General features: G+C 41.6%; 7 protein-coding genes and 2 long non-coding RNA genes across 25 annotated transcripts in view; 4 read left to right on the forward strand and 5 right to left on the reverse strand.

The window, feature by feature from the left end:
- Positions 1 to 35,188: 35,188 nt before the first annotated feature.
- SUGCT (succinyl-CoA:glutarate-CoA transferase) lies at positions 35,189 to 724,797 on the reverse strand. Of its 5 annotated transcripts, XM_045005017.1 has the most exons (17): positions 724,686 to 724,797; positions 716,755 to 716,806; positions 716,586 to 716,659; positions 706,981 to 707,066; positions 706,455 to 706,505; positions 699,021 to 699,141; positions 667,397 to 667,488; positions 641,930 to 642,073; positions 617,648 to 617,743; positions 516,490 to 516,561; positions 507,722 to 507,819; positions 470,147 to 470,249; positions 315,969 to 316,082; positions 290,461 to 290,524; positions 113,043 to 113,149; positions 41,329 to 41,368; positions 35,189 to 35,295 (listed from the first exon to the last, which is right to left on the reverse strand). In XM_045005017.1, exons 1-17 carry the CDS (start codon positions 724,744 to 724,746, stop codon positions 35,225 to 35,227), a joined length of 1,446 nt encoding a protein of 481 aa, XP_044860952.1. In that variant the 5' UTR covers positions 724,747 to 724,797; the 3' UTR covers positions 35,189 to 35,224. The 5 variants fall into 5 exon arrangements, with proteins under 5 accessions (XP_044860952.1, XP_044860954.1, XP_044860951.1 ...); XM_045005016.1 differs by lacking the exons at positions 35,189 to 35,295; positions 41,329 to 41,368; positions 113,043 to 113,149; positions 724,686 to 724,797 and adding exons at positions 217,919 to 219,945; positions 721,382 to 721,758; XM_045005019.1 differs by lacking the exons at positions 35,189 to 35,295; positions 41,329 to 41,368; positions 113,043 to 113,149; positions 315,969 to 316,082; positions 724,686 to 724,797 and adding exons at positions 196,827 to 196,858; positions 721,382 to 721,758.
- LOC123363723 lies at positions 184,944 to 186,944 on the forward strand. Its single transcript, XR_006576873.1, has 3 exons — positions 184,944 to 185,068; positions 185,309 to 185,360; positions 186,741 to 186,944. It is a non-coding gene; the product is annotated as an uncharacterized LOC123363723 (long non-coding RNA).
- On the forward strand, positions 724,745 to 785,511 carry LOC123363722 (M-phase specific PLK1 interacting protein). 2 transcript variants are annotated; one of them, XM_045005023.1, is made up of 2 exons: positions 724,745 to 725,113; positions 784,649 to 785,511. In XM_045005023.1, exons 1-2 carry the CDS (start codon positions 724,745 to 724,747, stop codon positions 784,736 to 784,738), a joined length of 459 nt encoding a protein of 152 aa, XP_044860958.1. In that variant the 3' UTR covers positions 784,739 to 785,511. The 2 variants fall into 2 exon arrangements, with proteins under 2 accessions (XP_044860958.1, XP_044860957.1); XM_045005022.1 differs by lacking the exon at positions 784,649 to 785,511 and adding an exon at positions 730,136 to 731,026.
- Positions 770,415 to 839,931, reverse strand: CDK13 (cyclin dependent kinase 13). 2 transcript variants are annotated; one of them, XM_045005014.1, is made up of 15 exons: positions 838,712 to 839,931; positions 825,704 to 826,312; positions 820,794 to 820,964; positions 819,388 to 819,527; positions 818,025 to 818,195; positions 798,361 to 798,405; positions 796,184 to 796,373; positions 792,096 to 792,152; positions 785,543 to 785,644; positions 785,352 to 785,429; positions 782,513 to 782,629; positions 781,555 to 781,686; positions 780,683 to 780,888; positions 776,848 to 777,393; positions 770,415 to 775,549 (listed from the first exon to the last, which is right to left on the reverse strand). In XM_045005014.1, the coding sequence occupies exons 1-15, from the start codon at positions 839,914 to 839,916 to the stop codon at positions 774,702 to 774,704; spliced, it is 4,617 nt and encodes a 1,538-aa protein (XP_044860949.1). In that variant the 5' UTR covers positions 839,917 to 839,931; the 3' UTR covers positions 770,415 to 774,701. The 2 variants fall into 2 exon arrangements, with proteins under 2 accessions (XP_044860949.1, XP_044860950.1); XM_045005015.1 differs by lacking the exon at positions 798,361 to 798,405.
- Positions 839,932 to 871,868: 31,937 nt separating this feature from the next.
- Positions 871,869 to 915,430, reverse strand: RALA (RAS like proto-oncogene A). 2 transcript variants are annotated; one of them, XM_045006250.1, is made up of 6 exons: positions 915,158 to 915,430; positions 914,176 to 914,209; positions 885,126 to 885,276; positions 883,345 to 883,553; positions 877,501 to 877,675; positions 871,869 to 873,795 (listed from the first exon to the last, which is right to left on the reverse strand). In XM_045006250.1, the coding sequence occupies exons 3-6, from the start codon at positions 885,237 to 885,239 to the stop codon at positions 873,673 to 873,675; spliced, it is 621 nt and encodes a 206-aa protein (XP_044862185.1). In that variant the 5' UTR covers positions 885,240 to 885,276; positions 914,176 to 914,209; positions 915,158 to 915,430; the 3' UTR covers positions 871,869 to 873,672. The 2 variants fall into 2 exon arrangements, with proteins under 2 accessions (XP_044862185.1, XP_044862184.1); XM_045006249.1 differs by lacking the exon at positions 914,176 to 914,209.
- An 18,415-nt stretch (positions 915,431 to 933,845) lies between these two features.
- On the forward strand, positions 933,846 to 956,456 carry LOC123364448 (mediator of RNA polymerase II transcription subunit 1-like). 6 transcript variants are annotated; one of them, XM_045006601.1, is made up of 17 exons: positions 933,846 to 934,203; positions 936,058 to 936,161; positions 937,576 to 937,660; positions 938,274 to 938,328; positions 938,757 to 938,889; positions 940,183 to 940,211; positions 942,441 to 942,512; positions 942,588 to 942,662; positions 945,142 to 945,212; positions 946,148 to 946,213; positions 946,961 to 947,066; positions 947,867 to 947,991; positions 948,500 to 948,612; positions 951,966 to 952,161; positions 952,520 to 952,615; positions 953,086 to 953,194; positions 954,750 to 956,456. In XM_045006601.1, exons 1-17 carry the CDS (start codon positions 934,068 to 934,070, stop codon positions 954,997 to 954,999), a joined length of 1,821 nt encoding a protein of 606 aa, XP_044862536.1. In that variant the 5' UTR covers positions 933,846 to 934,067; the 3' UTR covers positions 955,000 to 956,456. The 6 variants fall into 6 exon arrangements, with proteins under 6 accessions (XP_044862536.1, XP_044862537.1, XP_044862539.1 ...); XM_045006602.1 differs by having other exon boundaries at positions 933,846 to 934,267; positions 954,750 to 956,455; XM_045006605.1 differs by lacking the exon at positions 933,846 to 934,203 and adding an exon at positions 934,615 to 935,129 and having other exon boundaries at positions 954,750 to 956,454.
- Positions 956,457 to 963,081: 6,625 nt separating this feature from the next.
- Positions 963,082 to 969,999, reverse strand: YAE1 (YAE1 maturation factor of ABCE1). Of its 5 annotated transcripts, none has more exons than XM_045002868.1 (5): positions 969,824 to 969,999; positions 968,421 to 968,502; positions 966,985 to 967,168; positions 964,534 to 964,655; positions 963,082 to 963,690 (listed from the first exon to the last, which is right to left on the reverse strand). In XM_045002868.1, the coding sequence occupies exons 3-5, from the start codon at positions 967,099 to 967,101 to the stop codon at positions 963,252 to 963,254; spliced, it is 678 nt and encodes a 225-aa protein (XP_044858803.1). In that variant the 5' UTR covers positions 967,102 to 967,168; positions 968,421 to 968,502; positions 969,824 to 969,999; the 3' UTR covers positions 963,082 to 963,251. The 5 variants fall into 5 exon arrangements, with proteins under 5 accessions (XP_044858803.1, XP_044858801.1, XP_044858804.1 ...); XM_045002866.1 differs by having other exon boundaries at positions 966,985 to 967,273; positions 969,824 to 969,998; XM_045002869.1 differs by lacking the exon at positions 968,421 to 968,502.
- Positions 969,577 to 978,265, forward strand: LOC123362516. The gene is made up of 3 exons (XR_006576470.1): positions 969,577 to 970,058; positions 974,110 to 974,207; positions 977,843 to 978,265. It is a non-coding gene; the product is annotated as an uncharacterized LOC123362516 (long non-coding RNA).
- Positions 978,266 to 1,045,915: 67,650 nt separating this feature from the next.
- The window catches only part of POU6F2 (POU class 6 homeobox 2), a 352,462-nt gene continuing 244,944 nt past the window's right edge, over positions 1,045,916 to 1,153,433 (reverse strand). Inside the window, exons 6-10 of the mRNA XM_045006755.1 lie at positions 1,110,247 to 1,110,396; positions 1,073,076 to 1,073,282; positions 1,057,903 to 1,058,071; positions 1,050,008 to 1,050,176; positions 1,045,916 to 1,046,499 (exon numbers count right to left, since the gene is read on the reverse strand). Coding sequence (XP_044862690.1) covers positions 1,045,995 to 1,046,499; positions 1,050,008 to 1,050,176; positions 1,057,903 to 1,058,071; positions 1,073,076 to 1,073,282; positions 1,110,247 to 1,110,396 — 1,200 coding nt within the window. The 3' untranslated portion in view covers positions 1,045,916 to 1,045,994. The remainder of the gene's footprint in view (positions 1,046,500 to 1,050,007; positions 1,050,177 to 1,057,902; positions 1,058,072 to 1,073,075; positions 1,073,283 to 1,110,246; positions 1,110,397 to 1,153,433) is intronic.

Here is a 1,153,433-nt window from a genome sequence, read left to right on the forward strand (position 1 = left end):
TTCACTGGGGCGTTTAGCTACATTCCGCCAAAAGAGGTATGTAGTGTAGAAGTAGTCTGTGTGTGTATGCTGTGAACACAACCCCTTCCTACTGCCACGCCCATCTCACTGCTGATTTCTAAAAGCTTTGAAACTGAGTTACCCTCGTTACTGTGTTGCTCCAAAAGGACTTATCAGGAGATACCATTTTTTAAAAAAACTACTGGGTCCATGTAACAAATTCATGGAGGAAACCGCTCCACAGCGAGACGCTAAAGGAGTTGGGAAAGAGAAGAGGGAGATTCAGTACAATGCTGTGATGTCTTTCCAGTTGCACCCTGCTTTATCATTTGAATAAATACCAGTCAGATCGGCCTTAAAACTACTGTAGCTCTATTATCAGAGGTGTCATATCAAAATCGAAACATTCTGCAGGAAACTGTCAACTCAGATAAACCTTCCAATGGGAACCAAACAAGATGGCTCACTTTGCCTCCTTTATCGCAGTGGCATAATCCTGTAGGTGTTGTTTGTGACACTGGCAGAGGGATTCAGAAAGTTCTTGGGGCACTGGTGTTCTAACTTTCTGCCTGTGGGCTTCCAGTGCTTAAAGGCCAGATCCTGTAAGGTGCTGGGTGCAGTGGGGTGGGGGGAGGGTCACTTAGAACCCTGCAAACCACTGCTTAGACATAGTGTCAAGTCCAACTCCTTAACTCCAATCAGAAGTTAAAATGGTTGGAATGTGTCTCTTGGATGCAGAGAGAACTAAGAGTTAGGAAAGAGAAAGTCCTGCAGGGAAACCCAAGGAACAGCTTCGCTTACAGAAAATGCTTAGGCTGAAGTTTATTTTATGTTATTTCAGCTACCAACAGAGCTAGGAAGATGATAGACTATGAACAATTTGGCCATGTCCTAGACATCAGCTGAGCAGCAAAGAGAACTGGTTACAGGGCAGGAGAGTGCAAATGGTGCACTACTAATCCAGGGCTGCTATGCACAAGGCTGGTTCCCAAGCTTAAGGTGGAATAGGTAAGTTGGCTGCTAATAGTCCTCAATATTGGCACAAGGGTTTCCCAAGACACATTCCCTTTCCTCTAGCCACACCCTCAGGGAAAGTCACTTTCCATGTTGTCCACAGTTCGGGAGGATCCTTGCACTGGAGTGATCCTGCCAGGGCCTGGTATATACACTGGCTTTAGAGCTAGAATTTGTTAGCAGTGTGGCACAAAGCAGTCACTCCCCCCACCCCCAAAGGATCGGGTTCCTCTTTTAAAAAAATAAAATTAAAAAGAGCTCCAATTGTGCAGCTGCTGAAGCTATTAGAGAAGTTCTAATACAATGCAGTGATGTGTATTGGCTCAGCCTGACCTTTGCATACCACCAAAACAATGGTCATGCTTCTTGGGGCACAAGGACTGCTCATTTCAGTTAGTTTCATACATTACTCATGTAGTCTAGGTAGGTTGGAGGGAAACTGAGAGGAGAAGAGTGTCTATGCATGCTCTAATGACTGTTAGACAGGAGGACAATTTGTTTTATGTTTGGAGTAAAGCAGAATTGCATCTAGAACCCAATTAAAAATATAAGCACTGGGTTTATTAAAAGATTAATTCAAACTACCCCATCAAGATAAAGTGCAACCACTCCAAAACTGAAATATAAACAATTCTGAAGCCCGTTACATTATTCTCATAGAATTGCATAATAAATTGCATCATACTGTATCTATTTTGTCCCCTTATGCTATGCTATGCTATGTTGACAGCTGAGCTGAGGTGAATGTTCCCAAAAAAACAGTGATAGTGGGAAAAAAAGAGGGTGCCCAGAAGTCACAGAGTAAGGATTTTGAAATCTAAAAGTTATTGAAAAGGTAGAAAGGAATGAGAACATTTTAGGGATCCCAAAGTTTGGGGATGTTTGGATCTGGGGTTTTGGTTCAGCCTCATTAGTAGCACTGGATAGAAAAAAAAACAAAATTTTCCTGTGAGAAATTTTGAGCAAAAATCTTTGTTTGAAATGTGTTGATCACACAATTTTGGTTTTCCTGTGGCAAGTTTTATCTTGATTTCAAACAAAAACCTTTTGTTTTTAATTGACATTTCAGCTTAAAATGTAATTTCATTTCAGTTTCTTTAAACAAAAAAAAACCTAAACAAAATGAAAAAATGTTATGAAATTTCCTGCAGAAAACACACAATATTTTGTCTCAATATACACTTTCTTACCAAAAAGGTTGATGTTAATGAAAACATACTTCTGGTGGGAAAACTTTCTGCACAAATTATTTTGACCAGCTCTATCCATTACACAGATTGGGGCAAGGCACAGTTCTGATCTTGGTCCGCATTTTCCCCAAATTCATGGTTGCTGGACTTCAGGGCTTTGATGCAGGCACATTGATACTAGCTATTCTTAGATATCTGTAGTTTTGCAAATTTTACTTAAATGCGAATAGTGTCTAAAGTTTAATTAAAGACTGAAAAAAATGAATCCTGCCTATATCTCAATTGCTGTAGAAAAAACACCTTCAAATCTTGAAGGTCTAAAAGAATTTTCTCAGAATATCATCAGAATGACTCAGAGGAGTTCTACATCAATGTGAAGGGTCCTAGGCCTAGGGATTAGGCCTTGCACTGATCAGTGTTGAAAAGCCTATGATTCAGAAGTTAAATCCCATTTTCAAAAGTGAGATGGGCCCTCAGGGCCTGGATCTATTGAAATCCATAGGAGTTAGGTGCCTAAATACCTTTGAGGATCTAGTCTTAGGAGTCTAAATCCTATTGACTTTCAAAGAGACTTCTGAAAATGTGTCTTAGACCATCCAATGCTGAGGAGCAATGCCTAAATACCTTTAAAATTCTGGGCCTTAGAGTTTTCCATCCTGCTACAATCAGATATTTCTAAGGTGCCTATCATCATGATGCCTAAGTATCAGTAAATTTATTAGGCAAATTCATCCCTATTTTAACTCTGTTAAAGTCTATGGAGTTATGCTAGAGATAAACTTTGGACACTGTGTAACAGATACATATAAACTATATAATCAGGAGAGAAGACTGAATGAACAGGATTTATAAAGTCATTTGGATAATGTCAGTGATCTGACTGGCTGAAGGGGATTCTACCCAGTGTAATTATCTCCTAATGAATGCACACTCAGGGACTATATGTACTACAAGACTGTAGACAGAGGGAATGTGTTTTTTCCCAAACAAGAAACCCCTTAAGTATTCCCCAAAAGAGGACTTGAGGAATTATATGTGATCCACATGCTTTGGAGGTGAAAGGCAGCACACACCACTGTGTCACCTGGAATCCTGACACTCTTGCCATTTGCACTTAATCAGCATCGGTCCTGATAAATTATTTACCCTGGAGGAATGCAACGGGACGCCAGTTTGTCTGTGCATACGCTCTTATATTCTACTAGACTAAATAAGCAGTGCTGAGGGTTGAGAAAAGAGCCCTGATTACTGTCAATGAGACCCTTTTTACACTCAATTGGCTCTGCTTTATGCACTGCACTCTGCCTACTGTGACACAATACATGTTTAGATGCACCCTTGACATGAGTTTCCTTAAAAGGGAAGTTCAGTGTAGTGGTCATGCATCAGAGTATGTTAGACACAATAGGGCTTAGAAACAATAAACTATTGTGTAGGAGGTTGATAGAGAAATGATATCTTAGGCATAAGATACTATTATTTATGCTATTTAGCATCAAGAGGAAAACAAAATCAGAGATACCATAGATAATATAAACGTTGTTAACCATATTTTAAGGGCCTGATTTAAAGTCACAAAAGCCAGTGTTCATGGTAAAACTCCACAATATTATATAATACATTATCCTTAAATCACTGTTGTGTCTAAACTAGCTACTGTGCTAAAAAAGGTCTGAGAACAGTGCACAATGTTTCATATCCTTCAGTACTTGCTAGGCAAAAGAGTGGGGAATTAGTGCTGGAGTCTCTGTATGGAGTCTCGACCTAACTTTGAATTGCTTGCTTTTTTAGATAAGTGGGTGGGTCACACCTTTAAAAATATGATTTCATTTCTGGAGACCTTCTGACCTGGAGGTACCTTGGAGTGTATCTGATTTGAATAGATTTGACAGGAGATCAGATACTACAGTAACGGAAATGTAAAAAATGAAAAAGTAAAGGTATACTTAGATAGTGTCGCTCACTGAGCCGTAAGGAAAGGGAGCGAGCAAATTCTAGGTTTTGTGATTCAAGGTTTTATGTGTTTGTTTAAGGTTTTCATTGGCTTTATTCAAGCCCCAGAGAGCCATTTATAGGACAGAATAATTCAAGATCTTTCCTACTTATGGCACTAGTGTTCCAGAAAGGTGGAAATATCATGAAAAGACCACATCTGACCCTGGTCATTGTTGCTAGAAGTGAAAATACTCACAAAAGCTACCCACAACTAAAAACACTGATTATTTTGCTTTCCCTGGAATTCCAATGCTCAGCCTTTACCTCAGCCCTGTTAGGGGCAGAAGCCTACCGACGATCTAATAGAGTGCAGGATAGTTAGAGGAATGGAAATATCAGTGATGTACTGGACAGGGATCTTTGAGGGTACAAGAATCTTAAAATTTTGCAACCAAACTGAAGGGAGCATTAGAGTGCTCTGGTGAATTCAAGCCCACCCACCAAGATACTGCTAACTAATCCATGGGGCTAATAAAAGCAGCATTTTTTTTTGCCTTTAAAATATACCAGATTACAAAAAATGGATAGCAAATGCATTTAACATAGGATTGTTTCCCCACTACTTGGTTATTAGAACACTTTTTTCTTTAAATGAACAAAGAAATCCAAAGGTTAACCAGTTCCTCATTCCTTTTCACTGTGAGCCAGCATACAGGCTTAACACAGGCTAAGGCCAGGTTTACACTTAAAATTTAGATTGACATGGCTACAGTGCTCAAGGGTGTGAAAAATCCACCCTCTGAGGTTAGCTATGCCAACCTAACCCCTGGTGCAGACACAGGTGGGGTGTCTGAAGAAAACTTCTGTCATCTTAGCTATGATGCCATAGCACCCATAGAATAGACATGGCATTAAAGGAAAATGTTTGTGGAAGCCCCGTGTTAAAATATTGTTAGCACATCACTGGAGTGGTTAAAGACAGGTATAGGAAGTGAAGGAAGGGAAATGAGATGAATGGGAGAAAAAACAGAGATGAATTCAGCAAAGTCTCTGTATTTTCCAGGGCTCTGATTTTAGCAGGCTGGATCCCCTTGTTTAGCTGAGCTGGGCTCAGTGTAAGACTAGAGTGGGGAAGAAAAGATGGCTCTAAGTCACCTCTCTGTTGCCCTGATTCTGGAACAGACTCGAGGCTGAACTGTGCTCAGCCTGCCCATACATACCTTCCTTCATTGGGTGAACGAAGCATAGTGTGTGTATCTGGCTATACTGGTTTTATGGCACGTAGGGATCCCTTAACACTAGCAGAATTCCTGGCTGCCCTTATAGTTCCCCAGACCAATGCAAAGGAGCCAGAACAAGGGACCAGAATCTGCCCCACATTTTTGAGCAGGCTTGTGAAGCAATTTTGCTCTCCTCACTCTGCCTCCTTGGGTGTACGCGGACTCCTGTGCACTGCTCTCACCACAGTACACAAGGACAGCCTCAGCATTAGGGTAGAATTGTTGAGATGATTGTCTGGGACATTCCTCAGACTCATTACACTCATTTTATAAAAATAATATGGAAGGGTGGTGACCTGGACCCCAACAGCCTCCTGCTGGAAAAATGGAGTTACTTGTGCAGGGGTCTGTGTAGAGTTGCCACTATCTAAAAGAGTTTTGTAAAGGACACATGTCCAAATAAATTGAGGGCCTACAGGCTACCAGGCCCCTAAGCCATAGCAGGGTTTTGTATGCGTTCTGGTGATTTTTTGCCTACATACCACACTTTACAAATAACTAGCTAACACAACACGCCTCTGAACGAGGTATCTATTACTATCCTCCTTTTACAGATGGGTTAAAAAAGAGAGTAGGATTAAGTGATGCTAAAACCACATGGGGAACCTATGTCAGAGACAGGATTAAATTGTGGCAGTCTCCCACTTCCAACCCACTGAAGAAATGGGTCCACTACACCATTATGCCTCTCATATCCAACTCCTCGTCTTGTGATCAAAGACCATGCTGGCTGTCCAGCAGAGGATCCTGCTCAGGTGAAGGCAGTTATCTAGGAAGGAGTTAATGAAGGCTTTCATCCCATCAGCCTCAATTTAGATGATACTGCTCCCCACAACCATTTACTGGTTTCAGACCTTTTCCAAAATGGAGGAACTTGTGTCATGGAACCCAAATCAGCAATGAACATTCAGCTCTAGTGAGCAGTTGATTTTTAGGGCTACTTTCTACAAAGAAAACTAACTTTTGCAATAAAGGAAGAAGCTGAAACTAGCCCTGGTTTTACTAGGACCCCAAAATTTCAGGCAGCTTGTGACAGTGACCTTCAAAGGCCTCCAAGGCCACCTCTGCCATGGTTTATCTGAAATGAATCCCTGAGCATATAAAGCATGTTCACTAATCAAAGCCCTTTCATGCTCTAATCAACTCCACTAGCTCCCATTTGTCCATCACCTCAAATTTAATCTTCTTGTCCCTACATTCCAGGCCCTACATCACTCTCCCCTTTCCTATTTTCTTGACTTGGGTCTTGTCTGTACTTAGAATTACCCCTGCTTTCAATCCATGATGTCACTGTTCTTGTGCCAACCCCTACTGTGGATAAGGAAAGCCGTGATTGGCGTTGGTAGCGCTTACCTCAATTAGAGGCCCTAAAAACTGTCACATCTTCACAGGTAACAGGTTCCTGTGCAAATTTGAATATATTCCAAAAGGAAAAAAACAGCCTTAGTTTCAAAACAACACCACCACCACCATACACGGTTGCTGTGACTGCACCTGGGAACCTACCCTGACAGATGAAATTAGCACTAAATCCAAGTGGAGACTAGGTTCTTGTTTCTTATGTTGTTCCAGAAGAATTCAATTCTGCCAAGGATGCCAGACTTGCAGCCCCCCTTTCTCCATTTCTCCCACAAATGTGTCTATACTTATCAGCTTATTGCCCCTCTGCAAGGAAAGCCCTCGCGGCTCTGTCTGACAAACCACTACCTTTTCCTCATTAAAATCACTCCTAAAATCTCCCTTCCAAAGTGCCCAATATTAATGAGTCAAGAATATTAACCAACTTTATCTTCTTTATTTTTAAAACATATTTGAAAAATAACTCATAAATTGAACCACTATGATGTGAATATGCCTAACTGAGTATCCAAATGAATATATTGCTGTAACCTCCCATCCTCACACAATATTCATGGTGTCAAATCTAAAATTTGAATGATAAATTCTTTAGGGCAGGGACCATTTCTCTCTTTGTCTTCTATGAAACACCTTGCAAACCACTGGGTGTTATAAAATTATAATAGATAAGTGGAGGTGTATAGCTTTATAGCTTAGTTACCTGTGTAATATAGTTTTCTTATATCTACACCTTTTATAACGAAGGATGTTGATGTATATCCTAGTGCTGTATATCCTATATGATGTATATCCTATATGCAACCTTTGTTTGAAGTACCATAACTACTAACAAAGAGGCTCCTGGAATGCATTTGAGGCCCACATTTGTCACAATTTACCACGTACAGATTCCTGTTGAAATTTCATATTATATTCCCAAACCAAAACCTTTGTTTCAAAAACTAGTTACAGTTGCTAAGTGACACCAGCATACTTACCTACTGCATCATTATTTACAAAATACAAACACATAAAAGTAAGGAAACTAAAAGCGAAGGATATCATAAATCTTACACTTCCCACAGGATAATCATAAATACACCGTTCTTATCAAGAAGACACATATTTAATCACAAGACAAAAAAACATTAACTCTGATTTTTATGGATTACTTTTTCTATCTTGATTTTAGTACCTAAACATTTTCTTTTAAGGGACACTGCTAACTGGGAATGATGAGTTAGTATCAATTGACTGTAAAATATTTTGGTAAAGTATTTATAATTGTGGTTTCTTGATAATAACTGTCTATATTTAGAGTAAGTAGGAAAGTGTTTAAATGGGTTAATTCTGAGGCACGCAAAGACAGATGTCAAAGAAAGACGTTTAAAACAGAGTGAATGTACACACACACACACACAAAATCTAAAGTTTTTAAATCATATGATCTTATCAATCCAAATAGATACAGTATATTTTATAAATGCAGACTAGTAGGTTGAAAAGTAAGAACAGCATTCCACCAGAATATCAAGTATAAAACTAGATAAAATAAAGATTTTTCATGAAAATTTTTGGTTCCACAAGTTTATCTGAAATTTTTCAGGAACAATTTTTTTTAAAGGTTTTCATAGTTTTATTGCCCCTTGCTCTCCCTTAATTTTAATCCTCTCCCACCCTTTTCCTGCATTTTATTTTTCTTCTTTCCATTTTGCCACTTGGGGGGAAAAAGGAGGAAGAGAAAAAACACAAAAAAATTTCGTTTTTAGTCAAACAGAAAATATTAAAAAGAAAACATTTTCATAAACATTTTTCTTCCTAAAAAAAACTATTTTGACAAAAAAATAATTCCATAAATTTCTGACAGTTTTAATCACATTGAAAAAGCTTTTAACTCAAGGTAAAATAATAATAATAATGATAATCATTGGTGGCAGGTCTCCTACTAAAAGCACAGTTTTTAGTGGCCATTAGGTTTAGACTACCAGGCCATTGACCCATAGGGGAATCTCCTAGGAACCACAGATTTTGAGGGAAGAACCCTTTTCTTCATGGGAGTGAACCTTCCCCAACCCTAATGGAACTGAAACTCTGGAGTTTCCACTCCATTATGCAGATTATTTGTGTGAAGAGCTAGAATGGTACACCAAAGTTGAAGTGATATTTTGACTTCCTTTCATAGTGGATTCTCTCTCTCTCTTTTTAGAGAGAGCAGATAACACTAATATACAGTGTGGTGATGTACATCTGACTCCTTCCTGACTGGGGTATTTCCACGTTGCACAGTTCCCTTCCTCCACTGTGCATTCACCAGCAAGTAAGACTGCCTAAGCAGATCTGCTTTACTTTATTTCTCAGAGGCTAGGAACAGCATAATTGCCCTCAGTTATAAGGTACCACACAGCTTTTTCTGAGCAAGCAGCTTTATTCTTAAGGTGAAAGCATTACAGAAAAAATCATTAAAGAACCTCCATGCGTGCTAATAAGCTTACCAGAGATCACCCCCAATTCCAACAAGGGCTAAGATAGGAGTTAGTCCTTCAAACCCAAGGAAGGGTTTTTTCTGTGGTTACAAGTTCTTAACTGCCTTGGCTCAGAACAAGCATAGCCATGAATCTGAGAGTCAGTCCTTTATCCTGCTTCGGCCTCTCATCTTGTCCTTACATAACAGGTGATCAATGGACAAAGGTCCCATCCTTGGGATGGAACTTCAAAAGGTTGAGTTCTTGAATAACTAGAGGGAAATATTTGCATATACCTCCCCCTAAAGATTTTGTGGGAAACCCACTTAACTTTAAAGTTCATTCTGTCTGGTATATTTTTTCATATATCCCTTTGAAGCTCGTAACACTGGTGATGTCTCTCCCCTAGAGATGTTACATACAATCCCACAATAACACAAATATTTGCATTTTTAATACAATTAACTCTTAAAATATGTAAACTGAATTCAATAAGGTTTATTCAGGGTACTCCAAGAAAATGCTATATCTATCTCAGCCAGAACATAGGGTTTTGTGTTATGTCATATGTATTTCTTTGTTAAGAAAAGTGTGTTTTGTAAACCAAGAAAAAGACGGTTACTCACCATTGTAACTGTTGTTCTTCGAGATGTGTTGCTCCTATCCATTCCAGTTAGGTGTGCGCGCGCCGCGTGCACGGCTCGTCGGAAGCTTTTTACCCTAGCAACACTCGGCGGGTCGGCTGGACGCCCCCTGGAGTGGTGCCGCTATAGCGCCGAATATATACCCCAGCCGACCCGTCCGCTCCTCAGTTCCTTCTTACCGCCCGTGACGGTTGTTGGAACAGTGGAGTGCTACTTTGACCTCCACAGCCCTAGCGTTTCTCGGATTTGTTTGTTGTAAATTTTGTATATAGTTCTTAAATTAGTTAGATTAGTTCATTAGTTGGTTAGTTAGGGGAAATTGGGGGGCCTAGCCCTTCTTTTCCTGCTCTGGTGTGGGCTCATGCCCAAGGCACCAGGATTCAAGCCCTGCTCGGACTGTCAGCGGCCCATGCCGATAGGAGACCCTCACACCTCCTGCCTGCGGTGCTTGGGAGAGTCCCATCGTGCAGATAAGTGCCCTATTTGCAAGTCGTTTAAGCCGAGGACAAAGAAAGAGCGAGACTTTCGATTAAAGCAGCTCTTGATGGAGTCGGCACTTAGCCCTGCGGTGCCGACCTCGGCCGCTCCGCAGTCTTCGTCCGTACAGAGTGCACCAGCGATTCCTGGCCGGTCCGGTACCGAGACTGTGAGAACCCAGCAACCGGCACTGACATCCCGGCACTGCTCCCTCTCTCCTACGAGGAAGCTTAAGCCGGTGCAGACGGCCACCAAGACTTCTGCACCAGGTCCGCTGGCGCAACCTCCGGCACCGGCACCTAACTGGAATGCATAGGAGCAATCACTCGAAGAAGAACTTTCATCTTCCTCCACTTCTTCTCTACATTAAAAATATACTAAATTACAAACATCAGAATAAAGATTTTTGTGGTACAGTGTAAGATCTGTTATGTGCTTAACTGTTGATTACCTTACTTGTAGGTGTTTGACCTTTGTAAATAATTATATGAAAGGTAAGTATATAGTCATCACAGCAACCGTGTATGGTGGTGGTGGTGGTGTTTTGAAACTAAGGCTGTTTTTTTCCTTTTGGAATATATTCAAATTTGCACAGGAACCTGTTACCTGTGAAGATGTGACAGTTTTTAGGGCCTCTAATCTGACCCCATGATATCCCTGGCCAGTTGCTGTGTCACTTAAAAGTAAGGTTGCATGTTGGTCCACAGAGAACTTACCACTTGTCTGCAGGCTGGTCACATGGTGCTGGCTCTCCTTGTTTCCAGCTATGAGAAATACAACAGATGGGAGATAGAGAAACTGAAATGAAGAATAAAACAACTATTGGACTAACTACAGCTGTAAAACCCATTAAAATACTCTCCTAATGTGACTTTTCCATGTAAACAATTTCTGTAGTTGTCATAGGGATGTTATGTGATTGTGAAAGAGAGGGGTGGGCCGCATGATCTCAAACAGGAAGGAAGCTGGTCCATGACAAAATATCTCTATTAGAAACCCTTGATCTGAAGTCTGGGATGTTATAAGTCTGCACCAAAATAGAAACACTAAAGTGATACAGAGACGGACAAACTACAGGCCACCAGATAGGAAAAAATACGATATCTTAATGTGAGGCCCCACATGCAGAAAAGAAGATCTGGACAATGTAACAGAGAGAGAGAGAGAGAGAGAAAGAAACTAGAAATATATACATCATGTTATGACCAAAAGCAATATTACCAACCAGAATGCTGTAGTGTAAATTTACCTTTGTACCAAAGATAACACAGAAGAATATTAATTACCTAAAACATACCACATATCTACCATGTACCTGTCTATATGCTTACACATATCAGTGTAATGTTCTGTGAACCTGCTCCAAAGTTCCACTGCCTGGAGTGGGCTTCACAAAGGATTACGGAATCAGACCCTCTCTCTTAACTGTTCCAATTGCCTACCTGTCTACAAATTATATGAATAAAAACAGACTGTGTAAGAATGTATTCCCTATTCTTTAGTCCGTTTTTTGCACACCATCCTGTACTCTTTGTTAAGATCTTCTTTAAAAATTGCTATTAAATTAGATGACTTCATCATTTAATTTATTAGTAACTGGACTGTACCATAAAACCTATTGTTGTTGATAGAAAATTACTTTTTTCTGCTATTGCTACTAAAATTTTCATGGACAATATATAACAAAAGGTGTTAATGTCATACTTCATCTGATTGTACATTGGCAGTCTCCCAAACACATACCTTACCTAGGTGCTTGCACATTCCTAATCACCATAATATAAGTGGGTGCCTCCCAAAATTCAAGCAGCATTAATATAGATGCCTCTCCACCATGTCTGCAGGAGGGTATGCTGTTGAGAGTAGCTTCTCCTCTCATCCCCAGCCCCATTCCTTCAAACCTAGTGTATCTCACTCCCCACAAAATTGCAAAGGAAGTGCATGGATGGGAGAGAAATTATATTATGATGGTATTTCTCCTCCTCTGTGCCTTCCCAGCCAGACTAAGTCACCTTCAGTTACAGAAACAGAGGGGTCAAATTTAAATATTCATATGAGGGGGAAGGGCCAGATTCTGGTTTCCCACTTGTGTAAAGTCCCTTGAAGTCAATGAAGGTATATCAGTGTATGTCCAGTAAGAGACTGTAACCTGGCCCAGTGTCTTAGTTGGATCTATCCTGTTTAGTGCCGCAAATCCCTTTGTGAGAAAGTGTTTGGTCTCTGAGAAGATCAGTAAAATTCACAACTTTCACCATGAGAGACAAGATGGGTGAGGTAACATCTTTTTATTGGACCAACTTTTGTTGGTGAGAGACAAGCTTTCCAGCTTAGACAGAGCTCTTCTTCAGAAGCTCTGTGAAAGCTCGTGTGTCTCACCAACAGAAATTGGTCCAATAAAAGAAATTACCTCACCCACCATATCTCTCCAGTGTCCTGAGACCAACACAAATACAACAAACACTGCACACAGCTTTCACCATGACATGCAAACCAGGAGTGAATCTTTGAACTGACACTTTGCTCATTTTACTGGCAGCTGCCATCCATTATTGCTAATAGAATTTCATTAGCGATGTTTCACAATGCCACCCTCAAACAGAAAGAAAATCCAGATGCTCTGGATTTATTTTGCCTTAGAAAGAGAGATCCTCAAAATTAATGCAGCAAGTTTTGAGATCCTATAATATGCATTTTAAAATCACAAAACTTGATCAACAGTAACTGTCATCCATCTAAATATTAGGGTTGTATGAACCATCAAATTTCCATTCACATGAGCGGGCACTGCACCACCTCTGTAGATGCATAGGGAAGTTTGAGTTCATGTTGAACCACCATGAATTCCACCCCCTCCTCCCGGGAGTGGTTCTTAGCACCAAACACAGCAGGGCCCCAATTCTGCAAAGCTTACATATATGCTTAACTTTGCTACTGTGAATAGTCCCGTTGGATGTGCATAAGTATTTCAGGATCAGTTCCTAGAAAATTAGCCCTAATACTTAGGGGACCAAAGCCTCCATAAATATGCAGCAGTAGGGACTATGGAGAGCTAGAAACTCTTCAGAGTACATGAGTTGCTGCAGCAACAGCAAAACTGTTTCCCATCTGCTCTCAAGGTATGGAGTGATACCTTCTGCCACTGATCCAGGAAACCAGCTAAAATGGGAAATGTGTCATTCTGTGCATTAAGGCAACATGTTTAACAATTAGATTATATTTATGCAAGCATCACATAATACAAGTATCAGAGGGGTAGCCGTGTTAGTCTGGATCTGTAAAAGCAACAAAGAATCCTGTGGCACCTTATAGACTAACAGACGTTTTGCAGCATGAGCTTTCGTGGGTGAATACCCACTTCTTCGGATGCATCCGAAGAAGTGGGTATTCACCCACGAAAGCTCATGCTGCAAAACGTCTGTTAGTCTATAAGGTGCCACAGGATTCTTTGTTGCTTTCACATAATACAGAAGCCTGTGAGCTTCAGTCTGCCATTCTCTGATGTGTGTCAAGTCCAGAGTCCAAAAGTAGCTCTTCCACACAGGTGACCCATACTTGGTGATAGCCTCCCAGACACATGCAGAGCAAGACCAATTGCCATCTTGTTCCCCACTGAAGGATGGGAGTGCAGGTGCTCAGCTCCCTTTGAAAGCATTTCATGGTAAGAAAGGATGAGTGGGGAGGTTGCCTTAGAGCTGTCTGCTATATTAACAGCCTCACCCTAGGTGTGCAGCGCTTTCATGGAATTGGGCTGGTATGCGTGGGTTTGGGTAGAGTCCAGATGATGGGTGAGGTTTGGTTTCTACTTAAACTATTCACTCAGTGCTGCTAAAGTTCCAATTTCTTTAAAACTAGTGACAAAATGCCACCTATATTCTGTGTAAAATCTCCATCAATTCTGAAACAAAAGGTGATTCTGTAAAAATGGCATTTGGGGATTCCATGGTCCTTTATTTTCACATGAGATTTGCTGGTAAACAGAAGGGTCCCACCCCGATAACTGTTGATACCTACATTATTAGAGTCAAGTTAGGTTATTTATGTCTCATTCATGCATTATCACCAGCCCTAATGACTTTGAATAACAAATTCTACCTTCAGCTATTCTTGTGGAGACTTACTGTCTTGAAACTATCCTTCTGATTACTAGAAAACCTCTGTCCATTGCACCGCTAGCTCCCTGAACAAACACACTTACCCTGGCTCTATGGAACTACCCCTCCTCACAGTTTTCTAAAATTGCATGGCACAGGATTTTCAAATAGGATGGGAGACATAGTCACACATTCAATCTTAACCCTTGTATTCAGAGGCCTATGTCAAATGGGAGCCCCATATCTGCTTGACCCAACTCTGGGTCTGAACATAGGGTTGGGACCCAGGAACTGCTGAGTTCTGTTCTCTTCTCTGACACAGACTCTCATTTGGAATTTGGTCAAATCACTTAACCTCTCTGTCTCTTAGGATCAGATCCTAACACAGAATCAAGCCAATGAAGCTACAGCTCAATTGATTAGCTAATACTTAGAAGATGAAAAGTACTGCACTGAGGTAAAGATGGACATAAACCAAAGCCTGGAAAAGAACAACCTAAAACTCTAGAAAGGTTTGGATTCAAGCCTACATTTTTCTGCCTCGGCCCATCTCTGATATAAACAACACATTTTCCCCACACAAATAGTTTCATGAACACAAGACAGAATTCAGAATTCAGTCCATAAAATCCTGTTTTTCATGTAACGGACAACTGTAATTAGAGAAATAGCATTATCTGACATGAAAAGCAGAAAGAAGGATGTTTCCAATCCTCTGAAATATGCTTTTATAATTTTTTTAAAATAATGTAGCTTTTTGTTGTCTTCATATCCATAAATCTTAAGCAAAACAAACCAATAATACACATTTCCAAGATACTTTCAGCTTGCGAATTAATCTTGGATGCCTAGTTTTACTTTTGTCTTTATTTTCTCACAGCTGTTCGTCGGCTGAAGATTAAATGTCTTTTTATCTCGTGATTCTCTCTCTGGCTAGTAGACACTAAATTCCTCTTACGTTGGTTTGCGCTTTGCAGAATGAAATATTTTGAAGACAACTTTTACTTTTAGATAATGTTCATATTTTACTTAGCTCACTGGCAATACATTTTATGCAAGCCTTAGAGCTGAACAATAGGCCACATTCAGAGGTGAGTCTAAGACAGTTTAAAAAAGTCTAGAGAGCTGAAATTGGTATAAGTTACACTTTCATCCTGTCCTCTCAAACACATATGTTATGCCAAACGGCTGGCCTTAATGAGACACTCAGACTCACAAGGCCAAATGCAAAGATAATTTGCAAATCATATCCCCTTACACTAGTTTTGACTCCCTTAAGGAAAGACTCCCATTGACTTCTGTCTCCTTGGCACGCAAGCTACACCAACATGTGCTGCCTTAAATGCTGGGAAACTAAATGAAAGTAGCCCTAAGGGAATCTGAGTACAAAACCAGGCTACTATACATGGGAGTCTCCTTGGGCGAAGCGGACCACTCAGACGCTACATGTTGCAGGATTGGAGCCACCAATATTATGAAAGTGGTTCTAATATGAAAAGTAATACAATTTTTAGGCTGCCTAGAAAGAAGTATTATTATATCCCTTGCCAAGAGATATTCAGTTTATTAAATATAGGCACTATGTGGCATTTGTGTTTTAATTAGAATGTGGATGTTTTCCTCCCATTAATTTCTCCATTTAATGTTTCAGTGGGTGAAGGAATTTTTTTTATATTTTAGGGTTTTTTTTAATTTTTCCACTTCCTGGTTAGTTTTAGAGCTTAGTTGATTTATGGTTGTGTTTTTATTGTTTGTTAGTGTAGTTTGGTTGAGGTGATGATGTCTTTTTTTAACTGGTTAATTTAAATTGGTTGTTCTGTAGTAACCTTCCCTCCCCTCTCCCCATCCCTCCAGGTCTGAAGGATACTTTGGGGCTTTTCTCTGGTGCTCTGCTAATCTTCATCAGACTCCAACAATTCTTCATGCCTTTTTCCCCTCCCCAGGTTTGCATGTCTTAGCTTCTTAGCCCTTGCTGCTCACATGGACCCAGTGTACTTCTGCACTGTCATTCTTCGATGGACATTCAACTGAAAGAAATAGATCATCAGGATGTATAATGTGCATACAGAAAACAGACATGCAGAGGATGTTCTTAGTACAGATATGTTTATTATTTAGCATATAGTTATATAGCATAATTACAAACTGACATTCACTTGAATGGTTTCTGACATTTTCTGCTGTATAGGAGGGCAATAGTACACATGTACATACTGTTGCCAACATTAAATTATGTAAAGTGAATTAAGTAAATGATGATTTAGCCTCAGCTAAGCTTTGAAGGGCAAACATTCTTATCTTAATTATGCATGATAGATCTACTTCCTATATTTAGTTCTTGCTACATGTTAGAACTCCAGTTTAAGAGTTTGCTGATTTCACTGGGAGCTTTACCCACTTTGAAAGAGCAGAAAATTGAGATTGACAGATGTAGGAGGGAAGAAAATGTATAGTAAGTTTTAAGAGTCTTTTAGATACCTGCTGATCAGTGGACCAAGTGCAAGCTTCACATGGCACAAACACTCGAGTGTGCTTTGTCCCAGAAATATATGTATCATATAAGTGAATTTGTTGAATGTGTACCCAGCTTGGTTGCTGGGTTTTGGTGGGGGAGAGGGGTTTGGAAGGAGGAGGAGACAATGGCAAGGAGTTGTGGACTAGGAAAAAGAAGATTAAGGTGAACATAAGTAATTAATAAACTTGGAATTACTACTCTAATGACAGTTTGTTTCCTAATGGACAGGGAGGCTTTTGATTGCCAACATGAGTTGCATCTGTATGTGACCATGGCTATCTGAATGTCCAGAAAAGAAAATAATTGAAAATCTTTCACTTTTAGCACAAAAAAATAGATTATGTGTCTAATCCTGAAGTAAAAATCCCTGTAACAGATGGTCTTTTTACTCAATATCCAATATAACTTGCAATACCTCATCAGAGTTCAAAGGAGGATGGCATTATTCAGTTCCCCCTCACTTTTTGGCACATCTATCTTGTTTTAATCTCATAATTATATTTGTCCCATCACAAAATTAGCATCCTCTCCTTACTTTAGCTATGTGTATTTGCCTAGTGATGGGGAAAGAGGTTTTCTCCATGGCTGAGGAAGATGGCACAAAAAGCGCAAATTCAGCTGACTTGTAGGAACTCTAATATATTAACTAGAATTGTAAGCTGACGATGTGGAAAAGACAAAAGATAAAATACAGGGCCACTGTGGGGAAAACAAAAAGGGAAATGTAGTATATGCTCTGTGCATTGACAAGAGCCAAATTAAGCTCAGCCACTTTCACTTTTAGAGCTCATTTTCTAATAATGTCCTTATTATGCTGGTCTACTCGTAATTATAAATTTCATAACAAGAAGAATCAAAGATGTACTAACAAGAATCTGGAGCTTTCCCATCTGCTGGTGGAAGAGACATAAAGAAGCAAGCGTGTCAGTCAGTATGTATCTACTAAAGTCCAAGGTCAGAAAGATCAAATTAACTCATTGTTCTGTGTCTCCCATAAAGTCCTTCCTATACTGTCTGATTAGTGGACTGTATGCAGAGAGGGTGGGGAGAGACTTTCTTTCCTAAAATGAAACAAGCCATTCACCCACCCACCCCAACTCTCCACTCATCCAAAGCAAACTGGATTAACAATCTAACTTGTTAGCTCCTATAGAAACAATTTATATGCATAAGATGGTATATGCAATGATGGAAATGCCCTATGGTGATGGGAACTTGTAAGTAAGGAGATCTGCTAAGTCTATGTAGCGGATACCTCACACAGAGAAGAATGATACTTATGTGTCATTTATTTCAATAAGAAAAAATTGACCTTAAATCAGAATATGTGACGTGTACGTAGGTTCTTGGCTAGCATTCTCTCATGGATAACGTTACCATGAGCTGCACATATTGGACAATTTTGCCTTCCAAGTACACCTGTGCAGCCCCATTGACTTCGTAAGAGAAAGCAAGCCAAGGGAGAATGACTGTATATTTGTGTGTGCATGCACGTACTATGCTTAAACTAGGCTAACTGAGATGCCAAAATGTAAAGCTCTGGCTGACAGTAGAACAGCATGATACAGAATGCAGCCAAATAGCTTTTCTCCTGACTACAGGATATGTCCCAGCTTGCAGGTAAAGAGGTTAAAAACAAAAACAGGAATAATTAGAATGAGTGAGGAAAACAGGATGGCAGTGCTCAGAGAATGAAATTATCCTTGGCAAATTCAACACCATTCCAGAGGTATCCAAAATTCCAGTGATACCCATTCAGTGTCACCTTCATTTGCTCTCAAAAGTAAGATTGCCTGTTAATGGGTCAAATTCTGCCAAAAGTTGTACCAAGATAACCTCACAGGCAACTTTAAGTCTTTTGCTGAGGAAAATCTGTCAGAGTTGGGAGGAGGATAGCATTCTGATAGCTTAGAAGGCTTCTGGGATTGACAATTATTTTTCTTCACATAATAATCACAGTGACACTCTTCCCATTCAATCTTATTTTCCCTACAGAGCTCTAAGACGGGGCCAATTCTTCAGCCCGGAGAGGCTCTACAAGATTAACCCTACAACTACTAACGCTCATTTCCCCATAGTGAAAAAAAAGTACTGTTACATCTTGTATCTAACTCATCGTTGGACTTGAACTGGATATTAGACATTTCGGAAAGAATTTAATACACTTCAGTTAAAGTAGAAGACATTGACCACACACGCACATGTGATTTCCTCCCGACTCCCTTACATTTCTTTCCTTCCCTCTTGCTGTCTCGCTTTCTTTCTAGCTCTCATAGGAAACAAACTAAAATACATACCACACAGACACAAGATAAACAAAAGTCAAGTCCACAAGACTAAGCCACCAGGACACTGGTTAAAATATTTTCCCATGCAACAAAAAGAGAGCAGGCATTTGTCTATATATCTGCTTTCATCCCGCAAACCTTTAAAAGTTAATTGATGGTTTCATAACTACAACAAAGTAACTATGTAAAGATTAAAATCGGGGCCTCTTTTTATTTGGATATCAACAGTATGAATCCCACCCAGTCTTTCTAAAAATGGCTTTGGCTGACTCTCTGAAATGCTTCCTCAAGTTCCTCTCCAGCCAAATAAGCAGCGGTCTGGAAAGGATTCATCCATTTAGCAGACACAGAAGAGCCTCATCTTGGATCTATAAAACGAGTCTTTAAATTCCACTGTAATGACTCCACAGACATAAATAGAACAGATACTATTTGTGGCATCCCAGCTGGCTTTTTAGACAAGGTGCACCCATCTGCAAACAGTGGTTTCATGCAGTGAGTAGGAACAATGGCAGATGCCTGGATAGGATAATATGTGGAGTCCAAAAAAGGAGTATTTCAGAATGTTTTTAGTATGTGAAGATACCTACAAAGAACTTTCCTGTAAGAGTACTTGTTGTTCAGAAACTGCCTTTGTGCCTTGAATGGTGCTATGTTTTCAATGAATACTTTCAGTGAAGATGGACTTGGTGCTAAGTAAAGCTCTGCTGTACAGTATAACTCACTGAAGTTCTTGAATAAACAAAAATTAATAATAGCTTTGCATCTTTAAAGTGAACTCTTTGCTACTAACTGTTTTTTAAAGTGTCATGCCTTCTCCTGATGAAGACAACCTTGAAAACATACGTTGTTTGCTAGGGGGGGACATTGTTTTTTTGTTTGTTTGTTTGTTTTACAATTTTTTTCTGGTCTCTCCTACATCAAGAACTGAGCACTGAAGATGCATTCTGTAAGCAAAATGGCCATAATTTTGCAGTTCTGTTGAGCAGTTCCATACATCGTGCAACAACTCATTGCATGAAGCCTGCCACATGTTGGCAGTATCTACAGTATCTACCTGCCTGCCTCTGAGTTGCCTGTTCTGCTGAACAGCCAAAGATCTCTGGCCACCAGGAAGGGCATGAGAGGCAGTGAGGGCTAGTGGACTAAGGGTAGGATGGATATCAAAGGGCTCCATCAGCATAACCCATCTCTCTGGGCCAGATTTGCAAAGATATTTAGACTCCTAGCAGGATTTTCAAAATAATCTAGGCACCTAACAACATTGTGATGTGAGGTTGTGATGATTAATTGGGAGACACTGTGATATCTACAATTCATGAATTGTAGAAAACTCCATATGAGGTCCTATTGAAGTCAATGGAACTCTTTGTGGAAAGAGGTACTACCAAACGTAGTAAAGGTGTCACAATGTGGCATTAATGTTGGCCTGGTATTATATAGACAGTACTAAAATCCACAAAACCCTTCAATTGCTTTTGGACAATTGTATATAGCAAAACATGTTGCTATGTTGCCAGCTGTACACAAAAGAAGGCACAAACAGCTGAGCTGGGGAGAGAAGTGACACACAGAATGAGTCCCCAAAGTTTGGGTTGCACATCACGCAATCATCCTCACTAGCACTCCCTAGTCTCTCCTGACTCACTGGCTACTCTGAAACCTGGCCTATAAGTAAAGATAGACAAGAGGCACTTACATTTGGGGGATGAGTGGAGGGGTATGGCAAAAAACTGCCTCTCGGGCCTGTGCATAAAAATGCTAAGGCCACTCTGGGAGGAAAATACAGCTGGTTGTACAATGCACAGGCATCTTTCAGCAACCTACAAAATTGTCAATCCCTGGATGCGATCAAGAAATTTAATGAGGTTTCAGAATGTCATATTAATAGGGCTAAATCAGAGGTTCTAATATCTGTCAGTGACGTTATCTTACTAATTTCTCACCCTTGAAATATAAATGGGTTCTGAAGAATGTGACTTATCTGAGCATTAAGCTGAACAGGGGCTTAAATAATGTAATTAAGGATAATATGGATCCAGTTGTGTTAAATATGCTGGAAAACTTCAGACACTGGAATACATTCAGGGTTAATCTCTGGGAAAGGCAGTAGCATGATAAAGATGACTATTGCATCACAGTTTAATTTTGTCATGCAGATGGTCCCTGCAGACACTGCAGAGGAATATTTTTCTAAAATAGAAAAACCAATTCTTTTGGAAGCATGTAAATCCAAAGCTTAAGAAAACAAAATTATATCCAGCTTTGTGAAAATAGAGGGATAAAACTGCTAAATGTAAAATGGTGTCAAATTGCATCCAGTCTCACACAAGTTAATAAGTTATGGATTCCTGACACCAATCCTAATGCCCTGCGTGCAAATGGCATTGCAGCCAATGTACTGACTCAATAAATCACAAATCATATCTACTATAATGCTCTCAATAACAGACAGATGATATAACCCGATGAACAATCAACCTAGAACAATGAGGTACACTACATTTCTGTAACACTGGTAAGCAAAATCTTATGTATTAAGAATGGCTCAAAACTCACTTAGGAGAAGTGAACTGAGGATATTAAAGTTTTCAGGTCATATTAAGGTTTGAAGATATATTCAAAGCAGATAGCTTTTCCCCAATGGATCTGAAAAAAAATGAGGCTTGACTGTCAAATGCTTGGTAACACTTGCTATTAAGAGAAATCATGCAAGAATTGTTGGGCCTTACCATGAGAAAAATTACCAGCTGGAGAAACAGCAACCTTTTTAGAGAAAATCAAATACAACCAGCAGCAAGCATACTCACCTTAAATCAGTTTTATCACAAATTGATGGGTCTTTTCCTACTTCCACTAGGGTTAGTAAGAGAATAGGGCTCTGAGACAGACAACTCCTATAGATCGCCAAAAGTAGTTAACGGTGAAGGACGCTGGGGAAAATATACTGATAAGCAATAGACAAACTCTGGAAAGGGAATTATATAAATATGAAAGAGGACAGGCTAACATTACAAAATAATTCCAACCACCAGAATGATTAGCCCTTGGGTTACATAATTTGAGGATAACAGATTCTAATTTATGCAAAAAACTGAGTTGAAGTGCAACACACATGTTTTTAAGTCATGATAATGTAACTTTAAGGAGAAAACAATCAAAGCTATAAAATAGGGCCCTCGATTCAGGTATATAGATAGATACCATGGGTCTGATCCTGCACCACTGAAGCCAAAGGGAGCAGAATCAAGCCTGATGGGCATAAAAAAAATACCATGATTGAATGAGGGATTTGCATGTTTGTTTGTTTCTTAATTACACACAGTACTTAACTGTTTTTGCTAAAAGACTCAAAAAAACCCAAATAACCATAAAATCTCTGGTCAAAGACCAAGACTGAAAGTTTTATTCCAAATAGAATTTGTTTGTGAAAATTATGAGTAATTGAACTAAGGAGGTTATAACAAAGTTTGCAATTCAACCTTAATTTTAAACTACGGTACCATTGCCATCATACTACTGTAGTATTATGCTAAGCTAGAGTAATTGGTTTATACGTAGAGCTGGGTGGGTAACTCATTTTTCAGTTCACTGGCTGCTCTGAAAAAAAATGGAAAAGAATTCAGTTTGTTTTCAACCAAATCCAAAAATTCCAAAACCTTTTGGCGAATCAATCCATTTCAGGTCAAACAAAACAGAACCTGTTTGACCCAAAATGGATATTTTCAGGCACTACTGGATTCCCTTATAACCTTTCGGCCAGTGGTTAGAACACTCACCCAGGATTTGGGACACCAGTTCCCCTTTCTACCTAATGTGGAAAACGGATTTGAACTTGGGTCTCCAACATTTCAGGAATTGTCCTAGCCACAGGGATATTCTAGGGCAAGTCTTTCTCAATTTCTCCTTTTGAAGCTGTTCCACTCTGTAAAAATAATTCAATAGTCATTGAAGCAAGGGGCATGGAAATTCCCTGTGAAAGGAGTAGGTGTGGGCTGAAGGATATAACGGGGCTACTGGGGAGCTATTGAGACTCAGGGTTTGAGGAGGGCAGCTGGATAGGGTCATCCCAATAATTTCTACTGCCATTCCAATGGCAGCTTGTGCCTGGGGCCCTGTGCTTCCATTCCCTCCACCTTAGCAGCTTGTACTCTGTACACCCCCTTCCACATGCCAGTGTCCTGTCCTGTCTTCAATCCCAGTATCTGATACACATGTTCTTGCTCATCCCCTGGGCTGGGTGTCTCTGCCACGACTCGCAGTGGCTGGAAGGCAGGACTGGACTGGGCTAGGAAGTCAGATCTACTCCCCAGCACCACTCCAATCTCCAGCCCCCCTTCTAGGTCTCACTATCAGCTCCAAAGTATATGGTGGGGGCAGAAAACATTGGAAGGTCAGAAACATGGATCCTGCCCCCTAATATTTCCATTGAGGGGGCACTAGCTCCCCCCTGCTGGCTCCGCCATCCATGACTGGAGCAAAGACTGGGGCGAGGTGAGTATCCTAACCATCAGGCTATAGAGTCACTCATTCTTTCCCTGACCCAATGATTATTCATTGTCATTCATAGTGCCAATTCAAGTCAAGTCCCTAAAAACAATTGGCTAAAACTATTTGGTGAATTCTTGTCAAATCATAAATAGTTTTGGGTGGACTGAAACTGCATTTTTTGTCACACAAAAATAATCCCAGCTCTATTTATACGTACTGTGGTAAATCAGAAAATGAGAGATTTCCATCTCACTAAATTGTGCTAGATAAAAATAGCCAAGTCAAAAGACATTATGAGGGGATGAGGGGAGCGGGAAATAACCTGACTAGTTTTGATAGCACTAGAGTTAAAAAAAAAAAAAAGGAAAATATCCCATTCCCTAAAAGAACTATTTAAATATAAATTACAAGGCCTTTGCATGATTTTCAGAAAATCTTTCACAACAAATATGTGGTTTTACATTGTAAAGGGCCATTTGTTTTATAAAACAAAAGTTATTGATAGAAATCAGCTACACCATTAGTACAATTTACCTAGGATTATAACGTAGCCAACTAACACAGACATTACCTAGGATTATAACGTAGCCAACTAACACAGACATTATTAATGACAGAGTAGTGGGTTTCCTTTCATGTTATACTGACTTTATCTGGTATTTAAACTACAGTGTATATGCTGTACAGCATATCACAGTGCTAGGAAAGAAAAACATTCCCTAGCAATTTTTCTAGAGAACAATAGGAGATTGTAAAGTTAATGTTGGTGTTGGGATTATTGGAAATTCTATCTTCCCCTTATTTCTGAGATGGAGTGGGAAAGTTTCAGTGTTGTCATGAGGTTACCAGAAATGGGTGCAATGGTGAATGTGAACTTGTCTTCAGTGGGTGATTGTTGCCTTGTGGTCATTACTTGGGAATGGCTCTGGATTACTTTCTTATTTATATTGGCTCTAATTTAAAAGACACCTTCTTCCGTTGGTTGAAAATAATGCTGCTTCTTTAGTTCTAACAGCAGCAGCCTAGGGCTGGAATGTTCTAAAGAAACCCAAGCTTTTGTAAAATGATGTCATATGCCAACTGTGCCAGGCAAATGTGTAGTAATAGCTAAAGCATTCTATAATTAAAACAAGTCCTTGTTAAAGGAGACTGAAAGTGATCAAAGCTCTTTTGTCTGTTGTGACACTTGGTAGATGGGAAAAAGTTTTGCTTACATTGAAGGTGTTGTGGTTTCTCTCTGTCTCCATCTGAAGTGACAATATGGTACATCCTAAAGAATCCCAGTCTGCAAAGAAAGCAATAAAAAAGTGCAGCAAAACAAATGCTGCAAAATGACTTAATTGGAAAGAAGTGATATGCTCAAATTCAGCCTGGTGTAATGGTTTCACCTACCTTTGTAATGCACATAGCCTAGTATCTAATGATCTGTTGAATGGTTGGAAGCCATACTTAGTAATGGTTTTGTCAAATCACGCTTACGGAAACAGCTTGGTCCTGGTCACTTCACTTATAATATGTGACCTTTAACTGTCCAGTTGTGTTGATTTAAAATATTGTTTTACCAGTAAACCTGCACTTCTGAAACATTTCATACAGTAGATGTGAACAAATCTTTTACTCATTGAAATATTGGTAACCTAACAGCAGTGGTTCTCAACCAGGGGTATGCATCAACCTGAGGGGATGCAGAGGTCTTCCGGGGGTACATCGACTCATCTAGATAGTTGCCTAGTTTTACAACAGGCTACATAAAAAGCACCAGCAAAGTCAGTACAAACTAAAATTTCATATAGAGCACTTGTTTATACTGCTCTATATACTATATCCCAATTGCTTTATTTTATACTTGTATGGTAAAAATGAGACAGTAAGCAATTTTTCAGTAATAATGTGGTGTGACACTTTTACTTTATATCTGATTTTATAAGCAAGTAGTTTTTAAGTGAGGTGAAACTTGGGGTACACAAGACAAATCAGACTCCTGAAAGGGGTACAGTAGTCTGGAAAGGTTGAGAGCCATTGACTTATAGCACACTTTGGGCCTGGGGCTGTATCATCTGCCCTGTGTACAGAATTGCCCCGGAGTACCATGGCATGGATACAGAATTAGACCATTTCTAGTGGCTTCCTATGTAATTATGCAAAATTACCGTTCTCATCTGTCCTTACCTTTCTTGATTTCATCTTGTAGAAGCATTTAATTTTGTAGAAGCACACTAATACCATAAAAAGTCTGTTCTAATGATATTTCTAGCCCAACCTGAAAGAGAAAGTACTGGAAATCTTGAAAGAAAGCCTGCTCTCATGAGTTTTCCATTCTGACATGTAGGCCAAAGAGATGAGTTAATATTACAAGTGCTTCTCTGAGCGTAAATATTTTGCTGAACTGAATCTCCAAACCTTGGGGGTGCTGATTTCAAACTTATTGAAATTCATGCGTTCTTGAGTCAAAGTGGCACAACAATAATTGCAAATGGATGGTAGGGAGGCAGCTGACACAGAGACAATGGCACATGATCATTGAAAAACTACAGTAGAGGCCAAATACAGCTCAGCATAACAGCCAAATAAAAGGAGGACCACGGTCTGAAAATTCAGTGTTCAGGCCTAAACCAAATACTTATCACCTTTGAAATGTGGTGCTCCAACAAAGAGTTTTACATGACTAAAAGCCTATTTCTTAAAAGGGGTTTATTGTTACTTCAAAAATACATATGTACTAAATGAGGCTTGAGCATTTAAGGGCACACATATGTGAGTAGTTCCATTAACTTCAGTACTGATGAATAAACTACATAAATAAAGTTAGCCGTAATACACAACACAATGCTGTTTCAGATCCAGGTTGGGCTCCATCTCTAATACTTTGTCTTTGATTTTACACTACACTCAGCACTATTATATCTGAGCCTCTTACAAGCTTTCACCTAATTTTTTTAAAACAATATTACATATTGAGTTTTATTCCCTCTCCCTCCCATTGCATTAAATTTAAATATCAACTGCATTTTCCACATCATTTCAAATGATGTCCCCTCAAATTTCAATCCTGTCTCCTCAACGGCGAGCAAAAAAAAAAAATTAAAGAGAGAGATTCATGTAATGAGAACAAGAATTTCCCTGTTGGGAACCTCCAATATTGAATTACTTGTGTGTCATCTGCAGACTGTAAATCATTCAAGCTAAAAACCCCAAGACAGATTTTTAGGCTTCTCTCATTTTCCTCTTCCCTGACCTTTCTGCAGTGTATATCCTTTCACACTACACTTGGCCCACGATCACTTAACCAATTCCTTCTCCATTCTAGATGATGTCTTCTTTTGATGGGCATGCTAATCTGACACATAAACCTACTCTAAAGTATTGTGTCATTAACTCTGAAATGCAATCATGAGAGATTATGTTTATCCTTCACTCCTCTGGCCTGTGTGTTACTTTGAAAAAAAAATCAACCCAATTCATACAGACAAGATTTAGCCCTTATGAAAGAGGCTTTTTAAGTTTTTATTAGCACATATGATATTACTCCAGATGTTTCATGGTCTCTAATTTGATTTACACCAGGAATGAATTTGACCCAGTGTCTATAAGTAATTTCACCATAAATTTAGACTTAGTGATCTCTAGTTTCCTGGCTCTTTTCTACATAGGTTTTCATAGTATGTCTACTCTCTGTATCTATCTTAAAATGGGGTTTATGGTTTTTTCCTGAATAGCCCTTCAGAACTGCACGTCTATCCAAGAAATGTTTAACTTTTCTGTTAATGGATTATCCAACTCATGCCTTCTCTTTGGGATTCAATAATGTAATTTGTTCAGGTTTGGATTTTTGTTGGCCAGCAGTCCTTATATGCAACTTATGCTGAGTGTCTCAATCACTGCCTTACACCAAGCCTTCCCATATGGGACCTTTCCCTTCCCTTTTATAAAGATGGGAATGGAACAAAACCAGAATCAAATCAGAATATACTGGACGTGGGCACTTTACTAATGTACAGGTCATGTCCACAGCATATGTAATGGAGGTTGCGGAGTCTACCAATTAGCCCAGGTTCATGACTTCTATTGACACTCCAGCATTTTTGCTACCCTGCTAACCAAACCTGCTATGATGGTACAGTGGAAAGTTGATGTAATAAAATATTTTAAAAATGTTTCTGGGAAATGACTTCAGCACTTATGAATATACTCCATAAATAAGAGTTGACCTCATTAGCCAACACAATGAATTCCCAGCAAAGTTGCATTTGGTGCCTGTCTAGAAAAACAATCCAAGCATTATCAAGAATGAATGTAATTCACTATATATTAAAAACACTTTAGGCTGATGTTTTAAACGTTATTAACTTTGGGAAGCCATTCGTGTTTGTTAAATGTTACTAATTTGACTCAAAACTTACTTTATAACTCTGGTCAATTATTTGCATTATAATTACTAAGATTTGGTCTACACACAGTTTTTTAACTGAAATAACTATTTTGGTAAGAAGCGCATGTTATTTTTTTAAAAAAACTTTAATAGTTATACCAGTACAGTACACTTATATGAGCGTAGAGTCATAGATTTCAAAGCCAGAAGGGACCATTATGATCATATAGCCTGGCCTGCTATATAACACAGGCCATAGAGCAGTGGTGGGCAACCTACGGCCTGCACACAGCCCATCAGGGTAATCCACCGGCGGGCCCAGAGATAGTTTGTTTACATCCACAGGAATGGCCACCCACAGCTCCCAGTGGCTGTGGTTCACCATTCCCAGCCAATTGAAAATGCAGGAAGGGGCACAGGCCGCAGGGACATGCTGGCCGCCGCTTCCCGCGGCACCCATTGTCCAGGAACAGTGAACCGTGGCCACTGGGAGTTGCGGGCAGCCATGCTTGCGGATGGTCAATGTAAACAAACTGCCTTGGGCCTGCCAGTGGATTACCGAGACGGGCCGCGTGTGGTTGCCCACCACTGCCATAGAGCTTGCTCAAATAATTCCTTTTGAACTAAAGCGTATCTTTTAAAAAAACTTATCCATCTTGATTTAAAAATTGCCAATTATGGAAAATTTACCACAACCCTGGGCAAATTGTTCCAATGGTTAATTACCCTCACTGCTAAAAATGTACATATTTCCAGTCTGAATTTGTCTAGCTTCAGCTTCCAGCCACTGGACCTTGCTATACCTTTGTCTGCTAGACTGAAGAGACTATCATCAAATATTTGCTCCCCATGTAGGTGTAACTCTTCTGCCTGTCTGAGTTGGCAGCAACAAGGGCCGGGTTCAGTATCTAGGGGTTCTGTTTCAATAACGCAATGCAAAACTGGCTTGAGCTCTCACCCAGTGACCTGCGACAATTACATACCACCCCCCGGGTGCCTCAAAGAGGCAATACTTCCCCTCTCGCAAGCATGGAGTCTGAGAGTAGCAAAATCCTTTTAATAAAGGAGGGAAACAATGCGGCATTATGTTGGGGAAACACCACAAACAGGATTCATAACACAAACCATGAGCAAAGGACTCCCCTCCCCCAAGTAAGTTTGGCAGTATCCTTTTCCCTTCAGGGTCTTAAGTCCAGCAACCCAAAAAAATCACCCAAAAGTCCAACACCCCAAAAGTCTCTTGAGTCCAGCAACCTAAAAATCACCCAAAAGTCCAACAACCCAAAAGTCTTTCCCTGGTCAGTGCAGCCCCAGAGTTCAAAAGTTTATCTGCAGAGTTTTACCTCCCAGCCTGGGAGGGGAGGAGGAGCTGAGCGGTGTTAAGAGGCACCTTACATGGTCCGAAGCCAACTGTCCCGCCTCTCCATGGGGTTCTGCTACAGCCTTCACTGCGAGCATCTCCACCAGCCATCTCATGAGTCACTCCAGCCGTTCCGCAAACTGCTCTGCTCTGCTCTGCCAGCCGCTCTGCTCTGCCAGCTGTCCCATGAGCCACTCCAGTCATCCCACAAACTGCTCTGCTCCACCAGCTGCTCAGCAACTTATCTTCAGGCTCCCTCACAGCACTCAGTGATTTCAGCTTGTAGTAGGGGAGCCTCATTGCTGATACACTATTAGCCCAAAGCAAATTCAGCTCAGCAGCCTGTAACTAGACTGTTAATGGAATTAAAATTAGTTCTGATATTCCACAGTAGAGAAATGAGAAGGTGCAATTGGTATTCCAGGCCCTCAAGAGGGGCCCATCTCATCAGGTACAAATATTTATCCCAAGCCTCTCTCAATTCACTGGGTTTTGGAACCCATGTCCCTGGTCTAACGAATGGTACTTAGTTAATGGTGAGTCCCTCTATCTTAAAACAGTTCCACTGGCCTTGATTCACATAATCACGGTAACAACACTTTATTCTTCCTGCCCCAATAACAGAGAAACTGGGCATCCCACAGCAGCCAAAGTGACCATTTGGACTCATGCTAGGCGGGGTAGGTGTGCCTATGCAAACAAGATCAGCCTCTGAAGTTCTTTTCCACAACTCGCCACAATTCACCACCAGATGTCAGGGTAGAGCTCATCCTGACTCTGCTTACATAGGTACTAATAGATTGTGGTCAAGTCACCCCTTACCTTCTCTTTGTTTAGCTAAATAGATTGAGCTACTTGAGTCTATCACTATAAGGCATGTTTTCCGATCCTTTAATCATTCTCATGGCTCTTCTCTGATCCTTTCCAATTTATCAACATCCGTCTTGATTTGTGGACATGAGAACAGTATCCCACCAGAGGTCATACCAGGGCTATATACTGAGGAAAAATAACCTCACTACTCCTACTTGAGATTCCCCTGTTTATGCATCCAACAATTGCAATAGCCCTTTTGCCACAGGGGGATCTCATGTTTAGCTGATTCCTTAATTGCCTTATACTGGTATAATCTATTCTCCTTCCTGGATGGGAAAAAGCTACGTTGGTATAAGCACTGTTAATAGTAGTAACAGTAGGACCCAGCCGTGGCAAACATCAGGAAGTGACCTGAATGGAGTTGGCTGTCATGCAAGCAGTGATATCTTGCTGGGGAAGCTGCTACAAAGATCTGTTTGTTTGATCATCCTTGGAGATGTGTCTATGGTAGTTGCTTCTTTGTTCAGTGCTAAACCAGGGAACATTATATTTATGTACCTAACTCTAATGTAGATTGGCCAGCAGTATTTTAACCACTGTGTTGTCTAACCCTGCTCAGAGCAGATCAGACAATAGGTAGGGACCATCTTTTTGTTCTGTGTTTGTACATAACAATGGGATCCTGTTCCATAATGGGGGCTACTAGATGTTATTGCAATAGAAATAATAAATAGTAAAAAATAATAGGTTGACTGAAACACTCGCCACCATTAGTGCCTTGCGGATACTAGCACACTTGCATGTACCACCAGTGGAAATGAATTTGTGGCAGCAGTTGTGGGAAATTTCGGAAAGTAAATATAATGTAGACAAGCTGATAAAGCCTGCCATCCTACTATACTGTCTTCCTTTTAAAAAATGGCTTTGTAGGGTTCCATTTTTATTGTCCATCAATGGCTTCCAGATCATTTCTTCTGTTCACAAATAGATAGATGGAGAATATGGATTTTGGAAGAGATTATATGTGAAAAGTCATGAAGAACTGAAAAAGTACCAGAGGACTGAAAAACACAACTTGGTATACCATTCTGAAATAGGAAAGTAGAGCAATCCTGACAAGAACTATTAATTTATGATAACATCTGTCATGTATTGAAAACTGTTAAAATTACAACTACTACTTTAAATTCTCAGGGGTTTTTCTGGTCCTGGCTGCAGGCTAGGGACCTTTGTAGGGAAGCATGTGAGCTGGGTCTTCAGCAGTCAATCTGTAAAGAATCAGCCTAGAGCAAGGTGGAGTGTGTTGTGCCTTTCTGCCTCAGGGAGCAGTCTGTTTTCTCTTTTTCTTTTTGGTCTGTGTGTGTTATTCTGAATTTTAAGGAATAAAGTAGTGTTACATTGCAATCTTCCAGATATTTTTATCTGACTGCTCTGTGTGTAAGCTGTGAACATGCCATCCTCAGCTAAACAATTTTTGGGGGGGAAATAATCCAAAACATTATGGCAACTCCCATTTTCTACTAAAAACAGTATGCAACCATGCAAGACAAACAAAAATTGTTTGCTTTGTAGCTGTAGGACCAAAATTCTATCATCATGGAATTGATGGAATGTCCATAGCCCAGAGATTTTTAACTACAGGTTGAACAAAATTGTGTTAGAAACTACAAGAGGGTGCTTGAGTGTTTGCTTTGGACAAAGTATTGTCTAGCGGGGTGGTCCTCAGTGCAGGCTTTGCTGTCCCTTTGAACATTTGCAGGCAAAGCTTTAAAAAAAATGAGAAAACTCCCTATCCAAACAAAGCTTTAATTGAAAAGGAAGGGTAATCATGTCTTGTCAATTTTACTAGACTAGATTATATGTTTTCATATAAATTAACTTGCTCTTTTAGCTGAGACTTGCTCAAAAAAATTAAGGTAATAAACTATGCAACATTTATTTTGCATGCATCTCATCCAGAATTCATGACTTGGAACAATGAATGCAGAATGAGGAACTTGGAACACAAAATATAGAATGTACAACATGGTATTACTCATAACCTGGCAAAGAGGTCTCACAGAAAGCAAATACAGTTGGCATTCTTTGTAATTACAAGTGACACAACATTCACACAGCTCCAAATTTTGGAAATGCACATGAATCAATATGGAATGTTTTTGTTCGTGATCTATAACTAGAATCCCTGACAGTTTTCCAAGTGCCGTGATATGTACTGAATACACCTGGCAACCCATTAAAAAATTATTAAAGTCCCTTTACATATTACCGTCCAGTCACTGTTGCATGAGGAACTGACATACTAATGAGGTATCTTAAACAAATTTTATCTTAATTATTTTAGTGTAAGTACCACCATAGTACTTTCAAATGGAGTCTGTGAAGTAACATCATTATAAAACTAGAACAGTCAGAAAAAAATCAGACCCATATTTTTTCCATTGGGCCCCAGTTCTATATTGCCTTTCACCTTTTGTACCCATTTACAGCAGTGCAAATGAAGAAAAACATGGAGCACTATTAAATCAGAATGCTGCCTCCTTCCCCTCTTTCCACACCACTGTGTGTGGAATTATGCATGTTCTATGAAATTGGGCCCCACAAGCAAGACAGGTGGGTCAACACCTACATTCAGCTGGTTTGAGGATCCTACTGGGGCTTAGACATGAGATAGGTGTCCACCAGATGCCTGCCTGAGGCAACAGTGTGCATGTCCAGAGGCAGAAACTTAGGCACCTAGAGAACTTCAATGGTGGAAATGTAGGCATCAAGGGAGATTTTAAATGTCTACAAGGTTGGGGAAGAGGAGGCAATGGCAGCCTCCCTTATAACTTTGGAGGTAGTTGTTAGGGATGTGGGAGAGCCTGGATTTGTTTCCTCCCAGTGTCTGATGAGTAGAAGGGATTTGAACAGAGGTTTCACACCTCTCAGTGAATGCCACAACCACTAAATTATAGGTTATTCTGATGCAGGGCTCTCTTAGTCTCTCCTGTTGAAGTTGTTCTACTCGGATTGAATACGCAGTGGACCAGAATGTGAATGACTCTATAATCCAGTAGTTAGAGCACTTTTCTGAGAGGTGGCAAACCAATGTTTAAATCCCTTTTCCACATCAAGCAAAGGGAGGAACTCCCACATATAACCCAAAGGTTATAAGGGAGTCTTCTTCTCTTACCCCTTCCCACGTCCCCCCAACCATTTTGTGTGCACTTCTCTGTGCACCACCACTGTTCTTGCAAGAAACTGCTTAGGCACTTGACCCCAAGAGAGGGTTCTCAGCTGTGGATCACAAGGATCGATAGACACCTAAACTCCCTGGGAGGCTTAGCACATCATCAGACTCTGCTATTGGCTAGCTTAGGCAGCTCCCTGCCTAGTGTTCTGGCTTTTGCGTGGACCATTCTCAACTGCCTCTCTCCCCATGCATTTTATAGGAAGCCTTGGCACCCCAACCAAGGGTTTGGGGATTCCAGCCCGTGGCTAGGGCCTAAAAGTTAGGCACTGCAACACCTAGCAATGCAACGCCTAAGTCCCTTTGTGGATCTGGCCCTAGGGTAAATAAGTAAATGTCTTTTTACATTACGTTTTTCCATGAAGCAAAACCCAGACCCTTCTAAATCAAGCAACCATAACTGTGTGGGGGAAGGAGTGAGGGAGGGAGTGGAAAAGAGGAGAGAGGCCCAGGAAGGACTTACTTTTTCCAATTTGACTGAACAGCATCTCTCTGTAACCAGAAAATTACATATAAGCCTCAAATTATTCAGCGGATAGGTCCACTTTCCCAGGAAGGCCTCAAAGTACAACCAAAGGCTCTACAGTCAATGGGACTAATGTGCTTAAAAGTTAAGTATGTGCTTAAGTGCTTTGCTGGATAGGGGCCAGAATCAGGACCACAGATAGTCCTGTAAATGCCACTGTATTAACGGATAAAAGTAACAATTAGAAGACTATATGAGGCTCACAGCTATAGACAAAGCGTAACAAACTTAAAACAGAAAAAGTATAAATTAAAAGACTATCATACATTTTCAGATAAATAAGATTTTCCAACTACATAAGGAACATGATGTGACTGGGTACAAGAGGGCCTCTGACAGAGACGAAGGTAATTTATTGACTGAAAAGACAGAGATTGCTAAAAAAGATAAATTAATTCTTTGTCTTATTGTTTCCAAAAAAAAGGGGGGGGGGAATAAGATGACAGAAACAGGCAGACATTTCCCAGGAGAGGAAGGAGAAGACACACAAAGAAATTATAATTACCCTAAAACAGGTGATCAAGAAATTAGAGCATCTGAACTTGTTACTGACAAGACTCTAGGGCCTAAAAGAGAATGATCCCTGCTCTCAACATTCTGAAGGCAAATGGCAAGAGAGACCTTTACCGGATATATTCATTTAAAACTTCCTCCAAAGCACTGGGAATATCGATGACCTTGAGTAAAGTAAATGGAACTCCTAAAGTGTTTATTTAGGATGTAAGGAAGATGTAAAAATCCACAGACCTATCAGCAGTAAGCAAGCTACTAGAAACACTTTCTCACTATGCTCAGAGGCACAACAGGGGAGTACAGTGTTTCTTGTAGACAAGGTAATTACTGGAAAACAAGAAGGCAAGAATGATTGGATTTAGGAAACAGCTGTACCTGATTTACATGGGGCCTGTCAAGGCTTTGTTTTGAATGCATACTAAAGTTCTACAAGAGGCATAGTGAATTACCAATAAAAAGGTTTCTTGAAAAAAGAAAACAGGCAGGGGTGAGAAGGCAACTTATGAAAATTATAGAAGTTTGTTAACAGATGTTCTCAAACCAGAAGCTTAATTTATGTGAGGGGGATTTCTTTATTTACAGTATCATTCCCCAGTCCACACCTTCTTCCAGAGCTCCCCAAGCCATATTTCTTTCAGCTTTCTCTGCTTGCTCCTTAGAAACATAGGAATTTCCAAATTGGATCAGACTAATGGTCCATATAGCCCAGTATCCTGTCTCCAACAGTGGGCAGTCCTAGCTGATCCACAGGCAGCTGAAACAAAACCTACAGTAAGTGGTAATGGAATAACCTGCTTCCAGGGAAAATTTCCTCCTGCCCCCAAATAATTAGAGGTTGGCTTGTGCCCCAAGCAGAAGGATTTATATCCCTTCCAGAGATCTTATTCATGTGTTTATTTATTTATTTGCCAATTACTATAAAACTGAATATTCTTGTTATCTCAGTGGTCCCCAAACTGTGGGGCATGCCCGGGAGGATCATTCGGGAGGGCTCATGGCAGGGCCTGGGCCAGCCCACTCATGGGGGGTGGGGAGGGAATGCCACCCAACCCAGCTCCACTCATGCCGGCTGGCCCCAGCTCCACTCCATCCCAGCTCTGCCTCTAGACCTAGCTCCTCCACTGTCCCCAGTTCAGCCCCCAACTCCACCTTTAGCCCAAGCTCCTCTGCTGAGCCAACTGTGCAGTAATGGAGGGACAGATTCCATTATTGGTAAGGGAGGGGCTGTGACAGGGAAAGTTTAGGCACCACTGTGTTATCCATCTAATTGTCCAATACTTTTTTTTAATCTTACTAAATTCTTGGCCTCAATGACATCTTGTAACAATTAATTGCACAAGATACTTGTACATTGTGTGAAAAAATATTCCCATTTGTTGGTTTTAAATTTGCCCACTTTAAATTTATGTGAATGTCACTGTGTTTTTGTGTTCTGAGACAGGGAAAATAGAAGCTGCTGATCTTCTTCCTTGACTACAGCAGTGCAAATAACGGATTTTTCTGTTTGGCGCCCATTCTAGAAATTCTGAAATGTTTTGATTTCAAGTTGACCCAAAACAATATTTTTTCTAGTTTTTTGGCAAATTGAAAAGTCGGGAAAAAAATTAGTTTGACGTTGAGCAAAACATTTTGATTTCAGACATCTTTAACTGTTTTTGAAAGTAAAAGCAAAGGAAATTTGGACGTGAAGGGCTAAATTCACAAGGGGACTTAGGTCCCATTCATAATAACCAAGGAGGTGGTACAGGCGTTAATAGCCCAGTGGTTAGAGAATTCCTCTGAGAGCTATGAGATGTGTGTTCAAGTCCCTGCCCCAGACTAGAGATTTGAACCTGAGTCTCGCACATCCCTGGTGAGTGGTATATTAAGTATAGGGGAGGGTCAGAAACACGACCACTGCCATTTTCTGAATGGTGACTAAGTCCCCTTCTGAAGCTAACCTGAAAAACAAAAAGTAAAAAATAAGCAATTTTGACACTTCAACTTTTTCCCCCTTTTTTAAGGCCCAAACTATTTGACAAAATAGACACAATTTCACAAAATGTTTCAGTCAACCCAAATCTGTATTTTTCAGCAAAAAAGAAACCCTCTCTTAATGTGCCTAGTTCTTTTCTCAGTATCATCCATTATTTTGTATGCTTTTAACATATTGCCTCATTCATCTCATCTCTAAGGCTGGCTGGCTGGAAAACTGCCAGTAGGGCTGGCTGGAAAACAAGAAATTCATGAAAAATGTTCAGAGTTCAGAATTTAAAATTTGCCAGTTCCACCCAAGAATAGCCAATAGTTAGTCTTTCTTGGAGCTGTTCCACTCTGTGTACATAATTAAATATTCATGTGGGAGAGGGGAGGGAGAGAGAGACTGACACTATAGCCCAGTAGTGAGGCACTCACCTGGGATGTGGGAGAGTCAGACGCAAGCCTGATTTGAAGCAGGGACTGTAACCTGAGTTGTCCACACTCCAGGTGAGTGGGCTATTCTGAGGTCTCCCCACACACACAGAAAATTCCATTTTTGACCTGAGACACCTTCCTGATGAAAATTTAATAAAAAAAAATATGATTCCACAAAAAAAGTCTTGGTTTTAATTAATCAGAATTTTCTAACTAAAAACATTTTTTTGAAAAATTCCAGACCGCTTTAGAAGTCGGCCCAAATCTTGTCAACTCTCTGCACATGAAACTTTCCCCATGTTCTTAGTCATTCTTGTTGCTTGTTTTTCAATCTCCATTATTTCTACTAATTTCTTTTTTGAAATAGGTAGACTGAACTCAGTATACTACATGAAGGTGTAACACTGATGTATATAATGTCATTATAACTTCTTCTGTAATTTTGTGCAACCCATAATTTATACATCATAACGTATTGTTTGTTTTTTGACTAATGCTACACATTGGGCTGAGGTCTTCATTGAGTTATCCTCAGTGATGCTCATGTCTTTTTCCTGAGTCAATAAAACTAAATTAGAATCTAGTAAGGTGTATGAGTAGTTCAAACTATTACCTCCAGTGCTGATTACTTTTCATTTGTTGAAACTGAATTTTATCTGCCATAGTGTTGTCCATTCACCTAACATGATTAAATCCCTCTGAAGATCCTCACAATATTTTCCAGTCTTGAATAACCTAAATAATTTAGTGTCATCTGCAAGTATTGCTACCCCACTGCTCACTCCAGATCATTAATATATATTAGGGCAGGGATCGGCAACTTTTGGCATGTGGCCCATCAGGGTAAGCACCTTGGCGGGCTGGGCCGGTTTGTTTACCTGCTGCATCTGCAGGTTTGGCCAATAGCTGCGAAATTCGGGCAGTGGGAGCCACTCCAGGCCAATGGGAGCTGCAGGAAGCAGTGGCCAGCACATCCCTCGACCCGCGCCGCTTCCTGCAGCCCCCATTGGCCTGGAGCGGTGAACCGCGGCCAGTGGGAGCCGCAATCAGCCAAACCTGTGGACACAGCAGGCAAACAAACCGGCCCGGCCCGCCAGGGTGCTTACCCTGGCAGGCCGTGTGCCAAAGGTTGCCGATCCCTGTATTAGGGCTATCATACAATTAAAAACATTAATCACGATTAATCACGATTAATTACACTGTTAAACAATAGAATACCATTTATTTTAATATTTTGGATGTTTTCTACATTTTCAAATATACTGATTTCAATTACAACACAAAATACAAAGTGTACAGTGTTCACTTTTTTTAAATTTTGTATTACAAGTATTTGCACTGCAAAAACCCAAAAATACACCTAATACAAGTACTGTAGTAAAATCTCTTTATCATGAAAGTTGAACTTACAGATGTAAAATTATGTACAAAAAAACCTGCATTCAAAAATTAAAACAATGTAAAATGTTAGAGCCTGCAAGTCCACTCAGTCCTACTTCTTGTTCAGCCAAACACTGAGACAAACAAGTTTGTTTACATTTACAGGAGATAATGCTGCCCTCTTATTCTTTACAATGTCACCAGAAAGTGAGAACAGGCATTTGCATGGCACTTTTGTGGCTGGCATTGCAAGGTGTTTACGTGCCAGATATGCTAAATGTTCATATGCCCCTTCGTGCTTTGGCCACCATTCCAGAGAACATGCTTCCATGCTGAAGATGCTCGTTAAAAATGATGTGTTAATTACATTTGTGACTGTACAACTTGGGGGAGAATTATATGTCCCCTGCTCTGTTTTACCCACATTCTGCCATATATTTCATATTATAGCAGTCTTGGATGATGACTCAACACATGTTGTTCATTTTAAGAATACTTACTGCAGATTTGAAAAAACACAAAGAAGGTACCAATGTGAGATTTCTAAAGATAGCTATAGCACTTGACCCAAAGTTTAAGAATCTGAAGTGCCTTTCAAAATCTGAGAGGGACGAGGTGTGGAGAATGCTTTCAGAAATCTTAAAACACTCTGATGCAGAAACTACAGAACCCGAACCACCAAAATAGAAAATCAACCTTCTGTTGGTGGCTGAATCAGATAATGAAAATGAAGATGCATCAGTCCGCACTGCTTTGGATCGTTATTGATCAGAACCCACCATCAGCATGGACACATGTCCCTTGGAATGGTGGTTGAAGCATGAAGGGACATATGAATCTTTAGCACATCTGGCGCATAAATATCTTGTGACACCAGCTACAACAGTGCCATGAGAACGCCTGTTCTCACTTTCTGGTGACATTGTAAAGAAGAAGAGAGCAGCATTATCTCCTGTAAATGTAAACAAACTTGTTTGTCTCACCGTTTGGCTGAACAAGAAGTAGGACTGAGTGGACTTGCAGGTGCTGAAATGTTACATTGTTTTGTTTTTGAGAGCAGTTCTGTAACAAAAAAACTACATTTTTAAGTTGTACTTCACGACAAAGAGATTGCATTACTGTATTTGTATGAGGTGAATTGAAAAATACAATTTCTTTTGTTTATCATTTTTACTGTGCAAATATTATAATAAAAATACGCTGATTTCAATTACAACACAGAATACAATCATATATGAAAATGTAGAAGAACATCCAAAATATTTAACAAATTTCAATTGGTATTCTATTGTTTAACAGTGTGATTAAAACTGCGATTAATCATGACTAATTTTTTTGAGTTAATTGCGTGAGTTAACTGCAATTAATCAATAGCCCGAATATATATAAACTCACCAGTCTTTATAGCACCCCACCCAGGATGATATTTTGCTTCTAACATCGTAACTACTTAGTTCCTTTAGTAACTTCTTGTTAGGGATTTTTCAAAGACCTTCTGAAAGTCCAAATGCTCTTACTGTAGTAGGTGTCCTAAAGGGACAAATACTTCAAATCCTTATTTAGGCAATCCTTCAATTGATTTCAGTGGGCTTGATCCAATGTCCATTAAAATCAGTGGGAGTCTTTCCATTGACTTCACAAGGCACTGGGCCAGGCCTTTAGTAAGGGCTGCATGATTTAGTCCAAATGCCTTACTATGGGAGGTCAGCATTGTACACACAAAGTATACGCAGGCCCCATAGCCGCCTCACTTAACTCTGAAGCTTTTTGATAAGCCTAATTAGAAAAAAATAGATATGACTGATTTGCTTTACTAAAATATGCTTTACCTAGCCGTAAAATGAGATACTGTTACTACTGCCCTGCCTACTTCACAAGGGTGTTTTGACACTCACTAAATTAATATTTATATAACTCCTTGGCACTCCCTCAAACGCCCACATAAAAATGTTATTCCCATGTCACAATTCAGGAAGCAGTAACACATTTCAATCTACAAACAGTAAATTCTTGAGACTGAGGTGTTGGCAGTAGCATGCTCCTCCTAGGAATGGGTGAACCACTTCAGATAAAAGATCTTACTAAAACCACTCTGCATCTGAAGATTTATTTTGCTAATTCATAAAGTGGCTAGCTTTCTCTCTCAATTATAAAAAAGCCATATATTTCTACAGCCTGGAAATAAGTTTAAATTCAAAAGTTTAACTGGGTTAGTTTTTTGGTGGAGGAATGGTGATATTTTCCATTTTATGCCAGCAGCCTGGAAAGGCAATAGGACTGCTTGATTTCTCTGACCTACAGTAGAATGTAAAATATACATAGAGGCTAAAGTGTCAGTTAATTTAGAAGCCTAAACTGAACCATGTAAGGCCAGAATGAGAAAGCCAGACAACCCATGCCACACTAAGATTCCTTTAGACCAGCAGTTAAAAAAGCAGTGTATGCTCAGTGAGTGTCTGAAAGACTTCCAGACCATGAAAGTTCAGGGGACACAGACTAAAACAGATATTGCTGTCCAAGAAACTAACACATTTGAGATTACTTCTGAGTACTGTATACATGCCAATAAGAAAGCTATTTCTGCAGCAGAAAACCCACATTACACACATACCAAAAAAAAAAGTGTAAGAAAGATTTTAAACATGACAAAGCTAAAACACCCCATTAATTCAACCATTTCAGGAAAATAATTCCAGGTCTGAATAGGAAACAGCAATCCCCTACCCAGGCCCTAACGTGATGGCATAATATGTACCGGAAACTGTAAAATACTTAGCCAGACACTCTAGAAATTACCTGGAGGAAGGAGAAGCCCTTCAGCCAGAAATAATCAGATTAAAAAAAATACAGAAGACAGAGAGAAATGGTACTGGATGAACATATGGAAACACATCCATGAAAGACTGGAAGACTCAGACGACCAAATCCGATGGCTGAGGAGAATAGGCCATTCATACATCTCAGTAAAAGCTAGCTGTTAACTTAAACCTCAAAAAGAGAGAATATTACTTACCATCCTTATAATGAAATCCACAAAATTTTAGTGCAGTCACCTGAAAAAGAGAAAGCAGTAAATAATCTTTAGCTAGCTGTAAAAGTCTACATCTAAAGAGTAGATTGCAAGCTTCATTCTTGATGCAAAACAAAGTAATACTTGTTTGATTAGTCATGGCCTTGAATCCTTTAGTGTTCATGTTTCTAGCACCAATAATATAAAATAGCACACAGGCAGGCTTATTTTTAAAAGTATGTTTGAGATTTCACATTAGAATCTTTGGACAACCTGATACTTAGATCTATTAAGTCTGAAATATCAAACTGAGGTCAGCTGGCAAAACTTAGCTGTTTTGTGTGACATGGTAATGGCTAGGAAAGCCACAAGTAAATGGTACAGATCTTGATTTCCATATCCATTGAGCTATTTTGAGCATCTGCTCTAGTGACTGATCCTAGAGCACCTCCTGCACTATGTCACAAACCTTCAACTCCACTCATCTCTCATAAATACTGGAGGCCAAAGTTAGGACCACACATGAGCTGCTTAGCATCTCACAGGACCCCCACTCATTCACTGAGGGACTGATCTGGTAAATGCAGTGTACCCTCAATTCCCAACGAAGTCTGGGGGTTGAAAGCACTGGGCACATCACAGGATTAAGCCCATAAGGCCTAATATTGTACAGTTCAAATCAATGAAGGTTTTGCCATTCACTTCACTGGGAACAGCACGGATCCCCTCAGTACCGCTTAACCTTGTCTAATATTGGCTGTCATTGAAGTATCCTGGCCATGCCAAAACCAAGTAGTCCTGGAAATCATGGAAGATTAGAAACTCCACTTTTTTAGAGTTTATCCTAACCTTTTGAGATGTTTTACCCAACATCTAGAAGGGCCTAATCCAAAGACCATTCAAATAAATGGAACTAGTTCCATTTACTTCCATGAGGTTCAGACTAGGCCCTTACTAAGGCAAAAAATCAAGAGGTACTATACCTACCAAGGTCCAGTTTAGCTTTGGTAACCTTGGACCCGTTCCTTCTTCCATTTAATTAATGTCAGAACTTCCATCAACTTGAATGGGACTAGGATCAGACCCCTGATTTGCATGGCCCTTTCTGAAGCTTTACAGGCAATGTAATTTGATACAGTCCTCAACATTTTATTACAATACTGCTTTTCAAGTACAATCTAATTTGATCTACAGTGTATTGTGCTAATAATTTCCAACGCCTATTTACCTTTCAAGAAACCCAATTAAAATTAAAAATATATTTTTTCCAAACTGCTTTTGTTGTTATATCAAGTGCAATAATTCAAATGGGTTCAAACTGTTGGAGATGGATGAAAGTAAGCATTTGCCCAGGGACAGTAAACCTATGATGAATTCAACACACTCCCCCTTATTCCTGTTTCAAATTAGTGCAAAGAAGACCTGTGGAATTCAATTTTATTTTCTTTTAATCAGACACTTTTTTTTAAAAAAAGGAAAAGTTACTACATAATTAAGTCCATGGCTGTGCCCTTCTGACTTCTCTATTTAGCTGCCAGCTAGTGGGATTTGCATACTCTTGAATAAAGGCCAAAAAAAAATGGTTTAGTAAAACCACTTATATGCAGATCCCCTAAAGTGCCCTGTGAAAAGTTTTTATTAAGCAAGATTAAAATTGCTCATTATCCTATAATAACTTCGGCACATGTGATGTTGTTTAAAAAAATACTGTAATTGATATGACATTTTTGAAATTTCAAAAAGTAATTAGACTCTCATTCTTGCAATAGGAAAACAAAAGCCCTGCTATTGTGCATATTATCAAGGAACTATAGAATGTTCTCCCCACCACTCCATCCATTTATCCTTCATCTGAGATCATCTAGAAAACTAAGTTCATGTAATAACTTAGGGAGGTGTTTTAATAGGCCAGTTGGAGATCTACATAAAGTAATTCCTTATCATTACCCACATGGAGGATGAATGAGGAATCAGAATAAAAGGAAGGGGTTTTGTTTGGTTTGTGAAATAATCAAATTATAAATTTTAACTTCAAAAGGAAAGATTGGCTTTCCCCAGCACTCACTAGAGGGATATGAAAAGAACACATTTGGAGAGTAGACTGGGATTTCATTCCCAGGCCTAAGAGTGACATTGTCCAAACAGCAGATGCATTTACACTATGCCACTTTAAAAGATCTAATAGCAGCATTAAAAAGTAAAGGTACAACTTTTGATAGGACTGCATCTGCTATTCTTTTCCTGCCTCCCCCTCTTGCCTTACTCATCCAAGTAGGTCTCTTGAGTTCAGTAGTTTTCCCCCTGTGTGTCAGTATACAATAATGAACTTCAGAAAAGACCAAAGAAAAAAGCCCAACACTGAGAACGGCAGCCAAGCCAAACTACATTGCAAGTTCTGAAGTGTATTGTTAACAGTTTTCCCTAAAAAAATATTTAAAAAAATCTGCCCTTTCCACTTGCAGCCTACCCAAAAATCACAAAGAAGCCTATTTGTAAAATTATCAGACAAATTCTGCGGACAAAAATCCAGGAAGTTTGGATACATATTTGAACTTCTGGACATTTGGGCCTTAATGCTTGCAAAGACTTTGTATGTGCTTAATTTAATGCACTGTGAATAGTCCAAATGACTTCAAAGAAACTATTCACAATGGTAGAGATAAACATCTGCATAAATCCTTGCAAGAGTGGGACCTTAGATTCTAAATTCTTTGGGACAGGGACTACACATCACCCATGTGAGCCAGTGTTTAAAGATTCATGGACAGATTTGCAGGGCTGTCCTTTTGGTGGGCAAAATGGCTTATGCAGGGAGGGTGCCACAAAGGTTGCTCCCTGAACCTCAGGAATGTTCTAAATTGCACCAGCTGCAACAGTCTCAAAGAGTCAATTCCAGTAGCCAAGTGCTGAGCACTCTGGATATGTCCCTTTTCCCCCTATTCCTAGGGCTGTAAGTGTGGAGAGGGCTTGTAGCCCATTCCGCACCACTGGAGGATTCCCCTTGAAGAGTGAGGGGAATTCTCAGCTAACCACTTCAGCTGACCCTGAGTCACAATCAAAGCAGCACAAAATAGATTGATGGGGTTAAGCAAGCAATCTTTTAACCCAACCTGATAATCTGATCGCAAAGATCTAAACAGCACACTACCTGCCCTGAAAGAGCTGAGTCGGGGCTATGATGACAGCACATGTAGAAAGGATGAATCAATAGGCAAATTTTAACCAAAAATGTAGCAAACAAGGCCAAACATGCCTATTAAAAACTACTCTTAAGAGCAATGGACTTTGTGTGCTATGCTGGAGGACATTAAATAGATTTTTTTACGTTTATATTGGAAGAGAGCATGTAGCAATAAGGTCAAGGCAGATGTACACCAGGTAGCCCTTGGCTAGGGCTGTATGCAGTGCATACACTATGAACAGACACAAGTGTCTCAGCTGCCAAGTAAAATTCCACATCTGTGCCTTTTTCTTAGCGTGTTTGTTTTATTTCAGCTTTGGTACAGTTTGCACATTTGCCTTGTTCAAGACCATCTAGGCAAACTTAGTTATTATTTCCATTGCTATCGCTTGTACATTATTAAAACTCTTCTCTGCTCCAGGGAATGAATCCTCAGAAATATCATTCTTTTCAATCGGTTTGTTCTGCCAAGACAGAGGAAGCAGCATTATAACATATAGCATTATAATTTGCAATTCTTCAAAACACAACTAGCCAAGAATTTTGTCAGACCTCCTTCAAGGCATTTTATAGGCCAGATCTTCAGCTGGAGTAAAATTACATCGCTTCAGTGAAGTCAGTGGAGCTGCACCAATTTATACCAGTTGAGGATCTAGCCCAGTACATATAATAGTTGTTTATATTGAAATTCTCTTCAAAGTTTAAACAACCAGTCAATTGTTAGAGACCAACATAAAGGTAGAGCAATGACTGTCCAGAGAAACATAAATACCAAAGGCCAAGGGGGGAAAAGGTTCATATTATAACAGACAGGAAGTGACATAATGTGCTTTTACTTCTGAAAGACTAAAAGAAGTCCTACACTAAATGATGTGGTATGCTGGGGTAGGCATCTCCTAAAAACAAACACATACAAAACCACTCAGTCTTTCCAAGCATTTCAAGGTGGGAGGCATAGAAAGCCAATCATTGTTTGGAGAACAGTGTAGCATTTGTGATACCTAAAGTAACTTTGTTTTCATGCAGCTAGGGCAGCAATCCAAATCTACTAAACTGTGACCACAAACCTATGATTACAACACATCTAAGAGATTATGTCAGAACACAAGTCTATTTTTGCATAAAGTATGTCCAGTATCTAAGGGAACATAATTATCCTTTGTATTTAGTAAGCTAGTATCATTTTATGGGTTACTAGATGCCTACAGGTATCTCAGACAAGAACGCAATGGTCCCATTCATGTCAGACAATCTACTGCACCTTCACAACAATCACATTTTCTGCACGAGTTCATACCAGGAACAAACTGAATAAGATAATGGATTCTTTCAGACTCTCCACTCCTTACATCATTCCCAAAGCAAGGCCTTTCTGATGTACAATGTCCTAAATTTCTGACTTTCAAACCTGGTTTTTGTTTTCCTCTTTAACATTGAAGTTTCTGACTTTCTAACATTTTAGTCTAGTAATGTTATTTTAAAGTAAGACTGAGTTTTTTAATAAGTGGGAGCTTACTGTTAGTTAACTATCTACATCTGAATTCAGGAGCCTAAGACCCCTGATTTCGAAAAGTATTAAGCACCCAACTGCTCCCACTGACTTCAGTGGATGCTGCTGGGTACTCAGAACTTTTGAAAATCTGGCATTTTTTTAAGACAACTAAGGATGAGTTTGGAAGCCTAATGTTTTGGGAGCTCCCATTTTACAAAATCTTGATCTAGTTAAAATCCTTAATTATATTGTGATGTATCCAAAGAGAGCTTTTCCCCCAAAACCTCAATGTAAACACTGATGGGAGAACACTAAACAGAGATGAACTCTCTATAGTGTGTTTCAGGGAGTACAAGTCGGGAGTGCAACACCTGCAGTTTATAAACTGCATAGATTCCCTACAGAGTTTGTAATACGTGCATTAGGCCATGGCACAAAACATATAGAAACCCTGGAAAGTCTCCCATTGAATTCAATGGACTTTGGAGCAGGCCCCAAATGAATATTTTACATTGGAGCTCTATCTTACAGATCACTTTTCCTATGCCAGATCCGCCTTCTCTTTCCTGTTCTTCAAAGCTCTTTTTAAATCCAACCTCCCCACCCCATATGCCAGTCACATGTAACCCTCTTATATATGTCAGGCCCTCCCTGAGATTCAAATGTCATGGGAGCTGTAACATCAGAACCCCAGAGGGTTGAGTGAATGGAGCGGGAGCAGTAGAGTCAAGTTCCCAGCTATGGGATAATACAGCTCAAGAGCAGATGTGGCCATGGGACAATATAAGAGCGTGTTGGGATGCTTTAATGAACCTACACACATTGGGCATGGTGTCTCAAAACGCAGGACATTTGATAGTTATGAACTTCAGCCTGGAGCATTTTGTCCTTTCAAATGGAAACAACAGTGTGCACCTCCACCCCTTTCTGCTTGCAGACAGAGATCATAAACACAGGCTCTGCACTCGCTGGAAGAACATGTAAATGTGATATGATGGGAAAGAACAATGTAAAACTGTACGAAGCCAGAGATACTATATCCTAGTACCACACTGAACACAATGGAAACAATGCAATTAAAGCCGTGTCTCAAAAATGTATTACTCCCTCACTAATCTGCTCCTTCAGTGTATCCAGCAAGCTCACTTTCCATTTGCCCTCTCCAAGTTATAATGAGTTGCCACCCTCTTGTTACTAGAATTCATGGAGCAATAAAGCTGGACGAGAAATACATTACAAAGGCATGCTCTCTGTGCTCCCACCAAATATTTACAGGCTGCTTTAACACCTCCAACCAAAACTTAGTGAAAACATGCAAAAAATAAGAGGAAAGAAGAGATGTGATTACAGGGGAAAGAAAGAGGAATGGAAGGTGAATGGAGAAATGAAAGGAGAAAAGAGAAGGCATGGAAAGGGAAGGAATGATTTTTGAAGTCTCATTGTCCTCTAAAGATGGATACATAATGAAGGGGACCAACCTAATGCTGCACCATCTCCAGAGCTTCTTGCAAGATCCCAGGCTACCAAGAATTTGGAACCCTTCCAACCCACAGGCCTCTAAAGAAAGAGCAGTGTATTTCATATGTCTAAATCTGACTTTTATGAAGAAAAGGGACTGTCTTACAAGTTAATTCCTCTTGAGTCTCTAACATTTCCTAGACAAACATTTGATAAATGCGCCAGACTCAGAGACTACTGTAGATGCAGGCTGTGTGATAAGACATGAAGAGGATACCCAGATTCCGGATACGATGGGTGAAATCTTGACTCCACTGCCAAGTCAATGGGAGTTTTCACCCTATGTCTCAACAAGTCTTCTACCCTCATTCAAAGCTAGAGTATTACTCTCATTTGCTATTAATTATTTTTGCACTGAATATCTGACCTCTTCTTACATAATTGATAATGGGCTCAAAATTGTAACAATGTCTGTTTCCTTAGTACCTGTGGCTAGTTTATATTATTCCCTAAATAATTTGCTATTCACTGAGTAGGCACATTTGTCACTAGTAACAATGGTATTTTATAACCTGGAGGAATAGAAAAAGAAAACAAACTAAACCCAGAAAACAAGACTTATATGTGTTGTGGTAAGTGTTCTATTGCATTGTCCACCTGATGCATTGCTAGTATTGTCCTCCACACCTGAGATCTGATCCAAAGCCCAATTAATTCAATGGAATGACTTCCATTAACTGTACTCTTCCTACCACCTTTATGCCTACCTGCTGACTGCCTGGCAATACTTTCCAGTTACCATGTTGACTTAACTGTATTGTGTAAATTAAATTATGTCACATGCAAACACATAATGGATGAGAAACTTAGCACCCTGGAAAGCAAGCTTCTCTCCCCTGCAGTTCTGGAGGATGCTGCCCCACGCTTTAAAGGTAGGATTTGCAATTCAATTATCTCTGTGTATATGAATGGGATTTTAAAATTTACATGTTGAAATTAAACTAAGGACTCTTCCAATACATACTTGATGTGTAGCTCATTTTCTTACCAAAATTAAGGTATGTTAGACACAGGAATTAGAGATACCCAGGATTATTCCTCTCCTTGCTTGAATTTTTAATAGACAAAATTAGGTGAAAACCCATGCTGCTGTATGGTGTAATTTGTGACATATAAAAAAGGCGGATAATTTAAAAATTGGGCAGTAACAAACCCTGAATACCAGCAATTATTGAACCCAGTGATATTCTGAACAAAAAAACCCAACCCATCCTTGTAGATGTTTCCATCATTTCACACTGACTCTCAGACATTCTAAGCTTCAGGGTGACATGCAGAGTGACAGTCCTGGAGTCTTTCCATGGTGATAGGCTATGCGTTGAGTTATTAATCCCTCCGTGTTCAATCCACTGGATTGTACAGTATCACCTTCATGGCTCTGTCCCTTCCTTGCACAGGCCTTGCATCTAACCCATTACGGCCCCTGTCCTAACACCATCAACACGTGTATTCCTGAATCTGTAGCATATTTGTAGACTAGTAAACATTTGGAAGCATTTTAACATGTCTGGATCTGTACAGCTGTTACAATTCTAGGCTTAATTAATTTAGCTCGCTGGTAATCTTTCACAAGCACATTTGTTAAAAGAAATGGTTATGTTGTTGGACCGGACTCATGAAATGGATAATGAAGGGGAGAAAATCTTTCTAATTTCAAAAGGCATAATTATGTGTAGCTTGTCAGACCTGTCAATCATTAGTATACAGTAGGCCAATCAATATTTCTTAAGGAATTATTGCCTAAAATATCAAAACTGATGACTAGTTATTTAAATTCAAAAGAAGATAAAGATTTAGGAAAGTACTTTATATACATGTAAAATGTAAACAATAACAATTTTCTAATCATTTCATGAATCTAGCCTAGTGATTCTAGGAATTGTAAGTCTTTCAAAAAGAAGGACTTGTGCAACAAATTCAACACCACTCCTAGCTGCTCAGCTAGGATCATATGGTTGGAATAGTTAGAAATGAACTTATTTGATTATCTAGTCTGTCTCTCTGCCAGAGCAGGATATAACCCCCAATGAAGGTCATATTAGATATTCTGTTGATGATCCACCCAGTCTTAGCCAAAAGACCTAGAACATTGGCGTCTTCCTACATCCTGTGAAGGTCCCAGTTCATGCCTTGGCTATAGTTATGTGTTTGACACACCGGCAAGTTCAACCACCAGATGATGGACTCCACTAATTGTTTAACTCCATACTAATATGTGGCCACTGGTCGGCGAACAAAAAGGAGGAGGATATGATGGGATCCCATGGGCAACATTCTAAACTGAGTGAGATAGTGAGAGTTACATCAGTTATGTCAGTATTCTCTTGAGCTTTGTTTCAGAAGTGATTTTTGTAGTGGTTGTAAAGAACACAGATAGGTACTGACTGGCTTTAGGCTAACCACGGCCTATAGCCCTTATGGCTCTTGTTGCTGATCTTACTCTAGGGTATGCAGAGTACACTGCTCTGGAAATGCTGCAGGCAGGGGTTCCCCCACTCCCCCTTTACAATAAGGAAATACAGCTGATAAAAGTTAGCTCAGTTTTGGCTAGATAATGCATATTAATCCCATGACTTGCAAGTAGTGATCTCACTACAAAACACAACAATAATTTATCCCTGAGCGTGCAGCCAAAACTGCACATGTTCTTACTGAATGTTCTTTGGAACAAGAAGAAAAATGTAAAAGATAAAATGATTATGGCCTTTCATTGTCATAAAGTAAAAAAATACATTTGAGTTTTTTAAAAGAAACTATGGTATTTTAAAAGGCTTATGCTGTCATTGCTGAACCGGAAGGTCAAAAGTTTGCTTCTTCTCTGAGCATTTGCTCAGGCTCCTATCAAACTGAGAGACTCAGACAGCAAGTGTTGCTGGGTTGTATGCGATATCAATTAAATATTTAACCAAGATGAAGCTCTTCTTTTGGACCCAAAGGCTCTTTTGCAAGATGCGTAAGAGTGTAAACAAGGAGGGTGAAATCCTGGTGCCAATGATTTCAACAGAGATAGGATTTCATCCCAAGTGTCCTTAGCAAATCCCTCGCCTTCTCCCAGTACAAATAAACTTCCTCCCTCTGTCTTGGACCAGCCTCCCCAAAGATTGTGGTCAAAAATGCACCAGAGAAAACTGAACTAGCCAGTGAGAACCAACTCTGCCATGATCACTCAGGTGGAATAATTCCTTACAGGGACTGCTCGCAGTGTAAGGTAAGGGTCTACTCAAGGAGTAAGGTGCCACTCAAAGGTGGGGGGCAGAATCTAGCCATAAATAATTAATACTTATTATTTGTTCCACAGTCGCAACTCCAATCAGGGTCCCATCTTCACAGTATCTAATTTACTATGACTTAAATAGTATTTATGCTAGTCAGAGTTAAGCACTGGAATAAAAGTAGGATTCAGGGAATGTTGCCAGAATATCCATGCATTAAGATGGTGTTAAATTAACGACGATGGAATTGTCTTTTCACCAGTAATACTATTTATTCACCGAGGTCTGCTCTTACAGCACCAAATGGCAATTCTTAATGTCCGAAAAAATATTCTTTTATGCTTTTCCCCCCCACTGAGTTACATTTAGCCCCCCTTCCAAACACACAGACTTTCCAAAAACAAAACAAAAAACCCAAGCATGTGCTCAAAGCAGAAACTGAAGATTGTGTATTTTAATACATGCAATCATACAAATACAAAATTAAAATACAGAACCTGGCAATTATTTACAAATACTGTCAGCAAAAGAATTACAGTAAAACAGTTCCAAAGATTCTTTTTCCTAATCAATTATTCTTCAATGTTATGGATGTAAATCCTCTGAGTAATTAATTTCATTTACCAAGCTGTGTGAAATTCAGACCCAGTTTCAAACTCCCAAAGATCTGTGTGGGCCTGGATCCAAGCTTTGGGCAATCACAATACATTAAAAATAATAAGCTTCGTTTCTACAGCAACTTCACCTGAAGATCTCAAAGGGCTACACAGACACATTAATTAAGCCCCACAATATCCCTATTAGAGAAGCATTATCAGATGGGAAACTAAGGAAGGTTGATTAAGCTATCCAAGGTCATACAGGAAGTCTGTTGAAGATCCAGGAAACAAAATGCAGACAATCCAACTCCTAGGCCAGACCTTCGACCACAAAACTCTCTCTCCTTCCTCTATTAAAGTTTTATATAGGACCAAACTGCACCACACTGAAATGAATTCAGGAGTCAGAAGGAAATAATATTTTACAGGTTCAATACCAAAAATACTATGAATCGAGGTGCTTGCTATCAGAACTATCTTGTGGTTTCTGTACTGGTAGTGAGGAGAAACAGGTTAAATACCCAGCTCGGCAACAGATTTCCTGGGAGACTCCAAGCAACTCACAATCTCTCTATGCCTCAGTATCTCATCTGTAAATTGGGCACAGTAAGCATACTCTATCACATCTAATGATGAATTTTCAAACTGTGAATAAATAAATAAAAACAATCAAATCTTGCAGAACTGTTGAGAGGAAAATATCATTAATGACTGTAAGGAATTGACATACTACAGGGATGGGTCTATGCGCTGCAATCAGTGCTAATTGTTATTCTAATTCCAAATTGAGTTTGAGGTCCTGAAATTTACCTATGAAAATCCACCACAGGTTTAACTCGAACTATTTCAAATACCACCTACCTCTCTCTCTCTTCTCCCCACTATGTCAGCTGAATTTGGTTTTATCTAATAGATCAGAGGTGGGCAAACTATGGCCCACAGGACGGTGCTGCCCAGCCCTTGAGCTCCCGGCCAGGGATGCTAGCCCCCAGCCCCTCCCCTGATGTTCCCCCTCCCCCACAGCCTCAGCTCACTGGCAGGGGTGTGGATAGGGATCGGGGCAGTCAGGGGACAGGGAGTAGGGGCGGTTGGATGTGGGGGGGTTAAGGGCGAGGGGCGCTGGAAAGGGGCGGTCAGGGGACAAGGAGCAAGGGGGGTTGGATGGGTGGGGTGTTCTGAGGAGGGCAGTCAGGGGGCAGGAAGTGGGAGGGAGCGATGGGGGGTGGGGGCTAGGCTGTTTGGGGAGGCACAGCCTTCCCTACCCAGCCCTCCATACAGTCTTGGAACCCCGATGTGGCCCTTAGGCCAAAAAGTTTGCCCACCCCTGTAATAGATCCCAGTTTTGAACTCACAGGGTCTGGATGTACTCAAGACTCCTCACCTTTGGAATCTATGCCAGCTGATCATCAGGCTGAGCCACTTTTAAGACATGACAAGAGTCACCTCTTTGAACAGGCCTGCTCCCTCCTAATATCTGAATGATGGAGTCACTATAGCTCGTTCTCCCAAAAGCCCAACAGGAATTTAATGCCTCTTAGGAACACAGCTGTCGAAGTGGAAAGGAAGGAAATTTTAATCCTTTTTAATTAAGAAATATAACCCTTTTCCATTATGCAGTGGACCACCAAGATATCAGAGAGCGATGGGTGCCTTCTTAATAATCTGTGATACATAATAGCCAGAGAACATATAATAAAAGATTATAGAACATTCTCTTGCAACATCAGTCCTAGAACAGCTGAGAGCAAATCTTAGCAGCTAATGGTTCAATAAGAATAATAAAGGAAAGAGAGAATCCTAGTTTAGTATGCTGGCCCAACAGAATGTACTCTGAGCATACACCATTTGCCAGCATGTACCAATACACAATGGGTTCAGTTTCAGCATTACTTCTCTGAATTTTCCTTCCTTGCTATGGATTTCAGTCAAACCCAGATGCTACTTACAAACTAGTTCTTCAGGATTTAATTCTTATTTGAGTTAGTAATTTAAATGAGGCTTGGAGACTAGTGCAGTTTGTAGTTCCAATGTATGGGCACATTATGGAGATTTAGGAGCCACTGAAACTCATAGCGAAATTTTTTTTTCTTAAATTTAAAATTATAGTAGAATCTTGGAAAATCTGTTTTCTTGTTAAAGGGAAAAGAGAAAGGAAAAAACTGGCTTACAAGGCAATGAAATAAAAAACCAAACAGGGTGAAAGAAGAGAAAATTATGTTTTCCAAGATTACTAGAAGTCTGTTTTAAAGCTAAGTTGCAACAGGAAGGAAGCTTTGATTTCAAACAGTACTTTAAATGTAAAGATCCATTCCAAATGCTATTACCGAGCAGATCCTATTGTGATGGTAATGACATGTTGCATGGGAAGTAGTGGTTTTACTTGGACCCAAAGAGAAAGAACTATTCCATGATTGATGTACCATATGAGGGTCAAACCGCAAAATCACTAACTCATTCACTGTCCAACTCAGTGGAATTGGGTTACTTAAGTATCTTAGATTTCCAAGCTTTTTTTGGAGGGAGAAGGGGCTTTAATGGTGAGAATATTTCACAAATTAAATACATTTTCTCTGGAGGGAATTCCACTAGCATTTGATTTACTTTCTGCTGGTGGGTAACAGTTCCACTAATCCCTCTTAAAGGCCACCACACCACAGTAGAGTTATGGGTGAAGATGACCACCCAAGACACAGCGGTTCAGAATATTCTCAAGATACTGCAGAGTAAAGGAATGTAGAAGGCAGCTAATAAGTAAATTCAGAATAATCAGTCACTGATCCTTCTGTTTCACAATTTAGGAATGAGGAGAAATGGCTAATAATTATTGGCCTAAGCTCTGGTTTTAAAAAGTTTCTGGGAGTATTAATTATCATCTGATTTTTCCTCTTGGTTATGTATTCTCTTTTCTCATTTATTTTTTCCCAAATAAGGACATTAAAGGCAGATGAACTCAAACCCTTAATTGATTGTGTTAATCTATGGTATTAGAATTTGAGTCTTCACTGCTAGAGTTAATGGGAGCTCTGTCAGTGATTTCAACTGATGCAGGATCAGGCCTTTAGGCCCCAATTCCACAGTCCATCCCTATTCAGTAAAGCACAAGAAATAAAATCAATGGGACTTGAATACTTCAATATTTTGCTGACTAGGAATAGATAAAGTTAGTATTTAAATTCCTTATTCAGTTGGGGCCTAGTGCACAACAGACTGTCCCAAAAGACCCGCATCATTTATATATTCAAATAGCATCCAGAGTACATTGCTTCACTAATGGGATGCCCTTATAAATTTCTGATAAACTGTCAATAACATCCTTTCCTCTACCCCACTAATCACAGGTGAAAATGTAGAAGGTCCGAAAGAATGGTGCCACCCACCCCACACCATTTCTATACTGATGTCATCTTTACCAAAGAACTGCAGAGTCACAGTATAAAGGAAATACTCCAAGTGGGAAACCTAGAGCAAAGGTAAAACACTTCAAGGGAAAACTCAGCTGCTCATCATAAGGAGGAAACGCTTGCTGAGTGAATTAAGTGTTGCCTATTCACTATACTTAAGAGCTAACTTCAAGTCAAGTGACATTTTCTTTCTCCATAGTTCTGAGAAGTCCCCAGGAATAACATCCTCTGCTATTCAGGTCTGCATCTGTTTTGAACTTTACCATTAATTCCAGTTTTAAAAAAACAAAGCAGTTCAAACCTCATAACAAATCGACATGAAAATAAAAGAGCAAAAATTATTTGGAAAACTAAGGTATCTTCTCTTTGCTTTCATTTCTTTATTTTAATATAACAAACTTACAGTAGCATGATTGTTATTTTGAATGTAAGGGGGAAAAAAAACCACCTGATCGAGGATTGGTTTATTTTTCCTTAAATCCATCAGCAATTTGTTTTGAATTTGACAAGTCTGAAAAATGATGAATAGCTTAGATGTGTTTCAACTCGTCTATTTCATTTCACTTCTCCCATGCCACTACCTATTTAAAATGAAACATGCTATATTAATCAATGACAGGTTTAGTTATTACTGTTAACATTTTGAAGGGTTTTTTTTCCCCCTTGAATAATTCCATTCACATTTGGTAGAAAATTTCTCTCACAGTTAGATCATATGGTGTTTAAAATCCATTCAATTTTTACAGCTGTTAATGTTTTTCCACAATCAGCATACTATGTATATGCCAATCTGAAGAAAATATACAGAGGTGATCTACAGAGATCCTTAAAAGTGAGCATACAAGATTTTAAACCCTGTATTTAAAATAATTACCATTTCTATTTCCTCCTATGAAACTCCTTTGGTAACAGCTTTCTTAGTTTGCCTCTTCAATGATCGAATGAACCCTGACCAAATTCATGCAAGTGTATTTGCCAAGCACCACAAAATCAGGCCCCTGGCCCTCCTCAAATAATAATCACACAAGGGGGTGTTTTCCGTGGGACTAAATGGTTCATTGGTCTCTAACACTTGGTTCTCTGCCACTGTGGAATTGAATTAAATCTGCCCCAGGTCACAAATAATTGAGTTAGACAGTGTCCGCTCTTGTAGATTGTTAATGGACAGTAGACCACAGAAGAAAACTTCTGCACTACTCACTACCAGCAGCCTTTGTTCACAGGAAACCTTAAGTTGGCCACACTATGGAGAAAGATGGTTCATAGTCATTGGAATTTGATTTTACTTTGGTGGAGATGTGAGAGCAACGTAATACATCTCATGCAACCACCATGTGTGCTGTTAAATACTACTACTGTATTTCAGTTTGCAGACAACATTTAGATACTTGTTTTTAAAAAAAAAATTCCATCCTAAAAAATGCATTAGCATTGATTTCATCAGTACCCCACAGTTCTGGCTAAGTGGTAGAAAGCACGTAGGGATATTTGGAATTCAACTTCATATAGAAAATCTTAAATTATAACCAGACATGCCAAACCCGTGGGGGGGAAAATGCAGAAATTGGGCTTGTTTTTGGCTTGTAGCTTGCTGCTTTTTTTTTTTAAATCAGCTCCCAGCAAGCAGGGACAAAGGGGGCAAGCAGGGGCAAGGGAAAGAGTCAGGGGTGCACGGCGAGCCCACCACAGTCCCAGACTGCACGTCGGGGGGCGGGATCTACTCACAGAGTGTTGGGGTTCTTAGGAATTGGCTTGTTTGGCCTTGTTTTGAAATGGGATTTGCTTGATTTTTGCCTTATTGTGAAAGTTGGGGTGCTTATTTACCACATGAAAGTTGGCAACTGTGGTTATAACAATAATATTGATCAACCACACTTTCAAAGCATTAAATGGTTTCACGATAATGAAACTTGCTCTCTGCTTTTAAAATTAAACCCTATGGCCCATTTAATTTAAGTCAATGGCAATTTTGTCTAGATAATGAGCCCTTATGGGTATGTCTTAAAGTCAGGAAATTCAGATTTAAGGCTAAATTTCTGTTCTTAAACTGATCCCCATGATGGCTATGTAGTCATTGAGGTTTTTAGTGGTAAACAATCTTATATCTCATTTGTAGGGTCCCTACCACATTCACGGTCTATTTTGGTCAATTTCACAGTCATAGGATTTTTAAAATAGTACATTTCATGATTTCAGCAATTTAAATCTGGATTTTCACAGTGCTGTAAGGGTCCTGATCCAAAAGGGAGCCTGTGGGAGGCAGGGTCACAAAGTTATTGTAGAGGGGGTTGCAGTACTGCTACCTTTCTTCTGCACTGCTGCTGGTGGTGGCAGCGCCTTCAGAGCTGGGCAGCTGGAGAGTGGCAGCTGCTGGCCTGGAGCCCCGCTCTGACGGCAAAGCCACCACCAGCAGCAGTGCTGAAGTAAGGATGGCATGGTATGGTATTGCCACCCTTACCTCTGTGCTGCTGCCGGCAGAGCTGGGTTCTCAGTCAGCAGCTGCCACTCTCTGGCTGCCCAGCTCTGAAAGCATCAGTGCAGAAGTAAGGGCAGCAATACCGCAACCCCCCTGCAACTCCCTTTTGGGTCAGGACCCCCAATTTGAGAAATGTTGGTCTCCATGGATAGGGTAAAAGCACACAAAAGACCAAAGACCAGATTTCATGGTCTGTGACATATTTTTCATAGCTGTGAATTTGGTAGGGCCCTATTCATTTGGTCTTTGACAGGCAAGCTTTGGTTCAGATAATTACCCAAAAGTTTGGATGTGTAGCTGAATCTTATCCAGATCCTCTACATCTTTTGGGTCTACAAAACTGGGTCCTTTATGAAAAAGATTTTTTGTCAAGTTTCCACTATATCTAGCATCCTATTAGCTTGGCCATGCCATGAAAACAGCCATTGTGAGGAGAGTTTAATAACTTGCAGTTCAGAGCAGGAATTGCAAAGTAATGAGAAAATGAAAAATGCTCAGCCCCTAGAAAGCTTTGGTTCAAATTTTGGATCAGGGCTTGGTGTTTTTCTTTCCTACTTGTTTTATCTCAACCAGGTGATCACCTGTTCCTGCCAGCAGGATCTGGACAAAGAAGGGTTGATAAAGGCTTCATTTCACCCCTTCTCCTGATTTCTATAACTCTGACAACTTTAAGCCCAACACTTAGGGCATGTCTACACTGTGAAATTAAGTCGATTTTATAGAAGTCGATCTTTAGCAACCAATTTTATACAGTCAGTCATGCATATCCCCACTAAGCGCATTAGGTTGGCAGAGTGCATCCTCAATACCATGGCTAGCATTGATTCACAGAGTGATACACTGTGGGTAGCTATCCCACAGTCCCCGATGCCCATTGGAATTTGGGTTAAGCTCCCAATACCTGATGGGGCAAGAACATTGTCGGGAGTCGTTTCGGGTACATGTTGTCTGTCTCCCCTCCTCCCTCCCTCCTTGGAAGCAACAGCAAACAATCATTTTGTGCCTTTTTTCATGAGTTAGCCAAGCATGGAGCCCATTCAGCTGTACACTGCTTTTGTAAGCATTGCAAACACCTCACATGTTATCCTGTGGTATGTGCAGAGCCTAGCTAGGATCGCCAGTATGAAGAGGACATGGACCCAGATGTTCCTGAAAGCATGAGATGTGGCAATTGGGATATCATGATGGCATTGGGACATGTTGATACAGTGGAACACTGATTCTGGGCCTGCCAAACAAGCACAGACTGGTGGGACCGCATAGTGTTGTGGGTATGGGATGATTCCCAGTGGCTGCAAAACTTTCACATGCATAAGGCCACTTTCCTGGAACTTTGTGAGTTTCTTTCCCCCATCCTGAAGCACAGGAATACCCAGATGAGACCTACCCTGACAGTTGAGAAGCAAGTGGTGATAGCTCTGTGGAAGCTTGCAACGCCTGACTGCTGCGGGTCAGTCGGAAAACCATCCAGAGTGGGCAAATCTACCAAGGGGGCTGCTGTGATCCAAGTAGCCAGGGCAATTAACATCCTTCTGCTAAGAAGGGTAATGACTCTGGGAAATGTGCAGGGCATAGTGGATGGCTTTGCTGCCATGGGTTTCCCTAATTGTGGTGGGATGATAGACCAAACACGGCACCGGGCCACCTTGCCAAAGAGTATACACACCACAAGGGGTACTTCTCATGGGTGTTGCAAGCACTGGTGGATCACAAGGGCTGTTTCACCTACATCAGTGTCGGATGGTCAGGAAAGGTGTATGACACTCGCATCATTAGGAACTCTGGGCTGTATGGAAAGCTGCAAGAAGGGACTTTCTTCCCAGACTGGAAAATTACTGTTGGGGATGTTGAAATGCCAATAGTTATCCTAGGGGACCTAGCCTACCCCTTGCTCCCATGGCTCATGAAGCTGTACACAGGCAGCCTGGACAGCAGTAAGGAGCAGTTCAGCTATAGGCTGAGCAAGTGCAGAATGGTGGTAAAATGTGCCTTTGGGCATTTATAAGGGCGCTGGTGCAGTTTGCTGAATAGGTTAGACCTCAGCGAAAGCAATATTCCCATTGTTATTACTGCTTGCTGTGTGCTCCACAATATCTGTGAGAGTAAGGGGGAGATGTTTAATGGCGGGGTGGGAGGTGGAGGCAGATCGCCTGGCGGACAATTTTTAACAGCCAGACACTAGGGCAATTAGAAGAGCACACTGAGGTGCGCTGCACATCAGAAAGGCTTTGAAAAATACTTTAATGACTGACCAGGCTATTGTGTGACAGTTGTGTGTGTTTGTCCTTGCTGCAAACCCACCCCCTTTGGTGAATTCTTTGTAAGTCAATCCTCCTCCCCCGTTCGACCCCAGCTGGCACAGGAAATGAAGTCCCTATTGTTCTGAATCCATTCATTCTTTATTTATTAAAAAAAACTTGAGATCACTGGCAACGCTGACTAGTAAAAGGAAGCCCGGGTGTACAAAGGGTTTGATAACAGAGTGGGGTGGGGGAGGAGGGAAGGACAAGGCCACATTGCTGATTGTAGCCACACTACAAATCAAAGCTGTTTGAATGACAGCCTTCTGTTGCTTGGGCCATCCCCTGGAGTGGAGTGGCAGAGTGCCCAGAGGCCTAGTGCCTGCGTTCTTGGGCATCGGGGTGAGGAGGATATGGAACTCGGTGAGGAGGGCAGGCAGTTCAACAATGGCAACTAGACTACAGACCCCCGCTGCAGCCTTTCCTGCAGCTCCACCAGATGCCTCACCATGTCCGTTTGCTCCCCCATTAGCCTCAGCATCTCCTCCTGTGTGTTTCGATCACCGTATGCTTTCCTGGCCTCTGCCACAAATGCCTCCATGCATTCAGCTGTGCCCTATCAGTGCGGGAAGATAGCTCGAGCTCTGAAAACATGTCATCGCAAGTGCATTTTTTTTTCACCTTCTAATCTGTGATAACTTCAGGGACAGAGTTGATGTGGGGAGCATAGAAACATTTGCAGCTGCAGTGGGGAAAAAGGGAGAGTTCACTTTACAGAAGATACATTTCTGAGAACAAAAGGAAGAGTCTTTCACAGTGAATCAAGCAATTCACAGCAGACCACACATGAGTTTTAGGTACAAGGTCGCATTGTGCCTTTTATATTGAGCGCTTGCCGATATGGTGACATCACACACGGCTGGGTAACAGAATTCAGTTTGCAAGCAGCAATGGTAAGCAAAAGGGTACGTGGGGTTGGCTTCTTCCGCGTTCATAACATGTGGGAATGGTTTCAAACTGCAGCACCCTCCTTTCCCATAGCAACCAATGCCGGTTGTGTTTGCTGTTTAAAAGGAGGGGCTGCAGTTTTGGGCACACCCCTCCCATCCAGTGTGGTTATTCTCCGGGATGATCCCTTTTAGCCAAATGCAAACAGCCCAGCATGCCCAGGGTCTAATGTGTCAAGGATCATCAAACAGAGGGGATTACTGTTCCCTTACAAAACTTCCCCTATTTCAGCCAGGTGACCATGAATGATATCACTCTCCTGAGGCTGACACAGGAAGATAAAGACTGAATGTTGCATGAATGCGACCAAAACCCAAGACCATTCACTGCCATGCTTTGTGCTGCAATGATTCCAGACCACTTGCTACTGGCTTGGCGTGGTAAAGTGTCCTACCATGGAGGATGGAATAAGGCTGCCCTCCCCAGAAACCTTCTGCAAAGGCTTTGGGAGTACCTCCAGGAGAGCTTCATGGAGATGTCCCTGGAGGATTTCCGCTCTATCACCAGACACGTAAACAGACTTTTCCATTAGCTGTACTGGCCGCGAATGCATTCCAATTGTTCAGGGCAAATGAAACATTAAAAACAATTGCTTTTAACCCCTGAAGTGTCGTTACAAATAAGCACTCACCAGAGGTGCCTTCTCTGCCATCAGGGTCTGGGAATAATAAGTTGTGGGAGGGTACTGGCTCCAGGGTGAGGAAAAGGTCCTGGCTGCCGGGGAGAATGGATTCTCTGCTTGCCTGCTGTGCATTCTCCTCCTCCTCCTCAAAATCCTCATCTGTGTTGTGTGAGGCTGCCACCTTGCAGGTGTCTCAATGGAGTGTGTTGGGGTACTAGTAGGGTACCCTGGAAGGGCATGCAGCTGATCATAAAAGTGGCATGTCTGGGTCTCTGACCCAGAGTGACCGCTTGCCTCTTTTGTCTTTTGGTAGGCTACCATGCCCTGTGCGATTTTGGCATCTATATCAGCATTTACTCTGCTGGATTGGAGTTCTGCCTGCACAGATTCTTCTCTCCATACAGCAATCAGATCCAGTGTCTCCCGTTTGTGATTCTGGGACTGAATGGTCACTTGTTCTGCTGAGATTGCCGCACTGACCAAACAGGAAATGAAATTCAAAAGTTCCCAGTGTTTTTCCTGTGTACCTGGCTAGTGCATCAGAGTTGAAAGTGCTGTCCAGAGTGGTCACATTGGAGCACTCTGGGATAGCTCCCGGAGGCCAATACCATTGAATTGCACAGCGCTGTGTCTACACTACCCCAAATTCGACCCAGGAAGGTTGATTTTAGCGCTACTCCCCTCGTCAGAGAGGAGTACAATCGTTGATTTCAAGGGCCCTTTAGTGGGCAGAATGGGTTTAGTTGTGTAGATGCATTCATTATAAAAATTGACTTAATGCGGCTAAGTTTGAACTAACCTCGTAGTGTAGACCAGGCCTTAAGGTGAAATCCTGGCCTCACCTGGCAATACTTCCATTGACTTCAACAGAGCTTAGATTTTGTACTTTGATTTTACCAGTGAGTTTCTACTTCTTAAAAATATAACAACAACAATAATAATAATTTGATGGTGGGGGGAACATATGAGATGATCTATTAGCACAAATTCCATTGGAGATTGGGTGTTACAGATGGCCAATGGGGATTAAACCCTTTAAATTGCATTAGCCTAGACAATTTGGACTTCCTTCAACAAGATTACACTTAGGAGGTTCAAAAGAGAACAAGTTCACATCTCTAGCAACATGAGGGATGGTCACAGCCAAGACAAGCAAGAAAGAACAAACAAGCTCCCACATTTCCTAGCCCATAAGAAGCTTTCATGCCAGTATCACCTGACATATTGAAAATGTCGACAGGGACTGCTTGCCTCCCCCAGTGAGCAAATTGCTCAAATGGGCCAGTCCATAGCCCTGCACTCCTCCATTCTCCGACACTATACATTTATATATATATATATATATATATATATATACACACACACACAGTTTCACTGTGGGAAGAAATCTGCTCCATGCTAAAGGATGGAGCAAAGTGCAAATGGGTGGAGCAAAGTCTCCACGTGCCTGCTGAGCAGCAGCAGGAGAGATGCTGCTCTGTTCCTTTTATGCCACATAAAAAGGCCTTAACAGCCTCATTTCAGGGTGGGGTCGAATTCCCCCAGTGGCACCTTCAAGAACCTATTCAAAAGCCCTGGTGTAGGGGCTGTGCCAGGGTGGAAGGAGTGGTAGGAGCACGTCCACAGCACACATCACAGTGGAAATTCTGTGTAGTACTGCAGTCCATGTGTCAGACTCCCCAGACTGCCCTAAGCTTATATAGGCATGCAGGCCTGCCTCGGTCACTGCAGTGGCCACTCCATCCCCCAGGACACCCAGGATTAGGAGGGTGCAAAGGTGACTTATAGCCTACTTAGCTCCACTGTCTCAATCCTCTTTAGATGCATGGATCTATCAATAAGCATTCCCTGGTTAGAATGGGAGACTATTGCCAACACGTCAAGATAGGATGGCTATTCTGTTTATCCTAAAAACATACTTAGCAAACCTACTGAGGTCTCTGGTAGCTCTGCTCCCTCAATGGCTATTCTCTATGACAGGATTCCAGACCTCAAGATAATAATTCGGAGAACACTAAATTTGACTAAGAATTAAACAATGAGGTCTACTCTCCTCCCTCCTTTTCAGCATTGTACTGTTCTGCAAAGAAAGGGCAGGTGTTGGGATTGGGGGTATTTATTTTAGCCCTTGCTTTTGCTGATATGACCTTCCTGAGTGATTCATGTATGTAGCGGTAGGGGAAAATGCCATCTTCATTTCCCCATGTGGATGGTTTAGAAGTTAAACCTCTATTTTCATTAAGGACAATAGATGGAGTGATACCTCGTGCCCTTTCCAAAGGTACGGGCACTGCAACCACATGCCTCATCTCATCAACATCTGTGGAAAATGTCACTTTCCAAACTAGATACAAATGGACAACAAAAGTGCTTTTACAATATATGTATCTCTAGTTTCAAGGCCGGCTCCAGGGGTTTTGCCGCCCCAAGCAGCCAAAAAAAAAAAAAAAAAAAAAAAGCCGCGATCACGATCTGCGGCAATTCAGCGGGAGGTCCTTTGCTCCAAGTGGGAGCAAGGGACCCTCCACCAAATTGCCGCCGAATACCTGGATGGGCCGCCCCTCTCTGGAGTGGCCGCCCCAAGCACCTGCTTGCTAAGCTGGTGCCTGGAGCCGGCCCTGTCTAGTTTCTAACACTCCCGCTGCCAGTGCTATATTTTTAAGCCTTAGTCTTCCTTCACACAAATTTTACACAAGTGCAATTGCATGTATATCTAGGGTCCTACCAAATTCACGGTCCATTTTGGGCAATTTTATGGCCAGAGGGGTTTTTAATTGATCAGTTTCACAATTTCTGATGTTTACATCTGAAATTTCACAGTGTTGTAAACACTGGGGGCCCTGACCCAAAAGGGGATCATGGGTGGGGTTACGGGGAGAATGTCACAAAGCCAGGGCCAGCTCCAGGCACCAGCCCAGCAAGCAGCTGCTTGGGGCGGCCAGCGGTGAGGGGCAGCATATCCGGGTCTTCGGCGGCGGGTCCCTCACTCCCTCTCAGAGTGAAGGACCTGCCGCCGAATTTCCGCTGAAGACTGAAGCGGCGGTGGTAGAGCTGCAGATCGCGATCTCGGCTTTTTTTCCCCTTTTTGCTGCTTGGGGCGGCAAAATCCCTGGATCTGGCCCTGCACAAAGCTGTTGTAGAGAGGTCTAAGACTGCCATCATCACTTCTGTGCTGCCTTCAGACCCGGGGTCTGAAGGCAGCAGCCACAAAACTTCCTGAAGCTGCAGGAGGTTCCCAGAGGTGGGTCTGATCTCCCCAGTGCTTCTGGAAGTGCCCCAGCTGAGTGCTCCTAGCTGCTAGTCCCAGCCAATGCCCAGGGGCCCCAGCCAATTTGGGGGCCCCCCAGAAAAATGGTGCTCCCAGGAGCCACCAGGGATGAGGAGCCCTGAGCCCAGGTGGCCCAAGCCCCAGTAGGAGCCATTGGGAGGTGGGGGAGAGAAAGGGGGCAGAAGCCCTGAGCACAGGCGCTCCAAGCCCAGCTCCAGGGTTGCTGCAGTGCAGAAGTGATCTCCTCACCTATGGCAGACATGCAGGGGAAGGACAAGTCCTGTCCCTCCCCATCCCTAGCAACTAGGAGTCCATGACTGGGGCACTCCCAGCAGCAGGGGAGAGATCAGATTTCACAAGAAAGGGCTTATTTCATGGTCTGGGACATGTTTTTCACGGCTGTGAAATTGGTAGAGGCCTATGTATAGCTGTACAGTTACTTATGATTTACACCAGTATAAACGGGAAAAATCAGATCCAGCCTGTCTAGTCAAAGTAAGAGCATCTGAAACCAGTAGCATGAATTGACCTTTTGATGCAAGAATTGGAATATAACGAGGAACCTGGCAAATTGTAAGTGGGTGCAGTAAAACAACTGGATTTCAACAACCTTTTCACCAGCAGGTATCACCCGTGCTAGCAATATTCCTATTCCACATATCGGAATAACCACTGTTCAAACCAGGCAAGAAAAGGAGACTCAGAACACTAATCCGATCCCTGTACACTATTGGCCAAATCTGAGGAAAAGGAAAGAGACAGCAGCGCATATCAGCTCTGCATTGCCATGTCATCTTAACAGCACAAAACTCAGCAATGTGAGGCCAGCACTGGGCTTGAGGAGGTGGTGAGGCCTATCACCACACCAAAAGGGACTGCTCAGTGCTCCCATTAGGATCATAGCAGCCGAGTGTTGTCTCCTGGGCACAGGAGAAGGCAACAGGGGAAGAAATTAAGAGGTGCAGGAAATGCCCTTTGCTGTGCTTGCAACTGCCATGGGGTTCTCGGAGGACAAAGTTGCATGCCTGTTCGCAAGCTAGATGAAGAAATCCCTAACTCAACAGGGATATTAAGGTCCCGCCCCCGAAATGCCGCCACCAAAAGAGGTGGTGAAAGGTCCGGCCGCCGCGGTCGCTGCCCCCCAAATGTTAGTGCCCTACACGACCACATAGGTCACCTAATGGGTTGTGCCGGCCCTGGCTGAGATCAGCACAGTACCTGGGAGGAGGTGAAGCCTGGGCCTGGCTACCCAGAAGGACCTGAGCAGTTAAGTGGGAGCAGAGTGCCTGGGTGAGTCACATGGCCATAGAGCGAGAGACAGGGGCAAGTCAAAGAGGAAAAAAGGGAAATTAAATGCTGTAAAAGAGATTTAACAGCAATACAGGAAGAAAATAAAAAAATCAGAGTTGCCCCTGGAAGCAGATATGTTCTTTGTGCAGAGAGGACGTGTGAGTGAGAGCATGTAGGGATTGGCCAGAAGACACCATTAGATCATCTAATCTGACCTCCTGTGTATCACAGCTATTCAAATTTTATCCAGTTACCCAGACATTGAGCCCAAGTACTTGTCTGTAACCAAAGTATATCCTCTAGAAAGACATCCACTCTTGATTTCAAGAAGAAATGGATAATCCACCATTATCCTTCGTAGTTTGTTCCAATGGTTAATCACCTTTCCTCTTTAAAATGTTTATCTTATTTCTCAGCTTCTGGCCATTGGTTCTTGTTATGCCTTTCTCCTCTAGATTAACAAGCCCTTTAGTACCCAGAAGTATCTGCCTGTGAAGGTACTGATAGCCTGTAATCAACTCACCTCTCACTTCTTTTTGATACAGTAAACCAATTAAGCTGTTTAAAAGTCCATCACTGTAAGACATTTTCTCCAGCCCTTGAATCATTTTTGTGGCTCTATTCTGCACCTTCTTCAGTTTTTCAACATGATTTTTAAAATGTGGACAGCATGCAGTATTCCAGTATTGCTCTAATCAATGCTATATAAAGAGGTAAAAAAATCTTCCAACTTCTACATTCTACTCTATACTACCAAAGATTGCATTAGACTTTTTTTGCCAGAATCTCAATCTTTGCTAGAATATCATGCGGAGTTTCTTGTCCACCATAACCCCTAAATCCTTTTCAGAGTCTCTTCTTTCCATGAGTTCACAATTCTGTAGGTATGGCCTGCATCCCTTGTTCCTAGATGCATAACTTTTCCTTTGGCTACATTAAAACACATTTTCTTTGAAAGGGCCCAGGTTCTAAGAAAGCCAGACTGCCTTGTCTTCATTATTTACAAGAGAACAATCTCAGAGAAATCCCTAAATCCATGGAAGTTTAAAGGTTTGGACCTTTGCTGAGAGCTGGGTAAATGGTGCTGCGAGCCCTTGGGAATTTTATGGTGCTAGGTATAGTGGTTCTGGAATCTTTCTAATTGCATTGAGATGCCAATAAAATACAATACGAGATTATGAAGAAAACAGACATGTTGTTCTAGCTGCTCTGGTTCAGAGGGAGAAGAGGTGCTTTGTGGGTGTTGGGTAGTTTGTCTGTGAGAGAGTACGAGCTTTGTCTGCTAGGGATTGGTGCAGAGGGAGCAATAGATTAATGGATCCCATAAAGTGTGAGGGAGGGTTGTGCAGGCTGTGTTGTGAAATTGATTGAGTCTGTTAGTGTTCTGTGGAGCAACTGCATCTCCCAGTCAGACTGGGCTAGTCTCTTCTTTGCTCCTAGATACAGGAATTAAATTATAACACCTTCCAACCTGAAGAGAACTATGTTTATCCCCAATTCCATGAGACAGAAGCCCTGGGGGAATGCAGAAGATGGACCCTAGAGAAGTCCGAGCCCACAGGAGACAATGGGTAGAACTATTCCTCAGAAGTCCATCAGGGAAACAAATTAGAATGAGTTGAAGACACAAACAACACCCAAAACAACAAACAATTCTTACTGGAATCAGTTACTATAAACCACACTGAATGTGAGGAAATTCAATCTAAATAAGACACTGGTGCCTGGTCATTCAGCTCAATCAGCCCAGAACAAGGAGACACTGGTCCTGTCCTACATGTCCTTCACATCACCCTGGAGATGTAATGGCCTCTGATCACTCAGAGGATACTACCAAAAAAAACAAAAAACCTAGCCTAATCTGTGATGTCCAGGTCACAGAAGGGTGGCAAAAGCTAGCTAGTTCTAAGGCGTGGCATAATGCTTTTAGTTGAAGAAGACTGAAGGGAGAAGTGAGTCAGGGGTACAATTCTAAAGAAATCCCAGCTTTGAGGGGGAAATTTGTGCAATTTTTTTTTACACTCAACCCTTCCCACACTGAGCAGCCTTGAGGGGAAGGATATAAATATTCTAGATTTCACAGACCAACCTGGATGAAGCCCCTGTTTTGGGGATGCCGTGATAGGAAAGGCAAAGGTTCCTCAGATTGTCATACTTTCAGGCACTGGAAGTAAGTCCCTTTGAAGAGTTCTGTGTATGGAATAGAAAATGCATTGCACACAGTATTACCTGCTCCAGAGTTTCAAAAACCATGAGTCAGGTGTCCCCAATGTCAAGAGACTGGCTTAGAAATCAGACTAAAAAATTTAAATTGTTGTTCTTCTACCTTTCAATTTTCTAGATCAATCAGGAGACCACAGGTTTCTACCTGAGACTTTCTTGGCTGGGCAGGTGGCAAGTTTCCAAACTGGTCTTGTACTGATTGAGTTCCCAGGTGGCTGGGCAAGAAAAGTCCCAACAAGAGCAGTTGAAGCCCTTGGTGATGTCCTGGTTCAGCCTGAAAAGGATCTAGAAAGTGGGGTGGAAGGAAGGAGTGAGGTCCACAGGTGGCTGGGGTCCACTATATCTCTTTCCAGGGCATTGTTGCGAACCAGGACCAGTGTCTGCTGGTCATGGGTAGATGCAGAGAAAAAGGAAAGGTTGCTCTGGGTGATCAGAGGCCCTTACATCTCCAGGGTGCTGCAAGGGACATGAAGGATAGGACAAGTGTCTGCTGGTTCTGAGCTGATTGTGCCTGTAAGGCAGGTCCCCTCTGGGCATGTGAGGGTCTGTAAGCAATGTCAAAGACTCTATGGGGTCAGTTTGAAGTTCCATGCCAACCTCATAGTCCTTGATTCAACCTGGCCAAGTGAGGAGGCTGGGAACATTTCAAAGTGCCCAACTATCTGCTTTCACTTGTTTGCCGTATTTGGGATAACAGAGGCTGGGTTGCAGGTAGTTGAGAAAGTTCCCTAAGACATCCCCCTCCTAGAAACAATATTTATAACAATGTAACAATATTGCCAAAGAGGAACCTGAAAGATCATTAATAGGATGGCTCTGCCAGGTCAGGTTCTGCACATACAGGATGGGATCCCAGGGACTGGGCCCGGGCTGTAGAGCCAGCTATGCAGCCCTCCATTCAATCCCATGTGGCTTGAAAGTTGAGGCCAGCAAGGGGGTGGAAAGGAGTCCCCTAGTGTGGCGAGGCCACCTTGCCAAGCACCTCGTTGATATGATTATTCTGAGACAATAAACCACATTAAGAGGGAGTTAAGTTTCAGAATACATATTAGCAATTTAAAGATAAAAACTATTACAGCAATGTTGTACTTATGATGATTGATTTGGGATAAACCCAGGAAATTGGGAGTTAGGGTTAGATTTAAATCCAAAACTCATTGCAACTGCAGATCCCTTTAAGCCCATTAGATCCACTACAATAAAAGAGTTTAGATTAGACTCCCAGTTCTTAGAAACTTCAGCACATGAGCTCACTCAGAGCGGATCCTGTTTATGCGAAGAATGTAAATCCAAAACCTGCATCCCATATTTCTGATGATAGAACTTTCATTAACTATCACTGGATAGTATCAGATGCGATCAATACAAGCTGAGTTCTGGGTAGTAGAATTTTTGCCAAAATACAGAAAAATATGTCTTTAATCTCTGGTAGGTAAAAACATACTACTATTAATTTTAATAACTACATTTATATGTGACGAGTAGAGACAACTCTGACATGTAAACACACACACTTATTTTTAAGCCTGGATCACACATACCTAAATCCTTCCACTGTCTAGTGAAAAACAAGTTACTACTATCCTCCTCCTCTAGCAGGAAGAAGGTTACCTCAATTTACAAGAGCCCAAATTTTAACTAGGTGCGGAATTGCTTTTAAGAATTTAATTTGGACTTTTTCCTCCAAAGGTCAGTTTTCCCTGGGGTTTCCAGGTTCCTGGGAAGTGTGCTTTTACCTGTGTTAATATGATACATGTATGGAAGAAAAGTATCGTGCTTATCTATTTTAGGGATGCTCACATACCTTTTTAATATAATTTCTAGATTTCTCTAGTTGGAGATAATAAAAAACACAAAACAAAGTAAAAAACACCTCACACACTTCCTGTAGGCTTCCTAATCTTTCAGCAATGAAGGGTTTAAAAAAAATGTAAATCAATGTAAATCCTGTTGCCCTACCTGCCGCAGGATTTTCAGAGATCCATGACCCGATATAAATCTCAACAAATACCAAAAAGGTAGATTAAAAATGGGTTGACACTCCTCCCATTCACGCTACTGTAAATCACAAGGGACTCCTGTGAAGTCAGAGTTACCCTGGTATAAAACTAGTATGAGAGGAGAACCAGACTGAATGGACCAGATGCTCTGCACTGAACAGGGGAGGGGGCATCAGGGAGCAGGTTATGGCTCCCTGATTCAGACGGCCAGCACCAGCACAATGCCACTTAGAGCTTGTGCTAGGCAGCTCTAAATGATGCCAGTGGCTTAGGGTCCTTTGGATTCGTGGAGCAGAGCTCAGATCCTCCCTGTCTTTAACACACACATTCTAACCCTCTCTACGCTGATAGAGAAGAAAGGAAAGAAGCAGGTGCAGAGCCCAGAGTCAGTATGTTCGTGCCAGCAGGGAGTTCTATGACAGAGAAACTCTCTGCTGGACCTTTGCAGCCACTTCCCAACTCCTTTGGTCCTCCCTGAGTGCCGCAAAGGGATCAGACCTCAATAAAGAGCCCAACTTGCATTTATTCTCTGAAAACAAACAGCACTATCAAAAGAAATCTGCTTCTAACGTCTATGGACTTGATTCTAAGCCACGGAATAAATGGAAAATGTTCCCATGGACTTCAATGGGCTTTGGATCAGGCTCCATGTTGCATAATTCTGTAGAAATTTGTATTGTGAGGCTTACAACCCAAAAACTGTTTGTTCATTTTACCAACATGTTTACAACTCATAAAAGTCAGCACTTTAAAAAAGTAAGTGCTTAGCCAATTAACCTCTAATAACCCGAGTAAGAGTCAGGAAAAACAGCAGAGTCACTGTAGTAAATAGCCTGAACTAGTTATAGAGTACACAACAGACTGTAAAATGAACAGCCTTTGGCATCTGACTTCCAAAGTCATTTCAGGTGGAAAAAAGAAAAAGGAAACAAGAACTGCTGGGCTCAGCTGGGCCTGAGTCAGTGTTTCTCTGCTACCATGCCTGGGCATCTTTCCGTACTCCATGGAGACCTAGCAACCACTCTGAATCATCCTAGTACCCCCCAGAGACTATTAGATGAAGAAATAATTAACCCTTAAACTTCTGGCATTTTCCTGTTGGTCAGAGGAGTGTTAATCTTGCAATTATTTTTTATCCATCTTCTAGAACCGTGGTGAGCAACCTGCGGCCCATCAGGGTAATCTGCTGGCAGGCCACAAGTCAGTTTGTTTACAGTGACCATCTGCAGGCACAGCCGCCTGCAGCTCCCAGTGGTCGCGATTCACCGTTCCCGGCCAATGGGAGCTGCAGGAAGCAACACAGGCTTCAGGAACATGCTGGCTGCCACCTCCTGCAGCTCCCATTGGCTGGGAATGGTGAATTGCAGCCACTGGGAGCTGAGGGCAGCTGTGCCTGTGAATGGTCAATGTAAACAAACTTACTCGCGGCCTGCCAGCAGATTACCCTGACAGGCTGCAGGTTGCCCAGCACTGTTCTAAAAATATGAAAAAAAAACTTGTGTACACCCAGACAACTAGGATCATTGTTAGGGTTCAAGCAACCTAAGCCACCCACATCAACATCCACAAGGTGCCAGAAATAACACTTCTTTTCTATTAACATAAATAATACCACCTAGCTCTTAGATACCTATTTTCATCAATAGTATTTTACAAAGAAGGCCAGTAGCATCCCTGTTTTACAGATGAGGAAACTGAGGCTCTGAGCAGTGAAGTGACTTGCACCAGGTCATCCAGCAGACCAGTGTCCAAACTGGGAATAAAATCCAGGGCAGAACTTCCACTGACATTTGAAATGAAAATCCCCTCTGCATGATTGCAATAACAGGAACAGAGTAACCGGCAGAGGAGTGTCATTGCTAATTCCAGCAGTTAAGCCTGAGAGTCTGCTCAGAGAGAACTAGATGTTTCCAGAAGCCTGAGCTGCCTGAGACTGAGCTGGGTCAGTTAATAAAAGTGCTGAGACATCTCCCTGACAAACCTGACTCCTGAGCACTTCACTCAGCAATACAGAGCAGAACTTCTATGCGTCACAAATCCCACAGATATAGGTGCCCCGTGAAGATCCTGCCAAGTGGAGCCTAGATCCAGATACCCTCTCACAGCGCAGAGTGGATGCTGCTTTTAAATGCAGCACAGGGAACTGGGTATCATTACAAGAACCCTGGAGACTCAGGTCTGCATAGAACTTTCAGGTATATTTCTCCTACATAACACAGGAAGCTGCACTTGGGTCTCAGTCTACAGTGTATCTTTAGTTTCTCTATCTCTATCTCAAAGCATAAGAGAGTTTTTCAGATTGGATTTTCAGGGATGTACGAGCCAAGGTTTAAACAGTACTCCACTGATCACAGCTGGAGTCTTCTGTTTTGGAACATTGATTTGTACATTTCCCGGACTCATATGATCAGGTGTCCAAGACTGCAGTTAGCTCACTTGAACTGCACCCGATTCCTCTTTGTGGAGCAGGCAACTATGGTTTGCTGACTAAGCTGCTGTTCACTGTTTTTAAATCTGCTTTTGTGAAGGAAAGTGCAGTTCCATAGTTTAGCCTTAAATTGTCATGGATGTCAAGGAAAGGCTTTTTGTTAAAGATCCTCCTTGAATGCAAACTAAACTGCCAAACTGCAGCCCTTTCACTGAAAGAAAACATGATAGAAAATAGAATTGAGTTCAGGAGACTACAGTGCTTCACACAGCACTCTCGAGCTAGCTGTTTTGCTTTTGCTGTTTATGTATTTATTTATTCATATTGGATTCAGTGCTTATTTATAAATGGAGTAATGAGACTGGAGGCAGCTGCCCTCTGCTTAACCCATGTGCATTGCAGACATGAGCAATGCAGGCTTCCCACACGGCTTTGTTGCTGTATCTCAAGCTTGCGCTGAAAGATACGAAGCCTGTGGTATGAAACCAAGCTTCCTTTCAACTTCAGTACCAATCCATCTCTGTTATGAGATTCCCCAGGGGTATCAGCCTGAGTTCAGGGTGATGATGCCATTCATGACCACTGAGTGCCTTCTCTTAATAAATAATGTGACATCATTTCTGAGAATTAGTCTCAGAGAGACAGTGCCTTCATGATGCTTTGACACGGTGACAATAAGTTTGATTTAAAAACTTAAGAGGCAAGATTTTCAAAAATGGGTGTCTAAACTTGGGTTGCTATATGCTCTCTGAATCTGAAATCGTCCCACATCAAACATTGCTTTGGGCATGAACAGGGCTCCATTATTCCTATTTATCCTCTGTGTGTCCTCCACACTAAGTCAAATAAGATATCTCTCTCTCTCTCTCTCTCTCTCCATAAGAACAGATCAACTGAGGGATTCCTTGGGTCACTCCCCTCTTGCGTGTTCCTCCAGCTGCCCAATGGCACACCTTCCATTGCGCACAAACTGACTTTATTCTTAACATAAGTTCCAGATAGTTTCCATCTTCTTTTCTGGATAACTTTACAGATAAGGCCTTATTGAACTTGGACAAATTTTGGTATTTGCTATAAATTCATTCCGTTTAATACCTAGTATTTTTCTAAGGCATTTCAGATTCAGAAGTTTTTGTTCCTACATGCATATACAGGCACCTAAATAAGTGTCCTGATTCAGTGGTAGCTAAGGTTTGCTTAGTATTTTTGAAAGTCATTCCACTTATTTTATGGGGCTTTAAGAACTTAACTTTAGGCACTTAAGTTTGAAATGTTTGACCAAAACATATAGGGAGAGATTTTCAACAAACACAAAGAGCAGTTAGGCACCAAACTCCCACTGAAAGGTGAAAGCCAGTAATTGAGCCAAGAATAGAGACAATGAGTCCTGACCCCTAGTCCCATATCTAACCACTACATGACACTTCCTCCCATCCAATAACCACCCCAAACTACCAATAAATCCATTATCAACAGCCAGGCACTCTGACAGCACAGAATACACTCTGAGGAGAAAGTCCAGGGTACACACCTTAACATGCTTAAAACTGCCTTCACTAAACAAGGACACTCCACCAGGGAAGTAGATCACATCATGGAATGGGTAACCCAAATACCCCCAAGAGAACCTGCTTCACTATGGGGAAAAAACCCACTCTGACCACACTCCAGTAGTTGTCACCTCCACCCAACATTGGAATCCATACCATGTATTAAACAATTACAAGCCATATTCAATCGGGACCAGAGCCTGAGGGAAAGCTTTCCCAAACCCTAGGCCTCACCAAGCTCATCATCAGAAGCAAGCTCCCCACAGACCAGGATACACCAACTCAAAGTGGCACCAGACCTTGCTAGAACAGATACAAAACCTGCAGACATATCTCCACAGCTACAATGGTCAACAACTCCCACAACACATCTTTCAAGACCCATGGGTCCCACACATGCCTATCACAACATGTGGTGCATCGCATCCAGTGCAATAAATGCACCAATAAGAATTATGTGGGTGAAACCAGACAATCACTACACACTTGAATGAGCGCACACATAAAATTGATAAAAGAAACACCACATTCATGCATGGGTGAACACTTTTCACAAAATATTCACTCCATATCTGATGTACAGTCTTCCTTTGAGGACAAGGATTGAGACAACACCTTCAAAAGATGAGCCTGGGAGTTCAAATTCATAACTTGGCTAGACATTACAAATCATGGTCTTAATAAAGAGACTGGATTTATGGCTTATTACAACAATCTGTAACCCACAAACCCCACTCTTTTGTCCTATGCCTCAAAGGTGTTAACAGGCAATTCACTTTCTCATATTAAAAAAGACCATTCAGACACAAGATGCGTGAGGTAACATCTTTTATTCCATCTAGCTAACTGTGCATCTTACAATATATGTGTTAACTACTTATGCTAAACAATCTGTTCCACTTCTTATTTAGTTGGGCCACTCTGATAACCTTTTCCAGACCTAAAGAAGAGTTCTGTGTAGCTCAAAAACTTGTCTCTCTCACCAACAGAAGTTGGTCCAATAAAAATTACCTCACCTACCTTTTCTTCTTTACATCTAATAGTTTAAAGCATTAGTGAGCAAAGAAAATCAATGCTCACATAGGGAATTGGGTGTAGCTACCATCTAACCAGCATCTCCTCTCTAAACCTTAGATTTATGCTTTTTTCCCTCCTCCAGCTTCCTTACCATTGAAGCCAATGGACCTGTTCATGTGGTTGAAATTACTTGAGAGCTTAAGTGCTTTTCTGGATCAGGTCCTAATTCATGATGCCACAAGAATGGTCAATGACATGAGCACAACTTCTGATTAGTTAATAAGTTTATCCACATTGCTGTCCTCACCTTTTCAAAACATACTTCCCTACAGTCTAATAAACAAGAGCACCAAAATTGTCTGGCTACTTTCAATGTATAAAAGGAAAGATTGGACCTTATTGATAAGGTGTCAAAACATGGGACTTTATCTAAAAATGTGACTTACACCATGCTACTTTTGGAAGTGTCTAGCTAGAATTTCAGTATATTCATATAATAATAGCACTTAACACTTACTGAACATTTGTGCAGTTTTTACTTCCGATTAGCACTGTATTTAAATAATCCACTAGAATATCATCTTGAATGACTAGCTACATTTGCTTTTAAAACAAACACAAATTACAAAATCAAATTCAAATCAATCAATCCTACACATACCATTGTTGTACGTGTTTATTGTGCAAGTTTGGTCATCACCATTTTGGAAAAAAATAAATAAATCACACCTTCAGATACCCTCCCAGGTTTTATCTAGACTAGGATTTGTAAGTATTAGCTCACAAATTTTAACTAACATCTTTTAAAACCCTAGTATAGGTAGTGTAGACACGTTGTACCCTATAGTTCCCTCTCAGGTGCACCTTGACCAGTCAATGCTCTTAAAATACAACTTGACTGGTATATACCATGGTGTTAAAGCACGTTAATACATTTTAAAATTACTACCTTTTATCCTAGTCAACACAAGATTACATGGGGCTATATGGCACAAGATGGCTTGTAACTACAGCAAACAGTCAAACCTATATAAAAGCCCATATATTGGAAGGCCAATATGACATACCTTCACACACACACAAATCTATAAACTGTAGTATATGTATTTCGGGATTTTGTAACTGCAAGTTGGTGTCTTTATGAATGTGAAATTCATCTCTTTTGTTTTAATCCCAAGGGTGGACCCTATATTCTAGTATAAAGCATATTAAAGGAGCTTGGCAGGTTCTTTGAACATAAACTGTTGTATTTTTCTTTATGCAGAGTTTTAAACTTGATCTGGACGAGTGGTAGCCATTTTGCTACTTTCTTCTGACATCTCCTACTCCCCAATACTGAATGCATGGTCGCAGCTGTGTATTTGGTACAATTTGCAACTTGTCTGTCTATATTAGCCCTTGTCTTCATGAGGAAAAAGCTGTATTCTTTAACACAAGTTAAACACATTTTTCCTAGTGAAGACAAGGCCCTACAGATTTTAGCTTGAGGTTAACACTTATCTTTTAAGAAAAGTCTGAAGAGTCTCAGACACATGTGCTTTACTCCAGGACTGTGAATGGAAAAGTATAAAGCATGAACATTTGTAGCCTAGAACTGACATGTCCAGACTTGCTTTTATGAATGTGTTAACTGCCTCAAGTTAACTGGCAGTCAATCAACTGAAAGTAAAAAAAGTAATGTAGACAAACCCTGGTTGTCCAGACTAATAATAAGAAAACTACAGGGCATGAGTGACTGCTGATATTTTGTTTTGCTGTGTCATAGGCATCTTGGACCCAGGATATGAAAGACAAGGTAGATGAGCTAATATTTTTTATTGGACCAACTTCTGTTGGTGAAAGAGACAAGCTTTTGATCTCCACGGTGGAATCCAGAAGCTTGTCTCTTTTACCAACAGGAGTTGATCCAATAAGAGATTGTTATTGTTACCTATTCATATGGCCTGTCACTTATCTTGCATTTTGGTTTGGTTGCCTGTGAAGGACAGATCTGTGGGTGGGTAAATCCATGAGAGGGATAACTTGGCTTGGAATCAAAACACTGAAAGTGAGAAATTTGACACATTTAATTTGGAAACAGCTCCCCAAATGAGATTGAAAGGAGAAAGGAAAGAGGTGAGAAATAAATGAATTCCTAGACAAAGCTCTTTTAGGGTACAGTTAAAGCTGTAGAGAGATCAGTATGTCAAGAAAAATGAAAATTACTTGAACCTAGTAATTATTAAAAATACAACTGTTTAAAAGCCAAGAAATACTAGTTTAAGGGTACATTTTTCATAAAGCAAACAGTGGAAAGTCTGGAAATTCAGACCGCCGTAACTGGCAAGCACAGTGAGTGACTACATGGGGGATGAAGCTAACTCATTATTACTGGTAAGGACACTTGGGAAGAAAAGAGCCTTGGCTAACAAGTGTCACAGCCTTGGCAGTCAGCTAGTTGAGCGTGGTGAAATTTTCCGGTTAAACCCTTTCACAAGATTGCAGAAACAGTGCCCATGATGACAATACCAGGAAGAAGTGTAAGAGGGAGCTAGGAAGAAGGTCTTTCACACTGATTTGGGACTAGCTTCGGAGTGATTCATTAAATGAAACTCTGCCACATTGCTACTTTTTTAACTACTACTTTAAAAATGAAAACCATGAAGTATCAGGAAGGTATGAAGGTAAAGCAGATCAGTAATACTGACCCAGCACTATAAACCATTAATTCAAGATTTCCATCAGAATATGGAACGGTTTTCTGAAATGTCATTAATCAATAGGTTAATGACATTGATCTATTCATTATACTGGAAAAGTCTCTCTACTACATCAGTGGAAAGTCACATAATAGTTAATCTGTCCTAGCCAAGTACAGATTTTTTAAAAAAAATATTGAACTCTGAGTTATGACAGAATATGAGTGGAAACTGAGTGAACACTACACAGACAATGAACTGAATGATGAAATAGTCTAAATGAGCAAAGGAGACTTTTTGGGGGGCACAAAACCAAAATAGAGGTTGTTGAGGTATAGGTCCCAATTTTAACCATACCACCAAAACTTCAAAGGGAATTATGTGTAAGAAAGGACTTCTTTCCTTCATCTTTGTACTGGGAAAACTATCTCGCCCTCTAAGGTACTTAAATGGCCCCTATTACCACAGTATCTAAGGCCCCAGATGATCTTCAATGTACAACAGCACGCTAGAGTGATTTTTGTCAAATCTTAACTCAGTATCAATTGTTTCCAAAGTCTCCGTTCAAAATTACCTTTACACACAAAAAAGTTAGCCGCATTGTACTACTAATGCATTATTTAAACAGCACCAAGTACCCGTGAATCTGTGTTCTTAGACTGATATGATTTAGGTGTGGCATTAAGGGCACCTAACTATTTAAAATATAAAACATTCCAATGAGAAGATAAATTATCATGTTCAGCTCTAGCACCTGTTTTTCCACTGGCTTTTGAGCCATTTTCCTAGCCAAGTTCACCAGGGCACAAAGAGGTCATGCAACTCACAGAAGGTCACACAGCAAGTCAGCTGCTCAGCCGCTACTAGAACAGAGGGACCTCTTGGCTTTTGTCTTTCCTCTAATCACACAGTCTGCTTCATGTTCCTTTTGGGATGACTACAGTAGGGCTGAAGGAGTGTGAGTCACACTCTGATCCCTACTGCACAGTGATTCACAGTGTGAGTCTGCTATACAAAAAAAGTCTTTGATTAAGGATTTTTTGTTCACGGTGGAGAGGGGCTGCTAAATAATTTCCAGCTACTGCATATATTTTTCTAAAGACAAAAAGTAATACCTTTAAAACTAGATGCAAATAAATATTTCATTTCAACGTTTATGTTTAGAACAAACTAATGTGCGAAGAACTACAGAGTAACAAACTAGGGCTCTGACCACACAAGCTGCTTTATGTGGGCAGATCCCTGAGGCCATATGGAGACCCTATAGTTTGGGGTCAGGTACAGCACTTTTCAAAACAGATGGGACCATATACTTCCCCACAGCCATCTGCAGTGGATATCAGTGGGGTTTACACTGGAAGTTGAGGGTAGTATACGTGCCCCTTGAGATAAGCTCTTATACATATGACAGAGCATGTATTCAATATTCATTTTTTTTAAATGGAATGTGACTATTAGAGCCACACTGAAATGAGCTCTACTGCCACAGCTGAAGCTCTTAATTGACAGCAGCATGTACCACAAATCATAGAATCTCAGGGTTGGAAGGGACCTCAGGAGGTCATCTAGTCCAACCCCCTGCTCAAAGCAGGACCAATCCCCAACTAAATCATCATAGCCAGGGCTTTGTCAAGTCTGACCTTAAAAACTTCTAAGGAAGGAGATTCCACCACCTCCCTAGGTAACCCATTCCAGTGCTTCACCACTCTCTTAGTGAAATAGTGTTTCCTAATATCCAACCTACACCTCCCCACTGCAACTTGAGACCATTACTCCTTGTTCTGTCATCTGCTACCACTGAGAACAGTCTAGATCCATCCTCTTTGGAACTCCCTTTCAGGTTGCTGAAAGCAGCTATCAAATCCCCCCTCATTCTTCTCTTTTGAAGACTAAACAATCCCAGTTCCCTCAGCCTCTCCTCATAAGTCATGTGCTCTAGCCCCCTAATAATTTTTGTTGCCCTACCTTTCATGTCCATTCTAATCATGCATTGTCATTACATCCAATTAAAACCCCTAAAATTAAAACATCTAATATAAAATCTAAAATCCATAGCTTAATGCAAATAAAGGTTTAAAAATATTTGTTGTACTAAAAGTGCAAAAAAATATAAAAATTAAAAAAAACTAACTTTTTTTTTTTAAATTTCAGTGCATGACAGTCTTTGTTGGCACGAGTTAGGCTATCTGTAACCCTAACAACACTGGACTATTTCCAATTTTTCCACATCCTTCTTATAATGTGGGGCCCAAAACTGGACACAGTACTTCAGTATATGTGGCCTCACCAATGTCAAATAGAGAGGAATGATCACGTCCCTCGATCTGCTAGCAATGCCCCTACTTATATAGCCCAAAATGCCATTAGCCTTCTTGGAAACAAGGGCACACTGTCGACTCATATCCAGCTTCTTGTCCACTGTAACCCCTAGGTCCTTTTCTACAGAACTGCTGCCTAGCCACTCGGTCCCCAGCCTATAGCAGTGCACAGGATTCTTCCGTCCTAAGTGCAGGACTCTGCACTTGTCCTTGTTGAACCTCAGATTTTTTTTTTGGCCCAATCCTCTAATTTGTCTAGGTCCCTCTGTATCCTATCCCTACCCTCCAGCGTATCTACCACTCCTCCTAGTTTAGTGTCATCTCCAAACTTGCTGAGGGTGCAATCCACGCCATCCTCCAGAACATCAATGAAAATATTGAACAAAACCAGCCCCAGGACCAGTCCTTGGAGCACTCCACTTGATACCAGCTGCCAACTAGACATGGAGCCATTGATCACTACCCATTGAGCCTGACGATCTAGCCAGCTTTCTATCCACCTTATAGTCCACTCATCCAGCCTATACTTCTTTAACTTGCCGGCAAGAATACTGTGGGAGACCATATCAAAAGCTTTGCTGAAGTCAAGGTATAACACATCCACTGCCTTTCCCTTAGCCACAGAGCCAGTTATCTTGTCATAGAAGGCAATTAGGTTAGTCAGGCATCATTTGCCGTTGGTGAATCCATGCTGACTGTTTCTGATTACTTTCCTCTCCTCTAAGTGCTTCAGAATTGATTCCTTGAGGACCTACTCCATCATTTTTCCAGAGACTGAGGTGAGGCTAACTGGCCTGTTGTTCCCCAGATCCTCCTTCATCCCTTTTTTAAAGATGGGCACTACATTAGCCTTTTTCCAGTCATCCGGAACCTCCCCTGATTGCCATGAGTTTTCAAAGATAATGGCCAATGGCTCTGCAATCACATCCGCCAACTCCTTTAGCTAACGACATTAGGGAATTAAGAAGTGGCTGCTGGTATGAGAGGCCTGTGCAACAACTGTCAGGTCTTTGCACATACAATGAGCATGATTTTCAAATGTATTTTAGACACACACACACGGCGCTATGGTATTTGCCTTTACTGCAGTACTTGCTCTAATTAGAACAGGAAGTACTGAAAACACAGTAAACATGATTACTGTAAATGGTAAATATATAAGGACAGTGACACCAACCCTATACAGTGGTATCACTTCAAAAGTTGGGCAAATCCATCAAACAGTTACCATACATCGCAATTGTTTTACTGTAGAGGAGATCAGTTATATGAAAGTTGTATTGTACAGGGCACTCTTAGTATTATATTGTTAATACATTGTTTTCAGGTTTCACAGTTTAGAAGTACATAGTCCAACGTGTAATGATGGCAGAAAAGTTTATTAAAAATGAAAAAGGGAGCATTATTAGTCATATTGAATATTCATCTTCAAGTTTGGTCACAAAGTCTGGGAGTTTGAAGTCTGTTGGTCCTTGTATAGCTAATAAACTAATTATATTTAAATAATCCTTATGGTTGGGCTCAAATGATGGGCCAACGCCTCTATGTTACAGCTCTCCTTTTGAGAGTATAAGCCTATCATCCTTTAATACTTGTATTTAAAATGAGATCAGGCGCCCAAACCAGAAAGACTTGAGAGAGAGCAGGCAAGGTACAAACCACAGCTATTGTGGTATTATGGCGTTTCTGATGCACGTTTCTCACAGAGACCTGACACAAGCCACTTAATCTACCAAAGCATAAGAGCAGAATGCAATGAGTAACAGAGACCCAGAACAAAGGACTTTAAAAAAAACTTATTAATGAAAGAAAATAAAAATGTTGGAGTCATTTCTTCAGTGTAAATAACTTTCTGTAGTTTCAGTTTCATAATTTCTAATGTAAGTAACTTTCAGCAATAAGAGTATGGAGTCCCCAAATGTGTATGGGCAGGGCCGGTGCATACCCCTAGGCGCCCTAGGCGAAACTTCCACCTTGCGACCCCCCCAGCCCTTCGGCAACTCCCCGCCCCCCCTCCGCCCTGAGGCGCCCCCCCCGCGGCAGTTCCCCCCCCTGCCCTGAGGCGCCCCCCACCCCGCGGCAGCTCCCCCTCCCGGGGAGCCGTGCGGCAGCTTCCCACCCCAGCTCAACTCTGCTCCGCCTCCTTCCTGAGCACGCCGCCCCCACTCTAATTCTCCTCCCCTCCCAGGCTTGCGGCGCCAAACAGCTGATTGGCGCTGCAAGCCTGGGAGGTGGGAGAAGTGGAGCGGCGACCACACGCTCGGGGAGGGGGCGTAGGAACGCTGTAAAAAAAATTTGGGGCACTGCTTTTTGGCGCGCCCAAATCTTGGCGCCCTAGGCAACCGCCTAGTTTGCCTTAATGGTAGCACCAGCCCTGTGTATGTGCAAAGTAGATAAATTGGGGTTTAAATTAAGTGATATCCCTCAAAATGAAGGATATTCAAGGGGTCTGGCCTGACCTGTAAAGTACAAAGTATAACAAGTAATTCATTTTTAGAGGAGTGATGCCCATTACAACTAAAGAGCACTGGAAATATGATTGTAGTGAATTCAGGAGATTTCCATTCCAGATTCCTGGATGAAGGAGGACTGGATATAGCCAGTTAAGTTGCAGGCAAAAAAACTACACCAACAAAGATTTCAAGATTTGCTTACTTTTATTCCCCCTTATACAGTCTTTTTTAAAATGCTTTTGCATTGGATTCCTTCTAAAATTTTCACATGTAACCTTTGTACTATTAAAAGGAAAGTTGACAGCTTTACTTCCAATTGCCAGATTTGTTTAAAGAAAGGGTTGTTGCCAATGCTGACATTTAAAAAAAAGAAAAGAAAAAGAAAAGAAATAGTGTCACTCTGCTGGCTATATTTTGGGAATGTCTTCACTGCAGAGTTAAGTTGGGCTCATATTTGGATGTTTCCCCAACTCCCCTCCCATCCACTCACAAACACACTAAATTCAGGTGAGATGGTGTTTTAAACCCAGGCTACCTAGCTTGGCTGGGTATATAGGTTAGAGCTCAAGTACCACTTTCACTCGGGCTGGTGACCCACTTTGCACTGAGGATGCAGACTGAATCACTTGAGTGCTGATAGTCCTCCAGTGCCTTCCCATAATTCCCTATGTGTGCTGAAAAGGGAAGACAAGTTCTCCAGAATTCACTAGGAAGGATCACAGAGCAGTTTAGTAAAGTGCTGGTAACGCTAATAGTGAATAAAGGTGATAATTAAGTGCAGTGTCTTAAAATAAAGCTACTGTTCATATGCCCTAGTTTGTTATTTTTAAAAAAAAGCTTAAATAAGCTTTTAACCATGACCAGAGGAAATACCACACCCATCAAAATAAAAAAATTCCCTGTCAGTCATTTATTACTCAACCCTTTACTGTACTTTGAACCATGTGTAATCTTTACTTTCAGACACTCCTTTACTTAAGGATTAAACTAAATAGTTAGAATTTAGGAACAGCATTAATTCACATGGAAAAATGCCATTAATCATGGGCTGTTATGTTTTCTTCATAATAAATTTAAATATAAACGTAAAAAGACTCCTTCAGGATCATTTCCAAATTGCAGTCAGACATACACACAGAGCATCCATTACACCCTCTTAGATGGCAGAACTTAGGAGTTGACCTTGAAGCTATTTGTGGTATGTCTATACAGCAAAGAAAACCCCATTGCTTCCTCAGTCTCACAGTGCTCGGGCTGCAGGGCTGTCTCATTGCTGTGTAGACTTCTGGGCTTGCGTTGGAGCCTGGGCTCTAGGGCCCTGCAAGGTGAGAGGGTCTCAGAAGTCTACTCAGCAATGAAACAGCCCTGCAGACCACCCCCCGTGAGCCCAAGTCAGCTGTCACAGGCCAGCCACAGGTGTCTAGCTGCTGTGTAGACATGCCTGTAGAGATTCTTGAGTCTTTAAAGAAACCAAGCTCCATCTACCGGAAAGAGCTAAAGCCAATAAAAGTCTACTTTGAGGAGCCAGTTTAGCTTCCTTTGTAAAATTGTTAAGGGACTAAAAGGTCATGGTTAGGCAGACAGTGAAGCTTCAGGGGGATCTTTATCCTAGAAATACCCAAAGGTTCCTCAAAGGAACCAAATAGCTTCAGAGTGTGCAAGGGCGACCTATATGTCCACAGTTCTTACAGAACCTCTTTGAGGGGTAAATTTATAGGCATGTGGATTTCTGAAGGTAAATACTAGGAAGCCAAAGAGACAACTGAGACCCTTCGTTTTAGTCTCTTAGGCTAAACTTAAGACTTGAGAAATCACTAAACTAACTATAAGGCAAACTGGGGGACAGCCCATAAAATAAATACAATAGTAACAATTGTTAGATGTTTTGGACCATTGCAGAAGAACAGCATAATATATTTTCAAAAGGCTGATAGAGCTAACATGACTACCATTCAGTCTCCCCTTCAGTCCACTGCACTTGGAACAGGATACTCTCCTAGTGTATCTCATTGCTTAAATAAATATATATAAGGAAGATCCAAGTGTGAGACAGCTGAAAGCATTTAAGGAACTCTGTGAAGCGTTCTCTTGAGATACTGTGCTGACCTTGTTATATTTAAATTAAACAGTCAGGAAAATCTACATGCACTTCATGAGCAGTGTCAGACTTATGATGATATAGGAATTCATCCATTAGTTTCAACTTCCTCTCAAATGGAGTCAAGTATCAGAGGGGTAGCCGTGTTAGTCTGGTTCTGTAGAAGCAGCAAAGAATCCTGTGGCACCTTATAGACTAACAGACGTTTTGCAGCATGAGCTTTCGTGGGTGAATACCCACTTCTTCAGATGCAAGAAGTGGGTATTCACCCACTTCTTCTTCTTGCATCTGAAGAAGTGGGTATTCACCCACGAAAGCTCATGCTGCAAAACGTCTGTTAGTCTATAAGGTGCCACAGGATTCTTTGCTGCCTCTCAAATGGAGAAATTGAAGAGCGAGGATATTTTTGCTGAATCATCTTCCTTATTGACTCTATTACACATAAGTTTTAGATTAATTTGTTGAGGGAAGAGTAAGGCACCAGTTCTGCAGATCCTTTCTTACATACATGCTTGACTTTAAGCACATAAATAAATATTTGCAGGACTGGGGGTTTACACAGCAACGCTGTATTCTAATCTCAAACTACCACTTTAAAACAAAAATCAACACTTCTACAATTCCTAGATCTCTGCAATCAACCAGCATAAGCAGGACTTTGTTTTTTAAGACTATGCACATTTCTCCAGTTTTGTTCAGGCTGGTAGCATAATTATGTTCTGCTATACTCAATGATTAATCAGCCTTCTGTACAAGATTCCCCATGTCCAGACCAAATGATGATGAATTTAACTTACAAATTACTACAGACAATTGAAATGTCATCTGGCACAACATGAAACTAACCCCCTACCCTCTGCCTCATCCAGACAAAATCCTGCCTAAAGAAGGAGCAGAGCGCACAGTCTAGTGGAGTGAGCCCTGAGTGAAGGGGCTTGTGCATTCTAATGCAGACTCTGATTCTCACCTCTGTAACCTTCATCAAGTCAATCACAGACTTTCTACCTTTTTTCCCCCTTGATCTGTAAAATGGGGATAACAAATATATTCCCACCTCACTGGGGGGATTGTGATGATTCATATTTGTAAAGACCTCAAGAAGTACTAAAATTAGAGTTGGTCAAGAATGGAAGCTTTTACCTCTATGGGAAGTCAACATCTCTCTCACTCACTTTTTGTTTTCAGTTCCTTAAAAAGTCTAATTTTTCACAAATCTTTCTTTCATTAAAAATCCAGTTTTTCCATCAAATGCAGTTTTCACCAAGCCCTAAGTAAGCTTCACTAGAAGCACCCAAGACATTCTAGAAGCTGACAAAAATCCTCAAATGGCTGAGGGCCTAGTTTATTAGTATCAGAGGGGTAGCCGTGTTAGTCTGTATCCACAAAAACAAACAAGGAGTCCAGTGGCACCTTAAAGACTAACAGATTTATTTGGGCATAAGCTTTCATGGGTAGTGGGTTTTTTACCCACAAAAGCTTATGCCCAAATAAATCTGTTAGTCTTTAAGGTGCCACCAGACTCCTCGTTGCTTTTGTAGCTTATTAGTGTTCTCCCTTTCCCCCCATTCCAAGACAATTACCCAAATAAGTATGCATGGACCCCAGCACAAGCAGTTCTACTTGATGGCCTTAAAATCTTCCTTTTCCCTATCCCCTGCCTTAGTTAACTGTGATTCAATCAACTCTGAAAAACTTCTTAAAATGGCACCTTACTCAGCAGATCTGTTCCATGTCTGTTCTATGGGTCTGCTGATGTTGGTGACTTTAAAAGGGGGTCTCTGTCCTGTAGCACCCCCTGTTGGCCAAGTATGCCTCTGCCTCAGTTCCCCCTCCTCTCCGGGCTCCTTAAGACCACCACACAGGTTAAAAGGTATCAGAAAACTTTTCCCTGCTGGGGTTCTACTTTATTAGGCCCAAATAATCTTGAAATACAGTTTGCTATACCCAGACTCACACTAAAGTCTCCCTGGCTCATAGTCTCTCCCCTCGGGTTCAGGGTTACTTAGCATTCCTCCTCAGGGCTTGTGTTTCTAGACACACGCAGCAGCTCTCTATTGAGTCCCTTCTCCCTCCCTGTAATGCGAAAGGTCCATAGGCAGCAGCCCTTCCCTTGCTACTGTGTCCTCATTTATAGAGACCACGTTTCTTCCCTTAAGTCCAATTAAGTAGCAAGTAATCAGTCTCAGATGCCTCTGGACCCCACTCCCTCCAAAAGGGGCCAGTGACAAACCTACGCTCATATTGCTTTTTACTCCCGTAAGCTATTCATAGCAAATGAAACAAAGAGAATGGACTAAATTCAGTTTCTTCATGTTCATCAACTGTTCTCCAAGTTTCAATCAACTACATCTGTGCAACTGAAGGCAGTGGAGATGTCCAGATGTGAGTGAGTGCCTAATTTAGCCTGCAGATCTTCTATTACTGGTGCGTATGAGAAGGAAGGAATCCAGCACAACTCTGGGACCCTTGGCTAAGTTTTCAGGGCTGGTAATTAGAAAAGCACAATTTTATTTAGGAACTGAGAACATTTGATCTAAATGTGACTAGGAAACAAACATGGAACCCTCCAATGCCATTTTTACTGTCATTTTACAGAGTAGCACCACAGTTAAAGTTTGGGGATCCCTCAACAAATTAACTCACTGACCTCCCCACCCAAATCCCAAGAACAGCACTGTTTACAATGATACAATCACAGCAAACAGGTCAGTTATGTTTTGGCAAAATAGGTATTGCGTGCACACTCAAAAATACAAAACCCAGGTCAATATTCAACCTGCATATTCTCCTTGCTGTCTGAACACAGGGAGAGGATAGGGACTTGCTACATCTTGTGCATCTGTTTTCATTAGAGTTCTACTTATTTTACATTCATCATTAGTGGTGTGAACCAGGCAGTGACTGGTTAGGCTTAGTGATTATTATTTTTATTATAGGGGAGAATGGTAGCACCACTTAGTATTAAGCCTGATACTTCACACAAGACCCTATTTTCAGTTGCCTATAGCTTTGTCAAATTTAACCATTCAGCATGAAATTTTTCCAAGCCAAATGTCTACTTCAGACTGAATTTTTCAGGAAAATTTCAGCTAAAATGGGTCTGTCATTTCAGAAAAAGAAGCGAAGGGAAATGTTGTTTGGCCCATGTTAAAAAATTCTGGTGATGTTTTCTTTGACTAGCTTTAGCACATGCTTTGAAGCAGAGACTTCAGACTTGACAGTTGGATGTCAGGGATGTGCCTATAGTAGGCCCTGTGAAAATCGATTGAACTTTGGCTAAGTTATATGCCTTGAAAAAAAGTTACGGTCCATGAGTTTAGTAGAGACTTTAGATTTTAGCAGCTAAAAACCTCTGAAAAGTCCATTTTCACTGGGCATACTCCAGCCTAGGGCTGAGCAGGATTTGTCCTGAAATTGCAGCTCTTGGCTGCTGTGGGCTGGCTCCAGGTCCACACACCCAAACCGAGAGTAGGGAGCCTGTCTCTCCTATGCTCACACACAAAGGCATCCTCTCCCCCCTCCTCCCCAGCCCAGGCAGACTGGAAGGGGAAGCAGCCTGATTTGAATGAAGAGGGGACAAGAGCTAGACCTCAGAGAAGAAGAAACTGGGACAAAGATTGGATGAGGAGACCCAGTGGAGGGAGATTGGGTTTGGAAGTCAGTGGGGACAAGAAATGCAAGTTGGAGGTGAGTGGGGTGACTGGAGGATATGGGGAGAAGATCAGATAAGGAGCAGGGAGCTGGGGATTTGGGATTGGCTGAACAACAGGACTGGGAGTGGTGCGGAGAAACTGAAGGGGTGAGACTAGGATCTACATGCAAGGAGACTAGGACAAAGTATCCTGGGGAGTGGAGACTAGGACTGGATGGATGAGGAGCTTGTCTCACCATTCCTCTGCTGTCAGCAAATATCTGTGAACCCCACTAGTACAGTGTGTCATCCCCCCACCTCATACTGATCCACATGGAGGATCTGCTATCAGTTACTCTGATAATTCAGGTGGCAGAGATCTGTGTGGTGACTCAACCTCATAGGCAGGTTGGGGAGGCATTGTGCTAGGCACTGTACAAACATAATAAATGACAGACTCTGTCCTAAAGATGTGATGTGCTATCAGGTGAAAGCATGCAGTCCTATAAGTGTAAGTGCTGTAAAGTGTTAGTAAGGCCAGGCAAGATAGATGGGGAATAAGATTTAGGAGTCTCCTGGTTTGCTTCCCTGGGCTTAATCAATTAGGTTGTGTAGCTTTTCAAGTTAGTACCCCCCTCCCCAAACACACACGTGAATTTGAGCAAAAATGGCCTTTTGGTTTTTTATTAACATCCAGATAAGCGAAAATACTTTGCCCCAAATTCCATGAAATTATTTCAGTCTCAAACATAGGCAAATCCTGATGAAACATTTCCCAGTTCTATTCAAAGTAATTTTACATTGGGGAAAATATATATTGTACATTTTGTATGGGAGGGAGTGGCACTGGTGTTTGGCTAAACCAAAAACAGAAGTATCAGCCAGTTGTTACTACTGCCAGTTCCACAGTTGTGCCAGACCAACTACACGGCGGTTGCTTGTCTGTCTTCCTTCTTTCACCTGGGTGAGTATGAAGGAGGGATCCATTTTTTTCCTTCCTGTTTTTTCTATCCAGAGTCATTATGGACAAAATTACCTACCATCTGTGACTAAAACTCAGTTTCCACCTTGACAAGTATGCTAACACCCATCATTATTTCACTGGAATGACCAGTGTTTCTATTAGAAGTCTAGTCCTCAATAAAAACAATTTACTGCATACTGGAAAGGCCAGTATTTCTCATGTGCTCCCATTTAAGATGCCAAAATTTTTATTAAAAAAAAAACATTTTTGGTGTGGGCCTAATTCTGTTTCCATGAAAAAGCTCCCTGTCAAAGTACACTCACTGCTGGCACATCCCCTGTGAAACTCCAATTGACTTCAGTGGGAACAGAATTAAGCCAAAGCTGAACACGTTTGAAAATCCTGTCCTTAGTGCATACCATGCTTACTATGCCTGCCCCACCTCACTGAAAAGTCCCTTCTCTGCCACATGCTACACTGTGTGTTGCAATCAGAGTGACTCACTCAATGAAGCACAAAGGTACTTTCACCAGTTGGGGCAGCAATCCACTAGAAGGAAAGACACCTTTTTTGGTAGTGATAGGGGAAATGAGAAGGGATCATGGATGAGTGATACAGTAAGGCTACGAGACCAATGGCCTAACCTTTTCCCCACAACCAAACCAGGTGACCCTGTATGATTCAAGCAATGGAAGGTAATTTTCTACATCTCAGGAGTACTCAGATTAAAACATCAACCTTAATTACTATCCTCATTATTTTCCAGGGTTGTTTGCAAATCTGAGGGCTTGGGCACACCTGTCATATCCCAGGGAGATCTATTCTATGGTCCTGAACAGGATTCTGGAACAATTCACGTACAGAGAGCCCATAAAGTTTCCATCTCTGATTGGGACATTCCAGGCAAATTGATAAGGGAAAAGCTTTTGGTAGCCTGAAGCTCAACAACATTTGTACTGTGTTTGGTTGCCAGCAACTACTCCAATGCAGCATAAAAGTGAGTAAAAGAAAAATGCTCGCTTGTGTATTCTCTGGCATAACAGAATGAAACACAATTTCCCAAATTAAGATCATGTGCAAAAAAAAAAATTAACAGCAGATGACAGAACTAACAAAACACCAAAGTAGCTAAAAACTCACTAGCACAATTGTGACTGACCTTTTTAAACAGACAAGCGCAGGAAAAATAATATAACCAGGAAGGGAATGCAGGAGTGAAAGGGGACTTATAAAACAGTTAAAAACATTTGGTGAAAATTAGAGATGGGCCTTAACCAAAATGCTTGATCCAAATACCCCCAAATTTTGGCAGACATTCAAAATCTTGCATTGGATCTGAATTCTACAAGCAAGCTTTTTATAATGGGCCTAAAGCCAAACCCTGGATCCAAAATTGTAGGAGTTTGAGAATATCCCTGGATCCATGTTGTATATCTTCTGCCTGTATCAGATGAAAATCTCATTAACATGTTCATTGAAAGACAACTATACTAACCAGATGCCTATTTTCAGCAGTTCAACCTCCAAAACAGTTCTAGTCTATGTTACACTAGTGGAAGTAGCATGAGTTTTGACCTGTGCATAACCCGGCCAACTCTGATGTCTTTGTACAACACACAGAAGCAGGTTTTATTGAAAGCTTCTCCTTCCAACACTTCAGTCCCTCCTACACAGTTCAAGTAGCTTGTTAACTTACATATCCAGCCTGAAGCAGTCCCTCTGGCTTCATAATACAGTCTTTCAAATGAAGAAAATGTACATAAAAACGGATACAGCAGTTCCCAGTTCACTTACTCAACTTCGCACTGTCTGCTGGCACAAGGACCCTTGGAAGTCAGCTCAGTTTCCTGTGGCAGTTTCCAGTGCTGGATAGACGTTAGCCACTCACTGTGCGCTCACACCAGCTACCTTTGCTCCCCATATGGCCAACTAACTGTACCACAGTATTTACAGCAAATTCTCAGCTCCCTGGCAGCCCCTTTATTCAGCTCCCACAGGGAATATCACTTTGGAATCCCTTTGCTTGCTATGTGCCTCTACCAGAATCAAATGCACTTCCACTTACTCTTCTGGTGTCGTGCAAATAAAATATATATTTAAAAAACAGTAAAAGAGCTGTGCTGATTGCCTCAAAATTCTAATATAGGATGAGTTGAGAAAGCCCATTAGCATTCTGAGAGCCAGATTCCGCTCTGACTTGCACCTTGTGCAGCACCACCCTATAATAGTAAACCAAGTTGTGGATTGCCATTTCCACTGAGAACTGGAGCCTGTTTTCAACTAGTGACTTTGGCTTAAAATGACTGGGGTTCTAGAATATACTCTTTTGGAGTGGGGGATACTATTAATTTCTGGTTAATATTATACAGATCGCTAATAAATAGCTACATTACATATAATGATGAGTTGGCTAGTATGTATACCACTGCACCCTAGTGAATGGAATCAATATTGCCCAATATGTATCATATATCCTATAGAGGTAGCAGCTAATGGAGAGTCTAATTTAATTCCAGTGGTAGGTGCCTACTCTTCTGGAGTGGATGATCAGAGTTCAATCGCCATGGAGTTCTGAGTTGCCATGTTGTACAGCATAGAAATAACCATCCAACCCCAGAGGTCCATGGATTTGTTACAATAATATTAGTGTTGTACATTTTGCAAAGTGTTATATGATATTATATACAAAATATTAAAATTTTGCAATTCCCTTTTCTCATACTTCTAGGAATAAAAAGAAGAGGAATCCCTTAACCTTTCTAGAGAAAATAAGGTTCAAATTCACCTTTGGTGTGATTCCATTTCAGCAAGAATCTGGCCCTTTTACAATGCCTTTTAGTAACCAGAACGGAGATAGAATGTAGTACACCCCTTTTCAGCAGTCAGGAAGAGAGCTCTTTTATTGAGAGAGGGGAGATGTCAAGAAGCCTGTGTCATAGGGTGTTCTGGAAATTGGAGGACAAGCCTCAGGCCTTCAGCATGGGAAAAGACAAAGAAAAAGACCGGAGGAGTGCAGCAAAGGAGCCTACTACATATTACCTAACCTCTTAAATGTTCCTCTCAAAGTAGGTGCTTAATTAATGGTTTTGGTTTAATATTTAGCCTTTGTTAAACTCTTCATGCCAACTTTAATGATCTATCTTGCTTTACTCTACTACCCAAGACCTTTGTTTACCTAGTTGGGGGTTGAAGGAGAAACTAGGCCTGTAAGAAATACAGCCAAGGTTAAAGTGTACCAGTCCAAACTAGAAGGGTGATAAAAAACACACTTTTTTATTGATATATATTTCCATGCAACTAATGTATTTATTAAGAAAAAAGGGATTTTTGTAGACTTTTTTTATTCCAGTCAGAGTAATTTGGGGGAAAATGTTTTATGAAAACACTGGCAGTAAAGCCAGAATATTTTTTGCCTCTGATGAGAATTTTTCTCATGATTCACCATGCAGGATCTGAATCCAAATTATTCCTTTATGTTTAGGTATTTTCTTATGTAAGCAAGAATTAATACATTCAAAGCATGGGAAACGTGTTGTACTCATATGTTATTGCATTTATTTTTTCACATACAACTCTCAAGGTTTTTAAAATAGCCCAGAAAAATCCCCAAATGCATAGAAAGAAAAACAATATGTGCGTGTTCCCAAAATATTTCACCAATTCAGTACTGATAATTGATTCTCCCTTCTATTTACTACTTAGGGTGCTATTTTCATATTATTCAAACAGCTCTATTAATAAATAATAATAATAAGCACTTATTTTCAAGGCACTAACACTAATTAATCACTCCTCACAACACCCTGGTGAATGAGGTAAATTAGTATTATTCTCATGTTAAAAGATGGGGAAACTGAAGCAAAGACACTTTCCCAAGGCCATAGATTGAGTTAGGGAGTAGTCAGGATTGGCATTTAGGATTTCCTGGATCCTATCCTAAAACTCAATCCATTAGATGGATTACATGCGTTCAGAAAGGTGGTGGATTATTTTCCTTTAATGCACAAAAATTAAATGCCTAATTATCATCAGTCTTTTCCCAGAGGTAAACTAATGATCATATTTGTGATAGCGTTTTCTAGCAAAAGTAGTGTGCTTTCTGAGCACAATCATAAATTCACCTCAGGCATGCATTTACCTTTTTTGTAGCAAAACCAGCTTTTCACTGTGAACTGGCCAACTACCAGTACTCTACAAAAAATAAAACAAATGAAGTTACATGGAATTTGGGTTCTTTTCTTTACTACAGGTGTTTATTGGGTGACAGAGTGGGTGTAGCACAACCAAACAAAGAAGTGAACTAAAGAAGCAGAATAAGCTCAACCTCTTCTTTCAGATTCCTCCTAAAGACTTACTTCTGGCACAATGCTTACAGAACACTGCCAGTTGATAAGAGCTATACAGGTGGTGAGTTATATTGCACTGGCAGTCTACATGAAATGTGCTCATGTTATTGTTACATCATCCTCTATCGCCCCCAGTCCTACCCGTTTGTTTCAGCCACATTTTACATTTTGTCATTAATCTAAATAGTAAACTATTTGGGGCAGGGACTGCCTCTTTATTATATGTTTGCACAGCACCTAGCACAATGGTGCCCTGATTCTAGATGTGGGCCTATAGGCGATACAGTAAAATAAATCATCATCTAGTGCTGGCCAACTCAACATCTAACTGTGGTATTGTGGAGCGAGGACAGTCAACAGAAAACTCCTTATCCACATTCTAAAAGATATCTACAGTATTAGCCTGAACAAAACTCAACTATGCATCCTCTGCACAGCTTTGTCCCTACCATGCTTCTTGGACTTTGGATTGTATCCATCTGCCCTTCTCATTTATGACATTGGCACTGAGGCTGACTTTGCGAGGTGAGAGATGATGATGGATGAAGAATCTTCCCAGTGTATGGACCTGATTCAACAAAGCACTCAAGCACATGCTTATGTAGTTTGCTGAACTGGGGACCAGAGTGCTCATTTTGAACAATAGTGGATGGAGATGATGCTGCGCTTTCATTTTTGTATCTGCCTCTTCCCCATTTCTGAAGCTATTAGCAAACATGAACCAAGATTTTCAAAAGTTACTAATGGTTCTGGATGACCAACTTGAGCATTTTGAATGGGTCTGTTTTTTAAAGGGCAGGTACTCAGCACTTTCTAAAAGTCAGGCCTCTAAGATGTCTCAGGTTAGGCGGACAAAATCACTAGACGCTTTTGAAAGTTTTGGCCATGATGCATTTTGGTTCCTGTTTCTCTTCTTGCCAAATGCTTATTTCTATTTTGTGAGATTGTTCTCTTATTCTAACTTGACATTTCTTTCCTCTACCACCTTTTAATAAAAAAACAAAACTAGATATGAACCAAAATTCTCTTTATGTTCTTACACCACCCTCATCACCGTAGTCAGCTGAGCAGCTTCCAGAAGTATATTAGACAATCTGTCTAGCATTTGTCACATTTAGTTCTCTCTTTCTCCTGCTGGAATTTGGAAACTGGAACTTTCCTTCAAGCCTCTTCAATTTTGATGGTTCCGATGAAATTGAACTGGAATCTAAACAACATGTGGTTGTAATCTGAATCAAAACCTGACAACTGAGTTTGCAGAATTAAGACCCCTACAGTTTACCCCTTTCAGAGGTGGAACACAATCTTTTATTGACCCCCCCTCTCCCAATTCTGTTGGGTCTGATAAAATATAACATAGAACCTACTCACCATAACTCTGGTTCGGCAATACTGAAACCTAACTGACGAGGTTTTATGAACCAAAATTAGAGATAGGTCTAAGCAATCTTCAGATCCTAAGTTCTCCATAGTGTATGATGTTTGCCCCAAGGTTTTAGTTCAACTCAATACAAATAGAGGACTCAGCAGTGAAGATCAGATCCAAATGTTCAGGGATGGTAAACTGAGGGGTTCTAATTCGGGGACATCATATTAATTAAAACCAGAGACTGGCCTCTTTGGCTTATCACAGGAAGAACAAATTTTCTATGAGGAAAATCCTATCCTGTCCTTAAAACCATTGTCCTCTTTTCCATTCATATAGTACATTAAATCCCAGTTTTTAACTGTTACAAATAAGTGATCTGTCATTGCCTCTTCAAATTTACTTTCCTTTTCATCTCTATTTGTCTCCCAGCAATAAACTAAAGCATGCAATAGCAAAAGAAGCATTAACTCCTTTCAGAAACACCAATAGGAGTTTTCCATAAATTCCCTGAATAATTATCCATCATCTCTCTTCACCATAAAACTTCCCAGCCCCTAAATCTGAACATATCAACCTCTCTGAGCCCTGGGGCCTGGGATACCAATCCTGCTTCCAAACCTGCTTTTCCCTTATGCATTAAACCATGATGGTTGTTATTACTGGCTCTAATGCAATTGCACTTATCCATCCTCGTTCCATTTATTACAAGACTAAGATAGGTGAAGACACGCAAGACATCAATACACAGCCACAGCTCACTCCAAACTTCAAGAATGAAGTCATTCTTCCTCAGAGCTATTTTTAGTGGGGTTCCTCTCCAGTCAAAGGCAAAGAATGTTATCTAAAAAAACAGCTTGCTCTAGTAATGCATCACTGGCCACTTCTAGATGCAGAAAGACCTTTGATGCCCCAGAACCTCACAATACAAGACAATAAAAAGTCCAGAGCTCCTTTTCATTCATTTATGGTTAGGTTTTTTTCTTCTTTGGGAGGAGAGACAAGGATCTTACAGAGAGGCACTCTCTTCCATGCTTGTTCCCTAAAATCAAGGCAGTTTAATGAAACAGTAACCCTTGACAAATCTGCTGTTTCCAGCAATTAAGGACCAGTGTGTTAATTAATGTCCTGAGGCAAAGTTAATGTAGCATTTCCAAAACAAAAACACAGCCCATATCCAAAAATATTTTAACAGCTTTGTCTTATTTCTCTTAACAAGGACAGATTCTCCAGTCCAAATCAGTGGACTGCAAAGTGCCTATACCAGGAAAAGACATCGGCTTCATTAAAACAGAAAATAATAATACACTGGTTGTGCTTTTTTTCCTGACCCAAAACATGGCAAGCCCACAGTGCATTCAGGAAACATCAAATAAAATTAAAGAAAAATAAAAGCATCTTCTCTTCCTTTTCAATGAAAACTCCAGTCAATCAGGGAGGTCTTTCCTGACATGCTTTTTCCCTGCCCCAATTAATCAGGAAAATGTCATTTATCAACTACTGAAAACTGCCCAAATAAGCAAGCTTTTTTTCTTGCACATGATAACACCATAGAATTTGTTTTTTTGCAGAGTGCCTTTCATGTTGAAGGTATCAATCTTCAAGCACCTTACCAAGTAATAAGTTGCCTTAATTGCTGTGAAGTCCCTGTACTGGCAACTGGAGTAGCCATTATGTATTCGGCTTGCAAGCATATTTGGAAATTAGCTTCTCTTTTATCATTCTGCTCTTAAAAGACGTGTTATTTAGCTTCACCTCAGCCAACCAACAGAGAGAAGCACAAGGGACCTCTTCCCACAGAAATGGCAGCACATCAGGAGCAGTGTCTACCTCTACATTTCCTTTCCTACTGGTGCTACAAATAGTGAAGTGCCACCAATGGAAGTACTAGTGTAAAAGGTCACCATAGAGAGGTACAAATACCCTGCTACATGCAGATTGTACTTGTTTACCTATCTCATGAATGGATTAATTAGCCAATAATAATGCGTAGCACTTACATCAGGCTTTATATTTTTTTCAGGCCTGTACCAATTTTGACCAGGCCTTGGGAAATCCTGACTTAATAGCCCAGGTAACAGAAAATTCACTAGTAGAAGTATTACAGTGGAGCAAGTATGTAGTGCAGATACAGTTCCTGGCATGAAGCCATTTTTCCTCATCCAGGGAGCCTACTGTTGAGCAGCACTGCAAGTTGAAGCGAGTTGCTTTGGCTGAGAAATGGCTATAGTTATGGTGGATAGGAGAAACATGTTGATTCATCACTTCCTGTAGGCTGTCTCCACCTGCAAAGGTCCAACAGAGTCCTCAGTGTAGATTAAAGTCATCTTCCCCAAATGGAAATTCTGACCTCTCTCAGGGGAGTCCTTCTTCTCCCCCAAAGATTAATATATTGTCATTTGCACCACTCTGCTTCAGCAAAAGGGAATCTGGCCCAATATTGAATCCTCACAACACCTCTGTGAGGAAGGCAAATTTAATGTTGATGAATAGACAATGGATGCAATGTTCAGGTGCTTAATCAGGCAAAACCGCCATTGACTTCTGCCTCACATAGATGGAAACCAGTAAAATATATAAAGACTACCCAAGGGACATTGGTTGTTCTTCTACTCTCCATGAGGTATCAGTCAAAGTTGAAAGCATGCTCATCTGGCTCCTTCATGTGGCACGCAGACTCTAGTACAGAGTCAACTTGCCAGGTAGAATGACTGGAGGAAACCAGCTCACAGGGAAATTTCTGCAGAAGCAAGAAAGGCTGAACTTTCATGCTACAACAGCTCATTTCATGACTATTCAGGAAGAGGTGGGCTAGAGCTGGCAGCTCTAGACATAAAAAACCGTGTGAAGAGCACATTCCCTACCTCTAAGTGGTGAAATATTAAGCAAAAGACATTACCTTAGGTATGAAACTCTCTTCATTAATCAGGCTAATTTAGCCTCAAACCTAGCATCAGCCAAACATACTAACAGCAGGAATTTATAAATGTCTGCATTCAATAAAATAGTAAAACTTAAAATAATTCACCATCCATGTTAAACCACAGAAAATATAGTCAAAGAAGCATCATGCTTAAAAACTTTACAAGTTTTTTTATTGTATAAACTAAATTAACAGTTAATAGCAGCAATGATGCACTTAAGCAAAAAAGAAGTTGTGGCTGTAGTGATGTCTTTGTATAGAACTGTGAACTTAGCCACTGCCTGGTGGTTAAGTGGTCACTTTCCCACATGCATGACGTGTGCTGTTAGAATGTTAATACTGCAGAAAGTAATAGACAGATCACGTATTTGGTTAAATCTACTTGACACTGCTGGGGATGGTGCTGCATTGGAAGGGAAAGTTGCAAGGACTCTCTCTCCCCTGCACCTCCTTGTAGCAAAGTCGAAATTCACCAGCGCAGCGTCTCCTGCTGGTCATCCAGGAATTAGCTTTTTTCAAGCATATGGCGCATCCTCTGCTGGCCGGTGTCTCACCTGCAGCTGGCCCTGTGTCCTTCCCAGACTCCGGTGCCCTTTACCTCAGGGTTCTGCCCCAGCAGTACCCACACTCTTTGGGTCTCTCCTCCCAGGGGAACCCCCAATCCTCTAAACCCACCTTGCCTCAGTGGCTACTCCCAGTCATCATCTAGCCCCCACTCGCTGGGGCAGACTGCAGTCTGTAATGGCCACTCATCATTGGCAAGGGGTTAGGACCTGCTGCCTTTGCCTATTCCCAGGCTGTATCTCTGCAGCCCCAGTACCTCTGTGGGCCTTCAACAAGGCCTGCAGCCTGGGATTTTACCAGGCTGGAGCTCTCCAGCTCCCTTGTCCTATTCCCCAGCACTGCTCCAGTTCGGGTGCCTTCCTCTCAGGCAGCTAGCCCTTCTCCCTCCAGGGCTGGAGAGAGACTCCTCCCAGTGCCTGGCCCCCAGCCCTCTTATCAGGGCCAGCTGGGCCCTGATTGGGCATGGCCCCAGCTGTGGCTACTTCCCTGATCAGCCTAGCGTGGCTGTTTTAACCTCTGTCTATCGGAGTGGGGCAGCTGCGGCTCCCTTGACGCCTTCGAGGAGCAGTGGGTGCTATCCGGGGTTCTCTGCTCGGTGTCCCCGTCAGGCTCCCTTCTTATGACCCTTTGACCGCACTCCTGTCCCTGTTCTTTTATTAGTTGTCCCCCGAAATTAGTGGGTTTCTGAGATCCTGTAGATCCTCCCCTTAGGCTGGGGGGGGATCCTTTAGCATTGGGCGGGCTTCCGCCCGCCCGGTTCCCAGAACCCAATAGATACACTCCTCTTCCAGTGAATCATAAATCATTGTGAAGTTTTGAATGCTGGCTTTATGGTGAATTTAACCTCCTTAGGCTATCTTCACATAGGTACTGTCTGTGCATCCGGGAAGAGAGAATATTGCTCTCTTCCTAGAAGACATGAACCTTTGGGCCTGTTAATGTTCCTTTGATTCAGTCATTTGGTACAGATTGCTGTTGACAGGCTCCAGACACTTAACACTTATTATGTCCCTATAAAAGGTAATAGATTTTGTTTTAGAATTCTTATACAAGTATGAGTTGCACAGAGAGATTGTGGTCATAAGAGATCCTAAACTTCATCATCATCAGAAATGAAAGATTTGGTTGTTCTTCAGCTACTTGTGGCCCTGCAGAGGTTTACAGTTTACAGTCTAACTTGGGCAAATATGATGCATGAGGTTCATCTTCAAGCAAGGCATGGGGTTTATATGTCGAACATTATATCTACAGTACTAGACTCTTAATAGAAATGTATGAAGTTGGAAAAGACAACTTAAAATGTAATTTGGTCTTAGACCAATGTCGATTAGAGGATGCAGCTTCCTGGTAAAGTTCCTGTCAGGGGAGCTAAGGAATGGATTTGGAACCTGAACCTGGATCACTAATCCAGAAGAACTTTGCATTTCCACTATCCCATATGGCCTCCAAATGGCATTTTAAACTATGTTTTGATGACTAGACAAACTAATAAATAAGAGTTTACTTTTATATAGTACATCTCATCCAACGGTCTTTGCAGACTCTTTACAAAGCAGCAAAGCTGGCTGGATAATGAAAACATTTATTTGTGAATAATTTTATTTGGCAGTTGACAGAATGATTTTGCCAGACTCTTCACAAAAATGGTTATATAACCAGCCCTACAAATCAGATGGCCCAAACTGAAATCTTGGATCTGAACACCCTGTCCCCTAACCATGAACTTTGAGAGTGATTAAGAACAGAACAGAGGTCTATGACTGAATTTTACCAATAGCCCCCTTCTTCATAGAGTGCTGAACCAACCCTCACCCCTCAACTTGCGGGTTCTTGATATTTTTCTATCTGAATGAGTATTTTAGGACTATCTTTATTAGGGATTCCACCACTAAAATGCGGCCACCTAAGTGGTGAAATGCGACAGCTTTTCAACAGCACACAACACCACCACAATGTAGTTAGAGAAAAATTACTACTGCTAGGAGTTTAAGCATAGAAAAGAAAAGAAGTCATTTTTGAAAATAATTTTTTTAAAAAGGAGAGACATAATATGAAAGAGTATTATACCAGTATACTGCAAGTGTGTGACATAAGCATGAGCACTGAACAACTACACACTGTCTGGGTTCCTTCTTATTCAACGACAACATACTTTCTAGCTTGATTCTTAATGCCCCTTGACCAGGTTCTCACTTTATTATTGTTTGCTAAGGGTGTAAAGGAAGCACTTAACTTTCAGTGCAGGGGGAGGAAAAAGGCCTAGTTCACTTTCGGATGTTGTCACCATCTCCTGTTTGTTTTTTATCCTGCTGCAGGGGGCGGAGGGCGAGGGAAAGAGTAATATAGCATGAGTGTGTATGCTTATACCTGTGTGACTTATTTGTCAGGAATGAGCAATATTTCATATAAAGTTGGTTGTCTATTGTGGTTATGATGTTGTTTGAGTCATGAGGTAAATGTCTGGATAATGATTCTAGCCCAGTCTATGCATCGTCAAAAGAAAGAAAACCCCATTCAGCTAAAAAGATATGCTGAAAATGTAGCTATATTTATAAGTATACCTGCCTTTACCTGTCCACCCACACAGCTACCTGTCTCAGGAAAGGAGATGAGTAATATTTGTTCCCTCTTGGCAATCTGTTCTATGTTGTGGAATGATTCAGAGACACAGAAAAATGTAGAGGAATGACTTCTACAGATAAGTGAAAAACAAATACAAATAATAGTAAAATGCTTTCGAATGGACACACTCTTGATCTGAAGTAGCTGGGCATGTTCTCTTTTCCCTCTTTAAAGATTTTTCTGTCACAATCATTATGCAACTCCAGGGACCAGCTATGAAGCTCTATCTCACCAGTTTGAATCTGTACTGATCAACAGAATCACAAAGCAATGACTATCTGATGGGCTCTTTTCCATTCCAGATGGACAGTTATCTACAACCACAAAATGATGCAACAGTCATCAGACCCTCTCTCCTTTCACATTGCCATAGAAATAAATAATTATAGCAATTGTGGTGTGACTACAGGAAGCCAGAGGCTTAGTTGCAGCCTCCACCTGGTGAAAAAGATAAGTGCATAGGTCATCAGCAGGGTTTGAACATGGGGCTAGAGACTTCTACTGCTTAAGCAAAAAGGAATAGCAACATGAACTGGTAGTAGGAATAGTTAGTTATCCTCTAGAGCAGCCAATGGAGGGGAACATGGCACGGCCTTTTTCAGTGTGCTACATAAGCACGTTGCTGAAGTCAGTGGGTAGCAGTTGATTTAAATGTAATGGGGAAGAAGTGAGTTTCACATTTGTTGTAGGAAGCAAATAAACCTAAAGCCCATATACCTTTGTGTGGCTCCTGCTTCAATTTTGTTGGCTTATATGGAACCACATGTTATAAATCACCATAAATCTGGTCCTCCTTGCTCCTACAGGGCCAGATGCTGACACTCTTATTCACATTAAGTGCTACCTCACTCCTCAACAATTCGCATTGAAATGGATGAACTCCTTGAGGAGTAAGGTACTATTCAGTGTGAGCAAGAGTAGCCTCTGCACATTACAGTTCTACTTCTTACATGCTCTATTTATCTAAAGTATTTCTACAGTGCCCATCATCAGAAGGCCCACATTCTGGAAGTCATCCCTAGTCAGAAAGGGTGCTTAAGCACATGCTTACAATTAAGCATATACTTTAGCACATTCTTGAACCAGGGCCTAAATGTTGTTCTGTGTCATTTGCTTTCCTAAAGGTGCTGAGTTCACTAGCACTACTACAGATCCTTCTGGGGCTTAATGTTGATTCCTGTGATTATTTTAGTCAACTCAGTGATGCACTATGGGTATGTTGACTCTGTAGCTGGAAGGTGTAATTTCCAGTTTGAGGTGTCAGACCAGTGCTAGCTCTGGTTGAGCTAGCATGCTAAAAATAGAAGTGTAGCTTTAGTAGCGCAAGCTGCCGTAGTGGCTAAGCACCCAGGTCCATACCTATGGTTTTGGATGGGATCATACTTGGGGTGGCTAGCCCCTCCCACTGCTGAGCCCCTCTTCTATTTTTAGCATACTAGCTTGATCAGGGCTAATGATGGTATGCCTTCTCAAGCTGGAAATTACACCTTCCAGTTCCAGAGTAGACATATCTATGGTTTCAAGTATCAGAGGGGTAGCCGTGTTAGTCTGGTTCTGTAGAAGCAGCAAAGAATCCTGTGGCACCTTATAGACTAACAGACGTTTTGCAGCATGAGCTTTCGTGGGTGAATACCCACTTCTTCGGATGCAAGACACGTATAAAAGACCTCTTGCATCCGAAGAAGTGGGTATTCACCCACGAAAGCTCATGCTGCAAAACGTCTGTTAGTCTATAAGGTGCCACAGGATTCTTTGCTATATCTATGGTTAACTTTTCAGACTTGGTTATCTATATTTCAGGATCAGAATCCATACATAGGCACTTAAAGTGGCCTGCTTTTCAGAATTGCTAAGAACCTGCAGAACCCACTGAAGTAAAAAAATCATTAAGGGCAGTGGATGCTAAGGACATCTGAAAATGAACCATTTATTCAGATGCTTATGTATGGATTTAGATGCCTAAATTTAGACACTCAAGTTTAAAAAGTTTGTCTCCGCATTTCAAAAGAAAACAGGACTTGGTGCAATGTTCTAATTTATCACTTTTAAAATACAGTAAAATAACACATTTCTCCTCAGACATGAATCTGATTATCAGCAGCAGGTCTTTTCAGTAAGAGGTGCTGTAATTAATGGGAAAATCCTGCTCTCTTTAAAATGATCTTTCATTAAACATGCTACTAAATAGATACCACTTTCATTTTCTATTCCTCTTTTTCCCCTTTCCGTAAAAATCCTTAAAAACTTGATAAATATATTTTTCTGTTTAAATTAACAATCTACAGTTTCTCCATTTTTAGTCTTTATGCAAAATTCCTTGAAGGGCATATTATACACGTATGCATACAGATGTTTCAGTCACGAAGTAAAGCTTGTGTGTGTGCTCAGATGTGTTTAATGTCTGGCAAATTGCAGCTTCTGTTTATAATAAACACCAAAATGGAAAATATGGCAACTGTTGGAGGTGAGTTCCTTTAGGAATATGAAGTCATGTTTGAGGAGGGTGTATTCTTCTGTCTCATTTTATATCCTGGGCATCCTCCTGGCATTTTATGAGGCATCCTCCTATCTCATTTAACCTCAAAGAGACTAATTAGACATGAGGTCATCTCTTCTCAGGTCTGAACAGTGACATTTTTGCATGTGTTGTTTTTTTCTTTCTTATTACCCCCTATTATTATGATAAAATCCAGTGAAGGATATGAACAGCACTGCAAAATTCAAACAGATTGCTTTAATCTAAATAATTCTGACATCTAAGTGTCTGCAGTGATAATCTCAGTAGGAACAAGAGATTCCCAATCATGTGAAGCTGAGCGTGAGAGAAAGAGAAAAGCGCTCTCACTCTCTCTCACATACACACACATCCACCCACTTATTTTCTGGGTGATTGGTTTGTTTTCCCCAGGAGGGGTGCCCGCTGATCTCATATCTGATATCTGAAGGAAAAGGAATAAAGAGCTGTCAGCAGTTTAGCTACATAAGGACTAGATCATGTGAGTTGCTGAGTGTGTGCAACTTGAGGAGTTGAGGACACTCAACACCTCTCTAGAGTAATTTTTATGTGTTCCAGCCATTGGATTGTTGTGCCGTATTCATTCCCCAGACACCTCAATGTCATGAGAACATACAACTGGCCAGACTGGGTCAGACCAATAGTCTAGCTAGCCCAGTATCCTGTCTTCTGACAGTGGCCAGTACCTGATGCTTCAGAGGGAACGAACAGGGTAATTTTGAGTAGTCATCCCATCACCCAGCCCCAGCTTTTGGCAGTTGGAGGTTTAGTGACATCCAGAGCATGGGGCTGTGTCCCTGACCATCTTGGCTAATAACCACTGGTCAACCTATCCTCCATGAACTTATCTAATTCTGTTTTGAACACCGTTGTACTTTTGGCCTTCACAATATCCCCTGGCAATGAGTTGCAGAGGTTGAGTATGCGTTGTGTGAAGAAATATTTCCTTTTGTTTGTTTTAAACCTGCGGCCTATTATCATCATCAGGTGTCCCTGAGTGAAATTCTGACAGCAGCAGAAACAGTACAGTGCTCAGATAAAGAAAAGAGAACCCAGGCCAGTGATTTTTTTTTAACATCCCACCAGAAAGACATATATATGGTAAATGGTGAAAATGTGGGCCTTCTGATATTGTCATAGGGCTACCTTGTCCAAGAGTGCATTTCAATCCCACCATTAGGGGTGTGATCTGCAATAGTGCATACACAATGAAGTAGACTAAGCTTCAGAAGTACCCAGTGTCTCAGGAAATAAGGAACCTGCCCTACCCACTCTCACACCTGAGTTAGCATCTGCAACTTTTGCATGCAACATGACAGATTTTGTGCCTGCAATTGCACACCAAGGAATTCTTCCTTGCCTCTCAGCAACAAACTGTAATGTCCCATCCAAACTGTGCACGTTTGTCCTCTGTGTTATTGACACCTAACAGCTCCCTCTACTCAAACAATGACCTATGTAACCAAAAATAAACATAGTAGAAGCTGAAAGTCCATGTTTGCTGCTGTTGGATAAATCCTGCCACACCCTACACACTGTGAGAAAACAAGGTAATAACTGCAGTGGCACTGCCACAGTTCCAGTGTACGGGGGTGGGGGAGAAAGAGCAGATTTCAGAGAGGACCTCTACACTATCTGGATCACAGTGTTCTACAGACAGACATTCTCTCAGGGAAGTAAAGAGAGAAAATGTGGTTGGCAGCAGGCCAAAGCAAGGGCTGGAATCAAATGAGTACCTGGTTTGAGATTATATAGATCCACTAGCCAAAACCATTATGTGGGAAAGTGTGAGGGGCATAGCAGCCATGGTTGCTACTACAGTCCATAGGAGACATGCTGCCAGGAGCTAGGTGAGGAGGCACAGGACCTCTGTATGGATGGCTCTGCCAGATGCTAGGTGGGGGCTGGGTCCTATGGGTTAACTAAGGGAAGGTAACCCATCCACAACAGAAGAGGAAAAAAACTCATTAGCTCTGTTTCTCAGAAATACTGTGCACAAGCTAAAGTCTTTACAGCATCTCTAACTCATGTAATTTTGATTCCACCTACAAGCATCAGTGGCATAATGTTCACAAGCATCACAAGATGATGTAGTCACCCCAGACTTGAAAAAACAAAACACGTATGTGATAAATAACAAAAATTAGTTAAGATAAATATTTCTGACAGTAATTATGCTGAGAAATTAGATACACTTGAAGAATTGCAATACCAGAACACGCCAATGATCCAGCTAGTATAGTATCCTCTCTCAGCCAGTGGCTTTACTGGATGGTTCAGAGGAAGACATAAAACTCATAACATACCTAATTGTGATATACTATGCCATACGGAGAAAGTTCTTCCTGTCCCAGGCTGGTGATCAGTTTATGGCCTGAGGCAGAATATTGATAGCTCTTGTAATTTTATCCTAGCTAATGTAAATGCAGATACTATTCATATTACATAAATCAAAGGTTCTCAAAAGTTTTTTAATACTGTGTGGACCACATCTTAAAACAGACAAATTATGGGTATCTCCTCTTGTGTTCAGGATTGCACAGACCACCTCACCTCCCACATAACATCCCTGTGGCAGCCACTACAATTGTCTTATGTGGATAATAAATGATAGAGAAGAATTTATGTGTTATAAAGCTGAATTTCAACAAGAAGAAAGAGCCAGCATCCTGTGTTCAGCCACTTCTCTGCAGCCTACCAGATTCCACAGATTGCTGGTGGTCCACCAGCTACAGTTTACCAATCCTTTATTGAAACTTAGTGAAGGGCAGAAACTGCTAAGATTAATAGTACTTTACTCTGCCTGTAGTTTAATGAGACTACTCACAGAGTAAGATACATCTAAACATGAGAAATGGGAGCAGAGTCTGGCCCTAAGCTATTTGCTTCGTTAATATCCTTTGTCTGAGAGTTCCACGTTTAATTATACATTGGGTAAAGGAGGATTTCTTTAAAACTGAATGGCTGCTTGTTCTTGTATTTGGGGAAATGAGATATAGGAACACCCAGTTTGCATTCCTTCCTCATTTATTTTTTCAGTGCAGCTTTGGGAACTGGAGAAATATGCAAGAGGAATGAAGTGAATATTGCCCACCATCTGATAATGGTAGATGCCCCATCCATGATCAGAACTATAATATGGAAAAAACTGAACAGAAATAATAATACTTACTTTGCACTTAAGTAGCACCTTCCATCTGAGGTTGTCAAAGCAATGAACTAATATTAATTAATAAAGGCTCGTGACAGCCCAACGAGATACAACAAGTGGCATAATGGCTTACATTTATATACAAAAAACAGAGCACAACTAATCTGATTTCAATCACCTTCCTATATTTCTTCATTTGTCTGTCTTAGGGTTTTCTAGTGTCCATCACCACAGTAGCTACGCACATGAATATAAATTTCTTAGAGCTAACCCCAAACCCCACATATGTCTCTAGACATGAAATAAAAGTATATATGCATTATTTGTTTCAATGTAGTCTATAAAATGGTAAGGCTGTTAATTCCCTTGGAATACAGCAGGTGATAAATGCTGCATTCCAATACAATTATCACCTCTTCCTACTTCATTGTTCAGCCACAGCAAAGAAGTAGAGAAAAAAGGTGAACTGAGGTTACAGGAGAAGCATGCAATTAGGAATCCCAGTGGAGGATCTTTCAGCTGAGGGTCATGAAGAGATCTTGAGCCAAAATCAGAAGTGATGTCTAGGATGATCTTAATTTAGAACTTTAGAACATGTAAAGGGGCCTAAAACTGGTCTGATTTACATGTAGATGGGCCTGAAGAAGATATAAGAAGGTGTAAGTTAAGGCATGTGCAAGTTAAAAGCACAAACTCTATTTTAATACATATTTTCTTCTGGTTCCTTAATGTATAAATTAGACCAACTTAGACTCCTTTATACCTGGGTTGAATAAGGGTATGTCTACAGTGGCCCAAGGCCAGACCAGGTAGGGCTCACAGGGATCAGGTTACAGGGCTGTTTAATTGCAGTGTAGACATTCGGGCTCAAGATGGAGGCCAGCCTCTGAGACCCTCCCCCCTTGCAGGGTCCCAAATCCCAGGCTCCAGCCCAAGCCTGAATGTCTACACACAATTAAACAACCCTGTTGCCCAAGCCTGAGCCAGCTGACATGGGGAAGCAGCGGATGTTTAGTTGCAATGTAGACATATCCTAAGAGTATGAAGGTCAAGGGGAGTCTACACAGTGCCAATATTACACACGACTTTTAAATGTGGGCTCTTGTTCCTAAATCCTGGCATACATTCACATTTTCCAAAAAAATGAAATGCACAGAGTTTAAGGCCAGAAGTATAGATCCAGTTAGTCTGACATTTTCATATTATTTTTGTTTTTACTTTATTACAAATTGTTTAACCTGTTTTGTTTTGTTTTAATAACTAGGTAGCAATTGCTCTTGTTTATGTCGCATCTACACTGAAGATATCCTAGAGTAATTTATGATGTAGTGCGTGCTGGTAATACAGAAACCACTTAGATAAATGTTCAGCAATAGCTCACATACCGTCTTAGACATTACTAATATTTTACTGAATTGAGGAGTGTTGGGCCATGACACTTTGTTATCCAATTTTCCTTTCAAAGGTTCTTCAAGATCTTTAATTTCCATCTTAAGAGTCAAGAAAAATGGACAGAATTACCTTGGTATGTAAGAATAATTCTCTCTCCATTGCAGGTAGTTCTAGGTAAAAATTATATAGTGATTGTTAATCAAAAGGTGTGATTAAGTTATAAAATTGTCCCTTCTGGCCTTAAAAATCTACCAGCATCTCTGACTCTTCAACTGCTGTAACTGAAGGGTCAGCACTGGGAATGAGACCAAACACCGTGTTGGTCTAAAACCCATGTTATTCTGGCGCCACAGTAACTCAAAATATCATGCTACGATAAATCCGCTGAGTAAAATCCAGTTATGCAGGACATCTTAGTTCTGTTTCCAGCCAACTCTAAATCTAACACCTGCCACCAACTTAAACAAAGAGAGAGTACTGTGTGGGAACATGCCATATATGCCAGATCAAATCTACATTCCCATGTTGTCCATATTTTAGACAGGTCATAGCAGCGTGTAGTCTGCTAGCTGCATTTGAGATGTCACGCTTTCCTTCCACTTTCGTCTTAGATATCCAGCAGTAGCAGCCGCAACACTGTGTGTATATACAGTAGTGTACTATATTTCAAATACTGGCTTGGATGGATGCCCTACACCTCCTGGAAGCATCTGCATTTGAATTTAAAGGGGTGGGTGAATGACAGCAAGACTCAGTTCTTCTTCTGACAAGGCTTTGGCAGATCATTGGTTGTCATCAAACCTATTGCGTTTCTTGTTCCCTGCCAGAAAGTCCACCTACATGCCTGATGGCAATTAGTCCTTTGTAGGTGCTAATGAATAAAAGCAGCATGCATACTTTACAAGATTAAAAAGAATATCCCAATCCATATATTAACTCCATATATAAACCCACACATGCACACACGTAGCCCCCCTCTCCTCATCCACATGCCAGTGTGCACCCACACCACAACTCGTGCTTAGAGAAATGAAAGCAGCAGTGCAGTGATGATCCAACTGCATAGAAGTAGGATTTTTTTCATGAATCATTACCTGTTTTTCCATAACACACACTACAAAAGTATTACTTTATGAACGATGAAGGCAGCCTACACTTGGGACAATCAGATGGGTTCAGATAAAATAAGACCCCTCATCCTTCCCTGCAAACTTGTACTTTTCAGACATTTCACTTAGCTTTTCCTTCCCCACACTACTTTTCATGCTTCTGAGCTTCCTGGTTTAAGTCAAGATCAGAAAAGCAGGTATAAAAATGGAATGGGGGAATATATTCCTAAGCAAAGTTGGTCAAAACATTTTCAACAGAACAATTTTTTTGTCAAAAAAGGCACTTCCATCAAAAATCTTAATATTTTGTGGAAATGTGTTGATTTTGGTGAAATCTGACAGGAACATTTTGAAAAGATTATTTTAAACAATGTCATTTCAGTTAATTTTGGTTTGATTTTTATATTAAAGATTTTGATTACATTAAATTTATGCAACATTTAATACTGTAATATAAAAGTCAAAGAAGAATTAATCAAAATGATATTATCAAGACATTTTGATATTTTGATGATCCTGAATTGAAATTTGGGGTAATATTTTGAAATGTTGGCTGATTGTTCTGAATTGAATGAAAAAAAATCAGAATTTCTCATGGAATGGAAATTCTGGTTGCCGAGCAGATCTATTTCTATGATATTTGTGCAAATCCTACTCTGACCCAGACAGTCTTCTCACGTGACATGTCCAGGCCAAAGTTTGCAGACCTAAAATCTTGATAAGCATGAAAAATTCTGGGTGCTGTAAACAAAACATCTAAATGTGTATGGTTCATTCATCACTAAATTTTACCAGCTCTTATGAAATAATCATTGTTTGACATCTTATTGTGACAGAGTAGGGGAATTCCATTTTTGTTTAGTGAACACCATGCAGAATTTTCAACCTCCATTTTGAAAATAACCAACAGGCTACGTCTTCACAGCATGGTTACGCTGGATGGTCAGCATCTGGGTCTGGACACTAGGTCAGCCTAACCTGGGTGTGAGCATCCCCACTGCAAATCCCTACTCACGTTACTGTTGTATCCTCATTGTTTCCACAGTCACCTGTATATCTGGAGGCATATCCCATGATTCTTTGTTCTGAGATGCTCTAGCATTCCTTCCTTGTCAGTTGTGGAAGAACTTGGTTTGTCCTTCAGGGGGAGCAGCGGGAAGGGCATTCACGTACTAACAGCACTCGAGTGAACTAGCCAGAATTAAAGCAGAGCCTGAGCCCTAACCCAGCCACACCCCTAGCCAGGTAAGCTAGACCAGCTTAAAGCATCTCCAAACTCAGGTCAGAAGTTTTTCTGTGTGGAGTTGGAACTAAAACCCAGGAAGGGCCCAGGTTGACTACAGTGTAGATATACCCTCAGTCTGAGCATTCAGTTTGAACCTAATAGAAGAGGCTATGTCTGGGGAGGTGTGAAAGAGCAATTAAGGGCCATAAACATTGAATGTATCTACCCTAATGAAATAATGGGTTTGCTATCAGCAGGGCTATTGACTTTGAGCAGCTCTCTGCCCAGAAACCAAGGACGGGTTGAGATTTGGAGCCTGGAAATTCCCCCAATGGAAGAGAAGTGGCAGAAAGGAGACAGAGTCTATTTTAAAAGAGGAATGCTCTTTAAGCCAGGGGAGACAGGCACCGCCAGAAGCAAACTGCAGAGAAAGTGGCAAAACAATAGCCCCACCACCTTCACACCTTCTTTGCCCCACTTCGGGATATCTAGACCCCCAGCAAGTGCTAACAAGGAAGCAATCCCTTCAATAAGGAGCATCTATAGAGTGTGTTTCTGCCTGGCCCCTGGATGGGAGGCAAAGGGGAAATCCTGTATTTAGAAACATTTCCATCTGTACTATACTGCATGTGTATATTCAGATGAGCTCAAGTCAATTTTTGGACCTGAACACCCCAGTCTGAACACTAATCCATTTTTTTATATGGCCCCTATATTTATTATAAGCCAACTCAAAATCCCTGGTTTGAACACCTCAAAAGTCTGAGGATTTCTGAATTAGGATCTGGACTTTGTTTGGGCCAACACAACCCTCCCATGAGGTTGATAATTAAATGTTCTTATTTCCATTTTACAGATGGGAAATGTTAGGCAGAAAAGTAAAACAACTAAACCTGGGCTGTACGAGTCCATGGCAGAGATAGGATAGGAACTCAGGAGCTTCAGGTGCTTGACTCTAAGGATTTTCAGAAGTGCTCACAGCAGCTTCTCACCACTTCAGGAAATAAACAATGCCACACCCATGTCTGTTTCAGCCTCTTGTCTCAGGACACAATTTATTATACAAACACACACACACAACAAAAGGATTTCCTTGACCAAAGCAGGCTGCAAGGCCAAAAGGCCTTCCCCTTTCTCTCTCACAGACCCAAAGAGGACATGCCATTTCCTTCAATTCCCTTCTGAGTCACATGACATGCAGGCAGACCTTTGTCCTTTCCTGACTGTTTCACCCTGTCACACCTTCCTTGGTCTCTCAAGACTGGGTCCAAAATACACTTCATCCAACTCCTCTGCCCCTTCTGGGGAAAAGAAATCCTCATTCATATGGGTCACACTGGATCTGTGGTGCATAGTGAAAGTACAGGGCTGCAGAGCAGCTTTTGGCTGAGAGGGTGATCGCCTTCTTAAATGGGAATAATTTCAGAAGAGCACGGTTAGTAACCAAAGCAAAAAGCACCTCAGGTAGATAATATCTCAAAGCTTCGACCACCCATTTTATCACTAAGCACTCATTTTCAATTACTGAACAGTCTCTCTCTGGGAAGGAGCTTTCTACTGAGGCAACACCAGGTTATCCCCATCATCTAGCTCCTGAGAGGAACAGCCCCAACTCCCTGCTCAGAGGCAGGACAAACTCTTTTGTAAAGTGCAAACACCATAGTGCTGGCTCACTGCAGAGGGTAAGCTTGATCTCCGAAAAGCATCTGCACAAGGTAGGGCCTTCCAATGAGCCTTCCAGGGTGCATTATTGTGCAGGTCAGCTAAGTGAGCAGTTATCATGGAAAACGGCAGCACAAAGCATCAATATCCCACTAATCCCAGGAAAGATTTGACCTGCCATTTCATAGAGGGGGCCGGAGATTCTAACAGGGGCATTCTGTTTACTCACCAGTGGTTTGATCTGCTCAGTCACTAGGCTGAACCCAAAATATTTAGTGACTCAATAGTCAATCCAACACATGTCCAGATTAGCTGTTAGTCCACTGCCCTATGGGACTGTAGTACCTCTTCAATTACTCTCAAGATGTTTTGATTGAGTAGTTGAATAGATCACCAAGTCACCAAGGCAGGAAACAGCATATGCTTAGTGAGGTAAAAGCCCCTTATCTATGAACTGTTGAAAAGTGGCAAGGGCTCCATGGAGCCCAAATGGAAGGCTCTGAATTTGGTACAATACAAACAGAGTGGCAAATGCTGTTACCCCTGCCCCCAGAATCCAGGAAGATATTTGCCAATACCCCTTGGTGAGGTCCAGGTTGGTTATATATGTAGCCTTTCCTAGTCTACTTGTCCACCTGGGGCATGGGATAGGCTTTGAACTTCTACACCACATTCACCATCCTGAAGTCAATACAGAACAGGATACTTTTATCTGGCTTTGAGACCAGTATAGTCAGTTTGTACCACTTAGCCTAGTCTACACTGGGGGGAGGGATCGATCTAAGATATGCAACTTCATGTACGAGAATAGCATAGCTGAAGTCGACATATCTCAGATCGACTTAGATTGACTTACTTCACATCCTCGCAGCGCGGGATCGACAGCCGCCGCTCCTGTCGACTCCGCTTCCGCCTCTCGCCCTGGTGGAGTTCTGGAGTTGACAGGGAGCGCGTTCGGGGATACATCAATCCCCAATAGGTCGATCACTACCCGCCAGTCTGGCAGGTAGTGTAGACATACCCTTACTCTGGGACTCCTCTATTACTGCTGACAGGATCATACTTTCCGTGTCCCTCATCCACTTAGGTATTCAGAATCAGCCCTTCTGAACATAAGCAATATGTGAAAATATACAGGATTTAAGATGTTCAGAGCCATATGCATGTAGTCTTACCTCACAGCACGTTGTAATTCTTAGAAGCGCTATGGATCTGAATGTTCCTGATACTTTAGTTGTCCCCTCTTCTGACATGCCAGCCATCCTTGGGAAACCAGATGACTCTACAATTGGGGAACATCAGGGCTCAGAACTCTGTTTTATAAAGATTTTGAGCATTCCAGAGACTCTCATTATTGCAATTCAATTGATTTTAAGAAAGACCAAATTATCAAAGTTATAGGTTAAATCCTAGTATTTACAGCACTCCTACGGAAACCCAACTTTAAAAGGCATATGACTCCATACTCTACGAAGAGTTCAGTCATGGCTGATGTTTCATAAACATTCTTATTTCAGAATCCCTCAGCTATAAAAGGCCATATTTTTAATCTTCTGATTTTCTTGGGTAGTAAAAGTTTTCTATTTTCTCTCTGGCTGAATAGCTGGTGAGGAGGAAAGATAAAAATAAATCAAAGGCAAAGAATAACATTAAAGTAATATTTCAGGCAAATGATTTCTTTCAATGTATTTTTATTTTTTACAGCATTCAAAATAACTTCACTTACAGTAACCACTCAAATGGACTGACTCATCTATATGTCCACATGCTTTCTTTAAAAAAAAAACAGAACAATCTTTTTTTTAAGTGATCAAAACAACATGTTGCTGGAACAGATGCCTTATTTGAGCAAAGTGCCACATTTCTCTAATATTTAAAATGATGTTTCAATTTTAAACAAGACATGAGTAATAGCCAGTGGTACTGGGGGTGATGTCTGAATTTTTATCCAGCATCAGTGACATTACTGTGAACCACTTTTGATAACCACTGTTTGCTTAGGATTGATGACTATATTGTATTTCCTGCCTTCTTGTCCCGATGAAAAGAATGGGTAGGTTATTAGTTTTGCCTGAAGGTGCTCACCTGTTCAAACCAATGGGGCGAGGTTCAAAATCTTGGGCTAACATGGACTTTCTAGTGATTCACTTGTTATTCTCATGTCTCATTTTTACAATCTCTGCCTTATTCTCTCTGTTGTCAGGCCCCAAGAAACACTGCCTACACAAGTAGCTGTAGGAAGGCAAACCCCTGTGAAATGTTTATTGTTGTTCTCCCTTGCTTTGCCTTTCTATTTTTCTAGCAGCAGCATATCTGTTTCTGAAAGATCTTGTACATTCTCATGAGCTAATGAGAGGGGAACCTCATAAAGTTTGGTTTTGCTAAGATAAGGACTCCAGGGACTGATGTTTATCAGAGCTTCGTGAGGATGCAAAAATAGGCTGGAAATCTTAGGCTGTTTCACTATATTTTTGTTATTTCTCTGTATCCAATGAGTCCCAACATATTACAATAGCAGCCCGCTTTATAGTACATTGACACTTCTGTTTAAGAGCCTGATTCATGCATCCAACTCAGCTGCATTTGTCACAAGACATGGGAAGAACTGAGACTGAGGGTCAAATGGGTTTACACCACCTTTGCAGTGCCATAATTCTGGGGCCAGATGGTGTGGTTCAGTCATTGGCTTAAATTAGAGCAGCCTCAGTGCTCAGGCTTTCCATAGATCATATTAGCCATAGCCATAAACATGGCATTGGCCTCCTATTCTGACAGTGACACAAAGGTGTTGGTGTAGAATCTGTATGCCGCCTGGGGATTCCTCCAGTGCAGAGGGAAATCTCAGGTCCTCCAGCTTTATAGCTCCTTTGTTGCAGTGAAGTGGTGAAAACGGGCCACAGCGCAGCTCTGTAGTGGGGCTCTCCTACAGTCCACAATCATCAGTCCAAGCAGATCAGTCCATCCACGCAATCTGGGCCTTTTGGCTTTTGTTCTTCTATAAACAGGTTTGTAATTTCAATGATTCTCACCGTCACCCACCCCAAGCATAAGTGAAATGCAATGCATTCCCTCTTGACTAGTAAGTCTGCTCCTCATGAGCTATGGAAAATGCCTTCATCATGAGATGACACAGGAAATCCTTACAGACCTTTGCTTTATAACCTAGAATTTAGATATTTGTAGAGGTCTGTCACAGGGTAGGTACACCCCTTCACAGGGACCAGGTTACGTATGGGGCGAAGAAGGGAAAAAGAACTGTATAGCAGTTTGTCATGTCCTATGTTTGTGACCCTGACTACAAATGTGGTAGTACAGCCTAGTGGCCAGAGTCAATAAATGGCCCTTCCTCTCAGGGCAGCATGGCCCAATGGCCAGAGTCAGTCAGAGGCCCTTTCACGCAGGGCAGTGTGGGATCACTAAAGCTTGATTTACTAGCACACCTCAATATTTGAGCTACTGTATTATTAAGGCCTCACTTTGCCCTCATTTACATCCATGTGAATCAGGAATAACTCCACAGAAACCAATGAAGTTACACTAACAAGAGGAAAATAAGGCCTTTGCTGTTTTAGAAAATTACCTCCTCATGGCCAAAATTGTCCTTTGTATTTTTTAGAGATGGGTCTGAATTAGAAAATCAGACACCACATCCCGCAAGATTTTAGTACGTCAATGTGGATCAATATCCAAACTTTGTGGCATGAGTCAGGCTTATAATGGGCCAAATTGCAACACTAAATCCTAACACTAGGGAAATTTAGATTTAGAGTTAATCTACATCCGAACTCGATGATACAGTCGTCTGAAACATTTATTAAATTACTCTTTCTTAATTCAAAAAAGTTAAGATCCTTGAAGGAGCATATGCTCAGCTCAAAAAAGAGCTTGTCAATACTCAAGTCTTCATCATATTCTAGAAAGTCATTTTCTCCATGATAAGATGTTTATATTAACTTTATTTTCATTATTGTCCTTAATACAAATATCAGCATGGAGACTTTATTTGACAACAGGTGAGTCATTGCCATCAGAGAGCTGTGTCATCCTGGGCTCTGCAGCTTGTCTCCTTGTTTGGCCTCATTACCTAATCGTTTTAGCTAGAAACATAAACCTTCCCAGAGGGTAGGAAAAACCCCTGTGTTGTTAAAATAAGACACAGTCACTGAAGTGTGTTCTCTGAAATGACACAAAGGGGTTTTCTCCACAGTAAAAATCACAGCAGTGTAAACGACATACATGTAATGATTAACTTTTCTGTCTCAGAGACAGGAAATAAATCACACCCTTTAAATCATGAGAATTATTATGATAAAGTATCAGAAGCTGCTTCCTGTTTATCTCAAGTAACAGCAATAGTCACAATAGACTGTTAGCACCTGTATTGTATTGGATTATTTTTCCCCTGTTCAAGTCGTAAGAAAGAAAAAATATGCAACTTCTGGGAATTTACAGCAGCCTTTGTGTCACAGAATTCTGTAGCCTGAATTATGCAAGAGGTCAGACCAGATAACTATAATGGACCTGTAAAAAGCAACAGGCTAACGGATGTATTGGAGCATAAGCTTTCGTGGGTGAATACCCACTTCATCAGGTTTATAATGGACCTGTTTGGCCTTAAAATCTATGACTCTATAAAATGTAGTTTTTAAATAACATTTTCCTTGAAAAAAAATGCTGCAATTAGGGGGCAAATTATTTCACAAAACTCAGAAGAAATCTGAAAAATACAAAATCGTGAAATGAAAAATTCTAGAAGTTTCATAAAAAAGCCTATTCTGTTCTACAGTTCTTACTCAACACCAAGTCAGACAAAACTTTCATCGATGTAATGGGAAGTTTTTAGCTTTAAATGTGTGTGTATATATATAAAACTTACATATACAGAGAGAGAGAAAGAGAGTGCTGTGTGTGTATATATATAAAAAAAATAAAGAAGTGTTGTGTGTCAGTTCATTCCGGGCAACTAATAATTCTCTGTTCCTACAAGGTGTGGCTAAAGGAATCCCTTGGCTTCTTACTAACATGGGCAACATGTCTAGACTTCACTCCAGTCACATATACATCTAAACAGCACTGATCAGTCATCTAAACACACACACACACCATGAGAAAATTCTAAGAGAAAACACACCTATATGAAGAGTTTCCTCTTAACCTCTGCCTCCAAGTAAATATAACGTTATGTAAGGATTCTTACCCTTAATTACCAGTCAGAAAATCATCATTAATGTATTATAGTATTCTTGTATCTCTTCTTATTTGCACCAGAGCCAATCTGGCATAATCTCACTGAAGTCAACAGAATTATTCTAGAAACTCTGTTGAAGCCTGGATCCAAAACACACTGAAATCACAGGAATTAATTCCAACAGACTTTGGATCAGGTCATAACAAAATAGAGTCCTGAACTGTATCTATTCAGTCGGTATCCCTGATGACCATGCTTTGGGTCTGGTCTCCTGTAATTGTGTGTCACTGAATAAAATAAGGGAGGAGAGTAATGGTGCCATTTTGGGAAAGGATTTTCACTTTCACTCCCCTCCCAGGAGTCTCAACCAACTTCCACCAGCAACTGTGTCCAGGTATTTTCTCTTCTCCCTGCCCTGGTAATCATTCAGTAGCAGCACTCTTCTAGTTGTAACCCCCTATTCAGGCTCCCACAGCAGCTGCCACTGCTGTCTTTCTTGCTACAGCTCTCCTTTCAGACACCAACAGCAGACTACCTAGATCTTCTTCCAGAATTCCTTTTCTTTATCCCCCAGCAGCTCACCTCCTTGTCACGTGTATCCCTATCCTATGACTTTATTCATTCCTCCTGGCGCCAACAAGTGTTCCTTGTCCTTAACTTTCATAAAACTTAAATTCGTCCCAAATATTCTTAAATATATTTCACAAGTAGTACCAAAAGTGCACTTTAGTGAGAAGCATACACACACACTCACAAACACACTTGACTTCATTTCCAGCAACTACCATATGGATGTAGGGTCCGATTTCAGCATTTGAACTCTTGACAAACATATTTTAGAGGAAAACTCAATGTGTGAAAATCCTGGCTCCATTTAAGACAATGGCAACCCCTCCACCCCATTGACTTCAAAGAGGCCCAGATTTTACCCAGTATCCATAAAAACCCTGGAAACAAGCAGCAATTAAATAAGTGGTATTGTCCCTTTAAAACAAACCTTGTCAATTGCTTTTTTCAGTTGCACCAGGCTGTTTGTCTGTTTTCTTACACTATAGATTGCATCAAAAAAATTTAAAATCAAGGCTGGATGTTTTCCTAAAAAATATGCTCTAGGAATTATTTTGGGGAAGTTCTATGGCCTGTGTCATACAGGAGGTTAGACTAGATGACAACAATGGTCACTTCTGGCCTTGGAATCTATGCATCAATAATAGAGCTGAAACTGATTTTTAGTATTATTATTATTCCCTTGTTTGAACTGTCTTCTTCTAATGACATTAACACAGATCAAGAAAGCATTACTGGTTGTCAACACAGCTCTGCACAAACTGGCAATTTCAGTTTTTCTTGGGGCTTGATTAGAGGTAGGATTAGCCACAACATTTGAATCTCGATCAAGGTATGGATTTCAAACTTTTCCCATAAATAAGGTGTTCAGATACAGGGGTTTGGTTAAGTTCAATCTAAATTTCTTTTCTAGCCCTGAGATTTGCTATGAGTTTCAGAATTTGAAACTCAAAGCAAAATTCAGCTGAAGTCACCTCATTTCACCTATTTTCTAGCCCAAGACCTTTGAAATTGAGAACTTTTTACATCATGAATATTTACCAGTAGTTATAACACAGTGGTGTCTGAGCTGCTGCATTTCCTATTCTAACAATATAGAAATATTGTCATATCACAGAGTAGCATGCCCTGGTAAGTAGCTGAGTTTCTAAATGGTGACCACAGTATATAAGTCATTCCATGTTCATATGAAAAGTCTGAAACCTAAGGCTGGTCAAAAATTTTCCATCAAAACTATTTTTAAGAGAAATCTTGGTTTTTGACTAAATGAAATGTTTCACAAAAGGCGTCTGCTTCCCATGGAAATTTTTTGATTTTTAATCAAAAACCAAACTAAAATATTTTAGCTAAAACACAGACACATTTCAATTTGGACATCCTGCCACAGTGTCTCATGGGAGTTGGAGTTTAGTTTCCTCAAATCCCAATTCTTCCCCCTGGTCCACGCTCCCCAGCCAGACTACATCTGCCACGGCGCACCTGACTATTCTCAGCCATCCCAATTACAACTCCCATGAGGCACCACGGCAGCATTTCCAAATCAAAATATTTCAGTTTTTGGCCAAAATATTTTGGTTTTTGATTTTTCATTGAGCAGTCAATTTTTTGTGTGGAAAAAAGCCCATTTTCTGACAAGCTCTGCTTAAAAGCTTTCTATTAATATGGATTAATTTTGCTTTTATAGGGAGCCACGAAGCCATGCAAGTTTAGTGCAGCTTGGGGTTTGACAATGAAACCTCTGCACAGCTCCTCTTGTACTGAAGTTCAGCTGCAGCTCAAAGCAGGGGTGTACTTATGAAATTGTTGCTTTCTGAGTCTCTTTATTAATGGCCATTTATTTTTCCATTACTTTGAAGTGGCTTTCCTGAAGCAGAGGCCATTCATCCTTTAATACACGGTAAACAGTTTAAGCTGCAGTCAATTACATTTTGAAACTAAACTGAGCGTGTATCCCCTTAGCATGAAACAGAATAAAGCTAATGTTGGCATCAACAATGTATCTGTGCTGGATGTTACTTTCAGGCTTAATCTGATAGGCATCCCTACCAGCAGAACTACTGTCAATCCCCCTTGTTTTTACTTTCTTGTCATTCTGAATAAACTACTTATTTCTGTTGCCCTTACATGTGCTTCTTGGTGCTCCTTCATCCTGCCTGCACTAATCAAGTCCAATATTCTGTGTCCACCAGAGAAAGGCACAAAGCGCCTCTGTAATCCACCTGATTAATTTGTAAAATACTATAACATTGGGAGGGACGAAATGATGCTGTCAGACGATCAGCTATAATCCAAATAATTTAGCTTTTAATTTATCTGTGCTTTTGATTATTTTTTGAAGGGCGGGAAACCCTGGTAAATCTGGTGCAGATTCTCATCAAATTGAATACAATGGGGTTTATTAGAAATCATTCCAAGACACCACATGCAGTCACTCAAAGAAAAACAAACACACACATTTTGGTTGACTTTTTTCCTCTTGTTGTTGTTCCATTTTCCACAAAATTTTTAAAGGCCTGAATCTGACCTTCCGACCTTGAGAACAGAGAAGGTGCTCAAGCAGGGATACCTGGCCAGTCACACTGTTAAAACAAAAACAACCACTGCCTTATTTAACAAAACAAGCCAAAACCTCAAACTGGTAGAGGCCTCTTATGTTTTTAAGACCTTATTTTGTGGTTCCCTATTGAATAATTCTCATTCAGAAAAACACTGTATTATCCTTCATAATCTATTTGTGGCTTCACTAAACACGCACATACTGTACTGCATGGCCATTAAGCTTGGAAATAAACTTCTTATTGATGGGTGAACCTTAAAAAGTTCAGTTTGGCTCAGATAATCATCTAAACATTTGAATGCTTATTCACAACATCTCAACTTTTTGAGGCTCTCTCACAACTACAATTTTGCTGACAGTCCCTTTTCCCTGTTACATGGTTCTTTCGTTCTACTGCACTCTCCAAAAAGGCCCAGTTCCCTTCCTCCATGTTATGGCGATGTGTTACCTTGGGCATTTGTTCAATGACACTAGACTACAGCATACATTTGCAATGCTCTATCAGTATGAACTTCTGGAATAAAATCCCTGTTGTTAAACGTTCCTAGAGCTAAGCACTTTGTTCAATTGTGTTGTGTTATCGCTCTCTCCCAGCTCCTGCTCAGAACATACATTTTGACTGCAAACACAACGACTCTCCCACTTTATACCTGTTTCTGCATTTTGTTCCTTGACCTAGTGAGTTGGTAGTATCTTGTGATTACTGCTATGGGCTGGCTACAAATTGTGCACACAGCTAGTATCCTAAAAATCATATTATTTCTGTTACTCTGTCCTTCCTCCCAAACAACCTGCTTGCTCATTTCACTTTTCCTGTTATGCCTTGCCTTTTAGACTATAAGCCCTTTGCAGCAGGGATTGTCACATTTTCGTACTGTGCCCAGCAGAGCGGGGCTCTGACCTTGTTCAGGCCCCTAAGTGCTACCACAATCTAAATGAATAGAAATAATTTTACAAACCGATTGTGTATGTCTGAGAACTATATTCTTGTTGTTAAAGGGAATGAACTCCCAGATGCCAGGAAGCCAGCCTTGCTATACCATCTAGGTACTGGAAGCCAGCATGTATTTTACAAATTCCATCTTCTGGATAATCAATATACTACTGCAATTTGTTTCAGACTTCAAGTATTTATTGCACTGAAAGTAAATTTGATGGAGGAAGTTTAAAATTTTTATTCCCGTGGGTTCAACCATTCTTTGAACACAGTAATCATGTTGCTACCTGGCAGGAAACTGTTACATGTTAGCATAAGGATATGTCTGATGAAAAGATTTGAGACCAGCTTGTGAAGGAAACAGCCATGCCACACTTATTTGAAAATTACTGTTTGAACCAGAACTAACATTACAGAAAGCTACCGTTATTGCTAGCCAAATCGAGTCTGCTATGGCAGAGGCTAAAATAATTTCTTGGGGAGGAGGCTACAGACCATGTCCAAGCAGTTAATTTATTAATAATATAATCTCTAAACTGGCATAAGAGTGGTTGCAAGACGGTGGTAAACAGAGCACATTTGACACATCTACAAAGCAGTGCGCCATCTCAGCACCTTCTGGTACTTCAAAGTCAGGCTTTCACAGTGGATCTGTGCTGCATATTGCCAACTTAATGACATAATGAAACCATGTGCTACTGGCAGTTACTACATCAAATCACACATGGAGATAGGGCCAGATTAAGACATAGGCACAAAAGGCCTGTGCCTACAAGCTACAGCTCTTGAAGTGTGAGATTACAACAGCTCAGCTTTCATTAACAATAAAAAAACCCTAAATTGGTAGCCTTCAGTGATTTCAAAGAAAAGCTTGACAACCTGAGCCAGGCGTAACCAATGCAGGGAGTCTGCAGGCAACCCAAAACAACAGTGCTGAGAAGCATGAACTGTCCTATGCATATCAATGGGGTGTTAATGGGAGACCAGCTGCTCTGGGAAGCCCTACCAACTCCACCCCTATGTGTGTGGACTCTCTGTGTGTGGCAGAAGTGTGGTCCTGCAGGTCCCACCTACTCATCCATCCAGATATACCCTTGATAATGAGATATGTATTGGGAAGCTCTTGCTGCCAACTGTGTTTGATTCGGTGGGGAGCAAGTGTGAAAGTGAGCAGGTATGGTGTACTGGTAAGAAGCCCATACCGGCCCATAAGCAGCACACATTAAAGTGCTGTAAAATGTCTCACTTACTTTTAGGGACATATTTATCTGTGGAATGAACTCCAACAAGTTCCAATGCTCTCTATGAAGAAACTCAGACAAGATGGAATATACACTGTACAATGCTTAGCCCACTTGACGACTTTCATATATGTTATTAAATACCAGCCAGGGAATGAAAATAATCCTGCAGATTGCTTGTTGACAATGACAAGTTAGACAACCGATACCCACCTGGCAGAGAATATTAAATAAATTTGATGTTAACAAGTCACCATAATACTGTGTCTACTGAGTAGCTCAAAGCAGTTTATTAAATATATTCAGAAAGTATGACATTATATAACTAGAGGACTATCAAAAAATGGAGGCCTTTCTTTTACATTTGTGATGAGTTAGCTCCACATAGAAGATAGGTACTAGGCAACACTTGCTCTCTAACTGTGCCTAGCGAGCTCCAAAGCCAGATATCTTCAGCTTGTTCGAAAAACACATCAGAGAGGTGTCTGAACCAAAACTGGTTGCTCAGAGATGGACTCAGATTGAGAGTGCATGAAATCCTGTTACTTTCCAGAGGCATCAGAGGTCTGGCATTATGCTAGTGTGTGTAATCAATCACCTCAGCCAGTGGCCAGAAATAATCATTTCCTTCTATATTACTTCTACAACTGTGCAGTGCTAGCACATGCTAATGCGTTGCCACATCCATGTGACTTGCCTGAAGTACGAACTCTGTTCATGGTTAAAAACTCCTGGAATAAAGTAGATTGTTTTGTGTTGTTCTCTTCTAATTAATAAAGCTGGTCAGAAAAATGATAAGGGGGATGCAAAAAATCACACAGAAAAAGTTCCCGTTTTTCAGCGGAAAATGTTTTTGATTAAAAGATGCTTGAAAATGGGGGGAAATGTTTTCAATACTAAACATTTTTCCTATTTTCCACTGGAAAAAAATTACTCAAAAATGTTCTGACAAGTTCTACTAATTAAAGTGAGTAAAATCTACAAGTATCTTTCACATTATTTATATCATGCTGATCATCATGTTGTCTCCAATCCAGTTAAATATAATAGGTACCATGGAACTTGGAGGGAGGAGCAAAGGTTGCGGAAGGAAAGACTTCAGAGGAGGTACCAGTAAGTCAGTCTGTGTGCGTGTGTATAGAATGCTAGCTGCAGTTGCAGCATCTCTGTAAATAGTTCTCTTAATAAAGGGCCAGTTTGGTTTTAAAAGTATGGAGTCCTTTGGTGTCATGATCCAGCATGCAGTACAGGAAACATACCCTCTATTTTAAAGTTCACAAATCCTTGTTTTTTATTCTGTGCTCCTATCACAAGAGGAACACTGATTCTGAGTGAAGCTTCCCTGTATTCCTGTGATATAACTAATAATATAATAAAATGGAAATGTACAGTTGTTATAGAGAGCTAGAAACACATGTACAGAACATGTAACAAGACAGGGCCAAAGAATTTTAACAGGGTTTCACAGGCTTTTAATTACGGCAGAATGTTGCCCAGAGTGTCTGCAACAAACACCTCACAGTCTAACTCTCATTTAACAATGAACTCTCCCACTGGCAAAGGTAAAGACAGAAAGACTTCAATGAGTCTGTTCTGATCACTGTGTTTCCTGTTTCTAGTACAACAAGGGTCATGAGCAAAGCAGCCTAACCAAGCTAGGAATACTAAAAGTCTATTTATTTACAAAGGATATCTTCCTTCCTCTGGTTTTCCTCTCCTCCCTTCTTCACCCCCGCAGTCTCACCCTGCCCTGTCTGGTACGTGGGTATGTTATTTATCTTGAAAACATAACAAATAGAAGTTAACATTCACCAACAGTGACTTATCTGACAGCTCAGCACTCTGTTTCAAGTTGTTCACCGTTGGAACTTGATTTCCACAAAGCCTTGCGTCACACTGGCAGATTGCCAGGCCACAGGCTACTTCGTCTTTTAAAAATGGAAATTTGTTGAATTTCCTGTGCTTTTGCCTCTTTCTCCTCATATATGCATATGTACACATATATAATTGGAGGAATCTGCTGAACAGCACAACAAAGATCAAAGATTCATAGTTCAGCAAAACCGTCTTCTCTTTTGCCTTTTCAGCATGAAACAGTATTGGTTTGTACACAATAGGGATTTGAAGAGTTACTAAAATCCTTTTTCACAAAGCATCTGGTGTGGTTTCCCCACACCTCCCAGCCCCAATGAAGAATCAGACAAAAATCTTCCTATATGTTTCAGGTACTGGTAACTTCAGTCTAGAGGCATCATCATTCTTTTGATTAGACTTTTATGAGACACAGAGCACTTGCCCAGATTCCTGCTAAGATCAACTACTTCCTGACCTCAGATGCACCACAGGATTGTTTTATTTAAAGGGCCAGTGTGTCTATGGATTTTTTTCTTTCCCTTTTTAGACACTGGAATGGACCAGCAACTTTGAGACACATTCCAGATACTGAACTGTAACAAAATAAAAGTAGCATCATTATGTTTCAAGTCATGGATATTCCTTTATGGCAGAATTTGTCCAGAACAAGGTGTTCCTTATCAGGGCTATTTCAACAGTTTACTCTGCCATACATCCACTCATATCTGTGGCTATTTCAGGAACAGTAAAAACTTCTTGACCCCACAATACATTGGTTCAATTATCATGAACCAAGCTTGTCTCCAGGGCCCAATTATGCCTCCAAGCTCTGCATGCCAAAGGTAAATAGACAACTTTCCTTCTCTGTTTCTTGTTCCCATCTCCCATTCCTCTGTCAGATTATATCACAACCAGAAGATGTTGGAACCTGCATCTTGCTGTTACCTCAGAAATTCCCCACTGTCACCAATTGGAATTCTTCAGAACAGCATGTGTCCATCACACTGAATACTCAACGTAAGATTAATTGGCTGCATCCTTGCATCATGTTGCTGCTTTGCACCACTCCAACAGTGCAAAGTAACCTGAAAAATGAAGGAATTATCAGGTACCCAGCTGTACCATTTTCCAGATGCTTTGCACTGCTGGCAAGGATCTGGTTTAGTAGAATCCTCAAGTGACATAGGGTCAGCATAGCCAAACTGAAAACAGACCCCTTCAGAGTCTCTACTAGAGGGGGGGTGTCAGGGGAGTGGCATTCCTGCATTTGAGTGACAGTGAGCTTCTGGGCCTTCTCCTTAGGCAATATGCATATTAGAACAGCCCTGAGGACATTACAAATTGTACCAGGGATTAGCGGTGGGAGAGGACATACGAGTGGTATAAAGCCACCTTTACTGTCCCCCTTGCATGCTGCACCGAGTTACTCAGCTGGACCTGAGAAACAAGCCTAATGTTTTTATAGTTTGCTATTTACGTGGCTACAGGATTTTCAGTTATGTGTTTCTATATGGGGGCAAATACTCAAGTCCTCACCAGCCTGAGTAACTGGGCAGGGGATGAGCTCACACATGAAGAAGAATCCTTCCTCCTAGACCATATAGTGGTGGTGAAACCACTCAATAGAGGCTATGTCACTCCTGCTCTACCCACTTCCTGCATGCTGCTATGATGGAAACAGCATGTTCACCTAGAGACAGAGCAAAATTTGCCCCTCTATCCATAATTTGATTTTGCTGTTCTTTTCACTGAAATAATATCCTCCACGGTGCCTTCCCTTTCTAGCCCTGATTGCAGTGATCCTACCATTTTTTCCCCTTATTACTCAGATATCAGTAATAAAGGGCCAAACCCTGAGTCACTTTCTTACTCGGACCTTGTTTAGGCAAAGAAGGACTGAGTAAAACCTCAGTCAAAATCTTAGGCTATAGCCCATTATGATTAACCATGTTAAAAGTACCAGTCATCAAAGACAGAGATCAGTCATATGTACCAACCCCATCCTGTCTCTTCACTTCAGGAAACCAACACAGATGTTCTGAACTAGTGCCTCTACTGGCACCCTTGAAAACAGGCAGATTTTTACACTGTTAACTAACAGCGGATTAAAGAATAAATAGATGGCTGGAAATGAGACACTTAATTTCTTGGTTCAAAAATTTGGGGAAAAAGTTTAGAAATTTTTGAAACATCCTGTTTCAATGGTTTTTAAAATGAAAAAAAAATTTGTTGGTTCAAAATAACTTCCATTCAAAATTTAAGCTAATTATAGTTGAAAGATTTTTTTAAAGGTCAAAAAAGCCCAATTTTTTAAAATGAAATATTTTGATTGACCCAAACATTTTTTTATTCTGTTTTTTTTTGTTTGTTTTGTTTTGTTTTTTAAGATTTTGGCTTTTTGTTCTGATTCAGAATGGGCATTTGTTTTATCTAAAATTTTCCCTGCACAGCTCTTAATTATTACAAACAAAGTATTGCGGATAGTGTGCTTGTCTATTACGCTTTTCAGCCAAAGATTATTATTATGATTATCAGCATTATAAAATGATGATTATGATGATTTGTGCAGTACCTTAGTGGAGCAACAGAAAGAGTCGTGCATTGTGTACAAGTGGTTGCAGGTGCAAATCTCATGTAATCTGTCCAAGACTGGATACCTTACCAGAAGATGTGCTGTAGTCAAACACAAGTTATTGGGTTCAACACAAGAGTATCTGGATGAAATTCCTATTTGTTTTAGAGTTATATACTTCTGTTCCTCACAGCATATCTTAAGCACCTTCCACATAAAATCAATAACCATATTGCAGCCTCTGGCATTTCTCCCTTTATGGAATCAGAACTCTGCTTGGGGTTTGCTGGGATTCTTGGGGGCAGGGTGTTAGGAGGGGTTTAGAAATAAACCGTATTCAAATGAGGACAACTCTTTGTTTCAGAAGGTAGTGATCTGGAGGAAGTAACCGGGGGCAGCCATTTTAAACTCGATTCTGAATAATCAGGAGGAATTGGCTGGAAATTTGAAGGTTGAAAGCAACTTGAGTGACAATGATCATGAACTAATACAAAATGGAGAACTGGTCTGAAATCAACAAGACGCAATTCATTAAAGAAGTGTGCAAGTACTGCACTTAGGAAGGAAAAACATCAAATGCACAACTACAAAATTGGGAATAACTGGTTAGACAGTAGTACTGCTGAAAAAGATCTGAGGATTATAGTAGATCACAAATTGACTATGAGTCCACAATATGATGCAATTGCAAAAAAAAACCAGGCTAATATTCTAGGTTGTATTAACATGAGTGTTGTACATAAGACACAAGAAGTAACTGTCCCATTCTACTCAGCATTGGTGAGGCCTCATTTAGAGTACAGTGTTCTGTTCTGGGCACCATACCTTAAGCAAGATGTGAAAAATTGGAAGAGATTCCAGAAGAGAACAACAAAAATAATAAAAGGGTTTAGAAAACCTGACCTATGAGAAAAGGTTAAAAAAACGGGGCATGTTTAGTCTTGAGAAAAGAAGCCTGAGGAGGGCCCTGAGAACAGTCTGCAAATATGTTAGCTGTTATAAAGAGGGTGGTGATCAATTGTTCTCCGTCTCCACTGAAGTAGAACAAGAGGTAATCAGCTTAATCTGCAGCAAGGGAGATTTAGGGTAGATATTAAGAAAAAACTTTCTAAATACAGGAGAACCCCCATCGTTGGAGGTTTTTAAGAACAGGTTGGAAAAACCTCTATCAGGGATAGTGTAGGTATAATTGGACCTGCCTCAGTGCAGGGGGCTGCACTAGATGACCTCTCAAGGTCTCTTCCAGCCTTACGTTTCTATGATAAATTGTGAGTATCACTTAGGGTGGAAAGGCTTTCTCAAAATGGAAGGCTTTGCAGTGTTTCCTAAAGATGGTCAGACTCTGGGTTCATCTGATTTTCTCTGGAATACAGTTCCATAGTCTATCCCCTCAACAGAGAGTGCTTTGTCCTCACCTTTCGCATGCTCTGTCTTGGGCTTTGCAATCAACATTATCCCAGAGGAATGCAGCTGCCATGGTGGTTCATAGCTTGAAATTCGGCCTTTGATGTATCTGGGGCTCGATCCATTACTTGCTTTGAAAATTAGGATCAAGGCCTTAAACACCATTGGAAGCTGACCTGGAGCAAGCAGAGGGACTTGAGCAAAGCCTGATGTGCTTGTGGCATCCTAAGCCATGGAGAAGGTTGGCAACCAATAATTGTGTACCATCTGGAGCCTGTGTATCGTGTTTACATTCAGCTTCAGATATAATGATTTATAATAATCCAGACTGGAGGTAAAAAATGCATTGACTACTGTGGCCAGGTTTATTTTGGTCTTGGCTGGATTCACCAAAACTAAGCTCCTTTAGATGTTCTGAAATGCTATGACCTATGATACACAGGTGGTCAGAAGAGATGATCTAATGATCTATTCTGAACATAAAATCTATGAATTAATTACTGTATTTTTCTTATGTTAGTGCCTAGAAGCCTCAACTGAGAAAAGGCTCCATTGTGCTAGGTGATGTACAAATACATAGTACAAGACAGCCCCTGTTCCAAATGCTTACAGTTTAAATTAGCAAACCAGACAAAAGGAGAGCCATGCCTAAAGTCACCTGGCAGCTCAGTGGGATAGACTAAGTCACCAGACTCCTAGTCCAGTGCTTCACCCCCGAGACCAGCTGCCTCAAAAAGATCCAAAATCATTTTACATAGGTAAGTAAATATTAGCAACCCCATTTTGAAGACTCCAAAACCTTACAATATTTCAGTTTTCAAAAACTATTTTCTGTAAAAATGTTTGGGTTTGGGGGTTTGGATTTTTGAAATAAAAATATTTTGACCACAAATTTCTACAAAAATAATTGGTTTGGTCAAAAAAGGCATTTGTCCAAAAAACATTTTAATGAAAACATTTCAAGCAATTCTAAATAGAATTAATCACTGATATTCCTTTAATCAAATCTTGTATTTTGACATCAAGAGCTCCACCTGCTGATTTGTTTCCTTGGTGTTCATGGATTTTAAGAGCAGAAAAGACTACTCTGATAATCTGGTCTGCTCTCCTGCATAACACAGGACATAGAAGCCTACCCAGAAATTTCTGCATCAAGTCTACAACTTCTGTTTAAGTAATAGAATTTTCACCAGGTCTATGGCAAATTAGGCAGGAGTTATTAGGGTGTCTCATGTCAATGAACACTTGAAGCCAAACAGGTGTACTGGAAGCAATGAATTCCCAGTGTGGTACTTCTGGTTCTGACACTGTAACATCAGGCAAGTCATTGAACCTTTCTAACTCAGTTTCCCTTTCTGCCACATAGGGCTAAAATTACCTATCATACAGGGATGTTATGAGGATTCAATGAATTCATGTTTGGAAAGTGTTATATACATTCGATTTTAGGTATTATTGTGTGCAACATCCTCATAATCGTGAATTTTCCAGATTTCAAAAATCAGGAGTGAGACATCACAAAGATGAGATCTTACAATCGACACATTTTGCATTCTTTTTATTTTGACTTCTGCTTTTTGAGCATTAAGGGTTCATGTTTTCAAGCTCTCTCTGCTAGAAACTTCCTTTTAAAAAAATGGAAACTGAGGTTCTCATATACTCACATGACTCCAGGAGTTGGGGCTTTAAACAAATCAAATATCATGAGACATGTTAAAAATCAGAAGAATGGGTAACTCTACTGTAAGGCAAAAGACCTACAGCAGGGGGTCACCAAAATGTAATCATCTCCCACAACAAACTTACAATTAAACTTTCTGATAACTCCTCACTCTATAATAGCAATGTGGAGAAAGCAAAAGCAGTCTGTCTTTGACATTACAAAGCTTCCAACAGTGAATATTTTGCTTGTCAATAAGATCACACAAGACAGCTGAATACCTTTCTTTTTTCCTCTTTCTATTTCGTTAAAAAAGCAGGGACTTTCTGATCATCAGTATTTCCCACGTTACCATGGGAGATTTGAGAGCCAGTATAATTGTTATGTCTAGTAATGCCTTTTGGATGGCTTTCTGGCTCTCCTTTATTTCTTATTCATTTGGCACAAATCACACATGATATTTTGGATGAGACAGGAACCCAGAAAGTCATTACATTTATAAAGCAAAGTAAATAACTTCATGGTCAGCCTGTGGTGTTAGCCCATCCCCAAAGTGGCCCTAAATCAAGGTCATCCGTGGGGCAATGGGTGAGGCTTCTTGACCTGAGGTGAGAATGAGACAGGAATGGAAGAGTCAGAGTGAAGGCATAACCACAGTGAACACAGGATATAGCTTGGGGACGTCATGGACTTTGTTATGTAATGAGAAACTAAGCAATACACATATTTATTCCAAGAAAGGACACAGACTAGGAACAAAAGCACAATATCAACAAAACCTAACAAGGGTAATCTTATACAAGGGATATAACCATGAACAATATATATGCTTTCCCCCCTCACTTTCTTCCCCTGCACCACTCCTATCATCTAATAACTTCATTTTATCAAGTTGTCATGGAGGGACAGAAGAATTCTTAATCCCGCATGTGCATTATGGTTATGCTTAGACATGAGCCCAAACCAAAATTCTGCATCTATTCCACCTCAAATTTGCAGGTGTTTGAAGTTTGGAGCATTCTTTCTGAATGTCACATCCACCCTCTAACTCTATAATGGGCCCAACCAAAATGCTGCATCTTGGTGTAAATTCAGAGCTGGACCCCAATTATGATTATTATTAAAGGAAACATGGCTTTGAGCAAAAGAAAAATTCACCATCACAGAAATCCCAAAAGAGTGTGGTGTGATAGCAAACACCTTTGCAGGAACACAGCAAACCTGCACAGCATAAAAATGGGCTGGATTGGAATGGAAGATTGATAGCAGTTGGACCAACCATCAGTTTAAGTATCTATTCAGTTTTCTGGCTTCCTTCACCATGCCCACCTGACAAGCAATTATCCTGCCTTGTCAATTCCTTTGCCCAAGCCTCAATAATAATTCTCACCATTTGCTTTTTCAGTTCTCTTTTCTTTTTAAACACAGTTATGATCACTGGAAAAGTTTAAACTTCCAGTCCTGCAAACATTTTGCCCATAGTTAACTTTAACACAACATTGAGATTGGATTTCTGAGCCCACATCTTCAAAAAATTGGGGCTCTCAGATCTAATATTGTGCCCAAAGATTAAAAGGGGTCAATGTCAACACTCAGAATCCCAGTCCAGTTTAACCCACAGTTTGCTGATCATTATTGTCCTGGTAAAATGTGTGGCATCACTGTGTGTAAAATTATAAGATTCTACTATATGAAATTACTGAGATATGTTCCAAGAAAAGCAGGCACAGACCAGTTACTGAAAAAGAAATGACAAACTGATGCCTCAGCCGGGTGTCAACATAATCAAATGGACTATCAATTCTTTGGCAGGAAAATGGGTGCAAGCAAGAAATCTACATTCCCCCACCCCTGCAAACTGTCTCCTGAATCTCAGATTATTTTCAAATAAAAAGAACTATTTAGGGAACAGATGCCCCCAAATGCTCCTCCCTTTCTCGCTGCCCACGGCATCAACATCATCTGAGGACAAGAAAAGTAACACTGAACTCGGGGATGGGTCCTGGCTGACGGGAATCCAGCCAGTAAGACTGCTGGAGTGTGTGGTGAGAGAAACGTTTGCTTTGAATTCATGTAGCTTGTTAAATTAGATTCTAGTCGTGTTTTACTTTTATTTTTCTTGTAACCAATTCTTACTTTTATGCCTCATTACCTGTAATCACTTAAATCTATCTTTCTGTAGTCAATAAACTTGCTTTATTGTTTTATCTAAACCAATGTGTTTGGATTTAAGTGTTTGGGAGAGTCCATTTGAGATAACAGGATTTGTGCATATTATTTTCTATTAATGAAATGATGGACTTTATATGATCTTATATTGTCCAGGAGGGTGCTGGGCAGTACAAGACACACATTTCTGGGGGAAGTCTGGGACTGGGATTTTGCTGGTGTTACCCTGCAGTGTAATTCATGGAGTGGCTATAGCACTCATACAGTATAGCTGGGAGTGGTTTACATGCTGGAGGCTGTGTGAGAGCAGACCAGGAACAGTAGCTTATGCAATGAAGCATTGTAAAAGACACCCCACGCTGGAGAATTGAGGGGACTCAGCTGTTCAGTAGTCCAGATTGTACCCTGGATAATGTCACAAACATATTTTTTCAACTCCAAATATCAAACTGTTCTTTTAACAGTAGGAGTGCAATAGTATTGATTAAATATTGGTCAAGAACTCAACAATGCAAGGGATTCTAAGGTTCAAATAGCATAGCACTGCTTAAATGGTTCTTCATGAAGCACACATAGGAAGAAGATTTTTGCTTTTAAGGCCAGACTGAAATCCTTACTCAGACTGGTGGGCAGTTATTCACACAAGCAATCCCATTGAAGTCAATAGGACAACCTGTGCGATTAACTGCTTATTTACTGTGAGTAAGAAGTTCAGAGTCTCGTCCTAAATTTGCAGTTTACTCCTGACCAAAACTCATCTCTTGGGTAACAATGATCAACCCCTTTTCTTTCAGATGTCACACCACAACATTCGTTTTTATGTTTCTGTTAGATAGGGATAAAAGAATAATCTAAGTTTTATAAAATTCACAAGAGAAAACCCCAAGACCATTTGGAGAACCATCGTCATATACGCCTTAGTTTTAAATGAAAAGAGAAGCGCTTCAAGTTGTTCCCCTGTTTTTGTATGCTAGTATTATGACAAACATTTAGGAGGCTAATGTACTCTGGGCATACCTTGAGGCCTGATCCTGCAAACATATTCATAGCTTGAGTGATGCAAGAAGTCCTACTAATCTCATTGGGACTATTTGCATGAATAAAGTTACTTATGTGTTAGAGTGTTGGCAGGACCTGGACAGAATTACCTCACACTTCAATAAAGACTGTGGCTCTAAAAACTTGACCTGATAAAGGCTCTGAGAGCCATAACTATGTTCTTTCTGTCCATATCTTTTCACTATGTATAAAGCTTTCATTGAGTTATTCAGCATAGCGGAAGCCTGGATTACCTTGCATTAGGTCTGGAATAAGCATGAGTAGGTGGATGGCGAGGGCGCCACCCTCTCTACTCGCTGGCCAGTGCAACGGGCCGGTGGCCTGGCAGCATGTCATAATATGCTAAGCCTATAAGACAGCAGCAAATTACTACTCCCTGGAGAAAGGAGAATGCAGGGGAGAAATTGTGACTCAGGGGTGTGTCTCTGAGTCACAATTTTGCATCACCTGTTAATCAGGGCTGTGCTTAAAGTAAAAATCTAGCCCTTAGGATATGAAGCATGGCTTCCTCTAGACACACCACTGTCTTCCCTAGTGTGGAAGAGAATTGAGGCTTTGCTGTTTGTATCATCTTACACTTAATAAGTTTTCCCCTAACATGAATTATGCCTCCTTGACTGGGTGTTAGATCACAGCAGCAGTTTTACAGTTTTAAAACTTTTTCATGTGAATTTAATGCTCGCGAAGGATGCCAAATTGATAGTCTTGGAGGAGGAAACATTCTGTTTACATCTGGTCAGAAAGCAGAAAAAAAAATTTTTGGCTAATTTTTGCCAAATTTTCAAAGGGGTTCATCCAGCTCTGTATCTATTTATCCACAGAACAGGTTAACCTTGGACAGTATTTCCTCTCTGATTTGGAGGGGCCACTTCCAGCAGCAGAGATTGGGGACAGCCCACTCCCATCAGTTTCAATGCCCATTCAGTTTTTGGCCTCTCTGCCAAAAACATTTGCCACCATGTGGTAGATTTTTTTTCTCTCTATCAGGATAATTTTATTATGGCTCCCATCCCCACAGCACCTGAACACTTCACATAACACTCCTGTTAGATAGGAGAGTATTATCACCATGTATGGAGAACTTTCCTAAGGCCATGCAAAGTCTGTGGCAGACCTGGGAACAGAACCAAGAAAACCTAAGTTCCAGTCCAGTGCTTTAACCAAAAGAGTGTCCTTTCTCTGTTCAAGCTGGACACCTGTTCACTGGACTAAGACCAAACAGCTATCGGATGGTTACAACCTTTTATTGTCACTACAAACCCGATCTGGATTAGAACCAGCATCTTAGAGGTAAAAAAAACTTTATAGCCCATTATCAGTCCCCTGAGCCATCCATTCCACCAGCAAATTGTTAACCAATGTAAATATGAACTAGTCATGCCAGCAATATCAAAATCAGGAAATCCCCATATGCTCAAAAATATTTAGATTTGACACCGAACTCATACGGTAGGGGCATGTTTTTTTTCCTAGGAAACATTAGAAATCAACATTAAGAATGTGAGCTTAGTTTAAATGTCAGCTGAAAAACAGCTGCTACTAAAAGATATAATCCATGAGCCAAAAAAGTGAGGCTGGGAGGAAGTTGAAATGAGAGATGTTTAGTTCTTTAATGCTCCTGTGTGAGGATAAAAGGGTGAGATGTAGGGAATCTTCTTTGGCATGAGGCTGCTCAAGCAGTTCTGGAAGTTTCTGTTTAGCAGAATATGATCTCCCCATATGGCAGATCTGAGTGGTGAAAGAGGTCCAACCATATGCAGCAGTGATGTAACAGGGCCAAGAGGTCAGGCACCTGTGACTTTGCAGCCACATTAAGTTCTTCAGAAGCTGCTTTTTGACTTAGCAGAGCAGAGTTTTCCATCACATATGTGTAAAACATTTAATCCATTATAGGTTTCTTGGCTCTTTCAGACTAATTGTGTGTGTGTGTGTGCGTGCATGCTCAGACATTTCAAAAAACCAAAACATTCTGCTTCTGAAATACATTTATTTTCCTGTTTCAGAGTTCACCACACATTCCTTTGCAGTGCAAGACTCCCATCTTATATTTGGGTCTTTTTGTTATGTGTGTGCATATTATCTAAAACAATGGGGTCTTGAACCATTACTGGGGCCCATAGGCAACTACCACAATTCAAATAATAATGCCCCAGTTTACTTGTCACTCAAAAAAGCATATAAAGCCCTTTCCACTCATGGGCACTCAATAAAATACTGCTCACCATTTCTCAAATTCAACTGAGTTTTCCCATGATGATTAGAATCCTCCGATAACCTTTTCAAGCCATAATGAGTCTCAGTGTAAAAACGAATGATTCAAAAATTCCATGATGCAATGGGAGCCTATCTACCTTCTAACAATTGCAACCCAATGTTCAGCATGTAGACTGCAACGTGTAGCATGTCAACACCATCAGCATAGTACCACAAATGAGTCTTCAGAAAATTAATGTCGCTGCATTCAAAATTGATTCTTATAGAGTAATAATTTATTTTCTTGGTTATGGTCTCTGTTGGCTGCAGTATTCTAGAAATGTTTCCCTAAAACTATGCAGTTATAAGGACCCCAAGGGCCCGATCTGACGTCTAATGAAGTCAGGGGGAGTCTTTCAATAGGCATCGAATCAGATCCCTAATGCTACTCCTTGCATCCCTGATTGTGGGCCCCAGATGCAGCTGACATAGGAAAAGGCAACAAGTTATAAGGACTCTATGCAGGTATGTGGGGTTTGCAGTCAGTCAGTGCATTACAGAGCTCTGCAGTTATGCCAGTCCCACCACCCATTGCCATGCAGACAGTGAAAGTGCAGCAGATGCAGCTTTCAGGACTGTAGCAGCAGACACAAAATGACTCTACTGCAGCTCCATGGAGAGGAGCTGGGAAGGAATTCTCAGGAATTGGTCCCATACAAGCAAATATATTAACACACTTCAGGAATGATAGCATACCAAAGACATTATCCCATACAAGAGGACAGTCCTTTTTCCAAAGAACCCTCCATAGAACATGTGCCAGCCCAAAAATCCCAGTTCCATGCAAGGGATCAAGAACCAGAGGGCCAAGATCATACCACACACTAAGCTTTCTGTAGCATTACCTACATCTGCATTTCAAACGTATGTTGACCCACAGCTTTGTGCTCATATGCATAAGCTGAATTTCCTTATACTCCATAGATGCTGGGCTTGTCTGTCTTATTATTAATTATTTTGAGACTATCTCCAAGCACAGTTGCTGTCCCAAAGGGCTGCCTATCTATACATTCAATTTCTTTACCTTGCTACCCCTTTTATAATAATTAACTGTTTGTCTTTTTTCCTCAAGTGGCTAGGTCTGCAGTCCTCTGGAAATCTGATTGTCACGCATTCCACAACCAGCCAGCCAAAGGACTAAAAAGAGGGACAGCATCCATTCCAACCCCAAAAGCTCCCTCCAGCTAGAGAAGGTGCTAAAAACTCCGCCAGACATTGCTTATGCCATCGCATCATGGGCTTGAACCAAACTGAATCCATTAGTAACTTCTTCACAGGAACTTGTTTATTCAAAAATGGAACCTGGCATCTGAAAGTCAGTGTTAAATGAGACCTGTTTCTCTTTTTTATTCCTCCCCAGAGATACCAGCCACCCACAATCTGAGTTATATCATAATACGTGGAAAACAGTTCAAGCGTTGAACGTAAAAGAGTTAAAACATGCAAGGATCAACCTTTTTAATCATTCAAGTCTTTCCTCTTCATGGCCTGACTGAGGTATAGCTAGTTTCTGTTCTCTGTAGGTCAGTTGGCTGTTATGTCACAGGCCTTTCACACGGGGTTGAGTCAGACGCCTTCCCATCATTTCAGCTGCTGTGTGCTAATGGCACCCCCACAATTGTCACAGGGAATTTTGTTAATCAGTGACCTTTCATCTGCCATCATTGTGACATCTAATATGTTCCCGTGACTTCTAGATCAAGGCCTCCGTACAAAACTATGTCACAAAGCTGTCAGCATTGGTACAGGTCATGTCCAGAGCTACTCATCCTGCCCACTCACATATAGTTATTGGGGTAGGGTGGGGACTAGTGGGAAGAAAGGGTCATCATCATTAACCACTTCAGGGAGAATGAGCAACAAATGAAGTTTCCTACTTCAAACCACACACTACCCACACCTGCACTGCATCACTTGTACTGAATGGGAATTTTCTGAAAAGCCGACATTAAGCGAGAACAAAAAGACAGTGTTTTGTAATCAGCCAACAACAGTCACAACAGTACTAAGGAAAATACCTTCCCTTGCCCTGTATTTAGGTGAGTCAGTTGATTTTGTGGCACAGCATGTATGACCGGCATTGAACCACATAAGTCTTGATGACATAAGTCTTCCTTTACGAGAAAAACAGAGAGTCTGGAGTAGCAGCACAGTTCAGAGCATAGACAGTTCACTGGCATTTGACATTGTTTGTGACAACACCCACAAGGAATCACAAGTGGATACTATCAAGTATTACTATTAATGAGTCACAATATGCCAGATTCATAAGAGCCAGATGTCACAGCTGACCCAGACAAGGCACTCAGACAGATCCCACGCGTTTCATGTGTCAGCCTTATATCCATTCATAAAACAGCTCCCTCCCAAAATATAAGTCTTGGGAAAATTTAAGATCATTGTGCAATTCTGAGTCTAGTTTCAATCAATTTCCTAGGGTTTCTCCTGCCTTCTCCTTTTTTATCTGTGTTAGTTACATTGTGGTTAAAAGGAAGGAGGGGCAGGAAGTGGTGTCCATCACGGAAAAGGAGAAAGGAACTGAAAAATATGGGTACGCAGTCTTGGAAAAAATAACATTATTTTTTGCTTTTCTAAATGTTGCAGCTACAGAAACAATCTCCCGAATGAAGTCAGACAGATGTTTTTTTCATAATTTTTTTTTCCCCTTTGGATGGAGTGACTTTCTCAAGAGCACAGCTGAAAAACCTTTGGAAGAAAAACACACACATACAGTCTTAGGCGTTGGAGGTGTCTGGAGCTGAGGATTACAGAAGTTCAAATTGGCTCCCCCTGTCAAAATTACAGCTGCACAAAAGATGGTACAGTTTATCAGCCCAGGGCTCAAAAGGACTTTTTCCGGTTCTCAAGAACTATGCAGATCTTGAGAAAATGCAGCTGTGCGGCAATCAGACAGAATATATTCGCTGGATTAGGTTCCACCCCTCCCCTTAAATGGTTTATTAAGGATGCCAACCTGTTAAGGGGCGTGATTAGAGAATAGCCCCCTGTGTGTATTTGTCATTTCAGGATGATTTATATCAGGACCCGGCCTTTGTGACTTATTATTATATATAGGTTTTTTGTTTTCACACTTCCTTCTCAAGATTTGAAATGTATACCTCTTCCAGCAAGACAGAACTCACACTCCCTCGTCCTCTCTCTCTTTTTCCAGTATATTATCATTGTCTACCGCACAGATGAAGTGAGCAGATTAAAATGTATGTATAATGTCATTGAGGTTCTGTTTTAACTATCCCAATAAGTTTTGAGGCTACTGTGCTATTCACATCTACCCTGCCCTGGCAAACCTGCTAATCTCAAACTGCAGCACTTGTCAGATGACACTGCAGAGAAATTCCTTTCACAAGCTGCACCACATGACAGTTTTATGGTTGTGTGTGAGTGTCTGTTGGCGTAAGGTTCAGTGTATCACATTTGGATGCAGCAGCATCCGCCAGTTGAACATGGGTGGAGCAGTCCAGTTGCTTGCACAGATATTCTCAGTGTGTTTTGCAAGAAATTTTTGCTTACATATTTTAAACGCTGTATTACCCATTCCTCCATCTACTTTATTTAATACATGAAGAAGAGTTGTCTAGTGATTAGAAGAAGGAATGGGAGTCAGGTACATAGATCTATTCCCAACTCCTGTGCCTATTCACAGAATAATCTTGAGCAAGTAGCTTAGACTCTCTCTGCCTCCGTTTATCCAATCTGTAAAATAAGCATATTACCATCTATTTCACACAGGTGCTATGAAACTTAATATTTCAACTGTAAACCATGCTGAGCTCCTCAGATTGAAGGTGCTCTATACGTGCAAAGGATATACTCTGGTAAGGGAGACAACATCATTCATTTAAAATTCACATTCTCAATCCCAGAATAAATGACTGCATTACCCTAAGAATATGAAGATACCCTTCATTCCTCACATCTAGACGACAGGTACAAATTTACTAGGTCTGATTCCCTTCTTACTTACACTGATTTGACACCATGTAACTCTCTCAGGCCTGGTCTACACTAAGGGCGGGGGTCGAACTAGGGTACGCAAGTTCAGCTACGCGAATAGCGTAGCTGAACTCGAAGTACCCTAGTTTGAACTACTTACCCGTCCAGACGCCGCGGGATCGAAGTCTGCGGCTCCAAGGTTGACTCCGCCACCGCCGTTTGCAGTGGTGGAGTTCCGGAGTCGACCGGAGCGCACGGGGAGTTCGAACTATCGCGTCTAGATTAGACGCGATAGTTCGAACTCCGAGAAGTTGAACTCACCGCGTCGACCCGCGCGGCAAGTGTAGCCAAGGCCTCGGCTTCACTGGTATGAGTTGAGAATTGGGCCCATTGAATTTTTCCTTGATAACATATCTAAAACCCCCTCTTTCTGTCAAAATTTCCACTAATCCTTGCCTGGATCTCTTGCCCTTGCCAATGCCATCTCTTGCACTGACTGCTACGACTGCCTCCTCTCCACTCCCCTCCTTCCACTCCCATGTATCAAGAATTCTGCTAAAATCACCTTCCCCCTCTCTTCCAATCCTTCCACTCTCATCTTCCATATCAAGTTTAGTTTTCCCATCCTCACATTCAAGTATCTGCTCCTGCTTGTAACTCAGCTCTCCTTCCTTTATGTATTCTCCCTCTCGCTGCCCATACCCCCTCAATTTAACACCCTTTTGGTAATTTAGGCCATTCTTGCCATGCCTTCTTTCCTGCTACCTGTTACACTGGAACAGCTTCCCATCTGCTTGTGCACCAAATGACCACCCTTTCCTCATTAAGATCCCTCTTCTGTGACATATTGATTTAAAGGAACACTTGTGTAAACATGTGTGTCTATCCTTACAGAGACAGATCTGCACTGCTTTGAGATGAGGCCATATTTAAACTGTATTGCCTGTGTAATTTAGACTCTGATTCAGTTCCCATTAACTTTATGGCTGTTGGTTTTGGCCCTTAAACGGTAAGCTCCTTGAGGAAGGGACTAAGCCTATGGCTATGTCTTCCTTTATATTTTGTACACTACTGAACCCAGTGACATGTTCAAAATGGATGAGTGAACCATGAGAAGTTTTTGCTTTCCTCTGAGCTAAAACCTGTAAACTGGATAGTACCAGACACCAGAAATTAGACTATCCCCTCACCCACATTCATGGGACTCTTCCCTTTATTCTTTGTCTGGTAACTTTCCAAATTACATTATCAGCTTGTCAAAACAGAGATCAAGGCAAACAACCAACATGAGCTTGTAAACTGCCACACACTTCAAATACTTTATAAGTAATAAACAACATTAATCAAGATGTATCTTCATTATGGCAATCCAGTATAACAACTCTAATGTTACCTGTCAAAATATATTGCATGTATCATTAAAATCTGTCTGCTTCTATCACATGGTTGAAAGGAATGAGCAGTGCCATGGACTGACACGGTCTATGGCCTTTGGCAAATTAATTCATTTATTTATCTCTGTTTCCCCATTTGTAAAGTGTGGATGATAATACTTACCTAGCTCACAATGACAATTCTTCCTATCACCCAACCTTTGTCTTTCTTGCCTATGTGTATCTACGTGAATGTACTCTGCTTGGCACACTAGGACCCCAATCTCAGCTGGTATTACTACAGTACAAAAAATTCCCACAACAATGATGTTGTACGGATTAATGAATATTTGTCCAGTTCAGCGAGTATGGAAAACACTGTGTAAGTGTCAAGGTGCTTATGTTGTGGTGGTGGTGGTGGCTTTTCTGTTTATTTTTATTGCTTGTTTGGTTGGGGAAGGTTGTTTTGTTTTGTTTTGTTTTGTTTTGTTTTGTTTTGATTGTGCAAACTTTCAAGTCAGGGACATATTGTGGACAGAAAAAGTACTAAAATGTGATGAATAAATTATTCAGTATGAATTACTCACTTAGATCCAGTTATATGCAGAGTCTACTGCAGGCAATTAAATGTATTCTAAAACATTTAAAGTCCCTTTCAGATTATATATTTTGGTTAGATTTTACAGCATTCCCAGTTTCATGCCATACATTTTTATGATGCGGCGCTTGGTCAGATAGTTAACTATTGCCTATATTGCATGTACAATACATTGTACATGAAGTACTTTTGATCAAGTATCTTGGTAACATATTGCATATGCCATATGTTTTTCTCCAAATGATTATCCTTGATAGCAAAACTCTAATGGAACCATTCAGAGATGAGGGAGATTTTCCACTCACACTAACTCATTTCAAAGCTTACTGGAAACAGAGGTTGACAATCTTCCATATCATTTTTCCTTATTGTTTTTGAAGAGGCAGAGAATTAAAATGAAATTGAAGGATTAATAGCACTGGCTAGGGCCAGACATAGGGCTTGCCAATTTTTTTTTTTTTACCTCTTTTGTGTGAATCTGTTCCTCTGGAAAATGAAGGGCTGATCCCATTGGCTAGAACCAGCATAGTGTAAGCAGACACTGTGCTCGCTTCTGCACACAGCTCTGCCAATGTACTTCAATCCCAGCCTGTAACACCCTGTCATGGGTCAGGGCTGGTCTCTCCCCCAGAGCAGACACAAACCATCGTTCCCAATTACCTTGTAGCTTTGCAGATTGATAGGTGTCTGTTTAGAATCGGAAAGAGATCTTGGATCAAACTCTTTTCAGATACCTGAGGAAAACTCAGAGAGGCCAAATTATTCCTTTGCTCTTATGAGCTGTGCTAGCAGGGGTAGCGGGAAGGCATGAGCAGTGGTATTCAGAGGTAATCAGCCTGCCTACGATAGATACAGGGAGTAAATGGGCTGGGTGCAGGCCTAACAGGATTCCTTACACCTACAACAGACAGATGTAGGGCCAAAGCACCCGTGTCCAACATCTTGCCCAGACATTTAAACCAGTGCAGAGTGACTATAAAACGCTCCCAGATCAGAATGGTAGCTTTTTACACTAATTTTGCACTGGTATAAATGACGAGACATGGTGTAAGACAAGGAGGACTTGGGAGCACAATGTGTGCCTGCTGTTCCCCTGAATCTGCCTTTCCGCACCACCAGGTATGCATGGATGAGTGCCCCCTCTCCTTTGTGCTCAGGTAGTGCTAGTGGTAGCATTCTACCTAGGTTCTGAATGGGTGCCCTCTTGTCTCTCATAGCACTAGTTAGGACTAAGCCTCACATCTGAACCCGTGCTTTAGCATGGCATAAGCCTCTAATCATAGTGTATCTTAAATGTATTGTTTGCAGTGACCACAAGATTCTCACTGAAGATCAGAGACTCATTTTATATTACAGAGTTGAAAAACAATATTAAAATCACATGGCAATAATGTTATTCTCTTCTATATTACTCCTGGGGGCATTCTGTGCCAAAAAAATTAAAATTCTGTGCATAATATTTTAAAATTCTGCACATTTTATTTGTGAAAATAACTACATAATCATGCCAGTTTCAATTATTTTGGTAATTTATGTCAAAATACCAGTCAGCAAGTATGTCTGTAACAATACAGATGCATACAACATTTCCCTGGGAGTAGAGTGTTAAAGAAATCCCTAAGACAACCCAGTTCCTCTTTCCCTGGCCACTTCTCCCCACAGAGCCCAGCTGGGGGGCCAGACATTTACAACTTCTCCCCCCCAGAGCCCACCTGCCCCCCCCAGGCCAATACACCTGAATCTCCTCCTCCCGAGAACCCAACAGTGGGGCCCCCCAGCCCAGATATCCACACCCTCTTCCCCCCCCCCAACAGCCCAGCTGTGGGTCCCCCCTTTTCCAGACACCCATCCCCCTCTCCCCCCCCCCCCCCCCAATCCCAGGATCCAGAAGGAGAAACAGCCTGATGCTTGATTCCAGGCTTGCACAGAGTTTCCTGCACGTCGCCCTCTCCTTCCCTCAGGGCATGCTGGGAACTGTAGCTGCCGGGGACCCTCTAGCTCCCCCTCCCTCTCCCCAGCAGTATCTTCTGTGTGCAAGGTTGGCTGGGCCAAGTCTAGCAGCCTCTAGTGGCGGCCAGCAGCACTGCAGGCAACTTCTGTGAGGAAAAGGAAATTCTGCACGCACGTTAATTTCTGCAAAATTCTGCATTGTGCGGTGGTGCAGAAGTCCCCCAGGAGTAATATATGTGGCTTTCTGTTTGCAGAGCAATGACAGAACTGACCTACCTTCCAAGTTTCCTGAGTGTGTATTTTAGAGCTGGTTAGTAAATGAAAAATTAGCTTCATGAAACTTTTTTAAGTTGTTTCAATTTCCAAGGGTTCAAAACAAAAATTTTCAAAAATTTTCCCTTACCAAAAACTTAGTTCTCAGTAAAAGATACTTACTGCTAGCAGTCATAAATGGGCTACATGCAGTTGTAGGGAGTTTCATCATACCATCCCCTCCATAAACTTATCAAGCTCAGTCTTGAAGTTAGTTAGATTTTTTTTCTCCTCACTGTTCCCTTTGGTTAACTTCGCCGATGGTTAAAAACCTTTGTCTAATTTCAAGCCTAAACTTGTTGATGGCCAGTTTACATCCATTTGTTCAAGTGTCTACACTGGCACTTAAATAACTCCTTTCTCTCCCTGCTACAGTGTTGGGCTCCTGTGGTATTTTCCCCACCACAGGGATGTTAAATTTAATTGTATTATGGTCACTATTACCAAGTGGTCCAGCTATATTCACCTTTTGGACTAGATCCTGTGCTCCACTTAGGACTAAATCAGGAATTGCCTCTCCTCTTGTGGATTCCAAGACTAGCTGCTCCAAGAAGCAGTCATTTAAGGTGTCAAGAAACTTTATCTCTGCATCCCGTCCTGAGGTGACATGTGCCCAGTCAATATGGGGATAGTTGAAATCCCCCATTATTATTGAGGGGTTTTTTTATTTTAATAGCCTCTCTAATCAACCTGAGCATTTCAGTCACTATCACCATCCTGGTCAGGTGGTCGGTAATATATCCCTACTGCGATATTCTTATTATTAGAGCATAGAATTACTATCCATAGAGATTCTATGGCACAGTTTGGTTCATTTAAGATTTTTACTTCATTTGATTCTACACTTTCTATAGTGCCACTCTCGCACCAGCACGATCTGTTCTGTACTTCCGATATATTTTGTAGCCTGGTATTACTGTGCCCCATTGATGATCCTCATTCCACCAAGTTTCTGTGATGCCTATTATATTAATATCCTCATTTAATAAAAGGCACTCAAGTTCACCCATCTTATTATTTAGACTTCTAGCATTGGTATATAAGCACTTTTTAAAACTTGTCACTTTTCAGCTGTTTGCCATTACATGATATAATTGAATGGTACTTTTTTAGCCAGTTTATGAGGCAAGATGGAGTTTCCCCAATGAGGCTCAGAGATAGCCTGAGGGATACTCCAACCCTACTGATCTGTTACTGTACACAACAGAATCCAACTCACTCTTGCATAGCTGCACCCATCTAAGCTTCTGGGTTAGGAAGTGCTTCCATCTCTCGAGGGGTGTGGAAGAAACAGTTTGTTAAGGGGCTGGCATTGCACACAAGACTGTCTGCCATTTCTGCCACCCCGTGGAAAAGCAGCACCCTTAATGCTAAATCACAGATCAAGGATGTTAACCTCTGTGACACTAAGTTTGTCAGTACCATAGTAAAGTAGGTTCAAAAGACCAACTTATTAACTTTTTTCCTATACAGGAACGAGCTCTTTATGATAAGTTCTCTTTGTCACATTGAGCATCTGTAAAAGTAAGGTAAAGAATAGCCCATTTCCATTATTACATTTGATGGGAAGGAAGGAAATGCAGTTATAAAAAACAAGTAACCACATTCATAATGAATTAGACATTTATGTGGGTAATGAGAAGATCCACGGTTAATTAGATAAGATTTTTAAAACAATTAATAAGGAATTATAGTAGTACCACCGACACTTAAGGTTGCCTGACCATCTCCATTACAAGACCTTATTTTCAGTTGACTACAGTTGTATAAAACTTTCACCATTGCCATTAAATGAGGTAGGGTCCTCTAGAAAATACAATGTGTGATCATGTAATTAAATCATAACACACAAGGGGATGAATTAAGATTGCACAGGCAATGTTATTTCTGGCATTTCCTAACTTCTGAGTGCTTGACTTTGCAAACTTAACATTCTTTTAACATAGTTTACCTATAAACACATGTGCACATGCATCACTAGGGTATAAGCTAATCACTTGCAGGGGAGGAAAGAAGAGGGGTAGAAATAAACTTCCCTTATGTGTAAGTTATTCTTTGATTGTTCCTTACAGAGTTCTTTATTCCTCCTTCTGAAACACATGGCGGAGACAGCATATTAGACTAGATGAACCTCTGGTCTAACCTAGTATGGTAATTCAAGTGTTCCCAAAAATGCCATAATTCAAGATGGTTGAAGCCACCAGGAGATGATTCATGTGGTCAAAATACTTAGGCTAACTGGAAGCTTTAAATACCCTCTGCACTTAGCACTTGCATAGGATCAAGCAGGCACTGTATGTCTCAGGCTATCCTGAGTAGTTGAGCTATATGGAGGCAGCCCTGCTTTTTATTTTTTATAAAGAAGGACATGGCGAAGACTATGGCTGCTGCTTTGAACATGCTACTGTGTTTCATCTCCAGTCCCTACCACCAAGAACTCATGTTGAATGGTGAGTAAATGAAAAGGTCAGTGTATTCAGGAATGCAATCATCAGACTGTGATGCATAGGAAGGTTCAAGAAATCCTCCTTTATTCAGGTTCTGTTGATTTGTATTACCAGCTTCAGTCCCTCTCAGTGTCTCTATTATAAACCTTATGTTTCAAGCACTGATAACTCAGTTGTTAATATTTTCATTTGGACTATCCCTGGCAATACAAGAGCACAAACCACAAACAAAAAAGGAGAAGGAGGGTGTGTAAATATTCACTTTGCATGCACAGAAACTTAACACATCAGTATGCTTCCATCCTCTTCCATCATCATAGTATAAATTAAAGGCTTTGATTCATTTAAGAATTCTGGCAAAAGATTAGCTATATCTACAATTACTTAGATACACAGTTGAACTTTACATGGCTGTGATTGGCCATCAGATATGTAATTTGTTTTAAAATATATATGAACACTTATCTACAACATAGACTTTAATGGTTCCAAAGGAGGATGGTAGACAATCTTGTAGACAAAGGACCAAGAAACCTGGTTTCAGGTCCTGACTTAACTACAAGCTTAATTTGTAACCCTGGGCAAGTCATTTTAATTTACCCCATACCTAAGCTCTCTATTAGTAAATTGGGTATAATACTTCCCTACACACAGTATTGTCAGGAAGATACAGTCCATTAATGATGGAGAGGCACTCAGAGACTAGGGTGATAAGGGTGATAGGAAGGCGATAGCCTATGGAGTCAATAGTTTTCCCAGTACAAATTCCTGAAGTAAACTCAGTGCTTGTGGAAAATGCTGCTTTGACAGACCTGGAAACTATAGTCCTCTAGTCATTCCCAGAACCAGTTCAGTTCAAGCAGCAGTAGTACAAGCTTACAAGCATGTCTCAACCATGATCTGGAACAATCACACCTCACATGAGGGAAATATAAAAATATGCTACAGTAGCATGCACACTGGCAGATGACTGGTGCATTCATCAAGTATGTTGTGACACAAGGGGCTGAAATACAAGGAGCTTCACTATCAAAGAAAACTACTAATGCACACCCTGGAGTGTCTTTTTGATACTATCTATAGCTCAATAAAAAAACAAGTGTCCACAACCACACTCCAGCACTGTACTTTTTAGCTCCATTCAGTGCTTGACCTCTCTACTGAGGCTGCCACCAACAATGTCATTTAGTTCCAGTTGAGGTGGTGGATTTTGTTATAAAGACACTTTTCAACTAGGGATTGGACTGAGCCCATCAATTCATTTCACCAAACACACCTCAGACCTTTTGTCATAGATGTTATTACCATGGCAGACAGATGTCCCGCCCAGAGGCAGATGGTTATTAGTCACTTGTAGGGCTAAGTCTCACCAATAATGCTCTGCACTGCCAGATAAATGTAGAACTGTGCATCTCCTGAACTGCATCGCAAAGTACCATTTGCTGCTACAGGGGGACTCCTGGTGGAACTGAGGTCCCTGCAGCACAGAGACTTCAGGCAGAACAGGAAATGCAGCCCTCTCAGGGGCTAACTCAGATTGAGCTCTCGAAGACATTGGATGGGCTAGTTTTTAATGTAAGAGGGAGATAAAGTTCTTGGGTTGGTGGGTTAGGCTCAATTGGGTTTTGGGAGCTACCCACTTCTCCACTGAAATCCTGTCTTGTAACACCAGCCCTCACCACATTTTCTCACTTTCCCTGTTTGTTTGTTTGTTTGTTTGTTTTTTGTGGTAGCTAAGGTTGGTTTAGGAACGTGGAATGGATGAAGGGGGTGGGGGTTGGGGAAAGGGCTGTAGAGAAGTCAAAATAAAATAAAAGCAATGTTGCTTATATATTAGCCATCTTGTCTATTTAGGCCCCAATCTACAAACATCTAGGTAGGTGCTTGTCCTTACAAAGAGGAGTAGTCCCACAGAGGGCAATGGAGCTATTCATATGAATGAAGCTAAGCTTTAACATAAATATTTGCAGGATTGAGACCTGAGACAAAGTTCTTCTGCACAGAAGCCGTGTGTTCCTAAATTGTTGTACAGTATCTAGCACAATGGAGCACTCTCGGCATATAAATAATAAAAGCAATAGCTTTTAATGACAGGAAACTAGTTACAGGGCGTTCTCAGTGGAGACCCCTTACCTTTAGATGCCTTCCCCCCATTATTACTTGTATTATGGTAGCATCTAGCAGCCCCCAATCATTGATCGGGTCCCCATTGTGCTAGGCACTGTACCAACACAAGGAGATGAACTCACCCCCTGCCCTCAGTTTTATTAACATTTCAGAGTCTCTGCAACACCGGTCTGTAAATTCAGCTTTCTCTAAGCAGGGTTGGTTTGATTGGGAAACTTCCGTTATTTTTTATTTCACATTTTATTTATTGAGATTATTGTGATATGTATGGTTTTTTAAATAAATGTTGTAAAGAATCCTTGATATTATATTTGCACTCAGAGCAACTATATGGTAGGGTCAATCTGTAAATCAGAGGGAGAGATAGGAGACAAAACAGAAAGACATCATGTAAAAGGAGAGGAGGGAGAAAAAGGTGGATAGGACAAGATGGGCGAAGAAGGAAGAAAGAGTGGAGAAGAAAGCTGTGCATTAACCTTTTCAAAATTGAAACTGTCTCTTTATGGCCTATTGAAAATACAGGTCTTAGAAAAGTTTTAGGGATCACTGCTGTCTAGACCTCATAAAAAAACCATTCACTTTTCAGAAATATTTAAAATACTCTTTCACCAAAATATGTATTCACCAAAGTTTTCAGGCTGTTTTAAAGCAAATAAACAAACAAACAAATAAATAAATAAATAAATAAACCTTCCCTGAAAAACTTTTAGTTTTCTTTCTTTGGTGTTTCATACTCTTCTTCCCAACCCCACCTCACCTCTCCAAGTTTTTACAACTAAAGAAGAGGGATGAAATAAATATCCCAATTTTTTCATTTCATTTTATCCAAAATAAAATCAATGAACATTTTAAAATAAGACCAATTTTTTGTTTCTTTTCATGGAAAATACCATTTTCCAGCCAATCCAGTATTGCCCACCTTTCAACTAGTCCTTCTATATTTTACAAATTAAAAGCAAAAACCTTAGTTTAAAGTTTTCCATACACTACAATGGAGGAGGCCATGTCCTAACCACATAGTTTCCCCTCAAGATCAAAGAAACAAACACTCTCCGATTTGTGATACATAACCCCCACAACACCCCTTGTCTCAAAAAACTCCATTTTTGTTTTATTTTCTGTATCCCTTTTTGCTCCAATTTGAGAGAGAGCAGGCTCAACAAAAGATGTGTATCCTGTCTTCAAGTTTGCCACTTAACGTTTGTAATTTCTGCCATTTTTCCCTTTTTTATCCATTTGGTTTTAAAACATACCTGGTTCTAGTTACCCTCTGCACCAGGAGCAGTGTTTGTTTGCAAAACAAATTAAAAATGGAAGACACCCCATTTATGGAATAAGCCCCTCCCATGAGAATGTTAATTAGAGGGTAGAATAAAAGTATCATGATTAAAGCACTGGGCTGTGAATCAGGAGAGGTGATATGCTGTGGACTTCCTGGCAAGCACTTAGGGACAGATTTTTAAAGGTGTTTCAATTACAGCTAGGCACATTAATACATTTAAAAATCTAGCCCTTTGCTCTGAAAACCAAGAGGTCTCACAACTCCAGTTAAATAGGAGTTGTGAGGGGGTAAGGACCCTTCAAATCAGATTATGCCTCAGTGCCCGTGCTGTAAAATTGGGCTAATAAATTTTCTCCACCCCACGTGGGAGTTGCAAGGATACATTTATTTTGTTGGAGAGGTGCTCAGACACTCTGGACATGGGAGTTATATAAAAACCCACATGGATAGGATGGAGTCAGGGCAGTTTACAGTTCTGGCTCTGAAAGCCACCAATCTGGTTTAGATGTGGGAAAGCTAGAGAGATCTAAGCTGTTCAGAGCAATTTCTCCTCTTGTATATATTTCCTGTATATTTAATCTACTTCATTCTCCTGTTAGTTATATTTTACTTTTTCCCAGTTGCACTCTAATCATACACACCAATAGACATCACAAGCACTGTATGTAGCAATCAAAATATGGGCACAAAACTGCTTTTTTGTATCTTCCTCATACCATCACCACATTACACTATGATAAGAATTAATTTTAGTTCTTAATCCATGTTTTCTACTAACCAGAAATGTGTGCAATTTGAGATTCTGTAAACACTGACTCTCCTACACCGCTCCTTTTAGTATTCATGGTAACAGGGAAACCTGTGTTACCATAAGTCCATCCAAAGCAGTAGTTAGGGTCAACACAGTGATCAAAAATAACACCTCTGTAGTGGTACCCTCTGTATTATATTTGCTATCAGGCTGCCTCCTGCAAAGTGCTAGGTGTTGATATCTATGGGACAATCTATGCTTAAAGTTTAGAACCTGCTTAAGAGCTTTAGTGGATCAGGGCCAGAGTGATCAGCACCTGGTGGGATCAAGCCTTTTGGGCATGGTAAGGGATGTACGGAAATGGTGAGCGTGGTACCGAGTTGCATAGTGTGCGGTTGTTACTGAGAAGCTCTGTTAAAACACACAATATAACAGATTTTAACTGGCTGTAATACCTGTGTATATTACAGCAGACCCCTTCCTATGCAATACAAAAAATAAAGATTTGCTTTTGTCAGCTCACTGTGAGTGGTTTCCTTTGCATACATTTGACTTTAGCTCTCAAAGTGCTGGAGCTCCAATTTGTCAAGGTATTTTCAATACAGTTAAAATAAAGTCAATTTTGCAGATCCTCTCCCCTTGATATTGGTTTACACTTTTACCGGGCCTCACAAAATATTGCTTATAACAGCTGTAGGCAGAATGGCAGCGGTGGGACGCCAGGAGTAATTCATATGAAAAAAATCCTAAAATTCAGAGTTGTGCATTTCTTTGGCTCTGTAAGAAAAAGATTTTCCACTGACCACAGTAGCGGAAGAGAAGAGAGGTGTAAAATGAGAAATGCATCTCTAAATGTTAATTCTGAAGACGTTCACTATGAAATAAAGCAGCGTATAATACAATGGATTAATCCAGGGGGCAATTTGGGTAGATATTTTGGGGTAAAGTTTCCAAAGAGTGGCACTCTTGGAGCAATTTGTGTCTGTATTTTTGTACTGATAATTAAACGGTGGGCGCAAATCTGAGTAACTGTATTTCCAACAACCTGCCTGAGGATGAAAATCAAGAAGTCAGAGATGCAAATACTTATATGTGCCCTTTCGATTCATAACCCTTTCCGTTTTTTTTTTTAATTTATATAGTCCCCTCTCTCACCATGTACACCTACTTCCTTTTAAATGGTGGGTGGGAATGTTGTCTTCAGCATCATAGGCTGTCTTGCTGGCTGATGTCTGTTTCAGAGCTCTCAGCTAGCTATATATGCCGCAAATGTGGAGGGTGGTGATATACGTGATAATCCACAAAACAGTATGGTCAACTGCATTTATCTAACACCTTTGACTGCTTCATCTGCTGTCTACCTACTAATACACCTCCCATGGCACTTATTCTTACATTCCAAATCCTTGAGCAGCTTTCAATAGCCCTATTTTTAAAAGAAACACACACACACACAACCTGACAGAGATGTGGTCTCTCCTGGGCATGCTGCCAAACCCATCTGAGCTGGCATTGGTGGAGGAATGATTTGTTTGAGGGTGGGATTTCTTTATGGTGGGGAGATGAGGTGAAGGTTTTAAGCTGTATTGGTCACATAACTGCTCATTAAGGCCCCATTTCAGCAAAGCACTTAAGTGCATGCTTAGTGTTAAGCCTTAAAGTCAGTGGGATGTAAGAACACATTCAAAGTTAAGCACATGCTTAAGTGCTTTCCTTAACTGGGATGGATTTATGAACATGCTTACAGTTAATTATGTGCTTAAGTGTTTTGCTGAACTCGGCTCTAAGGCCCTGATACTTGAGTATGTGCCTAATTTGTAAGTAAGTATGCGAGCAGTCCCAAATGCTTAAAGTTAGGCACACACTTAAGTAACTTACTGAATCAGGCCCTAAATGACGTGTTTGTAGGGTGAGAGGATAGAGCAGCTCTGCTGCTTGGGTGAATCATGGGGTTGCTTGTGATAGCAGAGGGCTCAGCAGGTCCAGGGCTCATTTCCAATTTATGTCTTATCTTAGTAAAAGCTTCAGGAGTTCAGCCAACCACATGCAGAGGTCAGGAAAGGATTTCCCACCCCATGCCCCAAGGTTTCTCACTGTGTGTGTTTATCTCCTTCTTCTGAAGCATCAGGGATGCCCACAGCTGGGGATGGGACATTGGATGGGAAGGTCCAGAGCTCTGAGGTGGCATCAAGCATTTTCTCTCCCTCAGGTTCTTTGCTGGCTGGGTATTGCTCACATGGTCAGAGTCAAACTGTTCACCATACGTGGGGTCAGGAAGGATTTTTTTCCCAGATCAGATTGACAGTGACCCTGGGTCGGGGGATGGGGGACTTGCCGTCCTCTGCAGTGTGTGGGTGCAGGTCACTTGCCGGGATTTTCTAGGTGTATCTCACTTATTTCCCTACCATCCAAGGGGCCTCCAGCACTGGTGCACCTCAGTTCTTCCTGTTCTCTGCCTGTGACACACAATAGTTTTCATCTCCTGAGGGCTGTAATACTTTGGTCTAATTTTGCTTGTTAGGTTTAGTGTGCAGGTGCTGGTGGCCTATGATATACAGGAGGTCAGACTAGACATCTGGTGGTCCCTTCTGGCCTTAAACTCTATGACTCTATGGCATAGCTCCTATGTCAAGAGCTCCCAGTGCTTTGAATGGGCACCTTTTGGTATAGAGTTGCTTTTAGTCTAAAATGTAAACAAATAATTGTATGTGCTTTTGTAAAATGGAAAGCACTTGTGGTAATTCTAAAGAGAGAACTGTGCAATTGACAAAACGTGCCTCCACTGAAAGGGACAAGTATACAGGAAGCTCATAAATTAATTTCTTGCATACTACTATCTGTGATTTAAAAGAATTCATTACAATGACATTTTCATTAATGACATTCCACTTTGCTCACCAGGGAATATAAACCAGTCATCTCCAGTGAAAAAATCTCACGTCATGATTGGGAAAACATCAGAAAGGACTAGTCATAACATGGATTAATTTAATTTTAGAAAATGTTATGTAAAGACTGAAGATTATTAACGGAATAGAATATTCTTTCTTCACCTTCTTGAACTGAAGAGTCACCCTGGAATTGCAGGTTTCCGATGGTGGTGAGGAGGCACATTTCTTCCCCCCCCCCCCCGCCCTTCCATGCAATTGATGTGGTGGGCTAGCAAACAGAGTCAGAGGAAGAGGATAAAAGTTAAAGGCGAACAGCAGCAGTAGCGTTAGGGCACCAGAAGAAGGGAATAGCTATGGTCTAATGAGTGTGTAATTGTGGCTGCAGTGAGATGCGAGTTGGGAATGTGATGTGCTGTTGTGAGGGGGGCTTTTCTGTTGATGTAGGGCACCTGGAAAAGAGGGAAACTCGCAACTGAGAGAATAAGCAGGGCAAAGAAAAAAGGACTTGAAAAACTGAAACAGGGAGAGAGAGGGGATAGAATTCTTGAATACAGAACAGGTGCAAAGTGAGAGACAGGAGAGAAAGGACAGGAGCCTGGAGCAAAGGGAGGGAGTTCTAGGTTTTGAGGCATGGTGGGAGTGAGAGAGAAGCAGGAACCTTCTGCGTAATATGAGGGAGATTTTCTAAGGTACAAAGAGCAGTTAGGCATTCAACTCCTAAAGACTAACTTCTAAAGACTTTGGAGCTAACTTCTAAAGACTTTTTAACAAACAAACACAAAAAAAATACCTCTGGTTTCCTCATCTCGCAATAAGGTTCTCTCCTGAGCCCCGTTACTGGAAATGGATGCTGCAGCCCTCCCCACTCATTCCATTACTCTGGAGAAAGGAGCAAAGATGTGATTTATCAGAACATTCTGACTAATGAAGAGCTGTAAGGTACATAAATGAAACATGCTTACACTGGAGGTTGCATAAAACACAGATGAGAAGTCTGGGGGCAGAATTTTTCATTTGGGGGTGGTCTGACTAAGAATGTGACTAAGATTTATAAAGGAGAAAGTATAGTAAGCAGAAGAGCACCCCAGTGTCTCTGCAAACAACTGGCACAAGTATAATTTTTAGAAAGTCAAGTGACTAATACACACATCCCTAAGTGTTTTGCGTGGCAGAGATTTTCAGGTCATCTTCTTGTGTGTAGGCTCATGCACGGAAAACCTATATGAAAACTACAAAGGTAACCAAGGCGGCAGGAGCAGGGAGGCTATAAAAGTTTGGTAGGGCTAGAATGTGAGGGAATGATAGTGATATAACTTTTAATCAGGTTGTGTGAGAAATTGCTGCACTAGTGAGCAAAGAAGTTCCTATGCCTATGAAAGGACCGCAAACTCCAAAAAAATGTACAGCCCCTGAAATCATGGCAGAGTTCTGGAAGACAGTGTACAAGGTGGTTATGCCTCCACCTCAGGGTGGTATGCAGCATTTGTGAACATGAAGAGATGGCTTGCAATGAGCAACTGGCCCTGGTGGCCTTCCATCTGTGCAGTGATGGGCTCTATGTATGAGCCGGCTATGGATGCACCACATGTCCTATCACATTTGACATCTGACAGAGCGTGATAGGGCCTGCTACAATGAATCTTACACACTGAGGCTTGTTTATGACTTAGTCTTCCATAAACTTAACTCTCAGAAGGATGAAGAATAGCAGCTTCAGGGCATAAACTGATCATCAACTGTCAATACGAAAACATTTATCCTGGTGGAGTTTTATACAAATAATATAAATAGATACATAAGAAACATGGGGAGAGAGTGGTATTTTCCTATGGCATTAGCCATATGAGACTAGATGGTCTATTTAGCTACTCCAGAAGGACAAATACTAGGTTTTCATGCTATAGAACTGTATACAATGTTATCTAAAATGCTTCGGCTGCATCATGAGCTTTAAACTACTGGACTGCATGTAACGTGAGATGTACAAGTCTCTCTACTGAAAATAGCAGATATTGATGAAAAACAAATAGAGAGATATGTGGGACGTGGACTTGATTATGATGGGACATGTAGCTTCTCAGCCCAGTAAAGAAATTTGGCATCAGAACATTTGCTGACATGGCCATGAAGAACAAATTGAAGACCAGCAGGGAAGGGACAATCACACCAGCGATCAGTCCAGCAACTGTTTCCACAGAATCTAATCCTTAGCAAGATGCAGAGATGATGTTTCAATAGCAACTGTTCTTAATCATCCAATAGGACCTGGGCCTATGTCCCTCGAACATGCTGACTGAAAAATGAGAAGAATTGACAAAGCTGAATTATATTGGTATATAAAACTAAAAGAATCCATGAGCTAAGAGCATTCAACAAAGAAACCACAGTGTATATCACAGATGCCATTGATTTCATACAGATGGTGGCGGGAGACAAATTCCATACATTCAGTTCATTGGTTTCTGAGTATTTGAGGCAGGTCCTAAAAGGATATATCAAAGCTAATTCTGTAATCCCAGGGTTTGTCTTCACTACTGAGCTGCATCAGCACTGCTGCAATTGATGCAGTGGTGTCAATTTAGCAGGTCTGGTGAAGACATGATAAGTCGACAGGAGAGAACTTTCCAGTCAATATAATTAAGTCACCTCAATAAGAGGCAGAAGCTATGTTGACAGGAGAGCATCTCCTGCCAATGTATATAGCACGGTGTAGACATTGTGTTAAGTCTACAGAGCTGCATCAGCACTGCTGCAATTGATGCAGTGGTGTCAATTTAGCAGGTCTGGTGAAGACATGATAAGTCGACAGGAGAGAACTTTCCAGTCAATATAATTAAGTCACCTCAATAAGAGGCAGAAGCTATGTTGACAGGAGAGCATCTCCTGCCAATGTATATAGCACGGTGTAGACATTGTGTTAAGTCAATGTAAATTATGTCACTCAGGGGGGTGATTTTTTACACCTCTACGAGACATAACTTACATTGACTTAAGAGTTAGTGTAGACAGGCCTAGGTTTTTGACAGATATGACAACAGTAACACTCTGAAAACTGCAGAAAGACAGTGCTGCACAGGATATAAAGTTGGATGCAAGAAATACCAGACCATTGATGGATGACCTGTGCTTACATGGAAGAAGTTACATGTGGCATCCAACGGTCACTTGTTCTGTGACTATATGGTTCAAATGCACCAAGAGTGAAGCAGCACACCCAACACAAAACTCTTTGCTTTTCCAATGGTGAATTAGCAAAGTCCCTCATCAGTAGAGGTGTTCAGGAAGCCCGAGATTTGTACAATATTCAAGAGGAAGTGGACACAAGGATGTTTCTGCATGCTATAAGTGCTAATATGGCTTTTGGATCTCTTGATATCAAAGGAACCATAGTAATTAGATCACCTGATACAGATGTTCTGATCCTTGCTGTTCACCACCTTCCAAAACTGCAACACATAGAAAATATGTGGATTGAAACAGGCACCATGACCAGTACAACTGACAAGCATCGCTTCATACCTAAGCATGCAATTTATGATGCACTCATTCACTCCTGACTTCTGCAACATACTTCCTGCCATACACCCTGTGATGCTGTGTATAACAAAGATGACTCTTTGTATCATTGTTGCTACCACTGTTATAGAATTGCAACAAATCTTGCACAAACTATGTCATGTAAGGTGTCAATGGAAAAGTTATGATTTGCTAAGTATAATTATCCTGTTTATATGCATGTATCATCTTTGTATCTGAAGTTATTAATATTGACTATGCACTTGCATCACAGAAATGTGTTGTATTCCTAGGTGACACCCCCCAGGATAGAATTTACATTAAGGCTAGACAGCTACATGTTGATGGCCTATCAAGGACACTCCACTCTCACAATGGGCCACTGAAGAAACTAATCCTGTCCAAATAGCTTTTCCTGCGCATGCCTCAGACAGCAAGGAGCCAATGGGTACCCCCAGTAATTCAGTCAAATATGTAGATGCATGTGTTATGCTCAAGTGACCCTAGACTTCATCTTGGACCAGTAAATTTCCACACATGGGGGCTGTGGGCTTTGTTTGGGACAGTAAAGTTCCATGCACATGTCAAAAAATATAAAAGACCCCTGAAATAGCTCCATTTTGCCTCTTTCCTGCTCTAATGCTCTGGATTGTGGATTTACAACAAAAAGGAGCATCTTGAACTATTGACTGAGGCCCTTCCAATCTTTTGGAAGTTACTAGAGAGACTTTACAAGCCAGCAGTCTATTCCATCACTGCTACCAAACTGGTATAACGACTTTGCCATCATTTGTATGAATATGGTCTATTAACCATTTATAATTCATTTTTTTATTATTAAATCTTTAATTAGTTTACTAAGGATTGGCTGACAGCGTGATATCTGGGTAAGATCTGAGATTCATATTGACCTGGAGATACGTGTCTGATCCTTTGGGATTAGAAAGAATCTCACATATGGTGAAATGGGTTTTCAGTAACCGCTCACTATATTAGACTTGGTTGTCTGGACAGGAGCCAAGGGCTGGAATGCCTAAAGGAGACTGTGTTTGGCTTCTGATTAACTGGTTGGGTACCACATAAGCGCTTGTTACTGGCTTGGTGAATCTAATTATAGGGTAAATCACCAGCTTTGGGGATTGTCTGCCCTATTTCTTGCAGTCTTCCCTGAGTGTGGCATTCTCAGTGTGGTCCATCCCAGGTACCCAGTCACACACACATTAATAGACTATGGCTCTCTGTCATCCCTATTTGGTGTTGGTGGGGGGAAATCTGTGTTTAATGTTGTCGAAAGAAAGGACGCTTACTGCTTCAGAGAGCTTGCTGAATTGGGAGAGAGTGATGGACAAGCCACAATTTCTGCAGCAAGAAAGTTGGTAGCAGTGCTGTATGACCACAGCAAGAAAGTAAAAGCAATGGACAGAGACTGGAATTGCTTGTGCTTCAGTCTAGCCATCAAAAAGGATAAGTCACTGGCCAAACTCCCAATATGTGACAATAATTTTGAAGAGTGTGTCAAAAAAGCATCTTGTTAAACAAAGATTTGGATATCTTCACACATACATAAACCAGATATTGTATCACATTGCAACGTGGATGGAAAAATGTGGATGATGAACTACTGCCTGTATTTTTCAAGGACTCCACTGCATCTGAGCTTTTAGAAGACCTTATTTGTGCCTATATCAGTAGGGTTTGCTGCACAATCAACTGTGTCTGTAGTCAGAACACTCTTCCCTGCACAGAACTGTGTGCATATCAAGGCAATGAAGGCTCTAGTAACCCACACGCTCTCAACAGAGACCATAATGATGAACACGATGATAGTGAAGTTGACTAGAAATGTCACCAGCACTATTACATTTCAATGACACCTGTACAAATTTATTATTACATTTTTGTTTTACCTTTTAAATTATTGTTGTGATGCTTTGAGGTTACAAAGAAATCCAGTTTTACATCTTGAAATAATACATAGAGTCATTAAACTAACAGAAATAAATAGAAATATTTCAAAGTGGTCATTTTAGTGTGTTGATGGTGTCATTGCTTATTCCCGTTTCTATGGTAATGGCACCACTTGACAATTCCACATCGTACCTCATCTTGAAGTAGATGAGATAAGCTGTCAAATGATGTATGATGCACGTGCATGTAGAGAGAGTATATTAAGTCAACCAAATCAGTGGTGTCTGCCACTCACCTATTTGGGGTAGTTTTTTATTCTATTGATGTTTCTGTTTATTGGGGCAGATGGGTGGTTGTTATGGTAACTACCAATCTGGTTGTAGTGGAAAAGCTTTCTCAAAGAAGAAAGTCTTGCAGTGTTTCCTAAAGGCCATCAAACTGAATTTTTCACTCTGGAGGATAATACTACGTCCTTTCCCTTACCCTTTGTCTCTCTTGTCCATTCAGATCATAAGCTCTTTGGAACTGGGACTATCTCTTACTATGTTTATATACAACTCCTAGCACAATGAGCCCCAGTCTTAGTTGGGACTTCTAGGCACTACTGGTAATACCAATAAACAATAACTTTCTAGATGCTATACACATGCAAATTATTATGCAGGCCAGTCATCAGCAGAGCTGGAAATAGAACTCAGGATCTTCTTGCTTCTATCCCTGTGCTGAATTCACTGATCCATGTAATTTCTGGAGAGAGGAGCATCCCCTTCTATGGCAGTGTGACTTTTGGAGCAAGAGTTGTTTTTTTCTGCTCTTTTAACCTCCAGATGGAGAAAAGTATTTTGATAAAACTCAGTTTTTAAAAAAAATTGTAAAATTGCTCCCATTTTATGGAGCGAGGCGGGTGAGGTAATATATTTTATTGGACCAACTTCTGTTGGTGAGAGAGACAAGCTGTCAAGTCATACAGACCTGAAGAAGAGCTGTGTGTGGCTTGAAAGCTTGTCTAGCTCACCAACAGAAATTCTTTCTAATATCCTGGTACCAACACGGCTACAACTATGCTCCAATTGAATGGACATTTTGGGCCATATGAAAGCCATTGAATTGAATAGGAATATTTCCCTTAATTTTAATGGGTTTTGAATCAGGCTGATTATGAACTCAAAACCAGGAAAAGTTTAGTGGAAAAAAATCTTTTGGTACCACTATCCCACCCAACTCTGTTTATTTGGGTGCTGAACTCAGAGTGAGACAGATGTGGAAGGAAAAGAAGAGAGGCTCTAAGGAACAATGGGAGAGAGCAGGAAGCAACCTCTTAATTTTTGACATTCAGAACAGTCTGAGAAATATTCTTGTATTAAATAAATCCTATCCTCACTTACACCCATGCAACTGAGGGCAGCATTTGGCTGCAATACAAGTGCATTTCTTAACTATTTTTAGTGCCATATGCTACATGAGTGCCATATGTTAGCATTTCTTAACTATATGTAGCTATTTCCAATGCCATATGAACTTAAAGGAAAGAGCTCTCATGATCCCCACTTCAACACCTCCTTAGAGCCCCCCCTTTCCTTTCCTCTTCCTTCTCTGCTCCTCCACCTATATTTGGTTTCCTTCATCACACTTCCTACTATTTTGAAAAAATGAGTATTATTTTGTATTTGTAACTCTACTCCCATTCAACATCTGTTTGTGTTAGCCCCCCCTCCCCCACTCCCGCCCCCGCACTGCATGGGATTCCATTTCACAGATGCTCTAATAATAATATACTGCTGTGATAAGAACAGGAGCTAGATGGAATGTGCAGTAAGTGTGCCACCAATCCTCTGATCTGTCTTCCCTATGTCTGCTCTCTCTCTTTCTCCTCCCCAGCTCTCTGGACCATCTCTGAATCTCTGGCTTCCTTCTTCTACTTCATAATTCGGTTGGAAGCAGTTGCTTTCTGTCATGGCTAGTTCATCGGGTATTTTCCTCCATCTCACCACTGCCACCCCATCTTCTGTCCTGATTATTTTTTCCCTTTTAGTTTCTTTCCTTTTCTTCTCGTGGTACCAGCATTCCATCTCCTCCCACCTCAAAAAAAAACAAAACCAAAACAATTTTGGGGCAGCCAGACTTTGGTATCCAAACAGTATGATTTAGTTTGTTTTTTATTTGAATCCCAGCTAGCTACCATGCATAGCTCAGCTTAAACAGCACATTTCTGATCTACTTTACAATTTTAACACCAGATTGTGGCCTGGCACTACACAGAGGTATAAAGGGAAGTAAGGCTATACTGGTGTAGTCGGTCGGTAGAGTTATGCCGACATAATCTTGAAATGTAGACACAGCCTACACTGCCAGAAGTGTTTTTTCCATCAGTATAGGAACACCAGCTTCCTGAACTAAGTTAGCTATATTGATGGAAGCATTCTTCTGTTGACATAGCTGTGGCTACGCCGTGAGTTAGGCTGACGTAGCTGTGTTGGTCAGGGATGTGGTTTTTTCACACTCCTGACTGACGTAGCTGTGTTGACCTAACTTTTAAGTGTAAACCGGGCCTAAGGCACACCCTTGTCTCCAATCCTCTATGGGTGCTCCCTGTATCTCTACTGCAGATTCAGGAGCGAGTGAAAAGCAAAGGTTGTGCAGCTAGTACTTCCTTTCCATGGGCAGATGGGTGGGGAAGAGGTGCAGGAAATGGGCAGACCCTGGACTCAACCTTCTCAACACACCCACCAGTGCAATTGAACTCTGATGTGGGGGTAGTGACCTGCTACTGGAAAGGGTCAACAGCAGTTTACGTCTCCCTGGGAGCAAAGAGGGGATTGTGACTCCTGCGTCTCCTTTCATTGGGCTGTGCCTCACGACACACTACAGTATCACAGCTGTATGGGAAAAGAGGAAGTCCCATACTCTGGCAAGTTACATAGCTTAATTTTTTTTTTAAAGATTCTTAATAAAACATGATAAAATACACGTTATTTTGACACTAGCACCAGAAACCCAACCCCAATGTTCAACTTAGTTAAGCAATGTGATCCACTCTCTCTTCCTTTTACCAGAAAAACAGGAAATCAAACCCTTGTAACTCTGGGAAAATTCCCTTCCATAGCACAACATGAGGTTAGTTGCAACTGTTACCGAAGATAACAATGAATGACAAGCATTTCTAAGAAGGAAGATTCATTCATGCCCCAGTACAGAGTGTCACACAAGGCCTTTCCCACAGTTAAGTTCCTCTTAGGACAAAAGGGCTAAGTAGAATATAAGTGTTGCATAGAGCTGTGCTGAATATAGCGGTGAATTTCACCTGTTCTACCTGTGTCCATAACTGGCTTCTAAATGTTGGCAAAGTCCCTTCAATTCCTCATTCTCACTGAAAGTCATCTAGCAGAAGCATGCTCAGCCAGAGCAGTAATGTCTTTACAGCATCTCAGTATGACTCTTTGCTGCCATTAGTCCAACTATCAACCAAGCCCTCCTTCAGGCAGCTAGATCCCTCAGAGCTAAAAGAGGCCTTCATCAGCAATAATCCTGGGGTGATCAAAATATTGGAATCAAAATGGTTATGTACTCCCTTCAACTTCTTTATCTCACAACCTTTATAATAAAGCATCTCCCCAAACTATCCCCATCTAACTGTGACATTTGCAACAATTTAGCAGGCTTAACCCCAATTTGTGCCTCTTGCTAAATGACCAGTAAATTTTGTGTATTATTTTGAAATATTTAAGATTTCCATCCTTTAGTGCCTTATAATTATAATCCAACAGTGCCATCCACTGCTTCTCCAAATAATATTTACTTACAGTTTCTTACCAAAATGGTCTTAAATAAGAAATGACACGGTAACTGAGCTGTTTGAAATATACAAAAAATATGAATATGAAATCTGATATGGACACCATCTAATTGTTTAAAGTGCCAAAATTATAATCTGGCATCTTTCATAACAGGTTACCAAACTAAACTGTCAAACAACATTTTTCATAGCTATAAATGATGTCACAGTTCTTCACAGTTAGCCAAACCCCACTCCTTACTCAGACACAAAAAGCTCAGAAATTTATCTTCATGAAATCAATCCAAGAGAATTGCAATTCCTTTTTGACTTAACCCTTCCCCACATATACTAACCCAATGTATTGTAATGGGAGACTGATTCTGTGAGATGGCGAGCTTTTCCTGTGAGTTCCTTCCAATCGCATTGACTTCAATGGAAAATGATGGTCAACACCCCACATAACTGGTATCTTAAAACTGATTCCACATATAGGCTGTTGGATTTTAGCATCTCCAGATATACTAGATCACTAAATATTGATTTTATGGTCTGTTGGAGTAAAGAGCAAATAAACTCCTAGAACACAAAGCCACCTTAGCTTCTTTCCAGTTCCACCCTTGGCACTGCATTACCACTACGGAATACAGATTTTACATGCATTCAGTCAAAAGCAGTTGCTACTTTCTTGGTTCTGGAATCTTTACACCTTCATGCTCAATTTCAATCTCTCTCTCTCTCTCTCTCTCTCTCTCTCTCTCCCCCCATATATATATATAAATATGAATGAATGAATACCTTTTGTCCTTCAGGGATGAAGATAGAGAGAAGACTTTCCATAGCAGTAACTAGCCATTGCACCCCTTACCACCCAAAGAAATACTGAATCTGTGATGAGAAGTTAATTTGGTCAGGCAAGAATTCCAATAACCTCCAGACTCTTATATTTAGGGAACTTCATCTATCTCTTTAGTAACATACTGAACTATAAGATTTAAGTTGTCTTTAAGCCAGATAAGCCCTTTAGCTCAGGTACCCTCTATTTATTTTATATCTGTACTTTTTACATTTTTATGAACCCAAATATATTGTCAAGTAGAAAACATAGTAAGATGGAAAAAAACCCTCATTTAATTTACTTATACTGACAGGTATTTGTTAGTCTTTAAGGTGCCACAAGTACTCCTGTTCTTTTTATTTATACTGTTATTAGTGGAGGTGAACCAGTCAAAGCATTTAATGGCAAAACCTCATAATTCAACTAGCTTATTTTAGAGCCTGAGAATATAGTAAACCAAAATTCTTCATAAGTTTCAGAGCAATGATGTCATTGGGATTGGAAATCAGGAAACATGATTTTGATTCCTGTATCAACCCGGTGTTCTTGGGTAAGTCCCTCAGGCCAATATCTCCAAACCTGGGTGGCTAAACTGAGGCTCCTAACTAAAAGTAGTCTGAATTTCAGAGGTAATGAGCTCCAAGTGCCTCCAATGGGAGCTGTACATGCTCATCTTCTCTAAAATGTTAGGCACCAAAATTTGACAATGTTGACTTAAAACATATTGAGACTGACTTATTTGTGTCTAAAATGTGGAGAAAAATACAGTAGCTGCCATTAAAAAATACAGTAGCTGCCATTGACACACTGCTAGCAGACCGAAATATCTGAAACTCCACATATCAGATCCTCAGTCCTATTAAGTCTGTTTCATGCCACTCTGGCAGCCCAAAGCAGACTTAAACCTGGCTTAAATGTTCATGTAACAGAGTGCTAGGCAACAACAGCTGACCTAGCACTCTGATCACTGCAACTTCACTTACACACCTGAATATGGGCACTGTGCCAAACTGATAGATAGAAGATAGGCTGGAGAGATTTAAAAGCTAAATTAGAAGGTACAAAGGCACAGGAAAGATGTATGAAGAGGATGGAGGAAAGAGGAGAGTGATAGACAGATGGACAGACAGATTGTCAGACGAACAGTCTGTCTCTCTCTTTTCCCCTCTACTCCCTCCCCTGCTCAGGAGCCTCAGAGTCCCAGGCCACTGTGAAAGCTGCTGTGCAATCTATACAGATCGTGGGAGTGAACTTTGTAAATAAGTCACTGAGTATTTTACCTAGACAAGGTCTCTGACTAGTTCATCTGGAAAGAAGCAGGAATAGCACTTGCCATGGCCCAGCTGAAGATTCCCATTGAGGGGGAATCCCTAGTTAGTAGCGTATGGTTACCACAGAGGCTCCTGTGCTACCCACTCAGCTCCAACATGTGCAGACAAAAACAGTAATGTGGACCGAGCTCTCCAGTGCTCCAGCAACCCTACGGTACCACTGGCAGCTGGAATAACATACAGCTGCCTTGACATTAGGACATTCCAAATTTGGATCTGAATTTTGATAGGCATCCCGTCTCACTGAGAGAGGAAGATGTACTGAAAAAAAAATAATTCTACCCCAGAACCAAAAGGCTTGAGGTCTCATGTGAACAGCATTATATGTAGGTCCATTATATGATGTAATTAAGACCAATTTTATAGAAGGGAGATCAAATAGCTTCTAAAAATTAATGAGAGATTGAATTTTCAAAATTAGTTAATACATAGATTGCTGCAGTCCACTGAATAAGAGCTTACAGACGTAGGAACTCAGCTGGGGAACACCTTTGTAATACAACTCAGTTGGCTAAATTGCCCATCTATAGCCATTGCATAGCTAATTTTAGTTTATGTTCACATTATATACGCTTGTAAGATCTGCATGCAGAGTTTACAAGCTTGTAAATCTATGGTCTTAATTTTATCTATATACTGGTAAGTACTTGTTTGGGAATATAGTATATGTCCTTGAGATGGAGCATTTCCTCTATACTTGTTGATATTGATAGCTATCAACTATACATGATATATATGTTTTTGTATTTTTAGATTAATCCACCACCATATTTCCTAACATCATGCCACACATTGTCTACAATTTGGATTTCTCCTAGATACCAGAAATAATATAGGATTTCTAGACATGCGTGGAATTTAGTTGCAGTTTCTAGTATAACAAAAGAGATCCAACAACTATCTGGCTGCTATTTAGTGCCAGAACCCAGGCATACACACTGTTGTATATACTGTCATCATGAATAAGCATTACAGTAAGATGTTCTATTTATAGTTCAAGTAAATGAAAAAGAAAATTACAAAACCTTCAGTGTCAGTAAAGTCTAAAACTGCCTGACCTTATGCTACTCATGGCCACAATTTCATCATAAGCAGTTAAAAAAAATAGTAACTGTGACAGACTACATGTATCAGTTTTGTTTATGTGAAACTAAAAAGAAGAATTGTAATAGACTGTATAATGTCTTATTTGACGCTGTATTGCATACTTGGAGTGAAAAGAGTAACTAACTGAACATGGGCAAGCTAAATGCACGGTTTATGACTGAGGAAACAGTTTCAGAACAAAAAGTTCTTTTTTCAATTATGTTTCAGGTCTACAGATTTGCAATGTGAAAACTGAAATATTTGCAAACATTTGGAGAGTGTTAGATTTTGAGCTAGTTGTTTCCTAAACTTACAGAAAACTAAATTCCAAACCTTTTTATATAAATCTCTCCCTAATCAGAAAGCCAAGCCGCAGAAGGATCCTCTAGCCCTGAAAAGATCCTTCCCACCACACAAACCACACAGATTGTCATGCTTCTGAGATGACCTGTGACAAAAAAAGTGGAAAAACTAGAGCATTGGTGGCAGAAAACAAGCTCTGATACAGATGGACTTGGCCACAAAGGGCCAGATCCTCAGCTGGTGTAAATTGGGATGGCGCTGTTGAAGTCAGTGGAGCTGCTATGCCAGTTTACACTAGCTAAAGATTGTACTTAAGGAGTTTCCAAAGACTTTTGTCAATGCCATGAAAGAGGTAAAGAGAGCTATCCTCTCTTCTGCCACAGAGGCAGCAAAATCACCCCCCTACCCCCTCCAAACTCTTCTAGAGCATAAAATTGTTTTGTAAACCCAGTCCTTTACTTAACCCCTACACACAGCACCTTCTGCTGCAAGGAATTATCAAATTACTTCACAAACAAACATTGCTCAAGTCTGAGATAGTCTCATAACTATCTCAGAGTCTCAACAACAAGCTGAGAGAGCAAGACCAGACTGATAGGAAAGTCAATTGTGTGTGGAGATTTGATGGGCTGGGGTCAAAATACCAATAAAATGCCAAATCCTGCTCACTATACTGACGTAACTAGTCCTCTTGACTTCACTGGGACTACTTGTATTAGAACCCCCACTGTTTGTATGCAGAGCTCAACAAAAATTACCCATTGTATATTCACAACTAGATCCAGTCAGCAAGTGTTCACTGGGTAGGGATTGGGTGAAGTAGGATGAGAGAAAACTAGATATCAGTGAAAAACAGATTAAGGAAAAGCAGTGAGAATTTTTTTTAAAATGTCCCAAGTATAGGTTTCATTCTTCTCTTTGTATGTGAGAGTTTCACACAAGATTCCCCTGCACTTCAGTGGCAGAGCAGACCTTATGCTCTGGCCTTTTTCTCTCATTGATTCCACTTCCAGCCAGTCATAATTAAAAATGAAATACTAAGGCCTACATTGTGACTTTCATCCCTTGGTAGTATTCAGAAGAAGGAGTGAAGAGAGGGTGTGCTCTGACAGCAAATTCTAGAGACCTTAAGCCTGATTCTGATCTCAGGTATGCTGGTGTAAATCCAGACCAGCAACATGACTTACCTCTATCAGCACTATGAGTACAGACTTCCTGAGTGAGCACTTCACATGGGCAGAGAAGGATAACCCCGTTATCAGTGAGACACTACAAGCTGAAGGTGAGAACACCGCCTGTTCATCCTAACATCCTACTGTACTGATTTTTGTTGCTCCAAAATCCAAACAGGCAGAGATCTTGGGCTACATCACTAGGGCAAAGTGGCCCTAAAAGCAGGGTAGCCCTCAATGGCAGGGTCAGCCCAATATAGGATGATCCGCTGGTGGTATATAACTGATGTTGCATCTCCTACCCACTCCATGGCCTACATAAAAGGTGTTGTCATGGAAAGGGTTCCTACACCCTGCTGATACCCAGTTTCCATAACGGCTTCTAGGCAACATAGGCAATCAGTACAAGCTAACCCAGGTTGAAAGTTGGTTTATTTATCCTGGGCTGGGGATCAGCCTAGCAGGCAATCAGCCCAAGATAAGGGAAGCACAGAGGTGGCTTAAAGACCTCTTTTCACTCCCCAAGTTGCACTGTGTCTCCTCAGCCACAGAATTGGGTTCATAAATGATAAACTTCTAGTGAGCTAGAACCTTCTGCTTGAGGTGAGATTTTGATATGGTTCTCAGTGCCATCCATCCTGATTAAAGTGAGCAGTCCCCAACTCTGACACAGCTTTCTGGAAGCTAGCCCTGAAAAACAGTAATCATCTTGAAATCTCTTCAGAATCAATATAATGCCATCATGTGATTACACTGACTTACATGGTCAGGATGACACTCATTTGTGACAAGACACTGTTATGACTCAAACATCATGGAGCAATGAGTTTGCCCAGAAGGATAGCCTTTTAAAAGTGGCCTTCTTAGGTTTACTATTGTTGGTGCTGGGGAAAGATTTTAATTAATTACTAAAGCTTTTAATTTTGCACAGATTTTCATGCTGCTCCAACATATTTTTAACTATTATAGCTCTCACTGAGGATCAAGTGTAAGCTATACAGCAAGCTACTGCATGTGTGTCTGGAAACTACAGACATCACATTCTCATTCCACACCTGTGAAACTGGGTGACTCTGAATCTATTTTCTTTTCCTGGTCACTCTTTGAGCAGTATTCTTTAAACTTGAGACACTAAGATATTATTGCTGTCAGAGGGACTATTTTTTATATGTTATAAACGTGCAGCCTTCTGGAGTTTGGCTAATGGAAAAGAAAGGCTGCTTCTCTTAGCTATCTTTGGGCAGTGCTTCAAGAACTACAGAATCATTATACCATGCCAAATTTTATCTTTTTGAAGAGTGATGCTGTAATTTCTCACATTTGACTGTCTTATGGAGAGGCATTTGGTATGGCTGAATAGCATATTCTGGCTCTCTATAATGAAGGGCATACATCTGACCCTATACACTTAAATTTTGACAGATCTCTTTTGAAACAAATGTCCAGCCATAGTCAATAATGGGAGAATATGATTAATTTCAAATGAAATATTATCTGCTTACATCTTAGCCAAGAGGAAGTCACAGTTATAATTTACTACTAGTAACTTGACTAGAAGCAGAATTTACATTTGATGCATGCAGTTGTAAAAACCATAAATATTGGCTGGATTGCACTACAAAGCTGTTTTTAATGGGAGTGAAGGAGGGGAGGAAAGTCTAAACTTGACCATGACCTCCTCATTTATTAATTTCAGGGCAGGAATTTGTTGCATCTATTGTTAAAGTGTGAATTTGTAAAAGGGGGGGGAGGGAGATCTGGATTTGGAAGTTAAAGAAAAGGCTAGATGGATTGACAGTCAGCCTTTCACTTTGAAGATCCTTAGCCTGAAAACAGATGCTTAACTTTCTCATGTGTGTAGTCCCATTGTCTTCAATGGGATTCTTTTTGGGACTAAAGTTAAGTTCATCTGTGAGTTTTGTAAGATCAAGTCTTGTGTCACTTGTTTGAGTCTGGGTAAGACTTGTAATTATTGAAAGTATGTAACGAATGTTCAGTTACATTATGGGAACTAATTGTTTCAGGGTGGGATTTCCAAAGGCACCAAAGTCACTTATGCTCCTAGATGCTTCTGAAAATCCAACACTCAGTGTAGTTCCTTCTGGACGTTGGGTAAATAAAGTCCCACCAGTGGTGAAATATGAAATATTGAGTAGGTTTGCATTTTTCTTCCTTTATCCCCTTCCTCCCCAAAAAAAGAAAGTGAAGACAAACTCAGCAGGAAAGAAATGTTCATTTTGACGCACAGAAAAAGGCTCTTTCATTGAGAAATGTATAGAAATGTACATAGGAACACAAATGCACACATATTTGCCCTGCTAGCTAGGGTAGGTCTATACTTAAGGTGGCATGTAGAGTACAGACACTGCTCACCCAGCTAGCACAGGTATAAGTAGTGGTGTAGATGGGGACGCGCTGCTCAGGTGAGTCGAGTGCCCATCTGCCTCAATCCCCACAGGGTATATACTCTATATGGCTCTCTACATGCCCAGACAGCATCTCCCACGTCTACATGGCTATTTCAGTAGTGTCCTCCTCCCTCCCCGCTGCTGAAGCCTTTCCCCACCACAGTGGAAGCAAAAGGTTTACATTTTCTTCACTGCAGCCTTTCCCCACTGCCTCCCCCTGTCAGAGCCTTTCATTGCCGCATATAGCAACACACCCCAGTGATTGTGGACATAGCCTGCCTTTCACTACATGTACGGTACATGCTGCCACAAGTCTACGCAACTATAGACAAGGTCTTACTTACTAGTGATCAGATAGTCAGGTGGCGTTAATCAGTGTAGCTCTATTGTCCCAGTCCTCTACGCTCTGAAAATGTGGCATTTTAAAACAATTTATTCCTCCAACAAAAGCCTTTGGGAATTGTACCCAAGTTTCCAGAATTTTTCAGGTTTTATCTATCAACATCTGGTAATTGACATCACTATGGAGTGGTGGCAGCCACTCCAGAGTTAAAAGTGCAAGAATTTCCACTGAAAGCTCAGCTTTGGCCACTGCAAAGGTGTTCCACTAAAACGGGGTTTCCCCTTGATAGGGGCTGCCATAGTTGCTGCATTCAACGAAGGTTGACATTTTTAACAAACAGAGCCCATCTTGGTATTTTTGCTTGGGGTACAAAACAATTATTTGTTGCCTCCCTACAAATGAAACCAATTTCTGCCCATGATTATCACACCACTATGCAGAGGGTCTGCCTTTGATTTTGCAGAGGGTTATGAGAATGATTCCCTGGGATACATGCCATCAATAGTTTGTGGGGTGAAGGTCTTTAGGTCAGCTCCCGCCAGTGTCCTGCTGCATCTGAAGAGGTGGGGTTTTCACCCACGAAAGCTTATGCCCAAATAAATTTGTTAGTCTTTAAGGTGCCACCGGACTCCTTGTTGTTTTTGCTGCAGAAGTGGATCCCTATTGCTTTAAGTCTTAGCAAGAAGTTTACATTTTCAAGGCAATCATTGCAAAGAAAGGGGCTAGAGATTTATCTCTTTTTTCAAATGAAAGTTGTGATTCTTGTTTATTGGGCCCAAAGGCCAGCATCCGTTCTCTGGTTCTTCAGTGCCAATACCCCCTGTTATGGTTACAGTGCTAGATAAACCTTTGATCCCTCAGTGCACCCCCTCAGGTTTTAGGGCCCATGTCCTTACCTTTTAAAAAAAAATTTTTTTTGGAAGGAGGAGGGGAATCTTGTGACCAGGTCCCAGTCTAAGGCACTGTTCACACCATCTGTGATTGCACTGGAGGCCTGATTGGTTTTGGCACCTGCGGTTCTTCCCTTTGGGAGCTTGTGACCGGGTGGTTAATACAAGTGACCACAGAGCCTTCTCAAACCAAGTTACTGTTTAATCTTAACAGCAAGAACAAAGCATAACATTTAAGAAAAAAGGGTTGTAATGCAAAAAAGGGCTACATACATGGCTATCTTACTCTAAGCCCTACCTCTATGCAGTGGACCAGGCAAGTTTTGCTTCTTCAGCTCTTCCAGCAGTCTGTCTCTGTGTCAGTCTGTTCTCCATAAACAGTCCCCTGGCAACTGCCTCCCTTCTGTCTAAAGTAACCTTTTTAACTGTTTATTGTCATTTTGATCTCATGGGCTCGGCAAAACAAGTCTTGTAACTCTGTCTGGAGAACGGGAATAGCATCTTCCCAGCTGAAAGCTCAGGCATTGGCTCTTAATGATCCTCACTGTCTTTATGAGGTTGCTTATCTGGAGCTATTGTGTTGCTCTCCTGCTAATTTTGCAACAGCCCTGCTGGTAAACTAAATGAACATATGCATACAGTAAACATTCCAATAATCCACTAAAGTGATACAGTACCTGTCCCAGATCACATACAGTATTCATAAATTATTACAGATCAGGCCCACATCCTTCACCCCCCGAGCCTAGTGCTTTTCTCAGCACTTTTTGCTCATTGATTTAAACGAGGCTATTCATGTGCTTAAAGTTACACATGTGCTTAAGTACTTAAGTGAATCAGGACCAGAGTGCACCTAGCAGTTTTAAACCCACAATGCTTTAGTGGTAATAGGTTTGACAAGGACTGAACAAAACCTAGCGAGTTCGGTGCATGCAGATTATGAGAACCAGGCTCTGCATAGTCTATTCTCAGGAGCTAACTGTAGGCTAATCCACTGGAGGTATAGTTTGGATGTGTGGGTTCTACAGACTAATTCTACTGAATAAAACTACAATTAGGGAAAAATTGTGCCTGGACTGTGTGGCTCAATAGGGGAAAAAAGGGTTCCAAGGGGCTGGGTACAAAGACAGCTCTAGTGCACTGGAAGGTCAATAGCTGCTTATGACTAGCTGATCCTAGGGTGACCAGACAGCAAGTGTGAAAAATCAGCATGGGGCTGGAGGTCAATAGGTGCCTATATACAGGGCCGCCCAGAGGATTCCGGGGGCCCGGGGTCTTCGGCGGCGGGGGGGCCCTTCCGTTCCGGGACCCGCCGCCAAAGTGCCCCGAAGACCCGCGGCGGGAGCCCCCCGCCGCCGAATTACCGCCGAAGCGGGACCCGCCGCCGAAGCGCAGCCCGGTCTTCGGCGGTAATTCGGTGGCGGGGGGTCCCGGAACAGAAGGGGCCCCCCACCGCCAAAGACCGGGCTGTGCGGCGGCGGCGGTGGGTCCCGCTTCCCCCCCCGCCCCGGCCCCGCCCCCGGCCCCGGCAGGTCCCGCTCCTCCCCCCCGCCCCCGCCCCGGTCCCAGCCCCGGCCCCAGCCTCTTACCGAGCGCGTCTCCGGCGGGGCCTGAGCTCCGTCCCGCTCAGAGCCGCGTGGTGAGGGGGCGGGGCTGTGAGCTCCACGCCGAGCGGAGGCAGCTGCCCCGCCCCCTCCCCACGCCGCTCTGAGCGGGGCGGGGCTCAGGCCCCGCTGGAGCTCCCAGCCCCGCCCCGCTCACCACGCGTCTCTGAGCGGGGCGGGGCTCAGGGGCCCCGCCGGAGATGCTGAGGCTCCAGGAGAGGGGCGGAGGCGGGAGCCTCCGCTCTTCTCTTGGGGGCCCCTGCGGAGCCCGGGGCCCGGGGCAAATTGCCCTCTTTGCCCCCCCTCTGGGCGGCCCTGCCTATATAAGAGAAATCCCCAAATATCAGGGACTGTCCCTATAAAATCGGGACATCTGGTCACCCTAGCTGATCCTAACTTTTCCAAAGTGGATAGAGAGAGATAGGAAGGGGGCAATACCACAGTACTAAACCAGACTGCAGAACCACACAGGCACAGAGAGAATCATGCACTTCATCTACTCCCAGGGTGGTGCAGTAGCTCTTCTCCTCTTATGTACCCCAGAGCTCTGCCTCCTTCAGATACAAACCCCAATATTAGTGTATTAATGTGTGCCTTAATGGGCATAATAGAATCCTTAAATTATCCCTTCTTGCACACACACAATATATATATATATATATATACACACACACACACACACACACACTCCTACCATACCTTTCTCTTCTGTTGCAGCCACCACTAGTATCATTGGTTGTGCAATTCAAGAAGTAGGCTGCAGCATTCTGTGCCCTCTTGAATCTCTTCATGTTTGGTTTGTAAACTTCTTCATGAACTACTAGACCCAGCTAATGAACTCTCTATAGAATTTCATTTTAAATGGCTATAGGTACCATAGAGTATGACAATTGTGTCTACTTTCAGCGGGGTCTCTCTTCCTATTATACAAGCAATACTTTTTTTTTATTTGTCCCTGTACACAATCATAAATGGAAAATTATTATAGGTATAAACCAAGACATTATGCCCCCATCACTATATGGTCAAGATTTTCAAAAGTGGCAGGTGATTTTGGGGTGCATCTGTTCTTTGTGTCCATTTTGGGACATCTTAAAGGCACCCAACTTTCAGAAAGTTCTGAGCTCTCAGTGTTCTCAAGGTCCCTGTAAGGTGTCTCCAGGTGGGCATCAAAAAAATGAGGTATCCAAAATCACAAATAACTTTTAAAAATCCTGGTCGTTTTTGTCTCTTTGCGTTCCTGGCTATGAATAACGTTACAGTCTGTATTGATATAATTGCAATTGTATTACACACAAAGCAAACAAGCACCAATCAGCTCACAAGCTCTGACTTCTAAAAAAAAGTTCAAGGCACTCTAAACTTCCTTCTGATTCTGGCTCAAACATGGAAGCTCAGGAGAGACTCCAGGAGAACTAGCAGCCAGTGTTAATATTTCCAAGACATTGTTATCCTTTCATATTATATAAAAACCATTATGTAAAAGTTCTCATTAGCAGTAGTTGCATTTGCAGTTTTTCCACCTTAATCATTCCAGCTGAAATGTGTTCAGCATTGTGTCTTGCATTTGTAGCCAGGGTTATTTCAACAGTGAAATAAATCCATCCTTGATATAAATCTACAGACTTTAGAGGAGATGAACCAAGGATTAAGTTGGACTACTGTGTTTTATTTCCAAGTAAGAGGTGGGTTCTAACTCAGCGTAAGGAGTGTAGTTTGATGGAATGAGCTATGGCCCCAACCCAAGCAAAATACCTAAGTGCATGCTTATCTTAAGCATGTGAATATGCCCATTGAAGTCAAAATGAACTTAATCATGTACCTAAGTTCTTTGCTGGATAAGAGCCTATATGAAAACAAAATAAATAACAACACATGTGGCTCTGGTAATGTGTCCACAATGACTACATTTTCAAAGGCTAGAGCAGTAACTACCCATGCAGAGCTGATTGATAAATCTTGAAATTTTGAGTATTGGCCAAATTAAAATTATTAATTTTTCAGAAATTTGTACCTAGATTCTGTGTGGCTGGACAAGGGGGAAAAACGGAAAATGCAGGGGCTAGGCACAAAGACAGCTCTGTTGTTCTGGGAGATTAATGGCAGTTTATGGCTAGCTGATGTTAAACTTTTCAACTAGCTGAGCTAAAAACATGCATGCATCTGTTATGCCCACAAAACTCCTCATATGTGTGCACAGAATAAGTAACTGCATGTGCAGACTGGTGCATGTGAACACCTAATTTGCACACACAAATGTAATGTTTTTCTAACTCATTGGGTACATGCACATTTTTGCAGGTGGATCTATTGAGCTGAGATTTGAAAAGGTGTTTCTGGTGATTCATCCCAAAATGCTCTGTGGTTATAGAATTAAGATTAACAGATTTATTTGGGCATAAGCTTTCGTGGGTAAAAAACTGAAGTGGGTTTTAGTCTTTAAAGTACCACCGGACTCCTCGTTGTTTTTGTGGATACAGACTAACACGGCTACCCCATCTGAGAATTAAGATAACTGTTAGCTGCAGAAATATTTAAGCATTCTACTACTGTTATCTAACAGAGAGAGGTAAATAAATTGCAGTCATTTTGGCAACTACAGAACTAGAAAAGAACAATATAAATTGTTTTCTGAACCAAAAAGGACAAAATAATTTCTGTTTTCTGTATGACGTGTTACTACTGCTAATGGAAGGCAAACTAAAACATTGACCTTGCCACAGAGTGGTGAACTGTCCTTTTCAAGGACATTCAATATGTTAATTAAAGGGCTCTAGCTTTGAAGTTCTAATGTGAAATTGAGGGGCATGTTATTCAGGTTGGTGTGGCATGCAGAATGACTTTTGGAGTTCCCTAGTAAGTTATTCAGGTAGGTTGGCCAGCAAACCACAGAGTACTATCAGGGAGCAGTCCCAATGTTCAGAAGGGGGCAAAAGATGATTCAAAACGTATTTTCAACATGATACTAGACTTCCCAGTGTACTGAGGAGTGCATGAGAATCTGAGTGCGCTACCAGGAATGGCAGGTATGTCTATAACAGTGCTGGTATACTTTAAAGGCAGGGGCTGCTTTATTTTACACTCTCCTGTTAGTCACTTTTCTACAAGGCTTGCCCCGCTAACGTAGTGCCTTAGCCAGACTAACCCCTTGACACATTCCTGGCCCTTTGTATTTTTGGCAGGCCTCACTCCCTTTTCACACTATCCCACTGACCTTCTGAGCCATGGGCAACTTCCAGGTTTATTCAAGGTAGGTAATTTCAACACTTGCATGGATTTTCAAATATTGCAACTTACTCCTCACTTGCACACATCTTCAGTTTAAATCACCATTTGCATCACCAGTAAAATTAGGCCTCAAAAGCTGCCATGAATTTTGGGTGCTTACATTTTGTAATGCACAACCAGAGACACTCAGAACCTGATTTCCAGAGGTGCTAGGCACCCGCAGCTCTGATGTCTTCAGTTTGAGTTGTAAGTGTTCAGCATCTCTGAAAATCAGGCCCAAGGTGTCTCAAGTTGGGCAACCAAACACTTAGGAACCCAAAACTGGAGCCTCTATTGAACATTTTGGCCTGAGTTCTCTTACTGAATATATGGCCCATCATCCTCAAAGGTCAAGGCACCATAAACTGAAAAATCACAGAACGATAAAACTCAAATTAAAAGTCTAAAATGGCATTTTCGTAGGATTAGACTGCTAAATCCATATGGGAGCTGGGCACCTAATTAATTGCCTTCATTTCATTTGAAAATCCCAACCCTATTGTACAAAAAGATGACATCAGAGCAGATGATTGTTACAGATATGATAATATCCTAGACAAACGTAATAAGGTTTAACTTAATTTAATAAAGTTTAAGTATATTAGGAGTCCACTGTATTAAAAATGCAAATGTTTATGTATTATTGAGGGGCTGTATGTACTTCCCTGAGGGAGAGAGACCACAGGCCTCCATGAACTAAGAACAGTGGGAGAATGGTTCGGCAAATTCACTCAGGTTGTACCACCTTCAGAGAGCTACCACAACCTGGAGCGAGGCTCACATATATTGGTTTGGACTGGATTCTCCAGGGACCAACAAACAAAGAAAAACATTTTGGTTAAATAGCCTGGGTTAAAACTAATTCAGGGTCTTCTTTCTGATCTAGCAAATGGACAGGAGCTCTGGTACAAGGGGAGGATCCAATCCTTAGGAAACGGTTGGAAGGTCTTTGGCCTACCACGGCACAGTAAGACTTGGATGCTTATCTTGGGCTGAAGCTGTGATGAAGTTGTGACCATAGGAAAATCCTTGGCGGGGGTTTGAAGGACTGTTCACTGGCCAGATCCCCAGTTGTAGCGAGGGAGTGATCTGTGGTAAGCTTATTGGCATGTGTGTATGTTCTTTTATTCTGTTAATATGTTTTCTCTGAAATGCTTTCACCTTACAGATAAATGTGCTTGCTTATAAATGGCTGTGTGGTAACTTAACTGTGGCGATTGCACTGTGTACAATCTCTGAGCATAAAAGTGAAACAGGCCTGTTTAGGCAATCTGTCTTGTGCTGGAGATATCACAGCATAGTCTGGGAATGCCCCAGTCAGGAAGGAGACACACACATATCTCTACCCAGCAGAGGTGACGGCTGATGAGGCTGGAGCCAAGAGGAGGTGCCCTTGCTGGACCATAGAGAGGGAATAGAGGTGCAATTGCCCTGAACTGTAACAATGATATGCTGAAACCAACACTGCTCTGTCTTGAATGCCTTAAAATATAAAGGTCTGATAGCACAGGTATTAAAAAGACCTGGGCAAAGAAACAAAATTTACAAAAAATATCACTCTACAGGCACTGAGGTTTTCCTTAATATTATAAAATTAACATTTCTGGTCACCCTGGCTTTACATAATAGGAAGGACTGTTCTGCAAGCAAACTTATCCACTACCATTTAAGCATCTGATAATACGTTTGCTACCATTATTGATATTTCCATCTTATCCCTTTCCTTTCTTACTAAGCAGCAGCTGTATTAGCTGTATGTATTTTACAGTCTAAAATGCTAGGAAAACCCACTCAGCCTTTTGTCTGTGGTTGTGTTCACACATATGCGTGACCTGCATCTTTATGACTTCTTCCATCTAACACTTACTCAATCCAGCCAAGTGGGGAAGGTGAAAACATAAATGAGTTTGCTTGCTTTTAGAAAGCATACAATCAAGAGATGTATAATCAAAGAATAGCTGTAAACAGTTTTCATAAATATATATGATTATATATCAAAGTTCACCTACAGGCAAGTTTGAACAGTGCAAAGTCAGGAGGCACAGAACCAAAACCAATATTTCACAGCTTTTTTTCCCCCTTCTAATTATTTTAGTTTTTATTATTTTAAGAAGTCTGCTTTCTGTTCTGAAGGAAAGTTTCATGCTCCACCACCATCCCCTGCTCTTGAAGGCACCATACTATGGAAAGGAACTAAGAAACAACAAAAAAAGAAAATATTTTCTGACATAAACCAAAAGAAAAAAGGTAGAATAACTGCTAAAATTCCATATTTCCACATCTGCTTTCAATTATACTTATGTCAAGTCATTTTATTATTTGACAAATCCAATCCAAGGAATTAAGCTTTTGTCGGATGCCTTGAAATGTCATTAAATGTTCATACACAAATACACACTCACTCTCTCTCACACACAGAGAGATAAATTCACTTTTTCCACTCGGTATAAATATCACTGTTAGTCATGGGGATGCCAGAATGACCAAAAAGTTGCCAGCTTTCAGAGTGACAAGCCTCTGGGCTCCTGTCAGTATTGCCCTTTCACATAAGGCCAAAAGGAGGCTGAGGTCTCCGTTTCTCCAGAGCAATTGGCAAGGGACTTAGTGTGTGTGTGTGGGGAGCAGGAGGAGAAGGAAATGGAAGAATGACTACCGCCCAGATCAGACTGGGGAGAAAAAAATGCATCCGTTTACAAGTTATAATTTTGTCAATAGTCCAAATCTGGTTTTAAATTAAATATTAGTAATAAACTCAGAAAGAAGAGATTTCCAGAACGCATCACAAAGGAAGCGCTAGGAGAATATGTCTTTTCAACAACTCAGCAGATGTCTCTCTTTGCTTCCCAATTATCCCAGCCCATCCACTTCACAGGCATACTATATGCTGTAAAGATTTAGTGCTTTCAGAATGTTATTGTGTACTGGCTTCACAGGTAAACTGCACAATCCCTTCATTTCTTATGTTCTAACCTGGTTAATGTTTGGCAACAAAAAGGACATAAACTATAAGAAATTGTCTAATTTATGGAGAGTGGATGCTCAGCACTTTCTGGAAATGAGACCATTTAACTTGTCTTAAATGGGACAGTCCAAACCATGAGTCACTTTAGAAAATCTTCACCACAGTCCCTAATTTGTGACGGCTCAGAAAGCGGAACTATTTTGCCTTTTAGACATCTAGAATTCTGCTGCTCAGCATGGCTCTAATCCCTCATGACAATAGCTCAGGAAATCAAAATGCTGTGTTGTGGTCGTTTTGTTTTTCTTCAGAATATGCAATCTCAGTGAGAGGTTTTGAGGCATCACGCTACTGGAGCAGCCATGAATGTTATGGCTTATGATAATTTCATTTTACCCACTGTATGAGAAGGACTTCATTATTATTGCTGGTCATACCTAGCCCAGGCCAAATATAATACTGGTCCTGAAAAAGATCCCTAGTTTGTGTGTCTGTCCTTTGTAGACTTTGCTGCGCCCTCCCATTCACTGGTCCCTGTGGCAGGCTGAGGCAATGGCACCTTCTTCCAATATGGCCAGCCTTTTGCAAAATTAGATTCTTTACACTAGTCAAAGAGGCAATCAATTTTCTTTGATTTCTTATCCATTTAGATTGCAGTCTTCTCTGTCCACCTTCCATTAATGGGCTGGAAACTTTATTATACCTAATCCATTCACCTTCCAAATAATGGTCAGAGACCAGCATCTTCCAAAAACAGAGTAGAGGTCCATATTACTCCATCCACTCTACATGGACCAGCTACAGACATCAGAGTACCCCCACATACCTGAGTGGGAGTTTTACTTGCCCATCTTTCCATTCTACATCTAATGCTTGTGAATTATAACAATTATAACATGAGCAATATATTTCCCACAAGATCAGTATTATAACACAGAAAGGTGTGGTGCAATAGAAAGGTTTTATTGGCATGATTGTACCGCATATGCTATAATTTTTACCACAGGCAGCATCATTAATGCCACTTATCATTTTGTCCTGCAATACATCACATAGATATCACAATCGTATATGTGGTGTTAGATAGATAGATAGATAGATAGATAGATAGATAGATAGATAGGAGCTACTACCAAACCATTGGGCTAATATCATTCAGATTTCACCAGTAGTAATGTCTTAGAGACCCCACATTTCGTACCTCTCTACTGCACCAGTTGAAAGTGGCTTGCTTTAGAGACAAATCTGGGAATTTCCCTATTTGTTTTGTTATTGGCTGCATCATAGCTAAGATTAACAACTAATGAAAGCAGTAACAGGAATATCAAGCAAAAGTAATTAATCAAGGATAAATGATATTAATATGCATTTATCTTTCCAGTAGGAATGAGTATACTGCTGTAGACATCTGGACTAAGATTTTTTTAAAATGACTAGTGATTTTGATTGCCTCTGTTTTTAAGACTGCAAAAATGGGCATGTTTTCATTAAGTAGTAAGTAACTCCCACCTCCGAAAATCAGGTCTATTAAGGTGTCTTAAATTCAGCACCCAAAAATTGAGGTACCCCAAATTGCTAATCACTTTGAAAATCTTGGCTCTGAACCTTTGACAACCTTTGAGCTGAACCTGAACCAAAACTAAGAGATCTTTTGAAAGATTGAGAGAAGTTCAATTACCTTTTTTTAAAATGAGATTTCAGGATTGTGATTCAGATTATTTCGCATTTTAAAGCTCCACTGAGGACAGGAAATGTTGAAACAATGTAAGATAAGATATACTGGTCATATTTAATCTGGACCAACCAGAAGCAAAATGTATCAGGAGAAACTTCAGGAGTCACCCTGTTGTCATTAAAGTTCCAGCCCAAGCTTTGCTGAATCAAAACATATGAATAGTACTGACAAACTTCTTCATTTTGGGGGGGAAGAGGAGAGTTATCTGAACTTTTTCAGGTTCGCCCAACACTAATTTTAATCTTTTTTCAAAACAATGTATTCACTAGACTGGGGTGGGCAAACTTTTTGGCCCGAGGGCCACATCTGGGTATGGAAATTGTATGGCGGGCCATGAATGCTCACAAAATTGGGGTTCAGGTGCAGGAGGGAGTGAGAGCTCTGGCTGGGGGTGCAGGATCTGGGGTGGGGCCAGAAATGAGGAATTCAGGGTGCTGGAGGGGGCTCCGGGCTGGGGCAAGGGGTTGGGGTGCAGGTGGGTGAGGGCTCCGGCTGGGGCTGCAGGCTCTGGGGCGGGAGCTCGAGGGCCAGGTTAAATCAGCTGGCCGGCCGGAGGTGGCCTGTGGGCTGTAGTTTGCTCATCCCTGCACTAGACCATAAACTCTTCAGGGCAGAGACATCTTGTGTGTGGATAACACATTGTGGATGCTAACAGAATACAAATAAATAATTACTATTATTATCTAATAATAGAGTTGCAAACTGAGTCAGAAATAGAGGCCCAGGCATCACAGTCTTAGACAAAAAGAACAGTTAGAAACTGTTTCCAATAGCTCAAGTATTTGTGTATTGCATAAGACCTTCTCTGGTTTCAGACACTGTTGTTTTTAGCTGGAGGAAGGAGGAGGATAATGATTTCTAATGGCTTAATGTACTCTCTCTGAGAGGGTGACCAGATGAGATGAAGAAACTATCGGGACACATGGGGTGGGAGCGGGGGTCCGCCGGCAGAGAAAAAAAAATAAAAAAAGCCGAGTGCTGCCGGCAGAGCAAAATATCAGGACAAATTGTATCCCAACCAAAGATCGGTCGGGATGAGGGACAACCACCCAAATATTAGGACTGTCCCAATTTTATTGGGACGTCTGGTTGCCCTGAGAGTACTCATGTCATTTGTCTGTGGTGATACTATCCAAGCAAAGAAGGACTAATCCAGGTTAAAACAGGCACAGGAACGGGTTTTGTATGTTTCCGTTCCAAGGTTCTCGTTTGCCTGTGCATGAACACACAAAGAAGAAACTTCTAAACTAACTTTAAAAAGGGGGAGGTTCTATGTGCCTGTGGATCTTCTCATTTCATAAACAGAGGGGAGTCATTTGTTGGGCAGTATGGCATCAAAAGTGGTTTTGGGAGCATGTTAATCGAAGCTTTAAAAAAAACAATTCTGTTTGTGGGTTGCTATCCAGTGATAATAAAGATGTGACTCACTGAATGACTGAGAAAATGACAAATTAAATGGAGATTTGGTGAGCCCTCTCACAGCTACGTTGGAATGCAATCATGAGGAAGAGTGCATTTAAAGTGACAACCCATGCCTCAATCTCCATGCAAAATAGCCATTGCATAAGTAGAAGGAATGGAGAATTAAATCACAATAAGCATTCTTTGTGAAGCATTTGTTTAAGCTCTTGCTAGAATCTCTTATGCAATATCATATTCAGCTGAGAGTGAGTGCAAAGCACAATGTTTTTAATTTTTCCTTTATGCAGCAGAGATGTTTTCTCTTTCCACCGGGTTTTAAAAAAAAATAAATCCTTTAACTTTCATAAAGCTAAAGTAACGTTTAACTTTAAAGATCTGGCTGAGCTTTGCTATGTTGCAGAGGCAGTTGTATGTACTGAGAATATGTGAGGAGTTAGGTGTATATATACTAAAAATTATATTCTCTGGGTCTGTTGTTAAAAGCAGGTCACTCAAAGGTAGTACGTCTTGAGATAAACTTCTCTAGGCAGCAGGTAGGATACAGAGGCAGTTGTTGAGGACAGAGAGGCAGACCCTCAGCTGGTGGAAAGTGGCATAACTCCTTTGCAGTTATTGAAATCAAAGCTGTGACACTGATTTATTCCAGATGAGGCACGGGCCTACTAGTGTTCTCAGCCACTCCTGAGACAGCAGTTCAGTGTAACGTACACATTGTGGCAGACAAGTAGCCTAGGGCACCACATATTTTTTTTAAAGGTAGCTCCTGCCTAGCCACATGCCTATCAGCTGGGATAAATTCAGAGGATCTGACCTTTTAAGTTTATCCCACAGCACCAGCTGGCCTAGCTTAAGTTACCTAAATGTCTAGCTCCAGCCCTGTTCATGAGCGAACTGTGAAATGAAAATGCACCAGAAGAGAAATGTTGAAGAACCATCAATAAAACAACAAGTTTCCAAGAGGAAATAATAAACTTCACTACAGGGCAGTTTGGATAACTAGAACTGTAGAGTGTGAGCAACTTGTGTTTATGATAGGCATGTCTCAATATATTTTTGTAAGATGTACACTCCTCAAAGAAATGTTATTCCCACTGGTTGATTTAATAGCAATGAAATACTATTTTGCAGCTATGTTTTCTGTATAAAGATGACTTGGCCAACTAGTGGTCACTCTGTTTAAGTCAATTGAGTTACACAAGGGATGATTCTGGTTTTTTGCACTTAAATAAAATAAGTCATCTGACAAAAGGCAGAAGCAGATACTGCTGGTGGTATGTATATGGGATATGATATTTTCTGAGGTAATCCACCTCAATTTCTTCCTTGGAATAATGACATCTGTATGCTCTGGAATCTTGCTTGTCATTACTCAACCATAACAAGCATTTAGGGAGACACTGTTCTTTAGTATGGTTTTGGCCGGATTCTCCTGTCATTTATATTCCTTAAATAGTATGGCCCCTATTCAGGAAAGCACTTACCCACATTCTTAAATCCATAGCATTCTAGCCTATCTACCTAAGGCACTTATGCGACCTCCATCTGTGTGAGGAAGGGAAGTACTATTATCCCATTTAACAGAAGGAAAACTAAGGCACAGCAAATTTAAGGGCTTGTCTACACTTAAAACGCTACAGTGGCACAGCTACGCCATTGCAGCTGCACCGCTGTAGTGCTTCAGAGTAGACACGACCAATACCGATAGGGGAGGATTCTTCCATCACTGTAGTTAATCCACCTCCCTGAGAGGTGGTAGCTAGGTCGACAGAAGAATTCTAGAACAGTCTACATGGGGACTTAGGTTGACTTAACTATGCTGCTCACGGGTGTGGATTATTCATATCCCCTAACCGACGTTGTTAAACTGACCTAATTTTTTAGTGTAGACCAGGCCTAAGTGATTTGACAAGGTCACACAGGAAGTTTAGGGTGGAGTAGGAAATTGAATCCTCATCTCTTCTCCCAAGCTAGTGCCCTGACCACCGGATCACTCTTCTTCTCATTGTTTTCAATGAAACTTCAGCATATGTCTGGGGGCTTGTCTACACAGTAGGGTAATGTGCTCTACAGGGCTTTAATTTTTAAAGTGCTCTATCATGTTGCTCATTAATGGGTCCATGTAGATCCTGATGGTGTACTGCTAGTGAGCTTTAACATAGCACTCTTTCAAACTGTACTACATTAAAGTGCACCAGGAAGGTCAACTCGGACCAATGAATGCACATCACATTAGCGCGCTGTAGATATCACACCCCCACAGAGCCCATTGCATTGGGCCCTGCCAGCCTGAATACATCTAACTTATCTAAATATTCTTTAATTTGTTCTTTCCCTATTTTGGCTTGTATTTCTTCCACCTTGCTGTTAATATTAATTATAGATGGATGCATGGATGGATTTCACATTAATTACCACGGCAACAGCTCATGATGGCACCAATAAAATTATGAATTAGATTACTTGTGTATGTCCAGAATAACTTAGTTCACTGAAACCAGCAGAGTTTCTCCAATTTACAGGGTGTGTAACTGAAATCAGATCTGGCCCTCTACAAATTCACTTCAGGATCAAGCACAGGAAAAGCAGAACTGTGAGGGAGAGCACCATACCTGAAATGATACCAAACAGAATACGGAATTGTTCATCTAAGTCACTGTAGTTAGTTGTTTTGTGTTAACGCTCTTGTCTCTCAGTTTCACCCTTCTATGAAAGTTCCTCATTTAATGCATACCGCTGATGCCGTTTCAGTGCATTAGGCAGATACCATCACAATGTTCTAACTTCCTGCCTCAGATTCAAACATTTTTAAGTGACCTTGTACAGGATTAACATTCCCTGTGCTAACAGCATGCCAACATTCCTCTAACCTGAAAATCTGGAGTGTGCCAACTCAAATAAAGCCACCCAATATGAAAATAGCAGATATGCATCAGGGAAAAGGGAAAAAGAGACATTATCTTTCATTCTCCATCTCCCTCTGCCACCTGCACTGCTATTAAGTGCATACCAAACTAGTTAATGCTCTAGCTGTGTTTAAACTCAAGAGACATCTAGAATTCTCAGCCTGCCAACACCCGACAGCATAAGCCACCCAGAAAACATCATAATAAAACAAAACTTTAAATGGAGATTTTTCATATTGAAGTAAACTTTAAAGAGCACGCATTTTGTAAATTCACTTGGCCAGTCGTTTCCTGTGTTGCCTTTGCTAATATTTCAGATCCCCCTCCTTGATCCACTGTGAATTTATAACCCTGTGCACATGATGTCATACTCTGTTGCCATGGTAAGAAATATGATGTCATGACTACAGCAGCATTATGAAATCATGGGAGGATCATATAGGAAGAGAAAATGGAATGAAGAAGAGCAATCCTTTTTGGAAAATAAAAGCATGTAGCAATAGGTTATCTTGGCATACAGTAGAAGATTTTCTATAACTTTTGTTACCTATGCCAATTAAATGGTACAACTGTAAGAAACAGAACAGTGGAGGAATGTGTATGTAACAGGGCTAGCATTTTTGTTAAACAGGGCTATCCTACAGTATGGAATTAGCCAATGGTAAAGGCATCTAATACACAAAATTCCTACCACTACCCAATTGAAAAGGGTTGCCAATTCCAGAACCAGGGGAGCATTTATTGTATGTGTGTTGTGACACTAACATACAGTACAAGAGAAATTACTTGTATGTACTGGGTGGAGGGCTGAATTAGTTTATTTTCTGTTTGTTTCCAGGAATGGGGTAGAAAGAGAGCCCACCAGATGGAATTTGACTCAAACAAAAAAGGTAAAGATATAATGCAATAGTCTGTCTGCTTAGCAACATGGGTTGCTATGAACACATCCCTGTGATACCCCACTCTCTGAACAGGCTCTCCAGTGAATACAATCCAGTTCAAGGTCTCTGTCTTGATATTCAAATCCCTCCTTGGGGTTAGCACTAGCTACCTAAAAAACTGTCTTGTGCTCCAAGACCATGACTTCCCATGGCAGTTACATTCCACCAAAACAATGAAACTGTTGACCAACAGGGAGAGACTTTTGAATGTGGGAGACAGAACTTTCACAGGAGTTGGACCCAGGGGCGGCTCTAGCCATTTCGCTGCCCCAAGCAGGGCGGCACGCCGCGGGGGGCACTCTGCCAGTCGCCGGTCCCGCGGCTCCGATGGACCTCCCGCAGACGTGCCTGCGGATGCTCCACCGAAGCCGCGGGACCAGCGGACTCTCCACAGGGACGCCTGCGGGAGGTCCATCAGAGCCGCCTGCTGCCCTCCCGGCAACCGGCAGAGCGCCCCCCGCGGCATGCTGACCCAAGCACGCGCTTGGCGTGCTGGGGCCTGTAGCCGCCCCTGGTTGGACCTAGACTATCTGGGACTAACTGAAGAGAGATAAGAATGACCATGGACCTCACCCCTTTCAGAATGAAATGTAAAACTAATTTCTCCAAGTTAGCTTTCCCTCAGTAAGTTTTTACACACACACAACACGGCCATTCGCTCACACCCAAACATAACCCCCCCTCCCCCCCCCCAACTAACTACTCAATCAACCTATTTCATCTAGAGGCTGTGAAGAGGAGAGATTAAAAAAAAATCCATGTACTCAGTTACCAGAGCAATGCAGGCCACATAAGTACCTAACTAGGTCGATCAGACACAACCATTACAGAAAAGTTGTATGAAATGTTATACAAGTGAAATGAGTTAAGGATGGAGTAACAGCCTTAACACCCAGTCTCCTGGCTTTTCTTGGTGTGTGTCACACCCTTAATGTTATTTCAACATTGTGTTTTGTCCTTTAAATTAAATGTACAGTAGGTGTTTTATATTTAATTTCCTTGCTATTTTTTCCCCTAAAGGAAAAAGAATGGAAGAGATTCATGGAAGGTTATAAAACACACATTGTGTACTCAAGAGACTGGAACAGCTCTTTTGGAGCCATTTCGTTCTCCTGGGAAAATACGTAATTAGGTAGTTTTTTAACATGCGTATTATGTACTGAATTACATGTATTTATACATTTCTCAAAGGAGTACTGCTTACACAATAGCCTGGAGCAACTCTTTTGGAGCCATTTGGATCTATCATGTAATTATGTACTTAAGACCCATTTATAGTAAATTTTGCTGTGCCTACATAGTAGCTGACTCTCCCTCCCCCCATTTTAGGGTGCCACACTGACAGCCCTGGAGTCTAAAGTCTTCTATTTATCCAAAGAAAGGAACAGCACGGGTACCGAAAGCACAGGCTTCCTTACATTGCCTCTCCAAACATGCCTTATTTTTGACCTCGAGCAGCGACCACCGAAAGGAAGACTGGATGCTGTGCTCACTGAGAACTCAGCCTTCCTGCCAACAAGTACACAATTGAGATGTCAGGTTTGGAGATGGGGACCATAATCTTCTTGAAACAGGACTAAGACCAAAACATCTTTTTGCTTAGACCATGAAGTAGCAGCCATTTGCTAATCGGCAAACTAGCTCAACTCATTTTCTTTCTTTCATCCAGGAAAAGCACCAGGGGCCAGATTTTAAAAGGTATTTAGAAACCTAAAGACGCAGATAGGGATCTCCTGGGATTTTGAAAAGGAGAATTAGGCACCTAGGTGCTTTTGAGAATCCCACAGGGGCCCCGATACTCAAAGGTGTTTTAGGGCTCCTAACTTTCAATGGAAATTAGGAGTCTAAATATCTTTGAGAATCTGAGCCTAGGTGTCTACCTGCATCTTTAGGTGCCTAAATACATTTGAAAAACTGACTATTATATGAACTTTCTTCCTGGAAAAAAAGTATAGGACATTTTTAATTATATAAACACCAAAAATATTCTAAAATAGTTCAATCTCTTTACATATGTAACACACATGCCTGAACAGTCTGGTGTCAAGATAGCCTGGAGACAGTACTAGAAATGCATAGGCACATATGCTTAAAATGTACACGGTCCATCAAAGCAACTATGGGTTAGATTGAAACTAGCTGTGATCAAGTAGTGGTGCAGCTGCTCCGGAGCAGAAGAGAGAAGACACTGTGACTCCTGGTTCCCCTTCTCCTCATTCAGGGTTGTGGGGGATAACAGGAAGTAATCTGCTACAGGTGTAGGTTGCATTGTACCAGTAACAGTCTCTCCATGCTGGCTGAGCTGTGCTGGCCAGCACATTGCAGTGGGAGGGTCATAAAGTCAAGCCTCCACCCATTTCTTGTTCTTGTCCATCACTGCTGTGCTGTGAAGGCTGTTCTCCTGCTCATGCTATGCCCCACAATGTGGTGATCCCAGGAAGGGGAGTGTGGGCAGGTCACCTACCTGCCTTAATAGTATATTCTCTCCTACCTTGATAGACTATTCAAGTTGCATGTTAAGCAATCAAAGGTCAGGAAATGATAACGGCTGTAGACACAGCTTTAAATTGGTTCCCTCTCGCCCTTAATATGAGATAGTCTTTAATTACATGCCCACATGCTATTTCTCAAACAATACATAGTTAAGGAAGCCAGGTGCATCATGGCATTCCTTGGCTGTGCACGTTGCCAGCTTAGCAAAAACAGTGGAAAATGTATTGCACATGCACACAGTGCAATTTTCACCAAAGTACACCATGTCATTTTTCTTCCAAGGGTCCAATCTCTGTGCCAGTTTCAGCTTCCTCTCCCCCGCTGTTTCAGCAGTACAGCCACAACTGTTCAAAAACAAATTTGTAGGATTTTTTTTTTTTTTTTTTTAGTTAGAGAGGGGAGCGGAGTGTATTTCCCTCACTGTATAATCCAAAATGGCTGAACATTTTGCTCAGACCTGCCAAAAATGGCACCATCAAATAAAGGGAGCAAGCCTGAATAATCTTAGCACAGTTGGTGAAAGGTTCAGAAAACAACAAGCAACTGAAAAGAGAGGGTTAGCATGGAAATACTTTTGCAACTTTAAGTGCAATGGCTGCTGTTCCTCTAGAGGGAGCATGATGCAAGGAACTAGGCAATAGATAGCGAATTAGGAGAACTATTCTCAGCTCTGCCACTGATTTACTGTGTGGCCTTGAGTGGTTTGAGCATTAGCCTGCTAAACCCAGGGTTATGAGTTCAATAATTGAGGGGGCCACCTAGAGATCTGGGGCAAAATCAGTACTTGGTCCTGCTAGTGAAGGCAGGGGGCTGGACTCAATGACCTTTCAGGGTCCCTTCCAGCTCTATGAGATAGGTATATCTCCATATATTATTATAAGTCACTTAACCCTCTGTGTCTCAGTTTCCCGTATGTAAAATGGGGATGATAATGCTAGTCTACCTACAATGCAAAATGAAATGTTTAGGTATTGCTATAAGCCGTAGAGGTCACAAGGGGCTTTTAGCAATAGCATAAAGCTACTCAAAAAGTGAAAAATTCCCTCATTCAATCCCTTCCCTTTTTAGCGATGCTGTTGGATTTTCCAGGCAGGAAAGCGTTTTAACATACAAACTAAAAGCCTTCTCTTGTGACCCTTTCTCACACAACTCTTAGTAACACAAGTGGCCCCAGTGATGTCAGTGGCCCTCTTGGCATCAGTTGAGGCTTATTCACAAGACTAAGGGTAGCAGGATATGTCCCAAGACTGTTAATGTGCTTGGTTAAAATGTCTGAATTTGAACAATGGGAATTTTGTTTTCAGCAGGACAAGGTGCTTTACAAGAACAGGATGCAACCAGGAATGGTGAGACATCTCCCTCACCCTCACTGTGCTGATACACTAGCTAGTGAGCAAGAAATAGATTTGCTTGTTTGTGCGCAAGAAAGTCTCCCTTAGTGCAGGTTAAGACTGACCCTCGAGAGATCAGTAGGTGAGAGGACCCACTGAGCAACACTCTGTGACCCAAGGACTTCTTCGTGCCAATTGGCAGAGGTACCAGGATCTCCTGGGTTCACCAGCAAGGGATCATGTAAGGTGTCTATTGAAAGCCTGAGTCATGCTGGTCATCCTAACCATTGCAAGATGTATGTATGGAGAATATCTGAGGAGTTAGGTACATATACTAAAAATTATATTCTCTGGGTCTATTGTTTTAAGAAGTATCAGAGGGGTAGCCGTGTTAGTCTGGTTCTGTAGAAGCAGCAAAGAATCCTGTGGCACCTTATAGACTAACAGACGTTTTGCAGCATGAGCTTTCGTGGGTGAATACCCACTTCTTCGGATGCAAGTAGTGGAAATTTCCAGGGGCAGGTTTATATATGCAAGCAAGAAGCAAGCTAGAGATAACGAGGTTAGTTCAATCAGGGAGGATGAGGCCCTGTTCTAGCAGTTGAGTGAAAACCAAGAGAGGAGAAACTGGTTCTGTAATTGGCAAGCCATTCACAGTCTTTGTTTAATCCTGAGCTGATGGTGTCAAATTTGCAGATGAACTGGAGCTCAGCAGTTTCTCTTTGAAGTCTGGTCCTGAAGTTTTTTTGCTGCAGGATGGCCACCTTAAGATCTGCTATTGAGTGGCCAGGGAGGTTGAAGTGCTCTCCTACAGGTTTTTGTATATTGCCATTCCTAATATCTGATTTGTGTCCATTTATCCTTTTCCTTAGAGACTGTCCAGTTGCATCCGAAGAAGTGGGTATTCACCCACGAAAGCTCATGCTGCAAAACGTCTGTTAGTCTATAAGGTGCCACAGGATTCTTTGCTGTTTTAAGAAGGTCACTCAAAGGTAGCATGTCTTGAGATAAACTTCTCCAGGCAGCAGATAGGATACACTTATCTCCATAGTGGATCATTGTGTATTGTATGCCACACAATAGGAGTCTATTAGCATCCTAAGCCAAATGAACAGCCTTCTCAAGGAAATTAACAGGAAGAGATAAACAGCAGGGGATTGGGAAACCCTATTTTCAGGTGAACGTCAAGGGTCTCAGCCAAACTCTTTGAAAATGCTGGGGGAAAGGACTTGAGGCAAGCTATCTTGTAGTAAACAGGGGAATGGCTTGTGAGTTAAGTTTAGGCTCTAGAAAGCATATTATAATTTTATTTTATATATCACCATTTGTTTCCAATATTCTCACCCTGTATCACTATTCTTTGACAATACACTTATTCTTTTTTTCACTGTGTAGTTCTGTGTGTAACATAGGCACCGACTCCATGGGTGCTCTGGGGCTGGAGCACCCACAGAAAAAAAATAGTGGGTGCTCAGCACCCATCAGCCACAGCTGTTCGGCAGCGCTGCCGATCAGCTGTTTTGTGACACCCCCGATCAGCTAATCAGGGGCGCCGCCAAATAACTGATTGGCAGCTCAAGGAGGGGCTTGAAGGAGGGAAGAGACCAGTGAGTGGGGGCCTTGGGGAGAGGGCGGAGTGGGGGCAGGAAGTGGCACAGCAAGGGTGGGGTCTTGGATGAGTGGGTGGAGGTTCAGGGGAGGGGATGGAGTGGTGGTGGGAAGAGGCAGAGCAAAGGTGAGGCCTTAGGGGGGATGCGACAGAGTGGGGGTGGGACCTCAGGGCGGAACGGGGGTGGAGCACCCCCAGGGAAAAGTAAAAGTAAAAGTCCGTGCCAATGGTGTGTTAAGTAAAGTGGTGACTCTGAGCTGAATCTTACAAGCTGGTGTGTACTATTTCCTTGGGAGTAGAGGATCTGAGAGTCCTGTGAGTGTTCAGTGGAACAGGGCTGAGCACTCCAAAGGGAAGCTTGGAGGACTCAGGGATTTGTGTGTGCCTATCACTTACCTGTACAAAGAGAGCGAGGCCTGAGAGGCAGTGTTTGTGTTGCACAGACAAGAATTCCTCACGATAAGAGCAGGGGGTGGCGAGGCGCCGCACAACCCTGGTACCCATGGGAAATGTCATACAGTCGCAGAAGCTGTTTTCATAACTGAAAGTGGCTCATTTTTCAGTCATCTGCCTTTGTTTTGCAAACAGAGAAATTCCAAGAAATTTCAGACTCGAGGCTTGATTCATCAATGTCTGTGGGGTTACACAGAGCTCATTTTGGCTCACTGTCTTCTCCTACTACCACTGCCATCTCTGGGAAGAATTCTACCAGCACCGCTATTGGCTGATGGAACTTGAGGATTTTTGGTGCCACACTGCAACTTCAAAGGCTGAGATAGTACTGTGCTGGTTTTCTGTGTGCTTTGCTCTCAAACCACAGTCAAGCTACAGTGTCTCTGTTCTGCTCTCTGCTGCTGTGTGCCAAAATAAAATCAGACAAATAAAATAAAATAAAATCACACGGCAATGAGCAGCACGTTGTTTGTCTCACTCTAACTGATCGTGACAGACTGAGCCGGTACTAGGCATAAATAGACTAAGCAATTCCTTAGAGCCCCAAGCAGCTCAAGGGGGCCTCCTATTAATTATTAGTATGTGTTGTGTCGGGGAGGGCCCCCAATGAGCTAGCACCGGCACTGGTGACAGCCATGAAATGAAAACAAAGCGGCAGCAGCATACAACACACACACAGTCACTGTTCTACAGTAACTGAATAACCCCTGAGCCCGGCCTGTGGGTGCCCTCTGTCCCCCGCCCCCAGTTCTTCAAAACCCTGTGGCACTGACTCAGGCACTCTCTTAATTGCATCTTCTCTCTCCCCAGCAGTTGCCCTGAAGCTAGTGTCAAAGCTGAAAAAAGAGTGCCAGAAAAAAAGAGTAGCTGCCCACACAGTACATTTCTTAAGTATTTGATAAGTATTCAAGTCCTTCTAAGCATTCCATAGACATTAGCCTTTACAGTACACATGATAAGCATATGTATGGGCTGAATTATGTAATGACACACTGCAGATGTCATTATTTCTTCTACTTATTGTTTATTTCTCCTGCAGTAATGCCTAAGGACCCAGTCAGGTATCGGGGCCGTGCTGTAGCAGGCACTGTACAAACAATTAACACAAGGCCAGCCCCCCACCCCAGAGATCCATACAATCTAGGTTTCTGACAATATGGAACAGGTGAACAGCTGGCAAACAAAAGGGTGGAGGGCAAGGTGACAGCAGAGAGAGGTGAGGCAGCATAAGGTAGAGCACTGCATAATGACTAAGGCTAAGATTTTGTCAGGGATATTTTTAGTAAAAGTCATGGACAGGTCACGGGCAATAATGAAAAAATCATGGAAGCCCATGACCTGTCCCTGACTTTTACTAAAAATATCCTTGATAAAATGGGGGTCCCCACACCACCTGCAGAGGTTGGGCAGTTGCAGGGGCCGCTCCGAGCTCCAGGGTCCCCCAGCTCGTAGCTCTGGGGTACCCCTGCCACCTGCGGCTGCTGGGAGCTTTGAAGGACCCTCGGCACCTGCAGCAACTCAGAATTCTGGGGGCCCCACTGCCCTTAGTTGCTCAGTGCTTTGGGGTGCCCCTGCCGCCCACAGTGGGTGGGAGCTGTGGGGGGCGGAGCTGCTGCCCAAGACGGCCAGGAGCTGCAACCCCACTGCCTGCAGCGGCAGGGAGTTCCAGGGGGCCCCACTGCCTGCGTCAGCTGGGAGCTGCGGGGAGCCCCCATTGCCTGCGTCCACCAGGAGTTGTGGGGGCCCTTGCCGCCCACAGCAGCCAGGCACTCCAGGTGTGCCCCCGCTGCCCGCAGCATCTGGGAACTCCGTGTGACCCTGAGACCCGCGGCCACAGGGAGTGGTGGGGGGACCCTGCAGCTCCCAGCCAACAGGGCTAAATTCAGGGAGGTCATTGGAAGTCACAGTTTCCGTGACTCCTTTTTAATCCCTCCATCCACCCTCCTACCCAGTCCCTACTATCCCTCCCCTTTTGTGATTTGCATTCATATTAATATGTTCACACCATACAAACAGAAAAGTTAGACAAAAACAAATATTCTTGCTGGAGAGCTGCAATGTAATAGTACTTTATTTCTTAGAATTCAATATGATAACACATAAGAACCCCAAAACAGAGAGAGACAAAGCAGGCTGCTCCATAAAAATAGAGAGCCACAACCCATCCCACCTTACTCTAGGCTAGCTAGCTCCAGAACTGACTCTGATTGCATGCTCCATTACAGAGCCCCATAGCCTGCAAGCCGGACAGAAAATCCTCCAACTATTAGGGCTTGTTTACACAATATGGTAAAGCACACCAGAAAGGTATACATTCTAATGTGAGCCAAGATGTTGTGCACTAATTGGCCCATGTAGACACTGCTGGTGAGCACTAAAAGTTCCCTAGTGTATGTTAACATAATACACAGTAATGTGTACTAGGGAACTTTTACTGCATGCCAGCAGGCCAGTTAGTGCACAACACATTGGTGTGAATTAGAATTTACACCTTTCCGGTGCATTTTATTGCACTGTGTAGACAAGCCCTTAAAGTGATGGCTTGCAAATACAAAACACTTCTCAATATACCACACATGACCCGTGCTATTCTTTTCCTTTGTGGTACAGCCACAGGAAAAATATATCTTTTCCCCTTTCCAAATTCTCTCTCACACATGGCCTAATCTAACTCTCTCTTTAGCCGACACACTCAACTTCAATTGGAACTGGATTAGGTCCACAGATTACAAACCTTTTCCTCTCCAGCTCCACCTCAATTGTGCACAGCATGCAAATACACACACACATAAGCATAAATCATCTCTTTCTTTTTAATACTTAGAAAATAGTCCCAGATTTTCATTACAAAATCTGGGCTCTCTAAAGCACCGCTTTCTACAAACTCACTCTTTTTCCCAAATAAAACAAAACAGAACAAAAACTAGGTTAAAATAGAGTTAATGGTATCATGCAGGTATAATACAATTGTGATTAACGCATTTTAGTGTTTAGTGTCCCAAATTAAAAGAAACACATTTTTAAGGGCTCATTAGGATCATCTCCCCGTCATGGCATCATTAAAGGGCAGAGTTGAGGTTGGTTGGGTGCATCAATTGTGCATTTCTTACCCTAACATATCTGGATTTCTTTTAAATGTAACCTTAACTCTGAATTTCCTGATAATTACAAAATTCCTGTAATGTGTTTTACCCTTATATTACTCATATATACTCTGAATCTTAACACTCCATCATGAAGTTACGGTTCTTTTTCTCCTGTTAATTTCCTCAGTTTTTTAAGATTAGTAAAAATTTCATACACAAACACTAAACAAGAAATCCAAAGCAAATGCTGCTACATCATTTTGCTAATCATTTGATGATAGGTAGATTTTAAGCACAAATCAGTGTTTTATTTGAACTCTTAAGGCCGGATTCACCAGAACACCCAAGAAGTACAAGGCAACCAGATTGCACTAGTTGGGCAAACTGGAGTTACAGTTTACATTGCCAGAGCAGTGCAAAGTCACCAAAGGGTACTTATTAATCTGGTTCATTAATTTGCCATTGATGTAGTGTTTTAAAGGACTGTGCTAATGAGACCAGAGCTATGTGAAGGCAGGCAGGGACAGCCCCTCCTTGAGTCCCAATGTCACTGTGCTACAAGGGCACTGCCCGTATTTGTTTCTTAGTTCCACTAACACTGCTGCCTCAAATGCACACGGGAGACAAATCAGCAGTGCCATAGGAGCCGCCCAAGCACTGAAGCCCAAGTTAGTATGCAACCACTCAACCTAAAAAGAACAATGACGATGGGACAAGCAATCTACCAATGAAAACTCTTGAGCCACATGCCCAGTCTCCCTCATATCATTGTCATTACAACCAACAGAATTGTTCCATGCAAATGAGCTGTAGAGACGGAGTGACAATTAGTTAAATTATTTCTGATGTCACTAGGGTGACCAGATGTCCCGATTTTATAGGGACAGTCGGTCTTTTTTTAATATAGGCTCCTATTACCCCACACCCTCTGTCCCAGTTTTTCACATCTGCTGTCTCGTCAGCCTAGATGTCACAATGGCTCCACTTGAGTTATCTTCCTTGTTCACCTGAGCCTGCTGTAGCCTATAGTCATAATAATTCAATACAACAATCATTAATAACTAAGCTTAATTGTCACTTAATTTCTTCAACTATATCCTATGCATGAGTTTTCAATTAATTTTAACTATGGAAAGTTTGAAAGCACTCAGATGATACATTTCTTAAAGGACTCTGTTTAGAACATTTTAGTTCAAACTAATTAAGGGATAAGAGTTTTAAATTGTGGGAGGCTACGGCGTATTTTTCACACATAACAAAGAGGGTGAATCCCTGATTTAAGCGCAAAAAAGAACTCAACCTTAGCTATGGAGTTGTGATCAACAGCACCATTAAAAACTCTCACAAGAAAAAGCTTCTCTTCCATCCACACACTCAGCTCATGTTTTCCTTTACAACTTAAGCACCCCACAGGGATAAATTAAACCATTTTGGGGGCTCTTTAAAAAATACTGAGAAGTGTCACAGCATCCACGTCTGCAGTGGTGTAGTAGTCATATTGGTCAAAGGATATCAGAGAGACAAAGTAGGTGAGGAAATATCTTTTATTCGATCAACTTCTGTTGATGAAAGAGACATGCTTTCAAGCTTACACAGAGTTCTTCTTCAGCCAAGTACTGTTCTCCTGTGCTCTTCCTGCAGCTCCCTGCAACAACTGAATTCTCTTCCTGGTGACTCCTTGTGAAATGTTTAGTAAAGGCTTAGCAACTATATAGATTACAAAATAAAATAAAATAAAATATTTATTGAAGAATTGAGGCATGTCCTGGGCATGACATTAAATTGCATCCTCCACTGCCTTGTGGATACTTCTTGGTTGAAAAAAGGGTAAGGGATCTCACCCCGACAGAAATGGCGCTCACGCTGAAGTGATAGGCAGTTAGCAGCTCTATCTAGGCTACTCTCTGGTAGAAGCTACAACCTCTGTGTCACTGAACATCTAGACTCTTTCTGGCCTTCGGATTCTGGCTCAGAGGTCTAAAGGAGGGGGATGACAGGTCTATGTCAGCCTTTGCTCCTCCATAACTTTGCCTAGGTGTATGCACTGAAGGTCTTGGCAAGATAGTTGCAGTGATCCGAGAGAGGCATAAGGGCCCGGGGACAGCTACCAAGATTTCCAAGCAGCCATGTTTATGGATGTCCTGCTTGCCTTGTGTGAGGGTGGCCTTAGAGAAGGTGAATCAAACATGCCCTGATTCATTGTTTTGCTCAACTGTTTTTATAAACAAAATTGCTTGCTGGAATATTTGGACTTTGGCCCCTGGATACGACTTTGATCTGAATTCGGATTTGAGGAAAATGGCTGTGTTGAGTAACAAGCTTCCATGTTTCACAATTGATATTGCAGTTCTTTAGGAAACTCAGCTCTCAGACATAGACCTCATAGACTTCGGAAACTCAGCTCTCAGATATAGACTTCATAGACTTTGGAAACTCAGCTCTCAGACATAGACTTCATTTACTGGTATGGCAAACCTGAAGGAGTAAGGAGAAAGTATGGTGTAGGTTTTGCTATCAGAAATGAACTTATGTCATCGTTTGAAGCTTCAATTGCAGTGTCCATACGGATCATGATACTTTGAGTTAGTCTACAGAAGGGATTCATCAGCCACATCAGTGTCTATGTTCCAACTCTGCAGTCTAGTAATGAGGAGAAGGGTACCTCTTACCAACAGCTGGAAGAGCTAATCAGCAAGATTCCATGGAAGAAACCCATCCTAATACTTGGAGATTTCAATGCAAGAGTTGGGTCCAATGCTGAGATCTGGCCTGGGATTCTGGGTAGGCATGGCATTGGATGTATGAATGACATTGGTCAGAGAGTTCTCGAGTTCTGTGCCAGTCAAGGCGTATCAGTGACCAACACCACCTTTGCTGGTAACATCAGAACAACATCATTGTGGAGACACCTGAGGTCCAAGCACTGGCATTAGCTGGACTTGGTACTGACAAGACGTACATATTTGAATACACAATCCTTCCAAAGTGCTTCCAGGAGGTGCGCTCAAGAATTTTGGCTGGATCTCTGCAACAGCATCCAACAGGCGGCTGATGCAGGTGACAGACAGTTGTAAGAGTTTATCAGAAAGGCCATTGGGCTGATAAAGAACAAGACAGCTACTCAAAGTTCTGGATGGCAATATCATAACTCATAAAGGGAAGCAACTGGAGAGGTGGAGTAAGCACTATAGAATGATATTCAGGGGAGTCTGTAACAGATTAATGCGTGCTAGCCAAATTTATTGGGTTTGAAGTTATGACTTCAAACAGATGCCAAACCTACACTAGAGGAACTTAGGAATCATTTTGATGCTTTGTTCAACAAAAAGTTTCAGGATCTGATTGTTTACCTGCTGAAATCTACAAATGTGCAAACAAAGACTTGCTGCAAAGATTGCACGAGATATTGCTACTCTGTTGGAAGGAAGAAACTGTTCCGCAAGATTCTAAGAATGCTGTTTTCATCCAACTGTATAAAAACAAAGGAGACATAAGTGGTTATAATAACCACAGAGGAATATCTTTTCTTAACATAGTGGGAAAACTTTTAAGCTGTATTCTTTTACCTAGATTTCAAATTTTAGCTGCGAGAATCTATCCTGAGAGCCAGCGTTGCTTCTGCTCAGGAAGATCCACCATAGACAACTGCAGGAAAAGTGCAGAGAGATGCAGACTCCATTGTACATGGCTTTTAATAGATTGAACAAAAGCTCTTGACATGGTTAGTTGGTCAGGGCTTTAAATTTTTCTGAAGAAGCTTGGTTGTCTGCCTATAGTGCTAAATCTTACATGATGGCATGAAGGTAACTGTAATGTGTGAAAAGCAAGAATCTGACTCATTTAACATCAACAATGGAGTGAAGCAGAGTTGTGTACTGGCTCCTACATTGTTTAATATTTACTTTTAATTCCTACTTCAACCTGCATTCTGTAATGTTCAAGGGGGTATCTATCTTAGTATTAAACATGATGGAGGTTTGTTTAACATTGCAAGGTTCAGAGCTAAGATGAAAGTGAAGGAGATCATCATAAGGGACCTGTTTGCAGATAATGCAGCCCTTGTGGCTCACAGCATTGTAGCTCTACAACACCTTATTACTAAGTTCTCTGATTCATGCAAAATCTTTAGGCTAGCAATAAGCTTGAAGAAGACTTATCATGCACCAAGGCTCTTCAGAACCAGTTCCAAAGATATCACCTTAGATGGCATTCAGCTGGATGTTGTTGACTAATTTTACTACCTTGGTGCTACTGTTACCAGCTATGTACATCTTGATACTGAGCTCACTAATATAATCAGCAAAGCAGCCAGGAATTTTGGTCTTTTGCAAGACTAAGAAATTGTCAACCAAAGTGAAAATCCATATTTAAGAGACATGTTTTATCCACTCTTCTATATGGCTCAGAAACATGGATGACTTATGCAAAACACACTAAAAAACTAAACTTTCTCCCCACCATAGCCTCAAGGCAACCTGCATCCCAAACCCCTCATCCCTGGCCACACCGCAGAGCCTACACCCCCAGCTGGAGCTCTCACACCCTTGTACCCTAACCCTCTGTCCCAGCCCTGAGCTCCCTCCCACACTCCGAACCCCTCGGCCCCAACCCCACCACATGAATTTTGTTATGTGCACCAATATGGAGGTGATGTGTCACACATCACCTCCATATTGGTGCACATAACAAAATTCATTCCACACATGTGTGGGAAAAATTAGAGGGAACACTGATCATCACCCTTGACTAAGTAAAGTTGTCGCTGAGGGTTGACACCTCTCATGGAGGGTGCACTATCTGGGCCTGGGAACAGGCTGACCTCTGGTTCTCTTTTAGCCTCCCCCATGCACCTCAGGGGTTAACTTGGCATCACTCAAGGTTCACATTTGTTTACTAAAGAATCACACACTTCATTGCTTATGTAGGCCAAACTGTACCCCCGGCCAGGCCCTCACTCTCACTATAGCCACCTACCACAAAATTAGTCTCCCTGAGTGTCCATTTTCTGCTGCAGCCACAGGAAGTTTTTTGGTGCCCTAACCCAAGTCTAAGAACACTGTCTCACCCCTGTGAGTCATTCTGCCCCCCTGCCACAGGCCTCTGTGAGGTTGCTGCCTCCCCTGTGTATCCTGAGTGATCAAATGGCACTCTGGGGAGCTGGCTTTTCTGATTTCCACCAGAATCAATAGGGCTCTGCCCTTTTGTGCCTAGAATATTCTCTGAAATTTTGGAATTGATTCGATGCAGTTTTCAAAAGTTATTGCATTACAGTCAGACAGACAGAGAAATGCCATTGTGTAGAGCACATCACAAGCACCCCCTCACATGCAAGAGTCACAAGATTTCAAGACCCATGGATATATTTTTTAAAAACGTTCCAATCGTGGAATGTATGACTCCCATGACAAAAAATGCAGCCTTGATAATGGGATTACGGCACCTTTCCATCTGATTCAAATCCAGACTAGGTTGCTAGTGGTTGCAAGTGATGACCATCTGACATCTGCTTGGTGTCCTGTGGGTAAGGAATTTTTGGTCTCAGTCCTATTCCTTGAGGGCAAGTGTCCAGCTCACAATTGGTAGTCCCGGCTGGTACATACAGAGTTTCCACGTCCAAGTCTGCCAATCCTAGACCTCTCTCAAGTATTGAACTATCTAAAAGTATTTGTTTTAATTTTTATTTATGTATCACTCATCATTTACGAAGTTAGGCTTTGAGGCCCAGATTTTTAAAGGTATTTGGGCATTGTGGCACACAGTGTTGCTATGTCTAACTGATTTGGGGGGTCTAAATCTCATTTGCAAAAGAGATTTAGATACTTTAGGAACCTAAATCCCACTGGCTCTCAATGAGAAATTAGCTTATAAGTGTCTAAACCCCTTTCTAAAATGAGATTTAAAATCCTATATCGGTTATGCATTGCAACGCTGATCACCACAACACCTAAATACCTTAAAAATCTGGGCCTTCCTCTGTGTTAATTTCATAATGAATCCAATAATAAATGGAAAGAAGAGAACAGACATAGTTAATATTAAGTCTGTCTAAAAGAGTTCCGGAACAGTGGTAGAAGGGATAAATGCATTGACTCTGCTACAGCCTCAGTGCTATTGAAACTCAGAGTAACCCTTGATTTTAGGGAATACCACAAATACGAATGTAATTAGGCAAAAGGTAAAGTTGTACATATTTTTAATGGCACGGTGAGAGGTCCCATTACTAGCTGTGCTTGGTTGTACATTCCTGCAACTCCCTCATTAACGTCTATCACACCACCACTTGCAGGCCATGATGGCTTATGCTTTTGGAAATAAAGCTTTTATGTTTATTCTAAAGATTATTCCAATACTGTACGATGGCATAACACAAAGGAGCGCTTTTTAAAGGGGTCTCAACTTGCAATTCACAGGTGTACTTTAAATCCCAACATTAATTCTGAGTGGAAATGCTAGCATTTAGTGTGCATAGTCAGGTACTTAGATAGACAGGCTAGCATCTGCACTGATAATTAGACCCCAATTTTGCACATACTTAAATCTCATTGACTTCAATAAAACCTAAGCACATGTTTAAGGGTCTTGTAAAATTAAGGCCTTAATTATAGACTCTACACTTCATTCACAGAACTTGAGTCCAACTTTATAAATCAGGCACCAAGGATTGTAGCTATATACATAATATGCAGAATTTGTTTAGCACAATGTACAGTTTAAGTATTTTTTTTCCCTTCGACTAGACAGCTGAAAGTAAACAGTAAGGTATTTTGAAAGTATGTTACCTCTACATGAGGGTTTCTTATAATTAAACTCAGCTAGCCAAATTAATCTAAAATTTCCTAAAGGATCATTACCACAATCCGTTTAGGAGCAGTACCAACATAGGCACTTGCACACCATATCAGCAAAGCAGAGCATAAATCTTTTGAGTCCAGAAAAGGTTCTTTTGCTGTGACATTTTTTCCTACAGAGCAACAGTGTACTCTTCAAGCAAACAGAAAGAATGAAGAAAAGATTAAGTGAAGGGCAGATTTATTTTTCACCCATGTAAATGCATTCACCTCCTGGAACAAACATCAAGTTATTCCTTCCCATTCCAGAGTCTTCCTGTTATTATAGCTTCTGGAAGGAAAATCCATCTGAAAAGACAATACCTTTTAAATATGTTTTATAGATATATACATATTTATTTGTACATGTAGCCCCAGATGCCCTCCTTTATTGTGAATTACGTTTACACTTGGCTTGGATATTAGGGATATTTTAAAAGCAGGTAGAGAAATAATTGTTTGTTCTGAATAGGGATGGGAGAATTGGTCCCAGAAAAAATATGACCCAAAACCACATCCCATACATCAAAGGATACCAAATTTGAAAAACTTTGGATACATAAAATACCTCAAGCGGACTTTGACCTTCATTGAAATCCAGGATGCAGTTTCAGTTGGTCTTTAAATCTCTGGTAAATTGGTTTTTGTCTACAAATCCCACATGTTCTAGGGCTTCTCCTAGCAAGGGCTCAGACGATTCCTCTCTGACTCAGGGAAAACCCAGAGGGTAAGAGATTTCAAGAGAGCAGACAAGAAGAGACCAGCAGAGAGACAGACTCTTATATAGACTCAAACTCAGAAAGGTATATAAGCATGTGCCTAGCATTAAGAATCTGAGTATTCCCATTGTAATCACAAAGATCACTAATGGCCCTGCTTGCATACTCAGAGTTAGGCTCATGGTTAAGTATCTTGCTGAATTGGGACCACAATGAGCAAGCAGGAGACCTTGTAACAGGCAGGGGGTTATTACAGCACTGCCCTATGATGCCCTCTGGCTCCTTGGTATTTCTTTATTAAGTCCCACATTTTCCAATAAGTTTGGTTGCCTAACTTATGCTATCTAGAGCCTGATTTTCTGGGATATTAAAAGAGCTTATATTGGTTTAAAGTGCAGCTCTGAAAAAATCAGGCCATAGACCTCAAGCTGGGCACCCAAGATTAGTAGTGGACACTTGAAAATTGGGGCCTAAATGTCAAGTACACCAAATGTATTTAATTAATGGCTAATTGTAGCTGAAAACAAGTCATGTTATCACCCAACTTTAGTTGTAGACAATATTTTATAGACTTGGGCGCCAATTCCCCAAAGGGGGCTGGTCTGTACAGACCTTTGCACTTGGTGCAGAAACCACTGAAGACAGATCTGCCATTTACTGCATAAATGACAAAGTAAATCAGAGCTTAGATAGATATTTTCAGCACTTCAGTGACGCAAATAGATATATTAGTTAACTGTAGTCTACGGCATGATATGCGATTAAAAAGAAGAAATAAAATAGAGCAGTGTGTCGTGTGAGTATGGGCAAGAAGTGCTGAGCTCTGACCTCCCAAGCAGATTCTATTGACGTGGTTTTCTCACTTTCTAAATAATGATATTATCCAGTACAAATAACAAACAACAAAAAGGAATGAGTCAAAATTAGAGGGAGAGAGAGAGAGAGAGAGGAGAAATGGTGAAGATTTTGGATTGTTAAAGGGTGAGGGGAGATTAAAACATCATCCCTAAAAACTGAACATTTTAAGGTCCTGATTTTGAAACTCAGTGAGGCCTCATGTGGGTGCAATCAAAGAATCATAGGAATGTAGAACCAGAAGGGACCCCAAGAGTTCATTTAGTCCAGATCTCTGCACTGAGACAGGACCATGTTTATCTGGACCATCCTTGATAGATGTTTGTCTAACCCAGGAGTGGGCAAACTTTTTGTCCCGAGGGCCACATCTGGGTATAGAAATTGTATGGTGGCCATGAATGCTCATGAAATTGGGGTTCTGGCTGGGGGTGCAGGCTCTGGGATGGGGCCAGAAATGAGGAATTCAGGGTGCAGGAGGGGGCTCCAGGCTGGGGCAAGGTGTTGGGGTGCGGGTGGGTGAGGGCTCCGGCTGGGGATGCAGGCTCTGGGGCGGGAGCGGAATTATAATCCTGTCCTCCGAAGTGCTTGCAACCCCTCATATCTTGATGTCATCAGTAAATTTTATAAGAATACTCTCCACTCCATTATCCAAGTCATTAATTAAAATGTTTAGTAATATTGGGCTGACCCCTGCAGGACCTGAATAGAAATGTCCTCCCAGTTTGACAGTGAACCATTGATAACCACACTTTCACTACAGTCTTTCAACCAGTTGTGCACCCACCTTAAAGCAATTTCATCTAAACCATATTTCCTCAGTTTGCTTAGTAGAATGTCATGTAGGAATGTGTCAAACGCCTTACTAAAATCCAGATATATTATATGCTTCCGCACTATCCACTATAGCAAGAATCCTGTCAAAGGAGGAAATTAGGTTGATTTAACATGATTTATTCTTGACAAATCCATGCTGGATATTACTAATCACCCAATTATTCTATAGGTGCTTTGAAATTGATCATTTAGTAATGGTGCACAATGAATTGAAGGATAGAATTGGCTGCATAAGTCAAAAAGTCTTCTATAAAGATTATCAATATTAATATTATTTGAACACAAACAACACAAAAGGAAGTAGTAATCGGATCATCCATGATTCAGTGTTTAACTTAAAAAAAAGAAAGAAAGAATCACATTTGGAGCTAGATCAAAAGAATCATTGGCCTCATCTTTTTCCCATAAGGAATTAAGTTTTGCATCAAGGAATTTCTTTTCATCATTTCAATCCACAAATATATATTCAGTTTCTTCAAACTGTACCTAAAATTCATCATGAAAATTTAGTACAGTAAATGCTCCAAACACATTCATTAATCCCCTTTTAACAACTTCTACCCTGTGCAGCATGAATAATATGGACTCTTTGTCTATTTCAATCCACAGGGTCTTTCCCCCCCTTATTTACCAAGACACATTTTTATTACCTTGAACAGGTAAAAGCTGTGATTAAGGAACAGTAACTATCACATTCTTCTAAACTTTTAGTAGTTTTCCTAAGGTAAAGAGAGACAACTAAAAAAATGGAAACTGAAAAGCTTTTTGAAGGTTCATATCTGATATTTAAAAGTTCTGAACCCTTGGATACTCTGCTATTAGTTCCCATGATAAAACCTACATACAATCTATACTCAAACAAAACTCCTTTTTACTCCATGGAACTTTGAAGACCAGAACATTTTGATTTAGTTCTGTGTGAAAGATTTGGCTGGATATCTTTCAATAACTTTTCTAAGGGCACAGAATTTGTACCATTCGTACTTTTAGCTGATTCTCAGTGATCTCTAATTTTATAATTATGAAAAGCATTTTCTTTAATAAGACTGGATATTATAGCTTTAACAGTTATAGCACCAATTCTTCTGGGTTATACCCATGCAGTCCTAGTGAAGAGGATGTTATTATAACCACTGTGGGGGAGGAGTGAGGACAGTGGAAGAGTGAAGGGGAAATCAGAATAGGATATGGGAAGGTGCAGAAACCATCAAGAAAGCACTCTTAGATAACCAGGCAGCTAGCTTTAGACACCAAGGGAGAAGTTCACATCCTCTGCACAAACAGCAACTAAAGGTGCTGTGCATGGATGGAATTTCATTCATGACTCAAAGAGTGAAGGGCATCCACAGCCCCTCCTCAGCCACCGCTTCAGCCTCTGGACTGGACTGGTCCTCTGTTACTCTCAAGCTCTGTATTTGGGTCCATGATTCCATGGTGTGCATATATCCATTAGCAGTCTGCCTATATGTTGACAGCAAGGCCGGCTCTAGGTTTTTTGCCGCCTCAAGCAAAAAAAAAATTGGCTGTCCCCACCCCAGCCCTGGGCTCCCCCCCACCCTCCTGCTGCCCCAGCCCTGGGGTCTCCCCCCTATCTGCACCCCCTGCCGCCCCAGCTCTGGGCCTCCCCCGACCCACACCCCACTGCCGTGCCAGCCCTGGGCTCCCCCTTTTACCCCCCCCACCAGTGCCCCACCACCCACACACCCCCTGCCGCCCCAGCCCTGGGTCACTGGTAACTCACTCCCAGGGCGGGTCATTCAGCAGGAATTTTGGATGTGCACAGAACACAGACAGGATTGGTTCCCATATCGTTACAGAACTGCAGTAAAGTGGAACAATTTTCAGCTTGTGTGATTGGAGGATATCTGGATGCATATTATAAGACTGTCCTCCAAAAATGAGGAAAAGTTGAGGTGCTTTTATTATTCTTTTATTCCACTCTTTGTTTCTATGGGGAATTTGTCAATGCAATATCACTGTCTTCCTTTTAAACAAACAAAACTAAAAAAAAAAAAAAAAGGGCAATGGCTGTTGAAAATAGCAATTCCAGTCCTAATAACCACTGGGAAGCATTTCTTGCTCAATTTTATCCTATTTTTTCTACAGCAAATTACAGTGGATCAGGATATTTGATTTGGGAGAAATGAAGTAACAGCTGCCCAAACTGAGCTTGAGCACTCCTGAATTTTGAGGTTTTCAAATCTGGAAGGCAGGTGCTAGATTCCCTTTCTGAATATTAGCTAAATCTGGAAAGGAAAAGTCAATTTCTGCTTCCATGGCTCAGAAGTGCCTGGCACTGTATCTAAAGCTGCCGAAGTCCCCTAGCAGAGCCTCCCCTCCCTTACTTTTTATTTTAAATTCTAGTGGGCTCCACATACCTCCCTTGCTAGGCTTCAGATAGAGGCACTGTCCATTTAGTCCACCCAATTCCTTCTTTGGGGGCTGCAAGGTGAGGTCACACCAGTATCCCTAATCCAGTCTGGGGATGTCTTCTGAAGGAGATATCTGGGCCAAAGCCTTCTACTCCTTGGGCACACTTGTTCTCCATTCACAGTGCCCCCCACTCTAGCAGTGAGCTCTCCCTTCACAGCAAGCTTCAGCATGAGGTTTTAGCTACCATACTCCCTCCCCTCCCTTTCCTGTTGATAGCGGGCAAGGGAATGCTGGGAAATGTAGTTCTTTCCCTGCTCCAGGGCTGGCTCTATAGGCAGGGAGCTAACCAAGGAAGTACAGCTCCCAAAGCCCCCTGTTGGTTCTCAGCTCCCAGGCTGGATCCCTGCCGGCTGCCGCCCCTGCAAATGGGCTGTCCCAAGCAGCTGCTTGCTTTGCTGGTGCCTAGAGCCGCCCCGGGTTCACAGCCCCATATGCGGCTCTGCACATTGCTGGAGGACCTCAATTCCACCGCGTGGGCTCTCCACCCCCTGTCCTCCTGTGCAGGGAAACACAGAATTAGTGCTGCTGTTCAGGCTTTAAGTTCCCACCGAGGGGGTAGGAAGCAGAATTTCATTCTTAGAGACTACTGGTTTGAAGAGACAACCCTGGTTACGTTCCCAGTTGCTTGTGCTTTGATTTGGCAAAGGTGTTGCTATAGAAAACAAATGTCTTGCTTTTGTATAAAAACAGCTAATTCCCGGAATGACTGCTGCCAGAGGGGCAGAGCCAACAAAAAGGGAGAGGTCAAGGGTAACCTTGCCCAGTCAAGCTGGCACACACCCCGGGAGTTGTTCAGCATTCCTTAGTGATCACTATAAGAAAGCCAGCAGTGGGAATGCAACTTTGTCATTGCAGGGCTAGATCCTCAGCTGGTGAAGCTCCACTGAAATCAATGGGAGTTTGGCACCTAGCTGCTTTTGAAAAATCTCCCTAGGCATGCGTCTTCCTCTTCAGATGCCTAACTACCATTACAAGTCTGCTCCATGTACTTAGCCTATCTCTAGATGGGAAATAACAGGGCTGTATACTAATGCGGTCTCCAGGAGTCTCCCCCCTTGACTATATGGTGTCAGCAGAATTGTGTCATGGCTCCAGTAGGCCCACATTTTCATACATAATCACTTAGCTGTGGCTAGGGAAGAGGACAGCTAGTGGCCCTCACATAGTTGTGGATCCACGTGCTGTTTCCCCAAACTCTCCCAGTTTCACCATGGGAGGGGGGTGCCATACATACAAAGGGGATGGAGGGAGCATACATTTATCCCATAGCAAACACAAAATGCTAAGGGGGAGAATGTGCTGTGAGTTAACCATATGAAATAGTTGCTACTCACTCCCCTGGGCTCCAGCAGGAAGATCTAAACTACAGCACAGTGCGGGAATGGTTAAACTGCATTCTCCTCAGAGTATCCATTAAGAGAAAAACCCCTCATTTTCAGCCAGTTGAAAATCCACTATTCTACAAAAGTGCATTTATCTGCAGGAAACAGAGCTTTTCTAAAGTGGTTTACTTTGGACAGATCACAAGAACAATAACCACAAAATATGTTTTCTGTAGGCCTTCCAAATTATCACATTCCCTATTTTGACAACAAAAAAAATGAAAAAAAATTTAAGTCACACGGGTAAACGTGAAGTGGGTTTAAGGATGTGGAATTTGGTGTAACTACAAAAATGACAAATTCCAGTTATTTAAAGATAGAACAAATTAATAGGAAGCAATACAAGAAATCAGATACATTCTCAAGGGAAAAGACCAAATGTACAACAAGTAGAGTGCTTGAAAACTCAGAACCCCTGTTTTGGTTATTAGTTATGCATTATTATCAGTTATTTGCATTACGGTAATGCCTAACCAAAATAGGAGTCTGGTTGGTTTAGGCACTGTACAAACACATAGAAAGAGAGAGATCTTGCCCCCAAAATTACAGTCTAAATAGACAAGATAGATAAAGTGTGGAAGGGGAAACAGAGACACACAGAGGTGATTTGCCCAAGTTCACTCAGCAGGTCAGTGGGTGAGGCCAGAACAAAATAGATCTCTTGAGCTCCAGTGCAGTGCAGTGCCCTATTCCCTGGACCACAGCCAGGCCATGAGCAGTCAGGCCTAGTAAGTGAAGCCAGAATCGGGTCCAGTAGGTAGGGCCAAAGCCACAGGTCTGGGCTGGAGTCAGAGGCCAGGAACCAGAGAAAGGCAAATGAGCAAGGGCTATTGTAGCAGCCAGCCGGGGATCCACCTAGCTGCACAGACAAATTCCTAGTGTTCCCTCAAGACTTAAGCGGTGTGCCTGGACCAATCAGAAACCCCAAAAGCTCTGCCAATCAGGCCGTCCATAGGCAGAACAGTGGTCTGCAGGTGATGGTGTGGGTGCGGCAGTCACCCAGGGATCAGCGGACCCAGGTTCTAGACCGGGGTAGGCAACCTATGGCACATGTGCCAAAGGCAGCACGCGAGCTGATTTTCAGTGGCACTCACACGGCCCGGGTCTTGGCCACTCGTCCGGGTGGCTCTGCATTTTACTTTAATTTTAAACAACACTTCTTAAACATTTTAAAAACCTTATTTACTTTACGTACAACAATAGTTTAGTTATATATTATAGACTTATAGAAAGAGACCTTCTAAAAACGTTAAAATGTATTACCGGCACGCAAAACCTTAAATTAGAGTGAATAAATGAAGACTCGGCACACCACTTCTGAAAGGTTGCCGAGCCCTGTTCTAGACCATGGATCCTCACACAAACTACCTCCAAATAATGCCTAAGCATTTGTTTTAGCAATGATACAAGTCAGCCTACCTGTTTGTGGGCTGTAAACCATCCAAACTTGATAGAAAATGATCCAAATGAAGCTACTCATTACAGAACTTCAACAAAGCAACATGCTATTCATCAACACCTGGTTTAAAATAAATCAGAGGGAACTGTCATTTATCTTAGCCAATGTGCCCTACTGGACTAAGTGTGTGGCTAGTAGCCAGGAAGAACTCTTGAGCTCTAGTCCGGCTCTGCCTCACTGCGTGACTTTTAGCGAGACACGTAGGAGGCACTGAACTCCTACAATTCCCCTTGATTTTAATGTCATTTTTACTAGGCACCTGAACATGCCTTAGGATCAGGCAATTAACCTCTCTGTGACTTTGTTTTTCCACCAGTGAAATGGGTCTGACTATACTATTTGCCAACTTGTATGAGGTACTGCAAAGATTAATTGCTTTAGTTGTTTGCACAATGCTTTGGAGACATGATCTTTCTCCCATGGACATCAATGGGAGTTTGCATTGCTTTTAATGGGAGTGGGACCAGAACATTTTTCCTAAATAACTACCGGTATATAATTTGTAACAACCAATATATTTGATGAGTTTCACCTTTTTTTCAGCTTGAGAACCGATTATGAAGAGATTGCAAAATTCTTCAATGCATTCATTTTTTGTAATTATTTTTAAACTCCTGAGTAAGTCACTCTGCGTCTGCAGAACATTTGGGAACATTCACAATTTGCAGTGTGTTGCTTAGTACCTGAAATCAAATGGTACCATTTCTCTTCCCTGATTGGATGACATCAGTAACTAACCAACAGCACAAACAGCAAACTTGACAATACAATAAATAGTATGAAATTTCTTTTTAGAAAATATCTGCATGTTCAAGCTTACTATTCACTGGGTATCCCTGCATCTAAAGTTTCAAGCACATCCATGTTCCAAGAAATTAATATGAAAATTATAGATATAGTCAAATGGAAAATTCCTTTCAAATTTACAAAAAAAAAATCCATTGTTAACTCAGCGCGATTGTTAACTATTAAGTAATGACCCAAATTCTACTCTCAAATGAACCTTTGAACTCAAGCACAGAACAGAAGTTGACTCAATCCATCTGAAGTTAATGAGGTAACATTTTGGTCATATCCTTCTACTCTGGACAGGCAGAGTGAAAACATCAACACACAACAAAAGCAATTAAGGCCTGATCCAGAACCTATTGAAGACAATGGTAAGATTTCCATGCATGTCAGAGGGCACTGACTCAGGCCCTTAATTTGGATTTTTTGGAGGGCGAGGAGTGTGGGTCAGAATATAACGTCGCCAGCTTGTTTTCAAAGGTCAAAGTCTCTATTCCACTCCTCTGGGGAAGCTTTGTAAGAGAGTGATCAGGGCAAATAATTCCAGAACAGGGACCTGACCTGACTCTTCACTCAAAACCCCAGCTTAAGCTTCAAGATTCAATGAGTTTAGCTTTTGTTTTCATTTCAATTTTGGCAGAGCTCCACACTGCCGGGTTGTGGCTGAAGGCAGAAGTATCTCCACTTGGTTCAGAATGGTAGCAGTACTCCCATCTCCCTGCCTACACCCCCACCCGTTCTCAGCAATGCAGAACACCATGAGCACATGACAGCATCGTGTTGTATACTGAATTAATTTCAAGCTTTTGGTCTTGATAGTTAAAGCCCTCCATTTGATTAACCCAGGCTCTCTCTATTGGGCGGTGATCATCCACAACAGCTGTGTTTGTGTACATTCCCTTTCACCTACAAGGGCCACTCTTAAGAATGCAGAAGACAGGGCTTTCTCAGCTTGTGGCAGGGCTGAGGTATAAACCCCATGGATGCCCTGCCAAAGGGGTAGCTCCTCCCCTGCTTCCCGGCAGAATGGCCAAGTGCAGGGGCCCAGACACTCAGCAAAGAGTGCAGCTGCAGACTCTAACGAGGGCAGGCTCAGAAGAATCAGCTGAGCTGAGTGGAGCCAGCTGGACTGGGGGCTGGGAGGAGTTATAAGCCCAGGGAACTCACTGGCAAAGGGGCAAGCCAGAGGGGAAGACAGAGGGACTTCAGCTCTGTCTCTACCAGCAGCTGAAAGCCTCAGGGGCTGGTAGACCCAGGGAAGGGTCAGAGTGGGGATTGATGTTGTGGGAATTGGCATTCTGTATTAAGCACTGTAAATAAAAACACATGGGAGAACCACCTGAAGGAGGCATTGGGACCCTTTCTTTGACCAGCCCAAGAACGAAAGGGCAGTAACCTGTGTGGACCCTGTGACACAGCACCTTGAGTCTCCTGACATCCCTTTTTATATTTTAGGTATAAGACCATCCTTTCTTATGGCCTAATTCTAATGCAATAACACTGCAGATAATTCCCCTAGACCCTGATGTCATCATCCCAATCTGAAAATAAGTTTAACATTTTTCACTACTTTAAAAAAAAAAAAGACATTTTGAAATTTTTGCAATCATTGCAGAAAGGCCAAACTCCAAATGCTTGCAATTTGAATGTCAAAAGAAAGCACTATGTGCAACTCTGTTTATACCCAAATAATCTGTGGAAGTCTTTCACAATGAAGTGACTGTAGCCCTTTGGGAAAGTTTCACTCAGTTTCGGTAAATGGAAGGTTTGGAATCTGTGGTTTCTGACATTTGCTTTATGAGTAAAATAAAATGTCTCCATGCTGGGAAACAATTTAACATTGGAAGGCATCATTGCTTTTATGTAACAAATTTATTTTAATATCAACAAAATGTCCCCACAACAGAGACAGTGGGTTCAATCTACGTAGAAAGATATGACTCCAGTTATCAAAGTATCTGAGCACCTCACAATTTATCCTTATAACAACTCCTTTATAACAACAGACAGGGAACTCAGACAGAGAAACTCTGGGTAGGGCTACCCTGCAATCAGAGGTGTAGACATAACCAAGCTAGCTTTGATCTAGCTATCTCAGATAACAATAGCAGTGAAGCCACAGCCATATGGGTTGTAAAACCCACTTGGGAACCTAGGTATGTACTTGAGTGGCTACCCTGTCCTTAAGTCCATGCTTCCATGGTGTCACTGCTATTGATACTTGAGCTAGCTCAGGTATGGCTGTATGTGCTGCTGTCACATCTCTGATAGCTGTGTACACAGACCCTACATGACTTGCCCAAGAACATACAGAAAGATCTGTGGCAGAGCAGGGAATTTAACCTTTGTCTTTGGAAACCCAAGCTAGCACCACAACCACTGGAACAGCCTTCTTCCCATGGGACGGGTTCTCAACTGGCGTAGACCAGTGTCACGCCATCAAAATCAAGGGATCTATGCTGATTTACACCATCTGATGATCTGGCCCTTTATCACTTGTAATAAGTTTTCATCTCCTTTTATTTGAATGAGTCCGGCTCCTGGACCCCTTTCCCTATTCAGGATGTGAAGAACTGCCATTAATTTCACCAGTAGTTACTCGTATTCTGTAGTAGGAGGTAGGTAAGGCAGTGGCCTACCAAATTCCAACTGGTAATATTTTAGGTCAGGCAAGTAATGAACGCTTTTAAATCACATGATGCTTACTTTTGACAGTGTTTAATGAACATGCACCTTTACCTTTCATACCCAATGTATTCAATGTATAGTACACAACACAAAAGAGCAGCCATCCTAAGCGCTGGGCACCCTTGAAACACTCTTAAAAATATATCTAATAAAATAAACTGACTCTAACATTTATCCACCAACAACACTACTCAAGCAGTAGTGCAACAGAACTTTAACAAACATTGCTAACAAACCACCACCAGAATTCCCTTACAATCTCTCCCCAACCTCACCCCACTCCCAACTCCCTATAAGAGAGTAGAGATGGACAAATATAGTCTGTCCCCAATATGAAGGGACGGGGGAGAGAGAGATAGATATGCTTTTAAGGTTTACGGATGAGGGTATAGTATAACTTAAAAGTCTTTCCCCTGGGAAGTTACAGCAACGATGGTCTGTGTTCCTGGAATGTCTCTGATTACTGCATAAACTTCTCCAGACAGAAAACATGTTAATAGTTTGACTATAAGCAAATTGCCAAATTTAGCTTAATCAAAAGCTACAAAAAAATGCATGATGTTGACATAGGGCCTGTTTCGAAGTCCATAGGAGTCCTTCCATCGCCTTCAAAGGGCATGGGATCAGGCTCATAATTTCGCAGCACTTACAGCACAGAATAGAAATGTGGCGTTCTCTAATGCCTTTCAAACTCAAGGAGACCCAACGTGTTTTATCATCTACAGAGTAGTTTAGAAAACAGAGAGAAAGTTTCTATGACTGAGGAAGATTTGCTTTGGAACTGTACAAGACTAGTTGGAGGTGCAATCGAACTAGAACAGTCAGAGGAGTAGGAGGTAAACTCGGAAAGGAAAAGACCACAAAATCCTACAAGAGGGCAGACTGAAGGAGAAATGGTATCACAGGCAACAGACAAGTTAAGGAGCACGCTGGAGTAAAGGCCCTGGGACTTGGCTAGAAGGAGGACACTAGAAGTCTAGGTGACAAACGTTTCCTTGGAATGGCAAGGGCAAAAGCCAGACTGGAGGGAATCTAGGTGGGAATTAGAGAAAAGGAAGTCAATGCAATAATTTTAAAAGGCTTGTCAAAGAGCTTAGAAGTGAAAGGAGAAGGAAGATAATGCAGTAGCTGGACAGACAAGAGGTGTTGAAGGTCAGTTTTTGATAACGGGTGATAGAGATTTTGTGTAGACTGAGGAGGAGGAACAAGTGAGAATAAGAATAAGGAAGATTAGTAGCTAGAAGCGGATTGGAGTTAAGGGGACAGAGATAGAAAGTAAAGGCTGGATTTTCAAGAGTTCAGCACCCATATTTGAGGGTAGACTTTTCAAGAGCGCTCAGCTCTTATATAGGCATTAAAATAAGAGGTCAGATTTTCAACACAGCTTGGCACATTAGCTATGAAAATCTGTACCTAGGAAAGACAACTCAGAAGGAGAGACTGAAAGATTACAGTATGTTGGGAAGGAAGAGGTGAAGGAAGCTCAAACTGGATTTTATCAAGCTCCCCTGTATTACTATTTGCTACACATGCTTGTCACAACATGTGGCACACTTCATCCAGTGCACTCAATGCCCCAATAACAACTGTGTGGGTGAAACCAGACACTCACTATGCTCACCAATGAACTCACAGAAAAATGATAAAAGACAAAAACATCACATCACCCGTGGGGGAACACTTTTCACAAAGCGATCACTTTATATCTGACCTCTCACTACTCATCACCAAAGGAAACCTGAGAAACACCTTCAAAAGATGAGCCTGGAAGCTTAAATTCAGAACTTTTCTAGATACTAAAGGTCATGGACTGAATAGAGACACTGAATTTATGGCTTATTACAACAATATATAATGCATTTAAATCCCCTCCACACCAGCTTCTCCCCCACCCTCCCCCTATAACTGGTGAGGTATTAATGAACCACTTTACCCTGAATAGTCCCTTAAAATGTGTGTTAATTATTTATGTTAAACAATCTGTTCCACCTTGTATTTAGCTGTGACACTCTGAGTACATTACCCAGACTTCAAGAAGAGCTCCGTGTAATCTCGAAAGCTTGTCTCTTTCATCAACAGAAGTTGGTCCAGTACAAGATATTACTTCACCCACCTTGTTTACTATTAAATCAGATGCTAATAAATGCCTATCACAAAGCACATGATGCAGTACGAGGCAAAATATACATATTAATTTTCATTTCTATTGTGGTCCTAGAAGATACCTTTAAGCAGCTTTATAATGACCATCTACAAAATATTGATTGTAAGTCAGCTACATTAATAAACATCTGAACAACGTTTTAAAACAAAGCGCAAAAAAAAAAAAGCTCAAAACCCTCTTAGCCCCTTCAAGAAAAGAACCCAACAACTTCAAGAAAAGCCTATGTAAATAGACAGGCTTAGTAACCTGCCCTGAATGCCACAAACCTAGTTTCTGTTGGACCAAAGGAGAAAACAAACTTCATGGGTGAGGTCCCAACCCCAAGAATAATTTGCATCTACCCTCCTCCCCCCCCACCCACCAGCCAACTAGGCAGTGCCCTCAGTTAGCGTCTGTAGAAAGTCTTCTAAAACTATTGCATGTCACCACTGAGTTCTGTGATAAAGGCCCTCTGGATCCCAGCCTTCCCAAAGAAGTCAAATAAATAGTTACTGATAGACTGAAACATGACTCTGCTGTCATTCCTGTTGCTTCTCCTCCTTGAACTACAGCAAAGTCTTCACAGAGGTATTCATAAAGGATCCCTGTCTGCCCAAAATTCTCTCTGAACAGACAGAGGGTCATACCTGCCTTCCTCATATCTTTGAGGGGACACAGAGTCAGCAGAATTACTCAGCAGCATAGGTGGTCAGACTGTGGGTTTTATTTCCATTGGATAATATTTATTATTTACTTTTCAGCAAAAAAATATCTGAAACTGAAATTTTGCAGTTGAAAACTTCAATTCAGAAATGCTGCTGCTTATGCCACATGTGACTTGTAGTTTGGGTGTCTCATGCTCCCATTTCTCCTTTGTTCAGACTACATTTCCCATGATGCAACATGCTAGCTCCCTTTGATGACCTGCAGATAGTCCTATTTTACTCTCTCTCTTTTCACTGTAGCTCAGATTATCACAAGAGCCTTTTACGGAAGACAATTTAGCACACAACTCCTCAAACAATTTATACTATGTTTTAATGCGTTTTTTGTTAATTGAAGGTTAACTGGCACTTTCTAATTCACTTTTATTTATAACCCTGGAGAATAAAGCAAAATAAAAAGTAACAATTTGGCCCCACCTCAACCATTGCCCACTCCCCTTCAAAGCTTGAAACAGCCTTTGCCAAGAAGAGCTCTTGTTGCAATAGTTTCATGGGTCCGTGGCCTATGTGATCCCAGGCACTTTCCTTACACATCTAACCCCAACACCAGTCAAATCAGACTTATACAATATTTGAATTGATTGGTTGTCAACTTTAAAAAGGTGACATCATCACCATTTACCAGTGTATTGTTATCTGATTGGTCAATAGCACGCAATCTCCATGTAGGGAGGATACTTGATCCTGCAGGAACTTCTCGGGGCAGGGCGGGGGGGGGGGGGAGTGGGGCAGGTCTATACCACCTAGTAACAGCACTGTTTAATGTCACTCACATGAAATGTGAGCCGCAGTTCCAGAATTCCTAAAGTTTGAAAGTACTTTACCTTTCCTCCATCTTTTGGCACATAAATACATTTTTAATGCATTGCTGTAATGTCATAGAGATTAGAGAATTCACTGCATCTTGTCACTGAGATAATTTTAAAATAATAATCATGACCATTTTATTTGTGAAGCTGTCAGGCTCCCTTTCCTCCTTTGGTTGAACAAACTGGGGCTCTACATTGTATTAGGAGTGGCAGAGCTGCACAATGACTGAATGAGAACTCCCTCACACACTGCATGCTTTGCCTTGCATTGCCTGACTTACAGGAGGTGAGGTTAGCACAGGGGAACAAGAAGTGGGCAAAATGTTTTGCACATAAGACAGAAGTGGAGATGCTGACTTTTCCCCTGGTTACATGAAAAATTAGGAAAACATACTTTTCCTCTGTGTATTTTTGCTGATTTTATTCACCATTAGTGAAAAAGAAATGTTCACATCCCAACATAAGCAGGTGATCCCAGTGGATACATCAAGTTTTGCGCAAGTTCAAGTTTGCTCTAGCCATTGGACTTGAAGCTGGACTTAATTCAGGAAAATCCTATGGCCTTTGTTAGGTGGGAGGTCAGACTAGATAATGACAATGGTCCCTTCAGGAATCTATGAAGTTTCCATGTGATTTGGGCTCAAATGGGATTTGAACATAGGTCAGACATTAAGTAAGGATAACTGGGTCACATTTAGTCCTCCTGGTCACTACTCTCAAAAGGCCCAGGTCTGAAGGTTATACTTAGTCAAAACTCCCATTGTAGCACTTGCTTACTTCAGTGCTTAAATTAACAGCAGTCACACCTCACCGTAGTTAATAGCTGTATCTGAGCTAAGTTTTTGACTCATTACTATGTAGGTCTGCCTGCTTTTCTGCAAAACAATCATGCAGAAGGTTAATCAGCTTAAAGCCAATACCACACACAATCCATGGCAGCAGCAGGTTCCTTTCCAATGTAAGTGGACAGAAATAAAAGCAGTAGCAGCCTTGTCAGAAGGAGCTGTATACAGTTATGACTAGCTATTTACCTATATTCAAAATTGCAGGGATCTAGTTTTATTAAACCTCAATGTAATGACTGATTTCTATTTTGTATCCATTGATTTCTACTCAGAGGTGCATATATTTGAGGATTGCTGGGAAGAATGCAGTGTGTTTTCATAAATAATCTGAGTGTATTTTTGGGGTCTTTTAAAAGAAAATGTTGCTACTCCAGTGACTGATATGCTTGGGCAATATCAAGGCAATTGTCTGATGGGACTTCAGACAACATAAAACCCTGGGGCCAGATCCTGCAAGTGTGAGCACAAGAGTTGTAGGAGAAGACCTCTGAGGTTTATGGGAGCTTTGTAGGCTCCTAGACTTCCAACTACGTAAAGACTTTTAGCCACATCAAGTTTTCTGGTCTTCAAAAGTGTAGATAGTTAGTTGCAGTCTATTTTTTTAAAGAACCTCCTGTGATTTCTCTCACAATAAGCAGCAGTAACAGGATTACTTGTTGAACTGACTACTGCGAGTGAGGCAAAATCATGCCTCAGGTTATCTCCTCTGGTATCTGAATGTCAAAATATTGGTGGGGAAAACACTTAAGAGGGGAGCAAAGAGAAACTGTGTGGGCACATTGGAACACATACATTGACGTTAATGGGCCAGATCCTAAGCTGATGTAAATCAGCATTATACTGTTAATGTCAATGGAGCTACACCAATTTGTTCTAACTGAGAATCTAGCACTTAATTCTTTCCATAGCTTGGAACACCCCTGAAAAAGATCCTTTAGAAAGCCTTGAACTAAACTGAGTGTGATTTTATGGTATCTTATTTATGTATTCAGTTCGTAGAAAAAGGAAAAAGAATGGGCCTCAATAAGTGAAAACAACACATTTATTTGTAAACATGATTTGATAGTGTGAAATAGTTTGCAGCAATAAACAAAACTCAGTTTAGTACTAGATCATCCATTTTATCTGAAGCTCACTTCAAACCATTGTTTCTCTCAGTAAACTGGCTGATCCTCTTGAATTAAAGGTGGATTACAGGGTAATGCCTAGCAACCCTTTCCCCAGATCCTAGTTCTATCCCTATGGTCTCCCTGTTCATTTGGCTCTCAATGCACACTTATTTCTATATTTATTTAGGAAGTCACTAGTCCAGAATCTCCTTATGCCTTTAACACATGAGCAAAATGTTAGGTCTGGTGCCAGGAATGCAATACAAAAAAAAATGATTAGGAGAAGATCTGAAAAGAGAGAACACAACAAAACACACAAAACAAGCAAGCAAATGAACCAAAAACACAGAGCTTCAAAAACAAGCAACAGCAATGTGCATTTCAACTTGGTTACGTAATAACGTTTTTTGTTCCCAGAAGGTAATATACAGTTGTGAAGTTCAAATGTAATACAGAGGATGTTGTTTGTTAAAGTGGAAACAAAGTGACAGGCTAGTTATAATGCCAGGCCTGTTTCCGATACATCGGGAAAAATATGGACATTATTTGCCGAATGTCAGTTTCAGTTAGTTTTATTTTGTTCTAGGAATAAAATGGCATTGCCTCACTCCACTGATGCACACAACAAAGTTTAGAACCTTCCCATGCAGAGTTTTCTTTAGTTGTAAATTATATGCTTGGATACTGAGGCATGGCATTTCTTCTGTGGCTGAAGAACTGCCAAATTGGTTTGTATAGAAGAAGTGGCTTTTATTTAATCTCTTGCTTGGTATTTATTATGGGCCAGATTCTTTCACCCTAATTCATAATAGTAACACCTTACTCCTTACTGCACTGAATTTGACCAAGGCTGGTAGAATCTGGCTCTGTTTTAACTATAGACATAGGCCTGAGCCAAAAATTTGGATTCAGATCTAAGTTTCCCTCCTAGTAAAATGGAATTGAGCTCATGGCCATTAAAGAGATGTGGAGCAGTCCCTAGCACACAGAGCCATACCCAAACTTCCTCCAAACATGGTGTTCAGCTATGTGGTTCTGGTTTGGCTCCATGTCGAATTAAAAATACAGAGAGCCTCACCAAATAAAATCACAAAAGACCAGTACCATTCATTTATGTTTTGACTCTCAACTGGGTTTGGAAAATGCTTTTTACGTAACTGGAAAAATGCAACAGTTGAGGTTTATTTCTGCTACACACTCCGGGATTGCCATAACAATACTATGTAATGTAAAGCAAATATTTACACAACTGAACATGGGAATAGAAGTCAGTTTTACAATAGGCACTTCAACCATGTTTTAAATTAGAGATTAACAAAGAGCTCATGCACTCAGAATTCTGTTTAAAATCAATCACAGGGGCCATCAATTTGCTCACAACTTTGATTTCATGCTAAACTGTTTTAAAAAGTAGCTTATGTGCAAATGGAGATCACAGCATGCAAGTGTTTCAAGGATCTGCTTCTTTTCACAGGGGACAAACATTTGGGCAATTATCATGATTAAGATAAGAATTACATTCCCCAGATAAAAATATAGGAAATGATTCGCCACATAGGATTCTGTAATTGGAACATTTACCCCCAAAAAACATTTCTTTCATGCAGTAAATACCAGATTGCTTTAGTTGATATGTCAGTGTTAGATCTATTCCAAACACAAGGAAGAAAATTAAGAATTAAATGATGTCTCCTCCTTTGAATTTCCTTGGGAGACATGAAGGGATCCAAGAGAAGAACAAGCAACATAAACTCAGCATGACAGATTAGAGTTAAAGCTCTTCACTTGACTTCATGCTGAACAACTGCGCCAGTCCCGAGAAGTTCCTCGATGGCTTTGTCCTCATACCCCAGTGCACCCTTCAGTACCTCCACAGTGTGCTGTCCAACAAGAGGTGGAGGCTTGGGCTTTGATGCACTGAATTCACTGTATCTGACAGCTGGGCCTGTAAAAGAATGGACATAGGGAGAAATTATCTGAATGACTGATAACACGTGCTAGCATTTAATGCTACGTCGGACTATTTTGTGTTGCTTTATGTGATGGTTATCCAACAAATATTATATTTGAAAATAAGCTTACCTTTTAAAAATACATCTGTGTTTATCGAACAAATTCCACATTGAAAGGACACACCCGTAATCCAGTTGTCTGTCATTCACATGAATGCAACATTAATTCACTAAGTGCTGAGTCCAATTGTTCATGACTGAACTCAAAGGGAGTTTTCCACTGATTTTAATGGGAGTTGGGAGAGGCTCCAAAACACTTGCACCTGAAGTGTCACCATTCTAAGGTAACTGGATGACTTCAGAAGTTAGCAATGGTATACCAGAGCCTTTCACTTCTACTCTCGGTTCAGTCGTTACTCTGATGATTGGTTGGTGGCCACTGTGAAGTGAAATGGTGCTCTCAGTTTAGTTCCTCGTGGACAAATGCCCAAATAACAACTGGCACACTTACTGGCAGTCTCAGCACAGAGGCCAACACTGAAAGGGCATGGAGAACAAATGACACTCTCCCTCTGAGGCCTGAATTGAGGTGTATTTGCAGGGAAATGTACAATGGCACTTCTAGCACTGTATCTACTCTATGGAGAAATGAAGGATGATAAATTTCCAGACCGGCCAATCCAAAACTTTTCTTCACTACCAAATTCAACAATGATTTTTGGGATGCCTTCCCAAAGGACATCCTCTGTTCACAATCATATCCTGTATTATATCACCGTAACAGCTGACAAGCTGCATCATTCACAGTTACTTCTCTGTTATTCTGCATGTAATACTAATGCCTCCATTTAGATATGTAAAGAAAATCACATAGCAATTTATCACCCCAAACTCGGTCCTTTTGACTTCGTTCTGAAAGGAACATTTGGATGAGAAAGAGGAAAGACAGAGTGAAACTTATTTATGAAAACTATTCAAAAACAATAATTAGACACTATTTTTCTGATGAGTTTCCCCTCACTTTTTTTGAACAGAAAGAACTCATTCTTAAGTGCACTGAGTGTGAAATCTTAAGGAAGTGTGAGGGATAGGAAATTGGCATAAGGACACCTTTCTGCCAACTCTTAGGGCCGGCTGGGGTCTGAACCAGCCCCAGTATAAGGTATAGCAGTTACAGGGCTGCTCTAACTTGTGCTAAATGAAGAGTTGCCTATGCACTGCTCCACTCATCTGAGCTTGCCAGAGTGTGTCATGCTCCAGTCCTGCCATCTTTTGCTCCCAACATGCCCCATTCCTGCCTCTGCACTATTCCAACATGCCCCTACACGGTGGAGTATGGAGTCAGGGCCATCCTCCTCCATGGCCCTGATTACACACTGTAATCAGCTCAGCTATAATGCTTCTTTTTAATAAACTCAACAGATTGAGTGCTTTAAATATCTCATTGTAAGGCATTTTCTCCAAATCATTTTTGTGGCTCTTTTCTGCACCCTTCCAAAATATCAACATACTTTTTAAAATGTGGACAGCAGAACTGTATGCAGAATTCTAGTACTGGTCTCACTAATACTGTATACAGAGGTAAAAATCAACTCCCCACTCTTACTCATTACTTCCCTATTTATACACCCAAGGTTTTTGCCACAGCATCATACTGGGAGCTCATGTTGAGTTGTTGTATCCCCTATAACCCCAAATCCTTTTCAGAGTCACTATTTTCCAGGATACAGTCACCCATTCATAGCGGGTGGCCTGCGTTCCTTCTTCCTAGATGTATGATATTGCATTTGGTTGTATTAAAAGGCATTTTGTTTGAATGGACCCAACTTACCACACTTTATGACTGGCCTGTGTTCATCGTTATTTAACACTCTCCAATCATTGTGTCATCCACAAATGTCATCAGCAATTATTTTATATTTACTTCCAGATTATTGATTAAAACATTGAATTGCATCATGTATAGTACTGATTCCTGCGGAACCCCACTAGAAACATCCACATTTGGTGATGATTCCCCATTGAAAACTAATTTTTGAGATCTGTTGGTTAGCCAGTCCTTAATCCATTTAATGTGTATTTTATTGATACTGCATAGTGCTAATTTTTAATCAGACATCTTACATTATATTATGTCTATGCCATTACCTTTATTAACCAAACTTGTAATCTCATTGAAGAATAATATCTATGTTTGACAAGACCTAATTTCCATAAAACCGTGTTGACTGGCATTAATTATATTCCTTTAATTTTTATCAACTGTATCCTGTATCAGCTTTTCCATTATTTAACCCAGGATTGATGTCAGACTAACAGGCCTGCAGTTATACGGTTCGTCCTGCTTGCCTTTTTAAATAACTGGCACAACTTTATCACTATTCTGGTCTTCTGGAATTTCCCAGTATTCCAAGATTTATCAAAAACTAACATCAGCAGGCCAGACGTCTCCTTAGCCAACACTTTTAGAATTCCTGAGTGCCAATTTTTTGTGTCAACTGATTAAAAAATGTTTATTCCTAGTAGATGCCATTTAACTTCTCCTCAGTTATTAATGGACTGGAAAATACTTCATCGTCCTCTTGTGAAAATAATATATCATCCTGCTTCTGTCCAAATTTAGAGTAGAAATATTTATTGAATACTTCTGCCTTTTCTGCCTCCTTATTTTACCAGCTTCATCTGGTAATCAGCCTCTACAGTTGTTAGGATTTTTTTTGTTCCTAATATACTTTAGAAAACTCCTTCTTGTTGTCCTAACCCTGATAGTCATGAATTTTTCCTGATGTCTTTAGCTTCCCTTATCATTTATTTACACTTCATTACTTCTAGTATATATTGATTGTTATCTGGTTCTCTTTTCTCCATTTGTTATGGTAGCTAATTGCTGCCTTCGCTTCTCCACCAAATCAGGATGGACTTTAACCCACAGTTATCCTCTTTCTTGACTGTGTAATTGTGGCTTTTTGGCCATCTAATACAGTTGTCTGAAAGAACTCCCAATTTTAATTCACATTTTTCTTTCTAGATTTTTCTTCCAAGTCCATTTTGTTCATCAGTTTCCTCATCTTTGGGAGAGTAGCCCTTTGGAAGCACCAGTCCATATTATTGGATGGGACTATCCTCTGTTTGTCTATATTAAATGTAAAATTACAGTCCAGTGATTAATTCATATTTAGCCACCATAATGAAGTCTAAAATAGAATTGCCTCATGCTTTTATATTAGAAAATGATCATCATAATTTTTAGAAAATCTTATGCTGGCTCAAACTCTAAACTGGCTTTATGGCACGTCGAAAGAGCATTCACAAGCAATCATGCTGATTTAAATGTCAAAATGTGGAATAGGAATGCCCATTTAGGTTACACATTGCAAAACTAGGCTCTTAATTGTGATAAACTGCAACAGGTGAAAGATATTTTACGGAAGAGAAGAGTGATTATATGTGTGGGCATGAAAGATAACCAGAGAGAACCCAAAGTGATATTAATCTAATGTGCTTGATCAGAGAGAAGAGTATATTGCATACCAATGTCTGCTTTTAATTTCTTACAGGTTCCAGATGTTAGCCAAATGATCGATCCTTAAATAAGTCTTTGAGTTTCAGTAACTACATAATTGTTTGCATGCAAGTATACCCTTCTCCAAATCCATCCCTAAGGCCTTTCTAGCCCCCACATAAATCATGCATTTTTCCCTTCCATTTTATCTACTCTCATCCATAAACACAGAAAATACAAAATGTTCTGATAAGTATAGCAAGAATAACTACTTAAGATTCTAAGTATAGTTCTCCTCTGAAAAGTGATTGTAAAAATGACATTGGGGTTCCATATTTATTGTCTTTCCATGACTTCCAGTAGGACATTTTGTACAGTGTGTTTTTGGATCAGAGTGGATTAAAAAAAGGGAGAAAAAATGTAACATTTATTCACTGACTTTCAGGGCAAATGTACTCAGTTGACAAGTAGCTAAACTTTTATCCTATCTTCCAGCTTGCAAATTCAACTTGGAGCTGAAAGTCAAGCAGAGTTCTGTCCTTCCTGTGCATCATCACTAGTAATAAAGGTTCTACACACAAATCTTTGCTGTCGGTGACACCTGTTCAAAACCCAAAGCCAGCAAAGGGTGTGCAGAGATGTTGCTGAGTGGCCCTAAAATACGAACATAATAAACTGTCCGACAGAATTTACTGAAGAAGGAATACCATCCGTCTCTGTTCTGTAGGGATAACACAAGTGGCAAGGAGCACTGGTCAGGAATTTTCCAAAGAAACTGTTTTTAAACAGAACATGCCAATTCATCAAACCTGAAATGTTTCAAGGAAACGTTTCAATTTCGGCAAATGTTCAATGAAAGACAAGCAAAGATTCCAACAGAACTTTTCCTACCACACAGTTTCTGTCAGAAACCTGCCTAGTTTCCTACAGTTTGCCTGGTGGGCTGTTGAAGAACCTGGAGATTCCAGGGTCCGCAGCTCTGGAGAATACCTGCTAGGTGGCCTGCCTTGCGGCTGGGGACCCCAAGGCTTATAGGTTCCCAGTTGCAGAGCCAGGAGCCTAGATACCTTGGCTCTAGCAGGGGTCTGCAGGACATACCAAAGATCCTGAAAGCACTGAGAATCCAAGCCAGAGAGAGGAGTCAGGGCTACCTGGGGTCTTCACAGAAGTCAGGGCAGCTGATTGATTTTCTTTTGAAATGATGCAAACCAAAACTGTTTGATTTTTCTTAAATGAAGCTATTTGGATATTGGAAATTTTTTCAATGAGCATCATCAGCATGGAAGCATGTCCTCTGGACTGGTGGCCAAAGCATAAAGGGGCATATGAATGTTTAGCATATGTGGCATGTAAACGCCGGCTACAAAACCTTGCAACACCGGCTACAAAATTGCCATGCGAATGTCTGTACTCACTTTCAGGTGACATTGTAAACAAGAAGCAGGAAAATTTTGATATTGGAAATTTCAAAATGGCTAGTTTGATTCTGAAACGAAACAAAACCTTCTTTTAAATGTCAGAATTTCTCACAGATAGGAAATTCCAAATTTTGACCAGCAATAATTATAAATAGCAAAAAATTATTTTTGTCACAGTTCTGTTCTGAATAAACATGGAGAAACATAGGAAGATACTAGTTTTACGTTGTACTTTTACATAGCAGAAATGCCTTATGACTGCAAATTTCTTTATGAACAAATATCTGAAAACACTCATAGGACTTACATAGTTAATTGTCTTCTGTTTGCACTTTGTTTTTTTGGCTGTGTAAATACTGATGATATTTTAACCTGTGGTAGTCTGCATTGACATCAGTGGGCTTTGTATAAGAACCATAAAGAAAGAAAAGAAAATGGGTACTGACTAGGGCTGTCAATTAATCGCAGTTAACTCATGCAATTAACTCAAAAAAATGAATCGCAATTAAAAAAATTAATCACGATTAATTGCACTTAGAACAATAGAATACCAATTGAAATTTATTAAATATTTTTGGATATTTTTCTACATTTTCGATATTGATTTCAATTACAACACAGAATACAAAGTGCACAGTGCTCACTTTATATTATTATTTTTTATTACAAATATATGTACTATAAAAATGATAAACAAAAGAAATAGTATTTTTCAATTCACCTGATACAAGTACTGAAGTGCAATCTCTTATTGAGAAAGTGCAATTTACAAATGCAGATTTTTTTTTGGTTACGTAACTGCACTCAAAAACAAAACAGTGTAAAACTTTAGCGCCTACAAGTCCACTCAGTCCTACTTCTTATTATGCCAATCACTAAGAAAAATAAGTTTGTTTACATTGACAGGTGATACTGCTGCCTGCTTCTTATTCACAATGTCACCTGAAAGTGAGAACAGACATTCGCGTGGCACTTTTGTAGCCGGAGTTGCAAGGTTTTGTAGCTAGTGTTTACATGCCACATATGCTAAATATTCATATGACCCTTCATGCTTCAGCCTCCAGTCCAAAGGACATACTTCCATGCTGATGATGCTCGTTAAAAAAATAATGCGTCAATAACATTTGTGACTGTACTCCTTGGGGGGAGAACTGTATGTATCCTGCTCTGTTTTACTCACATTCTGCCAATTATTTCATGTTATAGCAGTCTCGGATGATGACCCGGCACATGTTTGTTTTAAGAACACTTTCATAACAGATTTGACAAAACGCAAAGAAGGAACCAATGTCAGATTTCTAAAAATAGCTACAGCACTCGACCCAAGGTGAGGTACGAGGTGTGGAGCATGCTTTTAGAAGTCTTAAAAGAGCAACACTCTGATGCGGAAACTACAGAACCCAACCCCCAAAAAAAGAAAATCAATCTTCTGCTGGTAGCATCTGACTCAGATGATGAAAAGGAACATGCGTCAGTCCGCACTGCTTTGGACTGTTATCAAGCAGAACCCATCATCAGCATGGAAGCACGTCCTCTGGAATACTATTTGAAGCATGAACGGATATATGAATCGTTAGTTCATCTGGCACATAAATATCTTGCAACTCCAGCTACAACAGTGGCATGCAAACGTCTGTTCTTACTTCCAGGTGACATTGTAAACAAGAAGCAGGCAGCATGATCTCCTGCAAATTGTAACCAACCTTGTTTGTCTGAGTGATTGGCTGACCAAGAAGTAGGACTGAGTGAACTTATAGGCTCTAAAGTTTTACATTGTTTTATTTTTGAACACAGGTTTCTTTGTACATAATTCTACAATTGTAAGTTCAATTTTCATGATAAAGAGATTGCACTACAGTACTTGTATGAGGTGAATTGAAAAATAGATTTTTTTTCTTTTTTACAGAGCAAATATTTGTAATAAAAAATAAAGTGAGCACTGTACACTTTGTATTCAGTGTTCTAATTGAAATTAATACATTTTAAAATGTAGTAAACATGAAAAAATATTTAAACTAAATGGTATTCTATTGTTGTTTAACCGCACAATTAATCACACAATTTTTTAAATCGCTTGACAGCCCTAGTACTGACATTAAATAATATTTGTTGTTTTTATTATTATTTCTATAGTGCCAAGTGGCCACAGTCATGTAACATGCTAGGCACTGTAGAAACAGAGAACACACAGACAGTAATCAGTTTGATGACAAAGGAGCTTAAAGGGATTCCTTAATCCCAGACACAGTCTAGTTATCATACTACAAGATTTTTATGAAAACAGTAGTCTTTGGTGCAAAAAAATGCCCCATTTCTGAGCTATTCTTAAAAGTGGCTGCATGCCTGATTTCAAGAAATTATATAAATGCATTTATTTTACCTAAAAACAGACAAATTATACACTTAAAAGTTTCATGTGATTCTGCAGATTAGTCTAAAATAATTCAGGAAAACTGGTACCAAACCAGAAATTCTAAATCCAAGCCAGATATAAGCAACTCTAAATTGTATACCAAGTTATAGCATTTTTAAGGATAAAAGGGAGGTTGTTAAATCTAATTTGTAAATAGACACTTCTATTCTCTTTTGCTGTGCAGTCAAATTGTAATCTAAGAATTTGTAGAAATCAAATGTACAGTATATAGAAAACTAATATAGCTCAGTATCTTCTATAGAAAGTTACATTACAGACTAGCACTGCACAGAAAATTACACAGTAATCATAAAATATATGCATTCCTTGATCATTTATTATTTGGTATATCGTTAGACATATGGCATTTCATTTTTATATAGTTCTAAATTTAGCTACATCCATTCACAGGGGCTACCTACGATCCATCATTAATGATCCCATGTACTTTCCTCATGTAAAATTCCACTTTACTTCAGTGTCAGTTAAGGGTGGGTAAAGGCTGCAGAATTAGGCCTTAGCAATCCTAGACTCCTAGTGGACATCATTCCCAACTCTTCAAAGAACCCGATTCCAGAAATCAGCCAGTCAAATAATATACAAATGTTAATTAAACACAACTCACCTCTGAGGTAATGATTACTACCCCTTGAGACACAAAGAGGTGAATTGCCTTGATCAAGGTTATACAGCTTCCATGGGTGGTGTGTTAGTGGTTTGCTGTGCCATGCAGTAGTATGGACACTGGACTGAGGTCCAAAAGGGAGCTGCAGGTAGAATACAGGAATCCTGACTCCAAGCCCTTGGCTCTAATCACTCCACTCCACCTCAGTGGATTAGTATTGTGTAATAAATGGGAAAGACCACGTGAAGAAAATAGTGGAGAAAAAACAGTTGCTTAGATATGACTTTTTTTTCTTTTAAATTAGGATTTAGGTGCCACATTTTTCAGTCTCAAGTAAACACAAACTACCCATTTATTTTACTACATCTGAAATTCTACACTACAGTGGCTTTATTTTGACTTCCTTGGCACATTGCTAAGATATACACTGCAGATACTGCTTAATCTTCAAGGCTTAATAATGCAACAATTAGTCAAGCTTTATATCAGTTAAAATGATGATAGCTACAGTACTAAGCTGTCTCACAGTCCTCCCCAGTACTTGAACTCAACATCACCATAATAAATTCTATTTATTTGACGCCTATCTGCCATAGAATTCCAGGCGCCAAACAAAGCAATAAAGTTAAGACACATCAGACACATTAAAACATAAGATAAAACCACTGAAACATCATCATGCAATAGAAAGGGCCTCAGAGAATTAAAATTAAGTGGCTATTCAAAAAAAAAGGTTAAATATGTGGCACTCCTTGGAATTTGTCATAGGGCATTTCTGAGATGAAAGACTGCAGAAGCAAAGATAAGACCTGTCCAAGTCATAGTTTGAGCACCAAACACTCCAATTACCTGTATTAGTGCAAGCAACAAGAGATAAAACCCTTCGGCATTCTGAGTTGGTACACTATATAGGCTGCTGGAAGCTCAGTAAGATAATTCTGACTCAATTTATTACACGTATTAGAAGTTAAAGTTAACTCCTTAAACTGAAATCCCTTCAGAGATGCAGAGCAAAGTACACAGTAGTTAATAAACAGAATCACCTTCGCTTCTTCCCAATAACTATGCTGTAGCATTTTGCACCAGCCTCAGGCACCGTATCAGAGTTTTTCTGCAGCCCAAGTTACAGCATATTGAAGCAGTCCAACCTCAGTTGCACAAAGGCAGAGTGCCACAACAACAGACCATGTGCAAGAACTGTACAATAGCTAGTATAATGAATATTCAGCCCAGGTATGGGCTACAGTCTGACAATATTTTTGAAGATGGTAAAAATCACCCTGAAAAAATTCAGGGTGACCAGAAAGCAAGTGTGAAAAATCGGGACGGGGGTTGGGGGTAATAGGCGCCTATATAAGACAAAGCTTTGAATATTGGGACTGTCCCTATTCTGGTCACCCTAACTGCATTTCAGTATCTAACATCTGCCCATGATCATGATACTATATATAACTGCTTTCGTTTAATATTGATGACCCAAACCTGACAGAAATATAAGAGAACCAAAGCCAAAACAGGCTTGAGGAACACTACACAAAATTCCATGACAGGCCTGTAACACCATGACACTACACAGGAAAGCAGTCAAGGCTGATTTTTACCATCTTCAAAAATATTGTCAGACTGTAGCCCATACCTGGGCTGAATATTCATTATGCTAGCTATTGTACAGTTCTTGCACATGGTCTTCGGCAGAATCACCCTAATCTGAGGTTTTAGAACCTTGCACTAAGACAAATAACTTCACAACTCAACAAATAACTCATGTTGGAAGGTGAGTCCCACTAACTCCAACCCAGGACATAAGAGGAGTCAGAGTGTCTTTGAAACAAAGCAAATCAGTGCCTGGGACAGCCAAGCTCAGGAAAATGTTTAGGTTGAGGTTTGTGATTATTTGTTATTATTTAACTGAGCAATAAGGACAAATGCAAGAGAGGGCCAGATTTGGTGCACCAGGCCTTCTGTTTGGCCCACCAACCTGTTCCATCCTGCTCCCTGCTAAGGGCTCTGCTATAAGGATGGTCCCATTACCCGGCTCTGGCTCACCCTGGGCTCCAGCCCCTGCATTCTCTGCTGGTCCCAGCTCCACCATCCCCAAGTTGACCCATCTCTGAGTGCTTTCCCCCAGCCCCCACCCAGGCTGGCACCTACTGGCTCGGAGGAAGCTCTGCAGCCAGGCTGAGAAAAGGGCTGCATGGCAGGGGAGCACAGGGGCCAGAGCCACCAGGAGCCCCTGGCCAGATGGAGCCAGGAAGTGAGGCCACCCTTACAATGGCGCCTCCGGCAGGGAGCAGAAAGGAACAGGTGACACCCAGCAGGTCAAACAGAAGGCCCTCATTGAAGGCCTCATTTGCCAGGTGGTCCCTTTCCCTTGCTGGGCCCTGACTGCAGAGTGTCCTCTGAACCTGGCAGGCGCTGGCCTGGATAGGGGTGGGGTGCTAAGATGTGGGTCAGAGCATGATGACGATGCAGCTGGAACTGGGCAGCAGAGCACAGGAGCTGGAGTTGCCAGGAGCCTGGGGCAGAGCCAGAGCTGAGTAGTGGGGGCGTCCTTGGTCAGAGCTGGAGCCAAGTAGCAGGGCTGTCCTTACAGCAGACTCCAGCTGGGAGCAGGAGCCGGGTACAGGCAGGAGGGGCAGGAACAGGATGGACTCGGTGGGAAATGACCCCTTGCTGCCGTAGGCCTCTCCAAGTTCCCCTACTGCTCCCCTCTTCCTCCCATCTTTCCCCCCTCAAGCAGTACTAAGGAGGCTCCTGTCTCCTGCAGCTACTCCCCTCCCTCTCACCACCTTTGGGACTGAAAATCCTGATTACCCAAATGAGAATGGGGAGAACATACTGCTCATTCAGATAATGAGGATTTTCAATTAATTGGAATTTGGATAAACAGACTTTACCTGTAAATAGCATGATGGTAAACAGAAGGAAAATAAACTGAAGTGCATCCTCAAACATGTCCCTGATTGGACTAGCAGTCTGTATGCCGTTCAAAAATCAGCCAATCATAAATTGCCAATCTCTGCTAGCTAGGTGAAGAATTGGTGTGCCTTCACTAGAGAGCAAGCACCTGGGCAGCCTTTTGGCCCTGCAAGATTTGGACATTGCCTTATCTGTACCCCCCAGAAAATGTAATTGAATACCACTGAGCTAGAGTATCAAAATCTGCAGAAGAATCTACCAACTGCAAGAGTTTCCTCATTACTCTGCTTGCACACAGAGTGAGCACAGCATTTAAGACACTGACAAGGTCAGTCTCAGCTCTGTATCCACAACAAAAGCCCAGTGAAAAGTGTCATGTATCTATAATTTCTGTCCACACGTCCCTCAACTTCACACTTAACCTTGACCAAACAAATTATAAACTTATAAACAAAGCAGCTTATAATTTCCAAAACAACAATCTTGCAGGATGAAACACTTTTCAGTAAATGAACCCGAGTCATGCTTGCACCAGAAATTAAAATCCTCAAGATTAAGAACCCATAGGAAGTCCAATATCACAACTGGAATGAATTCATCAAACTGTTAACAAAAATTCCTAAATCCTATGTAGTGGTCTCAAGACCAAGAATTTCTGAAATTTTGGTTTAACATTTTATGTAAGGGACAGGCTTCAGTGGGCCTCATAAACACTGACCACTTTTGGAAATGTAATGCCTTTCGTGTCCCTTATCAAGAATTTTGGTATGAGGTGGGTCAAAGGACCAATTTCATATTGGATGCTAAATTGAAGCCCTCTACTCTAAGTTTTGTTCCTAGATATATTCCTGATACATGGAGGTTACCTGGTAACAAGACGATGTGGTTCCATCGTGCAGCTTTGGTCATTAAAAAATTAATCCTGAAAAAATGGAAAAGTTGCTCTCCACCAAACACTGATGACTGGCTCTGTGATATGGCTGACCTCACAGCCAATGGACGACTGGGATTCCGCAGAAAGGGCATGCCCAAAAAAATTCAAAGCAGTTTTGGCAGATTTTTTAGAGGTCTATGATTAACGCAGTTCCTCCAGATAGATATATCACTTCCCTCCCTGCCCTTTATCCTAACCCTCTTTACTTACATTATGTATTATGATGAATCCTGTACTTTGGTATATTTGTTGTATTTGAAAAAAAAACAATAAAAACAATAAATAAATAGGAACAGATGCTCAGTGCAAATAATTTACCCATGTTGGGCACATTCTCCACACTCAGGAATGACTCCCAAACAAATGGATAGCCATATCATCCACTTTTCAGCCACGAATGATAGATTAATTAAAAAAATTTGGTTGGGACAAGGTGGAAGAACATCCAGAGTAGCTTAGAATACTGAAGACTCACCCAGACTATGCTTGGGTGCCAGAACATGTCTCTTTTTCATTCTCAGCTCTGGGCTTTTTTCTTTGTTGACCCTAGAGTTGGAACCCACTCTCTGACCGAATCCATAATTAACAACACAGTGTTACTTGAAAGAGACAAGTGAATCGTGAGTTCTGATGCAGCTAGCATTGGTAATGGCCAGACACGGGACACAAGCTATCAGACTAGCTGGTCAGATCTTTTTTGGATGCCTCCATCACACAAGTTTCAAGACATCCATAACACCACGACCAGACATGAAATACCAGCAGTTATATACAGTATGAACTGTGATACCATCCATAAATAACACTGAACTGTTTCAATAGTCATCAATTTATAAACACCTTTATGTTCTTTATTTTTCCTCCTTGAGAAAGGCCTTTCTGAATGAAATGTCAGGGGTTTTGCCTGTTGTAGCAAATAAACGTATTACAGTCAGTTATTAACTATATTCCTTGCTTTTGGTTAGAATATGTCAAAGTAATTTCCTGTGAATGCCAGATTTTGGTATATTGATTTTATGTCAAAGAACTTTCAACAAACATACACATTTTTTAAATATAATTTAATTCCAGAAGTGACACAAAATCACTGTTAGTTGTTTGAAATTGTTCCTTAAAAGTGACCTGCAAAGGAAAAACAAATTGGATTTTTGCCTTTTTTGAAGATGAGCTGGAAGTTTGGGGATTTTTATCAAATTAAAAAAAAAACTTCTCCTTTTTGTTTAGATTAGACATTATTATTTCTTTTACGGTAACATCTAGAGATCCCATTGAGAAATTTTAATCAAAACTGATACATTTCCATAAAACATTTCAATGTTGATGAAACAGCATTTTCTGACAGAAAAAAGTTTAGTCATATTTTTTTCAATCAGCTATAATCTTCATCTGTATAGCAGCCAAAAAATTCTGGTCATTGCAAGTCTTCACTGTAAATGACAACCCGCCAACCTATACAAATATGAGTTTCATGGAAATTCTTGAAACTGTACGTCCAAACAAGACAACTGAATCTGACTGAGCAGAGCTCACTCTTCCATACAGGGTGGATTGATTTAAAATCACCAAGTAGAAAGCCTCGATTTAAATAATCAATGTTAATCGACTTTCCCATTTGTACTTAAGTTATTGTCTAAAGAAAGGTGCATTCTCATTGGTAGATACAACCACTGAAATATGTTGATTTACAACTAAATAGAGCCTTAACACTAGGCTTAGTACATCTTTTTGCTTTTTTGTTGTCTTCTGTGACTGAAGATAATGCTGATGACAGTATTACATCTTGTGAGCTAAAAAGGCCAATATGCAAGTGACAGTCCTTTCCACATGAAGTGCATAGGTAGCTTAATGCCAAGGAAGAAATTACAATTTGTGCATGCTGAGTCTGCTGCTGTTTATGACTTGGCCTCTTTGCCTCAAGGTCCATAGGGTGGTTAATCTCAAACCGGGTAACTCCACTGTTTGCTGCTGGCCAGTGTGATCTATCTGTTGTTGATAATTCCCAGTTATTGATGTCAATGTTGCACTGTTTCAATTTATGCTTCAGTGTGTCTGTGATGGAGCACTGGCCCCACATTGGCCTGTAAGGGGTTAATGTAGTCCTAGGGAGGCTGCGCAGAAAGCATCCAATAGTAGAGGGGCTGCGAGGAGCAGCCAATGAGGGCTGGGCAGGCCCATATAAGAAGAGCTGCAGAACAGAGCTGCTTCAGTTGCTCCCTGGAGCTCAAGGACGAGGACTGTCTGCCTTGCAGGAGGAAGAATGCTGGCACCTCAGAGAGAGCAGTGCTGGATAGGATCGGGGAGTGAGAGTGAGCTCCTGGCTGGCTGCTAAGACTGGCATGCTGAGGCTCTGAGGTAAAGGGTGAAGAAGGTGCTAGAGCTGCAGAGAAGTGGCCCAGGGAAAGGTACTGAGAGGTTGGAGGGCAAGCATCATGTGGCTACCATCTACAGGGTCCCTGGGCCGGTACCCGGAGTAGTGGGTGGGCCCAAGTTCCCCCTTCTCCCCCACTCACTACTGAGCAAGTGGCTGGATTTTCAGACTGTGTTACATTCCCCCGGAATGGGGGAGCACAGAGTGTGGCACAGCAGGAGGGCTGTGTCCTGAAGAGGTCTTCATGGTCTTTGGAATGACACAGATCCAGGAGCAGAAGTGACAGCGGTGAGACATCACCAGAAGAAGGCGCACTGGCTAACAGAGCTAATCCCTGGGACAGCCATTAGGAGGCAACATAGTGGTGAGTCAGACCCTGTCACAGTGTCCATGAAGCATTTCTTCTGTCCCCCCTTGTACGCAGTTGCTCACTTTAAGTTCGCCATACAGCAACTGCTTTGGATTCTGGTGTTGTCCATCCTCAACACATGATCAGTTCAGCATAACTGTGATGTGATAAGCATAGCTTCAATCCCTGTGGAGTGACTACATTCCAGAACCTTATTATTGGTAGCTTTTTCTTGCCATTTGTTGCTCAGCATGGCATGCAGATGTCGTAAATGGAACTTATCTTGAAGCTTAATGTGATGCCCGTAGTAGGTCCAGGTCTCATATGTATACAACAAGTTGGACAGCACAACTGCTTTACAGACTTTTACCTTGGTTTGAAACTTAATACCATGTTGATTCCAGACTCTGCCTGATACTCTGCCAAATTATGAACTGGCTTTGTCGATATGACTTATCAGCTCCTTGTCTATGGTAACATCATTTGACAATATAGCACAGGGGTAGGCAAATTTTTTGGCCAGAGGGCCACATCGGGGTTGCAAAATGGTATGGAGCCTGTGCCCCCACCCCCAAACAGCCTGCCTCCCGCCCCCTAACCACTCCTCCCACTTCCCGCCCCCTGACTGCCCCCCTCAGAACTCCCGACCCATCCAACCCGCCCTGCTCCTTGTCCCCTGACTGCCCCCTCCTGGGACCCCCTGCCCCTAACCGCCCCCTGGGACCCCACCCCCATCCAACACCCCCCTCCCTGCTGTCCCCTGACTGCCCCCTCCTGGGACCCCCTGCCCCTAACCGCCCCCTGGGACCCCACCCCCATCCAACACCCCCCTCCCTGCTGTCCCCTGACCATCTCCTCCTGGAATCCCCTACCCCTAACTGCCCCCCTGGCGCCCTCCCATCCAACCCCCCCGCTCCCTGTCCCCTGACCACCCCCTCCCTGGACCCCCTGCCCCCTGGGACTCCACCCCCATTCAACCCCCCCTCCCTGTTCCCTGACCACCTCCTCCTGGAATCCCCTGCCCCTAACCTCCCCCCTGGCACCCCACCCCCTATCCACACACACACCCCAGCCCCTTTCGGAATGTGGCCCTGCGAACATGGAGCAGGGGCAGCCGTGCACTCGGAGAGAAGCGGCAGTTTCCCCTTCAAAGCACTGCTTCTCTCCAGCCGGCTGTGCGGCCCACCGGTGCTCCTCCTGAGTCCTCCGGCCCATGCTCACAGCGCTCCCACCAACTGCACCGCCCGCCTGCTCCCCTACCCCTGCAGTGCAGCCCCTCATCAAATCAATCTTGATTACATCATTTTGCAGTACCCAGGATGGTGAAAGCAGGTTAATATACAGAGTCACAAAAAGTTGCCACTCACTGTTTACATTAGCACTAGTAGACAAGCCAGCAGGGTCACACAAAGTAACGTTATAAGAGAGCTGTGCTTGTGTAGCTTGATCTTGTATTCACTTTAAGTTGAGCCACCTGACTGGTTTAGATGATGACTTGCGACGCACTGGTCAAATTACTAATTATAGTTTGGAGAGAATCATGTAATGATCTTTCCAGCAGTCTTCCTGTGTATGGCTGCAGTGATTTGTACATCTTGTAGATCTTGCCAGCGGACGATGACGTAGTCGATAAGATGCCATTGTTTGGATAGTGGGTGCATATGTGACATTTTCTTTTTGTCTGGAAGGCAGAAAGAGGTATTCGAGATTGCTAATTGCTGTTTGATGTCCTCACTAAATAGCAGAGTTCCATTGCTATTCTCTCTCCCAATCCCATGCTGTCCAATGGCAAGCCGCCAGATTACTGCATTACTTCCAACCTTTGCATTAAAGTCCCCCATGATAATCAGTTTATCTGATGCTGATGTAGACATGATAAGTTTGTCTAAGTCACTACAGAACATTTTTTTCTCACCGTTGGCATTTGTCATGGTCAGAGCATAAGCACTGATGATGGTAACGTACCACTTATGTTTCAATGGCAATTGTAGAACCATAAGATAGATGATCACTTACGCCTTTAGGTAGACTTTCAAACTTGGAAACAATGGAGTTGTTGAGGCAGAGCCTGTCGTGGCTCTCAAGATGGGTGACCTTGCCAGAAAAGCATGTACCCTGGACCAATCTCTGTGAACTGCCCTTCACACTAAGTCTGGTTTCACTGAGTGTGGCAATGTCAGCCCTATACCCAGCGAGTTCTCTTGTAACAAGTGCTGTGCCTCTCTCAGGTCAGCTGGTGGTAGGGCTGTCGCTTAAAATGCTAATATTCCACAAAGCTATTATAACTGGTGTTGTGAGCCGCCTACATGCAAATCTGTGACTACAACTGCAATCTTGATCATGCCTGTTGCTTCACCACTCACCCATGACTGTAAGACTTTCCTCCATCATCAGAACACACACATGAATTGGTTTTAATGGTAATGCCTTGTGTTGCACCATCCACGCTCTCTCGCCCATTCACCTGTGCTCCAGTGGCATGCACTCACAAGACAATTGGCGGGAGCTCGGGTGTAGTCTATAGCTGTTGAAGTGGAATCATTCCATGTGCTTTCTATAGTAGCAGACAACTGCTATGCCTGCATCCACTTGCTCAGAGGCGGATTAGGGGATTTGGGCCAGAGCAAGTGGGGGACCCTCCATACCCCTTCTGCCAGCAGCCCCCTCCGCCCCCTCCCCTGCACTCCTGCCAGGGAAATGGGGCTGGGGCATGGAGGCTTGCCCTGCCCCACCACACCCCTCTGGCTCAGCAGAGTGGGTCCGGGTGCAGGGTGCCCATTTTTCTGGGGGGCCCCCAATTGGTCAGGGCCCCTGGACATGGGCCTCATTGGCCCAGTGGTTAATCCACCACACGCTTGCTACACTGTTGTAGAACATAACACTCCTATCCACCACTGAAACCACTGAGGTCTTCACTACCAACCCAACAGCTAGGGGCATGGACTAGTGAACACTGGTGGGCCTATTCACTATACCTCTGGGGCCCCAGGCTGCTCTTTTTGCTACCTAGCAGGGTAAACTATCACGATATATATTTAATAAGAAATTATACAGCTTAATATTTCCAGAGTCTTATTAATTAGACATTTTAGTACATTAGAAAATGGTGACAGATATATTGCTTATTTACTAGATAATTAACTTTTTGCTCATGATTTATATCAAGCTGCATTAGGATGGTATCTGGAATTTACTTAAACACACAAAACAGCATATAAAATCTGTATTAAACCAAACCTTAAATGTTTTGGATACATAAACTTCTCTTATCAAAACATGATTCACATTTGGAACTAAATTGTAATTAGTTTAGGCCGTAACATATTGTCTATCAAATTCAAATTTAATTTTAAACAGCCTTATTTTTAAAAAAAGACGGTTACTCACCGTTGTAACTGTTGTTCTTCGAGATGTGTTGCTCCTATCCATTCCAGTTAGGTGTGCGTGCCGTGCATGCACGGCTCTTCGGAACATTTTTACCCTAGCAACTCCGGCGGGCCGGCTGGGCGCCCCCTGGACTGGCGCCGCTATAGCGCTGGATATATACCCCAGCCGGCCCGTCCGCTCCTCAGTTCCTTCTTGCCGGCTACTCCGACAGTGGGGAAGGAGGGCGGGTCTGGAATGGATAGGAGCAACACATCTCGAAGAACAACAGTTACAACGGTGAGTAACCGTCTTTTCTTCTTCGAGTGATTGCTCCTATGCATTCCACTTAGGTGATTCCCAAGCCTTACCTAGGCAGGGGGGTCGGAGTGAGACGTAGCAGAGTGTAAGACTGCTGAGCCGAAGGCTGCATCGTCTCTAGATTGTTGCACCAACGCGTAGTGGGAAGCGAAGGTGTGGACAGAAGACCAGGTGGCCACTCTACAGATGTCCTGGATAGGGACATGGGCCAGGAAGACGGCAGACGAGACTTGCGCTCTCGTAGAGTGAGCGGTGAGGCGGCGTGCTGGCACGCGAGCAAGCTCGTAGCACGTCCGGATACATGCAGTCACCCAGGAGGAAATCCTTTGGGAGGAGACCGGCTTGCCCTTCATGTGATCAGCAACCGCTACGAACAGCTGGGGCGAACGCCGGAAGGGCTTCATCCGCTCGATATAAAAAGCGAGGGCCCTGCGGACGTCCAGGGTGTGAAGCTGTTGCTCACGAGGTGAGGCGTGCGGCCTCGGGAAGAAGACCGGAAGGAAAATGTCCTGGTTGAGGTGGAAGGCCGACACCACCTTAGGGAGGAAGGCCGGGTGTGGTCGAAGCTGCACCTTGTCTCCGTGGAAGACGGTATGCGGTGGACCAACCGTTACGGCATGGAGCTCGGAAACTCGTCTTGCTGACGTTATAGCGACGAGAAAGCCCGTTTTCCACGAGAGATAGAGCAGGGAGCACGTGGCCAGGGGCTCGAAGGGTGCTCCCATAAGCTTGGCCAGAACTAGGTTCAAATCCCAGGACGGGGTAGGACGTCGTATCGGCGGGTACAAGCGGTCCAGGCCCTTAAGGAAGCGGGAAACCATCTGGTTGGAAAAGATGGACCGACCTCCTATGGATGGACGAAAGGCGGACACGGCCGCCAGGTGTATCTTCAAGGAGGAGACCGCGAGACCTTGTTCCTTAAGGGACCAGAGGTAGTCCAGGATCGTAGGAATAGGGACCAGGAAGGGATTAAGGCCTCTCTGATTGCACCAGAGTGCGAAACGTTTCCATTTTGCGAGGTAGGTTGAGCGAGTGGACGGCTTTCTGCTTTCCAGCAAGACTTGCTGCACGGCCGCCGAACAGTCACGCTCCGCGTGGGTCAACCACGCAGGTACCAAGCTGTAAGATGGAGGGACTGTAGGTCCGGGTGGCGGAGTCTGCCGAAGTCCTGCGTGATGAGGTCCGGCCATAACGGGAGGGGAATAGGATCCCGAACGGAGAGCTCGAGCAGCAGAGTGTACCAGTGCTGCCGTGGCCAAGCCGGAGCGACGAGAATGAGGCGGGCCCTGTCCCTCCGAAGCTTGAGTAGCACCCGGTGTATGAGTGGGAACGGAGGGAAGGCGTAGAGGAGGTGATCCGTCCAGGAGCAGAGGAATGCATCCGACAGGGAGCCTCGGGAGCGACCCTGGTACGAACAAAACCGGTGGCACTTCCTGTTTTCCTTGGAGGCAAACAGGTCTATCTGGGGAGACCCCCACCTTCGGAAAATTGTGAGCACCACATCCGGACGAAGGGACCACTCGTGGGCGAGGAACGACCTGCTGAGATGGTCGGCCAGCGTGTTCTGCACTCCTGGAAGAAAGGACGCTGTCAGGTGAATCGAGTGGGCTACACAGAAGTCCCACAGGAGCATCGCTTCCGTGCAAAGCAGGGAGGAGCGGGCTCCGCCCTGCTTGTTGACATAGAACATTGCCGTCGTGTTGTCTGTGAACACCGCCACACAGCGCCCTTGCAGATGGGCGCGGAAGGTGTTACACGCCAAGTGGATCGCTCGCAGCTCCCTGACGTTGATATGGAGGGAGAGCTCTCGGGGCAACCAGAGACCTTGGGTTTGTAGGTCGCCAAGGTGAGCCCCCCATCCCAACGCCGAGGCATCCGTGGTCAGGGTGATGGATGGGCGAGGCGGGCGGAACGGGACTCCAGCACACACGACCTCTGGGTCCAGCCACCAGCAGAGCGAACCGAGGATCGACTTCGTGACCGTGACTACCATGTCCAGAGGGTGTCGGTGCGGACGGTACACCAATGCCAACCAAGTTTGAAATGGGCGAAGGCGCAGCCTCACGTACATGGTCACGAACGTGCAGGACGCCATGTGGCCCAGGAGGCGTAGGCAGGACCGAACCGTTGTCGTGGGAAAGGCCTGCAGGTCCCGGATGATGGAGACCATCGTCTGGTGCCGAAGTCGAGGGAGGCAGGCCCTGGCCAAACTGGAGTCCAGGACTGCTCCGATGAACTCCACCCTTTGTGATGGAGTCAAAGTGGACTTCTCGGCGTTTATGAGAAGGCCCAGGTATCGAAACAGGGCTAGAATCTCGGTCATTTGACCTGCCACTAGCTGTCGGGATGGCCCGCGAACCAGCCAGTCGTCGAGATACGGGTAGACGTGCATGCGACGACGGCGGAGGGCGGCGGCAACCACTGCCATGCACTTGGTGAAGACCCTCAGCGCGGTGGAAAGGCCGAAGGGTAGTACCGTAAACTGGTAGTGCGCCTTGTTGACTACGAACCGCAGGTAGCATCGATGGGGAGGGTAAATTGCGATATGGAAGTACGCGTCCTTCATATCGAGGGCGGCAAACCAGTCTCCCGGATCCAGGGAGGGAATGATGGTCCCCAGGGTGACCATGCGAAACTTGAGCTTGAGCAGGTACCTGTTGAGCTCCCGGAGGTCTAGTATAGGTCAGAGACCTCCTTTCACCTTGGGGATGAGAAAATATCGGGAATAAAATCCCCTGCCTCGCATGACGTTCGGCACCTCCTCTATGGCACCCAAGCCCAACAAAGCCTCGACCTCTTGTAAGAGGAATTGCTCGTGAGAGGGGTCCCTGAAGAGGGATGGGGAAGGTGGGTGGGAGGGAGGGGGCGAAACAAACTGAAGGCAGTAACCATACTGGACCGTACGAAGTACCCAGTTGTCCGATGTTATTTGGGACCACGCCGGGAGGAAGTGGGAAAGGCGGTTGCAAAATAACGGGGAAGGATCCGGTAAAGAGTCTGATGGGCCGTCCTCGGGCGTCCCATCAAAATGTCTGCTTAGGCCCTTGAGGGGCCTTCGAGGGCGCCTGGGCCTGGTTACGCCTCTTGCCCGACGGTCTACGGCAGTTTAGGCTGCCCCTGCGACTATTATAAGGCCGTGACCTGGCCTGAGTAAATGGTCGGTATGGCTGTTGCCGGAACGACCTCCGCTGGGTAGCCGGTGTGTGCATACCCAGGGTGCGGATGGCAATTCGACCATCTTTGAGGGTCTGAATCCTTGAGTCCGTTTACTCAGAAAAGAGACTCTGAGTGTCAAAGGGGAGGTCTTGCAGGATGTACTGCACCTCGGGCGGCAAGGTGGAGGACTGCAACCAGGAGATGCGTCGCATGGTCACTCTCGAGGCAAGAGTTCTGGCTCCTGAGTCCGCCGAGTCCAGAGCGGCCTGGATGGAGGACCGGGAGGCTTTCTTGCCCTCTTCAAGGAGGGCCGAGAACTCCTGTCGGGAGACTGTTGGGACCAGCTCCGAGAACTTGGACAGGGACACCAAAATGTCATAGGTATAGCGCCCAAGGAGCGCCAGCTGGTTGGCAATCCGGAGCTGGAGACCACCTGCCGAATAGACCTTCCGGCCCAACAGATCCATGCGCCAAGCGTCTTTAGATTTTGGCGCTGGAGCGGGTTGCCCATGCATCTCCCTGTCATTTACGGACTGCACCACGAGGGAGTCCGGAGTTGGGTGCGTATATAGGTACTCGTATCCGCTGGGAGGGTCCGAGTACTTGCGTTCCACTCCGCGAGCGGTGGGAGGGACGGACGCCGGTGACTGCCAGATGGTAGTGGCAGTCTTTTGAATGGTACGGATAAAGGGCAGGGCCACCCGCATCGGGGCCTCAGCTCCAAGTACCCTGGTCACCGGGTCGTCATCCTCAGCAACCTCCGCCACGGGGAGGTCAATAGCCTGCGCCACCCGGTGAAGAAGGTCCTGGTGGGCCCGCAAGTCAATCGGAGGGGGGTCCACCGCAGATGCCCCTGCCACCGCCTCGTCCGGCGAGGAAGACGAGGACAAACCCTGGACCACGTTCTCTGGAGGTGGTTCGTCCAGGGGGTGGGAAGCCGCCTCGGACACAGGATGCTCTGCCGCTACAGGTGGCGGTGGGGCCTCACCCTGTGATGATGGAGGAGGCCTGCTGAGCGTTGCTTCCGGCACCCTGCATTTGGAGCCCCTGGGGCACGGGGGGGAAGCCCTTGAGCCTCATGGTAGGCCCAGGGGGTCCAAAAGCCCCACTGCTGCGGACCGTGGTCTTGCCCTTGGGGGTCGGCCCGGAGATCTGCACTGCTGTCCGCCTGCGAGGCGACCGAGGGTTGGCGAGAAGGCCATGGGGGGGCAGAGGCGCTCAAGGACTGCGCCGTCGATGCCGCCGGTCTGTCCCTGAACGGTGCCGGGGATCGGTGCCGGTCGTCGTGGTGCCGGGAGCGAGAGCAGGACCATCGACCGTGCCAGTGCCGGGAGGTCGACCGCGATCTCGACCGATGACGGTGAGAGCGGCTTCGGGAGTCGCGGTGCCGGGAACGGTACCGGGAACCGGACCGCCTTCGGTACCGACAGTCTGGAGACCGGGACCGGGAATGTCTCCGGGAGTGCGACCGGTACCGCGATGCGGAGCGGTACCGGGACTGCGACCGGCGCCGAGACGGGGAGCGGTACCAGGATGGTGATCGGTGCTGGGATCTGGATCGGCGTGACGGCGACCGTCTCCGGGATCGGGACCGGGACCTGGAACGCCGTCTATCCCGTCTGTCAGGGGAGGGTGGCCTCATCATAGCCGGCTTTCCCACTGACTGTACAGCCCGCACCGGCGGTGCCGGGCGCCGGAGGCTCGGTGCCTCTGTGAGCTCGATGAGCTCTCTCGCCGTCGAGAAAGTCTCGGGCGTTGACGGGAGAGGCAGCTCGACCGCAGATGGCACCGGGGAGCAGGGCGGTACCGGACTCAACGGCCCTTGCGGCGCCGGAGTCGACGGAACCGTGCACGGTCTGTGCACTACCACAGCTGGTGCCGGAGGAGCCGGCGGTGGCTGGGTAAGCGGTCCCGATGCAGGTGCCTTGATAGGCTTCTGCTGCGGCTTTCGTTTCCCCGATGGCGAGAGGGAACAGTGCCGAGGCCTCGGTGCCGGCTGCTTCTTTTTCACAGTCTCGGTGCCGGACCGGTTGGGAACCGCTGGTGCGCTCTGTGCCGAAGACGACTGCGGAGCTGCTGGTGTTGGCACCGCAGGGGTAAGCGCCGACTCCATTAGGAGCTGCTTCAACCTAATGTCCCGCTCCTTTTTCGTTCTAGGCTTGAACGATCTGCAAATCAGGCACTTATCTGCGCGATGGGCCTCTCCTAAACAACGCAGGCAGGAGTCATGAGGGTCCCCAATCGGCATGTGCCGCTGGCAAGCCGCACAGGGCTTAAATCCCCGTGTCTTGGGCATAAGCCCGCACCGGTCGGGAGAAGAGGGGCTAAGCCCCCCTAATTCCCCTTAATCTACCTAATTACTAACTTTACTAACTATTTAAACTGACTATATACACTAACTACACAATGAGAAACAGAGAGAAGCTAGGGATGTGGAGGTCAAAGGAGCACTGCACTGTTCCAACTGCCGTCACGGGCGGGAAGAAGGAACTGAGGAGCGGACAGGCCGGCTGGGGTATATATCCAGCGCTATAGCGGCGCTACTCCAGGGGGCGCCCAGCCGGCCCGCCGGAGTTGCTAGGGTAAAAATGTTCCGAAGAGCCGTGCATGCGCGGCGCGCACACCTAACTGGAATGCATAGGAGCAATCACTCGAAGAAGAAGAAAAACATATTATAATTTAAATAACAAAATTTAAAAAAATTAAATAAAAAATCCATTTTTTTATTTTAAAATAATCATTGATTTTTTTACCTACCCTGATTCCCACACATTTGCAGGAGAACCACACCTATACAGGTACTCTCCACAGCAAACAAGGAGTTTGGTTTGATATTTTGGATTTGGTATTTTGTTTTGAATTACTTGGGCAACTGCATATTATATTTTTAGTTATTTCTGGGTAAGGTGCTCAGACTCCTTTAGCACAGGCTGCTAAAAATTTTGGCTGAGATTTTGAAAAGTGATTAGTCATTTTGGAGGTCTTTGTTTTTGTGTGGCCAACCTGAGATACATGAAAGGGGGCTGATTTTCAGAAAGTGCTAAACACCCACCCACTGAAAATCAATCTCCTTTAAGATGTCTCAAGTTGGGTACTGAAAAACTGAAACACTCAGAATCATTAGTCACTTGTGAACATCTGGGCCAAGGGTTTCTTTTTGTTAGCAGAAGTACACAAGAGGTGATAAGGCCCTTTGATTGAGCAAGCAAAATGAACAAGCACCCAAGCAGTTCTCTCAGACAGTTTGCATTCTCCTGCTACTTCCTATTCTAAACAATCATCTGTTTTATTTTCACTTTAAATTCTTAAAAGAAGACACAGCATTTGGATCTGAGCTTTGGGAGTGTGGTAGGGAAAGGATGTATTCCAGATTTGGCCCAAACTCCTATGAATTTATAACTGACAATTTGATCAATACTGTCTCAGTCCGAAGGAGAGGGAATTGTTTTGGCTTTCCATTGTCTCGTGCCAGTCCCTGACATGTGATATTCAGCTCAGCTAGTTGAAAATATCAAAGCAATGTGGGGTACAGAGAAACAGCCTTCAAACCAAGTAGCCTTCAGTTTGATTTGGGAGTGGGGTATGGTTACCAACTTTGGTAGGCCAAATTCCTGGAGATTTCATCACGTGACATTATCTTTAATTAAAGATTGCTCTTTAATTCCTGGAGACTCCCAGGCAATCCTGGAGGGTTGGTAACCCTAGAGTGGGGAGGTGGGTGGGGTGAGAGAGAGAGTGAAAAATAGGCTGCTTCTACATCTAAGTTCTTGTGGCTTTCAACATTTGCCAGCCTCTCTTATGTCAGACAGGGATTTCAATGTTGCATTCTCCCCTGCAAAGAGTGAAAGAGTCAGAAATCATCTCTCCTCACCCACAAAAGACTAGCGGGGGATTAAGAAACAGAAATTTAAGAGCCAGACACACCTATGAAGAGGAATGAGGCATAAGGTTAGGAAGCCATCCAAAGCTCTTTTGCCTATCCCCGTATTACAACTAAAAGACGCTTTGCGCTCAAGAAGACAACTGAAAAGCCTGGGAGCCAAAATTAAAATCAGATTGAAACCAGCCACGCATAAGCAATATCCCATCTCAAATACACACACATCAGTTTCATTAAAAATTCCCCATCCTCTGTTTTTTTCCATCTCCTGATATTTTGGCCATTTCACTTACTCCCCTTTAACTGTAAAGCAAAGTGCTTTTACTTACTCATTGTGTAATTCTGAAGCTCTAATCTTAAGCAGCAGGTGCTGGTTTTTAACAGAATTTTTCCACCACTGAATGTCTGGAAGTATCAGCAGCACCTTCCTCCCACACACCCCATCACCTTTGATCCTTTGCCACTTGCACTTGTGGGTTTTCATTTTATCGTATTTCTTTTGCTCTCAAGAATCTGCTTTTTCACTGCAATCCCTTCAATCTACACCCCCACTCCTACCAGTTAACCTCATACAATTGGCAATGGTTTCTCTTAAAAGTTCTGATAAATATTATTAAAGCCCTTAACGTCTCCTTCTTCAACACTAAAGACCTAATTCTCATTTATACTAAGACTCCTTTACACTGCTCTGGTAATGTAAAGGAGCCTTAGATTGGGTGTAAATGTACACCTCTACCCCAATATAACGCTGTCCTCGGGAGCCAAAAAATCTTACCGCGTTATAGGTGAAACCACGTTATATCGAACTTGCTTTGATCTGCCGGAGTGTGCAGCCCGCCCCCCGCCTCCCCAAGCACTGCTTTACCATGTTATATCCGAATTCGTGTTATATCGGGTCACGTTATATCGGAGTAGAGGTGTACTTGAATTGCCAGAGGTTTTATGGTTTATGTACACAAAAAAGAAACGAAAATAACCCATCTGTTCTACTTCACACCTTTAGTTACTTCAGTGCAAGTCTCACTTTGGTTTAAATGTGTCCTCTTTCAATTTAATTTAAATAAGTAGAAAATCAATTTACGTTAAATTGAAATAGGACATATTTAATCCAATGGGAGAGTGTCCACATGCAGTCTGCAAACTGAGACAACTAAAGGGGTGAATTAAAACTAATTTAATCATTTTGGTCCCAGTTTACATATAAACAAGCCCTTAGTATTTCCATGGCACTGACAGTTTACATAGTACAAAAATAAAAGGTGCTATAATAAGTGAACTCTAACTCTGGTCTGAGTAACAACTTCATTTTTGCCTGCAGGTTCCTCCCAAGCTCAGTATTATTCAATGCATCAAAGTGCCAAGTATTTACTATAGTCCAAAATTATCTCCCTAGTCCTGTGCTTTAATCAGGTTTCCAACTTCTTTTTAACTTACTACTATCCTTACAGGATCCGATTACTATAGGAAAGCTTATTTCTATTCCTTTGCACAAACATGCAAATTGGAACATAGTTCTTGCTCACAAAGAAACATGCTGCTGAAATGACTGTATCTCTCTCTCCTAATAGCTTGACATTAATTTGACTGAGAACACAATACTCAGCCTAATAAAATGGGGACCCATATTGTGAAGCAGTATATCACAAAGACTTACACAGCTTTCTACTAACAACATTTTAATTGAGCTTCTCAGTCTTAACAAGGCAGTCCAATTCCAGGAAGCCATACCAACTACTTTCTTAATTCACGAAGCACAGAGCCTATCTTCTGCATTGGGAGCACGCAAAAGTGTTTAAAGCTAATTTAAAGACCTTTCATAGTTTATTTCGATTCTCAGGCTGATTTCTAAGACAGCTGTTCTCTGCCTGATTCAATGTGCAGATTTTATTTTAACACACTCAATATTCCCTGGTTACTTGCCATATAACTGGCTCTTACAGGTGTAGAGCATGTTTGTAATGCTTGTTCATCCATTTGCAGGGGGAAAAAAATCATAAAATAAAATACTTTATGTCGTTTTCCTGGATTCAAATGTTTACCCCCTAACTTTCAGATATTGTATCAATTGAAGAATGCCAGGAATTACTTCACCCCTTATATATGTACCTGTTAGAGATTATATTAATTTTAAAATTAATTTCAAAGACAGCTGTTATTTTTGCTTATAGTAATCCTTGATGGTATTCCTTTAAAAAAAAAGCTTAAAAAGGAAGAGGGACTGCTTTCTATGACATGGGATCATTTAACTCTACTATGTACATTTATCTATTACAGTTCTCCCTTTACAGCTTCATTCACACTTAATATAAAAAAAACTTTTTAATAGGAGAAAAAGGTGGACCCTCTTCTGATTTATTTCTTATGGATGTTTCTACCTGGCAAGCTGGATGCACACAGAGCACCCAATATAAATAGAAAAATAAAAATAGCTATATCAGCACAGACCACAGGTCAACCTAATCTTAAAGTCAGTATGGTCTAGTGGACAGGGAACTGGCCTGGGACTCCAAAGATCTAGGTTCTGCTCCTGAATCTGCTGCTGACCTGCTCTGTGACCACGAGCACTTTGTCCTTTCTGTTTAGATTGTCAGCTTTTTGGGGTAGGGACTTCCTATGTGTTTTTATAGTGCCTGACACAATCTGATATTTATTGGAGCATTTAAGCACTAATGTCAAACACATAAAAATAATAGCAGTCTAGCATCCTAGCTCCCAAAGTGGCCAAATCTGCTTCAGAGGAATACAATCCACTTTCCCATAACCTATCTAATCTGTTGTGTAATACGCTTCCAGGAGGGGATGTTTTTTTCTGATCCCAGATGGTCTGTCCTGTCTGTTTAGGACCTGATGCCACAATTGATAGAATGTGGGCAGCCAGCCTGCCAATGCATTATCAATTGCAGAATCATGACCTCAGACTGAATGTTCTTTGGGACAGGGGCTGTTTCTCACTATTTTGTACAAAATGTACATTGATTTGTTTTTGTGGTGCCAACCACAGCGGGGTTCTTATTTTGCTTGGGGTTTTTAAGTGCTACTGTAATACAAATACAATTAAATAAATAATAAAATTATAGCAGTAAGGGATTATGGAACAGTTAGTGATGCCAACACTGTTAAGGGTGAGTTTAGTAGTTTACTTCAAACACTGATTCATCCTTTTTGTAATGAATGAAGACAACAGTCTCCCTTCTCTAAATAAGCAGCTCAGAATCTGTGATCAAAGAGTGAATTTGCGGAGGATTTTCAAGTAAATCTGTTAGTTTATGAGTTAAATTAATGTAAAATGGACCTTTTAAGAAACTGTTCTGTTTGAGTATCATATTTTCAGGGCTATCTAGCTAAAAAATGGCTGGTTACTAACCCATTAAACTTTTCATATTTTTAAAACTCATAGAAAACTCAAGGAACAGGCACATTACAAGAAATTAAGTTGTACTGAAGCAACATTAAGATTATGGTATCTATTTTTTATATTTATAGTCAATAGGTTATACATAGTGTTACACTAGAAGCAACTCAACTAACCATCTTCATTCCTCTTTGGGTAATTTACATACTGCAATTCTTGGTTGAAATGCCCAGCTCCAAATACCAGAAAGTATCAGGAGGGCTAAACAGCGAGATTGGCTGTGGAAGAAAATGGAGGAGGCTGTAGAAACAGATTGGGGGGCCAGGAACAGCTGGTTTGTTTGGGCAGGCAGAAAGCTCTAGAACGAGCATGGGGTCAAGCAAGGCTTTAATAAACCCCTCAATCCTCATGCCTCCATCCCCTGTATTCACAGAAACCTCTTCTGCTGTCCCTGCTCTACTCTACCTCTTTATTTTCCCATATCCCATGGCTGCCCTACCAATCTCATGCCTCCTGCAGCCCCTACAAAGCTTGTCCTTCTACCCAAGACCGCACCATATCCCTCTGCCCACCACCCAGTCTTCCACTCTCCTTCTGTGTCCAAAACCCCCTACCTCCCCATGCAAACCAACACTCCTTATCCTTATTCTCCCATGTCCCCTTGCATACCACCCTACTGCCACCCAGCCTCACCAACACCCATGGTATCCCCTGCTGTTATACTTGCCCTCCGATATCTCCAAAGCCCTACTTCCTTCTCCCCCTCCCAATATCCAAACCCTCCCCTATCACCCCCAGGATAGCCTCCACCAATCAATATCTTCCATATCCCACTGTTCAGCATTCCTGCTGCCCCAGCTCTTACATGTAGCCCTATCACCCCCACCCCTAGATACCCTCCCTTACCCACAAAGCCCATAAATCTCCCTTTCTTCCCCTATTTCACCCACCATCAACTTCTATGCCCTGCTGCTCTCCTGACCTCCCACACATCTCCTACCCAGCTCCTGAATACCCAGCTGTCAGCCAACACTCTCTGCTGCCCACATCTCCCCATTCCCACACCGCTGCTCTGCTACACACATTGTTTAAATAAGCCAACCAATTTCACATTGCACATTCAAAGCGATGTGTGAGACTGAGAGAAAGACTAGAATTTCTGGCCCAACTCAATCTTATTTTCTTCATTTTTATTTTCTGGCCTACTTAGGTCTTTGTGGCTTGGACCCATCTCTATTGTTAACTAAACAGCCTGTACTTTACAGCATGTACTGTAACTGACATGTCTTAAACAGGCATGGGCAAACTCACCAAAGAATTAGTGACCCTTAAAAGTGTCAGGATCATCTGAATTCATGCTGCAAGATGAAATGCCAGCTGTATTTATAAAGGCATGTTTTTCGTGTAGACATCTTAAAGGCTGACCTCAAATAAAAGTAAAAACAGATTCAGATCAAGAAATCAAAACAAGGGGAAAATAATGGATGCCTGGATTCAGACTGGGCTGGTTTTCACACCCTTCATTTTTGTTTATATATTATTTTTTGCATTATTCGCATAATAAATACTGTAATGAAATTTATTTATTCCAGATGGATGAAGCAACAATCTGTTGGTGGTACTGCAAGACTTTTTTTCCTGTACTGTGTTTGAGAAATAATATCTCCATCTCATCAGATTAATCTGATTGCTATTTGTTTCTGTGTGACTCAGAGCACCAGTAAGACCCAACATCAGTCTGCATTTTCTTAGCCCAGCAAATGTACTGATTTTCAATAAACTAGTGGTTACATCAGCTGCTTTTAAGTAAGGAGTCTTGGGGCCAGATCCACAGCCGATGTAAACTGCCATAGCCCAAATGAAGTCAGTGAAGCTCTGACAATTAACACCAGCTGAAGATCTATATGTCCCTGAGCTCTATTCCCAACAGCCACTAACTCACTCTCCTTTAATTTAACTACCTTCATAAATTTTACCTTAAAAAGCAACTTTTTATAGTGTCTGCCTGAAATATAAAAAAAATTCCTACTTAAAGTGATCAAAAATGATAAAAAAGCAGATGTAAATTGTATCATTTTAATACAAAAGATTTAGTCTCTAAGATTTTCATCAAATTAAGTGAAGGATCAAATTAGTCAGAAATGGAATGATAACTGAGCTATATTAACACTTTTATATTCGGGTCTCAAGTTTATTTCTTGTGACTAATATAGTGTAAACTCTAATCTGAACTGGCACAAATATTGTGAGACTGTCACTCCCATGGATCAACAGTTTCAAAATTGATTAGTGATTATGGGTGCCCTAATAGTCTCTTTTTCAGAGGGTGAGTGCTCTGAGGATTTCTGAAAATCAGGTCCTTGTAAGATGTCTCAAACTGAGCACCCAAAACACTAGACACTTATTAAGATGATGGCTTGGTATTTCCAAAAGAAATGCACTTGATATTCTACAGGAAAGGCAATCTCATGGTATTTGCATTCTGACTTGGCATCAACACAATTATGCCGTTTCAGGGAGATCCTGCAGTTGCAGGTAGAGGAGTATGTGAGACTGGTAGGAAAAGGAGAAAAAGAAAATGAGATACTGGGAAGACAGAAGGAAAGAAAGAATGAAGAGAAAGAAATAGCTCAGTAGATTAGACTTTAGAAGTATTATTGTTGATGCTTGTTCATATCTGAATCCTGATTCAGAAATGTGAAAATGAACAGGACTATCATCCTATCTACTGTGCATATAAGATCATATGGACAGCTTCTCTGACTGCAGCTTGTGCATAGGACTGTGAATGTATTGCATTCAGCCTCTTTCCAAAATTCAGAAATCCTGAATTAAGTGAAAGAAGCAGAGGGCTCTGTGGTTTATGAGGAGATTGGCCTGCAACATGTGATATCGCTCCTATGTGTAAATCAAATATCCTCTGTGATGTGTCCCTTATACCAACTCACTGTCTAGACCTGCCAGAAACAACCTCAGAGAAACATAAAACATCATACATAAGAACAAGTAGTAGTGAATGTTGGTGTTTCTTCTGGGATGAAATCAGTACAGTTTTTCTGGCCCCGTACTTCAAATATACTTGGTGAGCTTTTATATTCAGTTTTGGCATAAATTAATGCTATGTCAATCCTTTAGAAGTTAGACATGACCATCTAACAACAACAAAACTAGGACTCACATGGGGTGTATAACAAAGCTTTAATGAAAACAGAAGGAAAACTAAGAATTTCATAACCTTAACAGAGAGCACTTTTCTTTATGGAAGGAAAAAGAATGTGTCATAGGGCCTGCCTAGACTAGGAAAATAGATCCTACTTAAAAACGTGTTAGCCAACAAGTTTCAAAACACACAATTTTAAACACAATCTCTTTTCCTAGTCTAGACATGCCAATAGTTTGCTGAGGGCTGATCCTGAGGATTGTTGAGATCAGCAAGTCCTACTGAAGACACTTCCTATTGAGAGTAAGATCCTGAAGGAGTAAAGAATGAATCTTTAAACTAGCAAGAGTAAGCCTCTAGATATTAATGTTGCAAGTTAAAACAACAAAGGGACTGATCTAATTCTGTACATTGCAGTTAGGTCTTTGAACATCCACTGTTACGTAAAATCTTCCTTTATGCAAGGATGCATAAAACATAATACCATCGACTTCAACGCAAGCAGCTTGCAAGGGATTTGCTACAGGGATTTATTTGCAACAGGTAACTTTCATTGCAGGAACACAATGCTAGTCTTCCACAAAATACATCCACTGCATTTTCTATCAGAGGGCCAGCAATAGGTCCTTCATGGCAGGATTTCCTAAAATTAATAAATCTGCTGTCATAATCCTCGCTGCTTCTACTGACAAATTTAATAAACTACAGGATGCAAAACTCTGGAATGCTATTGGGATTTCATTTTTTTTTCTTTTTGCTTGACCAGCTTTACAGAGTAGCACTTCTGAGACATGTTCAAGTGGTATAAACCTAATCCTTAGCAATTTCCTCTTTTCTCAAAAATCTTATGAATAGTGAAGGGTTTCATATATCAGACAAGAGTTGCCTTTTTTGTGTATGTGTCATTCTCGAGGAAATGTACTTTGCTGCACTTGAAAACTAACATTTACAAGAGATTCAGAGGACACATTCCTAACTAAACCTCTTAAAGTAGAACAAGGAAAGGATTCCTTCAAGTCTGAAGTACAAGACAGGGCAGTGGGAGAGTTAGAGAAGAGAGGACTTAGAAAGTTTTATCATTAACTTCAGTGCGGCAAGGATTTCTCCCATTGTTTTTATTCCCATCTTTGTCAAAGATTTCCTGTGTCAACCTAAACAAATCACATTTGGTCTGGTCAAGTGAGGTCAATAGGTTACTAGCATTTTCGATTCTTAGTTCCCTTATTCTTAAACTGTGGATGATGACACTCAGGTCTGGTCTACACTAGAAAGTTCTATTGGAAAATATGTATTCTGTTTTCATAGCTTGGTGAAAGATCACACTTAGTTTTACATCCTACCACAAAACCCTCCACATCTGATGGCACAGTTATTTCCCTTTCAGATGCAACATAAGCCTCTGGCTGGTGTTATATTGGCACACTGTACCAGCGTAGATGCAGATATACCTGTACCGATGTAATCAGTCCTTTGGCAACAATCCCACAGTGCAATGTTCCCTTCACTAATGATGTGCCTGGTAAAAGTTTTGAACTCTACTGCCCAGGGGTCACTCTGACTGGAAGCCTGCCTTCCATTTAAAAAAGACCACCCATTGGGTTCTTTTTACCTTTCTCACAAGCACTAAAAGCATGGTTTCACCTCATTCTTACCTCTTCTATTATTATGCTATGGCATGGTAAAGGAGGGAGGTCCTTGATTTTCTAGGGATGTGGGGAGAGGAGAATGTGTAGGTGCAACTACACTATCATTTTTATTACTCCAGAAGTAATAAAGGGATAAAAAAAACCTTTGCTCAAAAATTGAATAAAAATAACAGATTTGTTTTATATTTAGTTGTCTGAAAGAAGGTATTGAGAAGATCTAATATCCACCCCTAAGCAGGCAGAAAAACTGCTCCAAAATTCCTTAAACACTGTCAAGCACACAACACTTAAAAATTGATCACACAGGGATGATTTTCATTTTGTTGCTCATCCAGATCCAAGATCAAATATTACACAAGCTCCAGAAAACTTAAGAAAATGCCCCAGGAAACAGAAGAAACAATTAGTGTGTGGGGGGGGGATTGTGAGGAAAGAGAGATGGAGTATTCAGGGGAGGTCCTCATGTCCAAGCCAAATACAGTAGAACTAGTCAGTGATTCAGCACAAAAGTTCCTTGGCAGACCAGTGAGGAAAGGCAAGACTCCAGCTGAGCCACACAGAGAAACAAAAATGCTCTGCTGCATCAAAAGGGCAGGACTTGAGTTTGCAAGCTTTAGAAAGCGCATTCTCAGTTTAGTTCTCAGCATTCTGAAAATAATAATATTGTTAACTCATGTTTCCTTATCAGAAGCTTCAAGCTGAAGTTGGTTTACTCCTCAGCATATTTTTTTCACCCAAAATGGTTTGTTACTGTAGGATTGCTCATGAGTGCCAAGTACTTTTTAAAGAAAAAGGAGCAGCAGAGCACTTTTTTTTTGTTTTTCCTTTTTTGGGGGGAGGGGACAGAGAAAACAATCCTACTCAAATAACCCCATATCATTGGAGAGGAAATATTCTGAGACCTAGGGATGAGAATGGAGAACAAGCTAAAATGTCACCATTAGGGATTTTAGTGTGTGGAGAAGCGAGGGTGGAAGACAGACTGGAGAGGTTCTAGAATGGAGTTGGATAAAATAGTATTTCAGACAGCAGCAGCAGATAGTATGTTCAGTGATCTTGGAAGCAAAAGGGACAGAGGAGAGGGATGTGAGGTGGGTTTTTTTATGATGGAGGAGACCAAAATATGGATGGAGTGTGACTGGAGGGACTCGGGGGAATGTGAGAGGGTGAGGCAAATAGTAATAGAAGAGGTAAGAATGGGGGAAGGAGAAATCAGGTGCTAGCAGGGGATAGAGTTATTGGGACAGATAAAGGGGGTAGAGGATGAAAGCAGTCAGAAAGCCTCAGTTTCAGTGAAGGGGAAAACAAGATGGAGACAATGGCAGGGTGGAGTAGATTCTGAAAATCAGGCCCCTTTCAAGGTATCTCAAGTCAGGCATCCAAAAATCACTTTAGAAAATCTTGCCTAGTTTATTTAAAATATATGATCAACCATTTGTAAACCTGAGGCAAATAGAAAAATGAAATTTACACAAACAATGGTATTTATTCAAAAATTTGTTTCTGCCATTAGATTTGCATTAGCTCTCATATCCCGCAAGCATTAAACTTTCAATTGGAAGCAAATGAGAACAATTCTCAGCCACCTCTTTATAAAAAGCCTTCAATCATTTGTAATGTTTTCTGACCAGTAAATAACAGTACTGCTTCACTGAGCTATTTAACTCATATTACTTACAGCTGGGGACAAATGAGGAACAGTCATCTTCTAAACGTAGAGAGGCAAAAAAAAAACAAAACCCCCAACCCCCAAAAAAACACAATACCCGCATCCAAACCAAATTAGATTAGGATTTCTCCCCATTGGTTGGAGGAGATAAAAGATAACCTTTTCAACTTTTACTTTGCCTCACACTGCATTTATATTTTCAAATGAAAGATTCTGAAAATGGAATTTTACAAGTGTTAATAGGTTTCAGTCCTATCTCCACTGCACGGAGACTAAATACAGATGGAACCACTGAAATGCCGCTTCAACTGGAATGTCTGTGCTGACTTTTAAGATAGCACACAGGGGCACTTAAAAAAAAGATCATATGGTGCCAAATTAGGCATCCCCGCACAAAAGTCTGGGTAAACAGACTTATGAGAAGGAATCTCTGCAGGAGTTTGGGGCGGGGGAAAACCTCAAAATCCACCTCTTCCTGCATTTTCCAGCCATTTCCCCCCCGTCTCCCTTGGGCATTGAGCACCCTTTCAGTTGCAATATAGACCATGGGATGCAGTAATAATGGCACGTCCCCACACACGTGGGGCCTCAGACCAGTCATAAACTCATTGCCCATATTCATATCCCAAAGCCATTCCTTCTCAGACAATGGTGTGAAGAGAGTCACCTCAGCAGCCTCCTCTTATTACTGATTGTATCTGAAACCCTAAATGTTAGGCACATCCTAGAAATAAAGAAAAGCGAACAGTCCCTGCCCCAAAGAGCTCACAATCTAAGGCTCTGTAAATAATTACACACACAAGTAATGAGGTCAGTGGGATTACTCACATGTGTAGACAAGTGTTTGCAGGTCCAGAGTCTAAATTCTGACCTGACACTGACATCAGACAAAATTCTATTAAAGCACAGCCTATCCCTGTGTCGCCTCCCCAAAAGCAATGGAGACTTGTTAAATAAGCAAACAGTACTGCTCTCTCCAGTAATACTTCATACCCATACTGCAATGCCTGGAGTGTCAATACTGCCAGGAGGTTTTGGAAGGCGATTGTGTGTATGTGTTAAGAGGAAGAACAGTGGTTCCATTATATTCAGAACCTTCTGCCTTTACTTCACTCTCTCAGTTTCAAACATATTGCTTTCTGATTTTTCATACTTTATATGATTATTAGTTGATTGATCATTTCTCTTAGTATTGTGCCCAGAGGTGTAAATCCAGATTGAGGCCCCGTGGTGCTGACTATTGTACAGACATGCTGTATGAGACAATCTTGCCCTGAAGAGTGTACAGTTTGAACTCTGTACTGCTGGGAGGCACAATAATATATAGCAATGAATGCAACCAGTGATCTTAAATAGATTCTTTTAAATAAACACTAGAACAAGGAGGAAGTGTTGTCCAAAACAGGAGGACCTAAGCAAAATTCCTATCAGATGGAAGCTGCTCTCTCTATATCTCACACTGTTCTCAAACAGGCTGATAGGAAGGATTTCCCTCATCCCTACCCTGCTAAAGTTGTGTTTGCCAAATCCTTTAATTCCCTGGTTTCTTCAACCATCCTATTTGAGACAACCACTACTAAGGAAAGTTTAAGTTGGAAAAACAAAACATTGTCATGTGTTGACATGGACTAGGTCATTTCTCTGAATGAATAAAGGAAAGGCAGACCTCTCTAATATATCTTATGGTAGTTACATAAGACCCCAAAAAGGATCAGGGTTCCATTGTGCTAGGTAGTGTACATACACTTGAGAAGAAACAGCCCTTTCCTGAACAGCTTAACCCAATTAACTTGAGTTAGCTAACATGTTGTATATGCTAGTCTGGACATGGCACAGACATTTGTTTCAGGACACAAATGGTTGAGCCTTAGGGTAAATCACAAACATTTGCATTCTGGAACAAATATCTGTGGAGTGTCCAGATTCACATGTACAAACAGCAAAGAATCCTGTGGCACCTTATAGACTAACAGACGTTTTGGAGCATGAGCTTTCGTGGGTGAATACCCACTTCTTCGGATGCAATATTCACTTGCATCCGAAGAAGTGGGTATTCACCCACGAAAGCTCATGCTGCAAAACGTCTGTTAGTCTATAAGGTGCCACAGGATTCTTTGCTGCTTCTACAGAACCAGACTAACACGGCTACCCCTCTGATACATGTACAAACGTTTTCGCTAACTCAAGTTAAATGGAAACCAGTTAACTTGAGGTAAACTCTAGTGTAGACAAACCCTCCAAGACAAGAGAGACATAGGATGGGAGAAAGGGAGAGAACATACAGACAAGCAAAGTGCTTAGGATGATGATAGACACATATTTTGTTAGTCTGCTCTCTGTCTCTCTTTTTTGTATAAGCAACATGAACACCTCAGGTATTTCTCAGAGGATAAGAAAATGCAATAGTCAGAATAAACTTGACAATGGTTAGGCTGCTGGTATGCCACTATTGTCTCATTATTACCTTGTACTCCCCCATCTATCTGTCTGTATCTACCCCGTTGTCTCTTGTCTTATATTTAGACTGTAAACTCTGTGGCGAAGGGACTTGAAATGTACATTTTGGGACTGTCCTTCCCAATTAGGAACAGGTGGTCACCCTACTTCTGAGACTTGTCCTATTCTTTACTCAAGAGACCATCCTTCCTCATAACATGCAACCAAAGGGCACAGGAGGAGCCATCACTTTACTTAACACGAATAATTAGTGTGCATTGATTGTAGGAATTATAGCTGCAATTTCAGTGTTGCACAACCCATAGCTAAAATTACAGTGAGATCCAGTGGTTTTGTACAGCTCCAGTCTCAGGGTATGAGCAATATATAAAAATTAAATGACAGCATATACTGTATAAATATCCTCAGTTAATTGTGTATCTCATGGTAATTCTGACTATCAGTAGAAAATTAATATCTCTCAGCTGTGGTGCTGGCTGTGGTTTTAGTTTGTTTTGCTTTTCCATTAAGGAACCCGGTATTTGTGGCTGACATTTTTATTGCATTAATGGCCGGAAACAATGTGAGAAGAATGCAGACAGAAGTGGAAAGCATTAACAGAAACATTTAAAACTATTGCATGGACACTCTACTTATGATGGTGAGTAACAGACATGTAGCTGAAGAGGCCAGGTTCAAGGGTAGTTTCATATATTTAATTTGAGCTTCCACTTTCAAAAAGTGCTAATATCTCTTTCTGGAAGTTTACTGTTTGTAGCTTAAAAATGTACATAGACTTTTTCCACTCAGTTTTGCAATCTACACAGTAATACTACAACAGCCTTTTCCTACTAAGAAGGCTAAAATAATATGGGCCAGATCCTCAAATGATGTAAACCCGTGTACCTTCATTGCGTAGTCTAACTTTCAAAAGCACTGAGCACCCAAAAGCTCCCATGGACATTTGTTGGATGCCTTAATAGCCTAAATTTAGCCTCCGATCTCTGCAAATTCTGGCTTGAGTTTTCTAGCCATTATGGTTACAATCTAAGGCACAATGAAAATTTAGGATCAACATGTCACATTCAATTTGCTAGCGAGATAAGTAGCACAATAAATACTCTAGTGATTGTGTTGATTCATTGCCACCCTTACTTCACTACAACTCACTAATTTTGATTTTTTCTTGAAGATGGGGCACCATTCTAGAGCAGCTGATATTTTATCAATATTGCAGACACTGGGTGTGAGTTTTTTTAGGGTTTGGCGGGTAAGGGAGCATTGGTGGAGTAGGGACTGTGGATTTTTCAGAAGCAGAAGAAACTTTGTTAGTTGTTTTTAGCAGTGATTAAATTTTGACATATCAATCTTGACAGAGCCCATTCAACTAAAAAAGGAAAGCAAGTAAATATCGGGCAATAATCCACAGCTCTGACCCTATAAACATTTATGCAGTTGAGTAACTTTACACTAGTGAGTAGTCCCACTAAACTCAATGGGACTACTCACTTGTGTAAGGTTACCCATTTGGGCAAGTACCCATGGGGCATGAGCGCTTGCAGGATGAGGGCCTCAATTTGTTCCAGAAAGTAAACATCTCCTCTGAGGTAGCTAACAGAGAGAGAATACATGGAGAAGCAAGAACAAAAAGACATTTAAAAAATGAGGCATTATACAGAAAATAGATGAGTCATGAAGATGCAAAAGTGATTTATTAATACCAGAAACCTAGCCAATGACGAGTGCAGAAGAATGAAATTAATGCCAGTGCTTCAACAACACTATCAAACTATTTGCTTTTGTCAACTTATCACAGGAATTATTTCCTTTCCTCCCATTTTGAAAATTTATTATGCAATTAGACATCACTTTAATAAACTGCATGCATGCCTCTGATAACTGTTTGCTCAAAATGCTTAGAACTTTTCAGTTTTTGTTTTAAAAAAGAAAAACACTAGGAACTTCAAGTCCTGCCAATTTTTCCTCCCTGCCAAGTCCTATTAGCATAAATGAATGGTTTATTTTAAGAAATGCCTGATAAATTACTCTACACAATCAGTAATGAGGGTACTGTCAGCAAAGGAGAATCATTTCCAAAATTTACTTGGCACAAATGACTGGTTGACTCTAGCTCACAACGATGTTATATTGACTCTAGCCCCTGTTTTATTCCATAAATCTACCTGACCTCTTCAGGGTTGGGGAAAAAAACGTTATTCTATAGAAAGGGAAGTTGCAGCAAATTTGCTTTTTTCTGCATTTGCTTTTTAAAAAATGGATATATGCAAGCTAGCTTTGTAGCTTGGGATTGTCCTCCTAGGCCACTATAACAGGTAGCACTCATCCCTGTGCTTTTAGGAGTCAAACCAGAAAGCTAAGAGGGATATACGATCTGGAAAATGAAGGCATAAGGGCTTCCAACTTGCTTTAGTTAGACTCCTAACTAAATTTAACGCCAACAATCTTTCAGCATTTCTTATGAAGATTTTCTAGGTACGGTCCTTAAATGATTTATTAGTCATTCCTGTGAAATTAGTCACCTCATGGAAAACCTTTCGGATAATTATAGATGTTAAAAAGACTTACTAGATCATTTGTCCATCCATCAGTGCAAGATTCTTTCTTTTTTTTTTTAAAGGGCTTTGTCCAGTCCACTTTTACAAGTCCCAAATGATGGGGCTTCCAACACTTTCCTTGGAAGACTATTTCGCAATCTTATACATTTCTATTTCTATTTCCAAAAGATTTCTAACAAGGTCTGTACAATGTTTGCTGCAACACAACATCAAAACCTTGTGCGTTTCTTAGTAGGAGACAAAAGTGTCTAATGCAATATTTTGTGTTTAATGTGACAAATTCTTAATGTTTAGCCATACATTAAATATATGGTTAAACATGAAGATCCAGATACAGTGTCTAACACAATACAGTATGCTGGGAAGCAGTATACAGTGCAGATGAAGAGAAAAGTCCCATAAGCCTTGTGAAGTTACATAGTAAAAGGATATACACCAACTGCTTCCCCAGGGATAGGTTGTGAATCCCATCTTGCTTGTCAACACACAGCTGCGGTATTGTCAATTAGAATCCATACTACCTTTCTTTCAACAACAACAAGAAAGGCCTAGAGAACTAAACAGATTGTCCTGAGCTCCAGGAGACTGTTACGCAAATAGAATTCTGGAACTGAAGTGCCACGCTGACTGACAAATCCAGAATCCAAGCTCCCCCATCTGTATCTGGCAGTATCCGTAACTATTATTAAATCAGTGACTGTAAAAGAGAAAAGGGCCCCCACAAATTACACGGTATTTGCTGTCCTGCCACTGCAAAGCTTTTGTTAAATGAAGCAACAGGGTCAAAGGCTGCCCCAGTGTTGGGACCCCTGCGACTGACAGAACTGCTCTCTTGCAAAGTTTGGGGGGATGGTGTCATTTTTCTGTGCCTGGGATTTTTAGGCACATAAACATGCTTGTCCAAGGAATGTATACAAATTAAAATGTTGCCTGACTTTTAAGAAAAGCTCATCTCTGCATAAGTGTAGCAGTGTGAAAGAAAAAGAAAAGCCCTATTCAGAGACTCGAATTCTCTCAAGCTTTTTCCTCTCTTCATATTAAGCATATTCCAGGCAGCTGTCTAATGAAATGTTTCTTTCTCCAGAGTAGGGTTCTGAACATGAAACTTTTACTTAACCTGCTTGAAACATATACCACATTTTTGCCAGAAAGTGCACTGAGGACCAGCAAAGCAAATCTGCCAAGTCAGACACCTTCCTGGGAGCAGCCTGCATCTGATCTCTTGGGACTAGAGAAAAAACATTGTTTTTCATTTGTTTAGTTTATTCTGACGTTCAGAGGTGCACAGTAGATTTGAAATGCTTATGGGGAGAATTTTTGATTTTCCATATGTTTTGTGAGAGTCTGTTTTAACTAGTTTAAGGATGCATAGTTCATCTATGAATCAGAGCAAACTGTGAGCCCCAACTCAAGCACTAAAGCCCAGGGCTCCTATGAGTAGCTGTCTGATGACAGGCTCTGAAAGGGGAGGTTTTAGCTGCAGAACACCTTACAAACTCATCTTAATTTGCAGCTCTGCACTGGTTTCCCTGCCTGAGGGTCTTGCTCACCCAGAGTCTGATCTTCCTCCAAACCCATTGACTTCAATGGGCTTTGGATCAGGTCCTACAGAGATGGGGCAGGATTTGTTATAACGTACCAAAGATGCAAATTTTCCAACAACAATTTTAAATTATTTATGCAGAGGAACATTCTGAGATTATTCTTTGCAAACACCATGAAAACTGAGTATAAGAGAAATTATGGAAAAAATAAGTCCCTAATAACAACGCTACTATACAGACAACTTTGTGTCACTCAGTAACACTACATACTGGCCTCGCTCCTTTGGTCTGGCTGAGATGTTCATGGCCTGACTGTTAACAGCTCCTAAAGCATGAAAAAGACATCCCAGAAAGATAACTTTCCCAGATATTTCTGTACGAGTCTTTTCTATAGGCCCTGGTGACTTGTTTCTATGACCTCCCAGTCCATCTAAAATTATATACCTCTTGCTGGCTGAAAGGGCCATCTGCCAAGCAAACGTAACTTCTTCACCACTGCTGGTCCTGGGTAGATCACTACAGTAGTGAGAAGAATAGAGTTTTTTTTCCAGGATTGATCTTGGATCAGATGCTTTCCCACTCCCTTTGAGCACCAAAAATCCAGTATGCCTCCTCACAGGTGATAAACTACTAATTCCATACAGACCTTCTTGTTACAATAGAATGCACATCCCAGGGTGGTGGGCATTCAAATACAACAGCTAAAAATAGTCCAATCAGAGGGGGATGTAAATGAAGACCTTTTATATTTCTAGAATAAAGGAAGAATTAGAAGAAAGTTTAAAACTCTCAAAATTGAGAGGTAAAGAACATATCTTCTGATGTAAAATTAACCACTTTCCTGTTGACTCATTTGCACATATGTATGTCAGTCAAAAAGAACCTTTGGTGCTGCCTCAAGTGCAATAACGGATTTCACTGGAATGTAATAATATAAATGTGATGTGTCTGTACTACAGATGCTAGAATGGAAGGGTTGCATTCAAAGGATTAAAGAAAAAAACTTACTGAAAAGATTGATAGTATAAAACTTTTTTTCAGCTAAAAAATTATTAACGATACACCAGTGTTAAGGATCAAATAGATCCATCTGTGGGGAAAAAATGATAATTTCAGAATATGTACCATTTATTGAGAACCAAACTAAAAGTGTAAATAAGTTCTACTGGTTAGCAGATATTGAGGCTACAGTATAGATGACCTTAATTCACACTCTATGTGATTTGGATCTCTCCCTAAAAATATATGGTAGGAATAGAAGAAAAAACCCATTGATAGTAATTGGGTGTAGGTTTTTATCATTTTTGTGCAGCATGCACACTAGCATAAAAAAATACTATTAATGCCATGTCCCAAATTTCATTGCATGGCAAGTGGTCACAAAAAAGTGTTAAGTACTCTTGTAAAATGTACATTATCTTAATGATTTGGCTTTTTTCCATTGGAAAGCTTTCCATTATTACGTAGACATGAATCAATATAGTTGTCTTTTTTTTTTATTGCTGACTAAATATTACTAGTGGGAGAGCACTTTTGGCAAGCAAACTGTATATCCATTATAACCTGAAGTTTAGGACAAATCTGCATTCTCTGCCAATGTGCCTCAATCATTATGTTTCAAAGTTGCAGTATTTAGAAAAGATTGGAAATATGAGACTTGTAGAATAAGCCAACATATAATCAAAACTCATAAGCATGCACAATATAATGTTTCCTCCCTTAAAATGATGGTTTAAATATCATGACCATTGCATGGGCGGCAGGGAGGAAAGGGAGTTGTGTACTGATTATGCTATGCAGATATAAATCTGAGTTTCATACGACAGAGTAGTATTAGTTCAGTATTAAGGCTGAGAAATTAAGTACTCAAAAATTGAGGAATTTCCAAAGTTATGGTTGAACATTCAAACCGGTACTCTTGTCTTTTGTGTGAAGTCTTTAAAATATGGTCCCTCTTTATATCACTATATAAATATCAAACAATATCATATATAATGCAATGTATATTATTTTACCCTGAATACCATGCTGTATGACTCAGTTAAGCTCCTCACTGAATATTACTTCTCATTAACTTATAGCTAATTTAAAAATTCAATATGTACAAAAACATTGAAAATGTTGCCATAACTCAGCCAAAAATTCTACTATAAAAATTTTTTTTCTTATATAGGGAGGGAGAGGGAGAGAGAGAGAGAGAGAGAGAGAGAGAGAGAGAGTCTACTGAGGTTTTCACACTTCATTGTAATCAAAATTATTTTTTACAATACAATTGGCCTGAATTTCAAACTCATTCACAACTTTCTCAGGCATTTGTCTTCACTAATGTAATCTTTAGAAGCCAGCAGCAGCACAGGTAAGTTCCTTGATACTACATGGTGGTGAATATTTGAGACCCTGTTTGTAAATGAAACTATGTCAAAGTATATGACAACCCAATTCTAACTGGACTGATGAGGCCTAGTGGTCCAATTTCACAGCTCTCTTCATATTTCACATGCACTAAAACTCTCAAGCTGAAAGACCAAAAGAAAAAAGTAGACCTACCAGAAATAGGTTGAAGAACTAAGATACTGGACTGAGGCCTGGTCTATGTCTAAAACTTAGGTGAACCTAGCTACATTACTCAGGGCTGTGAAAAACTTCATGCCCTGTGTGACATACTTAGTGCGACCTAACCCCCACTGTAGATGTGGGGGTTAGCAGAATTCTTCCTTTGACCTAACTACCACCTCTTGGGAGGGTGGATTTAATACAATGATGGGGGAAACCTTTCCATCGCTGTAGTAAATATCTGCTCTGCAACTGTGCTGCTGTAGCACTTATAGCATAGACATGCTCTACCACTGACATGCTATGTGACTTTGAGCAAGTTATTTCATCTTTCTTTGCCTCAGTTACCCTATCTGTAGAAATAGGGATAATTATACTAATGTCTCTTTATAAAATGTTTTGCCTTCTATAGATGAAAAGTGCTATATCTGATATAAAAGCTAAGCATTATTATTGTAAGTATAAAAGTAATCTTTTTATATAAACCTTCTATTTTTATATGATGAAATAAATGTTTGTAAAATTAAATATGATTCTATTTTCTGAAAGACACAGCTGTCACCATCATCCAATTATCTGCATTGTATACACCAAGAGCACCTAATTCTCTTCTCACATCAATGTCATCCTGAGATAACTCTCTTGACTTCATTGGTGTTACTCTTGATTTGAATTGGTGTAAAATGAGAAGAGAATTATGCTCAGACTTTGTAAATATACCTTATGTGGCACTTTGACTTACTTCTGGGTGTTCCTAGGGAAGAGAACAGCAGATTTTTAGAACTATTTAAAAACTCTTATCACATTTCATGCCCTGCAACATAGCAACTGCCTACAAATCATCCCCATTACATAAGAGACATAGGCCGTGTCTAGATGAACACTTACTGCACAGCAACCTGAGTGTAAATCTATAGTGCCCGACATCCCATGCGCTAGCTATCCGTGTGGACCCTGCTGCTATGCACTGAAACCTCCCTAGTGACAGACTGATATAATGCAATAATTGACTGGCTGTCAATAATTGCTATGTTTTTCTTTGAAGTAGCCTCTTTATATTCCCATTTATGAGATGAGCAGAGGTGAAAGTAAGCTGTCCTGGTCTGGTATGGCGTACCAGTAAGAGCTGGTACACAGCCGACCGTACCGGCAGGGCTGCTGATGAGGGGGACCAAAAGGGGCAGCTTCTCCAGACTGGCAATTAAAAAGGGCCTGGAGCTACAGCAGCCGGAGCCCTTTAAATCATGCCCAGAATCCCAGGGTAGCGCTAGCGGCACCCGGGAGCCCTGGGCCCTTTAAATCACCACCGGGCCACGCTGAAGGGCCTTCCGCCCGAGGCCCCGCCCCTTCCGGTTGAGCCCCCCCACCGCTCAGGATCCCGGCTGCCCTGCGTACCGGTAAGTACCTTAAGTTACTTTCGCCCCTGGAGATGAGATTCTTAGGCTCTGATTCTGTAACCCCGTTGTAAGGGCCTGTGGAATGCACAGATGTGAGAGCTTCCCCGAACCACCAGCAGGTCCTAGTGGACATGAACTGATTACAGCTTCTTACAGTTGCTTTGGAGAAATTACAAGTGTCTAGCCCAACAGCACTGTGCTGACTATGCTACCGTAGACAATAGCTCCTGACAACCACTAACAAAGAAAACAGCTCCATACCTAGGGTGTGGTGGAGGATGGTGATGAGCTGAATGGATGACCAGTTTGGCAATAAAAATCTAGTTATGTCAGAGCAGGAAATACAGTGTAGCTTTCCTCTTCTAATTCCTGTGGGAGTGTCACAGGACACCTTGGTCTCTATGCAGTGTACTTCACTGCCTGGCCAGTTCATGTGGTCTCACAGTCACAAACACACACCAGGGTGTTACCCTTTCACCATGTGTGTATTTATTCTTTTTTTCTTATAAAGTATCATAAAATCATAGGACTGGAAGGGACCTCAAGAGGCCATCTACTCCAGTCCCCTGCACTCAAGGCAGAACTAAGTATTATTTAGACCATACATGACAGGTGTTTTTCTAACCTTAAAAATATCTAATGACGGAGATTTCACAACCTTCCTAGGCAATTTATTCCAGTGCATAACCTCCCTGACAGTTGGGAAGTTTTCCCTGATGTCCAACCTAAACCACCCTTGGTACAATTTAAGCCCATTACTTTTTGTCCTCTCCTCAGAGGTTAAGGAGAACAATTTTTCTCCCTCCTCCTTGTAATAATCTTTTATGTACTTGAAAATTGTTATGTCCCCTCTGAGTCTTTTCTTTTCCAGACTAAACAACCCCAGTTTTTTCAATCTTCCCTCATAGGTCATGTTTTCTAGACCTTTAATCATTTTTGTTGTTCTTCTCTGGACTTTCTCCAATTTGTCCACATCTTTCCTGAAATGTGGTGTTCTGAACTGGACACAATACTCCACCTGGGGCCTAATCAGTGTCTTGCTTACAACACTCCTGCTAATTCAGCCCAGAATAATGTTTGGTTTTTTTGTAACAGTGCTACACTGTTAACTCATATTTAGCTTGTGATCCATTATGATCCTCAGATCCATTTTCACAGTACTCCTTCCCAAGATATCCCTCAAATTGTGCCAGCTTCTAGGAACTCTGAAGTTAGCTCTGTTTGCCAGCTCTCAGGGTCAGAACTCTCTGAAGGTGAAGGGTTCCAATGCTGTGATAAGGGACTCCCTAGGCATTACTTACAATTTCTGTATTTGTTTTCCCTACCCTCCTCAGTATTTCAGAAAGTACTTAAAAAGTAAAGAAGTTCAGGACAGAATTCTATGCTATTGTCCATCCAGACTAGAGCTTCACTAGATCTGCCAATTCTTGATACATTTCCCTGTAGTCTGTGGAGACTGGAATTAATGACTGAAATGCAGGGGAGGAGAGAGGCAACTCAAAAGTCAAAGATTCTCTGTTGATCGCATGCTTGCTGTCAGGAAATCCTAGCAAAAAGCAGGATTTGAGGAGCAGACCATTAAACTCCTGCTCTCAGGTTTGAAATAAAACAACTAATAAATCCTACAACAGGGTTTATAGGGACATTGATTTGTGGGCATAATCAAAGCCAGGAAGTAAAAATTCCCTTTCAGGAATTAAACCACTAATCCTTGACTAGCTAGCTAGGAAAGTAGCAGAGGTAAACATACTACCACTATTAAAATCCATGTCTCATCCTTAGCTTCTGTATTCCCTGGAGTGGCTGGAAACAGAGAAATTGGAATACTAGCCAGAGCTGCCTCCTTTGTCAAAATTACTGAGCCCAAATATGACTCCTGTTGGGAAATTAGGACCAGATTTTAAAAGACATGCATTTCTGTCAGACGTTTTCAAAAGGCTGTGCTCACGCAACAGAAATATCTGCTTAGCGCGCATAGTTGGGGTCTTTATGCACAAATTAGGTCTGTCAATTGCAAATGGGTAATTGCACACATACATCTTTGAAACTCTGTCACTTAATGTTTTTTCAATCAGAAAGCCTCTACTGACAACTATTCTTGCCTTTACAGTCCTTACACCATGTTTCTGAAAACAGCTGTTACCCTGTAAGAGAGATTAAAATCTCATTCTGTTTTACAGGCTCCTTAGTCAGATTTAGTCTTTACATTAGTTCAAATACAGTGAAGTACTGAAGAAAGTCCTGTTTATAGGGGAAACCAGCCACAAACGTTTAGGTGAAAAATACATAGGCCCTAAACAGTTTCAATTTTAAGGGAGAAGTGGACACCAACTTGTGAAATTCCTTCCCCTCCAACGACCTGACTTATCTGCTTTAAAATCAAGGGTAAATTGTTTTTACCATTGTTCTGTCTAGTATAGTTTTAAGTATGTTAAAAAACATATTCCATAGCCTAACTGATCTCTCTATTAGGAGAAATATTTTTTCTCATACAGGCCCTGATCCAATTCCAAATGACTTTCAACCAACTTTGGATCAGACTGTTACATTTTCTGTCTTGATTTTATCCCTTTACACATTGTTATTCCTCCTTTTACAAAGCTAAATAATTCCTCATCGGTCGCTGGCATTTAGATACTTTGAATATTCGTAGACAGCGGTGGCTCGTGCCCAGAGTGACTGGTAAGGCTGCAAGCTGCCCTACACCTCCGCTCCTATACTCCCCTCCAATGCCCTACCTTCCTCTGCAGGGTGGTCATGTATTCAAAGTGGAAAAACTGGGATATTGTTCAGGGTATTACTTGGAAGCATTTGGTGAGGGATAAAAGAGGTTGGTGGGGACGTAGGAGAAAAGAGGCCTGCACCTTTGTCCCTCTCCCATTTCTTCCCCCTTTCAACATGAAAAACTAGGACACTTTAGCATAAAGAGTAGGGTGAGAGAAAACAGTATTTATCCCTCTGTCTTCTCTTCACTGTCTCTTCTAGCCCCAACCTCTCTCCCTTTATCCTAAATTTCATTCTACCATCCCCTACCACTATCTCTCACCACTCCAAATCCCTCAACACCCTTGTTTCACAACTGACTTGTAAGCTGTTGGTCGGGGCTCAACTCTCCGGCGGGCGGGAGGGGAGCCACACCGACTCGCTTCTTTTCTTCTGCTGGTCTTTTAGGAGTCACAGGGAACAACGTTAGACCGCCAGGCCCTCTGGTGCAGGGGCTGGCCAACAGCAGTTCAAATAGGCCCAGGCCCTCTGGAGCAGGGGCTGGGCAACAGTAGCACAGATAAGCCCTGGCCCCCTGGAGCAGGGCAGGGCAACAGCAGTTCGAATAAGCCCTGGCCCTCTGGAGCAGGGCAGGGCAACAACAGTTCAGCTAAGCCCTGGCCCTCTGGAGCAGGGCAGGGCAACAACAGTTCAGCTAAGCCCTGGCCCTCTGGAGCAGGGCAGGGCAACAGCAGTTCAGATAAGCCCTGGCCCTCTGGAGCAGGGCAGGGCAACAACAGTTCAGATAAGCCCTGGCCCTCTGGAGCAGGGCAGGGCAACAGCAGTTCAGATAAGCCCTGGCCCTCTGGGGCAGGGGCTTGGGTAACAGCAATCAGTCCTAATAAACCCAGGCCCTCTGGAACAGGGGCTTGGGTAACAGCAACCAGTCTCAATAGGCCCCGGCCCTCTGGAGCAGGGGCTGGGGTAACAGCAATCAGTCTCAATAGGCCCCGGCCCTCTGGAGCAGGGGCTGGGGTAACAGCAATCAGTCTCAATAGGCCCCGGCCCTCTGGAGCAGGGGCTGGGGTAACAGCAATCAGTCTATAAGCCTAGGCCCTCTGGAACAGGGGGCTGGGCAACAGCGATCAGTCTCAATTAGAAGGTTCACAGGTTCAGACCCTCAGGCAGGGGCTGAACACAAGGCACCCAGTCAGTTAGTGGAAGCCCAGGCCCTCAGTCAGGGCGGGGCAACAGCAGTTCAAGTCTATGAGCCCAAGCCCTAGCTCAGGGCGGGCAGCAACCAACACAGGGCTCAGACCCTCAGACCGGGCTGAGCAGTAGTTCAGTTTATAAGCCCAGGCCCTAGCTCAGGGCGGGGCAGCAACACACAGAGGGCTCAGACCCTTAGGCAGGGCTGAGCAGTAGTTCAGTTTATAAGCCCAGGCCCTAGCTCAGGGCGGGGCAGCAACACACAGAGGGCTCAGACCCTTAGGCAGGGCTGAGCAGCGGTTCAGTTTATAAGCCCAGGCCCTAGCTCAGGGCGGGGCAGCAACACACAGAGGGCTCAGACCCTTAGGCAGGGCTGAGCAGCGGTTCAGGTAAGCCTAAGCCTGAGCGCTGGGGTGAGGGGGAGACTGCCACCCGTGAGTGGGGTGGCAGGGGGGACACAGGCCCACCCACTCCACTGTGTCCCAGCCCGGGGCCCTATTAGCGGCTAGCACGGCCGCTGGTCAGTGGGGTCCTGACCGAAACACACCGACATGGGCACCTCGGTGCCTATAGCCTGACAGGGGTCGGCTATCCCCGGGCTACAGTCCATCTCCCCCTCCGTGGGTACCTGCTCCTCGGTCGCCGGGAGATCGGGCCAGTCCATCTGCATGGGCTCCTCGGGACCAGGGCTTGGGGGCAGGTCCGGCAACTCCTGCGGGAAGTCCGGCCCGGCTGCCTCCGACGGCTCCTCCGGGTAACAGCAGGGCGGAAACGGCGGCGGCGGCTCCTCCTCGTACCGGGCGGGAGGAAGTCCTGGCGGCTGCTCCGGGTTCCAATCCCGGGGAAGTTCCGCAGGTTCCTCTTCGTACCGGGCGCGGGGCAGTGGGGGCCAGTCCAGATCGCCCCCTCGGGTCCTGGAGGGTTCCCAGTCCAGAGCTCCCGCCGGCACGTCTGCTCGCGGCGGTGGCTGGCCCCTGACTGAGGTCTGGCGGTCTCCTTTTCTACTTCCTGTCCCGCCCCTTGACTTGCGGGGGGCGGGGACAGGAAGTGGTGGCTCAGCCCAGCTGGGCTTCTGGGAGGGAGCGCCCTCTGCTGGGCAGGAGGGGAGCCACACCGACTTGCTACATGACTCCAACAACAACCAACTGTGCACTCCCTAAAAGCCCACAAAAAACTCAAAAGAAATAACAGTTAAAAGTTACACAATGCAGCGCTTCCTATACTCAAAAAAGGAGAAGAGCTGAAGACCCCAGGAATTCTGTTATGGGCCTTGCTATATCAATCTAATTAACATAGGAGGCGCTCAGATATTATAATGGTAGGTGTTGTACAAAACTGGATGGATGGATGGATGGGCAGGCATAAGTACAAAACATTGGGTTTGGAGTTGATAGGTAGGTGGGTAGAATGAATGAATACAACTTGATCAAATCCAATACTCAAAATTCACTGGACCACACAAAGCAACCTAAAGTTTAGAAGCATGAGTGCATGAGCTATTCTTCTATTCATATTAGAAAAATACACATCTGAGGAAAAATAATCTGAAACACAAATATTTATGGGAAAGAAAAGTCCAGAAAATAGTGACATTGGCATAGACTTTGTGATGACACTGGAAAGCAAATTAAATGTGAATTTGAAGTGCAACATGACAGCAGCACAGGTCAATGCAATTTTTAACCATGCATGCAGAAGCATCTAATATCACTATTCTAGGCAACAACAGTCTTTCTTAACTCTGTTCTGATGCAACCACACCTGGGATTCAGTTTCAGGCACAACACTACTAGAAAAAAGCTGTGGGGGGTACAAGGAAAAGCGGCTAAAATGATCAGAAGTTTTGACCAACTGACTAAGAAGGAAGATTTCAAAAGTTAAATATGTATAACTTGCATAAGCAACAAGAAGGGCATAAAGCAGAATGGACAAGTAAGAGCTTCTCCACAGTTAAGGATAAAAACTGAGCTTAATTTATATACCTGATATTGCCCCCCTCTTCCCTATTCAACCAATCCACAAACAGGGCTGGATTAACTCTCCTGTGGGCCCACGGCTATTAGATTTTGTGGGGCCCCTGTATACAAGTATTTTTCCTAATTTAAAACAAAATGATCACAATTATGGCATCAAGGCTATTACCGCTATACTAAACTTGCCTTTTAATTAACATAAAGACGTTCTGTTGTTACATATCAGTCTTAAAACTTAAAATTGGTTCCTGGCCAATGGGAGCTGCGGGGACGGTGATGGGGTGGGGGCAGCAAGCGGAGCTGCCTCCCTCCCACCCCCACAGGGGCTGCAGAGATGTGCCAGCAGCCATCCACTTCTGGGAGCGACGTGGGGCCACGGCATGCAGGCAGCCTGCCTGAGCTCTGCTGCGCGGCTAGGCTTTTAGGGGCCCAGAGATTGCGATCAACTGGCAGCGGCTCCTGGATCGACTAGTCAATCGTGATCAATGGGTTGGTGACCACTGAATTGTATATAATTATGGATTTATTTTTGCAGGGCTCCTCTTAGCCCAGGGCCCTGGGCTGCAGCCCCTAAAGCCCCTGCATTAATCCGGCTCTGTCCACAAATAAAGGAATGTTGTCTTCAAATATTGTGTAGGTCAGGTTAGGGGATGAAGAAGAATTTTTCTATCTGTCTCAGGTAGTTACATGACCCATCATTGCAGTATCTGAGTGCCTCACAATCTAATGAATTTATTCTCATAATATCTCTGTGAGGTAGGGCCCTGCTATTTATCCCCATTTTACAGATGGGGAACTGAGGCATAGAGAAGCAAAGTGACTTGTGTATGGTCACACAGAAAGTCTGTGGTGCAGCAAGAACTGAATCCAGGTATGCCAAGTGCTATGCTAGTGCCCTAATCACTGGAACATCCTTCCTCACCTATTAAATGTGAGATAATGAAGCAAGAGTTTTTTAAAATATGACACCTTAAAAATAGAGGAGTACATCATAGTCCAAAATGTCTTCTTGCTTTTTTTATTCTTTTCAATATAAATGCAGAAAGAAAAGAAATAACCTTAGTTTAGTGGACTTGTCCAGTCAAAAGTAAATACAAAAGGGCAAAGAATAATTATTAACATTTTAAATAACAACCTCAGAATGATAAACTGGATTCAATAGCCTTAAATTAGGGTGCTGTAGTGAGGCGGCCTGGTTCCCAGCTGCCCCTTCAGACGTCAGTGTGGGCGGAGCCAGTGGAGCTTGCACCCACTCCCCAGAGGTCAGGGTGCAGGACAGGAAGTACAAAAGCCCAACCCCAGAGCTCACTAGAGGCCTGGCCGCTGGAGAAGCCAGACGCCTGTGGCCTAGCTCCTGGTTGGGAGACTCCTGCAGCTTGCGGCCGACCCGAGGACTGGCAAGACACCGACCAGACCCCAGAGAAGCTGGTAAACCTGCCACTGGCAAGTTACCCAGAGGAGCTGCCAAGCTTACCGCTTGCCGGGTACCCAGAGGAGCCCATGGTGCTTGAATCATGGAAGACTCCGTCCAGACGCAGGTACCTCTGGAGGGGGAAGTGGGAAGTAGCCCGGGGGCAGCCGAGCCTAGTCTGGCTGTAGCACACCCAGAGCCCATGTCAGTGTTTTGCAGTCAGGATCCCCACTGACTAAGCAGCGGGTCATTTACCCCTGCTAGGGCCCCGGGCTGGGACGCAGTGGAGTGGTGGGCCTGCGTCCCCCCTGCCACCTAACGTGCGGGTGGTCGTCTCCCCCTCTCCCAGGTCCTTCGGAGCTAGGACCTGGGCCTGTTATTGAACTGTTTGCTCCGCTCCTGCCTGAGGGCCTGAGCCACTGACTGTTTGTTGCCTCGTCCTGATCCAGGGCCAGGGCTTGCTAATATTAAACTGTTCACTCAGCCCCTACCTGAGGGCCTGAGCTGGTGACTGTTTGCCACCCTGCCAGGCTAATTCCCTCAATTCACTGGACCTAAGTAGTGAGGCAGCCTAGTTCCCTGCTGCCCCGGAGGGGGGGCAAGCCCTGGCCAAACCCCTACATGTGCCAAAAAAGCTATCATTCAAAAAAAAGTCTCTAAAATTATTCTATCCAGAGACAGACCTAAACATATAAACCAATCACTACAGAGGCCGGTCAATGAAAAATATTAACACCAAAATGGAAATTAATCAAAGCAAAAGAAAGTGGTGGTCACCACAGATAGAAAATTCTTCTAATGCTTTTTAGTCAGATTCCAACCTGAGAATAAAAAGTCAGAGAAAATTAAAATCAAGTTTATTTAGATTCATCTAGATGGTGTGAGGAACACCGTACTGCTTTGCTGCTGATTCCAACCTCTGCTATGTCTCTCCTGTGGACTTCCTAACATGCTCATTTTGCTGCTCACATTTTTATATTGTACCTTCCCATTATGTAATTTCTATATAGGAAAAACCTCTCTCTTCACTGATACTCTGTACGTATATAACTTTTTGAAATTAAGTGTAAAATATATGTATGAATGTGTATCTATATAAATACACACACATTTTATATGAAATATAAAGATTTAATCAGTAAAGGGAGCACTTTATATAAGTTATCAGTATGGGTGTGTACAAACACACATGCACCTTACACAGTTCAATCTATCTTGCTTTTCAACAAGAAAGGTAAGAAGTGCTTTCATTCATGGGGAGAAAACATTGCATACTAAAGAACTCTTTAATCCAGAGGAGAAAGGCATACAAAACCCAATTGCTGAAAGTTAAAGCCAGATAAATTCAAATTAGAAATAAGGCACACTTGGCGTATGTCTACAAAGTACAAAAAAAAAAACCATGCCAGTGAGTCTCAGAGCCTGATTCAACTGACTTTGGCTTGTGCTGTGGGGCCAAAAATACGTGTAGACATTCAAACTCAGGCTGGAGCCCGAACTCTAAGGCCCTCCCCCTCACTGGGTCTCAGAGCCCAGGCTCCAGCCCAAGTCCAAATGTCTACACACACCCCACAAGCCCAAATCAATCGACCCAGGCTCCAAGACTCACTGTTACAGGGGTTTTTTCCTGCTGTGTAGATGTACCCATATTTAACAGCAAGAGTGATTAACCATTGGCCCAAACTATCAAAGGAAATAGTGGATTTCCCATCTCTCTATGTCTTCAAATCAAGACTGGATGCCTTATTGTAAGATACGCTTTAGTCAAACACAAGTTATTGGGCCCAGTACAGCAGGTAACTGGATGAAATTCTATACAAGAGGACAGACTAGATGATCTTATTGACACTTCTGACCTTAACATCTATGAAAATATGCTCATTTATAACAATTTAAATCCAGCCTTTCACTACACTCCTGGGATAGGGCTATGGAGGGCTCTTTTTGGAAATGGGGGGTAGGGCTTGTTTGTTAGGAAGATATGTGGTGGGAGCATGCAAGAGGACTTGTACACTCATCCAGGGCCAGCTCCAGGCACCAGCTTATCAAGCAGATGCTTGGGGCGGCAACTCGGGAGTAGGGCGGCACTTTCAGGGATTCGGCGGCAATTCGGCGGAGGGTCCCTCACTCCCGCTCGGAGCGAAGGACCTCCCGCTGAATTGCCGCAGATCGCGATTGCAATCGTGGCTTTTTTTTGGCTGCTTGGGGCGGTAAAACCCCTGGAGCCGGACCTGCACTCATCCCAGTGTTCTAGGATTAAGGGAAATTGTCTAAATCTTTAAAACATATTCTGACATTTAATTAAACTAAACTTTTGAATTGACAGTGGATTCCTTTTCTTATCCAATAATTATTAAAGATCATAAAGATATACTTGCAATGTATGGGTGCTGAAGTAATTTGGCTGTTTTACAATGCACCCGAGGCACACATATATATCTTTACAATCACACACCCTGTGCTGTGTGAGCACCTGGCTGTGCTTGGTCACAGAGGAAGGGGATAGGAAAGTGCTTTCTGAGCTATTTGAACGGGCAGAGGTGAGGGACTATTTTGTGCAAAACAACAAAAATATTTTTTTTTGTTCCTAAACAAAACTGAATTCCAGAGACACACATGACAGCTGCAATAAATGTTACCTCTGGTGAGAGGATAACACTTTAACCAAAATGGTTGCTTAAATAATTCAATTTCTTTAGTTTGATTCAGATGTATGACTGAGTGCAGAAAAGTGATATTTTTGTTTCATTGGAAAAGTTTCTAGTATAAAACAAAGAAAGCCAGATAGTAACTCACTGTAGATGGAGAAAAAAATAATGAAAATCTTTTCATCCTTATCAATAAAACTACTGCCTAAATAATATGCTGAGTTACACTTACTCACAAGTTTTATTTTATTCAGTACTGTGTCATACAGAGTAGGTGGGAGTGCTCTCTTTTGTTTTAAGAAAATATCCTTCTGTCATTTTAACTTCAAAAGCAGAAAGAAACATGTGCTATAAAAAAACTGCTTTGACTGCCACATATATATATTACCTAAAGAGAGACTTAAAAAAAACTCTGGTCTACACTACGCATTTAAACCGAATTTAGCAGCATTAAGCCGATTTAACCCTGCACTCGTCCACACAATGAGGCCCTTTATATCGATATAAAGGGCTCTTTAAACCGGTTTCTGTACTCCTCCCTGACGAGAGGAGTAGCGCTGAAATCGGTATTGTCATGTCGGATTAGGGTTAGTGTGGCCGCAAATCAATGGTATTGGCCTCCGGGTGGTATCCCACACCATTGTGACCGCTCTGGAAAGCAATCTGAATTCGGATGCACTGGCCAAGTAGACAGGAAAAGCCCCGCAAACTTTTGAATTTCATTTCCTGTTTGCCCAGCGTGGAGCTCTGATCAGCACAGGTGGCGATGCAGTCCCAAATCCAAAAAGAGCTCCAGCATGGACCGTACGGGAGATACTGGATCTGATCGCTGTATGGGGAGACAAATCTGTTGTATCAGAGCACTGTTACAGAAGACGAAATGACAAAGCATTTGAAAAAATCTCCAGGCTATGATAGACAGAGGCCACAGCAGGGACTCAGCACAGTGCTGCGTGAGAAGCGTAACGGAAAGCCAAAGAATCAAATGGACGTTCATGGAGGGAGGGAGGGGGTACTGAGGACTCCAGCTATCCCACAGTCCCCGGAGTCTCCGAAAAGCATTTGCATTCTTGGCTGGGCTCCAAATGCCTGAAGGGTCAAAAACATTTTCCCGGGTGTTTCAGGGTGTATGTCGTCAATTTACACCCTTCCCCCCCCCAAAAGAAATGGGGAAAAAATCGTCTCTCGCCTTTTTTCAATGTCACCCTATGTCTACCGCATGCTGCTCGTAGACAGGGTGCTGCAGTGCTAAACAGCAGCATCCTCTCCCCTCCCCTCCCCGGTGGCAGACGGTACGGTACAAAAGGACTGGTATCTGTCCTCGTCATCATCCTGTGTGTGCTCCTGGCTGGCCTCAGTGAGGTCTGCCGGGGGCGCCTGGGTAAAAATAGGAATGACTCCTGGTCATTCCCAGCAGATGGTGCAAAACAGTTGGTAACCGTCCTCATCATAGCAGCTGGGGGCTGAGCTCCATCAGACCCCCGCCCGTCATGTCTAAAGAAAAGATTCTGTACTGCCTGGACTATCATAGCAGTGGAAGGCTAGTCTCCTCTCCCCACCCCACCCTTTAATGTCCTGCCTGGTCTATCATAGCAGCTGGAGGCTTCCTCCCCCTCATTTTATCTCACTAAAAAGTCTGTGTTCTTATTCCTGCATTCTTTATTACTTCATCACACAAATGGGGGGACACTGCCACGGTAGCCCAGGAGGGTTGGGGGAGGAGGGAAGCAACGGGTGGGGTTGTTGCAGGGGCACCCCCTAGAATGGCATGCAGCTCATAATTTCTGCGGGATCTCTGGGGCTCTGACACGGAGCGGCTGTGCTCTCTGGTTCTCTAGTACACTTGCCCCATATTCTAGGCTGGACTGACTCTATTTTTAGACAAAACATAGGAAGGGAATGACCCAGGGAGTCATTCCCATTTTTGCCTATGCGCCCCCGGCCGACCTCAGCGAGGCCAGCCAGGAGCACCCATGATAGCAGCAGACGGTACAGAACAACTGATAACCGTCATCTCATCACCAATTTACAATGGCAGACGGTGCAATATGACTGGTAACCATCTCTGCTATCTTGCAAAGGCAAATGAATGCTGCTGTGTAGCAGTGCCGTACCACGTCTGTCAGCAGCATCCAGTACACATATGGTGACAGTGACAAAAGGCAAAACGGGCTCCATGATTGCCATGCTATGGCGTCTGCCAGGGCAATCCAGGGAAAAAGGGCGCGAAATGATTGTCTGCCATTGCTTTCCTGGAGGAAGGATTGAGTGACAACATTTACCCAGAAACACCCGCGACACTGTTTTTGCATTGGGATCTCAACCCAGAATTCCAATGGGCAGGGGAGACTGTGGGAACTATGGGATAGCTACGGGATAGCTACCCACAGTGCAATGCTCCGGAAATCGACGCTAGCCTCGGTACATGGACGCACACCGCCGAATTAATGTGCTTAGTGTGGCCGTGTGCACTCGACTTTATACAATCTGTTTTACAAAACCGGTTTATGTAAAATCGGAATAATCCTGTAGTGTAGACATACCCTAAGGTCTGCAAAGAGCAACTTCCAGTTGAGAGAAGCTTAACACAAGGGCAGACTCACTATTGGCTCAGCTGATAGAACTGCTGTCTGCGGAACATAAAATTTCTAGTTCCAGTCCATGCCATAGTGATGCGTAGGATGCATGCACAGCCAATCTGGATTCAGGGAAAGGTGTGATGGTCCCCAAGAATGGAAGTCACAGCAGTGGGTAAGAGTAGGGTGACCAGATAGCAAGTGTAAAAAATCGGGATGGGGGTGGGGGGATAATAGGTACCTATATAAGAAAAGCCCCCAAAATTGGGACTGTCCCTATAAAATCAGGACATCTGGTCACCCTAGGTAAGAGGCAGCTTACTTATTCTTCTCTAGTAAGTGGGGAAGCATTGATTAAGGTGCAAAGGCCATTCTACCATTTAGGGGGGTAAAGCACTTTAAAAAATACTAAGAAAACATATGCTGGAGGAGTAAGGAGGTTTACTATTTATTCTTCACTTTAAAAGAAATGCTATCACATTCCAAATTAAAATATCACACACTTTTTTTAAAAAAAGTCCTTTACTCATCTGAATAATCCCCAAACTCAGAACATACTCCTTACCTTCCCCACTACCTCATTTCTGGTTTTGCAATCTGTACCAATCTACTGTTTATATATATATATATATATAAAGATTTTTTTTAAAGTATTTTGAGGATAGCCAAGTGAGATGACATACATCATTTCTGCGGAGTTCCTGCAATGGTACTGAATTCCTCAAAATTGAAATCAGCTCTGCAAATGTAAAAGACATAAACAGTCAGCGCTGATGACTAAAAAAGGCGAATGAGGTAACGGTAATGCTGGTGAAGCTGTTTGTCTCCAATGTGCCATAAATAGTGAAGTGAAATTAATTTTTTTCAGTCAACATTAGCTATGCACATGCACACACACAAAAACACACCAAGAATGTGTGATGAGAAGCAGACAGGATCAGAAGTTCAGGCAGGGGCTCTTGTAGAGAATTGCTGGGATGTTTTATTTTGTTGTTGTTCCTGTAGCGCAGATTTCTTTAATTTCCTGCAAAATCCCTCAATGCAGGACAGCACTTTTCAATGAACTGTCTCTGCCATATATCTAGTCCTACTGAATCTTCCCTGCTTTCCCAACACTAAAAGGTTGAAAAGAAGACGGCATAGTTAACAACAGTCTGAGGTTTCTGGCAAGTTGATTCAATACAAGGAAATCCCATCACAGTTTTCTCCTTTATAATCAACCTGCCTTGTTTTTGTGGGCAAAATAAATACACCACTACCTCAATATAATGCCACCCGATATAACACAAATTTGGATATAACGCGGTAAAGCAGTGCTACCGGAGGGGAGGACGGGGGGGGCTGCGCACTCCAGTGGATCAAAGCAAGTTCAATATAACACGGTTTCACCTATAACACAGTAAGGTTTTTTGGCTTCCAAGGACAGCGTTATATCGAGGTAGAGGTATATATCAAAAAAGCGCTTGACACTTCAATTACACCTTCCTTCTGAAGACAGTAAAGTATTTTTCAAATATTAATAAATTAAGACTCAAAACAACACTCCTGTTAAGTATGTAATTGTTATTTTGACCCAAAGTCGTCTGTGGCACAAAAAAGAAGACAATCCAGATTTCCTGACACCTCATCCTGTCCCTTAACCAGATGTCCATTATTTTTCTGTAACTGTGATATAAAAACTTGCTATCATGGAACCACCTATGATGTAACCAGTCCTAGACTATGACACCCAAGAATGAATCGGACAGTAAGAACCGGCTGATTATGAACAAAAATATTCTTCTCTTCTTTTCACACAATATATTTGTAATCCACAATGACAAGAGAAGTAATACAGGAAAAAGGGACAGTTCTACACAATGGGTTGGCTAATCAGTGTAGATGCTCTGAACATAGCCCCAGATTCAAGTGGGAGGAGCTTTTGTCCTGTTTCATGGAAAAGATGAGCCATATGTAATGTGACTTACTTAGCCCACAGAGGCTGAGTCTGCACCAAAAAGGAATACTGCACTGAGTCTGGATCAATCCTTCAAACACATATAAATAATCTCAAGACACTAAAGGAAGCCTGTACCAGAATGCAAAATATAGGACTGTTCCCCTTCACTCTAAGTCCAGGCCACGCAAAACTAAGTTGCCACTGTTCAAAGTTTCACACATATATCATTACATCAGCAAACGGCATGTTTCAAGGCACCGCTCCCCATAGACTCTCACTTATCACATCCATGATATCTGCAAACATAATGGGGCTCAATGTTGAACCCACTGCAGGCCAGCATTTACTGGAAATTCTCTACTGTAGCCCCATTTAGTTTGACGACAGTAATCCCTCCATCATACATATCCTGGATAAGATAGACATATCCTTCTCCGTTGCAAACTCCACCAAACTAATTCTCTTGGTACACAATTGCACACCTTCTCCAGATCCACAAAGACCACATCCAACTGCCATCTCTTTTCTGTGAATGTCTCCATGAGAATTTGTAGCACAAATATGGTATCAATTGTGATACTTTCTGGCATGAATCCATACTGACCTTTCCAAATTTCAACCATGCCACTTAGGCCCTATGACGAGGATGTTCAAGGCAAATAAAGACCACCTTAAAATAAATCTTGTTGGGAAAGTAGGGCTCATCAGCCTTGGCAGGCAGCTCATCTAGGAGACCGAAAACTCCAATTTCAAACCAATGGTGTCAGGGTTGGACAGCTGACCTGTCAAGCTTATCCAACAGATATTCTCATGAGTTTTTCTACCTTAAAAGGTTAATAAAGTGGATTGTATATATTTGACAGATTTAGTTTTTTGTTGTTGTTGTTGAACTATTTAAAAAAATTTAGTGATAAAAGGCAAGATTTTAAAGGCCAAACTGTATCTTGGATAATGCAGATGTTGGGGAAGTTGTTATTTGGGCTTTCAAAGTCATATATGAAATATACCATAATTGGACAGATTTGGACAATAGTTCATGCTAAAAAAAAATAGGGGTTGGTGTATATTATACCCTATGTAGCCATTGAAAATACATTGCTCAGTGGCCCACACAAAGCAAAAGAAAATGCTGCTTTAGTGGAAAATGAATTTATGTTCTTCACCAGAAAAGTTTAGGGTTAAATAAAATTCCAAGGCTTCCTCAACTTTGTTCACTCGTTTAATTTGGCTGCCCCAATACCATCCAGTGAGATCTGGGTTTTCTCCTATAGCTAACCTCTCTCTTCCATTATTTTTCTGTCCTCAAAGGGTCTGTAGTACTCTCCATTCATTTTCTTAAACATATTTAACTCCTCTTCCAGATCTCTCTGTATCCATCCATCTCACTAGATTCTTATATGGCATCTACGACTGTGGTATCTGAGTGCTGAATGAAGATGTTAATTAAGACCACGTAAAAACAATCAACCTGCAAAGAACCACACACATTTTTATTCATCTTTTTTAAAATTCTCTTACAGCTTTCTGCAAAACCATCTCGCCAGTCAGAACAAATAAGCTTCCTTCTTCTATATCTAAGAACTATATTGAAATCTATACAAGAAGATCTTAACAATACTTTTACTAATAGCAGTAGCATGTATGTACATAGACGTCCTTAAATAAAGAGTAATATTACCACCCTTCTAGAAAAGACGGTTACTCACCTTTGTAACTGTTGTTCTTCGAGATGTGTTGCTCATATCCATTCCAATTATGTGTGCGCGCGCCACGTGAACGTTCGTCAGAAGATTTTTACCCTAGCAACACTCGGTGGGCCGGCTGCGCGCCCCCTGGAATGGAGCCGCTATGGCGCCGGATATATACCCCTGCCGACCCGACCGACCCTCAGTTCCTTCTTGCCGGCTACTCCGACAGTGGGGAAGGAGGGCGGGTTTGGAATGGATATGAGCAACACATCTCGAAGAACAACAGTTACAAAGGTGAGTAACCGTCTTTTCTTCTTCGAGTGCTTGCTCATATCGATTCCAATTAGGTGATTCCCAAGCCTTACCTAGGCGGTGGGGTCGGAGCGAGAATGTAGGACCGCTGAGCCAAAGGCGGCATCGTCTCTAGACTGTTGGACCAATGCGTAGTGTAACGCAAAGGTGTGGATGGAAGACCAGGTAGCCGCACGACAAATTTCCTGGATGGGTACATGGGCCAGGAAGGCGGCAGATGAGGCTTGAGCCCGAGTAGAATGGGCAGTGAGATGTCCAGCCGGAACATGCGCCAAGTCATAGCATGCCCGGATACAGGATGTCACCCAAGAAGAAATTCGTTGGGAGGAGACTGGCATGCCTTTCATCCAGTCTGCAACCGCTACAAAGAGCTGAGGCGAACGTCGGAAGGGTTTGGTTCTCTCAATATAAAAGGCGAGAGCCCTACGGACATCCAAAGTATGCAGTTGTTGTTCCCGACTCAATGAGTGCGGCTTCGGGAAAAAAACTGGGAGGAAGACGTCTTGATTAACGTGGAAGGCAAAGACCACCTTAGGGAGGAATGCCAGGTGCGGTCGGAGCTGTACCTTGTCCTTATGGAATACCGTATACGGGGGACCCGCGGTCAAAGCGTGGAGTTCCGAGTCTCGCCTAGCCGAGGTGATAGAGATGAGGAAGGCTGTCTTCCAGGAAAGGTACAACAGCGAACATGTGGCTAAAGGCTCAAAGGGGGGACCCATGAGCTTAGCTAACACCAGGTTTAAATCCCAGGTAGGGGTTGGGCGTCTGACATGAGGGTACAGCTGCTCCAAGCCTCTAAGGAACCTGGAAACTATGGGGTGCGAAAAGACTGAAGTGCCAGACTCGCCCGGGTGGAAGGCGGAAATAGCTGCAAGATGTACTCTTATAGACGAGATCGCCAGGCCCTGCTCCTTGAGGGACCATAAGTAGTCCAAGATAGTGGGGATAGATACATGACCAGGGAGAAATCCACACTGAGCGCACCAATGGGAGAAGCGCGTCCACTTGGCGAGATATGTCGTTCGCGTGGAAGGTTTTCTGCTTCCCAATAGCACTTGCTGTACTGTGGTGGAACAACGCAACTCAGATTGGCTTAACCAGAGATCAGCCACGCTGTCAGATGAAGGGACTGCAGGTCCGGGTGGTGAAGCCTGCCGAAGTCCTGAGATATGAGGTCCGGGCAGAGTGGCAAGGGGATCGGATCTGCCACGGAGAGGTCAAGCAACAGGGTGTACTAATGCTGTCTCGGCCACGCTGGAGCGATCAGGATTAGGTGGGCTCTGTCCCTGCAGAGCTTGAGGAGGACTCTGTGGACGAGTGGAAACGGAGGGAAGGCATAAAATAGGTGCCCGTTCCAGGGAATTAGGAATGCATCCGAGAGGGAGCCCGGAGAGCGACCTCGCAGGGAGCAGAACACCTGGCATTTCCTGTTCTCTCGGGAAGCAAAGAGGTCTACGTGGGGAAACCCCCACTTCCAGAAGACAGAATGGAGAACGTCCGGACGGATGGACCACTCATGAGACAGGAAGGATCTGCTCAGTTGATCTGCCAGAGTGTTCCAGACTCCTGGGAGAAAGGATGCTACCAGGTCTATTGAGTGGGCTATGCAAAAGTCCCATAGTTGAATCGCCTCCTGACAAAGGGGGGAGGATCATGTCCCGCCCTGCTTGTTTATATAATACATGGCTGTTGTGTTGTCTGTGAAGACTGAGACACAACGACCTTGCAGATGGCTCTGGAACGCTTGACACGCCAGGCGTACTGCTCTCAGTTCTCAGACATTTATGTGTAATGCCAACTCCTGGGACGACCAAAGGCCTTGAGTGTGAAGGTGCCCTAGGTGAGCCCCCCAAGCCGAGAGATGACGCGTGCGTTGTCAGGGACGCGGAGGGCTGTGGTGGATGGAACGGCAGGCCTGCACACACCAGAGACGGCATCCGCCACCAGTCGAGGGAGCCTAAGATGCTCGGTGGGATGGTGAGTACCATGTCTATGGCGTCCCTGCCTGGGCGGTAGGTTAAGGCAAGCCAAGTTTGAAGGGGACGCATGCGCAGTCTGGCGTGCTTTGTCACGAATGTGCATGCTGCCAAATGGTCGAGGAGGCCGAGGCAAGTGCGGGCCGAGGTTGTCAGGAAGTTTTGAAGTGTTTGTATAAGCGATACGATTGCCTGAAAACGAGGTAAAGGCAAACTCGCCATTGCAAGAGTGGAGTCTAGAGTGGCCCCGATGAACTCTATTCTTTGCGTAGGCACTAGAGTAGATTTCTCCAGATTGATCATCAGGCCTAGACGCATGAATAGGTCCTTGATGATGTGCACATGCCTGGTGACTTGTGCCTCGGAGGTCCCTCGAATAAGCCAGTCATCGAGGTATGGAAAGACATGTATTCGACGACAACGGAGGGAGGCTGCGACCACCGCCATGCACTTTGTGAAAACCCGAGGGGCCGTGGAGAGGCCAAAGGGAAGGACTGTGAACTGAAAGTGTTGGCGGTTCACCACAAACCGCAGATATCGTCTGTGTGGACGGTAAACTGCAATGTGGAAATACGCGTCCTTCATATCGAGAGCGGCGTACCAATCTCCGGGATCCAGGGAAGGGATGATTGTCCCCAGGGATACCATGCAGAACTTGAACTTCTTCATGAACTTCTTCAGTTGTTGCAGGTCTAGGATAGGCCGAAGGCCACCTTTTGCCTTGGGGATTAGGAAATATCGGGAATAAAACCCCTTGCCCCTTGATTGCTCCGGTACCTCCGGTACCTCCTCCTCTATAGCTCCAATCGCAAGGAGCCTGCGGACCTCTTGTAGGAGGAGTTGCTCGTGAGAGGGGTCCCTGAAGAGGGACGAGGAGGGGGGTTGGGAGGGAGGGGGTGAAATAAACTGCAGGCGGTATCCACACTCCACCGTGCGAAGGACCCAACGATCCGAGGTTAGTTGGGACCATGCAGGGAGGAATGGGGAAAGGCGGTTGTAGGACTGAAAAGGATTCAGGGAGACAATTGGTACACTGCTCTTGGGCGCACACTCAAAAGTTTGATTTGGGTCCGGTAGGTGGCTTGGTGGGACCGGTATTGTTACCCCCTTGAGGTCCAGACTGTCATCTGCGGTTGGTACGACCTCATCGTCTGGCAAAGTCCTGTCTTGGCCTAGGCGGGGGGTAGGAGCACTGAGGTTGGGAGTGGAAGGACCTTCTTTGAGTCTGTGGCGTATGCATTCCGAGCAAACGCATGATTACACGATTGTCTTTCAGACTCTGTAGCCTGGGGTCTGTCTTTTGTGAGAATAGGCTCTGGCCATCAAATGGTAAGTCTTGAATAGTGTCCTGCAGTTCGGGTGGCAAGCCTGACACCTGAAGCCACGAGACACGTTGCATGGCGATTCCAGAGGCGACTGTTCCAGCTGCCGAATCGGCGGCGTCTAGCAAGGCCTGTAGAGAGGTCCGCGCTACTTTCTTGCCTTCCTCCAACAATGCTGTAAATTCCTGGCAGGAGACCTGTGGGAGCAGCTCTGTAAACTTCCCTACTGCCTCCCCGGTATTGTAATTTTACCTACTAAGCAGGGCTTGTTGGTTCGCTACCCTGAGTTGGAGGCCTCCCGCGGAATAGATTTTCCGTCCCAACAAATCCATTCGTCTGGCCTCCTTTGATTTTGGGGCGGGGGCTTGTTGGCCGTGGCGTTCCCATTCATTAACGGACTGTACAACCAATGAATAGGGAGGGGGGTGCACATATAAGTACTCATGCCCCTTGGAGGGCACCATGTACTTCCGTTCGACCCCTCTGGCTGTCGGTGGGATAGATGCCGGGGATTGCCAGATGGTATCTGCCCTAGCTTGGATCGAACGAATGAAGGGTAGGGCTACTCAGGTTGGTGCCTCTGCCGATAATATATCTATCACCGGGTCCTCAACCTCTGGAACCTCCTCTACTGGCAAGATGATATTTTGGGCGACACCCACAGGAGGTCCTGGTGTGACCTGAGGTCAATGGGAGGTGGCCTGATGATGATGTCCCTGCTACCGCCTCATCCGGGGAAGAGGAGGAAGAAAGTCCCGGGACGAGTGGGTCCTGAAGAGACTCCTGATCCTGGTGGACATCCGGAGCCGGGGGAGCCTGGGGGTCCGGTGCAGGGGCAGGAGCTTCCTCCGTACCAGCAGGGGGAGGTCTGCTGACCGTGGCTTCTGGCACGCGGTGTCCCGAAGTAACAGAGCGTGATGTCACAGTGGGTTCACCTTGGGCTTGGTGATATGCCCAAGGCGTCCAAAAGGGCTACTGTTGCGGTCCTTGGTCCGGGCCGTGGGCTCCTTGGGTGGCCCTGCTGTGAGTATCCAAATCTCCATAGGAGGCACTGTCCACATGGGATGAAACGGATGCATGCCGTGGAGGAGCTGAGACTGTTTGGGGAGGGCCTCTGCATCTAGTCGATCCATCTCCTCATGGCACCAGAGAACGGTACCGGGAGTCGTACTGGTACCGGGAAGGAGATCGGGATCTGCTACCGGTGTGGTGCCAGGAGGTCGACCGGAGTCTCGAATCCCTATGCCTTGATCGGCTGCGAGACGTACGGTGCTGTGATCGGTGCCGGGACCTGGATCGGTGCCGATAGTATCGGGTCAGCGATCGGGATCTCGACCGGTGCCATGAGTACGACCGGTACCTAGATGGAGAGCGGTACCAGGACTGCGAGCGGCGCCGAGACTGGGATCGATGACGGGACTGAGAACATCTGCGGGATCTGGATCGTGACCGACGACGTTCGGTGGTGCCGGGCGAGGGTGGTCTCAGCAGGGCAGGCTTGCCTATTGAGTGAACACCCCGCACTGGCGGTGCCGGGGGTTGAGGCAGCCCGGGGTCCATCAAGGCAATCAACTCCCTTGCCGTAGAGAACGTCTCCGGTGTTGAGGGCACGATAAGCTCAACCACGGCGTGCGCCGGGGAGCTGGTAGGCACCGGACTCGACGGCTCGTGTGAGACCGGAATCAACGGTGCAGCAGGTGTCGGTGCCGCAGCAGTTGACGGCGCCGGGCGGTCCGACTTAGATGAGAGCTCAGACTGTGGCGCAGGCACGGGGGCTGCAGGAGTCTTATGCTTCTTGACCCTTGGGGAGATTGAGCGGTGCCGGGCAGGAGCCTGGGCTGGTGATGGCTGGTGTCGAGGAGCCTTCACGGTGCCAGTGCGCTCCGGTGCAGAAGAGGCACTCGCCCCCGGTGCCGTGGTCAGTGCCGAAGATGGAGGAGTGAGAGCTGCCTCCATCAGGAGCTGCTTGAGTCGAATGTCCCGCTCCTTTTTCGTCCGGGGCTTGAATGCTTTACAGATACGGCACTTGTCTGCGAGGTGGGATTTGCCCAAGCACTTGAGACAGGAGTCGTGAGGGTCTCCTGTGGGCATCGGCCTATGACAGGTCGAGCACGGTTTAAAGCCCGGTGAACCGGGCATTGGCCCCAGTACCAGGTGAGGGTAAGGGGCTAAGCCCCGATCCCTCTTAACTATATATACTAACTACTACTAAAACGAATAAAACTAACTAGAAATATAAAATATTGAACTATATACACAATAACTATGAGAAACGAGCGAATAGCTAGGGAGGTGGAGGTCAGCTAAGCCGCGCTCCACTGTTCCAACGACCGACACGGGTGGTAAGAAGGAACTGAGAGTCGGTCGGGTCGGCAGGGGTATATATCCGGTGCCAGAGCGGCGCCACTCCAGGGGGCGCCCAGCCGACCCACCGAGTGTTGCTAGGGTAAAAATCTTCCGACGAACGTGCACGCGGCGCGCGCACACCTAATTGGAATCGATATGAGCAAGCACTCGAAGAAGTAGTAGAAAATACCAAACTATTAAGTTATATCTTGACTAAAAACAACACAAGTGAATACAAATATATTTCTAACAATTTACCTCCTCCACCACGAAAACTCATCAACACCTGATGTGTTGTTCTAAGTATTAAATTCCTTAAGAGCATGGGAAAACATGCAGAACTAATGCCTGCCATCTCTCATTGGCATACAGTATATCTCAACTGGGGACTACAACAAGAAAGAAGCATTCAGAATCCTGCCTTTAAATGGAAGAAAAACCAAATGTAGTAGCCCTATAAGCAATATTCAAAAGATAATTAAAATCAAGAGATGGGCCTACATCATAAAATTCAAAGGTGAAATCCTAGCTTCACTGAAGTAAATGGCAAAATTCCTATGAACTTAAGGGAGCCAAGATTTCACCCCAAATGAAGACCCAGATCTGTATTTGAACTTACCCACAGCCTGGGGTGGGGGTTGGATAAGGGTGTTGGTTCAACCCAATATAATAGAAAGACAGAGGCCCGCCACAAAATTCAATGATAAAAATCGTCCAGCATGAGTACTCACTCATTCATAATAAGTGTATTGCTGCATTCAGAACTTTGCTTAGCAACACAAAAGGCTAACAAGAACTTCAGGTGTGATGTCTGCTTCACCTATTTCATCTATTAAAATTTGTCTAGATGTGGACTAGAGATAAGAGTCACTCCAGTTTGGCCTAGGGTCCATAGCCTCCCCCAATACTATTATGGATATATGTGTTTGCAATATAAGACTCATTGTCCAGCATCTATAGTGAAATCTGTCTTAAGCAACTTCAAGTAGAAACCAGTCATAGAGTGGAGGTGGTCTCTATCTAACAGTTGAATATAATTGCACTGGAAACTACTTAGAAATACTTTTAAATGGATGTTGACGATGGGATTGCCTACTGGAGGTTGCTTTGGTGCAGTTTTCACTCCAAGCCAAAGATGTATCTCTGACCTGGGTAATTGGAGGATGCTCCTAAGGTCTACCATCAACAGTAATCAAGCTCTTAATGTCATTTCCAAGTTACGGGCAGAGCCATACAGTGACATTATGTTTACCCTCCTTCCCCTGCTCCATGCCAAGATAGGAAGTAATTCTGCTTTTCCTGTTCAACTGTCCAATGATCGTTTCAGCCATCTGCTTTAATACAAAAAGTCCTTCATAGAAGCCCATCTAAATAGCAAACCATTAGAGAATAAGATGATTTATTTTAGTTTCACTGCACTGTCACAAGTTTTGAGTTTTAATAAAGTAAAAAAAAAAAACCATAAGGATTCGGTAAGTGCTGTAGCTTACCTATGTGAAAACTCTCTTTCCTGCCAGTGCTTTCTATCTCTGCTGACAGACATTAGAACATTCCTTTCATCTCCTTTCTCTTCTTGCAGTTTAACTTTGCCCCTGAAGGAGTATTTTCTTTCTCAAAGATAGATTATGTATTGCATGCAACATGAAAATTTACACACTTTTCCTGTTGCCATCTGCAAGGCTTTTCTACCTGTGTTTTTTTTTAGTTGAAACCAAAAACCTTGCTTGCCTTTTCATTTTAGATAGACAAAAGGGATTTAACTTTTCTCTTGAAGAGTAAAATATTAAGAGGTACATTTTCATAAATGCTCATTTGAATTGTGGAAACATATTAGAGTATTTTCTCCCAAACTTCTCAACCCGGTGAGGCCCAAATGTGGGACACAATGTGTGACAAAGACCAAAAATGAAGCAGACAAAAAAATGATTCATGCAGGAATATATTGAATCATATGGGGTTCATTCCTCTCAAAAAACTCTTTTCTGTAACCCTGTGTGACTCCAGGATATGCAACTTAAGAAAAACTTTATGGGCCAAATTCTTCCTACAGCTATGTGTGTGCAACTGAGCTGAAATTGATGGGAACTGGGTGCATGTATCAGGGGCTAGTATTTGGCACTGAACGTTTTTACATAAAGAGAGGACATTATAAAAATAAAGCTGAAAGATGCTCCGCATGGAGGGGGGGAAGGGAAATTTGTGAGAAAGGGAGGTGTAGGGAAGCAGTAAGATTTGAGTGTTCAGCATTGACCTAACTGCTCCTATTGAAATCGGTAAGAGTTTACCATTTACTTCAGTGGAAAACAACTTAGGCCAACTATGATAGCTTGTCCAGTCTCAATTAGAAAAAACATAAAGGGCCTGTTCACATCTCCTATAGTCCTCAGAAACTCCTTGGTAAAGAAGTAAGAACAGCTAACCAGACATTTTCATTGCAGAGCCTGCTGTCAAGCAAAAGACCATGCTTCAGGATGAGTGGCTCCCATTTTGTTTTGCTTTTACAATAAAAAGGCCTAAAAGCGGAGTTTACGCAACACTCAGAGTAAACCTAAATCAAAACCATATTCATATAGATGCTTTAACAGTAATATTTCTAACAGTGGGGGGTTGCAAACACTATCAAATTCATGCTCATATTTTAGGAGAAGCAAACTAAAAAATTCATGAACTGGTCCAATACATACCAATTGCCCTGCTACTAGAACAAACATGAGCATAGGTGTCAACTGTCAGTCAAACATCCATTCACAAGACGGAAATGCCAGAACACATCGCTTCATTTTTTTAAAAGTTCTATCTAGAAAGAAAAATTAAATATTCCAACCTGGAACAGCTATCTTCCCTACTGTTGGATGATCCATTTCCATGATAAGTCCATTGTGCAGCACCTAAAAAAGCACATACAAAAACCACAAATATAATTAATTAGTAGACTCAAGATGAAAATAGGCAACATCAGTACTGTCACAAAAAGACATTATAAAAAATATTAATTCACTAAAATTTTCAATTAGCTGCAGGCCAACATTGTCAAAATGAAGTACCTTAATGTTAGACACCTAAAACTTATTTATGTATCTAAATAAGTGCTTAAATACAGGGGGGTTTTTTTGTGTCTAATGTTCAGTATTTCAGTTTGAAAATCTTGACCTTATTTTTTTTCAGTCAGTTTAATTCCCAAGTTGTAATATTATTGGAAATCACTAGAAGGCTTTACTGCAGATATTCTTACTGAACGCATAGGCATTTAGATCTTGGCTCCAGGTGTGCAGGGTTAAGTCCGAGTAGAGGAGCTCCCACCATCTTTAAACCCTTCGGGCAGTGATCGGTTCTTTTCTGTGTTTGTATAGCGCCCATCACAATGGGGCCCCAGGCCTTTGGGTACTATCATAATATAATTATTTACTACTAATAATAAATAATAATAGGCAGGGAGTGGACAGAAAGTGGACAAAGCCTTGGCTCTGCCCCGCCACTCACCCCCTCAAATATGCCAGCCAGCAGGGCTAAATCTGCACAAAGAGTAGTGACCTGACCTGATGAGCCATGGATTTGATAGGTGGCTCTGCAAGGTCACAGATTCACTGGCACTCCCCTCAAACCACCCCTCCGTGCAACTGTGGATGAAACCCCCAATAAGCACATTTTTAGCCAGTATAGACACTGAATGGTTTCAGACGCCCTGGATTATTTCTTTCAGTTTTAATTTCAAATAAGGTATAGAAATGTTCCAAAAGGGACTAGTAAATAGCACCACATTTTTTAACCATTTACATTACATAAAGATATTAAAAACGTATGGGTAACATATACTCTCCTGTTTTTTTCTGTCATTATTCAATTGCTCTTGAAGTTGCTAGGGAACAAATTATGCAATGTTCTGCTATTATCCTTTAAAAGGGCTAAATGGGTAATTACACCGTGTTTGGTCCATGTGTGTGTTTTATAAGGAGTATATGCCATAGCTCTGCCAAGGGTATATCTTCAGTGGACCTGTCATCAATCACAAATGGAACTTTTGTTTTTCCTTTTTATTTTTAATCAAGAAACAAATATCTAATTAATATTAACATAAAACACTGATGGTTTTTGTCATTCCAAATCCCAGGCAGATGTGTATTTTTCCTCTGGCTACCCATTTATATTTTTTCCATTATTCTACCACTGGTATGTTAATAACATAATCAGAATTTTTAAAACCATTAATTTTGTTAATGAAAGTCTACATATAGATAAGCTCCTGCCAGCCAATTTTTAAATTTCTGATATAGTGACCAGTGTGGCAGTGGATTATCTGTTAGAGTCTTAACAGAGTTATGGTCTCTAACTTTAATAGAGAGGATGGCTAGGAAAATCTCATTGCTAAAAAAGTAGTGTCAAAAAGTCTCATTTTCTGAGGTTACTCTGTTTAGCTGGCAGTTGGAAGTATAAAGCATATTTGATGGAAGACATCAGAGAAAGAAAGGCTGTTAGCTACCCAATAATATTATTGAAAATTCAGCCTCTTTTCTTCTGTCTTAATAAGGAAGTTTTTCTTGATCCATGTTGATTTCGTTAATTCTTTTAAGTCCAAATCCAGCAAAGCAGGTAAGCACATGTTTAACTCAAAGCCAAGAGAACACTCATGTGCTTAAAGTTGAACGTGTGCTTGGCTTTGTTGGACTGAGGCCTAAATGAAACATTTAGAAAGAACATTAGCTGTCATAAAATAGCTATAAAACTCTGTAAGAATTAGTCAGGGCTAAAGGATTTTCCCAATTTCATTGTCTCTAATTTCTTTTTTGGTTTCTGCTGCTTATAACACTTGGCAAAAATTCTTATCTTTGTGGAATCATATGTCATACGCCCCTTTTTGCGCTTAAATTAAGTAATAAAAGCTTATTTCTTCTGTATCTCTATTCATCATCAATCTACCTAATTTGTTCTCATTCACACAGAAGGTTTGTTTAAGATGTAGTCATGTTTCCCCCTCATTTTCGTAGTTGATACAGTGTTGATTTTATTATTATTACTTGTGTTCTTGTCGCGCCTAGGCATCCCAGTCATGGTTGAGGGCTCTAGTGGACGAGGTGCTGTGCAAATACAGAACAAAAAGACAGTTCCTGCTCCAAAGAGTTTATAATCTAAGTATAAGAAAAGAGACAACAGATGGACAGATAGACTGACTTAGAGAGGAGTACAAGGAAACAATGAGACAATAACATCTCAATACTGAATGACAGATGATAGGGTGGGGATAGGCCTTACAAGTGAAGACAAGTAGCTTACTTTTCATGTATGATACAGAAGAAGGAACCAGGGGAGGAATGCAAAAAGAGGGGCGATATGGTCAAAGTGATGGGTTAGGAAAATGATCTTTGCAGCAGCATTCTGAATGGATATCAGTGGAGCAAGGTTGTATTTGTAAAGACCAGTGAAAAAGATGTTGCAGTAATCAACATGCAAGATGATTACAGCCTGGATGAAAGTTCTAAATGTGTGGATGGATAGGCAAGGCCATATCTTAGAGATGTTATGCAGAAAAAATCTGCAAGATTTAGACTTATCCAGGGTCCTAGAGAGGGTCAAGTGAAAGATGGGCCTGAATGAAATGCTGAACATCCATGCAGAGATTTCAGCGAGACAGGCTTAGAGTTTTCCCTCTCGGTGTGATAGTTTTCTGTAATATGCTGGAATCCTTATCGCTCTTATATTTGCTTTCCAGAGTTATTAATCCTCACACCTATTTAGTTCCATCCTCTCTCTCTTTTTTTGGAGTGATGCAATGCTTATCAATTAGCCCCAAAACAATGGAATTGGCGAAAGAGTTGATTTTTTTCTCACATCATCAGTATTATGTCAAATAAATATGTAATTTCCTGTCTCATTTGTTCTATTATTGGGGTTTCCAAAATAGAAAACAACAAGGAGAATGACTGAGTCTTCATTGTCTCTTCCCTACAAGCATCCTATCAATTTTGAGGGTGCTCCTTATGGACACATTGTCTCATGACGCAACACCACCTATTCCCATACCATCCCAGTGAATGAGCTAATGTTTACTCCATTATCCATCAGGGAAAAATAAATTCTGGAGAAGGAATTATAGGGTGGAAACAAGAGGCCTGATCCTCCACTACTTCACACCTTGCGGTGCTCATTTACACCTTTTGAAAATTAAACGACAAGTGGATGCAACTTGCTACCATTCTGACTTCGGAGAGTCTTCCCCTCACTTTGTATTCACTTTGCATAGTATAAGGCCATGGAAACCAGGCCCAGAAGATATAATTTGATGGGGTGCTGCCATCCTCAGGCATCTGCTGAGTTAATATTACAGGAGAACCTCAGAGTTATGCATACCTCGTGAATGGATGTTGTTTGTAAAGCTGAACAAAACATCATGGTTGTTCTTTCAAAAGTTTACAACTGAACATTGACTTCATACCGCTTTGAAACTTTGCTATGGAGAAGAAAAACGCTGCTTTTAACCATCTTAATTTAAATGAAACAAATACAAAAATAGTTTCCTTACTTTGTCAAATCTTTTTTTAAAAAGGACTCATACTAAAAGAAGCATTCCGGTCAATAGATTGAGGACCTTCCTATCTTTTGGAAGTCATCAGAGACTTTGCAAGCCAGCAGTCTGTAACATCACTGCTACACACCTTATCCAAGAACAAGATCTCGCTGTCACACAAACCTTCATTGTAGAAGCTGATGCCTCCAGTATAGCAATCGGGGCAGTCCTCTCCCAGCAACTTGGTCCCAAACGAGCATTACACCAGTGCGCTTATTATTAAAGCAAATTAACTCCCACAAAATTAAACTATGAAATTCTTGATAAGGAACTCCTGGTGATAAAAATCGCCTTTGCAGAATGGCAGCACTACCAGGAATGAACTCACCACCCAGTCAAGGTATTCACTGGGCATAAAAAACTGGAATTATCTACTTCGGGTGAAAGCCTTAAACCAACAGCAGCTTCGGTGGGCCCTGTTTTTCTCATGATTGCCCCCCGATGATTGGTCTTAACTTCTCCCCTGCACATAATTTGCCTACAACAATGCAGACCATATGCCTACTGGAAAAAGCCTTCCCCACCCGTCTTTTTGTTGTTGTTTTTTGTTTGTTTGTTTTTTTTGCCTACCCTGGGTACCATCCCTGATTCCATCTGTAATTACCCATGTCCTCTCCCAACCTGGCCGCCTCAGACCTGATACAGCAGATTCACTGGGCCAAGGAAGAATTGAAAGAACACCTGGGAAAGGCAAGGGCAGACTATACACGGCATGAGGACCTTCATCAACAGCAAGGCCTCACCTATTCTGTGGCTCTCCACAGAGCATCTCCACATAGACAGACCTGCTCGCAAACTGCATGTTCGATTCCTTGGCCCTTTCAAGATCCTATGACAGGTTAATTCAGTCATTTTTGAACTACAACTCTCTGAAGGTTCACCTGGTGTTTCATGTATCATTTTTGAAACCCTGCACAAAAAACACTTTCCTTCACAGGACCTAGCCAGGTCAAGGGCCATGAGGAATATATGGTTCATGAAATTCTGGACTCTACACAGAAATGTGGAAGGCTCTCGTACCTTGTTGACCGGGACAGTCCTGAGGCACACACACCTGGGAACCTGCGGAAAACATACATGTCCCCTGCATTTGTATAAACATTCCATACAAATCACCCCGAAAAGCTTGGTAAGCGCCAACCTGCCACATAGTGACCTGCTAACTGTCATCAGGATAGGAACAGAGCTCTGACAGAGGATCACAGTCCTTGAATCTGATTGGCAGAATGCTGGGTGTCCTGATCAGTTCACTGCTTCTATGTAAACCCAGCACATGAACAGAAAGTTGTCCATGCAACTGGGTTCTCCCTGCTTTGGACTGCTTCCCCTGAGATACTTGCTCTGACTGCCTGCTGCTGATCTCCTGGTAACCTGACCCTGCCTGACTCCTGGCCTCGGTTTGCCCTCTGGCCTGTCCCAGATTCTGATCTCCTGGTAATCTGATCCTGCCTGACTCCCAACTCCTGCTCTGACCACCCATGTCCTGGTCCTGACAATGTGTTAATAACAGCTCATGTAGGATACCCATGCTAGCTTTGCTTGAGCTTGAACTAAAAATAGGAGTATGGTCAGGGTAGCAGGAGCAGCAGCTCAGGCTAGCCACTCAAGTATGTACCTGGAAGATCTGGGTATGTTCAGTTCAGTGAAAGTACTTGTCACCGTTAATGTTAATATTGTAGATGCTAAATATGTTATTTCTCTTTTTAATCACATTTTAAGTCTTAACTCTTTAAACTTCAATCAGTTTAAAAAATGAGTTGGCACAGAGAGAGAGAGAGAGAGAGAGTATATAAGGAAGTTTAAGGGAAGTATAATTAATATTAAAATATTGTACTGCTACCATAATATAATGTTAAAATTGACATATATGCAAGAGAGTCATGACATTCAAAATTAAGGTTCCCATAGGAACTTTATCTCTGCTCTCTTCTGAGGTAGGAGTCTTTCACTACAAGCTTATAGTGCATATACAGTAATGCAGCGTGCCACAAGGACTTTCATAGGTCATCTCTGGGGAGCAAATAAAACATTTATGGTGCCATGGTATTGACTTTATATTTGTTGAGATACTTAGACAGACAGACCTTCACTACCCATGGCATTTCCTATTTTAAGTATAGGAAATACTGAAAATAGCACAGTCAATAAAACTACTATCATGCAGTAAATGTCTTCAAGTTAGTTTGAAGGATCCACGTTGATCCTCTTAGATCTTCAAAAGCTCTTGAGAATTGTTGAGGCCCAAAGATGGATTAAGTAATTCTTCAGGAAAAAAAAACAACCTTTGGAAATCAAATATCAAATATTGAGATTTGTAAGAAAGAAACAAATAGTCAAGGGGTTACTAAGGATTAACAAGAATTTGTCTCCCTCTCTGCCTTGGAAATGAATGGCCTGTTTCATTCAAAATGAGCAAAATACTCCAATTTGGTTACAAAAGGTAGCAAACATACCTGATTCTACAGTACCTTATACCTTTTATGATACATATACGAGTGCAAAGGCAAATGTAAAATACTATCAAATCAAAATAGTACTGTTTGCATTCACATTGCAGAGGCTTAAATGACCAAATGAGGGGCAGGTGATGGAGAACCAGGCATGCCACACTTGCACTTTTTGACACCAATAAGGAGGTATTTGACTGCCTGTTGGGTATTTGGCAAAAACTCTAAGTACCATGCACATTTCTTGTTTTGACTTTGGTCCATCTCAATTAGCATGTAATTAGGAATATGATTATCTAAGCAAATGGAGCTTCTCTTTGGTTCATAAACCAGCAAGGTCCCAAATTCATCCTAGTTGATTTTTACTTGAGACACATAGCACCCAACTTCCAACCATCAACCACAGGAGGTACAGGAATCAGACAGACTGCAAAATGTAATGCCAGAAAGAAAAGCCCAGTTGTTTTTTTTTTTAAACATTGTTCAATATGGAGTCATATGTGCCAAATATGTATGAGCTCTGATATTACTATTTTATAGTATCGTAAATTTAACAGAAGGGATTATCAGTGCCACAAAGGAAATGATGTAACAGCCCACTTCATATCTCTATAGCCACAATATAGCTGGTTGTGGGTAAATGTAATTATTACTCCTAGCTCCAAACCACAAGGAAGTGATATAATTGATTTTCCTGGATCTGCTAAATGAAGAACCATACCCATAATTACCCAGGAAACAAGTAACAACGTATGGTGTGATCTGATACATCATAATGATATTGTGTGATGCACACTAAAAACACTTCTCCCCCCCCCCAAAAAAGAAGAAGAAGAAGGCGGCTTTAACTCATTTGAAATCAAGCTTTAAATGTCTCACCTTTCCATTTCATTGATTGGCCTGCTGGGTCTTGTATTATGGTAAACAGGAACACATTATTTTTCATATCTCTATCAAGGCCCTCTTTTTATCTATGCAACAGTCCCAAACTTTTCAAATCTCTCTTTATATAGTTGTTCTTTTGTGCAACTAAACATTTTAATCACCTGTCTTTAAAAATCTCCTTTATTTCATTTTTGAAATAGTACCTATTTTTATGAGAATGCACATATTTTGTTAGCAGCTGGCTCACTTTATTAAGCTCTTTTGGAACTCATGAACGAATGCAATCTGGTCTTTTTGCTTGTGTCTTGTTACTCTTTATCAGTTTGTTCCAGCAGCTCTTATTTTGACACATCAGTTTCTGATGATACCTCATCTTCACTAACTGAAAAGGGTAGGTATAGAGTAATTTCCCTAACATCCTCTGTGACACAAACTGATGAAAAAAATAATTGTTTCTCTGCAGCATCCTTATTCTCCTTAATTGATCCATGTTAGTCCTCTTGATTCCTTTGCAGATTTCCTGTTTCTGATACACTTTTTATTTTCTTGGAGTAGGGCCTAGAGTTCTTTTTGCTAATTGCTCTTTACAATCCCTCTTAGCCCTCCTAAAATTCCATCTGACATTATACTTGCCGTAGTTTACGTTTCTATTGACTTCACGGGGTTGAATTTTCACTTTCTGAAGGACACTTGTTTGGCTCAAAAAATCCCTAATGAATCTTGCCATACTAGATTATTTCTTGCCTTCCAATTCCCTTTCTTGTTTTGTTCCTTTGTGCCTTTGTTCTACAATAGAATACTTAAACTTTCTCTCATGCTGAGTCTGAGGATTTTAGTTTCCTTATTTTTTATTTCAGTCTTTTGACTGACTTCTTAATTTTGGGCACTCCTCTCAGAGCACTGAACTTAATTATTCTGTGGTCACTACTTTGACTGTCAGTGGCCTATAGCCACCATTGTGACTCAATATCAGCTATTTTAGACCATTCCTATGTTTTATTTAGGACTAAGTCAAGAATAGCGACTCAATGTGTATGCTCTAGAACTAACTATTCCAAAGAAGCAATAATTTAATGTGATGATTTGAGAAACTATTTCCCTTAACCTTGTCCCACTGTGATATTTGACCAGCTGAAGGTAGCTGAAGTCACCCATTATTACTGCCATATTAGACTTAGTAGATTCTTTGATCTCTCAAAATATTTTGCACTCAATATCCGTTTCCTGACCAGACGGCCAGTAGTATAGCCCCATAGCTACTCCCCCAGCTCTATGACCTAATCTGTCCTTCCTGTACATAGACAGGCATTACAATATCCTATTGGTTTTTGTCTTTCCTCTATTCTTCCGTAATGCCTACTATGTCAATATTCTCTTTCCTTGCCAAGAATTCTAGATTTTTGTTTTTTGCTTTATGGTGTTGGTGGGGAGGGGCAGAGGTTGGCCATCTGCTTCTTTTTTATTTAACTCTTTAGTCTGACACCCTGTTAGCTTTCCTGAATTTCGCTCCTTCATTTTTGCTGTAATTTCATACTTTACTTAATACAAAGATGCCTTTTGTTACTGATCTCCCTACCAGAAGTCTTTGTGCAACCTGAGTGTTCCTCAACCTCTGCCAGCTTTTCCCCAGCTTCTATCTTAAAAAATCCACAAAACCTTGTTCATTTTCTGTGCCAGCAGTCTGGTCCCACTTTGTTTAAGGTGAAGCCCATCCCTTTTATATAGGTTCTCCCTTCACCACAATCCCCTCTTCTGGACACCACCTTCTCATCCATGAACTAAAGTTGCTGAAGTTCTCCCTGTGGTGCTAAACCTCCATAGTAGTCCAGAAGCATTTCAAAGGAATTTACTATCAGGGTCAAGGACCCAAGAATTCTCCATGTTTCCAGGACCGCTCTCCTATACCTCCCTATTTTATTAGTCCTAAATATATACCTCAACTGCAACCATGAACTCCTAGTACTCATTAGAAGTTTATCTAGATGTCTCCTGAGGTCCACCACCTTTACACATGATAGGAAAGTCAGCGAGTGGTTCTCACAGTCAACAGGTACCCAGTTATTAATATTTTTAGAGATTTAATTCCCTAATCCTTCTTTCAAATTAAATTACTGTGGGAATATTTGATTAAGATAATATTTAGAATGTTTTCTGGGTTAATTTTTATTTTTCCTTTGTACTCACTTCTACAAAATAAAAACCAATGAACAAAAGACCCCACACCAAACTGCATCACCAGCCATGACAAAACACAAAAAAAGTCAGATTAAGAAATCAAAACAGTGTTAGACAATGAAAATCATTCATAACATAATAGAAACACTTTCACCATTGTCTAATGGACAAACACATTCTTAGAGAAAAGGCTCAAATTCCATTTATTCCTCACAGTAGATACAAGACAGCTGCTAAATACGTCTATATAAATCTCAGATGTTTTCATCAGGTGTATTGGAAAATAATGAAAGTGACAAGAGAAAGTGTTTTTACTCTAACAGCAGATGGTATACAAGCAAGGGGTCAGTTGTGGAATTCTTTCAGAGAAGCAAATATTTCAGAAGGTTTTGTTATGACAAGCCATAATTAGTATCTGTGGGGAATTATAGAGGGATCTGAAAAACAGAAATTCATAATTTAAGCCAAAATTTTCAAACGTGAATGGCTAACATTAGTCTCACAAATCCATAGTTAGTCACCTACATAAAATGGCTTGATCTTTGGGTGCTCAGTGCTTCTGAAAATCAGGACACTCCTATTAAAGTACTTAAAGACACACCTTAAAAGGGCTTGATTTTTAGCAGGTGGATGCTCAGCACTTTTTGAAAATTTGGCCCTTTTAAAGTGTCTCCAGTTGGGCACCCAAAGACTGATGCACACAAAATCACTAGTCACTTTTGAAAATCTTGGCTTTTGGGAGCCTAATTGTAGGCATTCTGAGTTGAAACTTAAATATATATATATATACACACACACACACACACACATACATACAGATATATATATATATATACACTCACATATACATACAGATATATATACATCTTTGGCCAGATTCTCTGTCCCAGTCTTCCCCTTTGGTAAGACTCTGGTGGTACAAAGGTGATGGAATCTGGCCCTATATTCTCAGTTGGGAGTATCTATCACAGGAGTTTCCATAGTGGAGATAGAAATCCAGGGAGGTAAGTGAATGTTGGGTGGGGCGGAGACGTGGCCAGAGTATGCTGTGCTTCAGCTATCCCTAACTGGCAGTCTCTTGGGGAAGGTTGCCAGCTGGCACATATTAAATCAAGTAAGTTGCTCTAATTTGAACCAGGGAAGGACAGGAGTCAGGGGCTGTAACTGGCTCCCTGACGGACTCCCGCCTCATAGCACAGAGTAGAAACCTCATATAGCTGAGAATCTGGCTTAATGAGATTAAAAATATTAATTTTTTTAAATTTACTTTTGTTATCAACACAACCTCAGAAACTAAAACTAAAATGTGATTTTAAAATGACATATGTGCTTCTCTGCTTGTAAATTCTATATTCATGGTAGTACTTATGCAAAAAGAATGGATTTGTTGCCATCCTGGTACTTTCTGGTTCATGAGTGCCAGCCTGAGAAGAAGGAAGTATTTGCCATCAAAGCACAGGTACAGTCAAAAGATCGAGTTTTATTCCCAACTTCCTGTGTGGCTTTGGTCAAATCATTTAGGGCCAAACTAAGTTACTCCTACTCCATGTTAAGTAGTACTTTAATCTGGCAAAAGCCCTACCGAAGACGGAAGTTAACGGGACTATCAGGGAGTAAGGGACTACTCAAAGTAAGAATAGAACCGTCTAGTCTTTAATCTCTCTATACCTCATTTTCCCTACCTGTAAAACAGCGATAACGATACTTAACTATCTCATCGGGCTGTTGTGAGGCTTAATTTATTAACACACATAAAGTACACTGAGAGCCTTGGATGAAAGATGCTATGAGAGTAAGTAGCTGTTATTACTAAGACAAACAGGAACAAATTCTGGTCCAACTGTTATGTATGCCTCTTTCAGTCATAAGAACTAACAATTTACGCCACTTCTGGTGGTATGAGTCACAAGTTTATCACATTCCATCGCCTGATTTAAATAATTAAAAACGTTACATTTAAAATTAAAAGCTTTCTTTCACAGTTTGCGTATTTTAAAAGAGACAACAAATCTAATATAAATGGTAAAAAACAAAAGCCAAGCAAAGAAATATGTGCACGCAGATGAGCTGGAGTGGATGAATGTCAAAAATAGCACCATGAAAGGCTTTCATTTTATTTTATTTTATTTTCATTCAGATTTCATATTAAACAAAAATAATTTTCCAGATGTTTTCCTTGTGGAGACAGTCTTGGAAAAGTAAATGGATATAAATGTATTGCTAAGGCTGAAAGGACCCTGGGCTCCAATTGGGCTTCACTCCTGCAGCAGGAGACTGGAAAGGAAGGAAGATAAAGAACCCTGCCACTACCACCACCACACACATCCTCTGTATGTGCAATGTGTCAGTTACATCTGGGGTGTAACCCAATGTTTTATAATGCTACTCCTTCCCCAAATCCTCTAACCAGCCATGTGCTGGTCTAATAATGATGGAGATGAATTTGTTATGGTTTTTACGGTGAACAAGGGTTTTCTATAAATGAGGTTTTCTGAAGTATCTGCACCATGGGATATGTCATGCGTTGTTGCAACTCTGAAGTGCAAACTTTAAGGTGTGTCTGGTCAGATACAATTTATAATAACTGTTATAGCACAATATGCCTGATTTTCCAACCCTTACCCACAGTGAGTAGTCCCAGTTAGTAAGTACTTCTCTAATAGCTGTTCTGTTAAAGAAATCATATGCATCTTCTTATATGCACATTTATGTTATGGAAAAATAGATTTGTAGAAGAAAAACAAGTCTCAATAGTCAGTGAGCCTTGAATACTCACGACCTTACTGCCTGGGCTAACAGTAAGCAAAGGAACCATTAACAGCCGCATTGTACCATTCATGCTAATATTTCATTCGGTTTTTGAGGGTCCATGGAGGCCTCACCTGTTTCTCCATGCAAAGTACATAATCAGTATAGGTTTTCCAATCTTACACACCACACTGAGCTCCCGAGAGCCTTACTTTAAGTGCCCCATCCATCTTTCACCTGCTCTATAACTGTTGTGGTTTATTTATATATCATTCATTGTTGTGTTAGAGCTGGCCTGTCAGCTCAAGGTACTCACCCCTCCCACAGCTATAAAGCTTGCTCACCCACAGAGGAATGCCACTTAATATTGGCACCTGCTTAGTGTTGTAAAGTAAATCCAGATGGAACTGTCTCCCTGCAGACTGTAGTCTTGCTGTGGAGAGAAGGATTCTCTACCTTCCCCACAGAAGCAGTTCATTCCTATAGAATCCTGAAGTGATCTTTACAACCGTTTAGAAGAGGTTCTCTGTGCTCTTAGTTGGAATTGTAGGGTTTTGGCCTAAGTTATAGGCATCATGGAGATGACTGCCATATAAAAACACAGATAGATGAGCTAGACAAATTTTGTGTGGAACAGCTTGAGTTGTTTGTCTTTCTCTCCTGTGCACCATAGGAACCAACTCGAACGTTCAGAAAACAGTATTTGGTGTGTTATGACCATTGTGGGGCCTGATTTGCACGGTACTTCACTGACACTGACCTCAAGGTCAACAAGTCTTAAAAGATAGGGGACTTCTGTCAATCTCATGTTAGGTTAAGACCCAGGAGTGAGAGTCCTGCAAGGTATCTGCTAAGAAGTAGAATTAAGAAGCAAATAATTTCCCTTTATTTATCACTTCTATTCATTCTATCAATGAAGTTCTTATCTGCAGTTCTAGTTAAATTTGAAACACCATTTTCCAATATAAACCTCTAATTTCCAGGGTTTTATTCCTTAACTATAATTTTTTTTTTCAAATTGCAGTAGGATGTATGAGTTCTAAGGACAGCCAACGATTTTAGACCTATGAGCACATACATAAGAGGTGATTTTCTGCGACAAACTTTTTGAGCTTTACAAATATTAAAATTTAAAAAAATATAATGGCTTTAAAAATATTACATTGTATATCTATTTAGTCAGCAATCTGGACTAGATAAGCACTTAATATCAACAGAAAAAGAAAAATAGATCTGTTGTTACTATTGGATATTTGACTGCTGAGCATGTAATATTCACTTTTTTTTGTTTTTATAGATTTTTAAATACACCAGTTCACATTAACTTTTTAGTAGCTCCAAACTTTTCCTACTTTAAAGTCAATGGGGGTTATGCTATTTACCTCAATGAGACAAGGACTGGGCTCAGGATGATCAAATATGACCAAATTATCATTATCTTGACTACTTCAGTACAAACTAACCAAATAGGCAGCAATAAATGTCGTTGGCTGTTATAACACACATTTTATATACGTTATATATGTTACTTAACAGAAAAAATCTTAAGAGAACACTATAGTTTTCTCAAACCATCCAAATATTAGGAAGTCTGCAAATTCAAAGTTAATTATATATTTTAAAAACCCTTTGAAACATTCAAAAGTTTGGAAACGAACAATTCAGTTCCCCCCCACATCTTCCAAACTGTTCATCCAGCTACAATTTTGTATGCATGATTCACCATGCTATGCTACACTTCTGACATATAAGATACCTACTTTTTGTTCTATCCTTTAAGAGATCTATAGCACACACTCACAACCACTGCGTCTGGGGCTAAGACTCCTCACATTACAACATTTTATATTTGAACTCCCAAATACTTTTAGGGAATTGTTCTAAACAATTTTCCTGAACAGTTTGGCCCATTTTCCTACAGAAATAATTTTTGTGCTGAAGAAATGGTAGCCCCCACTGCTCCATGTGACACACTCTCTCTTTCTTTCAGGCAAGGTGTCAGGAGTCTACCCTCACTTGAAACTGGGCGGTTTCAAGGTGAGGACCCGCATGTCTTCCCCCCACCCCAAAATCCTAGGGTAGGTCTCCCCTTCGGCTGCCACCACCCGGTCAATTCCGTGGGCCGGGACACCCCTGTTTCCCCCCTTGGGAACACAGATCAATTCACAGAGGAGGAACCTCCCCCCCTCTTCCCTCTCTCCAGCCTGCTCTGGAGACAGAGTTGCCTGGATTCAAACGCCTTGAATCTCTACACACAGGGAAGCAGCCCACTTCCCCCTCCCCTTCCCCTGAATTTCCCCAAGGGAAGGAATTAACCAAGTCCAAAGAAAAGAAAAGAATTTATTAAAGAATAAAAAGAAAAATACAGAATCTCTATGAGCCCAAGCTGGACACTCATAGGGTATAACCTTATCAATCTCTGGAGAGAATCCCCTCTCCCCCTTTTCTCAGTAAAAGCAATATCAGCAAACAGGAATAAAGCATTTCCTTTAGCAAACACACAATTGCAAATATAGAAATCAAATCATAAGACTAATTCGCCTTTCTAATTAATACTCACTATTAATTAGTAGAAACTACTCCAGGAGAACTTGGGGACATGACTGTCCTCTGTTAAATCCAAAAACAGTTCTCACTCAGACAAAGGCTTCCCTCCACAGAGATTTGAAAAAATCTTATCTCTGATTGGTCCTCTGGTCAGGTGGTCACCAGGTACTACATGTTAACCCTTTACAGGTAAAACAGACTTTAACCCTTAACTATCTGTTTATGACACGCCCCCCAAATCGCCAACAGTGGGAACTACTGGTGGTGATTTCCTCCTAGCACTGTAACATAAACAGATAAACAAAACACATGCACTATTACATATACTACTAAGTATGTAAACAACAAGATTTTTGACACTGAAGAACACTTTGTATGCATTTGAGCGGACATACTTGGCATTGTCCTTGCCCATCCCCTCCCAGTGGAAGGAATGTTTTTAACCTGTTTTTGCTTTGTTGACCCCAGAATGCCCCCTGGGATGTCAGGGCCCAAGCTTAAGAGCTTGTCCCAGTACTTAGTTGGAACTACCAACTGTCTTTGAGGATGCTGGCCTTCCTGGTGTCCACCAGAAAGAATGTCCTTATATAAAAGTCCTTGTTTTACAACAAACTGGAATTGGGTAGAAGAGCTGAGAGGCGGTGGGTTGCTTCGTGCCGCCGCCCAAAGCTTTCTTAAGGCTGTCATCGGCTTCCTGCTCAGTCTGGAACTGTTCCCTTGAGGCGGGAGACACCAGTTCCTCTGGGAGCGATGTAGGTGATGAGGTTGTTTTCATTGACTGTGGACCGCTCTCCGCTGGTGCACAAGGTGATATTTTAGGCTCTGGCTGAGCCTCTTGGGTAGAGTTGTCTGCTGCTTCTGCCAGTTTAGGCCCGTTGGCGCCCCCTGGCGGTGGAGTTGCAAGCGCTGGCGTCAGTGCTGGCGCTGGTTCTGCCGCTGGTTGCTTTTCCAGTTCCGGTCCTGGGACTGGATGTACTATGGCTGCTGTAGTTGTTGGCATGGGATCCGGTTCCACCACCTCTGTCTGGGTCTCTGGTAACACAGACAGGGTCCTGGTGGATGGCTCAGGAATAGGGATGGGAGTGCCTGCTTGTTTGGCCTGGCCGCGGGTGACCACTCCCCCCCTCTTGGCCAGCTGCACATGGTTGGCCAAGTCTTCCCCCAGTAGCATGGGGATGGAATAATTGTAATAGACAGCAAAAGTCCTTTTTCCTGACCAGTCCTTGTACTGGTCTTCAGGGATGCTGTACCCATGGCAGGTCCTTTTAACCTTTTTGAAGAAGGCCTTAGTGTCCTCACCTGCCATGTAGGTGGGAAATTTCTTGGGATGGGGAACAGTGCCTTCTGGTGCTGGCCACACCCCTCTGCAGTCAGTGAATTTTATGTGTGGCTTGCTGGTGTTGCTTTTTGGTGCTGGCCACACCCCTCTGCAGTCAGTGAATTTTATGTGTGGCTTGCTGGTGTTGCTTTTTGGTGCTGGCCACACCCCTTTGCAGTCAGGGAATTGGTTTCCCCAATTCCTAACCCTCTCTATTCCCGAGAGACTGAATAGAAAAGAAACAAAACCTTTTCATTTGCAAATGTGTAGTTGCTGTTTGCTGATATACTGAGAAGACCCAAAAAAACTGGTTTGTCCTGTTTCTAGCACTTGCTAAGTACCTCCCAGTGGGGGTCCTTTTTAACAAGCCTCCTAGAAAAACTTGCACCTCTTTCCTAGCTGTTTCTAAGCAGACAGAAAGAAAAAAAGGAGAAAAAAGAAAAGAAGAAGGAAAAAAATCCTTTTCTAACACAGCCTGTTAGAAACCTTATGCCTCAGCTAAACCCAGCTGAAAATCTGTTTCCAAAAAAACAATCTTACTAATAAGCCCAGCGGACCGGCTGGTGCTACTTAGTACCTGCAGAAAAGTGTAGTAAATCCTCTCGGAGATTTGTATTGCCTGGCTCCAGAGGATTTGAAAAGACACAGGGAAAAAAAATCTGGCTGGAGGGTTTGTGTCTCCCCCCCCAAACCTGTTTTCCCTGTTGGATGGGAATGTACTTTGTCGAGCACTTCCCCCCACCTCAGGAATCCTGAGTGGTACCTTGTATCACAATGGACGCCAGTACCTCTCCACCGGAGGCTTTGTAACAGAAAGCCCTGCAAAAAACTGAAAATACTTGTAACCCTGAAACTGCCTCAGAGTGCCTCTGGTAGAAAAGCCTTGCCTCTCTCTCTGGGTCCGAAACACCACTGCCACCATGTCAGGAGTCTACCCTCACTTGAAACTGGGCGGTTTCAAGGTGAGGACCCGCATGTCTTCCCGCCGCCCCAATATCCTAGGGGAGGGGTCCCCTTCGGCTGCCACCCCCCGGGCCATTCCGTGGGCCGGGACACCCTGTTTCCCCCCTTGGGAACACAGATCAATTCACAGAGGAGGAACCTCCCCCCTCTTCCCTCTCTCCAGCCTGCTCTGGAGACAGAGTTGCCTGGATTCAAACGCCTTGAATCTCTACACACAGGGAAGCAGCCCACTTCCCCCTCCCCTTCCCCTGAATTTCCCCAAGGGAAGGAATTAACCAAGTCCAAAGAAAAGAAAAGAATTTATTAAAGAATAAAAAGAAAAATACAGAATCTCTATGAGCCCAAGCTGGACACTCATAGGGTATAACCTTATCAATCTCTGGAGAGAATTCCCCCTCCCCCTTTCTCAGTAAAAGCAATATCAGCAAACAGGAATAAAGCATTTCCTTTAGCAAACACACAATTGCAAATATAGAAATCAAATCATAAGACTAATTCGCCTTTCTAATTAATACTCACTATTAATTAGTAGAAACTACTCCAGGAGAACTTGGGGACATGACTGTCCTCTGTTAAATCCAAAAACAGTTCTCACTCAGACAAAGGCTTCCCTCCACAGAGATTTGAAAAAATCTTATCTCTGATTGGTCCTCTGGTCAGGTGGTCACCAGGTACTACATGTTAACCCTTTACAGGTAAAACAGACTTTAACCCTTAACTATCTGTTTATGACACAAGGCCTATACTCAAAAGTTAAGTCAACCCAGCTACATTCCTCAGAGGTGTGAAAAATCCACCCCCCTGAGCAACGTAGTTAAGCAAGCCTAATCCTGTGTAGACAAGTGCTGGGGTGATGGAAAGAATTCTTCAGTTAACTCAGCTACTGCCTCTCAGGGAGGTGAACTACATATGCCAATGGGAGAATTCCTCCCATCGCTATAGTGAATGTCTACTCTGAAGTGGTACTGTGGTGTAGCTGTAGCATTTCAAGCATAGACAATCTTTCTCTTTCTATCTCATTCCCACTGTATTTCCCTGCCTGCTGCTTCCCCTTTCATGACTTTCCATGACAGGAGCATGTACAGTTTATAAGATCTACCTCTGGACCATAATTTACATAGATACCACTATTAAAAACTTATTGATTTCACCAATAAACTCCGTAGAACAATGGCACCACTGCTCCCCAAAACCAACAGATTAAAACAAACTTGACGTTTATAAGGCAAGTTGTACAGGAGTTATGATGTACCAAGGAAAGGCAGGAAATTATTACAGACCTCTTCATTTTTTGAACCTCAAGCCTCCTGACCTCTTACTCAATTTACATGAAAATTCTCACAGAATTCTTCTTGACATAAATTCACATATGCAAATTTTCTGATCAATCTGTTTGTTTTTTAAGTTAAGTGAGTTGTGATTAAATCGGATTTATAATGAAAGACCACCTTCAATTTTAATGATGGAAAAACTAGCATCTCGCCCTAGTACCACAGCTAGGCCAAACACTACGATCAGATAAAATAAACAATAATCTCTCCTAGTGAAAGGATTTTTTTTGCAGACCAATATGACTTGAAGCAGAGGTTCAACATAACTGAAATTGCTATTTGTATGTAACATTTTTGAGACATTTCAGAACTCTCATACTTCAGTATAACTAGGTTTGGCAGAATTGGATTTTTATTTTTGTATAATTTTGATGGATAACATCAATGTTTATTTTTAAGCTTTTTTTAGATTTTTATCGATTTAACTTTTCACAGTTGCAGGAAATTATAGGTGGCAGACAATTATTTAATGAAGTAGATGTTGAGCTTCAAAAAGTTAAAATTTTATAAACTGTTAAAACGCAAATTGTCACAATCATGTCAAAATGTACAAAGTAAATATCCTTAAATCAAGAAAATCATACCTGTCTGTACTATTAATTTGCAAGTCCATTTGTAACACAAGTCTATTCCAAAATCTAAATCACTGCGTTTTGACTCTAGTAGATTTTCAAGTAGCATCTTTCCTACTTTGCTGATCTGTAAATTTCTATAATTACTGATGGAAATATATAACAATGTTTCACTACATCTGAGTTCACTTTAAGTAGATTCCACCGTAATAAATATTTAGCGCATATGCCAGAAATGGTTTATCATGTCAAGTCATATGCACTTCTTTAAATATTTCCTTTCCATAATAGCTTTTAATTTTTAACACTGCTATGTGGACAGAAAATAATGAAAGAGAATTGAATGTAAAAATTGTATAGAAATGAGATCTCATTTAAACCTGCCAAAGTAATGGAAATTTAAAACACTGGTCCCTATCCTGCAAATTGTTTCATAAAATAAAACCTCTGCTCCACTGAAGGGCAGGGTCCTTGGAGCAATTTGCAGGATTGGGGCATCTGACTGAAATTTCATGAGCTCAACATGTTGTCACAAGGTACAGTAAATATCATCTCTAAACAATAAACTTAGGTACTAGCCTCTGATCCTGCAAAATGAACCTTCTGTGTGGATCCACAACCCATGTGAAGTCCCTTTAACTTCAGTGGGATTCCATGCAGACCATAGTGGCTTGTGCAGATTACCACTTTTTGGTATCAGGGCTACAATACATTGACACCACCAGGTGAGTAAAGAATGATATAGCCTTAAATCTGAATGTTGTGGTGTCTGTAGATTTAACACATCCCATCAATGTGGATGTATTTTGTCCATTAATGAATGCAGTCTATAAAGCTATTTTAGTTTATCAGATTGATTATCATCATCTCAAATTATAATAGGGAAATCTGAACATGAAAAAAATGTCCTATAGAGCTTTGAGATGTGTAACTGTGTAACAAATATTCTACTATAATGAAAATGTTGAACTATTAGAAATTGTAACTTTTAAGTGAACCATTACAAAAGACACTGACAGAGGAAATATATTTTACTTGTTTATTTTAATTAATGCACTGACTAATAAATATTAGCTACCAGTTAGAAAATATTCTTAATATAAAATATGCACTAACGTATTATAAATGCTCAATGTAAAATAGGATCTAACCCCAATGCAACCTTAATGCTATCAAAGGATCAGAAGAGTTTGTAATTGCCTTACATGAGTATCCTGATGCTTTGTATTGTACATACTCTTGGATCATATACATGTGTCCAAAGAGTTACTGAATATTATATGAGATATAAATGTCTCAGTAAAACTGAAATGTCTTTTGGAATTTTTCTTATCAAAGGCGACCATTTTCAAAATTCAATTCCAGAACATAAATATTTAGGCTGGGATTTTCAAAGGGGCCTAAGAGTGGTAGAGGACAGATTTTAAAATATATTTAAGTGCCTGAAGCTGCAGATAGGCTCCTGGTGGGATTGTCATAGGTGCTTGTATTTTCAAAAGCACTAGGGGAAATCCAGTAGGCACCTATCCACATCTTTAGGGACTGAAATACCTTTAAAAAAATCTGTCCCTAGTCACCCAGCTCCCAAGTGAGGTGCCTAACTCCCATAGTATCCTCTGAACATTCCACCTTATTCAGTTCAGCAATTTAGTTCCGTTAATACTGTCACTGCTGGGTTTTGGTGAAAGAAACATAGGACAAGACACCCTTTCCACACTCCAAACCTTGACAAATGAACCAAACACAATCCTCCTGACCTAAATGAGCTCAATACCGAGATAACTGCATCATGAAATAAATATACCATTCCTGTCAACAGGACACATGAACACTCAAAAATGTTCAGGTTTCCTGCAGGTTTATTCCAGAAGGGTTTGAGCATTAAACCAAAGGGAAAAAAGGTAAAATTAAAAAATGATTTATGGTCCACTAGCTGAAGGATGATTTAGCCAGTAACCTGAAAAGTCATGAAGAATGGTAATAGTATCTTAATTGATTTTTCAGAATTTTTCCAGAAGTTGTCAGGCTTCCTCTTCATTTACATTTTTGACTTGCATCTAATTGAAAATATCAAACTATATGGTACTGTCAAGTGTTCAGATGACATTGTAATGCTGAAGTCACGAGGCAGAATTTCTTTGCATTATTATTGTATATCTGCTTTGGTGGTTTTTTCACAGTCTCCTGTTTGATTTTTCTTTTTCGTTTCTTTTTCAAAGGTCAAAGGAATGTAGAGCTCATGAGAGGTGTTGACATGACAAACTGCAAAAGAAGGTCTTTTGTTTCCTAAAGAGGCCAATGGCTGCTGAGGCAAAACAAGAACCGACAGAAACTTTCACCCAAAAATCTCCTGGAGCCAAAACCATTTTTGGCATTTAGAAGCATTTAGTTCATATTTTGCTTTTTCATTTTCAGATGCCTGTGCACTGCCTGGTTTCAGTGGGGACCAGAAAGAAAAGTACCAAAAAAACAAGAGCAATACAATTGATTAGGGACCAAAAGGACTGACTTATGAGGAAAGAATAAAAGAGTTGAATTGGAATGGCTTGGCTAAGCGACAGCTTTGGGAACAATTGTCGTTTACAAATACTTGATGAGTGTCAACACCAAGGTTGCAGAGGAATTATTTAGTGTGCTGCATTGGTGTATAGCTAAAATTAATGGGATGAAAATGAGAAAGGGAAAATACAGGCTGAATATAAAAACTTCCTGATGCTAAGACCGACTAGGCTTATTAGTTAAGTCTCCTAAGGGAAGTCATGGGAGCCCCAATGATTTGGATTTTTAAAACTAGAGTAGACAGAACACTATAAAATAAACTATATGAAATAATCCTGAGCTGTCAGGAAATGGATTGGACGATCTAATAAATGGTTCCATCTCTAACTCCTAGAATCTATGTGTAGCGGGGTGGCTACCCGCTCCTGCCCTTTGGGACTTAAAACAGCCCAGGAGAGGGCTGTAGCTGGGGCAAGAAGCCTGGGCTGTTTGGGAGAAAGCAGGCTCAGCTGTGGCCAGGTCCCAATCAGGACCAGCTGGCCCCTATAAGATGCTGTGAGCCAGGAGCCCAGACAGTCCCCTCTGGCTGTAGAGGGAGATGGGCCTGGCTGCAGGGAGTTAGACACGGGGTACCTGGGTGAAGCAGGGCTGGGGAAAGGCAGAGGAGCTGGGCAGCTCCTGCCTGGAAAGCCCCAGGCTGCCGCCTAGCATTAGGCCAAGAGGTACTGGGGGTTGCAGGGGGCAATCCAGGGTTAGGCAAAGGCAGCAGGTCCAAACCTCTTTGCTGATGATGAGTGGCTTATACTGCAGTCTGCCCCAGGGACAGGGACTAGATGGAGACTGGGCAGTAGCCAATACTGAGGCAAAGTGGGGATAGTGGGGAAGGGGTTCCCCTGGGAGGGGGAGACCCAGTTGAAAGAGGCATCGGGGTCCAGGGAGGGACTCGGGGCCAGAGGACAGGTGGCTCACTGGCCTGCAGAGGGCGCTCCTGGCTGGAAGTGAGCTAATTCCCGAAGTCACCAGCAGGAGGCGGTGCAGGGGTGAGTCTGACTCGTTTACACTATGATTATATGAAAGGTCAATACCGCAGTCAATCCAATCAGACTGAATAGAGATGCATCAAAAATCTTGTAGAAAAACCTCTTCTCATGAAATTCCTAGCCTAAGCTCCACACAAACAGGTTCAAATGAATTTTGGATAAGGATGGCTTTGGGGATGGTTATCAGAACCAACTGATATTCACCCAAACACCAATTGCTACTATTTACCAGCATAAACGGTAAATAACTGTGAATAGCATCCCTACACTGTCACTGTCAGGGGAAAGCACCTTCTCGATGGTCATGCGTTCTCTAGTCTCCCTGCTGAGACTGCCAATAAAATGCCAGCAAGTCACCAAAGCTGCAGTGCATTTTGCAACATGGACTATATTTAATGCAGACCATCAATGGCAACAACTTCCAGTTATTACTAATGTGGGCTGCATCTGAGTGAATAACCTAGAGACCCAGGCATCAAGGGGAAGAAGAGTTTTGTGGCTAAGGAAACGGACTGGGACCCAGGAGACCTAGCGTCAATTCTTGACTCCATCATAGGTCTCCTGCGTGACTTTGGGAACGTAACTTAATTTCTATGTGCCTCACTTTCTCATTTTTACAATGGGGGGAACGATACTCCCCTACCAATCAAGAACATTGTGAGGATAAATTAATTAGTGTTTGTGAAGTTGTCAGACAAGGTGGGTAATGGGGTCCATGTAAATAACCGGATATATGGAGGTGGTGGGCCTGATTCTCTTCACAAATGCCTCAGTTTTATCAGTATAAGTCATCTGACTTCAGTGGAGTTACTCTTGAGTCTCAACAGTAGAGGTGAGAGGAGCCCTCTGAATAAAATTACACTATGCACAGGGCCCTTTTTTTCAGTTTTTATTTTATTTAGGGTTTTTTCTGGGAATTTATTACCAGTGTTTATTACCACCACAACAAAAACAAGTGAAAATTGGTGAAAAATAATAATTTTTCTGGGTAAACATCGGGGTTTATTTTAGTGGATGGAAAGACGGGAAAAAAGTATTCAGTAGATTAATGCTTTGAATTCCATTCATCAATGCGGTATGCTGCAGAACTAAAACAGAACTCAAAACACAATGCCACCTCTGAGTTTAAGAAAATAATACATCTCTAATCCCCAAATAAAACATTTCATTTGAATAAACAGTTTACTGTTGTAGACTTAGAACTATTAGCCTATAAATATTTATATTTAATAATTGGACCACACCATTTGCAGCGCATACACTCAATTCACCCTTTTATCCTGTTTTTTTTTTAACTTTCAAATACTTCCTTGTGTTCTGAAAGATATTCTGATACAGATTTTTGTTTTCTTCCCATTTTAGTGTTTCAAATCTTTAAACCGTTATTTGCTAACAGCTTGAAATGTGTACGTGGTGGGTGTGAGATTCATCAGCACATTCAGATGTGTACGCACTTCAGCGCTTGTGTGCGTGCCTGTTTATTTATTGTTTGTATCTTCAAGACCAGGGGTCGGCAACCTTTCAGAAGTGGTGTGCCAAGTCTTCATTTATTCACTCTAATTTAAGATTTTGCGTGCCAGTAATACATTTTAACATTTTTAGAAGGTCTCTTTCTATAGGTCTGTAATATATAACTAAACTATTGTTGTATGTAAAGTAAATAAGGTTTTTAAAATGTTTAAGAAGCTTCATTTAAAATTAAATGAAAATGCAGAACCCCCGCAGACTGGTGGCTAGGACCTGGGCAGTGGGAGTGCCACTGAAAATCAGCTCACTTGCTGCCTTTGGCACACGTGCCACAGGTTGCCTACCCGTTCTAGACTAATACATAACCCTACTTCAACAGGCAGCTTTGCATGTACACACAGATTAAAGTATTATTGTAATACATGTATCTCATGCAATGCATTGTATTTTCCTAATAAAACAAGTTATTTTTTATATATCTGAATGATCCAAAAGTAGAATGAAAATCAGAAAAAAAGGAATAATACCTTTTGTAAAACCCGGGAATTTTTTGATAAAAATCAGTGTAAACGGAAAATAAAGGGGCTTAACTATCCAATAAAATTACATATATGACAGATGTTCACCATCACTTTCCCCAAATTTTCAGTGGCATGGATATTCCTTAGCAGCTTTTCTTTCTACAGACTGCAAAATATTCAAGGTTTAAAAATAGCATGCAATGGGTGGGGAAGGAAGGCAGTAATACCTTTCAGAAAAAGGAAATCCCAGTCTGAATGAGGGTTAAGTGAATAAGGTATAAAAGGACAGCTCAGACATATGTTAATTCAGTTTCACCCTTCTAGCACTGAGAAATATCCCATCTTTAGTCAGGGCTTTCTTGGTTATAGGCAATTGACGGCTAGGGACTGTCTGACTTCTCCCTTAATCCATCAACATATACTGGGAAAGAAACGAGCTGCCACAGAACGTGTCCAGAAAAAAATCTGGAGCTTTGTCAGGCAGGGACCATGGAGGCAGCCCACTTATTTGTCATGCATAAACAAACATCAGAAGAGCAGGTTGTCATAAGGCTATGTCTTTTTTTAACTTGTTCAGGTATTTAAGGCAATTAAGGTTTGCTGAACTGCATGCAGGTAAACCATGCTAAATTGAAAGATTATCAGCTTTAAGTCACATGGTACTAAAAGAAAATCTTGGTGGAAAAGTGCCACATATTTAAGCAATGTCTATGTACTTCTATACAAAGGCGAGAGACAGCCTTTAACTTACTTTTACAGACTTTTAGATGGTGTTTTGGTGATTAAATTGTACAGGCCTAATTTTGATAGCTGCTTCTTATAGGTGAGGTTGAGCTGGTCTTCCTACTCCCAAACTATCATGCAGGGTCCAGTGTGGGTTAAAATGCCCTCAGTCTCATACAACCAAAGAATGAGGGTTGGCATCCTTAGCCAAACCTCTCCTACCAAATTCTTGATTCTACTCACTGCTAAATGCTACACCCTCCCCTCCTGATGAGGAGGAGTAAGGATACAGGCGTGGGGTATTTCCATCTATGAAAACTTACGAATTTTCCTCCCCTAACAAGGTCTATCAGTCCTTCTTTTGGCCAGTGCTCAGGTTTACACCAGGAGCTGGCCTCTGGGTGGCTCTGACACTGAACACCACAACACTGCACTGAACAACAGCCCCAAGTTACTGCAATATTGATGTTTATTGTCACTCTCTCATTTTATTTATTTATTTGGTATTATCTCTTATCATGACTATCCCCCACTTACCAGGCCTCCAGGCTGCTGTGAAGAAGGTGAAAAACCACTGGACACCTTGTCAGTCTTGATCAGAAGAAAAATGCCTTCCTGATCCCAAAGTGATCTGCCAGATCCACAGCAATTCTGGAAGCCAGATGGGGGGCAGGGGGAATTGTATCAGGCTACTGAGCTCAGGGGAGCCCCCAAAACATCTGTAACTGGGGTGAAATGGAAAGGGGTGGGGCCCAGTGAAAATGATGTACAAGGGTCCCAAATTTTTCTTGCTGGGCCTGGTGACAACTACACCACCTTTAGGACAGGGCAGCTCAGCAACATGAATGGTTGCAACATGCCTGGGAATATTTAACCAGCTAAGGAGGGGACATTTGCAGGAGTCAGCTGGCTCCCTCATCTACATGAACAGTCCAATCGGGGCTAGGGGAGGCAAATACTCCATTCCACTCTACCCAGCCATATCCACAAGCCCACACACAACCCATTCATGTGTTTTGGATAGGAGGAGTGAATGGGGAGATTGGGGGCACTCTGATGACCGAAGGTAGGCCTTCCCTCGGACTAAAATTCTGGGGATGGCTATCCCCCTGCCAGTCTGATCAAACCCCTTCTCCACCCTTCAAATACGGGAGGGGGATTTCAGAAGAGAATCACACCAAAACTTTTTTTTTCTTATTTCTTATTTAATTAATTCTCTTCATATGTTGTGGAATCTAGAACTGTACTTTATAGGTTGTAGTTTCTGGAACTAAGTCGTCTAAGTTCCTTGGCTACTGAATCAGGCAAAAATAAATCTTTAAAGTTAGATATTTGCTTAAGAGGTTACAATAATAAAGCAGATATACCTTTAAGAAAAGGGGGATTATGGGTAGATAAAGAAACTGAAGAAGTGGAGTGTGAACTGTGGAGTGTTATTCACAGTCTTCCTGATGACCAAAGAGCAAGACAACAGGTTCAGTCCTGCTTCCATTGAGGCAAATGAGAGCAGGAGCAAGTCCAGTAATGTGGTGCCCTGGTTTTGCCGTTTAGTGTGTTAACGAAGAATATCAGATGGGCATTTATAGCTGTATTTTTAAAATTTGGAGTAATAAATAAAATAGATCAAAAGTTCCATTTCATTCAGTAGCAATCATTTAGGCGTGTTTTAAGTGAAGGATTAAAATGTGGACTTGGGGTATGCAGAATATTTTTATCTCAGGTGGCAGGTCTGGAGTGATTCCTTCAGACTGGTCTAAGCTAACCATCACCCAAGTGAAACAACTCAGCAGCCCAAATCCTTTTTCCAAAGTACTCATACTTTTCTTTTTGCAGAAGCTGCTGAAATGGTCAGTGCTTACAGCCAGTGTTAAGCACTGAAAAGAGTTATCCCAAAGTCTAATTAGATCAATATTAATTTTCCAGGGCTTTAAGCCACCTAGCTATTTCAGCTTGAAAAAATATAACTGCAGAATCATTTGATATTTTAAATGGAAAGAACACAAGAAAAATCCCAAATGAAACTCAAATCTACCAATTAACCAGGAGTGAGAAGCAGTCTAAAAGCATAAAGCAACTTTTTTTCAATCTATGGAAACTAGCCAGAAATGCAAAAGTTTCATTTTTCAGAAGAAAAAAAATATCATTTTTGATGGATTGCAATTTGGAGAACTGTTACCACTATATTTTGAAAATGTATACGTTTATATAGTGAAACACATCACACAATAATTCATCAGCCTCATGTTACTGCTCTGTACTTGTGATGACTTTAGAAGGACTTTTTTCCTTTTTGTTAATTAATGCCAAAACTTTCAAATGAACCTGAGAACAACATGAAAACCATATGTTAAAATTTGACACTTGTGCTCAAATTACAATATATAATTTTTCTCTTTAGCTTTTTAGTTATCTGTTTAAAATGTTTCTCAAAAACATAAGTATCAACAAAATATTCTAATACATAAAGGAGACAGGAGTCTAGAAATCAGCAATGAAAATGACATTAATGGATTTAGCAAGCAAAGGGAGAAAATCTCTAATAGCGGACATGCAATCTCTCACAAAACATGATTTAAACACAAGCCGTGTATCAAAAATTCAACAGCATAATCCATCCATTTAATTCAATTATAAAAATACAAGTACCAGGTAATAAATTTAGGTCAAATCCTCCCTTACTAAAGCTATACTCCCACATAAGACAATATATAAAGATTCCATGATTTGGCCTTCTGCTTTTTTAGCAAAATCTTTTCTTGCTCCCTGAATAACATTCACAAATCCTGAAACACTCCACAGTCATGTCTGCCTCCTGTATGCACTGACACCTTTTTGGGAGAGTCTTTTTAGCCTGACTAACATTTGGGTAAGAAGCTCTCACTGAACTGCCAGCACACATTCCAAATATCAGAGAAATTGCATTTTAGGGGCAAAATCTTAGTTCCGTTGTAGTCAATAGCAAATTCCCACGGGGTTGTGTATTAATTCTTGTTGTCAGAAGGGAGTCACAGTGCAGTGAAGTTAGAGAACCCCTGCCCTAGAGTCTATGATTACGTGAAAAACCCATATTGTAGTATTTCCAATCAGGCTGAATCAGGTTAGATCAGAAATCTGACCTTACTAGGTCAGGTCAACCTTGTTTAAATTAAATATACTTATCAATAGTTGGGCTTTAGCATGGCTTCCTTGAGAAAGGTAGACATGGATTTTCTTCTGGGAACCAAGAAAAGTCTGGGAAGCTTCTAGGGACTTTTCACTTATACACATACACACAACTTTCTATAGACTGGTAATGTTCCAAATAAGAAGCTTTATGCATAACATATTTAAAAGTTACATTTACGGCTTAAAACAGGATTTGCAGAGATTTGGGACTTAGTGACCATTCTGAGAGAAGGAAGTTGGCAGCTTGTCCCTTCAGCAATTTGAAGAGTAAACATTTCTGAGTCATTCTGCAGCCCTGAAATGATGAGGTCAGCAGCTATTGGTGACATACTCTGAGACACACAGAGAGGACCTGCAATATTGGCAGATGTTCTCCTGACTCCTGCTTGCTAGTGCCTGTGTGCCTGTTGTCACAGTTTTATGCACTAACACACCAAGGTCACAGAGGAAGTCCGTGGCTATTCTAGAAATCTTTTCCTCTCAAAGGAAGAGTCACTAATGGCATTTTTAAAAAAAGGCTGAAATAATTAGGACAGTATACAGAAACATATTATTCTGAAATTGCTGGCACTGGAACTATTTGAGAAACAAATTCAAAATCAGATCTTCCATTCTTCCTTTAGAACTGTGTTTTTTTAAGAATCAAACCACACTGTTTTCATATTTGTTCCTTTACTTAGGCTAACCTCCCTGTGCAGCAGGAAAGATCGTTTTAACGCAGTTTTCCAAATTGCGTGAATGGAGAATCTACACACGAACTTTTACATGTTCCATTGGCATATCCCACTGTAAACTTGCCCATATTTCAGTTTGTTTAGGGAGGCAAGCGGTTCTGTTAATGTGGCCTAATGTGTAACAGACGTGTTAACTGTGTTGTTTTAATTCTATGAATTCCTGCAAGGTTCTTTAAAAATCAAGAAGAGTTCTGGGGTGGAGGGGGGAAGAGGAGGCAGGAAGAAAGAAAGGCACATGGTTTTCATTTGGGGTGGGGATCTGTTATGAAATTCACTTCGCTGCTGCAGGCAATACTGGAGATTAACTGGAAACTGGCTGAACTTACCTTCAAGTTCATAAAGAACATTCACTCTATAAAGTTTCCTTATAGCACCTTTTTATATAATGAGATTTAAATTCTGTCAGCACGGAAAGCAGTTCATATGTTTTAAGATGTGTCTTACTTTCATGACTTCAGATGCCTTTCCTCTCAAAGGCAGAGATTCAGCTTTGAAGGAAGGTTTGCATCTGAAGGATGCTCGAAGATTGCCCAAGGAGGAAGACAGTGCACCTTGCTGATGCCTCATGCTTCCAGCCACGGGCCTGAAGAAATCTATGGCTGGAAGCATGCGGCGTCACATCTTATATCAACCCCAGTCTTACTAGGCCTGAATAAGCAAACAGTACTGAGCACAATGCTTATTATCATGAGTCAATGGGATACTCATGGTAGTAAGCACTATACTTGGTAGCAACTGTTGGAAGGATTGGGCCTTATGATGGGTTTTCCAGTGTCATTGATATTTTTGAAAGTTTTTATTGGCGTTTTAGAGTGTGAACAAAAACAGTTTTAAGTGTAGTGGCCAAGAGTTCCCTTTCCAAGAATCCACCTGACTCACCAGTAAGCTGCCTCTTCCCTTCTCTTCCTTCTGCGCCCTCCCAACAACTCACTGAGGGCTCAGTCCTACATGTTGGTGAGCACCCAGCAAAGTCAATTTGTATACCCAGATGCAGCTCTCGGGCCAAAAAGTTTGCCCACTCTTGTGCTAGGCACTGGACAAATACAGTAGTAGACAGTCTATGCCCCCCAGACCTGCTGACAATGTAAATAGACAAGAAAGCCATGAGGCTTAATCCTACAGAAACTTCTGCACGTGAGCAACTTCACCAATGTGAGAGGTTCAATGGGACTAAATTACTTCCATGTTCAAGTAGGGCTGTGGCTTTGTATTTAGAACAAATGCAGAAAAATCAAGAGAATTACAGTAACTCTTCCTTTTTTCTCACTAAAATCTTTTCTAAATAAAAACTGTGCGGACTGTGATGCATTCACAGATAAGGGTTAGTGAAAGCCACACCCAGCTGATGTGGGGATGAAAGGATCCTAGCATAGTAATGAACAATGCTCTGCTACACTTCTAATAAAATTAATGAGGAGCCTGTGTAAGGAAGAAGTTCACATTTTATCTTTTAAAATATCTTTTACTTCTTTTTACAAAGTCATTGTGATTCAAATGAATATTTGGTATAACAAGAAATTAGTAGCAATGCATCTTTTGGCTAAGATTTAAAAGCAGAGCTTTGCACGCTCATGGTCATTAAAGATTTTTACAAGAATAAAGGTGTTACTCCCTGGACTAATTCCAATTTTGGCAATTATACTAAGCTGACCTAAACTTCCACCTGTCCTTCAACTGGATATATTGTTCTTCATTTCACTTCCTGAAAATCTATCTTAGGGAATGTCTACCATGCAATTAAAACCCCTTGGCTGGCCCATGCCAGCTGACTCGGGCTCAGGCTAAGGGGCTGTTTAATTGCATTATAGACATTCGGACTCAGGCTGCCTCCCAAGCTTTGGGACGCTCCCACCTCTCAGGGTCCCAGAGCCCAGGCGCCAGCCCAAGCCTAAACTTCTACTTGGCAATTAAACAGTCCAAGCCTGAGTCTGTTGGCATGGCCAGCCATGAGTTTTTATTTCATTGTAGACATACCCTTAGTGTTGATACAGTGTTTTGCACCAAAGGTAGCTGCAATTCAGTTGTGAATAAAGTGATCCTCCACATAACAGCATATGATTCAAGGAAGCATCTCACTTCAGAACAGCACTTAAGCGCATTTTTCAAGTTAATCAAAGACTTATTTCCAACTGAAATCAATGTAATGTAAGCATGTGCTTTAGGTGCTTTCTGACTAAGGATGTACTAAAGCATATGCATATGTACTTTGCTGAATTGGGATCTTAAAGAACTTTGGGATTTCTTAAGATGAAGAATTCTGCATAAATGTAAGGAATTGTTATTATCAGGTATTATAATGAGCTCTTTCTGAAGATCTATGCAAATCTTCACATGATTAATGATTCTGTGTGTGGTTTTCAACAAATATCAAAATTATTTGTTAGGACTACACTGAAGCAATTTAAAAATTGCAAAGCACAGGCAAATTTGCACTGCCAAGCAAAACAGTTAGGTCAATACTTACTCCTTGTAAAAGTCAAAATATAAAATCAAAGGGCCTGGTTCTGACCTGATTCACACTACTGGAAATTGAGACAATGGAGTAACAAACAATGTAAACCAGGTGAGAGTGAATTTGGAATCAGCCAAAAAGTGTTTGAATGATCCTTATAAATATTTTTTTTAACTTGGCAGTCAGAATTGTTTCCTTCAACTGCATCACACAATTAGCAAAGTTTCTGGCATGCTACATCAATGAAGGGATGGAAGTTACAAAAAAAAAAGGAAGAAATACATTTTACAAGTGTCATGTAAAATGTGATATTTATACTGCTTTCCAGTTGCAATCAGCACTGCGATATGCAACTAATTTGCTGGATGCCAAGGAGGCCCGTATTTGGCTAACACTTTTTGGCTGATTTTATTGAAAGCTACAAGTCATATCAGGAATCTGTTTGCTTTAAAACGATTGATGCGGGAAGGTGAGCAGTTTGTGTCCACAGACTGAACTAATGATGGCTCCTCTGAGCAACCACTTTCCCCTCTTTTGTAAATGTCTATATTCTGAGAGATCCTAACATTTGTACTGAAGGGGAAGAGTGAGATGATTTATCTCCTCTTAAAATATCTCAGTTCCCTAACTGATAAATTAACTGAAGTAAACAGAAGAGGATGAAATCATACTCGCTATTCAAATTATTAAATAGTAATTCTGAACTGAATAAGAACTGCACTTTGCCCTTCCAGATGAGGAGCTTCAAACTCCTGAAAACTCTTTGCTTGACAGAATTAAGCCCCAAAACCTCACGTGATTTAGGTATCATCATTCCTATTTGATTTATGGGGAGAGCAAGGAACGGCAATATTAGGGGCCAGATTGAACCATAAATATGCTGCCCTAGCAGGAACCTTGGGAAGGAACTGTGGTACCAAGTGAGTCACAGTTCCTTCCCTGCTTCCTCCTGAAGAAGAAAACTCCCTGTAGTCCTCTCTTACTTCCCTCCACATGCTGCCTTGACATGCTGGAAGGAGGAGGGGTGAAGCTAAGACTCCATTCACTCCCTATCTCTTTCCATCCCAACTCCACCCCTACCTGCTTGTGAGAAGGGAATACTGGGGATACAGCTGCTATTCCTGACTCTTTCCCACTCTTCCAAACCAGCGCCTGGAATTGCAGTGAGGGGAACAATAATGAGAGGAGGGGTTGTCTTACTCCCTAGTGTGGGTGCATAGGACACGGTCATAATCCAGCTCTAAATGACATGCCAGAGGCCACACAGGAAGTCTGTAGCAGAAGCTGGAATAGAACCCAGGCCTCCTGCTGCACAGGCCTAAACCTTCACCACAAGATCATCCTTCCTTCCTTGCCCTAATTCTGTGTGTTATTTTCAGGAACATGATAGATTCTAATCTACTCTGTGACCCCATTAGTGCTGCATGCCAGTCTCCCACCCATCTGCAACAGACTGCCCTGCACTCCTGAAACTACTTCAGATGGCACTTTTTCAAGAAACACTAATCAAAATGAAATCTCTCTCAATTAATTATCCCTCTAAAACCTGCATTCCGATCCCCTTTCACTAATTGAAAATTACTTACCCTTTGTTCTTCACAAAGCCTGGAGTAAATTGGGTAATTTTAGCATTCTTTTTTTTTAGATTGCTCCTAAATTTAATGTGGGAAGCTCTTTTTTCCCTTCTTCTTCTGTTTTAATAAAACAAGGTAACTTAGAACCATCTCTTTTCAATCAGGTTTATATCAAGAATCAGGAAGATGAGTGGCTCAACTGTTTATTGATCTTATTATTACAGTGTGTGTGTGTGTGGTTACTTCTGATGCCTAACCCTGGGTCTTACATTATCACCTGATTGAAAAAATTATGATACAACATTTAAAATGAAGAGACTAAAAGGCTTCCTCTCCAAGTTCTTCCAGCCCAACATGCTTCAAAAATCTTTCCCAGTTCCTATTAGATACACATGAGAGTGTTTGCACTTATGATCAGGGCTCTTGACCTTCCAAACTTGTATTGTTCGCCAAAGAGTGCTCTACTTCAAATTCCCCAAAAGGCCATGACCTGCTGTTTGCCTTTGGTCATTTACAAGTAAGGCCTTCACGTTTTTTCATATGAATTCTAAGATGTTTTCTGAGAGTCATAGGTTCAGATTTAACCCTTTGCTGTATATTTTAACATTATAAAAATTGTAGCAAGCAGCAGGGCATGCCACATTTTCTATGGCCCTTTCCTTCCACAAAACAGTCCTTATGGCTTATCGCCTTCTCCTTCATTGCTCTCTCTCGCTCTCTTATAGAATCACATTAATTAGAGGTGATAAAGAGCTATTTACTCACCGAGTCCATCTCTCTACGTAGGCTGGCTTGTCTCATACTGTATTGTTCATATCCTAGTGTTCTCTCCACCTAGTTTTAAATGTTCCAAGTGATGAGGCTTCCATCACTGCCCTTGGGAGACTATTCTGCAGACTGATAGGGTCACATTGATATTCTGTACCAATTTTCCTTTTCACAATTTAAGGCCACTGCTTCTGGATTTACCCTCTTGAATGCCTGTGTTATCAGTTCCCCTGTAATAGCACTGTTCACATATTTGTAGATGACTATCACATCTCCCCGCCGGGGTGTGTGAAGGAATTGGGAAGACAACTAGCTAGGCAACTAGAGATGATGCTTGGTGAGGAGAAGGAAGTGAAGAATCTGCGTGCCCAGCTCAGAGGGGAATGGCCAGAATTTGTGTACATAGCCCCTCTGGGAACTGAAGAAATGAGGAAACAGCTCACGAGCTGGACAGAGAACTGCAGGAATGGACTGAGGAGTTCTGGAGAGTGGCAGCTGGAGATGCTATTGATCTGGGAGTTGCAGAAGTAGGTTGGGCAGAGGGAGCTGAGAAAGCTCGCAACCATCCTTGCCCACTCAAAGAGTGGCAGCATTACAGGAGTACTGCGCTGAGAGTAACTATGTGAAGTGGTGGGTCAGGTGAAAGGCTTACACCACACAACGCCTCTAGGAGTAAGTAGTAGTATCTCCATTTTTCAGATGGTGGAACTGGAACAGAGAAGTGACTCCAGTACACCACAGACTTTCATTTTCAGAACCGGGATTCAAAGTGAGAAATGTTGTACTCAGATTATGACTCTTCCATAGGTTTAAAAATATAAAGCACGGGATGTATTAATTAATGTTGAGTTTGTATTAACATATTTTGAATACAGCATATTTATTAATGTGCAACATATATTACTTAAGGGGACATTGCCAATCTGAACTTTTTGAAATTGACTAGCTTTTTAAAAAGTATCATTTGTGACAGAGCATCATTTAAACATTATGGGTGAAATCCTGGCCCAACTGAAGTAAAAGGAAAAACTTCCAAAGACTTCAGTGGGGCAAGGATTTCACCCAATGTTCTGAAATATTTTCTAAAATATTTTCTTCTGTTTGTATAAGGATTTTTCTGCTCACCTGGTTATAAGGATTTTTTTCAGTTACTCAGTTTGTCCCCTGTTTAGTGACCATACAGAAAAACTGTGGGAATAAGTACCTATATTTCAAATTGTCAAATGAACAAAATAAACAAACTTCAAAAATAGAGAATTTTATCTGTTAACTTCTTTCAGTTATAGTGACCTTAGGTGCTACCTGCAACCACAGATGTCCAAGATGTTCAGACAGAAGTGTAATTTTCAAGTTGCAGGTGATACATTAATGTAGAAGAACATTTTAAAAGATCAGTTTTAGCTTTAATCCCTTGCAAAATAACATTAACATTAAGCCAGAGGAAATACCTACTGGGATATTAGACTGTGATTTTAGTTAGAATCTAGGTTAGCAATAACAGTCCAAATATTCACTTATGTATACAAATAGTCAGCTGGCACACAGGTGTTTGGCTTTCTATTTGCCAGTTAGACAAAAAGCCACCAGATGCTTCTTTCTAAGACATAATAAGAGTGTAGAAGAAAAGAGAAAGATCCATGAACACAGGTAAAATGAAAGATCTATTGTCTTTGCTTGCCTATGCGAAAGTTCACATGGTGAGAAGCATTTCTTCTCAGGTTTAAAGTGTACATATTAATATTATGTTGCACATATTGTATAAGGCCCTTCACCCAAGAATCTGAAATCACTCTACAAAAATAAGCATAAATTAAATTAAATATTGGCCCTCTACGAGGTGAGTACTTTTACAGCTGGTAAATTGAGACACAGAGAAGTTAATGGCCTGACTTTCACGTGTGTTGAGCACCCAATGCTTTCAATGAGCTTTCAATGGGTGTTCAAGTCTCGCAGTGAACCATAGGCGGAGCTAGGAAAAGAATAGATGGACTGAATTCTGATCTCAGTTACACCAGTGTAAAACCAGAGTAACTCAACTGACATTAACTAAGTCTGGATTTACACTCGAGTAACTAGGAATCTAGAGCCCTTTACCTCCTGACTCTCAAACTCCTGCCACAAACAACAAAACACAACCCTTTTGTGCAGTAGACTCACTGTGCAGCTCTATGCTGTCTCACAACTGAAACCCCCAATTGTTTTTGTTGTTTCAGTATCCTCCCTTCATCTGCCCCATCATAGCTGCTGTCCAACATGTGGCTGGTAACTGTAATGAAGTGATGCCGCTGTGGACTTCCCTGCAGCTAGAGATTTTCCAGCACTGGGCAGGTGACTGCAATTTCCATCACATCAGGACAATTACTTTTAGGAACGGAAAGAACCTTCCCCCCCTCCCTCCTTTTCCTCTACCCCTCCTTCTGCTTAGTTTGCACGTTGCGATCCAGAAACGTTCAGATAATACTGTGACTGTGAGTCTCAACATAACCGGTGCTACAGGAAATTGAACTGCAAGACAGCAAAGTATTTTTTAAAGGAAACGCTATTCGAAAAGCTAAGCCTGGGAAACAGATCATGGAAAATCTTATGAATAAACTCTTGATTCTTTACCTCTTGAGCAGGGAGATGGTACTGTGGTCCCTGTAGAATAAGCTTTCAGAAACAGTCCTTAAACCATGTTAAAATGTAGGGTTTAATTTAATACCAGCAACACCCTCCTCTGCAAACAACGGAAACTGAGAAGTAGGAAAATTGAAACATGCAGTTAAACTGTGTGCACTGAAAATCTCCAGAATATCACAATGGTATTTATTCTTATGGCATTTTCAAATGGCATGGAAGGTTTTCATTTTCCTGAATGATCTTCCTAAGCCAAAACTTGCTAAAGTAATAAATCATAACTGAAACCATTTCCATCAAGAACAAAAACCTACAAATGAACATGGTCACAGAAAGGGAATATAACACCAGGCATTCAAATGTTCCAATTATCAGTCTGTCAGCTATGACTGACCTGACTCAGTTCCTTCACTCTCATTTGAGACAGATGTGCATTCGTCCAATCCATGCTTGAAATGCCACAGTAACACTCATCACAAGATGATTAGAACAAAGATGGCTTGACTACTGGGATCTGTTTCTAGCATTGCCACTGACTTGCTACATGACGTTGGACTAGTCCCTTGACCCCTCTGTGCTTTAACTTTCCTATCTATATAAGAAGTTGAGACAACACGTCATAATATGTGTTGTGAGACATAATGGAGATCCTTGTATAAAAGGCACAATAATACTGTGAAGTGCTATACTATTTTATACTGGACAACAGAAGATTTTCATGTCTTCACATATACTGTTCTAATGAAAAAAACAGTTACCATTTGTTTATACTGGAATTTTTACACAAATATTGCAAAACACCGCAACCATAAAAGAATGCAATGATGCCTATAGGCGAAGCCCATAACAGTGGTTTCTTTGGGAAGTTAATTTATAGCACTGACATCTGGTTGTCACTGAGCTAGTTGCAGAGCTCACTCCAGCTCTGATGGATGTGGATTCACATCTCCACAAATCTTGTAGAACAGGTTACTGCACAGTAGCTGACCTTATGCAATGTGTATGGGGATGTGCTCCCCATATTGAACAGCAGGAGACAAGCTGCTAACACTATTCTAAAATACATCCAAATGGAAAGTGCAGGGGAGCACACAGGGGGAAATATCACCTTTGTATTTAAAACCAGTTGGTGGTGTCAGACCATTTACTGGTGGACATGTGTCAACTTCGGGAAAACCATCAGCACTACGTAACTGGCACCACTGGCTGTCTCAGCAGAGATGACAAGTATCACATGAACTGGAGATGTAGCTATCCTCTGCATGAGGTGGTCCTTCTAGAACTGAATTGAGGCTCACTGATGGGGTAGCACTGGGAGGCTTGCCCTGCCACTAACTGTGTGATAACAGTATTGCGCATAAGCATGGGACCTTTCCAAAGCACTGCATTGTAAAATATAAAAGATTTACATTTAAGAACAGTAAAATAAATTTAGCCTATGGGCAGATTCACCTGTCTGTCCTTTTGCCCAAGTATGTACAATGCTTCCATAACTCAGAGGAGTACTGTGAGCCATAATTAAATTTGAAAAGTGATTTTAGAGCTTTGGATGGAAGGCAAGCACTGCTATATATTACCACAAGTATAAAAACAACAATGTATGGATGGCTCATTGCAAATTCATCTTGCTTATTTTTTCGATAAATGAAGAAGGAAAAGGCACAGACTATATATGGCCTAGATTTTCAAGCACAACTAGTGAGCTTGAGTAAGCAAAATGAGACACCTTAAAGTAGCCTGATTTTCTGAGGGCAGTTGCTCAGCATTTTCTGATAATCTGGCCCCTTTCAATTACCCGCCCCCCAAAAAATAAGACTTTCAAAATCACTAGTCACATATGAAAATGTTGTAATTCATATAAACAGACTGTGTATGGTGCATTGGAAACAGGAGAGGAAAATCAGGCCTTCAGACCTTGCTTGAGGTGTACCTGATTGCTTGCCAAGGGTCAGGAGAAAATGTTTTCACCCAGGTACAACATCACACAATTGGATGGTGTAATATGGTGACAGTGATGAGGGGAGGGTTAATTTGGCTCTAAACAATCAAGCACTGGCCACTGCAGCAAGGTTATTAGATAGATGCACCACTGGTTTGATATGGCATAGCAACTCCTATGTTTCTAGACTGACTTTGCTTTGAAGCCTAGAAAAAACCATAGACACTGCCTTTGACTCAGTTGAATGTATCCTAATTCTTTCAGGAAAGGACAGCCCTTTTGATTCATACGTGATGTTGATACACACTCTAACCCAATTAGACAGCGTTTGTACAGAAACAGCTTTTCCCTTATTTTTAATTTCATAAGCAATGAACAATTTATGGGATTGTCTAAATTGTTTGGTCCTGTCTAAATAAAAGGCTAGACTCCTTCTAACATCCAGAGTATGCAGCGTAGGCTCTCCATCATGAGTATGAGGTTTAGGAAAGAAAACCAGCAAAATTATAGACTGAATTACATGAATGTCTGAAACCACTGTTGGTAAAAATTTAGGGTATGTACGAAGAACTACCCTGTCTTTATGAAAAACTTGAATGGTGGAATCAGACATCAATGCATGCACTTCACTTATGCATCTCGCAGATGTAATGGCCATCAAAAACACAGTCTTAATAGACAAATAAAATAAATCACAGTTATCCAAAGGCTCAAAGGGAGATCTCATCAACTGCAAGAGCACTATATTCAAATCCCAAGATAGGATAAGGTGTCTTATTACTATGCTATTAGTAAAAATTGATTTTCCCTCCACATGTATGTGGTATACAGATATGACTGAGAGATGAACCTTTACTGAAGACAGTGAGAGATATTTTTTCCCCCGAGGACAACAGATACTGTAAAATGTAAGTAACAGGTACTGTATATGGATCCATATCATACCTAGAAATCCACAATAAAAACCTTTTCCATTTGTGTCTGTAACGTCACCTTGTAGATTCCTTTCTCAAATGTAGCAATACATTCTGTACCTTCAATGGGCAACTCTTTTCTATACTTCCCTCCCGGAGTCCTATCCCTCATGCTATTAGATGGAGAGACTGAACATCTAGATGATAAATCATGCTATGCTGCTGTGACAACAAGCCCGGTATCAGATGTAGATGTTCCATTAGACCTTTGACAGGTAAACTAAGTTCAGATACCATTGCTGCCTTGGCCATGCTGACACTATTAAAATTACCTTGGCTTTGTCCTGTCTTATTTTGTTTAGGAGGGGAATTGGGAGAAACGCATACATCAGGCCTGGACCCCAATGAATTAGAAAGGCATCTCATATTGATTCCCTGTCCCTGCCTGCTCTCAAGCAAACATTTTGACACTTTTTGTTGTTGCTGGACGTGAAAAGATCTATTATTGGACTCCCCCATAAATCGAAGAGGTGTATTACTACTCTGTCCTTTAAAGACTACTCGTGCATCTGACATTTTGGCCTGCTCAGGTGGTCCACAAGGGTGTTTTGCTCCTCAATTATTTGGATCGCTAATGTGATCTATACAACAGTTTCAAAGGCTCTTCATTCCATGCATAAATGTAGAGAATGAAGCCACCACTTATGTGTTCAGATAATATAGTGTCATCCTATTGTCTGTTACTACCTGAAGCACCCTGCATTATACCTGAGGTAAAAATACCTTCAAAGCCAATCTGATTGCTCTCAGTTCTAATATGCTGATGTGAAAGGTCTTTTCTTTTGGTGACCAGTGAACTCTAAGAGCTTGTTGTTCAAATGGGCTCCCCAACCCACTGTGGTATCAGTGATGGAGCAGGAGAACTGAAGGGTATACCAATCACTACATTCTGGGCATTTGTCCACTACATTAGTGTTGAAAACACTTGCTGTGGAATTATTATTCTGCAGTGTATACTTTCTAAACCTGTTATGTATTGCCAATCAGTGTTGGGGGTCTCTCATCCAAAGACAAGGATATGGTGTCACAGATGTGCTTGAAGCAAATACGCCTAGTAGCCATAGAAAAATCAATACTGCTTTTTGTGGAGATTTATGGACTACTTTATAAACCTGTTTTCTGGGACAAAAGCCTTTGCCATTGTCAAATCTAGTGTTGCCCCAATAAAGGGTTGGGATCGCAACTGACTTCTCCCAATTTACTTGTAATCCTAGATTGGCAAAAGGACAACATATTTGTTTTACATGCAATAGGATGTCCTCACTAGACAATGCTTTTATTAACCAATTTTTCAGGTATGGTTAAAATATCCCTTGTCTTCTTATGTATGCTGCTACCACCACCGATGGACATTCCATAAAAACTTTGGGTGTTGTAGATAACCCTAAAAAGAGGGCCATGTACTGAAAATGGTCCTGCCCAACCACAAAACACAGGTATCTCTGGTGACAAGGTCTAACTGACATATGGAAATATGCATCTTTTAAATGCAGAACTGCAAGACATTAGAGAAGTTAGAGACAACATGAAATTTCTTTTCGTGGGTGTTTAATTTTCTCAAATCCAATATAGAGCAAAGACCCCCATCTTTTTTGAAATTATAAAATAATGGGAGTATACTTTTCCTCTTTAAAATTTCATCTATATGTACCCTATATAAACATTCCCTTTCCAAGGGAAGATCCTCAATCCTCACTTTTGCCTCACAAGGCACACTTACTGATCTGAGCCATGCATGCCTCCTTAAAGTGATGGCTGATGCTACTACCTGAGCAGAAACATCTAAAGAGTCAAATTGGTGTTTGGGAACATTCTGTCCTTCCGTGACCAGAGCAGTCACAATTGCTTATGTTCCCCTGGTGGTTTGTTAAAAAATGATAATGTCTTTGGGGAAAGATGGTACTGGTACCATAACTGTCTTACAGTTTAAAATATGCATGGCTAAAGGGGTGGAAAAATATTTTCCTCCCAATATCACTCAGTCTCTTCCCTTCTTTGTCAGATGGAATAGAGTGTAGTAGGGCACGTTTTGATGTTTGTAAAATCACTTCTACCGCTAAAGAATTTAGAGATGGAGAGGTCACGGCCATATCCTCCTGGGGAAACGGGTACAATTTATAGTCCTTTTTTGATAAAGGTTGAGGAGATGAAGGATAATTCCAGTTGGCTTTTGCTGGCTGGCTCAATACCTTCAATAATGGAAGCATAATCCTTTGTCTAGTTGCTGCTCCGAAAATATCAAACATTGGGTTAGATGATTCCTCAACTGAAACTAAAGGAATATCTAGAGTGCTCACTGTACAGTTCAATAACTCATGAAAAGCTGCAGAGTCTGGAACTGACTTTCTCTTCCAAAAGAAATGACTTCCATGCTATAGGAGACTTATCAGGGCTCCCAGCTTCTATCAGATATGTGTCTGTCAAATCCAGAAGTTGAACTTCATCTACACACTTGCTCAAAGAAGCCCCATTCCCATACATAAGGAATTGTTGATAAGGAATCAGGGATGGCCAATGAGGCCAGTGCATCCACAGAGGTATCTGCCAATCTGGCCCAAACCCCATATTCAGATCCAAATACATAGATCTTTGTTCATATGGATCTGCGTTATACAGGTGTCTTTGCTCGTAATACTCCTTCCACAGATCCAGACTCCAAATCAAATTCTTTTTCTGATCCAAAATCGCTCTCGGTTCCAACAGAACTGGAGACAAAAATACCCTCAGCTGAACACGGGAAACTGGAAACTGGAGAAAAGTTCTTTTCTGAGAATCCAGAAGGTGTCCTTGGAGTTGGAGGAAAAACAGAATCCCCCAATTACTGTACATGTCCTTTCCCTTCTGGAGACAGACATATTTGAAACTGTTGGAGTATGGTTTCTCCTTGCTCCAACAACATAACTGACTCCACACCTGGTGGATCTGAGGTCAGATCTGATCTATAAACCTGTGTCTGAACAATTATGTGTTGAGGTGCTGTACTATCAGTCACTGGTGTTGCAGTATGCCCTTACTTCACTGGCTCATTCGGATCCGAGGGTAATGGATCCAAGGAAGATGGTTTTGTTACCTTTCCACAAAGCAGCATATCAATACTCAGTTCCTTACATTTAGTTTGTATAACAGAATCCTTCACTCACAGATTGGCTCTCTTAAGAGAGGCTCACACTGTTGGCAGCTGACTACTGACAGCTTCCTGGGTAGATAAATCATTATCTAGAGGATTGGCTAGACATAGAGGCTGACACCTCAGAGGTTTTACTCTGTTTCTGGGCCTGGTCACTAGACCTCTTACAGTCCAACAAAGATGGCTTCTCTTTTTTACCCATAGAACTGTACTGGACCAATGATGGTCTACGGATCATCTCAGAAGCCTGTTCCCTGCCAGTTCCAGATGGATTCTTTCTTTGTTCTTGAGGTAAACATAGAGAAAACTGAGCACTTGGAGGGTGAGTGCCCTTACGCTAAGCATGACAGGCACAGAAAATATGTGTCAGACGCTGGGAACAGTGTTGGACAAGATACACATCTTTTAAAACCAGGTTTCTTTTTTTGTTCCATTAAAACTAACTATACTATTACTAACTATAATACTAAACGATCTATAATTACAACTACTAAGAATTAAGATTTTAAACTATATAACTAATCACAGATCCGATAGGATTCTTGAGCTCCTCACAAAACGTTCAGCTGGTCGTGGTTAGAAGGAACTGAAGGGGGAGGAGCACCAGCCCCTTTTATACTCTTGAACTATTTAATGATCTCTGAGGAGAGGGTGAGGGAGGAGTGTGATCATTCTTACAACTACTGCTATTTGAAGCTCTACTGTTCAGGCTGCACTAGTCTGGAGCATCCCAAGAACGGGAAAATGCAAAGTCCATCTGGAAGAACTGGTCAGTTGTCTATAGTTTATCACTCTTGGATTCTTCACACACATTAAGTTTCACATAGCAACATCCACAAGTAACGTTATCATCTCTGGCTGGGTAGGAAACTCCATACCGTCCTGGCAGACAATGATCTGACGTCAGTTATTCACACTTTCATCACTTTTTGCCAGACTACAGCAAAGCAATATACTTGGGCATGAAGCCTTCAGCACTAAAGGATCTCCCCCGGTACAGTATGCTGCAGCATGTCTCCTCAGCAACACAGACTACAGTGAGAACATCATCATACCTGTCCTCTGCTCCCTACACTGGGCTTCCCATAGAATTTTGAATCAGGCATAAGCTCTTGGTCCTTTTCTTCAAGGCACTCAATGATCTGAACCTAGGGTACCTAAAAGACCACCTAAAGGTCCCGGATGAAGACCATGGCCAACAACTTTGCTCCTCTGGCACAATGAAACTCTGAACACAAGAGTAAAGCTCATCTGTGCAGGAGACAGGACTTCTTGGAGACTGGTCCGAGACTGTGGAATGAACTCCCCCAGGAACTCAGGATCATCAAATCTCACCACCTTTTGCTCCAAGTGCAGATTCATTTCTTTGATATTGCCTTTTTTAACATGAATACATAGCACTATATGTATAAAATCTCCCAAACCTAAAAGCCTACCAAAACACTCCACTCACACAGTTCTCCCCCTAAGGAGAGGATGAGAGAACAAAGAATAAGTGACAGATGTTAGTCAGATTGCTTACAGCACTGTAAGAAGGTGCTCAGATACTGTGGTAATGAGTGTGGAATAAGAGCCTATATAAAACAGAATGCATGAGGTAGCAGCGCAAGTTTCCCCATACTACAATGTGTCCCATCTCACTTTTGATTAATGAATCCAAATGCACTTTTTAAAAAAATCTGCATTCCAGCTCGAGCTCAGGAAGGTCCCAGAGACATTTCCTAGAAGGGAAGCATTGTGTGTTTGTCAGGTGGGTTAGGATCTCATGACCTGCACACCTTTGAACTCTTACACTTTTCCTGCACAATCTCTTGTAAACATCTACTTTTAGTTATTTACAACTATATCTGTATATCACCACCCAAAACCAAGAGTCAGGTAGCGCATTAGCTTGTTTTTGTTTACCAAAAAAATAGTAATGAGGGTGGCACATACATAAGTAAATATATGAGCTCCACAGTGTAAACTGCAAAATGATCAATTTGAAACATTTGTTGGCAAAGTCCAAAAAGCCTGGGATATCCTATATGGAATTTAAAGAGAGAGCTTCATTTATGAATGTAAAGACTATTTTAGTAGAATGGAATCAAAAGAGACATCCTTTAAGATCTTACAGCAACATTACAGTACCCAAATATTAAATGTATTCATGTTAATAGGGCTGATGCATTACATTCAATAGACTAGGACAGAGTTATAAGCTAACGTCAGTTCTGGTGGACGTGTCCTTCTATCAGATCGTACTGGAAAGAGCTATCCACAAATCCCACCAGTACTATTAATATTAGCGGGGAGTTGGCAGGAGGGGTTTAAACACTCAGTGTATGTGTCTGTTGGGAGATCTTACAACACGACGGAATGTTTCAGGTGAACTTCCCAAATGCTTAAACTTAGCCCTCTTCTGCAGTATGCAAATATATCCTGCTCTGCTGGGTTGGATAGATGCCCTTTTGCTCACACTGTGGAGCCTGTAGCTAACTAAAACTCTGATAATGGAAAAGGTGACTGCTATGAATAAAGGCCACATATTGGATTTTTACAACATCTGGAGACCCCTCCTGAGAACAATACCTGACAGAGGAGGCTATAGTGCAGAGTCTGGGCTACATGAACTTGTGTGGGAATTTGCGAAGTGCTGGATAATATATCTTACAGAAACAGATGTAAGGATACGGACTTACTTAATTGATCAGAGCTGTGCAAGTCCTTCAGGGGGTCTGGAAGCAGGTAAGGGATGGGTTTATGTGAGGTTGATTGTTTGCAGTTCTTTGCAAGGAATGAAATTATTTTAATTAGACACACTCTCTTGATCAACTACCATGCACCTCAGTTAGAGACAGAAATAGTAAATACTCAGGATACATGGTCTAAAAATACAGGGAGGTCAGACAGTACTTCAGTTGTTTTATCAGGAAGACTGAAATTCATGACCAATAAGAACGTGTACAGCTATGTGTGCAGAGATTAGGGTAATAAGAACTCATGCTTCACCCAGTGCCTCCCAACGGAAGGCACTGCACAACCAGCACATATATACACACACAGGCATTCTTTTGTGATGGAAAAGAAGGGTGACCAGGAGAAAAGGGGGAGTGGAAAGGAAGCTTAAGCTGTCGCTGATGTTAGCTGAAGGGAGGGAGAGTGAATATGATTCAGGGAATAATTTACCCTGGATTAGGAACAATGCTTGCAATATTAGGCTAAATGTACAAGATGTGTGAGAGAGGTTGCCCATAGGACTGGACCATGCACCATAGCAATGTGCATGCACCTCAAAGATTTTATTTAGCCCAGTGCACTAAGTGCCCAACCTGATACTCCACCGATGAAGAAGGCCAGTGAATACATGCACCTGTGGTGTGAGTATAGCAGCAGAGCTCTGTGTAGCTCAAAAGCTTGTCTCTTTCACCAACAGAAGTTGTTCCAATGAAAGATAATACTTCACCCACCCCGTCTTGCTAATATCCTGGGACCAACACGGCTACAGCACTGCAAATAGCAACAGTAAAGGCAGAGTTACACTGTCCTTCCACCTGAATGCTCAGCCAGGATCCTTTCCTAAAGCATTCCCAAATGTGACCTGTGCAGGTGTGAAAATAAGTACATAAAAGATTAATAAAAAAAATCCTGTGGGGAAGGAGCAACAGCTGCTTACCACAGATGCTTCAGATAATAAAGTGAGTTAGAGTGACAATATATCAAATTAAAGTGATGTGACGTGTAATATATAAAATTAAAGTGATGGGAACCAACTAGAAAATTAATCTCTCTCTCCCACTTACAAGTAAATGACTTTCCTGGCGCAGATGAATACAACTGTTGATCACTTATATAAGAGTTAGAGAGGAGATGTGATAAGGTGGTCATATCCCATAAAAAATACAATGTATTATACACCTTTCAATTTTCTGCTTCTCAGTTGTGACTCTCAAACTACAACAATACCTTCCTTTTTCTTCTTTAAATAATTCTCACCCTGCTTTTTGGACTACACGACTCCTCCTCATAACACAAGAACTAGGGGTCACCAAATGAAATTAATAGGCAGCAGGTTTAAAACAAACAAAAGGAAGTATTTCTTCACACGATGCACAGTCTACTGTGGAACTCCTTGCCAGAGGATGTTGTGAAGGCCAAGACCGTAACAGGGTTCAAAAAAGAACTAGATGAATTCATGGAGGATAGGTCCATCAATGGCTATGAACCAGGATGGTGTCCCTGACCTCTGTTTGCCAGAAGCTGGGAACAGGTGACAAGGGATGGATCACTTGATGATTCCCTGTTCTGTTCATTCCCTCTGAAGCACCTGGCATTGGCCACTGTCGGAAGACAGGATACTGGGCTAGATGGACCTTTGGTCTAACCCAGTATGGCCATTCTTAAGTTTAAATTACACATAAGAGCAGACAGCAAATCAACCTCTCCAGATATATAAAAATGTCAACAGTGGAAAAGCCTATACCAAACTTGGGAAGGGGAGATTCAGTTCAGATAAGCACAGAAAAATTGGAATCCTCATCTGAGCTATCCAAACTTATGGAAGCCACAAGGCCCAGCCACAGAAACTTCCTATTCACCCCTACATAATACTGACCCTTGGGGCCGACAAAGCATTTGTTTACTTTTGTGTCTTGGTAACAAAGAACTCAACCCATCTTTGGCCCCCATCTATCCATATTGTCTCCAATCTCCACAATCTAAGTTGCTATAAGCAATTTTTTCCCATCCAAAACATTATTCTTTAGAACACCAAAATGATTAATAAGAGATGAATGGATGCAGCTCAGCACCTTGTCTGATCAAATGTCACCTTTTGTGGTGTTTGGCAGTTCTCTTTTCCTTAAGGACACAAGAGGCAACCGTCTTGATCAGACAAGAGGCACCCATGTGCACATGTTGGCACATAAACACAGATACTTGCAATTTTCAGTTATATAAGTTAGCCAAAACTGGTTTATTTCCTTCTGGGAGAATGTGTAACTCAAGCCTTTCTGTGTTTGTGATGTTACATTTGGCTGAACACCATTAATTTGAATGATTGTACATGTTACATATTGGGTGATTAAACATTTTCATGTCAAAGAGGGTGTCTCGTTAATGCGGTGTGGAGGGCTTCTTTCTTCCTGCTGAAACTTGATCTTGACTAACCCTTCACATGAGTAAGGAGCACTTTGTATATGAACGTCTGGGCAAAGTGAGGATGTCTTAGGTCTCACAGACTGCATCCAGTGAATTATTAGCCTATTTATGGCTCAAGTGTGATTTCCCATCTGGTATTTATGGGAAAATGTGTTTTTGAAGGACTAACAGCATTCTCGGGTCAGAACTGTAACTGCACAAGATTACCATTGCCCTCCAAAAGGTAACACAGTTATACACATACTTGAGGAACTTTAAAAGGTGTGACTTAACTAAAAACGGGAGGTTTTAATGCAATACTCCAGATATTCACATAGGGCCTGATAAAAAGCCCAGGGTATTCTACAGCACTATTGTTTTCATATCACTAAGTGATAAGGGGGAACAAGCCTGCCACACACCAGAGATTATGGTCAGGGGTAGCTGACCACTGTGCTTCATGTCACAGTTGAATATATAAGTCAAGAAGATGGAATGGAGCCAATGGTTTATGGGTCTGATCCAAAGCCCATTGAAACCAATGAAAAGAGAACTAGAAGGAGATCATTACAGCTGACCACATAACAACAATTCCATTTTAGAATTTGTGTTTGTTATGCATAGGAACAAAACCAAAACTTATTGAATGCTTTTGTGAAAATGAAATTGTGTTGAAATGACCATTTTTGGATCAAAACCTGAGTTTTTTCATTCAGTTTGGTGTTTGCCTGTATTTCTCTGTTGCCTGGTGGTTAGGACACTGGCTGGGACAGACACGGGTTCAAGTCCCTGCTTTGCCTGATTAAGAGCAATGTTTTCCATCCCAGATCACTATGAACCTGGCAAAGCAGACACTAGAACCTGGGTCACCCATATCCCTAGCCACCAGGCTATACAGTATGAGAGACATTCCTCCCCCTCTCCCCAAATTAAAACTTACTCAAAAGCAGTACATTTTGATAAGACAATAAAATATTCCAACACACTATTATCTCCAACAGAAATAATTCTGCATTCTAAATATGAAAGGATGCTCAGAAATTATGTGTTGCTGACAGCAAGTTATCCTATAACTGGAATTTACTCTAGCATTTTCTGCAGTGGTGAAATCAGAACTGGGAGCAGAGTTTTTCAAAACTTTTATACCAAATTGTTACTAAACCCAAAACAAGTATTGGAGGCCTCAGTGCTAAATGGAATGCTACAATGCAAAATAGGGTATCCTAACTTTGGTGCCCCAATTTGAAATTGGTTTTATAATGTGGACTAGACAAAAATAACAGTATAATATTTGGTTGAAACGTCTCTAAAGAAGATTCTAAACATGTTCTACATGTGCTACGAACTAACTAGTCTACACCCGCAAGAGGATTCTTGCAGGAACCATATTACATAGAAAAAAATGATCACTGGTTTGCGATTCACTAAGCCACCCTGTTGATTCCCCCAAACCATTCTAAGTATCTTGAACAAAATTTACTGGCTGGCACAGTCCCTTGCATCAAGACTGGCAGCGCTGATTTTGTATATGCCACACCACTGATGCCGTAATTGTCTGAACTATTGAATGAATGAAAAAATAAAAGTTTGAAAATAAAATTCCTATATGCAAGAGATACTCTTGGCAAAACAATGAGGGCCTCATGAACAGCAGGGGTGAATGCTGATAGCCTGTTCTATTAAAATGATTTATAATACATATAAAAAGAGCACTGCATCAATACAAATAAGTTAGTTAAATAAGCAAAAGTCCAATGAAAACTCTGATGTGCACAGACAGACAATTTTACAGTTCTGTGTAGAACTAACTATTGTGAAGTCTACTTTGGCATGTTCTGAAAATCTTTACTTAGCTCTATGCTCAACTGTACCATAGGCAAATGTCTCAAATGTTTTCCTGAATGGAATCTTTAATTTTTTAGTTGTACCTATATATGTATGTGCAAGAAACCAGAATGGAAAAAAAGAGAGACAGTGTTATAAAACAACAATCATAAAGACAGCCAAAGGGGAGTTATTCCACTGAGTTAATCAGCCAGGCTTTCATGCCAAGCTACACATGTTTCTGGTCTCTCCCATTCACTCAACAGCAAGAGATCAAATATTATGGTTCCTTTTCCATAGCTATCCCAAACAAGCAAAAGCATAAATCCAAACAAAAAAGGTAAAATAAAATTAAAAAATTGGAACTCTCGTGTTGTATGGTGACCATATGCATCAATTCTCAAAAACACAAAGCAAAATATTCATTTCCTTTTTCTGTTGGAATACTTTCGATTTCTGACATGAGGAACTGTTCCCAGTAAGTGGTAATTTACAGTGGCTTTTTATTGCTTAATGTGGAAAATCCAGAGGGGTAAAATATGGGAGTTTAAAGATATTATTCCCAATAACTTTCAGAGTTAATCCTAAAAATTTGAAAGGTCTGGTTTTTTACAGCTAAACAAAGAATGCCATATGGAGTCTTGGTGTTGGGTGCGACATCACCACCACAGCTAATATATGAGAAAAAATAACCTCCTGCCTCATGGATGAGCCTTAGTAATTACGGCTTTCAGATAACAGAAACAGAGTCTTTGTTATGGCACAAGGGAATGGGATGTTTTGTCACAGAAGGATTTAATCTTTATTAAAAACCAAAAGGCTGTGCCAATAAGATTTTTTTAAGCTAGCTTTTCCACTGAGATTCCCAAGCAACATCTTTTTCTTTCTTTCCTACTTTTCTTTTCTTTGCTCAGACTTTGCGTAGAAGCTAAGCTTTTCTTCTGCATGACAGCAGAGTTCTTGGAAAAAAACATACAATTCTTTTTTCACTGGGAAATCTGCGTTTCCATCTGACTAGAGACATAAAGCAGATATAAGGAATTAAGTATTCATCCAACTACCCCAACCTCCCCCTCCCCTCAGACCGACCTACGTTTTTTGGGTATGCCATTTGCCATTCAGTGCACATCTGAGGCTTCAGCTCCAACAATGAGCCTATGCTAGATGTAGCTGGATTTTCAATCATTCAGTATGCTGAAAATGAATAAAAACAAGAAAAAAATGCAGTATGGAATGATGGAATATGTATTAAGGTAGTTCATGGCCTTCACCAAATGTCCCACTTACAATGAGTTTTAAAGAAGACTTGAATTTGGGTCTCAGCACCGTGGAATAAAACCAGCTTATTTTTTCCCCTCCTGGTTGCCAAATGTGAATAAAGCAGATACTATGTAAAAATCATATTTCAGCTCTACTGCTCTTCATGCTGACCCTTTAATGAATCCCTTCTTCAAAGAATATTTGTCCCAAATACCACATCACATATATCTGGTTTGTTTAGTAACTTTGTTCTAAAACACTAGCCTCGGGTTTGTTTGGTTTTCTTCTTTACATAATTATAACACTGATTTCTCCCCAAATAATCCAATTTAGGTTTTAATTTAATTAAATCAGACAATTTATCTATCACATGTAAAAGACTGATCATGTTTCATTTGGTGAAAAGATCCATTTCATCTGGATCAGAAATCCCAGAAGAGGAGTGAGTGCATCTGTTGGAAAGAAATCATCTTCCTTCTATACTAGAAATCATTTATATTATCTGTCTGCACTGCCAACCTAAAGGTCTAAAGTGATCACACGCTGTTTGCACCCGGTCTGCATAATGAGGACATTTTTTCATAATTAGGAAAGTTATCGTTTAAGGTCAGCAAGCAGCTAATGAAAGGGGAGCTTTCTATTCCCCTTTGCAAACTGTATGCCAGCACTGTGAACAAAAATAGATTACTTTTGTTACTTGATTTATTTCTCAAAGGGAGAGGACAGATGTCAAATATGGAAAACATGTCGGTAAAGGGCTTGTTACAGGCCCCATCAATTTTTCAAGGAATATAGCAAATAATTTTGGAGGGGTTCCCTCCCTCACCCCCTTTTTTCCTATTTCTGAGCAGGCAAATGGGGTATTCCTCTGAGTAAGGTCCCCAACCTCAGTTGTCACATTGTCTATTTAACCCTGTAGCCCTATTTCTTTTTAAAGAACTGACTCAAAGAAAACTTTTTTTAGGTTTTGCTATGTTCTGATGTCATTTTACAGCTTTGTTTTTTTGTTGTACTGCATTGGCTGACATCTTGTGCATGGTGCCAGCAGTCTAATTAAGAAGCAATCTTTTTTCACTTTCTTCTTTATAAAGAAAGAGCATTCAGAGCTTTTGGCCTCTTCCAAAAACCCACTACACTCCAACAGTCCTAGCATTTTATACCTCTGATACATGAGAAAATACTTGTAACTGTATTGACCCTTCCAAAAAAAAAAAGAGAGAGAGAGAGTGCAAAAGGACTTACGTAACATTAGCAGCAATAGGAAGAGTTGTACTTTTTATTGGGCCAAAAATTTATAATACACAATTCTTTCAGACAGATCATGTCCTTTTCTCACGTGATGACAAGCTTGTTCAGAATTAGATACCATTTGACACTGTAAATCAATAATTTTTAGTACAAGTCAATAGACTAGATCCACTCACACTGCTCACTAGCTACCTGTGTGGAGGAATAACTTTGTATTTCTTTTACTTCTGCTTTATTGAAGTTGAAAGATAGACTACAGTCTAGTGCATGAAAGACCTTTACAATTATTGCAAATGAGAGACACTTAGGTACTAAAAAGACACTGGCTGATTGCCAAAATCTTGCTACTTGCCAATAACAGACATGGGACTCTAGTACTGTCACCACACCATATGATAATCCAGTTTAATGCCTGTGCTTAGCCCCACTCTAGGTGTGCGCCACTCCAGGAAGTACGATCTTCCCAGGCAAGGTCAGAAAGTGACCTGAGTTTGTCATTACTCTCGCTGGTAACTATAATGTTTTACTTATCCAGGATTATTTGCACTAAGTATGCTATATTTTATGTATTCCATGAAAGATCAACATGTCATAACCATTAATGATTAAGTATGTTACTTAAAAAAACCTCATAAAAAACCATACAGTTTCCACCATCTTTGAAAGCCTCTCAGAAGGACACGTTTGGGATCCAGGTGTATAAGAATCTCTTCCTGTGTACCATGGTAGACAGTTTGAAGATGAAAAAATTGAGGAACTGCATTCTCTTTTGGAGGTGAAGAAAATGCTACACTCACCTTATCAACTGTTTCCAAGAAAGTAGGATAGCATGCTTTAATGGTTCTCTGAAAATCAACGAGGAGCATTTCTTAAGATAGTCATCTCAGCCAGTTTTAATTTGAAGACAATACTAACAACATACAGTGGAAAGTCCCAAAGACCATTTGCCTCCTATTGTCCTGCATCAACTACAGTTTCATTCATTTAAATTACAAAAAAAAAATCAAAAATATTTAAAGTTCTTTGGGGGCAAGGATCATCTGTTTGTTCTGTGTTTGTGCAGAGCCTAGCACAATAAATAAATAATTACTACAACTACCATCACTACCACTACTACAGGATCACTGGGACAGATTTCTGCTCTGTCAAGAAGTTGATTAGATCTAGCTACAGTACAACCCCATAATACACTTATACACTTCTAATAGGGGTCTCTACATAGCCCTGATGGTGACCAGAGAGGTCTTATATCAATTTAGAGACTACCATAAAAAAGAGGACCTACCACCACGACCACCAATCTAGTGGAGAACCACAAATGATAGAAGACCTAGTTCCTCTCTGTCCCAAAAGCCACAAGACACTAGAACTTTCTAAGCTAGCCAGACTATATCAAAGCTGACCCCAGTGGATCTCCTTCCTCCTCTCTCTGCCAATATTATTAGGTATCCTAATCCCATTGTCTAAATCCAGAACTGGTGTTCATGGGTAAAGCTCTATTGAAGTCAATGGTGTTGCACCCACTTACATGAAGTCTGAATTTTTTCAGGTCAACCCTATCAAAGTAATAGATTATTTTCCATAAAGTGCTGGAGTGAAATCCAGATTCCACTGAAGTCAATGACACAACTCCCATTGACTTCAATAAAGCCAGGACTTCACCCTGGTATCCGGAATTTGCTGCACTTCCAATGAATAGTAGTGGGAGTGCTGAACCTATTATTCAATGTCTCCCACTCATGAGGCTCTAGAGGGCAGTAGCTTGTAGGCAACTACTTCTCCACTGAATGAGTGTACTGTTCTGTTAAAGAAAATCCCAGATGGCAGGATGAATCAAAAAGCAGAATGACCACCACACGGACCAAGAGAACTATCCTCTTATATTTCAGGCTGAAGAACTATTGTAATCTTAGTTTACAACAAGCAAGAATATTTCCTTTTCTCCTTATGTTATTAATGCTGGACAGTAATAAGGTTAAATGTGTTCACATAGGTATGTCTTGCACAATCAAACCTGCTTAGATAGGAATTGTCTATAGTCTTGCATAAGTGTATAGGAAAAAGAACACAGGTTGGTCACTGTAGGCTGGAAAGGGACAGGACAGTTGTGAGGTGTATGTGCTGCAACTTCCGTCAATCAAAGGAAACAGTCAAGAGAGAGTCTGCACTTCAGTGACTACAGTGACTCTTAATCTCTTCCATATCAGGATCTGCCTCCTCCCATCTCATTGGGATCTAGCCAGCTCATATGGCAATATGGGAAGGGCAGAGTGACTGTGAACTGGAGTGGTCATAACCCTCAGCCAAGGAGAACCTACTGTACTCAGAAAAGTCAAACTACCATGGTTTTACAAAACCAGGACAATACATTACATAAAGTAAATTTAAAAGTATCAAAATATTTTCATTCTGCTAAAGGCAAATTCACTTAGTTAATGGGGGATTAGGTGGCACAATAAGCCAATATACTACTTCTCCATAGCCATTGATCTGGGCTCCAGTCTGAACTCAGGAAAGACGCAAAAACAAATGTTACGGTTTCATTCTCTCCCTAGTAGATATGTATCTGTATGACAAAGCCATCACATAGCTCGATACTATTTCATACCACTGTCAGCCTGTGCTCACAGATTTGACCTATGAGTTGCACAGCAGAGTTCACTGGTAGAGTTGCATGGGGAATTTGGCACAGAGATTGCCAACTCCATAACTGGCTCTGATCAGCGCTATTATCAGCCCCTGTTTGTCATGAATGTGACATACCCCTGTTTGCCCCCCTCCCTTTTTTTTTTTTTTTAAGAGGGCAGTATTTTATAGCCACCTACATTTTGTATTAATTAGGTGGCATTCTAACCTTTGGGCCTGCACAGAATCATGAAAATGTAGCACTGGAAGGGACCTCAAGAGGTCATCTAGTCCAGATCCCCATGCTGAGGCAACAGCATGGTGGGGCACTGTACTACCAGAGATACCCGTTCAGAAGACCATTTATGCCTATGCAGTCATTGAAGACCAAGTTGCTTTTCCTTAGCATACAAGAGTTAACCCGTGTCCTGGCCAAATCTGACTCAAGTAATTACATTCTGCTTCCCTGAATTCCTCCTGCAGTTGTGCCCAGATATGGTATTTTTCTTCACTGCCTCTCCTAAACTGTTGTAGCATTGATGATGACTGCATTTTAGTGATGGGCGAAGTTATCTCTATGTATGAGCAGGAGGATAGTCTTGTGGCAAGGACTCTGAGTAAAGAAATCTGAGCTCTCTTCCTGGCTTTACACAGTTCTTGTAACTTGCTCAGAAGTTAATTAACTGCTCCATGCCTCGGTTTCCCAAACCAGAAAATTCTACTTATTTAGACTTTGGGAACCTCAAAGAAAGTTAAAAGCAGTAAATGAAATTCATAGGCATGTATCAGATTATGTGAAATTTCCAGTTGTTGTTATATCATAGTACAGTGCAAAGTGTTCAACAGCCCCTTGTATCCAGACCAAAAAAGCATTTGCAATTCAAGTCTCCATCTGATTTTTGCAAATGGCCCCTATTTTTTTTTTAATAATAGGATGAACTGAAACCTCAAATCCAAACACCTCCAAAACTCTGGAGTGTCTAAAACCAGGATCCAGGTATAAATTGTGCACCTTAAAGCCATTTCCAATTAACAAATTTTATGAACCGCTGACAGTTTCTGCTCCAAAAAACGGCCTATTACCTTTTGATGCTAGCACATGCCCTCAATATTTCAAGGTAAAGGTATTGCACAATATTTTAAACCTTTTTTCTATCTATGTTTTGTGAGTGCAATATCTTCTCTAAACATTTGGTCTGCATATGGAGAGACTTGTGAGTTAAAACTGGCTAAAGTGTATCAGACAGGCCTCCAAGTAACACACACAGATGAAGGAGCCAAGGCAAGGACATAAGAAAACTTAAAAATCCTCCTTTTCTTTCTCCATATTCCTCTGGACTATCTGCAATTTCTACCTATGTTAAGTCAATATTTCTTTAATTTAATGTACACTGCAAATTTTGCAGTTACTATGTAAATAGAACTACTTCTGAACATACACTAAAAACCTTCATACCTCCCCAATCCAATCAGGTAAATGCAGCTAATTAATGCCAAGCCTTTCAAAAGTAACTAGTGTTTCAGGGTTCCTCCATTTTAAAAAGGCTTTATTTTCAGAGAATGTGTGCTCTGCATTCATAGCAGTCAAGTCTGAGTTCGGGTACCAAGTGCTTACTATTAGTTCATGATCATTCATCATGTTTTATATTACGTCATACTCTCCTCATACATAATGCAATTTCCTACCCTTTTCTTGCATGTGGACTGTGATTTTTTTTTAAACTTGGTAATCCCGAAGAGCTGTGTATGTATTCTGCATGAAGTAGCTAAAATTCAGGGCTGAAGGGGTTAGGAATGGAGCCAAGGTTGTTAGGGTTAGATTTTATCTATGGTATATGTGAAGAGGGGGCATTTATTAGTTGAACACATATCTCCCCCTGAAAAAAATACCCAAAACACCTGAGAACCAACTAATAATAATGCACAAAGCTTCTGTAAATAGCCTAAATTTTTAACGAATAATTTTTTAGAGACTGCAGTGGCCAGATGATTGTCTTGCTCTGGGGAACAGGGCTGGATTACCCTCATCTTTGCTAACTTCCTAGCCATCTCTGAATCCAATTCATAACTGCCTTCCTTGTTTTTCAAAACTCTCCAAGAACTCACTCCACCCTATCTCCTTGACCTCATATTCACCTACTTCCTCACTCACTCATTCAGCTTCTCCAGTCTTGGCCTCCTCTCTATCTTCTCCCTATGGCCTTTCACAGTTGGGTGTCTCTCTTTTGCTCATGCTGCTCCGTCCATCTGGAATGCTCCACTGAACCACTGAGTCACTTCCTCTTTAAATCTCACCTTAAGGCCTTCCTTTTCTCTTTAACTCATGACTGAAGCATTTTGTGATTCTGTGCATTTAGGACACAATATAAATAACATTAATTGTATAACTGTCCATCAAGATTTGTAGTAAAGTACAACATACAAATACGGAATGTAAAATGTCACAGGCAACTTTTGCAGTCATATATCCCATGATAAATGTGAGACTTAAACTTAAATATTACCATAAATGCATATAGAGCATAGAAACTCACTGTCAAAGCTAAGTTTTATCTACATTAGAAGATATTCTGAAGACCACAAAAATTGGTTGGGGTTTTTTGGTGTGGGGGGCGTTATACAGAAAGATGCTTTTACATTGAAAACGGAGCTCTCAACACACACACACACGTACATAAAGACTAAATTAGAGTCAGTGGAATTGACATTTAAAAACGTTATTGTATGTTTTGGTGTGTGTGGGGCGGGGTTAATTTGTAGTTAGCTGTCAAAGAACAAAATGCCATTTGTGTTTGGAAAGAATGTGTTACTTACAGAGAGTGACTCCTTAAGAAAGAAGCTTTCATCACAGGATATATTCTGTGGAAACATACATCTTACCTTGTAGCCTGAGCTGTTTTACTGCAACTCGATTCCTGTCTTGACACTCAGCTTTCAGCAAAAATTGCCCATTACTACCCGCCAAGCAAAAAAACTCAACAACACCCAAGCCCTTCAAAAGAAATTTGCAACTATTTTTAATTCATGTTGAATTAAAGAACTATAGGGCAAAAGCCAACAAGTATCATTTTCCAGTCACACCACATCATGTAAATACTTACTTTAAATGATGGATTGATGTTAACATCTATTTGGGGACTTTTTACAGATTGCACACAACAATATCTAAGCATTTAAAAAGCAATAATCATCATGGTATCAAGGTGTGAAGTGTCAGTTTCTAATAATTGTCCCTTGAATACAGAAGATCAACTGGAGAAAATTCCCATCAGTATAAATATCAGCATTTTCTATTTGGGGGCATTATTGACATAAATTATCTGAATTTCCATTTAACCTGGATACATGAGATTGTACTGAGTGCAGTTGCTGGAATGTATTATGTAATTCCCATTTTAAACCACTTGGTTTCCTGAATCTGAGAGCAATGAGCAGTGAGCAAAGTTTTTGGGTCAAACCTTGGTCTCTCTTGTACTCTCGCCAACGTTATTGAGCCAAATTCTATCGTGCCAAGATCTGGTTGGAGCTGGAGAGATGGGGACAGAATCTGGAAGCCAGATTCTGCGAGCTCACCTGCACCAGGTTGAGAAATGGTGGATCACAGCTGCATTCCACCCTGACACACCCCCTTCCTGCCTCCAAAATGGGTTTGAGGGTTGGCAGGTACAAGCAGATTCTGGCTGCTTTGAATTGCATGAGCACTGCAAAGGAGCCAGTATTGGAGGAGAGAATCTGGTCATACTGGATTCAGTTGTGTCTGCATGGTGGGTGTACTTGAGGTCAGCGGGTGGCCCTCAACATATAGTGAGAACATACACAAAAATGGATGTTTTTGGTAGTTTGTCCTGAGTAACTATAAAAGCCACACACACTGTAGTTAATATTTGTACAATGTTATTGCACTGTCATAAACCCATAGCTTCCGTACTGAGAACTATATGAAGCACCCTTTCTTCCCTTGCCTTTAAAAACAAGGTATTTATACCCTGTTAATAGACATCTGACATACTCCTTTTTTCTGTTCTTAAAACACTGTAACCCCAATCTACCTTTCCCCTAAAGCCATAAACACACCTCCAGGTTGTTTTTTAACAAAACAAAACAACTGGTGGAATCACAAAAGAAGTAAATGATTTCAACCTTTTTATTCACTTCACAAAATTTCCCAACACAAGTGTGAGACTGTGCAGGTGTATACAAAATACTTCTGTTCCAACAAGAGCAGTGTATCTTCATAACCAGCACTTCACATAATGATGTGTGAACTAAATGCGAACTGGAATAAAATGAACAAGATATAACAAAGTCCCAGACGAGGGGCATGTGTAGAAGAGGGACTAAGCCATGCAAGAATAAAGAAGTCAGAAGGCTGGCGGTCCATGGGGGAATCACCATTCCCCTTTTTCCTTAAACTTCTAGTGCTACAGTAGCAGGGTTTGCACATAAGCTGGATTTCCAGTCCACAGAGCTATATTAGTGGGTGTGCATCTTAGGAAGGGCAATGGGCGGTCACCACCCCACTACAATGCCTCCAGGGCATTGGGATGTACATGCAAGAGCAGCAATTCTCAGACCCTTTTAAAGGGTACAGCTTTCCCCCCCCCCCGAACCAGGCCACCAGCCTTTTGGGGTATCTAGTGCCACTGAAGGCCCTCCCACCCTCCTGCTCATTCCTTCTGGAGGAACAAACTCCTGTGTACCTCCTCCAACTTCAAAAACAGGGCAGAATTTGGCCCAGGAAGTAAAAAGTGCAGGATTCACAAGGGGCTGGGCCCTGTACCCTCTCTTCCCCCATGGGCATCAGAATACAGTCCTTAGCACTTATACAGCATGGCTCCATACAGCTTGATTAGCTAATTAGCCCACACGACACCCTTTGGGATAGCTACAATAGTTATTATTATTATCCCCATTTTACAGACAAGGAACTGATACAGAGAAGCAAGTGACTTGGACAAGACTACACCATAACAATGGCAGAGCTGGGACTAGAATTTAGGAGGTCCTGATTCCCAGACTTGTTTACACAGAGTACAGTAGCTACTGGGAAAAATTGAATTATCCAGTGCAGTGTATCCAAAATTATGCAGATAGGGCCAGAACAAGCCTCTCATTTGTAACTTCATGAAATCTTAATGCAACGAAACCTGATTGTGTTGATTTACTTTTAAAAAATATTTTTAAAAAGGCACTTTATATAATAGAGTAGAATTGTCTGTTTCTGTCAATTATGTTTAAAAAAAAAAGAGGCTAATCCAAATCCTTTTATGTAACTGTCACTTTGCGGATAGATCTAGTCTATCTTAGAATATGCCATGGATTTACAGGGCATAGAAATCACAAGCATAAGAATGGCCATACTGGGTCAGACCAAAGGTCCATCTAGCCCAATATTCTGTCTTCCGACACCGGCCAATGCCAGGTGCTTCGGAGGGAATGAACAGAACAGGTAATCATGAAATGATCCATCCCTTGTCACCCGTTCCCAGCTTCTGGCAAACAGAGGTCAGGGACACCATCCTGGTTCATAGCCATTGATGGATCTATCCTCCATGAATTCATCTAGTTCTTTTTTGAACCCTGTTATATTTTTGGCCTTCACAACATTCTCCGGCAAAGAGTTCCACAGGTTGACTGTATGTTGTGTGAAGAAATGCTTCTGAGATTTAAAGTTCCCAGGTATCTTTTTTCAGTTGATACAACCTATCTCAGGACCAGATCCAGCATCTTGTTTACTACAAAGCGTATCACTCAGATTAGTAAAACTTCCACTGACTTTAGTGGGCTTTGAATCATTCTCCTGCATGCTTAGCAGTAAGTGATTGCAGGATTTGGCCCTAAGTCCCCATGGCTTCAAGCTCCCTGTATGAAGCTTTTGTAGCTGCCTCTAGGTATTCAGTCTGTATCTTTACTCACTTCATGCTTCACCCAGCAAAGTAAAATATCCCATTGACGGCATTCTGTGTGAGTGACATCTGATGGTGCCAAGAATACAGTCAAGAAACACGAAGCAACAGACCACAGCCTATTATAGGCCATATAGGTAGTGGTACATTTTAATTTATATGCCCTTTCCTCTTACACAACTTGATGCTGACTCTCTAACCTGCTGGTTCATTTTAGACAAAAACTGTTTGTGAAGTTCATTATTTTGCTTATTGTGCAGGAAATAATTTAGATTTGCAATTAAAATGTTGACTGCATCCCAGGGCTTGTGAAGTTGGTAACAACATTTCATTCTTGAGAAGCTGGGCTGTGACCTTTCAAGGGAACTTCAGCCAGAACTTTTACATCAAGTTTAACACCACTGGGCAAAAAAACCAAAGTAATTATTTCTGCAATAGCCATACAGTAATGTTTTCTCACTGAGTCACCTTAGAAACATAAATTAATTTTCTGCATACAAGTTACTCTATGCCTTTGACTCTTAACTTTTTTAATCCATCTAAAAAATAACCAAAACCTGGGCAGACGTGATCCATTAACTCTCTGTTTTGCAAGATCCTCCACAACTTGCTTCAGAAATAAAAGTTTCTTGTTAAAGCTGAGATAAGGTGCAGTGGAAAGGGTGTGGGGAAGGGGGGAAGGGAGATGACATTTAAAAATGCTTTTTAAAACACCAGATGTTGCAGAACCAACAGAGTGGAACAATGTATTTGATTTATCAAAAGAAAAGGGTTGTTTGTCTACATTTTTAAAAACTCAAGGGATACTTTTAAGGCACTTAGTTGTGGTCTTTCTGTGTGTGAAGAACATAGCAAACGCCCTTATAGATTCGATATTTAAATGACATGCACGACAAGGGAATCGCTTGATGTGGTTCAGCATTTGCTCTTGTTACACTCTGTTCTGTCTATAAACATTCCAGCTGTGTGAATAATATAAAAACTATGTACAAGCCTTTTGCCATTCTTAGTGCATCTCTCTGGTGCATTTTTGACTTCTATAAACTTGCCATGGGCATGTCACAAAGCAACAGTGAAAATGTACTACTGTATAGTTCCAATGGCAGATGTGGGCAGCTGATGAGAAGATTCTGCTTTCTAACGATACTAGCTTGTGCCTAGAACTTCAGCCTAAGAGAATTTTAGCTGGATGCCTGACAGTTACTTAAACTTTACCTCTCAGAGGTCTGAGGAGAATCATTTCTCATATTTTTGTAAATGGGAGAAAACCTCTTTCTCCACATATGCACGTGCATACACAGCCGTTCTCTCATATCAGTAAAGAAAATAACATATCCATTTAAAACCAATCCATTCTTGCAGGTTTTCAGAGCTGCGGCTGACATTTCATGGAAAACTGACAGATGTTTTGTTTGGAAACAATTCTGCTTACATATTATATCATTTCTATATTTCTGTAGGAGCATTCTGGAGTGGTTAGGAGACAAGAGTCAGGAATTCAGAGTTCTATGCCTGCTCTGCCATTAACTCGCTATGCACCCTTAGACATGTATTTAATCTCTCTGTGCCTCAGTTTCCTCATCTGTAACACATGGATAATAATAAATACTTAGTTATCCCATGGACGTGTTGTGAATTTCAACTGTGAAATGTGACTATGCAAAAACTGCACCTTCTTACTCAACACAGCTATTCCCTAGGTGAAATTCATACATGAATTCATATGGATAGGCACCACATGAGTCCTATTCTTAGGGCTTTAAGAAGGATGTAAGTGGTACCATATGCTGTGCTTGTGTGGAGTAGTGAATTTCACCCCTTGAGGTTATTAGCCACATGCGCTAACTTTAGTCGCAAAAATTAATTTTTCCTGATTTTGCTCCTATTACGCGTACAGAACCAACATAGCTAAGATAGTTAGATGAGGATTCCATTCCATCTTGTCCTCCTTCAACACATTTATTATATTTCAATCAGTCATCCCTATGCAACCACACTGAAACTAAAATGGGATTGCACAGGTATCACTGAGGACATAATTTGAAGGCAGTAGGAGACAATGAAACTTGAAGAAAATTGTGTTGCAGCGGTGCAAATGAGGGGCGCCAGCGGGACCCTTCTTACTAGAGACAGATCAGATGAAAAGAACCCAATTAGCTCTCAGAGCACAGGTTCAGTTATCAAGGAAACGACCTCACATATTTTTACTTCTAAAGTGAACACATTTGATTAGGAGTCGCTGAGAGAAACAAACATGAAAGTTCCCAGTACCATTTTTACGATCACTTTTCAGAGTCCAACTGCACTTAACCATTTGTAAAATACTGGGAAATTCTGAGATCAAAGGGACTGCAGAAGGTATTATTATGCCCCTTCTTCTTTTTTTAGGCCATTTGCATGAAAACAATCTTCATTTCTTCAGAGATCATCTCCTGCTTATGTCCCCAACTGTTTGCGTTTGTAGCATAATAATTTCCAGAGCAACTTATGAAAAAGAAAACGATTATGGCTTAAGATGAGGGATACAAGAAGGAGCTGACAAAAAATTAAGAAACAAAAGAGGTTGGGGGGGTTTTTAAACAAAAATCTCCTACCTTAATAATGAGGAGGAAAAAGAAAAAAAGAGACACCATATAATGCATGTAGGAGTTGAATTTGTTTAAATGGAGGGGGCTGGTTTTCACTGGATGCCAGACTGGATAATGTATGCATTGGCCTGTGCTGGAGCTGCCCATGTGGCTCTGCTCACGGATGCACTGTGCCATGTGGCACTTCCTCACCTGCAGAGGGAACAATCCTGCTGCACCATGCCTTTAAGAGGGTGCCCCATGCTCCCCTTTTGTACCCAACCATTTCCACAGGCGGGTATGGAGGGAAGTAGGGACACCATCTCCTCCCCGTCACCTTCGGGGTGGCTCATGCCCTTGTAGATACCAGAAGGGAACTCTTAAGTGCTGAGACTGTAACTGCTTGGCCTTAGGTAAGCAGGTGGCTTTGTGTGCCCTCCACTCCTTGGCACACTCTTACGGGGCCAAGCAAGTTCTGACATTAAGGCTTTGATTCTCTGCTAAGAAAGAGCAGGGCAGCAGGGGTGTTTGGAGGAGCTGCAGGGAACGATTTCCAACTCTCCGACACGAGGCCATCTGGTATCAGTGCAAGTTGGAGCTGTACAGGGGAAGATCTACCTTACACCACTAGCATAAAGTCCCACAGGGAGCAGGGATCTTACACCAGTGGAGGTCTGGGCATAGCAGATGGTCTGTCATGCCCTCAACTCCCTGTCTCACCTATGCCCTGTCCCCCACATTCCACCTCCTTCCCCTCACATGAGGGCTTCCCCCACCATGCTCCAGCTCTTAAGCAGCTCCCCTGCTGGCAGCCTACTGAATCACAGAGGAGAGAGTAGCTGGATCCTATGCTACTTGCTTCTTTATCCAGGTGTAGGACCCCAGAGAGAGCAGGAGAGGCGTGCCTACCAAAGCATGGCTTCTCGCCTCCAAGCAGCCAGCCAGCCTAGCCCAACCCAGGAGAGGGGAGGGGAAAAAAGAGGAGAAGCTGAGAATCAACCACCAGTTAATGGTCCCTGATCTGGCAACTGTCCCCTAGGGACTATATATCTGCTGGGTATAGCTAGAGCGCAGCACACTCCAGCCATTTCTCTTTCTTTTCCCCAATACACCCCTTTGTGCCAGGGGCTGCAGGGAGTGGAACACAGGCAATGCCTGAAGGGGAAACTTCTCATCACCACCACCACCACCTCCCACACAGAGTGGGAATCCAGGGCTGAGGACTTTTGCATGGCTTCCATTTCATTCCCTGTTGCACTACCTGAGTGACACAAAGGAGGGTAAAGAGCAGAGAGACTGTGGCCCCTCTGATATTTTTGTTATCAAATGTTTGGATGAAGGGGTTGGATATCACTGAGTTAGATGAATGTTTGTTCTCTGAACCAAATCCTGTTCCAACTGAAGTCAATTGGAGTTTTGCTTCGGTGGGATCAGAATTTGCCTGCTAACTACAAACATGTCAGGAATAACTGTATCACCCAACCTCGTATGTAAAATCTAGCTATAGCTAGTACAGGCCACAGATGACTTTTACAGATCACCCTGGTGAATGCTGCTTGCTGGAAAGTGAATAACAACAAGAACTTTAATGTTGTGGGGTAGATAAGTCAGCTCAATGTCGTCACAGCAGTGCCTTTCTCAGCCACATTGGAGACAGAGAATTGGAAAAAGTCTCCGAAATTCTGCGCGTCTGGATTAGTGGAAATTGATTGACAAGGCTATGGAGACACCTCGTATGTTCTCCTGGAAAAAGGGTGTTGGCTGCATCACATAAGCAGAGCCCTTATTGTCTGATCCACACAGGAACATTAGAATCAGCTATAGGGACACAAAACTTCTGGACAGATGCCAGTCATTGTGATGGTATGTACCATAAGTGGGGAGTAGATTAGGGTTAGGGTTAGGGTGGGGAAGCTGAGATCTGAGGAAATGGAGGTTTTTGATCTTGTTAGCCTACCAGCATGACTACTTTGGGTCAGGAAACATGATTGCAAGCAAAGAGCTACTGGTTCTTTGGGTTCACCAAACATGCAGTTTTACTTCTTGCAGCCATTTTCAAAGTGATAGGAAACGGGAACTAGGTTGTGAAAAGTTCACCAAGGTACTGCGCATATATTTGCATATTGTCACCACTAGTGAATGTTGCTTCCTGTAGCAATATGAATTTGGAAAGGCCAAAGAGATTTATACAGAAAGCTCCTATTAACATATGCCAATCTCCTCTGGACTGAAAGGAAAACAAGACTCTCAGGCCTGGCTACATCTAAAATGTTGCTGGCATAGCTATGTCAGTTAGGAGTGTGAGAAAACAAATTACACCCCAAACTGACACAGCTACACCAGCAAAAGCTCTAATGTAGACACAGTTATACTGGCAAAAATGTCCTTTTGATTATGTAGCGTATTCAGTTTGGGGAACGCTTTTGCATAAGCTGCATCTCCACTAAGAAGGCTTGCAGGTATAGTTATATTAGTAGAAAATGCCTAGGAAATGCCTTAAGACATTCCACCAACAATGTTAATTAAAATGGGAAAAAATCATTGGGAGTTTTGCCATAGGCATTATCAGGGCCCAGGGTTTCACTTAATAAGCCCACTAACAGTACCAACACCCAGCACAATATAGGTAGTTTGGCCCAGTTTTCCAGAAATCCACGTGTAATAGCACATGCAAACATATGCCATATTTGCATGAATGCATTTTCCCCCAACTGTGATCACAAAGAGGTCAAATATGCATGCATTTTTGTGCCCTCTGCTCTAAATTTCAGGCCCTTAATATTTGTACAACTCTTTGAAATTCCATTAAGCGCTATGTAGGTGCTCTGTAGTGTTATTATATTGATTTACTTGATACAGGCCTAGAAAGATACCCAATTTACCTCCACTACTTCACAAAAAGGTAGCTTGTTGACTGAACTGTTGTTTAGTGAATTGGTAGAATGATCATGATAGAATGTGTTTTGTGCCGTGATGTAGGTGATTTTCAAACGATTTCTCTTCCTAAAAGATCATGGATGTAAATGTTATGCTTCTGAAGGTGCCATATTGTGAAAGCACTATGAGCTGATGGTTTCTATTTATCCATGAAAGAGAACATGGCACTATATTCGGTTTCCCTAACTAGTCTGACTAACGGAGCTAAGGGTTCTCGGTTTTTAATTCCTATTGTAATGAGGACACCTGTTTATTCTGTGCTGGACAGAGGCCATTTCACTTAAGCCAAACAGTTGACAGACGGTAACTACTTTTGCTTACTCCTGTCTCAAGATGCAATCTTTGTCTCATTGATGTCAATATGAGTTTCACTATTGGCTTTAACAGGTGTATGTTTGTGCCCTAGGATTACATTTGTACCAGTCACCTAGAAGCTAGTGCCTCCATATCCCATCACAAATTACCCTAAGCCTTCCAGTTCCTGCAAAAAAGATTTTAAACACAGTTAAATAAATCACAATCCTCTTCAAATGATATCCTTTGATTAATCACAGGAAAGATGAGCTATGGTTAAAAAGAACTGTACCGGTATCCTTGGAAATCGTAACATGGTATGCTGGCAAACCAAACATCATTGAACTTGTTTAAAATAAATAAATAAAGCCCCTAACATCAAACAGTCCTGTGCATTTATCTTCCGAGCAGTGTATTACAGGTGACCTCTATAGATTGGAAATAGGATTACATTAACAAACCTTTCACTTTAAAGCGGTGGATGGTGCGAGATGAAAGGGTGCTCTCCCTAACGTCTTGCAGTGCTACTGGCTCAGGTTTAAAGAAAGTATGCAACCAGGTATTTGTGTCACATTCTAATCTGTGATACTGACATGGATGTGAAAAGCAAAACCCTTTGAAAATGATACTTTCATATGATGAAAAAAATCTGGAGAGCTCTGTGCAAAAGGGTGTGAGAAATGTGAAGGGGAGTAAAGATAAGAAGATAAAGGGAAAACTTTACAATGAACACTGCTGCATACTTATGCCATCAACAGTAACTCATGTCTGTAACTGTGTGGATTCACATCAGATAAATTGATATTGGAGTTTGAGGTTTAAATTAAATACCAGTGCTCAGTGCCTTCTTGTTCCTGTAAAGGTTTTAAGAATGTAGTTGTGTTCACTCCGGGAAAGGCATGGAGTTACATGACTGTACTGTGTTTACTGAACTAAACGATTACTTATTTACAGGTTTCAAAAAAAAAATTACTGTATGCTCAACCTTGATATTCCCTCATGACTTGGTCATTTTCCCTGCTGCGTTTGCTTACGTAGCCTTGTGTGTTAATATCACAGAGCTCAATGAATTGAATCTCTTGTATTCAGATTTGTTCTTTTCTATCACTTGGAAATGAAGTATGTGTGACCCTCCATCCATCCATCTTCTGGTTTATATTGTGCTCATCACCATACTATCAGAGTGCCTTCCACATAGGATCAATAGCAACTGCAAAGCCCCAAATAAACTTCATGGAATCTCTGGCACATCTCCCTTCTCAGGGTCAAAAAAACTGCTTGGGGCAGGGTTGTTTTGTTTTGTTTTTGTTTTGTTTTTGAGTGGAGGAGATGATGGGAACAGGAGTAGGTGATATGCATCTATTCCTAGACTAATTCTGCCCTTGATTACACTCAGTTAACCCCATTGAAGTGACTTTGGATTGACTTCAGTGTGGATGTATGGTAAATGACAGGAGAATTTGGATCCACCATGTTTCGGAAACTGATCTAGTACCATTGAAGTAAGCAGGGAATGTTGCCATTGGCTCCACTGGGAGAAAGACTGAAGCCTAAATTATGCAACGAAATATCTAAAGAAACCAAAATCAAATCCAGAATATCACATTGTTATTTAACCTTCTGCGCTTACAGTTATAGGCACCAAAATGCAATAATCATATGGTCATGGAAACCATGCTCTGCTATCAATCTAATGGAACTATTTAAAATAAAGAGCCTAACACAGAATTATCCAGCTACCCTCATTATCCTCTCTGCATAATATATCACAGCACAGAATGGGTTAAACAAACGTTCAGAATCAACATCAGCTCTTTGCTGTTTCCCAGTTATATGAAAACCAGTTCTTAACAGTATTATACAATACCATTCAATATTTTAGAGGTTTTGTAATGTCCCATGCTTCAGGTTCCACAGTAACTTGGCAGAAAGCCAATCTCTGGTTCTCTTTAAAAAGAGATGGGACCCTGTGTTGCCTGATGCTTCCTTAATTCTTCATAGTTTGAGTTTCCCTGGCAAAGATTTCAAATCTGACCACAACAGTTAAGGGAAAAAAGCTTACATTCTACTATAAAATATACAAATCAGGAAATATAGACAACTAACAAAAACAGTTTCAGTACTACTTGATGAGAGGATATTTTTCCCCTCCAACATTCCAGTAATGTAAAACCACTGTATAGAAAATCATTTTTCAATTTCAGGAAACATCGTTACTAGCTGCCAAAAGTCGATCCATATAATAAGAACTATTTGCTAAAGCTGAACACCTGCAGTTTTATAGAAGGCCTCTCAGGACAGCTGTAACTAAGTATTCCAGTCTACAGCAGCCAATCACAACCTTAAACTTTTGTCTAAGAAACAATGCATTTTGCTAGCTGAGCTGTGTGTGTTTGTGAGTGTGTGTACATGTGCATATACACACCCCTTCTGAAAATGACAGAAAGTGCCCAATAATTGAAAGCCCAGGCTAGTGATGGAGGCCTAAAATAATCCTAAGAATATGGTTGCTTGCTCTTAGAAGGTTCTTGGAATCATGCCAGAATGCTAAGAGTTAGCCTTTTTTGTAGGTTGCGATCAGGCAAATATGTGTACATTACATGCATTCCCAATGCTAAATTAGGATGTAATTGTTTTTAATAGTTCAGGTGAAAATGACCAGCATAAATTAAACACCTCCACACAACATACACAAATCACATACCCCAAATCAACCCGCTCAACTAATTCTACTAATTTCCACAAGTGAGAATCCTGTCAAGCTGAATCTTTAAAATTCATTAGACTCTTTCCTTATTCAACGAATGGGTGACTGCATTGGCACAGGAAAACAGTAGTAAGGGTCAGGTGCTACCATGCTTTAGCACACAATCTGATAAACACAGTTTTATATTTGGATGTGCTACCTAACACTCAGTCCCAAGCATCTAAAAACCCATCCACGCTTATGCATTACCAACACGCTCCCAAGTCAGGGAGCACACACGAGCCCATTTGGACATATGCATCAGCATGGGGTTGAGATAAGGAGATGCAGTGAAAAGGACAGCTCCCTTTTCTCACCTTGGCAGGGGAGCAGTGACCCTTCTGCAGCTCACCATCCTCCTAGGCTGGCACAGTGAGAGTTCTCTCTTCAGTTTCAATCTACTTTCACTGTTGGTCATGAAGTATTTTGCATGCACAAAGTGCATACACACTTGGCACACAGATGTTTAAAAATGTGGTCCTCATTGTTTTCTGAGTAACTAAGCCACAGAGAATCAATAGACTTGCCAAGTAAGAGACAGATGTGTAGATAACTAATGGAGACACTTTTCTTAGATTTTGGTCCTGCTCTTTGGAGATGAGCTGAAATGACAGTTGCCACTTGAGGCATCTGATCTTAGACTCTCACCACCTGCATAGGAAGAGGTCATGAGTTAAGAAAAGCTCCAGTGCAGAGGGTTATTTTCCCCCTCCCACTGGGTAAAGAAAGAAAACTAGCTTTGAAAATATTTTCCTGAGAGCATACCATTTTGCCAGCTGCGACAAGGCTGCATGTCACACTCAGGACATTTAGCATGGATTTCGGATAAACTGGAATTCAACCTGTAATAACACACTGTACAGAATTCCCTGCAAAGAGGAGGGTCTGGAAAAATCAGTTGAGGAAAGCACAGAGATTGAAGTTAGACTTAGACATACACGCACAATGGTTTGGGAGTGGAAACAAAAAGAAAAGAAACCCAAGGAGCTTGAACCTCCAAATGGTTTTAACGGGTGTTTACCAAACCGTGAATAGTATTCATTCCTGAATTAAAAACATAAATTCTCCACAATTTTACTTCTATGTAAACAAGACCAGTTCAGCTCTTATCTCATGTTAGTAGACTGAACATTATGTAGATCTTACTAAGTTAAAGGCTGAAATGAATGTTGTTAGCTGCATTGAAAAGAGCGTGGTCTATTTCCCTGGTTGACTGGAAACCTGAAACTTCAGATGCTTGCAGATCTCAACTAGCACTCCATGAGCCAAGGAGTCACTTGAGCCAATACACATGGTGCGGTTAATGGCAGCATCTGAAGCATGAAAACTGTTTCAAGGAAAGTTTCAATAAGTTCATACCTTGACTGAAGGCTTGCCTATCAGGATTTGCCCTGAGCTCAACCATCAGTGCAGCTGCATCTGGGCAAATCAATAGTGCAGACAGGATAAACCATGATACATTGTGATTTGCACCCAAAAACCTTATCCTAGTTTCAGACAGGGCTAGGCTCCCCACCAGTGGAAATCTTGTTTATACTACGGGCTTGTACCACTTCAATTAAACTGGTAGCTGGCCACTGATGGCTGAAATCAGGGCAAATTCCCAGTACAGACAAGGCAAGCTGAGGACATGAAAAGAAACCACACGTACAATAGATTCTAGTTTGTAGATATTTTTCTTTGCTATTTATTTCTCTAATGTTCAACAACTGCTCATAAGCCTAATAAAGCTGCTGCACTTCAAATGATGTAAGATCACATGGTCTAAGTTTCATACTAATCACTTGGGATGAAATCCTGGCCCCACTGAAATCAATTGTCATTTTCTTCAAGGGGGCCGAGATTTCACCCTTGATATTTAGGAAAGGTTCAAATTCAGGCTACAATGCTACTCCAGATAGGCACTGATGTAACAAAGTACGGAATCTGGAATTCAGCCTGAATTAAGTAAATCCCTCATTTATCATTTTACTGTATAAGTCAATAGTTTCTAGTGAGCTCCTTTTTTATAAACTGTCTGTATGTACATATTCAGTCCACCCAACTCCGTATTGTTGTGCAGTCTGTGATACAACAGTTAGCCACCACTCTGTGCTTTTGAGGTGGTTACACTTTTTTTTCTCTTCTGAGAAAGGATCATATAATTTAATAGAAATGTTATTACTGTATTATTATTATCAAACATTTATATTGCCTAGAGGCCAACCAGAGGAGGGCTCCACTGTGCTAAGCATAGTACAAACATACACAAAATGAGAGTCCTTGCCTGGAAGATTTAAAATGATCATCTCTATAGATTTTCTTTTTAACAATTACATCGTTGCTGTGGAATCCTATAGGCTGGTTCCAATAATATAGAAAAGATATATTCTATTATATAGGTTACCCCAGAATTGAACACTTGTAAATAAACATAGATCATGATCATTTATTAATTTTGTGTACTCTGTCCAATTATTTTCTCTCTGAAAAGACATGAGCCACTCCCTGGGTCCAAGTGAAGTAAGAGCTTGGTATGTCATTATATCAAACAAAATTAGAGTGAAATCTACTCACAAACAGCTCATTATTCTAGAGATGCATGTGTCCGAAAGGTTAGGTTTAAACAAATTGCTCTTAACTATGTACAAAAAAACCACCATTAATGAAACATTAAGTTCTATATTTTAATCACACCAAAGACAGGAAATTCAGAGCTGATGTTCCCACAGCAACCTTAACTCTGTCCCATTGTGTATATTCATTACAAAAGAGCCTTTCTTTACATGATCACACAATGTATGTGAATAGAAAATGATAGAATAACTACAGTTTGAACAAATCAGGAGCATATTGTTAAGATTCACTATTGCAGAGAAGCTTTTTGAACAGTTCTCCCAATGAGTAAGAGTTCTGAATGTTGTCAAGTGAACACATTCACAGCATGGTAGTATAGTATAACACCAGTTTCCTTCAATCAGCACTTCTTATTCTCTCTGCCCGTGTCTGCTCACTAGTGCATAAAAACATGTGTATGACATTTGGAGACACATCTCTTACAAAATCTGTCTAAAGGACAATGCATGGCCTATGCTATTTTCAAACCTCTAGAACTCTTATTTCAAAGCACCTTTGTTCACACTAGGCAAAAGCACAATTCTTCACTCAGGATTAAGATATTCAGCAAGGTATTTAAACATGTACTTCATGGGACTTCCATGACTTCAGTGGGACTACTTCTGTGCTTATAGTGTAAGTACTTTGCTGAGTTGGGGCCTAAGAACATGTGATGCGTGAGTTGAAAAACAAAGCAACTTTTGACTTCTCCAAATGAAAGAATACATCCAGCTGAATTCTGCAACAAAAGAAAGGCTTCTTCACATCCTAAAAACTCAAAAGTTACCTAAGGCATTTCATAAAAGATTGAGAAAATGAGTTGGGCTGAAAATCCCCAGGTACACAGAATCTATGCTCAGCAAACCTGGATTCTGGGGAGGAATGGAGTAAAAGTGGCTTCATGAGACTTTACACCTCCCAATGATGGGGACAGCTGGGAGCTATTTTGGTCCCTGGTGTAAATGAGAGCAGCCTCAGAGCCATTGTCCTAGTGGGAATTGCTGCGATTCAGCATGGTCTGGTCAGACAGTCTCCCAGCACCAGTATCCCTCTGACATGGGGTCGAAAGGGCTGGAAAGGGGTGAACACCTGCTGAGGATTCCTCAGCTGCCTAGTTCAAGAAGTTTTAAGTTCTTTTTATGCTGCAGAAGTCATCTAAAGAAGACTTCGTGTGGGCCTGGCCTGGCTCCATCTGTCTGGAGGACATGAAACTCAGTGTAAGTTTCAACCTAATAGGTAATTTTCCTGAGAAAGTTCAACGGAAACGAATTGTTTAGAATAAAATTTTAACAGCAGTGCCCATGCTATGACATACACTATCTGTGAGGACCTAAAAGGTGATCGCAAGGGGGAAGAAATATTTTGAAGGTATTGAGTTGAAGGTGCTCAGCCCATAGCACGAGTGATCAACACCTCACATGATTGCTCCCTAGTTTGTAGAAAAAACTAAGTGACCATTTCCTAGATAAAGGAAAAGAGATATGCCTGGCAGAACTTCCTGCCAGGGCTTTGGAGCGGAGCCCAGAGCTGGAACCTGGAGCAGCAGGTTTTTGCCTAGAGCTGGAGCAGAGCCGGAGCACAGCTCCAAAGCCCTGCTTCCTGCAGTGTGAACTATTTGCCTTCCTCTTATACTCAGTAGACTTTTACAGCCCATTGTGTAATAGCTTGTTCATTAGAAAACACAGCAGGTAGTGCAGCATAACATGAGTCACTCAATGATACACATGCAAAAATGTGCTAATTTCACCCTTTTAGTCATTTGGAACCACATATTATATTTTTCTTGACTTAAATGTGGAACTCCCTTTGTCCCCCATGGACATTCTATACATAGCTTGAGGGCTGTACATGGCCCTTATTTTGTTTTTATTCTGATATTTCCATTTACTTCCACAATAAAATCCAATATAGACTGAAAAACTAGCCCCTGAGATAAATATTTTAATTGATGTCTGTATTCCACCATAGATTATTAACTTGTAGCTGGTTTGCCTACAGAGCTATTATTTGTTAAGCACTATCAAAGAGGTCAGCACTGTACAATAGAAAAGGAAGGTGCAATCCTGGCCCAGAGCATAAGAACATAAGAACATAAGAACATAAGAAAGGCCGTACCGGGTCAGACCAAAGGTCCATCTAGCCCAGTATCTGTCTACCGACAGTGGCCAATGCCAGGTGCCCCTGAGGGAGTGAACCTAACAGGCAATGATCAAGTGATCTCTCTCCTGCCATCCATCTCCATCCTCTGACGAACAGAGGCTAGGGACACCATTCTTACCCATCCTGGCTAATAGCCATTTATGGACTTAGCCACCATGAATTTATCCAGTCCCCTTTTAAACATTGTTATAGTCCTAGCCTTCACAACCTCCTCAGGTAAGGAGTTCCACAAGTTGACTGTGCGCTGCGTGAAGAAGAACTTCCTTTTATTTGTTTTAAACCTGCTGCCTATTAATTTCATTTGGTGACCCCTAGTTCTTGTATTATGGGAATAAGTAAATAACTTTTCCTTATCCACTTCCTCAACATCACTCATGATTTTATATACCTCTATCATGTCCCCCCTTAGTCTCCTCTTTTCCAAACTGAAGAGTCCTAGCCTCTTTAATCTTTCCTCATATGGGACCCTCTCTAAACCCCTAATCATTTTAGTTGCTCTTTTCTGAACCTTTTCTAGTGCTAGAATATCTTTTTTGAGGTGAGGAGACCACATCTGTACACAGTATTCGAGATGTGGGCGTACCATGGATTTATATAAGGGCAATAATATATTCTCAGTCTTATTCTCTATCCCCTTTTTAATGATTCCTAACATCCTGTTTGCTTTTTTGACCGCCTCTGCACACTGCGTGGACATCTTCAGAGAACTATCCACGATAACTCCAAGATCTTTTTCCTGACTCGTTGTAGCTAAATTAGCCCCCATCATGTTGTATGTATAGTTGGGGTTATTTTTTCCAATGTGCATTACTTTACATTTATCCACATTAAATTTCATTTGCCATTTTGTTGCCCAATCACTTAGTTTTGTGAGATCTTTTTGAAGTTCTTCACAATCTGCTTTGGTCTTAACTATCTTGAGTAGTTTAGTGTCATCTGCAAACTTTGCCACCTCACTGTTTACCCCTTTCTCCAGATCATTTATGAATAAATTGAATAGGATTGGTCCTAGGACTGACCCTTGGGGAACACCACTAGTTACCCCTCTCCATTCTGAGAATTTACCATTAATTCCTACCCTTTGTTCCCTGTCCTTTAACCAGTTCTCAATCCATGAAAGGACCTTTCCTTTTATCCCATGACAGCTTAATTTACGTAAGAGCCTTTGGTGAGGGACCTTGTCAAAGGCTTTCTGGAAATCTAAGTACACTATGTCCACCGGATCCCCCTTGTCCACATGTTTGTTGACCCCTTCAAAGATCTCTAATAGATTAGTAAGACACGATTTCCCTTTACAGAAACCATGTTGACTATTGCTCAAGAGTTTATGTTTTTCTATGTGTCTGACAATTTTATTCTTTACTATTGTTTCAACTAATTTGCCCGGTACCGACGTTAGACTTACCGGTCTGTAATTGCCAGGATCACCCCTAGAGCCCTTTTTAAATATTGGCGTTACATTAGCTAACTTGCAGTCATTGGGTACCGAAGCCGATTTAAAGGACAGGTTACAAACCTTGGTTAATAGTTCCGCAACTTCACATTTGAGTTCTTTCAGAACTCTTGGGTGAATGCCATCTGGTCCCGGTGACTTGTTAATGTTGAGTTTATCAATTAATTCCAAAACCTCCTCTAGTGACACTTCAATCTGTGACAGTTCCTCAGATTTGTCACCTACAAAAGCCAGCTCAGGTTTGGGAATCTCCCTAACATCCTCAGCCGTGAAGACTGAAGCAAAGAATCCATTTAGTTTCTCCGCAATGACTTTATCATCTTTAAGCGCTCCTTTTGTATTTTCATCGTCAAGGGGCCCCACTGGTTGTTTAGCAGGCTTCCTGCTTCTGATGTACTTAAAAAACATTTTGTTATTACCTTTGGAGTTTTTGGCTAGCCGTTCTTCAAACTCCTCTTTGGCTTTTCTTATTACACTCTTGCACTTAAGTTGGCAGTGTTTGTGCTCCTTTCTATTTGCCTCACTGGGATTGGACTTCCACTTTTTAAAGGAAGTCTTTTTATCTCTCACTGCTTCTTTTACATGGTTGTTAAGCCACGGTGGCTCTTTTTTAGTTCTTTTACTGTTTTTCTTAATTTGGGGTATACATTGAAGTTGGGCCTCTATTATGGTGTCTTTAAAAAGGGCCCACGCAACTTGCAGGGATTTCACTTTAGTCACTGTACCTTTTAACTTTTGTCTAACTAACCCCCTCATTTTTGTATAGTTCCCCCTTTTGAAATTAAAGGCCACAGTGTTGGGCAGTTGAGATGTTCTTCCCACCACAGGGATGTTGAATGCTATTGTATTATGGTCACTATTTCCAAGCGGTCCTGCTATAGTTACCTCTTGGACCAGCTCCTGCGCTCCACTCAGGATTAAATCTAGAGTCGCCTCTCCCCTTGTGGGTTCCCGTACCAGCTGCTCCATGAAGCAGTCATTTAAAGTATCGAGAAATTTTATCTCTGCATTTCGTCCTGAAGTGAAATGTTCCCAGTCAATATGGGGATAATTGAAATCCCCCACTATTATTGGGTTCTTAATTTTGATAGCCTCTCTAATTTCCCTTAGCATTTCATCATCACTATTACTGTCCTGGTCAGGTGGTCGATAATAGATCCCTACTGTTATATTTTTACTAGAGCATGAAATTTCTATCCATAGAGACTCTATGGAACCTGTGGATTCGCTTAAGATTTTTACTTCATTTGAATCTACACTTTCTTTAACATATAGTGTCACTCCTCCCCCTGCACGGCCTGTTCTGTCCTTCCGATATATTTTGTACCCCGGAATGATTGTGTCCCATTGATTGGTCTCAGTCCACCAGGTTTCTGTGATGCCTATTATATCTATATCCTCCTTTATCACAAGGCACTCTAGTTCACCCATCTTATTATTTAGACTTCTGGCATTTGTGTACAAGCACTTTAAAAACTTGTCCCTGTTTATTAGCCTGCCTTTTTCTGATGTGCCAGATTCTTTTTTATGTGACTGTTTATCATCTGATCTGGCCCTTACATTATACTTCTCATTCCTCTGCTCCTGACTATAACCCGGAGATTCTCTATCATCAGACTCTCCCCTAAGAGAAGTCTGTGTCCGATCCACACGCTCCTCTGCAGCAGTCGGCTTTCCCCCATCACCTAGTTTAAAAACTGCTCTACAACCTTTTTAATATTTAGTGCCAGCAGTCTGGTTCCACTTTGGTTTAGGTGGAGCCCATCTCTCCTGTATAGGCTCCTCCCATCCCAGAAGTTTCCCCAGTTCCTAATGAATGTGAACCCCTCCTCTCTACACCATCGTCTCATCCACGCATTGAGACTCTGAAGCTCTGCCTGCCTACCTGGCCCTGCGCGTGGAACTGGGAGCATTTCTGAAAATGCCACCATAGAGGTCCTGGATTTCAGTCTCTTCCCTAGCAGCCTAAATTTGGCTTCCAGGACATCTCTCTTACCTTTCCCTATGTCATTGGTACCTACATGTACCACGACCACCGGCTCCTCCCCAGCACTACACATAAGTCTATCTAGATGCCTCGAGAGATCCGCAACCTTCGCACCAGGCAGGCAAGTCACCATACGGTTCTCCCAGTCATCACAGACCCAGCTATCTACATTTCTAATAATCGAATCTCCCATTACTAACACCTGCCTTTTCCTAGAAACTGGAGTTCCCTCCCCCGGAGAGGCAACCTCAGTGCGAGAGGCAACCCCAGCAGCATCTGGAAGGAGGGTCCCAACTACGGGAAGGTTTCCCTCTGCTCCCATTGACTGCTCTACTTCCCTGGGCCCTTCTTCCTCCTCAACAGCACAGGAGCTGTCTAAGCGGAGGTGGGACAATTCTACAGTGTCCCGGAAAGCCTCATCAACATACCTCTCTGCCTCTCTCAGCTCCTTCAGTTCCGCCACCCTGGCCTCCAAAGTCCGTACATGGTCTCTGAGGGTCAGGGGCTCCTTGCACCGACTGCACACATACGCCACCCGCCCACAGGGCAGGTAATCATACATGCGACAGTCAGTGCAATAAACTGGATAGCCCCCACTCTGCTGCTGGGCTTCTGCCTGCATTGTCTCCTAGTTAGTGAAAGGGTGGTTTACGGAATGTAGTTTTGGAATGTGGTTCGGTTTATAGGTTTGAGGGGGGGGCCACGGGGAAGGGGTTAGGGCTGGCGAGGGGTTCCCACTCCCTTCCCACTCCCTTGCGAAACTCCCTGTTCGCAAAGCTCCCTGGTCGCTTGTGTGCGGCTTTATAAAGCCCTGGCCTGAGTGAATGCCCCGCCCACTGATTAAGGCTCAGCCAATTACCAGAGGCTTCGAGCTTTCAAACCTGCCTCCAACTGCCAGCCAGAGCACACGGTCCCTCAAACAACCAAACAAACAAACAGACTGACAAACACAAGCTCAGCACACAGCAAGTAACCCCCAAACACAAACAAACACACACTACAGACAGTCACTTACCCCACAGATGCTGTATTAGCTCCTCCTTCACCTGGAGAACTCCCTTGCGAAACTCCCTGTTAGCAGCCCCTGTTCGCAAAGCTCCCTGGTCGCTTGTGCGACTTACAACTTACAAAAGGCAGACAATACCGTTCAGACACATAATACACTGGATGGCCAGAGTTCTTGAGGCCAGATATGCCTGGAGAGAGAGACCAGATCTGGGGTCCGATTCCATTAACTTCAATGGGCTTTGGATCAGGCTATTGTTACACATGGGGGAAGAGGCAGTTCTAGGCATGGAGGAAGGTGTGAAGGCAAGAGTACAAGGAAAGCAAGTAGTTAGGAGGAGACATAAGCAGGAAAAAGCAGCAAGAGGAGGATGCTTAGGTACCCAAAAGGTAATCAAGACCTAATCATAAAGCGTCTATGTATCATCCCTTTGCCTGTTTCATTTAAGAGATGTTTACATCTGAAATAAGGTATTTGTAAACTGAAGTGGACTAACAAGGCTTGTTTTAAAGTATTTTGATAGTCACAGAAAATTGTGTGTGTTTTTTTCTCTGTGGTGACAGTCATCAGTTTTCTGACTCCCTGAAGTGAATCCAATATTAAGTCAAAATCAATGTAACACCACACAGAAAGGTAGCAATCAACAACATTTACTATGAAAAATACCCCACCACATTTAGAGCACAAACTATAGCAATTCAAGGTAAGTGGAACAATTTACTAATACTCAAATCTGTTTCATGCTTAAAGGATTAGTACCCTGTTTTAATTTTTACAATATGGAATGAGGTTATTTTTAAAATGCAGAGTTGTTTTGTTTCTTCTTTTATGTTCTTACTAACCTGTCTGCCCTACATAGGCATCTTCTGTGTTCATGTGCATTCTTTGTAAGCAGTTGTGGCGTAGTAGTTTCAAGCTGTATGTGCTTTAAGGTAGGGAGAGTATCTTCACTGGTATTTGGCAAGAGGGTGAGTATACTGCGGACCCTCCTGTCATCTAAAAACTAAATCGGAGAATGTTTAATACATGGGACAAAATACAAGCACAGTAGAAGCCACTAACAAGTTCAGGCAAAAGTATATCCATGTTTTTAGAGATATCAGAAATGTAGTGAGGTATTCAATGTGCCTATAGCTCGAAAACCTGAGGTCCTTACTCAATATTTACTTTAAGCCATAAAAGTAAGTAAATACTCAGAATTTGGCCCATAAAGAATAAATCAAGTCCTTTATTTACATAACACAGGGGTGGCCAACCTGTGGCTCCGGAGCCATATGCAGCTCTTCAGAGGTTAATATATGGCTCCTTGTATAGGCACCGACTCCGGGGCTGGAGCTACAGGCGCCAACTTTCCAATGTGACCGGGGTGCTCACTGCTCAACCCCTGGCTCTGCCCCCACTCCACCCCTTCCTGCCCCCTCCCCTGAGCCTGCCATGCCCTCGCTCCTCCCCTCCCCCCCAAGCCTCCTGCATGCCATGGAACAGCTGATCGGGAGGTGTAGCGAGGGAAGGGGAGGCGCTGATTGGCGGAGCTGCCGCTGGGTGGGAGGCACTGGGAGCAGGGTGCAGGGGGAGCTGATAGGGAGCTGCTGATGTATTACTGTAACTCTTTGGCAAGGTACATTGGTAAATTCTGCCTCCTTCTCAGACTCAGGTTGTCCACGCCTGACATAACATCTTGCATTAAATGAGCCTCCTCACTGCAATCTCTAGGTTTCAGTTCAATTCAGTTTAATTCAATAAAAGTGTATTGGCATGACAAGCTCTACTAGTATTTCCAAAGTGTCAGAAAATGACAGACCATCAGGTGCCTCTCAGGGCTGGTTCAACCTACCCAGGACAGGATCATAGACAGACTCATAAGGTTGGAGTCATCAGCACTGGATCAACATGACACTGGGGGAATAAATTTGTTGATCACTATTTTTTTTTCCTACCTGTCCATTCCTCTAACAATTGATTGGAATGATTTTTCAAAACATTGGTTAGATACACTCAGACTTTGAAGACTGAATTCCTTCTCAGAGGCAGACAAGAGGATTTGCCTACAATGAAGTCTATTGACATGAAACCAGATATATATTTAATCAAATGCCAAAATTTCTATTAAAATGGCTATTTACTATTAATTTATTCCTACTCACTCCAACTAGGGACAGACTAAATAGTAAATTGAGTAGCTTGCTCATCCTTACCTTTGGCCCACTGTAATGAATTCAGCCTTTGGGCAATTAAATATTAATTGCTTCACCCCTGGTAACGGTTCTGACTTCCAAGGGCACTGGATCACATTTTAACATCTTGGGAATGTTGGGCACAAACACATATCCAAAAACTGTTCTGAGATACAAGGTATGTGTTGATATGAGAGGAAGAATTGCCCAGTGGTTAGGGCACTAGCCGGACATTGGGGTTCAAGTCCTTGCTTTGCTCTAGACTGCCTTAGGCAAGTCATTTAGCCTCTCTGTACCTCTGTTCCCCATCTGCAAAATGGGGATAATAGCATTTCCCAACCTCACAGAGGGGTTGTGAAGATAAATACAACAAGGTTGTGAGGTGCTTAGATATAATGACTGACAATGGGGACATATGAATTTTTAGTCCACAATCCCTGTTTCTAAGTGAATTCATAGTCACATGATTTAAAACGACACACTAAAGGGGCTGGGCTGAATGAGAATATAACTTAATAATACATTTCTTTTCTTGTGGGATTTTTTTATATTTGAATAATTTTAACAGAGTAATAAATATTGTGTATACCATTATTCCCTAAACCTCGAATAATTAATCCTCTAATACAAGTTAAAGTGGCTTAAATGTGAAATACTTTCTTGCTATTTTTTTTTTTAGTATCCTTTGAGTAATAAAATTGACTTTCTATAAAAGGAGATGTTTGGATGTCTACAGATGATTTGTAGAGGCTCATAAAACAATACATTGTGCTTTGATTGGCTAGTGAAATGGCTGAAGGGGAAATTGGGGGTGGGGGAGGAAATATTCACCCTTGTTCTACATATTGCAGCTATATAAAATCTACAAGCTGGTCCTGCTCCGTCACTTCTGTTTTATATGGATGATCTGGCATCACATCTCATCTGGAGTGGAAGGAGGAGAGTCTGGTTTTATTGAAAGGTAGTTAAGAAGGTATTCTGGTGATTTGGCTCAATAAAAAAACAGCAGGAAAGTAGCTTGAACCTATCATTACTTTGCATCAAGGACAAAGGAGGGAGAAGGAAGGAGGACGAAGAGTAGGTTAACTTCATAGCACCAGCTGAATTATATCATTAGTAGTAAATATATTGGAGTAGTGCTCCTAGATTCCAGCTGGGACGAGTCCTATTGTGTTGGGTGCTGTACAATCTTCACCTTGGAAAGCTTACAGACTAAACTACAGACAGACAAAGGGGCTATATCATGTGCCTTTAGCAGCTGTCCACTGAGAAAACCCATATCCCAGTAATGAGCAGTTTAAATGGAGGTGACAAGTTGGAACTTGGCTACTTGCTAACTCAGCAGGGTTATGAGCTGATGAAAAGTACCATGGAATCTTTAAAGACCATTAGTAGTCACCACCTTGGAGGGTATTTTTTTTTATCTCAACAGAAAAACAGTACCTCCAGCTATACAGTGTCCACTAACCCCACACAGGAGCATTGATTCAGTGCTGATTCAGGCAGGGGAATACTGTGTAAGGAATCTCCCAGCATCATTTTCTGCAGCTACTAGATGTTCCTTGGCGCTCTTATGTCCAAGCCCCGACCCAGCTCAACCCTGCTTATCAAGTGAAATTTAATGGAAAAGTGGCAAATGTGACATGGATGCATGCTACTTAGTGTGCTGACTCTGGAATCCAACGTTCTCACTGAACAAGAAGTATCTGTTTGTTCTTTCTTCTGTGGACTATACTACACATACATCTAGTGAAAACTGCAACAATTTTCTGGGAAAACATGCACCAAATCCCTCTAGAATTTATGATTTGAGGCCCACATTATAGACTGATCTGGCACATGTCTGCCTGGTTTACAAGCTATGCTTCTGTTTCTTTGTTTTGGTTTGGGGGTTGTTGTTGGGTTTTTTGTTTGTTTGTTTTCTGGAATTGCTTTAAACCCTGTGCTAAGGTACAGCATACTCAGCATCTTACCTCTGGCTGAGACAGAGGGGAAACAAGAGTAAAGTCCACTCAAGGGCCTTTTAAAAAAAGGGAAGAATTAAACAAGGAAGCTGATGCTCTGATGTCAAATAAATCACTAGCTCACAGTATTTGAAAACTATTTTCCGTAGTTGTCGGAACTAATGCAGCGTGTAAGTAAAGGGGAAAAAATATTGTAGCTCAAATAATAAAAAATGTGTTGAGCAAATGAGATCTACAGAAGAAAAGGAGAATGGACATGATGGAAAAATATGTTTTTATATATATATATATAGATAGATAGATATAGATGCTGAACAAATGTATAGAGCTGAAGGGAAGTCAGCTAATTATGTGTTAGGGTTGGGAAGGCATAACTAAACAAGGATTAAGACAAAAAACAATATTGTTTATATTCCACAGAGAGTTTGGTCCTATTATATTTTTAACATCTGATATTTGTTATTGATACTATTATTGCAATATGAAAAAGTGAAATATACTTCAACTTATCCTACTCAATAATCATTTAGGATGGTATTAAGGTCCCACAAGGGAACTAGCTCTTTCACAGATGTGTGGAGATGAATGATCCCCCTTAAAAACATCACCACCATGGGGGTCAAGAAATTGACTTCCCTTCAATGGGTGGATGAAATGCTGAGATCACTCCCAAGTGAACCCTCAATGAGCTGACAGAGAGACCAGAAGACTGAAGGTGCAATAGGTACTCCAAAATATCCTGAATACAGACCAGCAATGGCTGAGCTTCCCGAGCAAGCGACCAAACAGAAAAATCCTTCCAATTCGCCAGTTGCCCTAGTAAAGGGCTTCCTGCTGCTAAGTAACACCTACCCAACAGCATCAGAGCAGTGCTCCTCTCCTTCTCCTCATTTAGCCATGTACCACCCCCTCTGTGAGATGTAGAGTGCTGAACACTGGATGAAAAACTCAACCCTGTCAGTAGGTCAGGATGAAGAGTAAAATATATGGGAGGCCAAACTGATAGATTGAGGAAGCTGGAGAACAAACACTGACTAAGCTAGAACAAAGAGAATCAGTTTGGCATGATCCAGCTTCCACTTGAGAATGACCTGACTGGGATCGGAGGGAAGCCATACATTGGACTTGACCCCCAATTAAGGTGGGAGGCATTGGTTAAGGAGCCTAGACTGAGACCCGCTTGATAGCAAAACTGATGGCACTTCTTGTTGTCTCTTGTTGCAAAGAGATTGGTAATTGGAATGTCTCTGCAAAGACGGACCTCAGCGTACTGGACTTCAGAGACCTCTCATGATTCTGGGAGATATTCCTGCTGAGGTAATCTGCCAAGTGATTCTCGAGCACAGGCAAGTGAGTGGCTGTGGGGATGATGTTCTTCCTGATGCAGAATTGCCACAACTTTATTGCCTCCGGACATAGCTGGCTGGAGATGACTCCTCTCTGTTAGTTCACATAATACATTGTAATGGTATTGTTGGTGAGTAGATGAACTGCCGTGTCCCTAATGTGATTCCTGACATCACTGTCTAGGACATTAATATGTCCAATGGACAATAATTTCTGTTCCAACCAAAAGCCCTGAATCTTCAATGCCCCTAGATACACTCCCCAACCTATTGAAGGAGCATCAGTAATATTGTCCTGGTTGGTGGGCAACACACAAAGGGAAAACCTGGGCATACATTGCTCTGTGAACTGTCCACTTGCTGAAAGGAACCAAAATCTCCAGAGGCACTCGGGCAGGCCTATCCAACAAATGACGGGTGACAGACCAATTCCAACTACAACATGTTCCATCTCAGGCTCCGCCCTCCCTGTCCTTCTATCCTGGAGCTGAGAGGTGCTCAGTTCCAGCCAGTGGCCTGGAGCTCGGGCCTGCCACTGGTGGACAGGGCGGCCTGGGGCAGCAATTGGGCTGGCTGGGGGGAGGGTCTGGCCCTTGGGCCAGCCCAAGGTGGGGGTCAGGCCAGCGGCCTGGGGCCAGTGGCTCGGCCTGGCACTGGGACCGGCCCGGCACTGGGCGGTCCAGCTGGGGCAGGCAGCCCAGCACTGGGGGGGCTGTCTGGCGCAGCTGGGGTGGGCGGGCTGGGGCTCCCTGGCCACGGGGTGAGGGGTGTAGCTCAGGGCTCCTCTGGTTGCAAGGGGTGTGGGGGGCAGCTCAGGGATCCTCCAGCCACAGGGGTGGAGCCTCAGGCAGAAGGGGCGGGGCCTGTGGGCTAGCATCTCTGAATGGGGGAGATCATCCACTGCCAATCAATTAAGTCATATCTGGACAGCAGCACCTGCTGATTTGTAATGCATATCTGCAATGACAAAGACAAATTTTCCTCCCCATTAAATCCAGATTATTGGACTCTTTGTCCTTAGGTGTGGATTTTGTGACAGAGCTCCAACCTTGTCCCTGTGGGTCCCTCGCTTCTAGGCAGTTTATGCTAGCCTCAGTGGCTCACTACGACCCTCCACATAGCCCTTCTCTCTCCAGGGTCAGGGTTACAGTCTACTGAGCCCTTTTCATCATAAGCCAGCAAGAAGGTTGGTGAGAGAACTCCCACAGTCTCTGTTGTCCCTAGGGGCTTGTTTCAGAACAGTTTAGCCTCCTGTCCTGACAGGGGCCTGACTTCCCCTCCCAGGAGATGTTCCTGTAGTGGTGGGTTAGGGAGAACCCAGGCCCACCCTCTACTCCAGGTTCCAGCCCAGGGACCCTAATGGTAGCAGCTGTTGACAGCCAACCTTTCACTGCCAGAGCTGCTACATTTCCCTGGGCTACTTCCCCACAGCTCTCCTGCTTCTCCCTTCTTCACCCTTACCTTAGGGCTCCCTTACCAATGTCTTGAGGGTGTCTTCATTAACCAACCCTTCAGCCACACTTCCGCTCCTCTACTCTGCCTGACTAGAGTGAGCCCTTTTATAGTATCAGAGGGGCCTTAATTAAAGTCAGGTGGTCACATAAGCTTAATGGCCTCATCTGACTCTTTGCAGGTTAATTGGAGTCACGTGTTCTCATTAGCCTGGAGCAGCCCCTGCTCTGTTCAGTCAGGGAACAGAAAACTTAATCCAGTGGCCAGTATATCTGCCTTCTGCTACTCTGCTGTACCCAACTGGCCTGGGTCTATCATAATTTATATCTCCTCAGTCATGGCCTGTCATTTACTGCTGTCATCACAAGAGAGTTAGGAGCTAGAAGAGATTAAAAACACCCAAAACCAAGCATTTTCAGAATGCTTAGCTGTAGGTGGAAATGAAGCTAGGGTATTCCAAAGGGACTTGGAAGGCTTCAAAAGGGTTTCATTTATTGGGAGACCCACTCTTCCTGGAGCTCAGGCCTGGAGGATATCTGGCCACTTATGCACGTTCTTCAACACAATCTCTGTCTGGATCCCCAAAGTAAAGCCTTATGCCTGAAAAAAGTCCTGGAATGACTTAATGTGCTCAGGCACCAGAGAGGAAGCATCTGGTATTGCACAGTCATACAAAGAAGAAGGGTGGAGGGCCAATGGAGGCTGCTATGAGGAGGCAGGTTCCTGCAGGAGAGGCTCAGTGTGGATTGGCTCAAGAAGAATGACCTCAAACTAGGCCTGTAATAAAAGTGGCTTGACATAACTTTTGGCAAGTCACTTAAACTCTCTATGCTTCAATGAAGGATATGAATGCCTATGCATCTTTACAAAGCATTTTGAGTTCCTTAGAAAAATAAAATCTCTACAGCACATTACATGCAAAATGTTATCTTAATGCTATATTATTCTTAATGTATTGTTATAGTCAGAAATTATATTTAGAAGCTCATAATTTCATCATTTCTGGTACAAATTCAATCACATGTGGCAAAGCACATACAGGACCTCATCCTGCAAATACTTATGCACATGATTAACTTTACTAACGTGTGAAGTCTCACTGACTTCAATGAGATTACTCTCATGCAAGTCGTACATGTTTTCAGGATTAGGGGATTAGTTTCTTTGACTGACATTCACCCTCACAAAGAGGGTCTCTGCACAAGGCCTATGCACCACTTATATCCCACTTAAACCCTCAAAAGAGGTCTTAATTTGGATTTCAATGAAGCCTTCTGCAGGGGGCAAATTTCACCTTAATGTAACTATATGTGTATGTTAAGTCTGTAGCTCAAAATTCAAGTCATTTTTAATTTTTCAATGTTAAAACTTTTATTTTCAGTTGCTATTTTTTTAACCAGTTGAACCCTCCTTTCTCTGGTAATATAGCAACGTGAATAATCCAAATTCAAGTACTTATTTCAACAATTGTACCCTCTTTTTCTGTCCTGCAAATTTCAATGAACAATTAACAAAACTCTCAAAATTCTCAATTACTGAAAATTATTTGCAAAAAAATTCCTACATGAGATGTAAATTAGTTGCTAGACATCCCTTGTGAATATCTGACATGTGAAATTTTAGATGTGGTTAATTTTGTTTGGACTCCAAAGTCACATGGTATTGTTTCTGTTCCCTAACTGAAAGGGTGCAATTCTTAGCATCCAGTACAAATACTCACATTTGTGTGTTCAAATCTTGCTGTCCAGGAACAGTCTCCTAGGGCTAGATTGGGAGTAGGCCCTGAACAGTTACACAGAGGGTGAGCAAAAGGTTTCCCCCATTTACACAGCTGCTCACAATAATATGCTCCAGGGAACACAGAACTACTTGTTCCTGCTTCCTACTCACTGGCCTGGGAGCTTGGAAGGGATGGGTCAAGAAGGGATGCAGGGGCGGCTCTATTTATTTTGCCACCCCAAGCACGGCTGGTCACACAGATTCGGTGGCATGCCTGTGGGAGATCCGCTGGTCCCGCACCTTCGGCGTACCCACCGCCAAATTGCCGCGGAAGACGCAGGACCAGCGGACCTCCCGCAGGCATGCCGCCGAAGGCAGCCTGACTGCTGCCCTCACGGCGACCGGCAGGCCGCCCCCCACAGCTTGTTGCCCCAGGCACGCACTTGGTGCGCTGGTGCCTGGAGCCACCCCTGGGATGGGACAAGGCCCCACCCAACATCAGCACCAGGCCATTGAGCAGGGCCAGCTAACACAGAGTCTTACACCACATCTCACCGTCCCATCCACATCTGCTAGCATCCACATGAAAGGCTCAGTCTCCTTGAAGCATCATCTCTTTCAGTGCTCCTCCTTCATAGTACAGTCTCACACCACCCCCTACAAGGCCCATTATTTAAAATCCCGTTTGTCCTTAATATTATGTTTGCTTAGAATTCAGTATTTCACAATCCATCAGTGATCTTCCAGAAAACACCATCCTGGCCACTATGGATGTAGACGCCCTCTACACCAACATTCCACACGAAGATGGACTACAAGCCATCAGGAACAGTATCCCCCATAATGTCATGGCTAACCCGGTGACTGAACTTTGCGACTTTGTCCTCACCCACAACTATTTCACATTTGGGAACAATGTATACCTTCAAGTCAGCAGCACTGCTGTGGGTACCTGCATGGCCCCATGGTATGCCAACATTTTATGGCTGACTTAGAACAACGCTTCCTTAGCTCTCGTCCCTTAATGCCCCTACTCTACTTGTGCTACATTGATAACATCTTCATCATCTGGACTCATGGAAAAAGAAGCCCTTGAGGAATTCCACCATGATTCCAAGAATTTCCATCCCACCATCAACCTCAGCCTAGACCAATCCACACAAGCAGTCCATTTCCTTGACACTACTGTGCTAATAAGTGATGGTCACATAAACACCACCCTATACCAGAAACCTACTGACCGCTATACTTACCTAAATGCCTCCAGCTTCCATCCAGGACACATCACACAATCCATTGTCTACAGCCAAGCACTAAGATACAACCGCATTTGCTCCAATCCGTCAGACAGAGACAAACACCTACAAGATCTCTATCAAGCATTCTTAAAACTACAATACCCACCTGCTGAAGTGAAAAAACAGATTGACAGAGTCAGAAGAGTACCCAGAAGTCACCTACTACAAGACAGGCCCAACAAAGAAAATAACAGAACGCCACTAGCCTTTACCTTCAGCCCCCAACTAAAACCTCTCCAGTGCATCATCAAAGATCTACAACCTATCCTGAAAGATGATCCCTCACTCTCACAGCTCTTGGGAGACAGACCTGTCCTCGCTTACAGACCCCCAACCTGAAGCAAATACTCACCAGTAACCACACACCACAGAACAAAAACACTAACCCAGGAACTTATCCTTGCAACAAAGCTGCATGCCAACTCTGTCCACATATCTATTCAAGTGACACTATCATAGGACCTAATCATATCAGGCACACCATCAGGGGCTCATTCACCTGCACATCTACCAATGTGATATACGCCATCATGTGCCAGCAATGCCCCTCTGCCATGTACATTGGCCAAACCAAACAGTCTCTACACAAAAGAATAAATGGACACAAATCTGACATCAGGAATCATAACATTCAAAAACCAGTAGGAGAACACTTCAGCCTCTCTGGCCATTCAGTAACAGATTTAAAGGTGGCAATTTTGCAACATAAAAGTTTTAAAAAACAGACTCCAAGGAGAAAGTGCTGAACTTGAATTGATATGCAAACTAGATACCATCAATTTAGGCTTAAATAGAGACTGGGAATGACTGAGCCATTACACACATTGAATCTATTTCCCCCATGTTAAGTATCTTGTCAAACTGTCTGAAATGGGCTATCTTGATTATCACTACAAAAGTTTTTTTTCTCCTGCTGACAACAGTTCATCTTAATTAATTAGCCTCTTAGAGTTGGTTGGGCAACTCCCACCTTTTCATGTTCTCTGTATGTATATATATATCTCCTCACTATATGTTCCATTCTATGTGTCCGATGAAGTGGGCTGTAGCCCACGAAAGCTTATTCTCAAATAAATTTGTTAGTCTCTAAGGTGCCACAAGTACTCCTGTTCTTTTCACAGATACAGACCAACACGGCTGCTACTCTGAAAACTATTTCTACAAACATTCCTCTCAAATAGCTTGCTGAAAACAAACACTAAAGGGGCAAGGGAATTTGGTGTTTTATTTGAATGAATATTTTTTCACTGAATGGCAGCCTCCAAAATATCTGAGAGATTCTATTAGCAACATTGGAGGCTTGCAGAAACGGATGCAGAAAAAAGAATCCAGAAACTTCCATTTCAAATGCCTGCTCCGTTTCATGTGAAACTGGCAGTACAATCGTTTAATCCCTCCAGTACTTCAGTGGAAAAATCACAGCATGCAGCTGGATGCAACATCCAAGGCCGCCCCTTCTTGTGTTTTTTCCATTTCTGGCAGCGGACTGTCATACATACAGCATCTGTCCATTTCTACAGACCATAGCTGTACATTCAATTGTACTAAAAGGGTAAAAGAAAAGGGAAAAAAAGAAAGAGCAGTTCAAAGAGCCATGAAAAGCCAGGACTCCTAGAATGCTGCAGGTGTGGAACACCAGATCACAGCTAGCTATCCATGCTGCAGGAAAGACTAAAATTAGTTGCAGAATTCTCATATCTGTCTACTTCTACTGGAATGACACCTGAATTACAAGAGTTTGATTATGCTACCATCAAAGGTTCTATAAAAGTGATCCTCAGTCTGGTTCATGACCCTGAGATTTGTGGGTAGGAGGGGGAGGAATAGCTATCCTTCAGGAAAAGGCATTATTATTAATACAGCAGCATGAACGTGAGTTAACCAGACACAGAATACTGTATTCAAGACATACATGTATGGATAAAGCATAATTTTCCTTTTCATGTGACAGGCACATTTATTCTAATAAATATCCAAATGTCATATAGTCCAATAAAAAACCTCCTTTTGTGTATGGTGGAGCGTTGACACACTTGAGAATTATGTTCAATAACTTGTAGGAAAGTTATACAAAGAAAAACAAGTAGAGAAGAGGTCCTTAAAAACTTGTTAATTTGAGAAAATTAGCCAAAATTTCCAGTTATTCTAGTAGCAACTAGAGAGGCTCCAACTAAAATATTATCCTTGTTGTCTAAGGCACTGTGCAAACACGTAGCAAGAGACAGCCTCTGCACTGGAGAGTTTACAGTCTAAATAGATGAGACAGACAAAAGGGAGGGAGAAAGGAAATAGGATTATCCCGTTTTACAAATGAGGAACTGAGACACAGAGAAAGTAAGAGACTTGCCCAAGGTCACGCAGGAAGTGTGTGGCAGAGCTGGGAACCGAGCCCAGATCTTGGTCCAATACCATAACCACATGACCACCCACCCTCCCTAATGTCCACAGCATTCATATTATTTCCTATAGCAACAAGAGGGAAGTAAAGAAATTCTGCAGATGCTGAAGTAACTGTATTTATTTTATCTTAAGGAAAAGTGGCAACTATTTCAGTGCTACAACTCCAGTAAATGACGAGGAAGATAAAAATGGCAACCAAGTGCCAAAACCACATGGATGTCTGACTGGTTATTGTGTATTGTTTATTGTGCCATGTTTTGGTGATGGTGCGAAGTTTAAAAAAATCAGATCCCACTATATCTTTAATACTAAAAATGTAACTGATGTGTTAACAGATTTCACTTGCTGGTAGAACTTCGTAAGGCTCTAAATAATCCAAGTTAGATCAAAATAAACTAAAGCTAATGCAATGACAGCCTCCTGTGTAGTGTCCATATACAGATCCAGCAGCACTCTAAATCACATACCCACTTTTTGCAGAGAAATCAGAGTATGCATGTTACTTTCTGCTCAGAGTTGTTGGCTGAATGTGTTTCTGCAAACTTTAAAACTTATCCCACTGCCGTACGATAATGAATAACAAATAATACATTTTATTTATGTAGTGCCTATCTGCCAATGGCATTCTTGGCACTTCACATAAAAACAAACATACAGATTAAAGAGACAAAGAGTCACACATGATTAAAAACAGACAGCCAATTAAATGCAATTTAAAATAAACATGTAGCCATTGTGCCATGGTGAAGGACTTTAAAAGGTTTTAAAACTTGATTTAAAATTCCATGATTTTTCTTAAATCAAGAGGAAACACAGGGCTGCAGCAATTAAGATGCAACTACTACCCACTCTGCTGCTAGACTGGCTGAAATAACCAGATACTCTTTGACCTTAGACCGATATAGGAAACCTAAAGCTCAGAGAGGTAACTAGAAACCAGTCTATGAGGGAGTTGGAAATTGTGTATCTATGCTGGGTAAAAATGGCACCTTCTCACTCAACAGATCTGCACCTTGTGTATAGGCTGATCATACCAACGGACTTCAATGATGAACTAAGCTTGTACTATTTTTTTACTGCTGTTACTTCAGCAGAGACAATACAGCTAAGGGTATGTCTTCTCTAGGTGACTGGCACCTGGGCCTGAGCACCCGGTTAGCCTAGCTCAAAGCTCAGGTATGAACAGGGCCGCCCAGAGAATTCAGGGGGCCTGGGGCAAAGAAATTTTGGGGGCCCCTTCTATAAAAAAAATTGCAATACTATATTCTCCTGGGGGCCCTTGCGGGGCCCACGGCAAATTGCCCCACTTGCTCCCCCCCACGGGCGCCCCTGGGAAAAATAAACCTTCCGCATTTTGGCACAAACCCAGTTTTGAGAAAACTTCTTTACAAGGTATCACTGGTTCTCAACATCAGCTAGTGCTAAAAGGCACTAAAGCTCATTAAAAGGGTTGGACAAATATTTTCCATCAAAACTTTTTCTGGATCGAAAACTAGGGGGTTTTAAAAAGCAGAAAAAAATCACGGACAATGTCTGCTTTCCTTCAAAATTTGTTGTGGTTTTTTTGATTGAAAAGCTGAAATTAGTCTGCCAAAACCTGAACATGGTTTGAGGTTTCAGAAGTGTGTGGCCAAATATCTGCTGCTTGCTGTGTTTGATTGTTTAAAGAAACAATAAAAAAATTCTGCTTAAAAAAAAATCCAAAACTTTTGAACCACCTCAGCTTGTAACCAAACACCTGAGCCTGAGAAACAGAGGCTAGGGACACCATTCCTTACCCATCCTGGCTAACAGCCATTAATGGACTTAATCTCCATGTATTTATCTGTTTCCTAGAGAATGGCTCCATGTGATCCCTCACAAACGGGAGACAGTTACTGTGGGTTTGTCTTTAGTATAGACTATGTACATACTCCACGAACTGAGCATTTGAGCTTGTTCCAGAATCTGGGATGAGCCTATGTTGTCCAAACTGAAATGCTCAAAATAGCACATGCATGTGAATGGACACAGGGTGCTAAAATTAAATTAATCCAGGGGTTCTCAAACTGGAGGTCAGGACCCCTCAGGGGGTCACGAGGTTATTACTGGGGGTCGTGAGCTGTCAGCCTCCACCTCAAACCCCGCTTTGCCTCCAGCATTTATAATACTGTTAAATATATAAAAAAAGTGTTTTCAATTTATAAGGGGGGGCAGGTCGCACTCAGAGGTTTGCTATGTGAAAGGGTCACCAGGACAAAAGTTTGAGAACCACTGAATTAACCCCTCTGAAGCCTCAGGAAATGCAGGGGAGAGGGGTCTCCCTTGGTAGGGTTGGGAAGGATATTGCTCTTCTCATGTGATCCCTCCCCCCAGTGGCTAATTTTAAATGAAGCTACCCTCCCCTGACATGAATCTCCCTATGGCACTGAAATTACATATAGACTATAATTTGGCATTTGAGAAGTGAAAGGGATGGTTGCCCTAATGGAAAAGCTAACAGTTTGGCTCTTCTGCAAGCCTCAAACTGCTGAATGAGCTTTAGGGTGGGGAAGGCTGTGCCTCCCAAACAGCCTGGCCCTACCCCCTATCCAACCCCCACCCACTTCCTGCTCCTGACTGCCTCCCTCAGAATCCCTGACCCATCCTGCTCCTTGTCCCCTCACCGTCCCCCAGAGACGCTGTAACCAGGTCGGACTCACCCCTGCGGCGCCTCCTGCTGGTTGTCCTTGGGAATTAGCTCAGTCCAGCGTCCAGAGCGCCCTCTGCAGGCTGGTGATTCGCCTTCCAGCTACTGGCCCCTGTGTGCCTCCCAGGACCTCGGTGCCCCTTCAACTGGGTCTCCCCCTCCCAGGGGAACCCCCCACGCCACTATCCCCACTTTGCCTCAGTATTGGCTACTGCCAGTCATTGTCTAGCCCCACACCCTAGGGCAGACTGCAGTATCAGCCTACTCATCATAGGCAAAGGGGTTTGGACCTGCTGCCTTTGCCTACCCCTGGGTTGCCCCTTGCAATCCCCAGTACCTCTTGGCCTAGAGCTAGGCTGCAGCCTGGGGCTTTCTAGGCTGGAGCTCCCCAGCCCTGCTCCACTCGCGTGCGTGTGTGTGTGTGTGCGCGCACGCACACACACACACGCACGCACGCACACACACGCACGCACACACACCCCTCTCCCCCAATACAGAGAGAGACTGTTTTTCCTCTGGCTCCCCTGGCCTTCTTATAAGGCCCTGTTGCTCAGTTTGGGGCATGGCCCCAGCTGCAGCCACTTCCCCCAATCAGCCCAGCCTAAAGCCCCTTCCCAGGGCTGTTTTAAAACCCCAAAGGGCAGGAGCGGGTAGCCATCCCACTACAGACCCCCACCCACCACCCTGGGACCCCACCCCTGCTCCCTGTCTGCCCCAACCCCTATCTACTCCCCCCCCCGGAACACCCACAATCCAACCCCCCATTCCCTGCCCCCTCCCTATGCCCTGACTGTCCCCAGGACTCTCTGCCCCTTACCCCAGCCCCCCAGCCCCAGCTTCTTACCCCCGGCTCCCGCCTCACCTGGAGCATCAGCGCGTCGCGGAACAGCTGCAGCGTGTCCCCGGCGGGGCCTGAGCCCCGCCCCGCTCAGAGCCGCGTGGGGAGGGGGCGGGGCTGGGAGCTCCACGCCGAGCGGAGGGAGCTGAGCTCAGCCCGGAGCTCCCAGCCCCGCCCCCTCACCACGTGGCTCTGAGCGGGGCGGGGCTCAGGGGCCCCGCCGGAGACACGCCGCTTGATGTGCTAAGGCTCCCGGAGAGGGGCGGAGGCGGGAGCCTCAGCTGTTCTCTTGGGGGCCCCTGCGGAGCCCGGGGCCCGGGGCAAATTGCCCCCTTTGCCCCCCCCTCTGGGCGGCCCTGGGTATGAACAGCTATGCTGCAAAGTCATACCCAAGTTACTGTGTCTTCACTGGTGCCGCCCTCACCCATGCATGTCACTAGGACTTCTGGGGACATTCCCAGGTTCTTTGTGCTGCGGTAAGATGAGCTGCTCTGTGATTCTTTCCCGGTGAAGACCTACCCTAAGAAGGTGTGTGCTGGAGCTCTTCTTTATTATGCATCATTCGCAGAATTGGTTAACTAAGTGACAACTGACAAGCCAAATTTTGCCCTCAGTTATGTATATTGTAAACAGTGGGTGTGCAGATGTGTAACTGAGGGCAGAATTTGAAGGCAATTGGGCTACACAGGGGCCTGGAGAATCCTTATCATTTGTGAAAATGTGATAGAAGCAAAGATTCCAGATTGACATTCAGGACCCACTTTCAGCTTAAAGGCTGCCAGTTAGGGGAAAAAAATTGTTTTACTTCTAAATGGAGCATATTTGGATAAGCCACAATAAAAACAGAACCACGCAATGCCATTTTTATAATTTTCAGAGTAGAACAACACTTCAAATGTTCAAAACTAAAATCTTAAAATCAATCTATGATCAGCCAAGTAGCCAGTAGAGTGAACAAATACCTGTTCCCATAGTAGATAAAAAATTGCACAAATGTGATAAAACAGAATAGCCAGTTGGAATATGGACAAATGGTCAGGGACGTTGTTCTCCACCAGTTGTAGCTTTAACAAAGCCCTTTTGTACATCTCAGTAACCAAATTTACAATGTTGACTGGTCTTTAGCTATTCACTATGTTTTGGGTACAGGATTCAGAAATGCATGTCTATCATACATTTTTCATGGGGATGAAAAAAAGAATTCACTCTACTGCCTGAAACCTAAAGGTTTGTAAAGAGGACATAAAGGATCACTATTCTCCCATTACTTAAATAACTACAAAATCCCATAAATTAGCTAATTCACCAGTGCTAAGTGGAAAAAGAAGAACTAATATTTTACTCAGAAATAACCCTGGGTGGTTGCCTTGAGTAACCCAAGGTCTTCAGAGCACTATCTTTCCTGTGTTTGCAAAGCCACTGAGTTTGTTTTAACTACTGAAAGTTAAACAAACCCGATCCTCAAGCCCAAGCAAAAGGCTTATTTCTTTGACAAACTGGGAAATTCTTTTCAGTACCATGGTGTTTTGGGGCCTCCCCCCTTCATTGCATTTCCAATATACTCTCATTAGTAAACTGTAAAGAAAGGACACTACGTTCCTCTGAAAATAAAGTTTCTAAACAGAAAAAAAGGAAAACAAACAATCTGAAAAACAAAATCAATCAGTCCACAGAAAATAGGTTGGTAATGAAATAGGACAATTACTACTATGTTTGCTCATTCCTACCAAGACTTGTACATAGCCAACACTTTGGTAAAAACTTTAAGAAGGAACTAGAGATTCACTTCTTGATAAGAAGTCCTGGTATTACCATAGGTACCTGAAGTATAATAAAATAGTAATAAATAATATTTTATACCTCTATAATGTCCTCCATCCAAGACTCGTGTTGTCAAATAACTGTAGTTGGATTTAAAAGGTGGCTGGATAATTTGATGAGCAATCACAACATTGTGGGTCAAATTTCAAGGGAGATTGAGCGGGATCTCTTTTTGAGAATGCAAATATTTTCATGCATATTTTTGAGAACTATCACCTGAACACAGAGATGCTGGATTCTATCACTTGTACATGTAGGTGAGAGACTGCATACTTGTCAATCTCAGCGGAACAAATGGGACTTGTGTGTAAAAGTGAAGGAGTGTGTGTGTGTGTGTGTGTGTGTGTGTGTGTGCGCAGAAATGTACCTGTTCAGGTACTTGCACATGCAAAGCTGCAAACACAGAAAAGGAGAGTGAGTTTTGAATATCAGATCCTAAGAATTGTGCACACTAAGAAAAGGGTAATCAAATATCATGTCAGGGGGTCAGAGATAATCACAAAATGGATCAAGAAGGGATTCCCTCCTCTCACCTTCCCAAAAAACTATAGTAGTATATACCTGGCAAACTCCTGTGAAAGGAACTGTCACTTTCCTCTGGATCATGAGTTATGGGTCACTGTCAGAGGCACGATATCAGACTCGATGGAATACTGGCACAGTGTGATATAACAAACCATAGTTCTGATGAACTAGTACTGGCTCTCACTAACATTGGTGTAAATGGTGTTAAACCTACTGTGAGATCAGAATCAGGATGCTTATTTTCTTAAAAAGAACAAGTTTACTTTTTCACTGTGGGGCGGAGGTGGGGAAATATTATAGACCAAGAAAAAGATTTAAATTAGGAAACCCATACATACTTCCTGGAGCGATCCCAAAGTATGTCTGGTGCAGGGAGCTTTTACTTCCTTTTTCTAGCCTTCCAGTCCCTGTGGATTAGGATGGGCAACAAACTATTTTGTTTTTTAATGGAGGGTGTTGAACTGAAGAACTTAACCATAAAGACCAGCTTCTTATTCTTTTCAACTAATAAATGTACCCACTTAAGAGGCATCAAAGGGGCACTGTGGGAAGGGAGGGGGGAGCAGTAAAAAAAAAGGAGAGAAGGAGAAATATATCCCCTTTCTTTTCTGAAAATCACCAATGCTTAAGAAGTACTTGGTTGTTGTACTGAATCACCTCTTGGTAGCTAGACATAGTTGCCAAAAAGGGCTGCTCACTGGAGTGATTAAAAAGTGACTCTTTTGTAACTAAGCTTTGAACTATTTAATCTGTCCCCCAACAGAAACAAATGAGCAAAGGGCAGGGGCTATTTAAAATAAATGAAGACAAAGGAAAAGATCAGCATAGGGGGATTGGGTCACTTGCCTCAGTCAGTAAATGTATCTCATAATCACATGTCAGCTCATAACGGGAGGTAGGGATCCCCCTACCCGACCCCCAGCAACCTCTGTGAGGGAAACAGAGAAGAGAATGTAATTGTTTCCCTTCTCATTGTCCTTGTTGCTAAGTCATGATGCCAACCACATGCTGATTATCTCTTGTGTTACATAAAGTGCTCTCCTATGGTGCCAATTGCCTGTCGTGTTGTCTGTATCCTGTCACATAAAGCGCTATCCTGTATTGCCATGTGCTGTGCCAAAGAGCTATTCTCTGCTACCATGCTCCCTGTCTTCAAAGCTCAAATGCTCTTTGTTTCTCCGTCTGCCTCTGCCCACATCTTAGCAGCCGCTTAATGATTCAAAGCAAACAGGGCAACTTCTCAAGAGTGATTTTTCAGTAATGCTGAGAAATGAGGAAGAACAGAAAATAATTATTGTTTGGTTGCAGGGGAGGGTGGGAAGGGGAGGAAGGGAGCTGTAAGAAAAGACCTATTAAAGGCAGAGCCATTGCATGGCCCTTATAATCTAGATAACTATGATACTAGCAGTTCTGTATCATTTAAGGATCATTCTGAAGATAGCATAACAGCTACCCCAGCATTAAACAAAACCTGTTCACAGATCAGCCATTCTAGTTGACCCATGAGCCTGCCATATCAGCAAAATGACACAGGAGTGTTGATATGTTATGGGAATAAGAGAATCATCCAAGAAAGAACACATCTAGAAGCCCATTTCACCTGACTGTAGGCGAAGAGCCAATTCACACAGTACAGTATAATGGAAACTGCTCTTTTCGGTGACCTAGAGAGAATGAGACTTTAAATCAGCTGCTCTGGCACTACCGTTTCTGGCAACTTAAAATGGCAAGTCAGATGAGTGTGTGTTAATCCATCTCATGCACACAAAGACAAAAGTTAGGCAAGTTGATTCCCAGTTGAGGAGGGGAAGTGGAGAAATCACATGATCAATTATTATTTTTGGTGAGGCCATACAAAATCAGCTTTCATCTTACAATATCTTCCAGAGCCCTCGCCCTCTTCCATAGGGCTTAGCGTGCACTGAGAGAAGACTGACCCCCTACAATGCTAGGCTGGGGGGTTGGGTTTACTGCTTGTATTAACATGTTGGGGGGTATTTTGGCAAATCTTTCAATCTATAATTAAATGTGTCTTTAAAGTATTAAAACAGACTGTTTTTATTTTTAAAAATATTCACATCTGGATTGGAGTTTGTATGCCAAGTTTCAGCCTGATGGAGTTTCAAAGAGCTGCAATAGCAAACCCAAAAATCAGGGGTGGAAATGGACATGCCAACTCAAACTTAACGACAGAGGTGATATGTTAAAATTCTGGGGCCCAGAAATCCTGGCCCCACTGAAGAGGATGGCAAAACTCCCATACACATTAATGGGGCCAGAATTTCACCCCTGGGGACAGATCCGCAGCTGGTGTTAATTGTCATGGAAGTCAGCATCCCCGGATATCTAATTAAGGAAATGTAGGGTGAAATCCTGGCTCCACTGAAGTCCATGAAAGTTTTATCATTCTCTTCAGTGGGGCCCGGATTTCACCGATAATCCACATATTGCAGGTACCACTGTAAATATCAGTCCCCTTGCAGTTATACATTTGGCTTAGAACCCAAAAGAGGCTAAAAAAAAACCCCAACCCTCTTAATACCATCTTTTCACACCACTAGTCTTATGGCTCTTAGCAAGAGCTATTGCTATTAATGAATCCAATAATCCTGAAAACAAAGAGCTGAGATCTGCATTCTCTACTCATCCAATAATTCCTACTGATATCTTTATCAGGAAGCTTTAACTTGCACAGAGAATTTGGGCTTTGATTGAAAGGAGGTACATTAAGGTTCAAACACCATTTGTAAAAAAAACAAAACAAAAAACAGAAAAACAAAAAACACTGTGTAACCTTACATTTCCATGGTGAGTAGATGAGATGGACCAGCACAGAAATATTGCCATGAAGGCCCTGATCCAAAGCCAGGTGAAATCAATGGGAGACTTCAGCAAGTTTTGGATCGAGCCCAAATTGCTCAAATGTTTATATTTCACATACTATCCCTTAGAATAATCCAAAGAAATATAGAGGGTTTGGAGCAGTTTATCAGAAAAAAAAAATATTCCAATAATACATAGTAGCTTCACGGTGCATAAATACCATGCCAATGACTTTTTAAGTGGAACTAATATAACAAATCTGTCTTTTGAAGATAAGCTTTTTGGAACCAGTGAATCAGAGAAACTTAAGGCTGGAATGTACCACAAGAAGTTATTAAGTCCAGACCCCTGCACTGTGGCAAGATCAAGTAAATCTGGACCATCTCTGACAGAGATTTGGCTAACCTATTTTTTTTAATTTCCAATGAGAGCTTAACTATCCTTATAGTTATAATTTTTCCCTAATATCTAACCTAAATCTCCCATGCTGAAGATTAAGCCCATTGCTTCTTGACTTACATATTGTTGGCGCACAATTGACAACCATCTTCTTTATAACAGTCCTTAACATAATTGAAGATTGTTATCAGGTCCCGCTCGGGCTTCTTTTCTCAAGACTAAACATGCCAAGTTATTTTAACCTCTCCTCAGAGGTCAGGTTTTCAAAACCTTTTATCATTTATGGTGCTCTCCTCTGGACACTTTTCAATTTGTCCACCTCTTTCCTAAAGTGTGGCACCCAGAACGGGACACAGTACTACAGCTGAGGCCTCACCAGGACCGAGTAGTGTGGGACAAATATCTCCCATCTTATACGCAACACTCCTGTTGATATACCCCAAAATGATATTAGCCTTTTTTGCAGCTGCATCACATTGCTGACTCATGTTCAATTTGTGATCCACTATAACCCCCAGATCCTTTTCGGCAGTACTACCGTCTAGCCAATTATTCCCCATTTTGTAGTTGAGCATTTGATTTTTCCTTCCCAAGTGAAGTACTTTGCACTTGTCTTTATTGAATTCAGATCAGCTCTCCAGTTTGTCCAGGTTGTTTTGAATTCTAATCCTGTTTTCCAAAACACTTGGAAAATTGCTTTTCCTGTATGGAATACTGTGTCGTGATATACTATACATTCTTCATTCCTCCTTCTATCACATCCCATGAGTCAAAGGTAGAATGCAAAAAGAATTCCTGAAATACTATCCCCAATAAACTACTACTAACCATTATAATTCAATGTGGGCATATAAACTGCACTTTAAAGAAAATTGAATTTGTTAAAAAATTAAAGCTAACCCAATGTTACTTTGAACAACGGTCTGGCTGATTGTTTTCAGATTTCCAGTATAAAATAGGCTTTTTGTTTTATATGTTATATACCCTCTGAGGAAAGGAGTTGTACCTCAAAACATATGGGCATTCAAAATTTTTATTTTTAAACACAATACACTATGTCTATAAAACTTTGCTTGTAAGCCAAGGAATTTATAAAAGGTGCATAACAGCAAAGCTTAGAGAAGGCTATTGGAATAGAAGCCTTGGGATAAAGATGAGGAGAAGTCATATTAATTAACTGAATTAAATATGAAGAGCACTTCCAAATGAAAATTCCTTTACTTTGGAAAAATGTCTGTATTTTAATTTGATGCTATTTAACAGCTGTCTGTTAATTCTGAGCAGGTGTTAAATGCTTGACAAGACAGACCATACATTGTAAATGAATGTTTATGTTGAGGAGTAGCCATATCATTTTAACAATCTGCTACATGGTGTTTCTATTTTATTTTACTACTGCACCATATTACACAAGGACCACAGAGACGATCAGTCCTACAAGGATTTTAAGAAATACTTTAATACAAAACTTTTTTTTAAAAAGCACATGTTCTACTAGCATCCGACGAAGTGGGTATTCACCGACGAAAGCTCATGCTCCAATACGTCTGTTAGTCTATAAGGTGCCACAGGACTCTTTGCTGCTTTTACAGATCCAGAGTAACACAGCTACCCCTCTGATGCTCTACTAGAACAACAAGCATATACACTTTTTGTTTTACACTACAGTACCATCTGAAGAGAAAGGTTATTAGCTATTCTCTGTTCTTATAGCATAAGCCATGAGAGAGTGTGCATTAGTAAGATACAGTGCATGTCTTGGGTGTGTTTAAGCTTTGTGTCTGCAACTGCTTGTGAAAGCCTGCTAATGCACACCCTTGAGTACTAGGATATTAGCATTAGAGTCTGACTCACTTAATTTTACATTTTAAAAAAATGTAAGTACACAGTTTTGTGTGGGTTTATGCAACATGTTCTTCCAGTATGAAACGATATGAGCAAACAAGTGGTGAAAGAGTACAGCTGTCTTTTCACTAATATTTCTAATATCTTTCTTTGTGAGTTAATTTTTTCAAAAACTTTAATGACTTCCTGATTGGTCACTTTCCCCACTGCCTTTAGCCCCAGAAGTTTTACTTCTCCTTCAGCAATAGTTGTTTGTGACTCAGTGACTGAGTCATTCAATATAGCATTTCATTAGAATTTGAGTTAAAAGTGCTGAAAGGACCACAAACTGCAGCTGAAATGTAAGCCTGACATGTTGGCCGGGGGCACAGCTAATGTCACTTTCCCCTACAGCTCTCACTCTCCCCCATTCTCTGACACAACTGACTCATTTCATCCCTTCAGAATGTCTCTCACATGCACACACTTAACATGCTGGGGCAGCAGGAATTGTTTCTGTGTGTTTCAGTGAAAATGCCCAAGCTGGACAAAGCTGTGATGGACACAAAAAGGCCCAACCAGTCAATCAGAATGTGGCTTCAAACCATCAGAATCCACAGCTGGATTCTGATTAGCTATATGTCTTCTTTTTGTTCTGATGTTTCAGGTTTATTAAGCAAGTAATGTATGGCCACCATATTCCTGACCATAGTAGTTAAATACTAATACAGTAACTCCTCACTTAAAGTCATCCCGCTTAACGTTGTTTTGTTGTTACGCTGCTGATCAATTAGGGAGCATACTCATTTAAAGTTGTGCATGCTCCACTCTTACGTTGTTTGGCTGCCTGCTTTCTCCACAGCTGGCAGCCTCCCTACGGCCCCCTCGCCCCAGCGCCTCCCACCCGTCAGCAGACTCTGCAGATCAGCGCTTTCCCCCTCCTCCCCGCGGCAATCAGCTGGCTTGCAGCATTTTGGAGGCAGAAGGGAGGGGGGAGGAGTGAGGATGCAGCATGCAGGCTCCCCCTCCCTCCCCTGCCTCCTGAACGCAGCAAGCCAGCTGATTGCCCCAGGCAGGAAGAAGGGGGGAGGAGCGAGGACTTGGCATGCAGGCTCCCCCTCCCTCCTGCCAGCGGCAATCAGCTGGCTCGCAGCGTTCAGGAGGCAGGGGAGGGAGTGGGGAGGCATGCCGAGTCTTCACTCCTCCCCACCTCTTCTGCCCTGGGCAATCAGCTGGCTTTTTACGTTCGGGAGGCGGGGAGGGAGGGGGAGCCTATGCGCTGAGTCCTCACTCCTTCCCCCTCCCTCCTGCTTCCAAAATGCCGCAAGCCAGCTGATTGCCTTGGGCAGGAGGGAGCCGGGAGGAGCGAGGACTCGGTGCGCCTCCACTCCCTGTCCTGCTGGCGGCAATCAGCTGGCTTGCGGCATTTTGGAGGCAGGAGGGTGGGGAGGAGCGAGGACTCGGCACGCAGGCTCCCCCGCCTCCCGAATGCGGCAAGCCAGCTGATTGCCCCAGCAGAAGGGAGGGGGAGGAGCGAGGATTTGGCACGCAGGCGCTCCTTCCCTCCCCTGCCTCCCAAACGCCGCAAGCCAGCTGATTGCCCCAGGCAGAAGGGAGAGGGGAGGAGCGAGGACTCGGTGCAACTCCCCCCTCCCTCCCCTACGCGGCAATCAGCTGGCTTGGCATTTAGAAGGGAGGGGAGGGAGAGGGGAGGAGCCAGGATGCAGTGAGCAAAGTAAAGGGGGAGGAAGTGGGAGGGAGAAGAGGCGGGTCAAGGCTGGGGGCTTGGGGGAAGGAGTGGAGTGGCCGGGCTGAAGGTTGAACCCCCGGCCTCTGATGCTTGCAGAGTAGGGGAAGCTGCCCTGGAACCTAACCCCCCTATTTACATTAATTCTTATGGGGAAATTGGATTCACTTAACATTGTTTCACTTAAAGTCGCATTTTTCAGGAACATAACTGCAACGTTAAGTGAGGAGTTACTGTACGTTCTAAGGGAGTAAACCTTTGGGGTAATTTTTTTCTGCATTGATTCATTCCCTGTGCACCACTTAGGTGCTGCAAGGAGAGTGGACACTGGTCCTCTGCGGCATTTCAAATGCCACCCTTCTTGCAGTCCCTGAAGCAGGTGGAGGGGGTGTAGCTGGAGCGCAATGTTCTCTAGCAACACACAGATTGTCCAGATAGGTAGACACCCAAAAGTCTATTTTCATACACAAATATCTAGTGTGCATATACAATGAAATTAATTGCACAGGCAGTCTGTGTGTACAATCCTGCACACATTTTTACAAACGGCCTTAGACTTCTCTAGTTTTGAAAATCAACCCCGCAAGTAAAACTAATACACTAGACAAATAGTAGTAGTATAGGAAATAAACTATAATTAAAACAGAATACAATGAACTATTTTTCACTGCTTTTTAGGCTTACTTTCCTAGAGCTACAAAACGAGCTTCTAATGAGCTTTGGGTAATCACATAAATAGAAAACCTAACGTTGCAATGCTTGATCGTGATCTCAACTACTTAGATATGTTTTGTATTATGCCACAAAACAGTGGTTTGTTCATGAAATGGAACAAAATTTCATGTGTTACTTGTACTTTGGCCCTAGGCATGCATGTGTTGAAACTGTAATCCCCAGTGCATTTCAGAATATGTTTAGACAACCTAAGTTGCTCTGTGAAAGCCACCCAAAAGGAAAACCCCTATTCCATTAAAAACACAAATTACCAAAAGCTAAATGTTTAAGTGTAGCCTCCAGTATAGAAAGAAAGATTTCCAATACACTGCTTATTTTCCCAGTTTAAAAAAAAAAGTAGATGATGATGCATTCAGACACCATACAGGAAAGCTGCAAATTAGTTAAAGGCTGATCCACTGCATACACATTATATTATACTGTCCAAAAGAAACAAAATATTCTCTGCCAAGACAGGAAATCTCTCCACTAAAATGTCATTGCACGTGACTATACTGATGTGTCCAAACACAGAGATGGGTCTTTCCCTAACGTACACAACAGGCACATTCTCTTTTTCCTTGTGGGGAGGTTGAGACCAAAAGCCATAGGTGAAAGGTGCTAAAAATCAAATAACTCTTTTCTCCTGTGTAATTTATTTACAGATATTATAGATCCTGGTATCACAGACATTAATGGTGTTATCCTCACAATACCCCAGTGAGGTAGAGAATAACTTTCTATTGATGAGAAACTGAGGCATAGAGAGACAAAGTCACTTGCCCAGAGTTGCATAGAGAGTTTGTGGCAGTCGGGAATGGGACCCAAATCCCCTGAGTTCCAGTCCACTGTTTTAAATACAAGAACATCCTCCCAACCAATATTAGCTTAACAGATGATAAATAATAAATTTATACTACTACTTGCCAGCCTAAGATTTTATTTGCACCAGCAGGAGTTTAGGAGACAATTCTGCAGCCTGAGAAGAATGTTATCTGCAGAAATCGACCCAGAACTGGATGTGAACTTCCCCCAAAAGCCTGTGATTGTTCAGGTCCACCTGTTCTTCATGATAACTTTAATTGAAACTAATTCATCTTATATTCATTTATGAATTTCCATCAGTGAACAATAAAATTCAACAGCACTTAACTCTTACCCCAAACAAAACAAGTACTAAAGAAATTACATTCTGTACAAATGCTTGGACTAATTTCTTTCGCCGGTGCTCTGAGTGATTCCCTTTGGTGAAAATGCATTTCACAGTACAAACACCTTTTTGCACTGCTTACGTGAGCATCAATATGGTGATGACTAAAAAAAATCACATTTTATTTGAAATTCATTGAAAGAGATGGCACAATTGACAAATTACAATCTGATCATGAATGAAGATTTGGTGACCACACAAGCAACCAATAAAGCTGGAAGCAAAAGAGTTACTCTAGAGAAAAGTTCCTCCACCCATTAAAAAAAAAGTTCACTAGCCCTTCACAGAGTATTTTATTACATTACATTAGTAACAAGGCATGGTATTAATTAATTCATGAAAAATAAGAAAAGTTACTATGAGAAGTTCCACAGTATTTTACAATGAGAAAGGTAAAAAGATAAAGAGGAAAAAAATTGAAAATGTCACTTGGGGCTATACACCTGGGGCCTGATTCTCATTTACATTAAGACTCCTTTTATACAGTGCTCTATGTGTAAAAGGATATTTCATGTAACTTATGCTGATTTCAAGGCCCTACACAGAGCCAGAGTGATGCCTTAGTATACATTAAAATCTGGTCCATAATGTGAACACTACTAGAAGTCAGAACTTTTTTACCATTTAGAAAATTAGTTGCACCCAGTATAAAATACAAAATATGCACATGGTAAACACATTGGACCAAATTCAGATCTGATGTAATCACACACGAGCCCAATTACTTCAAAAGGGACCAGTTGTGGAATACAGTATGACTTAGCATGAGGCCACATGGCAGAATCTGACTCTCACTGAGCAGCTATGTTAATTTAAATGGGATTGAGTTGTAAAATATTATTCAATATGAGTAAGTGAGGTAGATTTGGGCCATCAATAATCTCCTGAAATAGCTATCAGGAGAGCCATCTCTGGCATTAAAGGAATAGAAACTGCACCCCAAGAGATGTAAAAAAGAAGAGGGGATGCTGCAATTCTGAAATGCCACATCATAGCAAGACTGACTATCATCAACAAGACAAAAGAGAAAAGAGAAGTCTAATATCCCATCCACCAATGTTTTCTTTCTGGAAACAGGAATGACTTAAAATCAAAATATAATACTGATTATAATACAAAATATGCTGATATTACTTAGTTCTGCCATGAGTGCAGGGGACTAGACTAGATGACCTCTTGTGATCTCTTCCAGTCCTACAGTTCTATGATTCTATGAAAACTAGAAATGGACTTTCTGACACATTCACATCCAACACCAGATTCTGACAAATGTGTAGCACAGCAGTTCTTCCATTGTGATCTGCAGAGCACATTTGGTCCCCAGAACACTTACAGGTGGCGTGCAAAGTCCGGCACCTCCTTCCAGTTTCTATCTGAGAGTCTACACACCAGTAGAAGACTCTGGAAAAAGATGAAGGCAGCATAGCAGCCTCTATAATGTTATTGGCCGCTATCAAACACACTCTTCTGGACTAGATGGGCCACTGCCTCTTCTGATATGGCAATTAGTGTGCTCACATAAGAAGGAAATAAAAAGATGCAGACAGTGTGGAGAAAGGAGAAGGAGCCAACAGCCAGGAGAGAGCCAGCTGAATCAGGGGATGGAAGAAAAAGATTAATCAGCAAGGGCAGAGAGAGGAAGACTAGGAAATCATAGACAAGGGGACAACAATACTGATTTCACATACTGTTCTGCTATTAACCACTGAAATGCTATTGCTTTCCTCTTGTGGTTAAAAACAACAGTTTTCTTTAACTCTTCAAATTACCTCTGCTCCACCTTCCAACTATACTGAGTTTCAAGGATTATTAACGGTAGTGCTTTTGGAAAATACAAAATGAAGTAGTTGTACAAATGATGGGATGCAGAGACAGACAGAAGAAAGCAGCTACAATTTACTTTAGTTTTTTGTCTTTTTTTAAACCAGGACTCCACATAGACTCTAGGATCATCTGTGGGTGACACAGATGTCTCATCAGTTGAAGACTGGTAGCCTGAACCAAAATGCCAAAGAGACTGAATCAAACAAGCCACGGGTCAGCAAGAATGGAAGAAAAAATGAGGTGCAAGAAAAGCTATGTCAGACAAACGTATGGAATCTCCAAATGAGCCACATCCAGGGCCGGTGCAAGCACTAGGCAAACTAGGCGGCCGCCTAGGGTGCCAAGATTTGGGGGGCGCTGAAAAGCAGTGCCTAAAAATAGGACCAGATAGCAATCAAGACGCAGGCTGAAGATCGCAGACTGTAGGGAGGACGTAGATAAGAACCACGCTCCCGATGAATTGCTCTCCTGCCATTTAGACAGCCAGCGATTAGGGAAGTCCTTTGATTAGATCGCAGACTATAGGGAGGACATGTGTGATAAGAACCACGCTCCCAATGAAGTGCTCTCCGACTCCTGCCATTTAGAAAGCCAGCAAAGTCCTTTGATTGTGAATCGATAATTGTACAGATATTGCTGTGTTGGTAGGTACATTATTACAGTAGTAGCTCCTCTGTCTTGTAGATTGCACAGCAGCAGCCAGAAGGAGAGTGGAGCAGCTTGCCGCAGGAAGTGTAAGACCCCTGCTGGGGCTGAGCTGTGCTGTCAGGTGCAGCCAGAGTTGGCTTGCATGGCATGCTCGGAGAGCGGGCTGCAGGATTTGCAGGCAGAGGCTCTGCTGCTCCCTGGGAAGAGAAGGGAGGGACGCCGCAGCTGGCAGTTCTGCGGGCTTTCTCGCATGGAGGGGCGGTTAAGCCACTTTAACCCACCTCCCTGCACCCCAGATTTCTACCCTCCCGACCCTGCTTTGGCATGAGGGCAGTGCACTCTCTGCCTCACAATCCTGCCTGCCCCATGCTCCACGCCCCCCTGCCAGAGCGAGAGCCCAGCATTCAACAGCCCGGGCGCAGGACGGACTCCTGAAGGCAAAGCAGGCCACACGCTCCCGTTGCCCTGTTGCAAGTGCACTTGGCCCGCTGCTCCAGCATGCCAGGAACTGGAGAGGATAGTGCCCATTTCACCTTGCGGCTCTTTGAATCCTACCCCGCCCGCCGCCCCCCTTCACACCCAAACCCAGTCTGCTCCCCTTGCACTCCCCAGCCAAACCCGAACCCCCACTGACTGAACCCAGTCTGCTTCCCTTCCCCATGGAAAAATAAATTCTAAATTATAACGTGTTACTCTGTGACAGTGTATTGTGTATAACAATGTCAGCACTGTCAGGTTATTCATTTATTTTCCTTAAATATGTAGACTAAATAATTAAATTAATACATTTTCAAGCCGAACGTGTATCAGTTCTAATGAACAATGCCACATTATGCAGTATTCATTTTTTAAAGTTTTTAATAAGCGATGCTGGGTGTGTGGGGGGGGCGCAAGGTGGAAGTTTCGCTTAAGGCGCCAAATATCCTTGCACTGGCCCTGGCCACATCCATGCCATTTGTTGCGGAATATCAGCCAACAAAAGACTCCAACCAGCAACGCTACTGCAACATTGAGAAACAACTCTTTTTGCTGTGAAGGACAAGCTTCCATTTTTTTTCCCCCTGTGCAGCTGAATAAATTAACAATCAACTTTCCCAAAAACTCCCAAGGAAGTCTTTCTTCTAATCTCACAAGCTTTGGAGGCATCTTATCTTATGATTCTTCAAATTGCAAAAGTAGGAAAACCTCATGATACTAGGGAGTAGTTGGTTCTGTCAGTAACAAAGAAAATGATTTAAGGATTCTTTAGTGTCAGGATAAATAAGTGGCTGACTCAGTATTGTACCTCTGTCAAATAAAACAACAACAAGAGGAACCTGTGACATGGCTTAAAATGAGAAAGAACAACATTCTCAAATTCATTGAGGCCTTATTGCAATTCAGCTTGGTAAATCAGCTAAAGGCAGCTTCCAATCCACTTCTCAGTTAATGTCAGATATAATTCTGCTGGCAAAGTGCAAGAGAATCCAGGATATGCGACCCCCCTGTCTGCAAAGGCTATTTTTCAAATACTAGATGGATTCATTCAAGAGAGTGGCCTTGAGTGACTATGCTGTGCAGGAAGCATGACACATGAATATGTCCAAATGGGTGGGAAAACCCACCCCCTGCTCTCTTGCAATGAAGTTTGTTCATTTCAGGAAGGGAAACACTGACATGACTATTTGACTATTCCGAAATATAACCCTTCCTGTCTGATCATTCGTGTGGTCCCATGCTTTGAAGGCTTCTCATGCCGTGTACAGCTGGCTTACTTATCAGATACTTTTGTCAATTTCAGTGTTGTGAGACTGTTCAATGAACAGGATAAGACTGAAGCCATGCTTTCAAAAAATGATTTTATAGAGACTGCAAGTAAATGAAGATAGTTTTGACATGTTTCCTGCCTTGGATGGATGCCAGTGAACTTTCCATTCAAAATGAATACACATATTATTCAGGAAAATTTGACACTGCTGAAATAACTTCCCTGTGAATACTTCTCCAAAGACTAATACGGTGATGAGTAGATAAGATAGTCTTTCATTGCAGCAAGGAGTGAGATTTAAGGCTTGTCTTCAAAAGAAGTCAATCACCTCCGAGAGACACTAAAGACCTTATACAACAACTAACCTCTGAAATAAAAGGCTGCCGCTACAGATAAATATCTAGCACTTACAGATCAAGCACTGAAATGTGTGATGCCTTTCATTTCAGCATACCTATTGGACAATGAATTTTCAGTGCTTGTGATATTCAAGATAATGTACAGATCTAAACTTCAAGCTGGCAAAGATCTGTGACCACAGTCCATCCCAGCATCACAGCACTATGTTCAAGAAAGCAACCCATTCATCACATTACAGATATGCACACATAAATCAAGTACTAATATTTTTCCACGTAAGCAGTTTCTATAGTTGCCACAGGGATGCTATGTGTTCACAAATGTGAGGGTAATTGGGAGGCTGGAAGAGACGATGAGCACCACAAAAGAAAAAATTGAGAAGACTGGTCTAACAAATATACCTGCCTGGAACTTTTATTCAGCTAAGACCTAAGATACTGTATTAACAATACAATGCTGTAACTTGAATCCTGTGTATTAGAGTAGCCCGCTTGTAAAATGAGGTTAACATAAAAATACTAAGTACCCAGTCTTAACTTAGATTAAACTAAGATTCACATATTTGCTGATATGTGATGAATTTTTAGGAATTTGTATTCATGTATATCTACACTTTGCCTATGCTGTACGCTGAACCCAATCTATACATTCCCTGCACGCAGAGATCGGGTTAAAAAGGTAGCAGTGGCAGCAGCAGCAAGTGTCTTGAAATATTGTAATACTAAAGCCTATGAAAAAACTATGAAAGAGGAATCCCGGGAAAAGCAATTTGATTTGTTATTTTGAAATGCACTGTGTTGAATGAATGTTATGATAATAGTTTAATTTGTAGAAATCTTGATTGAAATCCAAGGTATCAAAAGGATTTCTAGCTTTTGAGTAGTAAAAGATAAAACAAAAATGATCTTTTCCTTCACAATTGGCAGTAATAAAGTAAAATGTAGTCTACCACACTTAGAACCCCAAGTTCCTTATTTTTAAAGAACTTAAGTGCAGGTTTTTTAATGTAATAAGATAGCCATCTGTAAAGTAATTTGCAAGATTTTATCTAAGATGATTTTAAATTATGTTTAGCTTTTACATTGAAGACCAATCCCCAAGAGGAAAAAAAATGGAAGAATTAATTCTTGTTACTACTAGTTACTTGTCTAGGGTGGTCTCAGAAATGACTCTTTCAATATATAAGCTGTGTTATTCAGGCCACAATCATATCCATTTGGAACATGCAGGTAAGGGACATATGCTTAAAGTGTTATTATCATGTACTGTCTGACATCACCAACAACGGACGGCCCTAAGTGTCATCACATATACGATAAACTGGAATTAATCAGGTCATGCTCTCCCAGAAGGAAGCTTTATACATTGCTCTTTCCAGCAGAGGGAGCATCACCACTGATATCTACTGTACAAGCTGCACCACAAAAAGCAATCCTGGCTGGAGTTGGAGCACTAGCTCAACAAACTAATACATCTTAATCCAGGTCACTGCACTGACATTCTGTCTCTAATGCTCTATGTTCCTTTGTTGTGCAATTCCAGCTCACAATGAGGTTTCAGTCGACTTTCAGATCTCAATCATACCAGCTTTGGAAAAGGAGAGAAGGAGGAAGGAAAATGAAGGGGTTTCACTTGGGGGGGACAGAATGTGGCTGCTCCCAGAAAGGGGAAACTTTGACCCACTTGTCTCTACTGAACACTTTGATTGCCTATGCTGTATGCTAAACCCAATTTATAATTTCCCACCAGAGATACACGTTAAAAGGGTGGCTATGGCAGCAGCACTGAAGAGGTGTGCTTCAGCTAGTCTCTGGTTCTATAAGCAGATTTTGCTGTAAAAATGTATCGAGTTAAACACTTTAAAAAAAAACCCAAAACACTGAGCAGGCATCAGCAGTATAATATTAAAGTCATCAGACTGCAGCTAAGAAGTTGACCATGCCAAACTCTTTTGTATAAAAATAATCCTTAATGAGCTGGGACTATTAGAAGGAAAGGAATGGAATGGAATGTTCAACCTCTGATCAGATTCCGTAAAGTCAGAGGCAGGAAAAATATCCTGAAAACTTTGATATCCGGTGGTGTGTCCCAGAACTATTTTAAAGGTGTGTTTCAATTTTATCTAACGTGCATTGCTATGCCACAGTCACCATCAATCTCAAACACCCCCAGAATTCATCTTTGAAAAGCTTAAATGCAGGAGCTCTAGGCTTGTGGAAAATAAAACACCTAAATGGTACTATGGCGGGTTACCTGAATGCAGTTCTTTCACTGAACACTCCTTTTAATTTCTGCATCTGCTTTGGCTTACTGGACTGAACGAGAGACGTTGTCCTTCGAAGGAGGAGTTCCAAGGCAGAGGCCAAATTATGTAATGTCAACAAAGGACGGCAAAAATATTAACAACTTTAGTTGGACTGGACTTGAAAGACTAAAGATGGGCCAAAGCCATTGAACTGAACAGTCCATGGATTTTGAACAGTGCAAGGTTCAGAGATGTCCAGATTTGGGTGTTTCCTTTAGGCCTTTATAAAGATAGGGGCTGTTTGCAAAACTCAGGTCAATATCTGGATTCAGAACAACTTCATAGTGTCAGAGTGTTTGGAGCCAGAGTTTTGGTTCAGGTCCCAACTCCATTAAAATGAGAAAGACTGTGCACTGTTTAATATGGTTACAGTGGAAATACACTTGCTTTATCCAGATCATGTTTAAATAATTAAAGTCACTGTAAGTTTCAGCTCTTATGGGAAAGCATCCCACAGTGTAATACTTCTTGCCATTAGGAATTTTTACTTGACAGTCTGCCTAAATTCTTCCCTAATTATAATTCCCTAAACCACCCTAAACAATTTCTCTTGTTCCTTGATGTTTACATCCTTCAAATACTTGTGCTAAACACAGCCCCTCTTAATCATCATTTGGGCAAGTATAGTATAGCAGGATTTCTAAATACTGTCTCACAAGCATTCTCAGGGCAAGCAAATACTGGCTAGGAGAGGGATACAACCGAAGTTTTGCAAGCAGATAGCCAGGGAAAGCTCCCTGTCTCTGAAGAGGTTTGCTTTAGGGATGGACTAGTTGTAGAGTCTGAAGAATCAGCTCCACCACCTAGAGAATAAGCAGGGAATTCAGCCCCCTAAAGCCGCCATTTTGTGTCACCTGGCAGAGTGTAGGGTCATTTGCTTGGTGGCCTAGTGACTCTACATTTCCACTCGGCTCCTTCCTCACTTCCTTCATCCTGCAATGGAACCATGGCCCCTTCAGGTCTTTATGGCTGGTAAACTGAAAGCATCTTGGGGACATCATGGGGATTTTAAAGCTGGTTCACCTAGCAGTAACTTGAAATCCACCCAGACTACTCACCAGCTCCTCCCAGGACTTGCAAATGACTCTACCATTTACCTCCCTCCAGAGCATACCACACACGGAAGCTTCTGTAGTGTCTGTAGGCCAGAAGAAAGAGTGCAACAGAGCTGATGCTCTCATCCCACTGGGCACTGGAGAAATATCTGGCCATAATTTGCTATATTCTGCCTGCAGACCAGAGGATAGAATGATGGCCAAAATGAGGGTTAATCTGAATCTTTTAAACCTGAGGGCGGGGGGTCAGGAAAAGACAAAACAATTTATAGACTCTAGGATCATTTGAAAGTCTTGAGACCCCAATACCCAAATGAATTGTGTTTGTGTTTACATGTGCACACACACACACACACACACACACCTTTTATGAGAACAACGTCAGTGATGATGAAAGCTGTTGGACTAGTAGCCCTGGAAATGTTTCCTCTAGCAACAGACCAGGTGTAGCACAGGCAGCAGCACTGCAAACTCCTCAAAACTCACAGCCAGAGTGATTCAGTCCTGTCCTGGAAAAACCATTTCTAAAGGTGAGATGACACTCCACCCTACATGTTTTTTAATCATCAGGTTTTAAATTTCTTTGCATTGCCAGTTGGTGGTTATTGTGGAGGTAACTTTTGTGATATGGACACTAGCTCACTAGAATTAAACAGAGACCATAATTTCATTTCATTTCACAATAGTCCCCAAGCATCCATCAGATAGCAACATAGTAGGCCTGAACAAGGGGTGTCGATCTACTAGTGGGTGTCAACATATTAGGCCTGAACAAGGGGTCTCAAAGAAAACCTGCCATCTGATTATCAATCCTTTGAACTATGATGACCCCATTAAAAACAAGAAGTTAGAAAGAGGCTGCAAAGTGACAATGTGTAGTGCTCAGTACAGGTAAAAGTAGTAATCATTGTAATAGGTGAATAAATAGATTCAAGGATATTTTAAAAGTCTCTCTCTCGGCACACAAGTCAGTATCTTATGAGGGGACCAATTGCTCATGTAGGGCTATCTTGCAGCAGTTATTTACTGACCGGCCTTGCATAAAGGGGAATGTGCCTGCTTAAGAGAGTGCAGTGCACACTCCTCTCTGAAGGAGAATACAGGATACACAAAGTCAGAAATTGTGGCTGGGCCACTCACAGGGTGTAGAAGGGACAAAGCTCCTTGTACCCTCCTTTTCTCAGACACTGTTGTGGGTGCCAGTCACAATTGGCCTGTTGTACAGATAGGAAAAAAGACAAAATTATTTTAAATACAAATCAACGGAATTCCTGCCGAAATGAGAAACAGCTCAGATCTGCATGTTCTACTCTGCATTAGGAATTGGTTTTCCTGAAACTAAAAGCTGGATGTTCTTAAAAACACATCATAACAAAATGACAGGAGAATAATGAGAAGTGAGAAATGAGGTAAAGTCTTGCCAGATCAGTATCTCAAACTGGCTTAGTAGAGCTCATTCTCTAACCCACATATGAATGAAAATACAGAGAAACTGCTGGGAGGAAATAGATCTCAGGAGAGGGTTATGCCTGATAAGATGACGTTTGGTCATTAGTGGCCGCAGAAGAAAGATTGTATGCACATGATAATATCATTTAACTATAAAGTTTAGTAGAGATACTGCCCTGTATATCTTCCTCTCAAGTACCAATTTTTCCTTCATAGAAGATAGTGAAGGGAATCATTTAAAATCTTTCAATTAAAGAAATAAAAGAGGTTTTTTTCTTACTGGGTAATGAAACTTTGAGTGATGTAACTTTATTTTGATTTGATCATTGCTCCAGGGAACGTGTAATTAATTAGTGAACTCTTTTAAATCATCGCAAAAGGTTTTTTGTTGATTGATTGGTTTATTATTTTGGGGGGTCTCAGTTGAATATCTTTATATTTGCAGCTATCTTATATCATGGACACATTCTGTCTTCTGCTTGGTAAATTATCTTAAGAGAACATTGTCAAAGTAAAATTATTATTTTGTACGTGTGTACTCAAACACGTGTGTGAATTTACCTTGAACCATTAATGATGTTTGTATACTTTTTGCAGGTTGGACTGTGAAACAAGACAGACCAGTTAGTTTCACTCACCAGTTAGTTATTTTCATTTTCTGGTTCTCATGCTCTGGCAAAACAAGGTTGTTGTCTTTGGCTTTCCAACATTGGAGGGGAATATTTACATTATTTTAAAGTACCAGTTTTAATTAACTTACTTTAAAATAATGTAAACAGCAGGTGGCTAAGAATAAGGACTCCTGGGGTAAAATCCTGTCCCCAGTGAAGTCAGTACGTTTTTCTATTCTCAAATCTACTGTGAGAAGGTTGCGTGATCTTGGACAAACTACTTAACCTTGTTAACATTTACACATTGTTCACACTATCCCTGGTACAGACATGCAGGAAAACAAGTTCCTTGCTCCAATTAGTTTACAATCTAAGGGATTTTTACAATATAATATTTTCAAAATGTTGAACATCCAACAGTGCTCATCCAGGTCAATGGGTGCTGATGAGTGCTCAGCACTTCTGACAACATTGCCAATTATTTAGATACCTAACTATCTATGGATTGAGCAGCCAAACTTTAACCTCTTGTTTTTGAAACTCTTTGGCCCAATGAACAGCCTTCGCTAAGGCATGTCAGCTAGCAGAAGGGCTGTTTCCCCAATCCCATGGTAACATTAGTAGCTTACCTCCATATCATACCCGATCCAGAAATTTACTCCTAAATCCTAGGAACCAGATTTTCCAAAGGAACTCAGCACTCAGGAGTTCTCAGTGTGAGCATCTTGGTGATCAGCACTTCAGCCCCTAATCTCTGAGCTATACTGATGGTGATACCCAAATACACCAGCCTTGTACAAATTAATCCAGAGGACAATCTACAGGACATTTGGAGGGAGGCATTTAAAAAAATATTACACTGAAAGTGAAAACTATTTCTTACTTTTTCTATTCTGCCGTAATTATTGTCTAGCTTTTGTAAACTCTCACAAACAGGCTATGTGAAACCTTTTGCTCATTCCCTTCTTTAATTACTAGATGCAACAGTGATCAGCTTGTATCTAACTCCTAGGAAGGAGCCTAACTGAAACATTCCACTTTGGGATCCTGAATTTACCAATCTGATTGAGTGAAATAAGAAAAGTATTCTATGTTAATATTACTGTATTCTGCTTCCTCCCAAGAGATCTTCTGTGGATTGATCTTATAAAGTTATATCAGGAGGTAAAGTCCTGAACACTCTCGTGGTTTATTAAAAAAAAATTATATTGGATCATATTAACTTTATTCAGAAAAATGATGTAAAAACTCTAGGGATTACACAGATGCATAGAGGTTCTTTCACATAAAGCTCATATCAGATCTGTGCTAACAAAATTGAATTTAATATCTTGGACACTTATGGGTTGATTCTACATTCCCCTTCTCATGGGAATGGTCTCCTTGACCATTGCATGAGCAAGGGCTTCTTGTGTAAGAATTTTCAAGGCTGCCCATACACAGTATGATAAAATAAGTCTAACCCCAATATACATTTAACGAGAATATTAGTGGAAGTGAAGGCCAGGATGATTTTAGTATGCTTCCTAAACAAAAATAGGAATGAACCAGCAAGAAATAAAAATTCCAAGAAGAAAAGCTGAAGACAATAAGAGAGGGGAAAAATAGGATTATGTATCTGAAAAGGCCACTTCAACACAATATCACCCGCTCCTATTTCTCAGAAAGGGAGCACTGACCCGTATTTGATAAGACTAAATTATTTCCAGTTTCCACACAGGAAATTTTGGAGACTAATGCATGTTTATAAAATAGTTACAATCCTGAGATTAACTTCAGCACCAAAGCTGGCCAAGTCAGACCTCTAAAGGCTTTTAAGACCAGGCTTACCAAAAGTGATTCTGTGCGAACAGCCCTAATCTTACCTGCTAATTTCCCTTCCACAGCAACCTCCTTCACGAAAATGTTTTACTCTACAATTTACAGAAAATAGTCTGTCTTGCTTCTTACTATTCAACACAAAATTCTAGTGAAAATAACTGAAAGCTGGCAAAACAACACAGTTCACCAATATTAAAAGAACATCAGCACTCGGGCTTCAATGGTTGGTAGGTATTGTGGGCCAGATTCAACTTCAGGTATGTCAGTGGAAGTCTGGAGTAACTCTATTAACTTTAATGGAGTTATTCCAGCTTTGCATCAGTGTATCTGAGATCAGATTCTGACCCTGTACATTTGAGAGTTATATTAATTATAAAAATTATATTAATCTTTTTTGTAGTGCCCATCACTATAGTTTCTAATGACTCCTGAAGAACACTGGTTGTAACCAGTCCCATTTACAATTATTAAAAAACAAATATTAAAGGCACAATGTTGGCCCAAAACATAGGTTGTGTTGCATCTGTGAAGCACAATTGTTTTGGATTGTTTGGATGATGAGGTCTCTGAGATAGCAGATGAGAAAGATAAATTTGCCTTTTTAACTTTCTGGGATACATCCAAGAGGAATGAGAGGATCCCTGAAGTACTACCTCATGATGAGAAATCTAGCAATATGAGCATGGAAGTTTGTATTTTATCCAAAGTTAAAAGAATGTCATATGTCAAGGTCAGTAGTCAATCTCTACTATGTGATGGTGTGAGGTCCTACTCAGAAGGTTCAAGGACATTGACAGAAGACAGGTACCATAGAAGTTTGGTTGCCAACATCCTGCGATGGTCACTATTATAATAATCTTTGTACAAGTATGTCTTGTGAGGTATCATTTGGAAACTCATGACTGGCTGTTCAATACTGTCCTGATAAAATATGTGTGGCAACATTGTATGTAAAGTTATAAAATTCAATTGTATGGTGTTTCTTAGAGATATTACAAATCTGGGGAGTGGCCAAACCAGTTCCTCGGAGACAAAAGATTAGCTGATGCCTCAGCCAAATGGGCCATCAACTGTTAAATGGCTATTCATTGGCAGGAAAAATGACATGGGCAAAAAATCTTCCTCTTCACAAGAAACAACTTGGGGGTTACTGTCCACACAGACTTTTTGTCTCCTGAACCGTAGCTGGCAATGCTTCTCAAAGAAGGGAAAGAACTATAAGAAGAGATGAGAGATATCCCAAATCATGCCTCTCTTCCTCTTTGCCCATGGCATCCCCAATACCTGAAGAACAAAGGAAACAGCACCGGACTCAGGGAGGAATCCTGACTGAAAGAAGTTCAGCCAGTAGGACTGCTGAAACGTGATGAGAGAAACCTTGCTTTGTAATCATTCTAGTTTGTTAGGTTGGGCATTAGTTGCATTTTACTTTTATTTTTCTTGTAATCAATTCTGACTTTTATGCCTCATTACTTACATTCACTTAAAATCTATCCTTTTGTAGTTAATAAATTTGCTTTATTGTTTTATATAAACCAGTGTCTTTGGATTGAAGTGTTTGGGAGACTCCATTTGGGATAACAGGATTTATGTATATCATTTTCTATTAATAAAATGACAGACTTTATATGAGCTCACATTGTCCAGGAGAGAGAGCTGGGCAGTACAAGATGCACATTTCTAGGGAAAGTCTGGTACTGGGAGTTTGCTGGTGTTGTTCTGTAGTGTAATTCAAGAGTGGCTTGCTATAGCACTCATTCATTATAGCTGAGACTAACTAACATGCTGGTGGATGTGAGCGAGCAAACCAGGAATAGTTGCTTTCACAGCAAAGCCGTGTAAAAAGCACCCCAGGTTAGAGAGGTGAGGGGACACAGTTGTTCATCAGTCCAGATTGTATCCTGGGTATGTCACACACCCCTCAACAATCTTGTCCAGAAAAGGGACATCTGAAAATGTGGAAAACGTGGGGGGAGGCAGGTGTCAAGTGTACATTTCTTCAAAATTGGCTAGACAATTGCAATCTTCAGGGTGGATGGAAGATTGCCTTCTCTGAAGGATGCACTGATGATTTCAGGTATTATGAAGGCCAGAGAGTCTTTGTAAACTTTCATCAGACAATCTGGACCAGACCTTCCTCAATGCTTCCAATGCTTATTCTCTCTGTGACTAGCCCAAAGTCAGTCAATGCAGGTGGATCTGGGATGCTAGCTTTTTGTTTCTGGTTCTTATTTCCTTGGTCCTAGCAAGATACTCTTTGTTTCTGTTCATTTGACTGGCAAAATCAGATGAGATAAAAGAAAGGGAGGCATTCCAGCTTCATTGATCAGTTTCTGTACAGAACTGTTTGACCCACTATGGCTTAATAGCCTCAATTATGGCTTTTTTAGTTTACTTATGAGTTCTAAATAAGGCTTTGTAATTGATTACAAAATGGAGTATGTATTTGTTTGCAAATCGTTATAACAAAGTAGCTCATTATAGCCCAGCCAACAAGTATATCCTAGACTCTCAGGCAAATGCTACATTCTTGATTGACTTCCACCATCTTTTTTTAATTAAAAAAATCAAACAACAAACAAGGAACCAAATACAAAGAAATGCTAATGGTACAACACAGACAAATGGCTGACCCTGAGCCCTTAACTCACAATGCCCTGCTTTTTTTGCTCCTAGTGGAATGAGCTAAGGAAGGAATTAATTTAACTATACATTTTCTGGCTTTTGTTGGTCAAAGTCTTACGGTTCCTTAAATCTGGAGAGTGATGGGTGGGGGCTGAATGTAATAGTTAATAATAATGGATTTTCCACTAAATGCAATGACCATGGCTAAACAGATTGCCTTGTGGTAATCTTTTCTTTTCCATCAGCTCATTTAAACTCATTTAACTACAACAGTCTGAAAATCAGCTATGTACTTGTGTGTGTTTATACACAGCACAGCGTGCACAATTATTTGTACCACCATAGATTTACTTTCAAGCCAGAAATAATGTTAGCTTTCTGATGCAGAAATAAGAGTTTCTCCAGTTGATGTGAATTATTTATTTTAATACAGGATACTAAATCATGCTATAGGACATGGCAGTCATCAGTTGAGAGATCCTTAATATGTACTGGAAAAACCAAACTAATAATATTTATTAATACTGTATAATGTAACAAGCTTACTAATGAATAATGATTACACAAGACAAGTGTTCTGCGTTCAACCAAAGTGAAAACCAGAATCAACTGAATGAAATCCAACCATTCAGAGTTAATGCACAGATTTTGACCAACTTTTCTTGTATGACAAAATAAATAAGACACTCAAAGTCACTTCTGAAACTCCTATCCACTGACTCTCTACTTTTTCATAGATTCCAAGGCAGAAGGGACCGCTTTGATCATCTAGTCTAACCTCCTGTATAACACAAGCCATAGAACTTCCCCAAACTAATTCTTAAAGCATATCTTTTAAAAGACCATCCAATCTTGATCTTTTTTTTTAAATTAATCTATCCATGCTAAAAAAAACCCTTATATTTGAGCCTTTGCTTCACTCTAAGATTGTCATACTTACAAAAAAGCCTCAGCACATTTCATATTTACAAGGTGTTCTTTGCCTGCACTCCCTGAGGCACATGCTTAACACAAGCTGTGAAGGACAGCAGACTGTTTCTCAAATTAGGACAACATCAGGGCTTGGATGTTTCTGCTTATTTTCCCTTAACCCAAGGAACTGACTTCCCTTCATAGATTAGGCTCTTTATGTCATTAGCTAAGTCTCAATCACGCCTAAAGACTCACTTCTTTGGCACTGTATTTTCATATCCTGTTTGGTTTAATTTTTTACATTTTTTTTGTAAAGTACTACAAGATGTTTGCAAGAAGGGCACTCAATAAATGGGAGTGTCTCAGAAATATATTACACAGAGCATAAATACACCCACTCATGTACCCACACATGCAAATTCATATGCACATACAAACACATTCTACATTTCATGTAAATAATGGAGAAACATTTCTACTCGGAAAAATTACCAATCATACTATAAATAGCTTTTGCAATTCCCAGCTATTTCTCTGTTGTAAAACCCCTAATCTTTCCAGATGGAAGTATGGGGGTGGGGAGGAGGGAGAAATGGGGCTCTTTTAAAGAAACCAGCTCCATAAACTCATAAACAGAGAAGATAAAAGTGTTTAATTCAACACAGAGACAGTATTTTCAAGTGAAAAAAGCATCCTGGCAAGAAAGAAGTCCCCAGTGCCTCAAACTCTCACAAGACAATAACCATCAGATCCTGAGCTACTTCTTATAAGCACAATTTCCTTATTGTTAGCAGCTGTACATTGGTCAGCATTGCACAATTGGCCAGGTGCATTAAGAAGTGAGAGAATGAGAAGGGAGAGGGATTTTGCCTTCCTCTGAAGCATCAGATGGACTAATAATTTGCTCCAATACAGCAGTTATGGGCCTATATCCTTGGCTACATTTGAATTGTTCAAAGGTGGCTTTAAGCCACATGTATGCCACCCACAATCCTGGGCAATCTGTGCATGATCCTTAGAGCTGCTTTAATTTGTGCCCAGTTGTTTATGGCACTAAGCAACCATTCTGGAAGTTGGGGATCACTAAGATTAGGGACACACTTTCTTTCCAGCCACCTAAAACATTCTCTCATGCCTGGGAAGTCTTCGTTGAGCCAGATCCACAGGCTTTCCATCTGCTTTGGAAAGCTGGAATCTGGCTCCTTATGTTCAAAACTAACATGATCACACATAGTCCATGATCAGATTTTTGGTGAATTTTATTTCCAAGTCTTTTGTGCAGAAGATTACATGTGACAGCATCCAAGGAAAGGATGGTTGCAAGGGTTAATAAGAAAGCAAAAATACCAGATATTTCAATACTCACTCTCTCTGCAATATAATACAAAACCAATTAGAATTTAATTTTTTCCATGCTGGTTGAAAAGGAAAAATGGGCCCTTTTTTACAATAATTTTGTCAATGTATATGAATTTTCAAATAAAAATGCATCCTTTCTCATTGGGAGAGCCTTTGACAGATGATCACTTCTGCCTCAAAATCAAAATCTTTTTTCTTTGAAAATAACTGACTTGTTGAAATTACAAATAAACTGAAACATAAATGATGCAAAATTAAGCACAAGGAAATGGAACATTTTGACACACAAGTCTATGAAATAAAAATTAAGTTGACACAGCTCTAGGGTTTGCTATCCAAACCTTAGAATTGTCAGGGCCTGAATGTGGGAAATGAACTTTAAACCTTCCTTCTCCCTGTCGATTACACTTAATATTAATTTCTGTGGGATTATTTTGTGTCAGAGATAATACAGATAATGTTTAGAACTCAATGAGTTGTTACATGAATGATATACTAACTAGACAACCGTACTGATTTCATCACAAGAACTGTACTCATTGAGCAAGGCAGAGAAAGAATGAGATAACACTTGGAGTGGGTATGGACAGAAGTCCCACGAGTGGAGGTTTCCAAGAATGGAGCATTCAGATGACAAACTTCCTTACAAACATACATAAATATTTTAGATCTGTTCTATTGCTTTGATCATTACGGAAAATATGGATACATACATTAGGATTTGGCAGTTAACTGCTGTCCCACCCTATAAATGAGAGTACATAATATATCAGGTTCTATTAATATATTTAAGAAGTCTGAATTAAAACCTGACCCTTGAGGAACAATATATCAATGATAAAACAACCACCCTTTTCTTCTTCTCTCTTTCATCCCCCAAGTCAAATATGTAAAGGACAAAATGTCTAAATAAACCTGTAATAGGAGGAGAATCAGTATGTCCTGATACCTTCTGATTTTTATTGGGGCTTTGGACAATTTCCTCTTGTTTGAATTTCCCTGGTTGTATTTTGTTTCTAAATCTTCTTATGGGCATGTTTAAACAACAGACTCCCACTGCTATTACTGAATGATTAATGACTCTGTCTGTGTTCAAGAAATCCCAAATAGTGATTCACTGGTGATGATAACCAATAAAAAAACTGCTAACAAGGAATTTGTACTTTTTAGAAGTAGATAAACATCTGATGGCTCTTCTCCTGAGAACAATAAATGCACTGGGGAGTATTTCCTTGCTGTAATATTTGTGTCTACTGCAAATGCTGGGCCAAATTAATCCCTGAATACAATGGAGTTGCACTGGGAATGATTTTGGCCCACTGCCTCTAAAACAAATTAAACATTTGACCAACATTTTCCAACCTGAGGGCCTAGAGTTAGGCTCCTGAATTAATATTTAGGCACTTAAACAAAAATTGCCTGGTTTTCAGAAGTATCAAGCACAAATCCCATGTAAATTACTGTTCAGCACTTCTGAAATAGAGACTACTTTTATTATAGGACCTAAATATGGACTTATTAGCCTAACTTTAGACATCCAGGTTTAAATATTTTGAATTTTATCTTTATTTCAGACACATTGCACCTGATTCTGATCTCACACTAGCTTTCCTGGCTCAGTCCCCCTCTGTGGACAGATGCCAGTCTGTTGTAAGTGGATCCAACCACTGAATCCCATGGGCTTCTAAGCCTCCTGGGTCTGGATAATGACTGATCACTGTTCCTAGCTCTGGGACTCTCAGGCACACTCCCAGGGGAAAAGTCTGTGTTTGACACCCTTCTTGGGCAGTAGGACCCCGCAGTCTAGCTGCCTAGACCCCAGAATCAGCATCTCAGTTCTCCTGAGCCCCCTGTTGCTTATACATGTTCCCTTGGAGTTCCACTTTGCTGTGGGAGCTCTGAGCTTCTCAATTAACCCCTTCAGAAACAACATAGCAAGCAAAGAAGGAACACGGGCTTAGCAAAGGAATTTCTTAACCATAGGAACTTTACTCATAAAGAGCACTAGAAGGTCACAGATCTTTGGAAAACCAACAGTCCTGAACACAGCCCCTCCCCACCCCGGAGTCCGATTTCATCCCTTCTGTGAGTCCCGGGTTTGGTCAGTGTCCTTAGGGTAGGCAACCCTTCCTGCCTTCTCTCTTCTCCAGCCCCTTCTTCTGACATGTGGCAATGGACCTTTCAAAGAGAGCATTACCACTGAAATACAGTTTCTGACATCTTTAGGCATATGCCGTGTTGAGACACTCCAGTCCCTGTGCCCATTCAGGCTTCCGTGTCAAGAGTTAATTGTTCTTGTAGACTGACCTGTAGTTGAGAGACAGAGTTGATGGCCTTGGATTGCTCTGTGGCAACTTCTCAGACTCAATCATTCAAGCCCCTACTGCAGAATGGATGCTTTAAACCACAGCGGAGATTGCAGCACAACATGAAAGTCACACTCCAAAATGAAGGCTACAATACAAAGCATGGAGCCCCTGAAATAAAATGGCCTTCACACATTGACACAGACATGTCTCCACAATCGGTCATAGGGTTCACAGCATAGTTACCATTCTTACATCTGCAACCATACTACTTTGCCAGTCTTCCACAAGAACACATTTTTGTATTTAAAAATAATACTTTTTGTACAAGCTGGTAGCCAGCCACAAACAAATATAGTATGTGAAGTACATATGGATGGCAGCTCAGTTCAACCTGTAAGCAAATCAAACATGCCTGTAAAGAGTTCTCCAACAGTCAAGGAAGACAGACAATGCTTGTGGGGGATTCAATACCTAGAAAATCAAAAGAACTTTCTGCAAGGCAGAAAACAGGACAGTGCATAACCTGAAGAAGAAGAATATCAAAGCAATCTTCTCTGAGATCCTTCCTGTCCCATGAGCAAAGGAAGACAGAAGGGAGAAGATTCTGGAAGTGAATCACTGGCTAGGTAAGTGGTCTGGGTGGACAGTTTTGGTTTTGTGGACATTGGTTGACCTTTTATGGAGAGAGGAGACTGCATAGTTTGGATGGCCTCCACCTCTGCATAAGGGGGATCAATCTTCTCGGAGATAGGCTGTGTAGAATAGTCAGGAAGAGGTTAAACTAATAGCAAAAGGGGAAGGTAAAAAGAGAGAAGATATGAACATTCAGTTAGCAAATCGAGATGTTGAGAATAAAATGAATCAAGGAATCAAAGGACATGAAGAGAAGAAATTCTTGAATTGCCTATTCACCAATGCTAAGAGCCTGAGTAACCACAAGAGGAATTTGAATTGCTCATTTATGAGCATAAATGCAATATAGTTGGTATGACTGAATCTGGCAGGATGATTTGCACAACTGAAATGCATAAATTAATGATTATTACCTATTTAGGAAGGATCAAACAGGGAAAAGGAGTCGAGGAGTGGCACTCTATGTTAAAATTGGCATTACCTGATTCCAAATCACTGATAACTTGGAAGAAAATTATCTTAGTACATTGATTCATAAGCATTCAATAGATAAAGCACAAGATAGGGTATTAGTGGGTGTCTGCTGCAGACTACCAAAAACACACAAGGGAACAGGATGATCTCTTCCTTACACACCTAAAATGTGTAGGAAAAACAAGTTGCATGGTTATGGGGGACTTCAATTTGAGTGACACATGCTGGAGGTCTCATGCTGCCAGTACTAAAACATCTTTGGAATGTAACATTATAGATGACAACTTCCTAACTCAAAAAGTGCTATAGCCAACATGGGAAAATTAGACCTTGTCCTAAAAGATAAAGAGGAAGTGATCACAGAACAAAAAATTAAAGGTAGCCTAGGTGCAAGCGATCATGACTTGATCACATTTATAATGTGAAAGCATAATAAAGTCCAGACCCATACTATATATACTTGGTGCTTTAATAGGGCCAGTTTCACAAAGCTGAAAACAATTATGAGCCAATCAGCTGGGAGGAAAAATTTAATCAGAAAAATGTGAATGCTAATTGGGAATCTTTTCAGAACACCTTGGGAATCATTTAAGAACACCCTACGAGGGCTCAAAAGCCACAATCTCAGAATCAAGGAAGAAGGCAGTACTGGTTAAAAAACCAATCTGATTTAGAGGGGAAGTGAAGGCAGCTGTAAAAAATAAAAAAATAATATGTAACAAATGGAAGAAAGGGGAAGTTGATAGCAATAAACATATATCAGAAGTTAGGAACTGTAGAAAATTGATAAGCAAAGCAAAGGGCACAAGGAGAAATCTATGGCCAGCTGAACAAAGAACAATGAGTTTTTTAAATATATTAGGAAAAAAAGAATCCTGATAATGGTACTGGTCAATTATAGATGGCAATGGAAGAATTATCAATAATAATGTATACAAAAGCAAATGCATTAAATGAATATTATTGTTCGGTATTTGGGGGGAAAACAGATAATAAAGTCTCATAATACAATTATGATGACACTCTTTCCATTCCACTAATATTGCTGGAAGATGTTAAACAGAATCTACTAATGTCAGACATTTTCAAATCAGCAAGTCCAGATCACTTGCATACTAGAGTTTTACAAGCTGGCTGTGGAGCTTGCTGAATTATGAATTCTGATTTTTAATAAGCCTTAGAACACTGGGGAAGTTCCAGAAGACTAGAAGAAAACTAATGGTGTGCCAATTTTTAAAAAGGGTGAACTGAATGGTAATTATAGGCCTGTCAACCTGACACTGATCCAGGGCAAGATAATGGAGCAGCTGATATGGGACTCAATTAATTAAGAATGAAAGAAGGGTAATGTGATTAATGTGAATCAACATGTTGTGATGGGTTCCCCCCGGGGTGCCACCTTGAACTGGGGTACCACTGAGCCCTCTGACTCACCAGCCTGGGCTCCCTCTCATACTGTGCTGCTGTGACAAGCTGCAGATCCACTCCTAATCCTACATACTTCCACCAGCATTCACACAGGTAGGGACACACCCAGCTCCAGTTACATGCAGGCTGACCAGCCACTGCATGAACCAACAATAGAGAGACTATAGCCAAAATAACCACCAGCTTCACAGCCTAGGACGCCAGAGCTGTACCACCCTGCCCTGGTCAAAACGCCAACCAGTATGGATTTATTATCCAATTTGTTTCCCCCTGAATGTGGAGAGGGAATGCAGCAGCCTTTTCCCCTTGAACTAAGATTTCCAAGCACTTCATTCAAACTCACTGGTTTAAATAAAAAACATAAAACAAGTTTATTACTTACAGAAAGATAGATTTTAAATTATTATAACTGTCTGTTACGGAGAGGGCAATGGAAAGAGGAATTCTGTGAATTCTTGGTCACGGATTTTCAGTCCGTGACCAAGTCCCCAATGAAGTGATCAGACAGCAGAGTGAAGTGTAGGACGTCGTTAAGAGCAGGCATAGTAAAATGCAATGGGCCGGGCATGTAGTGAGGCTAACTGACAATCAATGGACTGCAGCTGTCGCCGAGTGGTAAGCACACGAATTGAAACGATCACTCGGCTGACCTCCAAAGAGATGGGAAGATTTATCGTGAAAAGACATGGCCGCACATGGAGAAGGAAGACCAAGATACAAGAACAATGGAAGACGTGTTGTGATCGGCGCAATCTATACGATGGCTGAAGGACTGATCGATCAAGGTGATAGCAAACAGATCAAAGTAGCTTACCTAATAAACAAACAAAAACACAAACTAAGCTTACTGTACTAGAAGGATAGGATTTGAATTAACAATCTCTCACCCTGACTGATGATACAAGCAGGCTTGCAGATTCTCAAGGCACAAGTTGCACTTGCTTTGCAGCCTGGGATCCCCACCCTTGTTCCAAGTCCTTTTCATTAGGAGCTTCTCTCAGGTGTTCAGTTGTGGGGGAGTGAAGAACAACCAATGATGTAACTCCCTGTCTTATATAGCTTTAGCATATGGCAGGAACCCTTTGTTTCAAACTTGGTTCCCAGACCAGTTTGTGGAAAAATACAGACAACCCAAAATGGAGTCCCGAGTCATGTGGCCTGGTCACATGCCCTTGTATACCTTGCTGAGTCATGGCAGTCATTACTTACAGACTGTTTGGAGCATTCTCAGGAAGGCTTATCAGGTGTGGGATAAGCCTTTCCTAAGGCCTATTGTTTTTCCTAATGACCCATTACCTTGAATAGGCCCTTCACAGGCGACTATCTAGACTGGAAGCATTTTGCCTAGTGGGAGTCACCCCGGTGTGACTACAGTACATGTGAAATACAGATATATAGTCAATATTCATAAATTCAGATACAAAAATGATACATGCATACAAATAAGATCATATTCAGCAAACCATAACTTTTCTAATATCATAATCGTACAACTATGAAGAATATGGGGTGCAGCATCACATATGGGTTTATGGAAAATAGATCCCGTCAAACCAACTTGATATCTTTTTTTGACAAAATTACAAGTTTGGTTGGTAAAAGTAATTACAGTTTTGTAATAAAATAGTTACACTTCTGTAAGGCATTTGACTTGGTATCACACAACATTTTGGTTAAAATAATAGAATGATATAAAATCAACATAGCACACATTAAATGGATACAAAACTAACTGATAGGTCTCAAAATGTAACTGTAAAGGGGGAGTCATCACTAAGCAGGTGTTTCCAGAGGAGTCCCATAGGGATTGGTTCTCACCCCTATGCTATTTAATATTTTTATCAATGACCTGGAAGAAAACAAAAAATCATCATCGATAAAAGTTTGCAAAGACCCCAAAATGGGGAGGGGGGGAGTTTTGATAAATAACGAAGAGGACAGGTCACTGATTCAAAGCGTTCTGGAAGACTTGGGTTCAAACAAACAATATGCACTTTAATACGGCTAAATGAGAATGTCTACATCCAGGAATTATGAATGTAGGCCATACTTACAGGACAGCATACTCTATGCTGGGAAGCAGTGACTCTGAAAAAATTTGGAGGGGTCGTGGTGGATAATCATTTGACCATGAGCTCTCAATGCGGCGCTGTGACCAAAAGAATTAATGTGATCATGGAATGCATAAAGAGGAGAATCTCAAGTAGGAGTAGAGTGGTTATTTAACCTCTCTATTTGGCACTGGTGTGACTACTGCTGGAATACTGTGCCTAGTTCTAGCCCTGGTCTACACTACGAGTTTAGGTCCAATTTAGCAGCATTACCTCGATTTAACCCTGGACCCATCCACAAGACGAAGCCGTTATTTTTGACTTAAAGGGCTGTTAAAATGGATTTCGGTACTCCTCCCCTGACGAGGGGATTAGCACTGAAATCAACCTTGCCAGGTCGAATTTGGGGTAGCATGGTTGCAATTCAACAGTATTGGCCTCCGGGAGCTATCCCAGAGTGCTCCATTGTGACTGCTCTGGACCGCGCTCCCAACTCTGATGCACTGGCCAGGTAGACAGGAAACAGACCGTGAACTTTTGAATCTCATTTCCTGTTTGGCCAGTGTGGCGATCTGCAGGTGAGTGCAGATCTCATGAGCAGAGGTGACCATGATGGAGTCCCAGAATCGCAAAAGAGCCCCAGCATGGACCAAACGGGAGGTATGGGATCTGATCACTGTATGGGTAGACGAATCCATGCTAACAGAACTCCGTTCCAAAAGATGAAATGCCCAAACATTTGAAAAAAATCTCAAAGGGCATGAAGGACAGAGGCTATAACAGGGACCCGCAGCAGTTCAGCATGAAACTTAAGGAGCTGAGGCAAGCCTACCAAAAAACCAGAGAGGCAAACAGCACTCCAGGTCAGAGCCCCAGACATGCCGCTTCTACGATGAGCTGCATGCCATTCTTGGTGGTGCAGCCACCACTACCCCACCCCTGTGCTTTGACTCTGTCAATGGAGTAGCATGCAACAGGGATGCAGGTTTTGGGGATGAGGAAGATGAGGAGGAGGAGGTTTAAGATACCTCACAGCAAGGAAGCGGAGAAACCATTTTCCCTGACAGCCAGGAACTGTTTCTCACCCTGGACCTAGTACCCCCCGAACCCACCCAAGGCTGCCTCCTGGACCCACAAGGCAGAGAAGGGACCTCTGGTGAGTGTACCTTTGTAAATATTATACATGGTTTAAAAGCAAGTGTGTTTAATGATTAATTTGCCCTGGCATTCGCGGCCAGTACAGCTACTGGAAAAGTCTGTTAACGTGTCTAGGAATGGAGCGGAAATCCTCCAGGGACATCTCCATAAAACTCTCCTGGATGTACTCCAAAAGCCTTTGCAAAAGGTTTCTGGGGAGGGCAGCCTTATTCGGTCCTCTATGGTAGGTCACTTTACCACGCCAGGCCAGTAGCATGTAGTCGGGAATCATTGCATTACAAAGCATGGCAGCGTATGGTCCCGGTGTTTGCTGGCATTCAAACAGCATCTGTTCTTTATCTCTCGGTGTTATCCACAGGAGAGTGATATCGTTCCTGGACACTTGGTTGAAATAGGGTGATTTTATTAAGAGGACATTCAGAGGTGCCCGTTCCTGCTGGGCTGTTTGCCTGTGGCTGAACAGAAATGTTCCCCACTGTTAGCCATGCAGTGTGGGGGAGGGGTGAAGCGATCATCCCAGAGAATTGGGTGTAATGGGGGGTGGGGTTTAGTTGGGTTTGTGCTGCTCGTTAACCCGAAAACTGCAGCCCCTCCTCCTTTTAAATGGCCAACCCATTTTAAATGGCCAATCCAATGGCTGCTTGGTATGGGAAATGAGGGCGCTGCTGTTTGAAACCATTCCCACGTTATGAAGGTTACAGAAGCCAAAAGACTATGTCTTACCATGGCTGCCTGCAAGCCAAATTCTGTTGCCCAGCCCTGCATGAAAGATCTCTCACACCAAACCGACATACCCTCAATAAGAGGCAAAATGCGACCTTGTACCAAAAGCACATGTGCTATGTAATGTTAACAGCAAGGTTTACCGTGAAAGAGTCTACCTATTGTTCTCTAAATGTGTCTTTTTAACTACCACTCTCCCTTTTTTTCCTCCACCAGCTGCAAATGTTTCAACGCTCACACTATCTTCTCCTTCCCAGAGATTAGTAAAGATTAGAAGGTGAAAAAAATGCACTTGTGATGAAATGTTCTCTGAGCTCATGCAGTCCTCCCACAATGAAAGAGCCCAGCAGAATGCGTGGAGGCAAACAATGTCAGAGTGCAGGAAAGCACAATATGAACGCGAGGACTGGTGACGGGCTGAAGATAATAACTGGCAGGCTGAAGACGATAGGTGGCATCAACTTGGTGACAGAAGGCAAGAGGCAATGCTGAGGCTACTGGAGGAACAAACTGATATGCTCTGGCGTATGGCTGGGGTTCAAGAAAGGCAGCTTGAGCACAGACCACTGCTACAGCCCCTGTGTAACCAACTGCCCTCCTCCCCAGCCTCCTCACCCAAATGCCCAAGAACGCGGTGGGGGGACCTCCGGGCACCCAACCACTCCACCCCAGAGGACTGTCCAAGTAACAGAAAGCTGGCATTCAATACGTTTTAAAGTGCAGTGTGGCCTTGTCCTTCCCTCCTCCCCCACCCCTCCCGGGCTACCTTGGCAGTTATCCCTCTATTTGTGTGATGAATTAATAAAGAATGCATGAATGTGAAGCAACAATGACTTTACTGCCTCTGCAAGCAGTGATCGAAGGGGGGAGGGGAGTGTGGTTAGCTTACAGGGAAGTAGAGTGAACCAAGGGGTGGGGGGCTTAAAAGGAGAAACAAACAGAACTTTCACACCGTAGCCTGGCCAGTCATGAAACTGGTTTTCAAAGCTTCTCTGATGTGCACCGTGCCCTCTTGTACTCTGCTAACTGCCCTGGTGTCTGGCTGCACATAAGCAGCTCCTGACTACTATCCAGGCTGCCACTGTACGGCTTCATAAGCCATGGCATTAAGGGGTAGGCTGGGTCCCCAAGGATAACTATAGGCATTTTAACATCCCCAACGGTTATTTTCTGGTCTGGGAAGAAAGTCTCTTGCCGCAGCTTTTGAAACAGACCAGAGTTCCTGAAGATCCGAGCGTCATGTACCTTTCCCGGCCATCCCATGTTGATGTTGGTGTAACATCCCTTGTGATCCACCAGTGCTTGCAGCACCATTGAAAAATACCCCTTTCGGTTTATGTACTCGTTGGCTTGGTGCTCCGGTGCCAAGATGGGAATATGGGTTCTGTCTATTGCCCCACCACAGTTAGGGAATCCCATTGCAGCAAAGCCGTCCACTATGACATGCACATTTCCCAGAGTCATTACCTTTGATATCAGCAGCTATTTGATTGAGTTGGCTACTTGGATAACAGCAGCCCCACAGTAGATTTGCCCACTCCAAATTGATGCCCAACTGACCGGTAGCTGTCTGGCGTTGCAAGCTTCCACAGGGCTATTGCCACTTGCTTGTGAACTGTGAGGGCTGCTCTCATCTTGGTATTCTTGTGCTTCAGGGCAAGGAAAAGCAAGTCACAAAGTTCCATGAAAGTGCCCTTACGCATGTGAAACTTTCGCAGCCACATGCAACACTGTGTGGTCCCACCAGTCTGTGCTTGTATCCCGGGCCCAGAATCAGCATTCCACAGCATGAACCTGCCCCATTAACACCATGATGTTCCCATTGCCGGGGCCCGTACTTTGAGAGAAGTCTGTGTCCATGTCCTCATCGCTCTCGTCACTACGCTGCCGTCGCCTCATCGCCTGGTTTTGCTTTTGCAGATTCTGGTTCTGCATATCCTGCAGGATATTGCGTGTGGTGTTTACAGTGCTCATAATTACAGCGGTGATCTGAGCGGGCTCCATGCTTGCCGTGCTATGGCATCTGTGCTGAAAAAAGGCATGAAATGATTGTCTGCTGTTGCTCTGATGGAGGGAGGGGTGACTGATGACATGGCTTACAGGGTTGGTTTACAGGGTTGTCACACAGAATAGCCCTCTCAAGGATTGAACTCACAACCCTGGGTTTAGCAGACCAATGCTCAAAGCACTGAGCTATCCCTCCCCCCACTATTCATGGAGGGAGAGGGGAGCAAATGAATACAAAACAAATCTGGTCTCTTTATTGTTTTGATCCACTCCATCTCTCTTATACATCTTAGACTGGCAGCAGACAGTGCAGTACAATTGCTAGCCATCGTCTCCTGGCTGCTTGCCAGAAGACGGTGCAGTACAACTGCTGGCCATCGTCGTCTCCCATTTATGTCCAGGCGCCCCCGGCTGACCTCACTGAGGCCAGCCAGGAGCACACATATCTGCCCAGTCGCCTCCGACCGACCTCACCGAGGTCGGCTAAAAGAGCACCCAGGAGACGACGACGACGGCTACCAATCGTAATGCACCGTCTGCTGCCAAAAGGCAATGAGCTGCTGCTGTGTAGAAATGCAGTACCATGTCTGGCAGCACCCAGCAGACATACGGTGATGGTGAGCTAAGCGGGCTCCATGCTTGCCGTGGTATGTTGTCTGCACGGGTAACTCAGGAAAAAAGGCAAGAAATGATTTATTGCCATTGCTTTCAAGGGGGAGGAGGGTTGACAACATTTACCCAGAACCACCAGCGACAATGTTTTTGCCCCATCAGGCATTGGGAGCTCAAACCAGATTTCCAATGGGCAGCGGTGGCTGCTGGAACTGTGGGATAGCTACCCACAGTGCAATGCTGCGGAAGTTGATGCTAGCCTCGGTACTGTGGATGCACTCCGCCGAGTTAATGGTCTTAATGGTCTTAAGTGGGGACACACACAATCGACTGTACAAAATCGATTTCTAAAAAATCGACTTCTATAAATTCCACCTAATTTCATAGTGTAGACATACCCCTAGTGTCCACAGTTCAAGAACGATATTGACAAAATGGAGAAGGATCGAACAAGAGCCATGAGAATGATTAACAGAATAGAAAACATGCCTTGTAGTGACAGACTCAAGTATCTTGGTCTATTTAGCTTAAGAAAGAGAAGGTTAAGGGGTGACTTGATGACAGTCTAAAAGTACCTACATGGGGAACAAATATTATAATGGGCTCTTCAGTCTAGCAGAGAAAGGTATAACACAATTCAGTGGCTGGAAATTGAAGCTAGACAATTTCAGACTGGAAATAAAGCATAATTTTTAAGTGGTGAGATTAATTAACCATTGGAACAATTTACCAAGGGTCATGGTGGATTCTGCATTATTGACAATTTTTAAATCAAATGTGGATGTTTTTCTAAAGATCTGCTCTGGGAATTATTTGGGGGAAGTCCAGTGATCTGTGTTATACAGGAGCTCAGGCTAGATGATCACAATGGTCCCTTCTGGCCTTATAATCTATGAAGTAGTAATTTATTTTGAATAATTATATGCAGTGGAGAATGGACTGAACAGAGGATTATTAAGATGATAGCAATTGTTGTCACCTATAGCTCATATCTATAATGACCAAAACTTGCTATCGTTTTATGGCTATTTGGTGACTTATGGTTTCATGTTCTCAATCAATCTCCCATGTTGCAAAACCACAACAACCACAATAGGTACTAATTAGATCCCCTAATGGCAGTCCCATAGAGAGGCCAAGGACTGAATATATTTAAGAAATGTCACTACACTCTCAGTCACGATTCAGGTACATTGGAGAACATGAACTCCTGCTGCCCGTGTTGTACCTGTTTCATAGCTAAATCAATTGATTTTAATATCAGAAACAGGCAATCTGGCACCTGATAGGAACACTAAATTCACTTGAAACAATGTTACATGGAGTATGTTTTAAAGTTCTATGCATATATCTATTCCCATACAGCCACATTCTAGGTAGCCCCGCAGGTGTACAAGGGAGAGAGACCTTCTAGAAGATTTCCTTTCTTCTTGGACCCTGTACATTGGTCCTGTCATCCTCTCAGAGGGCAGGGAGGGGTCTGGTTATGATTTCCCCTTCCTGCTCTGGTCAGCAAAGTTATGGAGAGGAATGGAAATATTTCCCCTGCATACCTGGGAGCTCCTTATAGCACAAAGCTTTCCAGTGCTCTGGTGCCTCTCCCAAAGTGAGGCTGTGGCTACTAACCACAAATACAGCCTATCTTGTGTTTGATTCCATTTAAGGAAGACCCTACTATTTGTTCTCTCCAATTCATGTCAAATAAAATCTCCATCCTGTGTTTGTCATGATGTTTCTACGGAAACAAGCTGTGACACCACACAATGTTACTCATATGAAACCTCTGCAGAGAAAGCACGACAAAGCAAGACTGCGGTGTGGAAGAAACGTTAAAGGGGAATAGTGTATATTTACAGTCATCATCATGAAAATACACAAGAATTAATGACAAATTGAAGACCACTGAAATACCCTTTTAAAGTGAACAGGTTCAAAAACATTTAAACTGTACTAAAGTAGTCTTTAAAACAGGATGTTACACTTAAGGAATAATGTAATATGTTTGTCTTTCACAGACCAATTAATCACTGGATGGAGGAATTAAGACCCAATCAAAACGTAAAGGTGTTTATGGCTGCAGCTGGTCATTAAATTATTTCTATAAAACTTAAACACTGGATTTTATTGTTTTTATTACAGATCCACTCCTATAAAAAATACATTCAAACTTCCCTTTTTAGTGTTTGTGGTTTAGGCTCTTGTGCTTCTGTTAACCAAACTTTTCAAGTGAAACATGAATGTACCTCCCTATATCCCAACCAAAACAAAGAAAAGAGCATGCCATTCTGGTACCAGTGGAACTGTGACAAAACAGTAGGACTCAGAACTACAGGAACAGGTTCATTCACACAACTGTATGTAACACTGGCCTTTTCAATGTGTGGCAAAGGCCTTAAATGAGGGACATGACCAAAGAGAAACAGTAAAATTATATGGGGCTCTTTTCTTTGATAATTGTATTTTAATCATTAAGAAATACAGCAAAGATAGACCACGATAAAGAAGATGCACCTAAGAAGGAGATGCTGAACAAGATTTTCAACATCCTCTATCGCCAGCTGGCTGGATGACTATAGTATAATGTGATTTTAAAGAAACTGATCCAAACTGTGTCATTAAAATTCAGCTTCATGTCCAGAGCTGTAGCAACTCATGTGAATGCCTCCCGGAGGTTCCTGAGAGTGCAATCACTATCACTTCCCAGGAGGGTGCAGTGTGCATGTCCTCTGCAGCAAGACAGCTTTGCTCTCCATTTAAAAACAGGTTGGACAAACACCTGGCAGGGAGGGTCTAGATTTACTTGGTCCTGCCTCAGCACAGGGGGCCGGACTTAACGATTTCTCCAGGTCCCTTCCAGCCTATACTTCTATGATTCTGTGATTTCTTCCGACCATGGCTCTGCTTCCACTTTGTCCCTTTTTGGGAGGCGAGCTCCCATGGGCTCACTAACCTTGAGCTGTTCTTGCATTCAAGGAAGTGCAAGGGCTGTCGTTAAAGCTCATCTCTGTGCAGGGGTAGAGAGAGAGAGAGAGAGAAGCACCTTATGACCTCCTCAAATGATGCACCCTGCAGTGCATTTGTAGAAAGTTAGGGCGGGATTTTCAATTACACCTCCAGGATCTGGGAGAATAAGTCCCACTGAAAGTCTGATAATATCTTCCTTAAAAGAAAACTACACATATACAGCTCAGCACATCCATCAAAATGTCTATACTGTAAGAAAGATTTTCCTGCTACTTATACACTGAAATCCAGCTGAAAACTTTTAATTAAATTTAACTATGTTAATATAATGACTAGCATCAACCATCTTGCTCAAAAAAGTGATGTTCTTTTTCCACTCCACTGGAATGAGAGCCCCTCAGCAAAGACAAAAATGGTTTTCACCATCTTGTTTTACTACTGAACTGCCATAGGAAAAATGTAATCTTTAATGTAAAGACATACAAACAAAAACCAAACAGGTAAGAGCCCCTGTTGTGTGAACTTTTGAGAATGATTTCCATTAAGATTTATATTTCATTCTTTTAATTTTCTAAGTGCTTTCATTTAACATTTCACTCAAGAAAGCCAGAAGAGTAAATTTGATTATATTTTAGAAATTACTTCAGTGCTTTGTGATTAAAGATTTCAAGCGTGTTATCTTTTTATCAGACAGATTACTGGAAGCCTAAAAATCTTTTATTTCAGTATTAAATCCTTAATTCCTTTCTTCAGCATCTGAGTACAATTTGCTTGCATTGTCACTTCTAGCCATTTGGAAAATGATCCTTAAATATAATCCTTTTAGTAATAAACCTTTAGTTTCATTCACAGACAGTTTTTAAGCGGCAAAAAGCACATGAAAAGCAGAATCAGGAAATGAGAAAAGCTCATGATGTGGTAGTTTGAAGAAAATGTCATTGCTCAAGCCATCAGCTTTTCAGGATGGAGGCAGGCAGGAACATAATGTTAGGGAAAGGAAACCCAGTAAAATCTTCTCTTCATTGCAAAATGAAGCCTTTTGGAAACACTCTTTGCAATATTGGGGGAAAGTTATACATTGTACACCTTATTACTTATGGGAAAAATAGACTGGATTAAGCCACACCTGGTTAAAGGGGGAAAAACAGTATTTTGAAATGTCTGCAGAACTCATTAATACCCTAATACCAAATGATTCAAAGCTATCTTTGGCTTTAATTCAAACTGTTGTCCTGAGCATTGCAACATGGTGACAATTCAAAAAGCTCAACTGAGGTACGCCAGAAATTTTCAGTGTTTCACTGAAAAACCTGCTAGGTGGGTTCTTTGACACCAGAGCATGGGGGAGGAGGGGTGCAGCGCAGGGGAACAAACATCAGAGCAGAAAACTCATGGAAACAAATGGGAAAAAAATAGAGTAGTCATCTCATTACCTTCACTTTGAAAGTAGCAGTGGGCTGTTAAAAGAGTAGGTCCTTCATTTAAGGTTAGGCTTCAGCGTTTGTATCATTGCACTAAGTTTTATTACAAATGAACTATTCTGATTTAATCAACAAGGTGACCCAAATTTCAAAAAATATAAAACTCATGAGTGGCCAACCCCCGCCCCCCCAAGCAGTGTCATGTCAAGCACTAGCGAGGGCAGGATCTTGGTTGGTCAGAATTGTGGGAATGAGAAGGGTCTTTGTCAAACTAGTATATGGATTCCATTATAAGTCAGCACAGCTACTCAATTGTTTATCCATTATAAAAGGCACTTGTAAAAGTATTTTAATACCAAAAGATTAGTATTTTCTTCCTTCCACATATTCTGCTTTTGAAGGCCAGATCACAAATTATGGCCAAGCAGCACTTGGCACACAACACAGAGTGAGGGAAAAGGTGGCTCCAAGTGTAATTTAGAGCAGCCTGAGGGTTTTCTCGGGTAGTTAAGATTTCTGCTGGCTGGGAATCACCCCCTCCAGCCTCTGCTCACACCTGTGGCTTACCCAAGAATGCACTTTTAAACATAAGAGGGTGGTGATAAGTGGAGTGGCTGGTGTGGAATTGACTACACTGGCTTTATGGTATTTTCCCTATATCACAAGACTGCCTAGTTGGCCAGTTAGGGTAGTTCTCTGTCCCCTTCATGCCACCAGAGCAACACAGATGGGATGGAACAGGAAGCCAGGCCTGTCCCTGGGTCTTTTGAGCTGGATTTTTTTCTGCTAACCTTCTTTTTTAGGACTTGATGCTAAGCACCCCCAATCCTGTTGAATCTGAGTTGAGGTTGTTCAGCATCTCTCAGAGGTGCTCAACACCTTGCAGGATTGGGCCCTTGGTGCCTGTCTAGAGCACATTCACTATTATATTTCTTCACATTGACTTTCTCTCAGTGAGGTTTTCCATGCATCCCTTTAACCTATTGTCTTGCCCAGGCAAAGAATTTTACTCCAATAGATCGTTCCAACAGCCATTGGGTCTTACCATCACTCTTAATAAACTTGCTTCAAACATTTGACTAGCAGCTGGACAGATGCTGCCCAACATCCCCACCATGGATTCATGGGACAAAGACACAAGTTGATATTTTTATTTCCTTCAAGGCTGAGCCTAAAATGACAGTGCTATGCATAGCTTTTCCCTTGTGCTGGAAGGATGGTTTCATGGAGAAATATAAAAAACTTATACCATAGACCAAATGTATGCATTAGCACAATTTGTGTTTTCCTTATGAAAAGTTCATTAAGCAAAATCAAAGAATTTCACCCAGCTTTATTCATGGGAAACGATATGCTTACCAAAGGTGGTAAAATGGCTAAGCTGAGGTATTGTGTAATACTAGATACATTTAATTACCACATTCTGCCTGAAACAAGTTTTGGACACTTGCTTCACCCTCATTGTGGCTCCTCCTTATAGATGGTCTTGCTTCTCATATGGATTTAGCCAGATCTTACCTAAATTGATGACTATAAAACTAATACTTCTGTCATAAGTTTTGCAATGTCATGGGGAAAATTGCAATAAAAAATCTTTTTAGTGTAATATTACAAGACTACACACATACGTAATGCCTTCCTTTTGTTTTCAATAACATAACTAAATCTAAGTGAGGGTGGCACTAAAGATACGTAATATCACATGCTCTGTGTAAGACCAAACGCTTGTTTCTTTTGCCAAACAGAAGTTGGTCCAATAAACTATATTACCTCATCCACCTTGTGTCTCTAATATCCTGAGACCAACATTGCTACAACAACACTCTAAACCACATATGGTGTGGGTAAGTCTAGGATATCTATTCTCATTGATAATAGATTATTTTTTCCCATTTCCTTTCAAACTGGTCTGAGTTCTACACACACCTTATTAAAGGGAGTGATCACATCCTCAGTAAGGACTGCAAACAGCCTGCAGCCTGAGTGCAGAGGTTATCAAATTCAATGGAATTGCTCACAGTGAAAAGCACTACACTTGAGAGTGTTTGCAGGAACAAGTCTTAAATCAGGATTGAAACACAGTTTCCTGAAAAACAGATTACAAATACAAAGGACTACAGTAGAAATTAGAACTACACAGGAAATTGAAAGATTGCATTTACTCTGGTACATGTAAATACATATAATTTACCAATTTTGAAGCTCCACCTTTAGTAGCAATAGTGGAGGGCTGCAGTTTAGAAAGGACCTGGGCATGTTTACCACTAACCCTGTCTACACAGCGGCTTCCACCTATTACAAATACCAACTGAAGTGCAAGGGTGGTGGCCATATTTTTCTAGTGTTGACAATGCCTAAGGAGCTGGATTATGTCTCTCAGTATTTCCACAGTTTAAACTGTGGCTTTCAAGCAAGCCACCTGACATATGATATAGTTCAAAACCATTAGTCATTTTTCCCCATCCTAAAAAATCTTGACAATACTGCAAATTATAATTAGAATCTGTATAAATAATGCCTTTGCAACTAGCTGGATAAAAGTAAACTACGGGCGGTAAGAAGTGAGAATGCATTAGTCCTGCAGGATCTTTAAAAGGCAGTTCACCAAGTGATTGCACTTATATTACTGAACCACCTGGACTTCAGTAAATTCTATTTGTAACCACTATGCCACAAAATCATCAGTCATTTATCAAAACATGTTTGCTCAGCTCCAGCCTAGAGCATTTCATTGCTGTTCTGCAGTAAACTAGGAGTATTACGTCATGGGACTGACTGTTGTTGGGAATGACACAAACGAACAGCAAGACAACTTGCCTTTGGCATATATAAAGCACCCTCTCACACCTGTCTTCAAAGGAAGCAATCAGCTTTTCGGATGCTGCTGCTTGCACAAGAAGGGGAAACAGCTTTTGGTGGAAAGGGATGGCAGCCAAGGGTATAGGTTGTTTACAAATCAACAAAAAGAGATTGATAATTCCTGAGTTCTTTCCATTTACAGCCAGGTAGATGAAAGGGGGAAGTCTGTGCATGGATGGGAAAATGTTTTCATGTTGCATTAATAATTTCAGTAACTTCTCAGATAATATCTTAGAAGTTTAATGGTTACAGTGTGGTCAGGAAATGAACAGTAATGAATGGTGTTGAATCATTTCATCTTTAAATACAGAAAGAACAAAGTCTGATAATTATCCACAGCAGCTTAAATCCTATAAAATGCAAACGGATTTGCCATTAGAGAGAGAAAAAATATATATACTAAGAAAACCTGTGGCCAAAAGCTGAAAGAGTTAATTTGGGAGGTGGGGGGGAAGGGTGGTATTAAAACCCCTGCTCTAAGCACTAGTTCAAGAGCTCTTGATTCAAGTATATGGTAGAAAAGCCAACATGCTTTTATCAGATATCAGTGTTTATAGAAGCAATATAATACAGCATTTTGTTAAATGTATATTTTACACCAGATCAAACTATGAATTGAAACATCTGTGTCCAAATTAATCTCAGATAAAACACGGAGATTATCTGAATTGTGTGTTTTCTTTTGTGACCTTTTTAGATGTGGCTTTTTTTAAGGGGGGAGGGATAATTTTCTTAAGCTTTTATTCCTATGCAACAATGCCAATAATTTAATGTAACAGAAATATCTTTAAAATCACTCAGATGAATTGCCAAAGACCTTTAGTATTTTTCCTATATTGTTATACTGGGAGCTCTAAAAAATAAACCATAGTCATAGAAATAGAGGCATGTAGCTCTAAGCAAGTTACAGGTCATTCATGACACATTCAATTAAAACTATTTTATGAGCAATACTCACATTCTCAAAAAAACAAAAGATAGAGGGCTCGTGGATTAAGCCATACTGCTTGGAAAATTAACTTTAAAAAACAGATAAACATAGCTTGGTTTCTATGCTTAAAGAAGAGATTTTAAAACTCCTTTGTTCCAGTCTTCAGGATACAGAGGAAAGAAAATAGAAGTAAGGACTGAAGACTAGCGATGCCCCCCCACTCCATTTTTTTAATGTATGGGATCAGATTATCTATAAATCAATTTCATATGCTACTGAAACAATTGTTTCAATATAGAAATTTTAACCAAAAAAACCCCAAACAAAATTATTGTCGTATCTATCGTTAATTAGTTGACTGGGAACAGCTGAATGTCTTAGGGGATTGATAATAGGGTATAGAGATTTAACTTTACGGGGCCACTTCACATCCATTGATGATCCTTAAGTGGCCTATGACAAATATGTTTAGTATTAGTATTGACTATTCTAGACACATTTACCATTCTAAAGAACTGTTCTAAGTCTCTAGAATAATGGTTCTCAGACTTCTTACCATCAGGCCTCACTTTTAGGGTTAGGCTCAGGCTTGCTGATGTTCCCTTGCATAAGACCTTACTGGTAGGATCTTATTCTCTATTTCAAAGTTAATGTCACTTGGCTGGAATAGAGTATCTCTGTACTGGGATGTGACAGAGAACAAAACCACATCTCTAGGAAGTCAGCTGCTCAAGAAGAGATGAAGATTCCACTTCCTCAACTTGCAGCAGGTACTGAATCGTTCTACAGTTTACAGCCATGTGCAGTATGCAACCGACTATGTCCCACCTGCCAGCAGAGCTACTTTTATATTATTACTCCATTTAAAAAGTTAGCACTGTATACTGTACTACATCCCTTGCTCTTTAATAAAATGTCAAACTGAGTGAAAATGATTCAGGTATTTTTCTTACCTAATATTTACTTCACAAACTCTCAGCAGTTGTAAATGAAGGTAATTAATCACTGGCAATTTTAAAATCAAAATTGGATGTTTTTTTCTAAAAGATGTCCTAGCTCAAACAGGAATTAATTCAGGGAAGTCCTATGGCCTGTATTATGCAGGAGTTCAGAGCAGATGATTATAGTGATCCTTTCTGGCCTTATAATCTATGAATCTATAAGTTCTGTAGGTGGCAAGCTACTGTACTGTGTCAGTGTTGACATAACAGCTTTAAAAAAGTAGATAGCTTAAGGGATCAATAGCATAAATAGATCAACTGGCATTTTGGTGCTGATTGACATTGGTAGAACAGTTCAGATCCGGATCCCATCTCTTGTCAGGGGTTTCCTCCTGGGAACACACCATTGCCAGAGGGGAGCAGTGTGCAACCTGTCACCTCCTCCCAAAAAGAACCTGGTGCCAGACAGAAAAAGAAAACCACCAGTGAGATCACCATGTTTTTTGCAGCTCTTGTTGGTGGGAGTGGGCTACCGGTGTCTCCCCACCCCATCACCAGATACCCTTTGCATCTTTGGTGGGGATAGACAATCAGGTTCCCCAGTAGAGCTGGTAAGGGGGAAACAACACTTTTTTTCTTCCATGAAAAATTTTAGTGAGAATTAACAAAAAATTCATTTTTGTTTACATTTTTCACACAAAATTTAGATTTTTTTGGCAGAAATTTTAAAAATAGGTTTGGCTGAAATTTTTCAAATTTAGGATGTTTGTTGAAAAACCAAAATTTCTGCAGAAAGAAGACACTTTTCAATGAATAATTTAGTTTAGTTGAAAAATCAATATTCCATCAAAAAATAGTGTTGATAGAAAAATTTTGACCAGCCCTATTCCCAGGTCTCTGCATATCTGGCAGAGGAAACCAGACATTAAAGAAGTCTCCCAGTGGAGGCGGGGGGGGGGGGAGAAGGGGAAGGAAATTGCCTCTGTCAAGCACCTGCTGAAGTTGTACTTCCTTATGTTTCTTTTAAATCTCCTGCCTATTAATTTCATTGGGTGACTTCTGGTTTTTGTGTTATATGAAGGGTAAATTACACTTCCTCATTCACTTTCTTCACACCAATCATGATTTTATCAGCCTCTATAATACTTCTCCTTAGTCATCTCTTTTCTAAGCTGAACAATCCCACTCTTTTTAATCTTTTCCTCATACGGAATCTGTTCCACAACCATAATCATTTTTATTGCCCTTCTCTCTACTTTTTCCAATTCTAATATATCTTTTTTAAGACAAGGTTACCAGAACCGCATGCTGTATTCATTGCATGGGTGTACAATAGATTTGTATAATGGCGTCATGTCTCTACTGTCTTATCATCTATCCCTTTCCTAATGGTCCCTAACATTGTTATCTTTTTTGACTGCCGCTGCACACTGAGCAGATGTTTTCAGAGAACTGTCCTCAATGCTCCAAGATCTCTTTTCCTAAGTGGTAACAGCTAATTTAGAACCCATCATTTTGTATGACTAGATGGGATTTATGTTTTCCAATGTGAATTACTTTGCATTTATCGACATTGAATTTCAGCTAACATTTTGTTGCCCAGTCACTCAGTTTTGTGAGATCTCTTTGTAACTCTTCACAGTCAACTTTGGACTTAGCCATCTTGAGTAATATTGTATCATCTGCAAACTTTGCTCCTTTAATTGTTTATCCTTTTTTTCCAGGCCATTTATGAATATGTTGAACAGCACTGGTCCCAGTACAGATGCTTGGTGGGGAGGGTGGGGTTTCTTCTATTTATATCTCTCCACTGTGAAAAGTGACTATTTATTCCTACCCTTTGTTTCCTTCCTGTCTTTTAATCTGTTGCTGATCCATGAGAGGACCGTCTCTCTTATCTCTTGACTGCCTACCTTGCTTAATAGACTTTGGAGAGGGACCTTGTCAAAGGCTTTCTGAATGTGTAAGTACGCTACATCCACTGGAACACCCTTGTCCACATGCTTGTTGACCCCCCCTCAAAGAATTCTAGTAGACCGGTGAGGCATGATTTCCCTTTACAAAAGCCATGTTGACTCTTCACCAACATATCATGTTCATGTATGTGTCTGATAATTCTGTTTTTTACTGTAGATTCAAACAATTTGTCTGGTACTGAAGTTGGGCTAAGTGGCTAATTGAAAGGATCACCTCTGAAGCCTTTTTTTAAAAATTGGCTTGTCCTCCAGTTCTAAGCATGTTGTACTATGGACCATAGACAGATGTGTTTAAAATAATCCTAGGACCAATTTGACCAAAGCTGATCATGCCTGTATCCTTTTGATGTATACCAGGAAACAAATATCCATATTACTGTATACTGAGAATTGGTGAGACACTTTTTGGACTTCAGTAGGGTTGTGACCACATCCCTGAAATATCCTACTTCATTTAAATGTGATCTTTCAATAACCAGGCAGTCAGGTTCAGAGATCCCATGTTGCGATTGAATAGACAGCCATGAGTTGATAAATCCAGAGCGGATCACAGTGGTAGTGAAAGGGCCACAGACAATCCATGAGGTGTGAAAACCAGGGGCCCCTGGCCAGTGTGGTGCAATCAGAGTCACTGTAGCCAGTTATATCCATATGAGTTGGATGGTGCATGTTATTATGGGAAAAGGAGGGAGTGCAAATGGCAGAGCCCATGGCCATACCTGGGCGAAGGTGTTGATTTTCTTGGCCCAATGATCTCTCCTCCTGATATAGAAGTTGTTCATTTTGGCATTGAAACTTGATGCAAAGAGATCCCACATTGGTTTTCCAAAAATCTGGACTATGCAGTTGAACTCCCTCTGGTGGAAACACCACTTCTGCCGGCCTGCCATTTTGCGATTGAGCCAATCTACTGTGGCATTCAATTTTCCTTTGGTATGCACGGCTCAGACTGACAGAATGTTTCTCTTGGCCCACCTGAAGAAGGTCATGATTTCTGCTTGTAACAAGCTTCACTGCATGCTCCCCTGTCTATGTATGCCATGGCAGTGTGTTATCAGTGAATACAAAAGTGTGTGTGTGTGGATTTCAAGGCAGGGAAGAATACCTGAAGGGCCAGGTGAACTGCCTGCAGTTCTAAACACTTTATGGCATAGTGGGATTCCGTTTGCAACCACTGACCTTGTCCTCTGTGTCATGTCATATGAGCTCCCCATCCTTCATAGCTGGTATCCATCATTATGGTGCCTCTTTGAAGTTCTGACAATTGGATATTGTCTGTGAATCTTGTCAGCTGGAACCACCATCTGAGGGACCTTTTCACAATGGAGGGAAGACTTCTAGTGTGAGAGATGGAATTGTGAATGTGAGCGGGGAAGCTCAGCAAGTAGAGTACTGCAGACACCTGAGATGAAACTTTGCCCCTGGGAGTAGGTATATGCATGAAACAAACATGCCTAGTAGGTGAAGTAAATCCTTCATAGGGGAGTGTGGACTGTGAAGGATCTTGTATGCTTGCTCCAGAATCTGTGCCTGACTGTCTCTGGAGAGGAAGGCCCTGTGGAGTATGGTGTCCAGCCAAACCCCCAGGTGTTCTATTGTCTCTGCAGGGACAAGCTGGCTTTCCTCCAGATTGATTATAAACCCATGTTGCTGAAGGGTGTGTATTGTCAATTGTGTGTCCCTGACTGTCTTCCTTGGGGAGGTGTCTCTTACCAGGATGTTGTCAAGAAAAGGGTATAGATGTTCCCCTTTTTGCCATAGGGATGCCACTATAACCCCCAGAAACTTTGTGAATACCTTGGAAGCAGTGGCAATGCCAAAAACAAAGGCTTTGTACAGCATATGCCAAGTGCCATATGCAAACCTCAGGTACCATCTGTGGCAGGAAGGATGGGAATATGGAAAAACACCTCCTTTAGGTCCAGAGGTTAGGGAATCCCCCTGGGTGATAGACACTATGGCAGAGTGAGCAGTCTCCATTTTGAACCTGTGGAAGTGGATGAACTTGATGACAGTCTTTAAATCCAGTAGCAGCCTGTCCACCCTGATTTCTTCAGAACCAGGAAAAGTATGGAATATAAGCCCTGATACCATTCCTGGTCTGGAACAGGCTCTATCACCCCAATTTGGAAAAGGTGATTGATTTGCCAGAATATAGCCTTCCTCTTGTATGGCTTGAGGGAGAGGGGAGAAATTTAGAGTGGGGGATCCTTTTGAATTCTTGGAAATGACTTGAAAATGTCATCTCTCACCCATTTGTTCATAGTGGTGACAAACCAGGTGGGAACAAAAAGAGACAGGAGTACCCCCCCAGGAAATGTTGGAGGGAAGATGGTAATCACTGATTGCTCCTGGGGCATTCCTGGAGTAGCAGTCACCTCTTGGTTTATTAGACCTGACTTTACCCCTTCTATTCCTAAAGAATCTGTTGTCTGTCCTATCATATCTATATGAGGTTCCATAACCCTGAAAGGACCATCTAGGGTGGAAAAATGACTTAAAAACTCTCTTTAGAGTTCTGTGATCATTATCAGTGAAGAGAGGCTTTTTGGCTTTGTCCTATGCTTTGGAAGAAGCTTTTCATATTGGCTCCCCCAAAAATTTCTCTCTCAAGTTTGGATTTGCTACTGAAACTTGTACTGTGAAAAAATCTGCCTTCCATGTCTGTAGCCATAGAAGTCTTTTAGCTACTGTTTTGGATGCCATCAATCTGGGGAGAATCTGAAAGCACTGACCGAGAATCTGAAACTAGAAGACATATTAGGGAAATAGTCTTTAAAGAGGCCCCAAACCCCTTCACTTTATCTTTTCAGGGATGTCAGAGAGCAGGGACTCAGTATAAGCCATACTGTTCTGGCAAAAAAAGTGGCTATTGCTGAAGCTCTGAGGGATGTGGAAGCCATTTCATAGCCCCTGCAGAGGGCTGGTTCCACCCTTCTGGCCAGAGATATCCTTGGGAAGGAAGTCCCCTTCAGCCAAGAGGTTAGTGTTCTTGACATGATTGCATCCATTCTAGGTAAAGCAGCCAACAATGCTTTTGATTGGTGGACATTATAGAAGTTTTTGTCTCTTTTGATCTGATGCTTTGTCTCCACTGGGCTTTCACATTCTATCTTTGTGGTCCTAACCTGGGCACCCCGGATGAGAATGTAAGGGTCACGTTTAGAGCCAGCTGGAAAATACTGTGGGCATTTTCGACTCCTTGACCTCCTCCTCATTCCCCTTTTCATCCTTTATAGCCAAATGCTCAGGGGAGATACCCAAGAAAGTAACTGCCTTTCTCTGAATAGATTTGAAAAAAAACTGTGTAGGGAACAAGAGTTCCTGGGGATCTTTTTGGGTTTCCTCTGCCTCAGATTCTGAAAGTTTACCCTGATCTGAGGAGGAGGAGGAGGAGTGTCTAGACTTAGAGAACTTGTTTGCTTTATGTCTGTGTTTGTGACTTACTCCACTTACAGCTACGACTAACAGGGGAGAGAGAGAAAGATTCAGAGTAATAAGAATCTGAGTGGGCATGCCTATGCTTGTGCTTTCTACTCATGTCTTTTTGCAGGGTCTGATCAGATCATAGACAGAGGAAGAGAAGAAAGAGGGGAATAACTCTTCAGATAAGCTCTCTCTCCTGTGACTCCTTGGGAATCTGTCCCTGCATTTTTGGACCTTTTTTTCCCTGCTTGGACTCTGGATAGGAGGAGGGAAAAGTGGATGAGGAATGACCTCTATGTAATATTCTCCTGTTCCTAATTTTTTTCATTGGCTGCCACTGTGGGGACTATACAATGGCTGCCGAAGAGGAAGTGCCAGGAGCCTGGGATAAAATGGTTACCTGTGAAACATGGGATCCTGGCTCCAAAATGTCCGCCATGACCCTGATATAAAGGAAAGAGGGGCATTGACAAGAAACTGGTGTCTCTGGAAAGCTGGCAGGTCTCAGGACTCCTGAGGAATACAGGAGTGTTCTGACCACCGCTTGCCCACTGGCAGGGAGGGGAGGTCCCCAGCAATTTGCACAGCCCCTGTTGTGGGACTTTAGCTGGTGAAGAGAAGGTGGACAGAGTCCTGGAGGTTTTCCCCTGCACCAGTTCTACTGACTGGAACTCCCAAGGACTCTGTGGTTCACTCTCCTGGGGTGGCACACCTAGCGATGGTGCCAGTCCATATCAGTGGACACGGATTGAATTCCTGATGTCCTAGGCTCTTGGTTCAGCACCTTGCCTTTCTGAGCCTCTTGTTCATCTACAGCTGCTCTATCCTACTGGTGCAGGCCAGAGGCCTGCTTTATAACTACAGTTGCACCAAGGTTGGGGAAGCAAAAGGAACACTTTTCCCCTTTGATACACTTGGCCAAGCCAGCTGAGCACAGGGTACAGAATCTTCTCTTTTGCTTTTTCAGCCAGGATCAGGGGCTTAATTTGGGAGAAGAGCTAGGTAACAGTCCCCACAATTGCCCAGCATTCCATGAGGTAAATTTTAATGAGCCTTAAAAAGACAGTAACCCCACACTAAAAAGTGGAGAGCTGACGGGGCGAAAAAGACCTGGGAAAAAAGAAGAAAAAATTAATCAGGTTAGGGACTGTCTACAGAGGACCCGACTCTGAGTCTCCTACACCTTTGAAGGCAAAGAAAATTCTGAAGGGGCTCTGCAGTGTGAGGAAAGTCAGCCTAGCCAAACAAAAACATCTGACTCTGCCTACTGCAGAGTGGAGACTAAAGAACTCATCACTTCTGAATTTATGGACCATCCCCTGCAGTGAGCATGTTTATATCCTCAGTCTCTAACGTGTTAAAGGAAAGCCCCCGTTAACTACTAAAAATCTATCTGAGATGGTGAAAATATTCTTAACACATTTTTGTTTATGACTGACAAAGCTTTTTGTTCTGACTTCATGGGGGAAAAATGGCTAATGGGTTGTTTAAATGTTTCACTTTCCAGTCTGTACTATTCCATTGCTCAGACTGTATATCATAACTAATTCTATCAAGATTTGCAGTTTTTACCCAGCAGTCTTAGGGTTCTAAGAATAACTTATTATTTATGTGTGTAGAGTACAAATGGGTTAAACAGGGGCTTTCTGGAGGAAAAACGGGGGACAATTCTCTTCATTTTTACCATCTTATTCTGTTTAATGAAGCCACCATCCATTCATCCATCTTAGGAAACTGTAAGCACCCAAATAAAAAAAATTAATTGCTTGTCCTGGACTGGATCATTAACTCAGTTCCTCCCACATGCAGAAGAGAATCTTATGGGACATATAAAGTATAGGGAATTATTAGGGGGAAGTCTTTAAAAAAACAACAGTAGGGATGTTTATAGTCTCCTCACTTTCATTTATTTCTTAAATATAGAACATGAGACTGAGTCCATGTCTTAAGGGTGTCTATCCAGGTTCTGATACCGCACCCATCTCTAGTATCTTTATTTGCCCTTACTGAAGGGTCTTTGTCAGCAACAAGATGCACCATGCTAAACTAGCTGCAGCTTTCATGTGATTTTCTCAGTCACCCTTAGCAGTGTTACTGAAGTTCTAGTCCGGCCTACAGATGGGAAAGGCACATATCACTCTGAACAGGTTTGTATCTGACACAAACATGTTTACAGAGAATGTTACTGAGCTGAAAAGCATGCAGCATGGTGCACTATTGATACCTTAGAAATGAATTTCAGTATTTATCATTGAATATAGTTTTATTCTATGATATAATATATAGCTGCATAAAGGGCTCTGAATGCTCCAGGGTTTGTGCTGGCAGAAAGGGATAAGAGATAGTGCAATGAAAACAGTGACCTTCCTCCACCAAAGGGTAGGCAACTATCTAGCATAGGCCCAAAGTGGAGAATTTGGACAAGGAAGGAACACAGCAGGGCACTCGGAGGATGCTCCATCTCAGCTCATCCCTTATACAGCTTCTGCCAAGTGGGCTTCTTGGTGCCCCAACCACAACTTAAAGCTGCCCTCCACAGGCAGAATCTCTGGGGGAGTTCAGTTACACAAGCACAACTTTCTCCTCCTATGAGTCAATTTGCATTTTGCATCTCCCTGCAGTATCACGGTACTCTTAACTCCAAACAATATTTAGAATGAACCAGAATCTAAGACTCCTTAAAGAAAAAACTTTCACCCAAAACTTGATCCCAACTATTTTTGGAGATTCAGAAATAGTATGAGGATTTTGTTTTTCACACCTCCACGTTTCTTGCTTCCACCCAGGACTAGAAATTGAATTCCCAGAATACCAAAAGAATGGCTGCTACGGCTCAATCAAAAGTAGGAAAGGTCAGAAAGTTTACAAGAAAACCAGTGTAAAACTGAGCTTGAAATTTCACAAAATTTAGCTAGTTCAAATACTTTAGATAGGGAGCCAAACTTGTAATCATAATAAAATATTAATATTTAAGAGTTATTCTTTGGGTTATGAACAATTATTACAACACATACCAAGGAAGAGGAAACCTGAAATATGCTTCTCCGTTTTGATGCTGGGTATGAATCTAATAAAACATAATTTTCAAATTATTTTTAGGGTGTGCTTTTTTGTTTGTTTGGGGCAGTTTGGGGTTTTTTAAATCCTTTGCACTGAGATGCAGCTAATAGATTCTGTATATTTCCTTAAAATGATTAGATTACTTAGCAGTTGCAAACTTGATATGCTTCCTACTTTGCAAGGGCAGCTGTATGACCTGATTTTTAGGCAGGCTTTAACTAGGCCTCCATTTTTGTGCCTGCAGTTTTGTGAACTCTAATAGATGCATGGGCAATTTGAGGTGTCTAGATAGCTACGTACTGGGTGTGACCTACACCCACAAAAAGATAAAATAAATAAAAGTCTTTAAAACTGTGAGCCTTTATATTTGGTTGGTGGCTGACAGCCAGTCACATGGGAACCATTTTTAAAGAGACCATAGCCAGAAGATAGCAGGAACTTCCAGGCCGATGGCTCAGTTTTGGAGGCCAGATAACAGAGGAACCGCAGTGAGCTTCAGCACGAATATATATATATACACACACACACACACACACACACAAAAGCTCAGGAGAAAGGAAAACACACACACACACACACACACACACAAAAGCTCAGGAGAAAGGAAAAATACTCCCAAACCACACAATAGTAATGGGGGAAGGCAGTTCCCTGCAGCACTCCTCATTATCAGGAAAGGCAGAACTCCCTTTCCGCCACACACCAACATTATTGTTTTGTTGGTGGTGAGTTTGTTTGCATGTTATAATATTCCCAGCCCTTCAAGGTGGACCAGACCCACCTTCCCCCATTCACAGCCCAGTGGTGCACTGCTAAATCCCGTGGACATTTCAATTTCAATGTTTGGCATTGGAGGCAGAGGTAAACTGATGGAGCACCGATGAACTGATGGAGCACCGATGGAGTGTGTGTAACTGTGCTGGAGGCAAGAGGCTCTTTTGTATTAACTCCCTTCACTGCCTCCTCAACTCTCAGCAGTTGCAGAATACGCTGCCAGCACAAAGCCCTCCTTTGCCTTGTCTTCCTCAGCAAGATGACCTTTCACCTGGATTGGCTGGCCCCACAGAGCGCAATCCCCTGGGTCTACCAGGGCTTGCATGGCTTGAAAGGCACTATATGCTTTGCTGGATCAGACACTTAGCAGGCAGAGACACAACAACAGGCTGTCAGGGTAGGGGAAGAGAAGAGGATTACATAGTATTTATAGGGATAAGGAAAAAAACACAAGAGAAATCATGTTTCATTACAAATATGCTACTCAGATTAGCCAAACTTTACATTCTTAACTCAGCCAATTCCTTGTTGGACATTGTTTCATAAAACAGAGCACCCCTCCTTTAAATTTCTCTATTTATGATACAAATGAGGATAAACTGGAGCTTTAGAGGGGGGTGGAAAGAAATTTTAACCAATATGTGACCTTAGCAGATGTAATCCAATCTGATTTCCACTACTTTAGCTTACGGATGCTTATGCAACTGCATAGCAGAGCAACTGAGAGACAAAACAATGGACGTTTTAAAGCTTTATTTATTGCTGGTTCTCAAAACATTCAATCGCCATCATGCTTCAACTGCCAAATCTAAATTGGAGAGTTAAAAAAAAGTGCTCTTCAGGGGAGCATTAGAGCTCTATAGAGAGGTGTTAGCTCAAAGAGATGGAGCATCTGGCCAGGGACCAACTTGCCTATGAGTCCAGACCAAGTGGACACATATGGATAGCTTTTAGAAAATCATAAATGGTAACAAGCACAGAAAACTCCCTCCCTTACATGTCCAGTCTCCTTGTTTGGCATTAGCAATTACACTGTATTTGCTGCCATTAGGAGATTACAGTAAATTCTGCCAGACTCTAAACAATTTTCATATAATCTAATCACTTCCTTATTTATTCATGTTTATCTGCAATTTTTCCTCCTCTTTCAGCTGGATTGCTATTTGATATTACAAAGCATTCCAACAGCAGTTTTGCTACTAATTAAGTGCCCAAAAGCAGTACATTCATCTCCTCTTCCTAAAACACATGAAAATGTGGTAAATCTCACCCTAGAGGTTTAAGGCATTCTGGGATTAGTAAAATACAAGGTGAAAATCATTACTGCATAGGCTTTCTACGCCCCATATCTACAAACAGTGGAGAGCACACCATCTTACCATTTAAAATATTTGTGCTTTTGCCTACTCTATAAATGGTCAGCTATTAGTTATAAATACCATGCTGAAGTCTTAGTCTTCTCTGGTACAGACAATACATCTGTAAGTTTCATGAATTTTCTTGCTGTAGTTCCATATCTGTTCATTACAAAATTATGCAGTGATATGTTTGGCATTACATGTCTACATAAAGTTGGCTGTTACTGCTACTCAGAAATCATCAACACAAATATCTCATATAGATTTATTATTAAATGAATATTGTTCACCACTGGATTCTAGGATTTCTCAGCATTTCCATTATGAACCTTTATTTACAGGATTATACCTTTAACTTGGCTCTAAAATGTCACACTAGTTATAACTTAGCATAGGAAGTAATAGAAGTGATCATACATGAATGCTACTCCTGTTCTGTGCTCTACCATGGGCCTCTTCCATAAAATTGGAGCAATATGTTGATCGACTGATATTTTTCAGTGAAGTTTTGAACAAAATATTTTTCATTTTCTGGAGATTTAATAAAAATGGAAATGCCATTTTCTTGCCAAAATTCATTATATTGAAAAAGGAGCTGCAAGAGGAGGATGAGAAGGGGATAGTGGAACCCACAATAATCAGATGTTCTGGCACATTCAGCATGAACCATGAGGTCTTGGGTTCTTTCCCCTCTACCACTGACTGTTCTTAATCATACTTGCTACTTATGTAGCACTTTACAAAAATCATTGAATTATGAAGTAACTAACATTAACCCCATCCTACAGATGGGGAAAACTATTAGCTAACAAATAGTAACTAACCTGAGGTAAAATCCTGGTTAGACAAGGCAGCTGTAGTATTAACACATATTAGCAAGATGAGGAAACTCTGAGGTTTACCTTGGCCTGAGAACACATGTGAAAACTAGAAACTTGCCTTCCAGAATTAGAATCCATGTTTTCAGACTGCTAGCCATGCCTAATCTGTAGGATGTCAGTATCACCCAGGCAAACTGGCACAATAAAAAGGGGATGTACTATTAATCTGTTCATATTGCTAAGGAAAGGCACAAGAACAAACACAATCATCAGATACAGAATAACAGAAAAGACTATACAGGGTTTAAATTCCTCATTTATACTCATTTTAGTTAGGCACAAAGGGGTAATGGTGGGCTGAAATCAACATTCCCAAGAAAATTCAGTTTCCTGACATCAGTGAATAAAACAACTTTGTTGGACTGCGGAAGAAAAGCAGGAATGACCACAAAAAAAAAAAGTAATGGAAAGCAAACTCAGTGGGTAGCTAGGCTCTAACTGAGAATTAGGGTTGCCAGTTTTGGTTGGACTTCATCACATCACAATCCTGGAGGGCTGGCAACCCTACTGAGAATGAGATGTTCTCCTCCCTCTCTCCTCCCTCTCAAAAGAGACTATTGAAAAGGCTGCATAGATCGGGGGGCCAACCTGAGCCTGAGAAGGAGCCAGAATTTACCAATGTACATTGCCAAAGAGCCACAATAATACGTCAGCAGCCCCCCCCCATCAGCTCTCCGACCCCTCCCCCGTTCCCAGAGCCTCCCACCCACCAGCAGCCCTGCAGATCAGTGCCTCCTCCTCTCTCCCTGAACCTCCCAATCAGCTGTTTTGTGGCATGCAGGAGGTTCGGGGGGGGGGGTGGAAGGAGCAAGGGCACAGCAAGCTCAGGGGAGGGCGCAAGAAGGGGTGGAGTTGGGGCAGGGCCTGTGGCAGAGCCAGGGTTGGGCAGTGAGCACCCCCGGTCACATTGGAAAGTTGGTGCCTGTAGCTCCAGCCCCAGAGTTGGTGCCTATACAAGGAGCCGCATATTAACTTCTGAAGAGCTGCATGTGGCTCCAGAGGCACAGGTTGGCCACCCCTGGCATAGACAGTAGTTCTAAACATTAGAGTGAAGTTCTAGGTTATCGTTAATTATCTTGCTACACTTTGAAGCATTTAGCCATGCTTACGAGGGAAGCAATAGAAGAAACAGGCAAACCTCCATGATGAAGTCTGACCATGATGGATGAACAATGGATTGAACATTTCCATCTGGACAGGAGTCTCATTGCAGCATCATGTGATATACTAGCCAAATGCCAGTTCTCAACTCCAGTCCAACAGAAGACAGCCCTGTCAGCTGGTTTAGGCACTGGCTTACTTATGAAAGTGGACAATGTGAAGGGATAGACAGAAAATTGTAACAAATTCTGTCACAACATTCCACAGCCATTTAATCTGCTCCTCTTTCATTCACTCCAGGACAGGAGATGGAGAAGGTGGAATTCTTGTTTGGATAACAACATTCCTGGCTCACCCATATACCATCTGCACTTTCCTTACAAAATAATAAGGTGTAATGGGAAACTGAGTGAAAGCTGGTTATTTTTATTCCCAGGGGTTTGCTATAATTTTTTTCACCCAGCATCTTGCATTCCTTGAATTTTGCTTTGAGTTTCAGGTTTGAGCAAACCCAAAAATGCAAAGCAAAAACACCCAGCTGAAATGACCAAGTTTCATGTTGAGACCATGTTAAATCACTGAAGCTTTGCATGGTTTCAAACTGAGAATCATCAATCTGACCTAGTTTGCTTGGAAGTTTGCCCGGGTTTGCCTGAAACTATGCCCAAGTTCACCGAAAAATTGTCCCAGCCTTTGCCAGAGTACTAGACTTGCAACACATCAAGAAACTAAACTAGACAGGAACCAGTTTTAAAACTACAGACTTCAATCCAACATATAATAGAAGGTTGCAGTGTAGCAAAGGAGATGGTTATCTACAGTCTTTAGATAATGGAGAATAAGTAAAGCACTGTGATTTACTTTTATAATTCCCCTTGAAAGCTTCCATTAAGGGGAATTATAATCTTGTCTTGATTTCATGTTGACAATATTTTGAACATTTGTGACAATTTTTCAATTTTACAGAAAAGTGTTTTAATTTGGAGAACTTGATTTGGATCAGACCCCTGTCTGATTGATCAGTGACGTTAAAAAAGGCCTTTTCTTCCTTTCTATGTCCAGCCTACCCCCCTCTAGATCAAAAGCCTCACAGCAGATTCTCATGGCAACTGCATTTTTTGCAAGGATGATCTTGTGCCTTGACAACTTCTTTACATTTGGGATCTATGTGTGAATCACATGAAAACGAGAGACTGAATTCAGAGGTGACAGAATGCTACTGATATACTTTGTCCTCCTTTACTTCCACAACTAGCTGGGATTATTCTGTCTTCTCCAAAGGCATTGTTATATAAGGATGCCCCTTTCTCCTCCTCCCTCTTCCTGTCAAGTGATACGTTCAGTAAGTGTAATCTGAATTTTGGACTAGGTGAAATACACTGAGAAAAAGAATGATGTTTTTGGAAGTAAATTTGCACAATAGAGGCAAAATGTCTGGTGAGAGAGAAGGTTCATTTGTATTTACTCAAGTTACCTTTTATCTGAATATGTCCATCTCTTTTAACCTTTCCTGATTAGACCTTTACTAAACACTTCTGGCCTGATTTTTAAAGGTGTCGAACACTGGCAGCTTCCATTGACCTCAAGACTGGATTTATGTGCATTCTTCACCTTTGAAAATCCGATCATTCATCTTTTTTTTTTAAAGACGCCTTTGAACTCCAATATAATTATGTTCTTTTCAAAATGTACATGTTGGCTAAGTCTATATATGATATGGATATTCTACTGTCTAACCAAAATACCAGTCCCCTGGGCTTTAAGGATACGCCTATAAAACCAAACTATTGTATTTCTGAGACTAATGGTAATTCTTCTCTCCTCCTGTCCACCCCACTCACTTAGTCCAAGCTCCAATTTACCCAGAAGATGAGAAGCTAAGCTCTATTTGACCTAGCACACCATGCACTATGACCAGACAGATCTAAAGGGAATCTTTTTGCTGTTATATAATAGTTACAATCATCATAATGCACTTGATTTTGATGAGCGGAATCTACTCATTGTGCACTGTATACAATGGTAAAAAACATTCCTATGATGGTCACACCCTGACCTAATACAACACAAGTTACCCTCACCCCCAAAAATTCACTTCTTTGGTTTTCACACTTTCTAGAATGTATAGTGAATACCTCACCTTTTCAATGGATTCTGTACTGACGCATGTCAAAAATATGGCCCTGATTCAGGAAAAAAAAATCCATCCCTATTCAGAAAAGCACTTAAGCACATGCTTAAAGTCACACTGAAGTTATGCATATGCCTAAGTGCTGTTGCTGAATAGGGATGCTTTCCTGAACAGGGCCTATAACAGCACATTTATTTTAACAACTAGTGGCCTCCCACTTGTTAAAATACAACCAGGAACAACAAGATAGTGGCTCTTTTTCCAAAGGTGATTTGTGCTGACAACACAGGAAGAGCAAGAGGAAAACAGAAGAGATTTATCATGAGAAATGTGCAGGAAAACGTGCAAGAATTGTAACAACTGCCAAAGATACCAGACACAAACACTTTGGATAAATGCAATAAGGAATCAAAAGGCCTTGAGGTAATTATAACGTTCAATTCTTGGTGTGTGACCTAGTAGTGAAAGGCGGAGAATGCATTTAGTCCCCTAAGCATGGCACTGTAGAATCTGTGAACTCCCTACAAGCACCTATCACAACTAGGTCTATCATTATGATGATGGGAACGGGAAGGGAGGAGGGGGAAGGGTCATGTATTCAACTTTATAAAATGCGTGAGCGTAACAGGTCCTTCAGGAAAATGCAAGGAGGAGTGCAGGGGACGCGTGCTCTAGGTGTGTTACATGCAAGCTCCCTGCACAGCAGCATGCAGGAGGCAGAAAGCGGCAGGATATGGGCATGCCAAGGGAGAGGCAGGGCCCAAGTATCCACCAAACCATGGGTCCACTTGTACTGACCTTCATGGGGGTGCCTGCATAAGGGCTCAGAGAGCCTACTTCATTTACTGGGAAGAAGTCGTCTCTACAATGTGGCTCCCCCCAGTACATCAGCTTTGTATCCCATATAACTAGTCAAGGCAGGTGCAGGACCCTGGATTTGCCCAACTGCAAACATATATACTGAAACCCCATTTCAAATCAAGTTGAATAACTGTCCAGAATTGTTACAATGCACTGCAATGTGCAACTTGCAATTGTTACTATTGTGAACCTCTCTGCTCAGAGCAAAGTTATGTTAAAAAACAAACATCATTACAAGAGGGTTCCACCGCATTCCTTTGTCCAATTACATGCTGCCAATTTAGGTTTATGAGCTCTGGCAGCTGAATAATAAGGAAAAAACCCAAGAAAAGGGTTTTTTTTTAAATATGTAATTTTTTCCTATTTTTACACCAATCGACTTGCTCTGTTAGCTTGTTTTATTTAATAGCAATCATCATGATCCACCCATTGGGAATACACCTTATATATATGTAAGTGTGCATGCATGTTTACCTACATGCACGCACACACATAATACAGTAAAGTTAGAATACATGTGTAAACTTCAGCTGTATTTACTCATTTGTTGTAAGCACCATCCCTAATGGAAAATAGACCATGTCTCCTCCTTAAGGGGCTGATTAGGACCACATGTTTCACTGTGTCTTATGTGTTTGAGGACTTTGCAGATATTTTCAAAACCAAATTACTAACAGTTGACTAAACTTATTTCCCCAGTGAAAACTGTTGGCTACTAACTTAGTGAATCTGAACACACTTGTCCCTAAATATGCAGGTAATCACCATAGAGCCATATGTCTAAAGTGAAGGGGCAGAAGGGAGCGAGTTTCATATGTGATGGTAATATATTCTGTAGTCAAATGACTTTGTTTACCCAAGTAACCCAGTATTAAATCAGTTTTCCTACAGAGATAATAAAAAAGTAATGTTTTTAAGAGACAGTTACTTAATGTGCAACTTGTCACCACTATCAGCTTCAGAATAATAAAATACATGTGGAAAATCCCTTGCAGCAAGCCTTCTGCAACACAGATTCTTCTCTAGTCTGGGTCAGAGGGTGTGTATGTCTCTGAAGGAAATACTATCTCTTCTTCTTTCACACACCCACTCACTACAGGCCATGCAGCAGAAAGCGTTTTTGTGATTCGTCTGCTGTATGCATGGCATCAACTACTTGAATTAAGGAAAATTACTGTTGTTTCTTGGGTAGGGTCTGTGCTTTAAAAAAAAAGAACACCAAAATAAATTTATATAAATTAATAATAGTATTTACCTCTATAGCAATCTCCAACCCAGAATCATAAACTGCTTTGCACGGACAGTACATTAAAGCTTGCATCACACCTGCCATATAGATAAATATGATTAGCCATATTTTACAAATAAGAAAAATGAGGCACAAAGAAGTTAAATGACTTGCCAAAGGTCAGTCAGAAAATCTGTGGAAGAAACAGGCTGTCAGAAACTGAGAGTGGATAGTCATGCCTAGTGGTTGAAGCAGCAGCAGTCAAACCTAGTGGTTGGAGCAGTGGTAGTCATGCCCAGTTGTTGGGCTGGAGACCAGAGCCAAAGTCAAAGCAGGAATCAGAAACCAAGAGTGGGCTTGGAACAATGCAGAAGCGGGTGCCGTCCGTCAGAAAAACTGAGCAGCAGGGGACACTCCCAATGAGGTTGCAACATTGAGCAGACTAAAATGGCTGCTCTGGTTGGGAGCCGATATCCCTAGCCTTGAGGTCACCAGTTAGACCTTCGCCTGTGGATGGGCTGAGTCCTGGCTGATTGACATGGAGCCCTTAGGTTTCAGGCTCCGGGATGACTCATCAGACTCAGCACCAATGATCAGGCTCAGGCTCAAAGAGCACTCATCAGACCATAGGTGCTGGAACTAGGAGTGCTGGGGATGCAGCAGCAGCCCATGGCTTGAAGTGGTTTCCATCATATACAGGGTTTACAGTTTGATTCAATGGCTCTCAGCACCCCCACTATACACATTGTTCCAGCACCCCTGCATCAGGATCAGAGATGACTCATTACACTCCCACTGAAGCCCAAACTCCAGACATCCTATCTACTGATTGAACCACAGAATCTTCCTTCCACTGTTAAATGGGTCACTTTTTGTGCTCACTAATGGCCTGGTCTTGCAAGGGTCTGAGCTGAGACGCCTCAAGTCCCTTTGACTTCAATGGGAAGTAATGGCGCTTAGCCTCAGGCCCTAATGTAGAGACTGAACACATTTTCTAAAGCTATGGAAATTGTTCCCTAGCATGGTAAAGGTTTCCTAGCACAGCTCTGTCAATGCAGCTCGTGATTTACCTGCATAACTTCTACCACTAGTCCTGGGCTTCTTGTGTGCAGATATTGCCGACTGTCTTGAACAAGAAGCAGTAAGAAGGCCTGTTTCTCCACTTTGCTATGCCAGTAAAACTCCAGTGAAGACAATGGAATTGCATCAGCATAAAACCAGTGTAATGGTGAGAAGCATATATAAGAAATAAAGATATAGCCATACACTTGGTAATTACAAACAAGTTGTCTAATGCCTACTTAGGGATCTTCATCTACATCTTTAAAAAGTTATTTTCCAATGTGCTTGGATATTGACAAACTCATATTTATTTTCATTAACAACGACTCCTTCTCAAAACTCCTGGCAAAACACAATGATGGGCCAGCAGCCACACAGGGGTTAATAAAAGAGGATCCACTAGTACATAAACCTTTTCCAGTTTGCATCTGAAAATCCTAACATAACCTTTTATGGGACAGAAGATTTTCAAGGCAGAATTCTTGACACTACAATATGTTAAACAGATGTACTGTACAGCCTTCCAGGTTGAAATCATGAAAAGTACACTTGCAGTCTGTGTGTTGTAGCCCATATTTTTTAAAAAATAAAGTAGGGATGCTGCAAATAAAAAAATATTGATATTATCCACTTTTTTGGGGGGGGAACACATTTTAAAATAATTCTTTTTTTACTATCAATAGCTATTTAAGTTATGCATTTTAAAATAAGGCTTATAATCAGGGAAACCTCTCTCTCCCTCCACATGCTGCAGGTGCTGGCAACCTGATCCCAGATGTTTGTGCAAGGAACCATCCATTGTAGAAATAGGAAGAATGGCAGCAGAAAGAAGAAATAAATAAAAACTGACATCCTGACATTTCAGCTCACGTGTGCCTCTAAAATGTGTGAAATATTTATAATCCTTCCCCTCCACCCCTATGCACACTGATGGCCTCAGTTTTCACCATTGTTTGTGTTCTGCCAAAGCCCAGGGCTGGGAATGTCTGTCTTGCTATACAGATGATATGCAGTGCCTGGTCAATCATCACAAGCTTGTACCCTTTGAAACATACATTCCTTACATATATTGTTTCTACAGACAGTGTCATATATTCCAGGCAACGCTGCATGAATTAATTCAAAGGTGCATAAGCAGATTCTCAACACAACATATACTGTATGAAAATGTATAATTTCAAACAGTTCTGAGTAATCAGCATAATATAACTGCTAGAACCCACACTACATCATGGAGTCATATTTTAGCATTGATGTGTATCTCGTAACTGACATGATTGATATTATTATTAGTTATAAAGTGATGTAGAGGTACATGCCATTTTAAAAAGATTATGTAGGAAAACTGGTTCCTTGGTCCAAAAGTTTAAATCTACCTCAGCTGACTACAGAACATGACAACAGTTTAGGCACCATGTTGAGACCTTAATGCATCTAGACATTAACACCCAGCCATTGTAAACAGAAAAGTCAACAGAAAGTTTCACAGAACGAGCCAAATTGAAAAGGAGAGACAGAAAGATGGTTCCTGAGCATGGGAAGTGGAAAAAGCGTCCACAGAATCATAGAAGATTAGGGTTGGAAGAGCCCTCAGGAGATCATCTAGTCCAACCCTCAGCTCAAAGCAGGACCAACCCCAACTAAATCATCCCAACCAGGGCTTTCTCAAGCTGAGCCTTAAAAACCACTAAGGATGGAGATTCCACCACTTACCTAGGTAACCTATTCCAGTGCTTCACCACCCTCCCAGTGAAATAGTTTTTCCTAATATCCAACCTAGACCTCCCCCACTGCAACTTCAGACCATTGCTCCTTGTTCTGTCATCTGCCACCACTGAGAACAGCCAAGCTCCATCCTCTTCGGAACCGCCCTTCAGGTAGTTAAAGACTGCTATCAAATCCCCCCTCATTCTTCTCCTCTGCAGACTAAATAAGCCCAGTTCCCTCAGCCTCTCCTCATAAGTCATGTGCCCCAGCCCCCTAATCATTTTTATTGTCCTCCGCAGGACTCTCTCCAATTTGTCCACGTCCTTTCTGTAGTGGGGGGGCCCAAAACTGGATGCAATACCCTAGTTGTGGCCTCATCAGTGCCAAATAGAGAGGAATAATCACTTCTCTCGATCTGCTGACAATGCTCTTACTAATACAGCCCAATATGTCATTGGCCTTCTTGGCAACAAGGACACACTGTTGACTCATATCCAGCTTCTCATCCACTGTAATCCCCAGGTCCTTTTCTGCAGAACTGCCACTTAGCCAGTCGGTCCCCAGCCTATAGCAGTGTATGAGATTCTTCTGTCCTAAGTGCAGGACTCTCCACTTGTCCTTGTTGAACCTCATCAGATTTCTTTTGGCCCAATCCTCCAATTTGTCTAGGTCAAATCTACCTTCCCTTCCCTCCCCCCAATCTTAGTGTCATCTGCAAACTTGCTGAGGGTGCGATCCATCCCATCATCCAGATCACTAATGAAGATGTTGAACAAAACTGGCTCCAGGACAGACCCCAGGATACTCCACTTGATACCAACTGCCAACTAGACATGGAACCATTGATCACCACCCATTGAACCCAACGATCTAGCCAGCTTTCCATCCATCTTATAGTCCATTCATCCAATCCATGCTTTTTTAACATGCTGGCAAGAATACTGTGAGAGACCATATCAAAAGCTTTGCTAAAGTCAAGATATATCACATCCTCCGCTTTCCCCATATCCACAGAACCAGTTATCTCATCATAGAAGGCAATCAGGTTGGTCAGACATGACTTGCCCTTGGTGAATCCATGTTGACTGTTCCTGATCACCTTCCTCTCCTCCAAGTGCTTCGAAATGGATTTGTTGAAGCCCTGCTCCATGATTTTTCCAGGGAATGAGGTGAGGCTGACCAGTCTGTAGTTCCACGGATTCTCCTCCTTCCCTTTTTTAAAAATGGGCACTATATTTGCCTTTTTCCAATCATCTGGGACCTTCCCCAATCGCCACGAGTTTTCAAAGATAATGGCCAATGGCTCTGCAATCACATCAGCCAACTCCCTCAGCACCCTCAGATGCATCAGATTCGACCCCATGGACTTGGGCATGTCCAGCTTTTCTAAATAGTCCTTAACCCGTTATTTCACCATTGAGGGCTGCTCACCTCCTCCCCATACTGTGCTTCCCAGTGCAGAAGTCTGGGTGCTGACCTTGTCTGTGAAGATTGAGGCAAAAAAAGCATTGAGTACTTCAGGTTATGTCACTAGGTTGCCTCCCCCATTCAGTAAGGGTCCCACAATTCCCCTGACCTTCTTTTTGTAACTAACATACCTGTAGAAACCCTTCTTGTTACCCTTCACAGCCCTTGCTAGCTGCAACTCCAATTGTGCTTTGGCCTTCCTGATTACACCCCTGCATGCTTGAGCAATATTTTTATACTCTTCCCTAGTCATCTGTCCAAATTTCCACTTCTTGTAAGCTTCCTTTTTGTGTCCATATATGCCTAGGCACTATGGTGATGGATCCATTAAAAATACCATAATAATGATAATACCAGTTCTTATATAGTCAGAGATTAGACAAATTAGATAAGGTAGATAGATGCAATGGGAAAGGAGATGTGAAGCAAAGGCTGGGAGAAGACAACAACAGTTGTAGGGAGAGAGGCTTCAAGGGAGTACATAAGGAGAGAGAAAGGATGGAGGAAGAAATGAGAACAGCGTTGTAAGCATAGTAGAGCTGTGAAAAACCCTGAAGCAGAGGATATGGAATATGGTTTTAAAGTGGAAGGAAATAAGCCAATGACATTCCACTTACATAATATCACTTTCTTTTTCCAGACACACTTCCTTTTGCTCTTTATGGAAGGGAAAAAACCATATAAAATGGGCAAATCTTTTAAACCTAGAGTACTACAAAATAACAAGAGTGTAAGTAATCACATTGTAATCAATGGAACATCTCAGGATAAGCACATGCTTAAGTGCTTTGATAGATTGAGGTCAGAGTGCTAAGCACTTTGCAGGTTCAAGACTTTGGGGCTGTTCCATTTATGAAAACTAGGGCTGTTGATTAATCATAGTTAACTCACGCAACTAACTCAAAAAAATTAACTGTGATTAAAAAAATTAATTGTGATTAATCGCAGTGTTAAACAATAAAACACCACTTTAAATTTAGTAAATATTTTGGCTGTTTTTCTACATTTTCAAATATATTGATTTTTATGACAACACAGAATACAAAGTGTACAGTGCTCATTTTATATTATTTATATTACAAATATTTGCACTGTAAAAATGACAAAAGAAATAGTATTTTTCAATTCACCTCATACAAGTACTGTAATGCAATATCTTTATCGTAAAAGTGTAACATACAAATGTAGATTTTTTTTGTTACATAACTGCACTCAATTAAATGTGTGACTGAACTTCTTGGGGGGGGGGTGGAATTGCATATCTCCTGTTCTGTTTTACCCCCATTCTGCCATATATTTCATGTTATAGCTGTCTCAGAACATGTTCATTTTAAGAACACTTTCACTGCATATTTAACAAAACACAAAGAAGGTACCAATGTGAGATTTCTAAGGATAGGTACAGCACTCAACTCAAGGTTTAAGAATCTAAAGTGCCTTCCAAAATTTGAGAGGGAGGATGCTTTTGGATGACTTAAAAGAGCAACACTCCGATGAGGAAACTACAGAACCCGAACCACCAAAAAAGAAAATCAACCTTCTGCTGGTGGCATCTGACTCAGATAATGAAAATGAACATGCGTCGGTCCGCTCTGCTTTGGATCATTATCGAGCAGAACCCGTCGTCAGCATGGACACATGTCCTCTGGAATGGTGGTTGAAGCATGAAGGGACATATGAATCTTTAGTGCATCTGGCACGTAAATATCTTGCGATGCCGGCCAAAACAGTACGATGCGAATGCCTGTTCTCACTTTCAGGTGACATTGTAAACAAGACATGGACAGCATTATAGTCTGAAAATTGTAAATAAACTTTTTTGTCAGAGCAATTGGCTGAGGTAGGACTGAGTGGACTTATAGGTTCTAAAATTTTACATTGTTTTGTTTTTTATAGTGCAAATATTTGTAAACAAATATAAATATAACGTGAGCACTGTACACTTTGTATTGTGTTGTAACTGAAATCAATATATTTGAAAATGTAGAAAACATCAAAAAATATTTAAATAAACGGTATTCGATTATTGTTTAATTGTGTGATTAATCACGATTAATTTTTTTAATCACTTGACAGCCCTAATGAAAACACAAAATAATTGCACGCAGGTAGAGTTTCTAACTCGTTCTGAACATGCATAAATCGTGTAACACCATACTTACCTTTCCCCTGACATTTGGCTCTGCTGGTAACTCAAAAACAAGAGAACATATACTAAAGTCTAAACCTTCTTCCCCCCAAGTTTGGCTGTTCCAAGAGTTTTCCCTGCAAGACCTCCTCTGTCCCACCTTCTAGTTTCCTCTGCCTCTTCTGTTCCCAACCCCTTTTATATCCAGGTTGGAGTTAACTAGATGCACCTGCCACTGTGACTCAGCTGCAATTTCCCTGCACTTTTCCGAATGACTCAACAGACAAGCCCTCAATCCCTCTGCAAAGTCCTAAAGTCTGCCAGCCACCCTGTTACAGTAATAAAAGTATGAACCTTGTGAAGAAAGCAACTTAGCCCAAACTGTCTACAGCTCTTTGCATACAAAATGGATATAAACTATAATATTATTCTTCTCCAGCTGCTTACTGTTACTAAAATAGTTTAAACTTAATCTGAGGTTTTCAACCAGTTGAATTGTTACTAAAAATCTACTTCTTGCTAATTGTTATAGAAAAAGTTATTTTAACTGCTGCTTTCTTCCTATTATTACATATAAAAATAATTTGGTGGTAATTTTGATTATACTAAATGTAATAGATGAACATTAGACCCGTCTTGACATAACAGTACGGTATACTTAGAATAAAAAAATTAAAGGTTTCTAAATATGTATTAGTTAAGTGGAGCCTGAGTCTATCAAATAAATAATTGCAAATACTCTAAAACCATGTTATTTACCGAGTACATAATAATGGCCCATGTATTCATACTCTTTTTAATACGAATACCTAGCTCTTATATAGTATTTTTCATCAATAGATCTCAAAGCACTTCACAATCAAGTATATTACTATGTACATAATTAAAAATTATTTTACACAATTAAGTATACTTCTTTATTGATATTATCAATAGACCAGACCTGTAGCATAAATCTGTATTAAGAATTATATGTATTCATCATCTGTGTAGTAGCATTACTAATACATATATTCTGAGCTATAGATTAACACAAATTTCCAAAGCACAGAACTTCCTGTCTTGGTTCTCAGATAATTTTAAAATGACTAAACACAACTTTGCAATGAAAAACAAAGTTGAGACATCGAACACAATAAAGGTATTAAAAATCCCTAACAATAACAGAATTTCATCTTGACTAATGCCATTGCTACATTCTCCTATCAGATAGATGGGAAAGACCTCAGTAAGCAGCACAAATAAATGTATATCTTGGCAGCAATGAAGAAAAGTTGATCTGTTGGAGGGACTTACATGACTTGCTCACCAAGTTGATTTTGGGACATATATATCAGCAAAATGCTCCTTTGGTTTGGCCCCTGAGGGTGCTTTTAGTTCAATGCAGATATATTTAGCATTTCATTTCCCTGACAATGGCTGCAATGAGGCCAGTACCAGAAAAAGAAAAAAAATGGGTGGAGTTACCCCTTAGCTGAAATAACTGCCATGTTGCAGTCATCTCAAATGTGGAGTCACTAAACAGAGGGAAGAGGATTTGTGTTTTCCACACATAACAACCTATCAAGAGATTTCAAGCAAAGAGGACATAGCAGCTTCGGGGGAAAATACAGTATATGCATTTACCTCAGGTTAGCATGCTGAAATTTTAAAAAATAGACATTTCTCAGCATGAATAATTTCTAAAATGTCTATCAATCTCTATCATCACTGCAGAGATGACCACAGCAGGTTACAACACATTTTCTATAAACCTTTATATCTTTTCAGAGATAATAATGCAAATGTGATCTTTTATTGACTCCAAACTCATACAGGCTGGGGTGCTGTGGTTGCACCCTGCAGTACTGTATTAATGGCGAAATATTTCTCAAATATGCTTTACAGTGATGAAGCAAATGAATACATTATAGGTTTAAATTCTATTTTTTAGTTAATAAAACCCCAGACCTCTTATAAAATTATGCAATATGTCTTACTATATGGTTTCAGGTATAGCCCTGGACAAATGTTCCAGATAAACAGTATATTATGCTTCCTTAAAAGAATGGATTTATCACATACTTATTTAATTCTGTTGTCACCTATTGTAATCCTGCCCTGATCAGTGGTCAGTAGTGACCAAAGCTATTACCATCAAAATGAATGAGAATGAATTGGTGGTCTCAACTCAACCCCTAGTGACCAGGTTTAAACTAACCACGAGCATAACTGGCAAATCTGATGGTGTCTCAGCAGAACGACATAGAGTAAACTGACAGGGGACTGAATTATTCATCCAAGCCTAAAGCAGGTCCTCCCAGGTTAGAACTGAGGCACTTTGGTAAAACAGTTTGGGCAACATTGCATTGCTGTTTCCTGTGCTGTACCATAACTGTTCTGTTCAGATTAAATAGGAGACTTTGGTTCCCAAAGCTATCAATCAGGCCTTACACTGAATCATCCTACCTCTCAGTATTATTGGGTTTTTTTAATGCCTAGATCACTTAGTTCTCAAATTTACACACACACACTTTATTGTTTAACATTAAGAAGTATATAATCAAATATAGGCCCCATTTCATACTTAAGTACATGACTAGTCCCATTGACTTTAACGGGACTATTTAGTTGCTTAAAGTCAGGAAGATGCTTAAATACCCTGCTGAGTTAGGCCATAGCACTGATTTTTTACTTTAAGGGGCCAAATCGGTGGAAATTCATTGATTTCAATTAAGTTATACTTATAGCAGGATGAGTTCCCTTCTCCTCTCCTAGTGAAGAAGTGAAGGCTCGTGCCCACATGACTGGCACGCTCAAAATGAAGTTATTTAAAACAGCTGTGACACCTTTTCTAAATTTCCTCTATTGTGAAATGACAGCAGTGTCTGTTTCAACATTGTCTTCCAGTCAACTTGTAAAGAAATAAACCATCTCCAGATGCTCTCATTTGGTGTTTGTTTTTCCATCAGTCGTCTATAATGAGAGATCGAGAAAGTGTGTGCAGTGAGAGTGAGAGTGTTTGCATTTAGTTCTAATACAACAAGAGAACTGACAGAATTGAAAAGAAGAGAAGTTTTGTGACAGCAAATATTTCTCAAAAAACCAACAATTTGCAGTTATTTTTGCAAAGTTTTGTCATATGGGATATATCCACACATTTACTTGATTAAAAAATTGCTTCTCATTTTTTTCTTTGATTTCATTTCAATTAGAATGGCTATGTTTAGTTGATCACATTTTAATTTTTTATATGTGGGCCAGCATATTTAGGGGATAAGGACATGAAGGAATGTTATATTGATTTCCAAGTATTTTAAACTTTCATAGAAGAGATGCTGAATGTCATACTGCTTTGATTAGTATAAAGAATATTCATAACTGATGCTATTTGTAACAGACTAATTACTGGGTAGGTGGGAGCCTATCAGAAAAAAAACGGCAGTTCAAGAAATCAGTCTTTAACTTAATGGCCAGATATATTACTGTGCATCAAGCTACTGGACCAACACACTGCAAAAACTTAAGTGTATATTCACATTAACGGTACCTAGGAAAAGGGCATGTAACATACTGAAAAAGGAACAAGTCCTAATAAATCAATAAGTGCTTGTCACAAATACAGAAAGTTCCCGATATGGACTGCATTTTAATAAGGGTCAATTTTGGGGGGCCAAAACTCCTACGGAGGGATGGACAGGCACTGAGCCTGGGCCTTTGCATTGCAAGTTGGGTATAATCATCAATGTCTTGCACAGTTTGCAGCATCCCTTGTCTAGTCCTTCAAACTTTGGATGAGATAATGGGGGAAAATTTAGCTTTTGGAGGCAAACCCCTTTTAGCTGGCTGAAGTGCTAAGAGCTGGTCCCTCTCTTTTTTTTCTTGATACTTGGCAACCAACTTGGGATCCACACTGTAATATCTGCAACCCAGTAACTGTTTCAGTCCTGCTTTGGACCTTTAGGAGTTAGGTTAAGTTAACAACATTACAACCTCCATTTTTAGTCATGCTCACGTGTCTGTCTCTCCTTCTATTATTGAGCTAAACTCCTGAAGTATCACCTTTGCATCTTATCTCTCTCATGTTGCCCAAGAGCTCCCTTTCTAGTGCTATCACTAGTGGGTTTTTGTTTGCCATCCTCTTCCTAAGGCTATTTGTGAATTATGGGAATATCCCCTTTTATGGGCCATTACACGTCACACAGGTATGTATGAAACGACAAACACCTAGCCGAGTGTCCCCAGTGTGAGCTACAGTGCACCTCTAGCGTTGCCCTAAACATCTGAAACTCATCTGGAGCATCCCGAAGGACACTCTAATCACTGATCAAGTGTTTGGGTTTTTTAAATGAGATTCATATCACTTTTGTGATTTTCAGGACTCAGCTGAAAAACCCAGAAAAGGCAGCTGGAGAGTAGAGACACACTATAGCCTTGTCCACACAGTTTTTGTACTATTATTTCAGTTAGGGGTGTGATTTAAAAATAAATAAACAAACAAACAGGTAAAGCAGTACATTCCCTAGTGTGGATGCAGCTATACCTCTATAAAGATGCCTTATTGCCAGCATATCTTATTTTCCTAAATTTACGGGAACAAGCTATACCCGTATAAACACCATTATATTAGCATAACAACATCCACATTAGGGAGCTGTAAAACTTTAATTATTCCAATTTCAAACCAATTTAGTTAAAGGAGTACAAAAAATCTTTGCAGATCGGCCCTTTTTTCCCAGAGAAGCAGCTCAGGCTGTCTATCTTCACAGGAAATTCCTGGACACAATCTGACAATAAAATTCAGGAATAAAAAAAAATGACAAACAACTACAGTTACCTGAAATCATACACTGAAAATTGGTTTTGAGCGTCCAAAGCTTTTGCCTTTGATATCCATGCAGACTCTTTCTGTCCTAACTTCACTTAATTCAGTTTGGATACAGGTCTACTTCATTGTGATATTTTGAAAATGAGAAATGGAGGTTTTTCTTTACCTAGCAATCGACAATCTTCTTAGGCTGATAAGCAACGTACATATTACTTTCCACAACGGTTAAGGGAAAGAGTACACAGGAAGTGAAGAAAAATACTATCTCCAACTGAAATTGCTGGGGAAATTTAAGTTGGCAAAATATTAGTTCTCAAGCTAAAATTTCATCAGGACACTACCACTGCTACTATTAAAAACTTCCTCAGGATCTTAGTAACCAAAAGCGCACACAATTTTGAATGCGTAACACAAGCAAATGACTGCAGTCCAGCAGCACAGTGTCTACCACCATTACGCAGTGGCACTGGTTAAATGCAGACTTTGTGGGAAGAATGCCACCCACAGAATCACCGGCACCAACTCCTCCAAGCACTTAGCTATACCTTAGAAGACAGACCAAGGACAATCCCACTTACCTTGCAAAACGTGATGGGATTACAATGTAATAATTTAAGTATGTGTATTCTTACCTATAATGAAACCCATACAGCTCAGTTATGACTCCAAATTTGCACTGTATCCAAGAATGAAAATTCCAGTCAGATAAACATCTGTTAGGAACTTCAAAGAAATTATACACCAGCAAGCACAGTTCCTTGAAAGTTCAATGGCATTGTCTTCAGTGCATTCCAAGATTGTAGGACCTTAAGTACAGATTCTTTAGCCTGGTCTACACTAGGCGTTTAAACCGGTTTTAGGAGCGTAAAACCGATTTAACGCCACACCCGTCCACACTAAGAGGCCCTTTATATCGGTATAAAGGGCTCTTTAAACCGGTTTCTGTACACCTCCCTAACGAGAGGAGTAGCGCTAATATAGGTATTACCATATCGGATTGGGGTTAGTGTGGCCGCAGATCGACGGTATTGGCCTCCGGGCGGTATCCCACAGTGCAACACTGACCGCTCTGGACAGCAATCTGAACTCGGATGCAGTGGCCAGGTAGACAGGAAAAGCCCCGCGAACTTTTGAATATTTCCTGTTTGCCCAACGTGGAGCTCCGATCAGCACGGGTGGTGATGCAGTTAAAAATCAAAATAAAGAAAGAGCTCCCACATGGACGATGCGGACGTGATCGCTGTAAGGGCAGGCAAATCTGTTCTATCAGCACTCCGTTACAGAAGACGAAATTCAAAATCATTTTTAAAAAATCTCCAGACAGATCCCATAGCAGGGACTCAGCGCACTGCTGCGTGACAAGCGTAACGGAAAGCCAAAGAATCAAATGGACACTCATGGACTGTAGGACTCAAGCTATCCCACAGTTCCTGCAGTCTTTGAAAAGCATTTGCATTCTTGGCTGAGCTCCAAATGCTTCTAGGGTCAAAAACAGTGTCCGCGGTGGGTCAGGGCATAGCTAGGCAATTTACGCACCCCCCCACCCACCCCCAGAAGTGAAAGGAAAACAATCCTCTCTTGACTCTTTTACATGTCACCCTATCTTTACTGAATGCTGCAGATAGACGCGATGGTGCAGCACTCAACACCAACATCCTTGCTCCCCCCACGCTATGGATGGCTGATGGTGCAATATGGCTGGTATCCGTCCTCATCATCAGCCTATTGGCACATGGGGCAGTGCAAAAGGACTGGTAACCATGCTGACTAGCATCAGTAAGGTCAATCAAGGGCGCCTGGCCCTAATTTTTCCTGGTAGATGGTACAGTATGGCTGATAACCATCGTCATCATAGCAACAGGGGGCTGAGCTCCATCAGCCCCCACCCTTCATGTGTAAAGAAAAGATTCAATTGCCCCTGGACTAGCAGAGGGATGCTGGGCTCCTCTCCTACACACTCCTTACTGTCCTGTCTGGACTATCATAGCAGCTGGAGGCTGCCTTCCACTCATATCTCACTAACAAGTCACTGTGTCTTATTCCTGCATTCTTTATTACTTCATCACACAAGTGGGGGGACAATGCTACGGTAGCCCAGGAAGGCTGAGGGAAGAACAGAATCAACAGGTGGGGTTGTTGCAGGAGCACCCCCTGTGAATAGCATACAGCTCATAATTTCTGCAGGATCTGACACAGAGCAGCTGTGCTCTCTGGTTCTATGATACAGTGGTTCTCTAGTACACTTGCCTATATTCTAGGCAGGACTGATACTATTTTTAGATACCAAAAAGGAGGGATTGACTCAGGGAGTCATTCCCAATTTTGGCTTTTGCGCCCCTGGCTAAGAGCAGCCAGGGGCACTTATGACAGCAACAGTTGGAGCAGTGCAAAAGGACTGGTAGCCACGATCATCTTATTACCAATTTATGGTATGGTAGATGGTACAATATGGCTGGTAACCATCTCTGCTATCATGCAAAAGCAAAAGCATGCTGCTGTGTAGCGCTGCTGAATCGCCTCTGTGAGCGGCATCTAGTACACATACGGTGACAGTCACAAAAGGCTAAACAGGCTCCATGATTGCCATGCTATGGCATCTGCCAGGGCAATCCAGGGAAAAAAGGCACGAAATGCTTGTCTGCCGTTGCTTTCCCAGCAGAAGGAGTGACTGACGACATTTACCCAGAACCACCCGCGACAATGATTTTGCCGCATCAGGCACTGGGATCTCAACCCGGAAATTCCAAGGGGCGGGGGAGGCTGCGGGAACTATGGGATAGCTACGGAATAGCTACCCACAGTGCAATGCTCCAGAAATCGATGCTAGCCTCGGACCGTGGACGCACACCACCGATTTAATGTGTTTAGTGTGGCCGCGCACACTCGATTTTATACAATCTGTTTTGTTAAACCGGTTTATGTAAATTCGGAATAATCCCGTAGTGTAGACGTACCCTTTGAAACTGACTGGCATCACTTTATTGAAATCCAGGAGTAGTGAACCACTGTGCAACGTCTCCAAAGAGACAAACCAACCAAAGGGCTTTGATAAAGCTGGGTCGTGAATTGCTAATGCTGGAGCATAGTGAAGAAAGAACTGAAGTTTTGAAAAGGTCAGTGAGACACTTCTCACTATGCTCCTGAACTGAGAACCCATAATGCAACTTTTTGAAAACGTCCTTGCAGGTTCCCTCTTTAATTTGAAAACCAGTTCACTGGAAGGTTTTTGGTGCTTCTCTGAGATCTTTGGACAACTATGCTTGAAATAAATGCTTTTTTTTTAGGAATTTATGATCTTCATAAAATGGGAGTCTAGAAGGGATGGCTCTTCACAACACATGTAGGCATATGTATTACTAACACACACACACACATTTTTCAATACTAATGTGCTGTGACACTTTTGCATTTTTATGTCTGATTTTGTAAGCAAGTAGTTTTTAGTGAAGTGAAATTTGGGGTTCACAAGACAAATCAGACTTCCGAAAGGGGTACAGTAGTCTGAAAGGGGATACAGTAACTACTTTCCTAGAGTGTGCAGGAACCATCATTTTGTTTCAAGGGGAGTTCTAGAATTCTGAAATCTCTTTTGTTTCAGAACAGAAAGAAAACAAAAAATTCAGATTTTTCCACAAATCAAAATTCTGGAAAAAATTGCATTTTTGGTCAATCAAAATGTTTCATTTTGATAAAATTAAAAGAGTTCATTCAGATTTCAACTGTTGACATCATACTTCATAGTGTTAAAAATGAAATGAAAAGTCATTTTGAAATGGAAATTTGAAATATTTTGTTTTGAAAAGGTCTAAATGGAATGTTTCAATTATATTGAAACATGGGGCTTTTTTTCCAATTTTCACTTCAAAATAATTTTTTTCAAAGGCAACATGTTCTCACAAAATGCTTTGCTTTTGACACAATGGCATTTTCTGGAAAAACATTCCATTGGAAAATTTCCAACCAGGTCCAATACTCAAAGAGATAAATGCAAAATTTAACTCCTCTCTTTCACTCTCTACTAGAAATTACTTCCAGAAACACTGTATAACCTGAAGGCCTTCATCAACTGTTTTTCTGTTGCAGGAACCTCTGTATGTAAGAAATTTTCTGCAGTATTACAGACAAGAATATAATTTCACTTGACTTGAATAACCCTTAGTGGACTGCAAAACTGTTTCAGTAAATATTAACCACTAAAGTGATTCAAAACATGATCCTTAAAGTGCATCACTTTTTAAAAAACTAAACTAAACGTTAAAACATACTTTGTTTCTTGAGTTGCTTTTTGTGTTCATAAGTTCAATTGTGGAAGCTTTTACAGATGCTAGGAAAATTTTGCCAGGACGTGTTCAAATGAAATGATTTACAGAATATGATATAGTCTAGGGGTTAATAAAACCCACCAATTTCACAGGCTTTCACAAATAATAAGATGAAAACATCAGATAATTTTCAACTGTCAAATATTTCAATTCTTAACTTTCTGTTTTTGAGGCATATTCAGCAGAATGGCTAACGGAACTGTATTAGTCTTCTGGGACAGGAAGAATAAGGTTTCTGTAAAAATGTTAAATTAATTTTTATAGTGATGCAAACTCAGGGAAGGGTTGTTAAGGGATGGCCTTCTGCCACAGGGTGGAGTTTTGTTTTGGTATCCTTTTAGAGCTTGCAGGTGTTTGGCATGAGCTGAAATCAGAGCCAGCTGTGATATTTCAACTCTGATATTTCCCTCCCAATACTTCTCAGAAGTGATGCATCAGGATGTCTTACACCTGATGTACTCAACTTGTGTGGTATGTCTAACTGTTCTGCTAAAAAATACCATTTCAGGACTTTCGTTTTTATTTTCTGCTCACAGCATTGATATGATAAAATGTATCAAGGAGTGTGGTTTTAAACATTAGCTAACAACTTATTAAAAATTGTCCATAATGCAACCATCTTATTCTTTTTTAAAATTTCTGCCAGCCATTCGGAAACAACAGTGGCATTGTATGGTGACTGTAAAAGACAGAACACCTAATGAAAAAAGTAAGAAGAATACTTTCATTCCCCTTATTTAATAGCCAGAGATCTTTATGCTTTCATGGCCTATCTGCAGTATGGTGCGTACCTGCTTTTGTTTTGTTTTATCTTTTGGAGGAATTTGAATTGTTTCTGTTAAAAAAAATATGTTCTCTTTTAAGTTGATATTGTTTGGAAAACCTCAAACCACATTGTATTTCATACACATGTTCCCAAGGGTATGTTAAATAGGACCACACTCAGGTCATCCAGTAAATTTTTAAAACTTTTAAAGAATTCTTTTAATGTACTCTATGATTTTGGCGTGATTAAAAGAACATATTTTAGAAAAAGAGAACTTGGAAAAAGTCTGAATATAAAACGCTGCAAGCATATAGCTTATACAGTACCTTTATAGGACCTTCTATAAATACACTTTTCTCTCTCTCTTTCCCTCTCATTTTTTAAGGAAAGCAAGTTGTCCCTTTAAGGGGTCTTAACTGTGTGAATGTTTTCTTAACTACTGTATCAGTGACCCTAAGAGAGCAAATGCCTGTCTCTCAACCCTTTTAACCTGTCTCCCTCCCCCTCACATAGACACTGATTGACTTAGCAGTGAGAATGCCTGCAGTATTCATTTTAACAACACAAATGAATAAAAGATTATAATCAGTTGGGAAAAGGTAGACAACATTTCATTCCATTCATGGAAAAAATGTATCACCTGGCGATCCAGCTTAGTCAAAAACCTCATTTTTTTGGCAGCTCAGTTACAGTATGATTGAAGCTGTTAATGATGTTAACAAACCATCCCGTGGTCAGACAAGTTGTTCTGAGTTTACAAAAGAAATTATATAGGCGTCTTTTGACCCCCATGATTCCACGGTGGGGGAAAGACACACACCTATAGTTGATTAAATTGTATACCATTTCAGTCCTCCCTTTTAGACTTGCGTCCCTTTCCCTTCAGTCTTGCTTCCATCCCTCTTCAGTTTTACCCTATGCGCTTGGTCTTTGGCTGCTAAAGGCCTTGTGGTGCACCGTAAAGCATTTTGAAGCATTGCTAACAGCTGTGCTGGCATAACGCTTTGATGGTTGTTGACATGCACTACATTGTGAAGCCTCAGTCACCAGTGGTGTGAGCCCACATCTTATGACTGCTGCTTTATATTAAGAATGACAAAAAACTGAAGATGATTAGGAAACAGTGGGGATGAAAATTAATGAAACTGTTTCAAGACTTAATGTTACTGAATATATATATTAGGGCTAGTCTACACTTACGAGCCGGGTCGACACGGTGAGTTCGACTTCTCAGAGTTCGAACTATCGCGTCTAATCTGGACGCAATAGTTCGAACTCCGGAAGCGATAGTTCGAACTCCGGTACTCCACCACTGCAAAAGGCGGTGGCGGAGTCGACCTTGGAGCCGCGGACTTCGATTCCGCGGCGTCTGGACGGGTGAGTAGTTCGAACTAGGGTACTTCGAATTCAGCTACGCTATTCACGTAGCTGAATTTGCGTACCCTAGTTCGACCCCGATTCTTAGTGTGGACCAGCCCTTATATTTTATATTATTATATATATATTTTAGTACTAATGCTAGTAAATGACCACCGGGGAAGAACCTTCATAGCATGTGGATTCCAAAGGTATCCTAGTTAGAGCTAAAGGAAAATGTATCCACATCCAAAGGCCACCGGTTTGGGTACTGCTTTTGGTTCTCTACAATGAGGCAAAGCTAGTGAAATTTAAAAATGTGTTAGCTGATTGTGGTAAATCCTTGAGTTTTAAATCCTACTGCCTTTGTCTACATTTAGTGCTAAATGGTGTTTAAAAAATGTGTTTATTAACGCAAGTTGGCTAACATCTCCTAAACACAGATTTTCCTAGTCTAGGCAGATCTTGAGAGAAGATGAACAAAAAAGAATTCTTCCATTATTTCAGAGTGATCACAAAGTCCTTATGCTGTATATCATTCTAAGTGGGACAAGTTTTACATATCAGATACTTTGGCTATGATTATGGTATGGTCCTGTTGGGAAACATCCTCTATTCCTGTTATAAATGGGATTTGGGAGTGTTGGAGATATTTGGATTACAGAACCTGAGCGATTGGTGGATTTTCTGTTCTACCCATTCCCAGTCCACTGTAGTGCTTTTTGTAATGCAAGAAGGGAATTGACAATATGGTCTATGAAGGGTAAAGTTGTTGTTGAAGAGTGAGAATGTGTATAGTATATTGGTGGTTTATGCAGACATGTGGCTGCTGCTGAAACACAAGGACAGTGACTGGATGCACAGTTGAAAACTGGCATCCCAGAATAAAGGGATAGGTGCAAATTCACTAACTTTTTCCTTGAACTGGCCCTAAACTTCTGAGTCCAAGTCACTTTTGAGATACTGGATCAGGAAGGGCAACGGAGGACCCATCTGCAGATGTTTGGAGTACTCGCCACAAAAATATAAAGTACAATTAAAATTTAAACAAAATATCCAACACAAATGGAAGACTGAGTTTACTGCACTCCGCATTGGTCCTTTCTCTTGTATTCACCTCTCAGAGAGATAATGGTGTAGAAAGAATATCTAACCCAGTCATGTGATGCTAATATTTCAACAAGGGATTCTAGCACACATTTCTTTCCATAACTATACGATAAACCCTGAGTTCCAGGGAAAAGGGGCTATTCACTTGTTTGAGCACAAGCATTTTCTCAGAACTATAGATCAGGGAGGGAGATAACGCCATTTACTAAACAAACCCATTAAGCTGCACTTCACTAGAAATGCTTACATTTTGTTCCAGGAAGTGATGAGAACAGAGCGATAGTGTAAAAATGAGTCCAGAGGAGTGTGTGGAAGGGACACATTTTTTCAGGAAGTTCTATGATGGAAGTTGGGAATAAGCATGCTCCTTAATTGGAAAACAATTTGAAAAAACCTGGCAATTGGTGCAATCTGATCCATTTCAAAGGCAAGGGCATCACTATGTGTCCCATGGTAGAGATGATTTAAAAGTATCCGGAGGGAAGGCAAACTTTGTCAGAAGCAGGGAAACTACCACAGTCCTCCCTTAAATTTGGTATGCAGTTTTCAGCAGGGGTACTTTAGTGATACTTTCCCCCCCACACACTCACCCCACTTTCAACACATCATCACTTTAACCTCTAAAAAATCCTCTCTCTCATATTGTTATTGACTTTTTTTAATTTTGTGGTGCACTGAACAAAAAGTGCAGGATCTCCTTTTCAGTATCACCCTATGTATAACCCCCCAACCAAACTAACCCCTGAGTAAAATAAAGCCTTCTGCAATGTAGTGTACAAAACCCAAGCTTAATCCCCGTGAAAATTATGAAGTGAGAAAGTTGGCCTGGTTATCCTCCATAGGCAAAGTCAGCATGGTGCTACCTCATTTCAAGGAATAACAGTGCATTAATCTACCAAAACTTCCACTCTTATGCAGCAGTAGCTTTATAAATGCAGGCCCTTGATATACCTTTATCACACATTCATTTTCTGTTCTTTTATTCTTGTGTACAGTCTTGGTATATATACTATACAGTCTATATACTGGAGCACAGCAGATATTACATACAGAACAGATTCATTTATTTCAGTAGTCAATCCTATTTTACAATTTTTAGTGATGCATTTTGATTCCTTGAACACTCTCATTCCTTTATCAGATATTTTATTCAGAGGATGTTCACTGTGCATACATTTGCACTCAAGTAGATGTATAGTCTTTATGGAACAGGTTTATTCTAGCATCAGGAATTCATTTAAATGAGATTCACTGAGTAGCAGAACAGGTGCAAAATATAGCCTGTTAACTTTGTTTGACAGAACTGGTTGAGCTGGCGAGAGAACAATCAACCCAACAAGCTCCAATGGGAAAATCGGTGCAGTGCCCAGCTTTCATAAGTTTATGGGCATAAGAAGGTAAGAATATTTTAACCAAATGTATGATATCTGTTATGAATAAAGAAACATTTAACTTTGTGAAATACTAAAAGCAAAAGACAAATTCCTCTTAGTTCTTGGGAGTTCCAAGCCAAGAAATAGCTCAAAATATTTCTCCATCATATTTTCATTCAACTGTATTCAAAGCTTGATCATTTTTATCAATATACTTTGTAGTTACACCTACTATACAGACTAGGATGATTGCCTGTGAGAGTGAAAAATTATTTTCCCGCCCTGCAGTATTTGCCTAGAAAAATGTTGCCCTCCTGTCCTCTGAAGAATTAGACATTGACCACTGATGACAGCAAGATACTGTACAAGATTTGATGTACCAATGGCCTAATGCAATATGGAAAAGGCTATATTTGCAAATGTACACTCCATTTTAGGGTCAGCAGTTAATGATCGTTTGTAATTATACCATGTTACTAGCCTCATACTCAACACATTTTTATAGATAGTTAAAAGCTGGTGTGGAGGAAAGCAATTGTTATTGAATATTTGTAAAATATGTTACTAATGTATCACAAAGGCTCCATGGGAACTGACCTGAGGATCCGAGAATACTTGCTGCATACTGTTGATTGGACCATATGGAACACCACTACCTTCAAAGAGTTCAAGCCATTTGGTGGTCATTTTTTCTGAAAACCTAGGAACAAACAAGGAGCATGTGGTTTAAACTCTCTGTTTCAGATTCCAAAGAATGCAGAACACCCCCACCCCCGTCACTGACTTCTTCCCAGGCAATCAATAATACAACAAAAATGTGCTGCATGTGTTCTTTGGAAATGCAAAGATTAAGCCTTAGGGCAAAGATCATGGTTAGACTGACTTATAATTCTATCTGATTGTCTGATGCAATCCAGCAATGATGCAAACCAAATTATCAACATTTCCAAATATGGATCAATGGGTTTCCTTGAGTCCTTAATTACAGTAATGTGCTTCGCATTTTATTTATTTAACAACAAAAGAATAGACATGATGTGGGTAAGAGTCTAATGTACGAAAGTGTCTTATTTTTGATCATACAGATCACTGATTTAAAGCAGTACAATGTTTTTTCCTCCATTACATTTGAAACATATGTCAGACTTAACAAAACACAATTGTTGGTCAGATAACATCAACTACATATTTATTTGCTGTACGATTATATAATCTGTCCTCAGGACATCCGGTTGAACATATGCGTGCTCTGCTTACCCTGTGTAATCCAAAATTCCAAGTCTTTTTATACCATTTGTAAAGCTTAGCTCATTTCCTTGAAAGCATTCAATTTTCAGAGAGTCGGAAGTCCTTCTCTCTACCGTATTTCCCTCTTGAGATACTTACATCCTATTTCCATAAGTGCAATTCTATTTCTTGTCTGCGAGGCAGAGTTACCGGTGTCCAGACAGTACAAATGGTCCTGAAGCAAAGGCAGTAACTAGCAAGTATAAGATGATATTTTCTATTGGTTTCAGGATTTCTGAAGCAGAAATGAACTGACATGGATTCCACCTCCTAAATTTCCTGAAGATACATGACATGATAGTCTGCCAGGTTTAAAACCATTGAGGGGAGGCAATTGGCATACTAGATTCAAACACATGAAGGAACTGACATGTAGTATATTTCCTGTTAAGTTTTCCTGCATAACTGGCATTCTCTATTTCACCATTTCCAAGTTTCTGAAGTCTAATAATCAACAACATTAATAACACTACATTTTAGTTCAAGAATGTACTGTTCCCAAACATCTCTGGATGTCTAATAAAAATGTTAAAACAAATATTAAACACAAAGGGTATAGAGACAAAACTATATCAGAGGCAAAGAGACCCTATGGATAATTTGTACACATTACTTGTATTTTTGTACACATTACTTGTATAGTCTGTAACTGGCTGCAAAGTATTTTGTAATACTTCGGAATGAAAATGCTAGGGAGATAAGCTATGCTGCAATGTTCTGTATTGCATATTGGAAATGTGCCTATCCCTTACATTTCTCTTTTCTGTACAGAAGGGGTTTTACCCAATTTTCATGAAATAAATTTAATTTATGCTACAGGCAGTGATAATTATCCAACACTAAGGTGAAATTCACCCTGGTGCACAAGGCATTTGCATTTCAAAGCAGTGAGACAAAAGGTGTATCATAACTAGAGTTCTTCAAGATGTTTTGTTCCTATGGATACTTCATGCCAGGATCTGCATGTGCTCATTCTCATTTAATGGGAGATACTGTCAACAGTGTCCACAGCTGCACCCTACACATCATCTTCATGCCCTGGTACAAGAGTATATAGGGAGGGATGGACCCACCATCACTCCAGTTCCTTCTCAACTGTGAAGCCTTCTTGGGAAATCTAGGTTTCTTTCTGGGAAGTTTGGTGAACATGGTTTGATAAATGGGCAGGACCATTGAGCTGTTTGAGACTTGCTGTATTTCCTTTTTGTCACAGTAGTGTAGACACCACAGTATTGAGCAAGTCTTTGGTGGGAGTAGAGGGACCCATCGAGGAACCACTGAAGAGCTTCAGGCCTTCAAAGGGAAAATCCTCCACAGTTGTTTTGTATTTCCCAGGGAAGGCTGGAGGATTGCAGCCAACATACTCGATGCATAGACTATGGTGGTAGCCACAGAGGGCAAAGCTGTGACAGCGATGCTAAGGGTACGTCTACACTACGGGATTATTCCGAATTTGCATAAACCGGTTTTGTAAAACAGAATTTATAAAATCGGGTGGAGCGCGGCCATACTAAGCACATTAAATCGGTGGTGTGCGTCCATGGTCCGTGGCTAGCGTCGATTTCTGGAGCGTTGCACTGTGGGTAGCTATTCCCTAGCTATCCCATAGTTCCCGCAGCCTCCCCCGCCCCTTGGAACTTCCGGGTTGAGATCCCAGTGCCTGATGGGGCAAAAATCATTGTCGCGGGTGGTTCTGGGTAAATGTCGTCAGTCACTCCTTCGTCTGGGAAAGCAACGGCAGACAAGCATTTCGCGCCTTTTTCCCCTGGATTGCCCTGGCAGATGCCATAGCATGGCAATCATGGAGCTTTTTTTGCCGTTTGTGACTCTCACCGTATGTGTACTAGATGCCGCTCACAGAGGCGATTCAGCAGCGCTACACAGAAGCATGCTTTTGCTTTTGCATGACAGCAGAGATGGTTACTAGCCATATTGCACCATCCAAACCCTTCCATAAATTGGAACTGAGGATGATCATGGCTACCAGTCCTTTTGTACCATTTGCTGCTAGTGCCCCTGGTCAATCAGCCAGGGGCGCAAAAGCCAAGAGTGGTTACTAGCCATATTGCACCTTCCATCGTTTTGTACCATTGGCTGCTGTCATAAGTGCCCCTGGCCGATCAGCCAGGGGCGCAAAAGCAAAAATTGGGAATGACTCCCTGAGTCAATCCCTCCTTTTTGGTATCTAAAAATAGAATCAGTGCTGCCTAATATAGGCAAGTGTGCTAGAGAACCACCTGCTCTGTGTCAGAGCCCGCAGAAATTATTATCTGTATGCTATTCACAGGGGGTGCTCCTGTAACAACCCCACCTGTTGATTCCGTTCTTCCCCCAGCCTTTCTTGGCTACCGTAGCATTGTCCCCCCACTTGTGTGATGAATTAATAAAGAATGCAGGAATAAGACACACTGACTTGTTAGTGAGAAATGAGTGGAAGGCAGCCTCCAGCTGCTATGATAGTCCAGACAGGACATTAAGCAGTGTGTAGGAGAGAAGCCCAGCATCCCACTGCTAGTCCAGGGGCAACTGAATCTTTTCTTTACACATGAAGGGTGGGGGCTGATGGAGCTCAGCCCCCTGTTGCTATGATGAGGATGGTTACCAGCCATATTGCACCATCCATCCACCAGAAAAAATTAGGGCCAATAGGCTGATGACGAGGACGGTTACCAGTCCTTTTGTACCATCAGCTGAGGCTGATGATGAGGATGGATTTCCATCATTTTGTACGATCAGCTTATGCTGATGATGAAGATGGATTTCCATCCTTTTGTACCATCAGCCGCCCATGGCGGGGGGGGGAGCAAGGATGTTGGTGTTGAGTGCTGCACTATCGCCTCTATCTGCAGCATTCAGTAAAGATAGGGTGACATGTAAAAGAGTCAGAGGATTGTTTTACCTTTCGCTTCTGGGGGTGGGTGGGGGGTGGGTGAGTAGATTGCCAAGCTATGCCCTGACCCGCGGGCACTGTGTTTGACCCTAGAAGCATTTGGAGCTCAGCCAAGAATGCAAATAATTTTAGGAGGCTGCAGGAACTGTGGGATAGCTTCAGTCCTCCAGTCCATGCGCATCCATTTGATTCTTTGGCTTTCCGTTACGCTTGTCACGCTGCAGTGCGCTGAGTCCCTGCTATGGCGTCTGTCTGGAGATTTTTAAAAAAGGATTCTGAATTTCATCTTCTGTAACGGAGCGCTGATAGAACGGATAGAACGGGTGGTTCTGGGTAAATGTCGTCAGTCACTCCTTCGTCTGGGAAAGCAACGGCAGACAAGCATTTCGCGCCTTTTTCCCCTGGATTGCCCTGGCAGATGCCATAGCATGGCAATCATGGAGCTTTTTTTGCCGTTTGTGACTCTCACCGTATGTGTACTAGATGCCGCTCACAGAGGCGATTCAGCAGCGCTACACAGAAGCATGCTTTTGCTTTTGCATGACAGCAGAGATGGTTACTAGCCATATTGCACCATCCAAACCCTTCCATAAATTGGAACTGAGGATGATCATGGCTACCAGTCCTTTTGTACCATTTGCTGCTAGTGCCCCTGGTCAATCAGCCAGGGGCGCAAAAGCCAAGAGTGGTTACTAGCCATATTGCACCTTCCATCGTTTTGTACCATTGGCTGCTGTCATAAGTGCCCCTGGCCGATCAGCCAGGGGTGCAAAAGCAAAAATTGGGAATGACTCCCTGAGTCAATCCCTCCTTTTTGGTATCTAAAAATAGAATCAGTGCTGCCTAATATAGGCAAGTGTGCTAGAGAACCACCTGCTCTGTGTCAGAGCCCGCAGAAATTATTATCTGTATGCTATTCACAGGGGGTGCTCCTGTAACAACCCCACCTGTTGATTCCGTTCTTCCCCCAGCCTTTCTTGGCTACCGTAGCATTGTCCCCCCACTTGTGTGATGAATTAATAAAGAATGCAGGAATAAGACACACTGACTTGTTAGTGAGAAATGAGTGGAAGGCAGCCTCCAGCTGCTATGATAGTCCAGACAGGACATTAAGCAGTGTGTAGGAGAGAAGCCCAGCATCCCACTGCTAGTCCAGGGGCAACTGAATCTTTTCTTTACACATGAAGGGTGGGGGCTGATGGAGCTCAGCCCCCTGTTGCTATGATGAGGATGGTTACCAGCCATATTGCACCATCCATCCACCAGAAAAAATTAGGGCCAATAGGCTGATGACGAGGACGGTTACCAGTCCTTTTGTACCATCAGCTGAGGCTGATGATGAGGATGGATTTCCATCATTTTGTACGATCAGCTTATGCTGATGATGAAGATGGATTTCCATCCTTTTGTACCATCAGCCGCCCATGGCGGGGGGGGGAGCAAGGATGTTGGTGTTGAGTGCTGCACTATCGCCTCTATCTGCAGCATTCAGTAAAGATAGGGTGACATGTAAAAGAGTCAGAGGATTGTTTTACCTTTCGCTTCTGGGGGTGGGTGGGGGGTGGGTGAGTAGATTGCCAAGCTATGCCCTGACCCGCGGGCACTGTGTTTGACCCTAGAAGCATTTGGAGCTCAGCCAAGAATGCAAATAATTTTAGGAGGCTGCAGGAACTGTGGGATAGCTTCAGTCCTCCAGTCCATGCGCATCCATTTGATTCTTTGGCTTTCCGTTACGCTTGTCACGCTGCAGTGCGCTGAGTCCCTGCTATGGCGTCTGTCTGGAGATTTTTAAAAAAGGATTCTGAATTTCATCTTCTGTAACGGAGCGCTGATAGAACGGATAGAACGGATTTGCCTGCCCTTACAGCGATCACATCCGCATGGTCCATGCGGGAGCTCTTTTTTTTATTTTGATTTCGGACTGCATCGCCACCCGTGCTGATCGGAGCTCCATGCTGGGCAAACAGGAAATATTCAAAAGTTCGCGGGGCTTTTCCTGTTTACCTGACCACTGCATCCGAGTTCAGATTGCGGTCCAGAGCGGTCACTGGTGCACTGTGGGATAGCTCCCGGAGGCCAATACCGTCGATCAGCGTCCACACTAACCCTAATCCGATATGTTAATACCGATACTAGCGTTACTCCTCTCGTTAGGGAGGAGTACAGAAACCGGTTTAAAGAGCCATTAAAATCGATATAAGGTGCCTCCTAGTGTGGACGGTTTTGGCGTTAAATCGGTTTTACGCTCCTAAAACCGATTTAAACGCCTAGTGTAGACCAGGCCTAAGTGAGGCCTGAAAGAAAGCCTTGACAATTGTCTGGCCTTCTGTGATGAGATCCTGAAACTGTTCCCTCTGGTCCTGTGGCAGCTGTTCAGCAAAATGAGAAAATGTGAAATAATTTGTAAAGTCATATTTTCCCATTGAGGCCTAATCGCTGGCCACCATGAATTGCAGAGCAGCCAAAAAGTAGTTTTTGCTGTCAAGAAAGTCTATGCATTTAAGTTGCTTGTGAGAAGGGGCTGACCAAGACCAATACTGTCTAGTTCTTACATTAATTGCATCAATGACCAAAGGGTTAGAGGTAGGATGGGAGAAAGGATACTCTGAACCCTAGAAAGAATATACTATTTTTTTATCAGTCTGCTTACAAGTGAGTGGTATGGTCACTGGTGTTTGCCACACCAAAGGGGCTGGTGCTAACAAACACTGAAGCGCAAGGCAATCTTCTCCAGGGGGAAAGTATGTAAAATGTTCAGCAAATAATGTTAATCTCCTCCAACAGGATCTGTAAGGATTTGAGGTCTTGAAACATCTTGAAATCATCCCATAGGATGACGGGGTGTGTGGGCAGGCATAACAGCCTCATCCGGTGAGGAACAGGATTTGTACAATGGTGGTGTCTCCTCCTCTGCGCCTAGCTCCTGTTGTTCTGGAGGTTCTTCCTGTGGAAGATGGCCCGCTGGCAGTGGCTGTTGCTCTTGATTGGACCTCTTGCATGAAAGCACACTGTATAACTGTTCTCACAGAGGTCCCACGGGTTCCAAAAAGTCCACTTGACTGAATTATAAGGAACAGGGCAGGACCCCGGGGAGCCATTGCCAGAGTTGATGGGCCAGTCATCCGCTAGTGGTCTCTTCCTCAAGACTCATCTCAAGGGAGGAAGGCTAGAAGAGAAAGATGATGGAAAGCTGTACAGACACATCTGAGACAGAGGAAGTATCCTCACCTGTCTCCAGTGGAGGAGCAGGAGGCATCAGTACAAAGGGTCACGTCACTACTGCAAGCCAGGGAGAGTCCAATAATTGCACAGATTCCAGTGGTCAAGTCTTTGTAGAAGGATGCAGTAGGACCAGAGGGTAAGCCAGCTCCAGAGGGTAAGTTGGTACTGGTGGGAAATCCCTCTTGGTACCCCTCAAGAGGGGATTCATGCTCTTCCAGATTTGGAAGTCCTCCTGAGACAGGAACCTGGATAGGAGTGGGGAATCTGGATAGTGTTGCGAGGCACTGGGGACGGTAACAAAGGATAGTCCATATGCTCTTTACTATGATCTGAGAAGGATAATACTGAAGACAATTACTTTAAGACCTTGGACTTGGAGGAATCCTTGTGTTTAAAAGGCTTCAGTTCTGGTACTGGCAGCAAAGAATCCTGTGGCACCTTATAGACTAACAGACGTTTTGCAGCATGAGCTTTCGTGGGTGAATGCCCACTTCGTCAGATGCAAGAGTGGAAATTTCCAGGGGCAGGTAAATATAAGCAAGCAAGAAGCAAGCTAGAGATAACGAGGTTAGATCAATCAGGGAGGATGAGGCCCTGTTCTAGCAGTTGAGGTGTGAAAACCAAGGGAGGAGAAACTGGTTCTGTAGTTGGCAAGCCATTCTGGTACTGATGCCGGTGCTGCATGAGGTTGCTTGCCAGGAGGCATCTCGGTGTGTTGCATGTTGGGAACTTTTCTGGTGGTACTGTGAACTCAGTTCCAGAGGAGTTAGAAGCCTCAGTGATATCCATACCGGGATGTGAGGACTCCTTGTTTCTGATCAGGAGAGTGACTTTCTTCTCTTGTTTCTGTTTCTGGAGAATGTAGTCTCTTCTTTTAGATGGTCTCAAAGAATATGAGGACCCACAGGATCTTTGCTTAATGGAGCTGGGGCTAGTGAAATCGCCAGCGCATTCTGAACAGTGGAGGCTTGAGAATGAGAGGCCCAGACTCACAGGTCTCAGAGAATGCTCCATCAGAAGCAGTTTCAGTCTGTCCCCTATCAGCTTTCTGGATCTGCTTTTGAATTCACTTGCACTTGGAGAGGACATGGGTCTCTCCAAGAGAGCCAAGGCCGTTGGAATGCCTGTTGCTGAAGGGGAAGGATCTGTGGCAGGTCTGGCAGGGTATGAATTCCAGGGTCTTGGACATAACCTGACAGGAAAAGCTGGAGATGGAGAGGGCTGAATGAAATGTAGGCCCAAACAAACAAAAAAGGATGAGGGGAGCACAAAGTTGTGCTAAATTCAATAGAAAAATAACATTAAAATGAAACTATAGCAAAGAAATCAAAAACAAAAAAATAAGAAAGAAAAGTCAGCAAAGCTGTGTAGCTAGCTAGCTAGCAGACACAATGACTGTCTGTCTCAAGCTGCAGACAGCTGAGAAGGAACTGGAGCAGCAGCAACTCTACCCCTCCCTACATAGCCTTATACCAGAGCATGAGGATGTGTAGACAGCAGACCCATGGATACAACTGACAAAATCTCCGATCAAGAGTGCACGAGTGTGCGCACATCCTCATATAGCGCAACTATGGGGACAATAACTTGAAGAAGAATGATAGTGCATAGGCCTTGTGTTGACCTTCTGCAGAGGAGGAAATTTTACCAGTAGTGAATACATTTAACAAAATCATAATGGTAGAAATGGAGAAGTAGTAATACTACTGTGATGGGTTGGATCACAGAAACCCCCTTGGGGCTGCCAACTGATGAGCCAAGACTAATTCTACCCCTGCTTTCCCTGCCAGCTTGGGATCCAGCACCCTGTCCTGTTGAGCCAGACACTCCCGTCTGCTCCAACACAGACCCAGGGTCTGAACCACATGCCCCAAAGCTGCAGACTTAACTGAAAGCTTCAGTGCCCTGCATGGTTTGAGTCAGACCTGCTAGCCTACTGCAAATCCAGACCCATGTCTGAACCACGTCCCCTAACAGCTGTAGGCTTAATTGAAAGCAGGTTAAGAAGTGTTCCTATCTATAACACTCAGAAGCCCAACTCCCAATGGTGTCCAAACACCAAATAAATCCGTTTTACCCTGTATACAGCTTCTACGGGGTAAACTCATAAATTGTTCGCCCTCTATAACACTGATAGAGAGATATGTACAGCTGTTTGCCCCTCCACCCCCAGGTATTAATACATACTCTGGGTTAATTAATTCAGTAAAAAGTGATTTTATTAAATACAGAAAGTAGGATTTAAGTGGTTCCAAGTAGTAACAGACAGAACAAAGTGAATTACCAAGCAAAATAAAATAAAACACGCAAGTCCAAGCCTAGTACAGTAATAAAACTGAATACAGATAAAATCTCACCCTCAGAGATGTTTCAATAAGTTTCTTTCACAGACTGGATGCCTTCCTAGTCTGGGCACAATCCATTCCTCTGGTACAGCCCTTGTTCCAGCTCAGGTGGTAGCTAGGGTATTTCTCATGATGGCCCTCCATTGTTCTGTTCCACCCACTTATATATCTTTTGCATAGGTCGGGAATCCTTTGCCCCTCCTTCTCAATGGAAAAGCACCAGGTAAAAAATGGATTTCAGTTCAGGTGACATGATCGCATGTCACTGTAAGACTTCATTACCCACTTGCCAGCACACGAGTATACAGGAAGACTTACAGGTAAAACAGATCCATCTACAGTCAATTGTCCTGGTTGATGGGAGCCATCAAGATTCCAAACCACCATTAATGGCCCACACTTTGCATAATTACAATAGATCCTCAGAGTTATATTTCATATTTCTAGTTTCAGATACAAGAGTGATACATTTATACAAATAGGATGACCATACTCAGTAGATTACAAGCTTTGTAATGATACCTTACAAGAGACCTTTTGCATGAAGCATATTTTAGTTACGTTATATTCAGACTCATCAGCATCCTTTCATAAAATCATATAGAGCGCAACATCACAACTACTACTACTAATAATAATAATAAACAACAAAACTAATTTGTGGCCATGGGATAGAAATATGAAACCCATATCACATGGTTAGCTGAAACAACCTATTCTCAAGCACAACGTTTGATACAACTTTTTTATTCTTTTTAATCTATTTTAATTATATAATTTGATTAATATAAAAGTAATTTCCTGGCAAAGACTTGCTTAGGAACATAGGTGCAAGCATAATGAATCTGACTCTTAATCCATCCAGTCCAGTATCCCCTCTGACAATATCCAGAACCAAATGCTTTAGAGCAAGAAACTCCATAATATAGAGATGTGGAGAATCTGTTCCCCCCACCCCCTTGAAGTTCACATACTAATACCTAACAGAAATTGATTTAATTTCTGATGTACGGGAAGAAGAAAAGGAATTGGGAAGGCAAACGCTGCATTTGGAAGACTCAAAAACATCTGGCAACTCAAAAACATCTCCCTCAAGACAAAACTGCAATTGTTCTCGCCATCACAACATATAGCAGTGAGACATGGCAATTTACCAAGAAAGATATGCAAAAGCTGGATGCATTTCATCACAAATGTCTGTGAAGAATATTGGGAATAGCATATACAGATAGGAAGACGAATGAAGAAGTCAGAAAAATTACTGGACAAGGTACCCTCTTACACATAATCTACAAAAGAAGACATCAGTGGCCGGGACATGTGCTGAGAATGGAAAAAGAACGCTTACCAAATACCACCCTTGAATGCAAGCCAGAAAATGCAAGAAGAAAGAGAGGAAGACCGTGAATAACATGGAAACGAACAGTTCTGAACGACATCAAGCACCTCAACATGAAATGGGAAGATTTGGAGAGAAGGGCAGTTGACAGGCAAGGATGACAAACGTGGGTAGCCCAATGTGCAGCAAAGCATGGGATGGACTGGTCTAAGGTACGGGTTTTATCTCCCTTCCAATATTTTTTTTGTATTAACTATTCTAATCCTTCATATTTTTATCCACATAAATGTCCAATCTCTCTTTGAATCTTACTACTTTCTTGGCCTCAGAGACATCCTGTGGCACTGAGTTCTGCAGTCTAATTACACATTGTATGAAAAAGTATTTCTATCCATTTTTAATTTGCCACCTTTCAATTTTATTGACTGTTCCATGAATTCAGAGAGAGAAGTTACAGATCTATCTTTCCCTGACCCTTCATTATTTTGTTTCCTTTCATCATGTCTTCTCTTATTTGTCTCCTTTCTAAAGTAAACAATCCCAATGTCTTCAACCTCACTTCAGACAATAGTTTATCCGTGTCCCTAGTCATTCTTATCCCTCTTCTCTGAACTGCTCTAAATCTGTAATATCCTTCTTGAGATTGGGCAACCAGTACTGCACACAGTAATTAAGGTGAGGTCACACCATTGATGTATGTAATAATAATCCTCACCATATTATTTTTTACCCCATTACTTTTGCATCTTAACAATCTTAATCAGCTTTTCTGACCACAGTTGCACATTAACAAAGGTATTCACTGAACTTTCCACAATGATGCAGGTCCCTGTCCTGAATTGATACAGTTAATGTAGAACTGTGTAAAGTGTATGAGTAGTTCAAATTTTTCCCTCTAATGGCATTACTTTGCCTTTATCAACGCTGTTTTGATTAGCCATTGTGCTGCCCATTCACCTAGTTCAAGTGTCTCTGAAGTTCCTCACAATCCTCTCTGGTCTTGAGTAACCTAAATAATGTGAGTCACCTGCAAATGTTGCTCCTCCTCTTTCCAGATCATTCATAAATGTATTAAACAAGACACAGTATGGAAGCTTGGCGCACCCTGCTGCTAACCTTTTGCCAAAATGAAAACTGGTTATTTAATACTACTCTTTGCTCTCTGTCACCTAGCCAGTTTCCAATCCATGACAATACACTCTGTCTTCTTCTGCCTACTTAGATTTTTTTTAGCAGCCTCTTGGGTGAGGAATCTTGTCAAAGGCCTTTTGAAAGCCTAAGTAAATTATGTCAACCAGTTCTACTGTACCCACTACTTTTTTGACACATTCAAAGAATTATAACAGATTAGTGAGAATTATGGTTTCTTTACAGAAACTGTGCTGATTAGACCCTATCGTGTTGTTGTCTTCAAAGTGTTTTATTATTCTATTTTTAATTACTGTTTCAATCAATTTACTTTGTACAAATGTAAGAATACTGGTCTGCAATCCCACAGATCACACCTAGAGCCTTCTTTAAATATACACAACATTTGCTACCCTTCAATGCTCTAGTACAATAGCTGTTTTTAATGAGTGTCCATATATTTGCTAGTACTTCAGCCACTTCTCACTTGAGCACCTTCAGAACTCATGGCCTAATGCCTAATTACACTTTAAATTAACAATTTTCCAGTGCTACTACTTCTGACACCTTAATCTCTGCTACTGCCTCATCTTTATTATCAGGAAAAAGATCCATGGTGCCTATCTTCCTAATATCCTTTGTGGTGAAGATTGATGCAAAGAAATTTAGCTTCTCAGAAATGTTCCTATCTTCTTTAATTACTCCCTTTAGCCTTTGGTGATCCTGTGGACCCGATGATTATTTCACTGGCTTCCAGTGTACTGATGTACTTCATGAATTTCTTGCTATTCTTGCTAACAAAATGAATATAGATATGCCCCACAGTAAAACACGGATGGGTATTGAATGAAAAGGATACTCTGAAATTGGAGTCCTTTCAACAAGAGTATCAATTGCTTAAGGCTACATAAACATTATTCTCCCATGGCATGTCTGATTAATTTTCAAGACAAGTACATTTATCATCAATGGAGTTAACACAAGTGATCTTGAATATTCTGTGAAGTAAATGCCTGCCAATTTCAAAACATACCGCCCCGGACTGCAGCAATTGCAGGAGTCCTTTAGAAGTTTTAGTATTTTTCTGCACCTTTTCTTGTCCAGCAACAGAGAAGCCCTTATTGACATTGTGTGGAAAACAAAAAGGGGCAGTCTTTTAAAAACATATACCTTAAAAAAAGAAAATCTCATTTTGATCACGGTCTTGATCTTTTTATTTATTTATTTTGTGGGGGCTGGAGAGAAGTCCTAAAAGCATTAAACTCAATCAGTCCGAGATGTGCCATCTCCACATTCCATCACCCCTAAAGGAAACATCCATCATTTTCTCCTGCAATTGAAGCTCTTGACCTAAATCTGATGTGGGATATTTTCCTTTATCGGTGCTGAAAAGCAGTAAGAGCATATTTTTATTAAATGCATAGAGGCAAAACTGTTTAAAATAATGGTCTATATTCAGCCTACTGAAGCAAGAACATACAAGCTACTTTGTCCTCAGACTCATTCTGTCGTCTTTTGGCATTCCAGTCCATACTGGAAAGAAATGTTCTATCATTATCTACCTAGATACAACAATGTGAATTATAAAAAGAATAGCACTAAACCTATATTTCCAGACTTTGGTAGGTTTTAGGTTAGGCTGTTAATTTTTGTGTGGTAACTTGGTTTCTGGTTTTACCATCAGTGATTGTCTACTGTCTGGTAAGTGCAATTTTGTATAAAAGAATTTAAACTGATAAATGATATAGGCTCCTCCAAACTGAAGGACCAAAGCAATTGAGATGGTTGATGTTGAAAGTGCTGAATACTATACAATACAATCTTGAGATAACAGAAAACTAATGCTTTCTCCATCAGGAGCCCAGAATGGTGAAATTCTCTCCCCACAAAGGTACTTCTGTGGTAATCTTCAGGATTATGTGCAAGATTTTTTTTTCCTTTGCACCATTTAAAAAAAAATATTTTTTCTTTTTGTTGTATGGTTTTGTATAGTATGTTGGGGTCCCCGACTTTCTATAAACTCCAATTTATTAATATTTGCCAATTTATACTTTTTGTTTTCTGTTTGTTTTGGGGGGGGGTTGCTTTTGCTTTTATTATTAGGGCACCAAAACTCTCTGACAATGGGCACCAAAAAATTAAGCTATTAATATTTAATCACTCTGGTTTCTAAGAGGAAAAAACGGCACTCATGAAACGCAAATAACTCGAAAGTAGACCATTGTTTTATCAGTAATTAAAAGAGCCAGCGGCACAGTAGACTATAACATTGTACGGAGTAGTGCCGCAGTTCTGAAATGGGATTGTGAAGGTGAACCCATCCTTTGCACCTGGGCAGAGCCTCACTGACTTTAAATGGTACTCAGTGTGGATGTCAAGGGTTGCCCACACAACTCGGACCACAGGAATGGTGTCTAATTGTGTATTTAGAGAGAGGGTTTTTTTAAAATGCTTGTTCTGCCTTCAGATATGTGCACACTTCAGCTGAAATCAATAGGAATCAGTGCCTATTAGTAAGAGTGTGAATGGGGATCAGAGCACAATCTGGCCATTAGGAATTATCAGTAAAGGTATTTTTGATCCATTACTGTCAATCATCTCCCTGTATTTGGACACTTCTGAAAGAAGTGGAACTCTTTTTGTTTTATTTTATTATATATTAGGGTTGTCAAGCGATTAAAAAAATTAATCACAATTAATTGACTGTTAAACAATAATAGAATACCATTTATTTAAATATTTTTTGTTTTCTACATTTTAAAATGTATTGATTTCAATTACAACACAGCATACAAAATGTACAGTGCTCACTTTATATTTATTTTTGATTACAAGAATTTGCACAGTAAAAAAAAAGAAATAGTATTTTTCAATTCACCTAATACAAGTACTGTAGTGCCATCTCTTTATCATAAAAGTTGAACTTACAAATGTAGGTACCAAAAAAACTGCATTCAAAAATAAAAATGTAAAATTGTAGAGCCTGCTATTCCACTCAGTCCTACTTCTTGTTCAGCCAGTTGCTCAGACAAACAAGTTTGTTTACATTTGCAGGAGATAATGCTGTCTGCTTCTTGTTTACAATATCACCTGCAAGTAAGAACAGGTGTTCTCATGAAAGTGTTGTAGCTGGCGTTGCAAGATATTTACGTGCCAGATGTGCTAAATATTCATATGTCCCTTCATGCCTCAACCATCATTCCAGAGGACATGCTTCCATGCTGATGACGAGTTCTGCTTACTAACGATCCAAAGGAGTGCGGTCCAATGCACAATCACTTTGATCATCTGAGTCAGATGCCACCAGCAGAAGGTTGATTTTCCTTTTTGGTGGTTCAGGTTCTGCAGTTTCCGCATCAGAGTGTTGCTCTTTTAAGACTTCTGAAAGCATGCTCCACACCTCGTCCCTCTCAGATTTTGGAAAGAATTTCAGATTCCTAAACCTTGGGTCAAGTGCTGTAGCTATCTTTAGAAATCTCACATTGGTACCTTCTTTGCGTTTTGTCAAATCTGCAAAGTGTTCTTAAAATTAACAACATGTGCTGGGTCATCACCCGAGACTGCTATAACATGAAAGATATGGCAGAATGAGGGTAAAACAGAGTAGGAGGCATACAATTCTCCCCCAAGTTCAGTTAAAAAAATAATGCATTAAATAATTTGTAACAAGTGTGCTCAGCATGGAAGCATGACCTCTCGAATGGTGGCCAAAGCATGAAGGGGCATACGAATGTTTAGCATATCTGGCACATAAATCCCTTGCAATGCTGGTTACAAAAGTGCCACACAAATGCCTGTTCTCACTTTCAGGTGACATTGTAAATAAGAAGCTGGCAGCATATCTCCCATAAATGTAAACAAACTTGTTTGTCTTAGCAATTGGCTGAACAAGAAGTAGGACTGATTGGACATGTAGGCCCTAAAATTTTACATTTTTTGTTTTTGAATGCAATTATGTAACAAAAAAAATCTACATTTTTAAGTTGCACTTTCATGATAAATTGATTGCACGACAGTACTTGTATGAGGTGAACTGAGAAATACTATTTCTTTTGCTTATCATTTTTACAGTGCAAATATCTGTACTAAGAACAATAATATAAAGTAAGCACTGTACACTTTGTACTCTGTATTGTAATTGAAATCAATATATTTGAAGATGTAGAAAACATCCAAAAAATTTTAATAAATTTTAATTGGTATTCTATTGTTTAACAGTGCGATCAAAACTGCGATTAATCGCGATTATTATTTTTTTTAGTTAATCGCATGAGTTAACTGAGATTAATCGACAGCCCTATTATATATATTTTCTTTTTACAAGAGACACAATCATGTAACATATTAGTCTGTGGTAAGAGTCTGGGATGCAGGCTTTTCTGAATCCCAGGGCCTAACAACTAAAGGCTCAAGAAAGAAAGAAAGAAAGAACTAGACCTCTTACTGCAGAACTTGCAGGTCTTTACCTCACCAGAACAGGATCCAGACTGCACTCTCTTTGGTAAGTTTTTTATATTTTGGAGAAAGCAGCCCTCTCAGCATTTAATCACACACCGATTACAAAGTTTCTACAGCCAGGATATTAAAGTAGTACATTGTAACCTGCAGTGTTTAAAATTAAAGATATTTTAGATTTTAAAAAAATAATCAAAATATCCTAGTAATCTTTATGGTTTAATGGTCTAAATATGTGGGGGGGGGAAATAATTCCTCAGTGCAAATAACCCAACTCGCACTGCAAAATTCCTTTGATATTTGATCTCTGTAAGTTAAAAGCTAAAGCCTGATCCAGCAGCTTTCATGCACATGTGTACTCTCATTGAACTCCTGCATTTATGTAACCATAATTATACATTTACAAATTCAATAAATACGCTAGAGTAAGAAAACCGTTGCTGCTTGCAACACTGCATCCCAAGTTTATAGCCTGGACAAAAATATTCACAGGTTAGCTGCGCAGTCAATTCCTAATACTAAAGGTAGCTCACCCTTATATTGGTACTAACATGCACCATGATTTTTCAATCATTCACTCTGCAAGCCAATGCACAAATATTGCTTGTTTCAACACTGTACAGGAAATGTCTAAAACTCAGACTAAAATTGACCAAATTGGATTATCAAACAAAAAGGATTATAACCTTCCCCCACCTTGATGATGCAATTTGTTCTTAAAAACAACAACTCTGCTTTCCATGTATTTCTACTGAGAGTCATGAGTCAGCTTTTGCCTGGCAAATCTCTAGCCGTTAAAATGTCTTGATTTCCATCTCGAATCTTGGGCAGGCAAGGGTCAGAAGTGCTGCAGAAACACACTCAGCCTCTGGAGGATGTAGGCTGGGGAAAGCTAGGAAATGCTCTGCTACGCTCCTTTCCCAGCCAGTTAGGAAGCAATATTAATGCTCTGAAGAATGTGTTCTCAACCTGGAGGTTGCAAACAGGTGTCTGAAACTCACGACCACCCTGCATCTCCCATTAATTTCTTAAATGCATGAAAACATTTCCATTGCTATTAGGCTCTGTAAAAGCTTGCATCTACCGTATCCAAATTGTGGGCCCATGCTAAATTACATTGATAAGTGCCTTTAAATACAAAACATATGTTTTTAACAATGAAGGGCGGAAGCAGAACTACCACCACAACAAGCTGGTTTCAAAGAGAGCCACATGAGCAAATCATGAATATCCATCACATCTGTGAAAAATGCAGCGTGTACAATCACCCATCTATCATGTGCTTTATGACTGCCCAAAAGTATTTGATACCATCTGATACAACCCTTTTTGGAGAACGCTGGCAGACATGGGGAATCAAGCAAATTGAAATGGTCCTGGATTATATGAGAAGGGAGGAGAAACCGTGCTTGAAAGAGGGTTTACAGTAGATTGCAAATGATGAGAGCACAGGGTATTGCAGGTGAGCTAGTTCAATCAACCTTGTAAATCCAAAAATGTGTTTTAAATGACCAATCAAGAAAGCCAGATGCAGTGACGTACAACCTCTCTCTTTCTCCAGAGAAAGGAAGGGGATAGGAACCTGAGGAGATAGATACGACTGAGAGCAAAGGGAAACTTTCTCTTTCAGCTATGCATTGGCATTCACACAAACATGCTCCAGCTTGTCTGCGAGCTATTGCAACAGAAGTCCAGGGCATGATGTCTACCAACGGTTGCTTGCAAGTTTTTTTAAGACTGACTTTCTTCTTCAATGCACTAAAACTTTCTAACAGCATGAACAAAACTACTGGACAGTTTGTTAACGTGGTTTCTAAATATTTTGTTTCTTTTTCATGGTTCCCATGCGCTATTATTTTCACGTAAACAGTACTAATAAATGCTATAATTCTCTGATCACATCTTTATTTAAATTTGTATCCTCCCAGAGCATAACCTAGGAGAGAACCACAGTTGTTCTGATCCTACTGTTAGAAAGATAGTGCAGTGTTTATAAACACCTGACACAGAGAAAACAGGGCACGGGAAGGGAAAAGAGGATTAGGAAACCACCCTCTCTACCCAAAACAAGCTTAGTAGACTGCACCACTAAGGCAGACACTTGAGTTTTCCATATAGAGCTTCACGCTGTGTCATTTGGGTGACTGCTGAATGGATATGGTGTTGCATACAATGTAGGAGTCTCTGACATTTACTATATAAACTATAAACAAATGCAAACCATTATCTCTAAGTGACATAAAATGTTGAATAAAACCCATCAAAAGATGGAAATTTCCAGTTACGTCTGAAAACACTTAATATTGGAAAAATAATTTTAGGCAAAACAGATTTATGAGATGGTTTCACCCCCAATTTAGCCTTTTAGCATGCTTTTTTCATATGAATGGCTCAAACCATTAGCATTAGTTAATAGTAGATTTAAAATATGGGATTACTTAAGTGAAAAATGTATTTTTAAAACTCTTTTATGGATCTTCTCTAACTCTACTTTCTTCCTATTTCATACACTCTTCTGTTCATCTTACAATGATCTACTCTCTCTTTCCACATAAAACAGACACTTTGGTGCAAGAGCCTTCTCCTCTGCAACTACTGCGATCCAGAATACTGTTTCTGCATCTCTCTGCTCCATCGATCATCCATCTATTTTCAAATATGATCTGGAATCTTTTCTCCGATGCCTAAAAATTCATAATTTCTCTCCAGTTCACCATTAATTATCTCTATAATTGCAGTTAACTTAGTAAAGAATTTTGGGACACAGCTTGAATGAAAGACAGTATACAAAATAAAGTTATACAGTAAAAAATTATCTAATATATTTGTGTGAGGCAAACAGATCATTAGTCTGAGTGTACTGTAAATATGTAATTAGACTTTTCCAAATGACTACTACAGTATCTATTCCATAGTCTGTAAGAGTCTCCTGTGTTAGTGCCTAATTAGACCCTTCTAGGTTACTGATCATCGACCCAGTAGATGGCAACAACTCGTCTGAAGCCCTGAATGTCCCATGGAGGCAATGCAGTTGCTCTTGACATATTTGCAGATACAATCTGTGATGACAAACCGTTCTTAAAAGATTTTTTATTGTCTGTGGATTAAGGAAATGATAGTCAGACAAAGTTTGTCTATAACATAAATGTAGGCACCAATGGCTCATGCTGAAACTTTACAATATTGTCAATGTGAAAACCTCCCAATTTTATACCCAGTAAAACCTTTTACAATGGAGCAATTGATTTGTTTCCTCTCCAAAGCATCTCAACATTCTAGTTCACCTTGCAAATTTAAAAAAAATATGGAAACTACTAATTACTCTCTCTTTTTTTTTTTTGCTCTTACCATTCAAAAAGCAGCTAACTGGAGATCTCTGCCTATGTGGAGATCAACCTTGTGACCCAAAGAATGGTGCCAGAAAGTCTGCAGGGGTCTCCTGGCACCTAGCCTATCTCCCATTCTTCAAAAGGGGATGGGGAGGTTGGCCTTCTGGTGATCCCAGCAAGGGGCAGTCACAGTCCCATGCACACATGGACTCCCTCGCTACTCCTATGTGTTAGCACAGGCTAAAAAGAGGCAGTCTATGGGAGCAGGAACCATTCTTGTTCTTTTTTCCAACAGTTTGAAGACATTCACTATTCCTAGAGAAAAGAGGAAGGGGGCACAATTGGCTATGGTGGTGGTCATGTTTCTGAACATAGTCCCACAGCAGGGCTAAGCTTCAGGATGCTTCACAACAAGTACTTAACCCAGGCCTTGAAGGGAATTATTGCAGAAGTGGGACTTGAGCATTGCTGAGGCTATTCATATATACATGCTATCTCAGTAATGTGTTCGTCCCCACTCCAGCCCCGATAGCTGTCCAAGCTGTACAACAGAGGTCAATGATGAAATAATGTCAGTCCTGGAACAGGCTTAGGGTAGTACTTCTCTGCTCTTTCTAAGGTCCAGGAGGATCAGAACCAAGATGGAGGGGATGGAAATGGTTTATCCAAACACATTAGCAAACTCTGGTTGGGGCTAGGGTTCATCATCCTGGATCACATGCCCCACAAGCAGATCTCTAGGCACAGTCAGCAACATGAACTCTATTGGGTCAACCTCAAAATAGCAAGGCGGAGGAAGGAAGCTTAGCCCATTGAGAGGCAGCGTGGGGATGGAGACAGCACAAACAGGATTCCAACGTGGAAAATGCACTGTTTCCAATAAGGCTGGAAAAGCAAAAGTCAGTTTATTAGGAGTAGGAGAAAGCTACTCAATAGGGTTTCCTATTCCTAGAATAATGCATGCTATAGCAAAAACTTTATGTCTACATTTGAAGTAGTAACAATTAGATCAAGGGAATGGCAAGTGCCCAGACCAACACCCCACTGGCGAGTGTCCCCCTTCAAATTTGCACCTAAAATTCCCTCGGAAAGGGAAATGAAAACGATTTGCATCAAGAAAGAGAAATAGCAACACACTTTAAAAAAAGATTTGGAGCAGCATTCAGGGCTGTGAAACACATAGCACCTATTCTGTATTCCTAAACACAGATGAAAAATGGGAATTTGGTGAATGCAAAAGCTGAAATATTTTCTTTTCTTTTCCATATGTGAATATCAGCTATCATTACAATTTAACAACAGGACATGTTCAAACTATTTCTACTTGAAAGTTAAATGTATATACAAAAAATTGCAAGAGCAGGATGTTCTTGGGGAAATATAGGCTGACAGACTGCATATCTTATTCCAAAAGTAGCTCTGTGAACAACTTTATTGATTTTGAATTATGTTCAGTCAGGTGCATTTTTTCTATTCTGCCATATACATAATGAGGACATGTGGGAGGATTAAAAATCAAATGTGGTACTAACTCGAATCTTTCTCTTTTTGAGAGGAAATCATGGAGATTTTGATATGCTTGATTTTTTCCCCTTTGACTGTCAGTTTTGTTGGTGATGCTGACAAATTCTTGTTGGCTTTTGTCCCATCTTGAAAAAAAATCTAAATTGTCTGGGGGGCCCATCTATTTATGATGGCACCCACCAACTGAATATCTGTATGGTAATGACCAGGAAAAGGAGGCTGGAATAGATGTCCTACTTCCTGAACGTTTGGTTGGTTGGTTACAAAGAATCAGCGGCACCTGCTGTGATCTTTCCAGGACCTGGAGAATAAATTGGTTACAGGGTCCTAGTCAAGAATAAAACAGAGCAACATTCATTTATTTTCACCTTCCAAGACACTTAGATATCATGGTGATTGGAGCCTTAGGAAACGGGATTAAAGAAGCTATCATAAACTTTGCCAGATCTTCAAAATGCCTCCCACAGTGAGCATCACTTGTGCCTTACACAGACTGAGTTTAGGCCAACATATCAGAACCTGTGGCCTCATTTCCCAAAACATAGGCATAGACTGGGACACAGGTAGGGCTAAGAATGATGCAGAAAGACGGGTGCTATCAAAGAATGGATGCCCATGAATATATTCCTCCCTGAGACTTGTATGTTTGAGGTTTTACAACTTCTGGGCCTTATTTCACTAGTGTCCAGGACAAATGTTGGGTTATTTGGCTTTACTGATGAGGGCTATTAGGCTTAGTGGCAGCCAAGTAACACATCACTCTGCATAATTTCAATAAAAGTTGAGGTCTCTGCCTTGTCTTACATTTCTGCATCAGCCACATGTTCTTTTCTCTCCCATTTGCTATCAATAATTAACCATATATGCTATGTTTCCACCCTGAATGATTTTCCTATGGCCAAGTTATAAACACCAACAATATGGGCTTAGAATAGAAATAGTACCAGATCCTGAACAATAGCAGTGTAGCTTCCTAATAGCTAGCTTATGCACATGCAGGTCCCTTTAAGATGCTTCACATGGTAATTGTTATAAAAACTGTGTATGTTTTATTCAACAACACCATAAACAGTCATGTAAAACATGCACAAATTGTTAGTGTTTCCTTCTACTCTAAGGCAGCAGTATTTGGTGCACTGTCTTTTATCAAAATGTTCCAGAATTAGTTTTTTTTTTTAAATGCTTAGCATTGAAAACACAAGAGCTAGAAACATGCCCCTCTTTCCAAGCCTCTTTCTTCCTACTACGCAAGCCAAGAAAGAAGACTGCATCCCAAAGATGAACTTTTCCGTGTATAGAAAAGAGAGAGTGGGGCTTCAAAGAAAATAAATGTAATTTATATTTGCACACAGTACAGAAAGAAGCCATTTTGAAGTTTTGCAGCATATGTACCTCAAGAGTCATGGAAAAATTAGTCATACCTTTGTTGTCATTGTTTTAAGGGCTTGTCTACACATGGGGTTTAATCTACACTACCTCAAGGTAGTTTGGTGTGAAAACTCCTGCATACACACTACACAATTCCTTAGAGTGCACTAACTCCGCACTTACCGCAAATTCTGGAGTATCTGTCAAAGTGCATTAAGTTCAATGTGAATTGAGTTAGTGCGGTCTACTGTTCTGTGTGCATGCAACGTAGCTGCACACTACTTTGGCAGTCCTCCAACTGCTATCCCACACTGCTTTTTGTGCATCTGTGACTGACCTGTCTGTTCACTTGTGTACCCTTCTCTTCCCTGTGGCCAAGTTGACCAGATGGCCCTCACCCATGTGAAAGTTGGTGTGGTGCTACGATTGGCTCATTTGCACCCAGATTCCAATATATAGGCATTACAGTGATATTACTCCAGCAGCCTTTACAACATACCTTGAGCAGACACTTGAAGTTGTGCCGAGAGCCTAGCTCTCATTGCCATCTGGGGAGAACTGTCAAAGCAGCAAGCTCTTGGGACCAGCTACCGCAATAAAGATGTGTTTGTGAATGTTGCTAGTCAGATGTCTGAGAGAGGTCACGACTGGGACATCAACCAGTGCTGGATAAAGAGCAAACCGCTCAGGAGGACTTACATTAAAACCATGGATGCCAGGAAACAGTCTGACTGTGGAAATATAACCTATCCATTTTTTGAGGAACTGGTCAGGATTTTATGCAATTACACCACTGCTGAAACTTCCAACCTAAAAGGGAAGCAGAGAGGATTACTATCCAGCTCACCCCCAGGTGTCTAACCCATATAAGCACCTCCAAGGTACACCCTTAACTGCAAAGCCAAACCAGGAACATAATTCTCAATCCTCTACAACCTCCAAGGTACAAGTGCAAATGCAAACAGCATGGACTGCACACTCAAAACCCCCAATGTGTCCCTCCTCATGTACACACCACTTACCATCTCTAAGGTCCCCCCAAGACTGCAAAGAATCTCAGGGAGAGGAAAGCAGAAATCATGTTAAAAAAACACTATAATAGCCCCTCTAGAACCTGAACAATAACCATTTTTTTCCCTCCCTACTCCCCCAGGCATGGCACCTGCAGCAGTCCAGACCCTCAAGGACAGGGCCTTCAGCACCAGCTGAGCAACTGGCTAACTGAGGAAGAAGAAACAGGGAACTTGCATAAAATATCCACAGACCTCGTTGCAGGCTCCCCAAAAATCTGAAAACAACAGATTGTATTTGAGGTCAGAGAAGGAAAGAAGACAGGGAGCTATCCAGAGAGAGAGATAAAGTGGCCAGATACAGCATTGCAATGGCCAGAGATAGCGCTGCCCTGGCAAAAGATATACTGTAGAGAAAGACAAGGACATGCAAAGTCAACTCTTGTAGTGACACAGCAGCAGAATGCTCCTCTGTAGTACACGCTGCTAGCAGGCACACAGAAAATCCAATGCCTTCAACCAGGACGCAGCCATGTTCTGCAGCCCATGGACAATACAGGGTAATTAGACACCAGCATATGTTCCCTGCTGCATTTCTGCAATCATGCTCCCAGATGTCATTGCTCTCCCCAGCCCAAACTCAGGGTAACAAGAACAACTGCAGCTGGGAGCCCAGCTTTTTCAAGCCATCTAACAACGCTAATAAGTTTGAGCCCCAATACTCTACACCAGAATGCAGATGCAAGCTGTATACTCGCCTGTGAATCAGAGCCCCGCACTGTTCCCATATCGTTGTGTGCTGCCCTCCACTGCATTGTGTCACTTTAAAGCTATGTTTCATTGCTGTTTTCATCAAAGGTTTATTTCTGGCTGCTATAGCACAGATTAAATTTGTAACTGTTTTTAATATTAAACAACATTCATAAGGAATCTGCAATGCATAATAGGCAAAAAATGGTGAATTTTGCTTACTTATATAAAATAAAGAGTGCCACAATGTGCCATTTCTACCACCCATCAAAGAAACTGCAATGCCCACAATCCAATCCCCCTCCTCCCAGCACCACACCCTTGGGATAACAGCTGGACTTGCAGCTGCATATTTTCAGGCCTGAGACACAAAATAAGAGCAACAGGCATCCCTAACAACACTGCTCTGGCTGTTTCCATTTTCTAATAGACATCTTGGTGGCTGCTCAAACCACTAAGCAAGTCTCTCACCCATCATTTGGCCTTTCTCCCTTATTCTGACAAACATTGTGCAAAATACAACACACCTCTATAATCTTAAGCAAGTTTTTTTTTCCTGCAGCTTCCATCCTGGCGAAATGCACAAGTCACTATCGTTCTGCAATGACTGAGGCAATAGCTAAACAGTTCCTCCGTGCCTTTTGTCCCAGTGCCCTATGAATGGGATAAGCCCGGTCTCCCAGGATAATCAGAACAATCTCCATACTATTAACGTCCATAAAGATCCTGGGGGCAAAGTCTCCTTTATTCGCTATGGTATAGAGCTGAGTTCCAAAATCGCATCCTAGCATCACGGCCTCTTCCAGACCACGCTGCATTTATCTTCGTGAACCTGCCATGGTGGTAAGCCAGGCTGTGGAGCATTATGGAGAAATGCTCCTTTCTGTTTATAAACTCTGATCCCTTGTGCAAAAGGCAAATGATAGGTACATGGGTCCCATCAACTGCCCCAACACAATTTGAGAACCTTTTTATTATCATCTCCTGAGCTCTACCAAGCTTTATAACCCAGTGCAGCAGTACCTTATGCACGGCATCATACATCTGCATAACAATGGCCTCAACAGTTGATCTGCCCATGCTGAACTGGCTAGCTACAGACTGGTAACATTTGAGAGTGTCTCGTTTCTAGATGGCAATGGTGACCTGCTTCTACAAGGATCTGCGACACCACCTGTTGGTATGCTGTTGCTCCAGCATCAGCACAGGCCTGGTCTACACTAGGCGTTTAAATCGGTTTTAGGAGCGTAAAACCGATTTAACGCCAAAACCGTCCACACTAGGAGGCACCTTATATCGATGTTAATGGCTCTTTAAACCAGTTTCTGTACTCCTCCCTAACGAGAGGAGTAACGCTAGTATCGGTATTAACATATCGGATTAGGGTTAGTGTGGACGCTGATCGACGGTATTGGCCTCCGGGAGCTATCCCACAGTGCACCAGTGACCGCTCTGGACCGCAATCTGAACTCGGATGCAGTGGTCAGGTAAACAGGAAAAGCCCCGCGAACTTTTGAATATTTCCTGTTTGCCCAGCGTGGAGCTCCGATCAGCACGGGTGGCGATGCAGTCCGAAATCAAAATAAAAAAAAGAGCTCCCGCATGGACCATGCGGATGTGATCGCTGTAAGGGCAGGCAAATCCGTTCTATCCGTTCTATCAGCGCTCCGTTACAGAAGATGAAATTCAGAATCCTTTTTTAAAAATCTCCAGACAGACGCCATAGCAGGGACTCAGCGCACTGCAGCGTGACAAGCGTAACGGAAAGCCAAAGAATCAAATGGATGCGCATGGACTGGAGGACTGAAGCTATCCCACAGTTCCTGCAGCCTCCTAAAATTATTTGCATTCTTGGCTGAGCTCCAAATGCTTCTAGGGTCAAACACAGTGCCCGCGGGTCAGGGCATAGCTTGGCAATCTACTCACCCACCCCCCACCCACCCCCAGAAGCGAAAGGTAAAACAATCCTCTGACTCTTTTACATGTCACCCTATCTTTACTGAATGCTGCAGATAGACGCGATAGTGCAGCACTCAACACCAACATCCTTGCTCCCCCCCCGTCATGGGCGGCTGATGGTACAAAATGATGGAAATCCATCCTCATCATCAGCATAAGCTGATTGTGCAAAAAGATGGAAATCCATCCTCATCATCAGCCTCAGCTGATGGTACAAAAGGACTGGTAACCGTCCTCGTCATCAGCCTATTGGCCCTAATTTTTTCTGGTGGATGGATGGTGCAATATGGCTGGTAACCATCCTCATCATAGCAACAGGGGGCTGAGCTCCATCAGCCCCCACCCTTCATGTGTAAAGAAAAGATTCAGTTGCCCCTGGACTAGCAGTGGGATGCTGGGCTTCTCTCCTACACACTGCTTAATGTCCTGTCTGGACTATCATAGCAGCTGGAGGCTGCCTTCCACTCATTTCTCACTAACAAGTCAGTGTGTCTTATTCCTGCATTCTTTATTAATTCATCACACAAGTGGGGGGACAATGCTACGGTAGCCAAGAAAGGCTGGGGGAAGAACGGAATCAACAGGTGGGGTTGTTACAGGAGCACCCCCTGTGAATAGCATACAGATAATAATTTCTGCGGGCTCTGACACAGAGCAGGTGGTTCTCTAGCACACTTGCCTATATTAGGCAGCACTGATTCTATTTTTAGATACCAAAAAGGAGGGATTGACTCAGGGAGTCATTCCCAATTTTTGCTTTTGCGCCCCTGGCTGATCGGCCAGGGGCACTTATGACAGCAGCCAATGGTACAAAACGATGGAAGGTACAATATGGCTAGTAACCACTCTTGGCTTTTGCGCCCCTGGCTGATTGACCAGGGGCACTAGCAGCAAATGGTACAAAAGGACTGGTAGCCATGATCATCCTCAGTTCCAATTTATGGAAGGATTTGGATGGTGCAATATGGCTAGTAACCATCTCTGCTGTCATGCAAAAGCAAAAGCATGCTTCTGTGTAGCGCTGCTGAATCGCCTGTGTGAGCGGCATCTAGTACACATACGGTGAGAGTCACAAACGGCAAAAAAAGCTCCATGATTGCCATGCTATGGCATCTGCCAGGGCAATCCAGGGGAAAAAGGCGCGAAATGCTTGTCTGCCGTTGCTTTCCCAGACGAAGGAGTGACTGACGACATTTACCCAGAACCACCCGCGACAATGATTTTTGCCCCATCAGGCACTGGGATCTCAACCCGGAAGTTCCAAGGGGCGGGGGAGGCTGCGGGAACTATGGGATAGCTAGGGAATAGCTACCCACAGTGCAACGCTCCAGAAATCGACGCTAGCCTCGGACCATGGATGCACACCACCGATTTAATGTGTTTAGTGTGGCCGCGCGCACTCGATTTTATAAAATCTGTTTTACAAAACCGGTTTATGCAAATTCGGAATAGTCCCGTAGTGTAGACGTACCCACAGATTTCCAAAAGGCTGCCTTTGCCATCCTGAAATTCTGTCACCAATTCTGCTCATCCCAGGTCTGCAGAACAATGCTTTCCCACCAACTGACGATGGTCTCCTGAGCCCAGAAATGTGAAGCTGCTTCAGGAACAGCTCATGAATAGAAGTTGCTTGGTTTCATCCTCTTCTTTCTCGTCCTTGTCCTCCTGCCTCTGTTGCTGATGGAAAAGTGATTGCTGCAGCCACATCATCTGCCTTGTGGTGTGGCAGGCAAAGTCCAAAACCAAAGCCACTGGATCCGAGAGCTCAAATTAAGCCCAAACAGCCTCTGGGTACTTGCAGTTGCCAGCACAGCAGAGCACTGTTGGGTCCATACTGGCTAACAATAATTCATAAATGGTGCTAGCCCACCCAGAAAGAGAGGAAACATGGGACAGAAGGAACAGAATCATGGGTTTTCATTTTGTTTTGAAGTGTTAGCATAATTGTGCTGAACTGCAGAATGGTCTTATAATGTGTGAATCTATGTCACATAGGATGAGGGAGCCGCTTTACAGAAACATTCTATTGCATTCTCAAATTTGTATTTTAACACCTAGGTACCAGAGTGATTAGGAGCTTTTTAAATGGAGAGAAAGAGAGAAGACAGACACCAAATGTTTGAGAGCATTCGACCCCTTTCACTTGCAAATGACTGCAAGTATCCTAATGAACACCAGAAGTGTCGATCTCCTGAGTTACCTAGGTCAACAATTTGAACTGCTATATTTTTATTGTTTTATTTGAATGGAGTCCTGAGACTTAAACACAGACATTCAAAAAAGAGAGTTCTGCAAAATGTTAAGACACTTCCCAGGAAATTGTATTTGAAACTTTTCATCATTTCATTCGGCACAATTTCACACCCCTGAAATCTCACGCTTCCTCAAAATTTTGGAGCAATGTTTTATTTTAATCTTTGAAACATGAAAATATTTTTTAAAAAATCCACTTTCTGCTTAAAAAATTCCCTTGTGATAATCTCAGCACTCTAAGCAAGGGGTGCAAGTTTGCTGTGCTCCATGACAAGCGCAAGACAATGCATGGTGACAAGTACTAGCAGCCTGATTCTGCAAGCAACTACCACCAGCTACCTCACCCTCAAGATCCTATGGTAAAAAAAAGAAGAGGGGGGATGGAATGTTGCACAAAATGGTTATGTCTCATCAGATGTGATCTTAAATGTGCTCTTTAAAATGCAAATGAGACACTTCAATATGCACTTCTCTCCTAGGGGCTCCCTTCTTGTGACTAAGTGGGAATCATTTAGCAAACCTCTCATTAATGGAGGATCATGTTCCTCTGTACTTCCTTCCTGCTCATTTTTTTTCCTCTTGCACTTTTATATGCAACATTCCACAGCTGCGGTGTCCAGGATTAAGACTGAGGTGACTAGAAGCTTAAAAATATAGTGTTACAATACATGTGCTACTAGGGTACATTCCAGACCTAACCGTTCTGATTCTAAGTCTGTAATATTTTAAGTCTCCATGATGAACTGATTTTCTTTTCATAAAGATTCTCTTTGGTTTTTTTTTTTTTAACACAACTGGAAGGCCTCTCTGGGTTGAAATTTTTCAGTACTCATGAACAAGACCTGTTTATTTAACTCTCCAAGTACCTACATTTCAAAAGCTTACCATATCAAATTTGGCCACTCTACAAATAACTATCCAATAGCAAATAAATGCAAAGTTTCCATGGAATGTGTATAGAAACACATGCCTACGACATTTGTTACAATCAATGTTTCAACACTGAATGCCAGATGAATTCACAATAACATCACATAACAAAGTACTATTGGAGGCATCTAAACTCAAAGTGCATGTACCGCAATAGCTGTACTTGCACATAAATTACATAGAAATTCATCTTAAGACTACACCTAAACTATGAGTTAGGGGTGTGGTTCCCAGCCTATGTACACATACTCACGGTAGCTCAGTGAGAGCTAGCGTGAGTATAAATACACCTCTACCTCTATATAACGCTGTCCTCAGGAGCCAAAAAATCTTACCATGTTATTGGTGAAACCATGTTATATCGAACTTGCTTTGATCCACCAGAGTGCGCAGCCCCGCCCCCCCGGAGCCCTGCTTTACCATGTTATATCCGAATGTGTGTTATATCGGGTCGCGTTATATCGGGGTAGAGGTGTAGTAGCATATCCATGATAGCACAGGCAACAATGGCACAGCTTAGTGGTGCCAAGCACAAATCTAACTCATAATGTAGCCATAGCCTAAGCGATACCTAATAGAAAAGAACATAAACTTTGGTGAGCAAGATGTAAAACAGTAACTGAGACAGCAATGAGATCATCTGATGAACCAATCGCTAAGGATATAAAAATAATTAAGAAAAGACTTTCTGTAAGCTGGTCACAAGTAGGAAACTTGCAGGACATCCAATGGGTCCACTACTTCTCCCAGATGTAACGTGGGAAATTAAAGAGGATACAGGGATTGCACACAATATCGTTGTTTTCTTTGCAACCATTTTTACCATTGAGGGTGATGGGAAAATACCGGCACTGGAGTTACTCTCCATATTTACCAAATGTGAGAGATTGTCACAAAAAGAGGTAACCAAAAAAAAAGCTGATGAAACAACTTGAGAAATTAAATTGAATAACATAAGGATCTTTTGGCATTCAACAAAGACATCTAAAGGAATTAAACACCTATTAACAAAAGAGAAAGGTTAATCACCAGCAACTGTTTTCCTTCCAGTAGACTGTCAACAAAGATCCACCGTTCTTAGGAAGGCGCATGTGCCCTCAGTGCCAAGTCAAACACTGTAGATTTTAGAAAGCAACAATGCCTGGGGGGCTGCATGCACTCCCAACTCCACCTCAGCCCCTTTCCACTTAATCAGAATTCAATGGAAAAAGAGGAGATGTCAGGAAGGCAGGTGGGTAGTATGAATTTATGCTAGGAATCTACTCAAAGAATAAGCATACCTTGAATGCTAGCCTTTTTCTTCTTCAAGTATTGTGCCTATAGTGTCTACATTCAAGAGCAGCTACCAGCAACAACCCATTTGTTGGGTTGAGGATTTGCTGGTATGAGGATTAGCAATTACACAAAGATGGCAGAACAGCACTCCCAAACTGAGCACCAGAGCTAGCGACCAGGACAAGCTACTGATGCTGAGATTAAAGATATGATCTGAACTTTGGGTTACTACCTTAGATATCTTTGTGAAACCGTGATTCCAGCTGCTTTGGATGCATTAAAATTAAGTCCCAAAACAGCAGTGGCTCACAAATAAGTGAGAAAAAAATGACCTAGTCCATTTAAAAAATGTATTAATGATAGACAGTGTGGTGACATCTTTGCTGTTTCTTTAAATCTTTACCAGGAAGCCAGGCAGAAGAGGGGCTAAAGAAAGTTTTAGGCAGAAGTCCTGAAGTGAAGAAGACCAACAGACAGGCAGGAAAATTATTTTTAGGGATAATATTGTCTTCCTTATTCTAATAGCGTATCTTGTTCAGTGCTCGTGACCCTTTCTGTGATTCTTTACTACTGTCTCATGAAAGAATGTGCACAGATTGAAAATCTTTGCACTGGAGCTGATATGGCTGCCAGACGAACTTACAAAATCCTTGTGTTTTCAGAAGATATGGCTGCCAGATGGACTTTGGCAGTACTCCAGAATAATTCAGGGTGCTTTAGTGGTAACAAATAGTTCAAACTTAGAAAGGCCGTGGAAGCGAAGAGATGACAGTGCTCATTAGAGCACAAGGAAAAATTTCTTCCACTTGGAGTCATAAGTCTCTTGCTCTGATGGCTCCAAGTGAGATGTGCTAAACTTCCTGGGAAGAGCCCAAATGGGAACTTGACAACAGGCCATGACCCAGTCCACTCAGTAGAAATACAGAATCTGGATAAAGAGCCTATAGAGCCCAGATCACCCTAATATCAGAGTATCATGACTTTGGCCATGTGGCAGACCTAGCAAGTCTGAGATCGAGAATCAGTGAACCACGTGGAAACTATTTATACTGAGCAGTGAATTTCTGGCTCAGATAAGATCTCAACATGTTCATCTTCCTGGAAAACGGCAGAGTTGGGACAGGATGACGCACTCACCATTTGCAGAACCTGACATCCCCCCACCAGTGTGGCTGTCCAGGAAGATGTGCATCAGCCTGTTCCTCATTTAAACAAAGAAAGCATTACAAGATAGCTGAATTGCTCTTGCCTATTTTTATATTATACTATATTTATTATTAATTATTAATGTATTAATTAATATATTTATTATGATGATATTTAATCTCTTCAGATTTACATCATGACTGTGAGCCCCATCCTTTATAACCATTACAATGACAGACAATGGGTAGGAGGATTGGAGGCATACTTGGGTAATTGTCTACCACATCAGAAATTCTTGACTGTTTCAGGGTGTGATCATGTTAGAGTCATGAAAGGACTTGAACCAATCATTGAGGTAGGGATAAGTGTGAATATACAAACCTCTTAAGTGAGCTGAAAGTATAGCTAAGCAATTAGAAAAAATGCTTGGAGCTGCTTAGAGTCCAAAGGAGAGAACTCTGTACTAGCAGTTATCCTCACCCATGCAGAACCTCTGGAATTTGTGCCATATCAACTTGATAGATATATTTTAAAAGATACTGTTTAAACTGAGAGCCCCAAACCAGCCTTGTGGCTTTACAGAGGGGAATGCAGAATTTGAACCTTCAGGTACACATCCTCACCTTTCTTAAAGCTAGTGGGGGATGTAACCCTCATTTGGTTTTAGGGGGCGGGGGGAAGCTGGAATAAATGAATAATGGGAATAGCACAGGATGAACAGTTGAAGAAGGGAAGTTACTATGTCTCTCAGGCCTGGTCTACACTGGGGGGGGGGTCGAACTAAGGTACACAAGTTCAGCTACACGAATTGCGTAGCTGAACTCAAACTACCTTAGTTCGAACTACTCACCCGTCCAGACGCCGCGGGATCGAAGTCCGCGGCTCCCCCGTCGACTCCGCCACCGCCATTCACGGTGGTGGAATTCTGGAGTCGATGGGAGCTCGTTCGGAGTTCGATATATCGCGTCTAGATGAGACGCGATATATCGAACTCTGAGAAGTCGAATGCTACCCGCCGACCCGGGCGGGTAGTATAGACGTAGCCTCAGTATTTTGGCAGCAGTGGGATACCTGAAAAGAGATGGGGAAGGAAGGGTCAGAAAGCTTCTATAGAATGCAGATAAGACAGTTACCTTTTCCGTAACTGGTGTTCTTCGAGATGTGTTGTTCATGTCTATTCCACAGTGGGTGTGCATGCTCGCCACATGCACCGGTGCCAGAAGTTTTTCCCCTAGCAGTACCCGTAGGGGAGCATCCCAGTGACCCCTGGAGTGGCGCCTCCATGGTGCGGTATAATAGGTGCAGCGCGCTCCTCCCACCCTCAGTTCCTTCTTGCCAGAAGGAGGGTGGGATGTGGAATAGATATAAGCAACACATCTCAAAGAACACCAGTTACAGAAAAGGTAACTGTCTTTTCTTCTTCGAGTGATTGCTCTTGTGTATTCCACAGTAGGTGATTCCAAGCTATATCTGTTGGAGGTGGGTAGGAGTTCATAAATTGTCGGGACGGAGCACAGTCCTGCTGAACCCGGCGTCCTCCCTGGTTTGGAAGACGATTGCATAATGCGAGGTGAAAGTGTGAACTGAAGACCACATAGCAGCCCTACAAATGTCCTGAATGGGGTCATGGGCCAAAAAGGCAGTCGACAAGGCCTGCGCCCGAGTTGAGTGCGCCTTCACAATTGGTGGCGGGGGGATTCCCGCCAGGCCATAACAGGTACAGATGCACGAGGTGATCCAGTTGGAGAGCCACTGAGTGGAGATTGGCCAGGGAGACCATGCGGAACTTGTGCTTCATCATGTACTAGTTCAGGCCTCGCAGGTCCAAGATGAGCCTGAGCCCCACTTTGGTCTTCGGGATAAGGAAATAGTCGTAGTAGTACCCCTTGCCTTTGAACTCCCCCAGTACCATTTCCACTGCTCCTAGGCCCAGGAGCCGCTCCACCTTCTGCTCCAGCAGGAGCCTCAGAAGGACCATCGGCCTCCGTCTCCAGACCTCCGAGGAAGGAGTCGGTGGGACATACAACCTCGGCACCATGCCCGGAGACCGACCAGGTGGTGGACCCTCCAGTGCCACCTAGAAGGGACGGGGTGGAGGGTGGTTGGGCGGGGAGGAAGTGAACTCGAGGGTGTAGCCCTGGGAGATGGTGAGGACCCATTAGTCTGAGGTTAGCCACGACCACTCCGGGAGGAAAGCACACAACCGATTGGAGAGGGGAAGCTTTATTGAGGGTGGATCCCTGATGAGAACTGGCAGGGCGCCCCCGGGCGTCCCATCAAAACCACCTTTTCCCCGCTTGCTTGCCCTTGGAGGACCCAGGCTGGAGGGCAGGCCGAGACTGCCTCTGTGAGTGCCTCTTATAGTCCCGCAAATTCTCATAAGCAGTCTCATATTTTGAATGGGTGGCCCGAGCGGGAGTCTGCTGTGGCTTGAACTTAGGTTTAGCCGGATATGGAACACAGAGACCCAGAGTCTGGAGAGTCGTGCAGGAGTCTTTCAGGCCATGCAGCTTTGTATTGGTTTGCTCCACAAACAGAGCTTTGTCGTCAAACAGGAGGTCCTGCAGGGAGGTCTGCACCTCACTGGACAGCCGAGAGAGCAGGAGCCATGACGCCCTTCTCATGGACACCGCGGAGGCCGTGGACCGCGCGGCCGTGTCCGCTGCATCTGAAGCTGCCTGCATGGTTGCCCTGGCAGCCGCAGTGCCCTCCTCCTTCCTGTCTTGCTCTTGGAGGGAGTCCTCGAACTTGGGATGGGAGCCCCACAGATTGAACTCATACCGGCCCAGGAGAGCTTGGTGGTTTGCCACCCATAACTGAAAGCTCAAGGATGAATAAATTATTCTTCCAAATGAGTCCAGCCTCCTTGAATCTTCCTTTTTCGGGGTAGGAGCTGGATGGCCCTGCCGTTCCTTGTGGTTGACTGACTCGACCACCAGAGAATTAGGAGCAGGGTGGGTGTATAAGTATTCGAAGTACTTGTGTTCTGCTCTCTTAAAGATGGGGGCCAATAAGGCTGGGGTTTGCCACAGGGCATTTGAAATTTTCGCCACTCCTTCATGGAGAGGCAAGACCACCCTGCCTGGTGCCGAGGAGGACAATTCATTAAACAGGGAGTCCGAGGGCTCCTCCATCTCCTCTGCTTGGAGATGGAGGCTTGATGCCACCCTTTTTAAGAGTTCTTGGTGGGCCCTAAAGTCCTCCTGTGGGATGAAGGGAGGAGAGGCTGTAATCATCTCATCCAGGGAGGGTGAGGAGGCCAGCATGGTACTTTGTGTGTCCACTGGCACCGGAGAGTCCACCGTCTGGTTCGTCTCCGGGCATAATGCCAAGGATGTATGTCCCACCGACTCCTTCCTCAGAGGTCTGGAGAGGGAGGCTGATGGTCCTTCTGAGGCTCCGGCCACTGAGCGAGCCCCCACTGGGGGCTGCATTGGGGGTAATGGTGCCCACTGGTACCATTGGGCCGGACATGGGGCTCAGTGCCACTTCACCTGCTGTGGCACCAGCAGAGCTGGCTGTTTGGCCTAGCTGGCCTGGCCCATTGATGGATGACTACAAAGGGAGGCCGGGCTGACATATGACCTGCCGCTGTCCCTGGACCAGGAGGATTGGCGGCACCAGGAGTGATGCCAACCACGGGACCGCGATTCCGACATGGAGGACCGGTACCGTTGCTAACAGCTGCTCCGCGATCGGCTCTGGCGGGCGGACCTGCGACGGTGAGACGACAGCGATCAATGCCCGGGGCTGCAGAGGCAGTGACATGGCGGGGTCCTGGAGTGGGACGCTGGACAGGAATGACATCAACATTCATGCTGTGATTGGCTGCAATAGCCCCTCCGAGACGAGGACCTTTGGCATTGTCTGCCTCGGTCCCATCGGTGTTCGCTCCTAGAGGTGGAGCAGTGCCGAGAGTCTCGGTCAGACGGAACCCAACCAGACAGTCTGGTGGGCACCGAGGGCGATCCATGTGAACTTTGCCCTGAATGGTCGCTGGGCAGCGAACAGTGTTGGGAACGTTGCCTTGACTGAGACCGGTACCGAGCCGGGGGTGACCAGAAATCCCAGTGGCGGCTTGCCTCTGGAGTGCGGGGCCAACATCAGCGGTGCTCCTGGTACCAGCATGGACATAACATCCCAGGCAGCCTGCAGGGCCTCCGGTGTGGAGGGCAGCCGAACATCCGGGGAGGCCTGCTCCAAATGGGCCGGGCTACTCCGCTCGACTTGAGTCGGAGGCCTAGAGACCGGTGGGGATTGAGGACTGCCCGACGTGGGTCTAGCCTCTGTCCTGGGTTTATTCCGGTGCCGCGGTGCTGAAGGGTCACTGCGCACCGACACCATGGTGCCCGGTGCCAACTCGGAGCGGCACACAAGAGCCGGGGTCAGCGTCGACTCCATCAGAATAGCCCAGAGCCTAATGTCCCTTTCTCTCTTTGTCTGAAGCTTAAACAACCTGCAAATCTTGCAGCAATCGCTGAGATGGTTTTCCCCAAAACAGTGTAAACAGTCTGTATGCGGATCACTCAGTGGCATAGATTGCCTACAAGTGTTGCACGACTTAAAAACCAGGGCATGGGGCATGCCCCGGGCCGGGCGCTCTAGCTAAACTAAACTAACTACAGGTACCATTCACTGAATGAACAAGCAGTTTTGGGCATGAGCTACAGCAAAGCTGGAGCAGAGCAGTTCCAAAGCACCTTCACTGGTGGCAAGAAGGAACTGAGGGAGGGGGGAGCACACAGCACCCCTTATACCACGCCATGGAGGTGCCACTCAAGGGGTCGCTGGGGCGCTCCCCTACGGGTACTGCTAGGGGGAAATCTTCCGGTACCGGTGCACGTGGCGAGCACGCACACCTACTGTGGAATACACATCAGCAATCACTCGAAGAAGAATTAAGTATTCTTTAGGATCCCATGAGGGCAAAGTAATTCCATTTCATTACAACTGAAAAAAAAAGATTGTTGGTACCAAAACATACAGTAACCAAGTGAAGTGGAAAGGAGGTTCTCCAGTGCACAAATAATCTGCTCTGTGAATAATAGAGAATTATAGGCACTGACACATGCCCCAGTCTTAAAATATCAAAATATTGGTGGTGCCTTTTCTTGGACCATTGAAAACTCAAGACTTAATGTCTCTGTTATTCACTCCAACAAGTCCTGAGAGCTGTTGAAGTTTTTTGTGTGTTGGGTTATACAGATGGGTAGCCCACATTCTTATCCAGAACAGGACACAAAGCAAATAGCTGGTCCTGGCAGTCTTCTTCCTCCTATTTTTCATAATCACCATCCTCTTCATCTAAGTACAGGACGACTCCACAGACATGAGATCTTAAACATACTGGGACGACCTTCAGGTCTTTTAGAAAATCTGAACTAAAAGGCTGCAGGTCTTCCAGGAACTCTAGGAGAATTTTTCTTAGGAGGGTGACCCGTCCCACATAGATCAATTAGATCAATGAGTATGGTGTTCAAAAGCATAAGGAATAAGACAAGGAGATGTCAAGAGAGGCATGGGTTAATTTAATGCAGAAACAGTAGATTAAGATCTCCGAAGTAGACGATCCCTTGGAACTGAAAGCCCTCAGAACAAACTTCAAACTCCGTCCCTGAAGGCAGCAAATTCAACACCAAGAGCCTTCTGTCCAAGAGTGACCCTTATCTACAACCGACCAGAAGTGCAAGTGGAAAGCACTGCCTTCTTAAATGAAATCCAGATTAATGAAGCCACACTGTAACTTTAATGTAAAGATATTACTTTGCTGCTTGCTCACTTACTAGTCCGATACATGAAACACAACATTTTTAAAAGGAGTAAGTGTCTAAATAAATTACGAACAGAAAATACTCTAAAAGATTAAAAGTAGTGGGAAACTTGCAAATGATGAGACAACGTTTTTGTACGTACCATGTTGATTAATGTACTATGGTAATATTTTCCAATTTAATAAACTTACCGGGCTGATAATATTTCAATAAGCTCTTTTCTGTTCTGCACTCGGAGTTTGTTAGTTTTATATCTGGAATCTTTACTAACTTCAAGCAAATTCAGGATCTAAATTAACACAAAAATACAGTGAATAAGAAACACGTTTAGCAGGTAAATGTAAAGACCATTTGTGCAGCCAAATAAATACATAGGTCCCAAGGATACAACAATAAGGACATAAGGTAACTTGCTAAACACCCTTCCTTTTAGTTAACTTTTTAAAAATAAAACAGGAATGAGGAAAGAGAGAGGATATATTACCTACCCAATCTCATCAGCAAGCTGGGGAAGAGATGGGAAAAGAACTGGAAACCCAAATCCCAGTCCATCACTCTTTCTATTAACAGTGTCTCTAGGCACTGATACTATACATTCTAGTACATTACAAAGACTGCATGCAACCGTGGTCAGGGTGGGGGAAACAGTAGAGAGACAGACAGACACATACACATAGCACTGTCAGTTCCTTGGGACCACGCTACACTGAGTTGTGTCACAGGACCACAGAAAAAGATATGCTGATTGTATTTGATAATTCTGGTAGACAGGGGAAATGCTATGTCTAAGTGGGCTTTTTTCCATTTCAGTGTTTTGTATTAGAACGACAATAAAAAGCAAACATATTTTCCTTTGGGGTGTCATTTTTCTTCATTATTAGTATTATGAAGTATTAATGAAGAAAAAGGGTGGTGTAGCCTCATAAAAAGGAAACACATAACTTGTAAAAGTAACACCCACCTAACATCTTGGAAACTTAATAATAATGCACCGACAAAGTGGAATTAGACTGAAAAGGGACTTTTAAAAATGTGGCAACAAGAGTTTGGCAGTTTTATAGGAACATTAATAGGACAGAAGAAGACCATATGTGTTATCAAGACCTACAATATCTGTATTAACCTCAGCATTTGTTTGGATAGACAGATGAATAGATCAATGTTAGTTAATGGGCTGATTTGTGTTCCACAAGACAAAATCAAAACAACTCCTGTATCATTATAAAGGGAAAGGGAGAATTCCTAAAAAGAAAAGGATAATATAAGTTCTCTCCGTCTTGCTTACAGAGAGAGAGTTCTAGTTTGCTGATCCTGGTTCCACTTGGCCATTGCAAGCTAGCACCATCTAAACATGGTAAATATTTTCAAAGATGCCTCATATCTACCACCATAACAAAACTGATTCTTGGATGGTGATGCTACCTCTAGATCTGGCCTCTAACTTTTAATCTCTATTAATCTAGATTGGCAGTGACCAAATGTCATTATCATTTGATGACTGTTTAGTTGTGTGTGTGAATCAGGTGTGGTCACAGACCAGCTCTGAGTGAATGACTGTTCATGTGAGTGATAAACACAAGTTCTAGCAGTTATCCTTTTATCTGCAATTCATCCTGTCTTTGGCCATGTGTAGTGAGGCGGCCTGGCTCCCAGCCGCACCTGAGAGGGACGAGCCAGAACAGCCGCATCAGTGGGCGGAGCCACCGCCACCTGTCCCCGCCCCCCGGAAGTCAAGGGCCGGGACAGGAAGTATAAAGGCCCAGGCCCAGCGCTCTGTTGGGGCCTGGCCGCTGGAGAGGACAGACGCTGGTGCCCGAGCTCCTGCTGAACCAAGCCTTCCCCGAGCCCGGTACCCAGAGGAGAACTGGCCGAGCCTTCCCCGAGCCCGGTACCCAGAGGAGGACTGGCCGAGCCTGCCCCGAGCCCGGTATCCAGAGGAGGACTGGCCGAGCCTGCCCCGAGCCCGGTATCCAGAGGAGGACTGGCCGAGCCTGCCCCGAGCCCGGTATCCAGAGGAGGAGTCGAGCCCACCCGTGCACCTGTCTCCTGAGGAGCCCATGCTGGTGGACCCCCCTGCTGAAGCTCCGACAATACAGGTACCAACGGAGGGGGAGATTGGAAGTGGCCCAGGGATAGCCGACCCCAGTCTGGCTGTAGCTGACACTGAGCCTATGTCAGTGTGTTGCGGCCAGGATCCCCACTGACTGCAGCGGATCCATGCCGCTGCTAGGGCCCCAGGCCGGGACACAGTGGAGTGGGTGGGCCTGTGTCCCCCCTGCCACCCTACTCACGGGTGGCAGTCTCCCCCTCAACCCCAACGCTCAGGCTTAGAAGCCTGGACTTACCTGTTTGCTGCTCAGCCCTGCCTGAGGGTCTGAGCCCTGTATTTGTTGCTGCCCCGCCCTGAGCTAGGGCTTGGGCTTACAAACTGAACTGCTGCTCAGCCCTGCCTGAGGGTCTGAGCCCTGTATTTGTTGCTGCCCCGCCCTGAGCTAGCGCTTGGGCTTACAAACTGAACTGCTGCTCAGCCCTGCCTGAGGGTCTGAGCCCTGTATTTGTTGCTGCCCCGCCCTGAGCTAGGGCTTGGGCTTTATAAACTGAACTGCTGCTCAGCCCTGCCTGAGGGTCTGAGCCCTGTATTTGTTGCTGCCCCGCCCTGAGCTAGGGCTTGGGCTTTATAAACTGAACTGCTGCTCAGCCCTGCCTGAGGGTCTGAGCCGAGAACTACTGCCTGTTGCCCCGCCCTGATCTAGGGCTGGGGCTTAAAGTACTGTTTGTTTGCTCAGCCCCCGTCTGAGGGTCTGAGCCCAGGACTACTGCCTGTTGCCCCGTCCTGATCTAGGGCGTGGACTGTGTGACTGCACCACTACTCAGCCTCCTGTAGTGGGGCAGCCTGGTTCCCAGGCGCCCCGAAGTCGAAGAGCGACGCCTCACCTGACAAGGGGACCCACACACGGACCCTTACACCATGTCTACACTTTCCGGGGATTGACACTGCTGCGATCGATGCAGCGGGGGTTGATTTAGCGGGTCTAGTGAAGACCTGCTAAATTGACCACAGAGCGCTCTCTGGTCGACTCCAGTACTCCACTGGAACGAGAAGAGCAAGGTAAGTCGACAGGAGAGCGTCTACCGTCAACACAGTGCAGTGTAGACACCACAGTAAGTCAACGTAAGCTACATCGACTCCAGCTACATTATTCACTTAGGCCTTGTCTACACTACCACGGTAAGTAGACCTAAGTTATGCTACTCCAGCTACATGAATAACATATCTTAGATCGACTTACTGTGGTGTCTACACCATGCTACGTCAATGGGAAATGCTCTCCCTTTGACTTACCTTATTCTTCTCATTCCAGTGGAGTATTGGAGTCGACCAGAGAGCGCTCTGCGGTCGATTAAATAGGTCTTCACTAGATCTGCTAAATTGACTCCTGCTGCAGCAATCACAGCAGTGTCGATCCCTGGTAAGCATAGACATGGTCATAGCTGGAGTAGCATAACTTAGGTCAACTTACCCTGGTAGTGTAGACATGGACTTTGTGTGTCGGCCTGCTATTGTTATTTTGTTTATTTCACTGTGATCATTTTAAAGTTAGACTATTCCCCTCACTCCTTAACTTCTCAAGCACACTTGCACTAGAACTGGCCTTCAAAATGCCTAAGAATGGACGTTTGGAGATTATACATTTGGACTATTCATTTCCAAAATGTGTGGATTTTTCTTTTGTTATATACATTAGCCCATTCCTGAAATGTGTCTTTGTTTTAGAATTCACATTTAGATCCAAGTAGCCCCACGTTAGAACACATTTTTTTTAATTGTTGATCAATATGAAACATGTTGCTTCTGTGCTTGTGTGTGGAAAATAGAGAAGTTTCACAGAAAGTCTTCAGCAATTAATCAAATATCAAAAGATCTAGCTGAACAAATAATTTGTGGGTTTTCTCCTCTTCTTCTTTAAGATTACTTGTCCAAAAGCATATGGTTCAGGCAGAAAGGCTGTAATCATTTACAGCTCTGGGCTGGCTGCTACATCTCTGTAGTGAATGTCTTCACAGGCAACAGCTTCCGTATGTTCCATATTTTTAGCATTGACCCTTCATAATAAGGCTCTTTGATACCAGTTCAAATATTTAAATTAATGTTCTCTGTATTTACTGAGGGTCTCTCTTGCAGCTTAAGTATTTCGAGCCTTCTGGCAATTAAAGTATTCTTAATTTATCACTTCTTCCCTTTCCCTACGTTTGTTAGTTCCACAAGTAACCTTCATGTTAAAGTGGGCAAACCTTTAAGAGTTTTAACAACGTTACATCTGGTTTGAAACTAGGCATTCCTACTGAGCTTCTGGGCATCTTAACTGCTTCAGTCTGTCTCTATAATTATTCTTTAAGAGTAGCAATGTTAGTCCTTCTAAATAAGGATATGAAAACTGATTTGGATGAAAAAGCAATGAGAACTGTTGCTCAAAACTGAACCAACATTTTTTTCCCCTTGTGTACGGAAAATTTTAATTTTTGCACATCTGTGGCAGTACAGTACTGTGGAGATACTGAAATGTCTTGCATAAGCCTATTCTAATAGTATTTAATGCTTTAAGATGGGATATAAAACCAAGATCTGGACCATTTGTTACAACTGAAGTTCTCATGGCACTTTTCATAAAATTAGAGGAGTAGTAAGCCTGGTTTTCTGGCTCAGATCCAACAAGGTAATTTACATGATGTTTATCTAAATTCCTCTTACTCTTTAAACTGGTTGAAGTCCTCTTTTTTTGTTTTAATCTTCCTACATCATTAAACACCTAGAAGTGGGTGGATTGATCCCTGTATTGCCCTTACCTATTTTACAGGGCTGTTGTTAGATTTAAGTAATATAGTACAACCGTGATTTTTCAAAGGTCCCAGCAGACTCCAAAACCTTTGAGTAATTGGGATCTTGACTAATTATGGGAGCTGGCTTAGGTTTGAAGTCTGCAGGCTAGAAGCCTATGTTCAGGGTCTCCAGCGCCTCCTGACTCTGAACACAGACTTCAAAGCCTCCTGAACCAGCTCCTGTATTAGAGAAAGCCATGACAACTTATTCAAGGATGGCCAGCTCCACAGCACTTCAATGTATAATTCTTTAACTGCTGCCATTTCATAATGACAGAGCTCCCCCACTCTCCTGAGATGCAGAGAGGTCCCCTCAAATGCAGCTCCCTTGTCTGGGACAAAGGGACTGAGAGAAGTCCCTGCAGTGGTACTGCTGTAGTCACTAGAGCTGAACAAAATTTTTCAGCCAAATAGTTTATTAATTGAAAAAAGCAGTTTAAGATCAACCAAATTATTAGTGAATAATTGAAATTGGTAAGCAGTTTCAGATGAAAAAAATGATTTTTAGCAGCAGAACATTTCATTTCAACACCTTTGAAATGACACATATTGATTTTTATTTATATTTTAAAAAGCAAAATACTGATTAAGCACAGCCAAAAGCCAAAAAATGACTACTGAAAATGAAAAAAAGAAAATATATATATTGCTCCCTACAATTTTTTTTCCAATATTTTGTTTTGGTGGGGAGAAAAAATTCCATTTCAGGTTGACCCAAATCAAAAAAATTGAAGGGGGAGGGGGATTTTTCAGTTCAGCAACCAAACCGAAAAATCAATTATTCGCTCAGCTCTATTGGTCACCCTAAACTCTGAAGAGTTGGCTTATTCATGGGGTTTATACATTTTACAGTGATGAAGAGATTACAATGCACAGAGACTTGTGTGCTGAAAACCTGCAGAGCTGGTCAACCCTGGGGTTGCACTTCGAGATACTTGGACATAAGGTACTATAAAAGTGCAAATTATTAATCCAATATAGTCAAAGCAGGAAAATAATGGACATTTTGTGACGAAGCTTGATCTAATGAGATTGCCTGCCCAAAAAGGTCTTGGTAAGTTTTAGGATAAGTATCCAAGCTTTTGGATTCACATTCAAATTGAAAGTGGAGAGGTTCAGAAAGCACTAATTTAAAATTGATTAAATTGGTAATATACTTTATGTTTGTGTGGTCATTTATAGTAGGAATGGGGAAACTTGTTGAGCCTAATTTCTAACTCATTTAAACATCATAGGTTCAGAAGTTTGACTCCAACCCAGATGTTACTGGTTTTGCATTCTGCTTATAAAAGACTCAAAAAGAGCAATGAACAAGCAATGACAAAAACAGACTAAAAAAGAAGCAAAGAGAGTGAGCAAAATGACAAACAAATAAGGAGACTGTGAATAAGGGGGAAGGAATACTAGCCAAAATCAGGAAAACCTGGTTAAAGAATATTTAGATAAATTAGATGTATTCAAGTCAGCTGGATCTGAATGAAATTCACCCTAGGGTACTTGAGGATGAAGCAGTCTCAGAACCATTAGTGATTAACTCCAAGAACTCATAGAGGATGGGTGAGATCCCAGAAGAATGAAGAAGGGAAAACATAATACCTATCTTTTAAAAGGGAACAAAGGGAACCCAGGGAATTATAATCAGTCAGCGTAAATTCAATATCTGGAAAGATAACTGAACATATTATCAAACAATCAATCTGTAAGCACTTAGAGAGTTGTGAGCAACCTGTGGGCCGCATGGGGCCCATCAGGGTAAGCTGACTAGTGTACCACGAGACTAGTGTACCACGAGACATTTTGCGGACATTGACCGTCAGCATGCATGGCCCCTGCAGCTAGCTGTTCCCGGCAGGGCCGGCTCCAGACCCCAGCGCACCAAGCGTGCGCTTGGGGCGGCATTTTGCCGGCAGGGTGGCAGCCGGCTCCGGCGGACCTTCCGCAGTCATGCCTGCGGGAGGTCCACCAGAGCCGCGGGACCAGTGGACCTCCCGCAGGCATGACTGCGGAGGGTTCGCTGGTCCCGCGGCTCCGGTGGACCTCCCGCAGGCGTGCCAGTGGATGCTCCACCGGAGCCGCGGGACCAGCGGAACCTCCGCAGGCATGTCTGCAGGAGGTCCCCCGGAGCCGCGGGACCGGCGACCGCCAGAGCGCATTCCGCGGCGCGCCGCCCTGCTTGGGGCGGCGGGATTCCTAGAGCCGCCCCTGGTTCCCGGGGGGTCAATATCTGCAAAATGTCTTGTCGCCTGCAATCAGCTTGCCCACCACTGACTTAGAGGATAACAGGGTGATAGGTAATAGCCAACATGGATTTCTCAAGAACAAATCATGCCAAACCAAGCTAATTTCTTTCTTTGACAGGGTTACTGTCCAGTGATATACATTGATTGTAGTAAGGCTTTTGATATAGTCCCGTGTGACTTTCTCACAAAGAAAATGTGGAATCCCCGCTATTGGAGGTTTTTTAGGAACAGGATAGACAAATAACTGTCAGCAATGGTCTAGGTATATTTCATCCTGCCTCAATATGGGGAATGGACTAGATGACTTCTTGAGGTCCCGTCTAGCCCTACAATTCTATTATTCTAAAGGAGCAAAGGGGAGAAAAGAGAAAAATTATAATGAAAAACCAAACAGTCTCTATACCACTTATAATCCACCATTTGTGCCAGCTAGATTTTAGTCATGTTTTTCTGTCTTTAACACTATGCCATGGCACAAACTACTCTCTAGATAAAAATAACCTTGCTTTCTTTTCTTTTTTTCAAATTTATTTATTGGGGGCGGGGGGTGGGCGGAACTGTGTTTAAAGACAGGTAAAAGGTTTGAGATCTCAAAAGTTAATCTGAGGGCAGGTCTACACTAAGGGCGGGGGTTGAACTAGGGTATGCAAGTTCAGCTACGTGAATAGCATAGCTGAACTTGAAGTACCCTAGTTCAAACTACTTACCCGTCCAGACGCCGCGGGATCGAAGTCCGCGGCTCCAAGGTCGACTCCGCCACCGCCATTTGCAGTGGTGGAGTACCGGAGTCGACCGGAGCGTGCGGGGAGTTCGAACTATCGCGTCCAGATTAGACGCGATAGTTCGAACTCCGAGAAGTCGAACTCACCGCGTCGACCCGGCAGGTAAGTGTAGACTAGCCCTAAGATTCTCCTGGGAACTTTCAATAGAAACAGGAAGTAGAAAATGGGTGCATTTTTCTTAGGCCCAGATTCAGTGAGGTATATGAGCACATGCACAATTTTAAACACATGACTAGTCCCATTGAAGTCACATGCTTCAAGTTAGTTAGGGAAATGCTGAACTACCTTGCTGAACTGGGCCCATAGTCCTGTAAAGGGTGACAATGCCCCTTTTTCAATGTTTGTTGGCATCCCACACAAACTAAATTGTGTTCCAAAGGAATCTGCCCTATACTATCAGTTGAATGCCATAAGATTCCCCCATCTCTAGCTGAAAATTCCCACCTGTAGCATATTTATGGCTGTATTAAGCATGGATTGAACGACACAACTTGTCTGGTCTTCGTTCTTCAAAAGGGCCCAAGTGTGTGACTCAGGGCTTGTCTACACTGGCACTTTACAGCACTGCAACTTTCTCGCTCAGGGGTGTGAAAAAACACCCCCCAAGTGCATCAAGTTTCAGTGCTGTAAAGCACTAGTGTAGACAGTGCACCTGCGCTGGGAGATGCACTTCCAGTGCTGGTAGCTATTCCCCGCGTGAAGGTGGTCTCCCAGAGCTGTGCCGTAATTACACAAGTCATGTTAAAGCACTGCTGCTAGTGAAGACATGCCCTTATGTGATGCTCACTACCCACAAGGCTCGGCGTATTTTTGGTCAATTTAGACCTCTCCAAACCTTATGGCCTGATTTTCAAAAGTGTGCAGCACCCACAACTCCCACGGACATCACCTGGAGCTATTGGGTCCTGAGCATCCCTGAAAATCATGCTATTGATCCACTATCATCATGTTCACAACATGAAACATTAAAAAAAAGTTATTGCTATTTGCTTTTCTTTACAGAGCTGAAAGACTAATGTAATGCAAATACCTCATATTGTCAATCTTAAACGTCATTACCTTGCACACGGTGACAAATTGCTGATCATTCCCAGCTCCCACCACCAGGTAGCCATCCTTAGTTTTGAAAGCCTACAAAAACAAACAGAGATGTCAAATTATGACTAAAATATACTGCATGAGACTATCTTTCAAGTTCTGGCCCTGTAATTAATTTCCAAAGGTCTTTCTCAAGTGAACCATTATGTTCAAATTCAATTTATGGTTTTATAAAAGCAGTTCAAAGTGAGAAAAAAAAACAGTAATTTCAAGTTCCTTTGATTTTTCCCATTCTGGCAGGTCTTCTTTTAAAGGCTGACAATGCAAACAGATTTATTTTACCTGCTACTCCTCTTCTTAGTACAAAGATATGTAACTTGGCTTTAAGCCATTTGAGTTACATCTATGATTTGTGTAAGTATGTGGAAAAGCCTTTTTCACCATGGATATAACCTCTATGCGGAGGACTAGCACAAACTTGGGACTTAAATGGTACATAGGCCTTCTGCTGGTTCTATGCACAGGAGCAAATTTCACTTTATGTTCTCAGAGAGCAATTTTCTTATGCAACATTAAGGTCTGGTCTACAGAGTTTTTATACCAGTATAACTATTTTAGTTGGAAGGGTGATTTTTTTTTTAACCAAAATAGTTAAATCAGTACAACCCCTAGTGCAGATGGAGTTATACAGGTGCCGTATACTGGTATAGTTTATTCCCCTCCAGACAGAGAAACCAGTTATAGAAGCATAAGGCTCTTTTATACCACTGTAACTGCATCCACTCTCCGGGTTGTGTAGCACTTTAACTATAACAGTATAGTTAAAGTGTTATAATTTTTGTGTGTAGACAAAGCATAACCTGCCGAGACACAAGAGACTCAGGCCTGGTCTACACTAGGACTTTAATTCGAATTTAGCAGCGTTAATTCGAATTAACCGTGCACCCGTCCACACCAGGAAGCCATTTAATTCGACATAGAGGGCTCTTTAGTTCGAATTCTGTACTCCTCCCCGACAAGGGGAGTAGCGCTAAATTCGACATGGAATTAGGCTAGGTGTGGACGGAAATCGACCTTAGTAGCTCCGGGAGCTATCCCACACTGCACCACTCTGTTGACGCTCTGGACAGCAGTCCGAGCTCGGATGCTCTGACCAGCCACACAGGAAATGCCCCGGGAAAATTTGAATTCCTTTTCTTGTCTGGCCAGTTTGAATCTCATTTCCTGGTTGGACATCGGGGCGAGCTCAGCAGCACTGGCAACGATGCAGAGCTCTCCAGCAGAGGAGTCCAGGCAATCTCAGAATAGAAAGAGGGCCCCAGCATGGACTGACCGGGAAGTCTTGGATCTGATTGCTGTGTGGGGCGATGAGTCTGTGCTTTCGGAGCTGCGCTCCAACAAATGGAATGCAAAGTCCTACGAGAAGGTCTCCAAAGCCATGGCACTCAGAGGATACAGCCGGGATGCAATGCAGTGCCGCGTGAAAGTCAAGAACCTGAGACAAGGCTACCAAAAAATCAAAGCGGCAAACGGACGCTCCGGAGCCCAGCCCCAGACATGCCGCTTCTACGAGGCACTGCATGCCATTCTCAGTGGGTCTGCCACAACCGCCCCACCAGTGTCCGTGGACTCTGACGATGGGATACTGTCGACGGCCAGTTCCTCAGCGATGTTCGTGGACGGGGAAGATGAGGAAGGGTTTGAGGAGGACGAGGCAGGCGACAGCGCTTACAACGCTGATTTCCCCGACAGCCAGGATCTCTTCATCACCCTCACTGAGATCCCCTACCAACCCTCCCCAGCCGTTATCACGGACCCTGAATCAGGAGAAGGATCAGTCGGTAAGTGATTTAAACATGTTAACATTTATTTTTTAACAAAGCAGGAATATAAGCTAGGCGAAAAGAAGGTCTATATATAAGGGGACGGAACAGGCATCTTCTTCGGAGATCTCCAGGAAGCTGTCCTGGAGGTAATCGAAAAGCCTCCGCAGGAGGTTCCTGGGGAGAGCTGGCTTATTGGGTTCTCCGTGGTAGCACACTTTTCCGCGCCAGGCTCTCATCTGGTACTCCGGGACCATTGCCTTCACGAGCATGGCAGCAAAGGCCCCTGGTTTGTGCTGGCTTTCATGCAGCATGCGCTCTCTGTCTGCCTCACTGACCCTCCTCAGGGTGATCTCGCACGCAGACTCCTGCATTTAAGTAGAGTGATTTGTGTACTATTAGTACTGGTAGTGCTTCACTGTTCCTTTGCACAACAAGAAGCGTCACTTTACAGCCACGTGGTGGAGGTTGCAGAGTGGCAGCATACAGGGATCTTTCCCAGGGAAGAGCCACGAGGGGGTGGAACAGGGGCAGAGTTTATGCTTTCAGGATTGCCTGCAGCAAGAGGACAGAGCTATACATTTACTTTTAAGCAGCCAAAAGTCTTTGGCTTACCATGCCTGGCTGCTCCACGGATTCTGCTGTCCTGCCCCGCTTCTCTGATCTGCAGTGCGATACCCCAGGCAATGAAAGCGAATTCCGAAAAATCAAACTTTCCCTGAGTGAGTTCGCATGAGATAGGTGCTGTGCATGGTCTTGTTAACAGACACTGATTAGACTATGTTCCTTGTTCGCAAACATGTATCTTTGTAAGGAATTCACTCCCTTTTTTCCATCACACAGCTGCAACTGTATCCCGACCTGCTCCAGCATGCCCCTCACAGAGGCTGGCGCAGATTAGGCGGCGCAAGAAAAGGACATGGGACGAGATGTTTGCTGAACTTATGGGCTGCTCCCGAACCGAGGCGGACCAGCAGAGCCAGTGGAGGGAGAACCTCACTCAGCAGCAGCGCTCACACAGCGACCGGGAGGACAGATGGCGTCAGGAGGACCAGCAGGCAACTCAAACACTGCTTGGACTAATGAGGGAGCAAACGGACACGCTCAGGCGCCTTGTCGATGTTCTGCAGGACCGCAGGCAGGACAGAGCCCTCCTGCACTGTATCTGCAACCGCCCTCCCCCGCCACAAAGTCCAATACCCCCCTCACCCAAAATAACCAGAAGGAGGGGCGCGAGGGGCCGTGAAAACTGTCACTGCACCCCAGCAGAGAGCTCAATTACCCAAAAGCTCTCAGTCCATAAATTTTGAAAAGTCCCTACCTTTCTGGCTCACCCAAGCCCAAATCCCAGTTTCATCCCCCAATTGTGTTGTTGAGTATTAAAAGTAGTTTGCTGTTAATTACTGTTTCCGCCATGTTTCTTTGCAGAAGACTTTGTGTGAAGGGGGGGGAGGGGTTTGTAATTGCGTAGGTCATTCACCATTACCAGGGTACAGACATGGGGGCAGGATCAACAGCAGGTCACACACAGAGTGCAGTCACTAGGCACCCTGGTCAGTCTGTGAGGTGTTTTTAATGTTTTGCTCAAGGTATATTTGGAGGTGGGTCTCTGTCTGCTGCCCCAGGGTCCTAGCGCCTGCCATCCACAAATGGCAAGGCAGGCTGCCCTTACCCTGCCCTTCCACCACAGCCCTGAGCCTCTACAATGCCCCAAACCCTCAGCCCCAGCCAGAACCCTCATCCCCCTACACCTCCTCCCCCTTCCCACACACCCCTCACCCCTTACTACGCCCCCACCCCCAGCCCAGAGCCTGCACCCAAACTCCGTCCTAAACCCTGCACCCCTCACCCCTTCCTGCACACCCACCTGTAACCGTCCTCCCCCCAGAGATCGCTGTAGGAGCAGTAGCCTATCATTCCTGGAGTCTAGAAGCTGTCTCTACATCACTGCACACCCTACCCATCACAGTCTGCGTCCCTGTTTCAACCCTTTAACGCGAAGTCATTAGTAAAGACAAGGTTGTTAATTAAAAATGCTCCATTACCTTTATTTTTACACGGGTGTTGGAAGGGGGGAAACGTGGTGAACAGGGTATGTAAGCATAGAAAAAAGTCAACAGTAAGTGAAACAGGGGCAGGTTCAGCTTCTCTGTAAAGAAACAGAACTGTCACAGGTTACCCTGCTCGCTGAGGAACCTCGCTTTCAAAGCCTGCCGGATGCACACCGCTTCCCGCTGGGCTCTTCTAATTGCACGGGTGTCTGGCTGAGCATAATCAGCAGCCAGGCGATTTGCCTCAACCTCCCATCCCGCCATAAAGGTCTCCCCCTTGCTCTCACAAAGATTGTGGAGCACACAGCAAGCTGCAATAGCAATGGGGATATTGGTTTTGCTGAGATCCGAGCGAGTCAGTAAGCTCCTCCATCTCCCCTTCAGACGTCCGAAAGCACACTCCACCACCATTCTGCACTTGCTCAGCCGGTAGTTGAAGAGCTCCTTGTCAGTGTCCAAGGCGCCAGTATAGGGCTTCATGAGCCAGGGCATTAGCGGGTAGGCTGGGTCCCCGAGGATCACTGTAGGCATCTCCACATCCCCAACAGTTATTTTGTAGTCCGGGAAGAAACTACCTTTCTGCAGGCGTTTAAACAGACCAGAGTTCCTGAACACACGCGCGTCATGAACCTTGCCCGGCCACCCGACGTTGATGTTGGTAAAGCGTCCCCTGTGGTCCACCAGTGCTTGCAGCACCATTGAAAAGTAGCCCTTTCGGTTAATATACTGGCTGGCCTGGTGGGCCGGTCCCAGGATAGGGATGTGAGTCCCATCTATAGCCCCACCACAGTTTGGGAATTCCATTGCGGCGAAGCCATCTATGACGACCTGGACGTTTCCCAGGGTCACTACCTTTGAGAGCAGGAGCGCCACGATTGCGTTGGCAACTTGCATCACAGCTACCCCCACGGTAGATTTGCCCATGCCCAAGTGGTTCCCTACTGACCGGTAGCTGTCTGGCGTTGCAAGTTTCCACAGGGCTATGGCCACTCGCTTCTGCACAGTCAGGGCTGCTCGCATCCTGGTGACCTTGCACTTCAGGGCAGGGGACAGCAAGTCAAACAGTTCAAGGAAAGTGCCCTTACGCATCCTGAAGTTCCGCAGCCACTGTGATTCATCCCAGACCTGCAGCACTATGTGGTCCCACCAGTCCATGGTTGTTTCCCGGGCCCAGAATCGCCGTCCCATAGCATGAACATGACCCATTGCCACCATGATCTCCATGGCGCGGGATCCCGTGCTTTGTGAGAGGTCTGAGCCACTCTCTGACTTCATGTCCTCACCGCGCTGCCGGAGTCTCCTCGCCCAATTTCTCAGCATCTGACTGTGGAAGAGGTGGACGATAAGGTGCGAGGAGTTGACAACGGCCATAAGTGCAGCGATGATCGCAGCGGGCTCCATGGTCGCACTGCAGTGCTGTGGCGTCCGCGCTGTCACTGACCAGAAAAAGTGCGCGAACTGATTTCCAGTCGGCGGGAGGGACTGTTGAATTCTGACAGTTACCCAAGACCACCCTCGACACAGTTTTCCCCCCAGCACGCATTGGGGGGAAATCCCAGAATTCAAATGGGCAGCGGGGAGTGCGGGAACTGTAGGATAGCTTCCCAAGTGCACCGCTTCCAAAGTCAACGCTGGCCCCGTTAGTGTGGACTCACAAAGTCGAATTAGTGTCCTTAGTGTGGATACACAAATTCGACTTCGTAAGGTTGATTTCAAAAATTCGATTTAACTTAAATCGAACTAATCTGGTAGTGTAGACATACCCTCAGCTACATTTAGAACAACACTTGCTTACTGTCTCTATAAAACGCACTTCCTAGCAGAAAGAATTATACAGGTCAAAGAGAAAAGTATGAAAGCAACTTTCCAGTTGGATAATTAGCCACTTGACTGTAAGATTCTCACTTAGAAAATGAGGGCCAAATCCTGTAGGCTTACTCAGTCACAAGCATTCAAAACTCCTGTTGATTTGGTCCTAAACTAATAAAAATATACAGGCATGTAGAATATATGTAACTGTTTTTACTGTGTTTTCAGACTGCGACACAGGCAATGAACACAGAGCAACTTTGGGAAGAAGAACATAGAAAAAAATTATGCAAGGCTAAAGGGTTCCTTAACATTTATTACATAAACATTTATTTATGCAGATTTTAGTCTAAAAGAAACACTACAGCAGTTATCGAGGACTAACCTAGCAATATTTAACCACTTTTTTGCAAACAAAAAAGTATCAATAATTAAGATTCTGACTTTTCTAGCAGTAATTGTGTCCAATACTACTGTCATGATAAAAAAAATTATCTTCAGCAACAGGATGAGTCTATTTTAATAATCTCTCAGTCCAAATAGCAATATTTTTTGTTGATGCTATGTACTCTAAAACTAGCCTCATACACATCACACAAGTTAATGTTTAATTTCGATGTGCTCTTTTGTGTGTATAGAACCCAGTCATTTTTTATTTATATGATCACGTGGTATTTCTCTATTAATGCAAATTACAAATTCTTCTACAAACCTTCATGCTTTGCAATTTCTAATCCTGAGGTCTCCACTAGTGCCACCATTATTAGATACAGAATAAGTACATACACACAGAAAGAACTTTTCTCATTAAAAAAAGGTACACATTGCATGAAAGATGACACAACGGCAATAAATACATATTCCAAAATAGTCTCAAAATCAGCATTATGGCTTAAAACAAAGAGTTTGGTACTTATTAGCAATTACCTCTGAGGCACATGCAATCTCTGTAAGAATTGCAGTCACATGACAAGCCACACAGCAGTATTAAACAGGCATCCATAACGGTAAGCTGCCAAAACGGCGGAAGTCACTCAAAATTTAAGGGGGTCCGGTCATTAGCATTTATGCTTCAGTGGCTTTGTGATATGTGTGGGAAAACTGATCATTCTTAATTGCATTGTATATTTAAAAAGCAAAAACAACAGTCATGTCATCCTTACTCAACAAAAATAGTATCATCATAAATGCAGCAGTGTCTTTTTGCATGAAGCTTACTCAACTTCCTTCAGCAGCTATTTCTGAGCGTCCCATTACAAAATAGCTGATTATTTGCCAGTAGCTGTTGCTGATAAAGCAGAAACTTTCCATTGTTATTAGCACAGCATCGATGCCAACATTTAAGAATGATAACAATGGTTTTATTCATCGCTCATAAATGTACACACACCACAGGTTACCGCAGGTTACTGTCTGGTCACAGAAAGCTTTACTATAGTATTATTCAAAGGAGATTCAGGGCAAAGTGCAAACAGACTTTAATGAGATTTTGTTTTGATAAACTGCTGTCTATCACATCGAATCATTTCAAATTAGTGCAATAAAAGGCATTTCACACAAGGCAAAAGTCTTTTTTCCTCCCCTATTTTTGGAAGAATGAAGGCTTATGATAGGATATGACACAAATTACATGCAAATTGCTACTCTAGGTGTCCTGAACTCTGGGGTATATAGTAGGTAAAGACAAAAAGCACAAAATTACTAAAATATAGACAAGAAAATTATTTCACAGCTTATTCATGGAATCAATAGAGATGGAAAATGGGACATCCCAATGCATGATTTCTCTGCACTATCTGAGAGGTTTCTATGCAGGCACTCTACCAGAAAGGAGACTGTATGTTCAATGAGATAGTTACAGAGCACATTTAACCAACACACATAAGTTAAAGGCCAAATCCTAAAAAGTAATGTGCATGTATCTACAATTCCCATTGACTTAAATTACAGGTACTCATGCAAGCACTCGGCACCTTTCAGAATTTGACCCTAAAAGCTGGTTTATGCTAGAAATATTTACTATACCAAAAAATAAAATCAAATAAATAACCACATATAAACATGTAACACACTTTGTATCCATGCACAAGATGTTTCAAATGGTTTACAAGCATGCTCCACACTGCTGGGTAGACTATATGTTCAGGGTTCAATACCAGTTCAGTCTGAACCATTTGTGCCTGAACCATTTTAGTGACGGTGTGGGTGCAGAGTTGCTGATAAGTTCTAGTCAGAACTAACCAGTCCTTCCACTACTGTCTTCCAGTGGCCTTTCATTTAATTTATCAGTTACTTGTGAGGAATTTAACCAAAGAACATGTCTATCTAATGTATCTAAGTCTATTGTGTTTATTGTCTCCTTCATACATTTCAACCAAATGATGTACAGCAACAGTCACAGATAAGTAAAATATCTTTGCAAATGTTTCATATCTGGTGTTGGCTTCTACAAACTAATCTGTTGGGCTAAAGGAACCAAAAGATATTAACTATTACTAGAGAGGGACAAGATGGTTGAAATAAAAGAAAAACTGACCCAGCTTTTAATCAATACTTTAACTGCACCCAAAACACGGAGGTCAAAGTGGTTAGTTAGCTGTGGTGGTGGTGGTGGTGCTGATTGTTTTCATTCCTGTCGAGCTCTGTATTTCTTGCAAAAAAATAGTTTTGTTTGGCTGGAGAAGTATCAATATACTGTGAGAATGGGTGTGCTTTCATTGCTCTTTTTAAGGTATTTCAACACAATTTCTAGACCAAAACAGTTAAGGTAAGTTTAGATAAACATCTAATTTTTGCATGCTTTCCTGAACCAAACCACCAAAACTCTTGGTGATTGACCATTATTAACTACTACTTGTTTGTACCTTTCACTTTTTAAGACAGATACCTATGTGAATGTATTGGGATTTTTAAACGTTTTTATGAAATAATTAGTTACTAAGTATAAAGTTCTTACAAAGGAAAGCACTTAACTACATGCTTCAATCTGTCCCTATTCAGGACAATACTTAAGTACATATTTAAGTCCCATTGATTATAAATGATTGATGGAGACACAGCCACAGATGCAGGAGTATCTTAGTCCACTGATGGCCCTAAAATCAGGAACAAAGCCTTGAAGTGGCACTGAAAGCAGATTAGGAGACAGATGAAGGAAAGGAGGATGGGGGAGACATACGTTACTGCAGCCTATCCTGTTGCACCAGCTGGGTTCGTAGCAGTGCTTCCACAGTCAACAGCGAGTACAGTACATCAGAGTAATCTAGTCTAGAGATGAGAAACACGTGAATCACTGTGGTCAAATCTTCATCAGAGAGGAAGGGGCAAGGTTCCTAGCAAGATGAAAGTGAGAGAAAGATATTTAGTTGCTATCTGGTTGTTTAGGATTAGTAAGTCCAATAAGACCATAAGGCTTTGCACTAAACAGACAAACAGGGAAAGACCCCCTTGATGGAAGGAGAGGACAGTATCCCAAATCCCAAACTGATCCTCAATAGGTCTTCCCCTTCTGACCTACACTACTTGCCCAGGATAACTCTGAGCCAGCCAGTATTAATTATTTATTATTTGTATTACAGTAACAGCTACAGGCCCACATTGAAATCCTGGCTTCATCGTGCTAGGTACAGTCCCTGCCTTAAACTATGGCTACATTAGAGAGCTTGCAGCTGCGCTGCTGTAAGCTTTTGAGGGTAGCCGCTCTATGCTGATGGGAGAGAGCTCTCCCGTCGACTTAATTAATCCACCCCCAGTGAGCAGTGGCAGCTATTTTGGCAGGAAAAACTCTCCCACTGACATAGCTCTGTCCACACCGGCACTTAGGTCAGTATAACTTATGTTGCTTGGGGGGCTGGCTTATTCATAACCTGAAAGACGTAAATTATACTGGCATACGTGGTCGCGTAGAGATAGCCTCAGTAAGAGGTAGTTGCTGTGTGCATGAATGCAGCACTTGACTGGTGCAAATGGGTGTGCTCACAAATTTTGTAATTTTGGAGGCTCCTTTGAGAATCTGGTTTCTAGTGATTTGGACCATGGAAAAACTACCATTTTTGCCTTTAATTTATCGCCGAAGCTGTCTTAACTGCAGTTTTAAGTTACCATTGTGGTATTTCAGCCAAAGCAGCATAGGTCATGTAAGGACTAATGCTCTATAGTCACAGTGCTACGTAAAGGCTGCAATTAACAAAAAGGTGATATATTCAGAAGTTGGCTGACCTATGTAGGAGAACTTTTCAGCTGCTAGCCAAAAGGAACTACAGCGTGTGTTCTTTTTCCTCTCCCTCCCCCTCCAACTTAATTTCCAAAAGTTATTACAGAGCAGAAGTTTCTCAGTCTCACTTCAGAAAATAATTGATCCAGAACTACGGTAACCCTTCAAAATGGGGTAAATCTGCCACATCTTTTCCACACCTTTACACATTTCTTTGAATGAAAGCTTCAACTATACTTCAGCATCAAGGCGCTCCCTTCTTTCTCTCTAATGGAAAGAGCACCCCTCTTGCTGCTAAGTGATACCTAATTACACTGTAACAAATGGGAATGAGACCAAGAAATCTGGTTAATGGTAGTTCTGAGCAGTATGTATAAATCATACGGACCACACAGTTTGAAACTATTTGCCTACATTGTGCTCTCTTCTAGTAAAAGCAAACAGCCAAAATAAAAAATGTAAATTTCACAGACTTGAGCAATGTATGCTGAATGCCCTCACTTAGCAGACTAAAGCAGGGCATTCAGCATATAAAGAAAGAACGTACCTTTTTCCTCTTTAGATTTCTTTAAATGTACCACTTGGCTCCCACTCCACTGCCATATCCCAGCATGAACTATAGTGTCACATCACAGCTACCAGGATAGTTTCCTGGACTAAGCATAGCACTGAGAATCAGGAGGCCTTACTCACTGAGAATCAGATCCAACTGCTGTGTAGCCATTGGCAAGCCACTCAGGCCCACCTTTTTGTAAGAGTGCACCAATTTTGTGGGCCTCAATCTTTGGGCATCCAGCTTGAAACACTTGTTTACCAGGAGTCAGTAACTACCACAATTCCAAGTGAAGTCAGCAGGAACTACAGGTGCTCGGAACCTGTGAAAATCAGGTCCTACATTTCCACCTACAGTATATTCTGCAAAATACATGATCTTATAAAACTAAGATCCTTTTAAATACTAGGTTTGGTTCACGCTTTGCCGCAGGCTTCCTACCACCCTGCACCACTGTCACATTTGTCTCTATTTTTAAACATGCACGATTTGGAGAAAGAAACTTAAAATCAATCTATCCCTTTTTGTAACAAACATTAGTCAAGTTTTAACAGTAGTAAAGGCTGCATGTGACATGACAGTTGGTGTACACAACTGTCAATGTCTTATCCTATGAGGGTATAGCTATAGATATTACAAAACAACTATACACTCAGGTGGATGGATCACTTGTATTCAGAATTACAGCACATGTGCTAAGAACAAGAAGAAAAAAGCGAGGGGAACCACTGATTTCAAGCACCCGATCAAGTTGCCCAATCAAAGCCTCTTTTAATGTTTCTTTCTGTTTCTATCTTCAAAATGCACATGCAGTACTGCCAGCCCTAAACATTCAAAAATCACGAGTCAAGTCCACAAAATATTTAGGAACTGTCTTACAAATTAAGAGATTTTTAAAAACAAATACATTTGGGGTTCTTTTTACTTGACTTCTTGGTTTCTGAGTGTTTGGGATTTACTTGATTCACATTTTCAAGCATTTCTCCACAACTATGAGGGTTATTTGTTTATTTAACAAATAAGGAAAGGCCAGTCCTCGCTTACAGACAGCAGCCCCCAACCTGAAGCAAATATTCACCAGCAACTACACACAAGACAACAAAAACACTAACCCTGGAACCAATCCCTGCAACAAACCCCGTTGCCAACTCTGTCTGCATATCTATTCAAGAGACACCACATCAGCCACACCATCAGAGGCTCATTCACCTGCACTACCAATGTGCTATATGCCATCATGTGCCAGCAATGCCCCTTTGCCATGTATATTGGCCAAACCGAACAGTCTCTACGCAAAAGAATAAATGGACACAAATCAGACATCAAGAATTGTAACATTCAAAATCCAGTAGGAGAACACTTCAATCTCCCTGGACACGTGTAGGGAGGCACCCTGGCTCCCCGCCGCACCTGAGAAGGACGAGCCAGACCAGGTGCCGGAGTGGGCGGAGCCACCGCCACCTGTCCCCGCCCCCCAGAAGTCAAGGGGCGGGACAGGAAGTATAAAAGCCCGGCCCCAGCGCTCAGTTAGGCGGAGGCTGCCGCAGAGGACAGACGCCGATGCTCGAGCTCCCACCGGGGCCAGCCTTCCCCGTGCCCGGTATCCAGAGGAGCGCTGGCCTGACCTTCCCCGGGCACGGTACCCCGAGGAGCTGCCTGAGCGTCCCCGTGCCCGGTATCCGGAGGAGCTGCTGGAACTCCCCTCCGCCCGGTATCCGGAGGAGTCGCCTGAGCTCCCCTCCACCCGATATCCAGAGGAGTCGCCTGAGCTCCCCTCTGCCCGATATCCTGAGGAGCCCATGGTCTGGGACCCACCGGATGACTCCGGCGAGGGACAGGTACCTAGGGAGGGGGAGATTGGAAGTGTCCCGGGGGTAGCCGACCCCAGTCAGGCTGCAGATATACCTGAGCCTATGTCACTGTGTTGCGGCCAGGATCCCCACTGACAGCAGCGAGTCTTTGCCGCTGCTAGGGCCCCGGGCTGGGACGCAGTGGAGCGGGAGGGCCTGCGTCCCCGCTGCCACCCTTCCCAGGGTGGCAGACTCCCCTTCCCCCTGGCCTGAGGAGGCCTTTGCTATTGTTTAGTTCGCTGCTCAGCCCCTGCCTAAGGGTCTGAGCCTTACCTGTGTTTGTTGCCCCGCCCTGCCCCAGGGCCGGGCTTATAGACTCTGTGTTTGCTCAGCCCTGGTGAAAGGCTGAGCTTGAACTAGCTTGTTGCCCCGCCCTGCTCTAGGGCCGGGCTTATAGACACTGGGTTTACTCGGGCCCTGCTAAAGGGCCAGGACTCTGCCTTGTGTAGAGACTATTGGTTTGCTCAGCCCTTGCGGAGGGGTCTGAGCCCGAGATGGATTGCTGCCTGTAGGGAGGTGCCCTGGCTCCCCTTACCAGACCCTTACAACATGCAATAACAGACTTAAAAGTGGCAATTCTTCAACAACAAAAACTTCAAAAACAGACTCCAATGAGAAACTGCAGAACTGGAATTAATTTGCAAACTGGACACCATCAAATTAGGCCTGAAAAAAGATGGGTGGATGGGTCACTAAGAAAAGTAATTTTCCCTCTGCTGAGACTCACACCTTCTTGTCAACTGTTGGAAATGGGCCACCTTGATTGCACTGGCCTCGTTAGCACTACAGAAGTAAATTTTATTTCCCTTGGTATTCACCCCTTCTTGTCAACTGTTGAGAATAGGCCACTTCCACTTTAACTGAATTGGCTCGTTAGCACTGACCTCCCACTTGATGAGGCAACTCCCACCTTTTCATGGGCTATAATATATATTCTGCTTACTGTATTTTTCACTCCATGCATCTGATGAAGTGAGTTTTAGCCCATGAAAGCTAATGCCCAAATAAATTTGTTAGTCTCTAAGGCGCCACAAGGACTCCTCGTTGTTTTTGTTTATTTAACTAAAGCTGAGATTCTCTGCTCCAGGAGCTTTAAGTAAAACAGTAAATATCATGAAAGTCACAATAACATCACAAGAGTTGGTGACACTACACATGTAACCCAACGTGTCTGAGTCAAACGGCTCAGATACAGACCTGAATTGCCTAAGATCTGAGGTTTTAGTTCAGGCCCATTTTTAGCAATAGCAGAGATTAAATGCGGTGCTGCCAAGACAAATGATTTCAATGAAAATGTGGAGGTAGAAAGTGAGACAATCTCATTGTCTTCTGCAATATATGTCTTATGGACAGTTTTCTTAGAGTTCAAAATTTGCACACAAGAGTTGTAACATACTGTTTACTAAATTCGTTTTCAATGCCCTAAATTATTTCTCTCAGTCACTTCCTCAGTATTATAAATATGTCAGTTAGGAAAACTGAGGAGAATTCCATAAAGGTTACTTTATAATAGTTTTATTGATGCAATGGAGATATGTTTGGGGCTGTATTTCTGGTTTTAGGCTGCGCAACCACTTTGGGGAGAAAACTGTTGGCCTTTTTTTTAATATTTCATTCAGCCAGAAAAGAAAAATACAACAGCCCAACTATAACATGAGATAGAGAAACTCATGTCCATGCAGCAGATTTTCCCCTTTTCCCAATTCTGAATGGAATATACTACTAAATTCACCAGCCCCAGTACAGTGAGTGCTGCCAGGTATAAACACTGTATGAAAGAACAGTGAACAGCTTAAAAGTGGGAAACCTGTTCAGTTTCACAATGATTTCTAAATTATTAACATGGCTACATTAAAAATAAGCTCTTTGATATTGTAAACATGCCCCCACTGTTTTCGGTGGCCAAGAAATAAAACACCGTGCACAGGATCACATTCTCCATTGCCACATTAGTTTTCCATTAGCTTTTCAACAATGAATTTACACACACACACACACAGACAGGCATGCATATGCAAAGTAAATAAACTTTAATCACAGTATCATGCTGGAGCCAATGTAATTAAGGTTATGTCAGCATTTCCATTTAAGCCTCTATTTACAGGAGGTTTATGGCATGGCCATAAAAATCCAGTTAGGTTGAAATTAAGCAAACAGGGTCTTATACAGTAAGCAATATTTAAGAAAAAAAGGCACACACACACACAGAGCAGCCATTTGCTACTTATATGGGAATTAAAACAGAAGTTTGCTGGTTTTACAGGGCACAGCTGAGCTATTTTTAAAATAATATTTTCTTCGATGTTTATAATAATCTCTCAAAAGCCTGAAACCAAACTCTGTTTCTTTACCTTTTCTCTCTCATACAATGGTTCTTTTCGAACTTCTCGTGATGTTCTGGCCTGATGACATTGCTCTTTTTGATTTAAAAGCAAAACAAAAAACAGTGAAACATTTATGTTGAAAAATAAAATACATACAAGGACTGATCCTGACTGGGGCCTCTACGTTTTACTGCAATACAAATAATAATAACTAGTTCCTGGACCTTGTAAACAATTATAAGATATAAACCTGCTTGGTCAAAATTGAGGTTGTCTTAGTATCATTTGGAAGGCAATTCACCAAATTCTGCTCTTAAGTACCCTAGTGTAAATCTGTAGAGGCTTGACTGATTTGATCTGAATTTATACAGGTGTCACTGACGGCAAAATTTGGCTCATTATTTTTGTCCCTCACCTCTGTTTCTTGGCTTTCTACAAGTGGATTTGGAGTTAAAAGTTGACCTTTGGAATAGACTTTAATATTGAATATGATTCAAACAACCCATGTTCTGCCAACCAGACTGGCATTTCAACGTGGGAACCAGAAAGCACAAGCAATCCAAAACTCACAAAATAAGCCAGCCAATTCAATTACCTTAAAGGTCCTGCTTAAAACAAACCCTTTAAGAAGCGGTGCTGAGTGCTTTGTAGAGGCCAATCAAGAAGAGCAGCACATTAAGTGAGACTGCTGCATGAAGGCAGAGGAATCAGAATGACAACCAGGCTCCTCTCAATCTCCCTCATTAAAAAAATGCTTATGTCTTTTACATGAGACCCCACTTAAATTCACACCGAATTTACATCAGTGTGTTTTCTAATCTGGCCTTTTCACAATCTGGTCTAGGAGATTTTTAAACTAAATAGTGCTGAAGATTGAAATCCTCCATTTAACTCAAAGACAGAATGAGGAAAGGCAGAGCAAGGAACCCTCACACCACCCTGCATATGTGCCTCTGCCCTATTTTACAGATCTTTCAAATTGTAAGTTTCTCAAACAATAAATGATCTCACATACCATTCTGTAGACACAATATAGTGAGCTAAGGATGGATGTTCATAAAATTCAACCTTGACTCTAAACTTCCTTGATTTGTGGTTTTAAGTCAGACTCATTACCATTTATTGCATGTAGTTTGTTGTGGTTTAAAATACTACTTTATCTTTAATCAAGGATTTAAAAACTGCATTGGTCAGACATTCAGGATGCACACTATTAAATCCTGAACTTGTGCCGAAAAAGTACTGCCAGACCAAAGCCTCAGTGCTAGTGGGAAGGATCAATAATATCTAGTGAGCTGTCAAAGTAACATTTGTGAGGTGAAAATTAATGATTTAGGCTGGAGTTTTCATATGGAGTTTCAGGGAATTAGATGCTTACCCCTATTGCATATTCATCCTAAACCACTGTAAAACTGAGAATCCCATTTTTTCCCTACAGGATTTCATATTTATTGGTCTCTAGTACTTTAAGAAATATAGAATTTTAAAATGATATTATTGACTACCATCTTGCCTTCCCTCTCCCATATTCATTTCAAATCCAATATTATTTTAATGTACAATAACTGGGGAATCACTAGAATTAGAAACCAAGGTGTTATGCCCTCTGAAAGCTTAGAATGCCAACTTTCAAATACTTAAAACACTGATCTTTAACTCTTGCACTTAAAGACCAAAATACCATTTTAAAATGAAGTGGAGGAAAATATATATACACACGAAAAGAACAGGCATTAACATAGATCTTTCCATCCATAGAGCTCAAAGTGCTTTACAAATATAGTTAAGCAATATTTGACCCATTTTATAGATGGGGAATTGAGGTATACAGACTGAGGCCTTGTCTACAGTAGGAAGATTTTGCCAGTATGGTTATACCATTATAACTGTGCCAGCAAAACACTGTTGTAAGGATGCAATTTTATCAGTATAAAAGTGTTTATACTGGGAACCAGCATAAGCTATACCAGTATAAGCAAAGTTATACTGTCATAACTTCATCTATAGCAGGGCTTTTACCAGCATAACTATGTCAGTTAAAAAAAAATCACATCCCCTAATTGATATAACTATGCCTGTAAACTTTTTAAAGAGTAGACCAGGTCTAAGTATTTTCAAGGTCACACTGTAAATCAGTAGCACATCTGGAAAGAGTACCCAGATGTCTTTGTCTGTAGTTATCCATAGTTCTCTGACAAAATATATTCGGCTTTATAATCACTTCTGGGTGCAAGTCAAGTTGCTGTCCATCTATATTTTAAGCTCTTCTTCAGAAAATCTTTTCACGCTGACAATCTCACAAACTAACACTGTCTTTAATCTTCCTTGTTGAGTAAGAATATTGAGAAGATGATAGACAGACAAGCGTGGAGCCAAACAGAAATCTCAGATTTTCTTGATCCCTTTCAGTTAGACTTTTGGCCTCAGTTTGACAAGAAACTGCTCTTTTCTCATTGGTTGATGATCTCATCCAGGTGATGGACTAAGATCAGGTATCTACACTGATACTTTTCAGATTCATCAGCAAACTTTGACACTGTTGACCATTAGGTTTTTGTTGAATCTCCTGTAGTCCCCAGCTTACAAGTGGTTCTGCTATTTTCCAAGAGGTCTCATAGGTTGATTTGTGGAAATTGCTTGTCTTCACTGAGCAATTTCTTGTATAGTGTATCGTAGGACTCAATTTTTTCACCCATATGATCAACAGGTATGAGACTATTTTGGAAGCAAGTGAGTTGATCTGGATTGTGATGCTATCTGTACCCAGAAAACAAACAGACCTGGATGAGCAGTCTATTTACTTTCTCAGTGTGTGGCTGAAATTAGGGTATGGATGAGAGCAAAGTTAATCTGGATAAAACAGTAGTGATGGTAGTGGGTTGCATGAAGGATCATGAGGGTCCCCACAGGTAATTTCTGCTGTCATTTTTGAGGGTTTTGCCCACCCTTCATTGAAAAAGTTCAAAACTTGGAAATGTTACACCCTTCTGCTCCTGAAGTTAGGGGTGGGATCTGCAGAAGCTTCTAATTTTAACTTACATCCAGACTTTGACTCTGAAATACATTCCCTTTGTGATTTCAAGGTTAGATTATTGCAATGGAGGGCTAAACCTGAAGATGAATCAGAAGTTATAATTGGTAGAGAATGAAGATGCCCATCTGTTAGTTTTTATCAGACAGGAATGTCTTAGGCCACTTTTTTGACAAACAAACTGGCTTCTTATTAACTCCCTGGAGAAATTCAAAGTGTTCATCTTGATCTACACAATTACAAATGGTTTGGGATCTGACGAGCTGAAAAACCACTCCCTTTGTGAGCTGCAACAGTAGGGGCACTTGAATTAGCAATCCCCAGATTGAATCATGTTGGAGAGAGAGGCTGGGCATTTTCAGTGGCATGATTTTGACTCTGGGAATCACTTCCTGATTGGTCCAATAGAGTCTGCATTTGTTAAAATTTAGAGTACATAGACTACTATAGAGACATGTGGCTGGTTAGACAAAGGCAGCTGGGAGACTAAAGGAGTTAGCTAGCTGAGTTCACCAGAGTAGGAAGACAGGGAGATCGGGGTGGGTTTTTTGTTTGTTTGTTTTTGTTTTCCCCTTTTAACTTGCAGATACTCTACAATGAAGAACCCACAATGGGAGGAAAACGGTACAGCGCCAACAATATTGCTAACTCTTCCTCTGCCTGCACCTGTGGAGCCCCTTGCCAGACAGGCATCCAGACCCTGGAGACTTCTACTCAGATCCTGATCTTCACTTGCTGGGAATACAGCCTGAATGTCCCTGCCAAAGAAAGCCAGGAAGGGGGAACCACCCAGCCAGTGAGAGAGGTGTCTGTGGAGTCTCTCAGGAAGCAGGTCAGAGAGCTTCAGGAAGAGGTGGCTCATCTGAGTAGTATCCGGGAGCATGAGGACTTCATCACCAGGACACACATGGAAACATCTGGGACAGAGGATTCTAGCTAACTATAGATGACTATAGCAGCACCAGAGGAGGAAGCAGAACTGGCCACTCTGTTGGGAGGAGACTGGCAGTTGGCCACCTCAGGCAGCAGACAGTGCTCCACTCCCCTCCCAGATACCCCATCCTTTGAGGTCAAAAACTTGTATGCTGTACTGTTGACAGGAGGTGATAAGCAGACCCCAATGGCTGAGGAAAAGGAGCCACCTGCTCCTAAGGCTAAGAAGCTCATGTCCATTGAAGCCCAGATGAGGAGATGAAGGGTAGTGGTGGTTGGGGACTCCCTTCTGAGGGGTAGAGAGGCATACAGCTGCCAACATGACCTGATGTCCTGGGAGGTATGTTGCCTGCCTGGAGCCCGCATCCAGGACATCATGGAAAGGTTGCTGAGGCTCATCTGCCCCTCTGACCACTAATCTATGCTGCTCATCAACGTGAGCACTAGTGATACTGCCAGGTATGACCCTGAGCAGATCAGCAGTGACTTCATGGCTCTGGGAGCAAGGTTGAAGGAGTTGGGACTGCAGGTGGTGTTCTTGACCCTTGTCCCAGTAGACGGTAAGGGCCCAAGCAGGGAAAAGTGCACCCTGGAGATAAATACATGGCTTTGCAGATGACGTTGCTGGGAGGCTATGGCTTTCTCAACCAGGAGATGCTGTTCCAGGAAGGAGGACTGCTGGGAAGAGATCCATCTCAGAGGTCCATCTCACCAAGAAGGGAAAGAGCATCTTTGGATACCAACTCGCCAATCTAGGGGAGAGGGTTCTAAACTAGGTTCAAAGTGGAACAGGTGACAAAAGCTCACAAATAAGCATAAAAAGGCAACCTTGACATACGGCTAAAGGTTGGAGGGGAAGGAAAGGAAAATTAAAATATGCACATAGGCATAACAACAGGGAAAATAGTGAGGAGCGAAGAATCTGCTCAACAGCTTAGATCTCTATACACAACAGCAAGGAGTATGGGGCATAATTAGGAACGACTGGAAGTATTATGACAAAAGCTAAATTAAGACTTAACTAGCATCACTGAAACTCAGTGAAATAAATCTTATGACTGAAATATTGGTGTAGAGGGATAATGGCTTATTCAGGAATTCTATAGTTCTATAGCAAAGAACAGCATTATCAGACACATGACTTATTGGGGAAGAATAAATATGCCTTTTGTAAAGGGAAATCACCAAACTTCGAATTCTTTGAGGGGGTCAACAAATGGATAAGGGTGATCCACTGGATATGGTGTACTTGGATTTTCAGAAAGCCTTTGACAAGGTCTCTTGACTGCACAGAGTTACAAAGGGATCTCAGAAAATTGGGTGAGTGGGCAACAAAATGGCAGCTGAAATTCAGTGCTGATAAATGCAAAGCAATGCACAATGGTAAATATAATCCCAACTATACATTCAAAATGATGGCGTCTAAATTAGCTGTTACCATTCAAGAAAGAGCTCTTGGAGTCATTGTGGATAGTTCTCTGAAAACATCGGCTCGATGTGCAGCAGCAGTCAAAAAAGCTAACAGAATTTTAGGAACCATTAGGAAAGGGATAGATAATAAGACAGAAAATATCATAATGCCACTACATAAATCCATGGTATGCTCACACCTTGAATACTGCTTACAGTTCTGGTCACCCCCTCTCAAAAAAGAAAGATATATTAGAAGACAGGAAAAAGTACAAAGAAGGGCAACAAAAATGAGTAGGGGTATGGAAAAGCTTCCATATGAGGAGAGATTAAAAAGACTGAGACTATTCAAGCTTGGAAACGAGAAGACAAAGAGAGGATACAATAGAAGTCCATAATCACAAATGATGTGGAGAAAGTGACTAAGGAAGTGTTATTTACCCCTTCACATAACACAAGAACTAGGGAGGTCATCCAATGAAATTAATAGGCAGCAGGTTAAAAACAAATACAAGGAAGTATTTCTTCACACAATGCACAGTCAACCTGTGGAACTCATGCCAGGGGATGTTGTGAAGGCCAAAAGGTATAACTGGGTTCAAACAAGAATTAAATAAATCCATGGTGGATAGGTCCATCAATGGCTATTAGCCTAGATGGTCAGGGATGCAACTCCATGCAACCCCTGGGTGCCTCTAAGCCTCTGACTGCCAGAAGCTGGGACTGGATGACAGGAATCACTGCATGATTTCCCAGTTCTATTCATTCCCTCTGAAGCGTCTGTAACTGGACACTGTCAGAAGACAGGATACTGGGCTAGATGGACCATTGGTCTGACTCAGCATAGCCATTCTTGTGTTCTTAGGTTCTTACAAAGAAAAGGCAGGGGAAAAAGGGAGGAGGTGTTGCATTGTACATCAAGAATATATATACCTGTTCTGAGGTCCAGAAGGAGGTTAGAGGCAGATCAGTTGAAAGTTTCTTGAGGAAAAGAAAAAGGAGGGGAAAACAGGGGCAACATCATGTTAGGGGTCTACTATAGACTACTGAATCAGGACGAAGAGGTGGATGAGGCATTTCTAAAACTAACAACAGAAATCCCCAAAACACAAGACCTGGTCATAGCGGGACTTTAACTACTCATACATCTGTTGGAAAAGTAATACAGCAAAACACAACAAGCCAATAAGTTCTTGGCATGTATCAGGGACAACTTTCAGTTTCAGCAGGTGGAGGAAGTAATCAAAGTTACAGTCATTTTAGACTTGATTCTGACTACCAGGGAAGAACTGGTTGTGAATCTGAAGGTAGAAGGCAATTTGGGTGAAAGTGGTCATGAAATGATAGATTTCATGAGTCTAAGGAAACGAAAGAGTGAAAGCAGCAGAATATGGACAATATACTTAGAAAAATCAGACTTTAATATAAACCCAATAGAAAAATAGCTAAGGGGAAAAGGAGTTCAGGAGAGCTGACAGTTTTTAAAAGAGACAATATTACAGGAGCAACAGCAAACTACTCAATGCGAAGAAAAAATAGGAAGAATAGTAAAATTCTACTATGCCTCCATCAAGAGCTCTTTAATGACATCAGAATCACAAAGGAATCCCATAAGAAGTGAAACATAGACAAATTGCTAAGGACCAGTACAAAAGAATGGCACAAATATTAGGAACAAAATCAGAAAGGGTAAGGCAAAAAATGAGTTACATCTAGCAAGGGATATAAAAGGCAATAAGAAGTCCTGTAAATATCCTAAGAGAAAGACAAAGAAAGTGTAGGTCCACTACTTAGTGGAGAAGTTGAGCTAATAATGCATGACATCAAGAAGGCTGAATTGTTAATGCCAATTTTGCTTCAGTCTTCACTAAAAAGTTTAACAATGACCAGATGATTAACACAATTAATATTAACAGTAAGTGGGGAAGGAACATAAACCAAAATATGGAAAGAACAGGCTAAAAAATATTTAGATAAGTTAGATGTATTTAACTTGGCAGGTCCTGACAAAATTCACTCTAGGGTACTTAAGGAACCTCAAAACCATTAGTGACTATTTTCATGAACTCAGAGGATGGGTGAGGTCACAGAGTACCAACGAAAGACAAACATAATACCTTTCTTTAAAAAGGGGAACAAATATGACCTAGGGAATTATAGATCAGTTATCCTAACTTTGACATAGGGAAAGATACTGGAACAAAACAAGTTGTAAGCAAGTAGAGGATAATACACTGATAAGTAATAGCCAGCGTAGATTTGTCAAGAACAAATCATGCCAGACCAACTTAATTTTCTTCCTTGACAGGATTAGTAGCCTACTGGATGGGGGGAAGCTGTAGATGTGATATACCTTGAAGGCTTAGTAAGGATTTTTACACAGTCCCACCTGACGTTCTCATAAGTACACCAGGGAAATGTGGTCTAGATCACTGGTTCTCAAACTAGGGCAGCCGCTTGTTCAGGGAAAGCCCTTGGCAGGCCCGGCCGGTTTACCTGCCACATCTGCAGGTTCGGCCGATCGCAGCTCCCACTGGCTACGGTTCACCACTCCAAGCCAATGGGGGCTGCAGGAAGGGCAGCCAGCACGTCCTTGGGCCCACGCTGCTTCCTGCAGCCCCCATTGGCCTGGAGTGGTGAACTGCGGCCAGTGGGAGCCATGATCAGCCAAACCTGTGGACGCGGCAGGTAAACAAACCAGCCCAGCCTGCCAGAGGCTTTCACTGAACAAGCGGCAGCCCTAGTTTGAGAACCACTGGCCTAGATGAAGCTACTATGGCCTTGTCTACACTACAAGACTATTTCGAATCTACTTAAGTCGAATTTGTGGATTCGACCTTATGAAGTCGAATTTGTGTATCCACAGTAAATACACTAATTCGAATTTCTGAGTCCACAGTAACGGGGCTGGCGTCGACTTTGGAAGCGGTGCACTGTGGGAAGCTATCCCACAGTTCCCGCAGTCCCCGCTGCCCATTGGAATGCTGGGTAGAGCTCCCAATGCCTCCTGGGAGAAAAATGTGTCGAGGGTGCTTTTGGGTAACTGTTGTCATTGAACCGTCAATCACGCCCTCCCTCCCTGAAAGCTCCGGCGGGAAATCTGTTCGCGCCCTTCTCTTGTCGGTTACAGCGCGTACGCCACAGCACTGCAAGCATGGAGCCCGCTGCGATCATCGCTGCACTTATGGCCGTTGTCAACTCCTCGCACCTTATCGTCCACCTCTTCCACAGTCAGCTGCTGAGAAATCGTGCGAGGAGGCTCCGGCAGCGCGGTAAGGACAGGAATTCACAGAGTGGCGCAGACCTCTCACAAAGCAGGTTACGCCACGCCGTGGAGATCATGGTGGCAATGGGTCAAGTTCATGGTGTGGAACAGCGATTCTGGGCCCGGGAAACAAGCATGGACTGGTGGGACCACATAGTGCTGCAGGTCTGGGATGAATCACAGTGGCTGCGAAACTTCAGGATGCGTAAGGGCACTTTCCTTGAACTCTGTGACTTGCTGTCCCCTGCCCTGAAGCGCCAGGACACCCGGATGCGAGCAGCCCTGAGTGTGCAGAAGCGAGTGGCCATAGCCCTCTGGAAACTTGCAACGCCAGACAGCTACCGGTCAGTAGCGAACCACTTTGGCGTGGGCAAATCTACCGTCGGGGTTGCTGTGATTGAAGTAGCCCACGCAATCGTTGAGCAACTTCTCTCAAAGGTAGTGACTCTCGGAAACGTCCAGGACATCATAGATGGCTTCGCCGCGATGGGATTCCCAAACTGCGGTGGGGCTATAGATGGGACTCACATCCCTATCCTGGCACCAGCCCACCAGGCCAGCGAGTACATTAACCGAAAGGGCTACTTTTCTATGGTGCTGCAAGCACTGGTAGACCATAGGGGACGTTTTACCAACATCTTCGTTGGGTGGGCGGGCAAGGTTCATGACGCGCGTGTGTTCAGGAACTCTGGTCTGTTTAAACGCCTCCAGGCAGGTACTTTCTTCCTGGACCACAAAATAACGGTTGGGGATGTGCAGATGCCTACAGTGATCCTCGGGGACCCAGCCTACCCGCTAATGCCCTGGCTCATGAAGCCCTATACAGGCGCCTTGGACAGAGAGAAGGAACTCTTCAACTACCGGCTGAGCAAGTGCAGAATGGTGGTGGAGTGTGCTTTCGGACGTCTCAAGGGGAGATGGCGGAGCTTACTGACTCGCTCGGACATCAGCGAAAAGAATATCCCCGTAGTTATTGCTGCTTGCTGTGTGCTACACAATCTCTGTGAGAGCAAGGGCGAGACCTTTTTGTCCGGATGGGAGGTTGAGGCAAATCGCCTGGCTGCAGTTTACGCTCAGCCAGACACCCGTGCCGAGAGAATATCCCAGCGGGAAGCGCTGTGTATCCGGGAGGCTTTGAAAGCAAGTTTCCTCGGAGAGCAGGGTAACCTATGACTCTCCACTTGCTTTCAAGAGAAACTGACCCTGGGCCTGTGTCTGTATGTGTCGATTTCGATCTGCGGTTACATACCCCGTTCTCCAAGTTTCCCCCACTTCCAAAGCACGTTTTAAAGCAAATTAATTGTAACACTCATTATTAATAAATCTTTGTTTTACTTTGCATTTCTGTTCAGGTGTTGAAACATGGACGCATACTGTGCTGGGCAATCTGGAAATCATATACTCTGACCCTTTTCCAGCCACTCCCGCCAGTGCACGGGAAAGGTCAATGTATGCTTTTCCTATGTGGCCTACAACACGTGGCTGTTAAGCGAGGGTCATTGTTATGCAAAGTAAAAGTCAACCATTCACAACAGTAACAATACACTAATTGCCCTAATTAGATGCAGCATTTCATGAACGAGATCACCCTGATGCGGGTCCCTCGGAGTCACAAAGAGCGGATGCTAAGGGAAGCCCTGCAGAGACCAGGACCATATGCGGCCATGCTTGTGGAGGCGATGATTCCCATCTACATAAGGATGTCCTGGCGCGGAAGAGTGTGCTTCCATGGAGCACCCAACAAGGCACCTCTCCCCAGGAACCTCCTGCGGAGGCTTTTCGAGGACCTAAATGAGACCTTTCTTGAATTGTCCCTGGAGGATTATTGTTCAATCCCTATATGTGTGGACCTACTTTTCATATAGTTTTTCATTGAAAATTTTATATATAGTATTTCTATTTTTTTATACCTGTTTTATAAAAAATAAATGTTTACATGTTTATAGCACTTACTGCCTGATCCTTCCCCTGATTCAGAGTCCGGGTTAACGGCCGGGGAGGGTTGGTAGGGGATCTCTGTGAGGGTGTTGAAGAGATCCTGGCTGTCAGGGAAAGCAGTATTGTGTTCGCTGTCGCCTGCGCCGTCCTCCACAGACCGTTCCTCATCTTCCACATCGGCGAACATCGAGGAGGAACTGTCCAGGTTCACTATGCCATCCACTGAGTCCACGGTCACTGGTGGGGCAGTGGTGGCAGACCCACCTAGAATGGCATGCAGTGCCTCGTAGAAGCGGCATGTCTGCGGCAGGGCTCCGGAGCGTCCGTTTGCCGCTCTGACTTTTTGGTAGCCTTGTCTCAGGTCCTTGATTTTCACGCGGCACTGCATTGCATCCCGGCTGTATCCTTTCTCTATCATTGCTTTGGAGACCTTCTCGAAGGTCTTTGCATTCCGCTTGCTGGAGCGCAGCTCTGACAGCACAGACTCCTCGCCCCACACACCGATCAGATCCAGGACTTCCCGGTCTGTCCATGCTGGGGACCTCTTTCTATTCTTGGATTGGCCGGACTCCTCTGCTGGAGAGCTCTGCATCGTTGCAGGTGCTGCGGAGCTCGCCCCGATGTCCAGCCAGGACATCAGATTCAAAGTGCCCAGACAGGAAAATGAATTCAAATTTTCCCGGGTCATTTCCTGTGTGGCTGGTCAGAGAATCCAAGCTCGGACTGCTGTCCAGAGCGTCAACAGAGTGGTGCACTGTGGGATAGCTCCCGGAGCTACTAAGTTCGATTTGCATCCACACCTAGCCTAATTCGAGCTAGCCATGTCGAATTTAGCGTTACTCCACCTGTCGGGGTGGAGTACCAAATTCGAACGAAAGAGCCCTCTAGTTCGAATTAAATGGCTTCCTGGTGTGGACGGTTGAGCGGTTAGTTCGAATTAACGCTGCTAAATTCGAATTAAAGTCCTAGTGTAGACCAGGCCTATGACAGATATGACAATTTCCTGCAATATCCTTGGAAGACCTTATTGAATTAAGTTTAAGTATCTCTGAGGTCCATTGTATTAATTAAAATAATAGTTTAGTATTATTGTGGGCAGAGACTGTGTGTAATCTATAGGATAGTAATATGTAGAATGTATATTTTAGGTGTTAGACATGTGAAAAGATGCCTGCTTGTCTGTCAAGGAAAGGGACTAGCCAGGCAAAAGCTTAGTCAGCAACCTGATCAGGCAAACAACTTGGTCAGCAATCCAATCAGGTAAACAACTGAGTTAGCAAACTAATCTTAGTGTTAGGCAGAAAACTGTTTATATAATATATAATGAAAAACTTTGTAACAATGCATTTACAGCGAGCACCTGAATGTGGGTGTGCACTTGCATTTAACCCTATGCTGTGCCCTGTTTCGGTAGTCTGATCACTCACTGAAACAGAAATGATATACGTCTTCAGCACAAGAGTCTGTCTGTGAACCTGTAAGTTCTGAGTAGTGGGGAAAAGAATCAGTCAACTCAAGAGGAGAGATGTGACAGAGGTGAGATCTGGGAGTTCAAAGGACTATATTGAACAATGTGCTAGACAAGAATGAACTTCTGGAACAAAAAGTGTTAAGTAGTATTTCTAGGGAATATCTAGAGGAGGTGAATGCAAATTCCGCACCTCCAGCTATTCAAAAACCCAGCCTGTTGAAGCTATGCCCCGAGAAAGGGGTCATTCTCTGCTGATCACTTGTTACATGAGGCCAATATCAAAGGCCCCAGATGAATACAGGAAAGACTGGACAATTCATGATTGTTCTGAGACAGTTATGAACTTGTAAACATAGGGAAAATGTGGGTTTTGAATGATTGACACCTATCAGATCCAAAGAATGGAATTGGAGTGACCTCGGGTAAGCTTTTAACATGCATGTATGTTCTTTTATTGTTTTTAGTACATTTTCTCTGTAATGCTTTCATCTTAAGAATAAACATGCATACTTAGAAAAAGCTGTGTGGTAATTTGTAACTGCATGCAATTATGCTGTTGATAGCCTCTGGAAAGAAAGCAAAGCGCAGACACTGGCCTTCTAGGTGGTCTGGTTTACTGTGAATATCAAGGATAAGAAGAGAATTGTGCAGCCTGGAAAAATTCTGGTCAGATGAGAGAGAGATGTGGGTTTCTACCCAAGAGAGGTTGACAGCTGAAGAGCTGGGAGTCTAAGTGGCTGGTCTTAGTCAATCACAGGAGTGGAGGGCGGGGATGGAATACAGGTGCAGTTACCCTGAAATTGTGACAAATACTAAAAGGTGAGCGCATGACTGGTTAAATAACCATATTCAAAGAGCAGTTTTCAATGATTCTCTGTCAAAATGGAAGGATATATCTAGTGGGGTCCACGTTGTCCCGAATCCGGTACTATTCAATATTTTCACTAATGACTTGGATAGTGTAGTGAAGAGTGTGTTTATAAAATCTGCAGATCACACCAAGCTGAGAGGAGTTGGAGGACAAGGTTAGAATTCAGAACAACCTTAACGAAATGGAGACTTGGTCTGAAACCAGCAAGAAGAAAGTCAATACAGACAAGTGCAAAGTACTACACCTAGGAAGAAAAAATCAAATGCACAAATAGAAAATGGGGAATAACTGGCTAAGCAGTAGTATGGCTGAACAGGATCTTGGGTTTACAATATATCACAAATTCAATATGAGTCAACAATGCGATGCAGTTGAAAAACAGGCTACTATCATTCTGGGGTGTATTAACAGGAGTGTTGTATGTAAGATACAGCAGGTAACTGTCTAACTCTAGTTCAGTGGTTCTCAACCAGGAGTCTTGGATCCTGGGGGGGCCGTGAGCAGGTTCAGGGGCGTTGCCAAGCAGGGCCGTATTAGAGTCTCTAGGGTTCAGGGCAGAAAGCAAAAGCCCTACCACCTGGGGCTGAGGCCTGCGGCCCTGAGCCCCGCCAACTGGGGCTGATGCTGAAGCCTGATCAATATAGCTTTGCAAGGGCCCCTGCGGCATGGAGCCCTGGGCGATTGCTCAGCTTGCTACCCCCTAATGCCAGCCCCTGGCTTTTATATACAGAAAAACAGTTGTTGTGACACAGGTGGGCCATGGAGTTTTTATAGCATGCTGGGGGGTGGGGGGGGAGCCCTGAAAGAATAAGGTTGAGAACCTCTGCTCTAGTTGACACTGGTGAGGCCTCAGCTGAATACTGTGTCCAGTTTTAGGTGCCACACTTTAAAAAAGGTGTGGACAAAATGGAGAGAGTCCAGAGGAGAACTACAAAAATGATAAAAGATTTAGAAAACCTGATCTATGAGGAAAGGTTTAAAAAACTGGACCTAGTTTCTCTTAAAAATAGAAAACTGAGGAGGGATCTAATAACTGTCTTCAAATACGTTAAGGAGTGTTATAAAAGAGGACGGGGATCAATTATTCTTCATATCAATTGAAGATAGGACAAGTAGTAATCTGTTTAATCTGCAGCAAGTGAGATTTAGGTAAAATATTAGCAAAAACTAAGGAGAGTTAAGCTCTGGAACAGATTGCCAAGGGAGGTTGTAGAATCCCTGTCACAGGAGGTTTTTAAGAACAGGTTAGAGGGAGGTCTGGGTATACTTGGTCCCACCTCAGGGAAGGAGGCTGACCTAGATGATCTTTTGAGATCCCATCAGGCCCTACATTTCCATGATTCTAGGAATTTTCCCATTTACATGAGCAAAGAATTCAACACAGTGATTTTTTTTAGGAAAGGAAAACTAAATGGCAAACTGCAGTTCCAGCTTACCAAGTTAAGAACCACAGCTAGGTCCATCAATATTTAGTATTATGACACTGGCAAAAGGCAATGCAGAATTACTGCATTCCTGTTTGGTTTAAAGTGAATTAAACAGAATTGGTTTGGTTTAAAGTGAACACCCTTTTGTAAAAAATATATATATTTTAATGTAACCCTTCTGCCAGTCAGAGTTGGCAGCAACAAGGGCCGGGTTCAGTTTGCCGCACCTCTCCACTGGCCCCCCTGCCAGCCAATTGTTGATCCGCCAAGTGTTCTTCAGGTCCCACCACTTAACACAGCTCTCAGTGATTTCAGCTGTTAGTCAGGAGAGCCTCACTGCTGGTGCACACACTGGGCAGTCTCTTCAGAGCAGGCGCAAACCATTAGGCGACCTAGTCGGTCGCCTAGGACACTAACATTTGGGGGGTGGCGACCGCGGCAGCCGGATCTTTGGCCGCCCCAGTCAGCGGCGGTATTTCGCGGGGGGAAGCCCTTCCGCTGCCTTTGTCGGGGGCGGTATTTCAGGGGCGGGATCTTCCGCCACCTAGGGCGCCAAATAAGCTGGTGGCGCTCCTGAGTCTCTTGAATCAGAGACACTGTCCCAAAGCAGGTCTAATGCTTAGACTGAGGTATCAATGATTTCAGCTCTGTGGTGTGTAACAAGATTCTCAATTTAATCTAAATTAGCTCTTTTATTATACAGTGGAGAGAGGAAGGGTCAAACGGTGTGTAAGGCCCTTGAGCAGGACCCATACCACTGTATGTCCCCACCCTCTTTCAACTCGCTGGGCTTTGGAACCCATGTCCCCTGTCTAGAGAGTGCCATTTAGTTGAGAGTGAGTCCCTCACTCAGGGTATGCCAAGTACAGTGCTGCTGCCCTTGATTCACACAACAAGGATAACCACCCTTTATTACCCTAATAACAAGGAGACTGGGGATCCAACACCAGCCAAAAGTGACCATTTGGGCAAGCAAACCCATCATGCTGAGCACCTAGGCAGGGTGGGTATGCCCATGCAAACAAGATCAGCTCCTGAAGACCTCTTCCATAGCTCATCACTAGATATCAGGGGAGAGCTCATTCAGACTCTGCTTACATTAGTAATATACAATTATAAAAATAAGCACATATAAATATAGTAATTAAATTACAGGATACCAAAGAGATCCAGTCAAATAACTCAAATGTAAGTGATTGCTATCAACTACAAACATATATTGTAACATAAGCATGTTACACTCTACAAAACAAGAGAACAAATCTGTGTTAAGGATGATGACCCTAGTTAGTGAGTTATGATCCCAGCTATCACGTGGATTAGCCTGGCTATGGCCCGAGGATGGTGCCAGCAAGTCTGCAGGGGCTGCTTGGCGCGCGCACACACACACACACACACACACACACCCCTTCCCTGTTTGTTTATCCATGGATGTCAAAGGGTTGGCCTTCTGGTGACCCGGTTGGCCTTCTGACCACACTCAGGTTGTCACCAAGTAGGCAGCAGCAGGCCCAACACACAAATCACAAAGACCCCCCTCTTGTGTTACCCGGGTTTAAAATGGGCAGCAGCATTCTTGATCTCTTGCTGAGAGCATGAAGTGCTCTCCATTCACTATCCTCTGAAGTTGACTGAAGGGTGACCTTTTCACTATGTTAAATAGAAGTAATGTTGTTGGCCCTTGCCCAATGCAGAGACAGATTCTGACCACCATGTCTGACGGTTGACAGAGATTTTTTTTTCTGGTATTGGTGAAGTTAATAGTGTTTTGAACCTTCCCTGGAGAACTGTGTAGGGACCATCTGATGGAAATCTGAAGCTGAAGAGTAATACCAGAAAGCCATACTTGAAGAGGAGTAATGAAGGGTTGAGGTGGTTGGTCATGCTAATTACAGATGAGTCGGTGACAGCTTTTTTAACAGTGGCATACAGGCAATTTTCCTTTTTGGCATAAATTTGTTTCCATTGTTACAAAGACTGAGCTATTTATTGTCCACTAATAAAACTTTGCTTAGAAGTACAGAGAGGCCATCATAGTTAGTGCATATCAGCAAGAAAGTTACACTACTATTCTCCATCATATCAAATTCTGTATTAACAACCTGATTGAAACACAAATGCTATTTATACACACAATATATTTGTTCAGATGCCACCTGCCCTTTCTTTCTGAGATCCATCAAGATTAAAAAAAAATCTAAGCTGCTACTAAAATCTGGCTTCAATTTCATCACTGATTATGATTTCACACAGAAACAACCTGGGTATAGGAAGGAATTTGAGCAACTAGAACTGGCATGGAAGGGATTATGAGCAATATAAATCCAATTGGTATAAGTAAGCAAGCCCAAATATCAATTGGGCTAAAACCTTTGAAGACAAAAGGTTCTGAGCCTTATGGAATACAGGCTTGTCCCATTATAAGATGCAAGGAAAGCCACACTCTTGAAAGGTACAAATGGGGGTAGGAAAGATGTTACAACACCTTCCCCACCCAACAAAGTTTAAGCATCAAGCAAAATCTGACGGTCTCCACAGAGGGTAACACAACAACAATTTCTAGATTCGTAGAGTGATTTTCAACAGAACTTGTGTTCCTAAAGTGACTTAGGTGCCTTTGAAATCCTATTCAGTAAGTCTGCCAAATATAGCATTGGAATCAAGAAGCATCAACGTGGGAAGCAAGGGTGAGGAGACCTAGGGAAATTCTGAGCTGGTGTAATTGTTTATCATGTTAGGCCTATTCTAACAGAAGAAATTGCCATACAGCAAGATTGTCTAGTTCCCTTCCCTCAGTCACTTAAAAAGCAGAAGATAAACTTGAGAGTTAGACGAGCTATATCAAATGTATGTGTGGGGCAGGGGGGGGGATTATATAAGAGGGGATGTAACAGGGTGGTGAGCCCCCAAAGGGCTAGAGGCCTGGGGCCAACCAAGCCTACTTACTAGGCCCAGCTGAGCAAGGATCACCTGATTTCCCCTATAAAGGACAGCAAAAGCTGCACAGAGGGATCCAGCATGCTCAGGGAGACCAGAGTGGAGCACAGAGGCTGCTGGGAGTGAGTAAGCTCTAGCAGAGAAAAACAGGGACTTGGGCATGAGGCTTCAGAGAGCAAAGGCCTGGGAGTGAACTGAGAAGAGGAACCTGAGAATTTTATTTTGAACTGTATGCAGATAAAACCCAACCCTAAGAAGGGGGGATATTGGAGCAAAAGCCTACGTGTGGAATTTCAGAAGAGAAAACTGAAGTGGAGGCTGGCACAGTTCAGGGCAACTGCACCTGTATTCTGCCTCTGTGGTCTACAAGACCACCCACTTATGGCTCCCAGCTCTTCAGCCATCACGTCTCTTGGACAGAGACCCGCATCTGTCTCCCTCCTGACCGGGGATATTTTAGGCTTCCTATACCGTGATGTCCCCAGCAAGCCAGACCGCCTAAAAGGCCAGTGTCTGCACTTTGCTTTCTCTCCAAAGGTAATAAAACAGTGTAATAACTCTGCTGTTACAAGTTACCAAAAAGCTTTCTAAGCAAGTACATTTATTCTTAAGGTGAATGCATTTTACCTTATTAAACATGTTAAAAACAATATAAGAACCTACACGCATGCTAAAAAGCTTACCAGAGGTCACCCCCAACTCCAGCCTCAGGCTCTGGTATGTGTCAGTCCTTCAAAACCCACAACTGGGTTTTCCCCTTGGATAAATAACTGACTGAGATTCAGAATCAGAACAACCATGAATAGTTCAGTCTTTCCTTTACATAATGTGAGCCTTTGACCTTGGCCTCACGTAACAAGTGATCAGCAAACAATGGGCCCCTTCTCAGGACATAGCTTCAAAAGGCTGAGGTTTTGTATAACTGGAGGTGGGGAATTTGAATAATAAAATCATAGAATATCAGGGTTGGAAGGGACCTCAGGAGGTCATCTAGTCCAACCCCCTGCTCAAAGCTGGACCAATTCCAAACTAAATCATCACAGCCAGGGCTTTGTCAAGCCTGACCTTAAAAACCTCTAAGGAAGGAGAGTCCACCACCTCCCTAGGTAACCCATTCCAGTGCTTTACCACTCTCTGAGTGAAAAAGTTTTTCCTAATATCCAACCTAAACCTCCCCCACTGCAACTTGAGACCATTACTCCTTGTTCTGTCATCAGGTACCACTGAGAACAGTCTAGATCCATCCTCTTTGGAACCCCCTTTCAGGTAGTTGAAAACAGCTATCAAATCCCCCCTCATTCTTCTCTTCTGCAGACTAAACAATCCCAGTTCCCTCAGCCTCTCCTCATAAATCATGTGCTCCAGCCCCCTAATCATTTTTGTTGCCCTTTGCTGGACTCTTTCCAATTTTTCCACATCCTTCTTGTAGTGTGGGGCCCAAAACTGGACACAGTACTCCGGATGAGGCCTCACCAATGTTGAATAGAGGGGAATGATCACATCCCTCGATCTGATGGCAATGCCCCTACTTATACAGCCCAAAATGCCTTTAGCCTTCTTGGCAACCAGCTTCATATCCAGCTTCTTGTCCACTGTAAACCCTAAGTCCTTTTCTGCAGAACTGCTTCCTAGTCATTCAGTCCCTAGTCTGTAACAGTGAATGGGATTCTTCCATCCTAAGTGCAGGACTCTGCACTTATCCTTGTTGAACCTCATCAGGTTTCTTTTGGCCCAGTTCTCTAATTTATCTAGGTCCCTCTGTATCCTATCCCTACCCTCCAGTGTATCTACCACTCCTCCAAGCAATCATCTCCCCCTAGATATTCTCCAAGAAACCCGCTTGATACCTTTCCTTCCAAAAGTCCACTCTTGTCTGGCACATTGTTCAATATAGTCCATTGAACCCCTGGGGTATCACATCTGTCACATCTCTGCCCTTGAGGTTACATACAATAATACATAAACCATTCTTTTAATACACTGGACCCAAAGGTACTTAATTCAGTAAGGTCTCCCAAGGCTATTACAGGAAATGGTGTAATCTGGAAATTACAGGAAATCTGTCACAAAGGCCACTTGGAGAGCCCTGCTGAGGCCTCGATGGCACAATTTAATGCAGCACTAAGAACCATGGGATATGCCCATAGATGTCCTAGTGTCTAACCTGGATTAGTGCAGCACTAGTGTGGACATAGCTACATGGGTATAACTCAAGTATGGTTTAGCAGCATGGGTTTAGGTAATCTGGGTTCCAATACCCAGACGCCCAGACCTAGGTTAACTCTACAGTGAAGACATACCAAAGAGAGTTAACAGGCCCTTGCCTGTCTCCATAATAATAAAGCAAACCAACCAACATAGTGATTGGACAAGAAATACCTCGATAGGCAGACCCACCAGTGAAAGCATAGAAGAGACCATTCTGATACGAATGGGAGAGTGTAGCAGACAAATAGAGGGGAATCCCTGGTCCTGGAATTTAGGATTAGATGAAGGAAAAGGAAAAGCCTCAATGGCACACATCCACATGAAGAAACACTTGAGAATTACCAGGGCGGGGTGGGGAGAGAATTGTGGCAAGAGAAGGCGTACTTTCCCAGGGCCCTTCACTCAAAGGGAAACACCCCTGCACTACCCAATCTACGCTTCATTGAGTGGGCTGCAGGAAAGCTTGGCTCCAAGGTGCAGAGGGAGCTGTGAAATTCCCAGCACAGCCATTCCTAATTTCAGCAATTCTTCATAGCAAAACCATGGTGGATGAACAGTGCTGTGGGCCATCCATAGCCCCCATGATTCACTCTACACACATATGTACAATGTAAAATTGTTCTCTCTCCTCTTCTTTTTTTCCTCTTTTTAAACTCATCCAGACGTTTCAATTTCATCTGTAAATCTCCTTTAATGACACATTCAGTCAGACAGCAGAGTGAAAGATTTATTATTGAACACTTAGGCTCTCTCTGTCTCTTTGGCTAGAATTTTGCAGACTCCGGGTCAGAGACCTTTCAGTTTCACTGCGACCCCCACGGGACTAGTTTATCTGGAATCTGAGTTTCCCATACCTTCAACAACCTCTACTAAGATAATATCACCACTATTCATGAGGGAATTCAAACTACCATTCACAACTGGATAGGTCTCCATCTGTTACAGAGAAGCAGCATAAATCTTTGTAATATCAATGCTTTGTCTCATGATCTCTCTCCCTTTCCCAGTGCATCCTTCTCTTTCTCAGTTAAGATAAAAAGGTTGCCATTGACTTAGACACTTGGTTTTGTTTTGTTTTTTTAAAGAGCCAAAAACACAGCTGGGAAAACGGCAACCATCCTCTTCTCAAGACAGTCTCAGATTTTCATACATTCTATTTTATTGCTTGGCAGGTCAATTATGGATTTTTGAGTGGTGAAGACCTTTCCCTGACTTGACCTGGAGACTAGCAGAGGCAAAGACATGTTGATCCCTTCCTTTGGATTCCTTGAATTAATGTCCTTTGGGTAAAAGATGTTACTGCCAGTCCTCTTCTGCATTTTGCAATGACAATCTGTTGTAGCATTGGATGTAGCATTTCTGCTACCCTCATTAAAATTTCAAAGAACTGGGTGATTTTGAATAATGAAATTGAATTCTTTAAGCAAAGCAAGACAGAACTTCAGTTAATTACAGACATATCTAAGGTTTCAGAGTAGCAGCCGTCTTAGGCTGTATCCGCAAAAAGAACAGGAGTACTTGTGGCACCTTAGAGACTAACAAATTTATTTGACCATAAGCTTTCGTGGGCTACAGTCCAGTTCATCTAGGGTGAACAGATGAGAGGAAGAAAATATCAGGACACCTGGGGTGGGGGGTGGGTCTGCTGGCGGAGTAAAAAAAAAAAGCTGAGTGCTGCTGTCAGTTAAAAAAATAAAAGCCTAGTGCTGCCGGCGGAGCGAAATATCAGGACAAACACCTAAATATTGGGACGGACCCGATTTTATTGGGACATCTGGTCACCCTAACTTCATCAGAAGCATAATATGAAACATATAGTAAGAAGATATATATACATACAGAGAACATGAAAAAGTGGAAGTAGCCATACCAACTGTAAAAGGCTAATTAATTAAGATGAGCTATTATCAGCAGGAGAAAAAAAAACTTTTGTAATGATAATCAAGATGGCCCATTTTAGAAAGTTGACAAGAAGGTGTGAGGATACTTAATATGGGGAAATAGATTCACAACATCTCTAAGACATCTATGTTGCTTTCCTCATCCAAAAATCAGCAGTAGCATCAGTTACTCAATTTCACTAACATGTTGCGGGGGGTGCCTGCAATTGTTTGCAGTATCAAGGCTCTTACAAAACTTTTGAACACTCCTGAAGTCCAAGTCTGACAGTGGGTACTCTTCACAATTTCCTGTTTCCAGTATGACAAAATCTTGCATAGCACAGAGCTTGAAGAGTAATTTTTTGAAAGTCTTATTTAAAATTAGAGATGTGTTTCATTTCAGTTGGCGAGAAAACGTGAAAGAAACACTAAAATCATTCCAAAAAGTCTATTCACCAAACAAAGGCAAACATTAAAATAAAATTATTGCTCTGGCTTACACTCATGCAAGCAATGAAACACATAGTTCAGGATCAAACCTCCAATATCTATTCACAACAGGGTGCAGTTGTGTAAAATTAAGGTTGGCACTACATTGTGCCCAGATATTTGAGGTTTGGATCCTTAGTTATGAATTTCCTTGCTTGTATGATCTTAAGCCAGAGAACAACAGTTGTATTTTAATCTTGCCTTTTGTGAAATTCTTTGGACTTTTAAGTGTTTACATACAACCATACAACATTGAGTATGGCACAAAGTAACACCAATTCCAGCTGTTTACCGCACATGCTATATCATCATTCTAGGTTGAATAATCAAAGTTTTCACATGGAATTACAATACAGAATCCACAGCAAGGAAGTGGGATTTAAAAAAAAAACATGTCACATGCTACATCAGAAAAGACTGCATGAAAACTTTTATGACTAGAATTTAAAATGTGGTTTCCCTTGCTTATTTTAAGTTACTATCAAATAGAGGGAGAGAGTATCTCTGAGAGAAACTTCCTCAGCATCATCCAGTTTGTTTGGCTTTGCCATTTTACAAATATTGTAAGTTCTTAGGGGCAGGGACTGTGGGACAGGTCCTCGGCTAGTGTAAACTGGTTTCGCTCCACTGAAGTTAATGGTATCGTTTAAGCGTTTACATGGCTTAGCGCCACTGAATTTGTATATTAACACTAAAAGATATAGTTGACTTCAATGGAGCGAAACCAATTTACGCCATTTGAGTAGCTGGCCCCATGTCATCTTCTGTGTTTTCTACATCACCAAACTCATTATTAGTACTTAAAAATAAGTACAAATAAAACTAACAAATGTTAAACTAGGATATAATCTAATCAGCTATCGATGTTGAGTACATCAATCAACAGGGTTTTAGAATTACATTTGCAAGAGAGACTGGAAAAAGCAAACTTTTTGAAGGGAGGCTGAATAAAACGATGAATTTTCGTTTTAAATTTTTGGCTGCAGGGATAGGAGGTATGGAAGAACTCCCTCCTTGAGACATGCCCAGTTTCACCTTCAGGGAACATTAATGGCCAAGAAGCAGACCTCTGAAAATAAAATTTTATGATGGAAATACTAACAAACCATTAACTACATGGCAGCTTTAGCAGATACTACTATACTATTTCTTCCTCTTTTTATTACATACATTAGATCTATTGAAACTGTTCCCCATACTCTTTTGAATGGGTGTATGATGGATTGTAAGTTTCCTTATTCTTGGCAATGCCCTCTTGTCTTATGGATTTGGAACCAAACTGTCACTGGTCTTCAACAGCATGTTCTCTCTCTGTCTGTCTTATAAGTATACCTATTAATAACTTGGGAGCAGCTTCCCATCGTTGAAACACAGTTAAAGTGGCCTTAGGGTCAGATCTGATACCCATATTCACTGTGAGGAGCAGACTTAACTCCATGAGTAGTCCTATGTGACTTAAAGGTATCACAATCAGGCCCTTAATTAAGATGAGTATTTCTTTGTTTTGTAGCCAGATGAACGTACAGACCATATCGTTGGGATCATCTATTTAGCTGGTTTTTATTGTACTTGAAACATTATTCATGGAAAGAACTGTTTTGTTCATCAGGATGATTTTGACACGCACTTATAAAAGTTACATACTGTGGCTATTTCTTCCTTTCCAATACACGTAAGAACATATATTCATTTTTGCTCAGCCTTTAGTATCTTATAAAGTGAATTTTGTGTTTATGAAAAGCACCAAACCACAACCCTGGAATTGAAATCGTCTTATGTCTATAGAGCAGATGTCAAATAGGCTGTAACACTGATAGCTTTCCCACACTACCACACCAATATGCCTCAGCCAACCCCAACCTGGAGGTATCATTTCTCAGATTGAGATGGCAGCTCAGTTTCCATAAATCTTTGGCCATGCTATTAAGACTACTAACAAGGGCACCAACAGAGGTAATGATGTTTGTGAAGTTATCACCTGACCGCTAAGAACTGCTCTGAGACCACCAACTTTTTTCACCAGCTGAGCAGCTATCAGTAGTAATAATTAACCTAAGTCCATTTTCAAACGGTGACCTAAGGATGATGAACATTCTACCACATTTCAGATTGTCTTTAGTGTAATCAAGTATTTTGTAAGATGCTGGAGTTCTCACTTAAAATTCAATATTTTCCATGATTAGATTTCATTGTTATTCCAAGAACCCTCTGAAAATATATTAAACAAACAAAAGATGGTTAAATAGAATGCGGATCAGCCTCTCAGCAATAAATTCTAATCTAACACAGCTTCTCTCTTACTGAAACCCACTTCAAGATAAGCTTCACTCAGTCATTATTCCTAACAGGCATAACCAATGGTACATGTGGTAATTCAAAAAATTGGCAGGAAAACCTAAAACTATTCTCTTTATTAAGATAAATGGGGCCATGAACACTTGGTGGTCAGAATGAAGAAAAATATCTAGGGAAAAAGTCACTTCAAAATTCTTTTAAAATCAGTTTCTGCTAATAAGCATTTTATATTTTATATAAAAATATTACATCCTGTATAGCCTTCACCAGAACCACTTAAATCATTATTTCTTTAAAAAAAATTACTTTCTTCGATTATAATTTTAAGATTGTGAGTACTAAGATGCTAAAAATACTCTAGGGGCAAAAGGGAGGAAATTTCTGTTCTTTAGATGGTAAGACTTACAAGGCAGGTATTGTCTCTTTTGTGTGTTTGAATGGGGCCTTTTCGCATTGCCATAATATAAATATTTAATAATAATACTCTTTAAGATACAGGGACAGATTCTCAGTTGGAGGAAAACAGTGTTGGCCCACTGAAGTCAATAGACGTATGCCAGTTTACACCATCTGAGAATCTCTCTCACTGTGCTTCTGTTCCATAGTTAGCATAACAGAACAGACTAGGGCCTTGTCTACACTAGAAAAGGTCTGCCAATGAAAATCTGGCAAAAATCCTAGTGGAGAGCTCTATTATCAGTATAGCTTATACCAGTTCCCTGAATGTAGTAGACTATACCTGGAAGAAGTTTTTTGCCAGTGTAACTATTTCTACCAGGGCCGGCTCTAGGTTTTTTTGCCGCCCCAAGCAAAAAACATTTTGGCTGCCCCCCGTCCCAGCCCTGGGCTCCTCACCTCACCTCCCTGCTGCCCCAGCCCTGGGCTCTCCCCCCTCACCCACACCCCTGCCGCCTCAGCTCTGGGCTCCCCCCTTTCCCCCCCACCAGTGCCCCCCCACACATACAAACCTCCTGCCGCCCCAGCCCTGGGCTCTCCCCTCCCCCGCACCTGCACCCTCCTTCCGTCGCAGCCCTGCATCACTGGTAACTCGCTCCCAGGGCAGGTCATTCAGCAGGAATTTTAGATGTGCACAGAACACAGACAGGATTGGTTCCCATATGGTTACAGAACTGCAGTAAAGTGGAACAATTTTCAGCTTGTGTGATTGGTGGCTATCTGGATGCATATTATAAGACTGTCCTCCATAAATGAGGAAAAGTTGAGGTGCCTTTATTATTCTTTTGTTCCTATGGGGAAACTCTTTGTTTCTATGGGGAATTTGCCAATGCAATATCACTGTCTTCATTTAAACAAACAAACAAACAAAAAAGGCAATGGCTGTTGAAAATAGCAATTCCAGTCCTAATAACCACTGGGAAGCATTTCTTGCTCAATTTTATCCTACTTTTATCTACAGCAAGTTACAGTGGATCAGCACATTTGATTTGGGAGAAATGAAGTAACAGCTGCCCAAACTGAGCTTGAGCACTCCTGAATTTTGAGGTGTTCAAATCTGGAAGGCAGGTGCTGGGGGTAGGGGGAGCTGTGGCTCCGTGGGAGAGCACGGCAGCACGTATGCAGCAGCGTGTCTGGCGCTGCACGGAGACAGACATGCTGGTCTGAGTGGCACGGTAAAGGGGCTGAGGGGTTGGAGAAGGGGTAGGGAGTTCCGGGAGGGCAGTCAAGGGACAGGGAGTGGGGGAGGTGGATGGGGAGGAGGTTCAGGGAGGCAGTCAGGGACAGGGAGAGGGGAGGTTAGATGGGTCAGGGGGGCAGTCAGGGGACAAGCAGCGGTTGGATAGGCATGGGAGTCCCAGGGGTTTGTCAGGGGACAGGTAGGGGGTGGAGTCCTAGGCGGGAAATTGGGGGCGCGGTCTCAGGAGGGGGCAGTTGGGGACAAGGAGAAGGGAGGCTTAGATAGGGGTGGGGTCCCAAGGGGCAGTTAGGCACAGGGGTCCGGGGGGGGCAATCATGGGACAAGGACCAGCGGCGCTTAGATAGGGGGGCAGTTAGGGGCATGGGTCCCGGGAGGGGGTGATCAGGGGACAGGGAGCAGGGGAGGTTGGATGGGTTGGAGTTTCTGTGAGGGGCAGTCGGAGGGAGTGGATGGTGGCAGGGTGTGGCTACCCTCCCTCCTCATAGAGTGTCCTATTTTTTGAATGTTAAAATATGGTATCCCTACTCTTCACAGTGCAGCTCTCCATTCACAGCAGGCTGCAGCATGAGGTCTTAGCTACCTCACTCCTTCCCCCTTCCTTTCCTATTGGTAGTGGCCAAGGGAATGCTGGGAAACGTAGTTCTTTCCCTGCTCCAGGGCTGGCTCTATAGGCAGGGAGCTAACCAAGGAACTACAGCTCCCAGAGCCCCCTGTTGGTTCTCAGCTCCTATGCTGGATCCCTGCCGCCCCTGCAAATGGGCTACCCCAAGCACGTGCTTGCTTTGCTGGTGCCTAGAGCCGTCCCTGGTTTCTACAGTAAGGTTTTTGAGGACTTAGCTCTGTCAATTAGGGCTGTAAATTTTCAAATTTCGATCCATCAAACTCTTATGTCAGCAAAACTTAAATATAGACTAGGCTGAGTTTGTGATGCGACTGGAATGACCATATTTTCCAGATGCCCATGCAATGTGACAGTTCTGTTGAGATGGAAAAGTTATAAAAAGTCTCTCAAGTCAAGTCACCTGTTTATCAATTGTTAGAAAACAGCACACAAGATGCATGGGACAATAGTCAGATGAACACGTTGTCTCATTTTTATCAGATTGGGTAAATGGGAATTAGGTTGTGTCTTGTAAAAGATATTAAGACATCTTGTTTGCATTAATTACAAGAACATTTGAGTCAACTGTTCCTGGCTTGTATTAATTTCATGATTCAAAATATCCTGACTTTACAACACATGTATATGTGTTACATAGTGGGATAGTTTTAATCTAAGTAAATTAAGAGTGCAATGTGTCTTTCATCCTGTTGAATTTCATTACACTTTGTTCCCATATTATAATTACCCACCAGGATTCAGAAGGCTTATCATATCGGCCAGCAGTTTAAAAACAAAAAACACTGGCTTCATTAGGGTGCATTATACAGTTGCAATTCCTGGTCCTCTTTATTCACTAACGGAGTGCAAGTGTAGTCTGGGGGAAACTCTGGTTTACGCATTTGCACTACCTTGGTGGAAAATATTCTGAGTGGTTTTTCCCTTCAACATGTGTCAGATATGGAAGGAGTGGGAATTGCTCAATACAAAAGTAAAATAAACTGTCTACAGCTGCACATAGCCAGTTTGTAATAAATACAGAAAGGTCAGAAACTAGCAACATTTATCTGTGTGTGCAGATCTTTCCTATGAATGTTTCCATTGGCTTCACATATGCTGCTTCCACGATTTCCCGTAATATGGTGGCTATGACATACTGTTACTAGGAAATTAGAAGTGTGTATGTGGGAGGGGAAGGTGCGGAGGGAAGGGCAGACACTTTTTTTCATGCTAGTTCCTGTATTCCTAGAGAAACTTCAATAGAAAAATTAAACCACAGAACCTCTCTGTTTAAATTCTAAATTAAACAAAAGCCAAGAAATGCAAAATTCAGCCTGAAACCCTTTCCTGAATGCACTGCCTTGTGCCTATACATTCTGAAAACCATTCATTCACTTACTATGGGCCTGAGTTTGACTTCAGTGGGGTCTCAGAAAGTCTTAGGATCAGGCCCTATCAGAGCCTACCCGCAAAACCTAGAGCTGCCACCCAGCAAACAGCAAAATGTTATCAGGACATGATGTTGCGTGATGATGTGATATAGTACAGAGGTCATGAAGTTGAATGACAACATGCATGTGTTTTTGGAAACGTCATTACACTACCTGGCCCCAGGATGTTGCTCACAACCACCATGCTGACCCAAGTTGGCCTGCAGGAAAAACATCAAATGGCAACAGACATGTATGGCTGTGATAGTTTAGGCAATATTTCTTCAAGTTATGAATTCCTTTTTGTTTTGTGAAACATCATTTATGACTGTGACCTTCAGTGTATTTTACAACCTCCATGTTGTAGCAAAAACAGGGCCTCAGGGAGTCATCAACGGCCGCTTAGTTCTACCCAGGTAGAACAACGGAGTTGCAGTTGGCAGAACCACTGACTTTTGAAGACTGTATGCTCAACACTCCCATATGAGGTTGGAGCATGGAAAAATCACCAGCAGAAGAGAAGCAGAGAAAGGTGTCAAAGACTGCTCTTGGAAAGGACATGCTCTTCTAGGCAAGGGGAGCCATTACAACACGGAAACAAAAGACATTCTGGAGCAGTGGGGAGGAGAGTCTTTGCCTTCCCCCAGTGGCACTGACCAAACCCAAGGACTTTCACGAATGATGAGGACTCAGCGTAGGGGAGTGGTGGGAAGAGGGAGATAGTGTTCAGGCATGTATTGTTTTACACAGATCTGTAACTCTCCTTTGCTGTCTAAGAGTAAAGTGTGTGCTTGCCATGTGACCCCAAAGAGATGAACTGTAAAGCGGTGTCCACAGAAGGGGGAAACCTGGGGCAGCATGCACAAGCAACTGGGGAGACTTGAAAAGTTCAGCTCCAGTTTTAGGATGTCAGGAAGTTTGACTGCAGGCTCCCAGCTCCTAAGGAAGAGGGTCAGTCAGGTAGTCTGCATCCCCAGAGCATGTGTTGAAGGCCTAGAGACAGAATCAGTGACTGGACCCTTCCCAGATTCAGCTGGCTTCTATGCACGTGGGATCCAAAGCCTGAGTTTGATTAACAGATTCTGGTGACTGTCTATTAAGGGACTCATCCAGGACTGTAACAATGACATTTCAGCATTCCATCTAATCATTTCTCCTGGAGTCATCATCATTCACCAAGTAAATTCATAAATATATGTAAATATGTTTTGAAAAGAAGACAAATATTTTCCCTGAATTCCTTGTATTACAAAAAACAACAACCCCAAAACCAACACTGCAGTAGTATAAGATAATCACTCGAACTGATGCATTAGCACTCTTGAGAGGTAGAATCTTTTGAACCATTATTGTACAGTCAAAGTTCGAGGCCAGAAAGGACCATGTAATCTGACCTCCTTCACACCACAGGCCAACAAACTCCACCAATCACCCCTGGACTGAGCCCAATGACCTGGATTGACTAAAGTAGCACAGCCCTCAGGAGACTAAACTATTGTGCGCCATAGGCGGGACCAAAGTGCACTCCTGTAAAACAGATGCTCTAATGTTTCCATGGAGTAGAACAGAACTATACAGTTATGTGGATTGGGATGCACATCCATGGAGCCAGATGTCCTGTGAGGCCTTTTCACATAAGAGTCAAGGAAATTCCATAGCCCCTAGGATTTCACCCTACATTAATAGTGTACCTTCACCCCAGGAACATTCTGGAGTGACCCTGATTAGTTTTAGCTTTGGCTCTTTTTCCTTGCTCTTTAAACTGAAATGTATTATGAGGCAAAAGTATGTAGAGTTTGGAGGGGTGGGGGAATGTAAAGGAAAACAAGAAAAGATATAGTTGCTCAGATTTAAAGGAGAACTTGTCTGAAACAATGTCATGCATGAGATTTGCTAGGAAATTTTTTAAACAAAAAGCTGAAATAACTTCTATCTTCCAAGTAAACATTTTCTATACTAATTGTAAATATTCTTCCTTAAATTTATTTTTTTATACATTTTGAACATTGCCTCATGTTTTTCTTCATCTCTCTTGTGTGTTGTAATGGCATAGAAGTTACTTGACAATAAATTCCAAAAGTTAATCTACTTTCTGACCTCAGATGTTCTTAACATAACCTAATTCATTCAGTTGCTTCAGATAAAATCAGAGTTCTGCATGCAGATTTTACTTCACCATACAGTACATATTTTTAATAAATTGCACCATGATATACCGGATAAAGGTCCACACACAGTTTTGTTCAAGCTGACAGGTCCTATTTTATTTATTAGCAAAAAAACCTTGCATGGGACTTCCTAATTTTCGACAGAAGGGTTTTAATGTTGTTTAGCTTATCCACATCGTTACATTTTCTGCCAGGTCAGCAGCTAAAGGACTTGCACTTTTGTACAAAACCTAATAAAATTATGGAAAATGACAGCAAAGAGAAAATTAATGCATTTAAAATGTATTTTATAGTCTAGCACAGCCCAAAGGGAAAAAAGATAATGGGAAAATGCATGTAACAAAAAATGCAGGCCACAAGGCACAACAAGAAAAAGTATATTAAAAAAATGAGTAAGTTACACAGACATACAGACCAGATACATGATTTGTGAACACAAGCATTTCTTGGGCTGCGGATTCCTTGAATATAGTTGCCTCTGACCTATTGGAAAGTGGTAGAAGTCCAACGTAAGGTCTCAAGTGTAAAGACTGTGGTGTTCTCACCTCAGTCCCTAGAAGACAGTAGTCCTCATCACTAAAACCACATATAATTCAGAAAATTGGCAGTCCTTGTTCAGGAGAGACCAGGTCTTAAGCTGCTTGGAAACTGAACTTCCTCTCACCCTGAAGAGGGTGGATTGTGTCAGCTGAGGGTGAATCAACATGGAGAACTTTTACAGACGGTCTTTTTTTTTTTTTTAAACTAAAACCCCCAAAATGGACTTGTGCTTTCAGCTCTACTTACTCTCCTTTCCACAATCATTTATCATAGCTATTAATAAACTGTATCTATATATTTTTTCTATTTGAAATATTTTAGGCTAATAGACAAAAGCCAGATGCACTTGTAAAATGGTATTTTAACTAGAAAATGAAACACGTGTGTGACAGTAAGAGACCTATAGCTGGAAAATAAAGCTCATTGTTTCAATGGCTGGAAACAAGTTAAAACCAACTGCTTGTTTCACTAGGGATTGGTGTTGGGGTTTATAATCTTGCTGTCAAAGTCACGTTGTTGTTACTCTTGGATAATTTTCTCCCCAAATGACAGAGTTTACTTCCTATTTCTGGCTACGTGCACAGTGCTACAGTAACAATCACCTGATCCATATACTCATAAGTCAAAGTGGTCTGAAATTTTCTGACAATGTTTTTCTGTCAGAAAATGGCACTGTCAACAGCAAAATGTGTTTTTGGAAATATCCTGCCTTCAACAAAAATTTATTTCAAAACAAAAAGTGTTTTGATAAGGTCAAAATGTTCCATTTTGCCTTTTTTGGAACATCGTTCTGATTTTCCATTTGGACAAGGCTTTTCATTTCATTTGTTGTAATACAGATATATGATAAAATAGAATATAATATGAAAAAATGTCAAAATTGGAACAAAACATTTCAGTTTTGTCCACACTAGATGTTTCAATCAACTCAATATGGAATTTTTGGGCATTTGGGTTTGTGGGAAATTTAGTTAGTTAGTTCCATTCTGGAACAGAAGAAATTTCAAAATTCTGAAACTCCCACAAACTCCCATCTGGTACGCATACTGCATTATTCATAAATGGTTATCTCCTACCAGTCAAATGCAGTTAAAACAACCTCTTGTGCAAAACCCAAGTAAATGGGCTTTGGGCATAAGACATAAAACAGTCTCCCACAACCTGGAAACTGCATGTGGAATAACTGCATAGCCCCTGAAGATCCCCTACATGGCAGTTTAGACTAGTGGGTGGAACCGCTTGCAATTCACCTCCCTCTCTACCAGTCCACTCCTACCACAACACCACGCCCTCCCTCTAGGCTGTTTCAGAGAAGGACGTCACGAACAGCTCTAAGGTGCACAGGGATTGTGCTATTACCTTGTACAGCCTGCCCTCATTACACAGTGGAATCACAGTGTCCCTGCAACATCCATCACCACTGCTCCCCACAAAGCCAATCAGGACTTTGGGAAGCCTCCTCTCCCTTGGAGCAGACTGTCTTCAGGGCAAGGAGCTCACACGGCTTCACCTTCCTGGGTCTGACCTTGGAGCATTCAGCATCCTTTGCCCCTCCGTGTGCTTTCCACAGTGAATCTGCCCAAGTGGGGTCCTGGGGAAGCCAGAGGGTCCAGCACGCACCCCCACTTCGCAGTCAGATGTGACTCTTAGCCAGACAGTAAAACAGAGGTTTATTAGATGACAGGAACACGGTCTAAAACAGAGCTTGTAGGTACAGAGAACAGGATCCCTCAGCCGAGTCCATTCTGGGGCCCAGCGAGCCAGACAGCCCCATCTGTACTCACTTCCCGTCCTCAGCCGCTCCAGACTGAAACCCCCTCCAGCCCCTCCTTTCTGGCCTTTGTCTCTTTCCCAGGCCAGGAGGTCACCTGATGTTTGTTCACCTTTAGCCATCCCCTTGCAGGGCGAAGGGCCCCGGCCATTTGTTGCCAGGACACAGAGTGTCAGCCATTTATGCACGCTGGAGACTTAAGAAATGCATAGGGGAAACTGAGGCACCCACACAGTATTCAGAGGAAACATTAAGAACAGTCCCACTTCGTCACATAACCTAATAGTAAAGATTTTGACATCTAGAAGGATCCTCAGTAACAAAATGTAACCCCTGCTGTCAAGATCCAGCACACACTATTAGGAATAAATATGAAACAAATATTTATTCAGGTACCTGATTCTATTACATGGGTCGGCAACCTTTCAGAAGTGGTGTGCCAAGTCTTCATTTATTCACTTTAATTTAAGGTTTCGCGTGCCAGTAATCCATTTTAATGTTTTTAGAGGGTCTCTCTCTCTAAGTCTATACATTATATAACTAAACTATTGTTGTATTGTAAAATAAACAAGGTTTTCAAAATGTTTAAGAAGCTTCATTTAAAATTAAATTACAAAATGTTGATCTTACATCGCCGGCCCGCTCAGCTCGCTGCTGGTCTGGGGTTCTGTTCACCGAGGCCGGCAGCGGGCTGAGCGGGGCCTGCGGCCAGGACCCTGGCTGGCAAGGGTCCAGCAGCCAGAACCCCAGACCGGCAGCGGGCTGTGCGGGGCCGGGACCCCAGACCAGCAGTGGGCTGAGCAGCTCAGCCCACTGCTGCTCACGGGTTCCATCCACCAGCTCCTGCCAGCCAGGATCCCGGCTGCCGGACCCGCTCAGCCCGCTGCCGGTATGGGGTCCCGGCCCTGCCCACATGCAGTGCGTATCTACCTTCTCCCTGGTTCTGGCCATTCTCTTCCCCTCTCTGCACTGAGCTGAGGGTGGGAGTGCACTGAGCACAGGGCTGGGGGTGAAGGGTCTGGGCAGGAGCTAGAATGAGGGAGGGGGCTCAGGGTTGTGGCAGGAGGTTTGGGTGTGGGGCACTTACCTGGGCAGCTCCCATTTGGTGTGAGGGGTGCAGGTGGGACTGTGGGGGGGGGTGCATGAGCTCCCGTTTGATGCTCAGGATGAGGGAGCGGAAGTGGGGGGTGCAAGAGTCAGGGTGTGGGGAGTGCATGGGGTGTGGGGGGGCTGGGTGTGTATGTGGGGGTACAGGGCTCAGGGCCTGGGCGGTGTGCAGAGCTGCGGGGCTCAGGGCAGAGTGCTGGGTGTGGGGGGAGAGGTCAGGGCAGAGGGCTGGCATATGTGTGAAGGGGGGTCAGGGCAGGGGGCTGGAGGGGATATGCCCCTATTCCACTCACCGCCTTCCCCAAGGCCCTGCCCCCGCTTCTTCTCTGCCTCTGCCAGGAGCAGGGAGCACACTGACTCTGCTCCTTTCTGACCCACTCCCTCGCAAGGGCCATCAGCTGATCAGCCTGCAGGGAGGGAGGGACGGAGAGGTGGAGGAGGGGCAGGAACCCAGCACACTATTGGAAGAGGCAAGGGAGCCAGCAGGACCAAGCTTCTGCCCCCTGTCCCTGAGTGGGGGGGAAGCGGAGGGCGGAGAAGAGCGGGCCAGCCCGGGCTGGGCAGAATTTTTAATGGCACGCTGCTGCCTGCCGGGAGTCCCGGCAGGCAGCAGCGTGCCATTAAAAATTGGCACGCGTGCCATAGGTTGCCGACCCCTGCCCTATTAAGTAATCAAATAAGTGCATTCCTTACAACCCAACAGATTTCAGCCCAATTCCTGTGCACCAAAACAACCTGGCATCAAATCACTCATCTTTTTTGGATAACAGTATTCCATCCTCGTATCATAAATATTTGTATTCTATATCTTGTATTCCTACATGTATTTGTTGATAAATCAAAATAAAAAAAATAAAATGTAGATTTAAAAGTTTATCTTTTAGGGTCCTGGCTTTACCCTTCTGCGTATACAAATATAATCCCACTGTCTCCCTCTTCATAATGGCCCTCTCAAGCATCTTTCCTTTCTCCTACCCCTCCATGTGCTGTTATCTCCTCTTGTTTACTCTCATTTTAATTAAATCTCCAATCCTATGATAGGATCAGCACAGGAACACCTTTTATCCATGACTTTGGTGGGACTCCATTAAAACATACAGGCCTCCAAAGACCCTGCGTAGGATAAAGATCTTAGGTTGCAAGCTCCTTAAGGCAAAGAATTCATCTTTACCTGTACTGTAAAGTTCCAGGAAAATCTACAGCCCATATGGGAGGCAGTGTGTCTCGTGGACAGAACACTGGTCGGAGACCTGGGTTCTATTCCCATCTTTGCCACTGGCCTGCTAAGTGACCTTTAGCAAGCCACTGTGTCTCTGTTTCCCTATTTGTAAAATGCTGACCTCCTTTGTAAAGTGCTTTGAGATCAACTGATGAAAAGTGCTGTATAAGAGCTATGTATTGTATTACTACAGTAATAACAACAAATAAAAATGTATACTCACATATTCATGAGATTCCAGCACAGCTGTGGTCACCCCTGTATGAAATGACCTCTGAATAAATCTTGTCAGTAGGAGCTAGATATTTTTCCAACCTCAAATCCCTCCTGAATGAGATGAAATTGTGAAGGCCTTAAGAATAAGCCTGCCCACACATTAGCAGCAAACCAAATCCTTTTTCATTCCTCCTACCCTGGAAGAACCCAAGGGATTCTAGAATTCTTCATTGCTGTTTTTTAGGTTTCAGTGCCACTGAATAAGCATTCCTGTGCATGTATCCATCCTTAAAAATGTGTGTGTTAAACAGGTATTTTAAAACCAACATCGTGAATAATGTTACACCATGCTGACTGCTAACATTTGGTCAAACCCTTCAGCATGATGAACAGATACAGTGCAAGGCAAGTTTTTACCCTGCAGGGGGTTAAGCTGATGATGATCTAAAGAAAATGTTGACCACTTTACACTCCTGTATAAAAAAACATTTGTTTCCAGACTGACAACCAAGGTATCAGCTAGAAGCCAAATAAAGCTGTCAAAATACCGAATGATGAAATGGAGCAAATGAAACACTACCAGAACATTTAGTATAGAATCACAGTGTGAGATTCTATAAAGAATACACAAACACTGTTCCTTCACTATAAAATACTGTTTTATAAGTAGAGCCCTACCAAATGCACAGTCCATTTTGGTCAATTTCACAGTCATAGGATTTTAAAAATTGTTCATTTCAGGGTTTCAGATATTTAAATCTGAAATGTCACGGTGTTGTAACTATGGGGGTCCCGACCCAAAAGGGGGCCGTCCATAGGGGGAGTCACAAGGTTATTGTAGGGGGGGTTGCAGTATTGCCACCCTTACTTCTGTGCTTTTGCTGATGGCAGTGCTGCCTTCAGAGATGGGTTTCCTGCATACCAAGGAGGTTCCAGAGATGGGTCGGACCTGGCCCCAGGAGTAGCCCCTGCAGGGGAGGAGGAAGTCCCATTCCTCCCCAGCCCAGCTGGGACCAGCATCTGGAGACCAGTGCACGGTAAGAGCCCCCAGCCCTGCTCCTCCCTTACACTAGCCAGATTTCACAGAGGAGATCCGATTTCATAGTCCATGACACATTTTTCGTGTCCTTGAATTTGGTAAGGCCCTATTTATAAAATTAACACTAAGAGTGGGATTATATACTCTGGTTCAAAAAAATCTAGTGAACTGCACTGTATGGCTTCTATACCATTTATGTTGCCCAAACCTTATTACAGTACACAAATAACTTACCTCTAAGGAACATCTACTGCATGTGAGAATGTGTGCTGCATAATAACAACTTACTGCATTTTTCATCGCAAAAAAGCACAAATTGCTTTACAAATTTAAAACTTGCATGTGAACTACACACAGGGATCACACCCTCCACAATGGATATGCAGTGAACTATTTCAACTATTTAACAAATCACAGAAATGCTACCCAACATTACTGACAGAAAGAGAAGAATATTGTATGGCACCTAACTGAAATGCAAGAAATATAGTTAGGTAAGACAAATTATCCAGGACACTAAAGTTAGCTCCCCTACTCTTAAAAAAGTGTGGTAGTAGCTTTTAATAAGCAAAAGTGTTCAGGCTCATAATTTTCTCTCTCACATAAAGGAATGCACCCGCTCCCCAACATCATAATAATTCTCCTGTACTGTGCTGGCATCCTGACTGAATAACAGTGCAAAGTAAAGCGCACCACCCACTGAATCATCAACTCTATTCCCCACTCTATAGCACCTCTGTGTTCTTCAGAGGTGTCTCATTCAAATAGTGAGCACTTAGCTTCACCCTGCTTAGATTGTGGGATCTGGCAGGTTCATAGCAAAGGAGGCACAGCTGCAGGCCTGCATATATTGTGAGTTACACTAGGAAAATATATGGATCCAGCTAATCAGGTAACTAAAATGTCAGATGGAACCTACTGTCATGAAAGATGTTCATGTGAGAACAAGGATAGAAACTGTAGTTTTCAAACTACAGTTAGGCATCTAAACAAAGGTGGCCTGATTTTCACAGGCTTTTAATACCCACACTCCCAGAGAAGTCAGGGGAAGCTGCAGGTGCTCAGGATCTCTGGAAATCAAGCCAGTTTTATTACTGTGCATAAATATGGTACTCACATCTGAAAAGGCTGGTTGTATCATTCCTACAAACTGATCAGTTTGATTAAATGGATAGAATTGGGACAAGTGAGAACATTTGGATATGTGTTTCCCAAGAGAAAATGGTGGAGGAGCAGAGTGAATCTAAGGAAACTTGGGAGGGAAGCCCAGAAAGACGTGGAAGGGGAAAGGGAAGACACAGGGCTCTAGCTGAGCACTAGTTACTGCTTTAAACATGTGCCTGGAACTGTATATATATGCTAACATAAGAGGGAAATGACCCAGAACAAATAAAATTGCAAAGCATATGCTAAACATGTTGTTTTTCTCCACCTCATAGGAGAATATACAGTTTATCCTACTACAGTTCTATTTTTTACCTTCTGCATGCACCATGCAATTGGGAAGTGAAACTGTTAAGTCTTAATGTCGAGATTTAAAGGAGCTGTTTCATTTTGCGTTCAAATGCTTCAGTTTGGCAGTGGAACATCTGCTTCAAATGCTTCAAAGGATCCTGACATTTACTACAGTATGCCCAAAATAAGAGAAGTAACCTTAGACAATTACTGTGTACATTGTAAAACTGAGCATTCTTTGTATTCGGTGTTCTTTCTACAGTACTTGTCATCCAGGTGCAGAAATGACATGGAGTTCAGCAGTAAGAACTTTATTTCATCAGTGTAGTTGCAACACACCTTTTATTAGGCTGATAAAAATAACACTTGTTTCTTAATATAAAGAAAGATGACTGAAATAGGTATACAAATGGGGGTGGCGGGAATGTTCAGAAAATCATGTGACAAATCAATCAAAAGACTTCATAGTAGAGCACTTTTTCTTTGTGTCATTGTAGGACTAAAGTTTAGTGTTGCGGTTGTTTTCTGATGAATGCCAATAAAAAAAATCTATTATAAATCATATGATTTTTCCATGTGTTTTATGGAGGTTTCTTAGAACATGAATAAAATAATAGTTGTAGTAAGAAAGGAATTCTCTCTCATTGCACGGTATTGTTAATTTATTTATATATGGACTGAAAAAATGCCAACAGCCCCCAAGAAATAAAAAGCTGCAGAAATATTTTTAAAATTGGATCTTTTGTACAACAAAAATTATCCAAAGGATCCCATCATCAAAGGAAGGCAAAGTCTATTCCAACAAAATTTACTGAATATGCTTATATTAAGTAATGAAAACCATATTGTGAAATTCCTTGTAATTAGTGGATAACAAATGCAAAGCACAAATCACAACAATAGCTCAGACCAAACCATTTATTAATGTGGCAAACAAATGCAATATTAAAAGAACAGAGCGCTTCTCAAATTTACACATTCTGCACCTACTGTATTGGTCTAGAGACTAACTAACAATATATGGGTTGTTCAGGTGTCATGCTGAAGTCATAGTGAAAAAAATACCTGGACTGAAAACCACTACCTATCTTTCAAGCTCTTTTCTTGTGGGTTAACAGGAAACCACAGGAAAACTCAAATAATGTATGTCCCAGTTCATTGATTATTAGGTGGAATAGGGAAGGGTATTTTTGCTATATTCATGCAAATATGGGAGTAAGTGAAAAAGCTGCTGAATGGAGTTGAATCATCTATCCAGAGAACTTGTAAGCAGCACATAGCGAATATGATTTCAGTTTTCAAGAATAGTTGCTACTTGGAAAGGCTAAAGAAGTTGGTCCGAAGAAGTGAGCTGCAGCTCACGAAAGCTCATGCTAAAATAAATTTGTTAGTCTTTAAGGTGCCACAAGTACTCCTGTTCTTTTTGAGTTTAATGAGTTGATCTAACAGAAGTTCTGTATGCTAACAGCTCTATTATGGCGGCTTAACAGGTGTGTTAGGCGATAGCAAGGTGAAGCATGCCTCTTCATCTCCCCCCTCAGCATAGCTACACAAGGGGCAATCCTAATGCTGCTGCCTATGCACTGATAATGCATGCCCCAAAGATCTTAGGTGGGCTGGGATCACCATATGGACGACATTCAAGAAAGGGCATACAATAACTGCTGTAAAGTGGTAGCAATTATTGCCTGTCAAACTCCTACCAGAGCCCAAGGTAGCATTGTGCCTCTTCTCCTAGTGTCTGGACATTGAAGACACTTCCCCCCAGCTCACAAGAGCCACAATTTGGCCTTAAGTTATAAGTGGAGTTAAATAAAAGGGAGCATTTAACAGCTTCCTCTGCGTAGAGGTTCACAGATTGGAGATTTCAAATTCTGTGTTAGGAAATGGAGAGCAAACAGTGCCATAAGTGTTCTATTTTATTTCTACATGGAACATGGCGAACCAGAGAAATACACCAGTATTTTGGCAATCCATGACGCCAAAGGAAATACAGAGTTAAATGGTTGTCCTTTTAGTGTATTGCTCGGCCATTCATTCAACCAGTATAAACAAAGTAAAGCGTTTAACCTAAAATAGCCTGATTTGTCTTAACAATTTTTTTAATTGTTTTTGGAAACACAGAATTCAAGCAAAGCTATTTCACTCCAGGCAGAGACAAAATAGGCTTTGGCTTGCATGTAGAACACTATTGACTCCAACAAACTCCCAAGTTCTGCAGATTTTAAAAGAGAGGGTAGCATAAATGAGAATCTCTCAAATTAAAATCTCAGTAATGATGAGCTCAGCTCAGGTCAGATTATATTTGGGCAAGCAGATATACTCATGTAGAAAGAGAGAGATAAAAATGAAATAGATAAAGCCTGTCACAATTTTTTCTATGGCATGAACAAGTATATTGTGATTATTGCAACAGAAATGCCAGTCTCCACTTGTGTCCAAGTTTCCTTTGCCTTTCTTACAATAACATAGAGAGCTATTGTAGTGAAACCCCATATTTTATGTGATGACTCCTTTCCAAGATTTAGTAGAGAAAATGGTAATGTTTAATGATGCCCAGAATTTCCCAAGTTTAGGCATTTACATTTATTTTTCTCTCCTTATCACAAGACGTTCTAGAAAGACTCTAGACTAACTGCTGAAGTGTGTGTCACAGAGGTACCAATTTACACCATCAAAGGCAGCAGTTCATGGGGCAGCAACACAAGCGATAGCATTGGTAGATGTACAAGGAATTGCTCTGACTCTTTGGATTGAAGCCAATTTGTCCATGACTTTTACAATAACTGGATGATTTTTATGTTGCTGAATATCATTTTAACTTAGAAAATTTAAAAAAAAAGCTTCTGTATACTCATATTTGGAATATACTCACAAATCAAACACTATTTGGCTGAACAATTCAGAACTAATTCACTGGTCTAGCAAATACAAATAAAATGTATCCATGTAAATCAAATACTAAACTCAAATATTAAGTTATTATTAATTTAACAATAATACCTAGCTCTTAGTGCTTTTCATCCATAGATCTGAAAGTTCTTTACAAAAGAAGTCAGTAACTTTATTCCTATTTTACAGATGGGGAAACTGAGGCACAGAACAGCTAAGTAGCTTGCCCCAGGTCACCTATCAGGCCAGTGGCAAAGCCAGGAATAAAATCCAGGTCTCTTCAAGTCCCAGCTCAATACTCTATCCACTATGCCGCCACACTGCCTCCTTATTAGAGTGATGTGCTCTGACTGTAAAGTAACCTTTGTGGCTAAAAAAGTAACAAACTTTTTGACACCTAAAATAACATGTACATTTTGACTACAGAATGCCTTGCAAAATTAAAACACCTCATTCACTGTACGTATGAATATATTACTTGCTGGGCGGTGTAAAACCATTTACCTATAGACCTGTCACCTCAATGAATTCCCTCCAGCAGTGACCAATATCTGATGCGTCACAGAAAGCTGGGAATTCTTTCCCAATTTCTGTCACAATCTACTATACCAGGGGACTGAGATGTGAGTAAAAATTATACAAGATGCCAATATATTACAACTGCATTATCTCAATAGCCTTCTGTCCACTTGTTGATTTAGAAATCTAGAAATGACATGACAAAAGCAGAATAACATTAGGCAAGCTTACATAGAGCTTGTCTACACAGCGAGTTAGTGTGCACCAACTGGGATGTAAATGCTAGTGCGCACCAGCACATCTAATGCTAACTGTCCATGTGGACTCTCTGGTACACATAAAAGTCCCGACTGGTCCTGCTTTGAGCAGGGGGTTGGACTAGATGACCTCCTGAGGTCCCTTCCAACCCTAATATTCTATGATTTCTAAGATTGACATAGCCCCATTGCAAATAGTACTATGTGAATTTACAATTGGGAACTTTTAGTGTCTGCCAGCAGGGTCCACATGGACAATCAGTATGCCATATGCTGGTGTACACTAGAATTTACACATGAGCGGCTAAACATTAAAACACTATGTAGACAAGCCTATAATAACAGTTTAACTCAAATCTCCCATTGTCTGCCATATGAAGTTTATAGGTTTCATAGCTATTATTCAGTCATATTACAGTATTACATGCACTCCTGAAAACCAAGGGATTAGAATGCCATAAGAGGACATTTTACAAAGGAGAATCTGCATTTCAATACCATTGGAAAAAATATGGTCACACTCAAAATAAAAGCCTTTTTTCACAGGTTTCATACGCATCTACTACTTATAAAGGTCAATTTCTATTACAGTATATTATAGTCAAAGAAGAATGCTAAATCTAAGGCCTGATCCTCCAATAAGCTTGATGCCCATAGCCCTTGCACTCACACAGAGCTCATTGCGGGATGAGAGCCTAAAATGAGACCTACCCATGCAAGCTTTGGAGCTGTTCCTTAAGGATCTGAAAGTCCTCAACTCCCACTGATGTCAATGGAGCAGAAGGCACACAACACCAGCTTCTGATTATTCAGACGTAGAAATTGTTCCTGCTACCAAAAGAAGATGAACAGCGGAACCAAAATTGGTTTGTCTCTAAAATGGAAAAAAAATAACTTCTGAACTGATGGAAAAACATATGGTCCACTACAAAGTTTGGACTAAATTTATCTTCTGAACATGCCAAGTACTTATCTGTGACATAGTTAGCAAAGCTAAATAGGATAACCTCTGTGTATTCTCACTTGGGCCCCAATTCTGCAAAAGCTTATGCAAATGCTTAACTATGAGCACATGACAGTCCCATGGAAATCAAACTACTCACATGTTTTAAGTATGCACATATAATTTGCAGGATTGGGGCCTTCTTTGCTCTTAGGAATCCTTTCAAAAATAATTGAAATTCATCACTACACGTATTTTTTCTGTTTTAAGAAGATTATGGACTTCATCAGCATCTCATTATTCTAACTACTGTAGGAAACTTTACTATTTATTAACAATAGAAGGCCCCAGTTTAAGATAGCACTATAGCACATGCTTAAGTCCATCCCTAATGATTTCAATGGGACTCTAGCACAAACTTAAACAAATACTTATATCTCCTGAATAGGGATACATTCTTGAATCAGGCCTGATGTGCTCCCATTTTTCAAAGAATTTTCTAATTGGCAATTCAACCTTCTTTATACCATACAAGGAATAATTATTTTAGACTATTTTCTATTGGCGCACATTCAGTTCAGAATGCATGCACACACACCATATGTACATGTCAGCAGTGGCTCATGAGTGAAAAGCTCAGAAATTAATCTTCTCCATTCATACATGTTAATAAACTGAACACAAGTTTCTCAATTACTAATTTTCAGGACCACAGAGGCCAAAAAGGAAATACAGGCATCCAACAAAACTATTTCAGCTCTTGGGAAACACAAATTCACTAAGGAAAATACTTTGAAAAATGTTCAAACATACAGGTGCACAAATTCAGATGAAGGAAAAAATCGTATGCATGCAGTACTCTCTATCAGTGTTGTACTTCAACTTCTTTTAGGCCCCAATCATGCAAACTGTACCATAGAATCTCTATGAATAGTAATCCCATGCTCTAATAATAAGAATATAGCAGTAAGGATCTGTTACCTGACCAGGATGGTGACAGTGATTGTGAAATGCTCAGATTAGAGAGGCTATACAAATAAAAAACTCAATAATAGTGGGGGATTTCAACTATCCCCATATTGACTGGGTAGAATCATATAATATCAGGATTGGAAGGGACTTCAGAAGGTCATCTAATCCAAACCCCTGCTCAAGGGGAGACCAATACCCAGGCAGATTTTTGCCCCAGATCTCTAAATGGGCCCCCTCAAGATTGAATTCACAACACAACCCTGGGTTTAGCAGGCCAATGCTCAAACCACTGAGCTATCCCTCCCCCTGTCACCTCAGGATGGGATGCAGAGATCGTTTCTTGACACCTTAAATGACTGCTTCTTGGAGCAGCTAGTCCTAGAACCCACAAGAGGAGAGGCAATTCTTGATTTAGTCCTAAGTGGAGCACAGGATCTGGTCCAAGAGGTGAATATAGCTGGACCACTTGGTAATAGTGACCATAATATAATTAAATTTAACATCCCTGTGGTGGGGAAAATACTACAGTGGCCCAAAACTGAAGCATGTAATTTCAGAAAGGAGAACTACAAAAAATGAGGATGTTAGTTAAACAGAAATTAAAAGGTACAATGCAAAAAGTGAAATCCCTGCAAGCTGCATGGAAATTTTTTAAAGACACCATAATAGAAGCTCAACTTAAATGTATATCTCAAATTAAAATAACATAGTAAGAGAACCAAAAAAGTGTCATTATGGCTAAACAACAAAGTAAAAGAAGCAGTGAGACATAAAAAGGCATCCTTAAAAAGTGGAAGTTAAATCCTAGTAAGGAAAATAGAAAGGAGCATAAACTCTGGCAAATGAAATGTAAAAATATACCGGTAAATAGGAAGGCCAAAAAAGAATTTGAAGAACAACTAGCCAAAGACTTGAAAAGTACCAAATGACTGGAGGATATCTAACGTGATTCCAATTTTTAAAAAGGGCTCCAGAGGTAATCAGAGGTAATCCCAGCAATTACAATCCCAGCCAGTAAACCCGACTTCCATACTGGGCAAACTGGTTGAAACAATAGTAAAGAACAAAACTGTCAGACATCTAGATGAAACTAATTTGTTGGGGATGAGTCAACACGGTTTTTATAAAGGGAAATCATGCCTCACCAATCTACTAGAATTCTTTGAAGAGGTCAACAAGCATGTGGACAAGGGGGATCCAGTGGATATAATGTACTGTACTTAGATTTTAAGAAAGCCTTTGACAAGGTCTCTCACCAAAGGCTCTTAAAGTAAGATGTCATGGGATAAGAGGGAAGGTCCTCTCAGGGATTGGTAATTGATTAAAAGATAGGAAACAAAGGGTAGGAATCATGGTCAGTTTCAGAATGGAGAGAGCTAAGTAGTAGTGTCCCCCAGGGGTCTGTACTGGGACCAGTCCTATTCAACATATTCATAAATGATCTGGAAAAAGGGGTAAACAGTAAGGTGGCAAAATTTTCAGATGATACAAAACTACTCAAGATAGTTAAGTCCCAAGTCCCAAGCAGTTACAAAAGAATCTCACAAAACTGGATGACTGGGCAACAAAATGGCAGAAATTCAACATTGATAAATGCAAAGTAATGCACATTGGAAAACATAATCTCAACTATACATATAAAATGATGAGGTCTAAATTAGCTGTTCCCACTCAAGGAAGAGATCTTGGAGTCATTGTGGAGAGTTCTCTGAAAACATCCTCTCAATGTGCAGTGGCAGTCAAAAAAGCTAACAGAATGTTGGGAATCATTAGGAAAGGGATAGATAATAAAACAGAAAATATCATGTTGCCTCTATATACAAGCATGGTATGCCCACATCTTGAATACTGCATGTAGATGTGGTTGCTCCATCTCAAAAAAGATATATTGGAATTGGAAAACGTTCAGAAAAGGACAACAAAAATAACGGCTACCATATGAGGGGAGATTAATAAGACTGGGACTTTTCAGTTTGGAAAAGAGATGATTAAGGAGGGATATGATAGAGGTCTATACAATCATGACTGGTGTGGAGAAAGTAAATAAGGAAGTGTTATTTACTCCTTCTCATAACACAAGAACTAGGGGTCACTAAATGAAATTATTAGGCAGCAGGTTTAAAACAAACAAAGGGAAGTCAACCTGTGGAACTCCTTGCCAGAGGATGTTGTGAAGGCCAGGACCATAACAAAAAAGAACTTGATAAGTTCATGGAGGATAAATCCAGCAATGGCTATTAGCCAGGATGGGCAGGGATGGTGTCCTTAACCTCTGTGTGCCAGAAGCTGGGAATGGGTGACAGGGGATGGATCACTTGTTGATTACCTGTTCTATTCATTCCCTCTAGGGCACCTGACATTGGCCTTTGGCTGACCCAGTATTGCCATTCTTATGTTCTTAAACACTGTGTTACTTTCCTTGTATGTGTAATTTATTCAAGACAATGTACATAAATGTTTGTAGGATCAGAACCTTAGAGTGCAAACTCTGGGCTTCAAATTCTATCTTTACAGACATTTGTGCTGTACTCATCATGGGTAGCATCTGAGCATGTTACAACTATTTCATGAAAAATAGGAATGTACCTGATTTTGGGCAGGAAATCTACATTACTTTGGACCACGTAAGCCTGACTTGATGACAAACAATCCAGCAATGCACAATTTTAATTTTACTATACAATTACAGCTAAATAAAATCAAATTTGTACTTGAAAATGGATATTAAATTTTATAAATCATTAACCAGTGCCATACTGAAATATAACATTATTTTGTTGCTTTTTAAAGTAAATTTTAACAGTGGTCAGTTCAACGCAAGACTCACTTTCTTATTACAGCATATTAGACACCTGTTATCCATACATACAAATAGATAGTTTGCCTTATAACAGTGGTTTTCAACCTTTTTTCATTTGTGGACTCCTAAAAATATTTGAATGGAGGTGCGGACCCCTTTAGAAATCTTAGACACAGTCTGTGGACCTCCAGGGGTCAGCAGACTACAGGTTGAAAACCACCGTCTTACAACAGAGTCCACTATCACTGCCTTAAAGAACTGCAATTAGTCCATTATAAACCACACTTTTCAAAAGTATGTAATTCAGACATAAAACTCCTACTCCAGGCTGAAACCTGTCCTTCAAAAGTTTCAGCCCAAAAGCAATTTTTTTTGTTTAATTTGATTTAAATTAGTCTTTTTAAGTTATAAAGGGTAAACAAAAAAAGGTTTATGGTTTCATTTTGGGGTTCTTGTAACTTAAAATAGCTCCGATTTGTATCCCTTCCTGTTTGATTTACTTTTTTTAAAAAAACGAACAAAAATTAAACCAAAGAATGAACAACAAAATAAAGCAATTCTTAATGTGAATGATTTGTGTTCATTCAGTCCCCATGAAATCTCAGTGAAGTCAAATGGGTTGCACAGGATGTAAGTTAGCACAGAATGTGTACTAAAAGCCTTTGTGTATAAAACACTTAAATAGTGATGATATTCAGATGTACAAAGACTGTTGACCGTCTATAGCAATTATTTTTCCCATAAGTGTCTAATACACCTTATTGTGCAGATTCACACTATGTTAAGTGTGCCTTCTACCCTGTGTAGCTCTTTGACTCGGCTGTGAATTGCCATCTCAATGAAACCAAGTAAGAGCTTGAACGGCAATGAACACGAGGGGTTAGTACCTCCCCAGGTTAGCCCATTAGTCTGTGAAGCTATGTCTTCAATGACAAAAGAGATCTGTTTTTACCTCAGAATAACTAACGTGTATCAGCTATCCCACTGTAAAATCTTCATGGAGATAAGTCACCATAGTTTTACTGCAAGGTAAACTAGGCAAGGTCAACCAAGGGTGAGAGTTAGCTGACTTTGCTTCACTATGGGACAGTAAATACAAGTGCCTTGTTTCCGCTTAGGATTTTACAAGATCACTATGAGGTGTTTGTTATCATGATGTAAAAAAGCAACTATTTATGTCAGTGAAGCCTGAAAGTATACATTGTATGCAATGACCCAACCACATGTAACTGACCTGTAGGAGTCTTTGTGGTATGTTTCGTGAATAAGTTGCAGGTTAAGTACCACTGAGATCACTGTGGCTCCTTCATTTGAAGAGCTAATGATTCCACTAGAAAAAGGCGGATTTCATGGACAGCATCTCAAGTGCAATTTAAGTAAGTTTTTTTTTTTAAACATATGCAATTTAATCCAAAATTAAAGCCAATGTTATTTATTAAGATCTCTATCCTTTAGGTATTAGAAGGGTTCAACAACAGTGTTCAATCTTAAATATTAAATCCAATCCTATGTAGAGTGGTGTGTATAAAAGGCTATAGTTAGAGATTTTATAACATACATTCACAAAATCTTATTGTTTGCCTGTATGCTTCACTTTGTGTTTTGCATTGTTACAGGGCTCAATCATACATTTCTTGGCAGAAGTCCCAATGAAATCAGAGTTTGGTCTGAATAAGGAGTGCAGGATCAGGCCCACAGAATGTTCTACTTTTAGAATAACTTAAACATCAGCCTATGAATCACCTCTTTCTTTATTTTGTGAAGAAATGAGCAGGCCCTCTGACATATACAGAAAATGCTTGTTTCCTCCTACAGAGAACTTTTTGTGAATGGGGACCTAACACGAATGATTAGATTTCAACTTCTCCTTTTAGTTTTACTTTTGCAGCCAATAAACCTTGTGTAAGCACCTGTTTCCACAGGGATCTACCCAAAATAATGATTTTTGGACTCCCACACGTTAGTAGAATGAGCCTGGCTATATGTAACACTTTTGGTGCCATATTATCTAACCTTCATATTTTCTTCAATAAGCATGTTTTGTTTTCTGCTAGGCTATACATCGGCATTTAAAGCCAACTAAGCTGCCCTGTGCAAGAACAACTTAGAGTTTGGACAAGCTAGCAGCCATCTTTCTAAGAGATTAAAAGAGATGCTACCCATATTTGACCTTATTATTGATAATCAGCAGTAGGAGAACAGCACTAACTCCATAAGAATGTAAATATATTCTGCTTGCTTATGCTGTATAATTACCATATTTTGCTCTTGTGTTTTATGAAAGCCACTGTACTTATGCTCTGGTAATTCATATTGGCCTACATTTCTCTCAATATATTTTTCTCTACATACATAAATATGAATATTAATAATAATTAATTAATAATTATCAAGCCAGTCAAAAACAAAAGCCAGGCCCATGGAGTTCCTAATGAAATTTTTTTTAAAAATCCTGCTCACCAGGGCTTTATTTCCTTACAAGTCCTTACAAAATAAATCAGAACTGCATAAAGAAAAGAAAGGGAAAAAGAAAGTAGGTTTATTTGCCCATAGCTTCCTGGAGAGACCTCTGACACCTTTCAGGTCTCCCCAGTGAGTATGAAGGGTGATGGTTATATACCCTACCATATTTCCCATCAGTCCTGCCCCAGCCCAGGACTACAATTATGCCTACTAGGATGGACTAAATTTCCCAACAACCTCAGCCCCTCCTGGATCTCAGGGAGAAACAGGCCGGGACCTTCCCTGACCCAGGCTTGTCCCTCACTATGGAGGGGAAAGAAGTGTTCCAGCCCATACTCCACATAGAACTCTGGTCTCTGTCACTAAAAACAGTCAGCAGCATGGATGTTCCCCAAACCGCATACCTGAGACCACTTGCTTTCTTTCAGTGACAGCATCCCCTGGCTCAGAGGATGCTCTTTTAAAAGGATAGTGCTGACCCAGGAGAGTTTCCTCCTTATAGGACTGGTACACCTGTTACAAATATGTAAACGTCTACATCCCACTACTAAATCTTGCTTTTAGTGAACTCCAATGTTACAAGCAGAGAGCTAACAATGATTGCCTCTGAAATAGAACAAAGAATTACATGACACAGAGCAGGAGAAAGTTTCTACTGATTCCCTTTATTTTTCTTTTTATGCACAAATAACTGGCAATTTTAAATGAATTTTATGATAAATAATGTGCTTACAGATGTCATTGTTTAATAAATTCTTTAAATAGAATATATCAAACTCTGATAAAGTGTCTATTTTATAATGTCATAACACTTGACTAGCATAATAAAGAGGCTTCCTGTCAAGCAGTATCTGTAGCCTGTTTTAGTTCTGCAGCCCACCCAGGAACTTGGGAAAATAATATGTTGGTCATGTCTGAGCAAATATTTTAAGAGAGGGCTATAACTAATATTCATAGTTCTCTTTTTACTTCTTATTCACACAGTTATATTAAGTGTATTTTCCATTTTGCATCCTTTAGTCTTTGACATTGCAATAGGAACTATGATGTCATAAGTGAAATGACGGATATAATGACAGCTATCTCACATCTTTTACCCAGACCTGATATATAAAGCTTGTCCACTTTCCCTTCATTTGCTCCTTCCTGTACACCTGGGTCATATTCCCTTCATTAACAGAGAAAAAATGACTAGAACTGCTGACTTATAAATTCTTCCTATCCAATAAACAGAAGTGAAAGTGCCAAGTCCTTCAGTCTGATGACCTCTCCAGGGGTCAGCTCAGAAGATGGATAAACTCACTTCCACTCTAAAATGTTCCTTCCTTTCTACTTCACAATTAAAAAAAAACAAAAAACAAAAGATTTTTCTTTTTATAGCTCCAGAGACTACAGCTGCAGTCGTAGCACGACAAAAATCCCCTTTTCATAAGGCCAATATTCATTACTCCTTTTAGCTTCTACTGGCTGCTTCAATGACTCCTTCAATCTATCCTCAAGACAAACAACAGACTAGTGCCCACTCTGTTTTTCATTTACATCAGATTACCCAGTATCATCTGTCTTGCTATGATTACAACAACCAAAGTTTCAAAGGAAGCCATAGCACCCATAGAAGACACATCAATGCAATTTCCTATTGCAGGACTTATATATAATGGTGGAAATCATCAAGCAATCACTCACCAGTTTAAAAAATAAAAAAAGCCATCTCAGCCTACTGGAAAGGTTGGAAAGTATCGTTTATTTCCTCTAGATCCCAGAATGCCACAGCCAGAAACAAATTTCATGTTACAAGCATGCTGTCCAATGCCTTAAAGGGTTAAAGAGTCATTAGTCATAACTCAAGTTACTGCTCTATGGAGCAACACTGGGACCTCCAGGTACTTGATTAGCATTCCATATTAATATCAGTATTCCTAAAAAGTCAGGACACACTGTAAAATACTCTCCTGATATTTGGAGGCAGACAGAGAGAGAGAGAATCATAATTGATCAGATAAGGAAATCAGGGTAGAACAAACAGTTAGATTAAACTGCCACTCTCCTATCAACTGACATTACACTATATACAAGGTTTTAAATAATGCTTCTTCTACAGAGACAACTAGAACAAAAAAAAAGATATTTTCAATCGCATTAATTCAATCAAATTAGCTTAACAGGATTGAAAAGCTCTGTCAAAATACAGGCTGCAGCCACAGAAACACGCCCTTTTTGCTGGTCAGAACAGCACCTAATTGTCTCTGTAGAACAGTCAATACACAAACCTTTGTTTATAAAATAAGATCAGTGGATAGAATGGCACTATAATGGAACTACTAGAATCATCTCTATTCTCCCTCTGATTTCTTTATCTGATAAAAACTAACCTAGCTAAAACAATTAAAAACACACCCTTTTCGCACATCAAGACAAGGACCTAGGTTTTCAAGCCATTTAAACATTGATGAAAATGTCAATTTTTAACAACCACTGTCCCCACTTTTCCAGCCTGGCCCCAAAATATATGTTCCCCTTTTGCCTCTAAAGGCACTCAGCCAGCAAGCAATAGCGAGTCCACCAGCTGCGAACTCTGGTTTAACAAACTGCCGGTGGTGTATTGGACCAACACTTGCAGAGTACTGTCACTCAAAAACACCAGATTCAGAAAAAAATTAACAATAAAATGATCTAAAACACTAATTCCAATCATCTTCATTATAACATCTAAGCGGCGATGTTTGAAGGAGACTAGTGTAATGAGTGCAATATGTATCTAAATTAATATACGCCTAAAGACCCAGAAAAGGAAAAATACTTTTACATATACACAGACACACCATATGTATATAAGAAATATATAATGTGTAGGAAGGCTCTTTGTGCTACAGAAGGAAAATACATGTCATGTGATGCAAAATGATTATGGTATGTATTGTTCCTATAAATCAAATTAGCAAATTTAACATGATATGTTGGCAGGAAATTTACAGTACTCATACCCCTGGACTGCTGTCCCATAAAATAAAACTATGATTTATCAAATACATCAAACCGACATCACTGAAGTCAACATCCCTCTCTTCAAATTGGATCCATGTCTTTAAGAATGATTTGCCCTTTATATGCATAACCACTACGTATCATGAACAACAAATTTTGCAACTGACACAAAAGTGCACTTACAAAGGTTTGAAAATGTATATTCTACAAAACATTATTAAAAAAACAGAGCTGTTAAAGAAATAGAATCTGAGTGCAGGTTAAACTTGTTTAATAGGTTTCTACTGTTCTATAAAAATAGTCACTCTGGCCCTGATGCAGCAAGATAATTAAGCATGTGCTTAAATGCCTTGATGAACTGAGACCTATAATTGCCTGCAGCTGTTTTTGCCAATTTTGCTGCAAGTAAAAAAGCAGTTTTTGCCAGTGAAAACATACTATAATGCGTGCATCACAGGAGAAGTTATCTTGACTCCACCTTTCTGTGTTTCTCACTCAAATTCTGTAGGGCTTTATTTATACTCAAGTTTCCATAAGGCCCCTGGTTTTATTTGAGGACTTTATAGAGAATAAGGGGGGGGGGGAAAGAATTATGGATATACACTAAAATGAGGTTTTTGATATATTTTCCTTTTTTTCTGTTTAATTAATACAGAAAACTTGCTGGAGACTGAAACTTGGCAAGGACACAAAGGGTCTAATTCTTCAAACACTTGATACTGAGCATACTGGTTATTGCCATGACTTGATGGATGCAGTATAAGAAATAAATGAAAAGAACAGAAACAGAATTTTGATTTCTAAGGGGGTTTTCAAGGCAGGAAAATCCATATCAAGTGGTGCCTGTGGGATTAGGCCCTTGGTTTTGACCCAACTCCTAATGAGGTCCCTGGCAAGAGTCTCTGTCACTTCAGTAGGAGATGGATCAGGCCCTTAGCCCTCCCTGGTGATTAGCATCTTTCTTGCATTGGGGAAATACACATTCAGAGGGTACTTGCTAAGAGTTAATTTTTTTATGGCTTCTAAACATAACAGATAAGAAGTTAAAGCAAATCAAAGGAGTATTAAAAAGTAATAGGGTGATTTCCAAACATAGGACTAGAATAAAATCCTTGTAAAATAAGGCTATGTCCCCACTACAGGTTACTTCGGCACAACTTCTCCCACCAACACAGGAACCGCCGTTCGCGGAGACTGGAGTAGTTAACCAGATGGGAAAGCTCTCTACCATTGGCTTAGAATGGCTACATTGGAGAGTTAACAGCAGTGCAGCTGCGCAGCTGTAAACTCTCTAGTGTAGCTGTGCCTAAATCTCCTAGATCTGCTGAGATTACTTTTTTTTAAGCAGAATCTAAAGAAACTCCATTTCCTTTAATATTACAGGGCACAATCTTACTGCCTGATCTGACCAAGGACTCAGCAGACAAAAGGGATGCTGCTCTCCAGCTATTGTTGGGACAATTTGCATGAGGGAGATTATCGCAGTAGCAGTCAGGAGAGAGTCTCCAAGGTATAGCCTGTCATCCCATACGGGCTATTAGCATACAAGAATCATCAAGACAATCTATTGCTGGCAAAAGTGGTGTATTAGTAATGGAGAAACGCAGAGGAAAGACATCATGGAACATGAAACTGATTAAAATGCCTAGAAACATAAACAAGAACTCATGAATCAAAAACACTGAGGGTTCTGAAATGAAATTATCTGGAAAAACACCCGAGGACCAACAATCATGCTAGATCCACAGTTACATTAGCCTCCCGTCCCGTTTGTTTTCTCCTGACATAAGTTTTTAGAAAGGGAATTCTTACTTCTGTCATCCCGCCTAACAAAAACATTCCTTCATGCAGACTTCTAGGAAGTCACTGGATTTTCCTTCTCCGCCTGCCTTTTCTTGGCACTTCAATATAAAATCTGAGGGCAAAATGGTTATGGTCTACATTCATCCCTGGAAATTCCACTGGTTTTAATTGTTACTCATGGGTATATTTGGCTCTATATTTACGCCCATGTGAAGTTTTACATGCCAGTTCATTCTATACAGTATAGTCAAGGTTCATGAATAAAATGACTTCTCATGGATGGATTTACGTGCAGAGAAAAAGATACAGGTATTATCGTTGCTCTACGTAGAAGATAGGTCTACACTGCTTACTACACTACACTTCTTATGGGAGCATGTAGAATACATACACTGCCACTCCCCTAGCATGGGCTAAAACAGCAGTGTAGATAGTGAGGCACTGCTCAGGTGAGTAAAGACATGCCTGAATCTTTAGGGCAGTTTTGGACTACCTGCGGCCATCCGGGTAATCTGATTGCAGGCCGCGAGACGTTTTGCTGATGTTGACCATCCGCAGGCACGGTCCCTCGCAGCTCCCAGTGGCCGCAGTTCACCATTCCCAGCCAATGGGAACTGCAGGAAGCTGTGGTCACCACATGCCTGAGGCCCGCTGCTTCCGGCAGCTCCTATTGGCCAGGAACGGCAAACCGCAGCCACTGGGAGCTGCGGGGAACCGTGCCTGCGGATGGTCAACATCAGCAAAATGTCTTGCGGCCTGCAATCAGATTACCCTGATGGGCCGCAGGTTGCCCACCACTGCTTTAGGGTATGTGACCCTGGGAGCCCTTTAACACCAGCAGAGGGCCCACCACACCGTAATTCATATCAGGCCTGACGTACTCACTATCCCCAACACACAGTTGTCATAATATGTATTAAAAAGGTAGCATGTAAGTTAACATATGTAAACTGGTGACACACTGGTCCTGAAAATCACTGTGCGATGTACGTGTGGGTTGTGTTCAAAGAGTTATATATGTGCACTGGAAATATGTTCTTAAAATGTATTTGGGAGGCAGTGCATAAAACCAGCCTGCCCTACGCAAAGAAATGTGGATTTTCCTGTTGACCAGCTTGTCTAAAGGAAAAAGACAGTGAAAGTATATTTACATAGAAGTTACACAAAGCAATCAAGTGAACAAGCAGTGGAGGAGACTGGGGGACAGAGTCTGTACCATCAGATGCCTTTCTGACCCTTGAGACAAAGCCAATGGGGAGCAAAAAGACATTAAATTATCCATCAATAAGAGACAAAAAATGCCAAAACTCTTGGAATCTGTGAAAGATGAATCCTTCAACCATGTGTGTTGAAGACTCTGGGATCTGACATGGGTGAGAAGTTGTATGAAACCAAGACTGTAATCTGTTATGCTTTAGACACTAGAAAGTGTTTTGTTTTGTTTTGTTTGTAACCATATCTTCCTCTTTTCTCTTGCTTATATCACTTAAATCTCTTCCTTAATAATAAACTTATTCTTGTTTTATTACAAACAAAACAACATCTCAGTGCTGTGTATTAAAGTGAAGTGTGTGCTCTGTCTCTTTGGAGGCAGGGATCATAATTTTTGTGAATGTCTAGTCTCTGGGGGAACTTGGGAACTGGGGTTCACTGACTGTCATCTGCAAGGCAATGTTTTTTAGACTGGCAGAGTTTCAAATAGTTTGCTGGCAAGGCAGACAGGCTGGAGTGTCAGGGAGCTAACACAGCTTAGCCACAGCAAAACACTCACTTACTGAGGCAGAGGGTAACACTGCAGTTTACAGTTCTGGGTGTCCTGAGCAGAACATTCTAGGATATAGACTTTACACAGCTCCCTACACGTCCAAGCAGTACCTTCCTCATCTCCACTGCTATTTTTGGCAGTGCAGTGTTCCACTGCCAGAGTCTTTTGCTGCAGGGAAAGGATCTGGCAGTGAGGAGCAGCTCCAGCAGAAGGAGGCAAGGAGGAAAAGTTCCTGCTACTGGAGCCTTTCCCCACTGCAGGGAGCTGCTAGATCCTTTCCCTGCCGCAGAGAAAGACTCCAGCAGTGCGGCGGCAATGGGGAAAGGCTCCGCAAGTGGGAGGCAGTGGGAAAAGGCTCCAACAGCTCCCCTCTGCCAGAGCCTTTCACTGCCACATATTGGCACACACCAAAGTGCGGGTACAGCCTTCTTTTCACAGTGGCATGTAGCTACACCTACCCTGTACGCCCCCACCAGTGGTGTACAGTGTAGATGCAACTAAAGAAAAAAAACAGACCAGTTTGTAACTAAAAGGCCTAGTCCTGTTCCCACTGAAATCATCAGCAAAGCTCCCATTGACTTAATTGAGAATAGAACTAGTCACAAAAGAGAAATTAGACAACACTAAGGGCCTTGATCTGCCCTTAGACGTAGATGGGTATAGCTGTCACTGACTTCAAGTCAACAAGGGTCATTGGGATTTAAAGGCAGACTACAAACCCCACCCATCTGCCAGCCAGGAAGGGTGGGAACACATGCACTTGCAGTTACAGGAACCTCCACTTCCAAAATGAATGCAATACGAAAAACAAATTACAGATCACTCTGTGGTAGCTTAACCTGTTCACCATAACAACGTGACCTCAGGTAGGTAAATGTGTTACTAATCTAACTCAAATATGACTTCGCCATGCTTAAGCTTCAAACTGTATTCCACTCTCATGAGAATATTCTCCCACTGCCAATTCCCCTAGATGTAGATATATAAAAAAGGATAGAGTATAAGGTTTGTACTTAGTGTAACCTGTGGACACACAATAAATACAATTCTGGGTTTACATGCTAGTAAATTTATTTTTAAATGATTATTCATTAACTTTGTTCCAACTAGGTTAAAAACGCAGAGAAATGCCTACCATTTCCATTGTTATATTAACTCACAGTTTTCTCGTGGGTAAATCAAGGGATGAAACTAACCTAATTTTCCACTTGAAACTATCTTCTCCTAATAACTTTAGTGTTAACATTTCTGCTAAGATAATCATTGCTTCCAATTTTCCCCTCCAGCTATGACTGTTCATGGCCACAGTTTGTTAGGACATACTGAACTTCAAACTTTTATGAAAATGCCACAACTCCACAGACTAATCCAAATAAAGTTAGTATGCACCTGCTCCGAAACCTAATGCTTCTTCTACGTATTCGGTGAAGTTGTCCTGTTCTCTTGTTAGCTATTAGTCTGAATCACATCCTGTTTGGTTGTGGGTTTTTTTGTTTTGTTTTTTGGGGTTTTTTAAATTCAACTAATGGTACTCAAAAAATCTCAGGGTTTTTATTTCCAAAATTTTACAGCTAAACATGCTTCGCTTCTCTGAATACCTCTGCAGATTTCCTTCTAAACAAACCCACACAACACACACACCAGCCTTACTGCACAACTTAGACTTAAAACAAACATTTGTAATGCTGTTTTCCAACACAGAAACAAATCATCAACGTGAAGAAGTGTAGAGTTTATATTAACTACAGAGAAAACAAAGAACTTCAATATATCTTCATTAAAAAGTAAGTGAAATATGAAAAAGCTAGTAAGGAGCAGGAGGGAAAGTTCAACCTTTAGCTGAACTATTACAAATGGCAGAAATAAATTCAGAGGTAGGGGGTGAAGGGATAAGTGAAGGGAAGGATGTGAGAGCTAAGATCCTGCAGTATTTTTTGCAATAGTTCCATCTAGTTTGTTCGCTTCCAGATGACTTCTAGTGAGTTTACAGACAAGGCAAGAACACCTGATAGAGGATATTACAAAGACACCATCACTGTGAATCTGCCATCTCGTCAAGCCTTGCTTCCATCATTGAACTCGAAAGAAAACAGGAAGGACGTCAAAAAAAACCAAACCACCAAAACCAAGCTTTTTAAAAAACTCTGACTATTCAGACCATGACCAAAAAGAAACAGGTCTTATTTGAAACACATTTTCCTGTATTCTATAATCTTTTTATTAACACATTGAGTTCCTCAACCTACGCTATTTTAACGCGCGCACACACACAAACACAAACACACACACAAATAATTACTTTTTCTGTTTACTTAAAATAATTATGTGGGATTTCCTGAGAACATGATTTTCAAATTAGGGACAAACCAATCTGAAGATTCTTTGTTTCCTTTACCACAGGAAATGTAGTGGATTTGGTTTTAAACTCAATTTAAATATCAATTTAAAAACTGGGAGTTCTTATCTGTGACTGAGCCATGGCAATTAAAAATGTTGGGGAAAGCAGTGCTTATACATGTATTTAGCTGTTGAAAATATCTTTTAGAAACGTTACATTTAATGACTCTCCAGTGCATGTCTGGGATTTCTTTGTAATCTTCTTGAGCAATGTGTAATATTTTGGCAAGATCCCAAACCTGCTCAGTTAGCAGTAGTAGAGAAAAAGAAAGGCAATAAAGGGAATTTGTTGTCTTTTTTTATTATTAGTTTTAGAAAATTTAAACATAAAGGAAATCTTGCTCTACATTAACTTTACCTAGTTGCTGCATTCCAGAAATTTAGCACAGATTCGTATGTGCTTCTTTCCATATCAGCCCTTACCTGGCCTAAACAATTATTGTGCATGTGCTGACCAGCTGTGAAAGAAAGGGAGGTGGGGAGAAGCTACAGAGCTTTGGATTTGGAAAGCAGAAAGCTGAATTTCCTGGCTCACCCTGTGGCCCACTTAATGTCTTCAGTCAGATGACCAGCAGAGGCAAGTAAATTACACAGGAGCATATACTGAATGTCAAGTGGTAGATTATACCCATATCCAGTGTCTCTTTCTGATCATGATAGTCTTGATTTAAGAGAACTCCATTCTAGCTAGACAAATCTTAGTTTTTAATTCACCCCATGGCTCATGTCAGTAGAAAGACAGATTTGTGTGTGCAGCTAAGAGTCTGCATAAAAATGCTCCATTTTAGCAAGTTGGTATTCTTCATTTACAAAGCTGACAATACAATACTGACTTCCTTTCATTTTTCCTTTCATTTTAAGATATAACTAGGATAATCTCTCAATGTAGCTGTATAATTTAATAAAACATTCAAACAGATATACAGCTAAATGAACAGCTTTTTTGGATTTTCAAAAAAAAATGACAGATTTAGGTATTTATAAAGTAAAAGGTATAACAAGTGAATAGTTTGTCTAGATAGTGTAATGGGATATTTTTTAACATTTGTTTATAAGGAATGTGTTTACAGAGATGTGTTCTTAAAGGGAGTATCAAACATTAGTTTCAGTGATGTTACAGAATTAGAGAAAACCATAAGGTTTGTTTTTCATGTTTGCTCTAATTTTTGGTATATATATCGCTAGGAAAAAAATTATACTTTACAACTAGAATGGCTGAAAACAAATTCTTGACTTATTTCATCTTTTTTAGGTTATTGTTTCCAGACTTGCTCTTCCTTTAATCCTTTTTCCCATCCCATCTTCTGTTTGTTTGTGGCTAATGCTCATGGCTGAGGAACAACATTAAATGAAAGAGGGGGATACACTACAAACCACAGCTGATCACGAAAGTCTTGCCCAAATGGCACACAGACTTTCCAGTCTCATCCTTTCCCCGTAACACACACACACACACACACACTTGTGTTTGATTGTTTGGAGGTCATCATTTTCACCTGGTACATTAAAAGCCCTGTCACATTCAATGTTATAATTCCAGATGTGATGCTTCCCAGAAATAGTAGATTTTGAATTCATCGGCTTGTGCAGCAGCTGTCTGCAATATGGGTTGATCCACTGTCCTTGTCTTACGCTTCAAAATTTTTTTTAAAAACTGTGATAATCCCCCTAAGAGTGAAGCTGAAAAGCAGCATTACATTTAACTCACATGTGGCAAGCACAGCATATCCCCTGCCTGTGTTAAGGATGCCATTATGCCATTAATTTAACTAATCATCAACTGCAGTCAGTTATATTGCATTCACTTTCACAATGGTGTGGAGACACCCAGTCTGCGTTATTTTTATTATTATGACAACTATTCTTACATATTTATTTTAAAAGATCTGCATGACAAACAAATGGATTTAAACAAAAAATTGCTGAGATAGAGTGAATATGACACTTGCTACACATTGCCTATTTATTTACATTTTTCTTGAGGAGCAGTGATTGCAGGGGGATGATGGGGATCCTGAGCAGTTGGGATGGAAAAGCGAACTTTCTGCTGCTGGAATTATAGTAAATTATGGGAACAATCTGCTGTAGATGGGGTGCAAAGTCTGATTAATAATCTCCGGTCTTTTGACTTGCAATTGCACTGATTTTTTGTTTGTTTGTTTGTTAACGGTGCACAGAACACTAGATGGATGCTACATCAATACAAAAACAAATAAATGTGGTGTATATTGTAGCATATGGTAAATGCTTCTGTTGTGGCCACATAGTTAAAGAGAGAGCAAACACACACATTTTACTTAAAATTAGGGGATACATCTAAAACCACCAAACAAAAACATTCAGATTGCAGGTCTGACCTCAGTTCAACCAATCATAATAGGGTGTTATAGCTCGTATATTCCTCTATTAGTGATCTCGGAAGGAGCAGGAGCTATTATGAAATACTGCAACTTGAGTTGTAGTAGGATACCCAAGGACTAGACAAAGAGTTTAAGGATGGAATAGTAATTTCAGCTGTGAAATTGCTTGCTTCTGCACAGTAAATGTGGATCCTTAATTGTTTCCGATGTTTGGATAGCTGAATTTCACTATGAATTATTTTTTAATTATTTAGTTTTGCTTTGGTATAAAAGTGCCATATACCAATATAGTTTATTTCCCTTCCTTTACAGGCATAAACGATACTGGTATAACTGCAACCACACTATATACCAGTTTAAGTATAGTGGTGTAATTAAAGTTGCACAGTTTTTGTATGCAGGCGAGCCCTAAATTACAGGTGCAAGATAAACCAAATTTAAACTGATATAAATCCACATGGGTGTCTGCCCAGGTTTAAAATCACACCTTGTTAAATTGGTGGAATCTTGTATGTAGGATTAAGTTCTTAGAGACCAGAAACTAATTTGTGGAGAATGTGTCCCAGCTCTATTTCTGTTCTTTTTATCATTACAGTACGGAAAGTCCCTTTGAAACCACAGGTACAAGAACACTATTCATATTAGATCAGTGAGTCTCAAACTTTTGTACTGGTGACCCTTTCACACAGCAAGTCTCTGAGTGTGACCTCCCCTTTATGAATTAAAAACACTTTTTTTATATATTTAACTCCATTATATATGATGGAGGCAAAGCGGGGTTTGGGGTGGAAGCTGACAGCTCATGACCCCCTAAAGGGTTCCGACCCCCAGTTTGAGAACCCCTGTGTTAGATTTTATAAGAATTGGGAAAGCTAAGAAAACATGAAAGCAGCAGTGTTGCGAACACTCACAATTTTATCACAAATCTCACAATATTTGGAAATGTATTTAAAGCCCCAACTCTGAGGGTGATTACATAAGAATTTCAGCTTTCATTATTTTTTTAAAAAGTAACTTTCTAGCCCTCTTAGTTGTGGAGAAAAGCTTGAAAATTTGACACCCCCCCCCCCCAAGCTATAGTAGCAGAAGATACAGGTGTCAGCTTCCTCCAGGTCCCGGAGGTGCTCAAACCCCACTCTGCCCCAGGCCGAGGCCCAGGCCCCGCCCCCACCCCACATCTTCCCCCAAGCCCACACCTCCACCCTCCCTCTTCCTGCCCCTGCTCCGCTCCAGGTCCCACCCTTTCTCCCAAGCCACTGCTCTGCCTCCTCCCCAAGCACACCCTGTCCCCACTCCTTCCCCTCCACCATGCCACAAAATAGCTGATCGCAGTGGGCAGGAGGTGCTGGCAGGGCCAGTGCAACCACTAGGCGAACTAGGCAGCCGCCTAGGGCGCCTAGTGGTTGGAGACACCTAAAAGCCCGCTCAGGTGAGTAGGTGGAGTGGAGAGGAGCTGGGGCGGGAGCGGGGGGGGCCATCTGCAGTAACAGGGGGGGCACACAGGGGAACCGCTCCCCGCCCCAGATCACCTCCACTCTGCCTCCTCCGCTGGGCACACAGCCCCCCGCTCTAATTCTCCTCCAATCGGCACCGCACGCCTGGGGGGGGGGAGGAGAATTAGAGCAGCACCAGTGTGCTCAGCGGAGGAGGCGGAGCGGAGGTGAGCTGAGGCGGAGTGGAGGTGAGCTGGGGCGCGCTCCCCGGATGGTGCTAGCTGCCGCGGGCTGGGGGCGGTGTTAGCTTCCGTGGCGTGGGGCTCCCCGGACGGAGTTAGCTGCAGGGGGGGGGTAGCTGTTGCGGGGGGGGCTCCCCGGGCTGTGTTAGCTGCCATGGGGGAGGCTCCTCTGGTGGGAGGGGTGGGTGGGCGTGGTTAGCTGTCGTGGGGGGGGAAGTGGGCGGGGTTAGCTGGGTTAGGGGGTGGCACAAATTGGAAGCTTCGCCTAGGGCGTGAAACTTCCTTGCACCAGCCCTGGGTGCTGGGAGGGAGGGAGAGGAGTTGATCGACGGGGCCGCTAGTGGACGGGAGGCACTAGGGGAGTGAGCAGGGAGCTGGCTACCAGTGGGAGGTAAGCACCCTGGAGCACCCACAGTGTCAGTGCCTATGGAAGAAGACAAACTGAAAGACCCAAAAGTTGTTATTTTTTAATAACTCATGATTTTGAGGGACCTGACCCATGATTTTTGAAAGCTTTGGGGTTGGCAATACCAAAGTAGATAACTTGCATCAAGATTTACTAACACATTTGTTCTTTAGTAGTTATTTTTCAAACAAATATCTGAACCTCGTTTCACTATGTCATTAGTAAGGATACGAGTGTATCACAGAGGTCACGGATTCCGTGATTTTTGGTGATCTCCGTGACTTCAGCCCCCCCCCTCCCCCCCACTCCCCAGGGACTCGAACTGTCAGCCCCACGCCCACCACCACCCTCCTCGGCAGCACAGCTGGGGCTTCTAGGAATTGTTGTTTATTGACCGCAATCTATCTATGACATTTACTAAAAATGATCCTGACAAAATCTTAACCTTAGTCATTAGCAAGTCTTTCATTTTAAAGTTGTACTGATACCTCATGGAAAAGTTTGAAAAACACTCTTCAGGGACAGTTCTGCTTTTTATATATATTGGCTGCTTTCTCCCTTCCTCTTTTTTTTAATCACTGAAGAGTATTTTCCATAAAACCTAGACATTTCACAGTTTCTTAGAACATGTGTCACTACTTTATTCCTTATGAAATTCACCTCTGTGACACTCGACCTTACATGGTACTGAAGTTACACTGAGGTCTTGTTTTAAAGTCTTAAATGGGACTTGAGTGGTGAATTAAGCCTTGTAAAGCCTTTCTCCTAGAGAGTCAATTCCACCCCAAATGACTTCCTAACTCTCTATCTGGGACATCATATGAAACCCATGAGCTCTCTGGGACAGGTTCTGTCCTTTACTCATTTGTACGTCACCTAGCACAATGGGGCCCTCATCCCCTTACCGAAGACTCTAGGCGCTACAGCAATTCAAATAGAATAATAAACAGCAGCAATTGATTGTATTATCACAAACAGATATTATGACTTTGGGTGCAGAACACTAACCAAATATCCACACAGGACAGGGCCTAGAGGTCCCATTTGGTTTCTGACAAGCACAGAGTCTGACCCAATAACCCCTTTATACCAGATAGCAATGTCCTGATCCTGGTATGTACATTCTGGTTCACCAAAGAATGTCACATGAGGTCTTACATGAAAGCTGGGGTCACAGTGCTCATTAATATCATTGTGCAATGTTTGTACAAGTACTATGTAAAGAGCCAGGTATATATACTGAAAATACGTTCTCAGTGTCTGCGTGAAGGGGTGAGTCGCCTAAAGAAGTGAAAAAACAGGTTTTCTGTCAGATAAGATATATTTATTCATCTGTCTCTCTGTTGGGAGGTTAAGCACTGTAAGCTAACACATTGGATGCCTATTTGCATATGAAGTCAACGAAGAGATGTGAAGTTAACAGGGAAGCAGCATACAGGAAAAATAAGCCATGGGTGGTTATCCTGTCTCTGAGTACAGACAAGAGTATAAGTTGAAAGCAAAGATGACAATTTCTTAAAGTAAATGGGCAATGTGTTTACATTCATGGGATCTCAGCCAATTTTGGTTGATATACTGCAGAGGACTTTGGGGGTGAGATAAACTTCTTTAGGAAGGAAGTTAAACTGATAGTTAAATTTAGTCTCTAGAAAGCATGTTGTGATTTTGTTTTGCATGTAGCCATTTGTTTCCAATATTCTTACTCGCTACCACTTGAACCTTTGATAAACTTATTCTGGTTTTCACTATAAATATATCTAAGTGCTGTGATATTAAGCAAGTTGCTGATCCTGAGTTGAATCATACAAGCTCATGTGTATGCTGTTCCTCTAGGAACAGCAAACTGGTACTTCTGTGATTGTTCAGTGGATAGGAAACTGGACTCTACGGGGGAATGGTTCAAAGGGGCTTGGGGACTGGAGTATATATATTGTTAACCTGCAAAGCAAAGTAAGGGCTGACAGAGGCCAGAGTGTATGGGTGGCCAACAGGCTAGTGGTGTCAAGGAGCTGGCACCCAGTTAAGCACAAGCAAGACTCCCTCTTGTGGGAGTGGAGAATAATAAGGTGACTCATTTAGTCCTGGGTACCCCGAGAACTGTCTCACAGAGGTATTACTGTAATAATTTCTTATTATTTGTATTAAAATAGTGCTTACAGGCTCCACTGTGTGGGGCATTGTACAAGTGGATCAGTATAGTCCCTGTCCTGAATAGCTTAGAATCTAAACAGACAAGATAAGCTAAGGTAAGAGAATGGAATTATTAGCCCCAATTAACAGATGGAAAGCTAAGGCATAAAGAGAAACTAAAGTGACTTACCCAAGGTCACACAGAGAGTCTGGAATAGATTTGAGCCAATATCTCCTGAATTCCAGTCCAGTCCCTTAACCACAAAACCATCTCTTCCTCTCTCTTTAGTTCCTCTCCTTCTTAGCTCTCAGAGATGTACAAGGTTTTGCCAAATCAGCATTTTTGATGGAAAAATGTTCCATCAGTAAATTTCCACCCAAGTTGACTGAAAGTGACATAATTTTTGTCAGTTTCACTGCTATACACCAGTGAATAGCGGTCATGAAACTGATTTCCAAAAACTCAAATCGTTGCAGAATGTAAATTTGGTTTCCTGACTAGATTCTCTCTCTCTCTCTCTCTCTCTCGCTTACACACACCACACACACACACACGCACCCCATTATATACAGTGAATAAACTTCAGTCTTTCATGATTCACATAGAAATGCTATTATAATTTTAATGTTCCTGTCCCCCAACTTCATTTGACAAGGATGTGAACTTAAACTGAGTTGTCTTTATATAAGAAAAGCACTAAATCAAATCCTATCATCATTTTAAAATAATACAATCTTATATTACAGAAAGAAACTGGGGGTGTACAAAGAGAAAAATATAATTCATTATTATGTATTATGTGTCTTCCAGTAGAGCTTAAACGTGCTAGAATAGAATCAGGCTCCACGGTGCTAGGCACTGTACAAAATTAAAAGATAGTCCCCTTCCTCAAAGAGCAAGTTTAATTACTTGTATACTACAAAAAGAAAAGGTTGTTTTGTTAAAATTATTATTCATGGCCAGAACTCTGTAATCACTATCATAACCACTCTACCCAAGGATAAATTTGACAAGGTCAGAAGAATTCTCTCTATTTGTATGAAACATTATCAGACAGGATGACTTTGGCATTCATAATATTTTATATTCCTTGTCTTGATGCTACATTTGAAAATGCATTACAACTCAGCTGATGCTTCTCTACCTAACACTAGATCACCTTGTTGTTTGTTTATATTGTGGCTAATATACATAGCAGAAGATTGTTACAATTCAGAATCAGATTGAATAACAATTCACTACAGAACCATTACAATGGAGAGTCAATTAAAGATTGAGTTTATGCCAATTTTTATTTATGATATACTTAAAAGGACTGGGGTTTTTTTTTGTTTTTGTTTGTTTTTCAAAGGAACCTGTTATGTTTTTTTACCCAGACTGATTTTAAACCTCAGAAATACCATGAATATCAAGCCTGGTCTTCCATAATTTTGCTGGAGAACCTCTTGGGTGTCTCAGAGATGTGTAAGTCTCACATATTCACTGAAGATGGAGGGGTATTTAACAAAAACATCCCAAACATGCATTATGCTCTGGAGTCAATTTGTTATTAAAAAAAGGGGGGGGTTCTAATTTGACTAAAAAAATCCCATCCTCTCTCAAGGGCTCAGTGTTCAGTCTCTTGACTCTCGGGGTGTCCTCATTTCACAGTTTTCCAGTCACCATAAAGTCTTTCAAGGTCAATAGAACCTGGAATTTTTTATTTTTTTAAAAAGGGGCAGGAAGAAAAAAAACCTTTATGGTGACAAAAATCTTTCAGGCTTTCTTTATACAGTTTAAAGAAACAGAAGAGACACAAACTATTTCTTTCCCCTTGGTAGCTCACCTGCAAGATTCCTTAATGATCCCATTCTAATGTGAATATACCTATGGTGGAGTAAGACTACTATTATTTTACAATGAAAAAAAACTAGCTTTTATCTAGTGTTTTTCACTAGTAGCTCTCAAAGCACTTTACAAAGGAGGTCAGTATCATTATCCCCATTTTACGGATGGGGAAACTGAGGCACAGAGCAGTGACATGACTTACCGAACACCACCTGGCAAGCTAGTGAAAGAGCCAGGAATAGAACCCATGTCTCTCAGTGCAGTATTCTATTCACTAGGTAACACTGCCTCAACGTATCTTATACCAGTGTAATCTGTGTATGTGAAAACACAAGAGGAGTTAACTCCCAAACAACTACGGATTAGATTCAAATTTAAGTTTTTTAAGGAATTTTTATTTTTTTAAAAATAACGCTGTCTCCCTTTCCTAACAATTTTGTTGTTCTTTCTCAGGTCTTGCAATACTAAGTTCTCTCCAATAGCAAGGTCTAAAAAGTTAGGACACATTCGAAATGTCTAGACTAGGAAGAGACTATTTTAAAAAAATCAAGTTAGCTAACCAATTAGAAACACCACCCACCACTATGCCTAGACACAGTTTACCTTGACAATCATGTTAGTTGGTTGGGGTTGACCCTATGCTGCCTCTTTGCAAAGCCGTTAAAACTGCATTTAAACTAACAGGGTCCAGATCCCCAACTAAAGTAAAGTGTATTAGTTCCTCTGACCTCAACTGCTATAACAATTTACACAAGGTGAGGATCTAGCCCTAGGGGTATGCCTAGGTTAGAGTTTTAGCTCCTGTTGTTACTCAAACTCAAATTGCTTAAAACCTTTGTAAGTGCTATATATACACACCAATATAGTACAAGCTCCTAGCATGGATGCAATTATAAGGCCCTTATATTGGTAGCGATTATTTCTGTAAATTTATGGAATTTTTCGTGCTTTTTCTAAATGGTAATGCATGTCATTTTTTAAAAAAACCTCCCTTAAGAAGTATGAAGAGTTTAGAAAAGAACGGTAGATATTAATAACAGGATAATTTGGCCTTCATGCTGTGCTTGATAGTCACTGTACAGATCAAGATGCACTGTCTCTATTTCTACATTCAGCTGCCCACCAGTAAAATTAAAGGATATACAGAGTCCAGTTGGGTGCAGTTATATAACCAGTGAGCTCAAGCAACAGGGTAGTTACAGGTAAAAACTTTAAAAGAAAAAAAATTTATTAGACAAAAAAAATACACACAGAGAATAACAGGATGTTACTTTGCAATATGCCATATAGACTGTATAGCATTTATATGAAAAAGCAGCTTATAATTCTGATAATTTACATCATTCAGCCTAAACAGCAGCTCAGAAATACATGCTGCAACATTACTAGATTACATGAATGACATCTAGTGGACAGACGTTTTCATAACTATTAAGAGCTTCTAGACAAACTTTTCTGTCTTCATGCTCAGAAAGCAAGTACCTGAACAACAATTAAACTGAGGTCAGAGCAAATTTTCCTGTTATTATTCATTATTATTTTAATTTTTTCCTTTCAGACAAACTCAATATCACTATGCAGACATCTTCCATTCCTCTCTAGCTGTAGAATGTAGAGATTTTGGCCACAAATCACAGTGTTACCAGCTCCTTACAGTCTTATTATCAAAACTGAACATAATAAAAAGAAAATGTTTCCACAACTGTGCGTGTTCTTAGTCTTTGAGATGCATCAGTTCATATTCATTTCAGTATCTCATCTTTATTTTATTCACTAGTATTCTTCCAAGTTCTTTTCTCCTAGCGTTTGAGCAAGATTTGACTCTTAGGAAGACATGCTGTGTTGCTGTTACTTACTTGCAAGGCCCCGCACACGTGTTACCACTCAACAGAAGGGCAACAGGGCCCTGGTGTCAAAAGAAGGGATAACAAAATATCAGAACTCTCTCATTCCTCACTGGTTACAGGTACCATAACAAAAAATCTGATAAGGAACTTTAAGCCATTACAGGGCCCTGTTGAGCTGCACGTGGAGGGGATGATCTGTGCATGGATTTGTTCCCCTCCGCCTACAAGCAGAGGAGGGTCAGCCACCTCTGCAGCAGTATTCTCTCCCCAGCATCCCATCCCCTACTCACTGCAGAGATTCCTCCATGAGTCCAGAGGACCACATGTAGGAAGGGCCAGGGTCAAAGGGATGTGCACCAGCCCATTCCACCAAAACCCGCCACAATCATGAGAGGAATCCAAAATGAAGTGATTTTATGTATATATACCTAGATCATGGAGCTGGGGAGAGCAATGGGGGGGGCCTTAAACTGATGTGGTTGCACAGGGCCCCGTGCATCTGGGAGAGCTCCAAGATCTTCAGATTTGGAAGCCAAGCACGTGGCCTTCTTCCGTGGGGGTGTGCATGTGGGGCAACACAATATAAACCCTGTCCTTCACCCTACTGATGGAACAATGTGGATGAAACCATAAATGATATACCACTTACAATATAAAAGGAGGCATTGCTCTGAGGGAGGGGCTGACCATCGCCACTTGTAAGCAGGATGTGCAGGAGAGAGAGGGCAGGAGGCACTCTATACAGCTTGAAATGCTGACAAACCTCAGACTCACAGAAGGGGAGAGATCAGACATGCAGAGGGGAAGACTCTGGACTATGTTATTTTTCAAGGGTCTGTAACTCTCAAGTGCTTTCCCAGAGTAAAATTTCTGTGGTCAAGAAATTCCTTTGCTAAACCTGTATTCCTTGCTTACCTACCACATCATCCCCAAAGGAGTTAAAGTAGAAGCCCAGAGAGCCCACAATCTCAGGAAAACTCTGGGGGAGTATATGAAAGTGATTCGGGAGTCTGAAGAAGTCTGAAGCACTGGTTTCACAGTCTAGGGTGTTTGGACTGCAGAGTCCCATGTTCCAAGGAAGGGAATCAGGCAAGAGGTTCTAGACCAGGGATGTTGCCTATAGACCCAGAGGTTAGGGTTGCCAACTTTCTAATTCCAGAAAACTGAACACCCTTGCCCCGCCCCTTCCGGAGGCCCCACTCCTGCTCACTCCATCCCTTCTCTCTCCGTCGCTCTCCCCCACCCACACACTCATGCTCATTTTCACTGCAAGGCCCAAACAGGCATATTTATTGTTTTGACAGATGCAATATGCTAATTTCAGATTTTATTTGCTACAGGACGCTCGAGCTGACAGCAAAATAGTCAAACAGAGTAATTTTTAAAAAAAAAAGAAATTTCACAAAGGTTTTCATGATTCTTTCCCTCTCCTCTTCCCATTTTTTGTAACCAGCTCCATGTTTTTTGTTCACTAAAGTTATTGTAATTTTTAGGGCTATTGATTAATCACAGTTAACTCACGATTAACTGCAATTAAAAAATTAATCACGATGAATTGTACTGTTAAACAATAGAATACCAATTGAAATTTATTAAATATTTTTGGATATTTCTCTACATTTTCAAATATATTGAAATATATTTCTATTACACAGAATACTAAGTGTACAGTGCTCACTTTATATTGTTATTTTTATTACAAATATTTGCACTGTAAAAAACAAAAGAAATAGTATATTTCAATTCACCTCATACAAGTACTGTAGTGCAATCTCTTTATCGTGAAAGTGTAACTTACAAATGTAATTTTTTTTTGTTACATAACTGCACTCAAAAACAAAACAGTGTAAAACTTTAGAGCCCATAAGTCCACTCAGTCCTACTTCTTGTTCAGCCAATTGTTAAGACAAACAAGTTTGTTTACATTTATAGGAGATACTGCTGACTGCTTCTTATTTACGTCACCTGAAAGTGAGACCAGGCATTGGCATGGCACTTTTGTAGCTGGTGTTGCAAGGTATTTACATGCCAGATATGCTAAATATTCATATGCCCCTTCATGCTTTGGCCACCATTCCAGAGGACATGCTTCCATGCTGATGACACTCGTTAAAAAAAAAGTGTGTTATTAAATTTGTGACTGAACTCCTTAGGGGAGAACTGTATGTCTCCTGTTCTGTTTTACCCACATTCTGCCATATATTTCATGTTATAACAGTCTCAGATGATGACCCAGCATGTTTGTTTTAAGAACACTTTCACAGCAGATTTGACAAAACGCAAAGAAGGTACCAATGTGAGATTTCTAAGAATAGATACTGGACTTGACCCAAGGTTTAGGAATCTGAAGTGCCTTCCAAAATCTGGGCCGGATGGGGTGTGGAGCATGCTTTCAGATGTGTTAAAAGAGCAACACCCCGATACGGAAACTACAGAACCCGAACCACCAAAAAAGAAAATCAACCTTCTGCTGGTGGCATCTGACTCAGATGAACATGCATCAGTCCGCTCTGCTTTGGATCGTTATCAAGCAGAACCCGTCATCAGCATGGACACGTCTTCTGGAATGGTGGTTAAAGCATGAAGGGACATATGAATCTTTAGCAAATCTGGCACATAAATATCTTGCAATGCCAGCTCAACAGTGCCATGTGAATGCCTGTTCTCACTTTCAGATGACATTGTAAACAAGACGTGGGCAGCATTATCTCCAGCAAATTGTAACCAAACTTATCTGTTTGAGCGATTGGCTGAAGTAGGACTGAATGAATTTGTAGGTTCTAAAGTTTTACATTGTTTTATTTTTGAAAGCAGTTATTTTTTGTACATAATTCTACATTTGTAAGTTCAACTTTCATTATAAAGAGATTGCACTACAGTACTTGTATTAGGTGAATTGAAATATACTATTTCTTTTGTTTTTTACAGTGCAATAAAAAGAAATATAAAGTGAACATTGTACACTTTATATTCTGTGTTGTAATTGAAATCAACATATTTAAAAATGTAGAAAACATTCAAAAATACTTAAATAAATGGTATTCTACTATTAACAGTGCGATTAATCATGATTAATTTTTTTAATCGCTTGACAGCCCTAGTAATTTTATGTGTGGCATTAGGACCACACATTATCACAGCTGCAATGGGTCCATTAAAGGCCCACTCCTGAAGCACAAATACAAATCCATAGAGCACAACCACAGAAACATACATCTGTGCATATACCTATCTAAATAAATCAGTAAGAAACTGACTTCCACACCTAAATGCAGATACACACATGTATTCATGTGTACACATCTAGCATGCACTAACACATATACTTCCACATTATTTATTATTACAATTGCTGTTTAGTGCCTAGAGACCCCAATTAAGATCAGGGCTGCAGGATGGTAGATGCTGGACATACACATATGAAGAGAGAGTCTGCAACAAAGAGTTTATAATGTAGCTAGACAAAGGTGGGGAGAAATGTATTATACATTAGCTCTTCTGCAATTACTAGTGAGTGGGTTGGGCGTGCAGCTCCATTCTCAGCACTCGGAAATGGTGATGGGGCAACACGCAGACACACACACCGGCCGTCCCAAGCCTAGGAGCCGGACATGCCGACTGCTTCCCGGGAGCCGTGTGGCACAGCAGCTAGCAGGGACCCTGCCAGTCCCGCTGTGCAGCACCGCCAACCAGACAGTCAATGGCCCAGTCAGTGGTGCTGACCAGAGCTGCCAGGATTCCTTTTTGACTGAGTCAAAAACCGGACACCTGGTCACCCTACCAGAGCTAAAACGTGACTAGACACTACTCAGACCCAGTTCCCTTGGAAGCATGTGGGACTCCTGTTCAATTGTAACAGATTGGCATCAGTAGAGAGGGGTACTAGGGCAGGTTGTAACAACCTCTATACACACCATGGTGATATTACTTCTCAAGAAGAGATGGGAGGTTCTGCCACCAGCTACAACTGTTGTGCGTTTGCTCTAGAATATCTACACAAGCTTGTATAAGGACCACACAGAAACTTTGCAATCATCCCTCCTCCATCTTGGAAGTAAAGTTCTTTCTCTGGGAAGTTTCTGTAACTCCTAGGGTATGGCTACACTGGCAATTTGCAGCGCTGGAAAGCCTCCACCAGCGCTGCAATTAGTAAGTGGCCACACCTGCAGGGCACTTCCAGCGCTGCAACTCCCTGACTGCAGCGCTGGCCGTACACCTCACTCAGCATGGGGAATAAGGATTCCAGCGCTGGAGCTGCAGCGCTGGTCATCAAGTGTGGCCACACACCAGCGCTGTGATTGGCCTCCAGGGTATAAGGATGTATCCCAGAATGCCTGTTCAGCCACTCTGCTCATGGCCCTCTACTGCCCTGGCCTCAGGTGACCCACCCTTTAAATGCCCCGGGAATTTTAAAAATCCCCTTCCTGTTTGCTCAGCCAGGTGTGGAGTGCAATCAGTTAATCTTTACAGGTGACCATGCCTCCACGTGGCAAACGAGCCCCAGCATGGAGCAATGGCGAGCTGATGGACCTCATCAGTGTTTGGGGGGAGGAATCTGTGCAGGCACAGCTGCGCTCTAGCCATAAGAATTATGATACCTTTGCCCAGGTATCAAGAGCCATGCTGGAAAGGGGCCATGAGCATGACGCGCTGCAGTGCAGGGTTAAAGTAAAGGAGCTGCGGAGTGCCTATTGCAAAGCACGCGAGGGAAACCGCAGATCCGGCGCTGCCCCCATGACCTGCCGGTTTTACAAGGAGCTGGATGCGATTTATGGGGGTGACCCCTCTGTAAATCCAAGGACCACGATGGACAGTTCAGAGCCGGTAGAGGAGGGGGAGGCAGACAGTGAGGCTACTGTGGTGGGGGAAGACACCCCGGAGTCCCAGGAGGCATGCAGTCAGGAGCTCTTCTCAAGCCAGGAGGAAGCTAGCCAGTCGCAGCCCCTGGGACGTGGTGCAGAAGAATCACAGGAGCAGGTCCCAGGTAAGCAACTTTTATTGCAATGCAAAGGTTTTGGGAGAGGAGGGGGGGTGGTATGGCTGCATGCCTGCATGCCTAGACATGGAATATCCCATTGATGTGGTCTATCACGTCGCGGTAATCTGCCTCTGTAATCTCTTCAAAAGTTTCTGCAAGAGCATAGGCAATTCGCGTGACCAAGTTTAAAGGGAGAGCCAGTGTGGTCCCTGTCCCAGTCAGGCTAACGCGTCCACGCCACTGTTCCAGGAGGGGTGGGGGGACCATGGCTGCACACAGGCAAGCTGCATAGGGGCCAGGGCGGAATCTGCATTGTTGTAGGAGACCCTCCCTTGCTTCCCAGGTAACCCGCAGCAGGGAGATATCTTCAAGTATTAACTCCTGTGGGAAATGGAGGGAGTGTTTCAGTGCAGGTCTCCCAACTGCTGCTTGCTTCCTGCCTTTAACAAAGCCCCAAAAAAGGCAGTGTACCCATGAAGCAAAAAGCACCCTGCCCAGGCAAACCACGGCAGGAACCCCAGGGTTAATTCCTGAGGGACATGGCAGTGCAGGTCTCCCAACTGCTGCTTGCTTCCTGCCTTTAACAAAGCCCAAAAAAAGGCAGTGTACCCATGAAGCAAAAAGCACCCTGCCCAGGCAAACCGCAGCAGAAACCCCAGGGTTAATTCCTGAGGGACATGGCAGTGCAGGTTTCCCAACTGCTGCTTGCTTCCTGCCTTTAACAAAGCCCAAAAAAAGGCAGTGTACCCATGAAGCAAAAAGCACCCTGCCCAGGCAAACCGCGGCAGGAACCCCGGGGTTAATTCCTGAGGGACATGGAGGTTTTATTGACTACTACCCTCACTTACCATTTCTGGGAGGCTGTGAATTCTCTAGCTGTGTTTGAAATGTCTGAGGAATGCTACAGTGTGAGACTTGAAACTAACTTCAGATTATACACAATGCAGGCTCTCTTAAAATGTATCATTTGCTGTATTTTTATAGTGTCCTTGACTAGTCCTGGTCCGGTGTTATCAGTGACTGAAAGAAAGCTTCAAAACCTGAGAAGGAAGCCTAACAAAAGCAAGGAAGATTTGGTGAAGGCAGTTATGAACCAGTGTGCAACAGAGAATAAAACTGCGCAGGAATGGAGAGAAAAGATGCAGCACTGGAAGGAAACAAAGCAGGAGAAAGGCGTTGATGCTGAAGAAAACCACGAGGCAGCTTATAAACCTCATGGCGCGCCAAACAGACTGTATGCAGTCACTGGTAGCAATGCAGGCAGAGCACTACCGTGCCAAACCCCCACCCTCCCAAACCTCTTTCCCCTATGCACCAATGTCAGCTCCAAGTCCCGTTCCCCAGCATCCAGGTTCTTACCTACACCATCAACAGCTGCCCCCGACACCTGTACGGTCACCTATGAGCCCAGAGAACTACGACCCTTACCCTCTGCACTCAACCCCCATCACCACGCAACAGTACAATCCTGAGGTGCACAGCACTCCTGGCAGTACATATGCAAAACTATGAATGTACAGTTCAACAACCAACCCCCCTGCCCGTTTACTTCCTTTTTTTTAAATAAATGATTTCTTTGATTATGAAACAGTTTTTATTATTGCATAAAGTGAAAGATAACAAACCCCAAGGAAAACACAGGTAACAAACAGCAAGGAAAAAAAAGGCACTTAAAAGCATTGTAACCAGTGCAAGTCACTCCTGGTCAAGGCAAAAAACATTACTGTTGGCTTTCAGCCTCAAATTCCTCCCTCAAGGCTTCCCTAATCCTTGATGCCCTGTGGTGGGCGTCTCTAGTAGCCCTGCTGTCTGGCTGTGCAAATTCAGCCTCCAGGACTTGCACCTCGTTGGTCCATGCCTGGCTGAATGTTTCACCCTTCCCTTCACAAATATTATGGAGGGTACAGCACGCGGATATAACCGCAGGGATGCTGCTTTCCCCCAAGTCTAGCTTCCCATAAAGCGCCCGCCAGCGCCCCTTTAAACGGCCGAAAGCACACTCCACAGTCATTCGGCATCGGCTCAGCCTGTAGTTGAAACGGTCCTGGCTCCTGTTCAGCTTCCCTGTATAGGGTTTCATGAGCCAAGGCATTAATGGGTAAGCGGGGTCCCCAAGGATCACAATGGGCATTTCAATGTCCCCTACTGTGATCTTTCGGTCTGGGAAAAATGTCCCTTCCTGCATCTTCCTGAACAGGCCACTGTTCCGAAAGATGCGTGCTTTTCCAGGCCAGCCTGTGTAAATGTCAATGAAACGCCCACGGTGATCCACAAGCGGCTGGAGAACCATAGAGAAATACCCCTTGCGATTAATGTACTCGTAGGCTAGGTGGGGTGGTGCCAGAATAGGAATATGCGTCCCATCTATTGCCCCTCCACAGTTAGGGAAACCCATTTCTGCAAAGCCATCCACAATGTCCTGCACGTTCCCCACAGTCACGGTTCTCCTTAGCAGGATGCGATTAATGGCCCTGCAAACTTGCATCAACACGATTCCAACGGTCGACTTTTCCACTCCAAACTGGTTCCCGGCCGACCGGTAGCTGTCTGGAGTTGCCAGCTTCCAGATTGCAATAGCCACCCGCTTTTCCACCATCAGGGCAGCTCTCAATCTTGTGTCCTTGCGCCGCAGGGTGGGGGCGAGCTCAGCACACAGTCCCATGAAAGTGGCTTTTCTCATACGAAAGTTCTGCAGCCACTGCTCGTCATCCCAGACTTCCATGACAATGTGATCCCACCACTCACTGCTTGTTTCACGAGCCCAAAAGCGGCGTTCCACGGTGCTGAGCATTTCCGTTACCGCCACAAGCAATTTCATGTCACCCGCATTAGGCAAATCCATATCATCGTCGGACTCCTCACTGTCACTTTGGAGCTGAAGGAATAGCTCAACTGCCAAACGTGATGTGCTGGCGACAGTCATCAGCAAAGTCCTCAGCAGCTCAGGCTCCATTTCACACAGAAAGCGTGCTGCACTCACAATGGCAAGAAACGTGGACGGCGAAACTGTGACTGCTGGGAAGTGAAGCGATGCACCACGGGGCGTTGGAACAGGAAGCGGAATGACCCACACACTTCCTTCCCCTTCCCACAATACTCAGCACCAAAACGGCGCCAAAACGGAACGAGGTGCTCTATGGGATAGCTGCCCACAATGCACCTCTCAGTATAGCGCTGCAAATGCTGCAAATGTGGCCACACTGCAGCGCTGGTAGCTGTCAGTGTGGCCACACTGCAGTGCTGGCCCTGCACAGCTGGACGACCAGCGCTGCAAACTACCAGCGCTGCAACTCGCCAGTGTAGCCATACCCTTAGATTCAGCTTGTGGGTATGGATCATTTACTTAACAGGAGGTTTAACTTTTGCTAAAAATTGTTTGACCAATATGCGCTAACCATACCATGCTGCAGGATGATCCCCTTCCTTCTCCCAGGATGTTTTGCCTTTGAGCACTGCTAACAATGCCTTCAATCAAAGCATGGATGAAAAAAATATCTACCATTTTCCTGGGAGGAATCTTTTGCAGACTTAGGTGACTTCTTATACCACAGTTATATTATCTTCCAGATCACATAATAGCTGACGTGTACAGAAGAAGAACTTTTAGGATATTTACTCCAATGGGGCCAGGATTTCAATTCTAGATATTAAGAGGGTCTCAATGAATATCTGAAATCTTCTTGTAGTCAAGGGTTAGTCTTTACATGCAAATAATCAGGGTAAGGATCTGAATATCTTAATGAAGGAATGACAGAGTTATACAACTGGATACCCCCAAAAGGACCCTTATTTCTATGCAAAATTACATCAAGTCTGCAAATGAGATCCTTCTTAGTCATGCAGAATTCAGGAGGATGTCTTATGCCTTTGTGTCTTCTATCTTTCTGACCAGCCTCTAAGGAAGAGGATGGAAAAAGAATAAAAAGACCCTGGTACCTGCAAATCAAGACAACAGTCTAGGCAACTGAAATATCTGGAGCAAAACCTGGGAAGCTGAGCATTCACAGAACGAGAGGAAACACGTATGTTAAGGACAGGAGCGGCTCTAGGATTTCCGCTGCCCCAAGCAGGGCAGCACGCCGCGGGGGGCGCTCTGGCCGTCGCCGGTCCCGCGGCTCCAGTGGACCTCCTGCAGGCATGCCTGCGGATGGCTCCACCAGAGCTGCGGGACCAGCAGCCCCTCCGCAGGCATGCCTGCAGGAGGTCCGCTGGAGCCACCTGCCGCCCTCCCGCGGGACGCCGCCCCAAGCACGCGCTTGGCGCGCTGGGGTCTGGAGCCGGCCCTGGTTGAGGATACCCAACCTGTTCATTAGGGACTGAAATAATCATGGTGAAGAGACCACATTTTCCTAGGGGAACAAAGTTTGTACTCAGTCCATCTGAGCCTAAAATTTATTTTTAATGTGAAATGGGCAGCTCTAAGAGCAGTGAGGTTTTCATTGCCCAGAAGAACATTTGAAGAGGAATGAAGGACCGTTGGTCTCCAGTGGTAGTTTAAATAGCCTGCAACTGAGTAACTATCTGGACTAGCACAAGGTTGCCTAAGAGAACCTTGTACAACTAAGAGGACTTTTCTTGTGTTTCCTAGATCTAGAACACTTATATGTTGCTTTGACTCTAAGCAGCACTTAGACAAATTCCTCTGACAAATTCTATTCGTACCAGACCAAGTCACATCTTTTGTTAGAATAGTCCACTGATGATCTGAAAAAGAGGTGCGCTTTAACAGTATGAATGTCCAGAACCACCAAAAGGAAGAAGTTTCCTTCTTTGGGTAAACTTTTATCGGATTGTCTAAGTTCTGGTCTTTTCTGATTCTGGGTCAAAGTAGTAAAAACTGTAGGGTCACGGGACAGAAGTAATCCCAGAGAAGATCAGCTCAAAGCAGAAAACAGCTGCATGGCTGCATTCTCCGGTGAAGTAAGCAGTGCTGCGCAGTTTGAAATTTCTGAATGGTTGACATTACTTTGGTTGTCCTGACTACAGAGGCAAGCCGTGCCAAGTGCAAAAAACAGATCTCCAGATAAACAAAGTTCTAGGGAGGGGTCTGACATAGATTTAGCTGTGTGCACCTTCGGGAGAGAACTGCCCCAACAAGCTAGTTAATGAAGTAGGGGATTACTTTGATCCCTGTTTCTTGTGGAGTGCGACTACAGTACAATTGATGTGAGTTTTGTAAGCTCTCTGAGTTGTAAGACATTCCATAGCACAGAACCAGAGATGCAGTTGCCAAGGAAAATGTAGCAATGCTGTTGGTTAGATGGCTGGTATATGGTGACAGCTGCTTATTATGCTGATCATAATAGTCTCATTGTTATCTTTGTGCACCTTCCATCTGTTTGTTGTATCCATCTGTTGTCTCTCAAAATATACTTAGATTGTGAGCTCTTTGGGGCAGGGACTTTCTTCTTTTTGGGGTGTTTACAATGCCTAGCACAATGGAGCTCCAATCCCTAACTGGGGCCTCTGAGTGTTACTTCAATACAAATATTAATAATGTTGGTCTTGAAGAGTGATCGGAATGCACAAAGAAACAGCTTTCAGATCCATAAAGGGCAAGTAGTTCTGTGAAACAACAGACAAAATAACTGACCAACCCTAAGGCAGATGGAACGTCCTGGGGCTGACACAATGTGTGGGACCATTCAGAGTGCTCTGAAAATTGATATAGATTGAAGAGGTCCTATGACTCTTCCATCTAAGGTAAATGATCTTACTGGTAGCATTGTAAGGAGCTGCTTGACTGCAACTATGTAGAAAGACAGATGAATGAACAATATGGAGTAAAGGGAAATTGGAGGAAATCTATGTAGTAACTGCTTGTGAAAAATGGATCTTAAACAACAAACTAAAGAGAGAATGCTCCTCTGGATTTAAAAGTGAAACTGGGTTTACTGATTAACAAAGGGTAGTGATCAATGGTTCAACGTCTAGTTGGCAGCCGGTATCAAGTGGAGCACCCCAAGGGTCTGTCCTGGGGCCAGTTTTGTTCAACATCTTCATTAATGATCTGCATGATGGGACAGACTGCACTCTCAGCAAGTTCGCAAATGACACTAAGCTGGGGGGACAGGTAGGTATGCTGGAGGGTAGGGATAGGGTCCAAAGTGACCTAGACATATTGGAGGATTAGCCCAAAAGAAAACTGATGAGGTTCAACAAGGACAAGTGCAGAGTCCTGCACTTAGGACAGAAGAATCCCATGCACTTCTACAGACTGGGGACCGACTGGCTAAGTGGCAGTTCTGCAGAAAAGGACCTGGGGATCACAGTGGATGAGAAACTGGATATGAGTCAATAGTGTGCCTTGGTTGCCAAGAAGGCTAATGGCATATTGGGCTGCATTACTAGGAGCATTGCCAGCAGACAGGGCTGGCTCTAGGCACCAGCATTCCAAGCATGTGCTTGGGGCGGCATTTCTCACAGGATGGCATTCCAGCCCTTTGGGGGTGGCCCTTTTTTTTTTTTTTTTTGCTTCCTTGGGGCAGCAAAACCTGGAGCCGGCCCTGCCAGCAGATCGAGGGATTATTCCCCTCTATTCAGCACTGGTGAGGCCACATCTGGAGTATTGCGTCCAGTTTGGGCCCCGCACTACAAAAAGGCTGTGGACAAATTGGAGAGAGTCCAGCAGAGGGCAACAAAAATTATTAGGGGGCTGGGGCACATGACTTATGAGGAGAGGCTGAGGGAACTGGGCTTATTTAGTCTGCAGAAGAGAAGAATGAGGGGGGATTTGATAGCTGCTTTCAACTACCTGAAGGGTGGTTCCAAAGAGGATGGAGCTAGGCTGTTCTCAGTGGTGGCAGATGACAGAACAAGGAGCAATGGTCTCAAGTTGCAGTGGGGGAGGTCTAGGTTGGATATTAGGAAACACTGTTTCATTAGGAGGGTGATGAAGCACTAGAATAGGTTACCTAGGGAGCTGGTGGAATCTCCATCCTTAGAGGTTTTTAAGGCCCGGCTTTACAAAGCTTTTGCTGGGATGATTTAGTTGGGGTTGGTCCTGCTTTGAGCAGGGAGTTGGACTATATGACCTCCTGAGGTCTCTTCCAACCCTAATCTTCTATGATTCTATTAAGGTGATTGCAATTGTCTCTATATGTGTTTGACAGCACCCTGCAACCCTGGCTTCTAATGGTATGTCTAGACTGCAGGGTAAGACTAGGGTGAGTAAAACTTGAGTTAGCAGACTGTGGGTTTGTTAACTTAGGGCTTGAGCATCTGGACTCTTGTAACCCCAGGTTAGGAATTGTTGAACTTTGGGTCCCAACCTGGGTTTCCACCGTCTACACTGCATTATGTGGGCCCAAGTCCAACCACCCATATCCCAGACTTCCTAGTGCCATCTCAAAATGTGGCTGCTCTAGTCCTTTGTTCATGGTTCAGTGTGGGAAAAGTTGACTGTCCAGGTGCCAAAAAAAGCCAGCCCAGGGGACTGTGGAATACTTTTGGTGGACTCCCAGAGCATGAAGCCAGCAAGGCTGCATCTACACTACAATGCAATAGGGCTTGAACCCTGGGTCCCAGCTGGACTCAGACATGGACCCTCCACCTTGGTGGAATCCTGGGTCCAAACCCTACATTAGCACAATTTGTGTGTAGACAGAAGGATGGTTAGGCTTGAGCCGGAGTTCAAACCCTGGACTTACACTTCATTGTAGACATACTCTTACTGATTCCCTTGCCTTGTAGCAATGAAAAGCTGCTCTTCTTCCTGGTTTGTACAATGAAAACATAACGATATCTAAAGACAGGTTTGGGATGGAAATAAGATCTAATAGTGGAGGGTTATTTCGTTTGTTTTTTTGTTTTTTAAATTCTTTGGGAGATCTTTAAGGACTTAGTCAAATGGTATACCAGAGACATTTACCAATAAAGGCATGAACAATGAGCCTATATTTCACTGAAAGTTTCCCTATGGACAAGGATTTTAGCCAGAGTGCTATGAGTGTTAGAGTGGCCACTGGTCCATTGGAGTGCTGACAAGTATGCTAAAAGGCATCATTTAAATTCTTATATCATGCTTCTCTTGATCTCCATCATATCTGTCCTGGCAGGTGCTTTGGAACAAATGCCCCAGTGGTGGGCTGCATCTAAAGTGTAATCCAGACAAGACTGAGATAATATTATTGGTCTGGTAAAGCAGCTAGAACCAGCAAAAATCTTATCACCTTGACTGGGGGAGAAAGTTCATACATTTAAACAAAAATTCAAAATCTGGGTGCTTTATTAAGATCCTTGGTTACTCCTGGCTACTCTGGTAACGTGTGGTCAAGGGCACATTTCCATCTGAGATTGGCTAGAAGAGTGTGCCTTTTCTTTTTGGATACAGCCATTGCTACAATTAGCTACTTCTTTGCCACTTTGACATTAGATTACCGTAATGCTGATGCTACATCAGGAGGCTATATGACTGTCTAACACACTGACCTACTTCCTTGTACTCCCGCACTGATCTGTCTGTATCCATAATTGTCTCTTGTCTTATACTTAGATTGTAAGCTCTTTCGGGCAAGCACTGTCTTTTTATTTTCTGTTTGTATAGTGCCTAGCACAATGGGGTCTTGGTCCATAGCTAGAGTTTCTAGGTGCTATGGTAACAAAGAATAATAATAATACACCTCTACCCCGATATAACGCAACCTGAAACAACACAAATTTGGATATAACACGGTAAAGCAGTGCTCCAGGGGGGCAGGGCTGCGCACTCCGGCGGATCAAAGCTAGTTCGATAAAACGTGGTTTCACCTATAATGCAGTAAGATTTTTTGGCTCCCGAGGACAGCGTTATATCGAGGTAGAGGTGTAATAATAATGATGCTACATGGTGAAACAATTTGGAAACTGAAGCTAGTGCAGAATGCAACTGCCTAAATATTGAAATTTGCTTCATTTAGGGAACACATCACATCAGTGCCCCCGAAACTGCACTGGTTGCCACTACATGTGTCAGGATAGAATTCGAGGTTTTGGCTTTAACATATAAAAGCGTCAATAGCTTAGAAGAGTGGTGGGCAACCTGTGGCCCATCAGGGTAATCTGATTGCGGGCCGCGAAACATTTTGCTGACATTGACCGTCCGCAGGCACGGCCTCTTGCAGCTCCCAGTGGCTCCCATTCCTGGCCAATGGGAGCTGCGGGACGTGGCAGGCCATAGGGATGTGCTGGCTGCCGCGTCCCGCAGCTCCCCTTTGGCCAGGAATGGTGAACTGCGGCCACTGTGATCTGCAAGGGGTCGTGACTGCAGATGGTCAATGTCAGCAAAATGTCTCGCAGCTCGCAATCAGATTATCCTGATGGGCTGCAGGTTGCCTACCACTGGCTTAGAACTTGGTCACCTGAGAGACAGTCTCCCTCCATAAAATATTATTGCAGTACTGATCAGTGGAACCCACTGTACCCACTGTTCAAATTGGAACCCCATCATTTTAAATGGGAGAGGGATCATGGCAAAGCATTCCCCAGGAAGGGCCCTAGCATCTTTCAAATTCACTTCCCTCCTTGGTCCACTAGAGTCTGCATTTTTTAGTCTCCTTGGTACACTGCAAAATGCACCTCAAAATGCAAGCTGTTAAAGTGGATCAAGGGGCAGCAAATGAAGGGTTTGATTCAAGATTATTATTTGGATTGTCTGCTGGCTTTATACGAATACTGGAGTGTTGGCAGCGCCATAAGCTTGGTCATTATCTTAATTTTTGTCTGCAATATTGTCACTTCAATAGCTGCGGAGAGACTAGGGTTCCAGATTAGCATTATAAAATCAGTATTTAAACAAACATAATTGAGAGCCTCACTGGCACCTTGAGAGGGACCGTTAGCAGAAGAGGAGCTCAGACAGCCATTCCATAAAGATGCTGGTGGACAGCAAGAAAGCAAGGCGGAGCTTAGATACTCACATTGGTCTCAATAGGGACAGAATAACTGAGGAACCTTAAGGCAACATGTGTTTGCCCTCAAACTGTGCACTTGTATTGGTCACTTGTTGTCTGTGCAAATTATGCAAGTAAAATCCCATCTAGACTGACCAATGTCCACTCAGAAGAAGTGGTAACGTTCTTGCCCTCTGTTTCGTTATAGATTTGTGGCCCAATCTGGGAACTGGGACTTCAAAAATGTTATAGCTCTTGCTATATGATAGCTTATTTTTAATAGGACGTTTAAAACAAACGAAAAAAAACCCACAGAAGAAAAAAAAAGTCCAGGAAGGGAGCAAATTTTGGATGCCACCCACTTTTCTACCTAGCTGATCATTAATGCAAATTTTTATAAGTAAAAAACATGAAAGGATTCTTTATTCACAGCAAGAAATGTAAAATGTAAGCATAGTTTCATTAGATAAAAATGATTTTGAACCTTAAGAAAAATTTTCAAAAATGATATATATTGTTTTAAATATACAACTTTAAAAAAAAATCCAACTGATATTTCCTACTTCCCAACACCTTTGCTCCCTCTTTGGTAAATGAAAACTTAAACAAATTACGTTAATCATTCAGAAGACAGACATGGTTTCTTGTAAGGCTCTAAAAACCTCTGGGTCAAATCATGTGAGGACTGGGCCCTTTATTTGCAGCTTTGGGGGTGACCTGTGGTTTTAAAAACCTCTCACTGCCTGAACTATCTTGTCCTTAATAGAGACCATTTTGCCTTTTGAACTACAGGAGCATTTCTATCAACATCCAAATCTCATTAGTGGCTGAAGGGAGGCATGTGAGTTAATGCTCTGAAATTTAACATAGCATGCCTTTCCTTTTCACCTCTATTTCCTATATTATACCCATCAAGACCTACCAGATATTTCCCAATCAAACTACTCCTAATGATAAAACATGCTTAGAAGAGAAAAGCGAAGCCTCTCGCTTCTTTAGCTCCCAGGTATAATTTTAGTGTATGCTAATGAGCACTGTCGTTAAAAAGTGAATCATTCAATTGTATTGAACTGAACTATGAAGAAATTTATAACAATCTTGTGTTTGAGAATTAGAATAGAAGACCATATGTTATAACACAATTTTGTCTGTTCATATATTATAACTGGGAAAGGTTGTTTTTTTAAAACAACAAATTCGGGGTCAAATTATGGCCTGGGTTACAATTCAGCACCCTTCTAAATGAAGTAGGATTGTACAGGCATACTCAAGAGTAAAATTTGGCCCTGTACATAGGAACAAATAAACCACTGACAAAGAATACTCTGGCCAAAATCATGAGATTTCAGGTTAATGAAATAGGAATCAAGAGGACACTTGATACACACAGCTGAATGCATTCATCGAAGAAGCCCTAGAATACACAGGCATCAATTAACGCAAGTACACTTGCTAATTACATGCATGTTCAAATGTTCTAATTAAATACTGCTTGCTTTGGTCAATACTGTGATGTGACTGTGGTCAGAATTCTGTCACGCATAGAGATGCAGATGTTGTAAATTGTTTACATTTTGGCTTTTTAAAATCCTCAACATCTGTTGAAAGAGAGACTCCCAAGGTTACCTAATCTGCCATGATTTAACAACATTTTGACATTTTTAAAGTACTGTAGCAAACTCCACATCACTTCAAACTTGTAATTTACTGCCTGTCTGAAGACTCATATATGCCAAATTTTAAAAAAAGTCCACTGTCCCAAGGAAAAAAACAAAACAAAACAAATTTTCTGAGAAAAAAAAAACCAACAGATTTTCTGAAACAGAATGAAATTTTCTGAAATGGGCTTTTATAATTTGACCAAGTTATATTTAATTAGCTCAAAATGTTTGAAAACAAACATTTCTCTGGAAGGATTAACATTTCAAAACTTTGCATATTATTCTAGGAAGTGAAAGGCAATATTTCTAATAGTTAAGTCTGGGAACCAAAAATCCAGGTTCTGGCGTTCTACTCCAAGCTCTGTTCTAATTACCTGTGTAATCTGGGTCACTTAACCTCCCTGTATCTCAGTGTATCCATCTGTAAATAATATGCAATAAAATTTACCTCACAACAGTGCTGAGAAGCATAATTAATTAATATTTCTAAAGCACTTTGAAATCCTTGGATGGAAGGAGCTATATAAATGCAAAGGAAAGTTCTAGAAAGTAAAAATTCTCATAGTTGTTCACTAATGGAAAGTTAGCAGATGATCCATCCAAAGCACTGGAAAACCACAGCACTCCCACCATAAATTACTAGCTCAAAAAATAGAGAACTCTAATTAGATTAAGATTTCTTATAATATTATAATATTATTTATAATTATACTGTCAATCCACAAGAACATGCCCCAAATACTTTTTAAAAATTGAAAGTAGACCAGAATATAACTCTTCCACTAATATTTTAGACTAGATTTAAACAAAATCCATATTTATCCTATGATCACTGCATCCTAAATAGATTTACCCCTCTTCACTTATGAGCAGAGTTATGAAACTTCTCTTAAGTCTTTATGCTCTGCAGCCATGTTTGTGCGTTTCTTTTTCAAGATCTCAGTTAGGTTTTGGCTGTGCAAAAGCAAGAGCAAAACTAGGTGAATGGATCCAAGTATCCTAGCTCAGGAGGGTAAAGAAAATGTTTTAGGTAGTCAGGTTTTGGTTTTACTTAAGTAAACTCAGTGTCGTTTGGATTGGGTTTTTGTTTTTAACTGCTATCCCCCTTGAACCCTAGTAGCTTGGGTTTTGCAGCTTTTTTTCCCCGTTAGGAGGAGAAAACGATGATGGAGTCAGGTGTTTCTTTGATGCAATACTTTTTATTTTAAAAGAATGTACAAAGTCCTCTTTTCCTGAACACAAAAGAAATCAAAGAACAAAAGAACAATTCTTTACTCACAGCTCCAAGCCCGTTTTCACCAGAACTCTACCCAAAAGCTCCCTCTCTTAGCTTTTCTCAAGGCCATGCTCCCAGAGTCCCAGTGCTTGTTCAGGCTGCATCTGATGTTACCTTGTCTCTCAGCATCTCTGCTCTTTCTACCATTCCTCTCACAGACATACCACCTTCACAATAGCCAGCAAAACCTCTCCACCCATCTTTGCTTTGCACATGCCTTTGTTTGAGGCTGTGATATATGCCCATCTTTGAGAATGGAGGCCTCTACTATTTCAGCTACTGGTTACCTAAAGGAGCTTATTGGCTTCTTACAGCTATCCTAAATGAAGGGTGGTAGTTACACTCCCCAGTATCGATGAGGTTTAACCCAACACATAGCAATATGAACTGAAGTTCAGAAGAGGTTGGATCAAAAGTTACTGGTTTGGCCTAGCTCTATAAAATACAGATGGATGTACTAATGCTGCACTGATATATAGATAGGGATTTTTTTTATGGATAAATCAACCTGTATTTCTATTTTTAAATTTCCATTTGCAGTGGATGAGTGCAGGGAAAAGCTTACCATTCAAGCCCACACAAGCACTCAGTGTATCTATAGTCACACTTTAAACACAGATTTTGTTCCCAGACAGCAGATCCTTTTTATTAAATGTAAGTGCTGATCTTCACATTAGTACTGCCATCAAGACAAGTAAATGATCTGCTACCAAATGGTTATTCTGTGATTACTGGCAGAGTTCGCAGCACTGGACCGATGCAATTCTTAAAAAGATCAGAGTGTGGTCATTTATGTAAATGGCATCATGTTATTCCAAGTATCTTCAACAACTAGCAAAATACCAGCAGCTTCTGAACTCCCAATAAAAAAAATGCCACACATGGGCTTTTATTCCTCTTCCTCCACCCCCTCAAAACATACACAAGATAAGAGAAGCTGTTAGCAAAGTCAGTGGAAGCTACCTAAATGTTGTGGGACCTTTGGACCACCCTAACCCATTCATATCACTCATACAGAGACACAAGGAAAAGATACTGGCATTCAGTGGTGATAAAGTTTGGTTCAATAATTAGCACGCAATACAAATCATCTATAGCTGTACTCAGTGCCTCTCTCGGGTGAAAAACAATCACGCTTTAAAGTCATATAATTTCAGCAAACACCTTTGATCTTTTTCAGTGTCCTGTTACTAATCTACCACTGATGAAGAAATATGCAAAATCTAAAATGAACAACAAAGCCTTGTTCTAGCCGGATGCTGATGCATTACAGAATACTGTAGGTCACAGCAAGAGTAAATCATTTCCCAATACCATATTATACAAAACCACAGATTACAAGCACAAAATACATCTTCTGTTATCTGCTTACCTGATAAGGAACAATACTGCCATGAGCAGTACCCCACCGCTTTGCTTCCATTTTGCAATTAAGGTAATTAGCTGCTATATGGGTAAGACATGCAACCTGCAAGAAGAGATAAAGGACAAATATTCAGGGAGACATCAAACTTTCCTGGCATTTTCAGTCTGTCAGACAACTGTCATCTTACTTTAATTCATATTTCTTATAGATTCCACATATCCAATAGTATGACTTGTGTGAGTAAGTGCTACTCAATGAACAGGCAAAGTAACCAGTGTCCATTAATTCTAATCAACAACAGTTGGCGCTTCTATAGCTTCAAAGTAATTTAAAAACATCACACAACCCTGTAAGGTCAGGAAGTATTATGACTATTTTACAGCATGATCAACTGAGGCAAAGAAAGCTGCAATGACTTCCCCAAAGCCAGACAGGAAGCAGTGACGGAGCTGGGAACAAAACCCACATTTCCTGACTCTCGTTCCTATGCTTAAGTCACAAAACTATCCTTCCCCATCACAGGATTATCCTTTTCTCTTCCCCAACCTTCTCCTTCTACTATACAGGCTAAGCCACAGAAGATATTTCGGGATTCTACCACTCACCACATGAGCTGCAATATTAATTATGCAGCAAACCTCAATAAATCATTTGCCATCGGATGATGAGGAGATTTATCAAGTTGTTACTCAAAGAGAAAGTTGAAAAATATGGCATGCTAAATTTAGTGACCAGAGTCTGAGGGGGTGAATCTGAAAGTAATCTGCACTTTATAACATCAAATGTGTATTTTAGTGGGGAGGGGGGAGAAGGTTAACATCTATGATGTGGTCATGCCTGAAAATCAGAGGTTCTCTTGCAATTAATGGCAGATTTGCCACTAATTGGAAGAATGCAGGATGTGACTATTAAGTTTGTAACTATATGTCTGCAATCCAAACAATACGTTAGAACATTACTTTCATCAAGGTAATGTGAAGGCTATGTCATTTTAGACTAACTTTTTCAAAAAATGCTCTTTAAATTACTACTACTGAGTCATTTTAACAGCAACTGTTTATTTTAGACAATAGAGCATAATATTCTTTGGGCCAAATTCTGATTTTCTTCAGATTTCTTCCCCAGATGTGTGCAAATTAACACTGTTTTCAAATGGCTATAGATATTTTGAGTCTGTATTCCAATGACAATGAGCCCTCTGCAACTACGCATACAAATTGCAGCTAAGAGAAGCAACAGGAAGGGTGTGTAAAGGGGTTGCAAATGGATTGGTATAGTCTGCACTAAAGTACATAGCCCATGGTATTTACCTCAAGCTCCACCCAATATAATGTTATGCAATACCATGAATTATAGAGTGCCTGGAAGCAAGATGCCACAACTCTCTCCACAGTTACCCTTCTAGTTGCCTCTTTTCCCACACACCCTGAAAGGACAGCTAGTATTTGTCCTTTTATGTTTAAAGAGAGAAGCAACAGAATGGTGAAATTGCAGCCCAGGCGAGACACGCAGTCCTAATTCGTTCATAATGCAGCCCAGCAGAAAACACAGGAAAATATAAACTGACTGAGTGTTCAGTTACCCGTCAAAAAGCTTCGGTCACCCACATAAATCCAGCTACAAATACAATACAATTTCTATATATTTTCTAAAATACTGTGTATTTATTATCCATGTGCTGTCCAGAAAGGATATCATAACTAGATTTCAGCTGCAACATACTATATCTGACTGTGACCTCGACACATCTAAAAGGTAACCAAAACCTAGCAGTATTTCAACAGGGGATACCCTCTTCCCCCCATGGAAAACCTAGGTGATGCACGAATTGATACTGGCGATTCAGTAGGTGGTACTCCTCCCTCTGGTTCACAACTCACATCCCAACAACGTGTGAAGAAACACTGTGTTGTTACAAGTGTCTTTTGGATGAGACATAAAACTGATGTTTTGAGGACTTGTGAAAAGTAGGTATTTTAGCCCCAGTATCCTGGACATTTTCCAATTTCCGTAGCAAAATTCCACCTACAACTGCAAATGATTATGGAATTCTTGCTTTATTCCTGTCCCAAAGTATTTTGTTCTGTTATGGTACAAAGTTAGACTTTTGCAGTGTTTCACCCCGAGAGATGTCTGCATTTCAGTTGTAGGTGAGATGTATAATACGGGCCACGACAATTAAGCTTGCAACCAAGATTTATTTTACACTCACACACTTAACTTCTCACAGGACTAACATTTCCCTCTGGAAACTATTTTGTTGAATTCTATATAGGACATTGTGGGTTAATCCTGGCCCTGATGAAGGTATTGAGGATTCTGCCTTTGACTTTAATGGGGCCAGGATTTCAATTCTCCCTCACCCCTAATATCAGTTTCATAGAACAAATATTTTTCAAGTATTGGAAGTTACAAAAGAGAGAGACAGCGCTTTAAAAAAAATTTACAGTGTCTTCCAATTTTTCCCCATCACCCTTTACAAGTTAGTAGCAATTGGCTTCTAACATAGTGAACGCCAGTGAAATTGAGGTAAGAGCAGAGGCTAAAATAGGGAAAGAACAAGTTTAAAATGACTTAGACAAGTTAGACGTCTTCAAGTCACCAGGACCTGATGAAATGCATCCTAGAATATTCAAGGAGCTGACTGAGGAGAGATCTGAGCCATTAGCAATGATCTTTGAAAAGTCATGGAAAACAGGAGAGATTCCAAAGGACCAGGAAAGGACAAAGAGTGCCAAACTATAAAAAGGGGAATAAGGACAACCCGGGCAATTACAGATCAGTCAGTTTAACTTCTGTACCTAGAAAGATAATAATTAAGCAACCAATTTGCAAAATAACTAGAAGATAATAAGGTGATAAGTAACAATCAGCATGGATTTGTCAAGAATAAATCATGTCAAACCAACCTAACAGCTTTTTTTTTTTAAACAGGGATAGGAGCCTTGTGGGTAGGAGAGAAGCAGTATAGATGTGGTATACTTGACTTTAGTAAGGCTTTTGATACTGTCTTGCATGACCATCTCATAAACAAACTAGGGAAATACAACCTATAAGGAGCTACTATAAGACGGGTGCATAACTGGTTGAAAAACAATTCCCAGAGACTAGTTATCAGTGGTGCACAGTCAAGCTAGAAGGGCATAACGAGTGATGTCCCACAGGGATCATTTCTGGGTCAAGTTCTGTTCAATATCTTCATCAAGGATTTAGATAATGGCATAGAGAGTACACTTATAAAGTCTGTGGATGATACCAAGCTGGGAGGGGTTGCAAGAGCTTTGGAGCATAGGATTAAAATTCAAAATGATCTGGACAAACTGAAGAAATGGTCTGAAGTAAATAGGATGAAATTCAATAAGGACAAATGCAAAGTACTCCACTTAGCAGGGAACAATCAGTTGCACACATACAAAATGGGAAATGACTGCCTAGGGAAGAGTACAGCAGAAAGAGATCTGGGGGTCATAGTGGATCACAAGCTAAATGAGTCAACAGTGTAACACTGTTGCAAAAAAGCAAACATTCTGGGATGTATTAGTAGGAGTGTTGTAAGCAAGACATGAAATAATTCTTCCGCTCTACTCTGCGCTGATTAGGCCATAACTGGAATACTGTGTCCAGTTCTGGGTGCCACATTTCAGGAAAGATGTGGACAAACTGAATAAAGTCCAGAGAAGAGCAATAAAAATGATTAAAGGTCTAGAAAATATGATCTATGAGGGAAGATTGAAAAAATTGGGTTTGTTTAGTCTGGAGAAGAGAAGACTGAGAGGGGACATGATAACAGTTTTCAAGTACATAAAGGGTTGTTACAAGCAGGAAGGAGGTAAATTATTCTCATTAACCTCTGAGGATAGGACAAGAAGCAATGGGCTTAAATTGCAGCAAGGGCAGTTTAGGTTGGACATTAGGAAAAACTTCCTAACAGTCAGAGTAGTTAAGAACTGGAATAAATTAAATTACCTTGGGGGGTTGTGGAATCTCCGTCATTGGAGATTTTTAAGAGCAGGTTAGACAAACACTTGTCAGGGATGGTCTAAATCAGTGGTTCTCAAAGCCGGTCCACCGTCTGTTCAGGGAAAGCCCCTGGCGAGCCAGGCCGGTTTGTTTACCTGCTGCATCCACAGGTTCGTCCGATCGCCGCTCCAGGCCAATGGGGGCTGCCGGAAGGGCGGCCAGCACATCCCTCGGCCCATGCTGCTTCCCGCAGCCCCCACTGGCCTGGAGCGGCGAACCGCAGCCAGTGAGAGCCGCGATCGGGAGAACCTGCAGACGCGGCAGGTAAACAAACCGGCCCGGCCTGCCCGGGGCTTTCCCTGAACAACCGGCAGACTGGCTTTGAGAACCACTGGTCTAAATAATACTTAAACCTGCCAAAAGTGCAGGGGACTGGACTAGAAGATCTCTCGAGGTCCCTTCCAGACCTACAATTCTATGATCCTAACAGATGAATACAACTGTTCTAGCACTAGCAAATTCACACACATACATGTCCACAGGCACTTGTGCTCACTACAATGGAGACGGAAAAGAAATCTGAAACACGAAGAGGATTATTGACAATCTTCCTCAGTACTGAATGGATCTCCATCATCAAAGCTGCTGGGCAAAGACGTTTGTGTCAGCAACAACAGGCAACGAGTCCAAGGGAAAGGCAGGAACCCTGTGCAGCTTAGCAGAGCCTCAATGCACTTGGAACTAGACGTTGCCCCCACGCCAGCTGAGGCCCCGATTCACCAAGGTACTTAAGCACATGCATAATTTTTAACACATGAATAATCCCACTTAAGTCGATAAACTACTTTTAGGGTTAAAGTTGCACAAATGCCCAAATACTCTGCTGAATCAGGGCTTGAACTACTCGAGATTGGGATTTTCAAATGGCATCTATGGGAGTTAGGTGCTCATCTCCCATTGACTTTCAATATGAGTTGGGCACCTAACTCCCCCAGACCCCTTTGAAAATCACAGTTGAAAGTTTCATGATTGTACAAACAACACTGGCTTAGAACACATCCAATTTAGCTCTTCAATGCTTTATGTTTTATACAACAAAGGTGAAGTGTTTAACTGGGTGAGTTCCCTGACACTTTGCTACTTCTATCATACATCTTTAACGAATTAATTAGACTTAAAAGCTACTCCTCTCTTAGGGCTGGTCCACACTAAGAAGCGGGGTCGAACTAGGGTACGCAAATTCAGCTACGTGAATAGCGTAGCTGAATTCGAAGTACCCTAGTTCGAACTACTCACCCGTCCAGACGCCGCGGAATCGAAGTCCGCGGCTCCAAGGTCGACTCCGCCACCGCCATTTGCAGTGGTGGAGTACCAGAGTCGACCACGGCGCTTCTGGAGTTTGAACTATCGCGTCCAGATTAGACGCGATAGTTCGAACTCTGAGAAGTCGAACTCACCGCGTCGACCTGGCTGGTAAGTGTAGACTAGCCCTTAGAAACATAGAAATGTGGGGCTAGAAGGGACCTTGAGAGGCCATCAATTCCAGCCCCTTGTGCTGAGACAGGATCAAGTAAATCCAGACCATCCCTGACAGGTGTCAGGGCCGGCCTTATGGGTGGGCCACCCGGGTAACTGCCAGAGGCACCATGGTCAAGAGGTCAGAAGTCAGAAACTGCTCCTGGTTGGCAGAGAAGTGCCACAGGGGTTGGGGGGTGCCCAGATTTCTGCCTGCTTCCTCCTGACGGAGGAATGGGGGTGGGGAGGGGCGAGCAGCAATGCACAGATACTGCTCCCCCCCACAACATTCTTCCGCAACCCCCCAGGGGGCTTGGAGGGAGGGAGCAAGTAGCAACCTCAAGCACTCCGTGCGTCCAGGTCACTTTCCCCACCTGGGCTATGCTGTGAGGCGAACATCCGGAGCTGCTGCTCTGCTGTCCTCCCCGTACACAGCCCAGATGGGGGAAGTGAGCGGGATGCAAGGAGCCTGGACGTCGCTTCTCACTCCCCACCTCAAAGCCCCCTAGGGGTGCATGGAGGAGCAGCGCTGGAGTGGGTGGGGGCAAACAGCAATGCCAGCCACTCCATGCATCCACATCAGTTTCCCCACCTGGGCACAGGCAGGGAGTGCAGGGGTTGGGGCGCAAGGGCCACAGTGTAGGGCAGGGATTGGCAGCCTATGGCACGCCTGCCAAAGATGGCATGCGAGCAGATTTTTAATGGGATGCTGCTGCCTGCCAGGGTCCTGGCCGCCGGCCCTGCTCAGCCTGCTGCCGAACCCAGGCCAGCAGCGGGCTGAGCGGGGCCGGTGGCCGGGACCCCAGCAGGCAGCAGCGTGCCATTAAAAATCCTGCCCTGCCCGGCACGCTCTTCTCCACCCCTCCCACTGGCATTTGCACATGCTTTCCTGACCTCCGTCACTTCCGGCAGGAGATTGTGTTTCTGGGTTAGCATGTCCATACCGCTACTTGGTGTCCATGGAGTCTGAGCAGCCCTGAAAGTGGACCCGCCGGCAGGGGCAGGAAGAAGGACCCAGCCCCACAGGAGTTGCAGCACCCGCGAGGCCTGTAAGTGGGGAAGGGTCCTGGGTCCCAGCTGCGCCATGTGCCCACCCGACCCAAGCATGGCCGGCCCCATTCCCTGGACTCAGGCAGGCTGCCCTGGGGTTGGAGCCCCGGTGCCGGGATGAGCTCGGCTCTGTACTGGGGCAGGCTGCATCCCAAAGCCCAAACCCGAGTCCGGGGCTGCGGCTCGCCGCCTGCTGGACCCTGGGAACAGCTGGGTCACGCCTCTTTCTCCACCCCAGGTCACTGGACCCCACTGCCCTCCGGCATTGAGGGCAGAACGCAGGACTCCAGAGCCCTAGTCTCCATCTGCCCCCCACCTCCTCAAACAACTAGAGCCCAGCTGGAAACCTAGGAATCCAGAGTCCTCGCCCCCAGCTCTCCTCCTCCGAGCGTCAGACACCAGCCCCTTCCCTTGCAGATTAAGACCATTATTTCCTACCTTCAGTGGACAAGGAGAACAACTGATCCCCATCCTCTTCATAACAGCCCCTAACATATTTGAATAGTTATCAGCCCCCACCCCATAGTCTTCTTTTCTCAAGACTGAACATGCCCATTTTTTTAAACCTTTCCTCGTAGATCAGCCATTACACCATCTTGTGAAGCTGCTATGCTTTGCATGGTCCCCAGGCTATCGGATTTTTCTTCATCTCTCTCTCTCCCCCTCCCCTTGCATATCTTAACTCTGACCAACAAGACATACTCACAAAATCTTTCAGAATATACATTGCTAATATATGATTTATGTAAAGCATATAATTAGGTTGGAACAGTATACCATTTATCTTGTTGATCAGAGTTAAGGCTGTTACTAAGTACATAAAGTGGATTTCCTCATCTAGATTATTGTTAGCCAAATGATGAACTGTAAGCGTAATGGAATAAATATTTAAAATTACCATAACTCTACATTTCCATACATTTTAACTTTCAGTTTTATGTGTTTTGTATAAACACTATACTACTGTAGTTACCTTACTTATGTTGTTAAAGTATTTTGTGTGGGGATTAGATGCTATAGATGCTTCATGCACACAGAATGGCTGCACTAAAGTATCAGTTTGTAAAATGCTCTGCAACCCTTTGGGATGAAAGGATCTTTATATATGTATAAAATTAAGTATTTTTGTTTAGTCTGTACTTAAAGCTGTTTTCTTAAAACACTACAGGCCTGTTTCAATTTTAATAAGGAACAAACCCACAAGAGCAACTTCTGTACCTGTAAACACTAAGCCAGATGTAATTCAATGATAAAGTAATCTCTGTATTCATTTGCCTGCACAGACAGATCTACCTACTGTAAATGTATATTATCAAGTGTCTATACACAGACTATTCTTTTTATTTTTTTTAAACTCAGTGAAGGGAACACACACATTTACATTCCTTTGCAAAATTACTAATGATGGTCAAATCATATGTTTACTTTACATACCTACCTAAACCAGAACAAAAAGAGCTGCATTAAGGTTTGAAAAACTATATTCAGTCAGAGACAATCAGACAGATGAGGAAACTGGATATTAAATGCCAGAAGGTAAGAGCAGACAGCGAAAAGAGACAGAGTTTCAAAAGATATTTTTTTAAGACAGCACATCAAACAAAATTTATTACAATGAGTTCACTGACTCAATCATTTATGTGTAAGCTCAATAAGTGGGCAGGAAAAACAGAAAAATGTGATGAGTAAGTAGAAAGATGAAAAAACAACATTTTCAGTTAGACTGTTCTCTTTCTTATCCTTCCAAAGTAGTGTCTATTTTATTTTCATACATCCTTATCAGGCTTTGATTCATATCCAAGTTAGTTTTATTTCCTCTCAGCCTTTGGATTTGTTGGGGGAAAATGTAGGCTGCTTTACAGAAACTTTGATACAAGGTACAAAAATCCATATAATGCCTTATAAGTTTTATTAAGGCACTTCCCTATGTGCAGCATAGATATGCTTTTACAACATACTGTGAAACCTGCTTATAGAATACTCAGATTTTAATTTATAGCATTGTAGAACAAAAGCCCTGAATTGTTTCAATGTGTTGCAGTGCGAAAATGCTAGTCACTCTGCTTCTGCCTTTACTGTACTACTCTGTGAAAAAGTATCTTCCTCTCACTTCCTAAAAGGCTACTAAAAACCACCCAGTAAAGGGCCTGACCCTCAGCCAGTGTAAATCAACATAGCTCCATAGCTTCTTGAACCCAAACTAACATACAGACTTGATTCTTCTGGAGAGGGTGGTTTGAAGGAGGGAAAGGAGGGAGAGTTCATTCCTTTTTCTTATCCCTTTTCTGAGTCTCAGTTGTGTAAAAAAAAAAAAAAAAAGATTCCTTTGGTTGGTATATTAAAAAAAAATTCACTTAGAAGATTCTGAACTCACTTAAGACAATGGGAGTTTTTGCCATTGAATTCAATGAAAGCAGGAGGAAGACCTTTAAAATACTGCTTTCATTCCACTGCTTTCATGTACAAGTATATCTGCTTAATACGGTCATATTACTCTACAGAAGGAATGTATTCTTGCCAATAAGGCTCATTTCTCATAATAAAGATATCCAGTTCGTGTTGACTTATCCACACTGCAAGGCTGATAGATTTTGGCACTGAATTGCCTCCTGCAAACAAGAAATGGTCCCCACCACAGAGGCAGTCTTCTCAAGATGGTAAACTCATTAACACTGATTCCTGGCCTGGAACTTGTGGAAAATCTTTGAAGAAAATTTTCAACAAAAAAGTGACAAAATGTTGCAAGGGTTTTTTGTTTGTTTGTTTGTTTTTTGTTTTATTTCTTTTTGCTGTTTTTCAACCATCTAATAAAAATGTAACAGACACTTGTACAGGTAAGAGGAAATTTTACCTCTCAATCAATCTGGATACCAATAAATCTAGAAGACACTACTGGGAATTCACAAGCCATAATGAAAACTATCCCAAAGGAAATAAAAGGGTTTGAGGCAGGTTGGAGGTGACTGAACACTGTTGCCACCTAATGACTGCTTGGCAACCTGTGTGAAATCAGTTAGTGGGCTCAGTCCAGTTCTTACTGAAAAGGAGCTTACATCATAAAAAGCACCCTCAAAATTGGCAGCACGACTAGCTATCTCTGCAGAGATCAAGAGCTTTACTGGTATGGAGACTGAGCTAGCCTCTCAACCCTGCAGACTGTCCTTCCAGAACATAGCATAGGGAAAACTGGAGGGATGGGAAAAGGGAAACTTGCAGTGTTGACATCTTTGTTGACACATTGTACAGTAGCTGTTCTATGCATAAAGGATTTTGGTCTCAAGGGATATCCATTCAGCAGCTTGATAAAATAGAACTCAAAAAATTAATTCAGTCTCGTTGGGATCTTCAAATGAGACTAGGGGAGTTAGGCACACCACTCCTATTGACAGTCCCATTTAAAAATAGACTAGACAAAGTATTAGAAAATGTGCTATACAGGGAACACACTTTGGCAGGGAAAGGTCTTTTTCATCTCTATCTTCTATGAGACAGTACTTAACAGTGTTTCCAAGAAAAGTTTAAAAAATTAATACAAAAGTTACAACTGAATTTAAAAAAATGTATATAGCCAAATACAGATTTCAACTTAAAGCTGTAAAAAAAGCAACACCTCAAAGAAATGTAAAGTCAGAACAGATCCTCCTTTTATTTATCCCATTGCATCATCAAATGGAGGGGTCCACTGATACAGAAGCATGATATGATACGTCCAGGTTGGTCGTCAGTCCTAGCTTCAAACTCTTTGAAATCTGAAAGTTACTTAAACTATAACTTTTTGTTACGTAAGTATATTATTGTGCTGATTTCTGGTTCCCTGTTTGACATGACTGCTCAGTTTCATGAAATAAATCGGAACTGATTTCTTTCCAATGAGCGCTATCTAAAACTAAGGTAAATTCAATTGTACATGCTTTTTTTAAAATGAAGATTATGGAGCAAAAGAGCCATCACTGGATGGCTTAAATAAGTCACTGGTATGCACTCAATATCCTAAATAACATTTAAAAACTCTACCTTAAAAGAACATTATTAAGGTTGCAAACTCAAGCACTTCAAAGTTAGGAAATGCCAGAACTAAGGTTGCCAGTGCAATCTTAAATTGGCCACCTTGTGCATAAGTATTATAATTCAGTTTTTAATTACACAATCACATATTTTTTCAACAGGATCACTGTCTCATTCAGTGAATGGGTACTTATTCAATATTTCCTTTTATCCATCTCATTCAATATGTGGCCTCAGGCACCCCTGACCATCCCTTGTCCCCATCTCTTGCCCTCCACCCCTTCAGCCCTTTCCTTCTCTGCTCCTATCTACCACACTACCCAGAAACCAGCTCCTGACTCCCCCCGCACCCCTATTTCCCCTTACCACCTCCTGTCTCCTTCTGATCCTCCCAAAAGGCACATCCCTGACACCAGGCCAACCCTCCTGCCAAATTTCAAGTCACTGCTTCAAAGCAATCAAACAGATGTAAGAATTCTTTTTAGAGGGCAAAACAATGTCTTTTTCCCTAGCCTCATTCCTGAAAACAGCTGAACCATTTTAGCTGAAATTATAAATAAATGAATAAATAAAATTAATTAATTGTTCAGCCAGTGGCAGACACCTGGCATGGAAAATTTCAGCCAAAACTGTTGAAGACTGGCAAAGCTATAAGCATCTGAAAACAGGGTCTTAAAATGGAAAGTGGTAGGCAGACTTAGTTATCTGTGGTGCTATCAGGTCCACCTACAATGATTTGTTCAAGATTGCTTCTGTTTAGGATAGAAAAGCCACCAGTACAAATATCATCAACGTTCCTGCCTTCATTTTTATAGTTTTGTCAAATGTTTAACTCTGCACAAGAATTTTTTCTTCTTCGGTTTATATTCAAATAGCTATTTTACTGTATATAAAAAGTATTTTCTTATCAGAAGCTGTTCTTGTCAACAAAATAGGAATTAGAACTTTTATGCTGGGTCTTATTTTCTATTCCTTGGACTATTTTTGAAGACAACTTATTGTGTGCCATTGACAATTTAGAAAATAATGGGGCTAAATTTTCAAAAAGTGGATTCCATTTCTTTCACATAACCCAGCCTTGTGTGCAAACACCTGCACATATATTTCTAGAGCACTAACATGAGCACACAGGAGTGCCTGACCTTGACAGTTGAGCACACAGGTAACAGAATCTATTCATGCAAAACTCAGACAAAGAGATTCTGTTCATGAAAAATGTTATCGTGTGCAAGCATTGGCATTAAAGCATGTATTAATAGTAGTATCGCTTGCATTACAGTATTGCCTGAAGGCTCCAGTCAGGCATTAGGGCCTCATTGTACTCAGTTCTGTGCCACACACATCATAAAGACAGACCCTGCCCCATATCTGACACAGGTATTTTTCCATCCAAAGTTGCACACACACAAATGGAAACTGTAGTAGGGCTCCTTTCAGTTTTGGTCCTCTGTTTGGAAACAATGCCATTTACAGTATAAAATACACACTCCAGGTAAAAAATTTTAAAAGTGCCCAAGTGATTTAGAAGCCTGCATCCTATTGCCTGTCTAGGCTTTTTTAGGGCTTGTCTATACAAATAATGTATGGCAAGCTGGGGTGTAAATCTACTTCTCACTAGCCTGCCGCATGCTAACTGTCCATGTGGACTCTGCTGCTGCATACTAAAAGTTCCCTAATTTTGATCTGCTCTGCTCTGAAATAGAAGATCATGGTGTAGACATTCAGAGTCGAGCTGGAGCCCCGGCTCTGGGACCCTCCTCTTGGCAGGGTCCCAGAGCTCAGGCACCAGCCCAAGCATCTACACCACAATTTTACAGCCCAACAGCCCAAGTCCACAAGCTCAAGTCAGCTGACCTGGGCCAGCTGTGGGTGTTCAGTTGCTGTGCAGATATACCCTATGACATTTTTGAAAATGGGAGCTAGGCTAGTAAATCACTTAGATGCTTCTAAAAACTTTAACCACTTTCCTTTTTAATCCTTGCACTTTCTATTACTGGTATTTGCATGAAAACAGAATTTCTTTCTTTCTTAAGAATTCATCTGCACCTGCTCATTACTCTCACTCTCTCTTTGAGAAGATTATCAGACCTTTGCAACAACTAACAGTTCTGCCAGAGGTTTGTGCTTTCAGGTTAGGCATAAGCAGCTTGAACAGGAGAACTCTTAGGTCTCTGTCCTATAAATGGCCATGCACCTCTGGCAAGATGCGGCGCGTATAAGGGTTGGGGTAGTGGGGTGCTAGAATTTTTTCCCATCATTGCTGTCACAGCTGCTTCTCCGTTGGCCATAGCAACCGTGTGTGTAGTTATTCATGCAGGGCTTCTGATGGCCATCAGTCTCTCAAGTACTACATCATTCAGCCCAGGTCAGAGTATGGCCACACACCACAGTGTTTAAAATGCTGGTAGCTGCCTGGGGCCTTGCCTACATGAGGACTCACACTGTTTCTTCCACCAGATGAGCTGGACGTTGTAGCAACAGTAGGATTTTTTAGGGAAAATATCTTAATGTAGCCAATGCCATTAACATTGCTTGGAACTGGGGGTGTTTAGCATCCATATAATCATCCTCTTCAGAAATAAATGTCCTATTTGGCAACAATCATCCCTAGCAATCAGGGGCGGCTCTACAAATTTGGCCGCCCCAAGCAGTCATGCCCGGGAGGCGCCCCCGAGCCGCGGGAGCAGCGGACCTCCCGCGGGCATGACTGCGGAGGGTCCGCTGGTCGCGCGGCTCGGCTGGACCTCCCGCAGCTGCGGGCGGTTCGCTGGTCCGGCGGCTCCGGTTGAGCTGCCGCAGTCATGCCTGCGGGAGGTGCAGCCGAGCCGCGGGACCAGCGAACCGTCCGCAGTCATGCCTGCGGGAGGTCCACTGGAGCCGCCGGCCGAGCGTCCCCTCCGCAGTCATGCCTGCGGCAGGTCTGCTGCTCCCGGGGCTCCGGTGGACCTCCCGCAGGCATGACTGCAGCAGGTCTGCCGGCCCAGCCTGCCGCCCCCCCGGGAAAGGGCCGCCCCAGGCGGGTGCTTGCCCCGCTGGGCTCTGGAGCCGGCCCTGCTAGCAATAAAAAGCAAAGTTAGAAACCACTAGGACACTATGGTCATCTGATGACCAGATTTGTTCTGGAAGTGGAAATGGGCTGTGTTTACTCTCAGATCTTAACGGGGATCTTCCAATTAAAATATTGGCAATATATCAGTAATATGGGACATCAGTCTTTAAAAAAAGGGGTCATGCTAGATAAAAGGTTTTTAAAAATAATTCAATTATCATACACAGCAATGTACAAGTATATGGGGGTAGAAAGTTTACACATTTCAGTAAGTTTCTGGTTGAATTGATAAGCAGCTATTTTTGGCAATGAAGAAAAAAGTGTTAAATGAGTTATATGAATCCATTACAGCCGGACTGCTGAAAAACCAACACACATTCATTTTCAGCAGGACGCTTGTGAATTCCCATTAACTATCCCCCAGGAGTCCCTACTACATCATTTACACTTCTAAAAGAATATTTACTAACGCTACTGGTGCTCTCATAAGGCAGCACAGAAAATGTTCAGCAAAACACAGAAAATTTTCAGCAAAATTAACTCCAGGGTGAGTGGTAACAAAATAGGGAGTGAGTAGAAATCTACAGAATCCATAATCCTGATATTTTTGATACATAGAACATCTTTTGCAGCTTCCCTTTGCAAAGGGGTGTGTTTGATGATATGATGGGACTTGTCCCTAAATAAATGATAAATTTAACAGTAATAAGTCACCAGGACCAGATGGTATTCACCCCAGAGTTCTGAAGGAACTCAAACATGAAATTGTAGAACTACTGTGGTATGATCTGGAAAAAGGCATACACGGTGAGGAGGCAAAGTTTGCAGACAATACTAAATAACTCAAGATCGTTAACTCCAAAGACTATGAAGAGTTACAAAGGGACCTCACTAAACCAGATGCCTGGGCAACAAAATGGCAGATGAAGTTCAATGCTGATAAGTGCAAAGTAATGCACATTGGAAAAAGTTATCCCAACTATACATATAAAATGATGGGTTCTAAATTAGCTGTTATTTCAGAAAGAGATCTTGGAATCGTTGTGAATAGTTCTCTGAAACATCTGCTCAATGTGCAGTGGCAGTCAAAAAAAGCTAAACAGAAAGTTAGGAACCATTAGAAAAAGGAACAGATAATAAGACAGAAAATATCATGATGCCACTATATAATTTCATGATACGTCCACACATTGAATACTGCATACAGTTCTGGTCTCTCCACCTCAAAAAAGATATTAGAAATGAAAAATGCAAAGAAGAGCAACAAAAATGATTGGGGTATGGAACAGCTTCCATATGAGGAGAGACAAAAGACTGGGACTGCTCAGCTTAGAAAAGAAATGACTAAGGGGGGATATAATAGAGATCTATAAAATCATGATTGGTGGGGAGAAAGTGAATAGGAAAGTGTTATATACCCCTTCACATAACACAAGAACCAGGGGTCACCCAATGAAATTAACAGGCAGCAGGTTTAAAACAAACAGGAAGTATTTCTTCACACAGTGCACAGTCAGCCTGTGGAACTCATTGCCAGGGGATGTTGTAAAGGTCAAAAGTATTACTGGGTTCAAAAAAGAATTAGATAAGTTCATGGAGGACAGGTCCATCAATGGCTATTAATCAAGATGGTCAGGAATGCAACCCCATGTTCTGGGCGCCCTAAACCCCTGACTGACAGAAACTGGGACTGGACAACAGGGGATTGAGCCCTCGCTAATTGTCCTGTTCTGTTCATTCCCTCTAAACCAGTGATCGGCAACCTTCGGCACGTGGCCCACCAGGGTAAGCACCCTGGCAGGCCAGACCCGTTTGTTTACCTGCCACATCCGCAGTTCAGCCAATCACGGCTCCCATTGGCCGCAGTTTGCTGTCCCAGGCCAATAGGGGCTGTGGGAAGCAGCGCAGGCCAATGGATGTGCTGGCCGCTGCTTCCCACCGCCCCCATTGGCCTGGAGCAGCGAACCGCAGCCAGTGGGAGCCGTGATTGGCCGAACCTGCGGATGTGGCAGGTAAACAAACCGGCCCAGCCCGCCAGGGTGCTTACCCTGGCGGGCCACGTGCCAAAGGTTGCCAATCCCTGCTCTAAACAAAGAATCTGGCACTAACCACTGTTGGAAGACAGAATGCTGGGCTAGATGGACCATTGGTCTGATGCAGTATGGCCATTCCTATATTCTTATTTATGATCTTGTAACTTAAAATATCCATTTACTATAGCAAAACAAGTTTACAGAGATTAAGAAAATGTGCAATCAGAATTTCTACACAACAAGTGGTTATACCTACCCAGGAGCTTTGTTGTTCAGTGAAGTCAAATAGTTTTTCTGCTAGCAGAAAGAACTGAACTTCATCAAACAGCAAAAGGTCATTTTATTTTACTAGTAATATCTTTAGGTAAATCTTACAAAAAGCACTTTTAGGAGAGAGGCCTGCTTTCAACTGCTTTGGCATAGGCTGCAGTAACACAAATTTCTGGTTCACATACCAGAAAAAGAGAGAGATAAAGAGAGTAAGAGACAGTCCTGCATTGTGTTGTAAGGCTAAAAAGCCTTTGGAAATAGCCCATTAAGCTCTTTGGTGCTAATGCACTCTGGGAATGACATACGAAACAAACCTCTGCAGGTGAGTGAAATGTTTGAAATGGCACACAGTTTAAGAGTGCTAGATTACATCTGTGTCTCTGCAACATTAATGAGCACCCACCGTTCATTCATCCATTGTGCCTTCTTTGAACTCTTTATGTTTTCTTCAGCATAAATGGGGGTTCATCTATTGAGGTGTCAAAGTGTACAGCTCAAAAGAAAAATGTGGTCCAAAGTTCTGTTTGATTTGGGAAATAAATGGGCTTGTATTAACCATCTGGATGCCTGGAGCCAAGATATGGCATTTCTTGCTGGTGATTCATTTTGCATTTCTAGCTCGCCCCCAAATTTCTTGACTCTCAGCACTGGAAAATGAATGAATCCAAAATATAACTGATTGACTCTAAAGTTAAAAAACTTTTGATAAATTATTTTTAAATTAATTAAGGAACAATTTGAATGGTTACAAAACACAGGTGTATGGTTCTCTATATAATAATGATTTTCTTAGATAGATCCAGAACTGAGTTTCAGCTGAAGTTATTCAACACGAAATAGAATGATACATAATTGTAGTCTAGTTTTAATCAGAGGAGTCTAATTTGGTTAATAATCCTTCAGAAACTTTAGGCTCTTCTATGATCAACTGCAACCTACACTTTAGTCTTTTTTTGTACGTACATTTGATTTTGTTTTTAACCATATAACACATTCTGATCATTATTATTTATATAGTATTGTACTTTAACTGAATTTGTACCAAACAGCAGGTCTGTGAGAAGTTTATAATTTAACTGCTGTGCTGGAAACAATGTAATACAGAATAATACAAACAGTGGCTTATGGTCACTATGTAATTACTTCATCAGATCAAAGTAATCAGAACATGATGTTTCAGCATCATGTTCTTCCTTCACCCCTCTTGAAATTACTCCTATCGGACATATTCTAAATCAGAACAACATTGATGCTACGGATCTACTATAATAGCCACTGTTCCTGTCCTGCCAAAATTCCATCAGCATCTCCAATAGGACAAGCTTGTGGGGGTTATTAGACCTCCAGAAGTTCAGCATCACACAGAATTCAGTTCTTTTACTCACTTACTGTAACCTGACCTTGGCACCTTCCTCCATCAAGTTACAGTCTGTTCTCTCATTGTTTATACAAATTACTACACCATACAGTGGACCTATGGGCCTTATTCAAAGCTCATTCCAGTCAATGGAAAGATTCCCGTTGACCTCATGGAGTTTGGATCAGGAGAGCACTAAAAATTTGTTTATTGCCCTGTTGGTTACTCATACTTCTTCATTTTTTCACTTCTTTACATCTGTTAGCCTGAACTCTTACTTTCCAGTTTCGGGGGTTGCACTTTTTCTTCTAATCCATAAAGTGATTCTGATATATTGTACATTGGTAACAAACCATAGTAAAACTTTCAGTTTCATATCCAGAGTCATGTCCATAATTCAAAGACCATAATAAACTCACTGTATTGACTGGAACTAATGTCTATCTTCATCGTCAAGCTCTCTCCTTTCCCTGCTCTAGTCTATTGCTATGTTTTAATATGTTTCCTATACTTTTTAGAAAAGATGGGGTTTTCCTTCCTCCTTTCCCTAGCTAATAAATCATCTTCAACTATCATTAGTACAACCCAATCAATCCAAGGTCTAGGTGGAGCATAATCTACCAGACTTTATGTATTACTAATGATTCGAAATAGCAGAAACAGTACGTAATCTCTGAGGCCAAACTCAGCTTTTCTTTCAAACACATTAATATTGCTCTTTCAAAAATCTGTATAGCTCAGGGGTGGGTAAATTATGGTCCAGGGGCAACATCCAGCCCTCCAGATGTTTTAATCCGGCCCTCGAGCTCCAGCTGGGGAGCGGAGTCCGGGGCTTGCCCCACTCCACACAGCTCCCGGAAGCAGTGGCATGTTTTCCCTCCAGCTCCTACGCATAGAGGCAGCCAGAGGGCTCCGCAAACTGCCCCAGCCCCAAGCACCACCCCCACAGCTCCCATTGGCCAGGAACTGCAGCCAATGGGAGCTGCAAGGCCAGTGCCTGAAGACAGGGCAGCGCGCAAAGTCTCCTAGCTGTGCCTCTGCTTAAGAGTCATGAGGGGGACATGCCACTGCTTCTGGGAGCTGCTTGAGGCAAGCGCAGCCCAGAGCCTGCCCCCCTGACCCCGTCCCACGCCCCAACTCCCTGCCCCAGCCCTGATCCCCCTCCCGCCCTCTGAACCTCTCAGTCCCAGCCCGGAGCACCCCCTGCACTCCCATCCCCACCCCAGAGCCCGCACCCCCAACCAGAGCCCTCACCCCTCCACCTCAGCCCGGAGCCCCCTCCCGTGACCTGAACTCCTCATTTCTGGCCTCACCCCAGAGCCCGCACCCCCTACTGGAGCCCTTACCCGCTCCTGCATCCCAACCCACAATTTCATGAGCATTAATGCCCCTCCATACAATTTCCATACCCAGATGTGGCCCTCATGCCAAAAAGTTTGCCCACTCTTGGTATAGCTCAAGCGAAAGCATACAGTGCCAAATTCTGCTGTCTCTTATGCTGATAAACTCAGTGGAATGATTCAAAAGTTATACCCTTGTAACAAAGAGTAGTATTTGACCCATATTTTTTAGAACAATTAAAAGTAACTTAGCATTCATTTTTGCTACCTCGAAGATACGTAGTGAAAGAAAACATATTTCTCTATGTAGTGTGTGCACTACACTTTTTTAATCATGTGCAAAAGACAGAGGGAGAATTTAGTGGTTTGGAAAGCTGGTGCTAAATAGCCTTGGAGACAAACTTCCTTGTTCATCCACAGGCTAGATAAAACACGGATAACTGTGTAAGATTCCTATATCCTGCCCTACCAATGTGCCTCAACATTCACCAGCAATAACCACCTCTAAATAGGATACGTTCACCCTCTGTGTCCATTCAAACCATGAGCTCTCCAATTAACACAGACAACACAACATGGCCTAGTAGAGAGGAAGCATTGCCTAGGAAGCATAGCAGTAAGCAGAGAGTCAGGGGACCTGGATTTCATTCTTAATTCTGCCACTGATATATATCATGTGACCTGGGGCAAATCACAAACTTTCTGTGTCTCAGTTTCCCTATCTGAAAAATGGGGATCAGGCTTACCACTTTTGTTAAGTGCTCGGAGATAACAGAATGAAAGGTACTATTCAAACACAAAAGTATTATCATCAGTTTATGGTTATGGTTTGTGTGATACCTGAAGACCTGAACTGAGACCACTACATCATCTCACAAAGACAACCATTAGAGACTATCAATGTGGTCTGGATTTGAACTGGACACCTAAAAGGCAAAAGTTCCTAAAGCTCACTGCTAATCCCATAAGCTATCCTGCAATTTAAAACACATTTACCAATAAAGATATGAATGAAGAAAACAATGTCTTCTAATTTGCTAGATTTTTCTAGAGTCGTTTAACAATTATGAGAATATACTGTGTATCTTTATAACAAATATAAACGGAAACTCAGTAATTAGAAGCAGAGAAGTGACTTGAGAACAATCATACATTACAAACAATATTAACCACATTATCCTGTCTGTGGAATCTGAGAAAATACATAATAAAGATTGTTAAATGTTAAAGAAGTATAACACTTTTTGCAGTATTTCAGTCCAAAAGAAACTAGCTCACTACAGTATTTTATTTATTTATTTATTTTTGTGCCTGGTTGCAATTAAATACAGGAAGGATATTAAAACTTCCAAGAGATTTTTTTTTCAAACCACAACAGAAGAATAGGCGCAGTTGCATAATTGGAGCCAAATCCAAAACCCACTTCCTTCTTATTTACTAGCATCAGCTAAAGGACACTATTTAGATGCTGATGCTAAAAGGTCTGGAGTTGACAACTATAAATCATCTATGGGGAATTTTTTTTTTAAAACAACCTTATGCCAAGGGTTAAAAGTTTATAGCTGAGAGACAACAGAAAGTTAGTGCCCACTGCAAAAACTACATCTAGCAGTCATCCTGTCTCTCTTCAATAAAGTCCTTGAATTTTGTTTTGTTGTGGGAAAAGAAATCTTCACCAGTTAATAATTACACTGTAGCAGAATAATATAATAATATTCTGCTACAGTGTAATTTGGTGGAGACACAGAATCGGAGGTCTCTTTTACAGGATGGCATTCTATTTTACTAGCAGCCATTTGTCATCTATACATAGCAGAGCTAAAATTAGAAAATATGCTTCCTGATCATCATGTTATAAATCAGGCTTTGGTCTTTTTCATTGGGAGCAGAATTTCAGTTCAATGTTGCCTTGTTAACATCACTGACAGATCTGTGCAGAAAAGTTTAATATTAAGGTGATCTGGGAAAAAGAAGGCCTCTTGCATGGCTTTAAGAAAAGCATCAGAATGACATTTGAGGATAATGATGGACACTTAAATGTTGGAATGTACAGATTTGGGGGGAGAATGGATAAAACAAACCAAATACTATTTTTCAGCACTTTCAAATTATTTCAGGTATTTAAATAGCTCTGATTCTTCATGTGCTTACACAAAGATCCCACATATTTTATCTTGAGTACAGTGAATGAAAAAGAAGGCAATACTGTCCTCTTACAGGTGTAGTGTAGCCCTGCCTCCAACTTCGTATCCTTAAATGCTGTTTGTGTTGAATGGAAAGGTGGGTATTTTAAATAAGGCAAGGCTGAGGGAAGGAAGAAAAAGTATAAACAGGCTGCAATGTTAGCTCTGTGCCAGAAAGTATAACAGTTGGATGCAAAAAGTTCTCCATAAAAGGTCACTGTTGCCATAACAACTTTAGTAAGAGTGTCCTTCAAGAACGCATTTGGTTTGCCATCCAGGAGAAGCGATCACTCCCTTCACAATAGAAGAATTACTAAACTCTAGCTTGAGTCAGGTTGGAACGAAATGTATCATCGTCAGTCTGTTTTGGGATTGTTATTTTAAGGCCAAATTCTGAAGCCCTTACTCAGACAATATTCGCATCTGAACCCAAATGAGAGATTTGCTGAGTAAGGACCTAAGGATTTGACCATTATTCAGGATACAGCCATAGGCGCTGACTTACATGGGGCTCTGGGGCTTTAGCCCCATGAATAAATCCCAAGCAGGGGCTCTGCCCCACCAATCTCCCCTGCTTGGAGCGCGCCGCCGCCGCCAGGGCTGGAGAGCTTCCCCCTTCCCTCCCCGCCCGGCCCCAGAGAGCTTAACTGCTTGAACGCAGGCAGCTGCGTCTGTGTGTCTCGACTGTACCATCTCCGGGGGAGAGGGAGGGGGGCCCGCCGTGCTGGTGGCAGCCCTCTCCTCTACCCCACCCCGGAGGCTGGAGGCTTAAATGCAGGCATGTCTCTCTCCCTTGCCTTGCCTGTTGCCTCTGCTGCTGCCGGCTGCTGTTGCTTGCTGGAGCACTGGCCGGAGTGGCCGGGGGAGGGGAGGGGGCTGTGCCATGCTTGGCAGCCCTCCCCTCCCCCTACCTGCAGGAGATGCAAAGGGCACTTCCGGCCAGGACTCGGAGACTGACCTCACCCACCTGAGCAGGTCCTGGGCTTCCGTGAGTGTTTGACCCTATGATTCCCCCCCAGCCCCCACTCCTGCCCAACGCTGGGGAAGGGGCAGCCCCATGCCATCCCCTCCCACCGTCCCCCCCCCACTGAAGCTACGGTGAGGGGCTGCAGGCTGCAGCAGGGGTCAGGGAGGCAGGAAGCCATATGTGAAGGCAGTGCCCCTCCCCTCCAGCATCCACCCACCACAGGGCAGATGGGGGAGGGGGATTCATAGACCTACCTGAGCAGCTGGGGCTTGGGTGAATTTTATGACACCCTGCTCCCCTGCCCCATAGCCATCACCATGCAGACCCCACTTCTGCCCCATGCTGGGCAAGGGGCAGCCCCATCCACAGTGAAGTTATGGTGAGGGGCAGCATGGAAGGCCACCTGTGATGGCAACCCCCCCACCCCAGTACCCATCATAGGGGAGGGGAGTGAGCTTTCTGGACCTGAGGGGCCCTAGGAGCATGTGCAGTGACTGGTGCAGAGTGAGTGTGCTGTGGGGGCAGGGGGACAGAGGAGGGATCCCTCCCCTGGAGCTTGCTGCTGCCAGTGGTGGTGATGGGGAGTCCTCTCTGGCCCTAGCCCTGGGGCAGCCTGTCTGCACCCCAAGTTCCTCATCCTCAGCCCTGCCTCATCCCAAAGCCTGCACCCCCAGCACCAAGCACGCTCCTGCACTGTGAACCCCTCATCCCCAGCCCCACCCCAGAACCCTCACCTGAGGGGAAAAACGTGCAACTTAAATTTGGTGGTCAGTTTGGAGTATCATTATATTTAGCACAATATTTGATTATTTTACACCCTTCAAAGTATGTAACTGGTCATATACAGGTGTTTTCTCTGAATACTGTCTGTGTGCCTCAGTTTCCCCAATGCATTTCTTAAGGCTCTAGATGGTGGGATAAGGGGGTGTGATTGTTGTAAAGCCCTAGAGGGCCAGTGTGATGCCGTCTGCACAGATAGTTGCCTGGAGGCAGGGTTGCAGCCATTGATGGCCTGGGCCACCCCCCTGCAAGGTGCCAACTGAAGGTGTTGGAGAACAAAGAGATCAGGTGGCCTCCTAATGCCTGGAAAAGAGACAAAGGCCAGAGGAGGGAGTGTCAGTGCCTGTGCAGACTTCCGGGAAGCGCATGGTATGGAAGGGGATGCTGGGATGCTTTGGAACAACTCCATACAAAGCCAGTCAGGACTCTGGGGGAGCCTCCTGTCTGAGCATACTGTCTCCAGGGCAAGAAGCTTACACCTTCCTGGGTCTGACCTTGGAGCATTCAGCATGCCCTTCCACACCATGCACTTTCCGCAGCGAGTGTGCCCAGGCAGGTCCTGGGGCAACCAGAGGTCCCTGCACCCCAACTCCGCAGTCAGATGTGACTCTCAGCCAGACAGTAAAACAGAAGGTTTATTAGATGACAGGGATACAGTCTAAAACAGAGCATGTAGGTACAGAAAACAGGACCCCTCAGTCAGGTCCATCTTGGGGGGTGGGGAGCCCAGACCCAAGTTCTGGGCCTCTCCCGATTTCCCCAGCCAGCTCCAAACTAACACTCCCTCATCTGGCCTTTGTGTCTCTTCCGGACAAGGAGGCCACCTGATCTCTTTGTCCCCAACACCGTCAGTTGGCACTTTGCAGGGGAAACTGAGGCACCCACAGAGTATTCAGAGAAAACATTAAGAACATTCCCACTTTGTCACAACAGGTGCAACAACATTTAATACCGTATATTGAAGCAGGCAAGTGCTGCTTCTGACTTTCCACTTTTAATTGACCCTTGTAATCTTGTGGTGCTGACGCATTGTAGCTTCATTTTATATCAGCTTACAGGGTGAGAAGGGGGGGGGGGGACACCACCATTTTGGGCCCCACCAAAAATTATACGAACCTGCCGCCTATGGATACAGCTACAAGGAAACAAATGTTATCTTTGAAATTAACAGCCTAAATTTTCTACACTGCAATTCCTTAGCCCGAGCCAGCTGGCATGGGCCAGCTGCAGGTTTTTAATTGCAGTGTAGACAGACCCTGCCAGATTATATACTGACTCCGACATTCAGGCTGATCCTGTGCAAGTTACTTAGGGCTGAATGCTCAAAAGAAGTTAGGCTTCTAACTTCCATTCATTTCAATGGAAGTTAGCACCCTAAATAGAAGTTAGGAATCTAACTCCTTTTGAACATTCAGCCCTTAGCCTCTATGGAAGAAATAAACCCCAGTGCTAAGGCCACACTGTACTAGGGTGATTTCATCAGCTGCGTTTATGCATACATCACAGGGACATTAAAAACACTAATTAATCAAGCCTCAAAGTGCTTTAGTAAGACCCTCAGTAAAAGATGGTATTTAGGTGGCAGACAGAAGTGCTGTAGTAATAGTCATCAATCAAAATAAATCAACCAATACTACAGAAATATAAACTAGGAAATTTGTTTTTAGTATTGCTTTCAATGTCATTATATTAGGGATGCATTTGGCCCAATGCACAAAAACCAATAAGAAAAGTAAATCTACATCAACAAGCTAAGTAAAACATTCTTTAAACCCGTACCTGAGATGACAATAGATTGCAGTCAATGTGAAGTCCCTTCCCAGTTTTATATCTTTGAAGCAGGCCGGCCATGATTGCTCCATACGTGTACAGCCCTGTAGCAAGGTCTGTCATGGCTACTCCTGGCCTAACTGGATCACCATCCTAGCAGAAGAGAAAAAATGGGAACAGGGAAGAATTAATATTTTGTTATGGTACATTCCATATAAGACAAGGGTTAAAAATATTTTCCTAGTATGCATTACAGAAACATGCTAAGAAGTTAAAATATCTTCTGAGTGAATTAAGTTGAAAAGCCAGCCACTGAAAAATATACATTCTCACAAGTATCTGCAGATAATCTGTTCCTAGCAATTCTGTAACTTTACAGTGCTCTCCCCTACAAAGAGTGGTAAATTGGGAAAGAATTGTTGTGCTACTCTACCCTCTATCAACACTATCGCTTTCATTAAATAGTTTCAAAATGTCTTTTAAAAATAAGAAATTGTTAGAGGCAAAATTATTCCAAAGGAAAACACAATTTAATATACCTGGAAAACAAGGTACTGTAGGACTTGTCGTACAGTTTGTCAGTGGCACATGTCTGACTGAGGAGGAAGGCAAACCGCCCCCCTATTAATTTTCTCGCTGTATCTTAAAACATTCGTCACCCGTTTCCACTAGAAAAGATTGTTTTATAAAAGGAAGCCTTGAAATGCCAGTGGGGATTCACAAAGGTTTTATGAAAATGAGACACAATTTGAGACTCACTTTGTAAGCATATTTAATCCTCAAACATAAAAAAAAACATATATATACAAAATGAAAAGCTTGTGATTCTGTTACTGAAATGTAAGAACACAGTAAGAGTCCCATACAGCTAATTAGTTAGGCCTACTAGTGTTTTGTATCTGCCCTTCAATACAAGCACACTTTTACCAATGTTTGCTTTCTCATCAGCTAACATATTGCAAAATTACAACCAAACCAATCTGAAAGTGCCAATATTGAGCTGACTGGCTGGAAGTGCAGGTGGTGTAAAAATATTCAAAATTCTGAATCCAACTGTCCAGTCCTCCATGATTTTCCTGTCACATGCAATGTGATGCAATGAAGTGTAACAACTTCTCTTTGCAAACATGTATTTGGGACAAAAACCTGGATCTTCAATTGTAAATACTAAAAGAGAAGGAACAAAATCAGGATTAGGTTCCATCAGTCACGCGTCAGCCTTTTCTCACTGTTTAAGGTTCGGTATTTGAGATCATTCAATCTAACTAAGTAACAAAGATTTCATAGCTTCTCTGAATATTTTTCAATTGTGTCCTAATTAATAATAAAGAACTAGAACCACGCAAAAGCATGCCAGATTTCCATTGCAAGTGTGACAGTAATGTCATCGGCCTGTAATCTTCAAATCCCTCTGAAATCTTCAATTGCTTTTGTAAATTTAGTGCTTCTCTATAGAGTTCCTTTTCCAAAATAAGTGCCATGTTTTGACCAAAGTTCAATGCAAATTTCAATGCATTGATAGTAATTGGATCAATCTAGGTACTTCTGTGGCCCCCATCACAGTATATCTGAATGTGACCCAAAAATTAATGAATTCATCCTCACAGCATCCATGTGAGCTAGGGAAGACCTATCTCCATTTACAGATGGGAAACTAAGGCACAGACAGACAAAGTTTCTTGTCCAAGGGCATTCAGGAAATGTGTGGCAAATCCAGGAATTGAACTAAGGTCTTCTGAGCGCCAGTCCAATGCTTTGACCATAAGATTACCTAAATGTGGAAAAATTCCTGAGCGTTCCATACAATGTCATTAGAAAGCTGGGACTCAATCCTCTTTTTTTAATCAACTAACCATAATGCTGATTATGGTTGAAGAATTGTTTTGATCTTCCACCATGTGCTTCAGAATTGTGCTAGAAATAATTTCTTTCCCAACAAGGTTTATAGTGTCCTGAATACTCATATTTCAGGCATGAAATAGTGTCACACTGAAGTCAGTGGCAACACTCCCATTGACTTCATCCGGACCAGGATTTTACCCCAGAAGTTTAAGATTACTGCATCCAAGAAGTTCTCTCCCTTTGCTGCATTTTATTTTTGTTGTCTGAGCAAAAGGCAAAGAGATTTTCCAATATCACAGACTAGTCATAAATATCAGGTAGGGAATGAACAAGTCTACTAACAGAAAAGATGAGACAACCATTATTTCAGAAACTATAGTACTTTTTACTCTAAGAAAGTTAAAAACTAAGGCTCAGATTCTGATGCTATTACTTGCATTGAATGGTTCCTTACTCCACACGTGATGGCACTGAAGTCAATGAGACTACTCTTGGAATAAGGTACTCATCATCAAGGGAAGGGAATCAGAATTTGGCCCAAAATCAGTATGAAAAAGGTAAGTATGAAGGTTGCATCTCATAAAAAAGAGCAGTGTTTTGTCAAACGGCACACAGACAAGACACCTTTAAGCAATTCTGGCAGACATTCAATAAAACTTGAATTTGTAGAGTCACTTTAACTACTTCTCAGTTTACATTGCTAATTCTAATAACTGTTTAGGACTACAAAATAATTATGATAATTCCGACTTTTAAAAGAACTTGATTCCACTCAAGAAAATAAAAAGCTGTCCTTAAAGTCAAATACTGTTTTTCTATTCTGTTTTTAGCAGAGTAAGTTGCGTACATAAATTCAATAACTAGCTATCTATGAGTCATTTAAATGGGATTTTGTTTGTACCAGTAAGGTAATGCGTCAACAGTGTGCCCTTGTTGCCAAGAAGGCTAACGGCATTTTGGGCTGTATAAGTAGGGACATTGCCAGCAGATCGAGGGACGTTATCATTCCCCTCTATTCGACATTGGTAAGGCCTCATCTGGAGTACTGTGTCCAATTTTGGGCCCCACACTACAAGGCGGCTGTGGAAAAATTGGAAAGAGTCCAGCAGAGGGCAACTAAAATGATTAGGGGGCTGGAACACATGACTTATGAGGAGAGGCTGAGGGAACTGGGATTGTTTAGTCTGCAGAAGAGAAGAATGAGGGGGGATTTGATAGCTGCTTTCAACTACCTGAAAGGGGGTTCCAAAGAGGATGGATCCAGACAGTTCTCAGTGGTGACAGATTACAGAACAAGGAGTAATGGTCTCAAGTTGCAGTGGGGGAGGTTTAGGTTGGATATTAGGAAAAACATTTTCACTAGGAGGGTGGTGAAGCAGTGGAATGGGTTACCTAGGGAGGTGGTGGAATCTCCTTCCTTAGAGGTTTTTAAAGTCAGGCTTGACAAAGCCCTGGCTGTGATGATTTAGTTTGGAATTGGTCCTGCTTTGAGCAGGGGGTTGGACTAGATGACCTCCTGAGGTCCCTTCCAAACCTGATATTCTATTATTCTAATACTGCGCTGTTAAATGCACTAAGAAATCAATTTGGGGATAAAAAATTGCAGGAAATTAACCTTCTATATATGACGGCAAGAACTACTACTTTATTCATTATATTTTAAAATTGTCAAATGAAAAGTTAAAAAGACACAAAGTAGAAATTAAAGAAATCTTGAAAATCACCATTAAAAGTACATGAACGACTAGTGTAATAACTATAAAGGAAAGGGAACAGCCCTCCTGTATACAATACTATGAAATCCCTCCTGGCCAGAGACACCAAAATCCTTTTACCTGTAAATGGTTAAGAAGCTCAGGTAACCTGGCTGACACCTGACCCAAAGGACCAATAAGGGGACAAGATACTTTCAAATCTTGGTGGGGGGAAGGCTTTTGTTTGTGTGCTCTTTGTTTTGGGGTTATTCGCTCTTGGGACTAGGAGGGACCAGACATCAATCCATGTTCTCCAAATCTTTCTGAACCAGTCTCTCATATTTCAAACTTGTAACTAACAGCCAGGCAAGATGTGTTAGTTTTATCTTTGTTTTCTCAACTTGTAAATGTTCCTTTTTGCTAAGAGGATTTACCTCTGTTTGCTGTAATTTTGAACCTAAGGCTAAAGGGGGTTCCTCTGGGCTCTATGAATCTGATTACCCTGTAAAGTTATTTTCCATCCTGATTTTACAGAGATGATTTTTACCTTTCTTTCTTTAATTAAAAGCCTTCTTTTTAAGAACCTGATTGATTTTTCCTTGTTTTAACATCCAAGGGGATTGGATCTGGACTCACCAGGATTTGGTGGGGGAAGGAAGGGGGGATGGTTAAAATCTCCTTGTGTTAAGATCCAAGGGGTTGGATCGGTGTTCACCAGGAACTTGGTGAAGAAGTCTCAAGACTATCCAGGGAAGGGAATTAGTACTTGGGAGTGGTGGCAGCAAAACCAGATCTAAGCTGGTAATTAAGCTTAGAGGTTCTCATGCAGGTCCCCACATTTGTAGCCTAAAGTTCAGAGTGGGGAAGGAACCTTGCCAACTAATCTTCTGCTACTTTAGGCACAGCCCCGAGCAGGGGCTGGTGTGAAAGTTACAGAACCCCTGGTGGCACTATGACTCACAGATACCTCTTAGTAACAATAAATCCCCTGCTTATAGTGGACTATATTAGCAATATGTTAGACCCCCTCACCACTCACTCCATGCCGGGTTTATTTTGGCTAGTAAGTAAAGGGGATGGAGCCAAGGCTCCACGCATTCCCCTCCCCACCACTTGTTTTGGGGAGGAAGCAAGCAGGCGAGTTTTCATGGTTACTTCTGTGTGTGGGGATCCAACGGCCAGAAGCTGGGTAGAATTGAATCAGTGCATAAGAGATTTTTTATTTCCCTGTTCTATCATGTAGTCAAGATACTATCTACCCTAAGCTGGTTCATAGTGAACATCAAACAAAACCTTTACCCTATATCTAGTGACAGCCTTCAGTACGTGAAGCAAAATGTATCCATCTTAATCATAACCAAGAAGCTCGGTAGGGGCAGACACAGAAAGGGCATAATTCTAAATTTCACCAGCTTGCAAATAAATGAGGCAGCAACATTCTGAGATTGAAAACAAATCTCCACTGGCTTAAAAAGACATTAAGTCTCAACCCTGATGGAGAAAATTACACATGTGATATGATAACGACAGGGATGATTTCAGCAGATACTGTATCACATGAACTTCTTTCTTGGATCTTGGTACCAACATCTGCCTCATCAAGTACACCATCGTCCAGTTTTTGCTTAATAAGACTGTATCTTCTCCTCCTCAAGTAGATTTCCTTTGTCTCTGTACATAGTTAATGGACAATTCTTTATCTATGATTCACAAAGAAGAAAAACTTTGTTGAACGTTACTTAAGATTGCGCTCATCAATAAATCAAACCATAAAAGAATCTGTATTTCCTAAATTAAAGATTAAAAAGGATTAAAGGGTTGCAAAATCAAGCTCGCTCAAATTAGAAAATGCTAGGATGCCTTAGTTCGGCCCACTTGTGCATATGCATTATGATACAGCCTTTAATTACATGACCCTTCCCTTCCCCCCCCCCAAAAAAAGAGCACCCCTGGTTCATTCTGTTCATGCCCTGAGGTTGGGTAGTGAAGGAGTCTGTTGTCTATAGGACCCATGCCTCATTTGTTGCAGAAATTGGGAAGTTTGTAGTGAACAAGGCAGGTCAGCTAGTTAACAGGAGCAACTAAGTGATCCTTGGGGTGAGTTTGTTGTTTGTTAGCTTGTTGTGGTATGCTTGCTTGCTTGAAGTTTATAGTGCAGTCTGTTTTGGGGGCTATGTACTGAGCCAAGCAGTCTGCTAAACTAGGCTAAGAGTTTACTAACAAGGCTCTAGCCTGCTACTCTTCAATTCCTAATCCCTTTAGGATACCATGGGAAGGGGGCAGGGCTAACACACAGAGAACAGAAGTTTAAAAAGCCAGCTCAGAGGCAACCAGAGGAGCTAGTGAACACAGGAGTTTTGCAAGGGAATTTAGAGAAGATGTGCAAGTTGCAGACACATCTAACAAACACACTCTAAACTTAAACCAATATCCCACTCCGTCACCAAACAGAAAAAACCCTGCAAGAGTTAAAATAATGCAGGCAGATGTCCCGCAGCAGAGTGGGGGGCTGTCCAGTTTATTGAACTAAATGTGACAAATACAATTACCTGCCTAATGAGCAGGTTGCTTATGTGTGCCTATGGTGTAAGCAGTTCATGGCCCTCAGATGCACTGATCAGGCTCTTAAAATCATAGTGGCTGAAATGGAAGATCTCAGGGAGACAGAGAGGCATTCAGAGGAGCTTTCAGAGACATCGTAGAGCAGTCCCATCCCGAATCTGACAGCCTCTGTGCTGGTGAGAAAGAAAAAAGTCTGAAGGAATGAAAGCATCAAGCTGGAGCAGATAGAAACAAACCCACCATTGCAACCCTCCTTCCAGGTAATGTCATGGTATCCTCTCTCACTGGGGATGCCCCTCTCAGGGAGGAAACCCCTGTTATTAGGAAGAAACAGGTAACAGTAATGGGAGATTCAATTATTAGAAATATAGATGGGTTTGAGATGACTGGGAAAACCGCATGGTGAACTGCCTGCTCGGTGAGAAGGTTTGCAGACTTCTCAAGACATCTAGATAGACTAATGTGCAGTGCTGAGGAGGAGCTGGTGGTCATGATACATGTAGGTACTGGTGACACAAAAAAAGATAGGAGAAAGGTCCTGGAGGCCAAATTTAGGCTGCTAGATAAGAGATTGCAGTCAAGGACCTCCCTGGTAGCATTCTCTGAAAGGCTTCTAGTTCCACATGCAGGGTCAGTTAGACAGGCAGAACTGCAGGGTCTCAATGTGTGGATGAGACGATGGTGTTGGGAGGAGGAGTTTGTTTATTTATTAGAAACTGGAGAATTAATAATTTATTTATTAGAAACTTGGAAACCTTTGGAAAGGGAGAAGCCTTGGAAACCTTTGGGAAGGGCTTCATTTAAACCAAAACGGAATCAGATTCCTGGCATGTAAAATTTAAAAAGTCATAGAGGAGTTTTTAAACTAAGGGCTGGGAGAAAGCTAACATGTGAGGAGGAGCACATGGCTCAGATAAAGACATCTCTTGGGCGGGATTCATTAAAGGGGAAACTTCCCACAGGGCTGAAGGCCCAAGACCCCGCTTCCCCCACAGGACAGAAACCCCTAACCCCACCACCGTGCCACAGGGCAGAAGCCCTGAGCTCCCCGCACTCCAGTCTGGTAGGTGGAGAATGTGGTGGGAATATGGGAGGTGCCGTGAGCCACACTTTAACTGTAAAAGAGCCGCACACAGCTCATGAGCTGCGGTTTGGCCACCTCTGCTCTATATCCTAGGAGAGAGGAGAGGACAGAAATTGATAAAGTACAGGTAGGAACTGACCAGAAACAATCAAATGAAAAAGTGTCCCATTCAATTGCATCACATAAAGGCAGACAAATAAATACAGTAATGACAAATTTTATAAGTGCTTGTATAAAAATGCTATAAGTCTAACTATGCAGTGCTATTGTAGACATTTTGGTTCCAGGATATTAGAAAGAAGAGGTAGGTGAGGAAATCTCTTTTATAAAGGTTAGTCCAATAAAATATATTACCTCACCCACCTCGTCGCTCTAGAAGTCTAAATACTAAAATGGGTGAACTTGAGTGCCTGATATTAAATGATGATATTGATATACTAGGCATCACAGAAACTTGGTGGAATCAGGGGCGGCTATGTATTTTGCTGCCCCAGGCACGGCAGTCAGGCGGCTTTCGGCGGCACACCTGCGATAGGTCCGCTGGTGACAGATTTGGCGGCATGCCGCCGAATTGCCACTGAAGCCGCAGAACCGTCAGACCTCCCACAGGCATGCCGCCGGAGGCAGCCTGACTGCCGCCCTCACGGCAACCAGCAGGCTGCCCCCCCCCCCCCCGCGGCTTGCTGCCCCAGGCACGCGCTTGGTGTGCTGGTGCCTGGAGCCACCCCGGGTGGAATGATGATAATCATTGGGACATGGTAATATCAGGGTATAAAATATACAAGTCATGCTTGTAGGGGAGTGGCACTATATGTGAAAGAAAGCATAGTCAAATATATAAAAATCTTAAATGAATCCTGTATGGATAGAAATTCTATGAATAATAAGAATATAATAGCAGAAATATACTACTGACCACCTGACCAGGACAGTGATTGTGAAATGCTCAGGGAAATTAGAGAGGTTACAAAAACAGAAAGCCCAGTAATAATGGGGATTTCAACTATCCCCATAATGACTGGATACATTTCACCTCAGGATGAGATCCAGAGATAAAATTTCCAAACACTATTAACAACTGCTTATTGGAGCAGCTAGTCCTGGAAGCCACAAGGGGAGAGGCAATTCTCGATTTAGTTCTAAGTGGAGCACAGCATCTGGTCCAAGATGTGAATACAGCTGAACCACTTGGCAATAGCAACCATAATGAAATTAACTTTAACATCCTTGCAGGGGAGAAAATACCAAAGAAACCCACCACAGTAGCATTTAACTTCCAAAAGGGGAACAATGAACAACGACAACAAAAGGAGGAAGCTAGTTAAATGGAAATTAAAAGAAAGATTCACCAGAGTGAAATGCCTGAAAGCTGCATGGAAACTATTTATAAACACCATAATGGAGACTCAAACTAAATGTATACCCCAAATTAAAAAAAAAAAAATAAGAGGGCCAAAAAATGCCACCAGAGCTAAACAGCAGAATAAGAGAGTCAGTTAAAGGCAAAAAGACATCCTTTAAAAATTGGAAGTCAAATGCCAGTGAGGAAAATAGAAAGGAGCATGAACTCTGGCAAGTCATGTGTAAAAGTATAATTAGGCAGGCCAAAAAAAGAATTTCAAGAGCAACTAGCAAAAGGCACAAAAACTAACAGCAAAAAAAAAAGTTAAGTATATCAAAAGCAGGAAGTCTGCCAAACAATCAGTGGGGCCACTGGCCAATCAAGGTGCTAAAGGAGCACTCAGGGAAGAAAAGGTCATTGCAAAGAAGCTAAATGAATTCTTTGCATTGATCTTCACTACAGCGGACATGAGAGAGATTCCCACACCTGAGCCATTCTTTTTAGGTGACAAATCTGAGGACCTGTCCCAGATTGATGTGTCAGTAGAAGAGATTTGGAACAAACTGATAAATTAAACAGTAATAAGTCACCAGGACCAGATGGTATTCACCCAAGAGTTCTGAAGGAACTCAAATATGAAACTGCAGAACTAACTGTGTAATCTATCACTTAAATCAGCCTCTGTACCAGATAGGGGACCAGACAGCAAATGTAAAAAATCGAGACAGCGAGTGGTGGGGGTAACAGAAGCCTATATAAGAAAAAGACCCAAAAATCAGGACTGTCCCTATAAAATCGGGACATCTTGTCACCCTAGTACCAGATGACTGGAGAATAGCTAATATAAACATCAATTTTTAAGAAAGGCTCCATAAGTGACTTTGGTAATTACATGCCAGTAAGTCTATCTTCAGTACTAGGCAAATTGGTTGAAACCATAGTAAAGAACAGAATTGTCACATAGATTAATACAATATGTTGGGAAAGAGTCAAAATGGCTTTTGTAAAGGGAAAAAATGTCTCATCAATCTATAGGAATTCTTTGAGCACATCAATAATCATGTGGACAAGGATGATCGGGTGGATACAGTGTACTTGGACATTCAGAAAGCTTTTGACAAGGTCCACCACCAAAGGCTCTTAAGCAAAATAAGCAGTCATGGAATAAGAGGGAAGGTCCTCTCATGGATTGGTAACTGGTTAAAAGATAGGAAATATAGGGTAGAAAAAACCTGCTACTTTTCATATGGGAAGTGGTAAATAACAGGGTCACCCAAGGATCTGTACGGGGACCTGTACTGTTCAACATATTTCTGAATGATCTGGAAAAAGGGGTAAACAGACAGGTGGCAAAGTTTACAGACAATACTAAATTACTCAAGATAGTTAAGTCCAAAGCTGACTGAGAAGAGTTACAAAAGGATCTCTGTAAACTGGGTGCCTGTGCAACTTAATAGCAGATAAAATTCAATGTTGATAAGTGTAAAGTGATGCACACTGGAAAAAAGTAATCCATACATACAAAATGATGGGTTCCAAATTAGCTGTTATTATTCAAGAAGAGATCTTGGAATCACTGCGGATAGCTCTGCTTCACAATGAGCAAATGTTTCAGAGAAGTGAAAAAAACCTAAACAGAATGTTATGAACCATTTGCAGAAGCATAGATAATAAGACAGAAAATATCATAATGCCAGTATACAAAATTCATGGTACACCCTCACCTTCAATACTGTATGCATTTCTGGCCCCCAATCTCAAAAAACATATTAGAATTGGAAAGGATACAGAAAGGGCAACAAAAATAATTAGGAGTATGGAACAGCTTCCATATGAGGAGACATTAAAAAGACTGGGACTAGTCAGCTTAGAAAAGAGATGACTAAGGGGGGGAAATAATCAGGGCCACCCAGAGGATTCAGGGGGCCTGGGGCAAAGCAGGGGAGCTGCAGCGCTTGTACTCACCCGGCGGTGGTCCGGGTCTTCAGCAGCATTTCGGTGGCGAGGGGAGAGAGGGAGGGCCTTCAGTCGCTCCGCGCCTTCGGCAGCACTGAAGGGCCCCCACTGCCAAAATGCCGCTGAAGACCTGGACCGCCATTGGGCCAGGGCTCATGGGGCCCCTGCGGGGCTCAGGGCAAATTGACCCACTTGCCCCCCCGCCCCTCCCCCGGGCAGCCCTGGACATAACAGAGGTCTATAAAATCATGACTAGTGTGGTGAAAAAAATGTTATTTAACCCTTCACATAACACAAGAACCAGGGGGTCACCCAATTAAATTAATAGGAAGCAGGTTTAAAACAAACAAAAGGAAGTACTTCTACACACAACAGACAGTCACCCCATGGAACTTGTTGCCAGGGGATGTTGTGAAGGCCAGGAGTAGAACTAGGTTCGAAAAAGAATTCGATAAGTTCCTGGAGGATAGTTATTAGCCAAGATGGTTAGGGATGCAACCCTCATGCTCTGGATATCCATAAACCTCTGACTGCCAGAAGCTGGGACTGGATGACAAAAAAGGATGGATCATTTGATAACTGCCCTGTTCTGTTCATTTCTCCTGGCACTGGCCACTGTCAGAAGACAGGATACTGGGCTAGATGGACTATTGGTCTGACCCAGTACGGCCGTTTTTATGTTCTTATGATTGCAGAAAGAAAAATAGTTTCAAGGTAAAGCAGTTGAATGCTGTCCTGGAGAACTGGATTCTATCCCTGCCTCTGCCACTTGAGTTCCTGTGTGATTCTGGGCAAGTCTCTTACACCAAACTTTTCGCAGGCAGTCACTTCTGCATGTAATTAAAGGCTGTATTATAATGCATACACTCAAGAAGGTCAAATTAAGCTGCATGGGCAATGTTTATTCTGGAATATCCTAACTTGAGAGTGCTTGACTTTTCCAGCTTTTTAATCCTTAACTTTGTACTTCCTGTTTTTTTTAATGAGACCAACCATAACTAATCTTCAAGTTTTTTGTTCATAAATTCTTTAGATTTTTATGTGGTATTTATATAACATTTACACATTTGTTGTCTTCAGTGTATACTTTATTTCCATTGTTATCTTGTGAAGCTCAATATTTCACCACTCAAGTGCCACGTCGACCAATATATTGAAAATAATTAAACTGTATTCAAACAAAAACTTTTTTGCAATTTCAGTTTTAGTTCAACTTTTAAATTATCTTTTTTCTAACTGTATAACAGAAAACTGAGCAAGGACTCATCTTCTCCTACTTTTTAAAAAACAATGTCATAACCTCCAATTTGTAACAAGCAGATAATATACATGAAAAGGAGCTGTAATTTTGTACCTTATTTTCATGCAACCCTTTTTGAGGAGAATAACAAACAATTGCTCTTTGAAAAGAACCAATATAACTTACCACAGCACAAACTCAAAGGAGCACAGCAAGCACTTATCCAAAACCATTCTGCAAATATGCTAATGAACTGGATGGAGTGAGCAACAAGTGACTGATTATCTCTGATATCACAATGTTACTGTTCAGGCAGCAGCAGGGAACATCAAACGTGCACTGTGTGGGAAAAGAATCAGGTGCTCCAGTGTTCCTAAGTTTTCTTTAAAAAATGTCCAACAACATGCAAAAAGAAAATTCATATTGGAAATTATTCCACACACATTAATGAGTGGCCAAAATCTGGTTCAAATCCCCCTGATGTTTACAAAAAAGGGTTATGAACAAAAGTTGAGACACTGAGGTATAGACACAGTAAAACAGAAAATTTTGACACAAAGTTAATTGCCTCGCTACTGCAAGACCATAATAAGATTGAAAATAGATATCTTTTTAAAAATAGACCATCACCCCATGGTGCCAACATTGCTTCTGAAACCAACCACTGAACTCAAATTTTGGGATTCCTTCCTTCCTAACACAGAATCCAAGGCAGCATCTCCACAGTGAAGCATGTAACATACTCTACTTTCCATTACAAGGTTGATCTTGTCCCTCCTCTTCCATAACTTCAACTAAAAAGCTCCTTGTACCTTGAAACTTTTGTCTGCCAGCCAAAAAGTTTATGACAAGGTTTGGGGAGGCTCAAACAAGTAATTTATGAGATACGAAACATTATTAAAAGGTACATTTTCAAGCTTAACTCTACCCTTAAATGGTTTTCATTTAGGGATATAAATTAAAGACGGAAAAGTCCACCTATTACATCCTATGCCAGTATAAGATAATTCGGTACAATTTAATTTTCTAGTTCTAAAATGTTTCCAACATTGTCTTTGGGTGAAAACACCACAGTTTAAGAGATCTTGACCATTAATAATCTATTTTTTTCTGATGTTAACATTAAAGTTTGGTTTACCTAATTTCATCCCCATCCTCCAAGTTATATATTTTTATCAGCCCAAGTAACTCCCTTCCTTCTTCGGTGTTTACACCAAGCTTTTGTAGATTGTTGTAAGCTTTTGCCCTGTCCCTTTTGCTTTTGCCCCAGCTCTTACCCCAGCTTGCCCCAGCTCTTACCCCAGCTTTTGCCCCAGCTCTTACCCTATACTGTTTGTTTAATTTTCATTCTTCCTCATAAACTTGTCTATCTGTGATGGGATGCGTAGTTATTACTAGTATATGAGGAGTTAATTTCATCTTCCTTTTCCCTCCTCATAGATCAGCTCTCTGAGTAAAATAAACTTCTATCCTATGGCTTTTGCCAGTATAAAAACATAATGAAAATATCCTCACAGCCCCAAACAACAAAAGTTTTAAGTGTAGACTTGCCCAGAGAGAGAATGCCTAAGGCTTTCCCATCCAGGCTCTGAGGCTGGGTTGATCCCCATGTTTAGGTGGTTGTTTATTTCTCTCTTTTGCTTATATTAACTTGTTTTGATTTGTATTTATAAAAGGTTCTTGCCTGCTGAAATGGACCTTCCTGTCTGTTACTGCTCAGCCATTCCGCCAGTTTCCACTAACTCATTTTTGCTGTTTTTTTCTAAATTCCCTTGTCTACATCTTTTTGGCACTGAGATGCCCACATCGAACGCAGTTTTCTAGAACCCTATTCACCCGAATCGAAACAGTGAATGATCAGCAGCTTCCTGCGTCCTGACATACCGCTTCTTTGTGGTCAATCCAAATTTACATTGGCAATATAAGAGTGATCAGTTCAAAATAGAAAACATTCTGTTAAATGACATGCTTAATAAAACACTTTAATTCCAGTAGTCTTTAAACTGCTTTGAACAGGCAAAGGATGGGAAATAAGTTGCCAAAGCTAATGGGAAACAATCATGGCTAGTTTTCAGCAATATACCATGTGTAGCCTTTTGATGAGCTTGTGTTTTGTTTGTTTTTAATCTGAGGGATGATGGCCCCTCTGGTACTGTAGATCCCAATCACGCCTGACTGTCTTTAATTCAATAAAACAAAATGTTTCTTCAGTAACAAAGAATGCCTAGTAAATAGACACACCACTACAAAGATTCTCTTAATATCCAAATTGTATGTAATGATTCACTAAGGGAACTCTTATCTGAATTGGTTTTGAAATTACACTTAAATTATTGCCTTAATGAGTCAGAGAAAATTCCATCAAAGGAACATTCATCTGGCACTGCTGCATCTGGGTACATCAAGTTTTTTGTTCCCCAAATACGTGACTTGAATGTGGTGAGTTTCTATTAATTATGTCTTTGAAGATAATAAAAATGTCATCTGTGTAAACTAGGTCCTTTTAGCATGTTTTAAATTTATACAAAGAAAAATAGAATCTGGCCAGAGGTATCTACATTAAAGACAGAAAGGCTTTGTGGTGCAGATTTAGACAAAACCAGACTCCATTCCATTGTTTGCTATATTCTATAAATACATTGTGAAAATACTACCCAAGAGAAGTAAATCCGGAACTCCATAGTTAGCATCCTTCATTCCTAATACTGAGGTGGTCTAATGAAAGTGTGGGACCCCGAATTTCACTTGTGGTTCAGAATTTAACATGGCAATATGGTCCAAGGATAACATTTCATCCTTAACGCTGAATGTCTTTGTTTCTGTGCAATCAGTGAGAGCCTTACCAATATTTCAATGTAGTTTTGTGTGCATGTGTATATTTGTAATACTATAGTACAATTTAGCATCTTCAACAATTGGAGCTCAAATTTCCTGGAGACTATTTCAAAACACTCAGCATGAAGCACTAAGTCATTTCAAAAGGCAGGCATTTCTTACTGAAAACCTTCAGGATTTCTTCAAAAACAGATATTTTCTGAGGATTCAAAGATTTTGAAATGTGATGTGCCCGATGTATGATCTTCTCTCCTTTTCAATTCCCTTCTCTTTCCATCTCCTATTGTGCAGCCAAATATGATATTGTACTGTATCTTTGATGCATTACAATTTTGTATTACCTTTTTTCCTCCTATGATACTTGTATCACTATTTCCTTAATAAAAAGATGACTAGAAAAAATGTGTGCATTAAATTTTACTTTAGACTTCTATCTCCCCCACTGCCACCCCCTCACTCCCTCAAAATTATAATTTTACAAGAAATGTGAGTATACAGTGAAAAGGAATGTTACACAAGGGACAAAAAGCCTTAATTAAGGCTTAGGTTTTGCTCAAACTTCCCTGCTGTTTAAGCCATAGATGTCATGATTCAATAACAAGAAACAGTTCACTAACTCAGGCACCAAAGCTGCTGTTCAGAGCACAGCAAAGTTCCACATCTACTGTACTGTAAAATCTTTTTATTTTGGGGCATCAAGTCAGCAGCTAGATTGTTGGAGTGAATTAAAAATTGACTATATGAGGTGTGACGGGTTGGATCACAGAAACCCCCTTGGGAGCTGCCACCTGATGTGCCAAGACTACTTCTACCCTTGCTTTCCCTGCCAGCTCAGGACTCCAGCACCCTGTCTTGCTGAGCCAGACACTCCCGTCTGCTCCAACACAGACCCAGGGTCTGAATTACTTGCCCCAAAGCTGCAGGTTTACCTGAAAGCAGCTAACCGAAGTGTTCCTGTCTTTAACACTCAGATGCCCAACTCCCAATGGGGTCTAAACCCAAATAAATCTTTTTTACCCTGTATAAAGCTTATGCAGGGTAAACTCATAAACTGTTCTCTATAACACTGATAGAGAAATATGCACAGTTGTTTGCTGAGTTACTCTGAGTTAATTAATAAGTAAAAAGTGATTTTATTAAATACAGAAAGTAGGATTTACCGTATTTTCCGGCGTATAAGGCGACGGGGCGTATAAGACGACCCCCTAATTTTACAGTTAAAATATAGGTTTTGGCCTATACTCGCCCTATAAGACGACCCCCCCTTCCGAGGGGGGGAGCCCAGAGCCTTTTAAATCCCAGCCGCGGCGGGGAGTCAGAGGGCTCTGGGCTGCCCGCTGCGGCGGGGAGCCCAGAGCCTTTTAAATCCCAGCCGCGGCGGGGAGTCAGAGGGCTCTGGGCTGTCCGCTTTGGCGGGGAGCCCAGAGCCTTTTAAATCCCAGCTGCGGCCGGGAATCAGAGGGCTCTGGGCTGCCCGCTGCGGCGGGGAGCTCAGAGCCTTTTAAATCCCAGCCGCGGCGGGGAGTCAGAGGGCTCTGGGCTGCCCGCTGCGGCGGGGAGCACAGAGCCTTTTAAATCCCAGCCGCCCGCTGTTTATACCCGGCGTATAAGACGACCCCCGATTTTTGGGGGTTGTTTTTTAACATAGAAAGTCGTCTTATAAGCCGGAATATACGGTAAGTGGTTCCAAGTAGTAACAGACAGAACAAAGTAAGTCACCAAGCAAAATAAAATGCGCAAATCTATGTCTAATCAAACTGAAAACAGATAAGATCCTCACCAGGTCCAGAATGCTCCCTTTTACAGAATAATCTCCTTTTAGCCTGGGTCCAGCAATCACTCACATCCCCTGTAGTTACTGTCCTTTGTTCCAGTTTCTTTCAAGTATCCTGGGGGGGTGGAGAGGCTCCCTCTTTAACCAACTGAAGACCAAATGGAGGGGTCTCCCAGGGGTTTAAATAGACTCTCTCGTGGGTGGAGACCCCCTCCTCACTCCTATGCAAAGTCCAGCTCCAAGATGGAGTTTAGGAGTCACCTGAGCAAGTCACATGTCCATGCATGACTCTCAGTCTTTACAGGCACAAGCCATTGTCCACATGGCATCTTGTAAAAAGAACAAGAGTACTTGTGGCACCTTAGAGACTAACAAATTTAGTTGAGCATAAGCTTTCGTGGGCTACAGCCCACTTCATCGGATGCATGCAGTGGAAAATACAGTAGGATGATAGATATAGATATACACACACACACACACACACAGAGAATATGAAACAATGGGTGTTACCATACACACTCTAACAGAGTGATCAGTTAAGGTGAGCTATTACCAGCAGGAGAGACAAAAAACTTTTTGCAGTGGTAATCAAAATGGTATCTATGTCTCCAGGAAGACTTCTTATGTGGATTGGAGCATTCCAAGATGCATTGCTCCCCAAGTGCTTCCTGATTGGGTACTTAACCTTGTGAATTCCTTCCTAAAGAAGCTGACCAAATGCCTCACAAAGCTTACTTAGAAATCAAGCAAGTATACAGCCAATATTCTTAACCTCAAGTACAAAAATGATATATGTTGTGACAAAGTTCCTCCTCTACCTTGGTGGAGGAGGAAATCCTGCGCTTAATGGCGGATTTGCTCACCTCAGTGATCTTCCCCTCTGGTGGAACCCACAGTCTGGGTCAACTCCTCTTGTGTCTGGTCAGGAGTTGGGAGGTTTGGGGGGAACCCGGGCCCACCCTCTACTCCGGGTTCCAGCCCAGGGCCCTGTGGATCGCAGCTGTCTATAGTGCCTTCTGTAACAGCTGCATGACAGCTACAACTCCCTGGGCTACTTCCCCATGGCCTCCTCCAAACACCTTCTTTATCCTCACCACAGGACCTTCCTCCTGGTGTCTGATAATGCTTGTACTCTTCAATCCTCCAACAGTACTCTCTCACTCCTTGTGCTCTTGCTCCCAGCTCCTCACACGCGAATCTCACTTACTAACTGGGAGGCTTTTAACTAGTTCCAGCCAGCCAGCCCTTGATTGGCTTCAGGTGTCCCAATCAATGTAGCTATCTCCACTGCCTTCTAGAAAGATCTTAACTGGCCCCAGGTGTCTTGATTAACCTGGAGCAACTGCCATTTGATTACCACGATACTAGGGATTTGTTTCGCCTGGGGCTAACATACCTGTTCCTCACTACTTTACTGTAGCCATCTGGCCTTGCCCCATCACAATGTGTGCAAATAGGATGAATAGATATAGTAGCCCATACCGTTTACAGAGATATGTTACATGGCACAGGCAGCACAAAACCTATTCCAGTTATGTCATATTCCCATCAAGAATTATGGGGTACAGCATCACATGAGGTACATAAGAAAGTCCCTGTGGGCTGAGTAGGAGTATAACTTTTGCTATTAATTCCATCCCTGCTTCAGAAACATTCCAGAGTTCTGAATACAACTTCTGAAATGTACTCTATTATTAAAATGGCTCGGGTCAGAAACTGGAAGCGTTAATGCAGCTTAAAAACGGAACTATTTTCAGGTGGTTGTAGATATTATGTGGATGTTCCTAAAATTAATTCTAATTTGTGTACTTCTTCAGCAGAATAAAATCTCCAGTGGTGTCCCCAGAGCACACTCAATGAACTGTTCACCAGAACTTTGGGCAAACTAGGATTCCACTGTATAGTCACACAGTGATCTTCTGTGGATATGATATTGCATAATACAGAGGCCTCATGTCTCACCCTCATTAGAACTTTTTTTATAGCCAGAATACAAATATTTGTAGTTTATCCTGAGGCTGTTTTTCAGGGTAAACCACAAATGTTCACAGTCTGAAACAAATGTTTGGGGAGTGTCCAGACTGGCCATTCTCTACAGAAGTATTTATTACAGAGTGTTATTTGGCAATCAATTAACTCAACATAAAAAAAAAATGATGTGTAAAAACACCTTAATCACTATCATTCAAGTGTCATTAAAGATACTATCCACCAGGGATTCTCACTCTTATTTCCTAACACAAGATGTTAGAAAAGTGAGAATCCTGTCAGAATGATAAACTTCAGAGAAGCAGAATTACAACCAGTAAGTCATTTTCTCTTCTGGGTTTATCACAGTCGCTTAATGTGCCAGCAAATGTTTTATTCTGATTCAAGTATTGTATATAAGCTACTATTTTGATTTTACTTTCGTCTATGTCACACGTGGCAGCCTCTTCCCTGAAGACTTTACATTCTAATTAAACGATACATAACCAAAACGGAGAGGGGAAAAGAGAACACAAGAATTTGTTTTGTTTTGTGTTTACCCTACCCTATTACATATTTTAACACTGTAATTTTTATCTATAGTATACACACAGCTGATAGTACTTATGGAACAAAGCAGGCCTCTGCACACCTACTCCCACACTGATTGAGAGTTTTTGCCACTTTGTTTTTAATGTTGTTCAAAATTCCACATAACTATTACTTATCCATAAACAGTGCCATTGGAACTTTGCGAGATTTATTTATTGACATCCTTTTGAGATCTGCTGATGAAAAAGCTCTAGATAATAGCTAGGTATCATTATTTATTATTATTATTAAACCAATTCAGAATGGATTTTCATTGCAACAGCTAAAGGTACTTCTACATCCTAGGGGCTATGAAATCCACCCCAAAGCACAAGGCCTATGCACCACTTAAGTCTTCAAAATAGGACTTAAGCAGCACTTAGGCACTGCGCTGGCCCTTTCCACATGAAAGAATGTGTGTTTGGGGAGCCCTTATAGAACAAAATATCAACCAAAAACTTTAGATGAAGAGAAATAAGAGCTAAAAGTTAGCATGTTTATTTTAATCAGGCAAGAGAATGACTGAGTCAGAATGAATTGTTAAAAGCCCATGGTGAATACACAGAGCTGTTAGCAACAATGATTAAAATGATTCTAATGATTACACTGCCTGAAGTACTGATGAGGTGATGTGAACATCTGGGTTTCCAGTGTAGATCTTAACATAACCTTTTAATAAAATCCATCTTCATAATGGCCACTGAGGAATATTACTCCCATAATACAACTTACATCCAATTATTCAGTGTAACACTTGTACATTCTGTCATTCACATATCATTGAAAAGTTTTATTAGAGTTCTATTTTGTTAAAGTTTAACCTTTTAAATATGTTTCCTTTAGCTCAGTATTAACAACATTTGCCCCTTTGTAACGGTTATTATTTCCATGGAATTTAGCTGGCCAATTTTCAGCTCAGGAAGTTGTGTGTGTGCAACTTCTGCTGTTGTAATGGAAGCAATGCTCTTCACTTCACAGGCACTGCATCAGAATGTAAGGAATGGTTACTTTCCCTACAAAAACTGTAGTTCTTTGAGATGTTGGGCTCGGTGTAGATCCCATTGTACGTGCATATGTGCCTCACATGACTGAATTTTCTTTAAATAGCAAGGTCTCTCAAGGCAATGCATGCACCCTGTGCCTCCTCATACTCCCACACAAGGGCATTCCCTCATAATTCAAAGCCCATGGTGGCTGAAAAAGGGGGACGGAGGGCAGGTTTGAGATCCACATTGACTATAACATCTTGAAGAACCACAGTTAATGTATTTATTTCTTCTTTGAGTACATGTTTGTATGAACCCTCGTAGGAAACTGGCAAGTAGCATCCCCTCTGAATGGTGGGAATGAGGCGTATAGCTGCATCAGTCAAACAGTGATTGAAGTACTGTTCTCCTGAACTTGGCATCTGACCTTGCAGCTAAGTCCAAGGGATAGTGCTTGACAAAAATCAGTGGGTTAGTCCACACCACTGCATTACAGATCTCTGATATTCCTGAAGTTGGGGAAGGTTGTTGCTCATGCTCTGGCAGAATGAGCTGTGATGCTCAGTGGGACAGGAACACCAGCCAGATGTATCTTGATGTGTTATCATGATGCTATACATTTTGATACTCTTTGCAAGAAAGTGGCTTGACATTTAGAATGTCTGGCTATAGCTATAAACAGACAGGGCAACACACTGAATGATTTGGTCCTGTCACTATAATAAAGCAAAGTCCTGGATATATTTAGTGTGTGTAACTTCTTTTTTCCTCATTTATCAGAGGGGTAGCCGTGTTAGTCTGGATCTGTAAAAGCAGCAAAGAGTCCTGTGGCATCTTATAGACTAACAGACGTATTGGAGCATGAGCTTTCGTGGGTGAATACCCACTTCGTCGGATGCATGTCAACGAAGTGGGTATTCACCCATGAAAGCTCATGCTCCAATACGTCTGTTAGTCTATAAAGTGCCACAGGACTCTTTGCTGCTTTTTTCCTCATGCTGATTGTGTCTCTGGGAAAAAGGAAAGTAGGCTGATTTGACTGGTTCTGATGAAAATCTGAGACCTCTTTAGGAATGAACTTTGGGTGGGGTTGCAGCACTACCCTGTCTTTCAGGCTAGAAATGCCTGAAGCTCACTCCTTGCTGAAGTGATAGTCACTAAGAAGACTGACTTCAGAGTAAGTTGATGAAAAGAACGTTCTGAGAGCGGTTTGAACATAGGCTCCATGAGCCTCAGGAGCACTAAATTGGGAAGGTGTGCCTTTTCCAGTCGGGTGTCAATCACAGTTCCTGGGAACTCTATCATCTCAGATGGTGTGAATGACAATTTTTTGTAGTTCACTAGGCTCAGATGGGTGAATAAGACAAGTGTAGATTCCAGCTTGCCACCATTTCCCACTACAATCTGCCCTCAACAGCCAAGTATGATGAATGCCGTGCCTTCTCAGGTGGGCTGCCACCACTGCTAGGCATTTCATAAAAACCCTTGGTGCCATGAAGAGTCCAAATGGTAGTACCTTGTACTGGTAATGATTTGATCCCATCATGAATGTCAAGTGTTTCCTGCAGGCAGGTGGATGACTATATGAAGTCATATATATTGTAAGTCAAACGACATAAACCAGTCTTGAGCCTGCAGAGATGCAATGAGGGAGGCAAGCACTATCACTTGAATCTGAGGTGGTGTATATATTTGTTTGGTCTTCTCTGGTCTAGGATAGGATGAAGATCTCCTTTTATCTTCAGGGGAAAAAAATATTAGGAGTGGAAGCCTCTTCCCTGTACTCCTGAGGAACATCCTAGATGAAGCAACAAGGCCACTTCTTTTTGTAACAGTTTTTTGTAAGAAGGGTCTCTGAAGAGATAGGGAAAGGGATTAGGTAGGGAGAAGGTTGTGGAAATGACTGGAACATCCGTGGGCAACTATGTTCAAACAACCATTTGTCTGAGGAGATATCGGACCAAGCCTGATGGAAAGGGGCAAGGTAGCTAACAAAGACTGGCTCCCAACTGGATGATAGTCAAGCATGGGTGACACAGGAAATAGATGAGGGGTGTCTCCTTGAGTATGATGTCTCGATATCGTTGCTCCAGTTCCCATGCCAATGCTGTACCCAGCAGAGATCTTGACAGTTTTGTTAAGACATACCTTGGTCACACAATTGGAGCAAGCTGAAGGTTGGTGCTGATATCTTTAGTGGTGCTGATGCCAGCAGTGTCAGCATACTTTGCACCACTCCTTTGGCATTGGATGTAGACACCTATCCTTAGAGGAGTGATGCCTCTTTTCCTCGCTCAGAGGCAGGGCCTCTCTATGCTCGGAGCTGTCTCTGGTCTTCATTCAGCCCTTCCTTTTGGTATTGCCCCTAGATTGGAGTGGTGGTGCTAGCTCCAATGACACATAGTCAGTGCCAAGTGTTCTGGTGCTGAAATGGTTGCCAGCACTAGTGCTGAATGCTCTGGTGCCAGGGTGATCAGCATCAATCTGACCAAAAATCAATTTCAACTGAGTTTTCTTCCCTGACTTGTTTTTGCTGCTGGACCCTCCACTTGCAGCCCTTGCCACGAAGGATTTACACACAAAAGCTTTTCAGGGATGTGGCTCTCCCCCAGACTGAAAAGGCATCAGCTAGGCCCATCAACCAGGAGAAAGAGCCCATCGCAGGTCGTACAGGGTTAAACCCTTAAGGTTTAGAGGCCACTATAGAGGTTGGCACGAGGCACCTTGCCCTGTTTCACGGGGAGATATATTTCTGTTTAGATGGCTTTTTTAAGGAATCCAAATTAAAAACATTAACAAAGGTACAATGGGTGAAGTATTTCTTCACAAACTAATCTAGAAGACGAGTTTAAACCTCAGAGAAAAATAGCAGGAGAGACACTAAGTGGGTTCCATCTCACTGCCATGGGTGGTAAGAGGGAACTGAGGGAGAGTTTCACCTGGTCTGTCCTTTATGCCCTCACACAGGAGCATGAGGTGACACGAGGTGCATGAGCTGCCCCAATGAACACTGCTATTAAAAAAAATCCAATCTCACAGGCACGAGGCATATGTGCACCTACAGTGGGATCCAAACTGAAACATACTCGAAGGAGAACCTCACAGCCAGGTGATCTATTCCACATACTGTATGTATTACACAAGACGAATGGAGCAACAAGACATGTCGTCACCATCATCGCCATTACACGAACTAAAACAAAATTAGTTTTCAGGGTGTCTTTCAGCATTTATTTCATCTCCTTGTTTCTTTTCAATTATGTGACCTGTTCCTTGCCAAAAAAGTCCAATACAAGTCCTTGGAGAGCATGAGCTCTCTACTGCCTGTCGAATACAAGTTATTTGTATTCGAGTGGCATCTAAAGGCCCCAACTAAGAATGAGGACTCACAGCGCAAATTGCTTTACATACGCATAATAGGACACAGTCACGGCCCCAAAGAGCTTACAATTTAAATAGACATGACAGGCAAAAGGTGGAGGAGAAAAGAAATATTATCCCCATTTTACAGATGAGCAAATAAGGTATAATGAGGTTTTCCCACAAAAGGAACTTAACCCAGGTTTCCTGAGCCACAGTCCAATGCCTTAACCTCAAGGCCACCACTCCTCTCACCTGTTACTCTTCCCTTCTCGCTTTCCCCAAAATGGCAAGTTTGTGAAGTGTCACATTTGGATTTAGATGATATTAGAGAGCAACCACAGCTGAATAAATTGCTTATTAAATGGTGGGGCAAATAACTTTAAATAACATCAACTTTCGTATACAAATGTCAAAAGTCATTCATGAAATCCACACACAAGCCAATAAATTTTCAATTTAACTAAGAGTTTCTGCTGAAATCATGTCTATGAGACAACAGGCCCTCTCTCCCATATTCTTGTTAGTTACTTTTTCTGCTACACCACTCTTCTTGCTGCCACTCCAGGTGTACCAAATCATTACAGGTTCACATGCCTTCATACCCCGGCTCTTTGGCAAACTTTCAAACAGACACTTCTTTTTCTGTATTTTCAGAGGCTTTTGGTCTTCATAGTTCTCATTTCATGACCAACATCTCCAATTGGCTGTCAAACTCTTTCAACGTCTATTTTTAATTCTGAGCCTCTATTTCCAAGTCAAATTCTTCTCAAATTTCACTGCTCCCTATGGCAGGGAACTTACTTATAATTTATTATTGTAATTTTGAAATTGGTCGTTTCATCCTTGTATTAATTCCGTACAGTCTTATTGATTTTATTTACTATGTACATACAAAATCCAGGCCTCTAAATGACTAGCACAGGCAAAATATTGGAGGCATTCCCAGGTTCTTGATGGTTGGATTATTCCTTTTATTAAACTTCAGTGGTTAAGAGCATCTATGTTACCCAAATACCAGCCATCCCCCTCACTTGCTGGGAAAGTGGAGGAGAGAGCTCTTGAGATATGGCTGGACAGCTGGGGATAGATACCTCTGGGACCTTAGCTAGCATGAGGAACAGTGGTGCCCCATCTGTAAAAACAGCCTCATGCATGAGTAGGGTTTGGGCAGAGCTTGGGGGCCCTTAGTTCCCACCAATCACACTTGCACATTGCAAATTGGCAACTAGAGGGGTAGGGTTTTGCCTTCCTCAGAGCACACAGGAGATTTGGCTAGGGAGAGAGTATTACAGTAGTGATACTTATTTGTCACAACCATACAGCATGTGCCCGGTACAGGTTAACTGAGGTAGCAGAGAGGCATGGGCAGAAACCCCTGCTGTGCAGCGTAGGGAGGGTTTCAATGTCAGGTGCAGAAAGAGGCACCCTTCACTTAAACCTTCATCCACAGCAGGAGGGAAAGGTTTGGAGGGGGAAGGGAATCTGCAGCTTTCTTGGTCTTGATCCCCAGATTTTGCAGGAGAGGGTTAGAGGTGATGTTCCCTTCATGTCTCCTCTGCCTTTTACGGCCATTTGTTTGGGAATTGCTCTTCATTTATCCTGCCAGAGAGCTTGTGTGGGCAGGAGATGCCTGGCTGTTCCTTCCCTACTTATTGTTACGTCATAATTAACAAAATCACAGCCTTTGTATAGGATATTTTATTCACCACTTAATCTGTGGTGACTAAGCCACTGACAATTTATTCAAACTCATGCTGATTACTGGATCTTTCAATGTCCCTTTTCACACATATTATGCATTTAAATACCAAGGGGACAGAACCTTAGAAATACTTCAGATAGATTACTTAAATGCCTTCATTTTCTTTATTTTAAGATTTTGAATATGACATTTAAGGCCCTTCATTCCAGAATACTTTTCTAGCTGTATACACTCCATATACACACCCACCAAGAACCAAGGTCACTTTCTAGCTTGTTTCTAGAATCTATTATCTTATTATAAGCTAATTCTAAATGCCAGGCTTTTGCCAATATTGTCCTGTTGTGGGAGAACACCGCTTCAAGAGACTTGCATTGCTGACTCATTCTTCCATCTTAAATCAAAGCTTATATTTCATTTTTCCAGCTACCAACCTCCTTAATTCTTTTTATTTCTACAGGCCATTTTATTAAGTACTGCACAAAGCTTCAGTGCATGGAAAAAGGTCTTTACTAAATTTACAATAAAGTTAAGTACCTCCGGTCCTGTGATATGCATAAGACCAGAAACAGCCGCTGCAACAGAGTCATAACCTGCTCGCTGAAACACTGGACCAGTCTGACCATAACCTAAAAACAGAAAGAACTATTTAAAATGCAAACCATTACACATACCAAGGAGATACAGTTTACTACTTTGGGAAAGAAAGAATGCATAAAATTTCTCATCTGTTTCTATATATGTGTTGTCTAGGTTATGCAGACAAGAAACAAATAAATACTGCAGTCTTATATTTACACATACCGCCCTTCTTTAGACTAAGTAGTGTTTTCTATTCCAGGAGGTCAATAATGTGCTCTCTGGGTCAACGTGTCTCCGGATGTCTTGATGGAAGAATTCTAACTATATGGTGAAATCCTGGCCCCACTTAATTCAATCGCAACACTCCCGTGCTATTCACTATGGGCCTAATTCTTCCATCCTTACTTCACAGTGGTACTTTACTCCAACTGATTTCACTGGGCAACTCACAGAGTAAGCTACTGTTTGATGTGTTTAAGGGTGACAAAACTGACCCCTTAGAAAGAAAACCTACCGTTTATTGTCACAATGCGTTTTTGATGAAAAACAACAATTTTTCCTCAACTCTATAAATAATTACAAATCACTAACGAACCCTTCGGAATTACTTCTCTTTAGAAGCAGCAGAGAGAAGACACACGCTGTTTTCCTCCTTGGCTCTGCTTACCCCATAACTTCTCCTCTTAGCAACAATCACAGAATCTTCCACTATACCTCATACCGGCCTGCTGCACATCAACTGTCCATTGGACCCTGCTGCCATGCACTAAACATTCTAGTGCACTTTTGAGCTACTCCAGTTTCAAAGCAAGGTAGATCAAAAGTGCATTTAGGGAACATTTAGCACAAGGCAGCAGGGCCACACAGACAGCCGATGAGCAGCAGGCTAGTGCAAGGTAAAATTGACTATCTGTTCATCTAAACAAGCTCTTAAAAAGGTAGCCCATTTGAAGGCTATCTTTACCTACCCTTTCCTTCTTTTAGAACAGACCTCACTATATAGTATCAGACATTAGAAAGGAAGCATTTATTATAGGTTGCTTGACACTCCATTATATGACTTTGTTTTCATTTTACCATAAATTGTGATTATATCCTATTGTTAGAACATAATACGATGAGATATTTGTGTTGCTGCAAGAGAAATACTTTCTTTAAATGTCTACAATTATGCCTTTTACATCTACATTTCTAGGTGCCAAGCCAAGGTCTTCACAAACTGAATCTGTATACAGTCCCTTTATAATTCTATCAATAAAAAATTCACACAAACCCACCCCAACCAACATAGTTATAGTGGTACAAAAACTGGGGGTAGACCAAAATGAATTGTCCCTTCCATAAATGCTGAGGGAAGATCCCAGACTAATCTCTGGGGGAGCCTAAATAGCCACTGATGACATTAGGACTTCTATAAGCTCCCTCACAACCAGCTTCTTCCAGATACATTAGCTCCTCTGCTGAGCTGCTGCTATGTCCTCTAGCCATAATGAAGCAAGTCAGTAGCAGAGAAGCAGCCTGGTCTAGAGAATCACACTGGGTGCTCCTCTATTCCAATCCCATCTCTGGCACCAATTCAATTTGTGGCCTTAATCAAGTCACAACCTTTCTATCTTCGTTTCCACACCAGTAAAATGGCATTCGATAGCCTTTTCAAAGACCTACAAACATGCTAAAATTCATCAGAATGTACACAACATTCATTTCATTTGAATTGTGCCTTGAAAAAATATTTTTTCAATGTTTGTATCTATGCACAGATGCCAGCATAAGCAGTTTTCCTGCAGCAGAAGACTAGCAGGACATAAAAAGCTGGGCAGCTCACTCACTCTCTCCACCTCTTCCCTCAAAAAAAAAAAACAAAAAAAAACTTTATTTAAGAAAAATAATTATTTACTTTCTGGACACAAAAATTTTCACAAGTCAACCCAAAAATGCTACGACAGGCTTCAATGATATGTGCTGTTATCTCCCTGAACAGTAGCACCAAAATCATTTCAATATGTTTGGGTCCACTTCAAAAACAAAAGAAAAACACTCAAAACAACTCTAAGTGACTGGACAGTGAAACACACTGAAAATAAGTGAGAAATTATGAAGAACAAAAAGCACTGGCCTCAATTATTAACAGAGAACAGACCTTTCAACATGTCTATTCATACAAATGTTTTCACAAACAGGAAACATCTGAAAATTAAACATTTAGGATGTAGAACAACCATAAAAACTCCTTACAATACTATTCTGATGAGGACAAATAACCATCCCTCAAAATACTCATTCTGTACTTTTAAAGATGATCAGCGCAGTTATTTAAATTTTTCTAAGAGCCTTCATATGTTAGAATATATATTTTGAAGTTCTCCCAATTATTTTTTTTACATCTATCATTTAATTTCAAAACATTGCTCATTGCTATGTGCCAGCTGCAAGGTTAAAACCACCTGGTGACATGCAAAGTTTAACTGGTAGAAAGATATTATAATTTAAAAAGGGATGTGAGTATAGAATTATATTTTGGACTTGGATTCTGAACTGGTAAAGCCAGTACGGGGCCAAAATCCATTTTTGGTTTGCCTAGTCACAGGAAATCTGGGGTTGGAAACTGCCTGGAAAAGAGATGGCAATCCAACCTTAAGAATTAAGGGATGAATAACTAATGGTAAGGTTAAAAGATATAATCGTCCTTCTCTAGACAGACAAGAGAATACATGTTTTTGTCCTAGTTAACTGCACAGATCACAAACAAATGAGGATTTAGCCACAAGACTGAACGAATGTGTGTATGTCTGAGCATGTGCCTATACAGGAAATTTTGTTTTTTTAAAATGTGTAGGGCCGATTTTTCAAAGTCAGGGCACGCATCTGAGCAGACCTCGCAGCATATGCATGCAAGTACCATAACAAATGTGTTGTGAATAAAAATAGATGTTTACCACGCACATAATCAGTTTGGCCTTGTGTTTGTGCAAATACCCAATGCGCATTTCCACTCATAAATTCAACACACACACACACACACACACACACACAATTGCACATGCTTACCTCTGAAAATAGGTTCCATGCTAATATTACATACAGTCTTGAATAGACAAAATTTAGATACAATGTTACATTGGTTCTAGGCATTTGCCAAATCAGCTAAGTTTGTTTTTATTTTGTTTGTGGGTATTGTTTTGTTTGGGGAGGTAAATTAAAATGTAATGATTTTGGGAATTCTCAGCTTTACATAAATTTAAGAAATAATTGTCAGATGTGCAATCGCTGAAGGATTTATTTCTCTACTGATTTTGCTTTAGAACCATGGGAGTCCTTAGAGTCCTGTCAAGTGGAATTTCTAAATAAATGGGGGAAGGATGTTCCACAATTCCTAATCTCCACCCCACGGGTTAGAGCTGTAGGGCCTGATCCTCTGAGGCACTGCACATCCTCCGTTCTCACTTCCCAAAGGAAGCTCAGCGCCTTTCAAGACCCTGCCATTATAGGCCATATTTGATTCATTCACACCCTTCAAAGCAGTCAGTCACATCATCAACGTGGTGACAAGAAAGTCAACAGAGAAGCAGCAACCGCTGCCAGTCTAGTCCCCAAGTATTGTCCCACAGTTGTCACTGCCAAAGCATTATTGAATATGATTTGTATAGTACATACCAACTGTCTTACGCCGCACTGAACACAAACTCTGAATGCACACTGGAGAACAGCTTGTATATTCAACACAGCCATTTATGTCAGTGCTGGCCACAATTTCCTCTCCCCAGGCTACAGCTGCCACTGTCCTGATTCATGCTGACAAGCCATCCTCTATCCACTGAGGAACCCTGTTATTAATTTATTGTCCTTTCTCACGGGCAGGAAGAGAGACATGGTATGAAACAAGTATCGAAGAACAAGTTCACTAGTTTGCTGGCGTCAAATGCGGGCCGGCGTCCATCTTGCACCACATGTAGAATGCTTAAAAAGTCTGGCACAGCTTACATCCTGCCTCAGCTGGGGATGGACTAGATAACTTCTTGAAGTCCTTTCCAACCCTACACTTCTATGATTTTATATACATAGTGAACTCCATGGTATTACTCCAGCAATCCCAGATGTGATGGGCCAAACTCAGGTGGAGAAAGGCATAGATCTTTACTGGTTACCATTAGCACTCTGTTTTTCAGAAAGTCCTGCACAATTACATTTACGCAGCAAGCAAAGAAGAGTATATGACTAAACTGCTTACCACATGCAACATTCCCATCATCTCCAGGATATGAAGCCAGGGTGAGAAAGGACACAGTCAGCTATCCATCTCTCTCTTTTGACTTATGCAAACAACTGCATGTAGTGTGAGAGTGTTCAAAACCACATATGCCTACTATAACATGCACAGGATGCTGCTGTTCCTGCGTCTGACTTTCTTTAAGTTGTGAGGAGCCATTATGCTGAAAGTGACATATGATAGGAGGATGAGATGAAGACAAGGCTAATACGAAATAATAAAGCAGTTCATAGTCACAGTTGACAGAATTCCAGACGTTACTAATACTAGGAGCTATGGGGTGTGTACAGGACAATATTTCAGTACAGAGCAACAAAAGAGAATGCTGGTGTCAAAAAAAATTCCCCTAGCTAAACTGAAAGATAACAATTATGTCAGGATAAAACTAGTGCACTTCCCACAAACTGGAGGAATTATTGCAGAAGCGACTGTATGAGACAGCCTTTGTCCAGGACAAGGTTTCAATCAGATGTAACAAAAGTGAACTTATATCAGAGAAAGTTTCACCTGTAGAATGCACTATGACATTTCCTGACAGACATGAGGGCTGAGAGAAAATATTTCTTCTCCCAGATTTTTCCAACTGAGTTAGTACAGAGAATTCTTTCCCAGGTATCTCCCTGGTGGGTCTTGGCCACGTGTTCAGGGTCTAACTGATCACCATATTTGGGGTTGGAAAGGAATTTTCTCCCGGGTCAGACTGGCAGAGGTGCAGAGGGGTTTTCACCTTCCCCAGCAGCATGGGGCATAGGTCACTTGCAGGTATAAACTAGTGTAAATGGTAGATTCTCTGTAACTTGAAGTCTTTAAACCATGACTTGAGGACTTCAGTAACTCAGCCAGAAGCTAGGAGTCTATTACAGGAGTGGGTGACGTTCTATGGCCTGCAACGTGCAGGAAGTTGGACTAGATGATCATGATTGTCCCTTCTGACCTTAAAGTCTATGAGTTGGATCACAGAATCATAGACTTTAAGGTCAGAAAGGACCATTCTGATCATCTAGTCTGACCTCCTGCACAATGCAGGCTACAGAATCTCACCCACCCACTCCTGTATCAAACCTTTGTCTGGGCCATTGAAGTCCTCAAATCATGGTTTAAAGACTTCAAGGTGCAGAGAATCCTCCAACAAGTGACCCACGCTGCAGAAGGCGGTGAAAAACCCTCAGGGCCTCTGCCAATCTGCCCTGGAGGAAAATTCCTTTCTGACCCCAAATATGGTGGTCAGAACTCAGATGGAGATATGGATCACAGAACTCAATCAAAATACAGCAGCTCTTGTGTGAAAAACCACATGTAAACTAATTCTGCCTAGCTGGGGTGGCATTCCTGCTCATATGAGATGGGGTCAACCAGTCAGGGACACAGGAGAAATCCCATCTGACCTATCCTAATGAAAGGGGCTCATCTTGAAACATATCAGAAAAGATAAAAGGATAACAACATTTGCAAATATAAGAGCAAAAAGTTTTGCAAAACAAGCTACTATTAAGAGTCCACAGACACAAAATGTTCTAACTATTGCCACACAAGTCAAATCCCAAAAATGCTTGAGGACTTTTGTCACCCAAGACAGACTTCTTTTTTTTTTTAAACACAATTCTGTTAACGAAGTAAAGGAATCCTTTAGGGTATCCAAAAGGGTAAAATTATGACTAACAAGACAAAATATTAGGAAAGGAAAAATTTAGGCTGAAAAAAATTAAGAAACACTTCATAACAGTGGATGTTATTAGAACTACAGAGTAGTGTCACAGGTGAAGTTGTCAAAGTTGATTTTGAAATATTTAAAATTAACTACACTAGAAGCTAGAAAATACTTTCTACAGTAGAGAACACTCCTGCACTGGTATGGTAAAGATGTTGTGTATGTCTTTTCCAGCTCTAGATTTATAATGCCATGTTAGCCACGAAATAGTTTTTCCTTTTGCGTCAAAAGAAAGTGGTATTTTTTGCTAGACTTATAACAGACAGACTCTTCATAAATGTTAAGAAAGCTGGCAAACCAAATGAAGATGTTTGCCCCCTAAAAAGCCCCTATGTGTCATAATTTCATAACATTTATGATCTTGTGCTGTTCCCGGATAGGTACTGCAACCATATTTAGCCACTCTTTTGCTTTTTTAAGGGTTTCTAATGGTAAGATGACAGAATTCCTTACAGATGTATAAAAACCAACACTCTTTGCCTATGAGTTGTAAGTAAGCACTAAGGGCAAACAGATACCAGTAAAGTAAAATGTTTTGCAACACTGTCAATTAAAGGGACATCAGCTTAAAAATCATATCTGCTGGAGTTCATTCTCAACCTACTATTGTTAAAAATAACATCTACAAATATGATAGAGATTACTGAAAACACACTTTCTATGATTTTTCAGTTTTGTTTTGTTTCATGCCTTTCACAACTCTGTGTTTTGTCAAGTTTCACTGTTTCCCAAGCAGGGTCAGTCATTTAAACACTGTTTCAGCCTTTTACCAAAAAGACTGGCTTTCAAATTGATGTCCCTTTAATTAATTGCCAGAGGAAACTCTAAATCGGACATTCCGATAAAAATGAATGTCAGCATTTCTTATGCCAAAATATTGTCCAAAATATTAATATGCTAAACAAAACCAAAACCACTGTTTTTCCACTTCTTCATAATCCACTAACAAGATAAAAATTTATAAGATTAAATATAAAACACATTGTTTTGTGGGGGGGAAGGGAAGCAAAATGGAGACATGCTGTCAACAAAGACCAATTCCCTGTAGTTAGATTCCCACATGACAAATGACATAATGTCAGTCTGTATAGGATATTCTGAGCAAAAGACAGAAAATGTGTTCAACACAGGCATTTCTACAAATAGGAACTAAGTATGTCACAAATTCAATCCAGATAGATGGATATCCCTACTGAATAACAAATTAATGAGAAACACCTTTAGACTTGTTCTACTGCCAAAAGAAAGCATTCAATTAAATACAGCCTACATCTTTATTTAATAAAGATTAATGAAACAAGCAGAAGAACACAAGCAATTCTCTATTATGAGAAAAGCCAAAATGTAAGAGACACATTATATGAATCTTTGTAATGTCAGAGCTGCCAGATATGTTAGCAGAACAAATAATGACTTTCGGAAAATCCCTGCCATGTGTTGGTCAGAAGAAAAGGAAGTACAGCTTCCTGGGTCAGCATACTTAAAGCGAATCAGAACCGATATGAAAAAGGTGAAGCCAGAGCAAATTGTCAGAAGAGATGAAAGAGCAAAAAGTAAACCTGTGACAGCAAATATAAAACTCTGACAGCCTTGCAAATAAAACTCACTACATTTCCTCTCCCAAATGATAATTCTGGATATGTATACAGTACATGCCGTCTGTATCCATCTGCCATTTGTAGTCTTAGATTGTAAACTCTTTGGGGCAGGGACTGTTGGGTTTTTTTGTTCTGTGTTTGTACAGTGCCTAGAACAATGGGGCCCTAGCCACTACACTAATACAAATAAATAATATTAATACAGCAATTACTTTATTCCTTCTATACATGTCAACTGAAATGCTGTAGGTCCCTCTTATAAGTAGCATTGCTTTGTGTTATAAATCTATGTGCAAAGATAAAATAATATGAGTAAACAGCATTCAAGAATACAATTATAATTTTACTGTGTTTTAGCTACCTAAAGGTTCAAGAGAGATTTTTCAAAGGGACATATGCCAATTAAGCACTAAAAGTCCACTGACTTTTAATGGGATTGAGGCACCCAGTGTCATTAGGCTCCTTTGAAAACCCCAACCTCAGTTCTGGGCTTGAACCAAAGCCATTAAGACAATAGGAATATTTCCATTGATTTCAATATGCTTTTAATCAGACCTTTTGGCCTTCCAGATCATGAATTTTGGCTACTCAGCAGGCCTGCAATAATTGCAAAGTCTAGGGTGCAATGATCTACAAGGATAAGAGCGCTTATGCTAATATTATCCCTCAGTCAGCATACATTTTAATCAGTTACATATTGAATCTCAGTCTGGGAAGCTGCTTGTATCTTCACTTTGAGTAGCTCTACTACATGACCTTAGAAAAGTAGTGAGATTTAGTGGTCTATCTTCTGAAAAAAAAATATGATCTTAAAAAGAAATACCTGGCAGAGATTAGGCTTAGTATTAGCATGGATTTTTTTAAAGGTACCTTGGAAATATTTTTTCCACTCATGGTTGTATAAATAAATACTTTTTTTTTTTTTTAAATCTCCAAGCTCAAAGGATGAGCACACCACCTCACATTTTTGGCCCGCTGAACTCTAAACTAGATTTCATTTACAGTCACCAACTAACATTAATGTTTCACCTGTTATGGTGAAGATATAAATCCATGTCTGAAGTTGCAATGAACTGGCGCCAGACCAGACACAAGTGCAAATCTGGAGTGTCTTCCCAGGATGTAAGAGCCAAGGAGCATTTTAGGGAGAGTTTAAAAATCAGTCGTAAGTGTACACAATTAAGTGAATATGTGTATGCTTGGTGTGAACAGCTGCCCTCATCATGCAATACTAAGTATTTAAAGTATTGTTCATTTATTGTTTGCATGTCACACCTTTGTACAGTGATATTAAAATGGTACGTGCATCTTATTTATGAAAACATTCAACCTTAATAACTGATGGTTGAAACTCTCCAATTTTATGCAATTTTTCTATCACAAATTTAGTTAGTGGACCCGCTAGCAAAATAAATAATATTTCACAGGTCATGTGGCTATCAATACATAATGGATAAGCTTTGAATGGTTCTCAGCCTCAATAAGTTTATTAAACATGCTTAGTGTTAGCTTCAATTCTGCTGGCTTTAAACCCTCCCTTATCCCATTTATTCATTTTCTACTCCTGTGGGAGTGCATTTAAAACAAGCAAAAAATCTCAAAAGTATATGAGGACACAGGGTGCACAAAGTAGAATATGACCCCCTAGTGCCCAACTGTACCACCTACTGCTTCACACCACGGACCACCTAAAACAACACAAAACTTTGCACAGTACAAATAAACTTCCCAAGCAGTGCATAAGCAGAACAACTCTTTGACGAACACCATCTGTAGCAGATACAACTGTAATTCCACATTCTCAACTGTTCTTTTTTCATAATGGTATTCATAAAAATACTTATTTTATCCTCAGTCACATTCTCTGACTGGTACAGTGTTGATGACTGAAGGCCTCTGATAAGATATTGAGCTCCATTAATTTTCACTAACTCCTCCCATGGTTTGAGTGAACAAATCCCATTTAACAAAAGACATGACAAGACTGGAAAAGAAAAGAAAAAAGAAACTGTTTGAAATCACCACCAACTTAATAAGGCCTTGATCTGACAAGGTTATGAGTGACCTTGGGACAGATCCTCAGTTTTTGTAAATTGTCATAGCTTAATTGAAGTCAGTGGAGTTTCAACTTACCCCAGCTGAGGATTTAGTTCCTTAATTCCCAATGAATGGCTTTTATTTTATTCCAGTTCTTACATTAAAAAATGTTTATGGATACCTCACAGAAGCCACTCAGAATTAAAGTCATAGTCTTATGATATCCTAAGGACAAAGACACTGATCAAAGTTATCAGTGTTATACCTTTTTATTAAACGGGATTTCTTCATCCAAACTACAATAATAATTTTCCCCAGAACAGTCTACAGTAATCCTTTTCTGCGATGTTTATAAACAACTTTACCACAATATGACTCAATTCTTTTTGAAAATCCCATTAACAATAAGGAGCTGAACTCTATCCTGGGATAACCTGTTACACCACAGATGAATGTGACCAGTTTCTCTGTTGCCTCTCTTAATTAAATTTGCTGTATGGGATGACATTTTCAAGTCAGTAAATGTCCTGTAGCAGGAGAATCATACATTTCTTTTAAAATGTACCCTTAAAAAATATTATGAATTAGTACTTTCTTCAAACACAGGGTAGGGTTTATTGCAAAAACAATTACACTATGATTGGTGAATACAATGAATAAATGTCAATGAATAAACACCCAGACAAGAGTGTTGAACACATTCACTGGGCATACTCTCTATCCTGTGCCTGGATTCTCCTCTTTATTTATAGAATATCTCAATCTGACCCATTTTAAATATAATGGAAAACAAAAAGCTATCAGAGTTACTAGTAACTCTGCAGCATATCCACAAACCTGTTCTTATTAAAACCTTATTTTGCAGCAAAACCCACAACTTTTAATGACAAAATTTTCTCCATACTGGGATATATAATGCTTTTATATGTTCAAACAAGGGGCAAAATGCCAGACACTTCCATCATTTTCAAGTCCATGAATGATAGATGTCTTTAGTAATCATTGTCTTTCTCCCGCAGCCAACACTTTTATTTTGTACTAGAGAAATGTTTTATTTTACCACGTTATTTTAAATACAGAGAATTAATGCAAACCATATGCACATTGGTTTACATTTTCAGGTCAAGACAAGCTTCATACAGCATTCCTACTAATTTAATATACTGCAGAAATATAGTACATGGAATTATCATGAACATTGCACCACAAATCCATTTTGATAACTCAGCTTTATCAACAAATGATCAGCACAAGCTGAAAAATTTGCTGTTTAAAACTTAAAAGCTTCCCACCCCCACACAAGAGAGCATGAGTATCTTAGACATATAAAATAAACCAGGAAGTAATCATGAGATCTTGCTCCCAGAAAAGGAAGATTTCGTTTCTGGTCCCCCAAGGAATGGTAATAGGGATTCAAATGTTTGTTCATCTTTTCTTGAGTCATTTCTATAAGAAACTACTAAAACCCAAGGACAATAAAAGCTGTTTCACAAAATTTATAGCAAGGCTTTTAAAGCTGCCTAAAATCTTCCAGCTTTATTTTTGTTAATGTAAGTAGGCACTAGTCCAAGTAAAATAGCTACTGAAAAATAAACATTAAACCATCAGTAAGTGTCTACATAATTGTACTGGTTGCTATGTTGTTCATATCCATAACTTCAGTGGTCTAATCTGGTTTCATTCACTGTAAACTACACCAATGTCAGATTTTACCACTCACAGGCATCTGTCTGCTATGGTATTCTTCATTAGGACTGGAGCCAGGAGCCTACAACTTCAGATTTTATATCAAATAGTGCTCGCTGCAGGTCACTGATATTTAGATGGAAGGTCAAGCTGTGACTGTGAAACCTTGAAAAACTAGCGTCTCTATGTGTGTTTGAAAGTAAATATTGAATTTTAATGGAAGAAAGAGTTATGACATTCTCATTAAACTTTGTATATACTTTATACTCAACAAGGAATGAGAGTGCTGACAATGAGTTATATATCAAAGCTGCACAAATTCTCTGTTGTTTCTTACTCTTAAACTCACTTTCATCTCTTTTGCTGTTCAGACTATGTGATAGATGGGGCTGACCAAGAACAGAAGGGGGAAAACGCCATTGCCTTCCTGGGACAGAATATTAAATGCAAGTTTAAAAGCTAGCTTAGTGGCTTAGGATAAAGATGTGCCCTGCATGCTGATGGCGTATTAGGCAGAAAGATGCAGAAAAGTCACACTGCAGTTGGAGCCACTCAGCCAGAATTCCTCCTGGGCATTGTGCATGTGCAGACTGATTCACAGCAGAACATCAGCTCTGCTGCTCATGGGCGAGGGTGCACTGTGCTCCCTGCTCTGCTTCCAGCCATCTCTGCTCCTCCTTGCCTCCTTTTAGACAGCTTGCACCCACTGAGGCTGTGGGAGGGAACCGGGATTACGCACCCCAACAGGATTCTGACCAGCCCCTAAGCAGCAGTTCAAGTAGGGTGCAACCACCTTACACTAGCATACCATTGCAGAGACCAGACAGAGTTTGGCCTGTAATTGCTGGTACTTTGCATTACTAGCACATGTGAGAGACTCAAGTTCAGTTGCCAAAGGTTTGTCACCATGCTGAACTCACAGGAATATCCTGATCTGAGCAGATTGGTCTTGGATCCTGTAAAGCTAACTGTAACTTTGCAAGACCAAAATCAAAACAAAAAACTCACCTAACATGAATTTGCTTCAGACAGGAAGTACTCCTTATGTGCACTCTGACAGAGCATCATAATGCCATTAGTTCTGTTCCACAGGATAAATTCCCTTAAGGTTTGGTTTTACTCTGGAAAGAGACTCTGTACAATTGACGTTGTGGAGTTCCAGTTTATTGTGCTTCAATGACGTCTAATTCAAACGTGCTCAGTTTACAAACATCAAGATGCTTTTTCTTTCCTGCATACACAACATGGACTCTCAAAGTCAAGTTTGAGTCTTCCCACTTCTTCATTAGCTAGAACAACAAAGATTCTATTTCTACAAACTAAATTGCACCGTCATTTACACCTCTAAATTCCAACTGCTTTCACACTCTGCTCTTCAGGTTCCATTTGTACATGGTCTCTTTTTGGAGTACAAACATGCTGGTTTCAAATGAGAGATGAGGGTGCTCAGACCTTTCCTACTACAGTATGTAGAAAACCTGTACACATTTCAGGTGTACAGATTAAGACAGCATCTTCCTCATGTTTAATTACAAAACACTCACAGAAACTTTGTGTAAGACTACAGTACTGCCAACCCCACGCCAATTCTTCAAGTATGAGTCATGACCCCAAATAGTGATGATCATGACTTTTTTTTTTAAATAAATATGGGGTTTGATTATTTGCCTTCTGGTTTCTGAGTCTTTAGGTCACACATGGGTCATGCTTTACCACTATTCTCCACACTTGCAAAGGCTAGAAACTTTTTTTTAAATGAAAGCCTAAATTCTTGCCCACCCCCCACCCCCAAAAATTGCCTTTAGGAAAAACACCAAATATTGTGAGACTTGCATTAAAATCATGAGCGTTGGCAACATTGAAACTATTACATCTAATAGCATGTACACAGTATTTTTATAAAGATGTCTCAAGAGAAGGTGACAGCCTGCTTCCAGATGGATCATCCAAGATATGAAACAGATGGGAAGGAAAATCTGCCTAAAGAGCAGAAAAGAAGATCAAGATCCATGTGCAGAAGAAGGAACATCTAGGTTGTGTAGCTACTGTTTCAACTGGGAAACAATTAACACCACTGGTTAAGAATGAATTTAAAAAAAAAACAAAAAAACTCATGCCTCCTTCACTTTTTCCAATTAAGACAGTCACAATCTCTACAGAATACAATTCAGTTTTACCTTTAAGGCTTTTTGCTTTCTTTCCCATCATTTAATTGTGGTTACTTAAGTTAACAGTAAACTGATAAGGTAAAAATATTTCACATAATTAGGCTATTCGGTTGGGTTTTATTATTACTAATAATATTACTGGGGGAAGAAAGATTATTATAGGGCCACCAGAGTCCCAATGCTGACACTGTGGGCCAGCTCAGCTTCCAACAAAGGAGAAAACAGTGATGCTAAATTGGGGTATATTTTCTCTGTGTTTACTCACAAACTGTATATGAGTCCTTCAACGGGGTGGCCACAAACTGCACGCAGCCAACTTCCACTTACAGAGAAATCACTACGGCCCTTTCTCTCTTGGACTCTGGGAATCTCTCCCCTTAAACACACTGTTCCCTTCTCCTCCCTCAACCCCAAAGCTATTCACCTAGGACCACAAGGCCTCAAAAGGTGAGTCTGGGCATTGGTCCTCCTTTTGTCCAGCCGCTTTGCAATACAAAGGAATCTCGGAGTGGCCAAGCAGGGAAACTGATCCGCAGAACTACAATGGTAAAATTATACTGCTATAGCTAACTACACAAGCCCTTAAAATCATCTAACCACCCTTAAAAACTGACTTGACATAATGAGAGCTTACACATCCATGACTCTTAAGGTATGTCTACCCTACGGGATTATTCCGATTTTACATAAACCAATTTTTGGAAACAGATTGTATAAAGTCGAGTGCACGCGGCCACACTAAGCACATTAGTTCAGCGGTGTGCGTCCATGTACCGAGGCTAGCGTCAATTTCCAGAGTGTTGCACTGTAGGCAGCTATCCCATAGCTCCCAGTCTCCTCCGCCCATTGAAATTCTGGGTTGAGATCCCAATGTCTGATGGGGCCAAAAATTTGTCACAGGTGGTTATGGGTAAATGTCGTCAGTCAATCCTCCCTCCGTGAAAGCAATGGCAGACAATCATTTTGCGCCCTTTTCCCTGGATTGCCCGGGCAGACGCCATAGCACGGCAACTATGGAGCCCGTTCAGACTTTTTTCACTGTCACCGTATGTCTACTGGATGTTGCTAACAGACGCGGTACTGCAGCACTACACAGCAGCATCCCCTTAGCAAGTTAGCAAAAAGACGGTTACCAGCTCTACTGTACCATCTGCTGCTTTGCAAGTTGACAATGACGGTTACAAGTCATACTGTACCATCTGCTGCTGTCATGGGTGCTCCTGGCCAGCCTCTGTGACGTCAGTCGGGGGCACCTGGACAAAAATGGGAATGACTCCCCAGGTCATTCTTTTCTTTAAGTTTTGTCTAATGGAGAGTCAGTCCTGCCTAGAATATCAGGCAAGCCTACTAAAGAACTAGAGAGGCAAATGCCCGCTCTGGGTCAGAGCCCCAGATATCCCGCAGAAATGATGAGCTGCATGCCATTCTAGGGAGTGCCCCTGCAACAACCGCACCCGTTGCTTCCCTCCTCCCCCACCCCTCCTGGGCTACCATGGCAGTTATCCCCACCCCCATTTGTGTGATGAAGTAAGAAAGAATACATGAATAAGAAACAACACTGACTTTATTGCCTCTGCAAGCAGAGATCAAAGGGGGGAGGGGAGGGCAGCCTCCAGCTGCCATGATATTCCAGGCATGACTGAATCTCCATTAGACAAAACTTAAAGAAGAAAATTACCTGGAGTCATTCCCATTTTTGCCCAGGCGCTCCCGGCCGACCTAACCAAGGCCAGCCAGGAGCACTCACGGGACGATGATGACAGATACCAGTCCTACTGTACCATCTGCCGTCCGCAAGGGAAGGGAATGGGATGCTGCTGTGTAGCGCTGCAGCACCGTGTCTGCCAGCATCCAGTAGACATACGGTGACACTGAAAAAAAGGCGAGAAACGATTTTTTTCCCTTTGCTTTCACCGGGGGGGAGAGGGGTTTATGACATATACCCTGAACCACCCTCGACAATGTTTTTGACCCTTCAGGCTTTGGGAGCTCAGCCAAGAATTCAAATGGTTTTCGGAGAGTGCGGGAACTGTGGGATAGCTACAATCATCAGTCACCTCTCCCTCCGTGAGCATCCATTTGATTCTTTGGCTTTCTGTTACACTTGTCTCAGCTTCTTAAGTTTCACGCAGCACTGAGTCCCTGTTGTGGCCTCTTTCCATCATAGCCTGGGAGATTTTTTCAAATGTTTTGGCATTTCGTCTATTGGAATGGAGTTCTGATAGAACAGATTCATCTCCCCATACAGAGATCAGATTCAGTAACTCCCGTACGGTCCATGCTGGAGCTCTTTTTTGATTCTGGGACTGCATGGTCACCCGTGCTGATCAGCGCTCCACGCTGGGCAAACAGGAAATGAAATTCAAAAGTTCGCAGGGCTTTTCCTGTCTACCTCGCCAGTGCATCCGAGTTCGGATTGCTGTCCAGAGCGGTCATAATGGTGCACTGTGGGATAGCTCCCGGAGGCCAATACCATCGAATTGTGGCCACATTAACCCTAATTCAAATTGGCAATACCAATTTCAGCACTACTCCCCTCGTCGGGGAGGAGTACAGATATCGATATTAAGAGCCCTTTATAGTGAAATAAAGGGCTTCATTGTGTGGACGGGTGCAGGGTTAATTCAGTTTAACGCTGCTAAATTTGAGATAAAGTTGTAGTGTAGACCAGGCCTAAGGCTACATCTATATTTGGAGCTGGGAGCATGCACCCTAATTCATCTAGACCTACCCCCCATCTCTGCTCAAACTAGCATACTAAGATTATCAGTGTAATGCAGGCAGCGGCACAGGCTAGCTGCCCCAGTATGTACTCAGGGGCTCCCGGCATAGGGTTGACAACTTTCTAATCACACAAAACTGAACATGGCTGGTTTCTGGGCTGAGGGTGTGGGCTCTGGGGTGGGGATGAGGGGTTTGGAGTGTAGGAGGGGACTCTGGGCTGGGCCAGGGAGCTGGGGTGCACGGGAGGAGGGTGCAGGGTCCTGGCGGCACTTACCGCGGCTCTGAGGAATGGCCGCTAGGTGCCTGCAGCTTCTAGGTAGAGTCATGGCCAGGTGGCGCTGCGCAGTGCGCACTGCCTTTGCACCCACAGGCACCGCCCCGCACAGCTCCCATTGGCTGTGGTTCCCAGCCAATGGGAGCTATGGAGCCAGTACTCAGGGTGGAGCAGCGTGCGGAGGCTCCCAGTCCCTGGTGGCCCCAGCACCTAAGGGCTGCAGGGACCTGGCAGCTGCTTTCGGAACCAGCGTGGAACCCGGGCAGGTAGGGAGCCTGCCTTAGCCCTGGGCCCCCACTGCACCACCAACCAGACTTTCAACAGTCCGGTTGGCAGTGTGACCGGAGCCGCCTGGATCCCTTTTTGACTGGGCATTCCGGTCCAAAACCAGATGTCTGGCAATCCTATCCAGGCAGGTACATATCTAGGGTGGCTAGTCTGAGCCACTGCCCATATCACTCCAGCTACACTGCTATTTTTAACGTCTTACTTACAGATAGCTAGCACAGGTACATCTACGCAAGCTGAGAATCAAACCCACAGCTAAAAGTGCAGACATACCCTTAGACTCACATGGCATTACAACTTTCCACAATAAAAATATTAACTTCTGTTTAATTACTCAGAACTAAATCGTAGCTTTGCCACTAGCCCAAAGCAAGAGTCAGCACCCTGTGGCATTTCCCTAGGAGCAGACCAGAAGACAGTCTGTGTTTCTTGCAGTCACAATCAGTCTTCCAGTTTTCCCCGTGCTTCTACAGAGTGAGTTCCCAGGGCCACATCTATAGCTAGTGCACCATACGTTCCCCAACTGCCCGGACAGCTATGATGGCTGACACATGAATGGGGAAGTCAAGACTCTGCCCATCCCCTGCCACATGCACGAGGAAGACACTTTGGCTCCACAATCACTGCTCTCCACCCCATGTAACTATTCCACAATACAGGCAGCCCACTCAGAGGAGTAAGGGGGTGCCTGACGCCCTCTTACTCTCCTATGCAGCCAAGCAAGTCGGGACATGATTTTGCCCTCAAAATAAAGAATTAGCAAAAAGAGTCCCTGGAAAATTTATGTAGCTAGACTTGCAATACAAAGTCCTGACTTCACTGTGTATTAAGAAATATTCCCTCCACTTCCTTATATTCTGTTTATTCAGACCTGGGTGAAATAGTGGTTATGATCACAATCCTGCATACACAGGACTTGTCTACACTCAAAAGTCATACCACTTTAACTATATCAATATAGTTAAAATAGTACAAACCCATAGTGTGAATACAGTTATAATGGTACAAAGGTGATTTATACCAGTGTGGGAAGGGGAATAAACTACACTGGTATAAGCTAACTTTGTGCTAGTGCAAATACATCCATAATAGGGGTGTTTCACTATAACTATTCTGGTAAAAATTAAGATTTGCACCCCTAACCAAAACTGCATTTATGCCATGCCTTATTGAAACAAAAAAAATCCTCAACCACTCGAGTAGTCCCGCTGACATACTGGAATACTCATGTCACTAAGAGCTACTCACATGAGTAAGGGATTTCAGGGACATGCACTAAGAGACACTTCAAATTCTACCCCTTCCAAGGCTTTGTGCAATTAGTTAAAATGTTGTTTATGAACAGAAACAAAGTATGTACATAGGTCAGGATCACTTCAGTTTTCTACTTTTGCATTTGCTGAACCCAAAAAGTAAGTATGAAGGGTTTTGAAACTGTTATTTCCTGGCAGTAAATAAATGAACTTGTCCCTTGGCCTTGATTTACACCAAACAATAACATGTAACCATAATTTATTTTGTCTAACTGCTTTATAACGGCTTTGTGAATATGGCCCTAAATTTTTGGTCATGCTGCAGTGCAAATTAAAGTTTTATTTCCAGAAATTCTGAAATGCACAATCAGGGTTACTAGACTTTTCTCCTGAAAAACAGGCATTTGGAACAAATGCATTGTCAAGATAAATAAAACCTTACTGATTCAGGTATCAAATGTAATAAAGGGCCCATTTATTATCAGAAATATTTTAATAAATATTTTGGAAACAAACTGTGGCCCAACATTCTCTGGTTTCAACTTAGAATGAGCAGTATCATATATTTCTGAATCCACTGCTGCATGCCAAACAAGTTAGCCCTTAACTACAACAGGAACTGTGTTTATCTAGCTGTGCCAATGTATATTCCCACATGTGTGGTTTCATTTAGAATTGTAAAGGAGCACTCCACTGCAGGGAAGAAAAGCAGCATGATGTGATTCAGAGTTAATTTCACTTTATTCCCATTAAAGAACGTTTATTTTAAATTTAGAAGTACAGTGTCTTCTGAACTTTTGAAAAGAAATGGTACACTATTCTTTGTTCTGGATACACAAGTGATTTTTTTTCCCGGTTGTTCTCTAAATAGGGCTGCAATTCTCCTTATAAACTGATGCTGCATGCAACACTGAATTCTTGTGTGTTGACAAGTGAATTTTGAAACTCTGTTTTTACCTAATGTGCATTCTATTTTTAAATTAGTCTCTCACATCTATTCTAGACAGGTGTATAAGGCTTCCTGCCCATCCCCTTTAACTTCAGTGTGCTAGTAAAGCTTTTTAATATGTTGATCTCATAATGTACAAAAGAACACAGGAACAGGGTGACCAGATGTCCTGATTTTATAAGACAGTCCTGGTTTTGAGGGCTTTTTCTTATATAGGCTCCTATTAACCCCCACCCTCTGTCCTGATTTTTCACACTTGCTATCTGGGGTCACCCTAAACAGGAATTACATTAGCCAATCAAGTCTGGTACTTCAGGCAGTAAGTGGTCATCTATGGGCTTGATCCAAAGCCCAATAGAAAGATTTCTTATAAATATCTGATCCTATCTAATGTAACTGTGCATGATCTGGAGAAGGGGGTAAACAGTGAGGTGGCAAAGTTTGCAGATGATACTAAACTGCTCAAGATAGTTAAGACCAAAGCAGACTGTGAAGAACTTTAAAAAGATCTCACAAAACTAAGTGATTGGGCAACAAAATGGCAAATGAAATTTAATGTGGCTAAATGTAAAGTAATGCACATTGGAAAAAATAACCCCAACTATACATACAATATGATGGGGGCTACTTTAGCTACAACGAGTCAGGAAAAAGATCTTGGAGTCATCGTGGATAGTTCTCTGAAGATGTCCATGCAGTGTGCAGAGGCGGTGAAAAAAGCAAACAGGATGTTAGGAATCATTAAAAAGGGGATAGAGAATAAGACTGAGACTATATTATTGCCCTTATATAAATCGATGGTACGCCCACATCTCGAATACTGCGTACAGATGTGGTCTCCTCATCTCAAAAAAGATATACGGGCACTAGAAAAGGTTCAGAAAAGGGCAACTAAAATGATTAGGGGTTTGGAGAGGGTCCCATATGAGGAAAGATTAAAGAGGCTAGGACTCTTCAGTTTGGAAAAGAGGAGACTAAAAGGGGATATGATAGAGGTATATAAAATCATGAGTGATGAGGAGAAAGTGGATAAGGAAAAGTTATTTACTTATTCCCATAATACAAGAATTAGGGGTCACCAAATGAAATTAATAGGCAGCAGGTTTAAAACAAATAAAAGGAAGTTCTTCTTCACACAGCGCACAGTCAACTTGTGGAACTCCTTACTTGAAGAGGTTGTGAAGGCTAGGACTATAACAGCGTTTAAAAGAGAACTGGATAAATTCATGGTGGTTAAGTCCATAAATGGCTATTAGCCAGGATGGGTAAGGAATGGTGTCCCTAGCCTCTGTTTGTCAGAGGATGGAGATGGATGGCAGGAGAGAGATCACTTGATCATTGCCTGTTAGGTTCACTCCCTCTGGGGCACCTGGCATTGGCCACTGTCAGTAGACAGGATACTGGGCTAGATGGACCTTTGGTCTGACCCGGTACGGCCATTCTTATGTTATGTTATCTCATTATCTATCTGAATGTCTAATCCTTTTTTTAAAAAAAAATCCTACTGAGCTTTTTCTCTTCAGTGACACATTGTGGAAGTGAGTTCCAACGGATTAATTATGTGTTGTGGAAAAAATATTTCCTTTTATCCGTTTCAAATGTATGGCCTTTCTGTTTCATGGAATGTCCCTTTGTCCTTCTGTTATGAAAACAGGTAAGTAGGAATACCCAATTTACCATTCTTTATTTTATATACTTTTATTGCATCCACAATTTGTTTTTCTCCTTTCTACACTAAAACAGCCTCCTCTTTCACACTCCCATGAAACTCTTCCATACCTCCATTCATTTTCATTACCCATCTCCAAAACCCTTCTATTTTCTACTAGATGCACTGGGTTTTTTTTGATGGGGTAACTAGAACTGAATATGTAGTCCAGCCGAAGGTATACCATTGATATATAGCATGACATAATATCGTATACACTTCTTCATATATCCAAACATTTATTTGCGTTTTGGTTACTTCTACACACCGAACAGAAGTTTTAACTAAGCCATTCGCATCCTAACAGAAGTTGGATTCTGTTGAGAATATTGGGTCTATGTTATGCAAGAGGAAATATTGGGTCTATGTTCTATGTTATGCAAGAGGTCAGACTACATAACAATGGTTCCTTCTGAAGTTAAAAATTATGAATAATTCTATAAATTGACCCCAGTCTTCTCACTGTGTGCTAACAGTTAATTCAGAACCAAGCAATTTATAGGAGTTCAAATTATTCCTTTCAATGTGCATTACATTTGTCAACACTGGATTTCATCTGTCTTTGTGCTGCCCATTCACCTAGTTTTGTGAGGTCCATCTGGAGTTTCTCATAGTCCTTTCTAGTCTTGACTAATCTAAATAATGTTGAGCTATCTGCAAATTAAGACACACACTGCTCATGTCATCAGACCATTAACAAATACTGGACCTAGTGTAACCATTAGCATGTTTAGATCATATATTCCCACTTTTTTTTCTGGTCCTCTAACGAGTTTCTAATGCATAGTAGTACTTTACCTCTCACCTCTTGGCTACTTATTTTCCTTAATAGTCTCTCATGATAATCTTTGACAGTCCAAATGAATGGTCTCATTCACTTCTCCTTTAACCACTATTTTACTGACACACACAAAGAATTCTAATTGATTAGAGAGGCATGATTTTCCTTCCCAAAAGCTGTGCTGATTTTCCCTATCATATCCAGTGCATTTCAGTGTTTTATATCTTCGGCTTTTCTTTCAACCAATTCACCTGGTCTTTATGAGTAAGGCTCTCTGGCCTATAATCCCTAGGATCTGGTTTAAAAGATAGATATAATAATATTTGCTCCCTCCACTTCATTCACCCTATCACATAAGCCCGAGGCTGATCAGCAAACTCCAAGGCTTTTTACCTCTGGGAACTGTTCATTTTATTCTTTTAACCACATTGGAAACCAGCTGCAAGTTGTGATGAATAAACACCACCACTCCAGTACCTCAGTTAGGTACTAAGGTCTTTCTATTTAACCCATTGGGGCTTGAAGATGCTGCTAGGAAGGCCAAAAAAAAAAGCCCCCTCCCTGGTCCTCTGCCAATTGGCCCATAGGAGAAAAATTCCTTCCTGACCCCCTGAACAGGAGATCAGCTAGACCCATAGCATCTGTCAGGCCAGGTTCCCATTCCTAGTTCAGGTGGGCTTCTGGAACAGAGCCAAAAGAGGCTCCACATGGACCCTGTACTCGGCTAAATCCTGGGAGCTGAGGAATGCTGGCCAATCAGCACCCATCTCTCCCAGCTTGCCAATAGGTGCCAGACTCCCAGGGGGAAGAGCTACCTATTTGTTCCTTGGCAAGTGTCTCCCTCCCTCACCACTGGAACTGTCCCCTTGCACCACTGGCCCCATCAATTTCCCCCACCCGTTGATGTGAGTGGGTGGCTAGGGATTTTAATTTTATGTTTTATAGCTTTGGGGCCTTTTTGACTTACTTCCTCATGTTGAAAAATATTTCTATAGTTTAAAGTCATCATGCTAGTTTTGGTACAACCCCAATCAACTTAAATTTTTGTAGTCATGTTTATTTAGTTACTCAGCTATAGTTGTTGCTTGAACCATCTTCAGTATTTGACTTAGGACTAAATCAAGAGTAGGTTCCTGTCTTGTGTGTTCCTTAACTAGCTGTTCCAAGAAATAATCACTGAAGGTGTCAAGGAATTACTTCTCTAAATGGTGCCCTGTAGTGAAAATTGGCTCATTTATGTGTAGGTGGGTAAAGTCACCCATTATTATTATATTAGATTCTGTTGCCTCTTAAATCTGCCTGTTGCTGCTGCCATCTAGTCTGGCCCCATAGAAAAGGGGCAAGAACTTAACAAAAGAGCTATGCAAATGTGCGCCAGCTGCAGATCAACCCCTACCTGGCTATCCAGAAATAACAAGTTCACCAGAAAAAAAAGCCTAGGAACTCCAGGTTACCTGCCATTGCATAAACCAGCATCTTCTGATAAGGAGGACGCTACAAACTGGCTCTAATCTGAAGCAATTCCACACATGCCACCACAGTTAGTTAATGAACTAGAGGATTTTAAGAACACTTTTCCAGGTGTTGCTACAACCATCCCATTACTTATAATATAGGAGGAGGATGAAAGAAAAAAAAGAATGAAAACCGGGGCGGGGGAGATAAGAGAGAATATTCTTTTTCTTGGCTGGGTCTCGATGGGAGGGGAGGCCTGAAAATGAAGGTCCCACTAACTCTAAATCCACCACTGCTCATAAGTTGTTTCCCTTTCCCCCAATCTGTAATCTATTTGGGGGGGGGGTCTTTTCAGGCCACAACCTTGACAACAATTAGGCACATGAATAACTCTGATCATATGAGCAGTGTCATACTCTGTAAGGTGACTATCATACATAACTGTTTGCAGGATCAGGACCTTAAACTGTAAGCTGTTTTGGGCAGTGTATTTTCCTATATGTCTACACAGTACTTAATACATCTTATCTACAACTAGAATACAAATAATTAACTACTAAGAATAAATCCTAGCTGTTACCATACTAGGATCTCCCAGAAGTATCAATGGACCTATGGTCACTAAAAAAGGGGACACTTGAAAGAGCTCTCATACTGCCACTAAAACAGTAGAGAAACTACCTATATATGATGCAGTGACTGTATCTACTCTTTTTTGAAAAGGATAAAAAAAAAGGCAATGGGAAGGAAAATAAGGAAAGCTACAGTTCCAAATCACCTTTACACAAGAGAAAAAGCAAGCACAATTCAAACTAAAAATCTAAAATATAGACAAAAACTCTTTTTAAATTAATAGTCAGGTAATTATAGGAGGAATTAGTGTTATCATTCAAAGACCAACCAAAAATCAAACTCAAAAATCTCATAAAACACAAGCAGATTTTCCCCCACAGAGTTCTGAGTTACAAAAAAAATTTTTAAAAATCCCAGCACTTTGATTTGGAAGTAATACTCGGCAGCGAGTGTTGTCCTTTTAAACACTGCCCCCTACTGTTCAGAAAAAGGTCCTAATTAACTTTCTCATAGTTATAACAAAGTGCTAAACAAGTCCATACCAACAGCATCAAATGGTCACTCCTCTGTGACCAGCACATGCATGGTTTACTTTAACTGGCCGGTTTTCATAAACTTAAACCAATCTCAACCACAGAGCTGTCAGAATATATTAGACTTAGAAATAGTTTAAGATTACTCTAATTAGCAATGAAGCCAACTTGTGAGTGAGAACAGACAATCTAGGAGGCTCAAGAGTGCTCAGAAAACAGCAGAAATGTTGGGAAATATCACAAAGATTCTAGCACCAGGGCAACAACCTGTGCAATGCTACATAAATTCAATCAGACTTGTTTAGATAAGAAACTCAATTTACTAATCACCGTTCCAAAATTCCAAAAAGGAGTTAGCATTTAGCTTACCTATGTGTAAACTCTTCACCCGTGCATGACCCTGGCTTTCTGATAAGCTACTTGTCTCATAAACTGTTAACAATTGCTACTTTAAGCACAGCAATCCAAAAAATTTAAAAAAGAGGCAGTTCCAAAATAGTATTGCTTTTGTGTAAAAGACTGCATTGACCAAAGTCTAGATACGATACATCTTATTAATTTAGAGTTGCTCTTTCACATCTCCTGGCTTGTCAGTGTCACCTTGTGTATTCTCTTCATGTTTCTACTGTCCTAGGGACAAATAAAGTGATTCTTATGGTGACCACTGCCAACCTGGAATAATAATAATATCCATTGTCAAAAAATGTATTCAGAATTATTCTCAAAACATTTAATTTTTTTCACTGATCAATTTATTTACGATACTGGAAAAACAGCACTGCAGCCACTCAGCAGGGACAAGTGTTGATTAATATGTCCAATTGGTATGATTTTTAATAAAAATACTGTATAGCAACAACCTACAGGAAATTCTGTAAAACTTGCACATAACTTCTGGCTGAAGCAACCACCATACATACATATTCATTTAACATATATAATTTACATTACTAAGGGCCTGATTCTGCAAACACTCAGGCAGCTTTACTCACATGGATAGTCCCACTGACTTCAAATCAGACTTGTTTAGATAACGTCAATGACTTCAATGACTATCCAAAAGGGTAAAGTTACATGTGAGCTTAAGCAATTGCAGGTTTCAGACCTTAATGTAAAATTTGTTTTCTCACCACTAACTTTTGAGTAACACTTTATAAACAAAGCTTTATGAGAAAGGAGGTAGTTGAGGAAGGTTCCAAACGCATTAAGTTTTTCAGTGCAACCATTAACTGGCTGATTAACTATTACCCCACTGTTAACAAACTAAATACAAATGTGTTATAAAGATCAACAAAATAGTTCCTGAAATACCTGATCCAAAGCACACTGAAGTCAACAGAATCTTTTCACTGATTTCAATAGTCTTTAGATCAGGTCCTAAATTTGAGGTGGTGCTTGCAGCACCTATTAAGGTTTCCCAACACTTCCTATTATAAAAGAGGCTGTTTTCAGTTCCTTATAACTCTGCCAAACTTTAATCGTTTGGGCTGAATATTTCCATATTAGATGTTTGCCTCCTGCAGAATTGTTTTGAAAAGCTTCCATCAAAAGAGTTCAACCATTTCCAAGAAAAAGTGGGTGAAAACATTTTGCCATGCAAAATACACACACACACACTTCTAACTGTTTTGTTGAGAATGTCTACCACACCAATTCTTTGTAACAGACTTAAATTGTGGCAAGGTGTAGGATCTCAAAAGATTCCAGCAGCACTAATCACACTTTATCCCCTCACAGCTTCTATCTGCAACTGCTGTCCCTACAGAGCAACTGAGCATGCTCCAGCCCAGGGCTACAGGCACACATCCTTGCAGTTGTTGCTCATGGTTGCTATGGGTCAGGGTAGGGCCAAGCACCAGAACCAAGAGTAGGGACCTTGTAGCTCCTGTGCTTTCAATGACCTCAGTTTACTGGCACCAGACAGTGTGGATGAGGAAGGGGCCTGACTCAAATGGAGAGAGGATAAGAGGTGGATCAGGTGTGGAAAGGAGTAGATTGGGACAAGGAGCTGAGATGGAGCAGGACTGGGATTGGGAACTAAGGAAGGAAAAAACAGAGAGAAAGACTAATAATGGTGAGAAGATGAGGAAATGGGGGGAAGATTTGAATTGGCTGAGCAAGGAGACTAGGGGATGAGGTGAGGGGGAGACAGATCTGACAAGGGGCAGGGTGTGGAGGAAGAACTGAGGCTGGCTGGCTGAGTCTAGTACAAGGACCAGGGTGAGGATGACACAGACTGGAAAAGGAGCCCAGGGAGAAAGAGACTGGAACTGGGAACAGCTGTGGAGGGGAGAGTGGGAGTGAGGGATGATGGCCGGAGAGACTGGAGGAGGGTGAGAAGAGACAGACTGGATGAGGAGTCATGAGGAGGGAACTGGGACTGGCTGGGCAAGACGACCGGAGGTTGCCACAAAAGGGACAGGAGTTGGAGGACTTTGTGAACTCTACCAGGAACACAACCGTGTTCACGGCACCAAGGAGGAACCATCAACTAATAACCCTGGCAGGCCATGGAATCAGAGCGGAGTACAGACTGGCCTACTGTGGTTCCTTGCCCTCCACTGGTGGGCACAGGTCCCGGCACAGGTCCCACCACAGTGTCGGGGCAGGACACAAGAGCAAGGAAGTGGATGGTATGAAACACGAATATGTACAGATGTTTTCTGGGTGCAGCTCAGAGGCAGACCGGCATGATGTCATTCAGCTGACTCAGGTGGCAGGTCGGAGGATAGCCAGGGTGAGGGGGGCTTGCAGGGCGGGGGCCAGATGACAAGTTCTGGAAGACCATGGGTGAGGGGTGGGCAGGGATCACCCTCCCAAAAGAGTTGTGTACTTTTCCCTGCAGCTTCTGATTCTAGCACATTCCATCCTTGGCCCCACAAAGGTGCAGTACCTCACCGTCAACCTCTTGCTGGCACTGGCCAAGATGGCCATCCATTACTTCAGGAGAAGGTAAGCGAGGGGAGCAGGAGGCAAGGCTGCCCTCACCTCCTGGAGCATACACATGGTGGACAGCCCCATGTGTGCTCCACCCTAGTCCTTCTGATCTTAGTCCAGGAGGTCTCCAAATCTGGTGATACTTGCCAGGTACAACCTCCGACACACCAAGAAGGACTCCACCACCTGCATACGAAGATGGAAGCTGTGTAGCAGGGGTTCCATGCAGCGGTCCCCCCTCAGCAGCCACTAGCTTCCAGATCCTGAGGAGATCCTGATAAAAGACTAGCAGGTGAGACTTCTTGGGTGGAGATTACGTAACTGCTGGTCATGTTGGAGGTCTCAGAGGTGGTGGAGGAAGACATGTGCCGGGCTAAAGGAGTCTCTACAGAACCTGGAAGTGAAAGGCATGGACCTAGACTGATGGCTTCTCTAAGACAACGGTTCTCAAACTGTGGATCAGGACCCCAGAGTGGGTCACAACACCATTTTAATGGGGTTGCCAGGGCTGGCGTTAGACTTGCTGGCACTTGGGGCTGAAGCCAAAATCCAAGCCCTACCACCCAGGGCCGAAGCTCTCAAGCTTTGGTGCCTCCTGGATGGCAGGCCTTGGGCCTGGGCTCTCAAGCCTGGGTTGGTGGGGCTCGGGCTTCAGTCCCCCTTCCCAGGGTCATGTTATAATTTTTTTTGTCGGAAGGGGGTCACGGTGCAATGAAGTTTGAGAAACCCTGCTCTAAGACATTAAACTCATCAATAGACATCACCAGCTTTAAAGTAGGAAACAAAAAGAGTTACCCTTAAAGTGAACATACGCCCAAGATTTTCCATTTGTGAGTTTTCCTCACTTTAAACAAATTTACATGAATCCAGTTCTAGTTGATCTCATGTGACCTGCTCCCTTTCACTCCCAAGCCATTTCCAAATGATCAAGGATCCTTCCCCTATCTCAGCTGTCAACATAGAACAGTAAAAGTAATGTACAATTTACTAAGCAGTCCTAAGTGCACAAGTTTACACTAATTTCTAAAGGGAGAAGGCATGAGACAAAGAAAACATATTGGGATATCCTGATTTGAAATCTGTAACATATGAATAAACATCTTGGGGTATCACAATAATTCCACCCCCACATCCCCCCCAAAACCCCAAACATTTTGAAAGTCAAAAATTATAAGTCTGTTGTAGACAAAATACAGAAAAGGAATCAAGGGTGAAATCCTGGCCCCACTGACTAGGAACTTTGCTATTGATTTCAATGAGATCAGGATTTCATTCCAACTGAATAACAATCAAACAGATTATTAATCATCATCATCATCTTGGAGAAACCCGTACTAGCAAAACACTGAAGCGGGAACTTTTGAGCCCAATACTTCTTGAACTTCAGTAGTATCTTCTCATTTGGTGGTTGTCTTATTGTGAGGCCTGAAATCAAAACTTTCAGACAGAAACCATGAAATAACATTAGCCCCGCCTTTGGAAGAGTGAAATCTAAAAAGAGTACAGGATTCAACTGATTACAAAAATTAAAAAGCTGCCAACAAATCAAGAAGTGATCAAATCAGAAGACAAAAGTTGCGGTCAGAATGCAACAAACAGAGAAAGAAAAATAGCTAGAGCACCACGTACTGTGACATGGTCAGTCATTCATGCACTAGCCAGCCCAAACTTGCTTGGCCTTTAAAAAAATCAAAGGACATCAGAATTATTCAAATTAGAAGAATGGACTGCCTCCTTCAAGCATCCAATCACTATTCCCTTCAGTTGCAAGGTACAGCACTTAGACCCCACAATTTATTCAACCTTTATATATCTTGTACATCACTGAGTTTGTTTTACTAGTGGCTTCAAAATGTTTTAATCCACTGCACAGGAGATAAGTAGAAAAGATTAAGACAGTTACTGTGACAGGAAAATAGTGTTGATCTAAGTAAAATATGCAGACTATTTAGAAACTATCAGAGGTGACCTGTGCCTGCCGATAGTGGGGGAACTGTGAGGGAAGCCGGTTTCAGGGGTGTTACCGAGCATAGTCAGTCCAAGCCAAGCAGCAAATCGGGGGCGGGGGGGGGGAAACGTGACCCTGCTTCCTCCCACCTCATTTTCAGAGGGACTGAGAATTCCACAGTAGAGCTGGTTAAAAAAAAAATTATTTTCCTCAGTGGAAAATTTTGATGAAAATGTAAATTTTCATTTTTGTCTAAATTTAACAGGGAAAAAAATTCAACAGAAATACAGGTACCAAAAACTTTTATTTCTGCCAAATATTTAAGTTTTTGGGACATTCCATTTTTCGACAAAACTTTTAAAAGGAAGCAGAAACTTTCTGTGAAAAAAATTGTTTCATCAAAAACCCAATTTCCTGTTAAAAATGTTTCAACTGAAAATTTCTAATGAGCCCATAGTCTTGGGGTGACTATACTTGCAAAATCCAAAACTGGGGTACTATTGTGGCAACATTTTTTAGGGTCATGAAGTAGTCACACAAAGCTAAAGTACACTTCTTTTTAAAACTGCATGCTGGTATCAACACTGCCAGCTTCTGGATATTTCTTAGACTGTAGGTTTTTTTTCCCCAGTAACTTACGGTCTGAACTAGTTTATGATTAAACAGTGAACAAGTGTTGTTAACATTTACTTTGAGCAAAAGAACAGCATTGATTGTAGAGACTATCAATTGACTTTTATCTTCACTCCAAAACCTGCTCTTCTCCCCTGATGCTTGTTTCACTTGTCTGTCTCAGTAAACACAATGCAAATTCTACTCAGGATAGCCATAATTCTTGAAAAAACATTTTGTAGTTATAAAAAATCCAAGCGTTTTGAGTGATGAAACAAAAAAGTGGGACAGTTCAGGTGTCTCGAAAGAGACATTTTGGACTTTGGAACATATTATGAAAAACCAGAACTGGGATATATATATTCACTTTGCATAGACTTCAATGGGAGACATGGATGCTCAGCACTCCTAAAATTCAGGCCATTGATGAACATGCAGTATAAATACATCAAAAGGTCACCTCAGACCCATTCTGTAAATTCATGTTGATTAGGGGTGGCCAACCTGTGGCTCCGGAGCCACATGCGGCTCTTCAGAAGTTAATATGCGGCTCCTTGTATAGGCACCGATTCCGGGGCTGGAGCTACAGGCACCAACTTTCCAATGTGCCGGGGAGTGCTCACTGCTCAACCCCTGGCTCTGCCACAGGCCCTGCCCCCACTCCACCCCTTCCCGCCCACTCTCCTGAGCCTGCCATGCCCTCACTCATATCCCCTTCCCCCAGAGCCTCCCAGATGCTGCAATACAGCTGATTGGGGAGGCGCTGATTGGAGGGGCTGCCAGTGGGTGGGAGGCTCTGGGGGAGCTGATGGGGGGCTGCTGACGTATTACTGTGGCTCTTTGGCAATGTACATTAGTAAATTCTGGCTCCTTCTCAGGCTCAGGTTGGCCTCCCGATGTAGATGCACTTTCTAAAATAAAACAATTTATTGAATATACACCGTACACTATTTCCAAACATCTCTGTCTTTGTTATTTCAAAACCACATTTCTTTATGCATGGTAAGTATGAAGTTTAAAAAGAGGTATTTGGTTCTAATTATATAAGTGCATATATGTGCAAAAAATTCTTCACAGTCAGAAAATTCAAAAATTGCTAAATGTGTTTTCGTGATTTGTTTTCCTTCTGGACTGAGCCAAGTTGTTAAAAGTTTATTCTAAACAGTATATTTGTTTAAGTTATAATTTATTTAAAATAGGAATTTAAGGCAGAAATCTCATTTCTACTATAACTCTAAACATCAGAGAACATAGCAGATCTAAAGAACCTTTAACTATCAAATGTTGACCTTACTATATTAGGCCTGTTTTTTTTAAATGTAACACCTTTTAATATAGTATTTTTTTTAATTACACCTCAGGCCCTGATCCTGCAAACACTTACACATGTGAAACATTGAACTGTTCACATAAATAAAGGTGAGCGTACGCATAAATGTTTGCAGGATCAGGGCTTAGGGTGGTATTTCTGCATTTTTTAAAATTCATACACCAAGAATTATATCCTAAGACAATTCCCTTTACAAACTCCAATTAATACTATAAAATCAGGATTAAGACTATAACTTTCCAAACTAATGTCCAAGGTCAAATAGCAGTAGTAAGTGCCTCTTATGTCAACCCTAAATTCACGACAGAAGGCTGTGAAGAATATAAAACCTCATGGTTCAGGATTTAAACCAATTCCTAACTATTAGATATACAAATGAGAGCTTTATGTGGGATAGATTATTATTCCACATCTGACTATTGTGAGGTGTCTTGCACCCTCCATCTGGTACTGCCACAGCCAGAGACAGGATACTGGACTTGATGGACCACAGGTCTGATCCACTATAACAGCGCCTATATTGAGCAAGTTATCATAAAGCAGTTTGCATGGTTGCCAACTGCTATTTTCCCTACACCTGCTTTCTAGATATATAGAAAATGTCAGTCTCCAGAAATATCACTCCATTAATCTGAATGAGCATAAATGAACCAGAAAGGTTTGTATAAAATGGCATGCCTTCTGCTGCAGAATTTTGGAAAGAATAAATGAAATTATGAGCCTTTGCACAAATCTGCAAAGTTAAAATACCTGTTATTGAACAGTACACAACGTGAGGAGCAATCTTGTTAATGTCTTCGTACCCCAGGCCCATTTCAGCCAGTTTCCCAGGGACATAATTTTCCACAAAAACATCAGACACAGCTGCAAGCTGAAAGAAAAGACAAAGATGAGTCAGACTTCTTAATCAACTTCTGAAAGTTCAACAAGTTCCCCACATAACTTAATTTAAAATGTCAGTAAACAAGATAGTTCCTGGCTTTCCTACAGTACAGAAGTCACAAGGTAATTGTGACTGGCTTAAATAAACTTGTTATTCTGAACAAATGGCTTCTCTACTCTGGTCAGTTACATACTAGAAGTGTTGCCTGCCTAGAATGGATTCACTATTAAAATCCTGAATGTACCATATATGTTGTTATAAGTTGTCATCATGGCAATTGGCCAAAGGCTGTCTACATTTAAAGGACAAACACTGACATTATATTGGTCTTTCCTCATTTTAGGAACGAGTAGGGAGAAGAGGAAGCACCCTTCATCCATTGCTGTTTTTTCTGCGGCAGAAACAGATGCTTTTGGCAACAGTGTTTTTAATTTCCAAACTATCAATTTCACATACGGTATCTTTTAATATATTTCATGGGCCTGGTGCTGTCTACTTTAGCATATAACTATCCGATTATGTTACATGAAAATCCTAAAGGCAGCTTCAGGAATAGAATATCCAGTCCTGGAGCCTGACTTTCTGTATCATAGCAGAAATGACAATGCTTATAAACAATGTGATAGGATGCAGCTGCTTTCTAAACCTAGAAAACTCCAGGTCAGTGGACTGTTTCTCAACATAGCAAACAAAAGACTACCACCCTTTTCTCAAGTGTATCTATTTCTTATGCTCTGCAACTAAAGCTTTTGATCTGGATATATTCTCCATATGCTTTTATAGTTGACCCCAAGGGCTTTTACCAAGAAAGGCAACTTAAAGGTTAAAGATACAGAGATATCTCTTATTATTTTCACCTGTTCAATGAGGAGGAAAGGATTTAATATGAGTGAATACTCAAAGGCTAATCCTTGGTTATCAACATTTCCTTTATACTTTATATATTTCCACGATAAAGAATCTTTGCATCAATTTAACTAAACCAGTATCCTAAAATTGATTATTGTCAACCTGCCTACACATTTATCTTAAATCAATTTAGTTAAATTGGTGTAACTTTCATGTGTGGATATAGGTTTAAAATTAATTAAATACATTTATACAGATTTAGCTTATGCATGTAAATTAACCAACATAAATTACACAATATAAACCAAGTTTAAATGAATAGATCAGCATCCACACTAAGTTGCACCAGTTGAGTCAGAATTAAAACAAGAAAACAAAAAAAAACCCACCTTTATATTTAAACCACTACAATTGTCTGTATAGACCAGCCCTAAATCAGTCTGAATTCACGCCTTTTATTTCAGTGTACGTTTTTAATGTAAATCAACCCTCTGTTGCACAATATAGGAAATATCTATTTAGTTATTGTACAGTTATATAAATAGTCTGATCCAAAGCCTACTGAAATCAATTGAAAGACTCCTAATGATTTTAATGGACTTTGAATCAGAGCCTAAATCATACCTTCACTCATCCCCACAAATGGGGAGTTATATCTGGACCTATTTATAAATGGTTAGGTCATGCAAACAAAGTTAATTATGAACCTCTGGAGAAATAGGCTTATACCTGAGAAGATGGTGGCGGTCATTTAAAGGAATTTGAGAAACAATCCACTGACACATACACATATACATACATTAATTAAGCACAGGCTTTGTGCAAAAGTGAACTGTTTTAGATTATTGCAAGTTGACCAGAGTTCTACTTTCTGGAGCTATCATGTATCTGGCTGATTACTAGGTACAGTACATTGGAACAGTTTCCATAAACTAGTGTCATCATATCAGCAATCACAACCATTATTGTTCTAGCATGTAGGCTGTTTTACTGTATCTAAGGCCAAAGAAAAAGCTAAGCCAGCAAACATTTAGCCAGGCAGACAGAAACTGATTCTCATTCAGACAACAAGGCATGCAACTTATGAATGATTGGATTGGCTGCATGGAGGAGACACAGAATATCTATGGATGTTATTAGTAAGTTTGACATAAGGTAAAAGTGCATTTTAATGTCAAGGGACAGTATCAAGAAAATCCAGGACTACAACGTGACTGGTTTAAAATTATTTAAAGCCTTTTGCGGAATCGTCTCTAGATTTTTAATAAACGTTGTTGAATTTTAATGGCGGAGGATTGATTGTTGTTTAATTCATCATTCCATTGCTGAGAAATTAAATGCACACTAGTTCGTGGAAGCTACAAAAAGTGTGTGACTGGGATGGGAGGAGTCCTGTCCCTCATGGAGAACAAGGGTACCACAGAGCTAGTGCCACTGTCAACACTAGCCTGGAAGAGGGGAGAAGGTAGGACCATAGCCCTCCAACCTCTCTGCACAGGCTAGCAGAACCAGTCAGGTAAGATGGGGAGCACACTTTGAACACTCTTTAAGAGTGTCTTCACTGTAGAATTAATGCAGGCATTTACTATGTTGTTTCCCCAACCCCTCTTGCCCACACACCAAAAAATCTCACCAGAGTTTGGTTGTACTTCAGACACAGAGTGGCTGGCCCAGCTGGGGATACAGGCTGGAGCTCAGGTACCACTTTCACTCAGGCTGGTAACTCACCCGCTTTGTAGTGAGGACATAGGCTAACTCTTTCAATTGCTGATAGTCCTCCAATGCTTTCCCACACTTTCCTCCCCCTCTCACCTAGGGTGACCAGATAGCAAATGTGAAAAATCGGGACAGGGGATGGTGGGGATAATAGGAGCCTATGTAAGAAAAAGACCCAAAAATCAGGACTGTCCCTATAAAATCGGGACATCTGGTCACCCTACTCTCACCCCAAAGGAGAGACAGGTTATCCCACAACTCACCAGGAAAAAAAATCAGAGCCACTCGGTTTACTGCAGCACAAAAAAACATGGAAAATGCCCCCAGAAGTCTAGTGACACACACAGGGGAATGCGCCATCAGTGAGGACACAGTAACTCAGATTTGGCTTTGCAATGTGGCTGCTCGCACTTGGGCTAGACTAAGGCCGATCACCCAAGTTAACTCATCACTCCAACGTGCTGCACTAACTGTACTACTTGGGAGCTCTACAAGGCTTAGTCTCACCCTGATGCCTTGCTGGTGCAATCGGATCACCCTAACCCTGACACAGGGCTGTGACTTAATAGCAATCGAATTCCACTGTTCATGCCCCACTTTAGATCTCTGAATACAAAGTCTAGCTTTCTTATTTTGGACTCCAATAATGAATAGAAACAAAAAGGTGCATGCACTGGAATTGTAGTTAATACAGCTAGTACACTATTCTGTTCAACTTTATATCTTAGTAAAAAGTGATGGTATAAGTACAAAAAATACAGATTATTTCTGTTTCTCTCTCTCATAATTGCACTCATTATTTGGAAAACACCAATACTAAAAACCGATACTATTTTATTAAAAGAAGAAATTTTTTAGAAAGTAATATTAATATTGCTAATTTATCCTTTTGGGGAGAACTTTTTAAAGAATTCCATAAAAATAAGTTGTATCCCACCGCACCTATCAATTTCTCTTCTCTGACATAGGCATGAGTGTGGGATGGATCTGCTGACTTCAGAGACAGAGGCAGCTAGAGCTGTCGATCAAGGACAGCAGAAGAGAAAAGAGCCTGCCCATTAATTTCCCATCAGAGAGTTTTCCCAAAACTATGGTAACTAATATCAACTTTATGTAAGAACCACTACGAAATTATTTGTAGTAAATGCACAGCAGGAATATAGTCCTACAGACTTATCCTCTGACAGAGTTTTGATGAATTGGTAAGTAGGGCTGTAAAAAATATACTCAGATATATCAACACAAAAGGGTGATAGGATGTCAGATAAGTGGACTTGCTACTTTTAGAAGAGAGGAAATGACAGATAAGATTAGATTTCTCTCTACTGAGCTGCATATCCACTTATCCATCACATTCTTAGGAAGCAGCCAGCAGTGACCAAAAATATTAGAAAGGGCAAACAGTGATATGAGCTAAGTAGACTAAGGAAGAGCAGCATGAGTTACTGGGGCACCAAAGGGTGAAATAACCTTGTAACTAATTATGTGAGAGCAGATGTCTGGAAACCCATCTTCTATTGCTTTGTAAAAGGATGAAAAATGGACCAGACTGCTGATTTACAGATTTGCAAGCCTCTTCTACCCAAGTTGTTTTGGCTGCATCTGTGGAATGCACCTGAAGGTTCTCTGAGGCTACTAGTCATAGATTCATAGTCTTCTGGCTTTGCTCTTTAACACAGCTTTGGATACATGTAGTGAATATTTCTTTGCATGCCTTCTTTCCCATATCCAAGATGGAAGTTTAGGAAATAAGACAATTGATTTTCTGAAGTGTTCAGTACGCTGTATATAAAATTTTAGTACCCACATAACCTCTAGCTAGAGTACACAACCACTTATTTCTGGTGCTTGGGATCAGGACGTAAGTTAAGGACAGATTATGTCCCAAGACCTGAACTTCTCTTATTCATGAATTTCCTTATGGTATTTAACACAACTTTTTTCTGTATGGAACATATAATACTAGATAAGGCTCAGAATTCAGCATGGAGTGTGTACCAGATGTATTGATCACTAAGATAACCACCAGTTATAAATCTGCCACTAAAGAAAAAAGTATCCATTCATGCACACCCATTTGGTCAAATCCAGCACTGGGAAGGTCCCATCTTCTGGTTCCAATTTAGGTCCAACTATAATCACACAAGGATAAATCTGGAAGATTTTAGCACCATATAATCCAAAACCACCAACCTGTTAGCCCCAGACCAGGTTGGGGCTAAATCTAGTCCAGAACCAAAACACACCTCCTTAGTCCATCTCTACTGTTACTATAACACCACTGCTTTGGTTGCCATTGATCCAAGAGAAAAAAGTTACATTTATGACTGCATCTTCCATAAAGGATGCGGGCTATGGGAAATCAGAGTCAGCAAGGCCTGAATGCTTGCTCTTTAAATCTGAGGTGAATGATTGCACAAATCCTAAATTTGCTTTGTAATTTCTTCTCTGTTAGGCTTCGATGTTCAGTTTTATTTTTTTGTGGCGGAGAAATCAGCCTCCGCTGGAATGATGGTCTCCTTCATTTCCACCGTCATTCTCATGTCAGTTTCAGGCATCTAAACTATTCCTTGGTTCTCCTTTTAGATCTTCTACAGTATCATGATTTGCCTATTAAGGCATCTGCTGTTGGAAGACTTTTTCCATTCAGACCTATTTACTTCATCTACAGCAGCACTGAGGGAAAAATCTAACTATTTTTTTGCTGCTGGTGGGAAACTATTTGCCTGTAGGGGCTTGTTTGGCTTCTACTGTTCCCAGGTCGAGAGAGTCAGGATGACTAAACAATGCAGTTGAAATACTCCTGAGGGAAAAACCTGGTTTGGGGAGCCTACTTAAATTTATCTGACTCAGATTGAAGAGGCTCCCTCCTCCAAGGGATGAGGAATCTACAGACAAGTATGACACTAAAAAGGATGAAGCCACATGTTTCCTGAGCGTATGACCTTTGGTTTTTCAGTTTTTCTAACACTCCTTATATTTTCTAGATATTTTGTAACCCTTGCCTAAGGAATAATCAATTAGTTTGGGGGAAGAGGGACAGAAATTAGCCCTACTTATCTTTTTCTTTTTAGCTTTTGGCCTTTCAGTAAAATCACTAGGGGAGGAGACCTCAGAAATGACCCATATTTTACCCTAAATGCTCTCTGGGCAACAGAGTCACTTGGGGCTTGCCTATATTAGGAAAGGTGGTTAAGGTGAGGTCCTGCCATAACCTGTGTCTACATGAGGGAAATTATTGTGGTTAGGTTGGGGTTAGTTAGCATGTTTAGTTACCTAGCCCCAAGCTAATCTTGATAAACCTTAGAACAGGAAGAAACACCATTGTCATAGTTATCAAGGGCAGCCCTGGAGAGAATCAGGAGAATGTGCTGGACAGAGGAAGAAGTGCAGAAGTGGTAGGATGGGGGTCTCCAACCCCCTTCTCTGTTATGGGACTTGATGGATTTCCTGCACTGCCACTCCTTACTTGAAGAGTTTACCCAGTTTCCTGGAATCTGTGTATTTCTTGGCAGGTGGCTGTACCTACTATGGGTGCTAGTTGAGCTCTCCCACTAAGCTATACCACTAACAGTCCATCTTCTGGATGCACAGAAAATTTTGTCTCTGTGCCAAGCTGCCCATGTGTTTCTGCTCAGGTGTTAGGTGCTGATATTGTGGGGGGGCAGATGACGGGAGGGAAGCTGATAAAATACATAAATTTTATATTAAGCAAAATTATTTTATTTGTATAATTTTTCCAAACCATCCATAGGAAACCTATAAAGTTAAGTAACAATCAATATTGCCTTGCAGTTCTATTCTGAGGTCTGTCTCTGAAAACGACATTATAGAATTCTTGGTTTAAGGTCTCCAAATGATTTCCATATTAAGTGTGCTCACTTCTGCATAAGCGAAAAAAACCACTCAAATTGGAATCCATCATTTTATATAATCATCACCAGCAAAAAATTGCTCTTTGCTGTGTTGGTTCTGCAGGGTTAACAGGAACAACAAGTAGAAAATCTTGTCTGTCACTAAATTAAACAGGTGAGACATAAATAAGGAATAGCTCTATTGAATATGACGTGCCATTTTTACATAGTTACTTTTGAGAATAAAACCACATTTTAAGTTCTAAAATGAAAAACAGAGAGAGACAGAACAGAAATATGAAGCCTGATCTGGCAAGTGAACAGACATTGAGGCAGCTTTGCTATTCATAGGATCTGATCAACGGTAAACACATGAAAAACACTTCAGATATTGGGGCCCAAGCCTGCTCCTACAGACTTCATTGGGCAATGAGCAAAGTAGACATATGCAAACATTTGCTATACAATAACGAAAATATAGATGAACAGATGGTTCACCATTCCTAATACAGTGAAATACTCTTAAACATTAAATTGATTTTTCCACATAAAAGCTTTACACTAAGCACTATACATGGAAGTGCAATTTCTCATTGCAATGCACTGAAACAATTTGGAACTTAAGTGTGAAATCCACTTTAAAGAGGATTTCATACAATCCAAACTCACTGTAACTGAGTTGCACTCTATACGAGTCATTAAGACAAATGTTTTAGTGTATAAAAGAAAATCAGTGTATTGCTGTTTAACACAACTATACAGGTGATACACATCAATGATATTACCCTGTTTTTAATGATTAATCAGCCATTATATTAATGTTTATTCTTTGCTATTATGCTGAAAACATGCATTTTACATTGATTTACATTGTAAACATACCTCTCTGATTATCTTTGCTCCTTTTGGATTTTTCATATTGACAGCTATACTCTGATAACAAAAAATACAATATTGTTAGTTATGTGAAAGTCCCTGTGTCACTCACCCTGTTATCTTCTTCCAAATGTAACAAATTATACATCCTTAATTGTTCAGAATACTCATTCTGGTTCTTTAAAAGAACTATTCAGTTCCAATTTAATGCTAATTTTAATCTTACCACATTTACATATAGTAATTGTAAACTACAGTATTTGGGGTTTGTACCCCACAACGCATGCTTAAGAAAAACCAGACAATTAGAATTCTTGCTTTGTTAGTTACTGGTTTCTCCCTAATTGTTACAGTTATCTAATTTGTAAAAAAAAAAAAAAAAAAAAAGCTTCTGTTCAATATAATCCAGTCTCTAGTACTACTACAAATATTATCTAAAGAACATAAAAGCAACATTTTATAAAGTTTGTTCTGAGTTCCTTGTCACAGAAAAAGCCAAACCACAATGCACAATAGAGGAGCTTCTATTTACCTTTTTATTTCGATTTACACTGAGAAAATAAATGCTTTCTGTTCCAACAAAAGGTGGTCCCCAGGCTCTTGTGTCATCACCAACTCCTGAAAATAAGAATGTCACATTTTTGTAACTGTCCAGCATTATACTGCACCAAATACACTAACAAATATGCAGAAAATGAACACTGTGTTCTTCTCCCAGTTTACCTTTAAAATGGCTTAAGCATCAGCTAGGACAGCCAAAACATCTCCTTTAATCATTGGTAGACAATGGTTTAGAATCATACATATTTTAGATATTTTTTGTTATCTGTAAAGAAAAACTCCTAAACCTGATGAAGTAAAACAGGCTTGTTTTTGCCACTGCTGTGACTATTTGAAAAATATTTTTATTGCATTCAAAGACAAAAAGTACAGAATAAGAAGGGATTATATGAATATAAAAACAGCTCACTTCAAAAGCAATATTAACTGTTAACATGCTTGAAAATAAATAATTTTAATTGGACTGTGTTGTACTGAGTTGGCAATCCAGTACCTTTTTTAGGTTGACCTCTTGTCCTCCACACTCCCAATTTCATCAACAATTAAGAATGTCAATATCTAGCCTTTATGATTGCGAAAAAAGCCTTCAAACTGTGAACCAAGCATAACCAATGTTATAATGAGTTTGTAGACAGCCTGAAACAGCTCTCAAAAGAATAAACTGTCCTGCTTATCTGCACCTTAGATGTCCAATCACAATAATTTAAATGCCAACATTATTAACTATTTCACTGGTGACCAAAACATGTATAAAAAAAAGAAAAGGACGATCATAGTACAAAGATATGCACAATCTACTGTGAGTGACATTTTACTTTGATGCCACAAGTGGGAGGTGCTTGGAAGAATATCACCACTTTTTTTCCCCCAGCAGGGAGGAGCAGAAATCAGGGGGGCTACTAAGTCTTATCAATGGGGGCTGGGGCAATCCTGAAAAGCCCAGCCAGACATCCAACACCCCAAAACAGCCCAGATTCCCTCAGAGTAGTGTGGGCTTGGTCTGCTCTGGTGGTGCATGTAAGACCAGACAGCTTCCTTTCTCATTCCAATGGCTGCTGCTGCTCCTCCCTCTACCAGAGGATGTCTGCAGCCTCAGACAGGTATCACTACACCCGTTATGCCTAAGTTCAATTTTGAAGCTTTTCTTCAATCATGAGGGCTAGAAATATATATTTTTAAATGAAAATTTTGATTCAGATATAATCACATGACTGTGGGAGCCACAGCCCTAGGCACGTGCCTACTGTGCTTAGACTTTAACCCCTCCTTGTCCATGAATCAGGGTTGGCTCTAGGTTTTTTGCTCCCCCAAGCAAAAAAAAATTTCCCCCCCCCCTTTTTCTTTTTTTTGGCTTTTACACTTTTTCACTTTTCAATGTTTGTTTTGTCTTGTTTTTGACTGTTTAAAATTAAAAATAATTAAAACAGAGAATTTGTAGTTAGTGAAATAAAACAATTTCCTACTAGTGTACTAATTTACTCACTGGGCCGGCCATGGAGTGAGCTGGGCTGTGTCTGCCTAGGCAGAGCTAGGGCTGCCCCTGCACCGGAGGCCTGGGCATAGGCAGGACATCAGCGCCAACCCCAGGGCTCATGTGGTCCGTGTGGGTCAGACCAAGTCATGCTGCTGGCAGGCTACCCAGCCTGGCTGTCACTGCCGAGTAGCCAGAGGGGCCTGGAGCTGTGTGGGAGACACTGAACAGCTCTGCCTCCTGTCTCTCCTTCCCTGCGAGCATGCCCGGGGGCTTGGCGCTGCCCTCCAGAGCTGGGTGTCGCAGCCCCATGCCAGCAGGTGCAAGCTGCGGGCATGTCGGGGGGGGAAGGGCTGCCCGGTCCCTCCAGCCAGGGCACAATCACCTCCACTCCCCCGGCACCAATCCCAGTCTGAAATGGCTGTAGCAGCCATGCCCATGGTCCCACGTCTTGCCATGCAGTGCGGGGAGGGGAGGAGGCTCTGAGAGCAGGGCTGCGGCCCGGCTCCCACACAGGCCTAGGGGCCCCGTGGCTGGAGGGGCAGTGCACCCCAGGGAGCCTGGCTTGGGGCAGCCTCAGCAACACCTCAAAATCCCGGGCAGTCACCCCGCGGCATGGCCAGGGACAGAGCTAGCCAGGCGGGGGGGCACTGCCTGTATCTCTCACGTGGAGCGAGCTGGGGCGGCTGTGGGGTTTGGCTTCCGGGGCCCGGGGCAGACCAGCCAACAGCTGGTGATCGCAGGGCAGTGTGCCCGGGTCTCCTGCTCCCCAGGACCCCCATGAGCCAGCTGTTGGCTCAGCCTGCGCAGCGGCACAAGTTTGGCTCAGTCTGGGCTGCCGGTCCCCTCCCTGGGCAGGAGGTGGCGAAGCGGGGAGGAGGAGGAGGAGGTGGTGGCAGCGACAAGCCGAGGAGGAGCCTGCAGCCGGCACTGGAGGAGCGGTCCGCCCGGCCACCATGTTTCGCCACCACCCTCTGTGTTCCATGACCGGGGTAGGGCCACTCTACCGGCTCCTGCCTGAGGGGGGGCTGGCTGCTGCCCGTGGGAGAGCAGCAGGGACACGCTCCCCCTGCCCCGCCGCACAGCCCCAGTGGCACCCTGTCAGAGAACAACAGGGCGGTCAGGATCCAGCCCAGGACACTGCCTCAGCTCAGAGCTGGGGCCCCAGCATTATGCCACCCCTGGTAATTTGCCGCCCCAAGCACCTTCTTGTTTTGCTGGTGCCTAGAGCCGCCCCTGCCATGAATGAATATGAACCTTATGGAAGGGGGAACCAAGCCTGAGTAACCCAGCAGAGCTTAAAGCAGCATATATTATTAGATCACATTTATATTGCAGTAGCACCTAAAGGCAACAGCCAGGCCGAACATCATTGTGCCAGGCATTGTACAAACATATAAAAAAGTACAGTTACCAAGAACTCCACATTTTGGTGTCTCAAATGGGAGGAGCTTGGGAAACTATCATTACACTTTTTTCTCCACACATCCAGTTCAAGCCATGTCATCAATACATTTCTACAGTTCCTTCCTATAAGGATCTCAAAGTGGATTACTAACACCAATAATGGAGTAAATTAGTAACACCCCTGTGAAGTAGGGATTTTGTCACAGGATAAGTTTATTAACCCACTTTACAGATGTGGGAAGCAGACACTGAGAGGTTAAGTGACTCCTCCATATCTGAATGTGATAGAACTAAGAATAAAATGCAGGTCTCCCAAATCTTAGGTTTGTACTTTAACCACAAGACCCTGCTTCCTCCCTATACCCATTATACTTTGAATCCTAGTTTTCAGTTTCACCTATTGGTATGGGACTGTGACCTTTCCCAAATTAAACAATGTAATACCCTAGTGAACAAAGTTGCAGGAGCAAGTCTCTGAGAGGATGATTTGTTGGCTGAAGTGGTAGAATCCTTTTCTTAGGTGTTCATTGTGGATAGGTTTCCGATTTAAGTATAATAAATTGGTGTGTGGTTTGACTTTAGTGGGTTTTTTTAAATAATAAAAAAAGAGAAAGGTTTTTTTTTTTAAATGGCCGGAAACTTATGTAAGGAAAAACACATGACATAATGTGCAGCTGCTATGACATATCTGCATGCCTCAAGTGCGTAGTGAGGCACAAGACTGGAGGCCAAATGTGGAAATACCTCTGAAACAACTGCACTCCCTGGAGTTTGTTATTCTACTTGTATAATTTTAAGAGAAACTCAACTAAACAAATAAAATCTGCAAAATTTAAGAAATGTAGCTATTACACTAGGACAAAGCACTTGTTATTAGTATCTAAAACAACAAGGAAGTTCTTAAGAAAACTTCTTCAAATCTAAAAAATACCTGCGTAGAGTGGGAACAGAAATCAGTCGTAATAAAGTAAAATATACAAAAGTAGTAACTTGTTATGATCCTACAAGACAGAGATAAATACAGGCCATAACTACCATGCTACCAGGCTCAGACGGAGCCATAAAACAAATGCTAATTTTGTTTTATTTGGGGGCGGGGGGGAATCTAAAAATTCACTCCTGAAGTCTGTTAACCTCGGACACTTCCAGATCTAGAAGTGAATGTTCTGTGGGAAACTGAGAATCTCCCTTACCAATGGAATAAAGATCCCGTTTCTATTCATTGCCGGATACGAAATACTGGACTTTAAGGTTGTAACAATTTTATACACAGAAAATCTTTCAGTGGTACAAAATTGAGTTTACATTTAAGGGAAAGAGAAGGAAACATTTCTCTGACAGGTTGTTTTTTAAGTCAGCTACTTGAAAGTGCTCAGTGATTTGGAATATTAGAATCAGCCTCAGGAAGATGAATCAGTGGGCAGACACCTTTTAATCAATGAATCCAAGTGCTTGTAATCCCCATTTCAAGACGTGTAACAACAACAAAAAGTAAAGAAAATAGTTATTGTAATCGAGACTATTTTTTTAAATGAAGCTCTAGTCTCTTGTTTCTTGCCATACCAATCTGTTCAATTCTACTTCAATATCTCTGACTTATGTGCCTAATTGTGGCCAACCTCAAGAGGCAAGTAATTTGCTCAGCATTCTACCTCTGTGCAACAAAACGTACTCCAATTTAAGTTCACACAGAAAAGCTTTAGCTCAGGGCATATTAAACTACTGAAACATAATGCAGTGATGGGAAAACACCTGCTTGTTCCCCTACTGGTATGGGATGTGTCCTATGGGTGTTTACTCTGGTACAGTGCAAAATACACTTTAAAATTCACATCTGACTAATGCAATATGAATCTACATCAGTGGTTCTCAACCCGCGAGCCACTTGCAGCCCATGTGACATCCTCAGAGCCATACAGGTAGTATATATATTGTGTGGATTTGGCCCACATAAAACAGAGAGCTGCATATGCAACCCGCATATGTGACCCACAATGGTAAATAGGTTGAGAACCATTGATCTATATCATTTCCTTGGTGGGATAAGGTATTCCTAATTTTATATGCTTACCTAATTTTCATTCAGGACACATATTTTAAAGAGACAATGTTAACTCAAACATTGCCCAAACTGTAGATTTTTTAAAAAATTAATTAGAAATATTTATAAACACAAGCTAACATTCTCCTTCAGCATTTGCAACCCAAACATTGCAGCACTAAGAACCTATCCAAGCTGAAGCAAATTTTAAAAAGTGGACAAACAACATAAACAGTGTAAGCAATTGTTTTAAATCCTTCAGCTTGATCATCTACGCTTTTATTTGTGAAAGGGCATGCATTCCTCCCCTCAACTCCCCCAGCTACCCCAGGAATGGCTCCAACTTTCTTATTTTAGTGTCCACGCTGTATAATTTATTCAAGTCCCCTCCACTAACACCTGTACAGTGCAACACAACAGTCCTAATCTCTATGACCTTCAGCGCCTGTTCATCAGGGACCAGGGAGGAAATGAGATCTCCCTTCCTTGGAATTTCCTTCAATCTGGGCTCAGCTAGCCCTGTACTCCATGCTCTAGCACTTCCTTTCTGCCTTTTATCAAGATAATCAGCTGATGGGCCAATTAATTCCTTAAATCACACAACTTCCTTGTCTGATTAACTACTTCCTCCTCATTTCCTCAATCAATCAGCCATCACTGGGGAAGCTAATTGAGGCCACAGTGATCAGAGTGCTGACCCTCTATTAGACCTCAGCACTCTGTCACAATGAATAACATAATGAAGTATAAAATATGCATAAAATATGATTTTTAAATTGGCAATTCCTCTTTAAAATCCACGTACAGAGCCTAATAACCATACAATTTCCATCCCTTCCTTACAGAGTTGTGTTGCATATTCAGTTAAGAAATTTTCACATGGCTCCTGCTAAAATCATTGTTCTTAGAAAATTACCTATAACATCATAGATTCATAGATTCTAGGACTGGAAGGGACCTCGAGAGGTCATCGAGTCCAGTCCCCTGCCCTCATGGCAGGACCAAATACTGTCTAGATTACATTCTACTGATGAGATTTTATGCATCAGCATCAGATAATAAAAAATAATGGCAAAACATTACCGTTAATCTTAAAACAATTTTTTTTTTCAAAAGCTACAAGACCTGCCACATCTGCTCAGGAAGGTGGGAAAAACTGTGTCTGTATGTGTAGAAGAGAGTGAAGGATACCAGGGAGGAATGATTGAGGGGAAGGATTGCAGAGGAATGTACAGTAGTGTGTGCTCTGTGAGTCTCCAGAGTAGTATAAAGCAACCAGGGTGTACGGGTGAGTATGGCCATCAAAATTAAAGAGGATACTTCATATCATCAAATCATTAGAAATATCTCATGGTAATATTATATTTTAGCATCTCCTTTAGTATTTGTGTATGACATTTTTAGTTACAAAAACACAAGGAAATTCCCAGAAAAAATACACTAATATTAAAGTCAAGGTTAAGAATGTCCTACACCTACTTAGATCTCCGCCAACTCACAGAGTTTAAGCCAATTTTGTTTAATTTACCATTATGTATTTCCCTATATGTTATTTGAATGAATGAGTTATATATTTTCTATGGATGTTTCAGTTCTGGTCCCCCACCCACCATCTGCATTTCACAGAAATCCATTCTGCAATCACATGCTATTTACAACCAACAGGAACAAGACTAAAAGTTCCTATTCCTAATCTAGGTACTCCTACGCTTACAATTGTACTCATTTCTATTAGGCTATCCAGATTCTTATACTGGCACCTATCAGCTGCTGAAAAACAAGGCCAGCGCCTGGGCAGTTGGCTCCCCCTCTGTTCCTTGGAAGAGAGGGGCAGAAGGAACAAGAACTCAGAGCTGCAGCTGCAGCCATGGCATTCAGGGTTTGGGAATCCTGCAGAGAGGTGGGCCAGCCTAAATCACTTGTACTGGGGATATAGTGGGAGAGCCTGGACAGAAATAGAAAGATCTGCAACTCAGGAAAATCACATGCATGGATCTGAACCCTGAAAACACTGGTGTCTATTTTGTTGCCTTCTTTTGGAACACCAGCGATATCCAGGCAAATATGGCTACATTTAGTTACATCTAGAAAGGACACAATCTTCCCACTCCCAAAAAAATCTCTACCCAAAATAATTAATACCAGTCATATTTCTCATTTGTAGAATTATAATTTCATATACGGTCAACGTTTTACAGAAGCTTTCAGCCATTAGAGAGTTTTTTGTAATGAAAGTCATAATCACTGTTCCCTCTAGATGTACAGGGTAAGAGAGGAAAGAAGCATTGGTGCATTCACCTTTCAGAAGTCAATAAAAGTCTTAATTTCATAGCTTCAACTTGGGGCCTAGATGCATCAAATTATGCTAACAATGCCTTTTATTGCACGCCTAGTTTGGTGCCACCACTGTAACAATGCTGTGCCACTCCTATACACTGATAATTGTAGCAACAACAGATCAGAGTGTATCTCAAAATAAAGATTCTATTTTCATAGTATCAGGAACCTAATGCTAAAGTTTTACACAAGCCCATAAATTTCTATTGCATTAATAGCAGTTTCTCTTGGAAATCCTCTGTGTACTGATGGGAGAAAAGAGCCCAGAATGACCAGTTAGAAACCTGGTGTTTCAATCAGTAACAGATGTCTGATTAATATGCCAGAGGCAAATGATTCACTAAATCCAGCTGTAAAAGCAGATGGTGTATTTTATTTCCAGGGGTCAAACTGAATGGGAGTGCTGCTGCAGCACTTCCAACCCTTGCCTAAGAAGCAAGTGATGAGACCAGGAAATCAATCAAAGGTCTTTCATGTGGTAATATAGAACAACTAATCTCAGGGCCATCAGTTTACGAGATCTAACAAGGTCACCACATAAAGTGTAATATGTTGCCATATATCAGTGATAACATCAGTCCAGTTATACATCTCTAGGTACAAAACCTATTCTGGATTCAAAACAATTGCATTTAGCATGGTAGGCCCCAACCATTTTGCACAGGCTGGCCCCAAACCTCCTGACTCTTGTACTAATTTTTACCTTTTTTTGTCTGTTTGTTTTAAATAAGCTGTCTTATTCACAATTGGCTTTGCAGGTAGAGCAAAGCATGTGTTTTAACTGTTAGCCTGCATCTATCCTCTGAAGCCACCAACAATACATAAGGGTCATAACAGAATAGAAAAAAAATAGACGTTACTATATTTCTTGTCCTATAATGAGATTATAAACTTCTTGGGGCAGGGACAATCTTATCATTAAATGTGTGTACAGCACCTAGCACAGTGAGGCTCTGCTCCCTGACTGAGGCCTCTGGATACTCCTGTAATAAAAATAAATCATAAAAATAATACATAATTTCTGGAAGGATTCTGTTTGTCATGACATTATAGTTCAGACTGCAGCACTATTTCCCTAAACCCTGTTTTAAAAGCCTTTTCATGTGATAAAGAAAACTCACTAGGCCAAAAATACTTAGTCTGAGGCCAAAGGAGAATCTTTCTAAATAATTTAAAGGAAAACAATCTAAATTTCGAGTCACAGGTAACATACATTTCATGTCTAAAGTCTTTTGCTAAGTGGACTAACATTATTTTCTGAATTCATAACCCAAAAAGGACTTGATCTTAGAACTTCAGACTTCTCACGCCCTTATCCTTCCTAAAAGACTTAAGGACATAACAAAACTTTTAAACTTAACTTAACTTTTGAACAAAACTTATCTACACTTAACACTAAATTACAGTTTTTAGAATAAATTGACAAGAGAAGCTCCAGTAACTAGACCAGCAAGTATGCCAGCAACTACTTCTCCACCAGTGAGTCTTCAGGAAACTGGAAATAGAATGATACCCACAGGGCCCCAAAAAGAGTCAAAACCTGTAGGCTACATAATAATAGTTAAAAAATTAATTTTTTTCCAAGGGCCTAGCTAGACACACACCACCACTCAACCTAGCATTTTCTTTCTCCTCACTTCTGCGAGGTGCGGGTGGGGGCAGTGATGAGCTGCCAAAATCTTAACAACCGGTTCCCTATAAAAAGTTCTGATTTAAGGGGGGGAACCGGGGGAGGGCCCACGGTTGGGGGAGACATACTCATGGGGCCAGGGGCCCCTGCAGGGCCTGAGGCAAATTGCCCCACTTGCCCCCTCCCCTCTGGCCAGCCCTGGAGTTTGCAACAGCCCCCCCCACACACACACATACACCTTGCCAGGCTGCTCAAAAAGCGGCAGCAGGACTCCTCCCGAGCTCAGCTGGGCTGGCCACCCTGCAGCTGGGGGGAAGCGGGGGAGGGGCTGAGGGAGCCTCAGCCTCCCCAGCTGGGACTCCTGGGAGCAACAGGATGGTCCGGTCCGTGAACTGGAGTTCTTTGCCCACCCCCTGGCCTTTTAACAACCGGTTCTCTACGGTCTAATTTTAGCAACCGGTTCTTGGGAACCGGCTTCAGCTCACCACTGGGTCGGGGGGAAGCAGGCAAGAGAATTGCATTTTACATGTTCAGCCCCAAACGCCTAATGGGCCTTGACTATAAATCAATGTGCCTCCAAGGATTGCAGAGCACCCGTTAAAACAGTACAGAGGAAAAAAACTATTCAAAAGTACATAGACGACTAATGATTAAACTAATCCTCATTCTGATTATATTAAGAAACCTTACCTGGTCTTTCCACTTTAATAACTTCTGCTCCTAGGTCTCCTAAATTCATTGTTGCAAAGGGTCCTGCAAGTACCCTGCAATATTAAAAAGCAGTGGGTTTTCGTAGTTGTTCTGTCACAGCATTTGAATCTCAGAAAACTATTCTGAACTACAAACAGCAGACACAAACCTTGTTAGATCAAGAATTTTCACACCTTCTAGCGGCTTCACCTTATTAGCACCTGGTAAGAAAGAGAAAACAATATTTTACTGTGAACCTCTTTTTTTAGGGAGACTAATATCTCTCCATGGAAGTCCGAAATATCTGCAGTATCACACTCTGAGGGCAGGTCTACACTATGGGGGAAAATCGATATAAGATACGCAACTTCAGCTACGTGAATAACGTAGCTGAAGTCGAAGTATCTGATATCGAATTACTTACCGTCCTCATGGCGCGGGATTGACGCCCGCGGCTCCTCATGTCGACTCCGATACCGCCCTTCGCGTTGGTGGAGTTACGGAGTCGACATGAGCGCGTTCGGGGATCGATATATCGCGTCTAGATGAGACGCAATATATCGATCCCCGAGAAATCGATTGCTACCCGCCAATACGGCGGGTAGTGAAGACGTACCCTGACTTGTTACCCAAATTGCGTAAAATAGGGATAACAACAGCTTCAGATATATAAAATCAGTTAATGTTTGTAAAGCATGATGTAAATTATTAGTATTGTACAGCCTATTTTAAACCCCTTAGAACACTACAATATATTGTTCGTTATTTTTTAAAGTGCCTGTTACATACTGATAAGCAGCAGCCTGTGGAAAGAGCCAATAAACTCATAGCAGTCAGTGTCAAGAAGATATATGAATTAAAACTAATGGATAACAGACTGACGTGAAATAATGACTCCCCAGCTGCAGAGTAGTTTGACCTATGCTGACAATCAAAAGTAGGGTCAGCTCTTACAACACACCCAAAAAGTGTGTCTTCACATTTTAAAAGGCACTTGAAAACTGAAGCAGATGAGCACAAACCAAGAAAATATTTGTTCTGTCTGATAGCACTCGTGATGGTAAATATAAGCTCAAGAAATTTATCCGCACATATTTTTCCTTCCTTCTCCCCCCTTTCCTCCCGACCATGACCATCGCTGAAAACTATATGAAGGATATTAAACCACAAGGGGAGGTAACAGACTTGCAGTCTAGGTCACAGGTGTTACAGATCTTCTGGGTGATCTTGGGCACATCACTTAACCCCTCTGTAAAATGGGGGATAATAATATTTCGCTACTTCATAGGGATGTTGTGACGTGTATTAATTAATATCAATGAGATGTTCAGATACTATAGTGATAAATGCCATAGCAATTTTGATAAATAAATAAAAAATGAAAGCAGACCTCTGCTAAAACTAGAAAGGTTACATAGCATTAGCCAGGAGGAACTCATCTTTACTCATGTACTTGTTCAAACAAGGGGAAAAGACATAAAGCATAAAGAAAGTATATTGTAAGACAGTCTCACTTTCTCTCTAGCCATCAGTTACAAAGCATGCACACAGAGTATTAGGATGGACTGGGAATTTAAGGCCCCTGTTCAAATATTTTAATTCACCACACTGCACTCAATGAAAAAATAGTGTCTTCAATTGTAAGACATTTTCCTCAATTATTACAAATCTCTCCAGAGGGATTTGAGTGGTTTGTTTTGTTGTTGTGACTGTTGTTGTTGCCATGAGGAAGTGTGATATGCAGACTAGTCAGCGTTTAAAAAAAAAGTCTGTCTAAATATTTGCCTCATAATTGTTTTGCACATCTTAAACACAGGAAGTCAGGTACATATGTTTAGTACTGTTGTATTTCACTGTAAATACTGGAGAGGTTGAAAAATAGTTTACTAGTAATTATGCTGGATATCAATATAAAATACTTGGTGGTACAACCTCAATAAAGCCACACAGAGCTTGATGATGCATCATCAGCCGTCCATCTGTAAACTCACTTAGGCCCCAGATGATAAGAATTTAACCATATGCTTAACTTTAAGCAGCTAAGTTGTCCTATTTACTTCATTAAGACTGACTACTCTCTTGCTTAACGGTAAGCATATGTTTAAGTGTGTTTTAAGTGCTGAATCAGGGCATTACAGAAGAACACAACTTTATAATAACATCTGCAGATGACAAAAAGTCTGCCTTTCTTTCCATACTCTCCAAAACTCGCAACCTCTTATACTATTCCACAGACCATATGGAGCCTGATTTTCTCCCTTTCTCATACATACACTACCACAGCAACAGTAGTTTCCCAATTAAAGGCACTTTCAGACTCAAAAAGTTCTGCAGCTGCAGTTGACAGTCCTTTAGGAGTCCCCTTAGACTCTCTAAGGGAGGTCTGCAAAGTATTTAGATTTCACCTGTAAAATATGCATTTACACAAAGCAATAATTAACAAGAGACTGAGTCCCCATTATTATCATATCATTCATATTACGGTATTAATTAGGAACCCCAATCAATGACCATGGCCCCACTGGAGTACGGGTCAGCATAGGAGAAATGCCGAAGTGTTTCTGGGAGAAGCGGTCTGTTGGGCAATAGATACGGGAAGTTGAATAGGGGTGTTGTCCCAGTGACAGAGAAATAGAGGCGAGGGGAAGGTCTGTGGAAGGTAGATCAAAAGCTTGGTTCAGAAAGTTTCAGAAGCAATGCTAGTAAGTGGAACTACTCTTGCCTAGTCATCTATGAATTTATATGAAGCCTCAGTTTTGCTTTCTGATAGTAAGCCAATGAGCTGCAGACTGATTTTACATGATACATGATCTATGCCCACTTGATCATCAGAGAAATAACAGTTCTAATACACTAGTCATGTGAACACTGCCAAAACCATTCCCTGAGTCCTACTATTCCCGGTATCATCCCGCTTCTTCATCCTCTCCTGTGCCAGTTTTTTATTTCTTAAGTTAACCAAATAGTACCAACTTCGCCTTTTATTGAATTAAGCCTATAGCTCAACTAGTGTAAGAATTCCTCTCTCTCAGGTGTAGTTATACCATACTTGAAGATTGTTTATTCCTATAATAAACTGGACAAACACATGGACCTCTATTACAAGTAGCTCTGATTGAGAAAAAAACAGGCCCACTCAAACTTTGTAGACTCTGAAGGTATTTTAAACAGAAAAGTCTCCCAAATTATATTTAGTACACTTTACACAGGCAGGATCGTGTCAGGTGTGTTAGCGTATCTTAACAAAAAAGCAAACCCAGAAGTTATTTCATAGTAGAACTGATTTGTACTTTTAATCCTAAAGATCTTAAAGTTTTATTTTATATTTTAAAACAGAGGCAGATATAGGAGAAAGGGGACAAAAGGAAGCATTCCGTAGGGCTGATTCTTATCTCACATCACTTTTACACCAGTGCTGCTCTACTGTCTTCAATTAAGTTACTTCTGATTTATATCTGGGCAAGTGAGGAGAATCACGCCCTCCTCCACCGAATTGCAAAGTGGATATTCTCTCATTCATGCAGACTGCCTCCAGTGGCCACATTCACTCATTGTGTAAGTAGATGCAGCGTCAATGCACACACTTACACCAGCAATCAATTTGGATGAATAGTGAAAATACAAGCTACTGCTGTGGAGTGATCATTCCAGTTCAGCTGCTTATATTTGTATTTGGTATTTGAAACAGATTAGAAAATGAGCAAATCAATTCCACTTATTAAATGGCCACCAGAAAGTAGGTTCTTTTTAAATTAAAGATAAAAATAGAGCTTGCAGGAAAGGAGAGAGTGAATCCATTATGAAATCCCCAAACAGTGAAAAGTTTTGTTAAATAATAGGAGGCTCACAAAATGGGTTGTTTGCCCATAAAATGGAAACAAACAAACAGCTTTAGTAACTGAACTAAAAAGTGCAACACATTCTCTATATATTGCTGTTAGTAGTCTGATAATTAGTTCTTCTTGGGCTCCAGCCCCTCCCATGATTTTCCCTTAACTTTTTTGCCACCTGCATACATTCATTGACCACCCTGGAAAGTCTGCATTAGAATCAGAACCTTTTGAGTTCCTCCTCAGCCACTGTGGAAAATGATACCCCTAAATGTACATTTTCATTTAGAAAAAATAAATCATTTGCAATCAAGACAGTTATGTTTTTGCTAATGCTGCCGCAAGAGTGCAGAGTCAAGTCCAATTTCAGATAAACTTAATAAAAAAATTAATTTCCTTAAAATGCTAGGGGACAAAGAAAACTATCTAGAAATCTATGTGAATTCAGTCTGCTATCATTAAAAGATATTAGTGTTATATTCTCATGTCCTGCATGGACATTAAAATATCCCATCATATTTTTTTCCTAAGAGCAGAAGTTTCCCTCGGTATCTGCAGCCCTAGAGGTAGTTACATTTCAGTGTTTGTGTGTGACGCTCTCTGCGCCTTTGGGGAATTAACGGTTTTATTATAGCACATCACACGTATAGCATAATTCTCAGCCAAGCAAATATTTATGTTGGCTTGTCCGTTATCATCCTGCTCTGTAAACGCTTGTGTTTTTCTAAACTAAGATCGCTGGGGCAGGAAACATGGCAAAGGTCTCTCACCTGTACACATATATAATAATAATAATTAATATGAAGAGATGCTTGCTCTGAGATACTTTTAAGTAAAACTTCTCCTGGACTTTGATTCCTTTCCACGGCCCTGCGCACGTGTTACATGACACACACGATCCCTGGTGTCCATGCCAGATAAAAACCAAGTGGTTTACTAAGTTAAGAGTTTAAAAGATGTGGCTACCTGGCTGGAGAGAGCTTCCCTGCACCCCTCTGCTGCTGCTAGGTGAGGAGAGGATTCTCAGAGGGCTGGGGCAGAGGGGCGAGGCAGGGCAGCCACTGCTGCTAGGGAGAGTGGGGCACAGACGCCTCCTGCGCCTGACACAGGAGCAACTCCCTCTTCGCAGCACAGCGCCCAGCATTGCTGCGGCGGCCAGCCCGAGCCGGGACAATCACACGCCTCAGAGGCACGGTGGGCTACGTCCTGAGGCGCAGGACAGACTCACTGCGAGCAGCAGCGACCGCTCTCAGAGCCGCAGGCACTCGGGGAAGAGGACGGGAAGGGGAGGAGGAGGAGGAGCATCAGTGTCCGATTTGACTCGGACCCTCCCCGCCTCCGTGTGTGTGAAAAAGGTACCCAATCCTGTGTACTGCGCAGGCGCAGTGCTACGCTACTTCCAGTCTACCCCTGCCGCACGGACATTCTCCCACCCTTTCGCACTGCGCAGGCGTAGTTCTCAATGTCTCTCCTATTTTTTTCTCGGAGAGTGAAAATGTTCCCAGCTGTGTGGACTACGCAAGCGCGAAGCTAAATGGCTCCGGGTCCCTCCTCTGTGAGTGCGAGAATAAGACCACCTTTCCTTGGGGTAATGGGAAGCTAGGGTTCAGGCTTGTGGGGAAAACCCTCAACCTCAGTCACGGTCAGGGAGTTCTCAGACATTGTTTCACTGTGGTTTATTGCTTTACTCTTCTAGGGAAGATGGGGACTTAGGTGGCTTTCTAGTACATTTTGCTCCCAGAGGAGCAATTTTTGCTCTGTATTGCCCCTCTGCTAAATCCTTTTCAGACTGAGCACTGCTGCTTCACATAAACCCAGAGCGGCATACATTTTGCCCCTGTGCTGTGAAGTTTTATTCTGCCTGGTTGAGCAAATAGTTGGGGAGAATCCCTCTTGTACTAATTTACTTTGTGTAAAACTGGAGTTGGCATATTCAGCCCATGCATTTGTAAGGCATCCATCATAAGGTTACCAGAGTGTCCTTTACAATATATAGCTCACAAATGTATTATACATTTCCCCCAGTAAGGAAGGAAATTCCTTACTGCCCTAGAAACTGATGATCATCCTCTAGGATATGTTGCCAGAGGATGATAAGAGGAGAGTTCCACCAGTTGCATTTAATCAGCCTGAATAAAGAGATGTATCTTATTTTTTTCCAGAGAAAGTTTAACAAGTTTAAACTCTAGCATACCTTTGTTGAGCAACTTTCAGGGTGGGAAACAAAGTTTGTTACTGTTATTTGTACTTTTATGTATTTGAGAGGCATTCAAGTACTACAGTGATGAAACCAAATAAGTATGTTGGTAGACACATAAATAGGTAGGTAAACCTATCACAGAACATATTTTGTCGGAAGTCAACAATTTGAGCTATTCTGGGGGAAATGAATCAACAAGGCATTAGTTTAATACAGTCTCAACTAGGTTGTAAAGTTAGGGCCTCTTTCATATGGAGCACAGTTTACCTCAGTGAAGTTTAATCAGGTTATCTGTTACTTTTGCTTGGTTTGAAATGGTATTCTGCAAGATTGGTTTATAAAATGCAGCAATTTATGGCTTGTATTTGTAATTTCTTTTTACTTAGCTCTTTTAAAAAATGTAAAAGATTAAATTAACTTCAAGATTGCAAATTTTAACACCTAAATGACAGGTAATAAAGTTATAGGCACTCATGCTGAAGCAGAAATGGAGCTATGGATTGGTCCACCCACACAGAATGCAGCATTGAGGCCCTCGTTCTCAAAGCAATGATAGAATCTTGGAAGGTTTATATAAAGGGGCTACACTTCTCCATTAATTTAACCTACATTAAAGAGCCACCATAACACTGAAATGAAGTTGTCTTGGATGGGGGTTAGACTAGATAACAGTCCTGTCTACCTCTATGATTCTATGATGTAGTTAAGCTGACCTAACCCCAAGTATAGACCATGGTTGCGCAACATTAGAATTCTTTGACCTAGCTTCCCCCTCTAGGGGAGATGGATTGCCTACACAGATGGGAGAGCTCCTCCTTTCAATAGAAGCGTAATGTCTACACTGAAGTGCTTCAGCAGTGCAGCTGTAACATTTCAAGTGTAGACAGGCCCTGAATCTGCAGAGACTGAAATAATAGCTCTGATGTGGGAGCAGCCCCATTCAACTCAGTGGGGTAGTTCACACCTCAGATTCCCAGTATAATTTAAATGTCAATATTGTTAAGTATCAGAGGGGTAGCCGTGTTAGTCTGGATCTGTAAAAGCAACAAAGAATCCTGTGGCACCTTATAGACTAACAGACGTTTTGCAGCATGAGCTTTCGTGGGTGAATACCCACTTCTTCAGATGCAAGTGGTGGCACCACTTGCATCTGAAGAAGTGGGTATTCACCCACGAAAGCTCATGCAATATTGTTAACTATTTCACTAATCAAAACATGTCTGAAAGGACAAGGATAAATACTGTGAAGATTGGGTTGCACTGGTAAGACTATCACTTTAAAAAAACAACAAGCTGATCTGTGCAGCCAAAAGACCAGAGAGGAGGGTACCTGAGTCGTAGTAGGAGAAAGTAATCCTTAAGAGCCATCAAGTGGCACCAAGCCTGAGGAAACCCACTAGGGCAGATGGGATCTTATTTTGAACCAGTGGTTAAAGTAGATTGAAACAGGAGGGGGGAAGCTCTCAGTGCACCAGCCAAGGAGAAGCCAGAGTAGTGATGCTTACCCAAGCCAGGGAGCTCTCCCTCTGGTCCCTTTTCTTTCCTAAATCTGTTCAAAACAGGGGCTGATCTAAGTGCCTCGGGTGTTTATATATTTATTCGAATTGATCAAACACAGGTGTGTGGTGTGTCGGGTAGGCCCAGCCACAAGGCACTACCCTGCCAGGAACCCAAGGCGGGTTAATGGCTACAGTCTGCTTTGGGGATGGGACTTCGCCGTCCATGCGGAGCCAGCAGCGAGAACACGAGGGGCCTTCTCCTCAGAGGAGGGCTTCCCCTTCGGCGTCTTCAGCCAAACCTTGCCCGTCCCGCTGTGCGGCACCATGGCTGGGTGCCTCCTCCCCAGGGACCCCGGTGCCCAGAGCGCCCTCAATGATGCTGGGGGTGGGGGGGGGACGCTGGTGTGGTGCATTCTGTTCCCCCTTCCCCGGAACCTCCGAACCCGGAACCCCCTGGCCGCGGCACAGGGCGCGTCGGGCCCCAGCGAGCAGCGTCGCAGCACGCCGCGCGCGCGCGCACGCACGCACGCATGCGCCGTGTGGCTGGTGCTTAGCCGAGGCGGTTGCGCACCTTGTCGTTCGTTTCCCGGCTCGGGGCTGCGAGGCCGCCGCGGGAGCCGGAACGGGGCCATGCACCGACAGAGCTTCCGCCCCCCCACGCCTCCGTACCCGGGCGGGGGGCCCTGGGGCGGCGGGTTTCGGAGCCCTCCCTCCGGCGGGGGCCCTGTGCCGCCTTCCCCGCGGGGCTACGGGAGCCCCCACCACACGCCGCCCTACGGCCACCGGCCCTACTCGCCCCGAGGCCACGGCTTCCGCGGCGGCGGCGGGCGGTTCGGGAGCCCGTCCCCGGGGGGTCAGAGCCCGCGCAGGCCCCACAGTGCCAGCCCCAGGTACTCGGCTCCCTACGGCAACGTGTCCCCGGCCGCGGCCCAGCAGCGTCCGCCGCACCACCCGCAGCAATACAAGTCCTCGCCGCGGGGCTCCCAGAGATACTACCAGGTATGGGAGGGGGAGCGGCCCTGGACAGCGGGTGGGGGCTGCTGTGCGCCTCGGTGCGTGGGCGCCGTGCGCGTGTGGGAAGGAGAATAATGGCTGATTGAAACACGCAGCAACCCCCCCTCCCCCAACTTCCATCCTCCCCTTAGGCTCCCTCCCCAGATCCCAGAAAAGACGGACGCGTGTAATACAGAGTGAAATCCACCCGCACCCTGTACTAGAGGGAGGAGAGAGACTGATTCACACAGCCAGCGCTTTCCACATTTTCTGAAAGGGAGGGAAACTGACGCAAAGCAGAATCCCCTTCGGGACTGGGAAAGAGACAAGAACCCCAGGAATATCCCCCCCCGCCCCCGCCTGTCCTGGCATTTGAGGGGGGCGGGATAAGAAAGCAGCATGCAAACTCTTCCTTCTCCTTCCTTATGTTAGCCATTTCCCTGGTCTCAATTTTACCGAGTTGTTTTTAGTCTGTTTTTTAAGAGCTGAGATTAATTTGAATGTTTGTAACTTTGGCCGGGACCTCTTACTTGAGTTGACATAACTGGGAGATTGGGTACTGTCAAGCATGGGTTGCTGCTGCTAAAATGACTAAAAAAAATTATTTCCAAACAGTTGACAATCTTTCCTAGTTACAAAAGGAACTTTAAAAAGACATGTGAAGTACTGTCTAAATAATGCTTTGTGGTTTTCAACTTCCAATTTTAAAGCGGTGAATCACTATGCTAATCTCTGAATTGTAGTTAGTTTCTGTATGGGGCTAATAGTTAAAGTAACACCTGTGTGGGTGAAATATTTCTTAGCTAGCAACGTCATAACTTTTGTAGTTAATAACTTAAGCTTTGTCTTTAAAAACAAAAGTGTGTGTGTGTGTGTGTAGGGGGGGAGGATTATAGAACTAACTTTACCAGAATGCACATGCACTATAGAAATGCCATGGTCATAGTCCCAATAGCTGATATTTAGGTGTAGCACTCTGCCAAACATTGGTTTACTTTTTTTTTTTTAAAACAACTTAATCAGGTAGAAAGTGAACAGTGTTAAATCCATACAAAATACAGTTCCTAGTAACTACTGAAATTAGTATTGGTTTTTCAGCTCAGTTGGAAAAATCTATTTCCATTCCCACTAAAAGGGCCTGATAAGCTGTGCATGGATCTTCATGCTAAATCATTCTGGTTTTGCCTTTTCAGAGTGGTTATTGGCATGGGACTATGCTTACAGCATTGGAAGCTATGGATAGTTTGTTAAATTTCTGTAAAATTGTTGATCAAGTTATTTTGTTCACAGTGTATTCTTTATGGGAGTAAATGAATAAAAGGTAGGAATTTGCAGTGGAGGAAGGGATTGAAATCTAACATGAGTAAAAGGTATGGAGGGGACAGTTAACAATTGATCTTAAACTTCATGCTGGTAGATACTAAAAATATTTAGAAAAGTACCATAACTAAATTTAACTGTTCTTTGAGTTGCATAAGTACAGAGTACATAAATAAACATCGGGAAGAAGTTATATTGTGGCAAAGTGTAACTACTCATGACTGTGTCCCTACAACTTAGTCTCTAATAGATTAGACCCCTGCATTCAGGAGAAAGCTATTTCATAATGCCTTCTGGGAAGAAAATGACGAGTACTGAGCAGTTTGATTCCATTGTCTGTTCAAAAGTTTGTGTTACCATTGGAGAGAAGAATATTCTCTCTCTTGCTCCTGTAAACCAATCATTGCTCATACACATCAAAACCTCTAAAGTTTGTAATACTACTGACATCCTCAAGTTTAGGGACCTAGAAGAACCATCTAAAATCTTTTGTCTGGAAACAGGACTTAGAAAAGGCAATTCTTATTAACAGCGTTTGTTAGATTTTTTACTTAACACCTAATATTGTGCTTTTCAAGCACTAAAAATGAGGACAGTTGAATTTGCACCCTAAGTTACCATAACCTTCTTTAAAAAGGACAAAAAAGCTTAAAGGCAAATAGTAGTAAGTATAGATTTGTTTTTATATTAATATTCAAAACAGTTTGAATAAATGCCTGCCCCTATCTAATTATAGGACTTTCTCTTTACTTAGCTTTGACATAGTTTTCTGCCACAAGTATTTCTTCTTCCACTACCACCTTTTTATGCTAAGTTGATTAACTGTTCGGACGTAGTAGTGACTAGTAAGACTTTTGAATACAGAGGCTCCATCTCCATCAGGGAAATGTCTCATTGCTGACCAGTGGTGGTAACCCTGATTCTCCCATCAATGGAGGTTGGAAAATGTGGAGATGGGACAAAAAATTTCAGCATTACTACAGGAAGTGCAAAATCTGGTAAATGGTATCCTATTGTGCTTTCTATAAAGGGTTGAAAACCCTTGGCTCCTCTGAGCTGGCAGCTAAACCTTTTCAGCACTAACAGAGGAAATTGGGAATGGGAGTGACCATTACTATCATTCTAGGCATTATTACCACATTTAAAATCATGGTATTAAACCATGTCAGCTAGAGACAGTTTTCCTTGTGTAGACAGAGCCTTAGGTTTTCTATTCACAGGAGGATTGATGTGAGAATAGCTTCACTATATTGTTAAGTTTTCTGAAATTTGTCTCCCTTTCCCCGCACTCTCTCAGTAATAAAATTAAGAATTAACACTTTTTTTGTGTTTGGAGCTACTTGTCATGGTTAATATTATAAGATATGAACTTCTACATACATAGGGAGTTATTTCAGAATAGTAATTTGTGATTAACAATGTGTGGAAGCTCCTGTTCCTGAATGAGTGCTTTATTCCAAATGAGCTTACTTCAAAACGGGGTTCTTATTCCAAAAAAGCATCAACACATGGAGTTAGGAGGGGTTAGCTATTCTTGCCTAACTTCACACCCCACCTTATTCCAAATTGAGTTTCATATCTAAATGAGCCTGTTAGAATTTTAAATACACTTCTACAATGCAATCATCCCTTCAAAATATTTACTACAAATCCAGTGTGAGAGTTTTTGAGTTTGGATAAATTAATTGTCTTCTGAATGGTGAGAATTATAAGCAGAATGTTACAAAAAGAATAAAGATTTCCTGAGTGTGGTGATTGGGAGCAGTGTTTTAACCTCTAAAGTGTTGTAATCTAATATAGTGAAGTGAAGCATCTCTTTCTTTGATCAGTCTTCTGAAGTCTAGAATACACAGCTTTGCTTTTTAATATGCATGCTTAAATGACTGTCTCTTAATGCCAGTCTTTTTTGCTAGTTTTTATTGGGTTGGTCTAGGGAACACTTGTAAATCTACTAATGTCTCATGGAAGGCTTTGTGAAATATAATTAACAGCTGTTCTTTTGTTTATCTATACTTATTTTTCTTATAACTTGGGTACACTGATATGAAAATTATGGCATCGCTGTTCTTCTACTTCTCTACTTGTAGTCATTCTGTTTGTGAGATCCTAGTCATATCCATATAATTTAATTGTGATGACATGGAGAAATAAGAAGTGGGGTGAAAAAAATCAGATGTTCTTCAAGGTGGCTTCTGCATATTCCCATTTGTGGGATTACCTCCAGTGTCATCAAACTTCAGGTGGTCTCTGGAAAAACTTATCTATTGTGCACCCCTTTGCAGCTCCAGAGTTTTAGAATTATGGTTTGGAGAGGATGGATGGTCCCCAACATCCTCAGTTCTTCCTCCTCTGTGGCTAGGAGTAGGGACCATCTCTGTATGGAAGGAAAACTTGTTGCTGTCTGATATCTTTAGATACATAATTTCTGTGTCATTGTTTAGACCAGGGATCAGCAACCTTGGGCACATGGCTTGTCAGGGTAAGCCCCCTGGCAGGCCGGGCTGGTTTGTTTACCTGCCGCGTCTGCAGGTTCGGCCGATTGCGGCTCCCACTGGCCGTGGTTCGCTGTCCCAGGCCAGTGGGGGCTGCAGGAAGCAACGGCCAGCACATCCCTGGGCCCACGCCGCTTCCCGCAGCCCCCATTGGCCTGGGATGGCAAACCGCGGCCAGTGGGAGCTGCAATCAGCTGAACCTGCAGACGCGGCAGGTAAACAAACCGGCCCGGCCCGCCAGGGGGCTTACCCTGGCGAGCCACGTGCCAAAGGTTGCTGATCCCTGGTTTAGACCATCCCTGAGCAGTTTGTCTGGTTCCAATTTTTTCCTGCCAAATTTGAGAGTTTAAAATCTTATCTGTTGGTGTGTGAAGGGCCTAGATTTACACAAAAGGAAACTAAGTTTACAGAGGAAAGTGTGAAATTAACAATACCCATGCTGTCAGATTCACAAAGTAAAGTCTTTGTTATAGTTCTCTTAGGTTATGTACTTGGAACAATAGTCAGTGAGAATAATTAAGTCGCTGTCCCTTTAATGTAACTTGTCTGTGCTTTGACAAAATTCAGGTCTCAAAAGCACCAACAGACAAATAATTAGTCCATTGTAAACAGTTTGTGCTGCATTTAATTAAGATTTATGTAGCAACAATACCCACATTTGGTTATCTAAAGAAGGGAATCTTTTATGTAGAACTTGAAAAACAACTGGTGTAACCCAAATACAATGTTCTTTACTGTAAGTGTTTTGGGTTAACTGTGTCTTTTTGTCTGCTTTGTACAGCACAGATTAAACCCTCAGCCCTTAAATACTTTGTGGTGTCTAGATTTTGCTGTTTGTAAATGGGTCTTTGTAAACTCTTTCCAACCTTAATCTATTCTTTGTTTTGTTGCTTAGCTTTTAAATTAGACCTGTTTCAAGACTGTGTAGTCTATTTAAAAACAGTCTCAGTTGTTTTTTTCTGCAGTTACATACAGGTATGAAGTGAACATTTACTTTAGACAAGCTTACTCTTGTATAATGGTACATCACCGTTCCCAAGAAAATATTGTGATGAACCTTGATACATAAACTAAACTCTTCTGAGGAAGGTACTCTAGGGCAGTGGTAATTATCACTAGCAGATGGCATTTGAAAGGTCTGCTACATTAGAGGAAAACTTTTTTCGTTTTAATTAGTCTATTAAATGTTTCTTTACCTGATGGTTTTCTTCCAAAGGGATCACCCAGGACATCTACTCCATTTGGTACAGCGCATGGCAGAGGGAAAAGAGTGTCTAATGATGTGGAAAACTATTACAGACCTTCAATGCTTGAGGACCCATGGGCTGGCCTAGAGCCAGTTTCTGTTACAGACATAAACCAACAATACAGCAGTGAGCAAACAACATATACTGGTAAAAAAGGGAGGTATTTCAGTTAACGTTTCTAAAAGCCAAATAACTCCATCTGTCAGGAAAACTTTGGGACAAAATCTTTACACCTACACAAAATGACCGTAATCAAGATCCTAGCTAATGCTTTTATTTGAACAAATGTCCACCTTTTTATCTGACTTCTTTTTACTGCATTGGATATTTTTATGTATGGGGGAGGGAAAAGTAGTGGTGGATAATACACATTTCTGGCTACATGGAAGTGCCTACCAGCTTTGAAGAACAAAGTGTTCTTTAATCACCAGCGATTGATTTGTGTCTGTTAAAACAGGTTTCCCTATATTTACCTCTTCCATGCCAGATTGTTAACCTAACTTTTATTGTTAACTCCTTTAGGAAGTGGTATTTTTTTATGTTTCAACGTTTTTAGAATGAAGTGTGGAAATACAAAAAAAACAAAAATCTTTGTAAATCCTTGGTTTGTAATGTAAAAACAATATTTTAGGACTTTTTTGTTAAGGTGTACTTGGCAAAGAAGTAATTAGTGAAATTAGTTATATTCTGTAAATATAATGCTTGTATTCTGTGGTTAAATTTTGATTTTGTGCACATTGTTAATTCTAGTGTAAAATAAGTGAAACATGAGTTTTAGCCATCTCAGGAAACCAATGTATTGTATTTGGAAAGTTTAATTTGTTAAACCAGCTCTTGAATGATAAATGTCTGTAATCATGTTTGGGTTGTGGTTTTTTTTGTTTTGTTTTGTTTTGTTTTGTTGTTTTTTTTGGGGGGTTGCATTTTAAAGGATTCATATTTGAAAACAAAATAGAAATTTATGGATTATAGCAAACAAATCTGTCTTCCGGCAAGTAAAGATTAACCTGCACATAAACATTAGATAATTAAATGAATACAAAGATGTCATCTTGCTCTAATTTTTAGAATAGTGTAGATCTGGTGATGAATCAAACTCAGTTTGTATGATTAGATAATTAAGTTCAGTACATACCATAACACTTCACTCTTAAATTGTCCATTAGCATTTATAACTCTCTTCTGACTTGGATAAAGAAATGAGATTAATATCTCTGCCTCAAGAGCCTTTTTACCATTTTTTGTCTCCTGGTGGGTAATGTGTCATAAGTTATATGAAAGCTTTGTTTAGGGCTTACCTACACTTGGAGTTATCCCTGATTAACTCCATGTGTGGATACTCTTATTTCCAGAATAAATAGGGAATAAAACCATGTTTAAACAAGCCCTTTCTGTGACTTGTTATGCTTGTAGTAATGTCTAAGAACTGTCAAAATACTTAAGATGTTATGGTTGGAAATATCAGTATTTTGTTTTTGACCTCCCTTATGGTGGATTTTAAATATAGGTTATGGGTGAGAGCTTACTAAAGTAAGGAAGTCTGAAGTCTATTTTAAATTGTGATACTAAGTTTGGGTACTTCATAACATTTCAGGAAAATGACCTTGGTAGTTGTAAGATTCACATAATCTATGATTTTTGTGTGTGCACACACCTGCATGCGTGCATTACATCCATGGATGTCTGCTTAGGACGCTACTCAATACACCTTGCTAAGTTGTAGCTCTCAAATAATTGGAGTTTTGCTTGAGTGAGGAATGTGCAATAGCCCTTAAATGTTTGCAGAATTCGTCCATACTGTGTGCTTGATGTCAAGAATATTTAAACCCTCAGTCCAGAATCAAAATTGGTTCTTGGTTAACCAGCTATTGGTGATGTATAATTCAACTGTCCTTGTTTTTATCCACAGTGCATACCAGCAGTACTGAGATGACTTAAAAATTCTTAAAAATAGAACTAAAAACAATTAAATGTACCCATCATGAAATGTGAAATATTAAGCTTTGCTTTTTTTTATCTGACGGGGCTGTAAAGCTCAAACAAAAAGCAATGGGATGCTTTACTGAGTCAATTTTCTTTTACTGTTCAATACATAATTCAGTGCAGTTTCTTTTTAATAACATGCTTTATGCTCTTGGGAAACAGATTCAGTGATATCTGATACTCTTCAGAGACTCAAATTATAAATGTTCCCAGTTATAGACATGAGAAGAAACTGGGTTTGGGAAGGGAAAGGATTCGTAACAGAAGACACTGTAAGAGGTGAGACTGCTTTACAATAGCCCAACATCAGCTGCCATTATACTGCGTAAAGATGCATTTCTTTGGCTTTACAGTTCACTCCAGCTACCTCTGGATTTGGGTCTCAGACTTCAGAGAAGGTAGATGCTGTTCCAGAAAAAGAAACTTTCAGGAAAATATCTTGAAGTATTGTTAAACTAATACAGGCCTTCAACATTGCCATCTATTATGCACAGGAGCAGCAGCATGTCAGGATTTGGACCTGTATTTATGATAAAGTACATCAAACTGCCAGACTCCAATAACTCAGCCAAGAATTGGCAAGGGATATAAATGTAAACATAATCTTTTGCTAAACTCCTCAAACTCCACCAAGCACTTACAATGTGAATAGTTTGGTCTTCTTACTCTACAATAAACTGATCAGTGTTTCAAAATGTCATTATTAAATAGCTGTGACTAAAATGCATGAATTCTAGTTCATAACTGTAAATATAATGTATTTTAAGCCAATTTTCAGCTTTGACATATTTTCTATAGCTTGAAAACACTTGTTTCACTACAGATTTTGCTGTTTTTCCATGTGGCAAATATTCCTTCTTCACCTGCTTCTAATGGGGCTGGAATACATGACTTCCTTGTTCGTTTATGAAGCTTATGCATGATATCAGAATGGCTCTGAGAATAGTAGTTGATAGACAATGAATCGGGGCTTCCCCTCTTTGTGAGCGCTGTAAAAATGGTGCCTGTGTTTTGTTGAGGAGTGGACTCTTCCTTTAAGGGAAAAAATGAGGATATGGGGAATGTTTGTTCCCTAACAGACTTCAGACATTTTAAGGTAAGTTATGTTTAGGTCTGTTTTATTTAGGTAGAATTGATAAATTATTTATCTACCCTACTGTGTTTGCCTTCAGTCCTTTGTTCGTGGAGCTTTCCTGTTAACTCAGTTTTTTCAAGTTTTGCATAACTCCAGAGTAGTGCAATTACTTTTGCCAAGCTCTGAAGCAAATATCTGACACATTGATATTCTCTATTTTAACTCATTAAAGTTAAATTGTTATTGCTCTCACTAGCATATGGTACATATCAGTATTCCCTCTAATTTTTTCTCACCCATGTGTGGAATGAATTTTGTTATGTGCACCAATATGGAGATGATGTGTGGCACGTCACATTCATATTGGTGCACATAACGAAATTCATGCGGTGGGGCTATGGCAGAAAGCAAGGACTCTCCCAGTGCGCTCTCTCTGCAGCCGCACCTGGCTTGTGGGGAGAGGCACCTGTCCCCGCCCCAGAATCTCTGGGGCTGCAGGATAGGTGCCCCAGCAGGCCTGGACAGTGCCTGGGTCTGGGCCGCAGGGTGAGTTGGGGCTGGGGGAGGGGCACCCCTCCTGCTGCAGGTTGGGGGATGGGGGAGGAAAGCTCCTCCCCTGACCGTGGTAGGTCCCTGGGCAGGTTCCCTAAGCACCTGCGTGGCACTAAATAGGCTGCTGCATGGCCTACAGGGAATTTAGGTACAGATCCCCAGCTGGTCTAAATTATCACCTCCATTGAATGTAGCTATGACAATTTACACCAACAGACGATCTGTCCCAAAGGGTGTATGTTACTTAGCTATTGTGAAAATAATTCAGGTTTTGATTTTATGTGAATAGTTAGTTTATTTTAGAATATTTTTCACTTGTCATTACTTTGGGTTACATTTTATTAATAAACTTGTTAAAGTAGCACCCAAAATGTTAAGCAATTTTCATTGTTGAATTCATTTCATGTTCATTGTGAAATCATCAGAAAGTGGCTATTTAATTTACTCTTCTTTGTCAAAGTTATTGTTTAACCATGAATGAGTAATGAAATATATTAACTATTTGCTAGAAGACAGTGGTGGGCAACCTGTGGCCAGGGATGTGCTGGCCGCTGCTTCCCGCAGCTCCCATTGGCCAGAAACGGCAAACAGTGGCCACTGGGAGCTGTGGGCGGCCGTACAAATGCAAACAAACCGTCTGGCAGCCTGCCAGCAGATTACCCTGATGAGCCTGATCCTATTTTTTTTCTCATTAAAAGGATACCCTGTAGAAGGAAATGAGAAGGAATATACAAAACTTCTTGTCAGTTACAATTTTTGGAGACGCTTAAACACTCAGAACATGGCTAACTGAAGTCGTTTTTCCCCCCAATAATAATTTTAAGGCCTTGATTCTGAAAAGGCTTCTGTGTGTGCTTAACTTCTTTACTCATGTGAATAGACTCATTGACCTCCAAAGGGATTACTTATATGAGTAAACCTTAAGCATGTTTGTAATTCCGGGGATCTAGGTTTGCAAGTTGTGCCACTCGCCTGTGTTCAAACACTATTAGCTACCTTTTCTTTCCAGCAAATAAAATTTAATAGTAACAGTTGTTCTGGATTCAAATACAAAACATTTAAAAGATCATGAATGAGATAGGGTTGCCTAGAATCAAATTAAACTGACTTATAATCTTTTTCCAAATGTATATTTAAGTGAGCCCTGTTCTTCTTTTACCTAACTCCAGCACTTCCCTCTCATGCTATCTTTGGAGATGGAGGGGTCCATTGTATTATAAAGAATCATTTGTTGGATTTTATGCCCATTTCTTTTTTAGATATAATTCTCACAAACTCAGCTACTTTAGTTAAGGTAGGCCAGTTGAGTTAGTTTTCTTACAACATGACCATAAAGGCAAGGAAATCTTAAACTATAGCAACATTCATGCCCAATATCATTCTCCAATCTGTTCCCAGAATAAAAATCAACTTTCTTTCAATTTAACAATATTCTTGCCCTCAGCGTACATAAAATTGCCTGACCTTAATTTTTGCATGTAATTTTTGTTATGAATATACATTTCACTAATATTTGTTTTTTTTTAAAAATGTAAATGTGGAAGCAAAAGTCCAAGGGTTGGAAATGGGGTTGGGGCATCTTGATGCAGAATTAACTATATTAAGCAAAATATCAATCTTGACCATATATTGTTATAGTAACAGTGTAGGCAAGAGAACTTGAACATCAGTTAGACTTCTCCACCAGAAGTGTACAGGTATTTTTTGGGGGGGTGGGGGTGTTATTTGGAGGAGCAGGAACGGGCAGGAAGGTGGTGGTGGTTAAAGCATTTAACTGTTTCCCTAGTCCTGACTAACTCCACTCCTGAAATCCTTGGCCAGTTTTCTTCCCCTGCAATAGATCCTAGACAGGTGACTCCTGCATTGCCTGTCAGTGTTCATGCAAGCTGTAAGCACAAGTTTTATACTGATATAAATTGTTGGTAATTTGTGAAACTTTTGCACACATATAGATTTATCCTGTTACAATCAGGGGTGAGATTTTCAAAATAACATGCGTTGGCCTAATTCTGCTCCTAATAAAGTCAATAGAAATTTTACTGAATACTTTAATGGGAGCAGAATTAGGCTGATAGAAGTGCTTTTGAAAATCCTATCCTTGAAATTGAATACTAACTTTTTGGGGAGGGAGGAGATAAGAATACAGGGATCACTAGCCAAAGGGGTTTCCACAAGGCTTGTAAAGCAGCCAGGAGAGCAGCTCATTTCCTAAAACACCCTGGAGGTATGCAGATTACCACAGAGGCATGGAGTTCTCCTGCAGACTTTCCATAGTCAAAGGGTACGTCTACAGTACGAGATTATTCTGATTTTACATAAACCGGTTTAGTAAAACAGATGGTATAAAATCGAGTGCACGCGGCCACGCTAAGCACATTAATTCGGCGGTGTGCGTCCACGGTCCGAGGCTAGCATCGATTTCTGGAGCATTGCACTGTGGGTAGGGATTCCGTAGCTATCCCATAGTTCCCGCAGTCTCCCCTACCCCTTGGAATTCTGGGTTGAGATCCCAGTGCCTGATGGGGGGGGAAAAAATCATTGTCGCAGGTGATTCTGGGTAAATGTCGTCTGTCACTCCTTCCTCTGGGAAAGCAACAGCAGACAATCATTTTGTGCCCTTTTTCCCTGGATTGCCCTGGCAGACGCCATTAGCATGGCAACCACAGAGCCTGTTTTGCCTTTTGTCACTGTCACCGTATGTGTACTAGATGCTGCTGACAGAGACGATTCAGCAGCGCTACACAACAGCATTCATTTGCTTTTGCATGATAGCAGAGATGGTTATCAGCTGTTCTGTACCATCTACCATGCCATTGTAAATTGGCAATGAGATGACGGTTACCAGTCCTTTTGTGCTGTACCATCTGCTGCTGTCATAGGTGCCCCTGGCTGAGAGCGGCCGGGGGCGCAAAAGACAAAAATGGGAATGACTCCCTGAGTCAATCCCTCCTTTATAGTATCTAAAAATAGAATCAGTCCTGCCTTGAATATGGGGCAAGTGTACTAGAGAACCAGTGTATCGGAGAACCAGAGAGCACAGCTGCTCCATGTCAGATCCCGCAGAAATGATGAGCTGTATGCCATTCACAGGGAGGGCCCCTGCAACAACCCCACCTGTTGATTCCCTCCTCCCCCAGCCTTCCTGGGCTACTGTTGCAGTGTCCCCCCATTTGTGTGATGAAGTAATAAAGAATGCAGGAATAAGAAACAGTGACTTGTTAGTGAGATAAAATGAGGGGAAGACAGACTCCAGCTGCTATGATAGTTCAGACAGGACATTAAGCAGTGTGGGGGAGAGGAGCCCAGCATCCCGCTGCTATGATAATCCAGGCAGAACAGAATCTTTTCTTTACACATGAAGGGCGGGGGCTGATGGAGCTCAGCCCCCTGTTGCTATGATGAAGATGGTTACCAGCCGTTCTGTACCATCTACTGGGAATGATCAGGAGTTTTTTACCCAGGTGCCCCCAGCCGACCTCACCGGAGGCCAGCCAGGAGCACTCACGGGCTTATGATGAGGACGGATAACAGTCCTTTTGTACTGCACCATCTGCCACAAGGTTGATGATGACGATGGATATTAGCCATATTGTACCATCAGCCACCAAGGAGGGGGGGGCGAGGATGCTGCTGTTGACTGCTGCAGCATCGCGTCTATCAGCAGCATTCAGTAAACATAGGGTGACATTTAAAAGAGTCGAGAGGATTTCTTTCCCTTTTACTTCTGGGGGTGGGTGAGGGGGGTAAATTGACAAGCTATGCCCTGAACCACCACGGACAATGTGTTTGACACTACAGGCATTGGGAGCTCAGCCAAGAATGCAAATGCTTTTTGGAGACTGCAGGAACTGTGGGATAGCTTGAGTCCTCAGTCCCCCCTCCCTCCCTCCATGAGCGTCCATTTGATTCTTTGGCTTTCCGTTACGTCTGTCACGCAGCAGCGTGCTGAGTCCCTGCTGTGGCCTCTGGAGATGTTTTTTAAAAATGCTTTGGAATTTCATCTTCTGTAATGGAGCTCTGATAGAACAGATTTGCCTGCCCATACAGCGATCACATCCGTACAGTCCATGCTGGAGCTCTTTTTGGATTTTGATTTCGGACTGCATCGCCACCCGTGCTGATCGGAGCTCCATGCTGGGCAAACAGGAAATGATATTAAAAAGTTCGCGGGGCTTTTCCTGTCTACCTGGCCATTGCATCCGAGTTCAGATTGCTGTCCAGAGTGGTCAGTGGTGCACTGTGGGATACCGCCCGGAGGCCAATACCGTTGATTTGCGGCCACACTAACCCTAATCCGATATGGTAATACTGATATTAGCGCTACTCCTCTCGTTAGGGAGGAGTACAGAAACCGGTTTAAAGAGCCCTTTATATCGATATAAAGGGCCTCTTAGTGTGGACGGGTGTGGCGTTAAATTGGTTTAACGCTCCTAAAACCGGTTTAAACGCGTAGTATAGACCAGGCCTGAGACAAGTTCTAGGTGCTACTTCTTGCTCATAGTTACCCATCTCATAAAACAGGAAGGGACCCTAAAAGATCGGAGTCCAGCCCCCTGCCTTCACTAGCAGGACCAACTACAGATTTTTTTGCCCCAGATCCCTAAGTGGCCCCCTCAAGGATTGAACTCTCAACCCTGGGTTTAGCAGGCCTATGCTCAAACCAGTGCTACATGTGAAGTAGTGAACTTTATAACTGATAGCTGTAAGGCTGTCCTTTTGGATGGAAAATCTTTTCTCTACTTCTAAGTTGAAACCATCAAATTTATTGTATGATCTCTTCAGCAAAAATAATGGATTAACTATTTTATTTTACATTGAATAGTGGCATGCTAAAGTTAAACCACTTTTACACTGTAATATTTGCTGTATATGGAAAATGACTATGACTACAACTTGAATCAACAGCTTATATTTTCTTAGTTTAAAAACAGCATGTCTTGTAGATTCTAAAAGTAAGTCAGTATTCAACTTTCAAGCACCAAAAATCCCTCTTAGAGTTCAAAAAGGTTAGACTATCCCTCCCTTCCCTCCCCCACCACAGTTCCAAAAGGGGTAACTTAAATGTTTCAGTTCCTCAAATTACCAGATCTACTTGTAACTGCAGAAAAATTCTTGAGCTAGTGTTACAAGATAGTTCATCCTTCCCTACTTTCTTACACACAAGAAAGAGGTTTAATTGCCGCCTTAAGTACAAATCAACTAAAGTGTGGTAGTGGCACCTCCTTACTATAATAATAATTGTCCTATTTTAAAATTTCAGTCTCAGCATGTGCTCCTTATTCAAGCAAAGTTTCTGTTTACTTCAAAACAGACTCATGTAATTCAGTAAAGAGTGCTGGATTGGCTCTTTTACCTGTAGAACGTTTAACCTCCAAAAACAAATTATGTACTGAGTACTGTCAATGATAGAAACAGCAACTGAGCTGGGATTCCATTCCAATATAAATTATTCTGTATTAGCATATTCCTTAGCAGCAGATATTGCCAGGCTTGTTCTTTATACATTAAATTCACTAAACTAAGGAAATAGGCAGTAATCTTGAGAGGATCACTTCAATTTAAGGCCTAAATCTAGGCTATGTAAAGGTTTTACTAAGAATAAAAATGTGTTAATGATTTGTATCCATATCTTTTAGAGGAGATATCCAGTCTTCATTTAAAGATTTCAAGTGATGGAGAATCCACCATCCCAACTGAAGGTGTTGCAGTCAGTTAGCTTCACTGTTAAAAATGTGCACCTTATTACTAGCCTGAATTTGTCTAGCTTCAGATTTCAACCATCGGATCATGTTATACATTTTTCTGCTAGATGAAAGAACCATCTACTATCACAGATCTCTTCCCTGTGTAGGTACTTGCAGATGGTGATCAAGTTTACCCCTTCACCTTTTCAGTAACCTAAATACAGGTTCTTAAGCCTCACTGATGCATATTTTCCAGACCTCAAATCATTTTTGGAGCTTTTTTTCTAAACCTCTCATTTTTTTAACATTTCGTTTGAGATGTGGACACTAGAACTAGACTCATTATTCCAGTAATGATCTCACAAGTGTTGCATGCTAATGCTAAGGTAAATATCACCTCCATACTCCTATTTGACATTTCTCTGCCTGTGCATCCAAGGATCATATTCACCCTTAGTCACAGCATCAAACTGAACATGAGTTACCAGTGTATCTATCATAACTCCTAAATTCTTTTCAGAGTCACTCCACTGCAGGATACTGGCTCCTGTCTTGTGTGACCTACATTCTTTGTTCCTAGATATGGCCTTGCATTTGGGTGTATTAAAACCCAGCTTTACGGTTCCCCTATTTGACTGTTTTACCCATATAGCTCATAAGATGTTATTCAGGATAGAATAAAGATCAATATTCCATGGGACATAAAGTTGCTAATGGAATTGGCCCTCCTCTTTTTGAGTCTTTAGCTACTGTTTCTCTGCTGTCTATACAGTTTTTGTCCTGGCAAGTAGCATTCATAATATCCATCTCCTCAGCAGAGAGTTTGGAGCAATTAGTAGTTCTTTGATGCAAATTTCCTTTCATCTCAATTCAGTGACAAGGTAGAGATCAAACCAATCCCAGAGTTCACTCTGTAAAAACAATGTGTAAACAAGAACATCTGCTTACCCTCACTTTGTTTTCCTCTTCTGATAAAAATAAGCTTTAAAATTCAGATTCAATTAGAATGAAAGTTCAACCTGAAAAAAAAATTTCAAAATATAATACAAGTGAAATCTTTCAAGCCTCCAGAGCCAACTGACTACTTCATGCGTTAAGGAAGGCTATAGTAGAGGTTTAACATGCTTGATGTGAAGACCATTCAGCTAGATCAGTGGGCTGAAAAAAATCCACCTCTTCAAGAATGAGAAGATAATTACATGAAAATTTATTCACTACTCAGTAACTGTTATTACAAAATAAGATGTTAGGACTTCGGGTGATATAGCTGTATGGCTCTTAGAGGTCTTACAAAACAAGTAACACTTAAGTCAATTTTTGTGCTACATGGATTTATTTTATATGCACTGCTGCTCTAGAAATTGAGCAGAAAAAGGAAACTTAGGGTGTAGTTTTTTAAATGTGCCTACAGGAATTAAACACACAACTCCCATTAGCTTTCTATGCCTAACTCACCCACTTTTGAAAATCCCAGCCATAGTCCTTGGATATAACCCATGGTTTTTGCAAAACTCACCTGGAAATACTTGTTCAGTCAGTTTTATATTTGCTCCCCCCCTCTTTTTTTATTTTGTTAGGGGATGTATAGATTAGTCTGTTTAGGAAAATTTGTCCGATAAGCTAATCATAATAGGAACTTGAGGGAATGACAGAAATAGCATGTGCTTTGGAATGTGGCCTGAAAATTTACCATGCTAATCAGTTACATCTGCCTGCAGAGCATAAAATATACTGGCAAACCAGATGTCTAGAGTGGTATAGTAGAAACCTGACTTACAGGCACAGGCTCTGACTCTTGTTTTTGCCGGTGGGTGCTCCCTCCATGCGAGCGGCAGACAGGCCTTCAGGGCAGAGCAGTTGATGGGGCTTTGGGAGGAAGAGGTCGAGTGGGGGTGGGCCCAGTGATGAGCTGCCAATTTTTTAACAACGGGTTCCCTCCTCCCTCCAAAATTTTAACAACGGGTTCCCTCCTTCCCCCCCCTCCGTGGGGGGGGGGTCGTGCCCCATCCAACCCCTCATGTTCCTTAACACACACACTCCGAGACCCCTGACCCATCCCCCCCCTTCCCTGTCCCCTGACTGCCCCTTGCCGCACCACCCAACCCCTCCTCTCATTCTCAATGGCCCCCCAGAACCCCTACCCCATACAACTACCCCTTCTCTCTGTCCCTGAGTGCCCCCACCACCTCATCCAACCCTGCTCTTTCCTGACTGCTCCCCGGGACCCTTGCCCCCATTCAATCCCCCTGTTCCCTGCCCTCTGACTGCCCTGACCCCTATCCACCCCCCCACAACCCACCCCCTCCCTGCCCCCTTACCACACTGCCTGGGGACCGGGTCCACTCTGCCAGAACCACGACCGGCGCCACTCGGACCGACTCCCCGGGCCGGGCCGGCGCCGGGGCCCGGCCGCTCGGCCCGACTCCCCGGGCCGGCACCAGGGCCCGGCCGCTCGGCGGCAGCCGCGGGGCCCGACTTCCCGGGCCAGCGCTGGGCTGGAGGGAGCCGCGGTCTGGGACCGGGAGCTGCTGAGCCAGCCGCACCTCCCCTCCCCCTCCGCGCCCCAGCTTACCTGCTGGCTGCCTCCATGCTGCTTGTTCAGGCTTCCCGCGAACATCTGATTCGTGGGAAGCAGGGGAGGGGGAGGAGAAGGGGCGGAGCAGGAGAGGAGTGGGCGGGAACTTTTGTTAAATTTAGCAGCCCTTAACAAGCGGTTCTAAAATGGCTGCTAAATTTAACAACGGGTTCCCGCGAACCCGTGCGAACCCGCTGCAGCTCACCCCTGGGTGGGCCCATAAAAGATTAATCTGGCTCTGCAGGTCCTGAGCACCCCTTATTTTTTTTTCGATGGGTGCTTGAGCCCCAGAGCACCCATGGAGTCAGCGCCTATGCTTACAGGTAAGGTTCTGGTTTTCCTTTTCAGTGGGCAAGAAGCTCAGTCTGTGGTTCCACGTGAAAAACTCTCCATGGCATGATAAATATTTAATTTACAACATGTAGAATATTTTTATTACAATAGTTTGAAAGTTCTGAACTTTGGTGGAAACAAAAACTAAGGTGTCGGGAATACTTAAACAAGAGCATCACTCTCAATGCTTTTCTCCTTCCCCCTGACCTCTATCATTCTCTAACTAAACTTTCAACTACAGCTGGAAACCACAACACCTCATGTTACCCTTTAGTATGAGAGCCCGACTAGATGCTGGCCGCATCTATTTCCCCATTATAGGATGGATGCCCTGTTCATCCTCTGAATATTCATTAGAGACTGCTGTAATAGACAGGAAAAGGTTGCTCTTGTTTGTATCTCAGCTCAATCTCCCCAAATCTTTCTTTCTGCAAATATGGTGGATCTTAGGCCTGTAAATTCATATAGGATCCAATTCTTCCAGGGGCCTTTTGTTACTGCACACAACCCCCATAACCATAAGCCAGTACACCATTTCTGATTCCCTGTCTGGTCTACTTGACCTCCATGCTAATAGGCAGAGACAGAAAATGAACTGCTCTCTGTTCTCCCGTTGGAAGGTTCTTATATGGCTCAAGTTCTTGCTTATTAAACTATACAGATTGGTCTTCAGAGGCGAGGGAGCTGGAGTAAATCAAGAGGGAAGAAGACTTTTCCACCAACAACCTGTTAAGTTGTTCTCTGGAGGCTACTCCAACCCCATTCCTTCATCAGCTTGCACCAAAGCACCTCCACAAAGCTGAGCTGAATGCAAAGTGTGCATGGTCCATGCTGGCTCTCTTACCACCTGAAATATTTCGCCTTCCCTTGCATGGTGAAACCACACTGAGTCCATTGCCAGAAGCCTTCAGCACCTGCCAAGAAGGAGTTATTTACTCCTGAGTTCAGATACTTTTTTTTTTTTAGCAGCACCAATTAGATAAGTTGACTAGTGTCAAGAAATTTTAGTTTAATTCTTCAGTTGATACTTGAAAAGCAACGCTTAAGCAAAGCATCTACTAGAGGAGATATCTCAGGCATGTGGGCTACCAATGTCTTTGTTCCTCCGTGAATTACAGATTTAAAATCTTGTATGAGGTACACTTGAATGAGTGATGAATTATGGAATTTCTGCCCTAAACTGCAAAAGTAAAACCGATAATCTCAAAACAATGATTTTTTGCCACCTTTGGCTAGCTAGTGCAAGAAGGATAATATCACAGGTTCTCACAAATGAGGGGGAAATCCTGTGTAACACTAGAAATAGTTTTAATCTCTTATCCTTGTATTCTTAACTATAAATTCACTTTATGTATATAACCTTTCATCCAAAGGTAGCCAGACTGTTTTAATACTTTAAGCATCACACAGTCCTTTTAAGACATGTCAATCCCATTCCACCATTTTACAGATGGGGAAACAGAAAGGATAGGGGCTAGATCCACAAAGATACTTAAGTGCCTAGCTGCCTCTTTAGGTATCTAAGTCCAGCATTTAGGTGCCACTGACATTCTCAAAACCACTCCTCAGCTGCCACCTAACCCTGTAGGTGCCTAAAGTCCCCATAGTGTATAGGTTTCTGCCAGTAGGCAGGCACAGGTCTTCCTAAATCCTGGTGCCACCTCACAGCAAACTAGCTGCTCAGAGCCCTAGCTCATGTCTAAGCCCCAGTGGCATTCTCAAACTAGGCATTCCCTTGTCTCTTATCGGCAGAACCCAATTTCAAAGGTGTTCTCTGAGCATGCTTACAGGATTGGGTTCTGCACAAAAGACAGCTTTGGAATTTCGTGTGTGTCTGTCCATCCAATAGTCTAGTGTTTAGGGCACTTATCGGAGATGCAGGAGACGTTTTCAAATCCTTCCTCTGTCTGATTTGGACTTGACCCCAGGTCTCCACCTCCCAGTTGAGCACACTAAATGGATAGGCTGTTGGCATTGCACCTCAATCTCTCATGGTGAAACTTTTCCACTTTCTGTAAATAATTCATTGGGCCAGAGAGAGAGTGACTCTATAGCCCAGTGATTAGGGCACTCACCTGGGAGGTGGAGAAGTTAGGTTCAAGTCCCTGCTTCAAATCGGGTAGGAGAGATATTTGCAATTGGGTTTCCCACAAGACATGAACAAAATTCTCAATCTGTGGTCACCCAGCTGCAGTTTTTAAAAGAGGCAGTTACATGCCCTTGGCTGGTCTTTCCCATCGCAGGATCTCAGAGCCTGGACTCCAACCTGAGCCCAAATGTTTACACCACAATTAAACAGTCCCATGATCCTGAGCTAGTTGACAGGGGCCAGCCATGGGTTTTCAATTGCAATGTAGACAATCTCTCTGACTCTAGCCTTTGTTCCAAGGTTTCTCTGATATTCAGTGGCAGAATGGGGAATAAGATTTGAGTTATTGAATTTCAGTCCCATCCTCTAATTACTAGACAGTGCTTCTGATTTCAGGGTTTGTTTGGTTTTTAAGCTGGTAGCTTTTTTAATATGTTTTTTTCACAAAAATGCCAGTTGTAACCTGATATCTGATTCTGCTGTGGGGATCTACATAGCACCCTCCCTAATGTAAATTGCTCATTAATTATATCCTATAGCCTTGTCCAAGCCTGCATAGCTGCTTTCATTTATTTTTCTGGGGTATCTTTCTAGTAAGTGACCGCCATTCCTGCTACAAAGAGCTTGTAGATGCCCTCAGGCAATCTTATCTTTTTGCAAAATAAATCCAGTGGAGGTTTCTCACATTTCTAGCATGCAATAGTTTAAAACCATTGAGAATCTTCATGATTTCTTTACTAAAATGTGCAATACTTGTCAACGTATCTGTACCATTCATCATTTTAGGAAATTTGGGTAAAAATAAGCCTCTTGAAATACAGAGATTAAAAACAACTATCTACCTGTTGTGCTTGATAAATGGAATTTTGTTTCTTTTGAATAAAATTGAAAGATATAAAGTGAAATTCTGGCCTCACTGAAGTCAATGATAAAACTCCCATTGCCTTAATTAGAGCCAGGATTTCACCCTTAGCACCCATTTTTAAAGTCTGTGCAGGAACTAAATGTTACATTATTGTAATAAGACTTCTTTTGTTAATTTTGCATGGAGGAAAGTGCAAAAGTTTAGGTTGCACCATAACTTTCTCAAAAATAAGAACTGGAATACTTGTACTGGTAAATTTTACTGCACCTGGAAATGATTTAGGCAGCAATCTGTTTAATTATTGTATTTTCCACTGAAGGATTCCCAAGCAATTAGCACTGAATAAGACAGTCATTAGCAGTATTAGTCATTAATTTAAGGGGCTTTTTTTTCCTCTTTATAAGCAGAAGTTTTATAACTGAAGAAATCTATAGTGTAGCCAACCAGTTGCTGTCTCATGGAAAAATTGTTGCGTTCTTATTTTCCATTAGCCTGAAAGCAAAATCTGAGTGTTGTTTCTAATATATTCCATAGTCCTGAGTGTTTATTTGGCATATATGAACATGTTTATAACATTCCAGCAATATAGTTTGATTAGTTTGTTGTTAACCATTTTCTTGGCAGTGAGACCTTTCTAAAATAACTATTCTCTGTACTCCTTAGTTGCTCAAGTTAATATTTACTATACAACTTTTGGACATTTTTCTATAGAAAAGCCTTTATCTAAAGATAGACTGAACACATCAAATGTGATTTACAGTGGCCAAATTTACCATGAATTGTTGCATTAAAAGTTTTTAGCAGGACGTGTTATTTTATACTGGAGCACACTTTTCCCCCCCATGTCATAACACTAAGGGTATACAGCTTAAATATACAAAATTGATTCAAAATAAAAACAAAAAAGGGTACGGTTTCTTTTTCCTCTCTCAAACCTTTTTCTTCTAGTCACCAGTCCTTTGGTTTAAGTGATACATGTATGGAAGTAATGTAAACAATGAGTTGTTGCCATGTTACTCTCTGCAAGCCAATTCAAAGGAATTTACAATACATGTACATTAACATTTAAGGCCCACATTTTTAGAAGAGCACATGAGCAGTTGCACATGCAAAATTTTACACGCAAATAATTCTTATCCAGTCATATTAATTACATGCATAAATCTAACAATCTAGTCTAAATTGCAAATCACCTGCATTCCGCTTTCATTATATAATGAACATAAAAATTGCACTAGATAGGTGCTATATTTAAGCAGCAAAGAGTCCTGTGGCACTTTATAGACTAACAGACGTTTTGGAGCATGAGCTTTCATGGGTGAATACCCACTTCGTCGGATGCAAGACTAACACGGCTACCCCTCTGATGCTCTATTTAAGGTTATAACACCTTACATGCATATTTTGTTTTGTAAGTGCACGGTTGTTTTGTTTTACATGTACACTTTTCAGTGTATATTGAGGGCCAGATGCCCCTAGTATGAGGCTCTAGTCTAGGGGTCCCCAATGTGGTGCCGGCGGGCGCCCGCATACTGGCTAGTGGACGAGCATCCACCAAAATGCCACTGACAAACTGCATCATCCAGAGGTGTTGCTGCTGAAATGCCGCCGATTTTCAGCGGCAACACCTCTGGATGACGCTACTTGTCGACTGCATTTCGGCGGTGACACCTATTGACGTTGCTGCTTGTCAGTGGAATTGCGGTGGATGCTCGTCCGCCGCCACGGTCCTCTGTGGCTAGTCATCTGGCGCCTGCCAGACGAAAAAGGTTGGGGACCACTGCTCTAGTCTCGAGTAACTCTGTAAAAATTGTCCTCTCTTACTTAATGGACTTGCTCCATGTCTTTTTCAGTAATATCTACTTAATTTAGTAAGATAAACTTGTAGTACTTTTTATTATCAATACTGCAGAATCACTAGAGCTATAGAAGACTTGGCTAGATTCCATACTGGCTTGGGGCATAATCAACAGAATTGTTAAACGTGAGAGTTGCAAGATTATAGTCTCACCCTATTGAGGTCAAGGGTGAAAGAAAGTAGAAGATAACATTGGAGTTGCACAGGTGTAACAGAGGACAGAAATTGTTCTGCACGATTCATTATTGACCATAGTTAACAAGATGGAAAGAAAAACAGCTTGACTTTCAGATCCCAAGTTGAATTTGCAAGCCTGGCAGGGTTTCTGGCAGGAGGATTGGATTTAAAAAAAAAAATCTTGTAAACTGAGCAAATTTTACGTTATTGAGAAACAAACATGCAACCTCACAATGTAAGCTTTAGACCAATTGTTTTTAGAGTAAACTGTATATGTGGCTTAAGCTCTTGAAAGAGTTTACAGATGTCAGCATATGTTAACAACTTAAGCATTAGCCCTTCCTTAGATTTTTCTTTTCTTTAGAAAAAAACAGAAATAAAGTGAAAAAATTATGTTAATGCACTATTAAGGTTGTTTGCTTAAAGTCACCTAAAGTCAGGAAGTGCAGAATTTAAGGTTCCAAAAACAACACGAACGTAGATGTTGCATCTATGTATTCTATTTTATGACTGTTTTCCAGTTCTCTCTAATATTGTATGATGTAAAAAGATGTATATCATAAGACATACAGTAGGTGTAATGAAGCCAAGTTAATGTTACTGTTGGAACCTTATTTTATTTTTTGCGTTTAGTGACTGATTGCGCAGCCTTAATGTTGCACTGAATTGGACTTGTTTTTTCTAATTTAATTATGTATTTAAAGAGGAACTTCAAGAAAGAGAAATGCAAACCACCTGCTGTTGAGGCTCTCATTTAAAAACAAAAACCCTACTAATTGTAATGACTAAAATTCCTAATTAAAGCCATCATTCATGTCCATAGAACTACTCACAGTCTTATGTACCTAACTGATTTGGAGCCTAAAGGAATAATTTCTCTGTGAGCACTAGATCTGCTTCTCTCCAGCCTATGGAATCCTACAACAAGACAGTAAAGCTCCAAGCAAATCAGTGCTGCTCTATTGAATGAAATCTTGGGTTGATTTGAGTGACTTAAACAATCTCTTTGTCAGAATTAAAACTTGGAGAGACAAGGTGGGTGAGGTAATATCTGAAGAATAGCTCTGTGTACGTTAGAAACCTTGTTTTCACCAACAGGAGTTGGTTCAATAAAATATCTCCCCCACCTTGTATGTCTAATATCCTGGGACCAAGAAGAATTAAAACTTATTGTTTTACGTTACTAATGTTGATTCTGCCTTGTTAAAATTCTCAGTTCCATTACAATAAGCATTCTTATCTGAAATTTCTCATGGATCTCATTGGTGGCGGCAGCAACAGCAAAGCCTTAATTATGTGAGTTCTGATCTTAAGAACAATAGGTTTTGCATTGGTAAACTAGCCTTAGTTGAAATGTTTTAACTGACTATTGCTGTTGGATTTGAATGTTGTCAGTTCCTGCATCAAGTATATAATGACATCTTACAGCTACAGGAGCTCACTTAACTAACAGTAAGAAGAGGTTTTTATTTCTCTTTCAATATTTTTCCTTTGCTGGCATGCACATAGAATGCTGATGCAATAATAAGCCAGTGTCACACTTTAATCAATGTATGAATTATTTGATTTCTTCTACTGGGACTATAGCTAGAGTGGTTACTCATGTCTTGTCACTGCAGGAAGGGGTTGGCTTTGAATTTTCCTTCATATATTACCATGTTGGGCACCCAAAAATAGTTGCATTTACAACTTTCCCTCACTCAGTCACAGAACTGTCATTTGTGCCCCAGTACATATTGGTCCCCTTTGCAAAATGAAATGCCTCTTGGATACTTTAAATTGTGTCCTCAAGCCCAGTGGTTCCCAAACATTAACAACCTGTGAATCCCTTTCACTAAAATGTCAAATCTTGCGAACTCCCTCCTAAAAATGATTTCTAGGGATTTTCTCCTTTACCTGAGTATAAATTATAAAAGCAGTGTCCTTGGAAATATAAAATTTGTTTTTATGACATGCTTATTACACACTATTATTAATTATTATTTATCATTACAGTATTTTTATTATATTCTGAAAACGGCAACACTCTTCCAAAATCTCACTTTCGTAGCTTGTATCACTTTGAATAAACCTGTTATAAGACCAGGTTCCTATGTGTCATCAAGGAGTATCAGATGTGAAACAGCAGGAAAGTATTTAAGAAGCCAACTCAAAGAGTTCCTCCTACACAAGCATTCAGGTCGTGAGCGGTCCAAGCATACAAGGCACATTACAACAAAGCTTAAACTTGTTCTTCATAATTTAAAAAACAACACTAGCTGCCTATTTAATTTTAATAACAGCAAAACAAAGCCACCTCCCTTTCCCTTTCTTATATGGAGTCTTGAAGTTTAAATCTCCTCAGAGTGATAGATATGCTTGCTTTGATCTGCTTAGCTCTTGGAACTCCAGGGGCTCCGGACTGCTGGCCCAGTGCTGCCTGGGGTCCCTAGGGACAGCTCTGGCCACCATTAGGGAATTTTTCACGAACCCCAGTTTGGGAACCAGTGCTCTAGCCCTACAGCCACTCATCCCTTGCTTTAATAGTACCAGAAAAGCACCTGGATTGGAAATCCAAAAATCCTTTTTGTAAGTAACTTCCACCTATCAACTACCAGCAGTTCTCAAACTGTGGGTCAGGACCCCAAAGTGGGTTGTAACCCCATTTTAATGGGGTTGCTAGGGCTGGCAGACTTGCTGGGGCCCAGAGCCAAAGCCCAAGAGCCTCAGCCATGGGCAGCAGAGCTCAGGCTACAGGCCCCCTGTCTGGGGCTGACACCTTTTCGGCTTTGACCCCTCCACCCGGAGTGGCAGGGCTCAGGTTTTGGCTGTGGCACCCTAGCCTAGAGCGGCGGGACTAAGGAGGGCTCAGGCTTTGGTCCCCTCTCCTGGGGTCGTGTAGTAATTTGTTGTCAGAAAGGGGTCACGTGCAATGAAGTCTGAGAACGCCTGAACTAAACCAGTCCCCAAGAACATGAAATAATAATTTTTAAAAGGGGTGCGCTAGTCTTTCAAAAGACTTCAGCAGCCAGAGACAAGAGAACCCCTTCTCTATTCTGGCTGAATAGCACTCGGACATTTCTGAAGACTCCAGAGACTGTCCTTTTTTTTTTTTAAATGCAAACACATACATGCTTAAGTTTAAGCGCAAATACTCTCACTGAAGCCAACAGAGGTATTCACATTTAAAGTGTTTGCAGGATCAAGGTCAAACTTGTTTTTTAAAAATCTGGGAGGATAACTAGTAGTATGATTTTTTTTCTCCTCCACCCCACATCCCCTTAAAGCTAACAAGTTTTCAAGGAAGAAATCTGGCCGTCTCACCAAGAAATATTTTGCAGTTTTGGATTTTTCCCTCTGGTGATATTTCTCCCCATCAAAGAGTATGGTAAATTGCTTCCATCTACATCAGAAGTGTGTGTCAACATAAATGGTAATGTTCCACCAGTTATCCATCCAGACTATCCCTTACTTCCCTGTCTGGATGTTTGCCAACTTCATTGTTCTCTGTACTCGATTCCTTTTTATCCTTTTCCAGGAACACTTAGTAATAGAGCATGGCTATCCAGATCTTTCCTCAAAACTGCATCTCCCTTATCCCTTTATTACTGTATGGAATTCCTTATACAAACACTTTGGAAGCATACACTGATAGCTAGTTGAAGTATTGGTATAAATAGTAGTTAATATAAGTTGCCAGTTAAAAGTCCAGCTACATATTTAAAATAATTCCTCTTTTGGAAAAAGGCCATATGCTGCTTTACATTACAATCAGTAAAGCAAATCAATTATTCTATTTTGCCTCGGTCATCCTCTTTCATTGGTCTAGCAGGATAGCTTTCATACTTGGTTTCCGTTTTATACAACTCCAGACACTGCGGTGCTTTCATTCTCTCTTTTGGAGCAAAAGACTAGGATGCTTTCTCTCACACTCTCTCTTGAATGGCCTTTCTAGCCTCTCATATTCACAGTTAATGAAATCCACTAACTCAGAAAGGAAGCAAACTTCCATCTTTTTACCTTATGATGGAGGCTGAACAAAGGATGAACTTTTAATGCAAAGAAATACGGTTTGCAACATTTGTTTTCATGTTATCAAAAGGCGTGAAACAATTTTAATTGCAAATGTCATAATTTTAAAATAAACCCCCTTCGAACTTGCCTGTCCTTCTGTGGCTTTACTCCAGTGTCCTGTTCTAGTGTATGCTGGCTGTGACAATGCAAGCGTAGTGTGTGCTTGGACATCTCAGAGAAGGAATCTACAATCCACAACTACAAAAGGGATCTAAGAAACAAAAAACTAATCAAGGTAAGTTGTTTTCTACACACAACAAAATTTAGTATACGCCAAGTGCCATTCTTACCCTTGCTGCTACGGTATCACCAAATAACCTGAAAGCTCCCTTTAAAAACGATATTCAGAACCCCTTCATAGAGACAGACAGTGTAATATATGTATAATAGGTTTCTGTTCAATTACCTTCATTTTTGCAGTTCTTTGTATTTGTTGTTTTTGGTTTTTGATATGCACTTTTGGGGAACATAGTTCAGAAGAATTCTCATGGCTTTGCTTAGCACTAGCAGAGTGTCAGAGACAAGTTCCCTACCACAAAGAGCTTGCTAATCTTAATTAACCTCTCAACCATTTGCTTGCTTGTGGCCTAGATATAGGGGAAGTTTCCCCCCACACAGGCAGCCTTATAAAAGAACTGCCCCTCACCAGGCTACCCAATTAAGTGGCCAGTTGAGAAGAATCGCACCTAGCCAATGGAGAATCTGACTTGTAGAGAGGGGAGGGATAACCTTTTTTGCACTTTCACTGTGCTTCTAGCACCCTCTGGATTTTGCTGTTTGAACGCTATATGATCTAAATCAGAGTTTCTCAACTCATGGGGTTGTAGCCGAAAAGTAGATGACCAGAGCGTGTAACATGGTAATGTGGGAGGCCTGGGAAGAGCTGGTCTTGCTCCTGGTGGGCTGTGAGAATCTAGGGGGGAGGGGTCAGGTCCTGCCCACAGTGGAGGAGGGAGGCCTTGCCCAGTAGTGTTGCAGAGCCCACTCTGTACTCACCCCACAGCAGCAGCTCCTGTGGCCCAAGTCCCAGGAGGCTGCCTGGGCTTGGCTCCCCACTCCAGGCATTGCAATCCAGTGCACTGGGTTCTAGCACTGCTCAGGTTTGGCCTAGCTGGGTGAATGGTGGTGCAACCACAGTGCTATTCACAAATGTGGGTAAGTTGTGCTTTGATGCCAGAAGCCGCAGTGCCTGGAGTAGGGAGCACAGTGCCCAGTCATCCCATTGGACAGGAGTCTCTGAAGTTGCCGCTATGGTATGCATGGTGTATTTATTTAGTACATATGTTAATGTAGATATGATATATATTGTGGGTAAGAAATATTTAGTAAGTTTTTTTAAGCTATTTACTGGGTTGGGAAAGGCCATCAAGGTTTACAAATGGATCCTGAGCCCCACTGTCTAAATGGTAATAGAATACCAGTAAAACTAAGATCAGAATGAAAAGAAGGATGAACTAGTCAGACATCTTTCACTGTGAAAAATACTAAATTTACAAAATAAAAATCTGTTTAGATATTTTCTCTCTTTTGTGGGAAGTCAGACAAAATTTAAAGTTATTTACAATAAAAGTAAGTAATAAAAAGCAGCAGTTTCCCAGACCAGTGGTGTCTTTGTTTAACAATTAAGTTAATGGACTCATTTGTGATTAATTTAGTTTTGTAATTAGTAGGATAGCTCATGCTGCATATCATGTTCAAGTAGTAATGTAGCTAGAACTTGATTTAGGTATGAAACCCAATCAGAATTAGTGGCCACTCCTCTGTCTTGTGTAGCAAGAATTTCCTGTAGGATTGTATTCTGGTCTGTCCATTTCGGCAATTGCTTTTGTACAGGCTGGAACCAGACCCTGCACAAGATTTGTCTTCCATAATAGTGGCACCTTTTTTCAACTGTAGAAAAAATATTACTAAATATTTCAAAACGTACATTGTTTTATCACTGAGGGTGCAGAGTCAACTGCAAGCACTATATATACACCCGGTGCATCAGCTTTTGACTTGATTAAAAAGTCCTAACATCTTAACCATAAATAGTAGTTTGAGTAGATTAGACCATAGAGTTGGACAGTTCCTTTCATGTGGTTTCTTTGCATGTTGGATCAGTTGACTATACAATGAATCCAAATGGGGGGGGAGACCAAACTGAGGAAGAATGTCACCTGTAAAGACAAGATCCAATCCTTAGTGGAACTGAAGTTCAGCAGATTCTATGTATCTTAGATACTTTTGTGCCCCCATTACCATAGTATCTGAGCACCTCACACTCTTTTAATGTATTTATCTTCTCAACCCTCCTGTTAAATAGGGAACTATTATCCCCATTTTACAGATGGGGAACTGAGGCCCTGAGAGACTAGAACTCTCATCCTCAAAAGGGATTTAGGCCTAAGTGACTTACCCAACACTGCATTACCCAAGGTCACACAGTCCGTGACAGAGCAGGGAATTGAATGAAGGTCTCCCAAATCCCAGGCTAATGCCCTAACCACTGGATCATCCTTTCTTCTATGTGATAAATGTCTTCATGTCAGTCTGGTGTAGAGAATAGAAATTGTTAAATGCCTAACACTTCAAAAGGATAAAGTATAAAATAATGAGATTGGTAGTGCTGACTCACTCTGTGACCTGGAGCAAGTCACTTTACAATATAATTTGGACACAGAAATATTACCACTCAAAATGTCAAGTTTACTGTCTTAGGAGAAGTAGTAGAGAACCAGCTTTTTTAGAATCACTGGGAAAAAGACAATCCTCAGGGAAAAGACTAATGTTTTGCCTCAGCTGTTAAAAATTAAGAACAAATTAATCAGTGCTGTACAGATGTTTCATCAGGAGAAATATAAGGAACACACACAACTTCTCATCCCTGCATTCAGTCTCATGACACAGGCAAAGTAACCACTGGACCATCCTTTAGGTGCTAGACTGTGACTTAGGAAGCCTGTGTTCAGTTCTCTGCTTTGCATTGGCCTTGGGTATATCATAGTCTCCCTGCACCTCATTTCCTCAGCTGCAAAATAAAAGTAGTAGCACCTCTCTCTCTCTCTCTCCCCCCTCAAACTATTGTGAGGGTGAATAGACTAAAGATTGTGAGGCATTTGGATACTGTGGTGATCAGGTTCACATAGGGTATATCTACACTACCCGCTGGATCGGCGGGAACCAATCGATCCAGTGGAGGATGATTTAAATTGACCCCTGAGCGCTCTCCCATTGACTCCTGTACACCACTGCCGCGAGAAGTGCAGGCGGACTCGTTGTAGGAGCTGCAGCAGTCGACTCACCACAGTGAAGACACCACGGTAAGTTGATCTAAGTATGTCGACTTCAACTACATTATTCACGTAGCTGAAGTTGCATAACTTAGCTCGATCCCCACCCCTAGTGTAGACCAGGCCATAGATACTCTATTTTTCTCATCTCCTGATTTGGTTGATGTCTTATCAGTCCCCTTGAGAAAACTACTAAGACATTTGCAACAATCATGTGATTCAGAAAGAAATACACTGTGCAAGAAAATCTGGAAAGTAACCAATGCCTCTGCCTAAAAGCAATGATGTGTATAGATCAGGGAGACCTGGAACTCAGAGCTTTAGACTTTGGGATCTGTACAGAAAACCAGATTTACAGGAAACCTTGTCTTCACACTCTACTCCACTATGTGAACATTTTATCAGGGTACTTGCTTCTGCTGTTTTACCTCAAAGTCTGTGACCTCCTGCCAGTAGTTTGAGACCAGATAACTCAGCAGTAGCACTTCTTGCCTAAGCAAGTTGGAACTGTTAATCTGCATACCAGTTGAAGGCTGAAATTGTTTTCTCTCTCTCTTCCCTCTAAGCTCTGCTGTTGAAATTAGAGGGGTACAATCCACACCCTAAAGAGGTTAGGAAGGCATGAGAAGGTAACGTGGCTACTCTGTGTAGTAGTCTGCCACCACCCCACAGTATGCATCACCAAGGGGTAACAGCTAGAAGAGAGAAGGATATGGAGAAATGATGCGGTAAAAAGCATGTTCTCCTACAACATAGCATTAAAATAAATAAAGTAATCTTAAAAGTTACAAATGAAGAAGTCAGCATTAACTTGCCCATTTACATACCACCAGAGGGTCACAGCTAGTTGTAAGAATCTAATGCAGTACAAAACAGCTGAACCACCTGTGAGGCTGATACTGGCAAGAGGGTTGAGTGAATGCCTAGCAGACAGATTTGGCTCCTGAATCTCCACCCCGCTTTTCAGGCGATGTGGTTTGCTCCTGTTCCAAACTACCTCTGGGATAAGTGGTTCAATCATGTTCTCCTCATCCAAGTGTTCACAGCCCTAAGCATAATATTTAACTCGCTAAAATAGGGCACTGATCATTCTTGTGTCAGAAAGGTCTGAGCGGTCATTGCTTTTGTGCCGATATTTGGTCTCTTCTTGAAAGGGTTTTGATTTGGTTTGAGTAAAATTGATTCAGCCATTGTTGGATCTGAAAAAAGCGAGAAAGATGTTTCTCACTATAATATAAAATAAATTTTTTTGTGTCTTTTGAACCTTCTTGCAGGAAAAACACCTGCGGTTTGAATGCTGAGGCTTTGACAACAAAACATCTTCTCAGAGATGCACAGCCTTATTCCTGAGGAAGTTCCTTTGATCCACCAATGTCTGTACATTTGAAAGTCTGGTTCTGAGCATATACAGTAGATACGTTCATTAAGATCATTGTGTGACCTTAAGGAAGGCTGATCAAGATGTGCATACCCAACACTGTTAGCTTCACAGTGAACTGTCTAGTTCCCTGTGCTAGAGTTCTGGCAAGAGCTCCTGTTGAGACTGTATGTTATACTGAGGCTTAGCCAAGGACCCCAGCTAACACTGTACATGCATTATCGTTCAGCAAATGACATGATTACATTCTGTCTCAAATATATAACCTTTCCTACAACCTTGCATATGCAGATGTGCTACGAAATATAAGAGTAGGAGGAAAGGTGTCCTGCCATTTATAATGGTTTAAAATTACATTAACTTTCATTCACTGTAGCACTCAGCAACATTTCAAGAAACTACTTCTTGGTATTTTAAAAAGTACTTACTACATAACAATATTAGGTATTTAACACCTAGGAGGGAAAACAGATACTTATGGGAAAATTCAGTTTTTGATTTACTTAGAAATATATTGGTAAGATTTGAAACAGTAATGTATAAGGACAAAATTCTACAAAGAAATTGTCACTCATTAAAAAGACATGATTATATTAAAGAACATGCATCTAGTATTAAGATAAAGTAATTTACTTCCTTAGGAAAGTTTGAGGATAGGTCACATGAAAACTACAGAGAAGTGATACTTAAGACTGTTAAAAAAGAAAATCAAACAAATGTTAATGCAATAGTGTACATGTTTTTCTGTTGGATTAAAAAACTCCAGCCACATACAGTATTAAGAGATACATCTAGAAAAGAACAAAATCCTCCTAAACATATGGTGATGGAGGGAAACCACTGCAATAGACTGTTGAGAGACGAGAACTGATCAGTTAGAGCCTGATCCAAAGCCTGCTGAAGTCATAGGATGTCTTCACATTGACTTTCATGGTGTAGGCTTTGAATTCAGTGATTGTTGCCAAATGCTGAGCACCTTTTAAGATTATACTCTAAATCAATAGATGTATTGGACCATTATAACTATGAAATTAATGAAAACATTACAAGATACTACACTTGCACTTAAATCTATTAAATTTTATTTTTTGAGCAATAGTGTATGATTGCACAAAGACTGTTGTAATGCATCAGCACAACAGAGCATGTGCAGACTTAGCCATTTCCTTATTTTGGTGTGCTTAACTGCATCCCTAATATTCTCAGTGTAACTTTTTGGATGGAATAATAAATGCTTAAATTGACCTGGTTTTCTTGCCTATAATTTTACTTTTTAAAAGTGAGATCCATTATTCTGGCTATTTTACCACTTCTACTGAATCTCCGAAGCAAGTATTAAGAGTTCCTGTTCCTCCTTCTGTCTTTAGAAATCACCAGTTCCCCTTGCTGGCACATTTACTACTCTGCCTGTGTAACTCTAGTGGAGGCTTTCAGGGAGATACAAGACTGGAACATGTGAACATACACTAAATTGAAGATGTGGGGTAGGGTTTTTTTGTTTTGTTTTTTAAATCCATACTAACATTTCTCTTTCCACAATATAATTTCATGACTGCTAAGCAGTCATCAACAGAGTTAATAGGGTGGATGTGGCCAGAGTAGCAAATCCTACTTGTAGAAGTAGAAAATGACATGTAAGAAAATTAAGTTGACCTTTCCCCTTTTGTTCCCACTAGTGTGGACATTATATATAGGAGGTTGCCAGCAGAGTCCAAACATTCTCAAAAATTAAGGAATGATAAATTATGAAGGTCCATAGCTGTAACAAAAGTGGAAGCTTGAAGCAGAACTTGTGAAATCCTCAGACTCAAAACAACTTCTTCCTAGATAAAAGAATGATAGGTACCGATGAGGTAGGACCATGAGAACTACAGTCTCCAAATATTGCTCAATAGTCAGCATAGCACAAGTGCTTTTGGGTTGACAAAGGAGGTCAACCAGCCTCTTCCTCGAGCATCCTTGTCTGAGTAACAGTCTCCATACATAGTTATAAGCCTCAGCCTGTGGAGCTCTGGATGACTGAGGAGCTTGATGAATGGACCTCAGTTTCAGAGTCTGCAAATATTACTCCTGGGGGAATTCTGCACCAAAAAAATTTAAATATTCTGCACATAATATTTTAAAATTATGCGTATTTTTTGTCAAAATAATGTGATATAATCCAGCTAGGTCAATTATTTTGGTAATTTATTTAAACTACAATACAATGGATGGAGAATGGGAGTGGGGAGCATTGAAGGAAATCACCAAACTCCTCTGTCTAATAGTAATGTAGCTAATGTTGACCCTTTACTTCTAATTATTAGTCAACAAATATATGCAGCCATATGCTCAGTGTTAGATCATAGACAACTGAAGAGCAAGTGAGAGCTGGAGACTCAAACTCACAATTTATACTGGCTACTGACCATCTCCAAAAACAGTAGTAAACAGTTTATAGAGCACATTTTGACAGGAAATTTTTTCAGTCCAAAAATGTAGACCAGTTGTAATCACTAAAGCACCATAAGCATTTATAAGGCCATACTGTCCTTTACAATAAAGGCTCCTTACACCACTCTGGCAATGTAAAGGAGCCTTAACATTTCTACCTGTTTTATACTCCTGGGGGAATTCACTAAGAACACTGGGAATAATTCACTAAGTAGGCAGGCTGCTACATTCTCCTCTGCCTGAGGGAGCAGAGCTATCCCAAGCCTACCTCTTGAGAAATACCCCAAAGCCCTGCCCCTCCATGCCAAGCGTGCTGCAATAGCGAGTGAGAGGGACAGTGTGTGTCTATCTCTCTCTCTCACACACACACGACTGCCCCCACCCTCTGGCAGTGATTTACATCTCTACCTGCTGCTCTGGGTACCCAAACCGATCTGTCTGCACTGCCAGGGAGTGGGTGCATGACCACCCTTGTGGCTTCAGAAGTCATTTTTCTGCAGGTAAGCAAAGAAATCTGCAGAGGCCATGAATTCCACATACGCAGTGATGCAGAATTCCCCCAGAAGTAAAATACGTAGTAAATATCATCAACATAGGTAGTAATCTGCAGGACCAGAGTCTCAGGATGGAGCAATCAGGTTGACTAAAGCCTTGTTCTGATGTGATCTTCCCTGCTTCTTGACCATGACGACGATGTTCACCAACCATTGGTCTGCCCACAGTAGAGAATAGTCCTGTCTTACATGTTTGTGAATGTCAATGGGAGGGGAATAGGTTTCCGGCTCCAAACGGACACTAGTAAATTAAAAAGACTTCTCACTGAGCACTCAATCCCTTACTGCTAAGCAAGTTGGCTGGCATGTTTAACCAAACTAGAACATAAACTGTTAGGAGAGGATTATGATGGATTAAAAATTCAAAGTTGATATGTCATACTTGTCCTATTCTTTCCATACAGATAGGTATAATGTTCAGGGAAATCTCATGGAACAATTTCAGAAAGGCATTGATGACTGCTTAAAGGCCCCAGAAGGGGTGGTTTTTTGTTGTTTTTTTATTGCTTCTTGACCATTTCATAGTATCATAAGTTCTGCTTCTCTTAAAATGTTCTCTGTAGAAAAGATAATAGAGGATACATCTGCTCTAGAGGCTTGTCCTTAAGAGGATCCCTCTCTAATCGTGAAGGGACTTGATTATTGAGGATTGTAGAGAAAACACTGGGACCTTTCCTGTACCCTGAGCATTCAGTTTGGATTGTGGGATGGAAGAAGTACTGCTAATAGAACAATGGGAACATGGAGATAAGTTCCTTCAAAGGTGCCAAATCCGGAGTTAGGTGAAGGGGAGACTTTTAAATAAATTCTTATATATTTATATTGAGTGTGAAGGTGAAACTTTCATTTATTTTCCCTGGAAGAGGGAATTGTAGGGCACGTTAGGTTTCAGTTCAGTGGAGAAAGACCGTAAGGTGGTCTGATAATCTTGTTGGATGGGACCAGAAAGATCGTTCCTGAACCAGTTGGAGAGGAAGGGCAAAACTGGTTGTTTTGACTATGTTGGAAATTCTGTCTGTGGCAAACATGCTGGTAGATGTTCACTGATTTCTTGGTTGAAGAATTTTGAGCCTTCCTCTCTTTAGAAGGATGGGGGAGGTTGGATGATGCTTGATGCTTTCCCTGTGGATACTCTGAACCCTTTGACATCCTCCTTCACACAAAAGCTAAGTTCTATATGTCAGATCCAGTTCTTTAGCTGGTTCTTTCCTTCTTGCTCCATGACAGTTTCATCAGTTAATGGACCCAGGAAAGGGGTTTGGGCAGGAGCTCCAGAAAGTATGCTACACAGACCTTTTCTCTCCAGTCTGGTGGTATATGGAAGAATTTGAGACAATGGATGAAAAGGCTAGCCCCAATATTGCTACAGTACCAACCAATAGTCACATCACTTAACCTGGTGAAAAAAGAATGGCATAAGACTTAAAGGGTTTTTTCCCTTTTTGGTGGTGGGTAGGGAGGTCCCCAATTTGGCAATGGAGACCAAATTTAAAGGAAAGGTACCCGCATGAATGCCCAGACAATAGTGAGGGGTACAGAATCCTGAAGGCATGTAGATATGGATACTAGGGCTCTTGGTAAATGGCTGGGTAATTTATTCTGTGCAAAATGTTTCTTGCCCTGGCTAACCTCTCCAGTCTCCTGCAGAGAAGGATTCGTGATGCAGGTAGATCATCCATCTCTATTAACTTTTTTACTTTTGTGCCTTCTAGGCAATATTTGTGTGTCTGGTGAAGCAAGCAGATGGTTGCTAGGCTGCTGGCCACTTTTGGGCAGGGGAGTAAATTGAACTTTGCTCTAAAGTCCTACTGTAAGTAGCTACAGCACCAATGGAGGGATAAGGCATTGGGGGGAAACCACTGACAGAACCCCCCAAGCAGCCCAATGCACCTGAGTTGCCCTTGATCCTGGCTTCAATCCTTTGTCAAGGCCTAGACTACTGTAGGGCTGGGGTGAGAGAGGCCCTTCCAGGTCACAGTGGTGGCATTGCTATTATTTCAGCACCGGGAGGAAAAGGCTAAAATAAGGGAAATCTCCAGGCTACTTCCAACTCATCCATCAGGAGGAGCTCCCTGGAAGACATTTGTATTAGTAGTTTATTAGCATTGTACCTAGGAGCCCTAGTCATGGACCAGGTCTCTATTGTGGTAGGCACAGTACAAACATAACAAAAAGACAGTCCCTGCCCCAGGAGCTTACGACTCAAGTATAAGACAAGATGGGCACAGACAGGAGAGTACAATAAATTAATCACACTATTGGTCAGGCAGGCAGTGGTCTCTGCAAACCAGCAGTGCAGTTGAGTGTTTTGTAGGCATCTTGGGAAAGGAGTGTTTTGAAGAGGGTAATGAGGCTTTGTGGATGTTTACAGGGAGCTCCTCCCAAGTGTGTGGAGCAGCATGGGTGAAGGCATGAAGATGCTTGTTTGAAAATTTAACATGGCGATGGAAGCTGGCAGCATGGGCCAATCGGAGGTGAGTGTCGACAGAGAATGAGAAACCAACAGTAGTGGGGGATTGGCTGTGAAGGGTGTTGAAAGTGAAGATAAGCAGCTTATATATGATGAAATATAGAAGGGAGAAATAGTAGAGGGATGACATGGCCAAAAAAATGGATTGGGAAAATGATCTTTGCAGCAGGATTCTGAATAGGTAAGACCAGGCAGGACAAGCTTGCATATGTCAAGGCCAGAGGGAGGGGTGTTGCAGTAATCAAGTCACAGGATGTTGAGAGTTTGGATGAGAGTTTTAGCTGGATGGATAGATAAAAAAGGCTGTCTCTTATTGTATATCTACACTAGAGCTGGAAGATGTACATTCCAGTGCAAGGAATGAAGCTAGCATGCTAAAAATAGAGTGTAGCTACACTGGCACAACAGGAGGGGATAGCCACCTGAGTACAATCCCATCCAAGACCATAGGTATGTACTTGGGGTGGCTAGCCCCTGCTGCTGCTCAGTCCGCTGCAGCTACGCTCTATTTTTAGCATGCTAGCTCAATCAGCTAGCACAGGTTTGTCTCCTCGAGCTGGAATTTTTACCTCTTCCACTACTAGTGTAGACACCCTTAGAGATGTCATGCAGAAAGAATCAGCAATATTTAGATGCTGCCTAAATGTGAGGTGCTGAAGAGAGGTTTGAGTTGAAGACAACACCCAGGTTACAGACCAGAATCACAGGCAGGATGGCAGAGTTATCCACAGTGATCAAGAAAGGAAGTAGTGGGGAGGGCTTAAGTGGGGGGAAGATTAGGAGCTCTGTTTTAGCCATGTGTAGCTCAAGCTGATGACTGGGCATCCATGAGAGGACAGACAGGCTTAGAGACAGGCTGAGATTTTAATTGGAAAATGCTCAGTGTTGCATAAATGAGGCACAAAACTGAAGAAATCCTGAAAAACACCACTTGTGCCCTTGAAACTGCACCCAAAGTTCTTTCCAGCAATGCTGCAAAGTTGAGGAGGGGCTATGAATACCAGCCCCCTGCCTTGATCCAAGCACTGGGGAAATAGACCAAGCCAAGGGAATCCGTGGCACCCTTGTTATCCTTAGTAATGCCCCTCTCTCTACCAAAATGGCTACTGACCTACGGCAAGTGAGTGAAAGACACAGCAAAATCCTGTCTGGAAGGAGAGGTCAGAGGAACCTCAGGGTGGAGACAAAGTGGAACATAGATGTAGAGCTGTTGACATTCTAGCAGCTGGGAATGGGGTGTCATTTGTTGTGGGAAAAATATTTTAGAACATGCCTCAGAACAGTGGAAGTAGCAGAGGTATGCAGAAGTAAAAGCTAAAGTAGTGGATCTTATGGTGAAAGGACATTGGAGAAATAATGCAAAACATGTTAAAACTTAACTGTAAAACAGAACTATTAAAAGCAACCGATTAACCCCTATTTTACAAACTCTTTGGGGACCAAGGAGTTCATAAAATTTAACATCAAGATTACAGAAGCTAGAGTGCAAAAGTTGCAGAATGGTGCACTGAATCGCTTTCTCATCCTTCAAACCAGTGCAAAGCAGTTCCAGAGGCATTGGAATGTGTAGGGATGTCAATTTGTTCTTCATCTATGTCACTTTTATTGTGATTTATTTTTCCATTGAGGAAAAATTATTTGTATAAATTGCTTGCAAGATTGAGGCTCATAAAACTGAGGTTCTACTTACGTAAAAATGGTTCCTTCCTATACAAAACCTACACACTTTGTATTCATAGTCATATCTGCTCCTCTCTCACACACACACTCAGAATAAAAATCTAGTGACTACGTTTTTATTCTGAGTGTGTGAGAGAGAGAGAAGGCATCAGAGGCTCAGACATCAGCAGAACTGTTAATTAAGTTCCAATTGTAGGCCAAATTCTGCCCCCAATTATACTGAGGACAGAATTTTTCCTTTAGAATCCATGATGTGTGATGATGTATGAACAGAAACTTGATTCTCAGGTCCCAGGTTGAGTTTGCAAAACTGGCAATTAGAAAAGCCATTTTTTACTGTATGAACGCAGTAAATTTGAGGCAGAGGACACCACCTCTAAGATTAGAGTTAAAAAGTTACTTTGTTTACTGCACACTAAGGCTTCTTTTACTCTCCACGTTTTGATACGTTTAAAAATATTTTGTTTACAAAAGATTCACTCATTCATCTAATGATCTGTTAGGCTGAGCACTGCATAGGGCAATCCTGTAATGAAACAGCACTAAGCCCACCGTGCAATCCCTGTCGCTTACAGGAATTGTTCATACAGAATGTAGCTAGCTTTGTGATGTGTGCTTTGACTATTTCCCACTACTTCACATACTGAGATGCATCTTATAGCGTCAGGGTTCCCTAATCTGGAAGCTACAAAAAGCCTGAACTGAGCAGTCATGAGAAGTAAATTAATGAACTTCAACATCACAACCCCTCAGACTGTATGGAACAGCAGCACTGACATTTCAGCTTTGAACTGTGGGTTGTGCTGCTCTTTTTCCAGCACGTGCAGTTGGAGGGGGAAGTTATCTTCCCACACACTTCTTGTAGCTGCCAGAAAGTCTGCATGGAGGAAAAAAGTCTAAATTCTAAATGCATTCTGGCAAAAGTAAATGTAGAGATATAGGGTATGTCTACACTGTAATGTTAGCAGGACTTGAGTCAACTGACCCTGGGGTATAGAATCCAGGGCTTGAGCATCTACATTGATTGTCAACCCTACATTAAAAATTTTCTAACCTGGACTTGAACCTGGGGCTATGACATCCATACTGCAGCACGCAAACCCCAGTCAAACCAGCCATGTCCCAGACTCCCTAATGCCCTCTTGTGTTGTAGCCGCTCTAGCCTTTTGACTGTAGTGAACTGTGGGAAAACTTGACTGTCCACCCTGCACATCAGAGGAAGTTTGAACAGCCTGCCAACACAGCCTACCAAGCAATCATTTTGGTCTGTGCACTCCCAACTACCAGAGACAGTAACATGGAGGAGGCACCATTTGAAGAACTTCTGTTGCTTGTGCTTTCACTCCTGTGTCAGGGAACAGGCAAAGCTTCTGTGAGATGCTGGTGGACATTTCAGCAGTGTTTTCTGACCCACCAAAGGGCACCTGACTGAGTTTATGATGGAGCAAGAGGAAAAGGAGGCAGCAACACCATAAGTACCCAGGCATGGCAGACTCAAACTGGCTGATGCCGCTCATTACACTCATTATAGCTGCTGATGCTCCCTACATAGACAAATGCTTTTGGAGCAGACAAGTACAGGGAGGCCCACAGCATCATGCAAATGACAAACGGGTCCAGAACTTTGGCATGAAGAAAGCTACATTTCTGGAGCTTTGTGAGCAGCTTGCTCCAACCCTCCAGTGCAAAGACACGCATGAAGGCACCCATGCCACTCCAGAAGTGGATTGCTATAGGCCCCTGGAAACTGGCTACCCCAGACTGCTACAGGGCTTTGCCAACCAGTTTGGTGTTGGGAAATAGACTGTTGGCAGATGTTTGCCATAGACTGTTGGCATAGAGTGGTTGGCAGATGTTTCTGAGGCAATCAGGCATGTCGTTTACCCAAAGTGGTGGGCATAATAGATATTCCTGAAGTAATGGCTGGCTTTGAGAGAATGGAGTTTCCAAACTGTGCTGGGGCCATTGATGGGATTCCATGTGCCTGTAGTTTACCCTCCTCAAGAAGCACATGAGTAAATGTGGGCCCTCGTGGACCACAGTGGCAGATTTATGAATGTCAGTATGGGCTGCATTGGAAATTTCATGTTGGCAGGGCTTTTTGCTGATCAGGAATCTACATTCATGGACATGCTGGGACACTGTTCCCACCAAATGACATTGTCATGAACAGAATTACCATCCCCACCATTATTCTAGGGGACACTGCATGCTCCCTTTTGCCTTGACACATGAACCTTAAGAAGCCATGGCAAAAGGTTTAATACGTTCTCAGCAAGCGTAGAATGGTGGTTGAAGTGTTTTTGGCAGATTGAAATTCTGTTGGCAATGTCTACAGACCTGTTTGGATGCCAGGGTCAGCCATGCTGTGCACATTACTGCGCTCTTCACAAGCTTTGTGAGACTTGTCTTCAGTGGACCTATGACAGTGAGGAGCCACTGAACCAGTACACGCAGTCAGAAAGTGCTCTACCATTGCTGGAGCTGGATACACCCAGGCAAAGGACGTCAGGGATGCTTTGTGCTCCCTCACTATGAACTTGCTTGACCCAATGGAAGATGGGCTCATTGATTTGGGGTGGAGGGATAGGGGCTTGAGTGCCATGCAATGTACTTATGAATGATATGACCACTTACAAAATGGGGGCAGGAGGTGATTGACTTCTTTATATGAATCCATATTGTGATTGAAGTGTGGGTTGCTGTACCTAACTGTATAGAGGAATGGTGTTTGCTTATTAATTCCTAGATGTCCCTGATCATATGGTTACCTTTATCATTTTAAGTACACATTGTATGATGTCACACAGTGATAGCAATAAACTTTCTTGGGGACATAAAAAGCTTTATTTATAAATGTCTTAGAAAAGTATAACGTTCCCCCCATTACCAGGCAGGCCAGCTGCCATTACTACAATAACACATCAGTAACAACAGAACCTTACAGGGGACAAAAAGTGATGCAGCAGAAGCCGATACTCTTGCAGCCATTATTGAGATCAGCTGCTTAAACAGTTCTCTCTGCTGAGGTTTGGCCTCCTCCCTTAGCTGCCATTCCTGGTCCAGAAACTGCAAAGCAAGTGCCTATCCTCCAGCCCCACAGCCAGCCTCAGCCTTTCTTCAAGCCATATGTCCCTCTGGGTTTGGTACTGAACCTGATTGGTGGCCCCGGCCAGATCTCAACTGTAGATTCATCACGAAAACACTTCCTCTTGGAACAATCTGTAAAGTTTCGTTGGGCCAGGCTTATACTGAACTGTGGAGGTACAGCAGCCACTAGAGGTCAAGGGGCCTGGAATAGGACAATACACAGAGAGGAGTTGGTTCAAATAGCCCAGTGCAGAAGCACAGAAAAAAAATCCTTGTAGAACTTCAAGGACATCAAATGTTACTTTTCCATACTGAACCTCAGTATATTGTGAGAGGGATGCTGCAGACCACAGAAGCTCCCCAGACACAGCCTGGTTAATCACAGCAACAGAGGTGCAGAGGCAATGGTAAGTTGTAAATTCAAAACTGTTTTTTGTTTTCTAAAAATTGCAGAACTATTTGTGCTGGGGATGAGAGGTGGGCAGTCAGTGGTCATGTTACAAAGGCTTTTCCAATCATTTCAGGCTTGTGGTGCCCGACTGGCAAAAGGAGATGTTATTTCAACCTGCTGGTGAGAAAATTGCAGCATATGCAGCCAGTGTATTCAAATGCATAGTGACTGAACAGCACATTTGAGTGGAAGGGCCTGGACACCTGCCAAAGTGGCCCTGGAACATATGCCCTTCCCCAAAATGTGACCACTTATCTGGAGTTCATGCTGCAGGAGGAGTTTGCATCTATCAGCATCCGGGATTGGGTCAAACGTCACGAGGGAATCAACAGGATTTTGTGTTAGGTTCCACCTGGCTGAACCTAGGATGACCAGAGAGCAAATGTGAAAAATCGGGACGGAGGTGGAGGTAATAGAAGTCTATATAAGAAAGACCCAAAAATCAGGACTGTCCCTATAAAATCGGAACATCTGGTCACCCTAGCTGAACCGGATATGATTGTATGCAAACATGTAACTCCACTGTTGTGCCTTCCCCCCGCACCCTGCACATTTCTGGACTCCTTTTCAAACCCCAGCTGTATTTGAGGCAAATTATTTTGTCACCTATAGACTGCCTGGACTACCTCTACCTGAATGGACTAGATTTGTGAATGGATTTCTACCTCCTCCCTGCACAGTTCACTGTTTCCAGGTGGCTCATTATGCTGCTGTGTGGTTACAGAACAGCAAACTTACAGGAATGGCAGGGGAATGCTAGTATTTTAAGAAGCAGGAGTGGCCTAGCAAAAATCTGCCTTTTTGCTTTCAAGGCGTTTTTGCTGTTTGTGTTTCCTAATAGTCATCTCCATGTTAGAGGGAGGTGGGGAACCGTGCCCCTGGGATACAATCTCCTGTTAGGGGATACATGCTTCTAGCCAGGACTTCTAATAACTTTTGCATTGGTTCATAGAATGGAAATCCACCCTATTACTGTATGAAATGGAGTCAGAAACTTACCAGGCTCTGGAGTGGCTTCTGACCTGTGTCGGCTGCAGGCTCCGAGGCAGGCTGTTCCTTGGAGGGGAGGCTTCGAACAGCTCCTCCGAATATGGCCCTAGGATGTGCTGCTGCTCCTATGGCAGAACCTCCCACAGGACCCTTTACAGCAAGAGTCACTTTGCTGGCCTCACTCCATCCCAGCTGACCAGCTCATTCTGCACCATTGGCTCTATTCTCGGCCCAGTGCCCAGCACCTGGTGAAACGCCTCATAAAATGGGCACAATAGTGGTGAGTTGCCAACGGTGCGGTTCTGATCCCTGGTTTTCCTATATTCACCCTTGAGCTGTTTAAGCCTCTCCCTACGCTGGTTACAAGTCTGATGTATTTGCAATGCTGCCAGCTTCTTCACAATTTGCTGGTAATGCTTGATCATTCTAGTATGCTTACTGGGGTTCTGCTGGCTTTGCACCAGGGATTAATCAAAATCTGGCTGTGCTTCCATGACTATGAAGCTACGTGCTTTGCAAAAAAGGCTGGTCAGTCTCCATTGCAAATGCTGAAAGCTTTCTGATGGTGCATTTGCAGCTCTCTAGTCAGAAGCCAATGGAAGGGTTAATGCTGGCTCACTGAGCTGCTGCAGTACATCAAGCGGAGTCTATTCCATTTTCATTGGAGTCTCAATTGAGGATTCTTGGGATAGAGAGGACTGAGGAAGCTGGCCCATGAGATTGTGGGATACTTTTGGCCAGCTCCCAGGACCCAAGTCAAGCAGGATTGTGTTGACATTGCAACTCAATAGGTCTTGAACCCTGGTTCCTGGCTTGGTTTGGCACCTCCAGCCCCACAAGGTCCTAGGGTCAAGGCTGAGAGATTTGTATGTAGATTCAAAGGGGAGGTTTAAGCTCAAGCTTGAGTCCAGGTTTACAATGCATTGTAACCATACCCTTAGAAGCTCCTGGTTTGCTAGAGATGTTTCAAATTATGAGTATGGACAACTGCATGCACTATTCCTTATAAAAGAAAGCACATCGGTGTGGTTCATATACAAATAGCATCTTTAACACCACTTCATTTGTTCATAATGGTTCTTTGAAAACTAAAATGCTTCTGTTTATAGCTCAAGTTACTTTGCCTTTGTTTCTTGTCAACTGATTTCATCCTGTTATACTACTAACTTTTGTAACTCAGAGTTCTCTGTACTGAAATAAGGAGTCTATGCTGTTGCTGCTTGCTTCTCTCCCATATGCCCTGATACAATTTCCATTCAGCAGTTGAAGAAGAAAAAGCCTAAATCTTTGACAGAAGACTCAGGTTTCCACTATAGTTGGTAGCAAGGCTTCCTTTTCCTGAAATCAGACGCTTCCTTAGGTTGAGATTCACACATTTCCTGCCTCTCTACTGACTAGCTGTGCGCGCGCACTCGACTAGCTCGCATGTACATCATGTGCTCCCCTTCATCAGAGAAAGTACTCCATCTAAATACATTGTGAATGATACTTAGCATTTATTTAGAAGAAAAATGAAACAGTCTGTAGACTTTCCTACCTTGCTACCCTGTAGAGATGGTCATGCTGTTGAAGTTTGTTAAAGAAAAATCTCTGGGTAAAAATGACCTATTGACAGTGTCTACATTAGATCCATTTTTCAATTTCCTTGCATTGGTTCTGCTTCAGTTGTGTTAGCAACTTTGATAGAATGGTGGCAGACAGCTGCAAGGCTAAACCCTTAACACTCTAGCGGTTGTCCTAGTGCTGGTAACAGCAATGGCACTAAAAATGTGAACAGTGGATTTTTTTCATGTCATCCTAGTGTAGAAAGGGCTATTGTTAGAAGTCATGCCAGATTTGTGCATCTCTCTCCAACCTTGGTATGAAAATAACCCAGAAATTAAAAAACAGTCTGGATTACTGATTTGGAGCTTTTATCACTTTTGGCCTATGCATGGATCCTCACTTTTAGTGGGCTCGAAAAAAAAAGCTTGTCTGCACCTCTACTTGTACATCCCTAGTATTTTACTTAAAATACCTCACTGATCTACATATACCATGTTCCAGGAGAGCAACCAACAGCTCAGGCAGCAGGTTCTCCAGACAATCACCTAATTCCCTGAAGAGATCTGCACCTCTCCCATGTTCTTGCTTTGAAGTGAAAAATAATGTATCCCTTTGTTCTACAATAGATTCCAACCCTCCATAATTCAAGACCTCTTCATGCCATTTGAACTTGGTATGTTAAAAATCACACTGCAATCTTCTCATTTGGCCAGCTAACTAAAGAATTGCCCTTTTTACTAACCTGACCCCACTGACTCCTGATCAGTTTCACTATGTAAAATAAATGGAAAAAAATGAAATTAAATCAGGTTATATTTATTCTGGTAATTGTGACACTTCACTTGGCTTTGAAGTCTTAGGTATCCTGTGAACAATGGGTTAGTGACATCAGCACGGCAATACTAATATTCCATTCCCATTATCACAAATTATGAACGTTAGATACACAAATTGAGTATGGTGACTGCCTGGCTTTGAAAAGCAATGGGTGACTTACAGATTTTAATATACTGAACGCTACTGAAGGTGTGGGATTCCAAAATGAATGGTGAGTCAACCTATTCCATCATAATAAAATGTAAAATAATTTTGTGATAGGCCATTTTATATCCAAGGAGGGAAAACAAGGATAAAAAGGCTGAAGTTCTCATGGTATTTTATTTACAGACTACTCAATACATCTTATATACAAATGGCTTAAAGAAATATCAACAGTAAGTACGCTGAAGTAACAGTTTCAGTATTTTAAATTGTTGCTCTAAAATAATTCCTATGATGAGTACTTAACCTTGTTCAGCAAAAATTAGTTTGAATTTAAGTCCAGCACTTAATTTTTAAATATGAAACACAGTTTAGATCTGAATCAGTTTTCTGGCAATTTATTTAATGGCATACTTAACTGCAGAGTACACATTAATACTGTCTCAAACAATTTTAAGCATTAACCAAGATTTTTCCACCAATATAATTCAATTCTGAGATTTTTCATCCTTTGGAAGGGGTTTATTTTTCTCTTCAATCTAAAACAAAAATTCAAAAAGTTTGGGTGAAATTTATTTCCTCTACTGGAAATGAAACATGGGGCTGGCTCTTGTAGTTTGGGACCTAATGGAGTTTTTGCCTGAATAACAATTGCATGAAAGTTACCTGTGCTAGTTTTAAAATTCGTTTTACAGCTTATTTATAAATCTCAGCAACTGATGGACTTTTAATAACTTTCTTCAGACTGGCACTAACTCCTGATATAAATATAACAGGAAAAGCAATCTCAAAGCATGAATAGTTTACATTAAAACTCCTTCCACCTCTGTTTTTCATTAAGCAGCTGATGCTTAAGATGACAGAAGGTAATAGTAATTAAATATGTATGGAATATGTATGAAAAATATAAATATAAAATTTTTAAAATGTAAATTTAATTTTCTAGCAATTACATTTGCATTTAAAGATCAGATTTAGTTACTTGGATGGGGGGGGTATGTTGTAGGTTTTTCTGGTTTGTTTTTTGTGGTTTCTTCTACTCAGGATTGCTTTATCCTAGGATCATGAATTTGTTTTTATATTAGTGTGTCTCTCTCCTTTTCGTTTGGCTGAAGTTATGTAATATCCTATTAGTGAAAATTGTTATGCCTGTCATACTAGCACTATGTGTTTTTAATTTTTTTACTTCAGGTAATGTTGGAGACCACCCTCATTCAAAATTAATTATTCAACATGTGGTATATCCAGAATCAAATACTTTACTTTAATCTGGATGGTAGAGAAAAACACTTTTTGATGTTGGGTCCAATTCTCTGCAGTACTTCTAGGAGGTGCAGCAGAAGATGTAATCCCAAGGGGATACAGGGCAAAGTAACTTTAAGCCATTTTTGCACTGCCCATATTCTGGGCACATTTTAGAGCAGCCACAGAGGTTGCTCTCATTTTTTGCAGCCTTCTGAGGGCTGAATCATAGCCTGGGATTGCTAGAGAACTGTACACTATGGAGACATGACCTCCTTATCAGGGATGCTTGTAAGGGGAGCGGCATAGGGCTCATACACCAAAACTGTTCTGACCCTTGCAGGGTAGCAAAATGTCATACAAGGACTGGAAGTGGGAGAAATCTCTTGCCTGGGTTTTAAAAGAGGCAAGATTATTGGGGCTGAGTAATTCAGCCTGATTTTCTGAATTATTTGAACAGTGTGGACCATTGGTTTTCAAATGTTAGGCTAGTATTGCTTGAACTAAAATTAGTAGAAAAATCACTGTGAAATACACATATGCCAGCAATGGCATGTGAATGGATTTGCTAAATCTTAATGCATTTGTTGCCAATCCATTTGGAAATCAGCTTTGTATCCTTTTCTAATTGCTTTTATTCTTATTCAGTCAAGATCAAAGTCTAAAATTAGTCAGATGTTTTGATATCAACCAATACATTAATATGCCAAAGTTTCTAACTACATGGAACATCTTACTTGTCACAGTATTTCAGTTCATAAATCAAACTGCTCTATCACTATTTATGTGGATAAGAGAGACTGGCTTTTTACAGAAACTTAGGTGAAATAAGTGTATCATCTGGCTTGAAAATTTACCTCTATGCAGGAAGCTGTAAGAGGTATGATTTCTTCCTCACATTTTATTTTTGAAAGTCAAAATCACGTATTCCTGATTTGTTCTTTATTATCTACTTTTCATTTGGACTTACCTGCTTCTTAGTGAAGTCTCACAAGGCTTTATTTTTTTTGAAGTGCAGTACACGTTAATATTTGACCATGCGTTTCTTGCCACAAAGGTTGTATATGGATTTGAAAGCCTTTTGCCAGATTTTACACCTAACTTTTGCTAGATTTTTGTTGTTGAACCTGGCTTTTGTTTTAGCTGAGCATACTTTTATAAAAATGGTAAGACGCTATAGCTGAACACAATGACAATACTAACACTATTCTGTTTGCATTTATTCTCTCCTTCAAAAAATACTAAGATGTGTTTAACTCAAGAAAAACTATTCAAACACAGTGTCATTTTATATAAAGTGTTTAATTTCTTTTAAACACAGGCTATTCGGGTCACAAATATTTGTTTCCAGCTTAGCTGCTTTTATTTTCAGACAGCAGGATTCTCTAGTGTGGCTGATGAGAACTTGGATAACTATGAGATTTAGAGGGAAGTCTAAAGAGATAAGACTCACCATGATGCAACTGCAGATACTTGAACACTATTTAGTTACATTTTAATGTTCTTCACACTCTATGCTGCAATAATTAGTCATAAATTAGAACCAGAATTTTAAATGAAATAGACAACTTTGGCTTCTAGTCTGAAAATCCAAGAACTCACTGACATGACTCAACTGGTAATAATGTAAGTAGAATTTTTACCTTTTTAAAAGTAATTAAACACTGTTACATAATGTATCAATTTATCAACTGGATAATCAGTTGGAAAATTGTATCCAATATGGGCTATTAAACATTCTTTTCAGTACATGGAAAATATAGCCATATCCCCTCTCTGCAGGAGAGAGAGGCTGCTGTTCTCAGAGGAAAACATGCTGGAAAATATAACTAATATAAAACTGGAGTGGTGGTTTCTGGTAGCAATTTTAGCTACAGTAATTTTTGTTGTTGTTCAAAGACAGATTCAAATCAAGTATTACAATGATCAATGGAATAGCTGAATATAGAAAGAATTGGCACAATCCCAGTTTCCAGAAAATTTGAACTGCTAAATTTTCTATGTTGCATTAAATACTGGTCTTTAACCTTGGAGGCTTTCCATAATGCTTTTATATGTGGTAAAGAGGAGACAGTGTCAGCTTTCCACACAAAACTCATTAACTATTACCAATGACATTGAAGAAAAAGCTCTCTCTCACTGTCTTCCTTAAAGTCGATTTTACCATCCATAGCTCCATATAAAGTAGATCTTGTTTGGCAGAGGGACTACAGAAGTTAATAGAGCTTTTAGAGAAAAGTTGAGGGAAACCTACCTTTCTTTAATGGCTTCACATTGACATTCTCTCAGTAAATTCAGTTTGGGGAAGGTCATTTCAATGAAGAGAAAACTTAGTATACCTACTAAACTGGCTTTGCTGACAAATGGAAAATATGCCACTTTAAAATGTGCTCTATCCAAGGTGCCTATAATTATCTCTGTTTTAATGTAGTGTATCAAAGTATTAGTCTTTGAATCAAGCTACAAAATAACCTTAGAGAAAGGGAATTTTCTTTATAAGAAAAATGTAGAGAATTTTTGCAGACCTTAAACTTACACGTTAAGGCACTTACCATTCAAGTAAAACAGTTTTGATACAAACATGTCTGGGAGATGGGGAAACATTTTACTACATCATCCTTTTTTTTTTTTTTTTAAAGGAAAAAATAACATTGACCAAATATTTATAAAATTGTTGCATCAAGAGAAAGGTTGTGTTTTATTATCTGAAATGAGCACAAAGTACACCTTCCACAATAACACTGAAAGCAGTGCAAAGACTGACAGTGACCTTTGACTAAAGGTAGTTTTGTAAAAAGAAAAATACCAAATAAATCAGTGCCCTGCTTTGATTGTTGTAAAATTTTTTACATTAAAGTTGGTCCAAACTTACAAAAAAAAGCACAAATGTGCATAGTTCAGAAGATCTGAAAGAGTGCCATAAAAAGCTGATGTCCCTAAATTTAGCATCCACTTAAAACTGCCAAAAATACAAAATAAAATTCATAACTAGAATTTGTGAACATGTACAATCAATTGATCTAGTTTCCAGACAGCATGAGTTTTAAGCAGTTTAAATTTTCCTACTGTATGCAAGACCCTTTTCCACATAAAAATAAAGCTGTTGAATTAACATTATTCAAGTCTACTGGATTGCTGCTTTAAACTGCAGCTAGAAAAAAAGTCTTTCCAGATAAAAATGATGTGCCTGAGGAAAAACAGATACTCAGTATGGTAATCCTCTGCCTCGCCCTCTGACTGTTGATGTGCTAATGTGTCCTCTGTATCCTTGGGAATATCCAGGTCCTTGGGCTGGAGAAGTCCAAGTTTGTCCATGTATGTGACTAATGCCACTAGGGTTTTCTTGTAAATTACTTCCATAACTATAGTTGTGCATCTTTGTGGACAAAGAATGAGTACTTTCCGACCCTGTGGAAGTGTCGCCACGGTTTCCCAGAACTGCAATAGGGCCATGGCTATATTCAAATCTATGGTCCTTATCTCCACTAAATAGCAGGGGACCGGTGTTGAGGTAAATGTCTCCATAACCAGTTACTGAGCTGGGAAATGGTTCTGAAAAGGCAGGAGGTGGAGGTGCACCACCAGAGTGAGATGAAGCAGTACTGTAGTTATCCAAAGACTGAATATCTGAATTTCCAATGAAGCTTCTCCTTTCCAGTGCCCCAGATGATCCACTTCCTATTCCATCACTACCACCATAATGGGCAGAAGAGAAAGAAGATCCAAAATTATCCTTGTAGTCAGTTACATAGGAGTCTCTTGCCTGATAATCCACACTAGTTGTTACTGGTTCCTCAGTTGGCTGAACCTGATGCTGAGAAAGCAGTTGTAGAAGAGCAGCTTTCACCCCAGCATGAGGATCTGTTCCTGAAGAGCTAGAAATAGGCAAATGCTGGTTTTCTGTCCGATAATCTAGGTCGTCTTCTTCAGTGAGAGGTGGTGGTTCTGGTGGCTCAGGAGGACGCTGGTCTGGCGGCAAGATACGAGGGCGTTCTTGTTCTGGTGTTAGGTTTAGAAGCCTCATCTCAGGCTGTCTAACCAAATCATCTTGACCTAAATGGATTAAAAACGAGAGCCTTAGAACAAGATCTGAAATTACGTTTGACAAATAATTACAATACCAGAAGAGGAAGAAAAAACACTTTGCAAAAGTATCACAAAGGTTTGCTACTGCACTTCTTCACAAAAAATAAAGGTTAATCAACTAATTAAGTTTAAGAGTATCTGAGAGAGGCATTTTGGAGACACAAAGACACTGCCCTCAAAGGTTTTTCAGAACTGAGAGTTCCAGGATCCTCCTGCAAGCACATCTGATCAGCTAACTTGGGGGAGGAGGAAGGGGGGGGGGGAAGAAGGGGAGAATCGAACAATATCCTTGAGGAGGTTGATAGCAACAGATGTTATGCCAGAAGGGGAGGAAAGTGCACCAAAGATGTGGGCCAAAGCCTATACTGACATGGGTTTTGGGAAAGGGACAGAAAGACTGCTACAAATGGTAATGGTTGAGATTTTACATTCTTTCACAATATTCTTCTACAGAGCTGCCAATGCTATTTAGTAACAAGTAAACCAATATGCACTGAGGACATATGGCTGAAATACTAATTTCATGATATTCAAAAAAATTAGAACTCTGATAAGCTCCATCAGTTAAACATTTCATGTGTGCACAGTATGTACGAAAATCATAGTGTTTTAATGAAAATTTTAAGTTGACCATATTAATTTCATAAATGGAAAATTTGCACACCCTGGTCAGGTAATTAAAGGAAGTAGGCATGGAAAATTTTTGATGCTGTAGTTACTTAAACAAAAGGAGTTTACTTAAAGGGGCTCTGTTAAAGTTGGTAAACCTACAATTAACTAAAGGAGACCATCTATTTTTCCAGTCAGAACCAGTTATTCCTCACACATCAGAAAAGCAAACAGGTATATATTAGACAGTAAACTTTCAGAGTTTTTTTGTTTGTTTGTTTGTTTAAAACAACTGTTTGTACAGCACCTAATACAACAAGGCCCCAACTCTGACTGGGGCATCTAGGTGCTACCATAATAATACAACAATACAGTGCCAGTATAACTGCATGTCTACACCTTGGAGTAAGTGTATGTATAGTATAATAAAATCAGTCACAAATAACTATGAAAGTTTTATAAAGATAGTAAGTGACAAAAGGAAATGACATTCCTTCTCAAGTCCTCAGTGTCATCGCTCCTGTGCATGTTTTGCTAATGGGTATGGCGTAACCATGTATACATGGGGTACAAAGCACGTTGTTAGCTGTTTATCTCCAAGTCAATCTCTCTGGTGGTCAAGATATCTACTTATCAACATTCAAAATTGTAAGTACCTGCACATGAGTATAATGATTTGATCAGATGTGGGTAAACAGATGCTGGAGATTCCGTGTCCTCCTGGTTATCAGATGCAGGAGTGCGGGGCTCTGGAGGCTGCCTGAGTTGTAACGACATTTCATTTCCTGATCCATTCTCTTTCTCCTCTAGTACAAGATCTTTCTGCTTTGTTTGCTGAGTCTTTATTAACTGAGACAACAAAACAGCAAATGCACTCTGCACAGCTGCCTGGGCAGCATCAGTCTCAACTTTAGGCTGAGTCAGCTGAGCAGGTGGCACAGCTGGCTGAGTGACTGCTGGCTGTTGCACAGGCTCCTGTTCTTGTGGTGGTGGAAGCGGCTGTTGCTCTGGCTGTTTTTCACCTGCCGCCAAAATACCAGCAGGAATGTTTATTTTATCTAGTTGCTGCTGAGTCTCTGCATTTATCTTAATATTCAACACTTCGGCAAAATGTGCCATGCTAACACTTGATTTAGACTGTAGAAGATTTAGCAGGATTGCCACTTCATTCTGGTTTAACTGATGTCCAGTGCCTGTTTTCACTAAAGACAAAAGGAAGTTTTAAAAGTGTTACTTAGAACTGTCATATTTCAGAGGCTCCAAATCAAGCTTAATACACCATGGCTGATATTCTTGGCAAAGTACAGGTTTCTGACAATACAGAAATGGAATGCTTTTACAAATTAATTACACTTAGAAGAGTATTAATAGGAAATTGACTAGCATGATCCAATACAGAGAAAATGACTTACAAAGGGCACGCCCATACACTAAGACAGATGAGAAACATCATGTTTGAGCTCAATTTTCCACAATACAATGAAGCCAGGGTTTAAGGCCACCTGCCTTAGACAGCTGTAAGATTTCCAGTCACCACAAAGTCTCCTATCTTTGACATATTACATCCCTTTGCTTAAAAAGTGGCCATCTGCAAAACACAATTCCAGTCAGACCCTGACCCTCCAGATGCTTAATTTGTATGCTGGGACACCTGCTAAGGTGACTAGACAAACTGACCCAGAAGCTAATGAGCTAGCTGAAGGTAATGGCATAAGTGCAAAACTACTGAGAAGGACAAGTGAAGTGCTGAGGAAGGCAGAAGACTGTTCTGTTTATTTCAGAGGTGTGGGGAGACAGCTACATGAGAGCAGAAGCATGGGGGTTTAAGTCACCTACTCATTGCTAGCTTTAAAGTTTAGAAGAACCCACAAAGGCACTTTATGGTGAGGCTTCTTATTTGTGTTATGAGACTTATGAACTTTAAACAGACAGAACAGGTCAAGGGTACACTCAAATACGAAGCAGGAATGGAACAGGATCCCTTATTCAGGCTGTACCTACAGATTCATCGTGAAAGAGAACACGTAAACCTAGCAGCATGACTAAATGAGAGAAAAAACTGTTGTTAATTGGGAATGGCACAAAATCCTAATAATTCGAATTTCAATTCCAGATCTGCCAGTTGGTGAACACAGTAAAAGCCTAGGATAACATCTTATTTAATTCTAATGGGGAAACTTCTTTCTTTATAGAAAAATGAAGCAAAAGCATCCGTCAGGTTGATATCAAATATCCGATATCAAAATTGAACTTTCACATGTGAAACTAGAAGGCTACCAATGTAATGTAACTTCTGGCAGCATCCAATGAATGTCTCTGGACAGCTGGAATTTTTAAAAACTTCCTGTCCCCAGTATTTGACTCATCGCTAAAGTGGACACAGTTGTGAGCAGACAGTTGTTGCAAAATTAAATCAGGCTGCTTGTTGATGTGCGCTGGGGTGCTACCAGCTAAAATGTAGTGAAGACAGGGGGAATTCAAAAAAAAAGTAACTTATTTTTATTTGGCAATGCACAGAACTCTACTCTCTCAGACGCTTTGCACTGTATTCTCTTGATGTATTAATTAGCCACATAACAGATGTCAAGCCTGCTGCAAATTACGTGACATCTGAAAATGGTCTGTTCAAGGACCAGGAACAGAAGATATTTCTCAGAATCCAAAACTGAAAATCCAGTAGACAATATGTATGAGAAAGAAAATTGCGGCATCTTCCTACCCACCCCAAAATTTTAGAAGACATCCCTATCATAGGGGAATTAAAAATCTTGGTGGAAATCATAAGTGAGCTCCCCAAGTACTGTTAAGTTATAAAATGCAATGACAAGAGCTTCACATAAGAACCAGAACAGTAGCAAATAATTCAAGACAAATTTTTTTTTTTACCCAAAATGAACAATGTTAGTGCTTTGTGCATTGTCATATGTGCAATGATTTAGTTTATTTAAATTTGGATAAAGCCTGCACTTGTGTGTCAGCTCCTTAGTTTGCCCCATGGCCTTGTGTATTTGTTCATTCAGCATGTACACACTCCTAAGTCTTAGAACATAAACACAGACATTTTCAATTTTATACAATACTGTCTCTGCTCCACCACACACTAAAACCCTGCTTTCTCCACCTTGGAACATATTTTCTTCTATACTTACATTTGTGCCAAGAATGACATGGGGCTGAATAATTAATTCCTGAGTTCTTTGGTTAATTTGGTATTAGATATTATTATTAATACTATATTAGTAATGATTAATACAGTTAATACTCTATGAGGTGACAAGTAACTCCGACCACTGGGACTCTAATAAAATTTGCTAATCTTCAACATGGGACAAAATTTTTAGGAGATAAGCAGAATTTGAAAGTCTTGCCAAGACTTGAGGCTACTGTTGCAAAAGAGTGGCAGAAATACACTACTGGATTACAACGAAAAACAGGATGACCAGGAGCAGGAGGTGGTAAACTACACAGGTCATGAGAACTATATCATTACATCTCTGCAACATATACTTGGAGCTATGGTCTACTGTTAAAGAGAGAGCTAGCTGATTTGAGATTATTACTGTCCGTAGAGAATTTAAATGAATGCACTACACATTCACACTCTTTCAATTCTTGGAGCTCCCACTTTAGTGACACTATATTTTATACTTGCTTGCCGCATTACAAACCTGTCTATGTCAAACTCTTGTCTGTTCCTTTGTCAGCTGCCCCACACAAATGACGTACAGAATCTATACTTTAGAATGCAAGTTAAAACACACCTTGCTTATAGTAGGGGCAGTAGTACCAACTCCTGTATAAGGAGACACCCCATTTGATTACGATTATAAATTAACATTTTCTTCCTAGTGGCTTTGAAGCAGTTTTTTGCACCACCAAGCAAGACACTCTAGGCTTGGTTTTCTGCTTTAATGGGTAGAGGTAGCTCACTAATTCTCTTGTCATAATATAGTAAGCTCCCTCATTAGCTAGTATCTCAGTTCAGCATTACCAGCTAGAAGAGACTTGCTAAAGCAGATGTACTTGGGAGAGGGAAGATTATTTAACATGGGGGAGGAATCTATTTGTTGTGAAGATTATGTTTGACCTGAAATCCTTTCCCTTCAATTTATGTCATGATTAGTGAGGTTGCTCTAGACTATGAAGAGCTGTACAATGTGAGTTAGAGCAGCTGCTCATGGGTGGGATAATAAGAAACCCTGAGGTGGACAATAGACCCCCCACCCCGAAAATTAAAATGACTACCAGGCAGGTCAAGATATTTAAAAGCTTTGACACTGGTCAAGATGAAAACTCATTACGCAAGTCATATTGGGAATGCCTGACTGCTGAGCACAAGATAAATCTTTAGCATTTTTAAAATTTACATTATTTTGTTTCCCTTAAGAATTCCGAGAGCCTTCAAGTTTTTGAAAGTGTTAACATCTACATTTCTAGATGCATAGTCAGCAAGTAATAGACAATTTAAAAATGACAAAAAAGATTACTGACCAAGTGCTACACTAGAGTTGCCCTGAGTTGTGAGTTTGGAAGAAGTCTGCATGCCTTGTGGGGTGTTTGTTCTGCTATCATCCAGGCCTAAAGACAAATCCTTCCTAGGAATTTTAGCTGCTGTTGTGTCATCTGTCATGCCCATCTGCTTCTGCCGTCTACGTTTCTTACTCCACAGTTCATGACAATCTTGCCACAAAGGAAGGCTGTAAAAAAGAATGGTAAATATTCAGCATTATCTTTGTACAAAATATTAAAATAAATGCTCAATATACAACATAAGATCTGAAAAGGTGAGTCTGTTGGGATTCTGTGAATCCATACTCATAACAAGTGTGTAATGCAAGTATAATCTCAGAAGAGCTTCCTAGCTGGAAATGTTTCATAAACAAGTCCTCCTGGCAGAACAAAATGAATATTTATTTTCTCAACAGGACAATGCTGTCTACTTGGATTCACAGAGTTTACAAAAAGGAAAGGGGCTCTAGTATAAGAACTCGGCAACCTGCAATCCTCTAAACAGTAATCCAGAACTTTTGCATTAAAATAGGGGAATAAATGCTTTTTTTTTTTTAACCCTTGTTGTTCGGAGACATTCATTCTTCTAAATACACTTGCAGGTCACTAACACTAAGAAAGATGTACAGAAAGTCTGACTAACAAATCAAACACGAAACTAGGGAATAGTTTCTCATTCATAGTACAGGAGCCACTCAACTTTGCAGTTCTCTTCATGGGACTGTTACCAATATCTGGCACATTAGGTATTATGTTTGTACTACCTTTGTTTTCTCCACTACACAATAAACATTAAATACACACTCCCATCTTGTATCATGTAAGCACTGACATTACCACAGGAAGTAACTTACTCTGGTGGAGGCATTTTAGAAGGTTCCACATCTCGCAGAAACTCACACTGAAGAGCCTGTTCAGCTGTGCAACGCTTGCTAGGATCCAAAGCAAGCATGTAATCAAACAGATCTAACGCAGCTGGTGGAATACTGGCAAGGAGAGAAAAATGGGGGGGAGGTCACATTTGTGTTATTTCAGATGCCACGTCTTTGTGCTATAAAACTTATATTTTTTAATTTTGTCAAGTAGAGTTTAATTGTATGATTTAAAACTTGGGCCTTATATTAATACACTTGTTTTAAAAGTTTTCCTTTTAACAAGGGTCTAATATTACTATATACTTGGAATTTAGCACAAAGAGATTTATACTTTTTAATTGGGCTACAGACAATAATTCTATTGCTTTAAAGTTACACAAGTAGGCTCCACTAATATAAACAGGATGATACATTTTCCTAAACCCCAAAATAGTTGAAGGAGAAAAGGCAGTTTTTAAAATAATCTTACAGATGTTTTCTGTAACTTTCATGTTTGTTATTTGCATGAGACAACTCCAATGGCATTATTTTAGGATACATGGCTTAGAGAATTAGTCTTATATACAGAATTTATGACTAACCAGTCGCTAATGTTAGCCAATCACAATTAATGACTAAGTACCCCGAGCTGCTTTTAGCCATAGGGACAATGAGCAGGTGCACCCAGGCCCAATGAGCAACCATTTCCGAAGTACAAAGCTGACAGGTGGCTGAAATATTTGGGTCAATTCCCCCTTCCTTGATACATATACACAGCTCCCATTTAACTAACAACAATAGCTTGGCACGTGTATCAAGGGAAGGATAAGAACTTCAGGTCACTTCTCTCTACATCTGACTGAACCCAGAAACAAATCTTTCAAAAATACTGAAATTCTTAAAGGACCTAAGAAAACTTAATGGAATACAGATGGTTAAATGAAGTCTCCATCCTTACAAAGCAAACTCTTCTCTCAGTTTTCGACGATACTGCTTCTTTGGTTTCATGGTGTTGAAATAGGCTAACTTTATTACATCAGGCCAGACTGCAGGACAAGGACTCCCACAAATTCGGCTATACACCAAAAACAAACAAAAAAAACAAACAAAACAAAACAAAACAAAAAACCATCAGTGTATGAAATCAAACAGAACAAAGTGTGTAGTTGTAGTTTTATACTCACAGGCATTGTTAATACAAAGAAAACAAATTCTAGTCTCCATGGACATATTCACAGGCCTCCTGTGATCCACGGCCATGAAGTTTTTCATGAGTTGGAGAGGAAGCGTAGGTAAATATCCAGTCTTAAGAGGCCAAAGAATACCCCACTAGAAAAACTGTTACCTCCCCCACACTTCTCCAGCATAGAGGATCTTTATAAACAATTACTGTGTTCTTGAAAATGATAGAAGACTCCACTTAGCATGCTCAGGTAGCATCCCATGTACCCTAATGCAAGGTCAGTTTCTTCCAGAAACTAGAATTTCTCTTTAGACAGGAGAGAAATTTAAAGGGCAGGAGTGAATTTGGATGAATTTAGATCTATGATGTTTCTCTTTTTTTACTCTTGGTGTGGAAAGGAACTCTGACAAATGACTGGAGTAAACAACACTCCATTGCTGACTAAGAAATTAGTTATCTGCTTAAGGACAGTAAGGAGCCTTGGGAGGACCAAAGGTGGTGGCAGAGGTGAGATCTGGTGTTTGGTTTTTAAATTTAAGAAAAAGGACCAGGGGTTGAATTAAAAAAATTAAAACCCTCTTTTGGCCAAAGAAAAGGGTCACTGAGCCAGCCCACCTCCATATATGTGGTTGCACAAGTCTGTCCCTTCCACTGGCTTTGTCTAGAGTAGGATTTAAAGATAGGGTGTTCCAATGCATTAGCCACCACATTTTTCAAAAGTCTGTTGTAGGCCAGGCAGTGTAGACTTTAATACTAGCAAACCTGATGGAGTTAAAACCCAAGCTCTCCTCAGGCTTTAACTCAACAAATCTTAGCCCGTGTTGAAGGCAACGGGCCTCATCTACACTAGGCTTTTTCAAAAGTGTTAGTTAGAAGGTGTTAGTAACACGTTATAACAGTACCCCTTTCAGCCTAGTCTAGACAAGGCCACTAAGTGTGAAAAGTAGGGTTTACACTTTGTGGGCCTTGCAGCCAGAAAGCTAAAGTTGCATAAATGCCTGGTTGATGCTGCAGCTCGCAACCTTGCAGATGTTTGTTTTCAACTTCTACAGCAAGTTTTTCCTATAAATAGGGTGGTCTTGGGCAGACGAGCCTACCATCTTTTATGGCCTTTGGGTTCCTGGAAGACTAGAAGTATTTTCTAGAGACTTATCTAGACCATCTTTAGACCACTGTGCCACCTTTGTGCCTATTTATATGATCTAAAGCATATTCTGAAAAAGAAGTTAAGACAATGCTACTTTTCCTCTATACTTTTTCATGATTCAAGTCTATCTGTGGTCTTGAAATACTTGGGGGAAAGACCACCGGGGAAAATAAAAAATTCACAAAATATTCATGGTAATCTATGATGTTGGTAGAGGCATCAAAAAATTAAAAGTGGCTTGTAAGTTAAAAATTGACAATGATATGACTAAGAACTATTCCATTTTGGTGGTTTAGGTTCCAGTTAAAATGTGCTGGGAACAGTCCTAATGTATTAAATTTTTAAATGTACAGCATCAAAAGAGAGAAAAAATTAAGCTATGAAAAATTAGTTGATATTCTTTTGATATCAAAATAAATTTTACAAATGACATCAATTCACTCTATACAAAACTATGTCCAGTTTGGTAAAGAAAGCCAGAACTGGAATCAAGTGCTGCACTGCCATCTTGTGGTTAAAGCAAAAACAACAAAGAGTCACACAACATGAATTGTTTCAGTAGTGTAAAATAACAGGGTGACCAGCGCCATGTTTTGCACCTTCTAAAAGGTTGTTATCCTTGTACAGACCAACTTTCCTACATGTTACATATAGCATTTACAGCCTATGTAACTTACTGCTTTTCAGAATCAAATATTTGACCTTGTGAAGAGAGATCAGGATAAAGGAGCAATTCACTGACTCATCCTCTTTTTCTTTTGTAGGAAGAAGATTCCACCCCACTGCCTAGGTTGATTATGATATTAGAAGCAGGAGACAGCATTTGCCACCTGAATAGAGAAAAGAGACTCTGACTCTACTAATTCAAACAGCTACTGCCTGAGAAGATCCACTGGGGTGGGAAGGTAAAGGAAGACTTTACCTCCCCAAGGTATCTGGCAACTCTTGAGGGAAAGTGGAGAAACACTCCCTCCTGCAGCAGACAGAAGCCAGTTGCAGACATGTGGGAGAATGAAAAAGCAGCATAGGACCAGCAGTATGCAGAGAACCTAGCCTTGAGCAAAGCTTTCCTTTTAAAACAGTCATTCATTACTCTCCATGTTGGCCTTTAACCTGCTGATGGGAGAATGGCGTAAGGAAGCTTCAGTTTCACCTGCTTAAAAAGGTGAGCATGTCAAATGCCCTGTTGTGAGAGGGGCTTCAGTAAAGGCTAACTCCAGCGGCACTATAAAAAATCCTACCTACCACTGCATTCCTAAGCCATGGAAAGCTACTAAGCACTTCTCCAATTCTGAATAATTTGTTTTACATCTCCCCAAAAGTTACTACCGTTTTTTTCTGAGAAACAACTCGGACAACTTTTAAATGTTAATATTGTAACTCCATGTTTTTGAGTGCTCATGAAAAATAAAAGTGCTGTCTATGATTTTATAAAGCACCAACCACACCGTGGAATGTAAAAGTTACCTTATTAGTTCCAGCTGAGCAAGTTCCTGATTTGCTTGAAATATTGGTTTTTTAGTAAAAAGTTCACCCAGGATACAGCTGTAAAATAAAGTTTTATATAATTCCATCAATATCATTTGATATAAAATGTTATTTGAGATTTATTTTGGTTCATGATTTACACTTAACACTTTTGTTTTAAAACTTCTTACCCACAGCTCCAGACATCTATGGCTGGTGTATATCTTTCCTCTCCAAGCAGAAGTTCAGGAGGCCGGTACCATAAAGTAATAACTTTGTTGGTATATGGTCGACTGAAAAAAAGGAGAGAGAGAGAGAGATTCAACATTTCTCTTAAAATGAGATTGTAGTGAACTAATAAAAGTTTGAGGTTTCACTACTACAATATTGTTTTACAAATGCTCCATTTTTTCATTCCCTTTTTACCAATACTGAGGCTGCTGCCACTATATAAAGTTATTACTTAAATCTACCAAAGGATAGCCTGAAACAGTATCTCAGAGATAAGTAAACAACCATCTTCCTGGGGCACTACAAATATCATCAGGCTTCAGAGTTAAATACCTATACTGCTAACTATTTAATTGTTATTCATTTTAGCAATAAGACTTTAGTTAATATCTCTATCCACTGCTGTTAGGTGCAGTTACCGGCACAAAAGAGTTGGTTGCTGAAGTGCTGAAAAAAGAGTTAAACAGTGGAAAGAAAAAAAATTCAAGTCACCTCTGCCCCCACCTTCCCCCCCAAAGGAGAGAAGCATAGATGCAGCCATTCCCTACTATCACAAGTTTCAACTGCCTCTTGGGTTTCAAAACTCCCACATCTTCCTGGATTCCAACAGCCCCTACTTTACATTCGCAAGCTATCAAAACTTCCAGCTCCCACTGAAAGACTTCTGCAGTGTTTTGAGGCATTGTCACTACAAAAATCTACTTTCGTTTTATCAGACTGAAAACCAAGTTTGGGGACAATAAAATAATGGAACATATAAAACTGCTATTGCCAAATCTACTTCAATAGACGTCTCTATTTTTGTGTATCCTTGGGAGATGCAATAGAAAATTCAGTTTTCAGCAGCCCTTGCCACAGAATACATGGGTTGCAGATTGTTATCTTCTGTCACCACACCCCCAATCACCAGTATGATTTTAGCCATTAATATTATGTAACTTGAGGTTTTGTAACATTTTACACAATTTGAAAGCGGAGATTCCAATATTTTAGACAGTGGATAGTAATGTTTCAGTATTAACAGTTTTCAAGACAGCAGCTAATACAACAGAAATTACATATCCCAGCTTTCCCGGTATAGTCTTTGGATAACTGAAAAGCACCATCTTTAATAAAGCATTAGGTTTGAATTGCAAATGCACAGAGGTATAAAGTAATGTATTTTAATAACTTATATGTGCTTAAATAAAAAGAAATTACAAGCAATTTCTGCCTTCCATAGCAGGTGAACATTCCACACTGCAAATGACACCACTGTTATGTTCAGTGCAACTGTCTAATCAACTAAACACACTGATCTACAATGTGGACTTCTGTATTTACTGAAGGGGGCATAAAAGTGATAACCTTACACTAAAACAATCCCCCTCTGGTGGCCCCACAAGCATGCACACTTTCAAACAAACACACACTATTGGAAACATTTTCCAAACTGCATAAATGGCTTAGGCTCTTAAGTCATTTTTGAAAATGGGACTTCTTGTGGGAAATTTTACCCCACCCTCTACAAATCTGCCAGATTTATTCCAGAAAAGAGTATTCTTTTCACAAGTATTTAGATAGAGAAACTCAGTAACAAAAAAAGTCAAACCTATCAATATTCAATTGTTAAAGATTTCTAGACAGTACTTTCTGTTTCAACAGGTATGTTCTTATGTAATATGTCACACCTTCTAACTGGATTCAGAAGTGATTTTTTTAAAGTTAGATGCACAATTGTGAGTGAAATTACCACAACTCTGAGTGAAAGTTGGGTAAATATGTACAAAAATGGCCATAATCATTCATTTGCATGTACAATTACCCCCCTTTGTACACTCAAGATCTATGCATGCATAAGTTAAGCACACAATTACAAGTGCATACAGCTTATTTTTTAAAAGCTTGCTTTCAGACTTTTCAAATTTTGATAAATGAGATACACAATATATTTCAGTGATTCTAGCACTCAAGTAATGCTTGAAGAAATTTCTTCTGCTGCTTCAAGGTCCCAAATCCTTCTAAATACTGTTTAATCAGATCAGTAAATCAACTGTCAAAAAATATAGTTCAGTTAGTAAAAATGTGGAAAAATTGTTACAGCACAATCCTTAATGTTCATTAAATCCAACTATTAATGAAGAGAAGATGTACTCAATAAGAGATTGAATCAGGAATGAGATGCCAAGCAGCTAACAAGCTTCCAATTAGCTTTCCAAATTTAATATGCAATTATGTTAAAAAAAATTAAAAGTTTTAATACTGCTTTTATTGATAATATAAAGTAATAATGCTGCTTGTGTTTATATAAAAACCAACTGTTAACTTATAAAATTTGTTTTTTAATTCTAAATACATTTTTCACCACCCCCAAAGAACAATCTGAATTTTACCACAACAATGCATTTTAATTATTTGATAAAAAGAGCTATTTATGAGCCTTATTATCCCTAAATGGCAGCCACAGAGTCATGATGTAATGGAAGCTACACATAAAAATTAAACAAAAATCAAGCATGAACAAATCAAACTGTGTGCACAAATGGCCAATAATACATGCAACTGAAGACTTATGGTTCCAATTATCCAATGTGCAAGAGGTATAATGCTAAGTGTACACTTTCAATTTTGAAAACCAGATTCTGCATATTACCATTCATGCCAGAGAAAATTACTACAAGGAGATGACATTAAAGTACAAACCTTTAACAAGATACTAAACCATATTACACTCAGCAGCGATTTGCTTAGATACAGGCATGTAACAATTGTAACACCAGCATCAAAAAAATTTAAAATTTCTTCAGTCTTTGTATCTGTTCTCAAAAGTTTTAAATTAAACTCCCCTAATTTAAAGTGAGATATCACAAAGAAAGATTTGTACTTAGATTCTAGCCAGTGTTTCTTTTGGAAATGTGAACAGGAAGTCAAGTTTACCCTTCCCATTTGAACCCTTCCCAGGTATACCAACAGGCTTAAGAACATAAGAATGTCCATATTGGGTCAGACCAAAGGTCCATCTAGCCCAGTATCCTGTCTTCTGACAGTGGTCAATGCCAGAGGGAATAGCAGAACAGGTAACCATGCTGTCTCCCATTCCCAGCTTCTGGCAAACAGAGGCTAGGGACACCATCCCTGCTCATACTGGCTAATAGCCATTGATAGGCCTATCCTCCATGAACTTGTCTAGGTTTTTTTTGAACCCCATTATACTCTTGGCCTTCACAACACCCTCTGGCAAGGAGTTCCACAGGCTGACACTGCATTGTGTGAAAATATACTTCCTTTTGTTTGTTTTAAACCTGCTGCCTAATAATTTCATTTGGTGACCCCTAATTCTTGTGTTATGAAAAGGAGTAAATAACACTTCCTTATTTACTTTCTCCAGACCAGTCATGATTTTACAGACCTCTATCATATCCCTGTTCTAGTCGTCTCTTTTCCAAGCTGAAAAGTCACTGTTTTATTAATCTCTCCTCATGTGGAAGCTGTTCCAAACTTCTAACCATTTTTGTTGCCCTTTTCTGTACCTTTTCCAATTCCAATATATCTTTTTAGAGATGGGGCGACCACATCTGCATGCAGTATTCAAGATGTAGGCACAGCACGGATTTATATGGAGGCAATATATTTTCTGTCTTATTATCTATTCCTTTCTTAATGATTCCCAGCATTCTGTTAGCTTTTTTTGACTGCCGCTGCACACTGAGTGGATGTTTTCAGAGAACTATCCACAATGACTCCAAGATCTCTTTCTTAAGTGGTAACAGCTAATTTAAACCCCATCATTTTATATGTATAGTTGGGATTATGTTTTCCAATGTGCATTATTTTGCATTTATTAACACTGAATTTCATCTGCCATTCTGTTGCTCAGTTTTGTGAGATCCCTTTGTAACTCTTCGCAGTCTGCTTTGGACTTAAATATCTTGAGCAGTTTTGTATCATCTGCAAATGTTGCTACCTCACCGTTTATCCCTTCTTCCAGAACGTTTATGAATATGTTGAACAGCACTGGTCCCAGTACAGACACCTGAGGGACACCACTATTTACCTCTCTCCATTCTGAAAACTGACCATTTATTCCTACCCTTCATTTCCTATCTTTTAACCAGTTATCGATCCATGAGAGGACCTTCCCTCTTATCCAACGACAGCTTATTTTGCTTAAGTGTCTTTGATGAGGGACCTTGAGGCTTTTTGAAGATCTACGTACACTGGATCACCCTGGTCCACATGCTCGTTTTGACCCCCTCAAAGATTGGTGAGGCAAGATTCCCCTTTACAAAAGCCAGGTTGACTCTTCCCCAACAAATCATGTTCATCTGTGTGTCTGATAATTCTGTTCTTTACTATAGTTTCAACCAGTTTGCCAGGTACTTGAAGTCAGGCTTCATCATCATCATCGTCTCCCCATTATGCCTCTGGCATTTAGGGCAGTGACGAAGCTCCTCCACTCGTCTGTTTCGTGCAAGTCTTTTAATGGTTTCCCAGCTGTGCCCCAGGTTTTTCAGCTCGGCTTCCACAGCTCTTCAACATGTTATTTTCGGGCAACCTCGTTTTTGCTTGCCTTCAAGTGTCCATCTTATTCTACTCTGGTAATGGAATCAGTTTCCATCCGAAGCATGTGGCCAATCCGTCTCCAACCCCGCCTGTCAATGATGGTGCTCAGATCCTCTTGGCTGCACTGTGTCAATAGATCTTGGTTTGAGATTGTCCTGGGCCAAAAGATATGGAGAGTTTTTCTGAGGCAGAATGTATGGAATGAAGACAGTTTGAACATGTCATACTTCCTCATTCCCCAGCATTCTTCACTATAAAGTAGTGTTGAAAGTACACAGCTCTGACAAATCTTGAGTTTGGTTTTGGTTTTGTATGTTGATTTCCAGACTGTATTTAAGCTCCTGAAGGTGTTCTTGGCTTTACTGATTTTGTTCCGGATGTCCTGGCTTCTTCCACCGTCCTGGCTGATGGTACTGTCCACATATGTGAATGTTTCTACATTGGTGAGAACATAATCCTCTATCTGTACTGGTGATGGTGAGGCAATATTAAAGGTCATGATATGTCTTATTGCAGTTGATTTTCAGTCCAATTTGCTGGCTGAATGTGTTGTGTCGAGTTGTTTTTTCTTGTATATGGTGTTGGATATATGATAGGAGAGTGAGATCATCTGCGAAGTCCAGGTCTTCAAAGGTGTTCATTTAATGCCTCTGGGCATGTCTTCTGTTGTACGCGTCATTACCTAATCAATGGCAATGCTGAAGAGGATTGCAGACATGACCCACCCCTGACATACTCCTGTTTTGACTTCAAAACTGAGCTCACTGTGATCAACATTGCATGTAAAGTTGAAATAAAAGCTTTTGATGTTGATTATACGGAGAGGGATTCCACAGGCCCGCATAGTGCGCTGTAGGCTGGTCCTGTGAATGTTATCAAAAGCCTTCTCAAAAGAAAAAAGGTTTACTGGCTTGTAATTGCCATGATCACCTCTGGAGTCTTTTTTAAAAATTGGTGTCATATTAGCTATCCTCCAGTCATCTGGTACAGAAGCTGATTTAAATGATAGGTTACATACCACAGCTAGTAGTTCAGCAATTTCACATTTGAGTTCCTTCAGAACTCTTGGGTGAATACCATCTGGTCTGGTGACTTATTAACGTTTAATTTATCAATTTGCTCCAAAAAGGCAGAATATGCATGTTAATTTATGGAAGTAGGAGTAATACTGAAATGTTTAGGCAGGCCACATCCTAACTGTAAACCTGCATCCTTCATCTCCAGTCAGTTTATAACGAAACTGAAAGTATTAATTGTGATGTCACTAGTCAGAGCTCTTCATTAAAAAAAAAATCATCTATATCTGTGCTATTACAGCTAATGGAGATTATCTTTTAACTCAAGAAACAAGCCTCTCTAATGGTATTTATGAAACAATAAGGGAGAATGAACTTCAGTTAAATATGTGGTGTTCTAAGTCTGAAAGGAAACTGTGTAAACAGATTCTCATCTCCCCAAAGTTATTTGTCCATGGTATTCTGGAGAGACTATAGCTTTGGTATTGCAGAAAGGATACTTGTACTTTTAAAGAACCAGGATGAGAAGTGTTCCTTTTTCCCACTCCATATTGTTCATTTACACTTTAGTTTTATGTTTGTGGTTTTACTACTATGCACACATATCAGGTGACTGACCTCCCTCCTTCCAGGGCTTCACAACTTTTTATGCTAGTTCTTTAGTTAGATGGCCTGACAAATATTTATCAACAAACAGCTATTATACTTTGACATCTCAACTAAAATTGAATTAAAGCATGAATATAACTGAACTATACCACATAAACCACTGCATAGCTACACAGTACAAACCTTTACTTCTATCATTTCAGATATTTAATCAGAAAAGAGGATGCCATATTAAAAATGTGATTTGACTTAAACTTCCCTCTACAGAAAAAAGCATCCCTAGCTCTGATAACCACAGAGACCTATGCTTTAAATATATATATTTAACAGAACGGGGTCATCTTACCTCTCCTCTGAGCTATACAGTCGAGCAAGCCCGAAGTCTGCAAGCTTAATCTGCCCTCTGGTGGAAAGAGTAAAGAATTTTTACTGATAAATCTTGTCAACAGATTTAAAAACCAAACAGATGTTTAAAATGCTCTAACATATCTCCAGTTAAACTTCACTAATTCACACTAGTCACCAGGAGAACCATTACAAATTACTGCATCGTCTCAATTAATAAGTATGCTAAGCAATGCAATTTTAAAAAACAAACCATAAGGGATTGTGAAATGTTGTATTTTCTTTTGACAAATGCAGATATACACTTCAAAGAATATTAATGAACATTCAGGGTATACTTTGTAAAATAATCAACGAACAACACATAACTGTACTTATTATGTTGATAAAACTTTGAAGAGGGGAGACTGCCATTTCTGTACATTTTAAGCCTGGCTTTAGTGCTGTGGAGATTACTAATTCACACTTCAGTAACCTTTTACTCGGTAAATTGGCCTATTTACTGGTAACTGTAGATAATAAATATTAAATCATAAGTATTTGCATAGCACCTCCTTGTGGGAAGTATACAAAACTAAACACTCCACTCTTGAAATCCCAACATTAGCCTTTGATACAAATGATTTTTCAAAAGGCATATAGGATGCTGCTGCTCAACGGGCAACATACCATGCCAATCTGGAAGGTTGGATGACTTACACTAGAAAGGACATTCATAGGTTTCTATAAGGAAAGAAAAGGACATGGTGCTTTCACAAAGTTTGTTGATTTTAAAAAATCCTTTATTTCTAAATGTTATGTACTAAGTTTATTTATATCCCAGGATATTAGAGAGACAAGGAGGGGTGAGGCAATACCTTTTATTGGACCAACTTCTGTTGGCAGTTCCACACATGCACTGAGGCTTATGTTAATATACATACGTGTGAAACATGGATTATCACTTGTGAGCAAGAGTATCAGTATGTACCTAAAATGTGTGTTTGAACACACCTGGTTGCATATTCTTTTAAATCGAAACACTGTACTTCTACACTCCTGAAAGATGAGGTCTTCAGTATTATACAACGTGACAGATGAGTCTACACACATTTGACTATAAGATCAGATAGTCAAGAAAGCACAGGTCAGAAACTACGCTTTCACATATTCTAATTTAATATGACAAATGCAACTAACAAAAATATCCAAACACAAGACCGGGCTGTAATGGGGGTCTTTAACTATCCAGATACCTGTTAGAAAAATAATACAGAAAAACATAAAATGTCCAATTATTGGAATATGTTAGGGGCCACTTGTATCAGGAGGAGGAAGGATTCAGGGGAAGCAGCCATTTTAGACTTCATTCTGGTGAACAGGGAGAAACCGATTGTGAATCTGAAGGTTGAAGGCAATTTGGGTGAAAGTGATCACAAAAGGATAGCCTTCATGATTCTTAGAAAGGAAGGAATGAGAGCGACTCCAAAAAGGCAGACCAATAAACTCAGAGAACTGGGAGTCAGGGTCCCAAAGGAAGACAATCTAAGGGAAAAAGGAGTTCAAAAGAGCTGCAATGTATCAGAGACAAAATATTAAAGGCAAACTATCCTGATGCAAAAGAAAGGAAGGAAGAGACAGCTCAGTGGTTTGAGTATTGGCCTGCTAAACCCAGGGTTGTGAGTTCAGTCCTTGAGGAGGCCACTTAGGGATCTGGGGCAAAATCAGTACTTGGTCCTGATAGTGAAGGCAGGGGGCTGGACTTGATGACCCTTCGGGGTCCCTTCCAGTTCTATGACATAAGTCATAATAATATAATATATTGAGATATACCTAAGGAGCCACTACATCAGGAGGTCTTTAATGAGCTGCAAATCATAAAGGAATCCTACAAGAAGTGAAAACGAGGACAAATTGCTATGGATGAGAACAAAATAATAGCACATAGGGACAAAACTCAGAGAGGCTAAGGCACAAAATGAGTTACACCAAGCAAGGGACAAAAGGCTATTGATAGAAAAGGTTCTAGAAATACATTAGGAACAAGGAAAAGAAGAAAGTGTAGATCCACTACTTAGCAGGTAAGGCTAATAACAGACACCAAGACGACTGAAGTATTTAATACCTATTTTGCTCCAGTCTTCACTAAAAAAATTGAGACCAGATACTTAACACACTTAATATTAACAAGAGGGAAGGAATAAGTCAAAATAGGAAAACAACAGGTTAAAGAATATTTAGATAAGTTAGATGTATTCAAGTCAACACGGCCTGATGAAATCACCTTATGGTACTTAAAGAACTAGATGAAGCAATCTCGGAATCTAGCAATTCTCTCTGTGAATTCATGGAGGATGGGTGAGGTCCCAGAGGACTGGAGAAGGACAAATAGAGTACCTATCTTTAAAAAGGGAAACAAAGAGGACCCAGGGAATTAGATCAGTCAGCCTAACTTCAATACCTGGAAAGACAGTGGAACAAATTATTAAAGAATCAATTAGTAAGCACCTAGAAGATAACAGGATAATAAATAATAGCCAACATAGATTTGTCAAGGACAAATCATGCCAAACCATGCTAATTTTCTCGTTTGACAGGGTTATTGGCTTAGTGGACTATGGGGAGGGAAGCAGTAGATATCTTAATTTTAGTACAAGTTTTGACCATCCCACATAACATTTTCATAAGCAAACTAGGGAAATGTGGTCTAGAGAAACTATTATAAAGGTGGGCATATACTGGTTGAAAACCCATACTCGAAGAGTAGTTATCAACGGTTCACTGTCTAAGTGGGAGAACGTATGAAGTGGGGACATTTGGGGATCTGTTCTGCATCCGGTACTATTCAATATTTTCGTTAATGACTTGGATAATGGACTGGACAGTATGCTTATAAAATCTGCTAATGATATCAAGCTTAGAGGAGTTGTAAACACTTTGGAGGACAGGATTAGAATTCAAAATGACCTTGACATTTTGGAGAATTAGTCTGCAATCAACAAGATGAAATTAAATAAAATGTTCAAAGTACTAAACTTAGGAAGGAAAAATCAAGGAAGGCAGTAGTATTACTGAAAACGATCTGGGGGTTATAGTGCATCAAAACTTGAATATGAGTCAACAATGTGATGCAGATGCGAAAAAAGCTAAAATTCTGGCGTTTAATAACAGGGGCGTTTTATGTAAGACACAGGAGGTAACTGATTCACTTTAATTGGCACTGGTGAGGCCTCAGTCGGATTACTGTGTCCAGTTCTGGGTGTCACACTTTAGGAGAGATGTGGATAAATTGGAGAATCCAGAGGACAGCAACAGAAATGATAAAAGGAGAATAACCTTTCCTCATTGGTCAATTTAACTGGGCATGTTTAGTCTTGATGAATGACGCCTGAAGCGACACCTGATAACAGTCTTCAAATATGTTAAGGGTTGTTATAAAGAGGGCAGTGATCAACTGTTCTCAGTGTACACTGAAAGTAAGACAAGAGGTAATCAGCTTAATCTGCACAAAGGGAGATTTAGGTTAGATATTAGGAAAACTTTCTAACTGTAAGCAGAGTTAAGCATTGGAATAGGTTTCCAAGGGAGGTTGTGGAATCCCTGTCACTGGAAGTTTTTAACAACAGTTAGACAAATATCTGCCAAGGATGGTCTAGATCAGTGGTGGGCCACATGCAGGCCGCAGGTTGCCTATCAGGGTAATCTGATTGCAGGCCACGATACATTTGGCATCCACATGGTCCTTTCTGCCTCAGCACAGGGGGATAGACTGATGGCCTAGAGGTCTCTTCCAGATCTATTTTATGATTCTATGATTAAACTCTGAAATTATATTTCTTAGCGCTGGCTGATGAACCTAAGTCCTGATTTTGGTGTTTCCACACAGGTAAAGTAATGAGTAAACAGCAGGAACAGAAACTAAATTGAATGATACTAGGTTCAAAGTTGAAGCTAGTTTTAAAAGTAGCAATAAGCAACCTCAGTAATGAAAGTCTATTTTTCTAGTGATAGAAGAAAGTGACACAAATTGCTAGAATTAAATTAAAGGTTTCTTGGTTAAGCTGTTACTTCATAACTTTGTGTATACTTTAAAGTTGGTTATATCCATACCTATTATTTAGTAGAATATTTGAACATTTAATATCTCTGTGCAGGAAGTTCTTCTTATGGCAGTAATCCAATCCCTCCATCAACTGTCTCATAAATGACTTTATGTGATTTTCATTAAAATGAACCAAGCCAGATTCCAGGAGTCCCATCAAGTCATGGTCCATATATTCAAAGACCAGGTAAAATGCACCTAGAAAGAGGGGGGAAATTACAGATTTCATAATATTCCAAAATATCTTAGTACTCTACTTTTAAAAGTACAGCTTAGTATTCTTCACATACATTAGAGTGTGTTCATATTTTTGTAAAATCTGGATAACCTTGGAGATGGCACCTTATTTCCAACTGCATTTAAAACACAGCTAAAAATATATTTTCCTATTACTTTTCTGTGTAAGCAACTGTTGTAATTGTCAGAGATACAGTAAGAACAAAAAGCTAATACAGTGGAACCTCAAAGTTCCGAACACCTCGAGAATGGAGGTTGTTCGTAACTCTGAAATGTTTGTAACTTTGAACAAAACGTTATGGTTGACTTAATACACTTTTGAAACTTTACTATGCAGAAGAAAAGCTTCTCCCCCCCCCTTTTTTTTTTTAGTAGTTTATGTTTAACACAGTACTGTACTGTATTTCCCCCCCTTTGGCGAGATGGGGGAGAGGAGTCTCTACTGCTGCCTGATTGAGTACTTCCGGTTCCAAAAGAGGTGTGGGGTTGCCTGGTCAGTTCGTAACTCTGGTGGCTCGTAACTCTGAGGTTCTACTGTACAGAGGATATCTAGATAGAGTTACAGTGGCTTCGTCACAAAATACCAATTTTACGCAAAATTGTTTAGCTGGATTAGTGAACCTTGTGGTGAAATCCAGAAATAAAACTACATCTAGAGTAGAGGTGAGCTAACACTGCATTTCTCTGTTATCATCCTCTGATTTATTTTTAAGCTTGCACTGTGGAATTGTGTCAGGAATGAGCCTACTACTCAGACTGGCAGTGCCTACAACACAGACCAGAACAAGTCAGAAGAGGAAGCCCACAAGTCTGCAGCAGCTCTGCAGAGGTCCAGATTTCACATCAGCAGTTAGTTCCCTCACACCTCTAGTGTGGCAGAATCTGGCCCTTTCTCATACTGAAAGGTAAAACATCATTCCACAAGTGATTCCATTAAAATCAACGGGATTACTTGCGAGTCTGGTGCTTAAGACTGAGGAACTTTGAATGCTGAATACGTAACTTGAAGTGTTAAGGTAAGAAAACAACATTAATCTCTGTCTAGAACCTATTTCCTTTCCCCCTTCTCCTCCCTGACTGCTGCTCAGAGAAGTTCATGGGCTCTCCATAGTAACACTGAGCCCTCCTTGACCAGCGAGAGGGTTGTAATGAAGAAACTCTATCCTACAGGTTCTCCTTATCCTTGCAAAAGGCCTTCAAGAAAACAGGACCTTCAAGGCTCACCCCTTTATAAAATACTAACATCTACACCGGACAAGAATTCCCAACAGCCTAGGCTCACTATATAATAATGGTCTCACGTTAGAAGCTAATGAAAGTCTGCAGTTCAGCAACAGGCACTCAATATGCCACATTTAAATAAGGTTAATACCCAAATGCGCAACTTGAGAAAAGTGAAGGGCCCTGACCAGCAAATGGAAGCTTAGTCAGTCTCCTTTGCTTAGCATTTAAGCAGACAAAAAGAGATTGTTCCTACTCTAAAGAAAATAATATGTTAAGAAACTTGAGATCAAATTAGAAGAGCGACCCTTTTGGGTACTGCACATGGCTCTCCTGGCATTTGTGGCATTTTCTTAAGCTCCCCTCTTTCTGCCTGATTTCAGGCACAGGGAGCTGAGTGCTGATTATAGGATAGCTCCTCAACCCCCATGTTGTCACACATCTACAGAGGGCAAGGGAAGTGCTGAACAAATGGACCAGAGATTACATGATCTTGTCACATCAAGAAGATGGGAGGAAGATAGGAAGGGAAAGGATGGAAGACAGTTTTAAAAGGGAGCTGCAGACAGCCACAGGTCTCCTGATATTGTGTTGCAATGTTTGCATAATGTTGAGGTTCCCACACAATGGTATGTAGAGAGCTAGCTGTTTACAAGGTGCTAGCTCCTCATTTCCAAAAGCTAGACTTCATTTAAAACACAGATAAAAATGTTAAAATTTTCCTTACTTGCCATGTAACCAATTGTTGTAGTTGCCACAGGGATATTGTGACCTTAAATAAGAAGGAAGGTGGTACATGAAACACTTAAAATGCAGACCACCCAAAGCTTGAACCCACCCCACACCCCCAACAAAATGCACCATCATAATGTAAAAACCACAGGATCAGACTAAAATTTCATGATTTAGTGACTTTTTCTAACCACATCTGATGAAATGGTTCATCAACTCTGCAAAGCCAAATACCACTAATCTTGGGGAAATATTTTGTATTCCTGAGTGTATGGAGGGTACTAATGCTGGTGCCCCATCATCTGAGTGCCTACTTCCCTTCCTTGCATAAAAGAAGACTACAAGCCCATCATATATGCAGTTAAACAGCACAAGATCTCATCTCTAAACATACAGCAAAATGAATAACTGGAGCTATCTATCACTGTGAACTTATCCAGTCAGGCCTAGTGCCTTTTAAAAATCGAAGCAAAAGAACTACACAAAACTCACATTTCTTTCATCTTCCTTTCACAAAAGTTAATAAAGCGAAAAGAGCTTGGAAGAGGCCCTACTATACAGGGGATCAAGCATCTCGACTGACTCTCATTTTGGGTGATTTTGCTTTCACTACACTGTTCAAACAACACACCACAATACGTGGTGATATCTCAGAAGGATGACAATTATTGTGGTAGCATTGAGAAATAAAGGAAGAATGGCATATGAATTAGCTATGGAGTTTTTGCTGCTGTTAAATTGTTTTTAACACTCTCCCAATTAAATACACCAGATTCTCACTCCAATTTTTTATAATGAACATAAGATGAGTACAGCAAATATAGTATAATTCCCATTTTACTCTTCTGACTGTGCTAGTGCAAATGAAAATGGAATGTAACATCAGATTTATGCTGTACAAAATAAACTAAAAATGAGATACAGTGTTGTATGCAGATTTAACAGTGTTTCAACTGTCAAGGTGATCTGACTTTCTTTTTCTTGCCTACAGTGGAACTGCCAGAACTAGATTACTAAGCAATTATATACTGTTGTATTCATAGGATGAGTGACACTGCAATTTCATATTGCCATATCAGAAATACGTCATTACAAATTTGATTTTCAGTATTACTCCAACTAATTTTAGTTTGCGACTGCAAGAGACATTAGACCAATCCAAATGAAGTGTTTTGTTTACTCCTTCATAAAAATAAATGCAGGGTTATTTTCATGAGGTGGGCGTGATCTCATGGTGAGAGAAAAGTTATTTATGCTATCTGATCATGTCATATTGTGTGGCAGGACAAAGCAGGGAGCCTGCCATCTTCCCTGCTTCTTACCCTTGCGTATACATCAGGGGATGGGCCTGATATTCAAGGCAGTAATTGGGGCAGGGAAGGAGGAAGGGGAGAATGAGAACACAAAAGAGGCCTTTAGATGGACAGCAGCCTGTTCACTGCACAACAACCAGTTTCTCCCCATAACCCGCAAGATTTGGTAGCTCAGTTCATAACGGCACCAGGCTTTAAGCGTAACCTAGACAAATCCCACATAATTCCCATTCTTATGAGGAAACACCAACTGGCATGGGAACCCTATTTTCCCCTTTCAAGTTAGAGACCAAGAATTTCAAGAACTGTGGGGTTAAATTATTCTTCAAAAGAACCCACTCCTCCACACCAGCTTTCCCCATTAGCCACATTTCATGAGGCAGTGCAATGGGAGCAAAAAGTCCCGCTACGCTAAATTTCATGAAATCCAAATAAACTGGTTACACCAAATTACTTATTTAATTTATACATTGCTCATCTTAGTGCCTGCTATGTTAAGGATCTGAACTGCTTCAATAAGTACCTATGGGGAGGGAGGCAAGCAACAGTCCATTTCCACATGCTGGAAGAGAGCACTCACAGTGGGATGTCTGTGCCCAATTCCCTTCACTAAAACCATGCAGCTCATCTCCCTTCCTTCTGAGTTAAACTTCCTCAACATTACTTGGAGTTGATGGAGAAGCAGCTGGATAGTGGTAATAATGATCAGTTCTGAACATGAGATAAGAGACAGTAACTGAATCTATTAAGGAGGTACATGATATAAAGGAGACCCGGGTGGACAGAAACAATTCTTGTCTTACTCTTTTTATTAGCATCTGGGGAACTCATTTTTTAGACCCTGGGTATGCCTACACTGCAATAAAACACCTGCAGCTGGCCCATGTCAGCTGACGGGCTCACGGATCTGGGCTGTAGAGTTATAAAAGTGCAGTGTTTGGGAGGAGAGCCCCACAGCCCGGTCTCCAGCCCCAGCCAAGATGTCTACACTGCCATTTTATAGCCCCACAACCTGAGCCCTCTGACATGGGCCAGCTGAGGGTGTTTTATTGCAGAACAAACATATCTAGTACTTTTCAAGAGATGCTGATCTTTAAAAGGAGATCTCACTTTCTAGCTCTTATATAATTAGAGCATCTGTTTTTTATTTCCATTCTAGGGGCTCTGTCAATGGTAAAAAGCAAAAGTTCCTATTACCAGACAACCAACTGAGCTGGAATATGATGCTCTAAGGTGTGTACGCAAGATGGATGTGACTATAAAAATATCACTAGTGTGGTTTGTAGTGTAGGAAGGCTCCACCTGGGACCTGTAAAACCTGGCAAGATGTCCTCCAGGCATCTTCAAAACGGACACATTTACGCTTTTTAAAATTTATTTATTTATTTTTTATTTCCACACTGGGGTAACTGACTTGGGAGGTCGGACATAAGCTGGACACCAAACCATGCATTTGTTGCCAGAGTATGGAAGATGGTGCTCTCATTCATTGGTGGAAGTAGGGCTTAGAGAACGCTGAAAGTCTAAACAATTGAGAGTACTAAGCCGATATGAAACAATATTTTATGAGGGAAAAATGGGGATTACTCAGATCTAAACAGACACACCGATTAGATCTCCTGAGTGAATGGTCTGGAGAGATCAGAGTCTATTACTAACATTTTCTAACAAACTAGATTAGACAAAAACCTGTAAACATTTCTCAATAAAGTGATTTTCCTTTTTCCTTTATGTAAAAAGTGCATTTTTACTAGCAAAATGTATACATACTTCCACTCCTGTTTATTAACTCTTTTTCTTTATACTTAGCTTGTAAGAGTTTTAAATATGGCAGAAATAAAATATTTGTCTTAATTCCTCTCCCTTTGTGACAAAGAACAGTACATTTAAAGAGACTGAGTCTAAGGGTAAGTCTACACTACCCGCCGGATTGGCGGGTAGCAATTGGTTTATCGGGGATCGATATATCACGTCTCATCTAGACGTGATATATCGATCCCCGAACGCGCTCCCGTCGACTCCAGAACTCCACCAGAGCGAGCGGCGGTAGCGGAGTTGACAGGGGGAGCCACGGCCGTCGATCCCGTGCTGTGAGGATGGGAGGTAAGTTGAAATAAGATACTTCAACTTCAGCTACGCTATTCACGTAGCTGAAGTTGCGTATCTTACATCGACCTCGACCCCTAGTGTAGACTAGGCCTAACATAACACCTTTGTCCCATAGTGATGGGACATGGGGGGGAGAGCTATGTCTGCCTTCTCTGCAGAGGCAGCCCAGGTGAATGGCACCTCCATTAGCCTCACCTGTGTGAAAAGTCTTGGTCAAAGTGCTGTATCCTCACTGATGCTCCATCCATGTGTGTCACTAGGACACATTAGGACTTCTGGGAGCATATCCCATGGCTCTTTGTGTTGCAGTAAACTGAGCCACTCCAACTATCTCTCTGTGAACCATGACGTAACTATTCTGTCCTTCTGGGCACATGGGGGGGAACTGTGGGAAGGTCCTCAACTATCAGCATTCCAGTGATTTAACCTCACTGCAAAATGGATGGGTTATCAGACTGAGTGAAAGTGAACCCAGGCTCTAACCCACACCCCAGCCAAGGTAGCTAGCCCAGATGAATGCACCACCTAGGTGAGAGATGGTTTTCAGCAGAGACTGGAGGAAAGTTGTGACAATGGCTGAGTAAGAGCCAAGGCTAATTCTGCAGTGGAGATGCACCCAAAGAGGTCTGATATCAACATAAACAAATGCAGTTTTACTTTCTAGAAGTAATTATCAATTCCCTTGATATGGTTAGTTTTGTGGTCAGGAGAAAGCAGCTGTGAAAAGCTCCCTTCTGTCAAGCCACTCTAAAAGGAACTGTGGTAAATAAACGTACAAACAGAATTAGGAACTGAAGAGTAGGGAAGACATTCTCCTGATAGACATCTCATCTCTAGTGCAGGCCCAACAACAGCTGCCGATTAGAATGTATAGTACAGTGGTCAAGCTGAACCATATGAAATTATTAAGGTTACATTAGACAAACTGTACACAAAAGGGAACTTTTCTGGTCCTGCTCTAAGACTGCCAATTACTAGAAGGAAAGCAGTGCCTATGTTAAAACAGTACTGATACTATATCCCAACAGATATAGAACAAACTTCCCCAAAACACACACTTTCAGAATCCTCATAATTTGTTAACAGGATGCGCCATCCTGTCTAATGGAATTAACAGATATATGGAAAGTTTTTTAACTTCCTGTGTTGACATTTTATGGACAATAAAGGCACCAAATAAGACTATGTCAGAATCCTTCCTACAAGCATTGAAAAAACAGGTTGTGGGACAGGGATGATAAACGTAGGTCTAATCTTCACTCTGATGGGAAAGAGTGTAAGGTGATGCAAACTGTGGTGCTTGCTTTCGTTGGTTCCTTTGTCACTACTTTTGTTTATTTTATTACAATTTGGTTACATTTTTATTTCTCATTATACTGATTACAACTCAACTGAGAAGGCATACAAACATTTAAAAATCCATGAGGCATGTATGTCACTTAATTTCATTGCAAGAAATCACTCTGATCAGAGATCACCTCCTGTCTTCAAAATCAAGCCTTCTGTCTTCCCAAACTGTACATATTTGTATATATATTTTAACAATTTCAGTTACACTGAACTATACAGTGAATTTGTTTCTCAAATTTATGTTTAAAATCCTAATCAAAACAGAACACTAGTTTGAGTTGCTTGAAAACCGCCAATATTTTTTATAGTTTTGCTAATTTCTAAATAAACAAATGATTAGTCTTGGATTTTTTAAGTGACACTGTGAAATATTTATACTCAATCTGTCCATATTTTTAAAGTAAGATTCAGTTCAGCAGTGTTTGGGTTTGTTTATATATATATGAGTGTGTGTATGTGCGCGCGCACACACAAACACACACCTCTACCTCGATATAACGCTGTCCTCGGGAGACAAAAATCTTACCACGTTATAGGTGAAACCGTGTTATATCGAACTTGCTTTGATCCACCTGAGTGTGCAGCCCCGCCCCCCCGGAGCACTGCTTTACCGTGTTATATCCGAATTCGTGTTATATCGGGGTAGAGGGGTGTGTGGGTGTGTGTGTGTAAGTAAATATGATGGGAAATGATGAGGAAATGCAATCAGCATAATCAAACTATAGCAATTAAATAAGAAAAACGGCTAGACTATGTCATTTGTTCCTATGAAAGTTCAGGATTGTTCTCTGTAATACATTTATTAGTGTACTGCCCTGTCCAATTTTTTATATGAGCCAAACAGTACAGCTTGCACCTCTTCCCTTAGGAAATTTTATTTTCAGTTTTTAAATCTCAATAAGTATCTGGTTTGAACTGTACTGCCCAGATGCAGCAACTCATATTTTCCCCAAAGTTAATCTTATCCTGTTTTCTGCCCATACACACAAAATATTAAGGCTGAGAAGTCAAGACTCAAAAATTAGGAAATGCCAGAATTAAGGTAGTTTGTGCAACCTTAGTTCAGCCCCCTTCTGTGTATGCATTTTGATGCACTATTTTCCCCCAGGACTCCTGCATCATCCAGTGCACAGAATGGACAGTTCTCACCTAGTGCTCAGCTATTCAATTTTTTATTTTCTCCTCACTGTTTAATGTTTGGCTCTAGATCATATTTACTGCACACTATTCAAATCTTACTACTAAGACATATTTATTAATTTCCTTGTAGGCTTTTTTATGGTACTCTATCAGTATAGTACCGGAGAGCTTTATAAATATTCATTTATCTTCACAACAGCCCTGTGAAATGAGGGGATGGGATTATCCCCATTTTTCTGATGGGGAGAGGAGGCACACAGAGATTACAGCAAATAGTATCAACTAGTTTTGGGAGACCAATTTGAGATGCTTAGGATCTGATTTTTCAGAGTAATTGGCAATATATATAAGTTGGCAGAATTCAATTTTTATTGTTTTATAATTTTGACAGATGTGTGTTATTTTAAAGCATTTTTTTCAATTTTTACTGGATTTACATTTTCACAGTTGTGGGAAATTATGAAAGGGTCAAACAATTATTTAATGACAGAAAACGCTGAGATTCAAAAAGTCAAAGTTTTATAACCATTAAAAACAAAAACTGTCAATATCACCTGTCCAATATACGAAGTAAATAGCCTCAAATCAAACTCTAATGAGTTCTCAAGAAGCATTTTTCTTACTTCTATTATTATTATTATTACTTCTATTATTTTTCTTATTTCTATTATTATTGATGGAAATATTTTTTCGTCGGTTTCTATGTATGGGGAAATTGACATATACGGATAAAAACCTCATCCTTCCAAGCCTAACTATATAGCACTTTTGAGTTCAAAGGACAACTCCCATGAACCTCAGTTGCAGTCAGGGTAGATAATTTAAAAAACAAAACAAAAAAAACAGATTTTTTAATTTAAATCTTATTTAAATTAAATACAGATTGATTTTTTAAAAATTAAACCTATTTAAAATTTAATTTTAAATTGAGAACTAGTGTTGTGGCCTAATCTTACTATAAGCTATTAAAATCTTTTAAAGGAAATACAAAAATTAATATTTAGCAGTATGTTTGCTGCCAGAGTTTTAAAGAAAGTCAAATCACTCAACTGGTCTAAGTCACTGGCTAGGCACCTGGAACCAGAGCTTGCTGAAGTAAAAAACGAGCTTTTGATAGAACCAGCCTCTTCTGCAAGTGCAGAGAGAATATTTTCTTCATTTCAGTTTGTTCAATTAATGCTAGGGTGACTGGATGTCCCAATTTTATAGGAACAGTCCCGATTTTGGGGGCTTTTTGTTATACAACCCCCCCACCCCGACCTGATTTTTTACACTTGCTATCTGGTCACCGTAATTAATGCAGTTCAATGACTAATTCCTTCAAAGCTAAGAAACCAACTGGAAGTTGAACAAGACGGAAAGTTTCTTTTCCTCTTTCAATCTATGAATTAAAATCCAAGTGGAAGAGGATGGGAACTATTAGTTCTAAAATCTGGAAGAACACAGGGATCAGAAAAAAAAGCAGTTCAATTCACTAACTACAGATACTTTATTTAATAAATCAGTTAGTTTAAAATGTTAAACATGGTTTGATGAACTTTTGGATAATCATTTTTCCCCCCTATGTATCCTGCACATTTAAGGTAGTTTTACTGAATTTAAAAAAATTTAAATGTTGTTTTTGTGCATTTTTAACTGAATATGAATTTCCATCCACACAGAACTTGACACAAATTACAAGTAAAAAGTTAATCTAGCAAATAACACATCATTCACCATTTCTAACAACAACATTAAAAATGTGAATCTGAATAAAGGTAAATTAAGTCACATGATTGCTTAAATAAATGTGTATAGCTACAGCAACTCCTCCTGCCTGGCAAAAAGCAGCACCGAATTTAGTGTGAAGTCTATGCGGGATTGTAAATCAATATGTTGTAAATCAAGAACCAATTTATAACTAAAAAGTACAAATGATTTAGATTAAGGTTTCTTTCTGGGTGATTTAAATCATCATTAAAATCAGTGACTTAATTCAATCCACCCTGGTTGCAGCTGTGAGGGCTCAGCACTTCTGCAAATCAGACCCCAGGATCTCAAGTCAGGCACCCAGAAATGAGGAACACACAATTCATGGACTGCATATGACAAGTTTAGTTTCAGCAATTTGCCCAGTATCACACAGGAACTCTGGGACAGAGGGAGGGATAGAATCCAATAATCTAAAGCAGTTGAATGCTGCCTTGACCAGGACACCCTCCTTTCTTTTCCTGTGATCCCCTGCCTCATTCACTTTACATCTGCCAACTTCTGCAACAAATGAAGCAGATAATCTCCTTCAATATACAACCCTGAGCAGGTCTATGCTGTGCACTGAACGAGGTAGGGGTCCTGTGGAAAAAAACAGTATGTGATCATATAATTAAAAACTATCAAAATGCACAGGCACAAGGAAGCTGAATTAAGGTTGCACAGACAAACTTAATTCTGGCATTTCCTAACTTTGGAGTGCTTAACTTTGCAACCTTAATAATGTCCTTTTAAGGTTATTTGTGTACACGCAATTCCCTAGGTTTTTAAAAAAGAAAACTGAAAATCCACGACACCCCACAGGAATTCCATGCTGTGGCATCAGAGTCACCCACATTGATCACCAGCAGGGTTGGAGTATTTAGATCAGCTGTACAGACCTCTACTACTTGAGCAAATGGAGTAAATGAGAGGATGGCAACCTACTACTGCTATGTGGACCAGCACTACAGGCAGATGAGGAAAAACTTTGCCCTCGAGTTTCACAGATATTTGCTGACAGGAGAGGAATGGTAAGTCAGAGATCTTGGATTCCAGTCCAGGCTCTGGAGGGGAACATTCTTCAGTAGTACAGAGTCTTCTGCCTGTTCCCCTAAAGCGACTCCTTCAACACTGTCCCCTCCAACCAGTCCCTTTCCCACCCAAGCTCCTCGTCTCCTCACCTATTGAGTGCCAGTGTCCACTCCTCAGGCTTCTCATCAGTCTCAGACTTGTTGCCCAGCCGGACGGACCAAGTTTCCCTCCACCCCCATCTGGCTCCACATCTGATGCTGCCTCCATCCCCCACCTTAGCCTCCAATCACTTTCCCTCTTCTACTACCCATGTTCCCCCATCCCCACTGGCTCCCAGTCTCAATCTTCTCATCAAGTTTTAGTGCCCCCTCCCCCAATCCAACTCACTATCCCAATCTCTTTGCCCAGACAGTGTCAGTTCTCCCCCATGCCCAGCTCCTCATCAGATCTGTCTCCCCATCCCCATTTCCTCCTTTCCCCCAGGTTCCTCATCCAGTGCTAAACTCTCACATTGCAACAGCTGAGAGTAATACTTTCTTCTGTCTCCAGTTGGCTAGGAGACTCCCTCCCATCCTGGTGGATGAAGACCTGGCCTCACTTATTTATGCCTTTGTCACCTCTCAACCAGATTACAGCAATGTGACATACTATGCATGAAACCGTCAGCATCTGGGAAGCTCCAACAAGTACAAAATGCCACAGTGCATCTCCTCAGCTACCATGAGCACAACATACCCATTCTCCCTCTCTACATTAGCTTCCCATAGAACTTCGAATCAAATTCAAGGTCTTGGTCCTTATCTTCAAATCATTGTCCAGAATACCTAAAAGACCAGCCCCAGAGAACCTAAAACTCCAGACCAAAGAGCATGGTCGAAAACTTCACTCCTCTGGCACAATGGAACTCTCAACAATAAGAATGTGCGCAACTTTAAATAAGTATGTTCTCTAATAGATCAGCAATGTAACAACGAAACAATGATAACTGGGATGACGTTAAGTGAGGAGTTACTGTATGGTGCTGAACATGGTATAAAACCTGTATAGAATAGAATCCAAACTCTGTTCCCCACCCCTAAATTTTCCTCCCAGCCCCAGTCGCCTTATCCAGCTATTCAGAGTCCCCTCACAGCTCCCAGTTCCCTTGTTTAGCCAGTATCAGTCTCCCCGACTACCCTAAATCCCAGTCGTAATCCCCCACTCATCATAATCGACTCCCTCTTATCCCTTTCTGCATTTGAATCAGGCAGTTTCCTCCCCCATGCTGCCTTGTCCCATTAGGGAAGTCATTAAGAGCAGAGGAGAGTGTCCCAGCTCTCAGTTGAGGTGCCCAGATTTGGCAAGGTACACACCTGCAACTGCAAAGAAAACGCTGCTCAGCCCTGCTAGGAAGCCTCTGTTGAGCATGTGCAAACTGATTTTTCAAAGGCTTATAACTTGACCACATTTGGGCAGATTTTCACGGGAATGGTAAAAGGCACAACCCTGCCAAGTCCTTGCTCCAAAGCATGGCAGTACTACAGCTGTTCAAAGGAAAGTCTGCCAAAATGTAATATGGGGAAAACCATGTATTTTCTCCTAGCTTTATTCTTGGGAATAGGTAAACCATTTTGGCTGGAATTAAAACAAACAAAAAAAATCAACCGAAAGCAGACACCCAGCAAGGAAAATTGCATCCCAGCTGGTTAAAGACTGACAAAATTATAGGCAACTGAAAACAGAGTCTTATAATGGGAAGAGTCGGTCAACCTAAATAGTAGGTGGTGCTACACTCATGTTTCTAAGTCCCTTTGCATTATTTCTCTGCCCTTGGTGCTCACAATGCTTTCTAAATTAATACTTTAAGTTTAGTTAGTGCTTCCAAATCATTAATAAAATTAAAGCTAGCTCTAATCCCAATACTTGTAATACCTTGTTAAGGCATCTTCTCCCAATTTGATATTTTACCATTTATTATTATGCTTTGTTTATGGTCCTTCAGCCAATGTTCAGTCCATGTAACAGTAATCACTTACAAGCCTAGTTGCAAAATGAATTAACCTAAGATTTCATGACTTAATTAAAAATTGTACTAAATACAAACATATTACATATTTTGCTTTCCTTTCACTCACTCACTTTGAAATGCTGCCTAAAACAATTGAGTTTGTTAGGTAATTTGTTCATAAATTGGTGCTGCTTATTACTTATATTTTTGTAATCCTCTAGATATTTAGTGTTTTCTTAACATTTGTTCCTTTTTTTAAAAACATAAAACATTTGGGACAGTAATGGTCAGAAATTTTGTTTAACATTAGTACTCCATTTCTTTTCTCCAGCTGTCCATAACCTCTATGGTAGTCAAAGACTTTTCAGAAGCAGTCAGTCAGTCATACAAGAAGTTTGTTATGTAATTCTTCTAATGCCCTCACATGTTTTCCCATCCAGCTGATGTGTACATTTAAGTGTCACATATAGTCTCTTAATCAGTTGCTCCTTATAGAAACATTTACTTTCTAATCAACCCAATCTATTTTACGATTCTTGTTCAATCTGTTTTAACAAGAAGTACAATAGCTCAGTCATATGAATCCATTTTATTCCTTCATTAAAACTGTTCTCTCTCTCTAGTACTCATCACCCTAATTTGTTTCTAAGAGTCGTCCTCATTCCCTTTAGCCCCTGGTTAGCATCTTTTCATTCTATTAAGGTTTTCCTATATCTTCTGTATAAGCTACAGATGACTATATTCTTGTAGTGTGATACTACTTCATATCATACTCTACTCATCTCCTATTTCTTCAAGATTTGCATTCCTGTAATTTGTTTTCTAATAATCCTGTATGCTGTACACTCAGACTGATGTCTCAGATTGCTTTGTTTCCAAACAAATTCCGTGGCCAGATACTTCTCAAGTGAAAGACCTGTCACTGCAAGAGCTTACCTAGTCCTTGGAAGTAGTTACCAAATATCCGGTGCCTCCATTGCTCCAGATATTCGCCCAATGGAATGAGAAATCATACAAAGGTCTCTTCTAGATTTGGATTACTGAGACAATACAGATCAGGAGTCCTCACTACCTCTCAGAGCTTCTCATGTTGCTCTAACATAGGATTACAGATGGCAGGCTGGGAGTTTAATAGCCAAACAAGTAGACCCCCATCCATGCTGAGCCAGAGCCCAACCTAAGTGTAGAAAAGGAATATCTGCCTCAAATAAATAAACAAACCATTCCAGACATTTTAGCTGGTGTGCTGGAGGATAATTTCAGTGAGAGGTTTTGATCTCCCACTCCGAGAGATGCAGAAGGGCTGTGGAGTCTCTGGATCTGTACGTGGTTTGGTCTTGCAAGATGCAGTCATAGGAGAGACTGCCTGCATCTTAGTGGGAAGCTGTTTTTCCCTCCCATGTTATCTTGCCTGCAAAAGTTGGAACTGTCAAAGTGGGAGGTGGAGGTGATATGGGAGCAGAGAGATTTGTACCAGATTAGAAAATCTTCCTATTAGGGAAGATGGTATTTGGGAGCCTTCATGTTTAATCTCAATAACTCTCTATGCCAGCTCATCTATAAGAATGCAACAGGAGGCTCTCCAACACTGTGTTCCACAGCCCTAATTGAGGAGCTTCCTGTTATGTTCCTGTAGATGTACTGGTGTAGAGGGTTATTGAGATTAAATATATACAGTAAAAAGTAGTGTTATCCTTCACTTTACCAACCGGAAAGCTCTATAAACTGGCATTTCTGATCTTCATTGAAAGTCCAGTTTATAGTCCAGTTGGTGCGGGGCCGGTAGGCTCCCTACCTGGCTCTGTGTGGCTCCCCGTAAGTGGTGACATGTCCCTGCTGCTCCTAGGTTGAGGAATGGCCATGAGGGGTTTGGAGTGTGGGAAGGAGTGTGACGTGCCAGGTCCGGGCACCGTTCACCTTGAGCGGCTCCCCAGGAGCGGCAACATGTCCCTGCTACTCCTAGGCGGAGGCGCAGCTAGGCAGTTTCACGCACTTCCCCCACCCGCAGGTGCTGTCCTCACAACTCCCATTCGCCATGGTTCCCGGCCAATGGGAGCTGCGGAGCCAGCGCTCGGGGAGGAGGCAGCACACAGAGTCACCCAAGATGAACCTGCTCAGATCTAGCACCCCACACCCCCTCCTGTGCCCCATCGCCTGCCCCCAAACTTCCGTGCCTGGCACTCCCTCCTGCACCTCAACCGCCAGCCCTGAGCCCCCCTCCCACACAGAAACTCTCTCCCTGTTAACCAGAATTTTTTTACTTATCGGCACCTCGCATTCCCCAACATGCTGTGTATAAAAGCTCTTCCTCATAGGAAGATGACCAATCTGGCCAATAACAATGAGGAAGTCAAATCAGAGCAAGACATTAAACCTGACTAGCCAAAGAAAATTGATAGCTGACACCTTATTCTAGGGAGGAAGTCTCCTTGTTTCCAGAGATATTTCCCCAAACGTGTCACCTGTGGAAGTGGGCAGTTTCCAGTTACACCAGCACTTACACTATTTCAACTTGTCAAAGATCCCAGATGAGCAAGCAAAGGGAAGAGATGTTCTTTTTTACCTGAACAGATCCATACCTCTTATATCTGGTCTATGCTAGCCCACTCCCAGTACTATAGGAAGCATGAAATGGCCAATATAATGACCAGGCTGCAAAAAAATGCTTTTCCTCATGACCCTTCGAACACCATGCCTTCTCTAAGTTCTGCAGTTCTTAACAGACTTCATATTAGTCCTGGGAAGCCTGGGTAAAGTTACTTACAATGGGAACAGAGAGAGAGCTCTGCAGTGAAGTATTCTCTGATGATTGCATGACTGCTGTCAGGGAATCCTCACAGGCTTTCAGAAAGACTACAGAACTGCCTGATAGCTGGAAGAAAGTAACCAGTCATACAACAAAGTTCATAGGGACTTTGTTCTGTGAGTCAAAAATCAGAACAGAGGTAAAAACCCTTTCAGAAGTATAGTCACTGACTACCTTGCCAAAGTAGCAGCAGCAATATGTCCAGTGCCACCATGAAGTCAATATGCTTCAGGTTAGCCTAGTTTCTAAATGGAGTTTCCAGAAGCGAGGACTCTGTCAGTCAGATCTGCTTCCTCATCAAAATCTCTCAAACCAGGATTCCCTGTCTTTTTGGGATATCACTGTGTTGCTCAACTATTTAATCTTAATTCCTCTTGCAGTTTAAATCAGCATGTCTTCTGGTTTCCATTGCCCAGCAAGATTATCAGAAGTGACTCCTGAATAAGGATAAGGAATAAGGAAAAATCTAAAGGCTATGAATTTTCCTAATTTAAGCAGACAGTAACGCTATAACAGATTAGCAAGAACCAAGAACATATACCCCCTCCTGTCTCAAAATGCACATTGGCAAATACAGAGCTTTAACACTTGGTATGGACACCTTTTCTAAAAGCTGAAGGCTTCTGAAAACCACTCCGATACCATCAGTTTTGAACCGAATCACATGAAAAATGCAGGCTTAATTGTTGTTACATTTGGGCTGTGATAGAGGGCCCCATAACAATAGAAGACGAGTCAAGCAATAATTTGTGTTTCATGGCAGTTGAATAAAGGAAATTTAGTAAAGACCACACTAACTCCCTCCACTGTGTTCGGCAGAAAAGGAAAGTAAGCATATGCACCAAGAAGAGCAGTATTATAGCTAGGTTAGCCATTTGAAAGTCAGCTATTTAATTAAAGGGTCTTTGTATTTTCAACAGCCCATCTCTTAAAAAACAGAGATGGTTCAAAACTCTACTGTATGCAGTATGTAGAAAAAATTGGTTTGAAAATTAAGAGTGGCTGCCCTAGATGCAGAGAAAGGGTATGTGCTTGAAGAGTTCGCTGAGTGAAAATGACTAGGGCTGATTGACACGGGGATATCAGAATATGCAAGAGCTTTTTAGGCCTACTCTATACCTAAAACTTAGGTAAACCTAGCTATATCGCTAAGGGGTTTGAAAAATTCACACCCGAGACACACAGTTAAGCCAATCTCAGACAATGGAAGAATTCTTCTTTCAACATAGTTACTGCCTCTCAAAGGGGTGGAAAACCCTTTCCATTGCTATAGCAAGTGTCCACACTATAGCAGTATAATCCAACTGTATCACCATAGAGCTTGTAGAGTAGACATACCTTTTAAAGACACAGGATCTCTATTTTCTCTGTAACCAAAGCTATGGGCTGGTTTACACTAGAAAACTTAAGTCCACCAAGCTACACCACTCAGCGGTGTGAAAAATTCTTCTGTTAATCTAGCTGGCATCTCTGTGAGGTAGATTACCTACACCAATGGGAGAACCCCTTCCATCAGCACAGGTAATTTCACACAGACATCCCCAAAGACAAGAAAAACCCATAACTTCTAAAGAGAGGTAACAAAGGATAAATGGCTTATGGAATGCACATCCCTCTCTCAGGCTGTCTACACACTACATAGCTTTTAGCTACAGGGGGCTTTTTTAAGCACCTGTAAACAAAAAAATTTTTGTCGTTCAACTGGCAGTGTAGACGAGCCCTCAGAGTCAGTCAATGGGCATGGGCAGAGATTTACACTTTCAGCAAGCAGTACTGCCCTCAGGCGGCAGCAGGCAAACACAAAGAGAGAAGCCAAAAATACAAAGATGAGAGCTGGTTATGGTGTTTGTCACAAGGACCCACACAGTCAAAGCCATTTGCTTCTTCTATAGCTAGAAGTTGTGACAGTCACAGTTTCTGTAGCCTGTTGGTCACAAGACAAAGTCTTCAACATAATATAATGGAGGGTCTCAGATGCAAGAAGTACAATTTGGCAGCTGAGAGGCTCTAAGAAGTACCTAAAGATTACCTTCCACACGTGAGAAGTGTGGCTTTATACCCTGTTAAAAGCAGAGTACCTTGTAAGAACAGATACATCTCTTTCAGTAAATTAGAATTTAACCCCCTCTCACCCTGGAAAAAAAATTATATGCATATACACACTGTAGTCACCCAATCCTATTTGTCTAGAAAAGGTAGTTTAATTTTTCTCCCCTCCTTGAACATAGATCAAATGCTCAAAAGACCCAGTCCCAGTTCAGAAGCTGAAACAACTCAGAGCAGCTTTTTCCTATTAATGCCCCAGATATCACCTCTGAAGATTTCTTCACCCAGTGATTCCCAATATGTTTTTTTCCTTCTCAAGTATTGGCATATTAGAAATGCACATATTAAGTGAAGTATTTTCAGCTCTATATTTGTGACCTGCTTTGTTTAGATAACAGCATGTGTTTTATAGGTGGGGCAGCAACAACCCTTATATTAAGATTGTCTAATACTTTCCATTACACATTTGACTTTAAAAAAAAAAAACAGCTCTAGTAATTCAATGATTTGCAGTAAGACTTGGAATTCTAGCAAAGGGGCAGACCTGGGGTAAATGAGGTGCCTTTTGCTGTTCCCATGAAAATCCATTTGGATTTGGTGCACTTAAAAGATCTGAAATGGTCCTGTTCCATCTGTTTTTTGCTCAGTTCAACTTGCTAAAAGCCTGCTATCAAAATTCCTTACCATTCCATTAGCCATGCTCATGCATCAACTCACCATTTCCTTTCAGCATGCCACACAGACCTGTAACTCCTGACAAGACACACAAAATGTATCCTCCTATTTCTCCTCCCTATATTTGAACACCCAACTGCCTGGGGGGGGAGTCTGACCTGGGTTGGGAGCCAGGAAGCCATGAGTTTTAGATTTCTTCTAAATTGCTGTTAATAATTTGGTGCCCTTCACAATCATTACTGAGCAAGGCCTCATGCTCCACTGTCAGGTTACACAAGGAGGAAACAGAACTCTGATCTTTGATATAGCTGACCTAAGTCTCACCCACTTCACCATATGGACTTTTTCTGAAAGAGTCAGCCAAATCTATGTTCTTGGCTATGCTATCTAAAATGGGGCTCATACATATGCAATCGTTAAATGTCAAGTGGGTGGAGTTAATTTTTGATCTAAGGAGACAGATGAATACACATATAAAAATAATTCTTATATTCCCATCAAAACAGAATTACCTGTTTTTAAAATCAAAGATTCAGTTTTATCAAGAAATAGTAAATAGTTTGGCATTTTCACTAGTTTGACACACTAACACATTCAAAACCTGCAAACCTGCAAACTAAAATCAGAGGGTATAACAGCATTCGAAAACACACTAACACATTCAAAACCTGCAAACCTGCAAACTAAAATCAGAGGGTATAACAGCATTCGAAAACATTTGCATGTGCCTCACTCTTTTACATGTTAGTTTTAAGCATTAGGTTATTCTTTTTATTTTTTTAAATCAAACTTTAACCCAAAGCATTTTTAGAAGATCAAGATAGTAAGGCAATTACAGGAAAAGCAAATTCAACTGTCTCTTCACTGCAGGAACTGCTATGCTGTATATCTTGAACCGGATACATAAATTTAAAAATAACCATTATCAAAGTTTCTTTAAATTAAGTATCAGAGGGGTAGCCATGTTAGTCTGGATCTGTAAAAGCAGCAAAGAATCTTGTGGCACCTACAGACTAACAGACGTTTTGGAGCATGAGCTTTCATGGGTGAATACCCACTTCGTCGGATGTGGTTCTTTAAATTAAGAATCCAAGTTAAAAATACAGGTTGTGATAGTGTATCGTGAAAACTGAAGAACAGTGTGCTTGTTCTAGCTCCAGGCTCAGTCAGGAATGTGATGTGGCTACAACTTCTCACCAACAAAGTTAATCTCAAACTATAATCCACAGGGAAACAGAGAAGCAGTAATCCAAAAAGCAAATTTCTGACTGCAACCTCTTCTCACACAGCCTGCAACAGTAAAAGTCTTGTATACCCTTTTGCCAATACTGTCTGTTTATGAAGAGGTTGTCATCAGACTAATTCTGTTTAAGCCACTTCACAGAAACGCAGTATTGGAAGACTGTCCAAATTCACATTAGTATTTTAACAGATGAAAACAGTTCTCTTTGTTATAAATATCAAATATAAGAAGGGAATCAGTATCACAAGTACAAACTCAGCCCAAAAAAAGGATTAATTAATTTGATAGTACCAAAACATGTGCCAGGCACTTTACAAAAAGAAACTGTCTCTGTCCTAAAGAGTTTACAATCTAATTTTAGATGTGGCATGAGTGACACAAGAGAGAAGGAAAAGACACTTTCAGCAATAAGACAGTAACAATAGCTAGGCTGAATGATCATGCAAATTGTTTTCATGAGCTAAGTAGGGATCGGCCTGATTAACAACTGAATAAAAAAAAACAACATGGAAAATCTAAGTTACCTGCTACAAATGGCATGTGTTCGGGGCACACCCTTCACTACCACAGTCACTACCGAACCCTGGTGGACTCTCTTTTGGGTGACACATAAAAATCAGCGTCTTCGGTTATTACTGCCCCTACAGGACATCTTGCAAGAGTAGCGATTTTAACCTTGGCACCATAACCAAATTCATGCTACTTCTTTCTGCCTAAACAAAATGTCACCCAATGTGTCAACCGGCTGTATAATATATTCATCTTTTCCTATCTGATCTATTGTGCAGTGTTGCTGCACTATACTAAACAACTTCCACATTCCTTTCAAAGGAGACTGCATTTTGATGATGGATGAAGTGACTATATGTTCACTGATTTAGTTTTTAGAGGCCCCTGGGATTCTTTGATATTCAATAACTATAAAAAGGGAACTTTTCTTACTACCAATTTCTTCTCTGCGTTCAGGATTCTACTGGCACAGAACAGAAAAATAGTTCCTCCTCACATGCACATTAGAACAGAGAGGAACCAGTGAAAAGCTCATTTTACAGCACTTTGTTTAGCTTAGCACCACTCACTTGTCCTACTCTCTTCTCACTCAGTACTTCCACAGTAGGAAAAACAAATTGGTTTTGATTAGTAGCCCGTATAAAAACCTCACATTTTCACAGATTCTTTTATAGATTCCTAACTAATCAACAGAGATGAGTGTACACCAGAGGAATCTAGGACACAAAAGAATTGGTGGTAAGAAAATTCTCCTTTATGGAGCCTGGCTCAATTAGCACAGAACAGACTGGATCTATTTAACATTCCCCATTAAGATTTAGGGAGAGAAAGAATGTCATAGGTATCCAAATTCCCTAAAATGACATTTTCTCAGCCAAAAATTTTAACAGGAAGACACCTATTGCTTGGAGACCCAAACAAGCCAAGGTTTACTGAGAACAGTCTGGTAGATTACTGCATGAAAGATATCTCCAAAGATGGAATGACCAGCTCTATTGTCAGATTTACACTTGCAAAGAGCACAACACAACATCCCTGTACAAATTTCCCTACTGTAGCCTTACTGCTCTCTGCTTTGAGGGTTGCTGTAGCTCAAGAAGAGCGAACAAAGATGATGAAAGTTTGTAGGCCTCTGACATGCAAGAACAAATCCATCTTACTTACTAATAAATTCATCTGTACTTTGGCCTTCAAAGGCGGCCAATTTATACATCATTTTGCCCTTTTGCTTCCTTCTGTCATCTGCACTCATGCCGAGTCCAAAAAATGAAATCACAAGAGAAAAATAACCTAGGCCTGTAAGGAAAATGTTTTCCCTAAAGGAATGAGACTGCAGTATTCCAGTGAGGCAGGAGAAAACAAGGAGAGCAGAGTGGAGTCTAAATTGGACTCCAAATGACAGCTTCCCATTGTCTGTTAATCCTACTTAATCTACATATAACAAGCATCTTCACATCTGCTCCAACACTGTAAAACAAAGTTACATTTATTCTGTTCTGAGAGGGTTTACATTAATACTCCAAAAAGCAATGGTATTTATGTGTTTGTTAAATAAAGGGCTTGTACAGAGAACAAGTAGCATTTACAACTCCTTGCTGAAAGGCTACTATCTATAAATGCACTTTTTAAGTAAAACTTCCACTTGCAGATACTGAATTAATATTTGCTTTAAGAATGGGACTGCAGAGAAGTAGTTGCCCTGTGCATGTGTACATACCTTTGTCCTTCTTGAAGTCCAAAGCATCTTCCTTATCTGTCACTATTTCCTTCATGTTGATAATGCTTTGATGGTTAAGCTGTCGAAGAATCTTAATCTCCCGAATAGCTGTAATTGGAAAACCTTCCTTTTCATTATCCAACCGTACTTTCTTTAGCGCCACCATTTCTCCTATGAGGAGGTTTAAATATAAAAACATGAAGGATAGCACTCAAACAAATGAAGTTCAGATTTTTTGTCACTCAATACATTCTTTTTTAATTACAATATTTAAAAAAAGATATCATTCATGTTCCAGTATGTGCACCTGCACTAAAAATAAAATAAAGAAGTAAATTCAGGTCCATGTTAAGAACACACTCACAGCTCAGACACCAAATCTTTTGCAGAAGTGAAACTATAAGACAACTTTCTCACAACTACTAAATAGCCTTCTTCCTTCTTTCTCATCTGCAATCGGATCTGCCTCCTTGGGTTTCCAATCACTAAGCACACACACAAGAATGAGTCAACGGCATCTCTACATTTAAAGGCCTATGCATGCTGCAGATTTCACATTACAGGACACCTGAGGTCGGAAATAGAGGAAGGTTCTTTCTTGCATCTTTTTTCCTTTTGATAAGCAATACATCTAACACATTTGTAATGTAGCAAATAATACTAATGTAAAGGGAGATCAAACAAGAAAATAAAACAACATGCATCAGGAAACTTAATCTCAAAATACTGCTTATTATAAGGTGCTGACCAAAATGTCCTTTGATATCCCATGGTTGGTGTTCTGAGAAAGCCATAAAATAAACAGATAGGCAATTACAAGTTTTGCAACATTTCAGCTTTTAATTAAACTATGATGCCATAAATGAGAATTATCTGACTACTATAGGAAAAGCAACCTTAGAGATCACATTTCAGATCAGGAGGCCCTCCTCCTTTATATTATTTCAGGAAGTAGCTATGAAGGTGCAAGAAGGAGAAACTGCAAAGTTCCAGAATATACCCTTTGTTCAACAGCTTCTTTCATCAATAGCTCCTACAAGCATTACTGCTGTGCCTCTCTCTTTTCTCTCTCACTTTAACGGTCTTCAAGGCATGAAAGCTGAAGTAGGAAATTGGCCAAAAAATACCTGCACCCTATGCTTCTAGCAATAACCCGCAGTTACATGATTTTAAACAGCATAAAGAAATTACTACTACTATGGAGAACTACCAGGATCAAAACCCAACACAATTCTGAAGAATTTTCCAAGATGAGACGGGCAGAAAAGCATAAGCATTTTTCAAAATATACCAAATTAAATCCATGTAATACTGCAATTCTGTAGTTAACAGCACTCGTTCATTATATATTTTTAGATCTTACCCGTATCCTTATCCCTGGCTTTGTAAACTTGCCCATAAGTGCCTTCTCCAATAATGCCAATTATATCAAATTTATCCACGCAGCGTTTTCCCCAGTCAATGTCTTTTTCCTTTGTTTCACCATGGCGTGGTCCACATATTCTGTTAAATAAAAATTAGCTCTAAAAATACATCCACAAAAAAATCAAAATGTTCAGAAATAAGTTATCTGTAAAAAGTAACCTTTTTCATATTACTAACTTCTTAGAAAAATAGATCTGAGAGAACTGAATGAATTCAACTTTCAACATTTATGTTCTTTTAATTTCTCTCAGCTTGGATAAAGAAAACAGACTAGTTAGATGGCAAATGAAACAAACTCTTTCCAATTGCTTTGCACTTCTCCTGCCTTAGCACAAAACTGCATTGTTCGCATTGAAAACACCACAAAGGAATGTTTGTTTGTTTGTTTAAAAATGGTCTCCACTGAAATTTATTAAAAAAGCAAAATTATTTTGTCTCAGGAAAGCGACATTTTGAGTCACATTTTACTTAACAGTTTCTGCATCTGTCCATCCAAAATAATGCAGACACACTTCACTAATCTATTAAAAGATGCCTACTCAGTGGTTAGTACACTTAACTATCATACGAGATATCTCATTCAGTATCTACCTTCTTCAAAGTGTTACAGATGCAGCAACCTCACTGGTAAAGGATTAATGGGTGCAAAGAAAGGAACATCATCTAGCCTTACATATTAATCACTTTCTGGACAGTTTACACAACAATGAATTTCAAGGAAAAGTTTTTAATGTGGTGCTTTAAGGGAGGGTATACAAGCAAGAGGATATAAAACCAAGTAACTGTCTTAAGCATGGGTTGAGTGGGCACTTTCAGTTCTGCATCTAAAGAGGACCTTCACAGTTACTCACCAACAAGCCTATTCCAAACCACTTTCTTTTAGTCTGCAGTTTCTGCTCATTTGGTCCCTCATCGTTACTGCACATAGAAGGGCAGAAGGATGAGGGACCAAAGGATGAGGATAAATAAGAGAATAGGGTTCAGAGAAACTTAGTGGAAATGAGGCAAATAGGGAAATGGTGGGCAGTACAAAATTCCAACTTCTCAAATGGTGCCAGTGCACCTAGGGACTGCCTTGCCTGTCTAGAAGACTCTCAGAAATAAAACATTGAGTCATTTAATGGTTAAAAAACAGGCTTAAATAGCACAAAGTAGAAGTAAATCGACGCATCTTGATTCAAGATTTGCTGCACGCATTAATCTATTTCCAGTACATCCTATGTTGAATAATTATAAAACGACAGGGAAATTATATATATTTCAAATTTTATATTTTGAAGAAACTTGTGTATCACTTTGTCTTACATGCAGTTCCTTTAAAAAAAAAGGAAGTAGTAAACATACTTAGGCCTCCTTTTGCTGTGTGACTGAACTGCTGGTTTCTTTTCTTCAGGACTTTTGGATAAATCATCTCCTCCAGGCAACTCTGGTGGGAGTGGCAAGTCTGCAAGCAGATGTCGGAGTTTCTTCTCCACTTCCTTTTTAACTGCCTTCACTGAAAGAGTCCCTCGCAAACTATAAAGATGAACAGAATCAGCTAAAACGGACTAAAATTCTTTTCCATTTCATGACTAGAAACCTAATGGGGGTGAGACCTCAGTGGAATTCACCACCAGTGACTATTTCATAGAGTCTGCTTTTACAGCCCGGAGGACATTTGTTTATGTTTTACATGTGACTACTGAACAGAGTGATCTAAGAACTACAGAAAAAAGAACAGGAGTACTTGTGGCACCTTAGAGACTAACAAATTTATTTGAGCATAAGCTTTCGTGGGCTTTTTGTGCATCCGATGAAGTGGGCTGTAGCCCACGAAAGCTTACGTTCAAATAAATTTGTTAGTCTCTAAGGTGTCACAAGTACTCCTGTTCTTTTTGCGGATACAGACTAACACGGCTGCTACTCTGAAGCCTGTCAAGAACTACAGAGCTGACTGCCTAGTTCTGCAGAAGCTGTGAACTAAGATGAAGAATACCTTTAATTTTTTCCTGGTGAATGTTAAAGTTAGTCATGACAGCATGTATTAGAGGCCAGGACAGGTAGTCAGGAAACCTGATTGACCCCCGGTCTAAACGGGGCTAGAGGGGTGAGGGTGTCAACCTAAGATAAGCAACTTAAGTCAGCGTATCTTAGGCTGACTTACCTGGCCGTGAGGACGGCAGCGAGTCAACCGGTGCCGCTCCCCCATCGACTCCGCTTCCGCCTCTTGTGAGCTGGAGTTCCGGAGTCGACGGGGAGCGCGTTTGGGGATCAATTTATCCGTGTCTAGATGAGATGCAATAAATCAATCCCCGATAGATCCATCTCTACCTGTCGATCTGACGGGTAGTGAAGACCTGCCCTAAGTCTCTGCCACACACTTTACGTGTGAGCTCATGCAATTCAATTAGCCTGGCCTTTTACTATTTTCCCATCTGTGAAGAGAGGATAATACTTACTCATCTTACAACAGTATTTTGAAAGAGCAAAATCTTTTTTTTTCCCTTTTAATTCCATTAAAAAAAAATCTGATGCACAAGCAGCATATGAGCACATACATGGAGGCAGAGAGTCTAACTCCATGTCCCACATTGCCTCACACATCTTGTTGCTCCATATGACTGTCACTGTTTGGCTGTTATTCACTAGCCTATATTAAAAAAATAAGCTCTTTAAAAATACAGTACTATGGTGACTTTTTCCACTGTTACAGTGGACCTTTTCAGTAACTATATTATTATTCCATTGGCAAAACTGGTCTATAAATAATCATTCTGACATTGATTTAAAACTGATCTTGTCTGGAGGCCTCACCATTCTTCAAAGTTTTCAAACTGCACGGATAGCAATTTGAACCCAAAATTGGTCTACTAAAATAATATGAAAAGTCTAATATAGAACTTTCAATCATATTCCCTCTCATCCACTCATGTCTTTTCATACTCCTCCTTACTGTGTCCCTTCTGCTACTTTGCTTCATTTGCTTCTAAATCTAGAAGGATGTAATACTTATCCTGGGAATGTTACTGGACCAAAATAATCTGTTCGCCCATCCCCGTCAGTCCCATAGTAGTTTAAAATCAGACATTTTTCTAAAAACAGCAATTTTGAAATTAAATGCACCGCCTTATTTTATGGAAAGTGAAAACATAACACTGGAAAGAAGGTTTCTAGCCAGCAAAGGCATCAGGCTTTGGAATTGCCTCCCAATAATAGTAGTGGTTTTAAAATGGAGCTTGATAAGTTCATGAAACTGATTATATGATGTGATTGCTTGCAACAGCTTTACAACCCAGGAGGTTCCTTCCCTTCCAATGTTCTTCCAAAATATTATATAATGTTTATGTTACACAAAAAATAAGCTACTTGTATAATTTAATTCTACCATTGCTTTAGAGTATTAGTTACCATTTGAGCCATCAGAATACCATTTTTTTTTTTAAAAAAAAAAGATCACCTGGCTATCTGAATGTGTTACAAGTAGACAGTGGGTAACATCTCAGAATACTATAAATGAAAGACTAAGGAAAAACTCTCCACACTCCCCGTTTTACTGTACATATTAGACAGCATTTTTTATATAGTCAATTTCTCCCCTTTGTCTTGCACACAACAGGGAAGAGAACATGTTTAAATAGAAAAATGTTACTATAAAAGCCACAACATTACTAAAGGGAGCCAAAGCTTTTTTCAAAAGCAGAATCTTTTAATTTTGAATTGACAGTGTCCTTTAAAATATTTGGACTTGAATTCCTCTTAGACTATTAGAAGTGGAAGTCCGGGTATTTTTCCTTTGAGTTTCAATAAGATCTCCAATCATCTTGTCACAATGTGATATAATCATTTCTAGATTGGTAACGTAATCCAAAAGGTACAATATTTGCTCATCTACTAGATAATTAATTTACATAGATAAAATCAATTGGTAGAGCTAGTTTCCAAAATCCAGTTTGTAATATATTGTGTACACATGGCTCTCCCTAATTTTCAGATTGGTAACTCAACTATTTCTGAATAAAAATATAATCTGAAGTTAAACTGGCTAGGATATATTACAATGCATATTTAGCGTTCTATTTCCAGCAGAAGCTGTTTATCACCTGGGATCAGGAAGCAATTTCTTCTTTCACACCTCAATAAATAAATGCTGCTCAACTGACCATGCCCCTTAGGGGTTAATTTTTTGCCCTCCTCTCTGCTCTAGACCACATAATTTACAGTAGATATGTGTGACCAGAGTCTTGTTCTCATGAAAACAAAAGGTAGGTTTGTCACTATCTTCGAAGAGAGTATGACTGAGCCATGCATTCCCATGTTCACTACACAAATCCATCATTTTTGGAGGAATGGATTGAATTCTGCTGGCACTTCTGAGGAAAAGAAGCAATTTCTTTCCTACAACACAGGAAATTTGTCAGATATTTCAATTGTATTTCTTACACAATCTTTGTACTTTAACACATATTACACCCTGTGTTTTTTATATTTATCCATTCATTTACGTCTGAATTCCTAGCAACTTTTATTTACAGGTAAGACACACATGGGCTGCTACTACACAGTTTAAAATGATAAAGGAAAGCAGACCAAACAAGTGTAAACACTGCTAAATTTGAAAGATTACAATGCTACATAAAGTTTCGTGCTTCTCTCTAGTGGAGGGGTGGGCAAACTTTTTGACCCGAGGGCCACATCTGGGTGGGGAAACTGTATGCAGGGCCATAAATGTAGGACTGGGGCACGGGGTTGGGGAGGGAGGGGATGCAGTGTGCAGGAAGGGGCTCAGAGCAGGGGTGGGGGTGCGGGAATGGTTCACGATGCGGGCTCCATCCCAGCGCTGCTTACCTCGAGCGGCTCCCAGGTGGCAGCGGTGCACAGCGGGGCTAAGGCAGGCTCCCTGCCTGCCCTGGCCCCGGCCCCGTGCCGCTCCCAGAAGTGGCCAGTATGTCCAGCAGTGGCTCCTGTGGGTGAGATGGGGCAGACGGCTCCACTATGCGCTGCCTTGCCTGTGGGTACCACCCACGAAGCTCCCACTGGCCGTGGTGCCTGCAAGTGGGCCCTCTCCCTCCCCTTCCCTCAGGGGCCGCAGGGATGTGGTGCCAGCCGTTTCCGGGAGCGGCATGGGGCCAGGGCAGGGAGGGAGCCTGCCTTAGCCCCACTGCGCAATGGGGCTGGCAATCCCATGGGCCAGACTTAAAACCCTGATGGGGCAGATCCAGTCCGCGGGCCATAGTTTGCCCTCCATTGCTCTATCGGTTTAAGTCAAAGCAGTGTCTTTACACAGTTGCATGGAATCTTTAAATCATGTTATCACTGCAGCTTCAATGCTAAGAATATGAAGATGGATGCCTTCACATGTTGACTTTTTTTTTTTGGCACTAATCTTTTAAAATCTTAATTTACAAGCTAAGGGCAGACTGAACACCTGGAGCCTATGAAAGTGTGGTATTGGTAATACACACTCTAGACTCAATATTGCCCAAAAATCAGAGGAAAAGAGCGACAAGCTACAATTTAACAATTTTCTAATACTGATATGGTTTCTATCCCAGAGCTAAAAAAAAAAAAAGGTGAATATGGTCTAGGTTCCATAACCGTCTAGGACCTAGAAATACTTCACCATGGACATCATATTTTCGTAGTTCATATTCACTTCAAAGACAAACTGCTAGCTGCTTTACTTGCTAAAACCAGTGCTCATTACCATTGCAGTGCTTACAACGTTGCTAACCCCTTCAAGAAATAGGGAGTTGCATTCATTACATGTTGTGTAGGGGGTCAGTGCTGTTACTATCAGAGAGGAAAAAATAAACACTGAACTCAAAGCCATGGCAAGTAAATTATGGAGGAACCACCTGAACTTCTCAAATATTGTTACCAAATGCATTTTTTCGTAAGTCTAATTATATGTAGCTGAATTTATACGAGTTGATTTGAGATCTTAAATATTTTTTTTGTGCGCAAATTATTAAAAAACACAAAAACTTTTCAATCCACCTCTAATTTTCAGCTTGTTCTTCTCCTGTAGAATTTTTACTGACAAAGTTATCTTAGAACAAACCCTTCCCCCACCTTAACACCTGGAATACACAAGTAAATTATTTATACTTATAAGTAATATCTCTGCACCCCTTTAAGTTCCTAATAACCACCATCTTAAATCAAAGTTAACTGAAAAACAGAAACAAACTGCCTAAACTGGAGCTTTTGATCAGTCCTATGCAATTGTGCAGGTTTTTATTTCTTTAAAAATACACATGAATGTATATACTCACCTGTCAGTATCTGTATCTTCAGGCAGCATGGGAGGGAAAGGCAAGGGTGGCAGTGTGGAGGTTAGCAGCGCAACATTTTTATCTTTCTCCTTGGTTCCTACATTTGGTGTATGTGGTTTGTTTTTCTCTTTTACAGTGACTGGTTGCTGCTTTATGGCAACTGATTTATTCTCTTTTACTACTGCTGCTGCTTTCTGTTTAGCCACTTTGTCTACAATCAAATTATTTTCCACCTTTGTTTCCTGAAGAGAGACCTTTGCTTTTGTCTTGTCATTTTTCAAAGTTGCACCACTTGTAGGAGAAGGTGTATGCTCAGTTTTTATTTTCTTCAGATCCTTCACATTGTTTGTTTGAGGTGCACTCACACCAGTGTCAGTGTTTCCCTTAGTAGGCGTAGAGGTGTTTGAAATTTTTGCATTGGCTTTGGCTGCTTCTGCAGCTCTAGCTTTTTTGTTCTTATTCAACTCAGCAGCCAGGCTACTTTTCAGAGTCAGTGTGCTAGGAGAAATACTCGAGTGACGACTTCTGGACCTAGATAATCTGTGCCTGCTGCGAGACCTTGAGCGTCTTGACGAGTAAGGGCTTCTGCTTCGGGATTTTGCTGATCTCCTGCTTCAAAACAGTAAAGATGTGGTCAATTTAGGCTTAAAAATAAAGAATGTCTGTTTAACCTGTCTTCCTTATTACTGAACAGCGTTTGCAAATACTGTCACTGCCATTACTATGTTTAAAGGGTGAACATGAATCTAAATAAAGGCATATGGAAAAACTTTCAGAAACAATGAGAACTCTATCTCTGAATACAATATCCATAGCACAGACATAACCACACTAGGGGTATACTAGGGGTATATTATGAATCTTTTTTTAGCAGAGCTCCTTTGTAAAAAGTCATTAGGAAATCACAAAAATATAAGCACACAGAGAACACATTGCACGCTTTCTGATCAGCTGTTCATTTCCTTCCTCAGTGTCAGAACTGTTCTTTGCTTGTTGATAGAAATAACTTGATACTAAGCAACAACTATTTAAAAAAAACTACATAAATAGGAGGATAAAAAATTGCTCTGTTGACAGGAAAAAAGTCACGGAACTACAGCAATGTAAATTTTGCAATTTTGTGTCTCTTTAATGTTTCTAGTACATATTTAGCAAATTTAAATACTAAGTTACACACTTGAAGAAAAAGAGGAAGAGAAAACTCTATTTATGAAGCTGAAGTAATATTGCTATAGGATCCTTAATTTGTGAATTTGCTGCCTTATAAAAATGTCTGGTTAACTATTGTTGCAGTAACTTTTTATCATTATCTTATATTTGAGAAATGCTACTGAATAGATAGTTAGAAACTATTGTGATGAGCTGCGCACAAAGTGGCAAACTGAAAGACAGCATTCAATCTTAACTTTCATTTCTGAGGACATAATGATACAAGCGTAATGCTCTATTAATGCATTTTTGTAATACAGTCCATACTATTTTTTTGACCGATAATTCTCCCTGCATATCCCCTACCCCTCATCACAAACATGTGTAACCCACAAGCTGTCATACTACTGTATCTTATTTATGTACATTGCAGAAAAGGAAGAGCAATGGGGGAGAGAAGAAAAGAATGTCAATCATCTGGATTTCTGCACAAGTGCAGAGAACAGAACAGGACACACATTTACAAGTGCCCAGGAGGGGAAAATATCCAAAAGAGAAAATGTTGGTAGTTAAAGAGAAAGCTCAGCAATTGTTTGAAGCCATTGTGAAAGATACCAGTTCACATGCATTTTTAGTTTACTAATTCAATAGACTCCATATTTCTACTTGCCTAGTAGTTTTGATTTAGTTTTATGTTGCAAACTACTAGAGGCAAACTGCCAATTTAGACCACAGGTGTTAAAAATTGGCTGCTCTGAGTAAAATATAAACAAAGTGCCCTAACTTATTACTATTCCATGAAAATTTATGAAACTGTTTCTTCATCCACTTTATTTTACTATGCATATTTGTCACCAAGTACATTCACCATATCCACAATTGTTCTAAATTAAGTTTAGTGGAACTACACTGTAATTCTACTTTTCTTGATTAGATCATTCCTGGAGAAAAAGTTATTTCAGTGAGCCCATTTATCTAGGTTAAAAAAATAAGCTACAATAGTGAGGATCAGAGTTCTCAGTGTCCTGTACACTTCAGCTCATAACAAATATAACCAGACAACATCTAAGAACTGGCAGCTAAAACAAGGAAACAAATATCATAAATGTTCTTAGAATGTTTCATGTGTTTGAATAGTATCAGCTAATTCAATTCTGACTGTGCATAATATATTTTATTCATATACAGATATGTGCTTCAGATAAGTTGATCTTGTATTATACAGTATTAAAATAGAGACGATTCTATTACATATATGTTAATTTCCAAAAGAGAAACATGAATCTTGTTTGAGAAAAGTAGGGGTTTTCAACTCTTGCTATTGACATATCAAGATTTCACTGAGATAAACATGTTGATAGCACGTTTAGATTAAGTAGGACTGCTGCGATATGCTATAAACTAAACGAACTGAAACTAGTGGCTATACGGAGCTATATTTCATTAGATTTGCCAGAACAATTTAACAGTTCAAAACACAGCAAATCAATCAAAATCTTTTCCCCAAGATATATACCTAGTTCCCGAGAAGTTTAACATAATTCACTTCTGTGCCAGAAAGAAGGTTTTACATAACCCTCTGGCAGAATTGGAAGAGGTCAGAAAAGAAGAAAACTGGAAAAAAAAAATCACTATACTCTACAGCATTTCCAATTGACACTGAAATAATTATGTAAAATGCACTTTTTCAGATAAGTATGTTGCAGCTCTGGCACATAAAAAATTAAGGAAAATACTTCAAATTAACTTTTAATGGAAGCAGTGGTTTAGTGAACTAAACACACTGCTTGGAGTCTGGAGACTTGGGTTCTTTTCCTTACTCTATAATTTAGTTGCTAACCTTGGAAAAGTCCCTTACATTACCTTGGATCCCTCATCTGTAAAATGGGAAGAATGTTTTCTGCTTTTAATAAAAAGCAAGACAGAACCAAAATGGTCAGCAAAATATTTTGTTATACTGGACTGGTGGTGTCATCCCCCCCGCAGTATGTATGCCTGTAAGTTTTTGTTCTATCGCGCCCCCTCTTCCCCCCCCCCACACACACACACTTTTTTTCTACTTGTTTTTGACCTTGGAAATATAAGAAATGTCAAGTCTTGCATTCTCCAGTTTTTCTGGAGGACTTCTAGAAACTTGCCTACACTAGAATGAAAGATGTATTTTGAAAACATGTTGGCTAACATGAGTTTTAAAACTCTAGCATAAACACCACAAATAGTATTTTAAAAAGAACTGGTGGAGCTAAACCCTTCAACCTCACCCAGCTAAAGTGTTAAAATGAAACTTGGCCCTATCTACATTAGGGTTCTAAAACATATTAGTTAAATGTATTAGCCAAAAGTTCCAAAATACTTTCCCAGGCCTAGCTGACCTGAAGCTTTCAAAGTGGTACAATTATTTCAATTAGGAGTGTGAGATTTTTTTTCTTAAATAAGTACACTGGTACAACTCATTGTGTGGACACAGTCATACCATTACAAAGTTGCCTATGTTGCTATATCTTATTTTCCCATCCCATAAGGAAAAGAGCTTTACTGTTATGAGCATCTTTATACCAATGTAATTGCATCCACATGGAAAGGGAGGGGCAAGACAGGGGATGTACAGTATTAAATATTAGTACAGTTTAAGTGGTATAACATTTGTGTTTAGACAAGGCTTTAGTCTTGACAAACCGTATGGAGGTCTCACGTAGATGTTTGTGAACTATAGCACTTAACTGAATGGGCCAGGAGGCTGAATCTTTGAGGAAACCTTCTTTTACCCCAAGAGTTAGTCATTCAAGTTTCATAGGTGCTAATCAAAAAACAGTCTTTAAACAGTTTGACTAAAATACTCTTCCTCTTTCAAACACTTAGCTTCTACTCTTTTGGCCAGTAATTTCATCATTTCCTTAGTTTACTAGTCATAACAGACTAACAGCCTAGACTGGACCCAAATGTTTAATATAAAAAAAAAAATAGACAAGCAGAAAAGGAAAAAAACTTCAGGCCTTCCTGATATCCCAAAGGAAAGAAAGAGGGCACAAGCACAATTTTTTTCCCTTTACAGGTTACCTTTCAGGAAAAAAAAAGTCTGTCCTCAGATGAGTGTACAGAACTCCATTTTCCCAACTGAGGGAAGAATTTGGTCTCAAGCATATACCAATTGGTTTTAGCATTATTCAGAGGCTACACCTTAGTTTAAAAAAGATTAAATTACAAAATTATAAAAATGGTCTCACACATGATGTCCGGACTTTGTCCAGATAACGTTTTTGTTTTAAAAGAATCTTTCTGGTAAATATCAGTTTTGTGTACTGTAAAAGTTAGTGGACATCATGACAGGAACCTGACTTCTTATCAGTGCTTATATCAGAAGTCTGCTCAGTTCTTCAAAGACTACTGACACTTATATATTGCCCCATCTTACATGTATTTGCCACCAGATGCTTTGTGCTTAGTCATAAATTTCTACATTTATTTTTTTATTTTACCTAAGGAACTATATTTTTTTAAATATCTGTTGCATTAACTATTGAAGAATATAAAAAGGATCTTCAGCCCAGTTTGGGGAGACTAGAGGCAGTACAAGGCTTAAGTACCACATCCAGTCCTCCTCAACTGAAGGAAGTTGCCATAATGCTAGATTTTTAGAGGGAACTGTGGATGGAGAACAATTTAAAAAAAATCCTGGCTTTATATCAATCTGTTTCAATTTTTCCATGTTTATGCCCAGCAGCTGACATTGTTTGGTGTTTGTCAACACACAGGCACCTGTCATATTTACTTATTAACTGTTCTACAGATGCACCTAACAAAGGAAACACTGCATTGCTACACTGCAGCAGCACTTCACACCTAATTTTTAGCATTTATATAGCACTATACTTTTCAAAACATTACAAAAATTCATACAACACTTCTGAAATAGACAAGGACTACAAATCCTATTTTACAGATGGAGAGAAACAGAGACAAATGAGATAGAATTAGAACTCAGGAGTTCTTGACACCTGACCACATGTTTTTCCTCGAGCCAGCTTCAGAAGAACATACTAGGAGTGAAACTAGGTTATATTGGTTTCTCTCGGAAATAGGTTAAATGTATAGTACTGCTGCTAGACACAAAGGGAAAGTAGAAAAAGGGAAAGACAAAACATAGCATAAACGACAAGAGATTAAAAAATAGAGAAAGGAATAATAGTAGAGGGCTTTCTCTAAAACAACCAAATCCAGCATGGTTTTGGGTAATGCTTTCACATATTAGCAAACAGGGTAAAACATTGTATTTTTAAGCATAATTTAAGAAAGTTTTGCTTAACTTCTTAAATTTTTCAAAGCAGATTAGTTGTCCCTTTATCTCTGCTTAATTACTGGAGAGCTTTCACAACAAGCTACTACTTTGGATACTGGATTTTGTCAGATGCATGCCTCAAAACTATCACAAAACTGTTCTTCAAAGATTCTGTCATACCTTCAATGTTAACTATACAAGTTGCATCAACACCTAGTGTATTTAAGAATTAATGCAAAAAGTTAATGTAATATTTGAATAATCAAGCACACTGAAGTCAGAAAACTCCAGTAGTTAGTTTATAATGGAACATTAATTGCTACATTGTATAGTCTGAATATTTTAAAGGTACAGAATGAAAAAACCAGCAATATGTTACATAGAAATAACCTCGTGTATGTACCGAGTGAGAATTTTAAAGCTGGAATCTTAAGTTTGTGATTTTCTTGACTGGAGTGCTTGAGTTCTTTGTTGCATCACACTTTCCCATCCCCACCCTCACCCCCTTTTATTAAAAAGAGTATTAAGTACTTTAGAGGCATATCACCATTGTTAACACAGACTAGTAGCACATCAGAAAAACAAAAATTTAAACTCATAAGCAAAAAATGCTAGCTTTCGCTGTTCATAACCTTTTAAAACATTTACAAGATGTTGTTTAAACTTTTATGGTTTTTCCTTTTAATTAGACATTCAAGAGAAAGCCAAGTTTGAAGTGTTGACTTTCAGCCATTTGAATTACGCAAGAGCAAACATTTTAATCAGAACTTATCAGGATTTTTTTCCCCAATATTTGCAGAGTTCAAGAACAGCTGAACTGATTTTTCCAAATTCCTTAATAAAATATTCATCTCTAGGCCAAGATGCAACACCTCAGAGATCATCACAAGAAGAAGGTGTTTGCGAAAGTTATCAGTAACCGAAACAAGGGGAGGAGGTTAAAATGGAATCTACAGCTCAACCCTAGCAAATGGTATACGAGCACCATGGTCTTCCAGTGTAATTATCTGTTCTTTTAAAAATATTTGAAAGGCAGATCTCTAAATTTAATCAATTGACGTTTACCATAAATTTCCCAAGACACTATATACCCATATGATCATTCAGTAATTTGAACCACCAGTGACAGGACATTCTGGTTAATTATAATTTTAGCCTAAACTCCCTCTGTGCATTAATAAGCAAATTTAAGCTTAATTCTCCTTACCTATGATAGGAGAAATTTTCTCTCATGTGATCTACCATTAATCATGTTTTTCCTTTAGTCCAGTTTTTAGTTCAATGTCTACATTTGCATTGCAGACAGCTATACAAAAAAAACTATTTAGTACTGCTATTTGAGCAAGTGCCACATGTCTTAACTTTATCCAGGTATTCAAATCTATTCCTTCAGTACTTTGACGTCATTAGCAAGTCTAAAAAATCAGGAATGTTGGGTAACTTTGAAATTTAGTAATTTTATTTTCTCCTTAATTTTATAACTAACGTGCCCTCAGTAGAGAACCCTTGCTCAGGGAATTATTTACCTACAGAGATTAGTCTGACCTCAGGCCTGTTTTCAGAATGCTTTGCAAAATTAACTGTTTTTCAAAAAATCCGTCCCATAACCACCAAAGATAAGGAAAAAGAACAAGAAAAGAGAGCCACTGAACAAAAGAGAGGTAAAAACCTAAGTCCACTACAAGTAACAATGTAAATCTTAAATTCTGAATTCAGAACTCACACCACAATGACAGAGGCCCTTGATATACATCAGATAGATATAAATTAGGTAAAAGAACAAGTATTCAGAATTTTTAAAAGCTCTTTCATTCCCTACCTTAAAAAACTGAAGTTTTAAATTTTAAGTTTTTCAAGGAAAGCTTCGTTCTAAAGAAATACTCAAACATATTAGTACCTCTACCTAAGTGTGAAATAAAACAAATATATTAGGTTATGTGAATTGAACGTGTGATCACACAGTTTACAATGACCTGGATTACCTGAATGAAGTCATGGGAAGCTACCTGATCTTGTCTTACAATTCCATGCTTTGTAAAACACCTCAGAATTAGTTACTAGAGAAAGTTTAAATACTCTAATACAGATATGAAAAGTTTGTTGCAATATGGTTTTGTTAATAACATATTTTTGTACTAGAGTGTTCAAAGTTCAATCTAGTTGCTACAGAAATACCTTATATCCTCATTCTTCTATTATCTTAAATGTGCAATTTTTTCCTACAGAATAACTGTTAATATAGACAAAAGAAAAACATAGGCAACACTACCAATTATTTCAAGTAGTATCTTAATAGCCAATGTTCATTTGTCTCCCAGTCCAGCAAAGAAACACTAAAACTGATCTCATTCAGACCAAGCACAACAGGTCTTGAAAAATCCATTCACCTACTCATTGGCAATGAGTGAAACTTTTCACTGGCAAGTGAAGGAGCTTAAACAGTGTCTGCAGAATTTAAGGTTTTTAATGAAAACTAAATTTCTAGCCCTTATGGTTGCAAAGATAAACTTCCAGATGTGAACCATAGGTAAAACTGATCCAATGTCTGCAGATGCTCAGAGCCCACCTCCAAGCAGCAACAGGTTGAAAATGACAAGACACTAGTCCAGTGGTTCTCAAACTTTTGTACTGGTGACCCCTTTCACATAGCCTCTGAGTGCGACCCCCCTTATAAATTAAAAACACTTTTTAATGTATTTAACACCATTATAAATGCTGGAGGCAAAGCGGAGTTTAGGATGGAGGATGACAGTTCGCAACCCCCACGTAATAACCTCGTGACCCCCCTGAGGGGTCCTAACCCCAGTTTGAGAACCCCTGCACTAGTCAATGTCACGATTGCAATTCAGAACTCTGAACAGACAAGTATCATGTCAGTTTCACTCTGCTGCTTATTTAAGTTATAAGCTAGTGAAGTCATTGGAGCTGTTGTGTCCCTGGACCTCATTAGTTTCTTCTCCATCCCCAATATTTTATATAAAGCTTCTGGCTGGGAAGTTCAGTCATCTAGCTGAAAAAGTACGTAAGCCTTTTTCCAAGCCTTGAAGACAAAAATACCTAAAGCACTGTAAAAGTTTATTCATGTTATCTTCATTTTCACCCTCCCTAGATACCAAAATTGCTACAGTCAGGTAGCATTACTGCAAGCACATTCTGTGCAGCTCTAGGGAATTATCATTAGGAAACAGACTAGAAGCCAGAGAAAGGTGAGCTTATTATCATAACACCATTACACCTAGACACTAGCTCAGAATGAAGCCTTTATACCAGCGGTTCTCAAACTGACGGTCAGGACCCCAAAGTGAGTCACAACCCTGTTTTAATGGGGTCGCCACAGCTGGCAGACATGCTGGGGCCCGAAGCCGAACCCTCAGCCCCACCACCCAGAGCCAAAGGGCTTCAGCCCTGGGTGGCAGGGCTCAGGTTATAGGCCCCTCGCCCAGAGCAGCAGGCCCATGCTCAGGCTTCAGTTCCCCTCCTAGGGTCATGTAATATTTTTTGTTGTCAGAAGGGTGTCACGGTGCAATGAAATTTGAGAACCACTGCTTTACATCATACAGGTCAAGATGGCACATGCCCTAAGAAGCTGTTGCCGTCATGAAAGCATTACACTTGTCCATGCAACTATGGCCTAAACTATGCAGTAAACCCTTCCAACTTATTTGGCAGAGCATTTGTGCAACTAAGAAATGCACATTAACTGATTCAAGATTCATATTATAACCTTCACTTTTATTTAGATAATTCCAAAAATGCCCCACAAAATGAAAATATATAAACTAGTGCAAAATATTTATATTGGGCAGATGAAAACTGCCCAGAATTTTCTGATATGCCCACAACAGGAAAACCTTCAAAAACAGTGAAACTTCTCTTTATACCTTTTCCCATAAAGCAGGTGAGACACTGAATAGACCAGGGGTCAGCAACCTTTCAGAAGTAGTGTGCCGAGTCTTCATTTATTCACTCTAATTTAAGGTTTTGCGTGCCCGTAATACATTTTAACGTTTTTTAGAAGGTCTCTTTGTATAAGTCTATAATATATAATTAAACTATTGTTGTATGTAAAGTAAATAAGGCTTTTAAAATGTTTAAGAAGCTTCATCTAGAATTAAATTAAGATACAGAGCCCTCCCGGACCGGTGGCCAGGACCCGGGTAGTGAGTGTGCCACTGAAAATCAGCTCATGTGCCGCCTTCAGCACACGTGCCATAGGTTACCTACCCCTGGAATAGACTATACCCAGACTCCCAGGGATTTGTGAGGTGGGATGGACTGGTAACTGATGTACCTCTTCAAGGTGTACTCTCAAAAGTAACAATGCACTGGCATGGATGGATAATTTCTATCTTTCAAGGCAATTTGAGTGGTTAACTCCCATAGTCCCCTTTGAAAAGCCCAGCCCTAAATAATAGCTGCTTTAGAAACATCTAAATTAGACAGCTCTTAAAACCTCCCTATCAATACTGTGGCCTGTTCTGCTACTGGCTGGCCCAACTGCTCCAGCAAGCAACTTAAAAAGCCTTCTATCCCCTTGACCAAGACAGTAAAACTTTTAGACCTTTAGTTGCACTGGTGCAAAAGTTGATATGGACACTTATTGGTTTAAACCAAGCTTCTTTCCATTTAGCTGATTAGGAATCAGTTTAAATTAAACTGAAATAAGCCACTCAAACTAAAATAAGGATGTTTATACAGGGGCTTAACAAACAACGTTTAAAATGGTTCAATTTTCTTGTTTAGATAAGACCAAAACTAAAACTTCTAGTCCATGTGTGAGAAAAGGCCATCCCAAGCTGGCCATCATTAATCCTTCCTGCTGTCCTCAATGTGAAGGACAGATTTAAGAACAGAAGCATGGAAAATCAACTATATTATTCCCCAACAACAGGCAAAGAAAATGATGTTCAGAGCGGCATTTTGAATACATATAAATGGGGCAAAATAAGATTTATCAAGGCCAGAGAGGAGGTTGCAATAGCAAAGACATGAGTAATGCAGGCCTGAATGTGAGTTTTAGTAATGACAACAAAAAGGAAAAGCCAGATATTAGAGATGCTATGCAGGGAGAAATTGAAAGATTTAGACATGCCCTATATGCGACATTTTAGAGCGGGATGAATTGAAGACAGTGTTCAAGTTACAGACCCATTGTGTGTTAAAGGCAAAGAACCCCCATTACAGAAAATTAATACTTTTTGGGAGGCCTAGTTAAAACAGGAGCTGATGGAAAAGCAGACAGGTGCTGAGGATGATTCAAGTATACCCAAGAACTATGGCCCTTTATCATCAGAGCATCTGTGCACTGCACAAGCATTAATGAATTTATCTTCACACCCACTTCAGGAAGTATCACCCCCATTTTATAGACAAGAAACAGTCAAAAAGAGTATATGTGACCCAGCCAAGGACAACTGTAGGGCATGGAATTTAACCCAGATCTCCTAGGTCCAAAGCCCTAATCTGAAGGCCATCCTTTCCTCCCTCATTGTCTCTACAAATGCAGTCTCCCACTGGCTGCCCCAACTCCTCCAGCAAGTCAGAAAGAAGACATCGGCAAGGGAAATTAGTAAATATAGAAGTATCTCTGTATATACTAAGAGATTGGACAGAAATCACAGATGACCTGGGGAAAAAGTCAAAGATAAATTCTGGAAAACAAGCCATCAAATTTGCAATTCAGACATTTGTATGACAAATTAGGTAATTTTTTAATTGAAGGGATAGAAATTCTCATGCTTCAAACCAAAAGCCTACTTTATTTTGTAATTGTCCACTACACGGTTTCATGCAACTTCCTCTAAAGCATTTCTTACTGGCAGCTGTGTAAAGAAAAATAAACTGGACTAGATGAACTACTAATTGTATCAGATATGGCAATTCCTTAGTTGAAACCCATAGCATATTATTGCACTTCATGACTGGAATACTGCACACATCAGCTCATAATTCAGCAATTCTGAATTCAATCAGTATTTCCTAAATCCAATTGTTCCCTTAAATCATGATAATTTTTTTTTTAAAAAGTTTCTTTAACCAATTATAACACTCTTAAATGACAAATACTTTTAATCCTAATGATTGTCTTTGTTCCGATTATGAATACTTTTTCCTGTTTTGAAACATTCTGAAGTTTACTAAGATGTTTCACAACAACTGCAATTTCAAATACATCTTATTTTTAAAAACCATCTTTGTTTTATTCCCCCAACATAATACAGGATACAAATTGAGTTACTCAACCACTTCAATGTTTAGTGCCCATCCAGAAAGTGGATTTTACTGGCAAGCCTCAGTAGAATGCCAGGATGGCTCAGAGAACATGCACCATTTTCAATGAGCCCTGGCCAAAGTGTTAACTGACACAGAACCATCAGAGGGAGCATGAAGTTGTTTTTCATGGAGCCTACGGAATTCTTGTCAATGGAGTGATAAAATTAAAAATACAAATATTTTTAGAACCTGAATAACTTTACACATCAGTTTGTAACAACTTTAAGATAAATCAAGTATTGGCCCAAGACCATCACAAGATTCTTTTATTACAAATATAGTTCTTCTTTTGGAAATACGCACAGGCCAAACACACAGCCCTCTCAAAAATCCAGTTAATTAAAAACAAGTTAATAATAAATATCTTTGCAATACAAATACAAAAGGTAGATAACTCTACCTGACAATACTCAGCCATTATTGAAGCCATTATTTTCTGCATACACAAAAAACAAAACTTAGCCATCAGGTTATCATATACATTAAGCAGAGAAAGACCCTGACCCTGCCAAAACACACACACCTAATTCACTTTTTACACTACAAGTGCCCACTGATATCAGTGGAACTACTTGCAGTGCATGAAGTTTAAACACAGTGGTAAATCTTTGCAGAATAAGGACATAAGCATATTTTTTTAAAAATTAAGTACTTAGTGAAACATGCATAGTTCCTTTGCAGCATTTAATATTGCCTCATTTTCTATAATAATTAGTTTGCACTAATAATTTACACAAGTGCAAACACTAAATGTCCCATATTTTATTCAATGTAATTTTTAACGAACTCATTTCTAAAAGATTAACTAAGCTATAAAATAATTTAACATTTACCTATCTCTGGGGTTAGACAGGAACAGGATGCTTATGAGGGAAATCTGCTCATTAAAACATTTAACAGACTTAGTACCCCAGAGGTCTTACCCTCAGTGGGGGATGGTGATTTCCCACTTCAGATAACATTATAATGGGAAGTTTATAACCACTGCCACACACAGTGAGATTTTAGCTTTACAATCTCTCTTCTCTACAAGAGAAAAAGGAGCAGATGTGACAGGTCCACTTTGTTGCATTAGGGTCTCTTCCCTGCTCCAGGGACAAGGCAGGAGTATGATTTTAGTAAATCACAGTCTCTTCTCCCCCTCCTTCTCCCCAATGGGATGGGAGAACAGACAACCCTGTTTCCCCCCTAAATTAGATATAAATCTTCCCGTTTCGCCATCCAAGTTATTCGGGACAGAGCCTCCCCCCAGCGGATATAACCCTCTCCCGCCCCCGACACACAGCATCAAATCTCTAACACCAACTCACCGGACAGTGGGGCTGTAAGGGCTCCGAGAGCGGCGCCAGCTGCTACTGTAGGGACTGGGCGACACATCCCCGCCGCGTTCGTACGAGCTGTGCCGGCTGTAGCTAGGGGATCGGCGGCGGCTGTAGGGGCTGAGGGGGGAGCGCCCGCCGACGGGGCTGGGCGATTTGCGGCTCCTCTGGCTCTGGGAGGCCCTGTGCGACGGGGGGCTGTCGTCCCGGCCGGGGCTGGGGGACGATCGCTGCCGCCTGTAGGCCCTAGGCTCGGCCTTATCCTCCCGATAAGCCTTCGGCGGGTCCTTGTAGGCCGAGGGCGGCTCTTTGGCCGTTTTAGTCCGGCTCTTGTGCGCTTTGCCCTCCCGCTCCTTCCTGCCACTGCCGGGGGAGGCGGCCGGGCCCTTCCTGCGGGCGTCGCTGCCGCCGCCACTGCTGCTCTTGGGGCCCTCCCGGTCCTGGCCCCCGGTCTGATTGTGGCGGCTGCGGGACTTGGAGGAGGAAGAGGAGGCCTCGGCTCCCCCCCTGGCCACCGCCGTCCCCTCCTGCTGCTTCTCCTCCCCCCGCCTGCGGTGCTCCCGGTGCCGCTCTCTGGAGCGGCCGCTGCTGCCGCGATGTTCCCGGCGCGGCCGGCTGCTCCGCTCCGACTCCCCCCGGGGGCGCTGGCTCCCCCCGCCGGAGGAGGAGGCCGGGCTTCCCCCGCCGCTCCCCGCCCCGCCTGGTCCGGCCGCTCCGCTTCCCACCAGCCCCTCGGACTGGGAGCTCACGTCGTCGTACTCCTCCACCAGAGTGCTCAGCCCCCCGCTACCGCGCCGCTTCTCCGGCTCCTGGGCGCCGCCGCCGCCGCCGCCCCCTGCGCCTCCCCCGCGGCCCCGACGCCGCTTGTGCCGGGACCCCGAGCGCCGCTTGCCCCGGGGCCGCTTCCGCTCCCCCCCGTCCCCGCAGCAGGAGGAGGCGCTGGTGGCCGCCAGGAACAGCAGAGACTGCGGCGGCAGCGGCGGCTGCAGGAGCGGCGGCTGCAGGAGCGGAAACAGCAGCGGGTGAGGAGCCGGCGGCGGCGGCGGAGCGGGAGGCTGCGGCTGGGCCGCGAAGCGCTTCCGTCTCCGGTGATGCAGCCGCTTCTTGTCCGCCGGCGCCTCCCCCGCTGCCGAGCCGCCCCAGCCCCGGCTTCCCCCGCTCCCTCCAGCTGGCGCCGCGTCCGAGGTGCTCGGCATCGAGCTCACTCAAGGCCGAGGACTAGGACGCGGCCTGCGAATCCGCCGCCGCCGCCTTCAGGGCGCTGCCGGCGCCATGGAGACACCGCGCCGCGCACAGGCGGCCCCCGGCCCCGCAGCCCGCCTCAGACCGCGCCGCCCGCCCGGCCGCGCCTCACATCGGGCCGCGACCCCCGCGCTCGGGCCGCCCGGCAGCAGCGGCGGCGGGGGGTGGGGCTGGGGGGGGGCTCAGTCTCCAACGAGCCCGCAGGCTCCTAGGCCCGGCTCCCGCTGTCCCCGCAACACGGAAGAGTCTCACGGCGGCCTCCTCAGTCCATCCCGGCCCGCGCCGCCTCCTCCTCCTCCTCCGGCGGCGGCGGCTGCTGCTCGCCTCTCTCGGCCCCTCCGGCGGCGCCTGCGGGCCGCGCTGCCCCCCGCGGCTCCTTCTCGAGTCCCAGGGTCGCTGTCGCGCCGCAGGTGTCCCAGCTACGCGCACTCCCGGCGGCTCGATCCCGGCGCTCGCAGCCGGGCAGCGATCGAGAGGCCTCCGCGCTGTGCGACTGACACACACACACAGGGGACACGGCGCGCACTGCGCACGCGCGTACAGCCGGGGGGGGGTGGAGGGGGGAAAGCTCACTAGCGCGAGCGTTCTCCCCGTCGCCGGCCGGGAGACTATCGACACCACGCGAGAGACTCCCCTGAACGTCACGACCGGAAGGTTTCGTGCGTAGCTTCCGGCCGGGTCTCGAGCCCAATCCGCTTCAGCGCGGGGAAGAGGGCAGCGGGTGAAAGGTCATCCAAGAGGTTCCTGTTGCGGGGGAGGGCGGTGTCGCTGCTCGTCGCTCGGAGGATTCCCCTCCCCCCCGCGTGGTTCTTGCTGCAGGCCCGGGCCTGTGGCGCCCATCCCGGGCGGCAGGCGGCAGCGAGGCCGCTGGTTACCGGGCGGGGGCGCCGTGTTGTCCGCCCCACGCGTTGAACGGCAGCCGCGGGCGGTTCGGAGTCACGCGCCGCGGGGCCCGCTCTCGAGCCCAGAGCCTCGTGCGCACTTTTCAGGCTGTGAGAGCAGCAGCCGGCGCTGTAATCCCTGCCCCAGGCCCGCTGGCTGCGTGTACGCACGGGCCGCCTCGTGCACCGCTCCCTACTCGGTGTGGTGAACAGCGCGGGGAGCAGTCCCTGCCCCAGCGGAGTTGTTTTTTCGCTCAGTGGGACTGGGGACACGCGCTCTCATTACCATAATCAGGGAGATGACCCCCACCTAACAGAGGCATTGAATGATCTGTATTAACAGTGTCTGCACTTAAATTTTAAATATAAACACAAGCTCCTTCGGTTTCTCCAGCTCTGGTGACTATCATGATTGTTGCAAGTATTTGGAGATTGTCTTATGTGCCAATTGTTCAGGTCTTCTGGTATCTTAGCGTTCTTTAGGGTAGATTTCTTTAACTTTTGTGTTGCAGAGAGAGAGAAAAAAATGAAAACTTAAGTCCTAAAGGTATAAAAACCAGAAAACAAGTAGAATTATGCATTATTTTTAAAACTTGTATGATTTTAAACCAATCTTAAATCTGGGGACTGCCTCGTGATTTTGAAATACGTGGGTATGGCAATCTTCACTTCTAAAATAGATATTGATGGTGCTAGTGTTTCGTTAGAAATCAAGGCGCTGGTGGAATATACGTGCAAGCAACAAAGTTTTAAAAATATGTTTGGGGGAAGATATAGGTCAAGCATTTCCCTTCAGCTCTTAGTAGCTGCCAGCCTTAAGTGACCTACCGGTTTTATATATGCAGTGTTTTTGTAGCTGTGTTTGTCCCAAGATATTAGAGAGACAAAGTGGGTGAGGTAATAAATATATTTTATTGGACCAACTTCTGATGGTGAGAGAGACAAGCTTTTGAGCTTACACCAAGTTCTTTTTCAGTTTTAAGAAAGATATGCTCATTTGACTGTCACTGCTAAATACAAGGTGGGACAGATTGTTAAGCTTAATAAGGAGATAGCACACATGGAATAGACCATTCAAGGCAAAGTGGGCAGTTAATACCTCTGCAGTCATAGCACAAAGGAGGTTTAATGGGTTACAGTGTATTGTAATGAGCGTACTCCACTAGAGACTTTTACAGTGGTGCAGCTGCATCAGTCCAGCTGTGCCATTGTAAGCTCTTTAATATAGCCACTCTAAACCCATGGGAGAGAGCTCTCCTGTCAGGTTAACTACTTCAGCCCTCATGAGCAGCAGTAGCAATTCTCACACTGAGGGCTTGGCTACACTTGCAAGTTGCAGCGCTGGTAGAGGCTTTCCAGTGCTGCAATTAGTAACTGTCCACACCTGCAAGGCACATCCAGCACTGCAACTCCCTGGCTGCAGCGCTGGCTGTACACCTGGTCAGGTTGGGGTGTAGCGATTGCAGCGCTGGTGATCCAGCACTGCTCATCAAGTGTGGACACACACCAGCGCTTTTATTGGCCTCCAGGGAATAAGGAGATATCCCAGAATGCTTTTAACTAAATTACTCTTTGTTTTGTTATGCAGCCTCTCTTTGTTTTGTTGTGAACTCCGATTGGAGCTCCGTTGAACTGCTTATCTAAAAAACAAACACTGATCACAGCAAACAGGAGCTATCTGTACCTGGCTGTGAACGATCAAATGAAAGGCAGGCACGCAGGGAGTGAATGTTTGCTGATTTTTCAATCCAGGAAGCTAACACACAGTGTTGGCTCCAAAAATCCACTCTATCTTCCCCGCTCCCTGTCACAGTACACCATTCTCCACCCCCTCTTTTGAAAAGCACATTGCCGCCACTTGAACGCTGGGATAGCTGCCCATAATGCAGCACTCCCAACAGTGCTGTAAATGCTGCAAATGTGGCCACACACCAGCGCTGGTAGCTGTGAGTGTGGCCACACACCAGCGCTGTTCCTGCACAGCTGCACGACCAGCGCTGTAACTCCCAGCGCTGCAACTTTCAAGTGTAGCCAAGCCCTGACATAGTGCTGTCTACACCGGCGCTTGTTTCGGTGTGTCTTATGTGTCTCAGGGGGTGATTTATTCACCCTTCTGAATGACAAGTTATGCCAACATAAGCTGTAATGTAGATGTAGCTTGAGTGTTCATTCAAGAGCATAGTGATTGTCTTATTTCACCCACATAGTTATTGGGGTATTTAGTGCACTGGATGAGGTACCACATGTTGTGAAAGTTGTTGTTATAATAATAATAGCAATAGGAGATATACCTATCTCCTAGAACTGGAAGGGACCTTGAAAGGTCATCAAGTCCAGTCCCCTGCCTTCACTAGCAGGACCAAGTACTGATTTTTGCCCCAGATCCCTAAGTGGCCCCCTCATGAACTCACAACCCTGGGTTTAGCAGGCCAATGAGCTATCCCTCCCACTTCCTCACTGTAGCAGTGGAGGTATGGCTTCAGGTTTTGCATCTACAGTTCTGGCAAGTTCTGATGCCGCTTTGACTTAGTGAGTCTTGGTCTAAAGGGAGCTTGTTTGTGATGATGAGCTTGGCAAGGCTGGGGGGTTGTTTGAAGGCCAGAAGTGGGGATTGCAGAAACATGTTAGGGTTTTTTTTCAGGAAGTGGTCCCTATTGAGTATGGGTTGTACTTTTTTTATGATAGCTCCTATGGGTTCCAGTGTGGGGTGGGGGTTTAGTTTTTCCCCTGTATTGAAGCGGAGTATTTGGGGGACCCGTTCCATGAATCAGTGTGCTGCTCTGATGGAGTGTGCTGGTGTAGTGAAGGCGGTTTTAAGTGTGTTAAGGTATGTCTCCTGGATTTTCTCCTCAGAGCATATTCTGTGGTATTTGAGTGCCTGGTTGCAAACAACAGATTTATTACTGTGTCTGAGATGATTACTGAATCTGTGAAGAGAATTGTTTGGTGAACAATGGGTTTTATTAATAAATTTATATTTTCCCAAATACAACAAATATACCAAAATATAAGAATCTTATAATATACAAAGTAGATAAAGGGAGGGGAAGGGAAACAACATCTATCCTCCTGGTCCATGTTAATCATAGACCTCTAAAAGGTCAGTTTAATTGTTTTCAGTTTTTCAGGCATTCCCTTTCTGCATAATGCTAGTCATTTGGTAGCTGCAAGGTCAGCTGTATCACTGAGCCAGGCATTAATACACCTCTACCCCGATATAACATGACCCAATATAACATGAATTCGGATATAATGCGGTAAAGCACCACTCCAGGGGGTGGGGCTGTGCACTCCGGCAGATCAAAGCAAGTTCGATATAACACGGTTTCACCTATAACACAGTAAGATTTTTTGGCTCCTGAGGACAGTGTTATATCGGGGTAGAGGTGCATTAGTTGGGGATCAACTTCCATTTTTGTAGGATTTTTTTTTTGTAAGCAACCAAAGATGCACATTGAAACCACACCGCCTTATTATCAGGTAATCTTCACCTATCAGGAATATATCCAAGAGTGAACATTAAGTGAGAGGGCTCCAACTTAGCATCAAATATTAAATTGGTCCTTTGATCCACCTCATAAGAAATTGTTGATACAGGGACAACCCAAAACATGTAAGCTAATATAGCACCGAGGGAGTTAAATTTCCAACAGTAGTCAGCATTTATGTGCCCATTACCTGATGTGGGGACCAGTATTTTCAAAAAAGTGTCTTTCAGTGAATAAGCCATATTCTCTAACCTATAGTTGCTTTTTAAACATTAGATAACAATTGTATTCCATTAGGTTGGAGATGGTTGTGTATCCAAACCTCTATTCCAAGGAAGTCTCAAATTATCAATCTTTGGCAGATTTTTTGGGGCCAGAATAAAAAAGCTGAACAAATCCAGGAAGTTTTCCTCCAAAGTAATAAAGGTTCTGGCGTTCCCAATGCTTTACCTGGAGATATTTCCATGCTCTGGTGCAGGAAAAGTCAAATTGTTGGTGAAGACCTACAAATGGTTTAAGTTGTAGGTTAGCCATATCACAGTCATAATTCCTCTGTCCATTCAGTCTCTCCACATCAAGGTTTTGCCACCACTTTTAAGGATTGGATTATTCCATAGGGCCCCCTCAATGTGGAAGAATGGATGGAAGCAGAACTCTCCACGCAAGTTTGACCAAGTTTGCTTCACAGCTGTTATTGTGGATGTTCTGGAGCCATCAAATCTATAATAATTTGATCCTACAATGCCTGAAAGTGGGAGAGGGTATACCAGTTTTTGGTAAATCTGAATCCACAAAATGCCTGGCTTAACAAAAAGGAGATCTGATTTTCCAAGTTGGGAAAATGAAATCCTCCCAGAAATAGAGGAACCTATAATTTCTTCAGAGCCGGTCTAGGTTTCTTACTTGTACCCCAAACGAACATTCTAAAAATGTTAGTGAATTTTTAAAAATAGGTTTGAGGAATAGAAATAGGGAGACGCCGCAGGACAAACAAAATTCTGGGACGGACATTCATTAATTTTACCTCAAACTGAGGGTTAACAAAGTCCATCTCCCCACATAGTTAGCCACTTAGGCAATAATTGGTTATCCACAGGTTTCTTATGTATAGTTGTCTGTAGGATTCAATTGTCGAAGCTGACTGTGAAGTCCTGGAAATTGATGCTGGGGTGGGAGTGTTCTTGAGGGAGATGGGTGGGTGGTTGAAGTTGTGATGGATATCTATGAAGGAGTTTAGGTCATCTGTCCAGAGGATGAAAATATCATTGATGTATCTCAGGTGTTTCATAGGTTTCCTGGTGCATTCGTCCAGAAATTCTTCCTTGAAAGTGGCCCATGAAGATGCTGGCATATTGGGAAGCTATTCTAGCACCCATGGCTGTTTGCAGAGTTTGGGTAAAGTGTTTGTTGTTGAATGTAAAATAGTTATAGATGAGGATTAAATAGATGAGGTTGGCAATATGTTTGGGGCAGGTATCTGTCTACTGTCTATAGTTTGGTAGATATTTGAGGCAGGCAGCGATGCCATCATAGTGAGGGATGTTGATATATATATAGTGTTCTAAGGGAGGTTGTTAATGTTGTGACATTTCGGGAAGAAGTCAGTTGTTTCCTAGAGAAAACTGGCCCTTTGTGCAGTGAGTGCTATGTTCAGATATGATACCTGGGTTTCCTTGTTTGTTTATCTTGGGCAGCATGTAGAAGGACCCTGCAGTGCATTTATGGGGAATGTGGTTGTAGAGTTTCTCTTGGCTTTGTTGGGGGAAGGATTTGATATCCTGAAATTCTTGGGTGAATTGTAGTGCAAGGTCTTTTGAGTTCTTTAAAGTAGGTGGTGTCAGAGTTGGCTGTTGGCCACAGATGTAATCATCATGGTTGAACATTTAGTAACTTTTTCCTAATATCAGAACTGTTACATTGAGAAAGAAATAGCAACATAAATTGAAGAATGATTAAGAAAACGTTTTACGTGTAATAGCAGTTTTATAACAGATGGAACTGAAAATGTTAAACATTTTTTTGTTACATACAAAAACAGACACAGCTATTGATATTATTAAAATACATTTACAAACATGCTCAGAAGCAGAAAGATACAACACACAAAGGTGATTTTTGCAGAAGTTTGATGCATACCACACAAATTGAAGCATCTGAAAGGTATGACTTTCATTGTAGAACAAACCAACAGTGGAAGGCTAGCAAATGTAATGAACTTAGCATTTAAAGTTAAAATGATTAAAAACCCATTAGAGAAGAGCTGTTCAGACCAGATTTCAAACTTGATTGTGGAATACAATTTCCTTGAGATCATGAGCACAGATGCTTAGAAAGATCTTCCATCCTGGAACCGAAGAGCAACAATTCTGAGCTAACTTGCAGCTAAGTCATATATCAGCATAACCATTGTGCACCTTTAAAGCAAATAGTTCTTAGAACAGTGGTTCCCAAAATTTTGAGGGTTATGCCCTCTACCCCTTTGTCCATGCCCCCCTGTCTGCACCCCCCTGGAGATGGGCCAGAAGCAGGGCCGTGGCTCAGGGGGTGGGGACACGGATAGGTGTAAGGGCCCAAGGCTAGGGCTGCAGCTGGGAGTGGGTCTGGGTACAGGGACGGAGCTGCGGTGGCCTGCATCTGGGCGCAGCTCAGTTCCTGCCCCCACATCCAGATGGAGCCTGGCCCCAGGGCCAGGAATGGAGCTGCAGCCTGGGGCTGGGAGCAGAGCCACAGTGGGGGCCAGCAGCCAGGACCCTTTCCTAGTGTGGAGCCATGCTGAGGCCAGGGTCAGGTGCAGGGCCAGGAGTTGGGGGTGGGGCTGGGGGCGGAGTGGCCCGTCCTTTCTCCCTGTCCCCTGAGGGAGCTGGTCCTGCCCACCCCACCCCCTGAATATTCCTCCACACACCCCGGGGGGGCATACCCCACAGTTTGGGGACTTCTGATTTAGAAGATGGCATCAACTATTTTAAACTCCGGAAACAAGTGTGCTCCACTTGACTAGGTAGGATTTGATTAGATAGAATAGCAGTAAGAGGATAAAGTCAGTGTGGAAATCTGAAAATTAAGTGGATAATAAACTTGTGATGCTGAAAAGTCAGATGACAAAAGACATTTAAAAAATAGGTCAACATTCTGGGCCTATGCTTTTTTTTGAAGGTCCAAGGGTGTCAATGAATCACTATACTTCAGCTGATGGGTAAATAATCGTAATGAAGTAAATATCAAATGAAAAGTCATAGGAGGTTATAACAATTTAAGCACTGTAAAGACTGATTTTTAATCAAATAAATTTGTTTAGAGTTTATGTATATAATCTAATAGTGACAAGTTCCTAGACTTCACAGGATCACAACAGTTAGAGATGGAAGAGATATTGTATTATTATAACTTCTTTGCAGTTGCCGCCCCAAAAAGTTTGCCGTTATTTGCAAATTACTTGTTTTTCTTTTAAGAATGGGGTGGGATCTAATGATGCGTTCAAAAAGTTGTAAGGTTACTGCAATGAAGCGTTCTTCCTGTTGTGAACATATCAGTCCTCTGTGAGTACTGTTCTTTGTAATCAGGACATCACTGAAAGCTTGTTAAAAATGGATTTGTAGTTTAATGTTTAATTTTCTGCGGTGCCTAAAGAAAGAAAGAAAAAGCACATGGTCAAGACTTGTGAAGTGTCAGGTTCAATAAGGCACTGAATTTACATTACACTATAGCATAAGAAAAAAGATGAAACATGATTTGGTAAGGATTTCTCTACCCCTCTGAAGTGGTTTCCAAAGATTGAACACATCAGTGGAATAGATCACATAGAAGTTTCTTTCATAATATTTTTCTTGCCTTTGGTATTCTGTGTCCAGGGCCAGATGGGAGAAATGCTTTTTTTTTGGTCAGAAGTGTCATACCAGCACGGAGCAAGAGTGTGAAAAGCTGTTTAAAGGACTTGCAGCAGCACAGAAACATGGGATAATTCCCTGTAGTTCCTCTAGGAAGAATCTCTTTTTTGCAAGAATTTAGCATTAGGGTGGGATAATTTTAAATCTGTGCTACTTGCTGACAAGTGAGGGGTGAAACAGTCACTTTTTCCACAGAGATAGGGCGCAATGCTGCCATTCAAGGTAAACCTCAATTGCTGGTGCACAGTAAAATGAAAACCAGTTATGGGCAGGTTTTGTTTTTCATCACAGTAGGGGAAATCGGGCACCATTAGCATTATCAGTGTCTCGCTACCTTGCTATTGTTCACTTTTAAATAAACCTCACACGCTGTTCTCTTGCCTGCTGCCATCCTTACTAATTCACTGAGCTCTGTTTGTTCTGTGAACCAACCCAAATAGTCCTTTATCATTATCAAGGTTTCATAACACAATATCAACATTCCCACTCACCCCCACCCCAAAGGAAGGATTCTTGTATTAGGGAGGCCATTTCTTGGTGCTGTGAAGGTATGGAATACAGTAAGATATATAGCTATAGATGCGACACATCTTGTAGGAAGGAAGTGTGTTCTCCCCCCAAAAAATTGGGGATTTATTTAGTAAGTTAACAGATTTACAAATCCTTGCCCTGTAAATAAGACACACAACAATAACTATTACAATAGTGAGCGTTTGTTTAGAGAAACATTACACAGTAATATAAACATCAGATCTCTATTTTAGAGGGCATTGCATATTACAGAGTGAGCATCATTCTGTTACCCAAAGCATGCTGTTTCTGCTGATTTTCTTAAATTGAGTGACATCTCTAATTACACACATTTAACAAACCTACCATGTCTGTCAAACATTAATATTCAAAAAAAAATGGACAGGTCTGGTGGTTTGTTTTGCAGGAGTGTACTTTGATTATTGAAAAAATGGTAAACCAATATCTAAGTATTTATTTGTCCTCTATCTATTTTGCTCAATACATAATTGGTACATTACTTTTTTTTCACAATCTCCCATTTTTCTGAACCATCCTGAGTTGCACTATTTTTCTTTTTCCAATGAGAGGCTCTCAGTAGCCTACCAGCTACTAGCAGATGAGATTAATGCTTCTTTTCATTGTGTGTAGCCATTTCTACCACGAAGCCCCAGGAGGATTACCAAAGAATCATTTAGTAATAACTATCCAATAATTTGTAATATTTGGTTATAGACTGGATCCCAATACTCTGACTGGACACTTCCACTGTATATGCATAAAATCTTTCTCCACAATTTCTCCAACGCTTTCCCCATTCATATTTTAACCTGACTGGTGTGAGATACCACTAAAATAGTATTTTACAGATAATTTCTTTTATCATGCTACAGTCTGAGGTAGCTGGGCCTCTTTTTCCAGATCAAATCCCATTCCCCCCAGATAATCTGTCTGTCCAGATCCTTTGCCAGTGTGTCCTATAATTTTTTTTTCTTTTTTGTGTTAGGAAAGTTGTCTGCAAAAGTTGATAATTAAAGAAACAAAAAACAGAACCTGACCAGCTGGCATTGCTTCTATTGAAGTTCACTTTTCTGTATAAAACAACTTTCCTAGAAAGTTGAGAAAAGTAATGCATAACTTGATAGTAACGGTTCAGAGGAGAGTGGGCCAGTTAAAGTTAGAAAAACTTCTTCACTGAATAAATGACCAGCCCTATGTAGGCCATGTTTCTCCTAATATCTTAACCCAAATCATGAACCAGAAAGTTTAAGATGTGAATTACACCTCTACCCCAATATAACACGAATTTGGAAATAATGCAGTAAAGCAGTGCTCCGGGGGGGCGGGGCTGTGCACTCCGGTGGATGAAAGCAAGTTGGATATAACACAGTTTCACCTATAACACGGTAAGATTTTTTGGCTCCCAAGGACAGCGTTATATCGAGGTAGGGGTGTATTTGCAATGGGTATAACTGGTGAAGCAAAAAGAACTTATGTCAAGTTCTGTCCCAAACCCACAGAGTAGCTTTTGTTAAAGGATATGTACATACTTCTGGAGGACATGATGTTTTATTAGTCCCTAATAGCCTAGCAATATTTATACTGCCATAATTATTTTGTTCAATAAAGTTGTGTTTTGCTGAATAAAGTGCTCCAATCCATTACTGCTTTGAGATGGTTGGCTTGATATAACAAATGGAATAGCTAGTCCATCCTGCTTAATAGGGATGTACAAAGTATCTGCACTCAGGTCTTTCCTTATTCTGTATAAATTCTAACACCATCTTCTGTATTCCGTCTAGAATTTTATCTGGGACAATCACAGAAAGATTTAGAAACAAGAAAGATAGCCTTGACAAAATATTTTTGACTGCAACTATTCTTCGTAACCAAGAAATTTGCATACTCTCTCCACCAGGGCAGATCTTTTAATTTGCTGAAGTAGGAGTTTACATCTAATTTCATAGCACTGTTCTAGGTTGAGAATTGAATTCCCAGGTATTGTATAGACTGTGCTTCCCATTTGTACCCAAATATTTTCTAGAGGAAAGGCTTTTCAGAGTCTTGCACATTTATAGCTAGGGTTTCAGATTTGACCTCATTTAGTTTGAATCCAGATGTTTTCCCAAAGTCCTATATTTCTTTGTATACTAATATTAAGGAAATGTTTAAGTTAGATAAAAATATTACATCATCAATATACCTTCCTGGTTTATTTAACCCCTCAAGTGCTGCTAGTTCCCTACAGAACCCAATCAAAGCAAGTCCTATGAATTCTTGATGATCACGCATTTAACGTACCTCTCACAAATAAGTCAGGAGTGATTTCCTGCTTTATATAAAGGTGAAAAATCTATCCTTGCATTGCCAATGATCTTTCCTAATGGGCCAGTTAACCCAAAAAGAGGGTAAGACACTTAGGGTGATCTTAAGTGGGGCTTTTGGGAGCTAACACAAAAACAATGAAATTCTTGTGTCTTTGCCATGATCATATTTGAACTGCCAGGTCGACATAAGATTCTGTTTTTGTAACTCTACCAAATATCTGTCAATCTGTCCAATGTTTAGGTGATAGGAGAATGTAGGTACATTGACATGGGAGAAAACAAAATTATAAAGTTTGCAGATGACACAAAAATTAGGGGAGTGGTAAATAATGAAGACAATGGAGGCTACTGATACAGAGCAATCTGAATTGCTTGATGAACTGGGTTCAAGCAAACTATGCATTTTAATATGGCTAAATATAAATGTATACATCTAGGAACAAAGAATGTAGATCATACTTACAGGATGAAGGACTCTATCCTGGGAAGCTGTGACTCTGAAAAAGATTTGGGGGTCATGGTAGATAGTCAGCTGAACATGAGCTCCCCATGTGAGGCTGTGGCCAAAAAAAAAAAGTCATTCTGGGATGCATAAACAGAGGAATCTCAAGTAGGAGTAAAAAGGTTATTTTACCTTTGGAATTGACACTGGTGCAACCACTGCTAGAATACTGCATCCAGTTCTGGTGTCCACAATTCAAGGATATTGTTTAGTTGGAGAGTTCAGAAGAGCCATGAGAATGATTAAGAGATTAGAAACATGGAGCTCAATCAATTTAGCTTCACAAAGAAAAGGTTAAGGGGTAACTTGATTACAGTCTATCAGTACCTATATAGGGAACAAATATTTAATAATGGGCTCTTCAGTCTAGCAGAAAAAGGTCTAACACAATCCAATGGCTGGAAGTTGAAGCTAGGCAAATTCTGACTGGAAATAAGGCGTACGTTTTTAATAGGGTAATTAGCCATTGGAACAAATTATCAAGGGTTGTGATGGACTCTCCATCACTGACAATTTTTTTGATAAAAGATATGCTCTGCAAATTATTTTGGGGAAATTCTATGACCTTCATTAAATAGGTCAGACTAGATGATCACAATGGTTCCTTCTGGCCTTAGAATCTGTGAAACTATGACTCTACATACAGCTTATAACTGACTTTTCCATTTTTCCCATTAGACTGCCTTTCATAACCTTTCCCATCTGGGGTTGTCACTTTGAAACCAGTGATCTGCAGAGGTGCAGTCTATTCAGGGCCGGTGCTTCCATTAGGCGACCCTAGGCGGTCACCAGGGTTTGGGGGGCGGCATTTTGTGCGCTCCCCACGGGGCACGCGGGAGCTTCCGGTTCTGCTCCCGTTGCGCCGCCGAAGGAGGACCTTCTGCCGATGTGCCGCGGAAAACAGCAGCAGGCAATTGAGCAGCTCAATGACTGCCGCTGTCGCCTGCAGCATTTCGGCGGAGGGTCCTTCTTCAGCGGTGCAATGGGAGTGGAATCTGAAGCTCCCGCGCGCCCCATGGGGGGAGCACAAAATGCCACCCCCCGAATTCTGCCTAGGGCGCCAGAAACTCTGGTGCCGCTCCTGAGTCTGTTAATTCCATCTTTGTTCTTTTTCTGTGATCCAGCACAGCTCATTCTTCCCCATTGCTCAGTCAGCATCTTAAATTGCAGTGCACATTGTCTCGTTTGCATGTTTTCCAGATTCAAGAAAACAAACAAAAAAGTCCAATCCACAAGCAAACACATTCAACCAGAAGATGAAAAGTCTAGCTGTCTTCTCAGTAACATTGGACCTGTTCATCCTTGTACTAGTGCAGAGGCCAGCACAGGGACTAAGGGGGGTGGTGGCTTGTACTTCTTATATTCTGCTACTGAGAGCTAGTCAAGTCCCCAGCACATATTAGATCAACCTTCACTTGCAGCTTGGCTGTCATGGCCTCTGAGGACCTTGCAGCAGCTGGCAAATACGTGGAGTGTAAGAACACTGGCTACACATCCTTCTGCTCAAGGCCTACCCCTGGCATTTCTCCTAGGTGCAGGGGTAGAGCTGGGTCTGTGCATGGTGGAAGAGGTCCCCTCTATACCAGGGGGTTTATAGCTGTTTGTAGCTGCTTGGGACCAGCTATGACAACAGAAAGTGGCCAGAGGGCACCAAACATTGTCAGACCCATCGTGCCTGTGTTACTATAATGCTGAAAACCACTTGAGTTTGGCAAAAATAAACAGTATTAGTTTTTTAGAAAGTTTAGTATTCCTCATGATCCAATTTAAAATTAATTATTGCCTGGGAAAATTGGACACATGATGTGACGAGAAGAAAATAGAAATGCAGGAATAAATTACACATCAGAAGAGCTATAGGAAACTAGAACCTTCTTAAAAATAAGTCCAGGAACAGACAGATTTTCTATTGTTTTCTACCAAAATCCTTGTAATTGTATAACTACTAAGTTAACTACTTAATTGTGTAACTATTAAGGCCCCAGTTCAGGAAAGTATCCTTCAGAACAGCACTTAATCACATGTTTAACTTTAAGTTTCAATTGGAGTTAAGCACTTGCTTAAGTGAAGCATGTCTGAACTGGACACAGTACTCTGGCTGAGGCCTCACTTGTGCTGAGTAGTGTGGGATAATTACCCCAGGTCTTACAAATGGGACTTCTGTTAATACAGAATAGTCGCATTTTCACAACTGCATCACACTGTTGGCTCATATTCAATATGGCATCCACTATAACCCCTAGATTCTTTTTAGCAGTACTACTGCCTAGCCAGTTATTCCCCATTTTGTAGTTTTGCATTTGATTTTTCCTTCCTAAGTCAAGTGCTTTGCACTTGTCTTTATTGAATTTCACCTTGTTGATTTCAGACCAATTCTCCAATTTGTCAAGGTGGTTTTGAATTATAATCCTGTCCTCCGAAGTTATTGCAACTCCTCCCAGCTTGGTGTCATCAGCATACTCTGTACTGTATTATCTAAGTCATTCATAAAAATACTGAATAGTATCAGACCCAGACAGACCTCTGGGGACCCCCACTAGATACCTCCCTCCAATTTTGGTAGCAAGTCATTAACTACTCCTTTAGTTATGGCCTTGCACCAACCTTGCACCCATTTTATCTGAACCATGTTTCCCTAGTTTAGGAGAATGTCATGTAGGAGTGTGTCAAAAGCCTTACTAAAATCAAGATGTACCACATATACAGCTTTCGCCTTTTCCACTAGGCCAGTAACCCAGTCAAAGAAGGAAATTAGACTGATTTGGCATGATTTGTCCTTGACAAATCCATGTGGGCTATTATAATCCTGTTATCCTTTAGAGGCTTACAAATTGATTATTTAATAATTTGTTCCAGTATCATCATCTTCTCTGCACTCAGCTGCTTCATGTAGTCTTTTATCTCTAGCTGCCTCTAGCATTTCTACTTGCAAGTCCAGCCCCCATTTCAAACAAGGTCTCTAAAACAGAACTTTTATTTTTCCCCTCCTAATCTAAATTCCCTCTAAGCTGCGCTGCCACGCAGCAGGCTATAAAGGGCCATGCAGGTGCACCGTCACAGGGGCCTGGAGAGGAGAGAGGTAGGGGTGGACAGGGAGGGGAGCAAGTTGGGGTATGCAGGGCTGCCACGGGCCTCTCCCCCGGCCCCGAGCTGCTGCCAGCGGGGCGAGGCGCCTCTCCCCCGGCCCCGAGCTGCTGCCAGCGGGGCGAGGCGCCTCTCCCCCGGCCCCGAGCTGCTGCCAGCGGGGCGAGGGCCAGGGCCAGAGAACTCGCCCTAGGGGGAGTTCTCTGGGGCAGCCTGAACTCCAAACCCTCTGCCTTAGCCCTAAGTCCCCTCCCAGACCCCAAACTCTGTATCCCCAGCCAGAGCCCTCATCCCCCGCACCCAAAGCTTCTGCCCCAGCCCTGCCCCTTCCTGAACTTTGAATCCTCAACCCCACCCCTGCCACACATTACCTCCATATTGGTGCACATAAAATTCTTTCCCCACATGGATATAAAAAATTAGAGGGAAAATTGCTCCTAATCCCTGTATCCTTGACTAACTATAACCCTCTCCTGATTGTCTTTCCTATCTAATGTCTATTCACTGACCTACGTGCCTTTCCTATCTGAAATTGGTGTGAAAAACCACACTACTAGAGTCACCTTTCTCTCCCACTGCTCCAGCTACATCAATTCTTGAATCCCTCTATTGGCTTCCTGTCTTTACTATACCAAATTAAAGAGTTCCATTCCCCTCTTCAAGCCCCAAGCACAATCTTACACACACTTCTCGTTTCTTATTTACCAGGACCCTCTCCACACCACAAATGCTTCCTAAGCAACATGCCTTACTTTTCCCCTCATTTCTCCCTTCTCTGATTCATACATCTTATTTTATCTTGCCTTACGCCACAGTCCTTTTCTAAGCACCCATTTTCTTCCTTCAAATGCATCTTTAAGATACACCTCTCCAGGAAACCCTGCCTTCCTTTCTTCTCCTCATTAATAAGGATGACAGGATCATCTTGCAGCCCCACCCTATTTGTGGGCGTTGGAAACCTGCCGGAATTGTAGCTTCATCATTGTTTACTCACTGGTGCAGGTGCGACCCATTAAACTCCACCTGAATACAAGGGAGGTGGAACCCTAACAAAAGAGCCTTAAGAGCAACTGTGCCTGGGGAGAAAGCTTAGAAGACTAGAGTTTATATAATGTTATGTTTGAATTACTCTTTCTTAATAAAACTAGACCTCAGGAGGGTTCCGTTTTTATGGCTGTGTAGTCTATTGGATGTGGGTAAGGATTTCACCAATTTATATCCACAAATGCTCCCTCTTATGAACTGTTGTTCTATATCTTGAGTATGGGCATATTGTTGATGCAATTCACCGATGTCTCCAACACCTGCCTTTCCTGCCACATCCCCATGAAAGGCCCTAGCACGTTCTTACCTTCAGCATGCAAGGTTGTAGTTCCTCTTTTTCATTTTTGGAATCAAAATCTCAACAAGTGTTGTGAACAGTACAGACTATCCGTGGCCCCACAAAGTCAATAGCCCTCCTCATCCCTGTTCAAGATAGCCATCCATCATTCTAGGAGGAGAAATCTGGACAGCAAGATGCTCTGCAATTGTGAGGGCTTATTTTTGGTCCCTTATTACTTCACACACCTGGACAGAGTTCCTCTAGATGGCTTCCACTGGCTCCTTGGACTCCTTCCTGGAGAGTGGGGCAGTCTGCTCTGTGTCCCCTTCTGAATTCTTAACCCTTTGACCTTCACTCCTATCCCTGTTTTCTCATGTGTTGACCCCCATAATCTGTTGTATTCTGGACCTTATGGTCCCTCCCCTTGGGTGATAGGACAGGCCTTAGTTTTGGGTGAGCCTAGGCTCACCTCTCCAGAAATAAGCCTATTCGTGGCTCTACAAAGTCTTGAGACATCATGGACCTCCTCCTAGCAGTGATCAAGATGGCTGTCCATCAGCAGGAAGTGAGATGGGGAAGTTCTCTGTGAGAATGGGGCTTTTCTTTTGAGCATACGATCAAGCAGAGTTCCTCTGGACTGTGGCCACTGACTCCCTTGCTAATTTTTTGAAGCAGCAGGGGTGGGAACTAGGCTGATGTCCTCTGTGTCCCCTTCCAATGCCCTTATTTCACACCTGTGATATTACTCTCACGCTGTTACGTTTGTAGTTGTTCCCCATATTTAGTTGAATTCAGAATTTGTCACCTCTCCCTTCCTTTGGGGACTATACTTCCTACTCAGAATTCAAACAAGCTGGTCTATGTCTATGTCTTTCCTTGTTTGGTAAAGTATATTTAGATAGAGCCAGAACATGTTTTATCTATATTCTAACCAGTACTGTGGAAATTTACAGCAGTAATAAATGTTTCATCATAACTGGCTGAGGCTATGGCACTATTGACTCTTGTTAATCCAGCCTAAGTGCTGTCTTTTCAAGATCACAGCTATAGCTGTACTTCACCCTCTGTTTTTTTTTTCCTGATTAAGTAGTGAAATAGTTCCAATGAGCAGAAGCACTAGTGAGAAATGCCATTACAGCAAGTAATAGAGAGGTTCATTCTTTCTTTGAATCTTTTTGAGTCATTCCTTGACTTCTCCTCAGAGAGGTCATGTTATAGTTCAGGTATCCAATTCTACTCTCCTCTTAGCCATAGAGGTTTGTGCATCACTACAAACTTAGTAAATGAAATGTCAAGAGCAAATTTTTAAGGCCTACATAAGCAAGCTGCATAACCACATATCTAGAAAGTGCTTTAACCACTTTTACAAAATAATTACAGTAGACAGGCCTACGTATCTGGATGCAGAACTGAGACTTGCTCCTAAATGTTTGTTTTATTTATATTTATTAGAACCTGTTCATTCTTGCAAGCTAGTAGGTGAGATGCCTGGCTGAGGCAACTGTATCTTCACTATTGTCATTTTCTAAGATCTTTTATTGACCAGCTTGTGTCTGAAGGATGCTGTTATCTTGGTTGGAGATTACAGTGCTCTTTGTGAGGGGGGTGGTGGGGGTTTTCTGAATACACACATCAGAAGGATTGATAGCTGCAGTTCTGAGTTGCTTTTCGTTAGGTTTTGTTTTACTCCATCCTATAACCTACTGAAAACTGTGTTAGGCACAGATCCTCAAGAGATATGTCGGCACCTATCTTCCATTGTGAGCAATGTGAGCTGGGTGTCTAAATGCCTTTGAGGAGCTGGAGCAGAGGCTTAGACACAGAGAAAGAGAGAGAATTTCCCTTCCAAGAACCAGCAAGCCAATTGAAAAGAGACGTGCGAAGGAGGAAAATTGCTGTTCCTAACTTACTTATTAGCTACATGACCTGACTCAAGATACTTAACCTAAGTGCTTCTGTTACTACTCCTATATAATAGGAATAATTTCACTTACCTTTGTAAATCATGTTGAGAGCTATAGCTGAAAATCTATGTAACGTGTATGAAAAGTTATGTATTATGACATGCGATAGGCAGCGTTCTATAATAGTGGGAAGGATTTTCTTAGTCTATTGCCAAGAAGGTTCTCAGGAGCTCAATCATACATTGTTCCTTAGAGAACAAGACATCCTCTTACTTCTACTTTTCTATTCCCACGATGTACATTTGCCCTCTCATTCAGGGTATTACTGCCTCATGTTTATGATATTTACTGGAATTAAATGAAAATCTTATCTAAAACATTATTACAATTTTTAGTTTGGGAGAGGAAAAAACCAGGAGAGGGGAATTTGGCATCATTGGTTCCCAAACTGGGGGGCACAAAGAAATTCCAAGGGGCAGCTGCAAGGCTGCCCGGCCCTTGAGCTCCCAGCTCCGCCCCTCCCCTGCTGTCCCCCTTCCCCCAGCAGCCATGCCGTGCCGTTGCACAGGCAGCGCAGCTTGCACCCACTCATCTCCCAGGCTTTCCAATAAGCCAGTCCTGCCACTCCGAGCAGCTTGGTAAGGGAGTAGGGGGAGGGAGGGTTGGATAAGGGGCAGGAGGTCCTAGGGGACAGGAAGCAGTTGGATGGGGCAGAGGGTCGGTAGGGGCAGTCAGGAGATAGGGATCGGGGGTTGGATAGGGGGTGGGGTCCTGGGGGGACAGTTAGGAGTGGAGAGTCCTGGGAGGGGGTGGTCAGGGAACAAGGATCGAGGGGGGGGGGTTGGATGATAGTAAAAGGAGAAGTGGACGGTGTGAGGGTTTCTCAGAAATTAAAAGTTTAGGCATCAGTGGTGTACAAGGAGGACACTGATATGGTAAACTAGATGGCTAAAAGGATTAGTCATAGAACCTTGAACACTGCAATTGCTTGGTAGTAATTGAAAATGGTTCCCTCTGACTGCTCTTTGGTCTCCTTTCCCAGTTTAACATACAAGAATGTAAAAATTGCCATAACAGATGAAACACTGGTTCCGCAGCCTATCACCACCAGTGATCAGATGATATGGGTTTCCCCCCCCCCCCACAACAGATAATAATGGGATAATCTATACATAGATGTTTCTCCCTCCTCCAGTCTTTTGCTTTGAAATAGGATGATTAATATCAATTATTTCTGGCCTGGTGCCAAACAACTATAAATATTCTTATCCTTACCCTTGTCTATTCCTTTGGTTCCTGCTAAGTTCTCATCCTTTAAAATATTGTATTGCAGGGAGCTTTCACAAGTTGTGATTATGACATGCTGTACCTTTAAGTAGCACCCTGTAACCCCCATATTCATCATTCTTGTATGGTTGTATACGTTCATACAAAGCACGCCATGTAGATGAAAGGTCATGATCTGCTGAAACCCATTGTTCTGTCAAACTATGTATGGTGGTAGTGTGTATGAAGTGATGAGATTGTGCTGTATGGTTATTGAAATATGCTGCGAGTTTGAGAGTTGCCCATTGCTAATTCTCCAGTGATGACAAAGGAGGTGGCCCACATCAAGGTGGCTGTTAAATGACTATTAATCAGCAAAGAAGCTATAAATGAGGGATTTACGAGAGTTGTGCAAGCATGACACAATGGGCATTGCTTAACTCTGAGTCAGCAAGGCCCACCAGGATTTGTCTGGGCTAGTATTTTCCAGACAGACTATAAAATAAGGGACAGTGGCATCATGTGATCACCTCTCCACTCCCCCACCTATGCTGAAGGCAACAAGAATGCTGGGAAGACAAAGACTTGAACTGAGAAGACTGAGAAAGAAAGTCAGCCTGTGTATGAATGACTGCAACATCCAATGGGGTAAGAAAAACTGCTTGATCCAGATACTGCTTACACTAAGGCTACATCCACACTGCAAAGATAAAGTCGACTTATGTTAGGTTGACTTATGGCCACTGCATTAATTGCTGCAGTGGCTGATGTCCACACTGCCCTCCTCCTGTTAGTGGTGTGCATCCTCACCACGAGCACTTCCAACTGACTGAAGAGGGGCAGTCTGGGGGACTAAGAACTAGGCTTTTAGCTCCACACAGCTCCCCACCTGGGGCCCAGCTGATGGGGAGATCCACCTGGCTGCCATGCTCCCACTGGGGAGCAAGGAGCCTGGGTGACAGCCTGGTTTGGAGTGGAGACTGGGCAGCTGTCTGGGAGCCAGCGTTTTTGTCAATTTCATGGTTCCAGCAGAGCCATGAAATTGACATTAATGACAGCCAACAGCAGATGCAAGGACACTATCATCCTAACTACACCACAAGTCCTATGCCTCAGGTGGTTTTATTATGTCAGCATAGCAGGGGAGTTACATTGGCAGGAGGAGCATTTCAGTGTGCAAACCTCCACTGTTTTGTTGGCAAAAAGCTGACTTTTGTCAGCAAAACAGTGTAGTATAGACAAGACCTAATAAGGTTTAGTATTTAGACTGAGTGCTTTTTTGTTTTTTATTTTCTTGGGTAAGCATCTCTGACCTTTATGCCTACCAATTATAAATACTTTATCTTTCTGTAGTTAAACTTACTGTAATGTTTTATCCAGTTTGTCTAACATGCTTGGGAAATCTGCTCAGGTTACAAAGGCTGGTGGCATGAAATGGTGAACTAATTAGTACATTTGCACTGTTCAAGAGAAGGTCTTGAGCAGTGCAAGATGGTATTCCTGGGGTTCAAGGCTTGGGAGATTTGCAGGTGTTTCCCCGTGTACGGTTCATGAGGCTTGAGGAGCCTTTGTTCAACTTAACTGGGTGTACCGCTGCATGCTGGTGGCTAAGTGATAGCAGCACATGGAGGGATTGTTGCTGCTGCTTGTCATTGGCAAAACATTGTGGAGAGAACCCAGGTTGGAGAGTTAAGGGGCACAGCAGTCCCAGAGTTCCACATTGCACCCTGCTGGTCCTGTCACAATGATACACAGTAAAAAGCCAAAATCTTATTTTGAATTTTTTTGTCTTTTAATATCATTGAATAGCCTCTTGTTCTAGAATTATGAGAGAGGGGAACAAGAGCTCCTGGTGTTTTTTCTAAGTTAATTATTGCATCTATATTTAAGTTACTGTATATTTCTATCATGTCACCACTGATTTGTCTCCTCTTTAGTCTGTATAGTCCACATTTAAATTTCCTATCACAGGGCAGTCTTTCCATGCCCTAATCATTTTTTTGACACCCTTCCTCAGACTGCATCACAAAACTAGCATCCATTCGGCCGTCCGAGAAGGCAAATAACTGCGTGAAGAGGGAGACATAACTACCCCGGCAGCCCTCAGAATATTCCCTCAAAGGCCCATGGATAAGGGAAGCTTGCACAGCCCTCAGTTAGGCCGAGCCTGCTCTTTAGAGAGAGGATTTTATTTATGTCTCTCAAAGTATCAGGATGACATTTCACAAGTTCCAAGCTCAGGTGTTGTTCAAGGGTATTGATTTGGGTGGGTGGAGATGTACCTTCCTCTGCATTGTCTTAGTGGAGAGTTCCTTTAAGTTTTCCCTTCCCATTCTCCCTTCCCCAACACCTTTGAGCCACCACCATGGGCATGCAGTTCCTGAAGACAATGCATTTTCCGGCAACTGTGAGTGCTGTGACTGACTCACCCAAGCATACTGCAGCCAAGTGAGGCAACAGCAGGCAGCTTGCAACTTCAGCTAAAGCCCTGCTGTGATGTTAACGCTGAGACTTGGCCAGCTACTGTGAAAGGTAGTTCCTAATTTTAAATTATAGCCTTCTCTATAAAAATATTTCTGAAGACTGCTTTACTGAAAAGAGTTCTCTAGAGGGCAGTAGAGCAGCAACAATGAAGCTATGAAATTAACCTACATAAGAAAGTTCTAAAAGCCCAGTTCATTGTCCATGCACCTTTATCAAAAGGGAGTTGATCTTGGAATTTTAAACACTTCTGTTGATGCTGAAACAAACATCAGTATGTCTGACCCTCCCTGGGGAGGGATCTGAACATTTCTTTACAATGTATCTTTACCTCCAGAGAGGTAAAAAGGGCCTGTGATCAAGTGACTGTACTGGATCTCAGAAGTTATGGGGCCTCATTTTTCAGAAAGGCCGAGGACCCAATTCTCTCGTGGAAGGCAAGAAGGAGCTACAGCTGTACCAGACTTCATGCGTGCTCTTTGACAAGTCACTCTACTTAGTGCCTCAGTTTGCCCCCTGTCAAGTGGGATAAGGGCCTACATTTTTAAACATGGTAAGTGAGTTTTTGGTGTCCAAGTTGAGCTGCTTCATAGGTGCCTAATGGCCCCCTTTAAGTCGCTTCAAACTGGGCACCCAAAAACTGAAGTACCTACAGTCCCTGGGCACTTTTGAAAATGTAGGCAGAAGATTCTTTCACATGGGCCACTAGTTCACACAAAGGTGAGCACCACACAAGCCTACAAATCAACATTGGCGTAGAATAACTTAGCAGCAGCTTTGATATGTGACCTGACCAAGTACAGTTTTTTTCCAATTTGTTTTAAATAAAAATAAGCTAAATGGTGTAGGCAAACATGAAGCCTGAGGCTTCAGAAGCCAGTGCAACTGCAGAGGAAGTTTTAGCCCCATTCCATAACAAGCGGCTGTAAATGACAATACAATCAATCTCACACCCACGTGCAAAACGAAAGCAATTTATGTATGCATGGGTTCATGAGAACAAAAGCAACAGCCCCAATGTTCGGGGGAACAAATTAAGCTCTGGGCTGCCTCCCTCTGTACCTTTCAAAAGGGTTTCACACCAGGAGAAAAACAACAAACCGTTCATAAGGTCCTCACCTTAGTTTTGGGATCTGACCCCAGGCTCTAACAATTCAAAGTCTCTAGTTAGCGCAGCCTCCCTACAGCCTGAGAGGAAACAGCCACCACCCATTGCAGCCTACATAGCTTCTACTCCCTTGTGTCTTGTTCAACATCCTCTTCCTGTTTATATAGCACAACACAGGGTGTGTGTGTGGGGGGGGGGGGGTGACAGGGCCTTCTGATTACACACCCAGCTGTTCTAGCTCTAGGCTCAAGCTAAAGGGAGGAATACGCTCCTTTCACAGTGTCCAAAGGAAGAGGGGAGGAATGAAGGAAGCTAATAGGCAGAGAGCAAATCTAATTGTTTCTTCATGCTTCCCCTCCCCCCCCCCCCATTTGTTTCTTTCCTTGTTTTTGTTTTAAAAATTAATTGTAACTGTAGTAAATGATTTGAGCAAAAGAGGCTTAATCTAATTCAGTTGTGATGGGATTACATACTTTTGCATGGGAAGGGAGATTAAATACACAAGGATCAAGGATTTAACATCAAAATAAACTGTGTTTAAGGTAAACCAAAAGCAGCTCTACAAATCAGCATTTTATTCTACAACCCATAGTCACGGGAGTACTCGCATGACAGGGCTGCAGTATGGCCTTTAAATTTGTAAATAAAATTGGGAGTGAGCATTTGTTTCAATCAGGTTCTTGAGCTTTTTCACATTGTGGACCACAGTTTAATAAGGAGATTGTCTCTGAGACAATCACCACTCTCCTTTCAGCCAGAATTACACAATAGCCCAGTGGCAACTAGAACAATTTTTTAAGTGGAAAAATCCTACTAGGAAAGTAATGATATTTTGAGCTGTTTTTAATGCTATTTAATAGCTGGAAACAACAAAACACAAAAAGGAGCCCGCACTATGTGACTAACCAGGTCACCTGCACAGTGCTCCTTAAACCACCGGTGGTTCACTGACCACAATTTAAGAACCACTGGTTTAGACAATTGATTATGGGTGCTGTTGCACTAAAATGTAAAGATTTGAGATACAATGGAGAGCCAAGTATTATTGGTTTAAATATACACACCCCATGGAAGCTGTTGCACTTAATTTTGTTGTCAGTTCATTTCAATAAATGCAAACCAGCTTTGCAAGGAGCAGCAAAGTGGCATGTGAAACCCCTCACCCCCAAACCTCCCTAACATTATTAGGTGCCATAAAGGTCTATTACAGGCTTGCTGAGAGCTCCTGGCACTCTTGATTACTGACTGGTTCCTCAAGACAGTCTTGAACAAAGGAGCCCTTCTGAAAATCCGTGATGATGCAGCCCACAGCCAACAGCTATCAAAGAAGGGCTTCATTCTTTTTAATTGCTGCATTTGAGACATCCCATAACCATTTCAACAGCCATTCTAGCAGTGATGAGAGAGAGAATAGGAGGACTCCTGTTCTGGGATCTTTGTTTAGGTTGACCAAGATCCGTTAGTGAGTCAGTCCAATAGAAGGGATTGCAGGATCCTCCACTTGACACAGAAACTCAGTAAGTTCTTAGTTTCAGAAACCAAAAAAAGCAAAAATTATATCAAAATGTACATCAGCCAAGTTCTACTCAACAAAAACTAACCAATTATTTTGGAGATCTATTTAGCTGGGGCTAAAGACTCTACTGCCTTCTTCCTGGCTTAGCCATTGACCAGCTGTGGGACCTTGGGCAAGTCACTTCACAACTCTGTCTCAGGTTCCCCTGCCCCCACCCCATCAGTAAAATAGGGATAATGATGCCCACATCCTGTGTCAAGTGCACTGAGTTCTGACAGCTACTTAAGTGCTAGGTAATTATTATTATTATTCAGAGTCATGCACACTGACTGGTGTGCTGCAGTTTATATTTTACATCCTGTGAGTGAGAAAGCAAGCAAGTGCTTACACCTGCCCCACTTATGGTACTGTAGAGGGAAGGGAAGAGCAGTGAAGACAACACCCAAACACACAGATTCAAAAAACTAACCCTTATGACAATTAAAGATTTTCTTTAAGAAATAAAATGTTTCTAGCCATTACATTTGCAAATACATTGTTTCAATTATGAACCATTACTGTGCTCTCTTTCTGACAAATGGTTTAGGAAGATTTGAGGTCAGGGCCTTAAGTAGCGAGTCTGCGTTCAGTTTCTGACTACAACCCAGTAACTGTATAACACTGTGCCAGTCACTTTGAGCACAATGTTTGTAAGTGTGTGCTTCAATTTTGGGGTATCGTATCCAATTTGAGAATTAGAATAGGCACAAGTTTGGTTAAACTAGGCACCCGATAGTTGAGCAACTTTTACTGTGCACATCTCTGTGCTTCCAACTCCCCATCTGTAGAAAAGGGATCACATTGCACAAGTCAGTCTTTTCACTACATTTTGTTTCACTGGTGTGGGGATTTGAAATTGCTCCCCAAATGAAAATGTACAAATATTTTAGAACATTACAATGTACAATACAAATCAAAATTTATAAACAAAATGTTTGAAATTTGGAAATAAAGGGCACACTGCCCAAACTACCAGCCTCCAGTTACCTACAACCCCTTTTGTAAAGCATTGGAGTTTCATGTATTTCACTCTCATGTGGTGTTATTAGTATCCAAGCACACAATGTGTGGAATAAGATGGGCTATCCCAACTAAAAGCAGTGAAGCTGAGTAGCGCCACCCTCTCCCCGATTCTGGGTCGACCCTTTGAATTTCTTGGCCCTTCGTGCCCAGAAGTTAGGCTAGAACCAAGTTATTGCTAGACATCCCTGCTTCCAGCCTGAAGATTAAGGAAGCAGAGAAATGACTCCCCGCCCCTGCCCCCCCAACAGATTTCCCTGCTCCGTGCCCAGGATGATTTGGGGGTGGGTGGGGGAGAATAGTGTGCTATCACAAGGCTTCCATAATGCCTGGCCAGAATACAAGAGTGAGGGGAGTGAGACATGAAATGTTGCTGGGCTTCCCCACTGTAAGAGTGGGGGTTGCTACACCTGTGCTATAGGTGTAACCAGATCTCAGGGCTGCCTTTCATCTACAGGCCAATGGGAGTGCCAAAACCGTGCCCCCTGAAGCACTCTGGTCAGTACAGGGCAGACTCCTCTGTCATTCCCCTCACATTCCACAGCACAAGCTGCCAGTGTACAGCTGCCTCCCAAGCCAGTGGACTAGAAAGTAAATCAGCCTCCTGTGACCTCTCCCGGCTCTAAATAGGATCAAATCAACTTAAGTGTCAAAAAGCTCTGAACTCTACCAAGCTCATTAAATGGGAAAAGGAGACATCTGATCCAGACAGGTAGTAAGTTGTGCCTTTACTTAGAGTGCCTTTCAGTTTGTGCAACAGATACATGGGTGTACACAGCTCCCACCACACACCACCTCTCAAGTGGTGTTTCCCCCTACATGGAAGGGGAAGCAGCAGGGACACAAACATTGAAAGTGAGATTGAGTGTTTTTCTAGGGGGCCCAGCTGGGGTAAATAAGGGCTGTGAAGGAATTTGACTGTCAACTGGATAGAGGGGGATTGTTTTGAGAAAGGGAAGGAGGAGGAAATTGCTTGTGTGTGAGCACATGTGCATGTGGCTCATCTTGTAGATTGTCAACTCCTCCAGGTAGGGACTATTCTGTTTACACAGTGCCCTAGCACAATAGGATCCCACAGCATCTGGTGCTGGCCACAGTTAGCAATAGGATACTGGAGTAGATGGAGCAAGGGTTTGGTAATACCCATGTTCCCTTGCTTTATTACTATGAATAGGGGTTAATGGTGTTCTATAGGAAAAGGCTAGTACCCTGAAGTATCACTATGGTGAACAGTAGTGTTTGGATACATTACTGCAGTATTATTTTAATGGCAGATTACTCTCCCTCCCTTCATGATAGGCCAGATTAAGTGAATTGCAGTACAGTCATTCCTTTTTATAGGTTTGTGCCACCAAATATTTTCAAGAGAATCCATTGTCCAGATGGGTAACTGAATTTACCAGCTGAGTAACGTGTAACATTGGCTATGTCTTCACTACCTGCTGTATCAGCGGGTAGCAATCGATTTCTCGGGGATTGATATATCGCGTCTAGATGAGATACGATATATCAATCCCTGAATGAGCTGTCAACTCGGGAACTCCACCAACCCGAACAGCGGTAGCGGAGTTGACATGGAGCCGCGGACATCAATCCCGCGCCATGAGGACGTAGGTAAATTTGATCTAAGATACTTCGACTACTTTATTCACGTAGCTGAAGTTGCATATCTTAGATCGATTTCCCCCCTGTAGTGTAGGCCAGCCCATTGTCACAGCTAGAAGCAGCTCAGTTTTACTCTTTCCAAACTTAAGAGGCATGAGGCAAAAGAATTAGATTGAGGCAGCTCATTCATTTCTGTAATCCTGATCAGCCAAAGACTTGCTTCAGGGTTGTATTATGCTGGCTAGTAATGGCCAGCAGATGGCAGGTTGCTTGCTGCAGAAACCCTCCTGTGAACAATTTCAGGCTGCTACAGCTGTTCAGTGACTATGAAAATAAGCCCCTATGATTTTACTGCAGCCACTATTTTGAAGTGATGCACTATGCCACAAAGCTCTTGTGAATTATCCATACTGCCAAAGAAACAGAGGAGAGCAACAGCAGACACCAAAGAGGAAAGAAATCATTTAAGGCAGTATTTTGAAGGGTGCACTGTGTTGTCCTCCCATTCTGGTGCACTCTTTTTGGTGGGAGGTAAAAAAAATCACCTCCTGAGAATCTCTTGCCAAAAGTAGAAGACTTACTTGAACACTCAATAAATTACAATGTGCAACTGAAAGGAATAGAGGTTAAGGCATCTAATTACACACCGAAGCATTTAAATTTTATTTATGCAAACTGGGATAAGGTGCTTTTAAGACAAATACATTAATCTGAGACCACACTGAGGAAGTTGCTGCTACACCTATATGTTCATAGCTTAATTCAATGACAGCACTTCACCGTATCGGAGAAGCAATGTGGTCCAGGGGATAAGGGTACAGGACTGGCTTCTATTCCCAATTTGACACTGACTTGCTTTAACCTTGGGCAAATCATCTGTAAAGCCAGAGATACCCATCCACCTTTCAAAGTGCTTTGAAACAAGTGGTATATTGTTACATTATAACAAGATTCTTTTTAAATACCAGGGCTTAAATCAATCGTTTAATTTTGGGTTCACTTCACAGCAAACCATTAAAAAAGCAGTTCAGTTCTCTAAGTAACTAAAGCAACAATTTACAGCTTGCTTCATACAATATTTTCTAGTCACTTCAAATATTTTGTAGACTTTAGCCAGCCAAGGCTTTTCTTCTGAAATTCCTATTTCTGTGAACTTTTCAGTGGTGGAACACTTCAAAGAATTTATCCTCCTTTTCCCCATTCCCCAAGCTTGTGTGTAGCTAACTGGACATGTTCTGTCATGAAAAGAAAGTGACAGAACATTTTTCAGAGTGTTTAGACAGTTTGAAGAGTCCCTTCAGTCTGCTTACTCATGAGCAGGCTGTTGCATCCTTAAACCTCTTCCTTCCCCACCCCTCCCCAATTCCTTGTTATACAACAAAAATGATGGCCCAAATCAAAACCACTTAGTCACCCTCATCCCTCTGTTTGAATATAAGTGGAACTTGGATCCAAATCAGCCTTGGGTTTTAATGTTGCAAAAAAAATGAAACTCAAGGTTTTTAAAAACCACACACCAGTAGTTTCATCCTTATATCACCTTGCACTGATCAGCACTGTTCATTCTGAACTACAGGCCTACCTTTGAAAGGTGATCTTTTACACATCCATAAATAGTACCTTCTATGTTATGCTGGCAAACGGCAGCATACAAATACTAGCAAAAGATTCACTCACACACACAGCTACTAAAATGGCTGTTAGGTGAACCTAATACAGCATCATGCCAAAGCAGCTCTCTGCGCTTTGGATGGGAGTAGCATCCCATCAGTACATTGAGCAACTGCGGGAGAGAATGGTGTAAAATTTATCAAGGACACTATGGCAAATCCATGCACTTACAAAGTGACATTGGATCTTGTGTTCCCAGAGCTGACAGGGCCTCAGTTAATAATGGTCATGCAGGAGACCTGCATACAAGATGTACAGTGCCTACAAAGGATGAAAGGCTGAGTGCATTCTGTCATGGTCTGGAACAGATGGCTTCCATCCAAGTGTTTCAGACTTGAAGCTAGAATACAAACCTGTAACAATCCAGATTTTGTACATTTATAATTTAATTCAAATAACCCTATTAAGTTAGAGGGGAAAAAACACTTAAGGCAATTATGTTATGAGGCAGCATGATGTATTTTCAGAATGAGAGGCAGGAGTGCTATTTACAACTCTGCAACTGGCTTACTGAACCAGCTACATAGCTGGTTTCCCAATCTGAAAAGCAACAGAGTACTTACCTGCCTCTGTAAAACAGACCCACACATGGCAGAATCTAAACACACTACATATTAAATACCTTGCATTCAAATATTTCTAATTTTTTTCTTTGTCAGTGACTTACTAGAAGCAGTACTTAGAGCTGGCCAGACTCAATTCCACATCATGACAACTTAAGGTTTCTAAAGTTTTCTGTTCCGCATTAGAACAAACCCCTTTCAAGCATTTCCACAAAAAGAAATGGTCTCAAGATGGCCAGGTTTTCAATTCAAGTCTAAGTGAGATTCCACCCGGGACCTCAAACCTTCCCAACAAAAAATTTAGACAAGAACAGGTACATTGCCGTGAAACATTTTGACTTTCGTGAAACACCATTTTTACAAAAAAAATTTAACTGGAAGTGCTCACCAGCCCAGTACTTACAATTGAGAAAATTTCAATGGCCAAAGATTAGCTTGTCCTCAAGGTTAGCCACTGTGGTTCCTCTCTGTTCAGCATGAGCCACAAATGTAGGCCTCCCATAAAAATGCTTGAGTAGGAAGATTAGTTTTGAAAGCTTCAGGAAGTTGCTTCATGAGTCAATTCTGGAAAAAGCTATAGCTAACCTATTGCAGGAACAGCAAAAACAACTTAACCAGTTCAGACAATAAACAGCGCTGAATACAAGTGCATGATTTTTGCACATGGCTATCTGGTTTGCCTATAAGCAAAAACACCCCAAACCTATGTTTAGTTTGATACTGTAGAGTTCTGACTAGATTGTTAAATGAATTCTGTTGCGGGGGGAGAAATTGTTGGGGTGCCAAGGCACCCAAACTGATGATTGGAACCTGACAAGATCTGTGTCAGTCTAAACCTGGTTGCTATTCTACTAGCACTCCAGCTTAGTGTATCCCAGAAGTTTGTTTGCAGGGGCATCAATCCTCCAGAGGGAACTGAAAGTTACAAATAAATGTTTTTCACAAAATAATTTCCCTGTTGTGATTTCCCCCCTGCGCCCCCCCGCCAACTGGGTTCAGGAATTTACTTTCTGGATTTTAAGTGGTGGTCACTAAAATCTGATTTCTTGCCTCAGTTTTGGTAGCTGCCTAGAGACTCCAGGGGCTGTGGACAAAGTAAAACGCTTTTTTTTAAAAAGTGCATTGTACCAGGTGATAATGCTGCAGCTCATGTTTTGTATGGAGAAAAGGTGATTTAATACAGGGTGGATCATATGGAGGAGAGAGTTTAAGCTATGAGTAGCTACCTCACTGGTGCTCCTGATGTAACACTTCAGTCTTTCCAAGAAGTTTGAGTCTTCGAGCTCCTTGTGTTTCCACTAATATTGGTCAGACAAGCAATGAGAAAGCAGTTTTCCTCCCCTCCCATTGAGAATCAAAAACCTATATAATTTGCTAGCCAATCACATCTGAGATTAGCCAGCAAAGAGGGACTAAATAAAGTTCAGACAGAGTTTGATGGATCTTTTGCTTTAAGAAGTCTCAAATTTAATAGGACAGTTATTGTTTTCCACTAAGATTGCTATGGTGGAACGTATAGCAATACAGCTGTACAGGTTGTGCATTTGCTGCTTTGTTTTTGAACACAGCCCTTAATGTGGGTTATTCTTTAATCACAACTTTCAACATAGTTGGAGTCATTGTGGGACTGGTGTCCCAAAAAGAATCCCAGGACATTTGGATTTTGAGGGGAAAGTGCTTCTTACAAGAAACTGATCTAAAGTTGTCTTAGGAAGTGATGGAGGTCTGTATTTTAGTTATGCCCATTGACAAGATTTGTATACTTATGGATGGTGTGTTGAGGCAGAGCCCACTAAGTATTGTAGAATAGTGGGCAGGGATTGTTAAAAGCACTGAAGTTAGATACTTTCAAGCCTCATCAGTTATCACAAGCTGTAGTATATTCCTGTGCATGGGGCAGATGTTCCCTAACACAATAGATGGCATGAGGACTAGCAGTGTGTTAGCATGAAAGTACTGAAGCTTAACTCTGAGAAAGATTAGAATGCATGATTAGTATTAAGCCAGAGTTATTAGAATACAGGATTGCTTCTTAAGTCAGTAGATGGAGGATTACATACTAGCCGCAATGGAGTACTGAACAGGAACGAAATGAAGGGACCATAGATGTTTAAAAGCCTGTGGACAATTGACTTTATAGCCCTTTGCACTTCTGTACTGTCTTCCAGCAGACAAGGTCACAATACTTCATGAACAATCTTCAGTTACACACCACTCTTGGAACAGGCACAGAGAGGTTAAGCAACTTGAAGGACAGACAGACTGTGGCAAAGCTGGGAAAAGGACCCAGATCCTCCTGTGCCTTCGCCATAAAAGTCTATACTCCCTGAAGTTTAATTCTTTGCTCTCATAAAATCAAGGAAGCTTTCCCCCACAATTATGAAATATTGGTACAATTCCAACATACATGTCTACTCAGATCTCTAGTGTAGAACATCCTGTTTTCTTAGTGTTATTTGTCCAGTGTTACTTTAGAGCAAGTTTACAGTCTCTTGCTACTTGGCATTCCTTTGCTAACACCAGAAGGGGTAAACTGGTATTACACAAAATGCAGCACCTATTATTCAGGTCTGTTCTCTAAGTAATGTAGCGTTAGGATAGAATTCAGTTTGGTTTACAAATGGTAGAAAAAAAAACTTCTAGAATACTCAGTTTTATGACTCCATGACTGATGAGTCAGTGGCCATATTAGAACACAACTTAGTTTTTTTACATCAATTAACATTGCACAAGTACTTAAAAAATGGAAGTTTATTTGTCTTTCAATGGCTCAAATAGCAAATAAAAAGAATTGGGTAAGGCATCAGCCTAAGACCAGTGACATTTCTTCTGTCCATTAGCTTCATTACACCTCAGTTCCCAGTACACAGTTCAAAGCAAAGTCAACGTTAGTGGTTAGACTCCCTGGTTAAATAGACTGAAAAATGAGTACACAGTAAAGATGAAGACTGGCCTACTTGGCTATAGTTACATGAGTAACTTTAATTTTGCACATGGTAGTCTACTAAGTGTATGTACAAAATTCCTTATGTATAAATATTTAACATGACAAGAGTTGTCTCTACAGTATCTATTTGTTAGTGTGTAAAGTACACGTTACTTAGTTTGCTTGAATGCATTTTGGACTGTCAGTTATAGGTTTACACATGTATAAAAAAGAGTAATAGTTTGTGGAATCAATCTTCCCCTTCTTACTCGAGAGTCCAAAAGCCTCAAATCCTGGCTTATTTTTAGCAATAAGATACTGAACACTGTACTAGTGTGCTAGTATTTGTTTTCTGAAGCAGCTGAGGCAATACATTTTATTTGGAGAATTTGGATGCAGATAGTAAGTGTTTCTGTACTGCAAAGCATATTTGATAACATTAACTAGAAAAAGTTGCTACAATGCTCCCCATTATGAACACAAACTAGACTAAACAGTACAAAACCTGCAAGTAGCTTCCAAACAACATCATGGTCCCATAACTTAGTATCACGAGGACAAAGGAAGAAGTTACTGATGACACACCAGAATTTCCCAAACACCCTAATGCAAAACACATTAGCTCTACTGAATGAGCTCCACTCTGCCCAACTCAGGGAGTTAAAAATCCAAACACCTACAGACATTAAACTACTTGCAAAACGGTAGTTCCAAAGTGCCAGCATGTTAAGTGATAAGTGCCCATTTCAGGCTTAACTGCCATACAGCCTTGTAACCTCAACCGTACATGTAAATTCCAACCCCTTTAAACTACCATATTGTTTACTAAATCACAGGTGACAGTATGCTCTGGGCTATTCAAAATATCCAGAGTATGGCACACATTAAGATCAGACACTGCTAGCAGACAGCTAGTTAGCAAGACCATTCACATAACTTCACTCCACACTAAAGGATATTCTCCCACATTGATGCATAGGGATGCATCAGTCTCGATGCATCAAGATGAAAATACAGCCTTAACTATGTAATCTGCTATTTCTAGGTTTTTAAATTAAGGCATATTCAAATGTTTCCATTTAAAAATTTACACCACTTTAAATTAATCAGATAATGCAGACCCACATAGGAATGACTCAATATAACTGTATGCAGATACACTGCCTGAATCATTTTCTCTTCTATAATTTGCATAACTCAATGGCAAAACAGCTGTATACCAGTTTGTTTGGTATCATGTTCACAATTGTAATTTGCAAGGCAGTAGAAGACAAGACAAAGTTGAAGATTTAGTGATACAAAATTTATGCTTTACAAGAAACCACAGAAAGTAATACTTCCTTCTGTTTACTGTTAAAGAAAGACTGCCTATGAAATACTACATTCAGAAGAACAGTGATGGTAGGCAATTATGAAATGGGTTGAACTTTGCTTCTCTTGAAGCCACATTAAATTTTTTCAGTGAATTTAACTGTGCAGTTCCAATTCATGCTTTTAGTGATACATTACAATTTCCAAAATGTTAAATTTCAGTCATTTAAGCCTCTGATGGCATGCTTATAAATTATGGTTATTAGCATGGTCAAGGAAGGAAAGGATTTGGGCCTTTGATTATAAAATGCAACATCTTTCTCTGATCCTCTTAGCTAGGCTTTTCCTTTTCTTCTTCCCATTCTTCTCTTTGCTGTCTTCCATCTTTCTGGCTCTAATTTCTCTCATTAAATCAAAAAATACCTAAAAAGAAAATAAAAGTTTACACGTCAATGCAGTTATCTAAATTAGCATGCGTTCATGTTGTAACTTTACATAAATATGATCTACTTGAGATCATGTGTTTGGATCAGAGTCAGCTAAATACAGTATGTCTAGGTAAAAGGGATAAATCAGCCCTAAGCAAATCCTGCAAGAATTATCCTACTCTTTCTAGTCTTCAAAAGGATATGCAGGTTGGGTTTTTTTGATGAGGGAGTGAGGCTAGCTACCCTCTATCATTACTGAGCTGCATGTGCTCCTGAGATGCTTATACGAGCTCCATAAGAGCTGAACTTCCAGCCTGAAACACAACTCTGCCATACTATGCCCCCATGCATGAGGTTTCAAGTTTATTTCCATTTCATACTAATCAGATGGAAGAAAAAAATCCTTTGCATTTCACATTACAATACCACACAGATGGTGAAGACAGGCAGAAGTTAAATATCTAATTTGCAAAGTGTCATATTAGATAGTAAATGTTTTATTGTAAGTATCTGTTTTCTGAGGTCATCCATATTTTAGTCTAAAAATGCAATTAGAGTTCTATTGAGGATTGGATATACCCATATTATGGAGGACCCAGTATGGTCTCCTGAGATTAGAGTTGTTCATAAGAAACCACCAGTCTAGAAACAACTTAATTATCCAATGCAAACTGATAGGTTATCAAGCCTCAAGTAAATGGTCTTTAAAAGAAGTCACCCTGAAGTTACAGCTCAAAAGCAAGTCTTTTGGAAGGCGAATGGAATTGCACATTGGAGAAATCTGAGACCTCGACACGTTCAGCTCAGAACGCAATTCTTCAAGAGCCCATTGTCAATTCAGGCTTTGATAAGACTCCATTTCTAGAAGACTCTGAAATGACCACCACCACAAAGCACACAGGGGCACGGAATTGGTCAGCTTCCAGGTGCTACTACAATGTTATTCTCACTTTTGCAAATGGACTTCAGACATACGAGAGCAACAAACTGCCCAGTTCTATGAGTTTTCCTTTTGGCAAAAAGTTCTCTATGCTCAACTAGAGCACAGAGTGAGCTAGAAAACCATAGTTCTGTATATCCCACTACAGTACTCTTGTTCTATAGCTATGTTCTACATAGAATTACATTTAAGAAATTAGTATGGGATCCAAGTGATGATTAAAACTTAATGAGCAAGACTGTTACCTGTGTTACACTTAAGGCGGTTGAGGAAAGAATATCTAGGTTTCCTTGACAAAAAGTCAGCACAGCTATATACACTATATGAAATTTTCATTAAGATAAAATGGTGTTTACTTCTATGACTTGAGTTACCCATGTATCTAAATCTGTGCTATGAGAGACAATCCTCCACTTGCTTAAGTAAATGCTACAGTATTTAGCTGCCTATTTAACCTACTTCTGCAAATGCCAGGAAGGCTCTTCGCTCTTAAGTGCATGTTGTATAGCTTTGCCAGCATCTCTCTATTCTGGACCGCAGCACTCAGACTCTGGATGACTGGAGACCCTTGTGTCCCATACCAAGCTATTCCTTTGATTTGTCCACTGCCAGGGATCTGTAATTTACTCTACCTTTTGTGGGCTGGTTGCCATTTCACCACTAGGTCTGAAAAACTTCAGACTTGTAATGGCCATAGTTTAAGTGGTTATAGAGCTGGAGATAGTTCCCTTTATGACACGTCATGTGTTGAACTTCAGAGAGCTGGAGCATTAAAGTAACATTTGTTGTGTCATTAAAAAGATGCATAGGTAGATTGTGTCTGAATTGGCAATTTTGTAAGGCTATAATAGATTGATACCAGCTGCAATTCCATGCACCAAGAACTAGTACATACCAATTTCTGATCTATCGAAGTTTGACCGGATTATGTTTTGCTGCATGTAAGTGAACTGCACTTAGCCACTGACCCAAAGACACTAAAATTACCATTTGAAAAAACTGTTGCAGAACCAGTTGCTCTAGTTAGGAGTTAAAGAAAAAAAACAAACAAGAACAACTTGATGGTAGACAATTATTCCAAAACAGTCCACCTTCCATGTTAGGCCATCAAGTTGCAACTGGTGACCTGACTTCTGACATCTTAGATATGATGATTTCCACTGGGGATTTTTCAACAGCGTGATCAGATTTGTATGTAGGTTACCAGAAAGGAGAGGTTACCACATTAATCTAAGCTACTTAATCCCCTTGTCTCTTAATACATTTGCTTTCCACAAGGCAAAATACTGTTAGCAACCAGATACTGTGGATTTCAAAACAGTTACTGAAATTTAGAGTGCAAGACATTTTAATTCTGAACATGAAATTTAACCAGTCTTATTTTTGGAGACCAGATTCAAGCATTGTCCCCCATCTCATTGCTTTTGCCTCAAAATAAATGGGGACTACCTATGTCTTTTCTTGCCCATTTCTGAGCAAGGCTGCCTCTGTGTCCTTTGACCCTCATGCTGCAGCTCAGTACATTCTAAGCTGTTAAACATTCATTCTTTATCTGTCTTGCCCATGCCCAGGTATCCTCTGACTGAGGGACAGGGCCGCCCGGGGGGGGGGCAAAGGGGGCAATTTGCCCCGGGCTCCGCAGGGGGCCCCCCCAAGAGAAGAGCGGAGGCTCCCGCCTCCGCCCCTCTCCTGCAGCCTCAGCGCATCAAGCGCCGAGTCTCCGGCCGAGCCCCTGAGCCCCGCCCCGCTCAGAGCCGCGTGGGGAGGGGCAGGGCAGCTGCCTCCACTCGGCATGGAGCTCACAGCCCCGCCCCCTCACCACGCGGCTCTGAGCAGGACGGAGCTCAGGCCCCACCAGAGATGCGCTCGGGTAAGGGGGGGAGCGGGACGCGGGACCCGCCGCCGCGCAGCCCGGTCTTCGGCGGCGGGGGGCCCCTTCTGTTCCGGGACCTGCCGCCGAAGTGCCCCAAAGGCCCGCGGCAGGAGCCCCCCCGCCGCCGAATTACCGCCGAAGACCGGGCTGCGCTTCAGCAGTGGGTCCCGCTTTGGCGGTAATTCGGCGGCGGGGGGGCCCCCGCCGTGGGTCTTCGGGGCACTTTGGCGGCGGGTCCCGGAACGGAAGGGCCCCCCCGCCGCCGAAGACCCCGGGCCCCCGGAATCCTCTGGGCGGCCCTGCTGAGGGAGATCAGAATCCTTCCCCTACAAAGCCATTCAAAATGTCAAACAGTCATGCCAGCATTCTTCCCTTCCTAGAGGTTAGGAGTCTCCTGGTCACATTCAAAAATATTTAGGAAAGTACTGAAAAACAAGTGTAGGCCAAGATAGAGTCTCATTACCAATTCCTTGAGACAGCCTGTCACCTCCTCAACTACCCCTTCAAAATCTAGCCAAGTTTGTTAAACTGTCACCATCCAATGGCTGAACTGGTGGTCTGTTCAGTTCCAAACTGTTGAGAAAAGAAGGATCAAGAGTGCATGGAAACTCAGCAATCCACACTTGAGGATGCCCCTTTAGAACATGGTGGAAGCACACTGAAGAGGCAATGCAGGGAAGTTTATAGTTCCACTATCATTGCTGTACCTGTTCAGTGGTTAAAGGAGATACAGTTCTCTACAGCAGCTAGTCCAGGATTATTCACAAGAATTAAATTTAGCTTTTCATGACAAGGGAAAGTACATCTGGAAAGCAGTATCCATGAAAGATTATTCAGGGCTTTTACAGAACCTTGATTTTTAATGTTTTGTACTGAAAGGTCATTACCTTGTCAACATTAGCTCGTGTTTTAGCAGAAGTTTCCACATAGTTAACGTTCCACTGATCAGCTCTGTTCTTTGCTTCCTCTACAGAAACTTGCCTTTTATCTTCTAAATCTGATTTATTACCAACTAGCAGAAAGGGAACGTTTTCATCTTCTTTTACTCTTAAAATCTGCTCCCTGGAGGAGGAGGAGGAGGAAAGGAAGAACATTAAAATCTACACAGGTATTATTCCCAGAAAAGTCCACAAAAAGGTAGCATTTTTATATTTACCTTGTTACAGTAAATGCTCATTTACTCCTTTTAGAAAGTTTAGAAGGTGTGCAGTGTGCAACTGCATCATTGTTCACTCAAACTATGATCCACTATAATCTTTTCAGCAGTACTAATCACAACCAATTATTCCCCATTTGGGTAGTTGAGCATTTGATTTTTCCTTCTCAAGTGTAGTACTTGGCACTTATCCTAACTGAATTTCATCTTGTTGATTACAGACCAAATCTTCAATTTGTCAAGATGGTTTTGAATTCTAATCCTGTTCTCCGAAGTGCTTGCAATCCCTCCCAGCTTGGTGTCATCCACAAGTGCTCTCCACTCCATTGGCCAAATCATTAATGAAAATATTTAATAGGATCTGACCCAGGACAAACCCCCACAGGACCTCACTAGATATGCCTTCCCAGTTCAGAGCCACTAATAACTCTGAACAAAGATCCTTCAATCAGTTCTGTGCCCTGCCTGCTACTAATGTCATCATGTACTTGAGCTGTTTAAAGAGTTAACCTACAAGAAACTCAGACCATGCCAACATCCTGCTCAAATCCTCTCTGAAAGCAGACAGTTCTAATCAATAAGTTTCCAGATGAAGACCTACAAACAGGAGTTTAAAAAAGTGAAATTCAATTATGTCTCAAAGCAAAGACGTATTATGCATGTTAGATAAATTGGATATTCCCTTTAATAACTAAGGCATACCAGTTGCTACAACAGATTCCACTCAGTTGCGTGAAGAAAAAGCAGAAGAGAACCTGCTAGCAACCACTAAAAAGCCCACATGTATAGCACAAGTGTATACAGCTTCTGCAAAAGGGAATCTGGGAAAAGTGCCCTGTTAGAGCTCTGTGCCCTGACCAACCACAGTTTTACAGAAAAAGCAATCAAGTTTCCAAACTTCCTGTCACAATGTCCTTCCTTGGTGTTCTACTCACTAGCATTCCCTCAGATTGATCAGGAATGCCCAGGAGCTCAGATAGACAGTTCCCAAACATGGCATGGTAGTGTTCTTTTAGCATTAATATTAAACTGTGGAACCTGCTCTAGAGATTTCTTCCAATAGACTATTCTTTGTCTTACAGAAGAGCTGAAAAGGATTAAGTTTTCTACCCTGCAACCCCTCCCCCTCCATGCCCAAACTAAATATCAGAAATATCAAAGGCTGGTCTCTTCTGTTTCTGCTGGGTGTTTCAGTATATATATTGTAAATTCACTTTAGCTGAAAGAGTAGTGTTTTTCAATCTTCAATAAACATTCTTTGTCTGAAGCTAGTCATGTTAAGTAGATGTTGCATTAACTGTTTTGATGACTAAATTTCTTCCTCTATATAGGTGTGTGTGTTTTCACTAGTTCTAGTCAATTTTGCACAAGAGACAAGATCTGAAATTTTAATTTAATAAGTAGTTTAAAACCATTCATGCCTCCCTTATTTGTCAAAAGCATCAAGAAAGGACACACCCATATCCCCTCTTCCATTCCAGGCCACCTTTAAAAGTTTTCCTTAATATATTCTGATTTCCAGTACTAATTTTGTTTTGACCCATGAAGACTGGTCTAGTAGGCACTTACTGTGTTACTGTTACCCTGTTCCTAATCTCTCATCTTAGGGTATGGCTACACTTACGGTTTGCAGCGCTGGTAGTTTGCAGCGCTGGTCATCCAGCTGTGCAGGGCCAGCGCTGGTGTGTGGCCACATTTGCAGTATTTGCAGCGCTGTTGGGAGTGATGCATTATGGGCAGCTATCCCAGCGTTCAAGTGGCCGCAACGTGCTTTTCAAAAGAGGGGGGTGGAGTGGGGTCTAGTGTGACAGGGAGCGGGGGGAAGAGAGAGGGGATTTTTGGAGCCAACACTGTGTGTTTAGCTTCCTGCATTGAAAAATCAGAACATGTTTCTGACCCCTTAGTCTTAACTCTTAATTGCAAACAGCCTGCAGCCAACACAACTCCCCGCTGTTTCACTCCCTCCCTTCTTGCCTCTCATTTGATTGTTTACAGCCAGGTACAGATGATCACAGCAAACAGGAGCTCTGTTTTTTTATGCAGCCTCTTTGTTTTGTTATGAACAGCTCCATTGCTTATCTAAAAAACAAACAGCTCCTGTTTGCTGTGATCATCTGTACCTGGCTGTAAACAATCAAATGAGAGGCAAGCAGGGAGGGAGTGAAACAGAGGGGATTTTTGGATTGGAGCTCGTTCATAACAAAGAGAGTAATTTATAAAAGCATTCTGGGATACACCTTATATCCTGGAGGCCAATCACAGCGCTGGTGTGTGGCCACACTTGATGACCAGCGCTGCAGCACCAGCGCTGGAATCCTTATTCCCCATGCTGAGTGAGGTGTACGGCCAGCGCTGCAGCCAGGGAGTTGCAGTGCTGGAAGTGCCCTGCAGGTGTGGCCACTTACTAATTGCAGCGCTGGTGGAGGCTTTCCAGCGCTGCAACTCACCAGTGTAGCCATACCCATAGACTGGAAGCTGAGCCAGAGACCATTTATGATTGGTATAGTGCCTAACACTGGGCCCCTAGGCAGTATCACAACACACATAGGCAATCCAGTTCTGCTGCTCCCTTGAGCACTTCTTAAACATTTTAATGTTGTGAAAAGTGTCTGAGGTTTTTGGACCTTTGACTTGCCAGTTTAACTGAGCACCTGTAAATTACTAGTGCCTATTTAATACTAAAGTTAACATCATTTCACTATTACTACTAATGATGTAACCCATCACCCATACTTGGCATTTCCTATTGTGCTACATGCCTGAGAGCATTTTTAAAATATACAGTTCATATGGTCAATAAGGCATATATTTTTATTGATTTTGCTTCTACAACACTAAAATAAGTTAGTTTCAACAATATGAGTTTCCTTATCCAGATTTGTAGCTGGGTTCTAGAAAATTTAGGTATATTTATTGTCAGATTAATTAAAGAGAGGACTCTTACTCTAAATAGGGATGCAACAGGTTCTTGTTTCATTAGACCAAGCTGAAGTAGTTCTAGAGCAGAGGTTCCCAAACTATGGTCTGCAGACTACCAGTGGTCCACAAGCTCCATTCAGGTAGTTTGTGAATAGTTCCCTCTAAGGTGCAGCATGGGTGGCTGCACATGAGAGAATGAAAGGCCACCCACCTAATTAGTGGAGCTGCACAGGCATATCTCCACTAATTAGGTGCCTGGACCTCAGAGAAGACAGGTGTAACATGAGTTGGTGGCCTTAGGTGTAATGGAGGCAGGTGGGAGGGGAGTGTGGGGTGAGAAAACGGGATGGGGGAATTTGGAATGTGCAGGGCTGCAGCAGCCTGAGAAAGTCAATTTTCCCAGACCCAGTTTGGGGGCTGCCACAGCAGGAGAGAGGGCATTAGAAAGGTAAGACTGCTGGTGTTAAAAATCGGAGTTGTGCACTTTTTATTTGTAGAACAAAAAAAATTACGTTTTTTTGTATAGCGCTTTTATCCAAAGTGTTTTACAATAGTTCGCTAACAGTACAAACAGTATTTGGAAAGATTAAGTGGTCTGCCAAGACCTTCAGCAATTTTCAAGTGGTTTGCGAAAAGAGTTTGAGAACCACTGTTCTAGAGCATGTAGTAAGCAACTTGTTTCTGCAGCTACTGCTGAAGCCTAATGCTATTTGCATAAATTACAAGACTCAGTTTTTCTGTCTGCATGGTCTTTTGGGGGGGGTGGCGAGGGAGGGAGTGAATCCCTTCTGACAGGGAAACTTTATATTTGTAATACGTTGCTGCAACTGCCTTGAAGTTGTAATGGAATCTGCCATATTCTGAACTAAAGAAAGCTTCTTGCTCTTTAAAATTGCTTTAGCCTGGACATTTCTCATATGGCTTATTCACATCCTTTCAGACTGAATGGATGGTGATTGCACAACTGAAGAGGAAGGTATTTTCTTGACTTTAGGGTAGAATTTTAATATTTAGCATCTTAATTACAGTTTTAGCAATAGTATCATACCATCCATTAGTTTCATCCTCAACCCACAGACTCCTAGTCAGATCATTTCCCCTCACTTGAAGAGGATGCATCAAAAAGATTGACTGCTTGTGCCTTGCATTTCTTCTGCCCTATTACCAGTTTGGAACCTTGTGGGCTGTCTCCCCAGGAGACTTACATTAGTTTCCCCTGGAATTTTGACACTTCCAAGAGAAAACAAAATAGCTATGGAGAGCTATTTACGCCTTTTCTTGGCCTGGCCACATTGCATTGGGGAAGTTTGTTTTGTTTATTTTGAGGAAGCTGGTTAAAATGGAATGTCTACTTAGTGGTTTTTGATGGCACTTTATTTCCAAAAAAACAGAAGGCAAATGTTTAACTCAACTGTTGATCCCTTGCAGCTCCAAATGGTGGGGCTCACAGGAACAAACAAGATTGCATCAACAACTATACTTCAGAAGCAGCAAAGAATCCTGTGGCACCTTATAGACTAACAGAAGTTTTGCAGCATGAGCTTTCGTGGGTGAATACCCACTTCTTCGGATGCAAGCATCCGAAGAAGTGGGTATTCACCCACGAAAGCTCATGCTGCATCCGAAGAAGTGGGTATTCACCCACGAAAGCTCATGCTGCAAAACTTCTGTTAGTCTATAAGGTGCCACAGGATTCTTTGCTGCTTCTACAGAACCAGACTAACACGGCTACCCCTCTGAAACTATACTTCAGTACCTTCAACTTAATTATAACTCAAATGCTTTTACTATTAAGTAATCTCATTATCCTTAGAATATTGCTTCTATTGCTGTCCATGGTTGGATGAACATCAATAACCACCCTCATGAGGTGGTTGTGAAGTGCTGTGTAATCTTGCCAACAGTAACTATTGTTAGAGCCAATAGTACTAACTCTTAGAGTATGGAAAGCTTGTTAGCCAGAGCACAGGAATTTGGAGGATAAATCCTGCCACATGCTGCTCTCCAGGATACTTCGTTTCTGTTTGAAAACTGAGTATGTGACCTTTTGTACTACATATTCTAGCACATAGCAGCCAGATGTGCAATCGCTGGCCTCTGTTTGCTCCTGTTGGTACTTGACAGGTTAAACAGAGAAGAGAACCAAAAAAAGAGCATGGTATAGAACAATGGGTAAAACAAGCAGAGTAAGTTACCAGCCCTGGGACAAATGAAGTTTGGGATCCAAACTGCACAGCAGCTGTGCAACCTACAAGACAGTCTGGCGCTTACTGCTATCGTAACTATGGTCAGGCCCATCAGTTTGGATAGTAGTGCGCCTGTTTACAAGTCAGTTTAAGTGCCAAAAAGCCACTGAATTACATAGGTAGGCAGTCTGCCAAGTACCTGCTCCAACAGTGGTACTAAAGATTTGTTTCATAGTATCTTAAAGACATGCCAAAAATACCTGATCAGCATAGGAAAACACATGGCTGCTGTAAGTCTTGAGATGTCAAGACAATACACAAGGGTGCAGTCTATTCAAACTTTCATAGCTATGAAACAGCAAAAGACTACAATAAAAGTTATTGTATAAGAGGAATCTGACAGGTGATCAAGACTATTTTTATGAACTCACTAAAATATATTTAAATGTGTAATTTCCTCATCAGTTTACCTGAAGTCTGCTGTAGCTGCAAAAGATTCCAGCTCTGTGATAGAGAAGACACACAGAAATCCCTCTCCACTTCGGAAATAGTTATCTCTAATTGCAGCATAGTCCTCCTGGCCTGCTGTATCCAATATGTCTATTTGGACCTCTTCCCCATCCAGAACTACCTTTTTTCTGTAGCTGTCTGCTTTGGTAGGTTCATAGTCTTCCACAAACTGAAAACAAAAGAACAGTATAGGATAAAACCATATTAATATTCCCAAATGTGTTGAAACTACACAAACATCTCCATCTGGATTTTTAATGTAAATACATGATGAAATATATGTTTTTCTGGGTCAGTAACAACTACATAGCTCATTTATTCAGGCCAGAAGAGTACCTATATTACAGTCATATGAAGACTTGACAAAATTAAGTCAAGCCCATCTCATGCCAGCAAAATAAGATGCTCTTGTGAGCTGTATGGGCACCAGAGGTTCTCACTTCCTGCTATTACCCAAAAACAAAATTCACACAATTTAGGGCCTCTTGTCTCAGTTTCTACAGTATTCTAGAGCATCAGCAGCATACTTTTGTTGTCTTGGGTAATGTCAGAATGTCAAGCTGATTTTGACCAGAGTTAGAATATTGGTTTATTTCTTACAAGTACTCAAGTCACTTAAGGGTATGTCTACACTGTACACTCCTTATGGTGGCATTTAGAATACATCCATGCACTTCCCTTTAGCATGAATATAAAAAGCAATATAGACCATGAGGCACTGCTTAGGCAATGAACACATGCCTGAATCCTTGGGGTATGTACCCTACATGGCTTTCTATATGCTCAAGCAGCGCTGCCCCTGTCTACGGTGCTATTTAGCAGTGTAGTGTCCCCCAGCCTCCCAAGCCTTTCCCCAACACATGTAGCTACACACTGCACTGTGGATGCAGCTAGCTTTTCACTGTGGAGTATAGCTATGCATACCCTACACTGCCACCAATGGTGCACACTACAGAAGTACCCCAAGACTACTTAGCCAATCAATGGTAGTATTTTGCATTGACAAGTGGTAAGGGAGAACAGGAATCCTATTACTAATCTCTCTCAAAGAAGTTGAGCAGCACCCCCAATAGAGTGCAGATCCCTTCTGAACCAAGTCTCCTTGATAAAGCTTGTCTAGAGCCCTGTGCGGATACAAAATCTGCATCCACAGATTTGCAGGGTTCTAAGGATATCATTAGAACATACAATAGTTTATACAAAGTTTGGAAAGGATTACTGAAGATAGAGAGAACAGCACAAAAACTAAGTTTGAGTTACTCAAAGTATGCCCTCAAGTACGATCAAGAATTCATAAGTGCAGAGACTGTTGAAGCTGAAATCGTCAAAAGGAACTTAAAACCTCAGTTTTGGTAATAGGAGAACCAAAGCTTTTTGAAGTTTAAAAGCTTGAATACAGCTTGAACAACATTAGTGACTACAAGGTTCAAATAAAGGGATACTACTCAGTGAGCGATAAGAGGGCTAACTGACAGGGGATTTGAAAAAAAACTGCTGATTTATTGCTCTTTTTGAGATTATAAAGTGAAAGTTTGGGATTTCTTAAACTCACATTTTTATATTCAACTTAATGGGTAATTCATATAATAAAGCTTTCAATTCTTCAAGCTAGTTTATTTGGAATTCTTTAAGAACTAGTTTTAAAATGATCATACCAATAAGCTTAAAGCTACTTAGCCATTTCATCATTTCTTTCTGAAAATGAAGTAGGATGCAAAACATTATAAAGTTGGATTCTTACCTCATCATACATGAATTGCAGTGTTAAAGCAGATTTTCCTACGCCACCACTTCCCACCATGATTACTTTGTGTAAAGCCAAAGAATTCTGACCTTTGGGCTTATTTGCAGCCATCTTTGGATTGCAGCTATTTGACAGAAGTAAACAGAATCTAGAAGGGGAAAGGAAGTACTTCCATTAGTTAGTGCTTGTGTACTGTTTAAACAGCTTACTGGTAAAGTTTCAGGGACGTATTCAAGGAACTTGTTTCAGTTGTTACCCTTAGTTCTCTCTCTTTTAGTGAAGGTAGGGTATGTGCCACATGTCTATCTGGTTCCTACTATTTTCACTACAATGATGCTGAAGAGGTTTTTTTTTTTTTTTTTAAAGGTAATCAATAAATAGCAAAGAAAGCCCTCTCCCATGAAACAGCAGTGCAAACTAGCCAAGACTTAGAGATTAAAATATGTCACCTGCTTGTGGAGCACAGCATGTTTTCTTAAATGCGGTAAGAGTCATTTGTATGTTTGTCAAACTAGCAATACTTTTAAACAAGATTTCTCTTCTGACAAAAACAAGTTAATATCACACAAGAAAACAAGCTGTACTACATCAAAGGAAGGAAGTGAGAGGTTTGTGGGAATTTACAAGTTAAATAAGTACTCAAAATATACTCCTAATAAATTAAGAGTGCAGTTAGTGTAGTCTTTGAATGGAAAACAAAACCCAGATCTGAATACAACTTAACCCCTTACCATCAAATGGCATAGTTGTGGCAAAAGGTGGAAGAGCTAAAAGTATATTTTGGTTTAGAACCAAATCAACTTGCACTCTTATGATGCAAAATGCTACCACCATGCATCCAAGTACTTAACATTTGCAATTTGTGCCTCAATTCCACATCTTGTTACATGCATGTAGCCCCCCTGCAACTCACTGACTTCAATGGATTCTGCCTATGCAGATAGTTGCAGGATTAGGACCCAACTGTGTACAGCAAGGAAACTCATATGTATTATAGCAGGGGTAGGCAACCTATGGCATGTGTGCCAAAGGCAGCATGAGAGATGATTTTCAATGGCACTCACATTGCCTGCATCCTGGCCACTGGTCCTGGGGGCTCTGCATTTTACTTTAATTTTAAATGAAGTTTCTTAAACATTTTAAAAACCTTTTTTACTTTACATACAACAATAGTTTAGATATATATTATAGACATAGAAAGACTTTCTAAAAACATTAACATGTATTACCAGCACGCGAAACCTTAAAATTAGAATGAATAAATGAAGACTTGGCACACCACTTCTGAAAGGTTGCCGACCCCTGTATTATAGGAAGCCAGCAAGAGGTCATTCAAACTCCAGTAGAACTTTGTGCTCCTTTAGTTCAGTCCCTTCCTGAGGGCTTAGGCGAGTACCATCCTGGCAGACTGGACTGTTCCCTTTAGAGTCAGCCAGTGCACTCCTATAGTGGACCCCCTCTTGTTTTAGAAGTGAGGATTCCCATCCTTCTAAATATTGTGTTTTGATCCCTTCACTCTCCTTTGCTCCTTGGATTAAAATACCAAGTCTCAAACTCATCTTCAGACAGTGCATTAATGACTGCTACACTTCTAGTACATTAGAGCTTTACAAGTTCACACTAACTAGGAACTTAACATGAATTACAAAGTTTTGCTAACTAGCAAAGGTAAACAATTACAATGAACTTACTCAGGTGACAAAATAGTTTGGTTTTATGCAGTATTGTCATGTACTATATTATGAACGTGTATTGAACAGATTATGAAGACCTCATAACACTACAATTAAGTTTCAGTGTAGAGATGCCATTTTGTTTGCAGGTTAGTACATTTCAGTAGTTTAACTGCTAAGGTATAAAGTAATTTTCATAAGTGCATATGAACACTTCAGTTTGAGCCCATGTACTGAGAGGTTATTAAAAATATAATATGCCATTGTAATATGGAAAATGTCAACTGAAACTTCAGTCCCAGGCTGTCTAAAAAAAATCTGAGATCCTCTGGATCACATCAGTAACGCTATTCATTATGTTGTCAAAGAATTCTGAAAATGCAATTGAAAATTAAGTGGCTTAAATTGTTTCACCCATAAAGGTTAGCTAAGTGAAGGAAGTCTGAGCAAGCTGCTGTACTAATTATAGACATGAGGCAGACAGATATAGCAAATATATTCAGCTTATCTACACAACTAAGGCATTAGTTACCCTTCCCACTTAGAAGATTTACACAATCTAAAAAGACATAACACATTCACTATTTAAGACTTAGAATTTTGTTGTAATATCCCTCAGCTATAGAGTGACAATATTTCTCTTGAGTCAATTTAGGATGAAGACATATATACACATTTAAAGCCTGACAAAAGTATAAAGACACTTGCGCTGTAGCGTAGTTGTAGCTTATGACAGCATAAGCTCTGTCACTCAGGGCTGTAAATAAGCACTCCCCTAAGTGACATAGTTACACCAACATAAGTGTTTGCGTGCACAGCACCATGTCAGCAGGAGAATTTCTCCAATTGACATAGCTTCTGCCATTTGCAGAAGCGGGTTTTTATGTGGATGGGAGAGCTCTTTCCCATAGGCAGAGTCTTCACCAGACAAGGTGCAGCTGTGCTGCTGCATGGGTAGATGTGGTCTTAGAGCAAATAGGACTGGACACTTCACACTAATCTGTATCTAAGAAAAAAATCTTTCCTACAGACATTGAGTAGTTCAGCTGAATTCAATGGGGCTACTGACATGCTCATGTTTCTGCAGGCCATAATTAATGCCAATACCTAGGAATTTCTGATTGACTGTTAGACTACAGTGTCTTTGAAGGCATCTGCAATACTTTAGAGACAATCAACTAGGAAATTCACATTTGTCCAAAAGTTTTATCTACTAAAGCTATACCACTTTAAGAGTGCTATACCTGGAAGTAAGAGAAATTGTTAATTTCACGTTACTCTGTGATAGTACTTTGTAATTGTTCTCTCTATAGTCTATTGTTTAAAGGCCATAAGGATTATTCTGCTTGCATATAAATTGTAAAGTATTTGCAATTAAAAGACTGTCAAGGGGTTTTTTTTGTAGTCAAGTCTTTTTCAAATAGTGCCCTTGATAGTGTTCCTTTAAAGTTAAAGCACAACTGCTTGAATCAAGGAAATAGGTGCAAACTTAAATCAGACTGGCTAACCAATTAGCCCTGTGCTCTTTGAGTCACACCATCAGCCTAGTTATTGCAGCACATTTCAAGTAAGTACCAATGAACTGCATTCCTACAAATGGGTGAGATGTTCAAGATTAGATACAAGTTTTGCTATATTGAGTTTAAGTCTTATCAGAGAATTTAATTACAATAGATCAAATTTTGCTGTGGGAAGAGTTCCAAGGTCAGTATTCAGTTTTTGTATTAAGGTCTTAGCGATCCAGAAGACAGCACAATTAACTAAACTGGCATGTGCTGAACACCTGTAAGGACTGAGGGATGAGTTAAAAACAGGAAATTAAGAGTTTAGTTTGCATTTTTCCATGGAAAGACATTCTGGAACAAACATTCCATGAGACAAAGCTGAAAAGCATCAATATTAGAAGAAACCTGAGAAACCACAGCAAATTATGGAGGTGCCTGGTAGCAGCTCCATACTTATGCTGTTTCCTCTAGAACTAGGTGGCCAACTGGTGTGAAGTTTCACAGTTTTGAATTCATGTAGTTTGGTTTTTATACAATAGTACAAAAATCAGGGCTCTGGCTGTAGTGTTCCTGGGCAGCCCTACTTTGATGACATAGAAAGAAAAAAGTGTTATCTGCATAAGCCATGGTAAAGAGGTCTGTCCCAACTAGATCTGGTGCAATGGGTAGTTTTTCCAATGTTGGATTCAAGTCACTTTTAGCTATTACCCACACTAACTGAAAGCTTATACACTGCACACAAGCCTGATGGATGGGGGCTGAGCACACAAAGCTGTATCGTTATAAGTTACACTTGATTTCATTCTACAACAGAAGAGTTCATGTGCAGCTCCTGATGGAAAATAGACCTCCGAGGGGGATAATGCAGTTGCTGACTGTGTCCATTTCCCCACCCACTCCATTAATAAAAACCCAGTAAGACTTTTTTTAAATAAAAAGCTTCATTTTGAACCTTTAGAGTTGCCACAGACACCCTTGATAAGCTTACAAGAGCAAGGAAATTAAGGCAAGACATTTATAACCACAGCCGTACATCGTAGGGTCTGGTGCATTGTCTACCTAAGGGACATTTGCCTTCCCTCATTCCCTTCTGCACAGAGCCCTTTACCATATTTTTCCTCCCAATGTTAAGTGTAAGTCTCTGAATGAGCTGGCTGTGTTCCCCCCCTCCTCCAAAAAGAAATCTAGAAAGGGCATATATGCAGGAAAGGTGAAAAGTAGTAATACTTATGGTCGTGGTGTGTGGTACTGGGAAGGGGTGCGTTTATGGCTGAAAAAGTACAACTCAATCAGCTTAACTTAGTTTCCTTTTGTGGAAGTAGGTATCCTGTGTAGCAACCATTACTGGTACTAAAATACAAACACTGAATCATGTCACAATGCTCACTGTCATCTCCTTATTCACTACAGGTTCTCAGATCCTACCTCCACATTCTGTTCCATACACCTCAATACCAGGAAAATGACAGGCCAGAGTTCAGAGAACAGTGAAAAGGGCATAGTCTAAACCAGGGGTTCTCAAACTTGGTTTGCAGCTTGTTCTGGGTAAGCCCCTGGCAGGCCGCAAGATGCTTTGTTTACCTTTATTTAATGGTGTTAAATATTTAAGTGTTTTTAATTTATAGGGGGATGCTTGCTATGTGAAAGGGGTCACCAGTACAAGAGTTTGAGAACCACTGACATGTTGCAAGTCTTCAGGAAATGTCCCCCTCTTTGGAGTTATTGGGTAGAAACAAGGGTCTGATGGGGACTATTTAAAGAGACTGACTACACTGTGTTTAAAGCTTTATTAGAACCTATTCCTATAGTGCTTAAATGCATTAGTTACAAGAAAAATTTACAGACTATAAAGGGCATATTTGCCTCTTCTTTGATGCATGCCTAACTCTTGCACTGACAAATTTTTGAGAAGCACAGACTCCAAAAATGCCTCCCAGCTTATCAGAAAAAGTCCTCACTCACCATGATGTGTTCCAATTTAGGTTCAACAAGTCCATTAGGAGAAAATGTTGGGTAAGTTAAGCTTTTTTTGAAGTATGATGCACACTTGTTAGTTTCAGAATCTTCTCATTTGTATGAATTCCTTGTATTAGACTATAGTAAGTAGGACAAAAGTTTCAGAAAGTAACAGCAAAAATAGAACTAGCTATAAATGTAGGCATCTGACCCATTGGGATAAATTACAATGTGAATTTACATTCAAGTTTCTACAAAGATTTCTGGTAGGATTTTTTTTCACATGACTTGCTCAGTTATTTCTTTCCTCTAAGGTCTCTTAATGCCCTATACCTGCTGAGATTAATCTTCATAGGAAGTTAGGCACACCCATTCTTTACAAGGACCTCATTCCTTCTCTACTTGCTCAAGATGTAAACAAAGGAAATGACCACCTGCAACCCCTTTATTCATGGTAGTGATGCCATTTTTCCCCTGCTGGAATAAGCTCCTCATCTTATTGTGAAAGTGTCTAGAACCAATTGAGAACTCTTAGCTACTTTGGGATAATAAATGTATTCTGGATTCAAGTTTAACAGAAAGCACTTTCAAGTTGTTATACTGGTGTGTTCTCAAGCCTGCGCCTCAGAACTCCCCTTGTGTACCTATGAATACAGTAAAATCTCAGTCTCGTGTCCCTATCCTACTTTACCCAATATCTAATCTTATTTTGGCTCCTTGAAAGCTAGGTTTGTTTTTTCAAGTAGTAGTACAAAAGCATGGGGTTAGAAATTGAGGCACTCTTGTTTGTGGACACATGACTACTGATGTCAAATTCCCCAGTGACAGAAAGATTTAGATCACTGCAAAATTTAGAAGTAACTAAAAATTATGGAAATTCCTTTGCTGTGACTGTCTCGCAGCAAACCTGGACAGTTTTTTGTTGAGAAAATATGGCTGTAGAAATCTGAACCCTGCAGATAAAGTGCAGGAAATCAAAGGCATTTATGGGATCAGTAACTGCAGAATGTTGTGGATGAAAATTACATTTTTAGTATCAGAGTTTACTTTTCAGTTACTGTAACATTCAGGTGGCTTTTCAGTGCATATAGAGGAATCTCAAATCTTAACATAGTATACTGAAGATAGAGAGTTTGCTAAATTAACAGGGCTGGCGACCTGAGAATACTTGTAATTTATATGACATTGAGAGAAATGGAAATCATTCAAACATCTGAATTAAAGAAGCTCTTCAGGGAGTTTCCAGTTTGCTTCTCGTATGTCCCAATGAGAAAGCTGTAAAGTTTCTGATGTCCTGCTATCCTATTCAGACTAATGATACCCAAAATGATCCAAAACTTTGTGGTGGTATCACAGTTAGAGTGAAAGTTTATAACGGCAATGGGGAAAAAAGCTTTGTATACACTGGCTGCCACAGACTGTATAGAATAGGTTTTCTAACAATAAAAAATTTGCTTTGGGATAACACCTAAACACAAAAATCAAAAATTACACAGGCCATTTATTCACTGCAGGAGTTACACTGCTACAGAATGCAGTTCTTTAACCAGTTCTACTTCACAATTATCTGAGTTTCTGGTAAACTGTCTATTGTTGGTCAAGCAATGCAAGGTCAAATAGATTCCATCAAGTTGAGTGTAATATGCACAGCACAAAAATTAAATTAAAATTAAGCATGATTAATAAAACTACAATTAATAGTGCTACTAATCATGCTGTTAAATAGAATACCATGTATTTAAATTTTGGATGTTTTCCACATTTTCAAATATACTGATTACACTTTGTATTCTATGTTGTAATTGAACAATGCTCACTTTATATTACTACAGATATTTGCACTGTAAAAAACCTAATACAAATTCTGTAGCGCAATCTCTTTATCCTGAAAGTTGAACTTACAAATGTAGATGTACAAAAAACCTGCATTCAAAAATGAAATGTAGAACTTTAGTGCCTACCAGTCCTACTTTTTCTTCAGCCAATCACTCAAACAAATTTGGTTACCACTTGCAGAAGATAATGCTGCCTGCTTTTTTACAATGTCATCTGAAAATGAGAACAGGCCTTTGCATGGCACTGTTGCAGCCAGCATCACAAGATATTTACATGCCAGATGAGCTCAAGATTCATATGTCCCCCCCTTGATGCTCCAACCACCATTCCAGATTACGTGTCCATGCTGATGATGGGTGCTGCTTGATAACAATCTAAAGCAGTGTGGACTAATATGTGTTCATTTTCATCATCTGATGCAGATGCCACCAGCAAAAGGTCAATTTTCTTTTTTGGTGGTTTGGGTTCAGTAGTTTCTGCATCAGAGTGCTGATTTTCTAAGGCTTTGGCTACACTTACACTTCAAAGTGCTGCCGCGGGAGAAAGCTCTCCCAGCGCTGTCCGTACTCCACCTCCCTGTGGGGTATAACGGACAGCGCTGGGAGCGCGGCTCCCAGCGCTGGGGCTTTGACTACACTGGCGCTTTGTAGCGCCGCAATTTGCAGCGCTGCAGAGGGTGTGTTTTCACACCCTGCTGCAGCGCTGCAAATTTGTAAGTGTAGCCAAGCCCTAAGACTTCTGAAAGCATGCTCCATACCTCACCCTTCTCAGATTTTGGAAAGCACTTCATATTCTTAAATCTTGGGTTGAGTGCTGTAGCAATCTTTAGAAATTTGACACTGCAAATTTGACAAAATGCAAAGATACCAATAAAAATGTTCTTAGAATGAACAGGTGCTGGGTCATCCAAGACTGCTACAACATGAAATGTATGGCAGAATGTGGGTAAAGGAGTGAAGAAAACACACAACTCCTTGAGGGAGAATTGTGACAAATTTAATTAACTTTTTTAAAATGAGTCAGCATGGAAACAAGTCCTCTGGAATCATGGCTGAAAAGAGGTATATGAATCCTTAGTGCATCTGGCACGTAAACATCTTGCCATGCCAGTTACAACAGTGCTATGCAAACACCTTCTCTCACTTTCAGGTGAGATGGTAATTAAGTGGGAAGCATTATCTCCCGTAAATGTAAAAATCAACTTGTTTCTCTTCATGATTGGCAGAAGTAGGACTGAGTGGACTTGTTTTAAATTGTTTTATTTGAGTGCAGAAAATATACAAGTTGCATTTTCATGACAAAGTAATTGAACTACAGTACTTGTATGAGGTGAATTGAAAAATACTATTTCCTTTATCATTTCTCCAGTGCAAATATTTGTAATAAAAAATATAAGTGAGCACTGTACATTTTGCATTCTGTGTTGTAATTGAAATGGATATATTTGAAAAATTAGAAAAACATCCAAAATATTAAATTTCAATTTTATTCTACTGTTCACCAGTGTGATTAATTTGAGTTAATCGCTGGAGTTAACTGCGATTAATCGACAGCATCAGCATGCATCTGACGAAGTGGGTATTCACCCACGAAAGCTCATGCTCCAATACATTTGTTAGTCTGTAAGGTGCCACAGGACTCTTTGCTGCTTTTACAGATCCAGACTAACACGGCTACCCCTCTGATACTGTAACACACACGGGAATCTGATCTTGAATTATGGAAGTAGTCATGTGGCCATGAAGTTAATCATGTCTAGATACAGGAGGAAAGACCAAAGGAGGGGAGCATATAAATAAGTGCCTCATTTGTTTTCCAGGATGAATACTTAAACTAGATCAAGACATGCACATTTGTTGCCCAAGCTTTGCTTCCCCTCTATTTGAATGGCAGGAAGTAGAGGCCCATGCAATTATCTGATTTTCTCAAAATTAGAGTATTTTCATAGTGTCATGAAACTAGTTTTATTCCACATCCCTATACATACAAAAAGGTATGTCACTTTGACAAACTGCTTCTGAAGAATCCCAACTGCTTTAACACTATTGCTACTTAGTTTTCCAGAGTAAAATGTTGGAACATTAACAGTTAGATACACTATGAATGCCCCAAAGTCAGGAACGATGTGAATTACTGACCACCACAAATATTAAATGCCAATATCTATACTTTGCTTGAATGAAAAAGTTTAACCCCTATCAGACTGAATTTCACCTTACTAGATAAAATGAACATAACGGGGCAATTGAGTGATCCTTCCCCCATTATCCTGACCCAGTTTCTGCCAGTCAGAGGCTTAGGGACACCCAAAGCATGGGGTTGCGTCCTTGACCAACAGCCACGATGGACCTATCATCCTGAACTTTATTCTTTTTTTTAACCCAGTACTACTTTTGGCCTCCACAACATCCCCTGACAATGAGTTCCACAGGTTGACTGTGCATTGTGTGAAGAATTACTTTTTTGTTTTAAACCTGTTACCCAATTAATGTCTGACCTCCTGGTTCTTGCCCCTTTACAGTACACAAACTTCCCTATTCACTTTCTCCACACCACTCATTTTAATAGATCACTCTCATATCCACCCTTAGTCATCTTTTTCTAAGATGAATGGTGCCAGTCTTTTTAATCTCTCCTGATACGGAAGCTGTTTTGTACTCCTAATAATTTTTATTGCCCTTCCTGGCATGGTTTCCAATTCTAATATTTTTTTCAGAGGGGATGACCAGAACTGCACACAGTATTCAAGATGTGGGAACATGATTTATATAGCAGCACTGATATTTTTTGTATTATCTATCCCTTTCCTAATGGTTCCTAACATTGTTCTTTTTTGACTGCTGCTGCACACTGAGCAGATGTTTTCAGGGAACTATCCATGACCATGCCAAGATCTCATGTGGTAACAGCTAATTTAGACTCCATCATTCTGTACATAAAGTTGATTTTTTTTCTCCCCACATGCATAACTTAGCACTTAACACTGACTGTCATCTGCAATTTTTTCACCCAGTCACAAGAGATCCTTTATAACTCTTTGCACTCAGTTTTAGATTAACGATCTAGAGTAATTTAGTATTCTCTGCAACTTTGCCACCTCACTGTTCATCCCTTTTCCCATATCATTTATTAATATGTTAAACAGGACAGGAACCAGTACAGATCCTTGGGGGACCCTGCTATTTACTACTTTCCATTGTGAAGATTGATCATTTAATTCCTGTCTTATTTCCTATCTTAACCAGTTACTGATCCATTACAACTGCTTACTTTGCTTAAGAGCCTTTGATGAAGGACCTTGTTTAAAGGAGCTTTCTGAAATCCCAAGTACACTATATCAACTGGATCACCTTTGTCCACACACTTGGCACCCTCCCTCCCACCAAGTTCTCATGTATTGGTAAACATTTTCCCCCTCACAAAAGTGGTGTTGAGTCTTCCCCAACATACACAGCTGATAATTTGGTTGTTTTCTGTAGTTTCCAATCAATTTGTCTGGTACTGAAGTTAGGCTTACAGACCTGAAATTGCCAGGATTGCCTGTAGAAACTTTTACTGAAAAAATTGGCATCACATTGGAGAATAACTAGTCATCTGGTACAGAGGTGGGTTTAAGTGATAAATATGCAATTGCAGAACTGTGGTGCATATTCTGAGTTCCTTCAGAACTCTTGGGTGAATGCCATCTGCTCTGAGACTTACTGCTTAATTTATCAATTTGAGGTCAGAGGAAGTTTTGGAACAATTTGCAACAGTTCCTCAGATCTGTCTCCTCCTAAAAAGAATGGCTCGAATGGGGGGGGGGGAATCTCCCCTACATCCTCTATAGAGGAGAGAAATGCAAATAAATAGTTTAGTTTCTCTGCAATGGCCTCACCTTCCTTGATTGCTCTGTTAACACCTCGATTGTCCAGGGGCCCCACTGTGTGTTTGACAGACTTCCTGCAGCTAATGTACACTTAAACAAAAACAAGAGAGTTGTGTGTCCTTAGCTAACTCCTCTTTAAATTCTTTCTTGGCCTGCCTTATACTTTTACATGACTCCCCCACCCACCCCCATCAGCACAGTCTGTCATTCCTATATATTTAGTACCCTGGTATAACCCCATCCCTTTGATTCTCCTCATTCCACCAAGTGTCCATGATGCCTATTAGATCAATATCCTCATTTAATTCCAGGTACTCTATCTAGCTCACCCATCTTATATACAATGCAAGAAGTCTAGATTCTAAGCACTTGCATATTTGCCTTCATGTGTTGTATTTAAATGGGACTGTTTCTCCTTAGCCCCTACCTGTCCTTTACCAATTTCTTTCCTATCTTTAATAAATTTCATCTCTAAGGGATGTCTCTGCCTACAACATGTGCTCTTTCACACCTGTGCTTTCCAACAATACTTAGTTTAAAAAAATTTCTACCACCTTTTCACTTTTACACACCAGCAGTCTTGTTCCACTTGGTTTAAGTGCAGCCCATCCTTCCCAGCTCCTAATCTCACTTTTTTTTTTAGGTCCATCTAACAAGATAAATGGACTAACAGCAGGATACCAAGGGAGGAGACAGTTGACAAGAAGGAACCCAGGAACCAAACCCTGGTGCCACATTTCTAGTCAAGGGACACCATCATAGGAACTAGCCACATCAGCCACACCATCAGGGGCTTGTTCACCTGCACATCTACCAATGTGATATATGCCATCATGTGCCAGCAGTGCCCCTTTGCCATGTACATTGGCCAAACCAGACAGTCTATGCAAAATAAATGGACAAATCTGACATCAGGAATCACCACATTCAAAAACCAATAAGAGAACACTTCAATCTCTCTGGTCACTCAGACCTCAAAGTGGCAATTCAAAAAAAATAAAATCAGACTCCAACATGAAGCTACAGAACTGGAATTAATTTGCAAACTAGATACCATCAGATTAGGCCTGAATAAAGACTGGGAGTGGTTGGGTCATTACAAGACCTAAACTTAATTTCCCTAATACTAATTTCTCCCTATTGTTACACACACCTTCTTGTCAACTGTCTGTAATGGGCCACTCTTGCCAGTTCAAAAAGATTTCTCCTCCCTTGGTATCCTGCTTTTAATTGATTTATCTCATTAGATGAACTTAACACTAGTAAAGCAACCCACGTCTTTTCATATATTTAAACCTGCTCCTGTATCTTTTACTTCATACATCTGAGGAAGTGGATTGTAGCCCACAAAAGCTTATGCCCAAATAAATTTGTTAGTCTTTAAGGTGCCACAAGGACTTTTTTTTGCTGATACATACTAACACAGCTACCACTGAAACCTGTAATAAATCTCAAACTCTCCTTCCTACACCATCTTATTCACGCATTAACCTGCAGTTCTGCCTGTCTTCATAAAACTGGAAGCATTTCAAAGAATGCTACTGTCAAGCTGTCTCATGACAGTGAGTGCCAACCACAGAGCAGACTGTCAAGAAGGGCACCCCCCATTGAACAATAAAAATTTAGTAACACGTCAACTCCACAAACCCTATAACAGGGTTAGCATGGAGTCTGTTCCCCTGGGCACTGAGGTCTGTGTCAGGCAGGCAAGCCTGCCTTTGTGATACATGGTCCCTTACACCAAAATTCACAATATTCAGTATCAGAGGGGTAGCCATGTTAGTCTGGATCTGTAAAAGCAGCAGAGTCTTTGTGGCACCTTATAGACTAACAGACGTTTTGGAGCATGAGCTTTCGTGAGTGAATACCCACTTCATCGGATGCACCCGACGAAGTGGGTATTCACTCATGAAAGCTCATGCTCCAAAACATCTGTAAACAATATTCAGGTTACTCCCAGTCCTAGAGGGCCAGTCACTTACCCAGGTCAATTGCATCCCAGATCTCCCAAGACAACGCTTGTAGCCAGTAATCAACTAAACATGCCTTAAGAAATTAGAGTAATTTACAAGGTTAAAGCAGGTAAATACATAAGTGAGTTTTAGGTTTCAAAAAGTAGCTACTATACATGCAAGCTTTATATGTCCCTTATGGCTAAGCCAAACTAAGCAACTTGGGGATTTCTTGCTTATGCTTAGAAATATTACCTACTCTGAATTCCAAGCAGCATAGCAATACAGTTCCTTTGTGAGACATTGTTATTCCCTTCCCCCAGAGTTCAAGCTGATGGGACCTGACCTGCACATAAACTCATCCTATCTTTGTGGGTGTTGGGGGAGCAAAGTCTTTCTCCTTTGATGTTTCACAATGGCTCATTTGGTTTCAGTGGGCCTTGTTGTAAGCAGGACAGCACTTTATTAATGCTTCTTTCTTGTTTGGTGAATTACATAGGTTTACAATGCAAACACTCAATATAACTCTATACTGTGGGCTAGAGATGTTTTAAGTGAGATCAATACATGGAGCATCCTACAAGGATTTCATCAAGTCTGAACACTAAAAAAAAAAAATCTATTTTAACAATGCTAACACACAGGTGAGCCAGTATGGCTTTCAGCTACACATTTGTCAATGTTCAGTGAGGCCTAGGAGTCTGTCAGCATCACAGCTACTATGGAGGTCCTGGACTTCCATTTCTTACCTAGCAGCCTACATTTGGTCTTCAGGATACTTTCCCCTACAGGTACCACAGCCACAGGCTTCCCCCCAGCACTGCCTCTAAGTCTGTCTAGAAGTCTTGTGACATCAACCACCTTCACACAAAGCAGGCAATCTACCATGCCCTTCTCCAGTCATCACAAATCCAATTACTACCTGGCTCTTCCTAGTAACAGGGATCTCCATGAACGGGTATTCTCAGTGCAAGGGGATACCATGACATCTGGAAGGAGGGTCCCAACTATGGGTTTGTTTCCCTTTGCTCCAGCTTGATGGTTTCCTCTCATACTTTAATCCTCAACAGCACAGACATTGCCAGACTGGATGGGACCATTCTATTTGGTCCCTGAAAGCCTCATCTACTACTTGGTCTCCCTTAGCTTCTTCAGTTCAGACACTCTAGCCTCATGAGCCTGTACTGTGTCTGAGAGCTGTGAGCTGGTTTTACCATAGGTACAACCTGCCCACAAGGCAGGTAATCCATCATGCTGCATTCAGTGTAATATACTGGAAAGACCACACTGCTGCTGGACTTCTGCTGCATTATTTTTACTCTTGCAGGGTCATAGAATATCAGAGTTTGAAGGGACTTCAGGAGGTCATCTAGTCCAACCCCCTGTTCAAAGCAGAACCAATCCCCAGACAGATTTTTGTACCAATTCCTAAATGGCCCCCTCAAGGATTGAACTCACAACCCTGGGTTTAGCAGGCCAATGCTCAAACCACTGATCTATCCCTCCTCCCTTTTTTGGATCAGGGGATGCGATATTGGTTTTAGTTTAGAGTATTCTCAACATTGCATTCCCCATCTCCTGTTAGCTGCTCCTGTGTAACTCCTCTGATTGCTTAGGAGCTGGCTTTTTAAAGCCATGTTTTCTGAGTTAGTGCCCGCGCCCCCCCTCCCCCATCAGAGAATCCAAGGGGGTTAGAGATCCAAGGATAACAGGAAAGAGCCTTGTTAGTAAGCTCTCAGCCTAGCAGGCTGCATGGCTCATCTCTATACTCTTCAAGTAAGCAAGCAAACTAAAAGACAAGTTACACTTAAAAGGAGCAGCTCCATCGCTTTACTGGAATGACAGCACAGATAGGTCTCTCACCAGCAATGAAGCAGAGAAGTGAACGGCTGTCAATTAAATTGACAGGTGATAAGCCTAAGGAGTGAATTCTTCTGAGAAACCACCACCTTTTGAGTGTTAACAAGGTTATACCACTAGCAGACATGATACCCTAGTGCATATCACTAGATTAGCATCTCAAACTTTGCATTATAATTACTAGAAAATGGCTGTTTTATTCTGTCCAAAAAACAAAACAGTTCATAAGGTAAGCTGCGTTAGACACGGACCAGATTTTTATAAGAGCATTTCTACTCTGAAAATTACTTAAATGCCACCTTCTTACACAAGTCCATCCTTCAGTTATCTACTTATTTAACTGAAATGTTTTCATTGTTTTAATCCTGCTAGTGTTACAGAGCCAACCACCAAAATGCAAGCTGAATTTTATTCCTTCTCATGCAACAGATTTACTAAAAGCCCACCATTTACGCCTGTACAAACAACCCTTGTACTTTTTGTGGGGGTTTCAGAGGCATAACATAGGAGCCATAAAATCTGCAGAACCTTTAGTATTGGTGATGGACAAGAAGGAATGAACACGAGTTGACTTTCTAGCTAGGCTTTTACATGCCACACATCCAAGTGCTGGGACTTTGTATTAAACCAGTACTGCACCTAGCTGAAAGCTAGTTAGTTTGACTGGGCTTATTGGATCTCCCCTACATGAAGTTGGAAATGTTAGTTTCAATTAAACCTACTTCCATTAGCAAAGCAGATTTTTCATTCTGGTGAGAAAAGGGGCATGTTTTCTTGAAGTATGTTTGGTTTCAAACTAGTGGAAAAGTCAAGGAAGAGTGCTTTACACCAATTCTGGTATTTCTACTGTATATAGTTTTAAACACCTATAAGTTTTCGTAGAATCAATTCTGCTTCAGTTTCCCTCCCCACAATTGAAAATTATGTTTTCCATCAAATACATTGACTCCTGCTTACCAAGAAATTCCAGCTCAGACTACAGCTAAAAATTCATTTGGAAGACTTATATTGTAACAGCCACTTAACTCTTGCAAAAAGTTAACCCCTAAACTTTGTAATTACAAATGAGAGCATTTATATATTAGACTGGTGTATTCTGAACTGGATGCTAGAAACCCAACTGAAGCCAACTGTGCACTATATGCTCCTGAGCTCCAGCCTGCAGCTAGCTCCAAAAACTGAGTGCTTTTGTTTAGGTATCCTCTCCCAACCCCAGGTTTTGAATGCAAGACTTATCAATTTGTCCTAGTTTGGGACCAGAGAAAAGCATAAATGAGTATGCTTTACTTTCATGTGTCAGAAATTAGGTCTTGTCTTGCTCCATGACGATGTTAAACTTTGACAGTTTTAAACAACTGAAGCATATTAAGATAGTATATTAAAATGATCCAATACTTTTACTGCAAATACTTAGAGACAACAAGGCAAACAGAATCCTCCATAGGACAGTCACACAACACTAAGGATCAGCTAACTTAGGTACAGCCACAGACAGATGAAGTCAAGAAGCAATCATGTTTAAGCCAAAACTAATCTACCTGGACACCGGTCTGTGACAATTTTACCTTCAGACATGTCACTCACTTTGAAAAAAGCCATCTTGACAAAAAGCCATATGCACAATTTTTAATAGGCTTATTTACATGAGTAACAGTCAAGTGTATATTTGATTCCTGCCCTCACATGCATTTCTGGATGTAGAAAATGAGTTTGCAAAATACAGATTCCTGAAGAGAAGACTAAATAAGGTCATGCAAAGTATGTATTTCAACATGCTCCCTTACATGTCAGTAACGACCTCATTAACGCCCAGGTTCAATGCTCTTTGCTATAATTTATCAATCTATCCACTAGGTAACATTCCATTTAGTATAAATATTTAAGGCACCTGTCATTACAAAGTAGTGGTTGTGCAAGCACTCAAGAACTCCATAGTTAAAAACAAGCCTTTTTACAGTTCAGTCTATAATTTAATCAAGTTCCTCCCACATGTGTTGCCTCCTTTTGCTAGGAAGACAGAGTGAGACAGGGTCCGAACACTTCTCTACTTGGGCAATGATCTCCATTAACTTCCAGTGTGATAAATGAGGGGTAGCTCCCTTTTATGGACACCCAGCCACCAGTCAGTAGCTATAGAATCCTCTTTGGCAGCTGTACCCTAATTGACTTAGCTGTAAAGGGTTAAGAAGCATAACCTGAATTGGCACCTGACCAGGGAACCAAAAGGAAGGCTGTACCCTTTCAAATCGGAAAAACCGCTGGGGAGTGGTGGGGGAGGAAGTTTTTGTCTCTCAGGCTGGAGAGAGGGGAAGGCAGCAACAAGCTGCAAGGTTTAAGCCAGGTATGGAAAATCAACCGCATCATGCCTAGAAATGCCTCATTTGGAACCCCAGATATGTAAATAGCACAAGAAAAGTTAAGACAGATGCGATTAGGAAACTTTTTGGTTTGTGGATTCCTCTGTGCTAACCCGAGGTGCTTTTATTTTGCTTGTAACCTTTAAGCTGAACCCCAAGAAAGTTTTTTGGTGTTTAATCCCTAAAGCTTAAGTTTTCAGATGTGTTTCTTCCTTTAATAAAATGTACTTTTTTTTTTTTAAAAGAATCCTTTGATTCCAAAGTCCTTAGACAAGGGGTTGGTCTGTGCTCACACTGCTAAGGCAACTGGTTCATTTTTTATTCTCAAGCCTCCCCAGGAAATGTGGGGGAGGCTTGGGAGGCGTTTTTCATGTGGGTACCCCTGAGTTCAGATTTGGGTGGGTATACCATGACATCCAGTAAGACAAAAGAATGCTGGGTTTTACATGTCTGACACTCAACTGATTTTTGACTAAAGCTATCAATTTCCTCAAACATGAAGTAGATGGCCAAAATAAAGTTGGTCACAATTTTCCAGCCACTTCTTGCAATCAACATTTAACTTGCACTTGTAGCTCAGTTAAAAAAAACAAACCACTTTAAAATGTCAGAGCTCATCTGAGTTTTAGGAGAGAGAGAGTCTTTTAGTTGTCATCTTTGGTTAGATTTTCAGTTCTGGAGTTGTGCTTTAAAACTTTCTCCTCCACTGTAACATTTTCAGCAGTTGTAGATCCCAGAAGCTTCATATGTATTTACATGTTTCTTACATGCTGGGGCAAATTAGCTTAGTCTTCCATGTGACTAGACTCACACTGGGGAAAAAAATTCTCTTCCCTTTCTGAAGACACAATTTAGTCTTATTTGACATCTGGAAAAAAAAATCAATTTTCAGTTTCATAGTTTGAGTTACCATACTATGCCATGGTGTGTGTAGTTCTCATTTAATTCGAGGGTCATGCACATCTACAGAAAAATGTAAGTTTCATGCTAAAATTGTGCGTTTCATTTAAAAGACAATTTGTACAAAGCATTTTAACCGATCAGATACAAGTTTACATGTCAAAGAGGAAGAAACCAATTTGATATTACAAAGTCTCCCAACAGTTACATGTTCTTCCCTTTCCTTGGTTATCATAACAAGGATGAAAAGTACTGGTAGTGTTGGTCCTAGGACAGATTCAAACTGTTGGATAACTATGACATTTCATCTTAATGTTGAATGTTACTCAGCAGCAAGTTTCCAAAGAAGATTTCCCATCAAAACATGAAGTTAATTTAGAAACTTGGGCCCAGATAACGCAGTGACGACATCTACCTGGGCAGATGCTATTACAAGATCAAAGCTGAAGTTTCTAGGAAAAACTACTGAATTTTAAAACCTGTTTTCTGCAGAGTTACTAGCATCTTACCTTGCTATATCTGTGTGTTTTAACATCAGCTGACTATGTTTTGAGTAAAGAGGATATGAATAAGTTTAAAATGCTTTTTAAAACCCAGCCTTCTTCAGACAAGTCTATTCAGCTATTCCATTATTATGCTGTAGATAATATAAACCAAATGAGTACTGAGTCAAGCCAATAAAAGAGGAAGGAAAATCCACACTGGTATAACTTCCCTATCCCCACCTATTTATATTCATACATACTGCAGTTTTAGTATTTAACAGAAAAAGGACAAGAAATAGCACTCTACCGGAGAAGTCCCCACAGCATTTAGACGTAAAATATTGATTTATTGAATACGATCGTGACATTTCCTCTTGTTCTTGTGCTGCACATTAGGAAAAGACTTGATATTTAGAAGTAGAGCACATTTTTCTCTTTTCTAGTCCCCACTGAAATCACCCCTTTTAGAGGGCAAATTTCTTCAACAGGAAGAAGCCATTTGGCCCAACATGATTGTTCTTCAGAAACCCTAAAGCTTACTTTTATCATAGAGCTCAGTCTTCTTCTCAAGTGCATCTAGGTGGCTTATAATCACCACTTCAGTTTTCTTCCTAGTCTGAGACAGATTTGGGATCACAGAGGCCCCCCTTGGGACTGTCACCTGACATGCTGGAATTACATCTGAGCCTGTTTTCCCTGCCAGCTTTGGACTCCAGAACCCTGCCTTGTTGAGCCAGACAACAGACCCAGGTCTGGTCCACACCCCCAAAGATGCAGACTTTAACCAAAAACTGCTCAGTAGGTCACCTCTCTCAAACACACAGATACCCAGCTCCCAATGGGATCCAAACCCCAAATAAATCCATTTCACTCTATAAAGCTTATACAGGGTAAACTCAAATTGTCCACCCTCTAACAGATATGCACAGCTGTTTGCTTCCCCAGGTATTAATCACTTACTCTGGGTTCAACAAACAAACATGATTTTATTAAGAATAAAAAGTAGGATTTAAGTGGTTTGAAGTAATAAAAAAAGTCAATTCCCAAGCAAAACAAAAAACCACACAAGTCTAAGCCTAATACATTAGGCAACTTTTTACAGGTAAATCTCACCCTCAGGGTGATACCAATAAGCTTCTGTCACAGACTAGACTCCTTCCTAGTCTGGACCCAATCCTTTCCCCAGTACAGTTCTTGTTAGTTCTAGCTCAGGTGGTAACTGGGGGTTCTCATGACTGGCAGCCACCTCTGTTCTGTTCCACCCCCTTTTACAGCTTTGGCTCAAGGTGGGAATTTTGTCTCTGGGTCCACACCCCTCTATCTAAATGGAAAAGGACCAGATTTAAGATGGATTTCAGCATCATGTGACATGGTCACATGTCCTGCGAGACCTGCCCAACACACACCTCCATTCTTCCTGGGCTGTCTTACATGACCACAGGAAGGTTTGCAAGTAACCAGAACCATTTACAACTAACTGTCCTAGTCAATGGGAGACATCAAAATTTTAAGCCATTAATGGCATACGCTTTGCATAATTACAATAGGACCCCAGAGCTTCTTGTATCTGAAGCTAGAAACAAAGTATGATACATTCAAATAGGAGGGATATATTTAGTAGGTTATAACCTTTGTTATGATACCTTACAAGAGACTGTTTGCATAAAGCATATTCCAGTTGCATCATATTTACACTCAAGCATATTTCCATAAAACATATGGTGTGAAATGTCAGTCTCTATTTACTACCTTGTATAGCAAGATTCTTGCTTCTATACCATCTTTGACAGTGAGTTCAGATCCTTCAAAGTAGGCTGAGTTATGCTTGATTAGTGCATTGGATATTTGTGGAAGTCTCCTTTCAAGGTGCCAACTTAAGAGGTGCTAGCAATTAAGTAGGTGGCACTCCTATGAACTGTACTGAATGTTCTATCGTGAACAATACTGTTCAATAAGACTAAAAGGATTTACATTGTCAGCTTTAGACTTTGCAGCACAAGCAACTACCGTTCATTAGAAACTATAAACATATGCTTACCAGTTTTTATTTTATAGTGTACTTGACTTGTGATTCCAATCTTTAAGAGCATAGTTTGCTCATCTGTTCTATGAGGGGTTAGCTTATTGACTGCATGTTTACACTCTTGATTAAAAGTCAAAATTTCAACTACAGTAGTATTCAGACCCTAGTCACCATCAGGGCCCCACTAGGCCAAAGTCTGTGCAATTATATAGTAAGAATCTATGCCCTGATCTGTTTACAGGTTAAAAAACTTGATCTTACAGATGCCAGCCACAAAGGCAGAATTTCATGGGTTTAAAGAGTTGGTTTTGTGCTTAAAGTTTTGAAGCAAAGCGTCAAAGATTCAAGTGATGTATTACTTAAGTGAAATGTTAGCATCACCAGAATTTTCCATTGTTAACATAACTTGCTAGAACAAATGTCCTTTAATAATTTTCATGCCAAGATAATTCTCACTGGTTGATTTGTTTAGTATCTGACTTCCAATGTGCTCTCATTTTGTGTACTCACCTTGAGTAACAAATGTCAGGCAAAGTGATTAAGGTCCAGATTCTGCCAGCCTTGGTTTGTATAGTAACTCAGGCCACATCTACACTAAGCTTCTACCAACATAGATATGTCAGTCTGAACTGTAATTTGCAACAGACACAGCTGCCCCAGCAAAGTGCCCTAGTGTAAACAAAGTTATACCAGCAAGACTGCTTTTCTCAGTACAGAATTCACTTGGGGATGAAATATATTGGCAGAGGTACAGTTTTTGGGGTATATCTGTATGTGCAACTATAAGCACTTTGCCAGTATAAGACACTGGTATAGCTATACTGGCAAAGCCTTCCAAGCATAGACCTGGCCTTACTCTGTAGTCTCATTGGCTTGAATGGGGTTACTAACAGAATAAGGGATTACTCAAAGCAAATAAGATTGCAGAATCTGGCTGTAAGTGTGCAATACTTTTCCAGTCATATTTTTATAAAAGCTCTCAGGTTTGGAACAGTACCAGTGACATAGGGAAGGGTAAGAGATGTCCTGGAGGCCAAATTTAGGCTGCTAGGAAAGAGACTGCCACCATATAAGTCTTGGATTTCAGTCTCAGAGATGCTTCCGGTTCCAAGCCCAGGGCCAGGCAGAGCTTGAGTCTCAATGCATGGATGAGACAATGGTGTAGGGAGGAGTGGTTTAGATTTATTAGGAACTGGGGAAACTTGGGATAGGGGGAGCCTATACAGGAAGGATGGGCTCCACCTAAAGCAAAGTGGACCCAGACTGCTGGCACTTAACATTAAAAAGGTTGCAGAGCAGTTTTTAAAACTATGAGATGGGGGAAAGCTGCAGAGGAGCATGTGGATTGGACAGAGACTTCTCTTAGAGGAGAGTCTAAAACCTAGAGAATTTCTATCAATAGTCAGGAGGAGAGGATGGAAGAGGATAAAGTATGGGCCGGGCCAGATGAGAAAATTCATATAAAAAAGAATGACACATCAGAAAAGGGCCGACAGTGACAAGTTTTTAAGGTGCTTGTACACAAATGCTAGAAGTCTAAATAAGATGGGTCAATTAGAGTGCCTTGTGTTAAAGGAGGCTATTGATATAATAGGCATCACATAAACCTGGTGGAGTGAGGACAATCAATGGGACACAATCATTCTGGGGTACGAAATACATCAGAAGGACAGAACAGGTCATGTGGGGGGAGGGGCACCATATGTTAAAGAAAATGTGAATTTAAGATTTTTACTTCATTTGATTCTACATGTTCCATAGAATATCTATGGACTGTAATTCCATGCTCTAATAAGAATATAACAGTAGGGATCTATCATCAATTATCTGACCAGGACAGCGATACTGATGATAAAATGCTAAGGGAGATTAGAGAGGCTATCAAAATTAAGAACTCAGTAATAGTGGGAGATTTCAGTTATCTCCATACTGACTGGTACATGTCACCTCAGGACAAAATTCAGAGACAAATTTCTTGATACTTCAAATGACTGCTACTTGGAGCAGCTGGTACAGGAACCAGGGGGAGAGGCAATTCTCCACTTAGTCCTGAGTGAAGCACAGGATCTGGCCCAAGAGGTAACTATAACAGGAGCACTTGGAAATAGTGACCATAACATAACATTTAACATTCTTCTGGTGGGAAGAACACCTCAGCAGCCCAACACCCTGAAATTAAATGCCACAAAGGGGGAACTATGCAAAAATGAGGTTAAACAGAAATTAAAAAGGTACAATGACTAGAGTGAAATCCCTGCACTTTTCAAAAACACTGTAATAGAGGCCCAACTTCAATGTACACCCCAAATTAAAAAAAACACCACAGTAAAAACTAAGAGCCACTGTGGCTTAACCACCATGTAAAAGCAGTAAGATAAGAAAAAGCATCTTTTAAAGAGTGGAAGTCAAATCCTAGTGAGGTAAAGAGAAAAATTGGCAGTGTTTATGCTCCTAAGTGTAAAAATGTAATAAGCCAAAAAGGAGTTTGAAGAACAGCTAGTAAAAAAAAATCAAAAGATTTAAGTAAACCAGAAGCAGGAAGCCTGCTAAAGAACCAGTGGGGCCACTGGATGATCAAGATACAAAACTAGCACTTAATGATAAAATCACTGCAGAGAAACTAAATGAATTTTTTGCTTCTGTCTTCAAAGCTGAGGATGTTAGGGAGATTCCCAAACCTAAGCCATCCTTCGTAGGTTACAAATCTGAGGAATTGTCTGAGATTGAAGTGTCATTAGAGGTGGTTTTGGAATTAATTGATAAACTTAACAGTAACAAGTCACAGGGACCAGATAGCATTCACCCAAGAGTTTTTAGAACTCAAATGTGAAATTGCAGAAACTATTAACTATGGTTTGTAACCTGTCCTTTAAATCAGCTTCTGTACCCAATGACTGGAAGATAGCTAATGTAACGCCAATATTTAAAAAGGGCTCTAGAGGTGATCCCGGGAGTTACAGACCGGTAAGTCTTAAGTCAGTACCGGGCAAATTAGTTGAAACAATAGTAAGGATAGAATTCAGGGCTTTGGAGCTGTGCTCTGGCTCCACTCCAGCTCTAGGCAAAAAACCTGCAGCTCCACTGCTCTGGAGCTGCTCCACGCTCCACTCCAGAGCCCTGATAAAATTGTCAGACACATAGAAGAACAAATTGTTGGACAAAAGTCAACACGGTTTCTGTAATGGGAAATCATGTCTTAATATATTAGAGTTGTCCACATCTTTGTTTGACCCCTTCAGACAAGTGGAATCCAGTGGACATAGTGTACTTAGATTGGTGAGGGATCTTGTCAAAGGTTTTCTGACAAAGGCTCTTATGTAAATTAGTTGTCCTGGATAAGATGGATGATCCTTTCATGGATTTAGAACTGGTTAAAAGACAGGGAACAAAGGGTAGGAATAAATGGTAAATTTTCAGAAGGGAGGGGGTAACCAGTGGTGTTCCCCAAGGGCCAGTCCTAGGGCCAATCCTATTCAACTTATTCATAAGTGATCTGGAAAAAGTGGTAAACAGTGAGGAGGCAAAGTTTGCGGATGATACTAAACTGCTCAAGATAGTTAAGACCAAAGCAGACTGAAGAAGCTCAAAAAGATCTCACAAATCTAAGTGATTGGGCAACAAAATGGCAAATGAAATTTAATGTGATAAATGTAAAGTAATGTACACTGGAAAATAACCCCAACTACACATACAATTTGATGGGGGCTAATTTAGCTACAACTAATCAGGAAAGAGATCTTGGAGTCATCGTGGATAGTTCTCCAAAGACATCCACGCAGTGTGCAGTGGCAGTCAAAAAAGCAATCATTAAAAAAGGGATAGAGAATAAGACAGTATCTTATTGCCCATATATATCCATGATACACCCACATCTTGAATACTACATACAGATGTGGCCTCCTCATTTCACAAGATATACACTCCTAGCTCGATACAGCACTGTCTTCAGGAGCCAAAAAAATCTTACCATGTTATAGGTGAAACTGTTATATCAAACTTGCTTTGATCCACCAGAGTGTGCAGCTCCCCCCGCCCGGGAGCACTGCTTTAGCACATAATATCAGGTCGCATTATATCGGGGTAGAGGTGTACTGGCATTAGAAAAGGTTCAGAAAAGGGCAACTAAAATCATTAGGGGGTTAGAATGAGTCCCATATGAGGAGAGATTAAAGAGGCTAAGACTTTTCAGCCTGGAAAAGAGGAGACGGGGGGGGGGAAGGAGGGGAAGAGGGAGGAGAGATGATAGAGGTATATAAAATCATGAGTGGTGTGGAGAAAGTAAATATGGAAAAGTTATTTACTTGTTCCCATAATAAGAACTAGGGGCCAACAAATGAAATTAATGGGCAGCAGGTTTAAAAACAAATAAAAGGAAGTTCTTTTCACACAGAGCACAGTCAACCTGTAGAACTCCTTGCCTGAGGAGGTTGTGAAGGCTAGGAGCATAGAAGGGTTTAAAAGAGAACTAGATAAATTCATGGAGGTTAAGTCCATTAATGGCTATTAGCCAGGATGGGTAAGGAATGGTGTCCCTAGCCTCTGTTTGTCAGAGGGTGGAGATGGATAGCAGGAGAGAGAGATCACTTGATTATTACCTGTTAGGTTCACTCCTTCTGGGGCACCTGGCATTAGCCACTCTTGGCAGGCAGCATACTGACCCAGTATGGCCATTCTTTTGTTCTCCCTGTTAATATTTATTTGAATACATGTCTCTGCCTATATGGTTAAGAGCACGTGTGGGTTTTTAGGTGGGCAGTCTCAAAGTGCTGAAGACTAGAATCATAATCGGAGATTAAGATTAGCAGTGCAGAAAAATGATTATCTACATCATTTTCCTCAGCAAAATGCAAGTGAAACAAATACCAAGGCTTTAAAAGCATATTTGAACCTTACACCTGCCAGTCAAGTTACCATTACACCCTGGCAATTTAGAATAAAACAGATTATCTTAATAGTATTTATACTCCATTTTAAACCCTATGTGCCATTTTATATCCTCCATTTGCAACCCCACCTATGAGGCCACTACCAGCAACCTTCATAATACCATAATTGTCAAAAGTTTTATTTAAAAGTTAAATAGAAACCTGATTTCTAGGACTGTTCAGGGAGCAAGATCTCTCCTGTGAATTCCACTGGTATTTATCCAATAAATATTGGATAAAGAGTGTTTTTGCTAACTATAAAATAGTTGATCAAAAAGAGCAGAAGTCAAATAATGTTTGCAAAGTGCTATGCAACCAACCCTCTTTACTACATCTTATGCCACAAAAAGGGGGTGCTGATTTCTTACATTCTACCCTTCCCCCCCACCCTACCTGATTTGAGATTTTCCTTCACAACACCTGCTTCTGATGTTATTCTGAGCTTTTGCAAGACTTTGCAGTACAAAACTGACTTGATTGTTGTCAGTTTCACAGCTGCCACAGAGATCTGAGAAACTGAAAAGCCAACTTGTCTCTGATTAGTTTACTTTTGTGGCTTATGGAATTTCAGAAGCATTGGTAAAAAGGCACAAGAGCCAGACCTAGGCTGTGGCTACACTTAGCACTTCAAAGCGCTGCCGTGGTAGCGCTTTGAAGCGCTAAGTGTAGTCAAAGCGCCAGCGCTGGGAGAGAGCTCTCCCAGCGCTGTCCGTACTCCACCTCCCTGTGGGGAATAACGGACAGCGCTGGGAGCCGCGCTCCCAGCACTGGGGCTTTGACCACACTGGCGCTTTGCAGCGCCGCAATTTGCAGCCCTGGAGAGGGTGTGTTTTCACACCCTGCTGCAGCGCTGCAAATTTGTAAGTGTAGCCAAGCCCCTAGAGAGGCTATGGTTTCCCTCCTCTACCCCCTCCCCCACCAAGGGGCTAGAAATATTTAAATGAAAATTTAGACTGCAGCCAATAGTACTTGCTTATGAGACTTCCCTACCTGCCAAGAGTAGATTTTCCCCAAGCCCCCAAAAGCCAGAGTAATCATGAAATAGCTAATGATTCTAGCAAAGAAAATCAGAACATATGAACTATTTTGAGGAAGCTATCAACTTACATTTAGTAAATCTGCCACAATGTTATGCAAGTTTATTTTGTTCTTGTTAATATATTGTCACTGAAACCTAAGTTTGGAGAAGTGATACACCTACAAAACATGCAACATAATTAGCCTACTCAATATTATGGAAGTATATTACATTGGCTATTCTATAGCCAATTGATGTGGTTTAAAATAAAATTTTAAAGGCAAATGAGCATACTTTAATAGCTTGACACTGAGAATTAGAGGTGTACTAGAAGTCTGCCCTAAACACATGAAGTATACAAGTTTGCTGGCTAGTAGATGCTCTTTAAACATGTGTTAACAGTTACTTATCCCAGACCAAATTCCAAAGTTTTTCTTTTGCCAAGTTAACGGTCACTAATAATTCTACACTAAATCCTGTATTTGTGCTTATCACTTCCCCTCTGTTAGAATTCTGAGGTTGCTGAGAAAGAATGCTGCCAGTTGCCAAAAAGGTCCTCATAAGCAACTTTTAGCACATGACAGCCAAACATTCTAAACATGTTGTTGAAACATGTCTAGTTCTTAAGACATACTGGTGCACTATGAAACTGCATCTTTTCCTCAATTAGGCAGAACCCAAGCTGACTGAAAGCAAGCTCAGGGCTTGGCTACACTTGAGTTGCAGCGCTGGTGGAGGCTTTCCAGCACTGCAATTAGTAACCGTCCATACCTGCAAGGCACATCCAGCACTGCAACTCCGTGGCTGCAGTGCTGGCTGAACACCTGGTCTGCTTGGAGTGTAGCGAGTGCAGCACTGGTGATCCAGCACTGCTCATCAAGTGTGGACACACACCAGCGCTGTTATTGGCCTCCAGGGTATTAGCAGATATCCCAGAATGCTTTTAACTAAATTACTCTTTATTTTGTTATGCAGCCTCTCTTTATTTTGTTGTGAACTCCGTGCTCCGGGAGCTGCTTATCAAACACCTCCTTTTTGCTGTGATCAATCTGTACCTGACTAAACAATCAAATGAGATAACCCCTGTGAATGAGGCAGGCAGGGAGTGAGTGTTTGCTTGACAGAAACAGCATGGGCAGAGGGGAGAAAGGGAGTCCCTTGGATGCAGGCTGTTTGCAGTTAAGAGTTAAGGGTAAGGGATCGGGAACATTTTCTGATTTTGCAAGACAGGAAGCTAACAGTGTTGGCTCCAAAAATCCACTCTCTCCCACTCCCTGTCACACTACGCCACACCCCACCCCACACCCCTCTTTTGAAAAGCACATTGCTGCCATTTGAACACTGGGATAGCTGCCCATAATGCATCACTCCCAACAGCACTGCAAATGTGGCCACACACCAGCCCTGTTCCTACACAGCTGGATGACCAGCCCTGTAACTCCCAGCACTGCAACTCTCAAGTGTAGCCAAGCCCTCAGATGAGTCAATAATAGAATAATTCAGTATTCTGTTTTGCATAATCCAGTTATTTCACTCTACCACTGGCTCTGTTTGCCAGGTGTTTTATTTTTTTAAGGAGTGGGGGGAGTCACTATTATTATTTGTCCCTATAAAAACAGGGGATAGAAAACAGAAGCCCCAACACTGAGATAAAGTAATCTAAAGGGTGGAAATTGATACCTTTAACACATAGGGTCACAAGAGTGAAATAAAGGAAAATCTCCATTAAACTTCCAGAAGGAAATCCTCAGGAGTCACTCAGAATTTCCCTCATTCTATTAGAACTACTCAGACTTTTGCAGAAGTTTAATATAAATTTGTTGAGGTGCCTCCTGTTCAATGAACGAAATGGGGAAAGGGAGAGAAATCTACATTTCTTTTAACTACCAGTCTAATGATAGCACTTGTTAAACTACTGTAGTATCTGCATTTCTTTCAACTAACATCTTCCTCCTGAAATTAAGCAATTCACTGTTCTGGATTAACACCTCTTTGCATTTCAACCTTGATTAACCCCACACAGCCGGATTTAAAATCCTAGATGTGAAATGTTGCTGTGGAAACAGAGCTAGAAATATTAACAGCACATTTGGCTGCTAGATTGACATGTTTGTACAGAAAGCCAGATGTGAACATTTCTACTGATGTTGAGCACTCTATAAAGAGGACTGTTGGAAGGGCTGTATATTACCCAACCCTCTTGTGAGGGCATCACCTGCTGTAATCATTTTACTGGTTGAAAAGAAATTCTGAGATATGATATGAAATTTTGAGGTAGTTTCCAACTCAGAAGCCATAAATGTTGATTAATCCCTAACAATATATTTCAATGATACTGCTACACATGCATATTCTTGCACGCAAGCCAGGATATTATAGTAAAAGAAGCAGTGCTCAGCATCAGAGTTGGTTAATGTACATCAAACCCCCCCACACTTAGCACACCTGATCACTACAGACAAATATATCCCCCACCAGTAAACCATGGAATACAAGGCTGTTGGAATTGGATTTCTGCAGGGATTCAAATATAAAATAAAAATCTCAGTATTTTTGGCTGAAGTTATGCAAATCAGTTCTCAAATACATGCAAGGCTATATATAGATACAAGACTGAATCCTTAATAGCCTAATCAGCAAATGGAAATGTAAAGTTTTAGGAATTTAGAAAACGCATTAATATACATACTTAGTATTCCTTTCTATAGTTGTTATGCAGGGCACTATAATTAAGATAAAGAAAATTAAGATTAATACAACAAAAGAACCACTGGCAATAAAGTTTTACAGTAAACAGCTCTTAAATGCAGCCTAAGATGGTGATGAAGACAACACCCTAGAATTCAGTTGCTCTCAGAGATCTCGGTCATTTTTTGAAGGCAAGACTAGATATACTAGAAAACAAACTAACACTGCATCAGAAGGACACTTAGAACAAAAAAAGCATTCCTACATGGATAAAATAGGCGCTTTCCATTGTTAGAGCAGAGGTGTGGCCCACTGTTTAAACACTAGAACAATAAAACTTGAGTAACCCAGGTGGCTGAGCTACAAATAAAAGGTTGGCTTAAAGCCATTTTTAAAACGGGTGAATCAATCAAACTGTTAAAGCGTTACAGCAAATACCCATGATTTCAGGCAATTCGTTTCCAGCCTCACCCGAGTACACGCACACGCCAAACTAACAAAAACCAAGGATCTGAGTTTCTGGGACAGGGTCCCACCCATTCCCGCAGCGGACGGCCCAGCACGTTCACGCCAAGGCTGGCCAGGGAGCGCCCAGCGCCGGACGGCAAACGCGAGACGGCGGGCGGGAATGAATGAGCCTCCCCGGCAGGGGCAGCCCCCAGCGCGGGACGCGCCCGGGCAGCCGCCCCGGGAAGGGAGGGGCAGGGCGCCGGCGCCCGGAGGCTTTTCACCTTCAGGGGACGGGAATTTGAGGTCTCGCCCTGCGGGAGGCACCGACCGACCCACCCAGCCCCAGTGACACGAGCCGGCTGGGACTGGGGGGGGAGGGGGGGGACCGCCTGAGGCGCCGCAGCCGGAGTCTCCGGGGAGGGGCCGCGCGGGGTGAAGCCCGGAGCGAGTCTCCCGGGGTCACCGAGCCCTCCCGCCGTGTGGGGGGGGGGGGAAGCCGTGGGGCGCCGCCCCCTCCCTCCGCCCGGACTCACCTGCCCGGCTGGGGGGGGCGGCGGCTCTGCCGAGGGGTCTCGCGCCCACCGCCGCCTCCGGCCGCCGCGCTCCGAGACGCGCTGGGCTGAGGGGGGCGGGGGGAGCGTCCGCCCAGCTCCGGAGAGACTCTGGCTCCGCGCAGGGGCTGAGACCAGCACCCGCCACACAGGGCTGCTTCCGGGGGCCGGCCGGGCCCGGGTGGAACCTGCTTCCGGGTAGGGGCGGAGCCAGGCAGGCAGCGACTTCCGGGGGGAAACGGGGCAACCGCGCTGATGGCTGAAAGTGAAGCGGCGAGGCCGCGGCCTCTAATAGGCTGGGACGGAGGGGCGGGGCTATTGGAGGGGCGGAGCTTGAAGGGGGCTCGGAATGAAAGGGGAGGAGCTAATGCTGCTTGGGGGCGGGGTTTGGGAGGAGCTGGGAAGAAGGGAGCGTGCCCACTGGGGGGGGGCTAGGGGCGTGGCTGTGAAGTGGAGGGACGTGGCTTGTGTCTGCACACTCGCCCTGTACCAGGGGTTGCGAACCTTTCAGAGGTGCTGTGCCGAGTCTTCGTTTATTCACTCTAATTTAAGGTTTCGCGTGCCAGTCATACATTTCAACGTTTATAGAAGGTGTCTTTCTATAAGTCTGTAATATATAACTAAACTATTGTTGTATGTAAAGTAAATAAGGTTTTAAAAATATTTAAGAAGCTTCATTTAAAATTAAATTAAAATGCAGAGCCCGCCAGACCGGTGGCCAGGACCTGGGCAGTGTGAGTGCCACTGAAAATCAGCTCGCGTGCCGCCTTCGGCACGCGTGCCATAGGTTCCCTACCCGTGCCCTATACGCTGCACTGTGGGGTGAGAGGGAAGCATGGGAGGAAATCCCACATCTCCCTTCCCCTCTCCCCCCACCCAAAAAATGTTTTCAGCCTTTTAATAAATTCTTGCAAAGAAAAATGCCCCAGTTCAGTGCTGCCTCCCTGGATCTGCAGACGGACTGTCGAATTAGCTCTCCATAGTTTCTGGACTGCCCCCATTCAGCTCAATGCAGCATTAACTCTGGAATAGAATTGTGTCCTGTTGCAATGTCACTGTTATTAATTCATTCTCCCCTGATCTTTTCAACAGAATATACAAACTACTGTGGGGGAGCATCAGCAAAGTTCCACAATTTCTGCCCACTCCAATCTAACTTCCAACTTCTGAATCTTTTAAATTGCACAAAAGGGTTTTCTGCCCAAACTCTCCACACTGTGGTAGGAGTGCACCCTACTGCTAAGTATAATTTGAGCCCCAAATTTCATATTTTTGTGTGTGTTTTTAAATTATTTTTATCTCAATTCTATTAAAGGTTTCAGACTATCTCACAAATTAATTAGAGACAAATGATAAATGTCACATCTGTGAAGTGGTAATAATTGGCATGTATTATAGTACAAGTATTAACACCTGATCAACACACAGGACTTTAAAAGTGATTGTGCAGTTATTAGAAAATAGCCCTAAACAGAAGAAAGTAGAGGGCAATAATAAAAGGAGGGAGGAAGAAGGAAATCCCCAGGTATGCACACTGGGACAAGGGACTTCTCACTGTGAGAATATGGACATTTAGGGCATGCTCAGTGTTATCTTTAATTGTTAATTGGCATTTGACTTCAGAAGCAGTTTAAAAAAATCCAAGTTAGCTTGATAGATAGATGAGAAAAGATAGACAGTAAGAATGCAAAAAGTACAATATAGAGGAAAAAAAGAAAATTGGGAAAAGCATGCATTCCAAGCTCCCAATCCAATCATTCTTAAAGTATTTCCTGCAGGTACTCAGGAAGTCAGCACAGATGTTAACTAGCAGCCACATAGTTTTGGATTGGAACACAACAGCCTGATTTTCAGTCTGCCCTTAACCGAGCCTCCCCTTTACACATGGCAATAACTTGGACAATTGCACACAAAACAAAACCAACAGGTATCTAGCATCAGTGACTGCACTGATCACAACTTTGGCAGTTCATCATAGAAAAAGAGGTGGTCTCTCCTTGAGGCTGGACCCAGGCCATTTAGGGATTTATAGGCCAAAACCAGCCTAGTGGATTTATTTCTTAGTTTTCAAAATGAGATTTCATGTCAGAGCTGGATTGTATTTTCTAATGAAAAACTTGTAAATACTAGATATAGCATGAGACATCAGCCATCTTGATCAGGTGTAGGGTGCATATCATCAATCTTCTGGTTCCATTAGTGGATCACTTTCTTAACTGCAGGCATGTAAACTTCCTTTATGTGTACATACTTCCATATCTAAGATGCTGGAGATTACATCATCTGTTAATATTAGTAACTAACTCTCTTGATTTCTTTGTATATTACACTTTCAAAGTTAAATTAGATTTCTATTACAGTGAGTACTGGTGGATTTTTTTAAGATACCCACCTGACTCTGGTGATCAGCCAGAAATCTTACTATGGTCAGAACAGGCTTTTCAGGCTAGAGAGTTAATCAAGACTACCATGGTCTGTCTATAAACTGCTGTTTAGAAAGTAAGGGTCATATCTGAGAAGACCACAGTTTTTAAACCAAAACTGGTGAAATCTTTCATTATATTGTCATAAGATGTTGAGAACAAAAGTCTGTTTGGAGTGGGTTTTGACATCTGGTGGGGGTGGTGTGTGTGGGTGTGTGTGTGTTAGTGACTGGGAGGAACAGGTTGGGGCATGTGTCATTAATTTTAAAAATATTATTATTTTTAGTGAGGGCAAGAAAGACCAGAGCTTTCCTCAAGGGGAAGGAGAAGCAGAGGAAAGATATTCAAGAGACTGAATTTAGGTGCAGTGACAAGGTAAGAAGGAAGGGGTAGTCAGAAGTTGAGATGGTTCTATATTTTGTGGTCACTCAGTGCCTAGTCAGAGCAGAATAATTTACAGTAGCCATGTGAAACACAGGGATAATAGAAGGAGATCACATTTCAGTGTTATAACAATATCTCAGGGGAGCTCCTTATTAACTCCTTAATAACCATATCTTATACTAATAAACCCTTGACTTAAACAGAAATTTGTTTCAAAATTGTTCAAAAGAACAGCACAATTTAGTTCTATTATGTAAACACTAAACCCTGTTATATTATTGAAAGTGAGTACCTGATCTGCATGTTTGGCTTATCAAACTGCAACACTTCAGTAGTCTAGTCAGTTCAGGACATCACTGGTAATTAGAGCTGGCTGAAAATTTTTGAACATTGTTTCAATAGTGGATGCAAAGGATGGTGATGGGGGGGAAGATTTGTGCAAAAATAATGGGGGGGTGCAAAAAAATTTTTAAAAAAATATTTTGACCAGCTGTACTGCTAGTTGAACATTTTATAATCATTTAATGCTGCTCTCTGTGCTCACTTTTCTCCACAATGTCAAATCCTAGGCATTTAGCCAGTGTTTGGTCAATCTTTCCCTGGGATATAGCTTCTTTGGCCTCCCTGTTTATTATGAGCTAATTTTTGCATCTCCCATAGAGCTTTAGAAAATGCATGGTACGATATCACAACATGGGAACATTCCAATGAAGTCATTCTAATAAAATGCTCAATCCTATGAGCATGTTCATCCACACAAGCTGACCTATCTTTGACCCTGCAAAACTAAATCAGAGAAATCTGATAACCTGGGGCTAAATATCACCAAATCTATGGAAGACAGAGGAAAACAGATGCAAAACATTCTGCATGTTTCACCCTGGGGAGAAATTCGTACATTAGCTACTTCTTAGGAGTGGGAATAGTAGCAGCATGGAAGGAATAGGAGTATGACCTTCTATATGGACACAGCCTAGGGATAGCAGGGGATCCCAAGCCTGCAGATCTTGGACCATCTGTATAGAATGCCTGCTCTTTGGTAATGCCAGCCACCACCTCAACAGGTGGGAAACTTGATGACATTGGCTTCAGTTGGGACAGCCCCTGCTGAACAAGTGAGAAGAACACAAGCAGAGGGGACGCAGGGTGTCCCTTCCCTTCAGAGTCTCTAGCCACCCATTCACTATCTTGGGGAGGAAGGGAGTTGATTGGTCCTTTGCCCTTTTTCATTAATTTAAACCATAGCACAGACCATCTAAAGTCTCTTCTGGCTCTGTTTCAGCAGCTCTACCCTCCTTGCCCTGGACTGATAGCCTCAGAGCTGTGTTCTACAGATCACCTATTTTGGGGTCAGAGACAACTTTTTTTCTTCCCATGGGGTCAAATTGGCAAAGGCCTAAGAAGTTTTTCATTTTCCTCACCAGATCCTGGTGGTGCAGTTGAAGTTAAATAGGAATAGGATTTAATAATTAATGATAGTACTCGGTAAGGATGTTAGTTCATTGCGGCTTGTGGCCGGTTTCTAGTGTGGTTAAAAGGCTAAAAGGAATGGTTCCCAGAAGTAAAAGACCTGGGATTTCACTGATGGGCTTCAGGGGATAGGGGAAGATCTTGTGGTCTTTGGGGGCTGAGGTCCCCACTTTAGTACTCTCTGTCCCCCTTGAGTGGTGTGTGGTGGGTGGTAGGGCTCAGAATAGTGAGCTGAGTCCTAGTGGTAGGATGAGGAGAATCTACCCCAAATTACATGGTAGGAATCCTGTAACCCCTGAACTTGAACCACTTAACATGCCTGGGAAGTAAGAGTATGGTGACAGGGTGGGTAGCACCCCTCCTCTGAGTTAAGTTTAATAAAGTTGCTGTGCACCACTTAAAATGCATCCCTGTGTTTGATGTCCGCATTCGCTACTGTGTCTCTATCAATATAGCCAAGGTCTTCTCACATGTAACTGTCACTGAGTCAGCGCTGTGCTGTTGTTGGTTCTCTGGTCTGCAACTTTGCACTACCTCCTGTTATGAAGCTGTGAATCAGATGTTAATGCTGCCTAGAATGTCTGCCCCTTAGTTTCACCATCTCTTTCCAGTCAGCCATGCACCCTGAAATCTCATGGAGCTCCAAATGTCCATTGTTGCTGTGAAGGGGCTACTACCAGTAATGCAGGGCTGCGAATCAGCATGGTATGCTGCAACTGTTCTCCTCCTTTTGTGTTCCCTTACCCTTCTGGGGGGGATTGATCTAAGTTACGCAACTTCAGCTACTTGAATAACATAGCTGAAGTCGATATACTTAGATGACTTACCGTTGTGTCTTCACCGCGGTGAGTCAACTGCTGCCACTCCCCCGTCAACTCTGCTTGTGCCTCTTGTGGCGCTGGAGTACAGGAGTCGATGGGAAAGCGCTCGGGGGGCCGATTTATCACGTCTAGACTAGATAAATCAATCCCCGCTGGATTGATCGCTACCCGCCGATCTGGCAGGTAGTGAAGACATCCCCCTAACAGGTAATCATTCACCTTCACTTCCCACTGTACAGAAGGAACGGACCTCTCCCACTGAAGTCAATGGAAATCCCATTTAAGTCAGTAGAAGTCTTTTAATTGATTGTAGTGGGAATTGGATCATTTATAAAAAAGCAACTATTTTCCCATTAAATAAACGTCTATGATTTTATTGACTCTTTTGCCAGTTAGATATAGTCATAGTTCTGCCAGTTGTCAATCATTTGAGATGACAAATGTCATTTTTATCCTGCAGCCCAAACTAAAAGGTTTTATATTTCATGGTAACAAAACCTATTTCACAATATCCCTTTCCCCTTTCTGATTTAAAACTGAATATTTTTGAAAAGTGGGAAATGTGAGCACAGCTAACTTGCCATCTGGTCACACATTAGCAGTGATTGTACTTCTCTGGTTCATTAAACATTGGCAGGCATGCAAAACACAAGATAAGAGTTTACTGCAGTTCTTAAACACAGACAGAATCTTCAAGGAAAACATGGAGCTTCCATATTTCCCACTGAATTCAGAATCCAGTTCTAACACTACAACTCCACTTTAAACTAGATTTATATATCAATTAATCTGTCCTTGTATGCTTTTACAAAACAAACTTCTTTACCTATGTAACAAAAATATTTTTTCACTATTTGTTTGTTTAATTTTTGCATTTCACTCAGTTTATAAAATGAAAATAGATTAGTCAATTTTATGTTTGCTTAGAGTCATTTAATAATAAATTTCACTTTCAGGTTCTCATGCAAACATGGGATTGCAAAGGCTTTAGTGGAACACTTACTGGGTTGGTTGTTTGTTAAATTGTTCCATTGGGATTTTTAAAAAAAATGTCATGGAAATATTTCTCTTGGTGCTAGGTTCTGTAAGAACTTAGTTCTATAAAACCAAGGGCCTGATTCTCCCCTACCTTGAACCTGCGTAATTATTTACACCTGTGCTAGGGGAGTGTAAAAATAAGCTTTCTAACATAAGATCAACAGAAATATTTCTGTGAAAGTCTATTAAAATTCTCTGGACCAGTTTAAAACACAAGGTGCAAGGCAGTGAGAATCAGGTCTTGCCTGTCTTTACAGCTGTGAACTAGGATTTCTAGGCATGTGGCAATTGTCTGTTTTTGTCTCCCAGCACATGTACTAGCATGTATGTGTGTGTACAAAACGTTCATGGTAATGTTTAGCGTGTTACTAACCACAGACTTGGACTATTCTATATTTGTCAGGTCTGGTGTTGCATAATAATTTAAATAGTAAGAATGCTACACTGAGAACGTCAGTTGTTTTAAATAATTTGATACTATGCAGTATGAAGATCATGCCATAGTGCCTGTGATAAGCCCTGCTGTGCTATTCGAGTACAGAGTACGAAATCCAAAGCAGCAAAAGCTTTTCTCTTTCAATTTATCTTTGTATTATAATACACAGTATATATACACACACAAAATATATATAATTTAGGACTGTAATTTTAGCTCAGGGTTCTGGTGACATACATGAATGAGCCACTCTCATCAGAAAATGCAGTCTGTGCAGCTTTACCATGCAAGAAATGCCAATTTTCCCTGTAAGATTTCAATAAATCCATCAGGGTTGAATAGATTCCATTTATCTAGGGAGCAAAAATAGAAAGAGGACAGAGTCACTGACTGCTTTTGAGAGCAACCTCCTATTCCAGCAGAAAATGTATATGCTGGGGATCTGCTGTGTCTGTGGGTGGGCAGGCATTCCCACTGGAAGGTATTGCTGAACTGCAATCACTATGGGGGTGGTAGTATTTCCTATGTATGAATTGCTTTTCCTCTGTTAAGACTGGTGCACAATTATATTAAGTTTAACATGCCTTTTATGTTTAAAGTAATAAGTGTGTAGGAGGAGGTTTGCTTGCAGATTGACACCTTAAGCAACAGTATTGAAGGAAACAAACCACAAATCTCAAGGACTTTGTGTTCTGAAGCAGTCTTATCCAATGAAAAATGTAAATGCCTAGAAAGTTTCAACTTCCTCTGTCCAATATTAGGCATGAATAATAATAAATCAAAATATTGCTTGTATAGCTATGAAAATTTTTAAATATTTTTCAACAGTGAGAGAGGCAACATGGCCTAGTGGATAATGCACTACAATAGCACTCAAGTGATCTCATTTCTGTTGTCTGGCTTGGATGTGGGATCTTGACAAGTCACTTCGGCCCAGAACCTCAGAGGTCTTTAGGTGGCTAACTCCTGTTGGAATTAATAGGAGTTAGGCACCTAAATACCTTAGAGGATCTTGGCCTTCACCTCTCTGGGCTTCTGTTTCCCTTTGCTCTCTTTCTCTGACTTATCTATTTAGAGTGTAAGCCCTTTAGGGCAGGGAGGGTCTCTTATGCTTTTGCACAGCACCAGGTACAACGGGATCTGGATATCAATCACTTGGGGTGCTACTGATTGCAAACAAATAATAAAGATTAGATATGTTCAGGATGCAAAATTCAGTTCCAGATTGTGAACACCCCAAATCTATGTGGTGGTATTACTGTAATAAATTGCAGGGTAATGAGATAAATTTCATTTATCATCTGTACTCTGCCCAATAATCTCTCTCTGCTGTATAACTTCTAGCATTCCAAAACTTCAGTTACACTTCAAATAAAAGCCATTTTTCTTGTCCCAAAATGTTTTCTTCTTTGAGTGTATAGAGAAGCTCAGGCCTGGTCTACACTAGGACTTTAAATCGAATTTAGCAGCGTTAATTCGAATTAACCGCTCAACCGTCCACACTAGGAAGCCGTTTAATTCGACCTAGAGGGCTCTTTAGTTCGAATTCGGTACTCCACCCCGACGAGGGGAGTAGCGCTAAATTCGACATGGCTATCTCGAATTAGGCTAGGTGTGGATGCAAATCGAACTTACTAGCTCCGGGAGCTATCCCACACTGCACCACTCTGTTGACGCTCTGGACAGCAGTCCGAGCTTGGATGCTCTGACCAGCCACACAGGAAAAGTCCCGGGAAAATTTGAATTCCTTTTCCTGTCTGGACAGTTAGAATCTCATTTCGTGGTTGGACATCGGGGCGAGCTCAGCAGCACCGGCAGCGATGCAGAGCTCTCCAGCAGAGGAGTTCATGTAATCTCTGAATAGAAAGAGGGACCCGGCATAGACTGACCGGGAACTCTTGGATCTGATCGGTGTGTGGGGCGAGGAGTCTGTGCTTTCGGAGCTGCGCTCCAAAAAACGGAATGCAAAGACCTACGAGAAGGTCTCCATAGCCATGAGAGACAGAGGATACAGCCGGGATGCCACGCAGCGCCGCGTGAAAATCAAGGACCCCAGACAAGGCTACCAAAAAATCAAAGCGGCAAACGGACGCTACGGAGCCTGCCACCACTGCCCCACCAGCGACCATGGACTCTGACGATGGGACAGTGTCAACGGCCAGTTCCTCGGCGATGTTCGCGGACGGGGAAGATGAGGAAGTGTTTGTGGAGGACGAGGCAGGCGAGAGCGCTTACAACGCTGGTTTCCCCGACAGCCAGGATCTCTTCATCACCGTCACGGAGATCCCCTACCAACCGTCCCCGGCCATTAACCCGGACCCTGAATCAGGGGAAGGATCACTCGGTAAGTGCTTTAACCATGTAAACTTTTATTCTTAATATAACAGGAATCTGAAGTATGTGAAAAGGAGGTCTCTCTATATATGGGGATAGAACAGAAATCCTAATGGGAGATCTCCACGAAGCTCTCCTGGAGGTAATCGAAAAGCCTCTGCAGGAGGTTCCTGGGGAGAGCTGCCTTATTGGGTGCTCCGTGGTAGCACACTTTTCCGCGCCAGGCTTTCATGAGGTACTCAGGGAGCATTGCCTCCCCGAGCACGGCTGCATAGGGCCCTGGTTTGTGCTGGCTTTCACGCAGCATGCGCTCTCTATCTCCTTCAGTGACCGTCCTCAGGGTGATCTCGCTCGGAGACTCCTGCATCTAATTAGGGGAATTACTGTAATGTTACGCCTGGTCCAAAGTATTTTTAAAAAATCTCCGGACAGACGGCATAGCAGAGACTCAGCATGCTGCTGCATGACGAGCGTAACGGAAAGCCAAAGAATCAAATGGACGCTCATGGAGGGAGGGGGGACTGAGGACGCAAGGTATCCCACAGTTCCTGCTGTCTCCGAAAAGCATTTGCATTCTTGGCTGAGCTCCAAATGCTTCTAGGGTCAAAAACAGTGTCCGCGGTGGGTCAGGGCATAGCTAGGCAATTTACGCAGCGCCCCACCCACCCCCAGAAGTGAAAGGGAAAACAATCCTCTCTTGACTCTTTTACATGTCACCCTATCTTTACTGAATGCTGCAGATAGACGCGATGGTGCAGCACTCAACACCAACATCCTTGCTCCCCCCACGCTATGGATGGCTGATGGTACAATACGACTGGTACCCATCCTCATCATCAGCCTATTGGCACATGGGGCAGTGCAAAAGGGCTGGTAACCATGCTGACTAGCATCGGTAAGGTCAATCAAGGGCGCCTGGCCCTAATTTTTCCTGGTAGATGGTACAGTATGGCTGATAACCATCGTCATCATAGCAACAGGGGGCTGAGCTCCATCAGCCCCCACCCTTCATGTGTAAAGAAAAGATTCAATTGCCCCTGGACTAGCAGCAGGATGATGGGCTCCTCTCCTCCACACTCCTTAATGTCCTATCTGGACTATCATAGCAACTGGAGGCTGCCTTCCACTCATTTCTCACTAACAAGTCACTGTGTCTTATTCCTGCATTCTTTATTACTTCATCACACAAGTGGGGGGACAATGCTATGGTAGCCCAGGAAGGCTGGGGAAGAATGGAATGAACAGGTGGGGTTGTTGCAGGAGCACCCCCTGTGAATAGCATACAGCTCATAATCTATGCAGGATCTGACACAGAGCAGCTGTGCTCTCTGGTTCTCTGATACAGTGGTTCTGTAGTACACTTGCCCATATTCTAGGCAGGAATGATTCTATTTTTAGATACCAAAAAGGAGGGATTGACTCAGGGATTCATTCCCAATTTTGGCTTTTGCGCCCCTGGCTAAGAGCAGCCAGGGGCACTTATGACAGCAGCAAATGGTGCAGTGCAAAAGGACTGGTAACCATGCCCATCTTATTACCAATTTATGGTATGGTAGATGGTACAGTATGGCTGGTAACCATCTCTGCTGTCATGCAAAAGCAAAAGCATGCTGCTGTGTAGCGCTGCTGGACCGCCTCTGTCAGCGGCATCTAGTACACATACGGTGACAGGCACAAAAGGCAAAATAGGCTCCATGGTTTCCACGCTGTGGCGTCTGCCAGGGCAATCCAGGGAAAATGGGCTTGAAATGATTGTCTGCTGTAGCTTTCCCGGAGGAAGGGATGACTGACGACATTTACCCAGAACCACCCGCGAAAATGGTTTTTGCCCCATCAGGCACTCGGATCTCAACCCAGAATTCACAGAGACAGACTACACTGTGTTCATTCTTCGCAAAAATTTATCTTTGCAAGGAATTCACTCCCTTTTTCACATCACACAGCTTCGACTCCCCCTCACATCCCCCTCACAGAGGCTGGCAAAGATTAGGCGGCGAAAGAAAAAGACAGGGGACGAGATGTTCGCTGAAGTTATGGGGTGCTCCCGAGACGAGGCGGACCAGCAGAGCCAGTGGAGGGAGACCCTCTCTCTGTACCAGCGCTCACACAGTGAACAGGAGGAGAGGTGGCGTGAGGAAGACAAGCAGGCGACTCAAACGCTGCTTGGACTAATGAGGGAGCAAACGGACATGCTCCTGCACCTTGTGCATGTTCTGCAGGACCTCAGGCAGGAGGACAGAGCCCCCCTGCAGTGTATCTGCAACCGCCCTCCCCCGCCACAAAGTCCCATACCCCCCTCACCCAAAATAACCAGAAGGAGGGGCGCCAGAGGCCGTGTAAACTGTCACTGCACCCCAGCAGAGTGCTCAAGTACCGAAAAGCTCTCATAGCCTAAATTTTGAGAAGTCCTTTCCTTCCCGCCTCACCCAAGCCCCCATCCCAGTTTCATCCCCTAACTGTCTAGTTGATAATAAAAAATACTTTTCTGTTAATTACTTTTTCCGTCATGTTCTTTTAGAGGAGACTGTATTTGAAGGGGGGGAAGGGGGTTGGTAATTTGACAGGACAGTCACCTTTACCAGGGTACAGACATGGGGGCAGGATCAGCAGCAGGTCACACACACACTGCAGTCAGTACGCACCCTGGTCGGTATGGGAGGTGGTTTGCAGGTTCTGTGTGGGTGGGGGGGTACGTGACTTTGTAGCGGGGGAGGGGGGTTACAGATCTCATGCAATGGTCCCTGTCCTGGACCACAGAGCCACGCAGCAGAGGAATCTGTATCCGTCCTCCCCCGCCAAAAGGCCACATAGCCCCCGCACACAGAGTCCCAAAAAGGAGGGATGGCAGGCTCCGTTGAAACATCCAGTCCGGCACTGCAGACCGCTCTGGGAGCAGGAGCCTGTCATTCCTCGAGTTTACAGGCGGTCTTTACATCACCGCACACCCTACCCAGCACAGTCCGTGTCCCAGTTTCAACCCTGTAACGCAAAGTCATCAATAAAGAAACCTTTGTAAAGTTACAGTGGAACATGTATTTTATTTTTATACGTGTGTTGGAAGTTGGGGAAGCGGGGTGGGCGGGGTATGTAACTGCAGATGCTAGTCAACAGTAACTTGGTAAAGAAACAGGGGCAGGTTCAGCTTCTCTGTAAAGAAACTGAACAGTCACAGGTCACGCTGCTCACTGCTCGCTGGGACTTGAAGAGTTCCTTGTCGCTGTGCAAGGCGCCTACACAGAGCTTCACGAGCCAGGGCATTAGTGGGTAGGCTGGGTCCCCGACGATCACTGTAGGCATCTGCACATCCCCGAGACTTATTTTGTGGTCCAGGAAGAAACTACCTTCCTGCAGGCGTCTAAACAGACCAGAGTTCCTGAAAACACGCACGTCATGAACTTTGCCTGGCCACCCAACGTTGATGTTGGTAAAACGTCCCCCATGGTCCACCAGTGCTTGCAGCACCATTGAAAAGTAGCCCGATTTCTCAGCAGCTGACTGTGGAAGAGGTGGACGATAAGGTGCGAGGAGTTGACAACGGCCATAACTGCAGCGGGATCCGTGCTCAAAGTGCTGTGGCGCCCGCGCTGTCACTGAGCAGAAAAGTGCACGAACAGATTGCCCTCAGGCGCTTTCAAGGAGGGAGGGAGGGAGGGCGTGATTGACGGTTCAATGATGACAGTTACTCAAAACCAGCCTCGACACATTTTTTCCCCCAGCAGGCATTGGGGGCTCTACCCAGCATTCCACTGGGCAGCGGGGAGTGCGGGAACTGTGGGATAGCTTCCCACAGTGCACCGCTTCCAAAGTCGACGCTGGCCCCGTTACTGTGGACTCAGACAGTCGAATTAGTGTATTTAGTGTGGATACACAAATTCGACTTCATAAGGTCGATTCCACAAATTCGAATTAAGTAGATTCGAAATAGTCTTGTAGTGTAGACGTACCCTCAGAAGCCTGAGATGCAGTGTAAAAACTAGTTCAGGAGTACTGGCAGGTTTAAAGTCAGATATTTCATGAATCATCAGGGCTAGGAGGGGTAGTTTCATCTCACTAGATTGCCAGGAATCCTCTACTTTCAATGGGATATAGCTCTTGACAGACTGTGAGAAATCAGAACATAGAAATTGCAACATTATTATGACTATAAAAGCTATTTGAGAAAATGTTATGAGTTTCTGGAAAGATATTAGTTAATAGTTACTTTGTAAGTTTATAGCACATAGAGATGATGTGACAGTGACGTATGGTATAAAGATTTTACTGGTACTGGTTTGGAGTGACCTACATTACTCACTCATGGCTTAATCACACCTGAATAATATGTCCATCCCAAAACTATACCAATAAAACTTGTATACACATCACATACAGTTTCTCTTCTTCTCTGCATATAGAGAGAAAGAGAGAGAGGATCCTAGTCAAGTTCAACCAGAACATTTCAGTCTGAAGACTCCTTTCCAACCCACTATTGGCCCAACAGTAGCTTAAGTCCACAGGCTTAAAGTAGACCCTCTGTCCTTTCAGCTGTCCCTTTTCTACCACAATAATACCATAAAAATATGGTAAATAAAATAGATACATGTTTCTGTTCTTAAATTTGTATGTATTTTCTTGCTATTTCTTTTTCTTTCCTTTCTGTCGCTGTATTTTCTCTTCTCTATATTCCATTTTTTCCTCTTCTGCCTATTCATGTTTTAACTCTATCACTAATTATTTTACATCCTTTCCCCTTGTGTTAATCCATTATTTTTCACCAGCTACTTTTTTCTTCCTTCATGTCTTCCTCACCTTATCTCTATTCTAGTGTGGCCTAGTGGATTGAGTACTGGATTTAATCTTAGAAAAGCTAGATTCAGGACCTACCTCTGGTGCAAGTCATTTTTTCCCTCCTGTACCTCAATGTCCTCATCTGTAAAATGGGGATAATGATACTGACCTCTTTGAAAGCTCAGATGAAAAGCACCATGTAAGAGCTACATATTATTATTCTGTAAGTGTCTCACCACCCTAGCTCCTTCCCTCTATTCCCCAAGTGATCGCTATCCCTCCTACCTACTGCCATGCCTGAATTTCCATCTCAGCTGTCCCTTGATCTCCCATTTATTTTCTCTTCCAGATGTAACATTTTCAGTTTGGACCTAAAATATATCCTTGTAATTTTAATGCTGCTCAATTCTGCACAAATACCTTAATCTGAGCCTGATTGCATGCCCATTGCATTCAACTGGAGCTAATCCATGGACTTCAGTGGGTGTTGGATCAGGCCATCTGTGAGTAGTTCCGATGATTTCAAATGAATAAGGTACATGAATAAAAAGCAGTAGAATCTGGCCCTTAATTATTAAAATTCTGTAGTAAAAGTTAGAAGGACGGGAGATGGAGGGATGAGCAAGAAAATAGTTCCTGTACCAGTAATCAGTCATTCCTGTGGCCCCTAAAACCTTGCCAAAGAAAACTGTGTGTGTGTGTGTGTACATATATATATATATATATATATTATGAAGCCTGGCCATGTTCACTCATGAGGTTATTCACACCAGTGTCTGGAGAGGAATTATGGCTGTTCCCCGTCAACATGGGAAAGGCGATCCAAGCAATGAATACTCGGGGACAGCAATGCTGCCATCATGTAGGAATGTTTGACACTTCCCAGTTATTCCCAGACTGAAAAATATGTCTATTAGATAAACTAGTGTAATTTCATTTTTACATTAATGATCATTTGCCCCATGTCTGTCTATAAAGCCTTAGCCTTCCAATAGATGGGATTGTGTGATAACGATGGGTGAGAGAAAAGCAGCCAAAGCTTAGCAGAGTTAAGTGGCTCACACTGTAGACTAAGAGCGCTAAGAGGCTGATTCTATAAGTTACGAAGTGAAATTGAATCCACCTATATAGGTCGAGTGAAGCGAAATACAGGCACTGAGATTTTGATACTGGGAAAAAAATATTTTCTCGTACAAAATACTTATATACTGTAATTGTAAATACGAGGTAGTGAGTAAATGAAGGATTAAAAGCTACAGTGTAATGTTCATGGCCTTTAGCCATAAAGGTCTAGTGCTGTGACCTTGTTCTTGAAAGCTAAGCAGGGCTGAGTTTAGCTAGTGCTAAAATGGAAGACTGGCCAGGCTATGTTAGGAAATGCTGTTGGTTGTTCAGTAGTTTTGGTGGATATTGACCAGTGCTCCAGCAAGATGCCAGAGGGCATTATTCTGTCTTTTGAATGAGAGTTAAAATTAGGTTCTAACCATTTCTGATTATGTTATGTTCCATGGAACTTTTTGAAAGAACAGGGTGTTAACCTTTATGTCCTGGCCAAATATCAGTTCAGGCAATCATATTTTGCATACCTAAATATCTTCTGTAGTTTCAAATGTACACAGTGACTTTTACCCACTGTCCTAAATTATTTGTGTAAAGTTACTGTGAGCTGTTATGCAGCAGTTGTGTTCCAATCCACCACCATCCAACTGAGGACTTACATATAGAAAGGGCTTTTTTCCTCTCTTGGGAAAAGAAGTGAGAAAGTATTTGAACAAGTCTGATAAGAAATGTGTTACTGATTTATTGTTTATGTGTAAGATTCATATGCAAAGTTTCTATATTGGGCATATTATAAATAGAAAAACAAACAATCCACTACCATTACATTAAAAAAAATCAAAATCTCTGAACCTTTTCCAAATTGCTCTTATTAAAAATATTGTTGAGTGTGAACAAGGTGCCAAATTTTGTCCCTATTGCACGGTCACAAATCTGGAGTAACTTCACAGAAGCCAATAGTTATTTTGGATTCATGCTGGTGTATTGATTGAGAATATGTATTGATCCTTTTGCAGAAAACAAGAACAAGGGGACATTCAATGAAACGGGAAAACTACAGTAATACATTCAAACCTGATAAAAGAAAGTACTTTTTCATTGGATGCGCAATTATCCTGTGAAACTCATTGTCCCAAGAGATCATCGAGGCCAGGAACTTAGCAGGATTTAGAAAAGTATAACAAGACTAACCAGAGTAATAACCTTATCTCTCTCATATTCTGGGCCCAACATGGCTACAACAACACAGCAAACAGAGTAATAATAGTAATTACTATTTTATAAAAGAGCTCTGGAAGAGATATAAACCCACAAGCTTTGGGGCATAAACCAACCTCTAACTATTCAGATTTAGGACGATACTTTCCCTGAAGGAAAGTTATGCCACAATTACTCACTGCAAGGTTTCTTCATCAGAAGCTGCTGGTACCTACCACAGTCAGAGACAGGTTAGACTAGATGGGGGCCTACTGCTCTGAGCTGGTATGGCGATTCCAATCATCTCATGTATTGAGAATAGAGTTTGGCCTGCTGCCTTTAATTTTTTTAATGACACAGCTTAATCATTTCATTTTTTGTAATTCTATAACTAGCTTCTTTTTAATTATTTAACATTTCTAACTCTGCTCTTGTGTCTGATAACTTGATACAATAGTTCTGTACATGTCTGAACAATAGCTTTATGTGAGGAGCTTTCAATCAATATATAAGCTCCCCTTACTCGTGTATAATGGTAGCGCACGTTATTATTTTTATGTAGCCAAGCAGAGAAGCACTGTTCCGAAACAAGCAGCATCCCTACAAAGGGTTGGCAACAAAACATCCATATTCAGGCAGCACAAAATATAATATCATAATAAAGTGATGAAAATTCAAGCCCAGTAGAAAAGATTCTTTTATCCTCTTTTACAAAAATGTCTAAAGTGAATTTTAAGCTTATGAACAGTGCTAGATTGAGAGCACTGGAGGCTTAAATCCTCTATTCTCAGAGCAGCTGCTACCAGAGAAGGCAAGCAGCACAAGCCTTCTCACTATATTTTGGAGGCATTCTCTTTTGTAGGGTGAGAGGGCAATTGCATGCTCATTCAAGGCCTGATCAAATCCCATCTAAGTCAATGGAAAAATTCTCTAACTTCAGTGGGTTTTGGATCAGGCCCAGGAGCCTGGGCCTCTCTGATGAAAATTATCACTGAAGTACTCAGTACTGCTAATTGTTGTGGTGTATTATGTGATGTACATCTATGTTCAGTAGAATTAGATTGAGATTTCAACTCATTTCACTCAGGCCATTAAACAGTTCTTGGCTAGTAGGAAGCCTGCTTTTCAGTAAGAAATTCAGACAAATCTGAGCCAAAGAATGATTCTCTGGAATTGCTGGGGAAAAAAAATTGGCCTAAATTTTCCAACAGATGTTCTATTTTTCACAGGTAAAGCTGGTAATTATATTGGAAGTCACTTCAAAAAATTTCAAACTGTAGCTCTTCAGAGGCTGAGACTAAAGTATACCTAATAAGAGTACAGAAACAATTGGGTAGCTGGGCATTCACTTAATTACATCTTCAGCATAACTGAGCACCTCATTTTGCAAACTGTGACTTAAGCATGTAACTTCATCCTACTGCATGCTTAAAATACATTTGTTTGAATTCTGTGGTTCTGGCACCTGTATTTGTGGGATAAGGCCTTGATTTTCAAAGGTTTGTACCACTTCCCACAAGACAGTTAGGCCCTGATCATAGGCATAGTTTGACTCCTGTATTGGGGGGGAGGAGTTCCAGTCAGGTCAAAGGAGCAGCATGTGGGTGAGGGCAAATTCCAAGCCACCCCATGCTTGCAGTTTTGGGGGAGGAATGGCCCCCTGCCACCTCCAAACTAGGCCCACGGCCCTGATCCTGCAAAAGCTTACTGCATAACTTGGAGTTATCCTACTGAAGTCAATCCGACTGTTCACATCCTATTCATGCACTTAAATGTTTGCAGGACCAGTACCTTTATATGTTATGAGTCTGACTTCACAGTATGAGTGGTGATAATGGTGTGAAGGCATTGTTTAAAACAAACAAAAGAACAAGGCAAATAGTACCATACATCTAAACAATACCATATGATGTAGACAAGACACTTTCAGGCAGTCCGGCATTCCTTCCAGTGTTGGGCTGCCCTTCAGAGCAAAGACTCCATAACTCCTCCATTTAGGGACGAAGTTTAAGGACAGTGCTTGAGATTAAGCCTGGTGTTGGGGGACCACAGCCCATCCCTTGTGCTGTGTGTGGGAGTGGTGCGGGTCCTTGAAGCCCACAGAGGAAGTATGAAGAGAAATAGTGGAAGCTGGCCTGGGAAACAGCCACTGGGCCCCAAATCCAATGGCAGTTGGACACCATGCAAATGGCATGAAAGGTTACATCCTTTACTCCAGCTCCGAGACTGGAATGGCAGCTCTGGTGTGGGAGCTTAACTGCTTTATTATGAATTCCTCCCTCATGTGTTTATATAGTCTCCCTCCTGGGGCACAAAAGGATGGGAGACAGTACTTTCCCTGGCCCTTATAGACTAACAGACATATTGGAGCATGAGCTTTCATGGGTGAATACCCACTTCGTCAGATGTTGCTGCTTTTACAGATCCAGACTAACACTGCTACCTCTCTGATACTTTCCCTGGGGAACTGAAATTAGAGGGGGTATTCAAATGTACAGGGAGGAGTTGGAAAATGACTAAACTGGGAAGGAGTGTAGGAAATCCCTGAGTCGGAGGGAGATGGGGTGTTGCTGGGAGTGTTGCAATCTGTTATCTCCGGGGTGGAACAAAATAGGAAGGATACGCTTTTGCTTTGTGTCTCCTCTCCTAAGTCTGGGCCAAGGGGCGGGCATTTTGCTGTCATGAGTTTCCGTTTCCCCCTTCTGAGGGATGGAGTAGGTAGGTGGGAGGGGATTTTGCCCTGTGTTAGGCTCGCTCTCGGGAAGGGCCGGGGATAGGGTTTTACTGTGTGTGAATGAGACATTTAAAATCACCCTCGGTCAGCTTGTCTGGGCTGCTGGACAGAGCAGCAGCCCCTGGCTTGGGGGGAAGTTCCTGCTCGGGCTGCGCTGGGTGTGGGGGAGACTCACGGGCTCTTCACGTGCCCGCTGTGGCTCCGGCTCATTAGGAAGCATTTCCAGTGAATGGGCCACAGCTGCTGCTGCTGCTGCAAGTATCCGGGGGCGGCGAGGCGCCAGCGGCTGAGGACCCAGCCCAGCAAACAGCCTGGAGATGCAGAGGATGCAGCTTCTCCCCAGTCCCAAGGAGAGGAGCGAGCAGGTGTCCCTCTGCTCCTGGCCCCAGCCAGGTCCCTGCGGCAGTGAGGCAGGGTCCCAGGAGGCTGGTAAATGCGGGTGGCGGGGGGGCAGGGCTGAGGCTCTGGTCGCTCCCGAGGCTGGGGGTTTTACAGCTCAGCGGAGTTGAGCAGACAGGGAAGATGTGGTTGCCTTGTTTACCCGCAAACCACTTCCGCATGTTCGGTACTTGGGATCTGAGCTCCCGCTTGCCCCCAGCTTCTCCAAGCTGCCACTGTGTCACCAAACAACCCCCCTCCAGTCCGGGCCGCTTGTATTCTGTGGGTACATTGCACACCGTGCCCCAAATCCCTCCCACGTGCTTGCACTGAATGCAGTGGGGGCAGGCAGCTGTGCACAGCGGCATCATGCACAACTAGGAAAGCTGTGTGTAAAGAGCCCCTCTGATGTGGCCCCTCTATTATCCCCACCTGTGAGCTGGGGGGAGGGGAGAAATTTCCTCCCTTCTGATATTATTCTAGAAAGTTTGCAATGTGGCTATGAGCTCGATCAGTTAGTTATGAGCAGAAGATACTCCCCTCTCCAACTGTTGGGAGTGACTTTTACTCCTGGGTGGGAAGGACATTCCTTTTGTGTTTGGAATGCTCCTGGTTGCACCAAGTGACACTTATTGTCAGGATAGTGCCTGGACCTTCCTGCCTGGGCTCTGTTTCCCACCACTGATCCCCATCCAGTGCCACAGAGGTGCAGCCAGTTTGAATGCTTCCTATACCCATTCCATAATCTATAGGTGGACCTAATTAATGCTAAAGTGATCAGTGTGGGGTCAGGTATCAGCTCTCAGTTGGGGCAGCTGCTGTTGCCCCACTTCTCCCCTGGTCAGACAGACCCCTCCTGTTGTCTCCCTGGCTGTTGTTTGCAGGGCCCTGGTGGCCTGCTCTCCAGAGAGGAGTGAGTGACCCCACCATTGCTACCATCCTTGGGTCTCCTGGCTAGTTGGTTGGCTGGCTGCTGCTGCTGCTTCTCAGGCTGCTGGTGGTGTCCTGGAGGAGGAAGGGTCGCTGTGTGTGGAGCTGCTGTAGGACATTGTGGAGGGGGGTACTATACTGGACTGAGTGATTGTATCTTCTCTGCTCCTGTGGGGGAGATGGCTGTTTTGTTGTGGAGAGAGAGGCGAGTGACTGAGGGTGCCAAGTCTACCCTGGTACCCCGGCCTGACTTCATAGAGGACCCCTTTCCCATCCCCTTGAACCCCGTGCCTGGCCAAGAGGTGCATTGTGGTGGCTTAACTGCTGGGGCCCTGATCTCAGTCTGGTTCCTGCCCTTGGTCCTGATCTTGTTCCCACCCCTTTCTTTTCCCATGTCATGGCCGGCCCCGGGGTTATCTTGTCTCCTTTTTCCATTGACAGCCCCCAAGAGGTGGTTTTTGTTTTCCCTTCTCCCTGTCTGTCAGGGACTGCCTTTCTCCCTCTGCTGCTGCCCCTTGTGCCAGGGATCAAGACAGGGTCTGCCCCTCCGTTTGCCCATCTCTGTACACTAATTAAGTCTTCAATGAGCTCCATGTCGGCATGAGGTTCTGTCCACATGGAAGTGAAGTCTACATTTGCTTGCACAAAACCCCTGAAAGATGTAGAAAAACAAAGCTAACACACAGAAATGCACCCTGAGAAATTTCAACACTGCCTATTATGATTAAATTATTGTATACAAAATTCAAATCCATCTTTCCTCTGTTTCCTTACTTGAAGTGTAACATCTATGAACTTATCTATACAGTTTAAGTAGAATGGGTAAAATGAACAACCCATTTTCTTTTTACTGATAAAGTAACCTGTAAAGTACAGTATTGCATGTTAGAAAATGTCAAAATATTTTCTAGATCCTGTGACACTTCTTTCAATAAATGCTTTAATGGACAAGCTGCATCTAAAATATGCACAAAAACCATGGATTGAAACTCTGAAACTTGTACGTCTTTGCATGGTAAGAAATATCAGCAAGTTTGTTGGCAGCTGGATAAGATGAGGGTGTCTGACCAAAAGGCAAACAACAGAAATGTCTCTAATCTGAAATTTTTCTGGGACCTTTTTTTTTAAGGTGAAGCTTTTTCATGGAGCTTTCTTACACCTATGAAAGCCTGACTTCTGTTTCTTACAATTGACGTGGATACTTTAAAACCGTGCAGGGAGTTGCTTTCCATTAACAATGTTGGGCCTTGTTTGATAATCTTAGCAATTTTCATAATACTTCTTAAGGGCTTGAGGTCTTCTCAGTTTTTGACTTCAGTGGGAGTTGGCCTCAGTAAAGAATGACTGAGCCCGAAGGTTGTGACCCCACAAAGACTTACACACCCTTAACTCTACGCAATGTGAATAGTCCCAGTTAAGCATGTGCATAAATCATTGCTGGCTTAGGACCTACGTAAGGAGCTCAGGATTGGCCATTCATGGGGGACTGCGGGTCAGTTGGGAGGCTCCTACTTAGATTATCTTTTATAATTTTAACTTTTAAGGTACTAGTCGTTTTGGTTCTCCATGTTGGTTACTGTATTTAAGTGTCTCCTTGTATAAACAATGGTGGCTCCAGCACAGTCATGAATACTGCCTAGAAAGAGCAAATCACATTTGTGTCCATGTCCTCCTTCTACGATCTTTATTAATATTTAACTAAAATATCCACTTAACAAAAATGGGAACATAATTTTGCTGATTGATTTTGGAGGTCTTTAGACAGTCCCTGCCAGCAAGGAGGCTTGGAGGTCCTAATTTCTAATTAACATCACATTTTCAAATAGGACTTGGCCCCGATCCTGTAAATGCTTACACAAATGAGTCCTTAGTTACTGCTCATTCAGTTTTTACTCAGACACACTCTTCCTGAAGCCAAGAACTCAATAAAGACCCCTAGGAAGCCTGGTGAAAGTAGTTCAGATTATCAAACAAGGCCTGAATTTGGCCCAAAGATAGCAGTCCCTGTGCTATTTTAAGTACTTAGACTATAAGCTCTTTGTTCTGTTTGTACAGCACCTAGTACAGTGGGGTCCTGCTCCGCAACTTGGGCTCGTAGGTGCTATGGTAATACAAATAATTAAAAAAGGCTTTATGTCAATTGCTACAGTGTTACGGGTGTCAGTCTATTTAGTTCAATGGGATTACTCTAGAGCTGGGTATTATTATTACTCTTATGCATAAAGTTACTCATGTGTAAGAGTTTGCAGAATTGGAGCTGTGGTGAACTGCTTTCACCTCCATGTGAAATTACAGAATACTTTTTGGAGTGAAATAGCTACTGCTTTTATTTTGGATTGGGTTTGAATCTTTCTAATTCATAAACAGGATCCAGTTTCTTTTTCACTGGTGATGTTTGAAATTATTTTTTTCCTCCTCTATTGTGCTAGGATAAACCACCTCGAGGTTCCATTAGTGTTACCTCACATCATCCTTTACTCTCTTGCTTGGAGAAGATACAGAGGACTTTAAATGGTAACAAGATGCAAGAAAATTCATAATCCATTGTTGAACATTCCATGAAATTGCCTGTATCGGGGTGGAGGGAAGGTAGGAGGAGGGAGGAGTGGTGGTTGATTGGGCACGACCTTGATACGAATAGAGGCTTCCAATCAGGATTAAGATTCTATTGTGCTAGAAACTGTATAAACACAGAGGGTAGACGTTATCTCTTGTATTAGCTATACTAGTTAAATCGGGTTGGCAATCTTTCAGAATTGGTGTGCTGAGTCTTCATTTATTCACCCTAATTTAAGGTTTTGCATGCTAGTAATACATTTTAATGTTTTTAGAAGGTCTCTTTCTCTAAGTCTATAATATATAACTAAACTATTGTTGTATGTAAAGTAAATAAGGTTTTAAAAATGTTTAAGAAGATTCATTTAAAATTAAATTAAAATGCAGAGCCCCCCGGACCGGTGGCCAGGACCTGGGCAGTGTGAGTGCCACTGAAAATCGGCTCACGTGCCGCCTTCGGCACACGTGCCATAGGTTGCCTACCCCTGAGTTAAATCATTCTTTCTGAAGCAAAATAATTGCCTTTTTTTCTAGTACATTGAAATCTGATTAAATATTTTCCCCTTTTCAGCTAAATCTTTGTCTACTGTGATGAGCAGATTGGAATTTTTATCCAAACAAAGGGGGTAAGTTTGTTTATGCATTAAATGGAAATTAAACAGAACTACCTCAAATCCAGTGAGAATTATCATATGGATGATTTAACATTGTGAACTTTCTTGGATTGACCTTCTAATGGGCTGTGTTATGTAGAACAAAAAGAGGATATGTAACTATCTCCTCTTAATGAGTTATTTGTGGCATTCTTAGAAGTGGTTGTTCTGGAGGGGTTGAGGAAGCCATGCAAAGACTAAGGTAAATATTTGCTAAACACATTAATAATGCAAATCACAGAAGAGAAGACCAAAAGTACATTCTCTGGTTGGATAGTTACAGATGCTAAGCCAAGGAATAGCTATCTTAGAGTGGTAAACATTTCCAAATAAAATAAACTGGCCTTCTTTCTTCACACAACAAAACTTCCAGGTAGACGATGCTTTTTCCTTTTCTGTAGGTTGAAATCTCACATAAGCCCCAATGGAACAGCTTGCTATTTAACATCAGACATGTTCTATGTAGAAGTTCAGTTGGAGAAAGATGGAAAGGTGATAGATGTAAAATTGGCTCACCCTGGAGAAGCTCCTGTGGTAAAGTTGATCTGTTTTTGCTTTTTTTTAAATCATGCTCCTTGTGTAACAAAACAATCTTGTTTTTTATGGCTCTTTTTTCTGAAAGTGACTCATAATGGGATCCTTGTAACTGGCTGGAAAAACACCAACTAAGATACTTCTCTGCTATTGAACAAACTTCCATTTGACTGTTACAGGCATAAATATAGCTGCATACCTAAATGTATTGATCATGTTTGTATAGTTCCTAGAAGACAAGAGTCCATATAGCAATTGGTACTTGGAATCCTTTTTGTCATTTTAAATGACAGTGATTCAACAAATAGGCAGGCTGAGCTATTCTCCTAGTTAGATAATAGGTTTTGTAGTGCGTTTTACATTTTCAGAGTACTATAATGTGTTGTAGGAAGCTCTTGTGAGTTGTTCGTTAAAATTCTACCACCAAGCATAAGGGAAGAGTGGGTCTATTTCTCTGCTTCTTACTTCCCCTTTAAATATTGCTACATCCAGACCTTCCACCAGGTATCTATCCCTTCTTAAAGCCCTACAAAAGTTGAACACTTATGTTCAACATGCTAAATATATTCCTCAGGTGCTAAGAATTCCAGTAAAGTGCAGTTTAATATGTATTCCCAGAGGGGGTGTTTTAATTATTATGAGAATTTCTCAGCCATCTTCAATACACATGCATGCATTCCTGCTAATGGGGATTATTACAGTCTCTTTTTTTTTTTCTGGGAGTCCCTTGTTAAAATATTGATAGAACATCACTGTGTACTAAAAGCATTGGTGCTGCTGTTTGTTATTAGGTGAAACAACCTGGTGGGTAAAGTGGAAAAGCTTGTGCTGCCAGTGCTGTTGTTCTGTGGCTAAACGGAAGTGTGGAGGACTTCAGGGCAGTCAGCCCAAAAATCTGAAAATAATACAAATTAACTCAAAATCAACTGGAACAAATGTGTCTAGCGAGGAAAATCTGTCATTTATGTTGGGTTATTTTATTAAGAATGGAAGTACATATTCAGAGAACCTCACCATAATAGTTGCCAATAAAAAAAACTGGCAAATGGATTTTAGAAATAACTTATTTGATAAATTCTATCTTGGGTAGTTGTCAGTCACACAGCCACTCTCTCTTCCTAGTATTCTCATATTAAGAGTTTGGCATAACTAACTATATAATATTTTGATTTCTGGGAGGAAATTTTGTTGAGTAAAATGAAGAATGTTGTTGTCACCAGTAAAATGTTTACAGAGGTGCTAGGAAGGGTGCTAGGAAAGTCTGGCCTTTTAATTTTTTTTTTTTCCCTCTAGGTTTGTGATGATCTAGTGCAGCTTCTAAGGTATAGACTTGCTTAGAATTCCTTGGCTGATTGGAAGGAAATTATTTAATAGTCTTGAACCTATTTTAAAATAATTTCTGAAACATTTAAGTTAGCATTGTATTTTAAAGGGAATAGTACAAGAGTTTTCTCTTCTAAACATCCTAATATCAGGAAGCTATATATTGCTGAAAACTGGATTTATTTTTTGTTTTGTTTTTTTAAGTATGAAACCAGAAAGTGATTGTTTTAATTTCCTCTTTCTTCTTATCAATGTCCTTGTTTAAACATATCTATATTAAAAATATAAAAAAATCCACTTTAATGCTTCATATTGGAGGGCTTTTTTGTTTTTAATTCTTTATAGTCTGTAAACTAAAGGGGAGGAAATACAAACACAGCTTAGAAAATAACTGCAGGCAAAAGGTATGTTCACTTCTGGAGTAACTGCTTGTGTAAGCAGATGCGGCTCCATTAAATTCAACAATGTGTATTGGCTCTATCAGCTGAACACATGTAGTATGTGTGCTTATCTTACAAGGACTGCAGGGCTACATAACACAATTTAAACCCTTGTTTATTAAAGAGTGGACAATACATATAAAATAGTACAAACTATGTTTTTTTGGCTAGTAATAAAACATATGGATTCTTAAAATGATTTTCCAGATATTATTGCTTCACAGATTAGCTTTTGTTGTATTCAGACCCTGAACTGACACTCCCTCGGTTTTTTTTTTCTTTCTTCTTTCTTCATTTTTTTCATCAATCTTCTACTGTGGCAGTGCAAATAAATCAGAATAATCATTTTTGTTTTCATAATGTAAAGGGAGAAAGGGTTTTCACATTCCCACTAGTGATATTTCTAGAGAATGTTGTGCAATGGATTTAAAAATTCTTACTGCCAAATATTTGTTGACCTGTCTAAACATTTCTTGTTCCAAAAGTCACCTTCATTTTAAAGACCTGCTGAAAAGCTCATTAGATTTTTATAATATACTTAAACAGATTTGGTCAACTGCTCTTTCCAATGAGTATATTTCAGTGGCTGTGGTATCTCACATTTAAAAAAAAAAAAAACTTAACTGGAATAAAAAGGACAAGGATGGGTAGGAAATGGACAGACATATCCTTTGTCTTCCTTCTACCTGAGGGCCTGCATTGCACATTGGTCATCTTAAACACTATTTGTCTCAAACTGAACGATTAGCATCTCTAATTTCATACATATAGCTAGTTGAGTTCAAAACGTTCTTTTTCTCACTCACTCACCTTTGGTGGTGATAGTAGTACCTTTATAAAGTGCATCAAATGTTTTGCTCCCAATTATGATCTTAAAAGGTGATGTGTAGTTACAATATGTAGTGATAAGGGGGAAAGTACACTAAACCACCCCATTTAGAGTATGCCATTCAATCTAACTCCATCTCAGATATTCATTACTTTATGGTCTTTAATTGGCTAATGGTGGACCCTGTTAAGTAGTATTACATTTAATACTTCTCCATTTTTATAACATCTTACATCTGTGGGCCTCAAACCACTAGTGAAATAAGATTAACAAATGTGCCTGTGAAGTACAGAAGTATTGCTATCCCCATGTTTTAGATGGGAAAACTGAGGCAGAGATAAATTAAATGGTTTATGTAAGTTTCTGGTTGGAGAGAGAATTTGGTCTGGTGGTGAAGTCAGGAAATTTAGAGTCATATTCCTGGCCCTAACGCTGACTTTGTGTATCCTTGGGCAAGTTGCTTATCCTCTGTGTTTCAATTTACCCATTCAGACTGTTTAAAAGTTTGTCTATTTCACAGGGGTGTTAGGAGATATAGTGTGAATAGAGAACCTGGAGACATTTTGATGAAAGAACTATCTATGGGCCCATTGTATTATGGGGGAGTGTTAGTGCACGACTAACTGTATTGAAATGTCAAGAAGTGATGTTTCTAGCTGATAAGTTACATTTCCAGCTGTCAGATACATATACCATGCCTGTTGATTGCTTTCAGTGATGCATACTTAAGTAATGTCATATTTAATTGCATTGCTTTGTGCCTGAGTCAAGACTTCACATTTCCTGATATATTCTTAAAAATTCTTAACAACGTTGTGAAATGCCAAATCTTACAACCAGGTTTACGTCACTATCTCTATGCACTGTATGAAATATTTCCACCTCCCTATATAAAGCTGTATGGTGTGTTTCATTCATCTTTTGGTATTTTGGCTGTAATAATTGTTCTTTATTGTTAGGATGAAGAATTATGATGCCTTTGGAAAGATTCTAGAAGGCCTGTTAAATCTGTATCAAATTCCAGGAAATAGGTTGTATCTCTTAAATATAATTAGCTTTTATCTGTCAAATATTTAATTCTTAATAATCTGTATTCTCTTTCCTAGTGACATGAAAGCTAAGGTATATCTTGCCTTGCAATCTTTGGAAAAAGATCTCTATTCAATGTCCCTTCTGTACAGGTAATCTTGAGTACATAGGGCCTTTGGGTTTTATTTATTTATTTATTTTTTGCAATATGAAATTATGAAATTGGTATAATAGAATTGCTCACAGCAGTATACATGGATATTGGGTTTTCTCCCAGTGGGAAGTCGGAAATCTTTGCCATGGTGCCAACTTCTCTTGGGGACCTCAGGAGATCATCTAGTCCAACCCCCTGCTCAAAGCAGAACCAACCCTAACTAAATCATCCTAGCTGGGCCTTAAAAACCTCTAAGGATGGAGATTCCACTACCTCTCTAGGTAACCCATTCCAGTGTTTCACCACCCTCCTAGTGAAATAGTTTTTCCTAATATCCAACCTAGACCTCCCCCATTCCAACTTGAGAGCTTTGCTTCTTGTTCTGTCACCACTGAGAGCAGCCTAGCTCCATCCTCTTTGGAATCCCCCTTCAGGTAGTTGAAGGCTGCTATCAAATCCCTCCTCACTCTCTTCTCTTCTGCAGACTAAATTAGCCCAGTTCCCTGAGCTTCTCATAAGTCATGTGCCCCAGCCCCCTAATCATTTTTGTTGCCCTCTGCTGGACTCTTTCCAATTTGTCCACATCCTTTCTGTAGTGGGAAGGGGGGCGGGCCCAAAACTGGACACAATACTCCAGATGTGGCCTCACCAGTGCCGATCTGCTGGCAATGTTCCTACTAATGCAATCCAATATGCCGTTAGCCTTCTTGGCAGCAAGGGCACACTGTTGACTTGTATCCAGCTTCTCGTTCACTGTAGACGGCAGGTCCTTTTCTGTAGAACTGCCGTTTAGCCAGTTGGTCCCCAGCCTGTAGCAGTGCATGGGATTCTTCCATCCTAAGTGCAGGATTCTGCACTTGACCTTGTTTAACCTCATCAGATTTATTTTGGCTGAATCCTCCAATTTGTCTTGGTCACTCTGGACCCTATCTCTACCCTCAAGTGTATCTACTTCTCCCCCCAGTTTAGTGTCATCTATGAACTTGCTGAGGGTGCAATCTGTCCCATCATCCAGATGATTAATGAAGATGTTGAACAAAACCAACCCCTGGGGCACTTTGCTTGATACCAGCTGCCAACTAGACATCAAGTCCAGTGGCGTAGCCAGGTTTTCAGTGTAGGGGGAGCAAACATAAAAAAGGCGCCCCCCCTTGGCTCCTCCTCTGGCCATGCCCCCTTGGCTCCTCCTCTGGCCACGCCCCCGACTCCTCCCATTTCCCCCCTAGATTAACCCCGGACCGGCTCAGGACTCCTGGGGGTGCGAATACCCCCCCATCCCTCTGTGGTCCAGGGAGAGTCTCTCATGCCCAGGGCGCTCTGCAGGTATCCCCCGCCAGGCTGTGTGGCCTGGCCCCACCCGCGGGGTCCTGTCCCCCCTGCCCCAGACTCCAGGCTCCTGTGCCGCGCCAGGCCCCCCCGTCCAGACAGCATGGCCTACACCCCTGCCCTGCGGCCCCAGCCCCGGGGAGCCCCACAGCCAGACTGCCCAGTGCAAGGCACCAGACCCCCTCACCTTCTGTCCTGCGCTGCCACCTGTCCCCGGCCTGCTCCCGGCACTCGGTGCGCTCCATGCAGGGCTTGCCAGCCAGGCGGCCTTAAAGGCACAGGGGCCCTTTTGCCTCCCCCCGCCCACGGCATTAGCAAGCACTTGGCCGCCAAGCCCTGAGCTGAGGAGCCGGCCCCCTCGCTCCTCCGGCCGCGTCTGCCGCCCCCCCCCCCCCACGGCTCCTCCGGCTGTGCTGCCGCCAGCGCCGGCCCAGCAGGTGCAGCTTTTTGAAAATATGCTGAGGGGAAGCGGCTGCTTCTGCTGAACCCCGTTAGCTACGCTACTGATCAAGCCGTTGATAACTACCCATTGAGCCCGACGATCTAGCCAGCTTTCTGTTCTCCCTCCTTTGTAGTTGGGTTTGCTTTCTTTATTGGTCCCAGCTGTGGGTGCATGCCTACACAACTGGCAGTTCTAGCAGATGTGTGGGGATGTGGTCATCTGATTGCCTATTTTGCAATTCATTATTTAATACTTGCACTGTATGTGGATTGATGTGTGTGAGTCTCATTTGAGTTCCAGTTTATCCAAGTCACTTAATCATACTTCCTCCCACCTTGCCCTTGCATTAGTCTGTGTCTGTCATTCCAGTATTTTCATCACCCCTCCCTTTAGAGCCAGGGGTGTACAAAACCAAAACATGTCAAATTTTAAATATGCAGCAAGCCTAGACAAGGGAGCAGAGTGGGCCCCAGCTGAAGCTGGAAATCCAAGCATTGAGACTGTGCATGATGCCACCGAGAGACGTAGGGTAGTAGTGAGTTGCCTGAGAGAGAATTTCTGAAAACTACCATAGAACTGCACAAAATCTAAAGCCAAGGCAACCAAAAGAGAAGAGAGAATATTTAATGGAATGAAATGACTTTATATTGATTTAAATAGCGCTGTTACTCTAGAACCACTGATCAGTGTGTATTTTGTAAAAAAATAGAACACAGGATGTAAACAGAGTTACTGAAGTACTTCATGGAAAAGCAGGACAGCTTGTGCAAAGAACTGGAGGTAATTTTTGTTTGTTTGGTTTTGTTTAGATTTAAAAAAACAAACCCCAACTTGAGTAAACAGTGTGCCCACAGCAAAGATCCTTCAGTACTGAGCTGCATCATTAGCTATATTTATTATTTGTATTGAAGTAATGCCTGACAGGGGTTCTGTATTCCCAGGCACTGCACATTTACTGTAATGAAAAGATGCTCTGGGGATCATAGAGCTAGCAATATATTCCAGCAGCCTGATATCATACCATCTTAAAAACAGTGCTAGTAACTTTCTGATGTCATTTGGGGAATTTTGGGAGTAACTATGAGACTCACCATAGTTGCAAAAGAGATACTGTTGCTTGCCTAAAAGGGGACTAACTTGAACTGATGGGTTTTAGCACCTTGTTCTAGATCATCGTAGATTGTAGTCAACAGGGGCCTTGGGCTTTAACTCTTAGAATTCAGACATTTTATGAAAATGTATCTTCAAAACATACTTTTGCTATGCTGAGCCATATGAAAGTCCCTTGTCTATGTATTATTGCTTTCTTTCCTCCCCAGAGCAGATGAGTCAATTTAAGAAACTTTGCCTATTTGTGTATTCCAGTTGGATGCTCTTTCCAAATTCTAACATTTAAATATTGGTATTAAGAACATTAAAATATTGCTAAATCTAGTCTTTTCAAGTCTGAATATGAGGCTATGTAACAACTGAAGTATAATATAACTTTCAAAAGGTTAGATTAAATTGATTCTATACATTTTACTCATTGAGATTTTAGCAGTAAAATATAATTCAACACTATGACTTGAAAATTACTTACAAATAAATATATATAATTTTGAGTTCTTACATTTGCACCCAGTTCTCAAGGACTTTTTTTTTTTTTTTTTATTGCCAGCTCAAAATTGACGATGTTTTGTAGTAAGCAATTGTAATTTTTATTTCTACTTCAGGAACCCCAATGAACATTGAATATTATTTATCTCCCTATCAAGTTCTGGAAGAAGAGCTGAATCCTGGTAAAGATTAAAATAGTGTTAGCTTATTTTTTGAACTGGAATTGACTTTTTACAATTGTAGTCTGAAAAGAATCCAGTGTAGTTAAAGGGTGAACTCGCATAGTGAAGTAACTATCTTTCTACAATACGAGTTCCCTTTCAAGCAGAAGGTCGCTAAATGGAATTGGAAACAATTTAAGGTTTCACTACATCCAAGTTCATATGCAAGATAGTTCCTTGCAAGTAGAACAACTAGAATGACATTTCTGTATTCTTTGGTTCTTCATGATTGGCACTAAGATGGGAACAAACTAATTTGTAAACTGCTTGTGTAACAGTCCAGAAAGATGCATACACTTGATGCACTTATTTAGTGCAGGGACATGATCATTCAGGAAACTGGAGACTTTGCCACTTCTAGGTTGCTGGTACTAATTAAGACCAGCATGGTAGCAACCAAAAGTCATTCAGTGACCTGTGTGAAATGGAACTGGTGGTCCTTTGGTCCTTAATGAAGACATGTTCATGTCACAAAAGAGCATCAGCTACGATGGTCAAACTGGCATCTTTGGCAATCTGGGTTAAGGTAATCGTTGGCTAGATGATGGAGATCTTGCATTGTAGCTGTCTAGGTTGTGCCTGCACTATAGATGACTGGAAGACACCAGGCCTTCTAGTCTGGCACCTTTCACCAGCACTACGTTCATCTATATTTTCATAAGGGGGGAAAAATGCACTGACTCATACCTGTCTTCTCTCTTCCCTCAGGCTCCCAAGTATGTGGAACAAAAGTATTTGTAACTGTTGGAAGTTCAAACACAACACACAAACTTCCCATTTCTCCATTAATTGTGGATTCTCAGGCAGGAGATGGGTGAGATTCAAAGGCACTATTGACATTTCTGAACATATAAATGGACTTTCAAATCATTGGCATTAAACCCTGACATCATTTGTATTGATTCTATGATCATATCATGGAGATGCAAACCCACTGTTAGACAAGAGTAACACTACTGTATTGATGGCATTACCCCTCTTGGGAATACTCTGCATAATCAGATGACTGTTTTTCCAAAAGAGTTTAAAATTATGTCCAAGTTCATATTAACTGTGAATTCCATGGGATCATAAATCTTAAGATCAGAAAGGACCAATGATACAATTTTGTCTGACCTCCTGTACAACATAGACCATAGAACTTCATTCAGTAATTCCTGCATCAAGCCCCTAACTTTAAATTGAATTAGGGTATATCAGTTAAGTGTATTGTAATTAAATTGTGTAATATTTTAAACTGTTTGCATGACCACTTCTAGGGCAGCATCATTTAATCTGATTGTCTGAACAGGTAATACAAGGGGTAGGCTTGAGGGGAAACTTCCCTCTTACCCTCACTGAAAATGAACCACAGTGCACTGATTTATCGCTAGAATCCTTGTATACTGCTATGTCTGTCTTTGTGGCTCACCTTCTTTCTCTATCAGTCTTCACATAGACTTTGCTTTATGACATCTAGTCTATACTTGCATTTTCCAGAGGGAGATTTTTCTTGAGGTGGGAAGAGAATGATCTATACCATATGTGTGTCTTCATTTTACCAGGGGCACTAAGAATCCTTGTCACACCAGTGTCGTCTTTCACAAGCTTGCCTTTCTACCCTTTTTTCCTCAGCAACCCTGCTTTTTTACCACTGACTGATGAACTCAGCATGGATTTGTCAGCTTGCTTTTTCTTGTCGTTTCATCGGCCTTTTCCTATGTCCTCATCCAGCATTCAAGAGATACAGAAGTTTACAGGCATGTTTAATTATCTGTAAGATTAAATATTTTTGAGTATTCTACATAGCTTGTTTCCTTTTTACCTCCCTCATACTAACTTTGCAGGAGATGCGTCCAGATTTTCTACCTTTTCTGTGAAAGAAAATCCTCTGATTAGTATTCCTATCAGCTCAGATGTGATTAGCACATTATTAATGTGCTATCATGTAAATGTGACCTGACATTGGAAAATAATATGCAGAGGACCAAGAATAGAAATGACAATATAAGGAGGAAGGATAGTCTTGTGAGTAAGGCACTGGACTGGGACATGAGAAATCAGGGTTTAATATGAAGCTATGATAGACTTCCTGTGTGATCCTGGTCAAGTTTCTGTGCCTCAGTTCCCAATCTGTAAAATAGGAAAGTGTATACCCCCATCTTCTTTATGATGACCATTTGTAAAAATGGAACAAACATTTTCCATGTCTCATGAATAACTACAAATCAGTTCAGAAATACTAATCTAAAAATGACCTGGTTTTAGGAATTCCAATTGATGGACTGAAGCTAGCTTCTCTTCATGCATTGATTGTTCAATTTACCTTTAATGATGAGTACAAGGAAGATCTGGCCATGAATAATTCTTGTTTCTTTGTGGTATGTATGTTCTGACTTTTGATATATGCAAGTCATTTTGCTCTTATTCTTTGTCTGCATTTATGTGGTTAAGTAAACAGTTTTTGTCTGTCAGTAAGCAATGCCAGTATTCAGGAATCCTGACATAACTGAATGCCCATCAGGGAGTATATTATTCCAGTTTTTTCAACTCTGTTAACCTCCTTACTTTTAAATAATTTAAGGCAATTTGACACCTTTATAAAGGAGACATTGTTTTGTGTGTAGTAACTGGAGTCCTATGAATTGTATGTGGGGGGTGGTGGTTTTTAAAGCATTTACCCTAAATAAATTTGTCTACCACTTCCCCTGTAATTCCTTCAGAAGCAGAATTTGTTAGTGACTAGTCTCAAATCTGAGATTCTCCAGTATATCCAAGATGCTTCCCAGCTAGATTTTCAGTTTTAAAATCTTTAGCATAGATCATGTCACTCCATTTTAAATCTGATTTAAAAATAGAATTCCCTACTGCATAACAGTAAGAGTAGTGAATTTACTATTTGTTATAGTCTTTATTACAATGAGTGGCAGAAAGAAGAGTGTAAAAAAAATTAGTCACTCCTATAGTTAATCTGATTATACATAAATGTAACTGATTTCTGTGGGGTTTTTTGTTTTTGGTACATAGTGGTTAAAAACAATAGTTTCACAGTTAGCCTCAGTCTAGGAGCTATCATAATACTATTTTACATATTTAGAAATTATTTGAAAATAACCTAAACATAAATTTTAAAGACTGCTGAGATTTAGTACTGGTGTAAGATGTTGGCAGGACAGCCCTGGTAGGTGAAAGCCACTGTTTATCTACAAAGCAGTGGTAGGGCAAATTTCCCACATCTGCTTTTCTAGCATTCCTTAATTCTGAAAGTGGGAGGGGAGTGAGGCAGTCAGAGAAGAGGGCACTTCCTCTACAGTTAACAGGGATAACTACATGGCCGATGTAGTTCTTGGGCTCTGCCGTGTGGCTGTTTTGCAGGGCAATGGTGAATGAGTTTATAATATGATAGCTGGAACTGAGACCCACCAAAGTCCTCCTCTTTAGAGGCCACTACATATCCATTAGATGGAAATCACTTTAATCTCTTCAGAGCTGTGCTGGATATGGGTGAGAGGCTCTGTAGCTTATTAGCAATGCCCTAAGGCATCCAGTTTCCTACCAAGTGCTAATGTTACACGTTCAAGAATGAAACTTTACTTTCTGGAAAAATAAGCTTATTACATTAAGTGCTGACCGTTTTGGTGCTTAAACAGGGAGGGTCTTCCCCCCCACCCACCCCTCTGGACACACAGGTAAAATTCTACACCTGACCCTGCCCAATTGTTCGTTAATATGCACTCAATTAAGTGCCCTACTCTGCTCTTAAAGCAACAGCTCCCATTTGACCAAGGCAGAACCAATAAGGTTATGTCTAGACAGCAAATGGTGTGATTGTAGTGTGGGTAACAATAGTGAAAACATGGCAGCACAGACTTCAGTGCAGCAACCCAAGTAGGTGTCCAGGGTCTCCAGAGGGCCTGTGCTAAGGTGGGCTAAGCTGCCGCGTCTTCACTACCACTGTTACCTATGCTAGTGGATTTTCCTATGCTTGCTACAATCATATCTTCTCTTGCTGCACAAATATATTCTAAAATTACATTAAAACAAATATCACATCTAAATAAACTTCTGAATACGTTTTGCAAAATAAAATTGCTTCAGCAATTATTCCAGAGTCCTTGCACTAAAAAGATATCACCCTTTTTCCCCCTCAAATGAGTCACTAGGTGGGTTTGAACCCACACCTTTTGTAGCTGCCCATAAACCTCTTCTAATTTAGCTGTAGGAACAATCAGTGGCAGAAACAAGTTATTTGGTAGTTGGACCACCCCTAGGTGGTAGATGCAATACATGCTCTGCCAGTTGGTTACACAGCTATTTGTGAGACAGTATGGAACAGTGGTGTGTCCGGGGTCCTAGTGAGGAGCCAGCTGTGGTCACTCAATTAGAGTGAACTGCAGAGAATGGGGCAGACAATCCCCATAAAGCTGGCGGATATTCCAATACTTAGATTTACCAGGCCAGCATAAAACAGCTTCTTTATTACCTTCCTGGTTACTCAGAAGTCCATACAACACAGTTCCCTTAAAGTGATCCAGCCACAGGCCTCCCTCCAGGTACCCACGTCAAATATGATGAAAATTTCTGTAAATCTTATTTCATAATATAAAAGGAAAGGTTCTACCAGTCCCAAAGGATCAGACGTATTACCTCCCAGGTAATTGAATATTCCAGGTCAGTTTATAGTCCAATGTCCAAATATCATATTCAGGGTGTACCAGCATAACTGGGACTTCAGTCTTTTGACTCAAACTTCCCCTGATGAAGCCTAAGCAGAACTGAGATGATAGAATCGGGACTCAAAGATCTTTTATACAATTTCATGTCTTTTGATAAGTTGGAGTTCAAAAGGTAATTAGCATGACTTTGAAGGAGGTCAATCATGGGTACTTGACCACAGAATTAACATAAAGCAATTTGCTCTTTCTTCCACCATTCACAGATTATTTGCTATACGTTTTAAAGAGAGATGACTACAGAGAGATCCCATCTTTACAATTCATTTAAATGCTAGGATTTTCTTTTGATCTCTGAATTATCAGAATATAGCATAGACAGGGACCGTTGGTTACATTGTCTGCCCTCCTCATACATATGTAAATACACAAAAACACAAACATTATCTCCCTACATGTCTTTTGGGGTTTATTTTGCAGGATGTTTAACCCTTTTTCTAGCCATGCGTCACAACTGGTTATCAGGATTCCTGACTCTGGGAAAAATGTGGTCAAGAGATAACACAGCTAAGCACATTCCTTCTGAAAGGCAGTATGGGAAAGTGAATGAGATTAGGGTCTGTCGGGTGAGAGAACTCTGTTCATGGCTTGGCCTGAAATATCCTCTTTCTGTTGTTTTACCTGTATAATGACTGAATAATACTAGCTTCTCCTAAATTAAAGGTAAAAGGCTGTTAATTTCAGTATGACCTTCACCGCCCTTATTAACAGCCCTCACAAGAGCAACTGAGACTAGAACTCGCGGTCTCTTGGCATGAAGCTCAGTGCAGATTATCCTGTGTTGAAAGGTATTTTGCAGGAGAGGGGCTTGGTCTCAGTTGACTCTCAGTTTCTGAGTGATATTTTCATTGAGGTGTGGACAGGGATTTCAGACTTGACAAATGTGTGCTCTACAAAAGACTTTTTTGGTACCAGGTCCATTGTAACATTCTGGTATCAGGACTAGCCACCTTGCCTTTCCAAGTTTCCATTCCTCACAAAAATAGGTATTTCTTCATCAGTCTCTTCCAGATTGCCCGAAGCACAGTTATTTCATAAATAAGGGCACAGAGAAATCAGGTATAACAGGAGCCCTGGTCAGCAAAATTCCATTTACCCATCCAAAGTGTGTGCCTGCTATAATTGAGATTCTTCGGCATCAAGTGGCATATAACACTCTTATTGGCAGCTGTGTCTCGGAGAACACTATAAATGAAGGTAAATTGTATGTTATGAAGTACAGTGTGATTCTCTAATAGTCTACTGATTAGCAAGTTGGATGTCACCAGCACAGCAGGTGCATTCTCCAAATCCATTGCTATTTACAAATTGTTTGAAATGACTGAATTCTTATCAGCATCCTTAGTTTTTTGTGTAGGGCTCTCTGTAGGTTAAATATTTTGAGTAGCACACCCATGTCTGACCCAAAACTTAGTTTCCAGAGGCACAAACCGAACTGCAGAGTGACAATAATTAGATTCTGAGTTGTCAGCGTTTGAAAGGCTAGTGCATAATTCACTTAAATGGGGCTAAGTTTAAATAAACCAAGTTATTAAATAAAGTTACTGCCTTACAGATTGCTCAGAGCTGCTTTATTTTGAAGTGTCTCCACAAAAGGGCACTAGCTTTTCCATCTCATTCCAGCATCCTATGGGGGAGAGTTTAGCCTGTGGTAAGTGTGGAATATTCAACACTATTTCTTTGTATCACATTTACAAATATCTTTGTTTTATCAAGACATGGGTTTAAATTGTACTGTGAATCTCAATCTTCCTAAACGTTACTCTTCTGCATGTTTATGTATATAAATAAACAGGAAATGCTTTAAGGTTGCCCAGTTCAAAACAAAAAGTCAGGAAATGTAGAAGAATTAAGGCCCTGGTTCTGCAATGCATTGAACATGGGTATACTGAGAGACTGCCATACGCCCATGGAGCCCCACTGAAATCAGTTCCTACAGCAATAGTAATTGAGCTATATGAGCACATTCTGTTTATTATGGTAAATATAACCATTAATATTTAATGTTACATCTTAATTTCCATACTTGGATCAAAGGGAAATACTCAGGGGTTATAAATAATATTGCTAGACCTTTTGTAAACACACAATTTTGAAATGTCCATATTTTTTCCTATTCAGTGGTAGCTGATGTCTTGAGCTCCAGACAAATCAGATGCAGTCTTCATACACATCCTCAAGATGTAACTCTAAATTGCTGTAATGACTTTATCACAAGAGTCATGGAGCGGTAAGTGTTCTACTCTAAAATGTTTGGGACACACATAAATTGTCTATTAATGGTGGTAATTTTTATGCATATTCAGAAATAGTAAAAACTACCATTCCTATGATCAAATGAACTTGTTTATTAAAAAGTTACAGAACAAAAGATTCTTTGCATTTACTAAAGTATATTTTAGTTCTCAAAGAAAGGTGTCACTTTTCTTTGCATATCATATTTATTCATTTACCCAATTTGAATTAGTGATATGTATGTTTACGCTAGCACTTCTTGTGTCTGCAACTAAGACTTTTTTTACAGTAGGAAGTGAAAAAACATTTTGAAAGTTAGACATTTATTTTTATCCTCTTAAAAGGGGCCCAATGCTCAGCTCTAGATACATCTGTTTAGTCACACAACCGGTACAGCACAAGTAGCTGCAGTGCAAGTTTTCCCATGCTGTCTTAGCATCATGTGCCTCCTGTGTTCTAGAGGGCACCACCTCTGGGGAGTGAGCAGTTCATTTTCTATGTTTATTCAGTTCTTTCCATCTCTACTGAGATGAGGGGTCCAAATTGTGTGGGGCTGCTGTGGAATGAACATGCATACACTGAGTGGACTGGGACCACTAATTCACTTCATTCAGGTCAATAAACAGTTGTCCAATTGGCAGTAAGTTGGATGTAGGCTGGACTTGAACCATGAATTTAAGCAACAAGATATGGAAAACTGCTGCTGCAGCTAGAGCATTGTACATTTTGGGCTCCTGCTATTGCTAATTCTGCTTCAGCTGAACTAGTACCATAGGCGCTAATTTCTGCTGGCGCCGATGGGTGCTCAACCCTCTGCCCCCGTCCCCATTCCAACCTCTTCCCCAAATCCCGACCCTCCCCTCTTTCCCGCCTCCTCCCCGAACTTGCTGTGTTTCTGCTCCTTCCTCTTCCCTCCCAGAGCTTGTTATGCCGCGGAACAGCTGTTTTGCAGTGGCAAGTGCTGGGAGGAGACTCAGGAATGTGGCATGCTCAGAGGAGGAGGAGGTGAGCTGAGCTGGGGCGGGGAGCTTGGCTGCTGGTGGGTGCAATTTTTCCCCTGGGTGCTCCAGCCCCGGAGTTGGCGCCTATGAGTGGTACAGATGGTAGAAACCCCCTTTTTTGGTAAAAAGGCCCTAATAAGTCAGGACTGAGGTGCTATATATTTTTTTAAACTTCATACAATGCATATGAGTGATCTAAAAACTAGAGTTTTCTAATTGTAAGATGAATGCTGTCAACTTAAGCTCTCATTAAAAGTAAAACCCTAAATCCCAAACTTGGAACTATTTACGGGGAAATCCTAAAATTATTATTATTATTTTTTTTAACCAAGGCTTTCATGCAGTCCTCAGGATATCTAAGAATGAAAAGCCATATTAGCTAACTGAAGAGTTACACACATCAAGATAATTTGATTCAATAATCTGTATTTTCCCACAGAAAGATGGATCACTTCAGCAAGCTAGTCTTTTTCCCCCCCTCCCCGGCTGAGACTGAGTGGTTAACGTTGTAGTGAATAAGGTTCTCAACTCCTTCTTTTCCCCCCTCAGTTGTATGTCTGTCCCTCTCGTCATGAGAGCTATTTTCAAGAATTCTGTCACAATGAAAGTTGATGGTGAAATACAAAATACAGAAGTTACCTCTGAGCAAAATCCTGAAGTGACCTGCAAGCAAACTGAGTCTTCTAACAGTACCGGAGCAAATATTTCTGGAGCCAGCATGCAAAATTCATGTGATGGCATGGAGGCAAGCAGCTCCACTGCCAGTATTGACTGTGAGATTTGTGATGTATCAGTATAACTAAAGCAAGTACTCATCTGATGTTTACTGTGGTTCCATGTCACTTTTTTGTAGTGTGATCAATCCAATAGATATTGTCTCAAGAAACAGTAGAGGAGAACTTGGCAAGATCAATACTTCAGTCTAGCAGGATTTCCTCTTAGAATTAAATATTTTCAACCCTGCATGTTGCTAAATACAAAAAAACCTAATACTTTTTTGAGAATATAAATGCAAATTTGAAAAGTCAAATTATCACTACTGTAGCAACCTTAATTTAAGCCATAATGCATATATGGGCATGTAGTTATTTAGGTTTTTGTTGGTGGTTAAATATTTGTAGGTGTACATATAATGCAACATGCAATGTGGCCAAGTTATATTGCTGTAACCTTAAGATTTTGTTTTCTTTCTTTGTGCGGTTCCATTTATTAAACCATAATGTTGCATTAACATTTTTTTAAATGTAATTGAAAAATTTGTAAGTAAGGTGGAAGGGGAAAGGAACTATTGGTTGAAACAGTCTGCTAGTAAGCTATGTTGTGCACAAATGCAATTTGATGCAAATGAGTTTTGACTTATTTATTTGCACCATTCCCCATGTTAAATTCACTCAAAAGTGAAACCGTGTAGTAAATTAAAAGCTTTGCCCCTTCCTGTATTGGTTAAATGTCCTCTTTTTTGCAAAAAGAGTTCTGGATAACAGGGGGGGTATGGATAATACAGGTGTGCAATAAATGGCGCTGTAATTTTTTAGTTTTAAATTCTGCCCCATGACTTGTATTCATGAAGGATTAGCCTACTATTAGGCTCGAAAACTTAAACTTCAGCTGTTGGAGTACAAAAATGTTATAGCAGAATTATGGGGGGGGGGTGTTTTAAAAAAAAAAAAAACCAAAAAAACCCTACTTTCAAATCCACTGAATGTAGGTGGTAAGCAAACCATCCAAATTTGTTTTTGGCCTCTGACTAAACATGCTTTCAACCAGATGAAAACTTATGTAGTGGCAACTTAAAACAGGAATAGATAGTGAGAAGTCCTCCTCAGCATTCTTGTCTTGTAGGTGCTAGAATTGATTTATATAGTGAGAAATGTGCATAAGACAGTACTGAACAAATGAATACTGACTTACTAAACAAAACCAGACTTCATGCCCAGAAGAATTTGCAGTCAGCTTAAACAAGATCAACAACAGAAAGTGACAAATGCAGTGTGTTAGGCTAAATAAGGAGACAGCCATAAGAAATGTGGCTGGTTATGGGAGTAGTGTGTAGAAAATTGTGGCTAATATGCCTGTGACACACAGACCCCTTGGCACAGAGTCCCCTGTTCAACTAGTCTCAGACCTGACAAACTTACTACACCAAATATACTGCTTACAGGGTATTTGTCCATAAAAAGTAAAATGTAAGGTCTAAGTTGCATGCTTTCAATAATGTTTATAATCACATCATGCTGTGAGTACAAGTAATATTTAAGCAATAAATATAACTAACTGGAAACAGCTGAAGGAGCAGGAAAGCATTCTTTGAAGCCTGAAAGAGTGTGATGAATCATGTCTCAGTAGAAAAGGCAGGGGAATGAAGAACAGATATGGTAACTTTTATAAGAACCATTTTAGTAGAGTATCAGAGGGGTAGCCGTGTTAGTCTGGATCTGTAAAAGCAGCAAAGAATCCTGTGGCACCTTATAGACTAACAGACGTTTTGCAGCATGAGCGTTCGTGGGTGAATACCCACTTCTTTGGATGCAAGATGAAATTTCCACTACTTGCATCTGAAGAAGTGGGTATTCACCCACGAAAGCTCATGCTGCAAAACGTCTGTTAGTCTATAAGGTGCCACAGGATTCTTTGCTGCATTTTAGTAGAGGGGTAAGGCCAAGTCAGATTTCAGGGAAACTGGTATGCGAGGCAGTAGGAGCAGAAAGCACCTTATACAAATTTAAAGAGGGAAAAGGGTGGCAACTGCATTTTAAAAAAAATCTTATGGTGCACTATAAGGTTTTTTTATTGAATTAAATATTTAAATGAGTTAACAAGGCCTACAATGAGGCTAAAATTTCCATCCACAAAAGACTCTGGTCCTGTGATAACCTTGTTACAATACTCTAGCTTCCATTTTGGCTTTCTCCTAAGATGTAGAATAAACCTTTTTCATTTTTGTTACCTGGTATATTTAAGGCCTTAAGGATTTGCAACTCTGGCCTGGCCTACACTACGAGTTTATATCGAAATTAGCAGCATTAAATCGCATTAACCCTGCACCCGTCCACACAATGAAGCCCTTTATATCGATATAAAGGGCTCTTAATATCGATATCTGTACTCCTCCCCGACGAGAGGAGTAGTGCTGAAATCGGTATTGCCATGTGGGATTAGGGTTAGTGTGGCCGCAATTCGATGGTATTGGCCTCTGGGACCTATCCCACAGTGCACCATTGTGACCGCTCTGGACAGCAATCTGAACTCAGATGCACTGGCCAGGTAGATAGGAAAAGCCCCGCCAACTTTTGAATTTCATTTCCTGTTTGGCCAGCGTGGAGAGCTGATCAGCACTGGTAACCATGCAGTCTGAAAATCGAAAAAGAGCACCAGCATGGACTGTACGGGAGGTACTGGATCTGATCACTATATGGGGAGAGGATTCCATGCTAGCTGAACTACGTTCCAAAAGACGAAATGAAAAAACGTTTGAAAAAGTCTCCAAGGCCATGATGGAGAGAGGCCACACTAGGTACTCAGTACAGTGCCGTGTGAAAGTTAAAGAGCTCAGACAAGCCTACCATAAAACCAAAGAAGCAAATGGAAGGTCTGGGGCAGGGCCGCAAACATGCCGCTTCCATGCTGAGCTGCATGCAATTCTAGGGTGGTCAGCCACCACTACCTCACCCCTGGCTGTGGATTCTGAGGGGAGGGGGTGGTAATCTCAGCCATGCCTGAGGATTCTGCAGACGGGGAAGATGAGGAGGAGGAGGAGGACAACAAGCTTGCGGAGAGCACACAGCACTCCGTTCTCCCCAACAGCCAGGACCTTTTTCTCTGCCTGACGGAAGTACCCTCCCAAGGCGGTATCCCAGACAATGAAGCTATGGAAGGGACCTCTGGTGAGTGTACCTTTTGTAAATATAAAACATGGTTTAAAAGCAAGCGTTTTTAAATTATTAATTTGCCTTGAGGACTTGGGATGCATTCGTGGCCAGTACAGTTACTGGAAAAGTCTGTTAACGTGTCTGGGGATGGAGCGGAAATCCTCCTGGGACATCTCCATGAAGCTCTCCTAGAGGTACTCCAAAAGCCTTTGCAGAAGGTTTCTGGGCAGCGCAGCCTTATTCCGTCCTCCATGGTAGGACACTTGATCACGCCATACTAGTAGCAAGTAATCTAGTGGTATTGCATGACAAAGCCTGGCAGCGTATGGTCCTGGTGTTTGCTAGCAATCAAGCAACATCCATTCTTTATCTCGCTGTGTTATCTTCAGGAGAGTGATATCGTTCATGGTAACCTGGTTGAAATATGGGAATTTAATTAAGGGGACAGAGGTGGCCATTCCTACTGGGCTGTTTGCCTCTGGCTGAAAAGAAATCCGTCCCTGCAGTTAGCCAAGCGGGGGGACGGTGAGGGGGTGATTGGCGCTGAGCTTTTTTGTGTTTGGCTAGCAGGGATCTTCCCTGATACCAGCCACGTGCTGGGGGAGAGGTAAAGTGATCATCCAAGAGAACTGGATGGGGAGGGTAGTTTGGTTTCTGCTGCTGCACGTTAACAGGAAAGCCGCAGCACTCAATGGGCTTTGCTTGGTATGTGGGAAAGGAGGGCGCTGGATATATGAAGGCTGCAGAAGCCAAAAGACAATGGCTTACCCTGGCTGCATGCAAGCCGAATTCTGTTGCCCGAACCTGCATCTGTGATCTCCAACACCAAAGCCACAGGCACTCAATATTAAGATGCATAATGCGACCTTGTACTCAAATCATATGTGCTATGTAATGTGAAGAGTGTTGTTCAACATGAAAGAGTATAAGCATTGTTCTGTACATGTATCTTTTTAAATACTTCTCTTTTTTTTTTCCCCTCCCTCCCACAGCTGCAAATTTTTCAAGCCTTCAGGAGGGAGGAGGAAGGCTATCTCAGATAAGGCGGTGGGGGGGAAAAAAAGGACACGAGATGAAATGTTCAGTGAAATCATGGAATCAACCCACAATGAAAGAGCTCATCTGACTGAGTGGAAGGATACTGTATCAAAGTACAGGAAAGAGGCTAGTGAATGTGAGGACAGGAGGGATGCTCGAGATGAGAGGTGGCAGCAGGAAGATCAGAGGTGGCGGGATGCAACGCTGGGGCTGCTGCGTGATCAAACTGACATGCTCCAGCGTCTGGTGGAGCTTCAGGAACTGCAGCAGGATCACAGAGTGCCGCTACAGCCCCTGTATAACCACCCTCCCGCCTCCCCCTGTTCCATAGCCTCCTCACTCAAACGTGTAAGAACGTGTGGGGGGAGGCTCCGTGCACCCATCCACTCCACCCCAGTGGACAGCCCAAGCAAAAGGCTGTCATTACTTCGAACTTTTTAGTGGCCTTTTCCTTCCCTCCTATCCTCCTCCCAAACCCCACCCGGGCTACCTTGTCAGTTCTCTTCCTCTTTATAATCATTTAAAAATCATGTATTCTTTATTAATTGATAGTGACTTTATTTCCTTAGAAAGCAAGCTGTGATCAAAGGGGGAGGGTGGGTTGTTTACAGGGAATGAGTCAACCAAGGGGGCAGGTTTTCATCAAGGAGAAACAAACAGTTACACCGTACACTGGCCAGTGATGAAACTGGTTTTCAAAGCTTCTCTAATGTGCACCGCTTCCTGGTGTGCTCTTCTAGTCGCCCTGGTGTCTGGCTGCGCGTAATCAGCGGCCAGGTGATTTGCTTCAGCCTCCCACCCTGCCATAAATGTCTCCCCCTTACTCTCACAGAGATTGTGGAGCATACAGCAAGCAGCAATAACAATGGGGATATTGGTTTGACTGAGGTCTGAGCGAGTCAGTAATGTGCGCCAGCGTGCCTTTAAACGGCCAAATGCACATTCTACCACCATTCTGCACTTGCTCAGCCTGTAGTTGAACAGCTCCTGACTACTGTCCAGGCTGCCTGTGTATGGCTTCATGAGCCATGGCATCAAGGGGTAGGTGGGTCCCCAAGGATAACTATGGGCATTTCAACATCCCCAACTGTTATTTTCTGGTCTGGGAAGTAATTCCCTTGCTGCAGCCGTTTAAACAGAGTAGTGTTCCTGAAGCATCATGAACCCTTCCTGGCCATCCCACGTTGATGTTGGTGAAACATCCCTTGTGATCCACCAGTGCTTGCAGCACCATTGAAAAATACCCCTTGCGGTTTACGTACTGGGTGCTCTGGTGCTCCGGTGCCAAGATAGGGATATGGGTTCCATCTATCGCCCCACCACAGTTAGGGAATCCCATTGCAGCAAAGACATCCACTCTGACCTGCACATTTCCCAGAGTCACAACCTTTTGTAGCAGCAGCTTAGTGATTGCTTTGGCTACTTGCATCACAGCAGCCCCCACAGTAGATTTGCCCACTCCAAATTGATTCCTGACTGACCGGTAGCTGTCTGGTGTTGCAAGCTTCCAGAGGGCTATCGCCACTCGCTTCTCAACTGTGAGGGCTGCTCTTATCTTGGTATTCTGGCGCTTCAGGGTAGGGGAAAGCAAGTCAAAGTTCCATGAAAGTGCCCATACGCATGCGAAAGTTTTGCAGCCACTGGGAATCGTCCCACACCTGCAACACTATGCAGTCCCACCAGTCTGTGCTTGTTTCCCGGGCACAAAATCAGCGTTCAAGGGCTAGAACCTGCTCCATTACCAGCATGATCTCCAAAGCACCGGGGCCTGCAGTTTGAGAGAATTCTGTGTCCATGTTCATGTCCATGTCCTCATCGCTGCACTGCCATAGCCGCCGCCTCCTCGCCTGGTTTTGCAGGTCCTGGTTCAGCATAAACTGCACGAGAATGCGTGAGCTTTTTACAACGTCCATGACTGCTGTCTTGAGGTGAGCAGGCTCCATGCTTGCCGTGGTATGGCGTCTGCACAGTTCACCCAGGAAAAAAGGCGCAAAACGGTTGTCTGCCGTTGCTTTCACGGAGGGAGGGGTGAGGATGTACCAAGAACCACCAGCGATAATGTTTTTTGCCGCATCAGGCACTGGGATCTCAACCCAGAATTCCAATGGGCAGGGGAGACTGAGGGAACTATGGGATAGTTACTCTCAGTGCAACGCTCCGGAAATTGACGCTAGCCTCGGTACATGGATGCACACCGCCGAATTAATGTGCTTAGTGTGGCTGCGTGCACTTGACTTTATACAATCAGTTTCCAAATATCGGTTTCTGTAAAATCGGAATAATCCTGTAGTGTAGACATACCCTCTTATGCAGATTCCCTGTCCATCTAATCCAGGCTCTTGTCTCCTACAGATGATAATGCTGATGTTTCGAAGGAAGATGAGAACCCTAGATATGGCAAAAATTTTAGTACCCTGCAATACCCAAAATAAGGGTGAGATAAAGGGAAAATAATTCTCCTCACCAACACAAGCAAAACTTCACTCATTTGGCATGACAGGTAGTATTACCCATATTTTGAATTAGGGGTCAGACACTGCTGTGCATAACTACATCAGAAGGCACAGTGAGGCTCCACAGCTTCACCCCCATCAGTTCCCAAGCAAGCCACAAAATCTGCCCCCCTCTGTCTCTGCAGAGAGCTGCCATAGTACTCTGGTTTTGCACTTCACACAATAGTTGTGCTGCATTTTGAGTACCTTACACCTATAGCGGAACTGGCCTACATCCTCTATTGCAGGAGTAGGCAACCTATGGCACATGTGCCAAAGGCAGCACGTGAGCTGATTTTCAGTGGCTCTCACACTGCCCGGGTCCTGGTCACCGGTCCGGGGAGATCTGCATTTTAATTTAATTTTAAATGAAGCTTCTTAAACATTTAAAAAAACCTTATTTACTTTACATACAACAATAGTTTAGTTATATATTATAGACTTACAGAAAGAGACCTTCTAAAAACATTAATGTATTACTGGAACGCAAAAGCTTAACTTAGAGTGAATACATGAAGACTCGGCACATCACTTCTGAAAGGTTACCGACCCCTGGTCTATTGTATGTAGCCAAATGCACAATGTCGTAGCTGGGTGGCAATTTTTTTTTTCAACTTTTGACAATCAGATGGCAAAAATGGCAAAAATCATCCAAGATTTTCCTACTATATAATTGATATCCAGTGACAAACAGATTTTAAAGTGATATTCAAGATGAATGCAGTTTTGCTTAGATTCTCTTGCCTTTGCTAGTTTAAGTAGCTTTCTTGGAAAGTTACATGTATAAGGTGGCAGGCACCGGTTTAGGAACGAATATGCTCAAGTATACTACAGTTCTACTTTAAATAGAGAAACTGAAGTTAACTGCCCAGTCTTAATATTTACAGCTTGGTAATACACTGGTGAGGGGAGAGCCTTTTGTGTTTGTTTTAACCTCCTGCTTCAGATGAAGTTTTGTCCTAGGTACTGCAACCAGTTTCAGTGAAGTGATGCTCTGAAAGCAGCGCTAACTACACCAGAGATTTGTGATACACAATTTGATGTAATGCAAGGCTTTGTTCTATTTTGAACTAATTAAATTAGCAAAACATCACTCAAATATTTAAACAGAAAGGAGCACATGCTGCCTATTTCTGTATGTGCAGTTCCCACTTGTTCAAAGGAGTTCTCCACCTCAACTACCTTCTAAACTTAATAGCAATATTTACTTTTATTTTTGGTACTCTAGGAGCAACTGTTTTCTAGGCATAAGACTCAAGAATCATTCAGTTCCTTTTCTGAAAGAGAATATTAATAGAATATTAATTGAATAAATTAGAAGAAAATGTTAGATTCCCAGAGTAGCAGACACATTAGTGCCGCTGCAGAATTAGACAGCTATGCATTTGTGTATATGAAGTACTCTCCACCTATGCAAGTTAAATTTGTGTGAAAGCAACCTTTTTTTTTTGTTACCAACAACTGAGGTATGACAGAATATGATGAGAGCAAGGGTTGTTTTATTATGTTTTAAAGGGAAACATTAGAATCAGATCACTACATTCCCATGAAATTAAATGATTAGTATGACCACCAACTTCTGAGCCACAAATAAAATACAAGCCTGTCAAGTTTATTCTTAGAATCAGATTCCATTGGGCACAAGAAAAAAGTTAACTTTCCAGTTTTTGGACATGCTGTAATATGTCCAGTGACAAGCCTAGCTGCTCTCCTAAACAGACGGTCTCTTCTTTAAGCCAAGCAAGGGTTGGCCTTTCAGAATGTGTGTGTTCTTTTGTCCTCCTCCAACTGTCAGAATGCAAGGAGTCAGCCCCACCATTACTTCTGCAAGAGTTTTCACTCAACTCAGACTCATTTTCACAGAGTCTTCCAGCTTCAGTTTCATCAAATTCATTCTCCACTGGAATTGTATGATCAAGGTCCATGTCCTGAACAGAATCCAGTAACTCTCCAGGGTGGGGCTGTGGACTGATAGAATTCATATACTTAAGCACATATTCTTCATACTTGCCAACTTCAGCCAGGAGGTTACTTATCTTATTCAGCAAAGCAGAAATTTGTCCATTAAGGTGACACCAAGACAAGAGTGCACTAAAGAGAAAAACAAAACAGGTGGAAATAAAAGTGATTCTGAACACCTGCAGAGAGTTGCATGTTTGCTTGAGGTTGGGTGAAAAGATGACTAAAGTAAAAAACTCGTTCCATTTTTGTGTGTACATTTCATGCACATGTGTTTCAGGAAAGTTCAACAGGAAGAGCTGAATGTTCAGCCAAAAGTGTAGATTCAGATAACTCACTGAACCACTAATCTCCTGTTAATTTTAAGTGAGGAATGGGAGGAGGGCTAAGAATTACCACACCACATTTTTTTGTTCTGAAGAACAATTGTAATAGCAATAGCCAGTATCACATAGTAGCATCTGTTGCACTGGTGGTAGTTCTGACACAGCGTGTGATGGTTGCATTGGATTACATACTCTTGCGTCCAACAAGGGCACAACTGTGCTCCATAAGGATGTCTCAGTTAACAGAGCCAAGGGTCAGACAAATGCTGAGGCAGGGTTCTCAGTGACAGGACCACGGCCCTTACCAGAGAAAATCAGACTGACCTCTAGGATGCCTGTTTTGATTAAAACGCAAGACCAACCTTTTTGCTACCTAAAAAATTATGGCCGATACGCATAGCATAGCTACAGGCATTTTATGAATATTTTACATAATATAATCTGAAGCATGAGGTGACTAAGTAAAATTTTCCAAAGCACCTAGATGACTTGGGAGTCTAAATTCAGTTTACTGTCAGTTTTTAAAATGGGATTTCAGCTCCAAAGTCACTTTTGAAAGTGTTACCCTGAGTCTTCTCAGCATTTGACAAACAGTAGATCCAGATTTCCATATAAACACACCACACAATCTCAAAGCGTCAACGTTTACCTAAGGGTCCCTTTGAGTTGGCCACAGGTCATCATCATCTCAGCACCCTGTTTGTAACCCCGATTGAAACCCTGCTGAAGTGAAAGCTCTTTCCCAGCCTCAACACCATCTCTATAGCCTTCCTGTAAGCAAGACGAAAGGTTTCTGGTGTCAGTAATCCAGCTACAAGCAGAGATTATTTTACAGGAAATAATACAAGAGCTCAAATCTATACAAACATTGAGTTTCTTGGAATGTGTCTTTCTAATTTGGCTAGATGCATGCAAAACTTGTATACTGTACTGTCCAGCAGAAATGAGAGATTCATAAAACTAAAAGAACAAAAACTTTTCTTAGTGTTTTATAAACATGGTCATTTTGACTCCCTTTTTCAGAACTATATACAGTGAGGTCAAAATAATTGTACTGTAAATATCTTTCTTTGTTCTACACACATAGTAACATGGATTAGAACAGCAATTCTTGTCTTCTTCCATACTACAACCTCAAATTTCAACAGCAAAAGTTTCCGGACCCTTTTATCATCTACCCACAAAAAAGGGATAGTAGTCATCACCCCCAGGCTGAGAAGCTACGAATGAAAACATAGAACTTGCTCTCTGAGATGTACTATTTTCTGCTCAAGGAAATTGGAGATGGTGGAATTTCAATTATGAAAATATCAGATGTGGTTATACAAGGAGCTAGCCTCAGGAGTATCTTGAAACAGCAGAATAAAGTTTCCTTGAAGCAGCCAAAATTCAGATGCCTTTTTCAAAGAACAATGCTCTGTCTAGTCCAGTGGTTTTCAACCTTTTTTCATTTGCAGATCCCTAGAAAATTTCAAAAGAAGGTACAGAACCCTTTGGAAATCTTAGACATGGCCTGCAGACCACAGCAGTACCCTCCCTAATCTATGGCCCAGACCATAGCTCCCCCCGTTATTTTGATCAGATGCTGATCACCCAAGAGTGGAAGTTTAATGTTCCTGGCACCATGACTCATAGTGATGCTACATTATTAAGAGCTTATCCATTGCCCATTAAAGTAAATGGCATGAGATCAAATCCTAAGAGTCTAATACAATACCAGTTGAAATTGGAGTTTTGCCCTTCGTCTCGACCCTGCAGGATTTTAGGATTTCTTTGTTAACATGAGCCTTCATAAAAATTAATTTTTTGCCATTATTTTCAGTTCTATAGGAAGGCAATTTAGAGGAATTACTATATATTGGTTACTATAGGGCTACAATGAACTACTGATTTTTAATCTGGACCTGCCATTGATTTAAGTGGTGATTTCCACTATTTTAAAAAATGCTAAAATATGGCTCATAATCTTCATTTGCCTTGTTTAATTATATCACTCAAAATTTACAAACACAGATCTCCTATCATGATACAACTGGCCTGAGTCTGGACTTTGTTTTGGTTACATTCCATATCTTTCTCTCTAGCCAGCTGAACCAGATACCTCATAACATGTGGCATTTATAGAATCATAGAACTGGAAGGGACCTCAAGAGGACATCTAGTCCAGTCCCCTGCCCTCATGGCAGGGCTAATTATCTAGACCATTCCTGACAGGTGTTTGTCTAACCTGCTCTTAAAAATCTCCGATGATGGAGATTCCATAACCTCCTTAGGCAATTTAGTCCAGTTCTTAACCACCCTGACAGGACGTTTTTCCTAATGTCCAACCTACATCTCCCTTGTTGCAATTTAAGCCCACTGCTTCTTATCCTATCCTCCGAGGTTACGAAAAACAATTTTCCTTTCTTCTCCTTGTAACAACCTTTTACATACTTGAATATATATGGGCACTTTACATGTTCAATGTACTATGCAAACTCATTAATACTCATAACACACTTGGGAGATAGAAACATATTATTGCCTCATTTTATATCTAAAGTAAATGTACTCAAGGCCAAAGAGCAGGCTGGTGGCAACACTGAGATTAGAATTCAGAAGATTCTTCCTGCCAACCTGACCTCCCACTTCTGTCTTTTTAAAGGGAAACTGTGGCAGGCACCCAGGGACCGTTTTGCTATTGCTGTGATCTCCAACAATAAAGTGAACAGTCGCATGACTAAATTTGCATATTTTTACCTCTGATGATCTAACCTCCTATTGAGGTTCAGGAATTTATACAAAGAACACCCATGAATAGTTGGGGAAGTAACAAACAAATAAATTATGCACCAAGAGCAGATTAGATATGCAGAATTTTGGCTACAGTTTCTCAATTTGCAGGCACTCTCCCCCTAGAAGAATCTCAAGTGTATTCTGGTTGGTAACATTTCCTTAATAACTTGCTCAGTTTTTAGTTCATATGGAACAAATTGAGCTACAATAACTTTTAAACAGCCATCCTCTCCTTCCCCTTAAATCACTCATGCAGGTATCAATTTATGTATTAAAGAAAATGGCTAAAAGGCTACTAAAATAGTGTAATGGTTGTAAAAATTACTTTGACTCTTTTCTCCATGGTGCTCTTCCATTCTTTCTGCATTAGATGCAGTTCATCAGCATCTTCATCAAACACATCCTCACTGGGCCGGCTGACTGCAGCTTGCACCCACGACATTGTAGTAGTAACAACAAGGATTCCAGTACATGTGGTAAAAGTGTGAGAATCTGAGCAGTTCTTCCTCCTGAGCATCAAGTTAAAACCACAGGTAGCATGTACAAGTTTTGAGGAAAAGTAACTAAAGAACCAGAGATCTAGAACCTGGATGCACTTTACTATCACAGTACACCTGTAGAGATAAAAAAGTCAGACTGTCAAAGAAAAGCCATCCTGCAAGGTCATAATTTCAGCCATCTCTTAATTTCTTTGTTCCCAATAACAGTAACACACATACAGAATCAAACTTACCATCCCTATTTAGGATATTTTATGCCTCGAATAGAAAGATTTCTTTATATTTTGAGTAAAAGGATTATCTGTTTCCACCTGAAGCTTATTAAAGATTAAAAGATTAAGTGGGTTGTTTTAACTTTTGTACTGAATAAAGCATAGAGAGGTTAAAATGTTTGCTTTACTTACCTGGTTGGATATGTGCAATCCAGAAAATTCAGCCACCCAAAAATGGGTAAAGAGAATTACAGCAAAATCTGTTTTATGGACTCCACTTCCAATATGCAGTCTTCATTGTAAGCAACAACTTCCAAAGTTTTTAGTATTATTTTGTTCAATCTTTAGGGAGGGGAGATGCTCTGTCTAGTAGTTAAGTATCAGAGGGGTAGCCATGTTAGTCTGGTTCTGTAAAAGCAGCAAAGAATCCTGTGGCACCTTATAGACTAACAGACGTTTTGCAGCATGAGCTTTCGTGGGTGAATACCCACTTCTTCGGATGCAAGTCTTGCATCCGAAGAAGTGGGTATTCACCCACGAAAGCTCATGCTGCAAAACGTCTGTTAGTCTATAAGGTGCCACAGGATTCTTTGCTGCTTTGTCTAGTAGTTAAAAGACAAGACTGGGGATCCAAGAATCCTGGCTCCTGTTCAAAGTCACATACATCACCAAACGGAGTCACTTAATTTATTTATGCCTCAGTTTCCCCATATGGAAAACATGGATAATGCACTTATTGCCACGTTACAAAATTGTTATCAAGCTTAAGGGATTCATGTATTCATGTTTGTAAAGCGCTTTGAAATCACAGAATGGAAGGTGCTATATAAGTACCAAATAATATAGTTTAATTAAACCACCACCACCAAATAACCTGTTTTTATTGGCCCCTTGAGTAGTTTCACAGCAGTCCCCAAAATGGGAAAAACTAATAAAAAAAGTGCAGGGGCAAAAGGAAAGAAAGAGCATGTAAACAGGAAGAAAAGAGGTCCAATAGGTCAGACATCAATTGACTTGAACTGAAAAGAAAGTAAGAGAGGATTGCTCACTGGCTGAAATTTAGAAGACTGCTCCATGGACTGGCCCCCTGGATAATGGGGGCCACACATTACGGGACAACATAAGGAAAACCTGAGGACAGAAATAATAATTGCACTCCAATGCCCTATCTACTACGCCACTCTGCTTCTTCTGGGACAAAGCAATAAGGCAGACTGGAAGGATTGATGAGAGATGTATACAGTACAGATATATCTGTCCACCTGCAGTCCTCTGTTACTGATAAGAGAGGTGTGAGGACACTGATTTTCATATACAGACTATGTTTCTTCAATGCGCTCCTGTTCCCAAAAATCACACCTTTCCCCTATTATCACAATGCTTTCCTAATAAACACTTGAGACAAAGAGCACAATATGCAAGAAGATAGTTTCTGTCATCACGTGTGCTTCACTCAATTTCTTTCCCCACACCAGGGAAACAGAAGAGAGATAAATTGTATTACTAACCCCAAGCATTTAAAAATTATGAGTGAGACCTCAAAATAAAATATTGAAAATCTAACTGCCTTAAAAATAACATATTTGGGGTTCACTTTATTTGCCTTTAAATGCTGGAGCCTTTAGAGTTTGTATTTTCAAGTTGTCCCTCCCCCAACCATGAGGATTAGATTTTTTTTTGTAAGTGAAAGCTGAGACCCTTAGCTAATATCACAATTACAGCCACTGTGTATCAAGAAATATGACGTCATAACCAAATACTTGGCATCCCAGTTGGCAGTACTGAGGACTATCATCAAACCAAAGAGGTGAAAAATCCCACCAGACAAAAGTAAATTCAGTCACATGAGATTAAAACAAACCAACCAAACCACTCCCCAGCACAGATATTTTAGTTATGTGTGTATTTCTGGTCTACTTCCCACATGGACAGAAGTGCAAGGAACAGGGGCGGCTCTAGGTATTTTGCCGCCCCAAGCACAGCAGGCAGGCTGCCTTCGGCGGCTTGCCTGCGGGAGGTCCCCGGTCCCGCGGATTCGGCGGCACGCCTGCAGGAGGTCTGCTGAAGCTGCGGGACCAGCAGAACCTCCGCAGGCATGCCGCCGAAGGCAACCTGCCTGCCGCTCTCGCGGCGACCGGCAGAGCGCCCCCCGCAGCTTGCCGCCCCAGGTACGCGCTTGGCGTGCTGGTGCCTGGAGCCGCCCCTGGCAAGGAAGCGATCTGTGCCACATGCTGGCATTGTTACTGCTGTGGTGGGCTCCTAATTCTCTAGTGGAAGGCTTCCCCCACCCAGTTTGTGCCTGATCATATTTAGAGACAACTTCAACCTCAGTCCCACACAAAGGGACTAGCAGAGCCTCCTCTTTCAGGCACTAGCAGGCGGGGGAACTGAGATTTCTTTCCCTCCAGCCCCTACTCGCTCAACCTGCTACCCCCGCACGATCATCCCTTACCAGGAGCACAGACTCTTCTGCCAGGGCTAGCAGCCCGCCGTGCTCGCAGCCCCTGGCGAAGAACAAAGCGCGGCCATTTTGGCTAAGGGCACGCTACCTTCACAGCCATTGGAAGCAACGTGGGAACAGCAGCCATCTTGGCTAAGGGCGGCCTCACTGCCAACCCCGCGGCCGAGAATGCAGGGAAACGGCGGCCATCTTAACAGACGGCCGCCTGGCTTCACACGCACTTGAGGTAATGGGGGAGAGGGGTTGGCGGCCATCTTTAGTAAGGGCAAAAATTGTTTCTCCGCAGCCTCATTTTCAAAGCCGGGCGGGGCGGGATGTGCTCCTGCGTCCGCGCTGGCCGGGGCCTCAACCAGGGCGCGTTCATAGCCGTGTTGTTGTCATCCCCAAATCTTCAAAGAGTATGTCGGCATCCCCAGCCCCTCCCAGTCATGAGACAGACTTAAAATAATAAGATTTAAAGATAAATCAAGGAGTGACTAAAACACGAGTTCTGCTTTGCCTTTTGAGCCTTAAGGGTGCCCATGGATCATACTTTCAAATTTTCTCCAGAGCTGTGAGGGCTAGAAATCCAAAATGCAAAAAAAAAGGGTTGAGAGTCTCATCTAATCACTTCACTCCAGGAGCTGGGGCTCTAAAAACACCAAATATTGTTCTAGGGTTGCCACTTGCCTGGGTTTTATCTGCACAGTCCAGTTTTTGGCTTCTGTGTCCAGGTGCCTGGTTACCGTGTGTGGTATCCTACCTGAGACTCATGCTAAAATTCTCAAGAGCTGGCAACACTGCGTGTGTCCTGTCTCTGGAAACCAACCTTGTTGGGGCTTTTTTTTTTGCCACTGCCAGTCCCCAGAGACCACCTGGTGCACAAGCTGGTCATGGAGCCCACAGCTTAGCTCACAGGGACTGTGTGATGATTCATGATGCTCTTGCACTGTCCATATGGATTGTGTAGTGCCTAAAACCACTGTGGAGACAATACTAATGTGTCTGATGCTCCGATGTGAACAGCATAGGGGGAACTGGGGATAGAACAGGGTCACTTTATACCCTGAGCTGTGTCTGTGAAATGCATGATGCCACAAAACTATCTAGGAAAATTCACTCTCCAGATCTGCAAAAACAGGACCTCAACATCCAAAAACCAACTAACTCCCCAAGCTCCCATCATCATACTGTGACAATGAGGGTCCAGACACCCCAAGGGGAGGACAGGGGATTTGAACCCTAAAGAATAAGCAGTTGAATTAACTGAGTATATAAAATGTATGTACTGTAAAAGTATATTGAGTCAGGTTTTTTATGAAAGCTTGTAATTTTCTGAACTTGATGGTCATTATGACATATGTCTACAGACTGTGGTTATGTATTTATGTAGATATACAACTCTGCTCATAACTTGTTTTGCAACATTCAGCTCCACATCACAGCACGGCAGTTAGGCAGGGCGGGGCTGCCTCCCCAACCCAAGGCAACTAGCTCCAAGCACCTAGTAGTGTACAACCCAAATGAGGATGTGGGTGTGAGAGATGGGTAAATATTTCAGGTTTTCAAGACGCCATAAATTATACTGTATCACTATCTTAATATATTCTGAGAATTTTCTTTTGACATAGCATTCCATGAGGATAAAATGTAGCCCTCAGCACATCAGTAAAGTATTTATAAACTGCTTGCTCTCATGCCATTAGAAAAAACGATGGTAGCAATTTCACATGTGCTAAACAGGTTTTCTGAGAAGCTGCAGATTTTGCTTAGCTTAATTATTAAATCAGTCACTACTGGGTATCTTCCATCCTCCCTGATTGGGCTGGAGGGAAAGGATCTAGGCAGTGGAGGTCACTGAATTACCTAGCTCAACATCAAGCTAGTAGAACACAGGGCCGCCCGGGGGGGGGGGGGGGGGGGGGAGAGGCAAGAGGGGCAATTTGCCCCAGGCCCAACAGGGGCCCCCACGAGAGTTTTTCAGGGCCCCTGGAGTGGGTCCTTCACTCGCTCCGGGGTCCCTGGAAAACTCTCGCGGGGCCCAGGCCTCCGGAGCTTCTTCCGCTCCCGGTCTTCACCGGGGAGGGGTTGTCCTTACCGCCGAAGTGGGACCCGCCGCCAAAGTGCCCCGAAGACCCACGGTGGGGGCCCTCTGCCGCTGAATTACTGCCGAAGACCCGGTTGCACTTTGGCAGCGGGTCCCACTTCGGCGATAATTCGGCAGTGTGGGGGCCCCCGCCGCGGGTCTTCGGGGCTCTTCGGGTCCCGGAACAGAAGGGCCCCCCGCCGCCGAATTACCGCCAAAGCGGGGGCCCCCGCCACCGAAGACCCCAGGCCCCCGGAATCCTCTGGGCGGCCCTGGTAGAACACTCCATAATCACCAGTGTACAAGAAAAATAAATAATATGCTGAGGTCAGAGAGGGACCAGGCTCAGGAAAGAACGATAGGCCTGGTCTCTACACCTAAAAGTTAGGTCTACCTAGCTACATTACGCAGGGACATAGTTAAGGCAGCCTAAGCCCCCGATAGACACCGCTAGGTCAGTGGAAGAATTGTTCCTAGGGTGACCAGATATAAGACAAAGCCCTGAATATTGGGATTGTCCCTATAAAATAAGGACATCTGGTCACCCTAATTCTTCCATCAGCCTAGTTACCGCCTATTGAGGGGGTGGATTAACTACACCAATGAGAAAAAAAAGCTTTTTGTCACTGTAGCACATGTCTACACTATGGTGCTACTGCAGCACTGTAACGGCCCCCACAGCATCTGTAGTGTACTCGTAGGCTGCATGTGAGCAGGAGTAGCAGGCTGGAGGCAGAAGCCTGGGAGCTGCCTGTGGAGGGAAGGCTGGGGAGCAGGCAACGTGAGAGCTGGGCACCCACATCTCGTTATTGGCAGGATACAGGGCAGTGGCCTGCAGACAGGAGGATGTATATGTAACCCTTTTGCCCGTCAGAGGTGGCAGCAACAAGGGCCAGGTTCAGTATCTAGGGGTTCCTTTTCAATAACACAAGGCAAAACCGGCTCGAGCCCCCACCCAGTGACTTGGGACAATTACATACCACTGTCCTGAGTGCCTCTAAGAGGCAATACTTCCCCTCTCGCAAGCGCAGAGTGAGTATAGCAAAAGCCTTTTAATAAAGGAGGGAAACAATGTGGCATTATGTGGGGAAACACCACAAACAGGATTCATAACACAAACCATGAGCAAAAGACCTACCCCCAAATAAGTTTGGCAGTATCCTTTTCCCCTCAGGGTCTTAAGTCCAGCAACCCAACAAGTCACCCCACCTACAGTTTCTGTCTTTGGTCAGTGCAGCCCTAGAGTCCAGCAACCCAAAAGTCACCCCTCCCAGTTTCTGTCCTTGGAGTGCAGCCCCAGAGTTCATAAGTCCATCTGCAGAGTTTACCTCCCAGCCTGAGTGGAAGTGGGGGGAGGTATGTGGGCACCTTAAATGCTCCGCTGCTCGGGTTGACGGCTGATTGCCACGCCTCTCCGTGGGGTTCTGCTACAGTCTTCACCACCATCCGCGCCTCTCCACCAGCAGTCTTGCTAGCCGCTCCTCTCTGCTAGCCGCCCTGCTAACTGCACCTCTCCGCTAGCTATCACAATGTCATCTGCCTGTGAATTAGTGTCCATGTTTATATGTATTATTTATAGATGAACTATCAGGTAAGACTGACATTCAATTCCGACTGGGAACTACAGCAAAAATGCATAAGTGAAATTTCCTTGAGATGGTTTAGGGTATTCTAAATAGCCTAACTAACTTAATTCTCACTGTTTAAGAGCTGTCATATTCTACTGAGGAGCATCTTTTTTTCAAGATTTTTAGCAGAAACATTTCCATTTTAGTAAAAAGAATGATTTAATAATTTAGCTAAGCAAAATCTGCAGCTTCTCAGAAAACCTGTTTAGCATGTGAAATTGCTACCATCGTTTTTTCTAATGGCATGAGAGCAAGCAGTTTATAAATACTTTACTGATGTGCTGAGGACTACATTTTATCCTCATGGAATGCTATGTCAAAAGAAAATTCTCAGAATATATTAAGGTAGTGATACACTATAATTTATGGTTTCTTGAAGACCTGAAATATTTACCGATCTATCACACCCACATCCACTCATTTGACAATGTCTGCTTTCCTGAATCACCCACTCTAAACATCACCGATTTTCAATTCTCAAAGGATGACATCTAAAGTTTGTATGTCAAACAATAAGTATATACCTGTGTGTTTGTGTTTTATAGGTAAGTATTTTTATTCTGCTATCTTTGTGCCTCTTACAGAGAATCCAAAAAGATATGGGGCATATTTCAAATTCACATCAATAAGGACTCCAGGCTCTGTTATAAGGTTTTCATTCAACTCCATCCCTTAGAAACTTGTAAGTAATCTCTTGGATATCCTACAGGCTCTCTTTCATAAAGCTTTCAACACAGAGTTGAGCAGGCTGCGTGTCTGTGAAGTTGCCTGATTGAAATGCCAATATTCTACTCTCTGTGGTCTGAAATTTACTATCACAATAAAACAGACACCTTCCCCTGCATACCAAACTGAGCTGGCTATGAAAAACAACCACTGAAACCCCTCATTGATTTCATGGATCTGGTTTAATTGACATCAGCATTCAATCCTTTCTACTGTCTTATTCCATTCATTGTCTCCCTCTCCTGGCAGTTCAGACTGGATTCACTGTACAGCAGATCTGATACCGAATTGCTGCAATTCTCCACCCTGCAAAGAAAGGAGTCAAATTATTGTTGGATGATAAATAACTAATCTCTTTGTTTTTCCCTCCAATTCTTTTTTAGTATTATTTACATCCCCCACCCCCCACAACTGTCTCTAATGAGGGACAGTATGATGCATTGCTTGTGACAGCAGGGGCTAAATGCAGTGACCCAAGAGGTCCCTGGCAGTCCTATGTTCCTGTGATAGTGTGGATTGATGGCATGCATTTCCCTTCCTGAATCCCAAATCACTGGGGCTAGAACTGGTAGAATCCTGTAAAAATATTGTAATAACTTATTAAATGATTGATGAGGGGAGGGAAATCACAGTTTATTTGAATATTATTCAACTACCTACAACGCTGGTCAAGTAATTTAAAAAAGCATGTGACTAATTTTTTCAGTTACAGAAGGCACAAAAATTTGTTGAACATGTTATTTGTAAATATTATCCAACCAGCTCTAATCAGGAACTTGACGGGGATGCCAGAATAGAGGTGGACAGGGCCAGCTCTACAGTTTTTGCCGCCCCAAGCAGTGCGACGAATTGCCGCCCCGGGCGGCGGGGGCAGTCCGTGTGCCCTTAGGGCGGCAGGCGCGTTTCTGCGGCGGTGGCAATTCGGTGGCAGCTTCTATGTTTAGCTGAAGCCGCCCCGGACAGCTAAACATAGAAGCTGCTGCCGAATTGCCCTCACTGGGGAAACGCGCCTGCCGCCCTAACGGTGCACGGACTGCCCCCACCGCCTGGGGCGGCAATTTGGCGCACTGCTTGGGAGCAAAACAACAGGGACTGCTGCCCCTTGCAGAATGCTGCCCCAAGCACCAGCTTGGAATGCTGGTGCCTGGAGCCAGCCCTTGATGTGGACCTGCTGTTTTGAGCACAGGTGCTGAGGCAGCAACTACCGGGGAGATAAATGTATACCATGCTCTGTATGATGAACTGGCACCTGTGTCCATAAACCCCTCTGCACACATCTGCAGGCCAAAAGGGGGTGTACTGTGCGTGTGTGGCAGAGGTGAGGAGCAGCACAGGAGATTGAGAAAGGTTGGGGTAGTAGTGCTGCCGAATCCTCATCCCACTGTAGAAATTAGGCATACAGAAGCAATTGGCTTGAAAAGAAATGTTACTTGTGAGATGGGCAATAATAGAGCTTTGCTACTGCTGTATGCACAAGATGGTGACTTCAGGGGGGGAAGAGAAAGTAGGATATTTACTCACGGGGGTCAAAATTAACATTTCCTAAGTCTTAAGCACTTTTTTGCAGCCCTAGCGTTCTTGTAATGTGGTACTGATTATACAGAAGAACGTTACTTCATTGTAATTCTACTGTATTCATGGCACAAATCCAGTTTGAATCATGTCTTTGACCCTTATTATAGTAGTGTCTACAAGGCCTCAACTGAGATCAGAGCCCCGCGGTGGGAGACATTGTGTGTAGGGATGAGGAAGGGAATGCCTTTTTCCTGTGTTTGTTGTGCTAGGTACTGTTCAAGTCCTGGTCCATGCCCGGCACTCCCAGTCACTACAGTAACACAAAGAAACAAAAACAAGAATACTACTATTAAACTCTTTGATCATCATCTAAAATTGTTACTTTGTTCAGAGCTAAAAATAGTTCTTAATCTTACTTGTCAATAAAACAATGAAAGCTAGACCAATCCTCCAGTGGGGTTCCAGGGCAGGGGTCTATTAGTTATGTGCTGGATGCCACTTTTTCCCTCAGTCAGCATTCAGACCCCTAACTCTTAAGTTGCTAGATCTTTTTCTATTTGCAGGCACTCCTGTTAAGAGGAGTACAGATCATGAGTAAGACTATCTACAAGTTAAAGCCCTTGATAAGAATTCGGTAATATGGCATTCACTAGCATGCTTTACACTAAGTTACTAAATAATATAGCAGCATACATTACTCATTCATTAAACATCAATAATTTAAAAATGACCCTTAATTTATAATGCTACTGAAATTACATCCCCTCCCTCTGAATACACCATGGGGAGTTTTTTGTTTAATTTCTTCATTCCAAATTCCTCATTAGAGTCAGTAGTATTAAAAGAAAAATACTAGTGGATAAGTCATTATGTATTTAAACTTATTTTATCAGGAAAAAAAGAAAGACTCTGTCACGAGAATGAAACAATTCTAGGTAGACTGTACTTTGTCTTTTGGATCTTCCTGGTCTGCCATTTGTAAGAAGGGGCAATGTTTACTCCCCTCTGCAGCCAGCTAGCTCCGATAGCAAGTTTGTGAGGAATCAGGGACATGGCTTTGCCTCTTGCCCATCCCCCTTGCAGTGCTAGCCAGGTGCAGTTCTTGGATGAAGTCCAGAGCCCATTGAAGTCAATGGCAAAATGTCTGCTGACATCAATAGGGCAGATTTTCAACCTTTGTGCTTAAGTGCAAGGCACAATCTAGTCATTAGTATTTAACTGCAAGGCATTATTTGTGTAGGAAGGGTTTTTAAAATGTTCAAAAAATTATTATGCATGTCTGGTGGTTCAGGCCAAATAGATGACAATAGATTATTCATGAACAAAAGTGAACTTCCTTGATGTTACAGGGGCTCAGTCTGTCCAGTGGGAGTTGATAGCAGGGAATCTTGACAATAGGCTGTAAGTCAAGTGATCACAATCACCAACTCCAGATCCCTGGGTAGGGCAGAGCACACTGTCAATCTATAGCCCCTGAGCCTCATAGCTGGGGCAAACAATAGCAGTTTGGGGACTCTGACCCCCTGGCTGGAGCAAACAATCAGTCTATATCAAGAGTCCCCAGCAGCCATGCATAGTAGCAAGTGCAGGGGGCTGGAGTTGGGGCAGCCAGGCCCACCCTACTACACCAGGTTCTGACGCAGGGCCTTATGACGCTGGTACACTCCCTATGAAGGGTTCAAGCCTTAGCTCCTAAACATGTACCCTGGGTCACTTCCTACCATAAAGCCCACGTCGGGCATCTCCTCAGCTGGCAGCAGCTCAGCGTTCCCATCAGTCTCCGTGGTTGCCTGTCCCTCTACAGCATAGTCCAGGTCCACAGCCTCAGCAATCTGGAGAATCAGTGGTTCCTCTGCAGGAGCCCGCAGCACATATCCTTCCTCCTCCTCAGCCAACCCCAACTAGGCTGCGCTGCAGGGGTGCTAGAACAAATTTTATAGTGAGGGTGCTGGGAGCCATTGACCCAAACCCTGTATATAATGGAAACTGCTTCAAGTCAGGGGGTTCTCCAGCACCCCTGACACCCGTAGTTCCAGCACCTATGCTGGGATGTCTCCTTTTATCTGTCCCCACTAGGGCCGGCTCCAGCTTTTTTGCTGCCCCAAGAAGCGAAGAAAAAAAAAAAAGGAAAACCAGATTGAAGGACCTGCCGCCGAAGTGCTTCCGAAGAGGAAGCGAGGCACTGAAGGACTCACCGCTGAATTGCCGCCGCAGACCCCGGACGTGCCACCCCTTTCTATTGGCCGCCCCAGGCACCTGCTTCCTTCGCTGGTGCCTGGAGCCGGCCCTGGTCCCCATCACTTGGAGCATGTACATCAGGGGCGAGGAGAGACTTGGTCTTTTGGGCCTGCAGTGATTGGTCAGCTTCCGGTTGGCCCAGTGCAGGGTTGATACACCTCATGGCATGTATAATAATTTCACATCAGCCTAATCAATTTATATGAGAAATTTGCTTGGGGTCTAGTAACGTGGATTGATTCTTCCTCTGCAGGATACAAGTTATTTATCTTCTGTAGGGAGAAAAAAAGTGAGCCTAAATAAGAGTTAGGTATTATTTATTAATTAATTAGTATTATTAATTATAGAGTTTATGGTAAAGTTCAACCTACAGAATATATGGTAGAATTCACTCTGAACTGAATCTTTATGGCTGAATGCCATATGTCTGTTAAGAGACTGTATGAAAAGTGGTGTCACAACCTTAAGTATAATGTTACATACCCCCTTTTTATATTATGCTTTTTCTCTATAACCTAAAGCTAAGCACATAAACATTTTAAAAGTTAATACAACAAGGTTTCATTTATTGGTAGGATACAAATTTACACACAACGGTGCTGTAAAATAAAAAGTGCAACAAATGTATTGAAAGAAGTTTAAGACTTATGCTGCAAAATAAAGTTTCATAAAATTTTTTTTTGGGAAGGAGGAAGTCATTAGATTGTGAAAATTAATCACGCTGTGCACAGTGTTCCATTGGCAAAACATCACTCACTGCAAAATAATTATTCTGTTGCTTTGTTTGCATACATAGTACATTGATAGTGAATCAGTGTTTATTGAGATTTTTGGCTTACATCTCATTTGTGTTTACCCCTGCTAGATGGTCTTCATTTGACATTGTAGTTCTCAGATGTTCCTTGATCACTGAGGTTTGAGCATGCAGATGATGATGATGATGTATTATAACTGAATGAGCAAAGTGAAATATTAAACATGAAAGGTGAACTATTAAACACAGAAAAGGAAAAGCAGTTGCTTATGGTACTATAAGGAAAGTATAACTGGAAATAATGGGATTAGGGAAAGGCCTGAACTAAACTTTTCCAAAGTTTGATGGGGTTAGGATCCAGGGCTTTAGTTCAGCTCATTATAAAGATAGAGGCCCTGTAAGCGTGGGGACTCACCCTGTGGCACCTCCTGCTGGTGACTTCCAGTAATTAGCTCTCTAGCCTCCAGAGCGCCTTCTGCAGGGCACCCACAGACAGGGTGTAGCAAATTGGCTCCCCATGGATAACTGCACCCTGGTTTCCTACAGGACAGGTGGGGATACTGACCACTATGCCACTGATTAGCTAGACTCCAGATCTCACCATTTTTTGTTTTTTTTCTTCTTGAAACCAGTGTTTGGAATTGGTAAAGTCAGACATTGGTTGTGCCATCACTGAAAAATCCTTTAGAATTTTAAATAATGGAATAATCTTAGCAATCTTTAACTGCTTTGATTCTATGAATAGGAGTCAGATCATAAGTCCTTTAGGGAGATTGCTTTTACAACAGATACGCCAAATGCTTGGGAAAGAAGTCAAGTACAGGATACCTTGCCCTGGGGGTATCTCTGATAATCCTTATACCGACTTGTGGGCCAGCTAATATTTGTATCTGTCCTGTTTCTATTTGTCTTGCATGATTTGGCTAGTGGGAGTGATATAACCAAGGACATGGGAACAAACAAAACCAAACCCCACACAGCCTGAAATAAAACTGGAAGCAAAAATATTAACTTACTCAGGAAGCTCCTCTCACTGTTTGTATGTTATCAGGCAGCCCATTTAGGTTACTGTGAAACAGAAAGCCTTGAAGCATAGCCCCAGAGGATAAAAAAAATAAAAGAAAATAAAATAGGATGAGGAGCATAGTCCTTCTAAAAGCAAAAGAAAAATACAGAGGAGGTTAAATTATTTCATGGAATCTAGATAATATCTGACAAGAAAGAATGGGAGGTGGCATTCAGTGTTTCGAACAGGTTTTTGAAGCAGAACTGAAACTCCATGGCAAATCTGTTCTCAGTTCACCAAGATAAATCTGGAATAACCTTAGTGAATTGGTGAACAGAGTTACTCAATACTGAGAGCAAGGAATAGGAGCAGAATCTGGCCCAGTTGCCTATGACAGCAAGAAGGGCTGGGTTCAATCTGCCTAAAGGTCATATTCTAAAAACAAATCTAACTATGCCTTGAGCCCCCGCTCAGAGCTGTACTCCTAATTCCGGATCCAGGGAGTTAAAATGTAACTTGCATGGTCATATTTCTAGGTTGCTCTTCCCCACTCAGAAGTCCTTGGACCCATGAACCCACAAGTATTTTATGGGGGCGGGAGTGAAAACAGGAGAAACATGATAAACCATATAAACACTTACATATAACACAATGAGCAAAACCCAGTCAGTGTATCAGGAGTATGATCAACACCACAGAATACTGATCTTGCCAGTGAGGGAGTCTTTACTGTACATTAATAAGATCTGAGGCTGGTTTTTGTCAACCTTGGTTAAAATTGCTTTCTTCTATTTAAGCTGTCTTACTTGTACTGAAATTTTCAAAGTGCTGAGCCCAGTGGCATGATGATAGGTTAAAGAACCGTGCTTAGTGCAGAAATGAATAAGAACTTCAGCTCGCCCCTGTGTTTTACTACACACCACTAACATTTTAGTGCATCTATACCATTTCTTGATTTCCTGCTGACACCCTTGCTTTGACGCTTTCAGGTTCTTAATTCGGGTGGGTGGAGAACAGGGAGTGTTGTTATTTTGCATTCCATAAATCTGATTCTCCTCTCTCAGTTAAACACGTTTTACAAAACAAGTGTTTTATTTCAATGGAGTCACTCTCAAAACATGTTAGTGTGAGAGGAGAAGCAGGCTCCAGGTTATACAAGCCCACAGCAATTGAAATCCACTATTACCACAGGGCATTGGCAGCCTGAAGTCACAGCATACCTTACTCCATTGCAAATACTTTTTTTAATTTGTGCAGGATAAAAGCAGTCACCTTTGTCTCTAGGCTGTAATTTTTCCAATAGCCATGGATACAAAGCACTGTATTTTAATATCCATGCATCCTTCAGGGAGACTTGGGAAACCAGTTATACCTCTTTAAATAAAGAGGGGGAAATGTGTGTGAACTCAGTGCATATTAAATATTACATTTTAAATATTTGTGACTGTCTCATTAGTGCAGTCACAAATAATTGCACTCTCTGAATGGACAAGGAAATATATTCTTTCCAAAAATCCTCTTTCGCTTGCAGAACTGTCTTCTGGCCTGTAGGTGTCAGTCAGATTATGGAAAAACAAAATTAATTCACAGGAAATAAATATTTCTGCAGAACAATGCTGTCTGTGGAGAAGGGCTGGGGATGAATAAACTTGGCCCTGCTGTATGAATGCCTGTGGTGAAGAGTCTCCTTTACTACATTCCATCTCCAGGAAAGGGATGCTTGATGATTCCCAGAATCCACAGTACATTTTTTCCAGTAGTCTTGTCCTGAAGGCCATTGGCTCTTTTTCCAATCTCCCATCTACCCTTCTCTCACTCAAGAACAGAAGTGACTGAAAATATTAGCAGAATAGCATGTTCCTGCTCCCCTTGCAGGAACACCATGGAAGTAATGTGGCCACAGGATAAAGCCATGATGAGTACCATTGAAATAAAACAGCTAAACAATTGGGAGGGCATCAAATAATAATCCTCAACCTTTCATTGTTCCAGTAAAACTATTAGGACACATTGTTCACAAGAATCTAAAGTACAGATATAGTATCCTTCATCCTGGAGGTTCTGAAAACACTTGATAGACTGCTTATCCAATGAATTCTTAATCCAGCATTGATGGACAACCATCTCTGTGGTAGAGCATGCCAGGCATTCTGTCCCTGCAATTCTACACTACAATTTAAGAGGAGCAGTGAAGTTTCAGAATGAGTTTGAGGGCAGCAGGAATGGAACTACATAAATTGGAATTTGTCTTGGATGCGTGTGAAAAGAGTGAACAATTTAGGAGCAACTTTGTAAATACTTGTTCAGAACTCATTGAATAACATGCTTGAAGAATGGAAAATGCCTTTTTGAGTAAAGAAATGCTTTATTCTGCACTGAGCAATGCAGAGGGACTTTTTTGGTTAAATTAAGTAAAAGGAATAAATAAGCTAGCTCTGTTATTTAATTAACATGATTATTTTCCCATTAGTAAAATATATTTATGGAATCTTTGAGATCTATGGATTTTTGAGCTCTACAGTATTATGTAACCCCTAACTATATGGAATAGCTAAAAAGACTAATGGCTACATTTGAAAATGTAAATAATCGTTTATTGTGTATTGCAGTTTATTTTTTAAACTGAGTTTCAGTGGCTTGAGTTAGATGGGTCTGTTCTAGGCCCAAGATTTAAAAAAATATCTTGGCATTTAAACAGGCACAACTTGATTTTGAAATTCATGCTCCATAATATTCCTCCTTGCTGTCTTCACTGTAGAATGAACTCCTTCACACAGTGTAATTAACAAACGGTTAAATGACATCACATATTAATTTATCCCATCGTGCATTTGTATAGCAGCTTAGAATACTCTTCAGTCTAGGATTTTCCCAGCTGCTAATACCTATCTTGTTTACACCCAGACCTTACACACTCCCTTAGGAGGAATTGGAGAAGGCCAAATGTCAGCTGGTGGTGCTATCTTGTTTCAATCTGTTTGGTGAACAATCCAACAAGACAGTAGTGACTGCATATTGTGCCCTATCTTGCAAGATGCAGAAGGCCTTGAATTTCCACTGAATTGAATGGGAGTTGTGGGGCAGTGTTGAAAGCCTTCATGAGGGCCTTTTAGAGTAAGGAATTATATTTTTTACTAAGCAGAGGAACCAAAAATATTTCTAATTTTTTTTAAATGCAAAGTTTGGTTCTGGGCCTAGTAAAATTGTCTGGTCAGGCTGACATATGGGGATCTGAGTTCAGGAGTGAAGTTGAGCCCCTGACCATTTGTGGCGGAACATAATGAGGATGTAGTACGCTCAGTTTGGAGGAGAGGAATACTTCCCTTTGTTACGCAGTGATCTCTTCTGGCCAACACAGGAATCACATTCTGCTTTCTATAGCCTGAAAAATGGGTCAGGCTCAACATCTCTCAGGATCTGATGCATAACGTTCAATCCAATTGAAGTACCGGTAATTGGAAACATTCCCACTGACTTCAATGGGCTTTGGATCAGACAGATAGTAAGCAAGAAGCTTATTGAGACTCTCCCTTGTCTGAAGTTAAAGTTGGATTCTGTATAGACTATAACAGCCTGAGCAGAGTAAACCTCAAAACAAGTTTCAGCAAGAGAACACCAAACTTGAATCAGTTTGAAAGAAAACTGGCAATAAAAACCAATTATTTCAAAATAATGGTGTTAACCCTAGATGGTTTTGAATCCATTTGATATTACTATGTAGGTATAGTGCCATCCTCAAATTCATGGTACACTCACACCTTGAATACTGCATGCATATGTGATCGCCCCATCTCAAAAAAGATATTGGAATCGGAAAAGATTCAGAAAAGGGCAACAAAAATGTTTAGGGGTATGAAATGGCTTCCATATGAGGAGAGATTAATAAGACTGGGACTTTTCAGCTTGGAAAAGAGACAACTAAGGGAGATAGGATAGAGGTCTATAAAATCATGACTGGTGTGCAGAAAGTAAATAAGGAAGTTCACCAAGATCACTCCTTCTTATAACACAAGAACTAGGGGTCACCACATGAAATTAATAGGGAGCATGTTTAAAACAAAAAAAAGGAAGTATTTTTTCCACATAATGCACAGCAACATGTGGAACACTTTGCCAGAGGATGTTGTGAAGGCCAAGACTATAGCAGGGTTCAAAAAAGAACTAGATAAATTCATGGAGGATAGGTTCATCAATGGCTATTAGCCAGGATGGGCAGGGATGGTGTCCTTAGCCTCTGTTTGCCAGAAGCTAGGAATGGGTGACAGGGAATGGCTCACTTGATGATTACCAGTTCTGTTCATTCCCTCTGGGGCATCTGGCATTGGCCACTATCAGAAGACAGAGACTGGGCTAGATGGACCTTTGGTCTGATCCCAAATAGCCGTTCTTATGTTCTCATTTAGATATCAGATTGACAGAAAAGGGAAAGCTTCATTGACATGTGTACTCTAGAAACTGAAACCCACAGAATCCTTAGAAGTTTATGTGGGTTCTAATCTAAAGGATTTCTCTTGCTCTTGCAGATACTTTAGTTTGCCTTCTTTTGGCTAGCTTACTATGTATCTGATAAAAGGCACTTGCTCTTTCTTGAGCTGTGAAACTTACTGTAGCAATTCACAGAAAGATATCACGAAGACTTCCTGGCACAGACAACTTTTCCCCCCAGTGTATAGAGCAGGAGTTTTAGACTCTTCATCATAAAAAGCCAGCAGAGCAGGGACCCTACTGAGCAATTGTTACTCACACAGGTAGTCTAGGGCTAATTTCTCACTATGTAAGAAGAAACAAACAAACAAACAAAAAACCTCAAAGGCATTTCAAGCCACCTGTAACTTTGAGGTTTTTTTTTTCTTTTTAAAATGCTGCTTGGAGTAAGGATTGGGAGTTGCAACATCTTGCTCACACTTTGACTCTGTATATTTTTGTCTAACATTCCTGTGAGCAGCAAGATATGTTTGGTCTTTGTCAAATTATTATTTTTAAGGCTTTTCTATGACTTGATGACGCCCCCATTCTTCTCTGGACTATTCCTACAGACAGAATTTCAGGGCTTGCTGTTTAGATGAGCTGTATTTTACTAGCCCAGAACAATCACCAGTGTTAGTTAGCTGAAAAAAATAATAATAATAAAAAAAATATTCAGCAATACACCAAGGTCTCTGCTCTGCAGAACATAATATGACAATGTTATTTTATTCAGAGCTGTTTTCTAGCTTCTGTTGGGTAGCTATTGTACAAGTTTCTCAGTATAAATAAATGTGTATAAAAATGTGGATCCCAACTGATCTCCAACAATAGGGATGGACATGGATTATATTTTTTAAATTATTTACAGCTTGCCTGTGTCTGTGGCTTTAAATTATTGATACTAGCAATAGCAACTGTCAATGAGACAAAGCTTGCACTGAAAGCAGAGGCAGCAGCAAGCTATGTATGTTGGAAACTGGTTGAGTGCAGTCCTTCCAATTATTTTTAGCTAGGAAAAAAAAGTGTCATTGTTCCTTCACTTTAGCGCATCTCCAATAGAGATGATGGAGACGTCTTCTACTATAGTTACTCATTACAAAATGGCCTTAGGATACTGGATGCAACAAGAGTGTTCTAACAGACTATCAGTGATGTTAAACTCTTGTCAGTAGTGCCCAGTACGTGACTGAATAAGTGAGATCATTTTAACCTGCCCAGTTATAGAAATCAAACGCCTCGCTGCAGAGAAAGCAGTAGTGCAGCAGAATCGCTCTCTCCAGGTCGTACAATGCATTCTGAAGCTTGATCTAGGGCACATTCAGGACACTGCCTATAAGGCAAAGATATTAATTTCTCCCAAAGTGCTGGAATATCATCAAATGATTTAGCAGGAGGGACTCACATCTCAGTTTGTATTGCAGCAGGAGTAAGCACTGCAGATCATCTGTCTTCTTTATTAGTGCCTCTGACCTGGGTTGCTGTATCCTCCTGAGTCTGTTCCTGCATCTGATGGCTTCTAATTAAGCTCAGTTACTTTAGCTACAGAAGGACATGCCTGTCTCTAAATATGTTGGCATGGGATCTTATCTGGATCTCTCATTTTCCCTTTGGAAACTGGAGATCCCAGAGGAATTATGCAGTCCTTGAAAAGGTCATGAAAGAAAAGGTATTAAATTATCACAGGATTTGGATCTGGGGTTTTGTTGGTTCCCTTCCTACTAAAAGGAGAAATGATTCCTTCTGAGAAAACTTTTGTGAACTGTTGGTGTATAATATTTACTTACTGAATGGAAAAGAGTTGTGTGAAATGCAAAATGACATCCTGTACTAGGCTGGGGATCAGGTGCTGTAGTGGACAAAGCCAAGTGCTGTATTAATAAGGGAAAAAATGATAGACAAATGAATTGTAGTCAAGGGGGAGGAAAACAATTAAAAAAATATATCACACTTTCATATGTTGAAGGGCACCAGAAGTCTTTCTTTATGCTATGGTTTAGGAAATAAAGAAATCTACAAGGTATTAATTGTTAGGAGGACACATTTGTTGTCTTTTAAAACCCATCATTCTCCAGGCTGCATGTGGAGATGAAAAAAGTGCAATATATTAAAAAAAAATCCATTCTTACCTCATCTCCTCACATAGCTCGTATCTGCATCACCTTTTATGTGACTGCAGAGACCTCCACATTAGATGAGTATGCAGCAGGTGGGTGGTGGTCTGTCATTTTCACTGCTCTTCAGAGATTGTTCTAGCTGTAGGCTTAGTCCTGCTCTCATTGAAGTCAAAGACTCCTATGGACTTCATAGGCACCAGGATCAGATTCTCTGTTTGATTCCACCATAACAGTGTCTCCCCAGGTAGAATTGGTGGTAGAATATTGAGACCAGACTCTTGTTTAAAGATGGAGCTATTTTTGGCAGGATTACCCTTTCATTCCCCACTGCTGTAAGTCAGTTGATAGTAGTGGACTATGCAATGAAATGGAGCTCAACTGTGAGGTTGCAGAAACTGCCCCTTAATTTACTGCTTGATCATTAATCAGCAGCACTACAACAGCGAGCAATGCATGACAACAGCACTAGTAGGGAAATATCATTGAGGATGCCATGATTCAAGAAAAGTGCATGCTAGTAAAATGCACCATGTATTGATATTTGGATGCTAATGAAACAGTGCTATTGCTATATCATACAGGCAAAGGAAACATTTCAAAACGGCAAAAAAATTGATTTGGCTAAACTGATCCTATGTTCCACCTTCTTTTTAGAAGAACCTGTATTAAAATACATAAAACTTGTAATCAGCATTATTTTATGCAATATTGTTTACTGAGTTTGCAAGCCATTCTGTGGGATTGCCCTTCCTGACAGGGAGTGAATCATGTGTACTTGTGTGGGAGTTGTTCACTTCTTCTGCATGTATTCCATTATTCCATCCACTCTAATATGTAGTGATGGGGCCAACAGATCTGAGGGCTATATGGATTCAAGATATCTATGGTGCTTATGTGTCTGAGCCCTTCAATCTTTAACATTTATCCTCACAGTACCCCTGAGAGACAGGGAAGTACTGCTAAATCCCCAGCTGGGGAAATGAGTCACAGGAGGATGAAGTCATTTGCCTCAGGTCATACAGGAAGGATGGGGGGAAGCAAGGAATTGAACCTAAATCTCCCACATCCCAGTCTAGTACCCTAACCATTGGACCATCCTTCCTCTCTATTGACCAATTGATCTAGGATTGAACTCACCTAAAACCTTGTGGAGGTGGGCTAATTGGAACACAACTGCAGAGATTTCTGTCTCCCGACTGCCGCAAAGGTATCCCAGACCAAGGCCTGGTCTACACTACGTGTTTAAACCGATTTTAGGAGCGTTAAACCGATTTAACGCCGCACCCGTCCACACTAAGAGGCCCGTTATATCGATATAAAGGGCTCTTTAAACTGGTTTCTGTACTCCTCCCCAACGAGAGGAGTAGCGCTAATATCGGTATTACCATATCGGATTAGGGTTAGTGTGGCTGCAAATCGACGGTATTGGCCTCTAGGCGGTATCCCACAGTGCACCACTGTGACCGCTCTGGACAGCAATCTGAACTCGGATGCAGTGGCCAGGTAGACAGGAAAAGCCCCGCGAACTTTTGAATATCATTTCCTGTTTGCCCAGCGTGGAGCTCCGATCAGCACGGGTGGCGATGCAGTCCCAAATCCAAAAAGAGCTCCAGCATGGACCATACGGATGTGATCGCTGTATGGGCAGACAAATCTGTTCTATCAGAGCTCCGTTACAGAAGACGAAATTCCAAAGCATTTTTAAAAAATCTCCGGACAGAGGCCACAGCAGGGACTCAGCACACTGCTGTGTGACAAGCATAATGGAAAGCCAAAGAATCAAATGGACACTCATGGAGGGAGGGAGGGGGGACTGAGGACTCAAGCTATCCCACAGTTCCTGCAGTCTCCGAAAAGCATTTGCATTCTTGGCTGAGCTCCCAATGCCTGTAGGGTCAAACACATTGTCCGGGGTGGTTCAGGGCATAGCTCGTCAATTTACCCCCCCACCCCCACCCCCAGAAGGAAAAGGGAAAAAAATCGTCTCTTGATTCTTTTAAATGTCACCCTATGTGTACTGAATGCTGCTGGTAGACGCGATGCTGCGGCAGTGAACTGTAGCATCCTCGCCCCCCCTTCTTGGTGGCTGATGGTATAATATGACTGATATCCATCGTCATCATCAGCCTTGTGGCAGATGGTACAGTACAGAAGGACTGGTATCCGTCCTCATCATCAGCCCATGAGTGCTACTGCTTCCCAGTAGATGGTACAGAACGGCTGGTAACCGTCTTCATCATAGCAACAGGGGGCTGAGCTCCATCAGCCCCTGCCCTCCATGTGTAAAGAAAAGATTCTGTTCTGTTCATAGCAGCGGGATGCTGGGCTCCTCTCCCCCACACTGCTTAATGTCCTGTCTGGACTATCATAGCAGCTGGAGGCTGCCTTCCCCTCATTTTATCTCACTAACAAGTCACTGTTTCTTATTCCTGCATTCTTTATTACTTCATCACACAAATGGGGGTATACTGCAATGGTAGCCCAGGAAGGCGGGGGGAGGAGGGAAGCAACAGGTGGGGTTGTTGCAGGGGCACCCCCTGTGAATGGCATGCAGATCATCATTTCTGCGGGATCTGACACGGAGCGGCTGTGCTCTCTGGTTCTCTGATACACTGGTTCTCTAGTACACTTGCCCCATACTCTAGGCAGGACTGATTCTATTTTTAGATACCATAAAGGAGGGATTGACTCGGGGAGTCATTCCCATTTTTGTCTTTTGCACCCCCGGCCGACCTCAGCCAGGGGCACCCATGACAGCAGCAGAGAGTACAGTACAGAAGGACTGGTAACTGTCATCTCATTGCCAATTTACAATGGCAGCAGACGGGACAGAACGGCTGATAACCATCTCTGCTATCATGCAAAAGCAAATGAATGCTGCTGTGTAGCGCTGCTGAATCGCCTCTGTCAGCGGCATCTAGTACACATACGGTGACAGTGACAAGAGGCAAAACAGGCTCCATGGTTGCCATGCTAATGGCGTCTGCCAGGACAATCCAGGGAAAAAGGGCGCGAAATGATTGTCTGCCGTTGCTTTCCCAGAGGAAGGAGTGACGACATTTACCCAGAACCACCCGCGACAATGATTTTTGCCCCATCAGGCACTGGGATCTCAACCCAGAATTCCAAGAGGGGAGACTGCAGGAACTATGGGATAGCTACGGAATAGCTACCCACAGTGCAATGCTCCAGAAATCGATGCTAGCCTCGGACCGTGGACGCACACCACCGAATTAATGTGCTTAGTGTGGCCGCGTGCACTCGACTTTATACAATCTGTTTTACTAAACCGGTTTATGTAAAATCGGAATAATCCTGTAGTGTAGACGTACCCCAAGACTATTTACTCAGACTTGGCCCAGGAAACAAGATCTGGGTCACCGTAAAGGTAACACTGTTTTCTTTCAGAGTAGCAGCCGTGTAAGTCTGTATCTGCAAAAAGAACAGGAGTACTTGTGGCACCTTAGAGATTAACAAATTTATTTGAGCATAAGCTTTGAAGTGGGCTGTAGCCCAAAAAGCTTATGCTCAAATAAATGTGTTAGTCTCTAAGGTGCCACAAGTACACTGTTTTCTGTTCATACTGGTGTATGGTGCTACCATGAAGATAATGCATTTTCATTTCCATGCAACAAATCTTTGAGAAAACATGCTTCTTTCCTGACTAAATAAGACAGTAGACAGAAAAAAGTCTAAAGGGTGCTTCACAAGATCATTAGGTATATTAAATTTTTTAAAAAGTCACAACTGTGAACACCAGATGGCGCTGAAAGACTTTAGATTAGGCACTTTGCTAAATCCGAAACAGAGATTATGTCACTTGGTTGAAGAATGAGGGGAACTTGCTGAGCTCTGTATTTTCATGTGCTAAAAAGGGCTATAATTAGATACAGATATTATAACCTTCTACAGTCTTTCATCTGGCAGTGTTAGATATTAACACTATTATACCAGGTTAAATAAGGGGATAGTTAATTGCATGCAGACTTGTGGGTCACAATGTGTGAAATTCATCCCAATACAGAGGACCCACATGAAGCCCTTTGTTCCACTTAAACCCCTGTTAAGGATTTAAGTACGTAGGGCCATACGGTCTCATAGCAGCCTCTGAATTTGAGTAGATTTTGCTGGTAACCCATTGAACGGCATTGTGTGATGGGGAAACCAAAGAAACAATACGAGGGTAGCAAAAGTTAATGTTCTAAACTGTAATTGCTAGATAGGTTATTTTCTCCCTCAGCAGTTGTATGGAGACAACAGGAAGAGGAAATAAGAGCTAGAGTAGGAAAAACCGAGTACCAGTTCTTTTGCAGGGAAGGATTCCAAAGCACGAGTCCTATGCCTGGCTACCACTTGAAACACCTTTTCTTTACTATAAAGCAAACAAATGGTCTAATTGTTTATTAGTGCACTTACACTAGGATTTGGCCGAAAAGGACAATCCTGATGGTCTCTAACTCAAGTCCTGAGCAGGCTCTCATTGCAAGCCATGGCAAAATTTCCAATTAAGTTCATTTGTGTTAATTTATTAAGATGATTATATCTTAAGACATTTTTCTCTGGGCTAAAACTCAGCATATAAAATCTCAGACTAACAGTTTAGGACAACTGTAGACATATAGGCATTGTAGCCACCCCTCACTGTCAGTCTCTGAGGGTGGCCACGCCTCTTCGCTGTCACACACCTGGAATGGCAGTCGGGGGCGGGGGGAGGGGGATTAGTGTCTCTAGGGCTCAAATCCACAGGCAGGGTAGAGCAGTGATCCGTGCAGATGCCCAGGCCCTTAGGCAGGGTGGGGCACCTTGCAGTCAAGTGCACCAGCTCTCAGGCAGGGGTAAGCACTAAGTGGTTAAGGGGCCCACCCAAGGGGTGAGCACCAACCACCATCTAGGGTGCCAGCAGGGGTTGAGCCCCCAGCAAGCACAGGTCTCCTGACCTAAGGAGGTGGAATACTGCCACCCCACAGGTGGCATGGTGGGGGAGGGGAGGAAGATGTGGCCTGCCCAGATGCACAGTGTCCCAGCCCAGGGCAGAGCGGTCTGCCACTGGGTCAGCAGGGAATCCACAGGCAGCATGCCGACTGTCTCCAGCAGCACCACAGCTGGACGGTAATCTGGTTCCCCTGGGCTGCTTTCTACACTCCCCGTTGGATGTACCTGCACCCAAGGATTGTCCTCCATCTCCCCAGGGTACACTGCGAGTGGCACTTCCAGCAACTCCTCAGCATCAGGCATGTCTGGCCGTACGGGTAGCTCGGGGCCCTCCTCAGGACAGGAGAAGTCTTCTGTGGGCTCCTGCATCCGCAGCGGGGAAAAGGCATCTGTTTCCTTTGGCAGCTGCCTCCCAACTGAGCTACAGGGTCCACCTTTTATACTTCCTGTCCCACTCTTCTGCTTCTGGTGTGTAGAGCATGGCCTTCATGGTTCTGCCCATCTGGGGGTGTTGGGCTGTCCCTCACTGTCAGTCTCTGAGGGTGGCCATGCCTCTTCGCTCCACCAACTTTTTCAAATTTAGGTGCCGGCAGTTAGAGATCCATTGTCATGTTAACATGCCTTTAAAAGAAGAATTTAGATAATCTAAATTCAAGTACCCACATTCAAAAACGTTGGCCACTGTTTTAAAAGAAAATGTAATCATTGAACCCTCCCCCCATTAGCTTTGTCATCATTTTATTGTAAGTTACAGGAGTGAAAAAAAGGAGGCTATATTAAAAATGGTTAACATCCTGAGGGCAGCCAGAAACGTAGCAGATACCTCAGCAATCTTAGTAAAGAAAGGAAGTGACAATGAAAGGATTCGGGGCTTATGTTTCAAGTTTATAGCTCAGAAATGTACCTTCATCCAATCAATACACCAATTTACTAAAAGTAGTACTTAATCCTCCGTTTCCCCTTCCTGCAGAGCCAGAAGTGTAAAATACAAAGCCAATGATGATAAAGTAGTATGTGAAAACTTTGAAGATTGAAGTTTTCAAATTTTGTTTCAATTTTTGGAAATGATGTTGCAAAACTATTATGAAATTCCACGTTTTTTGCTCAAAACCAGAACCAGTTCTAAGTGAAAACAGGCCAGATTCCCTCAAAAATGGTCCTATTTTTAAACCAAAACCCACAGCATTTTGAAATTTCCATTTTGGAAATCTCACAATTCAAAATTCCTTTCAGCTGAAAATTCATTCACAGAAAAAAATTGAAGTTTGAATTTTGCTTCTTAAAATATGGCCACTATGCAGAAATTTCACAAATAAAAATGTTGCCTCCCCCCAAAATAGCCTCCTCCTAATTGTCTGAACCCATAATGAAATGAACATTTTCACATAACAGTATGTAGTGTGGATGAATATCAATGGGTCATATTACTGGGTGGAAATTAGTGTATATATAGTTGTTTATTAAATTATCTACCAGTGACAATTTGGACTATCAATATGAATTATTTTTCAGAGTGGTAGCCGTGTTAGTCTGTATCAGCAAAAACAATGAGGAGTCCTTGTGGCACCTTAGAGATTAACAAATTTATTTGGGCATAAGCTTTCGTGGGCTAAAACCCACTTCATCAGACGCATGAAGTGGAAAATACAGTAACAGGTATATATATACACAGCACATGAAAAGATAGAAGGGAGGGGGTCAGTGCTAAGAAGACAATTCAATTAACAGTAGAATACCAAGGGAGGAAAAAAATCACTTTTGTAGTGGTAATGAGGATGACCCATTTCAAACAGTTGACAAAAAGGTATGAGTAACAGTAGGGGGGAAATTAGTATGGGGAAATTAGTTTTTATAATGACCCATCCACTGCCAGTCTTTATTCAGACCTAATTTGATGGCGTCCGGTTTGCAAATTAATTCCATTTCTGCAGTTTCTCATTGGAGTCTGTTTTTGAAGTTTTTTTGTTGAAGAATTGCCACTTTTAAGTCTGTTATTGAGTGACCAAGGAGACTGAAGTGTTCTCCTACTGGTTTTTGGATGTTATAATTCCTGATGTCAGATTTGTGTCCATTTATTCTTTTGCGTAGACACTGTCCGGTTTGGCCAATGTACATGGCAGAGGGACATTGCTGGCACATGATGGCATATATCACATTGATAGATGTGCAGGTGAATGAGCCCCTGATGGTGTGGTTGATGTGGTTAGGCCCTATGATGGTGTCCCTTGAATAGATATGTGGACAGAGTTCGCACCGGGGTTTGTTGCAGGGTTTGGCTTCCTGGGTTGGTGTTTTTGTTGTGTGGTGTGAAGTTGCTGGTGAGTATTTGCTTCAGGTTGGGAGGCTGTCTGTAAGCGAGGACTGGCCTGTCTCCCAAGGTCTGTGAGAGTGAAGGATCGTCCTTCAGGATAGGTTGTAGATCCTTGATGATGTGCTGGAGAGGTTTTAGTTGGGGGCTGTAGGAGCTAGTGGCGTTCTGTTACTTTCTTTGTTGGGCCTGTCTTGTAGTAGGTGATTTCTGGGTAACCTTCTGGCTCGGTCAATGGAAATGCACTATAGTCCTAGTTTGCAATTACAGAATGCTTGAAGTCAAAGAGTAGTGTATCACAATTAATTTCCTTTAATCACTATCAGTTTCCTATGACATAACACTATATACAAAATAATGATTCTAAATGTAGACTATCAAAAGCTGTTACATGTATCTAGTAAAGTTTGTTATTTCTGTAGCTTTGTTACTATGTATGTTTACATTAGTCACATTTTTCAGTTTCAAATACAATATATGATCTCCCTGTCTTGGTTGTCTATTTACTTGCGACTTCTCCCTACTCTACCAACATACCAGCCCCTATAGGAGCCTTATACAGCACTCTTAAGCTTGAGGTTTGGGTACTGTACCAGCGCTCCCAATTGCGTTAGAAGAAGAACCCTGCACATACTACAGGTCTGTCGAATCTTACGTGCATTTAACATGCACGATTTCAGCTTTACGCGGTCGGCAAAAACAAACAAAAAAAACCCAAAAAAGAGAAAAATAACAATTTTAATACTGTACCTGTAGTGCAGGCAATTCCGCCTGCCATTGAACTCAATGTAATTTTAACTATACATGGTTTTCGCTTTACGCGCTAACCGAGGAACGGAACCCCCGCATAAGATGAGACAGACCTGTACATGCTTTTCCTTTCAGCTCTCTCTCAGTTTAAATGTTTTCATAGGATGCTGTCACAAGGGCAGTAGTTGGCTTTCTGGTTTATATGTGTGTGCACACATGTATGTGCAAATGGGATTGGGTACACTACCCTGCAGACTCAGGACCAGAATCTACTCTATGCTTTGTTGCTTGTGTGCCAAGCATATTGGTTTTACCAGGGGCTCCTTTCATTCCTCTATTTGTCTCCCACAAGCTCCTTGTGTGCTATCCTCCTATTCCTCCCCCCATTTCATGGACTCCCTGCAACTCCCTCCCTCATAACCAGGGGCTCTGTGCACCCTCCATTCCTGTCCCCCTCATCTTCACTGCCCCCAGTTTCCCTTCTCTAGTCCATGTCTCCTTTATTCCCTCTCTCCCACCACACACACTCCCCTTAGAGTCCCTGCTTCCCCTCCACCCACCCAATTCCTCTCCTCTGGGTCTCTGCTTCCCTCATCACCACCACTCCCAACTGCCTCCCATTCCCTTGCTGGTCCCTGCTTTGCCTCCTTCCAGCATTGCCAAGACAATGTCTCCCTACTCCTCTCCAGCTCTCTGCTCTCCCAGCTGCCACTGGTCCCTTCTTTCCTCACCCCTCCATCTCCATTCCTCCCACTCTGGGTCCTTACATCCCCATCTCTCTAGTCCCTGATGTCCCCCCCACCCGGGTCTCCACTTTCCCCCAACATTCTCTTATTTTTGTTAGAGTCCAAGCTACAATTTCCCCATGCAGCAGCCTAAGTTGCTGCCTCTGGTCTGTGTAGGCAGCAGCAGAGATTCTTCTGTCTAGAGCATCAGGTAGTCTGTGCCCCTGGCTTTTCCTTTCAAACAGGCTTTTCTAGCATTCTGATTTGCACCAAAATCAATAGGGCATATGTGGGCACAACCAAGAACACTCTCTGCAATTTTGGAATTGATCAGATGTGGCTTTCAAAAGTTATTGCATTACAGACAAGCAGAGAAATGACACTGAGCTGAGTATTAGACTGTGCTTCAGTTAGACCGTGGAGCCCTCTGATAGTAAGGACTTTTGGTCAATAGCATCCCTGGAGAGATTTGTGCTAGCAACCTAGTCAGGTGAGTGGCTCTATCATCAGTCTCTGGAGCCACCCAATCTTCAGGTTTATCAAGGTCATGCTTTCTTGAACTCTAGACTAAAACTTGGTGTGAAAAATAATGCCAACAAAACTTGCTTGCATTATTTTTCACACCAACTATAGGTAAATCTTTTTTTGGAATTTACTTCAGATTTTTTTTAAAGCAATGATTTTTGGTGTGTATTTTATTCGTTATGCAGTGTTTTTGTATTCCTGTCCCTGAGAAGGTTAATTTATTTGTTTTTAGATGGGAGCAGAGAAAGCATGATAGTACTTATGCAGGAAAAAAAGCACTAATGAATGTACCATAAATTAGATTAAGTGTTTAAAAAATTTATAAGCTAGAGACTAAATCATCCCTGGAGATGAAATGCATGTACATCTGCAATGGACAACTAGGCCCTGTGATATACCAGCAATACCACCCTCTTGCCAATTTTTATCATGAGGGAGTCAGTATAAGACATTAAATGTGTATACTGGTATCATGCAAGTTTTAAAAAACTGCATAGAGCAAATGTACAGCACCACCACCACCACCACCGGGATTTTTGCCAACCTTCTTCTAATGTTTATATTTGTAACCAGAGAAATCCCATAGTCCACACAGCTTAGCTCTGACCTACTATACAGCCTCGTCCTTGGGTGGGACCCTGTATTCACAGCTTGCTTTACTACATAAAGGGCACTGAGTGCTCCTTCTGTTGAGTCTGAAGGAGGATGTTTGACTGTAGCAAGTCAATCCGTGATTGTCTTCGGATCCATGAATCTGCTGCTGGCCAGAAACTGGAGTTCCTGCACTGCAGGAAGTGCTAAAATTAAAGAAATTTAATTCCAAAATGGAACAAAAATGAAATTTCAAATTTTTTCCATAGAATTGGAATTCTAAAATCTTGTTTTGAAAGTCATTTGAGGCTTACTGAACTGCCAAGAAGCTGGAAGCTGTGGCTGTAAGACAGTCTGCCTGGTGAACTGCCTTGGAGCCAAAGACCCTGGATGCCCTGGGAGTGCATTCTGCTTTAAAGCCACAAACCTGGGAACTTTGGAGCCAGGAACCCCATCACCCCCACTAGGTGGACTGCTAAGGAGGGAAGGTGGGAGAGTGACATGGCAGTCAGCCCTGGCAGATGGGGTTCTATCAGAAACCTGCCTTGTTTCCATTGGGATTGTCACTGAAATCAAACAGTGCCACAGCACATTTTGCTTTATCAGCATTTTCCAATGGAAAGAACATTGGTAGAGCTGGTTGGAAGTGTTCTAATCAGCACCTTTCAGCATAAGAGTACAAAGCAGGGGTTCCCAAAGTATTCCTTCAGTGAAGTCCTTACAGACTCAATTCTGCAAGCACTTACTATCATGTATAGTGCTTACTACTGTGAGTGATCCCAATGAAATCAACTAACTTCAACTTTTAAAATAAATATCATAAAGTCAGTGGGATGTAGCTATATTCAATGGACAAATCCCTTGGGTCTAGCTGAGTTCTTCCTGGCTCAGGATCTGCGGAGCATCTAAGGCACCTAATCTTGGGGTCGGTCAAAGGCCAGTCCATCCCCAGGACATTTTGCAGCAGCCTCAATACTTGCAACAGCCCTCAATAGAGGGATAATTCCTATGACTGGAATATTAGTATAGGATAGAGCTTGTTCAGGAAGGACAGCCAGGGAAAAAAAGAGAGGAGGTGTTGCTTTGTATATTAAAAATACATGCATTAAGGTTGAGGTGGAAGGGGGAGGCAGACCTGTTGAAAGTCTCTTGGTAAGCATAACAAGGGATAAAAACAAGGGTGCTGGCAAGGCACAGGTCTACTATAAGCCCCCTAGTCAGAAAGAAGGGGTGAATGAGGCTTATTTTAAACTAACAAAGTCACCCAAAACACAGGACTTGGTGGTGATGGGGGACTTCAACTACCCAAACATGTGTTGGGAAAATAATTCAGCAGGACAGATTATCCAACAAGTTCTTGGAATTCACTGGAGACAGCTTTTTATTGCAGAAGATGAAAAATGACCAGAGGAGAGGCTGATTCTGACAAAAAGGGAGGAACTGGTTGAGAATTTGAAGATGGAAGACAGCTTGGTGAAAGTGATCATTTCATGATCAGTTCATGATTCTAAGGCAGCGGTTCTGAAACTTCATTGCACTGCAACCCTGTCTGACAACAAAAATTACTACATGACCCCAGGAGGGGGGCAGACTGAAGCCTGAGCCCACTTGAGCTCTTCTGTTCTGGGGGTTCCAAAGCGGAAGACCAAGGGTTTCAGCCCCAGGCAGGGGACCTATAACCTGAGCCCCACTGCCCAAGGCTAGAGCCCTGAGGCTTAGGCTTGGGCCCCGGGCAGTGGGGCTTGTGCTTCGGCAAGTCTAAGCCAGCCCTGGTGACCCCATTAAAATGGGGTCATGACCCACTTTGGGGTCCCGATCCAGTTTGAGAACCACTGACCTAGGTGGTTATGTAACAGTCAATATGGAATTGTCAGGAACAAATCATGTTAAACCAACCTAATAGCCTTCTTCGATAGGGTAACAAGCCTTGTGGATAGAGAGAAGCAGTAGATGTGAGACAGTATCAAAAGCCTTACTAAAGTGGAGCTGTATCACATGACCTCATAAGCAAATTAGGGCAAGATAGCCTAAACAAACCTACCATAATGGTAGAATCAGAACTGGTTGGAAAAGCCCACTCAGTAGTTATCAATGGTTCACAAACAAGCTGAAAGAACATAGAGTGGGGTCCCATAGGAATCCATCCTGAGTCTGGTTCCGTTCAATATCTTCATAAGCCACTTGGACAATGTCAGAGTATGCTTATAAAGTTTGCAGACAATACCAAGTTGGGAGGGATTACAAGCACTTTAGAGGACAGGATTAGAATTCAAAGTGATCTTGACAAACTAGAGAAATGGTCTAAAGTAAATAGCATGAAATTCAATAAGGACAATTTACCCAAGTGGTTTGGGCATTGGCCTGCTAAACCCAGGGTTGTGAGCTCAATCCTTGAGGGGGCCATTTAGTGATCTGGGGCAAAAATCTGTCTGGGGATTGATCCTGCTTTGAGCAGGGGGTTAGACTAGATGATTTCCTGAGGTCCCTTCCAATCCTGATATTCGATGAATTGCAAACTACTCCATTTAGGAAGGAGTAATTGATTGTACAAATACAAAATGAGAAATGGCTGTGAAAGAGGAGTACTGCAGAAAGGGATCTGGGGGTTATAGAGGCTAAACTAAATATGTCAATAATGTAAAACTGTTGCAAAAAAGTGAACATCATTCTGGAATGTATTAGCAGGAGTACTGTAAGCAAGACATGAGAAATAATTCTACTCTACTCAGCACTGATAAGGCCTCAACTGGAGTATTGTGTCCAGTTCTGGGAACCACGTTTGGGAAAGTCCAGGGGAGAGCAACAAAAATGATTCAAAGTCTAGAAAACATGAACTATGAGGAAAGATTGAAAAAACTGGGTACGTTTAGTCTGGAGAAGAGAAGACTGAGAGGCGACATGATAGCAATCTTGAAGTACGTAAGAGGTTGTTGTAAAGGAGAGGGATAAACTGTTCTTAACTACTGATGACAGGAGAAGAAGTAGTAATGGGTTTAAATTGCAGCAAGAGAGATTTACATTGGACATTAGGAAAAACTTCCTAACTGTTAGGGTAGTTAGGTACTAGAATGAGTTACCAAGGGAGGTTGTGGAATCTCAGTCATTGGAAGTTTTTAAGAACAGTTAGACAAACATGGGTCAAGATGGTCTAGATAGTATAGTGAAGGAGACTGGACTAGATGACCTATCAAAGTCCCTTCCAGTCTGACATGTCTATGATTTTTATGATTACTGCAGCCAGGGATTGCAAGACTACAGCAGCTCTGTGGACGTGACCCCTCAGTCCCTATGTGAGGAGGGATTTCAAGTGAATCAAAGCTAATTAAAAGTTACCATAAGGAGGGCAATGTTAGGATTCGGGTTAATAAGCTCTACACTTAACAGGTATGTCCACCTGATTTGGCCCTACATGAAAGTTGTTAGGCAACATAGGAATCTGTATGTTACATATTCAATAATAGGCTTATAAGAAAATCTACACCAAGTCCTTTTTGTACAGCCCTGCAATTCTTCTCTCTCCCCCTCTGGTTTCCATGGTTCTGTCCACATTGCCACCCTACCATCACATTTATTTTTCAAGCAACACTGCTTGACCTAGGACCAATGTTCACCTCAGTGGATGAACCTAGGTGTAGCCAAGGCAGAATTTGGCTTTCTGCTTTTACCTTACAGTTTTACTATGTTGATATTGTAATGGAACTAAGAAGTTAAAATAATCATGGTCATCAATAGAAATTCCAGTAAATGTTTATGAAAGGTGCATTTTGTTATGCAGTGCCTTCTCCAATAACTCTCCCCACTGCCTCACCCCATTGGCTATTTTTGCCCTGGTCTTACAAAGAAATTGGACCAAATTTATCCCAGCTGCAACTCTGATGTCATTGGAGTTACACAGCAGATGAATTTAGTCCATTGATGCCAAAGGAGCTACTGGGATGCAAGTCAAGTTGCATGGATATCAATCAGAATTGGGGCATTAGTTCATAAGTTAAGATGAACATATTGGTATCATTCAGGGGTATCAGCATGAAACAGAGAAAGTCTTCCCAAAGACGAGTGATGATATTTGATTTTCACCTTATCAGGTAGTGTTCAGAGTACTTTTTTTTTTAAAAATCTGCAAATAGTTGCATTTTTCTATCTCCCACAAGTATTTCAGCAATTTTTTGTGGGGAATGTATGCAACAGGGGTGCAATTCACCACTGCAGCACCTCTTGTTGGCTGTGCCCCATTCAGTTCTCTTCCCCCCCTTTCCGGGGGAGGGGAGAGAGAGAGGCAGGCAGCAGTCCTCTGTCCAGCCACTTGCCTCAGTGGCAGGCTGAAGTCCAGGATCTAGCCACCTGTGTCAGTAGCAACTGGGGCCAAAAGGGGAGGGGGGAGTATATTGGCAGTCATGCACTGTCACCTCCAACCCCTGCCATTTGTTTTCCTGGGCTACTTCCCCACAGCCCTAACACCTTCTCCGCCCTTGTATCAGGACCCCAGTCAGCAGCGATTGGACGGGAGCTCACTCATGCTCCCCTGATCTGCCCAACACCACTCTGATCATGGTGCTGTGTCTTCTCCCTCCTTTAGGGCAGCCAGTCCTCCCTCCTCGAATGCCAGGGAGTGACTGAAGCTGCTCTGTTCAGCAGTCCTTCTTATATAGCCCAGCCTGGCCCTGACTGGCTGTCTTGTTGCTTTTGTAAAGTTGTAGTTTTGTCATCTGGTCTACCTATACATTTTACAAGAAGAGGTAGAACCTTGGGTTTATACATTTGAATGTCAGCATTCTACATGTGACTATGCTGGTAAACAATGAACATTAAGTAACAAATATAGAACTCCACTTTCATGTTAGTCATGTAACAGTTAGCACTGCAACTTTTCCTATCAACAGATTGTGCAAAGTAAGGGGAAAAAGTATTGATTGAAAGAGAAATGCCACGTTCCAACACCAAAGTTTTGGCAGAAAAGCAACAGTCAATAACACCAGGTGGCATCTATTACTACTTAATCTGTCCAAGTACACTACATGATGGTTTAATTGATGTCATGTTGACACTATTGTCATTCTGCATATTGAGGGATTGCAAAACTGACAGAGAGTCTCATTAACTGGGACTGTGCCAGTCATTTTTTCCTTGAGCAAGTGGTGCATTATTGTGTACAGAAAGCTACAGAAAGTCGGTTGGCAGTGGGTAGTTTTGAAGCCAAACTCCTAAGTCCACTGAAGTCTTTCATCTGGTCTGGAAGAGCCAAAGCATCACTTAAACTCGAGTTGTTTAACTTCTCCTCTAGTAATCACTGTCCCCTCCTGTTATAATACAGGTAGACTGCTGTGATTCTATTAGTTGTTCTCTCTGGAATGTCACTGTGAATGATTGCTGGAACAAGGACTGTTTGTTGGGAAATAGTGAGGAGGGTTGAGCTGCTCAGTGTGGCTTCTTGTGTTACTTGATTTCCAATTAGCTTGCTTAGATCTCTTCTCTCTCCTTTTCTGAGAGAAGGTAAACTAGTCCAGCTCAGATATTCATCCAGTCCCAGCTGCAATGGTGAGAACACTTTTCTTTTTAGCCTTTGGAATTCAAACACAACTGAGGCTTCTAGTGATAGCCTCAACTAAGTGTTCCTGTTCAGTTTACTCTCTGTGACTTACATTTCCATAGAGCTATAGAAACTAGACATGGAAGATACATGCTAGACTATCCTGTCCATTCCCCAGGATTTTCCCCTACAGCATATTTGTACTACTTTGGTAAATGTGATTCAGGGAATCTCTCCTAATAAGCTAGTCACTCAGCTCTTTAATTTTCGTTGCTCTTCTCTCTAGCTCCTTCACTTGAGCTACATCTTTCTAGTTCTGACCTCACCACTCAACTGAACTGCTCTTGTTAGGGGTCACCAAGATCTTCTTCAGGGGCAAATCCCAGAGCCTTTTGTCTGGTCTCATCCTCTAATTTCTTGGCTCCTTTTGACAGTTGCTCACTCATCTTTCCTAAGCAGTTTCCTTTCCTTAGGCTCTCATGTTTCTGGGCTCTTCTAATTTTCCCCTCTTGCTATTTCTAAGATCTCCCTCACTGTCTGCTCTGCCGCTTTCCTACTTCTTGTTAGTATCCCTCAGGGCTCTTTCCTTGGTTTCCTCCTCTCTAGATGTCCTATTCATGGGTGATGCCAGTGACCAGGATGCATTCTATCCTGCAGCTACTTCAATTATGTTCTACTCTTTGAAATAACTTCCTTACAATGAGCAGCTTTTGGATCATTGCTGAACATCTCACATGCTTATCCCAATAGTCATGTTCTCAATTTTTCTAGTTAGTTTTTAACTTTTTTTGTGGGGGGGAAGGCAGCATACTTGAACCTGCAGCTTGTGACTTTTAGCACTCCTGTCATTAGGCAGTGCACCTGGCCGGGAATATGGGCATGGAGAAAGCAGGCACAAACCAAAGCACGGAAAACTACCTGCAGCCGTGCTTATGTGTGTGCAGTTTCTCTACTTCAGAGTAGGTGCACAGGGAGTAGGACAGGAGTTTTCAGTTATACGAATGAGTCTTTGATCTTAGATAGTAACATGCTTCTATATGAAGATTACAGCTAGTTGATAAATACTGCAAAAAAAGATTGAAGTTTTCAAAATTTTCAAGCTTTTTCATGAAATATTTTGAGAATTAAAAATTCAGACACCCCCCATGTTTCGATACTCCCTTTTTATTCCCCGTTTACCTTTTTTCCATTTTTTTTTGTAAATTAAGAGCTTTAAATGAAAGATTTCAGCCAGCTGCAATGATTATTTAAGTGGATCCTTTCACTGAAAGGTGATTCCATCTCTTTAATGGCTCCACTCTCTCACTAAATACAGAGTCCAGTGCCTGAAATCTCCCCTCTCCCTCCACAAGCATCACTTCCTGTACCAGCAGCATGTTCCACTGGAACCATAAAACTGTCAAACAATGGAGGGAGGCTCATGTGTGAGAGACAATTTACACCAGAGCTGGACCTGTCCTATCTAAATCACTCGAGAGATAAGAATGACCACAGACCTCATCACTTTCAGAGCAAATTCCAAAACTCATCTTAGCTTTCCCTCAGTAAGTTTTATATATACACATAAAAAACCAAATCTATAAACTACTCATGCTATTTATCCTACAGAATGAGAAGCAAGAGGGAAAGTGATTGATATTGTTATTTCTGTTTTTAAATATTTGTTAGGAGCTCAGGTACAATGGTGATATAGAGCCATATAAATAGGAAGATAGATAGCTTTATATGGTCTGTGTGATCTAGGGAGAGAGGTAGATTAGGCAGAGACAGAAATTATGTAGTGGGTGCTATTTGTACTAGCTAAGGTTAAGGATTTAATTTCCCCCACCACAATGATATATTCTTACTGAAACATTCAACTTGGGGCCAAAGTTTTCCATGCTTAGCCTCTACTCAAAAGTCACTAGCTATATATTTGTGCATGCACATATAGGTGAGAGAAGGAAAAGTATTGCCAACTCTCACCATTTTATCATAAATTTTGTGATACCTGCTGTTTTTCTTAAAGCCTCAGCTGCTGGAATCAGGTCATTACCTACAAAGTTCAGCTTTAATTTTAAACAACTTGAGTTTTAAAGTTCCTAGTCCTCATGTTTGCAGAGGGGAAAAAACCCTTCACAAATGCAAACCCTAAGCACTCTACCACCACAAGGTATATAAGAACCCACTATTATTTTTAAAGAGATCTCATTATTTTAAAGCTAATCTTATGATGTTGTGGGTCCTGATTTACTTTTGAATGTTTCAAGCTAGCAATGCTGGGAAAGTCTGAGCCAATGCTCTTAAACCATTTTTGTATGATCCACACACAATTTCCCCCCCCCCCCCATGATGAAATTCTAACTACACATTTTCAACAACTCTACAGCAAAAATGGCTGAATTTTTAACTGCTGCAGGGATACACTCCTCTTTTAGGAACCAAAGGAACTATTTCTCAAAGAGATTAAAAGCAGCTGGGGGGAAAATGTCACATCTGAGCTTGCTTAGAAGACAAAGATTTTTAGCCAAGCATCAGTGCACATGCCTGTCCCATAGCACTCCTTACCTCCATTTTCTGTTTCTCCGAGGGGTTCACATAGTTCAGCCCTCCCCCGCCAGTTCAGTCACTCTGAGTTCCATCACCTTTCACAACAACAAGAGTCCAAAGAAAATCAAAAGTACTTTTCTCACCACACCCCTTCAGCCCACTTTTCAGGCGTAGTTCTCAGTTTCTTCTGGGTTACATTTAAATTTCAGGGCTAAAGCTCTGATTCCTGGGCTCCTTTTTTGGGGTCCTCTAGCACAGAGACCAACACCTCCCACAGGCTACCTTACAATTTGTCTGGCGATAGAGCTTTGAAATAGAGTCCTGAATCCCAGGCTCCTTCACTGGACTCCCCTCACAGTCTCCTTCAAATCCTTCTACAAAAACCCCCCTCACTTACTAGGATTCCTTTCTCAGCCCTTTCAAAGGAATCACCCAGCTGATCAGGACTGGCTTGGGGTCTGAGAGGTAGCTAATCCAGCACAGGCATGGCTGAGTTCAACTACCCATAAAGGGCCAGCCAGCCTCTGACACAAACTTTTTTATAGTAGTAGGTTATTAATAACAACCAGATAAGGTTGAACTCTCAAACAGTGATTTTTTTTGTGCTTGTATTAAACAGCATGAAAATAAAAATTAAAAAGCCTCACCCCTTTTGGGATATCACTTCATAGTCTCTCTGCCAAATATAAAAGGTATAGGGATTGTTATTGGGACAGTTTGCATCAGACAGTATAAGAAAGAGTTTCATTGAAAGTGATACAGCTTTATCCTTCATGGACATAAGAAATCCATGTAATCTACAATTTTAGAGACTCACTGCAAGTCTGCATTTACAATCTGCTGCAAGGTCTCAACTTTCATTTATAAATAAATATTGTTTCTACATTTTTCCAGTGGGCAATTACAGGCATCACGGATCACAAAGGAAACAGATGTGATACTGCCCTGTTAACTAAGCCTGGCAGAAAACGATCTGTAGCTAAACATCAATGGCTGTCAACTTACTCCCTGCTCCAACTTATTACCCCAATAGGGTATGAACCTTAAAGGCTAGGTGGTTTCATTTAGATGCTAACTTTATTAAGTACAAACAATTTTTTTCTTGGGGGGGAAAAAAATCACACCGAAGGCAATTAACTTCATTATTATGACATTTAGACTGCAGATAAAACCATGAAGTGAGGAAATACAAAAGACAAGCTTCCAACAGCAATAGCTATTTGGCTGCATTTTGCATATTATATATAGGGCCAGATTCTGAACTCAGTAACATGGATGTAAAAGTAACTCCATTGACGTCACTTGCATTACTCCAGAAATTCACCGGTGTTACTGAGATCAGAAAATGTCCAGTGTTTCTATTCCTGTTTTTTTCTGGCTAAATGTGTGTATAAACGTATATTGGATTGTCTAATAGAGGCCATGTTTATTACGTGACCGACTGTTTGAAGAGACCCCTACAAAGTATCCACCATACAGTGTGAAAAAAAGCCCTCTGCTATAATAGAGCCTTACTGTCAATCTCTGGCCAGTGGCTGGTAAAACAAACTATTCACAGTTTTGAAACTGTTGACTGGGATAAAAATACTGCCGCTTTGCTGAAAACAGAAAATGAAACAGAAGATGAAAAAAGGTGAGATTGAAAATGAATAATCTTCAAGTGGATGATTCAGTGTATTTCATGAAGTGTTATTCTGGGAACCCATGTAGTATTTAAATGCTCTTGCTCGCCTGAAGAAACAAAACGTGGAAGTATTGGGACTAGTTAATGAAATTAGAGACATCTTGGTTAAAATGCTCATAGAATCTACTCTGGAACAGTTCTTATTCTTATTTTATAGGGACAGTCCTGATATTTGGGGCTTTTTCTTATATAGGCTCCTATTACCCCCACACCCCCTGTTCTGATTTTTCACACTTGCTATCTGGTCGCCCTAAAGAGAGATGTATCCTGTTCTTCTTCTAGGCCATTGCAGTATGAGCTGACCTGTCAAGGATAGGGACCGTCCTACTGAAGGTTTACTGTTGTGCTCTGCAAGGCTTGAGAGACTCTTGGTATGTGAGAGAAAAATCTGGAGAAAACTTTGTCCTCAGTGATGGTTTGGAGAATATCCCATGTCTCCAAACACTTGTATGGTAGTGGCACTTACAGATATATATATCCTTACCTATGCTCAGGAACAACAGGTTGCCAGACCAGAACTCCTAAAAATATTTAGGCCTTCTAGCCACCGTTTGCAGAGGGGTGAATTTTACCAAAGGGTGAATTAAATCTCAATAACAAGAATATAAACCAACTATTTTAAGAACAGTGGGATTACTTGCATGCTTAAAAGTACACATGTTCCTCAGTGCTTGCTGAACTGAGGCCAGGAAGGTCTTTGGTAACATTACAATAAATGGGAGCAACGAGCTAGTAAAGTAGAACATAAGTAAGGACAAGCAACAATAATCCTATCTAAACAAGGCTTACTAATAACTAATTAACTATTTAGGAAGGGCAATTGTAAAATACTGCTGTATCCAAAAAGAAAAATTGGAAAGGATAACTACATTAATACAAAACAAATAGTACCTTGTATCAGAGCGAAGACTCACCAGCGCAACTCCTCCTGCTGGTCATCTGGGAATTAGATCTTTTCCTGCATATAGAGCGCCCTCTGCAGGCTGGTGTCTCGCCTGCTGCTGGCCCCGCATTCCTCCCAGACCCCCGTGCCCTTTACCTCAGGGTTCTGCCCCAGCAGTACCCACAGTCTCTGGGTCTCCCCTCCCAGGGGAACCCCCAGCCCTCTATGCCCACCTTGCCTCAGTGGCTACTGTCAGTCGTCATCCAGCCCCCTTTTCCTGGGGCAGACTGCAGTCTGTAATGGGCACTCATCACTGGCAAGGGGGTTGTACCAGCTGCCTCTGCCTATTCCCAGGCTGCACCTCTGCAGCCCCAGTACCTATTTAGGCCTTCACCAAGGCCTGCAGCCTGAGGGGTTGCCAGGCTAGCGCTTCCCAGCTCCTCTTGCCCTTTTCCCCAGCACTGCCTGCTTCAGGTACCATGTTCCCCAGCAGCTAGACCCTCTCCCTCCAGGGCTGGAGAGAGACTCCCCTGCCTTCTGGCCCTGCAGTTCTTCTATAGAGCCCAGCCTGGCCCTGATTGGCTGCCTCCCAGCCTTTTCCTATTGGCTCCCTGGAACAGCCCTTTCCCAGGGCTGTTTTTAACCCCTTCAGGGCTGGACTGGGGTGACCGCCCCACTACATACCTACATTAAGATATGAACATGCAATGTATAATATCAAAATTTAATTAGGGACTTTTACAGGATTTTATATATTATTAATAAAAGAACAAATCCAATCTATTATATTTTTAGAGTCATATTATTTCAGACTTTCATAAGGATGGAATGAACTATTATTTATGTGATACTGTGGGGGATATTTTCTCCCCTAATGGTAATTTTAGCAGTAGTTCTTATTAGGCTATCTTGACAACATAGACCAAGTGTTAGGCCCTTCAGAATCTAAAATTCAATTGACAATTCATTGAAAATTCAAACTGGAATCTGCTCCACTTAAACTCTCCCTCCTCCCACTTTTTTTTCCTTTTTCAAATACAATTTCTTCCTGGTGGTTTATTCTAAAATAAAGAATAGATAAAATAATCTCATAACTCATTAACATCAGATAGAAACTAGTTCAGTGTATAAGGTCTGAATTATTGTTTCTGAGGTTTAAGCAAAACTCGTCCCACCTGCAAGTTGCCACTATTTCTTTAAAAAGCTGTTGATGGGTCATTCATATGGCACGGCAGTTAGATCAGGTGTTCTCAGCCTGGAGTCATGACCTTCAGCAGGGTCATGGCTAGGTGTCAAAGGGACATGACCAACCTGCCCTTCCCCATGATGCTCAAGGGGAGGGAGGACCAGGCTAGATAGATGGTGGAGGACCAGGCATAGGAAAGGTTGAGAACCACTGACTTTGATGGTATCTTGAGACCACTTCCTGGTTTGATGATTATTTTTAACATAATGGGTCTGAAATCAGGCTAAAATATTATTGGGTTGTTGTTCAGGCAAGACCCAGATCTGGCTCTCTATGAAGTGAGTAGGCGCAAGGTCAGGCCCTACAAAATATATGGTAATTATACCTTTTAATACATGTATTTATCCTCTACATCAGCTACACTATAGTCACCATGTGCATGAAAAAAACCCACCTTCACTAGTTACACCGGTTAGAGTGCAAGGACAGGCTACTTTGCATGTACCAGATACAAATATAAGTATGTGTCACTTTGAAAGAAGTCCATATAATTTGTTGTTGCTGGAATATGTACGTGTGGGAAAACCTTTATGTGTAGTATCTTGTACTAGTCAAATAACTTAGAACGATTACTAGTACATTCTATTCTTGAGAATTAATAAAATGTTCAGTAGATAACCTTAACTGAAAATCTCCAAACTGCTGCTTGTTTATGAGTTAATTATTGTTGTTGTTTTAAAAGCAGTTCTACAAGCAGGGAATATTTTTATATAGATTGTGAGCCTAACAGCCCCTTTACTCCAACTGGCAAAGGGCATATCCAACACACTGTTGTCAGAATATTTAGCCAAACAGGGTCGTGTAAAGTATCACATAAAAATTCTGACACACTGATTATTAATATAATTGTATGATGTATGTCTGGTTAGTGTGTAAAAAATTATGTGTGTGGCTGGAGATATGTTACTAAAATATATTCCGACCAAGCAATCTAAGTAGAGTGGATAAACAAATTGGTCATAGACAAAGGAATGTTGTTTTGCCTGTTTGCCTGTGCTGCCAGTGTAACCTGAGGTCAGAGACAATTGAAGTACATTTACATGTAAGGTAAACAAAATGATGAAGCCAATTGAAAAAGCAAATTGACCAAAGGATGAGGAAGACAGCATGGCGTCTACACTCCAGCAAGGGAGAGGAACTTTTATCTTTCAAAGAATACATTTCAAAGATTTACTGGTCTATAAAAGGAAGGGGAGAGAACCCCTTATTTATCCATAACTTAGGGAACACAGGGGACAGCACCATCTGATTCTGTGAACGTTGGATCTCTGGCCTGGCACTATGGAGATGCTGGAACTTGATTTAAGTGAGAAAACTGCTTAGGCAAAGATTGTAATTTGCTAAAATTTAGTTTTAGGCACTAGAAAGTGGTTTTTGCCTTATTTTCTTTGTAACCATACTGGTAATTTTTTTGCTTGGTTAGTGTCACTTAAATATCTGTTCTTTAGTAATAAACTTATTCTTTGTATTACTATAAACTATCTCAGTGCTGCTATATTGAATTAAAGTGTGAGTCCTCAGTTAAACCAACAAGTTGGTGTGTGCTCTGTCTCTTGGGAGGCAGCAAACTTAATAATTTCTGTGAGTGTCCAGTGAGAGGGATTGGACACAGCACAAAGACGTCTTTGGGGAACTTGGGAACTAATTGTCACCTGCTAGGCAAGGTTAAGCCTTACAGAGTCTCAAGGAGTTTGCAGGAAAAGCAGGGAGAATTTCCTGGTGTGGCAGGGAGCTGACACACGGTTTAAGCTACAGCAAATCTCTCTCTTGCTGAGGCAGAGGAGTTACAGTTCTGAACGTCCTGACGAGAGTGTCACATTTATATAGTTTAATAAAATGTAAATTTCCTTCATATCACTGAGATTTGATTTAAGTATATGTGTTAATATAGACTGGCCAATGTAAAAATACATCTCTATTTACGAAGGGAGTGTGTGTGGGGGGAACACAATAATAATAATAATAATAATAATAATAATAATAATAATTGGAGATATACCTATCTCCTAGAACTGGAAGGGACCTTGAAAGGTCATCATGACATAGTTGTTAGTGAAGTCACAGATTAGGGGAAAAATTCTGTCCTACTCTATTCCCTTTGAGGTTGTGGAGGTCCCTTCCTGATGATAGCAAAACAAGAATAGTTCTCAGAATTGCCAACTCCAAGCAGTCAAACATCATGAGTAGCCCCCTTCTCTCCCCCCAAAAAACCCCCAGGAGATTGACTTAGAAATTGCCTTTTTACTTGCCTTCTGGTTTTTGAACATCTTTAGGGTTCATTTTTCAAACTCTTCTCTGCAAGGGTGAGGGCTAGAAACTTTCTTTTATTAAACAAAAACAACAACATGCCATGACTCCAGGAACTAGGGCTTTAAGATAATCACATAATATCATGAGACTTGAAAAAAACTGAGAATTGACAACACTGAATTCCACTGCACAGGAAGGAAGGATGGTGTTAATCCATGCAGATGGTCTTCATCTCCTGTACAGTAGGTTGTAGCGTACAAAGATGCCCTGCATGCTGGTGGTGTTCGGGCCTGGGGAAGCCACTAAAGGGCTTCATCATCATATCTAATCAGAGGAAGTGGATTCTTCTCCCTCTGGCCCAGATGGAGACCTGTGCACGCACTTTCGTTACTTGTACAATACACTGGAGACAGGATTTTGCCGAATATGCCAGTGTATTATTGCTACTAATAAACAGATATTATTTATATGAATAGACCCATAATGCCTTTCCCTCCCTCAACTTTTGGCTGGCAGTGAAGGGGAGGGAGAGGAGGTAACAAAACAAATAGAGAAGAATCTGAGGCTGCTTGGGTAGCGGCACATAATCAGCATTGCCCATCACGCTGCTGGATGTTGATCAGCTGTTCAGCTGATAGTGTCCTTAGGCTGGAAGAAGCTGCAACTAGAGCATCCTGTGAGCAGGCACCACTACATCCCTGCTAGACATGCAGGAACCTGCAGTCTCTAGCATGCAGTGAGCTCAGTTCCTTCCTTATCTGATCCCTGCCAGTTCTGAGAGTCTGCAGGAGGGAACTGGTTGGGACATGAGGGAGCATCAGCTTCTCCTTCCCTCTCCTGCACTGAGGGAATAGTTCTGGGGCTAATGGAAGGGGAATAGTTCTGGGGCTGATTGGAACACAGACAAGGGGGGATTAGCTGTGGGAGGGAAAAGAAAGATAGGGATAGAAGAAAGATACAGGGATAGGAGAGGGACAGGCACAAGGGGGCACACAGGTATGGAGAAATAGGGACAAAAGGGATAGCTATGTGTGATTGGCACAAAGGGGGGCAGGTATAGGAAGGAGAGGCACAGGGGGAATTTTGGGAAAGGGAAAAGAAAATAGAGAGCAAGAGACTAAGATGAGGGCAGTTTTGGTGAAGGGAGAATGAAGGGCTTGGAAATGAGAGTGAGGAGCTCTTGGAGAAGAGAGATTGGGTTTGGGGAAGGTGACTGAGGCCTGGTCTACACTAGGAGGCGGGGTTGATGTAAGATACACAACTTCAGCTACGGGAATAGCGTAGCTGAAGTCGAAGTATCTTATTTCGACTTGCCTCCCGTCCTCACTGCGCGGGATCGATGGCCGCAGCTCCCCCTGTCGACTCCGCTACCGCCGCTTGCTCTGGTGGAGTTCTGGAGTCGATGGGACCGCGTTCGGGGATCGATATATCCCCGATAAATATCCCCCGATCCGGCGGGTAGTGTAGACATACCCTTAGAGAGGAGATATTGAGGGAAAGATGCTAGCATGGGAAGCTTTCATATGCAGGAAAGTCAGGAGGGGAAAGGGAGAGACTAGAAGGTTTAACAGGTGTGTCGAAACTCAGCAGGCTGTCTGAAGAGTGCTGCAGTATAGGGCTGGAGCCAATCAAAGAGAGCATTGTAGGAAGAGAAGCAGGAGAAGACCAAACTAATTAATACTCCTGGGGGAATGCTGCACCTAAAAATTCTTCACACAATATTTTAAAATTCTGCATATTTTATTTATCAAAATAACACAATATAATCACAGCAGTTTCAATTATTTTGGTAATTTATTTCAAACTTCCTATCAGCAAGTATATCTGTAACAATACAGACAACAAAAAAGATTCAGGAGATGTTTTTTGACAAATAGATTCCTTACTAGGCATATAAATACAGAACTCTGAATTATTCATTTATACTACAGTACAGAACCGTATTTCCTGACCCCGCTCTGAAGCAGTGCAAAGGCTTTGGGGAGTCAGGGGTAACAGAGGAGCTGAGGGAGAGGGAAGGAGCCTTGGAGTGAACCTGGAGGGTTGTTGGGTGTGGATGGAAGAAGTATAGAACAGGCTGGGTTTTTTTGGGGGTGTGGGTGGAATTAGGGAGCCTCCCCCATGCAGACCCTCACTGACCTTTAGCGTTTCCCATTCAGTCAGGCATATCTGCCCCATCCCCATGTGTCCCTGTACTCCCATGTAACCTTGCACCCCCTTTCCTGTCCCCATATGTCCATCCCCACTCAGCCACTCCCCCACCACGTATCCCTGCACCCCACTCAGCCACCCCATATGTCCTTTTGCACCTCCTCCCCATCCCCATGTGTCCTTGTTCCCCCTCAGCCAGCCCCCTCCCCCATTCCCATGTTTCCATGTACCTCCTCCCCCATCCCTACGTGTCTCTATGCCCTCACTCAGCCCACCCGCCTTCCTCCATATGGCCCTGCACCCCCTCCCCCATGTCGCCGTGCCCCCACTCAGCCACCCTCTTCCCCCTTGTGACCCTTCACCCCCTTCCCTCTGACCCTATATGGCCCAGCACCTCCACGCCCATTGAGCCCCTACCCCAGTCTATCCTTCCTCAGTAGCCCCCAGGAAACGCAGTCTGTGACCCCCACGCTGTCTGTTCCCCCATACTGCCTGTCTCCTGATCTGGCCCCACAGGCTGGGGTCAGGCATGCAACCTCTTCCCTTCCTTATTGGCAGCTGGGGCTGCTCCCACCCCCCTGGGGAGCAGCTGCTCTGTTCTAGTGACACAGCGGCCCCTGATGGGCAAAAGGTGGAACTGCAGCAACTTTCCAGCAGAAGTTATTTTCTGCAGAAAAAAATAAAAGATGTGCAGCACATTAATTATGCCCATGCGCAGTGGTGCAGAATTCCCCCAGGAGTAAATTAAGTGCATAGGATCATATTTTTTTAAGGGGGTCGAGGAGAAAGGAACTTGTATGGGAACCATTTGGTCTTCTGTTGCTGAAGGGAAATGTCTCTTCTCGCTTCCAACTCTGTGGCCAAAATGACTCTACTGATAACGCTGGCATCTTACATGTAGCAAAAGTGTGATAATTGGGGTACTATAGTGTATGACTCATGTAACTACAAAAACATTATTTTCATGCACATTGTGTCTGTAGTGTAATTACTATGTCAGTTCAGTGATAAGTAAATGTATGGAAAATATAACTAGTGTAACTACAGCACAGATAACATACTGTACAAGGTCTGCAACTCAAACTACTGAAACTTGCAAAACCTCATGCTCCACAGGGGTTGACCTGCCATAGCAATATCCTTATATTGGGCTGAATGAACAGCAAAGATGAAGAAGACATGGTGTTAAAACTGCCATAGGGTATTTGCCTCCAAGGAATTTTTCACCTACTTAATGCCTTGCATGCAATGATTTCAAATCACTTTGGTACCTGCTCTTTCTCCCACTGAAATCAATGAGAGCAGGGTTCTGACCTAGTGAATGGAGGCACAGAGTGACTGAGTTACTTATCTAAGGTTATACAGTGAGAATGTGGCTGATCTGGGTGTAGAACTCAAAGGTCCCTACACCCAATTGACTGCCCTAAGTGCATTATGAGATTCGAATCTGGGCTTTGGTATTAAGCGCTAGCCCCATGCAATGAACACACAGGTCAACATTCATCATAGCTCTACCAAATGAGGTTCTGTTCTTTTGCTGCTTTGAGACTCTTCTCAAGATGCATGCCATTCTGTTTATCTCCAGGGGTTCACATCAAGAAAGAATGAAGACTAAGGGCAAGTTAGTGTGTGGCAAGACCAGGTTTGAATCTACAACACATCAGCTTGCTGTGCACTGATGTCCTGCGCGGTCACTGCTATGGAACAGTGAAAGTCCTGGAGTGTGTCAGCCTCACTCCAGGACTTCCACTGCACTGTATCTTTGACCATGTGGAACGTTAGTGCATGGCAAACTATTGGATTGTAGATACACACTCTAGCTTGCCTTGCACTAACTCACTGTGTAGGCAAGTCCTAATTCAATAGAAGGTAGGATTCTCTCATCTTGACTAGATAGCTACAAGTTTTACTGTGGCTTGCAAACACTGCTAACACTGCAGTGGAGTATTAGTAAAGGTCATTGTCCTATGGGACAAGGGCCAACTCCCAGGGATTTAGGTTAAATGTCAGAGTTAAGGTCCAAATATATGTTTCTGGGGATCACTAAGTCAGTTATTTCACTACGGTACCAGAGTAAAAGGAAACCCTCTGATATCTTCAGTATCATTATCCATCATTAACAACTATTTCTAAGGCCTGGTCTACACTAAGGGGGGGGGGTCGAACTAAGGTACGCGACTTCAGCTACGCGAATAGCGTAGCTGAAGTCGAAGTACCTTAGTTCGGGCTACTCACCCGTCCAGACGCCGCGGGATCGAAGTCCGCGGCTCCAAGGTTGACTCCGCCACCGCCGTTCACGGTGGTGGAGTTCCGGAGTCGACCGGAGCGCGTGGGGACTTCAAACTATCGCGTCTTGATTAGACGTGATAGTTCGAACTCCGAGAAGTCGAACTCTCCGCGTCGACCCGCGCAGTAAGTATAGACCTACCCTTAGATACTCTGCTAGGAGAAGACTTTTTTTCACACTGCTCCAGTGGATCATGCTGAGAAGTTTGACTGGAGGTTTAGCATACTTGACCTGATGAGGGATGATGATGTTAGCCAAGTTCTTCCTCCAAGAAACCTTACAAAACTGGTTGATCGTGCTAGGGACCATCATCTTGAATAGACTCATAGACTCATAGACTTTAAGGTCAGAAGGGACCATTATGATCATCTAGTCTGACCTCCTGCACAAAGCAGGCCACAGAATCTTACCCATCCACTTCTATAACAAACCCTTAACCTATGTCTGAGTTATTGAAGTCTTCAAATTGTGGTTTGAAGACCTCAAGCTGCAGAGAATCCTTCAGCAAGTGACCCATGCCCCATGCTGCAGAGGAAGGCGAAAAACCTCCAGGGCCTCTGCCAATCTGCCCCGGAGGAAAATTCCTTCCCGACCCCAAATATGGCGATCAGTTAAACCCTGAGCATGTGGTCAAGACTCACCTGCCAGCATCCAGGAAAGAATTCTCTGCAGTAACTCAGATCCCATCCCATCTAACATCCCATCACAGGGATACTTACCTGCTGATAATCAAAGATCAATTGCCAAAATTAATTGCCAAAATTAGGCTATCCCATCATACCATCCCTTCCATAAACTTATCAAGCTTAGTCTTAAAGCCAGATATGTCTTTTGTTCCCACTACTCCCCTTGGAAGGCTGTTCCAGAACTTCACTCCTCTAATGGTTAGAAACCTTCGTCTTATTTCAAGTCTAAACTTCCTAGTGTCCAGTTTATATCCATTTGTTCTTGTGTCCACATTGGTACTAAGCTTAAATAATTCCTCTCCCTCCCTAATATTAATCCCTCTGATATATTTATAAAGAGCAAGCATATCCCCCCTCAACCTTCTTTTGGTTAGGCTAAACAAGACAAGCTCTTTGAGTCTCCTTTCATAAGACAGGTTTTCCATTCCTCGGACCAGCCTAGTAGCCTGTCTCTGAACCTGTTCCAGTTTGAGTTCATCCTTCTTAAACATGGGAGACTAGAACTGCACACAGTATTCCAGATGAGGTCTCACCGGTGCCTTATATAACAGTACTAACACCTCCTTATCTTTGCTGGAAATACCTCACCTGATGCATCCTAAAACTGCATTAGCTTTTTTAACGGCCATATCACATTGGCGGCTCATAGTCATCCTGTGATCAACCAATACTCCGAGGTCCTTCTCCTCCTCTGTTACTTCCAACTGATGTGTCCCCAATTTATAACTATAATTCTTATTATTAATCCCTAAATGCATGACCTTGCACTTTTCACTATTGAATTTCATCCTAATACTATTACTCCAGTTTACAAGGTCATCCAGATCCTCCTGTATGATATCCCAGTCCTTCTCTGTGTTAGCAATACCTCCCAGCTTTGTGTCATCCGCAAACTTTATTAGCACTTTCCTGCTTTTTGTGCCAAGGTCAGTAATAAAAAGGTTAAATAAGATTGGTCCCAAAACTGATCCCTGAGGAACTCCACTAGTAACCTCCTTCCAGCCTGACAGTTCACCCTTCGTACGACCCGTTGTAGTCTCCCCTTTAACCAGTTCCTTATCCACCTTTCAATTTTCATATTGATCCCCATCTTTTCCAATTTAACTAATAATTCCCCATGTGGAACCGTGTCAAATGCCTTACTGAAATCGAGGTAAATTAGATCTACTACATTTCCTTTGTCTAAATAATCTGTTACCTTCTCAAAGAAGGAGATCAGGTTTGTTTGGCACGATCTACCTTTTGTAAAACCATGCTGTAATTTGTCCCAATTACCATTGACCTCAATGTCCTTAACTACTTTCTCCTTCAAAATTTTTTCCAAGACCTTATATACTACAGATGTCAAACTAACAGGCCTATAGTTACTCGGATCACTTTTTTCCCTTTCTTAAAAATAGGAACTATTTTAGCAATTCTCCAGTCGTATGGTACAACCCCTGAGTTTAGCGATTCATTAAAAATTCTTGCTAATGGGCTTGCAATTTCATGTGCCAGTTCCTTTAATATTCTTGGATGAAGATTATCGATTTTTGTCCCATTAAGCTGTTCAAGTTTGGCTTCTACCTCAGATGTGGTAATATCTACCTCCATATCCTCATTCCCATTTGTCATCCGTCCATTATCCCTAAGCTCCTCATTAGCCTTATTAAAGACTGAGGCAAAGTATTTATTTAGATATTGGGCCATGCCTAGGTTATCCTTAACCTCCATTCCACCCTCAGTGTTTAGCGGTCCCACTTCTTCTTTCTTTGTTTTCTTCTTATTTATATGGCTATAGAACCTTTTACTATTGGTTTTAATTCCCTTTGCAAGGTCCAACTCTACATGGCTTTTAGCCTCTCACTTCATCCCTACATGTTCTGACCTCAATAAGGTAGCTTTCCTTGCTAATCCCGACCATCTTCCACTCCTTGTAGGCTTTCTGCTTTTTCTTAATCACCTCTCTGAGATGATTGCTCATCCAGCTTGGTCTACAACTCCTGCCTATGGTTTTTTCCCCTTTCTTGGGATGCAGGCTTCTGATAGTTTCTGCAGCTTCGACTTAAAGTAATTCCAGGCCCACTGTATATGAAATATGGTGTCTTCAAAATTTGAGTCAGAATACAGCTGGAGATGCGCATGAATAGGATGTTCTGTGGTGGTATATGGGATATTACTGAACATATGAAGCAGGCAGATAAGTTGCTTGTAGTGCTCCCTCAAAAGTTCTATAAAATGGCATCCATGCCCTTGACTGTCTAGAAAGAGGTGATCACTTTAGTCTTATCAATAAGTGCAGTTTTAGGTCCTATTACCCAAAGCTTAAACTTCAGGAGTCACCATTAAAAAGCCAACATTTACCAACACATCATGATGTCGGCGATACTGCAGTTATTCCCTATTTAAGTATAGGGCCCAAGATTTTCAAAAGTGACTAGTGATTGGGGGGAGGAGAGGGAGAGAAGTGTTCAATTTTTGAGTGCCCTGCTTGACACACCTTCATGGTCCCTGATTTGCACAGATAGGGTGCTCAGATGTATTAGAGTAGATTAGATTGTTGCAGCACGTTGGACTCAACTGACATATCTTGTGGTGACTTGACTCACTTGCCTCCACGCTGCTTGTACAGATTAAGCTCACTTTGGAACAAAGGTCCCAAGTTGTTCCTAAAGCAGAAATGCAGCACCTAGTCCAAGTTGGTAGCATTCTCTAAAGCAAGTGAAAACAGAAAAGCGAGCTGGTGGTCACTCTCCTTGTTTCTGAAAACCCAACACCTGCACAGCATTTTTACTTTTATTAATACAGGCTTCAGAACTATTGTCTGTATCTCAGTTTACTCCACTGTAAGAGGATTCTAATCAAGTCAAGGTGGGTGACAAGGATAAGCTTCTCCACTGCTCTGACCTGAGGCCTAAATCTGCTGTCCAATAGTCAGCTGTTGTAACTGATGACTTTCTCTACTAGAAAAGTCTGTCCACCAAGAGGTTAGCTTCACCTTGGTGATTCTATACCAGATAAATAAATACAAATATCTAATGTCATGACCCTTCTGTTCCACACATTCAGCATGTTTTCCACTATAAGCAGCCATAGTTCAGGCCCAGAATATATAAACACAGAGATTAAAACGCCCTATTGTCCTAGAGTTTGGCACCTTGCAAAGAGGAGATGTGCACTGGCTGAACAGAGATAGGAACTCAACACAAAGGCCACCTGCACAGTCCATGGTCTGAATTGTATTGTTATTGCAGATATCAGAAGAGGCCTAGAAACTGTGAACAGATAGCACAGTCAAGCACTTGCATTTGTCTGTTGCAAAGTTTTTGTAGAAGAGACTGGTAGGTGAGGGATGGGGGATGGAGTGTTATTGTATATATGGCAAACAAATTACATTGTCATTAATATTGCAAGCCTTTTTTTGCAGTGGGAAAAAATCTCTGCTTTATTTTAAGATTTTTAGTATGGTTTATTCTGAGATTTAGAAAACACAGGAGAGTCAGGCCTTCCAGACAAATGCATTTACCTTGACGGAATGCATTTGCAATAGCTTTACAACAATGGCCTAGAGAATACTCACAATTCACATTGGACTTCATTTTTTTTTTTTAGTGCTTAGAAAATGGACCAGGATCGCGGGCCTAATTCACAGCTACCACACCTACTCTTTCTGCGCAGAGAGCGAAGAGAATGAATGGGTCAATCACCTGACATATTTCCATCCAATTTCAAGGGTAGAATGTGTTCATTTTCTGACTAATGGCATGTCATTTTGCAGAAGCCTTTGGTCGTGAATTAATCCTGGAATCAAAACAGATTTTCCGGGGAGCAATCTTCCATCAAGTATTGATTTTTTTACACTCATGGAGTCTGTACTCCCTAATTTAACCTGACAATGATTCTGCACAATGGGCTGAGAGCACCTTGGCAACTCACAGAAGGAACTTTTACTGTCTTTTTTTTCTGCAAAGTAGAAGGTGGGGGTGATTGAGGGGGAAGAAAAGGGAAGAAAATGGCATAGTCAGTCACTAGGGGGGCATTTACTATTTGATGTTTTATTTCTGATTATTTGGAATGGGCAAAGAGATGCCTTCTAACTTTAGAAGTAATGTAAGCTGGCAATGTCTCTGAAAGAACACATGACTTTGTGAAATCCTGTTTATAGCAACATTTTTTTTCCAAAAGGCCAATAATGTACAAGTGTAATGGCATATCTAGTAACAGCCATTGTTTTCATGTGATGACATTTTACTCTCCAATAAATAAATAAAAACAATAAAAATGCCTCCTTTACCAAAAGGGTTTTTTGTCTTTGGCCTCAAAAATCTAACTTCTAAGACTTACGCTTTTTTTAGCGTCTCCTAAAGGATCAACTCCTTTGTGTCTACTTCTCCACGTGTTGTATACTATACATCTGTTCTATCTATTTACTCTGTAAATACAACAAAGAGGAAAGATGAAATGTCTATCCATTGTGAAACAATAAAAAGAACAGAATAAAAAAAGGCAGAGATCATTTGTGGGCAGGAAGATTGATGGGACTAGGTGTGAAGAAGATGCCATCAGAGCCAGGTCCTTAATAGAAACCCAAGGAAGTTTTTTTTTTTGAACGGTACCACTGCAAAAGCAAAATAATGCAGTATAATCATTACGCCCAGGTTAAAGCTCCTTCCTCACAGATGAGATGCAGTACATATATTTAAAAGAGACAAGGCAAGGTGCCGATCCTGTTGCTTTATTCTGAAGCTGAAATGGAAGAGGTTTGAGGCATCTTGCACAACTATCTTTGCAGAAAAATAACCATGTCTCTCTGCTGATAATTTCTTCATTAGAAATGGCATGATACTGGGAACATTGCTATATGACCTAAAGAATAACCCTTCCCCTCCTCCCCTGTCTGCCATTTTGGAGGTGCACAAAGTTCTGAGACCCTGTTTCTGCAAACTGACAAACAAAAGAAGATTTCCAACAAGATACTTTTCAGTTTTACAGGGAAAAAAAGGAATAAAACAGCCCTTCTGGGCCTAATGGAGAAAACCTACATAGAAAAGCATTTTAGTCTCTTCCTTACTCCAACCATCACACACAGACAATAATAAATACAGGTTGGCTTTGTTTTTAGAGTGCATCACACAAGATGGTTATGATTTAAAAACCGTAGACCTCCTCTTTGCAGTTTTCTGGGTGCTGTAACTCTAGCATTGCCCATGTTAAATCAAAGAGAAGGAAAAAAAATACACAAAAGAGGAAAATGACAGGGAATAACTTAAAAGAATACCATGGAATCTGATTCTCCATGCTCAGTCAACAAGTAGAGCAGCAAAGTGGTTTACAACTCTAGTTGATAACTTCAGCCATGCAATTAAGTGGCTTTGGATGTATCTGTGTTTCATGTTAAACAGTTAAAGCAGGAAGTTGCTAAAATACTTATCTGTGTTTGACTTTATTAATTTCTAAAAAAAATACTTAAGTCACATGGATGTTATAAGGCAAAAGGTATGTCTTCACTGCAGAATTAATTTGAGTTATCTGAATTACTCCTCTTGAATTATCTTAGCTAATGTGCGAGTGGCCACACAGCAAAATCACACTCAAGTTTTGTCCATGCTGGCACTGCACTCACTCGTGTGTGGTGCTAAGACTTCTGGGGACACATCCCATGGTTTTTAGTGGTGAAGTAAGCTGAGCCACCCTAGGAATTCTTTCCAAGTGAATTGTAGGAGAACTTGTCCGTCTTTTGTGGGCACAAGGGGGGAATTATGGGAAGGCACTGGAGGATGAGTCGCAGTAAGGGGAAACTGGCTTGTATCCACTCAGCAGAGTGGAATTTCTTAGCAGCTGATGAGTTGTGCTCACTCAAGCTTTAGCTTATATCCCTGCTGGGTCAGAGAACTCAGGTTTAAAAGCACCACTACATTGGAGTTAAGGGTTTTTATGTGTGGATGGGACTTGAGTTAGGGGCACCACTTCACTTATAACAAGTTAACTTTGCAGAAAATACAAGCCCTTTGTTAGTAAATCGTTGTAAAAGCATTTTGAGATTCTTGGATGAAAGTTGTTATATTGCAGGTAGTGGCCAATTTTCCAGATCCCATGATTACTTTCTGAGACGTTTCTTTCTCACCTGTGTCCAATCTAAGGTCCTGATCCAGCAAAGCACTTGCTTGACTATAAGCACACAAATAATTCCATTAACTACAAGTGGACTATTTACATGCATTGAGTTGAGCATGTACTTTGCTAGAACAGGGCTTAAGTTCCTAACAACCACATTTCAGGGCAGATTATTCTGGAGATCCAGACACCAAACACATGTAGTATCATTGCCAATCATGGAACAAAACTTAAAGTTAGAGGGGTAATATAATGAGGCAGGCTCCTCTCCTGCCCTGGAGTTCCTCACAAACAATCTTGGATGCTTTTTGGTTTGTTATCACCTCTTAGAGTTGTATTTACTAGCTTCACCAAACCAACATCATGCTCCTGTGCAGTCAGTCTATTTACAGCTTTTCCTGATCCTCAAATCTTTCTCATCACCCTGAGACATTTCTTCCTCTGGACTCTGCTAGCCTTCCACGCATTGCACCTGCTTCCTTGGCTTTTAACTAGACTCCACTGTAGGGGGCATAAATAGCTCCTTCATTCATCAACCCCCAGTCTGCTTAAACAATTAATTATTCTCCTCCTTCAGGTCTTTCCTGGTGGAGATAATTAATGCTTAAGTGATCAGAGTTCTGGGCCAGCTACTGGCTCTCAGCACTCTGTCACAGGTACCCAGATGTAAGAGGTCCAAATTCAGCTTTACTAACAATCTTAAAAAACAAGTCAGTGTTAGTTACTTCAGAACTATAGCAATGCTATATTTCTCCATGATACTATTTTTGGAATTCTTTGGAGAGCCCAATATAAATGTGGTTTGGCTTCAACTAAAAGATTAGGGTGGAGGGCTTTTGTGTGAAAAGTTTTGAGTGACACAATATGTTTAAATGGTTACAAATGTTTAAAAAGTACTTCTAGGCATAAAGGTGAGAACTAAAATCATATATTGGAACAGTTTAAGACAGCTTTCTTATTGTTAGAGACCTCTTTGCTTCCTTCAGTTTTTTCCTACTTTCATTTCATTTTCCAAAGACAGTTTGAAAGAGGGCTGCTTCTCTCTTTCCTTGTTTATGAAAGTGCTTCTGTATGTTAGCAAAGTGCTTTAATAACACATGCTTTATAAAAGTCGAAGTGATCACTGTCAGAAAGATGAGTCAAACTACTTTCAGTCTTTGAATGGGAGCAAAAATCAAATTTATCTCAGGTCTGAGTTACTTTCAAATGAGAATGCCTTCCAGCCATCAAGTGGTTAAAATGCTAACTGGTTAATAGACTTACACCTCGTCTACACACACACATTGTACTGATTTAGCTAAATTAGTTTAGAAGCTGATTTTGTACATTAAAGCAATCCCCCATCCTTTCCATGGACATTTTAATGAGTCCAAGAATGCCTTATATTTAAGTGATTTCTCACCAACTTACGCTATATTGAAATAAGGCACTCTAAAACCTATTTAAGAGTGTCACACAAGGGGTGTGTGTGTGTGTGTATGTGTGTAGGGGGGGAGAGGGGTGTGCTAATGTAACTAAATCACTTGCCAAACCAATGTAGTTTTGTATGACGACAAAGCCTAAGTGTGACAGGTTAGCCCCATGCCGGCTGGAGTTAAAGCCATGCCTATTTTGCTTTTGTATTTGGAATGGGAACTAAGGTTGGATACTGAACCAGTTAGAAAATGAAGTTAACATAAGAGCTGAACTGGTTCATGACTGAATTTAGTTGTCAACAGAATAATAATATAATAATTAATAATAACTAATAAAACCCAGAGAAAAAAACTGGTAATTTACTACCTGCCCTTTACTACATCCACCTGGATTAAGACTAGTTATAGAAGACTCGATCCATAGCCCATTTCCATTGTCTTCAATAGCGTAGGATCATGGCTTTAAAACCTGGGCTCACTATCTATTATTACTGATTTATATTATGGTGCTTCCTAGAGAACTCAGTCAGAAGAGGGGCTCCATTGTGCTAGCCCGGTTGGGCTGCGTAAGTGTGGCAGCCTGGCCCTGGCTGCGGAAGGTGGCAGTGCTGCTCAGAATCCCCACAGCGTTACATGTTGTGGCCCAGAGCCTGACATGTCCTCCACATCAGAGTTTGCAGATGGAACCTTGAAGAGCAACCTAAGCTCCCCTTATGCAACATTTGTATCTGAGTGAATTCTCCCCTGCCAGACACTGGCACTCAATGGATCTTTAAATACTGCCAGTGTAAAAGGGCTGTAGTTAAGAGGAGTATCCCTCCCACAGGAGAAGGGAAGTGACTTGCCCAAGTGTAGGCCTGACTTGACATACGTAACTTGCGTCATGTCTTAGTGGGCATCCTTGGGAAGGTGAATGAAAGATGAAGTTGTAAGTAGGGGCTTGACAAACAGTATGCTGGAGTCAGGAGGTCTGTGTTAGTTAAGATAAGCAGCAACACTAGTGCTAGGGACTATGGACAAGATAAACCTGGAATGTAAAGATCAGGTTCCACGTGAAAAGCACACGGACTGAGCATGCTGTACAGGAATTGGTTCTTGAAAAGTAACCACATCAATCCAAAAATGTGTGACGTAATATATAGCAAATGCAATGTAATGTGTAAATGTATATAAAGGAAGAGGTTTGCTGTGTAACTCTGGATGTGAGGTACACCCTATGCCCATCCCATACTCTTGAGTCTGATCAACTCAGCATAGCTTTGCCGTATTCCAAATAAAGGAACATGAGTGATGAAATCCAGAATCAAACTGTGTGTTTTGGATCCCAGGGAACTGGATGAAGTGTTCTCCCAGAACTGGACAAGGTGTTCTGGATAAGCCAAGTGAAAAAGGTCTCGGCGGGAATCCCAATACCAAGGTCAGACAGCAGGTATTGGCAGAGCTGAGATTAAAACTCCCAGTTGCATGCCCTATCTACCCTACACCACACTGTCTTCCCCAGAGTTGGTGTGAAAAAAAAAATTAATAATCCATCATGTCATCAGTAGCTTGGAGTCTCTGGAGCAAAACTGTCATTCATCCTTTGGAGTCAAGATTAATGGAATAAATATATTTCCTCTTAAGCAGAATTGCTAACTCTGCAACTTCCTTAGTCTCCTGCTGGTTCACTTTACAGTTTGGATAGTAGGCGGAGTTATGTGAGTAGTGTGACTATATACTCTGAGATCTGAAAGTGGAGATGTATACATGTAAGATATAGATATTAGGGGTGAAATCCTGGCACCACTGAAGTCAATGGCAAAACTTCTGTTGATTTCAGTGGGGCATGGATTTCACTCTAGGTTCTCCCACCATCACAAAGGGTCTTCATGACTGGAGAAAAATCCCTTCATCTGTTAAGTTAATTGGATGAAGTGTGAATGGTGTGGGGTAACCAGATTGACCAGGTAGCATCAGTATCTACATTTTTTCACCTCCATCTTGCTAGGAAACTTCATCCTTTCCTCTTGGATGAGAATCTGGCCATGCTTTTGTCATCTTCAGGTTGGATTACTATAATTCACTGTATCTGAAGCGGTATGTGACGATGATGCACAAGTTCTGGCTGGTACAGAATGCAACTTTATTCATGGTCTAGCGCCCCCCTGCCCTGAGAACTTCAGACTCATGCTCAGGTCCCTCCACTGGCTCCCAGTCATTTTCAGATACAAATTTAAAAGCTAAGTCCTAATCTTCAAAGCAATTAATGCATCAAGCCTCAGTTACATTAAAAACCACATTTTGATCTCTGAACCACCATGACAGCTGCACTCTTCTGGGACAATACTGATCTCAGAGCCAAGGGAAAAGCATGTGAGAGCTGGGGATACAGTGTTCTGTTAAAGGGATCCAGCTATGGAATAAACTTCCAGAGTGGGTCAGGTGAATTTAGAATCTGACTACCTTTAGGAAACTCTGCAAAATCTTCCTCTTCGAAAGGGCCTTTCCACTGTAGCAAGAATAACATGACATTGGCACCCTCATCTACCCAAATGCCACATCAAAAAAACTGAAACAAACAATACAATCAGCAAATAAAATAGAATACCCCCAAGCAGAATGTCTATCCATAAATGTGAGAGCCAGACGCTCCATGAAGCCCACCAGGGACTTCACTATTGCTGTAGATTTTACATAGACAGCGCTCAGATAGTGATTCCAAAGCCACATAAGTTAAAACCAGAGAAAGACACTCTAATTCCAGACTTCGTGTTCATATGGGAGTTCTAGTGATGTAATTATAGAGCTATAATTATGTTGGCATTATTCTGCTGGTAAATTTCCCTTGTAAATAAGCTCGTATATTGAGTAATATCTTATGCTGTGAACAGCCCCATTGGGAGAGTGAGGTACTACTCAGTGTGAGTAAGGGTGGTAGAACTTGGCCGAGAAATACCAACACTGTATATGCCGTTATTTTGGAGGTGAGAATTTGCCTGACCGGTAGGGAAAGCATGGGATGGACAGCAGGAGATAGTAATGAGGCAGAAGGAGGGAAATGAACCATTTGTTTAAACTCCTGTTTTGATTGTTTAATTCTCTCTTCCAGCTCCTGGACAATCCCCTATTCTTTGTTTCTTGGTATTTTACTTTCCTCTTACGTTCATGTCAATGATGGTGATTTTCTGGTTTAGCTGAAGGGAGTGAGAAGACAGCATATTTGTTGCTGACAAATAGCTTGAAAATTATGACTTGAGCCAGTCAGAAGCAAGGGATCATAGTAGCCAGTGAAATTAAAGAGGTCTGTATATTCACAGGGTTATCAAACACCCAGGTTTTCACAGACATGACCTGCTTTTTGGTTTTCCAATCTCCGTCTGGGTGGATTTTTGAAATACAAAGAAATGTCTGTAATTTTTCCTTGCTTGTCCTTTTGACTTGCCTTCACAGCTGGGCAGTTGGAAAGCGACGCCTGCTGTCCTGACGCCCAGCTCTGAAGACAGAGCTGCCAGTCTGCAGCAGTGTAGAAGTAAGGGTAACATGGCATGTGTGACGCTCTGTACCTCAGGGGAACACCCTACACCCCCATGTTCATCTTTATAAAATGATTGTGTGGTATCCAATGCAAAGATATATGTTGGGTGTCTTTGGAAGGCTCATGATGCACTGAGCATGGTTGTTATAGTGATGTTATAGCAATCGTTACAGTAATGTTATAGTCAGGTTATAATTTCATGTATATAGTTATGAGGCTGAAAATGTATCCTCATGGCTTAAAGCAAGCCCATGCAAAAACTCTCCAAGAACAGAGAGTCAGTTCACACTTTGTCAGGGCATGGATGGGACAAACCCAGCCTAGCCTCACAGGAACAATGGACACTGGCTTAGGCAGCAAAAAAAACCTCTATTAGACCCTCGAGGAAGTCACCCCCTTCCTTTGGTCAGTTTGGGGCTGCTATGAGGTAATGCTCATGTCAAGGTTCCTCCCCCACTCTCAACTTTAGAGTACAAAGGTGGGGACCTGCATGGACACTTCTAAGCTTAGTTTACTAGCTTAGATCTGGTACACTGCCACCATCCAGAGATTAGTGTCTGGCACACTCCCTGTCCCCCCAAAAACCTTCCCTGGGGAACACAGATCCAAACCCCTTGGATCTTAACACAAGGAGAAATTAACCATCCCCCCTCCTTTCCCCTCCCTGGGTTGCCTTGAGAGGCTTCACACAGATTCAAACTCCTTGGATCTTAAAAGAAAGAGGAATTAACCATCCCCCTCCTTTTTTCCCCCACCAATCCCTGGTGAGTTCAGACCCAATTCCCTGGATCTTAAAACAAAGAAAAATCAATCAGGTTCTTAAAAAGAAAGCTTTTAATTAAAGAAAAAGAAAAGGTAAAAATTATCTCTGTAAAATCAGGATGGGAAATGCTTTACACTTAATTTACACTTACATTTATATAGCCAGAGAAAATCCCCTCTAGCCTCAGGTTCAAAGTTACAGCAAACAGAGGTAAAAATCCTTCCAGCAAAAGAAACATTTACAGGTTGAGAAAACAAACATAAGACTAACATGCCTTCCTGGCTAGGTACTTACAAATTTTAAACATGAGACTGATTCAGAGAGATTTGGAGAGCCTGGATTGACGTCTGGTCCCTCTCAGTTCCGAGAACGAACAAAAACAAAAACAAAGAGCACAAACAAAGACTTCCCTCCACCAAGATTTGAAAGTATCTTGTCCCCTCATTGGTCCTCTGGTCAGGTGTCAGCCAGGTTTACTGAGCTTCTTAACCCTTTACAGGCAAAAGAGACATTAACCCTTAACTATCTGTTTATGACAGCTCACCTGACTCTGATCGGGGGTGGGGGGAGGGGCAAAGCCAAGAAGAAAGAAAGGACATGATAAAATGGAGAGACATTTTGCCATGCTCTCTCTCTTCCACTTACATCTACAGACACCACCACCAAGCGACTGAACCACTGATCAAAGGAGAGAGCCTGGCTGAAGAGCCAGCTTATGGTGAGAAGCATCTAAGTTTGTAAGGACATTGAAAATGTTAAGATCAGCTTAGAACGAGTTTTGCTTTTATTTCATTTGACCAAATCTGACTTGTTATGCTTTAACTTATAATCACTTAAAATATCTTTATAGTTAATAAATCTGTTTGTTTATTCTACCTGAAGCAGTGCATTTGGTTTGCAGTGTGTCAGAGACTCCCCTTGGGTTAACAAGCCTGGTACATATCAATTTCTTTGTTAAATTGATGAACTTATATAAGCTTGCAGCGTCCAGCGGGCATAACTGGACACTGCAAGACAGAGGTTCCCAGGGTTGTGTCTGGGACTGGAGATATTGGCTAGTAGCTTACATGCCATAGGCTGTGCATGAACAGCCCAGGAGTGGGGGTTCTCACAGCAGAGCAGGGTAAGGCTGGGCTCTCAGAGTCAAGGATTGGAGTGGCCTAGCAGATCACTGGTCCAGACAACACCGGCGGGAAACGTCACATTATGGTATTGCTATAGAAACTGTACCTCTCCCCTCCTGCTCCTCCTCCCCGTGGCAGCGTCCTCTATGTGGGCACTTGAAATATGGTAACCCTATAGTTCTGTTACAGAGAAATACTCATCCACTGTGTGATGGCTTATGCCCCTTAGGAAGCCACCTGATGTATTGAGATACCACTGAGTCTATCTGTTCTGCCAGCATGGGCCCCTGTCTTGCTGAGCCAGGCTATTAAAGCCTCCTCTAACACACACATGGGCAGGGCCATACCCAGCTGCAGATCAGCTCTGGGAAGACTCAACTTAAGGGACTTGCTTCAGCACTCAGGTGTCCACCTCCCTTGGAATGCAGACCCAAAGGTATATTATGAAATCCACCTCCTCCCTCAATGTGGAGGAAAGTATGCATAACTTCTGCCCCCAACCCCAGTTGGAAATTACAGAAGCTGGGTTATATTATTAACAAAACAAAACAAATTTTATTACTACAAAAGGCAGATTTTAAGTGGTAAAAGGGGTAGCAAACAGAATAAATCCGATTACTAAACAAATGAAACCAAACATGCAAACTAAACTAGTTTCACTAAAGAAATTGGTCACAAATAGTATTTCTCACCCTAGATATTGTTGCAGGCAGATTACAGAAAATCTTAAAAGTCAGCTGCACTGGTGTCCCTCTTGAGACCTCAGGCATTATTACTCACAAGCTAGATACCCTTCCAGCTTGGGTTCAACCCTTCTCCCCTCTGTTCAGTTTTTGCTTCCAGGTCTTTTTCAGTGTCTCGTTGGAGGAGGAGATTGGAGAACTCTGATGTCACTCCCCTGCCTTATATAGCTCTTGTGTAAGAAAGGAACCCTTTGTCTTCTAGTTAAAAATTCCAAAGGGGGAGGATGGGTATCCAGCACCAGGTGACTCGGAACTATGTCTCTGCATGGCTGTGGCAGCCATTGCTCATAGGCTGTCTCCAGCATCCACAGAAAGACTAAGCTCTTTCATAGTCCATTGTTTCTGCTAGTGGCCCATTAGTCCTGGCTGGCTTTTCCATTGTTGTATATCTCATTTATTTCATATTCATATTATAAGCATATTTTCATAAGTAATATGGAATGTAATGTCACACACTAATTATGCAAATGAGACAAACAGCCAGTCAGAGGGCATTTTATAACTGAACAACAATCACATTGTGCTGAATCAGTAACTGTACAATGTCTGTAGCCTCAGACTGACTGGGACAATTACTTGTTGGGATACTTTTTTGATAGCTTCTTGACTTGTTTGTATGTAGTTTATAGTGAAGTCCAACTGACAAGTCAAATACTGTGATGAAATCCTGGCCCCACTCCCATTGACTTCAGTGGGCCAGGATTTCACTCTACTGGCTAATACTGACAAAATGCAGCCATTTCAAACATTACTCTTGCCACACCTTCAATTGTGTTATACCCCATGCTCTGCCCCGCTGCCATGATACACTCTCAGCTCTGACATACATGTCACACATCTGACTCTGACCTATCTTTAGGGCTACTGCATATACCATACCTCCTGTTTCCTAGTCAGAAATTGCAAGGGAGAGCTTGTAAAATTGGGTCTTTCCTCAGCTTTCCATTTATTTGCTGCAACATAATAAAATATAAATAAATAAATAAATAAAACCAATGATAATAATTAATAAAACACCTCCCAAGACAAATGCTGGACACCAGACTCCTAGAGAATTGTCAGCACTGAGCAACTTTATTTTCAAATATGCAGCCATCTATGTTGGCTATAAGACTGGAGCTGGCATGTTTTAAATGTCAACACCATTTTAACATCCATAGAAGTCTCTAACGTTAATGATGTGAGTGGATCGTACTGTAAGTGTATTGGAAATGGCAGCATTCAGTTACCTGTAAATGTTAAAACATGGTCTCCTAAGAGCTGACAAAGAGGATCAGCAGATGCATGTTTTAGTTTGTCAGACATTCAGCCCCTGAAGACCTGTTCCAGCTTGCTTTGTGCTCATCTGAACCTATTGTTCATGGCTCCAAGAGGCCAGATTTGGCTTGAGACTTTAACGACTTTTGCCCTGGGGAAGGAGGGCGAGGAAACAGTAAAAGCCTCAAGATGATCTAAAAGGGAGAGATACATTTGCTGGCATCATGGTTGGTGGTTGCTGTCTAAGTGCATTTGTAGGAGAGCCTGCAGTGATTCCATATTGCCTTTATTGGTCGGCGCTCAGGAAAATTATTTGAAAGGGTGTCAGAGAAAATAGTAGGGTAATATGCCCTTATGGAAAAGTCCTATAGAATTTAATGAAGATGAAACTACAGAGCTCTGTAGATGTGTGACCGGGTTCCACAGAACATACTATGAAAATATAATTTAAAAGGAAACGAGAACCTTTTCATAGATTTTTATAGACCCTATAGATTTCTCTCACAAAGATATATTTCTCTATGCCGTTCTATAGAATGGCTTAAAAAAGTTTTGTTTTCTTTGGCAAGGGTCACTTGCCAAAAGATAAACACAAACAGTATTTGAATCCTTTGGAGGCCATGGATATATACTTATAACGTTCCAAGCACACATTTGGCTGACAGTATGCAACATGGCAGAATTCTAAGAGTTAAATAAAGTAATTTATGTACCCCTTATGTAAATAGCTCTATTTTATTAGATGGTATTGGGCAGTGGAAAATAACTGCAGTGTAGATTGCTTCAAGTAATTTCTAATAGTGACAGGCTATCTTGACAGGACAATTTGTGTTTGATTGTCATCCATTTCACAATAGAAAGCATGGAATTCGCTGCTGAGCAGGAATTATTCCATCACAACTGCAACACAGGCCTGGTAGCCAGAAGCCCCTGATTTCTAAGTCGGGCAATGACATTGGCTCCTTCTAAGCTTTGGGTAAGTCACTTGTCGTCTTTGCCTCATTTGTGGCTTGGAAGACCTCTGACAAAGTAACTAATAAAGCCAGTGCCAATTATGACTTTCATAATTTGAACTTTGCTTGCAATGGATAGTTGAGCTTAAGATGTAGACATATAGAGGACATTAAAGTGGAAGGCCATGAATGTTCACAGAACACAGGCGCAAAAGGGTCACAAACAAAATCTAATCAAAATTCACCTTTGAATTTCAACAAATATATGCAGAAGTAATTTTTCCACTGTTCACTCAGCTTTAGCTAATTTTTACAGTCATTGTTACTGCTTATAGTATAATGTACCAGAATCAAAATCACATACACACACACATTTCCTTGTTTTAGAAATGCTATAAGGGTGAGTTACTATAGAAATATCTTACACAAAAGTCTCTGTGAATTTTCTTCCAGGAAGACACTCTGAAAAGTTGTTAGATTTTTATGTGGTTATTTTGTGTGTGCATTTTACTTTGCTGCAGGCTAGGAAAGAAGAAAAATCAATTCATGTTTGTATGGGATGAAAAGATGAAAAGAAAAAAAAACTTACAAAATAATTAGCTTGTGGTGTAAGGAATGAAATCAGCAAAAACAAAGCAAGCAAGCAAACAAGAAACAACCCCAAAACTATGACCTGGTCTCCTGCTGCTGCAGTTCTGCCCTTAAAATGCACATTAAAATAAATTGTTATTAAGGTTTATTTTGGGGTACAGACTGTTCTTGTTCTGAAGACTAGTTGTAACTAGCCTTTTCGGAAGCCTGGAACCTTCTGAGTTCTAATTTAGGGGTTAGTGCTTTAAAAATGCATCTACAACCAAAAATAACATAGCAAAACTATTTCTTTTAAAAAGAATAAGTGGGTCAACCATCAATTCAGGAATGGATTTTGGACTTAACTCAAATGTCCACATCTGAAAAGGTCACACTCACTCTCTCTCTCTCTCTCTCTCTCTCACACACACACACTCTCTCTCTCGTTCTTTCTCTCTCTCTCTCTCTGAAGAAATCTGGAATTCACTTCTAAAGACCATAGCCTCCTTTCTGCTAAATGACTCAAATCACACCTTGGGGGTTCTGAGGACAGGGGGAAAGGACATGTAGATGTAGTATGCCCCCCAGCTGGAAAATATTTGAAAAATGGAATGGCCTTTAAATGGTTTAAACATGTAGTCATACCATGATGGTGCATTAACAGTGCCAACTTAAAACACACCTCCAGCAGGAAAGATTAATATTACTTATAAAAAGGCCCATGTCGAATGTTTGTTGTACTGCCAAGAACACAGCATAGCAGGTGATTTTTTTAGTCTCTGGCAATGATTTTTGCACAACCTACTGAGTAATCATTGTCTACAATGCCCTTTTTTCCACCATAAAACCTGTAGAAGAAATAATAATGGCCCTCATTTTTCCTCTAGCTTCTGAGGACAACTCTAAAATATTTACCTCATGGCAGTAGTCCATAAACTCCAGTTGTGATAGAACAGTATGCAACCTGAAGCTAGCAATATCAGTATAATTACTGAACCAACAAATATCCCTATAGTTAGTCTTTTTGGGGAAAAGTTTAGAGAAGCCTATATCTATATATATGAAATACACAAAGAGGCCTTTACGAGTAATAGGAGGCCCAAGATATTCAGTGAACATATGCTGGATTTATGCTGCTATAGTGATCATCAGAACTGGGACGCTAAGGGTTTGGTGCTAGCTATTTCAATGTTGATGAAAAAGAATGTCACGCTTCAATTCCTTTGGCTAATATAACCAACCATCACTTAATTTTTTGCTGAAAGAACACCCTCTCTAAGCTTCATTAATGAGAATTCATTTATTTATTGGAACTCACTTATAATTTCAGGGCTGCCCGGGGGGGGGGCAAGTGGGGCAATTTGACCCAGGCCCCGGGCCCTGCAGGGGCCCCACGAGACTTTTGGGGGCCCCTGGAGCAGGGTCCTTCACTCACTCCGGGGGGCCTGGAAAACTCTCGCGGGGCCCGGGCCCCTGGAGCTTCTTCCGCTCCAGGTCTTTGGCGGCAATTCGGTGGCGGGGGGTCCTTCCACTCTGCGACCCGCCGCCGAAGACCCCAGGCCCCCTGAATCCTCTGGGCGGCCCTGTATAATTTTCTCTCTTTGGCTTGATGAATATGGAGTTTGCTTTCAGAAAGGAATTTCCCTCAAAAATCTTTTCCTTTTTCAGAACATATTTAATTGTCTTTGTGTCACCAGAGGAAAAAGTATTATTAAGGGTATTTAACAAAGTAGCAGGTCCTAGGACCCTGCATAGGAATGCAAGGCACTTCTGTTGAATTTCCCTACAGTAAAGTGCTAGGACTCTGATAATACACATAACAGTGTTTTCTGACTCGTGTTGGCAGGTGAATCTTTTTAGCTCCAATCACTGTTTCCCTGTAAAGCAGAGGGAAAGAGGGGCTGTGACCAGGGCCGGATCTAGGTTTTTTGCCGTGCCAAGCAAAAAAACAAACAAACCCTCAGAGAGCGCAACTGCTGAAGCAAAAAAACCAAACAAACCACCTCCCGGAATGCTGCCCCTGCAATTGTGCCGCCCCAAGCATGTGCTTGGTTTGCTGGTGCCTAGAGCCAGCCCTGGCTGTGACTGGGGAGGTCCTGTAAGAACAGCGTGGAGGGAAAAACTTACATCCAGGTCTATATACAATTTATTTTGAAGTTTACCTTTCACAAAAAAGGGGTGAGAAGGGTTATGACTCATTTCAAACCTTTGGCCTTCCCATTTCAGCACAATCAGGCTAACTTTGTATTTTCCCTTACCTACCGTAGTGAATTCAGTCAGGATCTAGGCTTATGAAACTAAAGCGTGGGAGATGGGTGCACCTTTATAAAAGTACATTTTGAATCCGACTGAAACCCATGCCAGCAGCCCATGGGAGGATGGCATTTGCCTATCACAGCACAAAAATGGCTTAATGATTGTAACAGAGACTAAAGCTCAACTGCATCCTCTAGCTATGAGCACATGAAAGAATTATTTCATAATGCTGCTGTGTTGCTTGGACCCTGGAATCCATTGCAGTAGTCGGGGATGGCACTCTTACCTTCTTGGTGTTGGGAATAGCACCTGCGCAGTGCATCCATTCTTCTCATTGCCAATGGTTGAGGAGTGAGTAGTTGGAGCCTTACTCAGATCTCCTATGCTGCAGCATGATGTGCTACCACCATGCTGGAATAGTCTTCCCCTTCAAAAACCAGGAAATTAGTGCTGTGGGGATATAGATATACATATTCCAATCACAGGGATTATCATGAGATTGTAAGTGAAGCTGACTCCAGCCTAAAAGACAACTCTCTGAATTGGGAGTCGAGTATGTCTTCACCAGCATTCACAAAATACTCTTACACTCCTTGGGAGGGGAATATGTTTTCCTACTTGGGAGGTCTGGATTGCTGAGGACAGCGGTTCTTGGGAGATCATAAACCTCACTGCCAGGGATGATCAGCCTTTACACCTATAAATTAAATTGGGCATGGACTTTGTTTCCCCAGGGGCGGCTCCAGGCCCCAGCACACCAAGCGTGTGCTTGGGGCGACATGCCATGGGGGGCACTCTGCCAGTCGCCGGGAGGGCGGCAGGTGGCTCCAGTGGACCTCCCACAGCCGTGCCTGCGGGTGGTCCACCGGAGCCGCGGGACCAGCGGACACTTCACAGGCACGCCTGCGGGAGGTCCACCGGAGCCGCGGGACCAGCGGACACTTCACAGGCACGCCTACGGGAGGTCTACCAGAGCCGCGGGACCAGCGGACACTTCGCAGGCATGTCTGCGGGAGGTCCACCAGAGCCGCGGGACTGGCGACCGGCAGAGCGCCCCCCCGCGGCGTGCCGCCGTGCTTGGCGCGGCAAAATGGCTAGAGCTGCCCCTGTGCTGCCCTAGATTGACCTATTTAGCACAGAGATGTTGAAGGTAGAGAGATTTATAGCTTTTTTTGAAGTATCCAACCAGCATTAAAAGGAGATGTACAAACATTGTCCAATTCTGGAATCCATACTTGAGCGAAAGACTTACTCCAAAGTCAATCAGCTGGGCAACCAAGCAAGTTGAGGTAAAACCCCTCATTCGCTCAAGCACATTGTTATAGATAGCCATACAAAAGTAAATTGACTGATCCAGTTTCTCAGATTCAGCTGACAGTTGTTCGCAGAAGTGGCCTTAAACAGACCTGAATTTCCTGAAGTTAATGGATGTGAATCTGATATGTTGATTTTGCTCCTGTATGCATTAATGATCTAAAGATTTTGTGATACAAACCCTCAGTCAAAATACCACAGTGTATTTTACTTGTTAATAACTCCAGCATCTTATAAACAGGTTTTATCCGAAGTCAGGTAACTTGAATAGCTCTTTCAGTGCACTAATAGTGGAAATCTTCTTTCAGCTAAATACTGCAGGGTTTCTTCACCACCATTGTGAGAGACAGTCCACTAGACTAGACAGACCACTGTTCTGAGCCAGTATGCCAATTCCTACACTCTTGTGAATATGCATGTAAATCCCATGGAAAATTGGCTAGTTAGGCATTTAACTGCATGCAAAAATGATTACTTACTTATGCAATTGTTGCAATTGCATGCACCATCCTGGTGCACTATTTTTGTACAGGACTGGGCCTCTGCTTCTGGATCATATATGTCACAGAATTGCACCATTTGGGTGGAATTAAAAATAACTAAATGTAAACTGCACATGATATTAAAATAAAGGAGCACTCATGAACCATCTACGTTTTTGAAAATATAACTTTTCCTTCTGTTGTCCCAAGAGGTTAGTCAAAGTTCAGGCCCCCTGGGATGTTCCAGCTGGGAGTAAATAGTGATGATGAAGTCTGGTATGTTCTGTGATGTTGTCTTGTTTATTTATAAGGAATGTACAAAGTCCTGCTTCTCTAAATGCAGGAGGAACCAAAACCATAGAATGGCTTCTTTGCTTATAGCCCATGCCTCTTTCAGACAGCAGCCATGACCCAGAACCTTCCACTAGGATTCTCCCAGGCTCACATCTGCTGCTTGGCTTTCTTGCTGCCTGTTTCTCTCTCGCTGGTGCTGGATTCTGCCTGCCTTCCCTCACACTCACCCCCTCTCCCCAGAAACAGTCCTCAGCAAAACCCTTCCACCCATACAGTCCAAAACTCTTGAGGGGTTCACATAACCCTTTGGTTTTATGTAGGAGCTCGTGCTTAATTTAGCCTTACTGTAAATTGAAGGATGCATGCCCACCCATCAATCTCAGCATGGTTTTAAATCAATCAATCAATCAATCAATCAATCAAGGGGTTTCAGCCCACTCATAAAAACCTCTCTCAAAAGGATGAATTACAGAATATGGGGGCCAGGTTTGTATTTGATTTAAGAAAAGTATGTATGGTCCTCTAAAGAAATTCTAAGTCACAATGTTTAACTTTTTTTTATATTAGCTTCTTTAGAAAGGGCAGATTTCAGTTTTTATTATGAAATTCAAGTCATTTCCAGATATAAATTTACCTTGTCATTTTCTCATCTTCAGTTGATATGTGGAGCCACGGGACTGGCTTTTGATATCACACCTCTAACCACAGTAAAAGAAAGTATGTTATAAATAATACAGACTCCTCATAAGCTTGACCTGCTGTGATCCTCAGCTCTGTTGATACCAAGTGCTGATAGCCTTTTGTATTACAGCACACAGCTGAGCTAATAATTCAAAACAAAAAACATATTCAGTTAATTTGCCTCTTTTGCTGTTAACAAAGGACCACAGACAGTGACTTTCTCAAATGTAGTCTTTATTCTAAATTACTCTCAGAATAATTGCTGTGAAGATTTCTTGATTTCTAGAGATTGTGTGTGTGTGTTTTTGATCCTTGAAATGTGAACTGTTGTGCTTAGAAACATAGGACACATTATACAGGTCTGCTCCCAAATTTAATGGGAGGGGGAAATAATTACTGGAATCAAGTGCAAATACTCTTGATTATGATTTTTTAAATTCTGTTTCTGTGAATTTTCAATACTATTCACTGGAAATCTGAGGTGTTTATGAGCACTACTTACCAGTTAGCACATTTGCTAGAATATCCCGAAAGAGTAAACACGGCAGGGATGTGAATGAAATTGAAACAATTTTGTGCAAAAATATGAAGGACTATTTGTGGATTTTTTTCAGTATTTGTCAGCCCCTACTTTTGTATATGATCTACTGTTTCCCCAGAACTACTCCTTCTGTTAGCTTTTTGTACCTTATGCTTATGGCAGTGATTTACTGTCCCAACACGGGTAGCTAGGGTAGAACTTAGAAAGGACATGCATCTAACTTTTGTGGAAAGGTATTGTCTCCCCTCAGTGGTTTGTGTTTTAAAAATAATAAAGTACGTAACAAAGTTATCTGGTGAATGTTATACAAAATAATGAAACATATGAATATTGCCCTACGAGTGCCTAAGTCAGGCTCTGATCCTGGAAAGACTTATGCATGTGAATAACTTACTTATGTGAGTAGAACCAAAGCTTCAATCATCTTCAAAACAGCTGTGTTTGGTTATTACTGTGTGTGTGCGAGGAGAGAAAGATGAGCTCAAGTCAAATCCATAATCCAAACTTTGGGGTGTTTGGAATCCAGATTTGAATCCATATCTGAGTTTTGTGACTTAGGCCCCGCTCACACTAATGGCCGTTGGGTTGGAGCCTGGAGTGGTACAGGAAGGTATCTGGGGCTATGAAGTGATGGAAATGATTAGCATATTCATATTAGCAAGTTCAGAGGTTTTTGCCAACACAAGAAACTGACAGGTTTTATATCATACATGTCATATCTCCTACTGGGCTAGTACATGCACTCCCTGCTACTGCTTTGGTGAGATGTCTGTGGCAGACATTATTGAACCAGTATGGGATGTTTTCTCTTGGCTACTTGGTTCTGAGTTTAAAATATGTGGGAGCTAGGGAAATGAGGAATTCTGACTACCCAGTCCTGAACCTTTCTGCACAGAGCACTGCACAATGCAACAGTAACCGATTGTGACTGAGACAGAAAGCATGCGAGTGTGTAGAGCAGAGAAAAAACACGTACTCCACAATTATTTTCAAGAACATCACTCTCTCATACAGGAATGATTCATATTGAGCCTACTGGCTTAACAAGCTTATTTAGGGACACGGTGAATCCCCAGATAAAAAGGTAGCCAAGTCGCTAGAGAACACTCCTTCCTGATGAATCTATTTTGCTTCCAGAGCTTTCACTTCATTGAAGTTAAAGTCAGCAGAAGAGAATGTCTCTGCTGCAAAAAGTGGAACTTGTATGTGGTCAGTTCCAATATTAGGACTTTGTTTTTCCAGCTCTAGCACTAGACTGTGACTAGTCTCACTATGGCTGCCCAGGGAATAGGGTGTGTAAGGATTCTCCCGCCCTTACTTGGCCACCTGGTCTCACCTCTGAGTACTGGGGTGGGAACTGCAGAAGATACATGCCAGATCTTTCCACCATGAAGCAAATCTGCAGGGAGGCGCAGGGGCAAGACGCAGGCAATGCCTATGCATTGTCAAGTGAAAGTGTCACAGTGTTGCAGATTCCTCCACTCTCTGCCTCTCCACAAAGTGCAGAGCTCTAGGAGGAATTATGCCTCCAGGGCAATTTGCCTCCCAGTGCTCTGCATAGACCAAGGCCTAAAGGTATACGCAAGCACCTAGGAATTTGTCTTTTAGGGATGGGAAACTGACTGAGATTTTTTTGAAGCCATTTCAGAGGCTTCTACTGACACCGGTTTGGGAGCATGTCTAGTGTTGACAAGACAAGGTGGGTGAGGTAATATCTTTTATTGGACCAACTTCTGTTGGTGAGAGAAACAAGCTTTTGAACTACACAGAGCTTGTCTTCAGGTCTGGGAAAGGTACTCTAAGGGTATGTCTTCACCAGCAACGTTAAAGTGCTGCCGTGGCAAGATGGCTGTGTAGTCATGGCACCAGCGCTGGAAGAAAGGGGAGATCTCCCAGCCCTGGGACCTCCACGAGGGGAGATCTCCCAGCACTGTAAAAAACCACCTCCTGGTGCTGGTGCACTGTCTACACTGCCACGTTAAGCACTGAAACTAGCAGTGCTCAGGGGTGTGTGTGTGTTTTTTCATACCCCTGAGCAAGAAAGTTGCAGTGCTGTAAAGTGGCAGTGTAGACAAGGCCTAAGTGTCACTGCTAAATGCAGGGTGGACCAGACTGTTTAGCATAAGTAGTTAGTAAATATTCTAAGGGCCAGTCAAGGGAGAGTGGCCCCTTAACACCTGTGCAGTCATAAGACAAAAAGAAGGGGTAGTGGGTTACAGATTGTTGTAATAAGCCATAAACACAGTATCTCTGTTCAGTCCCTCTTTTGGTGCGCAAAATCCTTTGAGCCCTCCATCTAGCGCTCCCCAGCTTCCCACCCTCTGTGCTCTGGAAATGCAGATGGTCACATCATGGGAGCAGAAGAAGAGAAAGGGTTTCCTGTACCCAACACACTTGTGCTGGAACAGTTATGCTGTGATTTGGCCCAAAATACATACAAAAGGCGCTTCAGCTATTACTATGGTGTATGTTCAAACAGCCGTGGTGTTCCAGTGCAGACGAACTTCTGTCCGTTACCATTCATATGGAGCTCTTATTGCTGTGTGGAGAATGGAAGTCCAGTTTCATGAAGGATTTTGAGATTTTGAAATCTGGATTAGTGCCAAATGGAACTGAAAGCAGAACAGTTCAGAGTTCTCCATGAAAGAAAATTCCAAATGAGATAGTTTGTTTCAGTTTTGACTCTGTAAAACTTTGTATTGTAATGTATATGAATACAAAATTTAAAAAATTCAAAATGTTCTGAAAGTATTGACATTGTCAGAATTTTTTTTTTTGGTTTTCTTCCAAAATTAAATTCCAACAAAACTGACCCAATTTTGTGAAGCATTTTGATTTTGATTGAATGGCATATTCTGAGGAATATGGTTCTGTCAAAGTTTCTTCAACCCACTCTAACTGAACGTCTTCCTTCTACCCTATACCATAGTCACAAAGGATGAAGAAAGAATTGAATAGTGAAGCTATATAAATTACGCAAAAAATGTGAGAGAAACCGTTCGAGACAAATATAGAAGGCTAAAATCAGGCCAGTCAACTATACTCTCTTCTTTCCTAAACTTACCTTGCTTTGTTATAGGAGCTGTGGTGCACTGGAAGACTCAATGGTTTTAGCCTTAACTTTCATATGTGTTGTGTTTCATTTGGCCTTGGGGATGATACAAATTTACCTGAATGACTATGATATTCTTTAAACATCATCTCTACCCTGCATCCCATATTTATACAGAAATTATTAAGATATTACTAGGGTCCTACCAAATTCATGGTCATATAAATATGTCACGGACCGTGAAATCTGGACTTTTGCTTGCTTTTACTCTATACTATACAGATTTCACGGGGAGACCAGCATTTCTCAAATTGAGGGGGCCTGACCCAAAAGAAAGTTGAAGGGGGGGGTCACAAGGTTATTTTGGGGAGGTCATAGTATTGCCACCCTTATTTCCACGCTGCCTTCAGATCTGAGCAGCTGGAGAGCGGCAGCTGTTAACCAGGCACCCAGCTCTGAAGGCGGTGCCCTGCCAGCTGCAGCGCAGAAGTAAGGGTGGCAATACCATGCCATGCCATCCTTACTTCTGTGCTGCTACTGGTGGCAGTTCTGCCTTCAGAGCTAGGCTCCCAGTCAGCATCTGCTGCTCTCCAGCTGCCTAGCTCTGAAGGCAGTGCCACCGTTAGCAGCAGCACAGAAGTAAGGGTAGCAGTACCACCCCCGCCCGCCCCCAATAATCTTGCAGTCCCTCCACAACTCCTTTATGGGTCAGGACCCCTAAAATTACACCACCATGAAATTTCAGATTTTAATAGCTGAAATCATGAAATTTTAAATCTTATGACCGTGAAATTGACCAAAATGGATTGTGAATTTGGTAGGGCCCTAGATATTGCTAATGCTAACCTGGATGCCCACTTGAAAAGTTAATATTTTTATGTGTTCAGAAACATGCAGATAAAGGTGCATCCAATGGCAGCAACTGGATTTTTTTTTTCTTTCAAGCATTTAACTATTTTTGTATTGAGCTGATGTGAAATTACATGAGCTCTGATCATGTGAATAATGCATGAGTTTTTAGACAAACACGATACAAGCTTATTTTTCATGTCAAACAATTCTTTATTTTTTATGGTACAAATTAAAAGTGACAGATCTTGAAGCTGTTAAGAAATACACAAAGTGCAGCTTTACTGACCATACAGATATTGCTCTAGATTAAGTACAGTTTTTGTCAGTTTTTTTTAAAATGTTAAGCAACCTGTGCAGATAAATCAGCTTTGGTTTCAAAGTCAGAGCAGTAAGGAGCTTTTAAATATCCAGTTTGGCTTCTTGGTCACAAGTCCACCAAATCAACTCCTTTTAAAATTATTATTTTTTTAAATAACACAATACAGTCCATTTCGTACTGCCATCTTTCCTGCTGCATGCTCCATGCATGGAAAAGCAGATCTCTTTGCAGTGCTTCATAAGTGACCCTGGTGACCATTCTGTAGATTATAGCACATTGGACAAAAAAGAAATAGTAATATCACTTTTTTTTAACAATAAATAAACTAATGTGCCCCACATAATCTCAAGTTGGAAACAAGCAAACCACATGACAAAAAGCTCATTACAAAATGTTATCCAAACAGATTTTACAGTCAAACGTTGACATGGAAATCAGTTTCCTCTCTTATTTTATTTCTTATTTGAATGTTGGTCATTAACTGGGTACAAGTAGAGTGCTGAGGTAAAACACTGATGAACAGTTTTATTTCTGTATTTCTTTTTTTTAAATAGTAACAGTTTAGTATTGCGAGATTGTCAGCAACATTTAGCCATATCTATACAATGTGCATATACCTACATACATTGAGCTTTGGTCCAGCATTGAGAAGACGAGCAAAGGCATTTTACATATTTCTTTTTGGTTATAGCTTGAGTTCTTTGATACGCCTCTACTTGTTCCTTCCTAGCTCCTTTTTGCTTTCTTGTTCTCTCTTTCTCTCTCTTTGTTTTCTTTTTTTCAGTTATAACATAAAGAAACTGGAACCCTTTGAATGCATTTGAGTTCTTAAATTGCTCAAAATAGTTTTTAGTGGAAAACATAAAAAGACAAAAACAGAACAAAAATTTAACTTGTGGTTCATTAGTCAAATAATAATTTTTTTTTAAAATAATCTCCTTTTAAACAAATTGCAAAACCGCTCTACAATCATACATTGCTAGAAAGTCTCTTGTTTCATTTGTGGTAGCAGCCTACCTTTTTGTCACATGGAAACTTAAAAGGTATTCAAATGTAATTGATATATGACATTTGTTTACAAATGGAAATGTAGACAGTAACAAAATAAAACAATATACATGGCCCAAAAAAGATTTATCAGCCACACATAATTTATCTCCTAAGAATCTGTTCAGGCACCATATATGCCTTATAGCAAAAATCTGTTCATTAAAAAAATTAATACAAGAAGCATTACAATACCTTATAAATAATTTACAAAAAATAATACAAAATTTGAAAGCTGTTAAAAAAAAAATCACCGCACATGAATGGTTTTAAGACTGTGGGATGAGCTTCATTTTTTTTGTTCCAAACTGGCGATTTATATTTATTTTACATTTTCACTGTCCTAGTTATATCCTTCCAGTATGTACTTTTGAACAGACCAGACCTTATATAACTGCTGCCAGCATATTTTTAAACATTTAGCATCCTTTATACGATGTTCGGTTAACTTTCCTTCTCAGGGATTTTTTCTTTGCAGAATTTAGAGCAGTTCCTGGGAGAGATGAACTCTAGTTTTTTGATAGAGCAAGGATGACAATTTTGGTCCCAGGGCTGTTGATTTTGTATGTGTGTGTGGAGTTTCAGAGGTGGTGGAATGGGTGATCACATTGCTGGTATTAATGACTGGACAAGCTGTAGTCCAATTAGTCGCGTACTGAAGAGACGGGTAGGACTTTGCGAGCGTCCATTTCCAAACACTGTCTATTCTTCATAGTTTCCAAGCTGGTTTCTGAGTGGTCTCCTGATCATTGTATAAATTCAGTTGTAGCCACAACTATACATACCACAGCTTTATCTTAATTAGCTAACTAGCTATATAGGTGTGCTTAGGGAAGAGAAAAGAAGAAGAAAAAGAAGAAGACGACCCAGAGGGGCAGATGTTGCTATGAAGTTATTTCGCTCATCCCTTCGCATACACAGCTTGGGTTAGGGATTTTTATTTTTTATTTCCCCTTACAAAATTTACCTGCACTTATTAGTAGGATTTTATTTTTCACAGATATTTACATTTCAACTGCAGGAAAAGTGACTATAACAATCCTTTCCCCTCCTTCAGAAAAAACAACAACAAAAAATATCCTTATACACCCTGCTGAAGTTTAAAGCCTAAAAAGTATTCACTAGAATGAGTCCAACCTGGGACAGTGGATCCACATCACTCTTCACCTTTGAGCAGCTCAGATCTGGATGCAGTGCCACACGTGGAAGATGATCTCTGGACCCTTAAAATTCCATGGGCCCTGCAGAGATTTTCTCATACTACAGGGTGAATTCCATTAATAAAACATAGAGAGTGAGATCCAGAGCCCATTGAAGTCAATGGGAGTCTTTCTATTGCTTTCAATGGGTTTCGGATCAGGCCCTGAGTTCGTGAAAAAAATAATTCTGCAGGTGTAATTTGAAGGTTCCAGAGCTCTGGGATGGATTCAGAACCCATTTAGACTCTCAAAATCCAGACCAACTCTGTTGAAGTCAGTGGAGTTAAATGGAATTTATACCAGCATAACTGAGAGCATAATTTTACTCTACATCTCTACAATAGACTGAACCTAATTCCCAAATGTGAACTTTTGGAAAGTCCAGATCAGGATGTGGCCTCTACCTTTACAATAGCCCAACCCACAACCCTGGATCAGAATTTCAAGGCAGTTTGGATCCACATATGAGCTTTGCAGGTGAGGTTCACACCACACCCTTTTTCTTCTCTGAGCCTTGATATACTTTTTGATACAATGACCATAGAGTTTTAGAAGATGCCAAGTCCATCAGGAAATGAAGCCACAAAGCGAGATAAGTTGCCTTTAAAAAAAAACATTTTTAGATGAAAAATGTCACAAGTGACCTCCCCTTTCCCTATTCCCAAAGGATATTCAATGCATTGTTCCCAAATCCTGATTCTTTAGGTTTTTTAGCTTGCCATGGCAGTACACACCCACACAAACCCCCACACACTCCAAGAGTAGCAGTTGATAGGGAAAACGTCAGTGCCAGGAGGAAAAAAAAAAAAAGAAAGGCAGAAAAGATAAAAGTAGTAAAACAGTCCATAAAGGTGTAATGATCAAAATGTCCTCATTACTTCTTGGCCTGTCCATTTGTTTGTTTTCATCAGACTCTCACGAAACTTCTTTGGCTAGCAGACTTTGGAGAGAAATTGCTTCACACAGAACCGTAACATAGACGCAGTATCAAACCAAGTGTGCAGTTTATATTACAAAATTAGTTTTGGTAACCTCTCCAGGTTCATGGCCAAAGGACAGAGAAATCAGGAGCCATGCTGTTGACAATGAGCACAACGTTGAGCATGTGTGCTACACTGACAGTTCCTCAGACATAATTCTAATCCTTCTTTGTCCTCTATTGCATTTCAGCATAATCTATATAAAAGTGTTTAGGTTTCACTTTTCTTTTAAAAATCTTTAAACAGTATTGGGGGAAGAGGGAGGAGGCAGGAAAAGTGTTAGACAAATCAAAATAGAAATCAATACTTTATACTTTCAGGGGGAAAATACTGAACCCCACAATTCACAATAAAGAGAAAATCATTTTGGCACACAAACACTTGGAGATTGCAAAACTGTGTAGATAAAAAAAAAGGTGTGTGTGTGTGTGTGTGTGTTTGTGAGTACTATGGAATGGCTTTAACATCTGTTATATCCACCTGTAGGGGGTGTGACAAAGGGTGGGAGAAATTAATCGTACTATTTTTTTCCTCTTTGTAAAGTACAAATGTAAAAACTCATAACACAATTTTATGCTTGTAAAAGAGTAGACTAACAATCTAGTTTGCAATGCCATGTTTCTGACTTTGGTTAATAGTTTTCATAGTGAATCAGCACTTGATACCTGAAAGGCTACAATCACTCCTCCAGGTGGCAGGCTTGTATTCTCTTTTAACCAGATAAAAGGTTTTTTTTTTTCTTTTTTTTTTTCTTTTCCTTAAAACATATTCACATTTTCATAATACACAGAAAAAAAGTAAGCAGTTATTTGGTTTGCTTTAAGTCCATTTAAAAAACTGGCTTTTTTGGGTGGGTGGCTGGGTGGGAGCTAATTCTACAACACACACACACTAAGTGCTGTGTATTTTGTTTGTTTTTGTTTGGTGTTTTTTTTGTTTTTGTTTGTTTGTTTGTTTTGTTTTTTGTTTTTATATAGGAAAACCCACGGACATTTATAAACTGTTCTGTCCATCTTGTAGTTTTCTCAGTCTTTTACTTACAAGGGTGATGAATGGGCATTTTCAGAGTCCAAATGGTTACATTTTTGTTTGTGTGTTTCCTTTTCTTTTCTTTTCTTCTCTTCTTTTAGGAGTTTTCTTCCAGAGAGTCTGTTAAGGGCTCCATAGGGACTGCTGTCGCAGGCTCATGCTGTTTTAAACGTTTAATTGTGTTCTTCAGTGCTTGCCTCTTATTGCAGAACCAAACTCTAACTACTTCCCGGTCATAGTTCAGTTTCTCTGCAATCTCTGTCATTTCCTGCCCAGAGGGATGAGTGTTCTTCTCAAAGTGGGCATTCAAGATCTCAAGAGCTTGTGGCGTGAATGAGGTACGCCTCTTGCGCTTTTTGGATGGTTCACTTCCGATAAACTCAGTCAGGTTCTGCATACCTGCTCGATGGCGGGCCTCAGCCTCAGCCATCCACCGCTCAAGCACCGGCTTTATCTTCTGGGCACTTTTAGGGGTGATGTCCAGCTTTTCAAACCTGGCAGGATACAAAAGGCCAGGGTTCAGTTTGGCTGTCAGACTGCTAGCTATAGTGTTCTCTTGGGCTTCCTGTGGTAGGAAAAAGTGGCTTCTCAGGATGGTGTGTCTGAGGGAAAATTGAGAAAGAAGAGTCTTACACTGATGCTCTGCCAGGGTGGGACTTCCTGCCTGCCTGACTAATTGACTGGCAGAGGTAATTTACAATGGATTACAATGGAAAGCCATCATATATCTAGGTATAGATAGATAGATAGTTAAGAAAACACAAATGAGCACTGTGACAAAATACCAAGAATTCAGTAAGCAACATAATACAGGCTATAAAGTTCAGGTTTTGTAGTTCAAGATCAATTTTTCATGATCCTCAAATGCCTGAAGACTAAACCTAATTACAGGAAATGACATCAAAGGCAACTGATTCTTATTCGTTGTTAATTATCTTGTTTACCCTTCCATCCCATATTGTCCAAATGTCACAGCTTTAGTAATACAAAGCAATAGTGGCTGCTAGCCTCTGAATTTCAGGTTTCTTTTTCCCATTTTTTTAAAGCAATTTTCACTGTATGCAAGTTAACACTGTGTCCCTTCTCTGGGTAGGAAAAAAAACTCCCATAGCTACTGTAGTGTTTGGCTCAAGCAGCTGGACACATTGTAATTATCTTGAATGCCCCCACAACATGCTAAGGCAGACTCATGCCTTTCGAATGAAACCCAGCATAATAGTACACTAATATGCTGTGGCACCAAGCTGGGTTTATTGTGGGATATCTGCAAACTGTGCTGGAATGATATCATTTCCTGTAAATGAGGTCTTCTATGTATCGTTTTGCCATCAAAAGTCCTTCGCTAGATTTCAGAACAGGATTTACAAATATTGTAAAGTATCTGAAGAAACACCACACAGAGCTTTCATTCTTTCAAAAACAACCTGTAAGAACTAACTTCACTTTTCAAGTCTTCATTGTAAGTCCTTGCTGCTTTGATTTATCATTTTGTCTAGCTTTACATTTGAAATTCTTAATCAAATTCCGTAACATCATTCATTTGTATTTTCCCCAGCCCCTGTTTCCACCCCGCACCTTAGAATATTTAACGCTGTTGAAAAGCAACATTACTGCATGGCATCCTATTGCACTATCCAGTCCTCATGGTGTGAAAGTGCCACTGCTCTTGGTAATCAGAAGATGCTTTAAAGAGGAGGCAGACTGAATCAATGTCTTTATGCCTCTTAACCCAGGGTCTGGAACTGGGATTCTGTAGCTACTGGTGCAGCATCAACTACCGAGAATTCTGGATGCACCATGTGGCAAGCTTCGAAAACATTCCAGGAGCAAATATAATATCTTACACACAAACCATTGAGGGAATAACTAATGCTCCAGAAAATTTATAATTGGTGGTTATATTCCTATGGCAGTATGGACTGCCAGGTTTTCCCCTCTTTGATGATATTTTAATTGCGTAATGTATTTTTATAACTGTGTCACAAGTTAGGAAAGCGCCAATATTGCATCTGACGAAGTGGGTATTCACCCACGAAAGCTTATGCTCCACTACTTCTGTAAGTCCATAAGGTGCCACAGGACTCTGTTGCTTTTTACAGATCCAGACTAACATGGCTACCCCTCTGATACTTGACACCAATATTGATATGTATTGTATTTTATTTTTGCATGAAGAATATGTTAGTAAAGTGGAATGTGCTGCAAATGGCACCAAGGTATTCCCCTAGGGCACGTGAGTTGGAAATTCAACTTGCTTATCCTTTCCCCATGAAGTTCATATAGCAGCTGCTTTTTTATCATTAAGGAAAAGAGAGAACTCAGTATTTCTGAGGAAGGGGTTACTGCTATTGAAGTGGCCTGCTTTTGTGCTTAACAAGAAGTGCACAGTCATTACAGATTATTGCATCCCAATGGAATGCCTCAAAAGGTGGAGAGGAAAAGGTAAAAATTATAACCTTGCGAGCATTTGGGGCCAGATTCCGAACCTGTTACTCAGGCTCAGCGTTGATTTACTCCTCAAATACTCCCACTGATTTCAACGGGGATACTGAGTGGAGGCGGGTAAGTCCGTACTCATTGTCAGGCTCCCCACTTCTGGCCCTTGATTAACTATCTACTTCTAACTTAATCATAGCTGTGTTTTTCATTATAATCACTTAGTGGGTAATCCTTTTTTCATTGTAATTCAAAGCATCTCAACCAGGTTACTGGGATCTGCATGTTAAAGGTTGGGAGACAGGGGCGGGGAGTGGGGGAACAAGAAGAAAATAAACCAAACATAAGCAAAGCAAACTTCAATTTATAAACTTAAAGTATGGCATGTTAAAAAGCAATCTACAGCTACTACAAATTGGCAATTGCTAAAAACACTTCCTGTTTTAGGTGTTCTTTACCAATTGACCATACAGAAAAAATAACATTAATGCTTAGGAACAAGCAGCAATAGCATCCATATCATTGGTGTTGCTTGTTAGTGTTGATGCTTCAGTACACGTTGTTTGGTATAACAATATACAAGTCTTGAAACAAATTTCCCAGCAGTAGTATCCTTGTATAGACTGAATAAAGGTTATTTTCTACAGGGAGGTATCTTATAAGAAAAAACAGTAGGGGAGACCATAGAAGTGAGAGGATCCTATGGAGCTTTTTGTATTTAACAACAATCAATGGGTTTTATGGAAAATCATTGAGCAAAATGTGAGCTGCAAGCTCACTACCCCATACTGATGTTATTTATAACCTTAGTCTTAAACTGCAGGAAAAGTACACTTCCGTTCTATGGGGAATACATTAAAAGTATAAAGAGCAGATAAAAAGACAGAGCATTTCATGGATCACCAAGAACAAAATCCACTTAAATGAGCTTAGAGTTGGTTTCTTGGCTTTCACTGATGGAGGAGGACTATAAGGCATTGCCCAAGAGGAAAAAGCTGTTACCTAAGTGTGTTTGTTACCTCATGCATAAACATGGGATTAGTGTAACATACATACATGTATACATGGTGTTTGCTTCTGACTACTTAACTTTAACTCCATCAAGACTGCATCATTTTTTTCTTAAGATTAGAGCAGATTCTTACTCATTTTCTGTACATGTTTTAAAACACTTGAGTAATAAAAAGATTAACACTAGAAAGTTTGCAAGATACCATGTAGTAAATTTTTTCTCCCTTCTGTGTTGCCTAGGTAAATCATTATTAACATCCTGTATGTGAAGTGCGAACCACAATAATACAGGCTTTAACTTAGCAGGGATGCAGCCATGAAATATCTGTTCAGTAACCCTATCTGTAGAAAATGGCACAGTATGAAGAGGGTCAGCTGGTGCTTATACAGCATCAGCAGGGTCTCCAGCTCCACTACTGAATTAAGTCTCAATGCCAGGAACATATTTATTGTTTCATACTTTTTGTTAAAAAAGGAAAAGACAAAAGTTGTTTTAGAGGCACACAGTAAGTACAGTTTATCTGCCAGATACCAACATTATTTGCTAGTCTAAGTAAGTAATGAATTCTAAGGACACGCGATTAAAATACTCGTATATGCCAGAATAATAAATACAATTAAGAACAAAGAGCGGAGAATATAGCTTATTATGTAACTTGTTACCTGCAGATGGCAGACTGGCTATAGGCTGGGCCTTCTGTGGCACTTAGAGCTTGGCCAACTTGAGTCTGTGTCAGACCAAGAGACAGGCGCCGGATTTTAAAAGCTTTGGCAAATTCTCGGATTTCCTCCAAATTCACCCCATCCACCTCACCAGCGGCTGTTTGAGGATCTGTTGAAATATTTTTTAAATGGTGTAAACGCTTCATACGACATTCGAGCCGTCCAGGATTACTGCATTTTCTTGGGAAGCAGAAGGTGGATTTATTTCCCCCTAACAGAGACAGATTGGTACTGTCCGAAGTTACAAAACATTCTTAATGATTTTTGTCACTAAAACACTGCCAAGTTTGCAGACCAAGTTATTTACAGTTCATTTCAAGGCAGTAGGGAAGATTTTCAAAGGCATAAATGGCAGGTAGGTGCCTACTTTGTAAGAACTTAAGAACGGCCATACTGGTTCAGACCAAAGGTCCATCTAGCCCAGTATCCTGTCTTCCGACAGGGGGAATGAACAGAACAGGTAAACATCAAGTGAGCCATCCTCTGTTGCCCATTCTCAGTTTCTGGCAAACAGAGGCTAGGGGCACCATCCCTGCTCATACCGGCTAATAGCCATTGATCGACCTATCCATGAACTTATCTAGTTTTTTTTGAAGCCTGCGATAGTCCTGGCCTTCACAACAGGCTCTGGCAAAGAGTTCCACAGGTTGACTGTGTGTTGTGTGAAAAACTACTTCCTTTTGTTTGTTTTAAACCTGCTGCCTACTAATTTCATGTGGTGACCCCTAGTTCTTGTGTTATGAGAAGGAGTAAATAACACTTCCTTATTTACTTTCTCAACACCAGTCATGATTTTATAGACTTCTATCATATCCCCCCATAGGTGTGTTTTTTCCAAGCTGAAAAGTCCCTGTCCTATTAATCACTCCTCATATGAAAGCCAGTCCATACCCCAATCATTTTTGTTGTCCTTTTCTGAACCTTTTCCAATTCTAATATATCTTTTTTGAGATGGGGCGACCACATCAGCATGCAGTATTCAAGATGTGGGCGTACCATGGATTTATATAGAGCTGATAAATTTTCTTTCTTAATATCTATACCTTTCTTAATGATTCCCAACATTTTTGCTTTTTTGACTGCTGCTGCACATTGAGTGGATATTTTCAGAGAACTCTCCACAACGACTCCAAGATCTTTTTCTTGAGTGGTAACAGCTAATTTAGACCCCACCATTTTATATGTATAGTTGGGATCATGTTTTCCAATGTGCATTACTTTGCATTTATCAACATTGAATTTCATCTGCATTTTGTTGCACAGTCACCCAGTTTTGTGAGACCCTTTGTAGCTCTTCACAGTCTGCATGGGACTTAACTATCTTGAATAGTTTTGTATCATCTGCAAATTTTGCCACCTCACTGTTTACCCCTTTTTCCAGATCATTTATGAATATGTTGAATAGGGCTGGTTCCAATACAGACCCCCTAGGGGACACCACTATTTACTGTTTTCCATTCTGAAAACTAACCGTTTATTCCTACCCTTTGCTTCCTACCTTTTAACCAGTTACCAGTCCATGAGAGGACTTTCCCTCTTATCTTATAACAGCTTACTTTGCTTAAGAGCCTTTAGTGAGGAACCTTGTCAAAGGCTTTCTGAAAATCTAAGTACACTATATTAACTGGATCCCTCTGGTCTATATGCTTGTTGACCTCCTCAAAGAATTCTAGTAGATTGGTGAGGCATGATTTCCCTTTACAAAAACTATGTTGAATCTTCCCCAACAAATTATGTTTATCTATGTGTCTGACAATTTTGTTCTTTACTTTAGTTTCTACCAGTTTGCCCAGTATTGAAATCAGGCTTACCGGCCTGTAATTGCTGGGATCACCTCTGTAACCCTTTTAAAAATTGGCATCACATTAGCTATCCTCCAGTCATTTGGTACAGACGCTGATTTAAATGATAGGTTACAGACTACAGTTAGTAGTTCTGCAATTTCGCATTTGAGTTTCTTCAGAACTTTTCGGTGAATACCATCTGGTCCTGGTGACTTATTACTGTTTAGTTTATCAATTTGTTCCAAAACCTCCTCTAATGACACCTCAATCTGTGACAGTTCCTCAGATTTGTCACCTACAGAATGGCTCAGGTTTGGGAATTTCCCTCACATACTCAGTCTTGAAGACCGATGCAAAGAATTCATTTAGTTTCTCAGCAAAGTCTTATCATTCTTCAAAGCTCCTTTAGCATCTCAATCGTCCAGTGGCCCCACTGGTTGTTTAGCAGGCTTCCAGCTTCTGATGTACTTAAAATTTTTGTTGCTATTACTTTTTGAGTCAATGGAACTTAGATGCTTCACTACCATTTCTGCCTTTGAAAATCTCCTCCAGTTTCAACAAATAATGCTCACAGTCGTCTCTGATTATCTTTGGCTCACACAAGGGGCTGGCATTTGTTTTTCCTTTGGAGTTTAAAATGTGCACAACAAATGAAAATGGGCTGAGTCTTTAAATTTGAAATTAAGTCTTTTCTGCTTTAGCTGGAACAAATGCAAACAAATCAACCAAACAAAAAACCAAAAAACCACTCAAGCCCACCCCATCCAAATATTTCTGTTTGAAACATCTTAATTTTATAATCAGTGCTTAAAACATGTCTTTGTGGGAAAACATCCTTTCAGGGTTTACATTCTGCACCCCATCAGGTTGCCAACCAAGCAGCAGGGTATTTGCAATGTCAGCCATCGTGTTTTAGATGGTAGTGCTGCACAATATTTTACTTTTACATTAGACCCAGAAGATAATGCTCATGAAGCTGTGAGAATAAATTTGTCCTTTTTCTAGATAGCAGTTTACTGACACAGAAGCCTTTGTCCCTGAAAGGGCACATAATAAAGGATGTCTGCCATAGGAAGGCTCCTTTGGTGCTGGATAACTCGGTCAATTTAGGACTTATCAAGGGAAATGACACAACAGCTGGAGAATGAAACTTTCCCCCCCCCAAGCTACTGATCCCTGGCTAAATGAAAGCATTCACCAAGCCGGAGACAGCATGGGACTAGGATGGTGGAAGATTTCAAAGTCTTGTTCAATCCTGCGTGTAGTAAAGGCATTCTCCCAGCGAGACATCTCTATTGTTCTTCACCTCATTCCTGAGACTTAGGTGAAAAGTTTTCAGCACAATAACCCATCAATTTCTGTAAATGCAAGTAGCTGTCCGAGGACTGTGCTAGACTACATTACTGTGCTGAACACCATATTATAGTGGCTCTTGCTAGTACTGCTACAGTTAAGGACTTGTCAGTATTACAGTAACAAAGCTTTCATTATCAGGGGTTTATAATCTGATGTAAAAATTCCCTTATGATTGAAACTCCATCTAAAAAGGCTCTTAGACCAATGAGAGAAAAAGAGAGAGATTTTTAGCATATCAATTTAGCCTATGATGATTAGAATGTTTTAAAATATAATAATAAAAACCCTAAATAATTTTTATCAGAAACAATGCTATTTTTCTCTTCTATAGTTGCAAAATAGCTTGGATTTTAAAAATGAAATTGCAGAGGTTTATATCCCATACTGTGGGCCTTTGTGTGTGTGTGTGTGTGTGTGTGTGTGTGTGTGTGTGTGTAGTGTTGAGCACTCAACCATGCAACTCCTGTTGAAGTCAGTGGGGGCTGCATGTGCTCAGTATATCAGATAAATTAGGACTTATATGTATTTCATGAAGATATGTGCACATACGTATACACATGCATTATACATGTGTGTGTGTGTAATATATATGTATAAATTGTATATTTTTATATATTGTTAGTGTGTGTAAATATAACTAAGATCATTCAGGTTTACAAAGTACGACTGTTCACAGAAACTAACCATTATCCCATAAATGTTTGAAATATTCCTACTTGCTGTACACACATGACTTACATACCACACTGGTTATTAAGGGGGAAATTTTCAAAGACACAAATGGGAGTTGGGAGCCTAACTGTCCTTTAGTGCCTTTCTAAATCGTCTCAGAAATGTATATAACCCCACTGACACAATAAGTTGTGAAGAGTCCCCTGAGTGATCCAAATGATACAAGGCATTAAGATGATGGCCTCCTCCATTTCTTTCCTTTCTTTGCTTTAGGACTCTGAGTGGGGATGCTAGGGACAGACCAATGGACAAATCAGTCATTTCCAAAGCACTTTTAAATGTAGTTCTGAAAGCAGCAAACTCAGTATTAAGGGTATTTATAGCTATTGCTGGGAGTTGGTGGAAAGACTGAAGCCTGTTGGGAGGGAAAGGATAAAGGATGTAAGAAGCTAAGGCTTGTTTGTTTGTACATGATTATGGATGTGTTGTGCTGCGTTTTATTGCAACCGGACTCTTGTGCTATGGCAGGGTTGTAAGAGTGGATTCGTTGTGAAGATCATTTCCTGCACTAGGATCTTGGACTAGGGAAGAATTAGCCTGAACTCCTCCTTGGGAATGGAAATCAAAACCTATCATGCAAAACACAAACTGGGGAAGAAAAGATCTGACATGCATGGTAGAGAATAGCTGGTATCTGTGTCAGTGAAATGGCATGTTACTATCATGTGATGTCTTTAGAATAGGGATTGTATTAGTAGACAGGGGTAGTACTGGAATACTTTCTTCCACCCCTGAACTTTGCAGAAAGTAGCTTTTGGATCAGATTTGATCAGATTTCTATTTAGAGTCTGATCCAAAGCGAATTGAAGTCTATGGAAAGACTCCTCTGACTTCAGTCAGACCCTTACTGCTCATATATGCAGTATATTGGTTTTTCTATGTGTCCTTTGACACAATCATCTATAATGGCTCAGGCCCATCTCACACTACTGCCAGGTTAGATTTTTCTTGTCATCTTTCTTGCTAGGTCTGTAATTTCCCTCCTGTTTTAATGCAAATTTCTCATTCTACATTGTAAAGAAGGCAGCTGATTTTTAAATCCAGCCAATAGCATGGAGTAGATAGTACAGTGCCATTGAGGAAAAAGGGGTATATGCCTGTCTTATGGAATTGTCATGGTCAATAGTATCAGTGTTTAGATTGAAGCTCTACCATGGCTGCAGAGCTACCATCTTCCGCTGAGAGGAGAAAGAGCCATTTGGGACCTCTACAGGGAAATATGCACACTGGGAACCCCTCCACTTGAGGAGACAGAGAAGACGCCACATGGAATTTCCTTTCTGGTGCTGGGGGCATTAATGGGGGAGGAGGTGAGAGAGTCTGGTGTGAAACCAGGGGATTCAAAAGCTCGTACAGATTTTTTCCTGTTCTCCTGCCTTGGAGAGCTTTCCTCTTTCTTCGATGCCTCCTTCCAGTGTCAGCTCTGCAGGGATTAAGTAAGGCCTGGGTGTGCTCTGCTTTCTCCTGCAGAGTGCAAATCTGTTCCTATCTGTGTAGTAATGGACAAAAAACAGTGCAGAGAAAATAACACACCCTGAGGGAAGGTAGAAGTCCTGGTGTGAGGAACACCAGCAAGAGGGAAGATGTGGGTAAGGACTTCTTCACTGTGGAAGACAGAATAGAGGGTAGCTGGCCAGGTAAGGACAACAGAAAGTAAATAGGGCAGGGAGAGGCAGGACAAGACAGTGCAGTCGGGAAACATGTGGGCTCACAGGAGAGGGGAAAAGGAAGAGAGAAATAGCTTTGTTGTAGTTTGTTTATTTGTGGGAAGTGCTCAGATACTATGGTGATAGATGACCTGGATAGACAAAGAGGGAATGGGATTCAGGGAGAGATGGGTCCCATAGTGTGAGGAAGAGGGATATGGTATCCATAGCAACATGTGGTGAGAAAGATCAAGAAACGAGGGGAAAGAAGAATTAGAGGTTAGGGAACTGGAAGGGGAAGTAGGAGAAAAATGACCCTTAACGTTTTTTCTTTTGGGGTATGAGAAGAAAGAAAGAAAGAAAGAAAGAAAGAAGTGAATTATCTGAGAAAAGAGTACACACACAGGATAAGAGAATAAGGATAAGTACAGCGTACAGGGAAAAAAACCAGAAGTGAACCTTGCAGTCCTTGCTCAGGCCAAACTCTTATTTAAACGAATAGCTTTGCCTGAATGAGGACTTACAACTGCAAGATCTGACTCGAAAAGCTAAAATTAAAATAAAAACCTTTAAAGGAAAAAGACAGGCGAGAGAGAGAGAGGAAAAGAAAAATGAAACACAAAGGGAAACATAAAAAGATATCACAGGACATCATCGGAGATAATCTATAACAGAGAGGATGGAATTAGAGAAAATAGACAGAAATTTTAAAAAAGGCTGAAAGATTTTAGAAAACATATTGGGGGAAATCGGATGTAAAATCACAAAGAAAATATATACATAGAATGAAAAACAAACAGAAACAGACAACATGGAAAATGTATTTCACTGGAAGCTATGAAGGGCCAGATTCTGTTACCCTTACTCATGTTGAGTAGCACCTTAGTCCATGGATTTCAGTAGGGCTACCTGTAGAGTAAGTTATTACTCAATGTGAGTAAGGATGGAAAATCTTGCCCTAAGTAATTCATTAGATTATCACACAGATGTCACCCTTAAGTAACATTCCTCTTTTGCCTCTTATAAATAGACATGGGCACATGAATATTTGCAGTGTTAATATTCTCACTAATTATACCTGAAATAAATACTGCAAATCCCTACTGCGCTACAATGACATAGGGCTGAATTGTAGCTCAAGACTAGACGGAGCTTTTAGAAAGTGGGTACATTACTGTCTCAGGAGCAGGACAGGGACCAAATTGTTGTTTAAAGGACCATAATTCCTCCCTTGCTCCTCACATGAGGTACTGATTTATTGCTTGCCTCTTGGAGCAGTAAGGGACTGATCCCACTGAAGTCAATGTGAGGCTTTCAATTGACTTCAATGGGCATTGGGTCAGGTCCTAAATTATTATCCTTGGTGTATTGTCTCAGCCATGCCGGCCAATGTATGGGTAGGGATGGAGCCAAGGCTTTGTTCATTCCTTGCCCATGCTCCATCCATTTGCCCAAATGGAGAGTAATTGGGCATACGGAGCCTCTGACCACTTATAGCTGGAATTCAGGGCCAAGGCAGCTCACACAGGTGAGTAAAGAGAACCCCTACTGTCTGGCTACTCCCCTGTCCACACACAAATTAGTCAGTTCACACACTCGGTCCACACACAAATTAGTCTTTAGTTATCTCTAAGGGCATCACATATTTTGTACATGTTTTCATATTTTCCTGATCTTGTCCCATTGAAGCTGGTGGGGGAAAATAAACCTCACTTTAAACAATATCCAGAAACCGGCAGGCAGCCAGTGCATACCATTGAGCACTGGTGTCATATGTTCCTGGAAAGATACACTACATAATAAGCAGGCTGATATATTCTGCACCAGCTTCAGTTTCTAGGCTGGTTAAAGGAACATTGCACTTGCCAGTCTGGATCAGATCCAAGATCCATCTAGTCAGGCATACTGTTTGATAGTGGCCAGCAACAGAGGCTTCAAAGGAAGGTGCATAAACCCCACAGTAAGCAGATTTTGGGTAGTCCATCCCCCATGTAGGTGTCATTCTGATCTCACATAGTTAGAGACTGGCACAACATGAAATACCTTTTAGTTTTAAGAATGAGGATAGGTTGCCACTTTGTCCACAATTAGGGTAATCAATCAAGGGCTACTACAGTTTTTATGACCATTTTTAGTCTGGTTTGGATTTCTTAGGCCCCTTGAATCACAGCACTGAGTAGTTCTTATTGGCAAAGCTTACTCCAATTAGCATAGACAGTCCATTATATGAATAAGAAGGAAAGGTAGATAAGGAAGATAAGCAAGAATGGAAACAAACAGATAGGAGAAATAGAGAGAGCCAGGGTGCAATACTTACTGCTGACTAACTGGCCAACACTCAAAGCTGAAGAGGAGGAGGATGAGGAGGAAGAAGAGGAAGCCTGACGCACTGGGCTTTGAGACATAGATGCTTGACTGTGAGCCAAATGCAGAAGGTTGGATTGTGAGGCTGCTTGTCCCACTTGCGTCTGGGAGGGCTGATGGAGCTATATGTTAAAATGTAAGAATAAAAATTTAGAAATATACTAGTAATCAGAGACTTTCCCAAAGAAACTGTTGACTCTGAATAAGTATATAATACCATGTGCAAAGTTTAGATGACAAAGGGTTGACAGGGGCAGCTTGAGCTGCGTCAAACCACCACCCTTCCAATTTTATTTAATATAATCAGATAATTTCTCTACTACTAAAAACTTCAGAATTTCTTTATATATTTTCTTTATTGAAATGAGTACCAGAGAGATTCCTGCTTCGTCCAGCAAGATTCTGATTTTATCAATATAAGTCCTCACCCTACAACCTGATCCATGAAGGCAAGCCCTAATTCCCTGTGTAAGTCAACGTGGTTTCATGAAGGTGGACGGGTCCTTTCAGAGTGGGACTATGGGGGGCTATAAATAAAGGAATAGTCCATTTTATGACACTAACCAATGATTCAAAATTATTTGTAATGCCTTATTATTCCTTAGTCCACAAACCTGTTCTTTCTTGGTAGCACACTGTGACACTTCTGAAATCCACTCACGTACCATCAGGATTGACATTTCTCTCTCTATTTTCCAGTAGATAAGATGTTCCTCAAATATGGCTAGATGCAATTCATATACAATGACACATTATGGATCTGACTCTGATCTTCCACCAACTTTACAATGGTATAATCCTGTTAACTTTAGTGGAGATACTTCTGATTTACACTGGAGGAAGCAAGAGGAGAATCAGACCCTTTCTCCTAATAATGGACTCTTATGCAGGCCTGAAAAGCTAAAGACCATTGTCCGGGTATGCCGGAAGAAAGACAGGAGACACTGGATGTCATTCAAGTAGGCTGCAACTTTATTCCTAAATGTCCAGGAGTACCCGGCAGATAAAATTGTACAGTGCAGGTAATTCCATAAACATTTACACATACCCAAGAGGGGAGGGCTCCTGTCTGCCCTCCCTCTTTACCCATCCTGGTTCCCAGCCAGCTCACTGCTGGGACCTCATCCCCTCCTCAAAGGAAGGTTAAGGGGGGCGTTATAAAGGAGCAGGAGGGATGACTCCCTGACATACTGGTCATAAGAGCCCAGAGCCCCCCTTGTTTCCACTCCTTTGAAGAATACCTTCTTAACCAATCCATTTTATCTGATCACATACCCCTTCCCTACGGAGTACAAGCACTGGACATCCATCCCATGCTTACACAGTGAGCTGCAACATCATAACCTAACTCTGATTTCTTTTTTGCCCGAATCCTCCTCCTCACATCACCTTGGCTGACCTGGGGCTGAGGGAAAAATTCCTTCCCATCCCTCTGAGAAAGGTGTGACTGGCATAATGCCCACAGTGGATTATGACAAAACCTGGTATTTAACTACCTCCATAGGTGGGAGGGTGCGTGCTGCTCTCCCTGGTCCGGGTAAAAGAGGTCTTTTCCTGCACCAGCATAGATATATACAGTCCCCCTTTTCTTCTGGTCACCTCGGGGCGGGGGTGGGTGAGCACCCCCACTCTGAGCTGGTATGGAACTGCCGCCGCACGTCACTCCGTAGCTCTTAAAGGGGAACACACCTTTTCCAACAAACCAGACAGCACCCTCTCCGCTTAATGTTCAGTGAGGTCATTCTGTCCCACTGATTTTACACAAAACTCCCAACAAATTCAAGGGGAGATCTTTACCTGGAATGAAGTTGGGATATATTATTTTATAATATAAAACAACCTTACTACATCCTAATATTATAGATTTATTATAACCTGGCACTGCCTTATTAGACTACAGTAAAATATCACAATATATCATCTTAAGATAACAAGTCCTTATTATTGCTTTATAACATATTGATTCTTTCTGTAGGCCTAAAAGACTACAAAAATGATCAAAAAGGTCTCATAAGTCATGCTAATTGTTAGCCCTGTGAGTCCTCACAGTGAGGAAATAAAGAACCACTTGGTGTTGTTGTGGAGGAACGAGTTATATTTGAATTTTGAAGGTGCATAAAGAAAATTATTGTTTGATTTTACTGAACAAGTGGCTTCAGGTAAGAAGTCTCTTTGGTATCTTTAGTAGCACCCAAAATTAGGAGTACATTCCACATACACACAAAAAGACTGATGATAAACAGAGAAACAATTAAAGTACCCAGAACAACTGATACTTGTTAGATGTATTTGATCTAATCCAAGGTGGCTTACCACCTCCTTTGGAACACATATTTACATCTTTTTTACTTTAATGTACTTATTCCTATTATAGAACAATTCAAAAATTGCAGGTACGGGGGGAAATCATGTTTTTTTTTAATGATTAATTTCATTTACTTGTGTAAGTCAATCTACCAGCTCTAGTCTACTATGCTTTCCTTATGGATCAAAAAGCAAAATCATTTCACAGTCTTGAGGTTTAGTTAAACAACTGGATTTTCTCCAAATAACTTCAAGCCCTATCAGAGTTATACTGGCCAAGGATGTGATTGACACACTTGCAACTTTCAAAGATCTCAATATATCAAATACCCGTAAAGATTTTTTTTCAGTTGGGGAGGATTTTGCCTATGGGCAAAATGTCCATGGAAATCCCCCCAGCACAGCAGAACTACTGCGGTAATGCTGGGAGGTAGGGAAGGAGCTCATGGAGGGAGAATTTTACACTCTCTGAATATGGCAGAGCTGGCCATTGCATCCCTTCTGCATAAGCCACATCAGAGGGGTGCTTTTAGGAGCAGTGCCTCTGAGTGGGTGGCTTCTCTTCCAGTCCTGGCAGAAAGGCTGGAGAATTACCCCATATCATATCCACGGGTAGAGGGTAGATTCCATCCTCTCTCCCTCCCGTATAGTTTCCTGCAAACCCTCTGTTTTACTGTTGTGATGGGTGGGCTGTAAATGTCATGCTTAAAGAACAATGATGGTGTTCTATGACATGAAATTGCATTAAAGTACTCTCTCTGTTTTCATCCACTATAATTTCCATTCCAGAAATAGGATTTAAAGAGAGGTGATGATTAGATTGCGAATAAGGCAGTTTGCTTAACTCTGACTTTTCCAGATGACACAATCAATTCAAGCTAATGAAAGAGTTGATGTTTTTCCAATTTTGGACATGTATGTAAACCATGAGATATATTTATGACTATTCTACATTTTCCATCCTAAGACAGAAGGGTGTATAGAAATTGCAGCAGCTGTTGCTGTATGTGTCACTCTGCGTAGGTGGATGTAGAGGGCACACAGAGAATGACTACTGTATGCAACACTGATCAGAATCTGGCAGGGATACCTGCGTGTGCTACAGCCACAGAAATAAGATGAACATGAAAAACGTCAAAATGGAGCATAATATTTTACGGGAATAATGACTGCATTTTCACAAAAGTGCATAAATGGAAAGGGACAGATTCTTATCTCTCTTTCACCAACTTAACATCAATGGAGATAATCCTGATTTATGCCGGCATAAGTGAGGACAGGATTATACCCATAAAACTGAATTTTATCACTCAAACGATTGTGTGTGATATTTTGCCACATCTGGGATTGTTGGCTGTAAATATACAATAAGGCCCACAGGTGAAATTGGTGATCTTCTGACCTGCACCAGAAAGTTACAAGTCAACTGTGGAACATAAATTGTAAGACTGTGCTATGATTTTGCATAGACTATGAGAGGAGAAGAGTGAGAGAAGAGGAAATAAAGCCCACACTAGGGGAAACAGTCTGCTCCCAGACTGCACACAGAACTGAAATTGACTTTACTTGATATATGGACAAAGATCTAGGAAAAATATGGCCCTACAGAAAAGAGTGAAAGGAGAGGAACTCTGGGAGAAGAGGAAATAGACAAACAATCAAGAAAAGAAAGGGATGAGAAAAAAGGACAGAGTAGGTGAGACTAACAGGAATGACAAGAATGGTATGAAAAATTTAAAAATAAGGCTTTGGTAATAAAAATAGAGTACTGTAGTTTTTCTGATGTAAGTACTATTTTTTGAGAAATATAATTGAAGCTGGTCAGAATTTTTTCCCCCCATGGAAAATTTGACAAAAATGAAAAATTGTTTTTTGTCAAAGTTTTCCACAGACAAATTGAATTTTTGTCACAAAATCAAAATATGAACTATCCTGATAATGAAATGCCACCACTATGCCTCATGAGTTGTAGTTTGGGTGACTGATGTTCCCATTCCCCTCCGTAGGCTGGTATTCGCTGGTTAGACTACATATCCCATGATGCACCACAGGCTCCCCTCTTGATGAGGGGATATCATGGATATAGCACATCATGAGAGATGAAGTCCAGCTCACAGAGGTGAATGGGCGCATAAGGTACCTGAAATACAACTTCCATGAGGAAACACTTTAGAATTGAAATATTTCAGTTTTCTATAGAAATATTTTGGGTTTCAGGCATCCAGTATTTTGATGAAAAACTGAAATTTTCATTGGAAAGCAGACCCTTTTTGTGAAGAATTTCATTTAGTCAATAACCCAATTTTCCATGGAAAAATAGTTTCAATCAAAATTTTTTGACCAGCCTTAATAAATGTCTGTACCACATTCTCCACTATTAAAGAGGTGTTCTATTTATATTTCCTTTGGGCCTCAGAACTAGTGATACTGTAATATTATTCCCTGCAATAACAGGCATGCATTCAAAAACAATTTATTAATCTTGCAGTGCTCTGCAAAACACACACCCTTACATGCTGGCATCTCACACCAAATCCCACTCACAATCAAGCTACACCAAAGCAGGCACACTCAGACCCAAACACTGTACCCACAGCCTAAATTTAGCATACACACAACAAGTACAAACACACAGCATCCCATTCTATCCACCCTCAGAGGGTCCAGTCTTGCAAATAGATTTATACACATAGACCTTCACTCCTATGTGGAGTTCTACACAGGAGTAAGATTTTACACAAGTGGATTTGACTGCAGAATGAGACCCATATTTGACATTTCAAAATATACTTATTACCATCTTATGTCTAGGGAGCATTTTATAGGGGGACTCTACAAACAATGCCCAGACGAACAGTGTGTTCATATGTGGGAAAGTGGTGTGGTACGATCACACATTGTGCATCCTGAGCGTCAAACCTTCAGACAAGGAGAACAGCAGGGCACTGCCACTAGTACAGCCTGTGAATACTCATAGCTGTGGATACGGCATGCAGGTGTACTGAATCCTACACCTGAGTTGGGACAAGGATTCCATCGCCACATCATCTTCCTACGTCCCCTGTGCAAGGCCCTATTCCTTGAGCTTTGCTTGTGGGACCAGAATTGCACTCAAAGTCCAACTTGTTGAGTTGTAAAATGCAGCCTATGACCACAGTAAATCGGGTTAAAAAGAAAGTTGATCAGTAGCTAGATTTTTATTGCTGATGTACCACAAACAACCAACAAATTCCTTGATGAAGGTATATGTATTGTGACAGACCCAGACCGGTTAGGTGCAGGAGTCTGGTAGATGGAAAACACACTGGACACTGGATGAATAGTTTTCTGTTTCCTGAGTGACCAGGGCAGGGGCTACCTCAGAGCAGTCAGGAAGGTGCTAGAAGCAATTAAGTCAGGGAGACTCCATAAGTCACCTGGAACCAATTAAGAACTGATTAGAAGCAATCAAAGGAAACAGGCTAATCAGATCACCTGAAGCCCATTTAGAACTGGCTGGGACTAGTTTAAAAGGAAGCCCCTTCAGAGAGGCCGGCTGGTAGGAGCTGAGAGTAAGAAGGTGTGTTGTGGGATGATTGGGAGAAAGAAGGTACGCAGTAAATGACCTGGAAGAACAAGCGTGGTCAGATACCAAGGAGAGTGCTAGGAGGGGCCGTTTGGGGAAGGGCTATAGCTCCGGTAGTATAGGAAAATTACCTATTGCCATTGCCAATTAGGGTCCCTGGAACCTGGAGAAGAGGGCAGGCCCGGGTTTCCCCCAACCTCCACCCTCCCCCACAAACGCTCCCTGAGAAGGAAGACTGGGACTAAAGAGGGTTCTTACACCAAACCCGTAGACTGGCCAATGATGAAGGTGGCTCAGTAAGCTGTAACCCTTGCCTCTAGGTGGGGAGAGAGGCTACACTGAGGGTCACAGCAAACCTCTGAGGCCAGCCTAACTGCCTAGAAGCGCAGGACCCCCCGAGACAAAGCTGGAGTTCTGCCACAGTTTGTATAGGTATATATCTGTATACACCCGCCCCCCCATCTAGAACATACATATATATATCTGGTAGAGGTGTGAGTATGTGTATCTATCTGGTCATCCATCCATCCATCCACACCCTTATACATATATACACACACACACATATACCTATACATACATATATCGTCCAACAATTTGTTGGTTGTTTGATTACACACACTTATTTTTTGTACAAAATATACTTTTAATGTAGCATTCAGTCCCCTGGCCCACCATCAGTACTGAAATAAAAATACTATTCTATCAATTAGACTTAAATACATACTTAAGTGCTTAACACAACAGGGATGCTACCAACTAACATGCTTAATATTAAGTTGATTGAAGCCTTAATCTCTCTGTGCCTCACGTCCCCATCTGTAAAATGGGGATAATAATATTTTCATCCGTCAGAGATGTTTTGCAGATACAGTATTGGTTGTGACACTCTCAGATACTACTGTGATGAAAGCCATAGGTACACACATTGGTGGCCTTGCAGACTTCTGAAATCCTTAGTTTTATTGGAAGGTTACTATGAGTATTTCGCAACCTTATTCTACCACTCTAAAACAGCGATAATGGACAAAGTAGTTTTTACCCCAAAATTACACTACTATTTCACCCAAGTAATTGGCTGAAGGATTATGGAGAATGTCATTAGTGTGCCAGAGACACAGATGAGCAACCGATGAAGAAATGAGAAAAACTGGCGTCATCAGCATCATCAAGAAAAATCAGATACTATGAAAAGCAAAGGAAGAGAGTGAAGTTAGACTGAGACACCACAATTTAGTGGCTATATTGAAACACAGAGAAAGAAGAGCATGGTCTTCATAAAACAACAAAGCACCAAGAGCACAGCGGAGAAGAAATGATTAAGAGCAAGTTAGATTTTAATGTGAGAGAAGAAAACAAGGGATTGCATGGAGTTGTGGTAATGAGGTGGGACAGTGGATCTGGTGGGAAAAAGCTGCAGGAAGAAAACTTTATTGGCCTGAAATTTGGAAAGCAGATGTACAAAAAATGAACATAGTCCCATCTGAGAGCTGTCCTCAGCCTTTCAGCAACAGCTAATTTGGAACATACAGGCAAATGATGGGAGGTGCAGAATATGTAGGAGAATGCTGCCTTGCAGCACATTTTATCCTGTTGGAGTGTAGCAGGACCCCAGGGCACTAGTGCTGAAAGACACAATGAAATATTAAAAGTTCTGGCAGGCACTGTAGACAAGACAAGACTGAGGACAAGTCAGACTACATACCAGATTTACTGAATCTGCTATGTAGAAGGAAATAGCAAGACAATAGCAAGAAAGTACATTAAATGCAAAGGTAACTATCTCACCTAAAGCAGACTGGAAAATAACACAGCAGCCTTAGCAGGTACCTCTATGTGCTGTGGGCGAGCAGGTGATCATGATAGCGCCAACTATTAGGAATACTATGTTAAAGTGATACATGAATTGGAGTGTGTTTTCAACACAAGTGATATATTTAGAACTACAGTTCATTGGCCAAGTTCTCCTGTCAGTTACATTGGTGCACACCCATGTAAGTCAGTTCTTCAGAGAAGAGTATTGTGATGGCTGGGGTATGCCCCAGAAAAGGCCCCATTATTGAGGTCCTCCAAGTATGGAAATATATTAGTGTTAACAGGCTGGTACAACAACAGCTAAGTGGCTGTTTTTTAAAAAAAAGACGCACTTGTCAGTATGCTATGGATTTGGATAAAGTCCCTCACAAAAGGCTATTGAGGAAACTAAGTAATCAAGGGGTATGAGGTGAAATTCTGTCCTGGATTATGAACTGGTTAAGAGAGGAAACACAAAGAGTAGGGACAAATGGTCAATTTTCTCATGGAGGGAGGTTATTATGGGGTGCCCCAAGGATTCATATTAGGACAAATGTTGTTGTATGATTTTAATAAACACCTGGAGAATATGGTGAAAAATGACCAGGTAAAATCCGCAAGTGACACAAAATGATTTAGGTTAGTACAGAAGACCATGAGGAACTCCAAAAGGACTTAAGATTCATGGTTGGGAAACACTATGACAGATGAAATACAATATAGATAAATGTAAAATGAGGTACATTAGAAAGAATAATTTCAGTGACTCACACACACTGAGTTCCAAATTAACTGTAACAACTCAGGGGAAAAATGTGTGACAGTGGACAGCTCACTGAAAACACCAGCTCAAAGAGCATTGGTGATCAAAAAAGGAAACAAAATGTTCGATTGTATTATGAGAAGGACAGAATCATACCAAACACATTATAATGCCATTATATCTGTTGCGGATGCACCTCATCATTACTACTGTGTTCAGTTCTGATTACAGAATCTCAAAGAGGTTATTGCAGAAATGAAAAGGGTTGAGAGGAGGGCAATGAAAATGTTTAGATGCATGGAAAGAATTGTTTATGAAGAGAGATTAAAAACATGAGGCCTACAACAGGTGCACTTTAAACATTTTCAATGTTTTGAAAGGTATTACTAGTTCTAGTAAAATTCTCATTATATGTATAGGCAACTCTATATGCTTAAACTGATAATATCTTTGAAAACAGTAAAAACTTTGAAACAGCAACTATTTCATATAGCTTGGAGAAGAAATGGATAGACTGTGACGTGATAGAGGTATATATAATAATGAATAGTTTAGAGCACATAAATAGGAAGCTTCTATTTATTCTCTTATAATAGAACAAGGTGACACCCAATGAAATTAAAAAGCAATATATTTACAACTCATAGAAAGAAACAATGTTTTGCACAACACATAATTAACCAGTGGAAGTCAATGCCACATGGTATCATTGAAGCCAAGAACGAAGCAAGATTAAAAAATCCATTAGACAGTCCTATAAACAACTAAGTCAACCACAGTTACATTAGATGGGCTAGAAAGTATATAAACAATATAAACCCTCATACTCAGAGCACAAGATAACCACTAAAGGTACAATTTTCAAAAAGTTCTTATGTGACTTAGAAGCTAGAGTCCCATTGACTTTTAACTGGGACTTAGGCACTTTTGAAAATTTTACCCTCATTTAGAAAAGAAACTCCACTAAGAGTACTATATTTCAGACTTATTCATTGTAAGGTTTCTTGCATCTTCCGCTGCTGCACCTGGTGCTGACCACTGTCAGAGACAGGATACTGGACTAAATGGGCCACTGGCCCATTATGCTATGGCAATTCCTTTGTTTCTGTGGCTGCCCCTGGAGGGTTTTAATTAAAAGTGACTATAGATTGGTTTTGGAAAGTCCGGTGGCTCTTATGAGAAAGTTGTATGACTGAATTTTAAAATACAACAGAATAATTTGGACCCACATTCATTTGGGATATAATCTAGAATTGGGTGAATAATGCATGAACATATTAATAGAATCACAGAAATGTAGGGCTGGAAGAGACCTTGAGAGATCATCAAATCCATCCCCTGCACTGAGGTAGGACCAAGAATACCTAGACCATCCTTGAGGAGTGTTTGTTTAACTTGTTCTTAAAAACCTCCAATGCATCTCAAGAAGTGAGCTGTAGCCCACGAAAGCTTATGCTGAAATAAATTTGTTAGTCTCTAAGGTGCCACAAGTACTCCTGTTCTTTTTCCAATGAAAGAGGTTCCATAACCTCTCTTGGGAGCCTATTCCAGTGCTTAGCTATTCTTATAGTTAGAAAGTTTTCCTACTATCTAAGCTAAATCTTCCTTGCTGTGGATTAAGCCCATTACTACTTGTCCTACTTTAAGTGGACATGGAGATCAAATTATCACTGTCCTCCTTATAACAGCCCTTCATATATTTGAAGACTATCAGGTCTTCCCTCAGTCTTCTTTTCTCAAGACTAAACATGCCCAGTTTTTTCCTCACAGGTCAGGTTTTCGAAACCATTTATCATTTTTTGTTCCTCTGGACTCTCCAATTTGTCCCCATCTTTGCTAAAGTGGGTTGCCCAGAACTGTACACAGTATTCCAGCTGAGGTCAGAGCAGGACAACTACCTCCCATATCTAACATATGATACTCCTGTTAAATACCTCAGAATGATATTAGCCTTTTTCACAACTGCATCGCACTGTTGGCTCACATTCAATTTGTGATCCAGTAAAACCTCCGGATCCTTTTCAGCAGTACTATGTCTAGCCAGTTATTCCCCATGTTGTAATTGTGCATTTGAATTTTCCTTCCTCAGTGAAGTACTTTGCACTTGTCTTTATTGAATTTCATTTTGTTGATTACAGACCAATTGTCCTATTTGTCAAGGTTGTTTTGAATTCTAACCCTGTCCTCCTGTCATTCTGGACACCACCTGCAAATGCAAGGCATTAAATTTAAAAAACGCAGAAAGAAGCTAACAAGGGACGTACTTGACAAAGGCTACAAAGATTTATGAACAAACTATTTAGCCAATCACTGTTTTCATTATTTGCGCAGCACAAGATGTGAATGTGGTCGAATCAAATTTCCCTTTTGAATTTGAATAGTCACAAATAAGTTTTGCAGTATTGACTCTAAAAGGAACTGCTGCGTGCTCTGCAATCTGAAAAATCAGGCAGGTGCCTAAATATGAGCAGAAATATTTTCAGCTGAAAATACATCAAGGTGTGAGAGGGAGGGATAGCTCAGTGGTTTGAGCATTGGCCTGCTAAACCCAGGGTTGTGAGTTCAATCCTTGAGGGGGCCACTTAGAGATCTGGGGAAAAAATTGGTCCTGCTAGTGAAGGCAGGGGGCTGGACTCGATGACCTTTCAAGGTCCCTTCCAGTTCTAGGAGATTGGTTTATCTCCAATTATTACCTTTACCATGGTTTTATATAGTGGCACTGTGATAGTTCCTATTTCATTATCTATCCCTTTCCTAATGGTTCCCAACATTCTGTTAGCTTTTTTGACTGCTGCTGCACATTGAGCAGATGTTTTCAGAGAACTATCCACAAGATCTCTTTCTCGAGTGGTAACAGTTAATTTTGTGACCCCATCATTTTGTATGTACAGTTTGGATTATATCTTCTAATGTGCATTACTTTCTATTTACCACCATTGAATTTCATCTGCCATTTTGTTGCCCAGTTACCCAGTTTTGTGAGATCCCTTTGTAACTCCTTGCACTCAACTTTGGCTTAACTATGTGAGTAGTTTTGTATCATCTGAAAACTTAGCCACCTCACTGTTTACCCCTTTTTCCAGATTATTTATGAATATGTTGAACAGGATTGCATATATTTTTATCTCACAATGGGAACATATATAATAGAAATATATAATAGAAAAATATTTAAAATTAAATACAGTCACTGAGGGCTAGAGGCTGCTCTGAGCTACAGCAGTCTTTTTTGCTAGACTGTACTTTATAATGGACTCATATGTATCTAGAGAAAATCCAGAAGGCTAACGTAGTTTATGTAACCATTCATGGGTCTGCTGAAAGATTCAGAAGAAACCTCAGAGCCACTGTGAAGACTGACTGGGACAGCCATTGAATGAATAGTAAGATCCTACTGCAGAATAATATCTGACACAACTTGCAGAGTTTCCTTAACTGCCGTGTTTCCAAGAGAATGGAAAGTTGCATGATGAATTGAGATTGGCTGTAACCCTAGTTTAATACATCATTTTTACTTCACTGATTTATTTTTACACTCTCAAAACTTAAAAAATATGGTTTGCAATTTTTCTCCCAAATACTCTTTAAGAAATTTGAAAATTATCTACCAAATAGAGTATGGGTCTGATTTTCAAAGATCCTGAGTAACTGTAGCTCCCACTGAGTTTATATGGAGTTGTGAGTGCTCAGCTTTTCTGAAAATTAGCCTTTATAGCAGAGGAGTAGAGATGAGTTGAAACAAAATGTTGGACTGAAACACCCCTGGCCCGAGGGAAGGTTCATATCCACAGCCAAAGATTGTGACGGGTTCATGTCTGGCAGATAACAGGGTAACTTCAGTACTGACAGGGCCGCCCAGAGGGGGGGGCGGCAACTGGGGCAATTTGCCCCACGCCCCATGAGAGTTTTTCGGGGCCCCTGGTGTGGGGTCCTTCACTTGCTCTGGGGGGCCCGGAAAACTCTCGCAGGGCCTGGGCCCCCGGAGCTTCTTCTGCTCTAGGTCTTCGGCAGCGGGCCGAAGCGGGACCTGCCGCCGAAGTGCCGGGTCTTCTGCGGTAATTCGGTGGGGGGGGGGCCCGCCGTGGGTCTTCAGGGCACTTTGACGGCGGGTCCCGGAGCGGAAGGACCCCCCGCTGCTGAATTACCGCTGAAGCGGGGGCCCCCCGCCGCCGAAGACCCAGGCCCCCTGAATCCTCTGGGCGGCCCTGAGTACTGATTTATACCTTGTGCAATCCCATTTACTTTTCAAACAGCCAGTATTGTTACATCTCATTTGATTCTTTATCTGAGCATCAGCACTATCAACTTGTAGGACTAGGTTCTTAGACCTTAGCTCTGCTCCAATTGAAATCAATGCCAAAAATGCCACTGACTTTTGCTGGGGACTTTAGGTAAAAGCTTGAAGGCCAGTAGAGGGAGCACAAACACACAGAACTATTTTTCTGTAGCTCCGATCAAAATAGCGATTTTATAGTATTTTTAATATACCGGTAATTTTGTATTAGGTTTTTTTACATCCGCACTGAGGAGGACATTCGACATCAGCTTACCATAGATTTAAGAAAGAGATTTTTTTTAGTGCTGAACTACTCGGGGCAATCCACTGAAATTCTGGAGTTTGACTGAATAAGGTCAGTGGGATTGGGCCCGGAGCTGCTGATCTTTTGAAAAACCGTTAAATAAATCTCGAAAAAATATTTGTTATTTCGCCTTTGAAAATAAACTCCCTCCAAGGACTCATTTGCTTTCTTTGAAAGATTCACCTTCCTCCTCAATAGAACTTGAAGCAAATACATGATTTAACATATATCTGTGTCTCCTTCATTTATTGGTAGGCAATTTATAGTAAACTCTCTTTATTTATATTGTACAAGATGTAGCAGTTACTCAACTGGTGGAAACTGTCATAGCTCCATTGCCTTCAGTGAAGCCCTGACAACGTACACTAGCTGATGATTTGTCCTTGTGTGTTTATGGTGCCCACACCAAGGCACTTGGGCAGGATGAACCACTGACATACAATATGGAAAGACCAGATAGCGGCTCTTCAGCCGTTGGACTGTCCCATTGCAACTAGTCGCACCACCTAGCAACAGTTCATAGAGGCACTGTGCTTCTCTCCATGTGAGGCTGATTCCATCAGCATTGCAGAGGAGGGGATGAGGCCCTGGCTCCACTGCCGTCCATCCCTTTCTCGCCCACTTTGGGGGATCTAGTACCACAAGCAGCTCTAGCTTGAATGGGGTCCCCCTCTGCAGCAGCCAGCCGGGATTCCATAGGAACCTGGCTCAGCAGAGTTGTGATGCTTTTTAGACCTCTGCTAACAGGCCTCTGTGCTCCATGGTTGTCCTAAGATCCATGGATCTCCCAGGGGATCTCAGGAGAGCAATAGTTTTTGTGAGTCTCACCCCCTGCCTTCTCCGGGAGGGAGGGAAAGCCCTGCTTTCTCAGTGGGACAATCAGAAGGAAACCGAGGGATGAAACCTGCTGCATTTCCTAACCCATGTGCAGATTTTCCACTGCAGGGGAATATATGGCCTGTGCTCTTTACATTCATCTGTTACTAAACATTTAAGGGTGGCATTTTAAAAAACACTCAACATTGGCCTAACTCCGCTCCCACTGAAGTCAATGGGAGTTTTACTAGTGACTGCAATGGGAGTAGAGTTGGGCCAATGCTGAGCATTTTTGAAAATTCGTCCCTTAAATGACCAAAAGAGTAGGCTGGCAAAAGAAGGTGCAGCCATATAAAGGTATGAGACCTAAGAAAAGAGCCATCTTAGAAATTCATTAGCTCTTTAAATCTCAAGCTAAACAAGGCACAGTTGAGATTAATTTGTAGTTCACGCTATCCTAGAGTTCTCACAAACACGGGACAGCTAATTAGTGTTTGGGGTAGGGATAGACTTTTTGGTGTTTAAAAATAGACAAAGGTTCAATAACAACACCACCACGACCACCACAGTAACTTGACTATTGAAATGACTGACCCTTTCATAATATGACTTTTCTTGGCAATCACAGCTTGATATTATTGCACTGCTCTGTTCTAGACTTGGCTTTTCCTTTTTCAGATGAAAAGATTTCATATCAGACAGCATTTCATTCTTTACAAACATGGCAAGAACTAATTATTTTTGCCTTTAGAGCATTAGAAAATCATGAGGATTTAATGAACTATAGAACCTTTTCTGGACTACATGAGGTTGCTACATCCATCCTCAAATTTGTGGATTGCATGGTACATTATACTGAATGACATTTTTTCACTGCAACCTTTCCCTTGTTTTTCTTTGTGCATACACTCATATATATATATTTTAACTGAGGAAGTTAGTGAATTGCCTGGGTTTTTTTTTTAAAGGAAAATGAAACTTGCTATATTTTTGAAATGAACTATTATGGAAGTACCTGCAATATAAGTCACTACATTCAGCTTTAGACAACAATTTTTCCTTTCAGAATAACACATTACTGGTTGAAGTACTTTGCTCATAAGAGAGAAAAGCGAAACTACTGCTTTGAATCTTTTCCCCTGCCTGAATGAGTTTGAATATAATTAAAATATACCTTTCATTCCATGAGACAGAATGGTAACAAAACAGGGAACTCTGAAAAAAGGCTATGAAAGTGAGTAAGGAGCAGATGGTTATTTCTGTTGCGGCTGTCTTTGAAATCACTGAAGCTATAGATAATTTACCTGTTGGCCTGGTTTGAGTGGTGATAGTGTTATTCCCTGGGTGTTGATCACTGGTAGTATCTGGTTTCCAATGACTGTAGCAATGATCTGACCCTGGGCATTGGTCAATAACTGTGGGGTAATTGGCTGCACTTGAAGGCCCTGAGCTCCTCCTGCTGCCTGATTGGATGGGACTGGATTAGGCATCAGTGGAATTGTTCCAATAATCTACAAGAAACAAAACAATAGGTAAAAATCTACACATAAAACAAATATTTATTATATATTATTACTTGTTTTATATATATGCATTTTATATCAGGTAAACCAAAGACTGTCCTTTTTTCCTCACAAGTTCACTTTTCATCCCAAATCGCTCAATAAATGATAGGCTTATGCCTGAAAAGTGCTGAGCACCCTTGACTCCTGTTGATTTCAGGGTACGTCTACACTACGGGACTATTCCGAATTTGCATAAACCGGTTTTGTAAAACAGATTGTATAAAATCGAGTGCGCGCGGCCACACTAAACACATTAAATCGGTGGTGTGCGTCCACGGTCCGAGGCTAGCGTCGATTTCTGGAGCATTGCACTGTGGGTAGCTATTCCGTAGCTATCCCATAGTTCCTGCAGCCTCCCCCGCCCCTTGGCATTTCCGGGTTGAGATCCCAGTGCCTGATGGGGCAAAAATCATTGTCGCGGGTGGTTCTGGGTACAGCCTCACCCCTCCCTCCCTGAAAGCAGCAGACAACCGTTTCGCGCCTTTTTTGCTTGGTGAACTGTGCAGACACCATAACACAGCAAGCATGGACCCTGCTCAGCTCAATACCGCAATCGTGCATGTTTTAAACACCTCGCGCACTCTCGTGCAGTATATGCTGAACCAGGACCTTCAAACCGAGTTGAGGAGGAGGCGGATACGGCAGCGCGGCGATGACAGTGATGAGGACGTGGACACAGAATTCTCTCAAACTGCGGGCCCCCGCGCTTTGGAGATCCTGATGGTAATGGGGCAGATTCTATCCATTGAACGCCGATTTTGGGCCCGGGAAACAAGCACTGACTGGTGGGACCGCATTGTGTTGCAGGTGTGGGACGATTCCCAGTGGCTGCGAAACTTTCGCATGCGTAAGGGCACTTTCATGGAACTTTGTGACTTGCTTGCCCCTGCCCTGAAACGCCATAATACCAAGATGAGAGCAGCCCTCACAGTAGAGAAGCGAGTGGCGATAGCCCTGTGGAAGCTTGCAACGCCAGACAGCTACCGGTCAGTCGGGAATCAATTTGGAGTTGGAAAATCTACTGTGGGGGCTGCTGTGATGCAAGTAGCCAAAGCAATCACTAAGTTGCTGCTACGAAAGGTTGTGACTCTGGGAAACGTGCAGGCCATAGTGGATGGCTTTGCTGCAGTGGGATTCCCTAACTGTGGGGGGGGCGATAGATGGAACCCATATCCCTATCTTGGCACCGCAGCGCCAGGGCACCCAGTACGTAAACCGGAAGGGGTACTTTTCAATGGTGCTGCAAGCACTGGTGGATCACAAGGGACGTTTCACAAACATCCACGTGGGATGGCCAGGGAGGGTTCATGACGCTCGCGTATTCAGAAGCACTACTCTGTTTAAACGGCTGCAGCAAGGGAATTACTTCCCAGACCAGAAAATAACAGTTGGGGATGTTGAAATGCCTGTCGTTATCCTGGGGGACCCAGCCTACCCCTTGATGCCATGGCTCATGAAGCCATACACAGGCAGCCTGGACAGTGGTCAGGATCTGTTCAATTACAGGCTGAGCAAGTGCAGAATGGTGGTGGAATGTGCATTTGGCCGTTTAAAGGTGCGCTGGCGGACATTACTGACTCGCTCAGACCTCAGCCAAACCAATGTCCCCTATGTTATTGCTGCTTGCTGTATTCTCCACAATCTCTGTGAGAGTAAGGGGGAGACCTTTATGGCGGGGTGGGAGGCTGAGGCAAATCACCTGGCCGCTGATTACGCGCAGCCAGACACCAGGGAGATTAGAAGAGCACACCAGGAAGCGGTGCGCATCAGAGAAGCTTTGAAAACGAGCTTCATCAATGGCCAGGGTACAGTGTGACTGCTGTGTTTGTTGATGAACACCCAATCCCCCTTGATTGACTCATTCCCTGTAAGCAACTCACCCTCCCCCTTCGAGTACAGCTTACTTATGCAAATAAAGTCACTCTCGTTTAAAAATCATGAATTCTTTATTAATTCATTATAAAAAGAGGGATAGAAGTAAGGGTGTGGTTTGGGAGGAGGATAGGAAGGATGGAGAAGGCCATTACAAAATTTCAGATTAACGACAGCCTTCTGGTTGGGCTGTCCACAGGGGTGGAGTGGGCGGGTGCACGGAGCCTCCCCCCACGCGTTCTTATACGTCTGGGTGAGGAGGATATGGAACATGGTGAGGGTTGAGGGTGGTTACACAGGGGCTACAGCGGTACTCTGTGATCCTGCTGCCGTTCCTGAAGCTCCACCAGACACCGGAGCATGTCACGCAGCAGCCCCAGAGTTGCATTGATCACGCAGCAGCCCCAGAGTTGCATCCCGCCACCACTGATCTTCCTGCCGCCACCTCTCATCTCGGTTGTCCCTCCTGTCCTCACGTTCACTGGCCTCTTTCCTGTAATTTGATACCACGTCCTTCCACTCATTCAGTTGAGCTCTTTCATTGCGTGTAACTTCCATAATATCCGAGAACATCTCATCTCGCGTCTTCTTTTTCCTGCGCCTTATCTGTGCTAGCTTTTGGGATGGAGGAGGGACGCTTGAAATATTTGCAGCTGCATGAGAGGGAGAGAAATATTTTTAAAGATACATTTTACAGAACAATGGTTATACTCTTTCACAGTGAACAGCACTATTCACCTTACATAGCCCATGTAATTTCCCTACAAGGTCGCATTTTTCATCTTAATACTGAGTGCCTGCAGCTCTGTAGTTACAGATCTCAGACACAGGTCCAGGCATCAGAATTCAGCTTGCATGCGGCCATGGTAAGCCACTGTCTTTCGGCTTCTGCAGTGATTTACCCCTCCCCCCAATGCATGGCTAATACCACGCTATCTCCCTGCTAATCAACACCCTTCCCACCCCCCCGACCCACTGCGTGGCTGGTAGCTTGGGGAAGCCCCGCTGGCCAAACACAAAAAAGATCATTGGCATTTCATTCCTCCCCTCCCCCCGCTTGGCTACGTGGAGGAAAGGATTTTTTTTTAAGCTGCTGCAGTCCACGAACCCAGTAGGAAAATGGCCATCCACCTTACTTAAATTCCTGATTTTTAACCACGTTATCCTGAACGATATCACTTTGCTGAGGATAACACAGCGAGATAAAGAGCGGATGCTTCTTGAATGCCAGCAATCACCGGGACCATACGCTGCTATGCTTTGCCACGCAATGATACCGGACTACTTGCTACATGCATGGCGTGGTAAAGTGTCCTACCATGGTGGGCGGAATAAGGCTGCCTTGCCCAGAAACCTTCTGCAAAGGCTTCTGGAGTACCTACAGGAGCGCTTCATCGAGATGTCCCTGGAGGATTTCCTCTCAATCCCCGGACATGTTAACAAACTTTTCTAAGTAACTGTACTGTCTGCGAATGCATCCCAAGTCCTCAGGGCAAATCAATCATTAAAAAACGCTTGCTTAAAAAACAATGTTTGCTATTTACAAAGGTACACTCACCAGAGGTCCCTTCCATGGCGTCATTGTCTGGGATAGTTGCTTGTGAGGGCTGGGAGGAGGGTAATTCCGTCAGGGTGATAAAAAGCTCCTGGCTGCTGGGGCTCACGGAGTGCTGTGTGCTCTCTGCTAGGTCTTCCTCCTCTTCTTCATCTTCATCTTCCCCATCTGCATAATCCTCAGCCATGGCAGAGATTACAACCCCCACCTCGGAATCCACGGTCAGGGGTGGGGTACTTGTGGCGCAGCCCCCTAAAATTGCATGCAGCTCAGCATAGAAGCGGCATGTTTTTCGACCTGCCCCAGACCTTCCGTTTGCTTCTTTGGTTTTCTGGTAGGCTTGTCTGAGCTCCTTAACTTTCACTTTGCACTGCACTGAGTCCCTGCTGTGGCCTTTATCCGTCATAGCCTTAGAAATTCTTTCAAATACTTTTTCATTTCGTCTTTTGGAACGCAGTTCTGTTAGCACTGAATCCTCTCCCCATATAGCGATCAGATCCAGTACCTCCTGTGCAGTCCATGCTGGGGCTCTTTTTCGATTCTCAGGAGACTGCATTGTTACCTGTGCAGATGAGCTGTGCGTGGTCACCTGTGCTGATGAGCTCTCCAAGCTGGGGAAGCAGGAAATGAATTTCAAAAGTTCGCGGGGCTTTTCCTGTCTACCTGGCCAGTGCATCCGAGTTCAGAATGCTGTCCAGAGCGGTCGGTGGTGCACTGTGGGATACTGCCCGGAGGCCAATACCGTCGATTTGCGGCCACACTAACCCTATTCCGATATGTTAATCCCGATATTAGCGCTACTCCTCTCGTCAGGGAGGAGTACAGAAACCGATTTAAAGAGCCATTAAAATCGATATAAGGTGCCTCCTAGTGTGGACGGGTGCAGCGTTAAATCGGTTTTATGCTCCTAAAACCGATTTAAACGCCTAGTGTAGACCAGGCTTCAGTGAGAATTCTCTCTCTCACACACACACACACACACACACACACACACACACACACACACACACACACCTACCTTCAGTGATCAGCAAAAAGCAGGCAAATTCTGGCTGATGACTAAGCAGCACAACACAAAAATTGCGGGGGGGGGGGGAGGCACTGACATTTTGACTAATAAAATGGGCAAAACCTTGCATTTATAAAAAGTGACACAGGGAGCCAAACTTGGAGGGGATGAAGAGAACAGAAAGAACTGCCATACTGAGTCAGACCATGTTCCATCTTGCCTAGTATCCTGTCTTCAGCAGTGGCCTGTGCCAGAGCTTCTGGGGCAGTGTACAGAAGAGGTCAATTAGGGAGTGATCCATTCCTGTCTTCCACTCCCAGCTTCTGGCAATCAGAGCTTTAGGGTTGCTGCAAGCATGGGGTTGTGTCCCTGACCATCTTGGCTAATAGCCATTGATGGACATATCCTCCACGAACTTATCCAGTTCTTTTTTGAGCCCCAGTGTACTTATGGCCATCACAACATCCCATGGCAATGAATTCCACAGGTTAGTTGTGTGAAAAAATACTTCCTCTTGTTTGTATTAAACCTGCTTCCTATCAATTTGGTCAGGTTACTCCTGGTTTTTGCATTGCATGAAAGGGTAAATAACACTTTTCTATTCACTTTTTCCTCATTAACTGTGATTTTAAAGACCTCTTATCATATCGTCTCTCTTCTAAGCTGAACAGCACTAATTTTTTTAGTCTCTCCTCATATGGAAGCCATTCCATTTTCCCTAATCACCTTTGCTTCTCTTCTCTGAACCTTTTCCAGTTCCACTGTATCCTTTTTGAGATGGGTTGACCAGAACTGGACACAGTATTGAAAGTGTGGGCATGCCATTAATTTATATACTGGCACTATGATATTTTATGTCTTTTCCCCTCCTTTCCTAATAGTTCCTAACATACTTTGAGCCTGTTTGACTGCTGCTGAGCACTGTGTGGAAGTGTTCAGAGAATTATCCTGGGTGACTCCAAGATCTTGCTTGGGTGGTTATAGCTAATTTAGAACACATCATTGTATACATATAGTTGGGATTATTTTTTTCAGTGTGCATTACTTTGCACTTATCAGCATTGAATTTTGCCAATTTTGCTATGTTATTCATGTAGCTGAAGTTGCATAACTTAGATCGATCCCCCCACCCTAGTGTAGACCGGGGTGTTTCCTATCTTTCAGCCAGTTACTGCTCCATGAAAGGACCTTACTTCTTATCTCATGGCTACTTAGTTTTAGTACTTAGTACTTTAAAAGCCTTTGGTATAAGGAGTATAAGTTACTATAAGGGTTATTTACCCATCACTTCAGAGTCTTTAAGGTCCATAAGAAAAGACTGGGTCTCAGTTTCTGAGGTCTCATCTGAAAGAGCCACACATGGTAATCTGCACTGAACTCTAGTCAGATACCTCAGAAGGAAGAAGGACTGAGTGGACCCCTCTTGCATTTGAAACCTGAGCTTAGAGCAGAAATATTAACATGCCTGTAAAACTGAAATACAGATAAGATGACAGACATGTACTGAATGAAAGGCAGCAGGATGTTTTCACAAATATAGCACATAAATACACCTCAGGTGAGGCTCATTTAAAAAAAAAGTTTTTCAGGATACTGAATGGCCAAAGTTATCTTCTGCATGAACAGGTGCAAATCCCACTGACTTCAATAGCTATTTTTAATACATCAATGGAAAATAATACTAATGCCACCCCCCTAGTGCTTATATAGCACATCTCATCTGTAGATTTCAAAGTGCTTTACAAAGGAGCTCTGTGTCATTAACTTTTATGTGGTATAAGTGTGGTATAAGTTTTAACACAATTCACTGTAAAAATAGCTTAAAAATTGCTTAGTAAGAATACCAGTGGCTTGATGCCAGATCACAGAAATATTATCTGGGACAGCAAGACAAGGGGAAGACCCTGGGTCTATTGAAAATTAAAGGGGATACAACATGTGAGTTCCAACAGAGAAGAATGACAGGCCTCCATCGACTGTGCTTTGACATATGACTCAGTGGCATTCAGTTCTGTCCAGGGTGATGCTGACGTGCCTTCTTTCTTAGACTAAACATTCTGGGAAGAAATCAGGGGTTGGAAGCATGGGGTGGGAAGAGCAGAAGGATTAAGAGGAAAATTGTAGTTCTCAAAATGAAGACAGAAGAGAATGTGAAAGTTACACCCTGAACTAGCTTTTCTGTGGGATGGCCAGGTGGAGTATTCAACCCACGAATTTGAACTATATAATGACACCAGGGTACATTTTACATGCTCAAAGCACTGTACAGATATTATCTAATTTAGCCGTACTACATCCCTGTAAGGCAGATAGTTAAATAACCAGATGGGGAAACTGAGATGGAGAAGTGAAGTGACCAGCCCAAGATCAAACAGCAAATTATTGGCAGAGTGAGACTTTGAACGTAGATCTGCTCCAGCAGTGCATCTTTCTCCAGACTACACTATTTCAGGCATCCTCATTGAGCTGCACCTATGCTACAGTCTCTTAGAGGATGATAGTTCATTAACCAGGGGGATTAATTTGAATAATTAGTAGACCACAAGCTATTTTAAAGGGTCTGACTTTCATCATAATTAAGATCGCATAGAGCAGAGCATATCAGCCTGCTCATATGTCCTGTAAGGTTTATGGGCTATACAATATATTCTTTCACTTTCAGCAAGTGTTAACAAATGGGAAGAAGAACCCTTCTTCACTTCATCAGCAGAAACTTTGCATAGGGATCTCATCACTTCACCATGTCAGTAAAGGACATGGCCTTGAGATGTTACTGTTGGGCCTATAACTTTAACCAGGAAGGTTTGAATCCCTGTAAGGCAAAAAATGCTGCTCTGGTTTATCACTAATAGGTATGTTTGCACCCACATTTAAAATGCATTTCTTGGATTGCAGCTGGACATTTATAGACAGACAGTGCTGAAGACCACACTTTTTAAGGTCAGAAGCAGAAGGATATCGATACGTGTTAGTGAGTGTCACACCCCACTGTACTTTGTGCACTGCAAACACACAGCCAGAGACAGAGTGGGGAAAGGATACATAGTACTGAGCTACCCTATAAGTTTAGGCACACAAGCATGTTGAGGTGTAGGTGTTATGATACAGTCTTTAACTACATGATTCTAGATTACTTTTTCCACAGGATTTCTGCCTTGCTCTGTACACAGGATGGATAGTGCTCAGGGAATGAGTCAGCCGTTCAGTGTTTTTATCCCGGTCATTCAATTAGTGGTCCTAACCTATTTACTGCATACTTTCTAAAGCCTGCAATGAATACAGAATTATTCACTTTCTCATGGCTTTTTTTTTTAAATCACTATAGTATTTGAGTTTTATCATAAACATTAATTATTTTGTCTCCATTGCAAAATAAGAGAGCATTATTATCCCCATTTTACAGATGGGAAACAAAGAGACTTACCTCATGCTGCAGAGTGAATCAGTGGCAGAGTCAGGATGAATCCTTATGCTCATTCCTCCAAGCTATGCTACCTTTAGCATCTTTAGGCTATTGCATACAAATTTTTGCAATTCTTTTGCTAACACAAAGAAAGGATGCCAAAGAGCTGCTGCTTCCACCCTTGGGCAGGGGCGGCTCTAGGGATTTTGCCTCCCCAGGCATGGCAGGCAAGCAGGCTGCCTCGGAGGGTCCGCTGGTTCCGGCGGTGCCCGCAGAGCACCCCCCGCGGCTTGCCGCCCCAAGCACGTACTTGGCGTGCTAGAGCCTGGAGCCGCCCCTGCCCTTGGGGTGGTGGTGGTGGTGGTGGCTAATTGTGCACATATTTGCACTTCAGCTATGGAACTGTGTTTTTGTTTAAATGTATAATAATAGTTATTTCCCAACAGTGGATCTTTTCTTATTGCCGCTGTAACATTTATTGGGGTTTGAAATTTGTTTAAAAGTGACTATTATGTTCTAAAACGTATCATGTGTTGGATTTTTATTATTAGTTCTTATCCAAGAAGCATTAATCTTCAGTCAGAAACAGGCATGCCACCTTGTTTGGCTGCTTCCCCAGCACAGCCAAAGGCAGATGGCAAATTGTGGCAAAATGAATGGTTTAACATCTGCCTTTGTCTCTGTTCAGAAACAGCTGAGTAAAGGCAAAGACAGGCTTTCATTGGGCTGTTTCTGATGTAAACCAAAGGCTGCTGCCAAGCAAATGCTGCTGCTCATTTTGAAAACTGGCTGTGAAGTATTAAAGAAGGGAAATGCTGAGATTTTTTCAGTAGCAGGGCCCAAAAGCATTTATCGCCTGGCTTTATTAGTGTGCCACATTGCACTTGAAAAACGTATACAGTTTTGATCTTTTAATCAGTGGAAAAGCTGTTCTAAAATCCAAAATCATATGTACATAAAAACCATTTAACATCCCAAACCACAAGGAGAATGTGTGTGAAAAACGTACACTTAAAGTAGTGAGAATTGCTAATTCGGTTTCAGGGAGGAGAGATGGCCGCTAATAGAACAGAATGAAAACCCCAATATTGAAAAGACAATACAGTGTAACTGAACACAAAGCAGCTTTATTAATAAACAGAAATATTTAAAAAGAGAAATAACAATTATTTTTAGAGTGGAGCTCAATGCTGTATATTCTTCCTGGAGTTCACAAGAAACTCAATAGTTGTCAGATGGTGAAATCATCATGGTTTGCAACAGGTTGTGTAGAAAAGGACTCTTGCTCTGCGCTAGTCTTCCAAGGTTCAAGCAACCAAGGTCAGTGGCCAGAAGGGCTCTTATGGCTAGAAGTGAACAGCAACAGTCAAAATGTCTTTGCTCTTGGATGTGAAACTCCTGTTTCCAATTGCTAGAGGTGATCGGTACCTTAGGGAGCACCATTCCCCAGCTGTGGAAAATTGGTCTACTAGCAGCAACATATTTATTGCTCACATAGCAGCTAACTCATAGTGTCTATAGAATTCACTGGTGTGGTTGCTAGTAGGCTCTTTTTCTTCTCATGTGATGCCTGGGTCCATGTGTAGTCTCTTAACCCAGCCAGCCATAGCATTCTCCACACCATCCAGGGACCCATCAGGTCTGCTCTGTGCCAAAGACTGCACAGAAGGGGATGAAGGCGTCTATGTCACACTGATAAAGCCCCCCTCTTGCAAGCCTTCAGTTCATTCTCAAAGATACATAGTGATAATGGTGGTAGTTCCCATATCGAATCCTATCCTGGTAATCCTCAGGAACTATTTCATCACCCACCAAGAGCTCTTTGGGTGCCACTGAATAAATATCTACTACATGTGTGACTTTGGTCTCTTCCATGCCCTGTGGTGGATCTGCCTGGATGCAGGGAAACACCACACTTAGGAGCTTCGTCTGAAAAGTAACGTGTCAAGGACATTAATGTGTGCCAAAAGATAAAAGCAACAATGATACAAAACAACCCTATCCATCAGCTCCCCCATTCTGATAACACAGGCTACGTCTACACTACCCGCCGTATCGGCGGGTAGCGATCGATTTTTCAGGGATCGATATATCGCGTCTCATCTAGACGCGATATATCGATCCCTGAACGCGCTTATATCGATTCCGGAACTCCACCACCGCGAACTCCACCACCGCGAACGGCGGCGTCGATATGGAGAGCCCCGGAGATCGATCCCGCGCCGTGAGGACGGGTAAGTTATCGATATAAGATACTTCGACTTCAGCTACGTTATTCACGTAGCTGAAGTTGCGTATCTTATATCGATTTTTCCCCTTAGTGTAGACCAGCCCACACTTTCTCCAACTTGCTTGGCTAAGAAATATGATGTGCCATGCACACCAGCAAGAATAAAATCCATTGCATGGCCACTGTACAGTGAATTATATTATCTCCTTACCAATGGCATTCCAGAGTACCTTGGAAATGCTTTAGTCATGTTGTGCTTCCTTGGCAAGGCCTGCATTTTCTTGCTGACTTCATTTGTTGTCTCCTTTGGCAGATCCTTGGATTTCTACCTCCATCTCCTTAGATTTCCACTGCAGCTTTAACTTACCTTTGCTATCTGTGGAGTTAAAAGTAACTTATAATTATTAGAGTGCAAAATAGCACCAACAAATATTGCCAGCCAGTATATAAAGGCACAAAATATAATACATTACTTTCCAGCTTCATCATTTCAGTTCCAAACATCCATCACTGTAGGTTTTCTTCAAGTAAGCTTCTTGTCAATCCTTCGCATTGCCTCTGAGGTATCTGGTATCAACGATGTCTGAGATAAAATCATCCACTCAGTGATACAGACTTTTTAGCAGGAAGATGGTGAAATGTTGTTAAACTAAAGGTAGTATAGCAAGATGATTATCCACAAATGTGCACATTCTATAGCTGGTCTTCAATTTGACGATCCTCAGGCATGAATCAGATGTCCATATGAATACTTTGCTGGCCCATTCTGCAAACAGTTCAGTGGCCATAACATAGTTAGATAGCTTTTGTCATCACAACTTTGTGGTACATGAGTCCTTAAGCTCTGCAAGAGGTAACATTGCAACACATATGATTCATTCTCTGAGACACAAGAAGGTTTTTAAGCCTCCTGCAACATACCACATATTGGGAGTTAAAGTATCATCTAAATGAATTTCCTTTCTTAGCTTCTGAATGGAGAAAACTGTTTGTATTCAGACAATAACCAAAATAAGAAGGGTCATCAGCATCATGCTGCACAAGTTAAAGGCATATCTTATCTTAGGTTACATTTCTGCAACCCATTAAGAGAAGAGTGAGAAAAGCGGAAATGAGTGAAATGTATTAGGGATTTTAAGTTACTGAACATTTGCCAGTCACTTTAAGCCTACTGATGGTGGGACCAACAGGATAACAAGACATCTCATTAGCCAGGAATCTGTGCCTATTTGTTTCAGTGTTTCAACTTTGGGATTTTGAATTATTCCAAGTACGCTATAAGACCAAAAGTATGTATGAAATTTGGGAGGAAGAGGTAAGTCCTTGTAATCTACAGTACACAGCACAATGTTTGATTACAGTATGATGCATTTACTACAGGTTAATAAATTGCCTTCAGAATCTGTTTGCATTAATAGAAGGGTTCTTTCCTGAAAGTCACTGTCCCATGATCATAGATAGTTTGAGAGAGTAAGGGACAGAGTAAAGCAGGGTGAGGATTTTGAGGTGACTCTTTTGGACTCAGTCAGATTCACATACCCTTAGTTACATCAACTCTATCAGTATGTATGGGAGTCTATGTTATTGTGTACTTTGCATACTGAAGATCTGGAAGGTATAAGATGTAAGTTCAAGTCAATGAGTGCTACTGGCACCTTTTTCTGGCTCCTCAATATGTAAGTTATACTAATATAGACTTCCTTAAAGATCAAGAGAGTGGGTGTAAAAACTAAAGCAGTCCGACTGAATCTAACGGTGTCTACTGGAGTCAAAGAGATGATAGTTTATATCACACATATTTGCATTTGAAGCTGAGAAAGCTTGAAAACATGATACAACAGAATGCTCTTCCAGAGAATGGGGCATCAGATAATGAAACTATAGCCAAGCATCTATGAAAGTACATCTCTGGATTGTCATTGCATATAAAGAATTATGGTTTTCAAGGCTGAGCATTGTTCATATATCTCATGGTAAGTATCATAATGGAACACTGAGTTTGACATTCCACCTTCCTACTTTTGCAGCAATTTTTATTTTAGCAAGTAGTGTTTGTACAGTAACACTACACTGTACAAAATTTTGTTTTTCATTGAAGCAGGAATGATGTGCTGAAATTATTCTCAAGCAAATATAATGATGCTCTGTTAAAGGGGAGACGTCTGTAGTCAGAGAAATGTCTCTTCTCATCAAACACAGTTGGGGTTTTCACATAGCAAAAACTTAAAGAAATAAAACAGACCAAATAAAAGTCAGAAGTTATGTAGGGTTTCTGTTTAAGCTGGTTCTCAGGAAACAGTTTATTGAACAAATGTAGCGTTTTTTTTTGTTATGAGAATCTGAATTAGTCATAAAGAGTCTTTAAGGGCTTGATTTCCAGAACTGCCTGAGCACCTGCTGAATTCAACTGGATAGCTGGGTGCTAAGAACACCACACCTGTCGGTTTCTACAAAACTGTTCATCATTTAAAACTCTTCAATGAATGGCTAATGCAAATGCATTTCAGCATATGGACTGCTTGCAAATTATTGCTGTGATTAAGTATTTGCTATCTGTAACTGGCTGTTTTAACTGTCCTTCAGTACTGGGAGCCTGTAAGTGAGTGTGGCCATGTGGGGAGAGTGGCTGACATGGGTGTGGTGCAGTATATGTTTCCCCTGCAGCAAGCCTTACTGAGGGAAGGAAGGGAGCATTCAATATCCCTATAGCTAGACAAGGCGAGTAAGGTGGCTTCAGCAGCACTGTGAAGATTTAAAGAGGCAGCACTGGTGTAACAACTGATAATGAAAACACAGTTTCACGGGCTGCAACATCATGGGGTACCAAAATTAACATATGGACACATTTGACAGTACATAGAATGGTTGGAGCAGTATTTTGCGCTCCAAGACACTCTACAAGAGAAGAAAATGCCTGCACTGCTGAACTCTATGGATGGCAAGACATACCGTCTATGTGGCAGTCTGATGTCTCTAGACAAGTCATGCAGCAAGACTTTTGATGAGTTAGTGACAATATTACAAGAGCATTTTGCAGAAAAACCCTGGGAGATAGCTGAGCACTTTAGATTCCTTAAGCACAGCCAGCAGGAAGATGAAAACATCATGATGCATTGAGCTACACTACAAAGATTAGCAGAACACCGCAGTTTTGGAAATACCCTGCAAGTTGCTGTGAGGGATCAATTGACATCTGGTATCAGAGATGAAGCAATCCCGAAGCATCTTCTAACAACAACCACTTTCACATGCAAGAGAACTATGGAGATAGCTACTTCTATAGAGGTTGCTGACACAGTCAAAATGAGTTTCAATCAATAGGTAAGAGTAGACACTCTACACCCAAATTGCATTATATTCCAAGGTGAAAAGACAAGACAAAGTCACGGGGAAATTGCTATCGCTGTGGCAATGGTGGATACAGTGCAACTGACTGCTGTTTCTGGCATGAGGCCATCGGCACTGTGGCAAAAAGGGACCCATTCAAGCATCTGCAGGTCCTCCACAAAGAACAAAACACCAAATGACAAGAAGAAGAGACGAGAAACACACCATAAGATGCCTGTTTGAAAGCAGAAGCTGATAACAGCAAGGATGACGTAGCCAAGTTAAGCAATGCATGCCTTGAAGTGTGTATCTGGGAGACACCTATGGTGAATGGTAAACCCCTTATGATGGAGCTGGACATGGGTTCAGCTGAGTCTGTGATTCCACAAAAAGAATCCCTGGAAACCTTTAGTAAGAGCAAGTTGGAATGGCCTCACATTATGTTAAATATGTACACAGGAGAGAAAAATCACCCTGTTGGAAGTACATATGGTAAATGTACAGTACAATAGTCAGTGCCACAACTTGGACCTCTATGTCATAAAACTGGAAAAAAACAGCATTGTTTGGATGAAGGTGGCTGAATAGTATTCACTTGGTTTGGCAATTGATCAAGGCTCTTCAAGTCCATCAGCGGGCTAGCTCACAACAGCAGCTGGAAGAGATTTTATTTAGAGCTGTGCCAGTGTTTCAGAAGGGCATTGGACATCTGAAGGGGGAAAACCTCAGCTCTTCAAGGCTCATCAAGTACCACTTGCCATCAGAGATGCAGCTCACAAGGACCTGGAACGTCTAGAAGGTATGGGCATACTAACCAAGATTGAGTGGAGTGAATGGGCAACTGCCATTGTTTCTGTCATGAAGATAAATGATGCAGTAAGGGTTTGTGGTGACTATTTGTGTGACCATTAATCCTGTACTCTGGATGGAACAAAACCCCTTACCTTGCATTGAAGATATTTTCTTATCACTGGCCAGAGGGAAGAAATTAGGCAAACTGGACTTAGCTCAGACTTTCCTGCAAATAGAAATAGAGGAAGGGTCGAGGAAATTCCTCACCATCAACACTGAAAAAGGCATGTTCCAGTAAACTGACTGGTATTTGGAGTGGTATCCATGTATTCCAGGGAATACCAAGCTGTAGCTGATATTTAGATGAAATCATTGTCACCAGATCCAGTGATGAGGATCATTTGAGGAATGAGGCACACGTTTTCAAAAGGTTGGAAGAATATGGATTACAGGTGAGCTGTGATAAATGTGAGCTCTTGTTGGGTTGGCCCCCCACCTCTCATGAGTGCCTCCTTCTGGTCCACTGCATGTGCCTGCACTCTCTCTGATTGTGGTGACCCCTGTCGGTAGTTTCTCAGGCAGGTTTTCAGTGACTCAGTCCTCCATCCAAGTCATACACAGAGTCTGTATGTGAAATAGAACAGGCCCCTTCCGGAGTATACAGTCCACCAGGGGCCTATCCCAGTATCCCTCTGTTGGTATCTCTGAAGTCTTCCCTGGGCTTATTCTTTAAATAGTCCATCTATGGTATGGAGCCATACCTTCAGGGCTTCCTCCCTTCCTTCCTTCCTGCATGCCTCCCTGGGCTCAGTCCTTACTCAGTCCCAGCATCCAGCCAGGAGCTCTCTCTTGCTTCCCCAGTCCCTGCCAGCATTGATCTGTCTGTGATGCTGCAGTTCCCTTTGGCCAGCCAGGAGCACCCACTGTACTCCTCTGGCTCCAGCAAGGAACTGACTGACTCTGGCCCTGCAGCTCCTTTTATATGAGTCTGCTGGGCCCTGATTAGCTGCTCCCTGCAGCCTCCCTCATTGGTTGATTCCCTGCAACTACTCTAGTACTCTTCTGCTCCTCTCTAAGAAAGAGTGTGGTAGGACCCTGAGGCCTCCAGTAGGGGGCCTCTGGGCCTGGTTCACCATGTCACAGTTCTTCAAGGAAGCAGTGACATACTGTGGACACATCATAAATGCAAAAGGACTGCATAAATCACCAGAGAAAGTTGAAGCTGTTACGAGGGCACTTTATCCTGAAGATGTGTCACAGGTTCGTTCATTCATCGAATTAATTAAATTCACAAATTCTTGCCAAATCTGGAAATAGTGTTGTATCCACTCAATCAGTTGCTTCAGAAAGGGAAATGCTGGAAACAGACTAAGCAATGTGAAGAGGCTTTCCAGAAGGCAAAGCAGCAAATGTTAACTCACTACAACCTGGAGCTAGCAATCTCCTTGGCATGTGATGAGCCACGCAATGGAAATGGAGCAGTGATACCTGATGGTCAGGAACAGTCTATTGCTTTTGCTTCCAGATCCCTGAGTCCAGTAGAACACAACAATGCCCAGATAGACCATAAAGTCTTAAGTCTGGTCTGGGGAGTTAAGAAATGTAGACATTATCTCTATAGTAGGAAAGTTTATGCTTATGATAGATCATACACCCTTGTCCATTTTAACCCAAAAAGTGGCATTCCAAAAATGGCTGCTGCTTGTGTTCAGAGATGGGCTTTATTTTGGGGGGCCTATAACTATGATGTCAAATTTAAGGGAATGATTCAACACTGTAATGCTGATGGGTTATCATGACTAGCACCATTGGATACAAGCTCCATGCAACAAGATGAACTTATAGCTTTTGAAATGTTCAATGTGGCACAGATTGGCATACTTCTTTTACTCAGCTGATACTGAAACAAGAAATGAGCAAAGACATTAACTTAGCAGAGGTATATGAAGCTACCTTAAAAGACTGGAAGACAGAATCAGTGGAGAGTATAAGGCTATTCTTCTACCAAAGGAATGAAATCACAGTTGCTCAAAGTCATCTGATGTGGGGAATTAATGCCATCATTCCTACAAAACTACAGACAAGGGTCCTGGAGGAGCTGCACACAGGGCACTCGGTGTAGTCAAGATGACGACATTGGCTAGAGGGTATGTCTGGTGGCTAGGTATTGACAGACAGATTGAACAGTTAGTGAAGGACTGTTCTGGCTGTCAGAAGATGCAAAATATGACTGGCTTGGTGTCACTTCATCTTTGGAACTGGCTAACTGCTCCCTGGGAACAAACTCATCTGGATTTCACAGGCCCATCTTTGGGTACCAATTTTCTAGGAGTAGAGAATAGATATTTCAAGTGGCCTGAAGGTTTCTGCAAGTCATCCACAATTTCTGCAAGTACCATACTAGTTCTACAAAGTCTTTTTGCTTGCATGGGACTGCCAGGTCAAATTGGAAGTAACAATTGTCCAACTTATGGACAAAACCAAACCAGTTTGCTCACAATTGTCCATAATTTGTTTCAGTGGATTTCCAAGCTTTCATGAAAAATAACAGCATCAACAAGTTACATCTGCACCAGACCATCCTGCAACAAATGGCTTAGCGGCACATTTTATTCAAACCTTTTCCATGCATAACCACTAGAAGGCATCTCTATGTATCAAGATCCCTAGTAGTAGATCAGAAGAGTGTTGCCGAGCAAGAAGCAACACAGCAGCTGAATAAACAAGCAGGTTCCTTAGCAATCTGTCCATGTCTTCATTGGCAAGTTCCAGGGTCCAGGCATAAGAGATCTAGCAGTATCCACATCCCTTATCCTTCTTTGATTTGTGTCTTTATACCATAAGCCTTTCAGGTCAGGGATTGTCTCTTTTCGGTGTTTATACAGTGCCCAGCACAATGGGACCCCAAATCCTGACCAAGGCTTTTGGCACTACCATAATATAAATATATACTACTACTACTGCTAATGCCTTGCAGCCAGGGGCGGCTCCAGGCCCCAGCATGCCAAGCGTGTGCTTGGGGTGGCACGCCTGCGGGAGGTCCACCGGAGCCGCGGGACCAGCGACCGGCAGAATGCCCCCCCACGGCGTGCCGCCGTGCTTGGGGCGGCGAAATGGCTAGAGCCGCCCCTGCTTGCAGCCAAAAGATTGGACTTGATTACCACCATGAGAGAATCCAAGTCCTAGCAAACAGGGCATACTATAGCAGAAAACATGGAGACAAACTGGAGGTCAGAATCAGGAGTTGAGGAGAGGGCAGTGGCTTGCCCATTATTCTTGGAATTTTTAAATAAAATCTGGTATTGAGATGTTCATTTAGCTGAACATGAAAAGACAGTGTTTTCAACAGCCAGTGCATTTTTTCAGATGCTGTTTTCATGCTTCCTGTTGTGACATTTCCTTTTTAATAACAATCATTAAGTTATTGCCACTGTGTGTGTGTGGGAGGGGGAGTTTTTGATGCTGCTAATTTATTGTTATCTCCAGTTGCCTCTTCCGGCTTGTCACCACATTTTCAGTGGGCGTGGAAGTGGACATAGGAGATCAAACAGCAGCTTGCTTTTGCAGTGCTTGGGCTAAGCAGGTGTGTCAGCAGTGTACTACTTTGATTTTCTATATTATCCTTGTAGAAGTTCTACAACTGACAACTTTCCTGTGAAAATTTGTTGAAACTAGAGCTGAGAACTCTTATTTAGTATATTTTGATTTTTATATATTGGTGATTTTTGTGCTTTTGAAAGGAGTTTTAAGCCCAATCTAGACTGGCCATCTCTAGGGGTCAGAGGATATTTCATTCTTCAAATATATTCTAGTCTTGACCTCTCTACTAAGACAGATAACTCGGGTGCCACTTAGTAGCAAGTGTGTATTTTTTATTTGGGCACTTGTCCACACAGGAACTAGGCTGAAATCAGCACCTCAAGTTCATATCAAACACAAAACAACACCTTCAGAGGATAATAATGTTCAGCACAGCAAACCACGGTCAGATCTGAACCAATAAGTTAAAGGTGAAAGGATCACTACCCCATCACTAAATCCTTGAGTCATCTAGTTTCAGCTTCCTCATTATCAATTTGTGCCACTATGTAAAATATTTACTGAAGAACATCTACAAATAATTTTCAAGCTGGAAGTTTAGTGACATAAGCCAACAGACACAAGGGGGAAATCAGAGTTAACCACAGTCAGTCTGAGGTGGGAACAGTGTCTGATATTACACTAAACTCTAAATTGGTAAATAAGAGTAAAACTGTTGGTCTTATTATTTAATAATAATTTATATTGTGATAGTATCCAAAGGCCCAAACTAAGATTGAAATAGATGCTGGGCAAACACACTGGAAGGCACTTTTCCCTTCCCAGAAGAGCTTGCAATCTAAACAAGCTTAATCTTTTATAGCACATAAATGGCTTTAGGAACTGATATATACATTGTTCAGAGGCATTACCACTCACCACTGAAAAACATGTAGGGTGGAATTTGGCAGTTATAGCAAACCTATTCAAGAGTTTTAGGAGAAAAAGGAAAATGAATATTTCATTCAATGGGAAATGGAAGGAGAATATAGGTAGGCTGAATGTAATTAACGGAGCTGGAAAATGGCCACAACTTCAGGGTTCTATACCCCAACATTTGCAAAAAATGCCGCTTGAGAACAAGCATGACAAAGCTTTCTTTTATAGCTCATTAGCAATACAGCACCTCCCTTTAGTTCCTCACAACATACTGCGGTACTGAGAGATGACTGTTACTTATGTTAGTACCTGCACATTCCTTAAAAATCACCTGTCCAAATATAAGCCATACCTAACCTTGCTTTGCTTGTGAGATTTGACAGGACCACAAGACAAAGTGGTATGACTGCAAAATAATCTTGAAAAAGAGTTATCTTTCTTGCTGAATTAAAAACCGTGATCGACCACTTACTTGCATGAATAATGGATGTGTATCGGGTACTAGGTATGTACAGGATGTGCAATGGTATGTATACTCTGCTTTGCCAGTCACTTGCTGTTTGACGTGGGCAAGTCACTTAATTACTGTGCCTCAGTGTACCATCTGTAAAAGGGTAATAATAATACTTCCCTACTTGAGAGGGGTGTTGTGAGACTTACATCATGTTTGAGAAGTTATTTGAGATTCTTCAATGAAAGGTTTTACACAATGGAAAGCATATAATATATACAAGATGACTATCTCAATGAAAGCATCCTAAACTAGTTCTTTGATTGAGTTTTAGTAGGAATAGTATATGTATCACACATCATAAGTGTAATAGCTAAAGTATAGTCTATCTCACATCATCAAATGCATCATTAATCCATTGCACATGAGCTGACAGGTAGAAGGGAAGAGAAGACCTTTTCTTTTCATAGCTTAACAGACTAAATAAAAATTCTGTTCTGGTCACCATCTGACAGAAGAGAGAAACCCAAAATCCCTGTTACAGTGTAGCATTATGTAATATTCTGGCTTAGTTCCTGTGCTTATGTCAACTACTAATGGCTAGCCCTAGTAACTATAATGGAGCTCTTTTTTTCAGCTATAACTATTACTTACTACTGTCTTATGCTATAATAGCTGTGCTGTCCCAGTTGCAAGTAAGGGTTGGAATAGCAGCTCTGAGACAGTTTCCTCTCCAGTTCCCCCTTGCTACAGTGGTAAAGTCGTCTGCTATGGCTATAAACTGATATATTGAGGTTTTACTTTAATTATTTTAGTATGAGTCTAAATGTGCTTGTCTTTATCTGTAGCAGTAGCAGATACTTTGCCTTCCATGCTGGCTCAGTTATTCATGTCAGCACATCTGGGGCAGCCTAGACACTACGGAGACAAACCACTCTGTGTGTGTGTGTGTGTGTGTGTAAATTATGAGGTGTGAGGATGAGTGAAGTGCAAATTACCACAGTCCTACCTCATTGCAATTCATATACAGAACATTTTAATTATGGCTAAGAGTAGATTTCCATCTTCACAAGTCATGCAGTCTGCTCACTTCTAAGATACAGCAGGATGTATTAACGACTCTTAGAAAACTATCAATATTTCTGCCTGCTCAAAAAACAGCTCACAGTAAAATGCATTATGAGATGAGAGCTCTTTGATGCTTTGAATACGTAAAGATACAGAAATGTTGCCAATAAGTTTCAGGAAGAGGCTAGAGAGAAAAAAGAGCGATTAATTACCACCATAATACAGTATCCAAAAATAAACGTGTCAGTGAAGTTAGCAAGGAATATAAAAATAATTATCACTAATAATTATGTTCATTGCTTTGTTTCAAGCCAGAATCCTCTATCTTACTTCCTTCACTGAGGCAAAATCATATGCAAACATATTTGGCTCTAAAATGCAAGGTGGTCTTTTGTTTTCAAAATATGAGAGAAATAAAACTGGCCTAGACCTTAGCAGCATGAGGCGACTAAATAACTGAGATTCTAAAGAGTCTTTTACAACAGCCATTTCCGTATACTAACAGAGCCATGATTATCTGTCCTTTAGCAATAAACGTCTACCAGAGAAATTTCATAGTTCAAGGAAACTGACAAGCCTCCAAAGGAAGAAGCCAGTACGTTGTTCCAGTCCAGTCCATTCTTACTGGACACACATCTATTTTGGGTCTACACTCACATGACGTCATCAGGCCTATTTCTGATTTCACTTATACCAGATGTAAATCATGCGTAAATGTATTGACGTAAATGCAGGGCTGCCCAGAGGATTCAGGGGGTCTTTGGCGGCGGGTCCCCCTCAGAGGGAAGGACCCACCGCCGAATTGCTGCCGAAGAATGAAGCGGCAGCAGTAGAGCAGCCTCAGTGCTGCCAATCACGGCTTTTTTTTTTTTTTCACAGATTGCGGCGCTTGTACTCACCGGGCGGCACCCGCCGCCGAAGTGCCGCTGAAAACCCGGAGTGGCTCGCGGGGCCTGTGCGGGGCCTGGGGCAAATTGCCCCACTCGCCCCCCCCTTCGGGCGGCCCTGCGTAAATGGAGTTAGACTGGGTAAAACTGACGTTGGTGAGATCAGAATCTTCTTCAATGTAGATATAATACAATATAACATTATACCTCAGTCAATTATTCATTATCTCAGATCTCAGTTTTTGCATGTGTTTTTTCATTATTTTTGCAGAGGAAGTCAAGTTTTAACCAAAAGTAGGCCTTCTGTGATTTTTGCGCCCTCACTTAATTGTGTGAGCACTGAGACATCCAGCTACCTGCATGTGCCTGCAGATGAGCTAGTTGGATGTTTGAGTGTTGTGATCATCCATTGGTTATCTAAAGGCATAAAAATGTGACATCAAAATTGGATCCCACTTCTCAGAATCAGGCCTATTGCTTTTGAAGAGTGAAGATCTCATTTTGTCTCATTGCAATATGTAATACAGTGGTCCCCAAACACTGTACCTCGTGCCCCCCTTACCATTGACTGTGCTCCCCCTCCCCCCAAAGCCAGGGTGCTCCAGAAGGGGAAGACATGGACAGAGGTAAGGGGGCCAAGGCTGGGGCCACAGCTGGGGGCAGGGACAGGACTGGGAGCAGAGCCTTGGCCGGGGACCAAGGTTGGCTGCTGGGGCCCTGGGCATGAAGGCATGGGATTGGCAGCTGGGGCCCCGGGCGGGCAGCCAGGGCTGGGTTCAGGAGCAGAGCTGGGTGGCGCTCCCTCCCCGCCCTCCATGGGAGCTGGTCTAGGCCCCAGATGTGCTCCCCCGAATGTTCCTCCATGTCCCCTTGGGGAGCACACTCCACAGTTTGGGGACCTCTGATGTGGTAGATTAATAAGGTAAGCATTAAAATAAGATAAATCAACCAAATTGTAGGACTTTCCTCCATCACTACAGAAACAGCATTGCTGAGTCAATAATGTGCCCTTTTCCCCTTCAAAATATTAATGGTTACTTAGTGTCCAAAAATAGTGCTAATTTTTATAAGATTTTTCTTTTGCCTTGTCTGAAACTAGGTTTCAATTTCAACTGAAGTTTGAGGAATTTGGGGAGTATTTCTCCTTTTCCTTATTATATTTGGTTAAATACTACTTGCATTATTCAGGTGAGCTGTCCCACTGAAGCCAAAGGTATGACTCATGAGTTACGTGAGTAGGATTTTGTCCTAAATGACTTTTAAATAAGTTGCTTTATTTGTTCACTGCTTTATTAGTATTATTATTTGTATTATAGTAGCATGTAGGAGCCCTTGTAATGAACTAGAATCCCATTTAGAATAACCAGTGGCTGATCACAACACTTAAACATCCAGCTATCTCATCTGCAGGCACAATGACAGTTTCTGAAAGCCTTAATGAAGCTTCTGGATACTTCTGTTCAGGTTTCACTCTTTAGGGCCCACTCTTTCATTGCTTTATTAGTATTATTATTTGTATTGTAGTAGCATGTAGGAGCCCCTGTAATGAACTAGAATCCCATTGTTCAAGGTGCTGTACAAAAACAGAACAGATAGTCCCAAAGAGCTTACAGTCCAAGTACATTCCTTGAGTACCCAAAACATCCTTTTACTTTAAGACTGATGTTAAGAGAATCACTGATGCTCAAGAAATGCAGGATACAGCCCCAGATTTGAAGTTCACTGCCCAATGGGGAATTTTTTTTTAAAGAAAATGTTCCCTATCTGCTAGGGTTCCCAACCCCATTCCAATCTACTATAAACAGCCATGTGAGTTTCTCATACATGACCTTATCCTGAGAGATGATGAGGAAGTACAACTATCAGTGAAATCAATGGGAATTAGGAGGTGCTGAGAACCCCAAATAGTAAAGTATTTCTCACATTAAAATAGGAGACCATCTAACTCCAACCTGCATAAGATTTACCGCCTGAGTGCTCAGATCAGAAATGAAAGTTTAAAGAAGTGTAAACAACAAAGAACCTTGACAAAGAAATGGGGTCTAAAAAAGAGAATGTTATCTAATATCCATTTGTTTATCACAATCAAGTTTTACGATTCAAAGCTGATTTATATATATTTTATGAAGAGCATAGATAGCCATTGTAGTGGCAAAATTAAATGTATTTTGAAACTTGTATGTGACATTTATCTATCTGCTCTATCAGAAAAAAGTTGTCATATTCATTCAAACACATATTACTTTTTCAATTTCCTGCCAGTAATGTTTTTTTAATGTTCTTTAGGGCGAGACCACAGGATTTCTCATTTCTCACAACAAAGACCATAACTCATTAGAATTATGCTGATGAGTTTATCCCATAAAAATTGCATCACGCTTTTCATAGGTGAACAATCTGCACTCTTATCCATGACCATCATGGCTTTCATTTATTTATTTATTTAAAACAGATGCAGGTAAAGAGAGCTAGGTGCAGCCTTTCAAACCATTCACACTCTCTTAGATACTTGTCTTTCCCTACCCTTCTTCAGATGTTCATAAGACAAAATATAAAGTCACAGTGCTTTTTTTTATCATGTTTGAGATTCTATTCTGAGCCACATGAGATAACAAGGATAACAAAACAATTGAAACTCCTTATCTCCTGTCTCCCCTTCTGAAGGTTTGATTTTGATTGTAAATGTGTATAAAACAAATGCTTAAGAGTAAACCATATTGTTGTGTGCCAAGCAAGGTCAGGGGATCAGCAGGTATTAGTTGTTAGAGTTGAAGAAACGGACTATTAGATTGAGTCAACTGAGGACAGGATACAGTTGCCAGGCAGAGGACATAATGGGGGAGATTTTCAGAGGCACAAAGGGCAGTTTGGCACCCAAGTCGGTGGAAATTGGGCACTTAACTCCTTAGGTCCTATTGAAAATCCCAGCCCTACTTATTAAAATGATACCGTAGTAAGAGCCTTATCCAATGTCCTATGAAGTCAATGTGAGTCCTTCCACTGACATCGAAGAGTACTGGACCATGTCCTACGTCTTAGCAAAAAGGCCACCTCATTCGTTACCATTTTTCTGAATGGCTATTAATACTGTAATGTATAATAATGTAAGATTAAGGGCCAAACTCTTTGCTGGTATAAATGAGTGGAGTTCTATTGACCTCATTCATTTACACAAGCAGAGAATTTGGCCCTAAGTTACGGGATGCGTCTTCCATCCTGCCATAAATGACAAGAAACATAATAAAAGGATTTGTTCCATCTTCTTCAGGTATTGGTAATACTTGTGGTGTTTGAACTTCAAAAGGCTGGCCAATTTGGCTCAGATGAGAATCTGCGTATTGGAATGTAAACTCCTGGGTGTATTTTATTGGGATGAAATTTTATGTGCCAAGGCTCTCCCATGAAATTTCTAGTACCTGCTGATTTCAACTATGCTGGAAATACAGTGAAACCAGCCCTTTCCAAAATTTCATTACTTCCCCTTTCTTGTTCTATCTAAAACAAGAGCAGAGATGCACAGAAATTTAAAAGGTGATCTACAAAAATAAAGGATTGTGCCCTTTTCTGTTTCTTCTTGTTTGGCCTCGATTTTTTTATTTTAATTGCTGACTTGTTTTTAACCACAGAAATCTCAGGAATATCAAGTCTTGTCTTCTCTATTTTACTAATGATCTTCTTTGAAGCCCAGATAATGGGTGGAACAATTTCTCAGCCTTTAAGTGCAGGGTCAGAGGTGTTGAATCTTGAGCAGAAAGAACTTTCCCCATAGTTGCTTATCTAGGTGTTTGAGATAAGTAGGTGTTAACAAAATTACACCAAATCCAAAGAGAATCCATCATTTTAAAAAGTCTGAATAAGTATCACTCCACTTTTTAGTTGCTCAGCTTTCAGTTCCTTGGTACTTTGGATATTGTAATCCTGCTAGTGCTCTAGTTATCCATACAGACTTTCAGGAAGAATGGAGTGGACAAGGAGTACAATTCTCAAAAAAATCTGAATGACTTACAAGCCCAAGGGTAAACTTTTCAAAAGCGCCCAAGTCGCATTTTAAAAAATGACTTCAGCACTAAATCCAAAGTAATTTTCAAAATTAGGCCTTAGGCTTCCCAAGTCATGTAGGCCCTTTTGAAAAATGTTACTCATGATGTGAATTTCTATGTGCTAACAAAAAGCAGATTTATTTCTTTATTTAAACACTTAGGCCTTCTTTATTCATCAGCAAAACATCTTTTTCCCTTTGCAAGTCACTGCTAAAACAAAATAAACCCCCTCACATCTCAAGAAGGGTTCACGAGGATGCAACTTCTGTTCAACGTATGGACAAAATCAAACCAGTTTGCTCACCATTGTCTAATATATTTATAAACATGAAACAGTGATTCTTCCGTTAAATGACTTCAGCTTGGCTGGTAATATCTTGACACATTTCCCTGGGAAGGATATAACTTAAAATGCTCTTAATAACTAATTTTGTTGATATTATTTTAAATGCTCAGGAATGATTCTAGACTGAAGATTTATAAGAAAGAATCCCTAACCATCTCTTGGAAGTCAAATTTCCATGTTCTGTACAAACTCAGTGAGAGAAATTGCCTTCTTGACATGATGCTCATTTATCTCCCCTTCCTCTGTATTCTTTGAGGGCTCCTTTTGCATCATTTTCTGGATAGTATAATGCCAATTTAAACATTTTTACCTTTATGTGGCTGCCAAAGACTATAGTGATTTAGTGAATCAGGCATGCATCATTCATGTTTGCTCTGTCTTTTCACTGCATATGATTTTTAAGGAGAAATAAAAGGCAGGAGGGAGCTCTGGGTGCTACTTTCCACAGTAAATGCTATTTACCAGCTACCCTTTCCATCGATGGATCTGGTTATAAGAATTTGAGCTCGACTCAATAATATTTTACCTATGTTTTCATCTGTATTCAGAAAAAAGGGAATTGTTGTAGTACATTTACTCATGTGATTTTGTTTCAGAAATACTGAACACACTATACTGTTGAGTAAGAATGTTCTCATAGGGACAACTCTAGCTTTTATTCCTGTTTATGATAGACAGAAATAAAACACTGTTCAAACCTAACAAATTTGTTTACGAACAACATATATAGTGTAGTAGCCTAAGCATCAGATTTGACATAATTAGACTAGAGCTGGTCAAAAAGCAGGCTAAAATTTTTGCAAAAATGTTGTCCTTTTTGAAAATTTGACCAAAAAAATTTGGCCAGAATTGCAAATTCTGAAAATTTTAGGTGAGTCCTAAATTAGATTCCCCCAAAGACACAGGTTCCAATCCTGGTAGGGTTTTCATCATCTATCTAATGCTGATAAACTGAGTACCATATACCTTATGCTGTGTTTCTCTTTCAGAAGAAATCTTAAAGACTAAATGTGGTGTTTTGTACATGGATATTAAAGATACATTAACATTTTTCATAAAGGGCTTGCTCTGATGACTGGCCAAAATTTCTCTTTTCTCTTCTCCTCCATCCAAAATGAGAAAGTAGATGCAAAACATGAGAAAGTAGATGAGAAACAGAAGACAGTATGTGGGTGTGCATGCATATATCCCTTAAGATTTTCACCTCAGCAAGATTTTCACCGTATTGCAATGAATCTTGCTTTAAAGAATGTCCACAAAAATGACATTTGTTTATGAGACTTTATATTACTTTGGTTTATAGCATCATTAGTCAATTCTTCTCTATTTATATCGACCCTACCCATATATGTATACCTATATCTACATACACACAAAAAGATACATACATACATATAAAATGTATACATATACATGTATGTGTAGATATGGATGTACATAATACAGAGATGAAGTGAGAGTATGTGTGTGTTTATACACACACGCACAGACACAAATATATGTGAAGGGGAGGGGTCATCTGCAGGTGTGATCATACTGTGGAAAATGTTTTGCTGGACAAGATAGACTAACCACAAATATATAAGGTTTCATTGTAAATTACAATAATCGTGTGAGAGATTATAAATATAAAACAAATAACATGAGTAGAATTAAAATGCACAGTTCACTATTTTAAAATGCTATGAGATCAAATTTAAACTAATAAAAATTGAAACATCAAGTAAAATTTTTGGAGAGGGTACAGAATTTGATGTTAATAAATATGAGAGGCTAACAGAGTACAAGTCAGAGCAAGCATGCTGTGGGCAGGAGCTGTGCAATCTTCCTCACACAGTTCTGCTAATAAACCTCAATTTTCCTGACCAGTTAAGTATTCCAGTCCTGGTTCTCTTGTTCAGAGACTGCCAATCGTACCAAATTGTGTGGTGGTTTCCAGCAGTGAAAGGATAGTGCCTTAACTTATTGCACCATCTATCTAGCTGCTTATAGACACACATTTATTAATATTTAGATTTGTGCCTGTGGGAAATCAAGCCATTATTAAACTATGTAACTGTTTTTTCAACTGATAACCTGTAAATAATTCCCAAACTGTAGTTAGACTACTTGAGATCATTTCTATGATGGGATCTGTCTGATGGTACTAACATAGGGTTGCCAACCCTCCTGGATTGTCCAGGACTCTCCAGGAATTAAAGATTAATCTTCAATTAAAGTTTATGTCATGTGATGAAACCTCCAGGAATACATCCAACCTAAATTGGCAACCCTACACTAACACCATAAGCCAAATGGGTGCTGCTTCTTGCTTTGGACCCACACTATTGCATTATGTGAGTCTGATATCACCTGCTTCTCACTTTCAGCCTGTCCATCTAGCCAACCATTGCATCAAATAAGCTGTGTCATGGCTTAATATACGTATCCTGCAAGGACTGGGGAGAGAGGATCAGGCCTCTGGAGACTCTGACTAACAAGTTAAAATTAAACTTTTTTTTTTCCAGTTGGGCTGCAATGACCTATTCATACAATTTCTTTCTTGATAGCTAGCTATTTTTTAAAACATTATAACTCGTACCTGGCCTCTCTCATCTCTCGCTAGAACTGTCTCCCTGATGTCCCAATCACTCTCTGATCTATTTTTCTTTTCTTATCTGTTGGATGGATGCTAATATGACACATCCCACCTCTAAAACAAACCATTTATTTTGAAAGTTGGCTGTCAGAGTATTTGAAGCATCAAAAATGAAAATGAATGTTTATTTGGCTACTGGGTGCATCGTGTCTTGGTATTAAATTATTTCTTGAGAAGTGGATTTTTAAACTGGGAGGATGTGTGTATTGTTTCCTTAAATATGCAGCAGGAAGCCATGCAGGAGGGATAACTGGACAAGGTTCTGTGAAGAATGTCCACAGTGAAGCAGAGAGAGCAAGAGAGTAGTTTAAGGGATTCTACTGTTTTCTTTATTTTAATAAAATCCATGTTGCGTCTAAAGAAAAAACTCTTTCTGTGATTCTTTGCCATTGTCATATGACTATTCACTCATTCATTTTCTATAAGAACTATGTATCCTAGAGGTAATATTTAAATTAATGCATAAAATGCAAATTTCAGTGAAAAGGTCCTTTAAAAATTAGATATCTTGAATAACATCAGCAAAGGTATTTTAAAACCCATTTTTCTTTTTGGTACGTACTCAGTTTGCATACACATGCACACAAAGCTCCCTTTGCTACCAATGACTATTATGTTTTCCTACCAAAGAAAAGACAAACGCTTACTCTTTAAGGGTCTGATCCAATGTCCACTGAAGTACAGAGCAACCAGGATGACTTCAGCTTTTTCTGCTTGAATGTTCTGTACAACTTTTGATAGAAGTGGAAAAATGGAAAGGCACAGAGGAATTCTCTGGGCCATTTCTGGATCTATGGCCAGAGCTCACAAATCCTTCCTATTGGAGAAGAATTCCTGTCATGGTGTTTCATTTAGAAGTCCATAACTAGGGTCGCCAGGTGCTGAGTTATCACTACAAATGCTACATAACGAAAATTCAGTTCTCCCTGCCTACCATGATGTGATTCAGCCAACTGCTGCTGCAGTTTCCCTCTCCTTTAACATGAAGAGCTTTCGGGGATGAAAGGTTTTTCTCTTCCAAGTTCATCAGTTGGGCTGCTTTTCTGTGGAGCCAAGATTTCATTCTCCCTTGACTGTAATGTATGCCATTGCTGTTGTGTTCTCTGTCACTACCAGGGTTTGCCTGTTTTGTGTCTCATCCTTTTTGTTTTCAAGTGCCAGTGAAATGTTCACAAACACTAGTCAATTTATGCTCTATGCCTCCTTGAATAATCACTGACTCTGAGTCACTCTATCACATAAGCATTTCCCCTTGCAATATGCATGTGTCCATGGCTTATACTTTCCTCTTCATCTTTTTCGGGGGGAAGACTTTCTTGAACATTATAGGGGCAGCCACCTCTGAAAGGTTGAGCTGATGTGCCACACTTCAAGTGGTTTTGCATGTTATGGGGTGGATACAAAGAGACCTGAATTCCCAGCAGTCTCACTGTGACCTTTGAACTGACCTCTGAATATGATCTTGGTGATCTCAGAACCATCTGAATGGTTGATATGGGTTTGGCATGTCTTTCCCTAAATATGAAAATGTTCTCCTTTACCATACTTATCATCCCTCGAAGATGCCAAATAGATTGGTCTTTGAGATATGTCTGTGTTCCCAGTACTGATAGCAAAGTCAAGCAGGTAGCCGGTCTCGTAAGATGTGTATTAAGGAAATGTAAAGGGTACTTCTGGATAGGAATATATAAATACTGACTACTTTCATGTCAATAGAGGTTTCCATATGCACCGTTACCATCTTTTGTAAATCTGTTTAGAGACTTGACCTGAGGCCCAGTACTGCTCTGACTCCTCCATATCTTTTGGGCCTTCACAAAATTATTGAGTAGGTTCCATGTAAATTCTCTTCCAACGTTATTCCCTCTGTAGCTCCTAATTTGCAGTATGTGTGATTTAGCTTCCCATATCAGCTCCTTCTTTTTAGCCTTCTTTGAGAGTGAGAAGAACTCGCTCTGGGAAATATGTTTGCATTCACCTCAGTATCTGATCTGAGGTTTTGGAGAACAGAGTTGCAGCCTCCTCTTTAAAGCAGCCCTCTTCTGCAGCGTGAATTGGTATCCAAACATGCTGAATTGTGGTGGTGGTGGTGGGACGCTTCTATGGGTAGTGCCCTTCTGAATTTTTCTTCCTTTTTCTGAATCTTTTTTCTTTTCCTGTGGGGAAGTTAGAATCTTTTCCTTGAAATATGGGATATCTGTGACTCTGAAATGTCTTTCTGTTTCTATTGGCTTATCTGAAATTGTTCCTTTGTTTTGAGGATGGTATTTTTTTGTTCAAACTAAATTTTAATGATGCGGAAGTCCAAAGTAGACTGGCCAGATACACAGCTGGTGTAAATTGGCATAGCCCCACTGACTTCAAGCTAAGGATCTTGCCCATATATATTAACATTTCTACCATTTCCTGCTCTGTATTCTTTCAAAATTGAGGCAGGATAACAGTAAAAAAACCCAGCAAACATATAATTCCACAAACAAACAAATATTCCTTTAACATACAAATTCACTAGGGTGATAATGAATCAAACAGCTCCTTTCATTGCATAGCTGTGGGGAGGAGAAGCCAATGGAGCAATTCTTTCCTTTCTGTTGACCTTTCTTAACAGGATGTGCCTCTTTTCTGTCTGAAAACACAGTCAGAGAAAGTCTTTCCCCCAACACCCGTAGTGTCCAAGAGTTGCTAATCCGCAGTCCAGTCAAATTTGGAGGGAAAAAAAGAGCGTGACCAATGGCAGCTCCAGTCTGCCAGTCTGAAGGTCTTTTGAAATGGAGTATTCTGGCATTGGGCTCCCCAAGGAATAGCCCTAAGTCCTAATGACAGCACAATGTTCACCAGTGCAAACCAGCCAGTGGTAATGGTAGTCTAGACAAGGCTGACAGTGTTTGAATCCCCATTGTTTAGATGGCTGTGAGCAGTGTTAGACGACCTGGTGGTTAAAACATTGGTGGCTCACAGACATGAATGTTCCCATCTTTGCTACCAGCTTTGCAGCTCCAGTGGTGGTAGCCATGGTGGGAAATTTTAAGAAAAAAGTATAGTGTGGACTCACTGGCAGATATGGAGAGTGGTGTGAACTGCAAAGCCTCAGAGGCAGCTCTGACAGGCATTGCACCTCAGACAGGCACTGTGGCTCCAGAACTTCCTGTAGGGTACCACTGTTAAACCCCATAAGGAAATGGAGCATGCACTCACTCCCCTCCACAGCCAACCAGTTCTGCTGGCTGGTGCAGAACAGAAACTGGGCCATGGCACAGCTTCTTCCAAACTTCCTCGAGATAGCTAGTGATACTAAAAGTGCTAGTACTGCATAGTCATTGCACTGATGTAAGCATGAGGACTGTCATTTTCACCAGGCCCTTGCACACCTGCTCACTGGCTGGTTGTATCACACTCTAAAGGTAAGAGTATGGAAAAATCCTTTGTATCGTTTGTCAGGCATGAACGAGATGAACACATAAGGTATTGTTTACCAAGAAAAATATATGCATTAGTCATTCAAGTTTTGTCTACTCACAGATGTTAAGTTACATTATTTTAATTTAATTTTAAACCAGTTCAAACTGTGTGGACACTCTTATTTCGATTTAAGAGTGGCTTATTACACTTTAGCTTAATCAACGTAAATCAAACCAAAATAAATCTGATTTAAACCAAAATAAGAATGTCCATTAGGACTTTTGCACCAGTTTAACTAAACTGGTTTGAAATTACACCTCAGATTAAGCTGGTGCAACTTCTTTGCATAGACAGGATCTACAGTTTAGAGGCATCCATAGGGCATATATCTAGAATAGGAATAAAATGCTGCAATTACCTTGTAGCATATCTTGCTGCAGATATTGCATTCTTCAAAAGAAGGGCATTGTACGGTCTTACAGAAATAGAACAATTATAACATTGTGCCTTATAATTTATAATCCAGTTTTGAACTAAATACATTCATTTGATGCCTCTACTATCTTCAAACTTTTAAGAAGACAAGAAAGCCATCAAAAATGTCACTTGTAAACTTAGTTTACAGGCACCTGCTTGCCACAGCAAGGAAAAGAAGAGTTACAAAAGAACATGAAAATAACAAAAATACATACATAAAAAGTGGCTGCATTGAGAGAGATTTATTTTTGAATGGGAGATACTTTAGTATTTAGCAAATCAATCTACAAAGAGAGTCACAATCCTACCCTGGAATCCTTTCCGCAGTTCTTATTGCTCATGGCATATTACATTGTACCATATACAGCATAGGGTCATGAAAATTCCACAGCTTATTTAATTGCGACTCTTCAATGAATTTGAAAGGGAATGCTTTATTTCAATTTCTTTAATTTATTAATTTTTTAGCTGATGAAGTATTTTATTTTATTAACCCTTGTATCTAAGAGCTGATGCTTAAAAAAAAGGGCCCTTGGCTGTATTGTGAAGGCCTGGAACTGAATAATGCACTTTAATAATGAGGGATAGCGCTATGGCTTTCGCTGATGGCTGTGACCGGCTCTGTGACCTGATTATGTCGCAGAGTGTCAGCAGCTGAGACACTACAAAAGCGACCGTATCCCATCAAATCTATCTCCATTGTAATCACTCTCACTGCTGAGAGCCTTGTTAGGAGCAGAGAATCCATCAGGCCTCATTAGCACCATTTACTATCAAGAAGCTCAAAGAGCAAACGTGTGCCCTCTCATCAGAATAATGAGAACCAAAGTACATCCATTATCAAATTGGATCAAGAATGTCACTCTCTCTGTTTAGTTTTGCAAACTAATTGCAGATTAAAAAGCTGTACAGATAGTTATGTATGTTAAGCTCTGTGGACTGCACCTAAGGTTCTCTATATGTAGAAGGTGTTCATATCCAGGGAGTTAGGCACATGTTCAATGTAGATTGAGTTCTTTAGATGGTATTCTTAAATGATACCGATATCATTCTTTAAATCCACTGTATAATTAACATGTTCATTATTCATGTATATTAACACTGACATTATTTTCACATGAATGTCAAAAAAGGAAAATTAGGTGGTTTTGTTCTCTCCTCATCACAACACAGTTTTATAAAGTTATTAGATTTCACTTTTTTAACATGCTATGTTATTCCACTCTCTGGTGTCATTTCTATTTTACAATCCCTCGGGTTGACAAAATGAATATATTTCTTCTTAAAAAGCTCTTGCCCTTATTATAAAATGACTGAACTTCCTAAGCTGCATTGCACCCTCACTTCAAGCCCATGTAACCCTGCTGAAGTCAACAGGATTGCAGGAGTGTAACTGAGGGTAGAATATGGCTGTATATTTTAGTCAAGTAGAAAACTGGGCTTGGGGTAGCCTTTGTAGTAACCATCACCATAAAGCATGCTTTCAAATCTGTAGTGATTTAAAAGCTAGGAATTCAATGGGCATTACCTCCTTCCAAAATATCAATACCAACAGCTAAAACATAAAATGTCTATGCTTTCTTCTGCATGCAATAGAGTAATACAAATATTCTATTTTTCTGCATCTGAAATAATTCCAGATGCAAAAGTGGTGCCAGAAGCCCAGTGCTGTTGTACAAATGGGCTTCTTAACTTTGAAGACAGAGTAACCTAATTTGCCTGTGAATATAGACAATTAACATAGAAAGAACAGGAGTACTTGTGGCACCTTAAAGACTAACAAATTTATTTTAGCACTTAAATGCATCCGAAGAAGTGAGCTGCAGCTCACGAAAGCTCATGCTAAAATAAATTTGTTAGTCTTTAAGGTGCCACAAGTACTCCTGTTCTTTTTGCGGATACAGACTAACACGGCTGCTACTCTGAAAATTAACATAGAGTTTTCCACTTACATTATAACAAACTAATCAGGTGATGTAAATTTGTTATCCAAATGATAAGGTCTCTTCTGATATCTTGGTTGTGAAAAACTCAGGCTTCTCAAATAAGTAGTAGTGACATAAGAAAAGAAATCATATCATCATTTTTAAATTCCAAAGTTAAATCAATACAAATTTGCTACATAAAATGTTGTCACACTTGTATAACCTGGACACTCGGAACATAAAAATGGTTGGAGTTAAAGGTCAAGTCATATGTCACCCAAAAGGTAATTTCCCCTAGATTTGCAAAAGGATCTCAGATTTGACCTATATTATGTCACTGTGTTACAAGGGATTAAGGATCACCATATATTGAGTCAACAGACAGACAATTATACAAGACCTAAACCTTTAAAAAAAAGAAGGGGTCTACAATTAATATGTTTGCACATGCAAATGGTAAATCACCTGAACCTAACTTTCCAGAGATGACTAGTGATTTGTGGTTCCAAACTTGAGATTCTTTGAAGGAGCCTGATTTTCAGAGGGCAAGTGCTCAGGACTTTCTGAAAGTCAGACCCCCTTAAAGGGTCTCAGGTTGAGCACTCAAAAAAGCAGAGATACCCAAATCAACTACTCACTTATGGATTAAGTTTTAAAAGTCAGACCCACCATTTTTGCTGCTTTGCTAGAATTGTACTAATTGGCAAGGGCAGACTCAACAGAACTCCTCAGTCTAAAACGCAATATGTGTGTTACATGGACGGATAGCTTCAGAAGCATGCTATAAGCAATACACTATTGTAGAATTGGCTGCTATATTTTTATTATCATGATTATTATTTATTTACATTGTGATAGTGCCTGGGAGCCCCAGCCATGAGCCAAATCCCTATTGTGCTAAGCACTCTACAGACACATAACAAAAAGACAGTCCTTGCCCCAAAGAGCTGAATAGACAGAAATACACTGTACTTTTATTTAACAATAGAGAAAAAGACTTTTTCTGAGCCCCTCTCTTTCTCTGAAACCTGTGGAATTATTAGACTTTTACTTTACCTGTAGAATAACTAGCAGTACCCTGGCCCAATTGACTATAGTTTCATTCATTGATATATTCATAATACTAATTCATTAAGCACCTGACTTACGTATATATTTCACTTACACGTTTTCTGGAGAGAATATGTAAGGAAAAACTACTGAAAAACTAACGTGGATGTATATCTTCAACTCTTACAATTTACATTTTAGGAGCCAAGTATTTCTTGTGAGAGAAGGATATGCACTATTTCTGGAGCACACATATAAAGAAGCAGGCCTTCTAGATGGAGGTGATCTGACTATGAATTATAGGTATTATAACCAACTTTTCTTCCATACCAATACCCCATGCCTCCAGAAATCTTAATAGGCTTTTGAGAGCCTCCATTTAAAGCTGGCTGCATAAAATGATCCTTTGATGAAAAGGGATTGAAACAAGGGTTAAAGTAGACATTGAAAGGTTATTGTAGAGGGCACATTGTTCATACAATCCTCCTTTAATATGTGTGGTGTGCACCTGCGATAAGATGATTCATTAGATAAGGCCTCACTTTGACAAGCTCCATCGTTCAACCCTCGGGGTAGTGATGGAACAATTCTGCACCCACCCAGTAAATATAACAAGGTCAGCATTTTTTCTGGGACTTAGATGGGGAGACTGAAGCTCAGGATGCATCTTTGTTTATGTTTTATGTAAAAAAATCCCCATAAAGTTTGAGGATGCCGTTTTTGTTTTGTATTGTTTTACTGTCAGAAAAAAATGTAACCTTTGTCTCCAGTAAAAAAAACTCAGTGACGTAAAATTATGAGGAAGAAAGGAGAACTTACAATTTATGCTTTTTTGAATTATAAGTCAAGCACTGCAGAATGAAACTTTATAATCACTGATATGCAGGGCTGTACCAGTCCATCAAACATCTACTGAAGTGTCTGGCATCAGCTTGAATTTTTCATTTTAGTAGTATCTCTTCTAATAACAGGTTTGTTTTTTGGTATAGAGTACCAAATTAGCAGTGGTAATCTTAAACTATATTATAATGATTCTATTCTAATACTATTTGCTGTGAAACAAATAGTCACATTACTTTTGTTACTGACAGATGAGAGGATAAAGCCAGTCAATGATCATGATTCAGGAAGGTACTTAAGAACATGAAGTCTATGGGATCACTCATGTGCTTAAAGTTAGGTGCATACCTTTCTGAACTGGGGCCATATTGCAGGACCAGAATGATATCAGCTTCAGTTAAGACAAATAAGCAACTCTGTAAATAAGCATGATATGATGAAACTTCCCTTTTAGATAGCTCAAAAATGTACAAATTATTGCGTTTAAAACACAGTATTAAAAGGCTTTAAAAAGACAACAGAGCCTCTTGAATTTGCACTAATGACTGGCAGATCCATTACAGGTTGCTAAATTTTGTGATTTAATAAACAATGAGCAAATAATCATACTAAATCAAAGATACTGTATTACGAAATATGCTTTGTTAATTTATTTTGACTAGTGTGGTATATCTTTTATGAACATTTTATTACATACTAATAAACGGTATAGTTTATAAAAATAATGCAATCTTAGTACTATAAGACCTCAGTGTAGATTTCTGTTATTAAATCTGTGCTTAGAAGTGGGGAGCGACTGCTGTTTTTTTGGTGAGAATTATCAGGTTCTTGAATTAGCAAAGTGAGATTCAGCAACAATCTGCACACTTAAAATACCACATTGTTACATTCTTGTAATCTCTTCCCAAGATTGTATTAGAAAAGCAAAAGCTAAACCGTTTTCAGCTTAAAAAACAAATTCCCCATCCTAACACCACCCCACCCCCAGTCCTAAACATTTCTATTCCTTACCTTTCCTGGTAAACATTATTTATTTATCCTCAATATGTGCACTTACAAATTGCTGTCATGCAAAAGAAATTCATTTTTATTCAAAGATCAATCTGCCATAAGAATTCACCGTTTTCTCCATCTTCAACTCACCTGTCCTTGTGCATTAGTGACTAGTTGACCTGTGACCCCCTGAAGACTGGAGAGTGCATTGCCAAAGGCCTGTGAGCTTGCTATTGAGCCCATGGCTGCTGCTGCTGCTGCAGCCGCTGCTGCTTGACTTGCCAGCGGATTATTAACCAGCTGAAAAAAAAAAGAAAAGATCACGGTAAAACCACTGATGAGCAAGGAAGCACACAAAACACAGCGCTAAATGAATATATAAATGCTACAGTACTAACATAGGGGAATACTCCAGTTTATCCCTAGAGCTTAAGCACTTCTTCAGAGAGGTTTTTATTTCTGATGCACTGGTCCCTTTGACAATGAATGTATCTAAGAATCCCAGAGGAAATTCCATTGTCCCGAAGAAAACAATTGTCTTATTGTTCGGAGTTATACTTGTATTTCCTTCTTAGGTGCATAATCTAGGTACCCAAATCTTGCATCTATGTGAAGTCAATGAAAGTTCAGTCTTCGACTTTAAAGGGAATGGGATCAGACCTTAAGTTTTGCCATTAAGATTAGAAATAAATCTTCTTGCTTAGTGTTACTTCAGCTCAACTACTGAACCCAAATATGAGAAAAACCCACTGCTTCTACCGGTTTATACATTCAAGGAATATATGTCAACACAAACACAAATCACAGTCTGGAACTTGACCCTATGATTAAGTTAAATGGATGTCAACTGAAAATGAATAACCATCTCCACAGCTTTCTATTTGCAAAACCAGGGAAAATGTATTGATATAGTTATTTGTTTTTGTCTGTGAATAATTAATTCCAGGGTTCACATACAATTCTCCAGCTGTCGGCATATTTCACTTCTTCTGCCATAATGACATGCTCAATATACAACACAGCATGCATAAAACATTTTCACTGATGGACCAATTTTCAAATGGTCATCTCAACAGAATGTCCAAATCCCACATAAGGACACTCTAAGCAACACTTGGGTTTGTAAAAGAACAATTACATGTTTAAATACAGAGGAAAGTGTCTCACTGGGGATTCAGATGTCCTATGACTAGTACTAGTCATATAAACCAAGCCACAAGTGCTAGAGAATGTTTTGGTGATGAAGAATTGTTGGAGAAACAGACTGGTACAAGAGATTAGACCAGGGGTCGGCAACCTCTGGCACATGGCTCGCCAGGGTAAATACTCTGGCGGGCCGGGCCAGTTTGTTTACCTGCACGTTGGCAGGTTCGGCTGATTGTGGCTCCCACTGGCCGCGGTTTGCCGTCCCAGGCCAATGGGGGCGGCGGGAAGCCACAGCCAGAACATCCCTCAGCCCGTACCACTTCCCGCCGCCCCATTGGCCTGAGATGGCGAACCACGGCCAGTGGGAGCTGCGATCGGCCAAACCTGCTGATGCAGCAGGTAAACAAACTGGCCCGGGCCGCCAGGCCCACCTGGCGAGCCGCGTGCCAGAGGTTGCCGACCCCTGGATTAGATGGTATCTGTCAGAGACATGCTTTCTGGAATGGAATATCTCTGAACCAGATGAAAGGCTGGTTCAGGTGTGAGCCTAGAACTTGGGAGACCCACATTCAATTTCTTGCTCTGCCACAGACTCAAGCAAGTCACTCAGCTTCTCAGTGCTTCAATCCCCATCTGGAAAATGGGGACAATAGCACTTCCCTATCTCACAGGGGTATTGTGAAGATAAAGACATAAAAAAGTGTGGTACACTATGATGATGGGTGATCTACAAGAAGGGAAGGGGGGTTTACTCTGCACCAAGAGGGAAGATACCCAGATGGTATTAAATTCCTTCAGGCAAAGAGGGAAGAAACATAAAGGATTGGGTAGGCTGTACTGTACTGTGGGAAGGAGGTGAAGAAAATGATCTTGGAAAAGGTGGCAAAAAGAGGTCAGGGCACAGACCCATAGGTGCTGGAACTAGGGATGCTGGGGGTGCGGCAGCAGCCCATGGCTTGATGTGGTTTTCATTATATACAGAGTTTACAGTTTGGTTCAATGGCTTTCAGAACCTCCACTATACAAATTGTTCCAGCACCCCTGCATGGACCTGAGCCTCATTTGTTTGTTTAGAGCCCAAGACTGGAATCCCCTTCTCCTCCCCAATTCTGAAGAGACACCCAGTTACACAGCCCCCAAACTGTTCTAGTGGGTTAAAGAGAAAATGCCATAGATGAGAAAATGTATGATGATAAATCCTGTTTAGCCTTCATTCTGTTTTTATGTATATTTGAATAAGGTTTATTAAAAACAAAACAAAACAAAAACCCTTTGTAACAACAAGTACACGATCTATTCTGGTCCTAGATATGTGCCCCAAAAATATGTTCAGGAAGTAAAAGGGATATAGAATTGGGTTTTTTACCATCCCAACTGGAGTAAAAAACCAAATCTCTCAAACAGCTGGAATATTGCTGCTAGGAACACTGAGCTAAATTCCGCTGATGTATCACATGAGGCATTGATCCATTATGCGATGGGTTAAAAATATGTATAATGAAGTTTCTTATCAGCATTGAGGATATATCATTTCATTTTTTTAAAATAATTTCCATAGATCTGTGGGAGCAGAATATAGACAACTTGCCTACTTTAGTAAATTATATTTATTCACTTTTACATTTTCTCATCCTCATTTAAGAATGCAGAGATAGAAAAGCAGGTTATTTATTATGATTCATATGAGCATAGAGCCTAGGAGCTCCAGCCCTGACCAGGATCCCATTGTACAAAGCACTGTAGGAACACAGAAAGAAAAACTATCCCTGCCCCCCCAAAGAGTTTACAATCGAAGTATAAGACAAAAGACAATACATGGATACAGACGGCCCGATGGGGGAGTACAAGGCAACAAGAAGACAATATTGCTCAGGATGACAGGCAGTGGTCCTCAGCACACTAGAGGAGAGTTTTAAGGAGATATCTGAAGGTGGATAATAAGTTGATGTTGTTACAGAACATGATTACAGAAGCACATCCCATGTGAGAGGGGTAGCAAAGGAGAAAACACAGAGTTGCTTGTTTGAAAATTTAACAAGTGGGCGATGGAGGCTGGAATCATGGAGCTATTGGACGCAAGAGTCAAACTTCTGATACTGAATCAGAGAGAATACGTCAACTCTCGCCTCCAATCAGTCCGTGCAGGGACCACGACCCCTGTGGCAGAATACAGAAGACTGATTTGGAGCAGCTATACTTTGTAATAATCTGAGACATGTAATACAATAGAATAATGCGTCTGTTTCATTTAGCTTTACCCCTAAGGATCAATCCAAATCTTTGTGCCTGCCCTGTAGATAATGGTGGAGAAGTTGGATAAGTAAGTGGGGGGGACCATGATAAATGCTGATTCATCAAAACCAAGTTTTCATGGGAAGATTCCAGTGGAATCTTCACTGGGAAGGGGAATAGGTAGAGGTGTGTTTGTCTTTCCCAAAAAGTTGGCCTACTTGCCTGGGATGTGGGAGGTTCAAGTCCATGCTTCAAATTAGGCAGAGCAGGGATTTAAACTTGGGTGTCCCACATTCTCAAGGGAGTACTCTAATCACCAGGCTATTTTTTGGGGGGGGGGGGGGTTGGGGGGGAAGCCTTGGTCTTGTTTTTTGTGAAACATTTCAAAAGGTCTCTTGTTTTGTCTTGATGGGAATGGCAATAAATTCCAAAACTTCGCTTTGTTTCCACAGGATGGAAAATCTGCTTTCAGACCAGCTTTATAAGGTTCTACCAAATGTGAATATGAATATCCCAACCTGCCCCTAAATCAGATTTTAAAATAATAGATTTTCCTTTGAATATTTTCAGGAGCTGTTGCAAGCTGTTGATGGGAGATTCAAACTTTCACAAACTGATTCCTTCTAAACTTTGATGCAAATTGGGGATGGAGGACTCAAGTGTATCCTAATTATTTGGACAACAGGATAACATCTGACATATTATACCTTGCTCTAATTTTAAAATAATATCCATTAGCCTCTTCCAACTCCGGCTTGAGAGATTTCTGCTATTTCTGAATGCCGACGTTAGCACTTGGGAGCACTTATTGATAGAAATATATTATGAAAGATCCCATTAAAGGACTCTTCAGTATTAGTTTCAGTTTTTAAATAGTGATTTCACTTAGAATGCTGAGGCTCTTCAGAGCTGTCACTTCCAGTGCCTGAGCTTCTGCTTCCACTCAAAGCAGCAGCTGTAGCAGCAGGTCATGGAGAGCATACTTTAAAATGACAGGCCTAACTTCTCAAGAGTGCCCCAGTGCCTGTTAATGAAATTATCTTGAGTTCTTATGAGGAGGAGCCCTGTAGGATCTAAGTTGCTTCAATACATTTTCCCAATGTCCCAAATCTAACCTCTCAGAAAGAAAAGTCTATGGATCTGATTATGAGCTCTCTCTTACACTAGGGTAAATCAGGAGTTACTCCACTGAAGTCAATGGAACTACATTATTAAAAGAATGCTGTAAAATTAAGAGAGTAAACTGGTACTCTTCTGCAGTAACATTTTGTAGTGTTTGGAAATACTCATTAAAAAGTGCATTTTAAAAAATGCGTGCTGGTGTCGTTAGCACCAGCTTGTTACTCAACAGCAACACGTGCCTACTCCTTGTGGTAGCAACTTGTACATATTCCCTGTGATGGAGTATTTTTTCCAGTAATGTGGTGTCCGAATGAATTTATCAAGATAATCTGAACAAGTGTTTTTATTTACATTGAGCAAAATATCAGTTGTGATAGCATGTACACTCATTTGACTTTTCTTTTCACTCCAAAGTGTTCATCATAGTGTACGCTCATTCCACTGCACTGGTAAACAAAGGTGAAATTCTACTAAGTAAAGCAATGCCTCTTTAACAAATATTAAGAAGAATGCAAATGGTTTGATTAATGAAATGAAAAACCAAGACATTTCAGGACACTGAAGCATAGTATCAAAAACTAGGCCTGTCAACTTTATCGTATGATCACTTTATGTAATATCAATAGATGAGGAGAATAAGGATGTGTGGGTTTTTCAACTATTTGTAGAAAAGGGTGAAGGGTGAGGAGACTTCACTTGAATGCAGCATTGAAGGAGTGGGTATATTATACAGTAACAGCTTGAATGGTTATGCTACAAAAGCCTGCTTGTTTCCTAGGTGGGCGTTTTAAACTCTCACATTTCTGGTCACTATCTAAAACTGAAATTACTCTAAAAACTTCATAGTTTTAATAGTCAATGAAGTAACCTTGATCTGGCACATTCACATGCATCTGGCAATAAAATATCCAACCACTGAAAGGTATTTGTTTAAAATAATAAACAATCCATGCTTTATTAGATGGTACCCAACCAAATCCTGGATCTGAACATCCCCAGAGCTTGGGATGAGTTCAGAAATGACTTTCAGTAAGAACTTTGTGGCAGACTCCTATCTGTATGGTTAAGAAGTTTGAATGTGGAACTGAAATTTTTGGCTCAAGGCCATCACAAGTTTACTACAATGTCACCTGCTCTTGTAGCACTGCCATAACTGAAGGCCATTTGCATTTTATGCCAGGGCTCAGAAATTTTTTGTGACCTTGAGAGCACACTGAAAGACTCACCTATTTTCCCTTTTTTTTTCTAGGGGAAGCATGCAAGAAAAGGTGTGATTAAGGTTGACTGGGTTATGGAACAGATGAACGGGAAGAGTTTGTTTTAGGGTTGGCATGGCCTTTTTATGGAAGTTCTGCTGTGTCTTCATTATTGTTATTACCCACATCATCATCATTGCTTTACTAATCAGTATATCTTTAATAATAACTAACACATTTATAGTAACAATATAATTATTCATATACCTCAAATACCTTAAACAGGTAGGACACGATTTTTCAAACCTCTGAAGCCTAGGTAGAGGGGTGGCTTCAAAGCCTGAGCTCCAGTCCAAGCCACAACTTCAAAGCACTGTCTAGTCAGCTATTTTTAGAGCACTAGTGTGAGCCTTGCTAGCCCGTGTGTCAACCCAGGCTGGGAGGCTTGCTCATGCTTGCTCCAAAATGCTGTGTAGACATACTTTTGATGTTAGGCTCCTAAATAAAAGTGACCTGGTTCACAGAGGTACTGAGCAGCTGCCACTTCCTTTGAAATTGTGTGACTTCCATTGACTCTGCTCCCAAATATCTGACTAGAGCATAGATTTATATTTTTAATTTTTGTAATATACGTGGCACTAATACTTTGCAACCTGGCTCCCTGTAAAATCTAAAAATCTCTGATAGAATCTCATAAAGACACTATAGGTTGTCTCAGCTTAGCCCTTGTAAAGCACCTCAGTGTCACAGGGATAAGCTCCAGATAAATTCTTGTAGAAATAATAAATAAATAATAATAATTAATAATAATTAATAATAGCAACACTCAGCATTTATAGAGTTTTACAATCATAAATTTCAAACCTGGGTGCCAAAGCTTACTTCACTTTTTGGCTCCTAAACCAAAGTAGCCTCATTTTCAGAGGTGTTGTGTATATATAGATACATTGACCTCAAGAGAAAATTATTGATGAGCACAAAATGTAAATCTAATTAATTAAATACAATAAATTAAATGTACAAAAAGACACTCTAGTCTGACATTTGGGACCCCTGTACATTTTAAATCCTAGCAATGTCAGTTGAAGCTATTTTTGTTCTTTTTTTAAAATCCTTTCTTGGATTTTGTATAATGGGATAATTACAACATTTTATATTTCTAAATGAACAATGGTGTAGACTGTCTAATAAAAAGGTTGTCATACAATTTAAATTTGCACTACTCTTTGAAGATAAACTCTTGCTAGGTAAATGTTGGAAAGCAAACCTTTTTACCACCCAAATCTGAAAACAATCTGTCAACACTTGTTATTTTAAAAAATGTCTGAATAAAGATTTACATGATAGGCCTATAACTATACTATATATCTATACTGCTAAAGTCCATCAAGGGAAACATATACATTTTAAAATTGTTTGAATTTGTATTTTCAAGTTACTGTAGACGACAACAACAATTCTGTACAGGCAAAACAGACATTTAAACATATGCACATATCTATAAAATATTTATATGTAAATACACATTCAGATATATGCAATAGCCTAAATGGTAGAAATTGGGTATTGAAATCTGAAGGCACAGACTTACTAGGGACCTTTAAAATATCTGTTTTTCACAGATACTTAATCTGCTCATTATATACAATTATTGTGGCTGGGATATATGCTGTCCAAATCTACGCTGAATTGCCTATCAGGAATAAGTACTGATAGTAATATTGCTGATGTGACATGACTTGATTCAATGCAAAGCGACACGACCTGAGGTGCTGGAGAGAACACAGCTCTAATGTGCATCCTGGTATCACTTATGCAGCATGGACACTGGAGTATGCCTCAAAAATGACCAAACTATCTTTATAAACAAGGTGTAGAATGTCTAATGTGGTCAAATTGGAATCATAACCCCAAATCCACAACCTGAGTTTACGTTATAAAAAAAGCTGTGTATGTGATATCAACAGCAAAGCAGTTAAACAACAGGCACCATTCCCACAGCTCTGCCCCCTATTATAGATATGAATGATGAAGATGATAGTGTATGAACAGGGAAGTGAATGGACATCGTTCCAGCCACGTTGATCTTTGCTTCTTTAACATAGAAGAGAAAAGAGGAGAAGGGGAATTGGGAAGAGGAATACTATTTGAATCCAGTCCTGCCAGGGGAGCTGAGTCCTCAGCCCCTCTCAGGACCGACTATGCCTTATGTTTGACAAATAGAAAAGAACAAAACTAGAAAAGAAAGTAAATATATATCTTCAGGCAGCTACATGGATACTGGAAGAGTAAAAAAGGAGTTAGGAATAGTAGCTGACAGAATGCCTTAAAATGACAACATTGGGCACCTACCTCCAATAATGTAAGTTCCTGGATGTCTAAATTTACTTATTTGTTACAGGCCAATCCTTCATCGGGGTAAACTGGTGTGGTTCCATTTATGTTACTAGAGCTGCATTCTTTACCCCAATTAAGGATCTGGCCCTTTAAGGTTAACCACTTTCTTCAAAACCAAATTTCATCCTTACATGTGGCATAAGCTTACTGTAAACATAAGAAGTCTGACTCGCCCCTGACTTACTGGGGTTTTTACACCAGTGTAATTCCACTGACTACAACGGAATGACTGCTTAATTACACCAGTGTTAGTGAGAGCATTAGGACCAAGGTACGTACCACAATTCTATACTTTTCTGAAGTAGTTGACATACATAGTAGGAATATATGCTAAGGGAATCTCCTAAACTTTCTGAAGAGGGTAGAATCACTTGAATTCAATTTACTGCAGTTCCTTGATTCCTAAGCTGGCCTATTTTAGAATGATTTATCAAACTTCTGAAAGATTCTTTCTACTCAAGAAAAATGGTTACCATAGGGCTCCCTTGTTACCAAAAAAATGAATCCTCATCAAAAGGAAATTGCCATCTGTCCCCCTGGATAAGAGGCTGGCACTTGAGTCTCAGCAATCTGGCTGTAGCAAGGTGTCACACAAGAGACACAACAAATTAATTCCTTTAATCTAAATCATTTATTTGCCTTTAATTTAAATGTACAAATGGGATGTCTACATGTAAATTTGATGATTTGCAGGCACAAGTGATAATGTGCCAAAAACGATGTGGATGCAAATAGAGGCCACACTGAGAAAATGTCATCCTTTATGTCTAGATATCTGAGTAAATCTTTCTGAAATGTTTTGCCTTGTAATACAACTCATTATTTAAATACACACACGCTCTGCACTATTTCACTGAAGACTGGCTCACAAAGCAGAATATTATGGAGAATCCAGGATTCTTCACTCCTTTGCATGTGTGTGTGTGAGAGAGTGAGAGACAGAACTTCCATTTAATTTATATGGACATACCTGTATAAATGAAATCTACAAGAAAGTCAGACAATGCCCTGGTTTAAGATTATAAACTGGATGATGTGATGAGATCTTTGCTACGTTTTCCACTCTTGGAATATAACATTTATAATGTAATAATCTCACATAATGGATCTGCTACCACATAAGCCAATGGGAAAACTTCTGTTGACTTCAACAAGAGCAAGATCACACTCTAACACTAGAGCTGTGGGGAATCTGTCCCTTTTATCTGGCTTCAGCTCCAAATTCAGGTTCACCAAAATTCACATACTTATTTTTGCCAAACCTGGGACAAGATTCAAGCACACTAGGGATAAGTTTTGAGTGCCCGTAGGTCAATTGCCGGTAAAGATAGGGGCTAATCAAAAAGTTCTCATCTGATTTGAGATCCTTACTCCCTCAAAGCTGGAGTGTATTTTGGATCGGGCGCAGTTCCTTGTGGAATCTGCAACTCAGTCTCTCTAATTGAATAATTTCTCAGGTTACTCCTGGGGACATTCTGCACCAAAAATAAATAAATAAATAAATAATAAATAAAAAAATTCTGCACACAGTATTTTAAAATTCTGCAAAATTCTGCAAATCTTATTTGTCAAAGTAACACTATATAATCATGCCCGTTTCAATTATTCTGGTAATTTATCTCAAAATACCTTTCAGCAAGTATGTCTGTAACAATACAGATATATAAAAATTCCCCCAGGAGTAGAGAGTTAATGAAAGCCCTATGACAACCTAGTTCCTGTTTCTCTGGCCTCTTCCCCCACGCACTGTGCCAAGTCGGGGGGACAGACACCCACAACCCCTCCCCCCCAGAGCCCAGCCACAGTGCCCCCCAGCCAATACACCCCAAACCCCTCCTCCCCAGAACCCAGTGATGGGGCCCCCTGACCCAGCTACCTGCACCCTTTCCCCCCGCAAAGCACAGCCGCGGGGTCCCCTGGCCCAGATACCCATACCCTCTCCCCCCAATCCCAGCTGTAAGCCCCCGCCTTGCCCAGGCACCTGCCCCATCTCCCCCTCAGAGCCCAGGCACCTGCCCCCTCTCCCCCCAGAGCCCAGCTGTGCCCAGACACCCACCCTCTTCCACCCCAGACCCCCAGGATCCAGAGGAAGAAACAGCCTGATGCTCAGTCCCAGGCTTGCATGGAGTTCCCTATGCATCACCCGCTCCTTCCCTCAGGGTATGTGGGGAACTGCAGCTGCCAGGAACCCTCTAGCTCCCTCCTCCTCCCCACAGCAGTGTTTTTTATGTGCAAGCTGGGCTGTGCCGGGTCCAGTGGTCCCTAATGGTGGCCAGCAGCACTGCAGCCCATTTCTGTAGGGGGAAAGGAAATTCTGCATGCACAGTGCTAATTTCTGCAAAATTCTGCATTGCGCAGTGGCACAGAATTCCCCCAGGAGTATCAGGTGCTGAGCTGCTGCCCACAAGACATATCCACAGGAGCAAAATTAAACAAAAACTTTACCTTGTGTCAAAGACATTAAAAGGCCTATCTCCAAATACTGGTTTGGGGTGGAAAATGTGTAATGTGGTGGGAAACCAGTTGAAACTCAATTTCTGCTGAATTTTGCTTTGAATTTTTGGGTTCATTCAAATCTCAAAATTCAGAACAAAACTTGAGAGGCATAAACCCACACAAAACAAAACTGACAAAAGGGTTTGCCCGAAGCCCTGTGAATGAAAATCACAATCTGATTAAACACATATAAGAGCCAAGCTGCAGCTACCACAGAACATGTGACCTGCATGAAGGCAGGGAGAAAGGCGAGGATGCTGGGAATTCCTTCCCCAAGTAACATTCTGAGGCAGGATGCAGCCATCGTTTAGTTCAGCCAAGATGGTATAGAGAGGGGTGGGTAGATGACCTTTCTCTTCTCCAATACATTGGACAATGCCTGGGGAACATGTGCTCCTCGTTTTCCAACGATGGAGCAATGAAGGCCTATAAGCATGCTCTCCCCCAATATCAACAAAGGCATTACATGATTGCCTCTGCCGTATACAGGTATAACGCCTCCAGCCACTGCCTCTCAGATGCAGCAACATCTGGTTGCCTCCACCGCTAGAAGGTTTAGTTTGGCTCTAACTATAATACAGGGTGTTCACATATTGGAGAGTATATTAAGATGCCCTGAATAGAGACAGGATTAATTATAACACAGAAAATCCACAGCTTCTGCACACATACATGGGTGGATATGTTGCCCTCATCAACAGCAATCTTGGTACATAAAGGTACATGTAAAATGATACTGAGTGTATATCTATCATGACAATGACCTTCCCCACCACAGTTTTCTACAGAAGAAGAAATGCCGAAGGGTTAATGCTGTAATGGAGCCACGTACAATATGTTTCTGCAGAGAACCCTCCTTCTCAGTCACTTCCATCTGATCTGGTGTCAGCAAGCAACCGGCTACCAAAAAGAGATGTAAGTCCTGACACAAATGCAGCACTGTCAGAGCTCTATTAGGCATGCTGCACGGGGCTGGGGCTGGCTCAGTTTCATCCCTTAACAGTAAGGTAATTCCAGGTGGAGTTTTGTTAATGTTCTTTTGAGAGGTACACAGAACACAGTTTACCAGCTATTCTAATTCTATCAGTGTTCCTAGAAGCTTAATATTTTTTGCACAACCGTATCTATACCCCATATCTCCCCTAAGAGCTGCATTCTCTTTTTCATTCACTGTTTTATCCTTGGGCTTTTTCTCCATTTTATTTCTTTACTCTGATCTCCTTTCTCTCATCTACTTTCCTGCAGTCTTGGACCTGATGACAAATTAAGTTTGCCATCTAGGTGTTCAGTAAAGAACAGTAAAGAACAGTAAAATCTGTGTAAAATCTGTGTTCATAAGGGTGTGGTGTTGCCGTATTAATTCCTAATTCATTTCAAAGCTGTATATGTATACATTTTACATTTGCAAAATTAAAATGTCATCTAATGATTTGGTCACATGTACAGTATGAAATTTGACAATAGCAAATGGAAATACTGTTCAAGGTACATAGAGTAACTATTTGTTGCAATCTAAGACTTTGCTACAGTATTAACACTGTGCTACATGCACAACTTCATTGCAACAAAGCAGATAAAACTGAGATCCTCTCGCTCCAAAAGCACAGTCCCCTACCATTTGAGGTAAAGAACAACTGCTATTAGCAGTACAAAAATATGACATACAAGGATGAGTTATAGAAAATTCGCCATAAAATCCCTAGTCCAAGGATCTTACAATCTAAGGCCACTGTCCTGCAAAGCCTTATGCACATGATTAACTTTAAGAGTCTTTGCAGGATCATATCCTAAATATGAGGCTTGTTCTAGCATTATTTTCTGATTGTGGTTAGCTGACAGTCAAACAGACTGGATACATTTAAAATCTAATGATTTCATGCCAGAAGTAAATTATTTTTTGTGATCTTAAAGCAGTCACATGGGGTATAAGTCATGGCAAATTATTGGCCCTTGTCTCTCTCTGTCTTGTGCGATGTCAAACACAATGTCTGCACTTCAGAAATAATACGTAAGTTATTCTGTATTTGTTAATAATACGTAAGTTATTCTGTATTCTGTATTTCTGACAGCACAGATGGATGGCATTATAATTATCATTTATAATAATTTCAGCTGTGTGCACTACCAGAGAAGATCTACTCACAGACATTCACCCAACAAATTCTGCAACATGTGCAAAACTACCTACCATCTTTTTCTGCAGCAGCTCAGCTAACAACCTGAAAAGCTGTAACTTTTTCATTAAATCCCACATTATTGCCTTATTGTACATAGACTCTTGTTCTTCCATAAGGCACTGTCAGTAGATAGATAGATGAATTTCTTCATGTTCTAAGTATTTTCTACTTTTATCTATTGACCAGATTCACAAAATATTTATGGTCCCTTCAGGCACTCTTTGTGCATTACAAAACAAAGGATTTTTGTGCTAAAAATAATATAAGTTCCAAGCTTCTGAGGCCTGATTCTGATTTCCCTCACACTGGAGTAAATCTGGAGTAATTCCAATGAAGTCAGCAGAGTTACTCTAGCCTTAAACAGGTATAAATGGGATCAGAATCAGGTCCCTTGACTTCCTATACAGAGGTACACAGGATGGCATTTTCATTTAAAATTCGGGAATCAGCTGATTACACTGACGTTTTACTTGAATCAGGTTTTCCCAATATAAGACCAGCCTCTTTTCACACTTATGTCAGTGTAAATTAGAAATAATTCCAATGAAGTAAAAAAAGATATGCCATTATATAACCAGTGAGAGATGTGAATCAGGCCCATTAGGTGAGATACTCCTCCTTGTTCTAGTCCCTTTTATGCTGGGTTAAAGAGCTGGAGCAGCATAAAGGGGTTCTAAAAGCCTCATTTCCAGTTGGGGAATGATTCCCTTTGGACAGGCACTGCAGAAGAGGGCCAAAAGGCTGTTCACTGTGGACTGGTGTGAGGGGAATGCCAGAGGTGGGGCTGGGGCAGGAGGGCCATGAATCATAGAATATCAGGGTTGGAAGGGACCTCAGGAGGTCATCTAGTCCAACCCCCTGCTTAAAACAGGACCAATCCTCAAACAGATTTTTGCCCCCGGATCCCTAAATGGTCCCCTGAAGGATTGAACTCACCACCCTTATTTAACAGACCAATGGTCAAACCACTGAGCTACCCTTCCCCCCTGAAGAGACATTCCAGATAGCCTGGGGAAGCTGCTATAACTTACACCAAACATCACAAGAGTTGTGACCAGCCGGATACGGGGGTAAGTCAGTGGGGAAATCTCACTACATGTATCAGCAGGGGGCCACTGTCACATGGACCACAGAAATACTTCTCCCTAATTTACAGTCTATGTGTACTTCTGCATATTTCTGCATCCTTGTGGATGTTTTTTGGCTTGATTTGAATAGTATCCTACAGACTAGTCCTTAAAAAGAATCATGCGCAAGCAGATTCTAGTCCTTCAAGAAAGAAAATATGTGAGAGGCACTATACCTATAAATATCGCAAATACATTATTATCTCCCTATGGATTTCACCCTTAGAAACCTGGACATAGAAGAACTCGGGCCGCTGCAGTTATGCTTGCAAGAGCTAAATGAAGGCAGGCTTTGGCAGAAAAAGACATTACTTATATATACACAACAGTAAAAATGCTTCCCTTAGAATATAGTATATGCACCCATTTCCACTCTCCAAACTGAGAGCAGAACACGGTCCTGGAAAAACCTCAAGGTAACGTTTTGAAAAAAAGGCAAATGACTCCTGTTGTGAGCATATAATGCCCTTTCCAAATCCCTTTGGCCATGATTTTATCTCAAACTATTTCAGTGCTTAACTCTCGTTTTCTGCAGAAGAGAAGGGGCCAAATTCAGATGTAGTGTTAACAAACACAACTCAGTTGACTTCAAAGGAGCTGCACCCATTTTTACCAGGTTCAAACGTCAGCCAATAACTGCAAGGAAGATCCCTGGAATTGGGCTAAACAATCACTTATTGGATGGGTTTGGCACTGCAAGACTGCGGTAGTATTAGCTATATTTTGATTGAACAGAAATGCAGGTACAGTCTTTTCCCATTTAATTACCTTCCCTTCCCCAACACTGATTAGCTAAGTCTATCTTCCTGATTAAAATGTAGATGCAATTTATATGCTGTTCAAAGAACAGAAACCGAGGCCACAAATAAAGAAGAGGCAGGTGACATACACAACCCCACTAAGTTTACTTTCTGAACCACATGAGGCCACATTGCCCATCAGACAACCCATAACAAGATGCTTGAGGACCCAAGTTCCAGAAGAACTGGCAGATCTATATATACGGTGTATTACTGGGAAACCAATGATTTAATGTTTTCTTATATAGCATCAGTCTTTAGAAAAATAAAAGTTACATTATAAGCTAATACAAAAGTTGTTTCTCTAGCATGACTCTAAGAGCCATGTTTTCTGCTGAGCCCACCTTGCACTGGTATAGCAGAGAGAGGTGATTGCCAGTTATGACTCCCTTATTCTCTCTCTGACCTCTCGGGACCATATGCCAGCTGAAGATTACAGGTTGTCCAGCTACTGTCACTGTGACAATGGCTTCAGGAGTCATCTCTGCCAGCTTTACACCTCCCCACACAGGGGTATCCCCAGCCAGAGCTTTATGGTAGATTTCCCTTCCCTCTGTGCCACACCAGAGGTGCAAAAGGAAATAGAGCAGGGCCACAAATTCAGCTCCAAATATCTAACTGGGCCTGATTTTCATCTCAGTTAAACAGGTGTATACCCAGAATAATTCTTTACAGAGTTATTCTGGGTTTACACCAGTGTAACTGAAGTCAGATGTAGCCCTCTGCTCTTCCATTCAATGGTACACACAAGCTCTAGAAATGGATTCCCTTTCTAAGAACCATGGATCGGTGTAAGTAGATGCAACTGCATGGAAGTCAACAGAATTGCACCCACTTACTGTGGGCTGGAATTTGACTCCTTGACAATAGCTACTGAAAAATTAATTGCAAAATTCATAGATATTAAAGCAGGTTGGAAACAGGATACTTTATACCATAATTACAAGTTCATTTCTCAGTAATTTACACTAGTGAGAGTGAAACCATCTTTTCATTGGTGCCTGTGACAGCAATAAGTCTCTTCTCACTAGCATTTGGGAAAGCCGCACAAGCTTTTCACTGAGTTCATTTAAAAGGAAAATTCATGGTTAGAAAATTAACATTTAAAGTGTGACTATGAAAAACTTTCCATACAGTGAATCTCTATGAACTGTGTTCAGACACCACACGAGAAGAGGGACAGTCTTGTGATAAAAGCACTGGCCTAAGGCTCCAGAAATTAGATGCAGTTCCCAGATCTTCCACAGACATCTTGTATGACCCTGGCTGAGTTACTTTACTCTCTTTGTGCCTCAGTTTCCCATCTGTAAAATAGGTATTAGAATGCCCCCTTTCTCCCACACTTTGTATTTCTTGTCTATTTAGATTGTACCTTTGGGCTGGACTACCTACACTTGCCCCAAAATAACAAAAGGCATGCAACAAAATGAATTTCGTTATTTCAGTGCACATCTGTATGTGGGCCAGCCCTTAACACGCACTGCACAGCACTTGGCAGAAGGGGTTTCCATCTTGACTGGGGCCCCTAGGCACTACCTGAATACAAATAATAAGTATAAGCAACGTCAATGGAGGGCATGTTTGTACGGAGAGGGGAGTGGGTGAGTGAGCACCCAAGAAATTAGTAAAAGTTGGTTATCTAATAGAGATGGACTTTAACTAAATAAAACAAACAAAATTGTAATGAAAATTGGAACTGGACGTTTCAAAGTGGTTTCCTAAAACGGGGGAGGGGGGAGTGCCTATTGGAGGCTGCACTGTATTTCACATATGATAGACTTCAGTCTGTACCACACGTCTGCATCAGCTGCTGTTTATATATAACTGATTTCACTTGCTGATTTATGTTATCAGAACCTCCGGAATAAATGAAAGCCTTGTATTCTCTCTGAGGTTGTTACCTGACAACATAAGTATATTATCCAGAAAATACTAATTTTATTATTAACAGTCCAGACACGTCATGAGATAAATCAGCTGTTCAACTTGCCACTGAATCTTTCTACCCACACTAAATCCATTCACTTCTTCTGGCTCTTTGTTTATTGAAATGCTTCCGGTAAATGTCAGACACAAAACTTTGATTTTATCAACCTATATGTTTATAATGAATTATCCTTACTCATACTACGCTGATTTAAGCTGTAGATCTATCGTTGTACCTCATCGTGCAGAAAAGGCCACACACTTTATAAATGAGCTTCCTCACACAGCTCTTACAAGTAACAGAAAGTCAGAAAAAAATTCAAATAACCCACAACAGCCAAACTGCAGAGTGTCACAAAACCATTTATAATTGGCACTAGCTGGCACTCAGATTTGTAGTCACAGCAGAGAGCTGGGATTGAATGGTTATAGAGGCTGAGGCATCCTCCCTCACAATGGTTTCTCCAGAAAAAGGGTAGTGCTGACTTAGCAGGGGAAGGGGACTTTACCACTTTCCCTTGTGTCTGTTCTGTGGATAGAGGACTTCATTTTCCACTGGGCTGATTCTGTCTCCCACCAGTTTTAGTGCAGTGTAACTTCACCGATTTCAACGGAAGCTTGGTGCCCCCACTCTGTAGATTAGCAGCAGTGCTGTAGGGGCTGGCCCTGCTGCCAGAGCCCTGGGGATGGGCACGCAGAAGAAGCTGACCATCTCTCCAAACCACACCCATCCCACAGTCCTGGTTGGTAGGAGAGCTGGCAATAAAATCCTGCCCTTACTTCCCCTGCCAACTATCCTGCAGCGGGAAGATGGATTGCCATTGGAGAAGGGACTGTGCAGGATGGCATGTAGGAGATGAACTAAGGGCTGGGGGACAGGCCCAGCAAGGAACTGAGCTTGGGATACTTGTAATCTGGCATCACATGTAAGAATTGACCAGAGCCCAAGGGGAAGGAGGTGCCTGAATCAGGGACCGAGGAGCTGAGGCAGGAGAGGAAGTTGAAACTGTTTGATGGATGAAGGTCAAGTTCCTTTCTGGCCTGTGGGATTTATGCCCTACTCCTTTTATTGGGCTCTGAAATAAGACTGATGTTCTATACATGCTAATAAAGGTGCTGGGATATATTTGTGTAGAGTGAGGACATAGATATAAAGAGCCATGCTTTAAGGAGCAACTAGAGAAGAACTCCCTAACCAGGAGGTTTCTACCTTATTAAACTCCCCGCTGCAACACATCTTGGTCATCTCTGGCAACTGAGGACTAGAAACTCTACAACCACTTCACAATCTGTGTGTTGGAGCGATTTCTGCCTCATCAAAAGTTGTAAGAGCTTGGATGCAGAGGGGGAGCCCTCCTTTACCGCAGCAGTGATTCCTGGCTTACATCAACATCAGTGACATAAGAGTCAGGCCCCATGATTTTACATCCAGCAACTTAAAAATCTGAATAAGTAGATAAACAAACGAATAAACAATATAATAGAATATATTAATAATACAAAGGGGGGAAAGCTGTGGTTCCTTCACCTGGGGAAAATGTAAGCAACCCTATATCAAAAATATCTTGGAAGCAGAACTACAAAAAGTAATGGCAGCAAAAGGACAACAAACAGAAAATATTATAAATAAATAATTCACATTGGGACCAGTCCCTGTATGGAGCTGATTTTAATAGGAATTGAGGGTGTTCAATATCTCCAGAAGTTGCTCAGTATCTTGTAGGATTGAGCCCCGAAAGGGCAAGAATATATATGTGTGAAAGAACGGCACAAGGGCAAATAAAAATCCTTTTGTGCTCACGAAGCGTATTAGATGCAGGTTGCTCTATAAATTTTAACTAAAGAATAACAGCCTAATATAGGCCACTACCTAATATAGCAGATCTGATATATCAAAGAAAACACAAAAAAAGTATTGTATGTACATTTTGGGAAAGTTCCCATTATCCAAGCGGAACACAAGTAAAAAATATTATATAGAGATTAATCTTACCAAAGAGAAAGAAAATTACAGGACTTGAATTATACTTACAAACGCAAAGCACCACTGAGCAAATAAAAGAAATAACTAATTCTAACACATCAACATTTGGTGGGAAAGGGAGGGAAGAACATAAAGAAAGAGGCAGCATCACAGGAATGACTATAGGAATAATTATTTTAAATCAGACTCTCAATATACAACATCATAAAAACACTAAATCCAACGTTAGGGATAGAAGAGAGAAAAATACGGATACATCAAAACAGTCATGTATTTCTGACATTTGTCTGAATATCATGCAGCCTACACACCTATCCTGCTGTGTGGAGGATCTAGGGGAAAAGATGATAGGCATATATAAGTCAACTGTGTAAGAGATGAGCCTTTATTCTATATGCAGGGATTTTAAAAGCATTCAGAATAAATTTACACACTTTTTTGCTAGTGTTATTTTTAGTTTTACAAAATAGCGGGATAATTATTCTAGGCTATTTTACATTAGAAAAGAAGAAAAACGTGTGATAATGCATCACTAAAGTCTACATCCTGTTTAAAAATAGCCTTTAAAATAAATACAATAAGCCTGTGTCACTGTTACCAAGATAGCTGCTAAGGCTGGCTGGGAATTTTTTGACTAAACCTTTTTTCTCGGAAAATGCATATTCATCAAAACCATTTGTGGGACAAGATCAGTTTTGATGTATTTTCCATTTCATAAAAATTTTGAAGAAGCAGTTTTGTAGTTGTTGCACTGTTTTGTTTCAATAATTTTCAAAACTGGGATGAAATTATTCTTTATTTTGGAATCTGAATTAATTTATAGTAAAAAAAGTCAAAAAAATTAAAAAGGTCGGAATAAAAAGTTTCAAAATAATTGAAACTAAAAGTTTTGATTGATCCAGTCCAAAAATTATTTTGCATTTTTGGTTCACAAACTTTTTTGAGACTTCAATTTTTATGCTCATTAGGGCTGGGGAAAGCGTTCAAAATCTTGGAAATACTCATGGGATAGGAAATCCTTCTTCCTTCCCGGCCCGCCTGTCCTGTTTCTAGTCTCTCTGAATGCATCCCCTCGTGTTTTAGGTCTTGTGCCTTTACCTATCTTGAGGTGGAATTTTGCAGTTCTCCCACACTTGGTACCGTGCATATCAACTGTGATTACCCAGCAAGTCCAACTGAGTTTGGACACCTGCAGTTCTTCCCTTTAGGAGTCGGTGACCAGAGATATACAGTGATCAGACAGCCTTCTAGAAACCAAAGTACTCTTTATTTTGCAGTAGGAACACAATGTTTAGAGAAAAAGGATTTTAAAACAATAAAGTCTACACACATCTATCTTCTCTAAAGCTCTATCATCCCCTGATGGTAACCTGGGCAGACCTAACTTCACCAGATACCCCTAGTGGGTCCCTGTGTCTCAGTCTGGTTCCCCTGAAAAGCTACAGTCCTCTCTTGACAGAGGATCCCTTTTAACCCGCCCAGAGTTCTTTAGTTCTTCTGTGTTCCTAGGAGTTTGCCCATCTGGTCCAAGCCAGGCCTGTAGGTGCAGCAGGAGATTGAGAATCCATAAAGCCAATAGTTCTGGTACTGTCCCTTAATGATTCTCAAATATTTGCTGAGTAGTGTTTTATTTTGAACCATTTTCGCCTTTCTGTCCATTTTCCAACACAGTCCTCTGTTGAGTTAGCCCCACATATTCATCCAGCAAACATACAGTATTAATAAATTACAGAGCAGTTCCAGATCCATCACAACGCACTTTTCAAATATGGGTGCCTTAAAAGGATGTTCAATTTCCTCCCTGGGATGCTCACATCAACATTTAGGACCATAAAATGGACAATTAGGTGCCTGATCCAAAGCCTAGTGAAGTCATTGTGAGTCTGTCCATTGACTTAGGCCTGGTCTGCACTACGCGTTTATACCGAATTTAGCAGCATTAAACCGATTTAACCCTGCACCCGTCCACACAATGAAGCCCTATATATCGATATAAAGGGCTCTTAAAACCGATTTCTGTATTCCTCCCCAACGAGGGGAGTAGCGCTGAAATCGGTATTGCCATGTCGGATTAGGGTTAGTGTGGCCGCAATTTGACAGTATTGGCCTCCGGGCGGTATCCCACAGTGCACCATTGTGACCGCTCTGGAAAGCAATCTGAACTCGGATGCACCGGCCAGGTAGACAGGAAAAGCTCCACGAACTTTTGAATTTCATTTCCTGTTTGCCCAGCGTGGAGCGCTGATCAGCACAGGTGGCCATGCAGTCCCAAATCCAAAAAGAGCTCCAGCATGGACCGTACGGGAGATACTGGATCTGATTGCTGTATGGGGAGACAAATCTGTTCTGTCAGAGCTCCGTTCCAGAAGACGAAATGCCAAAGCATTTGAAAAAATCTCCAGGCTATGATAGACAGAGGCCACAGCAGGGACTCAACACAGTGCTGCGTGACAAGCGTAATGGAAAGCCAAAGAATCAAATGGACGCTCATGGAGGGAGGGAGGGGGGAACTGAGGACTCGAGCTATCCCACAGTTCCTGCAGTCTCCAAAAGGCATTTGCATTCTTGGCTGAGCTCCCAATGCCTGAAGGGTCAAAAACATTGTCACCAGTGGTTCAGGGAATATGTCGTCAATTTACTCCCCCCGCCAAAGAAAAGGGAAAAAAATCGTTTCTCGCCTCTTTTCAATGTCACCGTTTGTCTACTGGATGCTGCTGGTAGACAGGGTGCTGCAGCGCTAAACAGCAGCATCTTCTCCTCTCCCCTCCCCGGTGGCAGACGGTACGGTACAATATGACTGATAGCCGTCCTCGTCATCATCCTGTGAGTGCTCCTGGCTGGCCTCGGTGAGGTTGGCTGGGGGCACCTGGGCAAAAATGGGAATGACTCCCGGTCATTCCCTTCTTTAAGCTTTGTGTCCTGGAGATTCAGTCCTGGCAGATGGTGCAATAGGGCTGGTAACCGTCCTCATCATAGCAGCTGGAGGCTGAGCTCCTCTTCCCTCCCTCCCCTTCATGTCTAATGGAGATTCTGGACTATCCCCCTGACCCTTTAATGAGTAATGGAGATGTCCTGCCTGGAATACCATAGCAGCTGGAGGCTGCCTCCCCCTCATTTTATCTCACTAAAAAGTCAGTGTTTCTTATTCCTGCATTCTTTATTACTTCATCACACAAATGGGGGGATAACTGCCATGGTAGCCCAGGAGGGGTGTGGGAGGAGGGAAGCAACGGGTGGGGTTGTTGCTGGGGTACCCCCTAGAATGGCATGCAGCTCATCATTTCTGCAGGATATCTGGGGCTCTGACCCTGAGCGGCTGTGCTCTCTGGTTCTCTAGTAGACTTGCCCCATATTCTAGGCAGGACTGACTCTATTTTTAGACAAAACATAAAGAAGGGAATGACCTGGGAAGTTATTCCCATTTTTGTCCATGCGCCCCCGGCCGACCTCACCGAGGCTAGCCAGGAGCACCCATGACAGCAGCAGACGGTACAATATGACTGGCAACCATCATAGCCAATTTCCAAAGCAGCAGATGGTGCAATAGGGCTGGTAACCATCTCTGCTACCTTGCAAAGGCAAATGAATGCTGCTGTGTAGCACTGCAGTACCGCGTCTGTCAGCAGCATTCAGTACACATACGGTGACAGTGACAAAAGGCTAAACGGGCTCCATGGTTATCATGCTATGGCGTCTGCCAGGGCAATCCAGAGAAAAAGGGTGTGAAATGATTGTCTACCGTTGCTTTCACGGAGGAAGGATTGAGTGACGACATTTACCCAGAATCACCCGTGACACTGTTTTTGCTCCATCACACATTGTGATCTCAACCCAGAATTCCAATGGGCGGGGGAGACTGCGGGAACTATGGGATAGCTACGGGATAGCTACCCACAGTGCAACGCTCTGGAAATCGACGCTAGCCTCGGTACATGGACGCACACCGCTGAATTAATGTGTTTAGTGTGGCCGCGTGCACTCGACTTTATACAATCTGTTTTAAAAAACCAGTTTCTGTAAAATCAGAATAATCCCGTAGTGTAGACATACCCTCAGATGTTATTTTCACCGGGCCCTAAATGTCTAAGGCCTCAATTCAGGAAAGCTCTTAAGCATACATTTAACTTTAATGATGTGCTTAAGTCTCATTACTTGAATGGGACTACTGCGCTACCTTTAGGTATCCTATTAAGGCACACCCATTTGAAATCTTAATATCTTAATTCAAAATGATCTGTAATTAAAAATAATTCTTAAAAAGACTAACCTCTGCCATTCTTCATTGACATCACTGGTATTTTGTAGTAGTGTAGTTCTTTTAAAACTACCATATTGTCCAATATCACAACTGGAAAGAGACTCAGTAAATCCGGACCCCTGGTCTTTCCAGTAAAGCTCTACTTATGCTTATAAAAGAGTAAAGAAAAGATTTAATCTCCTAGAATGAACAGCTGAATTTAAACCTATTATGGCCACTATTACTAACAATAGGACTAATATTTATATATCTGCTCATCACAAACTTTTAAAGAAGGGGTCAATAGTCTCCCTCTCTGGGAGTTCATAAAATGTTCAAAAGCAAAGCAACAAAATTACACTGAGTAAATCAGCCAGATGCAGATGAAATCGCATTCCATTTCAGAGAAAACACAAAACAATCCTACAATCTTCTGAATGTCTCTTTAATGAAGACATCTTTCAAGAACTTTGTAAACTAGCATTCAAACAGTAATAGCTCAAAGAACACCATAAACAGCTTATTTCAGGTAGAAATCACATCACATCTAAAATAGGGTTCATGTGCTGATCAGCAAGCAAATAGGCGGCCAACCAACACTATGGATGTTTTCCTCTCTGGTTCCTGCTTTTCTTAGTGCATGAAGGTCTAGAAACTCAATTTGTTTTACTATTACATTATCTATATAGCACGGTCTCTAGTTAGTTGGCCCACCACTGTGCCAAGCCTTAGCCCCTGAAAAAAACATCCATTTGATATCTAGGAGTTATCAGCCAAAAAAGAAAGCAAAATCTATCTTGAATTAATAAAAGTTCTTTCCCCCTCAACCCCCCATCATTACTTTCTGGAAAATTGATCCAAACACTGTATATTATAAACAGAACTTGTTTTAGTGTTAGGCAGTGAGGAATCCATTAATCAAACTGAAAGGTAAAGAAATTGCCTTTTTACTTTTGTAACGTTTTAATATAGGACCTGTTATTAAGAAACATAGTTTAAGTCACTTCTTAAAGAGATTGGTCCTTCTTTAGAGACTGGGACTCAGGAGATCTAGGTTCAACTCCAAGGTCTGCCCAAGACTTCCTGTGTGACCTTGGGAATGTCAATCTGTCTGTGACTTACGGTTTGTCTAAATGCGTGGCAAAGCATGCCAAAGGGGTGTGATTCTTGAAGTACCCTAGTGTGTTGCACTCTAGCTGCTCTGCATAGACCCTGCTGGCGTGCTCTAAAAGGTAGTCATGTAGGCTACATTAATGCGAACCAGGTACCTTTCGAGTGCGCCACAAGGATCTACAGGGGGAAGTTCAAGCGCAACATGATAGTGTGTTTTACAACAGATTGTAAAGTGGCAATAATATACTTCTTTCCTCTCTCTTGCCTATTTAGAGTTTAAGCTCTTTGGGGACAGGACGAGCTCAGATTTTGTGCTTGTTTAGTACAATGGACCTTGATATTGGTTGAGGCTTCTAGGCACTACTGTAATACAAACACATCGTCATCATCACTTTTTTGTGTGGAAGTGAATGAAGGTTATGAAACCAGTAGGATGGCTGACCATGGAGAGACATTCCAATAAGCTGAAGCAAGCTGAAGGGAGTTAGTGCAGCATGCTGTTGGGCTGGCAGAGGTGCTGCACCAACATACAGACTAAGGCAGTTAATTTTGCAATGAATATTGACAAGTATTGAACATATTGAGCCAGTTTGGCCAGTTTGATCCATTGACCAGTTTTGGTGATGTAACTGAACTCCTTATAAGGGATGATTATGGATGGAAATATTAATTATAACAGGTGTAGGAATCATGAACAAAACAGAATACTACACAAGGAAAAATGTTGTCTCTTCTATTTATTCCCTTTAGGAAGTTGTAGGTGTTATCTCCTTGGAGGGAGCAGTTTTAGGAAGAAATCACTTGAGACACAGAGAGAGGTAAACCTTAAAAGCAGTCATTTATTGCCACACACTGAACTAATCAAACCAGCCAAAAATGGCTGGGCTATCCCCTAATAATCTAAATTAGTTGCCATAGCAACAACAAGGTTCTATTACCATGACAATCAAATACACAACATATTCCTCCCCCCTTAATGAGAACATCCCCTAAATAAAACAAACACTAAACTAGAGAAGGAGGGTAGACTGCCTCTGTTCCTGGCTAAACGCTGGGGATTATTTTGCCCTCTAACCGTGGGTTCACCCTAGCTAAAGATCCAGCCATTGAGGAGGCCTTCTGTCTCTAGGTGGACTATGGCGGACTTCTGGTGGTGATGCACCCAAAAGTGTCTTGGGTGCAGGCCTGATAATGGGCTCAGGGTTCATAGCGCGAATGGGTGAGGATGTGGTATCAGCTTGTTCCGGGTAGTGGGGTATCTCAGCCACCAGCAGTAATGGAGGGGGACAGTCAGGAACAGATGACTCTTCATTCGGTGTCTTGCTGGAAGCGGTGAAGTCAGGCAACTCATCTGAAGATGTGCCTGAGGACTGGTATGACCTGGCAACAGCTGATCTACATGTCACCGCTAGGTGAGATCCTCTGCAATCCGGACTGTGTAGGAAACATGTCCTGTTTGAGCGATGACAGTGGCAGGGACCCATTTAGCTTCAGAAGTGTAATTCCGAGCCAAAACCTGCTGTCCTGGGCTAAAGGTTCAGTCTTTTGCTCTGGGTGCATGCCTGATGACTTGATATTGCTGCTGACACACAATTTGTCGGGGTTCAGAAGGTTTCAGCAGATCAAAGCAATGCTGTAGCTTTTCTTTATACACAGTCTCGGAGAGAAGCAAAACGGCTGCACCGGTGTCCAATTCCATGTGTATAGGTTTGCCGTCCAACAACGGGGCTAGTAAGTATTCATGTGAGCCCACTGCCAAAGACAAAATGTGCAGAGGCTCTTCTTCTTGCAATGAGATGTCTCCTTGGTCATCCTGGGTCTGCTCTAGGGTATGCAGGTTTCCCTTTTTGATCGGCCAGACCACAGGCCTCTTTTTCTTTTGTTTACAGGCATACTCAGTGTGTCCCTTTTTGCCACAGTGTCGACACACTAGGTCCTTACATCAGCATTCTGATGCATGGTGACCTGGCTTACCACAGTAGTAACTTTCCTGACTCCGCACAGTTTTGTGGTAGGTTCTTGTGACACCTTATGCATCCTAGGGGATGCACCAATGTATTGCGCCTCATCTGTAGCCCGTTCCATAGAGACTGCAATATCAACAGCCTTCTGTAAGGTAAGCTGAGCCTCTGTCAATAGGTGCTTCTGTATAGCTTCACTGTGCAGGCCACACACTAACCTGTCATGTAGGGCATCATTTAATATCTCCTTAAATTCACAGTGTTCTGCAAGCTTTTTCAAAGTTGCTACAAATTGTACAATTGTTTCATCTTCTTTTTGGCCTCTTCTGTGGAACCGATATCTTTCAATAATTACCAGTGGTTTGGGAGAAAAATGGGACCCCAGGACTTCCACAGTGTCACTGTAAGATTTGGTCTCAGGCTTAACAGGGTGTAGTAAGCTGCGTAGCAGGGAGTAGGTCTTAGACCCTACGACACTTAAGAATATTGGCACCTTCTTCTCTTCTGTAATGTCATTTGCAATAACAAAAAGCTCAAAACACTTAATATATATGTGCCATTGCACTATAGTCTCCTCAAAAGGTTCCAGCGGCCCTGTAAGTGTAGCCATGGTTTTAGTTTCAGGTTACACAGTCAGTGAAAACAAGCCAGTTCTCACCCCCTTCCAACAACAAAAAAGTTTTTTTTTTTTTTTTTTGTTGTACCTTGACTTCTACTTCCTTCTGTTGCTGGGACAGCACAGGAATCCCACCCTCATCGCCACTTTGTTGTATCTTTGGGGGCAGCAGTTTTAGGAAGAAGTCACTTGAGACACAGTGAACCGTAAACCTTAAAAGCAGCCATTTATTGCCACACGCTGAACTAACCAAACCAGCCAAAACTGGCTGGGCTATCCCCTAATAATCTAACTCAGTTGCCAGAGCAACAACAAGGTTCTATTACCACAACAACCAAATACACAACAGTAGGTCAAGAAATTGTCTTAGTTTTATTTTATTTTACAAAGTAGCGTCCAAAAATATTTACTAGTGTAGATGGTCTAACTGTATGACTAGTCTAAATCAAAATGGTTCTTGGGTCTGTCAAAATGAACTAGGATTATGCGAAGAAATCAACTGGGAGTTTTAGGGAAAGGATATGATCAAACTGTGGGTGCAAGCTAACTTTTCACTGATTCCCAGATCCTAAAAAAGTGAGGGTCACTTTAAGTTATAGATCTGTCTCGGTCTTTTTAAAAATTTGTTTTTTGTTCATTTTTGGGTGCCTGTGTATTTTTTCCTGGTTCTGTGAAGATGGTCCCTGCTGATAACCCCACAGACAGTAAACTACATAGGTAGAATGAAGCACTGGCTCGAAGATGGGTTGCTGCGACCTTCAAAAAGCATCTGGCCTAAAAGACCCGCAGCTAGGGTTTAGGGGGTGGAGCAAATAGTTTAACAGAAAATCGAATACACAATATATGAGTTATTCCCCCACAACGATTTACAACAATGAAAAGGAAACATTTCCATCAATTTCCATTGTGTCCTTGGTCATAATCAATAAACTATAGACACAGAGAGATTTCTGAACGAATGAACAGGTCAGAGAAAGTCAGTTGTCAACACTGTGGAGTGTCATTAATGCAATGTAGTTAAAAACAAAAGCAGAAATGCATCTGGGCATTCCAATTATAGTGTGAATTAGGCTACTCTAGGGTGTTAGTACTAGGAGTTAGTTTTCCTTGGCATTATTTCCATTTCTGCTACTGAGTTGCTTGCTAAACCTTAGTCAAGTTACTTATGCCCTGATCTAGCACATCACTCAAGCACATGTGTATGTGTTGTGCTAGATCAGGACCTCCTATGTTTCAGTTTACTCACCTGTAGAATGGGTATAATCATACTTGCCTAACTCACTGGGGTGTTGGAAGGCACTAGGACATGTGGAAAAATGGTGCTACAGAAGTGTGTTCATTATTATTATATCTTGAGCTAATTTGAAAGTTTAGTTTGTGCCACCACAGCACTGACTAATAGATTTAGACTGTGTAAACTTCCTAAAATCTAAATAAACAATATCCTTTAGGGTAGAATGGGCCTAAAACTTGTTCTGTGACTTGTCAGTAAAAATATAGGGCCCATATTGAACTTAATTGAAATTAATGGGTATTATTGTCACGGGGATAATGATACTTACCTTTTTTTGTAAATGACAGATCTACAACTGAAGAGACTATATGAAAATATCATTAATTATTATTATTATTATGGTCGTTGTTTCACTGAGAACAGAATTAGGTTTTAAACTCTGATTTCTAGTAATGTCTGCATCTGGACTCTAGAAAGAAAGCACAAGAAAAAAAAATTCTGGGTAAAATGTTCAAAAGTGCCTAAGGGCTAGATTTTTAAAGATAATTGGATGTTTAAAGATACAGCTTGCTGCCTAGTGACATAATCCAAATCACCTAGGTCCCTAATTCTCATTGATACTTATGGGAGTTAGGCGCCTAAGTGCTTTGGTAAATCCCATTAGGTACCTATTTGCTCTTTGCCATCCAGTGATTCTTTTACACGGAGGGAATCCCCCAGGGGTTGGATCCACCAGGTTTCTGATTGCTTTGTGCTGCTGGTCTGGTGCCTAGCAGATGGCCTGAGGCCCAGGATCCAGCCCGATGTTTCTCATTAGAAAGGACTGAGAATTTCAGTTAGTGCATTACAGGAAAGCTGTGACAATTGCTGTATCATTTATCTATGGATAACTAAATGTGTGAAATTGAAGGTTTAAATTCTGGGTCCATATTTAGAAACTGGTGTCACTTGGGCTATGTCTACACTGCAAAAAAAAAAAACAAACCCATGGCAGCGAGTCTCTGAGCCTGGCTTAGCTGACTTGGGCTCACACTATGTGGTGGCTAATAGCAGCATAGACGTTCCCGCTTGGGCTGGAGACAAGGATCTGAAACATGGGGAGGGGGTAGGGTCTCAAAGCCTGGTCTCCAGTCCAACCAGGAATGTCTACACTGCTATTTTTAGTCTCATAGCACAAGCCCGCATCAATTGACCCAGACTCTGAGACTCACTGCCATGGTTCCCCCCCTCCCAGTGTAGACATACCCTTGGATTCCTTTTGGAAAGGACATACTGCTACATGCCTAAGCATGCACAGCTCTCCTTGCTACACAGGCTTTCTGAGATATGGCTGGGATTTGGCCCAACTGCCTGGTTAATTAAAATGCAGGTGAATATAGTGACCTAACCAAATAGCTGTATAATTCAAATATTAACTGACTGCAAAGTTGGTAAGGGGACTTGATAGCAAAGGTTAATTTCTTAATGTGTTTCAGGTACTGATGGGCAAACCTGGTCTGCAGGCTTGGTTAAGCATCTGAAAGTTTATAGGATGTTTATTCAACTTGTTTGGACAACCCTTATCCTGGAAATCTTGTGAGACGTCATAGTCTTGTGAGAATTTTAGTACTTCCTGTTTGCATCTACACTAGAAAGAGGGCAGTGGCAGCCTCTCCTGTGGTATTAGTCCATTTCCATAGACTGGACTAGTTAGAACCAGAGAAAATTTAGGGAAAAAACACCAAATGTTTTTGTACCTACACTGTTCATGTTCAATTCAGTTTGATTTGTGGGCAAAGGCTTGAGCCAGTGCCATTTAATTTGGACTATTTTGTCCATGCTAATTTATACAGACACAAAAGCCTCTGTTAATATTGATCCCAGCCTGTATGTTGTCTTTAGACAATTTAAAATAAAAATGTCCCAAGTCTCCTATTTGTCAGTCCTGGTCACTTCTTGGGGAATGACAGCACAGATCTGGCTCAGTAAAATGTCCACTCTCATTCAAAAAGTAAAGAAAACACACCTATTCCCAACATGCCCTGTGAATATGCTGCTACAATACCATGTTGTTGACTAACCATTGTTTCCTTTAGTTATTGCTGCTCCCATCATGCTTACAGTTTGCCTACACTTTTGCATGAGAATGGGCATTTTATTGAAGTAGATTTGTCCCATCATTCTCCAACCCAGTTGGTTCATAACATAGTACGATAACACCAGATTTGCAGGGTACATTTGGAATGTGTGTATCCATCTTACACTCCAAGGGCATGTGAGACTGTATCGTATCTTAGCCTTGTAATGAATTTTAAGTTTCTCGAGACCATTACTCACCACCTGAAATAAGTGCGGGAGAGTAAATGAAAATAGCCATCCCCATCAGAAAAATATACATTCATTTAATGGCCGAAACAAAACGTCATCTCTGTTGTGATAACAAAAGGCTTAAAGTACATTACTGTCGTTTCTCAATACACTTGCGGTCTGACTACTGGGTCAGATGGTGCAACAGTCCATGTAATCTCCTGAATGGAAAAAAATTAGGCTCAAAGTGCCAAATAGACGCCCACAACATAATATCAGGTAAAACAAACATATTCCTCCTACCTGCCCCCCCTCGAATGTTAGAGAAATAGAGAGAAATTCCAGTCATTTCTCATTACTGTGAAGGTCAGCCTAGCTGGGAAAATTGTTTCTGCTTTACAATTCCCCAAACTGTAGAAAGCAGTTAGAGTTCTGGACAAAAACTAATGTTGCATTCAAAGGGAAAAGAGGCTGATATGGCATTGCTGCAGTAATAAGAGAATTTTTTACTCTTTCCACTTCCCTGTGAACCTAATCAACTGTGACATGAGAAAATATACTGGGCTCACCCAGCCAGAATCAGACTGCCACCTGAAAATGTCCTCAATATTCCACTGTTTGGGACTTTACAATGATCCTTCCGACATCAATTTTGTACATGTACATCAAAATGCCATTAGAAATGCTTACAAACACCTCCTGCTCACAGGCCTGCACTCAGACTCCAATCGAAGCCTGGCTGTAAAGACTCCCCAGTGGTTGACTAAAGGTTTCTTTCGATTACTCATATGAAAGCATTTGGTTATGGAAAGGCATCTTGGGGGAACCTGGGGGATCTAAGGATATCTACTCTGACCTCCCCTGTAAGCTCTCTTGAATGTCATTAGAAGCAGTATGTAATGAAGGTGCTTTAAAATCTGCCTTTCACATTTAATTAATATCCGTTGATTTATTGCGTTTCTTTGTTCTCCTTAAGATCCAAATAGGCTGTGCCTTTCAAGGGATGAAAATCTGTGCATGAGAGAGAGAGGGGGGAAAAGAAAGTGGGTGGGGAAAAGAGAATGACGAGAGACTGATAATATACACTATATACAGTATACATCTCTGATATGTACAGTATATTTGAGTGTATCCATACACATGTACTGACACACACATGCTCTGCATATATGATGCAAGTGTAAATGAAGTTAGACAGTCTTGATAAATGCTTGGCAATTTAATGTAATTCTTGATGACAGTTTTATTATTTCTCAGTGATGAAAAGCTGAATAAATCTAATGTGACTGCACACAATGGTATTATCATCCTCTTCTTTTGTTCTAATATTTACAGGAAATATTACAAGTGTTTGACATATAAATTGAGCATTTGACTGACTTTAATAACCATGTGATCAATAAGAAGTGATATTTTTATAGTCTAAGTTCAATATTTAAAGGGCCATGGGTGGAAAATCTTTATCAAAGCAATAAGGCTAAAACTTTACTTTCAGAAACTATATTTCCTCTTTTTTACATTCTGTTTAGAACTGGTCTCTTTAGAAGTCAAGTTCTGTTCATAAAAATCTCAATTGCATTGGACATGGGTAGCAGAAAGGGTACAGATAGGGGGACATTTATTTATTTTGGGATTTATTTTAACTTTATTGTCAAGAAGAAGTTCAGCCTGTAGCTTTATTAAAATGATTTCTGAGACATATATCAAAGTTTATACTTTATCCTCACAAAAGACCAATTCTTTATAAAAACTCTGACCAGCTATAATCATATTCATATACAATATGTATTTAATATCTGATATCTGTGTATCCATCATCCTTTAAAAATATTTCCTTAAAATAACCTAAAACTTTACATGCAAAATGGAAACAAACAAACGAGCCTCACCACCCTGACATAAAACCTACTGCACATGCAATGCTAAGATTGCAAGAGTTCTCATCCAATCAGGGAACAGACACAATACCACAAGACCTGTACGTCCAACCACAAACTAACAGTCTTAAATTTGGAACACTCACAATGAACTGTTTGTGACCAACCTACAAGCCGATAGTTAACCATAGAATTTTTCAGCAAATAATTTAGAATAGCAGATAAATGTGAGATAATGATAAACGACTGGCAGCCAATTCTCAAACAGAAATTAGCCTAAATGCTTTGACTGAAGTATTCGCTGTGAATTATTCATTCAGCTCTATTTGGAACCCTTTAGTTTGCAAACTGATCATCTGCATTCAAACAAGATGGACAACCACCTCAAGGGTTAATTTATAACCAAGCTTATAGAATCAAGAGCACAGAAAAAGGGTCGCCAGGCATCTCAGACAGCAATGGATTGTAGGGTATGGTAGGCGGGTCACCTACCAAGGGTGCTACTGTGGTTCCCACTTAGGGTGACCAGATGTCCTGATTTTTATAGGGACAGTTCCGATATTTGGGGCTTTTTTTTATATGGACTCCTATTACCCTCCACATCCGTCCCAATTTTTCACACTTGCTATCGGGTCACCATGTTCCCACTAGCCATTGACAAACCTGTTATTGGGGTAAATTGTCTTGGCAGGCGGTTAAGCCATTTGATTGGTGTGGCTCTCAGGGCTGCACAGAACAACCATTGGGCAATCACCTCTCATTAGATCAAAAAGGTCTGGAGTGGGAAGTGCACTGATTTATTCTTCCTTCTTAATGAGGCGTCTCCTTGTGAGCTCATTATCCTTGATAGGATGGAAGACCCTGGCGGAAATTAAGAAACAGCTCCCCACTGCATGGACCACACTCCACTAGTGAGCAGCCTTCAGGTAACTGCATGAGATAGCCTTTTCTCCTTAAATGTCTGGGTAGTTTTTGTGATGTCCAGACTGATTTTCACGGTGGTGATGGGAGTCTTTCTGCCAGGAAGCAGCTACCAAAACTAACATGCTCTGAACAAGAATCATTAACAGGATTTAGCTAGCACTGAAGACAACAAGTTCTGAATATGGAGCCCAGCAGCCTAGCCCTTGCTGTTGCTACTGACACAAGTCAGAAGCCCAAGGGCAAACCAGGTTTCCTGGGCGGTTCTGGCAAATGAGGTGGAGGCATTAGAGGGGTGGTATTTGGCCTTCTTCCAGACTTACATCCATCTAGGGTTAGCCAAAAGTCACTGAGGCCTGGATTTTACCCTTTATTTTTATCACTTAGAAAAGAAAACACTTTAGTTTGACAATCAGGCCAGATTTTCAAAACTGGGTGCCTAAAGTTTGGCTCGTAGGTCTTTATTTAGGCACCCTGGTAAGTAGCCTCATTTTCAAAAGTGTTGTGCACTCAACATGTTTTTTTCCAAAGAGTATAAAGCCAGACAGGCAGTATTTCTACCTTTCATTCTGGGGTGAATTCGTTTACAAAGGCGTTCCATATTAACATGTGTTATGTGAGACAAGATTGCGATGAAATCAGTCAGTATGCAGTGGCTAGTTCATAATGCAATAATGGCTACTGCATATGTAAGGACCGTAACAAAGGCAGATCAGATGTATATGCTGACACTTCTGTATATGGCTCTTTCTGTATATGACTGCTTCTCTTTCTGCTGACTCCATTCCCCCTTTGACCTGTAGAACCCTAGGATAAGTAACACAGAGATCTCCGCTTGTGTTCCAAGACATTGTAGTTTAATGACTTGTGAAAGCATATGCTTCAGTCTCGAAAGAATTTGCGTTTCACCATGTTCCACTTGGCAAGTCCCTCTCCCAGAAATAATGAGTAAAACCGTCTCATGTCATGCACTTGATCCAGGAGTATGTTATGTAAAAAGTTAGAGAACATTTAGTGAACTGTCACATCTTTGACATGCTCAGTAATATTCAGAAAATCAGTACATATTACTATCACATTTAGGAGAAAAATATATTAAATAAAGATTTTCAGCAGCAAGCTAAAGGCTATCATGTTGTCTGTCACTCAGGTATAGAGTTCTGACACACACCTGGGTATATCCCCTTGTGTGCATGCGGTCATACCAGTAAGGTGACTAGCTTATAGGAAGAGCCATACCATTATAAAGCATCTTCATATTAATATAACTGCATCCTCACTAGGGGAGTGGCATAGCCTGAACTATACTGTGTAGTAAAAGCAGTATAACTTTTGTGTGTAGTCAAGGCCTTAGTAATGCAAACACACACAGGGTATTGTATACATCTATTTGAATGACTTCTATTTTTGGAATTTACAAACAAATTTCTCTTTGTTCCCTGTGACATTGATAGCCAAGGCCAAGATTTAAAAAAAAAATACTAGCCTAAAGCTCTGGCTCCTAAGTCCATAAATAGGTTCTTTAATAAGTCACCTGATTTTTAAAAGTGTCAAGCACCCAGCAGCTCTCAGTGAAGTCAGTGGAAGTTGCTCAGTGCTCAGCCCTTTTGAAAACTGGGTCCCTTATTTAAGAGACTAGCTTTAGGCTTCTGTTTTGGGGAGTTTTAATTTGCCCATATGCCTCTACCCCAAAGGATATCATGTGGAATTGTACAACGATAGGGCAAAATTTCATAATGTTATATGTGACTTTACAAAAACTCTCTCTGGTTAGTTTCCTGAACATCTTTGTCAGTGGCGATACCATTGTTGCTCTTACTCATAATCAGGTGAGAGAATTCTCATTTTAAATGGCAAATGAGCACTGAGAGAACAGCAGCTTACATATGAAAGCTCATCACACTGAAACAGAAAGGAGTTGATCTAATGCAAAGGCCATCATTAGCTTAAAGTCAGTTGTCTAATCAGATCCTGTCACTATGGGGATTGATCCTGTTCTCACTGAGGTCAAAGGATGTTTTGAATTGGCTTCAACTGTAGCAAGTTCAGACCCTGCTCAGGTGCTGATTCTGTTACTGATCATCATTCTGTTACCCATCATCATGCTGAGTGATGCTTACCTCTGAAAGCAATCCAGTGAAGGGAGAAAGGGTAGAGACAGGGGCAGAACTGGTGCTCACTTTCTTGCCTTCTCGCTGCATTGTCTTGCACCATTGTAAAATATATATATATATGTCCACTTCAGGATGAGATTTAGGCGGCACCGATGTGACTAAACTGGTTTCTAAATTGATTTAGTTAAATGAGAGCAACCCCCTTGGGTTGGTTTAAAAGCGTCCACACAAAGAGGTTGCACAGATTTAACTAAAACAGTTCTTTAAAGCCAACGTGTTGGTTACTTTGGCGCAATGGCTGCGTGTAGGTATGCCCTCAGTAAATCCTTTAGGAAAAGCTTGTCCCATGACATGAATTTAAGTTTGTTTGAGCACTTTTTGCGCCTTAAAAAATAAAAAAGTTAAGATTTTGAAAAAATTGTAACCTAAAGACAATTGTACTTCTAACCCTACGGCCCAAAGGGCTGATCCTACAAACCCTTACTCGCATGAGCCGTTCCAATGCCTTCCATTGCCTAAGGATTACTCACATGGGGAAGGGTCTGCAGGATTGCTCCCTAAAAAGTTGCTGCTCTTCCTAGTGAATAATTGCATTTTCAACAATTTTTAAAGTGAAGGTGTTAAGAACCCTTTGAAAAGTGACTGAATATTTCAACGTAAATAAATCTTGCATGTAAAATATATAAATCTCTGTGTGTTGCATTTTAAATCTGATAAATATTTATTATCAATGCTGTTTGCTTTTAATCTGTTCAGGATATCATTCCTCCAGCTTTTTAGTACTTAAACAAAAATGGCATTTACATTACAATATTGCTTGCCAACAATCTCATTTTCTGGTTTAGTCAGCAGCCTTCATGCTTGATTAGTCTTTAATTATACAAATACCTACATATTAAAAAAGTTTTCTTTTTTCCATACTTTGAGCATGTAATTATTTTCTCTTGCATGCAATAACCTTTAATTTTAGGATTAAGCAACTGATTCTCTTTAGTATGGATGGATTTTTTCAAGTGTTAAAGCAAATTTGGTTATTGTATTACGAGTAGGAAAATTAACTTTAGGAAAACCTTTCATTAGAGCATCTGACAGCACACTGATCAGCTGCTGACAGAAACTTCAACATATTCAGACGTGAAAACAAAACAGGGGCCTGATTCTCTTTCCTTTGAAAGCAGTGGCAAAACATCAGAGGGTGGAGGATTGGGCCTACAAGACCACTTGAATTTTCTTGCTTTTTATTGTAGGAGTATGATTTGTATTACAGTCGTACCTGGAGGACCCAACTGAGATCAAGGCCCCATTGCATTGCACCAACACAGTGTAAAAGACTGTAGTTCTAGAAGAGTTTCCAGATTCTAAATAGATCAGACAAATGGAGAATCAGAGAAAATCAGGGAGCAGAGGCAGAGAAAGGTGAAGTGACGTGCACAAGGTCACATAACAGGTCAGTAGCAGAGTTGGGGGGTACAACAAAGGTATCCTGATGGCTGCTCCAATGCCCTATTTTCTAGACCACATTGCCTTCCCTGTGAATATTAGTTTTAGAATGTTAACTCTACAAGAAAATTTTTTTTAAGTATCAATAATGAGAACAGAGTGAAACCCCATTCAGAACATTCATATTCTATGCAGAGGAAACAGAGGTCCCACTCCTGCAGGCCTTAGTCACAAAAACTGCAGGACTGGACCCACAGGACACATGAATGTTATTGCTATCCATGAATGTAAACTTAAAATACCAACGATTTCCCTAAAACATACACATCACTCCAAACTTCTTTGGGGAGAAACAGCAATGATTTTAGAATGGATTTGTTTTCTAAGGTTTTGTGGGGTTTTGTATTTGTTTTACGTGTACTGTAAGTATTGTAAATATACACATTGATTGTATTGAGAACGTTTTGTGGGTGGGATAGGGTTAAAAAAGGATAATGTTATAATTCCATAAGGTTAGATTTTTATTTCATAATGTCAGAGAGAGCCTGACCTTGCTCCATCTAAAAGCAACAGGAAAACTCCAACTGACTTAAATAGCGGCAGGATGAGACCACAAATAAGAAGGAAAGTTAGCTAGAAAGGGTAGTAAACTGACAGCCAACAGGGAGAAGGAAATCCACAAAACCCCTTACTTTGCTAGTAAATTCTTTGCTGTTACTGAGCCACAGTTTTGGGTGTCATTTTAGTGTTTTCGATTGCCTGCATTTTAAAAAATCTTTGGATCACCTGATCCTGATTGCTTCTCTGTTATGAGTGTGCAATGATTTTGCAACAGTGGGCTAAGCACAAGTCTTTTTAAAATAAAATAAAATAAAATAAAATAATCTTACCTTCCCTCCCCCCTTACTAGCTCAATGATTTCAGCAGTCAAAAACATTCTGAAACAATGCTATTTGGTGCAGAGGTTTAATGCACTTAGTCTTTCATTTCTGCAAACTTGGCTTCAAATCCTAATTTCTGTCACAAACATAAAATTGTTTTTTTCGATCTGAGTCCCCAGTGGCCATTTGGCCATATCTACGATGACCATTTAGAGCTGGGTGAAATACAGAATTTCTGTTCCACAGAAAATTCAGATATTTCAACAATTATTTTCATCCCAAATTGGGATGAAAAGTTGTATTATCAAAAGGTTTCATAAAACGAAAAGTTCTGAAAAATTTCAATTAGAAAGTGTCAAAATGATTTGTTTCAATATTTTCTATCAAAGCAAAACATTTCTACATTCCCATGTATGTTTCTTTTCAGCATGTTGAACTGAATCGAAACATTTTGCTTTGAGTCAGTTCGACAGTAAATGGAATCTGCCTATCCTGGTGATGTGCCTCATGTGAACTTTAATTCAGGTGCCTCATGCAATCATTCTTCCCTTTAGGCAGGGCTCCCTGGCCAGACTACATTTCCCATGATACATCATGCAGCTCAGCCAGAGAGGAAACCACAAGTCATCATGAGAGATGTAGTACAGATATGGCCCTTGACTCACAGGAAAGAATGGGGGCATGAATGACCTGAATCACAACTCTCCTAAGGCACTGTACCACTCTAAGCAGATGTGGTTTAATGTTGAATGGACTCAAAATGAAATATTTTGGTTCTGTTTAACAAATAGAAATATTTTTCTTCAGGCTACCCAAAATGAAATGTTTTGTTTACATTTTCCTGATGTAAAATTATACCATTTCCTTTGGAAAGTTTTGATTATATGTAAACTGCAGTTTCCATCAAAAAATCATTGTGACAGAAAATTCCTGACCGGTTTTAGTGATCATGTTTGCAAAACTAAAAATGGGCATATTTTGTAGCAAAATTTTTAGGGTCATGAAATAGCCATACGAAAGTGGTGTTGCAACTACATATTTCCCAGAGTGGGACTTATTCTAGCAAGTTAGTGTTCTACATGAGTTTGTCATGAAACACTGAACAAGTGTCACTAACACTCACTTTGAGGAAAATAACAGCTTTGATAGCATCTATACTTTTCTCTTCATTCCAAACACTAATCATCTCACTGAACACTTGTTCCACTGCACTGTTTGTTCTAGGCAAAAACATCAAATTCTACTCATTATAGCAATAAATCATGAACAAACGTAAAAAAAACCAGTTTTTTTAACTGATTAGAAAAAAAAACCAAAAAGCAACCAAAAACACCAAGATGTTTTACGTGTTCTGATAAGTTTTGGCACATTTGGACATCCTATGTAAAAGTGAGGTGTATGGTCAACTTAGTCATAATATAATGCCACCACACAATCTGCAGAGTTACTGTACATCAAGACTGAAGCTTATTGGCAGTACTTCACTTTTCATAAGCTCTACATTCACTCTCAAAGTAAATACTCCCTTTACTCACAGCTCAGCCCAGGCCTGACATTCTTTTGACGTTCAGCTTTTCTTTTCGTTCTTTCTTTCCCTCTTTTTTTTAATAGGTGCACACTTCTTCTCTTCCTGCTTTTGGCTGGGATCAGAAGCAAATATACTTAAGTATCGTAATACAGATTGTTCTAAAAATCATTCAAGGAGAGCTGACACCAAGGATGCTAGAAATTGCATGGGAACAGGCATTCTCCTGAGAGATGCTCAGCCTGATTTCCAGATTAAAGAGGAACAGATGGAGCCAGTTCTTGGTCCAATGGTATAGCTCCCTTTGACTTCAATGGAACCAGGAGCTGGTCCCTAATTATTTTTTTACCTATTGTATAACACAATGCAATACATGGCAAGTACACGATTTAAAAATAAATCTTAGGATCATCTAGATCTGTGAGATGTCAAGTCTGATTATTGATCGATTATCTGCCAGGACTTCCCTTCTCTCACATGCTGCTTTATCTCCATTTATTTAACTTGTACCTAGTTTAACAGCTACGCTTCGAGTTGGAGCTTTTAAAAGGACTCTTTTCCTGGCTGGAACTATATGTCATGCCCTCTGATCTTTTGATTTTTCATTCTAACTGTAATCAATTGTTGGTTATTTCAAATGAAAGCAAAGGGGTGGAGGAGAGGAGAAAATGTAACAAGTAAGATTCATACAGCTCACCTTTCCAGTGCAACCTCTCAGATAAAAGGAAATTTCTTTTTTGCCTTATTTGTTTCTAGTTGCAGTACTGAGGTCAGAATAAGCCAAGAGAACGAAGGGAATAAGCGTCCTGATGGGCTGCCCGAAGCTGGCTGGTGTTACGGATCAGCGTAAAGCCAGCTCTTTTTCCTGTGCCTGGGCCGATGTAACTCACTGGAGTGGCAAATTACATCAGACCTACAGCTGTAACCCGACATTATGATTAATTTGATCAGTAATTTCTCCTGTTTTTCATTTTAATCGGTGTGACTATTCTGCTGTGGCAGGTCTTTCAGATCTAATTAAGATAAATTTCAGAGTAAAAGACTTGGCAGAATTTTCGAGTCAAATCCGAGCATAAAGTGTGAAGACCTGCAGCACCAGTCAATCAATTTCCAGTAAAGACGGCAGACTCTAACTCAGCAATCAACCCATTAACACTTAAGCAAATTTCATAATCTTCAGGACTGTGCTTAGTCACTCTCTCAAAACATTCCGGCTTACAGAAAATCATTATTTTTTTTTTAACATTCATCCTTCTTTAAATCTGCTACAGCTGCCAAGAGAATCCACAGGTGGACACTTAGAGAGATCTCCACAGTGCTGCTGAAAAGACTTACTTTAAAACTTTTAAAAGCCCAGAGCAGAGCGCTTTGCCCGTTTCTTTATGTCAGCACCTGAAAGCCAAGCAAGCCTTGTGAGGTGAAGATGAAGCTTTAATTCTATGACATCTGCAGGATATTGCTCTCCAGTCAGACTCAGTGAGCTACTCAGAGAATTTCATACCATTTGCCTGTTTTCACTTGGTCCATGTGTCATAGATGCTGGAACTAGGGATGCTGCCACACCCCCTGGCTTGAAGTGGTTTCCATTATCTCAGGGTTTACAGTTTGGTTCAATGGCTCTCAGCACCCGCCACTGTACACATTGTTCCAGCACCCCTGCCATGTGTCTCCAAGCAGAAGGAAATGTTTCTCACAGGGCTAGAAAGACTGAGGGCTTCCAATATATTTTAAAAACAGGCCACTTGCAGTTAACTCCCTAAACAGAAAAAAGTGCCCTTTGGCCCAATCCTATGAGGTGTTAATTGCTGAATGGGAATTGAGGGCATTTAGCACTCATAGGAAGAGGTTCTTTGTTTCTCTGGAAAGGCCCTATGTGAAGTCCATAATCAGAATGCTTATGATATCCTCAAATCTGTAGGGCATTACATAAACAAGAATGAAAATGTTCCTACCTTTTTGTATATCTTTTTTAGTTCGTGGAACCATAGAACTGCCAGAACTGGAGGCAACCCATTGTTCATCATCTAAAATGAGACTTTCAAAACCATCTAAGTGACATAGTAGGACATGTTTCAATGGCACTTGGGCTGCTAAATCATTTAGGAGCTTTGAAAACCCCAGTCCTAATCTCTACTCCTTGTCCTTTTGTTTTTTCCCCTGTGATTATAATATCTCTAGTTTGTCTCCAATAAATGTGCATCAAGAGGTGGCTTGGAGATTTCAAGCGATTTTATTCCATGGCCTCTTTCCTAAATTGATGCCATTCCCTAGTATATTTCACATATAAAAACTCTTCACCTTTAAGTGTCAGATTGGAAAGAGGTTTCTTGGATGTAGCCAGCAGGTACATTGTTCATTGGACCCTTGCTTTTCTGTTCCTGGATTCTTTTGTAAGGACAATATTATAAACGATGTTCACCTAAAGAGTCTTGTGGCTGTGTGAAAAATGTGTGTGTAGGGGCAGGGGGAGGGAATAAGCCACTGGTTCTGGGATACTTCCAGGTTCTTATTAACTTTTTGGAGCCAGTGATGAAAAGCAGGAGACATAAGACTAATACACTGATGACAGACAGACAGTTCCATTGGCTACAAAAGAACGTCTCCGAGCTGTGTTGATTTTTCTGTCACTGGGATCCCTGAGGCTTGCTGTGCCATCAACAGGAATAGCCATCCTACCACTTATAGAGGCCCTGGAAATTTAAGACTTCTTGGGATATGGATCACTTCCAAAATTTGCCCTGGGGAATATTTTTGCTTTTATTTTTTTACAGTTTACTAAATACTCTAGTTGCTTTAGGGAGTTTATTAAGTACTCTCCTTTCAGAATCCAGAAATTGCTGGGCAAGCCAGCTCTACTTTCCCCTGCTTTCAAGAATTCTCTGGCAAATGGTTTCCTGTATTAGACTCAGCCTCTGGGGTGTTAATAATGCCAGTTGTTTGGCTTGAAGATTAATTTCTTTCACTTTAAATGTGAGTCAGAGACTGATGCTCTCTGCGCTTCTGAAAATAACAACACCTGCAGAGTATACTTGGATGGACCAGGTAGCCAGTGCTCCAACTGAAAGGAGCTCTCCTCAGGGAATGAAGACAATCTCTTATATATTCCTTTTCAGAACTCTTAAACTTCTCTTTGTTCTGTTTAAATACAGCATTCAGCAGCCTTACAATGTGATGATCGAGTGCTTCAACTACCAAAATAGTAGTAAGCTTCTGGGAGGAGGAAACCAGCTGTGAAGAGAAGAGGACCCTTAACTATACTTCTTTTGGCACTAATGTACTTTTTGTTGCAGAAACCTGAACTGTGATGTGTTGCTGATCCCTACCTATCTATCGGTTAAGACAAAATGCTGTGTCCACATAGGGCTGAAATAGTCAGAGCCCCCGTTGGGATTCTCAAATACACTAACAATGGTTAAGAGAACCAAATTGGAAGGTTACAAATAGAGGGTCCAATCTTGCACCACTGAATTTTGCACCAAGGGAATTTTGTCTGTGTTTTTATTGGCAGTCGGATCAAACTAGAGAGCAAGGACAGAATGGGTACAGAGGCTGAGGGGAGTGCTCCAGTGCAGCTGGTGAATTCTTGTGAATGCAGCACTTCCTCTCCAAAACTCTCAATCTGGCAACTCTGGCAGCGTAATGGAGTTCATTCATCACTGGATGTGCCCCTTGGAGTCGCAGTGCTCTCTGTGACGCAGCCCTCAGGCCAGGTCACTATATAGTTTTCCCCATCAGGGGTATTAAAGTCTCTCCAGATCAACTGTCCAGGTGCCACCTTCACTGGTCCTGCGCCACTTTTCCGGTGGCTGGTAGGCAACCCAGTTCCACCTGCTACTCTGAGTATCAGCACTTGGGCTTTCTCCTACTCTGTCTTCCACCGGCTTTCTTCCCCATAACTCCTCTTAAACCCCTTCTGTCAGGGATGGAATCCCAGGGCTTTTGATCCCCCACAGCCTGGGTCTCCTCCTACCCACCTTTTTGTGCCCAGACAGCAACTGAAGTCTCTCTCCCTGCAGGCCCCTTCTGCTCTCAACTTCCTGCTCTCAACTTTATACAAGCTCAGCCTGCCCCTGTCCAGCTGGGCTCCTTCTTCAATTCTTCTTCAGTCAAGTCTGAGGCTATGGGTTTGGCTACACTTGCAAGTTAGAGCACATTAAATCAGCCCTGGGTGCCCTAACTCCTGAGGTGTCCACACTGGCAAGAGCCTGGACTCTGCAGCTGGAGTGCTCCTGGTAATCCCCCTCCACGAGAAGCATAGAGTTTGCTGCGCCCCAGCTGAAATGCTCGGGTGTCAGTGTGGATAACGCATTGCCACCGTAAGCGTCCCATAATCCCCTGAAGTCAAGTGGCCACTCTGGTCATTGTTTTGAACTCGGCTGCAGGCATGCAGATATCCCCTTTCAAAGCTCCGTTTCTGACAGCCCGCATGGTTATCTGCTCCAGGACACAAAGCAAACCATTACTATGGAATGCTGCTGCCACCAAGGCAGGCATTTGTGCATGTGTCTGTGTGAGAGAGAGAGAAGCGG

Source organism: Mauremys mutica, chromosome 2 (assembly GCF_020497125.1).
Source record: "Mauremys mutica isolate MM-2020 ecotype Southern chromosome 2, ASM2049712v1, whole genome shotgun sequence".
Classification (NCBI taxonomy): Eukaryota; Metazoa; Chordata; order Testudines; family Geoemydidae; genus Mauremys; species Mauremys mutica.

Bases quoted from the DNA above. Each gene is read 5' to 3' on its own strand.
- SUGCT (XM_045005016.1), bottom strand. From the start codon at position 721,559: ATGCTGGGCGCTGTGCTGCGAAGAGGGAGTTGCTCCTGTGTCAGGCGC. The intron at 699,142-706,454 runs GTATGTTTACAA...CTTTTCTTTCAG, and splicing joins GAGCAAAGATAATCAGAGAG to CTTGCAGCTGTGTCTGATGT. The intron at 516,562-617,647 runs GTAAGCAGATAA...TTGTTTTTGTAG, and splicing joins GCAGTATTGTTCCTTATCAG to GCTTTCAAAACTAAGGATGG.
- LOC123363722 (XM_045005022.1), top strand. From the start codon at position 724,745: ATGCACCGACAGAGCTTCCGCCCCCCCACGCCTCCGTACCCGGGCGGG. The intron at 725,114-730,135 runs GTATGGGAGGGG...TTTCTTCCAAAG, and splicing joins GCTCCCAGAGATACTACCAG to GGATCACCCAGGACATCTAC.
- CDK13 (XM_045005014.1), bottom strand. From the start codon at position 839,916: ATGCCGAGCACCTCGGACGCGGCGCCAGCTGGAGGGAGCGGGGGAAGC. The intron at 826,313-838,711 runs GTGAGTTGGTGT...GTTTTGAAGCAG, and splicing joins CCTTACAGCCCCACTGTCCG to GAGATCAGCAAAATCCCGAA. The intron at 798,406-818,024 runs GTATGTACACAT...TTCTTATTTAAG, and splicing joins GGACTTCAAGAAGGACAAAG to GTCACAATATCCCTGTGGCA.
- RALA (XM_045006249.1), bottom strand. From the start codon at position 885,239: ATGGCTGCAAATAAGCCCAAAGGTCAGAATTCTTTGGCTTTACACAAA. The intron at 883,554-885,125 runs GTAAGAATCCAA...TTTTGTTTTCAG, and splicing joins TGCAATTCATGTATGATGAG to TTTGTGGAAGACTATGAACC. The intron at 877,676-883,344 runs GTAAACTGATGA...CTCCTCCTCCAG, and splicing joins GCAGCTACAGCAGACTTCAG to GGAGCAGATTTTAAGAGTAA.
- LOC123364448 (XM_045006601.1), top strand. From the start codon at position 934,068: ATGGGCCACAGCTGCTGCTGCTGCTGCAAGTATCCGGGGGCGGCGAGG. The intron at 938,890-940,182 runs GTAAAGTTGATC...TTTTCCCTCTAG, and splicing joins ACCCTGGAGAAGCTCCTGTG to GTTTGTGATGATCTAGTGCA. The intron at 947,992-948,499 runs GCATGTTTAATT...ACCTGGTTTTAG, and splicing joins AGAGATACAGAAGTTTACAG to GAATTCCAATTGATGGACTG.
- YAE1 (XM_045002865.1), bottom strand. From the start codon at position 967,176: ATGCTCAGGAGGAAGAACTGCTCAGATTCTCACACTTTTACCACATGT. The intron at 964,656-966,984 runs GTAATTTTTACA...TCTTGCTTACAG, and splicing joins CCATGGAGAAAAGAGTCAAA to GAAGGCTATAGAGATGGTGT. The intron at 963,691-964,533 runs GTAAACGTTGAC...TTTTCTCTTTAG, and splicing joins CAACTCAAAGGGACCCTTAG to TGCACTCTTGTCTTGGTGTC.